The sequence below is a fragment of the Panthera pardus genome, unplaced genomic scaffold, assembly GCF_024362965.1.
Source record: "Panthera pardus isolate Hobbes unplaced genomic scaffold, ASM2436296v1 HiC_scaffold_25, whole genome shotgun sequence".
Classification (NCBI taxonomy): domain Eukaryota; kingdom Metazoa; phylum Chordata; class Mammalia; order Carnivora; family Felidae; genus Panthera; species Panthera pardus.
This window is the reverse complement of record NW_026526821.1, coordinates 61413851-62530809: the sequence shown is the minus strand read 5'-3', so window position 1 is coordinate 62530809 and position 1116959 is coordinate 61413851. Positions and strand designations below refer to the sequence as shown.

The window sequence follows — 1116959 nt, the reverse complement described above, 5'->3', positions numbered from 1 at the left end:
AGGGGATGTTGATAGTGGGGGCGGCAGGGGGTATATGGGAAACCTCTGTACTTTCCACTCAGTTTTGCTGTGAACCTAAAACTGCTCTAAAAAATAAAGTCTAGGGGCACCTGGGTGGCTCAGCAGGTTAAGCGTCTGGCTCTTGATTTCAGCTCAGGTCATGATCTCACAGTTCGAGAGTTCAAGCACCACCTCGGGCTCTGTGCTGACAAGCACGGAGCCTGTTTGGGATTCTCTCTCTCTCCCTCTCTCTCTCTCTCTGCCCCTCCCTGCTCTCTCAGTCTCTCTCAGTAATAAATAAATAAGCATTAAAAAATAATAATAAATTTAAAAGTAAAAAATAAAGTCTATTAAAAAGGAAAAAAATTGTGACCCAGGAGGGAGAGTTCCAAAAGACCCTCTCCACAGTGTCTTCCATGAGTGGACCCTGAGGCAGGTGGGTCAGGGATGCTCAGTGTGTGGGGTGCCCAGGCCTGTCTTTGCCCCACCCTCCCCCCACATGTTTCCCTCCCCCCACATGTTTCCTGGAGGAGCCTCAGAGATCCCCCGGCCGTTGGCCCTCTTCTCCCCAGCTTCCTGTTTGGGTTCCAGAGAGACGTTGGGGCCGTTTCTGCAGCTGAACCGGGAGCTGGTCGGGCCGGTGGGAGGGAGGACACTTGTCTTGCCAGGGAGGGGGTCAGAGGGCTGCAGGCTTGGGGTGGGGGTGCTGCAAGTCAATTGGAGCCTCAGCCTGTGGTCACTTGGATACTCAAATTCTGACCTGGAGGCCCCTGAGAGGTCAGTTAGTTCAGCCCCCTGCCTTGGTTGCAGGACATATGTGGGCCAGGCAGCTGAGGTCTCCAGCATCATTGGGCCCCAGTTTAGTCCATGCAGGCAGACCTTCTCACTATGTGACTCAAGCAGGCCACTTTCCCTAGATGAGCCCCAGCTTTATCACCTGTGAATGGCCTACTCTACAGGTACATACGTTCAGAGGTTGCAGTGCCCGTGTTGGAAGGGAAGAAATCCTGCCTTGACCCCACTCCCACCTGCCCCTCACCTTCTGCCCCAGGCTGGCTCCCCTGACACACACCCGTGAGCTTGATCCCAGCTGCAGACCTGCCAGAGGTCGTGGAGAGGAGATGCCACAGCCCTGTCCTCAGGGAGCCCTGAGCTGATCAGGCTAGAGGTATACAAAGGCAAGTGCTTCCTGAGGAAACAGCGTGGGAAAGGCGGGGGGGATCCTGCAGTTTAGGGAAGGCTTCCTGGGGAAAGAAACTCTCCAGTCAGAAGTTGGAGGATGAGTGGAGTTAGGCAGGCAAAGCAGAGGCCCAGAGACAGGCAGCTACCTGATGTGGGTGGGGCTATGGTTAAAGAAGGTGCTGGGAGGAGAACAGCCGGCTGGGGCTGTCTAGCCCACTCATGCCACCTGCCCTCCTCTAGTCTCTGGGGCCTAGGACTGGCCTGGGGTTCAGTGGGACCCCGGCCCCTGCAGGCCTGGTGGCCCCAGCTTTACATACATAACAGTCAGCCTCCTCCAGGTGAGCAGCAGCTCTGGCTCCAGGGTGGGGGTGGGGGTGGGGGTGGGGCTTGACTCAGAAGGCCCTGGGGAGGCCAGACCACATGTCCTCAGGCCAGAGAGAGGGAGCAGGGAGGACTGCCCTTCCAGGCCCCTTCAGCCAAAGGGTGGTACCCACCCCATCAGTGAGGCTGTTTGCACACAGGAAAGGCATTGCCCCGGGTCCTTTCAGCGGAGTATATAGGTAGAGGCTTCTCTTTGGAGGTGCAAGGAGAGACAGCTTTGGGGAGAGAGTTCTGCAGGGCAGAGGTTGGGGGCAGAGGAGTACCCAGCGTCTTCTCCTCTGGCTCCTGAAGCACCCCACAAGGGTGCTCTCTTGTTCCCAGCAAGGATGGAAGGGAGGACAAAAGTGAGATTCAAAATGTGGGCTTGCCCCCACCCCCACTGTGCCCAACCACCTCCCTGGGCCAGAGGCTGGGCCCCACCCATCATATTAGGGCCTTCTGGAATAGAAGCCAGGTTTCCTTCTGAGCCAGAGTCTCTGCCTCTTTTTGTTCTCCATGCTCCCAGGCAGTTCCTGAACCATTCTCCCAGGTGACGTGAGGCCTGGGCCTGTGATGTGCAAAGGGCCTCCTCTGCTTCCTCATGGGCCAGTAGTTCCAGCCATCCCAGGCCAGACCTTCTCCCTGGGTCAGAGCGGGCTCTCAAGAAAGGTGGGACTAAGGAGGGGCTGGTGGGGACAGGACGGCAGGACCAGGTGCATAACTGGGAAGCTCAGCATAAAATGAAATTTCAGGGCTCCTTGTTTAAATTTTTAAATTTCAGGATGGCATTGACAGAGCATTAAAACAAGCACAGGGACTTTCTACGTGCAGGGTCTTGCCCAGCACAGGCCACGTGTCCACGGAGCCGGCCTGTGGGAGGGACAGATGTTCTAGGAGGGGGCACTTTGTGGGGAAAGGAAAGGAGGCTGCAGCAAGAGCCGAGGCAGGGGCAGGGGGGCACTACCCCTGCTGATCTGTGGAAAAACAGGGAGAGATGAGGCTGATTAGATGGGATGGTACCAGATCCAGAAGGATCTTGAACACTCAGATTTGAACTTGGTCCTAGAGATAGATGTTTCCTGGACTACAGGGAACCGGGGCAGAAGAGAAGGTCAGACCTGGGTGGGACCATGACAATCATCTGCTCATAGATGATTTACTGAAGAGGAAACTAAAGCCCAGAGAGGGATAGAGACTCACCCAAGGTCACCCAGCCAGCATTGCAGAGTCAGGCCAGAACTCCGGCTGCCTAGAACCTTGTCTCAGGTTCTGTGGGGAATAAATCTGATGTGTAGGGTGGAAGGACAGATAGTGTCGGGCCACCAATGGTTCACCTAAAAGGCAGGACCCACCTTCCCTGACACACTTAGTCCTGGGGCCAGCCCCTCCTGGGTACTCCTTTCCTCTGGTCCTGCCTCAGGGTCTCTTATAAATGCCCCTCTCTCAGGGTCCATCCTCTTGTTTCTCCACTACGTACGATATTTTGCCCCCAGGAATATGCCTCGCCATGCACCTGAACTTTTGGAAAACCCCATGCCCTCCCCCTGGCCTGGCCAGGCAGTGGCCTGCTGGTAGAAGAGTGCATAGGGCAGGGATCCCTGCCACAGGAAGGCAGCCAAGGCCCACGAGGTCTTCCAGGCCCCATCCCCAGAGCTGCTGCTTTTCCCCTGCTCCCTCTGCACTGCCTTCAACTCAGTGCTCTGTCCCCTCTCTGCTGGAGACCTACCCAAGGCACTTGGGAACCTCACTGAGGCCTTGGCGCTCCCTGGGCCCACAAATCCGTTACTTCTCTGTGTTCTCTGGGAAAGTGGAGGGCTTCCAAAGCAGCCCATGCAAATATGTGCAAAAGAGATGCAAATAAAAAAGGAGCGCCCCTCCCCCCCACCTTTAAAACAAGTCTGGGCACTGGGTGTTGCTGTCTTCCTCCCGGCTCTGCCTCATTCATCTAAATTTAAAACATTAAAAAAAAAAAAAAAAAAGAAGAAGGGGGTTGTGCCTGGGTGGCTCTGTCCGTTAAGTGTCTAACTTCAGCTCAGGTCATGATCTCACAGTTCGTGAGTTCGAGCCCTGCATCGGGCCTCTGTGCTGCCAGCTCAGAGCCTGGAGCCTGCTTCGGATTCTGTGTCTCCCTCTCTCTCTGCCCCTCCCCTGCTCGTGCGTGCTCTCTCTCTCTCAAAAATAAAATAAACATCAAAGAATTTTAAATTTGTGAGTGTGTGTCTGTCATCGTGCTGTGTATGTGAGAGAAAAACTCAGAACGCAGAACAAAAAGTGCAGAGGGCCCAGCCTTGGGGCCGTGGGGTGGAGATCTGTGTGTCTGAGCCTGAATGAAGGTGGGGAGCTACCCTTCCCTCTCCCAGGGAGGCCTGAATCAAAGGATGTTGTTTATGGGTGAGAAGTGCCTGCTCCCTGGGCTTCTGAGCACTCAGGGGAAACCTCAGGGTCACTGTCAAAATGGGAGAAGGCAGACTCTGAGGAGCAGTAGTCTCGGGAGAGGTACCATGGCAAAGGGGAGCAGGATACAGCTGCCAGGGTGAGGTGGGGTGGCTCTGCTCTGAGTCAGACAGAGGCTGCTGCCCCAAAGGAAACCTCCCAGATGTTGGCCTGGAAGTCCCCATCGGTGCAAACCAGAGGCCCAGCCCAGCACTCAGCGCCACCGTTGTCCTGAGGAACTCATGTGGGAGCCACTCAGCCAACCGGGCACTTGACCTCCGGGGGCCTCGGTTTCCTCATCTGCAAACACAAGCGACTGTGTGAGGAAACCATTGTGCAATGCTGATTCTAAGCAGTCCGGGTCTGGTAAGATGATTTACAACCTGCAGAAAGAAGGAAGGCTGTGGGTCCTTCTAGAAGTCTCTGTAAGAAGCATAATAAAACATCTTAAAGGGGTGAGCCCTGTTGTCGAAGGGACTTGGAAATCCCCATCCAGAGCTCCTAGGTCTCCCTGTGGAGTCTCCTTGGGTCACATCCTCAATGCCTAGGTGACAGGGAGCACATTGGCTTGGGAGAGTCCAACACAGACACGTCCCTATGGGATTAAGAGTACAAGTATCAATGTAAGTGAGAGAAAGTAAAAAGGAGAAAGGAAATACACACCCCATCGGTAAGTGGTTTGAAGAGCTGAATATGGGGTTCAGGCAGCTGTTAGAGGAGCAGTGTCGGGTTCTTTTACATTTTATATGGCTTTAGGGTCACACAGGCCAGCCTCTGCCATTTTCTGGCAGTTTGAACCTGGCTAAGTCCTTTAACCTTACCCAGCCTCAGTTTCCCTGTCTGTAAAATGGGGATGATAATGCCTGGCCCTGGGCTTCCAGCCGGGATGCAGTTCCGCAGGAAACGTAGGGAAGGTAGTTCAAGCCCATGAGTGTGCTTGGCAGGCAAACTCGGGGCTTCCCCGTGAGCAGAAACCGAGAGCTTTTCAGGAGAGTTGTTACTTAAACAAAGAATTCAGTTTTTCTAGAAAAAGACTGAGTGAGCTCATACGGTCTGTGGTTCTTGCAGTGGGGAAGCCGACCACGGGCTTGCTCACCAGAGGGCAGGCCTCAGGCCTGGGTGTGATAGAGCTCTCCCTGCCCCCAGCCCTTGGAGGGCCACATGGGCTACACGTTGAACTTCAAAGGGCCATTTTAACAGATGCAGCCAGTTTCCTGCAGCTGTGGGACAGCCTACACCAGTCTGAATCACCCAGGGCTGAGGGAAGCTGGGGCAGCGAGGGCTGGGCCGTGCTGAGGGCCAGGGTAGTCTGAGAGGCTTCCTGGAGGTGGCCCCCAGAACCTGACCGCTAAGAGAAAAGAATAGCTTGGCTGCGGAGGGTGCTACTCCTTTGTGATTCTTCCAGGAAATAAATCCCTGTAGCCCAGGGTGTTGGGGCCTGGTGCGGGTAGATTCAGAGAGAACTTTAGGTGCAGGAAGGAGTTGGGAGAGGAGATAAGAACACTGATAAACTAGGCTACAGGTAGGAATGTAACCTACTGACCCAGGCCACCCTCCAAGCCCCAGGAGCACATGGCATTTAGTGACAGGTAAATCCTCCTCCTCCAGAAAGCCCACCAGGAGTGCTTCCAGTGATTTAGTTTGCAGACGCCAAGCTCCAGAAAAACTTCTAAGGTCTGTGCTGTGGGTATGGGAAGTGTAATTGGGTAGCTGAGAGTGGGAAAAAGGAGGGGCCCGGGCTGGGGAGGGTGCACAGGGAGGTGGAGGTCAGAAGCAAGGGGCTTAGAGGCCCACATGGCCCACAGCAGGTGGGAGGTATTTTTAGGTAGGCTCAGGTGCAGACGGAGACATTACGCCATGGCCCGACAGGTGGTTAATATTTAATCCCTTCCTTAATCATTAACTGTGCGGCTGGCTGAGGAGGAACGAGACTGTTGTCAAATCAGTAACCATGGGCCGGGGACAATGTCCACAGATCTCACTGCCTCTCCGCTGCTGGGAGCGCTGGCCGGGTGGGGTCACCCCTAGCCCTGGGGGCCCTGGTTCATCTCCTTCCCACGGTGACCTCAGGACATGGAGAGGGTATAAGAAGGTCAGGGAGAACCCCCTCCAGGTCCAGATGGCCCTCCTGCCCTAGAGCCTCTTACTGGCAGGGAGTGGTGTCCATTCATGCATGAGGATTCCAGGCCCTGCTTCCAGGTTGTGCGACCTTGAGTGAATCATGTAACCTCCCTGAGCCTCAGTTTCCTCATCTGTGCAATGAGGATAAGTGTTCTTATCTTGAAGAATTGTCAAGAGATTAGAATGAGATATGGGTATACAAGGAAGTACTTTGTAAGATGAAGATTGGGACAGCAAACAAATTGGGAAAGTACAGGCGGAAAGATACAGAGGAAAAGAATTTAAAGATGAAAGAGGAAAGCTGGTGTGCCCATGCACTGAAATGTAGCTCCTTTCAACTCAGCGGTTTTAATCCGGGTCAGTGAGTGTGCATTGGCAAGCCTGTGTCCCCAGTCCTAAACCGGACTTTGGGGGTAATTTGAAAAGGAGTTAGCCTTGCCCTGAGGGAGAAAGAGTGACCAAACTCTAGGCCTGAACCAGAACAAAATGGGTAGTGTTTGCGATGTAGGTCAGCAGGTCAGGGCTACAGGGCCTGCAGGTTGTGGGTAGGGGGAGGACACTGTGAGCTGGAGGGTCAGAGTGGGCTGGAGGGGTGAGGCAGAGCTGCAGAGTGCTCTGAGAGATGCATAGGAGTCAGATGCGCTGGGGGCAGGGGCACTCCCTTATCGTGGGTGCTTGCACGTACCCAGGAGCACTCAACACATAAGCGGACTGTGTGATGGTGTACCTGAATCACACTTACACACACACGCTCACACGTGCATGCACAGAGCCGCCCACAGGCATGTGGTCGCATACATACGTGCACTCTCGGGCATGTGTGTGCGTCCTCTCCCAGCCCCGCTCCCCTGGGAGAGCCCCGCTCTCCCAGCTCCCTGAGCCCAGCTGACACCCACCGAAGAGCCCTGTGTGCGTGTGACGGTTCACACTGGGATCCAGACACATCCCCCAGAGGGGACAGGAAATAGGCAGGAAGGGAAGGGAAGGACGGGGCTGAGGCAGGCCCGGGAACAGAAAAGACACAGCTTCTTAGAGGGGGTGTGCATGGAGTTGGCCTTTAGGAGGGAGGGACTAGAGGGGTAGAGAGAGGTTCTGGGGGTTATTGGAGCTCCCAAGCACCCCCTCTGGCTGCCCCACCCACATCCCATGCTCTGGCTGGGCCCAGGCCCCTGGAGCCAAAAAGAAACCAGGTAAGACTCCTGAGAAATTGGGCTGAGAGTTAATAGAAACAGAATTCTGTCCTTCCCTGTGCTCCCTCCTACTGGGGCCTCTAGGGCTGTGTAAGGGTCTGAGATAAGGGTCCTCCTCTGTGCTCTCTAAGCAAATACTAAGACTTCCAAAGGAAGCCAATCCCAATCCACGGCTCTGCCCTGAGGGATTTCTAGTCCAGTGTAGCTGGAACAGGACATAAAAGGCTCCATACCACCCAATGTACTCGGGGGCCCTAATGGAGGTACAAACACTACTAGGGGCAGGCTATTGGTGGTCTAGAGCTCAGGCTGTGTATCCAAACTGCCGCATCCTGCCTCAGTCCTCTTCCAGCTGTGGCCTGTTACCTGACCTCTCTGTGCCTCAGTTTCTCATCTAGAGTAGGGGGATAATAATAGTAAAGTACTTGCTGCTTGCAGTTGCTGTGAAAGTTAAATGAGACAGGACTCAGGACAGTGCCTGGCACATGGCAAATTCTAAAGCACCTGAAGAAGGAGAATGTGCTTTTGACTCACATGTTGGCGGAAGCTTCAAGGAGGACACGTGTAAGCAGACCCTTGCAGGACTAGGTTCCCCAGATCCAGGTGAAGGAAAGGCGTACTTTCCCTGCAGAGGCAAACATGTTTGGAGACCACGAGGAATTCCATGTGGCTACAGACACGGCCTGAAGGATGGAGGTGGGGGTGGTGGTCAGCGGGGGCCCAGGAGTAGTCAGGGAAGGTTTGGAAAGTCAGGCTACCCTGGAATAATGGGAACCACAACACTAAGGCTGAGTTTTGGCAGCAAAGAGCCGGCCTCAGTGGTGGGGGAAGTCCAGGCAGAGGGCCTTCTGAGGGACAAGAGCCCTGTGGGAGACAGAGCCCCAAGCCCTGGGACTAGGGGGGTTTGGGAGGCTGGCCTGACGGCAGCAGGGACGTAGAAGTGCTGGATCTTCATCTACAAGTCTTCCTCCCTGGGGACACTCTAAACACAGCCTCCATGGAGTTGTGTCACAAGGGCCTTGGGCCTGCTCGCCGCAAGGCCTCTTCCAGCTCCTACATTCTATGGGTCTGGCCCAGCGACCTTGGGGAGGTCACTTGATTTCTCTTGCCTCCATTTTTTTCATCTGTGAGTGAGCACAGGAACTATTGCCCATGAAAGCGTGGGTATGAGCCCCAAGGGGATGTCTGCTTCTTTTCTGGCCAAGGTTGGGCCAAGCGTCAGGCAGAGAGGTTCAGGGCAGGGGAGGGCCCAGGTCCCAACTTCACCTCTGTCTTCCCGGGTGGCCTCTCAGCTTATCTGAGTCAGGGCATGGCTGGGGTGGGCTAGGAGGAGATACTCCTTCAATGGCCAGCTAGTGTGAAGGAGTGATAAAGCCTAGCAACTGGCTTAGAGAGGGTGGGACAAGCAAGGCTGTTGCTCCCCTGCCCCCTTGCCCCACCCCCAACTCACCCTCCAGTCCAGCTGGGCACAGCCCAGGCCTTCCGCCATCCGTACCACCACCCCAGTGGGGCAGGAGGAGGGAGAAGAGGCCAACGGAACTGGCGTTTGAAGGTTGGTGGTGGCCTTTGTACGTGTTTCATGGGACTGATGGGGACAGAGGCCAGACTGGGGCGGGCGGGGGTGGGGGGGTGGGGGTGGGAGGACGGGAAGGTTCAGTTTTGCCCAGAGCTGTTCCGCTTTTAACACTGGAAGCCTGTCCTGGGAAATTCCTCAGACCCGAACAAATCAGGATGGTTTGCCTGGGACTGTGGAGGCTTTAAAACTGAAATTCCTTATTCCGGGAATCCCCTCAGTCCCAGGGAAATCATCGGGCTAGTTGGCCATCCTAGTAGTGAAGGAATGAATCTGGTAGGCGGCTAGGATAGAGAGCAGATAGCGCTTTTCTGGGTTTCCATAGCCCTGTTTCTTAAGCATGACTCATCCTCAGCACACACCCCTGTGCAGGAACCGCTCAGGTTCAGCCTCCAAGAATCCGGAAGCTCGGAGCTGCTTCACCAGCGGGCTTCTTTGCCAGGCTGAGGGTGAGATGGGTGAAGAGCTCACGCGACAATCTTCGATGTCTGCTGCTCTGCCAGGAGCCTCAGAGGTGGACGTGCTGAGCCGGTACAACACTATAGATATAACCAGGCGCCGGATCTCTGAGATCAGAAATTGCTGAAAATCGAAGTCAGGGCACCTGCCTGGTTTGGGGGTCCAGCCCCCTCCCCCTCTCAGTGCCCCTGCTAAGTTGGCCTGCCCTGCAAGGGCTTCTGACGACCAGAGGACATTCTGGGGACAGGGCAGGAAAGCTGTCAAGAGCGTGGAGGAATAATCAGGGACACCCTTGTAGAGAGGGCTCAAAGCAGGACAGAGGTATCAGAATGGAGGCTTTCTGTAGCTGGCAGTTCAGTCCTAGGCCTCTCTGCCTCCTCCCAGCCTTGGGGCTTGGTTTTTTTTCCACACTCACCCTGGAAAAAGGATGAACTTTCCTTACCGGGGATATGGAAATCCCAGAGACCCTTGGGCCCAGCATTCCTGGCCAGTCAAAATAGGTCCAAAGCCTAATGGGGGAGATGAGAACAGGGCCTGGGGGAAGAAACAGAGCACCCTGCAGGGAAAGGCCTTGGACCTTGGGGGGTGGGGCTAAAGGGATAAGAGAGGCAAATAGCATCCTAATCATCCCTTAAGAGCTCCGTATAGGGTGGCTCAGCCAAAGAAGGTGTTTGAGAGACTCTCCTGGGCTCCAGGAAAATGTACCAGATGCCTATTTCTAGACTTGAAGGAAAGTCTACTTACTTCCCCTTTTAAGGGTCCCCAGGTTGGTTGTGAGGCAGTCTGTTAGTGGAGCCAGCTGTGGTCTTGAGATTAACATCAGGGTAAATCGGCCAAATCAGCTGACCATGTTCTAACTCTAGGCTCTGTTGCTTCTGGAGCCTTCCCTGTCTCATTTTACCTTGTATCACACCAGATCACTTTGGCGTGTCCACTTACACAGTACCCCACCCCGACCTCCCTGTCTGGTCACCTCTGAACCACCAACACCCCGCAGGTAGCAGGTAGTGTCCTCAGCAGATGTCTGGGAGATTAATGTGTGGTAGGCCAGGGGACCCCCAACAGTGACCGTGAAGTTCCAGACAGGCCAGGGCCTTGGGGAGAGGGCCTGGTGAGGGAGCTCGAGGAGGGACCCAGAGGACAGTCTAGGTGTCCTAGGGGAGAGACAGCATGAGTGCTCAGGGTGGGCCAATTTGGGGGTCGTTTGTATCCCTAACTCAGCCTTCCCCGCCCTCCTACATCAGACTCAACCACGAGACCAAACTGTGTGAGCAAATGGTGCTGATGGTCCATGGTCTGGGACGGAATCCTCCCAGACAGGCTGACCAAAGGGGCCAGTCGCCAACCTGTCAGGTCTGCAGGGAGCCGCAGGGAAGTGGAGGGGAGCGAGGAGGGGGGAGGGGAGAGGCTGGGGCAGGGCTACCATGGCGGGCGTGGCCAAGGGGAAAGGTGCTGAGGGCAGGGGAGCAAGGCCTGGTTGGCCTTTGAAGGGCAGGTCTTCCTGGGGAGGACACTTTAATCGCCCCCAATTAAACCATTGCCGGAAGCTTTTAACAGCCCCTCACAGCCTTTCAAGGACCGCCCTTTTGTTAGGCAGCCAAGCTGTTATGCAAAAAGAAAGGGGGCTGGGGCCTCTGACCACTCACCCCAGGCCCCAAGGCCAGCCAGCCCCAAACTCCAGTCAGCCTCCAAAGAGGCTGCTTGTTTGTGAATCAAAGGCTGGAGAACCTGCTTTGATCTGGGGAAACCCGGCCCTTCCCGGCCTCCCCAGCTTCAGTCTCCCCGCCGAGGGTGTGGGGCCAGGGAAGCCTTCAGTCCCAGTTTCCAGATCTGCAGTTGGCCAAGCTGATCTTTGGGTCTTGGGAAACTGCCCCTGCCCCTCATTTCCAGAGGCAGGTCTGCTGGGATGGTAGAAATTTTCACTGCTCCCACTGCGCCCTTGGAGCAAAGAAACCCCAGCTCCACCTTTTTGGGATGCTCTAGGGTCTTCTAGACCCTAGTGACAGAGTGTAGTCCCAGGATGGGCTTTATCTGGGAGCCCAGTAGAAATGCAGACTCTCGGGCCCCATCCCAGACCTACTGGATCAGAACCTGCTTTCTAACAAACCTCCCAGGTGAAGTTCAACAAGTACTGCTCTAGCATCTTCCCCTCGCTGGACCTCTCCTCCCCCATCCTCCCCCCAAACAGCAAGATAACGTGTAGAAATTATATTAACCATGGTAGATTATGGGTAATAGGCCCTCTGCTTTCCAAACTTTATATAACATAATCATTTCTAAAAACGTCAACAACAAAGCCCTTTCTGTAAATAGCTTCTAGAGGACCCCAAATGGCAGGTTTCCATTTGGTCGTTTGGTTGACATCAAAACCCTCCACCCTTGATTTCCACATCTGCTCCCTCATTTTATCCTCAGAATTGCCTGAAGAAGACAGGATAAGCATCGTCATTATACAGGAGAGGAAATTGAAGCCCAGGAGGGTGTGTGGACTGGCCCAAGGTAGTGACCAAGGTAGGCGGGGAGGAGAAGGAATCAGGAAACTCTATTCAGGGCCTCCCTACTCTAGGTCCAGCAGGGCTGCCACAGACAGTTGCAAAGTGTGTGCACTGCACAAAGGTACCTGGCTTGAGGTGGGAGTGGGAGCTGAAGTGTAGCTCCTACTCCACTCGCCAAGGGTGTCCTTGTGTGGGCAGAGCCCCATATGCTGGAGGAAGGGGAGCCTTTACCTAATACACGTGAAAGCCCCACACAGGCCAGCAAAAGCCAGGAGCTTCCAGAATTCCCCATGGCCCCCCCCCCCCCCCCAAACAAGAGCTGCACATCATCAAGCACATGCCAGTCTTCTGGTTTAGTGCTTTCTTTCATGATCCCACTTAGTCTGCAGGACAACTCTTGGACTCACATTTCTGGATAAGACCCATTCCTTCTGCTTCTTTCCTTGAAGCTAGATCCTTGAAAATTAAACAAGACCAGAGTGTACTCCAGATGAGTCAGATCCTGTCAGAACAAAGGTCTCCCGCGGCCCACCCAGGGATGGACAGGCTGGCTCAGCCAGGGGGACGCCGGTAGGGGTTGGCTGAGAGGGATTTTCTGTACTTCTCAGGTCTTGAAACTTCAGTCCCATCTGGGTCAAGTCTAGGGTGCCTGGGGGTACAGACAGTGCTAAAACCGACCTTGCTTTCCCTCCAAGTTTCCATAGCAGGCTCAGCCTTACAGAAAGACAGCAACCCCTGGAAGCAGGTGGGGTGTTTAGAACTCACAGAGCTGTAAGGTAAGGTAACAACAACGAGGTGAGGCAGTCTGGTGGTGTCTTTTAGGGCAAACGTTGGCACACTTCTTCTGGAAGGGCCAAACAGTAAATATTTTAGGCTGGTCTCCTTCACAACTACTCAGCTCTGCCACCGTAGTGAGAAAACAGCCATAGACAGTATCGAAACAAACAGACGGGACCGTGTTCCAATATAACTTTATTAATGGACAAGGGCATTGTAATTTCATGTGATTTTCCCATGCGCCAAAATTTTACATTTTTTCTCGATTCTTTTTTTTCAACCATGTAAAAACCATTCTAGCTCGGGCGGCGCAGAAGCAGACAGTTGGCAGAATTTAACCAGTGGGGTCACAAGTTTGCTGGCCCCCGGTTTAGAGCAAAGGTTTGGAGGGCGGCCATCCGTCGGATTCAAGCCCTGGTTATCGCTCTAACCAATGACGTAATTCGGGGCAAGTTACTAAATCTCACTGAGCCTAATAGGGGTGGTGGTGCCGGTCACTCAGGGAGTAAGCAAGATGAAGCAGCTAAAGGCACTTACTAATCTCAGTGACCCGCATACAGCAGGCAGTCTTGAAATGTAAGCAGTGAACATTGCAGCAGGCCGTTGGAGGTCGGTGGGAGGGGGCACGAGGCTGTAGAGGTCAGGGGCCTTGCTGGAGGAGGTCCGGGGTAAGCTGGGCCTTGACTGATATGAGAAGCGTGGTCAAAGTTGAGAGGTCAGGCCTAGGAAACTGGCTTCAATTGTAGGGTCCAGGATGGCCATTGAAGACCCTGAAGAGGGGACCCTTCAAAGTGGGGCTGAGGGGTGGTCCGTCTGCAAGGTCTGCCTGACTGGGGGACCTGTGAGGAAACACCATGGGCCCGGGAGGCAAGTGATGAGGTTGCTGGTGAGTCCAGGTGATTGGGGTGAGGGCAGAGAGAGGGGTCATTATCAAGGGAGTGTCGGATCAATGGGTGGCAACGTAGCCAGGTGTTGTATTTCGGTTTTAATCACCTGGTAGAGACCAAATTAGCCCCTTTTTTGACTGCAAGCACATTTCCGGGTTAATTGGAGGGGGTCACCTAGCGATCTGCTGGTAGCAGGCCTCCTTTCCCACCCACCCACCCCCGATACAGCAATGTGACTGCCACTGCCGGTCTCTTTGCTCCCTTGTACTGAGTGGTGCGGGGGTAGGTTCCCAAACCAAGCTGAGCTGTTCAGCCTTCTCCCTTGAGATTTTGTTAACTTGGGATCAGAGAGAATGCGAGTAAGACCCCTGGGGTAGACGCAGACTGGGCCTGCAGCTGTGTCCCCTGTCACGGAAGGGAAGTCAGAGAATTCATGAAAAAAGAAGTTATCTTAACAGGAAGCAGAGAAGAGAGGCTGAGTGAGTGGAGGACTGCCTCCTTGCCCTTTGTGCGGGGCTTGGAGATTCGTTCTTCCTCTGGTTGTAGGAGTCGTCCCGAATCCTTTGAAGAGACCCTTCTTTTTCTAAGCCTCGGCTGAGTTCCTGACACTTGCAAATGAAGAAAATTGCCAACTAACTGTGTCCTCACAGCTTTCCCACCCATGGTTTACTGTGCGTTTACTGTGTGCTGAGCGCTGGTGCTTCACATCCATTACTTGCTATACTCCTGGGTCATGCTGTGAGCAGGGGCTACTGTTATCTCTGTTTTGGAGGTGATAAAAACTGAGGATCTGGTTTCACCTGACACTTAAGTGGGGTGTTCCCGAGGCCTTGAGCTTGATCTTCTCGGACTCGCTCCGATAGTTTACTCTCTCCTAGGCAATCCTGTCCATTCCCATGTCAGAATGATGCCGTGTCCACAATTTCCAACTCTCAATCTAGACCTTCTGGTTTTGTTTTAAAGATTTTTATTATTACTTTTGCAGTGTTTATTTTTGGGAGAGCGCAAGCGGGGGAGGGGCAGAGAGAGGGGGACAGAGGATCTGAAGCAGCGGGCTCTGCACTGACAGGCTGACAGCAGCGAGCCCAATGTGGGGTTTGGACTCACAAACCGCAAGATCAGGACCTGGGCTGAAGTCAGACGCTTCACCGGCTGAGCCACCCAGGTGCCCCAGATTTTTATTACTTTTTTATGTAATCTCTCCACCCAACGTGGGACTCAAACTCATAACCCCAAGATCAAGAGTCGCACATTCTGCCGACTGAGCCAGCCAGGAGCTCCTAGACCTCTTTTTGGAGCTTAAGACTGAGGTATCCAGCCAGGCCACCTGGGTGGCTCAGTCGTTAAACATCTGATATTGGCTCAGGTCATGATCTCACGGTTTGCTAGTTCAAGCCCCATATCCGGTGAGCTCGAGCCCTGCTTCGGGTAAAAACATGAGCCCCACTTCAGATGAGCCCCGTTTCTCTCTCTCTTTCCCTCTCTTTCTTCCTCTGCCCCACCTGGAACTCTGTCTCTCTCTCTGTCTCTCTCTCTCTCTCTGACCCTTGCTCACTTGCACCCTCTCTCTCACTGTAAAAAAAAAAAAAAAGACTGATGTATCTAGCTACCTACTTGATATAGATATTTCTATTTCTTTCTTTCTTTCTTTTTTTTAAAGTAATCTCTACACCCATCATGGGACTTGAACTCATGACCCCAAGATCAAGAGTCACTTGTTCTGCTGACTGACCCAGTCAGGCGCCTTTAAAAATTTTTTTTTTTATTTTTAAGTGTTTTTTTTTTCAGATATTTCAAATATAGATTTTCTAAAATTAAACTCCTCCTCCTCCTTCCATCAAATCTGCCTCTCCTCTCCTCCACCCAGCTTCACATGTCAGAAACTTGAGGGTCATATTTGACACATCCTCCTTCAACCTCCACACCTCCCCTATCACCGAGTCCTAGTATACCTACTTCTTAAACATTGGCTGTGCCCCCTTTCCAGCTCTGCTGTCCCTCATCCAGCTACCTCCACTCTCCCTTGAAAGATAGTCTCCTCCTTGGTCTCCATGAATCCACCACAAGTTATTACCATTCAGTTGCTGGAGACATTGTTGAAAGAGCTCTGACCATATCCCCCCATTCCTTAAAACTACTTAGTGGTTCTAGTCCAAAACCTTTCCCAAGGTCTATGTGGTCCCACCAGATCTGATTCTTTCTATCCTCCAACCTCAGCTTGAGTCTCTCTTTTGCTCACTCAATATGGACTCTTTTCAGTACAGGTACCAAAGTCTTGTGACCTCAGGGCCTTTGTACATGCTATTTCTGCTCTCTATACACTGTTCTCTCTTTCTACTTCTCCAGCTCTTTTCATTCTTAGATATCCTTCACGTCCTGACTTAAACCTCAGGAGTACCGTCTCTTGAACCCTCCAGGAAATATTAGTTCATAGCACCCTCCACTCTCTGTAGCATTCAGTAAGTGTGTGTTGGACATATATTTAATAGTTGTCTCCCTTGCTAGACTTTGACTCTATTTCATTAACCATTGTTCCTGCAGCACCCCGTACAGTGTCAGGCACAGAGCAGGTGCTCAGAAATGTTTGCTGAATGAATGATTGAATGACAGAGGCTTGGAGAAGACCCATGACTTGTAACCTAGGGTCCCAGTGCTGGTGAGGGAGGAGACCCCAATCTCTTGGACACTGATAACAGTGCGTGATATTGGGGCCACTAGGGAACCAGGAAGGAAGAGGCTGAGAAGCCAGCCTCAGGCCCTTAGACTCATGGGAAAGGATGTAGGAATCAGGGTGGGGTTGAAGGTGGAGGTGGGCATCCACTCTAAACGGAGTTTAGGAGGAGGTAAGGAGATTCCTAGGTCCCAGATGAGACAGCGGTGGGGGTGGGTTACAGGCCACCGCTAATGGAGCCCTGGCTCTGTCTGCACCGCACTAGAAGCTTTGCCTGTGTTTTCTTTCAATCCCCTGCAAGGTGAGATTATTATCTCCTGTTATAGACAAGGAAATGGAGCTTTAGAGAGAGGAAGTAACTTGCCCAGAGTCTCCCAGCTAGTAAGTGTCAGAATCAAGACCTGAATCTTGCACTGAAGCCTAAGAAATCAGCTCTTTGGGAAAATCAGCCCAGAAAAGACAATGGCCAGACAGGCCCCACACTGGACTTCAGGGAGAGCTTGCAGCCCTGCCCCCTCTCCTCCATCACTTCACCTCTGCAGGCTCTCCATCCCTGCGGGTATCTTTGTGAAATTCCAAAACCTCTTGCAGGAATCCAAAAAGCCTCTCTGTGCAACCCCTCAGGTGGTCAGACCCTCCCAGGCTGGCGCCTACCTCCCTCGAGGATTTCCCCGCACAACTTCCATTTGAAAAGGAGCTTGGAGCCTCAGCGCCTGTCCTGCTGTGGCCCGTCAATGCCCTCAGCTCAGGGATGCAGAGTGAAGGAGCTGGCCTGCTGGGAGAAGTGGGGCAGGGGGTGGGAAATCCTCTCAGAGCCTGGCCTTGGGCGTTGGGCTTATTTTATTTAACATTACTTATAGACCCTCCCAACCCCCCATTTAACACCGCTTATATATAACTCTTCAAAAACTAACATTATTTATACAACCCTTTATAAATAGGAACGCAACAACTCTATGAGGTAGGTGCTGTTATCCCGACATTTTGCAGACAGAGAGGTGGAAGCAGACAGGGTCAATGACTTGCCCAAGGTCACCAGCAGTAAGTGGCAGAGCTGGGATTTGAACCCAGGCACCAGGCTCTGGATGTTGTGCTGAGACCTCTCCCCTCCACAGGGGAGCTTCTGTAGGGGAAATGGATCTGCGAGATTCCTGCTCCGCGGCCTGCCTGGCTTCTGTGGCCTCAGGAGATAACGGGTACCTCCTTTTCTCACTCGGCCAGAGTCTGTTTACCTCGGGTGAGCTAGTGGCCGCCCCAAACAAAGGGGATGAGGGCAGAGATAACCCAATCGTTCCGGGCCCGGCTGGGCCGTTGGGAGGGCTGGGATTGAACCCAGCCTGGACTTCGAGAAACTGCCAGGGCCTGGCCGCCTGCTGTTTGTTGCAAAACAATGAGTCAGCCCTGCGAGGAGAAGGGTGGGGGGGTGGGGATGGGGGTAGAGGGGCCTCTCCCCCTCCAGGCCGGCCTCCGGCCTTTCCCAGGGTGGGTTCTGCCCACCCCCACCCTCCCAGCTCTGAGAAGGCTCACCTATTTACTCTTTTGTTGTTTGGCTGTGATAGGAAAAGTATTGAAAAATAGAAAGTGCCCTAGACAGGAAAACATTCTGAAAGCTGAAACCTGAAACCTGCTGTCCTGGGCCAACACCCCAGTGGGGGGTGGTCAGCCAGCCAGGATTCCATCCCTGGGCTCCTTCCCAGGCACCTGCTCATGGTGGCACCTTAAGCCCTGGTCAGTAGAACTTGGATGAGTGGTAACCGACTCAAGGTCACAGCTGGTGCTGATGGCAGGAGGGCAGGGCAGATCCTGTGGGATGGTTTCCAGGCCCAGGTTACCTTGATGGGAAGAGCCTGGAAACATAGACCTCCTTTTTGAAACTGGCTCCACCAGGGGACCATGCCCTTCCATCCCCCTTTGGGAAAACCCCCCACCGGGAGCACACGGGGTGTTGACCGGTCTCCACCCTGGCTGTCAATGGATGAGCCCCTTTCAGATCCCATCTGGCCATGGTGAGTGTCACAAACCACTCCATTCTTCTCCTGGCCCTGCCTCCTCCACCTCCCGGCCCCTTCCTCCCACTTACCCAAGAAAGACAGTGTTTTCCCCTTGTTAGAACGGGACAGAGGGAATTTTCTCAAGGTCACAGAGCAAATTCATTAATTCATTCATCAGAATCTTGCTGGGCTGCTGCTGAGCCACACTCCAAAGCAACGGGGACGGGGGCGGGGGTGGGGGATGGGAGAGAGGGCTACACTCTCTTGAGAGCCAGCTGCCTCGACTGGAAAACGGCTGGATAACAGTGCACTGATCCAGACTTACATACCATACAAGCAGCGAGGACACGGAGGGATCTGATCCCAGCTGAGTGACAGGGAAGGCTTCCTGGAGGAGACAGATAGAACAGGTCCTAAAGACAGTAACAGTGTGCTGGGGCTGGGGCTGGCAGAGGAGGGTGTTCTGTGCTGGGGAGAAACTGAACCCACTCTTCCAGACCCTCTTTCCAAGCTCTATCCCCTGGTCTGTGAGCATTACTGAGCTCCTCCAGCGGCACAATGCTGAGCTGGGACCGGGGAGAGGATATAGGGCAGCCATCATACGGTTCCTGCCCCGGAGAAGCTTCCTGGGCCGGTGGGACAGCAAACTGTCATCTTCATAATGCTGAGGAAAGCCAGCAAGTGTTATGTATCCCTATGCAAGATGCACTTCATTTATTTTTTTGCTTTTTATTTAAAACAAAATGTAATGCTTTTTTATTTTGAGAAAGAGAGAGAGAGAGAGAGCACGCGTGCACACGCACCAGTTGGGGAGGGGCAAAGAGAGAGACGGAGACAGGCTCTGAAGCAGGCTCCAGGCTCTGAGCTGTCAGCACAGAGCCCGATGTGGGGCCTGAACTCATGAACTGTGAGATCATGACCTGAGCAGAAGTCGGACGCCTAACAAACTGAACCACCCTGGCGCCCCAGGATGCATCTCATTTAGCCCACACCAAACCCAGACAGTGACTGTTTGTCCAGCAGCCAAGAACTGAGCACCTAGTGTAGGGAACGGTCAGCCCTGGGATGTAAGAGGGAGATTGGAGCCCAGAGGTGCAGGAACCAACAGACAGCAACATTACTCATGCACTGTCTCCCTCGGACCTCCCACAGCTCCAAGAGGGGAAGAGTTTCCATTGTTCAGATTCTCCTCTGTTTATTTTATTTTATTTTATTTTTTTATTTTTGAGACAGGGAGAGACAGAGCATGAACAGGGGAGGTTCAGAGAGAGGGAGACACAGAATCTGAAACAGGCTCCAGGCTCTTAGCTGTCAGCACAGAGCCTGACGTGGGGCTCGAACTCACGGACCGAGAGATCATGACCTGAGCCGAAGTCGGCTGCTTAACCGACTGAGCCACCCAGGCGCCCCAAGATTCTCCTCTGTTTAGAATAATCCTCTCCTGCCACCATCTCTGTCATGTCCCTGGGAGACTCTGAGCCTCATCTGTCTTCATACATTCCCCACAGGACCAGATGCAGTACTGAGTACATGACTAATTACTCACTTAGTATTTGCTGAGACTGGTCTCAATGGGGAAAAACTATTCTCCAGCTACAATTGGACCTTGAACCCAGACCACGAATTCCTTAATCTACCCAGGCAGTGTTCAAAAGGTCCCGTTGGCCCCAGAGTCCCTCCCTGTCAACGTGTGAGGCTGGCTGATGGGCTGTTTTTGTGAGAGGAGGACCCGTTGCTGATGACATTGCTGAGCCTTTAAGGCCGCCATCCTACGTGGGGGGGGGGGGGGAGGGGGGGCACGGTGCAGATCTCTGAAGCTGCCAGTCTCCCCAAGCGAGCCAATCAACACAAGACATCCAGAACTGTTCTCTGAGCTAGGTGGTATGGGAGGGCCCTGGCCAGGGTCAGGGTGGGCATCCTACAATATCTCCAACCTAGGGCCAGTCCAGATTTTGACTGTTGTGGCTACTAAGGTACAGACAAGCCTGACTCTAGGAAAGAAGGGACCCTGTGAGGCTCTCACAGCCTCAGTGGGGACCACAGTGAAGGTAGCTCAGGAGGGGGAGATGGGGAAGGGCCTGGGAGCCCTAAGTGGGAACAGGCCATGGGAGGTCAACAGTGCCAGTGTGCATTCTGGTAGCTGTTTTTTTTTTTTTTTTTTTTTCTTGGACTCGTGTGTTTTAATTTCCTCTTTGTCCTTCCTTGGGATTTACTGAAGCCCTCTGGAAAGTTTCAGCTGCCTCAGCTGTGTGTGTCCGAACTCAGAGGGTCAGGCCACGAGCGGGGCAGGTTTGCTGGGGTGAGGCCAAGGAGCTCGGAGCGGGACCATGCGGTGGGGACACTGAAGCTTTCAGCTTTCATGAGGGGCCCTCTCTCTTCCTCTTCCAGGCCCTGTCCTAGCAACAGGGCCGCCCAGAGCATGACTGGGACTGTTTCTTCCTTTTCTTTCTGGCAAAAGCTACGGGAGGGGAGTTCCCCTTCTCTGTTTGTTTTGATTCTGTTGTTTTCTTAAAGAGAGGAAGGAAAACCATCATCACTTTTTCGGTTTTGTGAACAAAGGCAGGCAGAGAGGATGTTCACTGGGGCCGGGACTGTGGGGGCTGGGCCTCCCCCGCCTCCCCCTCAGCCCTCTTTGCAGCCGCTCTGAGCCCCCAGAACACAGATTGGCCACCGCATAGGGTCACGTTTAGGTGCTGGCTCTGCTTTTTAATAGCCTTTAACCTCTCTGAGGCTCGTCTGTAAAAACGGGAGTTGTCAGATCTGCTTTGCAGGATTGTTGAGATGAAAGTCAAAGGAAAAATACTAACTTGTGAAAACACAGTGCCAGGCACACGGTAAATGCCCCAGAAATGTCGTTCCTTTGCTTCCTTCCACAGTGGGGGTTGGAGGGGTCTTTCCCTTTGGCCCAGTTGTGTGGAGTATGGGGACCTTCCCCACTGAAAAAGGCCCCCCATCTTCCTGCTTGTCCATACACAGCTGGCTTCTTCCCCAGCAGGACCTGCAAATGCCCACGTTAGGAAAAACTCTGAGGAGCAAATGATAAGTAAGGCCGGGGCTCTCCCCCTGCATTGCTGGGAGATGGGAGCCCCCTGAGTTTCTCCTAGCATCTTAGTCCCTCAAGTCCCATGCCCTACTATGTTGGATCTCCTGGGGCCTACTCCTCCAGCCCTTCCTTTTTTTTAAGGTGTACTTATTTTATTTATTTTTTTGGGGGGGTGGGGAGAGATTACAAGTGGGGTAGGAGCAGAGAGGGAGAGAGAGAGAGCACACACAGGGGAGGGTCAGAGAGAGAGGGAGAGAGAGAGAATCCCAAGCAGGCTCCACACTGTCAGCACAGAGCCCGATGCAGGGCTCGAACTCACAAACCATGAGATCATGATCTGAGTCAAAGTCAGACGCTTAATCGACGGGACCACCCAGGTGCCCCTGGGATAGGCCCCCTTCTCTGATGAGATGGGGGTGGGTGTCCTGACCAGACAAAAAGGGAGCCTCAGCCCAGTGAGTAGGTCCCTGGGCCCCAGCTTGCTCTGAAAGTTCCCCAGGATGTGCTACCTCTCAGGGCATCCGTGTTTTAGTTTGTAAAGTGGTTTCTGAACTTTTTGAACACAAACGTTCTCTCACAGAATCGAAACGCTTTGCAGCCTCTGCTCCCCATGATAGCAGTTGTTCTTTTAAAATCTTTTGAGAAAAAACATATACATGACCCGCAGCGAGTGTATATTCAGTCACGCTTTTAAATGAAGGTGTGTTTTATTCAGCAGCTTCTACATACATTCAACAGTGCGCCCCTTTATATGGGAGACGTCAGCTTATACGTGGTGCTGACACCCAAGGGGGCTTGAGGCTCTGGTCTCAAGGCAGAGACAGTCCTGGGATCGAATACTTCCTCCTTGGCCCTTCTGGGGCTGACCCAGGGACTCAGGGACACCTAACGGGCGGTCCCAGGCCCAGATACAAAAGCCCTACAGTGACTGATAAAAATGCATAGAGTAGTGGCTCTTCCTCAACATGTGGACGCTCCCCGGGCTTGAGTCATCGCACTGTCACTAGCCAGCTCTGTGATCTGGGCACGTGCTACTTAACCTCTCTGGGCCCCGGTTTGTCATCTGTAAAATGGGGGGTGATGGTACCAGTGAGTTTTTGTGAGAGTGAAATGAGACAAGAAAATCACAGGACTTACTTTGCATACGGCACATTTGGTGCTTAAGAAACATTCTCTTTAAGGGATGCCTGGGTGGCTCCCTGGTTGAGCGTCTGACTTCGGCTCAGGTCATGATCTCACAGCTCGTGAGTTCGAGCCCCGCCTCGGGCTCTGTGCTGACAGCTCAGAACCTGGAGCCTGCTTTGGATTCTGTGTCTCCCTCTCTCTCTGCCCTTCCCCACTCAGCCTATGTTATCTCTTTCTCAAATAAAGAAAGAAAGAAACAGTAAAAAAAAAAAAAGAAAAAGAAAAGAAAGAAACATTCCATTTAAAACAAAGCCACAAGTGGGGTGCTTGGATAGCTCAGTTGGTTAAGCACCGACTCTTGGTTTCGGCTCAGGTCATGATCTCATGGTTTGTGGGTTCGAGCCCCATGTTGGGCTCTATGCTGACAGTGCAGAACATGATTGGGATTCTCTCTCCCCTCTCCTGCTCTCCCTCTCAAAATAAGTAAATAAACTTTAAAAAAGTAAAAAACAAACAACAACAACAACAACAACAACAAAACAAAGTCACAAGTACCATCGCTTGGGCTGGTGCTGTCCCCTTTGGGGGTGGTCTCCTTGTCCTCTCTGGGGACCCCTCCTGGCCCCTGCAGCTGACTTGGCCTTCCCTTACCTGCCCTCCTTCAGGACAGAGCTCATCCCTCCTGTGTTGCTCCTTGGCTGGGCCTTGTCCTCCTGATGCAAAGATCCTAGCCTCCCCTTAGGTCGCTTGGCCAGGCCCAGCCCCCAAGGCCAGCCCCAGCCCCCTCCACCCCACCCCTCTGCTCTGGGGACCAGAGTGTTGGTTCCCAACCACATGAAGGGGGCACATGGAAAAGCCATAAACCCGAAGCCTGAGAGGGATGTTTGTTAAAGCAGGACAGGTCTGTGGCCAGGGACGGAGCGGAAGCGGGCGTTTCAGGGGAGAGGGATGAGCACCGAGGAGCTGGCATGGGCAGGGCAGGAAGGAGGCCCGTTAACACTTCGGCCCGACCGCGCTTCCTCCGGCACCTCGGCCAGGGCGCACACAGGCGCGTTTGTCCCGCTTTCACTGTGGTGCTGTGTTAGAAGCAGCCCCTGCCCCCAGCCCCAGGTGGGCGGTGTAGCCTGGGCACAAATGCCCTTTATGGATGGGTTGTGGAGGAAGACACCACCTCCTTGGACCAGGACCACCCCCCAGAATTCAGAATTGACCCTGGAGCGGCCTTCCTCCTGGTAATGTGGGCGTGCAGGGAGCCTGGTCCCAAGAGAAAGGAACCAGGTTTAGAAGGGCAGAGCCCCCAACGACCCTTCCCTCCAGGGCCCATGCTGGGGAATGATCCCCTCAGCCTGCCTGCTGCCACCTCTTGGGGCTGAATGAATGGATTTTCATCTCCTCGAGGGGCGCTAGAGGGAGAATGTGCCTTGGCCTGCAGAAGAGAGGGAAAGCAGGCACATCCCAGTAATCCCTCATCACCCTCCCTCCTCCATCCCAGCAGGAGTGGGGACTTAAGCCAGCATCCAGGGACAACCTGGCTGGCCCCTCCCAGGAGCCCAGTCCGTGTGAGCCTGGGATTGAATTCTCAGAGGCGCCCTGGTGCTCTTCCTACTGCTGGTGGGTGAGAGAAGTCACACATCCCACAGACAAGCCCTTCCGTCAAGCCCCGCTAGACTGTCCCCATTCACACAGCTCCTCTGGCCCCCTCCTCGGCCTGCCATGTCTTTTGCCCGTTTAATCCATTGGCAGGTGCGGGCACGTGCTGGTTGCCTGTCAGCGCCCCCTAGAGACGGCCCAAGGACCTTCACCGCCACCGGCCCCCAACCCCCGGGAGGATCCAATTGAACAATTTCTATGAAGGTAGGAGAGGTGAGAAGGAAGCATGAGTGATTAGCTCTATTCCCTGTGGCCACAACTCCAGGCTCATCTGGGGTGCAGATAACCCCTTTCTGTAGATATCATTGTCCCTCTTTTATGCCTGGGGATGCTGGGGAGACAGAGGTCCTCCCTTGTGGGGCTTTTCATCTAGCTGGGAGCAGGGTTGGACGGGAGGGGCTCCTACATGGGGGACAGACCCGCATGCTGGTGGAAGGGCACTCACTCTGGGGCGCCCAGGCTGAGTCCCGCCCGCTGGTGGCCAGTGGGCCCTCTCTGGCTGGGCTCTGCATGTGGGTAGACTCAGGTGAGGGACAGCAGGAGGGAGTGAGAGACCAAGAGCCTACCTTCACTCTTTTCCTAGGCCAAGTTCTCAGTCTGAGGAGCTCCCTTCCGAGCTTCCCTCGGATGAGCTACCCGCCCCCTCTCCCCCAAACACCCCCTGTGAATGTGACATCACCGCCCCCATAGCCGTCAGTGCTGGCTTGGGTTTATCTCCAGCCTCCTGGCCCAGGCTGAGGGAAAGAACTGAAGGGTGTGACACCAGCCTCAGTCACAAACCCAAGTCCTAAGTCCTTTCACATCCTGCAGAGCCAGAGGCAAGGCAGGCGGTCCAGGCACAGACACCCTCAACACCTACACAAACACAGACAGAAGCACTTCCTCCACACCCAGCACCCACCTCCTCCACAACACGGATGTCCATGCGGACACGCCTCAGGCACAAATGCGCTCTTGCCGCCCACACCCTCCCCCTCAGTGGTGGCGACCTACGACGCATACACCTGTGCCCATCCCGTAGCCGATAAACCCCTAGGCCCGTCCCCGTGGAAATTTCCTCCAACCACAACCTCAAGACACATGTATGCTGTGCTCCCTCACAGATTCCCCACAACCACACAGACAGCTCACAAATACAGACACCCAGCATGTCAGAGTCTCAGCAACACCTGTGTGCACATGCACACACACAGGCACACATTCTGCCGATACACACACGCACGGACCAGAACCCTGAGCCAAGCCCCTCACCTTCCCCAGCGCTGGGTCGAGGAGTTTGTGCTGATAGACCACTTATTTATAGTTTATGGACTTTGAACGGTGTGTGGGGTGGGGGAGACAGGAAGGGAATGAGGATGCGCAAGGTGTCAGACAAGCCAAGTGGAGAGAAAGAGAAGGAAGGAAAAGCTCTGTGACTCACTTCCAGCGTAACAAGCTCAGCTCCTCCGGGCAGGGGGCAGGGCCCGTTTGTCAACCCAGGCTTGGCCTGGGGGTGGGGTGGTAAAGTGAGATCCTGTCCCCAGACCTACTGGACAGAGGAGGTGGGGACCCCATCCAGAGAGACTTGTTCTTCCTCTGTCTACACCTGGGTGGGGGGCATGAACTCAGCATCCCATATCCCCAGCACCTGTTTTGTCTCCTGGGTACCCATCTCTAGACGCTTCGGCTGCACTCCCCATCTCTGAGCAAACAAAACCCCAGAACCTTCTGTGTTTCTACACCGTAGTTCCTGAGGTTGGACAAACCACCGCTCAACAGCCTGGCCTACTGCCCTGCCCCTAGGATCCTGCCTTCACCACCCAACTGCACCCCACGAGCCCCTCCAGCCCTTTCTTCCAGGTGTGCCTGCTGCTCGCAGTGTCCTCCATGCCCTCATACTCATCCTCTCCATCCCTGAGGCTCCAGCTCCTTCCCTGATGCTGCCTCCTGGCCCTGACCAGCTCCTGCCCCAAACCGTGGTTTCTGTTCCTTGTTTTCTGGATAGTGAGCCACCCCCTCCTCCCAGGTAGACTATGAATTGTTAAAGATCAGGCTCTGGAATTTTTTCTTCCACCTCCAGAACCCCATCCCCACCCCCACCATCAGGGTCCTGGACAGCAGCAGGTGCCCCGCAAGGTCTTGAGGGATGGACAGTAAGGGATGGAAGAAGGATTGAAAGACAAGGAACTCTGCCTTTGAGGTAACCCGTGTCCCCCTGGACTTGATTCTCGTGGCCAGGGCTCCATTCTGCTGGGACAATGAGGGAGGGAGGATTTCTCACCAGGCACCCCTCTCCCCCAGACCAGGGCCCAGGGACACAGCAGCCACAGGCCCAGAGAGCAGGGCAGGGCCTCGTCGGCTGCATACCTGTTTAGTGCCCTATGACATGGGGGCTCTCATTAGCCTCTGTTAATTGAGGCTTCTAGGGGCTGGGGAGTTTTCCAGACCACCCAGCTGATAAGGAGCAGAGCCCTAGAGCCTGTGCTCCCCACCATGGTAGCATCCTGCCCCTCAGCAGCCCCTCCTCTGTTTCCAGTTTGCCCTCTAAATGTCACTGGTTTCTGACCTTGACCTTTTGCTCTGCTTTGTCTGCCTGAAATTCTGCCTGTAGCACTTGTCTTTCCCCTGAGCCTACACCACTTTGCATCTCCTTTAACTTGCCCCTGGAGTGGGATGAAATCTGCCCGCAGTTGAGGGTGTTTCTTTATGATTTCTCAGAGGGAGCCACATTTTTCAATGTGGAAGGCTTTTCCTAAGTCTGGGTCAGAAGTTAGAGACCTGTCCTTCTTCCTTCTCGGCACCAGCAGGGACTGTGCTCACAAGAGACGCTCCTTGTCTGCTTGTAGCTTCCTTTCTGGCTTGCCGTCTTGCACACTCACACACACAGACACACACACAGACACAGACACGCACACACACACACACACACACCCCATAGCAGACTTGCCTCCCCAGAGCTACACAATCCCCGTTGCAAATGATGATGGAAAAAACAGGTAATGGGCTCTGAGAAACGCACGGGGCAGGCTCCTTGTGGCACAGATTCAAGTGTGTGATCCCAGCCCACAGATAGCATGTAATTATTTGGTAAGAAATTGAATTCCAACCCCAAGCCAGCTGTCCCGTTTTTCCCCCTCTCTCCTGCGCTCCTTGCCAGACCCACAATGCCTCAGTGTCAGACATGAAATATGGTTGTGATTTTCATGCCTAACCAAAGTCAAGGCTGATTCCTCAATGAGTTCACTTTAGCTGGAAGATAAAGACTGACCCAGATTCTTGTGTGTTGATGTTATGGGGCAGGGGGAGGGTGGAGGGGGGGTTCCAGAGCAGAGGGGAGGTGAGTACTGTTTGGACGCAAGGTCGACTCTGCCACAAAGGGGCTTTGAGTCACCCTGTTGGGAGTGGCCGTTGGCACAGCTAGGGATGGACCTGCCCTGCCCGTGTGGCCTTCGTGACACAGAGTTGGGAACAGGCCTGGCAAGACTGCACTTCACTAGCCCCTTGAAGTGAGTGTGGCTGAGTGAACTTGCTTTGGCTGATAAAATGTGAGTAGAATTGACACACGCCACTCCCAGGTAGCAACAAAAAAGCTAATGTGTGAACTCTCTGGTCCCCTTCTTGCTGCCACGGTTAATGCTGAAGAAAGGTGTTGCTAGCGGGGGCTTCCTTCAGCCTGGGTCCCTGAGTGAGGACAGCATACTTTAAGTGACCAGCGCTGCTCATTTGGCAGGGGAGAGAAAGAAATCTTCACTGTTTTAAATTTTTAAAAATGTTTCATCTGTTTTTGAAAGAGAGAGAGAGAGACAGAGCGTGAGTGGGGGAGGGGGAGAGACAGGGGGAGACACAGAATCCGAGGCAGGCTTCAGGCTCTAAGTGTCAGCACAGAGCCTGACACGGGGCTTAAACCTGCAAACTGTGAGATTGTGACCTGAGCCGAAGTCGGATGCTTACCCGACTGAGCCACCCAGGCGCCCCTTTACTGTTTTAAAACACTGAAAGGTTGGGATGTTTGTTACTGTGGCACACACGAGCCTATCCCGCCTGACATACCCGCCTTGTGGGGTCGAGGAGGGGATTCAGAAAACGCGAACAAAAAGCTTAGCAAAGTGCCCCCAAACATGCTACTTCCTCTTCCTCTTCCTCCTCCTCCTCTTCCTCTTCTGCTGTTATTTCCCTTTTTATGCTTTGAACCAAGTCACAAAAATTTAACTAGGCCCACTAAATGTCTTGTACAGGAGCCCGGAGGTGAGGGTGACAGATATGTATGCAGGTAACTGTCGTCTGATGTGCGAATGACGCACTGCCTGTATGAGTCCAGAGCTAGGTAAGCCCAGGGAAAGGAGTAACAAGTTCACTGGGGTTCTCAAAAGTGAAGTCCGATCTAGATTATGGAGGGGGGTTGGTTTGATTTCTTCAGGCAGGGGAAAGAGGATGGCGTATTCTAATAATGAGACCAGCTCATTATTTCTTGAGCATCTGTTATGTGCCAGAGGCTGAATCAGGCACATCAGCCCTACTGTCAGAGCAACAGTAATATCCACAATATGTGTGCTCTTATTATGTCCATTTTACAGGTCAGAAAATCAAGGCCAGGGACACATGGGTGGCCCAGTCGGTTAAACATCTGACTCCTGATTTCCACTCAGGTCATGATCTCACGGGTCACGGGATTAGGCCCACATTGGGCTCTGTGCTGACAGTGCAGAGCCTGCTTCGGATTCTCTCTCTCTCTCTCTCTCTCTCTCTGCCCCTCCTCCCCTCTCCCTCTTTCTCTCTCTCTCAAATAAATAAACATTAAAAAAAAGAAAGAAAGAAAATCAAGGCCAGCAAGGGTGCCCAAGTCACCCCAAGTTGGGCAGTGGGCAAAGGTAAAGAGGTGTGGCAACTCTTAACTGGCCTTCAGTCTGGTGCCTCTCCAAGGGCCACATTCTCCAACTCCAAGGACAGCGTTCTGAGAGTGTAATCCATACTGCACTGGGAGACATTTCCAAAACACGGCTCTGGCAAAGTCACACGGCTGCTCATGAACCCACTGTGGCTCCCTACTGCATTTTAGACAAGGTCTGGCAGTCTGGCCAGTCGCTTCCAGCCCCTCCTGACCTTTCCTGCTTTGTCCCTAGCTATTCCCATTCATGTTCCCGGGGTTCTTGTCTGTGCCTGAACATTTCCTGACATTTTCGGCCTCTTGGATTTTGCTCAAGCATTTGTCTGGAGTGCCCTTCCCCAATATGGTCACCAATATGTTCGCCCACCTTTTCTTCACAGTTCAGCCCACTTCCCACCTTCTCTCTCTGTCCCAGGTGTTGCTGCTAGAATCGAGCCTTGGGGAGCATCTCTGAAGTTGATTTGATCTGGTTTGAATGATAGGATGAGAAACGTTTGTTTGGGGTGCAGGTATTTGCTACTGTTTAACATATAGATATTTAGTAGGACATGTGTACAATTTATGAATGTGTATAAATATATCAAAGGTGTGTGCCAAGAGTTGTTTTTCACAATAGCAGTATGCTATCAAACGAGCCTGGAGGGGCGCCTGGGTGGTCAGTCGGTTGAGCGTCCGACTTCAGCTCAGGTCACGATCTCACAGGTCATGAGTTCGAGCCCCGCGTCGGGCTCTGTGCTGGCTACTCGGAGCCTGGAGCCTGTTTCGGATTCTGTGTCTCCCTCTCTCTCTGACCCTCCCCCGTTCATGCTCTGTCTCTGTCTCAAAAATAAATAAATGTTAAAAAAAATTTTTTTTTATAAAATAAATAAATAAATAAATAAACATAAAAAATAAAATAAAATGGGAATTATCTTGGTTCCTACCCTATAGGGTTAATGAGGACTCGATGAAATAAAACTTGTAAAGGAACCAGGTCTCCCAGATGTGTCCTGAATTCTCAGCTTGCTGAGGGGCCTTGCTGGGTGCACCCAGGCTGCTGTTGAGTGCATCCAGGCTGTTGGTGGGTCCTGACAGGAGAGGTGGAGGAGAGAGGGAAGAGCGGTGACCCCTGTTGATGGGGACTCTGTGGTGTAGGCAGGCTGTGCCAAGACAATCGTAGCAGTGTTTGATAAAAGGCTGGGGCTCTTCAGTGACCAAGTAAATGTTATAAGAAAAGGCCATCTCCAGGGAAGGGCTCCCTCCCGTTCCTTGCTTGAGGGCCAAAGTCCCCAGAGGCCAGTCTGGAGGCTCCTTTTATGTGACTGTAAAGTAATCCAGGACCTGGCAGGGTCGAGCCTGGGCGGGCGCTGATGCGCAAGGCGGCATTGATGTGGTCAATGATTACCTTTTATGCCTAGCCATAAAGGCAACCGCCCAGCCCTCCGGACAATGCCCCGGGAGTGTGCTTGGACACACACACACACACACACACACACATGCCCGCCCCAGCTGGGCAGGGACTTGTCCCCACCTGAGATCTCTGAGGACGCCCACCCAAGGCATTGCCATCTTCCCTGGGTGGTCTCTGGGGACTTGGCCCAGGAGCGAAGGGGGTTTAGGTGGCTGTCAGTGGGAAATGGTGAACTACCTTCAGGGCTCTGGAGCCTGTTCCAGGTGGTGTGTGCAGAGGGGACGGCTTGGTCAGACTTAGGCACCATGGCTCAGTGGAAAGGAAGGTATTCTAGGGTGGATTAAAGTCCATTCCCACTTCACAGGTGATGCAGTGGAAGTCTGGGTGCTCGGTGACTTGCCCCGGATCCAGAGGAAGGGGACAGCAGCGGAGCCAGGAGTAGGACCCAGGTCCTCTCTGACATCACCACACCAAGGGGGTCCAGGTAGGAATGTCAGGTGTCAGGAAAGGAATGGGTCACTTCTCAGAGAAGATACCTCCCCCAAGGCTCAGAGGGGAGCTGGGAAGCACCTGCGGGCCTGGCCCTGAGGCTACTGTTGGGAAGAGACCGAGGATGAACCCCTCGGGTGGCCATACAGGCTACATGCAGGGCCTGCTGTCCTGATGGACACCCCCTCACCCACCTGGAGTGCGGAGGCCAGCTGTGAGGGGGCAGGGCTGGAGAGTAGGTGGCCAGATTAACATTCTGCCTCTTGGACTGATAAGGCTCAGGAACTTTGTCCCAGCAAGAGAGGCTGGAGAGGAAGGGGTTTCGGCCTCCAGTAGGGACTTTCTGGCAGGGTCAGGTGTCTGGGGGCATCGCTGTGGGTACCTGAGGCTGGAGATCAGGAGGCCTGAGTTCACACGGCCTTCCTCACCCTGGCAGCACTCTCCTCCCCTGGCTGAGAGGAGGACTGTGCACGGTCTTACTGGTGGGCATGACGGAGGTCAAACCGAAGACTCCAGAGTGCGGCTCTGGGACAAGTCGATGTTTGGGCTGCTGTCTTGAAGAAAAAGGGCTGTTGTTCGTAACAGTGCTCATGAATGCTCCGTGGAATCAGAGTGGAGTTGCTTTGAGCCCGAGCCAGAATGCTCCAATCAACCTTTGGCTCTGATAAAGATAAGCGGACCCAAGGTGATAACACACAAATCAAAAACTGTCAACAGGTGCTAATTAGGGCACTGGGAGCTGAGTCACACCCACTACACCTGACGTGGGGAGAGATCTCAGGTGGGGGAGCTGGGCTGATCTGGGAGGATATGGACTCACTGCCTGTACACCAGCCTAAACGCCTTTGTTGTCACCTCCTCCTTCTAACGACTGTGCACCCCACCCCCACTCCTGCCTACATGCATTACATAAGATAACACAAAAGAACAAAATCTAGGGGTGCCTGGGTGGCTCGGTCAGTTAAGCATCTGACTCTAGATATTGGCCCAGGACATGATCTCATGGTTCGTGAGTTCGAGAGCCTTGTCATGATCTCATGGTTCGTGAGTTCGAGATTCTTGTCACGATCTCATGGTTTGTGAATTCAAGATCCTTGTTGGGCCCTGCACTAGCAGCACAGAGCCTGATTGGGATTCTCTGTCTCCTCTCTCCCTCTGCCCACCCCTGCTCATTCTCTATCCCTGTCTCTCAATTAAAGAAAAAAAAAAGATTCACCCTCTAATAAAAAAAAATCTATAGGAATGTTGTGCAATATAACATGATCAACATGATGTAACAGTGGAAAGAGTCTTGAATTGGGAGCTAGGGGCCCTTATTCGAGCCTTGCTCTGCATAAGCTTGAGTGTCATTTCTCTTGGAACTTCAGTCCCCTCTGCAAATGGGGGATAGGAAGGGGACAGCTACCCAGTAATCCCCTGCTGGAGTCCCATCTCGGTCTAAAGTTCATTCTCTTCTGCTACAAAACAATGTAATCTACAAAGCGCACAAAACATCGAGGGTGCCACCCAGCCACGCTGGGGTGTCTGTGACACTCGACAGAATTGCAAATCCGTCTTCAGGAGAGGGAGTTGTGAGGAAGGCAACAAGTTGTGGACAGTTCTCAGAGCTCCTGGAATCCCTCTCCCTATCTGAGCCAGAGGTCAGCGTGCCTGCTGCCTGCTCTCTGGGCACTTGGAGTCTATTTTTAACTCGGTGCCCCTTAAATACATGTGGCCTTGGGCCCAATGGTTCATTTGTCTCCCTCCCCTGCACTCTCTCCCCTTCCTCCGCAGTGCGCGTGAGCACACACACACAGACACACAGAAAGACAGATACATACACACCAAAGTGGCCACCCAGAGGTGACACCACACAGGGTGTGGAGTTCCCAGTGTTCAGGTCCCGGCCAGGCCCTCTTTGTGCTGGGGGAGTTGCTGGGGTCTCACTGCTCTCCCAGGCTCAGCCCAGCACAGATTCTGCTTCCCACTTGCAAGACCCAGCCTGAGAGCAGGGCAGGGGCCCATCATTTTCCCCTAGGAACTGGTAGGAGAGGTGTGGACAGGGCTGCACAGGGACAGATGCAGGGGCGAGGAGAGGGGAAGGAAAGAGGCTGGAGAATGGGTAAGTCAGAGGAAGAGGAGAAGGGAGGTGGGTCCTGACCATCCTTCCTCTGGCCCACTTCTCCAGGCAGTGAAGAGGTGCCTGCTGCCCACTCGTCAGACTCGGTGGGGAGCGAGACAGAGGGTTGGTTGAGACCCTCACAGGGGCCAGGACAATGGAGAAGGGCAAACATCAATGGCTGGGGGCTGAGATAATGGCCCCAACAGGAGTCACTACAGGGGCAGTGGCTCGAAGCAGGGGTCAGCTTCTCCTGCCTGGGGCAGCGGGCAGGGGTGCGGTACAGAGGAGAAGGGAGAGTACCCAAGGTGAATCTTGAAAGATGGGTAGGAATGCATTATTCCTCAACCTGTCTCGGCCTCAGTTTCCTCATCTGAACCATGCGTGTAACTAATGGCACTTTCTTGTGAGCATCAAATGCAAGAATAGACGGAAGGCTCTTACAACAGGGCCTGGCTAGTACTTAAGTGTTGACTGATGACTTTATGGTCAGGAAGATAAACAGGGAGGGCATTTGAGCATGTGCATGGGGGCACAAGCAAGAGAAAACAAAAGGCCCTGAGCCTAAGCAATCTGGCAGTCCTGGGAAGCTGTATGGAACCCTGGCATGGACCTCTGTGTGCTGGGGCCCAGTGGAATGGGCACAGTGGGCACAGTGGAGGTGGAGGCTGGCCTCTGCAGCAATTGCTTAGTCCAGCCAAGGGACAGTGGGGCTCAATGGGGCCAACCCAGGAGGGGAAATCCCTGACACTGGCCCACCAGGCCTGCGCTCAGCTTCCAAGGGTTGAGTCAAGGGCCTATGGCTTTGTGGGGCTTGGATGCTCTTTCTATGAGGCTAGTGTTAGGGGAAGGGGTGCTGCAGAGGAGGAGTGTGTGTGTGTGAGAGAGAGAGAGAGAGAGAGAAAGGAAGAGAGAGAACTGTAAGGTTGAGGGCATATGCTATGGAGCAAGGCCCCCAGGCAATAAGAACCTGTGCCCATCCTGGGGAGGGATCTAGAAGCATGGGCCTGTTTCCCATGCTGGGCTGCTGTGTTCTCCAGTACCAGGAGGTGCTCAGGCCTCTGTTATGCTGGCCCAGCCCAGTACTCTTCACTGGCCTGCCTCAGCCTCATACCCACCTCATACCCACACTGTTTCATCTCCAGTCGCAGTGTGGCTGAGTGTGTGTGTGTGTGTGTGTGTGCGCGTGTGTGTACATGTGGCATTTCTAGATCCAAGAATGCTTAGAAGGTCCTGCTGAAGGCCAGGTCAGTGAGGAGTGAGAGCCTGGCCCATCTCCTCAGACCTTGGCACGGAGACAGCTCTTTCCCACCCAAATTCTCTGGGCTCTGGAGGCAGCGGGAGCTCACGGGCCTCTGACTCAGGCCGGGTCAAGGAGGAGCCCATGTAGTCATCTGCCCATGTAGTCACCCATACAGCCCCGGGCTGGGGGCAGCGTTGTCAGGCTCTCCTGCCACTGAAACAATAGCCAGGGCTGGGGTGAGAGGTCAGGGCACAGGCTAGGACGTGATCCTGGGGCCCCTGAATGGCTGGAGGACGTCCTGGAAGTGAATCGGAGGCTGATGGCCGACCTTGGGGGTTTGCTGCAGCCGTGTAGCTGACTGTGGGAAGGCTGTGTCCGCCCAGCAGGGCAGGCTCCATGGCGCCCAGCCCTGGCCTGGGCCTACAGTAGCACACTCTCTGGTAATGGGATGGGATGAGGAAAGCTGGTGAAAACAAAATGCTGGAGACCCGAGCTCCTCGGAGAGCCCAGAAGTAGCCGCAGTAGACAAGCAAGGCTAGGTAAGGGCACCCTGTGTATCCCCTGCCTGCCGAAGCCCAGCCGTGGAGATGGGACCACGAGCAACCCTGATGCCCCAGGGCCACTCCAAGCTTTCTGGCCCCAAGATGCAGCTTCTGTGGGCTGTGGGCGGGACCCTTCTCAGCTTATCCCAATTCCGGCCACAGAAGAAATTCCCCTTGAAAGAGGCTGTCTTGAAGCTTTCCAGGAATGCTGGCCCTGGGGTGGAACTGGGGTGGCAGAGAGAGGGGGGCGTGAGGTGGTATGTTCCAGAATAGACTTGGACCCAAAGCCAAGAGCACAGTGTTCCCACGGGCCTGATGCCTGGCTGTGGAGGAACCAGGAGGTTACAGGGATGTGCCTGGTGGTACCAGGACAAGGCAGGCTGTGTGTGTGTGTGTATGTGTGTGTGTGTGCATGTGTGCGTGAGAGAGAGAGAGAGAGGGAGAGAGAGAGAGACAGGGCTGGGAATGACCTGATGTCACATGTTCAGGCCCCCAGTGCCAAAGGCAGCCTGGACCAAGTAATCTCGTTTCTTTTTTTCTTTTCTCAAAAATTCTATTTTATTTATTTTTCTTAAGTAAACTCTACCCACAATGTGGGGCTTGAACTCACAACCGTGAGATCAAGAGTCACATGCTCTACTGACTGAGCCAGCCAGGTGCTCCATTATCTTTTCTTTTTTAAAAGTAAGTTTAAAAGGTGACATAGAATAACGTAGTGGTGAAGAGTGTGGCCTGGACCAGACAGCTGTGTTTGAACTTGGACCCCTCTACCCACCCCTCAGGGCCACAACTTCGGGTAGGTTGGTTCGTCCGTCTCTATGTCTCAGTTTCCGAAACTGTAAAATGCCCATCAGAATTGTGTCCGACCTCAGAAAGTCATCGCAAAGATTTAGTGAGCAAATATAAATAAAGTGCTTAGAAATGGGCCTCACGCAGAGTGAACACTTACACAGGTTTGGTCCTTGCCCAACGGATGAAACTCCATGTCAATCCATCAATGCCAGGCCCAGACCCAGGCCAGTGCTGAGCTCTGACCAGCTGGGCCCCTATGGGGTGTGGCAGTGTGCCTGCATCAGCACATCCAAAGTCCCCAGACCTGCTGAGCTGGCAGAGAGCCTACTCTGGCACTCCCCAGCCCTGAAGAAAGACCTAGAAAAGTGCCGGGCTTCCCAAAGTGTCAGGGGCGGAGGGAACAGAGTACGAGAGACCCTGGCCTTGGCTGAAGACTCCTTCCATGGCTTGCTGACCTGTCCTGCCCTCGCTGTAGGGCTGGGCCCTGCTGATGGTCAGTTGTGCTTCTTGTCTATGGAAAGGGGAAGGTGCACGCGTTCAGGACTCGCTCCATGGGGGCTGTAGTGACAAATGTGTGCTCATGGGGGCTTTGCCCTCCAGCCCATGGGTTCTCCCCTACTCTGACTGGAATTCCATGCCCGCAAGTCCCCACCAGCCCATCTGGCAATGATTCTTAGCTGCCTTATATTCCCAATGATTTCACCCAGCTACACACTTGGGCAGTCAGTCAACAACACTTATCAAGGCCCTGTTGTGCGTCACATCAGGTATACAGGGAACTCTGTCTTGGATGCTGGGACTCAGTTCAGGATTGAGACGAGAAAAGGGTTCCTGGTTGTGGGAATAGTGTGGGCCAAGGTGTATGGGAAGCAGAGAGCCCATCTGAGGTGTGAAATGTGGCTGGAGGGAGGGCAAATCTGAGGAGGCCGGTCGGGAGGCAAGGTTGGAGGGAGAGAACAGGAAGGGCCCTGTGGGCCCTGCTTTCTCTGGAAAGAGTCGTTGAGGGAGAGACTTCAAATATCCAGAAAGGTGGAGAGGTGTTCCTGATATCCCCCCAAGGTTGGGTCTGGGAGCTACTCAGTGAACCTTTGCAGGTTAATGACTGTGTAGCATCCGGGTGTGACTGAAGGTCAAGGTTGCCCCATACATTGTAGACTGCATGAGTGGCTTATACTGGAGTTGTGCAATGCAGTGGTCCTGTGACATTTGGGGGCCTGGTGTTTGGGTATCAGTGAATGGGTGCTCACCTGTACCTGTATCAGCGGGTGCCTGTGGGGTGTGATTCAGCCAATGGCTGGGAGTATGTGTGAGTGTGTGTGTGTGTGTGTGTGTGTGTCTGCTGTGATTGCGGCACTACCCAGGAGCTGGGGGGCTATTTTTGGAGGTGTTAGCCAGTAGATATGGCCTCCACCCCCACCTTATCCTATGCACACCTGCTCAGGTGAGAACACCTGGAGGTGATTCCACATCTGGCCTTGTATCTGGCTGAAAGGTGTGTCTCTGGGCATCAGGCCAAGCAGGTGTTGGCCTCCCTGGAAGCCTGGCCTGGGGAAGAGATGGAGAATGGGGGCAGTGGGGTGGGGGGACTGGGGTGGGAGTAGCTTGATCTTCAAGCTCTTTGGGGACTCCAGAGAGAAACTGAGTGGGAGATGTCCAATGACCACCCACCCACTTCTGTCTTTCCAATATTCCATCCTTCCTCCTGTGTCTTTCAACCTATCTGCTAATCTTTTTGTCCATCCATTGGCCCTTGGTTCTTGGTTCCCCCCTCAAATTAGCCTACCTCCCTCAGGCACTTCGTTCTCAAAACTTCTGATGCAGACTGTAATCACAGGCCTTGCCTTGACCTTTGATAGCTCTTGGGGTCACAGCACACCCACCTCATCCCTGATGCTCAGCCTCACACAGTTGGCTTCCACTCTACCCCGTGGGTGTCATGAGGCCTAGCACAGACATGGCACTCCCTCGCCAGTCCTGGAATCAAAGATGCATACCCGCCCCTTCCAGCCCTCTTTCCAGAAGGTTCTCCCGTCTCTGGCCCATACAAGGCTCCTCTCCTCCAAGAAGTCTTCCCTGAACACCCTGCTCTGCTCCTGTTTCCTCAAGCCTCACTCTGCCACACAGTATGCAAGCTGGGGAAGCCTGGCTGGAGGCCCGTGGGAGCAGAGCCAAGTGCTCCTAGGTAGGATGGGGCCACCCATAATGGGGAGCTCCCTTGGAGCAGGGGGCTAGGGGAGGGCTGTGGGGCAGGTCACTTGTCCCTCCGACCCCACCCAGAACCCCAGCACAGTGCCCCCAGGGAGGTTTCTCCTGTAGAAGATGGGGATCCTCACACCCTCCCAAACAGGGGCTTTAGCCTGCTGCTTCCTTGGTTCCACCGCCCCCCTCACCCCCAGGTTCTCCCCTTAGCCTGGACTCTGGATGTGGGGCACTGTCCAGGCCAGAGACGGATGGGCCTCTCGGTGCTGCTCTCTCCAGGGCCTAGTAGAACCAGAACACTGCAGGGCGATGGGGTGAAGGTGGGGCTAATTCATTACAGAAATATGCGTGCATGTGTGTGTGTGTGTGTGTGTGCATTCATGGAGAGCAAACATTTCCTGGGCTGCTGGTATGTGCCAGGCACTACTACAGGCACTGAAGAGAGAGCAGTGGAAAAGACCACCAGGGGCAACTGCCCCCAGAAGGCTGGTGGTCTAGAGGGGGAGACCCAGGAGATGCTGGGTGGGTGTCAGCACGTATGAGTGGGTGGTATGAGTGTGGGGGTGTGAGTGTGGTGGGAGGGCACCTGTGGATAAGGGGCCTATACGTGAACAGGGTCAGGCCCAAGCAAGTACGTGTGCGTGTGAACTTGAGTGTGTGCCTTTGGAGTATCCATGTGTCTCCTGGGGTCTGGGCTTGGCAGCTGGCATGTGTCTGTGCAGGCCCAGAGCTGGCGTGCACATGCACATCAGCCAGTTTGGGAGGCTGTGTGGCAGCCACACCTGGCTGACTCCCAGGCTGCGGGGCTCTAATTTTAGAAGTGACAGGCTGTAGATCCCTCCGCACACCTGCTCAGGTGCCCAGCCCCTGGGGGAGGGCCCAGCTGGCCTGCTGGGGAGTGAACCTATCTCAGCCAGCACCACTGGTTCCCTGCCACGCACGCCCACTCTCCCAACTGAGCAGCCTCTGGCCTCTAGTTCAACACAGTGGGCTGTGCCTGGGGCCCTGACAATCGATGGGGAATCGCAGCTCCCAAACCCTACACCTGGGCCCGACCTCTCATCTCCCAGGAATGCTCCACCCCCACCCCTCTTTGCAGGAGGCCCCGCTCTGGAACCCTCCAGGACCCTGCTGGCTGCTCACGCCCGAGCCAGTCAATCTGAGAGTGGGCCAGGCTGAACTGGAAGTTGGGGGAGAGGAGGGAAGTGGGCTGGGCCCCTCTATCACCTCCTCCTTCCCAGGGTCTCCTTTCCTGGCTGCAGGTGGAAAGGCTGGGCTGCCTGTGTGCCCCTCCCTCTGCCTCTGCCTCCTCCTCATTCTCTCCTTTGTGTCTCACGTGTCTCCCCTCTCTCCTTTGCCATCTAAGAGTTTTCTAAGAGTTAATAACAATGTGCACTGAGCTCCAGCCATATGGCAGGCACAGTGCTCATCTTTACGTGGATTAGCTCATTTGACCATTGCAATAACCCTGTGAGGTCAATGCTGTCATCCGACTTTACGGGGAGAAAGCTGAGGCTCAGAGGGATCCAAATCACCCAGCCAGGAGGGCGCTGAGTTGGCGTTCGGGCTCGGTCTTAGCTTTACTTTTTCCTTGGCCTCACTCACTGCCTGTTTCCACACGTGATCTTGGTGGGCACGGAGCTGTAGCCCAGGTGCCCTTCCCTGGGCCATGGGAGGGGTATGCAGAAGGAGGAAAGAATGACAGACACATTTGGGGTCCAAGCGGTGCGAGACGGTGCGCGGGGGGGGTCCCAGCCACCTCCCATGCATGCTCTGGGCCCTCTCCTGCTGTAGAACCTTCAGTGGCTCCCCTACAGGCAGTTAGTTACCAGGGCAAGCTCAAAGTCCTTGCAGGCTGGTGTGCGTCCTTCCTCCCACTGCCACCATCTCCTCCTCTGCAGCAACACCCTCTCACCCAGGCAGATACTTGCCCCTGCTCTGCCACCTGCCTTCCTGCAGTACAGCTAAAGGGTGAGGATAAGAAGGCCACGCTTCGAGCTAAGTGCCTTATTGACTTCATTTCATTTCACCTGCCTAAGGTCCCTATGAGCTAGGTTTTTCTGGTGCTCTTTGTACAACAGCAGTTTGCTTAAGGCCGCAGAGCAGGCAAAGAGCACAAGTGGAATTCAAAACTGCTCATCGGTCTCCACCGGGCCATTCGGTTCAACTGGATCCTCACTGCGTGTAACAGCACCAAACCCTGTGCCAGCAACTGGAGATAGTATTCTGGGAGGGGACGCACACAAACACAGACCCACGCACGCACAAGGTGCAGACGGGGAGGAGGGGAGAGGTGCTGAATTGCTCACCTCCCAGTCTTAAAACCTTCACACTTGTGACTTAGACCCCCAGTTGGTCCCTTTCAAGGAATGAGCTCTATTTCCCTTTAAAAGGGGGCAAGAGTAGGAAAGAAAAAGCCACATTTTGTTCTGATGTCTCAAGATGTCATTTGGGGACAATTTGTCCCTTTTCTCCCTATCTCTGTCCCCCCATTCCTCCTACCCCCTCCCCTGAGGCCTGGTCTGGTTCTGAGACCACAGATTAGCATCACTTCCACCCCTATCCTTCCCCACATGGGTCCATTACACCCTAGGCTTTCCAAAGTCCTGTGTCTAGTGCTGAGAGCTTACACTGGGGGTGGGGATGAGAGGAGACAGTTCCTTCTCCATGACAGTCAGGGGTTTGGGAGAGAGGCCGGGGTCCTTGGCTAGCCCAAGACTCAGATCCAACCCCCTTCACTGTCTCTGATTTTTGCTGAGAAGTTCAGCTTGTGCTGGCACCATGAGGTTCCACGAGGTGTCACGAGGATGGAGACCTTGTCTGTCTGGCTCACAGGCTTAAAAAGAAAAATACCATCACTTACTTTTGGAAGCCCCACCCACTTCACATGAAACACACTCAAACACACTCTGATTGCACACTGAATGGTGTTGTATGGGCATGTTTTAAAAAAGGATTTTCAAATAATTAATGATTGTGAAATTATCCAACTACAGCTAATGCATTTAATTTAAAATAGACTCTAATTTCTTGGGCTGCCTGGGTGGCTCAGTCAGTTAAGTGTTTGACTCCTGATTGCAGCTCAGGTCATGATCTCATGGTTCGTGGGTTTGAGCCCTACATCAGGCTCTGCATTGGCAGCGTGGAGGGCTTCTCTCTCTCCCTCTCTCTCTGCCTCTCCTCCACTCATTTTCTCTTTCTCTCTGTCTCTCAAAATAAATAAATAAACATTGAAAAATTTTTGGAAAAGCATCATATGCACTTGGAAGTTCTTTGCAATGGGAACATCTAAACCAACAAATTGCTTTCAAATGTAATGAAATGTTCCTGAGTTCCAGGTTCTCCAGCTGACCTTTAAAAATGATTTTGAAGGCAATGCATCCCTGCCTCCCTTCCCTGAATCTCAAACCTTTTTGTAGGTCCTTAAACATTTCACAGGTCCCAGACACTATGCTTATGTGATTGGAAGGATGAGCAGCCTTGCACACAGTGTCTCCTTAAATACTGTGGGAGGGAGGTAAGAGAAGGGAATACAATGGTTTGGAAATACAATGAAGACCGCAAATTAAAACAAGATACTATTTTCTTTTCTTATCTTTTTATTTTTTTTAACATTTATTCATTTTTGAGAGACAGAGAGAGACAGAATGTGAGTGGGGGAGGGGCAGAGGGAGAGGGAAACACAGAATCCGAAGCAGGTTCCAGGCTCTGAGCTGTCAGCACAGAGCCCGACGCGGGGCTCAAACTCACAGACCATGAGATCATGACTGGAGTTGAAGTCAGATGCTTAACTGACTGAGCTACCCAGGAGAGATATTATTACTTAAGACGAGATACTATTTTCATCTTTTAGATTGGCAAAAACCAAAAAGTGTTTTTTTTTTTTTTTAAGTTTATTTATTTTGAGAGAGAGGGAGAGCAGGAGCAGGGCAGGGGTAGAGAAGAGAGAGAGAGAGAGGGAGAGAATCTCAAGCAGACTGATTTGGGGCTTGAACCCACAAACTGTGAGACATGACCTGAGCAGAAACAAAGAGTCAGACACTTAACCACCTGACTGAGCCAGTCAGGCTCTTAACTGACTGAGCCACCCAGGTGCCCTCAAAAGTTTTTTTTTCAAAACTTGTTTTAAGATTTTATGTTTATTATTTTATTCATTAAAAAATTTTTTGATGTTCATTTATTTTTGAGAGAGACAGAGTGCGAGTCGGGGAGGAGCAGAGAGAGAGGGAGACACAGAATGAGAAGCAGGTTCCAGGCTCTGAGCTGTCAGCGCAGAGCCTGACGCGGGGCTCAAACCTATCAACCGTGAGATCATGACCTGAGCCGGAAGTCGGATGCTTAACCGACTGAGCCACCGAGGCACCCCTAAAATTTTATTTTTAAGTAATCTCTACACCCAGCGTGGGGCTCAAACTCATGAGCACGAGATCAAGAGTTGCATGCTCCATTGACTAAGCCAGCCAGGTGCCCCTATATTTAATTTTTTTTTTTTTTTTTTAACAATCAGTACATGTCTCTTTTTTCATTTAAAAAAAAAATCTAGTTAAAAGACAAACGCCTGTGGAATAAATGAAGTAAAACAAACCAATACATGAATGAATGAATTCTAGGTCACGTGGAGGAAGGAATTTCACTGCAGCCTGGAGCCCAACAGGCTTTGGCCACCCCGTGGAGGAGACCCATGGAAAAGGCAGAAAGCCCCAGTCTATTCTGTTGAGGGAGGTGGGGGAGGAGAGGGGTCTGGAGACTTGCTCTAGGAGGGGTGAAGGGTGGACAAGGTTGGGCAGATGGGGAGGAGGTGGGGGTAGGTTTGTACGCTTTTGTCCTGGGAGGGCTGCCTCTTCATCCGTGTTGCTTCCCCCAGCTCCTCCCTAGAGAGTACATCTATTTCAAGCCTGGAAAGTCCCAGCCCTTAGCATGATGCCTGGCATATAATCTGTGGCAATAAATAGTGGTTGACTAAATGGATGGAATCAGTCACTGGTTAATCCAGACCACAGTGTTAGTCACTCCTGTCCCTTCCCCAAACAGCTCCCTGCCACCCAACAACAACAACAGCAAATGACTCTCTCAGGGCTGCTGTGTACAGCTGTGCAGGCTGTCTACTGCACAACTCCAAGAGGAGCCATTTTCATAGTAATGCCTCTTGAAGTTGTAGCACATGGTGTACCTGCAAAACACTGTTTCTTATTCTTTCAGGCTCACTAGAACCAATATTACATTAAGAGTAGGAAAGGAAAGGAACCAGGAATCTCTACTCCAGACACCTCCCTTGCCCTTTTCCAATTCCTAAGGCCCCTCCCTTCCTTTATTCCTCTCTAATTTGAGTTTAAGGTGATTTAGCCAAATCGGCCAATTATTCTGTCTCTTGACTACAGAGTTTGGAACTTGTTGTATGATCCTGGGCAAGTTCCAGAACCTCTCTGGGTCTCCATTTCCCCACCTGAGAAATGAGTAAATGTGTAGGGAGCAATTCTTGATGACCCTCCTTGGCTTAAAGGAAGCTTATGGGGATAAAACTTTGAAGGAATGCATCCTTCTGGGATGTGGCATTCTCAGAGGGGTCAAATCCCCGCATCCTGCCCAGTTCTACCCTGCCCTCCATAACTTCAGGGCTTTCATTTAATTTAGGAGGCGGTATCCTGGAATAGAAGGATCCTGTGGGGAGCAGAAACCTTCATCAACTTCTGGCTCTGCTGATACCCACGGTGTGCTACTAAGCAAGCCACAGCTCCTACCTGGGACTCGATTTCCTCCTCTGTAGAATGGGTGTTTAGGACAGATCAGAGAGTGTCAAAATGCTGGACTGAGTCTGCCATGGCCTTTCCTTTTTCCCTTTAATTTCTATCATATGTGTTTCATTCTTTCTGATGCAAACATCACATATGTTCATGAAGTTCAAACAGTACTGAGATAAGTAATGTACCAAGTGAAAGCAACTCTTATGGAGAATCACTGTTAACTTTTTTTTTTTTTTTGGTAATTTTTAATTCGGATATAATTTCAAATGTATAAAAAAAGTCACAAGAATAGTACCAAGACTCTGGTAGACCTTTTACTCAGATTTATCACTTGTTTACATTTAATGCCTTTTTTGCTCTCTCTCTGTATACCTGTGTACATGTGCATGTGTGTAAACAATATCTTCCCAAACTGTGTGACAACAAATTGTAGGCCTTATGCACCCCCCCCCTTTTAAACTTTGTTTATTTTGAGTGTGTGTGTGTGTGTGTGAGAGAGAGAGAGAGAGAGAGAGAGAGAACGTGAGCAGGAGACAGGCAGAGAGAGAAGGAGAGAGAATCCCAAGCAGGCTCTGCACTGGCCGCCAGAGCCTGATGTGGGGCTGGAACCTGAACTGGGAGATCATAACTTGAGCCAAAATCAAGAGTCAAACACTTAACCGACTCAGCCACCCAGGTGCCCCTGCCCTTTTACCTCCGAAAGCTTCAAGGGTGTATTTCCCAAGAACAAGGACACTCTCTTACAGTGCAGGACTTACATAACTCCTGCAGTTAACAAAATCCGGAAACCTAGCATTGATACAATACTGTTATCTAGTCCACACAGCCCATGTTCAAAGGCATTGCGTCGGACCTTTTCATACGTTTCCAGCCAAAGTAGAAAAATCCGGACAAGTTTTTCTGAAAGCTAACATGTATTTACCTTTAAGGATTGTGCTTAACTCCAAAACTGTGCTCCGCCCTGTCGTATTGCTTTTATTGTTTTACTTTGTTTAGGCTTTGTTAGGCACCCTCTTAATGATGGTGACAGCGGAGAGTGGGTTATGTGTTATTTGCTTTTGAGATTCTTACTTGGCAAAATAAGAAGTGGGCGATCCTATGCTACTCCTTCAACTTCTTTTGCAGGGATCCCAAGGTGTGGCTCCCCCAGGGTTAATGGTCCCTGGTTTCAGGTGAGTCAGATCACCAGAGACTTTCCTGAAGCCCAGTCGAGAGCACACAGCTACTTCCAACGCTGGGAGCAGGACTGGGCTAGGCAGCCACAGGCCCTGTCCCTCCAGGACCACAGGGTCTTTCACCCAGCAGAGTGCATCTTTACCCTTTCTGTGGCTCTCCAGCATCTGTTTGGGGCATCCCCTACCTTGCGAGTCTCACGTGGAGGCCGAGCCCTCCTCCCACCCCAGAAACCAGACCTCACTCTCCCAGCGTCCTTTGCAGCTGCACTGCAGGCATGTGAACTGGCTCAGACAATCAGATACACCTTCGCATGAACTCTGAGTCTCAAGCAGGTGACACAGAGCAGCAGAGATGGGATGTATCTGACAGAATTGGGGACAGCAGCGGCAGCAGGAAGAGTTTTGGGGGCAGTGGAACCTCAAAGCCCGCTACCTTATGGTTCTCCCTGGTCTGGCCCGGAGATGTGATTCTTCAGGCTGAGGTTCTGGCTTCTGCAGCCTGGACCTCCCTGGATCCTGCACCTGGCTCTGCAGCCAGCTCAAGGCGTCTGCGAGCTTTCTGTGGCTTGCAATCAGGAGCCCTGACCAGTAAATACAGAGAAGTCAGTACTATGGGAATCGAGAGGCGCTGGGGCCTAGAGTGTGGACACACTGGGACTTGGTGGGCAGCCACGGAAGAATCTAGTTTCCTTATCTGGAATGTGGATGGGACACCCTGTCCAGGTGTTAAGTGGGGCAGCCCAGGCAGGCAGTCCTGTGGGTGAGGGGCAGTAGGGATGTAAGAGCAGAGAGCCTGGAGACTGAGGAAGGGGCGGGGAGGAGGGAGATGAGCTCAGAGAAGGTGGGGGTGCCTTTGTAGGAGAAGGCAGACAAGCCGGATCACATGGTTCCATCCACTCAAAATATTTTTTGACCTTTTTGTATATGCCACACAGTGTATTGGTTAATAAAACAGTCTGGGCATGGGTATTGTCTTATTTTACATACAGAGAAAGGGAACGTATTCAGAAGGATGAAGCAATTTGTACAAGATCAGGAAATCAGAAAGGGACAGGGCCAGAATTTAAATCTGGGCCTAACTCCAGCAGTGATGCTCTCAAGAACCCAAACAGACACTCAGATGAGAGACTAGTGTCTCTGCCTCAATCCCTGAGTTTTTATGTACTTCGCATGAGTACTTTAAGTAAAATGTACTCCCTGTAAGCACTCTGGCTGAGTCATAGAATCCGGGGGCCTGGCTCACTTTATAAATACCAATCCTCCCCTCCTCTTCCCCCACCAGGAAAAAGTTCAGGTCCAAACAAATGGGCTTCAGCACTCGTGCTTGGTTGATTGCCTATCCATTCGCCCTTCTCTCACTACCCCTTCCCGCAGCACCCACTGAGCCCTGGTTTGTCCCAAGTGTTTGTCCTTCTTCTGGACTCTGGGTTAGTGCTGTGGCAGTATTCATGGAAATATCCCCGTTGCTTGGGGATATGGGGGATATTCAGGGATGGGATGTGGCTCAATTCTGACCAATGAGCAGTAAGGGACAGTCTCCTAGGAGCTTCAGGGAAAAATTTTCCTTGATCTTAAAATGGGACACAGGATGAGGTGTTTCCTGGTTTTTGTTTTTGTTTTTGTTTGGTCTTGTTTTTTCTTTTTTCTTTTTGTTTTTCTTTTGCTGTTATGGACATCATTGTGTGACAATTGATGACTGGGGTGGTGGCAGCCATCTTGTGACCATGAGGAGAGCTAGCCAAGGACAAGGCAATATGATGAGAATGACAGAGGGGAAGGAAAAGAGGAAATAGCCTGAGTCCTTGATGATGATGTTGAGCTGCAGGATTAATCTCTGCTGAAGCTATCCTTCCTCTGGACTTTTTGTTCTGTGAGATAATACACTTATTGTCTAAGCCAACTGACTAGAAATTCTCCATTTCTGGCTGGAAACATCTTTACTGGTGCATGAACCACGGGATCAAAAGAATAAACACCTGACATGATAATCTGATATACTGATAGCTGACAACAGGGACAGCAGCCATGGGTTAAATGAGGAAAATCTGATTCCTTGACCAAGGGAGGCCCTAAATTTTTATTTCTCTGCTGGTTCTGAGGCCCTGCACTCTGCATCTTGTCCAGGCATGTGGAAGGACTTCTATCAGAGGAGAGGTCTACTTTCCAGCTGAACTTCTGACTCCCATTTCCTGTAGGGTCAGCAGAGGAAAGCAGTTTTATTTACTGAATCAGGATGGAAAACAGATGTCCAAGCACCCCACTGGGCCCAGGCTCACCCCGGACAGAGGCTGGGCCTGTTCTCAGTCCTGACCTACCCACCAACCTCCTGTTCCCCAGATCGAGTCCAGATGTGGCTTCTTCCAAGCTCTAATAATAATTTTGATTTGTTGCAGCTAAGTAACCTTTGCCCCCAGCTCAACCCGAAACTCTCCAAGGAGAAAAATGGGAGTTATACTATGAAACATTTGTGAGGAAGCCTGGGCAGGGCACAGAGGAATGTGCACTTGAGTAGCAGACCAGTGTGGGTTCAACCACAGCCTGGTCTCACACTAACAGAGTGGTCTCAACCATTGTATCAGTCAACAGCTGCTGTGAAACAAGCCACCACAAAACTCAGTGTCTTAAAACAGTAACTATTTAGGGCTGCCTGGATGGCTCAGTTGGTTAAGCATCCGACTTTGGCTCAGGTCATGATCTCGTGGTTTGTGAGTTCGAGGCCCGCATCAGGCTCTGTGATGACAGCTCAGAGCCTGCAGCCTGCTTCAGATTCTGTGTCTCCATCTCTCTCTCTCTGCCCCCCCACTCACGTTCTCTCTCAAAACTAAATACATATTAAAAACAGTTTTTTTAAGCCAGTAACTTTATTTGCTCACATTCTAAAATTTGAGCAGGGCTTGGCTGGACAGCTCATTTGTTCTCTACATAGTGTTGTATTTTGGAAGTGAGGTTGAGGTTGATGGGACAGTGGAACGTGGGTGGTGGAGACCCATAGAGTATGCATTTCCACCCTGTTCTTTGCTTCCCTGTCCCCCTATAGATCCTTTTTATTTTAGTCCTTCCTTACTCATCAGCAAGCTGAAGGTAGACAATGTTGGCAGAATGTGTGCCCAGAAGAGAAGCTCTTCCCATGAGCAGCCTGACTGCCGAAAATCCGTGATTGCTGAAAATGGTTAGCTGTTTGCTTGACCCAGAAAACCCCATGAAAATCACATACGTCAACAGAGTCAAATCTTCGTGTTCTCTTTAAGAACACCCGAGAAACTTCCCAGGTCATCCTGGATATGCATATGTGGAAAGCCATCAATGATATGAAAGATGTCGCTTTGCAGAAGCAGTGTGTGCTGTTCTGTGGTTATGGTGGTGGGGCCGGCAGGCATGCTCACGCCAAACAGTGGGGCTGGATGTGGGGTCAGTGGCCCCAAAAAGAGTACTAGATTTTTGCTGCACGTGCTTAAAAATGCAAAGTGCAGGGGGCTCTGGGTGACTCAGTCAGTTGGGTGTTCGACTTTGGCTTAGGTCACGACCTCACAGTTCGTGGGTTCGAGCCCCATGTCGGGCTCTGTGCTGACAGCTCGGAGCCTGGAGCCTGCTTTGGATTCTGTGTCTCCCTCTCTCTCTCAAAAATAAATAAACATTAAAAAAAATTTAAAAAAAAATTTTTTTTAATGTTTATTTATTTTTGAGACAGAGAGAGACAGAGCATGAATGGGGGAGGGCCAGAGAGAGGGAGACACAGAATCTGAAACAGTCTCCAGGCTCTGAGCTGTCAGCACAGAGCCCGACGCGGGGCTCGAACTCACAGACCGCGAGATCATGACCTGAGTCGAAGTCGGACGCTTAACCGACTGAGCCACCCAGGCGGCCCCCCCAAAATTTTTTTTTTTAATGCCAAGTGTAATACTGACTTTAAGGGCTTAGATGTAGATTTTCTGGTCATTTAGCATATCTGGGTGAAGACAGCTACCGAACTTGCAGAGCTCATGGTCAGGTAAACCCCTACATGAGTTCTCCTTGCCACATTGACATGATGCTTACTGAAAATGAGCAGATTATTCCCAAACCAGAAGAGGAGGTTGTACAGAAGAAAAAACTATCCTAGAAGAAACTGAAGAAGTGAAAATAATGGCTGCAAATAAATTCAGCATAAAATAAATGCAAATAAAAGTAATGACACTTAAAAAAATAAAGCTGAGTTAGTTTTGTGCAGTATTTTGTTCAGTGTTTCCACTGTTCTGGTAACAATGAAATACATATGCATACATGAGCTGTGGAATATGAATCGCATAGTTTTGGTGATTCTGCATTTGAGTTAAATATTCTTACATTCTCATTTAAAACTGACATTTAATAATGTAAGGTTGAATAGTAAAATTCATACTGATATTTAAAATTTTTAATTTTTTCTTAGAACAACATTGAGTAACAAATAAAAAAACACCATGATGACTTAAAGAGAGATTATGGAAGAGAAGAGAGCTTTATACTTTAGTATCTTTAATGGCATTTTTAAAAAACTTTTTCAACAAGGAGCCCCACACTTTCATTTTGTCTGGATTCTGCCAATGTAGCTGGCCCAGGGACCAGGTCTCTTAAGGCACAGGTCAAAACTCACACAGCATCACTCTGGTCACAGAATGGATTGGCCAAAGCCAGTCACAAGGCCAGTGCAGAGTCAAAGGGGTGGGTGGTGGAGGGAAATAGAGTCCAAGTTTTTTGTTTGTTTGTTCGTTCGTTTGTTTGTTTAATTTAAGTAATCTCCCAGCACGGGGCTTGAATGCACAACCCTGAGTCGCATGTTCTACCAACTGAGGCACCCTAGGTGTCCCTGGATTCTAAGTCTTTTTTTTTTTTAAGTTTTTATTTATTTTGAGAGAGATAGCAGGAGCGAGTGCAAGCAGGGGAAGGGCAGAGAGAGAGAGGGAGAAAGAGAATCACAAGCAGTCTCCTTGCTGTTGGCGTAGAGAGTTCGACGCAGGTCTGGATCTCACAAACTGAGAGATCATGACCTGAGCCTAGATCAACAGTCAAATGCTTACCAGACTAAGCCACTCAGGCACTCCTAGATTCCAAGTCTTGAAGGGAGTATTTGATACAGAGATGAGAGGAATTGTCGGTGGCCATCTTTAAGGGCAATATTCAACAACCACTGGTCAAAATCTTTTTCCTCCTCAGGCTTCTCATCTGTAATATGGGAATATTTCCATTTCCTTCCCAGGGTCATTAGAGAATAAAGGAATATTGTGGTTGCCAGTCCTCAGAACATGGCCACTAGCTCATTCAGGATTGGTTGCTCGCCTTTAATCTTGCTTTATAAATGCTTACCTCCTTGCTGTCTCATTCTTTCCATTCATGCATTTAGTGTCTCTTGAGTCCTACAACCCAGGTGTTGCCATAGGTACAGAGAATAAAGCAGACAAAAGTCCCTGTCCCCATGGAGTTTACGTTTTGATAAGAGAGACAGACAAAAGATATGCTCAAATACATGGCATTTTGGGTGGTGATAGATGTTAAGAAAAAAGCAGGAGAGGGGGATAGAGAGTACTGAGGGGGATAGACAGTACTGGGGGGGATAGAGACTACTGAGGGGGGTAGAGTGTACTGAGGGGGGTAGAGAGTACTGGGGGGATAGAGAGTACTGGGGGGATAGAGAGTACTGAGGGGGGATAGAGAGTACTGGGGGGGATAGAGAGTACTGATGGGGGGTAGAGAGTACTGAGGGGGATAGACAGTACTGGGGGGATAGAGAGTACTGGGGGGATAGAGAGTACTGAGGGGGGATAGAGAGTACTGGGGGGGGATAGAGAGTACTGAGGGGGTAGAGAGTGCTGAGGGGGATAGACAGTACTGGGGGGGTAGAGAGTACTGAGGGGAGATAGAGAGTACTGGGGGAGATAGATAGTACTGAAGGGGGATAGACAGTACTGAGGGGGGTAGAGAGTACTGGGGGGATAGACAGTACTGGGGGGGATAGAGAGTACTGATGGGGGGTAGAGAGTACTGAGGGGGATAGACAGTACTGGGGGGGATAGAGAGTACTCAGGGGGGTAGACAGTACTGGGGGGATAGTACTGGGGGGGATAGACAGTACTGGGGGGATAGAGAGTACTCAGGGGGGTAGAGAGTACTGAGGGGGATAGAGAGTACTGGGGGGGATAGAGAGTACTGAGGGGAGTAGAAAGTACTGAGGGGGATAGACAGTACTGGGGGGGATGGAGAGTACTGAGGGGGGTAGACAGTACTGAGGGGGGTAGAGAGTACTGAGGGGAGATAGAGAGTATTGGGGGGGATAGATAGTACTGAGGGGGGATAGACAGTACTGAGGGGGGTAGAGAGTACTGGGGGGGATAGAGAGTACTGGGGGGGATAGACAGTACTGGGGGGAATAGAGAGTACTGGGGGGGATAGAGAGTACTGAGGGGGGTAGACAGTACTGGGGGGATAGAGAGTACTGAGGGGGGTAGACAGTACTGGGGGGAATAGAGAGTACTGGGGGGGGATAGAGAGTACTGAGGGGGGTAGACAGTACTGAGGGAGAGGGGCTGCACCCTGAAGCCAGATCATCCAGGTAAATCCTGAAGGCAGAACCATGAGGATATTCCAGGGAGAGGGAGGGGCTCTGAGAGGGGATGGCTGGGGTGTTTGCAGAACAGTCAGGGGCCTAAGGTGGCAGGAGTGGAGAGCCACAGGAGACAGAGGGCAGCTCCTCATGGGCCGTTGTGAGGGTGTTGCCTTACTGTGGAGGAGATAAAAATGTAGGGGCAGGTTTGGAGGAGGTTGCAGTGGGGATCGAGGAAGGGGGAGGGAGGCCAGCAGGATGGTGGCTTGGCCAGGGTGGTCATGGGGGAGGTGGGAGAAATGACCAGATTCTGAATAGTCTCTTGGAGGTCAGCATAGGATTCACTGTCAACTCTCAACAAATCAATCTGGTATAGAAAGCAGACATCCTCAAATTCTCATTTTATAGAAAAGAAAATCTTCTGAGTGACTAGCACAGTGTCAGGGGCAGGCAGGAAGGCTGTGGGATCCGTCTGAGGCTGACTGTAATGGGCTGTGTGTGGTCTACACGTGGGTGTGTCTACAACGTGCCTTTGCTGGGTGTCTTATTTGTCCCCTCATCTCCATCTGTGACCCACTGCCACCTTCCATCCTCTGTTCTCCCTATATCTTTAATTTTTTTTAATGTTTATTTATTTTTCAGAGATAGAGACAGAGCATGAGCAGGGAAGGGTTGGAGAGAGAGGGAGACACAGAATCCGAAGCAGGCTCCAGGTTCCGAGCTGTCAGCACAGAGCCTGATGCGGGGCTCGAACTCTTGAACCACGAGATCATGACCTGAGCCAAAGTCGGACGCTCAACCGACTGAGCCACCCAGGTGCCCCACCCTATATCTTTTTATAAAACGCTTATCGGAAGAGAGAGAGAATGCACGGGTGCACAAGCAGGGGAGGGCAGCGAGGGAGGGAGGGAGGGAAATAGAGAATCCCAAGCAGGCCCTGTGCTGAGCTCCGACCTGGGGTTGGATCTCACCACCGTGAAATCATGGTCTGAGTGGAAGCCAAGAGTCGGACACTTCGCTGACCAAGCCACCCAGGCAGCCCTGCTTATGTCTTACAGACCCATCCAGACCCATCTTCATCCTCCTCCCAGGCCTGTTTCCAAAGGGCCTAGGTACTTCTGGCGGCCAGGGGAGCCAATCTACGTCTAGGAGAGTGTGTAAATGTGTGTGTGATGCTTGTCAGGTTGGTGTGCCTTAGATGAGCGTGAATGTCCCCAGGGCACGCCCCTAGTGTCTGAGTGTCACTTTGGCTGTGTGAGGGTGTGTGTGCATGCTCCCGACTGTGAGAATCCACACATGTGGGAGCTTAACGGTCTGAGCGTGTGTGAGCGCGTGATGTGTGCATGTGTGTGCAAACACGTGAGCGCACGGAGGTGTTCTCTCTCCCCTCTGCCCATTCAGATTTGCTCCTATCCTAAAAACCCCAGGCCACACCCACCTCTTTTCTGATTCCTGACCTCCCAGTGCCCCATCTGTCAAAACCACACAAGGGCCAGCATCCCATCCTTGGCTGGTGGTCTGGCTGGTTTAGAGGGGATTCCATTTCCTAGTCTGCAGGGCAGGGCGGGCCTGCGTGCACACCCCACCCTAGGTCTATCGTGTCTCCTGAGGTCAATGGCCCCTCCTTCTGCCTCTCCTGCAGGTTTCTTTAATGGAGGGAGGGGCCCTGACCTCAGAAGGGTCTGGCCGGTGGGTCTGGTGGCCTCCAACAGCCCAAGGCAGGTGGGGCAGAAGGTAGTTGCACCCTCAGGCTTCCTTCCTCCGTGACAGTGGCCAGCTGACGAGGATGGGAGTCCACACTACATTGTCTCAGTGAGTTCCCAGGGGCCCATTGCTGGGGCCTTGGGACCCCAGAGCCTTGTCCCCACTTAGGGACCCCTGTGGGTCCCAGGGCAGCTTGGCCCCACTCTTTGCTTCCTTCCTGCACTCTCCCTTTAGGAGCCCCCAAGCCTTGGGCCTCCTCCCAAGCTCTGGCCCCAGAGTATTCACAGGCTTCTTCTGGTCTAAGCCCTTTTCCTTCTCTGTCTCCTTCTTTCTGAGACATTGGTTCCCCAGAAAGCCCTTCAGCCTCTCCTATAGTTACCAGAGGATCCTTTTTCTTTAACTCACTAGAAATGGACCCTTGCTACAAGCAAGGTGAGCAGGTGCCTGGAGGCATGGGGTCACTTCAGTCCATCCCCAGGTCAGCCTGCCCTTCCCTCAGTCCTGGCCAGGCACACTCTAGCCTCAGGGTCTTTGTTCTAGTCTTTTTCTGTCTGGAATGTTCTTCCCCAGACCCTGCTTGGCTCCTCCCTCTCCAAACATTTGTCAACATGTCTTCTCAATGGGGCCTACCTGGTCCACCCAATTTAATACTGTGGCCTGTGTGCACGCACGCACACACACACACACACCCTCATGCCCTCTGGCCCTCCCAGCACGTATTATCTCCTGGCCCTGCTCTGCCTCCCCATTTTCTCACTACACCCGTCACCTCCTTACATACAACAGAATTCATCTAGTCTGTCTATCGTGTCTCCCCTACAAGAATGCTGGCCCCATGAAGGCAGGGATCTTTGTGGTATTCCCTTTTATTTCCCAGTGCCCGAAACTGTGTGGAGCCATTTAGCCGCTCCACAGACATTTGTTTTGGTTGCTGGGACGGCTGCTGAGAGAAGAGAGAATCTGTGGGAGAAATGGCTGCTTTTCCCCCAGGCCTATGGTCCCAGTAAGGGCTGGGGAGGGGGGGCTGTCCAGCTCCCTCTACCCCACCTGCCCTGCCGGGGGCACTGGGCCAGGGAGCCACCCCCCACCCCCGACAATACTGGCCCCATGCGTGCATGCTGGCACACACCTGTGCACCCGGCATCTGCAGCCCCACCACCCACCACCCGCTGACGTGGCTGTGGTTTCGAGGCCCCAGAGGTGCAGATTAGAGACAGAGTGTCCTGTTTTCTGCCGCTGAAGCAGCAGGTGGGGGCGGGGGACAGGCTCGCCTGCAAACAAGCACATGCAGAGGTCCCTTCTCCTCCCCTTCTTGCACACACATGCACACACATGCACACACACACACACACAGATGGACAGCCAGGTGGCCCAGACTGGCTGCTGTTCGGTGTCAGTACGGGAGCCATGCCTCTGTCTGTACCGGGCCCTGCTGCAGGTGGGGAGAGGGGACAGAGGAAGAGGCTGCAAGTTCCCTTCCCAGCGCCTGAGCTGCCGCCTCAGGGCTTCATGCCCACCCAGCATGGCCACCTAGCCTCACGTGTCAGGTCTTTCCTTTGGGGGAAGCATTGTCCTCTTTTACCTTCTGTCAAAACCACATCCCCATAGGAGGGGGCCCGCATTCAGCCCTCGGTGGGGAGGAGCAGGTCTGCCTCTGTCACTCCTGTGCTCCATGGTGCACTCAGCAGCTGGCCGGACCGCCACGGCTTCCCCCTGGGCCTGTGGGGTCCAGCCCAACCCCCTGGGCCAGTGCCTTCCCTGCTCCAGGAGTCCCCGATTTGAGGGGAGATGAGTGTGGCCTCTGGAAGCAGGCCTCCTCTGAGAATGTCAGCTCTGCATGACCTTAGGCGAGTCACTTCACCTCTCTGTGCCCCAGTTTCTCCCCTGGTAGAGCTGTTGTAAAGACGAAATTGGTTCATGTATGCAAAGTGCTTAGCCCAGCACCTGCTGTGGAAGTTGTCAGTGAATGTTAGCAGTCACTATGATGGTTTCCTGCCTCAGAGCCACGAGGGGCTGAGGAATGGCTTGGGTCAGGGCTCGCGGCCCAGCTCTGGCCTCCCAGACTGAGCCAGCAGCTTCCAGGCCCAGCAGCAGCTCATTGGAGACTCAGAGTGCCAGGCCATACTGGGGAATCCTAACGCAGAAGGTGGGCCAAGGGAGGGGGCTCATACCTCAGCCTGCAGCCATCTGTGGCACAGGAGTCCCCCAGTCTCCCAGCCACGGGTTGGTCCCCCTGTGGCTTTCTGGTTCTCCAAGCCCCCTTGCCTCACAAGGTGCCCCTCAGGCCATCTCCTGCAGTAAGAATGCCCGTCAATCTTGCTGCCAGAGCACCCACAGTTCCTACTCCTCAGGGCCTCAGGATCCTCAAGTATGAGAGGGCATAAAAACTCCCACACCACGGGATTAACGTCAGGGGAGGTCATGGATGGAGACTGCGTGGCCTTGGCAGCCAGTCAGGGCCAACTCTTGTTACTGCCTGCACCCCAAGGCTGGCAGGTCCTGCTTGCCGCGCCCGGGCTCCCCGCAGTGTCCAGGAGCCCAGGCTCACGGCAGGCGTCAGGAAGGAGCTGTTGCCCAGGGTGGGCTGGAATGAACCGGGGAGCCCCGGGAGCTGAGAAGGGGGCGTGATGACCGAAGCCTGTGGGTGAACAGTGCTCACCCCAAACAGAGCTTGAATGAAGGAGGAAGGAAGAGAGGACGGGCTGAGCACACCCTGGGCCCCAGAGGAAGTTGAACGCTGGGCCGCGGTGTGACAGTTCAAGGGCCTGTGCACCACAGCTCCTCACCCCACCTCGCCTGCTGACGTCAGTGGGGAGTGCATGACCCTGCCTGCCTCCTCCCCCAGGCCCCAGATCTTTGAGGTGGGGGTCCCAGCCTGGGGGCTCCCACAGCTAAACTCTGCACAACCGGGCACCCAGCAGAGCTTTGCGTCTTCAGGTCGACTTTGCCCTGTCCAGGCTCCTTTAGTAAAAGGCAACCAGTTAACAGCACCTCTTCACTCACCCGCACCACCTCACATCCCCCAGGTGTGCCCTAGAAGATATCTATTAAGCATCTATTGTATACAAGGTGGTTTCACCTCCATGAGTTCATTTAATCCTTCACAATACCCTGAGGTGAATATTCTATGGGTAAGGAAAATAGCTCAGAGAGGCTAAGTAACCTGCCTGAGGTCACACAGCTTGTAGGTGACAGAGCTGGCCTCCCAACTTAGGCTCCTATAGGTGAGTGAATTCGTGCTGGAGGAGCCCTTGGAGAGCCAGTGCAACTAGGCCTCTGGTTTGCCAAGGAGGAAATGGATACCCAGTGCCGAGAAGCCAGTGCCCTAGGCTGTGCCCTGGGCTCCTGGCAGAACCAGATAGGATTAGCAGACTTTCTTTTGGCATTAGATGCCTGGCAGGAGGGGCTCTGCCATGAAGCCTTCTTCCTTCACTGCCTTCAGGTCTCCACTTAGAGGCCACCACCTTAGAGAAAAGTCTGGACAGTCCTAGCTGAAGGAGGGCCCTATCATCCTCCACCTCTTAGCCTGGCTTTATTCTTTGCAGCACCTACAGTCATCTGCAGTTCTATGCATCACATTATTTATTTATTACCCCCCACCCCACCCCAATTAGAATGTGAGCTCCATGAGCTCAGGGAGCATCTACCTTGTTTCCTTGGATAGAACAGTGCCTGGCACAAATTCAACATTTTTTGTGTGGAATGAATGAAAGAATGAATGAAGTCAGATGGTAAAGGAAGAGTCTTAATGCTTTATGGGGGACAGTTTAGTGTAAAGATGAACTTACTAAGGGCAAACCAAATAGATAATTCTAGGTGGGGGAGGGGAGTGAGAAGTAACTTAGGAAAGAGAAGGGGCAGGGCCAGCATGCGCAGACATGAGGTCTGGCACATAGACTGTAAAGTAAATGGTGTCCCCTCCAGTTGTTCAGCTCTCAACTTGGATGACAATACAAGGTGACTCTGGGGATGGGAAGAACACAACAGTTTTGGCCCCTTCAGCAGACCGGAGGGGGTGAGGGAGCGAGGAGTCGAGGCAGCTCGACAGGTGCCTGCAGCAGGAGGAACAGGCTGTACCCACCATGAGGACGCCACGTGGTCGCGGTTAGCAGTTTGCCATCCGGTGGCATGGTCTCCACAGACGGTCGTCCAACCAGGGGGAGCAAGCGTTCTGCTGTTAGCAATCTCTAGTACCTGGAGCACCCCTGTGGGATGCGGGTGGGGAAATCACCCAGACATACCCCACAAACACACACCAAACGCTGTGGACAGAGATTATTACCACAGCAGGAGGGAGGGCTGTTTCCTGAGCCAGCAGGGAGCTCTGAAGGCGGAGGACACTGTGTTCTGAGACCTCTCCACTGAGCGGAGGACTCGGTGAGGAACCCGTCCCGGCCCCCTTCTTCCTCCTTAGTCCTACAGGCTGGGCACAACAACAATCACCCTGTGCTTGTGGGGCCCATCTTCGATGAGTCACCTTGCCCACGGCGAGCCTTGCAGGGTGATGTTATCGGCTCCTCTGCTTGCTTAATTCCCTGGTTGACATCACCGTTGCCTGGTCTTCCCCTTCTCGGCACTGCAAGCCTGAAGGCTGGCATATCCTGGAAGAGAAGGCGGTAGAGGTCATTTGCCAAGAAGCTACCAGGGCAAGTAAATTGGGACCCTCAGTCACTTGGCCATTAGCACCAAGGTGCTTGGCCTAGTTTCTTGCTTTGCGGGACAGAGGTCTTGGTTTACTTCCCGGGAAATGCTATCTGGAGCCTGTGTCTTTGGGGCGTGGTCCCCAAGGCCAGCCCTCTGCTGCCTCAGGCATCTGCTTCCAAGTTCTGTCTCTTGCAGGCCTATCTGTGATGGGCCCAGGATTTCCCAGGCCCAGACTGGGCTGCCTGCTGGCCTTCTGCCCGCCTCTCTGTCCAGCCACTGTGCCCAAGACCCAGCTCCCTCAGAGGCCCCGGCTCCTTCCTTGCTGGTCTCCTGCCCCCACTCCTGAGCAGCCTCCTGGGAGCCTAGGCCTGTCCTCCTCTGCCACAGCCTAGCATTCCCTCTGGCCTCCCCTGACCTTGTCACCCTTCTCAGTGCTGCCCCGTGGTCAGTGGCACATGGAAGGTGCCATGGAGTCGGCAGAGCAGTGGCAGGGGTGGCCACACACACGTGGCCAGGTGGGATGAGAAGGGAAGGGTTCAGTCCTCTTCCCACACCGTCCTACTCTGGCCCCTCCCTGCCATCTGAGCTGGACAGCAGAGGGGTGAGGTGGAGAGGTGCAGAAGGGGCTCCACTCAGGCCACTAGGGCGGGACCTCAGTCCTCGATGGGAGGCTGGCCAAGCTTGGCAAGTGAGGGAGGCAGTGAGGGGAAGTGGGTGGGGCTGGGCAGGGAGCAGAGCCAACCCTTTGAACTGCCCAGGCAGCATCCTCTGTGGCCCCAGGAGACAGCGCCTCAAATGTCACTGCCAGAGGCCAGGGAAGGGGGAGGGAGAGGTTGCTCAACACCAGCCACTTTTATACTAATTATGTGACCAAATGAATTGTTCTTAGAAGGAAAAAGAAAAAACAAACAAAAAAACCTCAAAACCCACCACTGAGGTCATTCCTATTACCCCCAGCAGCCAATGAGCAGATCCTGAGAACAGATAGCATACCTGGGCCAGGGCTAGCTCTCCCCCACTCACCCTGTGGCCAGAAAGAGCCATCAGTCAGCCTGGCCACTCTGCACCCAAACCCTGGCTGCCTCGGCATCCTGGAATGTCGTAGAATGCTGTTCAAAGTAAGAAGGGGGTGAGCCTAGAGAGAGGCCTGGAGGAGCAAGCCTGGGCTCAGCCCCACACACCCTAATCTCTTTGGGCCTCTGTTTCCCTACCTGTCAGATGGAGGAAACCACTGAGGAGTCAATGAGATAATAACTGTGAAAGTGCTGAGCGGTGTTCATTAGCCAGTGAAGAGGCCGGGGTCCTGCAGAGAAGGGAACAGGGAGTCAGGAAGAGCTTCAGAGAAAAGGACACACCTCGGTGATTTAAGAACGTTAAATCAGGTGACTCCTGCTCTCGACTCTTTTCGGTCCCCTTTCAGCCCTGACTTGTGTTCTTATTCACTCTCGGTGGGGTGTACACCTTGAGAATGACGGGCACCAGTGTTGAACTTAGCCTGTGGTCTGCTCAGACCCCTGGATCCCTTTTCAAGTTCGAGAACGCAGCGTCCTCAGTTTAGTCTAGCGGGTGGGTGTTCTGCTGTAGTACTTTCCTCCTAGGCCACAAACCAAGCTCAAATTCTAGTCAACCCTGACTGCTTTCCTTAGTTGGAGAGTAGAGCCTGATTCTGGCTGTAGTTTGAGCACTTATCCCTCTTTAATCCTGAGCCCAAAGCTCACCTCCACTTACAAAGCCCACACACACATCAAACTCATTTACCCCAGACTGAACTTGTCTTCCTTGCAGTGGCCTCTTCCGCTGCTAGATCTTAGTTCATGGTAAGACTCCCCATCATGCAAGCCAGAGGCTGAGTCATCCTTGACCACCACCTTCTGTCCATCACATCTGATTAGCCGTCTCATCTAGTGGATTCTAACACTTCGGTATCTTGAGTTTTCATCCTTCCCCTCTCCCCTGCCCCCATTCTGTAAGAGTTGAGATACCCATCTCTTTCCTTAAGAACAGCCCGTAGAACCCAGTAGACCTCCTGGACCAAGCTCCACACAGCTGCCAGGGGACCGACTGCTGACGGAACCCTCCCCTCCTGGAGGCTCCTGCCAGCCTTGCCAGCCTCATGGCCCAGCTCTGCGGGACAGGGACAGACCATGTACACGCTGGAAACGGCTGGGCTGAAACTGCTCATTAGGGTTACTCAGGCTGCTGAGAATGCCTTTCTCCTCCCTGTCAGCCTGGAGAGTGTCCTCCTCCTCCAGGAGGCCTCTCAGACTGGCTACGTCTGTGCGCGTTGCTCCTTCCTCAGTGCCCCGCTCTCCTCTGCTCATTGCGGGCTAGGCGTGCCCTGCCTTGTGGCGCCTCCACGGCTGTAGCCTCGTCTTCATCCTCTCTCCACCCAGACCCTGATTCCACCAAGAGAGCAGTGGATAGTGCCAGGCAGACCTGGGTGGCGTTCAGTTTTGCCCGTTTCCCACTGGGGACACGGGACAAGTTATCTGTCTCCGAGCTTTCCTTCCCTTGTCTATCAAAATGGGTTAATACCTCTACCTGCTTCTCAGGATGGGTAATTGAGCCAGTCAAGTGCTTGGCACAGAGCCTGGAACACCACGGGAGGGTAGCAAATGGCACCCACGGTTTCCAGTGTTGCCACCCCTTACAAAGACGTAGGAAACAGTGCTGACACCTCAGCCCTCCTGTCCCTTCCCGAGAGCTCTCCTTCAGCTCAGGCCCTTCGTCCCCTCTGCCCTTGTTCAGACCCCTCTGTTCATCTCCTTTCTGGCTGTCTGCTCTCTGCACCTGGACAAGGTCTTGGGCAATGTTGCCTGGTCCCCTTTTGCCATACCTTCCTCCCCATGGGGAGCTCTTCCTCCCCATGCCACCACCCTCCTCCGCCTCTCCAACTGGTGTCCACGGGGGCGGCCATGCTCGATGTCAGAACTGTTCTCAGCTTGGGGTCAGTGTGGTTGCTGTGCTCACCTCACACATTGCAGTTGCCGCGGTGTGCTCAACAAGGCCCCGAAGTTTGCCCCCAGCCATACTGGGAGTGCGTTGCTGAATTGGCCAGCTAGTAAACCCAGGTCTTCTGGCTCCAAAGCCAAGACTCTATCCAGTCTGCCCTGGAGCCATCCCTTTCAGTCTTTTTTGCATCTATGCGACTCAGTCTCTTCATCTGCAAAATGGGCACAAGAATTCCTCCTCCTTCTTCTTCTTCTTCTTCTTCTTCTTCTTCTTCTTCTTCTTCTTCTTCTTCCTCATCTGGAGGAAGGGGGAATGGGGTTAATCTAGGAAGTTGTAACGAGCTGGAGACCCTGCTGTGTACAAGGCAGTAGAGCCTGGATGAGTGTGTGTGTGTGTGTGTGTGTGTGTGGTGGTGGTGGGGGGGTGCATATAACAGGACAGAACAAGTTTGGGAAGCTAGTTCTGCCTGCTCCTTTCCAGCAGTCCGAGCCCTGTGCCTGAATCCACAGCGCCCCCTGCTGGCAAGTCACCCCAGAAGCTCCCTGTGGGCAGCACCAGCCCTACACTTTGCTTTTCCCTAAGGCGACCCCAGGGAAGCTGTCACTCCTGCCCTCAGGATGCCCAATCTGAGGGTAGACAGGCACCCATGGCCCAAGAAGCCCAGACTGGGGGTGGCGAACCAGTGTGAGATGGGAGCTTCCTAGGCCAATGGTTCCCCATTGTCTGCCATAAATCCACTGAAATCTCTTTCCGAGAAAGGTCTGCAGCTGGGCAGAAACCCAAAGAAATGGTTCCAAGCCCAGCAGCTACCCCTTGATTAGGACCACCAGTACCCCCACCCCCCATGGACCATCTGGGGAGTCATTAGATGAGGGCAGACCCTGGGGAATGGAGGGGAGGGGCTGGTTAGGCCCCTGCTTGAGCTTGGGCTGGACCCCCTCATCAGTGCCCTTACCATCCAGACACATCCTCCCAGCACAGCAGATCCCAGACCACCCTCCCCCACTCCTCTCCAGACCTTTCCTCCCCATCTCCGCAGCCTCATTATCTCAGCATTTCCATAGCCTGATTCTGTGTTGGGTGCTGGCTATTCAGGGACAAGCAAGGCCCTAACCGGTCCCCCAGGAGCTCAGGCATGGCACTGTTTCTCCCATCTTCCCCTGCTCATTCATCTGCAGCATCTTCCCTGTTCTGGAGGAAGGCAGCCATATGTAACACTCCCCAGATTAAGATCCAGCCAGCTGTGGCCACCTCTCCCCAGAAAGTCTCCACCATTCCCCACCCTGGGTTTTATTTGCTGTTTTTGAGACTTTTCCCTCAAACTGTGACCTTCCCAGACTGCCGATATAAAGCGGAGATTGCATTCTTCCTCCTCCAGGAAGCCTTCCTGGATGAATCCTAGCCTCAATGATTTTTCCCTACTTCAACCTTTTTCATGATCTGCTGGCACACACTGCATTGTTCTGGGTACATTTATTATTCTATCTGCCCCATAGGAGCTCCAGGCCTCAGGGGGAAATAGCTATGTCCTCTTTCCCTGTACCCCTGGCAAGACCATGCATGCTCCTTTCAGTCCACATAGCTCAGTGTTTTTCAGCTGGGCATGGTTTCGCCCCCAGGGAAGTTTGACAACGTCTGGAGATAATTCTGGTTGTCATGACTAGCAAAAGTGTGCCACTGGCGTCTGGTGGGCAGAGACCTGGGATGCCGTGAACCATCCTACAGGGCACCAGGCAGCCCCATGACAAAGAAATATCCAGCCCAGAATGTCAACAATGTCGAGGTTAAGGAGGACTGATTTAAATGAATTCACAGATCGAGTATTAAAATAGTGGCCAAGAAGGGGTAATGGCTCACTCAAAAGAAGGGGGCAGAGAGCAGGCATTTCAGAACAGCCTCTCCCCACATGGCCTTTTCAATCCCACACGGTTCGGTTGTGTCTTGCGTAAGTGGAGGCTGACCTTAGCCAGTGGAGGAGGAAGCGGGGCCTGTCTAGAGGACCTACAGGGAAGTGGGTGTTGCGTGGGAGAACCCTTTGGGAGCAGGGAGTAGCTTGGCCTCAGCTTAGTCATCTGTAAAATGGGGATGGGTGTTCCCTTCCAGTTCTAATGGTTGAAGGTCCTAAATCGTGCCTTTTGGATATGGACAAATCCTCCCCCACCCCACACCCCACACCCCCATACTGAGGGGCAGGAGCCCTCCCTCAGGGCTAAGGGTGGAGTACCAGCCATCAGCCCCTTAAACAGATGTGGGGGGTTATTGTGGCTTTAATTGCCCTCCCAGGAGCAGCTGTAAGAACAAGAATGCTTTGATAGGCTTCATCAAAGCTGACTGGGTGGTGAGGGGGGAGCCTTCAGCTGGAAACAGCTGTTAGCCAGGCCCCCATGCAGAGGTGGAGGAGGTGAAAGGTGCCCCCCACTTCGGGTGGGACTAAGAATGTTCCAAAGACTGGTTACCCTGAGACAGCCCTCTCTAGAGGCTTCTCGGGGTTCTCCGCGCCCTCCTTGGGTGGGCTTGGGTGAGCCAGGGCCCTTGGCAACTGAACAGAGGCAGCTCTTTCACTGGAGCTGGGCGTCTGGCTCCTAATCCCTAGGGCAGGGGTCCACACGGGGGTGGGGCGAGGCCAGCCCTCCCTGCCCCCTTAACTCCATAGAGTCTCTGGGTCTCTGGTAAGTGGGGAGAGAGGGCACCTTGGGCAAGTCTCTCCCCAGAGCGCACAGACCTGCCTCACAGGGATCCAGAGCTGTCAAGGAAAGGCTTGGTCTTTGAGGAGAACAAACAGGAACCCAAGCTACCTTGAAACCTCTCTGCCAGACAGCACCCCTTCAGTATTTTCCGCAGTCATTTTGACTTTACACTTAACACCCACCTGGCACCCCCATCCAACGTACACCCAGCGCCCCACACACACTCCCAGCTGAGTGCAACACTCGCTGGGGACAGCGGAGACATAGCCAATCTCAGCTGCATCCCCAGCCGTCCTACGCCTGGGTGCTCATCCTGAACCCCAAACGTCCAAGGCCATTCAGCTAAAGCTTCTCCCAACCCTGCCTCCTCAAGCTGCTGAAAACAAAACAAAACAAAACCAAAAATAAAAAAAACCCTGAACATGTTCCCCAAAGACCTTTGTTTTTCACATCAGGCTAAAGCAATAGATTACCTGAGAGCTGGATTCTCAAAAGATGTCACCCTAAATGGTGATGCTAATGATGGTGGTGGTAAATTGCAGCCACAACTGTCAGCATTTCTTGAGCACTAACTGTCCCCTGGGAACTATGCTCTGCGCTTTACTTACATCCTTCATCCAACCCTCGCAGCAGCCCGTGAGGTGGGAACCGTTAGCATGCCCATTTACAGGTGAGGCAACTGAGGCTCAGGGAAGTTAAAGAAGTGTCTGTAGAGACGCCAGCATCAGAACCGGGGAGAGATCAGGTGGACATGTGGTGGGCAACACGAGGTGTGGGTCAGTGTGTATGTGGTCTGTGTCTGCCACAGGACCCCCTTTCGGGAAGACCCCCAAATATGCTCCCACCCACACTGCCCGAGCTGCCTTGTAGCTCTTGGGTGAAGCACGATCCCCTGACATTCTTCCCCACCAGTGTGGAGTGTGTGGTCAGACCAGGAGGTTCTGGGGCCTGGGGGTCTGGCTTCTGGAGAAAAGTCTGGAGTTGGGGGGTGGTGCTCAGGCAGAGCTGGTAACCTGGTGAGCTGGAGGCCCTGGTTCTTTTTTTTTCTTTTTTTTAAGTGTGGGAAGGATTCACACAATACAAACACAAATACGGGTATGAAAGTCCATACACAACCTGATAAGGGTATTGTCACAGGAATTAAGACATTATAATGAGAACATTTCGGAATTCATAATATGCCTTCTTATGAGATATCAACTCTGTCCCCAGTTTGACTGATTGTTAAAGCATGAGTCTGAGCTGATCTAGACTATGTGCATTCCAAATATTTGACACTAGCATCAATCTTGAACTCCCTGTGAATCAACGCTTTTATTTTTTAATTTTTACTTATTCTAGTTTTATTGAGAGATAATTGTATTGGTTTCACCCTGTAGAAGTTCAAGGTGCACAACAATGATGTGATATATGTATATATTGCAAAATGATTACTACAATGCATTTAGTTAACCTCCATCAGCCTTACATAGCTACACATTTTCTTTTCTTGTGGTGAGAACTTTCCAGATTAACTCTCTTAGTAACTTTCAAATATACAATAGGGTTTTGGTAAAGTGCAGTTACCATGCTGTGCTTTGTATCCATAAGACCTATTTTTTTTATAATTGAAAGTTTACACCTTTTGACCACCTTTGCCCAATTGTCCCCCCAACCTCACCCTCTGCCTCTGGTAACCATAATATCCCATGTTTCTATGAGTTTTGTTCTTTTCAGATTCCATCTGTAACTGAGACCATACAGTATTTGTCTTTCTCTGTGTGACTTACTTCACGGGGCCCTGGTTCTAAGAGGGGCTGTGGACACCTTGGGAGAGAGGCCAGGAAGAAGGAAGGTGTGTCTAAGCTAGAGCTGGGTTTTGTCTCCATAGGGTAGGAGTACATAGGAAAAAATGCCGGGGGGGGGCGGGGAGGGGGAAGCATAAGGAACTTTCTGGAAATCTGTGCCTTTTGCCTTCTTTCTGAACTTCCCTTCTCCCCCCCCTCATCCCTCCTCCCACCCAGAACCAGGATCCAATTTCCTCTTTTTTTCAAAATACAACTCAAAACAGATTTAATCTCTGGGGATTGTTCTGTGAAGGAAACCTGTAGAGGCAAGTTGTCTCTGAACTTGTGAGATATATAAATAAATAAATAAATATATATATATAATATATATATAAATGTTTATATATAATATATATTATATATAAATATTTATATTTATTTATTTATATATCTCAGGAGTCTGAAAATAAAAAGTCCATTTGGCATGTGAAGCCACTTGACTCTCTGGCTCTGGGCCCCCTATGTCCTGCCTGCAGTAGTCATCAGTGAGGGCCCTGTCTTATAGTTGGTGAATCTCTCCCTGCCCCCACCCCATGGGGCCTTTTCAGAAATAACCACATGGCAACTCTAAATCTGGCAAGGGGCCAGCACCCTGTGGCCCACAGTGGAGACTAAGAAGGCAGATTCCTGGGCCTCCTTCCAGATGAATATATTGGAATTTCCTAGAAGCCCCTGGGGATCCTGCTGCAGACAACCTTAGCAAGGCCTCTCTGAGCAACCTTGGTCCACTAGCCAGTGGCCCTGTTTGCCGTGGTGGGTGCTGGGGGCCTCTCTTACACACTGCTTCACAGACTGGGTTTGCAAGGGAACTTTCAAGCTCCTGAGAATTGCCTCCCGATGCTTCAGTCATTCTGAAGTGAAGTCACATGTGATGGGGTGGGTGCTGTTCAGTGTGTGAAACATGTGACCCCCTCTGGTGCCAGGTGTAGTGAGGGCACAGGGTGACACAGTATGATGTGCTGGGGTCACCTGACATGTGTTGTCCCAGCCTGCACTTGAATGGTGTAGGAATGATGCTCCCTGACCTCCCATCACTCATGGCCATGGATGCGAAACAGATGGTCCCACGGAACACCTGGGCCTCCCAGCCCTCTGGGACAAGCCATCTGTAATCCACCATGGGCCACCTGTGTCTGTGGGCCTCCCTGCTAGGAGTCACCAGGCCAGCACTTTCGAAGCTGTCTTCTGAGCCACATCAGTGTGTCAAGGAATGTGAAAAAGCATTCTCCCACAAACACACAAAACTAGCAATATTTTCCCTTACAATTTATTTTGAAAAAAAAAAATGTGTACGAAAAGTGATATAAATATGAATGCGCTTATCATCATGTGAGAATCCACCTTTACAAAATGGGATGCACTAGTGAAAGATGCCAGGAATTCATGCTGGGGTGTGCTCCTCACAATATGCTGTGATAGATGGTGAGATCCGACCAGAGTTGGGACCAGTGTCCTCTCATATATTGGAGGAGTGTTACACTGGGGGCCCCCACACGTGGGCCCATGTGACATTAGAAGCATGACGGAAGTGTATATCTGACAAGTGCTTGCTTCCCCTCTTGGGGCTTGGTCTCTTGGAACACTCTAGGGGAAGCAAGCCACCAACCTGTAAAGAAGCACAGGTAGACTAGGGAATGATGGGATAGCACCTGGAGAGAGAGCCACCTTGTGGAGGAGCTGAGGCACCAGGTGTTTTGGTGGGTCTTCCTGAACTTTCCAGCTTAGCCCAGCTGAATGAGTGTGCTGGAGAAGAACCACCTAGCTGAGCCCTGCCCAAATTCCTGACCCACACAGTTATTGCTGTGTTAAGTCACTAAGCTTTGGGGTAGTTTGTTACCTAGCAATGGTTAATGGAGATGCTTATAGGAGGTGTGTAACAAATGTGTATGGAATGAGTGATTGGCAAATCACACTGCTAATCCCTTACACTGGTCCTGCATACTCATTAAGTTGATCACATGTACTTTCTGGTGTGATTCTTGTGATGGTTAATTTTATGTGTCAACTTGACCAGGTCATGAAGTACCCAGATAAGTGGACAAACATTATTCCTGGAAAGTACTTTTGAATAAAATTAACATTTAAATTGCTAGACCAGTAAAGTAAATTGCCCTCCATACTGTGGGTGGGCCTCGTCCAATCAGTGGAAGACCTGCATAGAACAAAACCTGTACTATCAGGCCTCAGCTTTTCTTGCTTCTAGGTTAACAGGCCAGCCTTCCACAAATTCTGGACTTGCGGGCCCCTGTAATCGCATAAGCCATTCCTTATAGTAAATTTCTTTACCTGTAGATATAGGTATAGATATACAGATATAACGTACTGGTTCTATTTTGTTGGAGAATCATGAAAAGTATAGATTATGGTACCAAGAATGGGTGCTGCTATAACAAATACCTAAAAAATGTGGCTGTGGCTTTGGACCTGGGTACTAAGGAAAGGTTGGAAGAGTATCGAGGTACATGCTGGAAAAATCCTGATTGCCTTGAAGGGACTTTTGGTAGGAATATGGACACCAAAGGTGCTTCTGGTAGAATCTCCAGAAGAAATGACCAAAGTGCCAAAAGGAAAGGCAATCCTTGTTATAAAGTAGCAAAGAATTTGGCTGCTTTGTGTTCCTAGTGTTTTATGGCAGGTAGATCTTATGAGCGACAGCCTTGGATATTTAGCAGAAGATTTTATTCTTTCTTTTTTTTAATGTTTTATTTTTACTTTTTAAAACCATTTTTTAAGTGTATTTATTTATTTTCAGAGAGAGACAGTGTGAGAGGGGGTGGGGCAGAGAGGGAGAGAGGGAGAGAGAGAGAGAGAGAGAGAGAGAGCCCCAAGCAGGCTCTGCGCTGCCAGCACAGAGCCCGATGTGGGGCTTGAACTCACGAACCGTGAGATCATGACCTGAGCCAAAATCAAGAGTCGGATGCTTAGCTGACTGAGCCACCCAGGCACCCCTATTTTTACTTTTGAGAAAGAGAGAGTGCAAGTAAGGGAGGGGCCGAAAGAATGGGGCAGGGGATCTGAAGTGGGCTCTGTGCTGACAGCAAAAAGCCCAATGCAGGGCTCGAACTTACAGTGAGATGACCTGAGCCGAAGTTGGAAGCTTAACTGACTGAACCAACCAGGTGTGCCATAGCAGAGGATTTTTTCTAAGCAAAGTGTTGGAGGGGTGGCCTGGTCCCTCCTTACTGCTTATAATAAAATGTGAGAGGAGAGAGAGAGAAATTAAAAGAATTTTTCAGCAAAAGGGAACCAGAACTTGAAAATTTAGAAAATCCTCTGCCTATCCATATTGCAAAACATGAGAAAGCGTGTTCTGGAGAAAACACCTAGGATGTGGTTGGATGATCATTCTGTAAAGATTATCCACAAATTAGTCAGGCATCTCAGCTGAAGCCAGGAATAGAGTTGGGATTATACCAGCAGAGGCATTGGCAGTGGGGACCAAAGGGGACGGAGAAAATGGAATGAAGTTAGGCTGTCCGATTTCTGGGATCTACAGGTCAGGGCAATAGAGGATCTAGCCTCAAACATGGTTGTCCTTCTAGAGGAGGGAGAAGTGACCATGATGGTGGTTCAGAGATTATCAGAGCTGTCACGCCCATCTCCAGCCCAGGGAACAAGACTGTTTCCTCCTGGCTTCAGGGGGTGGGGCCATCTCCTCAGGGCCAGGGGGCCAGGATGCCAGCCCAGAGCTGAAGGGGCAGGACCACTGCTGAGGGTCATGGGGTGGGCACGGAGGGCAGAACATTGAGCTAAAGAAGATTGACCTGGAGCCTTAAGATCAAATGGAATTTGCCTTGTTGTTTTGGACTTGCTTGGGGACTCTTGACCCTGTCCTTCTTCCCAATTTCTCCCTTTTGGATGGGAATGTCTGTCTTATGCCAGTCCCACCATTGTGACCTGGAAGCACGTAACTGGTCTGGTCTCACAGGTTTGCAGCTGGAGAGGAATTTTGCCTCAGGATGACTCATACTTTGAGTCTCACCCATACCTGATTTCGGTGACATTTAACGAAACTTTGGAGCTGGAATTGATGGATGGGTTACAACTTTGGGGCCGTTGGAATGGGGTGAATGTATTTAACATGTGAGAACGATGTGAATTTGTGGGGGCTAGATGGCAGAATGTTATGGACTGAACTGTGTCTCCCCCCAGATGTTGAAGACCTAATCTGACATGCGACTCTGTTTGAGAAGGGGACTTTAAGGAGGTAATTAAGGGGAAATGGGGTCAAAAGGGTGGGCTTTCTCTAATGAGCTCTCCCTTTAGCCTCGTGTGCACAGAGAAAAGTCCATGTGAGGACACAGCAAGAAGGTACAACTGCAAGCCAAGGATATAGGTCTCACCAGAAACCACATTGACCGGCACCTTGACTTTGGACTTCCAGCCTCTAGATCTATGAGAAAATAAATTTCTGTTGTTTAAACCACCTAGTATGAGGTCTTCTGCTATGGCAGACAAACACAGGTCCTCATGCCGTTGGTGAGGGAGGAGTCATGCACACTTGGATTTCAACTTCAGCTTTCACTGACTGACTCACTTGGCCGCTACTGAAGTTCTACTATGTGTCAGGCACTGTACAGGCACCGGGTTTCAATGGTCACAGTGCCTGTCCTCATGGAGCTTAGAGTCACGTAAGGGAGCTATAGCTTCACCAAATAACTACTCAAATAGACAAAATAACAACGGGGGTGAGTGCTGTAGGGGGATGTCACCTCATCAAGGAGGTCAGGGGCAAGTTCTTGAAGAAGTGACACCAGACCTGAGACACGAAGGGTGATTAGGAGTAAACCGGGTGAAAAGGGGAAGGAACATGCAGAAGGAACAGCATGTGTGAAGGATGCACCCACCAAAGAGGGAGTTGGTGAGTGTTCAGGGGACTAGAAGTGCATCCTGTCCGGCACAGAGAGGAGAGGGGCAGGAGGACAGAGTTCAAGATGAGGCTGGATCTCTCGAGCTGGGCAAGACTTTGTCATAAGAGTGGTAGGAAGCCACCAGGAGTCTGGCGTGGTCAGATTTGCATTTCCAAAAGATGCCTGTGGCTGCTGTGTGGAGACCATGGAGGGGGTCGATGCAGGAGTCCAGGAGAGGCATGCAGAGGGCTTGGACCAGACTGGCAGCTACAGAGACGGAGGGAAGGGCTGGATTGGGGAGCTATCTATGAGGATAAAATAACTGGGCTTTGGGAGATGCAGGTGTGGGAGGAGTCAGGCACGACCTGAGTTCTTGGAGTCAAGCTCCTGGGTGGGTAGTGGTGCTGCTCACGTGGGAGAGAAGATGGGGAGGAAAGACAGGGAGGACCAAGTCAGGGGCGGGGGCAACTACCTACTAACGGGGTGAACTTAGGCAGGTCACTCAGAAACCTCTGCATGCCTCAGTTTCCCTATCTGGGATAAGTACTCTATGTGATGGGATGTATGTAGAGCCCAGCTCGGGGTAGCTGCTTCTGCACATCAGTGCTTCCGGTCTTTTCCTCTGTGAGGCGGCCTGGCCAGAAGTGATTATTCCCATTTCAAGGGTGAGGAAGCTGAATCTCTGTAAGGCTGGAGTCTCGCCCAGAGTTGCACACCTTTAGAAGCAGCCTTACAGGGGGGTCATGGGAAGAGCCTTCCCTCTTTGCCGGCCTGCCTTTAGCATCAGCACGCAGGTCCCCAGGGCAGAAAGTGTTCACTCATCAGTTGCACAGTCACCACTGGAGGCCTGGGATGGGGTGGGAAGAGAGGGCAAAATTCAGGTGGGACACGCAATGGTGGGGAGGGGATAAGAGAGTGCTGGAGTGAGGGGCGGGCCCACCGTCCATAGAGGGGCAGGCAGCTGAACACCAAATGCATCCAGTAGCCAACTTCTACCACGCAGGGTGTTCACAGAGTTTAGTTTTTACTCACATAAATTCCAAGATGGTGCTCTGAGTGGCAGGCAGCCTTCCCCCAGGCGGAGATTCAGGCACCTCAGCTCCTTCTGTCTCGGGGTTCTGCCGTCTCTTAGGCCATGTGGTCACAGCAGAAGGGGAAAGAAGGGTGGAGGAGGTACATCAGCTTCTTAACACCCTCAACCCGGAAGAGAGACACGCTGCGTCTGCTTGCACTCCATTGGCCACCTTTGATGGCACAGGAGGTGGAAATGTAGTCCAGAGGGGTGCCCAGGAAGAGGATGACATGAGTTTGGTGACCAGCTGCCCAGCCCCGCTGCAGTAGGTCTGCTACAGCTTGGCCAAGGGGTGCGGTACACTCTGGCTCTATTGGAATTTCCCCAGACAGGAGAGGACTGGCCCTGGGGTAAGTAGGTTGAAGGGGCCAGGCTTGATCCCAGTACACTGGCTGATGGTTGACAGGGAGGGCCCTTGATGGGTGTACGTTCAAGGGCTACAGAAATAGCCTCCAGCCAAGGCCAATGGGAAACCTGTCCTGAGTTCCTTTTGAGAACTAGTGAACAAACCCCTACCAAAACAATTGTGGGCTGGTAGAGAGAGGGGCGTGGTGAACTTTAACTGGGCGGCCTCAATAAGGGGAAGGGACATTTGAGCAAAGACACGAAGACGCCGAATCATAAGGATATCTGTAGAAGCGCAAAAAGAGTAGCAAGTGCAAAGGCCCTGTGGTAGGAGCAGGCCTGTTGTGTTCAGGGCCCCACTGCAATAATCACTGAGATGATGGTGATAAGAGTGAGTGGGGGCAAGGGGAGAAGTGGTTAGATTTTTTATCTCTTTTGTATGTTTATCCCTCCCTACCTCCCTTCCTTTTTCGGTTTTCTAGAAGGGATGCACGAAGACACCCTGAGGTGTTTCCTCATCTAGACTGTAGGTGCCCTTTTAGACTGTAAACCCCATGAGGGCAAGGCCTGGGCCTGACTTCTCTCCTTACCCTCACACCTGGCACGGGGAGGGCCCATCGCCAGTGCCTGGCAAACATGTCTATGGAGAGACTGCACGTCCTCCCGAGTCATCAGATTTCATGGGGCTGAGCCCAGGCCCTGCTTGTCAGCATATTGCTCACTGATGTGGAAAGCTTTCCTGTGGTCCAGACACTCCTGACTCCAGTCTAAAGAGACCTTCTAAAGAAGGTCAGTGCCTCCAAAGGAAGGAGATGCCTCTATGTCCTGAGCTCATGGCGATAACTGCTGGGAAGACAACATCACTGGTTCTATTTTATCCTGGATGTTCCCAGCTGCTGGTTTCCCAGGAAGTGACAGGATGCACAAATGGCTGTGCCCAGCAGGGATCCCTGACCCCACGCAGTCTGGCCCTGTGCTCCCACAGTGCTGGGCGCCGCACAGCTCACTCACTGACTTGTGGGTGGGATCCCCAGTGGTTTTTGAGGGGCGTCATGAGCTTGGTCGTGGGGTGCCTTTTCCTCACTGCCCTGCAGCCTTTCTTTAAGCAAGGCCCTTCCCTGCAACACCCCTGCCCCCCGCCCCGACTTGTACAGGAACTTGGATACAACTGACGTTTACAGCCCGGCAGGCCCTGGATTTGAGAGGGCTTCGAGAAGCCCTGAGGTCTTAAATTCAAAATGATGCTGCAGGCTTCCGGCTTTCTCCAGAATCGCATTCGGGGAGTCATGTGTTTCCTGTGCTCTCGTGCCACAAATTAACTGCCTTTTCACTTTTCCCACAGGTTTCGCCTCTCATCCTACGTGGCAGGGTATCGCGGTGTAGCGGTTACAAACGTACGAACACTGGAATAGGACAGATGTGAGGGGGCGTCACAGCTTCTGCTCTCACCAGAGCAGAGCATAAACTCTGAGCCTCAGTTTATTCGTCTGTAAAATGAGCACAGAGTATCCACCCTGGGGCTTGGTTGTGAAGATTAGTTGAGGTCGTGACATAATGCCTAGGCCCACAATAAATGCTAAATGTGAGCTATTACCCTGAACAATGACTCGAAGTGAGGTGGGGCTCCGGGCTGGCCAGCATGCCCCCCGGCTCCTCATCTTGCTCCTCTTTCCGCCAGCCTCTTGGTCCAGTTCCACATCAGGCCAGAGGAAAATGAGAAAGCCTTGCACGTTCTGGGCCTTTGGGGGAGTCTGTGAATAGCTGAATCCATGAATGATGCCTCTGCAGGTGCCAGGGCCCGACAGCCCCACCCTCGCCCAGTGCCAGAGTGCTGCCTGCCAGACCCTTGTCAGCGGTTACAACCAGCAACTGCCTCCCGTTGCCCGAGTTTTATCAAAAGCTCAGTTGAGAGAAATGAAGTTCATGGGGGTTATTTAAAGGCCATGCATTCCATCCATTCTTCCAGATGAGACTTATCCCTGAAGCGAGTCGGGCTCTCATGAAGCTGAGTTGCTCTCGGACCACATGATTTAGCCACCACAAAATCTTTATTATGTCCCTCCCTTATGATGGGGCTTTACAGAAAAGGGCTGGAGGAGTCCGGCTGTCGCCTTTATTTGGGGATGCTGCTATTGCTAGAGTTTGCTGCCTCAGTCAGCGCTCTCTATAAGACCGACGGGGGGGAAATATATTTTAGGCTCCAGTTCCTGGCAAAGCTCTGTGTCCTCGGAGGAATCAGTGGGCTTCTGACCTATGGGCAGTGTGACTCACGAAACTGACCCCCATTCTCATTTTACTGGGGCTGCCAGGAAGCTCAGATTTGGGGATCAGTTTTAAGAACCCTTGAAGATCCCTTGACCTGTTACACAAGAGAGATGATTTCTTTCCAGATGCTGATTTCTAGCAGATGGGATTCTTATTATTATTAATTATTATTATTATTATTATTATTTTGTATGTATCTTGTCACCTGCGTCAGGGCTCTGGCGGGACCGGAGTGGGAGTTTCTATCCTGGAAAGCAAGGGATGGAGAACTGGCCAGGGTGGGTAGGAGAAGAAGCGGGCAGGACACGAAGGGGAGGAAAGGGCACACAGCGTGGCGGCTGGGGGACAAGTCCCTGTCTAGGCCCCCGTGGAGATGGGGGCGGGGGAGGTCTGGCTTCACTAAACCAGAGGGTGTGAAGAGACATTTTCCATGAATTTAGGAAGAGAACTGCAGCCATTGCTCAACTTGAACTTCTCCCTGTGGCCCCCTCTGGCTTTCTGGGTATTTCTGTGATGTTGTGAAACACCGAAACTTGCAGCGTCTCCTTTCTCTTCCTCTTCGCTCCCCACCCTGGGCTCTCCTGCCCCCCTTTTCCCTTTCCTTCCCTTGCCCCCTCCAGCGACCGCTGCCCTCCCTTCCTCTGTGGGGCCCAGGGTGGCTGCTGAGCCGGAGACCACCAGCCGTGCTGCTGCAGCAAACAGGGGAGGGTGAAGACTTCAGATCCTGGGAGGAAAGAACGACAGAGCAGAGAACAATCATGGAGCGCTCTACTCTGCTCCACACATGTAGGCACCCACGTGACCGCCGTTTATCTGGTTTATGTTTCTGCGTCCCACGCGCGCTTGCCTCACTGTCCTGGCGAGGCCCCTTCATCTACCTGTTTGTCCATCTGTCTAGTCCAGGGCTTCTCAGCCCCAGCACTATCGAGATTGGGGCTCAGGCACTTCTTCGCTGTGGGGCCTGTTCTGTGCATTGTAGGGTGTTTTGCAGCATCTTTGGCCAGGAGCCCCTCCCACCCCGTGGCAATCAAAAAGGTCTCCAGACATTGCCAAATGTCCTCTGGTGGAGGTGGAGGTGGAGGCAGGGGTCCGGGGTGGACTGTACCCAGGTTGGGAACCACTGTCCCTTCCCCCCCGTTCCTCACTGGTATCGCTCCCTGACCGAAACTTCTCTGGCGTATTCACGGGTATCCAGTTTGTGTTTCTTTTGGCAGCCCTGTTCACTGCCTGCTTGCACACTGTGCCCGGTTTTCTCTTGGGGTTACCATCCTCTTCTGACTGTGGCAGAGGGCAGTCCTCGTGCATTCTAGATATTGGCCCCCGGTTGCTTTGGGCTTGTAGGGCCCTCTCCCCTCTGTCAGTTGTCGCCTCACAGGTGAGGACTCACAGGCACAGAGCTCACAACGCTAGTGTGCTAGAGCCAGGACACAAGCCCAGGCCTCTGTCCCCAGAGCCCAGGCTCTCGACCACTGGCCTCCAGCGATACCCCTGCCTTCCAAATAGGCCTCTGCAGGAAGGCAGACAAGATCAGGCAGTGAGGCTGCGGGAGGGGAGGGAGGCAGCTTGCTGGAGGTCACGCAGCACCACCTGGATGACTTTGATGTGACGCCAAGTGTCCGGGGAGTTGGATTCAGCCTTTGTTCTGGTCTAGGAATGGCCGAGTGATTTTGCTTAAACTCTGATAGGAGCGCCGGGCTCTGGTGAGCGGAGGAGGTGCGGGAAGGGCTCTTTGCTAGCTCTGCCCGGGCGGAGGATGTGCGGGGCTCACAGACTCAGAATGGGCAAATTTCTGGACGTGGGCTTTCTGTCCCAGGCCTCTATGGGCAGCGATGCCCTCTGTGCCCTGGGCGCTGGTGGAAGAGTGCTTCTTACCAGGCCCTGTGGATGATTGATGAGGGGGAACAGAGGGCACAATGGAGGGGCTTTGTTCCCTAAATGCCATTCACATGACTCTCTGACCTCAGGGCTCTTCCCCTTTCTCTTGTCTTTTTCTCCTTCACTGCATTCGGCTCTGCTATGGTTTTCCTTCTCCGTTTTTCTTTTCTCAATACACACAAAGCCCTCGGAGGGCTGGGGTGACCCCCAGGCCTCCTGCCTCTTGCTGAGGTTGGTTTCTAGTTCCTGGACTGCGGTCCTGGGGCCGTCTGCCCAGGAAGAGCCTGGGGAGGCCTCCGGGGCCTGGTTGGGAGCAGACAGGCACTTCTGGCTTAGAGCTTCAGCTTCACTTTCTAGGAGCCTTGTCCACACTGGTTCTAAACTCTGACTGTTCAGTCAGAACTACCGGGGTAACTTTCCAAACAGATTGATAACCAGGCCCCAACGTTGATTTTGTTGCTCTGGAGTGTGGCCCAGGGATGGATATGATATAACATCTCAGATGATTGTGATGTGTGGGCAGGAGTGATTATGTGCGGCCCACTGTTTTCCTGAGGGCCAAGGGTCACAGAGAGAACACGGAATGCAATTTAGGAGAACTGGGTCTGGTCAGATAACCCTCGGCTCGCCATGTGTCCCTGGGCAAAGCTCCTTCTCTCTTGGGCAGGAGCACCCCACAAAGAGATGACAGATTTGTGGAATTTTAGACGTGGAAGGGGCCCAGAAAACCAGCCAATCCATCCTTTCGTTCTATGAACACAAGCACTGCGCATGTGTACATGTGTGGGGTGTGGAAGCGGATTGCCCAGGGTCCCACAGGGCCTCGCAGGGTCAGGCATGCAGGCCAGGCTTTGGGCTGTCTCCTCCCACTGACTACACTCTGCTGGACCCCTCAGGGGGTTCTCTCTAGATTAGACCGTTGGGGAGACTGTGTCTCTGGGAGTGAGTACCGAGGGGTCTCCCTGCCGTTTATTGGGATGGGGGAGACTGACCTTCTAGATCCTGGGAGGCAGGAAGCAATGGCTGGAGCCAGAGGGACTGCTCCAGGCCTCACTTTGCAAGAGAACTTTTTGCAGAGCTGCTGACTTTTTGCAGCTGTTTTACGGGGCCTGTGGACCGAAAGGGGAAGTTTGGCTGCATTTAGAAAGTTGTCCACAAAGAGGAATGGCGGGGGTGGGGGTGAGGAGGGTGGCTGGGTTGCAGAGTGGGGGAGGAAGGTGGGTGATCTGGGAGAGATGCCAGCAGGGGCCCGAGGACAAGGGTTTGATTTGGGCCCACATGTTGTCACTTTGGGAGCTCTTGGGGTTGGGTGGGGTGGGGGTGGGGTGCTGGGGAAAAGCAAAGGGGACAGAAAAAGAAAGAAAAGAAAAGGAGGGGGTGGGGGAGAATGAGTTCCCAGCCAGGGAGCCCAGCTTTTTCTTGGATTGGAAGCAAACACTGAGTGTGCTGGGAGCACGGCCAGTCCTCCCCAAAGGCCCAGCCAGTGGTTTCCTCCAAAGGGGTGCGGGGAGATGGTGAGAGGTGCTGAGACAGAAGGAGAAGCTTTGTCAAGATGACCCAGCCCTACAGTGGTGCATGTTAAAGGAAGAACTGCCCCCTCCCCTAAGGTGGGCAGCTTGAGCTGTTCCGTCCCTAAGGCTAGGGATGCATCTACCCCATCCCTGGACTGACCTGGGGCTCGGGCCCCACGGTAGTGGCAGGAAGAATACTGGAGACATGACTGAAGATGTTCACACCACAGTTTTCTGTTCCTGCTAGCAATCCCACTGCCTCGTACCAAGTGCCCCGGCCCCAGGAACCAGGGAGAAAAATGGAGCTCCTGATGTCCACTCTGGTCACACTCTTCCTGCCCCCACCAAGCTCACAGTTCTCCCTCAGTCTCTGGCACCTGCAGGGTGCTACATTCTGCTGCCCCCATGCTGAGCCTTGTCATAGTGTGTACGTGAGGATGGAGTGACGGCGAGGGCGTGGGGCGGACTGCAAATTTGACCCGGAGTTCTCGACAGAAGATCCTGCCCCCGCTGGAAGTGTGCTGAGCAAACCTTCTTGTCCCAAGTGTCCCCCTGCCCCCAACAAGACCATGAGGAGACGATTCAGCGGCAGAGATGATCTGCCCTAACACTGACTGTGTCACACTGGCCACAGAGATGGTGTCACCGCCCTTCTCAGGAACATGGTAGAACCAGCAACCAGAGGGATCTGCTCTGAGGGAGGAGGGGAGGCCTACGCTGGTTCTGCCTTCCTGGTGAGCATCTGAGGCCAGAAGTCCAACCCTCAGAGCCTACTCAGTGTGCCCTTGTCACATGAGGCAACTCAACTCAGCTCAACAGGACTCTGTGTTTGATGAGTGTTCAATGAGTCTTTACTGAGCACCAGACATGAGCCAACCACCGTGCTGCGAGCTGGGGATGAGGAAGAGTGCAGACAGACATAGTCCCTGGTGGAGGCTACTTGAGGGCTCGTGTGGGTTCCATGAATGTACCCGTGGGGGGCAGTGGGAGGAGGCAAGGCCCTTACCTCTGTGGTCTCATTGGAGAGAAGAGATAAGATTCATACACACAAATGAACCAGACAGAGTTTGAATAAATACATTATTGTCTCTGGTAACCACACGTTGAAGTGGACATGGTCAGGTTCAGGCTGTGTATGTCTGTAGGTGCTCTGGGTGGGTCCTGTGGGGCAGCCCCACTGGGGCTGGGTTACTTTCCAAGCTTTGTGGAAGAAAGGATGGAAGAATCTGATATAGGGGGGCGTCTGACTTGAAAAAAATCATCAGTTCTGACATGAGTGCACTGGACTGGCAAGTCTGTATGGACTCGACCGTCTTTCTTGGTTCCTTCTCCCCATTGGCCAGCCCCTCTCTTTCTCCTTCTTCCATTTCACTCAGAGCTGGAAACCTTCCATGGCCAATGGGAGTACGCCAGGTTTGTTTGAATGCTTACTGTTTACAAAGCACAGTGCTGACAACACAGGCCTTACCCTTGACGACTTTCAAACCAACTTGGGTCCACAAACTGCTATAACAGAAGATACTGAAAGCTGCTTGTAATGTGCATGAGTAGGAGTAGGGGACAACAGGAGAGTTGCGTCCCACCCCTGGGTATAGGATTTGGAGTATCGATGCTGTGTTGTGGACATGCACGTGTTCACACTTCCGGTTGTTTGTTTTTAATCTCAAACTTCAGAGAAATTATAAGACTATTACAAGTAATGTCTGTAAGCCTTTTCTAAGATTCACCGATTATTTACATCTTGTGGAATCGTTTAAGAACAAGTTAGAGCCAGTTTTGCTCCTTTACCCTTAAATATTTCAGTGTGTATTTCAAGGACATTGTTGTGTTTTGTTTTCAAATTCAAGTTAGTTAACATACAGTGTAGTATTGGCTTTAGGAGTAGAATCCAGTGATTCCTCACTTACATATAACACCCAGTGCTCATCCCGACAAGTGCCCTCCTTAATGCCCATCCCCCGTTTAGCTCATGTCCCCACCCACCCACCACCCCTCCAGCAACCCTCAGTTTGTCCCCTATATTGAAGAATTTCTTATGGTTTGCCTCCCTCTCTGTTTTTTTCTTATTTTTTCAAGGACGTTATTTGACATAGTTGGTTTCCTTATAGCCGAACCTTCGTCTCATTTCTAAACACCATCAGATCACTCCAGACCCTAAATAAAGTTTATTTAATGGCAGCCAGCAAGCCTGTTTCACTGCTGGGTGCCGTGCTGTTGGTCTGGCAGTTGGGGGCTGCCTAGGTCACAGGGGAGAAGTCTGCTGGCTTCACGTGGCCATGCCTGAGTTGGCCTGCCACCAGACAGCTGATCTGCCTTGGCTGAACTGCTCTCTTTCCCTTCACTTTGTTCTTGAGTTTTCGGTACATTCTCCCACCCACAGACGTGAATGTTGCATGATATTGGCTTTCTAGTGCCCAGCATGGCCTGGTGGAAGCGGAGTGAACTTGGTTGGGCACCCTCTCGGGGCCTCGGATGCCAGCCTGGGCTCCTCTGAAAACACAGGAGGCTTCCTTTCCCTTATTCGTGGGAGGAGGCGCTATGGCCTGGCCTGGCTCTGAGGCCTGTGGTCTCGCTCAGGACCGGCAGTGTTAGGCTGAGGGAACATTTTCCAGAGTACCGCTGAGGGACAGAATGTCTCCATGATACGGGCTGGGATGGGCAGGGTTTTGGAAAGGCCCCTGCTTGTTCTGGGAGGTGTTCAGGATGCTGAGGTTTTGGAAATCCATGGTGGCTGTTCATGACTGCTCCCAGCTTTGGGAGGAAGAATGAACGGGTGCCCATTTCTTTGGGTGCAGCAACAAGGCTGAAGCCCAGCACTGCTGACCTGGGACCGGGCCCTCTGCTGGGCCCTCCCCAGGAGGGCACTGGGCTTTGAAGGGGAAACAGCCTAAAGGACTGGACCCTGGAGTCATGAGATGCTGTTCACATCCAGTGAGCCTTGGCTGGAGCTCCACCGGCTCTGGCCTGGACACAAAGCAATGTGATCTCTGGACCTGCACTCAAGCGTGCCTCTGCTGGAGCGGCTTGGAGAAACCCCAGTGAACCCATGAAACAGAACATGCTAGAGGCATTTCACTAGGCAGATCAGTCCCACGCAAGGAGGGGCCAGGGAAAGGAGAGAACAGAGCGGGCCTGCACGGTCAAGAAATGCTCTGGCAAAGAGGCGAAGCCCCCCCTTTCAGCTGCCTCTCCCTTCTGTTGTGCTTTTGCACCCCACCAGCACAGCCAGTCCCAGCTCTGTTCTGTTGCTGGGGGCAACTCAGTTTACCTCCTGGGGCCTGCTTCCTCCTCCGTGAAACAGGAAGCAGGGCACCTGCACCACCTTCCCCCCCGGGGCAGGGCTGAGAGGTGACCCCGATGCGGGTAAGCTTCGGACGTGCTTGGAGACTTGGGAAAATCAGCCCCAGCCCAGACTTTGAGAGTCTGATTCTACACAGGGATTGTTTTGAATGAGCTTCCCTGGTGGTCCTTGGAGCAGAAGCCAGGTGACTGCAAGGTCTTCACATGCCCAGTCCCTGACTTAACCCCAGGTTCCACAGACCCAGACCCAGGCCTTTATTCCTTGACTCGTTCTGCCTGCTGTCCCGGAAGGCCCGGTACAGGTGGGGGCGCCCTGGCTTCCCACCCGTGGGCTGTCCATGCGCCCCTCCCACCCTGGAGAGGTGCCATGGTCAGGGTGGCCTGAATGCACCCCTTCTCCTTCCTAAGAACGAGCCTCAATGCACCCATTACCATTTCCATGGCGCTCTCCTCCAGGGCCCCATGGAAATCGCGAGGCTTTCTGAGGACTTGTGCAGACTTCAGAAAAGACCCCGGGCCCCCTGCCCACCCCGGGCTCGCTGGCCGGCTCTAATCCGGCTCGGGGCGCTGAGACAGAGCTCCCTCTCTCCTCCCGGCCTGGCCGCTCACTCTCCCACAGAGCTGACGTTTCTCTGCGGCCCAGCTGGCTGCAGTTTTTAGAAATAACAATATCCCCGGGGGGAGGAGCGGCGGGGTGAATGGGCGCCTTTGTCCGGGGCCCTGTGAAGCCCGATTAATTATGCGCTGTGGAGCGCGGGGAGCGCGGAGGCCGGGCCCCCGGCGGCTGAAAGGCCCGGGCTTGGGAGCGCGGCCCCGGCTCCGCGCCGCCGCACAAAGGGCCGAGAATTAGAAAACCGCCAATTACCCCGCATTTTGTATTTGCCCTTGTCTCGCTGACACTGTGGACGGCCCTCCCCGGGCGGCTGCACTTTGAGGGTTTTCAAGCCCTTTCTTGGTTACCAGGGGCGACTGGGCAGAGAGGGCTGGGGGTTTGGAGAGAGCGGGAGACTTGGGGTGGGATAGTGGGCGGCTAGGGGAACTTGAGGGGAAGACGCCCCTGGGGACATGGGTCTCAAGGCTAATGTTCACGCCAAAGGTGGAAGCTGTGAATGCCGATACCTGGGCTCCGCTCGGGAGGACTCCCTGACTCTGTTGGTCTGTGGTGCCCAGGCTGCATTGTCACAGGCCGTCTAGATGATTTTATTTTATTTCATTTTATTTTGTTTTGTGTTATTTTATTATTTATTTTTTAAATTAAAGTATAACAGTGAAAGGCACAGGTATTACATGCGCAGTTTCATGCATTTTGACAAATGTATACATCTGTGTAACCTACATCCCATGAAGATATAGAGCCTGCAATCATTCGAGAAAGTTCCATGGATCCTCTTTCCGGTCTCCCCACACACCCAAAGCAACAACTGCTCTGACTTCTATCATCATTTTTTAAAAAATGTTTATTTATTTTTGAGAGAGAGAGAGAGAGAGAGAGAGAGAGAGAGAGAGACAGAGTGCAAGCAGGGGAAGGGCAGAGAGAGAGGGAGACACAGAATCTGAAGCAAGCTCCAGGCTCTGAACTGTCAGCACAGAGCCCAATGCAGGGCATGAACCCACGAACTGCAAGATCATGACCTGAGCCAAAGTCAGAAGCTTAACCGACTGAGCCACCCAGGCGCCCCTTCTATCATCATTTTATGAGACTTTGTGATAAGTCGAGTCATATGATATGGTATTGACTCTTGTTTCTGACTTCTCTCACTCAGCATAAATGTTTCTGAGGTCCACCCATGTTGTGTGTATCAGTAGTCTGTTTCTTTTCATTTATCTGTTCACCTGTTGATGGACACCTGGACTCTTTCCAATTTGGGGTTGTTATAAATAAGGCTGCTATGATCATTTTGTACAAGTCAAGTGTCTTTTGTGGACATATGTTTTATGTCTTTGGGGTAAATATCTAGGAGTGGAATTGCTGGGTCATAGGGAAGGTGTTTAGCTTTAGTGGATACTAACCAAACTGTTTTCTAAGGTGGGCATACAATTTTGCATCCCCACCAACAAAGTATAAGAGTTCCAGCTGCTCTGTATCCTTGTCAGCACTTGGTATTGCCTTATCTTTTTCATTTTAGCCATTCTAGTGAGCGTGAGGTGGTATCTCATTGTAGTTTTCAAGCCAGGTGAATTTAATTGCTGATCTCCAATGACCATGGTTGGGGAAAACTCCTGTCTAGTGCAATTCTTGGACTTGCCTCCAAGTTCCAGTGGGGTAAATATGATTTCTTCAAGACCCCTTGCTCATTGGGCAGAGACCAGATGATTATGCAAGACTCTCTCCTTGATATGATGCTGTCTCATTGGCTTATGCCTAGTGGGCCTGCCTGTGTGTGCCTGTGTGTGTGTGTGTGTGTGTGCGAGAGAGAGAGAGAGAGAGAGAAAGAGAGAGAGAGAGAGAGAGAGAGAGAGAGAAAGTGTGGGTCTTGCTCTGCCCAGGACTATTCAGAATGAATCGGGAAGGGCATTTCTGAAGAGTCTCTGCCTGCTACCCAAGCAGCAGCGTCCATGGGACTCTATAGCCAAGAGATGGGCTCAGTCAGGTAGGCGTGGACACATACACACACAGGGACAAGGATAGGGGTTGGTGTCTGGCTATCCTTGACACTTATTCCAAGGGTGCAGACCAACTCTGAGAGTCCCTTTGCTTCAGCCACCCACAGAGAGCCTTAGATATTTTCTGATCAAGCACAGAGGAGGTTCTGGGTTCCGTCTGGGAATGAGGGGGGCAGGAGTCCTAGGCTTCCAAAGTCCTCTTTTGCCTATAAGCATTCTCCTAAGTGTGGTTTTGAAGACCCTCCAGAACCTGACCCGACCTATCCTGGTAGCCTTGTATCTGGCTGCCTCCATTTGACATATTGTACCTGAGCAGTATTGGATGCCTATCCATCCATTGTTGTCCCTCCACCTTATCAATACATACCATGGTGATTGTGTTCTCCAAAGATGGCTGCACCAAATTATATACCCCCTCCCACATGCTCTTCTGGCAATGTGACTGACATTCTTCCTACTGAGCTGTGGGGTCTGTTTTCTCTCATTGAATCTGGGCTGGGGGTTTGTGACTGCCCTGGCCAATAGAGTACGGCAGAAGTGATGATTTGGGATGCCAAGTCATATACCTTCCACCTGGCCCTCTCTCTTTTGGGGGATGCTCACCCTAGGAACCCAGCCACTTTGCTATACAAAGCCCAAACTAGCCCGCCTGGAGAGACCAACAGAAAAACCATGTGGAGAGGAACTGAGGACCCAACCTACATCAGCACCAACCACCAGATCTGTGAGTGAATGAGCCCTCAATGATTCCAAAGTCCAGCCATGGATGCTCCCAGCCGAGGCCCCAGACAACACAGAGCAGACACAAGCCCTTCCTGCTGTGCCCTGTCCAGATCCCTGACCCAGAGAATCTGCAAACGTAATAAGTGGTTGTTTGATGTGCAGCCATAATAACTGGAATGCACGCAATACTGGTATTTCTTGTATCCTCTCAGTCTTACTTCATAATCCCCTTGCCCTGCTCCCAATTCTAAATTTACCTCTTCTCTTCCAGGGGCAGCTTGGATGTCGCCTCCTCTGGGAGCCCCTGGCCTCCCTCTGTGCTGAGCTGCAATTTCCTCTTTGGCACCCCAAGTAGCTGCCCGTCTTTGCATTCCCCACGGTGTCTCATGACTTAATGTTTGGTTATTTGCATCCCCCATTAAAGGGCTCCTGGAGAGCTGGAACAGTGTATGTTCCCTCTCTGGACTTCTAAGAGCCTGGCACATAAGTGTTTGTTGAAAGATGGTATGTCCCTAAAACCGAGGGAGTGGGGCCTGAATTAAGGAAATCACTGGTCAGCTTCCCACTCCCTGCCCTCATTTCTTCAGGGTCAGGCCTTGAGCAAGAGAAGCAAAATGGACAAGAGATGGTTCTTTCCTTCAAGAGGATTTCACACGAATTGGGGAGGTAGTAACAGAAAGACTAGAATTGACTAGTGTCTGATTAAATGAGATTCACAGTCCCCAGAATGGGGAGAAAACTGCATGGAATGGGGTGGTCAGGGCGGGCTTCCTGGGGGAGGCAAGGACTTGGACATAAAAGCAGAGCTCTGAAACAAGTCCTTTGATAGAATTCCCAGCTTGCTTTCCTCCACCTCCACTTGCTGGGGCTCCATCTGAAATGCGGTGGGTGTGTACACGTGTATGGCTATGGAGGGGCATTGACACATCTCTCTCTTGGGATAGTGTCTAGGGGACGAGCCTGAGCCTAACCACCTCCTGAGTTTCCTCCTCCCTCCTCCACCTCACCGGAGGAAGGGGATAGGTTAAATTGGGTGGGTGTACAGGCAACTAGATGTATACCCGGCAATATGGGTGGAACTTAAAAACGTAGTGCTGGGGCGCCTGCGTGGCTCAGTTGGTTAAGGGTCGGACTTCAGCTCAGGTCATGATCTCACGGTTCATGAGTTCAAGCCCCTCGCTGGGTTATGTGCTGACAGCGTGGAGTCTGCTTGGGATTCTTTCTCTCTCTGCCCCTCCCCAACTTGCACGTGTGCGTGTGCATGCATGTGCACACACTCTCTCTCTCCGAGTAAGTAAGTAAGTAAATAAATAAATAAACAAACTTAAAAAAAAAACCATAGTGCTGACTGAGAGGGCAAGAAACAGAATGAAATCTACAGCAGCATGTCATATATATAAACTAAAAATACACAGTACATGCTGGTGGTGGCTGTGTCACTTTCTGGTAGAGGCATGGAGCTGGTGGCTACGGCCTCTGGGCTGGGTTGATCTTGGAGGTGAGGGAGCCGAACTGGATCCACGGCCAGGACAGTGGACTGGCTACTGCAGTTGTAGGGTTTGCAGGCTGTTCTGTTTCTCAAGCCACAGAGCATGTGGAGCCCCAAGTAAAACACATTTTTCAAAATATATCAAGATCTGCCTTCAGTGGTGGCTATCACAGATTCGGGGTTTGAACCCCAAATCACCAAATGGGGAAGCAGCATTAATACTAAGCATTAGCCCTACTGCCAATAAGGGGGAAATGAGATGCTTGTTGACAAATGATGCTGGTGAATCACCCAGACAGGGGAGAATCTCTTTAGATAGCAGCCAAAATCAATAAAGCTAAAGATTTACTAGAAGGCCAAGCTAAAAAATGAAGAAAATGTATGATGAATTTTAAGTTCTCATTCATTTATTTATATGAGTACCAGCCTTTTACTAAAGTGCCTCAAAGCAAAAACAAAACAAAAACAAACAAAAACAAAGCAAAAAAACAAAAACAAAAAAAAAACCCACCCTAAACTAAAAATACATGTACACAGAATGGCAACGTATGCTTTAGAGGGCTACGTACAAACACATTAATGTGGTTGCCTTTGTGGGTGCGGGGCACAGGGGTAGCGAACGAGGATCAAAGGGATAAAATGGAAGGAGAGGGCCTTTGTGCAGAAGGAGCAGACATGAGAGCATGCCATTGAGAGAGTGATTGGCTCAACTCGTGCACCTGAGGTCCAGGCAAAGAAAAGTCAAAGCCAGAGTCACTTGTGGAAATCACTCCCAACCTGAGGCCAGCGCTCACATCTGCGTGGGCAGGAGGGAGTAGGAATGTGGGCAAGGACTTAGCCGTAGCTGTAACATTTTATTTCTTTAAAAAAGATAAGGAAATATGAAGCAAAATGGCAAACCATTAACATCTGTTGAATCTGGGGAGTGGGCCATGTGTTTCTGTTTTATTATTATTATTATTTTAAGTAAATTCTATGCCCAAGGTGGGGCTTGAACTCACGACCCTGAGAACAAGAGGCACATGCTGTACGTAGTGAGCCAGCCAGGTGCCATCCTGTGCAATTATTTATTTATTTACTTACTTATTTTCATTTTATTCTTTTTCAATATGTAATAATTTTAAAAAATGTTAAGAGGTTGTTGATGAAGACTGCAAGATGATTTTGCGACTATTGCATAGGCTGGTCTCTGAATAGTTTTGCAAAGCTGAATAGGTGCTCTGGTCTGTCAGTGACCCAAGTCCCAATAAGGACATGAGGAATTGACTTTAGAAGCTAAAAGCACTCGTAAACAAGGTCTGTAGTAAATGGAGACTGTCATTGCCTGTTACATACGGAGTAAACAGCCACAGGAGTATTTTTTCTGAATGGCTGGATCGGTCAGCTATTGACCGTGTAGGGATGGCCAATCCTAGCTAGACATTGTACAGAACTGCCATGGGCAACTTTTGGAGGGCTGCACAGCCCAAAGTTAAGGCCTGGGCTCTGGGAACCCCCTAATATGGTGAGGAGCCCAGCAACGGAATCTATGGTATAGACTATACAGGATGACTCTTCCCACACCTGGCCACAGCTGATGGGTACAGAGAGAATAGCTGAATCCAGCTGGGTCAATCAGATTCTTTCTGTCAAATTCTGGGATTTTGAACTGAGAGGTGGAGACTGGCAGCTGTGGGGATGGCACTATTTTGATGGAAGTGTTCTATGGAGGAGGTTCATTGACTCTAGATGCTTAGGTCCTTGGAACTGTCCTGCTTCTGGTCTTTCCTGAGGCTTAAGTTGTTCAATCCTTTCTTGAAACTTAATAAATTTATTATCATTATTTGTCAGGGTTGATTGCTATTACTTGTCCTAAGGAGTAGGTTAATAGAATATTTTATTATCTCTTCCAGTGGTCCCCTAGTGCTGCTTCTAATACATATGGCATCTTAGTTGAGTTTGAAAAAGGTGCCCCTCTGGGGCTCCTTGGTGGCTCAGTCAGTTGAGCGTCCAACTTCGGCTCAGGTCACGATCTCCCGGTTTGTGGGTTCGAGCCCCACATCAGGCTTGCTGCTGTCAGTGCACAATCTGCTTCAGAACCTCTGTCCCCACTCTCTTCCCCTCTCCAACTTGCACTCTTTCAAAAGTAAATGAAACATTAAAAAAAAAAAAAAAAAAAAGGAGGAGGCACCTGGGTAGCTCAGTTGGTTAAGTGTCTGACTTTGGCTCGAGTCAGGATCTCACAGTTTGTGTTTTTGAAGCCTGCGTCGGTCTCTGTACTGACAGCTCAGAGCCTGGGGCCTGCTTCAGATTCCGTGCATCCCTCTCTCTCTGCCCCTCCCCAGCTCGCACTCTGTCTCTCTCTCTCTCTCTCTCAAAAATAAACAAACATTAAAAAGAGAGAGAGAGAGAGAAAAGAAAAAGGTGCCCCTCTGGACAAATTAGAAAAAGCTGTTCTTTCCTCCAGGCAGATATAGTTCCTCACCAGGGTGAAAGGTTTGGTCAGTGGAATGTGGGGCTGGATTTCAGGCCCCATTCCACTCATTTCCTTGGCCAGGCCCCTTGGTGCAGTGCACAGACTACATAACCATTCATGGCGGTCCTATCTGCCCACGCTTTGTATCCTGGCTGATTTGTCCTCCACACAAAGGTGTCATCCAGAAAATGAAGCATTACATCAGACAAGATTTATATTGGAAATGTTGGTCTATCATGCAAGCTCTTTTTAGAACTTTAAGTGCTCGTGACCAACAATGTAATTTTAAATCTTTGTGTGTTGAAAGCCATAGAAAGTTAAGCCTTAAAGAAAATTTAGAAAAACCCCATGGCCTGGTAAAGTCAACAGAAGCCTCATCTTCTTTGATGAGTAATCTGCAGGCTTTCCACCAAAAAGCCTGGCAGACATTCTTGAAATGTCCAGGGACACTCCTCCTGCCCCCATGAGAACACATCTAGCAAGATCAAGTGCACAGGAGTGAGTGGACAAAGAGGTGTCCTGGGCCACGGTGAGAGTGACACGGAAACCACACCAAGACACCGGTGGCCACAGGGAAGTAAAGGATCTCAGGGAGGAGAAAATGCCTTGAGAAGAGGCTGCTTCAGCTCTTCTGATTTGTTCATTCGTTTTACATCTGGCAGCCTCTGCATCTAATATGGGAGCAAGCTGAGTACAGAGAAGCAAGTCAGGAGGTTTCCCAGGACAGAGGACCTCCTCCTGGAGCCTGTGCCATCAGCCGCTGTGTCTACAAGTATAGCAGGCAGTGTAGACTAGCAGTTTAGGATGGGAGTCTGGAATCGGAATGCCTGGGTTCAAACCTCCACTCTGTCACTTTCCAGCTGTGAGACCTTAGACATGTTACTCAACCTCTAGTGATGGTTTCAAAACATGCCCTCAATCCTCTGATTCTCCTCCCATCGCTCCTGTCACTGGAGTCTACATCCCTGCCCCTTGAACCTGGGTAGAGATTTGGGAGTGGCTAGACGAACAGACTGCAGCAAAAATGTAATTTCCAGGGCTAGGTTAGAAAAGAGCATGAAGCTTTTGATGGCTCCTTTTGGGACACTCACATGGGGAGCCTTCAGTGACAAGAAAAGAAATTCAGCCACCCTGAAGCTGCTTGGGGAAGTTCATTCACAGAGAGAGATGCCTGAGGAGCCCCCATCACCAAGTGACTGAGAATTCATGGAGAGGTCCCGAGAGAGAACCGCCTGGCTTATTTTCAGCCAACCCCCAAACTTGTGAGCAAAATAAATGCCTGTTATTACTTTGAGGTCATTGGGGATGGTTTGTTATAATGCAATAGACAGCTGACCCAGGCTTTTTGTTACCTGAAAATGGACAGCTGCCATAAGAAAACCTAACTCTGTGGCTTAGGACTGGGAGGTGGACAGAAATTGTAAGGGTTTTGAGGATATTGGAAGGGGAAGCCTGATGGCCCCAAGAAGGCTGCAGGTCAGGCCTGAAAGAAACATGAGGAAGATGTTGTTGGAAGCAGGAGCAAAGGGGACCCTTATCACGCAGTGGGAGGAAATTAAGCAACATTGTCCTTTGAAGTGATGTGGACGACAGAGAATGTACCTAGTGACCCAATGGTTTGGGCTAAGGAGACTTTGAAGCAGAATGTTGAAAATGCCAATTGGATTATTTTAGTTACATATGATACAGAGAAAGATGAGTTTAAAAGGAAAGTTTAATTTTCAAGCAAACTTGTAGAGAAAATATTTAAAAGCCAGGGATTTGCTGGGTTTGAAAGTAAATTTTATTTCTCTTTCTCAGCCTCCTCTAGATAGCAAAAGATTCTCAAAGTCTGAAAGGGCCTCAGGACAAAGATAAAATCCAGGGTGGGACTGTGAGAACCTTTTGTTAAAACCTCAGAAAGAGCAAATGCTTCATAAAATCTTTCAGATAAAGGCCCCCTGAGTATTCGAGAGCATGCCTCACAGATTATTAAATAACAAGGCTTCTAAGAATCTTAGAGGATTGTGCCTCAACAGTCTCACCAGAAGCTCAAGGTAGAGAAGAGCTGATCTTGAGGAGATTTGTAGTATAGCTTTTGGCTAATGGAGTGATGCTTAATAGGATCTGTAGGAAACCTACAAAGTCTTAAATAGAATTGTATTGTCAGATGCACCATCATCTCAGATGGAAAGCTACAGAATAGAACAAAATGAAAAAAGGCTGCACAATTTTTTCAGACTTTGGGCCCCCAAGAAGGAAGCAAGCTGAGAAAGCTACTCAGTTGTAAACAGCAGCCATTTTTTAGTGAAGGAATGGTGATTCAGAAGGTGGAACCCAGAGCCCAGAGGACAGAGACAAGAGTCATTGGGAAACATTCCCAGGTAGAAGGACTGAGGCCTAATCAAGAAACTGGCAATCTGTGCCTGTCTGGAATTCACCATGTCTATGGACCAGGGACTGCTCGGTGCTTCCCCCATGACTTTTGAATGGGAATGTTTACAGTGATTATCCTAGGCCTGTCCCATCATTGTGTGTTGGGGTTGCATGGAGCAGATAACTTTTTCTTAGTTCACAGTCATTAGTGCTCAAGCAGCTGTGCCTGAGATATTGCCTCTGAGGAACCTCTTCCATGATGGGTTTAGATGATGAGATCCCAGTCCTCTAAGCTGAAACCTGATGCCATAATAGATGAGACTTTTGGGCACTGTTGGAAGGGAGTATGTGTAGTTTGCATGTGAGAGGGATGAAAATAGTTTATGTCCAGAGGATAGACTGTGCTGGTTTTAAACATGGATCAAATTTGTTGACACATTTCCTATCAAGAAATGGAATCGGGTGCCTGGGTGGTTCAGTCAGTTGAGCTGGAGTCAGTCATGATCCCAGGCTTTTGGGATCCAGCTCCGTGTAGGGTCTGCAATGAGCATGGAGCCTGCTTGGGATCCTCTCTCTCTCTCTCTCTCTCCCTGCCCCTCCTCTGCTGGTGCACACACACTCTCTATCTAAAAATAAATAAATCTTAAAAAAAAAAAGAAAAAAGAAATAGAACTAACGCCCCCTTGTCTGTACCTGGGTAAACTTTGGTAACTGCCTTAACAAATACAGTATGGTAGGAATGACATTGCATGACTTCGAAGGCTGGGTTAGAGACAGTGACACACTTCTGTCTTCCTCTCTCTCAGGACATATGCCTTTAGATCCCTGAGTTGCCCAGGCAAGAAGTCCAGCTACTCTGAAGCTGCCATGTTGCAGAGCTCATGTGGAGAGGCCATATAGAGGGAGAGATACCTGAGGAACCCCAGCTGGTCCAGCCCTGCTTGTTTGAGTCCTCCTGGCCCAGGTGCCAGATATGTGAGTGATGAAGACTCAGTCACAGTCTGACTACAACCCCAAGCTTGGGCTGGCTAAATAAATGAACCACTTCATTCTTTTCCTCCCAAACCTTCTCCTCTTGGGCCTGGTGCTCTGAATGCCCTTTCTTCCCACTGTTCACCCTCTGTCTCTGCCTTGTCTAGATCCCCATGCGCTAGGGAACTGAAGTAAAATGGGGCTCCTGTCAGGTTCCTGAGTGCACAGAAGCCTGAAGTGAGTTTCCTTTGTGAGGATATTCCAGGCTGTGGGCTTCTAAGGCAATGTGTTCCCACTTCTTGGTGTAATGGGAGCAGGTCTCCTTACATGTATAAAGAGGAAAGAGAGGGGAGACAGAGCTCTGGGTCTGAGTTCCAGCTCCTCCATGTCCTGACTTTGGAAACGAGCTGATTTAACTGACTTTCTTATCTGCAAAATGGTCTCAAGATCAAGGCTTCAGTGCAAAAAGTCAACATTCCATCTAGTCATAACAGCACCTGGAGCATGGTAGGTGCCTTGGGGTTGTTAACGTCTCCACACCATGGGTAGATCTCATAGATGTGGTGGGAGAAATTTTTGAGTCATTAGCTTTGAGAGGGATGGATATTGACTGGGCAGGGGCCTGAGGGAACCTTCTGGGGTATTCCGAATGTTCTGTATTTTGATTCAGGTGGTATATACATACATAAAAGAATTCATCGAACTGTACTGCTAAAATTATCGTGTTTTGCTGTGTGTGTGCTACATCTCAATAAAGAAGTTGAGAAAATGTTGGTGTCGCTTCCTTTCATGCAAGAGTGATCTGTAGGAAGGAACTCTCTAACTGCCAGGACTTTTATTCCCCTTGGAACTGTCTGTCCTTCACTCTTCACCCCAAGTCCACCCTGACAGAAACCTTGGGTGGCGTTCTCCTAGCACTTTGCATGAGCTGGCGGGCACTGCCATATTGGGCCTGGGGCAGGTTCCAGGATGGAACTGGGCTGGAGAACCTGCTAGCCTCCTGTTCCGGAGGGTGAACAGTGGCTGAACTGTGGGGTCCTAGATGCCACTGGGGGCTGGTGAGTGGGAAGGGGGTCTTTCCAGCCCCAACAAAGGATCCAGGACTTTTGGTGGGCCACAGGGTGTTCAGAAACAGTGAGCCACAGGGGCATGTCCTTGGCACGATGGGCCTGGTTCCTGGAAGGAGAGGGGGAAGGGGCTGGTGCCGAGGGCATCCGAGCTGGGCCGAAATAAAGGGCTTGTTCTCCTCACAACCCTGCTATTTGAGGACCTGGGGCCATGACGTCCCTCAGAGTTTCCATTCTCTGCGCTGCAGCTGTTGGTTACGTGTTTCATTCAACATGCTTTGCAGGAAGCAGCAGGCTCCACATTCCAGGGCTTTTAGTCATTTTTTCTCTCAGAGCTTTGGGGCTGGGATTAGAACGTCCTTCAAACCACACTGTCCTCGGCTGGAATCCCAAGAGGAAGTGGGTGGGTCCCTAGGGGATGAGAACACAGGCCCAAATTCAGGGGCGGAATGAAAAAAGATTAAGGCCAGCACAAGTAAACTCCTAGAGAGATCACGAAGCTGAGGCCCAGGTTTGGCGAGGGTTGGAGGCCTGTGGGTGGTGACTCTTGACCTGCCAGCCATGGGCCAAGGGGGATGTAGAGTTTCTGGTGTGTGTGTGTGTGTGTGTGTGTGTGAGAGAGAGAGAGAGAGAGAACAGAGTCGGTGGTGGCTTTTCATTCCAAGGGTCCCACATGCTCGTCCCCTCACTTTGGTCGGGCTGAGAGAGAGTGTGACATGTGGCTCATTTGCTGCAGGGGTGAGTGTCGGGTTTGGTGAGTGTTGGGTTTAGAAAATAGACCCCACAAATACTTGAACCCAGAGAAACCACAACAAATGTTTGCTGCGTGTCTGCTACACTCCTGGCTCTGGACTGGGTGTTGGGAATACAGAGGGGATAAAACAGACTCCATCCTGTCCTTGTAGTAAGGCCTGGGAAATACGGCCTGGAAGGTAGCCACTGGGGTAAAGGAGACAGAGGAGCAGATTAAGGGAGTGAGGAGTGGTAGACAGAAGATTCTGGTAGACAGAGACGAGGCAAGTGTAGACACCACCATAGATCACTCAGATGGTGCAGAGCTGAGACAGCATGAAGGAAAGGGCGGAGCCCAGGCAGGGTACTTAGTAGCATGGGTGGCTGAAACTCCAGAAGGGAGAAGGTGGTGGATGCCGGCAAAGTCCCAGGGGTCCTGAAGCCTGAATCCCCCCTCAGATCTTGAAAAACCCCAGAGGGAAGGGCCACCCAGCTGGGTGCCACTCTTTCCTCCGAGTAGCTGGGGCAGAAGGAAGGAAACCCTGTGATAAGAGTCTAATCCAGCGCTTAGACAAAAACACCAAAGTGCCTTTGCTCCCTTTGGCAGAGAGAACTACAAATGGGCCCCCCATCCTGGTCTCCCACCTTAATCCCTGAATATGATGAACTATCAAGGGTCTGATTCTGTAACATTATATAACAAAGGGATTTAAAAACTAATTAAGGTTCTGAATCACTTGACTTTGGGTTAATCAAAAGGGAGATTATCTGAGGGGTGTGCTTAATCTAATCACGTGAGCCATTTAGAAGCAGAGAGCTTTCTCTGGCTGGTGGCAGGAGAGGAGGTCAGGGATTTTAAGCATAAAAGGGGATTCCATGTACCGTTGATGACGGGAAGATGCAGGGGACCACGTGGAAGGGAAGGGACCTGGAGAACGTCCCTAGGAGCTGAGAGGGACTCAGGGGATGACCAGCGAGGAGGCACTGCCTCCTCAGTACCTCAGTCCTACAACCACAGGAGCAGAGTCCTGTTAGAACCTGAAGGAACTTGAGAGCAGATGCTTTCCCAGACCTTCTAGACACAAGCCTTGGTTTTGGCCTTGTGAGACCCTGAGCAGAGAATCCAGTTGAGCCCACCTAGACATCTGACCTTCGGAACTGGGAGATAATAAACGGGTGTTGTTTTTAGCTGCTAACTTTGTGATAATTTGTTATGAAGCAATAGACAGTTAATAACACCCCCACTTTCTCATTTCCTCCAAGAAGGTGTGTGAGGGGGGTACGATGACTCTCCCACTGCAGACGGGGCAGGCTGGGTGAGCCGATCTGTTTGCACGTGTCCAGACCAGAGCTCAGGTCTGAGCCCAGCTGAACCTCAGGCGCTCCGCCTTGGCCTTGGCCGACTTGGTGTCTCGTCTTCCCACTTAGGGCAGAAGGGGAGGGCTGTATCTTACACACCCCTTTATGAGAATAGCCCAGCAGCTCCTTCCATGACAGGCTGCGGGCTGCAAAGTTGTCCCGGCCTTGCATCCCCTGCAGAAGAGCAGAGCTCTGGGCAGAAACAAGACAAGGGCAGTGACCTCCCCCTCCCCCTTCTTCTCAGATGACAAGTCTGGGCTCTGTCAAGGCAAGAGCCAGGGGCTGGGAGGCAAGGAACAGGAAAGTTTGGCCACGTCCTTCCGCACCCCCATAAAAAAGCATTCTCTGACTGGTGGGTGTGGGGATTTTTAAACTTTACACTTGCTTTCGGAATCATTTGTTGGTCGGGTACCCCTGGGAGTCCAGAAATATTTGCAAGGAGGAAGGTTACGTTTCTGCTTTATTGATTAAAAAGCGCTAATGAAGCTTTTTTTTTCATTTCCACATGAGGCCTTTTCTAGAAATCTTCTCCGATTCTTCCCAGATGGTGTCCGGCTCTTTCCCCACAGCCGCTGGCAGGGTGGGGCCTTGAAAGTAGGGGTTTTGTGTCTGGCAGACCTGGGATCTTAGCTCTGTCACTTACCCACTGAGAGTGGGGGTGGGTGGGGGGCGGGCAGGGCAACCTCCCAGGCGTCGGTTTCTTCGGAAAGACAGTTTCTGAGACACAGTGGGCCAGCAAGTATACATACAAGGTGCCCGACAGGCAACAAGGGAGGAGTAAACATTGCTTTCCTTCTCTGCCTGCCTGCCTTACTGCAACACAACAGCCCCCTTGGAAATATATTTTTGACAACTAGAAAATAATTTTTATCCTGATGACAGGCGGGCCTGGTCGACCAGCGGCAAAACTCTTCCATCAGCAAAGTTTGCCTGTGTGCTCCACCTTCTCAAAGCCACTTCCTCGATCTGTATCCCGTTTCCTTCTTTCGGGCTCTGCCTGGCCAGATCCCAGGGCCCTGGGGGTGGACACGCTGGGAAGCCTTTGAAAAACTCTCAGAGTTCAGTATTCGGGAGGGAGGGTAATCCCTCATCCTGGGGACGGATCTCATGGTTGAATCCCAGTTCATGGGGCAGACAGGCAGAAGAGGGGTATTTTGGGGGTGGAGTGGGAGGTGTTGCCAGGTCCCTGCAGATGTCTGGGGGGGGGGGGCGGTGGGGACCATGAGAAGTGGCTGTATACAAGGCTTCCTCCAGCTTGGTTTGTCTCAACTGCGTGTTTGGAGTTTGGAGATTTGATCCAAATCCTCTTAGATGTAGGTTTTGCTGTCAAGGAATCTCGGGGGTGGGGGGGTGGGGAGGGAGAGAAATCTGCTCGATTTAAATTTTCCAAAGTTTCCATAGTGAGAGCTGAGCTGAGCAGGTCCTGAGAACGGGGCATAAGGTTGTCATGTGTTTAGGGGGTGAGAGGGACTTCAGGGTCTGGGCCCAGGACCCTCAGCCCCACGGCAGGGAAGAAGAGAAAGGATGGAGGAGTGGGGTGACCTTCGTTCTCTCCTACTGAGGAGGTGGAGACCTTGGGATGCTCTGGGAGGTAGGGTGATTCGGGCCCCCCGATCCCCTGCCGTGCACATCCCTGGGGGTTAGGGGCAAAGCTGGCTCCTCACAGGGCTGCCTTCCGGGGCAGAGGCTGCAGGAGGTGCCAGGTGGGCCTCGGTGAAGTGGGGCCCGCTGCCCAGGCTGGGATGCCGAGGCTGGGGCCGGGGACTGCCCTCAGCTGCCTCCGCCCTCCTCCCCTGAGCTGTGGGCTCAGAGCTGAGCCAAGCATAAAACAGACAGCCTCTCTCCGCCTTTCTGTTCCCACCCCCATCCTGACAGAGTCTGGTTTTCATCACCCATTAATCACTGAAGCTTCCCACAGCCTGTGTCTGTCTGTCCACACTCACCAGCCCCCTGGGCCCTGAGGGGACGGATAGACAGACAGGCAGATGGTCTCTGACTTGGGGAAATTTAGGGTCACAGCTCCGTACGCCAGGCAGGGGAGAGGCTTGCTTCCTGAGCGTGTTAGGTCATCCCTGCCCCCAGCCCGGCTTGAAGCTGCCAGCCTGGCCCACCTCACCCTGGCAGCAGGCGACGGGGGCCATTAGCTGTCCTGTTCACCAGGAAGGAAATGGGTTGGAGGGCCGAGGAATTCTAATTAAGCTTCCCCAGCTGGCAGGCCTGCTGGCGGATGGGAGCTGGCATCTCCAAGCCCGCTAGAGTTGGTGCCAGCCCCGTTCGGCCTGGCCCGCCGGATGCCCACCTGCCGCTGTGGGAACCCCGGCTTGGGGCTGCCTTGCAAACTCCCCGAAGATTCTCAGATGCTGGCTCAGCTTAGCTCTCTCTGGCCCTGTCCTCATCTCCTTCAGCCTCCTTGCCATGACTCACCTGAAGGAGGTGGCCCTCTGGGGTTCCGTTGCCGTGTGGGACCCCATCCGGCCCCATGCTGGAAACATGGGTTCTGACCCGGTTCTTCTCTGACCCACTGTGTGTAACTCACAGCCTCTTTAGGTCTCAGCTCCCTTGACTGTGACAGTCACAGTCACAGTGCCTGGCCGAGGAGGGCACCCATCAGTGTTGGGAAGCCCCTAGATGCCCCAGTTGCCCTGGCCCGCCAACCCACTTGGGGTATGGGCAGTCCAGCCTAGGGCTGGGAGTGTCAGTAGCAGGTGGCAGACAGCCAGGGGCTCCCCAGTCGTGGTCACAGCAGAGAGCTGAGACAGAGTCTGAAAACCTGGAAATGACACCAAGTTAGTCTTTCCTTCCTGTCCAGCCCTCTGTGCTCTCCCAGAGCTGTGTCCCCAGGTCCCAGAGGTCCTCAGCTCTGGCCACACTTCCAGCCTTTCCCCAGGGCAGGCCTCTGTCATTACACATCCCTCACCAGCCAGGCTGCCCCGGTGGGTGACTGCAGCTCCCCAGATGGTTCCCACTGATGTTGGAGAGCCGCACAGGGGTCCGCTGTTGGCCCTGCCATGCAAGATCTCCACGGGCACGGAGCCCCTCAGATGGCAGAACCCACCAGAAGCCAGATTCCGAAGTCATGGGACTCCTCCCCGCAAATCCAGGATGCACACCTGCATATCATTGCACAGTGATTTGCATTCATTTGCATCCAAGTCCACATGCATCCCACCCCACACCGCTTCTTCTTCCACCTCTACTTGGACTGAATATTTAACCAGCACCTCTAAAGTTGTAGTGTCTAAACCCTCAACCCAACCCCATCCACTTCAAGTGTGATTTGAGGAGCTAGTGTCTGCATAGGCCTGTATTTGGGCTGTCAGGGGACGGAAGTGGAGGGGAAATAGAATCCCTACTCTTGGGGTGTTCACAGACTGGCCGGGGAGACAGAATTCCTGGGTGGGATGTGGGAAAAGTGGTAGAGAGGGTACACCCGAGTGTGCAGTTGATGCAGGTGGCGGGGGGCAGTGCTGGGACCAGGGCTGGAGGAGCTTCGTACATGCTGGCCACTGTGTTGGAGAGTGGTCCCCGATATCCAGGGCTGAGTAAGAAACACATCCAGCTCATCAGCTCATCCGGGGCTGAGTAAGAAACTGGATCCCAAGGCTGACTTTGGAGCAGGCTCCACAAATGGTCGCCTTGAATTGTACCATGACCTGCTCTTGGCCTGGACAGATTGGACCGAGTGTGGGGCCAGGGCCAAAGACAGCTTTCAGAGGCTGACATGAGAGCTCTGCGTGGGCAGGAGCAACTGCCCCACCCAATCTGATCCCCATTCAGAGGAGAGGGGTGAGGGAACTGAGGTACAGAGGGGAGAGGTGACATGCTTCGGAGGCCCCCCGTACAAAGAGGAGCTGGACATAAACCTGGCAGCCAGGTTCCTTGGCCTGTGCCCTCGACCCCCACCCTCTATAGTCTCTCGTGAAGGGATGAGCTGGACTGGACCCCGGGGAGGAGCTAACAGACAGGGGTTAGTAGGTCCGGGCGCTGGGGTCTGACTGCCTGGGTTCAAATCCTGGCTCCACTTCGGGGAAGCCACTCCATTCTTCACCTGAGCTTTTCTCATCTGTGGAGTGAAGCCTAGCGACACCTCTTCCCTCATGGGCACTTGACTCACTTTGCACACGGCCCAAGAGAGTTCCGAAGTAAGTGTGTGCTGCATGTCTGCCGTTGGGTGGGGATTGAGGGAGGAGGAACGGGGATGGCCAGCTGTGGTCTATGTGAGGAGATCGGCCTGACTGGAGCAGGTACTGCCCAGGGAAGGAGAAGGGAACAAGGCTGGGTCTGGGGGAAGGGAGCCCCAGTGCTTGGGGACATTGGTCCCTGGGCTCCGCCATCATTCCAGAGAGGAAGATGTGGTAGATGTGTCCAGAGCTGCCCAAGGTTTGGCAGTCTCTCTTTACTGACCTTACCTGGCCACTTATGTGGATGCCGGGTCTCCAGGGCTAGGAGGGTGCCATACCCTTTGACTCTCAGGTCCTGAAAATGCCGCCGACTGCCAATGGTCAGCCTTCGAGTCCCATAGTGTGACGAGACTTTGAATTGCCTGATATGGGACTTGACAACAATGCTTTAAGGTTAAGTCTTGCTTTCTCTGGGTTCCTTACAAAAATGAGGGATTTTTTTTTATCCCAAGAAGGATGAGGACTTAGTCTCTCCATATCATTGTGAAAAGATAACCAGCTTCCCATTGTCAGTCAGGGCAGGAAGGGCAGGTATCCATAAGGAGGGGAAGGGTTTGCTGGACAGGAGCAAGAGAACAGAATGAGGAGGGGCTGGGATACATGAAGATAAAACCAGAGGACTCCATTATAGGGAACTACAATGTGCAGAAGCAGACACACACCTAGGCATACATTCCTGCCCACTTATAGGCCCACAGACCATCCTCAAGAGGCTTAAGGGGTGGCAGGCTGGCATACAGTTTTCTGGAATGCTTTTTGAAGAGAGAGTCTGTCTAGGAGTTTAGTCTATGATAAAGCAAGGCAGAATGAGTTAACTCTCTCCTTACACCTTTTATTTAGGCACATTTGGGAGATTCACTCATACTGTTAACTGGGGCTAAAATATAGGCTTGGTGCTCTGTCCCTTCTTTGTCCCAAAGCTGTGGGACGGGAAGAAACATGGGGAAGATAGATGATCCGAGATCGGCCTCCACCTCGGGTCCCAAGCCAAGTGCGTTGGCATTAGCCCGGTGCAGAGACCCACGGAAAGGTGGCCTGACCTGGTCTGGCACATGCAGGGTCAGCTGGAGGGTCAGGTCCCTACCCAGTCCTTGATGGCAACCTGTCCTTGGTCAAGTCAATCGGCTTCCCTGGGGAGAATGCTCCAGGCCTTTTCTTTTCCACTATTGGCTTCACGCTCTTCCTGGTTCCTGGCCTTCCTCCTGCAAATCCTGTGAGCCTCTTTTAGAACTCCTCCCTCCAGTGTGAGTTAGACCCTTTATGACTTGGGTCACTCCCCTAGTGTAACTGACATACAGTAGAGTCAACAGAGCTTAAATGTACAGCTGGATGGATTGCCACCTGTGTGTCTATGCCCACAAAACCACCAGATCAAGATATCGAACATTTTAGCTCCACGGAAGGCCTCTCATGACCCTCCTCAGGAAATACCACCCCTAGAGGTGACCGGTAGTCTACCTTCTGCCACCATCGACTCAGTTCGTCTGTTCTTAACCTTCTTCAAATGGTACCACGTAGAATCGCTTTGCATCTGGCTTATTTTACTCCATCCCCGGGAGATTTGTCCACGCTGTTGTACACTGCAGAAGCTTTATCACTGTGTAAGTGTTCCATCACGTGAGTGCACCACAGTCTGTCTGACGATTGCCCTATTGATGGATATTTGGTTTGTCCAGTTTGAGATGCCATGAATAAAGCACTCATGTGGCATATATATTCATAGACACGTGCCCTTGACTCTCCTGGGTATGTAGCCAGGAGAGGACTCGCTGGGTAGTTTGGAGGTTGGAGAGATCACAGTCCTTCCTTCTCAGTGGCTAGGCCTTGGGACACAGCAGTTTTAGCAAAATAAGCTGTCCATCCTCCCCAGTGTCTTCCCACCTCCCAGTGAAGTTTCTTGGAAAGGTCTCACACACTGCCAGATGTGAGGAACTGGACGAACCGCCCTGGAGTGCTCTGCACCTTTAAAGAGTCCCATGAAGAGGTCTGCAGTGCTGCAGAGGGTGTTGGGGGCCCTCCCTTGGGGTTGGGAAGGAGGTCAGGAGCGGGTGGGGGCTAGGGCATCCAGGCAGGAAGGATGCGATTGCATTACCCAAGAAGCTGGCAGAAATGAAGCTCCAGGGTTAGCGACCTGTCCAAAGTCACATGGCCAGTACATGGCTAGGACCCTTGTCACCTCAGGCGGGCTTCTTTCCAGCCCAGAGTAAGCTGCCTTCTCTATGGGGGAGGCATTTCGGGACAGTTAGGGGTCAGGGTCATGATGCTGCTGAATGCTCCACCCTGAGACCAGACTTGGGCAACCCTTTCTTGGGCTTTCCACCCCTGCCTGCTAAGCCTCCCTGCCTCTGGCCCGGTCTCTTCCCAGGGAGACATTCACAGGCCTTGCATAGCCTGAGTCAGAGCCATGGGTTGAAGGAGAGACAGACAGAGCCTGGGGGCTGGCATTGCCCAAGACTCTGTGCCAGGACCTGTTGGTCTATCTGTGGGTGAGTGGAGGCAACCCCCAGAGAACATTCCTGGAAAACCGTTCGCCCTGCGTGACCACCTCAGGCTTTTTTTCTTGGCCAGAACATCGGATTAGGGGGCAGGTTAGCAAGGCTGGTGGGATGTTTTTCAGCATCTGCTGAGGCCTTAGCGGGTCAGAAGAAGGGCCACCGTGGCCCCCTGGGGAACTGACAATGGACACCTTCACTGTCAGCTTCTGGATGGTGTGCTCTCAACCAATACCAGGTTGGTTCACGGTGACTGACTTTGCTGTTCTCCAAGAAGAGAGGCTAGGCGTGCGCGCGTGCATGTATGTCTATGAGTGTCCAATTACTACTTCACCATTCATTCTGCAAATAGTTGCTGATTGCTTATTACACGCCACCAGGGATTCTGCAGTAAATAAAAGGGACAAGGTCCCCTCCTCAGAGGAGCTTTGTGGACCCAGAACATATGTCTCCAAGTGATTCTGTGTGTACCTGAAGTATGTCTTTGCTGGAACATGTGACTGCCTCTGTGTGTGTGTGGTGGTGGGGGGGCGGGTTCCTGAATATCTGAGTCTGTGTGTGCGTGTGTGTGTCTGTGTGTACTTGAACATATGTGTCTGAGCATGTGTCTATGAAGGGGAAAGAATTACTCATCCACTCAGAAGACTGTTCAAGAAAGACCTCTCCCAGAGCAGTTACATTTTCATAAATACAAACAATCAGATAATGAGTTCATTTCCGATTTCGAGTTTGATGCCAACATTCCAGTGAAACAAGACGTGCTGGCAGGCTGCTGCTCTCTGTGTGGCTCGGATTAGCTGGGGGAAAGTACAGGGGTGAGACCTGCCACTTGCGGGCTGCAGGGGGTGGGAGGAGTGGGGGTGATCTACAACCAAAGGAGCAGCTGCATGGGTCTGGGGCTGAGAAGCTCCTCACCCTTACCCGGGCATCGGAAGACCCCCGACAGCCTGCACGAGGCCGGAACTCCTCCGTTCACTCCTTTGGGAGTAAGGATGGGCAGTAGAGTCGGTGCAGCTTTATAAATGGCGATGGCCTCAGAAGGGGTGGCCCAGCTGGCCGCCGTGAATTACGGAAGGCACCCAGGCCAGAGCCCAGAGAGGCCTGCCGTGAGAGCACAGAGCAGAGTGCAGAAGGAGGTTGTGCACGGAGCCTAGAGAGAAGGCGAGGGGCCACACCCACACCACAGCCCCTGCTTCAGTCTGGATTCCCACGGCGGGAGTTGAGTACACCTCCTCTACTCTGCCCTCTCTGGCCTTCATGTAGGCTGGTCCCTCTCCTTGGAATGCTCTTCCAACTCGACAGGTCCAGATTGATGCATCGGTTAAGATCCAAACATGCGCCTCCATGAAGTCTTCCTTAACTCTGTGGGCCGGAAGCACTTTTCCCCCCTCGGTAGTTACTGCCTTCCAACCATCTCCTATTTTTCTTCCCCGGGTCCAAGTGCCAGGAGGGCGGGCTTTGTGCTGCATACAGCTGATTTGCCCCTGCAAGTCCCAGCCGGCCTGAAGGTGGGCTGTCCCTGGAGGCTGGCCGGAAAGGTGAACTGAGCCAGATTCAGCAGCATGCTCTGTCAGGGGAGCCTGTGAAAGGTTGTGCCCTGAGATCTGCCCCAGCATGGAATCGGAGACCCACTGGCACTAGGAATGCCTTGGCAGTTGGACAGGGGTTGAGAGAAAGGCATCCAGGGGGGAGGGGCTGGGAAAGGAGAGGGGCCTTCCCTAGGAGGCATGACTTGAACCCCAAATCAAGACATCTGTGAGACATCAGGGAATTATGCTGGGGTGCGGAAACTACCGATAATCGATTCAGAGGCAGAGGCTAATTGTTGGCAATTAAGCAAGAAAAATTCAGAGGACTTCTGTCTGTTTGTCCATCCTTCCACCCATTGACCCATTCATGCATTCAACAAGCAACAGGGAGCACCTTTACATGCATACAATAACATACTTTATTCAACTACTCCTCCATCCGAAGAGCTGGGGAGGGGCGGGGGATGTATCGTTATCTCAGAGGGGGAATCTGAGCCTCAGAGAAGTTGAAGTCAATGTTCAGGGTCACACAGCTGCTAAAGGCCTGAGCGGGATTTACACTCAGGTCAGGCTGCTTCTCCGAAGCCTGGGCGCTTCCCACGCCAGCCAGTGCTAGCGAGGAACAAATGGATTATTTCTCAGTCTCTCTACAGCTCCAGGCTGAGCTGGATCGTGACCCTCCGGCAGTGTGATTAAGCCTTGTTCTTTGTCTGGAAGTTCAGCCTGTGGCCCCACCCTGTGCCCCCACCAGAATTTTGCTATAAACCAGCTGTCTTTATCTTTTAAAATCTTCAGTGACAAGGCCATTTGTAGGGGCAGGGTCCTAACCCAAAGGAGCAAAGCTCTGCCAGTGGAATTTCTAGTGTAGGGGGAAGTTTTGCTGGGGAGGGTCCTCTGACTTGCTAAGAGGGAGGACTGTGCTGACAAGAGCCCATGTTGGGCTGAAGAGGGAGGTAGAGATTAAAATGTCCTAAAAAATCACCTGGGAGGCGGTTACCAATGCAGATTCCGGTCTCCATCCCTGTAGAGTTTGATTGAGCAATCTGGGGTGTGCCTGGAAATCTGAATTTTTAAACAAGCCCTAAAGGTTTTTGATGTGAGTGGTAGCAGACCAACAAAAAAATCCCTAAATGGGTTTTACAGGACAAGGAAATCCTGTACAACAAGACTTTCCTTAATGCACCTGAAGATCACACTTGTTTAGATTCATCACAAGCTGACTGGTACTGAGCTGAATACTTGAAATCCTTCACTTTTTTATATGTGCCAAGGCAGGTGTTTTCTTGGACCGCAAAAGCACATCCTGACGTTAAACTCTCTTCAGACTCACTTCTTAAATGTGTCCTTTCCACCTAGCCTGACCAAGCCTTTCGGATTTTATTATTCAGTGTATTTCCTACCCCGCTCAGCTTTGATGGTCTGCAAATTTGAGAATTCTACCATCCACATCTTCATCTCTGACAAACACGTTGAAGGGGCCCAGGCCCAGGCTGGATGGGAAGCTCTCTCCATGCTCTCACAGGCTTCCAGGCCCGTGCCCTGAGGACCCCCATGTCCTTGGACATGTCCAAGGACACATGGCCGGCTCTACCCTGCAGGTCTCCATCACAAAGGCTGCAGCCACAGAGGCTGCGCACATAGGGTGTCCCCCACCATCCCATCAGGACACAAAGGCCACCTGGATCAGGCCCTAAGCTCACTGCTTACTGCATTTTGGATGCACAAGCCCATCTTTCCACGGTGTATCCAGAACCATGATGTCAAATTCACCAAAGGGTAGAACAGGTTTCTCTCTGCAGTCCCTTCTGAGGCCAGGGCCTGCCTCGGCATCTGTGCCGCAGTTGGCCATCTTGAGTGGCTAGGCCAAGAGACCTATGTCCATGTTTGTGACCCATGAGAGGAGTTGGGATGGGTGGAGAGTGGGGGGGCAGGAGGGGAAGGCAGACACTTGTGAGAATTCGGTTTTCCTCACGGATAAGAGGCTGACGTCGGAATTAGCTGGAAGCCTTGGAATGTAATTCCTCCTTTCCTGCTGGTGGAGGGGGCTGAACCGCTGCCTCAGGCTTCCTGAGGAGGAACTCGAGCCCCTGAGCTGGTTACTGCATGCGTGCGTGCATGCGGGTGTGAAGTCGGGAAAGAGGGGAAGAGAGGGGCTCTGGTGACTTCAATGTTCTGGGCCTGTCTGGGAATACAGAGCCCGGAAATTTGATCAGGGACTGAGGAGTGCCAGACGCTTCCCACATTTCTCTGAGGGCTTTCTCACCAGGACTCGGGTTTCTTTGGAGTATCCTTCCCCCTAAGCGTGTCCCCCACTCTAATCGTGGGGGTGGGGTCAGGAAGCAAGCCCCCCCATGCCTTAGTTATTCTGCCTAGTGGTCTCTGAAACCACCATCAGCTGCTGGAAGGGAAAAGGGGGTGGGTGTTGGGGAAGAGCCCCCCCAGCACCCTCAGAGCACTCCACTGGGCTGTCGAGGTCCAGTTCTGGGTATCCCTGGGAAAGGAGGAAGTTTCCCCTTTCTGGGTTCAAGTTGTCCTTAGCCCCTGTGGAACTGTCTCATGCTCCCTGAGGGCAGCTGTTCTGGAACTAACCCCTCTTTCTCTGCCTGCCACCCCTGTGGCCTCTGGCTCCCTGACTCAAGGTCTTTTAGGGACAGGAGTGAGAGTGGCCACCTCTCAGCCATTACTGGGGGGCACTGGCCCTCCCCACTCCTCAGCTGGTGCCCAGTGGTCGGGAGCACTTCGCCACCCGGGCCTGCCTGACAGGAGCTAAAGGCAGCAGCAGCTGTGGCAGAAGTTTTGGTGTGTAAAAAGGAGAGAACATGGAGGTAGATGAGGGCGGAGAAAAGAGGAGACTGCATCCTGGCTTTTCGGGGGTCAGGATCTGTAGCCGCACAAGCAAGTGGCCCTCAGGGACTCAGCTCTGAGCCACAGCTGTGCCTGCCCCAAGGAGGTGGGAGAGGCCTCTCACCTCAGTTTTCCACGAGGTAGAAATGGGGAACTGAGGACAGACATGAACAGCAACCAAACCTCCTTTATGCCTAGCATGCTCCCCGGGAAAGTCAGGGCCCTGGGTTCAGGTCTACTTTGTCATAAGCTGTCTTTGGGGGCTTCTCTATCTTGTGGATGTGGGCTGCTGTGACTTCACGGTGAAGTGCCAGGGGTCTGAGATGCCACAGCATAAATGGAGTTCATCCTCCCAAGGTCAGGTTTGCCAGATTATGGGAGGAAAAACTATCATCAATTAAAGAAAAAAATTTTTTAAGTTTATTTACTTCAAGAGAGAGACAGAGTGTGCGAGCGGGGGATGGGAAGAGAGAGAGGGAGAGAGAATCCCAAGCAGGCTCAGAGCCCAACACAGGGATCGAACCCACGATCCGTGAGATCTTGACCTGGGTTGAAATCAAGAGTCAGATGCTAAACCAACTGAGCCACCCAAGTGCCCCCTATCATCATTCTTATACGGAAACAGCCATGTATATGTTATGAAATTGAAAGCATCATTGACACCAATTTTTAAGAAAATACAACATTTCAAACAAATCTCAAACTTGGAGCCCTTTCAAGCTATGGTCCCCAGAGGCTCATTCTTTACTGCTTTCAGACAAATACTCAAGCCCTCTGTACCTCAGTTTCTTCATCTGAGTAGTGGGATAACAGTACTCCTACACTTAACAAGGAGTCTGTGAGGGTAAATGGAGGTGGGGTGTGAGGAAAGGCTGGACAGAAGCAGGCATTTCCTCCTCTGTCCCGGCTGCTTTCAGGGCTCTAAGTGCTGCTGTCCCAGGAGAAAACTCTCATTTAATGGTTCACTGGGCTTCCCCCAGCTGAGCTGGGTGTGACAATCTCTGTCTCCTGGCCATGTGCCTGGTCACCCAGTTGTCAATGGCCTGGAGACTTCCTGCTTAAGTCCTCTCCATGATGGGGACAGTCTGATGCAGGGCACAGGGATCTGGGAAGGGTTGGACATCCCCCAATACCCATCCCTTCCTCCGTCCCAATACCCCTTCCTCAGTCACTGAGTCTGGAGAAGCTGGAGGGAGAGGGGGCTTGGAGGAAGGGATGGGGTATTCCTTCTTCCTGAGGCTCAGAGTACCAGAAGCATTTCCAGTGCTATACCTAGGAAGGAGGTTGTGAACTGCCAAGCTGTGGGCTGAATCTGGACCCTACGTATGTTAGTGTGGCCCACAGCATACTTTAAAACTTGGAAACCCCACCTAAAAAGCTGAATTTATTTCTCATTTATTTAGAGCTTAACCTGACCAGTTTGGCCCATAAGACACTAATGGGCCAGAGTAAGCAGTCACTGCTATGTTCATAGCAGACTTTGCCACAGTCCCTACCACTCCCTAATGCCTCCCCCCTCCCCCCACCCCGGGCCCACCTGGCCCGTTCTTCCATTCCCAACAGCTGTCAACAACTGTGGGCAGGAGAGGGTGTTCTCTGCATCTCCTGTGAGGAGAGATGTTTGGTCAGCTGGAGCATGACACCCGTAGCCCAGAACATGCTCTTCATTTAAAACTGGAACATTTCTGATGCTCTGGAGTGGCTAGTGAGAGTCAGGTGGCAGGGAAGGTCAGGGAAGCCAAGCGGGGTGGAAGGTTCCAGGTCCTCCTCTTCCTGCCTCCGTGGGTCACCATCGGCCCCACATGCTGCCCTGTGCATTGAAGGGGCCTGGGGGCTGTAGGCATAGATCCCCGAGGGAATACAGTTCTGCAGGGGCTACTGGAAAAGAAACCAAATGGTCACATTATCCATTATTTGGATTCCTGACTCTAGTGACCAGTCTCCTACACTGTCTGGGGTAGGTAGGAGGGAGTGTCAGTGCTGACACAGCCCTGCATGGATCCCCCAGAACAGCTTCCCTGAAGGGAGTGGGCCTCCGTGTCAGGCTGGGAGTCCCCACTTCCCAAACCTCTCAGATGGGGGGTGACCACAGCGGTGAGGTCAGGGCCCCTCTTTGCCATTCATTCATTCATTCATTCACTCATTCATTCAGTTCATACTTGTAGAGCGCCTACTCAGAACCAGCAAATGCCAGAGGCACCACTTCCTCCTGAGTGACCTTGGGCAAGTCACAATCTCTGCACCCACCTCTCTCATCTGTAAAATCAGGGCATCGTAGCATCCGCCTCTGAGGGTTCTTAGGAAGATCAAATGACACGATGCTGTCTCGGTATGGAGCTGTACGCAGTAGGCGCTCAATAAAAGGTATCCGTGTCCCCAGTACTACGACCACTAAGGCTGCTCAGCTCTGACCTCTGTGGCGTCTTGCCGCCTCTGGCCTCCCCGCTCTCCTCCCGCACCCGAGTCTGGACCCCAAAGCCGGCCCGCCAGGTGCACAGAGGCCCCATTCTCCGGACGCGCGCGCGGCCCCTCGCCCCTCGCCCCTCGGGGGCACCCTGCCCGCTGACCCGGCGACCCCGCCGTTCGCGCGGGCAAAGAGGGGCCTTTTGTTCCGGGGCCGCCCGCCCGGGCCGCGCGGCTCCCGCCCTAATCCGGCTAATTACCGTCCACATGGCGGCGGCGCGCGCTCGCCCACCGCTTTCCCACGGCCGCGAAGAAAGCCCCTCAGTGCGGCGCCAGAACAGAGAGCGATTCAGCCGCCGGCCCCGCGCCCCTCCGCCGCCCCCTCGCTGCGTCGTCTTCGCTCTTGTCCTCTGGCTCTCTCCGCCTGTCGCTCTGGGCTGTCCCCGCACTGTGTCCCTCTGATCCTTTCTGTCCCCCTCCGTCTTCTCTCTGTCTCTCTCCTTCTGCCCTTCTCTGCCTGTCCCCTCTGAGGCCTTCCGTCTGTCTCTCCGCTCCCTGGATCTCTCCCCCAGGCCACGGTTCAACGTGCCTGCTCACCTTGGGTCCATCTGGGGTCGCAGTGTGCCTCAGGCCCTCCCTTCTCTCCTTTCTGGGGACCCCAGGGTCCTACCCCTTCTAAGTGTGAGGAGACCAAGGATGCGCTGGGCCCATGCCATGACTTTCGCATGGTTTGGGAGGATGTTCCGGGCTCTTTCTGGTGGGAGGCGGCTCCAAGACAGTGAGGATCATGCGAGATGTCCAGTGCTGGGCCAGGGAAGGTATGGTGGGGCTCCCACAGCAGTGTATGAGGGGGGAGCTGCGGGTGGACCCAGGATGCTCAGCTCATGGTGTCCTGTGGCCACAGGCTACAAACAGGAGCAAACTCTGAAGCAGTCCCAGCCTTGGGGGCAGCCACCAACCCCAAAGGGGTTGGCTAAGGAGAGGGTCTAGGTTGTCCTGGACATGGGCCTAGGCCAGTCAGTCTGAACAACTGCTCTTCTAGAATTTATCGGGAGTACATGCCCAAAAGGTTCTGGGCAGGCCACCAAATGAGTCTTTTTGGCCACTTTAAGGCCTAAGGAATTCATTCATTCACTCATTTATACATTCAACAAGTATTTATCCAGTGGTTACTATGCGCCAGAAATCATTCTAGGCCACAGGGGAGAAACCAATGAGTAAAATAAAGATCTTGTTCTACATTCTAGGGGGGGTGGGAGGGCGGGGAGGAAATCTGGGTAAATAAATAAGGAAAACAGCTGTCAGATGGTAGGAAGGGCTATGGAAAAATGCTAAACCAGGAAGGTGTGTTGGGAGCTAGGTGAGGAAGGGATCAGAGGATGTCTCCCTGAGTTGGTAACACTGGAACAGAGACTTGAAGCGAGGTCAAAGTGCCTCCACTCCAGGGACGTGACTGGGCCTACTGTTAAGTTCCTACCACAGATGCCAGGGGACTCTCCCTGGTACCTTCAGGCCCCCATCACTGGGAGACACTGAGACCCACATCGTCTCATTAAGGGGCAGGGGCCAGGAAGGGGCTGCCTGGAAGATATATGCTACAGAAAAATTATTACTACCCTTCATTTTTCTTGCCTTTTCCTCACTACTGTTAGGGATTTCCTGACAATGGTAACCTTTGAATGAACAGATCACAAATAAACCCTACAGCCCTGTGGGAAGGATCCTGGTCAGGGCCTGGTGGTCTGTGTTCAAGGGAAAATTAGGGTCCTCCCGTCTGCAAAGTGACCGAAGCCTTCTTTACATCTAGGTAACTGAGGAGAAAGGATTAGCGAGTTTAGTGAGCTCATAAATCACAAGATGACCCAAGAAAGAAAAGGTGGGAAAGTACCCTCCGTGGGCTCATATTGGCCTCAGCCAAAGCAGGAAAACCTGGGGAATAGAGACAGGACCGACGGATACACTGTAGGGCCCGCAGTTGCTCACAGCTGAGAATTAGGGCCCCGGGGGAGTCTGGGGCCCTAGCTAGAGCGTGCTTTTGTTAGTGTGTTTGCAAAGTGTGGTGAGTGTGGTGTCTGCCTGGAGGGAGGAGGCCCGGGGGACCTTTCTCAGCCTCTCCCACCTGCTTACTCTCCCACCCACACTGCCCACCCTGACAGGGCCTGGGCCTGGCTGAACTCCCACCGAGTCGGTTTCTGGGGGTGGGGAGCCATGGTGGGTAGATGGTGAACAGCCCCCCTCATTCTGCCAAGCTGAAGTGGGGCTGGCCAGGTTTAGGGGCACAGACACCGTCCACCCTGAATCTCCTTCCCGTGGGCCGTGTCGCTCTGGGCTTTGTGAAGGAAACGAGTGTCCATAATCCCGTTTAGGATCAACTGCGGGAAACCCCAGCTGAGTCTAGGAGCGTAACCTGCCCCTCACTGGGAGACTGTGAGTGCACCATTGGACCTCTCTGGGCCTCAGTTTCTTCCCTTGGAAAGTAGGGATAGTAATAATAACCCCTCCTTGTAGGGTTACAGTAAAGATAAAATGAGGTAAGGATGTAAATGTGCTGTGTCAGCTAGTGACTTCCGGTCTTTTGGGACCAATATATTTTCCATTTTGACCCGTTACCCACACATCTAATTGTTTTTTAATTTTTTTTTTTAATGTTTATTTATTTTTGAGACAGAGAGAGACAGAGCATGAACGGGGGAGGGTCAGAGAGAAAGGGAGACACAGATTCTGAAGCAGGTTCCAGGCTCTGAGCAGTCAGCACAGAGCCCGACGCGGGGCTCGAACCCACGGACCGTGAGATCATGACCTGAGCCGAAGTCGGACGCTTAACCGACTGAGCCACCCAGGCGCCCCCCACACATCTAATTGAAACAAATGTTTATACTTCCCTTATTATGTTGAATGCATTGATCTATTCTATGCAGATCAAGAGGTTGGAAGTTTTTAAAAGGTTGGAAATCATGACTCATTGGGTCTCAAACTACAGTTTGAAAAACACTGCCATAAACCATGAAACGGGATACCAAAGCATTGGTGGTTTCAGCACCTGGAGAGCTGGCAGTGGGGAGAGCAGAGTGGCCTTGGGATCTGTCACCCACCCTGATCCCAGGGCGGCACACCACTGCTTCTCTGTAGATGACTTGAGTTTTACTCCTCAGCCATGTCCTCTGAGCACCCCCAAAATCTCCCTGCCAGCTGCAGTCAGCCTTATGCCACAGGCCAGACACAGTCTGCTTAGACTTTGAATGGGACCTGGGGTCCCATTCACTACCTTACAGAAGAGGAAACTGAGGCCCAGACAAGGAAAGCAATTTTGTCAAAGCCACCCAGTGAGTACGTGGAAGAATCAGAAGAACTCAGGTGTCCTGCTGTCGGCCCGTGGTTTGTTTTCCCTCATGACCCAGTCTTCTGCCTGACTGAAACCCAGCCACCTGTCTCCACCTCTGCGGTTTGGGAATGGCCCCTGCCTGAGGAGAGTAGGAATAAAGCAGGAGGATCAGTCTTGAATCTATACACGTTAGCCATGTGGCCAAGGGCTTTAATGCTTCTGAGCCTCAGTCTTCTCCAGGAAGTGGGAATGAGGCTTTTACTCTTCCCAATCCCCAGGTTTGCTTTGCAGATTAAATGAGATATGTGTATGAGGAAGCTTGGAAAAACATCTAAATAGACTTTAAAAGTGAAATCTTCTTGAGGGTAAAGGAATGACTGAATAGGTGGGGCACTTGTTTGTTTGGTTTTTTGGAGGGCAAAATTATTCTTTATGATATTTCAATGTTAGATACTTGACCCTGAGTTTGTCAAACTCACAGAACTTCACAGCAGAGTCCATCTTAATGTGTGCAAGTATAAAAAAGCATTTAAGAGGGTGGGAGATCCCAGGATGGAATGCAGACTATGACAAACCCATCTGTATTGTAAATATATGAAACAGCCTCACTGAAGTGGGTGGGGGGAGAAGGTTCTGATTTAAGTAACTCTGGAAATGAGTAAAGTCTGTGAGACTAAAAGCAGAAGAACCTCTAAGCACTGCACTCTAGTTGATAAAGTCATTTCCCATGCAGCGTGGGCTAACAATTCTGAAACCACCATGCACGTATATTGGAACAGGACAAGCAGTAAATGGATGGTGGGTGACAGGAGCCACGTCTCTCACTGAAGGAGTGGGAAGCGAGAAATGACAGGCAAGCAGAGAGAGAAGGCTAGAGTGATTGATGCTCATGATCATGGGTTGGAGTTATAGACATTAGTATGAACTCAGGTTTACCTTAATAGAGACACAGATGGTTACATATAGAAATATTTATAGATGTGTGTATAGACACACAGGTTAGTGAACACACATATATTTCCTTGTTCTATCAGCGGAGAGGGCCTGGAAGCAATGATACCCCGGTAGCCATGGGCACACTTAGTGCTCAGATCTTGGTTTCTAATACCATTCTCCAATAAAAGGAACCAGAGCTCCTTGGAGAAATGGCTGATTCTAGGTTGGGGGCAGGACATACACAAGATGAACCTGAAGCATCTTGTAGTGCCAGAAAGTAATGAAGTGCTAGAAAGAGAGAGAGAGAGAGAGAGAGAGAGAGATGGGATTAAGTTCAAAGGGGTGCAGGGGCCAACTGTAAGAGCTCCAGTGCCCGTGGCTGGAACAATTTTGAACAATGAAATAAATACAGTAGTGTTTGATTATTACCCAAAGTATAAAGTAAGTATTCATGAGCAAATGATGAACTGAATAATAAATGGGGGAGACGAGACAAAACTCTGGTGCAGAGGCATTCCAAGTGATATATGTGGATACTTTGTCTTCAAGGAAGAACGTAGCTGCCCACTCCTTAAACATGGGCTGGGCAGAGTGACTTCCTTCCAAACAGTGCAGTCTGGAAACACTCCCTCAGTCAGGCGATCCAGATTAGTACGGACGGTGATAAGTAATATTGATAGAACATACCCTGGATACAATGTGATGAAAATGGTGTCCTCGGGGCGCCTGGGTGGCTCAGTCGGTTAAGCGTCCGACTTCGGCTCAGGTCACGATCTCACGGTCCGTGAGTTCGAGCCCCGCGTCGGGCTCTGTGCTGACTGCTCAGAGCCTGGAGCCTGTTTCGGATTCTGTGTCTCCCTTTCTCTCTGACCCTCTCCCGTTCATGCTCTGTCTCTCTCTGTCTCAAAAATAAATAAGCGTTAAAAAAAAAATTAATTAAAAAAAAAAAAGAAAAAGAAAATGGTGTCCTCCCCCAAACTCATAACCCCAGTCTCACCTGGGACCAGACGAGTCCCAGCTGAGGGGCATTCTACAAAGTACCTGATAAGTACTCCTCAAAACTGTCAAGATGATCAAAAGCAAGGGAAGTCTGAGAAACCGTCACAGCCAGGAGGAGCCTAGGGAGACACAACAACCAAATGTAATGTGGTGTCCTGGAAAAGAAAAAGGAAAAGGACATTAGGTAAAACCAACCAACCAACCAACCAACAAAAAAACCCTAAGGAAATCTGAAGAAAGTATGGATTATACTTTAATGATAATGTCAGCAATATTGTAAGGCTGATTAATAATAATGTATCAATATTGGTTTATTCATCGTGACAAATGTCCCATCCCAACATAAGATGATAGTAATAGGGGAACTTGGGTGTGGAGAATATGGGAACTTGGTACTATCTTCACACTGTTCCTGCATTCTAAAATGAAAATTTTGTTTTAAAAATTAAAGACCTTGTGCTTATAGCCGAGATGGGAGGAGCGGGGAGAGTGCCTCTGGGAAGGTTTCCAGGAAGTACAGAGAGGACTTTGGGAACCGGTCAGGGTTGAGAAACAGCTTGGGAGGCAGGGCCAGAAGGAAGGTCCATACGTGCCCCAGCCTGAGAGGAGGCACGAGAAGGAAAGGATGCCTTGGGATGGGGTGTCTTGGAGCCCTGCCCAGAGGGCAGGAGGCTTCTCAGGAGGGCTTCTGGAGGAGGTGAGTGGGTGAGGAGTGATAGCCTGGCTCCTTGCCCTCCTACCACTTCCCAGCTGACCTTGTCATACCTCTGAGGCCAGCCCTGCTCTTCATTGTGGGAGTTAAGAGTTCAGCTCTGGAATCAGAGGAACTCTGACACTTAGCAGCTGTGTGACCTTGGATAAGGCTAACACCCTCTCTGCGTTTGAGAGTCCTCATCTATAATAACTGGTGAGAAAATTTATGTTCAAGGGTTGTTGTAAAGGTAAACTGAGATAATGCCCAGGAGGGCCAAGACCTGGCACATACTGGAGACTTTATTGGTCCATGTGCTACAGTCCACGTGCCTTCTCTCTGATCTGCCCTGAGCAAGAGCTAACAGTCAACAGCTTCTCTTTCATTCCTGGGATCCAGTCCTTCCTCTGGATGCCAGGTCCAAAGTGGCAGTTTTAAAGCATAATCCCCAAATTCTGGCACTCTTTTCACTTGGAGGTGGGATTTATATCCTACCCTCTTGAACCTGGGATGTTTGGCTGCTTCGGCCAATAGACCATTGTGAAAACGAGGCCATGCCCGTTTCTGGACCTGGGCTTTAAGGAACTGTCAGTTTCCACTTCCGGTCTCTTGTGACTCTCACTCTTGGAATCCGGCCACCATGCCGTGAGGAAGCCTGAGCAGCCATGGAGGGGCCCATGTGGAGAGGAACACAGCCCCCCACTCTCAGTCTGGCTGAGCTCCCAGCCAGCCGCCAGCTCTTGCTTGTTAATCCTGTGAGTCATTGTGCCAGGCAGGGGATCCTTCTGTCCTCAGACGCGGTTCCCCCACGTCCATCTTGTAGAGCAGCACCTAATCCTTTCCCACCATGCCCTGCCCAGACCCTAGATTCATGAGCTGAATAGATGACTAGGGATGTTTTAAGCCACTAAGTTTTGGCGTTACACGGCCATAGTAACCTCAACATCCAATAACTGGACCCTCCTCCCTGAGAGTGAGTTGTGGTGTGGTGATCTAGTACATGGACTCTGGAACCAAACTGCCTGGGTTCAAATCCTGACTACCGCGTGTCAATTGTATGCCTCTAGGCAAATTACCTACTCTCTGTGCCTCAGTTATTTCATCTGTAAAATGGGGCTAATAACAGTAGTTGTCAGAAAGATTAAATAAGCATAAAGCACAAAGAGAAACACCTGGCACAATTCTGCCAACCCAAGGTGCCATACTTCCTCCCACTTTAGAGGTCTGTTGTCTAAGGTCACTCTTGTCTGGCCACTTGGGTCCGCAGTCAGACTTCCCAGGTGCCACCAGCCTGCCCCTCTGGACTGTGAATTATTGCTGTATTATTGCTTTGTCTGTGCCTTGCTCACTCTAACGGCTCTCCTGGTTCCCTGGTTCTTCCTATACCTTTCTGATACTTCCTTTTGGCTGGGTTGTTTAGGGAATAAGAAAGAGTTGTCAGATGGTTGTAGGGTCCTGGCCAACGGCAGGTGGTGTACTGACGGGGAGAGTCTTTAGCTTGTAAACTTCACTGGGAAACAGAAGCTTATCATCCACGCATCTCATAGGAAGACATTGATTTGGTGCTGAAACAAGAGTCCAGAGAGAATGGGACACAGTGTGAGTGAGTCTTACCTTGGCCAAGCCAGTTTTCACAAAGTCTTTCTCAGGAACTGCTTGACGGCACGCAGCAGACTCCAGAGGAAGCTAAGGTTTTGTCTTAATTAGATTTAGCCAGAGAGACGTGAGCGTGTTCTAAGAGACTTTCCCACATAAGTCTTCGTGCAGGTTCTGAGAACTCAGAAATGCTTCGCACCCAGGTGCCCCCCCTCCCCGGGCTCACGTTACACCAGCTCCTGGAACCCCCTTTGCTACAGGAATGCAGTAGCCTCTTCATTAGAGCTTTTCAAACCAAGGTGGGCACTGAGGGAAGGATTGAAGTTTGCCTGGGGTACAGGGAGCAGGGATTCAGCAACCTGAATTTTAGAGTTTGCTGGTCCTCAAGCCCCACTTAAGGATGATCATGCAACCTCTAGCACCTCCCCACGGAGGCTTCCCCAGTGCCTTCAATCCCACCAGTGTGCCTGGAAGAATGGTCCACTTCTTCATGCTGGGAGCGTCATGTTGATGGGGTCGACCTGCAGGAATAGAATTTGGAAGCCACAAACCTCCCTCCACGCCCTCGCGGGAGACAGAGAGCAGGGAAGATTGAGAGCCTGCACCAGACTGAGAGGATCTGGGCACATGATGGGGCACCGAGCACCCCCGCAGGGAGGATGGGCTCTGCCAGTTTGGCTCTGCGAGTGGCTGGACAGGAAGTCAAAGGCTCTGGGCCTCCAGCAGACCTTGATAAGGGTCTGACTGACTGCAGGGAGAGAAAAAGCCCAGCTGGGAGAGGTAGCTGTGTAAAGCCACCTGTCAGAGCCCTACCTGGGGCTACCTGTCCCCCAGGAGAAGAGTCCCATTTCTGGAGGTGACCAGGGTGTGTGGAGTCAGGGGTATGTATGGGAGAGCCCTGAGTCTGAGTTGGCACTCTGCCACTGACCATGGTGATGACATCAGGAACATTCTTTAGCCTCTCAGAGTCCCATTTATTTTTATTTTTATTTTTTTTTAATTTTTAATGTGTTTATTTATTTTTGAGAGAGAGAGAAAGCATGAGCAGGGGAGGGGCAGAGAGAGATGGAGACACAGGATCCAAAGCAGGCTCCAGGCTCTGAGCTGTCAGCACAGAGCCCGACGCGGGGCTCGAACTCACGGGCTGTGAGATCATGACCTGAGCCGAAGTCGGCCGCTTAACCGACTGAGCCACCCAGGTGCACCCAGGGTCCCATTTATAAAACAGGGACAATATCACACACCGGTGCATACACATACCGCCATCACCACCATCAGTTTCCAGAGCAAAGTTGTTTTGTTTTGTTTTGCTTTTTTGCTTGGAAAGTTCTTTGCTATGTTAATATGTTCTGTGAGTCACCCAGAGAAGCCAGTATAGGAGATGTTCCCCACACCCAATTGATCTCAGAGCCCTTTCTGGAGAGAGGAACTAAGGATCAACTCAGTAGTTCTTGACCCTAGCTGGTAGCAAGATAGAATGCTCCCCAGCAAGGCTCGGCATTGAATGGAGGCTCAGGCCTCTGTGTCCCAGGACCTCGTGTCCCTCAGCCTCTGCTGCCTTCGGGGCACCTCCATGGCCATGGTGGCCAGGCAACCGCTGTGTGCTCCCCAGCCCTGACTCCTGCAGCCCTGCCAGCCTGGCACAGCCCGGGTCCCCCTCACAGGTCTGGTGTGAAGCTGGCCGGAGGCCCAGAATCTGTCAGCGGCTTCATTGAGATGCCATCCCAGCTCTGCCCTAGTTCAGGATTTCAGAGCCTTAAGGCACACGCTCTGGCCTTTTCCTGCTTTCTCTCTCACCCTGGAAACAAGTCTCTTTCTCTAGGGGCCCGGGATGATGGTGGGCTTGTCCCCTGGGGGCTTGCCTCTTGGTGCTGGTCGGTTGAGGGGGGGAGAAGTCCTGTAGAACCAAGGTGTGAGGGGTGGGGGGCCGGGCAGGCCCACCCTGAAGAAGGGGCCGTTCCTGAAATGTACTGCCTTAGAAGGGGTATTTTTGAGTGGTTTGTGTCTCCTGGCGAGGGCGCTTTTTATACACGTGCACACAAATGTCAGATGTGTAAGTGGTGGCCTGGTCTGCGTACCATCATCCGGCAGCTTGTGGGGTTCGGCCCCAGGACCCTGGCCCGGGCCCACCCCAGGATGAGGAGAGGAAGCGGCTTCTCCTCTCACATTCTGGGACAGCCCAGTGCCCCTCGCCAAGCCTAGGAGGGGAGAACAGGGTGGATGGACGTGTGGAACATCTCTCAGCCTCCCCAGGCATTTCCCGAGCCCAGGATCTCTGTCACAGCCCCCTGTTAGTGATGCATCTGTGGGAATAACCGGTGAGGGTCAGCAACCATGCTTAGTTTCCTTGCCTTTGAGACGCCATGATACTGTCTTTCCTGAAATACCCATTTACGCACGTACCACAACCAGCATGAAGTTCAGGGGGAGGTGCAAGTCTGTGACCACCCTCCGTTAGAGGCTCTGGCTCCAGAAGTAAGGACGTTTGGCCTGGGGTCTGGCCCTGGCTCTGCTGCTCTTTCAAGACCCCTTCCCTGGGCCTCCATGGGCTCATGTGGAGACCAGGATCTTGCACTACACAGACAGGACTGGAGGAAAATTGGCTGTGTGAGTCTGCGGCGGGCACCGAGCTGGCGGCCTGGGGGCTTCCCACCTGAATGGGGTGGGTGGGTGTGGTGGCTGTTGTGGATGTCCTGCCCAGATCCCTTTCCCCAGGGGAGGTGAGACTTGTGCTGCCAGCTTCTCTGGAGAATTGTGCTGGCCCGACCACCCGGGGTTCTCCTTCCTGGCACTCAGCCCCCAGCTCTGGCCTGTAGCCAGTGACTGACCCAGGATGGGACGGGCCAGGCCAATGTCTCCATGCATGTCCTGCTCCAGAGCTCCTGTGGGATCTGTGAGATCTGGAAGGAACTAGAGGCCACATCCTTGCTTCGGTTTCTCCCCTGCCCCATCCTGCTTCCCTCAGTGCCCTGCTCCTGAGAACACTCCCTTTCAACCCTTTCCAGGTTGTCCTGGAAATGGGGACAGGGGTCCCCATTTCCGGCTCTACTTCCAGAAACTGAACAGGGGACACAGGCCTGGCTTACAACAACTCCAAGGGCCCCTGGTTCCAGAAGCATGTGGCTATGGGGCAGGAATGCAGCTGGTCAGGCATGAGCTGTCCTTGACGGCAGGAGCTTAGAGCAGAGAGCCGGAAGGGTGGGAAGCTCTAGAGCCCGAGCTGGGGGCCCCAGTCTGGGTAGGGAGGCAGGCCACAATCGGCGCTTCTCTCTTCCCTGAGCCTGGCCTCTAAGAGCCACATAACGTTAGTCCTGTCTTACAGATGTGGCAACAGAGACCAGATAGTCACCTCTTCTCTAAGCCTTAGTCTCCGGGGAACCAAGGGCCTCTGCCAGGCTCCAGAAACTATGTCCAGCTCACTGTCCTCTGCAGATGCCCAGTCTCTTCCTTGGGTGGTGGTATTGGGGGGGGTGGGGCTGGCAGAAGCTGGACCCTTGGCAGGAAAGAACTTGGGGGAAATTGAGCACTGGGTCTCCCCCTGGTGTGGAGAAAGGGCCTGACTGTGTTGGAATGGCCGGAACAGCTGGCCTGACCCATGCAGCTGGCAGCTGAATTGTGAAGCTGGGGAAGTGGGCTTCCTGCAACCTTCCTTCCCTTTTCCTGCTGGGAGGAAGGGGGGGAGGGGGATCAGAACTTCCCTCCCTTGTGCTGCCACTCCCTGGGTGGATGGGCAGGTGGGGCAGCGTTGAACACGAAGACAGGACAGTGGGGGCATTTCAGGTACTTGGCCCCCAGGTTGGCCAAGCTGGGGACTTCTTGGGGCTCTTCCCATCATATCAGGTAAACCCTGCCTGATCTCCAAGAGGAGGGAAGGCCTCCTCCCCCAAGCCCTGCACACTCTGCTGCCTGCCTGAACATCGAGACACCCCCTAGGCGTTTGGGGGAAGGGAAAGGCTCAGACAGAAGTCAGCGCCCGGCTGAAGGGCTGAGGAGGAAGAGGACAGGCTGGGTGCTGCACTCACCCACTGAAGCCCCCACATTGGACAGGGCTGCACTGGCACTCCTGGGCCAGCGTAAGCGGTCGCTTACGTGCCGCAGCCACTGCTTCCTGCGCTCAGCCTGCGGGAGGCCACCAGCACCAGCGGACACGCTGGCCCCGACGGCTGCTCTGATAAGCCTGGGTTCAGCTGGCGGAAGGAGGGTGGTGGCCCTGTGCGCCTGGCGGCCTGGCCCTGAGAGCTGTTGGCCATTGTGCTTTCAGCGTGTTTACCCCAAACCTTCCTTCCTCTCACTACCAGGAGTCCGGAAAGCATGGGTCTCTGGGCTCCAGGGAGGGGGCGGGGTGCATTTAAACCAGGAGTGACTTCTAGGTTTGTGGAAGCCTCGAAGCCACGGGCACATGTGGTCAGTGGGAGGGGAAGCTGGTGCCACTCTTCTGGGGACAGCTTGGTGATGTGGGTCTCAAGCCCTGAAGATGTGCGTGCTTCTGACTCAGCAATCTACTTCTGGGAATCCGTCCTAAGGAAATAATGGAAAGTTCACACGAGGCCTGTGCATAAGGACGCTTATCTCAGACTTGCTTAGAACTGATACCAGCCAGTGGGAGATTGGTATGTTCACACAATGGAGAACCTGGCAGCTGTTTACACAGTGATGGAATGGTCGGTAAGGCTGCCATGAACATTCTGGTACATGTCTTTTGGCAGACATAAGCACGCCTTTCTCTTGGCTGTACATACTCAAGATGGGATGCTGGGTCAAAGGATATGTGTATGTACAACCTGAGTAGATATTGCTAAACAGGGGTCATCCCTACATGTTCCACCAGTTCCCCCACCGGTTCCTGGGTACCCCACTTGTCCCACTCACCATCTTCACCAACACTTAGTACCGTCAGCGTGTTTCATGTTGGTTTTTCTAATGAATATGTAAAGCTGTTGCATCGAGATTTTAATCTACATTTCTAAATATATGTCAACAGAAAGGGGATAACAAATTGTGATATATTTATAAGGTAGAAATATACACAGCAGTTAAAAAGAATGAACTACTGACTCCTGCAACCACATGGGTAAAGCTCAAAAAACATTATGTCGAGTGAAAGAAGCCAAATACAAAAGAGTACCTACTGTATGATTCCATTCAGATGAAATTCCAAAACAGTGGCCTATGGAGGCAGGGGATATTGACTAGGATGGAGATGAGGGAACCTTCTGGAGTGCTGGAAATGTTCAATACCTTAGCCAATACCTTAGGTAGTGGTTAAATAAGTGTATATGTAGGTAAAATTTTACCAAGCTTAATATCTTTGCATTTTTTTGTATCTAACATATACTTATATTGAAAATTAAAGCAAAATATTTACTGGGAAAAAAAAAAAAGAAAGAAAGAAACTGTATTGATTAACCTGGAATGACATTCAAAATATATTAAGTGTAAAAAGCAGGTTGCTTTTTCTATGGGCCTTTAGGGCTTCCCTTATCAACTTTTCCTTGGAGAGTCTAGTGAATCTCAGTTTAAGCTAACATAAAATGTGGCGGGGGGGCGGTCATACAGAATAATAGTCTTTGAAAAGGATTCAAAGCACATAGGAACCACTGTATAGAGATAAGAAATAATAGTACATTGACGAGGAAACCAAATACAATTTTCAGCACCATATTTTGAAGGGCTGAAGAAATGCCCTGTGTCCAGAGGGCCATGATAAGGCAGAAAAGATCTGTAAATTATATGAAATGGAAACAGTTAAAGAAATCTGGGGTATTTCTTTCCCTCCCTTCCTCTCTTCCTCCCTTCCTCCCTTCCTTCCTCCCTTTCTCCCTCCCTTCCTTCCTTCCTCCCTCCTTCCCTCCCTTCATTCTTTCTCCTCTTTCTCTTCCTCCTCTTCCTCACCCCCTAGGCAGCTCCAGCAGGAAACTTGTTTCTTGCTTACTTTTCTGGAGATGAGACTCTTGGCTGGAGGAAGAAGGATATAATTTAAACTCAGGCTGGGGTCCTGGTCCTGATGCTGCCACTTCTTGGAAGGGTGACCTTGGGACAGTCACTCGTCCTCTCTGAGTCACAGTTTCATCAACTGCAAAATGGGGACGATGGCACCTGCCATGCTAGGTTTCTGGCCGAATCAACGAAGCAAAGGATTGGAAACGAGTTGATAAACTGCCAAAGAACCCCGACACCTCTAAAGCAGGACTGCCCTTGCTGTGGTGGAGACACAGAACACCCTTTCATGTCACATGGCCCTGGATTCGAGTCCCAACTCCCACCCTTACTGTGTGGCCCTGGACGAGGGGTTTAACCTTTCTGAGCCCTGGTGAGTTTGTCTTTAAAACAGTAGTGGAGATGGTGTAGGACATAAGGTGGCTGTGAAGATAAAAAGAGATCATGTTTATGAAGAAAGTAGTATAGCAGGTGCCTGGAGGGAGGAAAAGTGCTCAGAAAACAAAGCGGCAGCAAATAGAAACCCACAGACCTACTCCTAGATCCTTCTTATCATGTTATCATTCCCCACACAACAGCATTGAGTCCCCCAGGGTAGAAACTTGGAGCAGGTTGGACCCTCTCTGAGGACAGGAGCTCACGTCTCCCCTCTGGGGTGGGAACGGAGGAGCCCATTCTTGCCACTCTGCTTTTGCCGCCACATAGTCCTGGATCTGCAATGAGTCCTCCTGAGTTGCCAAGCCTCATCCTGGTGAGGCTGGGTCCCGACAGAGAGGACGGGACCCATCAACTACTTCATTAGGGTCAAGGCTCCTAAAGGGACAGGAATGCCCAGAGAGTCTCTGGAACCCAAGGCTGGAGAGTCTGAACCAGGGTTTGGAGCTCTGAGGGGGGACTGGTCCAAGAGAGGGGCTCTGGAGTGGGCCCACCATCCCCGACTTGCCCCAGGGGAGTGCAACAAGGAGTGGTGAGATGGGGGTCCCCCAAGCAGAAAGCATCTCCAGATCAGTCCCCAGAAGGAAGTTCACTCAGCCACCTACTGCATACCCAGCACAGTGGTATTTAGGGTAGAGGACTGGACAAAATGACCGGATCTCACCTCAGGAAAATCTCAGCCTTGGACGAGGACAGACAGAGAGACGTACGATGACAGGTGTTAAGGACAACAATGACGACTGCCAACATTAGCATGCCCTTTGCACATGCTGTCTCTCTGAATCATTGTCACAAGCCTCAGAGCCTGGTTCTCAGACAGGGGCATGCCCGCTGGAAGCATGGATGGGGCAGCTCAACCAGGCTGGGCTGTGAGGGGAGAGAGGGGAGGCTTGCCACAGGGAGTGGCCTCTTAGCCAGTAGAGGCAGGGCCTGGCCTCCCGGCCTCCTGGGCTCCCTTCGAAGCTTGCTCTCCACAGCTACATTGCCGCCCTCACCCCCTTACCCTGGCTCCATGCTGCCCGTCCTCCCCTCTGTCTGGGAAATCTTCAAGGGGCTGTCTGTGCCAGGCTCTGTGATTCCCAGACTCAACAGTTGGAGGTTTCCCCTCCCTAAGTTCCTGTCCATCTCCCCCTTTTACATACCTCCAAAGCTGAAAGGACCTTGGAACTGCCTTTTGCGCATAGACTAGAAAGCTGAAAAGTCAAGGGACTGGTCCAAGGTCACCCAGCTGGTCCTGGCTGAACCAGGAGACCCAGACTTCTTGGGTCCCAATCCCACGTTTTCCCCACCACATGTCTTCTGGGGCTGCCCGTGAGGCTGACCGGGCTGAGCTCTGGGCTGTGGGCTCCAGGGTCCTTCCAGTCCCCAGGCTGAGCCAGGATGGAAGCAACAGGGACCTGAGGCTTTTCCCACCAGTAAAGGCACGATTTTTCCTGTTCTGCTTTTGGTTGTTCTATTTTCTTCCTTCATTGTCTACAATCATTCCAGCCTCTCCCACTGTTGGATTTGCCCAAACTCCTGGTGAGGTGGCCAGGAGTGCCATTGTGTGCTTTGTGACTGGGTGGGAGGGCCCGCATGAGTGTGTGATGAGAATGTGTGGTGGCACATCCGTCTGTGCAGGCATCTGTCTGTCTGGGTGTGATGTGACTCAAATGCTGAGGCTCACATGCCCTCCCTCTCCCTCCCCATCTCCCAGCAGCTGTATCCCGCCCCCAGGGAAAGAATGTCCCTGGCAGCCGCCATGCCCACCCCAGTCTGGAAGCAGCAGCACAGGTGGGGGCACTGTGTCCAACTGGCCCCGTGACAGGGCCTCCCAGGAGGGCCTCCCCTCCAGTGCCCCCCATTAGTACTGCCTGCAGCAGCTGTCGCCCTGAGGGACAGGAATGCCCTGAGAGGACGTGCCTGGAGAATAGGGAACCAGTCCACGGGAGCCCTCCTGTGTCTGGCCAGGCCCCGTCCAGGGGAGTGGGTTGGCCGGGAACCCCTGGAGGGCAGGGCTCTATCACCTATGCATCCCTTGTGCCCCCTCAACAGATATGTCCTCAGCACCCACAATGTGCCTGGAGCTGGGGCCTGGCCAAGGAGCTTTAGTGCTGCCAAGTGGAAGTTTCCACTGCGTTGGAAACCTGCGTTGTCTGGGAGTGGGGGGAGGGGGGAGGGGGGCGGGGGGTTTCTCCTGGAGGAGAGTGCTGTGGGTGTGAGAAGTCCAAACTCTTCTGCACTAAGGGGATAAAACCCAGACACCTTCTACAACAGTAAACAGGGCCCCATCAGGGTTGTGAGAAAAGCCCAGAAACACAGTTTTGGTGATACAGAGCAAGGTACCTGTGTGCTTTGGGGAAGGCAGGGTGACACCAGTGACGGGGGTTCAAGGATGGGCAGGAGGCCAGGTGGGGGTAGGGTAGAAAGGGCAGTCTGGCAGAAGCACAACAATGGTAAAGGTGTGGCCATCAGAAGGGAGCACTTCTGGCCTGGTTGTGGGACCCCGTGAGAGGCCACTACGTGCCAGTACGTGCACGGACATCTGTTTGTGCAGTGCGGTGATTCTGGGGAGAGACCCTCGGAGAGACCTAGTGGGACAGAAGACTTCAGGGAGAAGGGGAGAACTGAGATGGGGGAGAGAAGAGAAGACAACATCTCTGAACCCTGGAAGGCCCTCCACTTCCTGCCTTGATCCTGAAGGCCAGAGGCCCAGGGGTGCTGTAATGGAGACAGCAGAGACCCTCAGCCTGTCCCGGTGAGGGTGGACAGGGCTTGGGCTTAGAGAAACAGGCTTGGTGCATGTAGGGAAACCCACGCCTGGCCCAACCTCCCTCTAGCCCCTCTTCTTCAGCCCCCAGGGAGTCCCTTGCCCCTGTACCAGCCACATCTGTGGAGCACAGAGCTGAGCAGAGGGCTCATTTTGCTATGAGTAGGGCTGTGTGACCTCACATGAGTCACTCTTCCTCTTTGGGACTCCATTTCCTCATCTATACACTGAGGGGCTTGGGCTCTATGGGATCTCAAATAGCTCCCACCTTACTCGCTAGCCTTGATTAATTAACCGGCAAGGAAGACTATTGTGACACCAAATCCAGGCTGGGAGGGACAGATGCCTAGATCCATTAGTAATGTCTGCTGTGGCATCCTGAAGCCAGTGGTGATCTTCACTCTTGTCTTTGCTCTCGGGATATACCATGTTCTAACAGGGGTAGAGGGCTGAGGGGCAGAACCAGCCTCTCATGAGAAGTGGTTCTCCCAGTATTTGTGACAAATCTTGTGTGCGTTCCCCCAGGGCAAACATCTAGATGGAAGACGTCTCCAAGCATCCAAGCATCTACCACTTGTCTGTGTATAGACAAAGGCAGAGACACAGTTTCATGAGAAAGAAGAGAGAGGATAAACACCCCCAAATCTGAGTTCTTGGTCCATTTGTTTTTCTGGCATTTTTTTTTAAGTTTATGTATTTATTTTGAGAGAGAGAGAATTCCAAGCAGGCTCTGTGCTGTCAGCACAGAGCTCGATGTGGGGCTCAGACTCACAAACCGTGAGATCATGACCTGAGCCAAAATCAAGAGTTGGACGCTTAACTGACTGAGCCACCCAGGTGCCCCATTTTTCTGGCATTTTGATAAATTTGCACCCAGCTGAATTTATTTATAGCAAATAAGAAGAAAATTTTCATAGCTGTTGTTGCTTTGTTTTTGCTGAAACAGAAAAAAAAAAATCCACGATTATTGTCAAAAAAAGAAAAGAACAGACCAGGAGAAGTTGGTGAGTTATATAATTGGGTTTAAATAGAAACTAAAATCTTGAGGGGTGCCTGGGTGGCTCAGTCGTTTAAGTGTCCAACTTCGGCTCAGTTCATGATCTCTCGGGCTGTGAGTTCAAGCCCTGCATCGGGTTCTGTGCTGACAGCTTAGAGCCTGGAGCCTGCTTCGGATTCTGTGTCTCCCTCTCTCTCTGCCCCTCCCCTGCTCATGTTCTGTCTCTTTGTCTCTCAAAAATAAACATTAAAAAAAATTTTTTTTAATAAAAAAAGAAACTAAAATCTTGAGAACTTTAATCAGAAAGTAGACTATGTTGGTCAAATATGTGTGTAGGTTACTGTTTGTGTGTTTGTGAATGTGGTGTATGTAGATGGTGCATGTTGATGCACAAGGTGTGTGTTATGTTCACGTCGTATAAACGAGGCATGAATATATTTGTGTATTGCGTGTGTGTGTGTGTGTGTGTCCACTAGGTATGTCTGTAGAGCATAGAAGTGTATTTTTGTATTCTGTGTCCATGGTGTATGGGGATATATGTGGTGCGCATATGAATATGGTAAAAATAAGAAGAGGTGTATATGTGGGATAGGGTGTGTGTACATCATATACGTGTGCGTGACCTGTGACATGTGCATTCCGGATAAGCACATGGCATTCTTGCCCCATGACGCACTGGCCTTGAGCAGGGCCTGGTGACGATGTGAAGTAACCTGAGAGTTTGAAATCGCTCCCTGTGGAGCCACAACCAAACCTGAGAGCCAAGAACCTTGAGTCTTTTTTGGTGCCTGCTCTTCCAAGAGGAAATCAGGAATTTCTGAGGCCTGTCTTACCTACTCTGAAATCCGAATAAACAGAAAAATGACTGGAGTCTAGGGGAAACCCAGATGCCGGCTCGTGAAGGCGGGATTAGAAAGCTTACAATGTGCAGTTTCCAAGAAAAATTGCTCACCAAACTTTTCAGACTTTTTTCACCCCTTTAGCAAAGATGAGAAAAAGTTCCCAATGGCCTTTAACTGAGAAATGGAGTAATTTCCATGATGGATTTGGAACAGTCTTCCCCCCTTCAAAAAAGTTGAACTGTGGTAGCAAAGGGAGGGTTGACAGACATCTAGAGCATTCTGCACAACTGTTGATAGTAAGTGTTGTGTCCCTCAGCACACTGGAGGCCACAAAAGGGGGCGAATGAATTTCTTTTGACTACCTTCAGGCAAACTGCCCAGAGAATTTCATTCCCCCAGGCCAGAGGGTAGACCGGGGAGTGAAGACCACTTTGCCCTGTGTCCTTGTAAAACTCATGGCACCCTCTTATCAAGAAGGGTTATGGATCGGAGTCCTTCCTGTTACATAGGCCTGTGGTGTGAGCTCCGAAGCAATAGCTGTGAATGTTTTTGCAGAGTTGAAGGGATAGTCCCGAGGGACAAGGTCGTTCCTGGCACAGGGCCTGCTACCTAGTAGGTGTCCAGTAAATAGCTGTTGAATGAATGAGTGGCCCAGAAGGTGACCATCCAAGAGAAACAGACTGGTTTCCACCTACCGCCAAGCAGGGCTTCCAGGGCAGGGTAGGGGGCGGACGTGTCGGCCTGTCCAGCTGTTGGGTCTCCCCCCTCCTCTTTTCCGGTCCCTCTCCCATAATCTCAGCTGGTTCCCACGCCCTCACTCAGGGGCTGCTGCTGTCATTGTTCAGCTGTTATCAGGGCCCAGCCTCTGCCAGACTAGACCTTTCATTGGACCAGGAAAAGGGGAAGGAGAAGGCAGAGCAGGGAGGGAAAGCTTCAGGGACCGAGGAGGAAAAGACTCCTGTTTCTAATGGGCTGATCTGGTGCAGGCTCAGGTGAGAAGCCAAGGTTTAGGAAGAGACGAGGACATTCCCAAGTTTACACTGATGGTGATACAATAATAATGGTCATTGTAATCATGGTAATAGTAGTATCTACCATATATGGGGGGATGTGGGATAATATCTTGTGAACTATTAACTTGACTTTCCCCCAATATCTTCTTGCATTCCTTAGCTCTGCTCACTTTCTGTAGCTAGTTTGCTCTGAACGACCCACGGAGAGTGTATTTGCATGGCCCCTGGGGTTACCGAGGGGACCTAGTGAGGCTTCAGCCTCAGGACTCCAGCCCGGGCTTGACCAAGCAGCATTGGTTGCCTCAGGGAATAGTCTAGAATTCTTGGATTTTGAGTGTCAAAAGCCAGACTGTAGAACTTCCACAATAAAAAAAGTATCGTTGAAATTTAAAACTCGGTGGGATAGAAAGGGCTGGAAAAGGCAATCTGAGAGTTTACTAAGAATGCAGCACAAAGATGTAAATAAGTGGAAAACAGGGACGAGGGAGAGGTGTGGAGGACAGAATGAGAAGGTCCAGCCTATGCCAAGGAGAATCGCAGGAAGAGAGATTGGGAAGAATGAGGGGCAATATGCAGACAGACAATGGCTAAGAAATCTCTAGAACTGAAGACAGAAATGAGTTTTCATATAGCAGAATCACGCCAGGCTCTGGGACATATCATGGGGGCAATTTCAGCTCTCAAAGAGAAGGCTTTCTGAGCTCCGTGCTCCCCCAATTCTTCTCTTCTGCCCTCTGACAGCCCCAACCACAGTACCTTTGCTTCTGCATTGGTACTGCCTCCATTTGCCGTTCTTTGGTGGGCGGATTTTGCCTCTTCCATGAAAGTGGGAGTTTTCTGAGGGTAGGAGCCCTTCTCCTAACCCCAGTACTGTGGAAGGGTGGCAAGACACCTGGTCAGAGATCTAGTTAGAGTCCTGCACCCATAGCTCAACTCCTCCTGTCTCAGTTTCTTCATCTGTAAAATGGAATTAAAATACCTGGACATCACATCCTGAGATTTACACACGGGGAAATTTCCTCCCACACTGTGTTCCTGTTCTGTTTAATCTATTGTATTAAAAAAATTTTTTTTAATGTTTATTTATTTTTGAGAGAGAGAGAGAGACAGAGTGCAAGCGGGGGAAGGGCAGAGAAAGAGGGAGACACAGAATCTGAAGCAGGCTTCAGGCTTTGAGCTGTCAGTACAGAGCCTGACAGGGGCAAGGGGAGGCGGTGGGAGGGCTTAAACTCATGACCGGAGCCGAAGTTGGAGGCTTAACCTACTGAGCCACCCGGGCACCCCAAATCGATTGCATTTTAATGTCACTATTTTTGTTTCTAGACACCCCCAACCCCAATTGGCCTCTGTTTTTCTTTTTCTTCATCTATTCATGAAGAGCCACAAAGTATTGGCTCTCAAACTTAGTTTTAGCAGCAGAGGCCCTTCATCAAATAAAAATATATTGTTGGAAACCCGATCCCAGCAGAATAAAGGAACTGCTGGTTGAATTGGGGTGGGTGGGGTGGGATGGAGACCCAGAGTCCAGCTGACTCATTTCCCCAGTCCCTCTCACACCACCCTTGTGGCACCATGGCTGGAACAACGTCAGAAAGCCACCCCTCAAAAGCTTTAACACAGTCTTCCCCCAAATGTGTTTCTGGCGTCCCATGAAAAAGGGGTTCGGTGGTTGGATACATTTGAGAAACGCTGGATTAACCTAAGTGAAATGAGTGTCTTCAGGATTTCTGTGAGAATTTAATATTTACATTGTGTGCCAGGAATCTCAAAGAGGGTAGCTGATGTGCTGAGTTCCGCAAACCTTCCTGTTTTATCAAGGATTTCGCCTGTAGGCTGGTGCTGCACAGAGCACACTAAGAAAATGCTAGATGGGAGAATAATAATAATAATAATAATAAATATTTTTTCCTCTCTGTCCCCCTCAAGAGCTATAGGGCTAGACACGAAACGAGGAGGAGAGGCAATAATTACTCTGGATTGAAAATGAGCTTTAGTCTATTGTGACCCCCACATTTAAAAATGGCCTGTGGGAAGCCTAGCGGTTCCCAGGCCTTCCTTCTTCCCGTCTCTGTTCTGCAGCCACAAACAGCCTGACTGGGCACAGACGTGGTGAGCTTCAGTTCCATTGGTCAGTTCTTCTGACACCTCACACTCGGGCCCACTTTTGTCCCAGAGCCGAGCAGGCCCTTTGGCCCAGGCAGAAGGCCCCAGAGCTCCAGCTTGGCCCGTGAGAGCTCTGGGAAACCTGGTTCCCACTTGCCCACCCCCTTCCTGGCAGCCCAAGAGGCAGCCCGGGCTTTTCTTTCCTCTTCTTGCTGGCAGGAAGAATTTCTGGAAGTGCGGCTGGGCCAGTGACAATGAGGCAGGATGCCCGTCCCCCTTACCAGGCTGGCCTTGCGGGCAGAGCCCTCCCAGCGTCCCAGGGCTGGGGCTCACGGAGGTAACCCTCCCAGGCTGCCCTTCCCCACCTCAGGCTCCAGGAACAGGACAGCCCCCTGCACGGGGCTAGAAAGCAGGGGCGGGTGCCCTGGAGCTTCTCTCCAGAGGCCACATCCCAGGGTGGGTCTGTTTGGTCTCTTGCCCACAGCTTTTCCCTCTTCTTTTCACACCTTGAACAGACAGCGAGGGGAGGGCCACCCCACTAGGTGCCCAGATGCAACAGTGAACAAGGCAGATCTGTCTCTGGGGGTCTAGAGTGGGGTCAGGTGGTCCAACATGCAACTCAAGAATGTCAATAAAGCGTTTTAGGGCTTTGACAGACACGAACGCCTTCCCCAGGGGACACCATTTATTAAGCCGCTTTCCCAGCTTCAGAGCTGAGCATACACGAGGAGCTGAGACCCAGTCCTTGCCTTTGAGGACTTTCCTCTCCATGTCACTCTGCTTCTCTGGTCTTTCCCTCTGTGCCTTCTTTGCCTGGCTGGCACCACCTCCACCTTTCTGTCTTCAGCCCCAGCTCTCCCTGACTCCCTGCCTTGCTCTGTAGAACCGCCATTCCGAGGGAAAGTGAATAAAGGCCGGAGACTCAGCTGACCCCTCCTCACGGCACCCTGGCCTGGCCTCCCACCCCTGGGGGCCCAGCGACCTCAGGACACCTCTGCCAACTACCCACCCCTGAGGTCAGCTAGCTTACTTTGTTTCTCTCCTTAGTGCCTTTGTTACTATGGCCACAGCCACATCATTCAGCCATCCTTCCTTGGGGGAAGTTGGGCAGGAATTTTTGTACTTTAAAAAGTTGTTATTGTCTGAGGGGAAGTAGCCAAAAAAAGAGACGTGTTATCTGTGGACTGGACTTGGCTTTCCCTCATTAACTAATGGGCTTTTCCAAGGAAAGTATTCAAGGGGGGGGATCCAGAGGAGGCAGGAAGGGCCTGGATGTCTGTCTTTACCTTAGACGCAGAGTTCCCTGGTGCCAAAGCCATGTGCCTCAGCCTGGGCTCCTTGAGAACAACAGCCCTTCCTCTACCGCCCGACTGGAGTGTGATGGTGCAGAGGTCTTGAGCAGGCCCTAGGAGCCCAAGGAATGTTGTAGGAACCGCCCAGGATGTTGTAGGGACCGTCGTTCCTCAGGGCTTGCTGGCAATCTCTTCCACCCTGTTATTCTCCGACTTCCTCCAACCCCGCATCCATACCGGTCTCCTTGCCACTGCCTCACCTTTGCTCAGGCCGTTCCCTGAATGGCTGTGGAAAGGGCACTCTTTCCATCTCTCCACTGAACCGTTCTCCCCATCCTTCCTGGCCTAGGACTGCTCCCACCTCCCAGCAGCCTGCCCTGACTGCCTCACCTCCGGCTGGTCTCTCCTCCCTCTTCCCTGCCCCGCCATCCCTCCACGGCCATGTGCCTATCACTTCATGGGGACGGACACCTCCACGCTCAGCCCCACACAGGCCCAGCAGCTGGGGGAGGAGGGCCAGGGCGGCAGGATGATGGATGGGGCTGTGGTGGCTCCCTTCCCTGCTGCGGCTGTGGTTAGGAGATCTCCCCTCGAAGAAGCCTGATATTTTCCAGGAATTTCCTGAGGGGAGGGGATCAAGTATTCCGGAATGAGAGCCAGCTGTGGAGTTGAGGCCTGGGGGTGAGGAGCAGGGCTCTGGGCTTCCTGGCTGAGTCAGCGACCATCCCCAGGTAATTTATGGGCTGAGTCAGGGCTGGGGGCCACAGAGCTGGGGAAGGATGGGGGGAAATGCCTCTAAGGCAATCTGTCAAGGGGAGGGCAGACCCACTGGCTGGAAGGGAGTCTGCCTGAGTCCGGCAGAGACCCCTCTCTCCCCACCAGCCTTTGCTCCCTTGCCTGGAGTCTGCAAAAGCAGCAAGCAAGAGGGAGGACCTGGAGGATGGACACAAGGCAGCAGAAGGGGAGAAGCTTCTGGCAGGCTCTGAGGGCTCAGGAAGACAGAGGAGGCCTGGCTGGAAGCGAGTGGGCTTGGGCCAGCCTCAGGGCTGAGCTGGGGGTGAGGAGAGCTACTGGCTCTGGCTGGGAGCTCCCTGCTCCTCCTTCCTTCCTGGCCCTGCTCCCTTTCTCAGCTAAAAAACTTATCTGGCGTCCATCTCCTTCTGCCACGGATCTGCTGGGTGACATGGGTTTCCCTCCTCCTTTCTGAGGCTCAAGTCCTCGCTTGGATAAGATGGCCTGACTCCTCCAAGCCCTGACGTGGGCTGCTCGGCTGCAACCAGGGAGTCCGGTCCAACGGCGGTGGCCTAGAAAACAAGACTAAGCAAAAGCAGGTCTGGGAGAGCTGCCCCTTGAGGGCCACTGCAGGCCTTGGCCTTGAATGGAGTTGGGGCTGGGGTAGGAGAGTGGACGGGTGGAGTCTGCACCTGATTGCTGTCAGCTCTAGGCTGGAGGAGCCGTGGGGGAGGCGGGGCGAGGGGTGTAATCACACATGTATGCCGCACACATCCCACAGACCCTATTCTGTCTGTCTCAGCCAGCACTGAGCCTGGGGCCCCACAGAAAGATGAGTCCTGACCCAAGCTCCAAGGAGGAGCCCTCTCGTGCTGACAGAGAGAGACGGAAGTGTTCCCCACCCCCCGCCCCCGGGGGACGGGACTCAGCTTCCCCACATCATTCATGCACATCTGGTACATCATCACACCTGTGGTGGCATCATGCCACAGCGGATTCCAAGCAGGGCACTACAGTGTTAGGGCTCTGCTGGCCCCGGTCACAGCGTCTTGGAGGGGCCCCCAGATTGCTGAGTGTTTTGCCCTGGCTCACAGCTCCAAGTCCCAGTGCCTAAGAGGAGCCCCTATGAGGACAGTAGATGTCACAGACCCCAAATGAAGACACGGGATCTGAAGAGGAATTGGGGGTGGGGCGTTTATGATGCTGTGTTAATGATATGCAAAAAAGAATTTCATTTTGTGTGTGACAGATGAACTGCTTTCCTTGGTAAGAATAGCCATGATGAAATCAATCTGGACAGGAGGGCCCTGGACACAAATAGGGTCCGTGGCGTAGCTTGACCCTGGAGCAGCCCCTCCTGCATCAGTCCCGTCAGGCTCCCTTGGCTGTTCCGTGGAGCAGAGACCCGTAGAAGGCCAGAGATGATGGAACAGAAGTGGTGACAGGTGGTTGGGTTCTGGAATAAGTTGAAATCCAGCTGACAGGATTCTCTGATGGATGGGACACGGGGTCTAAGAGAAAGGACTCAAGGACAACTCCAAGGCGTTGGTCTGAGCAACTGAAGGGATGAAGTTACCACAGACTGAGATAGAGAATGAATTTTGTTGTACATTGAACAAATTGCTTTTATTGTGAAAAGTCCATAAACTAGGAATGGCCTGAACTGAGCAGGGCATTTGTGAGGTCACTGTCCACAGGGACCTCTGGGTCATGACACTACCCACCATAGTCCTAGGGGCTCCCCAGCGGCCCTAGTGCAGAAACAAGGAGACTTACCTTCTTGCCTCCAGTACGAGGGAGAGCCAGCAGTGGGAAGGGGTTTGACCCTCCTGAGTTCCTTGGGCTGGCACAGGAGACCCGCACCCAGCATGTGTGATCCTGTCTGCACAGACCCACCTCTGGCCCACAGAGGCCCTTTTCTCCTCAGACCTGCTCTGCTGTTGCCGCCAGCGCCTTCTAGAAGAAGTGTCCACAGGAGCTGAGGACTATACTTTAATTCTCTGGTCACAAACCCCTGCAGGCCGACTGGCCAGAGGCGTGCCTATGCATCCCAGCGAGCAAGCGCCTGGGGACGCACGGCCCGAGAGCCTGTGAGGATGGCTTTGTGCGGCTGCTCAGGTTGGCCTGGCCAAATCCCCCTGCCAGGAGAGGCCAGTTTGGCTGCCGAGACTCCTGAACTTAAGTTACCTGAGGAAGCAGCCTTGAAACCATCTGTTTCTCGTTGCTTTGCTTGCCATGGGCCTGCTTGACCCAGAGGCCCCTGCTCTGTCTCCCGCATCAGCAGAGATGAGGGATAGGAAGACAGCTCTGTGGGAAGAGTCAGGAGGACCATCCTTTGTGAGAACATTGATTCCTGGGCATCTCTCCAGACCTGCAGAATCTGTGTCTCTGAGGAGAGACTCTGAATATTTACAGACCTGAATATTTACAGAGCTCCCCTGGCGATCTGATGGGGGTCAGGGATCGGGAGCCCTGGCATAAAGGACGCATGCTCTGCACGATCTCTGGAGAGACACCATACTTGAAGAGGGTCAAAAATGTGCCACACAGGACAGGGGGTGGGTGGGGTTAGGACGTATTGGTTGTCTGAGCACAAGAGAAGCCTGGATCTTTGAGGAGTCTCAAGGGGGAGCATTTGCAGAGTTTGAGCCTAAGCAAGGATAAAGCCCCCAAGATGGAGAGAGCTGTATGTGCTCAGACAAACCAGAGGCCTGAGGTCTAGGCGTCAGCACCAGACAGGCCTTTCAGAGGTATCTAGAGCCCTGAAATGTGAGGCAGGGAGATTCTACCTCTCACGGAAGGAGAGATTTGGGTACATCACTAGGCACCCAGTTCCTTCTCTGAAGAGTGAAATCCTTGCTACCAGCCTTAGCTGTATAATGGGAAGTAGACACCTAAAACTTCCCGTGCCCTCTGGTTGAGAGGCAGGATTTGGGAGTTTGGAGCTGGGGCCAGGGTGAGCCTGAAGTGGGAAATGGGGCCTCCTCTGACCCGCAGAGGGTGAGCCCCGGAGCTGCTCTATACCTCGTGACCTGCTCCTTCTCCCTGTAAACTCTTAACCCCGATCTGGAGGTGATTCCCAAGGGTAGGGCTCACCTGCCCAGAAATACATTAAATAAAGAAATGTGTTCGGCCCAGATTTTATCTCATCAGGATTCCAGAGCACAAGACAAATGGCCTCATGTCCAGCAGGGAGGTATAATTCATTCTCCAGGGTGAGCCCCAAGCCTGGGAGTGGCGGGGGGGGGTGGGGGGGGGGAGGAGCGACGGATGTTTTGGCATATCTGGAACATGCAGACTTGGGGGCCAGCAGGCCCTGGAGTTCTGTGTGTAGGGCTCGGCTGTGAGACCTTCAGAATAATTCTGCCTTTCTGGGCTTGCAAGGGATGGAAACAAAACCTAACATCCTTTAATTCAGGGAGTCTGTTTCTGAGACTTATTCTAGGGGAACGCACAAAGATGTATAAAGATTTAGCTACAGGGCTGTACTTTGCCGTGTTATCTATGAGCCTAAAAAACTGGAAGCAACCTAAATGTTCAACAAGAGGGGATTGGTTAAATAAATTCTGAACCAGAAAGTAACATACAATGCAGTCTTTCAAAGATGAGTTTGTAGAACACTTAATGACATAGAAAGAAGTTTATAGCATAGAAGGCAGAAAAATAAAAAGCTAATAAAGACATAAAATAACCCAACTTTGAAAATACGTTGATTCAGTAAAAATGTTGGAAGATTATACACCAAAACACTGACTGGTTGTGAGATAAAAGGCAATTTTAGAGTTTTTATTTTCCCTTTGCTTTTCTTTTGGTCTTGCTTATCTGAATTTTTAACTTTTTCCAGAATAGTCATGCGCTTATGTGTACACAAATGATAAAAATGTTGAAAGTTAGTATTGTTGTTATTATTTTATAAACCAGAGCCCCAAGATATAGTTCAAGAAGGAGGATTTCCAGGCAGGAGGGACAGTTGGATCAAATAGGCTTGTCACCTGCCCACCCCCCTTCCTTGGGCCAATGTCTTCATTCTCACTGCCTCCCCATGGCTGGTCCCCTGAGATGCCACTGTGCTTTCATTTCTTTGGACCAAGCACAGCTAGAAACCCAGGCTTTGGCTTCTTTTAGCAAAGCAGAGCTAATGTACCAGACGGCATTACTAAACCCTGAGGGAAGACAACAAGAATAGAGACACAGTACCTGGAAGAACTATACAACCACCAGGCTTCCTCAGGCAAGGGTGTCCTGTCCCACCTCGGCCAGGACCCCTGCAAAGGTTCCCAGGTCTTGCCCATCCTCTGGGGAAGTCTCAGAGGGGACGGAGTCCCCATACCCAGAGTCCTCTATCCCATCTTACTCTTAGCACCTTCTTCCCAGGTCCACTTTCTACTTTGAAAGACCCACTTTCCCTCAGGCACCTGATCTTGAGAATGACCTCCCTCTCAGGTAGGACCCACCATGACACAGAGGGAGAGAACACTATTCTTGCGGCCAGACTCCTGATAAAAATACCCCACAGCACTCGTCTCAGAGGACTTACACAGCACTCGTCTCAGAGGACTTACACCTTACACATATAAGAGGTCCCCCAGGACCTAACAAGCTTCCAGACTTGAAGAGTAAACGCATTTACTTGGCATCCTCAAGCTTTTCTTTTCTTTTTAATGTTTATTTATCTACTTTGAGAGAGAGAGATAGAGAGAAAACACCCTCGGATGCACACACAAGTGGAGGAGGGACAGAGAAAGAGGGAGAGAGAATCCCAAGCAGGCTCCTCAGTGTCAGTGCAGAGCCCTACGTGGGGCTTGGTCCCACGAACTGTGAGATCATGACCTGAGCCAAAATCAAGAGTCGGACACTTAACTGACTGAGTCACCCAGTCGCCCCTCCCCAAGCTTTTCTTAACATTATATATACTTCTGCCATATACTTCTGCCCCAAATTAAGGCCTGATGGGAAATCAGTGAATAATTTTATCCCTCTAAAAACCAATAACATTTGAAATTGTAATATGAATACAGGTTCATCATAAAAACTATTTAAAAACCTAAAAAAAAAAAAAGAAAACATCTCATAATCATCACACTAAATGGAAGTAAACATTACTGATACCGATTTCAATAAAATTGGGGAAATATACACATACACACATAAAATTTTGATTTTATACATGAATTTAAAGTCATTTACACACACATAAACATAAAAGTCTGATTTTTTCCGTATAAATTGCATTAACAGAATTTTCCTGGATCATTAAAATAGTCTTTGAAAATGTAATTGCATGGTATCCCATTGCACGACACAATGATTATTAAACAAATGTCCAATCGTTATTTAAGCTATTTCCAAACTGTTTGCTATTATACAGAATAATTTAATAAACATTGCACATACAACTTTGCATATATCTCTGGTAATTTCTTTAGGATAAACTTCTAGAAATAGAATTACCAAGTCTACAAAGTTCTTGGTGTCTCCAAGAACATGCTTGTTAAATTGTATTGATTTGAACCAAAGAAGTAAAAACCTCCAGAGCGGTGCTTTACCATGTTCACTGCATGCTCTGAGACCCAGAGAATGTTCCAGGGGTCCAGGTGCTCTCCCTCCACCCACCCTGTGGAACTGCCCCTTGGAGCCCAGGCAGAGGCTGAAGTCAGCAGTCCTTGGTGCTCCCTGGCTGGGTCCAGCCCCTGCTGCTGCCACATAGTTGCTTCCCTCAGCTTCTCAGAAATGCCCCGAGTCCTGGAAGAGCAGTGGTAAGCCAAGCAGGGGGAGCTCAGGGAGGGACCGCTGCTATCCTGGGCGTGGTGGTCAGCTCAAAACTCGTGCCGGCCCTACTGGGGGTTCCCCGTGTTTGGTGTGAGAGCATCAAGCCCACTCAGAAGCCCTTCTGTGAGGATTTCCTTCCAGCCCATTGTGGTGGTCGGTCCCCTGGGGAGTATACGGTAAGCGTCACCCACCCCCTCTTCAGATGGGGCGTCCAGGGCACAGAGGCCAGCAGGATGTGAGAGATAGGACAGGACCAGGGATTCGGAGACACAGCTCTAGGTCTCTCTCCACCAGCCAGTGTTGCCAAACCACAGCAGGGTGCGTCCCGTGGGAAAGTGACCCAGCACAACCAGAGGCAGAGGCCCTGTGAGGAGGCTGGGCTTGTGCCACAGTCATTTTCAGTGAATACTTATTGAGCATCTACCATGTACCAATCATTGAGAAACTAGCGATAACCCAAGAGGCAAAGCCCCTGCCCAGAAGAAACAGCATGCCGGTGGGGGAAACAGATAATAAACCCCCCAAAATCATGGCTGATGCAGTCAAGAGCTGAGAAGAAACCAAAGCAAGGTGAGGTGGACAGACAGTGACGCAGAGGGGTGGGTAACTTTTAGATGGGCTGATCCACAAAGGTCTCTCTGGGTTGATATTTGAGCAAAAGCTCGAATACATAGAGGGAACAGGCCCTGTGGGTTTCTGGAGGAAGCCCTTCAAGGCAGAGGGAGCAGATCCTGAGGCAGGAGCGAGATTGGTATGTTTGAGTAGACATCAGGAGCCAGTATGGCTGGAACAGGGTGAACAGGGGACAGCATAGGGAATGAGGTCACAGAGCTAGTAGCATCCCCATTATATGAGGGAGCTCCCACTGGGCCACTGGCATCATGTGGCACACTTGTCATCTCTTGTCATGAACCTTGAAGGTTAGGGGACCCTCCGGTGGCAGAAGACAAGAGAATAATAGCAGAGGTTCTACTACCTGATCAGGTGTTCATATCAAGGTCCTGAGGAAGGAGGGTATGTTCTAGAGCTCCATCCCACTGTGCTGGGTGCCAAGTGCCCAAGGCTGACCAGGCCACAAGGCTGCTCCTAAAAGGCTCACAATCCCACGGGGTCAACAGATGGGCAGAGCCAATGAGCTGGCAAGGAAATCTTGTCGTTTGTGACAAGGCTCGATATGGAGGACAGTGTGCCGAGTCAAATAAGCGAAGCAGAGGAAGACAAGCATTGCATGACCTCACTTAGATGCGGAATCTAAACAAGTCCAACTCATAGAAGCAGAGAGTGGAACGGAGGTAGCCAAGGGCTGCGGTACGGGGGAAATGGGGAGATGTTGGTCAATGGGTACAGACTCTTAGCTATAAGATGAGAAGGTTCTGGAGATCTAACATACAACATGGTGATTATAGTGAATAAGTCTATATTGTGTACTTGAAATTTGCTAAGAGAGGAGATCTCAATTCTCAATTGTTTTCACACACACACACACACACACACACACAAGAAGGTGACTGTGTGAAGTGATGGATATGTTAACTACCTTTGTTGTGGTAATCATTTCACAATGTATACACGTGACATGGCACACCCTAAATATATGCAACTTTTTAAATAATTGTTTTTAGGTTTTTTTTTGAGAGAGAGAGAGAGCAGGGGAAGGGCAGAGCAAGGGAGAGAGAGAATCCCAAGCAGACTCTGCACTGTCAGCTTACAGCCCAATGCAGGGCTGGAACTCACGAACTGTGAGATCATGACCTGAACCGAAATCAAGAGTCAGAGGCTTAACCCGCTGAGCTGCCCTTGGCGCCCCGTAAATACATGCAACTTTTATTTGTTCAATTATATCTCAGTAAAGCTGGAGAGAGAGAGGGAGAGAGAGAGAGAGAGAGAGAGAGAGAGAGAGAGAGAGAGGAAGGAAGGAAGGAAGGAAGGAAGGAAGGAAGGAAGGAAGGAAGGAAGGAGAGGGGGAAGGGAGGGAGGAAGGGAGAAAGGAGGAAGAGAGAGAGAGAGAGAGAAAGAAAGGAAGGAAGACAAGAAAACACATCCTTGCCTCACAGAGTTGTTGAGAAGAATAAATAAGATGTCAATAAAAGCTGGTCATACAATATCTTATGAAAAATCAGTGCTGCACAGGAACTTGCTGTGCTTTAAGCCTAATTTTGCTGTGAACCTAAAACTGCTCTAAAAAGTAAAGTCCATTCATTGAAAACAAAATAAAACTGTAAAAACCAAGCATATGGCATGGCAGACTCGGAAGACTTCCTGGAGGAGGTGCCGTTTGAACCAGGCCTTGAAAAATAAACAAGTGAGCCAAATTTCGACAGGCAAGGAAAGTGAGAAATGCACTTCAGAGAGAAATACTGGTTTGCTGACAAGGGAGCAGGGGGACCCTCTGGCGGGATATTGGGGTGTAGAGCCCATGGCCTCCATTTGGGATTATCACTGGGACAAAAGTAGACAGTGAGAAGAGAAGAGAGTTGAGAAGAGAATGCTGGGGCACACAGCCACATTGAAGGTGGGGTAGGAGGGTGCTGGGGAGCGGCTGCAGAGGAGGGTCCAAGAGGCAAGAGAAGACCATGGGAGTGGACTGTCACAGGATTTAAGAAAGAGCAATGAGGAAAACATCAAACATAGCCAAGAGTTCAGTCAAGAGAGAGAAGTGCTGATAAAGCCATGGATTGGCAAGAGTTGAGTCCCTGGAGACCTGGGCGAGGGCCAGTTGGGAGGTGGACAGGGAAGGGGGGGAAGGGGTGTATGACTTTTCTATTGCTGTGTAACGAATCACCACAAGCTGGGCGACTCAAACAATATGGATTTACTCCCTCACGGTTCTGTAGGTCCGAAGTCTAAAATTAGTCTCACTGAGCTACAGTCAAGGCTTTGCCAGGACTGGTTCCTTCTGGAGGCTCCAGGGTTTTGTGTTTTTTTTTGTTTGTTTTTTTTTGTTTTTTTTTTTTTTTAGCTCCAGTGGCCGTCTGTATTCCTTGGCTTGTGGCCCTTCCCTCCGTCTTCAAAGAGCATCATGCAATCCCTCTGACAACACCTCACCTTCTCCTCTTTGACCTCTGCTTCCTCTTAGAGGACCCCTGATTGCAGAAGACAGACCTGGACAACCCAACATAACCTCTCTGTCTTAAGATCCTTAACTTAATCACATGGGCAAAGTTCCATACAAGGTGACACTGACGGGTTCCGGGGACTAGGACATGAACATCTTGCAGGTGGGGGGAGGTGGCTTATTCAGCCTTCCACTGTTTGGGTGGCCAGGGGCCGATGGAGAAAGGAAAGAGGGGAGGAAAAAGAGAGGGTGACAGGAAACAACTCACTCAAGAAACCTGAACTAGAAGGAAGGAGAGGACAGATGCATCTTGAGGAAGACCCACCCTGGCCGGAGACAAGTTGCTTTTAGGATTTTATTTTCGTCCCATCCTGTTGTGTCTCCTTCCCTCTGTTCTCCCCCAAGCCCAATGGGGAGATGAGAAACAATCCACGTTGTTGTCAATTTCATAAAGCATCGCTTCTTTCACCCCCGACACCCACCTGTCTGGGCACCTTCCAAGCTATGTGAGTGGAAATCCACATTTTTAAGAGTGGTTCTCATTGTAGGTCCTATGGCAGGTCCTCCTTTAATTTACAAAACAAAGATTATTATATGATTAATTGTTCAAGTTCAAATAGCGATGTCCCGTTTAGAAAGGTAAAGATTTCATTCCCGGCCCCCTCTTCCCCTTCTGAAAAGTTTTCTTGTTGTACAACGGATTTTAGTTCTTCTACTGTTTTTACGTGTAACTTAATTTTTTCCCCAGCTTTAGGGAGAGATAATTGACAAGGGATCTACATTTTTAAACCACAAGGAAAAGAAACCCAGAGCTACCAAGAATAATATTTTATTGACTTGGAACCAGTTTTGGAATTTGTATTTTTAACCAACTACCCAGGTGATTTTGATGATCAGACAGTTTGAGGGTTTTTTTTTCCTCTTTCTCTTCCCTTCGGTAAACTGTTTTTCAACTTTGTTTTTCAGTGAAAACCATTTCCTCCTCACCATGGACTCCATCCAGAGGCTGCACCCATCTCTCCCACGTCAACAGTCTGTGTCCTTGGCAGAGGACAGTGCTCTCATTCTGGGCCTTTCCCTTCTTCCTCAGCCAAAGCCCTGCTCCTGCACCTCCCTGCAGCTAATAAAAAGGCTGAGTTCCCTGATGCAGGGAAGGCCCCCACCCGCTCTCCCTCGCAGGGATGAGTGAAATCTGCCGGGCCCACGGTCATCCCAATAGGCAGCTTTGCTGGCCTCCCGTGTTCCCAGAGCAACCAGCTCTGTCCTGGGCCTCAGGACGTCCTCGGGCTGAGGGACCCGACCCCCTTCCGAAGCCAAATGGTTCCTAGTGAACCTGCAGAAATTCAAGAGCGGGGCGTTTCTGGACACCGAGTAAAGAGAGTCTCCCCATGGGAAGGCATGAATTGACCGGGGACAAAAGGCACTTGTGGGCCCAGGGAGTCAGGGTTTGGGGGAATCCTGTGCTAAGTGGAGGTGGGTGGGCATATTTCTCCTGTCTGGTGGGATTGGCCCCTCTGACCAGTAACCACCTGGCTCAGCTCTCGGAGACGTGGAGAATGAATTTCACAGTCATTTCCACTGGGCCATGGCACTGGAACAGCTGCAGGAGAGGACACAGCTGGTGCTGCCCCCACCCCCTTCCAGCAGAGCCTCTCTGGAGGAACGCCACCCCCACCATGGAGAGGAAGAAGGTCTTACTTGCTGTGGTTCCAGGGGCCATGGAAGGTGTCTCTAAGCTGAACCCCCATTTTCGAGGGCACAGTTTGGTCTTTATTAATTCCATCACTACTACTCATTCTAGAGGCTCCTAAACCCAGTTAAATGTCAGGATCACCCGGGATGTTCATTAAAAAGTAAAGATCAATAAAAATAGTAAGTGTGGGGACCCATCCCAGACCGAGTGAATCAGAATCTCTTTGGGGAGGACTAGGGCTACAATCAGCATGAATCAGTTTCATGAGACTGTGTCCTCTGTTCCAAAAGCCTGAGCCCACAGAATGGGAGCATGGAGAAGGAATGGTGGGGGCTCAGGTGACAGAGAATCATACTCAGAGTCACCAGGCATGCCAGCCAGTGCACTGAAGACTTCTCACACGTTATCTTACTTAGTGGTCCAAACACGTTCAAGGAGGATGCCCAGTTATTGCCCCCATTTTGCCGACGAGGAAATAGGAGCTCCAAAAGTCACACACGTCATTCAGAGGCAGAGCCAGGACTTGGATCCAGATCTTTCTCTGCATGTCTCTGCCATGGAAGGAATCATGGGAGACCTGGGCACCCCTTTGGGAGTTAGGGTGGTGTGTGACCAAACTGACATGAATGCAATGTGCTTTCTGGGGTCTCCTCTCTGGCGGGCTCAGGTCCCCCATGATTGCTCCCCTCACATCAATTCACCAAGTGCTTATGGACAGGACATGGCCACCCTCAGGCCAGGACATGGTCACCCTCAGGACAGGATGTTTCCTGGAAAGGGCATTGGGCTAAAATCAGGAGAGTTGACTTCTGGTCCCAGCCCCACCACTGCTAAGCAATGAAAGCAGCCTTGGCACCCCCTCAGCAGAGAGGGGTATGGACTGGGTGAACTGGGGGGTGGGAGGGGCATCTACTCTTCAAAAGCAGGCTGAGGACCCCAGCTCCATGTCACTAGATGCTGTCCCTCTCCCACTCTAAGTCCCTCCAGGACAGTGATCTTCTCTTGCCTGCAGGATAAAATCAGCCCCTCACCTAGATACCATGAGTTTCTCTGCAGGGTGCATCAAGGAGGGGATTTGGCCTCCCCAGACTTCAAGGAAGACTTCCTGGAGGAGGTGGCACCTGGGTCAGAACTATCCAGGAGAGGAGTGGAGAAATATCAAGCAATGGTAACAACATGAGCTAAATAAACCATGGCTGTCTCTCTCCACATGGTATATGCAGGTATATGCTGGATACTGGTCCCTGGAGGTCCCAAGAAGCCCTCCTGACACCTTAGACAGCCTCCTTTGGCTTCTACAGGGCTTTAGGGAACTCCAGGGACCAGTACCCAGCACACTGCTTGGGAGGGAGTATTTGCATGGCTGTCTTCCCACTGACTTTTCACAGGCAGGAGGACTGACCCTCTCTAGCTCTGATCCTGTGCCTGACATATGTCAGGGAAAGGAAGGAAGGAAGGAGGGAAGGAAGGTCTGGCCCAAAGAGGCACTTCACTCAAGAGACCTCTGAGGGCACCAACCTGACAAACTGGGTCCCACGGGACTGCCTGTGCTGGCTCAGCATTGTCCCTCTCTCACTCTCCCTCGTAAGGGACTTTTAAGTACTGATTGTGACTGGGGTGGCCTGAGACCTCTGGGAAGATGATCCAATGGGGGCGGCTGCAGGAGTGAGTTCCCACATCTCTCTGCCTCTCCCACTCAGACATTTTGGATTCCTACCCAGCATCCTTGAATTGGGTCCAGGATTCTTGTCCCCACACCACAGATGAGGCAGTCGAGGAGTCTGCTTTGGAGACAGGTACAATTCAGATCTTAAACTAAGTTGGGGTTGGACGAATTCTTCACAGGTTGAAGATGCTTCTCAGGTATAGACTGAGGATGCAGAGTAGACAGGGCTTCCCTTCTGATGAGGCAGAGGAGACAGTGTGAGTCCCAGAGACTCAACGATGAGCAGAGAGGTGGGCTGGACCCATCTCACCTGAGGTCCAATAAGGCAGAGACTCAGCCTCCTGGCATCAGCGTTAGAAGTGGCCTGTGGAGACTGACCCTCTGAAGCCACAGGTAAGGTCCAGAGAAGGTCACGTGCTATAGAAGGCTGAATAACGGCTCCCAGACATGGCCAGGTAATCCCCAGAACCTGAGAATGTTCTTACACAGCAAAAGTTGCTTTACAGGTGTGGTTAAATTAAGGCTCTGGAGATGGGGGTCCTTCAGGTGGGCCCAAAGTAATCACAAGCACAGGAGGATGCAGGAAGGTCAGAATAGAGGAGAAGGCAAGGTGTTGACAGAGCAGAGACTGGAAGGAGGCCCTTGGAAGATGGAGGAAAGGGCCACAGCCAAAGAATGCAGGCAGCCACTGGCAGCTGAGAATGGCAAGGAGACGGGTTGTCTCCTGGAACTTCCAGAAGGAACCGGCCCTGCCAACAGCTTAACTTTAGCCCCGTCAGACTGATTTTGGACATCTAACCTATAGAATTGTGAGAGAATACATTTGTTTTGTTTTAAGCCACTTAGTGTGTGGAGATTTGTTACAGCAGTAACAGGAAGCCCCAACTTGCCTGGAGACACATGGCTGAGTCTGTTCTCCGATCCTGCGGGCCCAGCTCTGTGGAATGCTTGTCCTGTGCCGGATGCGACTGGGTGAGTGGTGCAGGTGAGGCCTTAAGGAGCCTCAAACACCACTCACCTGGTGAGATCCCAGGCCTCTGAGTCTGAGGGGGTATGTGTGTGTGTGTGTGTGTATGTGCTAGAAAGAAGAGAAGAACATGCCTTCTTCATGCATCGAGGGATTTTCTGGGCAGACGATCCTCCAAAGGCACGTCAACATTTTTCTCTCCAGGAAAAAATAATTCAATCCCTATCAAAAAAGTCACAGTTATGTACACGCACACACATGGATTTTCACAGGGCAGGGAGCAAAGCTGAGGAGGGCCGGGAACCATCTGCCAGAGGGCTGTGGACACACCGTGACATCTGGGATGGTACAGAGGACGTCCCTGTCCCTGAGAAATGTTGAGGTTCCACAGCACATCCCCATCACTTATTTTCCTCTTTTCTCCCTACAAGCCCAAGCGTAAATACCGATACACAAATCACATGGGCATACACATACACATAGGCTCATGAGCAGCGCCAGCGTGTGCGAGGAAGAAATGAGCAAACGGACGTGCACAAGCCAACCACCTGACCCACTTATAAACAAGCAGTCCTGCACACGCACTGGCAGACATCTACAGGCCCACAAACCCAGATACATGCACTTTACACACTTATGTGCACCCACAGTTGTGCAGACACAGCCGTGCCAGAGTAAAGACCACCCACACATATGGACACCTGGACACCTGTGAGCCGAGTGGAGGGCCCAGGACTTCCTGCGCCTCCTTTCAGGGAAGGAGGCCAGATTCCCTTCCCCACCCAACCCTCCTGAGCTCTGCTCTGGAGCCCTCTGCTGGGGAGTCCAGGAACAGGCTGCCAGGTCCTGGAGCTGTGCCAGCCTGGACTGGGGCGGGGGTTGGAGGGAAGGGAAAGGAGGAAAGAATGGGGGACGAACGGGGGGCCAGCTTCAGGGCACTCAGTATCCTGCCTCCACCGGGCCCGAATGACTTTCTGCAGCCTCCAATCCAGGGCTGAAGGGGAGATTTCTCCTGCAAAGATCCCCTTGGGCTCTAGCTCTTTTTGCCAAACCCAGGCTCACCCTGTCCTGTCAGTGGCTGTTGCTAGCGTGCCTGCGTGCGAAGGAAGGGCCTTGGCTTGGCTGCATCGCACGCTCCCCCCAACCAAGCTTCCTTCACCCTCCCACACACTGGGATCCCACACTGGCTCTGCTCACCCCACCCTGGACCATCTTGCAGTGCTGCTAGGCACCCAGCTTCCTTGCACCCACTGGGTCTCTGACAGCTTCTTACAACTCCCCGTTCAAACCTCCACCTCCTGTCTCTCAGAGGGCCCATCCTTCAGCTCTCAGTGGCTTTTTCTTTCCATTCGCTCCTGGGGGAGGGGGAGAAGTGAAGAAGAGTCGGGCTTTGGAATAACATGGGTGAGCCTGAATTCAGATCTTAGCTCCAAGGTGGGGCTTGCTCACAGCTGTGGGCCTCTCGGGCAGGTCACCGAACCTCCGTCAGCCTCAGTTTCCCCAGGTAGAATGGAGATCATGCTACTTATATGGCAGGGAGACGGCATTCTCAGTGCCCAGCACCAGGGCTGGTTTAAGGGGTCAGACAGCCAGGCAGCTGGCTAGGGTGCCATCTTTACAAGGCACCCAAACATCACTGCAGATGTAAGGAGATAAAGAAAATCATGGCTGGAACTCCTCTAAGGGACAGTTGTATACTCTGCTCTAATGATCTACCTGCAATGGGGTGGTGGGTAGACCCCCCAAAAAGAAGGGTAAAATAACAACAGTCTCTGAGCTGTTTTCTAAGGAGTTCGGGGGCGGGGTCTCTAAAAAGATTTTGTTTGTCTAATTGCAGCATGCAGGTTTGGGGTGAGAGCTGAACCACTCAGAGAAGGTGGAGTGTTGGCAACAGGGATCCGCTTCTCTGTCCATGCCCCCCCCCCCCCACCCGCCGCCCTTCTTCTGGGCAGGGCCCAATTCCACTGCATTCAAGTTGAACTGATAGTAAAAGAATATCAGTTTGATGGGACATAAGATTATATTATTCTGTGCTTGGGGCACCCACACGTTTCCCTGTTGGGTCCTTCCTGACAGGTAGAAGGTACTTAACAAATGGTGGTTGGGTTTGTCTCTCCAGATCTCAGTCCTAAAACTACTCTCCAGCACCCCACGCTCAGCTTGGCCCTTCTCACATTCTGTCTACCTGGTCTTTGTGTCCACAGCACCACTGAATTCTTCACTCCATACCCCCTCCCCATAACCTTAGCCCACTGGCCCAGCTCATTCTGGAAGCCACAAGGCTTCTAGTGGGGCGGGGGTGTGTCCAGATTTCCATTTCTTGGGAAATCAGATAGTTCCCCTGCATCAGCCTGTCTAATACAACACCAACCAGCCACCAGCCTGCCCTGGAAAGTATCTCATTATCTTAAAGGTCTACCATCAGGCAGTCCCAGCTTACCAATGAGTTATATTTCAAAACTTTGTTTCTGTGAAATGACATGACATTCCAGACAATGAGCCAATAGAAAAGCGAGGACTCAGAGGTATGAAGGGGGGCTTCGTTTTCCAGGTCGGGTGGTAATGCCCATCACAAAGCTGGGTTGCCACACGCTTGCATGGGGAAAAAAAGAGAACCCTACTGTTGCAAGACCTGTAGGTAGAAATGGAAAAATAATAATGCTGATCTAGAAAAGTCTGTTTATTCTCTCGTGAAAGCTGGTGCTTGAGGGAAAGCAGGTTTCTTAACAGGAGTATAAAGAGATGGGTGGGACATTCTGAGGTGCTCTTCAAGGGCTTTAGAGGCTGAAAGCCTTTGTTCTTCGTCATTCTAATTAATCTTTCTGACATTCAGTCTGCTTTTTTCTTGACACAGGGAAGGCCTGGCTCCATCCTAACACTCAGTCAACCGGGATTGTTTAGGTAGACAGAGTAAACGGTGGGGAAAGGTCCTCCTGGGGTAACTGGGGCAGAGTTGTTAGGGAGGAGATGAAAAAAGCAGATACAAGGGTGTGTGATTTGGGTTTTCAAGATGGCCCGAGGAAGAATGAGCTGAACTGAAATGTGGAAAGAAAAAAAAACCCAAGAAGCAAAGAACAAATACAGAGAGAAAATGGAGATTATGACACATATGTGACTCCATCCCCACAAAACCTGAAAAGAAAATAAAGGAAGTGGAGAAGTTGGGAGCCAGACAGTTCCGAGGCTGGCCACCAGGTGACACCACAGGCCCAAGACAGCTTGGTTGCTGTCTGTGGTGGGTGGGGGACTCAGGAGGCCCCAGGGAACTGGGGAGGGGTGGGGAGATTCATAGGTTGGGAAGTACGGGACATTCTCAGATTCAGCCCTCATTCCGACTGAGTTGGAGCAAGTAGGCTCCTGCACATTCCCTTCCTCCCCCAGCTTCCACCCTGTCTCCCCTGCAGGGTTTATGCTGGTCTACAAGGTGAGGTGGGGATGGGAGGGTGTCCCGAGGGACCAGGGCCCGAGACAGGGGGTGAGAGGAGGGACTAGGAAGAGGGGGGGCTCAGGAAGGTCTTAGACAGAACCCTGATAGCGTGAGGGGACAGAAGACAATGAACCTTTATTGGGAGTCCGCCCCCATTCACAGGTCCTGAGGCAGGAAGGCCCAGACGGGGAATCAGGCAGCTCCACCTACGGGGCTGCCCACAGATGCAGGTGAGTCAGAGTTTAGGTTTGGCTGATAACAGCCTGGACTAGCTGAGAAAGGGCCCTTTGTGAGGGCTGCCCCTCATCAGGCCCCCTCCTCACAGCTGGGCTGGCCCCTTGGCGGAGGGCTGCCTTTCAGGAAACAGGACAGACTAGAATATGGAAAGAAACCCGGCAGAGCGCCTTTACTGTGAGATGCCGTGTGGGAACTTTCAGATGCCTTAGGGCCAATGTGCAGGAGAAAGATACAGCTTGGCTGGGGCCCACATTCTTTCCTTCCAGGTTTTCAATCTCAGCTGTGTCTATCTTCCACCCCCACCCCACTGATTCCCCTAGGGAGAGAATACATCACTTTCAGTACTGTGATAAGTCAGGACACTGGGTTGTAGATGGCCAAACCCACCTTGGAATCAGCTTGGCTAAAAGGTGGTATTGACTCTCTGGCTCAGTCAGGGCAAGGATGAAGCAGGCCCCAGGGAGGTCTAGAATGAGACCTACTTACCCCGGTGGGATTCTCTCCTCCCTGTGTCTCTCAGAGGCTGGAGGCACCATTTCTTCAGCAGATAGGCTTTGCCTTGCTCTGGTAGGGAAAATGACCTTGGGCCGTTCAGATTTGCATTCTCAGAGTATGAATTTGCATTCTCATACCAGAAAGGAAATCCCACCGTCTGCTACCAGATTTGGTTAGGAAAAAGTCCTGAGGAAGAACTCTGATTGGCTCTGCTCGAGTCATGTGCCTAGTCCTGGACCAATGGCTGTGGCTGGGGGGATGCCTTACTGTGATTTTCTCAGACTGAGTCACTTGCCTAACCCTGTGGCCAGGAGGAATGAGGTCCAGGGAAGACAAACATAAGAACCTCCTTGACATGCACTTGGAGTTTCATGTGGCAGAACTACTAGTTGGCTCCCAAGAACAATTTTTTCCTTTTCTCCAATAAACAAGATGTTTACTGGATACATGGCTACCTGGAATAAAAACTACATTTCCCAGACTCCCTTACAGTGAAGGATAGCTGAGTATCTAAGAGTTCTGACCAATGGGGTATGAGCAAAACAAGGGGTGCACTTCCAGATGCTGTCCTTAAAAGGAGGGGAGCAGCCCCTCTTAACCCTTCACCCCAACTTCGTGCAGACTGGAAACTCTTGTGCTGGTGAACCACCCTGGATCCTATGGGTGAGAACAGAACCATACAGATGGCATAGTAGCAAGTTAGTTAACAGAAGCCTGAGTCTTTAGTGCCATTTTGGCCCCAGATTGTTTCTGCCTGGACTGCTACACAAGAGGAAATGAACATTTATCTTGTTTGAGCCAGTCTTGTTTTGGATCCCTGTTAACATCTGTCAAGTCTATATTCTAAGTAATGCATCTTAGGACCTTTTCTTGGTACCCACTGATGCAGGCTGAAAACTCCATCTCTTGTAATCCAGCACTGAATTTGTTCCCTGACCCAGACACCTCCATCCAAACCCAGAAAAATGCTGTCTGTGACCAGCCCACACTTTGCTGAGAATGTGACAAGACGCACCACAGCACCAGATCTGCTCTCCCTTCCTGAAAAGTTATTTATCTTTCTGCCGACATCCTGACTCCATCTCAATGGGCATGTTCCAAAGTGTTTTGCATGTCGGTTAGACCAGACTTCGTTGGCTCAGGGGCTCCTATAGAGCGGAGGCCGTGGCTCTCTCATCAGACTGGGGGGCTCCTGAGAGCTAGAGTCATGGATAAATATAAAGTCATTGCCCCTTCCTGCCTCCATGATACAAATTGCACACCTCCCATTTGGGTGGGCAAACACAGCAGACAGCCCATCTTCTCCCGAGGCAGGGAACTGAGTGCACTGAGTTACTGAGAGCTGAACTATGGAGGGACAGGCCCATAACTGCCTCTTCTCCTGCCACCTGGGAGTGTTCCATCCCTGGGCTCCTACTCCGATCTTCATGACTCATGATCCTGAGGGCAGGAAAAGAAAGCATCAGCCAGTGGCTGGTCATATTTGAGGTTAGTGTAGGAGATGAGGCACAGAAACTAATCGAAGGACTTTGTATCTGATGATCCCCCACCCCCATGCCAAGCATTTATACTCGAAGAAGGTTAATTGAGGTGAACCCATTTGGGAAATCCAGAAGGAAACATTGCTTTGGACCGTAAAAACACAGGCTGGGACTGGGCTGGGCTCTTTTCCTTTCTTCAGTACTGATTGTGTTTAAGAACAACAGCAGGCAGGCCCAAGTCTTTCTTACAGCTGTCCTTGATTCCAAGCTGCAGACTTTACTCCTTCTTTCCCCCCAAACTTCCTCCCCTAGAGAAGGCCTCCCTAAGAGCCAAGACAGAGTCTCTACCCTCATAGTAGGGTCAGAAAACTGCTCACAGGGCAAGTTGGACTAGCCTTGGGCCATGGGAAGTAGCAGGCCCTACCTGGACTGGCAGGAAGGTGACATTGGGTCTCTAGGCTGCATCTCTGGATCTCCTTAGAGATGGAGACAAGACCTATGGTCCCAGCTCAAACCCAGGCACTTCTTCACACTGTTTGCCTCTGGCACTAGCATTGGACCCAAGGAAAGAGTATTGACTTTTGGTCTTACTACCCGTGAGATACATCAAGACTGAGGGACAGAGGCGCCTGGATGGCTCAGTCGGTTAAGCGTCTGACTTTGGCTCAGGCCACGATCTCACAGTTTGTGAGTTCAAGCCCCATATCGGGCTCTGCACTGACAGCTCAGAGCCTAGAGCCGACTTTGGGTTCTCTGTCTCTTTGTCTCTCTCTGCCCCTCCCCGCTTGTACTGTCTCTCTCAAAAATAAATAAACATTAAAAAAAATAATAAAAAACTGAGGGACAAGCAGGACTGGTGACACAGTGACATGGAGGGCAAGATGCGAGCGATGACCCTGCTCCTAGCTTGTGAGGGATAGCCAAGGCTGGCCTTCCATGAAAGCTAGGGTCTCCCTTCCCTTCACAGCTTCCCTGCCTCACCTGAGTCCTGACCTGCCTGCTTGCCTCACCTGCTGTGCCCCTCCCTTCTTCTCTTGCACAACGCACTTGGGAGCTCTTGCAACAGTCAGCACACTCCCCTATGTCTTCAACCTCTTCTTGGAATGTCTCCTCCTCTGCTGGTCCGGAGCCACCACCTCCCCACAGCTCTCTCAAGGGAGGCTGTTTATCCTCACATACTCTGCACCTTAGGACTAAAAGGTGGGGTTTTTCTTTATTATTCCTATTGTCATTTCCAGCCCATACTCCCATCCTCTTGTAAAGCTCCACACCATTGACACTGCTGCTGCCTGCGCTACCTTCCTGGCTCTTTGTCTCTGTCTTCTCTCAGCCTCCCAGGTGTGCTCCCCCGTCCCCCCCCCCAACTCAAGACCCCGACTCCAGCCCCTTCATCTTTTCCTCTACCCCCTACCTCCACCTGCCACTATCCTAAACAAACATATCCACGCCTTGACCTCTCGCTTCCTTCACCTTGATCTCCAATAATCCCAGCCTTAGCTCTCCATCACCACATTTATTCCTGAAGACTTTATGGTCACCCAAAGCCTCACTGCTTCTGAAATGAGAAGTCCCATCTCCCACTCCCCATCCACCACCTGTGAGCCTTTGTGCTCCTCAGCCCAAGTGCCCCAAAAGAGTTCTCTGGTCTCAGACAACTCTCCAGCCTGATGATTCCTTCACTTTCTCTCTATCTGCCAGCCCCCTCCTGCTTTCACTTCTCTTCTTTCCCAGATTCTCCGGTTTGGGGGTGAATAAACTGTGGTGTATTCACACAATGGAGTATCATATAGCAGGTTAAACAAAGAACCACAGCAACAGAAAACAAATGTATAAATCTTAGCAATATATAATTAAGTGAAAAACATGAATTCCCAAAGATTACATAGAGAATGATACTCTTTTAATGAGGTTAAAGATGGTTAATATAAAAATGTATATATATAATATTTGGAGATACCCAAAGGCACAATAAAACTATATAAAAAGGAAAGAAAGGGAATGTGACACACAGGATTCAGAATGATAGTCACTGTGGGTGGGGGAGACAGGGGGCTTGGGTAGGGAGGAGGATCCATATGTAAGATGTGGGTTATTGTCAAGGCTTTTGTTTGAGTGGTGATTTTGCAGATGCCTATGACATCATTACAAATAACTAATTAAATAAAAATTAGCCATGCATGGATCAATGGTGAATGTGTCAGGGAACCAGTGCTGTGTGGAGGAACCCAATAAAATCAAGATTGCATGGGTTATCATGACATGACTTTCTTGCACGTATATTGAACCTCTCTCAGCCTCCCACCGCTGAATCCACAAATCTCTCTGCACCTGCACCAATTTTTCTTATTTTTCCTATCACAATGGGAGAAGACTCCCAGTTTCTTCCACCCAAGAAGAATCCCATCCCCTGGTCCCTGGATCCCATCCCTTCTCGTATCCTCAAGGACTTTGCTCTTTAGTTATCCCCTCGCTCTCTACTCATCAATCTCTCTGTCTCTAATTGGTTTTTTCCATGAGTACAAACATGCTCTAGTCTCTCCCATCTTAAAAAACAACAAACTTTGGTGTTAGTTAGGTTAAGAGTTAGGCTGCTATAGCATGGAAGTCCCCAAAGACTGTGTATCAGCTAAGCAGAAGTTTAACTCCTGCATGAAAAGGCTAGGAAGGCAGTACAGGGGTGATGTGGTCACCTCTTCCATCTGTTGCCCTGCCATCCTTAATTCACAGTTCCCCTCCAAGTTGGCTGCTCCTGCCCTTGCCAGCTCTCCAACCTCCCAGCCAGAAGGAAAGAGAAAAGGGGAAGGAGAAGATATTCCTGTTTCTACTGAAGAACATGGCCTGAAAGTGGCACCCATCATGTCCATTCACGCTGCATTGCCCTCAGACTGGATCAAGACACACACCCAGTTGCAAAGGAAGTTAAGGAATACAGTCTTTTGGTGGGTAGCATTGTGTCCGCTTAAACATTCTGCCACTGTTGAAGAAGAGGAGAGTTGCTAGCAAAGAAAATCTATTCTTTTTTGACATGGCCTGCACCTCTGGCCACCCAAATAAACATGCCCTCTTCTCCCACACATGGAACACGTTAATCTCCTGCCCACAACCCACATCCACAAGGTCTCATTCATTATTGCAACCAGCTCAAAGCCTGGACCCTCTTGGTGACTGTCAGATCTTTGCATGAAGCTCAGATATCAGTCCAGTGACATATAAACTAAAAAGCAAGTTATCTATTTGCCACTTCCACCAGCAATACACATATACAAGAAGAGATAAGAACAGGATAACAATTAAAACTGCCTTTGGAGGGGTGCCTGGGTGGCTCAGTCGGTTGAGCGTCCGACTTCGACTCAGGACATATCTCCTGGTTTGTGAGTTCGAGCCCCGTGTCAGGCTTTCTGCTGACAGCTCAGAGCCTGGAGGCTGCTTCTGATTCTGTGTCCCCCTCTCTCTCTGCCCTTCCCCCGCTCACACTCCGTCTCTCTCTGCCTCTCAAAAATAAAGAAACATAATTAAAAAAAAATTTTTTAACTGCCATTTGTAAAGGAAAAATTAGAAAACACATAGCAAGAACATAGCAATTAGCAGATCCCCCTAAGCAAGAATTCCAAAGGTTCCCTGCCTCTCAAAGGAGTATGTTCCTTGGTACTGATTACCCACAAACATCTCCTTTATCATTATTCCCTGTGGCCCCTGGCTTTGCCTTCTGGGAGTTCCTTCCTTGTCTGTTGTCCTCTAGGGCCACATCTGAAGAGGGCATTGGAGAATATGCCTTTCCCGGGAAAGTGAGGGTACAGCTTTCACAGCCTGTTTCCTGGTGGTGCAGCTTTGGGAGCTCATAGTTTGCTTCAGGAGTCGAGCAATCCCACAGTTGCACAGGACAGGCTTGTAAGCTTTGGTCAATTAATTTCCCTCAAAAACTTATTGTAACACTACAAAAATTAAATACAGAAACTTATTGTAACACTACAAAAATTAAATATAGAAAATAATTTCGTTGGGGCGCCTGGGTGGCTCAGTTGGTTAAGCGGCCGACTTCGGCTCAGGTCATGATCTCGCGGTCTGTGAGTTCGAGCCCCGCATCGGGCTCTGTGCTGACAGCTCAGAGCCTGGAGCCTGTTTCGGATTCTGTGTCTCCCCCTCTCTGACCCTCCCCCGTTCATGCTCTGTCTCTCTCTGTCTCAAAAATAAATAAACGTTAAAAAAGAAAAGAAAATAATTTTGTTTACAATCATATAGAAGAGTATAAAATAGGAGTATGTTTAACAAAAGAAGTCCCAGGCGTGTACATTGAAAACTACAAAACATCATTAAAAGAAATTAAAGAAGACCTAAATAAATGGAAAGTCACCTTGTGTCCATGGATCGAAAGACTTAATATTGTTAAGATGGCAATACTCCTTCGAATGATCTACAGATTTAATGCAGTCCCTATTAAAACCCTACCTGCCCTTTCTGCAGAAGTTGCAAACTGGTCTTAAAATTCACATAGAATTGCAAAGGATCCATAGCAGCCAATTCAATCTTGAAAAAGAACAAAGTTGAAAGACTTACACCAACTTTACCATTTCAGAACTTACTGCAAAACTACAGTAATCAAGACAGTGTGGCACTGACATAGGAATAGAATTGAGAGTCTAGAAACAAACCCACAAGACGGAAGAATAGTCCTTTCAAACATGGTGTAGGAGCAGCTGGATATCCATATTTGAATGAATGTAGTTGGGTCCCTACCTCACATCATGTATAAAAATTAACTCAAAATGGGTCATGGACCTCAATGTAAGAAATGAAACTCTGGGACACCTGGGTGGCTCAGTTGGTTAAGTGTCTGACTTTGGCTCAGGTCATGGTCTCACAGTTCATGGGTTCCAGCCCTGCATCAGACTCTGCACTGACAGTGTGGAGCCTGCTTGGGATTCTCTCTCCCTCTCTCTCTGTCTCTCCCCAGCTCGTGCTCTCCCCCCACCTCTCTCTCTCAAAAATATATAAACTTAATTTTTTTTTAATGAAACTGTAAAACTTAGTGATCCTGGATTAAACATTGTTTTTTTTCTTTTCCTTTTTGTTTGTTTGTTTTAGATATGACACCAAGACCACAAGAGGAAAGAAAGAAAGAAAGAAAGAAAGAAAGAAAGAAAGAAAGAAAGAAAGAAAGAAAGAAAGAGAGGGAGGGAGGGAGGAAAGAAGGAGAAAGGTGTCAGTTTTCATCAAAATTAAAAACCTTTGTGTTTCTTTTTTTTAATCTTTATTTATTTTTGAGAGAGAGACAGAGACAGAGAGAGTGAGAAGGGGAGGGGCAGAGAGATAAGGAGAGAGAGAATCCCAAGCAAGATTCAAGTCCCGATGTGGGGCTTGAACTCATAAACTGTGAGATCATGACCTGAGCTGGAACCAAAGTCGATGCTTAACCAACTGAGCCACTCAGGTGCCCCAAAAACCTTTGTGTTTCAAAGAACACTCTCAAGCAAGTGACAAGACAACCCACAGAATGGGAGAAAATATTGGCAAATACTAAATTTGATAAGGGACTTGAATTCAGAACACTTAATAATTCAACAATAAGAAGAACAAATAATCCAATTTAAAAGTGGACAAAGAATTTGAATAGATGTTTCCTCAAAGAAGATACACAAACGGCCAATAAACACATGAAAAAGAGCCCAACATCATTAGCTGATGAGGACATTCAAATAAAAACCAGTGAGATACTGTGGTTGGAAAACAGTCTGGCAGTTTCTCAGAAAGTTAAATACAGGATTACCTATGACCCTGCAATTTCACTGCTAGGTGTGTATCAAAGAGAACAGAAAATATACATCTACATGAAAATTTGTACACGGATGTTTATAGCAAGATTATCTGTAATAGCCCAAAAGAAGAAACAACCTGAAAGTCTATCAGCTGATGAATGGTTAAACAAAATGTGATATATCTATACAATGGAATAAAAAAGGAATATAACACTGGTGCATGCTACTATATGGATGAACCTAGAAAATATGTTAAACGAAAGAAGTCAGACACAAAAGGCCACATCTTGTATGATTTCCATTTACATGAAATGTTCAGAATAGTCAAATCCATGGAGACAGAAAGTGTTTGTCCGGGGTGGGGAGGGGGTGTGTTCGGGGGGAAGAGAGGATTGGGGAATGACTGCCAGTGGTTCAGGGTTTCTTTTGGGAGTGATGGAAATGTTCTAGAACCGGCTAGTGGTGATGGTTGCACAATTCTGTGAATATGCTAAAAACCACTGAATTGTACACTTTAAAAAGGTGAAATTTATCATATGTGAATTGTATCTCAATAAAACGGTTTTAAGAAAATGAGTTTAGGGACGCATGGGTGGCTCAGTCAGTTGTGCATCGACTCTTGATTTTGGCTCAACTCATGATCCCAGAGTCGTGAGATCAGTCCCTACATCTGGCTCTGTGCTGACAGTGCAGAGCCTGCTTGGGATTCTCTCTCTCTCCCTCTCTCTCTGCCCCTCTCAGACTTGCATGTATGCATGCTCGCTCTCTCTCTCTCTCAAATAAAAAAAAAAGTAAAAAAAAAAAAAGATTCTTTCTCTCTCCCTCTGCCCCTCTCCCCTGCTTGTGTTCTCTTTCTTAAAAAAAAAAAAAAAATTAGTTTACTCGTAGTCTGTTCCATGAGCATGTAACCCCACCAAAAAAGCTGGTCTAGATACAGTTCTTAAGCCTGAAGACACATTTATACATATTTACTTACCAGCCTGTATACCAGGTCCATCTTACCCTCTCATAAATTAATGATCGTTCATGAGGTTACTTAACGTAGTATACTGGTCTGAGTGGAAAAGCAACACCTTTCATACGATCTGGACTACGGGACTGACTCTCGTTGTCTGGCCGGGCATTCTTAACTGAGGCTAATTGGGGAAGTGTTCAGACCACAGTCTTATCTCCTGGGAAAGCGGCCTCTTCAGGGCCCCTTCACATCATCGCTTCAGTTTGGGGTACAAAAGCCGTTGGCTTTCTCAGCGTGTGGAGGCTCCAAATACTGGATTCTCAGTCAACTTAGATTACCAGCCACAGGCAGGAAGAGTCTCCACTAACAGAGCTCCATTCGCCTTCACCTCTGCTTGCAAACTGCTGTCTCTATCCCGAGTGTGTGTCTCATCAGGACCTTGCTAAATGGGTGAAGAAGACTATACCCACCAACATTTGTACCTTTTCAAACCACTTTCTCTAGACCTAAAGGCTCAGTAGGCTCATGAACTGTCTTCCAAAGTACCGTAGGAGGTAGTGTTACCAAATGTGTCGCATGACGTGAGTCCCCAGCTTTCCAACCTGAAATATCTGCCCACTGTCTGACAAGAGCACAATGCCTCACGTTTACAATTTTGCTGCATCAACATTCTACTTCTCGATATCAAATTCTAGGTTAATCAGAACGGGTTTGGACTGCTATAACCAAGAGACCTCAAACTACATTGGAAGTTTGTTTTCCTGTCCCATAAGTTGATGGTCCGGGGCTAATAGAGGGGCTTAATGGATTTGGATGACTCAGACCTCTTGTATTTTTAACTTAACTATCGTCCGTATGATGCTTGCATCACGGTGTGAGACGGCTTCTGTCATAAACCCTGAGGCAGAGATGTGCAGACAGGTGTTTTATTGGGGGTGCACTTGGGATAAACCCTCGTGGAAGGGAGAATGGAAGCAAGAGTGGGCAAAGGTGATGTAGCCACAGCAGAGGACTGAGCCAGCCTCTCAGGAGCACTGGGGCTGAGGTTATCTCACCCATCATTGGATGCAGACCCCCATTTGATACCCCCAGGGAAGAGGTATAACTTCGGGCAAAGTGGTTTCTGGGGAAAGACAGCAGAACTGCATGCGAGCAGACAGTACTCTTGGCGGTTGGGGGAAGGAGTGCCTTGGTTTTGAAGCGGGTATTGGGCAGCATCCACCAGTATCCACTGCCCCAGTGTGCACTGGAGCTCCTGGGTTTACCCATCCAGTGGGAAATGGAAAAGCCTCCATGGCACTTACACTCATCTCTTCGGCCAGACCTCATGGTCACAGTTACCTGGAAGGGCCATGTGCTCAGCCAAAAACTCAAGAAAGAAAGCAAAATGACTGTTTGGATCATTTGGGATTTCCTGCCCTTGTCCTTGATTCCATGCCCCTCTCCAGTCATTGTCCCATTTGGCTGTCCCTCCTTAGCACCTGGCATCCTTCACTTTTGCATCTATCTTAGCTCCTGTAGACTGACATCTCCTCTTGGAGGCTGTGTGGGTCTTACTGCCTTTAGTTGCAGGCAGAAGTATTCAAAGTAGCTTCCAGAGAAATAGAAAGATTTTATTAGTTTACATAATGGATCGAAAAGCAGATCTAGGGGTGCCTGGGTGGCTCAGTCGGTTAAGCGTCCAACTTTGGCTCAGATCATGATCTCACCACTTGTGAGTTCCAGCCCTGCGTCGGGCTCTGTGCTGACAGCTCAGAGCCTGGAGCCTGCTTCAGATTCTGTGTCTCCCTCTCTTTCTGCCCCTCCCCTGCTCATGCTCTGTCTCTCCCTCAAAAGTAAATAAGCATTAAAAATTAGAAAATAAAAAAAAAGCTGGTGTAACTTTAGACATGTATTGATGCAGAGGTTCCAATGATGTTATCAGAACTCAGCCTCTGTCCACTTCTTGACTCTGTTGTCCTGTGTTGGTTTCATTCTCCAGCTGCCTCATTCCATGTGGTGGCAGAGATCCATCTACCACTCCAGGCTTCCATGTCCTTATGGCTCCCAGACTCCAAGAAAAGTGCAACCGTCTCTTCTTCAGTGGCCTTAGGTGGCTGTGAGTCTACCAACTCCAAGACCAATCTCTGTGTCCAGGAGCTGGGTGCCCTGACTGTCCCACCTGAGGTCATGCCCTGCTGGGCACTGGGGGCGTCGAGCCATGTAAGTGATAACCCAAGCAGAGACACTTTGCAGCGGGGGGTCCGGTTTTGTGACTAAAATGGGGAAGGGGCACAGATGCTGGGTTACCTCCTGGGCACTGCTAATTCAATATGCTTCAGCTGAACTCTTGGTTCCCTTCCTGGCCCGAAATATTTGCTGTCTCCACTCCTCCCATATGGGAATGGCACCTCCATCTACCAGTTGCTCAGTCCAGAAACCTGGGAATCATCCTTACACCTCCTCCCTCTCCCCCCAGCCTCCCTACCCTCACCTACAGAGTCTACCAACCAGATGGCCTTGAATCAGTCCCTTTCCATCTTCTCCACTGCCAGCATGTCGCCCATCCCCATCACCTCTTTCTATGCTGTTCCGATGCTGCCCCCACCCTCAACCCCTGGCTCCACACGTTTACACTCCCTCCTCTTGCTGCTTTTCTCACGGCCACCAGAGGCATCCCCTCACCAGGCAAATGAGGCAGCATATAACACAATGACTGGAGGTGAGCATGGAACAAATGGGCCCCAGGGCACTGTATCCAATTCTCACTTCCACCGGGCAAGTCTCAAATCAGAACTCGCCTGCCACCTGCCACAGCACTGGCCACCTGAAGACTCGTTCAGTACCTGTGTTGGCCCCTAACCTGGAAGTCCTGGGAGGCCAGTCGCATATCCCAGCATGTCCTAGCCGCTGTCTGGAGCACAAAGCCTTGGGGTGGGGGGTGAAGCCAGGAGGGTGTTCTCGGGACAGGTGGGAGGGGGCTTGGAGCCGGCTGCTCCCCCTACTGCATTCTAGATCTCCCAGAGAGGTCAAGTGCTGGGGTGGAAAGAAGACAGCAGAGCCTTCGTCTGCGTTTCCCACATGGGAAAAGACCCAGGGAGAGAGAGGAAGACGGGAAGAGAAGCTAGACTAAGGAGGAAGGGAGCCTGAGAGAGAAGGAGTGGGGGAAGACCTTCCTTTCTGAATGGACCCCGGGCTCCCACAACGCACTCCCTCAGAGGTGTGAGAAGCACCCGCCTTGTGCTGTAGCTTTCTCAGTCAGCCTAGGACCACTAGGAGGAGAAGTGTGGACATCCAGGCACCACCCCCCCCCCCAATCAGGAGCCCCCACAGTCTGTGGTGACTGCCCCAACATCCTAAGTCAACGTTTAATAGTGGCCGGAGCCAGGAATGCTCTATCAGGACACGCGATTACAGGGGTTGGGTTGCAGCCTCATTATTGGCAAGGGCTCGGTGGCAGGAGATAAGAAAATGGCACCAGGAAGGGTTGTGTGTGTGCTAAACTGTGAGCTCCCGGCATATCCCTGGGGCCAGCTCACAAGGCCTCCATTGTTGGGGTCTGGCTCCCAGCCCATTGCCAGCCAGATAGGAGCTGCTGTTCTGACAAGGCAAGAGAAGCACACCCCGAGTTCGTCCAGATGCTGTTACCCCGTCCTTATCAGGCAGAGGGAAGGGAGCTAGCAAAGCTAATGTTGTTCTGAGCAAAAAAGGAAAGGAACGTTAACAAACACGGCAAAAGTCAGTTTGGGCAGCAGGGGTGAGGGTCAGGGGTCCTGATGTGGCTCAGCTGGGCTTTTTATAACAAGGAGCTGGAAGCGAGGGGTAGGGCAGTCAGGAGTGTCCCGGTGGGTCTGGAGGAGGTCCCACGGCGTGCCCAGCCCCCTGCTGGGTGCTATGGTGTAGGGGCAGAAGCCAGGCATGAATATTCTGCTTCCTAGTTGGGAAAAAAGAGTTTCATTCCTTCACCCAATATATTTGAGAGCCCACCATGTGCTGGCTGTTTGTAGGTGCTGGGGATGCCCCGGGATGATGTCCTAGTGGATGATGCAGGATGAAAATAAAGAGTCCAGAGGACCAGCTGCCAGGGGAGGAAAGGATAGGCCAGCCAGAGCAAAGGGGGCAGTGGCTCTGGGATGACAGGCCAGGAGAGGCACAGAGGGCTGGGTGCCAGCAGGGGTTGAAGGACTGATGCAGATTCTTATTGGGAGGCCTGGTGTGAATCCACGTCCCTCCCCTGCTGTCTGATTCTAGGCGAGGAACTTTTTCTCAGGGAGCCACAGTTTCCACATCTGTAAGTTGGGGATGATGAGAGAAACTACCCAAAGAACTTAACATTGAGGATGGAAAGAGAGCAGGGAGGGTAAGCACCCAGCACAGTGCCCAGCGTGTTGGCACAGAGCGGGCCCCCCGTAAAGCCATGTCACAAAGGTGAGTGAGGCGCAGTTACCACCTGCAGGCTGCTGGCCGTCTAACTAACACGGGAGGTGATGCGTGGGAAAGGCGCGTTGGCCACAAGCCGGGGTGGGGGGCAAGGGCTGGGTCAGCTGGTGAGAAGAGGGTGGGGAGGGCAGCTCTGAGAGGGAGAGCACGAGCAAAGGAACGGTGGCCCAGAGGACACAGCCCAGGGTGGGGTCATTCCCACCGCCACCCAACCCCGGGAACACAGAGCGAGCACCATTTAAAATTCTGCGGGGCTGTCTGCGCACGCTTTAAAATATAGATTTGGAAGAAAAGAGCACTTTGAGGATGAAAAGTCCCTAGAAAATGTCAGTCTGTAGAATCCGCTGCCCTCAAAGTAGTGAGTAAAGAAGCCCATTCAATGAAGATCAGATGTTGATTAAGAGGATGGCAGGGGGAGGCTGGTTGCCAGGGAAACCCACTGATTAGAAAGGGCCGTGGGGTGAACTCATGTCCTGTGCACGTGTGTCAAGCACGGGCACAGGCCTGAGACAAAGCTGCCACAGGCGGACAAGGCCTGGGAGAAACATAGCAGCCTATTAGTCCCCTTGGACTGTCATAACAGACTGGGGTGCTCAAACAACAGACATTTATTTCTGCCAGTTCTGGAAGCTGGAAGTCCAAGATCAAGGTGCCAGCTGATTTGGTTCCTGATGAGGGCTTTCTTCATGGTCTGTAGACCACTGCCTCCTTACCATGCGCTCGCATGGTCTTTCCTCCGTGCAGGTGCAGCACGAGAGAAACCGATCCTTCGTGTCTCTTCCTCTTCTTATAAGGACATCAGTCCTATTGGATGAGGGTCCCACCCTTATGACCTCATTGAACCCTAATTGCTTCGAGGGCCTATCTCCAAATACAGCCACACTGGGCGGTTAGGGCTTCGTTTTATGAACTGTGTTGGGGGGGGGGGGCACACAAACTTTCAGTCCATAACAGAGGCCTTCTTTAGCGTGAGAAGAAGAGGCAAGAGAATGCGGTGCAGGGAATGTGCAGGGAAATAAGGTTTTCCCTGGCATCGGCAGATCTGACTCACAGATTCAGTTCTCCTTTTGGGGCAACTGATGTGGCCGGCACAAGAAGAGATGCAGACGGCTCACCGCTTCCTGGGAGTTCTGACAACAGTTTCCAGAGAAATGCTTAAATCCCAATAAGGAAAGGAGCTTCTGTGGCCATTGATTATGGGGAGGACCTTAATTTTGGAAACACCTGACTGTGCCCAGATATTTGTATTTCTTTACTTTTCAAATCAGTTAATTAATTATCTAATTTTATTTGTATTTCTTTAAATCTTAACCAGTAATGAGTAACAAGCCTTAATTCTTCCTAGTTTAGGAAAAATTGCAATTACAGGAAAAACTCACGGGGATAGAAAAAAAAGAGTGCTATGTTCCATCTTTTAATTAGGAATAGTTTAGGAAATCGTCACTGAAAAAACAAAAGAAACTCTTTTTTTTTAACGTTTATTTATTTTTGAGAGAGAGAGACAGAGAGACAGAGCGTGAGCAGGGGAAGGGCAGAGAGAGAGGGAGACACAGAATCTGAAGCAGGCTCCAGGCTCTGAGCTGTCAGCACGGAGCCCAATGTGGGGTTCAAACCCACGAAATGAGAGATCAGATGCTTAACTGACTGAGCCACCCAGGTGCCCCAGAACAAAAGAAAATCTTCACTGGTTGGTTTACGTTATATAAATGTTGTTGTGGTTGTTATTCATGTGGTGACTGCCACGTGAACAGCAAGTGTGGTCTTTGGAGCAGAGGAAAATTAAACCTTTATGGAGCCTATTATGTGTCTGTTATTTTATATACATCATGTCATTTAATCTTCCTACGAACCTTGCAAAATTAGCCTCGTCCCATTAATTCATTGGCTTGTTTTGTTTTAAGGTAAGATTAGATGGAATTTTCTCCATTTTATAAGGAAGGAAGCTGAGGCTCAGAGAGGTTAAGGAACTCAGTGGAGATTATATAGCTAAGTAAGTGATAAGAGTCAGGATTCAAACTCAGGTGTTTCTAAAGCTGATGCCCTAGTCCTGCAAACCCAAACGAGACCGACGCGATAACAAGCGTCATGCACACTGGCGCCTGCCCACTTCTCGCAGCTATACGTGCTCACACATATGTACGCTCAGGTCTGTGCTTGACTATAGCGTATTTCCTCACATCGAGCCACCAGTTGGCTACCTCAGTCCCAGCTGGGGGACCATCTGGTGGAAGGGAGGATGTCCCTGACATAAGGTCAAAGTGACACATACCCTTTCTCCCGAGCACCAAGCACTCAATCTGTAGTCATGGGTCTTCCTTTGCCTCAGCCTTTTATAGAAAGCAAAGGCTCCACACACTTGCATGCTGGCCTTGACTGTGGCCCCTCCAAACACCTTCAGTCCTTCCTTAGTTGACCACACCCAGTAGGCAGCCATGTAAAGGTGGGGCTTCCTGCACCAGTGCACAGAATTGTACCTCATTTCTCATTTCAGTGCTCACTGTGGCTTCCTCCCCAGTTAATTTTTAAGACTTGTCATGGCTTAAATGTTTGTGTCCCTCCAAAATTCATATGTTGGAATTCTAACCGCCAATGTGGTGGTATTAGGAGGTGGGGACTTTGAGGGTGACTAGGTCATAGTGGTAGAGCCCTCACCAAAGGGATAGTACCCATTTACAATGAAAGAGACTCCAGAGAGCTCCCTCACCCCTGCCACCATGTGAGGGCACAGCAAGAAGATGGCCATCTACGAACTAGGAGGTGGGCTCTCACCAGACACAGAATCTGCTGGTGCTTTGTCCTTGGACTTCCCACCTCCAGAACTGTGAGGAGTAAATTTCCGTTGTGTATAAGCTACCCAGTCTATAGTCTCCTGTTATAGCACCTGAACAGACAAAGACAAACTTAACTCAAGTGCTCTTCCTCCAGGAAGCCTTCTTGGACCTCCCAAGGCCGGGTTGGTATCCCCTTCCCTGAGCACTCATGGTACCCTGAAATTTCCCTAGAAGAGCTCCACCCTTCCTTGTGGTAGGAATGTGTTACTTGCCGGTCTTCCCTATTAGACTGGGAGCTCCTCAAGGACAGATACCGGATCTGTCATTACTGTACCCCCCAAGCATTGCTCACAGTTGGTGCTCCATTAGCGTCCCAAATTTAGCAAATAAAAATTCAGAATGCCCAGTTAGATTTGAATTTCAGATAAACAATGAATACTAATAATAATGAATAAAACTCCTGCATTATTTAGTCTGTAACCCTATGCTCAAGAAGTACTGGTTGCATTCAATAATATGTGAATGAGCAAAAAGCACAGAGAAAGGAAAAGGCATTGTATTTGGAAGAAAGCAAGAAAAATCAGTTTTCCTGGAACATAAGACCTGTGCAAATACATCACAGAGAATAAAACAAGAGAAGCCCTATGCTCCAGGGCTCAGAGCCTTGCACCTAGTAAGTACTCCATCAGCAGTGAGGGCCTGAATGAATGAACACCTGTTGGTTGGGGGTGAGGGAGGTAGTAAATGCCAGAAAAAGTAGTGAAGATGTCAAAACAAAAACAGAGAGTGTGGTGACGACAGTGTGACAGTGGCTTTGGTCATGGGGGCATGGGGGGGGGGGGGTCAAGTGGCCTTCAGGCTGCAGCCTCCACAACCCCAAAACTCAGACTCACAGAGTGACCATGTCTCGATCTGATGAGCTATAAAACTCTCCTCCAGACACTGCAAGGGTCTGTGTCCACCTGGGGCAAGACGAGTACAAACCCTGAATCTCCCTTCCCTGCTCTTTGGGTCCCCGAGGGCAGGAGTCACATCTCTTCCCCCAGCCTGGTGTTCCCCAAGAACTCCTCATGAAGAACATGGCCTCTGGGGACTTTCCCTAGCCCTCTGAACAGGCGGCCGGGCTCCCAGGCCCCAGTCTGCCAGGAGGTGTTGTGGGGAACTGGAGGACACAGGCCCTCATTGTCCCCCTGTGCCTGGCAGCACAATGGGAGCCTGTGTCGTGCCAGCAGCTGTATGTGGCTCTGACTGTGGTGGACACCAGCCTTGGAGAAGCACGCGGCCTGGGGGACCCCGTCTGTTGCACGTCCCTCCAAGTGGGACCCGCGGGCTGGCTCTCTGTGCCTGAGGGACAGCATGTGTCTGGGGGTCACTGGCTATTTCTGGAGGTACCCATACGTGTGTTCACACCAGTGGGTCTGACGGAGTGCAGACAGGCTTGTGTGCTCGTGTGTCTACATGTGGCAGCACACGTGTGCCTGGGGCCGGCTGGGTGAGTCTGCAAGTACGTGCACATGCAGGCATGTGTGTGAGTGCACTGAGGACGGAAATGCTTCTGAGCACGTGGAAACACATGTGCCTAGGTCTTCTCCATTGCCAAAATAGGGCGCATTCCCCAGGCACCAGGCCAAGCAGGGCAGAACTGGCTGTGAAGCTTCCTTGGGAGGAAAGTACTAGAAGATCGGGACCAAGACTCTGTCCAGTTGGAACTCAGCCTCTGCACATGTGCACACACACTCCCTGGGGCCCGGGCATGGGTGTCCCCTTTACATGACCCCTCTCTGTCCCTCCTGGCCTCTACCTCTTGCTGTTCCCTGCATCCAAGATCACCTGGGACCCTCATCTGGGCTGGGGACCCTCAGATAAGAAGCAGCAGGTGAAAGGACAGGAATGGCTGAAGCTCTCCCAGGTGCAGGACAGCCCCCCAGGGCTGAGCTGCCCAATGGGCCTTGCATCCATCCCACCCCAACCCCCCGCCATGAATCAGAGCCCAGCCCACCCAGCTTGCACTTCCAACCTTGCTGGAATCAGGAAATGAGATTTCAACTCCATTCAAGCAAATCGGACAAATATTTACAGAGGATCTTCCAAGTGCAAGGCTCTGTAAAGCTAGCAGCGGTGGAGAGAAGCCCTTTGCCAGTCCCGCCTCCTGGGATGACTCCAGGTTCGGTGTGATGAGGCCCCACATTAGGGCTTTGCTCCCAACCGACACCCAGAGCTGTTGCCGGCTGCTCAGTCCCCACTCCTCAACCTGCCATTGAAGGAGGCCCCTCCTGATGAGGGGTACATCCGGGAGCCTCCCAGAGAAAATGCCCCACCGCACTGGTAGCCCCTTCCCACCTCCGGTGCCCTCTCCTCACCTTCCAAGGCTCAAAGGACCCCTCTGAGGGGCAGCCAGAAGGGGAGGGAGCAGAGGACAAGGTGGTCTCTGCTCTTATTAGATGGTATCCGTTGCTGAGAACCTTGGGGGCTTCTAAGCTTTCCTTCTGATTCAAAAGAAAAGCTATTACTCCCCCAAAGGGGGCCCTCCTGCCTTCACCATCCAACCCGTCCAACCCCTAGGCAGGCATCTTTCAGCTTATACCGCAGAAACTCCCTTCCTATACCTCGGTCTCCAAAGCAAAGGTGCAACATGATCCTTTGGGTGAGGCATATAAATATTGAGCCAGTTTTTTTTTTTAATCTAGAAATTTAAGACCAATCAAATATTTAATAAACAGATCGACACTATGCCCTCGCTCAGCCCTTCCCCAAGTCCCAGAAGTTTCTCTAGGAATCCTGAAGAGGAAGGCCAGCTCCTCTGTGTGGGGTGGTTTGGGGGTACCTTCCCACTTTAGCCCACGTTCAGCGAATGGTTTCATTTATTACCGTGTAAGTGCCCCCGTGTGTTATTACCACGGTTGGTTTTATAAAAACCATGGCTTAAACAAGAAGATACTCATACTTTGTAAATGAGAGGGGTATATCAGGAAACTCTTCCTTAGCCCACACATCTTCTGAGAATCAAACTTAAGGATGATTTGTGCACTTTTCATTTACAGAAATATGAGCAGTTTCTAGCATCTCCGACCTTTTCTATGACAAGTGGCTATCATAGTGTGTGACCCCAGTGGATATTTCAGACAAAATCAATCCATCCTATCAGGCTGTAGGGAACATTTAAACAATAAGTAAGAGAGGAACAGCTTTTCAAATAAAATGTATGCTAAGGAGAGAGCATTTTGAAAATAATGATTTGGAAATGTTTCCAACATAAGGTTTCCATCGTAAGTTTTCCTGAAAACTATGTAAATATGTCACCTATTAAAAAGTCTATCTACACAGTTAAAGAAAGAAGCCTGGAAAATTTTTCAAATAAGGAGTTCAAGAGAATTTTGAATCAGTTTGTTAAAAATGGAAACACACACACAAATAAAATAAAAATTTAAAAAGGGGTGCCTGGGTGGTTCAGTTGGTTAAGTGTCCAACTCTCGATTTTGGCTCAGGTTCTCACCGTTCATGAGACAGAGCTCTGCACCGGGTGTGGAGCCTGCTTGCGATTCTCTCTCCCTCTCCTTCTGCTCCTCCCCCCTCAAAAAAATCAATAAAAAAATATGAAAACACAAACCTTCCAATTATTTGGCAGGAGTAACTGTTTAATATCAGGAAAGGTGTAAATTTACCAACTAAATGTCAATTAAATTGCACAATGGATGGGAGTGAAATATAAATGTCACGATTTAATGGGCACGACAAATGATGTCTGCCCATCATTTGTTAGGTTTCTATTCTAGCTATGGCCATTATGAATACCAAGACTCAAAATGAATCTAATCAGACATTCAAATTGCTGTATCACAAAGTATTAAAAAAGATTTAAGATGTAATGCATTCAATCGAACAGAATAGTGAGCATTTTAATGGAAAGAACCTTGCTAGCATCCCTGAGCCTGCGGACCAACCCAGCAAGAGTCTGTCCTAGTTCCTGGACTCCCCGTTCTATGAGATAAGAAGCATCCTTACTCTTTGAGCCAGCTTGAGTAAGAATTTCTCTCACTAGCAGCCGAAGGCTTCCTGAACTAGGATTGTCTCCAGCCTAAGAGCTTCACTGGCACTGGGTTGGGGTCAAAGAGGGGTTCCCAGGGCAGTTTGTGAGATTGGGTAGCAGTAGTGTTAGCAACATTCAGGTGGTTTGGAGTCACCCTCTTCACTAGCTCTGCGAGAAAACAGGAATATCTTCTAAGACTGCTCTAGTTTGTGACCTAAGAAGAATAACATAATGTAGCTAGTATTTCTTGAGCATTTACTATTTGCTAGGCTCTGTTCTGCATGCTTTGCATGTGTCATTTCCACTTATCATAATCTGATAATCTTCTAATAAACTGCTGTTATCCCTGTTTCCGTGTGAAGGCACTGAGGTATTGAGAAGTTGTCCAAAGTTAGAGAGCTTGTGAGTATCAGAGCCGGCTTTTGGACCCAGATAGTCTTGTCACAGGGCCCTCACTCTTGTGCTCCTCAGTCTTAGCCACCCGGCCCCTGATCCCTGTGTTCGTGCTTCATAATAGAGAGACAATCTCGAATTTACAGTGATTCTCTGCTTAGAGAAATTTCCAGTTATCCATCTCTACTTATAGCAACCCACAGAATTCATTCCATTGGGCAGTGACAACCGTAATGACATCATCCACCCATATTTGAATACAGAGTCCCAACCTTGGAAGCTGGCATCCTGACTCCAGTGTGAGTGCTCCTGTACCTTATGAATCATTGCAAGATCAACGCAAGAAAAAGATGTGTGCATAGAGAGGCAGCATAACCTCACAGCAAAAGCAAAGATGTGAAAGCACAGGCAGCTCCATATCTAGGATCAATCCCGGCTGGCTAATTTCCTCTCCCTCCCCTCCCTCTCCCCCTCCCCCTCCCTCTTCCCCTCCCCGTCTTCTTCTTTAATGTTTATTTATTTGAGAGAGAAACAGAAAGTGAGGGAGGGGGGCAGAAAGAGAGGGAGACACAGAATCTGAAGCAGGCTCCAGGCTCTGAACTGTCAGCACAGAGCCCGATGTGGGGCTCAAACCCATAGTGAGATCATGACCTGAGCCAAAGTCGGCTGCTTAACCAGCTGAGCCACCTAGGCGCCCCCCGTTATTAAACCTTCTTGTGGCAGTTTTCTCAACTGTAAGTGAAGGAAAAGAATAGTACCAGCATCATCTGGGTGTTAAGAAGATTAAATTAGTCAACATTTGCAAAGCAAATATTAAAGCGGTACTTAAAACAATACGTGGTAAAGTATATAGAGAACTTTTACAACTCCATAGCAAGAAGATAAATAACCCAATTTAAAAATGGGTCAAAAATGTGAACACTTCATCAAAGAGGATACATGGATAAAAAGTTAACTCATAAAAGATGCTCAACCTCATTAGTTACTAGGGAAATGCAAATGAAAACCCCAAAAAAGTCACCACTATGTACCAGCTAGGATGATTGCAACTTAAAAAAAGGTCAACACCAAGAGCTAAGGAAGATGGAAAGCCACTGGAACTTTCATACGTTGCCGGTGGGGAATATAGAATGGTACAGCCACCCAGGAAAACTTGTTGGCAGTTTCTTAAGAAGTTAAACATACACCTATTGTGTGATTCAGCGGTTCCGCCCATAGGTATTTACCCAGAGGAATGAAAGCATATGTCCATACAAAGACTTATTCATGAATGCACATAGCAGCTTTATTTGTAATAGTCAAATACTGGAAACAGCCCAAATGTCCATCACCAGGTGATGGATAGACTGTGGTATATCTATACAATGGAATATGACTCAGCATTAAGAAGGAATTAGTTGTTGATATATACTGTAACATGGATGAGTCTCAAAAATAATTATGCTCAGAGAAAGGAGAGAGACAAAAAAAGAAAAAGTACATATTGTTTGATTTCATTTATATAAAATTATAGAAAATTCAAACTGATCAGTAGTGACAGAAAGCAGATAGGTGATTGCCTGGGGGTGAAGGAGATAGGGAAGGGGGGAGGAAGGAATTAGATGGGAGGAAACTTTTAGAGTGAGGGAGATGTTTGTTTTCTTGACTGTGGCAACGATTTCAAGGGAAGTATAAACATGTCAAGATGTATCGCATTGTACATTTTAAAAATGTGCAGTTTATTATAGGTCAATTACACCTCAATAAAGTTATTAAAATATAAACAGAGATTGCTTCTGCAATACAAAAATTTCTTAAAAGGCAGAAGTATGAGACTAAGGATGTTGTATTATATTATACATACACAACTATGTGGTCCGTTACTGTGTGGCCCTATTTAATTATTCATATGCTATTCAGAAACTTTGTAATGTATAGATTATGGGTACACCACTATAGCTACTTGAGTTTGCTTTTGTAGTCAGTTCTATAAAAATTTGTATTATCAGTCCCTTGGCCAGGAACATAATCCCCTATTATAATACCGTTTCTGTGGGAAAATCAGAGTTGACTTATATTATATTTACAAAGTTCCTTCCCTCTGTCCCCAGGCTCTCTCTTTTAAATCCATCTTACATACTGTTGCCCGATTTATCTTTTTTGAAAGCAAAACAAAAATTAGATCATGTTACTTCCCCGTTAAGCTCCTCAGTGGTTCCAAATGGCAAAGTCTAAACTCCATGTCAGGACATTCAAGGTCCTTCACCATTAGCCCCATCTACCTCACTAGGCCCATCTCCCTGGGCCTCCCCTCCCTTCCGAACCATTCATCAGATGCATTCACTACTTTGAGCCTTTGCTCAAACTGTCCAACTATCAGGTATGTCCTTTCCCTTCACCTTACTTGTGCATCTGGAAAAATCTGTCATCCTTCAAGACTCATTTCAAGAATCCCTTCTTGAGAGTCTCCCCAGATTTCCCAGAATGAACCAGTGTTTCCACTGCACTGTCATAGCACCTTTCACATCCCTCCACTAGATCACGTATTCCTTTGTACTGCAGTGATTGAATGCATCTATAGTAGCTTAGAGGCTCTGCTGCTCTAACAAAAACAAACAGAAACAAAACAAAAAACCCCAAATACCAGTGGCTTGAGTCAGTTTATTTCTTTCTCACATAAAAGTCCTAAGTGGCATGCTGGCTCAGCTCTGTAGTGTTGGGATCCAAGCCTCTTCTGTCTTGTTCCACCCTCCTTAAAGTTTAGTCCTCTGTGCACAGACCAACATGACTGTCTAACATCTCTGCTTTCCAGCCATTGGGACAGATGAAAGGGAAGGGAGAGTATCTTCTGCCTCTTACTGTATGATCCAGAACTTGTACCAGCACTTTATTCACATCCCATTGGCCAAGACTTAGTTACTCAGTCACATATAACTTCATATGAGACTGGGAAACACTGTTTTATCCTGGGTGGCAAAGTGCATCCCTGAAAGTCTGGTGTTGTATGATCGTGAGAGGGAAGGGGAAAATAGGTCTTGAGCTAAATTAGCAGCCCCTGCCACAGTCCACCCCTTTAGCAACCCAACCATCTATGATCACCCTCTCTTTCACACATAAAACTCAAAGCCCACCTTTCAAGGCAAATGAGCCCAAGTACCATGCTGTCCTGCACCCAACACCTCAGTCAGGTCTAGATGTGGTTACTTGCAGCCTGGAGACCTATACACTAGAAGATAAGTTCCCTGCCCTCCCACCTCCTCCAATACACAAGGATGACACAAGACCCACATACGACAATGAAAAAACAACAACTCTTAACTCGGAAAAGAAAACAATGGAAAGTATGCAAATGGCCCCAGTCCAGAGCAGTTCCCAAATGATGCCAGTTAGAAGTTATAAAGACTTCTCACCCTTCTGTTTTTTAGAAGTGACCCCTTTGGCCACTGTCCTCCTGGCCCCTCTGGGAGGTTCTTACTTGTGTCATTATCTCCCATAACCACATCTGAATTGGGCATTAAAGAATATGTCTCTCTCAGGCTTCCAGGCTATTTGCTTCTATTCGGTTCCATGCACAGGTAACTCCAGCCAAAGGTCTTGTCCCGACAGTTTGTCAGGCTGAAAATTCTGGCTGTATTTTAACTGGCTTCTATGCTCTGCCCAGACCCCTCTCTCAGCTTAATGGTTGCTATCTTCAGGCCATCTGAGACAATAGGCTTGGGTGGAAGGGAACACCCTTAATCTGATTTTGGCTGCTGGGGTGGCTCCCGATGCCTGGCAGAGGGCAAGTTCTTAACTGTGAAAGCTTGGGAAAGGCTCAGGGCCATAGTCTTAACTCCTACTAAGACTGTCTTTTCAAAGCCAACTTAGGTCACCACTTCCTTTTGGAGTAAAGAAGCAAATGGCTTTCAGAACTCTTCAAGGCTCCAAATTACCAAACTCCTGGTCAACCTAGGTTGCAGGCAGCAGGCAGAGGTGCCCCCTTAGCAGCACAGTATTGCCTTCCATCTCCACTTGCAAAGTGACTAAGCCACCCTGAGCTCATCTCTCTTTCCTGGGAATCTGCTGAACGAAGCAAGAAGCAGTCAGTACATGGCAATTTTTAAGTCCTCTCAGAGTTAGAAGCTCAGAGGGCATGTGGTCTTCCTATCACGGTGTCACTCATAGATGACAGTTTTACCAGATCCTCTGCCAGAGCATAACAAGGGGCACCAGTGTTCCAGTCTGCATATCTGTGTCCACACCACCTGACTGAAGCTGACGCCACACACGTAATATTTTCTGTCACGGTACTCTACTTCCTGGTAGTCTAAATTAATTAAGGAGTATGTTTTGCAGCTGTACTGGGGAGACCAAACATAACAGCAGCTTCACCAAGATGGAAGTACATTTTTCTCTCACGAGAGAGGCCCAGACGGGCATGACGGCTCTGCTCTGTGAAGTCATTGGGGCGCTGGCCTTCTTTTGTCTTGTTCACCATCCTGGGAGGGTGTCCCCATCTGCACGGTCCAGCATGGATCATTCCAGTGACCAGGAAGAGGGAACAGTCTGGGGCAGTGTACAATCTAGAAGTCTGTTTGCCTCTCTGTCGTCACGTGGCTATGCCTAGCTGCAAGGAGGCTGAGAAATGCTGTCTTTATTCTGGGCTTCCACGTGCTCCACTAAAACCTTGGGAGTTCTAGCACAGTGAGAGACAAGAGGAGGACGTGATAGAGGGGGATAATTAGTCACCTCTACCACAGGCTGTCTGCATTTGAGAGAACTCTTTGACAGGCAAGCACCTTGTCTTTCCACCTTCATCATCCACAGGCCCAGCCAAGCCCCAGATCAGTGATTATATATGTTCAGCTTGACTCTCCCAGACCATAAACCTGTGCCATCCTAAGGGACATTTGTGGCATGTTTCAAAGTCACCTTCACCGGTATAACCCAGGTGTGCCTAGGTGCATGTCTTCAACTTCTCCAGCCTTGTGGGATCACCTCCTGTGCCCGATATTCCTGAGGGATTTCCAAGTGGGCAATTTGTTGCTCCCGACCGAGTGTGCTTCTCCAAGGTCTTTTTGCCTCTCATGGTGGCCCTCAGCCCTGTGCCTATCGTCCCCTCTCAGGAGTGCCCCTTGCTGAGCTGGCGCATCTCCTCCTTCATCCCTCCCAGTGTACCAAGAACCAAGGCTCAGGTGTATGGCAGGTGTTATTCAAGTTCAGGAGTAATGGACAGTGATGACAGCACAGGGTGGAAAATGGCTTCAAATTCAAGGTCACACAGTACCTCCTCAGCATGTGTTTGCCATTCCCCACCACAAGGAATGTCTCCTCAGAGGTGTGTTCCTCTATCGTTCCTATCTGCCCCACATGGTGTTTTCCACCTCTCGGCCTTCTGTCAGCTGCCAGCTGTCTCTCTGTTCTTGCCTGGGTCCCAGGGGTACTCAGATGTCCTGTGCCTCAGAAACCTGTTCCCCTCACTTTTTCACTGGCCAGTTCAGTCTTGATTCTTCTTCTCAGTTTGCCCTTCAGCCTATGTTCAGGGGCACCCAGTGACCCTAAAGGCCCATTAAGAGGGACCCTTTAAGCAAAAGGGCCATCACACCCAGAGGTGATTTACTCCCTTGAGCAAACATAAAAGAGAAGACTACAATCCACTTGAATCATCAATAGTCACTTTATTTTTCTCTCCACTCTAAGTGCAAGACCTCATCTGATCCTTGAGGAGGAGAGGTGAGGCACCTGAGGCACAGAGGTGTTACGCCACCATCCAAGGCCACACAGCAGGTGACTCAGGGTTGGCCTACATGCTGGGAAGCAGCTGGCATCATCTCGGGTCATCTCTATGTGCTCTGCAACATGAGTCTTATATCCTCTGTGTACAGCCCCCAAGGGACAGTGCTCGCTTCCTCTCACAAGACCAGACCTGTCAGGGCCCAATGGCAGTCCTGTTCAGATGCCACCTGTCCCACTTACAGATTGAAATGGTCATGAAAACCACAGGTCAAACAGCTTCAAGGATGCTCTCCTTGGATGCTTTCTACTTAACAGTGTCCCCCAAACTCAGACTCCAGCCTCAGATTCCCCAGAGCCCTGTCCCCACCCACTGGCTGGGCCAGGTCAGTCCCCACAGCTGGGGAATGGGCGGGAGATGGTGAAGGGGGAAGAGGAAGGGGGAGGAGGGAAGGGGCCAGGTTGAAAGGATTGAATTGAATAGGTGCTTTCTTCTCAGAGAGGAAAGGTGCTTCCCCCACCCCCAGTGGTCACTGATTAACCCTCCAGACCAGATAACCCCTCCATGGGAGGAAAAACTGTGTGTTTATCCTGGGTCATAAAACATCAATATTGACTTCTCACAGGTGAAGCCAAAGGGGAAGGGGGGGTGGGGTTGAGGACGGGGGGGGGGGGGGGGGGGGGCGGGGGGCAAGGCTGGTAGCCGCTTCCTTTCAAGGCCTGAGGCACACTTGCCTGACACCCCGGGGCCAGTGCACCAGGCCTCCTTCCCGGGGAGAAAAGCTGGATGAGCCAGGGGCCCAGGCCCCGGAGGCTGTTCTCCTCTCTCACTCCTCCTGGGGGCCTCTCCCCTCCCTGCCCCAAGCAGATAAGGCGACTGCACCAGTCATGGGTCTGGAATCAGACCGCCTCTGCTCTGCGTCAACTCTGGGACTTGGGCAGGTGACCACCTTGAGCCTCAGTTTCCTCATCTATCAAGAGGGAATAGTAATAGGGCCCAGCTCTCAGGGCTGTTTAGGGTGATCAGCTGGGGTCACTCACACCTCTAAGAAGCACCAGGAGTGGGCGGTCCCATTAACAGCATGGCTCTTGCTCTCCCCTCTCCTCTCCTCCTTTACCTCCTGTCTTGATGTGCACATCACTTTATGCACCTTCCTCCCTGCTCCTGGTGAGGGCGCCTGAGGTGGCTTTGGGGTATTCCGTGCCAGAATTACTCCGGAACTAGGAGCCAGGGGTGGTAGGGCCAGGGCTGGGGTCCTTTTTCTCTTTAGCCCAGAATGAATCGGCCTCCACTCTGTCGGGCTGGTGTTTTCCATCAGAGGCTCTGTGGTCGTGTGCTGCTCCGGGTGGGACCACTGGGAGTCCAGCCACGTCCTCCTCAGAGAACCTCACACCTTCACCCTCTGTCCATCCTCTATCTCCTTCCTTTTAGGGGAAAAGTGTTTCTCTTGCCCCTTTCTGTTCTTCTGGAGGGTCAAAACAGGGAAGTTCCCCAAAACAGCATTTTCAGCCTCTCTGCACCAGGCCCTTTCTGCACCTCACTTAATACTGGGCTTGGGAGCAGTGGGGGAAACATTCCACCTTCCTTGATCCTCACCCAAGGCCGGGATCCTCTCCTCCCCTGGACCCAGGTGAGCCCCACCTGATGTTGTGGGAGGCCAAGGCCCCAGGCCTGAGTGCCCTCCATCCAGCTGGCCAGAGGGGCACTGTCCCTGGGTACCTGGTCAATAATTAACACTGAGCAAACTCGGGCTGGCCGGGCCTCTCAGCAGGGTCAGGACCAGACAAAGGGCCTGCTGTCTTGCTAAGCTGCCATCTTGGTAGGGGGTTACTGGCAGGTCAGTCACCCTGGGGTGACAAACACCTCCGTCTCCAGCGGGACACTAGAGTTGCTGCTACTCAACAAGAAATGAAGTGGCGATTGGCCCAGGAGGAGGAGACCCAGGGTGCGGCTTGGCCACACGCCTGTTCTTAAGCCTCAGCTTCATGTTCTGAGCAAGCCCAGGAGCGTTGCTGCCCAGACGAGGGTCTGCTGTAGGGCACTCTCCAAGTAGGGGGCTTCTGCAGCCATCGGCCACAGGGCTGATGGGGGTGGGTGACCTGCCTCTGAGAGCAGCTCTCAGCCCCTCCTTTCTCCCTCCTTCCCTGCAACCTACCTTCCATTCCTCCTTTAGAAAATCTGCTGAGTGTCACTGTATGCCAGATCCTTCTTCAGTGTCCCCTCATCTCTCCCCATCCTCCCAAACTTCCACGCCTTCTCAGTGCCTTTGTTTGTATAGTTACATACTCAGGAACCCTTCCCCTCTCCCCATCTGAATCTCCTTCCTCCTCCAAGAAGTCCTCCTTGAGCCCGCCCAGATCTCTACCTCCCGGTCCCTCCTACACTGACACTCCTCTGTTCCTTCTTATCTCACCAGCTGCGCTGTAAGCTCCTTGGGGGCCGGGAGCCAGGACTTGCCCCCGCTCCTACTGTGGGCAATGAGCAAAATTTGTAGGATTATCAGCCATACCAACCTCAGCCACAATTCGAGTAAGAAGTTACTTTCTTGCAGAGCAACAAGGCAGGAGACAACTTCTACATCACTCAGAAAGTTCCAGACACATGGCTGAATTCCCAAAGTTGGCCCTGCCAGCCCAGACCTCCCCCAGCCGCTGCCCATAGTGTCTGAGAAGCCCGTCATTACCCCCTTCCTCCCCCGTTTCCAGCCCAGTAAGTGTGCACCCTGGTTCTGGAGCAGATGAGGACACTTCTGGCTGACCCGTGTGGCTGCCCGCCTGATGTCAGCCTCTAGTGCAGTCTCCACTGCCTCCTGGCTCTTTCCTCCCTGCGGCAGCCCCACGCTCACTGCCATGTGCCGTGTGCCTCCTTTCCCAGGCAGTGACAGTGCAGCTGTCAGCGGCCTCCTCTTGCCTGGCCATTCTTGTCCTCCCTCTCTGATACCCCCTCATCCCTCTATTCACACCTCCTCCCTCCCAGCCTCCTCGGCACCGACCCACCTGTCCCTGTCCAGGTGCGCTTGGAAACTAGAGTCCACACGTAACACACAGACACGCCACTGTCTATGCTACACCAACGGCCTAAAAGTTCAAGATGAACCAGAAGTGATTAGAGAGGGCACCCCATCCTTGGGAAGACCGAAGAAGGCAAGCTGGCTTTTTGTTTTTTTGAGGCTTAAATAGAACCAGACATAGGGAACCCCAGCTGCGGTAAGAACATGGGTGATGGCGGGGGGATAGGTGTGTCCTAGCTGAGCTCAGGGAGTGGAGCAAGGACCTCTTGCTACCATGCAGCTCTTCCTTAAAATATCCTGCCCCGTTGTCTCCCATAGGAATCTAGGCTGAGGGAGTGGCAGGTTGGGGGCTGTGCAGGGCAGCCGGTCCCCGGGGGCCTCCTTCTTCCTGCTCTTTTCCCAAGAGGCCCTTGTGCCCCTATGCCCTCAGCCTAGGGATTCTGGGTCCCTTTGGAAGTTTCACTGGGGGACTCACCTGCCCTCACCCGCTCCTTCAGAAGGGAGTCCTGCTCCTGGGTCCCACTGCCCTCCTGAGCCCACCTGACTCTGTATACCGTCTGGGCCTGCTCTGCCATTGTTAGGGTCCACTGACACCCACCCTGCCATGAGTGGGCTGCCTGTCCCAAGGACAGGAAAGGAAGAAGTGAGGGGAGAAGAGGCTCCTGTTTTTTTCTGGTTGACCAAAGTCCTCAGATTAGGAGCTCCCACCCTGGGAGCTGCTGTAATTTCTGTTGTCATTCATTCATCCAGAGCAAATACTCCCTCTGCTCTGCCCCTCCTGCCACTAGCAAATGCTCCTGGGAGCCCACACAGAACTCCTGCCCCTAGCAGGGGCAGGGAACACCTCCTGAGGGTCTATGAGGTGGGCAGGCCTTTGGGAGATACTCAGGCTGGGCCCCCCACAGTGACAGTCCCATTGCCAAACACACCTCCCTGGCCTGGGCCTGGAGTTTCCTTATCCTGTGATGATGCCTCAGAGTGGACCCGAGCTGAAAGCAGGAATGGAGGGGAGAGGGGCACCGAGGGGAGCAGGGACAGAGGGGAGAGGCAAGAAGAGCCTGGGATGAGGCTGACCAGTGGGGAGGAGGGAATGGAACAGGTAGGCATGAGAGAGAGGCCCAGGGCCCTCTGGAATGTAGAACTGAGGTGCCCCCACCCCCAGCAGCTTCCGGTGCAGGCTCCTGGCCTCTCCTATTCCCAGGCTGGGGTTCTGGAGACTGTCACCAATCCTAGCACGATGGCGCCACCTGCTGTGGGGAGAGAGCAGCACACTTAGCTGCCCTGAGGGGTTTGAGAATTTCGGGGGCGCAGGCGGGGGTGGGGGTAACTCTCACTCAAGGATCACAGGCTATGTTTGAGGCCTAGGACGTAGACTTCAGTATGGGGCTATCTCCCTCATTCCCAGGCACCTTGCAGGTGGTCAGATTCTCTCTTTTTACTCATTTCCCAGGTGCCCACACTGCTAGGCAGGCCCACCCACAGGGGGCATGAACCCTGGCCACGTCTCTGGTCTTTGGCTGGAACTCTCCAACGCTACCTCCATCCCTGTGCCTCCTTTCCTCAGGCTGCCATGTGGTCATAGCCCCCTGGATGGCCTCCCCACCGCCTGCCAGTTTTGCCCAGCACTTCCCAATTCACAGGCCTACATGGGGTCCTCACTACCTTCAGGTAAAGGCCGGCTTCTTATCACACTGAATATTCCTCTAGGATGAGGGCAGCAGACTGGGGCAGGGGTTGGCTGGGTCCGTGCAGGGCCAGCCTGTTGGGGCCAAGAGGTCTTTCAAAGCAGGGGGCTGGGCTCAAAGCAAGGCCTGAAGTCGTCACTTTGCCTGAGATGGGCTGTGGCAAATCATCCTGTGGTCCGGGCTGTCGCTGAGTCTCCAGGCATAAGTGGGGACTGCTAGGCCTTCTACAGACTTCTCAGGCTGGTTCTCTCCTTTCCATTCCTGCTTCCACTCATGCATGCATAGCCCGGGTTAGTGCCCTCTTCTCCCGGACTCTCCCTGTCTACAGCATCCTCCCTACAGCCTGGATGATCTTTCTCAATTGCGAAGATTATCCCTCCATGCCTCTGCTTAAGTTGCACATAATCTCCCTGTTTCATTCCAGAGGAAACCCAAACCACCCCAACCAGACAGCAGGGCCACACCTCTCCTGGGCCCTCTACTCTCCCAGACGTCCCCACCACAGCCAGGGACACCTCGTGCTCTGCCACACCTGGGCCTGTGTATTCCCTGGTTTCCCGGCCTAGAACGTCCCCCCTTGCTTGGCTTATTTTTCCTCCCCTTCAAGCAGCAGCTCAGACCTCACCTGCTGTGAGAAGCCTTTTGTGATCATCCCCCAGCACTCTCCTGGGAAGGCGTGCTTCTCATGCACACATGGCCCCTAAACTGCCAACTCGCTGAGGACAGGGACCTGACCTTTGTAGCAGGAAGGCCTGCAAGCAGAAATGAATGAATGAAGGAATGAGTCAATCAACCAATCCGTGGCCAGGGATGACAGCCAGGAAGAGGACCATGTGGCCTGGCCCTGAGGCTCCTGCCCTCTCCCCCACCTCTGCCCCTCACTTGACCACCCCCTTCCTTGCCTCACCTCTTAAGTCCTTCAGGGGCCCTAGCCTGCCTGCCCTGCGGGAGTTCCTTAGCAGCCTCTTCCCAGTCTCAGTGCCCCCTCCACAAAGCCCTGGTTGTGCAGTGGGCAGGACTCAGCCCCCTCACTTGGCTGGGCCTCTGAAGACTTCCCCATCTGACCAGTCCGCAGGAAGGAGCCACTCGGGGCAGGGGTTATTCCACCCATTCACAGGAATCCTCCTGCTGCCAGACTAGGCCACTTACTCTGTCCTCAGAAAGCTGGTATCATTTTGCTTAAACATTGTGTTTTGGGATAGGGACATTTCGTCTACCCTGTGATACCATACCCTTTTTGAGAGCAGGAACCACTCAGGAAAGTGTGATTTCTGAGACTGGGTCATCATAAAAACATTGCTGTTTCAGATGACTTACTCTGGAGGAAGCCCCCATGGTGTGATGAGGACATGCAAGTGGTAGAGAGATCCATGAAGTGATGAACGGGGAGGCCTCCTGCCAATAGCCGGCACCAACCTGGCAGGCATGTCTTGGGATCAGAGCCACCAGCCCCAGTCGAGCCTTCAGATGCCTGCAGCCCCGCCTGGCATCTTGACCTTATGAGACATCCAGAGCCAGAACCCCCTCCCCACACACACACACTGCTAAGCTGTTTCTAAATTTTTGACCCTCAGAAAGAGTATGAAATAATATGTGTTTTCAGCTGCTAAGTTGTGGAGTAATTTATTATGTAGCAATAGATAATTAATACAGGTTTGATGATTTTTTGATTCTCAACTCCTGGCCAAAGTGAAATACACAGTGAGGCTCAAAGCAAAGGTCTGATAGCTGGAATTGAAAGTACACAGCTGCCCAGGCAAACCTGTACAGACACAAATGTGCCGGGGTTGAAAATCACACCTACAACTCAGATGGATGAGACAGGCATCTTTCTGAATTGTTTTTGTATTGTTCTCATCTGGATCCAATGAGACTGTTCCTAGTGTTAGCAGAGAGAAAGAAAAAGAAAGAAGAAAGAAAGAAAGAAAGAAAGAAAGAAAGAAAGAAAGAAAGAAAAAGAAAGATGGAAGGAAAGGGATGGAGGGAAGGAGGAAGGAAGGAAGGAGGAAAAAGGAAGGAAGGAAGGAGGGAGAAAGAAAGAAAAGAGAGAAAGAAAGAAAGAAAAGAGAGAAAGAAAGAAAGAAAGAAAGAAAGAAAGAAAGAGAAAGAAAAAGAAAGATGGAAGGAAAGAGGGATGGAGGGAAGGAGGAAGGAAGGAAGGAGGAAAAAGGAAGGAAGGAAGGAAGGAAGGAGAAAGAAAGAAAGAAAGAAAGAAAGAAAGAAAGAAAGAGAAAGAAAGAAAGAAAGAAAGAGAAAGAAAGAAAGAAAGAAAGAAAGAAAGAAAGAAAGAAAGAAAGAAAGAAAAAAGAGAGAAAGAAAAAAGAAAAGACAAACAGAAATCTTTAACTTCCCCATTAGAGATATCTCCATTTCTTTATGTTCAACTTAGTCTCCCTAGAGCAAAATGCTTAGTTTTCCCGGGTCTTCTCACCCTCTGCCCCTCCTCCTAGTCAAGATAATCTCCTGGTGCGGAGAAACATGCATGTGACCTGGTGGTAGTGGGAAGAGGGGGTCTAAGGTTTGTGTGGAAGTCCCTGCATTCTTCCACACACGTGGCTGGGACAGGGCTGGTCTGGCCTGGCCCCTGAGGCTTGCTGGAATGGGGGTGGTGGGTGCCGCTGAAGTTTGTGGTTCTCACACAAGGCTGCTGGTACAGATCTTAACCCCTGTGTCCCCTGGGCCCTGGGACCACCCAGCCACATTCTCCCCAGACACCCCAGCAGCGGCAGGGTTCCATGAAGCCACTTCCAGACCCCCTTCTTCAGTCATATCAAACTACTCCCGGCCGGCACCTTATTGCATGGGGACCGCCCTGAATCCCTGCTTTGCTGTGGGGATTCGCTAAAATTTCCCAGAGCTGCAGTCTGAGAGTCAAGCCCCCCTTGCCCCATCGCTGTGAGATTTTCCCTCAGACCTGACTGGGGCTTCCCACACACGGCCAGCCCAGGCTCTCCTCTGAGTAGAGGATGGCGCTGCCTTTTTGGTTCTTGTCTTCCCTCTTCCTCGAGTCCCCCATTCCGGCCTCTTCCTTGAGTCCCCCGTTCTGGCCCTACTGCAATAGCAGCAGGTTCTCTGCACCACATCCTGCTTCCATCCCTACTTGATGCCCTGCTTCCTCTCCAGTTCACTGGGCCATAAGCTGCACCTCAGACTTTACTGGGAGAAGAAAATACCTCACTATACACGTGCTTGCGTGAAGCAGGCATCCTTGTGCAAAAACACACAGTCTGACACCGAGACCCCTGCATATCCAGGCACTCACCACAGACACCCTGGGGGAGGACCGAGACAGGCTCAGGGAGCACTGGTCTGTGATTTCCCAGCATTTGCCAGGGGTACCCAACCCTGCTGGTTCCTCCCGCTTCCCTCTCAAGGCTATTTTTCTAACCCTGTCCCTCAAAGGCCTTGGGAAGGAGGCAAAGCACAGGGAGCTGTGCCTCCCCTCAGGTCTTCCCAAGGATAGAAATCTGGAGATGCGCCTTGGTTGGTGGATTTCCACACTTGAAACTGCCTCCTGCCCCTTGAGGGCTCTCAGATGGGTGTCTGGACGCAGTTCCCTCCAAACCCTCCATTAGCCGCTCTGGGGCTTCTCTATGTGATTTCCCACCCTACCTCAGTGCAGGCGGCCCCAGACTGACTCTTCCTCCTCCCAAAGGCCTGCTCCCCATTCCCAACACCGTCATCCAATCTCCCTAAACATTTCTCATCCCTCCACCTCTCCCATGGTAACAGGGCACCAGCCTTCACTTCCCACCTGGGCCTCCTCTCCCCACCTCTCTCCAACCCCTCTTGGTCACCATAGGACCTCTCTTAACTGGAAATTGGGCCTTATGAATTCCCAGCCCTGGCTGAAAAGCCTTCAGAGCCCCCCAGTGCCCACAGGGTGACACCCTTTGGCAGAGTGACAAGCTCCTTCCTGATCTGGCCTGGCCCACCTGGCCATCCTGGCCCTTCTGCTCCGCAGTTACGCATAAAGCAGCCTATATTAAGTAGACCTACTAAAAAAAGTGTAAACCCAAAAGTCATGATGAAAATCTCAAGTAGAACAAGAGTGAGAGCACAAAAGACAAAAAGAAAAAAGTGAAGAAAAAGGCAAGTACACAAAACTCTATAACTAAAATCCAAGGACTACTAAAAGAATATATGAACCCAGAAAAGTTACGTATTTATATTATGGTGCAAGCACTATAAGGAATACCAACGGGGAAGAAAAGCTGCAGCACCATGGCCCCTCACCTAGACAGAGGTATGTGTCCCCTGACGGTCCCCCCGCCCTTGCCCTTGCCCCTTCCAGGCCACTGTGGACACAATGGCCCAGTGGTCATCTGAAAATGCTGGTCATAACACATCTGTCTGCTCAAAACCCTCCAGCACTTCCATCTCACTCACAGGAAAAGCTACACACCTACAGAGGTCTCTGCGACCTTCCCGGCCTGGCCCCTTACCTTTGGCCCCCCACTCCCACTCTGCCCCAGCCCCATAGGTCTCCTTGCTGAGGAACTTGAACAACCTGGCTGTGCCCCGCCTCTGGGCCTCTTCATGCCCCCCAGACCCCATTCTCATCTCCCTCACCACCTTCAAGTCTCTCCTCCAGTCTCACCTCCTCAGGGAAGCCCCCCTACCTTGCCCTGGGATGACAGTGGGTGGGCAAGAACCATTGATAAATGAATGAATGAATGAATGAATGAATGAATGAATGGGGTCCTGCCCCTTTGGCTGAGGTAAAAAATCAGGGACCCGAACAGATCAGAAACCCCCACACACAATCACTACCACGTTCAAATTGTTCCTGGACTCCTTGTCTGTGCCTGGACCTCACTCCCTCCAGTGGAAGTCTGTTTGGAAGGATTTGATCAATGACTCTCCACTCAGGTGAGGCTGTCTGAATACTGGATGAGAACTGATGCTTTCCAAGAAAAGTGCCTTGCGACCAGGGGCCAATCCCCTAACGAAAAGGACTGAAGCAAAGTGATGAAAATCAGGTGTGGTGTGAGGCTGAAAAAGGTATTTGCGGGCCTGGACAGAGGCATCAAGCCAGCCCTGGGCCAAAGTCTGCCACAGCCTCTAGAAAGGGTACCTTGCCCTGCCTGGGCGTCCTCCTAAGGGCAGGGCTCTGAGCTGAGAGCAGAAACTAAATTCCACACACCTCTCGTGCGAGAGGGAAGGCACAGCAGCCAGGGACCTGCTCTTCCCCAGCTCCTCCCCGCTCACCCTGTCCCTTCCAGAATCTCAGGGGCCTCCTAAGGAGGTAAGGGGTGGGGAGTAGCTTAGCTCCCCAGACCTGGGCTGGACCCCTGATGCAGGCCTTAGGGGTTTCAGGCTGTTTTTGTAACCACAGTCACGTGTTCCTTCATGTAACCTGAGCCCCCTCACACTGCATGAGTCTGCACCCCAGCTCCCGAACCACATCTGCTTCTCATTTCCGGCCCAGGAAAATGGCCCAATTTCCATGAGCTGCTGGCCCAAGCCAAGCCTGGAGCCTCTCAGTGGCCAGCCCCACCCAGCCGGGTTCCATTACTGGGGTGGCGGTGGGGGCTGAGAGAGCATTAGAGGCGACAGAGTATGTTGTGGAGCTGGATGGGGGCCAGGAGGCCTGCGTGCTTGGGCTGGCCCTGGTCAAGACCTTGCTGTGTGACCTTGGGGGAGTCCCTAACCTCTCTGAGCCTCAGCTTGCTTGCTTGCTTGCTTTCTTTCTTTCTTTCTTTCTTTCTTTCTTTCTTTCTTTGCCTTAGCTTTCTCATGAGTAACACATTACTCTATTAATGGAGGTATTGTTAGGATTTGGGGACTAAGGTGGCTTTGGGGGACAAAAACAACAGAATTTTCCTAAAAACCGAACTGAGAAGGAATTGGCCTATGTCAGGAAGCTGGTGGGAGCTCAGAGCCACTTTTCTCCCCAAGCAATGGGTGGAACCCTCCTCTCTTTAGTTTGGTAGAATTTGGGCCTCAGACCTCATGCTGGTATGTCTTAGCCCCGTTCTCAGTCCTTCATCTCCAAGCATTTATGAAGGACCTAGTGTGTGTCAGGACCCAGCAGGAGACAAAAGTGATGAACATGATTTAAACTCCTTATCCCACAGATAAATAAATAAATACAGTCCTGTCCAGCAGAGTGGAGGGGGGTATAGACAGAGTGAAGCCAGAGGCTAGAAGTAACACATTCTATCTCTAGTCTTTTAGCAGAGACCCTTGATTTTTTAGGCATTCTTGATACTTATTTTCTAACGAAATCTATAGCAAACTCCATCTTCTTTCCAACACAGGAAAGGACCTTAGCACACGCCCTCTAGACACTCTCTCCCATTTTCCACATTTCTAAGTCCCCAGCCAGTTCCCCCTGTGGGAGCTCTTCAGTGACTCCACAGAGGCATGTCTACACCTCCCATGCCACCCCAAACCCCTGGTGCTTCCCTGCCACCTTCACCTCTCACATGCTTTGTGTCTTGCTCAAGAATAAGCCAAGTAGGTCTGAAACCTCACCTTCCTGAGCCATGACCCCTGCATCAGCGTGGCACTACTCTTGAGTCCCTCAGTGAAAAAATTCTAGTTCTGTCACTTACTAGGAATGTGACCTTGGGCAAGTTCTCAAAGACTCTGTGCCTCAGTTTTTAAAATAGGTTTGTTTTTTTTTTTAATTTTGCTGAGGGATAATTTACATGCAATAAATGCACAGGCGAAGTGCTAAACTGATGAATTTGGGTAAAAGGGAACATGCATGTAGCAAGCACACAATCAAGATGAAAGAACATTCCTTCACCGCAGAAAGTTCCTGGTTCTGTGCTTGGTTTTACCACCTATGCAGAGAGGAAAACAAGAATTCCTGCCTCCTGGTGTGTTAGGAAAATTGAATGAGATAATACCAGCAAGATACTCAGCAAGGCACCTGGCAAGAAGTAAGCACTTGATAAAGAGGAGAAAATGCGTTGCTTTCACGACCTCCTGCAGCATCTTGCCTTCCTGTCCCCTCTTGAGGGCTGAGGATGGATCAGGACAAGTGCTGGTCAGGAGATGGTCTCTCTGAAGCCTGAGGACATCAGTCTGCCTAAGAGGAAACTTCAGAAAATGTGACACTGTCCTGGAAGAGGCTCAAAATCCTCTGTCTGCTTCCAGAAGCCCTGACAAGGCCGGGGACAGAGGAATGGGTCAGCTTTTGCCCTAATCCTGGCCCAGAGATAGGTCCCCTGTTCTTTTGAGAACTTTACAGGTCTGTCCCAGGCACTGGTGGCAGGGCCAGCTTCATGAGTTTGCAACCTGCGCAGTCACTCAAGGCCCCGTACTCAGAAAGGCCTTTACTTGGTTTAATGCTCTGATGTCACCTCTTGCAGTCCTTAATACTTTTTGAACAGGGCCCCCTGCATTTTCATTTGGCACAGGGCCCTGCAAATTATACAGCCAGGGGTGATGATGGGGAAGGCAGTGGGCTCCTCCCTAGAAAGGTTGGTACCACCACCCCCACCCCCACTCACTACACACAGTCATACATACTTCACACTTATTCACTACCTCCATTGTTCCCTCTCGGTCCCTACCCATAATGGGACATCCAGGATGGTGTGGGTCCAAAAGAGCCCCCTCAACCACCAGGATGCACCAACAGAATCTGGAAGCCTGCTTGGCCTGGAAACCCCCTTGGGGACAACTCCTGCTCACAGGGCCTGCTGGCTGGGCCACTCAAATTCCCATCCTCTGACAATCCTCTCCAGCCGCCTCCGCCCAACTGAGCAGCTCAAGTGTGAAACCACAGCTGGGTGCCCGCCAAGGGGGCTTAGGCTTCATCACATTCAACCTCCCACACCTCGGCCAGAGGCCAGGGTCCGATGGGGCCGCTGGCCAAAGGCTTGGGCTGGAAGGCAGACTAGGGATGGATTCCAGTCCCCCCTAGCTTCTTATGCACCCCAGAGTACCCGTGCTCTCTCGGGCCTCAGTTTCCCCTCTGTGTAGTGGGACAGGATTCTGTAGGGCTGGCACAGATGACAAGGTGCAGGGGAGGTAGCTCTCAGAGACGAAATCATTGAAAGAGATTCTAGAATTTCATTGACCAGTACAGTAGCCATGAGCCATGTGTGGCTCTTTAAATCTAAATTAATTTAAGAAAGAAAATAAAAATTTTAGATCCTTAGCCGCTCTAGCCACGTCTCACGTGCTCAATAACAACACGTGCCTTGTGGCTGCCATATTGGACGGCACCAATATAGAACATTTTCATCAACATAGCAAGGTCTGTTGAGATGTGCCTGCCAGTTGGGAAAGCCACAGTTCTGGGAACACTGGTAACTTTATTGACCCCAGGTAGGGAGGTGGGGGAGAGGGTCATGAACGAGGAACTTTTAAGAAACACTCTCAGTACTCTTCAGACCTCATGAGTAAGGTGGGCCTGCCACAAAGGGGAGTCAGGAACTAACCTCCACTGAGCAAGGAACCCTTCTGGAGTGGAGCACAGGCTCTGGTCCCCAGAGAGGGAGGCAGTGGTCAACACGGGTGCCCTTCCTAGCAAAGGGCTCCTGGAGCCAAATGGGAAATATCGTACCTCCCTCCTGCCTCACATCCATGGTTGGGGAGCACTTGTATGCTCTAGAAGAGTGGTTCTTAAACTAGCCTGCCTCAGAATCACCTGGAAGCTTGCTAAAGCACAGCTAAGTGAAAACTCTAAACATGCACATGTTCACTTTGTTTATAGGTCAGGTTGAAATATAGGTATTTGGGTTCTGTTCACCTTAGGGTTCATCATCATTTGGGTCTGTCTGGGTCAAATCATTGACAGATACTGGGTTGATTTAACGTGGGCACATGAGAAAGGGATACAGCAGAAGGGAGACAAGGCAAACCTCAGGAAAGAGTAGATGGGGGATGGAGAGGAGGGAAAGGAGTGGGAGGGGAAGGAGGGAGGAGAGGGAATTGGAGGAGAGAGAGGCCAAGGGAGCACTTTTTGGGGCTTCTACTATTGAAATCGTTCTTTCTATGATTATCTCATCTACTCCTCACAACGCCCTTATAACCTGGTAAATGCGCGACTCCAAGAGGTTACACAACCCCACAGCAGACACAGGGTCACTAAAGAATCAGGCTGGACTCCGTTTCTCTTTCCTTCCCTCTCTCCAACTCTGAATATTTTCAAATGAAATAAGCCTGGGAAGTGGGGAAAGCTCAGAGCTGTGAATACATTTTTTTGTTTTCTGGGCTCACTTGGCTTTGACAGGAAGCTTGGCTGAGCGCAGGAGGCTGTGCTCTGGCTTTCAATGGTGCTTTTTAGGCATGCCTTTACGCGGAATGTAAAGAGTCGCAGTTATAAATATTGGCAGGCCTTGGTGGGCCTCTCAGTCCCTGAGCCCCACACCCAGCCGGGACAACGTGGGACTTCCCATCTCCCCCCACCCCCAGCCAGTACCATCCTCCCTCATCTGGGAAGGGTGGGGAAATATGGACCCTGAGTTGGGAAACTAAGGATCAGTGAAACCCAAAACCTGGCCTCTCCTATTTTCAGGAGAAGGACTGTTTTCAGCATCGGGAAACCATAATCACATAGCCAGCTGTGAAGATTCTAGAATGACCCTCATTTCACAGATGAGGGAATAGAGGCCCCCGGTGGAAAATTTTCGAAAGTCCTCTTCCCACACCCTCCCCCAGCTGGGAACAAAAGTCCCGCCTCCTACTTTATCAACCCAGGACTCCACTCCCCGAGTAAGGGAGTAAGCCGAGTAAGCCTCCGCGACATAATGGCCCTTTTGATGGCTGCTTATATTTGGGTAGCATCTCAGACTCTTCTCCACCCCCTCTTCCGCAAGTGCCTTGTGAAGAAAAGCAAAGCAAGACTTGCCCCCATTTCACAGATGGCCAAAGAGACGAAGTGACCACACAACTCATCCCTGTCTGCTGATGGCCAGCCTCTGCCACCACACCTCACACGGGCGGGTTCTGGAGACTGCCACCCGCAATCCTTCCCATACACACCTCCTGTCTCCTCACCAAGGCCCAGGAGCACAGTTGATTTAGGATTTCCTGCCCTTCTGACAATCTGTGTGCACAAAACGGGCTTTATTTAAACCACTTCGGAGGGCATCTCCTCTACCCCTTCCTCTGGTTTCATTAATCTGAAGCAGGATAAATCTTCGGCATTTAACTACCTGATTACAAACATGTTCCTGGTTCCTGTCCCTGCCCTGATGGGAAACCCATTTCTCGAAGGGTTAATTAACAGCCTTCACACAGGCTGCATTTAGCAACAAGTACAAAGCCGCACACATAAATAACGTCTCCAGCGGAAGAAGAGGGTGCAGATGGTTTGTGACTTTGCCGTCCAGAGTTTTTTAAACCAGTGTGAACCACGTCCTGTCGGGACCCAGGACTATGAGTCAGGGTCAGGCTTCGAGGTGGGCCAGGCCAGAGACACTGGTGGCCAACTCTGCGCTCTGTTGAAAGAAAGTCTCAAAGGAAAACAGAGTGCTGAGCCAAGATGGGGGGAGAAAGGAGGGCTGGGGAGGGGGATGGGCCTGCTGACTGACCAGGATTGAGAGGAGCCCGGGAGACCCAGAGAAACAAACTGGGAAGAACCAAACTAGAGACCCGAGGCCCAGCTCCCTGAGCAGGGGTGCTGAATGTACCCAGAAGGTCAGAGCCTGAGGCCCAGGGTCCCGCTCAGGCTCTGCAGTATGTGATGCCAAGAAGGCTGAGGCTAGGACGGGTGTTGTGGGGCTAGACAAAGGGTGGAGCGAAAGACAGCCCTGAGGAAGCCGGGAAAGTTCTGGAAATGGTACAAAGGCACTGGCAGTCTTCTGCCTGCCTCCTTCGAGGGTAAGCTCTGTTCCTCTACAAAGCCTTCACCTCCCATCCAGGGCTCGCAGCCCACCTTCCCCTGGCCATGGGGACACAGCTGCAGTTTTATAATGGATGACAGTGGCAGCCCAGGAGTCACTTCACAGCAACCAACACTGTTGCAAGGTACCTGAAGCCAAAAAGGAGGAAAACAAAAGCCAAGAAACAGAGAGGGCAATGTAGATACGCACTGGACCTCAGTGAAAATGCGGAACAGAAAGGGGAGAGAGGAGAAAGATTAGAAAGCAAGCTTTTGGGCATTCAACCTTTCACCATTCTCCCTGTTCCTCTGGTTCCTTCATGGCCACCCCCTCAGCACTCAGCTTGAAAAGCCCCCCCACCATCCTCATGCAGGCCCTGTCCCCAGGGGAGCAAGAGGGTGGGGGGGCGGGGCGCCAAGTGCATTTCCACCTGGAGATGAACACGCCCCCTGGTGGCAGAGAGGGGCCCTGTCTCCACAGCAACCCAAGCTGCCCCTCCTGACCCAGGACTGAACCCGCAGGACACTCAGGCCAGGGGCTGGCTCTCCAGGCCAGGCTCAGCGCCCTGGGGGTGAGAGAGCAAAGAAAGAGATGGGGGCTGGAAGACACAGGCCTAACAGCAGAGCTCTGTGTCCAAGAGTGGCAGTTTCTCCCCGTGTAATTTTCCACAGTTTTCCTTTCCCTCTGCACACAGTCGTGCTCACAGAGTTCATATGGTGGCTGCCGTCCCCCAAAGGGTTATTCTGGGCCAGTCACCTGCTCAGTGACCCTACCTGCTTTGACTTCTGCCCTCTTTGCTTCTCAAAACCTCTGCACCCCTCTCCGGGATAAGGCCCCTTGGGACGGACCCCTGAGGCCCCCATCCCACCCCGTCAAGGCCTAGCTCTGGGTACTTGTGGTAAATCCCAAAGTACCCTTGTTGCTGGGCCGGGCCAACATTTCTGTTTTCTCAGAAGGATCAAAGCCCCATCCCAACCCTGCCAGGAGGAAGCAGTTTTGACTCGTGCAAATATCTGCAGTCCATTTGGGATTTTACTTTGGTGAGAAATAAGTACACAGCCATCTGCAGATGATGGAAATATGACTTAAGTAACTTTTTGGTCGAGGCTCTTGGGCCGGAGCCCAGATGGAAATAAGACCTTGTATCTCAGTCTCCCCTGCACACTTCTGAAAAAAAGCAAAAGCGGAGGGGGAAAAAAAAATTGGTGGAAACCAAAGTTCAAAATGGAGTGTGCTCTATTACTTGGCCTGGGAAAGGAAAAATAAACACCAAACAGCTACTCCATTCAAGTGTGCGTTATCTTGCTCATCCCCGCCAAGAACTGCCTCTCCTCCCTTCTCTGACCGGGAATTACCTCCCGGACAAACAGCCCCCACGCCCACCCCTAACCCAGGGCAGGCAGACAATGGGCCTCTCCCCGCAGCCCCCAGAGGCCGTAAGATTGGGAAACACAAGGCTATTTTTAATGTCTTATTTGTCTACCAACTGCAGCTCCATGAGCCTGAGAAATGGTATCGTTTGTGGGAGGTGGCATTGATTTTTTTTTTTTTTTAACTTGCTCAGACAAAGCCACATATTTTAAACTTTCAGAAAAACCAAAAAAGCAACACTCTCCAAGGGTGAACTCTTGCTTGGCTTGCCCTTCTGCCCTACGGGGAATGCTCTCTCAGGTGTGTCTGGGAAAGCAGCCCCCCACTGCTCTGTGCTGGTTAAGAGCAAGCACATGCCCCCGGGGTCCAGGGCCCAGAGGAGTGGAATTAAGCCCAGAGAGCCCAAAGGAGAGCCTTTGAAACAGAAAGGAGCAGGGGAGGGAGAGGCAAGAAGGGAGATGTAGGGTCAGGGGGCGGTAGGGTTCCTCATTGGTGAGGGGGACACGAAGCCTGCCCTCGGGGGCCAGTGTGATGGGGCGATGGGGCCCCTGCCCTGGGCAGTCCCTAATGCAAATGGGTGAAAAGTCACACACAGAACAGGCTTCCCAATAGCCATGTGGCTCTCTAAATCCATGGGAAGCGTGCAATGAATGGATGTGACCAGGGTCTAGGAGGACCCCCCAGGTGGGTCTGCCCAGGCTGGGGCAGATTTTGGACTCTGGGTTGAAAGAATCTAACTGTAAAAACAGGAGCTTTTCTGTTCCTGGGGCTTCTGAGGGCTTTTGGCTGTGAGGATATGGCTACACCTGGGCTTCAGAGGCCTCCCCCACCTCCTGCCAGGACAGAGATAGAGAAAGATGGCTGGCTGGCTGGCTGGCTGGCTAGATGGATGGATGGATGGAGAGATAGATCTGAGGGAGACAGAGATGAAGGAAAACAAAGCATAAAGATGCAGAAAGATGAAAACACAAAATGAAAAGGCAAAGGAAGAGGACTGAGAAGGTGTTGATCCGACCCCAGCCCACACCTCTCAGGATAGAAGAAGGAAGGGTGACTGCTCAAGAGGACCAGAATGGAGGGACACCAACAGCGGGCCGTTCCCTTTCTCCATCAGCCCATGGCCCAGGGCCTGGAGGCAGGGGAGAGAGCACGGAGGTCATCCAGCTGCCCGGACACCAGCCCCAGCAACCCCTCTCTTTTCTGCACACCTGAGGCTCCCAGCTCAGTCCACACCCTGAGGTCTGGCCTCGAGCCACACAGACCTTGCCTGCACTTGCTGGGCTGGCCCAGTGACTTTGGACAGGTCTCTTCCTCTGTTCTCTCATCTAAATAAAATGGAGGGGTGCCTGGCTGGCTCAGTTGGTGGAGTGTGAGACTCTTGATCTTGGGGTCGTGAGTTTGAGCCCCATGTTGGGTATAGAGATTACTTAAAAAAAATAAAATATTTATAAATAAATAAATAAATAAATAAATAAATAAATAAATGGTCATAATCATACCTTCCTTGCTTGAGTATTGTGAGGATTCATTGACTGTGTTGTAAAATTCTGTGCACATGGTGAGGGCTTGATAAATGGCAGCTCTAATGCATGTGGCATGTGGTCAAGCAGCAGAGGCTGTTGTTGCTAATATTGCAGGGTGAAGTGCTATTGGGAATGCTGGGAAGGAGAGCAGAGGGGCAGTCAGGAGGGGGAGGCAGAAGAGACTCGCAAGAAGTAGCCAGAGGAAGGCAATGCAGAGTTCACAGAACCATAGACCCACAGCGTGTTGGGCCTTGAGACCCTGGCCCATCAGTGGCACCCCGTGGTATAAATCTGACCAAGGACACCGTGAAGGGCCTGCAAGGGGGGCTGCCGATGGCTACGTTTCCCTGGTTCCGGGGCTCCCCCTGTGAGATTGGCCTCCCACCAAACCCTAACCTCCCTGCCCTGGGATGTCTTTCCTTGGCTGGGACATTTTGGAAAGCCCAGGGCCCAGTGGAGCAGAAGCACCCAGATAGGCCAACAAGCTGGGACTCGGGACTTAGCATGCACCCACCCCCAACACATTTATGGGGCAAGCAGGAAACCAAGGAGAGTCTGTCATCCTGGGGGCCTCAGAGAAGCCAGTTCCTCATGAGAACTGTTCTCCACAGCCATGTTAGCTGCCTCCAGCACCGCTGGACGGGGCTTGCCCTTCTGTCCCTGGAGTCTCAGGTTGGACAGAGGGGACAGGGTTTCATCCCTTTCACCAGCCTTCAAGAAGCATCTCCTTCCCATCCTCTAGGCTGACCTACTGCTCTTTCTCCACAGCTGCCATTTTGGGGACTAGGTGCAGCCCCCACCTCCCTCCCAGAGAGGGGCCCTGGACCTTATGGGCTGCTGGGAGGAAGTCCAGAGACCTGAGCCATAATCCTGGTTTTGATCCCTTTACAAAAGTCAGCCTCAAACTCAGGGCATCATTTTCCTCATCCAGAAGATGTTAAACCTAATTTGTACCTGTGGGGGTTCAGCAAGACAATGGTACATATATGACCGCTTAGAAGACATTCAGCTCTATGCTCTTCGTAGGTGGGAAAAGAGCACAACTGAGTGTGTGTCTGTTGGCAGTCTAGCCTGTGGTTTTCAGCAGAACTGGTGAGTGTTTGCATTCAAACTACTCACCAGGGGTGGGGAGGGTGGGGGGTGGTGGATAAAATCAAGAAGCTTCTAGAAGCCCTTCTAGTGTGAGCACAGTGAATGAGAGGGCTGTTTCCAGAACCAGATGGACTAGGTTAACTCTCCACACCCTCATTTTCTCATCTGTAACAGGGGATGATAAAAGTGCACCAGGCATTTAGTTTGGTGTGAGGATTAAATTAAGTAATCCATGCTGATCCTTTAGCACAACGCCTGGCTACAGCAAATGCTCAGTGTGAGTGCTGAGCAATGGGGCCAGCGTCCCGGGACCAAGGGGAAGAAATTGCCAAGATCCATGTTGCATGTAACAACATGTGTCGCATGCTACCATCTGGGCAGGGAGTGGAGAAGTCAGACTAGGTGCCCTGTTTGCTTGGATTGACATAAGGATATTCTGGAAGGATACCTAAGAAACTGGTAAAAGGGGTTACCTTGTAGGGGGAAGGTGAGAGGGGATAGGGTGGGGCAGGGCTTTTGACTATACACATTCCTTACAATTTTGATTTATCAACCATGTGAGTGAACTATCTATTCCAAAAAATGATTAATTAACATAAGAAATGTGAGCTACTAATATTATCATTCTGTCTGAGCTTCAGTTTCTTCCCTAAATGAGAAATGGGGTCCACGTTCCACCTGCCTAACTGGGGTTTGTAAGGATTCAGAGAGTAATTGAATGTGCAAATGTCTTGGGACAGAAAGAGGATGGGATGAGGAGGAGGAAGAAGAAACAGAGGAAAGGCGGGAGATGGATGGGGGTGTGCCCAGTGGGGAAATGGAGAGCCATTGTCCCAGGAGATGAGCCTCAGTAAAGTCGAGCACACCAACTGGACAGTTTGCTCTGACCTCAGCCCGGGTCTCTCCTCACACACCCATGGTGCAAAGGAGGCTCCTCAGCCTGCCAAGGATTCCAGGGGAGATGGCTACAAATGGGTGGAGCCCACAGGGACCTGTGTGTGACCCCTGACACCTGGCCAGAGCTACTGGGAGCAAGAAGAGGCCCTGGGAACACAGACCTGTGAGATGGATGAGGTGGGACAGAGGAAAAGGAGAGATTCTGCCCTGCAAAGGTAGGGGGTGGCTGGGCCACGCCAAGGGTATAGCAAATGTGACCTTGCCTCAGGCTCTGTGAAAGGAAAGAGGGAGAGTTATCTCATTTATTCCCCCGACAGTAACTCCATGACATAGATTCAATTACCATCCAGATGAGGAAACTGAGGCCCAGGGAGTTTGGAATAATTCTCTGGCCAGCTGCTGAGTGGCCAGGATCTAGACCCAAGCAGTGTGGCTTCAAGTACAGTTCCATCATAGCTTATCACCTGACGTCAGGGCTGGCCACCTAGCACTGGATCCTGTTCATTAGCAGAACAAAAATGGCCATAGTTTAGCTCACAAAGCTCAGCAGCAGCATTGTATGCTGGCGAGGAAGGTTTCCATGCTAATTAGATGCCCAGAGCCTGTGGGCAAAGCCTTCGAAGGGCCAGGCTTGGGACTCCCCCAGGACCCCATGCCCCCGAAACTTGAAGGGCACGAGGCTGGAAGAATGAAAGCGCTTTTCATGGAATTCCAACAGGAAACCCATGAGAACATTCCTGCTCCAAGGATTCCAACAGGAAAACCACGAGAACATTCCCACTCCAAGGATTCCAACAGGAAAACCAAAAGAACATTTCTGCTTGTGGGGTTCCAGCTGGGAGCCAGAGTCCATATTCTCTGCTCAGGAGGCTGGCAGTGGGTAAAGGGGTGGAGTAGAGGGCTTGTCCCGCCCTCATGAACCATCTCTAGTCCCCCAAATGGATTTAGACACTCCTCTGGCCTTTCCAGGACAGGGATGGGCCATTTGGAAACTGACCTGCCCAGCATCCAGCTCTCTGCCTTCGTTCACAGGGGTTTTCCTGCCAGCCAGCCTCCACAGATAAGTCGCAGCCCCCTAACCCTTCAAAGGTCTTTGTAATCAGATAGGACTCGCAAACATGTAAAAAACCTTTCTCTTAAACTTAATGGCCTCTGGAGACACATCAGTCAACAGCCGGGTGTGCCTGAAGAAACATGAGGCACACACCTCATTCTGCCCGCTATCCTCCTCTGAGTATCCATTGTGCCCCAGCCACAAGACCTGCCTAAAGTTCCATGTTGGGAGGGACCCCAAGGAACAGAACAGGTTTCTGGCCTTAACAAATTTCCAGTCTAGTAGAGGAGCTGAGAGACACCCCAACAGAAGTGCTTTTAAAACGCTACCAGAGAAATGGTCATAGAAGTCATCAAAACAACCCATTTTATGGGTACCTGCTACACGTCAGGCACTGTGTGAGGCTCCAAGGCAGATTGACACAGTTCCTTCTCCCCCCAAAACCACTGCCTAATGGAATTGACCAGCAAGTAAAGGACTGTATCACAGTGAGAGGAGAGTTATAATCCAAGTTTGGTAGGGATGCCGAACAATAGACAGCCAGCTCTGAGAGAAGGGGAGAGAAGATCAGGGAAGGCTTCCTAGAGGAAGTGATTCTCGAGCATGCTGAGGAGCTCAGCTGGAAGTACAGTGAGACTTCAGGGGTGAGAGGATAGGTGGTGGGCCTTGGCCTAGACTGGGTAGTGGTGGTGAGGGTCGCATCGTGGAATGGTGATAAGATGTTAATAAAAGGCAGAGGGAGAGGGCATGGAGGAGTAGGTTTTAGGCACAGATCAGCAGACACCAGATGGCCAGATCTTCAGGATCCAGGGGGATGGTTCAAAGGACAGAGCTGGAGGAGTCGTGGGTGACCTTGGGACGTGTGGTTTTGCTCCGTGAAGGAGAGAAAATGAATGCAGGTAGGGGAACAGGTTGCATTTAGAAGGACAGGAGGGAATCCAGGCTTTGAGGGAGTCTCTGAGCTCTGTGAGGGAAAAGCATGACATCTGGAAAATGTAAGAAATTGAGTGAGCTTCCAGGGTCTTTTCATCAGCCACCATCCAGATGCCCACTTCCAACTCATGGGGTCGATCATTATCCCCTGTATGAGGCCACAGGGCCAATCCAGGCAGTCCAGCAATGACAGGAGGAGCCATGGCTGAGGCAGGAGGGAATGGGTCCCACAGCAAGCCACCCAGCAAGTTACCGAAGGGGGCCAGGGGCAGGAATTTGGGGTCAGGATTAGAAGAAAGTAGAGGTGGAAAACGAGAGGTGAGGTCAGGGATGCATACATGGGTGGCATCAAGTTGGGGGTCAAGAGCTGGGGTCAGGACAGGACAGGGACCAGTCTGCCACCAGAAAGAGGGGCTTGAGGGCCTAAACCAAGTAGGTTGATGGGGAGCAGGGGTGGGGGGCTGTGGCAAAATCAGCCACAATGGAAGAATTCACACCTGGAAACCAGCAAATGCTACTGTTCTTTCCCCTCCCAGAGAGACGGCTGAGACCAGGGCCTCTGAGACTAGGGTTCTAGACTTTACTCCACAAATGACTTTGCGCCCTGGTTGCCTCACCTGCAAATGAAGTGTTCTCACCCCTGCCTACCACCAAGGACTGTTGGGGGGTCAATAAGAAGCTGTCACTGGAGGTGCCTCTGTAGGGCCATGTTGCAGAGTGAGAGAGAATCTCGAGTGGATTTCTTAGCATCCCCCTGCATGTCTGATCTAAATTTAGGTTCTTTTAGTCTATGTTGAATCCCAGCCACTGCCTTTCCTTCCTTCCTGCAGGCCGTCTGGAGACACCACAAGGAAGGCCCTGCTGGAAGGCAAGCTGCCCCCTTTGTTGTTTCACCTGTGAGTCTGCATGCGTGCTTTCTGGCCAAACCACCCCCAACCTGCCCTGTGCCTCCTCTGCCTACCCCCTCCCTCAAGCTTCCTGCTTCTATCCTGGTGTTCCAGATGCCCTGCCCCCACCCCAGGTCATCACCCTCAGTCTCACCCACAGCCATGTTCAGCTACCCCCAGAAAGCATACCTTCCCACATCAGGATGCCTCGAGCAAATCTCTAACCTCTCAGGGTCTCATCTATACTCTAAGGATGATGCCTGTGCCCTTACCCTCACAGGGCCTATAAGAGCCTTTGTGTTTTTCTGCAAGAAACAGAAACTCTGACTAACAAGAACTTAAAACATAAGAAGTATTGCTTACTAAGAAGTCTAGAGGTGAACAGTTATCTAACTGGCTTTGCAATTCCAAGATGCTGGGGCTCTGGGTCAGTGTCCAAATTCTTTCTGTTTTCCCCTTTATGACTGCAAGATGGCTGCCATAGCACCAGCTAGCACATCTTCTTAAGATTCCTTCCAAAGTCAGGATGTAGGGTGAAGGTCGAAGTGGAAGGAGCTCTCTTTGTGTGCTTTTCTTATTTGATCAGAGATGGAAAAAAAAATCTTTCTCAGAAGCTTTCCCTGCTCCCCAAAACCCCCACAGTCCCCATAACTCCTGGCAAAATTTTCTTGTATATAAAACTGAGTTATAAGGATATTTTGAGTCACCAAGGAGGCTGGGAAAGTATAACTTTTTCAGCCTCTATGATCAGAAGAGGGCAAGAGAGAAGGGAGCTGAGGATGGCCATTGAGTGGTAAATGAACATGGTGCTTTAGAGGGTAGTTGAAGATCAGACAAGATGGCCATGTACTTTTTCTCTGTAGTTACAAGAGCTTACTATCTCCCAGACCCTTGTTCTGTCCTCTGACTGTTCACCCTGGTGTTGTGGGGGTGTCCCTCTTCCCTGGGGTCTGCTCATCCCCCTCTGGAATGACAAAGCTATCCCCATGCTGGATGGTAAATGAACAGACTCAGTCTCTTCAACTAAGCAGTCTCAAGGTTGATTGTCTCAGAGATTCCAGGATGAGGAGAAGAGCTGAGCCTTGCCACAGACAATCAGCAAGTTTTACTGGTCTCTCTCTGTGCCCAGCCCTGGGGGAAGTAGGAGCCTGCCCCTTGTGAGCTAATCATCTGGGTAACTCTGGCTGCAAATTAGAATCTCCTGGAAAAAGCTTTCAACATACCCCTGCTCAAAAAACTTAACCCCCCATCTAATCTTGAGAGAAAATTGTATTCAACAAATTCCCTAGAGGGACATCCAGTAATATACCTGACCAACTGAGCAGGGGAAGCAAGGAAAGTTGGAGAAACTGTCATGTCTCTTCAGAGACACAATGACCAAATGTAATGTGGTACATCCTGGATGGATTCCTGGGACAGAGAGAGAATTTAGGTAAAAACAAAGAGATGCTGAATAAAGCATGGACTTTAGTTAGTCACGATCTATCAATTTTGGTTTATTAATTGTAACTAATGTGCCATACTAATGCACATTGCTAATGATAGTGGGACTATATAGAGGCAATAAGGGATGTATGGAAACTCTTTGTACTATATCCTCAATTTTAATGTAAATCTGAAGCTGCTCTAAAAACTAAAAACTAGCATCTCAGAGACTCTTGGGTTGTCTGTTAGTCCAATGGCTGTCCTACCTTCCACTCTTCTCCAGCTGACAGCATTACAACAAGCTGTGTGGTTCCCAGCTCCTTCCTTCCATAGCACACTGGTGACAGACCTCGGGTCCCAACTGGATCTTTTCTCCAAGGGTTTCCGGCAGGAATCTGGCTCCTGAGAGAGGATCATGGTGAGAGGCAGAGACTGGTTGGAGGAGAACAGGAGAGAAACGCAGCTCACACTCAGGTGAGGTTTGCTGGCTGCTCCTGGGGGCAAGTCCCTTCTTTTTTGCTTAACTTCGTTTGATGGCAATGAGGGGAAACATGGCTACACAGGAAGTATATGAAAGCTGAGGGAGAAAGCTGTGTCCCTTGGAGATTAAAACTCACAGAGGGTGGGGTCCCTGGGTGGCTCAGTTGGTTGAGCGTCTGACTCTTGATTTCAGCTCAGGTCATGATGCCACGGTTTGTGAGTTCAAGCCCCACGTTGGGCTCCGCACTGACAGTGCAGAGCCTATCTGGGATTCTCTCTCTCTCTCTCTGTGTCTCTCTCTCAAAATAAATAAATAAACTTAAAAAAAAATACCCACAGAGGCTATAAGGACAGGAGAACTGTAAACTTTGCTAATCATAGCTCCCAAAGAATGGCAGCAATACACCAATATAATGGTTATAAACACAAGCTTTGGGGTCTGACACATTTTGGTTCAAATTCTAGCTCTGCTACTTAGTAGTTGAGTGATGTTTGCAGTATCAGGATAGGTTAAGTTATGCTTCAGGAACAGACAACCCCCAAATCTCAGTGCCTTAAAGCAACAAAGGTGTACTCACTCACACAAAGCTTTGTTACGTGCCTAAGTGACTCTGTGCAGCCGCCCTCCTTGTGAAGACCCTGTGGTGTGCCTCCATATCGGCACAGCCTTCCCTAGTCACTGTGGAGAGGGGCGCAAACTTGAGGTCAAATGTCAGTAATTAAATGCTTCCACTGAGAAGTGACCTATGTCATGTCCATTCACATTTCATTGGCCATCGAAAGTCACACGACCTTATCTAACTTCAAGAGGGCTGGAAAGTACCATCCACCCATATCCCCAGAAAGAAAGGGGAATGAAATTTTGGTGAACAATAATACTGTCCTCCACAACTTTGGACAAGCAAATTAACCCATTTCTGTATCAGGTTGCTCATCTGTAAAGAGGGGATTATGGTATTCACTTTAAAAAGTTGTTGTAGGGATTAAACAGGCTGGCTGTTCCAAGTACACAATTCTCTTGGTCAACTGATTGGTTCAGGGATGGATACACAAGCTGATGATACCAATCAGAATTTTGCTTAAGATTTGGTTTATGAAGCCTCTCTTCCTCTAAAATATTGAGCAGTGGGGATCAAGAGAGCCTGAAGCTCTTGCACATAATAAGTGATCATTATTTGTCTTGATAAAAAGTAAATTCCAGGAACTGTGAGAGTCCCCAGTTCCATTTGGCCTAAGACTAAACTGTATCTAAAGAGGTTTTCTAGAACAAGTTCCCCAATGAGCAAAAAAACAATATCATTTATCCCCACTGAATTGATCAGATTCCTTATTATATGGATCCACGGAGCTCAGTAATTTCCCTTCATGGCTTGTAACACTTTGTAATTAAATATATACAGATACTAATTAGTCCACAAAATTTAGGATTCAAGACACGTTGCATTTTAAAATTTCCCAAATTAAATTACATCTAGCTAAAACTGCATTTGTCAGGATTATAGAAAGTTGGTGAAGAAGGTTATAGAAGGACCCTAGGATTTGCCCCACCCATGAAAATAGATAGTAGGGTCTTAATTGTCAATCCATGGTTGACCTCGGTGCTGCCCACATGGTGCATGCTGAGGGAGAACCTCTACTCCCTCTACCTGGCCTGGAGACCTTCCTCAAGGTTCCTGAGCCTTGGCACTTGGGATTCTCACAGGCACAGAGCTGTCCCTGCCCTGTCCAGGGCTGCACCACCTCAGCAATTCTATGGGGGCCAACCACTGGTGTTCATGCCTGTGGTCCCCCAGAATCTCCCAACACTTCTCCTCTTTGGTCCAAAGCATCCTGCGATCCCTAAAGGCCATGCTCTTCTCCTGGCCCTCCTGACAGACACCCCCTTTAACCACCAGATGGGTACAGGCCCTCCAAATCTCAGGGCAGCCCACCCCTGTCTGGCAGCTTCTCCATTTGGCCGGAAACACAGACCAAAGACTGTTAACTTCCCTCACAGTGATAAGGAAAGCTCAAACCTCAAGAACTCAAAACCCAGCTTTTCCAGAACGGTAAAGGAAAAAGTGTATATTTCCTCTTTTATCCTGATAAGCCAGCAACCTAAAAATGAGGAAAAATGAGACCCTACTTGTCAACAGGTTCTTCTACTTCACATCGGCATCAAGCCCTGCCACATATATCTGTACATGGAAACAGGAGGTCCCAGTGGCTGGTGTCTAATTTGCTTGCCATGTGATCCCTGTCTGTAGCTCAGAACATGAGCAGTGAGTCTCAGTACATCCTAGTTCTATAATTACTTATTAATCAGAACTCTTTCAGTGCTAAGTGACAGAAATCCAAATGGGATCAATTTTTTTTTTAAAAAGGTAATTGGCTCCTGTAACCAGGAAAACCAAAGACTGGCAGGATTTCAGGAAGATTGGAATGATGTGGTAGAGTCAGATTTTCTCTCTGACTCTTTGGCCTACTTTCCTCTCTGTGTTGGTTTCAGTCTTCCATTGGCTTCTTTCTTGTGTCCCTTGGGCAATGGCTCCAGCAGCATCAGGCTCTCTTGGTCCTCATCACTCAGTATCTTAGAGGAAGAGAGACTCTCTTTCCAGCATTCATAGCCTAAAACTCAAGCAAGACTCTTATCATATTATGTATCTGCCCCTGAACCAATCACTTGGCCAAGATGATTTTGTACTTGGAATGGCCACTTGTGTCACATGTTGCCCTCTGGATGGTGGTAGGGAGACCCCATCAGAAACAGCTTCACCAAGGGGCACCTGGGTGGCTCAGTTGGTTAAGTGTCCAACTTCAGCTCAGGTCATGATCTCACAGTTTGTGAGTTTGAGTCCCAAGTCGGGCTCTGTCTTGATAGCTCAAAGCCTGTAGCCTGCTTTGGATTCTGTCTCTCTCTCTCTCTCTGCCCCTCCCCCACTCATTCTGTCTCTCTCTGTCTCTCAAAGCTCAAAAAAAGAAAAAGAAAAAAAAAAAGAAAGAAAGAAACAGCTTCACCAAGAAGAGGGATGACTTCTCTAATAAAAAGGGAAACTATGACCAAGCAAAGAGAAAAAGGCAGACAGAAACAGCAAGGTGTCCCCTGTAGACAATGTAGGGAGCTAATGCTGGTGGACATATATTCAGTTAGGTTCAGTCATGAGGGTGCAATTGTTAGGGTAAGCCAGCTGCGGTAACAAACAACCTCCAAATCTCAACGGCTTAATTGTTAATCCATGGTTGTCCCTGGTGCTGTCCACATGGGACTCACTCATGTCACAGTCTAAAACAGCGTCATCCAGCCATGGCTTCATAGAGTCATCCAGGAACCCAGTCTCCCTCCTTTTAGTGACTTCCTCATCCTCCAAGGCTCTGGAGTCCTGTGCTTCCATGTGCACATGGAAGGTCATGCAAGAAGTCTGTAGGAATTGGTATATATCACTCCTGCCCAACATCCATTGACCAGAACTTGGTAACTGCAAGGTAGGCTGGAAAATGTTCCCAGGAAGAAAAGCAAACAGCGTTTGGTGAGTTCATGAGTTCATGGTCTCTGTCAGATTGAGGGCAGGCCCTCATAGGACCAAGATGGGTTTTGAGAGGAGGTGGGGGAGGCAGGAAAGGGTGCAGCAGGGCCTGGAACTCAAGGCTGCCAGCCTCTGCCCTCCAGATTGTTCACCTTGGGAAGGGCACTGTCCCTCTCTGAGCCTCAGTTCTACCCATCTGTCAAATATAACATAACCCCCACTAACGCCTCTTCCTATGCAAACATTTTCTGCTCCTGTGCTCCCCCCATTGCCTAAAGGCTCCATAGTCTTTCCCAGCTATCAGTTTCTATGCTCCATCATCTCTGACCTCTCCTTTAACTTCACAACGTCCCCCCATCCAAGCCCTCCTTTCCCCTTCTCTACTTTGTCTTTCTTCATAACACCTATGATATAACAATACGTTTCTCACTTATTCATCCTCTCCCTATAAAGGAATATAAGCACCAAGAGGTTGCAGCTTTTTGTGTTTAGTTCACTGCTATATCCCCAGTACCTAGAAAGTACTTAGCATATTGTAAGCACTCAGTAAATATTTGTCAAATGAGTGACTGAATGAATGAATGAATGAAATTTAAAACCTTTCTCAGAATAGCAAGGTTAATAAATAAATAGCAAGGTTAATAAAATTCATAACAGAACAACACTGCCATCTGGTGCCAGACACTTGAATTGCAAGCACAAAGTATGGTTGGGAGGGGGTATTTCTGGAGAGAAGTCTTGTCAAATCAGCCCTACTTCATGGCTTAGAGCACCATGATCTGACTTTGGCAGTTTGGATGTCTCAATAGCCCTGTGGGTCTGACTTTCTGTTCCATGTGTGCTCCCCTCCAGATCACTAGATGAGACCTGACCAACCATTTATAATGTCCTTAAGTGCCCTGGCATTCAAAGCTTGCTCTGATGCTGCTGAAATCAATAAATACATGGAGAATTCTATCTCTTCAGAAGATGAAGTATCAGAAAAAAGATCCCAGTCCTGAGATAGGATGAAAGAGAGAATATATGAGGTGAGACAAGTAAAAAGGACCAAGGGAAGAAGGAAAAGCATCTGGGGAGGAGCCAGGAGACTAGACCCCACCTCCAATCTGACCTCGAGTTCACTTTGGTTTCCTTATCTGCAAGATGATGGCATTGACTAGATGGACTCTAGCCCATAAATTTAGCCTAGCCCTAAAGTCCTTATGAAGGAACAGAAACGTCATAGTTACTATATTTCCAACACCTAGAGTTAAAGCCTAGGAAGAGAGGTAAGTGGCTCATTCACTGGTCAGAAGCCGGTGTCCTCACTTGGGGGTCTCCTCTTTAATAGGCAGCTGTTCTAATGCACTGCAGGCCTCTCCTAGAGGACTTGGTTGCTTACCGCAATTTCCCTTACTGAGCCTTACCCTTGCTTGGCCCAGCCTTGGTGGGTGTGGCCTAGTGCCCTTAGTGTCATGGCAACCATGCCCCAGCCCCAACACCTACAGGTTTTGTTTGCTTTACTCCTTTCCATAGCCTGAGGGTTGATTCCAGTTGATCTCTGATTTCCTTCAGCCAAATTTGCTCCTCCAATTCCCTCATTGGATTGGCTGTCCTGGGATGAAGGGAGGTGGCTGTCAATGGACTTTTGTCCCTTCTTCCAGACCCTTGCCCATTGGTGACAGGAGCAGCTCTGGTGGTTCTGGTGATGCCAGAGTTCTTCCCTGCTGGTCTCTGCCCCATCTCAGTCCAGCCCAGGTGTGTGGAGCACATTCCAGAATTATGGGGATATAAAAGATAGGGTGAGCCTCTCTTTGTCCCCAAAGGGCTACATGGAGGGACATAGCACATGCAGCACAGCAAACAAGCCATGACAGTGTATGTATGAGCAAGCATCAAAATAAGGGGTTCAGGCTGAAGGGATTGTTGACTGGGAAGCCTTCCTGGAGGGAGTGGGATTCCTATGGCCTCTGAGTTCATAGAGTATCTGAGGGGAGCGCACCTTGTCCCAAAAAATCTTAGCACCTAGAGTCAGTGAGAGAGACAGCTATGAGCACCCTCCCATGTGATGTCATTGACATATAACCCTGGCCACCTTGTGACACTGGAGCATCTGGATGCCCAGAACACTTTAGCAGCCTCACAGAGACTCACTGTTCTCCTCCTTCGTTATCCTTCTCTGCTTCCCCTACCACTACCAGAGACTCCTCTAGGCCTAGCCAGGGTCCCTGCTGTGCTTACTGCCTTCCCTCCCTGTGTTTGCTCCTCCTACCTGGCAACTCCTCCCATCCAATGGAATAATGAGCCAGATTACTTTTGTCAGTTCAGTACCACCACCATCCTTTTCTACATTCTCCTCTGTGGCACCAAGAGAGGCTGGGAATTACAATTCCCAGAATTCCCTTGGTTGGATGGTTCTGTCTTGAAACTGCCAAGAAGAGGCTCTGGTTCCATATTTGGCAGATGGAAGAGAAGGTGAGGTCATCATTAAATCTAAATAAATCTAAATCTAAAGAGCTTTCCATGAAAATTTAGCAGCTAAATTAACATGTACTACAAGTGTAAAATACATACTAGATTTTGGAGACTGTACCAGAAAAAGGTAAAATATCTCATTAATGAGTTTTTAATATTGGTTACACTTATTTTTGACAAATTGGGTTAAATGAAATACATTATTAAAACTGATTTTGCCTGGGGGCGCCTGGGTGGCTCAGTAGGTTGAGCGGCCGACTTCGGCTCAGGTCATGATCTCGCGGTCCGTGAGTTTGAGCCCCGCGTCGGGCTCTGTGCGGACAGCTCAGAGCCTGGAGCCTGTTTCAGATTCTGTATCTCCCTCTCTCTGACCCTCCCCTGTTCATGCTTTCTCTCTCTGTCTCAAAAATAAATAAACGTTAAAAAAATTAAAAAAAAACTGATTTTGCCTGTTTCTTTGTACTTTTTTAATGTGATTAGTGGAAAATTTTAAATTATATATGTAGCTCACATTAAATTTCCATTGGACAGAGCTGGTTTAAAGTGTGCAGAAAGCGGTTGGAAAATTAACACATAAAACACTTCGTGGCCACAGGAGACAATAAACAATGTCACAATGTTCGATGCCACTCAAGAGTCCTGCAAATGTCAAGAGGTAAGAGCTCAAAGGAAAAAAGAGCTCCCTGAGGGCTCCAGAGTGGGAAGAAAGGTGGTGAAGGCAGAGCTGCATCACATGGGGAGTCTGTAGATGGGGTGAGGGAACTGAGGTCATTCCAGGAGCGGGTGCAGTGTCCTAAGGGAGGAATAAGTCAGGCTTGGCAAAGGTCTGGGGGTCTCCAGTGGATGGGAAGGAAAATCTCATTGTTTCCACTTGTGCCTTCAGTCATGACTGTATTCACTCTACCCTGTGGCCCATTGTTGTGGGAGGGAAGAAGGCACTGAGTAGGATGCTGGGAGCATGGGTGCCATTTCCAAGGATGCTAGAGGGCCTTTGAACACCAGGTCACAGTGCAAACTCAAACCCAGGCCCGAACACCTCCTCTGGCTTCGTCTAGAACAGGCTCGTTGTGGGGCCACATTTTCCAGGGGGGCTGGAGTCAGGGGTCCAGGCTCCAGAAGGCAGGACACGTCCTCCTTTAGCCCCATTCCAAGCAAGTTCCTAGAGGCTGTAGATCTGAGTCCTGAGGAAAGTCACAGGGGGAAACATGTGTTTCTGTCTGAGATGAACTCCCTCCATCTGGGCATCATGAAGTGTGGCAGAATGAGGCCATAGGGACAGGAAACACGAAGCCATGGCTTGAAAGTGCATGTGCTTGCATTTTCCCAAATCTCTGGCATGGCTTTCTCTGATTGGCAGTGGGTTCTTTCTGAGAAAACCTGGGACCTCCAAGGGTCCTGGCCTGGTCCTCTGGGACTGACTGCCTGGAGCTGGCAGGGAGGGAGCTGGAGGTGAGTCCAAGTTGGATGCTGAGTCATTTCAGAAAGAGCCAGCTGTGGTTTCCAGCCCAGAGACTGGACCAGAGGGGTGTCGGTCCAGGCCACAGGGGGCACCAGAACACCCACTGGAGCACAACCAAGAGCAAGTAGTGGTGGTCGCAAAAAAGCCCCGATTTCCCAAACTCTGAAAGTGTGTTGCCTCCTTGTTGGGAGATCTTTAAAAACAGGAGAGCTTTTCCACCATTGCTCAATGGCCCTTCATGTTTGCTTCCAGAAAGAGGAAGACTTAGCTCAATAAATCCTTCCTAAATACCTGTTACCCAACAGTGAACCAGGCACGTGGTGGGAAATGCAAGGAAGAGTAGGGAATCTTTAAAACTCAGGGCAGGAAGAAATTGAAGAGGTCACAGAGGCCAAAAAAGATTTCCCAAAGTAGAAATTCTTGCAACAACATCCCTGACAATTTGATGTGGACTTGGTCCTCTGAGAGCAAACAGTACAACAAAACTCAAAGACATAAGCAACCCTTGGGACACTGCCCCAGTGCATGAAGAGGTGCTGAAGTGTGCAGCAGACTGTAAGTGCCAGGGGAACCCTGAGCCAGGGATGAACAGTGGGCACGGGAACAAACAGACAGGTCCTCCTAGACAAGGGGACTGAAAGTGGGCCATGAAAGACATGGGGGCTGTGGGGCCAGGAAAAAGAGAGGGGGATGTGAAGTGGTCAGAAGAAGGAGGAGGAGGAGGAGGAGAGGAGGGAAGAGGAAGATGAGGAAGGGGAAGAAGAGGAAGAAGGAAGAGTAGGAGAAGAGAAAGGAGAAGAAGGAGTGATTCAAGATGGAGCAGGAAGTTCTCTAACCCCAAAATCTCTGTTGCCTAAAAGGTCGCCATGAAGTTTTCATTGGCAGTGGGGGGGAGAGGGGTTTGGAGGGGGGAGGGCAATCTTTCATTCTTCATTTTCATCTTTCAAAATGAAGCTTTTCTTGCTGAGATAACATATGAGGGCACTACGAGGACATAAGATGCTGAAAGTCAAGTAACAGGAGTTGCCAAAGATTAGCTGCTGGTCGTGTCCACAAAAATGTGATGCCAGTACAGGGGAGAGAGGGGTAAGCCTCGTGCAGGGCGTCAGAATCTGTGGATCTTCACCCCCACTGACCTCAGGAAAACCCTGACATTTTCTTTTCAGTCTCCCTGAAGCTCATCCCTTCAGAAAAACCTCCAAAGTAGAAAGCGAAGCAAGGGCTTCCCTGTGATCTCAACCTCCTTTCCAAAGGGCTCACAGGAGAAAAGCCCTGGTGAAGGTTTCATAGTAAAATTGTTAAGATCCCAGACTCTGGAGTCAGACTTCCTGAGTTTGAGTCCTGGCTCTACCAGCTGGATCTAAGACCTTGACCCTCATATTTCTGAAGCCCAGTTTCCTTGTTTGTAAAATGAGGCTGATGGGAATACTGATTCCATAGGATGGTTGTGAGGGTTAAGCAATATAATGCACTTGAACTTAGAACACCAGGCATTATGCTGGATAAATGCTGCTCTTTATTATCACCAATCTTCTGCAACGAGCCAACAAGGAATCCCTTGGATGTTTCAGACTATGACGGGGTCTGACTAGCCAGAATGACACTTTTTAGCATCATTTTCCTGTCATTCAATACTTACTTACTGAGCACCTACTGCAAGCAGGATTTTATAAGGAATACAAACAACACAAGGTCAGCACAGAAATCTACCCTGTATTGAAGGAATGTACAACCTCAGTCAGCACAATGAGTCACAGTCGCAAGGGACTACAACATGATGCAGTGGACAGGGGTGTGGGCTGGACCTACAAGGCCCCATATCATTTAGGATTCAGTTAGGCTGTGAGTAATTGAATTATCCCAAATGACAGTGGCTTCACCAAGGCAGAAGTTTATTTTTCTCTTCTATAAACATAGTCAGAAGGCAAGCAGTCCAGGCTGGTTTTGTGGCTCAACAAGTGTGAAGGGTTCAGGGCCCCCTCGGTGTAGGGATCTATCTCAACACCCCTCGTGGCACCCGAGCATCAGCCTGGCCATCTTCCTGTTCATCAACAACATCCTTCTTCACCAGAGCCACACTTAAAGAGCACACACTATGTGCCAGGAACGATTCTCATCACTCCTCAAATATTAATTCATAGAATTCTCACAATAGCCCTATTATGTCAATATTACTTTCACTCCTATTTTATTGCTAAGAAAGCTGTGGCACAAGAGGATTAAGTAACTTGCCCAGTGAGGTGGCAGGGCCAGGATTTCAACTCAGTCTGGTTCCAGAGTCCAGCTACTAGGAAGAAACAAGGAAGGGCATTCCCCGACCCTTTAATGACACTTGTGCCAGAGCTTAGTCACATGAACATATTCAGCCGCAAAGGAGGCTGGGAGATGTAGTCTTTATTCAGGACAGCAAAACCTGAAAACTAAGAAAGACGGAGAAACAGATTTGGGGGACCAACTTGCAGTCTGTGGTATGGACCTCCCTCATTTCATCCCCTCTCCCATAGTGGGGCACTCCAGCAATAATTCTGTATAACATGACCCGTCCCCTGCACCTGCCCTCCCACACAGAGCTCCTGAACTGGGACTAAGAGAGAGATTCCATCTTTTCATGTTGGACAGTGGCATATACTCTCGAGTGCTATGGGCAGCAGGTTTCAGTCAAGCCTTCAAGGCTATAGTCTACAAAGAAAAGAAATACGTGGATGTTCTGAGCAAGAATGCTGCCCAAGCCATGCTTCCAGCTGCTAATGCCAGGGCTTCCTAAGGTCCTGCTGCATTCCTGCCCTTGGGTGCTATAAGACCCAGCCATAAGCTTATGATAAAAATCCCCTCGTTGGCCTCGGTGGGTTCCTGACAGTTACCCAACTGCCATCAGAGGATTCTTATTCCACAACCAGGCAAATGTGGTAAGTGTTGCTATCAGTGCCAAAGAAATGCTATGGACATATGGAAGCCTGGCCCAAGGGTTCAGAGGAGGCTTCATAATCTGAGGTATTGTAGCTATGATTAGACACAGAAAGTGCTGACCACATGCCAGACACTCTTCCACTTTATACAGTCTCACTTAATCCTCAAATACCCAATGAAGCAGGTGCTACTGCTGTTGTACTTGTTTTACAGATGAGTAAACCAAGGCACAGAAATGTTAAGAAACAAAAGGTCCAACAATAGAATTAATAGAAATGGGTCTTTTTTCCCAATCAGTCTGGGTCTGGTTCCCATGGTCTTAACCATCATTTGGGTTTGGGTGTTTGGTGTCTGGGCTGAGTCTTGAACAAAGAGTAGGACTGTGCTGGGCAGAGTCAGGACTGTCCACACTGAGCAAAAGGCATGTGGGAGGCATGTTAGGGAGTCAGTAAGTGCAAGGCTGATTTGAGGGGTCTGGAACAGCTGCAGCACATAGGTTCTAAGGAGAAAGAGTAGAGGCAACTAGACTGGAAATCAGGGTTGGGAGTCAGTTCAAGGTGGTGACTGTGAATCTATGCCAAAGAGTTTGGGGGTAGTTGGAGGCACTGGGGAGCCATTGAGAGTGCTGGGATCAGGAAGTAACATACTCTGGGCCTGGCTTAGGGATGATTGCTCAGGAATATGAGCTACATGACTGAAAGGGGGAAGACCAGTCAGGAAGCCCCTACAATAAATAATCCAGTATATGGGATTTCAAGAGGGAAGGAGAAGGGAAGATGGAGATATAATCTCTTGGGGTCAAGAAGCAGAACTTGGGGGTGCCTGGGATACTAGGGAGAGAGGCACCAAAGGCAATTCCAGAGAGATTCTGTACCTGCTGGCTGGGTGGAGTGGGGGACAAGGGGATGGTGAATTCTTATTGAATGGCATGAGTTTGAGGTGCCTGTGGGATACTCTGGTTGGGAATCTTTCAGGCAGAAACATGGAAAAGAAGTCTGGACTAGAAATGCAGCTCTGAGGTCAGATACACAGCATGTTCCCTGAAGCTATGGGCACAGATGACACCCCTGGGGGATACTCTTGACCAGAACCTGCTAGCAGAGCGGTAGCATCCAGCCTAATGGTCTGAGAATGACCAGACAGGCACACACCCTAGAAGACCAGAACAAGCTCTCAAAGAGGAAGGAAGGACCCCCGGTGCCAAAGAATGGTGGGCGTAGGAGGGCAGGAGAGAGGTGAGGGCTTGTGGCCTCCACTGAGGGTTCAGCTCCCTGCCAGCCCTGCCCCCTTAGAGACCCCACAAGCCTTCCTGTTGCCCTGCAAACGGCTCCAGCACTGAGAATCTGAAGAGTCAAATCATTCAGATTTATGATGGAAAATGGCCCCAGGGACTAGGGCAATTTATTGCTCACAAACGGATTCCAACTTGTCCATTAAAGTGCCTCGTTCTGGTCCTGACACCCTGGCATGTTCACACCTCTGGTGAGGAGTCAGGCCTGCCCAGATGATTAGTGTGTGGGCTCGGCCCTGTGGGGAGCAGCACTGCCCTCCTAAAGGAAGTCAGGCAGACTTCAGAGTCCAGGCCACCTCATCCTCACAGCCCCAAGAGACGGAAGCAAGGCCTCGGGCATTTCCATGCCGCAGCCCATCCTGAGCTCCATGGGGCAGGCCACATTCCCCAGGAGGGCTATGGCCAAGTGGGGTAACAGAGGACTGGGGAGCAAGGCTTTGGCATCAAGCCCAGCTCTGCCAATTAAGAACTGTGTGACCCTGAGCAAGCTCCTTGGTCTGGGATTGTTTCCTCTTCTGTAGGTGGGAAAAAATTCCCACCTTGCCAGGGTGTCGTGGTGATTAAATCACTTGTGTGAAGTATGAAGCCCAGAGCCTGGGAAGTGGCCCTCACTCAGTCAACAAGAGTGATTGTTCTCACCAACTGTCCAACAGTCTGCCCTCTTGTCCCAAAGCATAAGGAGAGCAAAGGAATGTCTCCAGAAGGTGAGGTCACAGGACAAGAACTGCTGAGCCACCTCCCCCACTTTGTCTCCTTCCCTGGCCCTCCTTCTCCAGCCTCAAAGCTGCAGCCTCCACTCTCAGGCAGGCCTCCCCCATTTCCCCAGGCCCTCCAGCTAGCAACTTAGAAAACTGCCCCAGCATCTCCAGGAAATGGGGCATGGTGAGGCCCCAGCCCTCACAGTCAGAATCTTGTAGCTATCCAGGAGAGGTGGAGGCAGGTGGGCTGGACCAGAAGGCCTGGGAGGAAGCAGGCAAGGCCCTCATCTCCTTGAGCTGTTGGCCTGGCAGGCTAATGGGTAACCCACGGTGTCCTCGCAAGGTTCACACTGCATTTTGCTGCTTCTTCTGTATCGTGATAACCCCACGTCTCCCACCGTCCTTTCCAATCTGTACGAATATGGGAGCTGTGGACCAATTGTGAAACAGTGCAGAATTCTTCATGCTCTTGCCTAATTTTTACCTCCCCAGACTGCTGACCTCTTCCACCTTCAGCTGAGCTCCAGGCAGGTTTATTTTCTTTGCTGCACTCCTTTTTTTTAAAAAATTGGGATGCAGCCAGGACGAAGAAACAGATTGGAGATTTCACTGTTTCCATGGATACTCTGGTCCTCCACCCCCTTTGCTGGAATCCACGCTGGGCAGAGTGTAAGAAGGCACTTTCCAAAGAGAGACATCACCCTCTTGCCACCCAGGCATTTCGCCCTTGCATCCCACTTCTGGTGTGTATTTGGGGGTGCTGAGGTAGGGGGTACATCCCAAGGTAGCTGCTGAGGCAGATAAAGAAAGGTCAGATATGTCCCAGTGCCCCTCATACCCCAGCCCTCATACACACACACACACACACACACACACACACACCCTGTGACAAGGTCATTAGCCAAGGTGGGGAATGCCAGAATCACTCATCAGCTCCTACCTAGGTCATAGGGGCAGGGGTGAAGGTGGGAGGCTGGTGATTGGCAGGAGACTCAGTTCCTACCCCAAGAAGTTTCTACCATGTGTAGCTAGGGAGACAAGATTACCAATGGGAATCATCTAGAAACAAAATAAGATGTAGAATTTTTAAATCTGAGGTTCTAGAAAACGAGTCTATCAGTGTCTGCAGGGACCCAGTGGGTGCGTGGTAGAGCCCTGGAAGGTGTGAGAGCCATGGGAGGGAGCAGGTGAGGGAGAGCAGCTCGATGAGAGAGGCCATCTTGGTCACCCAGCGCAGAGCCCCAAAGCACCCAGTCATGAGAATATGTGTCAACACAGTGACCAACCATGACCAGCTATGGCCAAGTGGGCTGCCTCCTCTTGGAGCTACTTGAGGAGATTGAGACTTGGAGTTTTGTTTTGCAAGAAGCTTAAACTTCAAGGAGGGTTACAAGCAAACCCCTGATTTATCTACCTATAGACCCTCACTGTGATGGAGGCCCAGGAACACCCAGGGGAGTAAGAACTGAAGGAGGGATCAGGTGGTGCCAGAGCCAAGCCCCCTCACACCCCCAGTGTGCTGGAGCATGGTGGGTGATGTCAACTCACCCACATCTTGGCTGGAGGTAATTTGAGACAGTGATCACTGGGGTAGCAAAAGAAGGTCCAGAAGATATGTCTCAGCAAATTGTGGAAGAAGCCCCACTCTCACCTCAAGAGACTTCAGATGTCCTAGAATCTCTGATTAAAGAGTTTGGGTCCCCTCCTAACACCCCCATTCCCCTCATCAGCACAGAGGCAACCAAGACCTGTTCCCGGTACACCTGACTAATCTCTCCAGAGCAGAGACCAGAGCCACTGAAATCATTCCCAGATGCACCCTGTTCGGTGAGGCCCCACTCAGCAAGCCTGCAAGAGGATGGGAGGAAACCTGGAGTGTGCCACCCAAGATAAAGGTTTCCATCTGATTTTGTGGTTCAGCTGAAGTCGTGTTCTTAATAGTCCAAATAAACAGTGTTTGGCCTGGAGGCCAGGACATGCCAAAACATGCCACTTCCATTTCCAGCACCAATTGGGTGCCCCAGGCACAACCCCATTTTCGAAGTCACAGCCAGCACTAAATAATGCCTAGTGGGCCACGGCAGCCAGCTGGGAGGGCTGGCTACCAGTTGTGTGACGCTGGGCTTACAACCATGAGGCGGCAGGGCTGGGCGGTGAAGTTCTTCCATCAGGGAGACAGGAGACCTTCACTCCCTGCCTGCACCATCACCCCTGGTGACCTCCTTCAAGCTGATTCTTCCCATCGGCCTTGGTTTCTCCATCTGTAAAATGGGAGAGAAGGACTAATGCCATAGCTCTGAAAGTATGTCCCCTTCAGCAACAGCATCACTTGAGAAGTTGTCAGAAATACAAATGGTCAGGCCCCACCCCTACTGGATCAGAGCCTCTCAGGTAGGACCCAGAAATCTGTGTTTAACAAGCCCCCCAGGTGATTCTGGTGCTAGATAATGTTAGGAGATCTATGTATGTGTGTCTGGCTCTAACTTTTTATTTTATTTTATTAATTAAAAAAAAAAATTTAATGTTTATTTATTTTTGACACAGAGAGAGACAGAGCATGAGTGGGGGAGGGGCAGAGAGAGAGGGAGACACAGAATCCAAAGCAGGCTCCAGGCTCTGAGCTGTCAGCACAGAGCCCGATGCGGGGCTCGAACCCACAGACTGCGAGATCATGACCTGAGCCGAAGTCGGATGCTGAACCAACTGAGCCAGCCAGGCTCCCCTATTAATTTTTAATGTTTATTTATTTTTGAGAGAGAGACAGAGAGACAGAGAGAGACAGAGCATGAGCAGGGGAGAGGCAGAGAGAGAGGGAGAAACAGAGTCCGAAGCAGCCTCCAGGTTCTGAGCTGTCAGCACAGAGCCTGACGTGGGGCTCAAACCCACGAACTGCAAGATCATGACCTGAGCCAAAGTCAGAAGCTTAACCGACTGAGCCACCCAGGCGCCCCTGGTTCTAGCATTTTATGAGCCTTACTTTTTTACTCATAAGAACTATTTACTTCACAGGTTATATTATACCCTCGAAAGAAGGGCCAGCCTTTCCTTTGAGAAAGACTGAGAGCCCAGACTTGCCCTCATTCCTGTCTGGGGGGGGGGGGGGGGGGGTGAGCATTACCCAAGCTCTGGGCTCCATTGGAACTCTGCCCTTAGTCCTTTTGTGCTCTGGAATCTGCCCCAGGCTCAAAACTCTGGATTCTGGGTGTGGCCTGGAAGATGGCAGCCCAGAGGGGCCAAGTCCAGGCAGCTCCCCACCCCCTACCCCTGTGGCTGGCACATGGCTAGAAAACCTCACTTCTAGATCACCAGGTCAATGCCACCAGGAGATTTTTGAGGAGCTGAAGGGCCAATAAGAGGACCATGCTGGCTCCAGAGATTGTCAGTATCGGTGAAAGAACCAAAATTGTATTTCCTTATTTCCAGCCTTTACAGAGATAAAAACCCCCAAGGAGAGCACTTGCTATAGGGACATCAGCTGTGAGTGTATAGTTTCTCTGGAAGGAACTTCTAAATGCAAGCAAGGCCACTGGGCCCATGTGGAGAGTTATGAGCCTCCCTCCCCGGCTTCGATCTTTGATCCTGGACATGCCCTTACCCCAGCATGGTGGCCTCCTCTGATTGGTCTTTAGGAGCTTGTTTTCTGGGAAACACCAGCTCCGGAACTGGCACAGGCCAGCTCACAGACTGCAGGGCAGGCCTAGGTCAAGGAGGGCCAGGAGTGGCCAGTCTGTCCCCCACCCCAGAGGCCTGGTGGGGACAGAGGGACGGCAGGAATCTAAGGGAGGGGCTGGACAGGCTACAGGTCATCATGGCCGAAGCAAGCCCCTTGGCTCCTCTAGCAACAGGGAGGCTTCAGGGCAGCTGCTTGCTGCTGGGGATAGGGAGGGATTGGCAAAAACAGACGATGGGTCCAATCAGAAATACCTTCCTCCTTGGGCCCCGGAGCCACTGAACCACGGGGCTCATTGTCACTGAAACCTGCTTTCCCCAAATTTCTGGAGCCTGTGATTAAGGTAACACAGTTAGTTACTAGACTCAGGGAAGTAGTGAGGCTGGGAGAGGAGGAGGGAGGGCCTACTGACACATCTGTCACTAATCACAGGGAAAGGCTCAGACCAAAACTCATTTCGGACCCAGAGCCTCTGGGCCTGTTTTGGGAAAGTTGACTAATCCCATAATCCTGCCCACCAGGCAATTTTTCTGCCTGGCTTCCAAGTGGGAGTGGGAGAGAGCCCTGGGGGCAACTGTCCCGCTGAGGAATGTATTCTCTTAAAGGGGAAAAGCCACCTCAGTCAGGCTTTGTTCCACAGCAGCCTGTGGTTTAGGGGTGTCAGCAGTGGTGCCTTTGCCAGGTGGAGGCCAGCCCTCTACGCAGGGGACAAGGAAAGAGTGCAAGGGGCCCTGTCTTCATGGTGGGCAGCAGGACCACAGCCCCCTCCTGCGGGCCTGCTACTCAGACATGGGCTGGGACTAGCAGCTCAGCCTTGCCAGGGAGCTATTACAAATGCAGAACCTCGCTGCATGGGATACTGGCCTGAACATCTTCTATGCTGGGCTGGGCCGCTTGGTGGATGGAAATGAGCAGAGCCCCCTCCCACCCATCCTGCCCCACCCCTCCAAGACCTGCCAATCTTTTCAATCCAGACAACTCAGGTGGGAAGTGATGGGTGTCCTCATCTTGTCCACATACCCAGTGCTGTGGAGACCCCTGTTTCCAGGGGCAGAGACCCCCCCCAAGGCACCAGCCTGGCACGTGAGCAGATTCACGCACATGCCTATGCACACACATGCACACACTTACCCCCACCCCACAGAAACTTCAGCACACCATCCCAGCAATACACAAACAATACAAATGAAGACCAGAACCTTTCCAAGACGCCAGTCACCAAGTTCCAGGAAAGTTGTGTGCAAACTAGATCTGTCTCATATTTTCCCTTTGTTGGAGACTATCACTTCAGAGATGTGTTTGCTTGGTAGTGGGGGCAAGGGGGGCAGCAGGAAGTTTGACAGGAAAATCCTTTTTTTGAATCACACTTGAAAAGAGAGGAATACTTTTGGATTATATAGACAAAAGAAAATAATAATCTCATAGGCAAACCTTACTAGTACCACTCAAAGAGACCTCTGCTGTAATGAAACCCCAAAGTGTTCCCTCCTAATGGGAAGGAGGTGTTTTCTAATGAGGTATGAGAAAGGAGAGACATCTCCTAGGGAAATTTTTTGTAAACTGCTTTAAGCCAACTTCTCCCTGTGAGTGCCCCATAGTGATCTTTGACACTCCCAAGCCCAGGCAAGCAGGAATGGGCATCTAGCTGGCAATAAGCATTGCACTGTCTCTTTAAGAGCCTGGCCTGAGAGTTTGTTTACTGGGAGGTTTGTTTGGGTCTTGGTGGGAAGAAAAGAAGATAAAAGAGGGTTGGGATACTAGAAAGACACACACACACACACACAAGTTAGAATGCAAGAGAAAGCAAGATTACAAAACTAGCTAGGTCCAGAGGGAAAATTTATTTTTGCAACAAGGATTCCAGTCCCCTGGGGACTGTTTCCACTGAGCAAGTTAATCACCCAGTGCTTAGGTTTGATCAAACACAATTCACTGAGTCCAACTGAGGGAGCCCAAGCCTGCTGAGGGCCACCTGCAGGCTCAGGCCTCAGGGGGCAGGAGGGTTAGACCGAGTTTGGAAGGAGGGCAGGGTGGGAGTGACCTGGAGACAAACCAGACGCTTGGCCCGGGGGGCAGAAGCTCCCCAGTTTGGCTCTGGGTTCCAGGCTCCAGGCCCCAGGACCCCTGCACTGCTTGCACCTTCGTGTGACTGGCACGTGTGCACACAGGTTGACGGCATTCTGGGAGACAATCCCCAGCTTTCAAGGCTTTTCACAGGCCTCCAATGGTGTTCGAGACCAGCAAGAAGAGTCCAGTTGGAGTCAAGCCAGAATCAAATTCCCTGAGATGGGAGGTGGGCCGCAGGGACACTTTGCTTTAGGTGTGCCAGTCAATGTGTTTCTGGGAGTGAAGAGGGAGAGAAGTGGCCCGAATGAGCGGTTGCTTTAAGAGCCGGTGACTAGAGAGGCAAGGCTGGGAAAGAGGGAGGTTTGGGGATGGCTTTGCCAGAGCCCAGAGTCCAAAGATGGTTGACTCTGAGTGAGCCTGTGGACTGGATGAACCCCGTAGGCTTAACCCCAGTCTCTGATGAGGTTGTTCTGGGTGCAAAGTCAGCCCATCTACAAACAGGCCAGGCACACAGCATGCAGGCCATCCCTTTTCCTCACCCAGCCCTTCTGAACAGTAGGCGTCCCACAGACACAGATCTGCCCACACTGGCTCTTTGAGGCCACGGCTCTGCAGGGAGGACAGCTGAGGGCTCTGGGTCATGCTGAGGACACCGTCCAGCCTGGCCTGGGCAGGCAGAGGCAACCAGGCCCTTCTCGGGGGACAGCTGGGCCAGGGTGTTCCTGGAACTGTTTCCCAGAATTTTCCTTCATGTCATATTCTGAGGATTTGGGAACAGTCTCTAAATGGGATTATCCCATTGAGATTGCTTCAAGCTCTAACTCCACCAGCTCCAAAGCATGTCCTGTCTCCTGGCAGTGGGGACTATGGGGAGGAGGGTGATATGGGACAGAGATCAGGTCACCCCCAGGCCATGTGAATGGGCATTTGTGCTTCTGCCCCTTCACGCCTCCCACTTTTAAAAGACCCCAAACCCTAGAGTCCGGGCCCTGGAATGTCAGGGCACCTCCGTCCCCACTGGCAGGGGTCACGCAAAGGGCTCCCTAGTTAGGGAAAGGTTGCAGCTTGCGAGACTAAACCCTATTCACCAGGAAACTGGGTGATTATACTTGCCGCAAATACTCAAAGTGAAATACTGCAGCCTGCATTCCGTTTGATTTCTCCCAGGGAAGTCCAGGGAGTTTGTTCAAAAGGTTGTGGGACTGTGTTTCTGGAGGGTCAGGGCCGTACCACACTCCCCCTTCAGCATCAATGAAGTGCTGCTGTGTCAAGCACACAGGCTTGTGCACAATAGCAACTTAATACATGTGTGTTGGGTAAAAGGAGGGGAAGATGGGCAGCAGGACAGACTACATCTGAGCCTCCAACAGGTTCTTCCGTTTGAGGTTCCGTGCCAGCCAGGTCAGAGGGCAAGGCCTAAAGAGAGCCAACTAACCGTCCCAGCGAGGCGGGCCCCTGGGGGAAGGAGTAGGAGCAACAGCAAAGCAAGCATCGTTTAGTCACATCAAAATCCCAGCGGCCCCAGAAACGCTCTCCACAGGGCCTGGCAGGGGCTGGGCTGAAGTGTCCACTCGCTCAAAACCTGCCACAGGCTCCCACCCTCCCACCCAGCTTTCAGGGTGCCCGTCAGTCAAGCCGCCTCTTGCTAAATAAACCAGCCTTTGTGTGTGTGTGTCCCGGAGGAGAGAGAATGGACTGGGGGAGGGGAGGATCTGTTTGTCAAAATAGACCTCCTGAGTGCTTTGAAGGGCCTGAAGTTTGGATGAGTAAATATTTTCCCCGTTCAGATGAAAGGTGCAATCATCGCCGGTTTTTAATTACTTTAATTAGAAAAGATTGCCTGAATCTTGTACTTATCTGTACTATTGTGGGAACTGCCAGAAAATGAAGTGCAGGGAAAACAGGTGGAGTTTGACCTTTGCTCTACGCATCTTGAATTTCTTCTAGGCTGGTAATTAAGAAGAATCAGGGGAAGTTCCTAGCAGAATCTAGGAAACGCAAACACACACACAATCGTAGACATGAGGGCACGCCGACGCGCACTCTCTCTCCCACACACACTCACAGAGACGCACATTCTCATGCACATGTGTGCACATGGGTGGAGAGGAAAATGGACCCCAGTGTGGCACACCAGAAAGTTCCAACTTTGAGAGCAGCATCCTGCTCCCAGCCCTGAGAGGTGGGTTAATGAGTTTCCCAGGGTGGCCTGAAATGATTAATTAAGCAGACAGCCCCTCACGCCTTCCCCACACAACGGAAATCCAGTAACGGTCTGTTTGGGGAGGGGAGCAGCAGGGGCCCCGATTCCAGGGGCCGTTGAGGACGTGGTGTAAGAGCCAGGAGCCCTAGATAAGGGATGACAGCAACGGCCTGTAACGGCCACCGAGGCTCACCCTGCCCAAGCTGCGGCCAGAAGGCCTGTCTCTGTTCCTGGCCTCTCTGGGCCTCTCCTCCTGTCCTGTGTCTGGGTATCACCCAAGCCACAGGGACCCTTGGCAAAATGGAAGAGCAGGTATAGTTGTCTCTGGCCACCCTCCCTGCCTGTTTCTACTGTGTGCCTATTCTGGGATCACAGATGGACACTAGAAAGGGATTCTGGAGACTGCTCGGGTGTCCAGACCCATAGGCACAGAGCACGAAGGGAAGGGAAAGAGGAAAAGATGTTGGGGGTGGGGGCGGAGGAGCGGGGGAACGGAGGGCTCCTCTGGGGCTTCCCTCCCAGATCACCCTTGTCAGGGGAAACTGTGGTCTTTCAGAGCTGTCAGGGGCCCCCAAGAGCCCAGCATTAACCATTCACCAATTCAACAAACGTACTGAGCACTTCCAGTGTTCAAAATACAACGGTGAGCAGTGGTATGAAATACAGACTCCCGGGCCCAAGCCATGGAGATACAGATTTTGTCGCCCTAAGGGCATCCTGGAATCCAGGTGATTCTCACGTAGCAGCAGGGCTCAGTGCTCAGATGTCCAGAGACATCTCAGGTTTCTGCATCTGTACCCTAGACCAACTGCTCCCCAGAGCCCTATGGATGTTTCTCTTGGAAAGTGCCCCAAGGATTCAGCTAGGGTGCTGACAGCGGATCCTTTTTCTCCACAGACAAGAGCATGGCCTTCTTCCCCAGACAGTCACGTCCCGCATGGATTGGGACAAGAGCGGGACAAAGGTTTCTGGCATAAGGAACACCCAGCTGGAGTTTGAAATCTGTCCCAGGCCTTGTAAACAGGCCTTGCGAAGGGGACTGGGGCTCCGAAGCAGGCCCAGGCCCAGCCAGTCTGAAGGGGCAGAGGGAGTGGAGGTGCGGAACAGGCAGAGCCAGGAACAATGTTTTTCTTTCTAAAATGCTCCGGGTGCTTTGGGATGGATTTCCAGCCTGGTGTTTACAGCATCTGCAACCACGTCCACGACCACGTCTGATTGTACATGTGTCTTTCTCTAAAGCTGTCTGTCGGTGTGTTTGCGTGTTCCAGCCGAGCGTCTGATCACATCTGTGCCTGTGGGAGGCCCTCAGAGGAAAATGGCTCCGGCCTCCTCTGTGAGCTCTTCCACCCCAAAACATGGCTAAAATAAACCTTGCTGAAAAAGCTTTAACAACAATTTTTTTTTTCTGTCCCTGGCACGGGTAATAACACCAGCGGGTCTCCACGGTCAATTTAGGAAGCTTGGGAAAACACTGCTTGTAATTAAAAGTCTAGAAGGGCCTCAATTAGGGCAGTGTTTGCCCTGCCAGGCCCCTTCCCAAACCCCACTCGGCAGCATTCCTCTCCTGGCTGGAAAAGCCTTTGATTCACACCAAATGTTCAGTGGCCACACTGGACCAGGCCTTGGCACTGCCTTCTCTGCCAGCTGCTGAGGACACAGGCGGGCCTCTGCCTCATGGCCTGGGACCTGAGGCTTTGTCCTCCGAGGCTGGTGTAGCAGACCAGGGTCTCCCTGCCTCCTGACTTCCTGGCCCGTCCCTCAGAGATGGGGGCACCCGGTCCACCCAGCACCCACTCCCTGACCAGGGTGGCAGTGCTCACTCTAAGAATTAAAGGCCACACATCAGGCCTATCTGAGGAGGAGGCAGCTGTGGTCAACGTGGAGAGAGGGTGGTGCTGAGGGACAGTGAGGGACACGCCCAGTGCTCCTTACTCTGCTGAAGTCACCTCCATCTGAGCCAAAGCCTGTCCTTGAGCTACAGTCCCCTCAGGAATTGTAGCCAGAGGACTCCAGACTATTCCCCTAAAACTAGAGAATACAGGGCCTGGCTGGGAGGGTCAGGAAATGGCACAAACCTCTGACCTCTTGATTCCCTATGGATTAAAGACAAGAAGTTTAACTGGCATGGGGCCCAGGGTGCCGTGTTGGCCCCTCCTGTTGGTGGGGATGGGGCAGCCAAAGACAGAAACATAGGGGCCGAGGGTGTTACCTCCTCACTGGGGCAAAGGCTTAAGCCCTCAACTGGGTGGGTAGAAGAGAGAGGTGCTGAGTCAGCTCAGTATTGAGCCTCTTTTCCCTCCCAGGACCCACTTGAGTGTGCGCACACGGGCACACACACGTGCACACACACAAACACTCTAGGGCCACAAACGGTCCTCAGTGTCCCCACCCAAACTCACATTCCTACACAGGCTAGTGCTGACACCCATCCACAATCACAGACACAGTAACAGTCAGACACGGACACCCTAACAAAGGCCTACAGGACCCATGCAAGACCAGGCCATCTTCTGAGGTCCCCAAGTCCTCGGCAGCCTCCAGTGCCTCTTATGAGAGCAGAGGCAGACAGCCGAGTGGGGTAAGAATCACTGTTCAGGCAGACGGCCTGTGATGCAAAGCCAGGGTCAGATCCTGAAGCCCACTGGCCACGCCCTGCCGGAGTCGGGTGGGAACCTTCGGAGACACCTTGGGGAGGGCAGTCTAGGTGTCTACCCCAGCCCTGCTGTTGCTCCCGAAGGCCTCGCCCCGGCGGCAGGGGAATGGCAGGGGAAGGGTTACAGGCTAACCAGAAAAAACAATTACTAACGGGAAAGGCAGCACATTCCAGCCCTGCTTAGCAGGGCCGCCAGGCCCGTGGGTGGTTCTTGGATTATTCGTTTCCTTGAAAACAAAAAGGAAAGTTCAGGGCAGTTCAGCTGTGCCCTGAATCTCACTCCAGGGCCTTTGTCTCCAGCCCCCTCCCAGCCCGCGTGCCCCCACACACGCACACGCGGTCCCACTGGCTCTGCCAAATGTCCACTGGGAAAGTGAGAATATTAATACCCCCAAAAGCCTGCAAGACAAGCAAGGGAGCCTGGAAAGAAGAATGAAAGCAAGCAAGGGGAACAGGGTGGAGAATGCAGCCCGGAGAGCTCGTTACCCTGAAGGCTCCATTCTGCAGATGAGGTTGTGGAGACGTTTGTTGATTCACTCGGCAAACCCGGATGGAGTCCCTGCTCCGTTCCAAGCACCATGCCAGGCGCTGGGCTTATACTTGAGGGATTCGTCGTCAGGAAGCCCTCGTCTCCCCACGGACCCCTCCGTGGTGTCTTCTATGCATTTCAGTCTCCAATCCCAGCACTCTCTTCTGACCACGAAAATCTGGTCTCCTGATTGACTCTGATTATCTTATTCATGCTGAGACGTGGGCGGTTGATAAGGCTGAAAGGAGACCCTGCCAATGTGATGTACTTGGGAAGGAGGGCGAAGGTGGTGGAGCCTCCCTGAGGAAGAACAGGAGGAGGCAGCCATCTTGTCATAAACACAGGAACAGAATCAAATGGCCTCTGAGTCTGTCTGAACACGTCCTTCTCCTTTGATTCCCACCAAAGCCCTGTGAGGAGGCAGGCTCCCCCCAACAAACTGAGGCTTGGAGAAGGATTCAGGACCTCGCTCAAGCCATTACATTGGCTGCCTCCTCCCTACATCTCTCTCTTTCTCCTCAGCTGTGTCACTAGCTCATTTCCATCTTTGAGGTTTCTGCTTAAACGTCGTCCCTCTGAGAGGGCCTGTCTGACCCCCTGTCTGCAGTAGTTTGCTCCTCATCACCTCTCTGGTCCCTTCCCCCTGGGGAACATGTCAGTTTCACATATGTCTATTGTCAACCCCTGGAGGGACTGTCAACCCCTGGAGGGAAGGACTTAAGTCTATTTTGTTTACTGTGTATATCCCAGCACCCAGGAAAGTGCTGAGCACACAGTAGATACTCAATAAATGTTTGTGGAATGAATACAGAAATGAGTGGCTGTGTAGCTCAGGTAGGTGGAACCAGATCAACTTCTAGGTTCCCACTCCCACTTCTAGGTTCCTCTCCAACTCCCTCAAGGACAGAGGTGAACGGGAAACACAAACCTCTCCACTTCATACCTGGGCTCAACTAGAACAGCCTAAACTTAAAAAAGAAAAAAAAATCAGATTCCACAGCTGGGCTACATGTTGCTTCTGCAAGGACCAGATATCTGGCACACAGAGGGTCCCAGAGGCCTGTCCCCCATGGGCCTCTCCCAGAGGGAGGGCCAGATAGGGGTTGTCTGTTGTGTTCCATTTGGTCGTGCTCATTCACTCATCTGGTCCATGGATTTCTACCAGGTGCTAAGCTGGGTTCTTAGACATGTATCAGGGTATCTAGAATTTTCAGACTCTCAAAGAACAATACTGGTGAATGGTGCTCAGACGCAGCGTAGCGTGAGATGCCCTGGGAGCCACAATTGTGCTGGAGAGGTCAGGCACAATGTCATAAGGAAGTCAGGCGTGGGCTGAGAGAGGGGCTGACCAGGATGGGCATGCCAGACACAGAGAACAGCATCTGCAAAGGCACAGAGGTAAGGGAGAGCCTAGAGGGCCTGGGACATGCAAGTAGTTCCCTACGCCTGGGTCAGAAGGTTCAGCTGGGGGAGGAATGGGCCAGGTCACTGAGGGCAAAGTTTACTGGCCCAAGAAGCCAAAGCTTCACTGGGTAGGCAATGGGGAGCCCACCGGGTCTTCTAAGAGGGGAAAGACATGAGAGGCTTTGCATTTTAGAAAGCTCACTCTACTGAACACGTGGAGAGGCCTGGTGGGAAGTAAGCCTGAACAGGTTGAGGAGCTGTGGCCACCATCCAGGTGAACAGTAATGGCTTGGACTTGTGGCTGCAGGGATGGGGGTGAGGGGTGAGGGGTATTTGGGAGGGAGTGGGAGAGGCTTATGATGAACTGACTGGCGGGATGAGGACAAAGGGGTTGTCAAGGATGAGGCCCAGGATTCTGGTCTGCTCTGCTGAGTGGAGGGGGCAGGCAGTAATCCAGGGAGAGGATGGTGTATCCGCCTTGGCCACATATCTGGTTGGTCACCAGGGACTGGGTCTGTGGGGGAAGGTGCTGGCCTGGAGCTCTGGAGCTTTCTGAACCCAGACATCAGTGTTGTTCAGGGAGAGGATGAGGCAAGGAAATTGAGCTAAATAAGGAAAGAGGACCAAAGAGAGAATTATCCCTGCCTCTGGGCCAGATCAGATCTCAGTGTCCTTCTAGACCTACTTCCTGTCTTCCCACCCTTCCTGTGTGTGAGAGAGCTGGCTGGGAAAAGGCTGAGAGAGGGCAAGAGATTAGGATGGATGGATGGTGGGGAAGCCAAGGTGCAGAGGCAGGATGAGGGCCATGTTCCAGAACTGAGGGGTCACCCTAGCCCAGCCAAGGCCTAGCAGCCCACTGGGAGTCCTGGGTGCAAGGGCTGGATGCTTAGAATGGTCTCCCTTGGTTCTGGGGGTGACAGACCCCAGCCCAACCTGACACAGTGGCCAGTTGCTGTGGAGGGCAGTCCCCTGCCAGAGTACTGTCAGCCCAGGGCCTGCCTGGTCCAACCCAGGGAGCTGGATCTCCAGTCTCTTGTTTCTGTCTACATGGCGTCTCCAGGGGCCAAACACTGAGGTGACAGGGAGAAGCATGTCCGGAAATAGGAACCTTGAGCTGGGCGTCATTTTCCGCTCCCTTTCCTTTCTGTGGCGTTGAAGAGAGGGTTTTACTTCCCTTCTCATTTTCCACTTTGCCTTTCACAGGCTGTGTGCCAGCTTAGGTGGCCGTGGTCCTCAGTAATCCATCACTAGCCCTCAGCCCCTTTCCCTGATGTCAGGTGACACCTTGGGACCCCAGCTCGCTCCCTACTCCCTCCCCCTACCCAGGTCCTAGTGCATCCCCACCTTTTACCTGGTCTCCCCACTCTGGCCCAGGCTCTCACAGAAGAAGGCCCAGAGGACAGGGCTGTGAAGAATATCTAAGACCAACAGACATGCCAGTTTATTTCCTTTGGTTCTCCTAATGACAGCAACATTGCCAGTGGCCAGCCACTAGTGGTCCACTCTGTCCCTTGGGGCCTGTACTAGCCAACCTCTAATGCCAGAAGATGGCCTTATTTCCTCTGAGACCTTTGCCCACCTGTCCATCCCACTCTCATTCCTGTTTCTGACACTCCTTCCCCTGCCCCTATGTATAGTGAGTAGGGGGAGTGCCCCAAGCTCCATTGTGGCCAATGAGACCTGCCCACTGAGGTGGAAATCATTGTGATAAATAACAAGCCTCCTTGGAGGCCACTGGTGAGCATGAAGAGGTGCAGGAGACAGACAACAGAGCCTGCCCTATGGACCAATAAGGTCCCCAGAGAAAGGCCAGTGAGCCCCAAGCTGTTCTTGGGGCTGAAACAGAGAACTAGCCCCTTATCCTTCAGAGGTGATTGGGACCCAGCATGTTCCCTGGAGAGAGAGAAATGGAGGCATGAGGGGGTGGGGGGGTCAACTCCCAGCCCAGAATTGGGTCTAGTCAGGGAGGTGAGGTGCCCAAAGGACACCACTAGGGGCCTTCTGAGTCACAACCATCCCTTCCAAGGCCCTGATCTCTCCACCCTGCCCTACAGGTGGCAAACCCAGACTCTGCCACAGACAATGTTGAGGGGGAGGGGCTAGAGGGGCAGAGCCTGAAGGGCTTAATGCTAAACAGAGGCTGGAGGGGCTAGAGGTGGGGAACCAGCTGGCCCCCATGCTGTCCCTTGGGAGCCACACTGTCCTCAGCTCAGGCCTCCAGGTGTGGCCCATCTCCTTCTCAAGGCTCCTTCCGCAGAGTTCAAGTGTGGGAGCTTCCCACTCCCAACCCAACTGCCTTCTCCCAGAGGTGGGACTGAGCACAGTGGGGGCCCTGCACAGCCAGAGCCATCTGAGAAGCTGAGGCCCCAAGGGCTCTGCCACCCACCACCCCAAGCAGGACCTGGGTGGGACTGGAGAAGGGGTAGGTGCGGTAAATGTTGATTGGTTTGGATTGGGATAAGCTGAACTGATGTGTGTGACAGCTTCTCTTCTGGTCCTGCTGGGGCGCTGGCCCTACTGCTTTGGGCCCCAGTTTCCATCTCTGTAAAATGAGAGTTTGGGATGAGGTGTGTGGTTTTCAAACTCTGCTCTCAGAGCTCCAGGCATTCTGTGGGGGAGAATCAGGGCCATGACAGCTCTGGTCTTACCAGGTACACTGGGCTTCATTACTAACATTTCATGTGCAGACCAAGCCCACAGCTGAGAAAAGTTTGATCACTTCTGGGCTAGGTGATGCCTGTGTCCTTCCCAGCTCGAACTTTCCAGGGATAGGCAGCACTGTATCTGATGCAGGAGGGCCCTGGCTGCTGGGGAGAAAGGACAGGCCAAGGAAGGACGAACCAAAGGGACACACACTCCTCAAACCTTGAGTACTGGATACACTAATGCATGTGCCCAGGGCACAGAGGGACGAGGCTGGCTGTGGGAAGGGGGCTCAGAAGGGTCCAGGCAGACCCAGAGGAGAATGTGCACCTGCGTTCACCCTGACGTGCCTATGTGCACGTGCATGCACGCACACATACACACACACACACACACAGACACACAGGCACACACAGGCGCACACACACAGTTGCACCCCCTGCCCCCCGCAGCCCTTTCTACGGGAAGATTCCAGCTACAGAAGTTTCCTTACGTCCGCCTCTGAGCCCTGCCCCATTCCCACTTACCTCCTCTTTGGACTCTTCAAGCTGACCTAGCAGAGCTCTGTCTGAAGATGAGGAAAACATCTCTATCTGTTTTTCAAATATTTGGGCTTGCTAAAGACCAACACATTTTTTTTTAAGTGTGTATAATTTGAGGGCAATTTAATCCATATGTTTCTGATTCCCTTGCACTTAAATCACCAAAATATTGATTTTTAAGAGCCATTTGATGTCTAAGGAACCTTTTTAATAAGCTTTTAAAGCTCTTTAAACCCAGAGCCTGGAGCCAGTGCCAGGGCCCAGGCAGGCCGCTGGCTGGCCACACCCCCTCCCCTAGGTCATGATTACTTGGAGCCAAGTCTCACTTCCCCCCTGCAAGCCTCACCTCAGCCTGGCCTCCCTGCCTCCTCCAGAACTACCCAGGGGTCCCAACTACGGCTCCTTGCTATCTGAACAGAAGGGCTCACCCCGTCTTTCTTTTGGCAGACTTCTCCTACTTCCTCAAAGCACCCTGAAGACACAAAACAAGAGGAACAAACACAATTTTTAATTTTCAAAGGCTGCGTAATATTTTGTTGCATAACTGTGCTATACTTTATTTAACTGATCCCTGTTGAAGAACATTTTGGTCATGTCCCCTTGGTGCACCTTTATGCACAGTCCTGATTATTTCCTTTGAATAAGTTTCTAGAAGACAAAAGGTGGAGACACACCCTTAACACTCTTTTTTTTTTAATATGAAATTTATTGTCAGATTGGTTTCCATACAACACCCAGTGCTCATCCCAACAGGTTCCCTCCTCAATGCCCATCACCCACCCTCCCCGCCTTCCCATCCCTCATCAACCCTCAGTTTATTCTCAGTTTTTAAGAGTCTCTTATGGTTTGGCTCTCTCTCTCTAACTTTTTTTTTTTCCTTCCCCTCCCCCATGGTCTTCTGTTAAGTTTCTCAAGATCCACATGTGACTGAAAACATATGGTATCTGTCTTTCTCTGTATGACTTATTTCACTTAGCACAACACTCTCCAGTTCCATCCACATTGCTACAAAAGGCCAGATTTCATTCTTTCTCATTGCCAAGTAGTATTCCGTTGTATATATAAACCACAATTTCTCTTTACACACACGTTGCCACATCATTTTGCTGAGATTATACCCATTTACGCTTCCAAAGGTCTCCCTTCTCATACTCTTGAGAAGTTATTTTTATTCAAACGATGCCAGCGCATTTAAGCACACACAAGCTCTCTCACTTAGCGGTTCAGAGTGTAGGCTCTGGAGCCAGAATGCCTGGGTTTGAAACCCCATTTTTCTATTTACTAATTGGGAAATCTACTTATTCTGGCTGTGCCTGTTTTCCCATCTATAATTTGGGGATAATAATGGCACCTACCACATACCTTTGTGGGAGGGATTAAATGAGATAATCTATAAAAACTACTTTGAATAGTGTCTGATGCATAGTTGGTGCTCAATAGGTGGCTAATATTACTATCTTTTATGCTGTTCCTTCAGCCCAGGATGCTACTCTTCCCCCTTCCCCATCTTTTTGATGCACTCACTACCCAAGTCATTACTTGTCTTTAAATTTAGTGTCTATCTTGCCTGCAAAACTGTCAGTTCTAAGATGGCAGAGTTGGGATTTGTCTAATTCCCAGAGCCTAGTACAGAGCCTTGCGGACTGTAGACACTCTATAAACATTTGTTGAATCGAACGAAACTGAATCGAATGGCCTGCATTTGGCCAGAATGGCTTTTTTTTTTAATTTGTTTTATTTGCATTGACACATAATAGTTATAGTTGACATTAGTTTCAGGTGTGCAACACGGGGGTTCAACTTCTCTCTACATTATGCTACGAATGACTTTTGGTTCTTTCCAAAACTCCTACTCATCCACAAAAAGTCCAGCTTTGCCCCTTGAAGCTAATCCAGAGAATGTGCTGAGCCTCAAAAGGCAAGTCTCCAAGATGAGTCCCAAAATGTTCAAAGAGATGGCAGTACCACGGGTGGCTCCTCCATGGCCGGTCTGGACAGATGAGCCTGTTGGGTCCAAAAAGTCCACCTATGACTGACCTTCAGCACAGCCCGTGCCCTGAGCCAAAGCTCATTTCATGATTTATCTCTAACTTGTTCTTTCTCCACCAGATACTATTTCTTTGTCTTTTCAACTGGGAAAGAACTGTGCCTTGTCCATTCATGGCTCTGTGCTAGACCCGGCGCTCAGTAAGTATTTGGCAGGAGAGGGACGAAGGATGCTCCTCCTTCTTTTGACACAGGAACCTTGTAGGTGGCTGGGAAGTATCTTCCTGTTGCTTCCACTGCTCTGCTCTGGAGCAGCCCATCGCTGGACACCCCACCATCATGGGGGCAGTCCAGAGATTGATGGTGTTGTATTTGAATCCCGTGGGGCCTCCAGAAGCTCACCAGTGTGTGGAGGGCATGGAGGAAGTCCTACGCCTTCCAGGCAGAGCCTGAATTCCAGGACACCAGGCAGAGAGGGCCCCTGAGTTTCTTCTGTCCAGCCTCCATTGCCTTCATCCCATACTTACAAGGAAACCAGTTCTGCCCAAAACAAGACCCATTTTCAATTCAATTCAAATCAGTTCAATTCCATCCCAGCAACTGTGGCACTGTGCAAGCCAGGGCAAGATGGGCAGTCAGTCACTGAGGTACAGGGTAACAAGTGCTCTTTAAAAATTAGAGTGGCCTGGGGCGCCTAGATGGCTCAGCCGACTTCGGCTCAGGTCATGATCTCACAGCTCATGAGTTTGAGCCCCGCGTTGGGCTCTGTGCTGACAGCTCAGAGCCTGGAGCCTGCTTCGGATTCTGTGTCTCCCTCTCTCTGCCCCTGCCCCACTTGCACTCTGTCTTTCAAAACTGAATAAATGTTAAAAAATATAAATAAAATAAATAAAAAATAAAAGAATTAGAGTGACCTCGGGGTGCCTGAGTGGCTCAGTAGGTTAAGCATCCAACTCTTGATTTCAGTTCAGGTCATGATCTCAGGGCCATGGGATCGAGCCCCACATCGGGCTATGTGCTGACAGCATGGATTCTCTCTCTCTCCCTCTCTCTGCCCCTCCTCCACTCATTCTCTCTCAAAATAAATAAATAAACATTTAAAAAAGTAAGAATTAGAGTGGCCTCACCTCTGCACACACCGATTCCTCATGCTTTGATCTCCTATAACTCTGTCCAGATGGTTCATTACAGAAGAGACTACATACTGCTCTCTATCACCACTTAATTGTTCTTGCGTTTGCATGTGCATGCATGTGCACATGTGTGCATGTATGTGTATGTGCATGTGTGTTTATAGTTCAAGTTCCTGGGGTGCAAAGATAATATGGTGAGTTTCTTCTGACTCTTCGATGGATCTTACACAGGGCAAGGCACAAAGCTGAATGAATGAATGAATGAATGAATGAACGAACGAATGAACGAACCCTAAACTCCCACTCAGGCTGAGGATCTGGGAAGAGGGTTAGACCGGGAATCAGGAATTTTGCATTTGAAATGCAGCAGGTGCTGTGTAACATGGGCAGGTCTCACCCCCTTTCTGTTACTCATTGTCCATCCCTCAAAAGAAAGGGGTTGAATTAGATGATCTCTAAGAGTCTCCCCAGCTCTGAAGGTACTGAATTCTCCCTGCCACACTAGGTTCTGTTCCCAATTGCCAGCCCCACTCAGTCCCTCCAGACACAGACCTTGTCAGACTCATGAAGGCCCCAATCCAGCTCAGGGAGGGCCTTTGCTCCCCTGCCTCATGGGGCTCAGGGCTATTTTGTCTAAATTCTCCAGGAACAAAAAAAAAAAAAAAAGCACAGAGGCTTTTGCTAAAGCCCAGTGGGCAGGTCTCTCTGAGGACAGGGATTAAGTTTGTCTCTGTTGATCCCCCTCCAGTCAACTCTCCTGTCTGGGAACCAGCTTCAGATTCCCTAGGGTTTATCCCCCTCGCATGCTGCCATTCCCTATGCATTACCCGTGCACTGTGCTCAGCAACCCCTGGAGTGCCTTCGCGAAGCAGAATAGACCCCAGAAGAAAACAAAGCAAATCTCGGTCCAGGCTGGTTCTAAATGAACTCCCTCTTCCTGCAACAATCCTGCTTGGGAAGGAAAGGAGATCACCCTGACTCCCCGGTCTGGAGCATCTCTGCTGGACCCTCACACTGGACCTAAAAGACCGTCTCTACTGGCAAGGAGTGGGGACAGTTTCAAAGGGCCCCAGCTTCCCCTCATCCCAGCCCAGGACGTTTTCAGGCTGTGATGGAGCTGCTGGTGATGGGTTTGCAGGTTGACCTTTACAGGATTATGTGGATTTGGAAGGGTCACTCCGAGGTCAGCACGTCTGGGAGGACAGAGCCCAACTCCACACAGAAGAGGTGGGCTGAAGGGTCTGGCTCTCTGAGTGACCCTCTGGCTCAGAACAGCCTGTCTTCACAGGGAAATGGGCCTGCTGCCTCTCAAAAGGGTCTTACTCTCCCTACCCCAGAAACCAGATTTGGGCTGTAAGGTACCATTCCTACTGATACTGCAGTGACAGGACTGTTTTTGTAAAGAGTGGATGAGTAATTTTTTAGCAATCTATGCGATATTTTTAAATCCAAGTCTTAAAAATCCTAATGTTCCAAAACAGAGGAAACACTGATGCTTCAATGTTCAAACAGGACAATCTTTTATTTTTATTTATTTTTACATTTATTTATTTTGAGAGAGAGAGAGAGAGAGAGAACATGAGCAAGGGAGGGGCAGACAGAGAAGGAGAGAGAGAGAGAATCCCAAGCAAGCTCTGGCTGTCAGTGTAGAACCCTTTGTGAGGCTCAAACCAACGCACCTTGAGATCATGGCCTGATCTGAAACCAAGAGTCGGGCGCTTAACCAGTTGAGCCACCCAAGTGCCCCAGAACAATCTTTTATTTTTAAAATTAAGTTCTTAGAGTTCATAACCAAATGGGGTTCTCTCAGCCCATTTTTAAATGATCTTGATTCTGACTCATTTTATTTAAAATATATGATGTTTATGTCCTCTTTTTAAATACAATCACACACGCGCGCACTGTGATCCTGAACAAGTTTCTCAGTATCTCTGGGCCTCAGTTTACTAATTTATGTAGTAAATATACTCGTATAATTTACATAATATAAGGTTGGAGAACCATGTCCAAGGTCCCTTCCAGCTCTTTACTTGTACAACATCAAAGGGATTCTGGGCACCCAAACTCACTGCAGCAGCTCTATAGCAAGGAGATTATTCTGCCTTGGGTAATCCTCCAGGCCCCCCTCAACCTTGGGCCATGGGTGGGGCAGAGCCGGCTGAACTGATCAAGGAAGACAAATACTGCTCATGCTTTCAAGAAACACCTCTTCGAGCTCCCCAAAGGTGGCTTCACATCTGTCCTGCTCCCTGCTGGCACTCCGGTCACCTAGCATGGGATCTTGTACATCACAAGTACCCAAAATGGTTGTTGAATAACTAGGTGGATTAATTAGTTAACAAGGGCATGCATGCTGGGTCTCTATCAGGATTCAAATAACCTTTCCAAAGCTAATTCTGATGTGTTTCTGTTCTAAGAATACCTAATGTGATTTCTTTCAGAGGATTCTAGGCCAGTTATTGGTCATATGTGTAAGATATTAAAACAGATCCAACATAGCTCCTATGAAAAGCTTGCTCCCTGAGAAGTGAGCAAGCTGAGTCTCCCGCCATAAGGGAGAACACCACACGGAGAAGCCTGAAATGATGTCATATTAGGAGAAATGAGCCCGTGGTTTTTATTGTTCTGGTAGAAGGTAGACATCAGAAGTAGAACCAGTCTTTGGACTGGTTATTTTCTAGGTGAGGTGATGCATGAATGACAAAATGCTGTGGAAGTCACAGATATTCTGTGATGGTGACTGCATCATAGATGGGCCCTCCCCATTCGCTGGCCAAACCAGAGGCCACAAAAGCAGCCTCTACATAATTGTCAGAATTCTAGATGAATTATCATCTCAGAAACAACAGTTTGGAGTTGGACTAACCTGGCCTCCCTGTTCCATCTGTCAAGCGGTGAGTTGTTGGATCATGTGATGTGACAGCACCTGTACGCCCACATTCTTAACTCTGGACAGCTTATTCTTAGCAACCACTATGCACTTGAAGACAAAATCCATGGTGGTGTTTAGACTTGGTAGCACTCCACACTACTGAACCCAAGTTAAAAATCATGTTCTTGGGGCACCTGCATGGCTCAGTCAGTTAAGTGTCTGACTCTTGGTTTTGGCTCAGGTCAGGATCTCACAGTTTTGTGAGTTCAAGCCCTGCATGGAGCTCTGCACTGACAGCACAAAGCCTGCTTGGGATTCTTTCTCTCTCCCTTTCTCTCTGCCCCTCCCCAACTCATGCTGTCTTTCTGTCTCAAAATAAATAAACTTAAAAAAAAAAAATCATGTCCCAGAGTCCATTTGGGTTTACCTCAGAGAGAAAGGTGGCCATCTCCTTCAGCTTCAAAATAGATTGTCATACCTGATCATAAAGATTTATCCAAGTGTAACACAAAAATGTTGGCAACAGCACAGATAACTCCCTGACTAGCTAACAGAAAATCTAAAGCTATCTGATTGTCAATTTCCAACTGGGCCAAAGAGTTTAGATTTGTCTGATAAACCTCAAAAGCTTTGGAAGATCATTTATAGCTTCAGCTAAGATTAATAATACATTTCTCTCATCCTTTTCCAATGGTATAGCCCTCATTATAGAAATCACCATTTAGACGTTCCACATAAAAAGTGAAAGAATATTTCCTCCAGCTAATTTTCTAGAATAGCCTATGTGGTTTCATTTTGTAAGTTCCTAGAGGCATGTTTCAGTGAGATATGTTTTGCAGAGGGTTTTGAGATCTTAAATACCTAAACAGTTTGAACAAGTTAAAGCTTGATTTCCACATTAAAAAAAAAAAAAAAAAAAATAGTACCCTAGTGGAGGACAGACTGTCTTGAAGGTGTAGGTGCTTAACAATAGACTTGGATAATCTCTTGACATCTTCTTTGGGAAGAACAACAACAAAATCACATGACAATGTCCAAAGACATTTCTCAGTAAGAGAAATGTTGCGGGGCAACAGCTATGCTATCAGCAAACCCTTACTACAAAACTGAGAAGTGGAAAGAAAGGGGAAAAATTAAAGTCAGAGGGCTAGATGAAGGACAGCATGTTCGTCTGTGGCTTCAGACATCTAGACGGCCTTATTCTAAAGATTTGGAAGAATAAACTGTTTTTGCCATGCTGTCTTCTGCTTATGAAGGTCTCAGGCTAGAGTCTCCTGAAGATCTTCTGCTTCTGGAGGATTCTTAAGGGTCCTCACTGGGAAATTTCTGTTTGGGATGGCCTTCCAGTTGCCAGGGAGGGTTTGTGTTTCTTTAATTGAGAAGCACAGATCCAAAATTCAACCCCCTGAAGTTTTACTGCTTTACTGGGTGTCAGAAATACCGATAAAGTCTTTTTCCGTTATGGTCAAAGGGTTGCCTTTATATGATGACTTTTTCTAGAAAACCAAGTCGTAGGTTGTTCAAGGATGGATTAGGAGTATGTTAATCACAAAACTAGCAGATTGGGGGCACCTGGGTGGCTCAGTCAGTTAAGTATCCAACTCTTGATCTTGGCTCAGGTCTTGATCTCAGGGTCATGGGTTCAGACCCTGCGTTGGACTTCACGCTGGACATGAAGACTACTTTAAAAACAAAAAACAAACTAGTAGATGTATGGATCCATTATAGTATTTGCTTATTACTGCTTTTAACAGGGAAGAGTCTAGGATTAGAGATAAAGTCCTAGATGCTTGGGTAGGCTTGTTACCTTAACGAGTAGAGAACTGATATACTCTCAAAGGAGTTGATCTTATTGTCAATAAGGCCAAGGAAGGATTTTAGACCAGGGAAATTGAAGTGTTTCTGAAAGCTAAGCTAACTTTAATTTGAAAAATCTACTCATCCTTTCTACTCTGTCTGAAGATTGGGGGTGGAGGGAGTATGGACAGAGGAAATTTTGAGTAAGCACCAATATCTTGCAGAGATCCTAATGATCTTCTCAGGAAAATAAGGATACTCATCATTACAGCAGTAGATTGGGACTCCGCTAGTGAGAAATACAAAATTGAATGCCTTGTTTTGATGCTCTTCAGCAAGGAAAGGCTTCAACAAATCTGGGGGAAAAACATGCAAAAAAAAAAAAAAAGCCAACAACAAACAAAAACAGCCAAATATATTCATATTCCATCACAGGGAATAATTGTATAACATTAATTTGGAGGTTTTCAAATGGGCCTTAAGGTCTTGATGTCCATCCATGCCCCATCTTTACTGCTTTGCCAAGATGGTGTTGTTGGCAGGTGAGGTAAGTACTAGAGCAAGGTTCAGTAAACTACAGCCCACAGGCCAATTCTGACCCATGGGCTTTTTTTGTAAATAAGTTTTTGCTGGAACACAGTCATGCCCATTTGTTTATGTACTGTCTATCACTGCTTTTGCACCCCAGTGGCACGGTAGAAGGGTTGCAACAGGGACTGTGAGACTCACAGGACCCTAAAACATTGACTATCAGGCCCTTTACAGAAAAAGTGTGTCGATTCCCAGTCCTAGGCTCCATTAAGATGGGCCATTTTGGTCATGTTGAAAGTTCCCCAACCTGGTCATTGTAATTCCAGACTATTCTTGGCAGAGTTGCACCCTTTTGTAAAATATGCAGAAGAAGCTGGGTTACGATGAGAATCCTGCAAGGAGTGGACCTCCAGTCTGGTGGAGAGGTTGATTTGGACTGAGATGACTCATGCAAGTTGATACCGTTTGGCCAGATGTGTTGCTTCTGGGCCTCCTGTCTTGGGCTTGCAACCAGAGGGTGACTGTCTATAACTATAGTCCTCAGCAAAAGGAGTTTTTGGAGATTGTGTTTCTCAAGTAACTCTCTGGGACACAAAGTCAGGACAGAGGAAGAACAGCCAGTGTTGTTGGCAGATGAGGTAAGCACTAGAGCGGGGTTCAGTGAACGACAGCCCACAGGTCAATTCTTGTAACATTTTCAGAGGCAACCCAAGATAAGGTTCATTCCCTGAAGGCCACCAGCCAAGAAAGACCTTAAACTTGTTGGTCTTTGGGGCTGGTTTTGGCCATGAATTTATTGGTATTCACCTGCTGATGACTCTGTGCCCATTTTTACCCCTTGTGGACAAATAAATTTCATGGCAATACAGGACAAGACAATGTGAGATTAGATGAATAACATCTAAAGTGGGGAAAAGCCACCGCTCAGCTAGAGAAAGCCGTTATGATAAAAAGTGAAACTGAATTTTATTGACTTAGCGAAGCAAGGAAGAACACGAAACTGACAATTCTTTTACATAACATCTTGTTAGGAAAAATGAGTGCATTTTATTTTATTGCCCCAGGTGAGACTCAGAAGTTCTTAGGGCAGGAGATCTGAACAGGACAAACAATTAGACTGGCTGATTTCTTAAGGTGAGGGTTGGTGTATGAGATGCAAGATTCTAAGCCACAGAGGAAGGCTTGTACAAGTCACAAGGTATTCTGCTGTTGTTCCCACAACTGATAGCGCACTTGTTCTGATCCTCACTCCCCAGTCATTCCAGAGGAATAATGGCTGTCATTTATTAGGCCAGGCACTGTAGACAATTTATCTCTGCATATCTCTGTGCCAGACACTGTCCACATTTCATCTCAGTTAAACCTTACAGCAACACTATCCAGTTGGTATTATTCTTCTTTCCCCTTGACAGAGGTGGAAATTGCCTGAAATATGGTAGCTAGTAAATGCCTGAGCCAAAGCTAGCCTTTCCCCATATCAGCATCTCACTGCCTCTCCTGTGAGTGTGACTCCATGGATACAACAGCCCTCATTCCCAGGCCTCCCCTTCTACTCGGTCTGCAAGCAACAGAGATATGCCACTCGAGCGTCTCCACACCCAGCACTCACACCCCTTCATACTCAGGAGGTCTCTCCCCATTTTTCTCCCTCCTCACTCAAAGTTTAAAGATAAAGCCACGTAAGTGACCAATAATCATACAAAACGGCGCTCAATGTTATCAATCAAGCAGGAAATGCAAATGCATACCAAGCCATAATGAGACGTCATTACACGCCCACCAGACAGAAGAGCTTAAATTATAAGCACTGATAATATCAAATGTTGGCGAGAATATGGAGCAACTGGAATTCATATAATGGTGGGAATGTGAATTGGTATAACCACTTTGGATACTCTTTAGCAGTGTCTGCTATAATTAAATATATACCTTCCCGGATGTATTTCCAACAGAATTGGCTACATGTTCAAAATGCTCAGAGTAGCACTATTTGTGACAGCTAAAAACTAAAAGTTACCCAAAATACCCATGAACAGTAAAAATGGAGAAATATATCGCCATATATTCACAAAATGGAATATTATACAGCAATGAGAATGAACTGCAACTCATATAACAATATGGATGAATCTCAAACATAATTTTGAACAAAGAATTCACACATAAGAATATGTACTGTATGGTTTCATTTATGAGAGGTACCAAAACAGTCAAAATTGCTTTGATACAGATAATGTTAATCCTCAGCAGGCGGATATAAAGACTGGAAAGGACAAAAAGAGGCCTTTTGAAATACTGGTAATGCTCTGCTTCTTAGTCTGGGTGCTGAACACAGGTGTGTTCCCTTTACGAAAACTAATCAAGTTATACTCTTATAATTTGTGCACTATTCTGAATGTATATTACACCTAAAAATAAAAGTTTAGGGGCGCCTGGGTGGCTCAGTCGGTTGAACGTCTGACTCTTGATTTCAGCTCAGGTCATGATCCCAGGGTCATGGGATCAAGCTCTGTGTCAGCTTCTGTGCAGAGCGTGGACCTGCTTAAGATTCTCTCTCTCTCCCCTTCTGCCCCTTTCCCCCGCTCGTGTGCTCTCTCTCTGTCTAAAATAAAAATAAACAAACAAAATAGAAATTCAAAAAAGGTAAAGGCATACAGCCCCTCCTTACCATCCCACTGTTTCCTTCTCTACCCAGTAAGATCCATTCTCAAAGAGAAGGAGTTACATGTCCAGAGGGCCTGTGTCTGAAATGCCCTACTCATTGGTGCCTATGATAGAGGTTCCTAGTGTCTGAACAACCTACACAGCCCCACATACACTCTGTAGCACACACCTTTGTCTTGCAACATGACAAGTGATTATCTGGTAGTAACAAGGCTTTAAAATCAGACACCCCATCTCTGCTACTTACCTACTACAGAGCACTGGACAAGGGACTTCATCTCTTCAAGTCCTATTCCCTTATCTTCGAACAAGTTGGTAGCATGTGCTATTCACTGTCTGCCCAAAAGTCATGTGTCCCACTTCTTTGCTTTCCACTGCCACTGAGCACACCACTTGTGTGACTTCCTAGACTCTCTAGTTGCTAGAGCAAGAGCTTGGAAATGCTAAGGATGGGAGAGCAGAAGCATGGGAGGGCACTGGTGTTCTTGGTGACACTGCAGTGTCAACCCTGGAACCCTGACTCTGGACAACCACTGGGAGAGAGAGGCCTTGGGTGGTGTCTCCTAAAGGGTTTGTCCTTGAGGGTTTGTTTCCTCAATTCCTCCATAAGGACTGAGATGAGAGAGCTTTCTCCAGGCTACAGGACAAGTCCTGGGGAGGATAGGAATCATATTGGATCCAATTGCGAGTTGTTCAGAAGTACCTTCTTGCATCATTTCCCACAAGCACTTGCTCAGTGCCTCTGAGTCCCAGGTGCTATGCTGTGAGCTGAGGACACAGTGGTGGACAAGTCAGATAGGATCCCTGGTTATCAAATGGCCACAGAAGTTCAAGTGAACTCACACTCTGTCAACTTTCTAGATCACTGTGAGCATATTCCCAACTCTGTTTTTGGAAATCCACCAATAATCAACCCAAGGACACTCCTAGAACCCCTATCTTGAGGCTGCCCAAGATGAATTGTTCTGAAGAAAAGTGAATATTTATCTAGTACCTTCTTCATGTAAGAGGTGGCGCCCATTTTCACCCTTCAGGGAGATTAACTTCTGGGGTGTTTGGCACAGGACAGATGTTTGATCTGAGTAGCACAAGTTATCATGTCCACAGGAACCACAGAGAAGGTCCAGAGCAGCTGAGTCAGCTTTAGGGATGAGGTGACCCTAAAGGTGGTGGGATTCCATCAGGCAGAAGAGAACAGGAGATTATCTATGAGAACAAATGAAGGGACACTGCCCAAAGGGGGAAGAACACAGCTGAGCATGGAGACAAACGACAAATTGGGCCAGAGAGGTGGTTTACAGGCTGATCAGAGGACCTTAAATACCAGGTTAAGGAATTTGGGTCACATCATGTGGGCAAAGGGAGATTTTAGGCCAGGAAGCAATGTGACAGAGGAGTTCCGGCAAGATTACTTTGGCATCTGTAAGAGGGATGATTAAGACCTTGGAAGGAGCCAATTGAGGCAAGAGCAGCTTCAGAGCTTTTGGAGAGGGGCTCACACCCTCTGGGTTTTATTCCTGGCTTGGCTGCCCTGCTGAGTAAGACTGTACCAACCTGGACTGCCTCTCTCCAGACTCCCTATTATGTGAGAAAAATAACCCCTTACTTGTTTAGGGTTTATTTTAAGTAGCCAAATGTAATTCCTAACTGATATATGTGGCAACTCAAATACCTCTATTTCTCCCTCTTTCTATGATCTCACAATCTGGTGCAAGAATGGATTATGCACCTGTTATGTGCTCTTCAGAAGCTGCCCACAAGAACAGCTGAAGAACCCTCAGATTATGCTACCCGGATGGTCCCAACTCTCAGCCTTGTAGGGACCCCCGTGGCTTGCCTAGATCCTCCAGAGACCAGGAGGCAATGCCAGCTGGAATGACCCCAGGATACCAGACTGCCAGCTGTGAATCCAAGGGAAGAGCCCTAGACCAGCAGTCAAGAGTCCAGGGATTCTGGAAGACCACCTCTGCCACTAATCAGAGCACGACCTTGACCCAGGCATTCCCCACTCCCCTGGGCCTCATTCACCCCTTCTTTAAAATGGAGATTGAGGGGCGCCTGGGTGGCGCAGTCGGTTGAGCGTCCGACTTCAGCCAGGTCACGATCTCGCGGTCCGTGAGTTCGAGCCCCGCGTCAGGCTCTGGGCTGATGGCTCGGAGCCTGGAGCCTGTTTCCGATTCTGTGTCTCCCTCTCTCTCTGCCCCTCCCCCGTTCATGCTCTGTCTCTCTCTGTCCCAAAAATAAATAAGAAATGTTGAAAAAAAAAAAAATTTAAAATGGAGATTGAGGTAGTATATCAAATTAGCTTACATTTAGCTGTAAATGATCAAACAAAAATAGCTTATTCAAATGGCTTCAACAATAAGGATGTTTATCACCTGATAAAATCCAGAAACAAGACCACTCCAGGGACCGATATGATCAGCTGCTCACCAATGTCATCAGATACTCTGCAATTCTCCGTGAATTAGTTTTATCCTCCTTCTGACTTCCTTCAGGGGCACAGGGATGACTACCAAAAGTACGCTGCACCACAACCAGGCACAACTCAGCCAAGAAAAAAAGAATCCATCTTTCTTGTGTTTCATTTTTAGGCGCAAGAAACTTCCCCTACACTTCCCTATCAGACTTCCCTTTACCTCTTATTAGCCAGAAGTGCCTAGTTCCAACCAATCACTGAAAAGGAAAGTGGGATCCCATCTGCTGTGAAGTACTTTGCAGAGCCTACTATGACCAGTACAGAAAGGGAACCCACCTTTCTACAGAAATGCTACATGACCCCATGATACAGAGCAGATAAAAGCAGAGGCCTTTGGACTGAAGTTAGGATGGGGAGAAGGCTGGAGCCCACCTTCTGTCTTCAGAGTCCCAGTCACAGAATCCTAGAGCTCTTTCCACCAGTATGAAACTACTGGGCTTGAGCTCTAAGGCAGCTTTCCCCACTCAACATTCTATGGGTCTCTGATTCGAAGATGAATGGCAGGATGGGGTCAACGTGAAAGGGAAAATTACCCACATCCATAGAGGTCATCCTGAAGATGCAGCCAGTCAAAGGGCGTGGGGGCTTCCTCTGGGTTTGCTATAGCTCAGGAAACTATATGGATTATCCTGCACTTTATACTCATAATAGCAACACACATCTATATGTTTTCCTGTCTGCCAGGCTCTTGGGCACACATGATCTCATTCAGTCTAAGAAATAGTCCCATAAGTAGTATAAGGCCCAGACAGCTCTACAGTAGAGCCATAGAGATGGGGAAACCAAGGCACAAATCAAGAAGGCATTTGTCCCACAAAACCCAGGCCTGGAGGAGACCAGCCTGGGCCAAGGCTGCCAATTGGGCCTAAGGATGAGTGACACTGAGGGGAAACTGGGGGTCCAAGGCAAAAAGACATAGGCATGATGGCCAGGTGACTCAGGTCTCTCAATCTCTCTGAGCCCCTCTCCCCTCATCTGTAGAGTGCACCCTCTCAGGGTCATTGGGAGGACTGGGGAGCCTTCTGGAGGCCCCTGGGTTGTTGAGGAGGGCTGTGGGGTTCTCCTGGCTGAGGCTGCAGACAGCGTGGGGAGGACGAGAGCCTCCTCATCTCTGGGCTATACCTGAACGAAGCCTGGGCCCCAAACGCCCACTGCCACCCCATGCCTGGCCACTGTCTCCTCCCGGGGCTGCCAAGGCAGGGCCCCTGGCCCCGCACCTCCCCCACTCCCTGGAGGCAGGCAGCTGCTAATGGCTCTCCCCACAAGCTGGTTCATTAAAGATTTGTTCTGTCGAGTTGCAATCAAAATAAACAGACCAGCCTGAAAGCCAGGGAACTAAAAACCAATTAAGAGGGAATGGAGATGGAAGGAGGGGTGGGGGCAGGAGGGGAAAAGAGGCCGGGGCTTTCCAAAGACTCAGTTCCCATGGCAGCCAGCTTCCAAAATAGTCTGGGAATGAAAAATAATGAAAACCACTGTGGAGAGCAAAGCGATCCTGGCAGGAGAGTCCCGACCTTGGGATTGGTTAAATCCCCTTGCTCGTGGCTCCCAGAGGGCACCCCAGTGGGTCAGAGCACTGGTGACCTGTCCTCCCTCCCTCCCTGCCCATTCCTCTTTCCCTCCCGAGGTGGTGAATGGTTCAGACCCTCTGCAGGGCCCACAGCCAGAGCATCAAGGTGAGGGAACCACACTCAACCCTGCCCCATGTGGAAACCAGAGAAATATGATGGAGGTGGGAAGGGCCAGGGATGAGACTGGAGGGGGAAGTTCAGGCACCATGAGGCCCCCAGCCCCATTTCAGAGGGCTTCCTGGAGGAGGTGATATTCAGACTGATAACTGAAGTAGGAGCCGGCCAGGAAATGAATAGAAGGAATTGCCGCTTCAGGAAGAAAGAAGAATTGCAAAGGGAGAGTAGGGGAGTGAGAAAAAGAAAAACCAGAGGTTCAGTAGGGCTGACAATTCTTGAGTTAGGCATATTCTGTGCCGAGCTTAGTGCTTTTTTTATGCACTGGATCCTCAGATGCAGGAACCCTGACAGACTGAGAGTCACAGATGTAAAGGGGGTGGAGCCAGGAGCCCTGCACAAATCTGTGGACCCTGTAACCGCCTTCCTTCCCCTCTGCCTGGAGCCAGGCCTTCTGGGGAGCCCCCAGTTCCCTGTCCCTTCCCTCACCCTGGCGACAGGGGAGCCCAGCGTGGAGTTTCTAGCAGTCATTTCCTACTGATCTCTCCGAGGAGGCCCTGCAGCCCACCGGGAGGCATCACCGTTTAACCATCTCCAGACCCCCTTGTGGTCTGGTTTCTGTTTCACTGGTGAGGCAACAGGAAAGCTGAGATCCTATTAAGCTGACTTGCAGATGCCAAAAAGGAATAACAGCCAAAATTGAGTTAACCCTTGCATACTCCTTTGTCCGCCCCTGCTTCCCGGACCACAGGAATAAGCACTGAACCACATCACTGGCAAGAGAAGCAACACCTCGGCCCCAGGAGAATGGGCACCCGGGTCCGGAGGGCCCCCCAGGCAGGTCTGACAGGTCGGGAGCCTCCTGTGTGGGTATAAGTGTGATAAGGGGCAGTGGCCTGACAACACTTGCCAGGTAGAAGGGCTCCTGGGTAGGAAGCAGGACTGTGCTAACTAGACCCCGTTCTTCCACACAGGAAGGGGCAAGGTGGAGTTCAGCTGCCCCAGTGGCAGTTCTCAGGCACTGACTTTTCACTAGTCTCTCTTTCCAAGAAGCCAAGCCAGCGCCCAGTGGGAACCCACTGGAAATGGGATGCCCCCCAAGGAGACAAAAGCAGAGCCTTGGCTCCTAACTTAGCACCACCCGAAGGCTCAGAGCAGAACAAGGGGAATGCGGGCCGAAGAAAGAGCACTGGGCTGGGAGTCCAGAGGCTGGCCTTAAGCAGGCGCTCATCCTGCCTTTGGGGTGAAGGAAGCATAGGTTTTGCAATTAGCCCAGCTCTACCTCCTGGGAGCTATGTGACTGTGAGCCAGGGACTCCTCTCTGAGCCTCAGTTACCTCAGCAGCAAATGGGCACAGTAATGCTGACCCCGTAAGGTCTGTATTAGGGTGAAACAAGGTGCCAGAGTACCCTGAAGATGCTGGGCAGGGACTAGGAATTCACTAGCTTTCCTTTCTCCTCCAGACCTCAGCTCTGCCAGCTGCAAAACGGGATGCCAACCCTCCTAGGTCAGGTGTGTAAAGCACTCGGAAAACCGCAAAGGCCTATAGAGGGGCACGAGAGGTCTCTGGCTATGGAAGCTGCCGAGAAACCACTCCCTTTCCAGCCCCCGTAACCCTAGGCATGTCTTTCATCTGCCATCGGCCATAAGGCCTCCCTCACCCTGCATGGCCTCTTCCTGGGTGGTCTGGAGGAGCTTCTCTGGCCACAGAGAAAGTGTAAGAAACTCACAGCAAAGTGTAAGAAACTCACAGCAAAAACACGAAATTAGAATTATTTTGGCTGTCCCACCTGTTCCTCTGCTTACTGTTGAAGGAAATGAAGCCCAGGCACAGACGGTGATCCACCTGAAGTCACAGCTTGTAAGTGCCTGGGTTTGGAACCCCAGGGCCATCAACTCCAAGGCCTGTACTCCTGCCCCTGTCTTGTCCCACTTCCCAGTTCACGGGCAGAATGATTCCTGGGCCCAAGAGGTCTGTCCAGGCCCTGAGTGAGGAATTTTCAGAGATCTGGAGTGAGTCTCTCCTTCTGTAGGTACTGAGAGCATGGTCCCCTCTCCACCGGTGGGAGAAAGCGACACACTGAGTTACCACCAGCTTCCTTGCTGGCCTATGCCTGTCTGGAAGGAGCCAATGAGGCAGTGAAAAGGGCAGCCTGCCCGGAGGCGGTGACACTCAGGCCTGGGTTTGAATCTGGATTCAGCTGTGTAAACCTGCATGAGTTCCCCAACCTCTCTGCCTTTTAGTCCCCTTATCTGTCAATTCATAAATCCAGGAGGAATGCTCGTCCCATCCCACAGGCCGCAGGGAGATCCAAAGAAGATAACTGATATGTGTTGAAAACTGTCAAACCTTGTTATCATTAGTAATTAGCACAGTCATTGTTTGTGTTTCTAAGCAGCAGATTCACTAAGTGGGTTAAACAGCTTCTCCCTCCCCACTCCTCAGACCTCCCCATCCTGTTGACACTAGTCCTGCTTTGTTCACAGACAGTTGAAAAGGTGACTGCGTGCCCACCCATCAGAACAGCACCCCCATCCTGGGTGAGTGCCCACAGAGAAACTGAGCGTTGACAGTTTATCTCATGTGCTGGTTGTCCTGGCCCCAACACAGAGCAAAGGAAGCAAGTGTGGCAGGTATTTTCCCCCTTTTGACTCCCACGAATGAAAAAAGAACAACACATTAGATCAATAGCCACCTGACACATTTTTGTGTAGTGCTTACCACTCACCAAGCACTGTACTTTACACATCAAGTGCTGTGCTGGCCAGCCATGGATATAAAATCCTGGGCGTCTCACATCACAGCCTGTGATGGAGCAGTGACTTCCTTTCTTACTTCCTTCCTGCCTTCCTTCCCTCACGTTTCCACCTTTGACCTGCAAGCCCACATTTCCACGCAATCCCGGGCAGCAGGGAAGACTGGGCAGGAGGGAAGGCCCCAGCCATCTGAGAGAGGACCCAGGGGACCCAACCCAGTCAGAGCAGCAAAAGGGAATGAGGCAGGTACAGAGACCCGGGGCCCAGAGAAGGGCATTTGCTTGGAGATTTGGCCCAAACAGGGAAGCCCTTCTGCCTGGGTGTCCGAGAAAGAATATTTCCCAACCAGCCACCCCCAGACCAACACCACTAAAACTAATACCAGAGGCTCCTCCAACAAGGCCTGGGGCTCCAGGGACACTCAAGGAGTATCGAATCAAACTAACCAGGAAATCAGATGAAATTGAGGCTTCCTCAGACATCTGAGGAAAATAGAACCCACTGAGAGCAGAGCCAGGTCTTGAGGGTGGAGCAGGGAGTCAGAGAGTGCCCACGACAGCTGAGAGGAGGCCCTAATCCTGGGGGACTCTGAGGAAGTCGTGTCTCCTGAACTGTAGGCACTGCTCTCCCGTGTTCCCAGGGGTCTACAGAGAGATGTGGTTAGCCACTGGGTTCAAAGGGACACTGTGTTTCTCATGGGTCACCCATTCAACTCTTTCAGCCACCCCCATGAAGCAGAAATCATTACGCCCAGTTAAATCTAAAGAACCTTCAGCTCAGAGAGGTTAAATAACTCAGCCTGGGTCACACAGTGCCCTCGTCAGGGTCATTTAGCTGTAAAGAACTTATATACTCCTTGTTTAACAGGATAAAATAACTAGCCAATGTTGTTCCAAGCCCCCACCCCCACCCCTTTCCTGCCAGGGGAACTCCTGCTGGCCCACTTCTCTGTTTTCCCTTCCCACCCTTGAAAACACCCCTGCCGGCAAAGTGGTTCTTTGGGACTTTAACAAGCAGAATTGGAAGTAAAAAGGACAAGAGAGGAGGATCCAAGAGGCACTGGGGGTAGCCCTGGAGTAGCTGTAAGGTGGAATTATGGGGAGAGGAGAAAGAAGGATTGTGCCCTGAGGAAGCACAGAGGCCGCTAGAGAAGTGGAGGGTAGGCTAGGGAGTATCCCCTTTCATGACTGAGAAATGCAAAGAAAGAACTGAGGTAATAATGACATAACATTTGGTTTCCAAACTCTGTTGTTTTTGTTTTAAGTTTATTCATTTATTTTGAGAGAGAGAGAAGAGCAAGTGGGGGAGGAACAGAGAGAGAGAGAGAGAAAGAATCTCAAGCAAGCTCTGCATTATTAGCTCGCACCCCGACTGGGGGCTCGATCTTACAAATCATGAGATCGTGACCTGAGCCAAAATCAAGGGTTGGACATTTAACCAACTGAGCCACCCAGGCGCCCCCCAAACTCTGTTCTTTTGAACCAATACCACTGAGACTGGACCCCAGGAGTCACAGCTTTGTAGACATTGCATTTGCCGGGCGAGGGGTGATGAGGGAAGAAATGGAAATGGGAACTGAGGCAAAGCAGAACCAGCCTCCTTTCTCAAGTCACCTTTGCCTTCCTTGGTGTGATGCTCTCTTCCTTCCACTCCCTCCATCTCGCTTTGTTCACACTTAGGAATTTCTGTTCCTTTATAACTTTGGCCAGCACACGGCCTTCCATGGCCACCTGTAGGATCTTCTTGCCCTCTTCTACAATGATGGCAATTCTGCTTGTGTTCCCACTGTGAACTGTCTCATTGCATTCATGTTTCCTGGTTCAAAAATCATTTCCCTATAATTAAGTCTCTTTTTGGAAGCTTTATCTTCAAAGGTTAGCCCTAAGGTGTACCTGACTCTCCACTGTGTTTGACTTTTGTGGCTCCATTATCAAGTCGAGGGCTTATGAATCTATAGAATTGTGTGCGGATCCTTAAAGAATTCACAATTATAAATGGTTTATTTTTTATTTTTTTTAATTGACTTAAAGGTTTTTTTTTAATGTTCATTCATTCTTGAGAGAAAGAGAGAGAGAGAGAGCATGAGCAGGGGAGGGGCAGAGAGAGAGGGAGACACAGAATCCAAAGCAGGCTCCAGGCTCTGAGCTGTCAGCACAGAGGCCAACACAGGGCCTGAACTCATGAATCAGGAGATCATGACCTGAGCCAAAGTCAGACACTTAACTGACTGAGCCACCCAGGCACCCCAGAAGACTATTGACTTTAGGGCCTTCTTGCTGTGGGTGCTTCTCACTCAACAGGAAGCAGGCTGGTGTGGGGAGGGATAAGAGGAAGGGAGGAAGGGTAACAGCAAGGGGACTCAAGTGCAGCCACCTAACTTGACATCCACTGGAGCCACACAGAACGCTCAGGAACCCTGGCCTGACCAAGCTGTGGGAGAGCTGCTGCTCTGTCTCCATTCTGCCCGCTCTCTCTAAACGTCCTCTCTCCTGCAATGCCGTCCCCATTGCATAGGCTCCTTCAAAATCTAAAAAGAATTTTTCAAGCACCTTCAAAAGATCTTTTAAAAACTTTCTGAAAAGAGATTTAAATGTGGGCAAATGATTTCTGAATAGGGCAACATGGATAATGGGGCCTTTAAGAATAGATTGCTTGGGGTCCCCTCTTTAGGCTTTAAGGAAGAGAAAGGGCTGCCTTCCCTTCTCCATCAGGAAGGAAAGAATAGCCTGTCTCTTTATAAGAGCTGCACAGTCCCCCAAAGGCCACTGACTCCCAGCTCTCCCCGGTCCTTTTATATTAACCAAGGCAATGGGTCTTCCATCCAGGGGTCCAAGCAAAGGCGGACAGCTCCATTTGTACCCAAGGTGAACATGCCTACGTACAGAGCATGGTGCACAAGACAAGATCACAACCAAGTGTGCAGGAGAGATGGATCTGCCCAAGGGGGTATGCGCTGAATCTCGCTGGCATTTTAAACTTCCAGGCCAATTATTTGTTTCCGTCTGGACAGACAGAATGGGCCTTCATGAGGGGCTGTGGATAACCGTGATCACGTGAAAGTGTCAGACGAGCTGCTCTGGACAAGCCAAAGGCGAGTCAGAGTGAAATACCACACTTCTCAGCTCTTCTGAAGAAAGGCAGCTTTACCACTTTCAAGTAGATACAGTAATGGGAACCAGGTGTGACCAGGAGTGGTCCTTGGGGAACAACTTCGAGGACTAGCTAGGAAGGTGTTGTAACCAGCAAAGTGGCTGTTTATCTGTGAATGGGTAAGTGTATGTGATTTGAAATGTCCTGCTTGAATGTCTCTCCCAACATCGTTTTCTCACTATCTTTTTGTACTTCTATGAGGAAAGATCAGCTAAGCAAAGGCTAACTTCCTCCCAGCCATGTCTAAATTACTCCAAACCTTAAATGAGTACCTCTCCCCCATCAAAGATGTTTGCCTGAGTGGCAGCTCACAAGGAAGCCTGTGTTTCACAGCAGGAAGAGGAGTTTAGCCAAAATTTCCGCATGGAGACCACATTGATCCCAGCCCCAATCCATCTCAGAGTGAATGTCTACAGATTTAGGTACCCAACGATAGTGGATGAACTTAGCTGAGTTGAAATACTCAGGGGAGAAGGAGGGAAAAGTGAAAGCTTCCCAGCAGGACTGGTCCTGTGTCGGATCCAGTAAACGGGTATTAAAATTGTGAATAATTCAGTTCAGTGACTACTGTGTAACTCATTCTATAGCAGATGCTTTGAGGAACAGCCATGGTCCATGTGATCCAGGAAAGTGAATCTTGTAGGTGAGAGGGGACATTCATACAACAATGGCACAAGGCAAATTGAAGGTAATGCAACAGGTTAGAAAAGAACAGGATTTTACAGTGATGCAGAAGAACAAGATTACTTCTAGTTGGAGAACCACAAGCAGCTCTCTGAAGGAGAAGATTTTTGAGGTAAGCTTTAAAGCTTATTAAAACAAAATAAACCATTAAATAGGCTACGCTGACAGTGGATACATGAATGAGTACAGTTATTTGGAGAACAGTTTGGCAGTATTTCCTATGGTTGAAGATATGCATTCCATCACCCAACAATTACACATCTGGGTATACATGGTTTAAAAAAAAAAAAAAACAACTCTCACACATGAACTAGACATTCAATGGCACTTTCTATGTAATGTCAAAAAATTAGTAATGACCTAAATGTCCACTAATAGATTAAAGGATGAATAAATTGAGGTATATCCATACAATGGACTATTATACATAGGTTGAAATGAATGTACTAGAGCTTTGTGTATCCATGTGGAACAATCTAGAAAGGTTTGTTCAAAGCATTTAAGGCAACCTCTGACCAATCATTAGTTGAGTACTAGGCTGACCAAGCAAAGACTTCAATGGTTGTACACAGGGAATGCAGACTTTACAGTCAAGCAAAGTCATGAAACAAACAGCATTGGCCAACAATAACAACATTAACCCATTTCAGGAGAGGAGAATCTGATCTCCAGACTTATCACATTATATTATCTACATCATACTCAAACTGTCAAAATGTAAGGAGAGGGGCATCTGGGTGGCTCAGTTGGTTAAGCGTCAGACTCTTAATTTTGCTCAGGTCATGATCTCACGGTTTTGTGAGTTTGGACCCCACACCCAGCTCCGTGCTGACAGTGCAGTGCCTGCTTGGGATTCTCTGTCTCTGTCTCGTTCTACACTTTCCCCACATATGCTGTCTCTGTCTCTCTCAAAATAAATAAACTTATAAAAAAATTTTTTTAATGCAAGGAGAGAATCTTGAAAGCAGCAAGGGAAAAATAACTCATCATAAACAAGAAACTGTCAATCAACAATTCTATATCCAGTAGGATGATCCTTCAAAACTGAAGGAGAAATTAAGATATTCCCAGATAAACAAGTACAACAGAAATCACAATAAATGTATGAGCCAAGACAGCCAGAGATTGTTAAGCTGGAAGTTTTTAATCTAGCTATATGCTATTTATAAGAGACACACTAAAATGCATGGACCCAGAAAAAGTGAAGTAAAGGGATGGAGTTTGATATAACAGAAAAAATAACAATTGAAAGAAAAGTGGTAGAGTAATATTAGTACCAGACAAAATATACTTTAAGGCAAAAGGCATCATTAGAGATAGAGGGTCAATACATACCAATGAAAGGAAATTCACCAGGAAGATATGAAAATATAACATGTAGACACCTAATAACATGACTTCAAAATGTATAAAGTTTGACAGAATTACAAAAGAGAAACTGACATTTCCACAATCAAAGTAGATTTCTCTGTCACTGAGAGACATTATTGGTAATGACTTACCTTAATTAGGGGTGCCTGGATGGCTCAGTCAGTTGAGTGTCCAACTCTCCATTTTGGTTCAGGTCATGATCCCAGGATCATGGGATTGAGCCCTGTGTTGGGTTCTGCGCTGAATGTGGAACCTGCTTGGGAGTCTCTCTCTCACTCCCTTTGCCCCTCTCCCTGGCTTGCACACTCTCTCTCTAAAATAAAAAATAAATAATTAATTAATTAATTAACAATCTTAGTCTAATGGACAAATATAGAACTCTTCACTTAGTCATTGTATTATTCATATTTTCCCCTTGGAACATTTATAAAAACTGACCATGTATTATGTACAAATTAGAAATTGATAGCAAGAATACTTTCAAACTATTATTTTGTAACTTTTTAAAAACATTCCTAAATAACTCCTGTGTTAAAGACGAAACTATAATGAATTGAGGAATGAGAAAATATTTAGAACCTAACAACAGTTAAAATAACATTTCTAAGTTTCTTGATGCGGTTACAAGAATGATAAAGAGAAAAATGTATTTTCATTTATGACTCATGCAAGAAAAGATGTAAAGGTCACAACCTATAAAGAATTAAGTGACCAGCTCAAGAAGTTAGGGAGGAGAGAAACAACAAATAAAGTAGAAGGAAAGAAATAAAGATGAGGACAGAGACTAATGAAATAGAAAATGGGCATAACAAGCATCAATAAAACTAAAAACTGGTTCTTTGAAAAGACTGATAAAGTAGACAAATCTTGGGCAAAGTTGATCAATACACAAGCGATTGTATAAATGGACAATGGTGGAACCACATTCCCACACCAGCAGGGGACCCCATATCCAGGATGTTACGTGTGAAAGAAATAGCCTTCTATCTCGTTTAAGCCATTGTCACTTTCGGTGTCTGTTTCTCCCAATCAAAACTATTCCTAACCAAGACAGAGGGTTCATCCAGGCCTGGGCTGGGTCTAGGCATCCCAGCTAGGCCAGGCAGGATGAAGATGGTGGGGGACAGTGAGGAGAGCCGGTACCATGGGTGATCAGGTGAAGTTGTCTCTGAGAAGCAGAGGTGACAGATGAGGTCATAGTCAGGCTGGGCTGAGGTGGCAACTCCGACGTTGGTGACCAGGACAAGCAGTAACCACAGTAAGCACCATGACTACGTTCAACAGTCTCTCCTGGCTTTACCAGGTGGGCTTATCCCAGGGCTATCTTGTGGAGGCCAAACCCACTGGGCAGGTCTGGTTCCTCTGGGATATGGGTTATGGTCTCTGGCTTGTGTTTCCAAGCCCACCTCAAACTGGTTTAAACAATAAAGACAATTTGTTCCTCATTTAGCTTAGTTTGATCCCACAGCTCAAAGCATGGCAACAAAGATGCACGAAACTGTCCCCACATGGTCTTATACTACCCATCCCTCCAACAGCTCCAGATTCTTCCCCAGTGAGTGAAATGGCTTTAGCAGAAGTCTAGGGTTTAGTGTTCTCTTATTGGCCAAAATTAGGTCATGTGCTTGTCTCTATGCCAATCAACATGCTGATTGACTTCAGCCAATCAGGACTCTCCTGGAGTCTGCTGGAATTGCTGTTAAGTTGGACAAATTGTAGAGCCTCACTCTCTCCTCATGTACTGTAGAAGCTGTTAATGTACCTAACTTGTAATACTTCCAGGTGATAAATAAAATTAGTATTTAGTCACCTAGCACAGTGCCTGACACTGCATCTGATAACTGGTAACCATGAAGCTATTAGCACTGACGTGAAAACCGGGCTCCATTCCTACCCCTGAGGTGAGAAACTTGGGCTGGGGCTCTTGGTGTGGGGCTAATTCTGAGAAAAGGGAGTGGTATCAACACAAAACTCAACCTCCAGGGGTGGGAGGTAAACTGAGGCTGTACGTCCCTAATACAGCTGAAAGCACAGAATCCAGGGAAGTCCAGTTCTTCCTAATCTTCCTAATTACCCAGAAACCCCAAGGACAAAGGAGCAGAGGCGAATGCGCCCAAACATGACTTTCCTAGGGGGACCCCTCCCCATTTTGTGACCTCCCCAGGGATCGTATCTAGGCCTCTGGGGTGGGACTGTCCCATTAAATGGCCACATGCAAAGTAAGAGGAGTAAGGAGGCTACAGAGCTTCCCTCAGGCTTGGCTCATGGTGGGTGACAGGGTCATATGCCCTGACAGGCCTTTACCCAAGAAGAAAAATCTTTCTAATAGCCCAGAAGAATGCCCTAATCTGACATCTCGTTTAGCAGATTATTGGGCCTGGCTTTGATCTCTCCTGGGCATAATGAGTGTGCCTCTCAGGCCAATCAGCAGTCATTAATTAGCAGAACGGCCAGCAGCTGGGCCTGCCCAGGAGCGGGGCCCTTGCTCTTGAGTTGGGAAAGTGAGATGTTTGTGAGCAAGTCAGACCCAGTGCAAAGCTATGGGATCTACCAGGGTCACCAGGACGAGTCAGCCCTGAGGTCTCTCTGGGAAAGTGCCCTAAGCTGGGCCTTCACGTGACACATGTGACACATAATGCCACCCAGGGACCGGGCAGGGAGAGATGGCCTCTGCTCCCTGCAGCACACCACCCGATAGCGAGAATACAGCATAGCAGAGTGGGTGACCCCACAGCACGCGCACCACGATGCGCAGACAGACCACAGAGACCACCTGGTTGTGCGTCTGACCCTCTCCCCCAAGGCCAAATCCTGTCTCTCTGACTTATTGGCTCTCGGCCCCCTTTCCTCCCTCTTCTTGGGCCCTGCCATCCCCCCACGTGGCCCTTTGGGTCCCTGGGAGCTGGTGAGCAAAAGAGGTGTTGGGTCCTACGGTTTCATCATCTCTAACAGCAGTGGGACCAGCCTCACATTCCTACCTTAGGGTTAGTGTTTCAATAGAAACTCGACCAAGGATACAGATGAGGAGAACCTGCATTGGTGTTCCCGGCTTAGAGGGGTTAGAGGTAGTGCAAAGGAGACAGAAGCCAGAGACTTGGTGTAGGAAGAGCTGGATTCATACGCCATCCTCTGCCACTCACTAAGTAGCCATGTGACCTTGAGGTAAATCCCCTTAATTTCTCTGAACAGTAGTGCTGTCCTTTGCATAAAACAGGGTTCTTTTCCACAAAGTGACTGCAATATGAACTGTCCTTAGTTTTTGTATAACACCAGTGAGTTGAATGTGTGTTTTAAGTGTTCAAAATGACTAATAAATTTTTTAATCAGTGAAAATGAACATTAAATTTATCTTCATTTCAAAAATTAATGAACAGGTAAAACATTAATAGAAATGTAAACATTAAACTTAATGCAACAGGATACATCATTAGGAGACAAAAATTTTTAAATGATTCAAATAATCATTCATATGAATTATTTAAGGGGCGCTTGGGTGGCTCAGTTGGTTAAACGTCTGACTTCAGCTCAGGTCATGACCTCACAGTTCATGAGTTCAAGCCCTGCATCGCCTGTGCTGACAGCTCAGAGCCTGAAGGCAGCTTCGGATTCTGTGTCTTCCTTTCTTTCTGCCCCTTCCCCACTCGTTTTCTCTCTCTCTCTCTCTCAAAAATAAACATTAAAAATTTTTTTCTAAAGGTAACAAGAAAATGTAATTAACTATAAAAATTAAATATTAATTGATCTTATTTAGTACTACCCTAAAAAAATTAAAGAGGTCCTTGTTATGTCATTAAAAATTGCACATTAACAATTTGTGTACAAATATTTCCCATTGCTTTGGAAGACCTTTCTGGCTCTATACCATCTGGGGGAACAGCACAGAGAGAATTATAAACTAACACCAAGTATGTTCTTTCTGCACCATCACCACGGGGCGGCGGGGGGGGGGGGGGAATCTATCGTGTGTTTAATAAATTTGAGAACATCTTTTCAAATTTTTTCTGGCAGAAGTGTGCAAAGAATGAGACCTTTTAATCAATAGTAAGCATTCATTTGTTTGTTTGAATAAAAGCCTTCTTTACTCTCACCAGGTATGGATGGAGACTGCCACCCCTTGGTTGTGTCTCTTTCAATGCTCTTGTGTTCTTTGAACTAGAACTAGAGCATATAACTCTCTGAGTGATTTCGAGTCATATCTTACTGATTTTAGATTTTTAAAAATATGAACTAAGTATTACACTAAAAACCACGGATGTGTGATACTTTAAAAACACAGAGAAACTAATAAAAACTGGCTTTGCAACAACTTGTTCTAGATAGGTGGTTTCCAAATCTTTTCCGCTGTCAGGACCCTCTACTGGGGGACTGGAATGTAAAAACCAGCAAAAGCAGGGTTTTTGAACCAAATGAGCCCTGCTCTCCTCCTTCCTTCCATGGCACACACACTCCTGCACATTAACACAGGGAGCAGGGGATGCCTGAGGGGCTCTGGTGGAGAGGAACTCAACATTTCTGGGGAACTCTGGGAACTTTCCAGCTCTGAACTGCCAAGGGGTCGGGCGTGTGCTGGCTCGCTCGCTCCGGCCAGAGGGCCAATGCCAACCTCATCAAGACCTCACGGTTCTTCCTGGTTTCCGGGTTAGGGTTCTGATTTCATGAGAATCGCCAGCTCTCTCATCCATCCCCATCACCTCACCCCTCCTCCTTCCTAATCAGCACCGGGCACTCCTCACCCCTCGAACCCACCTGCTGCAGCCCCCCAGTTCCCCTGAGCGGCACAGACGTCCCTAAGAAGGATGCACCTATGGACATGCAGCACCATCTACAAGTCTGCAAAGGAGCTTCCTGGGGCTCATGACTTAGAGATGAGAGACAGTCCTGCCTGGCTCCCTGCTCTGCCCTAGTGCTTTTATTAGCTCATTCAGTTCATCCTTTTGATAAAAGTTTATTAAGCACCACTCTATGCCACTGTGCTGAGTTCCAGGGAGACAGCGGTGAGCGAGATAAACAAGATCCCTGTCCTCAAGGAGCTTATGGAGTGGGAGGAGAGATGAACATTATAAGATAATCACTCAATTGAACTTGATACAATGGTGTAAAATGACCCTTCCTTTCTCTGTGACCCTCCTGTGCTCTCCGCAGACACACAAGAAGTGAGATCTAAGGGCCTTTAGGCTACCAACTCACAGCTCTTCTAGAAGTTCTGATAGCCCTAGGGGCCTTGCAAAGGAGCCCAGCTGTCTGAGCAGGTCCTCCCTGGCCACAGGGAGCATGTGCTCAATGGCCAAGTTCAGTAGCCGCACAGCCCCCCCACCCCCACCCCAGCCCTACCTCTCTGACTGAGAGCACCCTCAGGGGAATCTCAAGGCAACCTGCTTTCCCCCACCCCATCCCCACCAACAAATGGTAGTAGCACCAGGGTGGATCCAAATTTCGTGGGGCCAGAAACTTACCCAATTTAGGGGGCCCTCCTTAAGAAGCCAAACAGAAAATCACAAAACTAGGTTAAAAAGTGAACATTTGGGGCTCAGTCAATTAAGCATCCGACTTCAGCTCGGGTCATGATCTTGCAGTTCATGAGTTCGAGCCCCCACGTCAGGCTCTGTGCTAACAGCTCAGAGCCTGGAGCCTGCTTTGGGTTCTGTGTCTCCCTCTCTCCTCTGCCCCTTCCCTGCTCATGCCCTGTCTCTCTCTCTCTCAAAAATAGAAATAAACATTTAAAAAAATGTTTTTAAGTGAACATTTTTTTCTTTAAAATGCTTCTCATTATTTTCTAGAAGTCACATCAACACATTCATTTTTAGAAGGTAACAAATACACAAAAACCAGAAAAACAATATTTTAACAAATGAACTCACTGACACACCTTTACAGTACAGCTCTTACATTTTTGGCTGCGTGTTCTCTGACTGCCTCACCATATGCCAACGATTTCATGCCATCTTCTGTGGAGAGTGTAGAACAGCCTTTCCGCCACGGTTGAGTGAAATACGTGCTTTGTCATTCAGAGTTTAGAAAAATTTGTTTCAGCTTTACGACTAATGTCGTGTGAGTTTTTCAGATTGTTGTCAGTTGGGGGTAAACCCCTAACAAGTTTCATATGAGTGGTGAGATTAAAAGAACTTCCCACGGACTAGCTTCTGGCTTAGGACACTTCGAACCTCGTTTCTCAACCACTACCCACACGCTTCCCATCCCGAAAGCCCTAAGACCCTCTCAAGCTGCATCACATCAGGTGGGTCAACACCATGGGTCAAATGAGAGTTCCTAGAAATCATTCCTCCTCCAATAACCCTAATGTCACACAGAAGTGCCGAAAGGCCTCCTTCATGGGCTGCAGCCACACAAACACATGCCATTCGCCCGCTCCAAATGCATCCCTGACTCGCGTTTCCCTAAGCTGGATCCCCAAACCAGTGACCCCACTACCGCCTGACAGGAGGGCCAATGTGACAGAGGGTAAGTCAGGATGAAAAGAAACAGCAGCCTCAAATGATTGTGGTCGAAATAACGTGCTTTTGCAAGTTTTGCAAAAACATGAGACCGTGCGAAAGCGTGGCCAGGGCCCCTCCCGAGGCCTTGGAAGGACCCAAGCAAGTGAGGGCCCAGTAAGTGCTGCAAAGGGGCACAGCCCTCAGAGATGAAAGAAGCCAGGGGAGTAATTACTGAGGCGGGGGCCTCAGGGCTGTGGCCTCTGGCACAATTATCTTCACAAGTTAAATTAGCCCCAGATAAACCTGTACCTAATAAATGGGGAATGGGGGGGGGTGGGGGGGACTGTACCTAATGCTCTCACCCCAAGGCTGGGTCGTCAGAGGTTGTTTTTCTCCGCTCTGGGGTTCAGGCCTGTGCAGGCTGCAGGCCAAAGCAGGGCCCGAATGTCACATCTCACAAGCCCCCACGAGCGAGAGCCCACTCTGACTCACGCACCCAGACCCGCATTTGCCCCCCAAAGCCCTCTCATACTCAGCACCTCATCTGACAGAAACACAAACACACCCAAACACAGGACCAGGCTCTCCCACAGCCTGAGCAGAGGAGGCGCCCTCTTTGTGGGGGGCCGGGCGAGGAAATGGGAGGGCCCTCTCCCTCTGTTCCCCCCTGACAGGGTGGGAGTCACGCTGCCACCATTGTATTCTCTGATTCTATGAAAGCCTACCTTTCTTCTTCATGGCTCTCGCCCGCACCAGGATCCAAGGCTCTGCAGACCTGGAATGCTATCTTGCCCTCTCTCTCTCTTTTATTCCACCTATCTCTTCCATCCGAGGAGCAGGGGTGAGCCCTGGACCCAACAGTGGAACAAGGTGCTGACTCTGATTCATAGCAGAGTCACGCACTGAGCCCCAGGTCTCACCGGCCTCAGGTGACGCAGGCTGGACAGCCAGGTGGTGTCACCCACTGGCCCCAGCTTCTGCCCAGGACAAGTGTGGGAAATAGTGCAGGGGTGAGGGGTTGAGGGAGGTCTCAGGGCTCTGGATTTCCAATGGCTGCAAGATTGGCCAAAGTCCTGGCTTAGTGCACAAGTCCCAGGGCTGAGACCTGCCCCACAGCCCCAGCTCCTATGTTCCAGGGCAGCATAAGTCCCAGGTTTTGCCAAGGAGATTGAATGATGAGCCAAGGGTCTTCAGAGAATACTAAGATGGGAGTCAGAGACCTGGATTTGAATTCCAGGTCTCAGGAGTTTGGGAGAGGGAGGGAAGGTAATGGTCATAAAGACTTTTGGGAGGGAGGGTGAGGGAGTTCATCATTCTGAGTAACAAGAACCATGAGCAAGCAGATTAGCCAGAGCTAGCTGGTAGTGGGCCAGGTCTTTGAGGCTCTTCCGCTCAGGAAAACCCTGTTCTCTGTCCTAAGCCGGGGGGGGGAAGGAAAACAGGAAACACATGTTGTGTAGGGGAGGTTGAGCACCCAGCCCTGAGAAGCCCCCAGGGAGGACCTGCTCCCTGGATGGGAGTTTCCCAGCCACACCTGAGGACCTAGCCCTGACCAGCCTTGAGGCAGAAACGTGCTTATCAAGCTTATATGAAGAACTCAGAGCTGCTAGGCCAACGTCTGCATTCTCACTCATAAACTCCTGTGCAACCTTGGGCCAAGAGCTTAGCCTTTCTGGGCCTCTGCTTCTTCCCCTGTCAAATGGAGATAATGGTCCCTGCCACCCTCTCTACCTTGCCTGCCTCACTGGCTTTGGAAATAATAAAGCACTACACATGTGGGAACACTATTTCTTCCCTCTGTGTCCTTCAAGCCTCAGCCTCTGGGCCTCAGCCTCCAGAAAGCCTTCTGTAATTGCACCAAATGCAGGGTCTGACTTGCTCACGTCAGCCCCTCCCCTCTGGCCTTAACCGTCCACCCCTCTTTGAAGGGCCTGACGCATATTCTGCATCAGACAGAAGTACTGATGTTTGATCCTTTTCTCTACAAAATCATGAGCACACTGAGGCCCAGTAGGCCTTGTTATCCTTCACGCCTTCCTCAGTGGCCGGTGGGTGTGTGAGAAGCTGTCGTGGAGGTACAAGGCGTAGGTCAGATAATAAGACGTGTCCTGCCCGCAATCTCACCCATACCTCTCACCTCAGTCCAGCCCTGACCACTGGGGACTCAGGATTTGGCCAGCACAGTAATCTGAGCACATGGGGAGAGCTGCCCAGAAGACCCCAGGAGATCCCTCTGAGACCACTCCCAGCTGCCGTTGGCCAGGACAGAGGGAGCTCCAAGGAAACCTTAGCTGGTCTGTCTCCCCACACTCTCTTCAGATCCAAACTGTAGGCCTGGCTTGCTCACCGAGCTCTGCTTCTACAAACCAGGCTTGGGTGGTTTGAGGCGGCTGAAGTGGAAGCCCATGGTGTTCACTGTCTCTTTGAGTCTGTCTGCCTGTGTCATTCCCTAGGGAGTGTTGTGGGGTTTTGGCGGGGGTGGGCGGTTGTTTTGCTTTATTTTGTTTTGTTTTCCTCCATTCTTTTTCAGGAGCCCTCTCAGAACCTGGCCTGGCTACCTTGGAGGGCAGGTGGCAGGAGAGTGGGGGCCTGGTGAGGAGAAAGGCCATGTGATGTGGCTGGCTTAGCTCTCCCTACAGAATGGGAGCTGGCAGAGATGGCTACCAGAAATTAGTGCTTTCCCTTCCGCCTACCTAGTCTTCATTTGCCAGCCACTCTCGCATCTAGGAGGGGCCATATGACTAGTTCTCATGGCCTGAGTGTGAGCATACGTGGTCACATCAGGCCAGCGTAGTTAAAAGAGGTCGTACCTTCTCCACCTACTCTTCCCTTGTCTGCCCATTGGTTACAGAGAACTCTGAGGCTGTAAAGGTCAGAGCCACTAAGAGCCTAGATCCCTGAATCACTACATGGAAGGCCTCTTGCTGGCCCCTAGGAACACCCACCTCAGACTGTTGTGAGGGAAAATTAAAATCTATTGCATTCAGCCCCTGACACTTTGGGATTTGTTTCATCAACAAGTATCACCCAAATTAAGTTGTCTTACAGGAGCAAGACTGCAAGGAAAAGATGGGTTCCACACCCCACATCTGCCAATTTAGGACTTGGGATATAATATGGACCCATCCCCTCGGCCCTACCCATTAGCTTGACTGTAGCTAGGAGGGTGATCTGTATTCAGAACTGTCCACTCCTCGTTCATGTTCTGGCTCCGCATCATAAACCCAGCTATCCCCCAAGCCTGCCTATCCCAGGCATCTAACATGGGCATCCTGAGCAGATGTCTTCTGGGACCACATCCTGGCCAGTACAGGGTCTCTTTGCACTGCCTTGGAGCCTTCCCAGGATTATAGGGTCCCACACTTACCTGGTGCCCTCAGTCCTGCCCCATCCTTCCTTGGAGACTGCTGAGCCCTGTGAAAATCCAGGGGCCAGATCAAGCCATGTCTATGGCAGGCTCATGGTAGAGTGAATGTCTCTGTGCCTTGTCCTAATTAATCTTCACAATACAGCCTGTGAGGTAGACACCTGGATCACCATCCTGATTCTGTATGGATGCTATAATTCCCACTTTACAGGTTAAGAAGACCAAGGCATGAAGTGGTAAGTAGTTCATTCAAGGACACGTCAGGCCTAGAATCCAGGTCATGTAGACTCCAGAGTCTGCACTCTGAGGTCACTACACTGTGGTGCCTCACAACTGGAGGTGTTCAATAGATACATGATGGATGATAAAAACAAGGCAGACAGATCACCAATGGCCAAAAAAAGGCCCCTGGGTTGTTAGTGTTAGGTGTCCCTAAGACATTCTGAGAGGCCTTATTGGAGGAACCAGCATTTGGGGTCAAGTCACATGATTGCACTGGGCCTGGTTTTCCTTCCAAGATTCTGTCAGTTACTCAGGGGGGCATGTCTGTGTGTGTGAAATCCACATGGCTTGGACATGGAAATACAAGAAGATTCAGAACAGCACTGTCCAATGGAAATATGATGCAAGCCACAAATGCAAGCCAGATATATCATTTTAAAATTTCTAGTAGCTACCTTAGAAAAAGAAAAAGAAACCTGCAAAATTAATAACATATCTTATGTTATCCATTTTATAAATATTACCATTTCAACATGCAGTGTGAAAAAATTATTAATGAGATATCTTACATTGTTTTTTTGTACTAAGCCTTCAAAGGCAGGTATCTATTCCACATGAATGACACATCTCAATTCAGGCTAGTCACATTCTAAGTGGTCAAGAGCCATGAGTGGCTAATGGCCACTGTTTTGGACAGGGAAGCTCTGGTGAGGGTCTGGGCTTACGAGGTCAGGCCGACCCAGGGAACAAAGCTATAGGACATGGCGGACCTCCCAGACCCAGGAAGGCACAGATGCTTAGGCCTGACTTTGTAGAGAGCTACCCAAGTCTGCAAGTAGCATGCAAGGTAATAAATGCAGCATAAACACAAACCACTATGTGTTAAAATTCGGGGAAAGCAGCGGATGGTTTTAATTCACTGCACGATCGGCATGTGTTTGTACTTTCCTATTTACAGTAGGCCCTATAAGGAGGCTTGCAAACAGTTCAAGGAGCGTCAAGGAGCCCAGCACTCAATGCAGCTGTTCTGTGTTCCCTGATTACCCTAGACCCCCAGGTTACAAGCAAGCACAGATTAAACCCAGAATGTTTTCACGACTGAGGAGCACAGTCTATGAAATGCAAAAGAAATCTGAGCAAAGAGCCAGGTTGGGAAATTGTTGCCAGCTGTGGTATATGGGAGCAGGGATGGGGGTGGGACCCCAGAAGGAAGCCCTGAGTCCTGCCCTATATCATCTGGCATCCCTGTCTAGCCCTGGAGGTACCACCTAGAGAGAAGCTTCAAAAGTTCAAGTTGGCCTGCAGAAAGAGAGTGACATTACCTGTCAGAATCAAGCGGAGGCCAGGCTTGTGACCTGTGTGGTCGCACAGGATCCTTCACTTAGAAGGGTCTGTGCTCCGAGAGGCTCCGCACTTGGTTTGATGTTCTGCTGTCACCAGCTTGAAGCTCAATAGTTTTTGAACCAGGGGCCCTGCGTTTACATTTTGCACTGGGCCCACATTATTATACAGCTGGTCCTGAGTGTGGGCCACTGCAAGAAACAAGAAGCCCCTTCTGTGATGGGTGCCCTGCTGGGGAGGGGCTCAGCATTCCAGTGGCCTTTCCAGGGACCAGTCTGCTGATCCAGCCCCTTCAAACAGCACAAGGAGAGACCATCTGGAGGAAAGGCCAGAGCCGGCCTGACAAGGATTGCTTGAGACCGCCCTGGAGAACGGCACCAGGATGTTGTGTATTTTCCAAAGTTCCACTCACAATGGTCTCTTTTCATTTAAAGAAAATACCGCAACCATTTCCTAGCAAAGGTTAAGTCTTTACACTTAAAAAAAAAAAAAAAATGTTTTTTAACCTGCCAAGGAATGTGCTTTTTTAAGCTGGCTTCCTGCCCTTCCTGAAGCCAAGGCTCACTCCCCCTGCTCACAGGGAGAGCCCTGGGGTCCTATAAGAGTGGTGAGTGGCCAGGCAGCCACTGCCCCAAGCAGGTCAGGGATGGGACAGAGGGCAGAGGAGCAGGCAGCCAGTGCCGGGTGGCTAGCCCCAACTTTACCCAGAACCAACCAATGAGGACAGGAGCTCCTGATGGCAGAAATCCACAGACCACCCCTCAAAGCCTTTTCCAGGCTGGGACCTCTACCTCCTTCTCCACCATAAGCTTCTCCAGCACCTTGTCCAAACGGTGCTGGCCGCTAGCCTCACCTTCTGGTCCCTGTCTACCAGAGACCAGAGAATTCTATTAATGTTGAGCAAGATTGGGCATGAGAGAGCATGGGTTTGGGGTTCAGGCACCCTGCGGAGGAGGAGGTCTGAGCAACAGGAAAAGAGGTGCCTCAGGGAGGAGGGACCCTGTTGAGAGCTCCCTGCACACCTCCCCGGTGATCTGTGGGCCTGGGCGGACTGTACCTGGGCCCTGCGCTCCATTCCTGCACCCTCACTGCTCATGGATGCCACTCCTGCGGTCCTCGTCTCTCTCTCTCCAGCGTCACCAACACTCCTGCCTTCATTGCTTTATTCTCACCAGTGTACAAACATGTCCTCATTCCAAAACCAAATTGAACAGAAAGAAAAAAAATCACTCTTGCCAATTAGCCTCCCATTTTCTCCTGAAAGCAACCTTGCTGGAAAGCGTTGTCTCTATGCGCTGTCTCCAGATCACTTTCCTCTGTTCTTTCTCACTTTTTAATTTTTTTAATGTAAACTTAATGAATTTCCCAAAGTGGTTGCACCATGTGACCAAGCCTCCTGTGAAGAAGTAAGGCACAAGCAATACCCCAGAAGCCCGGGGCAGGCCCTTTGCAATCACTACCCCTTTCCTCCTACCCAAATGTCACCACCATCCTGACCTCTAACACTGCGCATCAGTTTGGCCTGGTTTCCAGCATTATATAATCAGAGTCATGCAGCGTGTACCCTTTTGTGTCTGGCTTCTTTGCTCAATATTATGTTTGTGGGTTTCACCCAAGTTGTGTGATGTGGCTATCCATTGTATGAATATACCGGTATTTGTTTATCCATTCTGTTGATGATGGGCATTTGGTTTCAGGCACTATATAAAGCTCCTAAGGCCATTTTTATACATGACTTTTTGGAGTCATATGAATGCATCTATGGGGGGTGTACCTAGGAGTGGGCTTGCTGGATTATAGGGTATACATGCGTTCATACATTTTTCAACTTACACTGCCACCAGCAATGCTCAGCATTACCAGTCATGATGCAACATCGGCTCCTCCCTTGCTCTCCAGCTCTCCAGGTCCACTCTATACATTTTGAACTCACAAGCCTTCCTAACTGCATGAACCAATGAGCTGGTTTCTTAAAATCTCTCTCTTTCTTGATACACACACATATAATCACCCCCACCCCCCCCACACACACACATCCTGTTGGTTCTGTTTCTTCTTGTGTAAGAGTTCTCTCAATTAATGTATGTTACATTTTATTAAATAATGATCCTACCCTATGAGAATGAGCTTATGCTTTTTCCCTTTATCTCATTAATGTGATACACTAAATGGATTGTTTTCCAATGCTAAACCAAACTTGCATTTCTTTAATAAGCCACATTTAGTCATGATTTATTATCTCTCTTGTATATCTCTGAATTTGGTTTGTTAATATTTCACTAGGGAATATTACATCTATATTCATGAGACGAATAGGCCTACAATTTTTCTTTCTTGTAATGTCCTTATCAGGTATTAAGGGTTTGTCAGACTCTGAAAACACATTGAGAAATGTTTCCCCTTTTCCTATTCTCTTCAAAAGATCATGTAATACTGCCATTATTTTTTTTTCCTTTAATGCTCCATGAAATTCCCTACTGAAGGCATTTGGGCCTAGAGTTCTCTTTGCAGGAAGCATATGAAGTAAGGATTCGCTTTCTTTAAGAGTTCTGAGTTTCCAGATTTTCTACGTGTGTCAAATTTCAGTTGTGTTTTTTCAAGCAATTGGTTCATTTCATCCAAGTCATCAAACACATCAGCATAAGTTGTCCATAATATCTTCTTACTATCTTTTTAATAATAGAATTATTATTCTAGTCTTGTAGAGTCTGTGCTAAAGTCCTCTACCTCATTGTTGGTACCAATTAATTATTCATTCTTTCTCCCTCTCTCTCCCTCTCTCTCTCTCTCTCTCTCTCTCTCTCTCTCCTTCCCTCTCTCCCTCTCTTTCTGTCTCTATCTCTCTGTCTCTGTCTCTCTCCCTCCCTTACTCTCTCCCTCCCTTACTCTCTCCCTCCCTTACTCTCTCCCTCTCTCCCTCTTTCTGTCTCTCTCTCTCTCTCTCTCTCTCTCTCTCCCCATGATTGAATTTACCAGGGGCTTGTTAATTTTACTGGTATTTTCATAAAACCAACTTTGTGGTTCCTTTCTATTGTTTGTCTGTTTTCTATTTTATTAATCTGTGCTCACATCTTCATTAGTTTTATCATCCTACTTTCTCTGGGTTTAGTTTGCTTTGGGTTGAGTTTATTTTTCTAAGCCCTTGAGCTGGAAGTTTAAATTACTGGTTTCAGCCTTTCTTTTCTTTTTTTATTTATTTATTTATTTATTATTATTTTTTTTTAACATTTATTTATTTTTGAGACAGAGAGAGACAGAGCATGAACGGGGGAGGGTCAGAGAGAGAGGGAGACACAGAATCCGAAACAGGCTCCAGGCTCTGAGCGGTCAGCACAGAGCCTGACGCGGGGCTTGAACTCACGGTCGGGACCGTGAGATCATGACCTGAGCCGAAGTCGGATGCTCAACCGACTGAGCCACCCAGGTGCCCCATCAGCCTTTCTTTTCTATAAGCATGTAAGGCTATAAATTTTCTTCTAAGTCTGGCATTAACTACATCTTAAATGTTTTGCAACGTACTCTTTTACTGTCATTTAATTAAAAATATTTTCTAATCAGGACGTCTGGGTGGCTTAGTCAGTTAAGCGTCTGACTTTGGCTCAGGTCATGATCTCACAGTCCGTGAGTTTGAGCTCCACATCAGGCTCTGTGCTGACAGCTCAGAGCCTGGAGCCTGCTTCGGATTCTGTGTCTCCCTCTCTCTCTCTGCCTCTCCCCCGCTCACACTCTGCCTATCTCTCTTTTAAAAATAAATAAATGTTAAAAAAAATTTTTTTAATATTTTCTAATCTCCACTGTGATTTCTTCTTTGACTATCAGCTATTTAAGAAAAAATATTGCTTAATTTCCAAACACTTGAGGAGTTAATAAATTTTTTGTTGTTGCTGCTGATTTCAAGCTTAATTCCAATGTACTCAATGAACATATTCATTTCTTGTTTTTTTTAATGTTTATTTATTTATTTCTGAGAGAGAGAGAGACAGAGCACAGGCAGGGAAGGGGCAGAGAGAGAGAGACAGAATCTGAAGCAGACTCCAGGTTTTGAGCTGTCAGCGCAGAGCCCGATGTGGGACTCGAGCTCACAAACTATGAGATCATGACCTGAGCTCAAGTCTGATGTTTGACTGAGCCACCCAGGGGCCCCGATATTCATTTCAATCTTTGAAACTTGTTGAGATTTGCTTTGTGGCATCACATAGGTCAGTTTTTGTAAATATTCCATCTGTCCTTGCAAATAATGTATATTTGAATTTGAAAGCTATCTTCTGTTTACATTGATTAATTTAAGTTTATTAATCATCTTGTTCAAATATTCTAGGTCCTTACTGGGTATTTTCTGCTTGATCTATCAAAAACTAAGAGAGATGGATAAAAAAAATCTCCCCAATATACAATTGTGGCTTTTCTATTTCTCCCTCAGTTCTTTCATTTTTGCTTTGTTTACTTTGATGTACTATTATTAGATTCATAGAACTATAGAATTGTTTCTGCTTCCTGGTTAATTGAACCTTATATCATTATGAAGTATCATTAACTCTACTAAAATCAATTTCATTTGACATAAATGTAGCTACCCCAACTTTCTTTGTACAGCTTATTTTATCATTTTTTTCTTCCTATATTTCTGTATACTTATGTTTAAAGCATGTCTCAAGGTTTGGGGCACCTGGGTGGCTCAGTCGGGTTGGCATCCAACTCTTGATTTCAGCTCAGGTCCTGAGCTGTGTTTTTTCTCTCTGCCTGCTTTTAAGATTTTATCTGTGTTAGTTGCTCTTTACTCTTCAGCATATAGTCAGTTTTCCCGGGAAGGATGAGAAGAAATCTAGGAGGTGGGTGGGCAGGTGTACTTTTGTGACCTCAGATCCCAAGGATTGTCTTTCATACAAGTCAAGGGAAGCCCTGAGAATTAGTCACCATATACCCAGGAGACCTAGGATGGTGGGTTTTCCCCCAGGAAGGTCTTGGGTCTGATCACTGAAGGGCTGGATAATAACTCCAGGGCTGTGCAGAAGAGGATAGAAAGAAAGAGTCAGTGGGGGAGAGAAGACACCACCTAATCCATTTACAACCAATCACAATGATGAGATTAGGACCCTGACACCTAAACCCCACAGCTGATGAATGGAGTCACAGCACAGAACGAAGAACTCAGCCCCATAAGGGCAGTGATTTCTGTGTTTAATTCACTGCTCTATTCCCAGGACCTAGAACACTACCTGGTATGTAGCAAGTGCTCAGTAAATATTTACTGAGTGAATTGAATGGAATGAATACTATGTTCTGTCTCAGTGGGCTCCTCCCCCCACCCCACCAGGCAGGTAATGTGTTTGCCAGCCATTCTTCCCCAGCCTGCAATGAATTCCCAAACCCCTCAAACAAAACCCTCTAACTACATGATCATTCTCTCTGGATCCTCCCTGGTGACCTTCTACCCAGACCTTAGAACCCATGCTAAGAGACAGGTAGCCTCCAATTCTACCTCAGGCCTGGCTTTAAGTGAGTATGTTGTTCCAGTAAAATATATGGGTGTGCATACAGATAGGTGGTAGTGAATAGCCACATGGTAGTTAGTTTAGAAAATGTTTCTATGGGGGGCACCTGGGTGGCTCAGTCGGTTAAGGGTCCAGCTTCGGCTCAGGTCATGATCTCATGGTTCGTGAGTTCAAGCCCCGCATTGGGCTCTATGCTGACAGCTCAGAGCCTGGAGCCTGCTTCAGATTCTGCGTCTCCCTTTCTATCTGCTCGTACTGTCTCTGTCTCTCAAAAATAAATTTAAAAACATTAAAAAAAATTTGTTTTAAAGGAAACGTTTCTATTGTAAAGCAGAGGAAAACCCTTTGCTATAAAATCAGAAGCTGTGCCTTTCCTATCAAAACCCAAAGCTGCCAGTAGACCTACACCTACCACAGCGATGGCAGAAAGAAGGCTCTTGGCACATCCAGCTTATTTAGCAGAATGTACACTGGCCGGGAGCCCCACCCACTATTCCCAGTCTCCAGGCGAGCCTGTGGTAGAGCAAACAGTAAAAAAACAGAGCTGTGAAAATATGCCCGCTGAACCCTGTATTCTAAATCCAACCTTGGGAAATTAGGGCAACTGAGAATTTCCTAGGCTGCAAGTCCTAAGAAGAAAGGGAGTAGCTTGCATGGAACCATGTTGGATTCAAAACGGTTGGGAACAAAAGGAGGGTCAGAGGGAAGGGCAGAATCTGGACAGTGCTGGACACCTGGTCTAGAACATGGACTGGAACATTCCTTTCTCAGTCTCCTGTTGATGAGGGATCGGTTATTAACACCAGACACGTACCTTATATTGTCTGAAATTGCTATGGATGAGATTGCCTAACTGTTTAGAAAACTATATGTATATATATAGTTCATTGTACTTGAGGTTAGGTTCCTCTCAGCGAATCCCTTTTGCTGCCATTGCCAAGTTCTGAGTAACGACCCCCCCTCAGACACAGCTGAGGAGACTCGGGTGAACCAGTGGGCCCACCTGACCATCTCAGGTGAAGACCCTGGGTCTGGGGCGGGAAGGCGCATCAACAGCCACCACTGTGCACAGAGGGCCGCACGCAGCTCTCTCCCATGTGGGGTCACCTGGCTGTCCCACACAACATGTGCTCTCTAGATTCTGTTTCTCCTCTGCAACTGGTCTCACCCCAGTTGAAGTGAGGGGCTGAAGTGAGGGGAAAAGAGGCCCTCTCTTTTCTAAACATGCCCTGGCAGTTCGTCTGCTGATCATTAGAGGGGAAAAAAGAGACTCACAGGATTCTGAACTCCATTTTGCAAATGGCCAGAGAGGCATCCATCGCAATGAATCCTCCTGGTTAAGAGGTGGCCTGAGAGAGCCAGGCCCCTCTCTCCCCGTCCCACCTCCCGAGGAAGATCAGGATCCCACCCCTCAGAACACATCTAGCATTGGCCTCTGAACAGATGACAAACACTGCCCAGGCCTCTGCTGGTGGCTCTTGCAGGGCAGGGAGGACTCTGGAAGGCTCCAGCTAAATCCAGGCCTCCAGCAACATCCTCTCCTCTTGGCCCCAGAGAGCAGAAGGGCAGCTGAGGGGAAGCAGAGACGAGCTTTTGGTTTTTCTGCAACTGCTTTGATTTTTTTGTTTTTCAAGAAGAAAACGCTCAGCCCCAATCCCGGGGGAAGCAGGGAGGACAGAAGCAAAGGCTATTTCTGAGCCTGCTGCCTCCCCCAAAGGGAAGGGTGTGAGCAGTGCAAAGAGAGTCCAGCCCTCGCTTCCTGGAATCGAGCACGAGGGCGGCCTTTTGCACTTTGCAACTATTCTTCAATCACATGATCTCATCTCTGGTCCTCACAATAACCCTGGGAGGGGGAGAGCGGAGAGGGGCTTTGTCCCCACTTTGCTAGTAAAGAAATTAAGGCTCTGGGGTGTTCTCTCACTCCTGAGGAAGAGACGAAATTCGGATCCTAAGGCAGGTCCTCTGATTCCCAATATCCCGCTATATCCGCACCTCCACGTGCCTCTCGGGGCTTTGCCCTCTTCACACCCCTGTGCCCAGGCTAGCATCGTGGAGAAGACCTAACTCAGAGGGGAAAGAATCAACTCCCCGTCCCAGCTCTGCCACCCTCCGGCCCTGTGGTCATAGACACATCCCTGATCTCTCCAGGCCTCAGTTTCTTCATTTGCAAATGCCTAACTCTATCAACTGATGGTGGGGCAAATAAGGTACCATATGTGAAATGGCTTCACAAATTCTAGTATATTCTACCAATATGGGTGCTGTCTGGTACTACCTTCATGACAGGAGTGAGCAGAAGCACTCCCTGCTTCAAATGATCTCTCTCTCTCCTCTCTTCTCTTGGTGATCCAGCTTCTAGGGAGTCTTTCCTCTTACTAAAGGGCAAATTCCCCTGGGAAATGATACACCTCTAGCCATTATCAGCCATGAGTTCCTCAGAGTAAATGAGTTCATCAGCCCCCTGGAGCTCTGGGGAAAGCTACAACAGAGGGAGTCCCGTGCGCACCTTGACAAAAACTGCATGATGCATCACACGGGAGATGGTCGAAATGATGTCTCCAGGCCCCAGGAGTGTCCTTTCTGTTCCATGCTGTGGAACTGGTTTCTGGGAAGTGGGCCGACTGAGAGTAGGGAAGAGCTCTCCCGCTTCTCAACCTTCCCCACTCCTACTCACACACCATGTAGAGATGCCCAGGGCCCTCCCCAGTGGCCACCCCACCCCACCCCTCAACAAGGACACTTTACGGGAGCAGCGCAGAGAGTGACCACTCAGACCCCATCCTTCTGCAGAGACCCGGATGGGAGGAAGGAGACCCAGATCATCCCCCAGGTGCTCCCATTCCTGTCTTCCATCTGTCTGGGGACACAAGCCAAGTCGATGCGTCTATCCATGTGCACCCTTTCCTGCCGTAACTGCAGGGGGTAGCCAAGGCCAGCCAGAGACCGAAGCAGCAGCTGGCAGAGTTGGTCTCTCACCTGGGTCACTCTTTCCACCCCTTTCTGAGCTCCCATCCCACCTCCAAGAACCTCTCCCAGTGTCCCAAAGCCCCCAGTGCCTTCCTGCAGCCCTGGCTCTGGATGTCACAAGGGAGTCCCTGCACTGAGGGCTTCACAGCTTACTGTGGGACCTTCCTAACATGATCACTGGGCCCAAGGCCATGGGGTTCAAATGGTGAACTATCAAGCACCTTGAAAGGGAGCCGCGGACCACATGGTGGGGCTGAAGTGAGGGGAAAAGAGGCCTTCCCACAACCCTCACGTCTCCTGAGTGTGTCCACCTGCACTGTTGTAAAACCAGCCCAGCCCAGGGGCCCCAGGAGCTGAGAATGAGGGCTCTGCAGCCTATAAATTAACAAAATGGGGCTGAGCAAGAATTTGCCCGGAGGGCTCCAGGAGGGGGTGTCCCAGCTCCTTTAGATGTAGGGTGGATGCCGGGCACCTTGTCAGATGTCCCGTCACTAATTCACGGCTCATTCCCTCAGGTTCACCCGCTGCGGCCCCAGCCAACACCAGCCCATCTGAAGGAGGAAGAAATAAAAGAGGACAAGTGTAAGGAAACCATTTTATAGCTCTTTAATAACTGTTTTCCTAGGTTCTGTTTATTCTGTTCAAAGTATGTTATAAAAATATCTGGCAATTAAAGAAAGGGAAAAAAAGCAGGAAAGACCTTTTAGAAACAGGTTTGAGGTGAAGAACAGGTTGACCCTCTCGGCCTCAGGAAAACAAGTGCAGGAAAGAAGTTGATGGATGTCTGTGTTTGCACTCCCTGGGAGAGAGGGCAGGGGTGATGGTGAGGCCCAGGGGAGACAGAGCCCCCAGTCTGTGAGCTGCCTATCCTGTGCTACAAGAAGCCAAAGCGATCACACCTACGTGAACAGAATCCATGACAACTATTCTCCGCCATGGTCTGGTCTTCATAAGCACTTTGTCCGGCAACTGGTCCAGCCCTGCCAGCCAGAGAGGGGGTGGGGGGTGGAGGTGGGGCGGGCAGTGACCCCTTCCTGAAAGAGGGCTCATGGCCATGTGACTTGTAGTGACTTCAGTGGGCGGGGGGGGGGGGGGGGGCATCCTTCTCCGCCCCACTGCTATGGCCACCGTGTGACTGGCACGGCCAGTGGCAGGTGCTACATTCAAGCAGATGCGTTAAGTGCCAGTGTCGGTGTCTGCCAGCTGTCTTACTCCTTCTCCTGTCCTGAGAAGGGCGTGAGCCACGCCGGGGCTGCTCCTTCAGTCAGGACCCCAGACCGAGAAGGCATGGGGCAAAGCCCACCTGACCACAGTCACCAACACGTGACACGAATGAGAAAGACGTTACTAGTTGAAGACATAGAGATGTGGGACTGTTTGTTACTGCAGGCTTACCTACAAAATCTGACTGACACAGGGCCTTATACACCTCCCAATCCTCCAAAGTGGTGGCCTGAAGTCCAAGGCCAGAGAATCTTGCTCTGCTTTCTTTATCTTGTGCAGAGTCTTCACCTTACCCTTGATCCCCTAAGGTCTGACCGGGACTCTCACTGGACGCCCAGCACAGCCTGTCCACCCTCTGACTCTCAGCCATCGGGCACCTTCATCCCTGTTGTTGCAAACCTCTGGTAAACTCTCCGGTCACACACTCAGCTAATTCCCAGCCCTCTTTGGGCTCACATGGACACTTCTCAAGCCCACCCACTAGAGAAAGCTGACCTCAGGCCTCCTTCTTCCCAACCCCACTGTGCTTCCACATTTACCCTGATGTGGCCACCCCCAGGTTCCTTCAAAGTGACCTCCTCTAACCACCCCGTGAGATGGAGTGAGACCCCTCTATTCTCAGCATGCCCTCAGCCAGACCAGCACTTGGCCCTGGGTGGAAGACATCAGAGCATACACCTGCCACCCCTTGCTACTCTTACCGTGCTTCTTCCATGACCCTGGGCTTAGAAGGGGTGGCCCTCCATTTCTTCTTTGTCATTACCTGAGCCCTTCCCACCTGGAGAGTGGTAAACTTTACTATCTAATCCACCAAGCCTGACCCTAAATATATTAAAGGAAGATTTTAACAATGCCTTCATTTCCACAAAGCCTGGATTTCTATACCATTATCTCAATAATGAGGTAAAGACAGTCAGCTTGAGCCCCAAAGATGACCACCCACCCGTCCCTTCCCTGTGGCAACGTCGGATGCCTCGTCTTCTGAGGTGGGAGCTGCAAGAAAACCTGATTGAAATAGTGATATTAAAAAGAAATCAATTCAAGTGGTTAGGATGGTAAATTTTATACCATTTATACACAGGTTTATACACAGTTTATACACAGGTATAGATGTGTTTCTATAGCTTCTTAAAATCAGTTTAAACTCCATCTGTTTTGCCAATTAATTTTCCCCTTCCATTATCACCTAGACCCTTATACAGAGGAGACATGAAGAGGATGGGCTGGCACCAGTCAGCACCTAAATATTCACTTCTCTTAAATGTAGCTTTTTGTGGTATTTCTGTTTTCTCCTTCTTTGGGATCCTTAAAGCTATTACTGTCTATGTCCTCCTGAGGAGGGGAAGGACATTTCACTACCATCAGATTGCCACAATAGGGCTTAAAAGTGACTGTAACCTTCTCACGTGAACTTCTGGCCCAGACCCCAATAAAATCACAGGCAAATGGAACTCAGGAGCCTTGACATAAGCACTAATATGCTCAGTGCCATTCGGCAATCAGGTTGGCTGCATAGAACAGAAAACCCAATAACGATGGCTTAAACAAAATAGGGAATCATCTGTCTCACATAATAACACCAACAGTTAGAAATTCTGAGCAGTCTAGCATCCCCAGCATGTTAGCCAAGTTCCAGGCTTATCCTACCTTTCTCCTCCGCTACTATAGGGTAGGATTTTTAAATTCATGATCACAAAATGGTTGCTGGAGTCACCACCATCACACCCACAGTCCAGGGAAGAGGGAGGGCCAAGGGCTCTTGTGTGAACACTGCTTGAATGTCTCTCACTTTTATGGAGAGTCCATGGAAACTCAATCCAATTTCTGCTTATAGTTCACTGTCCAGAACTGCATTGTATGGCTACCCTTAGCTTCAAATGAGACTTTAAAAAGGTAGTATTTAAGCTGGGCCAATTACCAACCCCCTCTCAAAAAAAAGTCAAGATTCTAATTAGAAAGAAAAGTTAGTCAGGAATTGGCAACCCCCCATTGCTCATTCCTAACACCAAGGTTCCCTTTACTGGCCTGAGGCTCCACACTCTGTCTTCCCTCTCTCCTATCAACTGTGTCTCTTTTTCAGTTCCCTCAGATGTTTATAAACCCCTTGGCCAACAGAGGGAAAATGTTACTCTCTCCCCCTAACCCAACTTTCCAATCCTATGGACCCAGCTCAATAAATGCATATTTTCAAATAGAAAAAGAAATGATTCACTATTAACTATATACGGATGGTCCCTGACTTACAGTGGTTCAGCTCATGCTTTTTTGACTTTACGATAGTGCAAAAGTGATACGTATTCAGTAGTAGCCGTACTTTGAATTTTGAATTTGGACCTTTTCCCGTGCTAGCGACATGTGGTCTGACCCTCTCTCGTGCTGGGCAGTGACAGCTCCCGGTCAGCCTCACCATCACCAGGGCCAACAGCCCATTTCCTTACAACCACTCTGCACCCGTGTAACAATCCTGTGGATCGCTTTCGGTACAGCATACGGTGACATGAGATATGCAACACTTTTTTTAAAAAATTTTTTTAACATTTATTCATATTTTGAGAGACAGAACTTGAGCAGGGGAGGGGCAGAAAGAGAGGGAGACATAGAATCTGAAGCAGGCTCCAGGCTCTGAAATGACAGCACAGAGCCCAACGCGGGGCTAGAATTCACAGACCGTGAAATCATGACCTCAGCAGAAGTCGGACACTCAACCGACTGAGCCACCCAGGCGCCCCACAACACCTTATTTTAAAAGAGGTTTTGTGGTAGATGATTTTGCCCAATTGAAGGTTAATGTAAGCGTCCTGAACATGTTTAAGGTTGGTGAGGTTGAGCTATGACACTCAGTAAGTTAAGTGTACTCGATGCATTTTTGACCCAATATTTTCAACTTCCAGTGGGTTTATCAGGACACAAATCTGGGAAGATTTGCATGCCTTGTGTTGCTTCCCATTACTTAACTTGAATCATCGTTCTAACCATGTATTGTCATTTTACATTTCAAAAGTGCACACAGTAACCTCTTAACTCAGCTGTGAACTCCCAAAAGTCTGGAAGTGCCCGATATAGTGACCTTGGTGCAGGGGGTGCCCTAATGAATTGTGAGATTTCTGACTTGGGTGCTAGTGTTTATCAGTAACCACACAATAGTAATTTGATCTCTTTGTGATGCTTTAGAGTTTACACAAGCTACTTCACCCACATTATCTCACTCTGTCTTTTGAATAACTCTTTTAAGTAGGGCTGCTGTAATTAAGCCTCTTCTACAGATGATGAAATGGGGGCTAAGTGAAGGTACACGACTTGCCCAAAGGCATGCAATGAGTATTTACACTGGAACTTAAATGAAGATCTTTTGACTTCAAGTCTGGGTCTTTTCTAATTCAGTGCCACCCAATAGAAATAGAACATGTGCATAATAAAATTTTATTTAACTCAAAATATTGTAATATCAACAGGTAATCATGATAAAAATTATTAGCTAGATATTTTACTCTTTTTTTTTTTTTTTTGTCTTTGGAATTCAGTGTGTTTATTACATTTTCAGCACTTCGTGTTCAGACTAACCACATTTCAGGTACTCAAAGCCACACATGGCCAGTGGCCACTGTATTGGAAAGATCATCTCTGACATTTGAAGGATACATTTAAATTTAAAATTAAGCCCTGAAATTTCATATTTCATGACCAATAGTCCTAGAAATCATCTAAATGAATTATCTGTTGTGTATACATTCTTGCAATAAAGAACTGTCTCCAGCAACAGCCCTGATGGAAACCGGTTTTTGCATAGATCCATCGCAAAGCACCACTGCCATCTGGTGACAGCCTCCTGAATTGCAAGCAAATTCCCCAGGACGAAATCTTTCAGATTCCAAGAATGTGTTTTTCAAAGCATGTTCTACTGACTGCATCTGATTTACTACAGTTTATTAAAAATGCACACTGCTGAGCTCCCACTGACTCAGACCTCAAACACCCACATTTTAAATGGATTTCCTGAGCGATCATCGTGCATACTAAAACTTGAGAAACGTTCATCTAAAGAACATGCCTACATAACATGACCATAGGACATTCAAGGGCCGTATATGTCAGAAGGGGACTCATTTTTTTCATGATGTTGCTCTGATATTTTGGGGACCACTCTTTTCTCTTTGTAGTCTTCTGGGTTAGGAAGTGGTGTGTTGTTCCTAAATAGAAAAACAAAACAGCACCCCACCCACCCAACTCACACAGAAAGCTGAAAAGAATCCATAATCCAATCACTGTTAACAGACTAAAAGAGAAAAGCTTGCATGCCATCCCTCCCCACCCCATGTAACCCTATTAACAACTATGTGTAGCTCAAGGCACGCACCAGCCAGCCTCTGCCTGACCCACCTCTGTCCTCTACACCTTATGATCCAGCTCACAGCCCTCCCCTGGCTCTGAGACTGCAATGCTGTTCCCTCCATCTAGAGCAGCACTCTACATCCTTCTTCCTCAATGACAACTCATCCCTCAGGATGTAGCCCCAGTGGCATCTACTCAGGAATTGCCCCCCTGGGGAGTCCCCTAGGTTGGTGTAGGTGCTCCCATGTTTCCTCCTAGAGGGCAAGAGTGTGTCTCTTTTCCCTGTATCTCCACAACCTAGCAAAAACTGCCACAAAGCAGGCATTTTAAAATATTTGCTAAGTGGGGCACCTGGGTGGCTCAGTGAGTTAAGCATCTGACTCTTGATTTTGGCTCAGGTCATGTTCCCAAGGTCCTGAGGTCCAGCCCTGAGAGCCATGCCCAGCAGAGCCTACTTGGGATTCTCCCTCTCTCTCTTTCTCCCTCCCTCCCTCTCTCTCTCTCTCTCTCTCTCTCCCCCTCTCCCATCATGCACACTCTCTGTCTCTCTCAAAAATTAAAAAAAAGACACAAAATAAAATACTACAATAAAATATTTGCTGAGTGAATAAATGTTTTTGAGGCAACAAGTAGTCTGATTTTTGAAATCACAGTAAGAGTGCCCCTGTGTCTGGAAGAGACTAACAAGGCAGCTCTCCCCTCAGACCTCTCCCGAAGACACAGCAACCTCACCTGACAGCTGTAACTGTGGGACTTGGGGCCTGTGACTAACTGGGCAAGAGACTGTGGGAGGAGCTGTGATATGGACACCCACAAGGGGAGTGAGACAGGGAGGGGTGCAGGGAGAGGGCAGGAACAGAACAACCTGGGAATGTCCTCACCACCTCCCAGGAAGGGAGCCATTTCCCCAGAGGACAGAGGCCTGTCACATCTCGCCCAGCTAATCTGACAGAAGCCAGCTGCCTTACTCGCTGGGCCTGCCCCCGGGAAGGCGTGTTCAGGCTGAGAACCACAGGCTGCTGTTTGCCCCCAGGGACGGGGCACAGGGGGAGGGTAATTGACTTGTCTCCCAAATTTATTTATTAATTCCTAGCTACTCCATTTGATGTGGTTTCCAGGAGGCATACCGTTGAAATCTGCCCCCTCCTTCTGCCCCGGCGGGGATATTTACACTTGCACTGCAGGGTCCCCAGAGAGGTGGGTGAAACCAGCCCCACAAGGAAGACTGAGTGCAGGCAGGGGCCTGGAAAGGCTGCCCACCATGCAGACAAACAGCCGATCAAAGAGTGGGCTCCCAGCAGAGGGGCTCCCAGCCCCCAGCTCAGGAGGCCTGGGTTAGGGACACCGCAGCCACCTCCTGGGACAATGCAGGGTACACACTGGGACAAGTCTCACCTTTCTGCTTCAGCTTCCCAGCTGCAGGAAGGAGAACACAGTGACTGCTAATGGGACTCCAGAAGCCTGTGCAAGAAGATGGAATGTGACAGGGGCACCTGGGTGGCTCAGTCGGTTGAGCGTCTGACTTTGGCTCAGGTCATGATCTCTCAGTTCATGAGTTCAAGCCCCGTGTCGGGCTCTGTGCTGACAGCTCAGAGCCTGGAGCCTGCTTTGGATTCTGTGTCTCCCTCCCTCTGCCCCCTCCCCACTCATGCTCTCTCAAAAATGAATAAATGTTAAAGAAAAAAATTTTTTTTAAAAACTAATTTAGAAGATGGAATGTGACAAAGGGCTGGAAACTGCCACTCCCAGCAAAGGGGGCCCCAACCTGGCAGGAGCTCAAACGTAGGGGGTATTCCAAATGGGCAGCAGGGTCGATCTCTAAGTGCCCACCTTAAGCCACTGAGATAGTCAAGCTTATGCTTTCCTGATTGTCCACATTTCCTCCAATTAGCACAAATGAGTTTTAACCAGGGAAACACTAAAATAAGCAAAAGATGGGAAGTTTGTGGACCAGAGACTGAGTATATGCCTAAACTTGCACCCTGCAGGAGGCAAGTCCTTGAGGTTTAATCCCAGCAAGCAGGGGGGCTACAGGGCAGAAGGAAAAAGGAGGTAACTCCCTCCACTTGAACCCCAGCCAGAAGGAGCCCCCACGTGAGGGAGAGTGTGGAGGCCTCAGGGTAAGAGGTAGGGCTGCTGACTGGGATGAGCACAGCCCTGGATCCCAGCCAGAGGAAGGGGAGTCAGGCCCCCATGATCCTCCACCACTTTCTAACCCACCTTCAGTCTTAGAATCAGCACAGACAACCTCCGGGTAGCTAGGGTGCTGGGTGGCTACCAATCCCCCAGACCCTCCAAGGAGACTCCAAGCCCTTCCAAGATGGAGGAGGGAGGGACAGGCCAGGAAGAGAGGAGTGGACTGCAGAGGCCAGGCGACGGTGATGCTCCTTCACACATGGAGGCCCTGCCCCCAGGAATGTGTCTGCGTGTGCAGCCCAGGCAGAGCTATGAGCTGAGGGTGCAGGCCAGGCCCAGCAGACCCTGACCCCAAGGAGGCAGGAACGGCTGCTCCAGAGCAGCAGAGGCCCAGCCACGCCCCCAGCCAGCTGATCTGGCCCCTCACCAACTGCTCACTCCCTCCACCCTCTGGAGAAGGCGCTAATGAGGAAGAAAATGTTCAAAGGTCTCCACGTGGGCAGCAAGCCAGGGTCCTGGGAATCCAAGATATAGATGCACACACAGAGATGCCTGCCCTTTGAGATTCTAGGAGAATTGGCCCAAATCCCACCACTTACACTTTGCCTACGCGTCTTTGCCTCTTTACACCGCTTCTGCTGAATACGGCAGACAGCAGAGAGCATTTCTGCACATGTTCTGGGCCCCCCCTCCACATGGACAGGCCCCAACACTGGAAGCCACCCTTTTCCTCTGCTCCCCCACCAAAGGACAGCTCGCACGAGGCAAGTATGTATGGAGCAAGGCCACTGAGGTTTGGGGGTCGGGGGTCAAGGGTTACCACTGCCTACAGCTCTGTCGTCGCTGCCTTTCAAAGCCTCCAGCTTTCTCGTTCTCCAGTCCCAATCCCCTCAAACCCACCTCCATAGAAAATCTGTTTCACAGACTACATTTTTCCCCCTCCATCCCAACACTGTTCCTTGCTTCTTTTTCCACCTTCAAGGTCTCACTGTCCCGCTCGGCTAACCCAGTCTGGGCCCTATCCTCCAGGCCTGGCCCCTAGGTCCAGGGAACATTCACAGAAGCTCTGAAAATGTGAGTCATGAGCTCCCTCCTCCTCCCCTGCCTCCTCACATGCCCACGCCCACACCCACACACTCCACAAGCCATTCGGCAAGGGGAGAACTCCAGTCCACTTCCAACCCTAGGACATTCCACGGCCCAGACCGAGGGATCCTTTCTCTGCATTCACCTCAAGTGCAAAGTGTGAAGGTTGTAAAAAAAACTCAGCAGGCAAGACAAATCACATTTTAAGGTAGTGTTTTTTAAATTAAAACTAAAGCAAAATACTGATAACAGATGAATGAAATACCAGAGTTTTAAACAGGGACAGGATTGGTATTACTGATTTTCCCTTTTGCCTCAGGCTCCAACACGGAGGAGCCCAGCATTGCTTTGAGGATCTGCCTCAGGTTAAAACGGCACAGGCAGGCAGGTACTCCTCAAAAGGGACAAGAGGATGAAGGGGTGCCCAGCTCAGAGTGCATTTAAGAAGACTGCAACCAAGGGCACCTGGATGGCTCAGTATGTTAAGTGCCGGACTTCGGCTCGGGTCACAATCTCACAGCTCGTGGATTCGAACCCCGCGTTGGGCTCTGTGCTGACAGCTCAAAGCCTGGAGCCTACTTCAGATTCTGTGTCTCCTTCTCTTTCTGCCTCTTCTCATCTCATTCCCTCTCTCTCTCTCTCTCTCTCTCTCAAAAATAAACACTAAAAAAAATTTTTTAAATAAAAAAAAGAAGACTGCAACCAGCCAAATGATGAGTTTTGCTGGGGCTCCAGCAGGTGGAATGCAGTCACACGTGTGAGGGACAGGAGCTCAGGCTCCCTGATGGGCCCAGAAAGCAGCTAGAACCTAGGAAACCACAGGCCAAGTTGCCAGATGACAACCTGGGGTGGGAGAGGCAGAAGAGTAGAGGAATGGAAATGGAGGCCGAAGATGGAGGCAGGGAGGCAGAGAAGCGGGGTGCAGGGCAGCCAGCACTACAGAGCCTGCTCAGGTAGGCCCACCTGCAGAACTCAGCCTTGGCTGGGCCTGGTAAGATACTAAGCACTCACGTCAAATGCCAGTGCCACCTCCATTTCCCCCGGAGCCCCTGGGATGCCTCAAAGAAAGGACATCTGGCTCTGGAGATGCCTTTGTGGAAGAAACTGAGCAGGCCATTGGTCCAAGGGACCCTGGCCAAGGAGCCCCCCACGGTCTGGCCCATGACTGTAGGAGACCAGATCCTGGCCCACATGATTTAGCAGGTGTCCAGCTCCTGCCCGCATAGCCAGTCACTGGGGATCCTGACATCACGCTGCCAAGGAGGCTTACCGTCCCCAGCTTGGAAAAATCCAAACCAGTTCATGATGCTGACTCCCCAAGACTGAAATCATCTTCACCTCCAGAAGGGAAGCCTGTGTCTGCTCAGCCAGACCAGAGAAGAGGCTGGACTCCTGCCCCATCGCCCCAGGACCCTCCCAAGGGCAGGAACTGCCCTCCAGGCCAGGGCCATTTTCCAGGGATGTTCTTGATGCTTTACCTCATAATTGCAGAGTAAGATGCTGATCTCAGAATGGGTGAAGGAGGCTATGGTTCTGGCCTGAAGAGGCCAGGGGACAGTGGGGAAGGATGGGTAGAGTCATGGCCCCAGCCCCAGCCATGTACCATAAAGTGTTCTAGAATTCTGTCTGCACCAGAGGCCTGAGCTGTGCTTACATTCACACTCAGCATAGACACTCAATGCCAGCCCCATGCAGACCAGGCTTTTGTACACCCAGGCTGGGTTGTATAGACACAAACTACATTATGCATACACCCAGGCTGAGTGGTGTCCTGCAACCCCTCACAAGGACTGAACAGAGACCACACTGATGTTCATCTTGGCCACGCTGGCATTCACACACTCACCTAGACTGTTCACACTCAAGGGCTCCCTGTTTTTGCCGCTTGGTGTGATACCTACCTCCAATGACAGATGCTGCTTGCTGGTGCCAGTGGATGAGATGCCCAGAGGCCCACTGCTTAAGGATGAACTCTGGCCAGTTCTCAGAGCCCCTCTGATGGACAGAAGCTGACTTTCCTGTTCATCTACCATTCCTCTCTTCCCAGACTCCCTCTGGACCAGCAATGGCACTGTCGTTCGTGAAGGCCTTGCCCTTTTCCATTTCTGCATCTTTTGCAAAATCCTCTCCTCTCCGGGAATGTCCTCTTTCCCTCCAAATCCTCACCACCCTTTAGGATCCAGCTAAATCCTCCTCCAAGAAGTCTTCCCTGACGACCATAGTCCCCAGAGATTGCTCCTCTCTGCGTCCTCTCTATACCAGATGCTGCCCCCACCACCATGCCATGACACATTCTCTTATCCAATCCCTTGCTGGGAGATTTGCTTCTCCCTGCTAGGTGCCAAGCTCCCTCAATGTTAGAACTGGGCTGTATGGCAGAGGGTGGAGGAGGGGGTGTGGCAGGCACAAACTTCCCTGCTTTTTCTCCCCAGCACAGAGCTGGGCACACTTGCCCAGAGGCTCTAAGAAAGGCACTGTGGGCTTCTCTCATCCTTAGCCCACTCCAGCCTCACATGTGTGTGCGATTGTCTGTCTCTGGAATGGCTTGTCCCTGGCCAGCCAAACTCCCTGTTCCAAAGGCAGCCTGCACTGGCCAGGTGCTTCTCAGCTCCCAGTCAGGCCAGGGCCTGCTCTGCTGGGCCGGAACCTGCACACATTCCTTCAGAATTAAACAAGGTCCCACCAACTCCAGGCTCCCCGGCATGATGATGATCCAATTTGCTCTCGGAAGTAGCTTTTTACCCTCTTCCGGGCAGTGAGGCCCACTGGCTCCAAAGGAAAGTTCTCAAGGCAAAGACCTCAGCAGCCACAGGGGAGGGTGAAGGGCCACATCTAGGATCACAGACAAAGCTGACACAGACACAGGACCTGAGACTCTGCCTCAACCACATCAGGCCTAGTGTCCATCCTGCCAGGTATCTGGATTGCACAAACAGATACAAACACATCTAGACACACGTACACACACACACACGCACACACACACACACACACATGCACACAGGCATGCACGTGCAGACACAACACATGGATGTAAACATACAAACACACCTGTGGACACACACATGTTCCCAGACACAACATACATGTTAACACATACCCACACACAAACATATATGCACCACACGAGTACATATTTAAACAGAGAGATGTGCACACACAAACGTATGTGTGTATGTATATACATATATATATATATATATGTATATACATACACACAGACCTGCACAGACACAAGTACACAGTGGTAAACACACCCACACCCACACCATTCTGCCACCCCAGCAGCCCCACAGGTAGGCTGGCCACCCTCACAGCGCTGAGTCTCTGGCAAAAGCCCGTCCCTCCTCTCCCCAGAGCAGCATCAGGAAAGGGCAAAAACATGATTTGAAGCATGGCAAGATCATTTCACCTTCCAACAGCCTCAGCCCAAGAGATAGAGGGCCTTTTAGCAAAGACAAAAGGGAAGGGTTCTTCTTGCACCGCCCCTCCTTTTAGCCAAGTGCAGTGAGAGAAACAGACCCGGGAAGGAGGGAAGGAATGGAGAGGTCGAGCTGCCACACATCTCTGGTCTTCTGGAACATGGAGACCACAGCCGCCCATGTCTGTCCCATGTTGGAAAGCAATATGAGTAGAGCTTCAAAGTGTCCCCCCAACCCGCAAAATGTGACCATCTGCCTGCCATTCTTGGAGCCGAGATCGTCAGGGTTCTGCATCCTGGGATAGCAGAAGGGGACAGAATGAGAGGAGAGGTCAGGGGACCCTTTCATCTATGACCCTATGACCCAGCCAGGCCAGCCAAGGGCCAGGACACCCGGCAAGTCACTGCAGGGCAACAATGACACACTCAGGCAGCAAGGTCACACTGGTAGTGTAGGCTCTGACTGTGCAGAACCAAGCCAATGGCCTTACTCCAGTTTTGGAATCAGATGGGCCTGGGTCTGCCACATTTTGGCCATGGGTCTTGGGGCAAGCCATGCCACACCTTTGGCTATTGTTTGCATGTCCGTGAAAGGAGGAGAGCAGAATCCAGCTAAAAGGAAAGCTTGGGGATTGAGTGTGGTGGTTTGGGGAAGGAAGCAGGGCCCAAGTATGTGTTTGAGCCTAAATTTGATTGAGTCAGACCTGAATTTGGGACTATCAGGAACCAGATGGCTCTGTGCACAGGGCCATGAAATAGGCCCTCTGATAGAGGGAGGTGGGTTCCAGAAGCCTAGGGGCAGTGAGGAGGATTGGATGGTCATGCCAGCTTTGGCCACAGGCTCCCAGACTGTTTCTGGATCGTGAGAACAGAGATAGTTTAAGAGCACTCTCATATTTCCTCCATGGACTAGGTAGGCTCTGAGAGTAGATTCTATTAATGTTTGAAGGAACATGGTCATTCCAAGATCAAGAGAAGCCATAGTTACATGACCAACCCAATCTATAAGGCTGTTGGAATCACATGACCTCCCTCATTACACTCAGTCCATGAAACAGACAGTCTTATGACCCTGTTCAGACTTGATCCATATGGCTAACCAAGGTCACATGGCCTCCTCCAAGCCAGCCCAGAGCCTGGATAGTCATGTGACCTGGCCACTGCCAGTCCAAAAATATGTGCCTGTGTAGAAAAATATGCTCCTTCTTCAATATTTCCATTGGTCAGGAAATTATCGCAATAAACATATAGTGTTAGAATAAGCACTTTACTGCCATCTGCAGGAAATCAGCCATAAGAATTACTGCCTACCTTTGGAGTCAACAAAATTATTGGAAAAATATGAAAAAGATTTCCAAATAATAAAAGCATCTATGATATGAATAGCACAACTCTAGGTGTGGTGCCCTTGTGTAATCCTGTGGTGGCCCTGCCTGTGGCTTCCATCATCCCTGAATTGTGTGCCCCTTCATACGTTGAAGCCCTAACATCCAGTACCTCAGAATGTGGCCGTATTTGGAGCCTGGGTCTTTAAAGAGATGATTAAGGTAAAATGAGACCGTTAAATGAGCTCTAATCCAATCTGACGGGTGTCCTTACAGGAAGAGGAGATTCAGACACACAGGGAGACACCAGGGGTGCGTGCACGGAGGGATGACCATGTAAAGAGGCAGTAAGAGGGTGGCCACCTACAAGCCAAGGAGAGAGGCCTCAGAAGAAACCAACTCTGCCAGCACCTTTTTTTTTTTTTAATTTATTTTTGAGAGAGAGAGACAGAGCACGAGCAGGGGAGGGACAGAGAGATAGGGAGACACAGAATCCAAAGCAGGCTCCAGAGTCTGAGCTGTCAGCACAGAACCCGACACGGCGCTCGAACTCGTGAACCACGAGATCATGACCTGAGCTGAAGTCAGACGCTTAACTGACTGAGCCACCCAGGCATCCCTCCAACTCTGCCAGCACCTTGATCTTAGACTTCCAGCCTCCAGAAACGTGAGAAAACACATTTCTGTCATTTAGGCCACTCGGTCAGTGGTATTTTGATGTGGCAGCCGGCGCTAACACAGCCCCTTCCTTCATTACTGCAATTGCCCCCTCTCCCCATCCCCAAAACAGAGTCAGGGCCTCCCTCAAAATAAACCCCTTGGAATGGGGTCAAATGATGGCCCAGAAAATGCAGACTAACAGAGCCTGCCCTGCACTGGTCAGCATCACACCTCCCCTCTGGTGGACGAGCACTCCCCACCCCGGCCTACAACCCTCTAGCGACCCTGGAGCAGTGTGATCTGGAAACACGGAGGGCCCTCCAGAGTCAGCTCCCACCACCCACCCAGCACCAAACAAAGGCCCCCCAAGAAGGATCTGCCTGGTGCCTCTGAGCTGGACCTCATGTGGAGCAAGACAGGCTGCCCTCTGCCCCCACAAGGAGGGTCAAGCACACAAAGGCCTCTGTTCACGTAGAGGAGAGGCCTGGGGAGGCCCAGGCAGAGGGGAGCCATGCTCACCTCCCCTCCACCAAGCAGCGAGGCCCAGAGGAGAAAGGGGTCACCATCTCCATCCACAATGGGCAGGTGTGGGCGGCTCCGGGGCAGGCATCAGGGCAGGGCCAGCAAGCAGAGGGCCCAGGGTCCACGGCTCTTTTAGGAGCCCCCAAACATGGGGCATTTCTTTTCAAATCAGAATAAACAAACATAACATAATAATAACTAATAAAATAATGAATCCAGCCTGGATTACATTCACCTTTATACCAGCACAATCATAAAGCAGGACTTTTAATTATTTTTTATGGGGGAAGACTCCCACAAAAGCAAACATACATCCATCGTTCCACAAAAGTCATAATGCAGCCCTGGAAGCTCTGGCTGCCGTGGGGGTTTGCACTAGGGCAGAGGCTCGCTGCACTTATCTTTCCCAAGGTCTAAAATGTCAGTCCCTCAGGACAGGCGCTGCCTCCCCCACCCCCCGCCAGTTCCAGAACCTCTCCCCACTCCCCAGAGCTGGCACATCAAAAGCCTTAAAAGCCAGGTGGCAAACCCACACTGGAGGCCGCTGGGACAAGCCAGAGTGGTCAGGGCAGATAGGAGGGTGGGCCTCAAGCCAAGGTGAGCACTGTGTCAAGCGTCTCCCCTTGCGCTGGGGAAGGGCTTGCTAGCCATCCTTGCAGAACACACATGTCCCTGTGGCACACGCAGCCCCCTCCATCCAGGTCAGGTGCTGGCTGCAGTCGTGGCCCCTGGTGCTGGAGTTAGACTTTCAACATTGATTTATGGGAAACACAAGGCCGCCTGAAATCCACTCGAATTCCTCCTCCATGAAGCAATGCTTTGGGGAGGGAGAGAAGGGCCTTGGAGCCCTAAAGGGGGAGGGGAGATAGAGGTGGCGAGCACTCACAGAACTGGAGCTCTCTGCGTCACTGCCTGGGGGAGCCCCCCCACCCAGCCGCACCAGCACAGCCATCACTCGGGGCTGTGAGGAGCCTTCCTTGGAGAAATAATAAGTCATGCAATAGAATTCTGTGTGGCATTGAAAGTAAGTGGACCAGAGTTACACCTGTCCACATGCCGGAATCCCATGAACATATTAACAGGGCGGGGGGGAGGGAATCGTACAAGAGGGGTGCCTGGGTGGCTCAGTCGGTTAAGCATCTGGCTCTTGATTTCAGCTCAGGTCATGATCTCGTGTTCATGGGTTCAAGCCCCCCCGTTAGGCTTCACGCTGACAGTGTGAAGCCTGCTTGGGATTCTCTCTCCCTCTCTCTGCCCCTCCCCATTCACTCATGGGCGCTCTCTCTCTCTCTCTCTCTCTCTCTCTCTCTCTCTAAATAAGTAAACTTTTTTTAAAAATACGTATTAGAATGACACTATTTATATGAAGCATGCAAAGCAACTCTATAAAATACCTCAAGAAAACTTGCATAAAAAGTTAAATTCGTGGGGCACCTGGGTGGCTCAGTTGGTTAAGCATCTGACTTCAACTCAGGTCATGATCTCATGGCTCATGGGTTCAAGCCCCGAGTCGGGCTCTGTACTGACAGCTTGGAGCCTGGAGCCTCCTTTGGATCCTGTCTCTGTCTCTCTCTGCCCATCCCCTGCTCACACTCTCTCTCTCTCTCTCTCAAATAAAAATTAATATTTAAAAAAAATTTTAAGTTAAATTCATGACAACAAAAAATACCAACTATAGGATAGTGGTTACTTCTGGGGAAGAGGGTGCAGTGGAGGGAGGTGTACTCTAACTGGATTTGTCATTTTACTTCTCCTACTGGTTTGTGGTTCTGTGGGTGTTCATTACAATCACTTTTTATTTCGGTATCTCTGAATTATTTTACAATAAGTATTTGTAGGAGAATGAGGCCCAAAGGGGATGGAGGGTAAAATAAAAAGTTCTGGCTTCACATCCAGTTACCCCCAGGTCCAAAGTCCCCAAGGAGCTTTCTGACAACTCAGTGCCACTTGGAACCACACCCATGGGGGAGAAGATGTACCCACAGCCAAACTTCACTCCTTCATCACCCAGGCATGAGGTTCGTGAGGCAATCGGGAGAGACCTCTGGCTGCCCCCAGAGTGGGGCTCGAGCACTCAGCAGGGTGACAGCAAACAACCATGAAACCCCCACTGTGCTCGAGGCTGGGGAGAAGGGATGCACCCCGAGATTCCTGCCTGAGTTCCCAGAGCTCCACCATCACCCCATAGACTGATTCTCCCAAATGGCCCAACCCTCACCCACCTTGGACTCTCCCGTCCCTCTGAACCAGCTGTGCTGGCTCAGAACCCAGGCCTGGGCCACAGCTGCAGCCACAGACCCCAGAGCCACCCAGAGTGGCCCAGGCTACGGCTTCTCCTGCTTCTGCTTCATGTCTCCCAAGAATTAGAGGTCTGGGCCCGAGGCCTGCTCCTTTCCTGCCCCCTACTAGCAGAACTGACAACCGGGTGTGGCCTAGCTGAGTTTCACTCTAACACGCCAGCCTGGCTCCCTGTGACATTGCCAAAGATTTGTATTTTTAAAACTTCAAACATTCAGAGACATGGAAAGACTTGAAAACATGGGGACCGTGAGGCAGTTCTGGGGTAGAGTGGAGCAGGACTCCATCAGCCCAGCTGGTGGCACTCACCAGCCAGGCTGTAGAAGTTGCTAGGCTGGGAGACAGGCATGAGCCTCAAGGCATGAGGGGCCCTCAGCCTATAGTGCCCTCACTCTCCCCTGCCACTCAGAGCCAGGATGAAGCACAGCAAGAGTGTACCCTTGCCCCAGGGGTCTCCTGCCTGCTTGTTTTCTGTGTATGTGATTAGCCCCCTGCTGCCAGGGATCTTGCTCATTCATTCCACGTATATTAAGCACCTACAATCTTGTGCCTTGCTGGACACTGGGGAGTCAGTGGTGAAGTCCCATCCTTGCTCCGAAAGACATGCCAGAATGAGCTATGGCAGCAGCCAGCAACAGAGTCACTGTCAGAGAACTTGCAGGCTGCTTGGAGGCTAGAGATCAACCAACCAGATTCTTCTGCAGATGAGGGACTGACAGCCAGGAGGTGACATCATGACCCAACGTCACATTCTAAAGTGCAGAGCTGAGACCTGAGCACTTTCCATGCCACTAGATGATCCCAGAAGACCCAGGGATGCAGCGGCCAACGTGAGTGTCCCTCCTGAGCTTGGTGGTCATTGCCAGTCTGTCTATGGGGAGCCCAGCTTAGCCCAATGCATGCCCTCCAGCTGGGGGCTACACGTGGGGAGGCACTGAGGCCATACTCACAATGCCACATCTCAGGTCAAAAGCTACCCTCCCCCTCCTTCTGACCTAGGAAAACAGGACAAAATCCAGAGATGTCAGGATCTTCCCCCCAAACCCAATGATTCTCCCACATTCCCAATGTGGGGAGGCCCTGCATCCTCCACGGCACAAACCAGAAAACTAGAAGCCATCCTTGACATTCCATCTGTCACCTACCTGGATAAGGTGCTCTGACCCAGGATAGCCATGGCCTGCCCTCCCTGCCCCACATTCCCCAGAGGCCATGTCCAAAGGGGCCTTCAACAACATCATGCTCAGTGAAAGAACAAGAGTCTGTGTCCCTGCTCAGAGAAAAAGCAAACCACAGGTTGTCTGGATGGCTCAGTCCGTTAAGCATCTGACTCTCAGTTTCAGCTCAGGTCATGATCTCACAGCTTTGTGAGTTCCAGCCCCTAATCAGGCTCTGCACTGACAGTGTGGAGCCTGCTTGGGATTCTCTCTCTCTATACTTCCCCCGCTCACACTGTCTCTGTCTCTCTCAAAATAAATAAATAAATGGGAAAAAAATTTTTTAATAAAGAAAAGAAAAAGTTAACCTATGCTAGCCCAGGACAGCTTAGGCTAAAATTCTGCTCTCAGAGAATGCGCCATGTTCATAGCTTTTAGCATGGGCCACGAGCTCTCATAGCACCTGATGCAGGCCTTCCTACGTCAGTTTGGGCCGAGGGCCCGGAAGTCATGGTGCATATCTCCACACATCCAGAACGACGGCTCTACCACATTTCACAAGAGCGGAGGGCAGACTAGCCACAGCCAGCCAGCAGACACATCTTGCTTGGCCCACACCACGTTTTAGATTGAGGTTGATTGCCGACACATAACCTTCAGACAGTTCACATTAAAGCCCAGATTTGAAAATGGAAGGACTGGCCTCACTGAGTGGGCATCCCCCTATTGCAGCACCTTCCTGCTGAGAAAGGTGCTGCCGCTGTGGATGGAGCACATAAGCTGCGGTGCCCATTACTCACCCCTGCTTCCCAACCCTGGGGCCCAGGGCCCTTGACCATCTTTCCCAGGTCCCGTCTCTCCTCTCCTTACATTACCTCCTGGGTCCCTGTGGGCATTGGAATCCCATTTTAGGACCTGAGAACAATTTTGCTAGTGGGATAACATGGCTCCATAATGTGTGTGTTCAAGGGACATCCCGTCCCTGGCCTGCAGCAGCCAAGGTGGAAGGTGCCAGCCTGCCTGAGACAGAAGAGTGAGCCACAGTTTTGTTGTACAACCTTCAATCGAGCAGGAGGGAAAGGCTGTGGGAGACTAACAAACAGCTGTTCTGGAAGGGGAGGCAACCCTCGAACCTGGGAGGGCTGGGGGCTGGCGGTTTCCTTTTCAGATTCTAAAGCAAGCCTCTTTTCCCTAGCACAAGATCATTCCCTCAGTCCTTCTGGCCCCTGCCCCGGGTGCAAAGCTCCCATTACCCATTCCCAGTGCCACAGGAGAGGGAAGGTGTGCGTGGGACTGAGGACCAAGCCCACCCCAAAGATTTCCATCTTACCACCTAGGGAAGGCTGCCAGCCTAGCAAGGAGTTTCAAGCCCCAGGGTGATGGGAGGGAGGGAGGAAGCTGAAACAAAAGAAAGGGAGAGGCTCTGGGGGTGGGGGCCAAGGGCATATGCCCTCTGGGGCCCTGAAGGAAGGGGCAGGGGGCTGCTGGAAGGAGATGGTCTGATTAAAAGGGAAAATCAGACTGTTCAACTGCCTCCACCCCAAGCGGGACCCCCAGCTGTGCCCAGTTTGATATCCTTCTGTCCCTCTCCTTCCTCCTACAACTGCGCAACCCAAAAGCAGTAACGGGATCTTCAGTCACATTCACCCAGGTCACAGGGTCACAAAGGGGTGACCATGAATGTCACCTAGCCAGAGAAACCTTGAGCCAGACCTGACCGTCGTCCCACGTCACAGCCAAGTTACAGATGCCAGCCAAAAATCACCATCGCGACAGCCCCAGGCCATTAAAAAATAGGCTTTCAGGCAAAGCACAATTGTCTATTTCTCTGCATTTACACAAATGCCAACTGACTTATCACTTGCAGGCACCAGAGGTTTAATGAAATCTTACTGGCAGAAAACTCAAGGTTGAGAAACTTCAAACTGTTTACTTAATACTTTCTTGCAAATCAGGACAAGGCAGCAAAGATTTGGTCTGAGCTGTGAGAAGACATCTTGTTTCAGCTCATGAGCGCCGTGTTCCCTCTGTCCCGTGGCTTAGGACCCACTGTCCTAGTGTGCCGTTATTACTGTTGCACCTTTTAGGCATGACCCGCCATCATTGGCCATGGGCAGCCAGGAGCTTTTCCAGCAGTGGGAAGGGTCTGCCTGCAGACCCACCCAGCCCAGGGTCACTGGCAGTCCAGAGTCAGAGTCACAATCTATGGGATGAGAATGAGGACCACAAGAGGCCACCAGGCCCTTCACCAGCCCACGTCAGTGTCTCTTGTTCCTTCTGGCAGACCCCACTCAGCCTGACCCCTGCCCCCCTAGTCTACTCCCCATCCCCCAACCACTTCTTGGTTTCTTTTCCCAGAAATCAGGTTTCACAGCAGGAAATGAGTTCTCAGGCTCCCTTTCTTACAGCATCCCAAAACAAGCCCACAGAGCATCCTTTTCACTCCAAAAGTTTCCTGCCAATCCTGAAGGAAAACAGAGTGGGAATGATAAAATTAACAGCCTCGGGAAGGGACCCATGCACAGCCAGCCTTCCTGGGCAGGTTTATAGTTAGGGTCTGGCCAGCCAGTGCTAATGCTCCTTTTGCCCTGGAGCCAACCATCCTCCCTTTTAACCTTCACCCTCCTCCCCCCACCTTCCTCAAACCTCCCCCTCCAGGCCCTTCAACTGCCAACAACCTACTGTTCCAGCTTTGATTTATCTCCATCAGGGGGAATGCAAAGTTAGATCCAGCCCACCCCCAGAACCTTTTTAAAAAATATCTCAAATCCACTGAGGCCCAGACAGACAGAAGCACAAAGATACACCTCCATATTCCTAGAGAAAAAGCAAGGCCCCATGCCAGACATGCCACACCCCTCTGGTGCACAGGACAGACCCACGGACACACTGGGGAAGACACACCAAAAGCCCGCCCTTGCACTGAGGAGAGCAATCTGGACTTTCTTTTGAGGAAAAACACTCTGCTCCAAAGAAGGCTCCTGACAGGCCAGTTTTTTTCAGAGTGGCTGGATAAATTGCTTTTCTGCAAAAATAAACACAAGTGAACTGCATTAGCTGAGCGAGTGACACATTAGTTACAGATGCGAGGCCTGTCAGAACATTGAGGGAACAGCTTTTATTGGGGAAGGGCTGAGAGACTCATAAATAACTGGTTGGCAATCTCGCATAAACATTTGTGCGTTCTCATAAACACCACCTACCACAAGCGCTGGCCTGGCCGCCAGTGCGGCCTGGAAGAGCCCTCTCCCCGCCATCCTCAGAGCACAACAAGGCAGAGAGGCAGGGAGCGATCACAGGCACCTCTTTTCCCATAATCCCAGATCCTTAGACTCACGCTCATGTGCTGCGGGGTAGAAGGAGAGACCCAAGCCCCATCCTAAACATCTGCCCGAGAGTAAGAATCAAGGCTCAGCCCCAGTGGGACAACTGGTCCACTTTCCTCCCTCTACATAGAATAGAAGAATAGGAGAGAATAAGGGATATGATTGTCCTGGGGAATGAGTTCTTAAGTAAAGCTAAGTAAGGAATTTAAAAACTGTGGAAATGCCTCCTGGATATGACTCCAGGGGTTCCCATCGGAATCATCAGGAAAGCGGCACCAGCCTTGTCCATCCATCCACATGGCTTCCTCCCGTTGGCTCTCAGGGATGCCCTTGCCTTGGGCCCTGGGGTTCTCTCCTCTGAGCTGAACACCTCGAGCCACATCCAGCTGATCCCATAAAGAAGGGCAAAGCAGGCCACGTGAGCTGACTCACATCTGTCCTCCCTACTTCTGTGGTACCTGCCAACCCAACGAGCACCTGGCACCCTCATCCCCCACCCCTCTCCCAAGCCAAATCCACTTTCTAGAAAGGATCTGATGCACTTGTCCTGAGGTATGAGTTATAGTTAATGACTATATGTGTTTCCTTCCTATCCCTCTCCCTCCTCCCTGCCACAAATGCTTAAGGCAAAGGGACAAAGTATGAAGTGGTAGGATTTGAAGAAAATGGCCAACACTCATAATCTTTGTTGAACTTTGGAATCAGTCAAGAAGGGGGAAGAGGTAACCATCTTTTCAGCCAAGAGAGTACGGAGAGAAAGCAGATAATGCTCACTGGCCCCAAGATGGCATTACAACGGTTAGCTTCAAAACCAACTCCACTGCCCACATCTCAGTAACTTTCTATTGATGTTTCATTTCCCACCATATAAAAGGCCCAAATCCTTTTAAAGGTCACCCTAAGTGACCTTCTCCTTTATCCATCCTATTTCTTGACCTAGTCCCACCCATACTTCAACTTGACTTCTCTCATGCCCCTCATGCACCTTGGGGTCCAGCCAGACCAAATGCTTTCCTCCCCTCCTCAACCATCTGTTATAATTTTGGGCTCTCTTTTACCTCAATCCTTCTTCCAAGAAGGCCTTTCATTCCAGTTCTGCAAGTCCAGATCCAACCCACCCTTCCAGACTCAACTCAAACGCCTCTACAAGTCTCCCTCCTTTGACCTCTGGGAGAACTCTTCAGTTCCTTGCTGCTAACTTTCCTTCTTCTTCTAAGTTATTTGTCCATCTGACCCATCCCCCTAAAGATTTTCAACTCTCAGATCTGTGTCTTATTAATCCCTCAGGTTCCCCACCCTCCCAGACCCTCGCCAATGCCTGGGACATGTTAGGTATGTTGAATTCTTGAAGGAAGGTGGGGATGGTGTCTGGATTCATGGTCAGGATGGTGGTTGGGGTACGATGGTGGGGCTGTGAGCAGGGAGATGGTGGTAGTGATGGAAACTGGCCAACAAATCTGCCCCTGGGCAGCCTCCCCTTTGGCTTTCATTCTGCGGTTCCACAACAAGCAGACTGTTGTTGCTTTGGAAGAGAAATTAAGATGCCAGGCAGGTACAGACGGCCAAGCACCATTGCTCTATTGAATCGCGCTCAGCGGTCCAGGCTCTTTCTTCCCATCAACAAATGGAATGTTTTATGAGAAAATACAAAGCACAGCCCTAGATAGAAATATTGAAGGCTCTTTGGCCAGGACATCCCTCAGGAGGGAACACAATGTAGCCATAATTTATTGCACTCGATATTTTAGCTTCCAATCTTATTTTTATAGACATTATTTCATAGGCTGCAGCTTAAACACAGATGGAAAAGATTCTGGCTTTGTAATAAGAGAAGGTTTATGGTGGGCCAGCCCACTGCTCTGTGTTTGTGTGTGAGTAAATGCACATTATCATGTCCTTAGGTGGGGCAGGGAGATGCTTTTATTATGTGTTTGGACTTTGATCCAACAATTCTGCCTTCATCTATCTCTCCCCTAGACCAGGGCCTCCGGATACTCCCAAGGGGAGGAAGTAACAAACACCACAGTGGGGCAAGGGGAGGAGGGATGGGCCAGCCTTTGAAATGCATTCTTGGCTCTGGCGGGACCTGCCATTCCTTGGTCTTCAAAGGGCCTTGACCCGGGGACAGGGCCAACACCCCAAAGGACAGAGTTAAAAGGAAGTGGACACTATGGTGTTATATGTATGGCTGTGTTGTGTGATTTGCACTGTCTATTTTTAGGTAAGGGAAGGTGTGATGAGAAAATTGAGCTCATACTGTAATGCCCTTGAGATTTAGATTGGGGAGAGAAAGAGCGTGTACAGGAAGAGAAAGAAGAGCAGAGGGCTATGGGGAGATCTAAGGAGGAGAAAGGAGAAAAGGAGAGGGAAACAGAGAAGTTGGGAGAGGACCAGACCAGAGCAGGGGATCAGGAGGTCTTGGCCCCAGGCATGGCCCCCACACACTCACAGACCCACTGCTGGCAGGCAGCACACATAATGGAGTTGAGTGAGCCGCCTCAAAGACGTGCTGTCCAGCCCCTCCTTTCTTTCCTCTCGGGGTCAGTTTCCAGCAGACTCCAAGAAGCAATGTGAGTGTGTGTCAGAAAACACTGGGAGCAGGGAGGCGGGGGCAGCAGCCACATTCAGCTGGGAGGGGGAGTGGAAAGTGAATCAAGGGGGAGTGCCCCTTTGGGGCTTCGGGAAGGGTGATCTGTCCTACTTGCCAGGCATCCGGGGGACCCCATGTGGAGGAGTGGCTGCGTGAAGTGAAATGTTATGAGAGCCCATCCACTGGGTCTCTGACCACGGAGGGCTTGTCGGTAGAGCTCCGGGAGAGAGGAATGACCCCCCTTTGCTGCCTGACAGAAATGGTGTCTTTGATGTTTATTGTACAGACATTTCTACTGTGCACAACTGCAGTGGTGTGATGCTGGGGGAGTCGTCCTCGGGGGATCCCTGAGTGTTCAAGCAGACCCGAGGAAAAGGTGATGTGCACCGAGAAGGCCTCTGCCTTCACAGGGCTCAGTCGCTTCTGCTCTGCTGCTGATTGTCACACCAGCCGGGGCCCAGCGAGGGATGGGAAGCTTTGACAAGGGAGCGGGAGCGGGTAAAGAATCTGCTTCAGGCAGCAGCCAGTGTCAGGAAGACAGTGCCTGCGACCTGGGCTGCTTGGGAAATCAGGCCCAGGTGTCCAGCACAACAGACTGAGAACTGAATTTCGCAAAAGGTTATACCCAGGTGTGGAGGGCATGTTGCATTCTGGCTACCTCCCCTCCTTGGGGGAACCACACATATTTCTCCCACCCCCTCTACTCTACATGTCCTGGTGGGCTGTCTGTCAGTCACAGGGCTCTCCGACCCCCACCCCTGAAAACAAAGTCTGGGCCCTCTATCTGTGCCCCTGGACTTGGTTGTGGGAACCAACATATCTCCTCTTTGTTTAGGCCTGTTTGGATTGGTCTTCTGTCCCTCGCAGCTGATAATGTCTTGACTGATACACCAGGCTAATAACTAACTATGAAATATTTCAAACCGAAGAGCTAAATCAGAGTAAGAGTGAGGCATCCAAGGGTCAGAGTTCCATAGGACTCCGGGAGAGAGGCCCAGGAGGCCTCCGCCAGACCAGCACAGGATGGCCAGAAACAGTAGCACCCTTAAAGGTGGACCAGTCTCTGTTCTGAGACCCACTCTTCAGAGGACCCACACTTCACACTCACACGCATGGATGCACAAGCATGCACATGCACTCTCACACACACACGCACACACATGCACGTACATACACAGTTAAAGAACACAAGGCACCTCCGTCCCTAGGGAGCAGGCACTCAGCACTAGCAGAGCACGACCTCTACCCCTGAACATCCACTCTCATGGGTCATGTCACTCAGGCCCCAGGGAAATGCTTCTCCCCCATGGTCGAGTTATGTCCTTGAATCCAGAGGAGACTGTTCAAATGCTCTAAAAACATGTGGGTCCTGCTGCTACTGACATCAGAGAGGGCCTGGCTGCTCGGAAGTGCAGGGAGGATTGAGTGGTGGAAGCACTTAAGAGGAAAGACAGATTAATTTATCAAATCCTTCCTCTCAGCAGGAAGGCAATGGAAGTAGCGTGCCCCGAACAGGGCAAACATGCATTTCCTTGCTTCTCGTTGTGGTTCCAGAGGTACTCACACGTCAGCAATGCTACAATCGTATGTGGCAGCCGAGGAGCATTTTCCAGCATAAATAATTCATAATTCTCCCACATTTGCATATGTGCAGGTCAAGATGGAACCCACACGAAGCGTGAGACTGATTCTTTACCTTGGCAATAGACAGCCGGGGAACCATGGCAGGATTTTACTTGCACAAAAATTTTTACTAAGAGTGAATGAGATTTTCAAAACGTAAAAATTCAGCTTTACTTAAATATTTTACTTAAATTTTTGTATTAGATAAAATGCATTAGTTTTACCATTGGTTACATTTGCCTTTTAATTTTAATAGATAATTTTGAATATGTGAAAGAAAAATAACTTGCTAAAAAGTTGTATGAAATGCAATGTTTTGCTCTTTTATAATTTTTTTTTACATTTTTTAATGTTTATTAATTTTGAGAGAGGGAGACAGAGAGAGACAGAGCATGAGTGGGGGAGGGGCAGAGAGAGAGAGGGAGACACAGGATCCAAAGCAGGCTCCAGGCTCTGAGCTGTCAGCACAGAGCCCGATGTGGGGCTTGAACTCATCGAACCATGAGATCATGACCTGAGCCAAAGTCAGATGCTCAACTGACTGGGCCACCCAGGCACCCCTAATTTGCATTTTTAAATTAAAATACACATTTTTTTTTTTTTTTTTTTTTTTTTTACTGCTTCAGTTACCAGTGGCTTAAAATATTTTTATCTCCTCAGTTGTGTGGATTGACTGGCTCAGTGGTCCCTTGGCGGCCAGGGGGAGGGGTCTCTCACATGGTTGCAGGTCAAGAGTCAGATGCAGGTTCAGCTGGGCTGTACATCCAAGATGGCAGCATCTTGACTCTCATATCTGATCTCAGCTGGGATGACCAGAGCAGGTAGAGTCTGACAGACTGTATTGCTTTCTCCTGTTAACTTTCCACACAGCTACCTTAGCCTCCTCATAGCAGCTGAGTCTCAAAGGAATCAGACTGCTTACATGATGGCTGGCTTGTTCCAGAGCAAGCATTCTAAGAAACCCAGATGGAAGCCAAAAGGCTCCCTATGACCTGTCCTCAGAAGTCACATGACATCACTGTCAATGCTTTCTTTCTATTAGCCAAAGTCACAGGAACAGCCCAGATTCCAGAAAGAGGACAGCACAAGATCATGAATACTAGGAGAGGTGGTTCACTGGGGGGCTAGCTTTGAAGACTAGCTACCACGGGCTGCCCTCTAGCACTTCAAAGAATCATGTTCCTCACACATTTGAATACAGTCATCCTCAGAACCCCCACAGTCTCATCTGTGACGTTATCAGGCTTACGCTTCAGATCCAGAACTTCAGCATCTCCATCAGGTCTGGAGAAGAGGAAGCCCCTCAGGTGTGGATGCTTGGAGATAACTCCTCCTGACTTGAAGTTCTGTGAAAAAAAGAGACAAGTTATCTTAACCCCAACAAATGATAAGGAGGTAGACACAGGGTAAATGATATAGATACACTCATTCAAAAAGGAGAGGGGCACCTGGATGGCTCAGTAGTTTAAGTGTCCGACTCTTGATTTCAGCTTAGGTCATGATCTCACAATCCGTGAGTTTGAGCCTCGCATCAAGTTCTGTGCTGACAGTGCGGAGCCTGCTTGGGATTCTCTGTCTCCCTCTCTCTCTGCCCCTCCCCCCCTGCTCAAAAATAAATAAATAAACATTTAAAAAAAAGGGGGGGGGACAAAACTTGTATGGAACAATTCTGAAATCAAGCCAATTTCTTAATTAGATCCTAGTCCTGTTCTCTGGGAGTGGGTGTCTGTGGCTCTCAGTTCCATACTCTGAATTATCCTTCTTTTTCTAGAAGAAATGGTCAGTGTTTGTAACCACATTGACTTCTCAGCCTGTTTCTTGCCCATAAAAAAAGACTCTTCGTTTTGAACTGTCTCTGTCCCTTTCAATCCAAGCTGAAAAAAAATTTTTTTAACATGTGGGTTTATTATATATCAAATTAAAACCTACTCCATTAAAGAAAAAGCTCCTCTCACCTTAAGCCCCGCTTAAGCTTGCTATGAGATTCTCAATCCCATTGTCCAGCAGAGAGGATCTAAGAGATACACTCTTAACATTCTTAGAAGTCCTGTTGTGTATCCAAAGGGTCTAAACACATGCCCTTAAATATTTCTGAGCTCTTCACAAAGGTATTACAGCCACACCTTTCACTATACCTGAGACCACATTTTACTGGCAGCACCCAGGATTTTCTTTGCCCTGAGGCGAATCCTTGCTTTTTGAGCCTTTTGCTGACTAGAATACAGACCTGACCTCCTTAGATTTACTAATTCTGCTCCAAAACTTCTTTAGTTCATCTCAATCTTCTCCTACTTTATCAGAGCCAGCTGAAAGAAGCCAATTAGCACTTTGAACATTTTGCTTGGAACTGGCCTTAGACGTATCACAAATTCATAGGCACCCTTTCTGTTTTCTCCATTACTGTAGGGGATGGTCTCACATATTTCTGCCAGTGAATAGCTTCCGTCCCCTTTTCTATGTTTCAAGACTTCAGTTTCTCCCTAAGGTTCTTCAGCTTCTGCCCCCCAACTGTCCCAAAGAAAATGCCATGGGTTTTAAATTTTTGTTACAACACTCACTTCCAACACTGTGGTAGCTGGTCTCCAAAGAAGGCCCCAGGGAACAAACCTCCCGGTATTTATGTGGTCTGTGGACCCTGTGTGGTCCCCCCCACACTGAAGCTGGGCGGTGACTCATGCTAACACATGGAACGCAGTGGGTATATGTTGCGTACATTTTGGATGTAGACTTTAAGAGGACTGGAAGCTTCCTCTTCCTCCTTTTTGGAATACTCACTTCTGTGAGTTCTGCTACCATGTGGGAAGCACAGCTACTACTAGAGAGACCGTATGGATGGAGAAAGACCAAAAGATCATATGAAAAGGAGGAAAGAACCAGCCATCCCAGCACCTCAGTTGAGCCTCTTGATGACTCCAGCCCCAGCCACGAGCTAGCCACAACCGCACGAGAATTTCCAAGCAAAGCAGCAGAGGAAATGCTCAGCTAAGCCTGGTAAACCCACAGAACCATGAGAGATAATAAAATTATCTTTAATATTGCTTTAAACCACTAAACTTTGGAGTGTTTTGTTACATGGCAATAGCTTACGAAAACAACTGAATACAATCACATTTTGTTTCTAATCCTTTAGGTCATTACTGTTCACTAGAACACAAATTATGAGTTCTCTATTACAAAAGCATGATGACTGGGGCACCTGGGTGGCTCAGTTGATTGAGCATCCGACTTCTGCTCAGGTCATGATCTCGTGATTCATGAGTTCGAGTCCCGCATCAGGCTGTGTGCCGATGGCTCAGAGTCTGGAACCTGCTTTGGTTTCTGTGTCTCCCTCTCTCTCTGCCCCTCCCCTGCTTGCACTCTGTCTCTCTCTCTCAAAAATAAATAAACATTAAAAAAAAATTTAGGGGCACCTGGGTGGCTCCCTTGGTTAAGCATCTGACTTCAGCTCAGGTCATGATCTCGCGGTTCATGAGTTTGAGCCCTGCATCAGGGTCTGTGCTGACAGCTCAGAGCCTAGAGCCTGCTTCGGATTCTGTGTCTCCCTCTCTCTCTGCCCCTCCCCTGCTCATATACTATCTCTCTCTCTCTCTCTCTCTCTCTCTCTCTCTCTCTCTCTCACACAAAAATACATAAAAACATTAAAAATTTTAAATAAAAAAAATTTTTTAATAAATAAAAGCATGACTGATTTTGCTGAAATTAAGGCAATAAAATGAATTTCAAAGAATAAATACATGCTAATTTATGAATTATAAATGTCTTTGTTTGTATTATTCATCCAAACATCACTGGCCCATGAACAGAGCCCCTAATGTATATCAGCAATAATTCAGTTTGGTGGTCTTCAGCATTTTGCAAACTTTCAGTCATATAAAAATAATAACTACATATGTATTTTTTAAAATTTTTTAATTTATTTTTGAGATAGAGACAGAGCATGAGCGGGGAAGGGGCAGAGAGAGAGAGAGACACACAGAATCTGAAGCAGGCTCCAGGCTCTGAGCTGTCAGCACAGAGCCCAACGCGGGGCTCGAACTCATGGGCTGTGAGATCCTGACCTGAGACAAAGTCGGACACTCAACCGACTGAGCCACACAGGCCCCCTGTGTATTTTTAATTTTATCATTTTGAAGGTAAACTCATCAAGGCTGAAGGACAGAACATACTTTAATGAACAGTTTGTTAGCTTGACTTACAACTTTTGACTATTTAGACATATGGTCTGTGGGCCTCCACTTATACCCTTCCCCCAGGAGTGGAAATCACCAGAACAATGTAACAGGTGCCTGACCAAGGGGGGAGCCAGAGGTACTGCAATAGCCAGAAGAGAATTTGGGCACTTATCTGGGCCAGAAGGAACACCTGAGCAACTACCTCAAAAAGACCAGAGAGGAGCATGGGAGTGGAGTGGGTCCTGAGAAGCCAACCTGTCCCATCTGCAGAGCCAATACTGCTCCCCTGACCAAATCTGAATGGTCTGACCTGGCCTGGGACCAGGTACGGGAATACCACAGAGCCAAACCCCTCCCCAGAGTCATCTTAAAACCTGACCTGTTCTGGAGAGCATCACATCCTTCCAAGGCCCTCAGGTCCGGGCCCAGGGCCTCGTGCTAGGCCAGGAGGGAGCCATAGTCAAACGGAGTCAGAGTTTGCTACTAGTGAGTACCTGAGATCCATGCTTTTTACATCCAATCATTTTTACATTTGCAAATGTCTTCCTTTCCCCCCCAGTTTCCTTCTATGCACCATACTGAAAAACCCTCATCTTTTCTTTGCCAACTTCAGGTGAAATGGATCTGTCCCCATTTTGATCAAAAGTGTCATGTGGGGAGAAGAGAATGGAGGACAAGGAGGTAGAGTAGAGCAGGTGGTAGTAGCTACAGGCCTTCTTGAAGGCCAGGAGAGCTAGACACGTGTGTGGCCCGGATCACACGTATGTCTCAATTCTGCAGGACTGTGCAGTAAATGATCGGTTCCCAAGACTGCACATGTCTGGGGCCTGTGTACAGCTCTCTACCTGCCTGGGCTCTCCTTATTGGTATAGGGGTCCCTGGGCATGAGACTCTCAGAAATTTCAAGGGGAGCAGTTGGGGAGGATGGCTGACCGTACGCTGGAGGACCAGGCTCACAGCTCTAGTGTGGAGGAGGCATTGCCTGGTTTTGAGTCCTTGCTCTGCCCTTTTCTAATCTGGAGGCCTTAGGCAAATTACTTAATCCCTTTGTTCCTTAGTCTCCTAATCAATAAAATGGGGAAGATGATGATGATGATGATGACTACGACAATGATGGTGGTGATGCTGATGATGGTGGTAATGGTGATGATAGTGTCTGCACCCCTGGGCTGCTAAGAGGATTAAATGAGTAACACAGGTAAAGTGCTGAGAACAGAGCCTGGCACACAGAAAGTGCCAATGTTAATGGTTGCCAACAGAGAAAACAGTCCAGGAGAAACATGGGGTAAATGTAGACTTTTGTGAGGATTGTTTCTCAGTTAAATGCAGATATATTAAGGTGTACTCAGATCTCTTCAGGCCAAAAGTCTTCATGTGGTTCAGAGCCAGTGCCCTGGCCAGGTACAGAGGTATCTTACACACAACAGCCAAAATATTTTTTAAAAGGTCTCCTTGGGTTCAGATTAAAATTGTAGTCAGCCACCCAAGGCAAGGAAATGTGACTTTGGATGCCAATGACTCTGGTTTGTCCTGGATTTCTGTAACTTGTACACTGAGGAAGCCTTTGTCTTGTCCCCCATGGAGCCTCATTCTATGACATACTGAACACTGGACTTGGAGTTAAGACTTAATGTTGAAGATTTGCAGGGCAACCTCAGGCACATCCCTTCCCATCTCAGAGACTCCGTTTCTAGCCTATAAAATGAGGGAACTGAACTAGACACTCAAAGTCCCTAGGTCTCTCTAACATTCTGAGACAATGATTCCTCACCACCTGCCCAAGCCTGGTCCTGGACCAAAGCCCACATCTGGCACAGCATCCACTCAGCAAGGAGCCAAGGAAAGCCATAAAGGCGGCTCCTTGCCCTCCTTGCCCTCCCCTTTGCAGAGAGCTCTCCCCCAGGCCTAGGAAGCTAAGAGACTTCCCATTTGGACCCACCTCAAAGCCTCCAGTGGGGGGCACCTGTCTCTGGGATGGAGTTGAGGAACAAGAACAAGGCTTGGGCAAGCACAAGGAATTAAGACCATGGTCCAGGCAGTATCCTGCACTCACCAAGGACAAGGGGGCGGAAAGAGGCCAGGGGTCCTGAGATCCCAGGAAAAGCCAAAATGTGATTCAGCCCCTGGAGGTGAAGGCAAGTCCGGCCTCCTCCCTCAAACCACCCTGAGCCCCCAACATGGGGTGGGGGCTGTGAACCCAACATCCACTATAGCTGGTGCATTATTGGAGTCATTTGAAAGCTCACTCCCTGAGAATTATCAAATTAGGCCATTGACTCAGAAGGCTGGAAGGTTCTGCAAGGTTCAGAGCCATGGTTGAGCATGCATGTTGCAGGGATCCCATGCCTTGTGATGTGTCTTATGAGTATGGCAGTGCATCTACCTACATGCAGAGGTTTCTTCACATCTGTGGGAAGGTCTGTGATTGCGCCTAGGGCATCTGTGCGAAAGATGGCAGAATAGCAGGCAGTTATGTGTGCTTTCTAGGCTTGAATCCCAAGTTTACCAATTACTAGCCATGTGACCTTGAGCTGTCACCTCTGTGTGACCCAATTCACCTATCTGTTAATTGGGATGAATGACAATAGTCACTCGTGAGGTTGTTGTAAGGATTCAATTGCTTAACCCTCTTGTATAGTGCAAAAACAATACCTATTGTATTCAACAATACCTATTGAGATTCAAGTGCTCCCATGTAAATATTTACAGGTGTCTACTTGTCTTTGAATATGCGAATGTACACACCTGGGTGTCTGTGTCTCTCTAGGTATGTTTAAGAGAACTTTTGGTGGTGCCCTGGATGGTAATGGCAGCTGGCATTTATTGCCTGCTTACTGGGTCAGGCACTGCTCTGAGAGTTCTACAGGTATTTACGTGGAAACACACATGAATATGAGCAGCTGAGTATGTGTCCAGCCACATGTGCCAGTGAGTACCTGTGAGTGTGGCCAATCAGCCCTGCCCGGTAAGTCCCCTTCCTGAGTAAGCTGTGTGAATGATGAAGGCTCATACCATGGTCTGCCTGCCCACAGCACTGAAGGAGGACAGTGAATTATACCCACCACCCACCCCCCCCTTTCCCAGGCTCCTAGTTAGCTTGAATTACCATCTCTTCTTTCCTCCAACAGGAGAGGGCAAATGAGGGGCCTGGAGAGGACCTCACCACTCACAGCCTTCATCTCATCCTACTCCAGCCCTGGTCTTGCCTTGGTCCCGGGAAGCTCAGGAAGGATTCCCACTGGGTTGGGCCATCTTTTCACAGTGTGTGCCTCTTTCTGCTGAGTGGAATCTACTTCTGACTCGCTATGTATCCTCCCTGGAAGGAAATCTAACACAGGCAAGATAGTGAATCCTCCCTGTTGAGAAAGCCTTCACATTTTACCTGTCATATTTCCTTTGGTTCCATTGTCCAATGTTAGTAACATTTCAAGCATACAAGGACATTTGAAAATGTATGAATGTGCTTTTCTTTCTTGCCCTGTGAGTTCATGACCTCCATCTTCCTTGGCCTGAGGCATCCATCTCTGCCTGAAGAGAGACTAAGATGAAGGTTTGATGTAGACAGAATGAGCAGAAGAAAAAATGCTGTAATGTTTGGCATCTGACAGGAAAAATATGATTATGTTAGGTCAAAAGTCTTCTAAACCAAGCTGTTCTCTTAAGAGCATATTTTCTGGATTCCTTCCTTCATCTCTCTTCTTGGGTGTGACCATGGCATTTTATGTAACAGATGCCCAGGCAAGAGAAGAAAGGGCTTTTTGGTCCACTCCTTCCTGCCCAGGGGACAGCAGGAAGGCACCAGGAGGAAAGAACAAGGGGAGCTAAGCAGTCCGGTCTGGCTTTGCTCCAGAGAAGGAACCCCAGTGAGGGCCCCTGTCCGGTCTCCCTTTGGAACTCTGGGAAGACTAACAGGGGCTAGACTAGGAGTTACATAAACTCAGCTTCAAGTGCCATCATTGGCGAGAGGGCAGGCAAGTGACCTTGCCGGGAACCCAGAGGATGCCACACTCCGGGCAACTCCTTGCTGCCACTAAATGTCACGTAAGCTGCCCTTGTATGTCCATACCCCTTGACACCATCTTAGTGAGAGAAGCAAGGGAAGACAGGCTGAGAACTGAGCCCTTGCTCCAAGAGAAACAAAACATTGCTGGGGCACCTGAGTGGCTCAGTCAGTTAAGCGTCCGACTTCGGCTCAGGCCGTGATCTCATGGTTCATGAGTTCGAGCCCCGCATTGGGCTCTGTGCTGACACAGAATCTCTGCTTCATATTCTGTGTCTCATTCTCTCTCTGCCCCTCCCCGACTTGCATGCGCTCTCTCTCTGTCTCTCAATCAATCAATAAATAAATAATGTAAAAACAAAAAACATCACTGAACAGGACACGCTAAACCATCAGGTCCTGTGATGTTAAAATTGAGTTGAATATTTTGTTGTTTTTCTCACTAGTCTTCAGGTAGGGGTTGGGAGAAAGACCACATTCATTAGAGATGAATAAATAAATTACTTCTTTTCTGCACAGATGAACTGAAATGTGTTAAATTTTCAACCCGTTGGCACACACAAAAATAGAGGACTCACCCACCTCTGCCCCCGCTAAAATGCCAGCTGGTCTTTCTGGCTAAAGACAAAAACCTGGCAGAGGACAAGTCCTTGCCTCTGGATCCTAAATTGCCACCTCCAAGCAGTGTGGGACGGGTCATGGCAGAGCAAGACAAGGTTTCCCTTCAGCCTTCTTAGGCTCATGCACACCAGGTCTCCTCCTCCTGGCTTGTCTGTGCTGTTTTGAAGGAAAAGAACAAGATCTTAATTCTCTTTCCAGGCCCTTCCTGTCCGGGGCATTCAGGCTCCCAGCCCTGGCCACTGTCTCAGAGGCCACTCAGATCCCTACCCCCCACCTCCCTATGGGAGGTGGGACTGTGGGGTGTGAACTAAGTGAGGTCCAAGGTCTTACACACCAGTGTCTGGGAGGAGAGGCCCCGGAGTGACCAGCACAGGGGGAGGGCAATGCTGCCACCTGCTGGAGCCCTGGGGAGAGACAGCTGTGGAGCTGTGTTCCACGGGCGTTGGGTGGAACAACTTCAGAATCTTGCACTCAGATGATTCACTTTCCTTTTTCCAGAACAGCATTCCACCTATTCCCTCATTTGGCCACTTGGTTTGTAGGTTGGAGCAGGATCACCATCTCATTTTATGGATGAGGAAACTCTGCCCTAGAAAGAGCGGCATGCCATGTGAAGTCACATGATGGGAGGAGAGGGGGCTTAAAGGCAACATTTGGAATATCTGGAACGGGAAGGGCCCCTTTATGAATGAGGTTGACTGGGCCATCTCCAAGATCCAGGGAGATGGTGTAAGGGAGGGAGGGGGCATCTACATCTTCCTTCTGGGACCGATGCACAAGGCAGTAATGACACCCCTACAGTTGGCTCAGGGCCTGACACATGCCCACAATGATTTTGTTTCCTAAGGATTCACACACACATTACTGCACGGACCATTTCGGCTACTGTGGCTCCAAATTCTGAAATGCCAAGGGCAGGCAGGCTACCAGGGCAACCTTGACCAATGCCTGTCTTGATTAACTGGGCTCCTCCATCCCCCAGAAGGTCCACACCCCAGGGCCCACCTTGGTCCCTATTCAGAGTTCACAGTCAATGTCCTCCTTGGTTCCCAAGTCTCCAGGGTCTAGATTCCAGCTCTGCCCCACAGTCTGATGGGTAGGACTCCTCAAGTCACAGGCTGTCCTCCAGAATTGCCCACATTCCACTCCCTTATGCCCAGAGACCAGCCGACAAGGGCGCTCAGACAGTGACCAGAGTCTCCCCCCTCCCAAGTCCCCATGGCAGAGTCAGCTCCTCCAGACCCTCTTCCCCAGCAGGAAAGTCCACTTCAGAGGCTGGTCCCTCCCAGCCTGCTTCTCCCACCATGAAAAACTGTCAGATGGGGACGGTCCAGAGCCAGGACCGGGATCTGAGGCCATTTGGCCTCCAAAGGCACCATCCTCAGGCAGCTAAGCCAGCCCTGGGTTCTGTCTCATAATCACGTCACTAAAAGAAACATCTCTGAGGAGGGTCAGACAGCAAACTGGAAAGCCATGAGAAAGAACTGAAGAAAAAGACTAACTCATCTCAGGATGGGCACTGACTTTCCATGCACAGAATCGATCATACAGGGAAAGCCCTGACTTAACAAAAAGTTGCAACTTCTCAAAAAAGTTCTCAAAATTCGGGGGTGGGGAGTGGAGAGAGTTTTTGCAACAATCAGGGTGACACCTTAACACGTTTTGTCCACAAATTGTCTTTCACTGTCCTTGCTGTTTTTCTGCTGGTAAACATCAGGTTGTTTGTTTATACATGAAACAGGAAAAGGTTACTTATTTTGAACCCTCTGAATTTTGAATCTGTGGCTATATTACCTATTGAATTAAAAGGGGAGAGAGAATGATATTGTAAATACAAATGAAACAAAATATTTTAATAGATTCTGTGTGAAGAGATGATGAATGAAAATGTAATATTAAAAAAAAAAATTCCTAAGGGGCACATCTGTCACAGCACTCAGCCCAGAAACCAGGGAAAGGCAGACTGTAAAACTGATGAAGTTCCCTCTGCTTTCTGCTCCCTGTCTCACTGCCAAGTACTCCTCTTTCCCAAAGCCCTCCTGTACCCATACCACGCCTTCCCCTCAGGAGGCCTTTGCTCAACTCCCCAGTGCCAAGGATGCATTTGGGGCTTTACAGTGCAGACACTATTTCACATTCTGACATCAATGTGCAGGCCAAACCCACTGTTAGGCAGCTAATCCACAGTGAGTCACCACGTGGCGCTGGTGTGGGCTTTGAAAAAGAGTTAAAAGTTTGTTGTAGTGATGTCTTTTGATGAGAATCTAGAAGGCCTGAGTCCTGATATACAAAATAGGTGATAAGAGAGTGGGATCCTGAGGGCCAGCATCCTTGAAGCCATTTTCCCAAATGGCAAGGGCAGCTGGAGGACGGATGAGGACCTTTCCTATGCCCCCCAGTGAGGATAGCAGGGGGCCCCTGTGATCAGCAGGGGGCAGACAGGCAGATGACTGGGGGCTATCTCTGCCCCCAACTTGGAGGCACCCTGGCCATCTCTGCCTCCCAGCCCTTCCAGCTGAGGCCTTCCCTTGACCAAAACGGTCTGTAGGACAGAAAATTTGCCTCTTCTCTGCCCACGTTCCACCCCCCACTCCCACCATGGGGGAGCAAGTCCACTTATCCTGATGTGTTTTGTGCACACCAGGAGATGATTTGGCCCATGTTATAAATTCATTAGTTCCAGTACAGCAATCTCTACCCCTCTTCCTCACAGCTGTGCTCATCGGTCACCCTTACCGCCAAGACTCTGCATTGGCCCAAACCTCCTCTTCTCCTGACCAACCTCTGACCTCTCCCCTCTCCCCTCTCTTCTTGTCCTTCCAGAGTCCAGGAAAGCCAGAAAGCTGTGGACAGGCCCCAGGCTGCCTACAGGCTGCAGGTTAAACAAGGCCCAGCGGCTGGTGGTTTGGCGGGCTCTGCACCAGCAATAGTGCTGCGGGGAGCCTTCTAAGGCAGAGCCACAGCGCCACCTGGTGGTGGAGAGCCACCTGCACAGCCAGGCCCTGGCCAGCCCAAAAAAACTTCGTTGGGTGCCTCTTCCTTAACTATCTCACTGTCCAGTCCGTGAGGCCTTCTCTAGATCACAGGAGAACCCCAACCCTGAGGACTGAGGACAACTGTCAAGCTGAGGTCCCAGCCACATCTCTGACACACACACCCCCATACACAAAGCAAAACACCTAGAAAGGGGCCTGGGCTTCTGTGTCAGGGAGACTTGGTACTCCTATATCCTCTGTTTGGAAGATGTCTGAGTTCAGGCAATTACATAACTTCATATGCCTCAGTGTCCTGCCTCTAAAATGGGTGCAATAAAAAGGCTACCAAGGGATACATTCAGTAATAAAGGTCTAGAGCAGCAGCTGGTTCACTGCAGGTGTTCAAGAAACAATGGTTTCCTTTCCTTTCTGTCCCAGCTTGGTGTCTGGAAAACCCAGACTTACTCCACAGCAGGGCTGAGGGGACAGCCAAAACTCAAAGCCTAAGATGAGAAATGATTCTACCTCAGCAACCCCAAGAAACCATTCCAAGCTAACTTCATCTGACGCTCTCTGCCTCTCTCTGAACACCTTGTTTAGAGTGACCAACCCTCCTGATCTGCCAGCGACTGATGGATTTTTCAAAGAGCAAGCGACCTTCAGTGCTAAAGCTGGGGATGTCCCAGGCCAACCTGGATGAGTTGATTGTCCCCTCCTTACCTTTCCTAGCAGTCCAGCCCAAGGGCTTCGCTGGGCCCCAGAATCTTCATTACAACACTCCCTGGGTGATTCTTGTCAACACCAGTCACCACCCCAACACTCTCCTCGGCTTCTGGTGGCAACACTACTCATCAACTAGACAGGAAGCCACCTGAGGCACGACACACACACAATGACAGACCTTGGAAAGACTCCAACGAACTTTCCAAAAACTGGGCTCTGGATCTGGATCTGCAAAGCCAACCAGCAGCAATGGAACATATTGTCTACTCAGCTTCACAGTCCGCACCCATGTGTTGCTCCCCTATTATCCTTCCATTTATTCATTAATGATTTGTTGAGCATCGGTTGGCCTGGCCCCTGGATTTATATCCCAATGATGGGAAATAAACGATTACCACTTACATAAACACAATAATTTTAGATAGTAAATAGTAGTAGTAAATACTGTATATAGCAGTAAACATATAGTAGTAAATACTACACCACGTTCAAATGCATCTCTAAGGAGGTGATATTTGAGCCTTAAGGAGCTAGCCACTCTAAGACTTGGATGAAAGTGTCCCGGGAGAAGGAAGAGCTGCAAAGCAGAAATAAGAAATAGACTAGAGAGACTGGAGCACAGTAAACAGAGACAGAGTGACAGGAGCTGAGGGTAGAGAGGTGGGCAGGGGCCAGTCCAGGCATGCAGGGCCTTCTGGACCACTGCAAGCCTTTGCATTTTATTCTGCATGCAATGGAAAGTCATCAATGGTTTTAAGCAAGGAAATGACAGAATCTGATTCATGTTCTTAAAAGCTCACTAGGGTTTCTGTGTAGAGAAAAGACCAGAAAGGACCAAGAAGTGGGAAGTAAGGAGTCAGCTAAGAGGCTACTGCTATAGTCCAAGTAGGAGATGACAGGATGTACAGATGCACAGAAGTTCTGGAAGGAGACACAGGACTTGCTGGTGGATTAGAGATGAGGAAGCAGAGGGGTACAAGGAAGGCTGCCTCCTAAGTATTTCACTTAGAACCCAGGTGAATGGATGAAAAGGGCATTTTGTGGGATGGGGAAGACTAGGGGAGGATCAGGCTTGGGAGGGAAAGCTCAAGTGCTATGTTATTTTATTTTTATTTGTAAGTTTATTTATTCATTTATTTTGAGAGAGAGAGAGCATGAGCAGGGAGGGGGAGAGAGAGATGGAGAGAGAGAATCTGAAGCACACTCTGTGCTGTCACCATACAGCCCAATGTGGGGCTCAATCCCATGACCATGCGATCAAGACCTGAGTCGAAAACCAAGAATCAGATTCTTAACTGACTGAATCACCCATGCGCCCCTCGAGTGCTGTGCTTTGGGTCATCCAAGTGGAGACGACAGGCATGCTGATAGAGACGGCTGGGCTTCATACAAAGGCACACAGAACCCTCTATTAACTCTATCCTCAGGCCAGCTTACTAGTGTGAAAAACTACAGTAATTTTTAGTTTAGCTATAAGCCAACGTTGCCTTTTCTTTCTGAAAGAATTCTCATTAAGAAGTTTGAAAAATTGGTGGTGCCTGGTGGCTCAGCCGGTTAAGCATCAGACTCTTTGCTTTTAGCTCAGATCATGATCTCATGGTTAGTGAGTTCAAGCCCCACATCTGGCTCCTCGCTGACAGTGTAGAACCTGCTTGGGATTCTCTCTCTCTCCCCTGTCTCTCTGCCCCTTCCCTGCTGTGCACACTCGCTCATGCTCTTGCTCTCTCTCTCTCAAAATTAAAAAAAAAAAAATTAAAAAAAAAGAGGAAGAAATTTGAAAAATTGGTCATCAGTGTAAAATGATGTTTTGTACAATAACAACCATGTCAGTCAAGACCCTTTTTGGAGGGGCACCTAGGTGGCTCAGTCAGTTAAGCGTCTGACTTCAGCTCAGGTCATGATCTCACAGTTCGTGATTTCAAGCCCCAAGTCCACTTCTGTGCTGACAGCTCAGAGCCTGGAGCCTACTGCAGATTCTGTGTCTCCCTCTCTCTCTGCTCCTCCCCCACTCACACTCTGTCCCTCTCTCTCTCTCCCAAAAATAAATAAACATTAAGAAAAAAAAAAAAGACCCTTTTTGGTTACAAGTGGCAGAAACCCAAGTCTGACTGGCTAAAGCAAAAGGGCACTTTTCCAGTGCGCACAATCAAACCACAGAAAGAGAACTGGTAAGGCTAATCTTAAGAATCAGAGATGCAAACACTTCTAGACCTCTTTACCTCTTCTCCCTGTCTCATTAAATGTAGGCCTCATTCCCCCAGGCCAAGTAGCTCAGCCAGAAGGATGCCAGCTAGACAGATACCTGCTGGGGGCAGCAGGAAGCTCTAGATTTATATTTTTTATGTTTCTAAACAGAAAGAGAAAAGGACTCTTCCCACATAGCTCAAGATAGAAACTCTGATTGGGGAGGGGGCGGTCACTCTGAGTCACATGCCCATCTCTGAACCAGTCAGCACGCAGTTGGGGTGACATAGTATGACTGGTCCAGGCTGGTGGAGGGTTGCTCAGCAAGTGCAGAGGGGCAGAGTATGTTGTAAACAGAAGAAAGGGGAAATAGATGCTGGGAACATAGTACAGAATCTACTGCACAATTTGTTTTCTGAAAACAGAAGTAAGAATTTTAAAGCGAAAAGATATCTTAGAAGCCACACACACACCGTCCCACCACCAATGCAGGATTCTCTTCTATAACATCCAAGCTCCTTGTGAAGGATCCATCACTTGTGAAGCTGGGAAAGTACTCCTTCACCAGTCAACCCGTCCCATTTCTCAACGGTGGCGATTGTTTTAAAAGTAAATGTGCTTCCTTATCATCACCCGTGGGCTGTGGTTCTAAGTTCATGTTCTTAACTCTAGGTCAACAGTGAGTATGTCCACTCTTCTCACAGATATTTGAAAGCAGCACATACATCCCTTTCCAGCCCACTTTTCTCCAGGATCCAGATTCCTTGGAGTTTCAGCTGTAGTCATCATGAATGGCTTAATCTTATGGGAGTAGGAGGGGCATCTAGTCCCCAGATCATTAACATTAAGGGTTGTTGAATCAGGACTTGGTGGGGAAAGACTGGGGATCAACAGAGGGAGGAAAGCACCACAGCCCAACTGGCTTCCCCCACGGCATGGACACCACCCCAGCTACCTGCCTGGGCTCCCAGGGGCCAGCCAGCCAGCAGAGAGCATAAAAACACTTAAAGAGAATCCAGTTTTACCATTTAAGAAAGAGAAAGAAACTCGATGAGATAAAAATAAATTCAGGAGAAAAAGTTAAAAGGAGGCTAAGAAGAAATAAAAAAGTACAGAGGGCAAGGTGTCATCAAAGTTGTTTGTTTTAGAGAGAGAGAGAGCTCCATTGGGAGAGAGAGGTGGGGGGTGGGGTGGAGGGAGGGGGAGAGAGAAAGAGAGAAAGAGAGAGAGAGAGAGAGAGAGAGAGAGAATCTTAAGCAGGCTCTGTGTTCAGTGCAGAGCCCAACACAGGACTTGATCCCATGACCCTGGGATCATGACCTGAGCTGAAATCAAGAGTCACCAACTGAGCCCCCCAGGCCAGGTGCCTCTGTCATTAAAGTTTTAAAGAAAAAGCACATCCTCATTAACAAGGGGGTGTGTAAAGGAATGAAATAGTTACAACAGAACAAAACTGTTTTAAAAATAAGAATAATTAGGGACTATTCAGATTATATAATAACAATTACTCAAATAAAATAAAAAGAGTTTTTAAACAACTTTAAATGTTATAAGGCTAAAAGATGAAGCTGAAGGGGACAGGACAGACTCAAGGGCCAGAAGCACCAGGCAGGGCTGACTGGGGTTGGGGAGAGGTCTCCTGGGCTTCTGCTAAGTCTGGGGTTGTCTCCAGGCCACCCCTGAAAGCTGAGATGCCTTCTGTCCTGCCAGCCATGCCTTATGCCAGAGCCTCCAGGAACTGTTGGGGAAAGGCATTCATTGGGGGGCCCCCTGGAACTGGAGAAGTGTATGCCCCACCAGCATCACTCAACCCCTGCCTTTCAACCACTGCACTCATGAGGTGAATTCTAGAGGCCTCACACTAATGGATGATCACATCAGAAACCCTCTTTATTTTTTTTAAATTTTTTAATGTTTATTTATTTTTGAGAGAGAGAGCGAGAGGGAGGGAGAGAGAATGAGCAGGGTTAGGAGACACAGAATGTGAAGCAGGCTCCAGACTCTGAGCTGTCAGCACAAGCCTGATGTGGGGTTCGAACTCATGAACCACAAGATCATGACCTGAGCCAAAGTCGGATGCTTAACTGACTGAGTCACCTAGGTGCCCCCAGAAACCCTCTTCAAGGGTAATTTCACACATCTGCAAAATATTCCATGTATATAAAATAGGTATATAATTTATATCTTATATGTAACATTATATAACATTATAAATTATATCTAACATTATATCTTACATAGAATATAAATTATTATTTACATAATTACCTATATTTTATAGATAGATAACCACCCCTTGGACCAGCAATCCCACATCTAGAATCTACCTCAAAGATATACTGGCCAAAAATTCAAAGCAATTGAATAAATCTCTTCATTGCATCAGTAGCTACGAAACCAGAAGACTGAAAAACACCCAAGTGTTCATCAGTACAGGCCTGCTGAAGAAACGATGGTCCACCCACATGAACAGAACACCACACTGCTGTACTAAGGAAGGAGGAAGAGTTCTATCTGCAACCCTAAAATGATCTGCAGAATACACTGAGTGAAATCAGAGGAATAGGATAGCTTTGGGGGTTTTCTTTTTAATTTTTTAAATTGTTTTTTAATATTTATTTATTCTTGAGAGAAAGAGCACAGCCAGGGGTGGGGGGAGGGGCAGAGAGAGAGGGAGATGGAACCTGAAGCAGGCTCCAGGCTCTGAGCTGTCAGCACAGAGTATGAAGCAGGGCTCTATCTCACCAACCTTGAGATCATGACCTGCCTGAGCCAAAATCAAAAGTCAGACAGTTAACCAATTGAACCACCCAGGCTGCCCCTATATTTTTCTCTTTTTAAAAAGTATGCATTTCCTAGTTCTAGCCACTGAAAAGGGCTTGAAAATATGACAACCATAGAGTAGCAGTAATCAGCTCTAGCACACAGATTGTGGTCTCCTAAACAACAACATTTCCCTACAAACAGAAGCAGACTCTGGGGTGCCTGGGTGGCTCAGTCGGTTAAGCATCCAACTTTGGTTCAGGTCACGACCTTGCAGTTTGTGAGTTCAAGCCTCACATCAGGCTCTGTGCTGACAGCTCGGAGCCTGGATCCTGCTTCAGATTCTGTGTGTGTCTCTCTCTCTGACCCATCCCCTGCTCATGCTTTGTGTGTGTGTGTTTCTTACTCTCAAAAATAAGTAAATATTTTTTTTAATTAAAAAAAAAAAAAACAGACTCCTAGGAGAAATGGTTGATACCAGGATTAAAGAAAAAATGCAAAGTGCATTTTGGAATATCTTGTCATGCCAGGAACAAGAAGACTATCAAAGATCTAAAGTTATGTCAAAAGACTCAGAAGCCAACTGGATGGCACTTTCTCTGTCCAAACATGAGACAGATCAAGCATCAACAGCAATAGCAGAGCCAATGAATCAATAGAACATAACAGTCCTAAATACTGATGTAGCCAATAAAAGAGTTGCAAACTACATGAAGCAGGAAAAGGTAGAACTAAAAGGAGAAATACAAAAATCTAGGATTGGAGTTGCTTATTTTCATACCTTCTCTCAAAGACAGATAGAACAAGTAGACAAAAAATCAAAGATATAGAAGCCGTGAACAACACTTGAAACTAACTTGCTGTCATTGACATTGATAGAACACTCTTCCCTACAACAGCATGATACACATTCTCTTCACATACATCAGAATCAACTGAAAAGCAGGAAAACAATAGAGAAAATCAATAAAACTGAAAACTGGATATTTGAAAAAGATAAAGTGAAAAACCTCTCATCAGACTGATCAAGAAAAAAAAAAGAAAGAAAAGAAAAAAGACACAAATTACCAGCATCAGACATTTGCAGGGACATCACTATAAATCCTAAAGGCAAGAAGGGAATATTATGAATAACTTTATGCCAATAAATTCAACAAATTTAATTAAACAGACAAATTTCTTGAAAAACACAAAATACCGAAGCTCATTCAACGGTAGGTAACCTGAATAGTCCCACATCTATTAAATAAATTAAATGTATAGGTTAAAAAAAAAAAAAAAAACCTTCCGATAAAGAAAATTGCAGACCCACATTCCCTCGCTAGTGAATTCTGCAAAATATTTAACAAAGAAATAATACAAGACTTATACCTCAAAAGCTACAAAGCATTGCTGAAAGAAATTAAAGGCCTAAATAAGTAGAGAGATGTACCTTGTTTATGGAATCCAAAGACTCAATATTGTTAAGTAGGCAATTCTCCTAAATTGATCAATACATTCAATGGAATTGTTGTAGAAGTTCCAGGATGTTTTCATAGAAAACGGCAAGCTGATCCTAAAGTTTATATGGAAAGGTAAAGGACCTAGAATGGCCTCAACAGTTTTGAAAAAGAACAAAATTCTTTTAGATTACCTGGTTTCCAAACCTATAGTAATCAATACGGTGTGGCATTGGCATAAAACCACACTGACATATAGGTCAATAGAATAGAAGGATAGTCCAGCAAAAGACCAACACATTTTTATGGTCAATTTATTTTTGACAAGATGTCAAAGCAATTAAATTAGAAAAGGATATGCTTTTCAATAAATGGTGCCAGAATATCCATACACAAAAAATTAGACCTCTACTTACATCACCCGCAAAAATTAACTCCTAAATGTAAGAGCTAAAACATAGAATAAAATCTTGGTGACTTCGAGTTAGGCCAAGATTTCTTAGATATGACATCAAACATACCATCCATAATAGAAAAAAAGGTGATAGTTTGAATTTCATCAAAATTTTTAAAGTTTTCTCTTGAAGAGACTCCATTAAAAAATGAAAACTCAGAGCAATGTGGCTGGTTCAGTTGGTACAGCATGTGATCTTGATCTCGGGGTGATGAGTTCAAGCCCCATGTTGAGCAAGGAGCCTACTTCCAAAAAAAAAAAAAAAAAAAAAAGGAGAAAAAGAAGAGAAGAAGAAAAACCCAACCACAAGCTGGGAGAAATTATTTTCCAGCAAAGGAATTATATCTGCAATGTACAAAAACTCTTACAACTCAATAATGAAAACACACACACGCACATAAAGGACAAAAGATTTGAATAGACAATTCACCAGAGAAGATATACGAATGTCTAATCAGCGTTCAAATGCTACTCAACATTATTACTGTAGTTTGTTGTAAAAAACTACAGGTAAAAAAACCTGTAAAATAAAAAACTACCTTTGGCAGTTGCTAGGGCATCAACTCATTATTCTTGAAGATTAGTAGAAAAATGAAAAGAACTGGGAAGAGTCAAGATTGTGGAATAGCATGGAAGCTTTCCGTGTGTCTCGCATCCATGAAATACAGCCAGATCAACACTAAACCATCCTACACACTTAGAAAACCGATTGGAAGATTAACACAACAATCTGCACAAACTGAACCACAGAATTCAGCAGGTATGTGACACAAAGAGCTGAACTTGGGGAGCAAGAAGCCCTGAAAGGTAGGGAACCCCTTTTGCAGGTGGAGAGAGGACGGAGATGGGGGGGAGCATATGGGGAAAGCACCCCTCCCCAAAAGAAGCTGGAGAGAAAGTGGAAAATTGGAAACAGCCGCAGGGACTAAACTAAAAAGGGAGAAAGGAGAAAGGAGAGGGTTTAAATTCCATTAAGACTAAACAAGCGGAGCGCAAAGGCTGCAACTCCGCAGCCCGATACCTGGCAGTGCTCTGGTGGGAAAGGTGAATCCCCAGGAACAGAGTGGGGTCCGGGAGGATCTCAGGCCACACGGGGAAAAGTGGTTCCACTGCTGGAGGGACATTTGGTAGAGACTGTTGAAGCCACCTGGTCCCAGCAGACCCCAGAAGGCAGCCACATTCGCTGGTGCTGGGGCAAGATTGTTGAGGGTGAAGCCTGGTGTCAGATGTGTGTTGCGATTTTCCATGGTCCCTGAAACGCTGAGGCTACAATGTCTCGCGATTTTTTTGGAGGGTGGGCTGGCACCTGGCCTCAGTCTTGGGGCACTGGCATCAGCAGGGTCCAACAGGCGTTCCTGGGTGCAGCTGACATTCGGCCATTGCTCATTCAGCCATTGCTAGGTGAGACCCTCCCGTAGAGCCTTAGAGCCGCGGAGTGGGTCAAAGCCACAGTCCTTCGGAAGTAAGGGGCCGGGGAAAACAGCCGCATCTGAGACAAAACTTGGGAGAGAGGTACTGCCTGGGGCCTGGTCGCGGGGAGTGGACGAGAGCTGAAGACGGAGGACCAGTGCACGACTGCTGATCCGGGAGAACAGACTGGGTGGCTGGGCGGTGCCATTTTTCACCGCTCTCGAGCATGTGCATGCGCCCTATGAGCACCGCAACAATCCACCCCAGTAGGCTAGCAGCGCCATCTAGGGGAGAGCGGAGCTGTTACACCAAGCCCTGCCCAACTGGGCCAACTTCACTCTTCAAGAACACAAACCTCAGCACCGGCTTAATTTATGGACTAAAGAGCTACATGGACCAACCTCTAGGGGAAAACAAAGCAATTTCAGTCTTACTTAAATCTCTTAGCAGGTTCATCTATTCATTTTTTTTCCTCTTTTTCCTTTTTCTCTTTTACAGTTCTTTTCTTTTTCTTGAATACAGAAAAAGAAAAAAACTCATTTTTATTTTCAATTTTTATTAAAAATATGTCTTTAATTTTTATTACTATATTTTTTACTTTTGTGTAAATTTTTTCAAATTCTACTTTACTTCCATCATTTTATTTTAGTCTACTTCAGTGTACTCACTTTTTCAAATTTTCAAACAATTTCCTTTTTTCTTTTTTTTTCTCTTTTTCATTTCTTTTCTTTTTCTTGAATGTGGAAAGAGAAAACTTCAGTTTTACTTTCAATTTCTTTTAAAAATATTTTTATCTAATTTTTATTACTATATTTTTTGCTTTTATGTAAATTTTTTCAAATTCTATCTTACTCCCATCATTTTATTTCAGTCTACTACAGTGTATTCACTTTTTCAAATTTTCAAACGATTTCTTTTTTGTCTTTTCTTTTTTCTTTTTTTATCTTTTTTCTCTTTTTCATTTCTTTTCTTTTTTCTTAAATACAGAAAATGAAAAAATTCATATTTCTTTTTAATTTTTATTAAAAATATTTTTCCATAATTTTCTTCTACTATATTCTCTACTCTTGTGTATTTTAGTCTACTTTAGTGTATTCATTTTTTCAAATTCTCAAACAATTTCCTTTTTTTTCTCTCCTCCCCCCCTTTTTTTTGTTTGTTTGTTTGTTTCTCTAATCTGTCAAACCACTTTCTACACCCAGACCAAAACACACCTAGGATCTAGCATCATCTATTCAATTTTTGTGTGTGTATGTTTTTAATTTTTAATTTTAATTTTTTTATTTTAATTTTTTTAATTTCAATTTTTCTACCTCATTAATTCCTTTTCTCCCTTCAAAATGACAAAACGAAGGAATTCACCCCAAAAGAAAGAGCACGAAGAAACGACAGCCAGGGATTTAACCAACACAGACACAAACAAGATGTCTGAACCAGAATTTAGAATCACGATAGTAAGAATACTAGCTGGAGTCAAAAATAGATTAGAATCCCCTTCTGCAGATATAAAAGAAGTAAAAACTAGCCAGAATTAAAAATGCTATAACTGAGCTGCAATCACGGATGGATGCAGTGGCAGCAAGGATGGATGAGGCAGAACAGAGAATCAGTGCTATAGAAGACAAACTTATAGAGAATAACGAAGCAGAAAAAAAGAGGGAGATTAAGGCAAAAGAGCATGATTTAAGAGTTGGAGAAATCAGTGACTCATTAAAAAGGAACAACATCAGAAGCACAGGGGTCCCAGAGGAGGAAGAGAGAGAAATAGGGGTAGAAGCGTTATGTGAGCAAATCATAGCGGAAAACTTTCCTAACTGGGGAAAGACACAGACATCAAAATCCAGGAAGCACAGAGGACTCCCATTAGATTCAACAAAAACCGACCATCAACAAGGCATATCATAGTCAAATTCACAAAATACTCAGGCAAGGAGAGAATCATGAAAGCCGCAAGGGAAAAAAAGTCCCTAACCTACAAGGGAAGACAGATCAGCTTTGCAGCAGACCTATCCAGAGAAACTTGGCAGGCCAGAAAGGAGTGGCGGGATATATTCAGTGTGCTGAATCAGAAAAATGTGCAGCCAAGAATTCTTTATCCAGCAAGGCTGTCATTCAAAATAGAAGGAGAGATAAAAAAGTTTCCCAGACAAACAACAATTAAAGGAGTTTGTCACCACTAAACCAGCCCTTCAAGAAATTTTAAGGGGGACTCTCTGAGGGGAGAAAAGATGAAAAAAAAAAAAAAAAAAAAAAAAAAAAAAAAAATATATATATATATATATATATAAATAGATACCAAAAGCAACAAAAGATTAGAAAGGACCAGAGAACACCACCAGAAACTCCAACTCTACAAGCATTATAATGGCAATAAATTCATATCTTTCAGTACTCACTCTAAACGTCAATGGACTCAATGTTCCAATCAAAAGACATAGGGTAACAGAATGGATAAGAAAACAAGACCCATCTATATGCTGTCTACAAGAGACCCACTTTAGACCTAAAGACACCTACAGATTGGAAATAAGGGGATGGAGAACCATCTATCATGCTAATGGTCAACAAAAGAAAGCCAGAGTAGCCATACTTATATCAGACAATCTAGACTTTAAAATAAAGACTGTATCAAGAGATGCAGAAGGGCATTATATCATAATCAAGGGGTCTATAGACCAAGAAGACATAACAATTGTAAACATTTATGCACCAAATGTGGAAACACCCAAATATATAAATCAATTAATCACAAACATAAAGAAACTCATCGATAGTAATACCATAATAGTAGGAGACTTCAACACCCCACTCACAGCAATGGACAGATCATCTGATCAAAAAATCAACAAGGAAACAATGGCTTTGAATGACACATTGGACCAGATGGACTTAACAGATATATTCAGAATATTTCATCCTTAAGCAGCAGAATATACATTCTTCGCCAGTGCACATGGAACGTTCTCCAGAATTGACCATATACTGGGACAGAAATCAGCGCTAAGTAAGTACAAAAAGATCGAGATCATACCGTGCATATTTTCAGACCACAATGCTATGAAACTCGAAATCAACCACAAGAAAAAATTTGGAAAGGTAACAAATACTTGGAGACTGAAGAACATCCTACTAAAGAATGAATGGGCTAACCAAGCAGTTAAAGAAGAAATTAAAAAGTATATGGAAGTCAATGAAAATGATAGCACCACAACCCAAAACCTCTGGGATGCAGCTAAGGCGGTCATAAGAGTAAAGTATACAGCAATCCAGGCCTTCCTAAAGAAGGAAGAAAGATCTCAAATACACAACGTAACCTTATGCCTTAAGGAGCTGGAAAAAGAACAGCAAATAAAACCCAAAACCAGCAGAAGACAGGAAATAATAAAGATTAGAGCAGAAATTAATGCTATCGAAACCAAAAAACAGTAGAACAGATCAATGAAACCAGACAGTTTGATCAAGAAGAAAAAGGAAAGGACCCAAATAAGTAAAATCAAGAATGAAAGAGGAGAAATCACAACCAACACAACAGAAATAAAAACAATAATAAGAAAATATTATGAGCAATTATATGCCAATAAAATGGGCAATCTGGAAGAAATGACAAATCCCTAGAAACATATACACTACCAAAAACTGAAACAGCAAGAAATAGAAAATTTGAACAGACCCATAACCAGTAAGGAAATCGAATTAGTAATTAAAAATCTGCCAAAAAAAACAAGAGTCCAGGGCCAGATGGCTTTCCAGGGGAATTCTACCAAACATTTAAGGAAGAGTTAACACCTATTCTCTTGAAACTGTTCCAAAAAATAGAAATGGAAGGAAAACTTCCAAACTCTTTCTATGAAGCCAGCATTACCCTGATTCCAAAACCAGACAGACACCCCACTAAAAAGGAGAACTATAGACCAATTTCCCTGATGAACATGGATGCAAAAATCCTCAACAAGATATTAGCCAACCAGATCCAATACATTAAAAAAATTATTCACCATGACCAAGTGGGATTTATACCTGGGATGCAGGGCTGGTTCGATATCCGCAAAATGATTAACGTGATTCATCACATCAATAAAAGAAAGGACAAGAACCATATGATCCTCTCAATATATGCAGAGAAAGCATTTGACAAAAGACAGTGTCCTTTCTTGATAAAAACCCTCAAGAAAGTAGGGATAGAAGGAGCATGCCTCGAGATGATAAAAGCCATATACGAGCGACCCAACACTAATATCATCCTCAATGGAAAAAAACTGAGAGCTTTCCCCCTAAGGTCAGGAACAAGACAGGGATGTCCACTCTTGCCACTGTTATTCAATATAGTATTGGAAGTCTTAGCCTCTGCAATCAGACAACACAAAGAAATAAAAGACATCCAAATTGGGCAGGAGAAGGTCAAACTTTCACTCTTCACAGATGACATGATACTCTACATGGAAAACCCAAAAGATTCCACCAAAAAACTGCTAGAACTGATTCATGAATTCAGCAAAGTAGCAGGATATAAAATCAATGCATAGAAATCAGTTGCATTCCTATACACCAACAATGAAGCGACAGAAAGAGAAATCAAGGAATGGATCCCATTTACAGTTGCACCAAAAACCATAAAATACCTAGGAATAAATCTAACCAAAGAGGTGAAAAATCTATACACTGAAAACTATAGAAAGCTGATGAAAGAAATTGAAGAAGACACAAAGAAATGGAAAAAGATTCCATGCTCCTGGATAGGAAGAACAAATATTGTTAAAATGTCAATACTACCCAAAGCAATCTACATATTCAACGTGACCCCTATCAAAGTAACACCAGCGTTCTTCACAGAACTAGAACTAGAACTAGAACTAGAACTAGAACTAGAACTAGAACTAGAACAAATAATCCTAAAATTTGTATGGAACCAGAAAAGACCCCGAATAGCCAAAGCAATCTTGAAAAAGAAAACCAAAGCAGGAGACATCACAATCCCAGACTTCAAGCTATACTACAAAGCTGTAATCATCAACACAGTATGGTACTGGCACAAGAACAGACACTCAGATCAATGGAATAGAATAGAGAACCCAGAAATGGACCTACAAACGTATGGCCAACTAATCTTTGACAAAGCAGGAAAGAATATCCAATGGAAAAAAGACAGTCTCTTCAGCAAGTGGTGCTGGGAAAACGGGACAGCGACATGCAGAAGAATGAACCTGGACCACTTTCTTATACCATACACAACGATAAACTCCAAGTGGATGAAAGACCTCAATGTAAGACAGAAAGCCATCAAAACCCTCGAGGAGAAAGCAGGCAAAAACCTCTTTGATCTTGGCCACAGCAACTTCTTACTCAGCACGTCTTTACAGGCAAGGGAAACAAAAGCAAAAATGAACTACTGGGACCTCATCAAAATAAAAAGCTTCTGCACAGCGAAGGAAACAATCAGCAAAACTAAAAGGCAACTGACAGAATGGGAGAAGATATTTGCAAACATCTCAGATAAAGGGTTAGTATCCAAAATCTATAAAGAACTTATCAAACTCAACACCCAAAAACAAAATCCAGTGAAAAAATGGGCAAAAGACATGAATAGACACCTCTCCAAAGAAGACATCCAGATGGCCGACCAACACATGAAAAAATGCTCAACATCACTCATCATCAGGGAAATGCAAATCAAAACCACAATGAGATACCACCTCACACCTGTCAGAATGGCTAACATTAACAACTCAGGCAACAACAGACGTTGGCGAGGATGTGGAGAAAGAGGATCTCTTTTGCATTGTTGGTGGCAATGCAAGCTGGTGCAGCCACTCTGGAAAACAGTATGGAGGTTTCTCAAAAAACTAAAAATAGAACTACCCTACGACCCAGCAATTGCTCTACCAGGCATTTATCCAAGGGATACAGGTGTGCTGTTTCGAAGGGACACATGCACCCCCATGTTTATAGCAGCACAATCAACAATAGCCAAAGTATGGAAAGAGCCCAAATGTCCATCGATGGATGAATGGATAAAGGAGATGTGGTATATATATACAATGGAGTATTACTCGCCAATCAAAAAGAATGAAATCTTGCCCTTTGCAACTATGTGGATGGAACTGGAGGGTATTATGCTAAGTGAAATTAGTCAGTCAGAGAAAGACAAAAATCATATGACTTCACTCATATGAGGATTTTAAGAGACAAAATAGATGACCATAAGGGAAGGGAAACAAAAATAATATAAAAACAGGGAGGGGGACAAAAGACACTCATAAATATGGAGAACAAACTGAGGGTTACTGGAGGGGTTGTGGGAGGGCGAATGGGCTAAATGGGTAAGGGGCATAAGGAATCTACTGAAATCGTTGCTTCACTATATACTAATTAATTTGGATGTAAATTTTAAAAAATAAAATATAAAGTTAAACTATAAAAAAAAAAAAGAAAAGAAAAGAAAAAGAAAAAGAACCAAACAATATTATCCAGGCTTTTCTAAAGTGAATTGTGCTTCAGGAAACCCTAATAGTCAACAGGAAAAAAAGGGGAGGGGCTTAGAATCACAGTCACAAATACAGAAGGAATAATAGAATTAGAACATCACTAGTATGTAATCCTTAATAAAATAATAAATCTAGACAAAGAGCATCCATGGCTGCTGAAACCATTATGTTAGAGGCTGATGCGGAATTTAATAATGGATGAATTAGGTTGACTACATCTGAAGTCATCAATAAAATTAACATCATGAAATGTGGAATATTATGTACTTTCTCTTGTGATGCAATAGTACATAGGACCACCTATAACATATTTTTGCAAAAATTGTATCTGAATATTATCAAGCTTCTAGAGCTAATTATCAGGAAGGATCAAAGGACTTGTTGAAGGATGCCTTGAGGTTGCAATTAGCCAAGATCTGTGGGAAATTCTATAGATCAACAAATAAATATCATAAATGGGAGTAGGGAGAGAGAGAATTGGTATAAATTAAGAGAAATTTAAGAGATACGTTAGTCAAATGCAAAGTGGTGGACTTTGTTTGGATCTTGATTCAAGCAAATCAATTGCAAAAATACCAGAGATATGTGTGGAAATTTGAACAATGACTATGTATTAGGTAATGCAGGAGATTTATTATTATTAATCTTATAAGGTGTAACAATGATACTGTGGTTATCCTTTTTTTAAAGAGTAGTTAGCTGTTGGGTATTCGTACTGAAGTGTTCACAAGTTAAATTAAATCATATCTGGGATTTCCTTTAAAATATTCCAGTGACCACAGTACAGGGGTAGAGGAATGCTGTGGAAATGCATAGAGTAAACAGTGCTGACAAGCCTTAGAAGTAATATGGGTGGATACATGGGGTGGGAGGGTAAATACAGTATCTCCCCTACTTTATTATATTCCATAATAAAGAACTGGGGTTGTGTTCTGCTGAATTTTACATAGGCTGTATCCATACAGATCCCAGCCCTGGGGCCAGTTCTAACTTACTGAGAGTTCAGCAGGAGGATTCCCTCCCTGATCTACACAGAGACCACAGGTTCAGTGTCTGCAGGGTGCACAGGAGAGAAAGGAGCCAGGGGTTAAGAAAACAGTAAAGCAAGCAGGTGAAAGCAGGCACCCACCTGTGTGCTGAGGATTCACGGAGAGTGGGGGGACCCTGGCGAACAGAAGACCACATGTCCAATCCAAAGGGGGCAGCCAATGTTGCCATGTGGGAACAGGGGCACCAGATGGCCAACTTTCCTGATTTTTCATTAGAAAACTGAAATCTGAGCATTTCAGTAAAATCTCCCAACATGAAGGCAAACAATTAAAAATCATTTCAATGCTTGGCCACTCAGTGCTAGAAAGCTGAACAAATTCTGTCAGGAGGCTAGATTTGTTCCATGGACTGCTGTTTTGTGATCTCTGACACCACACCATGTAATGCATTATACAGTGCTGTGATGCATTAATAATTGTTGACATCTTTAGCAGTTGGGTCACATGCTGGGACAACTGGGGTCGCATACATCTGAAATACCCAGACCTTTTACATGCAAACAGCTGTCAAGCCAGACATCCCCCATACTGAACTCTGAACTGAACATAGGCATACAATTATCTCTGTCAAATTGCATATTGTCATTTGTCAGAAACATTTGTCTCTGGATTGTCTCTACTTGTCCTCCAAATTCTATGGAATTTTTACTCCCTTCCAGCTTTGTGTTGCTCACAATAAGCCTGTCTTCATCCAAAGTAACTACAAAGTCAATGTCAGCCAGGGATGTGTCGGGCTCTTCTGCTCAAGATCACCTATAACTCCACCTACCTTCCAAGTTTGTCCATCTCGTATTTACACATCTTCCTCCTTAAAGCCACCCTACATCACACACAGGCCTAATCCACCAATCTTGCGGCGTTAATCGTGTCACCTCCTCCCATCTGTATGGTACTATATGGTTTTTAAGGCATTTTCCCAAAATATCCTGACTTGATCTTTGTCACCTATCACAGGCTTTAAAAATCCAATCAATGTCACATTAAGATGTTGCATTACAAATCTGCCAGTAGTCTATTTGTTTGTTTATAACCCACTACTAATTTCCTAGCAGGGGATTTCTAGACTAAATAGAGAAAAGGCAACTAATTTCACTTCCTTCCTTCACACCTCACCATTTAACCAGAAAAAGAGCTCCCCAAAGCACCACCATTCCCACAATAGCTAACAGAGACAGAAACAATATTTAAGAGAAAATTCTAACCTTGAGAGTTGACAGAAAGTAGAATGGGTTGCTTGTGAAGAAAAGGCATTTTGATACCAGAAGTTTTCAACTAGGAGCTGGGGTTCTGTAGAAGGGATTCCAACATGGATGGGAAGTTGTGCGGAATGATCTTACATTCAGTTATTTCTGTCCATGTGAGGAACCTGTTCCATGCTCAGCTCTCAGAAGTATCTGACCAGTTCTTGCAGTGAGTAACCTGTGACATCAGAAACACACTTGGCAAGTGTGATCATTTTTATGCTTTGCGTATTTTACAACCAATTCCCTTTTTGAAAAAAAGGGTTTTCAGCAAGTTTTCTTTTAAAAATCTCAACCTTTCCACTGTCGTTCAAAAACGAAGAGAATCCATACAACGGAATATTATTCAGCTATAAAAAGAAATCAAGTAGTGATACAGGGTAGAACATGGATGAATCTTGAAAACATTACACTAACTGAAAGAAACCAGTCACAAAAGACTTCATGTTCTATGATTCCATTCATATGAAGGTTCGCAATAGGAAAATGTATACAGATAGAAGGTAGATTAAGTGGTTGCTTACGGCTGAAGTGAGGAGCCAGCGGTGATAGGTTAAGGATGTGGGGTATCTTACTGAGGTGCTGAAAATGTTCTAAAATTGACCATAGTGATGGTTGCACAATTCGGTGAATACACCAAAATCCATTGAAACGTACACTTTAAAACGGTATATGAACTACTTCTTAAAACTGTTTTCTTTTAAACTTAAACAAACTTTCTTCTTATAATTATTAATGGACAGATGCTTGTCTCCAGGCCTGGGCTAGATTTCTCACCATCTGCCATAGATGAACCTGTAAGCAGAAGGCTCTCGGTGGGTGAGAGCCTGGACTCAGGTTAGATGAGGAGGGCAGACATTCTCGCATTTCAGTGGGCATGAGTCTCTCCATCCTCAATCTGTAGCAGAGGAGATGGACAAGAACTCCACCTTCCACCCACTTTCTCTGAGCCTTCTAGGTCTTGCCTCTCAACGCTCCAGGTAGTATTTCTTGCCTCTCAACGCTCCAGGTAGTATTTCTATCCCAGGATTTAACTATATGCTGTCCATAAAAACAGCAGAAACCACTCTTTCGGAAGAACGCGTTTGGGACGACTCTCAAGCCGACTAAACTTGTTCTCTGCTCGGCCCACACCTCCTGGGGATGTGGGGCACCCACCCACCCCTTGGCAAAGCAGTCCCCACGCTTCAGAGGAGTGCTGCCTACAAAAACAAAAACACAGATTTCCTGCCCCCTCCCCCCACCCCTCAGGAGGACTTCTGAACCTGGCATTTGTGGCATGCATGAAAGGACACCCACCACTCGGACATCTCTAGAAGACATCTGCTCTGCGGTCCGCCAGCAAATTGCACCACTGCAGACTGGCACCGGAGACAGGAGGCACAAAATGGGGAGAGGGAAACGCCCAGTGCACATATCCCAAACTCTGCACGTCCGCCCAGGGAGGCCTGTGCCTGGAGAGGGGAAAAGGGCCCCCAGTCTCGGAGTGTCTGCAGCTAGGAGAGAAGGGAGGGACTGCTCCAGTTCCGCCCTGCTCTTGAGCCCTGGACCCAACTCCCGGGAGCAGTCGCCCTGCTAGCGACCCGCGACCCAAGGCGCGCGGAGCCACGCCCCACTCTGCCCCAGGCGAGGGGCAGCAGACGGGAAGCCGGACCTCCTCCCGGCGCCAGGAGCTCGGGCACGCCCAGTAGATTTTTGACCTCGAAGTACAGGCGGGGCCCCACCACCCGTGCGGCGCCCCTGGATCTTCAGTCCACAACGCCGCTACTGTGGCCGGGGAGTAGATGCAGTTAAAGAAAAGGCCTAGGAAGAGAAGTAGAAAGAAGCAGTGTGCAGACGTCCGGGTTCGAGTGGCTGGACGGTGCGTGGGGGCAACAAGTAGCTTGCACAGCGGGTAAGAAGCGTCAGTGCGAGCTGCTTCCTGCCTGCGGCGGAGCGACCAGCGCACGCAGGCAGAGACGGCAACTGAGAATGCTAAAGAGAGGCTAACTTCTTCCTTTGGGCAAGGAGATAAAAGGGGGGTGAGAGTATCCAAAAGGGTCGTGCTCCAGGTGAGGCTCGAACTCACAACCTCGGCATTGCTCTGCATGTACTGCTGTATAAGTACCGCGCGCTAACCGATTGCGCCACTGGAGCTCCGCTTAGCCGGCCTCGCGATGGCTCTATCAGGGTTCACCCGGGCTGGGTGCGGGCTTCAACGGAGCATGCGCACTGGTGGCTCGCGGCTCGGCGGGAGTGGGTCCGGGCCCCGAACCGCCCCCCTGCAGCTGCGGGCCCCGCGGCCCTAGGCGGAGTGAGCGGGGACTTCTGCGAGGGTCTCCCCCCGGAATGGAGGGCCGGTCGGCTGGGCAGTGACGGGCAGGCCAGTGGGCCGTTGAAATGAGCTCAGCCTGCCTCGCTGGGCAGCGCGGGAGGAGGAGCCCCGGCGTTACGTTCGGCGTCCTCCGGGAGTTTCGCCTCCGGGAGCGGGCCCCGCGAGGAGCCGGGCTTGCGGCCGGCGGGTGGACCTCTGTGCGGTGGTGACGCGGGCCGAGGGGTGGGGCGGAGCCGGGCGGCCTCGGCTCGTCGGCCGCAAGTTCCTGGTGGCCGCCCCCCGCCCCTCGTGACCAATTAGCGGGAGGCGGTGGCCCGGACTCCCCGCGCCGCCCTGGAAGTCAGCGGGGGCTGTCCGGTCAGGCAGCGCCGAGGCTGGGGCTGAACCGAGGGTGGCCTCCGCCGGCGGGGACTCCAGGACCCGAGAAGGCGGGGACTTCAGCATTAGAGTGTGGTCTGCCCGGGAGCTTTTCCGCGACCCCTTGTGCATCCTGCGCGCAGGCACAAGGCGTGTCCCCAAAACTGTTTCAAGCCACAGGCATTCCGGGGATACGATAGCCTGAGCCTTCGAGAGGGTGCAGGCTAAGCCCCGCGTGTTTTGTTGGGCCACAACACATTTGTTTAATTTTAAAACTAGTTTCTAATATTTAAAATCAAGAGGTCTCATACAAATATCTGCATATCCGTTTCTTTTTTAAAAACCAAACAGTGTAACACTGTCCCTAGAGCCGAATTATAACTAAGCACTTTGTCTTCGTGGACCCCTTTCTCCATTAAAAAAAAATTTTAATAATATTTTACTACTGCAAAATAAAGACAAATATAATCCAGGCTGGATTTATTGTTACATCATGATTATTGTATTTATTTTTTCTTCTGATTTAAAAAGAATTTAAAATGTAAACATTTTTGCAGGCAAAAGGTACTGTGCCTATTGAATCTAATTGTTAATTCCACCAGTAACCTGCATCGCCCTGGGGGGTTAGCTGCAACCACCTCCACAATATACCACCACCCCCCCCCCCCCCCCCCCCGTGTCTTCCTCCAGGGTTGCCTCTCTAGATTATCTCCTGGGTCTCTGTTGGCTTGTTGGTCACCCCGTTTGGTTGACCAGAACCAGAAGAGCAAACAACAACACTGTAATGATAGACTGGGGGAACCGGTATGAACAAGTGATGGATGGGAGGCAGAATAGAGATCCGGTATGTAGACACTTTGATGGTGACTTGCCCACAGTAACAGGTTGTGGTAGGGTGACAGTGTCAAGCAGTAGAATTGTAAAAAGCCTTGAAATTCAAGCAGAATTTATTAGAATAAGGAGACAGTAAAAGTTTCTGTGTAAGGCAGAGGCCTCCCAAAGGTGATGTTTATAGGAAGCTCAATACCATGTGCCTACCCAGAGAAAAGAGGTGAGACTCTCCAAATCATTTTGAACTGTAAGAGACACACATCCAGAGCAAGAGCTCAGAAAGGGGGATGGTTAATACCCTTGCAACATCCCACCAGGCACCAGGCAGGTAGTGGGATGCAGAGCTGTTTACAACATTGGCCAGGAGCATGCCTGGCCAAGTCCAGGGTACCTCGAGGGCAGTGGAGAGAGAGACTTTGAAATAAATAAGTTGGAACAGGCTGTTAAGGGAATTGCATGGTTTCCTTGAGGTGGGAATAACTTTAAGTTTTAAAATTCTATTTTATTTTTTAATTTATTTAAGTAATCTCTACACCCAACACAGGGCTTGAACTCACCACCTGGAGATTAAGAGCTACACACTCCACCCACTGAGCCAGCTGGGCACCCCTAGATTTTTAAATTTTAAATTGAAAGAGATGGGGCACCTGGGTGGATCAGTCTGTTAAGCATCCAACTTTGGCTCAGGTCATGATCTCTCAGTTCGTGAGTTTGAGCCCCACATCAGGCTTTGACCTGACAGATCAGAGCCGGGAGCCTGATTCAGATACTGTGTCTCTTTCTCTCTCTGACCCTGCCCCGCTCCTTCTCTGTCTCTCAAAAATAAACGTTAAAAAAAATTTTAATAAATTGAAAGGGGTTAATTTCCATAGTATCTTCTCAAATGCAGTAGCATTAGCCCGGTCTTCCTCCCTCCAAGTCCCTCAGAAGAGCCCACCTGGTAAACTCTGGGCAGCCAAGTTGGCCCTGGTGGGCCATAGATCCATTCCTCCATCGTGGATCTACTCTTTCATTGGTGCAGCAGATTTTGGCTGATCCTGGTTGCATGGGAACTAAAATAGCTTAGCTCCCAAGGTAACCGGGGCTCTAAAGGAAGGACCTAGTAAGGGCAGTGCTGAACCTGGAGGGGGCAGTGTCAGAACCTCTGCTACCCAAGAGATTGTTACAACAAGGCAAGGTCTCTTGGGACCTTCAAATCACTTAAACTCATACAGACTGACTCTGAAGAGCAATGAATTAAGAGTCTGAGCTCTGACCCTCACTGGCTGAGTGATCTTAAGTAAATCTCTTACCCTTTCTGGGCCTTAATTTCCTCACCTATAGTCTGAGACATCTAGACCAGATGAGAGCTTTCTAGCCTATTTTGACTGGAGAAGTCTTTTCACCATGTGTATACTTGCCAACACCTTGAGATTATTAAATCATTTAATAATTTTTGTGATGTGTAAAGTTCTTTTTAGAATAAAATTTATTTTGGACAAATGTATAACTTTAAAATAATCTCAAGCAATGTCTATAATATAAAGACTAGTCTTAACCTATTTCCATTTACTACGTAATTATATAAATTATGTAAATATTAGTTTCAGGCACCCAATATAGTGATTCAACACTTCCATACATCACCCAGTGCTCATCACAACAAGTGCACTCCTAAATCCCCATCACCTGTTTTAATTCCTCTGGTAACCATCAGTTTATTCTCTGTAGTTATGAGTCTGCTTTGTGGTTTGCCTCTCTTTCTCCCTTTGCTTGTTTGTTTTGTTTCTTAAGTTCCACATATGAGTGAAATTATATGGTATTTGTCTTTCTCTGACTTATTTCCCTTAGCATAATACTCTCTAACTCCATCCATGTCGCTGCAAATGGCAATATTTCATTCTTTTTCATGGCTGAGTAATATCCTGGGGCGCGCGCAGCGCGCGCTGCGCGTGTGTGTGTGTGTGTGTGTGTGTGCGCGCGCGCACACACAACATCTTCTTTATCCATTCATTAGTCAATAGACACTTGGGCTGTTTCCATAATTTGGCTATTGTAGATAATGTTGCTATGAGCATCGGAGTGCATGTGTCCCTTTGAATTGGTATCTTTGTATTCTTTGGGTAAATACCTAGGAGTGCAATTGCCAGATCATAAGGTAGTTCTATTTTTAACTTTTTGAGCAACCTTCATACTGTTTTCCAGAGTGGCTGCACCAGTTTGCATTCCCACCAACAGTGCTTTTAACAAATAACTTTCAAAAGAACATTTATAAGTGCGCCTGGGTGGCTCAGTCCATTGAGCATCCATGTCTTGATTTCAGCTCAGATCATGATCCCAGGTTTGTGGTATCGAGCCCACACTGGGCTCTGTGCTGAGCATGGAGCTTGCTGAAGATTCTTTCTCTCTCCCTCTCCCATGCTCTCCATCTCTAAAATAAACGTAATAAATAAATAAATAAATAAACATTTATCATTTGATATTGGGACAAATGTATATTAAAATGTATGAAATTTAATAACTCATTGTAGCATCAAAAATAGGCAAAAAACTGCTTTTCTAAATGCATGTTTGGAATTTATGCTTTTTGCACTTAAAAAAACTGGTTTATTTTTATTACTTTCTTGTTTTCATGTCTAAACAATGAGATAAAACAGAAGGGTTCAGGCTGCAATATACAAGCACCATTTTTAGTGGGTCTGGCTCATGTTTATTCCTACTAATGAAAGGCTGTATTGGATCTAATGGTCACTCTATTTCCTCTTTTTTGGCTTTGGTTTTTGATATCAGGATGAGCCAGATAAACATTTTGGTCAGCTGAATCCAATTTGCATGTCTGGTGAACAAAGATCATCTTGAGTCACATTGTAGAATTTTCATGTTAATGTTCTTCATTTACTTTCTTTCAGCGAACTTCACATTTTACGTTTTTAGCCAGTGTTCCATAATGACAATATATTAAGCAGTATATGACTACAAGAAGTTGCCATGGAGTCATCAAAACCCATAGAGGATCCACCAGAGTGGCTGAGTCATTTGCACACACACCTGGTGTTCGGATGCTGCTGCAGGGTGCTGGTCAGCATGCATTGGGAGGCTCCCAAAGTGATCCCATTTTCATGGGGCAAGAGGTTGTATGAAGAATATTTTTTTTCAGACTACAAGTTTGAAAGATGCCACTGCCACCTATAAGTGCAGACCTCAAGTGTGGACCATCTTGACTGCCTTTCTGAACCTCTGGGATCACGCAGCATCTGAGATCCCCTCCTGTGCTAACTAGTCCATGATCCTCCCCAGCACCACCTGGGGAAATGACCCTTTATTTTACCTTAGGAGGAGAAAGGCCCAAGGCCCAAACTCGAGGGAAGCATGAGGCAGACTGAACCGGTTACATGCAGCAGTGGAGCATGATAATTTGGGGAAACACAGATCCCTTCATTCTGGATTGAAGCTGAAATGAAAGACATGGTAAGAGCCCATCAGATGAGAGGAAACTCAGAGACTGCTCACACCCATTGTTGGTAAAAGTGTGGGAAATGGACACTTGTTTTGTTTTGTTTTGTTTTGTTTTGAAGACAGTTGGGTAGGATCTATCAAATGCATGTATCCTTTGACCCAGTGCTTCTGCTTCTAAGAATCTGCCCTATAGAGACACTTGTATATGGGAATAAGTATTTCATCAACTCTAAGATGCCCTAAACTGGAAAATATACTGTTGTTTTATGTACCATTAAGAAAGGAGGAGCTCCTGGGTGGCTCAGTTGGTTGACCGTTGGACTTCGGCTCAGGTGACAATCTCACAGCTGGTGAGGTCCAGCCCCACATAGGGCTCCACGCTAACAGTGCAGCGCCTGCTTGGGATTCTCTCTCTCTCCTCTCTCTCTCTCTCTCTCTCTCTCTGCCCCTCCTCCAGTCGTGCTTTCTCTCTGTCTCAAAATAAATAAACTTAAAAAAAAGAAAGAAAAAATCCTGCCATTTAAACTATGATGCTGTACTTTCATATTACTTAGACTTTTTATTATATACTTATTAAAAGAGCTCTTTTAGACAGACTCAGACGTACTTTTTTTTTAATCATATATTAGTCTTGAGAACTGCTACTGCTCTCTGCCCAGCTTTTCCGCCTCTTGGTTCCTCCCACTTACAGACCAGCCAATGCTTGGGGGGGTGGGGAAGGCTCTCAGGGTGTCACACTCACCTCAGTGTACTTCTCTTCTCCCTGAAGTCATGGCCCCTCAATACCTGGACTGCCTCAGTAGCTCTTCATTGCCTTCAAGCAGATGTGTGTGTGTGCGTGTGTGTGTGTGTGTGTGTGTGTGTGTGTGTGTATTGTACCTCTGCCACTATCTGTGGGAGTAGCTTAATAGAAAACGACACTTCAAGAGGTAGCACGAATTCATCCTCCAAACAGGGACATTTCTGAGAGCAAGAGGGTCACTGCCAATAATACTGGGTCAGGGGGGCATCTAGGTGGCTCAGCCAGCTTGAGCATCTGGCTTCTGCTCAGGTCATGATCCCACAGTTTGTGAGCTCAAGCTCCGCATCTGGCTCTGTGCTCACAGCCCAGAACCTGCTTCAGATTCTGTGTCTCCCTCTCTCTCTGCCCCTCCCCTGCTCACACTCGGGGTCTCTCTCTCTCAAAAATAAATTTTAAAAAAACATTAAAAAGATAATAATACTGGATCAATGAGCATGACATGTGACTGTCATGGACAGCCAGAACACACGGCCACCCTAATCCTAGTCCCCTTTGTACTGCTGTAAATACATAAATCATAAATAAGAAAGATTCCTTATTAACTTTTTTTAAATTTGAGAACATAGATGGGGGGTGTGCCTGTTATTAACTAAGTGCTTCTCTGCCCCAAATACGCCTTTCTCGCCCTGCTCTGCGATCCTGTTAGCCAGTGCTGCCTTAGACCTTGTCAGTGAGTGGACAGTGTTTTTCTTCTGGCTCCTCAAGCACACAGCTGGGTGGTTTCTCAGTGAGATTTTGCTGTCCCCCAACACACTCCTGCCTGTCAACCCTAGCCTGCTGCACCTCAGCAAATTTCTCTGCCGTCCAGTAGGCCACTACCATGAGTCTCAGCTTTGGCGGGAGGAAGGGCCCCTTCCAAGTTCCTTCCTTCCATGGGTTTTCTACATCATCTCTGGAGGTGGTGGCTCTCCCTCTATCCCTATTCCTGTATTCATTAAATCTCCATTTACCCCCCTCAGTGGTTATTCCCTGTCTACTGGTTAACAATTTTTTTTTTTTTTGCTATTTATAAAGTATAATCTCTGTTTGATTTTATTTTTCCAGAGAACAGTTTTTCTTCAATCCTTAAGGACTTAGCTCTTTACATGGGCTTTGGTGGAGGTCATGGGGCAGCACTGGCAGGTCTAAATCAGGGTGGTGGTGTTCGGTCCTTCTGTGCTTCACGAGAGTGATTCCTGACTACCTTGCTGTGAATGGCACAACTCACACAGTAACGTAGTTTCACATACAGCTTGGGAAGCACATAGGCGTCGAAGACACTCGCTTCAGAAAGTCCCTAACCGCGGCGGCCTCTACTATGTTCCAGATAACGAACTTCTTAATGGCCTTGTCCTTGGGCACGCAACGGGCACAGTTGGTACAGCGAATAGGCTGCACGTGGCCAAGGCCTTTTTTGGCACGACCATTGTTCCTTCTTTTCTTGGTCATCTTGGAAAAGAGGACCTGAGAGAGCAACAATTTTTTATACTGAATTCTCTCTGTTCAAATTCCTGGTGTGGTTTCTGGATCCAGGCTCATACAGGATGCATTTGTTATTTCTTTCACTTGTCATTTGAAAACAAAATATTTCAAAGGATACAGAGAATACGTGTTGGGTTGGAAAAAATAACACACTTCTACAGTGCTTACCATGTGCCAGGCACTGTTCTGAGAACTTTACACCTTATTAACTGTGGTCATTCCCGTGCCAGTATTATGAAGTAAGTAGCATTATATTTTCCTTTTACAGATGAGGACACTGATGCACGGTGAGGTCACCTAAGTAAATAGGAGAGACCGGATTCAAATGCAGATTGTGTGATTTGAGAATCCATGCCCTTGACACTATAGAGTAGGGTGCTCAAAAGGCCACTGGAGTAGGAGGGCCATGACAGTGCCTGGCATTTAGAACGGGGCCTCTCAAGAATCACCCTCAAGAAGGCACTTCTCAGGACTCACAGAGCCCCTGCGTGATGGTGGCTAAGGGTCCTAATTTGACATATAGGAAAGATCAGATAGAACTAGGGCCGCTAGAGAGATGAAAACTGGGGCCCAGGGGTGCTGGGGCCCCTGGCTGCCCCAAACCCTCCTGCTGAGAAGATGGGTGGTTCTCCTGTCAGTTCTGTCAACAGTTGAACCCAAACATACTGGACCAGGTATGTGAGGGCAGTCTCTAAGGAGACTAAGCACAGATGATGATGGTGTCTTCCCTTTGAGAGGAGGAAGGGAGAGTCTTAACAGAGGCAGCCACAGAACTCTGGGGTTGCAGTTCCTCTCTGGGCTATCCTTAGGTCAAAGTGTTGGGGCCTGTAGGAAAGCTTACCCTGTGAGGCTGAAGAAAGACAAGGAAGTGGAGGAAAACAATCTTCACTTATATGTCTGTTCAGCCAGGAACTGCCTGGCTTCAAAATTCCTTTACAAGTATACACTGTGAAAAATAACGGGAAACTTCACTAAAATGCAGTGTGGAGGTTCCGGCAGGGGGAGCTCTCCTACACCACTACGCAGCCGTCAATTGCAGACCCAAGAGGAAGACGCGAGTTGACGGGGCTAGTGGATACCACTCCACTACTCCAGCCAAAGGACTGTGCTTTCCTCGTCCCCGGGGCAACAGCTCAGCCAATGAGAAGCCACCATACTTGGAACTCCCAGTTTACCCCAATGGACTTTTAGTTTCTAACAGCCTTGCCAACTGACCCCTTTTCTCCTTAAAAAAGCGTACCTCTCCTCTCTTCCCCGGACCTGCCTGTGGTTTTGGTGCAACTTCTTTGTCCCGGATTACAGTTCTCTTTAATTACTTAATAAGCTCGTAAAATAACTGGCAGTTTTAATTTTTAAGGTTAATATTACTTGGTGATCAGCTCGTAAAATAACTGGCAGTTTTAATTTTTAAGGTTAATATTACTTGGTGATCAGAGGTGGCATCCAGAGAAGACCCTCACCCCCACCCCAGGGCTCCCGGGGCTGGTGAGCAAATAGGTGCGGTACCCACGGAAATGTTGCAGCTCACTGCTTTCTCGCCTTCTCTGGGGTTGGAGGGTAAGTGTTTTGGTTTGGGGCGGGGGGGGGGGGGGGGGTGTTTGTTTTGTTTTGTTTTTTAATCTTTGGGAGTACAGTTTGGCCTTTGGTTGGATTCCTTTTCGGCATCAAACTGTTCCCTTTGGAGCTGTGCCAGCTCGAACTGTGTTGGCCTTTGTTCCTACTCCCCTTGGGACCGAACTGGTGAAGTGGGAACTGTGCCTGTTGGAACTGCCATAGCCTTGGGTCCTAATCCTGTTTGTAACTGGACTGGTCCTTCAGACACTGCTAGCTAGCCCCTGTCTGATTCCTTCTGGAACCAGGCTGTTCCTGAAAAACTTGTAAGAAATGGGATTCCAGTCATCAAAATGCTTTGAGGGCACCCCCCTTACTGGGAATCCAGCCGGTTTTATGTTTAAAAACTATGCACACTCTGCATGCACACTTACAGATTAATGGACTGACTTAACCAGAAGTGATTTAAAACTTCAATGGCCTATATTATAGGGAACTTTTGATCTCCCAAACTTTAACTTTCTCAAAGCTGAATTGGACAACCATGGTTCTAAAATCGACAAAACTGAATAGGACTGAATAGGATTCCTGTTTTAATTGGTATTTTGACGCTTCCAAATGCTATCAGGAATCTAAAATCCCTCTCTCCTGACATTTTGGTATCTTTCATCTGACCATGTCAAATGTTCCCATTTAAACTTACCTAGCATCATGGTTTATGATTTTAAAAAAACAAAACAAAAAACCCTCTGGTCCTTATGTCTAGAGGCACTTTGAATCTTTCATGCCAGATACTGCCTGCAGCAGGATCAAGAAGGTTTTATGGAAAATTGGGATAGTCTCCATGACCACAGCTAAATAAATAAGAAACAACCTACCTTGTGGGTTTTGAAAAGTTTAAAAATAATAATAAAATAAAATAGCCTCCAAGATACAATTTATAAACCAAATGAGGCAAACAAACAAAAAGAAAAAAAGGGGCTTCTGAGACCTCTTCTGCCCCTCCCCCATCTTTCTTGCCTACAGACACAAGGCAGTTTACCTTTGTGCTCATCTCCTCCCTCCTAATCAGCTGGGAAAAACTACAGTCCAGATTGGGAATGAATCCCTCTCTGTCCTTACTGACACCAGACCTACACTCTGTGCTTAACTCCACTGCTGTAAAGCAGCCCGTGCCTCAGAGCACTAAAAAGCAGCTCAAATACTGGGGGTTCTCTGATAAACCTCAACAGATTCTCATCTCTGAACCCATTCCCTTTTGCCGAGGTCCTTTGAGAGATCCACACCCTTTTCTCCTGGGTTCCTCAGCGCCTATTCATTTATTGGGCTGAGCTTTCTTAGAAGAATATCATGCCAGGGGCGCCTGGGTGGCTCAGTCGGTTGAGCATCTGACTTTGGCTCAGGTCATGATCTCACAGTTTGTGGGTTTGAGCCCCGCATCGGGCTCTGTGCTGACAGCTCAGAGCCTGGAGCCTGCTTTGGATTCTGTGTCTCCCTCTGTCTCTACCCGTGCCCCTGCCCCGCTCACACTCTGTCTCTCTCAAAAATAAACATATATATATATATATTATGATAATAATAAAAGAATATCATGCCAGAATTTCTTTCTCCCAAAAGAGAAAAATAATTCTAGAATTTGACAGTGGTAACAAAATTAGCGAACAAAAGGAAATGAATGACCTTTCGGCATCTTTTCTATGCTCTGTCTCTGATGGCACTATAGCTGAGTCTGAGGACAGTAATCATTTGTTCCTTTTGGATCAGCTACCACCCTCTTTGTGGGCAAAATCATCTACTGATATTGGCAGAATCCACAGTGCACCTCACATCAAGATTCAAATAGGTCCCTCGAAACCACTCTCTAGAATTAATCAATACCCTGTAAATAAGGAAGCCCTTCAGAGCAGCAAGTCCACAACAGAGGGTTATAAGACTTGGGGCCTGATTATCCCCCGTACTAGTCCCTGTAACAACTCTATTTTACCATGAGAAAACCCAACAGCCAAGGATGGATGTTTGCCCATGACCTCCAAGCAATAAGTAACATTGTTATCCCTTGGCATCCAGTTCCCCATCCTCATCCACTACTGACATCCATTCCCACTGAAAGCAAATTTTTCACTATCATTGTCCTATACAGTGCATCTTAGTATCACTGTTGATAAGGACATCCGATATCTTTGCCTTCATTTGAGGAGAATGGCAATACACCTGGACAGTAATGGCCCAGGGTTACACAGAGATTCCTTCCCATTTCTCACAAAACTTAAAGGCTGATTCGGATGATAGAACATTTTTTTCCAGGCTCTAATTTGTTTCAATATGCTCATGACCTGCTTCTCTGCTCGCCTTCTCAAACCTCTTCACCAGAAGAGTTAAAACTCTTGTTAAAACTCTTGGCTTTAAAGGGACATAGAGTGTCCAAAGAAAAATTGCAGTTTGTTCAAACTCAGGTTCAGTTATTTAGGACACCTGATCTCAGAACAAGGACTAGATTTGGGTCCAGGTAGATTCCAAGGCTTCCTGAATTTCCCCAAACCTAAAACTAAGCAATTTCTTGAACTGGCTGGCTGTTATCACAATTGGATTCCAAGTTTCTCTCATATGGCTCAGCCTCTATGTGCTTTACTAAAAAACAACATCCCTATCCCTGTTATTTGGAAAGAGGGGGATGACATAGCCTTTGGGACTTTAAAGGTCTAGCAAAACTCCCTGCCCTTGGAATCCTAATTATCAACTTCCCTTTTTCCTCTTTGTATGCGAAAGGGAACGAACTGCCCTTGGAGTGCTCACCCAAAAGCACAGGGACCATCACCGCCCTGTGAGGATTATAGCCAACAACTTGACTGGATATCCTCTATGGATCCCTTGCCTGAGAGCCATTCCTGCCACTGCCCTTTTAGTTAAGGCCACTGCAGAAATAGTCACGGGGTCCCCTTTAACCATCCTTGTGCCACCAAACTCCAGGGAATAGACTCTTGGATCTTTGTGACACATGTAAAGAAAGCACCAAACCCTAGCTCGACCTGCACACCCACCATCTGGTGACCTGAAAGTAAAGATTTCTCAGAATTGAAACAGACAACATCTGGACAGATGGCTTTCTCAAGATGTCTGGACCAGGCCTATACACCTTTTCACACTGTTGCTTCTATCCTGTTGTGGAAAGAAAATGCCCTTTGTCTGCATTTCCCAATGTCTTGCAAAAGGAGGAAACCTTTGATTATGAGCTTTTCATAAACAGCCACATAATAATCCTGTGAGCAATTCTGAAGGGTTAGAAGATTCAGAATTCATGATAGTCTTTTATCTGAACTATTAACTGACTCTGGATTCTTACCCCAATTCATGGTTTCTGAATTTACAACTTTACAGACTACTGCTGAATAACACATATGGTTCTAAACAGTTCTTTTGAAGTAACAGTGTTATTTTCCCTTAATATACCTTTGAAGTTTTGCTATTCTTGCAAAAAAGTTCATCAGCTGTTGCTTTGTGTTTATACATTATGCTGTATCTTCCCAAATGTGCTCTGTTTTTTCATTCAGTGCACTCCCACAGTATTTCATTATTTTGCCTCATAGTCACTTTAAGAGGGGACCTCCAGGAGGTATACATGACTTCGGGTTTGCCTTCATAGGGGAAACCTTACTTCCCTAAGCCCAGATAAGCACCAATAAATATTTTCAGTTGGCTACTTTCAGACCTTGGGTCCTGGTTTTAAACCAACGTAGAGTTTGGAATTGTTGTGTTGCTTCTAATTCCATACTTGTCTGTCAATCTTTTGCAGAAAGGAGGTGCCCTTGCAGAAAGGAAGATACAGACTTCCAATGAAAAGTGCCTGAGAGTTTCTTCCTTCTAACCTTCCCTGTTATTCCAGTGTGGCTTAAGTGACTTCCAACTGCTATGCACTTTGCCTCCGACGTTAAGACATGACAACCAGGAAAGGTTCTTCTTGGAGCTGAGAGGAAAAAAAACACTAAATATAAAGAACTTTACTATTGATCAATCATGCTCTCAAGGAAAGATCGAAAGGGTGAAATGTGAGAAATAATAACTGGGAAACCTCACTAAAATGGAGCCCGGAGGTTTCTGCAGGGGGACCTCTCACGCCCTACCACACAAAGTTAACTGTAGACCCAATAGGAAGAGATGGACTTGACCTTATGTGGACTTGACCTTGCATGTAGATACACTCTACTACTCCAGCCAAAGGGAGAGATTTTTTCCTCATCCCCAGGCAACAGGTTAGCCAATGAGAACCCCCCATACTTGGAACACCCAGTTTTCTCCAATGGACTTTTAGTTTATAACAGCCTTCCCCAGTTATGCCTTTTCTCCTTAAAAGAGTCTACCTCTCTCCATCGTTCCCCAGACTTGCCTATGGTTTTGCCTCAGCTTGTTTGTCCCAGATTGTTATTCTCTTTTATTCCTGAATAAAGCCATTTTTGCTGGTAAAATAAACTGGGAGTTTTTATTTTTAAGGTTAACAACACATGGTTTAGCCATTCTATTAATGGACATCTGGGGTTATTTCCTGTTTAAAGCTGTCATAAATAAAGCTGCTAAGAGCATTCTTGTGCACAGGTTTTTGTTTTCATTTCTTTGGGGTAAATACAGGAGTGGAATTGCTGGGTCATAAGGTAGGGTTTTTTGTAAAAATTTTTTATTGTAAAACTTTTTTATTTTTTTTTTTTATTTTTTTTTTTTCAACGTTTTTTATTTATTTTTGGGACAGAGAGAGACAGAGCATGAACGGGGGAGGGGCAGAGAGAGAGGGAGACACAGAATCGGAAACAGGCTCCAGGCTCGGAGCCATCAACCCAGAGCCTGACGCGGGGCTCGAACTCACGGACTGCGAGATCGTGACCTGGCTGAAGTCGGACGCTTAACCGACTGCGCCACCCAGGCGCCCCTGTAAAACTTTTTTAATGTTTATTTATTTTTGAGGGAGCGAGAGATTGCAGAAGGGGCAGAGAGAGAGGGAGACACAGAATCTGAAGCAGGCTCCAGGCTCCTAGCTGTCAGCACAGAGCCTGACACGGGGCTCGACCTCACTGACTGTGAGATCATGACCTGAGCCAAAGTTGGATGCTCAACCAACTGAGCTACCCAGGCGCCCCAATTGTAAACATTTTTTTAGTTTTATTTATCTTGGGAGAGAGCATAAGCAGTGAAGGGGCAGAGAGAGAGAATCCCAAGCAGGCTCTGCACTGTTAGCACAGAGCCTGATGTGGGCTTGAACTCACAAACTGCGAGATCATGACCTGAACCAAAACCAAGAGTCAGACACTCAACCGACTGAGCCACCCAGGCACCCAAGATAAATAAATAAAACTTAAAAAAGACACTCTGACCTCAGAGGACACAACAGCTTCTGGTGTTGGTATCTCTGATGGGGTCACTTTAAAGCTGATTCTGCAAGATCCAGGTAACTGCCAAACCCTAGGTGACAGGGAAGCTAAGGGAAAGGCCCAGGGTGTGGAGTTGGGGAGCCACAGGCCGGCAGTCTCTGCTTCCCCCATCCCCATCCTTGAAGACACCCTCTCTTACCTCCATTGGCTTTTTTTGTGGTTGTTTGGCTATCATTTTGTTCTTCATTTCTTATTTTATTGCACTGTGATGAATGAAGATGGTCTGATTATTATTTTGGGGAGGGAGGATGTGTTAATATTTCTTTTGTAGTTGAGCCTATGGTCAACTTTGTGAATGTGTACTCTTCTCTTAAAATGCAGTTCTAGGGGTGCCTGGGTGGTGCAGTTGGTTAAGCGTCCTCCTCTTGATCTCAGCTCAGGTCATGATCTCACAGTTCCTGAGTTCAAGCCCCGCATCCAGCTCTGTGCTGACAGCTCAGAGCCTGGAGCCTGGTTCAAATTCTGGGTCTCTCTCTGCCCCTCCCCCACTCATACTCTGTCTCTGTCTCTCTCAAAAATTAAAAAAAACAAAATTTTTTAAAATAATAAAGTCTTTATAAATAAAAATATGAAAGCATTGACACTTAAAACTCAGCAGATGAGCTGAATAGTAGAATACTACAACTAAATAGAAAAACAGTAAACTGGAAGATTAGGCAGAATATTCCCAGAATGCAGAACAAAGGGAAATGGGGAAAAGAAAGAAAAGTTCAATGACATGCAGATAAGATCTAAAAATTCTAACATTCACCAAAAAAATTTTTCAGAAACTGATAATAGAATTGATGAGAAACAATTAAAAAAAAAACAAACAAGGGGTGCCTGGGTGGCTCAGTCGGTTGAGCGTCCAACTTTGGCTCAGGTCATGATCTCACAGTCTGTGAGTTCGAACCCCACGTCAGGCTCTGGGCTGATAGCTCAGAGCCTCAAGCCTGCTTCTGATTCTGTGTTTCCCTGTCTCTCTGCTCCTCCCCCACTCATGCTCTGTCTCTCTCACTCTCAAAAGTGAATAAATGTTAAAAAGAAATTAAAAAAGAAACCACAAGAATTTCCCAGATCTGAAGAATGACACACACATACACACACAAATACACAAAGAATAATTCCCCCCAAAATGTATGCAATATAAGAAATAATAGCAAGTTAATACATTAGGAAAACATTAAGACATCTAAGTATTGCCTGTATAAAATTTTTAAATAATGATCTAAACAAAATCAACAAAGAAGTTGCCAGTAGGGAATTCCAGAAGGAAGTTAAAACTTGCCCAGATTCCTTTGTTCTTGTCTTAGGTTCTAGGGGTAGATATAGATGCTGTTTAACAATACACATTATTGGGGCACCTGAGTGGCTCAGTCGGTTAAATGCCCAACTTTGGCTCAGGTCATGATCTCACAGTTCATGAGTTCAAGCCCTGCTTCAGGTTCCTTGCTGACAGCGTGGAGCCTGCTTGAGATTCTCTCTCCCCCTCTCTCTCTGCCTCACCCCTGCTCTCTCTCAAAATAAATAAACTTAAAAAAAATAATACACATAATTAGAAATCTACAAATTTAAATCAGTGCATGTCTTTAAAGAACAACCCGTAGATACATAGGAATAGAATGTAGAAGGAGAAATGGATCCAAGAAAACATAATCAAAAGCCAGATTTGTAGACATGACTAGCTATCTCCCAAGCATCATTTACTACCTTCCAGTTAAGAGCCAGAGTTTTGTGTGAGGATCCCACCCCTCCCCCATGACCACAGACTCTGGGGGCTGCCTACTCCATCTCCAGCTTCAAGTACAAATCTTAATTAACTAAAACAGAGTATCTACTCCCTCTGCCCCAATAATTGGTTCAGGTGTGGACATGTGAGCCTTAGATCACCAGTAAACACACCTGGTTCTCAGCTGCGGGCAATTTTGCCTGCCTCCCACCCTGAGACTTTTTGCAATGTCTAGAGAAATTTTTGGTTGTCCCAATGGAGAAGAGCTCTGGCATGTAGTAGAGAGAAGCCATGGAAGTGTTGAACAACCTACAGTGCAAAGGACAGCCCTCTGCAACAATTATTCAGCCCAAAATGTCCATGATGCCAAGGTAGAGAACCTCTGGTCTAAAGGAAAAATTATGGATACTTTACATCCCTTGACCCCTCAAGGAAGCAGCCTTGGGATGAAGCTGTTGCTGCAGATAGCAGATCTGAGGGATGGAAAGAATCAGGGTCCCTGATGACACCACTAGTCACAGGCTCATTCTCCCACTGGGTATCCAGTTACATGAGCCTTTCTTTAACTCTCTGTTGGTTAAGCCACTGTTTAACTGGGGTGTCTGTTACTCGCAGCCACAAGCATCCTGATAAACTAGGAAAGAAAGAAAAGAAAAGAAAACACAAAGAAAAGGGATGTATGTAGACAGAATAATGCCCCACGCTCCCATCCACCCCCCCCCCACCAAAGACCTCCACGTCCTAATCCCCAGAATTTGTGATTATGTCACCTTGCATGATGAAAGATACTTTTGCAGATGTGATTATATTAAGAGGTTAGAGATGGAGAGACTATCCTGGGTTATCTGAGTGGGTCTAATGTAATCACAAAGGTTCTTATAAGGGAAAGAGGGAGGCGGGAGCAGCACAGGGAGAGAGATATGACAAGGAGAGCAGAGGGTTGAGTGATGTCCTTTAGCGATGGAGGAAGGGCCTTGAGCCTAGAAACACAGGTGGCTTCTAGGAGCTGGGAAAGAAAAGGAACACAGATTCTCTCCTCTAGTCCCCAGAAAAAAAATGCAGCTCTGACAATATTTTAATTTTAGCCCACAAGACCCATTCAGACTTCTCATGTACAGAACTGTAAGATAATAAATGTGTGTCATTGTAAGCCCCTCTAAGTTTGTAGTAACTTGTTTTAGCAGCAATAGGAAACTTAACACAGCATGGCAATTAGAAAACCCAAAATAAGATGGCAGGAGTACGTACAAACATAACAATAATTACACAAATATGAAAGAGTTGATTACCTATTAAATAACAGAGGCTCTCAGTCTGGAGATTTTTTTTAAATTAATTAATTTATTTTGAGAGAGAGAGTGCATGCATGGGAAGGGCAGAGAGAGAGGAGAGAGAGAATCCCAAGCAGGCTCTGCATTGTCAGCATGGAGCCTCACGCAGGGCTCAATCCCACAAACCGTGAGATCATGACCTGAGCCGAAATCAAGAGTCAGATGTTTAACTGAGCCACCCAAGTGCCCCTAGACGAGATTTTTAAACTCCAGCTATGTGCCATGGGTGAGAAAACACAGTCACCTTTGATGGGAGGAGTTGCAAAGTCACACTGCAAGGGGTATGGATTTGAGAAGGGAAGGAGTTATTCTGGCATCTTTTTTTTTTTTTAAGTAATCTCTCCACCCATCAGGGGGCTCAAACTCACAACCCCGAAATGAAGAGTCGCATGCTCTACTGACTAGGCAAGCCAGAGGCCCTGTGACTTCTTTTTGATCAACTTATAATACCTGGAAAATATACAAACATATCAAGATATAGCAATATTAATAACATATCGATTAATATTCACATAATAAAGTTGAAGTCAAAGTGAAAGAAAACTAAGAGGAAATAGTTCATATTGACAAACACTACAACAAAAAGGTAAAATAGTCTTAAAGCTCTTTACATCTAACAACATAGATTCAAAATGTGTAAAGTAAAATCTGCTGAAAGTACAAGGAGAAACTCACCAAAAACTACCTGGAGACTCAATTTGCTTCTCTAAGAAACCAAAATATTAAGCAGTTCAGTTTTTAAAAATAAGGATAATGACTATTTGGGTAACACAGTAGGTTGATCTAATAGAAACATTCAGAACTGCATTTTTAAAAAGTTTTTGTGTACTTATTTTGAGAGAGAGAGCGCGCGCGCAAAAGTTGGGGAGGGACAGAGAGGAGAGACAGAATCCCAACCAGGCTCAGCGCCACTAGCACAGAGCCCGATACGGGGCTCAAACTCCCAAACCACGAGATCACGACCAGAGCCGAAATCAAGAGTCAGATGCTTAACTGACTGCACCACCCAGGCACCCCTGAAACTGTATTTCTTGTTAATATTTATTTATTTATTGGGAAAGCACAATCAGGAGAGGGGCAGAGAGAGAGGGACAGAGGATCTGAAGCGGGCTCTGCACTGACAGCCTGACAGCAGCAAGCCCCATGTGGGGTTCGAACTTACGAACTATGAAATCATGACCTGAGCTGAAGTCGGATACTTGGTCAGCTGAGCCACCCAGGTGTCCCATGCATTTTAAGAGAATACACATTCACACAGTTGACCATAGGATCAGCTGCAAAGGAAATATTAACATATCCCCCCACCCAAAGATACTAATCAGACCATCTTCACTCACCACAGTGCAATAACATAAGAAATGAACAACAAAATGATAGCCAAACAACCACAAAAAAAGCCAACGACAAATATAAATCAACCGTATGTCTAGAAATTTCAAAACAGACTTGTAAAAAACTTCAAGAGATAGCAGGCCCAGAGCATAGATTTCCAAATAACCAATACAGCTCATAATCTAGCCCTCCTATTTACATACAGCTATTTGTTCTTAAAGATTTGCTGACTTATATGAAAGTGTGGGAAAGTGGGAGAGTCAGGGAGGCAGACAGGCAAGACCCAGAGGGCCGGGAAAGGGATTGGCTGGAACAACCGGTTCTGTCAATCTGGAGATTGTAGGGATCTGGCAGTTATCAACAGCCGGGTTTACCAAAGCCTAGAAGCATCTACTGAACTCAGTGACTTGGACAGGGGAGTCACTGGCATCCAGGGGAGGCCAGAGCAAGGCACCGGCAGGGAGGACAGTTTCTAGGAGCTTTGTTCCCAGGGCAGATGCCGTTTGCTTCTGATTCCGCAGTGCCAATGAGCTCCTGTGTGCAGAGGGGAGAGGTGGCCACTGCAGGTAGAGGTCAACATGTAAGAGGATTCTGGCTGGCTGTGACTAAACAATGCCAAAACACCCAAATAAAACGGGAACTGTCATTTTTCTAAACTTCAGAGTCAAATGGTGCCCAACACTCAAACTAGGAAGGTTGCCAATTGAACAGATGTGTTTATTATTATTATTATTATTATTATTATTATCTATACAGCACAAACTACAGGGCTTATTTGACAGTTACTATATAGCAGATTACTTAGCCTATGTTTAGGATTCATCTAGATAACTCAGACCCCAAACATTCCACTTGTAGCCTCAATTATTCACGTTATTTGACTACATAAATTAAAACACAGGATAACTACCCTTCTTTCCTTTGTACTACGTAACAGAACACCTGTTGGGCTGAAATTTTTTTCCTTTTAAAAAAACTTCTTTTTAATGTTTATTTTTGAAGGGGGTGGGAAGGGACAGAGAGAGAGAGGGAGGCACAGAATCAGAAGCAGGCTCCAGGCTCTGAGCTGTCAGTACCCCGAAGCGGGGCTCAAACTCACAAACCACAAGATCACAACCTGAGCCAAAGTGGACACTTAGCCGACTGAGCCACCCAGGTGCTCCTGAAGTTTTTTTCCTTTTAGTGTGAATTCATTCATGCCCTTATCCACACACCTACCTATCCATCCAGTTAACAAACATCCAAAGCAAACCTAATATATCATAGATTCCTGTCGCTTCAAGTGTCACTGTTCACATCTCCTCTGGATTACTTCTAGACAAGACAGACAAAGAATATGGTTTCAGGTGTCATGGTGCCAAACTATATTCCAGAAAAACATGCTTATCAAAAAGAGTTCAAAATAAATAACTAAAAAGAAAGAGGAGGGTGAAAGAGGGAAAAAGAGGTGGGGTGGAGAGGAAACAGGGGCGGGGGGTGCTCCCATCAGAGGTGGGTGGCATCCTTCTTGCCTCTCTGACTGGGGTCTGATTTGCACAGGGGGTTCTGTGTGTCTGAAGGTGCTGAGAAAAACAGCCAGTCCCAGGCAGCAGGGAAGGGGCAAGGTGAGCTAGGAGGGCAGGAGCAGGAGGAGTTTGAATTTTTTTTTAATGTTTATATTTATTTATTTTGAGAGGGGGGGAGGGGCAGCGAGGAAGGAAGAGAGACAATCCCAAGCAGGCTCTGCATTGACAGCACAGAGCTCTATCCCACCAACAGTGAGATCATGACCCGAGCCAAAAGCCAGAGCCAGGAGCAGATGCTTAACGGACTGAGCCACCCAAGCGCCTGAGTTTGAACTTCTTAAACTCTATAATCTGGATTCTGCTGTCAGTGCCTGAGCTATTTTCCTCCTGCCCCACCCACCACCTCCCTACCTCACCCTCCTCCAACACAAAAGCACATTTTTTCCTAAGAATTCTGAGTCCGTAAGGAAAAAGAAGAGAGCAGGTGTCCGGTTGTCTTCCCCTGCCCCGCACCCCCACCCGGATCTCCTGTTTCAAGCCGCCGGCACTGGTACAGGTTTGTCCTCCCACCCCATCCCCGGACCCGGAGATTCCTGAGGGCTGGGACACCGAGTGCCCGGTTCTTCATCTGCAAAACCCTCACAGAATTGTCATGTGACTTGAGTATGTCCCTAAGACACAGCAGGAGCTCAGAACAGTGCGGACGCCTCGTCGGTGCTCTGCTGGCCACCCGCGAACGTAGGACCTGCGTGCGGGTCCGGGTCGCGCGCCGGTCCCTTCCCGGCTCTCCGCTCTCACCCAGCGTGAGTCCGAGCCCAGCGAGCAGCACTCACTAAATCTGGGGACTCTGGCCTCACCGCCGTCCTCGAGGGAAAAGAGGCTGACATCAGTTGGTGCCAGTGGTGGCGTGGCTGCTGTGCAACCCTGGGATGGCTGTGTAGACATTCCCATTTCTCAGATGCGGAAACAGAGGCTTCTATCCTCGGCCAGAACCTCCGAATTCAGATGCTCGGATTTTCAAATCCTCCTTCCTCCCATCACAGTCTGTCCTTCGGGGTCTCCCTGGGGTCCAGGCGAAAAGTCTGGGGACCGGAGACTGGGCACATTAGCGATCCTGCGTCTTAGGCCCCGGCGATATGCGTGGCGCCCTAGCACGTGCAGGAGGTTGAGCCCCCAACCCGGCGGGAAGCAGGGACGCCCCCACCGCGCGCACCGCTTCCCCCGCCAGGAAGCCGCCTGGCGGAGGCTGGGCAGAGGTAGCCCGGGGAGGCGCGGGGGGCGGCGCGGGGCCGGGACCAAAGTCCGAGAGGGGCCACGCGCGGTCCGCTGCCCAGACACTGTGCAGTCGCGAGGCGGGGGGGTGGGAGGGTATCCCGCCCTTTGACCCCCGGGACGCCTAGGAACAATGCGGCCAATGGGCCGCTGGGTGGAGCCGAGCCCCTCCTACACCCGCGGGGTGCACGCGGTTCCAGATTGGGCTCCCGGGCTGCCATGGCGCGTCCCGTGAGGGTGAAGACTTGGGTAGAGGAGAACCGGGCCTCCTTCCTGCCCCCGGTCTGCAACAAGCTCCTGTGAGTCCCAGGGACGCTCCCGTCCTTCTGCCCTCTACCCTCACCTTTCCCTCCTCCGTCTGCACGCCGCATCCCTCACCCTCCAGTGCCCAGTTCCTTGATCCAGAAGTCTGCCATCCTCTTGTGCCTTCAGGGGAGGGGGAGGGCAAGCTGTTCCGGGTTCCACCGCCCTCATCTGTTCCTCTTTCTGGTGACTCTGCCTGGGAGATTGTGACCTTGACTTCTGAAGATGGCTGAGTGACTGAGCCTAGGAGAGATGCAGATGGCACCTCACCACCCTTTCCCCGGGCTCAGTCTCCAACCCCCAGTGACTCTCAGAAGTTTGGGGAGGTGGTTTTTCCATGCCTCAGAATTGCAGTAGAACCTGCAGGCAGAGGGTGATGTCAGTGGAGCAGCTCCTGTGGGAGGATCTTGATTTGGTGCTCTCCCCAGGCTTCTCTTTGCAGATGGACACACACGCCCACCTGGCCCTCCCCTGTGGCCCCTTCACCTCCCTCCCCTCCTCCCGGGCCCTGGGGCCCTGCCTGGTGTGCTCCCCAGCTCCCCGCTGACGCTCCCATGTCTGCAGAACATCCCCAACGGCCTGGCACCCCAAACCGCATGGCCGCAGTCACACACTTTGACAAGCTAGACACTGTGCCCAGTGTTTTTACACCCTCTCACGTAGTTCTCACACATTAGCTCCGCGGGGCAGGATTCTGGTAACTCCCCCAGTGTCCCACAGCTAGTGCAGGATGAGATCCAGACTCCAGCCCATGGAAGGGCTCGACTCCAAAATCCACGCTCTAGGTCACTGTGCAGCATTGCCACGGCTCACGGCCAACATCCCCCTCAAAGCAGTGTGTCTTCTACCACTGATGTTGCTCTCACCCCTTTCCTCCACTTCATCTCTGTGCAGCCTGGTTGTAGGTCCCCCAGTGTGCCCTAACGGTGTCTCGCCTCCCTCTACTCTTCCCCGGCCCTCTGGCCACTGCTCTGGCTCCACCTTTGTCCCTTCCAGCTTGGGTGGTAGGGACTGCCCCTGCCTCCAGCCCCCCACCCCAGCATGGCCTCCAACACAGCCCAGTATTAACAATCACAAAAGGCAGGCCCTGCCTTTATTCATTCAGCAGGTATTCACTAGTACTTAGTACATGCCAGGTACTGTTCTGGACACTGGAGATGCAGCAGAAAACAAACTGACAGTCACTTCCTGGTGGCACTGACATTCGGTGAGAGGAGGCAACCAATAAATACAAACAGACAAGGGGTGGAGGCTGGCAGGCATAATGGGCCACAGGGTGGAATAGAGCTGCGGGCCCTCCACTGTGTTTGCTAGGGCAGTCAGGAAGTGTCTGCTCCAGGCCTCTCCTAGCTCCAGGTGGCCTGGTGGCAATCTTTGCCTTCCTTAGCTTCTGCTGCATCACACTGATCTCTGTCCTCATCTTCGCAGGGCACTCTTCCTGTCAATGTGTCTGTGTCTAAATCTCTCCCCTTTTAATAAGGATTAGAGGCCTACCCTACTCCAGGGTGACCTCATTGTGGCTTAACCAGTTATATCTGCAATGACCCTAGTTCAAAATTAAGTTGCATTCTGAGGTCCTGGGGGTGAGACTTCAACATATGAATTTGGGGTCAGGTGGGGGAGGGGGTCATATGAAATGGCTGGGGGGTTTTGAGCAGAGGAGAGACATGATCTGGCTGATGGATTGAAATAGTTCTTGAGTGGGCTCATTCAAAGACTTTCCATATGTACCTAAATTATACAAAGTTGATTTGAAAAAGAAAAACTTTCCTAGGCTCCCTGGCACCCCTCAGGCCAAGATCAAACTGCTTAGCTGAGCTTTTGTGGCCTGGGGTGACCTGGTTCCACCTTCTTGTCATTGCTCCCCAAGACCACGCCCACACCACCAAGACCCCCAACACTTCCAGTCTCAGGCTATCTGCATCCAGCTTTCCCCTCCACTCCCTTCCCTAATTGCCTCACAGCCTCAAGCCAGCAGTTTCCAGGAGCAGAGAGTCTGTCTCATAATCAGACAGCTTGGGGAGAGGGGGTTAGATAAAGGCCATTTTACCCCTCCACTGCCCCCAGGCCCAGGAAGTGGTGCCTGTGGTTTGCTCTCCTGTAATTGGAGATCTTGAACAAGGCCAGGGATCCTGGTTGATGAAGCGATCAATCCACCACCATGCTGCTACCCCAACTAGGTCAGAGGATGTTGGGGACACACACACAAATACACCGAGACATACAGAAGGACACAGGTACACACGTATAATCTCAGACACACATACACACACTCTTGGATAAACAAGGCCATACTGGGATGACAGGGGAGGGGGACAAATGTCAGAGATTACAGGGACAATGATGCAGAAACAGCCCTGTCACCTCTCCCAGGTGTACCCAGGCTCCTTTCAGGCCCCCCACAGGCCCCGGCACCCCTCCTGTCCTGTCCCACGAGCTGATTCAGGACCTCTCCCCCTTGTCCATTGCAGGCACCAGGAGCAGCTCAAAGTCATGTTCGTCGGGGGCCCCAACATCAGGAAGGACTACCACATCGAGGAGGGTGAGGAGGTAGGTCTTCTACTGCCCCCCTTTTTTTAATAGCCCTGAAGGAGGGGGACACTTCCCAAGCAGGAGCCAGAGCCTGTGGACAGAGAGGAGGTGGTCAGATGGCTGATGGATGAAGGGGGCTTGATGGAAATCACAGGACAAAACTGCTGCCTGGAAGTTAGGGATACACTAACTTCTAACACATCTAGCTGTGGCACATCTAACAGCTCCGTGCTCCAACTCTGCTGAGGGAGCCCCCAGAAAGAGCCCGGACTCTGTGGGTATGAGAGGGAGGCTCTAACTGTTGGGCATCACCCCTGGTCCTGGACACAGGGGCCGTCCATGTGCCAGGTGGGAAGTCCTGATCCCCTCTTCCTAAAATCTGAATATGAAAGATTGGCCTCCCAACTGAGACCTACATGCTGAGAGGGACCTGGGTGCTCCACTCTGGTCTCAGGAGCCTAGTTCTCCGGGAAGGGTTGGGGCCGGGAGGCCCCCTCCTTATCTAGAGGGCCAAAGACATATCAGTTCCTAGGAGCTGTTTGACAGAGGGGAAGGTTGGGTGGGGGGAATTTGCACCGAATACCCTTTTGTACCTTGAATTTTGAACTGTGTTTCTGTACTGCCTACCTACCCGAAAGTGAACAAACAAAAGTAAAATTAAAAGAAAAAGATGAAGGGTGACTGGGTGGCTCAGTAGGTTAAGCGTCCGTCTTCAGCTCAGGTCATGATCTCGCAGTTCATGAGTTCGAGCCCTGCATCCAGCTCTGTGCTGACAGCTCAGAGTCTGGAGCCTGCTTCGGATTCTGTGTCTCCCTGTCTCTCTGCCCCTCCCCCACGCACGCTCTGTCCCTCTTTCTCTCTCTCAAAAATAAATCAATAAATAAATAAACATTAAAAAAAATTAAAAAGAAAAAGATTCTCTCTCTTCCTCTCCCTCTACCCCTCTCCAGTGCCCTCTCTCGCTCTCTCTCTCTCTCAAAAAAAAAAAAAAAAAAGGAAGAAAAAGATGGGCCGCCTTAAAGAGGGACACAGGTGGGTTTCCAGCTCTCAGGATCTCTGGTGACAAAAGATCAGGATAGGAAACTCCCACCCACCTCCTAAGGGCCCTGATGCGGGGGTTCAAGGTCCAGAGTCCAGCCTCCACCCCCACTGCTGGCCTCTCAGCCACAGCCAGAACTGGAAGGAGCACAGGAGAATCTCTCACTCAACAAATATTTACAGAACACCTGGTGGGGGGTGGGGGCAGGGAGGGGGGTAAGGACCCCGGGCCAACAGAAGCAGCCTTTCAAAGCAGGCCAGCCCTTCACCTCTCCTAGCTCTCCTAGCCTAGCCACCTGCTAGCCACCTGCTTCTCAGCACACCTCACGGGAAACTGTTTTCCTCTGTGGGAAAAATCAGCAGGAAAATCCTCAAAGACAAGACAGGATGGGATTGGGAGTGGCCACCGGTGGGGGGAAACTAGGCCTGTTGAAGGGTTTCTTTGCCTGCCTCAGTGAGCCTCAGGCCCCTCATCTGGTTTTCCAGAGGCTTCTGCTCAATTAGCCCTGGTGTCAGTGCCCACCTTTTCTTTCTCCCTCCCTCTTTCCTTCCCCTGGCCCCTCCCACCTCTACCCCATACCGCACTTTTGGGTCTCCCCAAGCTGCTCTGGTAGTACAGATGGGTGTCCACTGAGAGGCCCAGGCCAAGCAGTGATCAAGCAGAATGGCTAGCAGATGAGGAGGGCTGGCCTGAGTAGGTGTCCCCTCTCAGGAGGGACACTCAGGTGACTGGGAGGAATTTGGCTCCAAGTGGGTTTGTGACAGCTTGTTCTCATCCTAAAGTTGGGGAGAGCACCAGCCACAGGCCCTGGGAGGCTGCAGAGCTGAAGGTCAGCATCTTCTCTACTCCTAACCTAGCCTCACCCAGGCTGTGCTATGGAAGCCCCCGAGGCCCAGGGTCCAGGCTCCTCCTTGGTGAGAAAAAAGGCATCCCTGAGCCACATTTTCTTCCTTGCTGAGCTCAGGCTTCTGCAACAGCCCTTCAGGGTCCCCAGCTTCACCCGCCACAGGTATTCCATTTACCCCGCTACTTCTCTTGAGAGGCACGGATACAAGGGGGTCAGCCAGACCTGGGCTGAAGGCTCTGCCTCTTATCACCCATGTGATCTTAGGCAGGTCACATCATGCCACCTCTCTGAGGCTGTTTCTTTGCAGCACATGGGGACACTGGCCCCTGCCTGGTGGAAGGATTCAGTATGTATAAAGTATGTATGTGCACAGAGCCTGGTGCAGAGAAGGTGCTTAAGACACACAGCCTCTCTAGGGGCGCCTGGGTGGCTCAGTCGGTTAGGCATCCAATTTCAACTCAGGTCATGATCTCGTGGTTCCTGAGTTCAAGTCCTGCCCCGGGCTCTGCTGACAGCTCAGAACCTGGAGCCTGCTTCTGTCTCCGCTTCTCTCTGTGCCCCGCCCCCTCCCCAGCTCCTGCTCTGTCTCTCAAAAATGAATACACGTTAAAATAAAATGTTAAGACACATGGGCTCTCTGGACCCCAGCCCCCGTAAGGCCTTGGAGGCCAGATCTGATTTAATATCTGCCTGAGCAGGTACAGTTAGTCTTCTCGCTAGCCCCAGGTCCCAAACATCATTTACTTCCAAGTAGAACATAATTCTTTTTGGATTGCCCATGGCTGCTTGGAATTTTCTGCTGCTCAGGACCTGCACCTCTGCTCCAGGCTAGGCCTGTCCCTCATCATAGGGAAGGCGTCTGGGCAGAGAGGCAAGACGCCACTTCCTTCCTGTGTTTTTGTTTGAGGGCTGCTGACACTTCGTAGCCTGCCTGGAAAGGGCTTGAATCTGGCCTAGACCATCACTCCAGATCCTACCTCCATCCCAGCTTTCCCTGATATTTGCAGGCTTAAGGTCTGTGGCCCCCTCCCTGTTTCCTCTTCCTCCATCTGTGGAAGGACCCTCCCCTCCCGCACAGGGGCTTTCTCCCAACTGGGGTGGGGGCAGTTGTTACAGAATTGCTCCCTAAGGGAGCCTAGTAGGTTTTTTATTTGTTTTAAATAACGTGTCTGGGTTTTTTTAAATAATAAAAGTAAATATTGCTTATTGTAGAAAACATACAAAATACAGAAAAGACAAATGTGTACCTCATTCAGAATGCCACCATTCAGGAGACCAACTGTGAACACGCATTTATACATCCATCACTGCATAATTTGAATCCTGCTAGGTGTGGTTTTGAATCTTGCTTTTAACGTACATTAAGCATTCACCATTTTCCCATTTTATTCAGTTATTCAAAAACATAGTTTTTAGGGGCGCCTGGGTGGCTCAGTCGGTTAAGCATCTGACTTCAGCTCGGGTCACAATCTCACAGTTTGTGAGTTCGAGCCCCACGTCAGGCTCTTGTGCCGACAGCTCAGAGCCTGGATCCTGCTTTGGATTCTGTGTCTCCCTCTCTCTCTGCCTCTCTTAGCTTGTGCTCTGTGTGTCTCTCTCTCAAAAATAAATAAACATTAAAAAAAACAACAACACAGTTTTTAATAGCTATATAATGTTCCGTATTTTGACTCTATCATAAAAGAGTGGCATTTCCCCTATTATTATGATTAGCATTCTTGTTGCTACTCCTGCACCACTAATATTAACAGCTAGAGGTTTATTGAGTGCTATGTGCTAGGTACGTCGGTGCACAGCACCCTGGGCAGAATTCACAACAACGTCCTGCGTAGATACTGTCATTTTATGAAGGAAGAAATGTAGGCACAGAGAGACTAACTGAATTGACCAAGGGTACACGGGGACCTGGCTGAGCTGAGGGTCAGGTGACATTGGAATCTATGCTTTTAACTACAATGCGCTGCAATCAAACAGCCATGTTTATACACCAGGAGAGAGGTGCCTTTCTGAATCGCTGCAGCCACCTTCATAGAGACAGAAATGCTAGGGCAAGAGCGCAAAGCGGCCAACTGTCCTGGACTTTCCTGGTTTCAGCACTGCGGGTCCTGCATCCCCAGAAGCCCCTCAGGCCACTGCGCACAGGTGTGAACGGTGGGAGTTCTCCCTGACCATTGCCAGTTTGCCCATCAGAGGGGTGATGCCACCTCGCCACGTTTCTCTAGTTTCCCTGCGCTTGCCTTGATTTCTCTTAGTAGATACGGTGACAGGAACCTCTAACTGCTTACATGATAACAATAGTTATTAATAACACCCCTTCAACTGTTTGGCTGGGGCTTTTAACACCCGTGCCGTGTGGGACTGGTGGAGAAAAAACATGCCTGCCTCCTTCTCCCCATGCCTTGGGGTGATCTCAGTAAACACATTATTTAGGAATTTAGGATGGAATAGAAAAAACATAGTAGGGCCCCCCAGGGAGATAGGAGGTGAGTGCTCCCATCCCCACAGCCACCTGCCCCCCGCAGGCTTCCTGGCTTCCTGCTGGCCCGCCATTTACACAGCCGAACTCCAAAGGCATTTGAACAGACGCTGCCCTGCCCACCGTGTGGGGGCATCAGGTGGTCGAGGGAGCCAGCACAAGCTTCAGAGCTACACACAGACTCAGGTCCAAAGTGTAGCTCCAGGACTAACTGGGCGACCTTGGGCAGGTTGCTTCACTCTGAGCCTTTTTCTTTTTTTCCTTTCTATAGAAAATGGGGCTAATAATACCTTTGGAGGCTGTGGTAAAGATTTCTGATAATGTATAGGAGAGTGCTTGCACAGACCCTGGGACACAGTACTGGGGCGCTTCTCCTTACCTGAAGGGCTCACTGAATTCCCCAGTGAGCCTCTCAGCCAGCCTCCTGCCCCCACACCAGAAACCAGCTATTCTGTCCCAGGTACTTCAGTCATCACTTGCATATCAAGATGTGATCCTGTGTGTCCCCAGCACACCCATCTGTAGCATGTGTCAGGGGAGGCTGGGGGCTCAGGGCAGGAGTGACAGAACAGCTCATAAAGGTCTTCAGGAAGTTTCTCAAGTTTCCGGGTCAGAACTCCAGCCAAGGAGCTGGAAGAGGGATGGGGGAGGGTCTGAGCCTGTCTGCTGTCCTGTCCCACAGGTGTTTTACCAGTTCAAGGGCGACATGATTCTTCAAGTCCTGGAGCGAGGAAAACACCGGGATGTGACCATTCGGCAGGGAGAAGTGAGCCTGGGCCCCAGGGGATGGGTGGTGAAGGACCACGGAGCAGAAACCCATCGTCCACTCATCCTGACTTTGGTTGGAGTGTGTCCTCCCTGCCCTGTCCGGCCTCCCTTCCTGGTCCTCAGGCCCTTCCTCCTGTGAACTTTCCATCCTCAGTAAGGCCTGACATTCCCTCCAGTTCCCAGCTGGAGGCTGGCAGAGAGGTGGGCTGGGTGGACCCTGTGGGTTGGTTGGGGAGGCCAGGACACTGCGGGCATCAAGGTCTCTGGGAGGGGATTGCATCCTTGCTGGCACCTTGTCCCCACCACTGCAGATATTCCTCCTGCCCGCTGGGGTACCCCACTCTCCGCAGAGGTTTGCTGACACTGTGGGGCTGGTCATTGAACGGAGACGGCTGAAAACCGAGCTAGATGGGCTCAGGTAAACGGGCCTTGTCTGGGGGTCTTGGGCAGAGACACGGGGCAAGCAGCAGAGGAAAGAACACTAGACGGACCTGAGAAAGCACTTCCTGGCCACTGAGAGGGGTGGAAGCAGTGCAGACCCTGTGTTTGCTGGCTGACGGGGACAGGGTAGGGGAGGTGGTGGCGTGCAGTTGATGATGGGGTTAGGGAAGGATGCCCTTTTGATCCCCTGGGAGCCCATTCAGCCTAAAGGCTCCAGCTGGGACCAGAACCTGTGCTTCCCACACTGAGGTCTGCAGGGATTTGGGAGTGGGGATGCCAAAGTCAGAGCCCCCTGGCCAGGGCAGCCAGGCACACTGCTGCTCCTCCCAGCCTCCAACCCCAGGATTTATTCAGTCTCTGCCAGGATGTCCTTGGCTTATTTCTCTACCCCAGCTCATTCCACAACCAGTGCTAACATGTGTATGACACTTGCTAGAGCACCAGGCAGGTGCTTCAGGTGTATTTATCCATCTAACCCACCAGGGATCCTATGGGGTAGGTACTGTTATCATCTGTACTTTATAGACAAAGAGACTGGGCACAGGGAAGTTGAGTTTGCTAGAAAGTGGAAGAGCTGACATAGTAGAGAAATAGGAAATTAGGGTCAGGACAATCTAGATAGGAGCGTGAGTAAGCACCAAGGAAGGGACAGGGGGGCCTGGGTGGCTCGGTCAGTTGAGCTTCTGACTTCGGCTCAGGTTGTGATCTCGTGGTTCGTGGGTTTGAGCCCTGCATCAGGCTGTGCACTGACAGTGCAGAGCCTGCTTGGAATTCTCTCTCTCTCCCTCTCTCTCTGCCCTTCCCCTGCTTGAGCTCTCTCTCTCAAATAAATAAATAAATAAATTAATTAATTAATTAAAATTTAAAAATAAATAAATAAAAGAAAAGAAAAGAAAAGAAAAGAAATAAAACTGAAGGAAAACAGTTAAAAAAAGCACCAAGGAAGGGACAAACACCAGTGCTGAGGGGGGGGCACTCTTTCTATAGCTGAGTTCCCACTGGGTTCCAATCAGTCACCTAGTTATTATCTGATGCAGCCTGTGGCTCAGAAGGACACAAATTTGTCCAAAAGCTAAACTATTTTTTTTGTTTTTTAATTAAGAAAATTAAAATTTCTCAACAAATTCCTGAGATCAGGATACTTTGCCCCGTATTTTCTGTTACAATGGATATTTTTTAATGCTTCCCTTTTTTCTAATCACCTGTCTTGAAATCAGGAAAAGTAAAAGAAAGCAAATAAAGTTAAAATTATTTGTCAGGAAAGGGGTAAATTTTGTTATGTGAATGATATCTCAATAAAACAAATAATAATAAAGAGAAAACCAGGGCGCCTGGGTGGCTCAGTCTATTAAGCGTCCCACTCTTGGTTTCAGTTCAGGTCATGATCTCACACTTTGTGAGTTCCAGCCCCACATCAGGCTTCAAGCTGACAGCTCAGAGCCTGCTTGGGATTCTTTCTCTGCCCCTACCCTCCCTGCTTGCTCTCTCTCTCAAAACAAATAAATTTAAAAAGAATTTTTTTATTCTCTCTCTCTCTCTCTCTCTCTCTCTCTCTCCCTCTCTCTCACTCTCATTTTCTCTCTCTCTCTCTCTCCCCTCTGCCCCTCCCTGCTCAGGCATATGCTCTCTCTCTAAAAAACAACAACAAAAACCCCCTTAATGTTAGTGGTTGCATATACTGATCTACTGCATAATGGTCTGTTGTAGAAACAGAGGCCTGCCTTTCAATTCCAAAATAATTTTTCACATGGGGCTTTATATAAGGGAGTCTTTAGTGACAGAGTGGACAGTGTCCTCAGTAACATTTTTATAGCAAATTCAATAACAGATTTTATCTGGATGCCTTTTTTCCTCTTAAGATTTATTTTTAAGTAATCTCTATACCCAATGTGGGGCTCGAACCCACAGCCCCGAGGTCAAGTCACCTGCTCCACCGACTGAGCCAGCCAGGTGCCTCTGGCTACTTTTGACCCTTAGTAAAAGCCAGGGACTCAGCATTAAAATGCCACTCTGAAGGCATGCTTCCTGGTGGCCAGCTCCATGCCAGGATAGAACGTGAGGTGCCAGACGGGGAGCGTGTCTGTAAACCATGTCCCATGAGCAGGAGCACTTCTCTTTTTCAGGAGGGGTTGAAAAGTGGACGGAGCTGGCCTGGGCCCTGGGAGCTGAGCCTGAGGTTAGACATTCGGTCAGCAGAAGTGCTGCACACACAGGGGCCTGATGCACAGCCCCCATCTGCTAGCGGAGGAGCTCACCGAGCCAGGCTGGGGATTGGGTGGGCTTCCAAGAGTTTCCTAGAGACTGTGCGCCCGTGCACAATGACCTCCCTCTGGAGAAGAGGTCTAGTGCTTTGCTCTAATTCTCAAAGGCATCCATTACCCTTCAAGGAGCAGGACACCTCATCTGGGGGGCATCTTCTGCATGTTGGATTCTTAAGGTTCCATGCGCTCTGATCTAGAGCTCAGCAGGCAGGCAGAGCATCCAGCCACAGGCCCCGTATTCAGGCTCAGCCTTGGCTTCCTCTTTGTAATTGATGTTTTCTGTGTTTCTAAGACTCTCAGATCTTGTAATGCTATGTAATCCTTGCCAAGTTACCCAGCTTCTCTGAGCCTCACAGTTCCTATCCATTTTGTAAAGTTTGGGGAACCAGGAAGGCAAACGGGGTCAATAATACCCACTCCGGAATTTGAGGTACACGGTGCTTTTGGGAGAGCCAGGTTTGGGCAAGCAAGCATTGGCCACTAGGGTGTGCTAACAGGGTGAAGCAGGCAGCCAGCTCTGCAAGGCTAGCCAGGGTCCAGACTTCCACAAGCAGAGCCAGGCTGCCTGAGGCTATCCAGGTGGGGAGCTGGGTTGCCTGTCCTTTGCTCTGGCAGGTACTACGTGGGAGACACCACGGACGTCCTGTTTGAGAAGTGGTTCTACTGCGAGGACCTTGGCACACAGTTGGCCCCCATCATCCAGGAGTGAGCCCCCAGCCCAGCCCCTGCATCTTGCTCTCTGAGGCCCCCTGCACCGGCTGGGAAGGGCAGACCCATCCCAGCGATACTCTGTAGAAGTAGCCCCCACATTGGAGCCATCGTGCCTGGGATTTGGTGGGGAAGGTCGGCCCTCCTGGGGTGGGAGGGCCTGAGGGGGAGGAGGGGACTGCTTCATGGGGCTGGAAGTGAGGGGAACCCACAGCAAGTTGTGGGGGGCCTACGACGGTGTGGGCTCCCACACCTGAGAGTATACGAGTATGTGTGTACATGTGTGTCTCACTGGCCACTCCTCCTCCCCATTTCTCCCTGCAGGTTCTTCAGCTCTGAGCAGCACAAAACAGGAGAGCCCATCCCTGGTGAGCCCCCTGAACCACATTTCCCCCTCCCTCTCTGCTTTCCCAGAGTAGAATGGGTCTTGGCCCAGAGTGCCAGTCTCCTTTTGAGGACTCTGCCTAGTACCCAGAGTGTGAGATCATGGCACCAAATAGTACCTTCCACATGGCTGCTTGGGGCTTGAGCTGCCTCCAGAGCCCTTTCTGGTGATTTAGAGCTGGGACCCCTGGGCCTGCTGGGGCTGGGCAGGCTGGGCCAGAGGCCACTGACACAGCTGTGCTGTGGGTGCAGACCAGCTGCTCAAGGAACCGCCATTCCCCCTGAGCACCCGATCTGTCATGGAGCCGATGTCCCTGGAGGCCTGGCTGGATCGCCACCGCAGAGAGCTGCAGGCAGGCACACCCCTCAGCCTGTTTGGGGACACCTATGAGACACAGGTAATGAAGCCCTGGGCCACTCAGGACATCTACCTAGCAGCCCTAAGAAATGGTAACTAATCACACACACACACACACACACACACACACACACACACACACACAGAGTTTGGGAAGTTGTGACATGAACAGGGGCCTTCCTGTTTTCTCCTTGACTCAGAGAATGATGACTTTGCTATGAGTGGAGTACATGGTCTCAAGCAGTCTTTCTTTGCCTTCAGAGTAGGAGTTGCCCCATCTACTGACTAGTTCCTGAGGGTTTAGAGTTATCCCTCTATTAGGAATTCCTGAGCCTTTGGCCAGTGTTAGCCTGGGGAGCCAGAAGGAAGAGAGGTGCCTGGGGGTGAGGGGTGGGTGGAGTGATGGACAGGGAGAGACCCACCCAAACAAAGCTGGCCTTCTTTCATTCAACATTTATTGAGTGCTTATTATGTGTCCGGCTTTGGTAGGAAAATTAGAGTCACTGCCTCGAAGAGTGTATGGTCTGATAAACAGACAAGTTCAACAATTACCATAATCACGTGGTATGTTATTTGATAGAGAAGCTTCAGCAAGCCATAAGACAATAAAGGTGGAACCCAGGCTGGGAGGGAAGTCAGGGAAGACTTCCTGGAGGAGGTGATGTGTAAGCTGCATTTTAAAGCAAATTTAGGCATTTGCAAAAGGAAGAAAGAGAGACTGAGAGCATCCCAAGTGAGGGAGAAGCATGAGTAAGGGCATGGAAGCTTGAAACAGCCTGGCACTGCAAGTAGCTGAGGTTGGCAGGAGCCAGGACAGGGAAGTGGGGGCAGCAGGCACCATTGCTACATCTGTGCAGGAGTAGCAAGCAGTGCCCAGGTCCTGACAGGTCTCCTGGGCTGGACAAGGTGCAAGGATTTATCCTGGAGACAACAGAGCTTCCCCCAAGCATTAAAGCAGGGAGATGACGAATCCCCCTTCAGAAAGATCACTGTACTGTGTGGGGACAGGATCAGAAGGCAAGGGCAAGCGTGGAGGCAAGGAGACCTGCTAGGAGGCTCGTGCTTGCTTGTGCTTTACAGTTTGCCACTGGCACATCCCTTGCTGTTTGAATTAGACATTCTCGTGGAGAGATGCTCACTGGATACAGACCTGCCCTGAAAGGTCTGGCCTGCAGACACCTGAGCTTACACGGGGCTGTGAAAGCAGGTGCACACCACAAAGCCCCTCCCAGCCCATCAGGGCAATGGCCTTCAGCACCAGCTGGCCTCATGGCCCCGCCTTCCACCTCTTTCACACCCCTGCTCCCACCTGCTCCGGTTTATGGTGGCAGGTATCTACTGAGTCCCACTCTGGGCCAGCAGGAGCGCAGCCTGCACAGTAGCTGTGTGCTTCCAGGCGAATGCAGGCCAAAGAGGTTCATCCCCACCCATCTCCTTCCTCGTTCTTAGGCCAGAATCTCATGGAAGAAGGGAGGTGGCTCTCTGGGGAACTATGTGTGTGTGATACATAAGTCCACACTAGGCCGTGTACACGCAAGTGTGTGTGTCCCAAGTGTGCCCCTGGCACTCATGCCTTCGCATGGGTCAGCAGTAGTTGTGATGGGCATCAGAGGAATCCGATGTGCATGTGTGTGTGAAAGGCAAGCATGTGTGATCCCAGATAACATGTGGGCAGCTCTGTTCATCACGGATGCAGCAGGGAAGCCTGGGCCTGGCAGCCTTCCTCTCTGAGTCCCGGTCTTTGCTCTACACATGAAGATAAGGCTGTGCCTGGTGCTGTGGGCCTGGTGTCCGGGGGCCAGGTTCAAGACCATCTCCTATGTGGGGCAGAAGCAACAGAAAGATGTATGTCACTTCCTACCAGGTGATTGTCCATGGACAAGGCAGCAGCAAAGGCCCAAGACAGGACGTGGATGTGTGGCTGTGGCAGTTGGCAAGTGGGGCCCCTGGGAGAGGGTGGTACATCCTTCTGCCCATGGGGACAGGCTGCTCCTGGACTTTGGACTCCCAGAGCCTGGGGCAGCTCCCAGGGCCTCCTTGCCAAGGCAGACTCAGGGACTCTTGGACAGGTGTTGAGGCCCAACAGCCTCCATTCAGTTCTCCTGCTCCTCTTTCCCAGGAGGGCTCCTCTGTGGTGACAATTGGGGAACAGCGCCTGAGCCTGGCCCCCGATGACAGCCTCTTGGTGCCAGCTGGGAATGCGTGAGTGCACGGGAGGACTTTCCCCCAGGTGTGGGAGCCCGCTCCTTTCCCTGGGATCCTCAGGGCCCACCTGTCTGACCCCTGCCCACCCGTGTCTCCACAGGTATGCCTGGGAGCGAGGGCAAGGCTCTGTGGCCCTGGCTGTGACTCAGGATCCTGCCCGCAAGAAGCCCCTGGGGTGATCCTCTGAGTGGCCCCAAAACAGCCTCCCCCCCACCATCAGTCTCCTGCCCTCTCTGCTTCTGCATGTACCACTGCTGAGCCACTCAGCGTCCCGGAGCCGGACCCTGGACATCATCATCATCCTCTCAGCTGAGATGCCAGGCTCTTGGGGGGCTGGTCACACCCCTTCTCCTCTAACAGCTCTCTGCTCACTGCCCTGCACGGTTCTGCTAGCTGGTCTGCTCCTTGAGGCGGGGCTGCCTCTCCATCCCTCTGTCCCCACATACTCAGCACAGCACTTGCCTGCCACCAAAAAGGCCCTCAATAAAGGCTTCCTGGTGGACACTCGTGTATCCGCATGTACACAGACTGTCACTAATGGCAGACCTTGTGTGCTCCTGTGACTGTGTGTGTGTGTGTGTCTGGGATGGTGGGGGTCACTGGGTGACAGTCCAGGATGTGAAGGCAGAGGCTGGCGCGAACTTGGGCTGCAGCAGGGCATTGCTCTGTGCGGGAAATGAAGGGAGAACACGGGAATGTCCCAGGGAGGCCCCCTGTGCAGGGCCAAGTGGCCATGAGAAAACGAGTTTGTCCCTGGTGCCCAGGGCAGATAATCCAAACAAATGATAAAAATTAGATGTTTTTCTGAACGTTAGCTCTGCGCTAGGGAATTCCCTAGAAGTTTTTACATACATTATCTCATTGAATCCTCACCATACTCTAGGAAGCTCAGAGAGGTTTGGGAAACCAGCAGCTCTGTTTCCAAGCAAGGCCTGTCTGCATTCAAAGCTCAGGCTGGTGGGCTTACCACCCTGCACTCTGCGGTCGCAGCCTGTCTCCCTCAGCCTTGGCCAGATGGGAGCCCAGGACAGGGGAGAGGCCTGGAGGCTCTGAGAGAGAAAGAGACCAATGGCCACTGTGCCCAAAACCCAGAGGCCTTGGCAGAGTTGGCACACGTGGCACTCTGCTGACCCCATCCCGCTGGCGAAGGGGGTGTCAGGTTCTGCAGCCTGGAACCGCAGCCTCCTTTGGTGCTGTCCCAGGTTATCAGGAGCTTGAGGCCCTCGTGTCCATGCACAGGCCTGGCCCCATGGCCTCCTAAGAACACCACGCAGTGGAGGAGCAGGACTTGCACCTTGTCTGAAGACAGCCCCAGCCTCCACTCCTCTCTCTGTAGTGAATGCTGGGTAGGGATGGAGTGGGGTAGACAGTGGACAGGGAATCTGGAAGGCTTTAAGGATTGTTCTGTCTGGGGGAGAAACATCCAGGTCCCAGGCCATGGCAGTGGAAATTGGCAGGGAACCCTCTGCCTGTGGGAGGTATTTCATCCTGTACATGGACTCTGGACCATCGGGAACCTGGGAGTAACGACAGCAAGCTGGCAGGGCACAACAGGCTTATTCCACGAGGCCATGAGCACCACAGTCAAGGTATTGACTGGACTGCCCACTGCGCTCGCCTGGAACAATGTTCTGTTGGCACCACACTCCCTTGCCACCAGAACTGGTGAGGGCAGGGACACAACCGCCCAGTCTGTATGTAATGGGGTGGGGGCTGATGTCCAGGGTGGCCTGCATGATCCTGAGCTATGGGTGCCAGGACCAGCTCCAGCCTTCAGGCAAGCAAATGTCTGATCCCTCGGGGCTATGAACGCTTTTCCCCACCTTACCCCAGCTGGGCCTTCCTCCCACTTCAGGGTCCTCTTGGGCTTCCATCACCCCACTGCTGAGCCTTGCTCTCCTCCCCTGCCCAGGGCAGCATAGACTCCCCCCACCCCCCTTCAGAGACAATGTGGCCAGGTCACTCGATGTAGGGCAGGGAGGGAGGAGGGAGGGCTGCAGGGGTGGGGGGAGGCTACAAACAGGAACGCTGGGTGTTTCTCAGTGGCTGCAAGGATGCTGATGAAAACCCCAGGATATTGAGTCATCGTGGTGGCCGGCTAATAGTGAGCATCATTCCACTCTGCCCTGAACACTCTTGCAGGGGTAGAAAGACTGGAAACTTCTCTCAGGTCCGTGGCCTAAGCAGCCCATGGAATCTCATAACCTGAGCTCTTCCTCTCCCCTCCTTTCTCTCCCTCCCTCTACTCTTCCTGCCTCCCTCCCTCCTTCCCTCTCCTCCTCTCCCTCTGCCTTCACCACAGACTGGGGGTCACCTGGAGAGGCCTCGGCTCCCTGCCACCCAGCCTCCTCCCCCATAGTATCTGCCTTCCTGGCACCAGCCCTGGGTGTGGAGTTTGTCCTGGGCCTTCTGGGGAACAGCTTGGCACTCTTCATCTTCTGCTTCCACACGCGGCCCTGGACGTCCAACACAGTGTTCCTGGTCAGCCTGGTCATTGCCGACTTTCTCCTGATCATCAACCTGCCCCTTCGTGTGGACTACTACTTCCTGCGCGAGATCTGGCGCTTCGGGGCCACTGTCTGCAAAGTCAACCTCTTCATGCTGTCCACCAACCGCTCGGCCAGCGTGGTCTTCCTCACGGCCATCGCACTCAACCGCTACCTGAAGGTGGTGCGGCCCCACCACATGCTGAGCCGGGCTTCTGTGTGGGCAGCCGCCAGAGTGGCCGGGGGACTGTGGGCAGGCATCCTGCTCCTCAACGGACACCTGCTCCTGACTGCCTATACTAACCACTCCTGCCTCAGTTACCAGCTGGGCAAGAACACCTCGGCCTCACTCCGCTGGCACCAGGCACTGTTCGTATTGGAATTCTTCCTGCCGCTGGCACTCATCCTCTTTGCCATCGTGAGCATCGGGCTCACCATCCGGCGCCGCAGCCTGGGTGGGCAGACAGGCCCGCGGAGGGCCGTGCGCATGCTGGCCGTGGTGGTGGCTGTCTACATCATCTGCTTCCTGCCCAGTGTCATCCTTGGCATGGCTTCCATGGTGGCTTTTCGCCTGCATGCCTGCCACATCCTCAACATCTGCTCCCAGCTCTTCCACGGCTCCCTGGCCTTCACCTACCTCAACAGTGTCCTGGACCCTGTGCTCTACTGCTTCTCAAGCCCCAACTTCCTCCGGCAGGGCCGGGCCCTGCTGGGCCTCAGCCAGAGCTGGCAGGGCTCAGCCAGTGATGAAAGTTCCTACCAGCCTTCTGCTAGGTACCGGGAGGCCTCTAGGAAGGCAAAGGCTACAGAGAAGCTGCAGGCGGAGGTCTCACTGGAGTCATAAGGCCCCTCTCAGGACAGGGGGTTTACAGTGCCATGGAAGTAAGGACGGCCAGGATCCGACCTGGAGGGATGAGGTCACTCCCCGGACTATTGCCAGCTCAGGGCGCCTCACCCAACTGGACATCTGCAGGAACCAGTTGGGTGACAGGAAAGAAAAGGGTTTTGACCCTACAGAGCAGTGTATCCTGGATGATGTCCCCAGAGCACAGGAAAAGAGCACTATGGCAGGTGGAGACAGGCAGAGCCTGTGTCAGCTCCACCCCAAAGGGCTACACAGCTGCCCAGTCCACGGGCCAGAGTGTGATGACTGTGAGAGCACAGGTCTTGCTTTAGAGATTGGGCCTCTGCATTTTCTCTTATCTCATTTGTCCTTTTCAATGCTAATAAACTTCTTTTTGAAAATGCAAGCTTGCCTCAGCTGTTCTAAGGAAAACCCAATGTCTTTGGGTCCATCTGGCCCTGGGGGTCCAAGTGAGTGCCCAAGATGAAGGGAAACTCAGGGGACACAGTGGGGAAGCCATCTGGGACACCATCCTTCCACATTGTTCCTGGGGCCCTGAGGTGTCCTTCAAGGCAGAACTTCTCTGGATTACAGGAAGGGCAGCTTGTCTGGATCCCCAGGAGACCCCTGCTCCTCTCTGGCCTTCAGCACCCCTTCTGCGATCCTTGAGGTCTCACCCAAGGCACTAAGGGCCCAGCCCAGCTCTCCCCTGGAACAACAAGGAGATCTTCCACCTTGGAAGTTACTTCGTCCAGGTCAGGCTCCTAGCTCAGCTTGGGCTCCCCCCGCCCCACCCCCACTAGCTTCCCTCAGCCCCAAGTACCCTTCCCTGGCCTTGGAACCTGTGGTAGCTGCTACCCCGCCAGGACAGGACCCCAGGTGAGGACAGGGGCCTCAGAGTCACCAGGACTGACTCTCATAGCCGTCTCCCAGGACCAAAGCCACCTTGCCCACCTCCATCCCTTTGTTCTGCTCAGTATGCCTGTGATCAGTCTCTGAAACCACCTGGGCTAACCCATCCACTGGCCTGGGTCCCCCAGGCACAAGACGTATACCTGGCATGAATTAGGGTTTTTTGGTGGGTGAGGGGGCAGTGGTTGGCCCTTCTGTCCACAGGGGAAGTCATTCTTTGGTAACTGCTTTTAGGACAAATTCCTAAAATACTTATGCAGACCCAATCTGCATTTTCTACTCTAATCTCCTAACTGTAACCTGGGAAAGCAACAAGTTTTCTAATCTAGGTTGGGGGAGGGGGAGGCATAGCCTTCAAAGTTTCCAAAGGGCTACTTAGAGGTCAGTAGGGTCCCAAATATGCACCACCTGTACCCTGTGTGTCTCCAGCCCTGGCTACCTCAGAACAACGAATACACATGCACCTCCCTGCTGCAGGGACAGAAGAAGCTGGAACTACTTCTCCACTCATCACCTCACCCATGAACTTCTAGACTTTAGGTATAGGTTCTGATGAATGGGACCAAATCCCCTCTCCCCAATTCCCTTTGGAGTTTTAATCCAAGTGCAACCCTCTCATATCATAGACAGGGATGCTTTCCCTCTATTAAAAGTCTTCAAAAATGGAGGTCAAAGCCTAGGAGTCACTAATGTCCCGGGAGGGAGGCATCTAGGAGCCATGCAGATGTTGGGGTGGGAGATGGAGAACGTGTCAGGTGGAGGGAGGCGGCCCGGGGGACAATAGGTTGGATGGATACTGGAACCGATCTCCCTGGTGTATCTCCAGCCCTCTTTCCTTTTCTGAAAACACCAGCTGCTCTCAGAAACCCACAGAAAACAGAGAACTCAAACCAAGTGTGTGCTGCTTGGACCCCTACAAGGTGGCTCCTCATGTGTCCCTGCCCTCCATGGCCCCCTGCTCCATGCCTCCCTTCTTGATGCTGTCTCTTTCACCCTCCTAGAGTCACTCCTAGGGACTCCCCACCTCTCCACCTTCTGCCATGGGGAAGAACGGGCCAAGACCGGCCCAACCCAAGCTCAGCTTGAGATTTGTTATTGCCAAGTCAGACTGGAGGCTGGGGACTGAGCACTTTCTCATGGAGCCACACCCCTAGGGTGCTAACACACACTGTGTGCTGAACGCCAGGCACTTCCCCTCTGGTACCATCTCTTTCCATGTTTGTACCAGCGTGGGCATGGGTGGCTCTATGGGAAAGTGGGGCTCCATGTGCCATTTCCTCCCTCTTCTCTTTGCTGGCCCCTTCTCTACCCTATCATGTCCTCCCACCCTCAGCAACTGGGCTCACTTGCCCTGCCCCCACCTCCCAATTTAAGGGAGTAACCAAATGGTTCCCATGGCTTTCATGCAGTGCTCTCTCCCCTTTGAGGTGTCCTAGGGTAGAGATCAGTCACAGAGTTTGGGCCCACTCCTAACCTGCCCAGGATCCTCCTTGCCCCTCATCTTGACATTGGACTGTTCCCTCTCTGATGACTGAGCCACCCCGCCTTTCACAAGGTCCTTCCTGGTGTCCCTCATGGGACAGAAGCAGGGATTCAGGCTGCCTCCACACTCCCTACATGGAAGGCCTCCCTGGTCCTAACCTTGAATTAATTCTTCATCTGTGAAATGGGAACATTGATTTGGCTCTCATCCAACTCCAGGGGTTGGAGATGGAAACAACTGATATGCCTGAGTGCTGAGTGAAAAAGGTAATTATTACATAGTGGGGGAGTGGGGAGAAGGAATGAAAAGGGATGGAGGAAGAGGAAGAGAGGAAGGCAAACTGTGTTTAAGTGCAGAAAACTACAGGTGGGAGGGCTGCAACCATGGTGGTATAAGGTTGGCTGGAAGAAGGCTGATTAAAGATCCCATTTCCTAGGGGACCCTAGGTAGCTCAGTCGGTTGGGTGTCTGACTTCGGCTCAGGTCATGATCTCACGGTCTGTGGGTCTGTGGTTGCAAGCCCTGCATTGGGCTCTGTGCTGACAGTTTGAAGTCTGGAATCTGCTTCGGATCCCGTGTCTCCCTCTCTGTCTGCCTCTCCCCAGCTTGTGCATGTTCACTCTCTCTCTCGATAATAAATAAGTTAAAAAAAAAAAAAAAAGATGCTATTTCCCACATTTGGGTTCCAAATGGCATTTTGGCCCCTGGGGTGAGCTACACTATTCAGTGTGAATTTGGAGAAGGGCCTTCTCTTCTTTCTCCTAATGTCCCCTGTGAGAGGAGCAAATGGCATCTATGACTTGAGTCTGGGGACTTCCGTGCAGGGGGAGGGAAGGCAGGGCTGGGCTGATGGCTCATAGCCACTCATCCTCCAGCGTTTACTGGGCTCCCACCAGTAAACAGACACTAAGCTAGAGGAAGATGATATGACTCTGACCTTGAGTCCCTCTAGGCCAAGCCTGGGAGAGGTTGATCTGCAAGTGGATCAAATGCAGCCCAACCCAGTGTAATCCAAGGTTTTGGAGGTAGCAAGTCATAGCCAGGAGCAGTCAGAAGAGCTAACTGCCTGGTGTCAATGAGGTAATGCATGTGAGCTGAATCCCAGAGGATAAAGAAAGGAGCAATGGGAACGGCATCCCTGGCACAGGGCACAGCACTGTGAAGAGCTGGCATACAAGGGAGGATGAAGTCACTGAGGCAAGAAAGGAGGTGGCCTAGGAACAGAGTTAGGGACAGGTATGAAGGTAGGCTGAGCCACTAAGCACACCACATTCAGAATGTGATCCAAAAGACAGGGACCAACCATCCACAGAGGGGTCCACATCAGCAAAGTCCTGTGGCAGCAGGATCAAAAACAGCCCCTGGCAGGAGCACGGCAGTTGAGGTTACAAAGCAAGTAGCAATAACTGTCAGGCTCCCTGTCTGTGAGAGTGCCTATTGAAACAATATGCTGTTTTAGAATTCATGGGGGTGAATGATTCCTGCTTCTTGCAACCATTGATCCTGACTAAAACATGCGTTAGAAAGGACCATAAAAAGGTAATGAACATGTTTCTGCATTATAATTTGCTATGACCCCATTCCTATAGTCCTGAAATTTAAGATGGCTATCATTTAAATAATTTAATCTTCATCTCTCACTTCATTTGACTCACTCAAGTCAGCGAGACCAAAGTTGGAAGGGAAAGAATGCACCCTGTCTCTACACAGGATGGTAGCAAGATGAGCCCACGTGCACTAGGACACTTCATGTAGACTACCAGAACCATGGCTTCTACCCATAAGGGTTCCAATGCTAAGTGGAGGGACCTGGAATTCAAGAACAGGAAGGAAGGTCCTCATGGGTACAAGTTCACAAATAATCTGGAGGTTGGAATTCATTCATTCATTCATTCCTGTCTTTATTTACTTATGGGAGGGGACAGAGGTATAGAATGTTCAAAGAGATTTCACACTCTCAGGACCCAAGGCAAGGACCCTACCTACTGATTCTGACCCAGCCAAGAGCCCACCACAGCCGCAGGAATCACTTCAGGCCTGATGGGAAGTTAACAGGAAAGGGCCACAGGAAGGCAAAGCCATCATCTCACCTCCTGGGCTAATGTCCATTTCTGCGTCCCATCTCAGAACCCCAGAACAGTGCAGAGAACAGACAGTGGTGGCAGACGGCATGGATTCTAGTCCTACTTCTGCCACTTCCTGCTGTGACTTCTCTGTGCCTATCTCCTCACATGTAAAAAGGGAATTACGGTACCCATGGTACAGTACAAAGTACGGTACTCATGGCACCAGGCATCCATGAGATGATCTCTGGCATTACCACACTATCTTGGCTTTTATTTTCTGTGCCACTTCACTGAGTGGTCATCAGAATAAATATGAGAAGTCAACTGAAAACAAGTTGAAGAAATCCAAAGTTGCTTTTATTTTTGTTTTTACTAATATAAGAATGAACCGTGACAGTGCCTCAATTCTATAACCCACCCAGCCCAAGATTATTCTAGTGGTGGGGCCAAGAACAGGTAGAAGATCTCCATCAGTGACCTCTTCTTAAAGCACAAGGACATCTTCCATCAGGCATCAACATGCACCTGTCATGTTGAATGTCAAGAATTGAACTAAAGCCTTCTTGATCCTTCTACATTCTCAGCCAGTAGTATTGCCTTCTGAGGTTAAGGACTCTAGGTCTGATACGTGATAGATGGAGGAAAGCTTCTTTTCACATTTCGAGAAGAGTGGGTGCAGAAGTGTGAAGAACATGACTCCCTTAGTTCAACCACCTCCCCCTTTAGTCTGTAACTCCAAGGTGAAATGTTCTTACAACTCCCCTTCCCAGGTTTGGCTTTTCTTCAAGGTGTACAACCAAAGCCTCAGGAAGTCATCCATGGGAAGCATACGAAGGTTTACACAGATGCAGGACAATACGTTAGTTTTTCCTTTGGTCCCAGCACACACTGGGCGAGCATCTTTCAGGAGCAACCCCTCCAGCATTGTCTAGGCTGTACTTCTAAGTCATGAATGGATTGTTCAGCACCCTTTGCCTGTCCTAAATGATTCCTAAAAGTTTCCGGTAGTCTCACACAGTCTTACTGCCCTTGGTTCCTACTGGCATGTTATCCTGCCTTTAAAGTTACCAAACCCCTGACCCACGGATGCCTCTTTCAGATTTCATATCTTCCTCAAACTTACTTAAATAAATTTCCAAAAGCAGTTACCTACCAACTAATGCAAGAATGAAGCCTAATATTATGCAAATCACTGCTGAGACCAGCTCTGCAGGAGGTCGGGGAGGGAGGCCTGGTTGTTCAAGAGGCTCTCTGCACACCTATCACACATGCCCCCTCCTTGCCCACAGCACTCCTTTTTGCTTTGTCTCAGACTCCTACACACTGTGTACTCCCTCCTGGCTGCCAGTCAGACTGGCAGGTGAGGCTGCTGGACTAAATACAGGGGACCTGGTTTGGATATATGCTGCACCATGGGTCAGGACGCTGGACCACGGCAATGGCATGCTGTGCACCCTCCTGCCTACTGATACTGAACAGAGTCGGAGTCACATCTGGGTTGCTCTATTTATTGACACCTTGGCTAGAAATTTTCTAGAGTACAGAAGGTTGAGAGCCTGATCTGGAGGACAGGTATGATGCCAAATCTAAAACTACCTTGGCATACAAGTATTGTGAGGACATAAGGAGGGGCTCAGAACTCCTGTCTTCAGTGATCATTCTCCAGGACTCAGGCTAGTACCAAGAGCCTCACACAGTAGAGTCAATGCCAGTAACCTTCCCACTACTAAGCAAGAAGACAAGAAGTGGCATAGAATGGAAACAGAAACACTAAAGTACTGCCTTCATTATCTTGATGCTTAAGCTTCCTGGGAAGCCAGGCCAAGATGTTAACTTAGCCAGTTATCCCTATTTCACTTCCAAGCACTGGAGATAGAAATTTCAGGGATTGGGGTTTCTTCCCTGTGACTTGGAAAATCCTTCTTCTCATCTCCATGTCGAATCAACAGTTCCTTAGGTACTAGGTGCAAAACCTGAAGCCCCTATCATTTTCTCCACAGGACTTACTGGCATATCCTTCAAGCCACTTCATTTGTTCCATTCCTCTTTTTCAGTCTTTCTGGACCTGCAGGTTTTCTGCACACAGGAACTGCCCGAAGCATGATGAAAACAAGAAAGGGGCCAGCTTTCACCTACTGGCCAACTGCCGCCCCCGCCATCTATAGTGGCCAAAGGGACTGAAAGATGACAGCCTAGTCCTCTTTGATCTATCATGGGTTTGAATTTAGGAGTTCCCAAGTCTCAGCAGGCTAACTCAGTATCTGATGTGGTTCGTAAGACAGAGATGTGCTCACCCATGGCTGCTTAGTGAAAGTAACAGTGACGTCCAAAACCAGCCCTCTGGTATGGCACAAGTGTTGGTGGGCCAGGATGACCCCTGTCCTCAGCAAAGGGCTCTCAATCCTAACTCCTGAATGGCCCCAGACCATGTGGCTGTCTCCTCCCAACTTGGCATGGGGGTAGCACAGACTTCCAAAAGGAACTCCTTTATTAAATGCAGTGAGCAGTCCAACACTGCTACTTGGGTCAAGTCACAGCGAATGCTGGAGAAGTGCCTCTGATCCATGCATGGCCAAATCTGCTCAGGAACCTGGGGATTCCGGGAATGAGACCCATAGATGCCAGAGGACGATGTTTCCTCTGCTGGCGCCATATCACCTAGCCTAATGGTTTCATAAGACCCAGAGGCCCATTCTGAAGACAGTTGGCAGGGAGGCAAAAATGGCAGTCTTAAGAAGTCTTCAGACAAGTGGACAGCTCAGCAGGACAGCATGTGTGCACCCAGGGCTCACTGTGCAGCAGCCATCACCAGCTTGGTGAAGGAAGGTATATCACACGGCATCTTCAGGGTGCTGGAGGTAGGCGCTATGGCAGGAGAGGGAGGGAACAAGAGTCAAAACTTTGCCAGGTTAACACACCCTCAGACCCTGAGAATTTATTTCAAAGAAGTCATTCTCAATGGGGAAAAAGCTGGATGTACAAGAGTATGTGTTCTAGCAGCCAAGTGGTTACCAGAATGTGGACTCTGCAGTTAAGAGACCCACCTCACTTTTTAGGGCAAGTGATGAATGCTAAATCTCCTCTTCCTCATCTGTAAGGCATAAGGACAGTCTCTACTCCCCAGGGATGTTATGAGATTAAACCAGACAATCTGCATAAAGCACCTTGAGTATAATAGGTGTTCAACTACAAAGGTTTGCTCTTATTGTTATGCATAAGGGCAGAAAGAGAATGCAGGGAAAAGGAAAGGGTAAATTGTTAAGAGTGATAGAGATAAGGAAGTTTTCCATGACTGTTCTGACAATATCAGTTTTTTAGGTCTTATCCATTTTTAGTTGGTATGGAGGATGCCACAATTTGTTGAGCCCTGTAGCTTAGGAAGAAAAAAGCAAAGTAGAAACAGTTGACTTTTTTTTCACCAGGGTTTTTCTCACTTTTCTAGATTTCACTTTTGGAAAATTCCTAAGAGGTTTATAAGAATGCAGAAAAAAAGGGGAAAATGGGAGGGCACAGGAGAGGGGAAACGAAGAAGGGTTTGACAATCAAAACTTAAAAGAATCTGCCTACAACATTTGCTCACCCTGCCCAAAGGCAGGGCTGTGCAGAGGATTACTCTGTCCTGATTAGAGGGTCTGCTCTCCCAGGGCCTACTGAGAGAGTTGCAGGGATGCCCCCTGGCTGGGCAGACCATCATGTGGCTAGAGAGGAGAAAGACCTTGTAACCACAGGCAAGGAGTCCATTCTCAGGACTCTGAGGCAAGGCACAACAGAGTCTCTGTCCCTCCTCTTCCTCTGACAGCTTTTCAGCTGTAAACAGTATATAAAAGTATGGGTGCTTGGGTGGCTCAGACAGTTAAGTGCCCAACTTTGGCTCAGGTCGTTATTTCATGGTTCGTGAGATTGAGCCCCTTATAGGGCTGTCTGCTGTCAGCATGGAGCCTGCTTGAGATCTTCTGACCCCCTTTCTGCCCCCCCCCCCGCCCCAGTTCGTTTCTCTCTCTCTCTCTCTCTCTCTCTCTCTCTCTCTCTCTCTCCCCCCTCCCCCCCTCCCCCCAACTAACCTAAAAAAATAAAAAAAAAAAAGAGGACATAAGAGTCCAGTTCCATAAAAGAAACACAATAAATATTTATCAGTGCCAGAAATAAAACAGATAATTGTTTGCAAAGACCTTAGAAAAGTCTAGCCAGTGTTATAATCTTTTTCTTTTTCAGCCTATCCATAAATATCATATTATGTAACTCAAAATTAAAAAAGGATTATATTTGGGGCGCCTGGGTGGCTCAGTCGGTTAAGTGTCCGACTTCGGCTCAGGTCATGATCTCACGGTCCGTGAGTTTCAGCCCTGCGTCAGGCTCTGTGCTGACAGCTCAGAGCCTGCAGCCTGTTTCAGATTCTGTGTCTCCCTCTCTCTCTGACCCTCCCCCATTCATGCTCTGTCTCTCTCTGTCTCAAAAATAAATAAATGTTGGGGCGCCTGGGTGGCTCAGTCAGTTAAATGTCCGACTTCAGCTCAGGTCACGATCTCGTGGTCTGTGAGTTCGAGCCCCGCGTTGGGCTCTGGGCTGATGGCTCAGAGCCTGGAGCCTGCTTCCGATTCTGTGTCTCCCTCTCTCTCTGCCCCTCCCCCATTCATGCTCTGTCTCTGTCTCAAAAATAAATAAAACGTTAAAAATAAATAAATAAATAAATAAATAAACGTTAAAAAAGGATTCTTTTTTCAAACGTAAACACCATTATCACATATTAAAGGGTTAATAATTCCTTAATATCAACAATTACCCAGTGTTCAAATTTCCAATTGTCTCATAAACATCATAAATGGGTGATTTCTCAACCTTTTAAAATTCAATTTCCCAGCCTGAGGAGATTCTGAGACAGCCCCTATTAATCAATCCTATCACAATAATCACTAATTTAGGCCTACTAGACCACATAAGAAAACCAAAACCCAGAGAAGTTAGGTGATTTGCCCAGGACCACACAGCTGGCTAAAGACAGAGCACCTGACCCACAGCCCACTGCTTTCCCTGATATCACATGGTCTGGCAGTGTGAACACTGAGGTAATCATTAGAAGTTTTCAAGTCAGCAAGTCTTAATCTAATAATGTGCCCTTTCTCTGTAAGAAGAGAACCACTAGAACCCTCCTAGTAATTATACACTCATTTTTCTGAGATAAAAACTAAGCTCTCAAGTTAATGCTATCAGGTAGAAGTCAGATCTTGATCTTTATTCTGTGCTTCAATTTAGCCATGGAAAACGATTCTCAATGAGCTCTATCTAGCCTCTTCTTACCACTAACTAGCTCCCCCAGGCTGCAGCAAGCTGAAGAGGACCACTAAGAGAGAAAGAGGTATCACATAGTGGGGATATGCATTCTAGTTGGGCATCAATATGATTATCAACAAAGGTTAAGACTGCCTGATAATAGACCCAAATGGTTTTATAGATAATTTGCATCACACTATCAAGGAACTCATAATTTCTGTGCAATATAAATGTTTTTAGAATAGGAGAAGGGTGCCTGGGTGGCTCAGCTGGTTAAGCATCTGACTTCAGCTCAAGTCATGATCTCATGGTTCATGGGTTTGAGCCCCACATCCAGCTCTATGCAGACAGCTCAGAGCCTGGAGCCTACTTTGGATTCTGTGTCTCCTCTCTCTCTGCCCTCCCCTGCTTGTGCTCTGTCTCTCTCAAAAATAAACATTAAAAAAAATTAAAAAAAAAAAAAACAATAGGAGAAAAACATGCTTCCGTCTCATTCTATAAGGGTAGATTTACCCCTTCATACAACTGGACAAGGAAAGCACACACGTAAAAGCAGGGATGGATGGGAAGAAAACTATAGGCCTATCTCACTAATAAACACAGAGGCCAAAATCCTAAGTAAAATAAAAGCAAATCAAAAGAGTGGACATGCTTTTCCTCTGAAACACTTGGCTTCTTTATTTTATTATTTTTTTTGTTCTCTTTTGATAGGGTCTCGTTTCCTACATGTGCACAATACAAATAAACTGGGACATATGCAAAAAAATAATGGGACGTATTGAACAAGCTACTGAATGTAGAATTTAGATAATCTGACATTAGGAAATCTATTAAAATAATTCATCATTTTAACTAACTCAGAGGAAATGTGTATGCTCATTCATCTCATGTGATTCCAAAATGGCAATGAACAAAATTCAAAACCCATTATTTATCAAGAAAAAGGAAAAGAGTAACAGTAGCAAATTATAAACATTCTGGACACTTCATTAACTGGAAGACCTGCATTATTAAACAATTTCATAAAGCTAGTGTGAGAACAGATGGGTCACAGGTACAAAAAGGCCCAGGTGTATGTAGTAATCGAGAATGTGAGAGCAGAGGTTTCAAATGGATAGAAAGAAAGGATAATGGATTCTTCAATAAAGTTAGATCCTTACCTTAGCATAGAAAAATAAATTCCAAATGGACTGAAAAACTAAAGGTAAACAAACAAATGCATTATAAGAAAACACAAAAACACAGTTTCAGTATAGGATAATGGAAAGTTCTAGACCTGAATTGTGGTGATGGTTGCACAGCAATGTAAATATACTAATGCCACTGAACAGCAAGCCTAAAGCCTAAAATAGGGCAAAATGATAAACTGTACATATGTATTTTACAATTAAAAAAATAAAATATAAAAAAAACACAGATAGATTATATTCTTGCAATGGTAAGAGCGTTCTTAAGACACAAAACCTTGGAGCTATAAAGGGAAAGATTTGAAGATTTTGCTACGTAAAAAAAAAACTTTCTTAATGTTTATTTTTGAGAGAGACAGAGCATGAGTCAATGGGGCAGGTTCACAGGGAGAGAGAGAGAGAGAGAGAGGGAGACAGAGGTTCTGAAGTGGGCTCTGTGCTGACAGCAGCAAGACTGATGTGGGGCTTGAACTCACAAACCATGAGATCATGACCTGAGCTAAAGTCAGACGCTCAACCCACTGAGCCAAGCAGGTAGCCTCACTATGTAAAAATTTTTAATGTATCATAAAAGATCCCAAAACAAATATCAAAAAACAAGCACTTAATACTTCAACAGAAAGAAAAAAAAAAAAGCAGTTGACTGAAGTATATACAACTTGTATAATAGACAAAGGACTGGAGTGACTAGATGGATCCAGTGTCCGACTTCAGCTCAGGTCAGGATCTCGGGGTTTGTGGGTTTGAGCCCCGCGTTGGGCTCTGCGTCTTACAGCTCAGGGCCTGGAGCCTGCTTTGGATTCTATGTCTCCCTCTCTCTCTGCCCCTCCCCTGCTCATGCTCTGTCTCTCTCTGTCTCTCTCTCTCTCAATAATAAATATTTTTAAAAATTTTTTAAATAGATAAAGGAAACATCAGAATGTATAAAGCTGCTATAAATAGATGAATGGATAAAGATGTGGTGTGTGTGTATGTGTGTGCGTGTATGTACATATATGTACACACATACATACGTGTATATATACATATATACACATATACATACGTGTATATATACATATATACACATATACATACGTGTATATATACATATATACACATATACATACGTGTATATATACATATATACACATATACATACGTGTATATATACATATATATGTATACACATATACACATACATATATACATGTATATACACACATACATACACATATGCAATGGAGTATTACTCAGCAATCAAAAATAATGAAATCTTGCCATTTGCAACTATGTGGATGGCACTAGAGGGTATCATGCTAAGGGAAATTAGAGAAAGACAAGTATCATACGACTTCACTCATATGAGGACTTTAAGACACAGAACAGATGAACACAAGGGAAGGGAAGCAAAAAATATAAAAACAGGAAGGGGACGAAACATAAGAGACTCTTAAATATGGAGAACAAATAGAGGGTTATTGGAGGGGTTGTGGGAGGGGGGTTGGGCTAAATGAGTAAGGGGCATTAAGAAATCTGCTCCTGAAATCATTGTTGCACTATATGCTAACTAACTTGCATGTAAATTTTTAAAAAATAATACTAAAAGAAAAAGAAAAAAATTAAAAAAAAAACCATTTCACTTCACTCATCAAATTAATAAATTAAATTGAAAATACTGATTTCCATAAATGATAAAGGCATAGGAAAATAGGTATTCTCATCGTTGTGGTTTGAACTGTAACCAGCAGAACCTCTGAAAGACAATTAGCCAGCAGCTAGCCAGGTGTCAGATGCACAACTCTCCACTATTGATCTCTAGACTGTAGAAAGCTCCCAGAGGCACGCAAAACTCAGGAGCAAGGGTGTTCACTGAACCATTATTTTCTGTATCAAAAACAAAACAGCCCAACTCTCTAACAGGAGGTGGTGAAATACACTTTCGTACATCCACCTAGTGAAACATGAGGTAGCAACTGACAAGAAGTAGATAAGTCTCTATGTAACCCACAGGGAAGCATGTCACAACATGTGTTGTAAACAAAGGCCAGTTACAAAATAGTCCATATTCTGTGATCCCATTTTTGTCAAAAAAGTAAAATAAGATAATATACTTTGTATAGCAAGAAAAATCTAGGAGAATGCATACCAAGCTGTTAGTGGGTTATCATCTCTGAGAGTGGTATCATGGGAAATTTTCACTTTCTAAATTACTTCTGTAATTATTTCTGTAATGTTTGAATTATTTAAAATAAGCACATTTCTGTAATTGAAAAAATAAGGAATTAACAAAAAAAAGAAATAAAAACACCTCCATTTTTCTGCCAAAAAGGCGGGGGGGGGGGGGGGGGGGGGGGCGGTAACTATGATCCCAATGAATGCCAGGTAACAATCTCTGTGCAGTATTTTCCTCTAAAAAGGAGGAGGCAGAAGATCATCTAGAACAGTTGGAAGCTGTCAAGTGCCAATAGGGGCCCGCCCCCCACTTACTGGGCAGGGCTGGTGTAGTGGGAATGACGGGAACAGGGCCTGGCTTTCTGTCATGGCAGCCTGCATAGCACCCTCGCTCCCACGAGGGAAGGCCAAGGCTGAAAGGGTCAGTGCACACTTGAAGGAAATCACACTCAACACTGGACTCCAGCTATTTTTTTTCTTTTGCCTCTGATCTCTAGGTAGCTCTCAGATCATGACTTAAGATTAGAAACATTTTACGTGACAAGGTTACAATAGAAATCCGATCAGCTACAAGGAACTGCTGGTGACTTGTGGGTAAGAGCTATAGAAATCTAGTGTGTCCTAAAAAGATGAAATGAATGCCAAGAGCTGGAACAGCACAATGTTGGAAAACTGGTCAAAGTAAGGTTGTTAATCAACTAACACGCCTCTACCACAACCTGTGAATGATGAAACCAAGAATGGGAAGAGAAAAGGAATGGAGAGGGAAAGCAAACAAAACTTACTTACTGAGCACTGCTACACACCTGAACATAGTTCCATGTTTAATCCCAAAATAATCCAGGGGGTGCCATGGAAGAGGAGACTCAAAGAAGTCCACAACTTGCTCAATATTACAAAGCTAGAAACCCCTAGGTCTGGATTTGACCATGGTCTGCCTACAAGTCCAGTGCACTGGCAGCTACTCTGATAAGCCAGTCAGTCGGCCCCAAACTTCCCAATACCGGAGCCTGCGTCCTCAGTCTTTCCAGGCAGACTCACCTGTGAGCTGGAGGGCAGCGCCTGGGAGTTGGGCTCATCTGACGGGGCTGCTCCTGAGCCCATGGGGCTCAGTGTAGTGATTCGGCTGGGCTGGCCACGCAGTGTCAGAGTAATGGTGGTAGGGACCTTCAAGCCTGACAGAGATGGGGGGAAGGTTGTTTTTGGTCATAGCCTCCATTTTCTTCTCCTGGAGAGTTTCTTCACATCACACACCACCCCCTCGGCCTCCCACCTCAGTTTCCCCAGCTGGGTTATCTACGCTCTATCAGTCAGTCTGAAAGGCAGCAGGAAACAGCTGTGTTCTTTTGACCTCTCTGGGGGCTGGTCTCACACAGCTGAATCCTTAGGGGGTCAATGCCAGGACCCTGGTGAGTTGGGTTCAACATGCCTTGCCCATGTGAGATGGGAAGGTCCTGGGGAAAGATCCCATATCTAAGAGTCCCCACGGCTGTCATGAGAGACTCACCTGATGCTTGGTTAGAGATCTGAGCCAGGCCAGGGAGGCTGCTTGCCAACTTAGCGAGGCCCCCATTGGTCAGCAGCTGGTGGATGGCTGTGGGCTTCCCACCAGGAGTGGCACCCAAGGAGGAGAGAGTGGTGGCCACAGGAATGGTACGTACAATGGTGCTGGTGCCCGTGGTGATGGCACCCAGGCTCTGCATGGGGGTGGGCAACTTCACACTGGTGGCCTGTGGGACACACAAGCCCAGGTGATCAGAAGCTATTGCCCAAAAGCAATGTTCGAGTATGGAGGGCCCATAGCATTAAAGGCTACCATCCACTGAGCACCTACTACATGCAAGGTACTCTTCCAGGCATTTTCCATATACTAGCTTACTTAATCCTCAAAACAACCCTTTGAGAGAGATACTATTATCCTAATTTTACAGACAAGGAAACGAAGACACAGAGAGATCAAAAAACTTGCCCAAGATCACACAGTAAGTGATGGAGCCTTAACCTCTGGTAGTTCCCAGGGTGAAGTCAGAAGGCTGTCTTGACCCAGATTCCAGACCCAGTTTCCCTGTCAAAACCAACTAAACTGAGAATGCCTCCTCCCCACACCTGCCCAACCCAGCAGAAGGCAGATGTGCACCTGTGGGGCTGGCCCTGGGGAGGGATTTGCTGGGAGGCCAGAGGTCTTGCTGATATCCTGCAAGCTGAAGCTGAGACCTTGAAGGAGGCTGCTGGCTGATGTAGCCCCTAGGAGAGGATATAACAAATGTCAATATAGGCTCAAGCCCTCATCCCAAGAGCAGCCACACCCATCCATCTTCAACAACCAACTAAAATACCAATGCTCTTTCCCTGGGACATTTCCAGGGCTCTCAGAAAGATGCCAGGAAGGACTCCCCAGGCATGCACACTGCATGCCCACATGAGGAAAGCTACTATTCTAGACATACTGCCTTGGATTTGCTCTGCATATCCCAACCTGCTCTAAACTACCTGTCCAACATCTTGGACAATTTTAGGAAAACCAGAAAGTTGGAATCCCACTTCAGAAATCTAAATTCCATCCCTTCCAGGGAAGGGGACAGCTTCTTAAGCCAAAAGAATTCCAAATACCTGATTTACACTTCACTACACACAGCCCAGTGGCCACAAAGCAAAGAGGGAGGTCCTCCTGAAGGAGGACACCTGCACAGCCTTGGCCCTGCTGGACTCAGGCAACCAGCCTTCCCATGTAGGGTGGGGTGGTGAAAGTGAGGAGACAAGCAGAGGCAGAAAGGTGCCTCATCTTGCTAATGCTAGCACAGCACAATCTCCAATTTTCTGCAATCAGATGTGTTTAAGAACACCACAGTGAACACAATACATACATTTCCCACCAGCTATTTCTCCTCCTTATAGTACAAAAGACCCCACCTGCAGACTGGGCTCTTTCCTCACTGTAGATATTAAGACCAAGAACTCTCCCACTTTAAAGCTAATTCTAACTTCACATCAAGCCTCTATGAAAGCCTGCAACCCAGAGGAGAATCCTCCAGATTCAGCTGCTTTCCTAGGACCACCCTCCAGCAGCAGCTGAAAGGAGATTTTGCTGGGAGGCGGGAAATGCTGGGCTACCAGATACCTGGGAGGGAGCTGCCAGCAGAGGTGGCCACTAGGCGGCTCTGGAGTGTATGCAAGGCACTGGGTGCAGTGCTGCTGGAGACTGAGGAGGCTGGGCTGGCTGAGACTCCCCCTTCAGAAGCATTTGACCTGGAGACGAAGACAGGAGCTCCGTTATTCAAAGGTTGGAGGGCAGCAGACCCCAGCAACACAGGGAGGGTTGTAGGGCCCAGCAAGGCTTTCTAGACACTAGAACCTATAGTTTTCTTTGTTCCACTTTCTGAATCTGGTCTCTAATCCTTCTGAAAGTCAGGCCTAAAATAAAGATTTCAAACCTTAAAGCAAGAGCTATGGGAAGCTTTGCAAATTTTCAGTAAAAAAGAATTGAACTGATCCCCTCCCCGCCCCACGGCACCGCCCCCCACCCCCCACCCCCACCAAAAGGGCAAAGATCCCACTGAGAAAAAAGTCACATTCCCAAAACTGACAGAACCCAGACTATCATCTTTCCAAAGCACTAAATGGACCAGAGAAAAGGTAAAAAGAAAGGTTCAGAGCCAGAAAAGCTAAGAAACAGACTCACTTGGTAGTGGTGAGAAGCCCTGTGAGCTCCTTGGGCCCTGCTGAAGTCTGCCCCAGCGTCATGGTGATGGGCTTCCCTCCTGCAACTGCAAAACAGAAAACCCCAAGGCCACTGGTCAGTCCTGCTTGGCCCCTTTCAGGGTTTCACAGCCCAGGCTAAATCCAAAATACTATGAACAAAGACTGGAAGAAGAAAAATGACGAATAAGTAGAACAGTAGAATAGGGAGAGCTGGAGGTATTTTTTCTTCCATTTTCTAAACTTTTTGTAATATTTTATTATATTTTTTTCCTAAAGATTTTAAGTAATCTCTATACCTTCCATGTGGGGCTCAAACTCAGGACCCTGGGGGCGCCTGGGTGGCGCAGTCGGTTAAGCGTCCGACTTCAGCCAGGTCACGATCTCGCGGTCTGTGAGTTTGAGCCCCGCGTCAGGCTCTGGGCTGATGGCTCGGAGCCTGGAGCCTGTTTCCGATTCTGTGTCTCCCTCTCTCTCTGTCCCTCCCCCGTTCATGCTCTGTCTCTCTCTGTCCCAAAAATAAATAAAAAACGTTGAAAAAAAAAAATTAAAAAAAAAAAAAAACAAAAAAAAAAAACAAAAAAACTCAGGACCCTGAGATCAAGAGTTGCATGCTCCTCTGAACCAGCCAGGTGCCGGAATATTTTATCTTTAATTGAAACTGATAGAGAACAAAATATAATGATGCTCCGGATGCTCCCCCTGATCCTCATTCTGCCTTCCTGATTATTCTAGTTCAGATCAGGTCACTGCCCACTTTTGCCTCACATGCTACCTTCTGTCTTCTCTGCTCCAGGCACATCTTACACTGAAGTACAGGCTGAGATGTCCAGCAAGTAGCCACCAAGGCAGCAATGATGTGTGCTCTGAGAGAGCTCGGTTTTTATTTAGACAGGCGAAGAGACACTCACCTTCTGGAGCTCCTCCTTGGGAAGGAGTACAAGGCCCTCCAGCTGTGTCCCCTTGGGAGATAAGGGACACCTTAATCTTCGGTCGCTTGGAGGTCTTGCTGCCAGGAAGAGGACTGGAAGGATGGTGGCGCTTCAGCTGGACCCTAAGATCCTCTTTCTCTGCCTCCTCCGTTTGTTCTGATGAAATGGGAACTAAGAGATGGAGCTGAGGTGAGGTCTTCCACAATCCAAAAAAGCCCGAGAGACACTGACAGACAGTAGCAGCAAGGGCATGACTGTGTGTCACATACAAAGTCACACTTCAAAGGCAATTGCCAATGATTCAGTCCCACCTCACTCAGGTCCCATCTGTGGTAGACACCATCTTGTCCTCTCAGGGAATGGCTCCATGCCCAACCCTTACCCTGTTCTGGAGTAGGCTCTGAGGGAGGAAGGGAGCTCTGAGTTGGTAGAAACAAAAAGGAAACAAGAAGACACCCTGATCTTACCTAGCGAAGGCCAACCAAAAAAGAGAGGACTCACTATAGTGAATATAAGCAGTGCTTCCTGGACTCAAACAATGTGATAATTTTCCTCTTTCAAGCCCAACCTCACATCATACAGCTGGGGGACAGTGAACATTCCACAAAGAAGAAGCAGAGAAGCACACTACCCAGTCCTCTCAAAAAAAGAGACTTTCACAAGGCTCTCGGAGTCCTACTCTGTCCTAAGCGCCCAAGGTTGAAGATTTGCTTGCCAAATGAAGGCAACAAGAAGGATTATTGCCAGGAATTAAGGGTGGCTTTGAGTGGCTACTAGGCAAGGGAGCATCTCAGCCAAGACAACTTTATAGCTCCTGCCCAAAAGTAACAGGGCAATGGTGGTCCATGTCACAACTAGTCCCCAGGTCATTTGCACTAGTACAGAGAAAGGCCAACTGTTCGCACATGAGCTTCCCCCTCCACTGAATCAAACAGACTCATCCTACACATGGCCAAGCCTCCTGGACTCTGAAGTTATCCTTCAGGTTTCCTCAGAGATCCCCTTCTTTTTTTTTTAATTTATTTTTATTTTAAGTAGGCTTCCCACCCAGCATGGAGCCCAATGTAGGGCTTAAACTCATGACCCTGAGATCAAGACCTGAGCTGAGATCAAGAGTCACACACTTAACCAACTGAGCCACCCAGGCACCTCAGAGATCCCCTTCTTTTTAAAACCAGAAGCCCACTCCAGTCCCTCTTCTTAGCATAGGCAATCAGGGGAAGGGTGGGGAGGAAAGCAGTAGTATATGAGGATGGCGGGCAGGGATGGGGCTCCTGGCCTGGGCCACAGAGAGCTACGCTGGACCACAGGGCAATACCAGCTGGGAGGACCACTTAGGGGACAAATGCAGTGACTAAAATCAGAATAGGAAGGAGAGTAAAAGGGAGAAGAGCTACAGGTTTTATGCTTATTATAAGTGGCTGATGTGCTTGTAGCAGCCAGGATGGAAGCAGAAAACCAGAGACAGGGAGAAAAACACACAAGGAAACTCAGGTTCACAGGCAATGGGCCACAGGCGCACATAGGAGAAGCACAGCCAAGAACCACAAGAGACAAAAAAAGAAAAATCATGAGAGGCCAACAGAAAGTACAGAGAAAAAGCAGACTATGGAGTAAGCAAAAGAAGTCAGCCAAGAAAAGAACTGAAGACAAAAAGGCAGAAAAAGAAAAGTAGGAAACCAGAAACAAATGAGAAACAGAATGGGGAAGCAACTGAGGGAAAAGTGGACAGAAGCAGAGAACAGAGCGTGAAAAGGTGAAAGGAAAAGCAATACTCACCAAAAAGACAGGAGGAGGTGCCGGGAGGAAGAGCTTTCCTCACCAGCATATTTTGTTTCAGAAAAGCAGCAAACTGTGCTGGAATGAATCAGAAAGAATTACAGAATCACAGCCAGCCAGAGAAAAGAGAAAAGGAGAGGGAGTAAGAAAAAGATATGAAAATGTTCTAGAAAATGGTCATCATGGGCCCCTTCCAGAATTACTGCATGGGTTCAAAACCTAACTCCCATGATGATTCCATGGAATCACCTATAACTGAAAATAATAAATGTACCTGCTTCATTTGCCGTTGCCACGATACAACGAGCAATAGCAAGTCAAGTGCCAAGAAGACAGCATGGCACATAGTCAGGGCTCCATAAAAGTTAGCTATAATCATTCCCTCTTGCCTCTGAGCTCTGTCAAAGTCAGGGCGCTAGGGCTGCTGCTCTGCACCATATTCTGGGTCCTGTTTCAAACCCAGGTCACCAATCACCCTTCAAGAACTCCTTAGATTCTCAACTAATTATCCCCTCCATAAGCAGAGCCAACCACTGGTTCTCTCTTCATCAAAAGCCTATGGAAACACCACCCACCCACCCACCCAGAACTTGGCTCTGGCCACCACTTAAGAAGATCCAGGTCACAGACGATCCACGTGCACACTAGAAGCTTGGCCTTTTTTCCTTTTTTTGTTTTTTTTTTTTTGCCTTCACAGATCCCCTCACACACTTGTGCTCCTTGTTAGCACCACTCTTAAGGGCACCTTCTTAAGATGCCTGGGTTTAAGTCCTTTGGCTCTACTAAAAAGAAACACAGGGGAAGTGAGCAGATCAGCCTGCTGTCATCTCTACATCTCTTACTGGACAGCCAGCTCTGGTGCTGCCACTTTCCAGGCACGTGAGACCTCAGATGATACATGCTCCTGGATACATACACACACAATGACCAAGGGGCCTTACCTCAGGGCTGCCCAACAGGATCAAAATGGGGGCATGGGGAGAGCCACTGTTTCTTTTCCACCTACCCGCAAAACTCTCCCTTTTCTGTGGCTTTAGTAGCACTCATTGTTCTCCAAACTCTGATCTCAACCATACAAACATTTCCCAGTCTACTCTAAAACCTATCTGCAGAGAGACTGATAAACTTCACTGAAAGTCTCAATATGGGAGGCTGAACCTTCAAGGTAGAAACAAAGAAAGGGCATGATGCCAGTTGAGTTGCCCTGGAATCTGATGAATAAAGCTAATCACCCTGTCCACATGATCTGAAGAGTGTCCTGACTGCAGCAGTGGCTGGGCAGGGCCTAAAACAGAAGAAGTAGCTTCCCCAACTGGGAGTCAGAAAAAATTTTTAGACAAATACACATGGAGTCAGCTCATAAAGCTTAACTCCCCAGAACACCAATGCAAAGCTATAATTAGTGGAACTATACAACCCCACTAATGCACAGACCTTTTGTGATGTCTTACTCTTGAAAACAATCCTCAGTATTCATTTCAACCTAATTTTGTTTGAACAGAAATGTGGGAAACGGTGCCTCTCACATGCCCCAGAATTTACAGATGTCAATACTTTCCAAATGCCATATGATGTCACTGCAGAAGATAACCTGAGAGGCTACTAGGCCAGGAGGAGCCAATACCTTGGGCTTGTTTGTGGGTCAGCACAGCTTCTGTCCGCTGCACATGTCTCTTCAGGAGCTGAGAGCTCCCGATTTGACTGGACTTCTGGGCAGAGGTCACTGTGGTCACTTTGGTCTTGGGACTGGAAGTGGGGCTGCTGGACACACTGGAAAGATCCTGAGTAGGGTGAGAAGAGTAAGAGCTGAGCCAATGCTGTTTGGATTTAACCATTAATTATCAAGTCCCCTGGAATTCCCTGGTCAGGAATTCTCCTCAAAGCAACTCTAAGGCCTACAGCACTGGCAAAGTAGACAAGCATCCCTAGGAACCAAATCCACAGTCTTCCTTCCCCAGCAAAAGCACTCCCTCCCTGCCTACATTACCTCTGAGCCTGAGGGTGAGGCAGGAAGCTTGGCACCTGGTGAGGCAGGCCGACTGCCCCGCTCAGGAACCTCAAAGGCCAGGTCTCTGCGAGCTGCATCCCGAGGCTTCTTCTTCTTCTCAGCATCCTGATCCCGAGGCTCGGAGCCCATGTGCCCTTCGGTGCGAGTGAGCACTCCAGTCAGAAAGTCCACGATCTCATCCTAGTATGAAGAGGGGCCCAGGCCGCTGAGTCCTTCAGTCTAGGGAATAGGAACCTCCCCGACAGGGTTAACTCAATTCAATCAACTCTGCCTTTGGCGTCAGGTGTGCCTTCAGTCCTTCTCCAGGCACACAGAGCCAGGCACAAATCCAAGCCTCAGTCAAAGACCAGCAGGAGCCTATGCCCCAAGGCCTCTGTGGGGTGGTGTTCTGGGATGGTTGTGCTCCCTCACTCCTCCAATAAACTCTTTCTCCCCTGATGCTCTGTATGCATCTTAGACTGTCACTCTCATTTCCCCTTTCCTTTGCTTATGATTTAGTTCTACCAGAGGCCCCAGTGGATACTCCTTCAGAGCCAAAGAGGCTGCTGCCAACAAGATCAAGCCTAAAGGTTATAGAAAGGCAAGCCTAGCTGAGAAAAACACATAAAGCAACTGTGTACCTGAATACATCTGTCCACCATGCTCTGAGTCAGTCCCTCTGATTTCTTCTTTGTTTTGCTTATTCTAAGAGACAGAGACAGAGAGGAGAAAATGGCATCACATGGAAGCGAGAATGGGTTTCTCTTCTGTGTTGGTTCTTTTCTAGGCTCAGGAAGGAAGACTACGTTAGCCCTCACGCAGTTATCACAACCTCTCTGAACCTGTTTCCATGTCTGCAAAACGGGGAATCCTAACACCTCACTCATGGAATAGTGAGGATTACAAAAATAACACATATAAAAAAACAAATAACATATGGAAATTGCCTAGGACTGTATACTACAGAAGTCCTATACCTTTGGCTTCACAGATAAACTCTATCTGACTTCTAAGACCTTATCTAGAAGTCTCCCAACAGAGGCCCAAACCCTGAGATCACTGGTTGCTGTTGAAATGAGATTAGTAGAAGAGGAAAGGTGGTCACAGGTTAGTTCTAAAGGGATAAGAGAAAATGGCCACAGATGGCTGCATTCTCCTCTTTGAAAGCTAGTCTGAAAACCCCTGGTTTCTGACTGGGGGCCTCAGCAAAGAGTAAAACAGAGCCCCCAATGACAGGGTAGAGAACAACATTCTGAGTCTCCAAATTCTGAGACCCCAATTTACTGGCTGTTGGCCTCTAACCTAGGGTAGCACCCTCATCTTACAGATAAGGATCGCTGAGTCCCAAAAGTTAAGCAGTTTACCCAAGCTTCTTAGCAAAGCAGCCAAAACTAAATTAAGGTCTCCCAATCCTCAGGCTGATGCTCATGGCATCATGCAAATATGTCTCATAAGCAGCCTCCTGACACAACTCCATGAAGGTATCCCCACCTCTCATGTTCCCTCCCTGCCACTCAACACACACATGATACCTTTCTACAGATAAGAACGTCTGAATGACCAACAAAGACAATCAATTTACATGAAAACACTACCTTGAGAACCAAAGCATTTGCTTCTAGGCCCAAAAGAAGCTGCCAAATGACAAAGACCAGGACTTCTCCAAAACATCTCTGGGTAAGAAACTGACAAGACAGATGCGGGCAGATACTTGCTTTAAGCTACTAGCTAAAAAACACAAATGAAATTAATCTCGGGGCGCCTGGGTAGCTCAGTCAGTTAAGCATCTGACTTTGGCTCAGGTCATGATCTCGTGGTGAGTTCGAGCCCTATGCTGGCCTCTATGCTAACAGCTCAGAGCCTAGAGCCTATTTTGTATTCTGTGTCTCCCTCTCTCTCTGCCCATCCCCCAACTCATGTTGTCCCTCTCTCTCAAAATTATAAACATTAAAGAAAGTTTTTAAGAAATTAAATCTCTAAAATTGAGCATATAAAAAAAGGAAGCCCAATAAATGACACAATCTCTTTTTCAGTAATTTCATGAAAACACAATTAAAGTCCCTACAGGCAGCCAGTCTTGTAAGGGACCAGTGGCCATCTCAATGACCAAAGGTGCCCCTTCCAAACTCTGGCTGTTTTTACTCCAAAATACATAAAACGATGCTTAATACAAATAAAATCTAAGTTCACATACATCCTTAGTAAGGAAAGAAAATATAAAAAATGCCTACCCCAGTGAAAGCACAGTGACCAAGACTGCCTTCACAAGGTCTCAAAGTATCTCCTTCCCATAGGGTGACTACTAATCACAAAGGGAAATATAGTAACTTTACAGTGGAGAAACCTGGAAGATGCCACCTTAACCACACAATCAAGGTTAACACCATCTATGATAAGACACATCAACATCATGTATCCCCAGAGAAGATGTGCTGAGGGCTTATCACCTCTCGCATTCCTGCCAAAAATGCATATGCTCTACCTAATCACAAAATGTTAAAAACCTACATTGAGGGGCAGCCTACAAAATAACTGGCCACAAGTCTTTAAGATGTCAAGGTCATGAAAGACTAAGGAATAGTATCAAATTCATGGAGACTGAGGAAACAAGGCAACTAAAAACAACATGTGATCCTGGACTGGATACCGCACAGAAAAAGGACATCAGTGAAACAATGGACACTATCAGCACCTACAGATTATAGTGTCATACAATGTTAATTTTCTCATTTTGATAATTATACTTTGGATATGTGAGACATCAACACGTGGAAATCTGAGTTAAGGGTGTGTAAGAATTTTTTGTACTATTTTTGCAACTCTTTATAAATCTGAATTAGTTCATGTAAAACAGTTCCCGTTTTCACGAAAGCAGATTTAGTCTATAGTTACATCATCACTTCACAGGCATCTCTCCAACACTGTAACATGGCTCTCTCACAGCTCTGGGAGAACCTACGCACCTGAGATTATCGTCAGCTCCCCCAACTACCACCAAGCTGTTCTCAGCTCGAATCTTCTCCCGGAAATCCTCCATGGCTTCAGGATGACACTGCAAGGAATTCTGCCCAATGACAAAGAGGACTGGAGTCTTCATATCCAAGAGGGGATCATCCACATCCTAAAACATGTATAAATTTTACTATCAGCCAATTAATATTCACTGTGCACTGACCTGGCAAGTCCACTGAGGGGAGTCAGCCTGGCAACTACAGTCACTAACCAGTTTGGGCGAGGTATGCACCCCCTTACCCTTACCAGCCAATGACCCAGCAATCAGCTACACCCCATGCTTACCCCTCTGGGACCATCCACAGTAAGTAAAGGAAACCCAAGGCAGACAACTGCAGTGACGTACTCCATCACTGACACCTGGAAATAATACAAAAGTTTGTCTCAAGGTCAACTTCACTGTAGCTACATCCAGAGCTACCACCCAGAGTCCGGAGGTAGTCCAGACCTACCAGCTAATCCCATCTCCTCCCCACCAGTCCTAATCCTCAAGGGTACCAGCCATAGTGGCAGCAGTAAGAGCACAGGGCACAAGATACACTGTACCACCTGGAGAAGTGAAGCCCTGAGAGGATCCCAGTAGAGGGCTGAACCACAGGATGGGAAGTTCAGTGCTTCCAATCCTACCAATTCTCTATACTAATGTCTTGTTCACTTTTTCCTCCACTAATAGCAAATGCAATCAGGAGAACACAAATATTGCTTTTCTTCCTTACATGAAGAAAATCTCTCCTTTTTGAATTTAATAGTTAGCTCCAGGCACTTGCAGTCGCTGACTAAATTCTGCCATTCCCAGGACCAGGGAGTTTAGGGAGATAGCCCTCTTCTTCTGGTGGCCCTGGATGTCATACTTAACCAGACGACATGAAGCAGCACAGACTTCGCTTATTTGATCCACTTGAAAACTGGGGCTTTGGACAGGTCAGGGACACTAACACAAGTTAATGTACGTAAAATAATAAAGAAAAGGTTCCCTGGTGTCTTAGAAAGGCATAAAATATGAACACAACATCAAATTCCAAAGCTATTAAAATTTATGCCTGTTACAATTATCATTTTTTTTGGTGGGGTTTTTTTGGGTTTTTTTTAGGTGAGAGAATAGTATTTACATTTGGGGGTGGGGGAAGAATATTTTTTTCAGAAATACATGCTGAAATATATATAAATGAAATGATATTTGGGATTTTCTTCAAAATAATCGGAGGAAAGAGAAAGTGGGCAGGAGTAAGATGAAAAGAGCCTGATCATAAGTTAATCACTGGTAACACTGGGTGAGGGGCTCACAGGGTTTATTATAGGACTATTCTCCTTTTAAGTTTCTGCTTAAAATTTTCACAATAAAGTTAAAAAATCGTCTTCTACACTTTAAAATGCATTTATGTAGGCAGATCACCTAGCACAGTGCCTGGAACATAAAAAAGAACTCAGTGGTAGCAATCAGCAGTACTAGTATCTATCATAGGACAACCTCCAAATGAGATGGGAATTACTTACGTGACAGGCCACCAATGCTCCTGTATTCCAGCCAATCAAGATAATGGGTTTGTGGGGGAAATGGCTGTGAATCTTTGCGGGAAGAGAAAGCAGACAGTAAGACAGGAGGCTATAGCTGGGTGCAGAACAACCCCAGAACGCTGGGTGTGCCCCAGTGAACTGAGGGCATTCTCACCTCCAGCACTTTGCTTCTCACTGCCCCAATCATATGCTCAAGACACTGCAGAACTCCTACTCCACTACCATTGTTCAGCAGATGGGTGGCTACGGGGATGACCTAAAGGAAAGAAAGTGGCAGCCATACCAGCAGAAGTTAGTTTCAAATCTTCTCTCAATTCTGCCTAACCTACCCTAAATCTCTTCAACCTTGGATAAGCACCAAATTAAAAACCAAAAGAGAGTGGAGGGGATGCTCAACATTTAAGTCCATCCATTTTGATCCCCTCCTGCATTCTGTCTGCTTAGTCCTCCAAGCCTCTATGTCCACCCAGGAGACAGTTCCGCTTGTTCCCACACATACCTTGCCTAAGCAGGATAGCTGAGATTGCCAGAAGCGGTGGCGGCGTGAGGTGGGGAACACGGAGCTAGAAGGCCCAGAGGACGCAATGAGAATGAGAGGAGAGCCAGGGAGTTTGCTCTAAGAAGAAAGAACCCCAACAGAGAACCAGTGAGGAAGAGGTGCTGCTCCACAAAATCCCAAGTATCCCAATACCTTTCTTATCCCAACCAATGCTAATTTCCTTATGAAACTATGCTAAGCAGTATACACAACCAGTTATTAATGGGAAAAGTTAAGTCATTTATTACCCTCTTGCTAAGATTCTGAGACTGGATTCTAAAAACTTCATGGGCCAAAGTTAAGTTTTGAGCTGCTCTAACTTACTGGTTTGTTATGAGAAAGCACCCCCACAGCAGGATCCCAGGGCCTCTTCAACAGGAGGGACAAGGCCTCAGCTCCTGCAGCCCCAGTCTTCGTGTTAGATGACACAAGCATCCGGTCAATCAAAGTAGGGATCTAAAAGCAAAAGCAAAGATGCTTCCAGTGTGAAGCAAGAGACCTGTCTACCACAGTAATACGGTGGGAGGACAGAACCCCATTATGAGCCACAGACAGACTTCAACTAAGCCTCTCAAACTTTACTCAGGGGCAAAAGTACAAATAAGTGGATAGTTGAAAAGTATGTCTCCCATCACTGAAGGTAAACGGATACACTCCTCTGGAAAGGACCCCAGTGATATGCATCAAGAGACTTAAATTCATTCCTATCCCTTTCCCAAAGGATTCTACTTCTGAGAACCTTTCCCAACAAAATATATCAAAACCACAAACACACACATATAGGGTTCACGGGGGGGGGGGGGGGGGGGGGGTGGGGGGAATGCAAAAGATAAATTCTCTCTCAATAATAATCAAAAAGATGAAACAACCTAAATATATCTATAAGAGTGGTTAAGCAAATTATCCATATAACTAGATATTAAGGGTTAATTTAAGGTATTTAAAAGAATTTGTAGTAACACAGGAACACAACTTTACTAAAATATTAAAAATAAAATAGAGAAAAAGTGCTGTTAGAAAATATGACAAAATATTAATAGTGATCTTTATGGAGTTATGGACAGCTCTTCCCTTTTTAGATTGCTGTATTTTCTAAATTTCTTCAATGAACATATTGATTTTATAAATTTTTTTTTTTAAATCTGCATTTTCATCTAGAATACTGCCTTCAAACTTTGGCATATTAAGGAAATCTGTTATTGTGTTCAAAATAATATAACTTATGTATTGTGTATATTGTGATTTATACTATATCCTATTTTTCACTATTCACCAGAAATGTGACCTCACAGATGTGTAAAATATAAGTTTCAGACATTCTAATGCTTACACTGAGAAGAAATATCTCTGGGAATTTCACATTACCCACAAAAGGTCAAAGTGACCTAGGGAAAAGGAAAAATTTTTTAATGTTAAAGGTAGTCTTTAGAAAAACAAAAAGGTTTTGAGAAACTGGACAATGAAAAGTACAATGGTGATGTGGGTTATAAAAGGTCAATCCACAGCTAACACCATACCCAATAGTGAAAAGCTAAGAGATTTCTTCTAAAATCAGGAACAATATAAGAATGCCCACTCTTACTACTTTTATTCAACACAGTATTACTATTAGTCCTAGCTAGAGCAATTAGACAAGAAAAATAAAAGGCATCCAAATTAGAAACGAAGAAGTAAAACTGTCACTATTTGTAGATGACATATTATATACAGAAAACCCTAACAACTCCACCAAAAAGCTGTTAGAACTAATAAACAAATTCATGGCACAAAAACAGACACTCAGATCAATGGAACAGAACAGAGAACCCAGAAATGGACACACAAACGTATGGTCAACTAATCTTTGACAAAGCAGGAAAGAATATCCAATGGAATAAAGCAGCAAGTGCTTCTGGGAAAACTGGACAGCGACATGCAGAATGAACCTGGACCACTTTCTCAACCATACACAAAAATAAACTCAAAATGGATGAAAGACCTAAATGTAAGGCAGGAAGCCATCAGAATCCTCAAGGAGAAAGCAAGCAAAAACCTCTTTGACCTTCTTACTTCTTACTTCAACACATCTCCAGAGGCAAAGGAAACAAAAGCAAAAATGAACTATTGGGACCTCATCAAAATAAAAAGCTTCTGCACAGTGAAGGAAACAATCAGCAAAACTAAAAGGCAATTGACAGAATGGGAGAAGATATTTGCAAACAACATCTCAGATAAAGGGCTGGTATCCAAAATCTATAAAGAACTTATCAAATTCAACACCCAAAAAACAATCCAGTGAAGAAACGGGCAAAAGACATGAATAGACTTCTCCAAAGAAGACATCTAGATGGCCAACCGACACATGAAAAAATATTCAACATCACTCATCATCAGGGAAATACAAATCAAAACCACAATGAGATACCACCTCACACCTGTCAGAATGGCTAACATTAACAACTCAGGTAACAACAGATGTTGGCAAGGATGTGGAGTGAGAGGATCTCTTTTGCACTGCTGGTGGGAATGCAAACTGGTGCAGCCACCCTGGGAAACAGTCTGGAGGCTTCTGAAAGAATTAAAAATAGAACTACCCTATGACCCAGCAATTGCACTACTAGGTATTTATCCAAGGGATACAGGTATGCTGTTTCAAAGGGACGTAGACACCCCAATGTTTATAGCAGCACTATCAACAAAGCCAAAGTATGGGAAGAGCCCAAATGTCCATCAATAGACGAATGGATAAAGAAGATGTGTGTGTGTGTGTGTGTGTGTGTGTGTGTGTGTGTACACACACACATATACATATATATATAGTGGAGTCTTACTCAGCAATCAAAAAGAATAAAATCTTGCCATTTGCAAGTCAGTTAAGTGTCATCCACTATGTGGATGGAACTAAAGGGTATCATGCTAAGGGAAATCAGAGAAAGACAAATGTCATATGACTTCATTCATATGAGGACTTTAAGACACAGAACAGATGAACACAAGGGAAGGGAAGCAAAAATAATATAAAAACAGGGAGGGGGACGAAACATAAGAGACTCTTAAATATGGAGAACAAACAGAGGGTTACTGGAGGGATTGTGGGAGGGAGGATGGGCTAAATGGGTAAGGGGCATTAAGAAATCTACCTCTGAAATCATTGTTGCACTATATGCTAACTTAGATGTAAATTTAAAAAATTTAATTTAATTAAAAGAAAAGAACTAATAAACAAATTCAGTAAAGTTTCAGGATACAAAATCGATATACAAACATCTGTCACATTTCTATACACTAATAACTAACTAGCAGAAAGAGAAATTTAAAAGACAATCCTGCTTACAACTGTATCAAAAAGAATAAAATACCTAGGAAGGAATAAATTTAACCAGGGAAGTGAAAGACATGTGCACTGAAAAATGTAAGACGTTAATGAAAGAAACTGAAAAAGACACAAACAGATATTTTTGCTCACAGATTGGAAGAATGTCGTTAAAATATCCAAAATATCCAAAATACCCAAAGCAATCTGCAGATTCAATGCAATACCTATTAAATTCCAACAGGACTTTTCACAGAAATAGCACAACCCTAAAATTTGTATGGAACCACAAAAAAAAAAAAAAAAAAAAAAAAACCCACCAAATATCCAAAGCAATCATGAGAAAGAACAAAAGCTAGACACATCATGCTCCCTGATTTCAAACTATATTATCAGGCAATGGCAATCAAAACAGTATGATTGAGGCATAAAAACAGACACATGGATCAATGAAACAGAATAGACAACCCAGAAATAAACCTATGCTTATATAATCAATTACTCTATGACAAAGGCAAGAATACAATGGGGCAAATACAGTCTCTTCAACAAATTATGTTGAGAAAACCAGACAGCTACATGCAAAAGAATGAAACTGGACCACTTTCTTATACCATACACAAAAATAAATTTAAAATGGATTAAAGATCTAAATGTGAGATCTGAAACCACAAAACTCCTAGAAGAAATCACAGGGGCGCCTGAGTGGCTCAGTCAGTTAAGTGTCTGACTTCAGCTCAGGTCATGACCTCACAGTTCGTGGGTTCAAGCTCAGCATCGGGCTCTGTGCTGACAGCTCAGAGCCTGGAGCCTGCTTCAGATTCTGTGTCTCCCTCTCTCTTTGCCCCTCCCCTATTCTCTCTCTCTCTCTCAAAAACAAACAAACATTACAGGAAGGAAGGAAGGAAGGAAGGAAGGAAGGAAGGAAGGAAGGAAGGAAGGAAGGAAGGAAGGGAGAAACTATAGGCAGTAATCTCTTGGACACTGACCTTAACAACATAATTATGGATATGTTCCCTCAGGCAAGAAAAACAAAAGCAAAAATAAACTATTGGGATTACACCAAAATAAAAAGGTTTTGCACAGCAAAAGAAACCATCAACAAAATGAAAAGGCAACCTCCTAAATGGGAGAAGATATTTGCAAATGATAGATCTGATAAGGAGTTAGTATCCAAAATACATAAAGAACTTATGCAACTCAACACCAAAAAATAAATAACCCAATTAAAAAATGGGTAGAGGACCTGAATACTTTACCAAAGAAGGCATGCACGTGGCCAATAAACACATGAAAAGATGCTCAACATCATTAACCATGAGGGAAATGCAAATTAAAACCACAAGCACTCACCACCTTATACCAGGTAGAATGGCTAATATCAAAATGACAAAAAATAACAAGTGTTGGCAAGGATGTGGTGATAAGGGAACCCTTGTGTGCACTATTGGTGGGAATGTAAATTGGTGCAACCACTGGGGAAAACAATATGGAGGTTCCTCAAAAAATTAAAAATAGAATTACCATATGAACCAGAAATTCACTGCTGGGTATTTATCCAAAGAAAATGAAAACACTGGAGTGCCTGGTTAGCTCAGTCAGTTAAGAGTCCAACTCTTGATTTCAGCTCAGGTCATGATCTCATAGTCGTGGGATCAAGCCCCATGTTGGGCTCGGCACTGAGCATGGAGCCTACTTGGGATTCTCTCTCTCTCCCCCCCACTCTCCTGCTTCTCCCCTGCTCGCACACTCTCTCTCTCAAAACAAATAAACATTAAAAAAAGAAAAAAAAAGAAAAAGAAAACACTAATTTGAAAAGATATAATAAGCACCTCTATGTTCACTACAGCATTATTTGTAATAACTAAGGTATGCAAGCAACCAAGTACCCACCAACAGATGAATGGATAAAGATGATGTGGTATATATATAATGGAATATACTCAGCCATGAAAAAGAATGAGATTCTGCCATCTGTGACAACATGGATGGACCTGAAGGATATTATGCTAAGTGAAGTAAGTCAGAGAAAGACGAACACCAAGTGATTCCACTTATATGTGGAATCTAAAAAACAAATGAACAAGCTACAAAACAGACTCATAAATACAGAGAACTGGTGGTTGCCAGAGGAAAGACAGTTGGGGGACAGGCGAAATAGGTGAAGGGGATTAAGAGATATAACTTCCAATTATAAAATAAATTATGTCACAGAGACGAAAAGTACAGCATAGGAAATTTAGTCAATAACACTATAATAACATTCTATGGTGACAGATGGTGACTACACTTACTGTGGGGAACACTTGAGTAATGTACAGAATTGTCAAGAAACTATGCTGCACACCTGAAACTATATCCCAATTATGCTTCAATAATAAAAATAAAAAATAAATTTTAAAAAATTTTAGACAGAACCTGATAGTCTAAGAAGAATCTGAGAATAGAGGAACCACTGCTGAGAGCGCAGCCTAGAATGGACAATGCTCTGGAAAACTCCCCACTCTGCAATCCTGTACTCCAAACAGCTAAGTCGGCTTCTTGCCTCCTTCTCAACACGCCTCCCTGTTAAGTCCTTTGTCTCCTCTGTGGTAATTCTTTTCTCATCTGACCTCAGAGGTGACTCAAACCACCAGCTGCAGACAGGACTAGAGAGGCTAAAGTACATTTTGGTTTTCAAGCCCTACGCTCCATCCTGGAGACAGCAGGACTGAAGACATTTACACCAGACAAAACGTGAAATGATAACACGTCTCCTATTTATCTTCAGTCATGTCCTCCAGGCTGACCAGGCAGTGACCTTGCCCAACCCCACTTCCTGAACCCACAGCAGAGACTGCTACCCCAGGATAGGACAGATGCCAATCACAGCCTTACCTTCCCTTTCAGTGTCTGCAAAGCATCCAGGTAGGCAGCCAGCATGGGCAGACTCAAGGTCTCCACCAGGGTGGTATGCAGCCACTGGATCAGCTTGGTGTCCCAGCTCACGCTTGCGAGAGCCTGCCGCACTCTCCTCGCACACTTGTCCACAGCAACACGGCGTAGTACTGGCTCATTGCAAGCCTGGATGATGTAAGTGAAGTGATAACACATGAAGGGCCACCTTATTAACAACTGGAGTAGGTAGGGGGATCGTCAAGGTAGTCAGCCAGTAAGGCTGAACAAGGCAGAGCCCTTCTAGAGTCTTACCCCTTCATTGGCCAAGCGGGCAAGCCGGTCAGACTGCAGGGCTTTGAGGATCTTGTTAAAGAGCTTGTTCTGGGCCATTGTCCAACCAGTCCTATAAGAGAAACTCTGAGGAATTAAAGTCAAACTCCGGAGACACTCCTCATGCAAGTACACTGTACAAAGATTACGCCACTTTTTTTTTTTTTTTTTTTTTTTTGGTCTCCACTGTGAAACAATAGAACTCAAAGCAGCTTTAATCTAAGACCACTGAGCTAAAGCACAAGACCTAGATTCTGGTCCCAATCCTGCCCATAAGTCACCTTAGTTTACATTTATATTAATATATATACTATAAGTCAAAACCAGTTATGAGTGAAATTTTTTCAGGGCTAGCAAAGCTAATTATCTAGAGGCTAAAATAATCCACTAATAAAAGCATGGCACCATTGCACAAATATATTTGAATTTCAAGAGTTTCAAGAGTTTAATATTTCACAAAAAAAGACAGCATGAACAAGCATTTTAGTGTACTAAAACCTCAGACTAAGATAAGAGGCCTATTTTAATTAGCTTTAGGGGGGGGGTCTAGGTGGCTTAGTCGGTAGAGCGTGTGACTTTCAATCTCGGGGTTGTGAGTTTGAGCCCCACGGCGGGTGTAGAGATTACTTTAAAAAACATAAATAAATAAATAAATAAATAAATAAATAAATAAATAAATAAATAAATAATTAGCTTTCTTTTTTAAAGTAGTCTTCACACCCAGTGTGGACCCCAACACAAGGCTTGAATTCACAATCCTGAGATCAAGACCTGAGCTGAGATCAAGAATTGGATGCTTAGCTAACTGAGCCACCCAGGCACCCCAAAAATAATGCTTTAGGAATATAACAGATGACGCTTTTCTCCCACTCCCTAATATTCCACCCCAAACTACCTCTCTCCCTTTTCTGTGTATATTTTTAATATTTTTCTGTATACTACACAATTAGCAAATTAACTTTTGAATGGTCTGTTCCATGTAAGTTAGTACTGAACCATATTCACATGCCACTGGCATACACACTTCTACTTTGATTAGGGAAGGCTTTGTGTATTGTCCTCCAACTTAGCTGTAAACGCCCTGCAATTAGAAACTAGTCCTCCTGCTCTTGTTCCCACCTCAACACACCTCATTACAAGGGGCTTTTAAAGCCTCCTTCAGCCCATTCCTGGCAATCTTAATGACTCTGATACTCCCAACTCTGGTCAGTAATCTTCGTAAAGAGATTAAGAGAAAGTAATAGATGCCCAATCAATATTTATTAACTCCCACTGCCTTAAAAAAAACCACACACACACAAAAAAACTGGTGATGAAGTTACCTTTAAAAAAACAATTTAAGTGGATGCCAGACCCAAATGAGAACCTGGAATGAGATCATAGCAGCATTTCAATCAGTAGGGTTAAAGTAAGTAGCGCTGAGATGACCACTAGCCAATAGGAAGAAGAAAATCTGGACACCTACGTATCACTATACCAAAATAAATTCTAGGTAGAAAAGTTAAATATTAAAAAATATAAAGTTACAAAAGGAATAGGAAAAAAGTGGCAAATATATATTTACCCAGAATGAGCGAGACATTTCTAAGTATGACCTAAGACCTAAACAGAAGCCATAAAAGAAAGATAAATATTAAAGATATAAAGATTAATAAAAATTTCAAACTTCTGTAAAGGAAAACACTAAACTATCATAAACAAAGTCAAAACGCAATGGAAAAAGTACTTGCCATTTCATTAAAATAGAAAAAGCCTCCAGAAAATTAGTGAGGAAGTGACAAAACACTCGAAACGAAAACAATGGGCAAAGAAAATGAAAAAGGCAGTTCACACAAAAAAAGTAAACTCCCTTCAAAATCAAACATGCAAATTAAAGTCATAAAACATTATTTTTCACCTATCAAATGGGTGAAGTTACAAAGTTATCAGGTTATTAAACATTAAAGTTATTAAAAGTTATTGAAGATTAAATAAATATGAAGTTATTATTTAGTGACTTAAAAGTTATTAAGAAGTTTACTAATACTCTGTGTTCTGAAAATGTAAGAAAATAGGTCTCTCCATAGTTTGTTGATGGAAATATAAATTAGTACAACCTTTTGGAAAGTCAGTTTGGAAAATCAATTACGGGGGAAAAAGAAAATCAATCAAAAAACCTAAGTCAGATCATGTCACTCTGCTCAAAGGCCTTTAGTGGCCCCAATTTCAATCAGTTGAAAACAACCACCTCCTTACAGTCTAGACCCAACAGTCTCTCCAACCTCATCATCCCTGACTGCCCCTGACCTACTGGGCTTCACCACATGCCCCAACCCACTCTACATCACAGACTGGGCCCTTGTCATCCATCCCTTCTACCTGAAACAATGGCTCCTTCTCCTTCAGGTTGTTGCTCAAACATCACCTTCTAATGAGCCTTCCCCTGACTCAACCTTATTTAAAACTACCAACACCCAGGGGCGCCTGGGTGGCGCAGTCGTCCGACTTCAGCCAGGTCACGATCTCGCGGTCCGTGAGTTCGAGCCCCGCGTCAGGCTCTGGGCTGATGGCTCGGAGCCTGGAGCCTGTTTCCGATTCTGTGTCTCCCTCTCTCTCTGCCCCTCCCCCGTTCATGCTCTGTCTCTCTCTGTCCCAAAAATAAATAAAAAACGTTGAAAAAAAAAAAAAAAAAAAAAAAAAAACTACCAACACCCAGATTTCCTATTCCCCTTTCCAGCCAGCTCCCCACCTCATGCTCCATTTTACTTCTTTGTTTAGTCTGTCTCCCTCTGCTTGAATGTAAATGCCAAGATGGCAGGGATTTTTATCGGTTTTAAGTGTTACATCCTCAGCATGTAAAAGTGTCTGACACATAAGAGCCACTTAAACATTTGCTGAATAAATGGACGAACTGTATGCACATTCATTATATACCAAGCCTTGTAAACAGCTGAGTACAGATTCCAACCCTCACACTCCCTACCACACTAAGCACATGGGTACTGAGCAGGAGAGGAATGCCAAAACAGGACTCAGGTTCAACTGTCAACTGAGCCCTTCCTGATACCAGGATGGGCAAAATGAAGGAGGCTGCTTGAAACTTCAACAATCTCAATTTTTCTTACTCTATAACAGACTAGTATCCCTTCCATCATACACCACCACCAAGATACCCTATTTTATACAGGTCATCTAAGAATACTAGTAACATGGCCCAGTAAATATGCAGATGCAGGGCAAATTGCCCTTTGTTATTCACTTTTTACAACTATCCTATACTGTCCTTAGAGTAAATACCCTCTAGAAAGGGAGAAAATAATGGTCCTCAGTAAAATAAAAAATAAAATCTCCACCTTGGTGGAGGTTTTACAACTCACTAGTTACACACAGTCCAGGAGAACACTAACTAGGAGCCAGGACTCTAATCAGCTCTGTAATAAAGAGCTTGCTGTGTGTCTTCAGTATCCTTGTCTGTAAAATAGGTGTGGAAAGCACGACCTCTGAGGACCTCCTTCCAGCAACCAAAAACTCAGGTAGCTATGATAACTGACGAAGCAGAAGTTTTAAGAGAGTAGCTGAAGTCCATGATCAAGAATTCAGAAGCACCCTCTATCTTAAGTAGCTATCCTTGCTACAGCTAAATCCCTTAACCTCTGAAGCTTCCCACCCTTCTGTAACCTGGGGTAGTAAAAGCAGTCTCAGGTTTTGTGGAATTGTCCTTTTTCTTATTTTCCCCTCGTTCTCTTGGCTTAATTCCTGCTACTTTATCAGAATCCAGTCCATTTTTGTGGTGGTTTGATAATTTCAGAGACTTTTGACTTGGGAGGTGGGGAGAAGCTTCAACTCAATGTCGGGACTCAGGATACCTTGGGATCAGGAAGACCTGTGATTGTTTCATAATCTCATTTTCCTGCACATTATTTAAATGCACAACACATTCCTATGAGTAGTATCTTTCTCATGGGTAGTGATTCTCAGGTGGACTTAGAAATACATGGATGTATTTCCACCATGCTGTCAGCACAGAGCACCCGGGGCTTGATTTCATGAACCATGAGATCATGACCTGAGCTGAAATCAAGAGTCAGATGCTCAACCAACTGAGACGCGCAGGCGCCCAACACACCTCTTTGTTTTTAATGGCTGGTTCTACCTTATTGGTGGGCATTTAGGTTGTGCCTTTTATTGCTATTATACACAGTTGCAGTGACCACCCTTTCTTTCCCCACCAATACACACATACACACATCTGTTTACATCTTTATATGGGCATGCAAGTATCTCTGTAGAATGCAAGTATTTCTTGAAGTGGAAACAAAAGATCAAAAGCTAGCTGTGTTAAACATTTCAAATTTCCAGTTCTGGAAACTTCAAATTTGAAGTTCTGTGAAAATAATATGTTTAAAGAAACTGCAACACTTCAAAAGTAGTATTACACTGTAGCCTCACCCCCGGTAATAATGCTCACTTTTAATCAAACAGGTTAAGCAATGAATACAATTTCTTCATGTTCAATAATCTCTTGTGTTTTCCCAAAGTCTATCAATCATGTTGCATACTTTAATTCCAAGGACAGAGAATAAGACATAATTTATTTACAAGGCACCAACAGCTTTGCAAAATTATCCTGCTCTTTATTATATAACAGGATGTTTTCTCTATTTGTTTTTTTTACTCTATATTTATTCTAAAACCCAAAATGATGAGAGCAAGGAAAATGATGTGAACAAAATGGGGGCTAGAAAGCTACTTAGAAATTACTACCATACACCAACGACAGCTGAAATTAAATTGAAAAACCACAAGGTTGAGAGTCTAAATCCCAGAAAAAGTTCTTAGGATTGTTGCTGGATATATAACAAAGTGATTCCAAGAACTGAAACGTGTTCTCTATATTTTGTTAGCTTCGTGGGAGGCTGGAAAATTAAGTGGGCAGGAAAAAAAAAATGATCTAACCCAAGATTAAGATAAAGAGCATGCAAAAGATATAATTAAGGAAAATTTTAAAAACAGGAGACAGAATTTTAAATACAAGTCTAAACAGTCAAATAGCTGATGGGAACTGCGGTGAGTCAATGTGCTCCCCCCACCTAAACCAATTCAATTTTCATGAGTGCAAAAGTGCCTTTTCTTCATTTCTTAGATGAGATCAGATAATCTCATGTTCCCCAAGCTTTGATAGAACCTGAATGATGTCTGACCTCTGGCTCATCTTATCCAAAGCAGCCAAAGTCACATTGGTCCCAGAAAAGCCAGATACTTTCAAAGGCAATCTATTCTCTGTTTTAAAGGAAACTAACTCAATATTAAAATGTCTAAAGGATTTTCTTTTTAACCAAAAGTCAAACGAGGAGAGACAAAGAACATCAGAGAGACTGAATAGGCCACACTTATTTTTTTCAGATTATAAAAATTCTTTGTTTAGACACTAGGAGAAAGGCAAAAAGGAAGAGGGAGGGAGTGGGAGAGGGAAAAACAACTCAAGGACCTTAGACTCAAAATATCAAACATCCAATTAAGGTTAATACACAGATAGATACACACAATATCGAGAAATATAATTAGAGCAAATTTTAAACGGGGAACAATTTTCCTTTGGGTGAATTCAGAAGTTCTGAATTCTAAGATAAGACAACCTGCTTGAGGACACTAGATTCTTTTACTGAAATGTTGGAAATGTCCTAAAATTCATTTGAGCAATGCTGAGAAATATCATGTGTCAGAAGTATTTTGTTAAATGTCTTCCAAAAGCTGTGCATCTAATTAAACTTGGCATTTGACAAAACATCTGGGAGAAAAAAAAAAAAAAGCCAGTCCAACTTCCTCAGGACAACATTGCTATACCAGCAAATGTAAACCATTTTCAAAGGTTCTCCACGTCACATGACTTTGACATGCAGATATAAGAACACGATCTAACCAGAGGTTAGCAAACTTTGTTATAACGGACTTTGTTATTTCAGAGTTTGTGGGCCATTTGGTCTGGGTCACCACTTTGCAACTCTGTGGGTATAGTGCAAAAGCAGCTATGAACAATAACTAAATACCGTGCATGACTGTGTCCCAATGGAACTATATTTATGGACACAGAAATCTGAATTTCACGTGTCTTTTGACTTTTTTTCAACCACTTAAAAATGGAAAAAACATTCTTAGCTCATGGGCCATAGAAAAACAGGCAATAGGTCAAATTTGGTACAAGGGCCACAGTATGCCAACCCCTGATCTAGACAATTAAATCAGGCAGAGAGGGATATTTAAACTGTTTCACAAAATATCAGGCATTACTAGAGAAAGAGTTAGTTGGGGGTGGGAGGTGGCCCTAATTATCTATACAGAGAAAGCTATCTAAAGGTAGTTTCTACCAAAATAATTCAAAAGGGGGAAAAGGGGCACTAACAATAAAAATTAATTTTCTGACTCTACTGATAGATCAATAAGCTCTGAGGAAAAACAGATTTCTAGAGTGCTGTCCTATAGCCCATGAGTTCTTGATGTGGGAAATGGTAATTTTACATGATTTTATACAGGAAGAAAAGAAGCAGCAATTTAACAATCAAGTCAAGGGAAAGAATGGAAACAAGATGATTATAATCAGAGCAGAGGGAACTAACTGCAAGCTCTACACAGGCTACACATCCAGAATTCAGGGGGTGAGGGTGGGGAGGTACAAGGTCATAAAATGGTGACCTCTGAAATTGAAGCCAGTAAGTATCATCAAATAATGAAATTAGCTATGTGCAAAAGTGACCTACCTGAAGAGATGGTTTGTAAGCCTGTTGCTAATGAGAAGACGCCTCCAAAATCTCATCAGACACTAAAAAACAAATAATCTGAGATAAACTGAGCGCTAATTAATCATTTCAATCTGTGGCAATGTCATAACAGAAGGATGGAGATCCACATGGAGAAAGACAAGCCAAAGATAAGACTCGGTCAATGTTTCTCTGCAGGACTGGGCAGGTGAAGATGTACCCTGGCCTACTTTGTGGGCCCATCTTGCTTTGAGGAAAGATGGGTGCTAGCTGCCTTGTTGAAGGAGGGTGCTTCCAGAGCAAAATGTCCACTCACCACCCATTTCTGGAACAGAACAGCTTCCCAGACTCCAACTGAGAATCGATGCTCTGGCCAGGCCACCCCCGTATCTCATCTGCCTTGCAAGTTATTTCTCTTCTTATAAATTAAGAAACTGATATTCACATGCATTAAGTCTCTAATGACTTTGGTTAAGTTTGAAGAGTCCCCCAAAACTTCTTGATCACGACCATGGTGAATAGATAAAAAAAACTTCATGCATTTTTCCCATGCAGTTTCAGAAATTGCAAACTGAGGACAAGGCAGCCAGTAACACCACAAAAGGATGGTGTGAGGCCACCCTGTTCAGCCACCACTAACTGGTGTCTCTTTGACAGATGTGCCCTTAAAGAAAGGGTACACAGCCAAAAACACTGAACTCTGGAGTCAGATGGCTTGCTTTGAATAAATCTCTGCTCCACCACTTCCTAAACTAAGGTTTCTTAAACTCCCTGAGCTCAGTTTCTTCATCTTATAAAAGAGAGATGGAGAAGGGATATATCTCAGAGCATTATTGTGAGGATTAAAAGAAGTAATGCATATGAAGCGCTTGGCACAATGCCTGGCACCTAGGAAGCACTCAGCAAATGGTAGTTCTTTTTTGTTACTACCATTGTCACTATTTTTTTTATTACTATTAACTGTAACAATGGTGATAAGCCGTTTTGCTGAATTCACTGACTCTGGTTAATATTCCAGTCATTGATCTTCAATTACAGCAGAAGTGTCCCTGTTTAGGTAAAGCTCTGGAGAGCATTTCTCCTTCTTAGGGCACAACATTAATTCCAATCCAAGACCCCAAACAACTTTTTCACAAGCTCTTCACCCAGGTGCAGAACGGCTCCTCTTACAATAGCTACTACTTTGCTTACACAAGTATACCTGTTCAATCTCATTCCCTGTTTCTGACCAGATTCGTAAATCATGCCAATTGCCTCAAACCTTTGTACCCTTCTTCCTATTTAACTACCTCTTCCTCTTTACTATAAAACAAGAGATCTCCATCATTATGGCAAGTTTACTACCTATCAACTATTGATGTAAAGATTTTAACATTCCCTTACACATAGTAGATAAATAGAGATAGAGCCATCAGGGAAATGCAAATTAAAAACACAATGAGATGTCACTTCACATCCACTAGAATAATAATAAAAACAAAAAAGGCAGACAGTACTAGTACTGGCCAACATGTGAAAAAACTGGAACTCTCACACACTGCTGGTGGGAATGTAATATGGTGTAGCCCCTTTAGAAAATGGTCTGAGGAGGGGCGCCTGGGTGGCTCAGTCGGTTGAGCGTCCGACTTCAGCTCAGGTCATGATCTTGCAGTCTGTGAGTTTGAGCCCCGCGTCAGGCTCTGTGCTGACAGCTCAGAGCCTGGAGCCTGCTTCGGATTCTGTGTCTCCCTCTCTCTGTCCCTCCCCCGCTCGCATTCTGTGTGTGTGTGTGTGTGTGTGTGTGTGTGTGTGTGTGTCTCAAAAATAAACATTTTTAAAAATTTTTTAAAAAGAGGAGCCAAGATGGCAGAACAGCACGGAAGTTTTTTTTGTGTCTCGTGTCCATGAAATAGCCAGATCAACACTAAACCATCCTGCACACCTAGAAAACTGATTTGAGGATTAAAAAAAATTTTTTAAAAGAAAATGATCTGAAATTCCTCAAAAGTTAAAAAGAGTTACCATATATGACCCAGCAATTCCACTCCTAGGTATATATGCAAGAGAACTGAAAACATATGTCCACAAAAAAATAAGTACATGAATGTTCATAGCAACATTATTCAAAATAGTCAAAAAATGTTAGCAACCCAAATATCCATCAGTGACGAATGGATAAACAAAATGTGGTATATCCACACAATGGAATTTCAGCAATAAAAGGGAATGAAGTATTAACTGGTGCTACAACACGAATGAATCTTGAAAATATTATGCTAAGTGACAGACACAAAAGGCCACATACTGTATGGTTCCATTTATATGAAACATCCAGAGTAGGCAAATTTAGAGAGACAGAAAGTAGACTGGAGGTTGTCAGGGCTTGAAGGGGTTGGGAAGAAATGGAAGTGACTGTTAATGGGTATAGTTTCTTTTGTGGATGACAAAAATGTTCACCAAATTGTGGTGGTGCATAAAGTAAAAACCACTGTTTGTACACATTAAATAGGTAATTTGTATGGTACATAAATTTTATCTTCATAACGCTATCATGCAGTAAGTAAAAAATAAACAAATGTTATTTGTTTAGCATTTGTTCAGGAGGGGCGCCTGAGTGGCTCAGTCAGTTAAGCATCCAACTTCAGCTCAGGTCATGATCTTACAGTTCGTGGGTTCAAACCCATTGGGCTCTGCACTGACAGTGTGGAACCTGTTTGGGATTCTCTCTTTCCCTCTCTCTCTGACCCTCCGTGACTTGCACCTTCTCTAATAAATAAATAAATAAACTTAAAAAAAAAAAGTATGCTAGGGGCACCTGGGTGGCTCAGTCCACTAAGCATCCAATTTTAGCTCAGGTCATGATCTCACAGCTTGTGACTTCGAGCCTTGTGTCAGGCTCTGTGCTGATAGCTCAGAGCCTGGAGCCTGCTTCAGATTCTGTGTCTCCCTCTCTCTCTGACCCTCCCACATTCACACTCTGTCTCTTTCTCAAAAATAAATAATAAAACATTAAAAAAATGTAAAACAAAGTATGCTAAAGAAACAATGACAAATGAACTGGAGAAGAGTGGAGTCCCCTGGGTCAGTGGGAAGCATGGGAATAAAATCAGCTAACAAACTCATGAAAATGGGCTGAAGTGTTCCCTCAAAACCAGATTGCAAAACTATTTTTAAAAGCCATGCAAATCAAACATCTGTTAGCTTTTCAAGCGACTCCATTTTCATTACTCTAGTTATAGACCATGTAAGTACAGTATCTTACAAATGTACTCTTATTTAATGGTTTGTTTGTAGTCCCATATCATATAAAACCTGTACTATGTAAAATACAGAACTAGTCATACCTATCATATTTGATTCATTTACTTATTCAATAAACATTTATTATATGCCTACTATGTGCCAGGCAGTGTCCTAGGTGTCAGGGATGCAAAGATGGGTAAGACGCAAGCCCTCCTCAAGCACCTCACTGCATCCTGAGCTGAGAGTTATAACACAGAGAGTTAAGAAAACATTCTGATTTGCCCTCTTCAGATCCTCTGTTCCCCTCTTTATGCCCGTCCCCCACTTGTGTGTGCTCTCGCGCACATGTGCTCTCTCTCTAAAATAAACAACAAAAAAGAAAACATTCTGACTTGTGTGGCTGCAAATGAAATAAGCTCCTAACAGATGTGTTTCAATGAAGATGATGATACAAAATATTTACAAGGTGATGACTATTAACCCTGTAGTGACCAGTCCTCCCGAGCAGCGGCCTACCTGTTGACATGCTCCTCCCAGTCCTCTGGTGGAGGAGGAGCATCTGCATCGGTCCTGGCGAAGATGACATGCCGTTCACACTCGTTCATCACACTGCGTGCCTTCTGATTGTCGTAGAGCGGCACAGGGGTTGATGTGACTGTCTCCACATCTATTGGGACGTCTGATTCACTGTAAACAGGTGAGGAAATAGGACCAGGCCACACGTACTTCACACAACACAGGTGTTTTAACGATCATCTGGTTGCCAAAAAATGACTCTTTAATATAATCAGTTTTAAAGTATGTATAAGCATATTATACCCACAAGAAAATTATGATCCAAAGTCATCTTTCCCACACTTGTCTAGAGCTCTGCCCTCTGACATGCTGTTATGTGCTGGGGGAATACAAAGTCATTTTTAAGTGAGTCCATACAAAAAATAACAAACACCTGTAGTTTTTAAAAGACAACTATATTCTACAAGCAAACCTGACCACCTAGATGTGCTCTCCAATACAGTAGCTATAAGCCACATTCAACTGTTTACATAAAAATTAAACAGAATTAAAAATTCAGTGCCTCATTTGCACTAGCCACATTTCAAGTGTTCAACAGACAGATGTGGCTAGCTGCTACTATGTTAGATAGCACAGATACAGAGCATTTTTTCATTGCTGAGAGTTCTGTTGGACAGTGCTAGTCTAGAGTTTTAAATTATTCTTACATACTTTCCCTTTCGTTAGCCAGTCAACCCGTAGTTAATTATAGGCTGTAAAAGTCTATGATTGTCTAAGATCGCCTGGAATGTAGACACCTTAGTTATTTAACTCATTGTGTAAGAAGCCTAGAACAGAAACAAATAGAAATGGACATGTGATGGGTCTTTCATATTTTAAAATGTTAATGAAATCCTAGTGCCATAAGGGCTCTTCGCTGTACCAACTTAGTCACCCAAAATACTATACCAATAAAAATTGTCTATTGGCTGTCTACCAAACATCACTTCAACTTTCTGACCCCAATGATCTTAATGACACCCATTCCCAATAGCTGGAATAACTATATCATTATGAAACGAAGTGAAATAATGTGCAGCTAGATTGGGTGGTGGGTGAAAGAGCTGATTATCTTCTCTGGACCAGACACTGGGCAAGGCACTTAGACTTGTATGTCTAAAAAGGAACTCTGGATTTCACAATTCCAAAACTATCCTCTAAGCCCCGAGTCCCCAACTCATAGCACCACCCAGCTACTTAAGCCAAAAATCTGAGTCATCCTAATTTCACCTTTCCCTTCAGTCCTGGCCCATCTTTCCAACTCACCACAGCAGGTCCTGTTGGCTCTACCTATGAAATATATCTCAAGGCCATCCTTTTTCTCCATCTGTACTATTCCTGCCCCTATCCAACCTGTCACAATCTCTGGCCCCCACTACTACAATAGTCTCCTAGCAAGCCTTCTCTATTTCCACTTCTGAACTGTATCTATTCAATAAAAATTCAAAGCGATCTTTTGAAAATATAAATCCAATCTCTAGCTTAAAATCCTTCAGTGACTTCTTATCACTCATCAAATTCTTACACGAGGTAGTCTGTGCCTACTTCTCCCCTAGCTCCCACGAACACCCTCACTATAACCATATTCTAGGCACAAGGACTTAAAAAGAGTCCCTAAAACATGCTAAATTCCCACTTTCAGGACCTGTATGTGGAGATGGCTTATAAGAGGAAATAATTTTCTAAGCACTGAAATGAGCAAGTCCAAAGAATGTCACTTAAAGAAAATATCCTGAGATCTGAACATAGAAGTTTCAACGTTAACAAGCTTTAAAAGAGCTCTTCAGTTATGCCCTAGGCCAGAGGCAAGATTATGCTGGATTATCCCTAAAAGTCACAAATCCCCCGCCCTGTACAACTAAAAGAGCTAACAAAATGCTGCCTTCACTGGGAAATGAAATAAAACCACTATTCTACACTGTTTAAAACACACACATCATGGTACCTCTAGCTCATTAAGGCTCAATGAGAGATATAAAGAAGCAAAATCCAAGCTCTCTATTCACCAACAAACCTAAAACCTGTAGTAAAGATTAGACATTGAATCAGAGTAAAACAAAGAAAAAAAGTCTCTTCCCCACAAAAGTTGATAAAATTATTAAGGCCATGATTTGATCATCAAAATAGAATATATCAACCAATTTGGAAATAGAATTCGAATACCATACCTTAAAGCTCAAAAGAACTGCTAAACAGGTTTATTTAGGACAACTGTAACTGTATGAATATTACACAGTAAGTTTATGAAAAAAGTCCTTACCCTATAATGTCGTCCAGTTGAAAACATAATCAGACCTAGCACCCATGGGTGGTGACAAGCTAAGAGAGAAAGCAAGGTCTTGGAATATGCTCCTAAACTTTGCTGGGTGAAGCCAGCAAAAGGAAATCACATCACCATAAAAAGGTTATTGCTGCCAGTGTTGGAACAAGCCAGAACACCAGACTAAAGGGAATGAGTCTAATCCTGAGTGGTAATAACTCTTCAGTCTTTTTCTTCACTCTTTCCATATAAGTCCTATTATAGATACCTATATCATATACCATATTATGTAGATGTTGTTTGCTTTCCTGATTTGTTAGATGTCTTGAATGCAAAGGTCTACATATAGGCCTGATATCCCCACACTGCTTAACAGAGATGCCTGAAGTAAGTATCCAAGGCCCCCGATACAAGCTCCCACGATAAAATTCTCTCTAATCTCCACCATCTGATTACTGCCCAATTAGGGCAACAGCAGCCCTTAGGAGAGAAGCCCAAACTCACATGTTACTTTCGTGTTGCCTCCGGGGAGTCACAAAGAGCATGCGGGTGGGGCGAGCACTACTGGCATCTGGGTGGGCACTCCATGGCTTGGCATAGCTATGATCCAGAAAAACCAGGTCCAGCTCCCGCTCATGCACTGAAAGCTGGAAGAGCAGCGAGGTGCCCATGCGCCGCGCTGAAGTCTGGAAGTCCCTCTCCCCACCCCGGTGGGCCATGTCAGTAGAGGGCCAGCAAGTCAGAGAATGGGTATCTGCATACTAGTCACCTGCAGTGAGAAGTTTCAGTTTAAGTCAATTCAAAGACTCTATAAACGTCTTCCAACCTAGAATATCTAATACGCTTCTTTTGTGACCTATCGTTCATAAATAGAGTGTCCATTACACCGCAGACCTTTGCCCACCATAGGAAGGGCTCCTGAGATCCCACACCACCAATCAAAAAGGCTTTTGGCACCATTAGGACCCTCCATACTCAATCTCTACAAGATCCGTTTACTGTAAAGCTGACTAAATCCACTGCTCACAAAGGCCTCACATGGACACATACTAAACTTGCTTGGCCAGCACCATAAATCCCATACAGGGTTTTGGCAAACAACAGAAATCACAAACAATTCTTCCAAAGCTAAGGGTGTCGCTCGCTCGGCTGCTCCACACGATTTTCTAAATCTTCTCGGAGCGTCTCCACCGCCAGGGCGTGAGCACCCTCGCGTCTCCACGGCCAGGGCGTGAGCACCCTCCTAACAGCAGGGCAACGTGGGCCTCAAGGAAGCCCTTCAACTTTCTTTGTACGTTAAAAGTTTTGCAACTGTTTCGTAATTCTCTGGAGTCTCTAAAATCTCCAAAGGAGAACTCCTGCCCAAAGGCTGCAACAAAACGCTGTCCCAGGAAGGCCCCTCTCCCCCGCCCCAGGGTGGGCAGTCCCCGGCAAACCGCCCGGTACTCCACGTACTCCGCCGAGGTCTCGCCACCGAACCTTAAAACGCCCCATCTAGTAGGCAGGGCTTATAATTCGCACTTTACAGACGAAGGCGCCGGCTCGGGAGGGGGGAATGAAGTGACTTGGCCAAGGTCACCGAGAGTTCGCGACGAGGAGGAGCCGCCTCGCACCCGCCTCCCGCCCGCGTCACGGGCCCCGGCCCGGCTGGGCGCCCGCGTCAAGGCGGCCCAAGTCCTCCCCCGGCCCAACGCGCCCGTCCGACCACAGCGGCCCCGCCCCGGGCTCTGGCCTCCGGTCGCCGCATGCCCAGGGAGTCCTGAAGCCTTCGCCGAAGTCCCCGCCCGCCCCGCCCCGAGACCCCCTCCCCCCACCCCCGGACCGGCCATCCCGCCGGCGCCGGCCCTTCCCTCACCCGCAATCGCCGGGCCGCGCGCTCGGCCCGGGCCGGATCCCTGCGCGCGTGCGCGTTACCGCCTCCACGCCCGGCTCTCCGCAAAGCGCGGAAGAGGATTCTCGCCTGAGAAGGGCGGTGAGCGAGAAAACCCGGAGAGGGAAACGCTGCGACCAAAAGGCGGGAAGAGAAAAGGCAGGAGGCCCGCGAGTCTTGCAGGCAGAGTCAGTACTGAGTCCCGAGGCGACGACACCACGGCCCTGCGGCTGAGGAGTTTAAGGTGGCAGTGCCATAAAAGGTAGAGACCAGACTTGAGGGGTTGGAATCTCAGCGCCAACACTTAACTCTTTGGCTTTATGACCCCAGCAAGAGCTCAGCGTCCCTCCACCCTCCCGCACCACCTCTAAATGTGCAAATACTTCACTAGGCGGCTGAGAGAATGAAATGGGGAATGCCTGGTACCTGGCAGGAACACAAGTAGATCTCACGATGGTAATTACCATGAGGGACCCCCAGAGTGTTCTACAAAAAGAAAGATTTCTGACGAAAGGATTGAGGTGGTGTCATGAAGGGGAAGTCACGGAAGGCTGGATTCTGAAGGACCAGGCCATTGCAGAGGGATTGGAAAGGTTAGTAAGGGCAGACTCGGGATAGCAAATGGGCCAAGTACAGCCCAACACCATTTTCTTTGGTCTACCCATTGCTTTCTTTAAAATTTATTTAATTGCAAACATTTGAAACTAGGGAGGTTTCATGTAAAAATCCAGATTTCTGGGTTCTCTTGGAAAGTTGGAGGCTGTGGTAGCACTGGACTCACTTTCCAGTGTGGCAGGCATGGAGTGTGCATATGCCCTCACTCTGGTCCACTTCACTAGGCCTCCTTGGCCACCCGCTCCCCTGCTCTCCACCATGGCATGGTTACCCAACCCTATACCACACACACACACACACACACACACACACCCCACCCCCAGTCTAGATTTAACTGCAGGTTAAATGGAATGGAAAACACAATCAAGAGTCAAGTCCAGTCATCTTAGGGTCTTTAGTGGATTGGTTCAACTCATTTTCGTTGCCTATCAGAGCAGGAGTGAGACAGCTGAAGTAAACCTGATGGAAATAGGTGCAGAGAGCAGCCCAAATAAAGAAACACAATGCAGCAGAGGGCCTTTACAATGAATGCAACACAGAGCCCAGAGTGCCCAGGGGAAAGATGGAAGGTCAGGGAGTGGGGAAGCAGTTGAGACAAAGGAGGCAAACTGTGGTCATTTCACAATTCCAGACTGTTTCCAACAGGATAGTGAGTATTCTCTATAGCAGAGATGTCAAAACCTTAGTGCTTACTTTGCAGGGGTTTTGTTTTGTTTTGTTTTGTTTCCAGTGCCTTGGCAGACATGTTTAATCAAATACAGCCCACTGTGAACCCACATGCAACTTCAAAATCATTTCTCCACACAGGACTCCAGAATGTCACTACCAATTGATTAGGGTTGGCCATCTCCTCCCTAAAATGCCTTTCCTTCCTCTGATATCCTGTAGGATACACTTGGCCTTCATTCATTCATTCATTCATTCACTCACAAATATTTATTAAATTCCTACTATGTGATAGGTACTGTGCTAGGTGCTGAGGATACAGCACTGATGAGGCATGCTTCTTTTTAATCTACATAAAAAAATTGTTAAATTTATAACTGTGAAAATAAGGGCTAGCATTTAAAGAATACCAAACAAGTTCCAGGTGACTTAAATGACTTTTTTCTTTTAACCCTCTCAATGGCTTTATATGCTAGGTTCTATTATAGTTGTATCCAAGGAGGTAAAGTATTTTGCCTGATGTTACACAGCTAGTAAGTATCAAAGGCAGAACTGGAACCCAGACAGTCTGGCTCCAGAACCTAGGCATTTAATCCCTCACAGCTCCACTCCCCACCATGCCTACTGTGATTAGATAAACAGCAAGGTGATGAGCATATAGAACAGTGAGCCAGCCTTGGCTTGGGTGATGGGAAAGTTGTCCTTGTGAAGGTAACAATGAAGCTGAAACCAAGAGAATGAGATAATGTGGTATGTGTTGGGAGAGAAGATCTCCAGGAGAAAGAAGAACAGGGGGGAAAAGGCTCTGAGGCAGAAAGAAACTTGATAACATTAAAGGGGAAAAAAAAAAAAAAAAGGTGAGAACAGTACAACTAGGAAACAGGTGAAAAGAGACAAAGTTGGAGAGAGACATAAGCCAGAACCTGCAGGGCCCTAGTTGTCCCAGTAAGAATTTTGGTACTGACCACAGACTGCCTTGTGTTAACTTTCCTGTATTTGGTAAATAAAGAGTAGATCCTCAAAGTCACGGGCATTAACCTTCTTTATATCCTTCAGCAGAGAACATAGCCCAGGACATAGGGTGTGGTTTCTGTGTTGACTCATTAGTCTATGTATTGGTTGACAGATAGCATGACATCAAGGCAAGAGACATGGTTCGAGTTGAAAAATAAATCTTTACTACTTCATATCCACTAGGATGGCTAAAAAGTCAACAGTGACAACAAAAACATGGTAAGGAGTACCTGGCTGACTCAGTCGGTAGATTGTGAGAGTCCTGATCTTAAGGTTGTGAATTCAAGCCCCGTGTTGGACAGAGAGATTACTTTTTTTATTATTATTACAATTTTTTTTAACATTTATTCATTTTTGAGAGAGAGAGACAAAGCATAAACTGAGGAGGGGCAGAGCGAGAGGGAGACATAAAATCTGAAGCAGGCTCCAGGCTCTGCACTGTCAGCACAGAGCCCACGTGGGGCTCGAACCCAAGAACCATGAGATCATGACCTGAGCCGAAGTTGGATGCTTAACCGACTAAGCCACCCAGGTGCCCCAAGACTCCTTTTTTAAAAAATGATAAAAAGTGTTGGCAAGTATGTGGAGAAATTTAAATCCTCATACATTACTGGCTGGATTGCAAAATAATGCAGCCACTTTGGAAAACAGTCTGACAGTTCCTCAGAAAGTTAAACATAACAGTAATTCCATTCTTACAGGTATACTCAAGAGAATTGAAAACATATGTACACATAAAAACATGAATACAAGTGTTCAGAGCAGCATTATTTATAATAGCTAAAAAGTGTTAACAACCTAAATGTCATAAACTGGTGAATGGATATATAAAATGTGGTATATCTATACAGTGGATTTATTAAGCCATAAAAAGGAGTGAAGTACTGATCCATGTACAACATGGATGAACCCTGAAAACATTACACTCAGTTAAAGAAGCCAGTCAAAATAGGCCACATATTGTACAATTCCATTTATGTGAAACGTCCAGAACAGGCAAATCCATAGACAAAAAAAGTGGATACATGTTTCCAGAGGTTAGGGGAAGGGGAAAATGGGGAGTGACTGCTAATGGATATAAGATTTCTCTTTAGGGTGATGGAATATTCTGGAATTAGTGGTGATAGTCCCACAACATTGTGAATATATTAAAAACCTGAACGTTACAGTTTAAAAGCCTGGATTTGTGGTATGTGAATTATATATCAGTAAATCTGCTATAAAAAAACTTTTTTTTTTTTTTAATATTTATTTTGAGAGAGAGAGAAAGAGTGCATGTGCATGAGCAGGGGAGGGACAGAGAGAGGGGGAGAGAGAGAATCCCAAGCAGGCTTTGCACTGTCAGCACTAAGCCTGACATGGGGCTCAATCCTGTGAACCATGAGATCATGAACTGAGCCAAAATCAAGAGTCGTATGCTTAACTGACTGAGTCACCCAGGAGCCCCCAAAACTTTATTATTTTAAACCACTGAGATTTTGGAGTTGTTTGTTATCTCACTATAACATAACCCATCCTGACTGACACATTCAGCCAGGCTATCAATCTAGTGCATGGGCAGAGTAAAGACATGTACAGACCAGCAGACACTCAAAAAATTCAAAAAGCTATGGAAAAGTGTGTCCCACTAGGATGAGAGAGTAACTTAAGAATGAAGAAGACATGGGATCTGGGAAACAGGATCCAACACAGGAAGCAGACACAGGGAATTCTAAAGATGATGGTGAGGGTAAGTGCTGGGATGGTAGCTGTGCTACAGGGCTGGGGAGCAACCAGTGTATGCTGGACAGAAGGCCAGGAGGGATATCCCCAGGAAAAACAGTAAAACTGGTAAAAAAAAAAAAAAAAAAAAAAAAAAAACCTGATGGATTTGAATCTGGGGGAAATTGTATTAAAAGGAGTATCACAGGGGCGCCTGGGTGGCGCAGTCGGTTAAGCGTCCGACTTCAGCCAGGTCACGATCTCGCGGTCCGTGAGTTCGAGCCCCGCGTCGGGCTCTGGGCTGATGGCTCAGAGCCTGGAGCCTGTTTCCGATTCTGTGTCTCCCTCTCTCTCTGCCCCTCCCCCGTTCATGCTCTGTCTCTCTCTGTCCCAAAAATAAATTAAAAAAAATAATAATAAATAAAAAATAAATAAAATAAAAAAAAAAAATAAAAGGAGTATCACAGGGGCACCTGGCTGGCTCAGTCAGAAGAGCATGCAACTCTTGATCTCAGGGCCATAAGTTCGAGCCCCACATAGGGTGTAGAGATTACTTGGTGGGGGGGGGGGGGGGTGGAAGGAGTATCACAGAGCTACTGAAGGATGTTGGAAGACTTGGTCAGACTTTCAAGATGAGCAAGCAAATGAAAAAACAAAGCAACTCCTAACTTACAGTAAAATACAAAGTTATATAAGAAAGGATATGGAATGAGAGTGCAGTTGACCCTTGAACAATGCCGGGATTAGGGATACCAACTACCCTGCCTTGCACAGTCGAAAATCGATGTATAACTTTTGACTCCCCCCATACTTAACTACTAATAGCTTACTGTTGACCGGAAGCCTTACCAATGATGTAAATGGTCAATTAACACATATTTTATATGTTATATGTGTTATGTACTATATTCTAATAATAAAGTAAGCCAGAAAGAAGAGAATGTTACTAAGAATATTATAAGGAAGAGAAAATACATCTACAGTACTGTACTGTATTTATTGAAACAAATCCACTCACTAGTGGACCCACACAGGGATGCCTGGGTGGCCTGGGCAACTGACTCTTGACTTCTGCTCAGGTCATGATTCCAAAGTTGTGGGATCAAGCCCCAGGTCGGGCTCTGGGCTAAGCGTGGAGCCTGCTTGGGATTTTCCCTGTCTCTTTCTCTCTCTCTCCCTTCCTCTGTTTCCTCCCCCACTCATACTGTCTCTCTCTCTCTAAAATTAAAAAACAAAAAAACAAGGGGACCCATACAGTTCAAATGTGTTGTTCAAAGGTCAAGTGTATATTACTTGATACGCAGTGAAAAAATATACATCATCATAGTAAAGAAAATAGTGAATATAGATTTAGTCCCCAGATGAGGTATCATTATATTGGGAGAACGGAATGCAGAAAAGGCAGAGTGAGAGAAACCTAAACTCCTGTGCATGATAAACAGCAGTAGAAATGTCTGAAAGTGATGAATCAGGAAGTTTTGGGAGAGAGACGCTGGGAGGCCAGAAGAAATGACAGATGGGGTAAGAGTTGACTTAATAGACAACGTGTCAAATTGAAAAATTCAAGAGTTGCTATTTAGAAACATAGAGGTTAATATTAGTAGAAATGACCAAAAAGAGCACTTCTTGCTCCATCTCTCCCACCCTTTATTCTCTCTCCCTGGTACTTATCTTGGGCCAGATTTCTGCTATTTTTCTATTTATTCTCCCATTAGTGCCATGTAGGGATTTTTATCTTCTCTCTGCCCTGTTCCTTCCTCAGCACATCAGTCTTACCGTTTTTTTCATTCTTTGCTAATTTGGGAGATGATAAATGATTTCTTGCATTTCTTTGGTTGTTCTTGATGGGCTCAAAATTTTTTACATCTTTTCTTGGTGGGGGGCAGGTGCTTTGGAATCCAACTTGGCAAAGTGATAAATGGTATCTCATTTAGTTTCTTTGATGAACAGAAACTGATTTTTGCTACATCTTTTTTTTTTTTTTTTTTTTTTTGGTCCATTTGGGCAATCATATGTTATAAACTTTCCCCCATCTTCCTTGGGAATATTCGTCTTTTTCTTATTGAATTATAAAAACTCAGGGGCGCCTGGGTGGCTCAGTCGGTTAAGCGTCCGACTTCGGCTCAGGTCATGATCTCACGGTTCGTGGGTTCGAGCCCCGCGTCGGGCTCTGTGCTGACAGCTCAGAGCCTGGAGCCTGTTTCAGATTCTGTGTCTCCTTCTCTCTGTGACCCTCCCCCGTTCATGCTCTGTCTCTCTCTGTCTCAAAAATAAATAAACATTAAAAAAAAAAAAAATTAAAAAAAAAAAACTCACATTAGGAGCACCTGGCTGACTCAGTCAGGTGGAGCATACAACTCTTGATCTTGGGGTTGTGAGTTCAAGCCCCACATTGGGTGTAGAGATTACTTAAAAAAAAGTCTTAAAAAAAAACATACATTTTAAAAAAGCTCATGCTAAAAAGGCTACTAACATTTCAAACAATACCTATGTTGCACATAGGTATGTATGTACCTACTTTGATATTTGTCGTTTAAGGTATGTTTTTCTGCATAGGAATTTAAATTTTATGGGGTCAAACCTATCAGCCTTTTCCTTTTCAGGGTTTGCCTTTCATGTCAATGATGTTTGGTTTGGAAAATCATGAACAACGCAAAAAGCTTTGTGTTGTGCTCAGATTTCAAGAAAAACTGTCAGGAAGAACTTTTTCTTTTTAAATCTGCTGCAGTGGAAAGCAGTTGTAGCACCAAGATCCCACATATAGCTTTTTCCCCACATGTAGCTTTTTGAAAGCCATGCATCTTTTAGGAGGCATAGTGAGGTTACTGTTAAATTGTTTCATTGGCTTATATATGTTTTTAAAATATCCATTAATCTTTGCACTTTTGGATAAGATGCAATTTATACAATGTTCAGACCTTAAGCAGAAGAAATCTTAGTGTGGAAGAGATGAGAGCAAATGATCCAGCTCCATCGTCATGACAAGAGGCCTCAAGAGTAGTCAAGATGCCATAGCAAAACTGTACTGACATTGAGATTTTTCTTTCACTTTACATAAGAAAGTGACATAAGAGGTCATTAATGAAAAAGCTGATTTTTTCCCTTTTTTAAAGACAGACCCATTTCTGGACTTAGGTTTCCTTTAGAAAAAAGGAGGCCTACATATCTGCTTACACATTAGGAAGGGATTCTCCTGAATCTTTATTGAAACAGTCTTTGATTTCCCTATTCCTTTTCTCACATCACCTCGCTTCTCTTATTTTCTCATCTAAATTGTGTGACTCTGGCAATGATTCACTCCAGATAACTTGCTTATGTAAAGAGGAAACATTAACTGTATACCTGATCTTGAAATCAGGATGGTGAGAATAAGACAGAAAGAGAAAAGAAAGAGGAAACGCAAAGTGGCCAAATTATTTTGTTTCTACAGGCCCAGTCACCTCAAGCCACTGGCTCCATACTCCTGTGACTTCTTCTTCCTGTCGTTCCCCTCCATTCCTCTCCAGAACCAAGAACCACTCACCTTTGTGACATCACTTCTACTGCTAAGCAACAGACCTGGGGCTCTCTTCACCCCCATGAGCCCTGGGAGAACGTTGGACCAAGGTGCTCCAAGAAGGAGGCTTTGCTGCAGAGGGAAGGAGAGGAGGAGGTGGAAGACATGCTGCGGGTTGCCGTGGAGTCAGCCAAGATTAGCCCACCCCTAAGCCCCCCACCCAGACCCTGCGTGTCCATCTACTTCCAAGGTGAGAGCCACGATGGAGAGAGAGCCCCAAGAGGGAACATGCATTCAGTGAAAAAATAGACTTATTGGTGCCCTGCTCTATAAAGATGCCCTGTGTGACAGAAAGGTGAGGTAGACACCATCCAGTTCTTTCAAAACTTATGTTTATTGCTATTATTTCTCCTATTATGACATCTCTGCCTCCCGTTTTTTTTCCAGGGAAATGGCTACAGGGAAAAGAGAAGATTAATACTTCTCAAGCTGCTTCTGTGAACTAGGGCTTGTGCCACAAACTGAGGCTTAAAAAAAAAAAAAAAGTACCTGCTTCATAGGATCGATGTGAGGATTTTAAAAGATAATATGTGTACAGCTCTTTGTACAACATCCAGTAATGACCATTCCATCCTATGAGAGCCTTTTCATAAACATAATGATTTTTTCTCCTCACAATGATCCCATGAGGCAAGTTTTATTGTCTCCATTTTTTATAGATTAGGAAAAGTGTCCAAGAAGGTTGGGGGATGAAAGGATTTGGGGGAGAATGTGAAGGAGATTAAGTATGTCTGTGTAACACAGAGCTGGGGGCAAAAAAGAAGAAGGCCAGGAGAAATAGTCTGTTGGTGGAAAGTAGGCGGAGGTGGATGCAGGCAAATGAGGTTTCCTAGCACATGTGGGGAGTGAGAAAATTAGGGCCAAGAGAAAGAAGGCACAGTAGTTTCTATAACAGGCATGAGTAAAGAATGAGGTTCCTTAATTTGTTTTTTCTGGGTTGTGAAACCGTGCTCACTGAATGTGACAACACCCCTCAGAGAGTGGACATCTGGGACTCCAGGCTCAAGGGCCATACATGTTGATGTCCCCAGGTACAGGTTTAGAGAGGTGTAGTGGACGTTTAGTGTGTCTTAGCTGTGAGCCAGGGGATAGCCTGATTCGGAGCCTTCTTTCCTACCACCTCGAAGGCATTATCTTTCTCCTCCCAGAAATGCCTCCTACAAAGATGCCTAAATCCCAGGGCTTTCCCACAGATTTACCTACAAATTCTTATAACTGAATGTTTGATATTTTTCATTCCCTTTTCACCTTTCCGAGCCCCTCTTCCCCCATATACCATCCACTACCCTGCACCCCTTCACACTACCCAGCAAGTGCATGCTTGCATACACACTCTCTCTCCCCCTCTTTCACATTCTTTCCTTGGGAAGGATATCAAGATAATTTAGCAATTTAGAGGTTCTTTGCAGCACTATAGATTGTTCTTTGTTAAAGATATTTCTGGAGGAAGGGGATTTTAGTGGATGAAGAACTCTCAACCCATTATAGATGTTTTGGCATGACTTAAGGTCCACTAGACTTTGCTCTGGTAACAAACAAACCTTTAAATCTCAATGTCCTAACACAATAAAAGTTTATGTCTTTTTCACACCAAGTCCTGCATTGATGGGGCAGCAATCCTGAGTGGCTCCTCCAAGCAGGGTTTAGGGACCAGCTGCTTGCTGCTTTTAGCTGCAAAGTCATCCTGGCACCACCCTGCCCATAGATCGTGAGGGTGGATGTGAAGAGTGGAGAGAGGAAGAATGTCCTGGGAGATTTTAGGAGCCGATCTTGGCAGTGATGAAAATCATTCCCACACTGCATTTGCCAGAACGAGTCACGCGGCACCACCTGGCTGCAAGATGACTAGGAACTATGTACAATGGAAGAAAATGAAGCAAACACATTATCTGTCACATGGGATGATGTTACTCTTACAAAAAGTGAGAAATTTTGAAATGCCCAGAGTTAAGAATCAACTTCGTGGCACATCTCCCAATGTAGATTTGAAGTTTTCTTAGAGTCCTACCTCTCTCTACCACACTTGAACCTAGAGTTTGAAATATTTCCTACCACCAATGACAGCCTCTTGGTACCTTTGCAGATGTCAAGAGGAGAACTAGTGAAGTGGAAGGGAATAACCCCACATGGAATGAGGTAAAACACATCAGGACAAATCCAAAAGAAGCAGTGACAACCCCAATAGTGAATTTGGGTCCTGGCCATGCTCAGAATTCTAGAGAGAGGATAGGGAGCCTCACAAGCTTTCCCCAAGGCTAGGGCATCTCAGCCTGGGAGGAGCCCCTGAGCCGATATGGCTGTGCAGGTCTGAGGGTCACAGCAGCCACATCTGCCCAGAGCTGTTCTTGGCCCTTTCCCTCCACTCCCGGGATGGACCCACGATATAGCCCATGTTGTCGAACCTGGCCATCCTGATGTTCCCAGAAACCTGAAGCAGAGACCAGGCTCCCTGTGTAGGATCCCTCTCATCTTCCATCCATCCATATCCCCCACCCCCAACCCAGGTCCCCAAACTCCATAACTACTAAGATGCCCATGATATTGCAGTCACACTGCGGAGTCCAGGAAGGATGCTCAGCATTTTGGTGAAAGGTAGCTAATGCCATCCTGTTAAAGAAACCAGACTTGAGAGAGGTTCCTCAGTTGAAGACAAACAATGTGCCAGCGCATTCCCTGCATCTTTCCTCCTTTCCTAGAAGGGTGGGAAGGGGAGGGTGGAGGAAAGATGCTGACCTCCCCGTGCCTCCCACAGACGCTAATCTGGCACCTCTGGGACTGCTCCTTGCCAAATGACTCTTGTCTGCAAATCATCCTTCGGGACATGGGCGCAATAAAGAAAGAAAGGTGAGGCAGAGAGAGGCCGGAGGCTGACTCTGATCAAAAGCCACAGCACATGCTGCATCTCCTGTCTCTATCCATAGCTCACTCAGGTGGCAAGGATCATACCCATTCCAGCTAATTAATGGGGGAAAAAATGGTGGGGGATCTGCGGAAGGGTGGTGAGGCTGGGTATGCAGACTAGAACCAGGAACCTGGGAAGCCAGGGGCAGTTCTGTCTCTTCTGAAGCCACAGGATCTCAAATCTCTGCTTCTCTCCACCCAACCCTGGCTTCCCATCATGGACACATTCTAGTACCCAGTGGAGACTAACACCCACTGAGACTGGAGCTAGGGCATCCCAAGTCAAAATTCCTAGGATGGGGAATCTGATTGGCCAAGCTTCCATCAGGTGTCTACCCCTGGTCCAATCAGCTGTTACGTGGTACTGTTCCCATTCAGGAGGAGTGTGAGAGGGAGCTTCTCGGAAGGAGCTGGGCAGGGCAGAGCCAGTAACTGGGCACCCAGTGCTCAGAGCTCCAAAGTCAATTACCAGAGACGCGAGAGCCCTGCGTCCTCTGGTGGATGCTTCACATCACTGCATTCTTCCTTCAGCCTCTGTGTGGACAACACAGCCTGTAATAGAGAAAACCCTAGATAAATAAAGTCATGCCTGGGACAGAAGATACCCTTTCCCCTTGGCTCAGGATCTTATATGTATTCCTCATCTCCCCAGGTTCATTGGCCGGGCTACAGTACTGCTCCAGCCCTTGGTGCAAAAACCAAGCAACGTCCTTTTTGTGAAGGACCTGACCCTGCTTAACCATGCCATGATGTCCACAGATGTGAGTTGGGCCTCAGGAATGGTGGCTAGAGGAGTGGGGGGAGCCGGTGAAGCTGGGCTACTCCACTTTAACAGAGGCCCAATGCCCCCACCAGACAGCACTTCCTGCCCTAGGAGGCCCCATCACGTTGCCATCATCTCCCTGACCTCCCCATCCTGCCATCCATCTACCCTCTCACCCCTACATCTACCCATTTAGATTGATTAGTCAGTTGTCCATTGGGTGTCAGCCACCGTGTTAAGCCTGGGATGCAAAACTGAATGAAGCCCATGGTCCATTGATACCACTCACAGTGACAAGTGCTCCAGCACAAGGGTCAGGAAGGCTAGGTCACTGAGGTCAGGAGGAAGTGAATGATTCCATGTGGGAGGTAGCGGAAGGCTTTGTAAAAGATGTGATTGAGATAGATGGAGGCAGACAAAGACCAACCAAAGGAGAATAAGCAAAGGCTGTTTATGCAGACCTGGTTATGTATTTTGGCAGAGACTCAAAGACAGGCAGAGGAGGGGGAAAGCTGTACAGTGGAAACAGGGAAGGCTCTCGGTGTGCCCTAATTGGAGGCTACTGGTGGGGGAAGCTATAAGCGGACCAGCTAGAAGCTGGGCATCCTATGTGATTGGTTAGGGGTATGTATTTGGCTTTCTCTGGTTGGTCCTAGGTGGAAAGAAAGGACAAAAATTAGGGAAGCTATCAGTTATTAATTAGTCAATCAGTTTAATTAATCAGTCAATTAATTAATTAATCAGTCCTGGCTATTTGGGGCCAATTGTTACAGGGGTTATTGTTTGACTTCCTGGACTGGTTGCTAGAGGAGTACTCCGACTTCCTACAAGCCTGACTTAGAAATAGCAGGGTGACTTCCCAGGATGGTTACTGTAGATTTATTGGGTTGGTTTCCTGAATTGATTGCTGCAGATGTGGGTCAGAGTTCCATTTTTATATAAGGTCTGGCCACTGTCCTTTTGTATATTGAGTTTCTCAGTAGGCCCAAGTTTGCCCAACGGATGGGAAAGAAAGACAATCCCAGGCAAGGGTGTAAAGTGCATGTGTGAAGGCTGGAGGGAGACAGAGGCAGACAGCAGGTGCAGGGAGGCTTGGTTGCTGTACTGCTGGCACACGGGAGTTGGGAGGATGTGAAGGGAGTGGTGGGAGAGCTGAGACTAGCTGAGACCAGGGGCCTGAGGTGAAGGGCCTTATGGTCTATGCTGGTGAGTTGTGACTTTACTCTCATCGGTTAGGGCACTTACACAGTGGTTAGGAAGCAATTCTGGCAAAGGTTTAGAGTTTGGATGGGTAGTGAGCACTTGGAGGCAAGAGGTTAATTAAGAGGTATTTGCAGGAGTCCTCACCTGAGGTCAGGAGATGTTGGGCTAGGAGGATTGCTGTTGGCATTAGCAGTTCTGGACTGGTCCCAAGGTGCCTCTCCCTCTCCTCCCTACCCCACCGCACCCCCCTTGTCACCACCACTACCATGTGCCTCTTCTGTTCTCCACATCCCCTCTGCTATAACCCATTGCTCTCCCCCTACTAGTTCATAACCTCCCTCCATCCCAGATTTCACAGACCCCATGGCGTGGCATGGCCTGGTACCATGGCCATCATCGCTCCCCACAGGGGGACTGGGCATGAATTCAGCCAGGCCAGGTAAGGTTCCAGTGTTATGATGCGGCCAAGGATAGCAGGATCTGGCTTAAAGCTCCCCTGCCTTTGCCTTGCAGTGCACTGTCACTCTACAGGTGGCCCTTATGAGAAACCAGGATATTGAGAAGATAGGTATGTACTTGGGACTTACCTCTGCTCTTCTCCAAGCATAGCTGGATGGGCTCTTTGGGACTTTTGAGGCCATCCCTCAAGGCCTACAGAAAGATTATGACCAGGTTAGGGTTTAGAGGCCAGATCTCGAAACACCTAGCTGAGGTTATCTGTCCCCGACCCCCCCGGCCCCGCCAGTATTTCCACTTGACATCTCTAGAGATAAACCCCAGCCTCCAATGGCTGCAGAGGGAAGCAAGAATAGCCATTCTAAGAGCCCCCCATGTGTGGAGTGTGGGGCCCAGGATTACTGAGAGTGAGAGAGAGCCTATTTTCTGAGGAGGATATGTGCCCCTTTTGAGGCCTCTTGGCCATGGTTTTAGTCAGCACCTAGTCACTAGGGATAGAACAACGAAATGCGGCCATTGCCTCAAAACCTGAGCCCCAGCCTCCGAGAGCCCACCCAGACTGTGTTTCCCCAGGCGATGGCGACCTTCTGGGCATAAGTGCACGAGAAGTGGCTATGCAGAAACTGATGGTCCCCAGCTCCACCATGTCCAAGCCTCTGTCTTCAAAGCCTCAGCACTTTCAGGTGAGGACCTTCCAGGTTGAAAGTCCTCATGATTCACCTGACTGTCCCACTGCATTCCCAGTTCATCCCCATCTCTCCACAAAGTCATGGCAAAGGGCCAGAGCTACCGGTCTTCTGAACCTTGCTGCACATCTTGCTTCTCTGGGTGCCATTCTGAGCCACTTCTGTAGGAAGCTGAAGCTAGACACAGCTCCAGTGAGGCATAGGAGGCACTGTTGGCTGTACACCAACCAGACCTGGCAAGTCCTAGGGAGGTGAAGCAGAAGGACTGACCCTGCCCTTCAGGAGGAAACATAAGGCTGGCCATCCTGTGGCCCCATCCCTTTCCATCAGGCTAGTTTGCCCAGGATAGAAGGTCACTGTGCCAAATCACTGCCCTTCCTATGTAGTAGAGGTTAGGGCAAAATTCTGACATGCGACCTGTTTGCCGAGTTTGGCCCTCTCTTGTCCCTGAGGGACAGTAGCTGTATGTATATCATTCCCTGAAGGGTCCCTGGACTTGATGGAGACACATAAGGCCTCATGGAGAAAGGCCAATCCATAGCCTGGGCTGGGAGATCCATATGCAGTTTACTATCTATCGTAAGATGGCAAGTTTCCATGACTCTGCCCTGCTGGCCACTGCCAACTCCTGTTCTTTCTCCCCTTGGGCCTCAGCCAGCCTGGGTCTTTTCTGGGCTCTGCATTGCTCTTCCTCTCCTTCCTTCTAATCTAGGCTGAGTCCCAGTAAAATATATAAAGGGGAAGGAGAAATAACAAGTCAGAAAGTAAATCACAGATCATTGATTCAATTGCATGGAACTTTAAAATTCTTAATTCCTTAAAAAGATTGTAGACAAAAGTAAAAAAAAAAAAAAAGCCAACAAACTGGGTAAGATTAGACTTCATTCTGTGTTCTGTAACAAGTCCATAGCAATTGAGAAACACTAAGTCTACACAAGATGGAAAGGACAAAGCAGTGGAGGGGACAGTTCCCAGAAAAGGAAACAGAAGGAGCCACAGCCTTCCCAGCACTTGTCTTCAGGCTGGCAGCTCCCTGTGTGTCTTCCTTCTGTCTGCAATAGATGCCTCTCATCAGAACACTTTGTTCTTTAAGAAAAGAGTCTCTGTTGGAAAAGGGGGAGCCCAGGCCCCAACATGAGGTTCCCCTGTGTTCCCCTGTAGGTCCGAGTGAAGGTGTATGAAGCCCGACAGCTCATGGGCAACAACATCAAGCCGGTGGTGAAGGTGGTCATTGGAGGCTACCAGCACAAAACACGGATCAAGATGGGAAACAATGCTTTCTTCAATGAGGTGGGCCGCACATGACCTTCAGAGCTGAACAGGGCACTTGGGCCAAGTGGGCCAGCCAGAGGCTGGGCATTTCCCTCAGGCATCAGGCAAGCTTGCATCTTCCACAAACACTGACTGAGCATTGGCCAAGCACTGCTTGGCACTGGAAATACAAATGAAATAATTCGAAGCCTCACACTGGAAGAGTCAGTAGACTGTGGAGGGAACCAGCATGTGAACACATAAACAATGAGAATGAGATAAGATTGGGGTTAACAGAGATCTGATCTGGGGGTGCTGTTACTGCAGCATGAAATGCAGGCCCAGACTATGTATGTCTTGTCACTGCTGAAGCCCTAAGCTGTAGTATTGTGTCTGATACACAGTTGGAAGTCCATGACTACTCACTGAATTAATCAGTGAATAGACCAATAAATAAAAGATTAAAGCACAGTGGGAGCAGGGAGGAATGGGTGGACTGAGGAAGGGCTCCTGAAACCTTCAAGGAAGAATCTACCAGTGAAAGAGGGACATCATAGAGAATTAAAAGTGAGGAAAAAACAACTGTGTCTTCAGAAGCCTAGAAATGAGAAGCAGCAGGACTTGGCAGAACTGTAGATATGAGTGTGGCTGGAGGGAAGTGGCTGGAGGGAAGCCTGCAAAATGCACTGGGACCCTGTCATGGATGACACTTGGGAGTCACGGAAAGAATCAGGAGAGTGACGGGGCTGGGTTTGCACTTGGGAAAGAGGTTTCTGGCTGCAACAGGGGCTGGGGAGCAGTGGACTGATGGGGAAATCTAGAAGGAGGCAAAGGCTTGGGTCTCCATCCCAGGGCAGCTAGCTGGGCCTTGAGCTGCTCATGACAGATCCTCCTGGGATTCCCTACCCCTGCCCTTTACCTAGGCAAAACACCCCCTGCAGGAGCCTGGCAGGCCTCTGCTTCTGGAGGAAGAGCATGAAATGGGCAAGGGCTGGGGCAAGAAGCTTGCTATTCTGAGCCTCCAGGCTTACTGAGTCCTTGGGTGAAGTGGTAGAAGAAATGTCATCCAACCCCTATCCCCATTCTCTCTACCTCAGATCTTCTTCCAGAATTTTCATGAAGTGCCTGCAAAGTTCTTTGATGAGACCATCTTAATCCAGGTGAGGAGCCAAACAATATGGGTCCATTTTCTTGTCCCACCTCAATCCTCGGAAGGACTTCAGCTCCCCACCCCCACCCTTGGAGCCAGTCACTTCAGATGGTCCTTCTGACCCCAAGACACAACCTCCACCACCTTCGTCACTCCCTGGCAGCCCAGACTTCCCACATTCACTTAACAAATGTTATAGAATACCAATCACTAGACCCTGAGCTGGGCCCCGAGGTGAATAGCCCCTTCCCATGTGCCAGGATTCTCATGTCACCAAAGGACCCCTCAAATGTTCCCTCAACATGGGACATTCCATTCCCTATCAGAAGAAACTCGGTAACAGTGGTGAATGTGTGGTTACCAAATGCCTCCTATGTGCCCAGCACAGGGCTAAGGAGAGCAAGGAGGTCTCTCCCTTGAAGAGTGTACATGTTCTTGGGAACACCGGAACATGGGAAATGATCAGGACAGCATGCAATGGAGAAAGTCAAGTGCAACAGTTTTCTCTGGGCTGATCTTTGGGTTGACCAAGTGGATTGGACCCTCTGATCAATTTCCTCATCAGTAAAATGGAACTAAAATTCTGAACCTTACAGGGTACCTCTGAGAATTAGATGAAAAGAGCTATGTGGAAGTGTGGGCCATTAGGAAACATTATATAAATTCTAGAGGGCCATTAGGAAGCATTAAATACATTCCAAATGTGCCCTTACAATCCCTCCCATGGGGATGGGGGAAATGAGGGATGTGAATAACAAATCTTTCTGGGAACCCCTCTGCAGGTGATGAATTCCACACTAATGAGATTCAACGCAGAGATCGGGAGATTCCAAGTGAGCTCTGGATGAAGGAGGAGGTTTGGTGAAACAATTAACAGAGACTCACCATGGGTTCCATGCCTGAGTCTAGGGGCAAAAACTTGGATTTTCCTGCAGAAATATCCAGATTTGAATCTACCCAAGTTATTCAGAATCTCTTTCTCATATATACAATGGTAATAATGACATACTCAACCCACAGAGTTGTTGTAAGGATAAAAGTGTGTACCATTTATGAAAGAGCTGGGTGCCATGTTGAATACAATGGACACATTTCAAACCTCTGCCTCCAGGAAATGGAAGCAGAAGGTCCAAAAATGCCAACCTAAGAAACACAGAGAAAATTGCTGTCTATGAGAACAGAAAGAAAGGTTTGCTTTGGAAAGACACAGGCTGGGAGATGAGGAAAGCTGACATTCATGAAGAGCTAAATAAGATTCTTCAAATCCAGGAAGATCAGGCCAGATTAAATACAGGATGTCCCATTACATTTGAATCTTAAACAACAGGTACTTTTTAAATACAAGTATGTCCTAAATAATTGCATGGCTCCTGACGAATACTCCAGGGGACATACGTATACTAAAAATGTAGTCATTGTTTATCTGCAGTTCTAACTTAAGTGGGCATCTATTTTTATTTGCTAAATCTGGCAACCCCTGGGAAAGTCTTCCGTGTTGAGAAAGGTATATTTAGGACAAATCAAAGTAAGGTTTCTTTCTCACTACTTGTAAGAAGCACATGAAGAGTCATGACCTGTCCCTCAAAGAAGCAACATGGGCTTCGAAATGAGAGATTCTGGAGAGGTTATATGGCAGGTGGTAAAAAATGTTGTGCTTTCGGCAAAGACCATCGCACAATTTCCAGACAAGGACTAATGATAATGAACTGTTAAATAATTTATAGACATGAGAGAAAACTAAGCCTTTTTTTAAAATAATTTTTAAAAAAATTTTTTTTGGGGGGGGGAGCCTGGGAGGCTCAGTGGGTTAAGCATCCAACTTCAGCTCAGGTCACAATCTCACAGTTTGTGAGTTTGAGCCCCATGTTGGGCTGTGTGCTGACAGCTCAGAGCCTGGAGCCTGCTCTGGATTCTGTGTTTCCCTCTCTCTCTGCCCCTCCCCTGATCATGCTCTGTCTCTCTCTCTGTCTCTCTCTCTGTCTTTCAAAAATAAACATTAATTTTTTTTAAATACATAAATGTTTATTTATTATTGAAAGAGTGCAAGCCTGGGAGGGGCAGAGAGAAGGAGACAGAGGATCTGAAGTGGGCTCTATGCTGAAAGCAGCCAGCCCAAGTCCTATGCAAGCCTGATGCAGAGCTTGGGCTCACAAACCGTGAGATCATGACGTGAGCTGAAGTCAGATACTCAACTAACTGAGCTACCCAGGCGCCCCAATGAGTCTTTTTCCTTAAATTACTTCTTTGAAAAATTTCAAACATACACAAAAGCAGAGAGAATAGTATCATGAGTTCCCACATCCCAATCACTCAACTTCACTAATTCATTGCCAGTGATGTATTGTCTACCCCTGGCCTACCTCCCCACCCACTGGATTATTTTGAATCAAATCTCAGACATCATATTTTTAAACATTTCAGTTAATATTTCTATACATAAATATCTTATTAAGCATAAACAAATGTAATTATCACATTTTAAAACCTTTATAATTCCTGGATAGCATTAAATACTAATCGGTGTTCAAATTCCCCTAATTATCTTATGAATTCCTTTTATGTTTTGTTCAAGTTAGAATCCAAACCAGGTGCGTGCTCTGCAGTTGGTTAAAATGTATTTTTAGGTCTCTGTGATTCTGTTGGTCCCGCTCCCTTTTTCTCCTTGTAATTTGTTAAAGAAAGTGGATAGTTTGTCCTGTAGAGTTTTCCTCTAGTCTGGATTTTGCTGACCGCATCTCTGAAGGATCATTTCACATACCTCTCTGCCCAGGTGTTTGCTGTCTAGAGGCTCGCTAGATTTGGGTCCATTATCTGGCAAAATGACTTCAGCAGAAGGCACAGAATGTATGTTGGTCTCTCTTTTTATGTCCTTAACAGCCATTGATGATCACTGCCTGGATCTATTTCTTCATTAGCGGTGCCTGAGTTTTTCTTTGTTTTCTTCCAGCTTTATTGAGGTATAATTGACATACAATGAATTGCACATATTTTAAAAAGTATCATTTGAAACGATCATCACAATCAAAATAATGAACATATCTATCACATCTATCACCCCCAAAAGTTTCCTTGTGCTCCTTTGTAATTCTTCCTTCTCACCCCCATCCCACCCTCTCCCATCCCCAGCCAGCCACTGGTCTGCTTTCTAGAACTATAACTTGGTTTGCATTTCCTCAAATTTTATATTTTCTTTGTTGAAGTGTCCATATCTTTTGCTCATTTGCATTGGGTCACTTTCTTACTGCTGAGTTTTGAGGCTTTCTTATATATTTGGGATACAAGTCCTTTTATCAGATATATGACTTGGAAATATTTTCTCCCAGTATATGATCTGTCTTTCCATTTTCTTAAGTGTCTTTCAAAGAGCAGAAGTTTTACATTTCAGTGGAGTCCACCTCATCAAATTTTTCTTTTATGGATTGTGCTTTTCTTGTTGTAGCTAAAAAAAATCTTTGCCTACCTAACCCAAAGGGGTAACTGAGTTTTTTGGTGTTTTTTTTTTAATGTTTATTTTTTTTTGAGAGAGAGACAGAGACAGAGTGAGTTGGGGGAGGGACAGGGAGAGAGGGAGACACTGAATCTGAAGCAGGCTCCAGGCTCTGAGCTGTCAGCACAGATCCCAACGTGGGGCTCACATTTTTGAACCGGGAGATCTTGACCTGAGTAGAAGTCAGATGCTCAACCGACTGAGCTACCCAGACACTCCAAAAGGGTAACTGGGTTTTAAAGCAGGCCTAACATGAAGAATTTGGGGACTACTCTATGGAACCTTCAGATGTGGGATACAAGGGTGACCTGAATATTTCGCGGTGCCTTGCCACCCGCCACCTTCAATCCTGTACCACAACCCTCAGGCCTTGGTCAGAAACCCTCTCCCAGGGGAAAGGGAAAGCCCATAGTCTCTTTGCCAGCTCCTCCCTTAACCATCCTCTTCCCCAGGATGGGAGACAACTTTCTCAATCCAGAAACAGGGAAGAGTCAATGCTATGTTGGCCAGGCAGTGCTATGTGGTGGTTAAGGATCCTTTCAATCCAGATCTCCTCATGTAATTACTAGTTGTAAGACTTTAGGCACTTTTCTCACACTAAGTACCCTCCTCTGCAGAGTGGAGGTAATAATGGACCAACTTCTAGGTTGTTGTAAAGAGTAAAGGAGTTAGGGCAAGGCAAGTTCTCAAGCACTGGTGGCTAATACTGTCAGTACAGTACTATTGTTCATTGGTGTTGAAAATCTTGAGTAACTAATCCTTACTCTATTCTTGTCTTTCCAGACAGATATTGGTTTTATCTACCGTTCTGCAGGTAGGTAACAGTTGTTGCAAATACGTGTGCCTTCTGAGAAAAAGCAGATCAGTTGTCCAAACATCTCAAAATTCCTGTATGTTCAACACATGGGGGGAGAGTATTAGAGGGTATGAATTATTTTCTGTATTTGATAATATTTATAATCATAAGATCTTTCTCTGTAAAACTTCAAAGCATCCCTTTGGATCAAATGCTAACCTTTTATTGCAACCTGGAATTGAATTTCTATTTTTTGAGGCCAGTCTTGGGGGACTGATGTTTGAGTAGAGGTTTCCACTGTAACCATCACACACAACCTGGCCACAACATACATACCAGGTTGAGGTTTGGACTTAGGGTTGGGGAAAATGCTTGCCTCTCTCAGACCAGGATACTAACAACTGTAGGTTCCCAGGATGGGAGAGAGGGGTCTCTGTTTCCTAAAGGCAATGGCTGGTAGCCTGGGAGTATACTAGCTTTGCCCAGTGGTAGAAGTGACTCCCATTTTCCTCTGCTACTGTAAGGGAACCAGAATTTAGGAGACACACTTCCACACCCCTCTCCTGGTTTCAGGGAAGAAGGATGGAGACTGAAGGCCAGTCTCCCATGGGCCCTCTGCCCCTCCAGGTCACACACTCCTGAGGAAATGGTTAGGCCTCTGCCAGCCAAATGAACCCAGCAATGGAGTGAGAGGCTACCTGAAAGTCACCATTTGTGTCCTCAGTGTGGGAGACCAGGCTCCGGTGAGGCTTCCCTAGACACCCCAATAACATTTCCTACTGTAGCTGCTTCTGTAGGGTACCCCTGGGCCCCCAGTGTGGCCATTGATCTTCACCTGCTTTAATTCGTACACTGTGCCACTCAAGGATTGTCCATCCCTCCCCTATACCAAGTGGAATGTTGGGGAAGCCAAATCTGGTGGCCATGGCCATGGCCATCCTATGACTCTGACCCTATCAGGTCTGGTCTCTACAGGTAGATCAAAAGCTGCCCTATGGGACTGATGACACCAGCACTCAGATCTTCAAGTCGACGGTGGTCCCGGTCAACTTGGCCTACTTACATTTCTTCATCTACTGCGCGGAGGACCTTCATCTCAGTTAGAGTCAGGTGGCGGGGAGGGAGTGACCCTGGAGGTTCCCTACACAGTGGCCACCTGGATTCTCCTGGGGCTTCCCTGTTCCATTTTGATGCTAACCTAAGATTTAGGTGGAGAGGAACAGGTGAGACGGAAATCCACCAAAATTTGTTTTATGAAGGCCCTACAGATACCCTTTAAAATTGGCCATATGTCCCTGACTGTCTTCGATGCCCAGAGGCAGACTCACAGTTCCCTATGCTAGCACCCATCCCTGCTGCCCATTATGTGCCATGACACATACCAGCACACAGAGATAGAGTGGAAATGGGAGAGGTCTGCCTAGGGGGCACCATGCCAATTGATGGCATAGGGTTTCAAGTGGTTCTATCACCTCTCCATTTCCTCCCCTTAAAAAAAAATACTTCTGTCTCATAAATCTTGTAACTCTTGTTCACAGAGAAACAGCACTTAGTGAGTCCTGTGTTGGAGGTGGAACTAATTGGGGAAAAGGTAAGTGTAGAAAGGGTCTGAGGTTTGGAGAAATTGTCACCTAGATGGTGTATGGGGAAAGATGGAGTTGGTGGGCAGGAGCCCAGGATTAGTATCTAAGTTCCTCCATCAATGGGCTGTGACTGATCACTGGACCAGGAACTCTTTGAAGGTGGAGGCCATGGATTAGTCACCCTGTATCCCAGAGCTGTGCTCAGTGCCCTGCATGGAGAAAATGCCCAGTGAAAGCCAAATATACACAAAGGGCACAAATGAGTGAATGAAACAACATGCCCACAAACAACACTGAAACTGTCACTGTCTTCTTTGGGCCTTGGTTTCTTCGTCTATAAATGGAAGGTTCTAGGCCAGAGAGTTGCTGACATTCCATGATCCTCTGTAAATAGAGAGTAGCATTTTCCAAAGTGTGCTAATGGATGTTATGTGCAAAAAAAGGATCCTATGTTCAAATTTGGGGAATGCTGGGTTAAGGTTAAAGAGGTTTGTCTCTTTAAATTCATAAACCATAGAATTCATAAACCCTGGTTTCTACCATATTCTACCTATTAAAAGTGTCATTAAATCTAGCCCATACATAAAAGGAGGGAAATCAGTGTCTACCTTTCAAAGGAAGATATACCAAAGGATTTGTGGACATATTTTAAAACTACCACACTGAGTGGGGTTTGGGTGCTCTGGTCTAGGGAGATGATCTTGGGTGATAGGTGGCACAAAATTTTCAAAAACTTTAGTATCTCTGTGGTTTTCTTAGTGTGTATTTTTTTTAATGTTTATTGTTGAGCGAGAGAGAGAGCGCATGCACGTGCAAGGGGGGGTGGCAAAGGGAGATGGGGACAGAGGATCTGAAGCAGGCTCCAGGCTCCAGACTCCACACTGACAGCAGAGAGCCCAATGTGGGGCTCCAACTCCCCAGCTATGAGATCGTGACTTGAGCCGAAGTCAGACACTTAGCCAAGTAAGCTACCCAGGCGCCCTGATTTCTTAGTGTGTATTAAAAAGTTCAATCAGTCCAACCAACCTTGATTTCACCAACATGATTGCTTAGAATAGAGCCAGGTTTAAAAATGAAGTCAAGTAGGGGTGCCTGGTGGCTCCGTCAGTTAAGCATCTGACTCTTGATCTCAGCTCAGGTCTTGATCTCCAGGTCATGAGTTCGGGCACCCTATTTGGCCCTGTGTTGGGTGTGAAGCCTACTTAAAAAAAATGAAGTCAAGTGATGCTTTGGAAAAGGGTATTACATTGTGTACTGCCACTGTCGACATGGTTTTTGTTCACTTTTCTATTGGGATCTTAGAGTTTATCTAACAAAATCTATGTGTATGCATTCATATAAGAAAGTTAGTAATGCTATGACTATTTAAAAACAAAGTCAATTGAGGGGCACCTGGGTGGCTCAGTTGGTTAAGCATCCAACTTCGGCTCAGGTCATGATCTTGCATTTCATGAGTTCAAGCCCCACATCGGGCTCTGTGCTGACAGGTCAGAGCCTGGAGCCTGTTTTGGATTCTGTGTCTCCCCCTCTCTCTGCCCCTCCCCCTGCTTGTGCTCTCTCTCTGTCACTCAAAAAATGAATAAATGTTAAAAAAAAATTTTTTTTAAATAGAAACAAAGTCAATTGAAAGATGATTGAAGGGCAAATATTAGGGAATCTGGAGACGGGAAGATACACAAAGGACTGAAGTTGTAGCTGAGAAGTTGTCAAAGTGTCTTTAGACCATTCCCGTGATCAGCCCTGTGCTGGAGAAAGCATCCATCTGTGGGCTGGGCTGGAAGGGCTGGAAGCTGAGGCCAGTGGAGGAAGGAGGGCACAGGCTGGCACTGACACTGCTGTGGAATGTTTCTAGCTCAAGACAAATGTGCTGACCCAAACCGAGAACCCAATATGGAACCAGCTCCTGACCTTCCGGATTCAGGTAGATATCGCTGTTCCATCTTGACCACTCTCCTCCTCATGGCCCACAAACGAAAGAAAGTTTGGGTGTTTGTGTAGGGGTGTGGATAGAAGGTAGGGACCAAGAAGCATGGGGTGGATGGGGGGCAGGATCTGCCTGATGGGGAACATGAAGAAGGACATGTTACAGAAAATTTATTTTATTTGTCCAGTGTTAAGAAATGAAGGGGCCATACAACTGAACTTTCCAGAAAACTTAAAATGCCCTTTCACATACATTACAAAACAAAACCAATAAATCATTTAAAATTGATTTAAAGACTTATTCTGAATTGCATTGTGCATTTTCTTATCATCTAGGCAAAGTGCCCTGAAGATAATTATAGCTCTTTGTTAATGGCCTAGAGGTATTGTGGGAACATAGTTAGTATATGGGCTACATGTAGTGTGGGCTATTTGTGCCTACGCTAAATGGCTCCAGGATGCTCTTTGTGGGATTCTGTGGTCTGATTTTTATAGTTTTTCAGTCCTTCTTAGTCACCTATCAGTGGCGTAGATGCCAGTTCTCTTAAAGCCTGGGAGAGCCTTGTTTGCTTTTTGACTTCATGCCAGGCTTCTAAGAGCTGCATGTAGAATAAGAATACGCAATTCTGAAAGATAACTTGACTACTGTCAAAAGGATGAGTGCATAGAACTTTGTGTGGCTTCTATTTGGCTACCCAGAGAGTATTTTGCTTTCCTTATACCTTACATTTGTGTGACACAAAAATCACTAATGAGCTCCCCTCTACTTTGCTGGCACCCTCTTCCTTGCTTCTCCTAGAAGCTTCCCTAGTCTGCCTCCTATGAGGCATCATCTTTAACCATTCTTCATAATCTCTACCTTCCTGGGTGATTTTATAGACTCTTAAAGTAGGAAGAGATTTTATTTATTTTGAAAGAGAGATAGTGCGCACGTGCATGCATGCATGCACACACACACACACACACACACACACGTGAGCAGGGGAGGGACAGAGAGTGAGGGAGAGAGAATCCCAAGTAGGCTCTGTTCTGTCAGCATAGAGCGGGAGGCAGGGCTTGATCCTTGAACTGTGAGATCATGACCTGAGTCAAAACCGAGTCGAATACTTAACCAACTGAGCCACCTCCTACTGGTGCCCCAGTAGGAAGAGATTTTAAAGGGAGCCTAGTTTATCCCCCACCTTTGATCCCTCCCACCTGTCTCTGGCTGTGATGAGGCTCGTGGCCAGATGCTCAGAGTCTTGAAAGTCTTCCCTTGTGTCCAGCTGCCTTTAGGCTCAGAAACCAGTGGCACAGGCCAGGCCTTCCTTCATCCCTGAAAGAGACCTTCCAACGTTTAAAGATGTCCATACACTCCCTGGCTCCTCACGCGTTTCCCACGAAACACAGTCTCCTAGGCTGGAGCCATTTGGATGCAGGCCTGATTGTCACTAGCCCTGTAGAAATGCAGCAGGCAGGTGTGAGCCTCACTCTGAATGGCAGGATGGCCACAGATACGGTAGCATCTGAGGCCAGTTGGTCAGGGCCCCAGCAAGGCAGGCTGCAGGGGAAACTTCGCTAAAAATGGGTGTTTGCCAGTTCACAGTCCAAGTGCCCCAGGACAGAAGGGCAGTCAAGACAAGGAACTGGGAAAGGGGAAGAGAATTCTCAACAGGGTTGATGAAAAGATGGTTCAGCCATGAGTTTGAATTTGGAGGATTTGTAATTTTGGAAGACCTGGATGTCTTACAGTGCCCATCTCTCAACTTCCAGTGGGCCTTTCCTCATTTCTTCCTAGATACTTGCTCAACTGGAAAGCCCTTTCCCCACTTCCCCCCTTGCCCCCAGCTTCCCTGGCAAGGAGAGAATGGACAGCCCCAGGAGCTGCTATGAGGGGAAAGGGCCCGACTGAGAGGACCTGAGTCCCACTCCGATCTCAAGCCCAGCAGCTGTTTTCCATATGGGTTGGTTTTTTTGTTTTCGTAACTGAGGGGACCCTATGGCAGAGGAGATAAGACCCAGAAGCTTGGGTTCCCATCTGACTGCACTTCTTACTGGGTGACCGTGAGCAAGTCCTTCTGCTTCTCTGGGCCTCATTTCCCATCTGTAATTAGGAACAATCACAGTCCTCACTGGGTTATGGCAGAGTCATTAAGACCTCTAAAGCTGCTTCAGCCCCTGCATATAACTTGAGAACTTCAGGAACTCAGTTGCTCTGTGCCTCAATTTTCCTGTCTGGAAATGGGAATAATAGCACCTGGCTTATGGGATTGTTGGGAGGAGTCACTCAGGTGATCCATGTGGATCATTTAGCACAGGCCACAGGACAACAGAAACCCTCCCCACAACAGCAGCTACTACTATTTACTCTCTGAGGAGATAGGTGTCTTGCTGTTTAAAAGTTAACTGCTAGTGGTGAAGAATGCATTTTAGGCCACAACCTCCATGCAAGACAGACTGGCACGCAACCTGCTTGGGATTCTCTCTCTCTTTCTCTCTCTGCCCTTCCCCTGCTCATGCTCTCTCATGTGCTCTCTCTTTCTCAAAATAAATAAGTAAACTTAAAAAAAAGAATAATAATACCAAAGCAACCATGGGACACACTCCTAGGCCTCTCCCAGGTCCTTTCAAGGGGCCCATGCAAGTGGGGAGTCCATAGCCACAGGCTTATATGTCCCCATGGTAAATTCATTTTGGCTGTGGTGACATGGCTTACTGATGATTGAGCCAGGCCTTGGACCCAGACCCAGAACTTCCCAGCTGCACTCAGTCTCCTTGAGGACCAGACCACTCAAACATGCACCCACTGCTGTTCTCGCTTTCCTCTTGCAGTTGCCCTGTCTCTCCAGCTACATCAAGTTCAGAGTCTTGGACTGGTGAGCCGCTGGGTAGAAGCTGAAAAACAAGTACAGGAGGAGAAAATCTGAGCTGGGCCAGCAGCTCAACCTGCAGACTATGTTTCTCTCCAGCCCCAAGAACAGGTGCCAGGATGAGATAGGGACTGTCAGTCTGTTCCTCAACCAAATCTCATCCACCGGAGCAGAAATAGAAGGCAAGCGATCCCCCAGGCCCCTGCCTCCTGCCCTTCTCCCACCTGGCCCTGTCGCCCTAACCCTTTCTTCTTGCAGGAATGTATTCTGGCTTCCTACCCTGTTTTGGCCCCAGCTTCCTGACTCTTCATGGGGGTAAAAAGGCCCCTTTCAGGATCCAGGAAGAAGACATTGTAAGCCTCTCATGACAGCTCTAGGGAACAGTGGAGGTAAAAACCAACCATTTGAAAGGTGCTGGGGCCTGGGACGTGACTGGGGAGGGCCCGGCCCTGGTTTCTGTCCATTATGCTATTAGAGGACATGTAATCTATGTGTAAATGACTATGTGTATATGGGACATGTGTTGTGTCACAAGAAAGGAACAGATGGAGAGCTCTGGGCATTCACTGAGAAAGGGTCATTGAGATGAAATGTCAGGTAAGATTTCCAGCAGGTGGAAAGGACATAGAAGACTAAAACAGCATAAGTAAACGTGGAAAGTACTGGGCTATTAAAGATTGGTGATAAATGCCAGGAGGCCAAGTCCAACTGGCTTAAAGGAAGGGAACAGGGCTGGGAAGAATTCTTGAGTGAGGATGAGCTGCAGGCACCAGGACCTCAATGCCATTAAGAGGCTAGCTCATTCATTCCATCTCTTGTCTCAGCTGCTCGTCAACCTGTGGCCTTCATCCTTTGCTACTTCAGTCAAGCCTCCCTGCTGGCCAGTGGCCATCCAAGCCGCTGATAGGGAAGGCCAGGGGAGCATTCTAATTAGCTGCCTTAGGTCATGTGTACTCTCCTTGGACCAATCACTGTTGCTAAGAAGGCGGGGCATGCCCTGATTTGCCAGGCTGGAAGCACAAACCCAGTAGTTATCACAGCCTCTTCCAAGCTGGAAGCATTTGCTGGGAATCGGTACTTTGATTTGATCAGCAGGTAAAATGCACGAAGAGGAGGAGTGGGCCTCAGTACAGAAGAGGGGTCAGGGCCCAGAGGTTTCTGGGCACAGCCATGTCTGGGGTGTCTGGAATTCTGCCCCTAGATTGTGGTCAGCCCTAGGCAGGAAGTTACTAGGCAATAGTGTCTTTGCTGCAAAGGTGTCAGGATAAATTTGGTCTTTTTTTTCACATCCCTTTTGTCATTGTTTCCCTTCCTGTTGCCCTAGAATATTCCCAATGCTGTTAAGGATGGCTTAGCTTATCGAGGCCGGATCTTCCTGGAGTTATTCACCAACCTCAGTCCTCATCAAGATGTTAAGAAGGATCTCTCCTCTGAAGTAACCAATATAGAGGTAACTACAGGAAAAGGTAACTCAGGAGTAAAGAGTCCCTCTGCCCACCCCAAATCTACTGCGGGTCCTGTAACTGACACTGCAGAGGCCCTGGCCACAAGCTGAATGACCTGTTGGGTACATGAGGACGTTTGGTCAACCCACCTGAGTCTTTATCAAGCCCCTATGGGGACTTCATGCTGCATCAGGCACCCAGTAAATACAAGATGAGGTTTCGGTTTAAGAAATGTGTAATCTAGTTAAGGAGAAATTATGTTCTAAGGAGTTTTTATTTCTTCCTGAAGGCTGGGGAAGACCACTGATGCAGGAAGGGGCAGGAGGAGCAGTGTTAAGAATAACCACCCACTTATTTAAAAAAAAATGGGAATACGGTCACAGGGAAGGAGAGCCTGAGAGGAGGGAGCAAGTTCCAGAGACCTTTTGGACACAGAATGATCCGAGCCACAGACTAACAAGAAATAAGAAATGAGGCCAACTGCCCTAAGCTGATGCCCATTTTCTGCCTCAGGTGGCAAGGTGGTCAGGGGTGGCATGCACCAACATGGACTCCCTGAAGGAGAAGCAGGCCTGGGGGGTGGACGATGTAATCCCATCTTTGACATGTGCTTGTGATACATCCATGAAGACCAGTCCCCGAGGCTGCTAGACAGATGGTGTGTTGTCAGCACACCGGGATCTGAACACAGGGTTGTGGAGGAACTGCCTGGGAGGAGTGGGCTGGTGAAAGAGTGCCACAGCCTAAGGCAGGTTGAGGAAGAGGAGGGGCTTGCAGAAGAGACTGAGGAGGAGTCTGCAAAGGAGAGCACTGAGGCAGCCCCCTGAAGAAAGAGTTGCCAGACTGCATGCGTGTGAGGGAGAAACTGCATGCAAACTGTGCATACAGGCAAGTGCATCGAAACTTGGCCGGAAAATAGAAGGAGACAAGATCAGGTGGTAGCTAAATAGAGGCTCAGAAGTGAGGAGGGTTATTTTTTATGACAGGGGAGGCGAGCTAGTGAACAGACTGGGTGAGTGCAAGAAGAGGGCAGGGGTTGGCCACAGAAATAAGAGCAGCTGACCTGGTAGATGGAGGACCTCGAGCATATGTGGGAGGAGGCAGTTAGAGAAGGGCTCAGAGCAGATGTGTGTGTATGTCACCTTCATCACACCCCTGCCCACACTCATTCCATCAGGGGAGGGCGTTTAGGCAAAATGGGAAGGGATGAGGTGGCCCAAGTCAGAGCCTAGTCTGGCCCTCTCTGCCTCAGAGGGAGAAGCCTCCTTTTCAGGAAGGAAAGGAACCACAGCTGACTGGGAGGAGGGGGCCAGGTGATAGAGGTCCTGGGAGGAACTGCCCTTGAGCGGGAGTCAAAGCAGGATTTGAAGGGGGCGGGGTTTCAAAGATGGTCACCAGTTCACCCTGAAGAGAAGCAAAGATGACTTTGAAAGAAACAGGGCACCTCATCTTTGCCTCCCTGCGTATCTATGTAGCCTTGGCTTATGTACTGGGGATGTGGGGGTTCTTGTTTTAGAAGCACCACAACCGCCAAAAGTATGGGCTGTGCGTCATCTTCCTTTCCTGTACCATGATGCCCAACTTTAAGGACCTGATCCAATTCGAGGTCAGCATTGGCCACTATGGGAACAAGACAGACCTGAGTTACAAGCCTCTCGTCTCAACCACACAGTACAGCCCAGTGATATATGATGGTAATAGTCAGATCCAACCAAAGAATAGAGAGCATCCACTGCATGCCAGGCTTGTGCTTGGCCCTTTTAAGGGTATTAGCTCATGGAACATTCATAGGTATTGTTAACCCACATGTCACACATGAGGAAAATGAGCTTTGGGGAGGTGAAGTCACCTGCCAAACATTGCACAGCTAGCAGGCAGTGAGCCCATGACAGGAGTTGAAAGTAGGTGTTTGTTTGTGTCAAGTCCTTCTCTACAGTAAGTTCCACACTACAACTTTGCCAACCCCATATTCTTCCCTACTACTCTGAACCACCCCTGATCCATCCATGCAACTATCTTCTGCTACTTGTCTTCCCACCTTCTATCCATCCATTAATCCACTCATCCACCCTTTCATCCATTATCTCCCACCCATCCACTGTCCCAAACAGCCAGCCTCCCTTCCATCCATTCATCCATTCATCCATTCATCCAATATATACTTATTAAACACCTATACCGGACACAATAGAGTAGCAGTTCTCAAAGTGCAGTCCCTGGGCCAGGCATCAGCATCACCTTGGAACTTTTAGAAATGCAGATTCTTGGCCCCACCTCAGTTCTACAGAATCAGAAAATCTGGGGATGATGCCCTGCGATCTGTGTTTTGACAAGCGCTTCACGTGATTCAGATGCATGCTAGAGTTTGAGAACCACTGTTCTAGAGGAATACTGCCTCCCCTTCCACTTCAACAGCTTTGCAGTCTCATTGCCCATTGAGAGCCTTTCTGTGCTTAAAAAAACTTCCCTGGTTTTTTAAGAACAGCTTAGTGAAATAGAATTCACACACCATACAATTCATCCACGTATAGTATGCAATTCAGTTGTTCTTAGTGTATTCACGGAATTGGGCAACCATCTCGTTGATTCTAGAACATTTTCATCGTTCCAGAAAGAAACCCTGTACCCACTAGCAGTCACTCGCTATTTCTCCCCTATGTCCCCAAACTCAGGCAACCACTAATCTACTTTCTGTCTCTATGAGTTTCCTATTCTGGACATTTTACCATACACATGGATTCACAATATGTAGTCCTTGGAGTCTGGCTTCTTTCACTTAGCATAATGGTCTACTTATTTTTAAATTATGATGTATACAAAAGTATAATAAATGTATGTATACAATTTAAAGAAAAATAAAATGAGTACCCCTGAACTCACTACCCAGCTTAAAAGATAGAAAATTGCCAGCACTTAGAAGTTCCCTGTATGCTCTTCCCACATCCATTTACCCACAAAATAACCACAATCCTGACCCTCATGATAATCACTCCCTTACTCTACTTTTCAATTTTTACCACCTATGTAGGCAACTCTAAACAGCATACTATTTTTGCATTTTGTTCGAGTGGAATTTTGTAGTCTATATTCATCTATTTTCCATCTTTTGCTCCATATTAATTTTTTTCATGTTGGTGTGTGTAGCTGAAGTTCATTTTCGCTTCTGTATATGTTCTACTGTATGATTATAACACTAATTATGTGGTATATGTAGACATTTGAGATGTGTCTTCTTTTCCTACTATAATAATTTTGTTATAAACATTCTTGTACATGTCTCCTGGTCTCAAGTGCAAGACTTCCTCTAAATTATATACCCTGGAGTGAAAGAGAGATTCAAAGCAAAAGTAATTATACCAAATTACACTCTCATCAGCATATGAGAATTCCTATTACTCCGCTTTCTCACCAGTACTTGATGTTGCCCAGCCTTTTCATTTTTGCCAATCTGATGGATGTAAAATGGTATCTTATAAGATCTTGATTTGCATTTTCCTAATTATTAATGGAGGATGAGTGCATTTTCATGTGTTTACAAACATTTGTTTTTCTCATCTGTAAAAAGCCTATTAATATGTCTTATCCATTATTCTATTAGGCTTGTCTTTTTCGTATTGACTTTACATTATATTTTCTGGGAACGATCCTTTGTCAATGGGTGTATTGGAAGTATCTTCCCTAAGTTTGGGGCTTTTCATTCTCTTAATGATGATTTTTTATTTGTTTAATTGAGATATTGTTTGCAAACTATAAAATGCACATATTTTAAGTATACAATTTGATGCATTTTGACAAATACATATACCTATGTAACCACCATGGGCAGAAAGTTCCATCACTCCAGAAAGCTGCCATATGCCCCTTTTCAGTCAATATCCCCAACCCCTGGGGGCAGTCACTGCTGTGCTATCACTGTATATTTGTTTTGCTTTTCCTACAACTTCATATATGTGAAATCATACATACAGTTCTCTTTCTATGGCTTCTTTGGCTCAGCATAGTATTCTAAGTGTTCATCCTACATCTATTCACATAGACAAATGTTTTGTTCCTTTTTATTTCTGATAGGTACTCCATAATGACCGTTTATTTCCCCATCCCCCTGTTTGTGGACATTTAGATTGATTCAACTTCTGGAGTATTATGAATAAAGCCACTGTGAACAGTCCTATACAAGTCTCTCTATGAACATGTGCTTGCATTTCTCTTGGCTACATACCTACAAATGGAATTTGGGGTGGTTTTAAAAAAATTTTTTTTACATTTATTTTATTTTTGAGAGACAGAAAGAGACAGCATAAGCAGGGGAGGGGCAGAGAGAGAGCAGGAGACACAGAATCCGAAGCAAGCTCCAGGCTGCAACCTGTCAGCACAGAGCCCAATATGGGGCTCGAACCCACGAACCGTGAGATCATGATCTGAGCCGAAGTCGGACACTTAACCAACTGAGCCACCCAGGTACCCCTGGAATTTGGGTTTTAAAGAGAATAACAATCTTCCAAACTGTTTGTATTATTTTACATACCCACAGCAGTGTTTGAGAGTTGTACTTGCCCCCCACCCTTGCCAACTTTTGATACTGTTGACCTTTACATTTGAGTCATTCTAGAGGGTGTGATGTACATAATGGTAATTTTAATTTCCATTTCTCCAATCAGTAGCAATAGTGAGTGTCTTTTCATGCTCACCTATATTTCTGTAGTGAAGGCACTGTTCAAATCTTTTGCCAGTCTTTCACTGGGTTGTTTGGCTTTTTACATTGCATTCCAATAATTCTTTTGTATTTTGGATACAAGTCCTTCGTCAGGTCTGTTTTGCTAATACGTTCCACTCTGTGGCTTGACTTTTCAATTTCCAAGCAGTGTCTTTTGAAGATAAAAAGTTTCTAATTTTGGTGAAGCAAATAAATTCTAATTTTGAGGGGCACCTGGCTGGCTCAGTCAGAAGAGCATGCAACCCTTGATCTCAGGTTCATGAGTTCAAGGCCCAGGTTGGGTGTAGAGATCATAAATAAATAAATAAATAAATAAATAAAGTGAGATTATCTTTTCTTTTAAGTAATATACTATTTGGTCCAAGAAATACTGTCTACCTCAAGATCATGAGTATTCTCCTGTGTTTCATTCTACAAGCTTTATAATTTTAGCTTCTTTATTTAGGTTTATGATCTAACCTGACTTGATTTTTGTATATGGTGTGAGGTCAGGTTCTTATTTCTATAAAGATAACCAATTCAGTAACATTTGCTGGGAAAAAAAAAACTATTAATTCCCACTTACAATTACTCTGACACCTTTGTTGAAAATTGATTAACCATATGTTGTGGGTCTCTTTCTAGAATCATTGTTCTGTTCCATTGATCTGTCTTTATGCTGATACCACACTGTTTTGATTACTATAGCTCTAAAGCAAGTCTTGAAATCAGTTTGTGTAAGTCTTCCAACTTTGTTATTCTTTTACAAAATAATACAATTTCTGGCTATTCTCGTTCCTTTCCATTTTCATGTAAACTTTAGCATCAGCTTGACAATTTCTACAAAAAGCCTGCTGGAATTTTCCTATCTTCTTTTGTTCTAATCAAGTGTTTTTTGTTTGTTTAGTTTTGGGTTTTTTTTTAGTATTATGCTCTATCTCCTCCCTGGCTATATATCTCTGGATTATTTGTAGCAGTTGGTCAAGAGATTGCAATATTGATCTTTAATCTATCATCGTCTACCTTGAGTTAATATTATAACTACTTCACATATTTTATATATTCACATATAATTGTTATATATAAAATAAAATGCAATCATAATAGTATAATTGTATTTTCACCTTTGTTATTCATTTAGAGTTGGTTTGCTAATATTTTGTTTAGGATTCTTGCATCTGTATGAATAAGATTGATCTTTCTTGTAATTTTCTTTCTTGTAGTGTCCTTTGTTCGGTTTTTATATCAAAGTTATGCTAGCCTCATGAAATTGAGTAGCATTTCCTCTTTTTACTCACTAGGAGCATTTGGGTAAGACTGTAATTATCTGTTTCTTGAAAGTTTGATAAAACTCACCTCTAAATATAAGCCTGGTGTTTTTTTCTAATTGATTGATTTAAATACAGATTTATTTTAATTATTCAGCTTTTCTATTTCTTTTTAAGTCAATTTGGTAGGTTTAATTTATCTAGGAATTTATAAATTCCCTTCATGTAAGTTTTCAAAATTTTCAGCATAAAATTATTCATAGTATCTTTAAAGAATTTTTTTTTATTTTGGCAAAATACACATAACATAAAATGTACCATTTTAACCATCTTTAAATATACAGTTCAGTGGAATTAAGTACATTCACAATGTTGTGTCACTATCACCTCTATTTCTAGAACTCTTTCATCATCACAAACAGAAACTCTACCCTTTAGACAATAAATCCCCTTGTCCTCCTCCCCACAGCCCCTGGTAGCCTCTCTTCTACTTTTTGTTTCTCTAAATTTGCCTATACCTCATATGTGGAATCAAATAATATGTGTCCTTTGTGTTTGACTTATTTCACTTAGCATTTGTTTTCAAGGTTCATCCATGTTATAACATGTGTTAGAACTGCATTGCTTTTTATGGCTGAATAATATCCCTTGGTATGTACGTATCACATTTTGTTTATCCATTCATCTGTTGATGGACACATGGGTTGTTTCCACATTTTTGCTATTGCCTAAATTGTTTTAGCTATTAGCTATTAATAGCTAATAGCTATTAGCTGTTGTTTCCACAGTAACTGTTGTGAATAATGCTGCTTATGAACCTCAGTGTACACATACCGGAGTCCCTGTTTTTAGTTATTTAGGGTTTATGCCTAGGAGTGGAAGCACTGGATCGTATAGTAATTCTGTTTAACTTTTTGAGGAACCACCAAACTATTTTCTACCATAGTTTCTTACTATTATCTATTTATCTCTGTAATATCTAAAAATAGCTGTCCTTACTTTATTCTTTGAGGGTATGGGCACACACGTGCGCTTTCTTTTCATAATTCTTGACAGACTTTTCCAATCTTTTACAAGTAATGCTGTCAAGATATAATCTTATTCACAAGTGAGTCACATGAGTCAGTATAACAGTAGGATAAATTTCCCAAAGTGAAATTGGTCAGTGTATTTGCATCTTGGCAGATATTACAAAACTGCCCTTTGTGCTGGGCATTTTCCCGTTTGCTGTCATCATCTCCAGCAAGGAGAGATTTTGCATGCTCTGTTCTATATCAAACTTCATTCTTGCCCTTCCTGCATCTACTCTGTATCTCAGAGCTGAACACCTGCAAACTACATTTCCCAGAGTCCCATGCCAGCTGATAAAAAGAGAAGATACTGTTCTGTTACACCTCTTCACCTCTTCACTCTGTCTTTCTGCCTCTCCCTCTCCCTCCCTCCCTCCCACCCCTGATTCAGGAGACATCTCTGGAAGTAGCTACATCCCTTCAAAGATCCCACCTTTGGCTGGCCCCTCCTCCATGGATCCAGCCTTGGCCTGGCATCTGCTCCTCTGCCATGCCACCCACTACTGGCTGGACATCACCTTCTTAGTGACTCCAGCGCCCTGCACAGCTATCTCGATGATGAAGTGATATTGTGCACCTGTCTCTGGTCACACCACTGCCTCCATTTTGTTCCCTAGCCCTAGAAACAGAAGTCTCTTCCTCCTGTTATTAACATGAGAATAAGGTCACTTTCCCCTTCTTGATCTCTTGGCCCTTTCAACACATTAAATTCCTTCTATTTCCAATATCTGCCATGGTCTTTTTCTTTTCCTGGCTGTACCCTGACTGATAATCCTCCATAAACGTTGTACCATTCAACATTCCCACCAGCAATGTATGAGACCCTGATCAGTCTGGTAAGTGAAAAGAGGCATTTTGGTGTAGTTTTCTTTTTTTTTTTTTTCTGTTATAAATGAAGTTGGGCATCTTTTCATATGTTTACAAGTCATTTGTGTTTCTCATTAATTTCCTGTTTATTTTCTCTTTTATTCTATTAGGATACTAGTTATTTTCTTATTGATTTCTAGGAACCCTTCATAGATGAGGGAGATTAGGCCCTTATGATATGACCTGTAAGTATTTCTCCCATATTTGTCTCATATCTTTGTCTATGGTGTTTGGGATTTTTTTTCCCATGAAGTCTTTTTTTTTTTTATGTACTCAAATTACTTCTTTAATGGCTTCTGGTTTTTGAGTCATAATTAGAAAGGTCTTCTCCACTCCAGATTTATTAAGGAGAATTCTCTCATGTTTTGTTCTAGAAGTTTGTGGTTTCTTAAAAGTTTCATAACCAATACCTTCCCTTTTTCTGATATTTTTCCCCATAAATTTCTTGATCTTTTTGTCCAGCTCCCCAAATATCCTTTATTTTGCAAGTCTACTAACTTCACCAGGATATGTTGAAGTGTTGATCCTTTGGGGTCAGTTTTCCCTGGCACATGATGTACTCTTTCACGGATACAAGATTAGAATCTTATTCTGTTAGTAGTTTCTTTAGTGGTATATATATTTTTTACAGTTTTTTAATTGGATTGTGTGTCTTCTTATTATGGGGTTATAAGAGTTCTTTATATATACTGGATACAAGTCTTTTATTAGGTATAAGATTTGCAAATAATCTGGCTTATCTTTTCATTTTCTTAACAGTATCTTTGAAGTGTGAATATCTTTAATTTGGAGGAAGTACAATTTTTTTCTTTTATGGTGTCATATCTGAGATCCCTTTGCCTAACCCAAGGTTATGAAGATTTTTCTCCCTATCTTCTAAAAGTTTTATACTTTTGGTTCTTATATTTAGCTGTATGATCCATTTTGAATTAATTTGTATATGAATGCAATTTTTCAAGCACCATTTGTTAAAAAGACTATCTCTAGGGGCACCTGGGTGGCTCAGTTGGTTGGGAGACCGACTTTGGCTCAGGTCATGATCTCGCAGTTTGTGAGTTCAAGCAGACTCTGTGCTGATTGCTCAGAGCCTGGAGCCTGCTTTGGATTCTACCTCTCTCTACCCCTCCCCTGCTCATGCTCTGTGTCTCTCTGTCTCTCAATAATAAATAAACATTAAAAAAAATTTTTTTAATAAAAATAAAGACTATCTCTTCCCATGTGAGTCTTCTTTAGATATATATATGTTTTTTTAATGTTTATTTATTTGTTTTGAGAGGGGGTATGGAGGGGCAGAGAGAGAAGGAGAGAAAATTCCAAGTGGGTTCCACTCTGTCAGCGCAGAACCCGACATGGGGCTCGATCCCAAGAACTGAGATCATGACCTGAGCCGAAATCAAGAGTTGGACATTTAACCAACTGAGCCACCCAGGTGCCCCTTTTTAGTTATATCTTTAAATATTCTGTCCCATTGTTTAGGTTTTCTACTTCAGGGGCTTCATTTATGCACTTAACAGTTTTCCTTGGTTTTCTTCTGTATCTATCATCTTCTCCTTGATCCTTTTTGACTCTTTATTTACATTTTATTTTGGTCACTCTTTTATTTCTATCCTTATTTCTATACCTCTCACCGGATTGTCTGCAGGGTCTAATCTCCCTTAGGCTTCTTTTTATGTTGTCTTCCTTCTAGGGTGTTTGTGTTTCTACTTCTACTTTTTGTCTGCATTTTGCCAGCTCACATTTCCTCCTCTGAGCCCTGAGTTTGTTCTGGGAGTGTATTTTTGCTGGCGCTTTCTGCACTCCGCTCCCATCCAGCTGTGCTTCCAGCTGGCTGTCTGGCTCATCGCTTCCCCGCAGGTGACTTCTGTTGCACTTCACCCCTTCCAGCTTCGGCTTTGAGGGCAATCATAGTTGCTTTTGGCAGCCCTTATGTGTATTTTGAGTCTGCAGATTATATCTGTCTCCTTGTTTTGTTGAAAATGGAGTTGTTTTCCTCCTCCTTGTTGCTTTTGTATGCCATCCAAGAGTAGAAGAAGAAAATTGCCATCTTGTATCTGCACGTTCATATCTGAGAACCCCAGTCCTGGACCTCTGCTCATTTACCATTGTAATGATTCATTCAGTGCCAGAGTCTGCAACTGGGGTCTGCCAACAATTCTGGAAAATTATAAGATATTTTCACTTTGAAAACTACTTTTTATCCTTGTCTCTTATAGATCCTTCTCAAACGGACTCTATTCTCTGTGGAACTTGTCATTCTGTTCTTCGTATTTTTAAATTTCTCTTCCATATTTGCCATCTCTGTGAGCTGCATTCTGCATAACTTCTAGATCTTCTTGGAAGGGCCTTAGGTAACCCATATATTTAAGATGTTTTGGCAGCTCCTGATCCCTGGTCCCCACTTTATTCTTCCCCATAGTATTTTCTACCATTTGACACACTGTATTTTAATGTATTTTTGTCTTTTTTGCCTCTACTATTCTTTAAGTTCTTAAGTAAACTTTTGATTCAGGGGCGCCTGGGTGGCTCAGTTGGTTAAGTGTCGGACTCTTGATTTCGGCTCAGGTCATGATCTCACAGTTCATGGGATTGAGCCCTGCATCGGGCTCCATGCTAACAGCCTGCTTAGGATTCTCTCTCTCCTGCTGTCTCTGCCCCTCCCCCTCTCACGTGCAATAGCTCTCTCTCTCAAAAAAAATAAACAAAAAAACTTTTGATTCAAGTATAACATAGCTACTGAAAAGTACACAAAACAAAGCATCCAACTCAATGAATTATCACGAAGCAAACACACCCACGTAACAACATTCAGACCATGAAACAGAGTCCTGATATCCCAGAGGCTCCTTGAGCCTCTCTACCCCCAGCCCCACCAAGGGCACCACCCTCCTAACCTCCATTTTGTCTGGTGGTTAGGTTTATAAAAACAATCATATAGCATGCAGTCTTTTGTGTCTGGTTTCTTTTGCTCACCATTTTGTGAAATGCATTCACAAACCTAGATGTTGCTGGCTGTAGCTGTAGCTTGTTCTCATACTGTGTAGTATTCCATTGTGCAAATATACCATAATTTATTTTTTCCTTCCATTACTGAGAGAGATTTTGGTGGTTTCCAGTTTTGGACTATTATGAACAGTGCTGCCATGAACATTTTGCACCCTGTCTTTTGATAATGTTGTGACCCCTTTCCGTTGGGTATATACCTGGAAGCAGAACTGCGAGGCTATGAGGTGCGTGGGTGGCTCAGTCGGTTGAGCACCCGAGGTTGACTCAGGTCATGATCTTGCAGTTTGTGAGCTTGAGCCCGCCTTTGGGCTCTGTGCTGACAGCTCAGGGCCTGAAGCCTGCTTCAGATTCTGTGTGTCCCTCTCTCTCTCTGACTCTTCTTCCCTGCTTATGCTCTGTCTCTCTCTCAAAAATAAATAAACATTTAAAAAAAAAAAAAAAGAATGGTGGAACTGCAGGGCTAGAGAGTGTGTATATTGGTTCTGAGCTGCTTGTTTCTTGGAACTTTATCTGTAGGAAACCTTTGGGACTTTAAAGTTTCAACTCCAGAGAGGATTCTTTTGCTTCCTCCAGTTACCTGGGGCACTGCCAACTAAAGACCACTTTAAATTTTCTCCAGCCCACACAGGTGATACGAATGCAGAATACAACCTGTGTGAGGCTCCACTTAAAGTTACAAATGTTACAAATGAGAAAATGTCCTGCCCCCTCTACCTGGAGCTATGCTGGAGATAGGCCAGATTCCTCAGTGTTGTCTTCTGTGTGGTGGGTTATTTCTCCTTGACTGAGGGTTTAGGTTTTGGAGTGGCAGCTTTGCATGGCAGATTAGTTTGGTAAGGGCTGCCCTAACAAAGCACCACAAACTGGGTGGCTTAGCACAACAGGAGGCTTGTTCTCCATTCTGGAGGCTAGACATCCCAAATCAAGGCGTTCTTTGTTTTTTTACTTAGTTTTTTAATTTCCTTTTGAGATTTTTTTTAAGTTTATTTATTTATTTTGAGAGAGAGTGTGAACAGGGGAGGGGCAGAGAGAGAATCCCAAGCAGGCTCTGCACTGTCAGCATGGAGCCCGATGCAGGGCTCAAACCTACAACCCTGAGATCAAGAGTGACACGCTCTACCAACTCAGCCAGCCAAGCACCCCAGGCATCCTTCCGATGGATCTGAGGGAGAATCTGTTCCCAGCCTCTCTCCCAGCATCTGGTGGTTGCCTACAATCTTTGGTGCTCCTTGGCATGTAGACACACCACTCCACCTCTGCCCTCTGTCTTCACGTGGTGTTCTTCCTCCGTCCCTGTGTCTTCACATGGCTGTCCTCTCTCTGTGCCCGTCTCTTCTTCTTATAGGAACATCTACATTGTGTTAAGGCTCCAGCCTACTCCGGATGACCTCATCTTGACTAATGACAGTTGCAATGACCCTATTTCCAAATAAAGTCACATTCTGAGGTAGTAGGGTTAGGACTTCAACATATCTGTATAGGGGACACAATTCAACCCATAACACATGGGGTCTCCTATTAGACTGCCCATTGTGGGCAGTGCCAGGCTTTCTCTGCTGAACCCCCTGCCCTGGCACTTGCCAAAGAGTTCTCCAAGATTTCCAGAAACTTAGAGGGCAAAAGCCAGCTTTGTTTTTGCTTGCCTCACAGGTTTTCTGCTCGCTCTTTATTTTGATTTCTGTAGACTTCTTTCCTTATATCAAGTCAGCAACACAATTCAGAAACATTTTTAAATGCATTTATGTTCCATCTAGCATTCCGCCCCCCCCCCCCCCCACCTATTTCAATAAGGAACATGGCCAGAGAACTCAGTTTGCCAAACTCATCACTGGTTTTTATCCATCTTTGCTCTCCTGACCCCACGCCTCTGCACTGGCAGGCCCTTTATGTTAGATGTCTGCCCACTCCAGCCAAACCCTGGGTCTCCCCTCTGCCTTGCAGCCCACCCAGAAGGGAGACCCTACCTCAAGTCATGCCACCTGCCTTGGCATCTCGCCTGAGGTTAAGGGCATGGGGCTTTGGAGCTAGACACCTGAATTATGATCACCTGGCCGTGCCTAGATTTTCCCACATATAAAATGGGGACTTTTGAAAGGCGACATGACACCCTGAGCACAATGAATACTTGGTAAGGCCAGACATGTTCATCACAGTGCATACGTTCTCAACTGGCCACCAGCCCACCCTCTGGAGGGAGGGGTCCAATTAGGATTGTTAACAGATTGCAGGCATTCTTGAGGAATGGAATAGCTCAGGGAAGGTCCTCTGAGGGGGTGCAGTAAAAGGGGACTTCCCACAGTCCCTCAGACACCTCCCCTGCCTCCCACCCCCACCACGTCTGTGTCTCAGGAAACATCTACCATTATGTGCCCTGGTACAACACCAAGCCAGTGGTGGCCGTGACCTCCTACTGGGAGGACGTCAGCTCCCGCACGAACTGCCTCAACCTCCTTCACTTCATTCGGGACCGCCTGGTGAGTGGTGCAAGAGGGTGCAGGGGTAGGGCCGGGCCATGGATGGGAGGCTTTAGAAACTAAATCACAGTCCTAGGGAGCCGGTCACGCTCCTTGCTCACACACTCCGCACCAATGAAGATGGAAGTGTCCAGCACTGTGCTAGATACTGAAGACCCGAAGCTGAATAAACATAGCACCCAGCCCCACCACCGGGGAAGTCAGACATGCAAATAGCTACTATACAGAGGAGCTAGGGCTGGAGATACAGTACCCAGAGCTGTGGGGGCACAGAGATTAGGGGTGGGGGAGGGGAGACAAAGACAGGATAATCAGAGGAAGTGTTTGAAATGGAGGTAACATTTGAGGAGAGTCTTGAAGAATGAGTTTGCTGGTGGCATGGTGGGGGTGCAGAGAAGGGAACAATGTGCAAAGCCATGTGACACGAAGTTCAGGGGTGGCAGGGACAAGGAGGTGATGTGGAAATAAGGCCAGAGAAACTGGAAGGGGTCAGATCACAAAAAGTGTTATGCATCTGTTAAGGAGGGAAGTCACTGAACAGTTTTAGGCAGGAGAGCCACCTTAGATAAGACTTTCTTGCACCTACAGAAGGGAAGCCCTGGGTCAAGACTATACCCCTTCCAGTCCTGCCCTATCCTTCCACTTCCTGCCACTTATTCCATTGGGTCATGGAGAGGGTGCGTGAGGATCCCAGCCTTGCAAGGGCATGTAACAGCTTTGGACGGATATCCTCAGGTTACCCCAAAGGCCCCCAGGTCCTGACTGAAAACATCTCAGGCCAGTCGGCCCTGTAACCCCTCCCGGATGAGCCCCCATGCTCATTTCCTGTCTCCCGCTGGACAGAAAGCCAATCTGGACACCCTGAAGTCCATACGGAATCCGAAGGACCCCGCTCTGCTCCCCCAGTGGAAGAAGCTGCTGAGAGAACTGGTGGAGGACTGCAAGTAGGGGAGGAGCGCACTGCCCTGGGGCTGGGGCTGAGCCAGGTCAGGTTCACATGGGGTGGGGGTTCAGACCAGCACCCTACAGAACATCACCCAGCTCCTAACTCCTCAAGAAAGGGGTTCTGCTCAAATCTCTCTCAGGCTCAAAGTCCACAGGACATTGCTGCTTCTCCTCCCCCATTCAGGCCCTCTGGAAACTGGCCTTGGCCTCCCCACCCAGCCTTATCTGGCTGTCCCTATACACACACCTGATGCTCCTACCAACCCAGACCTCTCCCTGTCATCTTGACAAGCAACTTTTTCCCTGCTGCTGCTCCTGTCCACAGTGCCCTCCACAGGGCTCTGCCTGTTCTGGAAGATGCATCGTAAGGCCTCTCCCAGCCCCAGCCCCACACCCCACTTGGATCTCCACCCCTACCCCCCAGGGCTTGGTTGACCCTTGTTTCTGGGCTCTCACCCACCTCCACAAGGGGCTCCCTGAGCGCAGGCCTGTGGGAGGGGGTTCTCCTGAGAACCGGTGGGCCGGGCCATCAGGGGACAGGACAGGATCTCAAGTCTAAGAAGGGTACCTTGGCCTAAGGCATGGAAGGAGGTAAGATGGAGAGAGGCCCAGCCCCCTCTTTCCCGGTCCTGGCCACAGGCACCCTCTGCCCTGCATGACCCATCAGCACAGAGCCACCGAGCTGGACAAGAAGAGGTGGCAGCTCCGCAGCCTCCTCCTGCAGGAACTGGCCCAAAAGGCCAAGGAAGCCAAGCCCAGGAACATGGTGGCCACTGTGGAGAACTGGCTGTACCGCCTCAATGCCATGCTCCCTGAGGTAGGCGTTGGACATGCTGCTGGGGGAGGTGGGACTTGAAGCCTGCCGCAGGCCTGACACCATCCCGTCTCGGCAGCCCCAGATGAGCCTCCCAGATGTGATGATCTGGCTGATGTCCAAGGGGCAGCGAGTGGCCTATGCACAGGTGCCTGCCCATAGCATCCTGTTCTCCCCGACAGAGGTTCTGCACTCTGGAAGGTTCTGTGGGAAGACACAGACCCTCTTCTTGCAGGTGGGGAAGCTGGGAATCCTCAGGCCATCCTGTTCCTCGGGGGAGGAAAGGGCCCAGAAACACCCCAAGAGAGAAGCCCTGAACTCTTGAGGCAGCCCCCATGAGTCTCCCTGAGGGCATGCCCACTTCGTCTCTCCTGGACCCTCTACCAGATAAAGTGGGGTTTAAAGAGTCTCCAGAGGAAGGCAGGGGACAATGACCACCATCATGTGGTTAATGCCAAGTCCACATCCCTCATAAGTGTTCCTCAAATTCATGTCTTCCCTCATCCTTACACTACACTTGGTCCAGTCCCTTCTCATCTCTCCCCTGAACCACGATTGGGTGCTTTCCAAAATATTTAATGTTTACATGGCTTGGGCACCAGCCCATCATATCAGATGCAGGCCATACATAAGGCTGGCTGACCAGCACTCCTGCCCTGATGACAGCCACTACTCCCAGCCTTCTCCACCTCACCCCACCCCCACCCCCGGGAAGCAGGTGGGGAGCTCTCCCTCACTCTTGATGTCCTTGGCTCCCCATTGCCTTCTGGAGAAGGCTCAACTGCCCTGGCTGGGCCCCAGCCCCTTCTCACTGCCATAACCTCCTTAGGGCTACATACTCTCAACAGGCTACTCTTGGCTTCCCCGCCCCCAAACCTACCTGCCCTGTGCCCTTTCTACCATTGTGGAAGGGCCCTCCGATGCCCATCTGAGTCCCTCATCCTACAAGAACCACTGAGACTTGACTCCTGGCTTTACCACTCACTGGCTTGTGTGACCCCAGACCAACCCTTGACCATGTCCAGGTCTCAGTCTGCTCCTCTGTTAAATAGGCCTAGTGAAAATGATGCCCCACCCCACAATGGTAGTGTGTGAGGACCAGAGCATATGTCCATGTCACCACCATCACCACTCCTCTTTGGAGCCTTCCCAGGCTCCCTACGTGGCACTGCCCCTCTCCCCGCAACCCCATCAGCCTCTCTGTTATGCATGGGGTCACAGGTATAACCATCTGCTTGCCCTCTCCCTCTGGAAGGCAGGAACCCTGCATCATTCACTTTTAGCCCCAGCACCCCACTCAGTGGAAGGCCCCTGCTCCCAGGGTTCAGGGTGAAGGAGCAGGTGTGTGTCCGTCGCTCACCCGGGCCCCTGCCCCCTGGGGAACGTGTACCCCTGTGGGGTTGACCTGCCTCCGGTTCAGTACCCAGAGGGTGAAGGACAGAAGGACACGCTCCCGGCCCACCTCCGGGTCTGCATGTGGCTCGGCAATATCACAGACAGCAAGGATCTGCAGCTGCTCCGCCAGGGCGAAGTTGTCGTGTACGCGGAGACGGTAAGCGGCACCCGGGTAGGACAGAGCAGGGAGGTCAAGCTGCAAATAGCCTAGCACCAAAGGTGGAGAAAACGGTTACCAGCGGAATCTGAGGATTATGAAATGGGCGTCATCAGGAGCGGTGGCAGAGCCTAAAGCAGTCTCAGATGCCGCCAGCTCAGGGCATGTGCATGTAATGACAACAGGGGCAGCCAAGTGGTCCCTTAGGGCCAGTCGCTCTCTCGCTGACGGAGGTTCACCAAGAGTTTCTTCCAGTTCCTTCAAGGCCTGCGAGGTGAACGAGGCTCCACTGGCAGGGGTCTCCTCTGTCACCCACATGGCAGCCTAGGACCCCTGCAGACTCCAGCTGGGTCCTCCAGGCCAGTCTGGTGGTTCTGGGTAGGGTGGGGCCTGGAACGTTCAGAGGAACAGGAAATGAGGCATCTTCCCAGAGAACCATAGACCCACGGGTGGGTAAGCAGCCAGCCGGTCAGAGACTGCTCTAGAATCAGAGGAGGGAAAGAAGATCCTTGCTCCCTGAGGGAGGACATGGCTCAGAAGAAGGCTCTGAGAGCAGTGGGAATGGAGTTTAAGAGTTTTCAGCTTAATTTACCAAGTTAAAAACATACTTTCGTGGTTCCTAAGTTGCATGCTGTGAACAGATATATCCTAACATACATAACCACCCCCTACGAAGGGCTGGGCAACGCCAAGATGAGTGGGGATTTAGGAGGAGATGCAGGCAGCAGGGGCTGTATGTCCAGCTAGGAGAATGTGGGGAAAAAAAGCTCAGAGGCTCCAAAGATGTGGCAAGTGGTGGAGCAGCATTGGGTTCCCCGGATCAGCAGCAACAGCACTAAGGGACCACACTGCAGGTGCCACCAGGCTCTAACACAGGCACCCACCCCACTCTACCCTTCAGTGGCCGAGCACCTGGGGTAGAATTGACCTCTGAGCCTCAGTCTCCCTGCCTGTGAAATGGGACTGTGAGAATTACAGGGGACAGTTCATGTAAAACCCTAGACATGGGCCTGGCCCAAGGGAAGAGCTAGATGAACAGAGTCTGCCTGTGCTAAACGAGTGCCGTCGAGGGAAAGTGCTACCTGTGATAAGCTCTGGAGGTGCCTGGAGCCAAGTAGGGGAGCCAAGGAGGGGCTCAATGTCCCACTGTGAGCTGGCACTACAAGGCACTGACAGCTGCCCCTCCCCCAGTACGAGAACCAGGCCAAGTATAAAGATCAGTGGGGACAGCAGGGGCTGTACCACTGCCCCAACTTCTCGGACGTCATGGGGCACAAGGCCCTTCCCAAGGAGGATTTCAAGGCACCCCACGGATGGCACTGGAAGGGGCAGTGGACAGTGGAGCCTCAGAGGAGGTAAGGCTAGCACACAAGCCTAGAGCCTGTGTGCCCCTAGACGTGCAACCCTGGGGTGAGAGCTGTCAGCAGCAGCCCAGAGAGCTAGGCACATGGCCACTGTAGCCTGCTCCTGGGGGCCAGAGTGCCCACCACCCTGCCCTGGATGCCAAGCCCCGCTGCCCAGCCTTGCCCAGAGCAGGTGGGGGTGCCAGGTAGGGGAACACTGGGCCCGCAGAGGAGGACCCCAGGGGCCTGAGAGTTAAGGGAGATGTGCTGGGAACTTGGGGTCTCCCTGTCCCCAGACTCCTCCTGGACATACACATCAACAAGAGCCAAGTGCTGGAGGAAGTATATGAGAACCAGTGTCGCGACACCACGGGGGCCTGGGTGCCAGCAACCATCCGCAACACGGACATGGTGAGCAGGGGCTGAAGCTGCTTCTGGGGATGTGGGGGGACAAGCAGTGCAACCAGGTGGGCGCCTTGGAAGCTGGGTTGTCTGAGTGGAAAGAGCACTGGACCAAGGGTTACCATCTGAGCCCTGCTCCCTACTCTGCGTGGGACCCTGGGTGCACACTGATGGGGTTCTATCCCAAGATGGCAGGTAGAGGTAACTTCCATAAGACTGTAAGGAGCAGCATAGCGGGGCAGTGTTTCCTTCCTAGGCTTCTTTCAAAGGTAACGCTTACCCAGCAGGAGAGAATCTTTGTGGGGCTAGTCTAAGCCCCACAATAGACTAATAGAAAGTCCAATAGAACTTTCTGTGATGATGGAAATGTTCTGTGTCTGCACTGTCTAGCTATTGAATTGGCCATCGAGTACTTGAAATGTGGTACTTGTGAGAGTGAGGAACAGAACTTAGGACTTTGTTTCATTTTAATTAATTTGCATTTAAGTGGCCGCAGGAGGTTGGTGGCTGCTGCATCAGACAGCACAGGTCAAACCCATGTCTCATGCACACTACCCTCCCCTCCTCAGCAGCGACAGAGACAGGGCAGGCAGCAGCGACTAGCTGAGATCGGTCACACTATTTCCCTTTCCTAGTCATTAGTATGGGTATTTTCTATTTATGGTACTGATTTTCCATAAAATCAGATAGTGACTTCCATAATTGATAGTGGCTATATAAAGTTTTCTTTTAAAAATGTTTACCATTCCGGGGTGCCAGGGTGGCTCAGTCAGTTAAGCGGCTGACTTGATTTCAGCTTAGGTCATGATCTCTCAGGTTAAGGAATCGACCCCACATCAGGCTCTGAGTTGAAAGCATGGAGCCTGCTTGGGATTCTCTGTCTCCCTCTCTCTCTGCCTCTCTTCTGCTCATGCTTGCGCTTGCTTACTCTCTCTCTCTCTCAAAATAAACATTTAAAATAATAATAATAAATAAAAATACTTTTACTATTTGAAAAGGCAAGTCAGTAAAAGCATGTTAAGTGGATATGTGGGTGGCATCAGAAGTAGCAAGCACTATCTGCTCCAAGGAGAGCACTATGGCCACGCTAGGTGAGCAAACATGTGGGCAGAGAGAGTTGGAGGCCTCTTAGCTCAGATGCCCCTGGCCCACCCTGTCTGTCCACCCTCAGAATGGAGAGCCCGTGGAGTCCCGGGAGAATATGAAGTGTCCCCAAGGCTGGCACATTAAGGAGAACTGGGATGTGGAGCTGAACCACGCAGTGGACAATGAGGGTCAGTCCTCTGGTCACAGGCTGAGGGAAGGAGGCCCTGGAGCTGCCAGGGACTGACACTTCCCACAGCCTCACAGCAATCAAGTTCTCAGGTGGGATGGGCCTGAATTTCTGGGGGTCCCCCAGACTCTGGAGAGTGGAGCCTCCACCCTTTCTATAGACATAGGCCCCAGTTTTGAAACAGGGCAGGTTGTAAGTGCCTCCTGAGCACTTTCTAGAAAGAGGAAATGCTCATGGAGCCTGGGTTCACCTGAGGTAGCTCCAGGGAAGGAGTGATGGGCTGGAAGTCTGAAGACCTGAGCTCAAGATGTGACTGTGCTACATGTGGGCTGTGTGACTGTGTGTGGGTCACAAGACATCTCTGAGCCCCAGCTTCATTTGTAAGATGGGCGGTTGGGCCCAAGCCATCCTGGTGACCACCCCATCCTTTCCACACCTCAGGGCCCCAAAAGACCTGGACATGAGGGAAAGCATTTCCTCTCCCTTTAGCCTGCCTTCTGGGGCCCATCTCTCAGGCCTGTCCACTCCTCCCAGCCCATGGGCACTTGGGCACCCACAGGCCGTGGCCCTGCCTCCGCAGGCTGGGAGTACGGAGTGGGGATCGAGCCGTTGGGCCTGCCCCAGGTCTGGAACTCGGTGGAGAAGACCTACTACACATGCCGCCGGCGGCGCTGGGTGCGTTTGCGCTGCCGGAACCACGGGAAGCTGGGCCTGGAGCAGGAGACCCTATCCTTCCTACAGCTGGTGAGGGGGCCGCCTGGGCAGGGTCCCCCCACCCTGTGCCATGGCGGGGGTGGTGACATTCTGCTCCCCTCCCTGCAGCACCACCCCAGCGCAGCCAAGGAGGAGGGGGGCTGGGAATACGGCACCTTCGGCTCCAAGTTCCACCTGACTCCTCAGCCCCAGAGCCGGTTCCGCCGCCGCTGCTGGCACCGCAGGCTGGTTCCAAACAAGGACAAGGGCATCGCACCCATTTTCCTGCTGGAGGGATCGTTGGTAAAGCCTCAGTGGGCTAGGTGACTCCTGGCAACGCTATATCCCAGAGCCAGGGCCCGGGCTGGGTGTGGCAGACAGCTGGAGATGCCCCAGGTTGGGGCATTGATGGCTTGGGGCGGGGGTGGGGGGAGTGTGCGCCCCAGATCCACACCCTCAGTCTATAAGGGGAGAAGGGTGACCTGGGCCTGCACTAGAGGAGACAAGAAAAGCACCCAAGAGCTTCAGGGAGAATGTCTTGGGCACAGGTTATGGATATGCAAGAGCAGGCTAAGAAGGAAGAGAACAGGATGCTGTCACAGGGTCTGAACAAATCATTCATGAGCTTCTGGAAGACTGCCCCACAGGACACTCACCCACTTGACCTACCCTTCATCTACTGCATCTTCAACAGTGAGCATTTGACAATGCCCAAAGTCTGCTTGGGTGGCTCCAGAGGCCTTGCATCTGAGGTCAGGGAGTGAGGAGGGGCCAAGGTGGGGATCCTGGGGGCAGGTGATGGACGTGGCTCCTCTCTTACCCAGAGCCCCACTACTACCAGCTTTTCTGCTACATCTACCAGGCCTGGAACCGAATGTCCAACCAGATCCAGACATTCCAGGGTAGGCAACAGGCACCCCTTTCTCCCCAAGTCTCCAGGACGCCATGATGTGGCCACCCAGCAGCATAAAGAATTTGACAGGGAAGGGGGTGACAAACATGCAGACCCCTCTCCCCAGCAGGTTAGGGCCCTGGCTTGGGGGAGAGATATAAAAACAAGGAGTATAAGGTGGGGCTGTTCTTGAGATGTGTCCCCAGTACTGGGGATTCAAGAAGGGGGAGAAAGAGTGACACACCTGGGGACCACACGTCCCTGTGTCAGAAGATGGGGGGGTATGGGGAAGAGGTGAGGCGATTTCCAGCCATGTGCATGAGGAGCCTGTCCTTGGTCCCGTGAGGAGGACCCAGTGAAGCTTTCAGGAGAGATGTGTGCTCCTGCCCCATCCTTTTGGTAACGCTGTTTGTAAGGAACCAAGCTGCTGGATGAGGGGCAGAGCCAGGGCAGGGAGTGTCTGCCGGGAGCTGTGTCCATTGGGCATCGGCGCCCACATTGAGAGGGCCACATGATGTCCCCTTATGCCACAGCCACTCACTGATGCTGTGGAAGGACAGCCATGTGTAGCTGGTCCCCAGAACTCCTCCAGAGGAGCCACGGGACCTTCCATCTCTGTGCCACTCAGACCTCAACCAGGTGGTGTCAAATAGATGTGTGTGGAACCAAATGGTCCTTGGCCTCTGGTTACATAGCCATTTGCTCTGTACTTGCACTGAGGTGGCCTTCTGGGCTGCTGGCAGTGGCTGTGATTGCCCAGCCTAGGCCTCCCCGGTGTCTGGTCCAGTGGTAGCAGCTGCCAGAGATGAGCACCTGGCTTGACAAGCTCAATGGCAGGACCCCCTCCTCTCCTTCTATCCCCCAGGGCCCTTCATTCGGTTGGTCTTCTTGAACCATAGCCAGTGCACCCAAACCCTGAGGGGCTCTGCAGCCCCCACGTGGGCCCAGACGCTCATTTTCCAGCACCTCCTTCTGTATGAGAACCCCCAGGACACCGAAACAAGTCCACCACTCGTGGTGTTGGAACTGTGGCAGCAGGACTCTCAGGTAAGGTGGGCTGGAGTGGGCAGAGTTGCTGAGTTTTTCTTTTAGAGGAGAATATACAGAAAGGCCTCCCATGGGGCATGATTCACAGAGAGCAGTATGTCAACATAAATGTTGGCCCTGATCCTAGAGTTGTCAGAATCCCAGGGGAGGAGAGCCAGAACCCTGCCAGCTTGGCCTCAGTGTTTGGTGAACTTCCCTTTCCCTGCAGGGAAAGGAGAGCTTGTGGGGCCGGAGCATGTGGTCTCCAGTGGTCTGGCTGGATGCCCAAAAACGGATCCTGCCCCCGCTGAGGTGGCACCCCCTTGTAAAATTGCTAGGGGAGGAAGAGGGTGAGATCCTGGCATCCTGTGAGCTGATCCTCGAGACTGAGGTACTGAGAAGGAGGGCCTGGCTGGGGGTGGGGGGCGCCTTGCTCACTCCCACCCCACCCCACCTCCCTGCCCCCAGTTACCACAACCTGTGGTCCCCAACTCCACCCCCCAGGAAAGGCCTGGGGCCTGAGGATTTAGAACACCGGGCTTGGTGATGCCAGCCGGTGACGTCTCCCTAACTCCCTGCCTGCTACTGCCCATGGGGCTCTGGAGCCTCCTCACTTGAGCCCTGCTAGGGACTTGATTTGGGGGTGGGAAGGACAAGCCCACTAGGGCCTCATGCTCCCTGCTCTCTCACCTCACCCCTTCAGAGTCTCAAAGAGAGGCCGCCCATCTTAAGTGTTCCCTGGAAGAATGGGGTCTACACACTCCCCAAGAGCATCCAGCCCACACTAAAGAAAATGGCTATCGAGGTGATAATGGTGTGGGGCAGTGGGGAGGGCAAGCACCCCCCACAGCAGTTGAGTTCCGTGGAGGTCTCTCTGCTCAATCTCCTTGGGCCCTCCTGACTACCTGATCCAAAGCGTGGACCCCAAAAAGACACTCTCTGAGAGATGGAGGGAGACAGGGGAGGAATGAAGGGCAGAACCTCTGATAGAATAGGTTAAATTATTTTAATGACATCCTCTGTGGCAGGTCATAGACAAAGGGCTTTGGCATTCCTTACCACATCCAAGCCCCTCGATGGCCCTCTACAGTAGGGACCACTTTTCAGACAAAACTGAGGCTCTGTGAGAGCGGAGAGCCCATGCACAGTGACACAGGGTTAAGTGGCAGAGCCAGAATCTGGGCCTGGCCCTGCCTGATTCCAAATGACAGTAGCCTGGAGGTCCCCACGTCGGAACCTTTGTGCCCAGCCACAAATCTGGTCAGGTCCTCCTGACCCTGGAGACCCCCCCACAAGATCAGGCAACCCCACTCTGGTCCCCTGAAGAGGCCTTCATGAGTAACAGCATGGATGTTTTCTGGGGTGCCCAGTGTCTGTCACTTGAGAACACTGAATGACCATGGAGTTCTATGGGATCTGAGTCACCAGTGAGCTACATAGCAAAAGGGACACCTGAGAAATCTGGACCCCCCCTGCTACTCTGGGCCTTCAAGGCAGCCAGCCTTAGGGACTCACTCCTGAGCAGTGACTGGAGGCCAGACAAAGCAGCAGGGGAGGAAGGACAATACCTAAGCGGCCCTGGAGGTCAGTGAAGGATATCACAGTAGCCAGAGGGCACTCCCTCACGGAGGCCTTGAGGACAAGCACTGATCCCTCACAGGAAGGGAGACCTGGGTAACCTTTAGACTCTGACTTTGTCCAGCTCATTCCCGGGCCCTGGATACTCCCTGATGCATCATCACTCCCAGGACAGTCCCCTCTCTCTGGCCAGGACCCCAGTACAGAGGCCCTGTCTGTCCTTTGCCCTGCCCCTTCTTCTCTGTTCTGGCAGATCCTGATCTGGGGCCTTCGGAACATGAAGCAGGTGCGCTCCCCCCAGCTCCTGGTAGAATGCTGGGAAGAGTCCCTGCAGACACAGCCCATCAAGGACTTCCAGACCAACCCCAACTTCGCCCAGTCAGTCCTCTTCCTCACAGTGGTAAGGCAACCTCGGGCAAAGCCGGGGCTGGGGCAGCCCTCTCCCCTGGGAGGCCTCATGCCCGGGCCTCTCCTTGGGGCTGCAGTTCATGCCTATGGAGGAGGTCTACGCGCCACCCCTCACATTGAAGGTGGTGGACAGTCAGGACTTCGGCCAGCAGACTGTGGTGGGTCAGGCCAACATCAACTCCCTACAGCCCTACTTCTGCGACCCCTGGGCTGAGGACTACGTGCCTCCACAGCTTCCAAGTATGGCCCTTTCTCCCTGCCCTTCCCCAGCCTCACCCCTAAGCTGGCACTGGGAGTGGGGGCAGCCCTGGCGGCCCTGCGGGGCTGGTGTCCCTCCTCCTCACCCTTCTTGCTGCTCCTGAGATTCATGATTGCTCTTTCTCCTCAGTGCTGTCTATGAACAAGTACCAGAAGGTGAGTAAAGGGCTCAAGGTCCCACCTTCTTCTACACCATTTATAGGGAGCAGCCCTTGTCCCCGAGGAGGGGCGGAGATTAAACAGAGTTCTGAGACATGTGCTCTCAGTGTACACGAGAACTCTAAAGCTGTGATTCCCAATGTGGACAGCATGTTAGAACAGTCCAAGAGTTTAAAGAAATGCTGTAGCCAGGCCACAGGATAGCTAGCGGGAAGGACCCAAGTATCAGCATTTTTTTCAAGCCCCACCCCTCTCCAGTGATTTCAATGTTTTCAAGGTTCAGAACTATCCCTTGAGAGCTGCACTTATCAAACCTGAATGCACAGGCATCTTGGGGACATCTGGAGCAAAAGCAGGTTCTGACTTAGTAGGCCTGGGGTGAAGCTTCAGGTTCTGCATTTCTGGGCCCTCCCAGAGTTCCATCTGAAGCTGTGGGCATTGAGGATAAGAACTAAGTTTACCCTCCTTCTGGTCCCCAAACCCATGTCTGACGATCTTGGAACTGAAAGGACTCCATGAGGAGCAAGGGAGCCAGGGAAGGGAGCCCTGCCCTCCACTCCCTTTCTCCTCAGAAGTCAGGGATGGTGAGCGGGCCAGGCAGGGGACACCATACCTCATCCACTCTCCTACTCTCACTTTTCAGGTCCTAGATTACCTCTATGAAAAGTTCTGGTTCGAGTCCAGCAAAGCTGAGGTGACGTAGGCTCAGACTCAGGGAACAAAGGAACGACTCTGGGCAGCTCAGGGAGGCAGGGGGCAGCATGACCCTGGGCAGAGGAAGGCCACTGTGCCTTCTCCCTGAAGGCCAGAATGACCTTCCCTGCCAGGACGAATACGAGCATGAAGTGGACTGGTGGAACAAGCTGTTCTGGGCCACAGGAGATGCCAAGTCCTTGCAGTACAAGCACAAAGACTACCACACCCTGAAGGTTTGGAGGCCTCTAGGCGGGGGAGACTGCTGAGACTCGGAATAAAATCTGCTGGCAGAGACCAGCAAACCTCACCCTGATTCCTCTAGGAACCACCAGCGGGGATGGGGGCAGGCAGGAGAGGGGGTAGTTTCCTTCTTGTCTCCCTAAGACTCCAGGCCACACCTCCACCAGTCATGCCTTTTTGGGAACCAGGACTGCCCCATCTGCAGCAGGAGGTGCTGACTCTGGGGCCACCGACCAGGCAGATGCTTTGAAGCCAGACCTAGGAACTGGTGGCCCCTCAGCCCCCTGATGGCAGGAATGGTCCCCCTCTGGCTGAGCCCGCTCTCCCCACCAGCCTGGGTCCCATGCACCCTCCTACAGGTGTATGACTGCGAGCTGGAGGCTGTGCCCGCCTTTGAAGGCCTGCAGGACTTCTGCCAGACCTTTAAACTCTACCAGGAAGAGCCCAAGTTGGACAGCCCTGTGGTAGGGGAGTTCAAGGTGCATGTCCACCCCAGCTGAGCTGCCCCTGTCTCCTGTGCCCCTTCTGTCACCAGAAGACTCTAATAAAACCCCTGGCTCTCTATGCTCTGTGAGAGGATAGGGCAGGGAGGGCTTGAAAAACAGTTGAGGGAGCAGGGGAGCAGAAGGTGACCTATGCTGGGATTTAGAGTGACCTCCCTTTACATCGGATGGGCAGGGGCCTCCTCACACCAGCTCTGGCCTACGTGGAGCTCCCAAAACCTATAAGCCTTAGAGAACAAGTTCCAACCCGAAGGGATGGACGGGCATGGAATGGGGGTCTGCATCAGCAGAAACTGGAAACTCACCTAATGACTAGAGTTCTTTGCCCGACACTCTTCCTAAACACAGTTGTCCCCGTGGAGTCCCTGCCGCACCTGCCCTCTCCTGTCCTTGCGGCCTTCCATCCCTGCCATCCTCAACACAGCCTGCTCTCGCTTGAGCTTAGACCAGGGGCACCTCATGGAGGGCTTAACAGAGCCGGGCCCGCACTGCCAACACCTTCCCTCCCCAACACACACACAGGGCCTTTTCCGCGTCTACCCCTTTCCTGAGGATCCAGAAGCCCCCAAGCCCCCCCGTCAGTTCACAGTTTGGCGTGAGAAAGAGGACTTCCCTCAGGAGTGCTTGGTGCGAGTGTACATAGTCCGAGCAATCAACCTGCAGCCCCAAGATGCCAACGGCCTGGTAATGAGCAGCCCCAAACCCATGGTGTTCATGGTCCCCGGGCCCACCCAGCCCAGATGCCTCCCACAGGGTCCTGGAGCTCCCTCAGGCTGCGGATACCCAGACCGCCACCTCACCACAGGCTCCATCTGGTACAAGGGGCTCACTTCTGCCCCACCCCCACCCTCCCTGGCCAACCTGGGCTGACTTTCCATTTCCTGTCACATTTCCCTCCCTATGACTGAACCCCAGTGTGACCCTTATGTGATCCTGAAACTGGGACAGACAAAGATTGGCAACCGGCACAAGTACCAGCCCAACACTGTGGATCCCATCTTTGGCATGTGAGCTGCCCCAACTCACCCAATCCCACACTTCTCCAGGAGTAAGCTCCAGAAGGCGAACAACTCTTGCATTTCTTTCTAACCTCTGAGTTCCTAGCACGGGGTCTCACAGTGCTCAACAGATGGAAGGGTGGTCAGTTCTACCCTCCTTCTCAAACACTTTGCCTGGGAAAGGAGTTCAGGGTCCCACAACCCAGGCCTACCAAAAGTTGTTTCTAGCCATAGCTAGGGGATAGTTATTGGCAGGTGACAGCCACCCCAGGCTCTGCTCTCCATATTCACCATGACCAAACAAGGGGCTGAGATGCTAGACAAGGAGGCCTGTAGATAACATGGTGCACAGTCTGCAGTGTCCAACACCCTCACCCCTAGGATGTTTGAACTCAGCTGTACCATCCCCCTGGAGAAAGACCTGGAGATCCAGCTATATGACTTTGACCTGTTTTCACCTGATGATAAGATTGGAACCACAGTCATTGACCTTGAAAACCGACTCTTGTCTGGCTTTGGAGCCCGTTGTGGGCTCTCCAAATCCTACTGCCAGTAAGTACACCTGAGGCTGGGCAAGAGAATAGGGGAGGGGTGGAGGAGGGAGCCCCCAGTTCCCTTTGCAGAGGTTGCATCCCAGGCTGGGGAACCAGGGCCTGAACCTGGCTCCATCCATGCCCCCACCACTGCTCATCCTGCAGTTCAAAGCAGAATGTTCTCCAGGACCCAAACCTCCCCACTTGTTCCTCTCCCTTAACCTCACAGGTCAGGGCCCTTTAGGTGGCGGGATCAAATGCACCCAAGCTTCCTCTTGGAACGCCATGCCAAACAGAAAGGGCTGCCTCCGCCTCTGTTCAATCCTGAGGAGGACTCTGTTTTTTACAATGGGAAACAATTCAGACTGCAAAGCTTTGGTGAGAAGTACAGCACGCTGCTGGAAGGCACAGAGACAGGCCTCTGAAACAAGAGGGCACCTGCCCCATTTTGCCCTTTCCTCTTGTGGAGGGCAACCACGGCCACTGTCCAGGCTGGGGTAGGGAAGGGGGCGCACCTGCCTGGGAGACAGGAAAGCTAACAACCTCGTGATCCCCTCCCCTTCCACCTCCTTCCATCTAGAGCCCAAGCCCCCTACTGTTCATTATTTGGGACCTAAGAAAGAACGCCTTGCACTATACCTCCTGCACACCCAGGGGCTGGTCCCTGAGCATGTGGAGACCCGCACACTATACAGCGACAGCCAGCCAGGCATCGACCAGGTATGAGACTCGAGGGGCTGGATCAGGAGACCAGGGAGCCCATCCATCCAGGACATAGACATGACGAGAGGGGAAGGGGAGGCCAAGAATTCACAGATGCATGCGCACAAAAGACAAGCATGTTCTGTTAGAAGTGAGAAGTTCCAATGATGTCACTCAGAATGGAGAAATTCGGAGCAGGAAAAGTCGTCTACAAGAAACCTAGGCCGTACATCAGTTGGTAGAAGCGGTAAGGCGCAACCTTACCAGCCAGTGCCTACGCTGCTTTAGTCTCTCCTGAGGGAGGGTGGGGAGGTAGCACCTGGGGTCAGATGTGCAGACATTACAACCCTGGTTTACCTGTTAATTGCAGGCTGTGTTTTCTCCATGGCAAGGAACCCCAAACAGAAGGAATAAAAATCCCCATGGGCACCCTAATTATCATCCACCCTCTACCCTCCAGCCACCAGAACAGCTCATCTCATTCTCCACATTTCTCAAGCTGATACCACATTCCAGACACAAAGTTCTCTGCTGAGCACTTTTTATAAACCATTCTCATTAAACCTGTTTTCTTAAATGGGGTCAACTTCAAAAGAATAAAATGAGGTTAGTTTGAAAGAATATATTTGTCTATACCTTCCAGTGTTAGTAGTTCTACTCTTTTAGTTTTTTCTCTTCCTTTTTCTCACCATTTTCATCCCTCCCTTCTTAAGACAGACCTCTATGCTTGGTGGACAGCTTCATACCCTTACAATATGCTTACACAACATAAAGCAACCTGGACACTTGGACTGACCATCTAGTTTGCTCTTTCTTGGGGCCACTAAGCTGGTTAATAAATGAAGCCCCAACCCCACTGTGGTGCTCTGTGCAGAGAGGCTGAGGAGCACGGCCTGCTCAACGGCATTAACCCCCAGTCACAAGTGATAACCCGCTGTGGCCATCAGCCTTGAAGCCATCATACACTACCAGCCTTACTCTGTACCATTCTTCCAGCCAAAATGAGAAAAGGGAATCTGGCGGGGAGTTGCCAGACTTCCTGTCTGAAGTCCATTCCATCTCCTTACCCCACCCTCCTATGGTGGGGACACAGCCTCCACAGACCCCAGAACCTGGGACAGGGCTCCCAGGCCACAGCATGCTCAGAACAGAGGCTGGCAACCCCCAGCCAGCTAATCCATCTCCACTCTAGGGAAAGGTGCAAATGTGGGTGGACATCTTTCCCAAGAAGCTTGGGCCTCCTGGCCCCCCAGTCAACATCAAGCCCAGAAAGCCTAAGAGGTAAGTGACCTACCTCATCCCCGTCACTGTACTTCCCAGGGCACGGAACATGGGTGTGCTCACACACTAAGGAACAGCAAATTCCTTCCTTCTCTTGGGAGTCCTGGGAGCTTCCTTCCCCTGCATCCTCCCAAATGTGGCATGCCTGGTGTGGGCATGGAGGGCAGCCTCCCAGGCCTGTCTTCCTGCACCAAGTTGGGGAGCTATTCCTCAGCAAAGCCTCAGACTACAGTGGCTGCAGGTATGAGCTGCGCTGCATCATTTGGAAAACTGCCCAAATGGACCTGGGGAAAAGTCTATCTGGCGAGATAAGCGACATCTATGTCAAAGGGTGAGAAAGATGGCAGGGCTCCAGCAGTGTTCCCTCAGAGTTCCCCAGTTGTATCATCCCTATGCCTCCCACCCCCAATTCTGGGGCCACATCTCTCCACTCCCACCTGTGCCTGGTGTCTGTTGAGCAGTGCTTCCCACAAGGGGAAGGGGAGGGGGACAATACATGTGAGCCCCAGGTGAAATGACTTTTGCCCCAGGTGGCTATTCGGGCTAGAGAACGACATGCAGAAGACAGATATCCACTACTACTCCCTCACTGGGAAGAGCGACTTCAACTGGCGGTTCATCTTCACCATGGACTACCTGGCAGCTGAGCATATGTGTGTCCAGAGCCAGAAGGTAACAGAACTGGGAGTGGGGGTGGGGGCTGTGCTCCCTCTCCCGCTTCCTCAGAGAACTGTAAGCTGAACACTTGGAATGTGGCCTCAGGCAGAGACTTCTCTGAGAGTCTATCACTGCTGGGTAATGGGCTACTAAGGGGGCCAAGGGCAATCTCAAGGGAGACAGGCCAGGAATACGCTCTTCTGTCACCCTCCAGGACTACATATGGAGCCTGGACCCCACAGTGATGAAGTTCCCAGCCCGGCTCATCATCCAGATCTGGGACAACGACATCTTCTCCACTGATGACTTCCTAGGTGAGATCTGGAATAGGGTCCATGACCACAGGACAGGGAGCTCCTTCTTGCTGACAGCATTTCTTTGGGCTCAGGGGTCCTGGAGCTGGATTTATCTGACATGCCTCTACCAGCCCGGCACGCCAATATGTGCTCCATCAGGATGATGGATACAGATTCCAAGTGGCCTTACTTCCTCCAGTATAAGCACGTCTCCCTCTTCAAGAAGAAGACTGTAACGGGCTGGTGGCCTTGCCAGGTCCTCGATGGTGGCAAATGGCGCTTGTCGGTAGGATCTGGGGAAGGTGTCTATTGCATAGGACTACTATGCCACGTAACTTGGCTCTAACAGACTTCTGGGGACCTTTGCTAAATCCCTTTTCCTTTCTATGGGAAGGGGTCTTAAACTATTCTCGCACCTGTTGTAATGAACTCAGCCTCCCACCACCTATGGTGTTTCCAGGGTAAAGTGAAGATGACGCTGGAGATTCTGTCAGAGAAGGAAGCCCTAATCAAGCCAGCAGGGCGAGGCCACTCAGAACCCAACCAGTACCCTACACTTCATCCTCCCCTGTAAGGGTCCTGTGGGACAAAGGCACAAAATCTTTCTTCCTCATTCACAAAGCTGAGCTGCTAGGCCCGGCAATTTGAATAGGGTGGTGAACATTGGGCCTATAAGTGGAGAGAGGTTAATTACTTCCTAGCATCCTGGCTCAGGGCTCAGCTACAATCAGGAGAGAACAGCCTTGGTGAAGGGGAAGTGCGGGGCTGGGGACACACAAGTAAGCAGAAGTTGTTTTAAAAAAGAAAGCTCTTGGGTCCAGATTACTTGACCTGAAGGTTCTCTCTGCCCTCCATCCTCTGACATCTCCTCTGCTTATGGACAGACGACCTAACACCTCGTTCTTGTTTCGGATACCTGTTACAACCTTGTGTCACGTTTTCTGGAAACGCTACCACTTTAAAATCATAGCCGCTGCAATTATATTTATTATAGCACTTCTGCTGTTCAACTTTATCTATTCAGCCCCGGTGAGTGGCAATCCTGGGGACAGGGACAAAGGCACTAGTTGCTCTTGGGATGACTCTGAAGAGACAGCCTCAGGTCGCTACCTCAGGCTAACAGTTGCCTTTTCTCTCTAGCATTACTTGGCCATGAACTGGATCAAACCTGGACTTCGGCTGAGTGCTCCCCTTAAAATATATAGCAATGTCATCAATCCACCAAACACCCGCATTGCCAACCCTTCTGTCCTCACGGGCCAGCATCTGAACCTAAATCCTGCAACAGACCATGAGCTGAAATTCCTCCAGGGACCTATGAATCACCTGCAAGACATTTTTCCAGAACTTCCAGCCCTGCAAGACTAATTGGCCCAGGTCTGCTTGGCTTTTCTCCTGCCCATCACCAGCCTTACCCTTGGGCTTCCTACCAATCCCTCATTTCTATCTTCTAGGACATATGCAAGGGGCTAAGGATATTCTAGCCATTCTGTTCAGAAACCACTTCCAACAAGGACAGAGTTGTCATTTTCCCACTGAAGTAAACAAGTTTTGTCACAGAGAGTCACCTTGTAATTTTGGGGGTTGAAGACAACACGAAAAGCAAGACTCCTCACAAGGACAGGGAACAGTGTCCTTTTTATACACCACCTCTAGTCTTCAGGGTCTCCTCCTCTCCAAGAGGCTCTGAAGTCAGAGGACAACCAAGAGAAAGGGGGACTGTGAGGAGAGAAATGGCTCACGTGGGGTAAGCAGCTTGCCAAAATCATTGTTCCCACCCCTACGGTACATGCACAAAAGAGCCATGCCACAGACCAGGCATCTCCCTCCTCTAGGGCACACCTAGGATTATGGGGCCCAGAACAGTATTTGGTCCCATTCACAATGGGAAATATTTATGTCTAAGAACAAAAATCAAGAGCTAGGGCATGACCTGCCATGCTAGGTTAGACAGTTTCCTTGCATCACACATATCTCAAAGGCTGGCCCCATGCTGGGTGGGGACTGCATTTCATGTCTTCCCCATCCTGTTTAAAAACCCTCAAGGAGCCCATGAGCGGGGAAACATAAAAAACTCATCTCACACACATACCTCCCCCATGATGAGACCCCTTCCTCCCGCACCACTGCCTGGGCTATCTCAAGAGCTCACCTAGGTCCTCCCACCACAGGGGTCTAGCCAATCTCCCCCTGAGCTCAAAAAAGACAAAAGAGCTGTTTGCTTTGTCAGTTCTAACTGGTCCTAAGGCCAAGCTCCAGGTCACAGTTTGTGCTCTGGCACCCAATCCTGGAGCTGCTCTGCTCTTGTGGGGAAGGTCTTAGGAGGACCCCATTTTACTCCCACCTATAGGAGAGCACTGTGGCCTGTGATGCTCACTTACGCACATGGGAGGGACAGAAAAAAGCCCAACACGACAGAAACTTATACGCAGCCAAGGTGCCCTCCTTCCCTTCTGGACTGAGCTGAGGGCTTTCCCAACCCAAAAGAAGGCAGGGCAAGGGTTGACAGGCTTGGGGCTCAAAAGAAGGTCTAGACCTTCCCCCAAACCTACCCCTCAAAGGAAGGACACTGTTTGATTTCCATCAGCCATTTTAAGAATTTCCCTTAGGCTACAGAAGTACATGGCTAGGAGGGCTCAGAGCTCCAGGCCCTCCAGGGAGACTGGCCTATTGGCCAATTTAACCACAGGGCATACAGGTGAGCAGCACTTGACCCCTTGTCAGATAAGGCAGTGGAACAAGGATTGACCCACAGTGGATGACACTCAGCCTCTGTCACTTAATGAAAATGAACTCTTCCAGGCACAGATGACCAGGGTCTATTGCTCCCAGATTTGCAACAGGAGTTCAGCAACAGTTTCTTATCCATTAAGAAGAAGAAGCCAAGTTTCCTCTTTGGGGAGTATCCAAGCCGAGGCTATAAAAAGAAAGCTTCCTTACATTTTGAACACTCAAAGTGGGATTCTAAAAATCATGATAAACACAAAACATGCAGGCTCCAGAGTCCAGAAACATCTCCACATGGCAAATGTTGCTTTTGGTGTCAAAACATGGAGCTGGGCAGTTTCACAGTTACTCCTATTATATCCATGAAGTCTTCCAAGTTTCTCTTGACTTGCACACCAAGTGTGTCAAACCTGACTGAGGGCCTAAAGAAACCAACTGGGAAAGTCACAAACCAAGAGAGCCAAGTTTCACGCTAAAGAACAATCACTAGAGCAGTGAGCCAAAGCAAAAAGCCCTTTCCCCATGGCCACCTAATGAGGGTCAGCAAAACCTCAGTTTGTTCTGCAGCCCCAGGCTCCAAAAGACAGGCATCCAGATGTCTCTTCCAGCTCAGGCTGCATTTGGAGAGAGCGATGAACGGAGGGAGAAGGCAACGCAGGGAAGAAGTTTCCATCCAGATTTCTAACGAAAGTTCCTCAAGTGGACAGAGGCTTAGATGAAAAGCAATGAATGGAAGCCTGAAGGTCTGGGAAGTTATCAGTGTTGTATTCTTTGCAGATTTAAAAATGAAGTACAAGGATCCTCTGAGTCCAACAACAAGGCAGCCTGAGCTATGAAATTCTTTTCTGTGATTTGAGTACCATAACCGCATAAATTCTCTCTATCCTCTTAGCTCCCAAGTGGAAGGACTGCAGGGAAAGGCACGTCACAGCAGCACTGCCCTGGGGTAGGTGGGCTTTCTGAACCAGAGTCAGATGTCCCCATGGATTACCATGGTAATGCAGTGTCCCTGCATTCAAAGTTCCAGTGACAGAACAGAGTCCCTGACCAGCTGTTGGAGACTAGAGAAGGCCTGCCAGGCTATATGCTCAGGCCAGTGCCTGCTCCTCCCACACCTCATAGTGACAGCCACAGGGGCGGCAGTAGCAGGACGGCTCAGTAGAAACGCTTTCGGCTCTGTTCCTGCCATTTGTTGTAGAGTATGATACCAATGACAATGGCAAATACGGAAAACACCAGCGAGAAGAAGACGATGAGGAAGAGGGCCAGGCCACTCAGGGGCGGCAATGGGGCGGTCACTGAGGAAGCAAGAGAGAAGCAAGTCAGAATCAGGGAGCCCACCCAGCTGGGAAGATATAGAGTCTCCAGCTTGACACCCATTTCTGGGAGCCAGAAATGATAGACTCTCCCTTTCAGGATGCCTCAATTTAAAAACTGAGCAGCCCTGGGGCGCCTGGGTGGCTTAGTCGATTGAGCGTCTGACTTCAGCTCAGGTTATGATCTCGTAGTCCGTGGGTTCGAGCCCCATGTCTGGCTCTGTGCTGACAGCTCAGAGCCTGGAGTTTGCTTTGGATTCTGTGTCTCCCTCTCTGTCTGCCCCTCCCCCACTTGTGCTCTGTCTCTCTCTCTCTCTCTCTCTCTCTCAAAAATAAAAATAAACATAAAAAACAACAAACAAACTGAGCAACCCTGCTCATCTGTAACACAGAGACAAGTGGAATGGAAGGAGCGCCTGCTCCATGTTCTTTAGTGGAAGAGCACAGAAAGGAGACGGACCCACAAGCTGCAGGTGCAAGTCACCCCAGACCTTCCAGGTACGGTGACCTCCCTTGACCACGGGACCACTTCCCAGGATCCCCTGTGCTCACCCTCAGGCAGCTTCATGTTGTCCACTGAGGGCAGGAACACATCTCGATGCAGTTTCTCCTCTTCTGGGGTTCTCTCCACTGTCAGCTCAAACAACTTCAGGGAAATGACATCATGATTATCTAAAGGAGAAAAGCACAAGGAGGACCCAAACCACCTCAAACAGAGGTATCTTGGGACTTTCTTGGTTCAAGCTTCTGATCCACAGCTAACTAGCAATGACTTTGTTTCTTTTCGAAATTTACTTATTTTTTAAGTAATCTCTCCATGCAACATGGGGCTTGAACTCACAACACGGAGATAAGTGTCAGATGCTCTACTGACTGAGCAAGCCAGGCATCCCACTAGCAGTGATTGAGAAAAATGGTTGGAACCTGTTTTCTCATCTAAAATCAAGAATAGGGAACAGAGAGAATATTCTGTATTACTCAGGATTTAAAGTTTTTATCAACAAGCATACATTACCTATATAACTTTAAAACTTACACATAATGCAAGAATGAAAGCCCATATCATATGTGAAGCCTTGTAGTACAGTGAGGGAAGACACAGCACTATAGCTTCCCTTCCATGCAGACACACACACGCAAGACAGGAAAGGGCCTTGTGGCAGCTGATTACTAGGTCACAAGCAGGGCATAGCTACTGGCATGGCACACAGTTCCCTTCTGGACTAGGCCTAATTCTCTGCAGCTCCTTATAACTGTGACTCTGAATCTCACTAATAATTACAAGAGAAAGGATCAAGCAATTAAGGGCTCCTTTTTTTCCCTCTCTTTTTAAAGTATCATTAATAATGGGGGCACCTGGATGGCTCAGTTGTTTAAGCATCTGACTCTTGGTTTCGGCTCAAGTCATGATCTCTCAGTTCCTGATTTCGATCCCTGCATCAGGCTCTGTACTGACAGTGCAGAGGCTATTTGGGATCTCTCTCTGCTCCTCCCATTCTCCCTCTCTCTCTCAAAACAAATAAGTAAACTTAAAAAAAAAGTATCATTAATAAACTCATAGATTCAAACATATTTGATGTGTTTCAATACACTGAACTTGTACAATCTTATAGGTGCTCAATGTGACCTATCTTTCTCCAGTGAGAGCCTATTCGAGTTGGCTTTTGAGTCCTTTTGCATGAACCCAGAAATGTCTGATTCTTTATTGCTTTCCTGGGAGGTTCCCAGTTTATCCATTTCCTGCCTCAGCCCTGGCATCAGCCATTTCTCCAAGAAGCTCTTGTTCTTTCCTTTTAGCATGAATTGGTATTGAGAGACCACAAATCTGAATGCTATGGGTGCTCATGGCTATTAGGGTTGGTTATTGGAGACTGGACTTCTTGCCATTTCCCCCTTTTTTTTTTTTTTTCATTTTAACATATATTTTATTTAACCCAATATATCCAAAAAACTATCATTTCTACATGCAAATGATAGAAAAATTGTTGATGACATTACATTCATTTTCTAAGTCTTTGAAGTCTAGTGTGTATCCTACATTTATAGCACATGTCAGTTTGGAATCGCCCTATTTCAAGTGTCCAGTAGCCACCTACTACTATATACTACTATATACTATAGTAACTTGTTGCTACTATACTGGACAGTGTTGATCTAGATCATTGTTCTAGTTGACTTCTGACATGTGTATTGGGCCCAAAGGAAACTCTGATCCTCATAATGTAACACAAGAGAAATATATTTGCATAGGGTACTCTCTGCCCTCTCTGCTTCCAGCTGAGGAACTCCACTTTGGGGTGATAATTTGGGGACCCCTCAACCATTCCTTCCCCAAACTCTTTCCCAACTTGTGTCTTCTCAGCACATTTTGTCTTGACTTCTGGCAGAAGAGAGGAACCATATCATGTTCCCACTTTTTTCTTCCTCACACCTAGATGACATCCTTTGAACTAAGAAATTTAGAATTTTTGTATATGGGGGAAAATCCATCAATGTCTCACATACTAGGATTATTCCAATTGCAACTCTGTATGGTCCAGGCATGGTACACCAGGAAGCCTGGTGCACCATTTCTCTGTGATTCTCTCCACTCTGCCCTCTTCTGTGATCTTCATCTCCCAGCTGGTGGCAAGATGGCTGCCCCAGCTCCAGATATCCCACCCTCCCTCCCTTCCTGAAGAAGGAAGAGGGCCATTTCTATTATTAGGGTGGCATTTACAGCTGCTTAGATTCCTATCTTTAGCAGACTCCCAGAGAGGAAAAACTAGATTTGCCTTCAATTAGAAAAATGTTTTTGCTGTCAGGAATGAGTTTAAGCCATGAAACGATAAAAAGATGGGCCAATGCTCCTCACAATGTAGGGGCATCAAAGGCTGGGGGTACTGAAATGTGTCCTTTCTCAGCCATTTTCAACAATTCACTGCATAACAAGTAAGAAGATGTCAACAAGAAAGACCTTAAGAGAAAGACATAATTTGTATTTAGGGATATCCCACAGGCAGAGAACAGAGACTTGTTAACATAGGCATTATCACTAAACATCTAGAGCAAAGAACTCCTTAGGATAAAAATTACTCTACTTCACACTAGCTTTATTCATAATGAATTGTACTAGTCAAAAACCCCAAAAATTCAGTGCCTCACCTCTTCTCAAAAGAAGTTATGATTAAGGCTCAAGCCAAGGGAGAGAACAAACATATAAGAGGAAGTTACAAGTTGGGAACAAGTAGGAAGAAAATCCAGAGATAGAAAAGTAAAAGAACCACGCACTATTAATGCCACATAAATCAAGAACAGCTGGAGTTTCAGAGTAACTGGTCAAACCAGCTGAAGAGAGGACAAAGAATGGGGACTGAGAACAGAGTACCATGGTATGGCAAGGACGAAGCAGGTTTGAGAAGAGTAGTGCTAATGGCTTGACCGAGATGCATGGGAGGTCTGACTACAGGGTGGTAGAGCAGTGGATGGCCTGGAAACAGAAGCACCTGTGCACAGGACACATTCAGAAGTCTGAGCACAAAGGAAGATCTGGGGATGAGTTCGAAAAGGGAAGGCAGAGTCAAGGAATTCAAGGAAAAGCTTTGTTAAGAGAAGGGGCACCAGAGATATCAAAGTACAGAACTCAAAACACAGGCTTGATGAAGAGGCAAATACTACTTTGCATTAGCACCAACCATCTCCTAGAGCCAACTGGACTAGGATAACATAGGCCTGGGAGGGGTGGCGGGGGGGCGGGAGGCGGGTTAAGGATACAAAAATGTCAGAAGAGAGGCACTTCCTGGGTACTTGCTTCCCACAGTTCTGCTTGTCTGGCTTTCCCCTCTGAGAAGCCTCACCAAGGCCTGGCTATCGAGACATGACCTCACTCAGGACAAATAAAGAGTACATGGGAGACCCATGTACATAAAGAGTACCCGAGAGATCTCCAGTGATGGAGGAGGTACCAAAGTAGTAGCCCCGGGGCAGACGAACCCCTGGCACCTCAATGCAGTCCCTCCACTCATGCTTGCCATCGATGTCCATCATTATCTAGAATAAAAAGAAGAGATAAATCAGGGCCATGAAAGCAGGTGCAAGGCAGACCATACCACTAACTGGTCCAGAAAACAAGGACTCACCGTCAGATGCCTCTTGACATAGCGAATCACAAGGAAGGTGTCATAATGCAGATTGCGGACAATGGCTGTACAGCCCCCCAGCTCTGTAGGCCGCCCATCCCGCTCATGATCGTAGCTGAGGGAGCCATTGTTCACCATGGCTGAGATGTAAGGGAATACCCGCTGGGAAAGCAGGGAAGGAAAAGCAGAGGACAGTAAGGAAGTACTCTTAGGAATGCCTGTACAAATAGCAACAGAATTGCGCACATACAAGCTGAGCCCTTTCCAGCAGACCAGATGACCATTCTGCCTCATCATTAGCGGCTCCCCAAAACCCACTCTCAGATGGTCACTCAAAGGATATAGCCCAGGAAGCAACTGAACTCTGTACTTGCCTTCAGGAATCTCCTTGCTACTAATGTGGGGTGGGTCTGAAATGGCCCCTCTGGAGTCTTGACTTGAATCCTTCCAGAGATCCCTATTTGGCATTTACACATGACTCAGGACTGGTGGTTTTCTTTCTATGTATATATACCTATCTCCCCAACTTCCATGTAAACTCCTTGAAGAAAAAAATCACTTATACTTCCTTATGTGTCTCCACCTTCCATCCCTCCCAAACCCCCTTCACCCACCCCTACTTATCCCCAGGGTAAGCATTTTGCATATAGCAGATACTCTGAAAATACCTGTTTGATCAGGAAAACCTTTCCATTCTGGATAGCTCCTTTCAAATTCTCAAATCCTATAAGCATATGATGGATGCCATGTGGATTAGGACTCAGAAACAGCACTGCCAGAACCAGGCTGCCAGATGGTGTTCTCCAGCCACAACTGTTCATAGTTGAAAGACCTTCCAGCCCACTTCAGCTTCACCTACACATAACTTCTGCCAGCAATACCCTCCCACTCCCACTACCCATTTCCCACCAACTTCAGAGGCTTTCTCTCTCTCCAGTAGAGTTGTAGGAGGGAATGCTTCCTCAAAAATGATGCCCTAACTATTTAAGAACCAGCCCAGTGCTGAGGCAGTGCAGAGGCAGGGTGATGAAAGGAGAGGAAACATGACACATGACACATGCCACTTCTTTGGTGACTTCCTCATTGCCCTCAACAGTCAACATGCAAGGTGGAGATGCAGTCAAAATCAGAGAATGGTGATTCAAGACAACAGCCACATGGGTGTGAACAGGGGCAAATGGTGGATGGACACGCAGGGAATAAGGGATGGCCATGGTGGGTCAAGACTGAGTACCTGGACTCCTGGAGAATATCGCCTCTTCTGGGCCTGAGAGGGTCCAGCAGGTTATTATAAAAATGAGAGAGGACACAGAAGACAGGAGACCAGGTCAGAAAGAAACAGCCATGGAAGAGCTTTGACCCAGCTGTGGTGGATGAGCAAACCAATCTAAATCCCCAAACAGAAATGTAGGGTCTGTGGAGGGCATTTAGCAAGTCCTTACACCCCTCAAAATTGTGGGCAAAACTGTGCATAGAGGCTTGTTTGTTTTCTAAGGAGAGGGTCTGTTAGTATCAATCCCAAAGGGGCCCACTAGGAATACCTCTGAGGCTTTCAGAAACTTTATAATATAAACACACAGCACTACATTATGCCAGAAGGCCCCACTTATGTCTCTGAGTCAGAAGGCCAGGCCACATGTTTTGTCTGTATCCAGAAGACAGTATTTCTATAAGAAGGGGAGAGACAGGACTGACAAATAGGGCTAACTTCTTTCGAATTCAAGATGGCCTTTACTACCCAGAATCTCAGGATACAGCTGTTGCCCAAAAGACAAAAATCCTACCACTTGAGAGACAATGAAGTTAACTCTAATCCAAAGGGATCATCTACCCTCTAAGTGAGATTTATGGACATATATTTTCCAAATAGCTATTGTCATTCTACAACATGTGGGTAAGGAAGAAGCTCCATGGAAGCATGGTGGCATGGTAGATTTAGAAAAACCCCGAGGCTTGAGGGTATTCAGCTTTGCTCTAGAAAACTGCTACGGTTCTAAGCTAGAAGCAACAAGAGGTATGTTGCTGAGCAACAAGCTCAGGCCAGGCCTGCCCTACGGGAAGGATGTGTGAGGGTGTAGAGCCCGAAGCATTTCTTCCTCTAACACTTAGTGAGCACCTATTAGGAGCTAGGCACTGTTCCAGATACTGGGGTTCAATGGAAAACCAGACAGACTGGTATCTGCTGTCACGGAGCGGACACAGAGTAGAAGAGACAAACAATAAACAAGCAAATAAAATTATTTCAGAGAGAGGGGTACCTGGCTGGCTCAGTTGGAAAAGAAGCACGCAACTCATGATCTCGGGGTCGTGAGTTTGAGCCCAAAGGTTGGGTGTAGAAGATTATTTCAATAAAACTCTTTTAAAAAATTATTTCAGAGAGGGATAATGCTATGATGAAAAATAAAAGAGGTAACAAGATAGGCTACTGAGGGAATAGCTCTCTGAGGAGGTAACATCTGAGCTGAGGCCCTAGTCGTTAGAGCCACCAAAAGATCTGTAGGTGTAAGAAGCATGAGGTTGGCATATTTGGGGACTAGAAGACGCCAGTGTCTGAAACGCAGCCAGTGAGGGAGAGGTGGGTGTGAGCTTAGGCACAAACCAGATCACGCTGGGCCTTGGAAGCCACAGTGAGGACCGTAGGGTAAGCCCCCCACTGCTCTGCTCTTATGCCACTGGTGGAATATGCACAGGACTACAGAAAGGTACAAAATGAATCAGTGGATGACTAAATTCCCCAAACTACTCTTCCACAACTATCATTTGGAACAAGGGAATTATGAGTATGTTGTCAAGCAGAGTACAGAAACGGGCTTCTGACAAGAACACTCATCACTTCAGTGAACAATTAGGGAAAAGGGAGTAACAATGCCCTGGGTAGCCCATTTATCGACCCTAGTACGCATGATCAGAAGTCTATGTTGCACCTTTCAAAAGGGTGCCTCAGACAACTGTCCTTAACTGACAGCAGCCTTCCTCTTCCCAAGGCTGGTGAGGCATCCGATTATCCAGGAATAGCCAGAGGTAAGCTGGCCCCCAGCATCACCTGCGGGAGTTTCCCAGTTGCACATACATGTGGGGCCCTCAAAGAGTCTCAGTTATAGGTCTAGAGGGGGGCACAGGCTTATGTATTTTTCAAAAAGCACCACAGACAGTTGTGATATACAACCAAGTTTAAGAAACACTGCACCAGACACAGCGCCCCACACCTTTGGAGCCAGAATCTGTCTACTTCAGCAACTCGTGACACGGCCTTCAACTTTTCACCTCATACTAGTAGTAAGTCTTTAAATGCCCTCTTATTTTCCATGCCCAGTCAGGAGTTCTTAAGTGTTCCTTGGGAAGCCACTAATTTCACATAGCAGCTCATTTTCTTTCCTTGGAAAGCAGCCTATATATAGCAAGAACCAAAGGCTGAAGAATCACTCGGACTCAAGCAGGGTGGTAGTTTCATTCCTAATTTAAGAGTCACTAAAAATTAGGCACTCCTACCTATCATCCAAATGATTATTGACTGTAGGGTGAAGGAATATTTCCAAATTTTTGTACTACGAGGACACTTCAAAAAAAAAAGAACCCCCTACATGGTAATTGTACCTTCAGCCTACCTTGACTGAAGGGAGACCCATGAACTTGTGGATTTATGGATCCTATGCTAAAACTCCACAGATCCCAAGCACACAAGTAGTGTAAACCACTAGACAGAAAAAGGTGCCCACACGGCCTCTGTAATCAGGGAGACCTGGGTTCTAACTGCAGTTATGCCACTCAGGGCTGTATAACCTTGGGTGGATTACATTAGCTCTTTGAGATTCCATTTCCTCCCTGTAAGCAGGCAGAATAACACAGAGCTCACAGGGCTGATCGTGAAGATACAATGAGATATGTAAAGCATTTAGTACAGTGTCTGGCATTCAGGAGGGAGTCAATAAACATTCATTTAATCAAAGACTAATGAATTTCTAGACAGAAACACTATTCACAGGTGCTCATATATAAGCACAAAGCCAGGGACACCTGGGTGGCTCAGCTGGTTAAACGGCTGACTCTTTTTTTTTTTTTTTTTTAAGCAGCTGACTCTTGATTTCAGCTCAGGTCATGCATGATCTCACAGTTTATGAGATTGAGCCTCACGTCTGGCTCTGCGCTGACAGCAGGGAACCCGCATGGGATTCTCACTCTTCCTTTCCCTCTGCCCCTTCCTGGCTCTTGTGCACACACGCTCTCTCAAAATAAATAAATAAGTTTTTAAATAAATTAATTAAATAAGCACAAAGTAAAATATGCATCTTCTAGAGAAGGCCATTGGCTGCCACACACCAGTAAAATCTCCAAAAATATCTTGGGGATTAATGGGTTTGCCTTTTATGACCTACTAAACATTAAAATAGAACAACCATCTATAATAAATATTTTGAAAAGAACACCAAAAGGGGCGCCTGGGTGGCTCAGTCGGTTGAGTGACCGACTTTGGCTCAGATCATGATCTCACGGTTTTCGAGTTCAAGCCCCACGTCGGGCTCTGTGCTGACAGCTCAGAGCCTGGAGCCTGCTTCTGATTCTGTCTCCCTCTCTCTCTCTGCCCCTCCCCCACTCATGCTCTGTCTCTGTCTCAGAAATGAATAAACATTAAAAAAAAATTTTATGAAAAGAACACCAAAAGAGGGGCAACTGGGTGGCTCAGTGGGTTAAGTGTCTGACTTCAGCTCAAGCCACGACCTCACAGTTCATGAGTTTGAGCCCTGCGTCAGGCTCTGCACTAACAATGTGGAGCCTAGTTAGGATTCTTTCTCTCCCTCTCTCTCTCTACCCTCCCCCAGTTGCATGCACACCCTCTCTCTTTCAAAATAAATGTAAAAAGTCGGGGCGCTTGGGTGGCTCAGTCGGTTAAGAATCAGACTTCGGTTCAAGTCATGATCTCAGTTAGTGAGCTCGAGCCCCGCGTCGGGCTCTGTGCTGATAGCTCAGAGCCTGGAGCCTGCTTGGCATTCTGTGTCTCCCTCTCTTTCTACCTCTCTCCCACTCACACTGTCTCTCAAAAATAAACATAAAAATTTTTTTTTTAATGTAAAAAGTTAAAAAAAAAGAACTATATATTTTCACAATAAACAATTTAGCATTTATGAAAATTCATTTCACTGTTCCTATTTGTTAGACCAGTGACACTTGTTACCAACCAATATGAGTTCATGAACCTTTAGGAGCCGCTCTCTTAGAGCAGTTTTTTCCAATCTGAGGCATCATGCAGTTGGGTAAGCTGGCCAAGTTTGCTCTCTGGAACATAGACATGAAGAAAAAGAGGGTGAGGAAGAGAGGGAGAAAACAGCCACAACCACTATTGCCAAGATGTCTGCACAATGTTCCTTGAGAATGCCAGTTAGTGGTATGAATGAGAAGAGCTAGCACTTTGGAACACTTCCTCTGTGCCACGCACTGTGCTCAGTCATGTACACACACCTATTTATTTAATCCCCACAGCTTTAAGGGGTGGGATTAGTATCCCCATTTGACTGGTAAGAAAACTTGTGTAAGTAGTAAAACCAGAATTTGAAGCCAGGTAGTCTGGCCCCAGAACACTGGCTCAGTCACTGTGCTTTCGTATATACTGTTAGAAACCAAAAAACAAAACAACAAAAACCCTAGGTCTCTAATATACCTTGAAACACAGAAATATTAGAGGATGCTTCCAGAGTTTAAAAAAGGAATGAGATGACAACTGACTAGGACAGAGAATCTGGGGTTTTCTTTTGCTACAAAGGGCATAGTGGGACAATTGGTGAAAGTTGAGTAAAGTCAGCAGATTAAAAATAGTACTGTTATCACTGCTAAGTTCCTGATTTTAGTCACTGTGCTGTGGCTGTGTAAGAGAACTCATTTGTAGGAAAAACAAGTATTTAGGATTAAGAGAGCATGACAGAAGGCAATTTACTCTTAAATAGTTCCGAAAAAAACTATACACACCTGCATGAGTGCATGCACACCCACACATAGAAAGGTAAAAGAAAAGGACAAAGCAAATGTAATGAAACGTTATTTGGGGTAATCTAGGTGAAGAACATTCCTGAATTCTTTGTTATGTTCTTGTAACTTATCTCTAAGTCTGAAACTCTATCAAAATAAAAAATTTTTAAAGATTAATCTGAATCTAGGGGTGCCTGGATGGCTCAGTCGGTTAAACATCCGACTTCAGCTCAGGTCATGATCTCACAGTCCGTGAGTTCGAGCCCTGCATCAGGCTCTGCACCGACAGCTCAGAGCCTGGAGCCTGCTTCAGATTCTGTCTCTGGCTCTCCCTCCCCCTCCCCCACTTGTGCTCTGTCTCTGTTTCTCAAGTAAATAAACATTTTTAAAAAATAGGAAAAAAAAAAAAAAAAAAACCCATGTTGGGGCACCTGGGTGGCTCAGTTGGTTAAGCATCTGACTCTTGATATCAGCTCAGGTCATGATCTTGGGGTTTGTGGGTTTGAGCGCTACATCCAGCTCTACACGCTACAGTGTGGAGCCTGCCTGAGATTCTCTCTCCCTCTCTCTCTCTCTTCCCCTCCCCTGCTCTCTCTTTCCTTCTCTCTCAAAAATTAATAAACTTAAAAAAATAAAAACACATTATATTAAAACCCACTGACACACACTCTGCTCAATATAATGTAATGTTTTTGTTTTTACAAAGATGTTTGTATGCTTTTTGTTTTAGCCTTTTCTGATTTTTTAAAAATCAGCTTTTATATAAAAATAAGAATTAAACAAATACCTCTTCTACAGCATCTCCTTCCACATCCCTATTGGATCCTCCCCTCGGTTACTAGTGGAACACACTGCCGCTTCCACAGATAAACACTTTTCAGACTTTCAAAATGCTGTAAGCCACCTGTCCTTCAGGTCCTTCATCTACTTCACTTTTTACACAGGGATCTGTATGAAGAGGTGACTGGTTAGCTCAGCAATACCACCCTATTCAGTGGGTAACAAGACCAGTGAAATTCTCACATTACTGGGCAGCATGAGAAGGTCCCTACCCTACTGCCCCCTAACTATTACTAACCTATACTACTGACTATATCCCCAAGTCTCAAAGCTTCTTAAATGGAGGACACAGAAACATGACGCCTCCAAGCCGCTGCCTGCCTGGAAGAACTTCACATTCCTGAACATTATCCTTATCTCTTAAACTCATGGAATCATTTTAATCCCATGGATCTTAGTTGTGACCCCACTAGAATAAACCCAAATAACATAACTTGAGGACTTCGATAGAGCGCTCTAGAATTGGGAAACTCTTTTTTGTTTAATGTTTGGTTATTTTGAGAGAGAGACAGTGAGCAGGGGAGGAGCAGAGAGGGAGGGAGGTAGAGAATCCCAAGCAAGCTCTGTACTGTCAGCACAGAGCCCAATGTTGGGCTTAAACTCACGAACAGTAAGATCATGACCTGAGCCAAAATCAGGAGTCGGACACTTAACCGACTGAGCCACCCAGGTGCCCTAAAATCAGGAAACTTTAAACTTGAGGTATGCCCGAAACCCAAAACACTTGACTTATAACCTACCTGCCCACATTACAAGTGCCAAGATTTAGAATATCGTCTAATGTGTATGCCTTAATTTCACTGCTACCCATCATTCTGATAGTATGTGACTATTTCTTGTTAATGAGAAGAGGTATCAATTTTCTAGATCTTGTCTACAGTTCTACTTTGGGGAGTCCATAAAACTCCTAAAAACATAGGCAAAATCCTACATCTCCTGCACCTTGCTATGGGCCTACCACTTGCATCATATTGTCAAAACCCAAAGAAAGGTGAAGAACTAACCCAGAGCTAAGTGTCCTCTGGAGCACTGGTTCTTTCTTTCTTCTTCCTCTTTCCCTCTTTCACTGTCTCAAAAAAGAAACATTCTCTTCTCCTCACCTCCATTCAATTCTTCCTTCAAAATTGTATGTAGAAAGCCATACATTTCTACTTCCCTTGAAAACTAGCTCTCAGTGTAGCTCAGCCTTGATGCTTAATCACATCTAGGGAACTTGCCAAAATTCCCTGGACCCCGTTTCCAAAGGAGTCTCTCTTTGAAAACACTGCCTCACCTAGGACTGAAAAAAAACCTAAGTCACATCCAAGCTGAAGGATAACAAGAGAATTTAAGGTGCTGTGGAGTTCCCTTACTGATTCAAAGATTCTTTCTGACAACAGACAGACCAAGAGGGATCAGTATCTTCATCACTTGAAAGAATGTGTTTTTTAAATGGATGGCATTGTATTATCAATTTTCTTCCTGTTTCAAAAGAGAAAAAACAGTCATCACATTAAGAAAATATGGGAAACACCTCGTAGACTAGACAAATTAGACTTCTAAGCTGGCGTGATCTCGGAAGAGCAGTGAGCTTTTCTTCCTACTCTCTACCCTGCTGTTTCTGCCTCCTGGGGTAAGACCCAAATACAAATCTCACCAGTAAGAATAAGGGCCAAGGCTCAAAGGACTGCACTTCTGTGCTCTCATTCAAGGATAGCCTCTTGTCATCATACTCTAATTTCAACTGAAGGAAGACATTCCTGCTCCAAGACTGCTACTGAGTTCCCTGCAACTTTTCACCAATATCTGGGTTCTCATGAGAAACTGATGACCATCAGCTGATGACTTCATAATGCCAAGAAAAGATCAGGTCATGTTTCAATCAATGTTTTTTAAAAATAGTGATACTAGGATATAATTCATATACCACATAATTCACCTAAAGCCTATAATTCAATGGCTTTTAGTACATTCACAGAGTTAAGGTTATGATTACCACAATCAATTTTAGGACATTTTCATCACCCCAAAAAGAAACCCCATGTCCACCAGCAGTCACTCCCCACCCCTACCGCCAGGCAACCATTCATCTACTTTCTATCTTTATAGATTTGCCTATTCTAAACATTTCATATATATGGGATCATACAATATGTGGTCTTTTGTGACTGGCTTCTTTCACTTAGCATAATGTATTCAAGTGTCATTCACATTAGAGAACCTATCAATGGTTCCTTTCTTTTTTAATGCTCAATGATATTCCATTGTATGAATATATATTGTTTACTCATTAGTTGATAAAACATTGAGTTGTAACTGTTTTCGGCTATTATGAACAATGTTGCTATGAACATTCATATAACTTTTTGTGCAGACATGATTTCAATTTCTCTTGGGTATATACACCTAGGAGTGGAATTGCTGGATGATACAAACTCTGTATTTAGACATTTGAAGAACTGCCCAACTGTTCTCCAAAACAACTGCCCCATTTACATTCCCACCAGCAATGTATGAGAGTTCCAATTATTCCACATCCTTGCCAGCACTTGTTATCCTCTGTCTTTATTTTAGCTATGACTAAATAGCCATGGGTGGGTGTTAAGTAGCATCTCATTTGGTTTTGATTTGTATGTTCCTAGTGGCTAAAGATGTTGAGCATTTTTTTATGTTTATCAACCTTTTGTATATCTTCTGTGGGGAAATACCTATTCGGGTCCTTTGGCCTTTTTTTTTAAGATTTTATTCTCAGGGGCATCTGGGTGGCTCAGTCAGTTGAGTCTGACTTCAGCTCAGGTCATGATCTCACGGTTCGTGGGTTCAAGCTCTGCATTGGGCTCTATGCTGACAGCTCAGAGCCTGGAGCCTGCTTCAGATTTGGTGTCTTCCTCTTCTCCCTGCTCCTCCCAGCTCACACTCTGTTTGTCTCTCTCTCAAATAAAATAAAAGCATTAAAAACAAAATTTATTTTTGAGTAATCTCTACACCCAATATGGGGCTCAAATTCACAACCCCCAGATCAAGAGTCACGTGGTTCACCAACTGAGCCAGCCAGGCACCCCAGCCATTTTTTAATTAGGTTTTGTTTTTTTTGTTTTTTTACTGTTGAACTATATCTAGAATATATAAAGAACAAGTCCCTTACCAGATATAGGATTTTCATTTATTTTCTCCCACTATGTGGGTTGTCTTTTCACTTTCTTGATGGTATCTTCCACAATACGAGTTTTTAATTTTAATGAAGTCCAACTCATCTATTTTTTTGTGACTTTTGTTTTCAGTGTCACATCTACAAAACCACTGCCTGATCTAAGGTCAGGAAGAATTAACCCTATGTTTTCTTCTGAGAGTTTTATAGTTTCAGTTTTTACATTCAGTTTTTCAGTTCATTTTGAATTACATTTTGTGTATAGTGTAAGATACAGGACAATTTCATTATTTTGCATGTGGATATCCAGTTGAGTTAGCACCATTTGTTCAAGGAAGTTCTTTCCCCATTGAATTGTCGTGATAGCTTAATCAAAAATCAACTGATCATAGGGGCGCCTGTGTGGCTCAGTTGGCTGAGCATCTAACTTTGGCTTAGGTCACGATCTCAGGGTTTGTGAATTTGAGCCCCACATCGGGCTTGCTGCTGTCAGCACAGAGCCCGCTTTGGATCTTCTGTCCCCTCTTTGCCCCTCCCCTACTCGCACTCTCTCTCTAAAAATAAACATTAAAAAAAAAAAAAATCAACTGATCACAAATGTGAGGGCTTATTTCTAGGTTTTCAATTTTATTCCATTGATCTATAGGTCTATCCTGATGCCGGTACCACACTCTTTATTACCACAGCTTTGTGAGAAGTTCTGAAATGAAGAAGTGTAAGTCTTCCAACCTCATTTAAGTTTAAAAAAATTTGTTAATGTTTTTTTAATTTATTTTTTGAAAGAGAGATAGCAAGCTGGAGAGGGGCAGAGAGAGAGAGAGAGAGAGAGAAAGAGATCCCAAGCAGGCTCTGCGCTGTTAGCACAGAGCCTGGTATGGGGCTCAAACCCACTAACTGTGAGATCATGACCTGAGCCAAAACCAAGAGTTGGGCGCTTAACTAACTGAGCCACCCAGGCAACCTACCAACTTCGCTCTTCTTAATCAGCATTATTTTAGCTATTCTGGTTCTCTTGAATCTCCATATTGATTTCAGGATCACCTTGTCAATTTCTGTAATGAAGCCAGCTAGGTTTTTGATAGCTAGGACAAGTGTCAAATCTGGAGACCAATGTAGGGAGTGTCATCATCTTAACAATCTAGTGGACACTTCATGGGAATGCAAGCTGGTGCAGCCACTCTGGAAAACAGTATGGAGGTTCCTCAAAAAATTAAAAATAGAACTACCCTATGACCCAGCAATTGCACTACTAGGCATTTATCCAAGGGATACATGTGTGCTGTTTCAAAGGGACACATGCACCTCCATGTTTATAGCACTATCAATAATAGCCAAAGTATGGAAAGAGCCCAAATGTCCATCGATGGGTGAATGGATAAAGAAGATGTGGTATATAAAGACAATGAAGTATTACTCAGCAATCAAAAAGAATGAAATCTGGCCATTTGCAACTACATGGATGGAACTGGAGGGTATTATGCTAAGTGAAATTAGTCAGAGAAAGACAAATATCATATGACTTCACTCATATGAGGACTTTAAGAGACAAAACAGATGAACATAAGGGAAGGGAAACAAAAATAATATAAAGACAGGGAGGGGGACAAACCAGAAGAGACTCATAAATATGGAGAACAAAATGAGGGTTATGAGAGGGGTTGTGGGAGGGGGGATGGGATAAATGGGTAAGGGGCACTAAGGAATCCACTCCTGAAATCATTGTTGCACTATATGCTAATTTGGATGTAAACTTAAAAAAATAAAAAATTAAATTAAAAAAAAAGATCCAGTGGACCCTTCAACAACATGGGATTTAACTGCACAGGTCCACTTCTATGTGGATTTTTAAAATATAAATACAGTACTGTAAATATTTCTTCTTCTTTATGATTTTCTTAGTAACATTTTCTTTTCTTTAGCTTACTTTAAGAATACAACATACATTACATATAACAGACAGAAAATGTTAATCAACACTTTCTGTTATCAGTAAGGCTTCCGGTAAGCAATAGGCAATTAGTAGTTAAGTTTTGGGGGCGTCAAATGTTACATGTGGATTGTTGACTCCATCGGGGGTCACTGCCCCTAACCCCCACACTGTTTAAGGGTCAACTGTACTAAGTTTTCTGATCTATGACATAAGATGTCTTTCCACTTACTTAGGTCTTCAATTTCTTTCAATATTGTATAGTTTTCAGAGTATACTTTTATTTGTTAAATTTATTTCTAAGTATTTTACTCTTCATGCTAGTATAAATGGAATTGTTTTCTTACTTTCATTTTCTGACTATTCAATGCCAGCAGTAAAATTGATTTTTATATGTTGATCTTGTATCCTACAACCTGCTGAATTCATTTACTAGTTCTAGTAGTTTTCTTGGGGATTCTTTAATATATTCTATATATAAGATCATGTTGTCTACATATAGGAATACTTTTACTTCTTTCTTTGCAATCTGGATGTTTTTTACTTTATTTTCTTACCCAACTGGCCTGATTAGAACCTCCAGTACAATGTTGAATAGAAGTAACAAGAAGGGATATCCTTTATTCCTGATGTTAGAATGAAAGCGTAGTCTTTCACAGTTATGTATATTAGGTGAGGGTTTTTCATAATTACCCTTTATCAAATTGAAGAAGTTCCCTTCTATTCCTAATTTGTTTAGTTTTTGTTATCATAGAGATATTAGGGGTGCCCCGCTGGCTCAGTCAGTAGAGTGGGCAACTCTTAATCTCAGGTTTGTGAGTTTGAGTCCTACTTTGGGTGTAGAGATTACTTAAAAAATAAAACCTTAAAAATAAATAAATACAATAAAGAGATATTAAATTTTGTCAAATACTTTTCTTACATGTATTGATATGATCGTATGGTTTTTATCCTTCATTCATTTTTTTTTTTTTTAAGTAGGCTCCATGACCAACATGAGGCTTCAACGCTTGACCCTGAAATCAAGAGTTGCACCCTCTACCGACTGAGCCAGCCAGGTGCCCCTGTCCTTTATTCTATCAATATGGTCTATCATATTAATTTTCAGATTTTTTAAGTTTTTACTTATTTATTTAAGTAATCTCTACACCCAACATGGGGCTCAAACTCAGGACCCTGAGATCAAGAGTCACATGCTCTTACAACTGAGCCAGCCAGACGTGCCTTAATTTTCAGATTTTGAAGCAAACTTGAATTCCTAGGATGAATACCATGGTCATGGGAATATAATCCTTTTTATGTTGCTGGATTTGGTTTGTTAGTATCTTGTTGATGATTTCTACATCTATATTCATAAGAGATATTGGTCAGTAGTTTTCTTTTCTTGTGATGTCTTTATTTGGTGTTGGCATCAGGATAATACTGGCCTCAAAGAATGAGTTGGTTAGTGTCCTCTCTTATATTTTGTAAGAATTCTTGGGAAGAATTGGTATTAACTCTACTTTCTATGTTTGACAGAATGAACCAGTGAAACCCTCTGAACCTTGGCTTTTCTTTGTGAGTCATTTTTTATTACTAATTCAATCTCTTGACCCATTATGGATCTATCCAAATTTCCCATTTCTTTTTTTTTTTTTATGTTTATTTAGTTATTTTGAGAGAGAGAGCACAAATAGGGGAGTGAGAGAAAGAGAGAGAGAAAGGGAGAGAATCGCAAGCAGGCTCCACTCTGTCAGCGCAGAGCCTGACGCAGGGCTCCATCTCACAAACAGTGAGATCATGACCTGAACCGAAATTGAGAGTCAGACGCTTACCTGCCTGAGCCACTCAGATGCCCCAGATTTCCTATTTCTTCAACTTTTATTTTATTTTATTTTATTTTATAATTTTTTTTTAATGTTTATTTTATTATTTTTGAGACAGAGAGAGACAGAGCATGAACGGGGGAGGGGCAGAGAGAGAGGGAGACACAGAATCAGAAGCAGGCTCCAGGCTCTGAGCCATCAGCCCAGAGCCCCGACGCGGGGCTCGAACTCACTGACCGCGAGATCGTGACCTGAGCCGAAGTCGGACGCCTAACCGACTGAGCCACCCAGGTGCCCCTCTTCAACTATTATTTTAACAATCACTTATGACCTGGCAACCTCACTATGGCACAGGTAGTACCTTGTACTCCCAAATAGTGAAACTCTTGACTCACTCACCTAAATTACAATTCTTATATTGCTGACAAGGAAACTGAGGTTATGTGACTTTTAACAATCTGTCCTGATTTCAGAGAGCCAAGCCTACACTGAACTCCCTCACCTTCTTCTTAGATGCATTACTGGTTGCTAATATTTTCCCAGCATTTCCTCATGAACAAATGTGGTAGCAGGTAAGGTGAACAACAAGGTCATGTGCTCTGGTGACAAAGAAACACGAAACCATAGAAACATTTTACCACTACCTTGAGTGATTTGATGAATTGCTCCACACTCCCTCCTGCCAGCAACTTGTCCTCCTAGTCCAGCACATATTCTATGTAACATGTGCAAGTTTTCAAAAGGTGCCGTATCTGTCACCCTCTTCTTATGTACTCAAAAATACTAAGGCAAAATAATGAGACTGCAGTCTGGAATCACACCCTCTATCTGTGTATCACTGACAAATTTTTCAACCTTTCTGCACTTCAGTTTCTTGCCCATAATGTAGAGATAACAATAATATCTACCTCAAAGAGTTGTTATATGTATATAATACACTAAACATGTAATATACATAATATACACACAATATATACAATATAATATACAAATAATACATGTACAAGTGTTTGAAACAATGCCTGGCACCTTTATGTATGATATCAAAGTAAATCATGCTGCCAACAAAACACACACTTGATTTTACTCTATAAAATAGTTCCAGGAGTATAATTTCTATACTCTGTACATTAGAATATAAGCTCTAAGAATTGAAATTACATAGGAGATGACATGAGAATAATAAATGTCTCCATTCTCAAGGAAATCAACCTGCAGAAGAAACAATAGAAGGAAGGGAGAAGGTAGAGCATCATAATTAAAAGCACAGCCTCTGGAATCCAGTGAACCTATGTTCAAAATCTGACTCCACCTTACATTGGCTCTTACCTTGAACAAGACACGTCTCTAAGCTTCTGTACCCACTGGTAAATGGGGAAAAATAATACTAACCCTAAGGAGTTTTGATCAGGATGAAGGCATTATTTGTAAGTACCTGGCACACAATAGCCACCTAATAAACAGAAACCACTTTTATTAGTTTTCTTAAATTTCATTTTAATAAACAAATTTGATTAACAAGTAAACAACTGATATGGAAACAAGGACCTGATGTTGATCCAAGGGTTCCCAATGCTGGCTCACCTGGAAAGCTTTGTAAAAGTCAGGTTGCCTACATGGCACCTAAGACAAACAGAATTATACTCTCTGAGGCTGGGGCCTGGGCATCAGTACTTTTATTTTTTTAGTTTTTTTAACGTTTTTATTTAAAAAAATTTTTTTATTATTTTTAAGAGCATGAGCGGGAAGTGGCAGAGGGTGGGGGGGACAGAGGATCCCAAGGGGGCTCTGTGCTGACAGCAGAAAGCCCGATGGAGAACTCGAACTCATGACTTGTGAGATCATGACCTGGGCCGAAGCCAGATGTTTAACTGACTGAGCCGCCCAGGCATCCATAATGTTTTTATTTATTTTTGAGAGAGAGAAACAGACAGACAGACAGACAGACAGACAGACACAGTGTGAGCAGGTGAAGGGCAGAAAGAGAGGGAGACACAATCTAAAGCAGACTCCAGGCTCTGAGCTGTCAGCACAGAGCCCGACGCAGAGCTCGAACTCATAAACCGGAAGATCATGACCTGAGCCAAATTTGGACTCTCAACCAGCTGAGCCACCCAGGCAACCCTGGAAATCGGTAATTTTAAATGCACTCCAGGCAGGAGCGCCTAGGTGGCTCAGTCGGTTAAGCATCTGACTTTGGATTAGGTCATGATCTCACAGTTCATGAGTTCAAGCCCTACATTGGGCTCTCTGCTGTCAACACAGAGCCCGCTTCAGATCCTCTGTCCCCTCTCTCTCTCTCTCTGCCTCTCCCCTGCTCACTCTCTCTCTCAAAATAACATTAAAAAATAAATTAAATTAAAAAATACATTCACTCTAGGCAATTTCAATGTGCAGCTGGGAGTGAGAACCATAACAGCTAGCTAGAAAAGAAGTGCTGATTTTTTATCAACTGAAACTAATTTTACTGATTAACATCTACTCTTCTTATGAAATAAGCCCATCAGATCTGCCCTCTCAAATGAGAATTACTATTATCTGATGGTGAAATGGAAGCTAAAAGAATCTGAACAATTTATTTCTGGGAGAAGCAGAGAGCCAGGTTTAAAACTCCAGTCAAGCCCTGAAGCCCATATCTCTTACTCAGATGCACTTCTAACGACTACTATTTCCTCAGCATGACTACAAACCTCGTCATGACATTCTCCTCATTTAAATCCTTTAACACACTTACCCCCTTAGAATAAAATCCAGACTCCTTAACAGGAACACCTCTCTTCAGAATGTGGCCCAACTATGTGCGTGGTGAGAATGAGTCACATACATTTGGATGGCTCTGGTGCTGGTCTGAACAGCCAAACCACTAACCACCCAAGGGGACACTGCTCAATCTCAGTGGCCGGTCAACTCGCCCAACAGGGAACAGTGTTAACACTAAAGAACGCAATGGGAATGGTGGCCCCTGAAGTTGTACAACATGGCAAGACTGCTGGCCTTGTTTTTCTTTCTAGCCTCCTCTTTCTCTGATCCCTTTTTTCCCTCATTCTCTGTCCCTTCTCTCACTCTATCACCTTTAAACACGCTTTTCCCTCTGCATGGAATACTGGTTCCTACTTCTGCAGACTTCAATGTAAATGTCACTTCGTGGAGGAAATCTTTTCTACCACCACTACTACCACACTGTCCCACTCCAAGTTAGATGCACCTCTGGGTCTCCTACGGTGCCCCATAGTTCCCCATCGGCATTCTCACACATCAGTGCTGAGCGCAGGGACCAATGCTGATCTTGCTCACTAACTTCCCCCACCTAGAAAGTGCCTGATGTATGGCGGCTTGAGGAGGAGCCTAGAGGCAACATGGAGAAGTTACTCTGTAAGTGTCTCACAACAAAAGGTTACTCTCCTAACTCAGGTCTCACGTTCCACCTCCCTCAGGGGAACTCCATGGGCAATGTCAAAAATCGTTGAATCTGGGTATTGCATATACGATGATGTATTCTTCCAATTTTTTAAATAAGTTTGATATTTTTCATATAAAGCTTTTAGGGAAAAAAATAAAGTGAGTGCTGTCTGCATCCCTAATCCTGCCTTTCTTGCTATTATTTAGCTATAGGATACCCACCAGCAACCTGTCACCATCATTTTCCTACCATCTGATGGCAGGGCCATCAGGCAAAGACAGTACAAACCTACTGGCAGTCTGAGAAAGTAGTAAAGAACCCTAGGGTCAGCCAACAAAAAGCAAGAAGCTTTTGCCAAAAGCCAGATACTGGATTGCAATGAAATGCTAGGACTCCATCAATTTCCTTTTACCACCTTTCCTACAGGAGAGCAGAATTGCTGTTCAGGCCTAAAAACAGGAAGAAGAAAAGGATGCTCGAAAGAATGAGCAAGCTGCAGAAGAGAGTAAAGTGGTGATCTATTAAGTCAGGGGAGCTGGGTTATATAAATTCAGCTGGCTCTGGTGCCAGCCTAGTAGCCAAATCACCAACCAGCCAAGCAGGCTCAATTCCAGCAGCTACCTAACGTGCACAAGAGAACAATGTTAACACTAAAGAAAAAGCCCCCAATCACGACAGTCATTCCCAAAGGTCTGTGTACCATAAACAATTCTTTCTAGAAAATGCTGACAAGGATATTAACTTTTCAAATTCAATAGATGAAGGAAACAGAACCAAACCCCTCATATTCTATCCCCTGTTCCATCACAGACATCCCTGAGGCAAAGGACTGTGATGTCAGTGCAGCTGACCTAAGCTCTGACACTTGCCATTTACCTCTTGCTGCTTCTCCTCATTGGGGTACGTGTCTACAAATACTCCCAGCCCCACAAATTTGTCCATGTTTCCAAACACAGGCCCTAGAGAGAGAGAAGAGATGATGAACAATGAAATAAAGCCAAGAGTTGATAAAGGAATAATATATCACTATGATGGAGGAAAAAGTAAAATTCAAATGACTGACTCCCAGGCCTCTTTTTAAGAAGAGAAAACATATGTAAAAGCACTCAGCAAAAGTGCATGGCCTGTAACAAGCACCCAACAAAATCTGTAGCTGTTTGGTATTGAAGGCAGGGGAAGAGAGAAGGCCACTGCAACGTTGTTTAGCACCACAGCTGCTCCCTGGTCCAAGCTGGTTGCTAAGGCGCCCCTAAAGAATTCTGCTTCACGAACGCTTGGTGACAACTATGCCCCTGAGAGAGAGCTGAATTCCCAAATTCCACTTCTTGTTGCAAAAGAGATCAGGTCAAATCAGGTTGAGTTTGCCATGTCCTTGGAGCAATGGCTCCCACACAACTCCTGACTCAAGGAGTTCTAAGATCATACAATGCACATGCTCGGAAGAAATCAGCTCACCCAATCGGCAGTGCTCTGGAAAGCCAGCACTTTCACCCGGCCAACAGGCCACGTGGCCTCAAAGGGAAACCAGAAGGAACTAATAAGCAAGAAATTGTCCCAGGATGAGTCAAGTTCAACTGCTTTACTAGGAGTCAGACCCCATTCTAGAGACTAGATAGGCCAGTCTTTATCCACAGACATCAAGGGAGTGGCAAACTACTGGCACTGTGGGCACATACCCTTCTCCAAAAGAGGGCATGTGAGAAAGCAGGCCTGTCGCACCCCACACAAGAGCAACCCAGGGTCCCAATACCTGGCTGCATCCGATCCTTTGTGTACCAGATTGCCAAGCCATCCCCATGCAGATTCTTCTTCCCTTGTCCATGGATTCTGAAGTGCACCTGCAACTCCCAGTCTCTCAGGAAACATGGCTGAGGAGAAAAAGACACTGGAATCAATGAAGAGTGTGAAATGTGAAACCCCTCAAAGCCCTCGCCAGCAGTCTAGAGACTGGGAAAACACAAATGAAGGTAACATGAGGTGAAGGGTTGAAACTGAAATCTATGACTTGCTAAGTGCTAAAATTAAACAGGTTGAGCTGTCAACTGTATATGATATTTAATATGGAAAGTGAATAAACCTCCCAATTATCCTCAGTATCTCCTAATAGAAACAGGATAGTACTCAAAGTTGGAAAAGACAAGAGACTGCCAAGTTAGACTACTGTGATCCTACAGCAAAGCATCTCAGCCTATAGAGTACAGGTGGCTGAAGTGACACTCATTTGCAACTTGAACTCACACCTCTGACAGAAAGATTCTAAAAAGCCTGGATTTCAAGAAAGGTCAAAGCTTCATTCATTACAGAAAATAAAAAAAGCGAAGCCATTATACAAAGGTTTTCAGGACTAATTAGCAGATATGTGAACAACCCTAATTAGCTAGACTTGTCCTTATGCCAAGCTGAGGGGCAAGCCAGAATTCCCCAAGGAGTAAGTTACAGTCTCCCAAAACATCATGCCCATGGTCAAGAGGCATAAATGCACCAAAGGAGACCACCATCCCCATCACAGGGACAGCTTTTGGTGGAAACATGGAGGTGGGTACTAATCAGACTCCTGTGTTTCTTGGGGTTTATTTTGTTTTTTTCTTGAATTGTGTACCAAAAGCTTGCAAAAATGCAGAAGGAAGTAAGTGGATGGTTAAGTGCTCTAAATAGTTGAACACTTTCAAGAGAAAGCAGAGTAGGTATCTGGTTTAGAGAGGCTCCTAATTAAAGGTCACTATGAAGAAAGAAAGGACGGAGGAGCAGATAGACCAGCAGGGTTCAGGCAGAGTCTCTCCAAATAGATTGTTCTGGCTCTTGAGCAACATACTGCTAGATCATTTTTAGTATTCATTTTTAATTTCTGGGAAATCTTCCAAAAGTGTTAGTATTAGGAATACACAGTCAAATGAAAGGGGTGAGGTTACTTCTGAATTCACCAAAGAACCCTGTAACTCCAATAGCTTACCCTACCCTGATGATCCCAGTCCCTGTGTTGTCATTCTGTGTTCTCCTCTTTCTGTTCTTGCACTTAGATATCAAGACAAGAGTGAAATTCAGTGCCAGGAAGCTCCCCCATAGCCAGTGGGTATTATCCCCCTGGGACAAGGGCAGGGCCAGAGAAGTTCACACTGAGCCAAGAGGTGTCTGCTACTTATCCTCGGTCTCCTCTAGCACAGTGCCACACACTTTTTGCTCAGGGGTATGTCTAGCACTGGTTCTGAAACTTGGCTATACATTAGATTCACCTAGGGAGTTTTTAAAAATTCCCATGACCACAGGCATCAACTCCAATGGACAGCCAAATTTGAGGACCACTGTTCAAACAAACACATCCTATTCAAATAACTCAGAAACAACCCCAAAGCTCATTCTGATAGATGATAACAACAACAACAACAACAACAACAACCCACAGTATCAGAGAATCTGAAAAAGGGCAATATAACTAGATCCTAAACTAGAACGGCTGCTAAAAGAGTTATGTAGAAGCAGCTAGCAAGACAGCAGCAAAGTATCAAGCTCTAGACATAATCATTTAGTAACCCAGAGACCTCATCAATGAAACTTACATGTAACAGATACATAATGTAACAGGGCACATTTCTGTAACCATCTTAACTTTCTAAGGCTTTTTCATATCTATTGTCTTATTTTATTCTCCCAATAACCCTAGTGGGCATGTAGAAGGTATTATGAAGCTCATTTGGCAGATGGAGAAACTGAAAACAGAATTAAGTAACAGCCAAGGGCTCACAGTGGATCTGTGATACAGCTAGATCTAAAACCCAATCAAGGCTGTCAACTGCCAGCCTTTTGCTTCTTCTACCAGAACACACCACCCTGCACTCTGTCCAAGAACAAGAGCAACACTACAGTCTGGGTTAAGAGGCCAGCTTGTGCAAACAGCTCGTGTAGAAACTTCTCTTAACCCTCTGCTCTGTTAGAATTCTTTGCCACGTAAAATGAACAGGGAAAAGAGATAGTTCTTTTTTCTGAGGTTCACTTATCTATAATCAATGGAAAAAAAAAAAAAAAACACATGAAAAAGTAAGTTCTTAGCTTATGAGAACCCAAGAGAAAGTATTAAAGGATGCCAAGGTCATTCCCAAGAGTAAAGGGGTTGTAAAAGACTTAGAAAGAGCCCTGGAAAGCAAAAAGAAAGCATCATCTTACACTTATACAAAATCACAGTGCAGCCACACCAGAAATACTTCATTCACCTCTTGCCACCATACCTCAAGGAAGATAATGTAGCTAGAAAAGGTCCAGAGAAGGACCAAAAAAAAGAAAAAAAAAAAAAAAAAAAAAGACCAAGGGCTCAAAGTGGCTTTCACATGAAAATAAAATTTAAAATTAAACTCTTCAAAGTGAAATAGCAAGGGCGAATCCTGGGATGAAATTTAGGATAAATTTAAAAGAGCAGTCTTCTACTTTACAAAGTAACTAAATGTGAGTTATTAACCTCCAAGAAGTAATACTATCAGGTCAATAGGGAATTAAAGATACTTCAGAAAACAGAATCAAAATGGATTATTTCCTATAACTGGGGCAATCAAGAGCATTTCCCTACATATCTGATACCATTATGAAGGTCATCATATTCTCTGAAAAAATCCTGAAATCCACAGAAGACAGAACCCTGGGGATAGACAGTAAAATTAAGTCAATATGCCACTGGTGAACTTTTTAGGACTTTGTGGGTCAGCGACACAGGAGGGAGAAAGATTCTTACCACCCGGTTCCACAGGGCACCCTGTTTACTTTGCATATCTGGGGTAAGGCGGATATATTGGGTCATCACCATGGCATTGCCCATCAGATTCCACAGTGAGGAACTGCCTGTGCCCACACCTACAGGGAGGAAGTAGATCAGTTCATACTCTTCAGCACCAACCCATTCAGAAACCACCAAGGACCATCCTAAAGCTGGAGTCATCATCTTTTGCTCCCTTTCCCGACACTCAATCTCCTACCTCTGTCACTCATAAATCTCAAATCCTTACCACCTTGACAGCTTCCTTTTCACAAAGCCCTTCTCAGGTGAAGACATCACAGCTATCACTTTGTCCATGCCGCAAAAACCACAGCTCAAACCCATTCCTCCCATTTTATACTTAAGTAAACTTTAGCACCATAAAAGAAAAAAATTTCCCCAATTCTACCAAAAAGAGCTTGACCCTCAGGCCTCTGGCGCTTAATCACATTATTTCTTTAAACAATTGAAGTGTGAAGGTACTGCTCCCAGGACCTCAGGCTATACACCTCATGAAAGTGATAATATTTGTGTGAGACAGCACCGATGAGGCACCTGAAGCATCTGCTGAGTGCATAAATGATCACTCTTAGCGGCCGGCCGTGTACACACTTGCACTTTGAGTTTTTGTCTGCTGTCCCACACTCCAGTGGGGAAACAGACTTGTGTTTCTGCACTGATTTGGTCTTCTTTGTAACTTAACTATATAAATCTTTTGGTTGATGAGCTGTGCCTAAAAGTCTATGAGCCCCAAACAGAGCAAAGCTAACCAGCCTCTTTGATCAACAGGGCTCCTGGACTGGAGAACAGGTGTTTTAACCGGCAACAGAATTTTATCTTCTTTCTCAGTCCAGCCAAGTTCTACCCTAGTTCTGCCTCCTGCTTTATTTCTAGCACATCTACAACTCCATCCGGAGACCTGCTCTTTGCTAGTGGCCTTCAATCACTTTCCACCATTTGCAGTTCCATCCTTCCCACATTCCTCCTTTCGAACTCCCCTTTGTCCAGGCCTAGCGCTTGTGGCATCCGAGCCCGGCTTTGACCTGCTGTAAACTTCCAAAACAGGGTCGGGGGAGGAGGGGAGCTGACCCCTGCCCTTGCGACCCGTGGTTCCCAAACGCGGCGAAGTCCCCGTGGGCCCCCACCCACCGCCGGCAGTTTCCTTAGGGCCACGAAGCCTTTCACCACCCCGGTCTCTACCGATGAGCTCAAGTCCGGAAGCCCTCCCCGTGCACGACCACCTCGCCCGGGGTGCCTCACCCTGGTAGGGCTTCGACAGCGAGTGTTCCCGTTTCAAGTACTCGAAGGTTTGACCCGCCCCGACTTGCCGTGGCCCCTGCCCAGACCCCAACAAAAGGAGAAGGAGCAACATCCTGGACCCATTCCAAGCCGACAAACGCCGCCGCCACCGTTGCCACCACCCAGAGGGTCCCAGAGTCGCCGCCATCTTTCCCACTGCCGTCCCTTCATTAAAAGCCCGCCCCGTTGCCCAAGCCATTAGCCCAGAGAACCATCTGCCCCGCCTCCCATTGGCTCTCGTCGAGCACCCGCCCCCGCAGGTGAGCATCTCACCGATTGGCTGGCTTTGAGATCAGTTGCCTTGCCAACCTAGGGAGGGGGAGTGGCCTAATGCCTGGATTCCCTTATTGGCGTTTGTCCTGCGGTCCACTAGGCCTGCTGGGATACGTAGTGATTTCCATTTTGTCTCAGCATTCTAGAGTAAATTTAAAGAGATAAAATGTTTCTCCCAGTTTCACACAGACGTTCTATCCTCTCTGCCATAGTACCTTCGTGTCTATGCGGAGTTATCCGTCAGGATGTAAAACTGAAAGGAGAAATAGACAAATCCACAATTACTGTAACTGGGCAATTATTAGGAAAACTATCAAATTTATAAAAGACTTGAACACAACAAAGAACTTGACCTGATGACATTTATAGAAACTCCACTCAACAACAGCAAAAGACACATTCTCTTCAAGTGCAAAAGAAACATTTACCAAGATAGCCTGGGCAAAACAAAACAAACACCTCCACAAATTTAGAAGAAATGAAAGCACACAAAGGATGTTCCATCATGATGGAATTAAGCTAGAAATAACAACTGAAAGATTTCTGGGAAATCCTCAAATATTTGGAAATTAAACAACTCCTTTAAAAAAAATTGTTTAATGTTTATTATTATTTTTTAACAGAGACAGAGTGTGAGCAGGGGAGGGCAGAGAGAGAGGGAGACATGGAATCTGAAGTCGGCTCCAGGCCCCTTAAACAACTCCTAAATAACTCATAGAGGAGTAGGAAGTACTGAAGGACTGTAGTGAGTCTTCTAAGAAATGGAACAGGATTATCAATCCTTTACCTGGGTGGCACAGCAGGACACACAGGACCTGAAACAAAAAGAATGAGGTTCAGGGGCACCTGGGTGACTCAGTTGGTTGAGCGTCTGACTTAATTTTGGCTCAGGTCATGATGGCATGGTTTGTGAGTTCAGCTCAGGTCGTGATCTCACAGTTCATGAGTTCAAGCCCCACATCTGGGTCTGTGCTGACAGTGTGGATCCTGCTTCAGATTCTCTCTCCCTTTCTCTCTGCCCCTGCTCCACTCATTCTCTCCGCTCCTCTCTCAAAAATAAACATTAAAAAAAAAAAAAAAGTAGGGTGCCTGAGTGGCTCAGTCTGTGAAGCATACGACTTCGGCTCAGGTCATAATCTTACAGTCCATGAGTTCAAGCCCTGCATTGGGCCCTGTGCTGACAGCTCAGAGCCTGGAACCTGCTTCAGATTCTGTCTCCCTCTCTGCCTCTCTCTCTCTCTCTTTCTCTCTCTCTCTCTCTCTCAAAAATAAATCAACATTAAAAAAAAAAGAAAAAAACAGAGTGAGGGTCATCCAGCTTCCCACCTTTTCCTCACCATTTCCATCACCCAACCAATAGATAATCAAGTCCTGATTATTTTATTCCTAATTATTTCACAAAGCCATCACATCCTTTTCATCCCCTGCTTTGTCTGTCTCCCAAACCACAACTGTTATTCTGGTCACCATCATCCACATGGTCCCCCAAGTAAACCATCTAGCCATGCCATTTCCTGAATGTCAGGGTTAAATGAGTTGATACTGGTAAAGCTCTTAGAGCAGTGGCTGGCATGTAGTAAGAACTATATCATCATCATCATTATTATTAACGGAGCCCTTGTTGGTTCCCATCACCTGTGGGGAAAAGATTCAAGCCCCTCAACTTGGCAAACAAAGCCCTCTGCCACCCTTCTCTGGCGTTATTACCCACAGCTTCCTTTCTTCATCTATATCTGCCAGCTTTCCCTCTTCCATCTCCTTTTCCACAGCCCACTTCCTCCTAGAGGCTTTCCCTGACTTCCTCAGGCAGTGGCAGTTGCCCCACTCTGAGCTCTCAGTGTTCCCCAAGCACATTTCTTACAGAGCACTCACCAGTTCTGTCTCCGTCTTCCCAACAAACTTAACCAAAGTTAATTCTCTCTTTCCTGAATATAAATATATTTAATAAGAGAAACATGAATGTAAGCCTGTTTGATATTTAATATTTAAAATTAAAACTGTCACAACCATCGGGGCACTGGCTGGCTGCATCGGTGGAACACGTGATACTCGATAGTGGGGTTGTGAATTTGAGCCCCGCTTGGGTGTAGAGATTACTTAAAAATAAAGCCTAAAAAAACAAAACAAAACCCAAAAAACTGTTACAACCACTGATCATTTATAGACTCCACACAAAGTAGATATTTGGTGATAAGATATAAGGAATTGCAATGAATCTATTGGTGTCGTACCCTAGCTTTAAAACCATTCATGGATATCAATTATCATAGGATAAAATCCAAATGCCTTAATGTAGCATTCAATGCCCTTCAACTTGACTCAAATCAGCCTGTACACACGTCTATTACAATGTGTCACCCTGAATTATGTGGCTCAATTAGCAAATTATGTGTTTGTCTCCCTGGCAAGGCTGGGAGCTCCTGGACCACAGGAAGCAGATCTTACTCATTTCCTATCATACACCCTACCTGCTTCCCCATTCCCTAACCCATCACCCAGCACGTAGTAGGAATTCCAACTGTTTTGAATAAAATTATTTCCATTATATTTCTGTCAGTTGGAATTGTTTTATTGTAATAAATATACGTAAAATAAAATTTACCAATTTTAGGGGCGCCTGGGTGGCGCAGTCGGTTAAGCATCCGACTTCAGCCAGGTCACGATCTCGCGGTCCGTGAGTTCGAGCCCCGCGTCAGGCTCTGGGCTGATGGCTCGGAGCCTGGAGCCTGTTTCCGATTCTGTGTCTCCCTCTCTCTCTGCCCCTCCCCCATTCATGCTCTGTCTCTCTCTGTCCCAAAAATAAATAAAAAACGTTGAAAAAAAAATTAAAAAAAAAAATTTACCAATTTTAACCACTTTTAAGTATACAGTTCAGAGGCAGTAAATACATTTACATTGCTGTGTGACCTATCTACCGGATTTTTTTAATGTTTATTTTTGAGAGAGACAGAGTGCAAGTGTGGGAAGGGCAGAAAGAGAGGGAGACACAGAACCCGAAGCAGGCTCCAGGCTCTGAGCTGTCAGCACAGAGGCCCGACACAGGGCTCGAACTCACAGACCACAAGATCATGACCTGAGCTGAAGTTGGACGCTTAACCAACTGAGTCACCCAGGTGCCCCTCTACTGGATTTTGGATAGAGTATCTCAGCATATCTTATTGTAAAATTCACTGTGATGAAGAAAAGGGAAATAAAGGAGAGTGTGTCAAAGACAAAATACACAGGACAATAATTCAGATGATTTTCTTCAAACTGTTGCAATAAGGAAAATGCTCATTAGTAAGGAACATATCAAAGAAAAGGAAAGGGGCCTGGTGTTTCATAGAGGCAGGTAAACAAGGGAATCATCATGAGGAAGGATAGAAAGGGTTTTATCTGAGTCACTGAGGAAGGAAGGCAAAAATGGGTCTTATCTCAGAATATTCTAGAACAGGATAGTCCTTTGAAGTTGAAGTTAGCTATTTCTCAGGACTCAAAATGGGATGAGAAGGGACACAAAAGGGTGAGGGGATTTTTTGACTGTAGCTGGTTTCCAGAAGTACAGGGTTCATATAAAATTCAATACTGTCAAGGTGGTGAGAAGAGGTGCAGGGAAACAGAAAAAGGAGCCATGTCTCCCTCCAACACCACGCTACACACATGTAGAGGCACCTTCTTGTAGCCAGGTCAGGTCTTGACCATCTTTTAGATGCTTAATGCTCTCTTTTTCTCCACAGAATCATCTCCCATGATCTAGGGCTGTATACCTCCAGCGTGGGGGCATTCACAGACAATGTGAGTTGTATATTCTAGGAGTTCTGGATGATGATTCCTCCACTTCCTTGTCTTCAAAGCCAAAGAGATACCTCCACTTAGGAGCCCCTTGAAACCTGATGCCCCTACCTCCACCCCATGTCGGAGGCTCCAAGGCAGCCTCTTGGCCCCATTCTTTCCTCTCCCCCCTGCCCTTCCCTTTTTAACCTTCCCATTCTATTTAAATCCACTCCCACCCAAAACCTAGGACCCAAAGAAGGGCCTAACATCAACCCTCCCAAAGCCAGGTAGACCACTCTTCCCTGCTCAGATATCCAGGTAAGGATTTGGAATTAGGTCCATCATCAGCTCTAGGATGGCAGTTAACCCAGTCCCACCCCTGCCCCAGCTCCTTTCCTCCCCAACTCACTCTCCATTCCCACCCCGCCCACCCCCACCCCCATCCCATACCTCCAGTTCTCCAAGCAGACCTAGAGCACAGAAGGGGACAGTAGCTCTAACACAAACTAGCCAACTACTTTCCGGTGGCAACTTACAAATTCTAGTCTCCCAATAAGCCACAATTAAATAGCCCGGAGTGCTTTGGGCATACACAGATGATTCGGTTCAACTCCCAAACACCTCATTGGTAAATCTAGGGTAGGGCCCAGGGATTTGGTTTTGAAAATCTCTCCCCAGGGAATGTGATATGCAGCCAACTTCCAGAATTACAACCCTTTCACATCCAGTATCTCATTTTGACCTCACGTTGACTTGGTGTGGTGGGCAAGGTGGGCATTACCTCACTTTACGATTAGGACATCTGTACTCAGTTCATAAATTTTAAACAGGGTGCAGCACCTCAATTTAGAGGTAGGATTTTGAGATTTGCTTTAAAGAACAAGTAACTAGGGGTGCCTGGGTGGCTCAGTTGGTTAAGCGTCCGACTTCAGCTCAGGTCACGATCTCACGGTCCGTGAGTTCGAGCCCCGCGTCAGGCTCTGGGCTGATGGCTCGGAGCCTGGAGCCTGTTTCCGATTCTGTGTCTCCCTCTCTCTCTGTCCCTCCCCCGTTCATGTTTTGTCTCTCTCTGTCTCAAAAATAAATAAACATTAAAAAAAATTTTTTTTAAATAAATAAAGAACAAGTAACTGTAGACCTCTGCATTGTGAGTGTGAGCCATGCTGGGCTTAGAGATTACTTTAAAAAAAGAAAAAAGGAGAGGTTCCTGGGTGGCTCAGTCAGTTAAGTGTCCGACTTCTTCGGCTCAGGTCATGGTCTCCCAGTTTGTGAGTCCGAGCCCCAAATCGGGCTCTGCCTGCTTCAGATTCTGTGTCTCCCTCTCTCTCTGCCTCTCTGCCACTCACGCTCTGTCTCTCTCTCTCTCTCAAAAATAAATAAACATTTAAAAAAAAAAGAAAAAAATTCTTTGGAGGAAGATTGTGTGTGTACTGAGGAGAGGGTAGGATAGATGAAAAAAAGCAAAAAAATCTTGATAAATGTTGAAGCTGGGTTATGGGTATATGGGGATTCCCTCCACCTTTATGTATGTTTGAGAGTTGCCATAATAAAAAAAAAAAAAAACTTTTTAAAGTCTCCCTTGGAGATGATTACAAAATGTGCTGGGTATGCATTTGTGGTGTTTTCTAAATTTCCTCCAGGGAATGAAAACTGTAATTAACTGTAATCTGTGAAGTTCATTGTGACCCATCCAATATAATGTCATAACTAAAAAGAGAGAGGAGTCTGCAATCTGGAAAAAGAACAGTCAATGGATGAAAATATGTCTGAGTCTATCAATTCTGTCCAGGGAGAGAGTATTTCTAAGTATCCTGTGTTGGTTAAAATCAAGCCTACTCTGCCTGGGTGGCTCAGTCGGTTGGGCGTCCGACTTCAGCTCAGGTCACGATCTCACGGTCTGTGAGTTCGAGCCCCGCGTCGGGCTCTGGGCTGATGGCTCAGAGCCTGGAGCCTGCTTCTGATTCTGTGTCTCCCTCTCTCTCTGCCCCTCCCCCATTCATGCTCTGTTTCTCTCTGTCTCAAAAATAAATAAACGTTAAAAAAAAAATTAAAAAAAAAAAATCAAGCCTACTCTCCTAACATATTCATAACGACTTCCCACTTAACATTCTAGCTCTCTTAGAATTTCTCAGTATATTAACTATTTAATTTCTCAGCATATTAGGAAATTAGTATTAGCATATTATTATATTGCTAGTACTAGTATGTTCATATGTTAATTAAGAAATTAGTATTTGGCTTTATCACTTCATTACTTCATAACACTTGAGTCAGTATGACTTACGCTCCCCAATGTGTTTACCCATCAGTGAATTGATAAAAATCAATATCCTGAGGACCAGATCTCATATCTGTGGTAGCTCTACGAAGGGGCAAATGAATTAGGGACTGTCTCGAGGCATCCAGATACCTGCTTGTCACAGGTAAGTTGGGACATAAGATTCACTAAAAATTGCAGGAAGAGGGTGGGAAGGAGGGAGAACTCTGGCATGTGGAGTTGGAATGAAAACATCTGCCGTTTTGAGATCTACCTCTACCTTATGACCTGAAGCAAATGACACAATCTCTCTTAGCCTCAAATTCTCTATCTGTAAATTGGGTGATGAAACCTACCACACTGGGTTGTTGAGAGCATTAAATGAAAAAATGTATAAAGGATGAACATGCGCACTGCAGACTCTAAAGAGTTCTATAAGTACACAAATCACTATTGTTTATAAAGTTTTGTTATGGCTTGTCTACTTGTGTCCTGAAATGTGTTCTAGGAAAGGAGATTTGGTCCCTTTATTTTTATTTTGTTTAATGTTTATTTACTTATTTATTTTAATTGTTTTAATGTTTATTTTTGAGAGAGTGTGGGTGGGGAGGGGCAGAAAGAGAGGGAGACACAAAATCTGAGGCAAGCTCCAGGTTCTGAGCTAGACTCCGACCTGGGTTTTGAACCCACAAGCCATGAGATCATGACCTGAGCCAAAGTCGGACACTCAAATGACTGAGCCATCCAGGTGCCCCAATTTTTATTTATTTTTGAGAGAGAGAGAGAGAGTGCGTGCTTGGGAGCACATCCAAACAGGGGAGGGGCAGAGAGAGAGGGAGACAGAGCATCCAAAGCAGGTTCTGTGCTGACAGCAGAGACCTCAGTGTGGGTCTTGAACTTACTAACCTCGAGACCATGACCTGAGCCAAGTTGGATGCTTAGCTGATTGAGGCACCCAGGGGCCCCTGGATTTGGTCCCTTTAGAAGAAAGTAAATGTACTGGAAATTGATTTATAAATGGAATAGAAACTACTGACTGATGTGAGAATATTCCTCAGGGATCTTGGGGGGCAGGCAGAGTAGAAGTGTATAATGTGTAAATCCTATCACTGGGGCTTATAATTAGAAATAGGATATGCTGTATCTTCAAAGGTCAAACAACTAAAAAAATAAAAGTCTTTGGTGGGTATAATTTTCCTCATTCACCTTCTGCCTGTGGAAGATGAACAGACAGGAGCCCTGAGCTCTCCGGATGCTGGATGAGTGGGGAAGTGCAAGGGGACAGCTGATCTACAGCTATGATAGAAGCCAAGGGAGGGGGTGAATGAGGTTGGAAATTCCCATGCTCTGCAGCAAGCAGCACCCATTGCTGTAAGAAACTGCAGGCTCTTCAGGATGGGTGGGAGCCATGTGAACCAGGGAAGCTATCTTGGAAGTTAACCTGGCCCGAAGTCCTGAGCCAACCAGATGATGGCTACTTCCAAAAGTCAGACTGAGGGTTATTAGCTCTAGGGAAAAAACCAAGAAGTCAAGGTTAGACCAAATACTGACGGATAAAAACTGAGATTAATGCATAAGGAGTCCAACTGCAAAAATATGATTGTAGAGGTGCCTGGGTGGCTCAGTTGGTTAAGCACCAGACTCTTGATTTCAGCTCAGGTCATGATCTCACCGTTAGTGAGTTCAAGCCCTGCATCGGGCTCTCTGCTGTTAGTGCAGAGCCTGCTTCAGATCCTCTGTCTCCCTCTCTCTCTGCTCCTCTCCCACTCACACTCTCCCTCTCTCAGAAATAAACAATTTTTTAAAATTCTTAAACAGGGGCGCCTGGGTGGCGCAGTCGGTTAAGCGTCCGACTTCAGCCAGGTCACGATCTCGCGGTCCGTGAGTTCGAGCCCCGCGTCAGGCTCTGGGCTGATGGCTCGGAGCCTGGAGCCTGTTTCCGATTCTGTGTCTCCCTCTCTCTCTGCCCCTCCCCCGTTCATGCTCTGTCTCTCTCTGTCCCAAAAATAAAATAAAAAACGTTGAAAAAAAAATTTTTAAAAAAATAAAATTCTTAAACAATATGATTATATTTCTTTAAATCATATTCCACTTGGTATTTCTTTAAACAACTAGACTCATACATGGCTGTAAAAAGATTTCTATATTCTAAAAAATCATGAAGACTTTTATGATGTTCCTTGGTTTCAATGTTTCTCAATGAGAATGACAGCTTGGAATGCAAACCTAGACAGGTTTACGTTTCAATTCTTGGCTCTTTTGATCTTATTGATCTTGTATGACCTTGAGCAAGTTATTTAACCTCTTTGGGACCCAGTTTTCTATCTGTAGAAGGAGAATGATAGTAACACCTACCTCAAACAATTGCTATAAATATTTAAACGAAGAAAGGAGTGAGGGCGCCTGGCTGGTTCAGTCAGAAAAGCATAAGACAGTTGATCTCTGGGTCATGAATTCAAGCCCCATGTTGGGTGTAGAGATTACTTAACAAAAGGGGCACCTGGGTGGCTCAGTCGGTTGAGAATCTGACTCTTGATTTCAGCTCAGGTCATGATCTGGCAGTTTGTGAGTTCAAGCCCTGCATTAGGCCCTGTGCTGACAGCTCAGAGCCTGGGGCCTGCTTCAGATTCTGTGTCTCCCTCTCTCTTTGCCCCTCACCCACTCGCACTCTGTCTGTCTCTCTGTCTCTGTCTCTGAAAAATAAATAAACATTAAAAAAATTTTTTAAAGAAACTGGGAGTCTCTGGAAGGTTTTGATCAGAGGGGGTTTATCATTTAAGTGTTTTACAGAATCACTCTGCTGCTGGCTTGAGAAAAAACTGTAGGGAGGAAAGGGCAGAAGCAAGGAGACCAAGTATATTGGTAATCCAAGTGAGCAAGGAAGGTGCCTGGGGCCTGGGTGGTGGCAGCAGAAGTGAGGAGAGGTAGCTGGATTTTAGATGTATTTTCAAGGTACAGTTAACAGATTTATTGATCGATCTGATAGAGGTATAAAGGAAGCAGAGGAAAAAAGGATAATTCCAAGATTTTCTGGCTACAGCAGCTGGAAAGATGGAATCGTCATATACTGATAGGAGGGAAATCATGAGAGATATATGTTTTGGAGGACAGATATTTTAATTTTGGTGGCACTGGGTTTATGCATCTACTGGAAATCCAAGCAGAGAATGGGCCCTCTGATCCTAACCATCATCCCAGTAAGACCAAATTCCCAATATTTAAGAAGAGCAGTTGGGGGTCAGGGTCGGAGGAAGTTTGTCAGCTGATTAGTGTTCAGTAGAGAGGACTTTCCCTCACCTACTGTGATAGCCAGCTTCCAAACGGTCCCCACTGACCCCTGCCACCTGCTCCTGTAGGGTACTTTCCCGTCGTGTATCAATTTTGGTCCATATGACCAATAGGATATGGAAGATGTGGTGGTACGTCATTTCTAAGGCTAGGCCATAAAAGACATTATGGCTTCCATCTCAAATCACGTATTACAGGCAAAGCCAGCTACCATGTTGTAAATAGCCCAATGGAGAGGTCCATGGGACAAAGAACCAAGTCCTCCTGCCAGCATCCATGTAAGTGAGCTTGGAGGTGAATCTTCTAGCTCCAACCAAGCCTTCAGATGACCTCAGCCCCAGCCAACATCTTGACTTCAATTTGTGAGAAACTCTGAGCCAGAACCACCCAGCTAAACCGCTTCCCAGTTCCTGACCCACAGAAACTATGACATAATAAGTGATTATTATTTTAGGCCACTAAGTTCTGCATTTGTTATGCGGCAATAGGTAACTAACATACCTGTCAAAGTCAAGCGAAGGAGATGCTCTAAGAAAACTTGAAGGGAAAAAAAAAAGAAAAAGAAAATTCGGAGGGTCCTGCAAGAAGAGAGACTGGCATCTTATTCCACAATTAGACCTCTGCTTAGGCAGTAGACTTACTATTTTGCCCTGGGTGGTCTATACTGCAACCACTGGGTGGACTCATTCAAGAGGGGCTGCCTGACAGGCAAAGTGTATCTCAATGGCAAGAAGCTGGAGGGGAGGAGTCCCAACAAGGGCTGAGGTGAACTTTCTACTACCAGAAACCAACAACTGGACACAAACAACATTCAGTCAAGTGGCAACAACCACAAAGTCGGGGGCAGAGGGGAAGGTTTCAAACTATGGGAGATTAAGAAAAGACAAATTCTCTTTCTTCCCCTCTTGCCCTACCAGGCCCCAATATTGGAGAAGTTTGATCCTGAAAATGAAGAGGGAAGTATCCTAGAACCAGCACATGACCCACTTCGCTTGACACATCCACACATCCACAAACACTTCCCCTCTCCAAAACTGGCTACAGTGATTGGAGAACTGAGGACTGACCAAGGCCCTTCCCCACTCCAAGTCCAGGGAGCAGAAACTGTGATCTCCAGTTAGGGACTCTCTCCCCATATGAAAGCCTACAGCAGACTCCTGATTAGAGCTTCTTGGTATCCTGTCCACCCTAGGTGTCAATTGTTATGGCCTGAGGTACTTTGTACAGGCCTGGTCAGTTGTCTGTCTCCAGTAGAATCCATGCGAAAGGAGGTGGGACAGGGCCCCAGAGAATAGGGAGTACTGTTCCCTGAAGAAGGGGACAGGAAGCTGGACAGCTCAGAGCAACAGATGCCCACTACATCTAATCCTGTTGATCTTTTTTTTTTTTTTAAATGTTTATTTAGTTTTGAGAGAGAGAGAGAAAGAGAAGCACAAGCTGGGGTGTGGCAGAGAGAGAGAGGGAGACACAGAATCTGAAGCAGGCTCCAGGCTCTGAGATGTCCACACAGAGCCCAACATGGGGCTTGAACCCACAAACCATGAGATCATGACCTGAGCCAAAATCAGACGCCCAACCGACTGAGCCACCCAGGTGGCCCTGATCTCTCTTTTTTTTTTTTAATGTTTATTTGTTTTTGAGACAGAGCGAGAGGGCGAGTGGGGGCGGGGCAGAGAGAGAGGGAAAGAGAGGATCCCAAGCAGGCTGTGCACTGGCATTGCAGAGCCCAATGCAGGGCTCGATCCCAGGAACCCGTGAGATCATTACCTGAGCCGAAATCCAGAGTAGGACCCTTAACTGACTGAGCCACCCAGGCACTCCATGATCTTGTTGATCTTATCTTTGCCTTCTCTTGATTGCTTAGGAAAATTACACATCAGAGAATTTGGATTCACATGAGGATAGAACCTGATGATCAGACCCAGTCCCCTCATGTTGGAGATAAGGCCCCAAGGCCCTTTGGGCCTCGCCATTTGTTGAAGGCTCTACAGGTATTTGGTACCTGCGCAATTGTTTGGGACAAACCTGTAGAAATCTGGACACTTGGGAATGAAGGTCTCAAAGGCCGTCTCCTTTTCTGGGCAGGGCTGGGAGACAATAAGATTCAGTGATCAGGAACTTGCCTCACTGATCTGCCTGGGGAGATTTATTGCCTCATGTGGATTATGCCAAGCACTGTGGGTGTGGGTATCATTTATAAGGAGAACATTCAAACTCCCACCAGTCTTCCTAAGTTTCATCCAAAGAGAATTCCAGTGGATGCTCATGAGCAATGCATGAGACTGATGCCAGTATTTTTCAAATTGGAGATCAGCCAAGAAATCACTTTAGTTAGGTGCAGGGCAGACTTTTTTTTTTCCTCATTTTTTTAAGACATAGGCTAGAGTGGAAATTGTATTAAGGGGTAAATGCAATTTCATGAAACAGTTTTCTAGCTGCAATTTTATATATAAAACTACTGGCTAGAAGCTTCCTCCTCATTTCCCATTCCTGGCCCCCAACAGTATTATTCCTAGCCCCTTTTTTAGGAAAATCCAATTCATTCCACAAATGCATATGGAATACCAAGCATGTTGGATACAGAGATGACTATGACACAGGTTTTGTCCTTGAGGGACTCTCAATCCAGTGGGAAATGGACTACAGTCCAGAGTAAAGGAGAAAATGAAGTGGGCAGAAGGTGGCAGAATACAGAGAAACAATTTCTGGGCAGTGGATAGGGAAGTTGGGGGAACTTCTGTTTTCTACTTATGATTTGAATTTGTTGCAAGGAGGATGTATCATTTTGGCAATTTTAAAAGCCCAGTAAAAATATAAAAATACAGGAATGAATAAATGAATAAAATGTAATATGAAAGTCCTGGCCTGAGGGAAGGAAAAGAAACATATTTAGGAGCAGTATTACCAAACGTGGGCTCATTTAGTCCCTTTAGTACAATTTAGTACTAATTTACTTAGTACTAAATTTAGTACAATTGTACATTTAGTACAATCCAAGGGTCTCTTGATCCCCATCTTAAAAATGGAGAAATCAAGACCCTAAGAAGTCAAGCACTATTGCCCCAATTCACCAGCTGGTAAGAGACAGAGCCCATGGCATTTCTGCTATAGCCTGTTTCCATTTGCCAGCTATGAAAAGGGGTTGGAAACTAGGGACAATGACTTCAAGAAGTTGTTCTTCAGCTTTTGTAAATACTCAGTGTTTTTTATCTTGCTCTTCCTTACTTTTCTCTGGTGATTAACAGTTAATCTCTTAACATAAAAAAGGGTCTTGGTGTTTTTGGAGGCAGAAGGAAAAGCTTGTTGGGGTAGCCAGTCTTGGGGACAGGGCTCTCCAGTGCAGGAGGGGAAGAGGAAAGCAGAAAGGGGAGTAGGCAGGGCCCTGGAGCTCAGCCCCTCTCACACCTGTGCTTGCCTGGGACTCTTCACAGGGGCCCTGCTCTCCCCAGGAGGACTTGCCTTCTGGGTTGTCAAGTCTCTCAGATCTGAGTGACAGGCTTCCACTTTCCCACTTGCCAGCCTTTGCAGCCTGAACCTGCATGCACCATGACAACCCCTGTCACCTCCAGCAGTACTACCTGCACCCCAGCCGCCTTTGTTCCCTTACCACGGAGCCCCAAGGGGTCCAGATGTGGTCTTGTTTAGTCCCTGATGATCTCCCTTGGCCTCTCTTCTCTATCATCCTCTATAGACTTTCTGTCTCTGCAGGGAAAGGGAAGGGAAAGAACTCGAAGACAGTAGCTAGAGTTGGATGCAGAGACACAGTGGGGCTAATGAAATCTGAGTGTCCTCTAAAAATCCCTGCCTTGTCATGTCCATCACCATCATGGTTACTGATCATGTTCATTGAGCTCTTACCAGGTGCCAGGCATCATCTGACTCAATACTCCAGAATGTCCCAGAGTCCCAGGTCACACAGGCAATCCATGGCCAAGCCAGCCCCACAGTGTGCCTCCTGAGCTGTGCCTGAACCCCTATGGTGAGGCATCCTCCCTCCTGTGGTCCTGTCCCAAAGGAGAACAATTTGTCCTATGGCCATGGAGCTTTGAAACCTACCCAATTAATACAAACGCTTCCTCTCCTTTGCTGTTCTGGCATTCTACTTCCTGTCACAGGCACATCCTATTATTGGCCTGAATCCGTTGTTCTGATGCTTTCATCCCCTCCTCTGGCTTAATGAGGTGTCTGTCTCAGGTAGAAAATGATACCAGGTCCTCATGTCCCCACTTGTTGGGGTGACCTGAGTTGAGATTTGAGCCACGGTACCATCTCAGCTACCCCCATGCTTGCTCTGTCCCTCTGTGGAGGGATGACTGCCCCTTCTTTCCCAAGACAATTTAATAGCACAGATATAACTTGCAAATGCTCAGGGTTATTGCAGATTTGCAGAGAGCTGGTGAACAGGTCACTGCATGTATTGATGTGGCCCCTCCCTCACTCTGAAAATTGCTCCCAACTGGGCTTTTGAACCCCAGGGCCCACAGCATCCTCCAAGGGACTTGGGGGGGCATGGCAGCCCTCAGGCTCTGAGCTCCACCAGCAGATGGGCTGCTTATCTGGCAGGAGCTCCTCATCCTGGACACCCAAATGTTGAAGAGGACTAAGAAAACAGCCTGGGAGGATCACAGCCTGAGGAGTGGAACAGGAGATCCCAGGTTACTATTTAGGACCTTGTTCTTCATTGGATTCTTAGGGTCAGCACATTGCCAGGTACAAAATAAGGGGCAATAGACTTTTAAGCCTGTCTCCCTGCACAGGACCAGAAAGGAGTGCTCTCCGGGAGGTGTAGACATGCTGCCATAGGGCCCAGAAAGAACCTGTCAGGTCCCAAAGTCATGAGTGGAATGCTCTGTGATGCTCAGAAGTCAGGTACCAGACCTCTCTGAGAAAGACCTTCCCCAAAGTCCTTACTTGCAAGTGGAGATAATTCAGGGGAGTAAGGGCTTCCACCCTGCAGCAGAGAAACAGGTCTGACCCCCAAAGTAGACAGACTTCTCATTTGCACATCTCTTTCTGCACTTCTCACAGCCTGGTTCACAGAAGCCACACATTTGTCCAGGCTTCCTGACTCTTCACACAGATAGACCTCCATCTCCATGTTGTCCCCACCGATCTGTGGGAGAGGTTTTTCAACTCTGCAGATGAGAAAAGTTTAAATGCCCTAACCAGAGATAAAAGCCTAGCAGGAGAGGTACCTGGGTGGCTCAGTTGGTTGAAGATCTGGCTCTTGGTTTTGGCTCAGGTCATGATCTCCCAGTTTGTGGGCTGGAGCCCCACATTAGACTCTGTACTGGCAGTACGGAGCCTGCTTGGATTCCCTCTCTCTGCCCCTTCCCTGCTCACTCGCTAGATAGATAGATAGGAACAAATTTTAGGGGGAAAAAAAAGCCTGGCAGGAAATGAACCTGGACTCCAGTCTGGACCTCAAATAGCTCCTCTGACACTTTCTGAGTTACACTGCTTTTAATTTTTTTCGAGAGATTCTTGTCTTCACTGCCAGATTGAAGGCTGTGGGTGGGCAACAAGGTATTTCATTTCTTTACTTTGTTGATTCTGTTCTATTCACTTAAGTACGGATGTGAATGCAATTGTGGATGGGTGGAATTAAATGAACTTTAGCAGAGACTAACTCTTCTTACCAGATTCCCACTTAAACCCAAGTATCTCAAAAGCTTTTTTTCCCCCTTCCCTTTGTTGACTTCTCTTATTGGACTCAGTGCATATACAGGGAGCTTCTGAGTTTGACAGTTTGAAAAGAGCAAAATAAAAATAGCCGATTGGTCAATAATAGAATGGTAAAGTCTCTAAGTACCATGGGAAGGGTGTTTCCAGCTGGCTGGAAAAAGATGAAATGAGGTGGACAAAAGCCTCTCTGAAAGCTGGGCTTGCTCTGAGGTGATGCAGGTGGCTCATCCTGTATCGGTGGAGAAGGGAGGGAACAGCCAGTCCAAGGTTCTGCTTTCTGTTTTTGCTCTGTCTTGCCTAGTGCCCATCCGGGGGCTCCTGCTCCTTACAAAAGTGGCCAGCTAGAAACACTGTAGAATATGAAGTGAGGCGCCTACCTGAAAGGGACTGCTTCAGGCTGGCCTAGTATGCACAACACTATAGGATTGTTCCTCTCTGTTTGGGCTCTTTCCGGCTGGTATTGATTGTTGCTTTTTTTGGCAAACAGTATACCACAACAAAAATAAACACATGTGTTTGTGCAGGGAGAGAGTAAAATGGATTCTGTGTCTCCAGCGTTGGGAAAAAAACTTGCTCTGAGACCCAGTGGTCAACCTGGTACCCGATTCCCTATTTTGTGCACCTCTGCAATTATTGTGAGGTTGTTTGTCTGTCTGTCTCCTTCCCCCTAACAGGGCAGGCGGCTGCGGTCTTCCCCACACCTCCTGAGTGCTTGGTGCTCAATTCATAGTCGCTAACTGACACCAAGGTAGGGCCATCCAGGAAGTAGTCATTTCAGGGCTAGGCCTGGCGCCACACCTCTCAGCTCATTTTCACATGCGTCTGCCCCAGCTGGCCAGTCACCACCACAATTTGGGGTTAGGGGTTTGGTCTGGAAGGGCAGGCAACAACAACATCAGCTACACAGAACATTCAGAATTGTCCTGTCCTGTTCAATGCCTAGGCCAAGTGTTCCCATAAGCTTAGTGAGATGGTGCCCTCTTGTCATTCTTACTCCCGTTTTATTGATATAGAAACCTGGTCTGAGAGACACTCCAATGTGCCTTACCAGTCACACAAGCCTGTTCTTAAAATAGCAATCTGGAGGGACTCCAACTTGTGCCTAGATTCAATTTCTTCATCTGTTAAATGGAAAAATAACACTACCTCTTAGTGTTGTGCAAAGGATTAAATAAATATTATGCATATGTGTTTACTTGCTTATTGTCTGCTCTAGACTGTAAACTCCAGGGGGCAGGGGCTTTGGCTTATTCACCACTATATTGTCAGAGTCTGGAACAAGATGCCTGGCACATAGGAGGGACTCAACATTCGCGTCCTAAAAGGAAATGACCTAAGACTAGGACGGATCTTGGCCCTTCTTTCTGCGGGTACAATCTATATCCTCAGTTTCCCAGATTCTCCTCCAACCAGGCAACCACTGGCCAAAGGATGTCTCAGACTGGGGGCAGGGCCGTGGAACCTACTTCTGGCTTTGGGACAAGGTCATCAAAACCCTCAAGAGTGCAGAGGCCACAAAAGTCTTCAAGGGGCAGTCTGCAAGGCCGAAAGGCCTGTAGGCCTCTCAGGCCTCAGCCCTCAGGTTCTCCTTTTCTTTTTTCTTTTTGTATCAGTAAAAGCATTTTTCTCGCCCGAGCACAACGTGGTACTGCTTCCGAGGTTCCAGCAAAGAGCAATCCCCCCAGCCCCCCCACCCCACCACCCCCCCAAGAAAGCGGCAGTGCTCTGGGGAAAGAGCCGAGCATGCGAAGCCCGGCTAGGTTGCGGCAGAGGAGCGGCGACACCAGGAGCGCAGGCCTGGGCAGCAGAAGAGCGGGCCGCGCGTACAACCCGTGAGCAGAAAGGCCCGCGGGAATGGCCGCGCGAGGAGAAGGGCGGGGCGAGCGTCCGCCCGCGGCTCCCGCGCTCAGGCGCAGCTCCACCTTAAGCGCGGGACCCCCTTAAGGGCGGGCACCGGAGCCGCGCTTCCAGAGGCGGGGTCTCCCATGCAAATAAGGGGCGTGGGTCGGCGGGGCGGGGCGGGAGGGGCGCTGACCTGACGTCAGGCCTGCGGCCCGGGCAGTTGGCTCGGCGGCGGCGAAGCGGCAGGAGCAGCGGCGGGAGCGGGGCCGCGCGGCGGGGCGCGGGGAGCGGCGGCGGCCGAGCCGGAGCAACATGGCGCCGGTGGGCGGGGGCGGGCGCCGGGGCGGCGGGCCGGCCCGAGGGCGCCTCCTCCTGGCGACGCTGCTGCTGCTGGTGCTGCTGTGGGCGCGGGGGGCCCGGGGTCAGAGCGACCCCCAGCGGGGCGCGATCCTGGGCATGAGGCTGGCGAGCTGTAACAAATCGTGTGGGATGAATCCGGATGGCATCATCTTCGTGTCCGAGGGCAGTACGGTGAACCTGAGGCTGTACGGCCAGAGGCTGGGCTCCATCTCCAGCAACCTGATCTCCTTCACCGAGGTGGACAACTCCGAGGCCACCCACAACTCCACCAACTGCCCCGAGCTCACCAAGGACCTGGTCGTCCAGCAGCTGGTCAACGTGAGTCGAGGGAACACGTCCGGGATGCTGGTGGTGCTCACTAAGTTCCTCCGGAGGAGCGAGAACATGAAACTGTATGCACTGTGCACCCGGGCTGGGGTGGACGGGCCCTGGCAGAGGTGGACCGATAAGGACTCGCTGCTCTTCATGGTGGAGGAGGCTGGGAGGTTCCTGCCCCTCTGGCTGCACATCCTCCTCATTATGGTGCTGCTGGTGCTGTCGGGCATATTTTCTGGTCTCAACCTGGGGCTTATGGCCCTGGACCCCATGGAGCTGCGCATCGTGCAGAACTGTGGCACCCAGAAGGAAAGGCGCTATGCCCGGAAGATCGAGCCCATTCGGCGCAAGGGCAACTACTTACTCTGCTCGCTGCTCCTGGGAAACGTGCTGGTCAACACCTCCCTCACCATCCTTCTAGACATCCTCATTGGGTCTGGACTCATGGCGGTGGCCTCCTCCACCATTGGCATTGTCATCTTTGGGGAGATTGTACCTCAGGCCTTGTGCTCCCGACACGGGCTGGCAGTGGGTGCCAATACTATCATTCTCACCAAATTCTTTATGCTTCTCACCTTCCCCCTCAGTTTCCCCATTAGCAAGCTACTGGATTTTGTTTTGGGCCAGGAGATTCGCACTGTTTACAATCGGGAGAAGCTGATGGAGATGTTGAAGGTAACGGAGCCCTATAATGATCTGGTGAAAGAGGAGCTAAATATGATCCAGGGTGCCCTGGAGCTACGGACCAAGACCGTGGAGGACATCATGACCCAGCTCCAAGACTGCTTCATGATCCGCAGTGATGCCATCCTGGACTTCAACACCATGTCGGAGATTATGGAAAGTGGCTATACCCGCATCCCCGTGTTTGAAGACGAGCAGTCCAATATTGTAGATATTCTCTATGTCAAAGACTTGGCCTTCGTGGATCCTGACGACTGCACCCCCCTCAAGACCATCACCCGCTTCTATAACCATCCAGTGCATTTTGTCTTCCATGATACCAAGTTGGATGCCATGCTGGAGGAGTTCAAGAAGGGTAAGGCCTGATGCTCGCCCTCTCCGTTAACTGTCTTTGTGACACCTCTCATTCGCTTGCCTGTTTTGTGTCTGCTGGTCTTAGTGTTTTTGTGTGACTCTTTTCCTTTGCCCATCACTTCCTGTGCCTCTGAGGTGAATGGTATTTGGGACAGCAGGAACATTTCCTAAGCGTCTGCTGTCTGCCAGCTACTGTGCTTTGTGCTTCAGGTGAATCAGAGTTGAGACACACTCGTGCACTTGGAGGGATAGAGCAAGGCCTCAGGGAGCTATTGAAGCAGGACAGAGTAAGGCTAATGCCTTAAAAGAGGCCACGGACATTAGAGTGTGGAGCCCCACATCTGAGTGGGCTGGGGACCTGGGAAAACCTTCACATGGGAGGAAGCATTTGAGGAGAGCCTGAAGATATGGGGAGACGTGGTACTTGAGGCACGGGGAACCCCACGAGGAGCAGAGCACCTGAATGGGGTGGCAAAGGATGTGCTTGTGGCCCAGCAGATGGTCCTGTTGAGCTGGGTATAGGCTCTGCCTCTCAGTGGTCAGGGGGGAGAGGCTGAGTCATCTGGGGCCTTTGGAAGAGCCTGTAGTCAGGGCAGTAAGTTTGCTTGGAGCTTGGAGCTTTCGGAAGTTTTGAGCAAGAGTGATGTTACTGGAGCTCCTAGCCCACAGAAGCCGAATTGGGAGGTCTCTGGTTTGCTCCCCACTCAGAACAGTGCCAAGTAATGCTTTCGACTACTCAGCAGAAGTAAGCACATCAAGTTTTGGTTATTGTTCTGTCTTTTCGCAGGCACCAAACATAAGCTTCCCTCCTGTGGTCTGAGAATCTTCAGCTGGCCTTGCAGTGCCTTGTGTTCTTTCCTCACATGGGTTCTTGGCCAGTTCTCAGGTAGTTAGAGAGGCACTTGGAAGTTTTACTCACCAGCCTCAAAGCTCAGGACACACACCCCTTTCCTTACTTCCAACAAAACTTTTCCTCCCACTTCTGCCACCCAGAAGCCCTCAGTGGCAGTAAACAAGCCAATTATGGAGTAAAACCCTCCTAGGCCAAAGGGAATGAGGAGGCAGAAAGGGAAGCTCTTCATAAAGGAATGGGGGAAGGGACCAGGGACTTTGCTTCCTTTCCCCATAAGTAGAGCTCCTGCTGGCTAAGGCAGCCTGCCAGTTTAGGGCTGGGAGCACCTTCGGCACTCAAGCAGGGAGCAAGCCTCAGACGCTTGTCAGTCTATTATTTCATGAGAGTTGGGGAGAGCCTGGAACTGGCTAGGTCAGTGGTGGAGGGTGGGATTGGTAGGAGGAGGCCCTGCCAGGTTTAGTCTTAAAAGATGCTCTGGTCAGGGCCAGAGTGGGAGATTGGTACCCTCCCTTCATCAGTTTGAGAGAGTGACTCGTAGCATCAGATCTGAGAAGGACTTGAGTAACATGAGTCCAAGTGGGAGACAGTCTGGTAAGGTGGCTTCATTGCAGAGGGACTGAAGGGACATCTGGTGGTGATGACACAGTGTGGGGGGAGCTTTGCAGGTCCAGGCCCTAGAACCTGTTTGTCCCAGGTAGCTGAGCCTGAAGAAGAGCAGTGAGGATTTGTGCCCCACCTTCACCCTGCAGCCTCTTGGCCCTGAGGACTTCTCCCATGTTGCTTGGTGAGGAACCTGGTTGGGACTCACCAGGGCGGCTTCCTGCTCACCACCTCTATGGTCCTTGGGACTGTTGCTGGTGACACACCCTACAAGCACGTTTGCATCGTTCATCTCGAGTCTGGAAACAACCAGTGTGGCTGGGCTGGGCTTCCCAGCCCCTGATCGGCAGGGTTCAGCTCTTGTCTGGTGGGAGCTTCCTAGGGTTGGCAGGACCATCTTTGGACTCATCACGTAAAAAAAGTATTACTTCAGGAAGCTGGGAAAATAGAGCTAGCATCTTTTGGCCCAGAGCTCTGCTGAGTGGAACTCTCCAGATGTACATTTTAGTTCACTAGACCTTACTTAACAGGGGCCAGTGGTCTGAACCTGAGCCCCAGCCCTCGCCCTAGCCCTGGAGGGGGTGCTGCTAATTCCATGGAAATGCAGGCACAGTCTACCCAGTGCAGCATGAAGCCCTGGAGATGTGAGTGTGATATGATGGTCACTCCTAATGGACACATCCTGGGGCTTTGTGGTTCTGTCCTAACTCATTGCCACTCTGGGCTTCCCCCAATATGGCCTCTCCAAAATCTTTCCATCGGGCATTTACCTGTTAAGTCTGAGGCCCTCTAGGACACGGAAACACTTTGCATTTGCACCTTAAAAGATTTTCTTTACAAATCTGATGTTTGGAAGCCTTCTTTTTTAGCTAAGAAAAACCCAGTGGGCAAGCTTAACATGGCCAGCATTGTCGGCAGCATCAAAACAAGAGCTGGGTGCCTGCCAAGTGTGGTCAGGCATCTGCCTGAGGGTCTTTCTTATGCTTCAGTAGACTCTTCAGCATCTCCAAGTTGGGTGAGGGCCCAACTCTGACCTCTGCCAGAGTCTTTCTGCTCTGAGTGTAATCCTGTTTTAAGGTCATTTTGTCTCCTCCTTGTTCCCCAACATTATGAATTCTGTGTGGGTAGGGATCATGCCTTATTAGTGTTTTCACCACTTAGTACCTGGAAAAGAGATGGGTCTGTAGTAAATGTTTGTTAAGTGAATGAAAGAATGAATGAATGAACAACTAATGAATGACTATCTGGCAAGCCCTGCTGGCCTTCTTACTGTTCCTTGAAGACACCAAGACACTCCCACACTAGGGCCTTTGCCCTGGCTGTTCTTCAGGCTGGAATGTTTTTCCCCAAATGTTACATGCCTCGCTGTCTCCCCTCCCTCCTGTCTGCTTCAACTTTACCTTCTCAATGAGGCTTTCCTGTTGTCCTATTTGAAACTATAACCTTCCATCCTCCTTGACCTTCCTGATCTCTGCTACCCTGTGCTAATGTTTCTTTTTTTATAGCATAAATCACTTTCTAACAACTCCGTAATTTACAGATTTACTATGCTATTTATTGTCTGTCTCCTTCCATTAGAATATAAGTTCCAAAGAGCAGAGCTCTTTGTTTCGGTCACTGGTGTATCCCTAGGCCCTAGAATGGTTCTTGGCACATAGTAAGACATCTCAATAAAAAGTCATGGAATGAATGAATGATCTGTTAGATTTGAGACAGAATTGTCCCCAGTCCATAGGTATTAGAATTTTGAGGAGCTGGATAAGGGATAAAGTAAAATGGGTGTTGTGCTGTTATCCAGGGGACTTGATATTTCTAGTTGCATCAAGACAGGAGGAGCTCCTACAGTAACATATAATGGTTCACGGACTGAGAAGCTGAGAAGCAGAGTTTGGGGTCCTTTTTTTTTTTTTAATTTTTTTTTTTTTAATGTTTATTTATTTATTTATTTATTTTTTAACGTTTATTTATTTTTGAGACAGAGAGAGACAGAGCATGAACAGGGGAGGAGCAGAGAGAGAGGGAGACACAGAATCTGAAACAGGCTCCAGGCTCCGAGCTGTCAGCAGAGAGCCCGATGCGGGGCTCGAACTCACAGACCATGAGATCATGACCTGAGCCGAAGTCAGACGCTTAACCGACCAAGCCACCCAGGCGCCCCTTTAATGTTTATTTTTGAGAGAGGGACACAGAGTGTGAGCAGGGGGAGAGGCGGAGAGGGAGACACAGAATCAGAAGCAAGCTTCAGGCTTCGAGCTGTCAGCACAAGAGCCCGATGCGGTGGTTGAACTCACAAACTGCAAGATCATGACCTGAGCTTAACTGGTCAGATGCTTAACTGACTCAGCCACCCAGGCGCCCCATGGGGTCCTTTTTTTTTTTTTTTTTTTTTTTTCTTTTTAATATTTATTTATTTTTGAGAGAGAGACAGACCAAGTGCAAGCAGGGGAGGGGCAGAGTGAGAAGCAGGCTCCAGGCTCTGAGCTGGCAGCACAGAGCCCGATGTGGGGCTCCATCCCACAAGCCGTGAGATCATGACCTAAGCTGAAGCTAGACGCTCAACCAGCTGAGCCACCCAGGTCCCCAGAGTCTGGGGTCTTGAATGTGATGCATGGTTCCCTTTTCCTGTGCTTCAGTTTCTCTGAATAAGCAGTTTTTGGCCGTCGGGAGTATACATACATAGCTTCACTCATTAGTGTGAGTCATGAAGATGCTCCTACACACTTAGACAGGCTTGAGAAGTTAGTTGCAGACATGAGGCTGAGCTTCCCTTAGAGACTAAGGTAGAAGGTTACAGCTTCTCAGCTGCTTTGCCTCCCAACTCAAGGCATTTATCATTAGATATTTGTTGAACCTCATACTGTCTGTGCAAGACATGGGGCTAGGTGCTGCAGGACCTCAGGAGTAAGACTATCTGATTGGTTAGAGCTATAAGGCCACTGAGAGGCTCATGCCATTTGAACCTTGGTCCTTTGACTTAAACCCACTTAAACCTCAACTTACACCTCGCCTAGAACTGTTTGCAGTACTGGGTGTTGTGGTTGGCTTTGTCCACAGCTTGAGATCTTAGAACAGCGGCTCCCTGGGCTACTCCTGGCCCAGTTGTGTTTTTCCTTTACCAAAGATCCTCTCAGACCCTGGAGGCAAAGCGACGAATAAGCTCTCCCAAATCGGTCAGAAACTCCAGCCCCACAATGAAGCTCACCTTTCAGCTTTCTGCTGTCCTTTCCCTCTGTGACATTCCTGCCCTTTTCAGACACTGTGCTCATTTGTAGTCATCTTATCTTTCCCCACCTACTTTATAACCATCTAGCCCCCTGTAAAGACTTGGGTTTAAACTCTACCCACCCTGGTCACCCACCCATGAGATGACTTTGGACCTATTACTGACCTTGTAGAAAGTTACTGGGCATATGTATTGAAGAGAAAAACAGCTAGAAATATTTTCTTTAAAAACTCCTCCCATGTTTCCATCTGTGCCACAGCACACTTCTCCCACGTACGTTTTTCTTCCTGAAACAACTTTATTAAGAAAAAACACTGCATAATTTTGCCTTTACTTTTGGTTCCTACCATCTGACACACTTTAAGTACCTTATTTCTCTTTGTTTCCTGGTTTGTTCCTTTGTTGCAATAAATATCTAATTTTTTGAGGCCTATGTGTCAGACATGGTGCTTGCTGTTGGGAATCAGAGAGGACTAAAACAGTGCTGTTGACAGAACTCGCAGTCTACCAGGGACACAGACAGGTAAATGAAGCTTACTGTGCACAGTTCTGGTAGGTGCAGTGGGGCCAAGGAAGGTCTAGGCCTACGAGATGCTTCTGACGTCAGAATAACAGGATTCAGTGATCATTTTGGAGATGTTGGAGTCAGAGCCAGGAAGTAGTTGTGAACATCTGTTGTTTCTAGCTTGGGATTTAGATGGATGATGTTGTCATTTAACAGAAGTGGGAAGAGGCGGAAGCAAAGACAGTTTGGAGAATTGGGGGTGGTGGTAGTGGTAAAGTGATGTGACCCTTGATTGGACTCCTTTGTGCTCACCAGAGCTGCTCACACTTGAACGTGCACCTGAACTGCCTGGACATTTTGTTAAAATGCAGAGTTGAACTCAGTGGGTCTGGGGTATGGCCTAAGAGGCTGTATTTCTTTTCTTTTCTTTTTTTTAATGTTTATTTTTCAGAGAGACAGACAGAGCACAAGCAGGGGAGGGGAAGAGAGAGATAGGGAGACACAGAATCCGAACCATGCTCCAGGCTCTCAGCTGTCAGCACAGAGCCCGATGTGGGGCTCGAACCCACTGACCATGAGATATCATGACCCGAGCCAAAGCTGGGTGCTTGATGGACAGAGCCACCCAAGCGCTCCTAAGAGCCTGTATTTCTGACAGGCTCTCAGATGATGGCCATTTTGCTGGTCTGGGACCACACGGAGCAGTGTGAGGGTACAGTCCATCCAGGCAAGTGTGCAGGTGAAAGTGCTTAGGTGGGGGCACTTGGGAGGGAGGCCAGAACCAGGGTTAAAGGTTTGGAAGTCATCTGAGAGCAGGCAGAACATGCAGAGCATGTAAAAGCTCGGTTAAAGTGACTCCTTGGAGAGATGAAAAAGAGCCAGGCAGGCGTGGTTTTGGGACCCTCCTGGGGAAACCAGATAGGGTGATGGCCAAGCATAGACTGGGGATGGGACAGTTAAGTCATAAGGTGCTGGGAGAGGACAGCCTCAAGAATGGAGAGCTGGGGCATCTGGGTGGCTTTGTCAGTTAAGCGTCCGACTCTTGATTTTGGCTCAGGTCATGATCTCGCAGTCATGAGATCGAACCCCGTGTCAGGTTCTGCGCTGACAGCACAGAGCCTGCTTGGGATTCTCTCTCTCTCTCTCTCTCTCTCTCTCTCTCTCTCTCTCTCTCTACCTTTCCCAGCTTGTGCTCTCTCTCTCAAAATAAATAAACATTAAAAAAAAAAAAAGTGGAGAGCAAAGTCAGCTACACACCTGGTCTCTCACAGCTCCACCTGGAAATAGTCTCCAGCTGAGCTGGTGATTTGATCTTGAGAAGCTGCCAGGGAGCAAGTGTATCTGAGACGGTGACAGGAGCCGCCTGTTAGGGCAACGGTGCCAGCGGGGCAGATGACAAAACACTGGCCAGGCTCCTCCTCACTTTCTCTTTGGTTAGGTGCTTGTGGGCATGGAGCATGGCCACCGTGGATAGGGAGGTATGGTGCTGGCCGGCAGGCAGCTGCACATCTCCCCGTCGCTGGCATCCTACAGCCTGTAGGCCAGGCTCCATAGGGAAGCCAGGACTGACGGCAGTTTCTTCAGCCTCTTGACAGATCACTTCCCACAGCTCTTACTTGTGTACTGGAAGGCACTGCCTGTTGTCTAAGCCCTAGGAGCTTAGATCGTACCAATCTAACATGCTGGTGTTTGCTTTTCAAAAGTCCTATATTTTCAGTTAGAAAGCCCAGTCCCAGAGTTTCCCTGAACACCTCTGGTCAGGACGGGGGGTATTGAACAGATGCTTAAATAGATGAGTGCACAGAAACACACAAGCACAGGACTGTCCTACAGGAGAATGGGTAAGGGGCAGGGCCTTTGGAGAAGCCGATGCCTTTCTTATCAGTAGAAGTCTGGGAAGGCATTCCAAAGGAGGCGGCATTCTAGCTGGATCCTCAAAGGTGCATAAGATGCAACATTTCCCCACTTCTGTGCCTCGTATTCTGGGAGATTTTGGATGAAACCACAGAATGAGAGATGAGTGTATTTGTCATTGATGCCAACTTAGGGTAAAACTGCTTCTGCAAATTGTGATCGCTCCTCAGCCCTTTCCGTGGATGTGAGAGTTCAGGAATTTCCCAGAGGCGCCTGAGACGGCCCTCAGCTTAGGAGGATGGGGTGTAGCTGTCCGGAGCTGTTGCTGCTATTTGATCCAGCTGCCTGCTCTCCTTCTCTGAGCCGCTGTCTGCTGTCCAGTACAGCTGCCCTGTGACGAGATGCTCGCCCATTCTGTCCCTCAGGTTACCCCTGTTGTCACGCCTGAGTGTGCCAAGACATCCTGTTGTAAAAGGCTTTGTGGCTACATAAAGGACTCCTGGCCCACTTCATAAACTGGAGTCTGGACTCCTCAGTCTATTCCTGTTCCATTTTTTTATGTGATTTTCTTTTTACTAGTGGTTATTATAAACCAGATACATCTTATCATCAGAACTTTAGGAAACACAGAAAAATCTAAACAAAACAACCCATGAACCTGTGATCTGGAGAGAACTACTTTTTAATATTGTGATTTGTTATAATAATCTTTTTAGAAATTTACTCTAAAAATCATGTCACAAGCAGCAAGATCAAAACCATTTTCTTTTTTTTTTTCTTTTGTGTGTGTGGGGGTGAGGGGGCAGGAGCTGAAACTTTACTTGCCCCAAACCCCATCCTTCCTGCCAAAACCATTTTCATTTTTATAGCCATGTAAACTTTCCCATTAGCTGCTCATATGTATTTTCACATGGAAACCATTGTCTACATACAATTTTGTGCCTTGCTTTTTGGAACCCAGTTTAGATTGGTTCTTCTGATTGCTCCTCTTATAAGACATGAAATCCCTTTTTATCCCTGGGATTCTTGGGAGGAGTATCTTGGAGGATTTCCACAGACTGAGGGCTGGGCAACACTGTGCGGCTGATGAAAAGGTGAGCCCAGAGGGCTGGGGTGTGCAGCTGCCAGGTTGGGTGTGTGTGTGTGTGTGTGTGTGTGTGTGTGTGTGTGTGTTTAGCTGCCAGCCTGTTTTGCTGGGGGTTAAACCTGGTGTTGCTGGAGCATTCCCCAGAGGTTATAGTCAGAGTTGCTTCCATGCTGCAGGGCTGATTTACTGTGACCTGGGCAGGGTTCTTGAAAGACTGGTTTCCCCAGGCTCTCTGGACCGCCTAGTCTCTGGCCAGCAGGCAGCCAGGAGCCTTGGTTGGAAGGAGGCTCCATGCCCCCCATCCCAGTCAGGCTTACTCCCACACACACTCATTCCTCCCCCCGCCAAATACACATAGGACAGGCTCACAACACACACACACACACACACACACACACACACACACCACACACACCTCTGCCTCCACATGGATATGCTTAAACACACACCCCCTTCCTTACACAAGGGGGCAGATTCACTCATCCCTCCATGCAGGCTCTCACACACATACACATACACATGAATGCACACATGCACAGTCACCTGGAGTCCTGCTTTTTTTTTTTTTTTTTTTTTTAGGTTTATTTTGAGAGAGAGAAAAAAAGAAATTCTAAGCAGTCTCTGCACTGTCAGCACTGAGCCTGATGTGGGACTTGAACTCATGAACCGTGAGATCATAACCTGAGTAGAAATCAAGAGTCAGATGCTTAACTGGCTGAGCCACCCAAGATGCCCCAGGAGTCCTGCTTTAAAATTAGTTCATCTAGGGTCACCTGGGTGGCTCAGTCAGGTGGTTAAGCGTCCAACTTCAGCTCAAGTCATGAACTCACAGTCCATGAGTTTGAGCCCCGCAAACCCCATGTCAGGCTCTGTGCTGACAGCTCAGAACCTGGAGCCTGCTTTGGATTGCTGTGTCTCCCTCTCTCTCTGCACCTCCCCCACTCACACTCTGTCTGTCTGTCTCTCTCTCTCTCAGAAATAAACATTAAAAAAAATTTTTTTTAATTAGTCCATCTCTCATCACACTTTCCTAAGTTGGTTTCTTTTTTTTTAAAGGATTTTTATTTATTTTTTTAGAGACAGAGTGAGCATGAGCAGGAGAGGGGCAGAGGGAGACAGAGAATCCCAAGCAGGCTCCGTGCTTAGTGTGGAGCCCCATTTGGGGTTAGATGCCACGACCCCGGGATCACAACCTGAGCCAAAATCAAGAGTCATGTGCTCAACCGACTGAGCCACCCAGGCACACCTAAAGATTTTTACTTTTTTCAGTAATCTCCACACCTAACATGGAGCTCAAACTCACAATCCCAAGATCGACTCACATGCTGTACCAACTAAGCCAGCCAGGCACCCCCCTAAGAGTAAGATTAAAAAGTGAGTAGATCTGGGGCTCCTGGGTGGCTCAGTCAGTTAAGTGTCCGACTTCACCTCAGGTCATGATCTCGTGGTTCATGAGTTCAAGCCCCACATCGGGCTCTGTGCTGACAGCTCAGAGCCTGGAGCCTGCTTCAGAGTCTCTGTCTCCCTCTCTCTCTCTGCCCCTCCTCCGCTCGTGCTCTCTCTCTCTCTCTCTCTCTCCCTCTCAAAAATAAATAAACATTAAAAAATAAATAAATAAAAAGTGTGTAAAGTGAGTAAATCTACAGTGGAGTTTATTTCATGAAAGGCCCAAAACAGTCACTGACTCTTAGTCTCAGAAGTTTCTCTTTGGTTGCTGGTGATTTGGTTGTCCATGTTAATGACAGTATCTAGCTCAGAGGGTTGTGGTGAGGACTGAATGAGGTAAGGCATGTAAACTGCTTAGCTCAGTGCCTGGCACCATTGTCATCATGCAATAAATGTTAGCTATTTTAAAAATTATTGTTATTACTATCCAAAGGTGCCCCAGTTGGCACGGACACCAACTTGGGCTGTGGTGGTTCTCATATACTGGCTCAGGTGGCAGGCTGCCCCACTGTCCGGGTGTGGTGCCTTTCTTGGAATTCTGAATACATTGAGGTCAAAAGAGCCCACTATATAATTACATGCTAATTCAGATACCGTCTTATCTGGGCCCCTAGTGCATATCTTAAGGGTAACAGATGTCAGAGCTTAAGGAAAAAAATATATGGAAGAGAAACTTCAAATTGGGGAGATTCTTCTCATTTACTGAATTATTTGTTTCTCTAAAGTTGGAGAAAGTTAAGCCTGCCATCCTGATTGCCAGCACATTTGGTGCTCCAACCGTGGGAGTTTAATCTGAGGATCCAGGAAACCAGGCAGGTCAAGGGGCAGGGCCACATTTCTCAGTTGCACCTCTACTTGGGTTGTTTCATGTCAGGATTCACCTGTTGCCTGCTCCCTCCCTGGTGTCCCAGTTAGGGAGAGAAGAGGTTATGCTAGAAAAGCAGCAGAGAGTAGAGGGGTATCTAAGAGAGCAGAGCCTCCCCATGAAGCCCAATCTCCCCAGAAATGCCCCAGACCCAGAGCTCTGGAAAAAGGTTAAGTATGAGCAGAGAGCAGAAAGAAGGAAGAAATGCCTTCATTAATGGTTAACCTTTATTAAATACTTAATTAATCCTCCAAATGCTATAGATGGGAACTGAGGCTCAGAGAGGCTAAGAATCTTTTCCAGACTGTATGACAACTAACTGGCAACTGCAGCTGTTCCCTTCCAGAGGCCAAGCTCTTAAGCCCTGTTCCATGTCACTTTTCAGTAAGATCATGGATACTAAGAAAAAGATGACAAGATTGGGATATTCCAATAACTCGAGGCTGGAAAATTTACTGTTAGTTCTAGATTTAAAAAAACAAAAATTCTTTTTTTTTGTTTTAATGTTTATTTATTTTTGAGGGGTGTGTGGAGGGGAAGAAAGAGATGGGGACAGAAGATCTGAAGCAGGCTCTGTATGACAGCAGAGAGCCCAATGCAAGGCGCTTGAACCCATGAACCGTGAGTTCATGACCTGAGCCAAAATCAGACGCTTGACCAACTGAGCCACCCAGGCACCCTGTTCTAGGTGGTGTTTGTTTGTTTGTTTGTTTGTTTGTTTTAGTTGAGATACAGTTGGGCGTTTGGATGGCTCAGTTGGTTAAGTGTCCGATCTCACCATTCATGGTCATGACCTCACCATTCATGAGTTTAGAGACCCACTTCGGGCCCTGTGCTGACAGCTCAGAGCCTGGAGCCTCTTTGAATTCTGTGTCTTCCTCTCTCTCGGCCCCTCCCCTGCTCACACTCTGTCTCTGTCTCTGTCTCTGTCTCTGTCTCTCTCTCAAAATAAATAAACATTAAAACAAAACAAGATAAAAAAATTTAAAAATTTGAGATACAGCTGACATATAACATTGTTAGTTTCAGGTGTACAGCATAATGATTCCATATTTTTATAAATGTTTGCCACAGTAAGTCTAGTTAACTACATCCATCACTTACCACACAGAGATAAAACATTTCTTTCTCTCAGCACAAGAGATGACAACTTTTAAGATCTACTCTCTTGGCAAATTTCAAATATATGATACAGTATTGTTAACTATAGTCATTGTGCTGGAAATTACATCCCTAGAACTTATTTATCTTGTAACTGGAAGTTTGTACCTTTTGACCACCTTCTCCCATTTCTCTCACCTTCCATCTCCTGCCTCTGGCAACCACCTAGATATGTTTTAAAGTAAACTTTTCATTGAAGCAAAGTGCATAAATCATAAATGTATAACTTGATAGTTTTTCACAAAGGAATAGCTCTGTGTCACTGCTACTGAGCTCGGGAGATAGAACATTATCAACACCCTAGAAGACTCTTGCCATGTACCCTCCCAATCACTGCTCCTGTCCGCCCAATCATGATGGTTTAATTTTTTCTGTTTCTGAACTTTTTTTTTTTTAATTTTTTTTTTTTTTTAACATTTATTTATTTTTGAGACAGAGAGAGACAGAGCATGAACAGGGGAGGGGCAGAGAGAGGGAGACACAGAATCCGAAGCAGGCTCCAGGCTCTGAGCTGTCAGCACAGAGCCCGACGCAGGGCTTGAACTCACGGACCGTGAGATCATGACCTGAGCCGAAGTCGGACGCTTAACCGACCAAGCAACCTAGGCGCCCCCTGTTTCTGAACTTTTATAAGTGAATCATCCAGTATGTGTCTTTTGTGTTTGGCTCCTGCTCAACATAAAGGTTATGAGTTTCATCCATGTTGTATGGAGCTCATTCCTTTTTATTGCTATATAGTATTCCATGATAGAAATATACTGTGATGTTGATGGACATTTCGGTTGTTTCCAATTTGGAACTATTTAAATAAGGCCACTAACAGGCGCCTGGATGGCTCAGTTGTTCAAGCATCTGACTTCGGCTCAGGTCATGATCTCACCATTCGTAAGTTTGAGCCCCACATCGGGCTCTGTGCTGACAGCTCAGAGCCTGGAGCCTGCTTCGGATTCTGTGTCTCCCTCTCTCTGTCCTTCCCCTGCTTGCACTCTGTCTCTCTCTCAAAAATAAATAAAACATTAAAAAAAAATTTAAATAAGGCCACTAAAAATGTTCTTGTTCATGTCTTTTGGTGATGTTATGTAGGCATTTCTGTTGGGAATATACCTAAGTGTGGAATTGCCAGGACATAGCATAGGCACAGATAAGACACTTTCCCAGAATGCTCTTACAAGTTTACACTCCTGTCCCAACTCTGATATTGTCATCTAGGTAGGTGTGTGGTAGTATTTCATTGTGATTTTATGATACATTTCTCTAGTGACTGATGATGTTGAACACATTTTCACATGCTAATAAACATATGGGTTAGTGCCTTTCATATCCTGTTGAAGATTCTTTGCCTGTACACAAGTTAGGAAGCTTGTGTCCTGTGTTATTTTCTAGAGCTATAATGTTTCCTTTTCACACTTAGAGCTGTAATCCTTCTGGAATTTGTTTTTGTTCCTGAAGTATTACAGTTTGAATCTTTTTTAAAATCCGTATGGGTTATCTAGCTGGTCCAGTACTGCTGTTGGAAAAACTGTCCTTCCCCACTGAGCTGTGGTAAAAATATGTGTGGGTCTGTCCCTGGACTCTCATATTCCATTGGTCTCTGTCTTTCCTTGTTCAATACCACATTGACATAACTGCAGTAGTTTTCTAATATGTTTTGATATTTGGTAATAATTATTCTTTCTTCGTTCTTCTTTAAGATGATCTTGACTGTTCTTTAGCCTTTTTCCTAGGAATTTAATGGAATTGCATTGAATCTATAGATCAACTTGAAGACTTGACATCTTTATAACGATGAATCTTCCAATCCATAAACGTGGTTACCCCTCCATTTGTTTTATAGCCTATTGATTTCTTTCAATAATTTTTTGTCGTTTTCTTTGTTGAAGTCTTACACATCTTAGATGTATTCCTAAGTATTTTGTGATCTTAAATGGTGTCTTTAAAATTGTGTTTTCTAAAATGTTTGTTGCAAATTGTTCCGCTTGGGGGGTGTGCTGCAATTCAATTCTGATGGTAACCACCTGGAGTTAGCATTGGACCATGCCCCCCACACCTCCCTCACAGCCACCCACATGCTGCCCTTGCTTCAGATGCCAGTCATAAGTCAGGTCTCCCCTCCCCCACTGCCCCTGACTGGCAATAAATTTAGGGTTCCCATGACGACCCCCCCTCTCAGGTTTGATGATACTCTAGAATGACTCCTAGAATTCAGGGAAGTGCTACACTTATGATTACAGTTTTATTTGAAAGGATACACCTAGAGTGAGGTCTGGAACAGGAACAGGCTTGGATGCGGAGCTTCCGTGGCCTGGCCGCATTGAGTTAGGGTGTGTCACCCTCCGGGCACATCAATGTGTTTTATGACTGAGAAGCTCCACTGAGCTTTGGGGTCCAGAGGGTTGGGTTTGGTTTTTTTTGTTTTTTTGTTTTTTGGTTTTTTTTCCTCTCCCACCCTCCCTGAGGGTGTGGTCCAGAATTTTTATCAGGATTTCATTACCTGGGCATGATTGATTAAGTTATTGGCCACATGATTGGACTCAGTCTCTAGCCCACTGCCTTCCCTGGAAGGCAGGACACCTGAAAGTTCTGACCCTCTAATGCTTGGTTTTACTGGTGACCAGCCCTGCCTTGAAGCTACCTAGGGGCCCACCTGGAGTTGTTCATCAGAATAACAAAGCCACTTCTATTTACTCAGGAAATTCCAAGAGTTTTTGAATCTCACTTTGGGAAGCCAGAGTCCAAGACCAGATATATTCTTCTTTTTTTATTATGTTTATTTATTTTTGAGAGAGAGAGAGAGAGATCTGTCCTGTGTACGTGAGCAGGGGAGGGCAGAGAGAGAGGGAGAGAGAGAATCCCAAGCAGGCTCCGTGCTGTCAGCACAGAGCTGGACACAGGGCCCAAACACACGAATCGTGAGATTGTGATCTGAGCCAAAGTCGGAAGCTCAACTGACTGAGCCATCAAGGCGCCCCCAGATGTATTCTTTATAATGTAACACGAGTATGGATGATTTTTGTATAGTGACCTTGAAACCATTTGCCTTGCTAAATTTACTCATTAATCCTAATAGTTTATTTTAAGTTCTTTTGGATTGTTTGCACACATAATTATGTTGCCTGTGAACAATGGCAATTTTATTTACTTCTTGCTAAACCTTCTACATTTTATATCTTGTTCTTAATTTCATTGGCTAGGACATCTAGGAGTGTGTTGAACTGGTGACAGGGGCATCCTTGCCTCATTCTAGGTCTCGGGAAAACTTTCCAAATTTATCATTAGATATGATTTTGCTGTAGTTCTTAGGTAGAGTTCCTTTATCAGATCAAAAAAGTTTCCTTTCTTTTCTAGTTTGCTAAGAGTTTTTATAATAAGTAGATGTTGAATTTTATCAAGTGCTTTTTAAATATCTGTTGAGATGATTGCATGATGTATCTTCTTTATTCTGAATTACACTGATTGACTTTTGAATGTTCACCCATAAACATTTGTTGCATAACTGGACTAAACCTCACTTAGTCATGATGTGTGATCCTTTCCACACATCATTGGATTTGATTTGCCAATATCTTTATTTAGAATTTTGGCACCTGTGTTCATGAGAGAGAGAGGTCTAGAACTGTTTTTTTCAGCCAGTAAACAAACTACCAGGGAGGAAGATTTATAAGATTATCTCAGATATTTCTATTAGGGTTTTTATTTTTGTTTTGTGGCAGGGAGAAGAATTGTTTGGTAATTAAGTCCTTTTTCCTCTTCTAAGTAATAGTCCAGTTTGGGTGAACAAGTTTGAATATACCAGGTAATATTCCTGCCCTCTTCCTCCCCCTCCCCTGCTTCTACTGGTAACAGAATGAGCTCCACATCAAATGTTGCTGCAGTTTTTCGCCCTCTTTGGGTTTTGATGTGAGGTCTAGGATGATTTTTATAGTTCGTAAACATTTGGACATGGTGTATGGTTACCAGTTACCAGCAAGGGTTCACCAAGGGAGAAAAAATGCTTTTTGTGTGTGTGTGTGTGTGTGTGTGTGTGTGTGTGTGTGTGTGTGTGAATGGGATAGGATTACTAGGTTAGTAAAGTTAGAAAGCTAGCCCCAGGTTTAATGTATCTTGGTGTCAGTCAGCTAAGCATTTAACAGAATGTCCTATATCTTCATGACTAACATGGGGCATGTGGGCTCATTAATAATAGTCCATCTTTTAGATTGATTCGACTGTAGGTTATTAGCTGGTTGCACAAATAGGGACAAAGAACGGGTGCTCACAAGGCAAGGAGAGGTATGATAACGAAGGGGCTCCTTCTGGGTGGGGGGCTGGAGTGGGAGGCCAGATGGCCCTAGAGTAACAGGAGACAAGGCCAGAGGTGCTACTGAGAAAAGACGACTAGTGGAAAGAGGGAGAAGCAGTTTGCTCTAAGGGTCCAAAGTCGAAAGGAGGCTGGTGTTGCTGACAGATGACTGGGAACCTCCTTGGCACCCCCTGATCACTTGCCCCTGCCTTCCCACACTCAGGGAGGTATTGTCAGCTGGGCCAGCATTTTCTCTCCACTTCATTTTCTTCTGCTGCACAAAATAGCTCTAGTTCTGTGTATTCCTCCCTGCCTTCTGAACTGTCCCTGGCTGAGGCCTCCAGGAGAGATTTCCACATCTCCAAGACAAAGACATCAGCATTAGATCTGACCTCACTTCTCAAGTAACTTTAAGAAACTTAAAAGAAAATAAACAAAAACCTGTATTTTGACCCAGTGATTCTCCTTCTAGAAACCTGAGGGAGACAGATATAACCAAGTATATTTATTGCAAGGATTTTCGTAATGGCAAAAAAAAAGGGGGGGGGGAGAAGGAAGGGCACAATTTAAGAGCCCAGTGGGTATTGGGGTTATGCACACATGTGTACAGTGAAATAATATGCAGTCTTTGAATTTTTAAAAATATTTTTACAACATGGGAAAATACAAAGAATGTGAAGTATTTACAAATTATTTAATTTCATTTAGTATTTCATTTTAAAAGACCAAACAAAATACTTAGTTAACAGCAGTTGTCTTTGGAAGACAGGATTATAAGTGATCTTAATGTCCTTTTTTGCACTTTTGTTACCAATAGCAAAAAAGTGTATTTATGTGTGTGTGTGTGTGTGTGTGTGTGTATATATATATATATATATATATATATATATTTGGTGTAAAAATGATTATAAGAAAATTGGGAAATTAGAACATTTGATGTTGATGATCTTAAGAAATTACATATTGAGGTGTGGTATTGCATTCTATTGTGTTCTGCTTTTTAAAAGAGTCTTTATCTTTTAGAGATACTAACTGAAATGCCTGTAACATTTATAGATGTTTACAGATAAAATCTGAGATTTGCTTCAAAATAAGCCAGTGAAGTGGGTAGGAGGAAAGAGGAAACAAGATTGGCTGGAGTAGTTGGAGTTGTTAATTATTTAGGTTAGGTGAAGGGCCCTGAGGGTGTGATTACATTAGTTCCTGTACTTTTGTAGATGCCTGATATTTTCCATCATAAAAGGTTAAAAAATTAGAGACTGCTGGCTAAATGAAAAATCAAAAGCATGAAGACCTGTCACAGGACCAGTCTTAGGGTCTACTGATATCCGCCTGTCAACATCTTCACCCCTGGGTGCTTGGGTTAAAAGGAGAAGGCTATTGGGGTGCCTGGGTGGCTCAGTACGTTAAGCGTTCAACTTCAGCTCAGGTCACCATCTCGCTGTTCCTGGGTTTGAGCCCTGTGTGTTCGGCTCTGTGTGCTGACAGCTCAGAGCCTGGAGCCTGCTTCAGGTTCTGTCTCCTTCTCTCATTGCTCCTCCCCCGCGTGCTCTCTCTCTCTGTCTCTCAAAAATAAACATTAAAAAAAATTTTTTTTAATTAAGAAAGTAGAAGGCTATTTAGAGAAGCCCCATTTCTGAATCCCACCTTGCTTTATCCCCCCTCACAGTGTGATTCTGGACAGGACTTCCCTGAGCCTCAGTTTCCTCCCATGAATAGTAGGAGATGTGCGAGGGAGAGTGCCTGAGAACATGCTCACCCCCACTGCTCCATAGCTGGGGGCAGGTAGACCCTGAGATGGGAGACACCCAAGTATCTACCATCAGAAGGGGCAACTAAGGTCTGGCCATCTTGACAGGGCTATTCAAACTTTTTTGTTCATGCCACCCTATTAGAAAACTGTTTAAAAAAATAATTTTTTTTTTAATGTTTATTCAGCTTTGAGAGAGAGAGACAGAATGTGAGCAAGTACAGGGCAGAGAGAGAGGAAGACACAGAATCCAAAGCAGGCTCCAGGCTCTGAGCTGTCAGCACAGAGGTCAATGCGGGGCTCAAACCCACAAACTGTGAGATCATGACCTGAGCCGAAGTTGGACACTTAACCGACTGAGCCACCCAGGCAGTCCGAGAAAACAGTTTTTTAAAAATGTTTATTTATTTTGAAAGAGAGAGAGCAAGTAAGGAAGGAGCAGAGAAAGAGGAAGAGAGAATCCCCTCCACATGGGGCTCATGCCCTGAGGTGAAATAAAGATGCTTGGGGTGCCTGGGTAGCTCAGTTTGTTAAGCATCCGACTTCAACTCAGGTCATGATCTTGCAGTTCTTGGGTTTGAGCCCCACATCATGGCTCTGTGCTAACAGGTCGGAGCCTGGAGCCTGCTTCAGATTCTGTGTCTCCTTCTCTGCCTCTTGCCTGCTCACACTCTTTCTGTCTCTCTCTCTCTCTCTCTCTCTCTCAGATGAATAAACAGTAAAAAAAAAAAAAAAAAAAAAAAAAAAATTAAAAACAAAAAAAGAGTTGGATGCTTAACAGACTGAGCCACCCAGGCACCCCTAGAAAAAAAGTTTTTAAAAATTTCTACCTCTATTCATATAAGGATTATATACGTATACTGTTTTATTAATACATATATATTATAAAACAGATACAAAAATTTTTAAAGAAGATGAAATAACAATTATTTAAAAATGTTTTTATTATTTAAATATACAAATTTAAATTTTAAATTAAATATTATTTTTAAATGTTTCTACTGTAACACATACCTTATATACTTTCTCATGGGACAAAGTACCCTCGGTACTGGGATTCATCATTACAGACAGTGGCTCTAAGTCTGCGTTTCAAATAGTTTTCTTGACAATTTTGAATTATTTTGGCCAAGCACTCCTCAACTCCCCCGGTACTTGTATTCCCCCTGCTGACTGACAAAGGGCTGGCAGGGGGAGGAGAGGGCCAGCTCTGGCCTTTGTAGGTGCCCTGCTTACTTTATTCATGTTCCCTTCACTCTGGAATTTCCTTGCATGGGTCTTGTAAAGCGACTGTCCATTGTGTGAGCATTGATTTGGTTAAAAGTGCTCAACAGAATCTGTAAACCTGTGTCCTTGGGCATACCTCATCTGAAACTCCTCTCGCTTTGCTGGAGAGCAATTGAGTGAGGCTGAGGGCTCCTTCCCTCGGGGGCTGGCTGCTCGCCACCTGCTCAGGGCCCACTGTCAGTCTGTGTATAAACGAAAGCTAAAGTTGCTTATTTATTTTGGATTACAAGTAAATGTGAATGAAAGGGGGATGAATACTCCTTTTGGAGACCCTGTTCTAGAAAGTCCCAGACAGGCTGTGGCTCTCTTCTGTGTGTACTGTCAGTGTCTGGCTGTGTTGTCTTTTGCTCAGGATAGCTGGGCAAGTCTCCTGGTAAGTCTCTAGAAATGCTTTCTGTTTTGGCAAGTGGGCTGCAGTGTCTCCGTTTTCATTTCTCTTTTCCATGTGGCTGTACTCCTGTCACTTTTCCTTTTTTTTTTTCTTTCCTGCTTCACTCAGTTTTTTCCTTTTTGTCTTGCTGTCCATTTTCCTTTTCCTTTTAAAAACATAACCAGCTATAACGACTGTATTTATTGAATGGCTTCCTTATTGGGCACTAGGCACTAAGGAATGAATCAAGAAGCACCGGGTATAACTTGTGCTGGCAAGAATGGAAACTGGGAGCCCTACTAGGGAGGCAGTGTGGAGATTTCGGTCAGATCTTCCAGTGCACGAACCCTCTGACCTAGTGGCTCCACAGCTGTACGTACATCGAGATCTCACATGGATCGAACGGTGGAGCTCAGGGATTTTCACTGCAGCTTTGTTCGTGGTGTAAGAAACTGGAAATAATCGTGGGTCCGTCAGCAGAAGAGAGAGGGTTAAATCCCCCCTAGCATCCACCAGTGGAACCCTCCACAGGGGAGGCAAAGTGACTGGGCTCCAGTGACATCGCTGTGTGTAAAACCCAAGGTGCAGAAAGATGTACATTGTGTTTATAATTAAAATGTAAAAATAAAGCAATATATTTATTCTAGAAACTTTTAGAAAGGAGGAAAATGACTAGGAAATGAAAGACCCCCTTCTCCCACCACTCAAAACGTGAATATTTTGGTCTTGTTTTTTCTTCTAGTAAGTCAGCAATGAACCAACTATATTGCTGTCTCCATCCCCTCAATATGAGGCATCATTCTTATCCTTTCTGATTATGAATGTAAAATGAGTAATACATGGTGATTTTAAAATGCATTAAGCTAAAGCAGAAGAAGCCAGTGTAGTTCCCATATTTTCTTGTTTTGTAACTTTTTGCTTTATGCAAGTGGTGAACCACTGTCTCTTTTAAATCTCTGTCTACATCAGCCTAATTTTTAGTGGCTACAGTACTGTATCATAAACCACCCTAGATGGACCCTCCTGGGCACAACTTGCACCCTGGCCTGGGTTTTTCCTTGTATTAAGGTCTTTCCTAGAAGTGGTAGATATGGCTGAGGCCAGGGTCTTACTTTCTCCATTTTGACACGTGCTGCCAAATCCTGAAGAAAAAAGTGTCATTGTTTCCTTCAGTACTTCCCTGTGTTAGTCTTTATGGTCTTACGGTATATTTCATTTATTTATAAAATTTTTTTAAGTTTATTTACTTATTTCCAGATAGAGAGACACAGCATGCAAGCAGGGGAAGGGCAAAGAGAGGGAAAGAGAGAGAATCCCAAGAGAGAATCTGTGCTGGCAGTGCAGAGCCCGATGTGGGGTTGGAACCCACGAACTGTCAGATCATGACCTGAGCTGAAATCAAGAGTCAGTTGCTTGAGGGGTGCCTGGGTGGCTCAGTCAGTTAAGTGGCCGATGTCGGCTCAGGTCATGGTCTTGCCGTTCGTGAGTTCAAGCCCCGCATCAGGCTCTGTGCTGATAGCTCAGAGCCTGGAGCCTGCTTCACATTCTGCCTCCTCTCTCTGCCCCTTCCCTGCTCACATTGTGTCTCTCTGTCTCTCAAAAATGAATAAATGTTAAAATATTAAAAAAAAAAAAAAAAGGCGGACGCTTAGGACACTTAACTGCTTAACCAACTGAGCCACCCAGGCGCCCTAATGTATTTTAACTTACATTAAAATTAAGGATCTCTTCATTGTTCTTTTAAGTTGCTTATTGATTAAACAACTTACTCCCTGCCCCTCCCCAGTCTGTCCCTCTCTGCTTAGGGAACTGATGGAAGCTTCTTTTTGTGCATAGCTCTCTTGTCCCCTGGTTGCTGAGGGGTGCCCACATGGAGGGTTGTGCAAGGGTCTGACTTCTGCTGCTGTGCTCCTCTGCTTCCTCCAATATGCCTGCCCCGCCTATCTCTTCTTGCTGGGATGGGCTGCCCCTCCTGCTGGTGAGATCAGCACTATTAATAGTCTGCTTAATCCTGCCCGTTGTCTGGGTGGAGGGAGGAAAAAGGAGGGGGATTCCCAGGACATCAGGGTGCTGGTGTCCCAGGACATCAGGGTGCAAGTGAAGAGACCTATGACCTGTGGTGGTGCGTCTTCTGGCAGTCAAGCCTGAGGTGCCTGAGAGCTCAGAGCCTGCTGGGAGCCTTTGAGGGCAGGAAGTGGGCGACCTCACTTGCTGGGGGACCAGCGAGGGAGATGCCCAGGACACCGTCTTGGGTAGTGGGAATCCCATGTCTGATCTGAGGCCTCTGGATATTCCACATGAGAAAAGGCAGCAGGAGCTGGTGAGTAGGGCCCTCTCCGGGCCTTTGTGGACTTTGAAACCCAGCACTTAGTAATGTGTTTTTCTTATGGTCTATGAGAGATTATAAAGTTTTTTATGGGGGGAGGAGGATACAGCAGTTTGCTAAACTGGGCAGTGCGGAAGGTGGAGGATTGGGCTTTCTGGGGTCCCTGCAGACCAACCTATATGTATCCAGCAAAGCGTTTGGGTGTCTGCTGTGTTCCAGGCATGAGGTGGGAGGGGATGGGATAGCATCGCCAGTCGACTGCATAGGCAACAGTACAAGTGCTGGTGAAGGGAGAAGGGAGCGCTGGGGCGGGACTGGGCAGTGAGTGCTAATGGTCCCCATGGTGGAGCCCCCCAGGGCTGAGCCAAGGGTGGTAAAGAGGAAGGGTTGGGGAGGGACTCAGGCAGGTTATGGGGCCTCTCGCTCCTTGCCCCTGTTCCAGGTGGGACAGGGCAGGTGAAAGAGGCCTCACTGTGGTTCTCCGACTGGGAGGAGACCTGGCTGGACAAAGGTCGAAGAAGGGCAGCTGTGCGGGTAGGAGCTTCACGGCCCAGGTGTGCGGGTAGGAGCTTCAAGGTGCCCTTGCTAGCAGTGTTTGAATTTAAAAGGAAGCCCCAGTCCCGCAGGGTTTGGGGGTGGGGGGTGGGGCAGGGAGCAGTGTGAGAGTCTTTTTCAAAGTTACTTCAATGGATGTCTTTCTTTCTGATTGTAAAATTAAAACTATTGACTGTGGAAAGGTTGGATTTTCTATTCAGAAAAGTATAAAACAGAAAAACCATCCTGAACCTCCCATACTTTTAGGTTGAATAATATGAAATTGTCATTTTTCTTGGTCAAAAATAGTCAAATATCAACAATTTCATGTGGATCAGCCAAATATGAGCATGTTGCTATATTTCCTCATTCTTTTTTCTTTGAATGAGGACTACTTTGAGAACTGAGGGATTCTCAGCTTTTGGGGTAGATGTATTATTTAAATTTTCATGTTTCATTTCTCACCCCAACCACCCCCAAAATCCAATTATCCAGTTGAATGGACATTAATAATAAAATAAGGTAAATCATTAAAGTAAAAATTCTGTATTAGATTTAAATTTCATAGAATGAGGATCATAAATATAAGTCCTAAGTTGGTCTTTTTATTTTAAAAGGTAAATTAAAAATGATTTTTGAATTATGGAAACTTAATTACTGAAATTCAAAATAATTCTTCTCTAGGCTCCATCCCTTTCCCCCTTCCCCCCTTCCCATTGATTACATTTTTTTTCTCCTATGGAACGTCCACGTGAACTGTCATTCATTCCCTGATAGCCATTGAACACTTAACTGGATGCCAATCGCTGTTCTGAGTTTCAAGAACACAGACTAAAGCCCCTGCTGTAGTGTAGCTCAAAATATAGCAGGAGAAGACGGGCCATAAATGATAAGTTCATTGAATAAGCGTACTATATCATTTATTTTAGGGGATTTAATGACTAGGGTTGAGGTGCTGGAGGAGGAGTCGTAGTTTTTGGGTAAGGGCTATGCAGTTTTCACTGAGGCCTCACTGAGAGGGCCACATATGAACAAAGACCTGAAGTGGGGGCAGGCTACCCAGTTGTGTGGGGGAGGAGCAAGCCAGGCAAAGGGAGCAGCCTGTTGTGTTTGAAGAACAGCAAAGAGGCCCTGTGGCTGACCTGAGCACTGGAGAGAGAGTGGTAGGAGACATGAGAGGGTCAGCACCAAGGGCTCTGTGGGGGATGGGGCTTTTACTAGGAGTGAGACAGGAGCCACTGGAGGGACTTGGGTGAGGCATAAGGTGACCTGACTTCCCCCCTCTTGCTGCTGTGTTGAGAGCCAACCCCAGGTCCAGGATGAAGCAGGGAGCTGCTTAGAGGCTAGTCTAGCTCTCTGGGTGAGACGGAGATGTGTGTGGCCCGGAACGAGACAGTAGCAGTGGAAGCCTCCAGAAGAGGCCAGATTCTAAGTGTCCATTGCAGGTAGAGCTGACAGGACCTACTGGAAAGGTTGGATATAAAAGGGTAGAGAAATACAGGAGACAGTTTACTCCCCCATGGCCTGATCTACTGGATTGATGGACATGAGGAAGGCTGGGGGGAAGGGTGGCAATTTGGTTTTGGCCACGTGGAGATCAAGATGTTAGGCATCTAGGAGAAGCTACCTACCTAGTCACCAGTTGGGTTTATGAGTCCAGAGGATGCGGGAGTGGGCTGGGCTGGAAGTGTTTATTTGAGATGCCTTGACGTACAGTTTGTATTTAAAGTCACAAAGCAAGGGACCAGGTCCGAGGACTGAGCTCTGGGATGCTCCCACGTAAAGAGGTCAGGGAGAAGGAGCAGCCCCTGAGGTGAGAGGAACACCAGGAAAGCTGTGTGCTAGAAACCAAGGAGAGGAAGGATTTCCAGGAAGTGGGAGAGAGTGACCCCTCATCAGAAGATGCAGCCTGAGCATGAGACCCTGTCACTGGAAGTCACTGGTGACCTTGGCAAGAGAGGTTCTCTAGCTAAGGAGGAGAATCTTCTGCTAAGACCATAAAAAACAAAACAAAACAAAACTCCTCTGGGCAAAGTAGAGCAGAGGTGACTGGGTGGCGCCCCAGGCCTGTACGCCTTCAGGTTACCTGTCCCTTAGAGGGCATCCGCACACACCAGTGATGCTGCAAACAACGGAGCCTCAGAGAGGAGGCAGGAGGGCTGAGAGTGGCCCCAACATTGGTCTCAAGGAATCAGCTTATTTCTTCTACAAGGAGGGATATTTCTGTCCTTTAGAGAAGCCACCAGCCTTTCCCTGTGTGGCCCAGTGCACCCGTGACTGTGCGTCAGGATTTGTTGTGAGCCTGTGGTTAATTGGAGGGAGGCTCAGTGGAGAGGAGGACATTTGCTCAGGTTATTAAAGCTTTGTCTCTTCTGTGCCGAGGCCCTGACTTCTGCGCTCTGAGCAAGGCGCTGCTAACTGAGCCACATTCAAACACGCCTCATTACGTGGGACTCAGTCTGTGTCCATTTAGGCACAGAGGGTCCTTGCTCACCCCAGAGTCTCCCCAGTCTCCCTTTGTTTCCCTTGATTTTGTTTTTCCCCTCTTTGTCAATTAAAAAAAATTCTAGTAGTGAAACCTGCCCATCAAGTAGAACAGTATCAGAAGGGTACAGAGTAAGGGATAATAGGGCCTCTCCCCCAAACTCCACATAACCCCAGAGGTGATCACTGTCTGCTCTTCCATGCAATTCAAGGCAATTCATCTCCTCCCCCCATCCCGCCAAGTGCCAGCCCTGAGTTTCTGCGCAGGCAGCTGGCACCACTGCTTGCTGTTCCATCAACAGTCTGTGTGGGGCTTCATTCCACATTCTGTCTGTCCATCCAGCCTGCTGCCTTTTCCCCAGAGCAGTGGCGGCCACTATTCAGTACTCCTGCTCCATTGCTGTTGATTTAGGTTGTTTCTGGTTTGAGGTTGTTAGCAGTGTTCTGTTTGCTTCTGTGTCTTTCTGCTTTGGGAAAGATTATAGCCAACTTTCTCCCCGTGGAATTTCTGATTCCTAGGTTAGAAACCTTTAGTTTTGAGACAGGCTGCCAAATCGGCCTCCTGAAATATGCCCATTTACCTGTCCACTAAACAGAGGACCCTGTGACAGCATGTTTGTCTCCCCCAACACTGGGCATCACCAGTCTTGGAGTGTGCCAGTCTGACAGGTGGTAAAAGCTACTTCGCTTTTTACTCTGGTTCCACCTGATGGCATAGTTTAGCTGGCTGCCTTAGACCACCCAGAACATTGTTTCTGTTTCTAGAAGACACTCCTGGATGGGCAGCGTCCAGCAGGCAGAGAGGCCTGGGGGCCAGACCCAGCCCTGAGTGGGTGCTGCCTGCTGGAGGACCTTGATGGATCTCTTGCCCCTGTTGGCTCATGTCTAGAGGGTTTTTGTGTGTGTGTGTGGTTTTGTTTTTTGTTTTTTTAATGTTTGTTTATTTTTGAGAGAGAGACAGAGTGCCAACAGGGAAGGGGAAGAGTGAGCTGGGGACAGAGGATCTGAAGCAGGCTCCATGCTGCTGACAGCAGAAAGCCCGACGGAGGGCTTGAACTCATTAACAGTGAGATCATGACCTGAGCTGAAGCTGGATGCTTAACTGAGCCATCCAGGTGCCCCTCATGTCTAGAGTTTTTTGTTTTTTGTTTTTTGTTTTAATGTTTATTTATTTTTGAGACAGAGAGAGACAGAGCATGAACGGGGGAGGGTCAGAGAGAGAGGGCAACACAGAATCTGAAGCAGGCTCCAGGCTCTAAGCTGACAGCACAGAGCCCAATGCGGGGCTCGAACTCATGGACTGTGATATCATGACCTGAGCCAAAGTCGGACGCTTAACCGACTGAGCCACCCAGGTGCCCCCCCTTTTTAAAAAAAAAAATTTTTTTTTTTAATGTTTATTTTTGAGACAGAGACAGTAGAGTTTTTAGTCAAGTCTAGCCATGGTTCTGTCTAGCAAAGTGCTGAAAGTGTTTTGACCACAACTTGTAGCTGGAAATGAGTGTAGCATAGTGACTGGCATGTGTGTGAAAGTTGCACAGAACATACTCCCCCACCCCCCGCCCCAGTCACATGTGGCGTACTCTGATATCTTTTTCTTTTATTCTGTTTTTTAAAATGCTGCTCCTGAGAACTGGTGCCTCTCTGGAGTTCTGAGGAACGCATCCTGGGGTTGGGGGATTTCCAGCGGCCTTAGAGACTTGGAAAATGTCCTCTACAGAGAAGTTCTTAGAGTGGGGCCTAAGACTGGGTTGTGAAGGGGACATTGCATAGGAGACCCTAGCTTGGCCTCAGCTCTCCCAGGGTTTTTTCCCTTAAGCTGCTCCAAACCTGTGTCCCTGTGTGGGGTACACAGTTCCATTCAAACTGAAGTGTGGGCCAAGCCCTTGGCTGTCTCCTTCCTGTCATGCACTGGGGCAGGGGGCACGAGAACAGGGTAGACAATCAGAAAGAGGGCCAGGAAAGCCCTGCTACCCCACAAAGCTTCTGTGGAGGGTCCCTCCACCCTCCCTCTGCTACCCAACTTTCTCTTGTTTTAGGTTGAAAGGGTGGCCTTTCTCTAATTATAGTATTTGCCTGGCCTAACTACAGCCTGGGCTAATTTGTTAATGGTTTTGGGAACTGAGAGCCTTTGCCTCGGGCAGTATCACAGCCCCTGGGTACATGCTGGGGAGTTTGCCAAGGAGAGCAGGGTGAAGGAATGTGAGTGCCCCGTGGGGCCCCATGGGCAGCCTGGGCTGTCTGAGGAGCCCCGTGTCCAGTTGGCACACACATGTCTCTGACTGATGGCTCCACTGTCCATGGGTTGTCAACGTGGGTCTTTCCCCTCTCCAGGACTCTCAGGAGATTCTGATACACAGCACCAGACAGGTCCTTGCCATTTTCATTCTACTGAAACAAAAGGTCTGAAATGCCTTGAGATTTAAAAAATACTTTTGGTTTTCCTTTTCATAAGAGCAATATCTGTTTGCAGTAGAAACTTCAGGAAATAAAGAAAAGGGAAAAAAAACCACCCATACCCCACCCCAGTGACTCATGACCCCACGTGTGTTAACGTTTTGGTGGAGGAGTCTCATGCCTGATCCCTTTGTTCTTGCCTGACTCATTGCATTGTCCTCCCCCCCCCCACCCCCCACCCCCCCCCCCCCCCGGCCAGGGAAGTCCCACCTGGCCATCGTGCAGAAGGTGAACAACGAGGGTGAAGGTGACCCCTTCTACGAGGTGCTGGGCCTGGTCACCCTGGAGGATGTCATTGAGGAGATCATCAAATCTGAGATCCTGGACGAGTCGGATATGTACAGTGAGTTCCATCCTCTCCACAGGCCCGGAACCCTTTTCCTATTCACATCCTAGGTGCCCCTAGGTGGGAAGGCCACAGTGCAAGGACATGGGAGGGCTGGCACCCTGAGACCCAGGAACTCCGTGTCTCACCCTGGCCAGGGACCTTGCCCTGGTGCAGACACTGCTGCTTGTGCCTGGAAGAAAGGACTGCAGAGCTGGGGACTGGAGAGCAGGTTCTAGTCTGTTCCTGAGTCATTGGGGTTCAGTGTTCTCAGTTCTAGATTCTGCCTCTTGCAGCTGACAACCGAAGCCGGAAACGAGTATCTGAGAAGAACAAACGTGACTTCTCAGCCTTTAAGGATGCTGACAATGAACTCAAGGTGAAAATTTCACCTCAGCTACTTCTGGCGGCTCATCGCTTCCTGGCCACGGGTAAGAGCAAGTGGAGGGCCTTCAGGTGTTGATGGGATACAGTCATGGAAGAAGGATTCTAGGCCTCTGGCTACTTTCTCCCATGGGACAAGGGCTGTGTCAGGTGAAAGGTATAGGGAAAACATGATTGCCTCTGAAAGGGGGCAAGGCGCCTTCCCTCTATCCCTGGGGCACACCTTGTGATTTGTTTTCTTTGTTGATGGGTTGCCATTGCAAATTTCTAGGAAGCAACCAAGTTGGTTTTGAAAATAACCACTGGGAGTACCTGAAGTGGGCCCTGGGGTTCTGCAGACCCATGGGTGCTGGGGAGGAGGAGGGAGAAAGAGGCCTTTCCACATACTGTGGGCCCACAGCTCTTGTCTGGCACAGCTCTTGTCTGGCACAGCTCTTGTCTGGCTCGTGCACTCCAAGGAGTCTCAATCCAGTTCTGTTCTCATCTCTCCTCCTTCCCCTCTGCCTGAATTTGCTGGGTCCAGCAGGACTTGACCTCTAGGTCAATGACATTTCTCTCTTCTCACCCCTGACTCAAAGCCCCTTTGGGGATCTGGGTGATTGATTTGAAAAGCTCCTGCCTATTCCCCACCTCCCCCCAAAATCTGACTTCCTTCCTAACTCTCACTTGCTGAAGGATGTTAATTCTCTTTATTTTTCCTGCCAGGATATTGACGATAGTGCTAATGATAATGATGATAATATTTATGAAGCACTTTCCATATGGCAAGAATGTATCTAAGAGTTTTTTTTTTTTTAATGTTTATTTATTTTTGAGAGAGAGAGACACACACACAGTGTGAGCAGGAGAGGGTCAGAGCGAGAGGGAGACACAGAATCTGAAGCAGGCTCCAGGCTCTGAGTTGTCAACACAGTACCTGATACGGGGCTCAAACTCACAAACGGTGAGATCAGACCTGAGCCAAAGTCAGACACCTAACCTACTGAGCCACCCAGGCGCCCCAGAGCATGTTTTGTTTTTAAAGTAACCTGTATACCCAATGTGAGGTTGTAACTTGTGACTCTGAGATCAAGAGTCCTATGCTCCACTGACTGAGCTAGCCAGGAGCCCCAACCCTACCAAGTTTTGTTTTGTTTTGTTTTGTTTTGTTTAATTGTTACTATTTTTTTTTTTTAGAAATCTTTTTTTTTTTTTTTTTTAATGTTTATCTATTTTGAGAGAGAGAGAGTGCTGCACCTATATGAGCAGGGGAGGGGCAGAGAAAGAGAGGGAGAGACATAGAATTCTAAGCAGGTTCCACGGTATCAGTGCAAAGCCCGACACGAGGCTTGAACCCACAACCTGCAAGATCATGACCTGAGCCGAAATCAAGAGTCAGATGCTCAGAGAAATACAAATCAAAACCACAATGAGATACCACCTCACACCAGTCAGAATGGCTAAAATTAACAACTCAGGCAACAACAGATGTTGGCGAGGATGTGGAGAAAGAGGATCTCTTTTGCATTGTTGGTGGGAATGCAAACTGGTGCAGCCACTCTGGAAAACAGTATGGAGTTTCCTCAAAAAATTAAAAATAGAACTACCCTATGACCCAGCAATTGCACTACTAGGTATTTATCCAAGGGATACAGGTGTGCTGTTTCGAAGGGGCACATGCACCCCAATGTTTATAGCAGCACTATCAACAATAGCCAAAGTATGGAAGGAGCCCAAATGTCCATCAATGGATGAATGGATAAAGAAGATGTGGTGTATATATATACAACGGAGTATTACTCGGCAATCAAAAAGAATGAAATCTTGGCCATTTGCAACAACATGGATGGAACTAAAGGGTATTATGCTAAGCAAAATTAGGCAGAGAAAGACATAGCGTATGACCTCACTCATGTAGAATTTGAGATACAAAACAGATGAACATAGGGGAAGGGAAACAAAAATAATATAGGGAGGGGGACAAAATATAAGAGACTCAAATACAGAGAACAAACTAAGGGTTGCTGGAGGGGTTGTGGGTGGGGGAATGAGCTAAATGATCAAGGGGCATTAGGGAAGACACTTGTTGGGGTGAGCACTGGGTGTTGTACATAGGGGATGAATCACTGAATTCTCCTGAAATCATTTTTTTTTTAATTTTTTTTTTAAATTTTTTTTTTTTTTTAACGTTTATTTATTTTTTTGAGACAGAGAGAGACAGAGCATGAACAGGGGAGGAGCAGAGAGAGAGGGAGACACAGAATCCAAAACAGGCTCCAGGCTCTGAGCTGTCAGCACAGAGCCCGACACGGGGCTCGAACTCACGGACCGTGAGATCGTGACCTGAGCCGAAGTCGGACACTTAACCGACCAAGCCACCCAGGCGCCCCACCTGAAATCATTTTTGCACTAACTTGGATGTAAATTTAGAAAAATAAATAAATTAAAAAAAAAAAAAAAAAGAACCAGATGCTCAGAATCAGATATTGAGCCACCCAGGTGCCCCAACCCCACGAGGTTTTTAATCCTCATTTTACAGATGAGGAAACTGAGACACAGGTTAAGTAACTTGCCCAAGATCACACACTATTAGTGCAGGCGCCGCCATTCCAGCCTAGGCAGGCGGGCTGACTGGAGTGTAACCTGTTTGGATCCAAAGGTGCTTCCTTCCCAGGGAGGTGCAGAACCAAAGGGAAGGGCCTGGGCAGGGAGGGGGCTGTGTTCCCCACGTTGCCTATTCCAGGCCCCCTGTGAAGTCCTCATCTCTCTTCCTACAGAGGTTCCCCAGTTCAGCCCCTCTCTAATATCCGAGAAAATCCTGCTTCGCCTGCTCAAGTACCCAGACGTCATTCAGGAACTCAAGTTTGATGAGCACAACAAATATTACATTCGCCATTACCTGTACACCCGAAATAAGCCGGCCGACTACTTTATCCTCATCCTGCAGGTAAGTGGCCTGCTCCATGCCTGCCCCCCTATGCCCACTGTCCCCTCCTTGCCTGCTGAGGTGGCTGGGGGACGCAGGGCTTTCCTGCCTAGGGAACGTCCAGCCTGCCCCTGAGCCTCTGCTCCCCCTTTGCCCACCCTCTTCCTGAGAAGCCACCCTTGAGTCTCCAGGTCAGGGTACCTGAACTTTTCAGGGCTCTGGAACCAGCTCTTCCTCGCCCTTACTTCTCCCTCTTGCTTTGTCCTTTTTTCCCTCCGTTGAGTTTTCTTTCTTAGTCTGTTTGTTTTCCTGGCCCTGTGTTCTTCCAGGGGAAGGTGGAGGTGGAGGCCGGGAAGGAGAACATGAAGTTTGAGACAGGCGCCTTCTCCTACTATGGGACCATGGCCTTGTCCTCGCCCACCTCTGGTGAGTCGCTGGGTTGCATCTGTGCTTCTGTGATGCCCTCCAGCATACCTGGGTTGGGCGGATACTTAGACTGGCACCCAGAACCTGGGGCAGTCCAGGTGGCTCAGGGGAGAGGGAGGCCAGTCAGGGCCAGAGTTGTCAGGGCCTAGCAGAGGTGGTCCAGAAGAGCTGTGACTGGCTCCTTCGGACAGGATTCTGAGAGTGGGGAGAAGAGATGGGAAGGGGAATCTGCGCAAAGGCCTGCATAGAGCTGAGAGCATGTCTTGAGATGTGAGAACAGCCTGCCAGAGTTGGGGGAGGACCATGGGGAGTAAGGACATGTCGGGGAGCCCCAGAAAGTTGGCAGCATTTGGTTGTGATAGGAAGCAGGAAGCCATTGATGGCCTTTGAGCAGGGGGAAGTACGACAGCAGAATGGGCCAACCAGGCAAGCAGCCACAGCAGCGAGAAGAATGAGTGGAGACAGGTGGAGGGAGGCCACAGGCTCTTGCTCATTGAGACTGGGTTAGGGAATTGAGGTGGAGAGTGAGGGGGTCCAGAGTGCCTATGGTTGGGAGCCAGGCCGGGGCCTATTTGCTGGGCAGGTTGCAGATCGGCTTGACTTTTCAGGGGGCTTAGCCACTGCCTTTTGGTTAAGGGCTGGATTTTTTTTTTTTTTTTAATGTTTATTTATTTATTTTGAGAGAGAGATAGCAAGTGGGGCAAGGGCAGAGAGAGAGGAAGACAGAATCCCAAGCAGGCTCTGCACTGCCACTGAGGAGCCCGGCATGGGGCTTGAACTCACAAACTGTGAGATCATGACCTGAGCCAAAATCAAGAGTCAGATGCCTAACTGAGCCACCCAAGTGCCCAGAGGGCTGGTTCTGATGGCAGAAAGGGATTTGGGACAAAGAGGGACTGGACATGCCCTCCAAGAGAGGTTGTGGGAAGTCCAGGGAAGGGCCACTCTGGCCACCCTGGCGCTTTCTGCTTCTCCAGTCCTGGGTGGTTCAGGCTCCCCTTGCCAGAGGGACCTTGTGACTAAAGTGGCACCCTGCAGGCAAGACCCAAGTCTTGCCAGATTGGCTCCTCACCAGTTGTATGACCCTCTTAACCTCCAGAGGGGCTCCAGGTTGCTGCAGGCTGGAAAGCGAAAATCTACTTTATTGCTGGGGGACAGGCCACACATTTAGGTGTGTGTGCATCTCCTGGAGAGCCTCTGTGCTATGCCTGTTGCTGTCCTTTGACAAAGAGGGCCTGTGCAGGGCCCAGGGCATCCATGTATATTGACACAGCTCAGCTTATCCACTGGTGTGACGTAGCTCTGCCCCTCCACCAGCATGAGCAGGCTCCAGGAAGGAGAGAGTGAGGAGACAAGGTTCCAGAGCTGGGTTTTGGAGCAGTTGGCCTCTGCCTGGATGCATTGGGCCTAAGGAGGATTTCTCTGCCCCTCCCAAGAGCACCTCTTGCCATCCAGCTGGGGGAAATCTTGTCCAGAAAGGCACACGGTCATGGGACATTTCCTCCAGGCACGCTTTCTCTGCAACAATGCCTTAGAGGCTTGGGTCAGAGTCCTGGGCTCTATCCTTTGACCTGGAGGCACTCAGTTCCCGCTTGGAGTGGCCAAAAGGAAGAAGGGATGACTTCTGGGGGGCTTGCTTCACTGTGGAAGCTTCTGCCCCTCTCTGAGCAGGGCTTGTTGGATTGCCCTAAGCCCCTCCCCATCAGAGCCATGTCCCCCTTTCCATTGTGCCCCCTCTTTGCCCAAGGGAGCCTGACCCCCAGCAGATCTGCTTCTCTATCCCATACCTGTGGCTCCATGTTCTGCCTCCTCACCCTACCCATCGCTGACCTTTTCCTCTTTTGCTCCAGTGCCTTCAACCCAGGTCGGGTGTCCGCCTGGCAAGCGGAACTCCCTGCTCTCCTGGCTCTCAGGTAACATGGCATGGCTGGAGAAGTTTGCACTGCCACCTATCGCCTGAGCCCACATACCACAGCTCTACTAACCTCTCCCAGCAGGCACTGGGGCTCCCCACAGCACCTCAGGCCATCCCACCCGTTCACACTTGTGGGCCAGCTTGATTTGCACTGGCTCTGCTTGGCCTAGGGCCCAATTACTGGGTGGCTTTGCCCTGGTTCTGGAAGAGCATCCCCAAAGGTCCTTCAGTCCTTGAGAAGACACACACATGCACATGCACATACACACACGCACGCATCCACACAGATAGGGTGGGAAGGGAGGGTTGCTTCTGGCCAGGCCAAGTGAACCCAGCTGTTCGGCACCCCCTGATCAAGGCCACTCACAAACATCACGATGCCTGTCATGTCATCAGCTTTTTCTAAAAAACTTTCCTCCTTTCTTCACAGGCTTTGCTCTTCATTCTGTTGCTGCTGGTGTCTGCCTGCCAGGGGGAGGCAGCCGCCGGGCAGTTAGAAGTGCGGCCCTGGGCAGACTGCCCTGTTTGAATGCTGTCTCTGCAATTACTAGCTAAATGATTCCGGGAGCTGACTTACTCTAAGTCTTTGTTCCCTCTTGTGAAATGGGAACAATATATGTGCCCACTTCTTAGAATTGTCAGGAGCAATGAGAGAATTGGTATGAAATGTTAGAGCTCAATTGTTACTTCTGTTTTCTTCTTGATTACAACTAAAATGTGCTATTCCAATCATAAACTATTGAGGAAGAGGCCCAATGCCATATACTGTTTCTGGCCTTTGCTGGGACACACTCTTGAGCCTTATCCCAGAATTGCTGGGCTGACTGAGTCAGTTCTCAGTCATTTATGTGGAGGCAGCAGAGGGTGGCGGAAGGTGCTGGTCTCACCATCAGAATTCTGGCCTGACCTGGTGAGCCCAGGGGAGGTTAAGAGCATTACAAGTGCCTTTGAGCTCCAGTCTCGCTGTGTAACTTAAAGAAGCTCCTGAGGCCCTGACAGTCCTATCACCAGAGTCCATCTTTTCCCATTTTATATTCGTACAGCTGGGTTTTTTCTCCTCAGCTGTACCAAAGGACATGTTTTTATCGATTCTCTTTAAAAAAAAAAAGTAAAAAGGTGATTTAGAAGACACTCAGCCTTTTCAAACAGCCACCTTTTGGCTGTAATAGAAGTGGGAAGCTGACAATGGCCTTTGAGTGGGTGATGTCCAATGACAACAGAATGGACCATATTGGTCCTCCTTGGCCAACATCTCAGCCCCCTCTTCTCTCTTCTGCTCTTGCTCTTGTGTCACACTGGCCAGGAGTTTATGTATACATGGTTTAGATCCTGATGTTTGTACCTAATATGGGAACAGAGATGCTTTTCCATAAGCTTTCTGGTTAGAGCCACGCAGTATTCCCCCAGGCACATGTGCCTGCATTTGTTATTCCGCCCCTTATGTATGTTCATTGGGGTCTAAATAACACCAGGATGTGTTGTGAAAAAACTTTCTCTGTGTTTAAGATTATGTTCTCAGGATATCCTTTCAGAATGAAATTACCAAGTCAAAATCTCTTAATTTTTTTTTTACACATTTATAGTTCTGTTTTAATCATAAAAGCAACGTAGCTTATTTAGAAAGTTGAGCAAATAGAAAAAGTCTTAAGAAAATTAAGAAGTATCATAATTTCATTATTCAGAAACGTTTCATATTTTGGTCTATTTCTTTTTGGGCTTCTATTTTTAAAGGGCCGTGTCACTAATCTGTGTTGTTTTTAAATTCAGTTTCTGGAGCATTAATAAGCATTAATAAAAGCATTCCATCATCCAAATGATTAACATGAAATATTAGGTAATATCTTTAGTATTTGTGTTTCTTTTCTAGGACTTAATCAGAGATGTTAGGTTAGGATAAGTGATATATGCACACGATCCTCTCTAATGATTGTACACCACCCAATCACAGACTACCCAGACTATATTTTCCTTGTTTTATGAATGAAGCTCAAAGATAGAGTATTACTCAGTTCAGTCTCCCTCAGTTAAACTTGAATTGGTCCTTCAGTCACCTGGATTCATTGTGTTTGCTGTCTTCACTGAACTATTTGTTAGAATAGCTAACTTAATAGTTAGTTAGTAACCTAGTGGTTAAGTAAATAAGCTTAGTGCACTTCCTGTTTGTTTAAAAGAAGCCAGCATGCCTTCACAATTAACTTCTTTGTGCATTTCATTGTTTTCTAAGTGTTCTCAAAAATAAGAGCTAATGATGTACAATATGGGTACAATTCCTTTTTCAAAATAAGGAGTCTGTTCCTTCCTCATTTGTGGTTGAGTCATCCCCCTTTCCTGGTTACAGTCGTCTGAATGGAGGCCTGTGCTGCCCCTGGTCATGGGAAGAGGCGCCTTCACCACTACCCCAGTCTTTGCCTCAAGGGAGGGGCACTTGGACCAGCCTGGAGAAAACCACCAGAGTGGGAGGCCTGGAGCTCTGGAGGCTCTAGGTTCCTGTGAGAGGAACCTGCTGCCCTTGTCCCTCTTGTCACATTGACTGGGGCCAGCAGACACAAGTGGCTGGGACAGTTCCACCCAGAACAGGTCATGTGCAGAACATACTTTTGATGTCTGAAAAGCATTTTAAGGGGCGCCTGGGTGGCTGGGTCAGTTAAGTGTCTGATTCTTGATCTCAGTTCAGGTCTTGATCTCAGATTCATGAGTTCGAGCCACACATTGGGCTCCGCGCTGGGCATGAAGCCTACTTAAAAACAAAAAACAAAACAGCATTTTAAGACATGAATAGGGCATGGTGTTGTGAGGTCTGTGTGGATGCGCAGGGAGAGGGTGCAAACTGTATGTCTTCCTTTAATATAATTTAAAAGTATATAGTGTATGTCACCTGATATAAGCTGGTACAGAGACAAAGATAGCGACTTGTCTGCCATGGCAGGGTAATCACTATGTTGCCCTTGACTGATTAGTTGTTGGGGAAATGAGGGTTGTGCAGCTATAAACTTTCTGTGTCTTCGGTTTTTGTTTTCTGCTTTGGTAGGCTTTTTAATACTTCTTGCACAACACTTCTATACAAACTAACTCATTTGCTTTGATGAGGTCAGATCTTCTACTGTTGGAGCTTCTGCTTGTCCTTAAGAACTGTTCCCATTCCTGGTGGGGGCCCTGCTCCCGGGTGTCCGTGGGACAGGTTAGCAAGAGGCTGTGAGGGGCCACCGGGGGCTCCTGGCCTGATGACCTGTCTCTCCCCACAGACCACTCCCCATCCCACCCCACCACCCTCAGTCGCTCAGCCTCCCTCAGTTACCCGGACCGCACGGATCTCACGAACACAGCTACCTTGGCAGGCAGCAGCAACCAGTTTGGCAGCTCCATCCTGGGCCAGTACATCTCTGACTTCAGTGTCCGGGCGCTCATGGACCTCCAGTACATTAAGGTGAGTGCTTCCTGTGTCTCCATCTGGGAAGCGCTGTCTTCCTTGTCCTGGGCATTTGGATAACTCTGCCTCAGCAGTCAGCAACTTCTTTCTTTTGCCCACCACACATGGCACAGAGGGCCCGGTCCCAAGATGTGTGTCCTCCTTATTCTCATTCCTTATTTTCACTAGCTTCCAGAAACTCCAGCTAGTCACGTCCTCTCTTCTGGACTCATAGCCCAACCCTGACCAACCCTGTTCCCCCGGGTCCTGTAAGGTTTGCCTCTCAGTTCCTGCTCTCTGTGAACCTCATCCCTTCCTCCTGCAGATCACTCGGCAACAGTACCAGAATGGGCTGCTGGCCTCACGCATGGAGAACTGCCCTCAGTTTCCCCTGGATGGCTGCACCATCTGCACGGAGAACTTGGCCGGGAAGGCTGAGCTGCCTGTGGTAGATGAGACCACGACTCTTCTCAATGAGCGCAACTCTTTGCTGCACAGAGCTTCCCATGAGAGTGCCATCTGACAGGAGGGCCCGGGGCCCCCCGCCAGCCCCGCGGGGGTCTCCCCAGTGGGCCCACATGAAGATAGGGAGCCTGTTAGGCCAGGAGGGGTGCAGATAGCCTGTCTAACTGAGCAGCCAGATGGCCCCCAGAGTGTGGGGGTTTTGGCCTCCGACAGGGACCTCTGAACAACTCTGAGGTAGCGGCTGCCCAGTTCTAGACTGGCAGGGCAGTGGGCCAGCTACCATGAGCGAGGCTGTTTTTTACTGAGAGAATTTCTGAACTAGGCTCACTGCTCCTCTTTTTAAATATTGTTTGGGGAAAGGAATGGGGAAGGGAAGACAGGGTTAAGGAACTTTATTTAAAACAATTTTTTTTCCCCATAAAAACTTTAATTAAAAGGGGTAGGGTTTCTCACCCCAGGAAGCAATAGCCATAATCTGCTCCCAGCCGTGACCTTCTGGCTTATGTCCCTGACTCAGGGAGCCCACTCTTCCTCCTCTTCCTCCTCTCCCTCCTCCTCCTCCAGAGAGGGGATCCTAGAGGCCCACTGGAGGAAGGTTTTCTCTCGGGAGGAAGATAGTTCCTTTCAGGAAACAACCAAATAGCGCTGAGAACAACTGCCTGGACACATGCACTGAGGCTTGTCTGACGTTGCTGAGGCTGAAGGATTCTGGGTAACTGTGATGAGGGACATGGTACTCCCAGCTACAGAGAGGAGCACACCTACTCCTGTCAATCGCTGGATCCTGGAATTTCCTAGAACTCTGCTGATGGGCTCTTCTGGTGAGTTGGGCTAGGCTGAGGATTCTCACCCCTGTCTCCACTGGTTTGACTCAGATCGGGGTCTCACACCTTGAAGATCACTTACCCCTGCTCCCCAGGCCCTGCCCTTACTTTTACCAAAGGTTTCCCCCTAGGCGAGAGAGCATCTGTCTACATTACGGGTGACTTGTCTGAGATACTCCTTTCCATTCCAGGAGGGAATCTGGTCATGGGCATCTGTGTTGTTAGCAATTAATACATCCCCCTTCCCACCCCACAATGTTAAGTCAAGTGTCAGTCACTGACCTATGAAGCCCTTCTTTCCAGACTCCCTGCTTCTCATCCCCAAACCCCAATGCCTCTTGGGGATTGAGGACAACAGGACACATAGGAAGCCAACCTAAGGTTCTTCATGCCCTTTCCTGTGTGGCTGAGGCTTACCCAACCCTGTTCACACATGTACAAAACCCAGGAAAGGAAGTTTCTTCCTAAAAGGCACACAGCTGGCAGCCCTGTTGCCCCATCTTTGTAATCCTAGCCTGAGTTGTCATCTTGGCCTTGGCTCAAGCTGGTGGTACTGGAACCCGAGAGCTCCGTCCCCACATGGAGTTCTGCCCAGGCGGTTTTTCCTTGGGGCTGAATTAGGCCTTGCTGCGGGGCTCCAGGCTTGCCACTGTTGGGGAGGCTGTGGGACCAAGGTCCATGTTGGCCCTTTCATCAGGTGAAACAGGTGCCCAGGGCCCAAGATCAGGCGAGGGAGACTTGCAAGCCTTCCACCTAAGTAGTATTTATTGACCCTTTCTTCAGTCAGTGACTTCTGTCACCCCAAGTACTCTATTCTTCAAGCGCCTGGAGAATCCTAACTCTTGGGACCAGGAAATGTCTTGTACCAAATATACTTGCCTGGCCAGTTTAAAGTCTTCCCCAGTCACAGAATTTATTCGTAAAAGTCTGGAGAGAAAGTGGGAACACCCATGGGTTCTCAGTCATGAGAAAAATAGACACTAGACCTTTATTACCTATTGGGGGAAACCCCTCAGTTTTCTACAGGAGCAGCTTGCTTTCTGAGTCTGCACGGGAGCTTGCAAAGCTGTGTTCCTGAGAGACCTGAGTGCCAGGTGGAGCAGACCGTATTGGCCTGAACCAAGTGAGTGTGTGTGAAGTAAAAGGAGCAGGTGCACACACTTCCACAGCTACCTCTTTGCACACACAGTTACTACCAACAGATGGTCCCTCCTCCCCCTCCCTTTTCCCATTTATAATCACTTCTTGCAGAGGGTCATAATTATTTCCAAATATTACTGGTCCGATGACTTCCTCCTCCCAGTGCAATTTTTCACTTCCTATTCCAACCTCTGGTTCCTGGGCTGAGCCATACCCTGGAACTGGCCCACCCCTGCATGTCTTCCCATGTAAGGGAGACCTTTGTAAATGGCCTCCAAATGGGTAGGCAAGTCACAGCCACCGTAGCAAATAACTCCTATTTATTTTGCATAAGATTTTAATTTGTATATTTTTGTGATTTATTTTGGCATTGTTATGAGTTTGACTCTCGGGGAGTTTTGTTGTATGACTCTTGTGTCTTTTGTCACAAGACAATGATAATATTTGCTAAACAATATATGGAATTTATTTTTGATTGGTAATAAAAAATGAAATATGAAATCTTGGTGAGTCTATAATTTGCCTCTTTGAGTTCTGTCAGTATTCGGTACCTGTCATAAAGATAGTGGCTGTGGTGGCTGTCACCTATGACAGGGTAAGGGGCAAGTATTCTGGCAGTGTTTAATAGTAAAAAGGAAAGCAGAAATGAAATTTACAAAATATGTGTAATCAAGGCTATTGTCACAGGAGCTAGAGAGTGCAGCTGCTGTTAGATGTACAGGGCAAATGTGCTCAACTGCAACAATGAGGGGTCTTGTCAAAATGGACACCATAGTCTTCTGCCTACGGGTACTGGAGGGGGCAGTCAGCATGGGCAAGTCGCCCCTTCTCTCTCCCCTGAGGGCCAAAGGAGAAAGTTTTATCCAAAAGTATGATCACATTGTTTCATAACATGCAGTCGCCTTTTTGTCCTTGCCCATGAAGTTGGTGGAGGACTCAAAGTTGGAGAGCTCATCCCCTGAAGAGCCCACCTGAGAGTCGCCTCACTGCATCCACTCTTGAGGTTTCTGCTGGGTAGACTTGCGCAGCGCCCATAGGTGCTGTGGCTGTGGTAATCGAGTGTGCTGAGGCTAGAGGCTCAAGCAAGCCAGGCTTAACAGAGCAGACAAATGTGGGGAATATTTAAAGGGGAGAGAAAAGGACATTCCAGATAAAATAGCAGATGCAAAAGCTTGTGTATAGGGGGACACGAGAATAAATTTCATCTGACCATATGTTCCACACATGTTTAAGTCCCTGCTACATGCCAGGTGCCACCAACAACTCAATGAGTTTGGTGAGGAAGAGTCCCTGAGGGAGATAGTCACACCAGAACCTTCTGATCTCCTGTGTCCTCCACGTGGAACTCTTCTCCCAGGTCTTTGTGAGGCTCACCCCCTCACTTCATCTAAGTTTCCGTTCAAATGCCACCTCCTTGGAGAAGACTTCCCTGGTCACCCCATCTAAAACAGCATGGACCCAGTCCCTCTGTCCATTTCCTCAACTTGCTTCGTTTTGCTCCATAGCATTTACTGCCAGACAATAAAATGAGGATTTATGTGTGGTTTGTTATTCCCACACTAGAACCTAAGTTCCAGGAGGGCAGGGCCTTTCTCATTCCCACATGGTACCAGCACTAGAATGGTACCTGGTACACTGTAGGCACTCAATGCAGGAAATACTTGTTGAATGAATGAATGAATGAATGAATGAATGAATGAATGGGTCTTACAAGAAGGTAAGTATTGGATGCTGTTGGGGAAGAGCACATAGCTCCCATAACCTTGACCCAATCTAGTCAAGAGATGGTAGAGGAAGACCGGCTGGAGTAAACGACACTTGCAGACTTGAGAAATAAGCAGGAATTTGCCAGTGAAGTCACATTGGTTATGAGTTTGAAACTCAAGAATAAGTATTTAGATGAAACATGGGAATGTTTTGAACCAAATGAGCAGTAAGGAAAATGGCCTGGAGAGGATCAATGAGAGACCTGAAGGTCAAGTGGCATGTATCTCCACTGATGCAGTGACTACCCAGGGGAGGGGGGCAAAGAATGGTACAGAGCCAACAAAGAAAGAAGCTGGTGAAGTACTCTTGCGGCCTCTTAACAGAAAATCACTCCTTGAGCATCTTTGCCCTACTGGATTCTTTTTGTCTTTGGGTATACACAATTTAAGTGAACATTTGTTTTCCGAGCGCAATTCAATTGTCCTACCCAAAGGTTTTCTCCAAAAAATGAATTATAGGTTGTTTTCCAAGGGAGCCTGAGACCAAATCCATAGGGAGTTTTTCCTCTTTCCTCTGGGACTGTTCTTTGCTAGTTAACTTTTTATCTGACTTTCATTTTAACCAGGTCTTCCATTCTGTTTCAAGGTCAGCATTGTCTCTGGACTTGAAAGAAGTGCTAACTAAAGGAGCTGAATTTATAAATTTTTTCTTCAGAGGATGCATGCTGATCCAGTAGAAAGGCTCAGTAGTGTCATTATTGCTTCTGCTGGTGGCTTATTCTGTCATCTACAAGTGAGGCATATAGCACCATCCAGATAATAAAAACTGGAAACATGGAGACCACGGTTTGCACAGTTGGGATAGTCACAGCACTGAGCTTATGATGTTGAAGAGACATTATTACCATCCTTTGAAGAGTTTTTCACACTGTTTTTTTCTTTTGGTCTTTCACACATGGATTTGTTCATTTTTGCGCATTGCCTTCCACACTTAACTGTGTGCCACAGTACCTATACTTATTCTTTTCATGACCTAGCAAATGTGTTTCTGTAGAATCCTTATAAAGATTTTAAATGACATTCACCCTTTTCAAAGTCTACTTTTGTTACTAGGAAATTTGAAAATACATAAAAATGTAAAGAAAACACAAAACACAATCTGGACACCTGTAGAAAAGCCCCGTTCCCAGTTTATTTCCTTTCAAAGAGCATACATAATGGGTGAAAAACATTCCATACTGTCAATGAACCATTCTGTCTTCTAAATAACTCTCTTCTTGAATAGTTCTTCTTGTTCCTGAGTAAATATTTTCCCAAGGATAATCTGCTAGAAGTGGAGTGACCAGGTAACTAATTTTTGACAAAGCTGCCCTCTGTTAGCGTGGGTGGGATGGTGACCAGGATATTAGGCAGGTCGCGTCGGAATCCAGCATCCATGCTAAGTCATGCTTCACTTTTCTCCTGTAAAAGTAGCTGTGGGAATCCAAAGAGGTAGTGATTTCGTTTGTTTACACAATTACCATCATTCTCCCTAGCAGGATGCAAGTTCCTTGAAGGCAAAGGGCTGTCTCAACGTTCCCAGACCTATAGCACAGTCGGGCGCAATCAACAAACTTCAAGAAACTTGAGCTTCCCAACGTCCAGTCCTCTTTCAGCTCTCCTTGCCCCTAGGTCAGTGGTTCCCGGGCCCTTTCCTCATAAATGGCACATCTGTCACATACTGAAATTCTGCCTGCCAGCTGCTCCGCTCCGCGCCCCGAGTCAGGGACTTCCCAAAGCACAAGTCCGGTCTCCCGGCGCGCCGGCACAGCTTGTGGGAACGAGACGCCCAGCTCGCCACTCCGCGCCACCCGACGCTGGCCACCCCTCACCCTAGGACTCAAGGCTGAACCCCGCGGGGCTGAGAGCCCCACGCCCCCGGCCCGCCCCAGGATCGCGCCGCCGCTTGTTTACTCCCCGGCGCAGCCTAGTCCGACCCTGGGACCCGCCCTCCCCCACCGCCTATTGGCGGAGGAGGTGCCAAGGCTAGCGACGATTGGTCCGGAGGAGGCGGAGGGGTAGGCTGCGCGGGAGGCCGAGAGGGGGCAGCAGGCGATGGCGGCGGCGGCGGCGGCGGGTCGGCTAGGCTGGTTGCTCGCCGCGCTCTGCCTGGGCAACGCCGCCGGAGAGGCGGCGTCGGGCCCGCGAGTGTTGGGTGTGTGTCTGGAAGAAGACGGAGCCGCGGACGCGGGGTGGGCGCGCGGAGGAGAGGTGCGGGCCGCGTCGGAGGCCACCTTCCGCCTGCGCGTCTTCGGCTCGGGTTTGGCCAACAGCTCCTGGTCCTGGGTGGCCCCCGAGGGGGCGGGCTGCCCCGAGGGCGGGCCGGCCGCAGCGCCCGAGGAGGCGGCGGCCCCCACGGGCGAGTGGCGCGCGCTGCTGCGCCTGCGCGCCGAGGCCGCGCGCCCGCACTCGGCGCTGCTGGCGGTGCGCGGGGAGCCGGATGGCTCGGCGGCCCAGGAGACGGCGGCCCCCACGGGCGAGTGGAGCGCGCTGCTGCGCCTGCGCGCCGAGGCAGTGCGCGTGGAGCCGGGCGGCGCGGCAGCTGAGGAGGCGGCGCCGCCCTGGGCACTGGGCCTAGGGGCGGCGGGGCTGCTGGCTCTAGCGGCGCTGGCGCGGGGCCTGCAACTGAGCGCGCTGGCCCTGGCGCCCGCCGAGGTGCAGGTGCTGCGCGAGAGCGGCTCGGAGGCCGAGCGTGCGGCGGCGCGGCGCCTGGAGCCCACGCGGCGCTGGGCCGGCTGCGCCCTGGGAGCGTTGTTGCTGCTGGCCAGCCTGGCGCAGACGGCGCTGGCGGTGCTGCTGTACCGCGCGGCAGGCCAGCGTGCGGTGCCCGCCGTGCTAGGCAGCGCGGGGCTCGTGTTCCTGGTGGGCGAGGTGGTGCCGGCCGCCGTGAGCGGGCGCTGGGCGTTGGCACTGGCGCCGCGCGCGCTGCTCCTCAGCCGCCTGGCCGTGCTGCTGACCCTGCCGGTGGCGCTGCCCGTGGGCCAGTTGCTGGAGCTGGCGGCGCGGCCCGGGAGGCTGCGCGAGCGCGTGCTGGAACTGGCGCGCGGGGGCGGCGACCCTTACAGCGATCTCAGCAAAGGCGTGCTGCGCTGTCGGACCGTAGAGGACGTGCTTACTCCGCTGGAGGACTGCTTCATGCTGGACGCCAGCGCCGTGCTGGACTTCGGCGTCCTGGCCAGCATCATGCAGAGCGGCTACACGCGCATCCCGGTGTACGAGGAGGAGCGCTCCAACATCGTGGACATGCTCTACCTCAAGGACTTGGCCTTCGTGGACCCCGAAGACTGCACACCACTCAGCACCATCACCCGCTTTTACAACCATCCACTCCACTTCGTCTTCAACGACACCAAGCTGGACGCTGTCCTGGAGGAGTTCAAACGAGGTAACGGGATATTGGGGAGGAGACACGAATGCCAGAGCCCTCCGCTGGAAAAAGTGGGGGTTTATGGAAGTCTCAACGAAAGGGTCCCATCTTTATGGAGGGCAGTGAGACCTCCGAGTGGCCTTTTAGATGATGCCCTTGCAGCTGTCAGTGACCTTTTGAAATATCATTTAAAAGCTGACTTTTAGAGCGGTATAGACAGCAAAATCCCCTCTTTCCTTGTAGGCCTAATTTGGGGAGCTATGCCCACTTGGTTCTAACCCACTAGCTTTTTTTGTCAGTGTCATTTTTGTGAGTTTTGGCTTTGTAATAGGTCTAAATTCTTAAATAGAAACTAAAAGAATAAAGAAAATAGTCTCAAGTTACCTGGACGCTGTTATTTGTACACATAATATCAAATTAGTTTGGTCTGTGATGTTTCCAGGGATCATTGTTAAGGCCACTGATGAGCTGTTGCTTTGCTGATAACAGAAGGAATGATTCCTAATTTCCTGCAGATGTGAAAGAAACTTCCGCTTTGATTTCACCAGAAACAACTTTATGGATGCTGATTTAGTCTCCCCTTTGTCTGGTCTTTTTTGTTTGTTTTAACTTCCCCTTTTCTCATGCTGAGTAAGGTCTCTCTGGGTCTCCCTTAACTCCACATTTTCACCCTCTCTTTTCACCTTGGTTTATCTGAGCAACTCTAAGGTTGCTAGTAAAAAGTGAGACCCACCCTCCCAAGGGTCCCAAGGGTGTGAAGGTGTGGGTTCCTCTCTAGTCCTCTCCATTGGCAGGCTTGGGTGTGTTCCCCAGAGCTTGGCTGCTCTTTGTCCACTGGCCATGCTTCTCACACCTGAACTCCTGCAGGATAAGCATGGGGGACACCCAGGGCTGTGGATGGGCTTGACCCTAAAGGCTGCATAATGTGAGGCAGGGTCTTTACCGGAGAGCGGAGGCTCCTGATCTGCTTGGCAGCTGTGAAGTCTCCTGGCCCCAGGCCGCATGGGTGTTGAATAGTTGGGCAGTTACTGTCATTACTGTACCTTAGGATTGTGTGGGAGACTTTGCTCCACAGCTCTGACTGCTTTGCTTGAGAATTTCTTGGTTGCTCTTGGCTGTTTCCCCAAAAAGTGGCTATGCAGCCCCTCTCTGGGGAGGGAAGCCCCCGGTGGGGGCCAGACTTCCTGATGGTAAGTACTCTTCTCTGGGCCACTGTAGTCTCCCAGGCAGTGGAAGTTCTTGTGGCCTGGTGGCCAGCACTTCAGGTCCTGGAGTCCATAGAGGAAGGTTCCATCGTGCCCCTGCCACCTCCCAGCTTGAGACCCTGGGAAGGCTGGACTTGATCTTTTTTTTTTTTTTTTTTTTTTTTTTTAAATTTTTTCTTGCCCTTAGTATTTAGTTTTTATTGTAATTTTTTTTTAACGTTTATCTATTTTTGAGACAGAGAGACAGAGCATGAACGGGGGAGGGGCAGAGAGAGAGGGAGACAGAATTGGAAGCAGGCTCCAGGCTCTGAGCCATCAGCCCAGAGCCCGACATGGGGCTCGAACTCATGGACCGTGAGATCGTGACCTGAGCTGAAGTCGGACGCTTAACCGACTGAGCCACCCAGGCGCCCCTGGACTTGATCTTTGGGCGCTGACTTTGAGCAGAGCACTGACGGGTGTAGAGACCAATGAGTGGGGGTCCAGCTAAGAAATGCTGGAAGGCTGAACAGGGGTGTACAGTGGGCCTGGAGAGGAGGTCCAAGAGGGTATTCAGAGGTGGAATTGAGAGGGCTTTGTGGTTCGCTGAAGAGCTGTGGAGTGAGAGGGAGGAGCTGAAGGTGAGGCTTGGGGTTTCTGGCTTGGGGGTGGTGTTAGCCTTCTCTGAAGCAGAGCACTTACAGAGAAGGGGATCATTGTGGTGGTGGTGGGGGGGGGGGTGGCACAGACGAATTTGTTCTGAACACTGGAATTTGGGATTTGTCTGTGCAGTGTCCCAAGAGGCAGGCTATACCAGTTGATGAGAAATAGGAGGTAAAGACCCAAGCAGGAGATAAAGATCTGGTTGTTGTTATAGCAGTGGTCCCTCAGTCAAGCCACAGGAATGGTGCAAAAGGCCTAACCCCCTGAGGGCACAAGCATAAAAGGGATGGAGGGTAGCAGAGGAGAGGCTGCTGAGGAGAGCCAGAGGTTTAGAACGTCCTAGAAGCTAAGGGAAGAGACCACTTACCAAGGGAAGGTGAATGATTCAGGAGAGGCCAGCGTCATGTCATTTGGATCCAGCAGCCAGGATACCCTTGACCTTTGAGAGAGCAGATTTGGTGCTACGGTGTGGGGTGATGGAACGTGACAGTTGAAGTAGATGGACCTTCCATGAGGTATGGCTACAAAGAGGAAGCCAGAGAGCAGTGGTTGGGAGAGAACTGGCAGGGGAGAAGGCCTTAGCTCTTTGGTTTTAAGATGGGCGAGTTGGGTGTCTTTGGGTTTAAATGTTGATAGGAAGGAGCCGGTGGGGAGAGAAGGCCCACAGTCTGGGCTGCTCCTGTTCTGGGGTGGTGGACTCGGAGCAGCTCTGGGGAACCGGAAGGTTGAATGGGAAGCTCTTCAGTCCTCCTTGCCTTCCTCCTCCTGTGGCAGGTGAGGGGCATTCTCAGGGGAGGTTGGCTATGTCTTTCCTCTGACATTGGGCAGGCTTCTCTGCTTCTCTTTGCAGTGCAGTCCTTTGGTAGATACCTATTTTTCCTCATTGAAGTCCTTTGTAGCCTTACCCCTTTCTTCATTCTGTTTATGAACAAAGGGCGTATTGCAGCCTTTATGGCGCCTGAGGTTTTAGAAATCGATTCCCTTCCCATCTCTCTGCCAAGTGTGTGAGGTGGTGGTGCCCTCTGAATTTCCTGAAGCTGGAGTCCTTGGCATCTTGGCAGCTACCATTCCGGCCCTATTCCTTTCATTCCTTCAGAGCATCGTCTGTTTTGGAACTTTATAGTCTGGGAGAGGCACCTTCTCTGGTGAGGTGCCCCTTAGTGTGCAGACTTGAGATGACACCGATTATTTTGTGCAAACATTACCAGGAAGTGTGAATACTTTGGAGTTGTGGTAAATAACATGTGTTGTTTTAGAGCTTTTAATCCTGTCATCTTTGTCAACTCCCTAATGAAAACATTCAAGGACATTCAACCAAAGGAGGAATTAGGATGCGTGAGCTTTTCAAAGTCTCTGCTTTAAATGAACTGAGTTCTGGTGCTCGCTTCGGCAGCACATTTACTAAATGAACTGAGTTCTGGTTCACTGTCAGAGGCCAGAGGATCCCCATGATTCTGAAAAGAGTCAGAGCTGTTGTGAGGAATGTTACCCTGGCACTTTTCTCCTAGGACATGTTCCCACAGTTGCTTTAAAAAATAAAGGAAGGTTGGGCGCCTGGGTGGCTCAGTCAGTTCAGCTCAGGTCATGATAATCATGGTCTGTGAGTTTGAGCCCTGCGTCAGGCTCTGTGCTGATAGCTCAGAGCCTGGAGCCTGTTTCAGATTCTGTGTGTGTGTGTGTGTGTGTGTGTGTGTGTGTGTGTGTGTGTGTCTTTCTACCCCTCCCCTGCTCACGCTCTGTCTGTCTCAAAAACAAATAAACAAATAAATAATATATTAAAAGGTAAAGGAAGGCAAAGGAATTTAAACTCCAACTGCATTTTTACAAATATTCTAGAAATTAGACATTATGGAAGAGTCCTCTAGCATCCATATAATTGAGTACATTTGAGCTTGCTAACTGAAATTAAAACTCCCAAGAGCTTTTGCAGGGCTTTCTGGTTGATGTTGGTAAGATGCACCATCTGCCCCCTTGTCTGTGGCTCCGTAGAACTTGCTTGGGGAGAGCCTGTAGGCAGCGTCCTAGGGTCTGTGTTAGTGTTTCCAGTCAGCCAGCCAGGGGCCTGTATATTTTCAGGACGTTTTTATCCTATCAGATGAGAAATAAACTTTAATCCCTCCAGCTGCTTGTTCTGTGTGTACCCCTACTACTTTTTCATGGTTGCCTTCTGGACCCCTTGGACATTCTGTCTAGAGATAAACCACATGGCCATTGTGTTAGGGGATCTTTCAAGGGCTTTGCTTTCATCTGTTTGATATTGAGTCATTGCATGTGGCAGGCCACTGAGAAACTTGTGCCTGTTTTACAGAAGTTGGAAAGTGGGGCACCTGGGTGGTTCAGTTGGTTAAGCATCCGGCTCTTGATTTAGACTCCGGTCATGATCCCAGGGTTGTGGGATCGAGCCCCACATCATGCTTAGCATGGAGCCTGCCTAAGAGTCTCTTTCTCCCTCTGTCACTTTCTCCATTTGCACATGGCATTCCTCTCTCTCAAAACAAAAACAAAAACAAAAACATTTGGGGGCACCTGGGTGGCTCATTCATTAAGCATCTGACTTCATCTCAGGACACGATCTCTCTGCTCTGCTCATAGTTTGAGCCCCACATCAGGCTCTGTGCTGACAGCTCAGAGCCTGGAGCCTGCTTCGGATTCTGTGTCTCCCTTTCTCTGCCCCTCTCCCACTCATGGTCTGCCTGTCTTTCTCTTTTTCAAAAATAAATAAACATTAAAAAAAATTTAAAAAAACTGTTTGAAAGCAAGGGAGAAGTTAATCCATTCTAAAGGTAACATGCCAAAGCGACTGGCATTCTGGAAGAATGGAGCTGAAATGAGTTCTCTTAGATGGTCATCTAGAACCTGGGCTCTGGTTCCCAGAATCTGACCAAAATTGTATGTTGAGCTTTGGTGTTTCCCCATGAGGGCTGTCCTACAAGGGCCTTGCCTTGGCCCTTGTAGAAATGATGTCTGTCTGCCAGTGTGAACCATTCCCAGCACAGATACCCAGTGCTGGGAAGCATCTAGAAATGCTGAGTTCCTCATTCAATGCTTCTGTCTCAGCAGGAAAGAGCAGGTAGTTCTAGGCAACCCCTGGCCTTTTCCTCCTGGAAGCGGGAAAGATGGTATAGTCATTTCTGCCTTTAATTTTTGTCTGAGGATGTTAGAGCATCCTAGAAAACGATACTTTTCTTTAGAAGGGCTCCTGTGCTGGAGAGAGTACCTTGGCCACGTGTAACTCACCCAGAGGGGAGGATTTCCTAAGATTCGGGTTTTTTGTTCTCTTCAGTGAAAGTCAGTTGAGTGTGGTGGTTAAGAGAACAGATTCAGGAGCCAACTGCCTGGGTTCAAATCCCATGTTTTTTTTGTTTTGGGGGGGTTTTTAATTTTTTTTTTTTTTTTTTTTGAGAGAGTGCACACAGACATAAGCAGGGGAGGGGCAGAGAGAAAGGGGAACAGAAGATCTGAAGCAGGCTCCGTGCTGACAGCAGAGAGCCTGATGTGGGGTTCAAACTCAAGAGCTGTGAGATCATGACCTGAGCTGAAGTCAGATGCTTAACTGACTGAGTCACCCAGGTGCCCCATCAAATCCAGGTTTTGCACTTGGGTGAGTCACTGAACCTTCTCTTGGTCTCAGTTTTCTCTGCAAATTGTAAATGGGAATAATGTTCTGTTCCTTCATAGAGTTGTTGAAGGATTTGTAAGTTAATAACTGAATAAAGCCCTTAGTGGCCAGCACACAGTAGGCACGAAATGCTGCAATCCTTCAACGTCTCAGGTGCACATTTTTTTGTGTTTGAACTTCTCTGCAATCAGGATGTATCTCACAATTGAGGACATCTTAGATTTGATGAAATATAGTTAAGTGTTTTCTTTTTATTCTTTTAGAGCCTCATTCCTTTCTTGATGATCTGACCAGTGGTCTAATAATAATAGCTTTTGGTTGACTGGACATTTTGTTCAATCTAAAGTTGGAGCAGAGGTCTTCCTGCACCTGACACTGGGGGGGTGGGGCATGGATGCTGAAAGAATAAGGCAGTGTGTGCCAGACAGAGTTCCAGAGAGTGTGTTTCTGAACTCTGTTCACCACACTGTAATTAAACCCAAGGTATGTAAAGTATTATTCACACAAAGAAGTGAACTTGACTTTTTTCTTTACTGAAAGATTCTTTTTTTTTTTTTTTTTTAAACTGAGAGATTTTTGAAGCAAATACTCCCTTACGTGGATCCAGGCTAGCTTTTACCTTAAGTTTTTTTCATCAGTAACAAAGGCTGAGGTGAGTTTCTCTTAGTTCTGTATCCTAGTCCTGCACAACCCCTTCTGCAGCCCCTGCCCACATGTGGCTGTCAAGTTCTTGAAAGGTAGTTGGTCTGAGGTGTGCTGGAAGTGCCTAACACACACCAGACTTCAAAGACAGTGCAAAAAAGGAAAATATGTTTCAATCTTTAAAAAATTTTTATTAAAAAAAAATTTATGTATTTGAGAGAGAGAGATAGCAGGTGAGGGGCAGAGGGGGAAGGGAGGGAATCCCAAGCAGGTTCTGTGCTGTCAGTGCAGAGCCCAATGTGGGCTCTGTCCCACGAACCAGGAGATCATGACCTGAGCTGAAATCGAGAGTCAAAAGCTTAACCGATTGAGCCTCCCAGGCACCCCTAATTTATTTAAATTTTTAATTAATTAATTTTTATTTTTATTTTTTTTTAAGATTTTATTTTTAAGTAATCTCTGTACCAACTTGGGGTTCAAACTCACAACCCGGAACTCGAGAGGCACATGCTCCACTGACTAAGCCAGCCAGGGGTCCCTGTTTTGATGTTTTTATATTGATTGAATGTTGAAATATTTTGGCTATATTGAGTTAATAATATGCTGTCAATTAATTTCACCTGTGGTTTTTTTTTTTTTTTTTTTGGTTTGGTTTGGTTTTTGTTTTTTAATGTGGCTACTCAGAAATTTACAATGACCTAGGTAGCTTGCATTTTTTTTCTTTTGGACAGGTATAAAGTTTCGTAGATAAAAAAAGTAGATTCTTGAAGTTTTCTCAATATTCCCCAGCACTCTGAGGCTTGGGCTTTTTCAAGCTTACATTTCTTTATCAAAGAAACAAACAGAAAGCTAATCTGAAGAAGAGGAAAGTGAACAGTTCCAGGCTGCTGCTCTTCCTCCCACACAGTTGGGGCTCTGACTGGCTGATTACCATTTACCATCTTCTCCCTGGATAACTTTCATAGACCTTGGCTTCTGGAAATAAAGGACAGCATTCCGAATTGGGAAAACTTTCCTAGGAGAGTCACTGGGTGGCCCCTCTCTGCTCTGCCATTTAGATTGTCCCAGAGGAGGCTGTGTTTCTGGAGTTGGTGCCCTTGTGTGTGCAACCCTATTGCACCTGTCTTAGTCTGATGCATCCTTGTCTATGCCACGTTCATTTAGACCAGAGGCTGAGTCTGCTCTGCCACTGCCTGGGTGCCCTTGTGCGGGTGAACACAGTGTCTGAGATCTAGGTTCCTTCGATGTAAAGTGAGTCCCACCTTGTGCTTGGCACCTTGTAGGAAAAACATCAACTTCTGTCCCTTTGGTGAGCTTGTCACAGGTGGGAGTAAGCAAAACGGGAGGCCCCTGGCAAGCTGTAATCTGAGTGTCCCCTCCCCCAGGGAAGTCCCACCTGGCCATCGTGCAGAGGGTGAACAACGAGGGTGAAGGTGACCCCTTCTACGAGGTGCTGGGCCTGGTCACCCTGGAGGACGTCATTGAGGAGATCATCAAGTCTGAGATCCTGGATGAGTCTGAGGATTACCGTGAGTCTTGACTACTGGTAGTGTTCCATCTCAACTTTTAAGCCTACTGAGATGTATTGTGTGCATCAGAGGACAGTAGGTCTCCGTGTTGCTGAAAATGAGGCTGGATCTCCAGTCAGAGCTGTTACCTAGCCAGGCCCCTCTCCCTTTAGCCCTGCCTCAGGTCAGGTGTCCGAGGCCCCACACCTGCGCCTGGCTGGGGAGCCACGGCCTTTACAGTCTCAGTGCTTGCCTGGGGCTCTCATCATAGCTGCATTGTTTGGTTTCTCCAGCACAGAGGGGACACTCTGCCCTTTATGGGCCTTTCCCAGTCTCCTGTTTGCCTTGGCCCTTACTTTCTCATGTTCTTTTGTACAGTACGGAAACGTTTCCTCCAGGTATCCCATTCTTTACTGCTAAGAGGGTCTTTCCAAAACAAGATTCTGGGGCCTGTCTTAGAAGTGTCTGCCTCTTGGGATGATGGCTGAGATCTGTAGGGTAGACGCAGAACCCATGCTCGATGGCTGAGGTCTCACATGCACACTTGGGACACTGAACACCCCACCCCTGTTTGTTATCAGGTGAATCACTTTGCCCATGCATCTGTCCCCCAAATGCAGCCTCTTTAGTTTGGTGCCTCAGGTTGCCATAGGCGTGCAGACATCAGGTTAGCTGCTGCTGTTTAGCACCAGTTATCTGCAAACACGTGCTTTCTGGTGAGGGGTCTCTTAATGACCAAGAATGTCTATTATTTTTACAAGTGGTCTTGCTGTTATACCAGTATTATCTCCCAACTCTGAGGAGAGGAGCAGTCGCTTTCCATACTCCCTCGGGATATAGCAAGAATATGGGTTGCTGCCCCCTCCCATCCCCAAGAACCTCCAGGCCTTGGCTTGGTTGTGTTGATTGGAGGGCTACTGATGGCTCAGCAGGCCTTCTTGCCATTGTAGGAGATGCCACAGTGAGGAAGAAGCCTGCTTCTCTGAGTGCCCCTCTCAGGCGGAAAGAGGAATTCTCTTTGTTCAAGGTGTCTGACGATGAATATAAAGTGAAAATCTCGCCTCAGCTGCTCTTGGCCACCCAGCGCTTCCTGTCCCGAGGTGAGGGTGAAGGGTGGGCCTTGTCTTTGCTCTCTTGCTCCCCGTCCAGTGGGTCAGGAGACCTCCAGGCGGACACCAGGTGTCCCCTCATTCCCAGTAAGGACAGTGTCCAGAACATGTGCTTCTCTCTGTAGCCCTGTCAGCATCTCAGGGCACCTGAGTGGCAGCTCCTGTCTGCCAGGTGGCTGAGAGCTGGGGCCAGGCTGGTGCCACCTCTGGCGAGCCACAGCAGCGGGTGGGTGTGTGCCTGCCCAGTTCTCTTGTATTGGGGAGGTGACTTGGCTCATGTGGGGCAGCAGGAGTCGGGTGTGGCTGTGCAGGCCACTTTGGGCCTGGTGGACACTGTCCCTTTTTTCCACCACGGGGCAGAGGTGGATGTATTCAGCCCCCTGCGAATCTCCGAGAAGGTCCTGCTGCACCTGCTGAAGCATCCCAGCGTCAACCAGGAAGTGAGGTTTGACGAGAGCAACCGTCTGGCTGCCCACCATTACCTGTACCAGCGCAGCCAGCCGGTGGATTATTTCATTCTCATCCTGCAGGTAACTGGGAGCCCAGACTGGGGCCTCCCACTTGCTCAGAAACTAGGGAAGGGTCTGAGAAGAGGGAGGATCATCCAGATACACACCCCCTGAATAACTGGGGTTGCTGCTTTCTCCTTGTGCTCTCTTCCGGCAGGAAAGGTAATCTGTCTGCATCTGTTTCTTTCCCTGCTCCTCCTTCCTCCCTTTCCCTACACCTCCCAGGGCAGGGTTGAGGTGGAGATCGGGAAAGAGGGCCTGAAGTTTGAGAATGGGGCCTTCACCTACTATGGAGTATCTGCCCTGACAGCACCGTCCTCAGGTAAGTCGCAGCCCTCTGGGAGTGGAATGCTGGGTTCAGCTGCTGGGCTGGGCAGAGTCTGACCTTCCTGGCTGCTTGCTGGGGGAAAGGTCCTGGCCTCCCTTTCTTCCAGGTGTTCCTGTGTGTGTGTGTGTGTGTGTGTCTGTGTTAATGTTCATTTGAGAGAGTACACACACATGCACACTCGCAAGCAAGCAAGCGGGGGGAGGGGCAGAGAGAGGGAGAGAGAGAATCCCAAGATAATCTCTGAGCTGTCAGGTCAGAGTCTGACTTGGGGCTCAATCTCATGAGCTGTGAGATCACGATCTGAGCTGAAATCAAGGGTCGGACACTTAATGGACTGAACCACCCAGTTGCCCTGTCCTGTCAGACATTGCTCTTTGGGACAGGCTGGCTTTTCTCATCTCTGTGCTGCGTTGAGGGAATGGGCAGCATTTCTTTGGGGCTCATCTTTGTTGCTCGCTCCTACCCCTGCTAGCCTTTCCCAGGAGGAAGTGTGCTTGCCATCCTTCTCTATGTTCTAGCTATCTGTGAGGTGGATGTTAGAGACTGCATTTGTCCCCACCAGAGATGTCAGTGTTTGTTTCTTCTGATAGTTCATCAGTCCCCAGTGTCCTCGCTCCAGCCCATCCGCCATGACCTGCAGTCTGAGCCAACCGATGGTGGCCGCTTGTCTGCGTACTGTCCTGACTACACCGTGCGGGCCCTCTCCGACCTACAGTTCATTAAGGTGACTGGGCTGCTCATGGGTACTGGTTTTTTTTTTTTTTCAACGTTTTTTATTTATTTTTGGGACAGAGAGAGACAGAGCATGAATGGGGGAGGGGCAGAGAGAGAGGGAGACACAGAATCGGAAACAGGCTCCAGGCTCCGAGCCATCAGCCCAGAGCCTGACGCGGGGCTCGAACTCACGGACCGGACCGCGAGATCGTGACCTGGCTGAAGTCGGACGCTTAACCGACTGCGCCACCCAGGCGCCCCACATGGGTACTGGTTTTTAATCAGCTTTGTGTCCCCAAGGGGCTGAACCAGCTGGTCACAAATTTGTATGGATTAAGAGTGGATTCTAGTTGAGTCAACCTGAGAGTTCACACACAGAGCACGGCCTTGTACTTGCTCTGAAGGACAGACGGTCTTGGCCCCTGGAGGCCTGATTGCTGACAGTCTAGTCCCGTCACTGGGACTGCACCCAGTTTCCTTTTGAGATCTTAAAAACACTGCTTGATTGCTCCCCTCTTCCCTTGGCTTGCTTAAAGTTCTTCATTTTTCTTGGTCCTGCTGAGTGTGACTCTCCCACCTAGTTCTGGTGCTTGTGGGCAGGAGGGAGAGGTGTGATCTTTCATACCTCACTTTATCCATCTGGTTTCACGAGTCGCACCTGCGTGGTAATGCTTCCTATCTTCTAGGTCACGCGGCTGCAGTACCTCAATGCACTCCTGGCTACTCGAGCCCAGAACCTGCCACAGTCCCCGGAGAGCGCAGATCTCCAGGTCATCCCAGGCAGCCAGATCAGGCTCCTCGGTGACAAGACAGCCACAGCAGCAGGTGAGCCCCTCATGGCCACATCCCACCGTGTGTCAGCCCAGAGGGAGTTCATGTCCTGTGCCGTCCTTGCTGTTCGCACACACAGACTCACTCTCTCTGCCCTCACTCTGCCTTGCATTCTTCTTTCCTTGTCCCCTTTTTTGCCCATCCTCTCCTCTTTCTCTTTTCACTGGTTTTAAAGCTTGGATGACATTGCGCTGTAGACCAGCTGACGTTGAAAGTATGTTAAGTTAGCATTTTCTCTGGAGGGCTTGTTAGGATGGATTGACTTAATTAGAGAATAGTTGCTAAGTGGGAATAAGGTCAAGCTCAGACACTCTTGGTCATTTAGGATTAGAGTTAGGTCACCTGAAAAATGAAGATCTAGGTCACCAGTGGGCCTGGCTCAGAAGGTGGCTGGTCGACACCATCCCAGAAACCGAGAAGGGTACTTGTTGAGACATTCAGTCAGGTGAAGCTAATATTTAAGGCGTGCCCTTCGGATCCAGGGTTCCACTTTGAGCAGGAGTATCACGTTGGAAGAAATAGACTTTGCAGTGTGGGGTAGGTTGTGGGATGGCAAACCATGCCTTCAAGAGCATAAGGAGGGAAAATAAAAAGCCTATGGAGAGAGGCCTTTGGGTAGGAGTGGTAAAAAGTCAGGGAACTTATTTTCCTTACTACTCAAGAAGGTACTTTTATTCTGATTGAGCTCCTGAGTTGGGGTTAGAGATACACTCCAAGGCTGAGTGGTGCTGGAGGAGTGGGTGGGGCTTCCACAGAGGCCACCGGCTGCCCTGGGCACTCTGCAGTGGGGACACCGAACTCATTTGAACGCTTACTCTGCCTGACACTGTACTAGGAGCTTTCCTTATCCTAACTCATCCAAGAAAACTTCCCAGCCATTTTCAGAGGTGGTAGTGGTAAGGTGCATTTTACAGATGAAGAGTCAGAAGCAGAGAGAGACCTAGGCACTCTGGCTTGGAACCTGTGCCTGCCCTTGGCCTTGGTGTCTCATAGGGAACAGCTCTGATTTCTTAAACCCACACTTGAGAACACGAATATGTTTTTATGGTAGAAAGATACTTTCTGAGAGGTGACCTGTAGGTGCAAGGGACAGAGAGCCCCACCCTGGGCCACGTTAGCGGCTCAGCCCAAGTGCTTCATCTCTGTGTTGGTAGAAGGGGGCCCCAGCTTGAGGTGTGCTGCTCAAACCCTGGATCTGGGCGTTTGAGCCTTTTCTCCGTGAACGTGCGCTGAGAGGTGGTGGTCTGCCTTTTAGGACTGATCACAGGTCTGTATTTACTGTGATACTGTTGTTTTGTGAGATGCCACTTGTATAGAGGTTCACACCATCTCATTAGACTTGGGTCTCAAAAGCCAGTATGTTGTTCTTTCAAAATGTGAGCATTGGTCTTGGTTTTCTCAGCCTGAACTCTGTGTGGGTCCATCTGCTACTCAGACTGCACATGTTCTTTTCAAGGTGTAGACCTAAATCTAAGAAGGATGGTTTTTCCTTCATTTCCTTTTTTATTATACATGCAGTGTTTTACCGTCCTTTTTTGGCTTCAGCTGTTCATTGGGCAGTCCTGTAAGGGACTACAGGTATCTCCGAAAGTTTGCTTGGCGCTGCTTTGCTTTTACAAAGTATCTACGTCCGTGCCTGTTTTCACTAACTGAAAGAAATGCGAAGAGGACTTTTGCTTTATGAAATGGTGGTTGCATCTTCGCTCTCTGCCATTCTGGCTTACAGAAGGTTCCATAGCAACACTCTACTTTGGGAAAGCAGGGAAACCTATAATTTACAGTGGCTCTGTGGGTCATTTTCCTCTGTGTAATGGATTAGCATCCCCTGTTCTGTTGCCATGATGTTGCTTCTCCCTTAAGTGCGCCCTGACATTTGTCCCTAGTGGGGCTTGCCTGCTGTGCTTGTGCTCCTGCCTCGGCTCCCAAAGTTCTTGCTGCAGTCTCTCTGGTGGGTGGCACTCTGCTGACCAGGAGAGCTTAGTGTCGCTGCACACATGGAGGTGTTGCTGGGGACATTGCTTAAATAGTGCAGGTCAGAACTATCCCCTGATTGACTTTGGCACTAGATTTCCTGGCAGACAAATGCCTTTATTGAGATGCTTGGAAGGCACAATCATTTTTAACTGCCTACAGCAGGGGTCGGCAAACTGGCCAGCTGCCGGTTCTTGTAAATAAAGTCCTATTGGACCCGACCTGCTGGTTTATGGGTTGTATATGGCTGCCTTTAGCTACAACAGCCGAGTTGAATTGTTGCCACAGGAACCATATGACCTGCAAACCCTAAAAATATTGGCCCTTTACAGAAAGTTTCCTGACCCCTGGCCTGCCATTTCAAACTCGGGGTAACTACTGCGCAACAACCATTCACAGAGCTGATTTCCAAGGGAGAGTCCACTCCAGACGCTGCGCTTCCTGCTCCCTCTGGTTCTGAGGCTCAGGCAGCGTGTTTGCACGCCGCCACCCAGGCCCCCGACCCCGCCCAGCGCATCTGTGCCCTCGGTGCTGCCCAAGCCGACAGGCCCTGCCGGCGCAGCTGCATAGCTGGTTTCCTCTTGTCTCTCTCCCCTCTGCTCTCTCTAGCCTTCCCCGTAGACCTTTCCCTCTTTGGCACATTTGGAAACTGCAGTTGATAATTGACTGTGGACTAGTGAGCATTTTTTGTTTTCAGAAAACACCCAAGGTAAATATCTTCCCTTTCTCTTTGCTTTCCTTCCCCAGCCCTCTAGCTGCTGGGAGGAGCCCTGGAAACCGCTCCCACTCCCACCCCTGCCTGGGAGGTGTTTCTCTTGGGGGGTGGGAGGGTGAGTGGGCTCTTCCTGTCCCTTGTTCCTACTTTTCATTTTTCTGGAAGACAGGAGGGGTCATGAAATACTCGGCACTGGAAACTAAACCTTCCTTCCAGTGCAGGTGTTTTATTGTCCAGGGCGGGCTCCTCTCCAGCATTTATGGCCTTGGCCTCCCGTGAGCAGAACCCCCCTGCCCTGCTTTCCTGCCTCTCAGTGATGCATCCCCTCCTCCCAGTGGTTTTCTCTTGTGATGTGGAGTTAGCCTATTTTCCTAACTCATCACTCCCAGCTCTGCCTTGATACTGAGGTGTCCTGAGGCTCCTCTGTCTTACCCACCCCTTCTTTTCCTGAAGACAGTTTTAACACTTGGTTTTGATAAGGCCTGCTCCCTTTACTGATTTTGATATTAATTTTCCTTTCCCTCTCTCCTCTAGGGCCCAACCACAGCAGACCTGGCCTCCCAGCAGAGGAGAGCCCTGGGCGGAACCCAGGGGTTTAACTGCTTGCCAGGCAGCCCCAGGTGTGGGCAATGGACAAGCACGTGGGGAACTGGAGAGCCGAGGAGTAGCTTCCTGTCAGCCTGTCCCCATCCCCTCCAGGCCACGTTTTAGATGGCCCTTATAGATGTCGGTCTTGGGCTGTCCTCAGAACCAGACCTCAGTGCCAGGAGCCTTCAGCAGGTCCTGCCCTCCTTTAGGAAATGGGGGTTAGCTGGGGCGCAGCCCTCCAGGCCTGCTTCTGAAGGGAATGGAAAGAACACTGTCATCTCCGGTCCCCAGGACCCAGCCTTCTCCCTGTGACAGTGCAGTGTATTTATACCTCTTTGGGCCAAGCCATGATGTGAGTGCACGATTATTGCCTTTATGTGGCCGTTACCTGTACTCACTTTGCTTTTAATTTGCCAACTTTCTGCTGCCGGCAGCACTTTTTGAGCAAACCAAGAGCACTAGTTTTGGCTGGGGGTTCACATCCATGACCTTGGCCACAGTGAACTATTTGGCTTCCCTTACAATGCCATGTTTCAAAGCACATGCCCCTGCCAGTTGCGTGTGCCAAACCTAGAAGAAGCACGATGACCCACAAGTATGTCCCACTGTCCTGCTCCCTCCTGTGGAGGTTGCTTCTCTGAGCCCTGAGCTCAGAGCCCTGAGCAAGCAAGCTGGCCCCCAGTGGCACTGAGGAGTCCTGCTCTTTCTGCTTCTCAGCCTGTCTTGCTTAGTTGCCACTAACAGTATTTGTCTTTTTCTGTGTTTTAAGAAGAGGTAATACATGGGAGGAAGGGGTCTGCTGCACCTAATCCTTAGTTGCTGGATCCCAGGGAGATTAACCAACTGCTAGACCTGTTTTTGTACCTTCTTCCTAGGCCTCTGTGGAGAGCTGTATGGCTGTAATTTGCAGGGAGAACAGCAAGGGGGAGGAGGGAAGGTTGGTTATACACCAGGCAGATCCTCATCCCCTTTCTTAAAAAAAAAAAAAAAAAAAGAACAGGACATCAGGTTTTTTTATACCCCTGAAACATTTCAGCTCTCTGCTTTTTTGCTATTCTTAGCTACAGGGTTTTAGAGAATTGGGAATAAGAAGGCATTTGTCTTTTTCTTCTGGTTTACCCACATTTACCTTCCACAGTTCTTCAATGGTGTAGAAACTGGGGCATCATAGAGACCTAGGATCTCAGATTGGATAGGGAGGAAGGAGGATTTCTGGAACTTTTCTCAAAGGAATTTGAATCCCTTATCTGGGACTAGTGGGAATGAAAGCCAAAGAACATTGGCATGCTCACTTAGAAACTGTTCTCAAGGAAGTCTAAGAGCAAACCCAGGTTGGGAAACAGATACTTAGACATCATCTGTCTCCAGAACAATGGTTCTTAACTTTGGCTGCACATTAGAATCACCTGGTAAATTAAAAATACGGGATACCTGGGGCCCACCTTCCAGGGAGCCTGATTTAATTGGTCTGGGTATCAGGATTTTATTTTTTTTTTGGAACAATTTTAATTTTTTTTGTTTGTTTTTAAAGTAAGCTCCATCCCCAGTGTGGGGCTTGAGCTCCCAACCTTGAGATCAAGAGTTGCATACTCTACTGACTGAGCCAGCCAGGTGCCCCTGAAATAATTTTAGATTCCCAGAAGAGTTCCATATACCCTTTCCCTTAACGTTAATATCTTACATAACCTTGGTACATCTATCAGAACTAAGAAAAAATTAACATTGGTACAAAACTGTTAACTAAATTACAGACTTTACTTGGATTATATCAGTTTTTCCAATAATGTCCTTTTTCTGTTGCAGGATCCAATCCAGGATACCAAGTTGCATTTAGAGTTATTGCTTACTTTTTTTCTAACTAACTTTTTATTTTGAAACCATTACAGATTCATAGGAAGTTGCAAAGCTAGAGGTACCCTTCACCCAGTTTTCCTTAATGGTTACTTCTTACATAGTTATAATACAGTATCAAAACCCAGAAGCTGACACTAGCACAATGTGGGTGTATAGTTCTCTGTCACAAGTAGATTTGTGTAACCACCACTTCAGCCTAGATAGAGCTACCCCATCACCACGAGGATCTCCCTCCGGGCACCCTCTGAGAACCACACCCACCCGCTTGGCCTCCATCCCTAATCCCTGGCAACCACTGTTCTAAGATTTTGTCATTTCAAGAATGTTGTGTGAGATCATATAGTATGTAACCATTTGGGATTGGCTTTTTTCACTCAGCGTAATACTCCAGAGATACATCCAGGTTGTTGTGTGTGTCAGTAGTTCATTCCTTTTGATTACTGCATTGTATTCCTTGATATACTCCTTGTCCCGTTGAAGGACATCTGGGTGGTTTCCAGTTTTTGGCTATTCCGAATAAAGCTGCTATGAACGTTCATTACAAGTTTTTGTGTAAACATTGGTTTTCTGAGGTAAATGTCCAGCAATGCAATTGTTAGGTTGTATGGTCATTGCATAGTTGTTTTTTTTTTTTTTTTTTTTTTAATGTTTATTTTTGGAGACAGCAGAAGGCAGGGGGAGGGGCAGAAAGAGAGGGGGTCAGAGGATCTTAAGTGGTCTCCACACTGCCAGCAGAGAGCCTGAAGTAGGGCTCAAACTCATGAACAGTGAGATCATGACCTGAGCCTACATCAGAGGCTTGACTGAATGAGCCACCCAGGTGCCTCTCTGCATGGTTAGTTTTTTAAACAAACTGCTACATGTCTTTAGCTGTACAATTTTCTGTTCCTATTAGGGATGTGTGAGTGATCCAGTTTCTCTAAATCTTCATTTGGTATTGTCACCATTTTTTATTTTAGCCATTCTGGTAGGTGTGTAGTGATATCTTTGTGGCTTCTAGTTGTATTAACAGAATGGCTGATGTGTATCTTCTCATGTGCTTATTTTGTGAAATACCTGTTCTTTTGCCTTTTTTTTTTTTAAATTTTTTTCTAATGTTTTATTTTTGAGAGAGTGCAAACTGAGGAGGGGCAGAGAGAGAGAGGGAGACACAGAATGTGAAACAGACTCCAGGCTCTGAACTGTCAGCACAGAGCCTGATGTGGGGCTCGAACCCACAACTGTGAGATCATGACCTGAGCTGAAGTTGAACATTTACTGACTGGGCTACCCAGGTGCCCCTTGCCCATTTTCTTTTAAGTTCTGTTTATTTTGAGAGCACGAGCAGGAGAGGGTCAGAGAGAGAGAGAGAATATCCCAAGCAGGCCCTGCACTGTCAGCGCAGAGCCCAGTGAGGGGCTCGAATTCACGAACCGCGAGACCATGACCTGAACTGAAACCAATAGTTGGACGCTCAAACAGCTGAGCCACCCAGGTGCCCCTCTTTTTGCCCATTTGTAATTGGTTTGGTCTTTCACTATTGTTTTGAATTCTTTATATATTCTAAATACTAGGCCTTTGTTGGATTTTTGGTTTGCAAACATTTTCTCCCAGTCCCTTATTTTTTTCATATTCTAAACAGGATTCTTTATAAAGGAAAAGTTTTTAATTTTGATGAACTCCAGTTTACCCGTTTCCTTTTATGGATTGTGCTTTTGGTATCATGTCTAATCTTTACCTAGTACTAGATCCCAAAGATTGTCTGTTTTGTTTTTGTTTTTGTTTTTTTTTTAATTTTTCAAATGTTTCTGAGAGTGCAAGTAGGGGAGGGGCAGAGAGAGAGGGAGACACAGAATCTAAAGCAGGCTCCAGGCTCTGAGCTGTCAACACAGAGCCCAATGTGGGGCTTAACCCCAGGAATCAAGAGATCATGACCTGAGCCAAAGCTGGACACTTAACTGATTGAGATGTCCAGGTGCCCCTCCTGTTTTTTGTACAATCTTTACAGTTTTATGTTTTACGTTTAAGTCTGTGATCCATTTGAGTTAATTTTTGTGCAAGATTTAGGTTATTTTTGTTTTTAATGTTTGAGAGAGGGAGGCATAGCAAGTGCACGTGGGCAGGGGAGGGGCAGAGAGAGAAGGGAGAGAGAGAATCTCAAGCAGGTTCTGCTGTCAGCACAGAGCCTGCTGTCAGCACAGATCCAGCACAGGGCTGGATCTCATGAACTGTGAGATTATGACCTGAGCTGAAATCAAGAGTTGAATGCTTAACCAACTGAGAGCCACCCAGGTGCCCCAAGGGTTTGTTTTTTCAGCCTATAGATGTCCAGTTGCTCTGGCACCAGTTGTTGAAAAGGCATTCCTCTATTACATTTTTTTTTTGCACCTTTGTCAAAAATCAGTTGGGCATATTTCTATGTTTGCATTGTCTGTTCTGTTCCATTCACTGATCTGTCTCTGTCACTCCATTAATTCCACAGTCATGATTACCATAGCTTTATATTAAGTCTTGAAGTCGGGTAGACCAGTTCCTCCCATTTTATTTTTCAAAGATGTTTTAGCTATGAGTTTCTAAGTAATCTTATCTACAAAAAAAATCTTGCTGGGATTTTTGGTAGGAGCTGCATTAAACCTGTACGTCAATTTGGGGAGAATTGACATCTTTACTAGGTCTCATCTTCCAATCCACGAACAAGGTAGGTCTCCATTTATTTTAACTCTCCTTTAATTTTGTTCATCATTGTATTGAAGTTTTCAGCATACAAGTCCTTAAATGTTTTGTTAGATTTACATCTAAGTACTATTTTCATTTTTAAAAGCAATTTTTAAGTGGAACTGTGTTTTTTTAAGTTTCATGTCCACGTAGTCATTGCTAATATGCAGAAATAGGACTTTGTATGTTTGTTTTAGATCTTGAGATCCTGAACTCCTTTATTCTAGGTGATTTTTTTTGTAGATCCTTAAGGGTTTCCTACATAGAGAGGTGTGTCATCTGCATCATAGTGGTGATACCTGGGTCCTACCCCAGAGAGAATTTAACTAGCTTGGACATCAAGACCTTTTTTTTTTTTTTTTTTTTTTTTTTTTTTTGAGAAAAAGTTGGGGAGGGACAGAGGGAGAGGATCTTAGGCAGGACTATGACCTGAGCCGAAATTAAGAGTCAGAAGCTTACCAGGAACCCCTGGACATCAGGACTTTTTAAAACCTTCCCTGGTGATTGTGATAAGCAGCCAAGTCTGAGAACCAGTGCTCTTGGAACTTGCCCATCAGTGAGTGAGTGAGTGATGCCTTGAGCACACAAGCCAAGTGTCTGGACTCCCCACTCTGCACTTGGGAGCCCATCTTGCTGTCAGGCCAGTATGGTTAACAGGCTTGAGCTTTGCTGCTGAGGAAGACAAGGCCTCGGACCTAATGAACTGGCCCCTCCCAGCCCAGAACAGACAAGTAGGCTGTGATGGATAGTCAACCAGTTTTAATGAACAAAAAATATTGATGCGTATAAAATGGTATTTTTGTCTGTCAAGTAAGGGTCCCCATTTTCTAGATGGGGGGTCGTCTTCTCCATGGACTTGAATGCCTATTTCTCCTATGGCTCCGGCACCTGGGCAAACTGTCCTTACAGTTCACCACAGGGCAGGGGCTGTCCATGAGAAGGGAAGGTGTGTGGCCCCCGGTGGGAGCTCTAGTCGCTTTTTCCATCCTAAGAATAGCCTTGTGCTCGGCCCAAGAAGGCCACCAATGTTAGACTAGAAAGAACTGCAAAATGGATGTCAATCCAGGTACCTTATGTATGTGAGGGAGGCTGACCCTTCATCTTAAAGCTGGGGCCTCAGCTTGTAGTTCTCCATTTAGGGCAAAGTTCCTTAAAACTCATTTTCCGCCAGTTCAGGACCCAGCCCTGCCAGCAGTATGGGTCTGCGCCAGTGCGCCATGGAGCGGAAAAGGCAGTGGAAGGAAGGGACCTTCAGGAGAGCTCGTGGGAAGCTGGGTCCTAAATCTGCCACCACTTAGCAGAGGAGGGAAAGCAGCAGGTGTGCTCCTCACTCTCCTCTGCTTCCCCTCCAGGGCTGAGCCACCAGCTCCTCGATGTCCCACCTCAGCGGTGGGAGAAAGCAGAGCAGGTGCAGCTGCAAGGTCCAGGCTCAAGCTCTAGTGCCAGGGCGATGTTGCCTGAGGCAAAGTAAGTAGGGTTACGGGCCACCACCCCAAAAGCTGGGTGGGCCACAAGCAATCCCCAGCTCCCAGGCACTTCACCCTTACCAGAAGCGCCACCAGCTGGTCAACTAGAGAGCGGCAGGCAGGCTGACCAAAGCCCTGAGGCAGTAGGCACAAAGTTTCCCTAAAATAAACATCAGCTCTAGCTCCTCAGTCTTAGGGCTTCTGAGGCAACCAGGTTGGTACTGGACTTCTGCAGTGGGGCCTCAAACCTATTGAGCGTCCCCTCCAGACTGCCAGACCCACCTCCAGAATCCCTAAGGCCAAAGTTGTCTAGAGCCACTCCACATGCTATCAGGGTTGCTGCTGATAGGAATGGAATTCCCCAGAGAAACCCCTGCCCCAGGGCAGCCACAAGCCATGTACTGAATCCCCGCCCCCCTCTCCCTCGTGGAGGGAGGGACACAGTCTCTCAGACTGAGGATCAGGGGACAGCAAGGACACCTAGTACCCAACCCTGGGCAGCTCAAGGTTTAGGACTTATTTTTCGCTCCATCCTGGATTCCCACTCTCCCTACACTGTTCCTCATCTGGACCCACTTTGTTCCCTGCTTCCCTGTGGTCCTCTGCGTCAGCCCTTCCTAGCTGGTGCCCTGGCAGGAAACAAGTCAGCCCTGACTCGGGCCAGGGAGGCCTGCTTTATTCACCTGCTGGCCTCAGTGCTGCTGCTCAGTCCTGTTAGGACTGGCCTGAGGAAGCAGTCCCAGGACAGAGGAATAAGGACTGAGGTGAGACCCACAGAGTGGTGCGGATGACAAGACATAAGGATGGGAGGTAAAGGGGATGGAATGGTGGCTGTGAAGTGACCCTGCAGGTCTGCTGTCACTAGTACCGGGTGCGGGGATGCCCAACATGGGCCTGCAGAGCTTCCCGGATGCCCCGCTGCCAGTCTCGTGCTAGCTGCACCGGGGTCACTGAGGCCTAGGAACAAGGATACTGGATCAGTCCCCTTCTCCTTAAGAGCTCCACCCACACTTCTCAGGCCAGGGCCTCAGCCCTGCTCATACTCACCACATTTTGCATGCCCAGCTTGGCTCCATAGAGCAGCAGTACCTTCATGGCTTTGTAGTGGCCATGCCGCACAGCCTCGTGTAGAGCTGTGTCCCCTTCCTGTTGAGAAAGGGGATGTTATCCTCCCAACCTCCCCATCTTTGGAAGGTTCAAGTTGGCAAGTGCTGTCCTCGAGCTCTGGCTCTCTCAGTCACTGTTCCCGGGTGGAGCTGACCCAAGTCCAAAAGGCCCAGCACCTTACCTTGTCCTGTGCGTCAATGTGGGCTCCACACGCAATGAGATGCTCCAGGCAGTCACAGTGTTTCGTGCGCACGGCCACATGCAGGGGGGTGCTCCAGATCTAAGGGAGTGGATGAGAATCTGTCTGCTCCAAGTGGTGAGGCCTCATCGCAACCCCAAAAGGCTGTGCTTTCGCTTCTCCACGAATAGCTTGAGCTCTTGTGCATTCTTGGGTCTTCTCTTTAGCAGACCACCCCACAGCAGTGCACCCCTCACCTTGTCCCGGGCGTTGACCTGGGCTCCCTGGTTAAGCAGCTGTTTGAGGATGTCCAGGTGTCCTCCACGGCAGGCCCAGAACACAGGTGTCCTGTCCAGCTACAAAACAAAAGCATCAACGTACTGACGTGCTGTGTGCAAGGCAGGGTGTCTGCCGTGAGGGTGGGCCTTCCCAGTTCTCACCAAGTCTCGAGCATCCACAGTGGCACCTGCCTCCAACAGCTTGTTCACGAGCTGGCTGTGACCCTTCAAACAGGCCCAGTGCAAGGCTGTGCGGTGCAGCTGGGGTAGAGACAGGAGATGAGGCAGAGGGAGCATGGCCACCCCTTTAAGGCCCTGCCCCGGGTCCTATTCCCAGTATTGGGTTCCTTGAACAGATGTGCCTGCTGCCTGATCACACCAAGGGCCCTTCCCTCCTGGCTCAGGAGGCAACTCGTGCCCCATAAGATAGAAAAGGCCTGCAGTTTCGTAGGCCAGAACTAAAATACCCTGAAGACAGCACCCCTGCAGCCGCTGACACTGCAGTCTGATTCACCCCACTCTCACTACCTTGTCATGGGCATTGGGGTCCCCTCCATCTGTCAGGTACTTGTCAATCAGGGTCTCCTGGTTCTCAGCAGCTGCCTTCAGGAACATCTCCAGGTCCACAGACTCCAGCTGGGCCTGGGGCTGCAGCTGGATAAGTTGAAGGAGACCAAATCATTTCCCAAAACCACAGGCCTCTGGGGCCCTACCACTCTAGCCAAGCGGGCCCCTAAGAGCTGGCTAAAGACTAGCATTGGCTGGTGGCTTGTACAAATCAAGAGTTTTTTAATCTTTTTTTCCCACAAGCAGGAGGGGGCAAAGAGAGAGGGAGAGAGAATCCCAAGCAGGTTCTGCACTGTCAGCATGAAGCCTGATGCGGGGCTCAAACTCATGAACGGTGAGGTTGCGACTGAAGCCAAAACCAATGGTCGGATGCTTAACTGACTAAGCCACCCAGGTGCCCCCAAATCAGAGATTCTTAAAAACCCACCCCCCAGGAGATTCTGACTGACTAGGCACCTATTATGCCCATTATGGGTTGCCTTGCCCCCCACCCCCTAAGTTCATATGCTAAAATCCCAACCCCAGGACCTTAGCATGTGGCCTTATTTGGAAATAAGCAGCTGGAATTAGTTAAAATGAAGTCACACTGGAATAAAGTGGGCCCTAATCCAATATGAGTGGTGTCCTTAATGAAAGGGGACATGTGGACACAGCATGCACATGGGGAGAGTGCCATGTGAACTCAGGCAGAGACTGGTTGGGGTGATGTACCCACAAGCCAGGGAACACCAAAGCTAGCCACCAAGCCCCGGGAGCTAGACGGCTGGTAGGGATAGACTTTCCCCCACAGCCCTCACAAGGAACCAACCCAACCCCACTGACACTTTGATCTCAGACTTCTAGCCTCCAGAACTGGGAGAATAACCTTCTGTTGTTTAAGCCACCCTGTGTGTGGTCCCCCAGCAAACAAGTAGGGGGCTGTGTGCCCTCCAAAATGGATTTCATTCAGCTTGGCAGGCCCTGGCAGTGAGCTGGTGGCTGGCAGCATCCACTCTTCCCCAAGCCCTCCCGGGGGAGAGGAAGCACTTCCCCACAAACTCCGGCCCCAGGTGTGCACTCTCCCCTCACCCTGACTCCTCACTTACCTTAACCGTGGGCTCAGGTGCCCTAGGGGGGACTCTGCGTTTCAGTCGTTTTCTCCGTCTTTGAACCAAGTTTTCCAAGTCAGCCAGAGTCTCCAGATTCAGTCTGGAGTTGTTCAATCTCTCAAGCTGGGGCACAAGACCAGACCACACCAGTAGTCAGCCTTGGTCATGGAAGCCTCGGGGGCAGGCTCCTGGCTGGGCTCACTATGTCTCCCACCCACCGGAGGGACCCCAGCCGCCTGAGGCCCTCACTGCTGACCCTTGGCGTTGGCACCCACTGGGCCCCCAAGCACTGCTCACTTTCTTCTTCTTCTCTTCTTCGAGTTTCCACTGCTCCCAGGCCACGGCCTCTTGGGCTCCCAGCCTCCAGGCTCTGGGCCCGCCTCCACAATCAGCAACGCCATGTCCACATCCCGACGCTTTCCTTTCAACTCTTTCTCCACATACCTGTAGGAGCAGGATAAGGATAAACACTCAGAAAAATGAAGAGTCCTTAGAAGACACAGCAGTGCAGTACAGGGATCCTGGGAAGAGCAGACCTACAGAGATTAGTGTTGTGGATGTCGGGGTGGTCTGACCCTTCGCAGTTTCCTGGTGCTCTGCTGGCATGCTCCCTGCCACCTGTGGATGTTGGCTCTCACCTACTATAGTGTTGCCTGGGGCCCAGGATAACTGCCGCCTACCCTGTCCTGTCAGCAGGACACAGGGTCAGGGGCGTGATGCCACATCTATTTATATTGCTGGGCTTGTGTCCAGGTATGCTCAGGGTAGGTGACACCTCAGCTTCCCTCCTGGGCCATCGTCCTTACATTCCTACCAGACCACGCCATACTGCCATATAACCCCAAGCTCAGAAGGACAGAGGACATGCCTTGTGGGTAAAATTGTGAACTCCTGGGTTTAAATCTTGGCTCCTGTGAAGTTCTGTTTCTTCATCACTAGAATGGGGGTAACACTAGCAATTAGCTCACGAGGCTGAGGAGGAAACTAAGTACTGGGACTTTGCTGGGGCAGAACCCACCATATCATGATCTGTTCTTATCCCCCGCACCCACTGGGGGTTCAAGAGCTGGGGAGCACTAAGGAATAAGGATACTGGGGGAGAGGGGAAACGGGATGACAGATGGCAGAGCCTAGGGCTCCCAGCATGCAGAACTAACTAGTAAACGCTGGCAACCTAACTTTCCTCAAGCCCAGCAACCCACTTCCCAGCAGAGGCTGCACTGGGCTGGGCCCGCCAAGGCACTGGCCTGCAGAGGGGCTTACTGGGCAACCTGAGTCCTGGGCCTCCCTCCCGTGCCTTGCCTCACCAAAACAGACACCCCTAAGTGTCACTGGTGTCACCGCTTCTCTCACTGCCTGGGAACTCAAGAGCACCCTTCCTCTACCCCAAGCAAGGCAGCCAGACCCTCTGGACCATTTCCAGAGTGATGGTTATCCTAGCAGCTGAACTAAACCCACACCCCAGCTACACTCATATCTTCCAAAGTAACCTACCACTTCCAATTTCTCTTTTACCATCACAGTCCAGAGGAAAACTCACTAAACTTGAGGGCTGTCACGTCTGCCGTCACTCCGCATCTTCCCATTGCTTCCCTCTCTCGCTACCTCACAGAACTGGGCTGCCACACCAGAAAACCACCGCATGTTTCTGCTCCTAAAACCTGATCCTTAGACCACAGATAGAAGCTGCCTGCCCTCCTCTAGCTGGACCTCCTCGTTCTGCCGAGCCAGCCTGCAGTCTAGACAATCGCCTGGCCTCCCTCCCCTCTGCCCCTTGTTCTTACCAACTGCTGGATGCTGATGACATCCATGGTCCCCCCTGCTCTTCACACCCCCAGTGAGAGGAGCTGAGTGGCTCAGCCCTTTTATAGAGAGCTAGCTCCTGGGGGCAGGGCAGGCCAGAGGCTTTTGCCTGGGCCAGATTGCTCAGTGGCTCTGTAACACTGACCAAAATACCAGTGTGGGCGTATAGCCCGCTGAAGGCAGCAGGAACCGCTTTCAGCTGAGTCAGGTGCACTCTCAGACACCCACTCTCCTGCACCTGCTCAGGAGTGGTCCAACCAATAAACGGATGCAGGGGTGCTTGGGCCACTAGAGAAGAGTTGAGCGTGATCCTCCATGTTGCTGCAGGTCTAGCTGCCTGAGATCCTAAAAAACCCAGCCAGCCTGTCCTAAGCAAAAGGAGGCCAGAATCCTAGAGGATATCTCTGGAAGGACAGGCCTAAGAGGCTGACCTCTGCGTCAGGAATCCTCATGGCATCTACAGGAGGAAATCAGGCTTCAAGCGACCTCCCACTCCCAGTTTCAAGACTGCCCTCCCTACTCTTGCTGGTTTCTTTCCCCAGGTGGCCCTCACTTCTCCCTTATAGTTCCTGTTTCTTCTCCCTCACCACTCTGAGAGTCAGTGTTTTAAATTATACCACCACCAGGGGCCAAGTCCAGCCTGTCATCAGCACCTCATGCCTCTTGAAAAGCCAAGTCCCACACATGCAGGTCCCCTACCCAACGCCCTCCTGGCAGGGAGCATGCCTTTCCACATGGAAGCTGAACGGAGATCCACTCCAGGTCCAAGTACGGAATGTCAACCATTAATCCAGTCACAAAGCAACCTGTCTCAAGCCACCAAAGTCAAACTTCCTAATTCCCTTTAAGATGCCAAGCATGCCCTTCACCCAGCTGTGCCTTGAATTCTGCTTTGACCTTTGAAAGGAAATCTGATAGGTAGTAAATAAGATTCCAGAATTGGAGCTACATGAGTAGAGATGACCTGAACCAGAGGGAGGGAAGAACTACAGGTCAAGGACAGCCCGAGGCCCCAAAGGGCTGGGAATGGTTCCACCCACAGCTGGCTTCTTGGTAAATACATCCAAGTTTTGAAACTTAGGGAACCTGGAGGTTTTTAGAGAAACTTGGTCCTTATGCACCAGGGGTTTTTGTCTAGCGTGATTTCTTGCCTTTGAGAATGCAGAGGGGGAGTTACCTAGAGTGAGGGTAAGTAAGATAAGACAAGACGTCAGTTCTGGACTCAATTGTCTGCCACTGAAACTCTCACCAGTAAAACTAGTTTCTTCCACATGAAATTAACTGGTATGAACTCTTACCAAAAAATTACTCCTTATAAAAAACTGGAAGATAAACAAAACTCAAGATGCACTTGATGAACCACTCTTGCCACAGTGGCCCAGGGGATACCATGTGTACCGGTGTTGTATATATCCTCTTTTCCTCTATGTCTTGTGGATGTACAGTCATGTTTTTATAGCCACGTTTTAAGAGGCATCACACTGATCCCAACTCAGCACGCTTTCCACATTAGCCTACACTGCACTCTGCTAAACTTCCCCCAAATGACACGTGTCCCAGAATTTAATCATTGCCCTAACAGAGAGAACTTCGCTTGTCTCCCTCCCTTCCTCCTTTTTTTTTAAATTACACTACATGCTCCAATGCACAACTCTGTAAACGTCTCTGTAAGTAAATTTATGGATATTTCTCTAAGTAGCTACAGAGAAATCAAATTATTGGCCCTACTCACTTAAGTTTTGATAGATATTGTCAAACTGCTGTCTACAGCAGGTGTACCAATTTCCATGAGCAGATACCAACAAAGTGATGGTAAGAAAGAAAAAAACCACAATATTACTATCCAGAATATACAAACTCCTATGAATCAATCAAAGGAAGAAAGTCTTTAGGCAATAGGTATGGACAGGAAGTTCAGAGAAAACAGGTGGTCAACTTCACTGATAATCAGCAATGCAAAATAAAGCAAGAACACTTTTAATCTAGCAGATTGTTAAAATTAATGCAAGTTGAGGAAGTGGGTCCTCCAAATACACTGCTTGCAATGTGCCCAGCACACTCTCTAGTGCTCTCCATAGATTCATTCATTGAACCCCCGCACGGCCCTTAAGGCAGGCCGTATTATAATCATCCTCACCTTACAGATGAGGAAGCCAGGACAGATGGGTGAAGTGACTTTTTCCAAGGGCACTCAGCCAGAAAGTGGCTTTTGTCATCTATTCCGTGGTTTCTTCTAATACTTACATAGTTCTGTTTTTATACTTAGGTCTTTACTTGAAATTTATTTTTGAACATGGGATGAGGTAAGGATACAACTTTATTTTTTCCAAGGGATAGATGTTTCCACATGAACTAATTTAGAATATGATCATCTGTCCAGGCGTAAGCACTTACAGCCCCACGAGATCTACTCCCTCACTTCCACAGTGGCCAGAATGGGGCTCTTCAGGCCTCAGTTTCCCACCCTGCAGCATGGATGCTGACCAAGGCAGGGGCTGGGAGGGCTAGTCTGTGTACCCTTGCATGGCAGCCTAAGACAGCAGAAGGGTGGCAGTTCAGCTGGCCAGCAGGTCCCGTAGGTCACTGTCGCAGGGCAGCAGGTCACATGCCAGTCGTGCCTTCCGATCCCGGACAGCCTTCAGGGCTGGGCTGTGTTGCAACAGGAGAGAGCAAATGTCCACGTGACCCTTCTCAGCAGCCTGTGGAGAGAGAGACCTGAATCAAGAGCCATACCCTCACTGGGCCCTGCCCTTTCTTGATCCACTTCTGGGAATTTCTTGGTCCTAAAAAAGGTCTTGTGAAAAGAGAGACACTGGCTGTTTGAGTAGATTTCCCCTAATTCCTACCAAATCCCAACAACTTGCATAAAGATTGGTGGAATTCTCTAGTGCTATTCTGGCAGTTAGCTTGAGTTTTTCTCTCTTGTGTCCTTTGCTCAGTGGCCATTCTTCTCTCTCCAGGCCTGCACATTAAAAACAAATATAGAACCTTAGATCTGAGTGTCTTTTACAAATGTACAAGGGCGTCGGGCACCATGGGTACAACCTATACCAGACACAGCCTCTGCCCTCTGGGACCTTTCAGATGAGCAGAGAAAAATGGGCTCAGGTTCTCAGCTTTCTCCTCTGCCTCTTTTTTTTTTTTTAATTTTTTTTTTTCAACATTTTTTATTTATTTTTGGGACAGAGAGAGACAGAGCATGAACGGGGGAGGGGCAGAGAGAGAGGGAGACACAGAATCGGAAACAGGCTCCAGGCTCCGAGCCATCAGCCCAGAGCCTGACGCGGGGCTCGAACTCACAGACCGCGAGATTGTGACCTGGCTGAAGTCGGACGCTTAACCGACTGCGCCACCCAGGCGCCCCTCTTCTTTTTTTAATTTTTTTTTTCAACATTTTTTATTTTCCTCTGCCTCTTTTTAACTTAACTCCCCCAGAGGAGAGAGTTAAAGTGACTTCTATAGATTAGTTTATTCAGTGTTCACAATAACCTTCAGAGATAGGAATTATCATTATTCTCATTTTACAGATGGCTTATACAAGTGACTTGTCCAAGGTCACAGAGCCAGTGTGGCAGCCTAGGGACTCTAAACCAGGTCCATCTGACCGCCAAGTCTCAATTCTTAACAACTGTGTTATACCACTTGAATTCCCTGCTCCTCCCAACAGACAGACTGATGTACCTAGGGGCTTTTGAGAGGTGTAAAAATTAATATTAGCAGCAAATATGGTCTGTAATCTGAATCCAGATCTTTATTTTGCAGGTCCTCTTGAGAAATACAGACCCAAGGTTCTCAATTTTGTTGCCTCAATTCAGGCAGTGGTATGTTGTGTGCAGTTGTGAGATGCATCCCAAAGAATTTTTTCAAAAAAAGGACCAAAGTTTTCAAGTAGCTTATTTTTTGAAAAAGAAAAAACAATTCCTATTCCTCACACATGTGCATCCCCTGAATGAGAGAAAAAGACAGGATACACGCTGAAAAGGCCTCATGCTGTGGGGAACACCAGCCAGCAATATCTGCGGCAGTGTCCTGCCCGTACAAACCCTCCATGGGAGTTAAAACAAAATGAGCAACACCAGTTTAGACCATTAAGAAATAAGCAATCTGCCTCTCCAAATGGCAAGCATCTTAAAAGAAAATAAAACAACATCCGGTTGTTCACTCAGCACATATTCATTGGGCACCTAGGCCAAGAGCTGGGGCTACAACAGTAAACAAGATCAAGTCTTAGCTATCTCTAGGGACAGAGACAGAATTCAAAGGAATTTCAAGGAGAAAAGTTAGGAAAGTCAAGTGCAGGGTGCTTCTGCACATCAGTTGCATGAGCTGCCCACGTCTAAGGAACAGGAAGGCTCTCTGAGGGTGTGATGTAGAAGCTGAGATCCAGAAGGAAAGACAGAAACAAGCCAGATGAAAACTGGGAGAGAGGCATCCAGAAGGGGATAGCTTGATATGTAAGGCCCTGGAGTGTCACCATAATAGGGTCAAGAAACTGAGCCTGAGGGGCGACTGGGTGGCTCAGTTGGTTGAGCATCCGACTGTTGATTTCAGTTCAGGTCAGGATTTCACACTTTGTGAGATCCAGCCCCATGTCAGGCTCCACACTGAGCATGCAGCCTGCTTAGAATTCTCTCTCTCCTCTCTCTCTGCCCAACCATCCAGTATCTGCAAGTATGCTTGCACATACTGTCAAAATAAATAAATAAATAAACATTAAAAAAAGAGAGAGAAAAGAAACTGGGCATCAGTGTTAAGAGACAAGGGGATGGGAGCTCAAGATGGGCACCTGGCTAACTCAGTCAGAAGAGCATGCAACTCTTGATCTTGGGGTGGTGAGTTCAAGTCTCATGTTGGGTGTAGAGATTACTTAAATAATTAAACTTAAAAAAAAAAAAAAGATAAACTGGAGGAAAGGTTGACATTTTCCCTTGAAGTGCATGCAAGTGTAATATATCTGAAAATCATTGGATGATGAAATATTCACATCTGGTTTCCTAAAAATTAAGTTGATCTTTGAGACAGCACCCTCCACACCATTTTTTTATTGTGGTAAAAACATTTCACATGAGATCTACCTTCTTAATTAACTGATTTGTGATTTTTAAGTAATCTCTATACCCAACATGGGGCTCAATCCCACAACTCCAAGATCATGGGTCACCTGCTTTCCTGCCTGAACCAGCAAGGCACCCCGAGATCTACCTTAAGAAAGTAATTAGTTTTGGAAATTGTTTTTTTCATATTTACTATTTACTTATTTATCTTGAAAGAGAGCGAGCAAGCGAGCACCTGTGCAAGTGGGAGAGGGACAGAAAGAGAGGGAGAGAGAGAATCCTAAGCAGGTTCTGCGCTCTCAGTGTAGAGCCCCACACGGGGCTCAATCTCACAAACCATGAGACCTGAGCTGAAATCAATAGTCGGATGCTTAACTAAGCCACCAGGGCACCCCGGTAATTGTTCTTTTTATTGTTAAATGATAGCCTCCCACCTTTTAAGTAGGCCAGGACCAATGTGGGGCTTGAACTCAAAATCCTGAGATCAAGTCACATGCTCTACTGACTGGGACAGCCAGGCACCCCACCCTTCTCAACAAATTTAAAGTGTACCACACAGTACAGCCAACTACAGGCACAGTACAGATCCGTAGAACTTAATCAACTTGCCCAAGTGAAACTATACCAGTTCAACAGCAACTCCCTCCCTCCCCCCTGCCCCTGGAAACCACCATTCTACTCTCTGCTTCTAGGTTTGACTATTTTATATATAGGAAAACCTCGTTTTGCTGCACTTTGCTTTACTGAGCTATGCAGGTATGGTGGGTTTTGTTTGTTTGTTTTTATAAACTGAAGGTCTATGGCAACCCTGCATCAAGCAGGGTTTTCCCAATAGCTCTTGGTCACTTCCTATCTGTTATATTTTCATACTTCCTGAAATTTTCAAACTTTTTCATTATTATTGTGTTTGTTACGCTGATTTGTGATGTTTTTTTAATTCACAGAGCATTTTCTTTAATTTTTTAATTTAATTTTATTTTTCTGGAGTTTTATTTATTTAACTTGATCCAAGTTAGTTAGCATACAGTGCAACGATTTCAGGAGTAGATTCCTTAATGCCTCTTACCCATTTAGCCCATCCCCCCTCCCACAACCCCTCCAGTAACCCTGTTTGTTCTCCATATTTAAGAGTCTCTTATATATTGTCCCCCTCCCTGTTTTTATATTATTTTTGCTTCCCTTCCCTTGTGTTCATCTGTTCTGTGTCTTAAAGTCCTCATATGAGTGAAGTCATATGATTTTTATCTTTCTCTAATTTTCCTTAGCCTAATACCCTCTAGTTCCATCCATGCTGTTGCAAATGGCAAGAGTTCATTCTTTTTTATTGCCAAGTAATACTCCATTGTATGTATGTATGTATGTATGTATGTAAACACACACACACACATACATACCACATCTTCTTTATCCATTCATCCATCGATGAACATTTGGGCTCTTTCCATACTTTGGCTATTGTTGATAGTGCTGCTATAAACATTTGGGTGCATGTGCTCCTTCGAAACAGCATACCTGTATCCCTTGGATAAATACCTAGTAGTGCAATTGCTGGGTCATAGGGTAGTTCTATTTTTAAATTTTTAAGGAACCTCCATACTGTCTTCCAGAGTGGCTGCACCAGTTTGCATTCCCACCAGCAGTGCAAAAGAGATCCTCTCTCTCTGCATCCTCACCAACATCTGTTATTGCCTGAGTTGTTAATGTTAGCCATTCTGACAGGTGTGAGGTGGTATCTCGTGGTTTTGATTTGTATCTCCCTGATGATGAGGGATGTTGAGCATTTTTTCATGTGTTAGTTGGCCATCTGGATGTCTTCTTTGGAGAAGTGTCTATTCATGTCTTTTGCCCATTTCTTCACTGGATTATTTGTGTTTTGGGTGTTGATTTGATAAGTTCTTTATAGATTTTGGATACTAACCCTTTATCTGATATGTTGTTTGCAAATATCTTCTCCCATTCCGTCGGGTATCTTTTAGTTTTGCTGATTGTTTCCTTCCCTGTGCAGAAACTTTTTATTTTGATGAGGTCCCAATAGTTCATTTTTGCTTTTGTTTCCTTTGCCTCTGGAGATTTGTTGAGTAAGAAGTTGCTGCAGCCAAGATCAAAGAGATTTTTGCCTGCTTTCTCCTCAAGGATTATGATGGCTTCCTGTCTTACATTTAGGTCTTTCATCCACTTTATGTTTGTGTATGGTGTAAGAAAGCAGTCCAGGTTCATTCTTCTGCATGTCACTATCCAGTTTTCCCAACACCACTTGCTGAAGAGACTGTCTTTATTCCATTGGATATTCTTTCCTGCTTTGTCAAAGATTAGTTGGCCATACATTTGTGAGTCCATTTCTGGGTTCTCTATTCTGTTCCATTGATCTGACTGTCTGTTCTTATGCCAGTACCATATTGCCTGCATGATTACAGCTTTGTAGTATAGCTTGAAGTCTGGAACTGTGATGCCTCCTGCTTTGATTTTCTTTTTCAAGATTGCTTTGGCTATTCACGGTCTTTTCTAGTTCCATATGATCTGTGATCACTAATCTCTGAGGTTACTACTATAATTATTTTGGGATGCCATGAACCACACCCATATGAGATACTGAACTTAATAAATGTGTGTGTTCTGACTGCTACACTGACTGGTTCCCCAGTCTTTCTCTTCCTCGTGCTTCCCTATTCTTTGAAACACAACAATATTGAAATTAAGCCAATTAACAACCTTACAATGGCCTCTCAGTGCTCAAGTGAAAGGAAGAGTCAATCAATGTGGCAAACTTCATTGTCGTCCTAGTTTAAGAAACTGCCGTGATCCAGTGCTTCAGCGCTTCAGCAGCCACTACCCTGACCACCCTGATACCCGGAGCAGGCATTAACATTGAGGTAAGACCCTCTACCAGTACAAAGATTACAACTTGCTGAAAGGTCAGATGGTTAGCATTTTTTAGCAATAAAGTATTTTTATTTTTTATTAAAAAAAAATTTTTTTTTTAACGTTTATTCATTTTTGAGAGACAGAGAGAGAGCATGAGTGGGGAAGGGGCAGAGAGAGGGAGACACAGAATCCGAAGCAAGCTCCAGGCTCCTAGCTGTGAGCACAGAGCCCAACGGGGGGCTCGAACTCACAAACTGCGAGGTCATGACCTGAGCTGAAGTCGGACGCTCAACTGACTGAGCCACCCAGGTGCCCCAGCAATGAAGTATTTTTAAATTAAGGTACATACATTTTTTTTTGACATAATGCTAGCATACACTAAATATACTATAGTATAAACATAACTTTTATATACACTGGGAAACCAAAAAAATTCCTTTGACTTGCCTTATTATGGTGGTCTGCGTTATGCCTATACCTCATATAAGAGGTATCATGAAGTATAAAAAACAGAAACAGGGGCGCCTGGGTGGCTCAGTGGTTAAACATCCGACTCCAGCTCAGGTCGTGATCTTGCAGATCGTTGAGTTCAAGCCCCACATCAGGCCCTGTGCTGACAGCTCAAAGCCTGGACCCTGCTTCAGATTCTGTGTCTCCCTCTCTCTCTCTGCCCCTCCCTCACTCTCTCTCAAAAATAAACAACAACAAAAAAAAAAAAAACAAAAAAAACTCTACTACAAATGTTTTAAAATGTATCTACTAGTGTCTGTATCAAAGTGTTACCCCTGCTCCCATCATATATTTTTTTTAAAAAATAACATGTACTGGGCTGTCTGGGTGGCTCAGTCAGTTAAGTGTCTGACTTGGGCTCAGGTCATGATATCAAGTTTGTGAGTTCAAACTCCACACAGGGCTCTGTGCTGACAGCTTAGAGCTGGGAGTCTGTTTCAGATTCTGTGTCTTCCTCCCTCCCTGTCCCTCCCCCACTTGCGCTCTCTCAAAACTCTCTAAATAAATAAACGTTAAAAAATAATTATAACATGTATTATTCAACAGTCAGGTGTACAAAATAAATAAAAATAAGAACTCTATCTTTGCTGACCTAACATTTCAAGGCTACTGTACTTAAACAAGCACCTTCCTATCATGCTTCTGGAGTCCAGATTGCTTACTGTGGACTTGCCGACCCCTAGCTGTCTCTGTTACTGCCTGGGGAGGCAGAGTAGAGTGTGTGGAGGAGGAACACTGGCTGCTAAAAGAAAACCCTCCTAGAGGAAGCTCATCAGTGTGTCTTGTCTTCTAATGGCTGAGAACTTGCCACACTACATGCTAGAGGGAACTGAAAGTTGTCTGTGATTGCAGAGCCCCCTTTGAGACATGTCTCTAATATGAAGAGTGAACACAAATTTTTGGTGGACAGCAAAAGTGTCTGCCACAGGTTCTGATGGTAAGTCATGCGGTCAACTACTTAAATTTTTCTGTTTTACAATTTAGGGGCACCTGGGTGGCTCAGTCGGTTGAGTGTCCGACTTTGGCTCAGGTCATAATCTCACAGTTTGTGAATTCAAGCCCTGCATCTGTACTTCAGATCTTCTGTCCCCCTCTCTCTGCCCCTCCCCTGCTCACTCTCTCTCAAAAATAAACAAACATTTTAAAAATAATAAAATAAAATTTCACATCCAGAATTACGTTTTGTAGGCTACAATTCAAAAATATTCTTTTATAAAAAAATGTTTATTTATTTTGAGAGAGAAAGAGTGCGTGCACTAGAGCAGGGGAGAGGCAGAGAGAGACGGAGACAGAGAATCCCAAAGTGGCTCCACACAGCCCAACACAGGGCTCAATCTCATGAACTATGAGATCATGACCTGAGCCGAAACCAAGAGTCTTGAGTCCAAGTGCTCAACTGACTGAGCCACCCTGGCGCCCTCCAAAATATTCTTTACTGTGTGTTGTTTAAATAAATAAATATATAAGAAAGAAAGGAAGGAAGGAAGGAAGGGAAAAAAAGAGAAGAGAAGAAGAAAAGATAAACTGGAGAAGCAGGCAGGGGCTAACCCCAGACAGCCTTGTAAAGCAGCTTAAGGCCTTGAAGGCCTCTAAGGTGTGGCATGATCAGAATTAATTTAAAAACCATCACTCTGGGAGAAAACCAAGTGGAGGCAAGAGAAGAATAAATGTATACACATATGCCATAAACATGCATAAACCATTTTTCAAATGTGCATAAGAAATCAGTAACAGTGATGCCTTGAGGGAGGTGCCCTAGAAGATCGACAAACCAGGCATCAGGGTGGAAGGGAATCATTTTCCTGCTGCACTGTTTTGTACTCTTCAAACTCTTCACCATGTGTAGGTATTTCTGGTCAGAAGGTTAATTAAGCAATCACTCTGGTTATAGTATGGAAAGTGGGCTACAGGGACAGGTAAGAGTAGGTGTAAGCTTCATTCAACTTTTTTTTTTTTTTTAAAGATTTTTAAGTAATCTCTACACGCAATGTAAGGCACAAACTCACAACTCCAAGATCAAGAGTCATATGCTCTACTGACTGAGCCAGCCAGGGGCTGCCCCTAAAGTAGGTGTGAGCTTCAGAAAACTAACTTCATGGAAAAGCATTCATGGCATATCACTAAAGGAAAGAAAAAAAAAAATGATACCATACATTTAATTCTAATTTACATGCACAGGAAAAATGCCAGATACGTTAATCCTAAAGTGATGACTGGTAAGCACTGGCATTATAAGTGATTTGTATTTTCCCTTTTCTGCTTTCCCCATGTTTTCTACAGCGAACATGTTATAACTTTTATAATGACAAAAACCAAGATTTTGAGGGGGGAAGGGAGCATACCTTATGCAAACTGGTCATGCCATCGTCATCTACCAACCTGGGGTTGGACCCATGAGACAGCAGGAGCCGTGCAATTTCAGTGTGCCCACAGTAGCTTGCCCGGTGCAGAGCAGTGGCGCCCCCATGGGTTTGGGCATCACACTTAGCCCCACTTTCCAGCAGGAACTGGCATACAGCATAGTGCCCGTTGCGGCTGGCATAGTGCTGCAGGGAAAAGAGACCAAGTTCAGACAGCAGAGCCCAGGCAGGCAATGAGGGTGGTGGAGGGGTGAGAGCATGGGCTCGGGAGCAAGAGGATGATCTCCATCAGCTATATGACCTGGGCAAGCCTCTTCATTTCTAGCATCAGTTTCCTCAACAGGCAAATGAGGATAATAATTATTCCTATGTCACAGGACTGTTAGGAAAATGAAATTAAATAATTGATGTAAAGCACTTTAACACTAATTAAAAAAAAAAAACAAAACAGGTTCACCTGATGCTTAAAACAGAAAACCTGCTAGGAGAGAAGGGCAGGAGTAAAGGCGACATAACCCCCTTCCCCACAGGGAGCACGTATCCCACATGAAAGCTTCTCCCTCCTCTGACCCTGTGTTCCTCCCCAGCTCACCAGAGCAGTGTAGCCAGCTGAGTCAGGCTGGCTAGGGTCTGTTGCCTTCTGGATTAAATATTTCACTCGACCTAGGTCTCCATTCAGGGCTGCTGACCAGATTCCTGTGGAAAGACAACCAAAGTGCTGGATAATGTTGAATGACTGGAGACTTTTAGTGCTTCCTTTACCTCTTGATCTCCATTTTCTCACCTATAAAATGGGGGATTTATTCATTCAACAGATGATATTAACTGAGATCTCCTCTGTGCCAAGGGCTGTCCTAGGAGGTGGCGACGTAGCCGTGGACAAGATAGACAAAGGGCTGGGGTGCCTGGGTGGCTGTCAGTTAAGCATCTGACTTTGGCTCATGTCGTGATCTCGTGGTTCGTGGGTTCGAGCCCCATGTCAGGCTTTGTGCTGACAACTCAGAGCCTGGAACCTGCTTCGGATTCTGTGTCTCCCTTTCTCTCTGCCCTTCCCCCGCTCACACTCTATCTCTTAAAAATAAATAAACGTTAAAAAAAAAAAAAAGATAGACAAGGGGCTTTGTCTAATCAGGACAGTAGAATTGGGCAGACACAGAAATCCCTTCTTCAAACCACTTCAAATACACAAATGTTGGATAAGGTAATGTTTAAAATATTTGAATACACAGGCAAATTTAAAAGCAAGAGAAGGACATTACCAGCTGCCAGAACAAGGTGAAAACCACAGCCAAAGTGGTGAGCAGGTACTGAGTCTGCAGAATCCCAAAAGTCCTTGTAACTAGACACAGATAATTTAAAAAAAAATTTTAATGTTTATTTTTGAAAGAGAGTGTGAGAAGGTGAGGGGAAGAGGGGAAGAGAGAGAGAGAGAGAGAGAGAGAGAGAGAGAGAGAGAGAGAGAATCGGAAGCAGGCTCCAGGCTCTGAGCTGTCAGCACAGAGTCTGACGTAGTCTCGAACCCATGAACCGCAGGATCATGACCTGGGTCGAAGTCAGCACTTAACCAACTGAGCCACCCAGGTGTCCCTGCACATGGATCTTAGAGGCTTTGGCTAGAACAACTGGGCAGGGTCTGCATCAAAGGCTGCAGGCCACGTGTATGGCAGGGAATAGATACAGCAAGGTTCTGTGCACAAAGCTGGTGGGCAGGAAGTACCATGTCATGGATGAACTGGGACTGGAAAATCTCTACTTTCCTGGTCTGAATACCAGCAAGAAGCAAGCTGCCAGGCACAGGCACTTCACTCATTCCGCAAATATTTACTGAATACTTACTATGTATCTGGCACTCTTCTGGGCACTAGGGATCAGCCAAGAATTAAAGATCCCTGATCTCCAGTGCTCCCCTTGCCCTGCAAATTTTAGTCTTATGGAGGTTACATTCTAATTATAGGAGACAAACAGGAAAAAAATAAGTCAGGTGGTACTAAGACCTATGAAGAAAAATAAAGCAGAGAAGGGATATGAGCAGTGGTCACAGATGGCATCTTTGATAAGGTGACATCTGAATACAAACTTAAAGGAAATGAGAAAAGGCACCATTCCAATAGGTGTTAGAAGACAGCACAGGCAGAAGAAACCTAAAAAAAATCAAGCAACTTGGAGATGTGGGACCTATATTTATTTATACCCCTTAGGGAGCAGAACCCCCAAGAAAGAGTATGTCATAATCTGGATCTGTAATAAAAATGGACCCAGACAAGTGAATGTTATAAGGGCTGCACAGAGGCAACTTAAAAAAAAAAAAAATGTTTTATACCTCCAGAAGCCAACAAAGGTATGTGGATAATCTCTTACAAAAGAGGACATCCCACCACTCAGCCTATGAGCTCAAAAATTAGAAGCTGTAAAACAAGAAGCAATCCACTGCCATGTGAGACAGTCAGCAAATACAACAAATGGAAAAATGCATGCTTTAAAAATCAGCCATAACAACACAATCTAAAAGACTTTAAAACAACATTTAGGGGTGTCTGGATGGCTCAGTTGTGCATCCGACTTAAGCTCAGGTCATGATCTCACAGTTCGTGCATTTGAGTCCCATGTTGGGCTATGCGCTGACAGCGCAGAGCCTGCTTCAGAGTCTGTCTCCCTCTCTCTGCCCCTCGCTCGCTTGTGCTCACTCTCTCAAAAATAAACATTAAAATTTTCTTTAAAAAATAAAAAAATAAAACATTTAATGTGTTCACAGAGATGAAGGAATAGAATCCACAAATCAACAGAACGTTAGGGGTAAAAAAAGAACAAGGAGATCTAAAACAAAAGTCAGGGGCACCTGGCTGGCTCAGCTGGTTGAGCATGTGACTCTTGATCTTGGGGTCATGAGTCTGAGTCCCATGTCAGTTTTAGAGATTACTTTAAAAAAAAAAAAAAGTCAGTAAATTAAAAAATAGAATCACTGAAATAAAACAACAACAACAACAACAGATGGTTGGACAGTACTGCAGACCCAGCTGGAGAGAGAAGGAGTGACTTGGAAATCACCCAGAATGCAGAATGGTAAAGACAAAAATATTAAAAAGAGGTAAAGAAACATAGAAGACAGATTGTACCAACATGTGTCTAATAGGAGTTTAAAAAAGAGAGAGAAACTGGACAGAACAGGAGAGGAAATGTCTGAAGAGATATCGTCTAAGAATTATTCTGAAGTAGGGGTACCTGGGTGGGTCAGTTGGTTAAGCGTTTGATTTCAGCTCAGGTCATGATTTCACAGTTCATGGGTTCAAGCCTCGCACTGGGCTCTGTGTTGACAGCTGGGAGCCTGGAGCCTGCTTCGGATTCTGTGTCTCCTGCTCTCTCTGCCCCTCCCTCACTCACACTCTGTCTCTCTCTCTCTCTCAAAAATAACTAAGCATAAAAAAAGAGAGAGAGAGAATTATTCTCAAGTAAAGGCAACCATGAGTTCTCAGATGAAAACCACATTAAATCCGAAGGAGAACTGATCAAAACAAATCTACCATGGTGAAATGACCAAACATCAAGAATAAAGAGAACATTTAAGTTACCAAAAAAGAAAAAAATCACCAGTCATTGAAGAGTAACAAGCAGATTATCAGCTAAATTCTTAACAACAGTAGCAGACAAAAGAAGATAAAGGAAAAATATTTTCAAAGGTTTGAGGGATAAAAAAAAATAACTGTCAACGTAGAGTTTTATACCAGTCGAGAGAGAGAGAGAGAGAGAGAGAGAGAGAGAGAGAGAAATGAATGAATGAATGAATGTTGGAGAAGCATACTCACTAAAAAACTTTAAAGGATATACTCCAGGAAACGGGAAAATAAACCCAGAGAGTAGATATGAAGAAAAAGAATCCACACAAGAAAACAGACAAGGATCTTTCCCATGTGTGGGAAATAGATAATAAATAAGTAAACAAAGTAATGTCAGGTTGTGAAAACTGCTTTAATGAAAGTAATATATCAGAGTAACCTGGAGGGTAAGGGGCCCTACTTTGGATAGGGCAAGGTTTCTTTCTCAACAGCAGCACAATTAGCATGTTATACCAGATAATTCTTTGCTATGAGGAACTGTCCTGTGCACTGTAGGATGTAGACCAACATCCCTGGTCTCTACCTACAAGATGCCATAGCACCCTCCCAGTAACACCTGAAATTGTCTCCAGACATTGCCAAAGACCATTTGGGATCAGAACTGCCCCCAGCTGAGAACTACTAGAATGGGGTGTTCAGGGTGGGTCTTTCTGAGGTGACATTTGACCTGAGACCAGAGAGAAAAGCATTAGCTAGCCTGATGTTGCAGGAAGTTCATTCCAAGGAGCTGGGACACCAAGTACAATGGCCTTAAGTCAGAAAGAGATCTTGCATGTCTGAGAAACCAAAATGGAGCCCAGTGTGACTGAAGTGCAGTGACTGGGGAAAGAAAAGGATGAGGAATAAAATGAGGGCAGAGAAGTAGAACGGGCAGGGATTAGATCAGTTTGTAGGCCATGGAAGGAATCTGAATTTTATTCTAAGAGCAATGAAATCACCTGATTTAATACCTTCAAAAAGTTACTCTGGCCTCTAAGTAGAGAAGAAAACACCATAGGAGGGCAGGAGTGGAAGCTGGAAGGCCCATGAGGGAATTGCTTCAGTAGCCCCAAGAGTGGCAGAAGTGGAGGGAAGTAAGCAGATGCAAGAGTCACTTAATAGTTGGGTCAGAATGCATATAAAGCAGTAGCATCTACCCAACAATTGAGGACAGTGTTATTACTGTATAAGCTGCCTCTGCACAGAGGGATAATACACAGCTTCCCAAGAAAAGAGGACATTTTCTTTCAGCTTTACTGTGTTCCTTACTGGCGATACGATCTCCTTACAGTCTGGGGTAAAAGAGTTCCTTCTCAGGTCCCAAAGGTAGAGATAACATCACCTGCGCTGAGGGCCGTGTGTGCCATATCTAAAGCCTACAGGATCCGACACACTAGGGCTCACACCTGAGGTCAGAACTTTAGTTCTCTTCGCAGCGCAGCCCCCTCTGAAGCTCCGTGACCTCCGGGTAGCTGCAATACCCCGAGCTGCTGATTCTGCCGCCCGGCCCCCCAGACACCTGAGGGTCCCCGAGTCTCTAGGGGGCGCACCAGCTGAGACGGGCTCCGCCCCACCACTTGGGAAAGTTAACAAAACCAGGGCCTCAGTTTCCCAACCTGCACACGAGACGAAGTTTCTAGTGGCGGAGCCCCTGCCAGGTGCCTGGTGGGATCTCACTGACGCGGGGGCTGGGAGCCCACTGCCCCCCTGGGCTCCCACCCGGCCCGCTGCGGCCCTCGGGGTCCCGCTTCTCGGCTATCTCCTTGTGCCGCGACCTGGAGACAGCGGGGAGCCTCACCCCTGTCGAAGTCCATCTCCTCCAGCGTCTGTTGCACGCCGGACGCCACACCCGGATGAGAGCAGCACGGGCTATCGGCGGATGGCCGCGGCGCCGCCATGCCAGCCTTGGCGCCCGCCCCCGCCCTCCGCCGGTTGTGCGCACGCGCGGCCGCAGCGGGTGGGCGGAGCGGACGCAGCAGAGGCAGCACCAGCTCTGGGATCCGCCCCTCGGCGGCCGAGGATTTCCTCGGAGGCCGACCCAGCTGGGCTTTAGCTCGGGAATCAATGGAAGCGGCGGGGCGGGGCTTATGGCGCACCACCGCGCTCCGAGGCGGCCGCGCGAGGGCGTCCCAGGCTAAGCGGAGTGCGGAGGCCGCAGCGTACGATTCCCTCGCCCACCCCCCCCCCCCCGCCCCCACCTCCTGGCGGATGGCGCCGGAGCCCCCGGCTTTGTAGGTTGCGGGGACGCAGCGGGCGGGTGCGGCAGCATGTCAGAGCCTGGCCCTCCAGGTTCTGTGTGCCACCGGTTTCTCCAGGGCAGGAGTCGCCGGTCGCGCCCCAAGGTCTCCGTTCTCTCTTTCCACACCCCCTCAAGGCCCAGTGACCTCGCTTCCTCCTCCTTCCTCACGTGCCTCCTGCCCATTTCTTGGAAGACCCCGTGGGAGGAAGGGGGTCACTTGTCCTGCCACTAGGAGCATGTAAGCCCCGAGGCCAGGGACGGGCCGTTGGGTTGTACCGAACCCCCAATTCCACAGTGGGAACCTAATTTACTGAATCAGTCTTCATATGTCAACATCCTCAGGGCATGGGTTTATTGACCATGCAGGAATCTTAGCGTACCCAGAAGTCTCCAGATTCATAGCCCTTTCCTACAGCTGAGGACACCCGGGGCAGCGGCCCATTTCAGCCACCACAGGCCCTCCAGACCAGTCACGTGTGGGGAGGACTTTTCAACTGTCTCTATCTGTGGGCATGAATTACAGAATCCAGGCTGGGGCTTGTTTTCCTTACAAGTATCTGGGCCCTCCTTGTACCACTACTTAGATAGGACAGTGGCTTGGTGCACACTGGGTGGTAGTGGGGAAGTTCCATGCTCCACATAGCTGAAGTGTTCAGGACTAACATTCCTGGGGCATAGGTAGGATGGAGGTAGCCTTTCCTCCCCTAAGCTGGTTCAGAGCCCCATCCTCACACAAGCCAGTCCATACAACCTTAAGCTCTTTCTAAGAAGTTCCCCTCCTTTTACCCCTCACTCCCACTTCCCCTTCCCAGAGTTCTGGGAAACCAAGCCCCTCCCCACTCTCCCTGCCTCCCAGTGCCCTAACTTCTCCCTTTGGCCAGAAGCCAAAGCTGGCTTGAAGAGGCTGTGGCTCTGGTCTGGTTCCCAGCCTCACAGCTACCACTGTGGGAAAACACTGGCGCCTGGGCTATTCCCTGACTGGAGAGGGGCACAGGCAGGAGGGTAGAGACAATATTAGGGGCAGCTGACCCAGAACTATAGGGAGGTGAGGTTCGTCCAGCCCAGAATGTTTTAGCCCAAATGTCTTATCCCTACCACAGTAACATTGTTTTCTCGATTTTATTTGTCAATATAAAAATACTCAAATATTTACAACAAATAAATACGCGGGGACACAATAAGTTACACTGTTAGGAGCCCTCCTCCTAGGGCTGGGAGAGGATATGCAATATCCACAGCATGCCCACCCTCTCTCCTCCCTCCCCCTCCCCCCACACAACCTTTCCCAGCCCCATAAGGGAGGACATGTATAAAATACCACTGAACCCCAGGGCCAAGTGGGAGGCCCCTCCCACCCTTGCCCCAAACACACAGGAGAATCCATCTCCCTCCCCCCACCCTGAAAACATTCACAGCCCTAGGAGCAGGACCAGGCCCACCCCAGAGCCCTGGACCCCCCAAAAGGAGCACAGCACCCTGCCCAGCCCACCCCCATATGTACATCGCTGCCCCACACTGGGACAGGTGGGGGTAGGAGAGGCAAAGTGATACAACCCCTTCCCCTTCATAGCTCCAATGACTCACCAGGAGGACCCCCAGGCCAAGGGAAGACTTGACAGAAAAAGGAAGACTATCACACACACACATACAGGCACACACACAGAAACAGAAAGACTATGTCAGACACACACACACACACCCACATACACGTACATATAGATACAAACACACCCACATCTCCAACTTCTGCCTTGAAAAGTTTTGGCTGCTGGGGTCCCATGTGTCCGTGATTCACAGCCCCTCACAGAGAGGAGGAAGATGCCTTCTGCGAGGCTGGTGCCCTGGTGAGCCACACCAAGTGGCAGTGCCCGTGCTGAGCAGAGCAGGTCCTCATGGCCGGACGGGTGCTGGGCAGGGTCTGTCCCAGGCCGAGCAGGTGCCCGTGCCATGTCCCTGAGGTAGCTGATGCCTGTGCAAAAGTAGGAGCTGCACCTCCCACGCTGCCCCTGTGAAGCGGTGGGGGCCCCTCATACCGAGGACTCCTCAGGATTGGAGTCCGGCAGCGGCTGGCGCTGCTGCAGTTTGCGCCTCAGTTCATCAGCGAGCTCTGGCAGCGGGTGCCCAAGCCCGCCGCGGTCCTCCCCTCCCAGCTGTAAGCGGACGTAGCCATTGGCATTTGAGTTCCGCCCGCCCCCCAGGTGAAGCCGGGTCGGAGAAGGCAGGGGCTGGCCGGGGATGCCTGGAGGTGGAGAAGGGGGCCCGCCCCCGGGCTGGCAGCGAGCGTGTCCAGGCACAATCTTGAGGGAGCCGTCCGAGTAGTAGTAGCCAACAGGATCCCAGAGTTTCTCATCGGCCTCAGGGCCAGGCCTGAACGGGGGGCTGGTAGGCTCCTTGGGCAGCTCCAGAGGGTACACCAGGGTCCTCTCCGCCGCCTTGGCACCTTTCTCCAGTTCCTCCCGCAGCCGCCGGCGCAGGGACAAAACAAGCAGCAGCAGTACCAGGCACACGGCCCCCAGGGCCACCACAGCCAGCCACACCAGCCCCAGGTTTTCCAAGGGTGCCCGGGCCTCCAGGGTCACCGATGGACCCGCCACCACAGCCACCAGGTAGCCTTCAGCAGCCAGCCGCGCCCCCTGCTCCTCTGAAAAGCAGTGGTAGGCCCCGGCGTGGCGGGGCTGGGCAGCCATCACAACCAGGGCCTGTAGGCGGGCATCATAGAGGAAGGAGCCGGGCTGTTCGGCAGGCAGGTCCCGGCCCCCAAAGGTCCAGCGGGCATGGGCCAAATTGGAAGAGAGGCGGCAGGGCAGCACCAGGTCTGTGCCTGCCACCACGGTGATGTTTTTGGGTGTGAGCCTGACTGCAGCAGTAGAGAAAGAGAAAGCAGAGTTAGCACAGGAAACTCAGGGCCACGGGGAGATGCAGACATTCCAGCTCTGGCCTAGGGCCCGTCCTACTGGGAGAGGGACAGAAAAGACAGCTCACCTTTCTTATTGCCACGAAGGTTACAAATGCCTGAGGTGTCTGAGACTGTCACGTGCTGGATCAGCAAGGACCTGGTGGGGGAAGCAGGGTCTATGGGCATCCTGACTCCAACCACCCTGCCCTTCATCCCTGGTCCTAGCATGTGCAGAGACCCACTCACCCAGAGTGGCCACCCACGGTCACACAGCGGCTGGTGTTGACACTCCAGGCACAGTAGGGGTCCCGAGCGAGGACGCAGTCTGCGCAAGAGCGGTACTTCATGCAGTCAGCCAGGGGCAGCTGAACCAGCTGAGAGCGGGAGCCTGCAAAGAGAAGCTTCTGCAAGAGAAGCGAGGCACAGGACAGTCAGCCAGGCCAGGACATGGCCCAGGGGCAGCTTGGACTGCTACATGAGAGCAAAGGGGCAAAAGGAGCCAAAGCAGGAAGAGGGCAGTGCTGAAGTCTGAGGAGAGAAATCGAAGGACCAGAGAACACGCAGCGGGCTTATTACAAGCCATACACAATCCTAAGCACCTTATAGATGTGACCTTCTTAGATAGGAACAGCAGAACCACGAGGCTGAGGAATATAATCACACACACGCACACACACACGCACACACACACACTCCAGTACAGTATAAATAGTTCAGGAAGTGTGTTTTCCGCTAGGCCCGTCAGCCTTCACAATAGCACGAGCATAGCATAAGGTGTTTTCCTCTCTTTGAATGGTGACTGCCAATCTGTGTGTTTCTTCAACTACAGACTTTCTTTCTGCCATTATTCCATGTTCTGGAGAACAATTTGAGCCACGATAGTTGGTCAAAGGCAAGCACATGAAAGTTCAGGGGTGTCACAAACAGACCAGAAGGGGAGGGTAGCACTTTGGGGAAATGGTGAACGGGTTGGGACTGGAGGACAACTGGCAGCCAGTAGGAAAGCATCATGAGCGCATCATAACAAATGCAGTCCAAGAGGCCCGACCAACAGTGGCACCATCAGAGAAGAGGCTGTACACAACCTCAAGGGGTCCGAAGGAAGCGTGGAGAGCAGCTGCCAAGGCCCAATGCTGGGAACACAGCCCCGTGGGGACCTGGCTATATATAACGCCAGCGGAGCACAGATTCCGTGAGCACTCGTTTCCTGGAACTTGCCCAAGCTAAGTGAGGTGTGCTCGAGTGCCTCCCCACCCCTGTACTGGCCAAGCAAAGGACTAGGGAAGGTGTAGGGACAGGTGGGTGGGGCCTGATTACTACCTTGCTCCGGGATAGGACCAAGCTTTCCACAGGCTCCTGGTCAAACACCTGTAGCTCCTCGATCAGGTGGACCCAGGGCCCCAGGCTCACAGCCTTAAGCAGCCAGCCGTCTCCTGTGGGGGTTGAGGGAGGACAGGCGTAAATGAAAGGACACAGGGCCCCTGGGGCATCTCCAGATCTCCTTGCCCCAGACACACAGGCCTTCTTCCAGCCTCCAGTAGCCATGCCCACATAGCCACGTGCCTACCTGTGCCAATGAACAGCACTGTATAGGTGGCTCCATCAAGTCCTGTAACCCGGTCAGCCACCAGGTGGGTGAAGTTGGTGTCCTTCTTCACAAGCAAGGGCCGGCCCCACCGAGGCCCTACTTGCTCCTCCATCAGTGGGTGCTTCTTGATGAAGTTGAGGGTGTTATCAGGCAGCTCTAGAGAACTGGTATAGCCATGGCGTCGGTGCCAGTTGTTGATGCACTGGGGAGGAGTGAAGGGGGGAGAGCTGTCAGCATGTGGGAATGGTACTGCGGCTGAGGGCAGGAGCCCATCCCTGCTCTGGAGGACTCACCGAGCCTGGCCGTGGGCTGGGTACTGGGTCAGTATAGCGGCCCCACTTCTGGGCTTGCTCACGGTACTCCTTGTAGGGACCCTCAAATACCCTCTGGATCTCTTCCAACTGGTACTCGCAGACTGCTGACAGGTCCACATCGCCCCTGTGAGGACAAGGGAGGGACCCCGAGTCAGGCGTGGTGCCCACTTTACTCCAGCTCATGGCAAGTACCGGGAAGACAGGGACCAGCACAAAGCAGTCGTGGGCGTGTGCAATGTTGTTGCCAGCTTTAATATACCACTGGGGGCAGGGCACTGTGCATCTCCCCCAGGGAGGCTTTGAAAAGGGGCAGATGCCCAACATCTTCCTTGGCTTCCGGTCAACTGACCACTTGGACTTCACCCAGAAGACTGTACTCATCAACCATCCCTAACCCACAGATCCCTTCCTCCCACCCCTAAGGATTCCTGGCCAACTCACCATCGTGCACGAAAAACCCCAAAGAAGGTGGTGTTGTGCCAAGAGGCATCCTGCAGGGTGTGCAGTGCCTGCAGTTGGTTGAAGTAGAGCTGCCAGTCGGGGGCAGAGCACACCAGCCTCGCCTTCAGGAACGTGGTCCACTTCCTCTGCAGGGTCCGTGCACCCCCCATGTCGCCCTGGCAGATGGCAAAGGGACACTGCCAGTCAGTCCTGCCAAGCCGGCAGGGCTCCCAGGGCTCGCCACTGCAGGACTCCGTACCTTGCAGACTCGGGCTACCCGAGCCACCACCTGTTCCGCATAGCAATCATACTCCACTGCCCGCTCACTGAAGAAGAAGTAGACCTTGTCGTCGTCCCCTGTGAAGCTGCCCACACTCTCTGGTATGTAGGCAGAGCCTACAAAATGAGGTTCTACAGGAAAGAGAGAAGGGTTAGCAGGGGAGGGGGTCCTGGGACCCTTGCAGGGCCCCCCACCCATGGCTCCCCCTGTCCGCACGCCAGTTCCTCCAGGCTCACCATTGAGCCAGAAAGCCAGGTATTCTGTCTTCATGGAGTGGTGAGGCCCCATGTTGCGCAGGATAACAGGCTCTGTACCTAGGAAGTTGTTGAGCGTGGCCGAGTACAGCTCGCCATCTATGGGAGACACATGATCAGGTAGACCAGAAGTGACGTGAAGACACATTCGGGACACACAGCCCCAAAGCGAGAACAAGTTCTGGGGGACTCCCCAGCCTGCAGCGGGGACAGCCACTCACCCACAAGGAGGCCAGTGTGGCCCTTGGCTGGGTCATAGGGACATTTCCCCTTCCCATCCTCAAACTCTCCACGCTCCAAAGTGAAGGTAAGCATGTCCTAGGGGTAGGGAAGAGACGAGGAGGAGGAGATGCAGAAGTGCCCGGGAGGGAGTCCAGAGAAGGGCAAGGAAGGGGACTGAAAGGAGAAAACAGCACTCACGATGTAGGTGCATTTGGGCTGGAAGGCGTAGGTACCACAGACGTACAGATGGGATGTGTTGTAGGGCTGCAGGAAGCGGATAAAGTTGAAACACTCCGTCTGGGGAGAGAAAAGCACCCAGTTAAAGTATGAGGACCTGGCACTTGGCACACAAAAACCAAGAATGGGTCTGGGACCAAGGGAGAGGGTGGGGGTGGGGTAGTCAGCATGCACTGCGAGGCCTGGCCGGTATCAGGGGCTCTGGCTTTCCTGGTGGTATCCTGAGCACTCACCTGGTTACTCTTCCCTTTCTGGATACACTCGGCCTTCTTCTCAGCTGGTGCCTCCCACGAGATCTAGGAAGAGGAGGGGGCACATCAACATCCCAGGTACACACTGAGCATGTACCACAAGCATGGCCTGTGGCAGCCACATGGGGACACCAAGTGAGGACACACAGACCCCATTCTTTGGGACAGAAGAAGAGGACAGAAGCCCCAACCCGTCCCAAAGCTGTAGGTGGGGGAAAGCAGCATGCCCACTCTGCCAGGAGGGTGGACCTGGACACTGAGCAAGATTTCCACAGGGGAGAACAGCATAGGGGCAGCACGGTTGAGGGGACAGCTTGATCAAGCAAAGCCCCCCTTTGGGCCCTGCCACTCTCATCACTCCTGTGTGCCTCCCGCTCCCAACCACCCCCATTCCGCCCCCCACCCCACCCCCCGCCTCTCACCGCTCCTTGCAGCTCCAGCGCCTCCACGCTGAAGGCAAACAGGGCCTCCCGGGCCCCCACATACAGAAGTCCTGTCTGCTCAGTCAGGGTCAATGTCAGGAAGTCCTGGATGCCCGTTTGGGAGAACCGCCGCACTACTGTGGCCAGCTCTGCAGGGACAAGGGGGTAGTGAGCAGGGTGGTGAATGGGAAGGCCTTCCTGGAGCTCCAGGCATCCCCCTCCCCCCAGAATTAGCCTTCCTCTCTACGGTGGTCTCCTGGGCCCAATCACCCCTGTTCCCACACTGCAGCCAGCACCCCACAAGTAGATGCCAGCCAAGCACCCTGACTGGCAATAAAGGGCCTTCTTTAATAGCCTTTTGGCTCTAACAGCTCCACCCAAGCCTCCCTGGCCTTTCCCAGCCTGGGAGGAGGCAAATCTGGGCTGGTAAGGAGGAAGGAAAGATATCTCAGCCACAGCTTCCGGCCAGAGGAAGCCATCAGACTGATGGCCCTTACTCTCAGGGTCAGCAGCACCTCTGGCTGCTGAGCTGGGCTCTTCCCTCTCCCAGCTTCCTCTGCTACTGCTTCCTTTTTCACTGCCTGCTACCCACATCAGGGTCTGGCCAGGCCCTGGCCCCTAATCCAGTAGAGCAGTAGGTACAGAAGTTGTAATCACTCCTTGCCTTTGGAAACTCTTCACTCCAGCAGGACCTAAATCCAGGCTGCCAGAAAAAAGAGAGCAACTGGCTGCTGGGACAAACAGGGATGACAGGAAGACTTAGTTGGGGCTAGGAGGTCAAGCCAGGGTGGTCAAGGGAAACCAGAAGCTGGGGACCACAGACAGAAACTGAAGCCTTGGGGCTGGGAAGCCTCGTTGTCATTCACCATGCAAAGTACTACAATATTAATATAGTCACAGGATTCCTACATCAACCCCCAAAATAGCTGCTGACCTGTCCTCAGGGTCCCCCTAAACCAGTCTTAGTCTTTTGAGCCAGACACAGGCTGGCAAGGGAGGGCTTCATTAGCACCCGAGTGGAGCCTGTGGGAGGTGAGCTCATCCCAGGTCCCCAGAGCACAGTGATGATACAAACACCTGACATCATCTCTTACTACAGGTGTGTGTGCTCAAAGGACTGTCAAGTCTGCTGTCCCCCCATGAGCACATGCATAAACACATCCAGGGCCACCAGAGGGCACAAGTGTCAGGGCAGCAGAGGGGGTCTATTAGGGTTGATAAGGGGGCTCCTGGGGGCAGAGAGCTAGAAAGACTTTGGGGAAGGGGGTGACACTCTTTGCTTTATGCCTGTCCTGGCTCAGTTTTGTCTCTGTGGGCTCTCAGTGTAAGCGCTAGTTCCAGAAGTAAAGCATGGAAGAGTGATAGAGAATGGTCTCTCTTCTTGCATAACAGGACCAGACAGGTCCTGTCTGAAGGAGAGATATCCCAGGACTCCCAGTTCTGGGTCCCTGGGGTCACTCACTCACATTTCTTAGAAAGCTGTGTCTGATACATTGGTGGGTTTTGAGCCCAATAACAGAATAAAGCTGGCATGATCTAGAAGCAATTGCTCTTCTCCCCCGAGTAGTCCCTCCTGGCCTTCCTCCTGAGGACTTTAGGCACTCACCCCCAGAAGATACCGTCTTCCGGGGCACCAGGTTCCACCACACCTCAGCCCCAATGCCCAGGCCCCACAGCCCCACTGCCAGCAGCCAGACAGCCCAGTGTGGGGCCATGGCAAACGCCCCGGCTCTAAGCTCCAGGCCAGCTGCCCTGCTGGGGGAAAAGAAAGGGTCAGAATCATAGCCAGAGAAAACAGACCGGAAGGGGGCCCACACAAGCCCATGCCGGGGAGGCAGTGACAGGCTTTCCCAGGAGGCCCCTGGATTCCCCACTTGCCCAGTCCTCGGAGCAAAGACCTAGTCCCCTCCCACACCTGGGTCCAGCCCCCACAGGTTTGGAAGGAGCTGGGGTCCCCCAGAGGGGAGGAGAGGAGCTGAATCAGCTGGAGGAATGGACACTCCAAGAAGCCTTCTCTAGCCCCCAGGCTCTCACCCACTCCCTCTCAACAGGAAGTTGTTTGAGAAAATAAAAAGGGGGCCCCCCTCCCCCACACTCAGGCCTGACAGATTTGAGGATTTCTTAAAATAACCTCTGGAAGCAGGACCTGCCCCCACTAGGGCTCCAGCCAGCCCCAAGATGTACTTCTGGCACGCAAACCCCTTGGCAGGGTGAAGGGGCATACGGTGGGTGGGCGGTGGCAGAAGCCCCCCAAGGAGGGAGACTTAATGCAGCAGGCGTGAGAGGGTCCTGGCCCCAGCCTCTCCCCTCCCCCAGCGCAGACAATAGCCAGGCAGAGCCCCAAACACCGGTTCCACATCAGCACGGCCGAAGTGGGGCCGGGAGCCGAAGGGGCCCAGCTTCCCGAGGCCCCTTTGTTGCCCAAGAAGGGAGGCAGGAAGTGGGTGGGATGGGCGTGGAAATGACCCGGGCCTCATCCTGTTCCTCGCACAGCCTCCTAAGAAACACTAACCCTCGGGCTGAGAGGTGGCGGGACAACAGAGCCGGCTCCAGTCTAATCAGGGATCTCCCCACGACGCTCTCAGGCGGGGGCGGGGGGAGACGAGGGGTGGGTGGGGAGCGCGAGAGGGGTTCCTCTTCGACCGCGGGGGACGCCCGGTGCAGGACAGGCGCCTGCTGCGCTCCCCCAGGATCTGACAAACCTTCCCAACTCAGGGATTGCGCCCCCGGGACCCCAGCCTGGGCAAGCCATCTGGATTAATTTCTACTGCCCTAGCCCTCCAGTGCCAGGTACAGAGACACAGAATCTGGGGACCTGCTCACCCCAAAACAAAGGGTACCCGCCAAGACCTCGTCCTTGATCACCATCACCGCCCCCCCCCCCCCCCCGATTCTCCCCTCCCCCAGCTCCCGGGATTTGAACGCAAACAAAGCGGCGGCGCTGGGAGCGTGGCGAGCCCGGCCTGCGGACGCCCCCTGTCGGCCCAGTATCCCAGCACTGGAAGGGCGGGGGGCTGGGGATACGTTCACCCCTCCCTCCTCCGTCCCCCCAACACACCCCCAGCCTTCCCTCTGCCCCTCACCCTAGGCGAGGGCCAGACCCCGCGGCGCGCTCGGAGAATCGGCCAGCACACTGGTTCCCCCACCCCCAGCTCTTCCCAGGGCGGGGAAGCAGGGGCACGGCTGGGTGGGGGCTGGAGGAGCGCGGGGCCCAGGCGGTGCGCCCCCCACACTCGCCCACCCGGACCACGGGTGGCACGAACAGGGCTTCCGCGGCTGCAGGGTGAGCGCTCCTGCCGGGGACTGTGCGGCCCGGCTCGGGTCGGGAGCTTGGCTTTCCAGGACAACCCGCCTCCTCAGCCTGAGCAGGCGGGCGGGCGGGGGGCCGCGGCAGGGAAATCCGATCCCACAACATCGGCCTCAGTCCAAGCCCGCCCCAAACTTTCCGTCGGGGGTGGGGGAGCAGGGGGCAGCTCGGGGGCCTGGAGAGGATCCTGGCTGCCGACCTGACAGCAAGGGGGACCCCCGGTCCCATCAGCCCCGCTCCCCCTGACCAGTCTGCGCCTCCGGACGCTATGGCTGCGGGCACTGCTCGCCCGGCTCCCGAGCCCCCGCCTGGCAGCCCGCGGGGGGCGCAGGAAGGATCTCGGACGGACAGCTGTCCCCGCTGCTACCCCTCCCTGCGCCCCCAGACTCAGTCCCTCGCGCGTGCGGCAGCCCCTGACCGAGTCGGGGGACAAAGCGGCGGCCCCGGAGCCCTGGCGCTCCCGCCCCGCGCTACCCTGGCCTCACTCACCTCTTCTTCGCGGCTTGAATCCCTGGGCGCCGCCCTCGCGTTGGGCTTGGATCACGGTCCGCCCCTACCCGCGCGCCACCGCCCGCCTGCGCGCGCCCGCCCGCCCTCCTCCGCTGTCCCCTCTGCCACCGCCCCTCGGTCCCGGTTCGGCTCGGCGCCCCTGGGCTCGGGCTCCCCGCGCCACCGCGCCGGGCGCCGGCTCTTTCTCCAGAGCTGCCGCCGCTCTCCGCCCCCTCCCCCCTGACGTCAGGCGGGGTGGGAGGGGGTCGAGCGGAGACCGGGGGCGGGACGCTAAGGCCTGCCCCGGAGGGGGCTGAGACCCGCCGCGACCCGCCGGTCTCCCACCTCCCCGCCCGCGGGCTCCGACCCCCGACCCTCCCCGCGCCCTGCCGCCCAGCGCCTCGAAGTCGCGGACTGCGCCACCGCGCCGGGAGGTGGGGCGGGGGAGGGACTCCGGGCATTGCCTTAGGGGGATCGGACTCACCCGGTCTTTCTGAAGTGTCCCCTAAGGCCAACTGCGGACTGGGCGGCCGGAGTCAGGAATGGGGTTGAGGGGCTCCCCACGCTGCAGTTGCAGGAACGAACGCGAGCAAGCCACCTCGCAGCGAGTATCCGAGGGAGGGGTGCAGGAGAAACCGAGGCTCCTCTTCGGGGCGGACCTAAGTGGTCTCTCTTTTGCCCCCCAGTTCTACTTCGTTTCTTGGCCCCAACGCCCACTGGCCCCCCAGTCAGACTGGAACGGGTCTTACCAGCCAGGATGACCCACTCATCTCCCGCGAGTCTGCCCCTTGTTTTTCATGCTCCACACAGAGGGGCAGCAGCACCCTTACCCAGCTCCCGGTGAAGACAACCCTCCACTCCTGTTGCACAGAGCCTACCCCCAAGAAATGACTCCTTCTGATGCCACTGGGTGACTGAATAACAAGTGACATGAGCCCTGGTTTTCAGATGAAAGCGGCTGAGGGGAGCCGCGCTGGAGAACCAACCACCACCTTTAGAACAGCCTGCCTCTGCCCACACTGGCTCCTAGAAGTCACTTGTAGCTCTGGCCTCGGTGCTGGGGTGGACCTTGCCAGCTGGTTCTCGGAGCTGGGCAGGTGGACAAACTCCAGGGAGGCCGGCCCACCGGCACCCAGACACAGATGCCTCCTCTTGGCTAAGGGCAAATGACAGAGGTAGAGTCTGGAGCCCCGAGGCTCTGGTGGTAACTTTAAGCGGGTGCAGTCCTGGAGGGGAGGAACACTAGGGCCCCGTCAGCAGATCTGGATTATAAATCAGTCCCGACAGGAGCTTTTGTTCTGAGTTAAAACTTGGCATCTGAAAGTGGAGACCAGAAGAGTAGTGGAGATAATTGGGAAAAGCAGCCCAGTTTGGATTCAGTAACAATCGGGTCTTTGCTGGTACACATAAAGGCCCCTTCTCCCGCACTGGCCAAAGCCACATTTCACAGCTCCTTTCCACCAGAAAAAAAGCTGTGATCTTGGAGATGGCTGAAGATAGAGGGCAAGCCAGTTAACAATTAGCATGGGGTGGGCAGGGAAGGCGCTGTGCTTCAGCTGGCAGGGAGGAAGGTGTGTAGGACTCATCCAGGTTAGACCCTGGGTCTATTTGTAAGTGGAAGTAAACTGATATGCAAATACACCTTACATTTGTTCTGTGCTTTAGACTTTGCAATCTGCCTTCACATACATTTCCTCACATCATCCTCATGGCCACTCTTTAAAAGGTAGGTATTGTTTCTCCGATTGTATAGATAAAAGGAGTCTTAGAAGGGTTAAGCAACCTGCTTAAAGTCACGTTGATAATTAGCAAGGTCAGAATGTCAAATCAGGTCTCGGGATTCCCAATTCTGTATTTCCACCAAGTCAGAGTGTATCCAGACAACTTTTAAGCCCCAGTGTATTCCCTGCTGTTTTTCCTCACCTCCACTCCCACCCCCACCAGGCAGAGACTTGAGCTCCTGGCTCCACCTGCAAAATGGCCCCAGTGGAAAGTTTCAAAAGGTGGTTTGGTTTCACTGGCAGGGACAGTCTTCTGTGCCTTATGGCAGGCTTTTCTGTTCCTGCTAACAGACTCTGGGAGCCCTTCCCTCCCAAATGCTCCTCAAAGATAAAGCTGCAGCTCCCCCGCTCCCCTCTTCTACCTTCACTCATTTCCTGCTGTGTTCTGTTCATTTCCAGCACTAGCCTTTTCTGTGGGTGGGTGGGCAGAGGATAAAGTTTCCTGCATGACTACTTGCTCATGATTCATACTTATTAATAAAAGCACAACTGGTCAAAAATGAGGATTCCTGGGTTTTAAATTAAGAAAAAAAATACACTAAAAAAAAAAAAAAAGAGAAAGAAAAGGCTCCCGTACCTATCCTGTCTCCTTAGGGCCTGTCTGGCATATTCTTTTTAAGGAACCCACCCACCCTTCAGGCCTTGGCCTTGACAGACCCTCCTGCTCACCTGCTTGTGGCCAAGTCAAGGAAAGGCACAGATATGCTAAATGCCTTCTGAGGTTCTCTAAGGATCCACTGGCAGCTCAGCGCAGGCCAGTCCCTACAGATGGGCCCTGGAAGCTTTTTTTTTTTTTTTAAGTTTTATTTTTATTTATTTTGAGAGAGCACAAGCAAGGGAGGGAGGCGGGGGGGGGGGAGAGAATCCCAAGCAGGCTCTGCACTGCCAGCACAGAGTCCAACCTGGGGCTTGAACCCATGAACTGTGAGATCATGGCTTGATCTAAAGTCAGGCGCTTAACTGACTGAACCACCCAGGCGCCCCGGGCCCAGGAGTCTTATCTGAACAGCAAGCCCCCTCTTTTTCCTCCACATGTTGGTCATGTGCCATGGTGTCCCTCATTTGGGTTCTTTACCCCTAGCTCTCATGAGGCAGTTTTTGGACGGGGGAATGGAGCCCAGGGTTCACCCTGGGGTTCTTCAGTCAGCACTGCCTTGCCAAGTTCCAATGGATGCAGGAACTGTTGTCATCCCACAGAAGGGGAAATGAGAAAGCCTGGGTGAGCTACCCTTTGGGGATCTTTCTGAGGGCTTGGGGACTGAGGTGAGTGGGGACATAGGAAAAGGACTTCCTCTTTCTACTTCCTCCTAAAGGAGAGTTATCAAAGCTGTCCACCTGGGAAGCCTTTCCCTTCCCAGCCCCTCCCTGCCACCATCACCAAGAGGAAGCAGGAAAACATCCGTCATCACAGCCCCGGATGCTGCTTTTCCAGTGGCTTCAATCAGGATATCCCTCAGCCTTTTCCCAGGGGCTTAGAGATCTGGAAAGGGCAAGCAGTGAAGTTGCCAGCACCACTGTGGAATTCGTGGCCTAGAGGAGATTGAGTCTCTAACTGGTCCCGGGCCCGTTTGAGAAGATGTGGTCAGCTCCCAGCCAGTTCCAGAGAGGGCCTGTTACATGTCCCAGGGAATATCAGACGCCCTTGGGTGATCTCGAAGTGCACCCCTCTGCTCAGGTTACAGCTAGGTCTCTGGAGGAACTGAGTACTCACCAACACCTCCTTTCTCCTTGGTATCTATTTCCCTCTTGGGGATGAGTGTGTTTGGGGAGCAGGGGAGGAGGGGTCAGTGCACAAGAATCAGGATTGGGGAGAAGGGCTCCAGATGTCTATGCTGATGGACAGCACCATCTTTTTCTCATAGCCACATAGAGGTGGCTTCAAGAACTGGAAACTCCCCTGTTCAGCCTCTCGGGCCTCTCTACTCCCTCTCTGCCCTTGGCAGTGAGAACAAAGAGGGGAAATTTCAAAGGTGATTTCCAGGTTTCCAGAGCAAACTGAAGAGCTGAGGATTAACTGTCAGGATGTGCAGTGTCAGAAGCAGGGGCAGCCCTGAGGGAGGTGAAGGAGGTTGGCTCACCAGAGCCTTTGCTCTTTTATCAGAGGATCTCAGGCCTACCTGATGCCGCTGGGGCCTCAGTGGTGCTCCGGCCAGGAGGGCCTGTGATGCAGCCAGGAACAGAAACCAGAACTCTCAGTCGAGTCACCCTGGGCATCCAAGTCACCCTGGCCAAGGACTTCTTCCACCTCTCACCTGGCAAAGGGAACATGGCAGGGAGATGACCCAGAACTCTGCCCTCTGAATTATAGATGCCCCCAGCTCCCAGCATTCTGGGCACCCAGCAAGGGAGGCAGCCATGTCTAAAACAGGCCCAGGAAGTGATGGGCTACCCTTTAGGTCTGCAAATTAAGCCACTTGGCCTGAAGGTGCTTTATTTTGAGGGGAGTCTCTCTCCTGGTTAGCCTGACTTACCCTGACCCCTGTGGCATGAAAGATCAAAGGAAAGGGGCACATAAACAGAGAAAGTCGTAAGCACCAGCCATGGTGAAGCTCCACCGGCAGACACTCGGGTTGAGCTGAGGCGTGGGCACAGGCCATGCTCTACTACTTCCACCTTTCATGGATGGCCCTTGCAACACCCCCTTCCAACCGAGAGTCAGGAGGAGCCTGAGACAGAGAATGGGGATACCCAGGGCCTTCTCGGCAGTGGGGGCGGGGCACAGGGCCCACTTACTTCTCAAGGGGGGGCAGGTCAAAGACAGCCAGCACTTCACTAACAATCAAGGCCCACAAAACTGATCTTGGGTAAAGCTGAGGGAAAGCAATAGCAGTATCCAGAACTGTCTTTTGGCTCTGCCACCAACCCCCCCACCCCCCGCTAGCCCCCCACCCCGACTTCTAAGTCTGGGGAGTTGATTCCAGAACTCAACAATAAACTGAATTAAGAGTAATTACAACCTTGACCCACCATTTCACTCTGTGTATCCTCCCCAGCAGGGTGGGGGTGGGGTAGTCCCAGACTGGGTCCAAAAAATGTTACCCATCCCTGCTCCCTGGGTTTCTGACAGCTCTTGGGGCCATAGGAATAACTGCTCCTCCCTCAAGATTTACAAACAGCCCTCTGGGGCAGGGGGCGGGGCCTAGGAAGACCCAGTCACATGACTGTCCGAGGTGGGAACTCAGCACAGCAAATCAGAGATGTCAGGAAACTGGACACTGGGCAAGAGCCCTCAGGATAGGGATTGAAGGAAATCTTTTAAACCACCGATGCTGAAATAAGACTTTAGTGTGCACAAAGAAAGCTCACATTAGTGACGGAGAGAGGAAGGAGGGTGGGAGGGCCCAGGAGGCCCTGGGAAACCGGAGTGTGGAGACAAAGGCCTTGGGGCATAGGAGATGGCTGGGAGGGAAGGAGAGCGGAGGGGTGGGCCAGGCAGGCAGAGGCCATATCCGTTGCCTGGTGGGGGTCAGGGGCTGTGTGGAGGCAGGCTCTTGCTTCACCACACTGGTCCTCCTCTCGCCTCTGTTGTTCTTAGCTTCCTCCTGTTCCCTGAGCCCTGTTCGCTTCCTGCCAGAGCCAAGAGCCTAGGGCCGGCCCTGCCCTGCTCCTTTAGTCTTTCCAGGGGCTGAAGTACTGGGCCTGTGGCAAGGAGAAAAACAGAGTGTGATGGCCCTGGCCCAGGTGGTGCCCACCGTCTTGCTGCTCCGATTCTTCAGCAGCAACATTCACTGCAGGCTCCTCGTGTCACATGCTGAACTACAAAAGTCCTGTGGCTCCCAGTCCAGGGGAGAACACGGCAGGTCAACAGGCCACTTGACCACAGCACATGAGTGCTCTGTCTGGGTTCCCTCTACTCCTGGCTCGAAGGCCCAGGGCAGTGTGAAAGGAAAGTGGGGCCGGCCTCTTGACTTTGCCAGGCCACGAATCACTTCTTCTTTTCATGACAAACATGCTTTTCCCCACCAGAGACTAGTGTGATCCAGTTCCTTGGGGATTGAGGGTGAGGTTTGCTCTCCAGCTTTCTCAGAGACTTGTGAAATCTGAGACCCAAGCCACAGCCTGTGGCCAATGTGTCAGACCCAAGTCAGAGGTTACAGGAGGAAGGACAAACAGAGAAGTCAGAGCACAGGCAAGTTGGGAGCCCAGGAGCATTGGGAGGATGGGTGGAGAGATTCTCACCAGACCCAGCCTGTCTCCATCAAGGGCTGGGGGCTAAGGGAGGGAAGAGTTCCTGAGCCAGCCGGTGCTGCCTGTCAGAGGGACAGAGGCCAGAAGAGAGGCTGCCAGAGCAGGGGTTGGGCTGTGCTTAAGTCTGCAGGCTCAGGAGTCAGGCTGGATCTGTGCCTTGGTTCTGACATTTACACGCTGCCTGCTGCCTGTGTGATGGGGCAAGCTATTTAACCTCTCAGTGACTCTGGTTAGCTTGCTCATCTGTAAAATGGGATCATAACAATACCTGTCTCATGGGGTTATCTGGATTCATAGAGAAAAGAGTCTTAGTTCAGTAAGTAGTACCTATGACTATTATTACCTAGAGAACTTGAGAAAATCAGGGGTGTGGAGGTTGTTGCTACAGAAATTGGAGAGACCAGGGCAGACTGAGAGGGTCCCTTTCAGCAGAGTAGGAGGCCAGCCTCAGGCCTGCAGAACAAGTGGGAAGAGGGTAGACAGTTGGGTCCTCTGGTGCCCCTTCCTGGCCCTGCTCACTGCTACTCCTGGCCCAGGCTCTACCCTCTTTAGGGTGAAGTTTTTCTTTGCATTTGGCCAGGAATTGGGCTCTCTGTTTCTCCCTCACTATACCCCCACACTGGGCATTTGATCCTTTTTTTTTTTTTAAAGTTTATTTATTTCTTTTGAGAGAAAGAGTACACACACACACACACACACACACAAGTGGGGAATGGCAGAGAGAGAGGGCGGGGAGAGAGAACCCCAAGCAGGCTCCTCCTCAATGTCAGCTCAGAGTCTGCCTCAGGGCTCAGAACCAAGGAGATCTGACCTGAGCCGAAATCAAGAGTCCCCATGCTTAACAAGCAGGCTCCTCCTCAATGTCAGCTCAGAGTCTGCCTCAGGGCTCAGAACCAAGGAGATCTGACCTGAGCTGAAATCAAGAGTCCCCATGCTTAACTGCTAAACCGACTGAGCCACCCAGGCGCCCCAGGGCATTTGATTCTTGATAAGAAAGATGAAGGTCCTCCAAGGCAGCTCCACACCCCATGCTGCCTTCTCCACCCATCTGCCAGTCAGGAGCTCAGGAGTTGCAGTGGGGGTTGGCATGCTGCTGGCTCTGGGCAGCCCACCTGACCACTTCCTTCCCCTCCTAAGCGGGGGGCTTGAGGGGGCACCACCTGGGGTTGGCAGTGAGCCAGGAGTTCCTGCCAGCGGACGTAGGTCTGGGCCGCCAGGTCCTTGAGTCTGGTCCGGTGCATGGCGTGGGGGCTCTCCCGGATATGGGTGTTGATGTGGCGGTCCAACTGCATGCACAGCAGCTGCAGCTCTCCCTGCAGGGGTGGGGTGTTCATGGGGGAGGGTGTGGCATGGGCCAGGCCCATCCGTAGTAGGGAAGGAGGGAGAATGAAGTCAGAGAAAGGGAGGGATAGATTTTTTTTTTTAATATATGTTTTATGTTTATTTACTTATTTTTGAGAGGAAGAGAGAGTAGAGGGAGGGGCAGAGAGAGAAAAAGAATCCTAAGCAGGCTTCCATGCTCAGCGAGGAGCCTGATGCGGGGCTTGATATCATGACCATGAGATCATGACCTGAGCAGATATCAAGAGCCAGATGCCCAACTGACTGAGCCACCTAGACACTCCAAGAGGGACAAATCTGAATGACTGCCCAGAAGTAGGGTAGGAAAGGGAGGAGAGGAATAGGGCAGCTGCTGGGGGCTCGGGTCAGTATCCATTAGCAATGCCTCATGGGACACTGGGAGAAGGAAGGAACCTGGCTCCCCTAGACCCACTTCTTTCTCAGCCTCCCACTCTTTGCAGCTCCTGACAGTGGGCTGGCCTCCACCTTAGCCTCTTGGATAACTCACCCACTGGTCTGGAGTAATGTCCTGGCAGCTGACCACCACCCCGGCCAGTGTCAGAAGGCTGTGGCACAGGTAGCAGACCTGGGAAGAACAGAGAGAGACAGGCTTCCCTAACTCCGTCCCCTCCAGACTCCTTGTTCTCAGGCCCAGCGGCCGAGGACAGGGACTCAGCCCACCACTGGGCTTCCACCGACAGTTTCCAAGGAGGTGTCTCTAAGGAGGGCTATAGACCCACTCACTCAGAACTCTTCCTCTGATGAATGACTATCCTCCCTTCATTCAGAAAAAGGAGAAATCTAATCTCTGCCATCTAGAAACCCATAAGGTCACGCAGCCCTGTCCCGGGAGCCCAGCATGCTAGGGACCTGTCCACTCTGACCTCTGCCTGGTATCTGTGGTCCTGCTCTGTTCCCTGAGGCACCCACCCATGCCAGATGCCACTATTTCTATGTGAGGACATGGCCCCTGGGTGTCCAGCCTGTCCCTCGGCAGGACACCACTTGCACAGACAGACGTGGAACCCTGTCTGGACAGTCAAACCATGTCGACCTGAAGAGGCAAATGAAGAGAAGAGAGGCAAATGGGAGACAGCTTTGGTTTAGCATCTGCACACTTTATCCTCCAACTCATATCCTTGCTCTTGCCCCCTGGACACTTGGGAGGCGGGATGTGCAAACAGAACAAAGGCCAATTCCATCAGATCAGGGAATGGTTTGATTACTGGATGCCCCTGGACTCTGTCGCTGCCCATTCACTTATGGGATGTTCATCTGCTGTGCAGACCAAGTGAGGTGTAGGGAGGACCCTCAAAGACAGGTGTGGCTTCTGACCTGAAACACAGCCTGCTCCTGGTGCTCTGAACTCCTCTCTGTGGGCACTCCCCTCCTCCACTCAGAGGTGCCTGTTGCCTTGTCCCCTTTAGACTCCTATGTCTAAGATAGGGAGGGTGGCAGGAAACAACCCCACCGTTGTGACCGTGGCCGATAACTAGCTCTGAGGCTGAGCTGGGATGGGAGAGGCGAGCTCCAGAGACAGCCAGCAGGGTTTAAGCATGGTGATAACAGGGCTAGAGCTTAGAACCAGCCCAAGCCTCCCCTGTGCCCCCACTTTCTCTGCCTATACCGTCCTCCTCTCTTAGAGTATCTGGAGATGCCCCAGAAACAGCAGTGGCCACTCTGCACAGACCCAGTAGCCTCCTTAGGGCAGAAGCCAGAACCACTTTTGAGGGCACCAGACCTGATACTATGGAGTATCGTCTTGTTGAACTCAAATACTACTCTGCAAAATCCTGAGAAGGGAAGCCACCTACCCCCACCCTGGACCCAGCCTGCTCTTCAGCGTGACAGCTGAGGCCCACAGGTGGTGTGACCCCACGGTCTGGCGAGGTTGGGCGACACCACACCCCGCAGGCAGGGAGAAGACGCAGTGGGGAAAGCCAAGGGGAGCGCCGGTGTGCCTTCCGGGCAGTGCTGCCCCAGGTTTGGCAAGATCCAGTTTCTGAGCCAGCTGCTCCTGTCAGGTCCTGCAGCTGCCCGTACCCGAATCCCCCAGCTGGGCTGGCGTGTCAGTGAGCTGGCTCGCTGGCAAGCTGCTCCTTCCCCCAAGCTCCCCTTCCCCAGCCTGTCCTGGCCTTAAGAAGGTCCACAGCATTCAGAACATTCAGAACCCTAACGCCTCAGTCCTCGCAAAAAGCTCAGGCCGCCCCCACTGCCCCCATAAAGCAGGCACAAGTCTGTATGCCAGACACTGTGCCTTGACTAAGACACAGCCACAAACACTTAGACATTAGAAAAAGATACTTCAGAGGCACCCGGGTGGCTCAGTTGGTTAAGCATCTGACTTCGGTTCAGGTTATGATCTCCTGGTCTGTGGGCTCAAGCCCTGCGTTGACCTCTGTGCTGATACCTCTGAGCCTGGAGTCTGCTTTCCATTCTGTATCTCCCTCTCTCTCTGCCCCTCCCCCCCCCTCTCAAAAATAAAAAACATTAAAAAGAAAAGAAAAGAAAAAGATACTCCAGGAAGGCAATCATTTGGTCAACAAATACTAAATCTTAGCTTCCCCATGGACCAAAAGGAGAAAGTGTCCTTCTAGGTTTTTTTGGTGGGGGAGGGGGTGATATGCAGCTCAGAAGGCTTCAGGGAGGAAGTGACTAAGCTAGGCCAGGCCTCAAAGGAACAGCAGGATCTGAGGTGAAGATGGCCCTGTTAAGGGTGGTGGCTGGGCTAAGATTACAACACCAGACAGATCCTAGGGCTGATGCAAGAAACAGAAGCAGGGCACATTGGGGGACTGACCATCAGGTGGCTGGCTGGGCTGCAACAGGGGGGATGGAGGGAACATCCTGAGGACAGGGCTGGCCCCAGACAGCCTAGACAGTGAGCAGTGGAGGCCATTCGAGGCTCTTGAGCAGAGAGGTTGGGTTGTGGGAACAGATGGCCCCCAACCCCACCAGGGAAGGAGGCACCAGAATCAGTTTTGATGGGATTCACTAGAGTGAAAATGTGGCTCTCTCTGACAGGATTATAGGATGTGAGAAATAAGTCCACCAACCCAATCAAAAGAGGAAGAGAGGAATGTGGAGACTTGGAGCACAGTGAAGTGAGGCTTTAATCAACGTTCTTGCAAGAGCAAGTGTTTGATGGACAGGCACACTCGGGGCAGTTACAGCAGACAATTCATCTCCTAGCGTGCAAGTCCCTCCCCTGGTTGCTCATTGGCTGAGTACTACAGAGGTTACAGCCTTACCCGGATGTCACCTATGCTCGTGTAAGGCACAAAGTAGTCTGATTGGAACAAATGTATGTTCCTTGAGGTGATGCAGAGACTTTCAGTCCCTCTTCTCTTTGTTCCCTGGAGCATGTTCATTGCAAAGCCCGTGAAAATAAGCCTGCAAAATGGAGAGGGGAATAACCTGAAAGTGTCTAAGGGTTTGAGACTCCATTGTTGGAGGGTTGGCGGCAGCCGGGGGGAGGGGGGGGGGTTCGTACATATTTCCAATAGGTTGTAAACCTACTGTTAACCAGACAGCACAGCTTTTATTTGGTATTTCTGAAAATGAATCATCTCCCTTACTTCTCACATAGGACACCCTTTATCTTTTCTTTTCTAGGGTTATTTTTCTACAATGTGGGTGCTTTATTCGGATAACCCAAATACAATTAAAGTTTTTAAAAATTAATTTTAAAGAAGACAATACCAGTTATTATTGATTGAGCCTATTGGATTTAGGGTAGGTGTGGGGGCAAGGGAGAAAGACATGACCCTGAAAAAGAGCAGTGCTCTTAGCACGGGGGCCCCTCTTTGAGAGGGCACTGAACAAGCTGCTAGTGAGAGGTGGTAGGAGTTGCCAAGAAAATATCCAAGGGCCACAGAGCCATGGGTTGGTCAGAGGAAGGCCGGGAAAGACGCCTATCTGAGTGATCTTTGCATTTCAGAGGCCCCTGTGCTGTGTACAAAGCCCTGGGCTAAAAGGGATCTTGGAGCCACTCTGGAATTGGTACAGAGGCCAGTCTCTGTCCCTGGAGGTTTCAGGCAATCTTGCTCCCCCTCATCCACCCCCACCGCCCCCCCCCCCCCAAAGAATCTATCTTCTGGGAGGGAGGCGGGGTGAGGGTGGGTCCAGCATCTGAGGAATGCCCTGGAGGAAAGTCTGTGCTGTGGGGGATTTACTGAGAGAAAAAAACTGCTTGGGACTAAGTGTGTGTGGGTTTCACAACTTGATTCTTAGGCTGATTCCCATAATTGAATCTAGAGGGAAAATCCCAGGAAAACTATTCTGAATGTGTGTTTGGGGGGGGGGGGTGGCGAATAACAAGAAGGAAATGGTAGTCCTGAAGATAGGACCCTGTTTACCACATTTTATAAGCTGATTTCCCAAATCAGGAAGAAAACCTTGCCCACTAGCTGCAAGGAGGGCTGAGTGCATATCTTCCTTACACTTAGGGGTGATCCCTTGAGGGGAGGCCCTTCAAGGAAGACTTTGATCCAACGTAAGGGGAGGTGATTCAACGGGTGCACAGAAATCACCACAAAGACAGTAGTTTTTATAGTTGTACTTTTGGGAAAGAAAGGTTTCATACTGCATGGGAAGCATCCAGCCCATCTGGTCCTCTCCCTTTCCTGAGACACCCCCCCCACCTCCGCCGTGACCCCGGCATTGAGGAGAGGTAAGAGACAAAAAGAGCTCATCTAGAAAAAGGGAAAAGGAAAAAAGGTGGCACTGAGAGCATGCATAGCTTCTTCTGAACCCCACCCTTCCCAGACTCTTCTCCCTTGCTCCGTTTTGTGAAGGTTCCAGGAGCAGACATTAGCAGAAACTGGGGCTCTGGCTAGGAGGGGGCTGCACCTGAGCCTCCTTCCTCTGAGAGGCAGGCCCTGGGCACCAGCAGAGGTGGGGAGGGCAGGCCATTCTCTGGAGGACACAGAGTAAACAGCCAGGTGTGGGAGTTATGTTTCCTGCTCCAGTCACACCGTGGCCAGCTCCTGAACTTAGCAAGCCTGTTCCTGTCCTGGCTGGCACCACGGAGACATGGGGCTGTCTTCCCTTTCAAGACACAGGGAAGGGAAGTTGGGCCTGGGCCATGCAGCAGCTGGGCTGGTACAGGGAGACGCCAAGGCCCCCTGCCTTCTCCCATTTCCTCCACAGCTGGAAACGCAAGGTGGCCCTTTCCTCAGCCTGAGGCACTTCCAAGTCCCTTAGTGTGTGTGTGTGTGTGTGTGTGTGTGTGTGTGTGTGTGTGTGTGTCTGGAGGGGGTAGAAGTCAGTGTGGCTTCAGGGTTAAAGGGCAGTGCAGAGACACTCCTTGGGGTGGGGGTGGGAGGTGCTATGCTTCTCCAGCCTTCAGGATGTGGTCTGAAGAATGGGCCCTCACCAGCTCAGGTGGCACAGCTCCTCCCCCACTGGGTGTCAGTGGAGGCTGGGAAGTCCCTATGGAAAATGGAGCCTAGGGAAACCTCAGTCAGCAAGTTGGGGAAAGGCAGAGTCTGAGGGTAAGGAGTGGGACGTGCCTGAACCCAATGTGGACAAGACAAGACTGTCCCCTGCCAGTGAGGCCTTTAGCTTTCATTTTCTGGGTCTCTCTCCAGAGTCAGGCGGGCCAACTTTTCTGGGAAGTTTTGTGCTGTGCAGTATGCCTCCTTCCTGGCTCTAGAGCCTGAAGGCGGGCCCTGCCCTCCCCCTGGGGAAGGAGGACAAGGATGAGGGATAGGGCCTGTCACCCTCCCAGGAGGAGGGGAAGGCCAAATTCTCCTTTATCTGGTCCAGCTAGTTTTGACCCCGGGGAACCACCAGCCAAGTCTCCATTTGTAGCACTTTCGTCACAAGACAAAAGGAAAAAAGGGTGAACATTTCCCAGGAATTTCATCCTTTAGAAAATTCCCCTCCAGCTAATGCCAAGGAGCAGGCTGTGGCCTGGGTTATTTACACAAAAAATGGGCAGAAAGGAGGCAGAGGATCTCCCAGGAAGCCACTCGCTCTGGCCAGAACATTACGGTTTCTTCCACCTCCAGTCATGACCAAAGATCCAGGCTTACCCTAGGCAAGTCTCCAAACCAAGCCCTCTGGGGGCTGCCAGGCCGGGTGGGCATCCTGTGGGAGCAGGTCCAGCCAGGCTCTGGGGCAGCTGCCTGGGGTGCTGGGGTTGGGGCGGTGGGGAACAAAGGCCGACTCAGGAACACCTGCTGAGGAAAACCAAGACTGACCCAAAGGACATGGCCTCCCCTGCCTGGCTGCTAGGGCCAAGGGGGCTCCTGCTCAGGAAGCTGGCCCTGAATGCCTACAGGTACCAGCTCCCTGCCTGGGATGCCAGGAGCCCAGAGTAGCCTCCTTTGCTATCTCCTCTCTATGCTCACAGGACCTGCATTCAACCACAACCTGCCTAGGCTGCTCTCAGCTCTGTCCAGAGGGCCTGATGATGGACCCCAGGGGGAGAATTCTGCACAGGTCCCATCATTGCCACACGTGGGTCCACTCACGGCTTTTGCTCGGCTGGAGACAGATGCACCCACACATGATGAAGGTCTAGAACTAAGCTAGTCTGGGAAAGACTGAAGCAGCACTGGTCTGCCATGGCACAATTCAGACCCAAGGCTAGAGCTGGGTCTCCACCAATTCTCTTTTCTTTTTTTCTTTTTGAAATTAAATTGAAACCTACAGCACCACTTCACAGTGCCCTGACCCAGCAGGGCTCCCGGAGAGGCCTGATGGTTCTCATTTTGAGCAGATGTGGAAGCTGAGCTTGGAGAGGTCCCCCGACTGCATAACCATCTCCAGTAAGGGTTAGGTCTGAAGCAGATGTCTGTACTCTCTCCCTAAGGCTGAACAAGCTCTATGTGTGTTTTCCATAAAGGGGACTTAACACTGAAGACACCTCCTTTCAGAAAGAACAGGCTCCCTTTGCACTGCACAGCAGGGGCCTAAGGGCCTGATAGTGGAAGGACAGGGAGAAGACGAGGCTGTACCCCCAGACAGGGAGCAGGGCCCAAGCTTGAGCCCCAAGGGCATGGTCCAGGTACCTTACCACAGGATGGGCAAATAACAACAACAATAATTAGTAATGACTAATCCTGAGGTAGGGCCACTTGCAGGCCCCAGGCCAAGAGCCTTAGCCTGGTGAGAGAGCCAAACCTTGTCCAGCTGGTATGTCCACTAGAACACAAGATGAGAGGGGATGCATTTTTCTAGGTGAGCCCCATCGGGACAGGTCCTGGAGTATAGCACCTGCCATCACCTCTAGGATGCTATTTCTTCCCTGTGCCCACAAGCAAAGCACATGACATATTCCCCTTGCTCATGCTGCTACTGCTCCAAGGTTACTCCCTGACCTCGGCTTGGGGCCGGCACTAAAGCAGCAAGCAGAGGACTGTGCTCAACGGAAAGCTGAGTTTGGAAGAGAGTCTGACCAGGACAGGTCATGGGTCATAAGTCCTAGCAAGAAGGAAATGACAAGGATGCATGACTGTTAATTAGGAAATGAGACAGTGCCACAAGGTCTCTTTGCTGTCAAGGGTCTCTGAAGGCACAGAGCTGAGAGGCCCGAGAGCAGAAGCAAAAGGCAGGGCTCCTGCCACACTTACCCTCTGGGCTTACAAGGCCAGACAGTTGGTTCTGTAAATGGAGGTGCCGGTGTAGGCACGGGGGTGGGTGGAGCCCAAACGTGGAGCAAAGATGAGGCCAACTGAGGGTGACAGGAGACAGGCTGGCAGAGTTTGGCTAGGAACCGGACTTCTGGCTCAGCTGTGGGGAATAGCCACTGCCTGGAAAGTTGCTCTCAGGTCCCAGCTGGATGGATGGGCAGGCAGTGTCCACGGAGACTGCTGAAGGATCCTAGAGGCCCAGCATGTGCCCATCTGCTCAGATTCCTCAGAAGACGGGCCCCTTAACTGGACTTCTGGCTGCTCAGAGAAAATACTCATACTTCTCTCTGCCCAGGGTCAGAGACTCAAGACCCAGAGACTCAAGACCCTAAACCCAAGACAGATAGAGGGATTCTCTTTTAAGCTTTATCCCAAACTGGACCCTGAGCAGCCTTGGCCCCTGCTCCCGGTACTGAGGATAAGGAGGGACACGGGAGGCCCTGGCACAGTGGAGTTGGGGTAGGAAAGAGATGGAGTTGGGACAAAAGCAGGAAGACTAGGGGCTTTTAATTCCTGTGGATCTGCTGCAGGGAGGTTATCTCAGAGCATCTGACCCATTCCTGTGTCTGCTGGTGGGAGGAATAAGGGGCTGCAAGCAAACCTTTGCTAGAGTGCTCCCACCCAGCCCACCCTTCCTTTCTGGCTTCCTGCTGGCCGTGGGGGGTAGGGGAGATGACAAGTGGGGATTGGCTGGCTCTTCCTGCTCCTCCGGCTGGGATGAGAGACCCTGACCCCAGGGGGATGTGGACCGGAAACCCAGCTCTGCTGACTACCCAGAGAGGGACAAGATTCTCAGTGCAAACGTTTGAGAATTTAGGGCTGGCCATGCGCATGCACATCAGTATGTGGGTGCCATTGTTGGAGGGAGCCACTGAAACCATCCAGGGTGTGGGCATGGGCATCTTTCAGGGGCTGGAGAGGCTGCAGAGAGTACTGGCCTCTTCAAAAGCCATTTCCTCAAAAGCTTCTTCTCTTTCTTATCTTTCTCTTTCACTCACTGAAGTGGTGAGCTCACCTGGTGTGCTGACATGGGAAGAACCTAGAAAGCACTATTCTTATACTTGCCAGGGATACTGGAGAGTAGGGCCATTGCCCATGGCTGCAGACCAGGCCATGGGCATCTAAAGTTTTGGGGTACTCAGGATCCTGCTCTCTCCTTTATCAGAGTGTCCCAGTCTCCCATTCCCTATACTCCACGGTGATGACTTCAGCCCTGACTCCAGGGGAAGACATGTGACCCGGGCCTGCCAATCACTATATGCTTGGCTATATGACTGGCTTACAGATGAGCACATGACCCAATCCAAGCCACTGAGACTCAACTCTGGGATTCTAGACAGAATTTCTTTCCCCCTGGATAGGGCTGCTGAGGGAAGGACAGAAGCCTGGAGTTTCTCAGGGTCAGCAGGGAAGGCCTGCCTTGGAATGCACCAAAGGGGCAGAGCTGAGAGATGTAGAGAACAACACTGAGGTTTCATGACTCTGCTCAACTCCTGGTCCGGCTGAGCCCAATGAGCTGTTCCAGGACCTTCCAGGATGTGTGTCTGTGTTTCTGTAACTACAAAGTCCTGGCAAAGGCATGGGAGAAGGGACAAAAAAGGCAGTGAGCAGAAGAGCAGTTGAGAAGGCCATGGCCTTCCTGGAAACTGCTATTCCAACTGAGGAAGTGAGTGAGGGACTTTACACATCTTTCCTCGTCCCCCTTAGCTGCCTGGTGGGAGCTGAGCCCAGGCTGCTCAGTGCAGCACTTACAAGGCAATGTTCCTTGGAAGGTACAGCCCAGGAGGAGAGGCCGGTGTGTGGGGCTGGATGCAGGTGAGGTGGGAAGCGTCTCTCCCACAGGGCTGCACCTGCTAGGGCAGCCATTTCAGTAGGAGCAGTGGGACACAGCTGAGATTGACTCTGGACCGATCCTCACAGGCAACTCTGTTTAGTTGTGTAAAGCAACGTGTGAACAGGCCATGGGTCAAATGAACAGACTGCAATGACCATGGGGATCCAAGGGCAGGGAAGACAGGTCAGGCACTGCCAGGAAGAAGGAACAGCAGGAGCAAAGAAAATGGAGGGTTGACCTCTCACATTTCCCAGGATTTCTGGAAAAGATGTCCCCTGTCTGGAATCAAATGATGTGGTTTGACTTGCAGGAGAAAAGCTGAAGGCATGAAGTAGGGTCTGCTGACAGAGGGGCTGAATGTGATGGGAGAGGCATTCAGGATTGCCTTTTCTTATGTAAGAATGGGAGGAAGACAATCACAGGGTTGTCGAGGAGGACTCTGAGGACTTGAAAGATGAAGAGAAGGAGTAGTGTTGGGCCAGAAGCAGATGAGTCACCTTGCATGGGGTAAGGGCTCTGCCTGAGGGAGGGACCCCCATGGGTCGCAAGAGGACTGGGCCTGGGGCAAGAGCAGGTTCAGAAGCTGCCTGAAGAATCCAAGCCTGCCCTCCCCCCAGTTTTAACTCTGTCGCTTCAAGCCCTGTTCACACACTTGCAAAGAAGCCAGAGTTCCTGGGACCCAAACAAAGCTGGTTTGGGCCTGGGCCCCATGTGGCCTTCAGATGCTCAGAAGTACCCGTTCTGAAGAGGCACAGCAGCCTCCTAGGTGGGTGTGACCCGGGACTGATGCTTGGATCACTCCTTTGGGTCAGCTTCCCAGAGGCCATCTCTTTGAGGTTTATTTCAAAAGATGTTTGATGTTCTTCACTTTGGAGGAAGTAAGGAGGAACCAATCACAGACTTGGCAGGGAAGAACTCAGGATTCCTGAATATTTGTTTTCTGTCTTTTTTTTTTTAATTAACTAATTTATTTTGAGAGAGAGAAAGAGAGAAAGTGTGTGTGTGCGTGCATGTGTGTGTGCATGCACACAAGCAGGGGAGGGGCAGAGAGAGAAGGAGAGAGAGAATCCCAAGAAGGCTCCTCACTATCAGCGCAGAACCCAACATGGGGCTTGAACTCATAAACTGTGAGATCATGACCTGAGCAGACACCAAGAGTCAGATGCTTAACTGACTAAGCCACCCAGGTGTCCTATTTTCTGTTTCTTAAAACCAGTTGGTTTCTTCCGAACCCATCTAATCTTGCCCTAACCAAGGTCTCCAGCCCTGTGGGTATGACTCTCCCTAAGGTATAGGGTGAGGGGCAGGAAATAAGGATGGGCTCTTGCAGGTGAGAAGGCGGAGAGTGTGCGGAGAGGGGGAGGCTCCTGTTCCACCTGTGCTTCTGGGTGACCCAGGGTGAGGGGCCTGTGCTCCAGCCAAGACTGAGGGGGTATGAGCCACCAGGGCTCAGCGGCACCCTTTCTGCTCACTCCCCACAACCTCCCAAACCACACCCCAGTCACTCAGGCTGCTCTTGGCAGGGTTACCAACACAGGGACAGGCCAGCTGCCTTTGCAGCAGGAGCAAAAGCAGTAAAACTTGTTTGTCAACTCTACTAACACGAGGATACACCACAAAGATATAAAGACATGTACACAACACATATGCACACAGACATACATGTATGCACCCAGACACACACACACACACACACACACACACACACACACACAGGGCAGGCCCACACCCTCTGCAGAAGATGTGCAGAGACCCAGGAGTGAGCTCAAAGGAGTTTGTGGGGGCAGAGCAGAGTTTGTTTACCCCAGAGCATCACTCCAGCTTGGAGCGCTCCCCCGCCCCCGCATAAAATCAACTCTTTACACACACACCTTCTCTAATACACAAACCATCCCCAACCTCACAAGCACAGAGTCAGACAGCAAGCGGTGTGCGTGGTGAGGAAGCTGACCGGAGCCACCTGAAGTCCTCAGGCTTGCTTTGGGTGGTGGGGCCTCCTGCAGCTGCCCCCCAGCCCCTGGGGGAGATGGGGACCATCAGAGATGCAGAGCCCTCAGTGGGCCCTGCACTGCCTGCCCCACGAGGACACTCATCAGGCTCCATGGAGAACATGCCCAGGAGGACGAGGAGAAAGGAACCCAGTTTCTGGTGCCTCAATGCAGCCCCAATCTGGGACTTCCCTCTTTGTGAACCTCTGTTTTCTTCTCACACAATGACAGTTAACTTCCTCAAAGTTCCCAAATTGAACCAAACTGGGGAAAAACTTATTACCCACTATAAGGATTCTGGTTCTGTAGACCTTCCAAAACTCCAGGGGAAGAATGGAACAACAAAAATTCCTTCACTATAGCAAAGGGCCAGGGGAGAGGTGGAGGAAGGGGGGCGGGGGGAGAGCAAGAAACAACAAGAAAGTATGGTAAATAGAAACAGAACATACAATGGCAGGTCTAACAAGACCAAAACATCAATAATCTCAATAAACGTGAACAGGCCAACATTCTGAGGTTGGGCAGAATGCAAGTAGACAAAATCTGGCCCAAAATGGTCCATGCAAGTCAGCTAAAAGGAAACTCCTGGTTCTGGGTTAGAAGGCTGAGTGGGTCACTTTGAGGGGACAGCAGCAAATTGCATCCAGTCACATGTTTGTCTGCAGAGCAGTCAGAAGGACAGCCTCACCCAAAGGGGCCTGGGGTGTGGGGGGAGGGGTGCTGGTCTCTTACTGAACTGGTATCCAAGGACCAAATGGAGGCACTGGGAGGCCAACTCTCTGGAGCTGGTTCCTGCATTAAAACATCCTTTCCACCTCTCTCATCTGAATGCCACTGCCTCTTGAGGGGCTGTCTCAGACCCCCATGCCTCACTCTGGCCTAGATGTTTATTTTCCTCTGGGAGAGACCCGCTCAAACCAGGTGAGCACAGGGCCACTAATAACCACCAAGGGGCTAAGCAACCCCTTTATCAAGAGCACTTTAAAAGGCTGGAAGTGTTCTAATCATCTTGTTAGGAAGCAGAATCCTTTCTTCCTTTTTTTCAGAATCTTATATTCCACACAAGCTCTGCCATGATTTGCTAGGACACTTTGTGCCCTGACCCAGCTAGGACAAACAGCCAGGGCAGGAGCCCTCCCGTGGCCTCCCCTCCAGCCTCCCTGAAGGGTTGCAGCAGGACCATGTTGCTGCTTTTTGTTGTTCTTGGTGGTTAGCTTTCCCAGGCAGGAATCTCACTAGCTTATAATTACGAACAATGTGCCCTGATTGGTTCTCTCATAAGCAGGTAACACTTCTGAAGTCAAGGACCTCCGACAAGAGAAGTGCAGGCTATAAACCATTGTGGCCTTAATGAAACAAGGACTTTAAGAGACAAGGCGGCTGACAAGCAGAGGCTGGTCAGAGGGCATGCCGAGGGAGGGAGGTTTCGAGAAGCAGGGCAGGAGGGTGTATGGCCATAATGGGGTGGTAGAATAGAGTTCAGGGAGGGGGAGAGGAACTCATGTTGCATTCATTCGTTCATTCATTCACTCATCTAGTGCCAAATATGCCATGCCGAGAAGCCCTGGCTGTGCTCATGGTCTAGCTGGGGAGATCAACAAGTAAAGGGTCAACTGCAAAGCCACAGGATCAGTGAGGAGAGAAAGTCAAGCCCTGGGGCACCAGTCAGCAGCTCTCCCAGCCAGCCACTGGAGGACAGGGCAGGGAGGGGAAGAAGGCTGGGAGCTTCCTAGGAGAGGGAGGAGACTGGGCCAAACACCCACCCCCTCCTTCGTTCCCGCTGCAAAGGAGGAGATGGGGAGAACAGGGGGAGGGGAGCCTGGCAGAAGTGTTTATCTGGAGGGCTGGAGGAGGGCAGTCACCCCAGCCTCTCACAGGAAATCTTCCAGACAGGGTGAGCAAGGCCTGGGGGGATGGGGCTCAGCACTGCAGCCCCAAGGGTTAGGAAAGCCCTTTCCTCCAGGTCAGGTTGCCTGGGGCCAAGCTCACTCTGGCCTTAGTTTCCCCACTGTGCTTGGACAGAAGGAAGTCAAAGACTTTGAGCTCTAGGGATGAAAGGCTCAGCCCAGGCACAGACCACCACTCCCTGTAAAATAGGGCTGGTGACGCCACTGCTCTTTTTGGCTGGTGAGTAGCCTGATCACCTTTGAAGATGAAACATGCTTGGGCCTAATGAGGAGTCAGTTGGCCAAGGTGGGAGTAGGGCTGGGCTGTGGGAGCCTGGCACCTGCCCCACCAGGCCCCTCGTGGTCAGCATGGCACCTGCCCAGGAGGACAGAACTCTTCCCATTTCTGTGCAGACCCGCGTCCCCGAACCAGCCCCACCTCCTCCCCTTCCCAGCTCAGTGCCCTTTCCCTCCTCTGCTCCAGGCTGGGATCAATCCTAGGTGGGTTCAAGCTGCAGCAAAGGCCTTGGAGACCTGCGTTGGCCTCATGTGTCTCCTTCACTTGCCCTTGGACCCATGTGCCCCCTTCACTGCCCTGGGCTGGGCCAACACTCTAACCCTACCCTTTTGGGGCACCCTGATGAGACATACTGTCCCCTCCATGTTTCCAGGTCAAACAGGTCATTTCCAATATGGCAGCTGACAAGGGGGACACAGTTTCCTTTATATGCATGAGAACAGTACTCAAAATAAAGGATACCCTCAGCCCGCTTCCTCCTCTTCTTCCCTGGTTGTTGAACAGACATTTGCTGCCAGATGGGCTCTGAAAAGCAAGGAGCCAAGTGGAAGCCTCTGGCTTGGTAGTCCCAACTCTGCTGGGTGAGGTCACAGGAGTGGGCTCCAAAGTGTCTGAAGCACACACTCCTCACTGGGCAGATCAGATATAAGCCTTTTCTTTTCTGCTACCACTCCCTCTTCTTCCTCTCTCCTTTTTCCTTCCCCTAACCCAGCCTGGGTCCTGCCCACTTGTGTCCTGCTCAGACAGACCCTTCCCGCCTATGGGCTGACCCCACCTCCTTTCTAGAAGCCCTGGAACATCCAAACACAGTCTCCACAACCAGCACATTTCTCAGGAAATAGATGGGGAAAGAGAACAGGGCATACACACAGCTCACATTCTCCTGGGAGGCAGGCAGCAGTCTCGTAAATGCACTAATATTACGCACAGCTAAAAGATAACCTTACCTACATGTTCCAGAAGAGGCGCATACACCTGGGATTATCATATCTTCTTAATGGTTCATTTGTGTTCATTAAGTAAATTAATTCATTTATCTGATTTGCAGAGCAATGCCCAAAGGGTGGACTTCTGGATCATCAACATCCAACCTCCGAGTGAGCTTTTGGAATTACCACTTTCCTAAATTAGGAAGATCTCTATCTCTACTCTTCATCCTCGAGGCCCCAAGGATAGGGGAGCTCACTGAGATCCACACAACCCCCACTCTCCCCACCTCCCAGAGTCAGACTTGGGGCTCCCACTCTGAAGCCCCTATACCCCTATACCACTGTCCCTGCCTGACATTCACCCCAAGGGTCCACAGGCCTCATTATTCCAAACACCACAACCTGAAGACTCTGGGGTACCTCTTTGCCCCAGACTCCCACCAATGCATGGCTTTTGGGAAAGCTGAACAATGTCTAGAAAGTCAATTAGGAAGAACTGGGGAAAGGCCAAGGACTCAGCCTCAGGGGCAACCACAGCGAAAAACAGGGAGGAGGTACCCAGCTCTGCCCTAGGAACACAGAATGCCTATCACATCTGGACATTCCCTCCCAGCCCTGCTTTCCTCACCAGCATTATTTCAGCCCTTGCATCCTCTTTAAACTATGCTGTAGGACTACAGGGCACTCCACAAATGCACTGCTAGCAAATGCATGTGCTAGCAAATGCACATGGGACTATAAAGAATGCAGCAAAACCCAGAAGCAGGGCCAGAGGGCCAGAGTGCCTGTGCATGGAGCGCCCCACTGAGCCTCTGTGAGGGGCACGGGCAAGGGCCCTAATTACAGGCTATGCAGGGATGATGAGCACCTCCTCTCACCAGAGGGAGGCGCTTGCTAGAATTTTAAAGGCCTTGGGGTTTTAGGAGGACTGGCAGCAATAAGGCCCTATAGGCTTGCAGTGTGGACAGCCCTGCCTTCCTCATTACCGGGCTGTGTGGTGCCTGGGCTGAGGTAGGCAGGTGCTGGGTGCTCACCTTGTGGTCTAGTTCAGCATTGGTCTTTGGCTGTTGCTCCTGGCAGGGTGGCAAGGTTTCAGAGCCCAGGTACTGTCTGAGGGATGATGGCCTCATGAGGCTCAGAAGCTGGCTGAGCAAAGACAGCTAGGGAGGAGAAGAGAGGCCGTCACACATTGGGTGCTTGGGACACTTGGCTGGCACTAGCAGGTCAGAGCGTGGGCTCTGGAGCCAGACCACCAGCTTCCATGACCTGGATTCACCTCTTACTGACATGCTGTGTGGCCTCTTGGAGCCAGACAAAACGGAGACAACCACAGGAGGGCCATGCATGCACATGGGGCCTAACACAGGCTGAGCCTTCCCTTAAAGGAGTGCACTAAGATCTCTGTAGGTTGGTGTTTGATCCACTTCCCTGGAGTAAGCACTTGGGGCTGGAAGAACCAAGGCCAGCAAAGAGGGCAAGATCCTTCCCACCCTGAGCTGCTGCTCAGGCCTCTCTTGCGTCTCTCTCTTCACTGAACTTGCTGTGCGGATTGGAGAGGCTTACGGAGGAGCAGAGGCTGTGTACCTCCCGCCGCCCCCTCTAATGACTGCGCTCGCTCTACATCATTCTGCCTGCCCCTGTTTCTCCGCCCCCACCCTTTTCCTTCCAGGGAATTTTAAAGCAAATCCAAACATTGTATCATTTTACCCATAAAGAGCTTCTAAACCGAAAAGGATAAGGATTTCTCTCCCCAGCATGGTCACAGTATCGTTCTCCTGCCCAACAAAAAATTACCAAGAATTCCTTATGTGGGCTAACACCATGTTCAGTTTTCTCTGATTGTCTCAAAGATGTCCTCACCAGTTGGGCTTTTGGAGTGGGGATTCCCCACAAGGTCCACGTGCTGCATTTGCTTGATATGTCACTTAATTTGCCAGCCACCCCACCACCCATGAAAACTGCACCTCCCTCTCTGAACAAATGGGAGTGCCCCCACCCCTCCCAGGAACAGGGCCTGCAAGAGTCCAGGTGTCTGCAGTAAGCCACTCCTGGCCCAGGCCCTGCACCTGCTTTGGGCAGCCTGGGCTCAGCCTTAGCAAGGACCATCCAGCTGCCGTGGAGCTAACTTGTGGCCAGGGCAAACAGCAGGCAGTTTCTGAGCCCTGGCCTCTCTGGGAAAGGGGGCTGCTGATCAAAGAAGCAACGCCAGGGGAATTCACAGAGGCACCATCTTTTCAGATGTAGCAAGTGTAGGTTGGCCAAAAGGACTTAGGCCCGAGCCCCTCACCCAGTTCCCTGCTCTAGCCCAGCCTTGCCCGGCACACCTGGCTTCCTCCCCCTGACTCACCCGCAGACACCTGCTCAGCACCTCAGCCGGCCACAGGCTCAGACAGTCCACAAGAGCAGCTGGGCTGAGGGCTAGGAGACAGGCCCGAGGCCTTGGCTCCTGGAAGGGGGCCAGGCCTTCTTGGCCTAGTGTCACATCCCTTTAGGAAGGGAGATGAGGAGGCAGAGAGAGAGAGAGAGGGAGAGAGAGAGAGAGAGGGGAAGAGAGAGAGAGAGAGAGAGAAAGAGGGAGGGAAGGAGGGAGGGAGGGAGAGAGAGAGAGAGAGAGAGAAGGTTCTGGGTGAAAGAGAGGCACCATCTGGAGCTTCACCAAAACCAGAGCTGTGCTGTCTTGCTCAGGCCTTGCAAGGCTAGGGATAGTTTCCAAAAGGGCCCTGCCTGCTCTGGGATCACAGCTGTGCAAGCACAGGGGCCAGGCTCTGCAGCCCACGCCCCCAGAAGCAGTCCTCAGGCAGGCAGCCTCACCCCAGGGCCCTCCCTGCTACAGAAGCTGGGGGTGGGCAGGGCACACAACTGCAGCTCCGTGGCTCCTATGTTTTCCTCTCCATGAAAATGGCTTCACCCTGCTCTGCGCACAAGCTGTGGCCTTCTAATTGCTTACTCTCTTTTGTTTCCAGCTCTGGCAGCCACACCCCTCTCAGGGATAAGGGCATATATGGACCGTGTGCATCTCAGCAGGGCCGGGACCTGACATTGCGCCTCCCCACCTCACCCCCACCGCTGGAAGCTGTCTCTGCAAACACTCAGCCCATTAGGACAGACACCTCCAGGCAAGAGGCAAATGATCACCCAAGAAGGCGGGCCTCCACTGGTCTTGTCAGTCTGCCTGGCAGGAGAAGAGGAGTTCCAGCCGGGCAACTGTCCACATGGCTGGTCACTCCTGTGCTCAGACCCCAGCAGTGCTTCTATCTGCCCCGTGGAGAAGGCCAGGATCTTAAGTGTCTGTGAGGCTCAGGTGGCCCTGCTGCTCCCTGCAGCCTGTGCTCTGACTGGGCCTTCTGACCAGACACACACAGCTGCCCCTGTCTCCCTTGCAGCCCCAGTTCCCGGTCTACGCTGCCACCTACACCACCCACACCTGCCAATCCCCTCGCCCTGAACTACTTACGATTCCGATCACATTTACCACCTCCTAACACGTTACGTAATTTACTTATTGTGTTTATTACCTGCCCCCCCCCCCCCACTAGAAGGTAAGGCCTCTTGGGCAGGTTTTGTTCACTGCAGTGTCCCCACAATCTAGCACAGCACCTGGCACCTGGTGTGTGTTTCATTAGCATTCATTAAACAAACGAATGAGTGAAGGGCAGGTTGGGGCTGCAGCCAGCTTCTCCATAGGAGATGCAGGTTGTGTACCTCCTCCATTTTGGCCACTTAAAGCCCATGTTTTCCAGACCCCAAAGTGGAAGACGTGGTTTGACAAAAGAGGTTGACTGTGTTGCAAGAGATGGCCTGGGATAAGCAGCAAACTCCTGACTTGGCCCCAAACCTGTTCTACCTGTGTCTTGCCTATCTCGGTAAAGGGCTTCCTCAACCTGCCAGTTGTCTAGATCCTGGAGCCCTCCTGGTCTCCTTTCTCTCACATCTCGCATCCCACTGGCTGTACCTGGGAATTACACCTAGAGTCCTACCACTTCTCACCACCTACAACACTATCTCCCCAGGCCAAACCACCATCATCTCTTACCAGGATTACTACAATCACCTATGCTCAACGCAGTAGCCTTTCAACATATTTAATAAATCAGATTCTGTTTCTCTTATCAAAACCTTCCAATGGCTCTCCACTTCAGCATCAAAGTCAAAGCCTCTACCATGGCCCCGAGGCTCTGGTGGATTGAATCCCCACTTACCTGTCTGACCTCAACTTCTACTACTCTGTCCTTGATCCTTTGCTCCAGCCACAATGGTTTCTGTTTTTCCTCCAACCTAAGAGAACTCTGCCTACCCCAGGGCCTCTGTACTTGCTGTTCCCTGTGTGGAATGCTCTTCCCCAAGAAACCTGCTTGACTTCAGTTCTGTGCACAAATATCCCCATCTCTCAACATTCCCTCTCCTCTTTATCTGGCTTTATTTTTCTCCAGAGCCCTTATCACCATCTGGTATGCCAAATATTTACTTATTTCTTGATGCCTGTGTCCATCTCCCCCGGGACCATGAGTTTCACAAGGGAGGGACTAGGTTCTGTTCAGGGCTGTATCTTCAGTGCCCTGAGCAGTGTCTGGAGCACACTGGTGAATGCGGACAAAACCCTGCTGTTTCTGGGATAGTCCCAGGACTCGCAGGGACAACAGGCAGCAGGCCTGACTTCGAGGCTCTCCTGGAAAATACAAGTTTTGGGGGTGTTGCATCCTGACCACCTACAGAAGTCCCATCCCTCCAATTCAGTTCTTCAGCTCCTGTTTCTAGGGCTTCAGACTGCAGCCAGAGACAGAGAGCCAAGCCATCCAGGGGTCATGGGCTCCTCCTTCCCAGCAGTGCCCTGAGAGGCCTCTGCCCAGGCATTCACCCCAGATCCTCTCCTAGAGGAGTCAATTCTCAACCCTTAGATTCCCCTTCATAGTCAATCTACTGATAAGGTTTATCAAACATGTATACATCAATGAAGGAAGTAGAAGGGACAGCCCTTGTCCTCCTATCTGCCACTTAGGAATAAAGCTCAGGGGACCAGCAGGGCATCTTCAGCATGAAGTGGCAGGTGTGGTCCGGTTTGTCACCACAATGAGAGCTGAGGAAGGGGCTGGAGAAGTGGAGACAGCGTGCTGCAGTAGTCAAGAACAAGGACTCTGGAGTCAAATCCTAGCTCCAAGGCTTTCTCGCTGTATAACCCAGAGAAGTTTCCTAACCACACCTGCCTCAGTTTCCCCATCTGTGAAAAACATCTGATGGTAACAGCCCTTACTGCTTGGGACTCCTATGAGAGCTAAGCTCTGAGAACAGCACCTGGGATGTGGCCAGGGTTGTGCACCATGTTAGCTACCACTGTTTTGGTTGGGGTGTGATGGAAAGGAAGGAGGGCCAGGGCACACAGCTGCAAGCAGAGAGCGCAGGGTCGGCCTGCGAGGAGGGCAGAGAAAAACAGGCAGCACAGACACATGGAGGAGAAGTTGGGAAAGGGGGCGTGCGGGTTTGATGTGGGCGGCTGTGGGGCCAAGGTGGCCCTTTGAAGGCAAGGATCCGTCTGACAGGCCAGACTGGAAAGGGGAGTGCCTGCAGCCTGGAGACCGGGGAGGCCCACGTGGCAACCCCAGGCCTGCAGCAGAGATGGGGGAAACACACGGGGAGGGCCTCGGGCAGGCCCCAGCTGGTCCTTCCTCTCCTGGAGCTGAGCCGCCAGGAGGCTGGTGCCTGCCTGCAGACCCTCCTCTCTGGAACACAAGCACTGACTCAGCCTCTAAGACCTGGCTCAGGACACCTTCTCTGGAAGCCACTTCACTGCCCTCAGGCACACTTAGTCACTGTGCCCTCAGCCCACCTTGCTCACACCCTCTCCTCTGAGGGTGGTTCCTGGTGTGGAGCCTGGCACAGAGCCTGGCACAGAGGTGATCCTCAGCTAGGGTCTCCTGTACAGATAGCACACGAGGGGGGGGGGGGGCATGTGGGTGACTGGTATGGTTGGAAAGGCTTGGAGCTGGGCAGGGCTGAGTCTGGCTTGGTCCCTGGTGGGCCCTGGCGAGCAGCTAGGGGCTCCCAGGCCAGTTCTCCCCTGGTGTGTGGGGGTACATCCCCGCCCTGAGGAGCCATTTACTGCCTCCCTCGAAGGGCCTGCCCGGGCCAGATAATCCATAGCACTTCCCCTCCCAGCTCTTTGGTCCCCATCATGCTCTCCTCACTCTCCCACACACAGGCTCTAGCCAATAAAAAACACATCAAAAACAAAGCCCAAGCCTTAAATTGACTCTGATGCTTGAACCACCCTTTGTCTTTCTGGTCTTTTCAAACACTGCAGGGGGGTGGCTATGCCCCTCCACCCACAGCCATCTTGCCTTTCCTGATCTTGATGCTCTGGCCTTTCCCATCTGCTCTGCTGACACTGTGCTCTGTTTTCCTTGGGCCCTGGTGACCACCCCCCCACTGCCCTCCAGAGCCCTCTGGGACCACTCGGGTCTTGTCTGCCTGCTGCATCTCTGCCTGCCCCTACTCCTAACTGCTTGGCACCCCTGAGACACTGATTGGTTCCTCCTCCTTCACAGAGATGCTCTGTCATCAGGCTTTTCCCTGTGTGAAGTGACCCCAGTGCAGGCCACTCGCCCACCCACCCCTCCCCAGGTCTCCAGGGAAAGGGAACTTCCTCTTGCACACTCCAGGAACTCAACCTCAGGCTCGTGTTCACTCCATAAGTGTGCCTTGAGAACCTCCACAAGTGTGCCAGGCGCCAACAGGCAGTGGTGAGCTGAAAGCATTTGGTCCTTGCATTCAAGGAGCTGGTGTTGGGGTCTGTGTGTGTGTGAACACAGACCCTGAACAAATAAATAAGACACTGTCAGAAGGTAAATACAAATAAAAACAGGTAAATATAAATAAAATTTAAAACAGGCAAATTCAAATAAAATTTTAAACAGGGTGATGGTGCCAGGGCACTTCAGATTGGGTGGTCAGGAAGGGCTTCCAGGTGGAGGTGATGTTTTAGCAGGAACTGGCATGACAAGAAGTTCCAGCCATGCTAAGTCCTAGGGGGAAAGTATTTATGGCAAAGGGGGCAGCTGGGGCAGAAGCCAGGCCGAGCCCACTCTGAAAAGCCAACCCAACCAGTCAGCTTTCTGAGCTCCCGCCCTACAATCATGGCATTGCAGACTCAGCTATATTGTCCAGGCTGCCCCAGGATGTGCTGGAACATTCTCTCAGCACTCTGGGCAAAAGGTTACGCGGGCTTGCCTTGTACACCTCTATGAATAGAGACACACAGCCCTTCACAGGGACTGCCTTGCCCGTCTTGTGTTGCTGAGCCAGAGGGTTCGGCTGTACCCAGCGCCTATTCTGGGATCCCACAGAGCTTCTAGGAGGTAGGGAGAGAGCATGCTCAGACTCCCATCCTTGGGCTGGCTGTGACCCATGCTGCCCACCCCCACCCCCAGGGCCCCAAGCTGCACAGAGGCTGTGGTCAGAGCTTTCTGGAGAGAAGGGGAATGGGGAAAGAAGACAAAACTGTGCTTCTCTTGCTGTTCCAAGAATGCCTAACACTGGAAAGGGAGAGGCACTAGGAGTGAGTAGTTTTAAGTGTGTAGTGTTTGTTTTCACCTTCACTGTTTTTTTCCACATATAAAAAGTAATATAAGCAGGGGCCGGGGGAGGAGGCAATGGGAATTAGTGTTTAATGGGTATGGAGTTTCTATTTGGGAGGATAAAAAAAATTTCTGGAGGTGGAAGGCAGTGATGGCTGCACGATGTCTCAAATGTACTTAGAGCCACTGAATGGTTGAACTCTACACTTAAAACTGTCATGATGGTAAACAAAAACAAAACAAAATAAAACCCCAAACATTAAAATGGTAAACTTTATGTCATGCGTATTTTACAAAAAAAAAAAAAAGTAACACACGCTCCCAGCCCACTGCTCTATCCTTAGTGCCTAGTACACAGGAGGCATACAAAATAGTAATTGTTGAATGCAAGGGTATGAGTGAAAAATTCAAACTCAACTTGGCTCTCCTGGCCTGAGGACCCCAACCTTTGAGAAAAGCCTCAGGAGCAGGCAGGCCTTGGGGAGAGCCCTTTGCTCACCCACAGGCTTCCTGGGCCCAGTGGATGCTGCCCGGCTGAGGCCAAGACTCACCTGGGCCTTCTCTTGCCAGAGAGGGAGCGTCTCTAGCTGGTCTAGCATCCGGGCAATGACCACAAGGCTGAGCTGGCTTCGAAGCTGCCTGTGAGGGAAGGAGTAAGAGGGACTGAGTGGCGGGACACTGTGAGAGCAGGTGGGCTTGAAGTCCACGAGGGGGCAGGATGCCCTCCGAGTGGTGAGCATGGGAGAGCCATGTTGTCTGGAGTACTTTGGCTTACTCTTTTGGTTTATAACATTATTTATTTTAGAAGCAATAAAACATGATGGGAAGGTTTAAAAATAAGCAAAAGTAAAAAAATTAGAGTTACTTTAATTTCAGATGCTGGCACAGTGGTTTTTCTTCTTAGTTGGTCTTTCTCTCTGAATATCTATACTTCTCTGTGGATACACAGAGATGGGCAATGTTCAGCTGCTTTTGCACAGACCTTTGCCTTTTCTGTCCTTTGCAGTGTTTGAATCTTTTAGACCATGTAGGGTAATAGAGAGTGGGGCTAAATTTTTTTTTTTTTTTTTTTTTTTTACCCAGCATCCAGTGGCTTTCCTTTGGAGAACCTGCTCCCACCCAGGGTGCTCCCAGGGTGGGCACATGAGCCAGGCCTGGCCCATCAGAATCTGAGTGACTGAGTCACTGAGAGGTAGCCTCGGTGCCCTGTTTGGAATTATCAGGAGTGTGTGTGTCTTTCCAGCAGGGCCACTGATCTGACAGGAGGTGATCCTACACCTGCTGGTGACCATCCTGCCTCCTTGTGTGAGAGCCTGGATGATGAATCAAGCAGAGACAGAGGACAGGGACAGAGTTCTGACCACACCCAGAGCCTGCTGTGCCTGAAGCCCCCAGCCCCTGGACCAATCGGTAGGTCAGTGGGTCATGTGAGCCAGTGAAGTGCCTTTGGCTCCAGTCAGTTTGGGCTGGAGCAGTCTAGCACTGAACAGTCTTAACCAATTCACTCGGGATGGGGCTAGTATCTGTCATCTTTTGGAGTGAAGACCTCTGATGGGGATTTCAGATGCTAATGTTCAGGGCTCTGATTTTCATGAGTCCTTGAGGGCTGGAAGGAGCAAAAGGGAAGAGCAAAGGGGTGTGGAGACCAGAGGATGGGGCTGGGGTGGTAGCGGCCGAAGAGGCTGGAAGGAGTGATGGGAAGAGGGGTCTGGGGTCCCTCCTCTGCCCATGCTCCATGCCACAGCCCATTTCTACCACGAGGCTCCCATCTTTCTTGCACCTCCATACATTGTGGCTCCCCATGGGCAGCAGATGTCAGCCCCTGGCATGGACCTTGATGTGGCCACAGTCCCCAGTTCCTGCAGAGAGCCACCATCAGAGGAAGCAAATGAGAGGTCCTGAAGCTAGAGGGAATATAAGGAACACGAAGGAAAACACTTGGGTTAGAACCAGCTCCTTAGAGGAGAAATGCCCTCAGGTAACAGCACTGTTGGAGGGACCCCCACAGGTGCCCTCAGCCACCTCCCTGGAAGGACACCACAAGGGACTGGGTGGATATCGGGAACAGCCTGCCACGGGCAGCACCGGGAAATGCCGAGCAAGTACTTTAGGGAGGCAGGATCCAGCCCAGCCACTTCCGGGCTTAATGGTCTGGGCTCCACTGCAACTTCCCCAGGGCAGAGCCTCCTGCTGCCCAGGCCTCAAGTGAGGGAGGCTCCTGGGTGATGGAACTGAGGTGGGGGAGGGATGTCTCCTTGAACGGCTCCTGTGGGGCTGAGCAGGCTGACGCAGGGGCCTTGTTGATTTTCTTAGCACTTAGTCATGAAAGTCAGAGGAATCAACAAAGCAACAGGTTCTTGATTAGAAAGAGGAAAAATAGAGGCTGCAGGCAACACCACCATACACCAGAAAGGAGAACCTGAAAAAGATGGGAAATGCTCGCTGCTGGTGAGCATCAACAGAGATGCTCATACACAGCAGGTGGGAATTTAATCCACTTTGAGAAACTGCTTGGCAAGATCTACTAAAGATGAACATGTGCTCACCCCATGACCTAGCAATCTTACTCCCAGGTACACACGTACACACACACACGAGAGGCAGAAGTGTACTCTTGATATGCCAACAGAATGCATTCACAGATTGGGCTCCATCTACACAACTCAACCCTATGCCTAACGACAGTGAGTTAAAACTGTATCCGAAGGCATGGATCTTCACAGTGTCATGTGAAAGAAGCCAGGTACAAAAGAATACTTGTGTATGATTTAATTTATATTTAATTTACACCAAGTATAAAAATAGGCAAATAGCAGCTGTTGGAAGCCGGGAATAGTGGTGATGCTTGGGGGATAGGCAGGTTCTGCTCCTGTTTCATTTCATGACCAGAGGGCTGGTCTCACATGTGCTCGATTTGTGGCAATCCACTGAGCCATACACTGATGGTCTGTGTTCTGTTTGTTTGTATGTTGTAGTTCAATAAAACTATTACTTAAAGAAGAAATTCAGCTGCAGGGAGAGACAGGATTGCCAGATTTAGCCAGTAAAAATATAGGCTGCCCAGTTAGATTTGAACTTCTTATGGATAAGCAGAGTAATTTGCTTAGCATTAAGTTTCTCCCATGCAATATTTATATTTTATCTGGCAACCCAGGGAGGGGCCAGCCATTCCTGGTCCATTCCTTTTTTTATTTTAGTGTTTGAGAGAGAGGGTGAGTGGGCAAGGGACAGAGAAAAAGAGAATCTCAAGCAAGCTCCATGCTGTCAGCATAGAGACTGATGCAGGGCTCAAACTCAGGAACTTCAAGATCATGACCTGAGCCGAAGGTGCCCCTCCCTGGTCCATTCTTGATCGGAAGACCTGACATTAACCCATGGGGCCCTCCCTGACCCTCTCTCCTTTTAGCCTTGACCCCTTTCTGCGGAGCCCCTCAGCATTCCAACCAGACCAGAGACCTGTGGAGAGGCAGCCTCATCTAGACTGCCCCATGGGATAGCAAACAGGAGCCCCTCATCATCCTGTGAGTGCAGCCAGACCCCTACCCCTCACCCAGAGCCCCACCCTCCATTTTCTCCCTGGCCACACCACACACTCCGCATGGCTTCCACCTCATTGGCAGTCAGGACCTGCTCTCCAGCTGTTCCCCAGCAGCCCCGGCAGCAGCTGGGCCTGGAGCACAGTGGGCGGTAAATGGCCCCTCTGTGCTGCTACTCCAAAGCTAACTTGTAGCCAGAGTCAGAAGGCCTGCATCTGGGCTTCATTAATCCAAAACCCAGGCCTGTGTGGGAGCTCCTTTACCCTGCAGAGGGCAGGGAGGGGCCAACCTAGGGGTGGGGGTGCTGGCAGGCCAGCGAAGCAGAGCTGGGGTGGTTCCAGAAGGGAAGAGGCGGGCTGGGTGGGTCAGGACAGGGTTGTTGTCCAGAAAAGAAGAAAAGCACCAGAAAAAGCACTGGGTGAATGGATGAAAAGGAACCCACATCTGAAGGTGACATGCTCCCCCTCGCCGTCCCCCCCTGTGCACTGCCTTTCATTCTGATGGTCTCCTGCCTTTTAAACACGATCTCAGTTCCCACCGGGACACAGGGACAGGGGACAGGGCCACTTTTTAATTTTAGACTGAGAACTTACTCTACAGAGGAGAAAACGCAAGGACTCACCCCAAATAACACCCAAACTGTGTAGGGGGCAAGAAAAAGGAGCCATGGGCTCAGCTGAGGTTGGCCAGGGGCTCTTCCTCTCCTAGAAGCTGCCCGACCCCACCCGGCAAGGCCTCTCTGGAACTCAAACCAGCCGGACAAAGGAGGATGCAGAAGCCACTGGAGCCATCCCAGCCACTGTCATATAAGGAAACAAGCTCCAGCCTTAAGCTCACACCAGGCCAGGCCTCTGCCTCTGCCTCAGCCCTGCCCCTCCCCGCCCCTGCCCCCCACGGGCCTCTGTAAGATCAGGACACTGGATTAGCGCTAAGAGGAGTCTAAGGCTCTGGGAAATCTGGAAATGACTTTCCCAAATCCACAGCAGAGCCAGGAAGTGGAAAGCAGGCGTTCTGCCTCCCAGCATCCAACCTTCCCTCTAGCTCCTGCAAGGGGCAGCCCAGCCAGGCACCAACCAGAGTGGGCCACTAGGATGTTGGGACAAACACACTGGTCAACGCAGCCCCCTCTGGGGCCCCTCATCTTTGCTTCTCTGGAGGGGAACCAGGCCCTGCCAAGGCTGAACTACCCTAAAAGGCCATCAGGCATCTGGCCAAAGGCGTGAGCTGCCTTTTCCACGTCTCTAGGGCAGCTCAGGAAGCAACAACAGTGGCCTGTTCCGCTGTGGAAAAGCTGCCCAACACCCTGCCTCAGGGCATCTGCCTGGCTTGCCTCTCAGGGACTGTCCACAACGCCTCCCATGCATCACAGCCACCTCTTATGCTACCCCCTCTTCACTTGGAGTCCACCTTGCATGTGAGCATGTGCTACCCAGGCAAGAAGAACTAAGCCCTAGGCTTAGAGGTTAGGGCAACTTCCTTGGTAGTCTGCCCAGTCATCCACACACAGGTTAGGGTACTCGTCAGTGTGGGCATGCACAGTGCAGACAGGAAGAGATGGCGGGATGCAGACAGTCATGGATCCTTACAGTGGACCTCCACATGACAACATGAAGGATCCATCTACAACAGCTCACTTGTACATGGATGAATCCCACAAACGAAGTGTTGACACTATGCTGAGGAAGTCAGACATAAGAGAGAATACTCTGTACAGTCCCATTTATACACATGTTCAAAAACAGGCTAAACTAATCTATGGAAAAGAAGTCGGGGAAGTGGTTTTCTCTGTAGAGGGAATGCCTGGGAGAGGCTCAAGAGGGCTTCTGGGGAGCAGATGACATTCTATCTATGGTCCTATGATATAGTCGTAGTTATACATACGGTCCCCTTTGCTAAGTGCACTGAGTATCTACCTTTGATGTGTCCTTTCACAAATGTAGAACTAAATAAAAAGGTTACTATTATTTAGTAAATAAAGTTCCTATGGACAATTATGACCCAACTCCAATCCTCCTTACCACCTTTCTTTTCTCTTTCTTTTTGGTATTCTGAGGAAATCCATAGAACCTCAGGCTTAGAAAACATCTTAATAGTCACCCCATCTAGGGGCGCCTGGCTGGCTCAGTCGGTAGAGCATGCAACTCTTGATCTCAGGATCTTGAGTTCAAGCTCCTCATTGGGCACAGAGCTTACTTAAGGGGCACCTGGGTGTCTCAGTTGGTTAAGCATCTGACTTCAGCTCAGGTCATGATCTCACAGTTTGTGGGTTCGAGCCCCATGTCGGGCTCTGTGCTGACAGCTCACAGCCTGGAGCCTGTTTCCGATTCTGTGTCTCCCTCTCTCTCTGCCCCTCCCTCTCCTGCTCGTGCTCTCAAAAATAAATAACCGCTAAAAAAATTTAAAAACAAAGTCACCCCATCTAACGTCCACATATTTGTCTATTTAGTTAGGTCCTCAACATACCTGAGGGAAGTAGCCATATTTCCCATAGTTCCCTCTTCTCCAGGTGTAACAGCTACACTACACTTTTCTCTCTTTCAGAATCTTTCTGCTGCTGTGGGTTGGGTCCTCCAAAGGCCCTGGGGGTTGTCAACATTCTAGTCAGTGAGGTGCTCAGAGCTGGCCCTAACTAACACCCATTTTCCTGGCCACCCTGATCACAGATTGAGCCCAAAGTCTCTCTCACACGTCTTGCTGTCAAATCTCATTTCCCCGATCCTGTTGTTAATTGTGCAGCTGGGTCTCCCTTTTCCTCTCAGACTGTCATTGTGGTTTGTTGAGATCTTCTGGAATCTTCCATTCGCTGTCAGTTGTATTCATGTCATGTGTGAATCTGACCGTTGTTCCATTAATGGCCTCATCTGAGATACCGGCTCTGCCCTGACCAAATGTCAGTGAAGACAAGCCTCTGGGTGTCCTGGGGGCCTGCCCTCCAGGCAGGCTCTGATGGCCAGCAGCGCCTGTGATGAGAAGCCCCACATTTCTCCTGTCATCCTCAGGATACAATGGTAGTCTCTACCAAGCGCCCTACAAAAGCCCAGACAGTCCTTTCCAGAGTACTATTCTGGTTGGCCTGTCAAAACATAAATGAGGCTAGTCTGGTAGTATTTATTCTTAGGAATCCTAGAAAGCAGAGCTTCCTTTTCTGTGTATGTGCTCACAAACTGTCCCTGGGGAATGGTGTGGAGGGCACCTCAAGCCTGCCGCATACACCGTGCTGAGTGAAGAGAGCTCATCATGCCCTCCCTCCCCACCTCCAGAGGTCTCCGTTGACCCAGGGCACCCCACATGCTTCTCCCCCAGCAATGATGTGGGACGTGCTTGCACCCACCACAGGGGACTTAAACCCATTCCACACGCCTGGAGGCTTCCATACAGTCTCTGCCCATGCTGTCTGCGGCTTCGATTCCCTTCTATCAGTAGTGGAGTTGAGATGAAAAATGATGCTTCTCAACAAAGAAGAGGGAAGCAAACCAGGAATTAGGTAGTGTTGTCCTCTCTTCATCAGTGTCGACATGTCACTGCCAGCCCAAAACAGCACTCCTTTATTCAAAACCAACTTCACAAAAGTCCCTTCTATGGGCCTTAGTTTTCTCCACCGGCGCCATCACTGGTCCACGTGGTTTGCCAATCTGCCTTGTTCTGGTGTCCCGCTTTCCATCTTCCCTATCTATCAAAAGCTGAGATCATGCTTGAGTTCCGGGTGCAGCCCCTGCTGTCTCTGGATACTTCCTACTTCTTTCCTCACTAGGTTTACATGCAATCCACATTCAAAATGTTACTGTACCATCTCCTAGCCAGCCCAAGCCATCTTTCCATTTGCAACTGGCTACTAAAAAACCAACTCTATGCTTTTTGAGCTCTGCCCTCCAAAAGCGAGAGCTCCATGAGTATGAGCATGCACACACACGAGTCCCTCCTCATTCCAGGCTCCAAGGGCCTAGAAAGCAAAGTCACACCTCCCCCCTCAAGACGCTCCTAGCCCAAGGAGTCAGCCAAGGGTGCCAACAATCAGGGGCCCTGTGTCAGGAAGTATCTTGGGAGAGATGTCTCCCGTCTGAGCCTAGTCTTGAGGTCGAGGAAATGTTAACCAGGCAAAGAGAAGGAGGAGAGGGATAAGGGAAGAGGCTTCTTTGGGAAGATGGAACTGATGTTGAAAAGCTCAGAGACAATGGGGCACCTGGGTGGCTCGGTGGTTAAGTGTCCTACTTTGGCTCAGGTCAGGATCTCACGGTTCGTGAGTTCGAGCCCACATCAGGCTCTGTACTGTCAGCCTGTTAGCACAGAGCCCACTTCAGATCCTCTGTCCCCCTTTCTCTGCCCCTCTCCCACTTGTGCTCTCCCAAAAAATATTAAAAGAAAAAAAAAAAGAAAAAATGAAAAGACTCGGGGACAAATTGTGAGTTTGGGAGGCTGGAGTTTGGGAGCCTGCTGGGGACATGCGAAGGGGTTAAGGTAAGACTGGAAGAGAAGGCACTAAGGTCTTAGTGTGCTGCTGTTTAAATTTCATCCTGAGGATAGAAGCCTGAGGGATTTTTTTTTTTATTAAAAAAATTTTTTTTCTTTTTAACGTTTATTTATTTTTGAGACAGAGAGAGACAGAGCATGAATGGGGGAGGGTCAGAGAGAGGGAGACACAGAATCGGAAATAGGCTCCAGGCTCCGAGCTGTCAGCACAGAGCCCGACGCGGGGCTCGAACTCACAGACCGTGAGATCGTGACCTGAGCCGAAGTCGGCCGCTCAACCGACTGAGCTACCCAGGCGCCCCAACCTGAGGGATTTTAACAAAGCAAAAGCATGACGTGGCTGGCTATGCATCTGAAGCCGGGTCACAAGGCTGGACAGTGGAGGCATGGGTCAGATGGGAGACAGCCTGGAAGGAGGCAGCAATTCAGGGGCGCTGTGACAAAAGGCGGAACTGTGTGAGGGTGGCGGGAGAGATGTCTTTTGCTGGGGAGGAGGAGCTGGAGGGGACTGCCCCTGGGCTTCAGACAGTGGGCACGTGCTAATGCCAACATGGAGACAAGGAAGACAGGAGAAGGTGGTCCTCCTCAGAAGGTGGTGACTTCTGTTTCACACACGTGGAACCTGAAATACTTGCCCACACAGATCTGGTGCTTAGCAGAAAAGTCTAGCCAACGGTATTGACTTGGGAGCTGCTGGCACATAGTTGGAGTTGCAGCCATGAATGTGGACAAGATGGGGTATCAAGTCAAGTTCTCTAGGAGGTGGACTCTGAAGTGGAGGTGAGCATGCAGGGAATTTATGGGAGGGGGGAGAGGGGTGCTCTTGAGACGACCTCCTGTAAGGATGAAGGAAGCAGGTTTGAGCCAAAGGGGAAATCCAGGTTGCAATGTAGTCACAGCAGAACCCGTGGTTGACCCTGCAAGGACCTCTGGAGCTGTCAAGGGCCTTCAGAGATATCCCAGGTCGAGGCAGAGGAACAGGCCACTGTGCCCCCAGCACTGGGCTGCTCCCGAGGAAGGCACCCAGCCCCAGATAAGGTAACCATCTTCAGCAGAGGCATCCTGGGGTAGACTGGCAGGGTGAAACTCAGCACCTGGGGAGGGGGAGCTGGAGTCCTGAAGCAGGGCCATATAGACAGAGCACCACAGCACTCAGCCCGGAAAGCTCCCTGAGACTGGGCCAAGTGACCACAGGAGAGGGACCGGGGCAGAATCCCCAGGCAAACTGAGGCTTGAGGAGCAGTGGAGGAAGGAAATGGATGACGGCGAGTAAGGATGGGGCAAAGAGGGGGAGGGGAATCAGGAGAATTAACACTGTGAAGTCAAGGAAGAAAATGATAAGCTTGTTCCTGAGGAAGGGCCATTAGGTCAGTGGTGATAAGGCAACTTGGCCACAGTGCCAGATGAAGTACATTTCCTCTACTTCTGGCTCTTTGGGTCACCCCTACCACCCCCCTGCCCCATGCACACCCACTCATAAGAGTGAGCCAGATCCTCTTCAGCCACAATCCCTCACACTCCTGGCTTCATTGTGACCCAGTTTTCCTTTGCTGCCCTTTCAGCTCCAGCATGGCCCCTTGACCCCTAGACATGACCTTCATCCTGCCTCTTGTTCCTCCAGATTTTGAGACCTTCTGAAATTTCGAGGGTTTTTGGACCTTGGCTGCCTCCTTCTAGAATGTTCTGGCCTTGCCACCCACAGAGCCTGAATGTCTGTTTTCTCAGGTGAGAACTTCCTATGACACTCTTGATCTCTGAAGAATCCACCACGGGGCCGGTGCGGGGGGGGGGGGGGGGGGGGCGGGGCAGGGTTCAGAATGCCTGTTTTGGGTGGATGGAGTAAGGGAGAACAGGGGAAGGGGAGCTCGGAGGTGTAGCAGGAGCTGGAGGAGGGGGTGAAGGCAGAATTGCTGTTCTAAGGGAGGAGACACATGAATGCATGTATGTATTAAGGAACAGTCAGTAGAGAATAAAAAGTGAAAGGTATAGGAGTAAGAAGGGATAAGTAAAGAAGGTCTGGAAGGGATAGGACTGTTGGGGTCCTGACCATGGGAGGTGGGGTCAGGAGGAAAGGAAGGAGGTGAGTTGTGGGTCCACTAGGTGTGTGGGTGGAGAAGTCAGTGGAGAAAGAAGGGACAGTGCTGTCTGCTGGTGTTCAGAGGTTTCAGCAGCAGGAAGTGGTGATGTCTGGAATCTGCTGAGGGCCCCATGGAGGCTGGCCAGCGATTCAGAGTGGGTCCTGGTTAGCCAGAAGGGGTCAGGGGCCAATGCAGGGATAGGACACATGAGGCAGCACACAGGAAGGGAGTTATGGTGGAACACGGCGCCCAGGACATGAAGGCAGCAGAGGCAGATGGACAGAGAGAACGAAGTGGTCTAGGACCTGCACCGAGCTGGGGGTGGGAGGGTTGGGGGCTGGGGGTGGTGCAAGGGTGGGTGGGGGGACATAACACTCTACCATGGTACAGCCCTTGGCCCTACCCTGAGGGGAGCAAGCAGCATGGAAGATGAAGGAAAACAAGGAGGGTGTGGGGAAAGCTATGGTGTGCCTGCATGTGCTCTTATCCCCAGTGTTCAAAGACCTCAAGACTCTGAAGGCCACTTTCTCCCACGGCTCCGGCATTTAGCAGCCAGCTGCTACTTGCTGGTCAGAATCCGGCTGGTCCGGCAGCCTGCTCAAGCTGGTTTCATCTTCCTTTCCACTTTGGAGGCCACAGTTAAGCAGCATACACAGGATATCTAATAAACATTCGCGGGTGGTGAAGGAGGTGGGTCCCAGAGCCTGTGTACATCAGCTTTCAGTGGAGTGAAAGCAGCCCTTGGCCTCTGTCCTCCCCCTAAAAGGGCTGGCTCCTGGGAGTGTCTGCAGAAGTTTGCTCAGAACACATACTGGGGACCCTGCACAGGAGCTGGAAGGGCAAGTCCCCTCCCCACAGCCCCCTGGAGCTACACCAGAGGGGCCACAGTCCCAAGACTGATGCTCCTCCAAGGGAAAGCCTTCCCATTGGCCCCATTTCAGATGGTTGGCTTCAGTATTTACTTTCATTTTTCATGGTTGAGCTCAACTCTCCTTAAATTTACAGTGCATCCCTGAAGTCTTGGTCAACAAGATGGGGGCGGGGGGCCGGGGGGCGGGGTGGGGATGTGCATCACACAAATGTTGGTGACAGTTCTCACTTTGTGCTTAACCAGGCAGTATACTAAGAATGTGACAGAATGCGCAACAATACGCCCTCCTTCCTGGGGGTCAGTCTGGGCACCAAGCCCAGTGGGGCAGCCACCAGTGAGGGCAGAACAAGGCTGCCAGCAAGCTCCTGCAACATCGCCCCCACAGGGAGCAGGGGGTGGGGGGCGGGGGGCGGCTAACTAAAGACCACAGCCACGGTGTGGCTGTAAAGAAGAATTAGAAGCTCTTTCTGACCCAATTTGGAATGATTGCCAAAACATTAGTTGAAGTGAAAAGAAGGGCAGAGAGAACATGCACAGAAACACACACAAGAAATGGAGGCAGGCTGGGTGGCTGGTAGGGGCACATTTTAAATATGTGCTCTACAGTGCCTTTTGAATTTCATTCGGTTTGAAAGCTTTATCTATTTAGGAAAATAAGATAAAATTTCTAAATAAACAGATGACACCCATCCTGCTGATGAACCCTCTTTAGGAATTATCACCCTAGTTGATGTGTCTGTTTGAAAGGGAGGTGAGGTTGTTCCATTGTATTAACTCCTGACATTTAAGGAACACTGAGCAAAGGCCCTGGAGCTACAACAACACCCTGTAAAAGACACGGATTCCTGAAATCTGTTTGATTCAACTAATAGGTAAATGACATCATAAATTTAGGAGATGATGAAGGTAGTCTCCAGTCTGCTGGGAAAGGTGGATCATGAAGACATAAAGAAGAGTTGGTGTTGGCCTCACTGGCTCTTCAGGGGTGGAAAAAATCAAGTTAGAGCCCTATCTCCTACCTCCGAAAAATAGATTCCAGACGGGATTAAAAACCAATAGTAACAAAGTTAATGTAAGTATTGGGAGAAATATAACATAATATTTTTGTGATCTTGGGGTGGGGAAGGCCTTTCTTTTCAAGAAAGAAAGAAAGACTTAATTAGAATCAACCCTTTATATTATCCACATAACTTTTCTGTAAATCTAAATGTATTCTAAAATAAAATTTAAAAAAAAACTCCACAAACTTCAGGTCACTGAAAAATATCATGCACAAAGGTTTAAAAAGGACAATGTACAGCCTTAGGAGAAAATACAGTTCTGAAGCATATATAACAAACAATCATCAATGTTAATAAGAAGATTGATTGCCTCATAGAAAAATGGGCAAGAAGCATCAAGATATAACTTACAATAAAAGAAACACAAAAAACCACTGGCAATCAGAGAAATAAAAATTAGAATCAGAGTATGACATTTTTCACTCACCAGATTGACTAAAACACACAAAACTGAGAATACACAGTGTAGAAACATGCATTTTCATGTCCGTTGGTGGTATTCTCAATTGATACAGCTTTTTTTGGAGGCCAAATTTTAAACATATATACTTTAAGGACTGCAATTTCACCTCAAAGAGTTCATTGTATAGAAATATCTGCATAGATGTACAAAGCTTGTACCCTGGATAAATATCCAGAATAGAGGACTGGTTGTGTGCATACCATGAAATACTACATGGCTATTAAAAAGAATGAGGTTCGTCATACACACACGTATATGTATGTAAACACACACATACGTGTGTGTGTGTGTGTGTATATACATACATATATATATGTATATATATATACATACATATATATGTATATATATATACATATATATATACATACATATATATGTATATATATATACATATATATGTATGTATATATATATACGAAAGTGAGAAAAACAAGTACAAATAATATGGCCTGCTAGGAGCAAATGGGAAATTGGGGCTGGACAACATGGGGCCCTGGAGGCATTTGGACTCCACTGTGCAAACAGGGGAGCAAGGTGAGGGAGAGACACAATAATCCCATGTATCCACAGAGAGGACTTTGAGAGATGAACAGAGAAAATGCCACTACCACCATCCCGGTGACAGATGTGATAGGAAAACAGGAGCAGGTGGGACGGAGGTGGCTGTGACCCAGACACATACCTGTTCTCATGGAGCTGACATGGACAGGCAACCACAAACAAGGGTTTGGGATTTGGAGGGCAGAATGGACAGGATTTAGTGACGAACAGGGGTTAACGAGCTGGGGATGAGACAGACTTCCAGGACTACAATTTCTGACTTGTGCAATGCAGTGCACTAGCTGTTTGGGGTTGAGCAGGGAGGCTTAAGGCAGAGGTCAGCCTCCTGAGATCATATGGGAAGAAGTCCCATGTGTCTGGGCTTAATGCAAATGGCACCCATTGAAGCATTGCTCTAGTACTCACACCTACAGGCCTCAGAGAGAGCTTCTAGAAGCCCAGTTCTTTCAAATATACAGCAACAACTTTCCTTTCAGGACTGTGGAGAGGCCTCCTCTCTTTCAACCAGATTCACAGGCAGGAGATCGAACTCTCCAACTTAGGATTGAATCTGAGCTGAGGAAGATGGCACTTGGCACTCGTCTGGGCCCTGGGGATGTGGGTCTGGATGAAATGCCAAGCCTGCTTCCTGAAGCCGCCCCTGAAGAGAGAGGTGCAGGGGGATGGCCCCAGTGGAGGATTACTACAGAGGTGCCTATGAAGGCTGGGGGTCTTCCTGGCTCAGGGATGGGCAAGGAATACCCTGTGGCTGTAGCCTACAGTGGGGGGAAGGAAGGAGAGAAGAGACTGGGGCCAGGTCCAGAGAATGGGCCTCATTGCCCCAAAGGCTGAATTTGTTCACCTTGTTTGTTCACTCAAAAAAAGGATTTACAGAGTGCCATAGGCTTGTCAGGCACTGTTTTAGATGCTGGATGATAAGAGCAGTGACTCCGCTAAGGGACTGCTCTCCTGGAGGTAACATACAGGAGAGTCACCATAAATAAGGAACAAACAGTAGGAGAATTTCTGGCAGAAGGCCATGCTATGCATAAAATAAAGCAGAAAGATGAACTGAGAGTTTGGGAGAGGTGTGGGGGAGGGGTGATTAGGGGACTTCCTGCAGTGGAGGTCTGAGTGACTAGAAGGAACCCTCTACTAAGGATTGGGAGCAGCAGGCGGGCGCTGCAGTCGGAAGCTAATTGTATAAGGCAATTGTTTTGCTAATAAGATCATGTTAAGAAAATTAGGCTTTTTTTCCTTTCGTAATGAACTCATTAGTGAGCTGTATTTTTAGTTCTTTCTCCTGAGTTTTAGAGATTGGGCAGGAGGGGGAGGTTTGTTGGGACCGATGGGGAGGATTCTGGATCCCTACACCAGAGCCTGTTCCAGGGGAAGGGAGGAGTGTCAGAGGGAGGAGCCCGAGGTGGAGGAGCACCCACCTGCTCCGGGAGGTCACGTCCAGGAAGAACTGCACGAGCGCCAGCAGGTTGTGGTGGTGATCTGACACCTCGCTCAGGCTGCAGCACAGCTTCTGGAGCTGTGGGGATAGCAGGCATTAGGTGGGCTATGAGAGGGCCTGCCTTCCACCCTGACTTCCTCACCAGCCCACTCAGCAGGGAAGCCAGAAGTAAGATGTGGTCACAAAGGCCAGGGACTGGAGGGAGTGTTCCCTGGCATCCTGGTGGCCTCCAAGCCTGCTATTCCCATTGAGTGTACTCTAGGGGCACTTTAATCCCTAGTGACAAGGCTATGTGAGGAGGCTCAGGACCTTAGAGAAGAGGCTAGGGCTTTGGCTTTGGCTCATGGTACCTTCCTTGGCCACTCATGGATGTTCTCGAGGAGCAGAAGCAGAAGCTGCTGAAGATCAGTCTTGGGAAGCAGGCGAAGCCCCACATCCAGGCCAACTCGGCACAGCAGCTCAATCAGGCCCAGGAGGTCCCCATCAGTGTAGGCCCCTGGCTGGGCTAGGGCACACAGCGCTAGGAACTGGAGAGCAGAGAGAGTGCTAGGCCAGGGATGGCATCCCTGGGAGATGGGGCTGGGCAGGAGGGGATGGCATCATGAGCCCCTTGGCCATGCCAGGCAGGAGCTGAGGAAAACAAGCACCAAGGCCCAAAGTCAAACCCCCCATGGTGTACTCAGGGGGCAGGCCCAGGCATAGGGGGCTGTGAGCCCTCCACAGCATCAGTCCTGGTGGCTGGCACAGTGCCTATAATACAACTGCTGAGTAGGTCTGGATGGCGAGCAGAAATGGGTGTGTAACTCACCTTGTAGATGTAGTTCAGGCTGACATCCAAGGCAATCTCCAGGGGGGCGTCCTGCTGCTCACTCCAGTTCAGGCTAGTGCTATTTTTAAGCACCCTAAGGTAAGACAAAAGCAAAGGGAAGGAGATGGGAGGAGGTGGGCACAAGGGGAGAACAGAGGCAGAGAGGGGGGCCTGCTGTTGCTCAAGAACAGAGAGCCCGTGCATGATCCATTCAGCCTGGGACCCTGATGCCCTGTCTGTGTTGGTCATTTACTGCTACTAACAAATTATCCCAGAATACAGAGGCTCAAAAACAATAAATATTTATTACATTGTGCAGTTTCTGAGAGTCAAGAATCCAGAAGCAGCTTAGCTGGGTGGTTCTGGCTCTGGATTTCTTGGGAGGTTGCCCCCAAAATATTGGAGGTGGGCCTGCTGTCATGTTAGGCTGGAGTGGGCAGGAGGAGCTGCTTGCAAGCTCACTCCAAGTTCACTCATGTGCCCCAGGAGGCCCCCAGTTCCTTGCCACATGGGGCTCTCCACAGGGCTCCTCAACATGGCACCTGGTTGCCCCCAACTGAGTGATCTGAGAGAGAGGGGAATGCCAGAGACAGAAGCCGCAGTCTTTATAACCCAGTCTTTGAAGTGACATCCCATCACTTCTGCTGATGTCTATGGTCCACACAAGCCATCCAGACTCAGTGTGGGAATGAGCCACACCATATCACGGGAGTCTGGCTCCCAACTGCTGCCACTCCAGCTGTGAGAAATAAGCCCACCAACCCAAATCAAAAGAGGAATGTGGAGACTTGGAGCACAGTGAAGTGAGGCTTTAATCAACATTCTTGCAAGAGCGAGTGTTTGATGGACAGGCACACTTGGGGCAGTTACAGCAGACAATTTATCTCCTAGCGTGCAAGTCCCTCCCCTGGTTCCTCATTGGCTGAGTACTACAGAGGTTACAGACTTACCCGGACATCACCTATGCTCATGTAAGGCACAGAGTAGTCTGACTGGAACAAATGTATATTCCCTGAGGTGACACAGAGACTTTCAGTCCTCCTCCCTTTGTTCTTTGGTGCATGCTCATTGCAAAGTCTGTGAAAATAAGCCCTCTAAATGGAGAGGGAAAGAACCAGGAAGTGAAGTGTCTAAGGGTTTGGGATCCATTGTGGGGGTGGGAGTGGGGGTGGGGGGTTCATATATATTTCCAATTTGGTTGTAAACCTGTTAAGTAGACAGCACAGCTTTAATTTTGTATTTCTGAAAATGAATCATCTCTCTCAGATCGCCAGGCCTCCGGCTTTAGTTTTCTGGGACTTGGAGACCAGGATATCATACTCCGTTGCCCCAAAAGAGTCTTCTTCAAAGAAGTTCTTTGTCCATACAGGTATGGTGACATTTTGCATGCATTAAGAAGTATACTACATTGTAGCTTATATGGGGACTAGTTTCCAAAGTCAGCAAATAATATGATGAAAGAATAAAAATTATCATTGAGAACTCCTCCAAAGGGGTTCACACTAACAGGCTGCCTACCAATAAGCCTAGCATGGCCAGTTTTCCTCTAGTGTGGAAACAAAGCTTGTTGAGCTGAGATGAAGTTAGAACTTAGGGTCATAAAAAACAAACAAACAAACAAAAAACACCACCACCACACACACACACACACACACACACACACACACACACACACACACCAAACCTCTTTAAAGACTAGAGTCATATTCAGGGTGACAAGGTCCTTACAGTGAGAGAGGCATCAATGGACAACAGAGTTGTACCACCTTTGCACAAACTTCCCCAGGCACATGCTCACTGGATAAAAATCAGAGCAAGATCGCCTCACTGATTCTGTCTCTCTGGTCAAATGTATACTGTTAATTGCTGCATACTGTTGAGGTAAGCTTATGACCAGGCTCCCTGTGCTGTCTCATCTACTGCTCTACTCTTATTAACTGGTTGGAGTTCCTGATAACAGCAGGCTCTCCACAAATGAAGATACTGATGACAGCAACACTGTTGGCAATAACAGGCTCCAGTGTAGCCACCTGACCGCTGACAAAGAAAAAGCTCCATTCCTGCGTGCTCCAGTGAAAAGTCTCTGCTCTTCTTTTACTTGGCACTGGTGCTGCTTATTCAAAGCGAAGTAGGAGAATTCCATCTCTAGGTGCCCGGGAAACTGATGCCAACAAAACAAAGTCGAGGGGGTGGAGGGGAAGGTATGACTGCACTCGGCCATTCTTCCAGATTTTAGCATTTATTAGGGCCAGAGAATGGGTGAGGCTGGTGTTTGCACATCTGGGCACCTGCTGGGCCTGTGTCAGTATACAAGGGGTGCTCCGGTTTGCACCAGCCTGTGAGCATGCATGCATGGGGTATGGAAGCATGAGTGGGAATGCTTTCAGACTTCCCAAAGGATGGAGGCAGGCACAGAATTGACCGTGACTCTGCTGAAGAGGAACGGGCTTTCAGACAGTCTGGTGCCACCAGAGGGAGGAGGAGTGTGGAAAACGTGAGCTGGGGAGGGAAGTGTGGCTGTGACAAGAACCCTCTCCTCCTTGTGAAGCAACACCAATCTTCCCAAGTGGAGAGGGTGGCGGACAGCCTCGCGGTGTGTGTTCCAGCATTTCCTGTGCCACCTCTCCTTGGGAACAGCAGGCAACAGAATGGGGGTCCCTGTTCCCTGCCTTTCTGAGGTTCTGATGAACCGCTTGTCTGAAATGTCTGCATCTGTGACTGCTATACTGGGGGTACAGCGCCGGCTAATCCCCAGGCCTCCATCCCCAGGTTCCCAGCAGGTGGCCACGGAGCACAGGCATTCACGGCCTGGCAAGCTCACTCCCCTCCTGAGTGGAGGGGTCCCACAACTGGACTCCATGAACAAAGTGCTTCACCATCCTGCCCCTCCCTTCCGCCCTGACCCCCAGCTGGCAGGGTTAGAGCTCAGCCTGTGGCCAGGACCCAGGAGCTAGAGCTTGGGTCATGGCGATGCCATTCTATACTTATTCAGTGATCGTAAGAGGGGCACATCTTATGCACTCCGACATTCTCAGCAGGAGCATGGTAAAAGAGCCATAGGGGCATGGCCACCACCGTAACCAAGGGCTATCCTGAAAGTGCCCAGTGGTCAGGGTCCCACCATGCAGGCTGTGAGTAGCGTGCTCTCCCCTAGGCCTGTACTACTAAATCAAACTGGACCTGCTGTCCAGTCTTTATGGGCGAGGTCAATGCAGTAAAGGGAATTCGATGCTGAGCTAACGGGAAGGGAGAGAGAAGTACATTTTGCCTGGGTTGAATTACACTGTCTCAAGACGGCCAGCAACCAGCCTCCTGCACACTGGACAGGATGCTCTTTCAATGGATTAACCATCAATTAGTTACCCATTTGGCCTCTGCACCAGGCTGCCCTTTCAGAGAACTAAGTCGATGAAGGTTTCCAGTACCAGGCTACGGTAGTTTGGTGGCCAGTCCCGTGTATCTGGCTGGGATTTTCAGATGGACTTTGTAACCTGGGGAGCAGCCTTGGAAAACCAGCCATTGCTACCAAGGACCTTCCCTGCCTTCCCAGGTGAGATTGGGGCACCTGACGAAGAGTGTCTGTACAGCCGGGTGGCACCAGCCCCCTCAAACTCTTGCTTCTGCTTCCTGGTCAGTGTTCACGCTCTGGTCCCTCTTCTGCCCTTGTGTCCCCACAGATCCTCCTGATTCCTTCCTCCCCAGTCTTGTCATATGGTCCAGTGGCAGAAGGACTATATCTTCCGAGAGGAAATCTTGAAGCATTCGAAGAGATGGTGATGGGTTTCAAGGAAATCTGAGATGAGGAATACATGGTGAAAGACCAGTCTTCCTCATAGTAACTAAAAAGACAGTCCAGTTGTGGGGCCATGTGCAGAGACATCCTAACCCCTCATTTCCAGTCTTGGCCACTACAGGGGCTCTGTGGGTGCCCCAGAGGAGCCGCAGAGCATCTGTTCTTCTGGAGAGCCCTAGATTGGAACATCCCTGGAAGTCAACAGAACAGTATGTGATGTGGAGCCACTTGGCATGGGATGAGCCTGAGCTTGGTCAGGAACAGGACGAGGAGGACAATGGGGACAAGGCAGACTGCCCTGATGTTCTTCTTATGGCCCATGTGTCCATGAAGGGTGTCATACCTTTGGTGGAGGAGACTCCAGAACCTTCATAGTGCTTCCTGAATAGTTTAGAAGAGCTGTCTTCCAACCCTATGACTCCCAGAGCTTCCCCAACTGCAGCAGCTAACCAGCAACCCAGGTAACCCACCTGAGCATCTCTGCTACCCCACATCTTGGGGATGTCATTGGACGGGTCTCCAGGATGTGTCTATTTGCTTTTCAAAGGGAGACTGTGTTCAGGCAGAAAATTCTCCCTAGGCTGAGTGGCTGGACAAGCAGTCCAGCCAGTTCTTATAGGGTCACAATAGGGAAATCACCCCTGAAGCCATTGGCCAGATCCTCAGGCCAGTTCTGAATCCTCTGTGGGGAAACGGTGCCAACAGTGTGAGGCCCAAGGAAAGAAGTAGGCTGTCCAAATGGTACGTCTGGGAATGTGACCATGCAGCTCTGGCAACACTCTAGGACAACATGGCTTTGCCTTCCTCTTACCCAGGGCCAACTGCCTGGCAATGCATGCTAGGGGGTTTGTGTTCCCAAGGATTTGAGGTGGCAGATTTAAACAGCCATAGTTCTAATGCCCATCTGCCCCCTGTGGCCTCCAAAGTGGATGGATCTGTTCTGAAGCTGAAGGAGCAGGAAGCCGTCAAGCTCAGGGGGAAGGGAGAAGGGCGGGGGAGAAAGTGGCTCTTTACAGAGTGTGTAGTAAATTGGGTGGTTATATGCCTCCAGTGGCACCTCTCACTCTCCAAGTGGATACCAAGTGCTCATCACAACAGTTAGAAATAGCTCTTCTGAACTCTTCAGGCCCCCTAGGCCCTTCCCCCAACCTGCATTTGTTTTTCCAAGTGTAATTCTTTCCTCGACTCATTCTAGAAGGTGGTGTGATTGAAGCTCTGTGTCGGGGAAGAGGCAAGATATGGAACTCCACGGGAAGGGAGAGGGGCAGGAGCGAGGCAGGCTGGCACATGCGCAGGGTATTTATAGCAGAGCGAGTGTGGTTTGGTCTGGTTTGGTTTGGCAGACAATTACTAAACACAGTTGTGGAACAGGTTCTTAAGGAAGCTTGGGCCTTCCCCAAGTAGGAACACCCGCCAGCCTGCAACAGCAAAGGTAAGGGTCCCTGTACTTCCTGGGGCCAGAAGATTGTCACCAGGATGGTGGGATGGTGGGGGCGGGCTTCCATGTAACATCCCATCCAGGGCTCTAAAAACCCTGTTATATGTTCTCAAAGAATTGTCAAGAAAAAGTTTGAATGTAATATAATATGTAGAACAAGTTTATAATATATAACACTTTTACAACCCAGACCTCATCACTGTGCACCCAACAATAGCCATTTATGTATTGTTAGGTCTCTGCTCCTAGAGAGCAGGGACAATGCACATGCAAATTAGCACCCCCCAACCCAGATCAGCACACAAAGGGGGCACCCACAGAACAAAACTGGCCACTGTGGAAATTACATGTAAAATTGTGCCTTGCTGGCCATGAGTTGATATTAGGTAATGCGTCAAAATTGAGGCTTAGAGGTAGACCAGAGAGACTCGGACATGTCCTGGAAGAGGAGGGGCATTGAGGGCTCTGAGTCACCACAGGGCAGGAACAGATGTCAGCTAAACCAGCAAGACTCATCTGTGCCTGCTTCTTCTCCCTGTGCCTCCCCCCTCCCCGCCTAGGCTGGGAGCAGGGTCATTTATCCAAACATTCACCATTTGTCATTCACGGTGTGATACTCATATCCACAGGTACTTGTGTGTGGTTTGTTCTATAATCCCTCAGACTCTGTTTCACCATGTGGGTTAGAGCCTGAGTTTGGGAATTTTTTTTAACCCCCACCCCCCACAAATGCACATAATTTTATATAATAATCAGAGGAAATCTTTCCTCTTTTTTTTTTCCCTAAATGTTCATCTATTTTTGAGACAGAGTGTGTGCCCAAGTGCACGGATGGGGAAGGGGCAGAAAGCTAGGGGGGGAGAGAGAGAATCCCAAGCAGGCTCCACACTCAGCATAGAGTCTGATGTAGGCCTTGAACCCATGAACTGTAAGATCATGACCTGAGCCAAAGCTTAACCGACTGAGCCACCCAGGTACCTCACCTTTTTCTAACTTATAAATGCTCATGGAACGGAGGATGCCACAAACAGTAATGAAATGGATAGTTTTGTACAATGAATGGCCCATTACGTTGTATTACCTTTACAGAATAGGAACTACTTTATGATTAATTTTTTCTTCCCTTCCTATCTCCTCAGAATAGGAAATACTTCAATATTTCCTAACATGAATAAATGTTCAAAAGAACGGATCTCTCTTTTTTTTGGGTAATGTTTGTTGTTTGTTTGTTTTAAACATTTTAACTGAGGTGTAACTGATATGGAAAAACCTGCACATATTGAATGTATCCAAATTGACAGGTTTGAAGTGAGTTCCCCAGCTGCTGAACAAATGAGAAAGGACAGTGAGGAAAGGACAGTACTCACCTCCCACTGTGCTGACAGGGTTCACGCAGGCCCAGAGCAGGGCTACAGGCTCCCAGGCTGTGAAACACCTCCGTGACCTCTTGCAGGGAGGGGCACCACCAGTGCTTGTCTCCATCTGTCAGGCCAAGGGAGAGCAGAGGGTTAGTTACGGAGGGCAGAGGAGGACAGGCACATGACTCCCATGGGAGGGCTGGGCATGACAGCCCCTGGCCCAAGGGGACCATGTTTGCATTCTCTGGCACCACAGGTGTTTTCTGGAGGAATCAAGCAACGAGCAGTTTTGAGACATCCGAGGGAGCTTTGGGAACCTGGCTGTTCATGTTCTCCTGTCTTCAAGCTCTAGCCACCTTCAAGCGAACGGGATCCATCAGAGCGCTGAGCTGCCCAGAGCTGAGTCAGATGAAGACACCTAAACCAGAGGCCTCAAAACTGCCAGATGCGGAAGACATGAGAGTCTCTGCTGCCCCAGGACCTCTGCCATTAAGGGCTGAGGCCAGCTCTGAACCTCCTGCTGACTCGACACCGCCCTTGCTGCAACATGTGGGTGTTCCCAGGTCCATCATTCCAGGCGAGGGCACTCCCCGCAGCCTGGGAGGTGTCTTCGAAGCCAGCTGGAGCTCAAAGTACCATTCTCTCTCCACTGGTGTAACAAAACATGAATGATAATCTGGCCACACTAATAGAGAGGGAAAAACCTTATGTACCCAGGGGCTCTTCTTCAGTCAGACTACTTAAGGGCATTTTCAGAACCAGGAAGCTAGAAAAACGAAAGACAACATGGAGGATGGTATTTCCCAAAGATGGCTGCAAGATCTCCTTCCCACGCCCTCTTCTGCCTGGTGACCTCTCCACACCCCACCAAGAGGTGGAGTTCAGGTCCCCGCACTATCATCCCTCTATGTTATCTTATTTATTATTTTGCTTCTTGTCTGTCTCTCCCTATTTGAATGTAAATGCCCCCCCCCACCCCTGCACCCTGCACATCTAGTGCCTAGAGGAGGGGTTGGTGGGTGGGGAAGCTGAATGGAGAGAATCCTAAACAAACCTGACTGAGTAGTACCTGAATAAGAGGGAACCTGAAGACCAGTCCCAAGATAAACTGCCAGTGTCAAGAACCTTGACAAACGTTGAATTTGACAGCAGGTGATGTGTCAGAATCAGGAACTTGGAAACTAGGCTAGAAGCGCATTAGTAGCATATGCTTGACCCTTTGCCATTCTGGGGGTGAGAGTTCCCTCTGAGAGGCCCACCTCAGTGGATCCCCCATGGGCTAGAACCGTGCCAGGTGCCCAAGATAAAAAGGTGGCTGGATGGAGACCTTGACTTCAGGGAGTTCACAGCCTAGGAGGGAGGGGAGCCAGGCAGATAAGTAAACACAAGGGAATGTGCTCAAAACCAACCGAAGCAGATGGAAGGTGCAGAGCCTGCTCAGAGGGGGAGTTGACTGGAGGTGGGGGGAGTGGGGAAGGTGAGGAATAAGGCACAGGTAATGGGAGAGGAAACATGCACCCAGCAAAGGGACAGAAATGACAAAGGCAGAGAGACACATGAAATAGCATGGCATGTCCAGTGACTCAAGGCAAGAAACAGAGCATCCTAAACTCCTTATGAAGCTCTGGCAAGAGTCTGGTATGGCTGCAGAGCCAGAAGCTGGGGGAATGGCCGGCAGAGGGTCTCTGAATCCCGTCCAAGGACATCTCTTCTGCTGGCATCGGGTGTCTCTCTCTCTGGAAATGTATATGGGTCAGGGCTCACCCAACAAGTAATTAGACTCTTAGAGGAGGAAAAACTTTCTTGTTTGTTTTTTTTCCTCTTGGGCAACTTAACAAGTAAGAGTAATGATACCCCTTGCCCGCTGCACAAACGAGCTGGGAAGAATGAAGTCTGCAAAACACAATGAGATTCCACTAGAGAGAGAGAGCTGTTTACTAGGGCCCTTGGGGGACTGTGCACGTACACACACGCATGTGTGGGCAGGCCAATGAACTTTCCAGGCATGTGCAAAGAGAATCAGCCTCCTTGAGGCCCTGGAGGCCCAGCTGGGCGGGAACAGCCCGCCAGCAGTGTAGCACCCCAAAGGGTGCTGTACACGGCCACCCTCTCACCCCTCTTTAGCCGGTGCAGGTGTATCAGCTGCTTTAAGACTCCTTGGGAACAGCAGTGCAGGTGCCGCCAGCTTCAAACCTGAAGCCGGCTACTGTCCCCCTTCCCTACCCCACCCAGTAATTACTCCACACCACAGCTTGACCCAGGCTGATGTGTCAGGAGCGGTTTTAGAGCAAGAGGCCTGGATGCCTCGGGATAAACCAATCAACAGCCCTGGAAATTGGTTAAGCGACGACAGGCGCCCAAGAGCCCATAATTAACACTGCTTATAAGTAGGCCATGCGCTCAGCTTTTCCTGAGCACTGTTTGTCCCGAGTGGGGGTTTTCCGGAGAGCTGACACAGAAGAAAACTCAGACACAAGGCTCCAGCTCCCTAACTCAGTTTCTCCACACCCACACCACAGTCGTTTGAGGTGACTCCCCCAGGGAGCATTGGGGCCCTGTGCCTTTTTAAATGCCATGGCTAACAGCCCTGAGCATCTGGGCTCTGTTTAGAGACTGTGAGTCTGAAAGCATCCCTTTAGGTGGTTCTCCTGGGATGGAACTGATGCTTCGGGGGAAGGCAGGGGAAGAGAAGCACTGGGCCTAAAATAAAAGTGACTTTTCCATCTGTGCCTCAGAAGAAGTGTTGCTTCACGTAACACCACCGCCTCTGTTCTCCTGGCACCAGTTACAGGGAATGGGAAAACCACATACATCCCAAGAAGCTCCTCGGCTCGACGTGCTGGCCCCAGCAGCTCCCCTCCCTAGGCTTCTGTCACAGCTTCTCACCCACCAGCTCCCATCTTGGGCCTTAATGGTCTGATACAGGGCACAGGGTCCAGGGGGATCTGGTCTTTCTCTCCCTCTCTGCGTCCTCCAAATTGAATTGCTAATGAATATTCTGGGGTGGCTACCTTGAGAGGGCCAACCATGTGCCTGGGTCCTGATTCCCTGACACCATCTTAGAGACCCTACGATTCTCCAGGAACCTCAATGGGGGGTGCTGGTTCCTAATGGAAAGTAGGATACTGACCCATCAGACTGAGCGCAGATCCCAACTGGAGTGTGAGACTCACAGCATTTAGGGGAGGCTTACAATCTATTAAAAAACAATCCAGGGGCGCCTGGGGGGCTCAGTTGATTAAGCATCTGCTCTTGGTTTTGGCTCAGGTCAGAATCTCACGGTTTGTCAATTTGAGCCCCCTCAGGCTCTGCGCTGATGGCTCAGAGCCTGCTTGGGATTCTGTCTCTCCCTCTTTGCCCCTCCCTCCCTCCCTCCCTCCCTCTGTCAAAAATAAATAAATAAACTTAAAAAAACTTAAACTCCTTCCCCCCGCCCCGCTCAATCCAACCAAGTAAATTTAAGGATCGAATTGGCTTTATGAACCAGTGATTCATGAACCAGGCAGCACCCCACCTCTCAGGCAGAGGGGTTTCCAAGGAGTTGTACAAAATGGCAGGTTTTATAGGAAGGAGGGTGGGGCAAGAAAGTTGTTAGCAAAAGAAAAGAAAGGATTATTCCAAGCAAGGTCACCTTCCTTCAGTGGGAAAGGGCAGGCGGTCTTATAATACAGACAGATTACCTCAGAAGTGCCTATCACACAATTCCTGATTGACAGACTGACACTTAGGGGAGGCTGAAACTGCCATTAGGTTAGTATTAAGCTCTGGTTTGGTGACTTGGCCTAAGTGACACCACTTTGGGCTTGTAGGTATCCTTTTCAACACACCTTACCATTTCTAATCCTCCCAATTACTTAACTTCCCTTTGCACTTTTTCTTTAATGTTTGTTTATTTATTTAGTGAGAGAGCTTGAGCAGGAGAGGGAGAGAGAGAGAGAGAGAGAGAGAGAGAGAGAAAGAATCCCAAGCAGGCTTCACTCTCAGCACAGAGCCTGATGCAGGGCTCGATCTCACAACTGAGAGATCATGATCTGAGCCAAGTCAAATGTTTAACTGACTGAGCCATCTAGGTGCCTCCCTGCACTTTTGTATTTAAATTCACACTTGTAAAATATCACCCGCTTTAGTCAATTGGCCTTAGCCTGTCATTTAAACTTTTTATGCACTCAATAAATGGTAACTGAACACCAGGTGTTGTTCTAAATGCTGGGGGCCCAGCAGTGAACAAAAGAGACAATGTCCTAGTCTCATGGAGCTGATGGTTTAGCAGGGAAACAGACAAGACACATTAAATAAATACACAGAATGATGCAGGGTGGCATAAATGGCAGGGAAGGAATGCGGTTGGGTACTGCAGGGGGGCAGCTACAGACAGAAGGAGGATCCTGGGGCGGCCGCACCCTGAAGCCAGGTGCCATTCCTTGCTTAGGCCCAGCCTGGAGCCCAGGGTGCTGGAGGGGTGAGGGGAAGGGCACAGAGAGAGGGAGGGGGGACTCACCTGAGACAGGGACACTGAAGGGACTCCAAGGAGAACCGCTTTTTCTCCTTTTCCTGAGTCTGTTCTTGCTAGGACCTGCAGCCCCACCTTGCACATACCTTATAGTACAAAGAATGGATGTCCTAACTGTAAAGGTCAAGGAGTTAATGATTTCTTTGCAGTTTTCCAGCACAGTAGATAACATCTAAGGAGTGACCAGGTGGGTCATCACGTATGTATTCCAGACAGCTGCCGTTAGACATTGTGACGCCAAGACCCCCTGGCTCCAGAGCATAAGTGACTTATGGAGAACACCTGGACCTTTGTCCTTGTTCTGACTGGTTCCTGGGTAGCTGAGAGGACATGCTCACCATCCTCAATAAACCCTCAGAGCCCGAGCAAAGGAGAGACTCACTCTCCTTTCCTGAGTCTTCCAGACACTTCACCTACTATACTCTATCCCTTATGCTGCTCAGTAAACTCTGCTCTCACTTCTTCCCGTTCACTTTGATTTCTATCCTGCGTGAAGCCTGCGGGACCCCGTCTGGGTTCTTGGCCCGCCTGCCCATATCACACCCACCCTGAAGACTGTGGCAAAGAAGAAGGGCAAAGGGAAGCAACTGGTCTTAGGAGGATGGAGTGATGTTATTATCAAAGGGATCCACGTATGTGGTAAAAACACAATATTGCATCGTCTGTATCTTAAAAACATGCACATCTCATGGCCCCAACAGCAGTGTGAGCACAGGATGGAGCCCAGCATTCTCCTGACCCTGACGCTGCCTCTCACCACGGACAACTGTGTGCCTGGGACCCAGAGAAGCTCTGATCCACCTTCTCTTCTTGCCTCTCATGCCCGCTGGCTCCTTCTCCAGACTGCTCTGTCTACCCACATCCTTTTCAGTCTTCTTTTTGTCCCTTCTTTTTTATCCCTTCTGTGCCATGCAACCCACCTCACTGACCTTCATTTTCCCTTTTCTACCTGCTCCTCCTGAGCTGAGGCCCTCCCTCTAGTGCCCTCACAACCTTCTGCTTGCCTTGCTGTAACCCAGCCTGCATATACCCATCCCCCACACACTCTCTCTCACGCACACACACCCCATATACAGCCCTCACACACACGCCCTTACACACTCACATATACACCCCCATATCCATCCACTCACCACCCACCCTCTCACACACACACACAACCCTATATCCACTCACCACACAACCTCACACACGCATATACACTCCTAATCCACCCGTCACATACACCATCAATGCACACACATCCCTATATCCACCCACCACACACCCTCACACACATATATACCCCTCTATACCCACCCAGTGCACAAACACACACACCTACACACCCTCACATACACACACACCCTTAAACCCACCCACCACACACTCATCCTCACATACACACATATATGTCCTTATATCCACCCACTACACACACACACTCACACATACTTATATACTCTTATAACCGCCAAACCCCATATACCCCTATACCCACCCCCATTACACACTCACATACACATATACACCCCTATACCCACCCACCATACACACGACCCTATAACCACCCCATTCCACATCCATACACATCCCTATATCCACTTATCCCCCCCCACCCATGTATTCATCCACCACACACACACCCATACACATATATACACTCACATACCCATCCACCTACCACATACACACATACACACACACCATATACTATGGACACATGCCACCCATCTACTTATACACCACACCCTACTCATTGCACACACACTACATCCATCTATAGACACACTTCTACACCACACCTATACCATATCCACACTCACTTCACACACATGACCATCTGTACACACAAGACACAGTCACCACTCATATAACACACATATACTCACAGACCATACCATGACACTCACACATCACACACACATACCACACCCATACTCACCATACACACACACACACACACACACACACAGCACCCATCCATACACCCCCCCACATAGCTTCCCTTCCCCTCCCCCCCCAACAGGTCTCGGTCTCTAGACCTTTTATTCATGTGAGTAAGGGTGTGTACAGGATAGGTGATGCCGTCCCCAGGCCACCTCTCCTCTCTCCTGCCCTCTGTAACTCACACCACTGCCTGGTGTCACCTAACACCATTGAGCATTCCTGGCCCCCAGTGTGTAGGACAGACTTGTATTGTGCCAAACCACTGAACCACTCATAGCTGCTAGAACTAGGTTCTGCTGCAAATAACAAAAAGACTGAAAACAAAACAAAAAACTACCTGGGCTTAAATAAGCTAGAATTTTTTTCTCTCTGATGAAAAAGTGTGGAAGTGTGTGGGCCACACTGGTACAGGGACCTGACTGATTGGGAGGATCTTGGGTGCCTGTTTTCTGCTCTGCTGTTCTCGGCATGTGCTTCTCCTTCTTAAGATCACCTCATGGTCCAGGATGGCTGCCAGAGGCCCAGCTGTCACATCTCAACTCCAGGCAACCACTTCCTTGTTTTGCTACCTCAGTATGCACTCTTGGGTTATTTTTAATGATGTAAGGTCCCCTCAGTATGACTCAGGAAGGTGGTATCAAACCACCCTGTCACATTTAAAAAGCAAGAATTTGAGGGGCGCCTGGGTGGCTCGGTCAGTTAAGCGTCCGACTTCGGCTCAGGTCATGATCTCATGGTCCGTGAGTTCGAGCCCCATGTCAGGCTCTGTGCTGACAGCTCAGAGCCTGGAGCCTGTTTCAGATTCTGTGTCTCCCTCTCTCTCTGCCCCTCTCCTATTCATGCTCTGTCTCTCTCTGTCTCAAAAATAAATAAACGTTAAAAAAATTAAAAAAAAAAAAAAAGCAAGAATTTGAGACTGATTTAGACTCAACCAAAAGCTTCCCAGTAACATCCCTGAATGCATGGCCTACCAGGTTTTCTCTCACTTTGGATTTCTGAACCTCAGATTTCTGGAATATTCCTGATCTTTAGATTAAAATGAAACAGAAGATAACCAAATGCTGACGAGGATGTGGAGCAACAGGAACTCTCATTCATTGCTGGTGGGAATGCAAAATGCTACAGCCATTTGGAAGACAGCCTGGTAGTTTCTTTCAAAACTAAACATACTCTTATCATACAATCCAGCAATTTTGTAATTTGTAAATACAAATCCTTGGTATTAACCCAACTGAACTGAAAATGTACAGCCACACAAAAAGCTGCACGTGAACGTTTATAGCAGCTTTTCTCATAATTGCCAAAAACTAGATGCTACGAAATGTCCTTCAGGAGGTGAACAGGTAAACAAACTGTGGTACATCTACACAATGGAATACTTCTAAGTGATACGAAGAAATAAGCTATCATGCCATGAAAAGGCACCTCCAATACATATTGCTAAGTGAAAGGAGCCAATCTGAAAAGGTTACACACTGCATGATTCCAATTATATGACATTCTGGAAAAGGCAAACTCTAGAGACCACAGAGATCGGGGGTTACCAGGAGCTTGGAGCGAGAGGGGGAGGAACGAACAGGTGGAGCACAGAGAGTGTTCAGAGTGGTGAAACTGCTGCGTATGATACAGTAATGATGGACACGTGCCATACATTCACCAAAATGCACAGGATGTACAACACAAAGAGTGAACCCTAATTTAAACAATGGCCTTCAGTTAATGATAATGTATCAATAATGGCTCATCAATCCTAACAAATATAGCATACAAACACAAGATGTCAGTAGTAGAAAAAACTATGTGTGTATTAGGTTGGGAAAGTGGCAGGGGAGGGGGGGGCGGGGAAGTATGTGGGCACTGCTTTCCAATCAAATATTCCATAAGCCTAACACTGTCCTAAAACAACAACAACAACAACAACAACAGAAATGAAGAACTTCTTAAAAGAAGAAAAGAAACAGAGGGAAAGGGCTCCACACACAGCACCGTGGGCAGCACATCCCTACAGTCTAAGGGATGGTGGTGTTTGTTGTATTCCAGATCAAGGACCCTGCTGAGAACTGAATGCAGTAGTTCTCAGACTCATCTGCACATTCTGGAATCACTTTAGGGAATAGCTTCACAAGTTACTGCCACCTGTGTCCCACCTCTCGTGACTGTGGTTTAATTAGGCTGGCTTGGGCTCTGGAATTTAAGAAAAAAATCCCAAGTGACTCTACAATGCAGCTACCTTGGGAAACCAGCGAGCTAATGAAAGCCATGGCCTTTGCACCAGAACTGCACTCGGGGTCTCACCCTCACATGCTCTGGCAGATGCTGAGGGTGGGGTGGGTGTGGGGAGGAACCCACAGAGGGAAGTCCCCGCTCCATGTACACCCACAGCTCCCAGCCTTGCCTCCAAGGCGAAGGAGCCCAGGGGTCCTCAGCCCTGGCTGTTTACTGGAGTCATATGGGGAGGTTTTAAAATGTCTCTGCCCGGGCTGCACCCCATAACAACCTTAAAGGGCAGAACCCTGGCCTTGGCATGTTTTAAAGCTCAGACATAGTCCTGGGGGAGCTTTTTGATCAGGGTCTGAAAGACAAACATTAAGAAGTGTTCACCATATTATTGTATGAGGTGTGTGCACTTGGCCAAAGTCCTCATAACCTGGCACTTTCTCAGCCTGGCTGCACATTAGAATCAGGGAGCTTTAAAAGTCTGTGCCAGGCACTGTCACGTGTTCCAGGAGCAGACCCAGCTGGGCCTCAGCAGAAGCCATGGAGAGGCAGCACACAACTCCTGATGTACAGGTGGTCAGACAGAGAGGCAGGTTAGGAGGCAAATGCTCCAGAAGTCAGGGGCACAAGGGGGATGCCGGCTGGGTTGGGGTGATGCGTACATGCCTGTCCCCATGGGGTCCCTGCATTCTGACCTTGGAGGACAGGATAGCACATCTGGAGTTTGGCTTGCACACACAGCTCCACAGCTGACCGACCGCACAGGATCAGAGGGGCTGGTGGGAAAGATGCTGATGTCCGCTGCAGGCAAGGCACACATTCCCCAACACTCAGCCACACATTCAACGAATACCACCCGAGTCCTACTGCATGCTGGCTTGTGTAGCTGCCAGGAACTCAAGAGAACTTAAAACAAAGACAAGTGAAGCCATGGTCCCTGCGCTCTAGAGCTCACAACTTAATGGGTGAGATGAGTCAAAGAATCCGCCCATCAACTATGACCAGAGCCACAGAGAGTGGAAAGGGAGTGAGAGGGGGGACACGGCTGGGTAGGGCAGGGCAGACCTTCCCAATGAGGCAACGCCAGAGGGGCTCACTGGTCCAGGGCAGAGATGGAGTTAGGAAAGCAAAAGCTAGGAAGATGCTGAGAAGAGGGAAGACACCATCTAGGGAGGAGAAAGTGGCGCATGCAGAGACCCCAGAGCAGGAGGGGAGATGAGCAGAAAAGGCCAGGGAGGCTGGAGCACAGAAAGCAAGGCAGAGAAGATGATAAAGCGAGCTGGACTGAGGGTCCAGCCAAACACATAGGAGACCATGTGTCACACAGACAGTGTGAAGACTGGGCTTTCCAGCCACCTGATTATCTGAGAAAGGGTGCTGTGGTGATTAAATGAGATAGGCGAAGCCCTGGACTCAGTGCCTGGCACAAGATGTCTAGAAATGTGAACTATTATTTTCAAGGAAACAACTTTTATTATCACAATAGACAATAGTATGTTTTTAAAAGGAGGATCAATTATGAAGTTGAATTACTGTTATTGTCAGGTTCCAACCGGAGACTTTGAAGGGGCCATGCCGAGCAAATGACAGCTCTGAGAGGGCTGGGGGATGGGATCTCCAGGGTGGTCCTCACGGTGTTTGCCTGCTTATTTGGGTCTGTATAGTATTCTCACAGTACCAGTGTGGGGATTAAGAATACAGCTGGATCCCAGCCTGTCTCCTTGGCTCGGGGTAGAGGCACCTGCCCCGTGAAGGTTACCCCCACATGAACAGAGGGCCGGGCCCTGGGCCCAGCACAGACATACTCCTTGCATGTGATGGTGACTGCCATACCACAACAGGAGATGGAATCCACTGGCAAGGCTGCGTGGAGCTCCAATGGGCAGGTGTCCACAGGCAGGGCCTCCATCTGGAGAGGCTCCCAGAGGCTCTGAGGGGGTTACCTCCTACCACCCCAGCAGGAGGCTGTCCTGACCACCATGAGAGGCAGATCAGGTGAAGTGGGGACAACTCCTAATAAGACAGTGAAGAGTAGAAAGGGTCAATTGAATCTACAGACTAAGGGGTTGTTGACCGCTTAGAAATCATCTGAGAAAACAAAAACAAAAACCAATCATCTGAGAATAGAGTGAGACAGAAATGGCCAAAACAGAACTAGAGAAATTAAGATGAGAACTTGTGCTCCTTAGCTCCTTTGGTTTATCTAACAACCTCTGGGTCATAAAGAAATACATTTTCATTTTGATAACAGCTATCATATTGTGAGTAGAATCCACTATATACCAGGTGCCTCACCTAAGTTATTACCACCAACTCTGAAAACAATCCTGAGTGCTCAGTGCTGGCCACTTGGGTGAGGACTCTGTCAGTCTGATGGCCAAGCTCCATCTGCGTCCTGATACTGCTCCATGCTGCTGCAGGGTTCTTCCCAAGGGAGTGGCTGTCAGACATCCTGTCTCCACTCCATCCACCCCATCTTATGCTCTGTCACCCATTATGCATCCCCATGTTCCCACGATATGTCAAATTTCCCAGCAAGGCGTCAGCCTACAGCTCTAATCAAAGAATGCTTTTGTTGCCCTCCAAAACTTTTTTCATGGTGCATGTCTATCATTAAAGTTTTTTAAATTTATACCTCCAACAAACATACATTTATAAGCTCTACAAATGTACCATTATGCTAATATGCCATATACATGATATATTAAAAAGAGAAGTTAAAAAACATGAGCTACGGGGCACCCGGCTAGCTCAGTCAGTAAAGCATGTGACACTTGATCTTGGGGTTGTGACTTTGAGTCCCATGTTGGGGGTAGAGATTACTTAAAAATAAACTCTTAAAAAAAAAGGTTGAGCTACTTAAAATTTTTTTCTAAATAATTTGTAATGTTTAATTTTTTAATTTTTGAGAGACAAAGTGCAAGTGGGGGAGGGGCAGAGAGAGAATGTGTGTGTGGGGGCGGGGTGGGGGGGGTGGGGGGAGACACAGAATCTGAAGCAGGCTCCAGGTTCCAAGCTATCAGCACAGAGCCCGACCTGGGGTTTGAACTCACAAACTGTGAGATCATGACCTGAGCTTAAGTTGGACGCTTAACCGACTGAGCCACCCAGGTGCCCCAAGTTTGAGCTACTTTTGACACACCAGTAAAAAAAAATGAACTACTATGATTTAAATTTCCACCTTAAAAAACTGGAGGAAAATAGAACAGATCAAACCCCAAACAAGCAGAATTTGAAAGGAAATAAAGGTAAGCAGAAATCAATGAAACAGAAAACAGAGAAACTCTAAGGAAAATCAATGAAACCAAAAGCTGTTTCTTTGAGATCAATAAAGGTGATAAACCTGTAACCCAAATGTTTGGGAAGAAGAAAGAAACAAATTACCAATATCAGAATGACAAAGAGGCCATCATCACTGATCCAACAGACTTCAAAAGGATAATAGGAGAATATTATGAACAAATTTATGCCATTAATTTGACAACTTAGGTGAAATAGATGCAAAACAACAGAGCTCACTCAAGAAGAAACAGGTAATGTAAATAGCCACATATCTACTTTTAACAATTGGATTTGTAATTAAAAATCTTCCCATAAAGTAAACTCAAGGTCCAGATGGTTCCACTGGCTAATTTTACCAAACATTTAAGGAAGAAATAATACCAGTTCTATACAAACTTTTCCAGAATACTGAAGAAGAGCAAATACCTCTTAACACATTCTATGAAGTCAGTATTACTCTGACACCAAAACCAGAAAGAGAAACCTACAGACTATTATCTTTAGCGAACATAAATGTTAAGAGTTCTCAACAAAACTTTACCAGATTGAATCCAATAAAATATACGAAATTAATACATCATAACCAAATAGGATTATTCCAGAACGCAAGGATGCAAAAATAAACATTCAAAAATCAGTCAATGTAATTCACCATGTTAAGGGACTGAAGAAGAGAGGCACCTGGGTGGCTCAGTCGGTTAAACATCTGACTTCAGCTCAGGTCACAATCTCCTGGTTCATGAGTTGGACTCTCACATCAGGCTCTGTGCTAACAGCTCAGAGCCTGGAGCCTGCTTCAGATTCTGTGTCTTCCTCTCTCTCTGCCCCTCTCCCACTCACACTCTGTCTCTCTGTCTCTCTCTCAAAAATAAACATTTAAAAAATTTTTTAAAAATTCTCAGCAAAGTAGGGGTTTATCAAGTCTGTAGGATAAAGATCAACATGCAAAAATCGATTATAGAGTAGTACAAAATGAACAATTTGAAAATGAAATTAAGAAAACAATTCATTTTGGGGTGCCTGGGTGGCTTAGTCGGTTAAGCGTCCTACTTTGGTTCAGGTCATAATCTCATGGTTTGTGAGTTTGAGCCCTGCATCAGGCTCTGTGCTGACAGCTCAGAGCCTGGAGCCTGCTTCAGATTCTGTGTCTCCCTCTCTTTCTCTGCCCCTCCCCTGTTCGCACTCTGTCTCTCTCAAGAAAATAAACATTAAAAAAAAAAAAAGGAAAGAAAACAATTCATTTTATAATAGTATCAAAAATAATAAAATACTCAGGAATAAATTTAGCAAAAGAATTGCAAAACTTGTACATCAAAATGTAGAAAGAAACTAGGGCACCTGGGTGGCTCAGTGGGTTAAGGGTCCAACTTTGGCTCAGGTCATGATCTCACAGTTCGTGAGTTCAAACCCCACGTCTGGCTCTGTGCTGACAGCTCAGAGCCTGGAGCCTGCTTTGGATTCTGTGTCTCCCTCTCTCTCTGCCCCTCCCCTGCTCGTGCTCTGTTTCTCTCTGTCAAAAATCAATAAACATTAAAAAAAAAAAAAAGAAAGAAGCTGAAGATCTAAATAAATGGAGAGACATCCCATGTGCATGGATTGGAGGGCTTAATATTCTTAAGTATGTCAATCTGCCCCATATTGATCTATAGATTCAGTGCAATCCCAATAAAGACTCCGGCAGAATTTTTTTTTTTTTTGGTAGAAAATGACAAGCTCATTCTAAAATTTATATGAAAATGCAAAGGACCTAGAAGAGCCAAAAAAGTTTCAGAAAGAATATGAAGTTGAAGGATTTAAACTATCTGATTTCAACACTTATAAAACTACAGTATAAAGACAGTGGGGATAAAATTAGACCTATAAGTCAATGAAACAAACTAGAGTTCAGAAATAGACCCACACATATATGATCGATTGGTTTCTGAATAAACATACCAAGTTAATTCAATTCAGTAAGAATAATCTTTTCAACAAATGTGTTGAAAATGTGTTGGTAATATTGTATAGCCATATGTTGAGAAATTAAGCTTAACCTTACACCAGTGAAATGGACCACTGACCTAAAAATGTAAGGCTAATTATAAAGTATTAAACTTATTTTAATTATAAAAAGTGTAAATTATAAAACTTAATTATGAAATTTGTAGAAGAAAACAAGAAAAGATCTTGGCGACCCAGGTTTCACAAATATTTCTTACTTTTTTTAAAAGTTTTTTTTATGGTTATTTTTATTTTTGAGAGAGACAGAGCATGAACAGGGGAGGGACAGAGAGAGAGGGGGACACAGAATCCAAAGCAGGCTCCAGGCTCTGAGCTGTCAGCACAGAGCCCTACGCGGGGCTTGAACTCACAAACCATGAGATCATGACCTGAGCCAAAGTCAGATGCTTAACCTAACACTCAACTGACTGAGCCACCCAGGTGCCCCTCACAAATATTTCTTAAATACAACACTAAAAACACCAATGATAAAATATCAATAAATTGTACATCATTAAAACATAAAAACGTTTGTTCTTCAAAACATACGGTCATACAAATGAAAAGGAAAGCCACAGACTAGGGGAGAATATTTGCAAAAAATGTACTGACCAAGAACTGTAATTAGAATATATACAGGGGACACCTGGGTGGCTCAGTCAGTTGGGTGTCCAACTTTTGATTTCTGCTCATGTCATGATCTCACAGGTTCATGGGTTTGAGTCCCATGTTGGATTAGCTCTGCACTGTCAGTGCAGAGCATGCTTGGGATCCTCTCTCTCCCTCTCTCTGCCCCTCCCCTCTGCTTCTTCTCTCTCAAAATAAACTAAAAAAAAAAAAAAAAAAAAAAAGAATATATACAGAACTCTTATAATTCAATAGGAAGACAACCCAATAAGCAAGTGGACCAAAAAACTAAGTAGACATTTAACTAAAGACACACAGATGGCAAATAAGCTGATGCAAAGATCACCAGTCCTTAGGGAAATGAAAATTAAAAGCACAATGAGCTACCGCTACATACCTATTAAAAAGACTGATTAGAGGCCCCTGGGTGGCTCAGTTGGTTGAGCACCTGACTTCAGCTCAGGTCACGATCTCACGGTTCATGGGTTTGAGTCCTGTGTCAGACTCTTCTATTAGCACAGAGCCTGCTTTGGATCCTCTGTCCCCCCCGCCCCCCCCCCCCCGCTCCTCCCCCACTCATTCTCTCTCCCTCCCTCTCTCTCTCAAAAGTAAACATAAAAAAAAAAAAAAAAAAAGGACTGACTATACCTAAGTGGTGGAAGGACGTGGAACAACTGGAACTCTCCTACACTGCTGGCAGGGAAATGGCAGGGTCACTTTAGAAAACAGTTTGGCAATTTATCATTATTTTTTTCTTTTGAGAGAGAGAGAGACAGAGAGAGACAGAGCAAGTGGGAGAGGGGCAGAGAGAAGGAAAGAGAGAGAATCCCAAGTAGACTCCATGCTGCCAGCACAGAGCCCGATGTGGGGCTCGAACCCAGGAAGCTGTGAGATCATGACCTGAACTGAAACCAAGAGTCAGACAGACACTTAACCAACTGAGCCACCCAGGCTCCCCAGTATGGCAATGTCTTAAAAACTTAAACATACAGGGATGTCTGGCTGGCTCAGTTGTAAGAGGAGGAGACTCTTGATCTTGAGGTTGTGAGTTCAAGCTCCACATTGGGTATAGACATTACTAAAGAAAAAATAAACTTAAAAAAAAAAGCACTTTAAACATACATTTATCATATGACCCAGCCTATCCACTCATAGATATTTACCCCAAGGGAAAGAAAGCAAATGTCCATATAAAGACCTGCATAAGAATGTTTACAGCAGATTTTAATAGCCCCCCAAACTGAAAGAAAAAAAACCCAAATGTCCATCAGTAGGGATAGGATATCCATACAATGAAATACCACTCAGCTATGAAAAGGAATAAACTATGGATACATACAACAACAAAGATGGATTTCAAACTATCCTGTGTGAAAGAAGCCAGACCCCCCCCGCCAAAAAGTACCCATTGCATGATTCCATCTATTTATATAAAATTCTAGAGAATGCAAACCGATCTGTAGTGACAGAAAGTAGATCAGTGGTTTCCTACAGACAAAAGGGAAAGGAGAGATAAATTTATTACATAGATGCACAAGGAAACTTTGAGGGCATTGAACATCATTATCTTGCTAATGATGACAGTTTTATGGGTATATACATATGTCAAGTGAATAGATTGCATACTTTAAATATGTACAGGTTAATGTGTGTCAATTACATACCTCAATAAAACTTAAGAAAAAGAAAGATGGGTTAAAATGTAAATATAGGTGTTAATGTTTTCTTTTACACCTGGTGGCTCATCCCACCTCAAAGGTCCCCCACGCTGGAGACCCCTGGTCTAGAAAATCCTGTCTGACTTGCATTGTGTAGACTGTGGCCTCTCCTGACATCCAGGGGAGAGAGCTGGGAAAATCCTAGAAGATTAACTCTCTACTGGAGGTAACTTAAGATGAATACCAAAGTGTCAGGAGAAATATGATGTAAGTAAATCTATAAATACAAAACATGTGTTATGTGGATTGTGCATTAATTTTGCTCATAGAAATAATCACATGAAACTCTTAATAATAACTACTTGGGGAGAGGAAGTGGCCATTGGGAGTGGGTGGGCAGGGAAGCTTTCACTTTTAATTTTGCACCTTTCTCTAGTATTTGAATTTTCTTTTTTTCCTGGTATTTGAATTTTCTGCACTTAATATACATAGAATACTTTGAGATAATAACAACAGGGTTTACCTAGCTAACAAGGTTATTTGTCTCGGTTTTGTTTTGTTTTATTCTTTTTACAAGAAGCAATCTTATAAATATTATCTGAGAAGGAACAAGAAAGGAAGGTAGAGAAGGAGAAAGGAGATAGAATACAAGCAAACAATGACAGAAAAGAAAGTGACCCGCAAAACAGAGGCCTGTCCAAGGGAGCGCCAAAGCCCCAATGACTATAATACTGGAGCCCTGGGGACAGAAAGAAAAAGCATGGTGACCACGTGAGGAAGAACAAAGTGTCCAAAGACACAAAGAAAATGAAACTAATTTTTTCTGAGAACTAAGTTTCTCGCCCACTTAAAAAATATCCAAAGAATGTACTGGCCAGGGTCATTTTATTTTGTTATATTCTCCCCCTCCTACACAAATATTATAGAAGCGGTAAGGAATGGAATGGGTAGGTAAGAATGAACAACACTGTTGGAAGACGAAAGGACAGAACCTACGCGTGTTTTACTCCTTCTCTAGAGTGTTTCGATCTCATTGATAGGGCTCCTTTTCTCCAGGCACTGCTGCCTACTCAGTGTGCTGGCACAGTTACTGGCCAGTCCTACGCTGGCACAGCCAAAGCACGTTTGCTAAAGAAACATGAGGTCATTTCTTTCAAGCAATTAATTGCACAAGAACATGTTTGCTTTCAAAACCAAATTCTGCCATTAAAAAAACAATTAGAGCTAATAAACGAGTTCGGCAAGGTTGCAGGATACAAGGTCTGTATACAAAAATCTGCTGTCTTTCTACACACCAGTAAGGAACAACCTGAAAAGAAAATGAAGGAAAAAATTCCATTTATAATAGCATCAAAAATAATAAAATACTTAGGAATAAATTTAACAAAAGTATAAGACACACTGATGAAAGAAATTAAAGAAGATCTAAATAAATGGGAAGATATTCCATATTTGTGGATTGGAAGACTCAATATTATTAAAATGGCAGTAATACTCAAAGTTATCTACTGATTCAACACAATCACTATCAAAACCCCAGCTGTCATTTTTACAGAGGTTCACAAGCCATCCTAAAATTAATATGGAAATACAAGAGACCCAGAATAGCCAAAATAATTTTGAAAAGAGCAAAGCTAGAAGACTCACACTTCCCAATTTCAATACTGCAAGCTGTAGCAATCAAGAATTTGGGGTACTGGCATAAGGATATATAACTCATGGAATAAAACTGAGAATCCAGAAATAAACTCTTGTATCTATGGTCAATTGATTTTTTTTTTTAATTTTTTTTTTCAACGTTTTTTATTTTTATTTTTGGGACAGAGAGAGACAGAGCATGAACGGGGGAGGGGCAGAGAGAGAGGGAGACACAGAATCGGAAACAGGCTCCAGGCTCCGAGCCATCAGCCCAGAGCCCGACGCGGGGCTCGAACTCACGGACCGCGAGATCGTGACCTGGCTGAAGCCGGACGCTTAACCGACTGCGCCACCCAGGCGCCCCTCAATTGATTTTCAACAAGAGTGCCAACTGAATGGAGAAAGAACAGTCTTTTCAACAAATACTGCTTTTCAACAATTGGATACCCACATGCAGAAGAATGAAGCTGAACCCCTATCTCACACCATATTAAAAAAAAAACCAACTCAGAGTAAATCAAAGAGTTAAATGCAAGAGCCAAAAGAATAAATCTTTCAGAAGGAAACAAAGGGAAAAATATTCATGACCTTGGACTAGGAAATGGTGTCTTATTTGACACCAAAAGCATAGGAAACAATAGGAAAATGTTAGATAAATTAGACTTCATCAAAATTTAAAACTTGTGCATCAAAGGCCACTAACAAGAAAGTGAAAACAAAAACCACAGAATGGGAAAAAATATCTGCAAATCACATATCTGGTGAGGGTCTAGTATCTAGAATATATACATTTTTTTTAACGTTTATTCATTTTTGAGAGACAGAGTGCAAGCGGAAGGAAGGGTACCAAGAGAGAGGGAGACACAGAATCTGAAGCAGGCTCCAGGATTCGAGCTGTCAGCACAGAGCCTGACACGGGGCTCGAACCCACAAACCCTGAGATCAAGACCTGAGCCGAAGTCCGATGCTCAAACGACTCCCCAGGCCTCCCCAGGGGAGTCCCCTGACTCCCCTAGGCCACCCAGGCTCCCCAAGTATCTAGAGTATATAAAGAACTCCTGCAACTCAACAAAAAAAGACCAACAACCCAATCAAAACATGGGCTAAACTTGAACAGATGTTTCCCCAAAGAAGACATACAAATAGCCAATGAATATATGAACAGATGCTGAAAATCCTTAGTCATTAGAGAAATGCAAATCCAAACCACAAGATACCACTTAACACCCACTAGTTTTGGCTATTAAAAGATGGACAGTAACAAATGTTGGCAAGGGTGTGAAGAAACTGGAACCCTCCTACATTGTTGGTGGGAATGCAAAATGATGCAGCCACTTGAGAAAATAGTTTGGCAATCCTTCAAAAAGTTAAACATATAGTCAACATATGATCCAGCAATTCCACTCTTAAGTGTATACCCAAGAGAACTGAAAACACATGTCCCCATAAACATATGCGTGCAAATGTTTATCGTAGCATTATTCACAATAGTAAAAAAGTGGAAACAAAGCAAGTGTCCACCAACAGATGAATGGATAAAATACGGTACATCCATACAATGGAATATTATTCAGCCATAAAAAAGAATAAAGTACTGATACATGCTACAACATGCATGAACCTTGCAAATATTATGCTAAATGAAAGAAACCAGATACAAAAGGTCACACATTATATCATTACATTTATATGAAATGTCCAGAATAAGCAAGTTCATGGAGACAGAATGTAGATTAAGGGCTGCCAGGGGCTGGGAGGAGTGAGGGGGTGGGAAGTGACCACTGATGGGTATGAGGTTTTTTTCCGGGGTGATGAAAATGTTCTGGAATTAGTGGTGATGGTTGAGCAACTCTATGAATCATATTGAATCATACACTTTAAAAGAGTGAATTACATGGTATGTGAATTACATCTAAACAACACAAATTCTGTCCCAGTCTTGATAAATATTAACAACACTTCACTGTGCCTGCAACGGCCCCCACCATCCTCTGAGATCTGGCTTCAAACATCCAGTCTTATCTCCTAATCTACCCCTTTAAGGGAGCCCTACTCTCCCTTCCTCCTCGTCTTTGTTCCCAGTGCTCCCTCCTTCCCTTGCATCTCTCCCAAATCTGACCCGCAGGGCTGCAAGTCAGTGGTGCTATATAGCACCTACAGTGGAATACAGTCTGCAGATGGGTTCACAGTGGGGGTTTGGGGGGTTTGGTCTTTTAACTGAATTCATTACCAAGAGGAGATTTCACATACGTATTCTGACTACCGCAGGTTATACTGGCTGCTGACCCAACAGCCATGCTCCCTGTCATCCCTGGTATTGTTTGGGTGTCTGCTCAAGGAAAGTGGGTCCACCCCAGCAGATGAATCATGTCAACCTGCTTATCTTTGCAGGGACTGGCCTGGGGTGGCTATTGGGTCGGTCAGGGCTCTGAGCTACAGGCAACAGAAAAAAAGCTCTGGGTGTTTAAATAGAAAGCAGTTTGTTATGTGTTAGAAGCCAATTGACGGTAAAGTTAATGAAGTTTAAGCTCTGAGGTCCTCACTGGCATGGCCCCCTGTGAATGTTCTAGGTTAGGGAAGGGAAGACAGGCTACAACCAATGGTCATTTCTACATGAACATTTCTAGATCTAAAGAGATCTAGAAGAAAGGGATCTAAACCTCCCAAGGTCCAGTATTTGGTATGACTTCTCTACTCACTCTAAATAAATGTCCTCTTTCATACTTATTTTTCCATGTTGATGAATTAGATGATCTAGATGTTATAATTACAGACAAGGATTTAAAGCAACTGTTATAGCTATGCTCAGAGTGGTAAATGATAATATGCTCATATTGAATGAACATGTAAGAAATCCCAGTAGAGAAATACAGACTATAAAAAAAAATACAGAACTAAATGGAAATTCCAAACTAAAAATTCAAATATTAGAAAGGAGGCTGGGTGGGGCGCCTGGGTGGCGCAGTCGGTTAAGCCTCCGACTTCAGCCAGGTCACGATCTCGCAGTCCGTGAGTTCGAGCCCCGCGTCAGGCTCTGGGCTGATGGCTCGGAGCCTGGAGCCTGTTTCCGATTCTGTGTCTCCCTCTCTCTCTGCCCCTCCCCTGTTCATGCTCTGTCTCTCTCTGTCCCAAAAATAAATTAAAAACGTTGAAAAAAAAAAAAAAATAGAAAGGCTGGAAAAGTGAGTCTCCAGGATTGTACCCTGGAGGGGGAGGGAGGATCAGGAGGCTAAAAATTCTTCAAACATAGTCATGCTGTTCAAATGGTATCAGACAGTCAGAAAACATGGCAAATGTCCTCTAAAGGCTGTGACCCAATTCTGTCTAATGAAACAAAATGGAAAGTGTCCTGGTAAAACGAGAGAAAAATAAGAGAAAGGATGAACTCTTCTCCTCCACTCTTCTTTCTGCCTTGAACTGCTGTATCATGAGAACATGATGATGCTTGGAGCTATGGCAGCCATTTTGCAACCTTGAGGAGATATAGTGAGAAGGGTAACACAGAAGCTAAAACTGGAGCCCTGATACTGCAGATCCACTAAGCATACCATGGAACCCCTCACATGTGGATTTATTGTCATGTGAGACAATAAACTTTTCTTAATTGGGTATTTGTCACAGTCAAAGTTAAACTGACTAAAACACAGCTGCTCTTGAAAATGGAGAGATCTGGGGGCATTTACGTGGCTTAGTCAGTTAAGTGTCAACTCTGGATTTCGGCTCAGGTCATGATCTCATGGTTCATGAGGTTGGGTAGTGTTGGGCTGTCAGGCAGGGCTCTGAGCTGACAGCATGGAGCCTGCTTGGGATTCTCTCTCTCCTCTCTCTCTGCCCCTCCCCCTGTGCTTGCACATACACTCTCTCTCTCAAAATAAATAAATAAACTTAAAAAAAAAAAAAAGGAGAGATGTGTGAATACCAGACCTACTAGCCTCTTAGACAGGGCAGGAACTCTCTAGTCACTCACTCACTTGGTCCCCATAGACAAGTGAGTTTGCCATCCCTGCCTTATATATCTTTTGAGAGATGATTCAACTGCCTTCTTTCTTACAAAGCACTTCCTGTTTCCAGCCTCCCTGCACCCCAACCCCACCTAGCTAGAAGTAATCTTCCTCTCCTTGGAATTCCCACAGTTTTGTGGTTGTGTCTATCTCCTGTTGTAATTGTGCATTTCATCTCCTCCCACTTGGCTGTCAGCCTTCTGAGGGCAGGAACCACACATTATTCATCCCTGTATCTTCCTCTGCCATCTAGCGAAGTACTGAACAGAGGAGACACTCAATGTATGTTTTCTAAATAAATGCATAAACATCCCTTGCAGTGAAAAATGTCAGTGTTCTGAAATATCCTAGCCTTCGAGCTCACCAAGGAGCTTTTAACAGGTGATGTGTGCTGCTTCTCAATGTAGGAAAGCAATATCCACCATACTCCAAAACTCCAGTGACCCCCGGACCTGAACCCTGCTCAGCCCTCAGCCCCAGTCATCCAGGGCACACCTGTAACAGTCCACTCTGAGGCCTGGGCCAGCCTTAGCTCTCCCTTTACTCAGGACTGTAAGACCTTCCCCAGGGTTGTCTGTGAAAAACAGCCAGTCACCACAAACTCCAGCAAGGGATGGAAATTTACACACATGCAAATCTCCCCATTTTACTAAAGAGAAAGGCCAGGCGACCTGAAAACACATACTTCCATCACAGTTCCAAATTGGAGGGAAGGCAGCTCGCAGGTTCTGCCCTAGAGGGCTGTGTCCTACAGAGGACAAGGACACTCAGAGCACCTCAAGTTGCTAACAAATCCTGAGGAGCACGACTTCCTTTTATACCCATTCTAGATCTAATGTAACCTTACACATACTTCTTGAACTGGCGGTTGATTTTTAGTTCCAGCTTTTGGTAGATTCTCTGCTGGCACCTATTTTTTATTTTATTTTATTTTATTTTATTTTATTTTATTTTATTTTATTATTTTATTTTATTTTTATTTTATTTTATTTTTATTTTATTTACTTATTTATTTATAGTTATGGTAAAAGCCACGTAACATAAAAATTTCCCCTTAGCCATTTTGAAGTGCACAGTTCAGCAGTGTTAAGTACCCTCACACTGTTGTGCAACCATCACCACTGTCCATTTCCTGAACTTTTTCATCCTCCCAAACTGAAACTCTGTCCCCATTACACACTAACTTTCCACTGCCCCTTCTCCTGGGTCCTGGCAACCACCATTCCATGCTCTGTCTCTACGAACTTGATGCCTGCAGGTACTCCACATACGTGGCCCGTACAGTACTTGTCCTTTTGTGCCTGGCTTATTCACTCAGCATAATGTCCTCACAGTTCACCCATGTTGTAGCCTGTGTCAGAGATTTCCCTCCTTTTGAATGCTGAATAGTATTCCATTGCATGTATATACCACATTTTATCCACTCATCCGTCAGTGACACCTGGGTTACTTCCACCTTCTGGCTATTTGTGAATAATGCTACTATGAACCTGGGTGTACAAATACCCGTTTAAGTCCCTGCTTTCAATTCTTTTGTGGACCTGGACTTTGACCTTCCCCAAATCGTCAAGATCCCAACCTTGGCATGGAATTCTCTAGGCCAGTCTCTATCCCAAAGGGAAAGAAAGAGAAGCCCAGGCTGGGCTCTCAAGCGATACCATGAGAAACTCTCTGGAGCCAGAGGTGAACTGGCTGGGAACTTCAGAGCAGGATCCTGGCCCCTCCTGATGGGGATGATAAGACAAGTGAATCAGGGACGATGGAACAAGAAGCAAAAAAGAGTGGGATGTCCCCTCTGCCTCTGCGGGAGGAAACACATACCACGGCATGGAGGAGAGGAGCAAGACAAGGAAGGCCTCTGTTCCCCAAAAGGGCAGGCATGCCGCAGAGGAGGCCCCAGAGGTTCAAAAAAGGGCAGCTCGGGCTGCAGGGGCAGAGGTTATGAAAAGGGTGGGGATGCCCAGACTGGTGCTATTCAGAAGACCTCAGTTGCAAGGGTCCCAGCGTGGGGATGGGGAATGGGGGAGGAGGGGAGGGGATGCGGGAGTCTGGAATGCTCTCATTTGACAGATGGGCCCCAGCTCAATCAACTCCTTAAGTACAAGAGGCACAAAAGCAGAAATCCAAAGGGCCAGTGGGGCAGGGGCTTAATGCTGCATGATGGGTCTATAACTTTGGTCTTTAGGGTTAGGTGCTTTCAAATTTTAGTGGGAGGGTGGGCAGATTACAGCTGTGGGCAAAAGCGGGCTCTAGACACCTGTGAATCCCTCTCCCTGTCTGCTGTAAGCACCTTTCAACTTGCTACATGATAGCTTTTGGTGCCCAAGTGTCTAGGTTCAGGTACCAAATGATGACAGCATGGGAAGGGTATAGCCACTAAAGGGAAAACTGATTGCTCTGTGGAACTCTGAACATCTTTAGGTATAGAGATGACCTAAATCACCTTTTCAATGTCAGGACGAAGGTACAGACTTAGGGCTCTCATTTTTGCCTGGATCAAACTTAGGGGCTCTGCTGATACCCAAGGAGCCAAGGGGGACTACTGGTGGAGGCACAGGTTCAAGGCCCTCCCCCTTGGTGACTCCAACACAAGGAGCTTCCCTGATTAGATGCAGATGTTCCTGAAACCCTCCCAAGCAAACTGGGGCCCGCAGGAAGAACTCAGAGGCAAGCTGTCCCTTTAAGTCCAGAAAACTCATGTTCCAGATTGTTCTGGGATCCCAAGAGTCTGTGAGGTCAGCCTGGACTTGGCCACAGTGACATATGGGTCTGAAGCCAGATCAAGGTGCCAAGGAGCCTGTTGGCTCAGCTTTTTACTAATGCTGGAGCCTGAGCCAAAGATGGCCCGATGTCTCCATGTCCCAGTGATGCAATGTCCCCACCAGCACCTCTCCTGCATGCCATGCTCCAGGGCTGCGGAGAGCTGTGTATTATATAGGCTCTCGAGCTTGGGTACTCAGGGCAAAAGTCTCCACTCTGCTCCCTAGTACTGACCAGACTGATGGAAGAGCCCATTCACACTGAGATCCCACAGGAGGCCAAAGGCTCCTGAAGAAGTTTCTGGAGGCCATGTCAGCAGCTAGAAGGAGAAAAAAAGCAGGTTAGCTGGGTCATTCCTATAATAATAGTAATAAACCTTTATTATTCCATACCAAATAAATTCCATTTAACCCTCACAAGTCCACGTGGCAGAACGATATTGCCATTTTTGACATTTTACAGATGAGAAAAATCAAGCTCAGAGGGGTCAAGCAACTTCCCCAGGGTCACACAGCTAGTAAGTAGCAAAGCCAGAATTCAATCCCAGGCCAATGTGACTTGAAATCTCCTACTCTGTCCACCTCCTTGTATGAGAGTATCGGTCCTTCTGGCCCTTACTCCCTGTGGTCACGGCCATGCCCCCTCCAGGGCAGGGGCCAGTGTAGAGGAGAGAGAGAGTTCGAAAGCACTCAGTACACTCAGCTGGACAATGACAAGACAGCTACTCTCCATGATCCTCCTGTCATTTCCGGGTCACTGCCTTAACTTACAGTCATCTTGGACCACTGGCTCTGGGAGGGGCTTGGTACAGAATACAGATCCTCGAATAACCGAGTGGGGAGTGCAGGTCACCCACCTGACTCAAACTCACTGGGATCCTTACTTGAACGCTCCTTGAGTCTGAGGATCATAATCTGAGGATACGGAATCTGGAGAGAACATGACATGGAGAAAAGCAGGGGGACAGCACCTTCCCCACCAGGGCCATCCTACCCAGGGCCATCCTGGCCACAGATGGGGCTAGGCCTTAGGGGTGGGGCAGTGCCTTGGTGGCCCTGTTCCTGCCCATGGTCGGCCCTGCTGCATATTATACCATCCTTCCGAGAGTGCAGAGAAGAGCCTGCTGTGGTGGACGTGCTGGGCACGTTCCCTCTTCAGGCCTACAGCTCTCATCCCCACTGGCTGGGGGCTGGGGTTGTTGCTTGCTGAGAGTCCTGAGCTGAGTTCCTCTCTGGGCATTGAACTTGCAGGGTAGGAGTGCCTCAAAGTCACACCCCCTCTCCAAGTGTAGCCTTAGTCTGCAGTCCAAAGGCCTGGACCTCTTGCCTCAACTGGGACAACTTTAAAGGGTCACCCCACTTTCAAAGCCCCCAGAAGAACTGACTGTGGGCTCTGAAATTTTCTCTGCCTGGCTGCTCTCCCTCAGAGGTGTGGCTCTTGGGAGGGCTCCCCAGAGAAGCTCAGGGGAACCCCGTCTCAGAGTCGTCTTCCCAGGGATCTGACCTACACTACCAGAACTCTGCCTCCCTCTTCCTCTCATAGCTTCTTGTAACTTTGTCATAGTTATCATTTCCCAACAAGAATATGCATTCATTGAGAGCATATGCCACCTGCTTGACCAGCTTAGTAATTCATGAACACTAAGGCCAAAGCCCATTCACCCAGCTCCACTGCACACTCCACTGGGAGGAGGGAGGGTGGCAAGCGGCAGGACCTAGTCTCCATGGGAACTCAGTATGTCCTTCCCAAAGAAAACAGTTGAATGAGCAAGGTTGGAGAAATCTGCCTAGCTCACCCATCCCCTAGGTCTCAGATCAACCCCAGGTATACACAAGGGCCCCAGAAGCCCTGTGACCCTACTCACCTAGCTACTTTTGATTGGACTTGGGGGGTGGGGGGAGTTGTCACTTAACCCTTATTGGGCCAATAAGACTCTCCTTCCTGGGAATTGACTTGGCCATGGGGAATAGAGAGAAACTAAGGCCTGTCCTAGGATCCTAAGCCTTCCCCATCCTGATTCTAGCTTTTCTTGAGGCCCCACCCCTGGATCCCATGAACCACCCCTGCACCTTAGGAGAATCCCACTAGCAGCTCCAGGGAGCCCCCACGGATTTCTGCCTTCTTGCAACCATACTCCCCACTAACAATGTGAAGTTTTGAAGTACTCTGAGCACCAACCATAGCCACATTCTGAGAATTTACTTGGGACACCATTTCCAAGATCCTTCTATCCCTATACTCTGTAGCAGGTACTCGAGCCATGCCTGGGAATGAATGAATATATAAATGCTACTTGTTACTAGAAGAAAATATGTTCCAAGTGGAAAGAAAACCAAAACCTCCAAAGTGAAATATCAGAGTCCATCATGATAAGGCCCATAGTGTGGCCACATGAGTGGCCACATGGTCACTGTGCTTGGCAGACGTCAGCTGCCCTGCTCCTCCTTCCCTCTCCGGAGACAAAGATGTTGGGCAGAGTCTCCCCCAGAAGGCTCCCAGGGCCAAGTGCACCCCTTTCATTTATCTGGCTTAAAGCCGTTGGGAGAGGGAGAGCTTTTGTTTCTCCTCCTGAAGATGGAGAACAAGAACCTCTGAGCTAACATCATCCCTTCCGGATGACGTCCAGGCCTTGGGCAGAGTTGTGCTGTGACCATAAGGACAAGGCAGGTCACAGGAATTCCTCATTTAATCTTCACATGGGACAGTTGGTCCCAGTTTACAGAGTAAGAAACTGAGGCATAGAGATGACACTAAATAACCCGCCCAAGGTCACAGGGGAGTAGTGGCAGAGTTGGAACTCACAGCTAGTGCCTGTCTGGCCTCAGGGCTGGGTCCTCTGTTCTATGGCCCCCTGCTGAGGTGACCAGGTGGGAGAAGAGATAGGGCAGGGCTCGCCCACTGCTCGCAGGCTGATAGGGAAGGCACCCCATGCCGTGTCAGGGTCACACAAGGACCCTCTGTGGGCGACGTCTCAGATGGATTCTTTGTGTCTCCCAATGCCTGATTGTGCATTCTGTCATATACTGTGCAAGGAGCAAAGAGAAACTGCACTGACAGGAGGCAGAGAATAATGGCCGCACTGTTCCCTGTTATTGGCCCTCCAGTCCCCACTGGGCCTGGGGGAGGGGCAAGGGCATCAGCCACACACTGGGGCCCCAGGAGCTGAGGGTGTCTTTTTCCTCTGGGGCAGGGAGGGAGGTGGAAAGGATCCCAGAGGGAAGAGGAGAGAGCAGGAGGGCCTTTTCTGGAAGGCAGCCAGTCTGCCCAGGCAGAGGAGTTCCTAGAACAATCCACCCAGCATGGTGGCTCTAATTTACAGCTGGGGTCCAGGCCCCAACTGGCAGGAACGGGACCAGCTGGAACTTGTGACCTGCCCATCCCCAGGCAGGGATGGTCCTGGGTGGGTGCCAAGGCCAGCACCCTCATGCCTTGCATTCAGATGACAGCAGCTGGTTCCAGGGCTATCCCTGCTGGGTTCTGTCTTTCTCAGGGCAAAGGTTTCAAGCCCAGGGCAGAACGCATGTACCCCCAAGGCAAAATGTTCCAGTAGCAAGAAGGGAAGAAAGAAGAAGACAGAGCAGGTGCTCTAGACTTCTCCAGAAACCCTAAACTCCACAGAGAGAGCCAAATGTTCAAACACTGGGGCACACCTAGCTGTAAATTCATGATGGCCCTCACACCTCCACAGGCACTGCAAGGCTACTTGTGGGACCAGGGCCAGGACCTGTGACTTGGGAATACAGAGGAGCCTGGACACAATGGAAGCACCTGCAGGGTAGCAAGTAGTCAGGGAGAGGCCTTCTGGTGGCTCAGGCAACACCCAGTGAGGCCCACACTCTAGGGGGAATGGAGTGAGACCATGAGCTGGTCCCTGAACTCTGTGATGACTGTCATCATAGCTCTCCTCCCTCTTTTTGGCAGACTGGGACAGACCAAGCAGCGCCCAAGGCCAGAAGAAGGAAGTGCCCACCCCCACCCCCCATGCAGTCCTGACTGGGCTGTTCGGCCAGCATGCTCCCGCCACCTAGTGGCAGGTCTGTGCTCCTCACCTGGAAGAGCCACTGGAGCAGGGGCACAGGGCAGTCGGGGGTGTGCAGGTAGAGGTTGCTCAGGAGGCCACTGCGCAGGAAGGAGAGCTGCTGGGCCAGTGGGCAGCTGCGGAGACAGAGGAGTGAAGTTAGGGGAGGCCTCCATGCAGCCGGCCTGGCAGCCTCCCTCAACATGCCTGTCTCACGAAAGCTGCGGGGGATTTCCATATTTCAGCCTTACCAGATGCCAGAATCACATCAGTAACTGCTATGGACAAAAACGCTTGGAGCCCTTGATGCCAGGAGCTGTCAGAAGGAAAAACAACCCACACCATCACCAGAATCATTTGCTCTCCATGAACATCTCTCAGTGTTTTAAACATATGAATGGATGGTACATTTTGTCCTTTCCATTTGATGGAAGGGAAAACTGAGGTATTTACCAAGGTTGCAAAGAGGCTCTGTGTCGAGATGAGGAGTCACCTCTTAGCCAAGGGCCTGGGCTGCAATGGGCAGACAGAATTACCCTCGGGGCCCACGTGGGACCAGCGTCTGAGATCCAGTTACACAGAGCGTTTCTGACCTGTCTTGTGTTTTTCCGAAACAAAGGACACCTGAGAAGATGAGAAAATAACAGAAAGAGGCCCAAGATGGAGACATTCTGGGAAGGAAATAACAAACACGGGTGTCACAGAAGATTCTCCAGGAACCATGTGAGTGAGGAGCAGAGTCAAGGTGGGGGGGCGGGGATGGCACTCAGGCATACGGGACCCTGTGGGGCTACAGGAAGCTCTCAAAAATCAAACTGCCAGCATGGAGAGGAGCCTAGCTTTGAATACTCTGTGGCCCTGGTAGACCATCCAGACAAACAGGATCCCAGGTCCCTATAAAACGACTTGAACTGTTTCACGTGGCCGTAGGGCCTCTGGTGGATGGTGCTTTCAGAGTCACTTCTGAGGGGCTGGCTGGGTTTCACCACCCTTCCTGGGTACCCCCAGGGAGGCTGGGTTTGGGGTAGGGTTCTCTGACTCTCTGCATTTTGTGAATGCTCCTTTGCTCTCTTGTTCTAGATGATGTCTCAAAGGCGATGAATATGGATTCCAGGAAATGAAAAAGTAACTTCACGTCTGTTCTCCTTTTTAATGGCCAGATCCATGCAAAGAACATTTCAGATAACTCTATTTCAGTCAATTTCAGATGACTCTAGATAGAAATTTCATCGGTAAGCCCAACCTTCTTCTCCTTTTTAAAAAGGACATATTTTAATCTGCCAGGAACAGAATGCTCCAAAAGAAAGATTCTTGTCTGAGCCAAGTTGCTGTCTCTTTGAGTATGTCCAGGCAATTTACAAATTGTATATATTTTTTTCCAAAATATTTAAGTTCAGGGGAGAAAGTGGCTTTGTTCCTATGTCTGTGAAGCTGACCACTCAAAAATAGACCTTTATTTGTACATACAAACACATGTGCACCCCAGGGCTGCTGGCACACTCTGCTCTAATTCACGTGCTCGGTCACACAGACACTTTCATGGGCTGACCCCGCAATGCATGCATGGTTCAAGCACAGCACCCCGAACACAGACAATAACCAAGTGAACAATGCCTGGAAGACCTCACAGATTGACACGTCCTGGCCAGGAGCCATGTGGCAAGGAGGCTGGTACTCCGGAACTCTAAGGAGACTCTGGCTCTGGCATTCTGCTCAGGGGGCACCCCACCAGTTTCTCAGTAGGGGAATTGATTGTACAAGCCCTTGTTGGCTCAGATCATCACATTTCCAACTGCTGGTCTGAGGGAGAGATACCCTCTAGTTACAAGGTCTCCTTTTTCGGCTCTGCCAGCCTCCCAGCAGCCTAGTATCTGCCAGAGAAAAGATCAGGCTGCCTTTGAGTTCGCTGTTGCCCAGTTAGGTTTAGCCTATAAGACAAGGAGCAAGAGATAGGCAGAAAGGGCATGATCCAGCTGTGCCTTGAAAGGAATGGCTTTCAAGGAATTCTGTGCTTAGAGCTATGTGAGAGGCAAGGAATCTCCTGTGTAAGCTGGATCACAAGCCTAGTGTGTGCACGCTCGGTGAGGGCAGTACTGCTTCACCTCGGTGAAACCATGAGCCCTCTCCCTTCAATGGCAGGGATAAGGCTGATTGTGCAGACACTGCCCCGGATCTGTGATCTGCGGCAGGAGGGGGAGCCTGGAGGAAAACGGTGGGGAAACTAGGTGTATGTGCCCAAAGCTCATGCAGGTTACAGAAAGGTTACAGAATCAATTTTAAATTTGTGAAAATACCCACTTCATGTCCGCAAGCCAAGAACACTGACCCTGGGTCCAACTGGGTGCCTTTGCCTGCTACAAAGCCAATCCTAAATTGGAAGTTATCCTGAGACTGTCAGAGGACCTGGGAGTGAGAAGGGGAGGGACAGAGCCTCCTGGGCAGCACATGCCAAGCAGGCCTGGCTGGGTGAGAAGCCCCAGCTGTCAAGTCTGAGGATCCCTGTGACAGGTTCCCACCTGGGATAAGAAGTAGCCACAGCCACAATACTGTCCAGCCACCTGTGGCAAGGCACAGGAACAGAAGGAAGCAGGGGGGGTGGGGAGGAGTTTGGTGGTGGTGGAAATTGAGGGGAGGGGATTAGCCGAAAAGGGGAATCACACAAAACAAAGGACCAGCTTGGGTCAACACGCTGGGCTCCTGGGCAGAGTTGTGACCTTCTACTTGGACTGTGTGTTCCCGATAACGCCTGAGTACACATTCCTCTAGCCTCTATATCTTCATCCATTTTTTGGGCAGCAGTCCCAGAGGACAAAGGATCTAAATGCGCTGGGAATCCCAAGTGATGGCAGAGGGATAAGTACCAAGTGTAGTTATTTACACAGCATCAGTTTCTGTGTCTTTGCCAAGTTCTTCAAATGCAAGTTTAAGTCAAATGCCTCAGGAGAACAGAAAGGAATAATGGTCAGAGCTTCATCCTTGCTCTTCCTCTTTTTCTTTCTTTCCTTTGTTTAAAGATGAGTGAGCACCCTCCAAAGGCAGAAGTCCAGGGATCCCAGCAACCACCCAGCTGGCTGCTTCCGCTGGCTCTTTACTTTTGGGGGCAGCCGAAGCCAGTTAGGCAGCTCAGCCCCATCCATACTCCGTAACTGCTGGATTTATTTCACCCAGGCTACAACCCTGGCATGCCAGTGAGACAGGGAAACCAAAGGGACCCCATGAGGAAGAAAGGTGTTTTTTTCCTTTGCTTCTTATCCTGTTTCTATCCTTGCTAGGACCTGCACCCCCACCTCACTTTACACAGGCCTTGTAATGCAAATAGCTTACGGCGTCCCCGTAAGGGACGAGGAGTTAATGATTCTCTAGAACAAATAACACCTAAGGAAGGACCAGGTGAGAACTGAGGAAGCTATCATATGCGTATTTCAGACCTCTGGAGCTAGACATCTGGAAACCAAGGCCCCTTGGCTCCAAGGAATAACACCTGGGCCCTCATCTTTGTTCTAACTGGTTCCTGGATGTTTGAGAGGACACATACATCAGACCACTGTCCTCAGTAAAAACCCCAGACTCTGAACAAAGATGAGACTCCTGCTCTTTTTCTTTTCCAGTCTTCCAGACGCTCCGATCCTCTCTCTCTCTCTCTCTCTCTCTCTTCAATAAACTCTACTTTCACCTTCTGCTGGCTCATGTTTGATTTCCACCCTGCGTGAAGCCAAGGACCGTCTTGGCTGGTTCTGCGACCCACCCCTTCCTCCACCCCCCAGGTCCTTGGACCAAGCTTGCTGGCATCACCAGGAAGTAGAAGAGGTCCTAAAACAAGAGGCCTCAGGGAGATCCACTGCACAAGCCCATTTACATCTACAGGGCTCAGACCAGGCCTCCTCCTCCTGCCTGCAGAAGTGTTCACGGAAGAAGGGCTCCCTGAGTATACACTGTGATCACCTCACAGGAACAATGGCAGACACACTCTGAGGACACTTCTGACACTCCTGCACACTCTGTGTGGGCCCAGGTAAGGCCACGAACAATTCAGCAGGCAATCTCCACCCTTCCCATGGAGTTTGCCCTGGCCTCTGAGCTGCATGTGGGCATAGGTCCCAATGCTTCTCCCCTTAGGGGTGATCAGATTTCTTTTTGAACTGCTGTCAAGGGAGGGAAAGGTTCAGCCCCTGGTACCAACTTCTGCCATAAAGGCATGTGACTTTGGTTCCAAGGAACTGACCTCCGAGGTCATACATCCAGCTGGGTGATGACGAGAGAGAATCGTCCAGGCCAGCTCCAATCCTGGGGCTGTGGACACCAGGAGATGGGCTCTTGTGCATAAACCTGTGTGGATGCAGCCCGGGAGAAAGGCCTGGAGCCCACACACTGAGGCTGCCCACACTTGCCTGGCAATCTGTGCCAAGATTCCCCACTTCATACAGTGGGGAGGAAGATGATGTCCCTCTCCACAGAAGGGTAAGGAGACGTGGATCTATTTCAAGAAGTGGCTTTTAAAAGTCGCATTCACTTTTTTCCCTAAAACCTCTCCTGTTAAGAACAAAACATGTTCATTTAGAAAGTTCATAAAATGCAGAAGAATATAAGGAAAATAAAAGTTACCTGTAATCTCACAAAGTGCTAGCTTTTTGTATGGCAAAAAATCGAACCATATTGTCTCTTGAGAGATCAAGTAACCTTTTATTCTTCCTCCATTTTTGTGTTTCCGGCTGAGCACAGTGGGGGTAATTATTGAACCACTATTTCCCTCTCTTGTGTCTGGGCTTGAAGTCCTTGGCACAAGTAGGAAATAAAAGATGGCCCCAAGGCTAAATGGTGACCTTCAGGAAGTGGCCCTTACCCACTGCGTAGCAGGGGCCACCTGACCTGACCATGTGTAAGGCGGAGGGCATTCCTCCAGAAAGGCCCTCGGCTCCAGTGGCTGGCAAAGCCATCTCAACTGAGCTTCATTAGCATACTTGGGGGAGGAGGGTCTGAATTCCTCACTCCAGGGAGGCTGGCCGGCCACCTGGCCCCATTTGGCAGGGCTGCCGGGCTCCCGTGTCACTGCTGCATGGGCCATCTCGTCTGTCAAAACACTTCCTGCTGGCAGTCCAGTCTGGGACAGGAAACATGCTGTCCACACAGACCACAGCCGGCTGAGGCAGCTCTGTGAGACGCCTTCCTCTCTCCTCCCCTCTCTCCTGTTCTTTCCCCGCCATTCTCCCATCCTCTGCCCCTCCCCTTTCTCCTGTGCCACTACTCTTCTTCTTTTCCCACAACCCCTTGTTGTTTCTTGTTTTCCCTTTTCATCATCCCCTTTATTAGACACCTTTTCATCACGGCAATGTCAGCCTTTACCAATATGCAGATAGACACTCAGGCCCAGTCGCCTCATGGCACATCCGGGGCCACATTTCACACAGTTATTTGTGTATAAAGATGTTTTCTACCACACTGCTTACAGAAAGGTTGGAAGTAACATATATGTTGAGAAAAATGAGGAAAACGGTTAAACATGTTGGGGCATCAATGCCATACAATATTATTTCACCATTCACGTCATGACTAATTGAGACATTTGGCCTTGTTTGAATATCATATAATACACATTTTGAAGACAACTGAGGAAATCTGAACACTGACTAATATTAACGGTATGAAGAATATGTATTTTTTAGGTGTAATAATGGCATTTAAGTTATATCTAAAGGTAGTCCTGAAAAAAAAAAGGTAGAGTCTTATCTTTTGACACAAACTGAAATACTTACAGATTAAAGTATATGTGCCTGGAATTTGCTTAAAAATAACCCTGAGGAGATGGCTCACCTGGCTGGCTCGGTTGTTAAACATGCAACTCTTGATTCAGGTCACAATCCCAGAGTCTTAGGACGAAACCCTGCATTGGGCTCTACGTTGAACATGGAGCCTGCCTGGGATTCTCTCTCTCCCTCTCCCTCTCCTCCTCCCCTGCTCACTCATGCTTTCATGCTCTCTCTCTCTAAAAAAATCCTGAGGGGACAACGTTAGTGGGCACTGGTTGAGATGGAACAAGATTGGCTTTGAGTTGACTGTTGGAAGTTGAGTGATGAGTATATGGAGAATTATTATACTGTTCTCTCTACATAAAGTATGTAAAGCTTGAAACTTCCCGAGATAGAAAGTTTTAAACGAAAGACATCAAAATGCTGTTACCTTTATATTATGAAATTAGATGGGTTTAGAATTAATGAAATAGACATAGGAGCCCTAAATAGCTGGAAAAGACAACAAAACTCCTGCTTTCAAGAAATCACAGGGATAGCTCAAGTTCTGTGCTCCCTGCTGGCTGGTGTGGGTCCCGTGGACTCCTCTCCATCCCCTTGGCCACCAAGGCCCAGCAGGGCACTGGCCTCATAAGCATGAGTGGACAGCCACTGCACTGAGTCCTACGGGCTTTCTCTCTTATTCTTAGATATATGGATTCACAACTGCAAGTGTTGAGTGTTACTGTAGTAAAGTTTCAAAATTCCCTTAAAAAGCAACACAGGCAGTGGCTATGTGAGAATGAACGTAAATTTCCTTCCACAGAGGAGAGCAACGGGGCAGCTGTCCAATGTTAACACAGTGTGCACTTATGGCCGGGGACAAACTTTTCACCATTAGCATTGCACACTGACTGAAGGGTGGTGTCTCCAATGAGCAGATGGAAATGACGACGATGTGCTCTGGAAAACTGCTGGATGGCCCAGAAAGTGGCTCCAGTGTTGATGGAGACAACCCCAAAGGCAGGTATGGTGAGTCTGACTAAAGTTGTTCCATGAAACTGGGGTGTGGGAGAGGAAAAAGCAGTATGAATAGGGAAATACACAACTTACCTAGTATTTGCTATAATACAGTCTTTTTCAAAGTATGTCCATCTAAATCAGTAAATTAAATGTTATAAGTAGACATGTGTGACCGTTTCATCTATATCCCTGAAAACAGACGTATCCAAATTGGCTAAAACACGGCTTTGAATTTCCTCATTTGGGGCAGTCCTAAACACTGGGCTCCATGAGGGAGAAGGCCTGGCCATGCCATGCTGACATTTACCTGAGGAAGAGCCCTTCCAGGTGGCTACGTGGCTTCAGGTGTGAACAGTCCAGGATGCAATACAGGGGATGACGCCTGGGTAGAAACACGGTTTCACCGGGATGTACTGGTGGGATGACCTGTAGTGACATGGAGAACCTCTCCACCAGCATCCTGCCAAAGCAAGGAGCCAGAGAGCCAAGGGTCAGGAGGCACACCTGGTCTGCAGCATAGAGGGAGGCCGGGAAGGCCTGCAGGTGCCCCTGCCCCGCAGCCAGGGCCTGGTGGAAACAAGACTGGGGGGGAGACAGCGCCACCTGCTGATAAAGAAGGAGCCTGAGATGCAGACCAAGGAACTCTGCCATCCCACTCTCTGTCATGCACCCCAATCCCCTGCTTGGGACATTAGTCCAGGAGCCAGAAGTCCTGGTCCCAAACCCAGCCCCACCCATTGGCTTTGTTCAGCTCAAACTTTCACTGAGTGCCCATGATGTGTAGGTGCCAGGTGCTGAAAGATGAGTCAGTCGTGGGCTGCCACTGCACGCCTAACTGAAAGGTAAACAAAATCACCACAATAGCCTTCAGCAAGTGGGCCAGCCACAGAGCTGCCTGCACGGTGCTGCCAGGGGCAGAGGAGAGAAGCTTTGGGTGCAGCCAGGGTCAGGGAGGGCATCTGCACAGTGAAGGAGCCTGGACTCTTCTTCTGGGGCACCAGTCCTCAGGCTTTTGTGATCAGGAGCAGACCCCAGGGAGGTCTGCTAAAATGCAGAGTCCTAGGCCCTGCCCTGCCTTGTGAGTCTGATTAGTAGATCAGAGCTGGGTCCCAGGGACAGGGAAGGAACAGAAAGAAGAGGGGACACATTCTAACTCTATAGGGAGAGGGAAAAATTTTCAGGATTTAACGACCCATTTAAGAGGGAATAGTGGGTGAAAACAGCAAGTTTCAGATAGGAAGTGTGTACGTGTGTGTGCATAGATATACACGCAGACATATGCACACACACATTCTTAGACACATTCAACAACCCACATGCATCTGATACACCCAAGTATGAGCTGGAGTCATCCCTAGGGAACAGGATTGGGGGGAGGGATAAGAGGAGACATTTCCTGTTTACTTCATACAACTGTGTTCTGCTTGATTTTTGTAGAGATATAACAGATACACAACACACATTTAACAACAATAATAGCAGCCAAATCAAACAAGCTACAAGCACTGCATCCCCTCCTCTTACTGGAGGATGGCCTGAGCCCTGACAGTGAACTTGGAGGGGGGACAGCACTTGGGGCTCCCGTCAGGGTCTGGGACGCGAGCAGCTGGCACTGGAAGTGGAGCAGTGTAGCTGGCAGCCCACCGCTCCCCAGATGAAATCTGTCTCACTTTCTGGCCAAGTGACCCAAGAAAAGGTGCTGACGCACGTCATAGGCTCATCCTGAGGATGAAGTGACACAACGCGTGGAAATGACATGAAAATACCAGGGAGATTCTGATCCTGGAGCCTTTTGCAAGCAGCCTCTGCAAACCATCACACAAATGGTAAAATGATCTTCTGTTTTGTTAATTTCTTTGCCATTATGAGTATTTACGGCTTAGGTTGTTTTTGTATTTTAAAAAAAGTACAAATTATTGAAAGTCTTTAGGAATTAGGCTCATCTGTAAAAGGGTCTTAGCCCTATCCCCCAAACGATCATACAAAGGGACTTTTGTGATATTAAATATAATGTATGTGCATTAAGAGTTCTGAGATGAGTCTTCCATGTCTAATTGGAGATTTCCTGTGCAGCCCCAAAGAAAGGATAAAGGATGATGTTGTAGTTTAAATATTCCCCCCTCCCCTGCCCCAGCACACATAAGGTCTTTTAACTTTAAGAAATAGAGAACGTAGGATGGCATCTATTCAAGATGCAAGCCAATCCTTAGAGCATGAGGGGATGTTCTGGCTCTGGAAGCTTGTGGGGGTCTCTTCTACAACGGGCATCTGTGGCAGTCATGTGACTCCTGGTCACAGACAACTGTTCTAACAGATGGTGGCTGGCCCCCAGCCCCAGCCTCACCCCTTCCAGACCCACATCTCTCCTTGGCCCCATTCACGGACGGAAGAGGCTGCTGGCTTTGTGTATCAGTGAGTAATTTTCTTTGAAGCAGAATGTTGAACTGTCCCATCAAAAATGATCCCACATCAAAACAACCACCTCAAAGTAGCTGTTGTCAAAAAGGCTTTCTCAAAGTACTACTTGAAAATGTCATGTGCCCAGAAAATCATCAGCGATTTCAAAGCCTGGAACACCTGGCTTAAGCCAGTTCCCCAGATAACTCCCTTCTGTGGGGAATTTCAAAACATCCAAGCCACGACTTCCAGAATCCTTCACTAGAAAGGTGAAAAGCAAGAATAGTTAATTCTTGCTATAGAGATTTTTAAAGAGGTTCAAAACGTTTCATTCCAAGGTGATCTATCCATTGAGTAGGACATCTGGGAACAAATCCATAAGTCCCAACTTAGACAATTGTGTTTATCACTTATGTTGCCACCAAGGCACTCTTGTCCAAAGAGGCCTTAGCCCAAACCCAGTGGCTCCATTCAGTCTCCACACTCCACCACATCTGCCCTTTTGGGTTCACCATGTGACTTGCATGACATCCTTTCTCTGGGTCTCTAGGCAGCATGTGAGTAGCTCTCTAACTATCTGGGATGGCTGTTCAAATCTGAACACTCACAGATTTTCACAGTGGAAAGTAAAAGTTAAGAGGCAGGGGTCCTCCCAATCAAGGCCGTGGGTCAGCAAACTACAATCTGTGGCCAACTCCTGCCCATTTCTGTAAACAAGGTTTTATTGCAACACAGGCATGTTTATTCATTTATGCATTGTCTATGGGAGCTTCCCTGTTACAACAGCAGAGTTGAGTGGTTGCAACAGAGAGTGCATGGCCCTCAAAGCCTAAAATATTTACTATTTATGAACACAGAATTTGCTGATCCCTGCTCTAGCCCAGAGATGACTATCAGAAAAACTTGAGAAAAAAAAAAGCACACAGCCAGACAAGGTACTGCTCACAACCATGTCTGGGCAACAAAAGCAATGTAAACCATTTGGAGATCCTAAAATGGAGGCCCCAAAGGAGTCTGTATGTTATCACTCAACATTCCCTTAGTAAGTGGAGGCAGAATGCGAACTTAGAGTATGCATGAAAACTTGACCTATCATTGCTTAGACCAATGCTTACTAACATAACTCAGGCTGACAGAAAAAGCAAAGCCTGAACAGGCAGATGCTCCAGGGCATGGTGACCAACTGCCTGCAGCCACATGGTCACATGAGGTGACCTCATTCCCTCAGACTCCACCCCAGCCCCTCCTGGAAACTGGGTTCCTGAGGAAAGGAGGGAGGGAGGAAGGCGGGGGGGGGGGGGGGGTGGGGGTGGGAGGAAGAAATGAGAGAGGGAGAGATGCAAGGGGGGGAAGGAAGAAAGCAAGAAAGGAAGAAAGGAGGGAGGGAGGGATGGAAGGAAGGAGGAACCAAGTAAAAGAAAGACATACAGAAAGATCTATTCTGACTTCATTTCCCCCTTCAGCTACTGTGCATTTTTCTCTTCCCACCTCTCCTCTTGTTCTCCTGTGGGACTATTCCAGTTAGGTTCGTCCCCAGCAACCCACCAGAGCTGCTTTTGTCAAGGTCACCATGACCTCTACATTGTGCCCTTGGGCCCCTGTTCTTCTCTCTATACACTCGCTCCCCAGGTGATCTCATCCAATTTGTGGCTTTAAACATCACCTACACATGGTGCCTCCCAAGCTTGCCTCTCCAGATGAGGGTATTCAAGCTGTCTCCCTGGTCTCACCTCTGGGATCCCCCAAATGAACTCCTGATCCCACAACTGCCCCACCCCAGCCTTCGTCACTTAGTCTTCCCCAAGTTAGACAACTCCAAACTTCCAGTTGGTCAGGCCCAATCCTAGGGGTTCCTTTCAGCTCCCCTCTTTCTCCCATACCCTCCCCATCCAGTTCACCAACAAATCCTCTCAGTTCCACCCTAAGAATATATCCAGAATTTGCCTACTCCTCAACCCCCCCCACCCTCACTCCCAGCCACCCTCACTTCTCAAGATTACTGCCATGGCTCATTTGCCTGTCTTTCTTCTTCTGCCCTCGCCACACCCCACCCCCATGCTCCCCAATCTATTCTTGACACAGAGGCAGAGGATCCTGCTTGGAGCAGTGGCGGCCAGCTCACACAGGGGAAAAGCTCAGATGTCAAGCCCACCCTTATTCTCCCTGACCTCCTCTCCCCTGCAGGTAAGTTCCCCCTGCAGGGCCCCCAGAGCTGCTTCGCCCCTCCTTCTTAGGGCTCTGCCAGAAGCCAGCCAGCTGCTCACCGAGGCCTTCCCTGACCCTCAAGCACAACCTCAGGCCTTCCACACTCCTTATACCACCTCTCTTTCTCCTTTCTCCTGAGCACTCGTCACCTATCTTCACTCAGAAGGGCAGAGATTTCTGTCTGGTTTTGTTTTTGCTGAATCCCAAGGGTCTGTAGAAGAGCCTGGCACAAAGCTGGCGTTAATAGATGCTTTCTGGCTGGCTGGCTGGCTGGACAGGTGGATAGACGGGTGGCTAACAGGGTACCCTGAAGATGGATTCAACTGTGGTCCCTCAGCATCTCTGAGACACACTGGTTCAGGTAACACCAGCCCACCCCCAGTCAATGGCCCAGTTAAATCATGGCCAGCAGACCCCTGCCCACATGACAGCACTGACAAAAGCCATCTTCTTTTCTCCAGACAGGGGAAGATGAAAAATGTCATATGGCCATATTCTCCCCTTGAAAGACAGTTTTCTCTTAGACTGTAGTTTTGTGCAGTTATTTTCCCAAGAGATCTGGTTCTATAAATCTGAGCAGACAACCGGGGCAGAGCAGGCTGTGTTTTTATATCTCCATGTCCTCAAAGGCCCCCACTGGACGCTGACACACAGTAGGTAATCAAATATTTCTGTAACCAATGAATGAATATAAGGGTTTTTTGGGTTTTTTTTTTTAAATGTAGGTTTAAGAAAAGGAGGCAGCTTGATAACTCATAAATGTACACAAATTGCTGGTGAACTGTCTAAAACCGAGAGCCAGTTGACAATCCTGTGCCTTGAGAGGTGGCCCCCGCCCCCCCCCAGAGTGGATGGGCCCTTGCCCCTTCCTGTGCCCACTACCCCCCACCTGTGCTCAGGTGTGAGAGGCGCCTCATCTTCAGCCAGATCCAGGGAGTAGAGGTCAGGACAATCATGCAGAAGCAGCTTCTCTCGCTCCTGCTCTAGGGCCTGTTCCCTGCAGAGAGATGAGAGCCAACAACAGAGGTCAGCGCTGTCCCCAGTCATCCAACCCTGATACTGGGTTAGGCCTAGGAATGGGGGCCACGGCCCTGGACTCCTGCATAAAGGCCTTCAATGTTAGATTTGGACGGGGCAGGGGAGAGGCATCACGTTGCATCCATTGCGCTCTCTCTGAATAAGCAGATAAGAGCAGACAGGCCTCAAGGAAAGTTTTCACCACACAGCTTCGAACATGCCTTTGTTTGTGTGCCTTGTTTTGGATTTGCCCACTTTTTAACACATCAAGGCCTGTGCCTAGCTCCTTCTCCTCCTCCTGGGGTCGGGCCACACTGACCTGGAGAGGTCCCCAGGTTCATGGCTCCCAGAGCCCCTGACACATGGCCTGCCTCTCCAGCCCCAGGGGCAGTTCTCCAGGTCCTGCTCATTCCCTTCCTCTCCCTACCCTGTGGCCTCTAGCCCCAGAGGTCGGTTCCCACCACAGCCTGCATACCTACCATTATCTTGCTAGATACCTGACTCCCTCACCTCCCTCCTGCCCTAACCACACTAAACTCCCAAGCAGGTACAAGTGCATCCTTCGGCCTTCTGGATCCTTGCTTCCACAACAACCAGGGAGCCTCCCCAGCCCTTGTCCTCCCCCTCCAGGTGCTCACCCTGACTTTCCCCAAAGGTCCTCGGTTCCTAAAGATTTCATCTCCAGCCCAGGCCACTGTCTGGAGTTCAGATCCTCCTAGCCAGCCACAACTGGATGATTTCCAGCTGAATGTGCCCAGGATCCTTTGAAGCCACACGTCTGGGTCTGAATTCCCTTCCACACAGGTCCCAGAGCCCCAGCCACCCAGGTCAGCAGATTCATCACAGCCCTACCACCTTCCTCCCAAGACCCCACCCAATCACTATTCACCCTCCTTCCTCTCACCCTTCCCATACATTCTCCATAATGTAGCCTGAGCGATCTCTGAAACACAGCAGGAATCACATCACTATCTCCTTAAAATTCTCCCAACTCAACCTTGTGTTCATGAGGCTTCTCGTGATCCAGCCGTGGTTCACATCTTGGCTGTACCTCCTGCCATGTGGACCACCAACCCCTACTCTCCAGTGCTGAGAATTCCAGTTCTATCAGCCACCAGAATTATCTGCTGTACCCACCTTCACATGTGTGGTCACCCATGCTGCCCCCCAAATCTTCTTATCCTCCAAAGTTCAGAGATAAGGATTACCTGTGGGGAGCCTCTTCTGACCCCCAGGTTAAATCAGGTGTCAGTATTCCAGGCCCCTCCACAGCAACTTTCCAGCATGGGAGATAGTGGAATCATTCAGTTAGATCTCCAGGTGAGAGGCTCCTGTACAATCACTTCCACCTATCTGGCACCTGGCACAGGACCTAGCCGAGTGAGAACCTCCCAGTGCCAGGTGCCTCAATGAGCTTTACTTGCCTGCATCACCATCGTGGCAATAGTTAGGCTATACATCTCCGTCAAAGCTGCCTGCCTTTTCCCCTTCTCGCCCACGGAACACTTGAGTGGGAGCTGAGAGGCTGCCACACGGGCATGAATTGGGCAGAAGAGAGCAAGGGATTCTCCTTGCATCCCACCCACAGTAACCCTGAACAAGGGCTCTGGATGTGGCAGAGGTCTGGGGCTCTCTGCCTTCAAGATGCCCCCCTGCGACTCGGCTGCCATACCACGTGCTCACTATTGATCAGAGCACACAGGACGCTCCAGGAGACACGCTGTGTAGGAGTGCAGCAGGCTGCTTGATCCTGAGGCGAGTTTGCTAGGAGTCTTAGAGGACAACCACCCCCCCGCAACTTGCTGCCAACCCCATAGAATGAACATCCCAAGATGGACCCTTTTCCACGCTTACCGCTTCTCCTGTAGTAAGTAATCTAAGCTATTGGCATAGCTCTCCGAGGCTCCAGAGGTGAACTAGAGAAACAGGAGGTGAGAATGGGAGACAAACAGAAAGACAGACAGATAGAAGGGGAAAAAGAATAAAAGTTAATCTAAATTAAGCCCTTTATTTATTTTATTTTTCTGAATAGGCAACCCATTCAAACGATTAAAAAATCAAGAGGTATAAAGGCATATAGTAAGATGTCTTGCCTCACCTGCATCCCCAGCCAGCCAGATCCCTCCCCACAGGTGACCACAGGCGTTTGCTCCTTGGTGTGCTTTCAGAGACATTTTATCCACAGACAAGCAAACAGTAGTACATTATAGACTCCCTTCTGCCACCACCCGTAACACAAATGGCAGCAAACTACGAACCCTATTTTATACTTTGCTCTGTTCAATGAGTAGGATGTCTTTCATTTTTTAAATTATTTAAATTCAAGTTAACATACAGTGTAGCATTGGTGTCACAAGTAGAACCCAGTGATTCATCACTTACATATAACACCCAGTGCTCATCCCACCAACTGCCCTCCTTAATGCCTATCACCCATTTGGCCCATCCCTCCATCCACCTCCCCTCCGGCAACCCTCAGTTTGTTCTCGGTATTTAAGAGTCTCTTATGGTTTGCCTAATTAATAGTATGTCTTGAGAGCATTCCATGTCAATACTAAAGAGATAAGTTAAAAAAAAAAAAAAAAAAAAAAAACCTTTCGGGGCCCCTGGTGGCTCAGTTGGTTGAGTGTCCAACTTAGGCTCAGGTCATGATCTCACGGTCTGTGAGTTCGAGCCCTGCGTTGGGCTCTGTGCCAACAGCTCAGAGCCTGGAGCCTGTTTCGGATTCTGTGCCTCCCTCTCTCTCTGACCCTCCCCCGTTCATGCTCTGTCTCTCTCTGTCTCAAAAAAAATAAATGAACGTTAAAAAAAAATTTTTAAAAGCCACCACAAACCTTTCTAATGTAGGACTAGAACATAATATATTAATTCCCTAGTGGTGGGCATTTAGATTACTGACAATCTTGGGCTATTACAATAATTAAGTCCTATTCTCAGAATAAACTTCTGGATCCGTGTCCCCACAGTCTACCTATAAACAGCTATATATTCTCACCTAGCTTAAAGCTCATCACTAAAGTTTCCATTTAGGCATGTCAATCCACTGACTAGAGTTAGCCCAAGTCTTTGTGCCTGGCCTAGCCTAGACTCAGGCACCGAGGTCCCTCTTTTCCCCAAGTGGATAACCCCAACCTTAGCCTCAAAAGCCTTGAAGGCTCCCACACAGAAGTGGGATCCAATTTGGCACCACCCCAAGCCATCTGTTAGCAGGGACTAGCAGCAGATATAAGGGGAGAGATGCATCCTAGCCACAAGGGTTCATAGATGGGGAGAGGTTGGGGGTATGCAGTTGAGGAGGGGTGGTTAGGGGGCGGTGGCCGACAAAGGGCAGTTGGGATATGGCCAAGGGAGAATGGCCAAAAAGGGGGTGGTCTGGAGGTGACTGAGGAGAGGTAGCAAGGAGAGGAGGCCAAGGGGTGGCTATTGGCTTACCAAGGTGTGGGTGTCCACCACTGGAGCTGTAGCCTTCTGGCTTGGGCCTGCCATATTCCAGAACAGCTCCTCCAGTGAGGTCAGGCTCCCCTGGGGGTCCAAGTCCTGGGGCTCCTGGCCTAACTCCTCAGGCAGCTGGGGAGCCCATGTCCTCAGGCCCTGAGGGCCCCCTGGGCCTACCCACCTCTGTGCTGGGGCCCCCTTGCTGGCCTGTGGTACCCTCAAGTTCAGGAACTCTATGGGTGGTGGGCTCCAATCAGTGGGGAACATGTCCCCGGCTGCATGCACTTTGCGCTTCTTTGACAATTTGGGATTTGGAGCTGAGGTGGGACTGCAGCGCCGCCGGGTGGGGTGGAGGAGCCCCTGGTGCAGAGCATGGTCGAAGCAGCTCCTCTTCAAGTTAGGCAACAGGGTGGGTGCCACAGCGGCTGCCTGGACCCCTGTGGAGGGGACAGAATATCATGGTATTCCACCACCTGCCCACCACCATCCCAGCCACCGTGCCATGCTGGGTGAGGAGAGGGGACAACTCAAGATTGCTGTGGGCAGGATGCAAGGGGAACACCTCAACCATGGGTTGTCCACTTCCTTGTGGCCCTAAGCCTCAGAATGGCTCTACCTGTACAGGTAAGAGTGCCTACCTTCTCTCTGAGGAAGGGCTAGCAGAGTCTTCTGGGGCCTGGCCATCTGCAAACTGCTGGACGTTCTGTCCTAGAAAGAACGGCTTGTCAGGTGAGGTGAGCCTCCAGAAGAAAGCTAAATGCTCTGAAGCCCTAGATTCCCTAGAGAGGAGGGCAGGGCCCACTGGTGCCCAGAAGGGAAATCCCCCTCCAGTTCTACCCCAAGGACCAAGCTTGTGCACCATGAAGATCAAGTTGCTGAGGTGAAAGGGGCTCCATGTGACCTCTCATTTCAAGGATGTGATAGGCAAGTGTAAGGACATCGACATTTTTTTAAAACCTGCATAAAATCAAAACTAGCATAGGTCCACAGGAAAGTTGTGTACTGAGAAGACACTCTGCATGTCTTGCTTGTTTGGTGTCACCCCCATAAAGGTTGTTTGTTCCCAAGGGACAGAGCAGGGCTATTTAGTCCCCGCCATTTTCCCAGAACCAGCACAGACCTGGCACACAGTAGGGCTTGGTGCGTTTCTGTTGAATGAATGAGTTAAAGATACCCAGAGGTGGTACAACAAGCCCCCTCCAGTGTTAGGAGCTGCCCGTCCTCAGCTAAGATGGGCCATGCCTCACACACACAGACACCTCTCATCATATCAGACTCAGGATCAGATCAACTGAAATGCAGATGAAAGGCGAATATCTGAATGAGCTAATGACCAAACGAAACAACCATTTACAAAAAACACAAACACTAACTCAACAAGGATTCAAACTCAACAACAGTGGAAGACACTCAAATCAATATGACTCTGAAGTATTCTTCAATGACAATGAAATCATAAAAAATTAAAAATTCATAATAACAAATGTTGACAAGGCTATGAAGAAATATATTGCTGTTAATACTGTAAAATGATTTATTCTTTCTAGAGAGCAATTTATCAACATAAAAATAACTGCAAGATGCGCCTGGGTGGCTCAGTTGGTTAAGCGTCTGATTCTTGATTTCGGCTCAGGTCATGATCTCACCATTCATGAGATGGAGCTCCGCATGGGGCTCTGTGCTGACAGAGGAGAGCCTGCTTAGATTCTCTCTCTCCCTCTCTCCCTTTGTCCCTCCCCCGCTCTCTCTCTCTCTCAAAATTAATAAATAAACATTAAAAAAAATAACTACAAAAATGTTCACCTGGGAGAAGGGAACCCCAGAAACTTGTTCCTCCACGAAAGCAATAATTAAGCGGACAAAATCTGTCAGAACCAATACTTACAGAACTCTGGAATCTAACAAGAAACTGATAACAACCAGGGAATGAAGGCTTAATGAAGAAAGAAGCTGCTAAATTTCAGTAAAATTATGTTTGGGCTTTTGAACTTACCCGCCTATCATCCCCCACCCCCAGCTAAGAGGCAGTTGTGGAGGCTGTGTTCCCGGTGTGGCTTGCTGGTGCCACGGGGGCAAGATAAACTTTATTCTCAAAGAATTGTGGTGGTGTGTTTTGACCTGTCTCCTGGTGGCTCCCGGCTCCCCCGGGGGATCAACTCATCAACTCTGGGTCTTACCTTTGTTTTATCCCACTTGGAACTTTCTCAGGGCTGGAGTGGCCTCCGGGGCAGTTGAAAGTATTTAAAAACAAGGGGACCACCACAACCACCTGGGGCAAGGGATAACAGGTAGGGCAAGCAGCAGGCAGTCTGCAAAGTCTGAAAAGGAAGAGGCTGAGGAAGGAGATACATGTTGGAGTAAAAGTTTTAAAAAGCTCCCACGTAAACCCGAGAGTCCAGAAGGCCACATGATTGCCCAGGGTTAACGCGTGCTTAGGAAAGACCTGAGAAGACCGTAAGTTTTTACCTCTGGCTGATCATTAGGCTCCACATAAGCAGAAAGTGAAGGCTTGGGCAGAGTTGCATAAGGTCTGCCTAAGCTTTGAAGGAGTACTCCAACACAGAACCAATCTCTAAAGACCAGAAGAGTTTTATTGTGGTGGTGGCGGCGGCAGCATTTAAGGGACTTTCTAACAACTTACCAGTTAACCACCAAGTTAAAGGAACTGGGACTTTAGTGACTACACACAACAAAATAATAATGTCTTTACAAAAATAGCTTAGAAAAATCACTAAACAAACAACTACAACTCACAGCAACCAGCAACAGCAAATTCAGGTGGGGGGTAATCCTATTCACAGAGTTACTGCATTATAATAGTCAAAGTGGACAATTTTCAACAAAAATTACAAGGAATACAAAGAAATAACAAAGTATGGCCCATTCAAAGACAAAAAAAAAAGAAAGGAAAGAAACCGTCCCTAAGAAAGCCCAGGCACTGGACTTATTAGACAAAAACTTTAAATCAACTGCCAAATATGCTCTAAGAACTGAAGGAAACCATGACAAAGAACTAAAGAAACCAGGGGAGAATAAGGTCTCACCAAATAGAGGATATGAATAAAGATAAAGAAATTATAAAAAGGAAGTAGACAGATGTTCTGGAGTTGAAAACTATAAAAATTGAAATGAAAAACTAAGTAGAAGGCTTCAACACCAGATGTGAGCTAGCAGAAGAATCAGTGAACTTTTATTTGGGTCAATTGAGATGATCAGTTCTGAGGAACAAAATGAAAAAAAGAATAAGATGAACAGGGCCTCAGAGACCAGTGGGACACCATTAATTATATCAATATATGCATAATAGGAGTCCAAGGAGTAGAGACAGAGATGGCAGGGGTGGGGTGGGTGGGGTAGAGGGGGACAGAAAGAATATTGCACTTCCAAGAAGCTCAACAAATTCCAAGTAGGATAAATTCAAAGAGATCTACACCTAGATACGTCATAATGAAACTTTTAAACACCAGGGAGAGAATCTAAAAAGCAGGAAGAGACAATGCTTCATCACCTACAAGGGAGTGTCAATAAGATTAACAGGTGATTTCTTATCAAAAACCATGGAGATCAGCAGACAGTGAGATGAAATATCCAAAGTAAAGACAGAAAAGACTATGGACCAAGAATGCTGTCTCCCACAAAACTATCCTTCAAAAAAGGAGAAATGAAGATATTCCCAGATAAACAAAAACTGAGAAAATTTCTTTCTAACAAATTTGTTCTATCAGAAATACTAAAGTATATCCATCGGGGTAAAGTGAAAGGAAGGATATTAGAGAGTAACTTGAATCCACATGAAAAAAAAGAACAGTGATAAAGATAAGAACATGGGTATACATAAAAGACAGTATAAATGTAGTTTTTATTTGTAACTCTTTTTCTCCTATCTTATTTAAAATACAACTGCATAAAGCAATAATTACAAATCTGTCTTTATGGGAAAACAATGTCTAAAGATATAATTTACATGACAATAACAGCACAAAGGAGGGGGTGGGAATAGAGCTATATAGTTGTGAAGTTTTGTATCTTATTGAAATTAAGTTGGTATTAATCTGAACTAGACTGTGAACTATGTGATATTTATAGGTAAGTAAAAATGCAAGTATTACTGTATTTTTGGTTTGTAATTCTTCTCATTTCCATATTGATTTAAAAGACAAATGCATAAAACAACAATTACACATCTATGTTAATCAACACACAATGGTTCAAAGATGTAATTTGTTACGATAAAAACATAAAGGGGAGGGATGGAATTGTATAGGAGCAGAGTTTTTGTATATATTGAAGCTAAATTGGTAATTTTTTTAAAGTGTATTTATTTATTTTGAGAGAGAGAGAGAGAGTAAGTGGGGAAAGGGCAGAGAGAGGGAGAGACAGAATCCCAGCAGGCGCTGTGCTGTCAGCACAGAGCCTGATGTAAGGCTCGAACTCACAAACTGTGAGATCATGACCTGAGCCAAGATCAAGAGTTGGACGCTTAACCGACTAGGCCACCCAGGCGCCCCTGAAGCTAAACTGGTATTAATTCAAACTAGTCTGCTACAAATTTAAGATATAAATTATACTTTCCAAGGTAGCCACTAATAAAATAATTGGAAACAGAAATGAGCAAAGAGCCAAAATGGCACACTACAAAACAGCCAATTAAACATAAAAGAAGGCAGTAATGGAGGAATTGAGGAACAAAAAAGATGTAAGGTACACAGGAAACAAAATAGCATAATGGCAGAAATCCTTTCATATCAATAACTAGCTTAATTGTAAATGGAGTGAGCTCTCAAATCAAAAGGCAGATATTACCAAAGTAAATTTAAAAAACATCCAACTATATGCTATCTGCTAAAGACTCACTATAACCACATAGGTTGAAGGTGAAAGGAAGAGATACCCCATGCAAATAGAGACCCAAAGACAGCTGAAGTAGCTATACATTAGTATTTGTCTGGTATTAACCAGACAAAATAGACTTTAAGTCAAAAATTACTGAGACAAAGAAAGCCTTTATATATTGATGTAAGGGTCATTCATCAAGAAGACATAACAATTAGGGGTGCCTGGGCAGCTCAGTCAGTTAAGCATCCATGACTCAGGTCATGATCTCACAGTTTGGGAGTTTGAGCCCCATGTCGGGCTTGCTGCTGTCAGTGCCGACTTTGGATCTTCTGTCCCCCACCTCTCTCTGCCCACCTGACTCTTATGTGCTCTCTCAAAAATAAATAAACATTAAAAAGAAAAGACATAACAATTATAAACATACATGCAACTAAAAACAGAGCTCCAAAATATGGAAGCAAATTGGCAAAGCTGAAGGGAGAAATAGTTACAAAATGATAGCTGAAGGATTCAATATCCTCTTTTCAATAATGTAACTAGATAGAAGTTCAAAAGAAAATATAAGACCTGAACAACACCATGAACCAAGTAGAAATAACAGACATCTACAGAACTCTTCACTCTGCAATAGCAGAATACACATTCTTTGCAAGTACACATGGAATTTTCTTCAGCATTGATCATGTTAGGCCACAAAACAAGTCTCAATAAATTTAAAAAGACTGAAATCCTAAAAAGCATCTTTCCTGATCACAATAGAAACTAGATGTAAAAAACAAAAGTGGGAATTTCACAAATATGTAGAAATAAAACAACACTTAAGTAACCAATGGATCCAAGAAGAAATCATATGAGAAATTAAAAAATACTTAGAGGTAAGCGAAACAAACACAACATACCAAAATGTATGGGATGCAGTGAAAGCAGTGCTCCCAGGAAAATGTATAGCTGTAAACACCTGCATTAAAAAAGAAGATTGTTAAGGGATGCCTGGGTGGCTCAGGTCATGATCTCACAGTTCATGAGTTCAAGCCCTAGGTTGGGGTCTGTGCTGACAATTCAGAGCTCAGAACCTAGAACCTGCTTTGGATTCTGTGTCTCCCTCTCTCTCTGGCTCTTACCCACTCATGCTCTGTCTTTTTCTCTCTCAAAAATAAATAAACATTATTAAAAAAAAAGAAGTTGTTAAATCGGTAACTTAACTTTATACTGTAAGGAACTAGAAAAAGAAAAGCAAACTAAACTCAAGGCTTGCAGAAGGCAGGAAACAATGAAGATTGGTGGGGAAGCAAAAGTAGAGAACAGAAAAAAAAAAAAAGAAAAAAAAAAAAACAATAGAGATAATCAACAAAGCCAAAAGTTGGTTCTTTGGAAAGACCAACAAAATTGACAAACCAAACCAGACTGACCAAAAAAAAAAAAAAAAAAGAGAGAGAAACTCATATTACTAAAATCAGAAATGAAAGACATTACTATCAACCTCAGAAATAAAAATGATTAAAAGGGAGAATACCATGAACAACTGCACAAATTAGGTACCTAGGTGAAATGGACAAATAATATACTTAGGAATAAATTTAGGAAAATTTAAACTCTGAAAATGACAGAACATTGTTGAAAAAAATTAAAGAAGACGTACCTTAATAGAAAGACATCTTGTATTTGTGGACTGGAAGGCTTAATATCATTTAAGATGGTAAACTCCTTGAAGTGGTCTACAGAATCAATGCATCCCTATCAAAATCCCAAAGGCCTTTTGGGGCAGAAATGGAAAAAGCAATTCTAAAATGCATATAAAAACACATGGGACCTTGAAGAAATTTTGAAAAAGAAAAACAAAGTTGGAAGACTCAAATTTTCTGATTTCTAAACTTACTACAAAGGGTGGTGGGAGAAACAGGCAAACCATAAAAGAGACTCTTAACTGTAGAGAACAAACTGAGGGTTGCTGGAGAGGAGGTGGGTCGGGGTTGGGCTGCATGGGTGATTGGTACTATGGAGGGCACTTGCTGGGATGAGCAGTGGGTGTTGTACGTAAGTGATGAATCACTAAATTCTATTCCTGAAACTAATATTACACTATATGTTAACTAACTGGAATTTAAATAAAAACTTGAAATGAACAAAAAACCTCAAAAGGCACAGTAATCAAAACAGTGTGGTACCAGCAAAAGGGGAGACATATATATCAATGGACTAGAACTGAGACTCCAGAAATAAATATATACATCTATGATCAATTGATTTTCAACAAAGATGCAAGATCTTTTAAAGATTTTAGACTCTCTTCAACAAATGGTGCTAAAACAACTGGACGTCCATATGCAAAGGAATGACACCAGACCCTTGTCTCACCAGATACCACACAACAATTAACTCAAAATAAATGGAAAATCTAAATATAAGTATTAAAACTATACAACTCTGAGAAGAAAAGGCAGGGGTAAATCTTTATGACTCCAGGTTGGCCAACATGGTTTCCTAGATATGATACCAACACAGGCAGCAGCAGCAACAACAACAACAACAACAACAAGATATATTGGATTTCATCAGAAGTTAAAAATTTTCCCTTCAAAGGCTACTACTAAGAAAATGAAAAGACAACCTACAGAGTGGGACAAAATATTTGCAAATCATATAAGTCTGATAAGGGTTTAGTATCCGGAACATATGAAGAACTCTTACAACTTAACAATAAAAAGACAAAAAATCCAGTTAAAAAGTAAGCAAGAGATTTGAATAGGCATTTTCAGAAGAATCTATACAAATGGCCAAAAAGCACATGAAAAGATGTTCAATGTCATTAACCACTTTATTAGGGAAGTGCAAATCAAAAACATAATGAGACACCACTTCACACCCAGTAGGATGGCAGCCAACCAACCAACCATTCAATCAATAACTAGTGTTGGTGAGGACTGGAGAAACTGGAACCCTCATCCACTGCATGTGTGAATGTAAAATGGTGCAGCCCTTGTGGAAAAGAGTCTAGTAGTTACCCAGTAAGTTAGACATAGAATTACCATTTGACCCAGTAATTCTACTCAAGGTAGAAATGACAACAGGTACTGAGACAAATCCTTCCACATGAATGTTCACAGTGGCACTACTCACACAGGGGAAAGGTGGAAACAGTACAAATGTCCATCAACTACTGAGTGGATAAACAAAATACAGGACAGCCATACAATGGATTATTGAGTCACAAAAAGGAATGAAGCACTGTTATATGCTATAACAATGGATAAACCTCATAATCATTATGCTTAGTGAAAGAAGCCAGACACAAAGGTCTCCTATTGTATGGACGATTCTCTTTACATGAAATGCCAGAATAGGCAAATCCATAGAGACAGAAAGTAGATTAGTGGTTTCCAGGTGCTGGGTGCTGGGGTGGAAGAGGGAAGGACGGAGAAATGGGGCGTGACTGCTCAATGGGTACAAGGTCTCTCCTTTTTGGATGATGGGAAAACACTCTGGAACTCAACAGTGCCAATGACTGCACAACACTGTGAATTTACTAAATGCCCCAGAATTTCAAAATGATTAAAACTGCAAGTTTTATGCTATGCATATCTTACCACAAGAAAGGACAAATAAATATACAAATTATTCGGGGGTGGGGTGGGGAAATACACGTGAAATTACGTGAAATAAGTAGAGGACAGCATAACTTGGTAGAAATCCTGGAATAAAAAAAAGTACTTATACATGAAATAACCACATTAAGGATTTATGGGTGCAATTTTTGCACAATTGTTAAATAATGAACTATTCTAAATTTGTGCCTAAGTACTGAAAGGCAGCATCAGATGTTCGTAGGGGCCCAGTAGGAAAAGGAAGATACTAAGAATTATCCTCTGCCCTGGTTCTGACACCTTGCCCTCCTTTGGACCTTTAGAGAGGTGTTGCCCATGACCGCCCATCCTTCCGTTCACCAGTGGAATTTTTTGGTTTTTTTTTCTGCCTTCAGAAACAACCAGTTTCTTTTCCTTCTACACCCTCTTTTCCTTCCAGTCCTTCCTGAACATAGCTTCTGATTCAACCTTCTTAGACCTAGGGCATCAACTCAATTGTGTAACTTCCTCTGCTCAGAAGCCACTGCTGGACAAAGGTGTACCAGGACTCTTCAGAAGGTGATGAAAATATCCTTTATCTTAATCATGGTAGTTGTTACTCAAACTAAATACATTTGTCAGAGCTCACTGAACTGCACATCTACAGAGAGTGAATTTTACTGTAATGAAATTACAGCTTGATAAACCTAACTTATCCCCAGCTTCCACTTAGCAAAAGTGGAAGTTGAGACCAACTTTTCAACATATAAAATTATTTCCACATTAGAAACCATCTGGAGGGATGCACAAGATGCAAATTCTGTTAAATGAATGAAAATGCTCTTGGGATGACCAAAGCCATCTTTGTGTTATGAAGTGTCCCTTGTTGGCCTTCCCAGTTCCATGAGGCTTCCTAAGGTGCTCCTGCCAAGGAATCACTGAACTTCCCCTTGCAAAGGAGTGTGATCGGGTGTGGCCAAGGCTCTTAGGAGTCCTGATGGTATATGCTCTCCCTCTGGGGTGATTCTTGGGCCAAGATGTGTTTTGTACCTAGGAGGCACCTTTGGGCTTGGGGAAACAAAAAGGACCAGAGAGGGGCCCAGGGTAAAGAGAGCCAGAAGGATGCATGACCCAAGCAGAAGATATAGTCTTGGATAGGGGGGCAGTTTGTCCATAAGACCCACAGAACAGGAGGGCAGGCAGGGTGTCAGGGCAAAGAAGCATCAGGGTGCATGAACTAGCTTGGGCTGCCATAACAAATACCACAGGCTGGGGGGCTTAAACCACAGACACTTATTTTCTCACAAAATAAAGGCTCTCTGGAGGCTCAAAGTCCAAGATCAAGGTGTCGGTAGGGTTGGTTTCTTCTGAACCACTCTCCTCGGTTTGTGCATGGCCATCTTCTGTGTTGCCACATGGTTTCTGGTCTATGTCCTAACCATCTCTCCTCATAAGGATACCAGTCCTATTGGATTAGGATCCACCCCCAACGACTTCATTTAGCCTTAATTATCTGCTTAAAGGCCTTATCTCCAAATACAGCCACATTCTGAGGTAGTTAAGACTTCAACCTATGAATTTTAGGGGGTCAATTTAGCCAATAATAGTGTATTTGGCACCAACAGCCCTGAGCTCCATAGAAGGTGGTGGAGGCCTCTGCAAACATTAAAAATCCTTTGTTTGTATCAGAAAGGGTGATACTGAAAGTCCAAGAGCTTTCCAATGTTCCTGATTTGGCACCACTTTGCTGCCAACATGGCCATGACATGAGCATGATCGACGAGACATCATCAGCTCAAGCAACCAAAACTTGTGACATTCTAACCAAACTCTCAATGGTTTAATATGTAAGTGGGATCTCAGGTAAAGATCAGCAAAAGAATTTGCCCTTATAACCAGAAGTATCTGAGAAGCTGTTTGGTCCATAAATAACCAATGTCTATGTTCCTAAGGACCTGAGGAGATTAAGACCTTGCAGAGGATGAGAAATATGCACAGAGAAGGAGGTGTAAGCACAGTGATCATACCTCCTGCTTTTTTATGGAAGCATTTTAACAGACAAATGGCAAAGGTGGTCAGTAGCAAAGTTTGTAAAATCCTATAAAAGTTAAAAGAACAATAAAATATTTCCTTGCTTACTGATCATACAAGGAAAAGGGCTTTGGGAAATAGCCTGGCAGTTCCCCAAATGGTTAAACACAGAGGTACCATATGGCCCAGACATTCCATTTCTAGGTATAAATGAGAGAGAAATGAATACATATGTCCACACAAAATCTTCTCCATTAATAATAATCCAGCAATATTTTTCACGATAGCTAAAAAGTGGAAACAACCCAATGGCCATCAGTTGTTGAAAGGACAAACAAAATGTGGTATATCCATATAATGGAGTATTATTCAGCTATAAAAATGAAGTACTGACTCATGCTACAACATGCATGGACCTTGAACATAATACATAAAATGAAAGAAGCCTGACTTATAAAACCACATCCTGTGTGGTTCCATTTGCATGAAATGTCCAGAACAGGCAAATCCAGAGTGTTATAAAGCAGATTAGGGCTGGGAGAGAGAAGGGAAGTTGGGGGGTGACAGGTAAGGGATGCAAGATTTATGTCTGGGGTGCTGAAAATGTTCTAAAATTGATTTCAGAACATGGATGACTTGTATGGTATGTGAGTTATATCTCAATAAACTAGTTTTTTACTTGTTTTTAATTTTTATTTTTAATAATTGATTGATTGATTGATATTTGACAGAGAAAGCAAGCCAGCACACAAGTGGGGGAGAGGGGCAGGGAGGAGAGAGAGAATCTCAAGCAGGCTCCATATTCAGCATGGAGCCCGATGCCAGGCTTGATCCCATGACTGTGGGATCATGACCTGAGCCAAAATCAAGACTTGAATGCCCAACCGACTAAGCCACCCAGGCACCTCTCACCTTTTATTTGCAAAACCTTTTTTTTTTCTTTTAAAGAAAGTACAAGTAAAGTAAAACTGAAGGTCCACGCTGCTATTGCTGTTAACCTTCCAAGAGGACAAAGGAGTGAGGCATCGGGAAGCTGGAAAACATGCTAAAAGCCCTTCTCATTATAGATGCTACCGAAGAAGCAAGAAAGAAAAGAAAGAAACAAAGAATAAAAAGTATCACTAAAATCTCCCAGTAATATTCTATGCAAGTGATTATGCCTTTTGAGAATACAGGGTTGGGGGGTTAGGGCTGTTCTTTAAAAACCCTTTTACTTGGGGAACTGAGAGTATACCAAGTTGAGTCTGGAACAGTTGCTAAAGACAAGAAAACTGCCCTGCCCCAAGTAAATGTTTCAGTGTTCAGAAGTCCACAGAGATGATAAAATATAAAAAGAATCAGAAACTGCTGAGGCATTGAGACCAAGTCTATGCGGCAAAAACTGCGCACAACTGGGACGGTGGGAGGGAAGGATATTTTCTGCTTTTCAATTGGTTTCTTTTCTGAGCACAAGTGCTTTCTATGTCCTCCTAACAATGCAGAGCCCACTAAGTGTGGATACACAACACCAGCCTTTGTTCCACTTCAGAGTTGACAGTTTTTGCTATTCCAGTTTTGGCTGTTCCTCAAGATCATGAAAAGCAGCACACTCTGGTTTCTGAAAGTTCAGTAGGTCACTGCTCCAGATGGAGCACCCAAGACGGAGGGGCGCTTTAAAGTATAAAAGAGGAGTAAATGTGTCATTGCTGCCTGAGGAAACGTACCATGTCTCAGCCCCTCCTCTTCACCCGCACAACACTTCATGTATTTTTACCACACTGATGACTTAGTTCTCTTGAGTCACTGAGGTGCACAGATGAAGTCTTGTCTCCATATCCCAGTGACCAGCCCAGGGCCAGTGCAGGCTGGATTCTCAGAAAATGAGGTAGTTGATGCGAATGCACATTTATATGTGCTTTAGTTGGCCTGGGCTTCTATAACAAAATATGGGCATACAAAGAGATATTGCAGGTTCCATTCCAGACCACTGCAATACAGTGACTATGGCAATAAAGTGAGTCCAATGGGTTTTTTGGTTTCCCAAGGCATATAAAGGTTATGTTTGTACTGTACTGTAGTCTATTAAATGTGCAACAGCATTGTGTCTGAAAAAAACAATGTCCATACTTTGGTTAAAAAATAATTTACTGCTAAAAACTGGTAACTATCATCTGAGCTTTCAGCAAGTCCATTGTTTTGCTGGGGGGGGGGGGGGCGGGTCTTGCCTTAATGTTGCTGGCTGCTGACTGATCAGGGTGGTGCTTGCCGAAGGCTGGGGTGGCTGTGGCCATTTTTATAAATAAGACAACAATGAAGTTGGCCGCATCAGCTGACCCTTCCTTTCACGGACTATTTCTCTGCAGCATGTGATGCTGTTTGATAGCATCTTATTCACAGAACTTCTTACAAAATTGGAGTCAGTCATCTCAAACCCTACCACTGCTTAGCTGATATTAAATTCATGTAATAGTCTAAGTCCTTTGTTGTCATTTCAAAAATCTTCACATCATCTTCACCAGGAGTAGATTCTATCCCAAGAAACTACTTTCCTTGCTCTTCAATAAGAAAGCACTTCTCATCCTTTTAAGTTTTATTTTTTTTTCTTTTTCTTTCTTTCTTTTTTTTTTTTTTTTTTTTTGAGAGAATGAGAGAGCAGGGGAGTGGGGCAGAGAGGGACGGAGAGAGAGAAGCTTAAGCAGCCTCCATACCCAGAGTAGAGCTCGATGCAGGGCTTGATGTCATGACTGTGAAATCATGACCTGAGCCAAAATCAAAAGTCAGATGCTTAACCGACTGAACCCCCAGACAGCCCTCATCCTTTCAAGTTTTTAAGATTGGCAGCAATTTGTCACACTTCAAGCTCCACTTCTAATTCTGGTTCTCTTGCTATTTGTACGACATCTGCAGTTAATTCCTCCACTGAAGTCCTGAACCCCTTAAACTCATCTGTGAGGGTTGGAATCATCTTCTTCCAGACTATTTTAAAGAGTTATGATATTTTAACCTCTTCCTATGAATCATGACTGTTCTTATGGCATCTAGAATGAACCATTTCCAGAAGGTTTGCAATTTACTTTGCCCAAATCCACCAGAGGCATCACTCTCTATAGCAATGATAGCCTTACAAATATTTCTTACATAGTAAGACTTGAAAGTCTAAATTACTCCTTGACCCAAGACTGCAGAATGGATGTGGTATTAGATAAGAAAACACTAATCTTGTACATCTCCATCAGAGCTCTTGGGTGACCAGGTACATTGTCAATAAGCAGTAATATTTTGAAAGGAATCTTTCTGAGCAGCAGGTGTCAACAATGGGTTTAAAATATTCAGTAAACCGTACTGTAAACAGGCAGAGTAGATTTAGCATAATTCTTAAGGGTCTTAGGATTTTTGGACTGGTGAGCACTGGCTTCAACTTAAAACCACTAGCTGCATTAGTCTCTTACAAGAGAGTCAGCCTGTCTTTTGAAGCTTTGAAGCCAGGCATTAACTTCTCCTCTCTAGCTATGAAGTCCTCGAGAGAATCTTCTTCCAATAGAAGGCTGTTTTGTCTACATTGAAAACTTCTTGTTTAGTGTAGCCACTTTCATTAATGATCTTAGCTAGATCTTCTGGATAACTTGCTGTTTCACCTTGCTGCTTGCACTTTGATGTTATGGAGACGGCTTCTTTCCTTTAACCTCATGAACCACCCCTGCTAGCTTCAGACTTTTCTTCTGCAGCTTCATGGACTTGAAGAGAGTTAGGGCCTTGCTCTGGATTAGACTTTGGTTTAAGGGAATGTTGTGGGATGGTCTGATCTTGTATCCAGACCACTCTAACTTTCTCCAAATCAGTGATAAGGCTGTTTCACTTTCTTATCATTCATGTGTTCACTGGAGTAGCACTTTTCATATCCTTCAAGAACTTTTCCTTCACATTCGTGACTTGGCTGTTTGAAGCTTTTGGTCTATCTTGGCTTTTGACATGCCTTGCTTAATAAGATTAATCATTTCTAGTTTTTTATTTAAAGTCAGGGATGTGTGACTATTCCTTTCACTTGAACACTTAGAGGCCATTATAAGGTTATCAACTGGCTTAACTTCAATATTGCTGTGTCTCAGGGAATAGGGAGGCCTGAGGAGAGAGAGGGAGACAGACGGGGGAATGACTGGTTGGTGGAACAGTCAGAACATGCACAACATTTATTGTTTAAGGTTGCGGTCTTATGTGGGTGAGGTTCATGGCACCCACATATACAATAGAACATATAAGATCACTGACAACCATAACAAATATAATAATCATGAAAAAGTTTAAAATATTATGAGAATTACCTAAATGTGACACAGAGGCATAAATGAGCAAATGCTTTTGGAAAAATGGCCCCAATAGATGAGAACTGCAGGTTGCCACAAACCTTTACTTTGTAAAAACAAAACAAAACAAAACACAAAAACAAGCATTATCTGTGAAGTATAATAAAGTGCAATAAAACAAAACATGCCTATACCATGGGCTGGGTAGCTTAAAAAACAGATTTCTCATAGTTCTTTTTATTTTTTTTAAATCTTTTTTTAACGTTTATTTATTTTTGAGAGAGAGAGACAGAGAGAGACAGAGTGTGAGCAGTGGAGGGGCAGAGAGAGAGGGAGACACAGAATCTGAAGCAGGCTCCAGGCTCTGAGCTATCAGCACAGAGCCCGATGTGGGCTCGAACCCACCAACTGTGAGATCATGACCTGAGCTGAAGTTGGACACTTAACTGACTGAGCCACCCAGGCGCCCATTATTTTTCATAGTTCTTGAGGCTACAAATCCAAGATCAAGGTGCTGGCAAGATAGGTTTCTTTCTGAGGGCTTTTCTCATGGCTCACAGGAGACTATTCTCTGCTGTGTGCTCACATGACCTCTCCTTGATGCGCTTGTGGGAAAGACACAGAATGTGTGCATTGGTCTCTTCCTCTTTTTTTTTTTAAAATGTTTTATTTATTTTGAGAGAGGGAGTGTGTGTGTGCTCATAAGCAGGGGAGGGGCAGAGAGGGAGAGACAGAATCCCAAGCGGACTCCATGCTATCAGCACAGAGCCTGACACAGGGTTGGATCCCATGAACTGTGAGATCATGACCTGAGCTGGAATCAAGAGTCAGACACTTAGGATGCTTAACTGACATAAGGACGCTTAACCAACTGAGCCACCCTGGCGCCCCTTCCTCTTCTTATAAGGATACTAATCCCGGGGTGCCTGAGTGGCTCAGTCGGTTAAGCGTCCAACTTTGGCTCAGGTCACAATTTCATGGTTTGTGAGTTTGAGCCCCGTGTCGGGCTCTGTGCTGACAGCTCAGAGCCTGGAGCCTGCTTCGGATTCTGTGTTTCCCTCTCTCTCTGCCCCTCCCCCACTCAGGATCTCTCCGTTTCAAAAATAAACATTAAAAAAAAAAAAAAAGGATACTAATCCCATCATGCAGTCCCACCCTCATGACCTCATCTAACTTAATTACCTCCCACAGGCCCCATCTCTAAATACCATCATATTGCGAGTTAGGGCTTCAACACATGAATTTGAGGGGGAGACACAATTCAATCCATAATGCCATGCAATATATCAAACATCACTACACTAGCTGCAAATCAAATTAATCAACTTTAAAGTACAATGTATGACAGAAAAGTGTACCAGGGTAAGAATACAGTCTAGATGAATTTTCACAAAGTGAACACACCTAGGTAACCATTACCAAAGTAAAAAAGATGGCACATACCAGCACCCCAGAGTCCTTTATGCTCACTCCCAGTCAGTACCCCCACCCTCTGCCCCCAAAATAAAACTTAACACCACAGATTTGTCTGTTTTTTCAATAATGCATAAGTGGAATCACACAGTATGGATTCTTTGTCGTCTTTTTTTAAAAATTTTTTTTAATGTTTATTTATTTTTGAGACAGAGAGAGACAGAGCATGAGCGGGGGCGGGGGGGGTGGGCAGAGAGAAAGGGAGACACAGCATCTGAAACAGGCTCCAGGCTCCGAGCCGTCAGCACAGAGCCCGACGCGGGGCTCGAACTCATGAACTGTGAGATCATGACCTGAGCCGAAGTCGGACGCTTAACCAACTGAACCACCCAGACGCCCCCTTTGTCGTCTTCTTTAGTTCAATGTTACGTCTATGAATGTTCATCTTCGTTGTTGTATAGTATTCGACTGTATGAATACAGGATTAACTCTTCTGTTGATAGACATCTTCATTGTTTTTAGTTTTTGACAATTATGAATAATGCTTCCATAAACATTGTTTTACTTGCCTTTTGTACACACAATCCCACACACCTAATCACACACATTTCTGTTGGGAATGTGGCTAGGTGTCAAATTGATGGGTCACAGGAATAGGTATGTTCGTTCATGGTAGACAAGGTCAGTTGGAAAGTGGTAGAATGAATTTACCCTCCTATATGCCATTTGCCAGTTCTCCTCATCCTACCCTTGTCAGCACCTGAGACTGTCAGTTTTTTAAAGGTTCACCATTCTAGTAGGTATTTCTCACCTACTGGTTTCTTATTGCATTAAAAAAATTGTTTTTTTTTAATGTTTATCTATTTTTGAGAGAGACAGAAACAGAGACAGAGACAGAGCGTAAGCGGGGGAGGGTCAGAGAGAGAGGGAGACTCAGAATCCGAAGCAACTCCAGGCTCTGAGCTGTCGGCACAGAGCTCGACGCGGGGCTGTGAGATGACTTGAGCTGAAGTTGGACGCTTAACCGACTGAGCCACCCAAGTGACCCCCTCACTGCATTAAAAAAAATTTTTTTTTTAGTGTTTATTTTTGACAGAGAGAAAGCACAAGTGGGGGAAGGAGAGAGAGAGAGACAGAGACACAGAATCTGAAGCAGGCACCAGGCTCTGAGCTGTCAGCACAGATCCCAATGTGGGGCTGGAACTCATAAGCTGTGAGACCATGACCTGAGCCCAAGTCGGCCGCCCAACAGACTGAGCCACCCAGGTGCCCCTCATTGCATTTTTTATTATAAATTTGTGTTTTCCTCACTTAATGACACTGAACAACTTTTCATGTTGTGTTCTCCACCTGGATATCTTTTTTTTAATAAAGTACCTGTTGCCCAATTTCTATTGGGTTGTCCTTTTTGACATTTCTCGATCTATGGGCATTCTTACATATTCTCAAGATGAACCCTGTCAGTTTTACATGTTGCAAATATTTTCACCCACTCTATGGCTTGTCTTTTCACTCTCTTAATGGTGTGTCTTTACAGAGAAAAATTCAAAAGTTCAATGGAGCCTAATTTATCAATGCTTTCTTCTATGATTAGTGTGTTCTGTGTCTTGTTTAAGAAATCTTCCCCATTCTGGGGCACCTGGGTGGCTTAGTCGGTTAAGCATCTGACTTCGGCTCAGGTCATGATCTCATGGTTTGTGAGTTCCAGCCCCACATTGGGCTCTGTGCTGACAGCTCAGAGCCTGGAGCCTGCTTCAGATTCTGTCTCTGTCTCTCTGCCCCTCCCCTACTCGCTCTCTGTCTCTCTCTCTCTCTCAAATATAAAAATAAAACATAAAAAAATTTTGTAAAAGAAATCTTCCCCATTCCAAAGTCATGAACATATTCTCATATCAACTTCTATAATTTTTATTATTTTACAATTCACATTTGGATCTATAATCCTCACAAGACACATTTTAGTTTTCACTGATGTGTAACTTAGATAAGGTACACAAATCTTAACTATTCAACTTGATGAATTTATATATATGATATATGGCATATATATATACACACAGTTGACCTTTAAACAACATGAGCTTGAACCATGTAGGTCCACATCTAAGTGGATTTTTTCTATAAATACAGTACAGTACTGTAAATTTTCTCTTACTTGTGATTTTCTTAATATTTTTTCTCTAGCTTACTTCATTGTAAGAAAACAGTATATGATATATAGACAAAATATGCGTTAATCAATTGTCTATGCTAATGGTAAGGCTTCCAATCAACAATATGCTATTAACAGTTTTTAGAGAGTCAAAGTTGTATGCAAATTAAAAAAAATTTTTTTAATGTTTATGTATTGAGAGACAGAGAGAGAGACAGAGCATGAGCATGGGAGGGGCAGAGACAGGAGAAGACACAGAATCCGAAGCAGGCTCCAGGCTCTGAGCGGTCAGCACAGAGCCCGATGCAGGGCTCGAACTCACAAACTGTGAGATCATGACCTGAGCTGAAGTCGGACACTTAACTGACTGAGCCACCCAGGCGCCCCAGTTGTATGCAAATTTTTGAATCCACAGGGAGTTGATACCCCAATCCTCATGTGTTTAAGGGTCAATGTGTGTGTGTGTGTGTGTGTGTGTGTGTGTGTGTGTGTGTGTGCATGACCCAGATGAAGATACTGAACATCTCTCACACCCTAGAAGGATCTCTCATATCTCTTTCAGTCAATAGCCCCCAAAGGTAACAATATTCTGCCTGTATCACCATCAATTATTTTGCCTGTTTCTTAATTTTATATACAGGAAATCATATATTTGGAGCTCTTGTGTCTGATTATAACCTGCTCAACATCATGCATGTGAGATTCATCCATGTTATTGCACGCTGCAGTTCTCCATTCATTTTCCTTACTGTATAGTATTCCATCATATGAATACATCACAACTTACGTATCCACTCTCCCTTTGATGGACACTTGGATTGTTTCTTATTTCAGGGTATTATGAATAAAGCTGCTATGAATATTCTTGTGTATGTCTTTTGAAGGAAATAAATATTCATTTCTGTTAGCTATTTACCAGGATACACAAAATTTTTATCTTACTGTACTACAAAAACCATTTAGATTTGTCAAGTTCTCCCTGCCAAGTACACATAGCATATTTTATCTGTTCCTACATCCATAATTATTTTTGGAAAAAATGTGACAACCTTTTCTATTTTTTTATTTTGAAATAATTTCAGACATACCCCAAATTATAAAAACAATACAAAAAATGCCCATATGGGGGCGCCTGGGTGACTCAGTTGGTTGAGTACCCGACACTTGGTTTCAGCTCAGGTCATGATCTCACAGTTCATTCATTTGAGCCCATCCCGGGCTCCATGCTGGCTCCTTGCTGGCAGTGAGGAGCCTGCTTGGGATTCTTTCTCCCTCTCTCTCTGCCCCTCCCCCACTTGTGCTCACTCTCTCTCAAGATAAATAAGCTAAAAAAAAAAAAAAAATGCTCATATGCCCTTCATCAAAATCCCTCCATGTCAACATTTTACTACATTTGGTTTACCAGTAATTACCTTGTGTGCATGTGTGTATGTATGACCTTGACACTGTTGAAGAGTACTGGCCAGTTACTTGATAGACTATATAAACCTGGGTTTGTGTGACATTTCCTCATAATTAGATACAGGTGACATGTTTGGGACAGGAATACCCAGATGTGATGTGTTCTTCTCAGTGTATGTGAGAAGGCACATGATAATGTCCCATTACTGCTGTGCTAATTTTAATCACTTGGTTAAGGCCAGGTTTCTCCACTGTAATATCACTATGTTTCCCTCTGTTATTAATCAGTATCTTATGGGGAAAATGCTTTGAGATTATGTAAACATCCTGTTTCTCATCATACATTCATTTCATAGTTTTAGCATCCATTGATGATTCTTTTTTTAAATTTAATTCCAGTATAGTTGACATATAATCACATTTGTGATTCTTGCCTGAAATAATTTTGATGGAAATGGTTCAAAACTAGTTTTTGTTTAAAAAAATTTTTTAACGTTTATTTATTATTGAGAGACAGAGAGAGAGCATGAGCAGGGGAGGGGCAGAGAGAGGGGGAGACACAGAATCTGAAGCAGGCTCCAGGTTCTGAGCTGTTAGCACAGAGCCCAACGCAGGCTCAAACTCACAAACCAAGAGATCATGACCTAAGCCAAAGTTGGAAACTTAACCAATGAGCCACCCAGGAGCCCCTATTTTTTGTTTTTAATACCCGCAAATTAAAAAAAAATCTTACGGTGATCATCAGGATTTCTCATAATTTGAACTGAAATCTGGAAGATCACCAGACATTTGCCATAAAAACATCCCCAAAGTCACCTTGAGAGAGTAAAAAAAGTAAAACTGGCCAACTGGTGGTGGCTGTGACACTGTTCTCAAGCAGAGTACAACTACCTCCTGGGAACCTGAGAGTCAGCCAAAGAAGACAGAGAAAGAACTCTCCTAAATGCCTCCACTTCTACACAAACCACCCCCAAACCATCCTGGTGCAGACTGAGAAAAGATGTTTTGCATGCTCAAAACATCTCTTTCTAGAAGGAGCACATAGGTCAGCCATGAATGAAGAACAGGGGTCAAGTCTCACAGGTCCTAAGGGCTCCTGGGGTTCAGGAGTTCAGCCCATGTCTTCCCTGGAGACAAAGCAGAACATAAACTTTGCCCTTTTGTTTCCAGGAGATTCTGATTCACCTTTCTAGCTTTCTCTAGGCTGGGACCGGCTCACCTGCTTAAACAGCAAACTCAGCAGAAACAATTAATCCATAGGGGCCCTGACATCCTGTGGGTTAACTAGCGAGGCTCTCTGGGAGCAAAGTCACCAAGTGAGTTGATACATAAGCAGGTTCCAATTTACAAGTGGACTAAGTCCCAAAAGCTCATTCTGCAAGCCAAGGGTGAGAAATAAGGTCTCTGCAGGTTAGCTCACAAAACCAGTAACTCATGGAGCAGCCTCACAGATGATTGAGGGCTGGGAAGGAAACCTTCACCCAGAACATGGTCTCTGCAAGATGAAGACTTTGACTTGAGGACCAGAAGACAACTTGCCCCAACTTGCCCAGCACAGTTTTACTCAGCAACACCTAACATAGCATCTCTGATGTGTCAGGCATTGTGCTGAGTACTGGAACACCAAGGATGGGAAAGATATGGTCTCTGCCCTTGAGGGGCTTGTACAGCAGTGGGAGGTTTCTGCCAGGGGTAGACCCAGCATCACCAAGACTCCAGTGGACGGCGGAGCATGGGTCTCACGGTCTCAACAGGTGTATTCAGACTGGCTGGTCATGAGCAGGCTCAAGGATGAGGGCTGCCTGACCAGTGTGCATGGAAGCATGGCTGCTGCAAAGCACATTTCACTTAAAGGTATCCATCTACCAGTGGTTATATGGCAGTCCAATTTAACAATTTCACCAGGAAAGGAGACACATCCATCAGCTGTTGCTTCTCTTTCCAACCCACAAAATAATATATTTTTCATACTTGTACCTGTTGTTCTTGCTTTTACCAACTCCCTCCCTCGTGTTCCTTGAAAACATTAGCAGTTTCAAAGAAGAGGAAATGAATGACACTAGAAGGGTACAATGTGATAAAAGGTCATCTTTGGTGCTTGAATCTCCAATGCTGAAACCTGCAATTGCTGGTCCAAGGTCACAGCTGGCAACACTACTTCATCAGAGCTAAGATGCCACCAATTTTAAGAGCATCATGACTTTCTTTCTTTTTTTCTTTTAAAGATTTTACTTTTAAGTAATCACTACACCCAGCGTGGGACTCCAAGTTACAACCCTGCGATCAAGAATTGCATGCTCTCCCGACTGAGCCAGCCAGGCGCCCTCAGCATGACTTTCTATGACCACCAAGAAAGAAAAAAATCTGCCAAGTGAATGACACAAAGGAAGACACAGCTCAACTTCAGAGCTGTGAAGATGTGAACAAAGGTGCATCCAAGAATCAATTAAAAATGGTAACTCTGGTTAATCTGACATGTTTCAAGTACTGTGTGCTAGGTGTTGAGACAGGAACACAAGAGACAAAAGGCCATCCTACAGTCAAATGGGAAGAAGACACACTCAACATCTAAACTTAACTCCTGTCCTCTTCCTCCCCAGCACCCAGCACCAACCAGCCAGGACTATTCCTCCTCAATCTCACTCATCTGCTTTCCAGGCTAAGGAGTGAAGCCATCTGGTTTCACCATGCTCCCTCTTCTCCAGTCCAGCCCAGGGACTGCCGCTCCATCTGTCTATCTCTTCCCACTGCTGGGTGGGGGCCTCCCTAAATCCCGGAAACCCAAGCCTGTAACATTCAGCCTCCCTCGCCTACCTCTCCCACTCTCCATCACTGTCCCACAGTGTGATTTCAACATGTTGCCCCACTTTTTCTTCTTTTATTTTCCTCGCTACAAGAAAAATAAAATAATCTGTCTCAAAGTGTAGCCATGCGGTCAAATCATTATGGAATCCAAAATGCTTTGAGTCTTGATGTAAAAAAGATCCAAGATTAACTGACACTATTACAACAGTCCTGTTTTTCTGAATATTGCTTTTTTCAAGATGACTTATTCCTAACACCGTGCTTTGTGTCGGTCCTTTTAAACAAATATTTAATAGCTTAGGAATGTTAGTGAGGGCAGTGGCTCTGGTTAGCAAGCCCTCAGCTCGCACTCTGAAAGATGAAATGAGAGGAGTTTTATCCACAAAGGAAAGTCAAACAGTCTGCAGTATTATAAACTGCACATCCATCAAACTAGGCATAGGCTGGGAACAGAGAGCTTTTCTGGGGGGAAAAAAAGCTATCCTCTGTGCCCTGGGGAACACTGGGAAAACACACACACACAACCACCAAATCAACCAAAACATAAACCAAGTCTCAAGTTAGTCTGAAGAAAGTTCCGTCCCAACAAAGCAAACGATGCCTTGGTGACTGTGCCACCCAGGAGAGGAGGGCCTGGCTGGTCTTGGTCCGGGCCAGCCCTGGGCCCAGCCGGGCGCCAGGGTCAGAGTAACACGTGAACACATGTGTTTAACCAAGAAATCCATAAGGGCGCAAAGGAGGCAGGGGGTTGTGTCTGACCTGACAGCGGGGTTGGGACCGTCCTAACTGGGCGAGCAGGGGAGGGGTAGGAGGCCGGGGCACAGGCCTGGAGGAGAGGGGCGGCTAGTGGGGAAAAGGAAGCGGGTGCAGGATTCCCGGACGGTGGGGCTGGAAGGGCGAGGACCGCGGATGGGAAGAAGAGCGGGTTCCTACCTCCAGGGCCGCTGGAGCCTTCCCGCGCCCCCAACGATGCATGCGGAGGTTGCACTTGGGCAGGCAACAGCCGTCCAGCACCCGGGCGGCGCGCGCAGACGGCGCCCCCCAGCGGGCCCAGCCCCGCCCGCCACGTGCGCATCCACGTGCACGCCAAGCGCAGCACCGGAAGCCCAAGGGTGGGCAGTGCTCCCCGCAGGCGAGGCCGGCTTCAATCACCCCTCCCGAGCTTTTTGTCTGTGCCTTCTACTTAACGTGCAGTTGAGTCGCGGGATCCTCACCTGGGGGGCTTCCAAACAGATGGGGACACCGATCCCACAGGGAAAGGGCCTCTTGCTAAGGGACAAGGACAGAAGGGGGCGGCGCCAGGATTTAAACCCACTGTGGCCTCTCCGCCGTCAGACCACCCGGGATCTTTCCCACAGTAAGACACTTCTCGTGTTGTGTGTTGAGAGCGCATCCCTTATAACCACCATCCATGATTATTCACGTTTTGCTTTGAGAACAGATGTGCCCTGGGCATGTGTATCTGAGTGTGTGTGAGTGTGCGTGTCCGTTCTTTGGGGGATGTCGGCCGGTCAGATTCACACTCAACAAACTGGTTGAGCCCCGACCCTTTGCCTGACCCTGAGCAAGGCCATTTACATACATTATATCTCTTTATCTGCAGCCAGCCCTGTCATCAATTAAAACCATATCCTACTCTTCTGGGGAACTGATTCTTAATTAGACATCATGAATAGCTAATTAACTGTCCTCCTGCGTGGTTTTCCAGGCAGGAGGGCGGTAGAGCCCAGCCGAGCTGAGCTGAGCAGTGCTACTCCTGGCACCCCGGCTAAGCCCATACTCTGAGTGAGAAGCCCCTCTTCTGGGGCCAGGAAGTGAGGGAGAGAAGGCAGAGAGGCCTTGGTGTGTTAGCAGGCCTTCCCAGCAACGTTGTTTCTTGACCTTTACTTCCTTTGATCAGCTCATCTAGGAGTTTGAGCCCATTAATTCATGTGACTTCCATTTGTTAAAAGGGATATTGAAGAGATTGAAAGGATCCCTTCTGAACTCCTTCCTGTTCTTTGGAGAACGTCTGCCATTTTAAATGTTTTAAACATACATAGGTATATCCATTTTAATGAGCATCGTTTGTAAGTTTAATATGAAGAGACAGATCCAGCCCCAGGCAAAGTTGAAAATACTAACCTACACAAGAATAATCCTTTTCTGGTATACGAAAGCTCCCACCAACATTAACTCATTGGATCTTCACTGTAGGCTGGAGGGTGCTGACTACTCATTTTCCAGTGGAAGAAACTGAGGCTTGGAGGCCAGCTGCCTGACCTAGAGCCATACACTGGGGTATGAGAGCCTACATTTAATCCCAGGGCTCTCATTGCTACTGGTCTGTCTTTCCTCATGTCACCCAGGGTTTTGCTCTCACTTTAGGAACCTGTTGTTCTCACTTCTTTGTGTGGAGGCCCTGTGTCCTTGAGGCCCTCCGCATTCCTCCCAGAGGACCCTGGAAGGAAAGAAAAGAAAATTTGGCCAACAGGGCTGCCTCAGGTGGCTCAGAGACTCCATTAGAGGGCCTCTTCATGCAGCAGGTCATGCCTGCTGAAGGCCCACCCAGTCTCCTCCTCCTCCTAGGATCTCTGTTCCTTCAAGTCCTGCTCTGCCCAACCCCATGTTGTGTGTGCCCACTCCTCGTGACTTGATCTCTTAGTCTGGTTAAAAAGCTGTGTTCCCAAGAGTCCTTTGAATAGTAACTATAGAGATGGGATCGACTCAGGAGAAGGGCTTTAGGCAAGTGGGCCTTCCTTACTCCTTCCAGGGAGAGTGGGTGCTTAGTCTTACAAAGGCCAACCTGGAATGACAGTTTCAATTATTTTATTCATTTATAGCTGCTTCTTCATGTAATCATCTTTTATTGATCACCTAGAAGGAGCTACATACGCTATATACATTGTAATTCAATCCTTTTTAAGGACCCTACAGAAGGGAAATTGGAGGTTCAGAGAGCTTAAGTTGCCCCAGTTGCAGAGCTGCTAGTACCGTCTGAGCCCATGTTTCTCTGGCTCCATTGTGTATACCTTTTCCTTCATACTCCACGGTCTGATTTCAACGTTTTTTAAAAACTGCTTATTTATTTTTGAGAGGGAGAGAGAGACAGAGGATCTGAAGCGGACTCTGCATTAACAGCAGAGAGCCCAATACAGGGCTTGAACTCATGAGCTCTGAGATCACGACCTGACCCGACCATGATCTGACTGATTGAGCCACCCAGGTGCCCCACCCATTGTCTGATTTCAAAAGAGGCACTGGAGAAAAGATAAAAAATCAAAATCAGGGGCACCTGGGTGGTTGGTTAAGCGTCCAACTTCAGTTTGTGAGGTTTTTGAGTTTGAGCCCTGCGTGGGGCTCTGCACTGACAGGGCGGAGCTGGCTTCAGATTCTCAGTCTCCCTTGTTCTCTACCCCTCCCCCCTCGCACTCTCTCAAAAACAAATAAATAAACATTAAAAAAAATTCAAAACCACAAAAAGGAGGAAGAGCCACATTTGGGCCAGCAGGGTTAATGTGATTATGTGAATAAATATTAAACCTGTCCCTGAGCTTCTTGGAAGCAAGAAATAAAAGTGTGTTTCTGTGTGTGTGGTGGGGGGGGGGGGGGGCACAAAGGGCTACTTGCTTCTCTGTATAATATAGAGTCTCTATGGTAGAAGGAAATAAATTTTTCCTTATTTTCAATTACAAAAGTAATTTCTCATGGAGAATCTTATACAAGGACATTATGTAACAAAATGATCAAAATTTTCAATAAGCAGGTACAGCAAAAGACAGATGAACAATTGTCTTGGGCCACCTGGGTGGTTCAGTCAGTTAAGCATCTGACTTTGGCTCAGGTCGTGACCTCACAGTTCGTGAGTTCCAGTCCCACATCAGGTGAGCTCAAGCCTTGCTTTGGGTGAGCCCTGCTTCTCTCTCTCTCTCTCTCTCTCTCTCTCTCTCTCTCTCTCTCTCTCCCCCCCTTGTGGGATTCTCCCTCTCGCTCTCCTTTTCTCTCTGCCCTTTGCTCACTTGCATCCTCTTTCTCAAAAAAAAAAAACAAAAACAAAAACAAAAAACAATTATCTTGTGTAATGCATTCATCCATTCAGTAGTCATTCAACAATGAGCAGTTATCATGCATTGGCTGTCTAGATGCAAAACACATGCAAAAAGATAACTACCCTGCAGTGTAATCAATCCCCTGCCCCTGGAGGCAGGCCCAGTACTCCTGCAGTGGAAGTCTGATGACCTCACGGGCGAGATAACATTTGCCCACAGTCTTGGAGTTTGAGTTGGAATTATAACTTATTTCCAAAAGAAGGAAAAGCATTTAAGGTAAAGGGAACAGAATGTACAAAGCATGAATGTAAATGGTTTGTTTGAGGACTGGAATGTCACTTATCAGTGGGGAAATACAGAACTCATAGGTGACAGCCACCATGAGAACCTTGAGGGCCATGCAAAGGGGTTTCTTCAGTGGGATATCTGATCATCTGATTGAGTACTGAAAGAACAGAGAGAGGTGGAGATGGGTGTAGGCAGCTTAGCAGGGGAGAGGAGGCTGGGAGTGGGAAGAGGGCTCTGAGGTCTGAATGACAGAAATGGCCTCTGCAGATCAACCTCCAGCATGGGAAGAAGAGCCAAGAAGAGAGGCCAAAAGGCAAGGTGGAGGAAGCTTAGTTTGGGCGAAGGCAAGGAGGAGGCAGCTAGCAACAGGAAGTTGTCTAAGAGAACGAGGTTATAAACAGAATCTGGGGTTTGGCAAATAGGCGGCCAAGGGTGACCTTAGCAACAGAATTTTAGGGCACAGTGGGGTCAGACAGTAGGTTGGATGACATTGTCTATAAGTGGCCACTGAAGAGGTAGACACAGGGAGGGAGTCATTCTTCCAGAAATCTGGAAGTGGATGGAAGAAGACAGATCCATGACAGAGGCACCAGTCAGAGGAAGGACTCAGGTCTCAGCATCCTTGAAGGCCAAGGGAAGGTGCCTGATGCAGAGAGAGGGCAAAAAGCCCAGCAGGTGAAGGGGCAGCCTTGGGGAGGAGAGTCCCAGTTCTACCAAGACCAGCGGGAAGGGATGAAGGAAGGGGAAGAGGAGGATGAAAGAGGAAGAGGAGGGAAGGGAGGTGAGTGAGTTCCTGTCTGCTCCTCAGTGAAATACAACATGGGTAGGGCCGGGGCTTAAGGACTCTGAGGGAAAGAACCACCAAGCTCCCAGCATTGAGGGCCCAGCCAAGGGTGACAATCACAAGCCTGTCATGGTGTATGATTTTTCTCTGGCAGTGCTCGCCAACTTGGAAGAAGGAACCTAGAAAACAGATGGTTGGGCAAATTTAGCATTGGGTACCATGGACAAGGGAGCAAGGAACTGAGAATGCCAGTGACAGAATAGTTGAACCATCGAGCAGGACATCATCCCAGGCAGAGAACCATGCTGATCACTCCATCTGCCCCTCCAGATCCCCCTCCTCCTCTCTGCCTGGGGACTGTCCTCCATGGGCTGCCTCAAGGGACTCCCTTGCCCCCTGGTTGCCAGTTAGGGTCACCAGCAGGAAGGAAGGAAGAGGGTAGGAGGAGAGAGATGTGCACCTCTACCCTGCCCTCTCCACCAAGGCTCTGGCAGTGGCTCCCCTGCTGCTCAGCACTCACCAGGCACCAATACCATAGGACCCAGGGTGGCCAACCCTGGTCCTCACAATCCCCGGTTGCTCCCTCAACCCTGACACCCCTCTGTAAATAGCCCTTTACTCACCTCTTTTGTGTGGGTCAGTGGGGCTTAACTGACTTAGAAAAAAACAGATCTCATGGGACTGCCCAGCAGAAGGGGGTGTGGGAAGAGATGGCCTGGTGGGGAGAGGGGGAGAGGAATATTACAATTTCCCAGGTTGAGCTTAAGTTCCTCCCTGGAAGAGTAAACGGGGCTCTGTGGGATGGGGAAGAAGCTCACTGGGTGAGAGAAGGGTCCTGGGAGGGGAAGGGTGACAATTCATATTTGCTCCTGTGCTGCCCTGCTGGTTGATCAGACTGCTTTTGTTTCTTACACACACACACACACACACACACACACACACACACACACACACACACAAATGAGAATCCTCCTCTGATCCCTCTGAGCCCCAGCTACAGCCAGGCCCCATGCTGACAGTTCCAGGTGACCCATTTTGGATTTGTGGCATCTGCACAAAAATGTTTGATTTGTTCTGACCTGGCTTTTCTGCCAGAAGGGTCCTAGCTCCCAGCAGGCTGCAGGAGGCTCAGCCACTTTATCAGATCTTTCTTAGGCCTCCTTAGATGGCCCTTGGGGTCTGGGCAGTCTCTAGCTGATGCCAGATCCCAGAGGGCCTGCACACAGCAACCATCTCCCCCACCCTCATTATAATTAAAAATTGGCGCTACACATGCCTTTGTAAGTGGTCAGGGCCTCTGTGGCCCAGCCAGAGCAATAGAAATGCAGATTAAATCCTTTTTTGACCCCATTACTTTAAGCTTGTGAGAACTCTGCCCAGACCAAGAACAACTCTCCACCCTTTCCACATTCTTGTGATAGGTTCAAGGAAGAAGTCACATTTTACTCCCCCTTGAATGGTGACCAGCCTTGGCCCATGGGAAGGAGTCGATATAACAGAGTCTCTGCAAGTCAGTAAGATAAAGAATCTCCCCAAATGAGAATACGAATAGCCAATTAAAAAATGTTTACTTCATTTCTGAATAGGTAACACATGCACATAGTTCAAACAAAACCCAAAATAGCATAAGAGGTCTGCAGTGGGTCTCACTCCCACCCCTGCCTTCATGCCCTGTTCCCCATCAACCACCACCACTTCCTCACCTCCACAAATACACAGAGGTAGCTACTTGTATTAGTTTCCTTTCTATCATGCTGGAGATCTTCTGGGTAAAAACAGGCAACTGTTTTTAAATAGACCATTTTAAAGCCAACATGAACTCAGCACTTACAGCGTGTTAGGCACTTTACAAGTGTTAACTCATTTGGTCCTCACAACGGCCCCAGAGGTAAGCCTTGCGCCCACTTGAAAGAAAATAGAACTGAGGCAAAAAGAGGTTAAGGAACTTGCTTGAAGGGCTGAGCCTGGCAGTTCACAGCAGAGGAAATTCAAACAATCATATGAAAAGATGCTCAGCTACCTTAGAGGTTAGGGAACTTAAAATGGAAACACCAACAGCATCTCATTTTTACCCACCTGTGGGCAAAGTTTGCAAAAGGTGGGTAACTCCCAGCATATAGACATGGGGTGTGGCACTCCCATGCCCTGCTGGTGGGAACATGGATTGCTACAAACTTTGGGGAAAACAAAATGGCAGAATTTATTGGTGTTTACTGTACACACCTTCCAAAATATAAGGCTAGGTATACACAGGCAGGCATTGCAGCACTGTTTAAGAAGCAAAAATATTCTGAATATTCATCAAGGGGAAAATGGGTAAATTACATTTATAGTAGGAAATACTATGCAGCAATTACATAAAATGAGTTAGATCTATATGTATTGGTTTAAGATGTCCACAATTTCTTTTTTTTTAAAGAGTGAGGTGGGGGGATAGGGGCAAAGGGGGAGAGACAGAGAGACAGAGAGAGACGAGAGAGAGAGAGAGAGAGAGAGAGAGAGAGAGAGAGAGAGAATCTTAAGCAGGCTCCATGGTTGGCATGGACCCATGACCTGAGCTGAAATCAAGAGTTGGACACTCAATTGACTGAGCAACCCAGGCACCCCTCCACAAAAATTTTTGTAAAAAGCAACTTGCTAATAATTTTTATAATAGACATATATTTTTGTATTTGATATTCATTTATGTATCTGTATATTTAAAGAAACATCCCTTATATGTGCCTTTGTTTGAATATGTCTATATGAACATGGAGCAGTGATTCTCAATTTGAGTGATTTTACACTCTAGGGGGACACATGGCAATGGCAGAAGACATTTATGTTTGTCACCACTGGGGGATGCTAATGGCATAAATGGTAAACATCCTACCATGCACCCAGGACTGCACCTTGCCCTGCAAAGAATTTTCCAAACCAAAATATAAATGATGTTGAAGTTGAGAAACCCTGGCATAGAGAAAGGAAAAAAAAAAATGGAAAAACATGAAACTGTTAACAACAAACCTTTCCTTTACTCATCATATGTTTGACTTATTACAATGTGTAGTTATTCTGACCACTAAAAATTATCCTATAAAAGTAAAAAAATACTAGTGAAAGTTTATTGTTTTGGCAAAGCCAATGAAGAAGCAAGAGTGGAGGAGACTGTTTCCCAAGGAGACATTAGGGAGCAGGGGTGTGAGCAGAGGTGGTGGGAGCTGGAGGCACCAGGGTGTGGGTGGGGATGACTTAGGGACTGGTTCTGACATTGGAGCTCACTTCCATAGTCTGTAGAATCCCAGGGCTTTTGTGGGATGAATAAGGACCTGCAAAAATGTCCTATGATTAGGCATAAACCTTATTTCCATTTCATAGCCTGGAGTCAACCATCTTATAGTCAGGCAGCACAGAATCGTAACACCTCATAACTGCATTTCTCACTGGTCTGCTGAGAGTTGGGTTAGTGGGTGTTTGTTGGCAAAGAGTGGCCAATGAAGATGGGAAAACTCTGGCTTAAACCACAGGTGAATTAAACAGGATTCTTTGCAACAGGCCTAATCAGAGCCTTTGGTATGCTAGAATGTGCATCTCCAAGACAGAATTCATCAAATGCAGGACTTCCCAAGTCCTTTTTAACTGACAGCATCTCCTGAGAGTAGGATTTTGTGAATTACACTTTGGGAAATAATAATTTAGTCTAATCAGTTTTACTGATGAGGAAATAGAGGTGAAAAGAAAACGTGACTGGAAGGGCACCCAGGTGGCTCAGTCAGTTAAGCATCCAGCTTCGGCTCAGGTCATGACCTCATGGTTTGTGAATTTGAGCCTCGCTTTGGGCTGTCTGCTGTCAGCACGAAGCCCACTTCAGATTCTGTCTCTCTCAAAAATAAATACACTTAAAAAAATAGTATTAATGCTGTTTTTTTTAAAAAAAGAAAACGTGACTGGCTGAGTTGGCGGGTTCCATTCTGGGACACCTGTCTTCCAGTCCAATGCTTTTTCCTTAGCATTAAACATCTAACCACAGATACAAATTAACTATAGATTCTTGGGGAACATTCCTAAGATTTACAGAATTTTTTTTTCCAATTTAATTTGGAAGGGTTGCACTAGAGGTAGGAGAGAAGGGAGTAACACTGGAAACCTTTCAAAGCAAAACCCACCTTTAAAGAGGATCAAAATGTTTTTGGCCTCAGAATAGAGACCACTTTTTTCTTGGTGGTGGGGACACCACAAAGACCAAACGTGCTTCTGTGAACCTGTGAAGGAATGCTCTACCAACTCCTTTTTTTAAATTCCTTTTTTTTTTTTTTACGTTTAATTAATTAATTAATTTAGAGAGAATCTCAAGCAGGCTCTAAGCTGACAGCCCCCCCACTCCCATGGTGTGGCTTGATCACGTGAAGCCTGAGGTCATGACCTGAGCCGAAATCCAGAGTTGGATGCTTAACTGACTGAGCCACCCAGGCGCCCCTCATTTTGAAAATATAACCTGCACAGGACAGATGGAAATAACTGGGGCTTCATGCCTCCCCAGTTTACCTCAAATTGACCTTACTGGGCCAGGAGAAGCCCTAGAAAGCTGATTCTGTATATTCTGTCCAAGAAGCAAATTGACTAAAATTTACTTGATCCTATTATATGTCAGGCCTCTACAAGGCACTAAGGATTCAAAGATGAATAGAGCATAATTCTTACTCCGAAGGGATTCTCCATCTGAAAGGAAACACAGATATTGCATGGTGCCAGACTGAGATAGGGCCATACTGACAATGTGAATAAAGTCCTAGCAGCTGATGGAGGGCAGTGTTTACAAAGCCTTTTGAATGCCCACCCTTCTTTTTTTTATTACTATTTTTTTATTAAAATTTTTTTTTAACGTTTATTCATTTTTGAGAGACAGAGAGAGACAGAGCATGGACGGGGAAGGGGCAGAGAGAGGGAGACACAGAATCTGAAGCAGGCCCCAGGCTCTGAGCTGTCAGCACAGAGCCTGACGCGGGGCTCGAACTCACGGACCGCGAGATCATGACCTGAGCTGAAGTCGGACGCTCAACTGACTGAGCCACCCAGGTGCCCCTTCTTTTTTTTATTATTAAAAATTTTTTTTATGTTTATTTATTTTTGAGAGATCGACAAGAGTGTGAGCGGGGGAGGAGGAGAGAGAGGGGAAGACAAAGAATTGGAAGCAGGCTCCAGCCTCTGTGCTGTCAGCACAGAGCCTGATGTGGGGCTTGCACTCACAAAAGGTGAGGTCATGACACAAGGCAAAGTCAAACATTTAACCAACTGAGCCACCCAGGCGCCCCAAATGCTCACCCTTCTAAGCAGCTTACACACCTTAGCTTGTGGGCAATGAGAGCTATGGAAGATGTGTTCAGTTTTAAGTAGAGAGCTCTGGCCCAGGTACCTTCAGTGACTTCATTTCCCATTATCAAGTTACCTTCTACCTCCCCTTGTTTTGTTTGGGGCAAATTATGCTCAGAGACTAAGACTGTCTTTACCAATAACTTATTTAACATAGGTTCACTGAGGGAATTATAATTTATCATATGCCAATAGCACACAGGATGTTCCTTCATAAGCCAGTAAAGAAATAACATACTTCAAACTAATGATAGGTAAGTACACTATTGTTCCAGGCAAAAGGGAGATGAAAGAAATTGTTGAGGTGTGCCTTTCCACAGTGGGTAAAGTCAGTCCTTCCAATTAATAGTTGGGTAGCAGCTGCAAGCTTAGGTTCCACACTGGGGTACCAGTATTGGCAGGAAGGTGGGCTGCTTCGAAGATTATTACTCCAGGGACCATTGAATGGATTGTACCAGTGCCTAGTAGTGCCAAGGCAGGAACAGATGCCCCTTAAGACTGCTGCAGGCTTTAATACCATTGCTGACCAAAAGTAGCCTCGCTAGGGCAGCAAAAGTGTCTCAAGATCTTCAGAGAACTATTCGGATCAAGAAAGAGTAGCCTTGCCCAAGCTGAACGCTCTCGAGTTGTTGATCAAACCTCTTGGTTTTTAAAGTTTCAAAGTCCGTCACATGATGGACACCACTGCTATTACTATGTTGTCAATGACATAATAGTCCTCTCTACTCCAGTGCGAGAGTTAAGGAAGTCCTAATATCCAACTCCAAAACAAGTTCAAACCACGAACAATTTTGTCCAAAACAAGCTTTTAAAACGTGGATTTGAAATCGTAAGTCAGTACACAACAGCCTCCCTTAACATGTTCCTTGGTTAATAATAACCTCCCGGTGTCGCCACCCCCTCACTCCACATCACCAAAGGCCTTGGCCCTGGGAGGGGTCCTAAATCTGGCCCTATCCTTCTTCCCCTCCTCGGTCCCACCTCAGGCCTGGACCACATCACCGGCAATGACTTCATCACCTCAGCACCACTGTAACAGGAAATTGGTGCTAGGACTGCGGGTAGGTCCTGCCCAAGTTCTTACACACTGGGCCAATGCAACAAGTTCGCGATGGCTCACACTGCCCGGCCAGCCCGCACAACAGTTAACATGGTGGCTTTTAGGAGCCTGCTCCTAAATTTAAATCATTTGAGGTCCAGCAAGTCTCCTGACAGACTCGGGCTTAACAACTTCCACCTAGCAGTCGCTACGTTTACAAAACACACCTAGCAGGAAAGACGCACAGGAACTCCACTGTGGCCGCCCCATTCTATGGACGAGTCCTCAGAGCTCCAGGGGCGCAAAATGAGCTGCCCAGCGTTAGTAAAGGGCAAAGCCCCAGGAGCCTACATCTCAAACCAAGAACGCCCCCACGCCTCCCGCGCTGCGCAGCGGAGGGCAGTGAGAACCACGCATGCGCAGACTTTCCCCTTTCCTCCTCCCTGAGTGGGGAGGGCTCCAGGACAGAAGGAAGCGGAAGTCTGATACCTGGTGGCGGAGGAAAAGCCCTCCCCCGGAGGTCACGCCTCTCCCCAGAGCCTGTTCCCGGAAGTGCTGCTGTTTGTAGCGGGCGTGATGGCTTCAAGGTTACTTCGTGGAGTTGGATCGCTGGCCGCGCAGGCCCTCAGGGTCCGCGGTCCCAATGGAGTCGCCGCAGTGCGCTCCATGGCATCTGGAGGTACTCGGCCCGCCCGGCGCGTTAGGGAGTGGCGCCGTTGCCCTCCCGGGGTGGTGCCAGGGCAGCGAAGAGGGGGTGGGCCGTTCAGCTAGTCGGCGCCCCAGTAACCGCTTCACGGCCCCGAGTGCCTCAGTCTCCGCGGGCATCCTCATGTTATACCTGACCACCTTTGCTGCCGCTCACCGAACGACCCCCGCTGCGAAAAAATCCTAAACTGTGGTGTCGGGTGACCTTGGGGGACAGGGGTTGCAACGGGGATGTGGAGGGGCTAAGCCGCTCTTCAGGTTTGCGCTCACTTCACGTTGGATGAACCCCACCCCATTAGGACTCTGATTTGCTTTTAGGAAAAAATGTGTAGAAAAATTGGCCTCCGTGGTTGAAGGAAGAAAAAGATTACCCTGTGCTTCCGCTTTGGGGGATCATGACAATGGTCCTTAAGGGAAAACGTGTATGAGTAGCCTTTAGGAGCTTGTAAACTATATGTAATCATTTATGTATGTGCATTTTTTCTCCTGATAATTCAGACATCACAATTCACGTATTTTCCTTTAGGCGGTGTTCCTACTGATGATGAGCAGGCAACTGGGCTGGAGAGGGAGGTCATGATGGCTGCTCGGAAGGGACTGGTGAGAAACTCCTTTCTGTGTCTTCTCTGGAGCTCATGGTCTTGGATGGGATCAGAGCAGTATCCTCTCTGGTAGCATTTAACATAGGAAACCTGACTTGTGGGAACAGTACCACCAGCCTCTGGAGGGTAGGGATCATTTGGCATAATGGATTATTCTTTTTCAGGACCCATACAATATGCTAGCCCCAAAAGCAGCTTCAGGCACCAAGGAAGACCCTAATTTAGTGCCATCTATCACTAACAAGCGAATTGTGGGCTGCATCTGTAAGTACCTCACCACTATTTTCTTGTCCATTTGTTTAATATATCCTGTACAGGATGTCAGTAATGTGTTTCAAGTCTTCTGTGTGTATGTTGTGTGTAAAGGGGATATGTGCGTAAATAAGTTATTCTAAGGGTCCCCTGGTCCTTTCAAGTTTCATTTACCTAAGTAGGTTATCCTTACTGTAAAAATATATAGAACATCAGTAATACCAGCTCATTGGAGATGCAGCATGAAGGAATATTCATCTAGAAAATATTGTACTTCCTCTTGGCCAGATACCATTTTAGGCTGTAGGGATATATACCAGAATGGACTGTGCTTTGGGATTCTACATAGGCAGAGGAACTGTTAGAACCTAATAGTGACTCTGATGTGAGGTCAGTTTACTCATAGATAAACTCAGGGCCTCATTTCATCTGCAAAGTGGGGAAGGAGAGAGCTTGAACTGACCTCTTAAGATGTTAACCATAACTTTGTGTCTTAGAGGTGTCTGAGGATGAGGCTAGTACTGAAAGTCTCCACTTCTAGGTTAGATGGCCTTCAACCACATTTTACCTTTCAGGTGAAGAGGACAATAGTGCCGTCATCTGGTTCTGGCTGCACAAAGGCGAGGCCCAGCGATGCCCTAGCTGTGGAACCCATTACAAGCTGGTGCCCCATCAGTTGGCCCACTGAGCCTTTGCACTAACTTACTCAAAATGTGCTATAAAGTTTCTTCTTTCCAATAAAGACTAGCCATTGCATTGGCTCCTTCTCCCATAGTTGGCTGGTCTTATTTCTATCCAGTGTTTTTGGGGAGGCATGGATTCTTACTTTGGGAATAGCTATCTTTTAATATTAGCTTTCCATCCACCTGCTTGGGTATGCTGAGATTGACAATCCCATAACACAATGATTGGGACCATCAGGTATGGGGAAAGCATGGGCTATGGAGTCAGGCTGACTCAACTTGTAATACTGGCTGTCATTTAGCTTTCTCACTGGGGGCATGCGCTCTGAGCATAGGTTACATCTGTTAAAAAAAAAAAAAAAAAAAAAAGGAAATACCTTGTGAGATGTTAGAAGTAAGAATAACGTACATAAAGAGCCTGGCAGATGGCTTCCAGTATAAAAATAGGGTGAGCTTTGGGGGCTTTGAGGTCTTGGGATTCAAAACATGGCTCATGGGGATATCATCAGCAAAATCCAGACTATGAGACAATTCCAGAAACCAATAACCAGATTCTTCAAACAAACTGCAATGCTGGGGGTGGGTGGGGGGTGGAAGTAGGGAGAACCATCAAGTGAAATGGATGTGAGGGAGATAACCAAGAGCAAAACATGGATCTTGTTTGGATCTTGATTTGAAAAAAATGGCAACTATAAAGAAAACCAATCTAATAATTTGAACTCTGGATATTTGATATTTAGGGATTTATTAAATTTTAGTTGTGTTAATGGAATTAGCTTTATTTTGTGCTTTAGAGATTCATGGTGAGGTTCTTAAGAGTTGAAGTAGGTCTGGGATTAGCTTTAAAACTGGGAAGAAAAGAGGAGTTTGGGGTATGATTAATCCACCGTAGCCAGGTACAAGAGGGGTCAATGTGTGTTTGAACTGTATCATAATACTAAAAAATAGAGATTTTTATTAAAAAATAGAAATTTTAAGAAGTCCAGTTCAGCTACTTTATATTTGTGACATCTTTGTGACAGTTAAGTTCTTAAAAGCTGTTTGTAAAATGGAGCTGGTACCCTTCCTTTTTGTTGGGATTAACCACAGAGGTGGCTTTAGTTACTTTCTCCACAAAATTGGTTCAGATTAGGTCTTTGAGCTGAACTAATGATGATGGGGAACATTGAAGAGAAAAGCCCTTTCCCCCAGTCTTGCCTTACTTCCTCTTAAAGGTATAGATTAGTCAAAGCTACTGCTTCCATTCTATGCTGTCAGTCATTATCTTTTATTTCCAGGAAATGCCCAGATCATTTGTCTGCCATTCAAGGCCCTTCCCTTTGGGAACGAGAACACCTAGATAGCCATCTATTAAATCTACCCTTACCTCTCTCACCTCAAATGCTGTTTGTAAACAAGACTTTACCAATAACTTTATTGTGAAGATTGCCCTGGTACTGCCACTAAGCCCTTTCGTCTGTCCTGCCTCCTGCATTCCCCCTTCCATTTCACTGTCTTCCTTTCCACTGTCTTCCTTTCCAATCAAAACTCTTCTTAAGAGTGAGCTTTTGACTTTCCGTGACATTAATCTGACCTGTCTTCTCTATCCCTCAACTTCTACCCTCCCTCTTCTGTACTTTTTAAAATTGTAACCAAGTCGGGATGCCTGGGTGGTTCAGTTGGTTAAGTGTCCGATTTCAGCTCAGGTCATGATCTCACAGTTCCTGAGTTCGAGCTCTGTATCGGGCTGTGCTGATAGCTCAGATCCTGGAGCCTGCTTGAGATTCTATTTCTCCCTCTCTCTCTGCCCCTCCCCTGCTTATACTCTCTCTCAAAATTAAACATTAAAACAATTATAAAAAAATAAAATTGTAACCAATTCTTGGGGCACCTGGCTGGCTTGTCGGTAGAGCATGTGACTTAACCTCAGGGTTATAAATTCAAGCCCTACATTGGGTGTAGACATTGCTTAAAAAAGTAAAACGTTTTAAAAAATAAAAAAATTGTAACCAAATCTCCCCTAAAGAAGGAAAAATCCCCAGTACATGTTGGCTGTGGTAGTCAGGATAATGTTTCCCCCAAAGATGTCCATATCCTAGTCCCAGAATCTTGAATGTATTAGGTCATGTAGTAAAAGGTTATTAAGGTTGCAAGTAACCTTACATTTGTAACCATAAAAACCTGGTATTTTTTTATCTGACCATATCATTTTTATCTGACCTTAAAATAGAGTACTCTGGATTATCCAGGTGGGCCCAATAATCAAGGGCGGCAGAATGGAGTCTGAGGGAGATGTGACTATGGGGGGATGGTCAGAGAGATGCAGTACTGTTGGTCTGAAGATGGAAGAAGGGGGCTACAGGGCAAGGAGCACAGCCTATAGAAGCTGAGAAAGGCAAGAAAATGCTTCTCCCCTAGTCTGCAGAAAGAAATGCAGCTCTGTTGACCCCTGGGTTTCAGTCCAGTGACCCATGTCAGACTTCTATGGAACTGTAAGATGTTTGTGTTGCTTTAAGCCATTAAGTGTGTGATAATTTTATTATGGCAGCAATAGATCAGAAAACTCAACTACTGCCTGGAGTTATTGAGTCTCAAAGTTAGCCGCACATTAGAATCACCTGGGGAACTTTTACAACTCTCAATGCCCAGATCATACCCAGACCATTCAAGCAGAGCGCGTCTGGGAGTGTGATGCAGTCTACAGAACTTTAAAGTTCCCCAGGTAATTCCAGTGTGTAGTCCAGGCAGAGAATCTCTGCTTTGGGCTAACCACGTAACTGTGAGCAGCTCTTTTCCTTGCCTCTTGGTAACTGGGAGCTCTAGTGGCAGATAGGAAATAGAACATCCCCCACTAGGAGTACCAAACCTTTGCTTTTAGGTAGAAGTGGGCTCCATCTAAACCTCTGGCTATTTAGCAGCTTAGAAATTAGATCCCATCTCCCTTCACTAGGAAAGAATATAAGCCTCACTCCAATGGTATTAATCTGCAAATACAGAATAAAGAACTTGTTTCCTGGAATGATTTGAGTGTAAGTTGCTGATCTGATGCCCCATTATACTTCAGTGTGTATTTTTTAAAAAAGACATTATTTATTTTATTATTCTTTTTAAAGTTTATTTATTTATTTTGAGAGAGTGTGTGAGCAAGGAAGGGGCAGAGAGAGGGGCTGTCAGTGCAGAGCCTGATGCAGGGCTCGAACTCACAAAGTCGTGAGATCACGACCTGAGTTGAAACCAAGGTGCCTCAAAGACGTTCTTTTATACACCTATAATATGACCATCAAAATCAGGAAATTACAATTTGTACATTTTTACCATTTAATCTTTAGACCCTATTCAGGGTTTGCTAAATGTGCCTATAAATGTCCTTTATAGATCCAGTTCAGAATCACGTGTTGCCTTTAGTTGTCCTGTCCCTTTAATCTCCTCCCCTCTGGAACGGTTCCTGCCTCTCCCTAACTCTTCTGACCTTGACACTTCTGAAAATTACACCAACAACTCGGGTTGGTCTGATGTTTCCCCACGATTGGATTCAGGTTCTGTGTCTTGGGTACGAGCACTGCAGAGGTGATGCTGCACTCTTGCTAGGCATATGATGTCACCTTGTCCCACTGCTGACAGGGTTTACTTTGGTCGCCTAGTGTCTGCCAGACTTCTCCACTGTGCAGTTGCTCCTTAATTATTAATAAGTATCTTATAGAGTAATACTTGGAGATGTCAATAACTTGCTCCTCACCAAAACTTTGGTTAATTTATATCAGCTTTATTATATTCAGTGGATTATAATTCGTAACTATTGTTTAGCTTCTGATGTTTCATTCATTCCACATTTGGCTGGTAGGAACTTCTTCAAGTTGGCTCCTGTGGCCTTTTGACATATCCTGTCATTTTCTGAGCACTTCTTTTATTTTCTGGCACAAAATGTTCCAGGCTCACCTTCCAGGCTGTTTATAAACTCATGAGGTAGGTACTATTATTATCACCCCCATATTAGAGATAGCGAACCCTAGGAAGAGGATTATTTAGCTAGCTAGTCGTGGTGGCAGAATTGAGTCCAGAACACTTAGCTTGAGCCTGAGCTCTTTCCCTGCCCTTTTGAAGTAATTTTAGATTTACAGAGATTGCACAGAGTTCCTATTTACCCTTCACCCACTTTCCCCTAATGTTAACATAGCATGATGACTAAAACCAGGAAATTCGCACTGATATAGTGCTATTTACTAATTTTGCCTGCTTTCCCAGAAAGGTCCTTGTCCAATCCAGGACCTCACATTGCATTTTGCTGTCATACCTCAGTCTTCCTTCAATCTGTGACTGTTCCTGTCTTTCATAACCTGTCACTTTTGAACAAGGGAACTGGTCCATTAATTTGTAGAATGCCCTCAGTTTGGGTTTGCCTGTGTTCCTGGCTAGATTGAGGTTATGTGGGAATACCAAATGTGACACTGCACCCTTAGTGCATCATATCAAGACACAGTGACTAGGGGCACCTGGGTGGCTCAGTCGGTTAAGCATCTGATTTCGGTTCAGGTCATAATCTTGTCGATTGTGGGTTCCAGCCCTGCATCTGGCCTGAAGGCTACTTCAGATTCTGTGTCTACCTCTCTCTCTGCCCTTCCCCTGCTCACGTGCTGTCTCTCTCTCTCAAAAATAAACATAAATTTTTTTTTTTTTTAATTAACAAAAAGGGGCATCTGGATGGCTCAGTCAGTTAAGCATACGACTTCAGCTCAGGTCATGATCTCATGGCTTGTGAGTTTGAGCCCCGTGTTAGGCACTGTGCTGACAGCTCAGCCTGGAGCCTGCTTTGGATTGTGTCTCCTCCTCTCTCTGCCCCTCCACTGCTTGTGGTCTCTCTCTCTCTCTCTCAAAAATAAATAAGCATTAAAAAATAAATTTAAAAAAAGAGACAATGACTAAATACTGGGGATACAAATTTGATCATTGGTTTAAGGTGGTATCTACTAAGTTTCTCCATTATAAAATTATTTTTCCTTTTGTAATTACTAGTTATCTTGGGTGGGGGAGATAACTTTGAAGCAATGCAAATGTCCTTTTGCTCACTAACTTTTAAAATTTTTTTAATGTTTATTTTTGAGAGAGAGAGAGAGCGCACGCAAGTGGAGGAGGGGCAGAGAGAGGGAGACACAATCTGAAGCAGGCTCCAGGCTCTGAGCTGTCAGCACAGAGCCCAACCCAGGGATCGAACCCATGAACCATGAGACTATGACCTGAGCTGAAGTCCAGCACTTAACCAACTGAGCCACCCAGACACCCCTTCTGCTCACTAATTTTTGCATCTATTTTTACAGACAGCAATTAGTACTGTGGTTTGCCTACGGTGATTTCCATTTTCCATTATTCCTTCTATATGAATTGAACTACTGTAAGGAAGAACTGTCCCTTCTCCTCCATGTATACATCTATTCAATTATTAATATCAGAGTGGACTCTGATATTTTATTGTATGGATGGTTTATAATCCATCACAGATTTGATTACTGGGTGCTCTTTTCAAGTTGATTTCTGTGTCCTTAAGACAATAAGCCCCCTTTGTTTTTGGAGCACTTCCTCACCTTTAAAAAACATTTTTTTCTTTAATGTTTATTTATTTTTGAGAGCAAGAGAGCGCGAGCAAGGTAGGGGCAGAGAGAGGGAAGCACAGAATCTGAAGCAGGCTCCAGGCTCTGAGCTGTCAGCATAGAGCCCGATGCGGAGCTCGAACCCAGGAACTGTGAGATCATGACCTGAGCTGAAGTCGGAAGCTTACCTGACTGAGCCATCCAGGCACCCCGGAGCACTTCCTTATTTTATGGTACCACAAGATATTCCAGGCTCATTTTATACTCTCTGCCCTAGATCTGGAATTCCTCCAGGGAGCTCTGGTTCCTTTTATTAGAGAGTGGTATTCAGAAGCCCAAATCTGGACCCTATAAGTGCTTGCGGCTACTGGGGTGTCACTGTGTCCAAGGCCTCCAAGCAGACAGGGCTGGGAAATGCATATATTCTAACCCTAGCATTCACACACTGATGCCTATTTATTTCAGCATCTATCGGTATGTATATTAAAAACCAAGAATCCAAACCTCCAGTCCAACACCACAAAGTTCATTCTAGCCTTACCACCTTTTTGCCTGTAGCTTTTCTCCGACAATGGAAAACCTGACTTGGCCAGAGCTCTGTAACCACACCATCCCTGCTGGAAGATGGAGTGGGGAAGATGTTACATTATGCTTGGCCTTAGAGGATGGGATTTGGACAGACATGAGGGAAAGTCATTCCCAGCAGAGAGTGGAAGCTGGAGGGCAGAACAGGGCATGATGATATATGAACCTAAAAGAGGAAAGAAACAGATCCCAAAGGGCCTGAATTTAATGCAACATGTGGTTCATGAAGGGGATTTTGCCAGAGACCTATTAGTTTGGTTTCATTCCACTAGGCAGTGGAGAACGGCCTGACATTTTGGACTAGGAAGTGGCAGAACCAAGGGTACATGGGCCTGAGATCCAAGAGCAAATAGACTGGGTACAGAGGAGAATGAAGCTACTGCTATGCGATAGGGTGGTGGAGACCATCATAGTAAAGGAATAGCAGGTAGGAAGGCACTACAAAAGAACCAACAGAATGTGGTAATTGACAGAATGCAGAAGAGGTAAGGAAAAGAGAGGAGTAAAGTAATAACGCTCCAAACCTGTGTAGTTTGGAGAAAGAGGTACCACGAACACAACCCCAAACAAAGGATTCTTTGTGAATTATTTCTCCTTTGAGGGCAGGTACAGGCTTAACTACTCTGTGACCATAAAGCCTTATGAAACTCCCTGTGAAGATAGGCCTGTCAGCTCTCCCCTCTTACCTGATCTCCTCAGCTCTCAGCCCTCTCTCAGCCCCACAAACTCCAAATGCCTTCAACACATGGCTCTGACAACCATCCTTCCGTGGCTGGCTGTCCATCACCAGGACACAGCTAAAAACCCTCTCAAGGCCTTCCACATGATGGCCCCAACCTCCCTTTTTGGTTTTCTTGCATTATAGCCAGAGGAGGCCACTTACTCTTCCCTGCTGACTTGGCATCACTGGGGTCCAGGACCTCGGGTCTCAAGCCACACTGGTTTCAGGCATCCCTTTGAGCTCTTACTTCAACCTGGGACACCCTCCCCTACCTGGCTGACCCCTCCTGAACCCATGCAAGTCAGCCTACCCCACCTGCTGGATTAGATGCCCTTCTTTCTGGCCCCCACAATGCTACCAAAATGGTCAGTTAATCATCTTCCCCTGACCCATATGGTTTTGGGGGCAAAGACATGTCCCCAAACCTGTGGCACCCTCCTGGACATAATGCAGGTGTTCAGATCCCTGATGAAGGAAGGAAAGGGCAGACAGTCTCTGAACTCTCATTCCTCACTGTACCCTTTTCCTCAGCTTTTTCCTTCAGAGCTCAGAATATCAACACAGCCTTCTTCACCTCCCCCAACACTCTCTTTCCAGGCGGCCTGCCCTGAGCCTGCATCACTGTTGGGTCTGTCACCCGCAGCCATATCTGAGCTGACCAGCAGAGGTGCCCAAACAGAATGGGCAGGGCGTAGACACACTGAGCACCAGCCCCACCTGCCATGAGTCTTATCCAGGAATAAGGCTGAGGAAGGCAGCCTTGTGCTCTGCTTCCAAGTTCTCTGCTTCTCTGGGTGGATGTGGCAAGTGGGTAATGAGGTTGGGGAATTCTATAACCAGGTTGAGGGCCCGGCCTCCTGGGGCCTCGCATGCCACGTTGCCCCGCCAACCACTGAAACCCTCAGGCTTCTGAGCTAGAGCCAATGCCATGCTGCCTTCTTGATGGTCCTTTCTCTCAAAGTCCCCAGACACAGATAAGCAAACAACACAAAGTACCACAAGAAAACAGACACGCACTAGGCCTTTCCATAATTATTACTATAATGATTTACAAAAAGATTTTCAGGCAACTGTTAAATTATTATACATATCTGGGAGAGGGAGGTGGGGGGTCCTGGTCACAGGGTCAATGAAAACCTCTTTCGTGGAAGAGATGGGAAAAGGAAATGTGCCCCCCTCACTCCCTCTAGGTCTGACTCTTGATTAAGTGGCTTCCTCTCAACAAATGAAGACCGTTAACCCTTTCCCATCCAGGTACTAAGGTAAAGGAGAGGGTCAATGAAGTGTCAATGAAGTGCTTTGAAGGGAGACCACCAATAAACTGTGGCCGCCCGAACCCCATGAACCTCTGCCCTGGCTCCGAAGGGTCTGATCCTGGGCCAGACCCCTTGGCTGGGGATGGATGGAAGACTGCCCAGTCCTCAGCCTACACCAAGGCATCCACCCAGGGAGACAGGAGGACTGAATGTGATAGGATAAGGGATGCCTAAATGTGGCATGAGAAGCAGGGATGTACCAGCTGGGAGCTGCTGGCCACCCCTCCCCCACCCCACTCCCCAAGGCTAGGTACACAGGCATCCAGGCACTCTGGCTCAGGGAGGGATCCTGTCAAAGGAAATGGGGTGTTGGGTATCTGGCCTTGGAGCTCAGGAATACAGCCTGAGGGTCAGAGCAAGGCCCTGCCAAGGGGGACCCTTGGAACAATCCAAAACTGGGCTTCTCAACTTTTATATTCATTCCAGCTCCTGACTCCCATCCATGCAGCTAAATGTTACCATGTATGTGTGAGTGCGTGCGTGTGTGTGTGTATGTGTGTGTGCAGGGGAGGGCTGCAGGGGGAGGGCTGCAGGGAAGCGCAGCTGCCCCACTGCCCAGGGTTCAGGGCATGCAGGGGACCCTAGGCCTAGGATGTGAGCCCAGACCAGAAAGGGTTAAGGGCTCTAACTCGCCTTTCCTCCTACTCTCCCAACATGCTACACCTCCTTGGGCACTAGAAGGTTTTACGATGAATAGCACGGGAGCCATCCTCTTCATACTCCTTTTTGGACACCCACATCTTCTTAAAAGTGTCCAGCGAGGCCAAGATGGAGCCACTGTGAAGAGGGAGGGATAGACTCTTGTGGACCTAAAGGCTGGGCCATCGGCCTCTTGTGGGCACTCAGAGCTCCATTTCCTGTACCTGGGAGGGAATTCCACCACCTCCACCTGGCCTGGGCCAATGGTCTCCTCCCAGAGCCCTCCCCGTGAACCCCGCCTCACCCAATCCATGTGGAGTACAGCCGTTCCTGAGGGGCCGAGATCTAGAGGGAATAAGCAGTAATGTAACTGCCCGTCCCCCACCTCAGCCCTGGGAGCCTTTCCCCCAGGGCCCAAGGCCAGATAGCAAGTGCATCAGCTGGGAGTAGTGGGAGCAGCCGAACAGGGCAAGGGAGGAGGCTGGGTAGAGCTGGGAGAGGGTGTCTGGAGGTGGCATATGACCTTTCCTCGCCCAGTCAAGGTTGCCCAGTATCCCCATGCCCCATGGGGTTCCCTGAAACCTCACCTTGATTTTGACATCCTTTGGGGCAAGCTTCTTCACTTCACTTAGCAATCGGTCACCGAAGCCTGTGAACACAAGGCTGGCTGAGCCCAGAGTCCACATCTGAACCCCCTTACCACTAGCACCTCCATCTCCAACCTCTGGCGGCCCCAGCTGCTGTTGCCCCTCTTTCGGTGGTTCTTTCCAGGATCAAGGATGGGGGTGAGTCACCCCAAGGAAGAAAAGAGTCAGCACCATGCCTAAGGTGGGCCCAGCTTCCTCAGAGAGGTAGCATGAGAGGGAACCCTAAGTCACATAGCTCGGCCTGGCTGCTGAGCTCTTATGCTCTTCCTCACCCAACACTCCAGCAGCCCAAATCTACCCAAAGCAAAGTCAAAGGCAAATGACAAATCAGGAGAAAATGTCTACTATTTCTACCTATCACAGAGGCAAAGATCACACACAGTATTGGGAGGGTGCCAGGGGACTCTCCTCTGTAACTGGTGGGGGCATAAGTGGCACTCGGGGGTGGGGGGAGTTTGGCAGTATCTACTAGATAACAAGTACATATGCCCACCCTCTGACTCAGCAATTCTCCTAGGATTTCTCCTTTAGGGATATTCTTATTACATGAAATGACAGTATATGAGGTTATCGGGTGTAGCACCTCTGTGATTAGAAATGACTGCAACGAACTCACAGGCCACCAGCAGGTCAACGGGTAAATGGCACATCCATTCAGTGATCTATCACATGGCCATATGAAAGAACTCACATGGATAGGGAAAGATCTTCCAGATAGGGGGCTACATGAAAAATACATGGTGCACAACTTGTAGAGCATGTTGTGATGGGTATAAAAGCGGGAGCAAGGGGAAATGAACATTTGCTTACATATGCACAGTGCTGCTGAGCACATAGTTGAGAAACTAGTAATTCCCAGGGGATTGAACAGGGTGACCAAGACAGTGTGAAAAGGGAGACTTCATCGAACACATTTTAGATCTTATGCAAACTTAGCACCTATTTACAAAGTAAATAAAAGTTAACTTTAAATCTTTCTCTTAAAAAAATAAATGCTTGGGGCATCTGGGTGGCTCAGTCGGTTAAGCATCTGACTTTGGCTCAGGTCATGATCTCATGGTTTGTGGGTTTGAGCCCCAAATCGGGCTCTGTGCTAACAGCTCAGAGCCTGGAGCCTGCTTCAGATTCTGTGTTTCCCTCTCTCCCTGCCCCACCCCCCTCAAAAACAAACATTAAAATAAACAAACAAATTAATAAATAAATGCTAACTGAGCACCAAAAAGCCAACAGAAAATGGGCCACGTCCCAGGTTCTAGGGAGTGGGGTGCAGTTTAAGTCTTAATCACCAGCTCCCAAATGGTGGTACCTTTGAAAAGTGTGGAGCCACCCGAAAGCACGATGTTGGCGAACAGTGTCCGGCGAAGGTCCATGTCAGACTTGTGAATGGCAAAGGCTAGCACCTCATGGAGCCCCTCACTCTCATCACCTACCAGGTCTGGCTGGAACAGCAGCTCAGGGGCCCGGAACCGCGCTGGCCCCACCTTTGGAACACAAGATTGAGGGGGACAGGCCCCTTCTTCCTCCAGATGCCAGTATCACCGCTGCCACCCAGGGCCAGACCTGGCAACTTACATCCAGCATGCTGCCATCTGGCAAGGTGTACTGCACCTTCTCTGTCTCCAGAGCCTCATCCTTCTGAGGGTTGATGGAGAGGTAACAGGCTCGCTGCGGTGGGCAGGGGACAACGCTCAGAACGCTGCAACCGGGAAACCCACACCCAGGGCTCAACCTCACGCCTTGGTGCCACCACTGCCCATTGCCCCACCCAGCCTGCCTCTTCACCCTCCTGCCCTCTGTCACCTCTTTGATGGTCCGGACAACCTCAAACTCAGCTGAGGTGTGAAAGTCAACTCCTTCCTTGCGCAGCAGTAGCCGGAGATAGCGGGAGACATCACGACCAGCAATGTCCACCCGCATGATGGAGTGCGGCATGGCAAAGCCCTCGTAGATGGGGACAGCATGAGTGACCCCGTCCCCTGAGTCTAAAACCACTCCCGTCGTGCGTCCTGTTGCATACCTGTCACCAGGTCAGCATCCCTTCACTTCAGCCACTGAGGCATGGGGACCTCCTCACCCCTGGAAGGGACCCTGGGACATTTGCATTATCTGGTCTGAAAAAGGGACATGAGGAACTCCCTAAAGGAACAGTTACCACGGGGCTGTTTCTACAGGGAAGTCAGACATGAGCAGGAGGATGGCCACAGGGAGGATGGGGACTCAGGGGACCCTAGGGCTTAGGGAGCACTCACAGGCTGAGCACAGCCTGCATGGAGATAAACAGGGCTGGCACGTTGAAGGTCTCAAAGAACACCTCTGCTGCCTTCTCCCGGTTCTTACTCGGGTTCAGTGGGGCCTCCGTTAGGAGAACAGGATGCTACAAGAGATGGCAGGGTTTAGGCATGAGCAAAGACAACATGCTAGGCTCTAAAAGGATCTTTCTAGAGAGCCAAACACCCTCCCATGAGCACATGCAGCTGTAGCCTGCTATCCTTCCCAAGGGCACTATCCCATTATCTGCCATCAGTTATTCTTCCAAAGATCCAGCTCTCTCCGGAAAACTCGACTTGGCAGCCAGTGACTCTGTGTACCCACATACACAAAATGAAGTGGCAACAGGCCCTAATAACATGCAGAGGAAGCGTGGAAACCCAACCAGAAAGGAAACAGAGCAGTGAGAGGGCACAGGTGAGAAAATGTGGAGCCTGGTGGGAGGGGCTGGCTGCCACACCTCCTCGGAGAAAGTCTGCAGCTGATCCTTGGAGTAGACGTACTGCCAGATGCGCTCCATGTCGTTCCAGTCTCGCACCACGCCGTGCTCCATGGGGTAGCGGATGGCCAGCAGCCCCCGGTGCTCCTGCGGAGGAGGGTGGGAAGGCCAGCTGGAGCACCAGGCTGCTCTCCAGCAACTGCTTTCTGCTTTCCTGGAAGCTGCCCTTTCATCTGCCCTGAAGAGAACCACTACTGCTGACTGGGTGTCCTCATGCCCAGTGGTGGGGTCCTAAACTCAGTACAGGCTCATTTGTCCAGCAGCAGCTTCTCAGGCCCTCAGAGTCCAGCCAGCTTCAATGGGCAGGGGAGAGAGAGGGTGGTGATATGCTCCCTCCCATCCTAGTCCTCACCTTCCTCCCCTGGCTGTGCTTCTTGGGCTTCTCTACTCACTGCCAACATGTTCTCCCCTCTTCTCTCCTCACACACTGCCCAGCTTCCTTCCCCACCACCAGGAGCTGCTCCCATGCTGTCCTGTCCTGTGGTTGCCTGTTGCCCACCGCTCCTCCCAGCTCTGGAGCCACTGCTCACATTTTCCGCACAGACCTGCCCTTCAGTGTCCTCCCTTCTTACCAAACGTGCCCCTTCTCACCAAACACCACCTGACCTCTCTCGTCCATAGGCATGGCTCCTTCTGACCCCATCTCCTGAGAGCCCTTTATCTGTAACCTTGGCTAAGGCACCCCCCCCCCACCCCCCCAACCATGTTCTCCAGTGCCTAAACTCCTAAACTACACTTGCTTCCTCCTGTTGGGGCCTCAACTGGCCATGCAGTACTTAGACAAGTCACCCCAGATGGAGAGTAAGAGGTTATCCCACAGTTCTTGTTTCTATCAGTCATCAAATCTGAGTGATCCAGACTCTTAGATCACTTTTCTTTTTAAGCAGGTTCCATGCCTAACACGGGGCTCAAACTCATGATTCTGAGATCAAGAGTCAGATGCTCTACTGACTGAGCCAGCCAGGTGTCCTTAAGTCACCTTTTAATCAATTCTTTCCTCTATAGCTTCCAAATCACTTCTACAAAACAGGGCGTTAAGTAGTCTGTTCCTCCATACAGAAACCATCGTGCCATCTCATAGTACTTCCAAGATGGAGCCTTGAGAGCCCAGGAAGACGCTTGGCAGATGGCCCCAGAGAACAGATGCCCTCTTGGGAGGTACAGCTCTGATCACCAGCCAATGCTCCCAGAACTGTGAAGGCCCCAAACCCAGGCAAAGGCAGGCTCCACAGGTGTTACCTCTGCTTTTGGTCCAATGAAGAGGTCCCCCTCCAGGGCTCCAGCCATCACTCGCATGTGCTTAGGGCGCCCAACACTGCAAGGACAGGTAGAGTCACCAAGGTGGGCAGGGGGCATGGATGAGTCCATGTCCAGGAAAACCAAAGTCTAACTCCTGTGGTCAAAAGGGTAACTACTCTAAAGTATCCAGAGGTGGCCATGTGGCAAAGGCCAGAACCCAGGCCTAAGGGACACAGGCCTAGAGACCAGAACTTGGCAGGATGGTATGCTCAGGGTCAGAAGAAAAGGTATCTTTTTCCCACCCCTTCCACCCAGACAGGGCTGAGAGCTCTGGAATCTCAGCCCTTCATGGTCCAGCCCTGGCAGTAGGTCAGCTTCAGCAGCCATAATGACTCAGCCCACGCTCTTGATTTCAGGAGGGCAGGGCTGCTGCCACTGTCTGCAGACCAAGGTCCCAGGAAGTTGGGTCATGGTTCCCTTGTTCACCCCTCTCTGTCATTTGATCCTGCCCCTTCCCACTGCCAGGGCTTCCAGAATAAAGAGTCAGTTCTTGGAAGACTAGATAAGCTACAATTCCAAAATTTGACCCAAGCTGCCTTTTAATTGTACACAGGTAGAGTTCAGAAAGGAAAGCTGAAGCCCTACTGGGTGCTCCAAGCTGGCCCTGTCCCCTGACCAGGCCTGGGGTTCTCAGTATAGCCAGCCACTTTGGGGGCCTCAGGATACCCCCTGCCCTACTGCCTCCGCTTAGGCCAATCCCTCTATAACCTCCAGGATTTGAGAAGATTCCCACTGAGGAAAACTTCCCAATGCACTAGAGTGGCTGAAGGAGCACTCCCAGGTTTCTTCCATGCTTTCACCTCCCTCTTACCCCTGCCACCACTTGCTCCATTCAGGGAAAGACTCCCCTTGACGGAACCAATTATTTTCTCCAGTTGGAAAATAAACAAGCCCTGGAAAAAACATTTCCTGGGAGCAAGGAGTGGCTTTGCATTAACTCCCCACTCTTTTTCCTCTGAGGTTAGGTCCTTCTCCCAGAGATGTCACCCTTCCATTCTTGCTGCTGCTACCACACCCTGTTCCCAAGGGAATGCTGGTAGCTTCTCCTCCCTCCCTGGCTCAAGGAAGGGACCAAAATCAGACTTCAAAGAAGAGGAAGCCCAGAGCACTTCTCTTGCCCTTCCAGAGCCCTTAACACCATTGGCCTCACAAACACAAAACAAAGGGTGTTTTTCCTTATATGTGGGGGCAAGAGTTGGTCTCAAAAAGAGCTGTGACACAGAGCCAGTTTTCTTCCTGGAATCCAACAAAAAGGTTAGGGCTGCTGCCTGAGCAACACTTACTAGTTTGGGAAACAGTATTTGGGAATCTGGTCTCCTGCAAAGCCAGCCTTGATCACCCCTGAACCCTGAAAGGAAAAACAATGTTTAGCTCCTGATGTGCTCCTCCAGATGAAGGCAGTGCCCTGCAGTAGAGCTGGCTGTCCAGATCATGGCAGCCTGGGGAGCAAGTCTGAGACCCACCAAGAGGGCATGATCATTTACAAGTACTCCAGTGATTCACAACTAGGGGGTGACTTTGCACCCCTTCCCCCCAATTTAACAATGTCTGGAGACTGGGGAGGAGAGAGAAAGGGGTAGGTACTACTGGCATCTAGTGGGTAGAGGCCAGGGGTGCTGTTAAACATCCTACAATACACAGGTCAGCCCTTCACACCAAGAATAATCTAGCCCAGAATGTCAACAGTGCAGAGACTGAGAAACCATGAAGTACATGCTCCTCTGCGTACTCTAGGGCCAGCTCCAGACAGGAGGAATCCAAAGTGGCACAAGCTACTCCCAAAGGTCGGCTAGAAGCAACCTCTAAGTGTAGTTTTTCTCAATAGCCCCTGGTCACCCCCACCCCAACAGCCATGGACCACATACAGGACCCACCCGGCAAGATCATTGTGTATACAACAACTGGCACCTCCCCTCAAGTGTCTTCTCCAAAGACTACAGGTGAATTTGGTCCTGCCACTGTTCCAGCACGGAAACTGGACTTACACTCTTAAAGGGAAGCGGACATCCAGAAACCTCCCACCTAATGAAGGAATCAGCCTCTCAACCCTACTTCCCACAGATCTCCATTACAGCCTTCCGGGTCTGCAGTGCAGAAATAAACATTTTCATGTTACAGAGGAGGGGCTGGAAACCCAGAGGGACCAAGCAGGTTGCCCTCTGAACTCCTAAGCTTGTTGGTTAGCCTAAGTGAATTATTTGCCCACCAAGAAAGGAAGTGGCCTAGTCCATCCTGTAGCCTGCTGGACAGAACCCCCAAGCCTAGTTCTAGCCTTCTTATTAAACACCCCCTGCTATGACTCAAGGAGCCCACGTGGGTACTCCAAAAAAGACAGCCATTCAGGATTACATGGGGGTCATGTGGGAGGGAGACACATCCCAGAAAGAGGAGTGAGTCATTATAAAAAACTCCAAGGCTCACACAGCAGAGGCAGATACCGAGCTAGAGGCAGATCCATATATCCCTGTCCTTCATTTTCTTCCCATGGATCAGACAGTTCTGAGGCCAGAAATCCTTAGAGGGCAGCTGAAAACATGCTGAGCCCCAGTGCTGAAGGACAAGGCCACAAGGAAGCCAGGCAACTTTTCTCTGAAGCTTCCAAACCATTATCCCAAACTGCTATGGGTCCTAGAAAGAGTGGTCCTGAATTCTCCACTGTACTGCTAGCTGTGGAATTTCTGCTCAGCACAGAGCAGTGAGCACTTAAGGAGAGGGTCAAAGTAGCCAAGTGGCCAACCAGGTGATGGTGGATATGTGGTTGGCAGAGCTTAACCAGTATTTTTTTTTTTCTTCTTTCCAGTCTCAGGAAAAGAGGGCCTGTCCACTCTGGAGGTCCTGCTTAGAATTGCAGCCCCTTGGGAAGTGCTGTTGTAGAGGTCACCAGGCCAACCCTCTCTGAAAGATCAGTCCAGCACTCTGCAAAAGGGCAAATGCCTTCCCTCCTCCTCCACTAAAAGGGGCAGCCAGAGCCCGAGAAGGGGGTAAAGTGGTTGGGGTCCTAAACTAACCTAACCTAACTAGGGGCCCTCATCTCAACCAAGAAGTGTCCAGGTGCCTCCCTGGGCCTGACACAGGTGCACTGGCTGGGCCGCTCGACTGTCACTCCAGCACTCCCCACGATGACCACAAGTAGCCAGACAGATGGGTCCCATGCCTCTCCAGTACGTCCCCACCGGGCTCGGGGAGGATTCGGGCAAGGGCTCCACGGCGCCGGTGGAGGGGCTGGCCCCATGGCCCTAGCTACAGAGCCAGGTGAACAGGAGAGCCCCAGGAGTGGGTGTCGGGCGGGCATCGCTCGGAGGACTAGCGGAGACGGGCGGGGGGAGGGGGTCCTCCTGGCGCCGCCGCGTGCACCCCCGGGGGCGGGACTCCCGCCCTCCCCCCGACTGCCGGGCCTCACGTTATCGATGACCACGGGCTGGTTGGCGATTATGTCGTAGGATTCCATGGCCGGGCCGGGCCGGCCCTGCCCAGCAGGGGGCCTGCAGCAGGGACAGGCGGGCGGGAGGGCGGGCGGGCGGACCTAGACAGCGGCAGCTCCAAACCCGGTGCCGCGCCCCTCCCACCTAGCGCGCGCAGCCTACGCCAGCCCCGCGGGGCTTGCTGGAGGGCGGGCCCCCCAGCCAATCACCGCTCCCACTTGGGCGGATTGACGGTGGACGCCCGGGGCCGGTTGCGGGCAAAGGGGAGGGGCCTCCGGGTGCTGACCAGCCAATTGAGGCCGCCCGGAAGTACTGCCGGGGCGCTTCTAAGGTAGGCTGCGCCGTGGGGGCAGGGGGTGGAATGATGTCAGGGCTCTCTTTTAAAGGGGACCTGGGCAGAGTCCAGGGGCTGAGTGTCGCCTGTCCGGGAAGACTTCGTTTCCGAGCGGCAGCACATGAGACCATGCTACTTCGTGAACGCGTGGCCCTTGAGAAGGCCGGCCCTAAGTATTTTACCCAAAGCATTTCTTTACTGAGCACTGAGGAAGATCCTTTTCCGTGTAAAATTTAAAATTCTGACATTACTCGAACACCTGCTATGTGTTTGCGGAGCACTTCCACCTATGTTACACAGATTATATTAAATCTTTGCAGTAACTCTATCAGATAGCTGCATTCTTATTCCCATTTTGCAGATGTGGGAACCGACATCTGTGACTAGCCGGGGGCTATCCAGCTAGCGACAGCTGGGGTCTGCATGTCGGCAGCTTCCAGCCCCGCTGGGGTCTACTGCTGCAACCGTGCAAGGTATCCTAAATTCACTTACTAAACTGAGCCATAGTTATTTGCCTCTACTGATACCTTTCCCACTAAACTGTGAGATTAAATTTGGTAAAAGTGAAGACAGCATCACTGAAGACAGGAAAGTGCAGAAATCACATTTTAATGAATTATTACATTGTGGACACTCTTGTATAGCCATAGGGGGGTTTAAGAAACAGCGTGACTAGCTACCCGCCTCTCTCAGTCGCTGCCCGGCTGCTCCTTCGAGGTGACTTTTTCTGAATTCTAACACCAAAGGTTAGTTTTGCCTATTTAGGAACTTTATGCAAATGTAACCATAGATATGTATTCATAAAATGAGTCAGTGTGCAACCGGTAAAAATAATGAGGAAGTTTTATATAATTTGATATGAAACACATCAGCACACGGGGCTAAATCAAAGCAAAGAAAGTCAGACAGTGCTCAGAGTGTTAGATGTCTGAGTCTCCAAAGAGTATATGAGTACATAACCATTGGTTATATATGAGTATATAACATGTATAAGAGTATATAACCATTGGTAAATGTGGGTAAATTAGGGGAGAATTACTTTTTTACTATATAAACTATTTTTTTTGGCATTGAATTGTTTTTTAGCTTGTTCATGTATATATTATTTTTTTCTTTTTTTGTTTGTGGGAGAAAACATACAACATAAAATTTACCATCTTAACCATTTTAAGTGTACGTTAAGTGTTGTTAAATACATTCATAACGTGCAAGTATTACCACCATCCATCTCCAGAACTCTTTTCATCTTGTAAAACTGCAACTTTGTACTCATTAGACATTAACTCACCATTCCCTCTCCCCTCAGCCCATAGCAACCACTGTTCTGTTTCTAAGCATTTAGATACCTCATATAAGTGGAATCCTACAATACTTACCCTTTTGTGACTGTCTTATTCTACTTAGCATGTTCTCAAGGTTCATCCTTGTTGTAGTATGTGACAGGATTTTTTTTTTTTAAGGCAGAATAACATTCTATTGTATGAATATACCACATTTTGCTTATGTTCAGATCTTGATAGACCTTGGGTTACTTCCACATCTTAGCTATTGTGAACAATACTGCTATGAACATGGGTGGCAAAAATACTGCTTTTAATTCTTTGGCATAGATAGCCACATATGGGATTGCCAGATCATGTGGTAATTCTATTTTTAATATTTTGAGGAGCAGCCATGCTGTTTTCCATAGCAGCTGCACCATTTTACATTCCTAAAAACCATGCAAGAGGGTTCCAGTTTCTCTACATTCTCATCAACCCTTGTCATTTTCTGGTTTTGTTTTTGTTTTTGTCTTTGTTTTTGAGTAGCCAACACAATGGGTATAGGTGGTATCTCATCATAGTTTTGATTTGCATTGCTCTAATGATTTGTGACGTTGAGCATCTTTTCGTATGCTTATTGGCCATTTGTATATCTTCATTGGAGCAATGTCTATTCAAATTTATTGTCCATTTTTGAATTGATTATTTGTTGTTGAGTTTTAGTTCTCTATACATTCTGAGTATTAATCCACTAACAAATAGATGATTTGCAAATATTTTCTCCCACCCTGTGTGTTGCCTTTTTACTCTGTTAATGGTGTCTTCTGATGCACAAAAATTTTGAACTTTCATGAAGTCTAATTTGTCTATTTTTGATGTTGTTGCCTGTGTCTTTGGTTTCATATCTGAGAAATCATCACCAAATCCATGTCCTGAAGCCCTGTGTTTTACTCTAAGGATTTTATAGTTTTAATTCTTATATTTAGGTCTTCGACCCATTTTGAGTTAGTTTTTGTATATACTGTTGAGTAAGGGTCCAACTTCATCCCTTTGCATGTGGATGTCCAGTTTCCCCAGCACCATTTATTGAAGACTGTCCTTTCCCTATTGAATGGTTTTGGCACCCTTGTCAATAAGTTGTTTGACCATATATGTGAGGACTTATTTCCACTGGTCTTTACCTCTGCCTTTAAGATATATTACTTTTTAAATGAAATGAAAAACTGAAGTGAAAAAGTATCTGCATAACAAACAGCCGAGCATTTATAAAAGAAGTGCTAAGGTTCTACTTGTGAATAAACTCCATGAACTCTGGACAGCAGGGGCCACAGGGGTGGGGGAGGAGTAGCTGAAGAAGGACCCCAAAAGTGCATGTTGTTGAAGACTATAGAGCAAACTGAGCTACAAAGGCAAGAGGACAGGCTCATCAATTATTCTCTGAGATAACTATGAAGAGGAAGAGCTCAGAAACCTTATTTTGGAGGGAGAAAGGAACAAAGAGAAAGGAAAAGAAGGAGGGGCAGGAGAGACTGATAGGGTAAGAGAATCCCCCAGACCTGCCGGGCCAGCCACTCCCTCCTTGCTCCTTCTAGCTCCTCTCAGCATCTCCCCCTTTGCACACCTGGATGTCTCCCTGGCGTTTAGATTCCTTTGATCTTCTCAATTTCAGTAACTGTTAACGTACACCTACATTATGAATAAAGACATTACATCACCAATGCAGGTCAGTTCTTATCACACATGGAGGAGCCATAGAGTAGGGTCTTTGAGGACTCCCCTGATGGACCCCAAAAGGAAGACAGAGAGGATGGAATTCTGTGCCTGATGCTACCTCCTCCTTCTACTACAGATACCCAGTTGTGGCCACCAATGATTTGAGGAAAATTAGTGATCAAACAAAACTATTAAGGAAGTACTGTTAACTAAATTAACTCTGAAAATTGGATGGGTTCTTGCTGTAGCCTCAGTAATTCCCCTTTTGGATTCCTTTTTAAAATCTTATCTTACTATTTCCTTGGGGACCTAGGATGAAAGATTGAGGTGAACTGAAGAGTTAGATATCTGGGTGTAATTTGCCATCCTCAGATCAAAACCCTATCATTCTGTTTCGTTTTTGTATGTTTCACAGACGAAAACATAGGATCACCTTGCTATACACTGCATTTTCTTACGTTCTGTTGAGATATAAATGATGTAAACTGCATGTATGTAAAGAGTGCAATTTGATGAGTCTTGACATATGAATTCACCATGAAACCATTTTCCCCAATCAGGATGATGAAGATATCCATTGCCCTACAGCTCGTCATGCGCCTTTGTAATCCCTTCCTCCCCTCCCCCTCCCACCCCTTCATCCTTAGGCAAGCACTAGCCAGACATTTCTCTACTATAGGTTAGTTGTCATTTTCTAGAATTCTCTATTGTATATGATTACACAGTTATACACAATACAGTATTTATATATTTATGTATTTGTTATTTTTAAAAATTTATTTAAATTCAAGTTAGTTAACATACCATGTAGTATTGGTTTCAGGAGTAGAACCCAGTGATTCATCACTTACATGTGACACCCAGTGCTCCTCCCAACAAGTGCCCTCCTTAATGCTCGTCACCTAATTAGCATATCCCCCACCCACCTCCCTTCAAGCAACCCTTGGTTTATTCTCTGTATTTAAGAATCTCTTATGGTTTGCCTCCCTCTCTCCTTTTATCTTATTTTTCCTTCCTGTTTTTATCTGTTTCCTCTTAAATTCCACAAATGAGTGATATCATATATTTGTCTTTCTCTGACTGACTTATTTCACTTAGCATAATACATCCTCGTTCCATCCACATCGTTGCAAATAGCAAGATTTCATTCTTTTTGATCGCTGAGTAAGATTCCATTGTATGCATATACCATATCTTCTTTATCCATTCATCAGTCCATGAACATTTGGGCTCCTTCCATAATTTGGTTATGTGCTGCTATAAATATTGGGGTGCATGTGCCCCTTTGAATCAGCATTTTTGTGTCCTTTATATAGAGTAAATTGTAGTGGAATTTTAAATTGTATATAATTGGACTACATAAATTGACTCATACTGTATTTGTTGTCTGACTTCTTTCACTCAGCATAAGTATTTTGAGATTGCTTCGTGTTATTGCATGCAACATGTTTGTTACGTTTAATTGTTTAGTAAGTTTAATTACATGGATACCACAATTTGTTATCCATTCACCTATTGTATTTGGGTTGTTTCCTATTTTTGCTTATTGTACATAAAGCTGCTATGACCATTCTTGCGTAATTGTGTGGACATATGCTTTCATTTCTCTTGGGTAAATACCTGGGAGTGGAATGGCTGGATCATATAGCAAGTGCGTGTATACTGTTTTAAGAAAATACTGTTTTCTAAAGTGTTGCCTAATATTACCTTTATCAGCAGTGTATGAGAGAGTTCCAGTTTCTCTACATCTTCACCAACATTAAGTATTGTCAGTCTTTTAAACTTTTAGCCTTCCTGGTGCTTGGGTGGCTCAGTTGGTTAGGCATCTGACTTCGTCTCAGGTCATGATCTATGATCTTACAGTTCATGAGTTCAAGCCCCGTGTTGGCCTCTGTGTTGACAGCTCAGAGCCTGGAGCCTGCTTCAGATCCTGTGTCTTCTCTCTCTCTCTCTGCCCCTCACCTGCTCACACTCTGTCTCTCTGTCTCTCTCTCCCTCTCTCTTTCAAAAATAAACATTAAAAAAAAAACAAAAACTTTTAGCCTTCCTAACAATTTTAATGCATACTTTTCTAGTGACTAATAATGTTGAGCATCTTTTCATGTGCTCATTTGTCATCCATTTGTCTTCTTCAGTAAAGAAAAAATCCCATTTTTATTTTTTAAAAATTTTTTAAAAATTTATTATTTTTTTAAATTTGCATCCAAGTTAGTTAGCATATAGTACAACAATGATTCCAGGAGTAGATTCCTTAATGGCCCTTACCCATTTAGCCTTTCCCCCCCTCCCACAACCCCTCAGACCCTCTATTTGTTCTCTGTATTTAGGAGTCTCTTATGTTTTGTTCCCCTCCCAGTTTTTATATTATTTTTGCTTCCCTTCCATTATGTTCATTTGTTTTGTATCTTAAATTCCTTATATGAATGAAATCATATAATATTTGTCTTTCTCTGACTAATTTTGCTTAGCATAATACCCTCTCTCTAGTTCCATCCATGTAGTTGCAAACGGCAAGATTTCATTCTTTTTGTCCCAGTCCTATTTTTAAATTGATTGTCTGTTTATTAAGTTGTGTTCTTTATGTAGTCTAAATACACGTCCTTTGCAGATTATATGTTTTGCAATTATTGTTTCCCAATGTATGGCTTATCTTTTTTATTTTTGTAACAGTGTCTTTTAAAGAGCAAATGTATATATTTTTTTTATTTTGATCAAGTCCAAACCTAAAGTCAGTAAGAATTTCTCTTATATTTTCTTCTTGAAGTTCTAAAGTTTTAGCTCTTATGTTTAGGTCTCTGTTTCATTTTGAGTTAATTTTTGTACATGGTATCAGGTAAGGGTTGAGGTTCATATTTTTCACATATTGCTATCAGATTATTCCAATATTATTTTTTTTTAATTATTTTTTTTTTTAGCGTTTATTTATTTTTGAGACAGAGAGAGACAAAGCATGAATGGGGGAGGGTCAGAGAGAGGGAGACACAGAATCTGAAACAGGTTCCAGGCTCTGAGCTGTCAGCACAGAGCCCGACGCGGGGCTCGAACTCACAGACCGCGAGATCATGACCTGGGCCGAAGTCAGCCGCTTAACGGACTGAGCCACCCAGGCGCCCCCAATATTATTTTTTGAAAAGAATATATTTTCTCCGTTGAATTGACTTAACATCTTTGTTATTAGTCAATTGACCTTATATATATGAATTTATTTCTGGACCTTCTATTTCACTCATTGATCTATGTGCCAATACTGCATGTTTTTATTTACTGTAGTTTTATGAATCTTGAAATTAGGTCATGTAAGTCCTTTATTCTTCTTTTTCAAGTTGTTTTGAACCACTTAAAATTCTAGGTCCTTGGGGCACCTGGGTGGCTCAGTTAGTTAAGTATCTGACTTTGGCTCAGGTCATGATGTCATAGTTTGTGGGTTCAAGTCCCGTGTCGGGCTCTGTGCTGACAGCTCAGAGCCTGGAGACTGCTTCAGATTCTGTGTCTCCCTCTCTCTCTGCGCCTCCCTGGCTCATGCTCTGTCTTTCTCTCTCTCAAAAATAAATAAACATTTAAAAATTAAAAAAAAAATTCTAGGTCCTTTGATTCCCATACAATTTAAGATTAGCTCTTCCATTTTTTTTTTTTTTTAATTTTTAAAGTTTATTTATTTGGAGAAAGAGAGAGCACAAGCAGGTGAGGGGCAGAGAGAAGGAGAGACAGAATCCCAAGCAGGCCTCACACCATCAATGCAGCACTCACAAGCTGTGAGATCATTACCTGAGCCAAGATCAAGAGTCAGCTGTTCAATTGACTGCACCATCCAGGAATCCCAGATCTTCCATTTTTCCAAGGAAGCCTGGTGGGATTTTGATTGGTTAAGAAAAATTTTTTGATGTTTATTTATTTTTGACAGAGAGAGAGAGAGAGAGAGAGAGAGCGAGCATGAATGGGGGAGGGGCAGAGAGAGAGGGAGACACCGAATCTGAAGCAGGCTCCAGGCTCTGAGCTGTCAGCACAGAGCCTGATGCAGGGCTCTAACTCACAGACCACAAGATCATGATCTGAGTCGAAGTTGGACACTCAACCGACTGAGCCACCCAGGTGCCCGATTGGTTTTATATTAAATCTATCAATCAATTTGAGGGTAATTGATATTAACAACATAGTGTTTTCTGATCCATAAGCATAGTATGTCTCTTCCTGTATTAGGTCTTTTAAAATTTCTCTGTTATTATTATTATTGTATAAGTGTACTCTTTAATCCCCATCATCTATTTCACCCAGCCCCCCACCCATCTCCCCTGTGGTAACCATCAGTGTTTCTTTTCTTTTTTGTAACTTTTTTAATGTTTATTTTTGAGAGAGAGAGAGAGACAGAGCGCAAGTGGAGAGTAGAGAGAAGGAGACACAGAATCTGAAACAGGCTCTAGGCTCTGAGCTGTCAGCACAGAGTCCGATATGGGGCTCAAACCCATGAACTGCCAGATCATGACCTGAGCTGAAGTCGGACACTTAACCAACTGAGCTACCCAGCCGCCCCAAGTGCTTTCTTTTTTTTTAAATAAATGTTTATTTATTTCCAGAGAGAGAGAGAAAGGGGTGGGGAGGGGCACAGAGAGAGGGAGAGAGAGAATCCCAAGCAGGCTCCACACTGTCTGCGCAGAGCCTGACCTCAGGAACTGCAGGATCATGACCTGAGCTGAAATCAACAGCCAGATGCTTAACCAATTGAGCCACTCAGGCACCCCAAGCCTAAAATATCTTTTATTTGGCTTTTTATAGAAAAAGTTTATTGACTCTTGCTCTAGACTTGGATGACCACATAATTATAAATGTTTTTCCTTCATGCCTAGATGCTCAACAAATCTGCCTGGAAATAAAAGAAATGAGGCAGAGAAAATCTAATGATTATTTAAAGGTAAGTGCCATAGGGTGCACTTAGGTTGCAAAGCAGCCTGACTTCTGTTCCTCTGGTGATGTGAGCAGATGGAAGGAAAGGAAAGGGGTAAATGGGAGAGGAGGTGGTGAATATTCTGGTAGTGGGACTCATTGGGATTCAGCAGTGGCCTGAAGAATGTTAAGAGGACTTCATTGGCTTCTAATTTCATCAGCAGTGAAAGGAAAGTGGTGAGCAATTGAGGAAAGTGGTAAGCCAGTATGACTTGTATCCTTACAGGAAGAGGAAATTTTGGACACAGATACCTCCAGGAGCAATGGAGATGGGGAAGGTGGCCAGACTTGGGAATGTGTGGGAGAATTGAACAGAGAAAATTTGCTCATGGATTGGACGTGTGGTGAGATAGAAAAAGGGGAGTCTAGGATGAACCCTGGGTTTTGGCCCGAGCATGTGGAAGCACTGATTTGTTATTGAGATGGGGAAAGTCGCTGGATTGGGCAGTGGGGGTCAAGAGTTAGGTGGTTGTGCATCTTGAGTTTAAAGTTAGCCTATTTCCCCTGGCCTTGGTTTCTACTAACTCTGAGTGTGGTGGGAAATCTCTCTGGTAAAAGGCCCCCAATGGACTCCATTTCCACATCACTCCAAGGTTAGTGTTTATTTTTCTGTTTACTGGTAATTTGAAATTGGACATTTTCTATCTTTTGGTTATGCTGAGGGTGTGAGTCTTGTGTTGTTTTATATGTTGTTTTTGTTGTTCTGTTTTTGTTTTTGTGGAGATATTTTAGACAAGTAGGGTTTATGGGCTGCCATTACCTATTGTCATAGGTTGAATCGTATCCCCCTCTCTAAATTTATATGTTGATGTCCTAATCCTCAGTGCCTCAGAATGTGGCTTTATTTGGCCTGTCTTTATGGAGGCAATAAGTTAAAATGAAGCCCTCAAGGTGGGCCCCAAGCCAGTATGACTTGTATCCTTACAGGAAGAGGAAATTTTGGACACAGATACCTACAGAGGAAAGATCATGTGAAAACATAAAGAGAAGACCACCATTTACAAACCAAGAAGGGAGGCCTCAGTAAGAATCATCCTGGCTGACACCCTTATCTTGGACTTCCAGCCTCCAGAGTTATAAAACAGTAGATTTCTATTGCTTAAGCCCCTCCCCTTTCATTTTGTGGTGATTTTTTATGGCAGTCCTAACAAACTAATATGCCTGAGTCACTCAGAATTCTACTGTATAACTTTTAAAAAAATATTTTTTTTAATGTTTATTTTATTATTTTTGAGAGAGAGAGACAGAGCATGAATGGGGGAGGGGCAGAGAGAGAGGGAGACACAGAATCGGAAGCAGGCTCCAGGCTCTGAGCCATCAGCCCAGAGCCCGACGCGGGGCTCGAACTCACGGACCGCGAGATCGTGACCTGAGCTGAAGTCGGACGCTTAACCGACTGAGCCACCCAGGCGCCCCACTACTGTATAACTTTTTATGTGACTTTTTGTCCCTAAAAATCCCTTCCTTACCAGACTACATACAGTACATGAGCCTGAGGGTTAAAGGGCAGGGCAGGCTGTATAATTTGTGGGACCCAGTGCAAAATAAAAATACAGGAAAAAATGTGCAGTTAAAACTGCTAAAATATAAAGATTTTTTCCTTAAAAAGCTTAATATTTATAAAACGTAATAGGGGAAATAGTGATACACAGGTGACCACATCATCTTATACCTTTGTTTATATTTTCGGAGTTATAATATTATATGATACAATAAGTAGCAATACTTTCCTAATGTGGTATCTTGATTTAGCACAAGATTTTTCTGGCTACCCTAGCTACTTCCAATTCACCTAAGCTATATATATATAATGAAAAAGTATTTTTAATCTTTATTTTTGAGAGAGAGAGATAGAGAGACAGAGTGCAAGTGGGGAAGGAACAGAGATAGAGGGAGACACAGAATATGAAGCAGTCTCCAGGCTCTGTGCGCTCAGCACAAAACCCAACTCGGGGCTCAAACTCATGAACCGCAAGATCATGACCTGAGCCAAAGTCCAATGCTTAACCGACTGAGCCACCCAGGTGCCCCATATATATATAATTTTTAAGTAATCTCCACATCCAATGTAGGGCTTAAACTTACAACCTTGAGATCAAGAGTTGCATGCTCCACTGACTGAGCCACCAAGCCAGCCAGGTGCCCCTCACTTAAGCTGATTTAGGTTTTTTTGTTGTCACATGCAACTTTAGAATCCCGGTTAGTATCCTACCATCTTCAGGCTGCAGTGCACAAGGAGGGAAGAAGGCACTGCAGAACCAAAGGGAGTGAGTGGAGAGCCGATGTCCTCAGGGCGGCCAGTGTCCCCTTTGCATCCCTGCCCACAGACACCAGGCCCTGCCCCCCTCCCTGTGGAACTGCCCCCTACCTTGCTTCCAGGTGTGACTTCACAGACTATCGGGTTCCACAGTATCCTGGAGCTCAAGGCTGCTAAGTCTGAAGGATTTCAAGAGATATACAGACTATGGCAAAGAGGACAGGAGTGGAGACCCTCTTCTTTGTTCTCTTCCTGGACTGTTGGCAAGGTACAGAGCTTCTACCCTTTCCATCTGATCGAAGGTACTGTCACAAATATAGTGGCAGATACACAAGTGAGAGACTCACTGTGAGCCTAAATCAGGCAGGAAATGGTGTTTTCCTCCCATGAGTTCTGGAATGGTGAACACAGGGTTTCTCCCCACCTCTATCTTCCTTACCTCCCTGAATCTACCATAGAGACCTCTTGCTCATAAGGGAGTAACTTTAACATTTTTCTTAACTGAAGTTTTCTCAAAAGACCTCTATGGGAGGGTAGCCCACATGTACATTGAGCTTTTTGTTATAAAATTTTTCAAACATAAACAAAAGTAGAAAAATTAGCATGAGACTATATGTACTAATCAGGCTAATCTTGTTTCATCTATCCCCCCCCCCCCACACTACATTTTAAATGACAGCTTTTTTGAGATATAATTCACATATCATAAAATTTACACACTTTTAAAGTATATAATTCAGTGGTTTTAGTATATTCACAGAGTTGTGAATCCGCACTAATTTTAGAACATTTTCATCACCCCAAAAAGTACTATCACACTCGTTGTGTCACTCCCATTCCCTCTTTCCCACAGACCCTGGCAATCACTAATCTGCTGACTGCTCTATGGATTTGTCTAGTCTTGATATTTTCAAATCTTGATAGTTCAAATATAGTTCAAATAGTCTTGATAGTTCAAATATAGTTCATACATGTGATATTTTGTGACTGGCTTCTTTCACTTAACATGTTTCATGGTCCATCTGCATTGTAGCCTACATCAGTATTTCATTCCTTTCTATGGCTAAATAATATTCCATTATATGGATGTGCCACAGTTTGTTAATCCATTTATAATTCAATGGGCATTTGTGTTGTTTCCACACTTTGGCTATCTGAATAATGCTGTTATGAACATTTTATGAATATAGAGTTTTCAAAGTGAACATTAGATTTACATACTCTATTTTTAAGGTTTCACTGCATTTGGAACCACTTTTGCTATTTACTCAACCAATTAGCTGACAGCATTCTGGCAAATCCTCTCAGTGTAAAGATCCTGAGTCTGTGGAGAGAAGCAAAAAGGACAGTAGGTGCATTGTACAAATTGTCAGTCAGGGGTGACATTGGGAAAAGGGGAGAAGGTGACCACCCTTGTCAGGGTGCTTTAAAAACCAAAGCGTTTTTGTGAACAAATGTTTTACTGTATGGGCTTACTTACACGTCCATTATATTTATTCTTAATGATTCACTCATATCTCAACAAAAGAGAACTTTTTACTTCTTTTATTTACCAAAAAGCATTATACCCTGAAGTAATGTCTATGCACCATTAACTACCTGATTACCAATTTTCCTGTAGAGTTGAAAGATGCCATGTGCACAAATTACTCAATGGCTATGCACATTTTCTGTCAGGAAACCAGGTGAGAATCAGCATTGTCACTGGCTGTAAGAAGTTCAGATTCTTGCAGATACTTTATGAATGTTGAGGTACTCTGAGTCTGTGGGTGCTATGGTCCCGAAAACCCTTCGTTAGGGGATAAGTCTCTCTTCCTTGGTGGTTTGCCACTTCCCCGAGGCCAGAATAAAGGGCTGGCCTTGACCTAGAATCAAGAAAATTTGTGTAGAAACTAAGATGTCACAATGTTCATAAAGGAAAGCCTGAAAATATAGTTCAAAATTCCATGAGTTTTTACAGTCTTTTAGCTACAATTAATCCATATCCTTGATGTAGTCACATGAGTGTCAGCAGAAGTCTTGAAATCAGTCCATGATGGCCTAGGGGAGATTGTTGGCTCCATGCCTTTACATTTATACCTTCATTTTTTTATTCATCAGTGACAACCTCAGGAATTCCTTGTGTTTATCAAACAGGTCAAGTAGAGGTGGCCTCAGGCCTTCTGAGCCCCCTCCAAACATAGACCCTAATGTGGATTAGGGCTGAGTATGCAGTATTGTTCTCTGTTTTCCAAAACAAGAAGGCATCCCATTTCCAAGATGGTCAAAGTTATTGCTTTTTGGCATCATTTCCTATGGAGGGGAACGTTTTGTTGAGAACACTGAGATATGTGTCCATCTGTCTTTGCAGCCCCCCTCCCCCCCCAAAAAAAAACAAAACAAAACTGAGCACTGAGCATAACCCTGCTTGGACCCAGTGCCATTTATTGCAGTTCAGAGTAGATAACAATGGGACACGATAAGGGGAGAGCACTTTTCAGTCTACAGATGACATAAGCAAATTTCATCTTACCCCCTCCTTACAGGCCTCTGTGGCTGGCTTCTTTCCTACCAGTCTCAGATGAGAAAACCAAATCCCACAGAACTTTACTGCCCAAGGTCACAAGGCACTCAAAAGGTGGACTAGAACCCAAGTCTGGTGCTCTTTCTCCTAAAGCAGGTAAAGTGCATGATATTCCCCTCAAAATACCATGCAAAGCAGTATTGATTTAAGAATACATGCACACATGCTCTCTCTTTCAAAGATAAATAAACTTTAAAAAATACATGCAGATCAAATGAAAGATTTAATTACAGATGAAGTTTATTTCCCCACAGGCTCAAATACTGAATTTTCATCAAGTTCAAAAAATTTGGATGAAGGTTTGGCTAAACTATTTGGTAGGTACCTCCCTCGTGTGAAGCCATCAGGCTGTCTTTGAAGAGTCTCATGCTTGTCCACAGATGTCTCTCAGATAGCGTGATGGTTTGGTGGGAGGGAACGTGCTTGCCTTGAAGCTGGAACTGGTTCTTTGAAGTGTCAGAGTCCCAGGAAATTAAGCAAAGCATAGAAGATAAACAGTTAGAAAGGATTGTGCCCCTCAAAGGGGGGGGGGGGTCCCTGTAGCAGCAGCAGGGCCTCTATGTGGGAGTTATTGCAAATGTTGAGTCAGACCCCATCTTAGACCAGCTGTATCACATCTGCCTGACAAGGTGCCTGACAAGGTATCTGAGGCTTAACCGACTGAGCCACCCAGGCGCCCCTGCAGTCTGTGGGTTTGAGCCCCGCATCGGGCTTTGTGCTGACAGCTCAGAGCCTGGAGCCTGCTTCAGATTCTGTGTCTCCCTCTCTCTCTGTCCCTCCCCAACTTGTGCTCTGTCTCTCTGTCTCAAAAATAAACATTAAAAAAAAAAAAGAAAGAAAGAAAAAGGACTCAGAATAAATGCCACATCAATGGAATTTGTGATGATTATTTTCTGTGGCCTAGCAAAGTAAACTTAGAAGGGAAAAATAAAACGTCCCCAAGGGACAGATAGAAACCATCTTTTAAAAAGGAGGAAAACTTGGGGCACCTGGATGATTCAGTTGGTTAAGCATCAGACCCTTGATACCAGCTCGGGTCTTGATCTCAGGGTCGTGAGTTCTAGCTCCACGTTGGGCCCCATGCTGGGCCTGAAGCCTTCTAAATCAATCAATCAATCAATCAATCAATCTAATATATTTCAAAAATATATAACTATGAAAAATTACTAACAGTTTTATAAGGGAAGAGTTTTCTGAACTTATGCAATCTGTTATTCTCCCTGCCCTCCCCAGGCTCCACCCAATTTTTATAGATACAGTTTTCATACACAACATTTATAAATGAATTTTGAAACTGTCTGGGGATAGTCTTGCCCCTGGGGTTTGTCATGTCCTGGGAAGTCCTGATGAGACTTGGAATTTTCTGGGTCAGCCCCTCCCTCACTGCAGGTTCTTCTCTGAGGCACAGGATGTGTCATGTGGGATCTCAGTCTGCAGCAGCCCTTCCAGGACTACCTCAAAGACTTTTACGATGTTTGCAGCTCATCCAGTTAGTGTCCCAGGAAGCTAGTCCCTGCATGTCACATACTGACCCATTTGGATTGCTGACATCACTATGGCACCAGAGTGTAGTCTACTGATGCCCGATATCTATGTACAGGAGTGACTCAGTAAATATCATGGTTAACTGGATCCAGAGCTCACCTGGCAGGGCCCACTACTTCTCAGTCTGCTGAGCCTACTGCCTGCCTTCTGGCTGCCTTGAGCTGAGCTGGTTTTCCAGCTTGTCATATTGTTCTGTGCAGCTGTGTCAGTGTGTTCGATTGTGTCTGTGTGTACTTCTGTCTCTCCCATGTGCCTGGATGGCTCAGGGGTGCAGACCAGGCAGCAGGTCTCAGTCTGCTTTGTTTGTGTTTTCTTTAAAATATCTAACCATTCAGTGCCTACTATCTATAAGTCAACCATTATACATTTCTTTTTTTTTTTAACGTTTATTTTTTTGAGAGACAGAGGAAGACAGAACATGAGCTGGGGAGGGGCAGAGAAGGAGGGAGACACAGAATCTGAAGCAGGCTCCAGGCTCCTGAGCTGTCAGCACAGAGCCCTATGCAGAACTTGAACTCACGAACTGCGAGATCACAACCTGAGCCTAAGTCGGTCCCTTAACCGACTGAGCCTCCTGGGCACCCCTACATTTCTTTGTACAGTTTGAGTTCCAAATGTTTATTTCAGTCCTGTTATTTTGAACATGGGCCACATTTTACCCTCAAACAATGCTATATGGCTCACAGTGATAAATGGTTCACAAAAATTTCGTTACTACTTTATGTATCCTTTCCCACATTTATTGAGATACAATTGACATATAACGTTTAAGTTTAAGGTGTAAACATGGTGATTTGATATACATATATATTGCAAAATTATTAACACTGTAGTATTAACTAATTCCTCCAACTGCATCCCGTAATTATTTCTTTTTTGTGGTGAGAACATTTAAGATCTACTCTCTTAACAACTTTCAAGTATATAATACAGTATCATTAACTATAAACACAATGTTGTACATTAGATCCCCACAACTTGTTCATCTTGTAACTGGAAGTTTGTAATTTTTGATCAGTATCTTCCCATTTTCCCCACCCCTTAGGTCCTGGCAATCACCATTCTACTTTGTTTCTATGAGTTTGAGTTTTTTAGATTCTATATGTAAGTGAAGTTACACAGTATTTGTGTATCTCTGTCTGGCTTATTTCACTTAGCATTATGCCCTCACGGTCCATTCATGTTGTTGCAAAAGACAGTATTTCCCATGGCTGAATAATATTCATTATAGATCTGTATCTGTATCTATCTCACCTCTTCTTTATCCATTCATTCATTGATAGACACTTAGATTGTTTCCATATCTTGCCAATTGTGAATAATGCTGCAGTGAACATAGGAATGCAGATATTTCCTCGAGATCCTATTTGCATTACCTTTGGATAATACCCAGAGGTGGGATTGCTGGATCCTATGATAGTTCTATTTTAACTTTTTGAGGAACTTCCATGCTGTTCCCATGGAGCCTGTACCAATTTACATACCCACCAACAGTGCATAAGGGTTTCTTTTTCTCCACATCCACATGAATAGTTGTTATTTCTTGTCTTTTTGATGGTAGCCAATCTCACAGGTGTGAGGTGGCTTTCATTTGCATTTCCCTGATGATAAGTGATGTTGACATCATTTCAAGAATCTGTTGACCATTTTTATGTCTTCTTTGGAATAATGTCCATCTAATTCCTCTGACCATTTAAAAGTTGTATTTATTTTTCTTCTATGAGTTGTATGAGGTCTTTATGTATTTTGGATATTAATCCCTTATCAGATATATGGTTTGCAAATATTTTCTTCCATTCTGTTTTTCATTTTGTTGATATTTTCTTTTGCTGTACAAAAGCTTTGTAGTTTGATATGGTCCCACTTGTTTAGTTTTGCTTTTGTTCCCTGTGCTTTTGATATCATGTCCAAAAAATTGTTGCCAAGACCACTGTCAAGGAAATTTTCTCCTATGATTTCTTCTAGGATTTCGTGGTTTCAGTTATTAAGTCTTTAATCCATTTTGAGTCATTTTTTTGTGAGATGTGTATGATAATGGTCAATTTTCATTCTTTGCATGTGGCTATTCAGTTTTCTCAACACCATTTATTGAAGAGACTATCTTTTCCCCATTGAGTTTTTTTTTTGTTTTTTTTGTTTTTTTTGTTTTTGCTTTCTTGTCAAATATGAGTTGACTATATATGCAAAGTTTATTTGGGGGCTATCAGTTTTATTCCCTTAATCTATGTGTCTATTTTTATGCCATACAATACTCTTTGATTGCTAAGGCTTTGTAGTATAGTTTGAAAGAAGGAAGTATGGTGCTTCCAGGATTGTTCCTTTCTCAGAATTGCTTTAGCTATTCAGGGTGTTCTGTGGTTCCAGATGAATTTTAGAATTGATTTTTCTATTTCTGTGAAAAATGCCATTGGGACTTTTTTTTTTTTTTTTTTTTTTTTTTTGAGAGCGCAAGTCGGGGAGAGGCATAGAGAGAGACAGAGACAGAGACAGAGAGAGAGAATCCCAAGCAGGCTCCACGCTGTTAGCACAAAGCCCAAATGAGGCCCAATCCCACAAACTGTGAGATCATGACCTGAGCCAAAATCAAGAGTCAGACGCTTAACTGATTGAGGCACCCAGGCCTCCTGTCATTGGGATTTTGATAGGGATTCCATTAAATCTATAAATGGCTTTGGATAGTATGGACATTATAACAATATTGATTCTTCTGATCCATGAACATGGGATATCTTTCCATTTGTTTGTGTCTTTGTCAACTTTTTTTCACCAAAGTCTTGTCGTTTTAAGTGTATAGATCTTTCACTTCTTTGGTTAATTTTTTCTAAGTATTTCATTGTTTTTAATGCTATTGTGAATGAGATTCTTTTCTTTTTTTAAAGCAGATTTTATTTATTTATTTGTTTATTAAAAAATTTTTTTAATGCTTATTTGTTTTTGAGAGAGAGAGAGAGCATGAGCAGGGGGGGGGCAGAGAGAGAGGGTGACACAGAATCTGAAGGAGGCTCCAGGCTCTGAGCTGTCAGCACAGAGCCCAACATGGGGCTCCAACTCAGAAGCCATGAGATCATGACTTGAGCTGAAGTTGGACCATTAACCGACTGAACCACCCAGGTGCCCTGAGATTTTTTTCTTTTCAGATGCTTCATTGTTAGTATATAGAATTGTAACTGATTTCTATGATTTTGTATCCTGCAACTTTACTAAGTTCATTGATTATTTCTAACAGTTTTTGGGTGGAGTCTTTAGGATTTTCTCTGTATGAGATTATATCATCTGCAAACAAAGATAATTTTACTTCTTTCTTTTCTTTTTTTTTAAATTTTTTTAATCTTTATTTATTTTTGAGAGAGAGAGAGTATGAGCAGAGGAGGAGCAGAGAAAGAGGGAGACACAGAATCCAAAGCAGGGTCCAGGCCCTGAGCGGTCGGCACAGAGCCCTACGTGGGGTTCGAACTCACGAACTGTGAAATCCTGACCTGAGCTGAAGTTGGACGCTCAACTGACTGAGCCACCCAGGTGCCCCTACTTCTTTCTTTTCTGATTTAGATGACTTTTATTTCTTTTTCTTGCCTGAGTGCTCTGGCTAGCACTTCCAGTACTGTGTTGAATAGGAATGATGAGAGTCAGCACCTTTCTCTTGTTCCTGATCTTAGATGAAAAGCTTTAAACTTTCACTGTTGAATATGGCGTTAGCTGTGGGCTTGTCATATGTGGCCTTTATGATGTTAAGGTATGTTCCTTCTACACTCAATTTGTTGAGCATTTTTATCATGAAAGGATGTTGTATTTTGTCAAGTGTTTTTTTCTGCATCTGTTGAGGTGACCATATGATCACCTTCATTCTATTAATGTGGTATATCACATTTACTGATTTACATATGTTGAATCATCCTTGAATTTGATGGATAAATTCCATTTGATTATGGTGTATGATCCTTTTAATGTGCATTTTAATTGTTTGCTAATATTTTGTTGAGAAGTTTGCATTTGTATTCGTCAGAGATACTGGTCTGTAGTTTTCTTATCTGGCTTTTCATGTATTATTTGGCTTTGCTAGTCTTGTAAAGTGAGTTTGGGAGTGTTTCCTCTTATTCAGTTTTTTTGAGGAGGATTGGTATTAATTATTCTTTAAATGTTTGGTAGAATTAACCTGTTAAGCCATCTGGTCCTGGGTTTTTTCTTTGCTGGGGAGATTTTGATTATTGATTCAATCTCCTTACTCATTATTGGTCTGTTAAGATTTCCTATTTCTTCATGATTCAGTCTTGGTACGTTGTTTGTTTCTAGGAATTTATCCATTTCTTCTAGGTTGTTCAATTTTTTGGTATAATAGTTCATAGTAGTCTTATGATCCTGTGGTATCAGTTGTAATGTTTCCTCTTTCATTTAAGATGACTCTTCTCAATGTTTTCCTTGGTTTAGCTAAAGATTTGCCAATTTTGTGTATCTTTTTAATAAACCAACTCTTAGTTTTATTTATCTTTTCTATTATTTTTCTTGTATCTGTTTCATTTATTTTTTCTCTGATCTTTGTTATTTCTTTCCTTCTTCAAACTTTGGGCTTAGCTTGTTCTTCATTTTCTAGTTCCTTGAGATATGAAGTCAGGTTGTTTATTTCAAATATTTATTTTTTTCTTAATGTGGGCATTTATTGCTATAAACTACCCTCTTAGAACTGTTTTTATAGCATTCCATAAGTTTTGGTAAGTTGTGTTTCCATTTTTGTTTGTTTCAAGATTTTTTAAACTTCCCTTTTGATTTCTTCTTTGACCCATTGGTTGTTTAGCACTGTGTGTGTGTGTGTGTGTGTGTGTGTGTGTGTGTGTGTGTGTGTTTAATGCTTATTTATTTTTGAGAGAGATAGAGAGAGAGAAGGAGACAGAGAGAATGAGCAGGGGAGAGGCAGAGAGAGAGAGGGAGACACAGAATCTGAAGCAGGCTCCAGTCTCTGAGCTGTCAGTACAGAGCCTGATGCAGTGCTCAAACCCACGAACCATGGGATCATGACCTGAGCCAACATCAGACGTTTAACCAACTGAGGCACCCAGGTGCCCCCAGGACTGTGTTGTTTAATTTCCACATATTTGTGAATTTTCCAGCTTTCCTCCTGGTATTGTTTTTTAGTTTTATACCTTTGTGGTCACTGTGAAATCATTGGTATGGTTTCAATCTTCTTAAATTTGCTAAGACTTGTTTTGTGATCTAATATATGATCTATCCTGGAGAATGTTCTGTGTGTACTTGGGAAGAATGTGGGGTTTTTGTTTGTTTGTTTGTTTAAATGTTTATTTTTGAGAGAGAAAGAGAGAGAGAGAGAGAGAGAGAGAGAGAGAGGGAGAAGACCAGTGGGGGAGAGGCAGAGAGAGAATGTGACACAGGATCTGAAGTGGGTTCTGTGCTGACAGCAGAGAGCCTGATGTGGGGCTCAAATTCACGAACCATGAGATCATGACCTGAGCTGAAGTTAGACGCTTAACCGACTGAGCCACCCAGATGCCACAGGAGAATGTGTTTTCTGCTGCTGTTGGATGGAATGCTCTGTATATGTATGTTAGGTACATTTGGTCTAAAATATGGTTCAAGTCCAACATTTCCTTGTTGCTTTTTCTGTCTAGTTGATCTGTCCATTGTTGAGATTGGGAAAAGCTGATTGCTCACTGTGCTCTTCCTTTCCTGGCATGGAGAAATCTTTCTAGCTGGGAAGTTCCCTCTTGATGTTGAGCTCTGCCAGTTTAGGATGTGGGATGATGCAGACAAAATGAAGCTGTCTTCCTTCTCTCATGAGCAGGGGAGAGGCAGAAGGAGAGAGAGAATCTTAAGTAGGCTCCATGCCCAGTATGAAGCCAGACATGGGGCTTGATCTCAAGACCATGAGATCATGACCATGAGATCATAACTTAAGCTGAAATCAAGAGTCAGATCCTTAATTGACTGAGCCACCCAAGCACCCCAGTCTTCCTTCTCTTTTTATGCGACTATCTTAGGGTTTTTGTTGTTGTTGTTCCATGTGTTGCTAAAGTTTCTGAGGTGGAACTCTCTCAGGGCTGTTTATGTTCATAGATAGCTGTATAATTATTAATCTGTGTCAGAGGATGGAGACCATGATCTCCTATGTCACCATTTTTGTGATGCCACTCTCTCCATCCTCTTTGAAGCTCCAGCACCTTGTGTGGTTTCTGAGTAGAGCTAGGGCTTGGTAAAAAGTTGTACAAATGATCCATAGTCTTCCACTTTGTCCCAGTGTACACAGGCATTATGATTTTTAGGAACTTATGCTTGGTTCTTCCATATAATAATGGGTCATCAAATCTGAGTGGCCAGGATCATCTCAGTGAGACGCATTCAGGTGTTGCCTTAAACTTGGCTGCAATAACTGAAGTATCTGAATTTAGTGGCTTAAACAAGGAGGAGGAGTTTATTTTCCTTCTGTTCCAAACAGTCTGAGGGAAGCAAGCTGGTGCAACGCTCAATGACTTTGGTCAGGGCCTTGACTAGTGCATGTGTCTCTTGTATATAAGATGGCTTCTGCAGCTCCAGACATCATATCTGCTTTCAAGGTAGGAGATAAAAGGGATGTGGAAGCACAGCCCCAGCATTACATTTTCTTCTCTCTAGTAAGATTCTTCCAGGGTTCCAGGAGTCTCCAGAGGACTTTTGTGTGTCCCATAGCCCTCCCCTGGCTGCCAGGGAGGCTGGAAAGGAAGTGTCTTTCCAAGGGCTGGTCCCTGAGTTCTAATCACTATTAGGCCCAATGGAGGCAAAATTGGCTGGTGATGGAATGCTACAGAATCTGTGACAGATATCCTTTTTCCTGTCATATGTTAATTGCATCTTTGTTTCCTTTGTATTTAATGAATTTTTTCTTCCTTCTCCACATATTACTCCACTTGTGCATGATTCCAATGAGCAGAAAACAGGCAATATTTACTAGTGGATCAGGGGTTATTGTTACAAATAAGATGATTATTAGCAGTTTCCAAATATTTAGCCTTTAGGATGATCCTCACACCGACACTATTAAGTGTTTTCACATATGTTGTTTTATTCAATTTTCACAAAACCTCTATGAGTCAAACAATCATATCTTTATCCTACCAGTGAGGGAAATGAAGATCAAAGAAATGGAGTTATTTGCCCAAGATCACCTGTTGGCGAACAACAAAATCAGAATGTGGGTCTAGATGTGTCTGCCACAAAACAGGATCTTCACTATGAGAAGCTTCCTACAAGTGGTAGTAGGTCTTACTGGAAGAAAATAATGCGGATCTCGTAGAAATAAGAAAGAGGTTTGTTCGTACAGAGGGACTGCTTGGGGGCAGTTTCAGAGGTGGGGAGAAGGACAACAGGAGCAAAAAGAAAAACTGTGACATTAAATATCATGAGATTTGGGGCAAAATTTCTAGTCTCATATCCATAGTAAGTAATGTTTCCTTTTGGAATATCTAGTGAAATCTCAATTTTTCAGAAATGATTTAGCTAGATTAAATTCTCCTTCTTAAGACAAGGCATTTTAGAGTATAACATTATGTGTCTGTTGCATTTGTATCCTTTATTCACTGATTTCATAGACTACTTTAGGTACTTTTCCTGGACTGCTGGTATTAACATGCCTTTCTTTGCTTCACTTGAGATGAAATTCAACTGCAAGTGTTTTCCAAAGTTCCATTTGATGATACAAGAACAGCAGGCAAGTCAATTACAAAGAGAGAAGTTAAGGAAAGCAAGTATATGCCTTTAAAATTATAAGTGTACATACTTATAAAACCTATGTGTTGTATTATTTGTATTACCCTATCATTTTAACATTCTTAACCAAGGTATGTAGGGGCAAAACCAAACTGAGATGTGGAAGAAAACATTGTCCAATACTCTCCATGACCTTCTGCCAACTATGGAAGTCTGTGGTCTAAAGTACAAATATCACTATATTTTGGGGGTGATCTCTGAAGTTCATGTGTCAGGGAGGTTCTCTCACTCTGCAGGCTGTTCAGAGGATGAGAACCAGATTTGCAAGTGGTGTTCACTTTTCCTGGTAACACTTGCCGTGAGTAGTGTAATGACTTTCTATTCAACAGCACTTTATAGTTCAATGTTCATGAGTGCCCTGGTCATTGATTTGGGACAGTAAAGCCTTCCCACATCCCTCCCCACATCTCCCCACCCTACACTCTAGCCTCTGGAAAATATTTGCACAAAGAGACAGAGCCCCTTTCTCCCTTTGGACTGATGCTCAAATGCCAAAGCTGAGAGGAAGAAGCTGGTCACGTGCGAAAAACATGTACATTAACCTAAATCACACAGGTGACAGAGAAACTCTTTAATGTGGCACTGTGTGCATTAGGAAAAAAATTTAAATTGGATAATTATTTATCAGGATAAGCCAGGCATGTATGCCACGTTGAAATTATGAAACTATTAGCAAACCATTTTTAGAGCTAACAGTCCTCCCCATGCATTTCACAAGCCGCAGATTAAAGTGAATATTTTACTGTGTAGTCATGATGGGGCAGGGTGCATAATGTTATTTGGGGCATATGTGTATAATGCTCCCTTGGCTGACACAATATGAGGAACACATTTTTAACAAAGTGCATTGAATTCACCAATGTTTCATCACCAGAGAACTGCACATTTCTCACTTATTGAATCAAAGTAGTCATTGTTGACTCAGTGCTTTTCCATTTATACCTTCATTTTTTATTCATCAGTGACAACATTAGGAATTCCTGGTGCTTATCCGATAGGTCAGGTAGAGGTGGCCTCAGGCCCTCTGAGACCCCTCCAAACATAGACCCTAATGTGGATTAGGGCTGAGTATGCAGTAGTATTGTTCCCTGTTTTCCAAAACAAGAAGGCATCCCATTTCCAAGATGGTCAAAGTCGTTGCTTGTTGACATCATTTCCTATGGAGGGGAAAGTTTTTGTTGAGAAGACACTGAGATAAGTGTCCATCTGTCATTGCTCCTTCCTGCCCTCTCCCCACCCTGCCCCCTGCCCCGGCAAAACTGAGCATTGAGCATAGCCAGGCTTGGACGCAGTGCCACTTATTGCACTTCATAGTAGATAATAACACTGGGACATGATAAAGGGAGAATACTTTTCAGTCTACAGATGACATAAGCAAATTTCATCTTACCCAATCCTCACAGGCCTCTTGTGGCTGGCTCCTTTTCCACCAGTCTCAGATGAGAAAACCAAATTCCACAGAACTTTACTGCCCAAGGTCACAAGACACTCAAAGGGTGGACTAGAACCCAAAACTGATGCTTTTTCTCCTAAAGTAGGTAAAGTGCATGATGCTCCCCTCAAAATACCATGCAAAGAAGTATTGATTTAAAAAGATTTCATGTTGGAGCACCTGGGTGGCTCAGTTGGTTAAGTGTCTGACTCTTGATTTTGGCTCAGGTCATGATCTCACAGTTCGTGGGATTGAGCCCTGTGTTGGGCTCTGTGTTGACAGCATGGAGCCTGCTGGGGATTATTTCTCTCCTTCTCTCTCTCTCTGCCTTCCCCCTCACCTCCGCTTGTGCTCTGTCTCTCAAAATAAATACATAAACTTAAAAAAAAGTTTCATGTAGATCCAATGAATGATTCACACAGCTAAGGTTTATTTTCCCATAGGTTATCCTCAAAAAGAGAGCTTGAAAAATACTGAATTTGTATCAAGTTCAAATCAAGAAGAGCATTTGGCTAAACTATTTGGTAAGTAATCTCCTCGTGTGAAGTCATTACGCTGTCTTTGAAGAATCTCCCCCTTGTCCACAGTTTTCTCTCAGATAACCTGATGCTTTGGTGGGAGGGAACGTGCTTGCCTTGAAGCTGGAACCAGTTCTTTGAAGTGTCAGAGTCCCAGGAAATTAAGCAAAGCATAGAAGATAAACAGTTGGAAAGGATTGTGCCCCTCAAAGGGGGGGTCCCTGCAGCAGCAGCAGAGCCTCCATGTGGGAGTTATTGCAAGTGCTGAGTCAGACCCCACCTCAGACCAGCTGTATCACATCTGCCTGACAAGGTGCCCAGGAGATTTCTACAGCAGTAGAGATGGTGAGGTCGTGAGGCTGAGATAAACCTTTTCCCCAGGTCTTCAGCCCTACTTGAGCATGAGAATCCCCTGGGGAGGTTGTTGAAAAGATGCCTGATCAGATTCTTCAGCATAGGATGAGATATTTGCACCAGTAGTTTTAAAGCTCTCCAGGTGATTCTATTTGAGACTCATTGATCTAAGTGTCTCAAGTAACATTTGAGAAAACCAAGGCCTGGAAGGAAGATGGTGGGGTAGGAAGCTCCAGAAATATGTCTCTTCATCAGTGCTACAATTGAACTGCCAAGAAGTATCTTAAGCAACTATTTTGGAACCTTGGATTCTAGTTGAACGGTTGCATTGCCCAGAGGAATGCTTGAAGAGACTGGTAAATTTTGGTGAGTTTTAGTGTTTCATGTAGATCCTGCCACGCTCCATCCCCAGCCCCATAGCAGATAGCCAAGGAGTAGGCAGCTTGCATTCTCAGTGTAGCTTGCTGGTGCCAGAATGGGCAATAGAAGCCTGTCTTCAATATGTTAACTGCCTTTAATGAGTTAAGGAAATGAGAGATAAAGAACTTAAGGAAGTCAGGAAAACAATGTTTGAAAAAAATGAGAATATTAACAAAGAAACAAATTATAAAAAGGAACCAAAGAAATTCTAGAGTTGAAAAGTACAGTAGCTAAAATGAAAAACTCATTAGAGGGATTTGAGAGCAGATTTGAGTAGGCAGAAGTAAGTATAAGTAAATTTGAACTTGGACAATTGAAATTATTCAGTCTGAGGAGCAGAAAGAAAAAAAAGAAAAAAAAAAACAATGAGCAGAGGATGAGACATCTGTGAGACAGCATCAAGTGTACCAACATATATATTACAGAAATCCCAGGAGGTGAAGAGTTGGTGGCAGGGGGGAAGAGAATATATTTCAGGAAATAATGGCCCAAAACTTCCCAAGTCAGATGATTATATATGTCCAAGAAGCTCTAGAAACTCCAGGCATAAGTGCAACAGATTCACACTGAAACACATTATAGTCAAATTGTTGAAACCCGAAGACAAGTAGACAGTCTTAAAAGCAGCAAGGGGAAAGCTACTCATCATTTACAAGGGATTCTCAATAAGATTAATGGCTGATTTCTTCTCAAAAATCATGGAGGCCAGACGAAATGATATGACATATTTAAAGTCCTGAAATAAAAGTACTGTCAATTGATAATTTTATATTTGACAAAGCTATTCTTTGAGCATAAAAGATATGTCCAGATAAACAAAAGCTGAGAGATCTGCCTGTAAGAAATGCTAAAGAGAGTACTTCAGGCTGAAATGAAAGGACACCAGACAGTCAAAAGTTTAAGAATATAATGAACACTGGTAAAGGTGGCTACATAGGTAAATGTAAAAACCAATATTATTATAATTTTGGTTTGTAACTTCATTCCTTTTTGCAATATGATTCAAAAGGCAACGCATAAAACAGTAATTGTAGATTTATGTTAATGGACATACAATGGGTAAAGATGTAATTTGTGACAATATAGGTGAGGGTGCAGATTTATATGAGCAGAGTGTTTACATACTATTGAAATCAAGTTGGTATTATCACACTAGGTTGTTATAAGTTTAAAATGTTAGTTGTAGGGGTGCCTGGGTAGCTCAGTCAGTTAAGTGTCCGACTTTGGCTCAGATCATGATCTCATGATTTGTAAGTTTGAGCCCCACCTCGGGTTCTGTGCTGACAGCTCAGAGCCTGAAGCCTGCTTCACATTCTGTCTCTCTCTCTGCCCCCATCTCAAAAATAAACATAAAATAAAATAAAATAAAATAAAATAAAATAAAATAAAATAAAATAAAATATTAGTTGTAATTCCCAAAGTAACCACAAGGAAAAGAACTAAAAAATATACAGAAAGGAATGAAGAAGACAATTGAAATATAACATCACAAAAAAATCAACTAACTCCCAAAAGAAAGCAGGAATTGAGGGGAAAAAATTATAGGACACAAAAAACAAATAGCTAAATAGAAGAGGTTAATTCTTTATCTGTAATCACATTAAATATAAATGGATTAAACTCTTATTAAAGGGCAGAAATTAGCATATTGGCTAGAAAATCCAATTTTCTTGTTGGGAATGTAAGAGAACAGTATGGCTGTTCCTCAAACAATTAAAAATAGAAGTACCATGTGACCCAGCATCCCATATTTGGTTATATATCCCAAAGAATTGGAAGTCTCAAAGAGATATTTACCATGCTCATAGTAGCATTATTCACAATAGCCAAGAGGCAGAAGCAACGCTAGTGTCCATGGATGAATAGACTAATGAAATGTGGGATATACACACAATGGAATATTATTTAGCCTTAAAAAGGAAGGAAATTCCGTCACATGCTACAACATGAATGTACCTTGAGGGCATTATGCCAAATGAAATAAGCCAGTCACAGAAAAACAAATACTGTATGATTCTACTTATAAGTGGTATCTAAAGTCAACTTCAGAGAAACAAAGTAGAGTGGTAGTTTCCAGGGGCTGGGGCTGGGGTAGGGGGAGAGGAAATAGGGAGTTGTTGTTTAATGAGTATATTATTTCAGTTTTGCATGATGAGAAAGTTCTAGATGTCTCTTATACAACACTGAATAAACAACACTCCTGTACTGTATGCTTAAAAATGGTTAAGATGAATGGGGTGCCTGACTGACTCAGTCAGTGGAACATGCAACTCTTGATCTTGGGATTGTGGGTTTGAGCCCCACATTGGGTGAAGAGATTATGTAAAAATAAAATATTTAAAAAAATTATTAGGATGGTAATTTTTGTTATGTGTTTTTAACAACTAAAAGTAAAACTTATTTTAAAATTTAACATCCTTTTGTGATAAAAACACTCAATAAACTAGGAATACAAAGGCACTTCCTCTATGTGATAAAGGCCATATATGAAAAATACACATGATACTCAATGATGAAAGAATGTAAGTTTTTCCTCTAATATTAGGCAGAAGACATTTTTTCCAATTCTTCCCACATAGACTGTAAGTACTAGCAGAGAAATTAGACAGGAAAATGAAATAAAAGATCTAAAATGGATCACAAAAAAAAGTTCACAAAAAATTGTTAGAGCTAAAAAATTAATTCACATAATCATCAGTTCTCTATAGTTAAGTCTGTTTCTTGGTTTGCCTCTCTCTCTTTCTCTCTACCCCCTCCCTTCTCTTGTTTGTTTTATTTCTTAAATTTCACATATGAGTGAAATCATATGGTATTTTGTTTTTCTCTGACTGACTTATTTTGCTTGGTATTTTACTCTGTAGCTACATATGAAAGTTTGCAGGGTATAAAAACAACACAGAAAAATCATTTGTATTTCTATACTCTGATATGAATAGTCCAAAGAAAATAAGGAAGACAATTCTATTTAGAATGACATCAAAAATATTAAAATACTTAGGAATACATTTAGTGAAGGAGGCAAGTGACTTGTACACAGACAGGTACAAAACAGTGCTGGAAGAAATTAAAGAAGACCTAAATAAATGGAAAGATATCAGATTTTCCTGGATTTAAAGACTTACTATTATAAAGATGACAATAGTCCCCAAAGTGATCTACAGATTCAATGCAATCCCTATCAAAATTCCAAATGCATTTTTTTTTGCAAAAATAGAAAAACTTATATGAAATTCCTATAGAATCTCAGTAGGCCCAAAGTAGTCAAAATAATCTTGAAACCAAAGAACAAATTTGGAAGAATCACACTTCCTCATTTCAAAGCTTACTACAAAGCTACAGTGATTAAGAGAGTATGGCACTGGTATAAGGCTATCTATATATATAGATCAATGGAACAGAATAGAGTCCAGAAATGAATGCATACATCCATGGTCAGTTGATTTTCAACAAGGGTGTGAAGACAGTTCAAGGGGAAAGAGAAGTCTCTTTAATAAATTGTCCTGGGAAAATTGGGTATTCACATGCAAAAAAATGAAGTTGGGTCTTTACACTATATACAAAAATTAAAACTAAACTGGGTGAAAGATCTAAATTTATGAGCTAAAGCTAAAGCTTCTGGAAGAAAATGTAGGAGAAGATCTTCATGACCTTGGATTAGGCAAAGATGCATTAATTTTGACAACAAAATCACAGGCAACAAAAGAAAAAATAGATAAATTGGACTTCACCAAAATTAAAAACTTTGTGCAGCAAGGAATACTATCAAGATAGTGAAAAGAAAACCCACAGAATAGAACTAAATATTTGCAAATCATATATCTGATAAAGGATTAAGATCTAGAGTAGAGAGAGAACTCCTATAGCTCAAAAGCAACAACAACAACAAAAAAACCAACCAAATAAATGGTCCAATTTAAAAATGAGCAAAGGGATTGAATAGATATTTTCCAAAGAAGATATACAAAATGGTATAAGAATATGAAAAGTTAGTAAATTTACTAGTCATTAGGGAAATGCAAATCAAAACCACAATAAGATAACATTGCACCTATTAGAATGTGTATTATTTATTTACTTAAAAAAATTTTAAGTTTATTTATTTATTTTGATAGAGAGAGAGAGAGGCAGGGAGGGGCAGAGAGACAGAATCCAAGCAGGCTCCACTCTTTCAGCGCAGAGCCTGATGCGGGGCTCAAACTTACGAACCCTGAGACCATGACTTGAGCCGAAATCAAGAGTCCGATGCTTAACTGACTGAGCTACCCAGGTGCCCAAAGAATGTGTATTTTTTTAAAGAAAGGGAAATAAGTGCTGAGAAGGATGTAGGAAATTAGAACCCTTGTGCATTGCTGGTGAAAATGTTAAGATGAAGTCTGTGGAAAACGTTTTGGTGGTTCTTCCAAATATTAAACATAGCATTATCGTATAATCTAGAAATTCCATTTCTAGATATATATCTACTAGAATTGAAAACAGGAGCTCAGGAGCACGTGGGTGGCTCAGTCAGTTGAGCATTCGACTTCAGCTTAGGTCATGATCTCATGGATTGTGGGTTCAGGCCCCATATGGAGCTCTTTACTGACAGCTCAGAGTCTGGAGGCTGCTTTGGATTCTGTGTCTTCCTCTATCTCTGCCCCTCCCCGACTCATGCTCTGTCTCTCTCTCTTTCTCAAAAATAAATAAAAACAAAATAAACTCAAAATGGATGAAAGACCTAAATGTAAGACAGGAAGCCATCAAAATCCTCAAGGAGAAAGCAGGCAAAAACCTCTTTGACCTTGGCCGCAACAACTTCTTACTCAACACATCTCCGGAGGCAAGGGAAACAAAATAAAAAATGAACTATTGGGACCTCATCAAAATAAAAAGCCTCTTCACAGCGAAGGAAACAATCAGCAAAACTAAAAAGCAACCGATGGAATGGGAGAAGATATTTGCAAACAACATATCAGATAAAGGGTTAATATCCAAAATCTATAAAGAACTTATCAAACTCAACACCCAAAACACAAATAATCCAGTGAAGAAATGGGCAAAAGACATGAATAGACACTCCTCCAAAGAAGACAGCCAGATGGCCAACTGACACATGAAAAAATACTCAACATCCCTCATCATCAGGGAAATACAAATCAAAACCACAATGAGATACCACCTCACACCTGTCAGAATGGCTAACATTAACAACTCAGGCAACAACAGGTGCTGGCAAGGATGCGGACAAAGAGGATCTCTTTCGCACTGCTGGTGGGAATGCAAACTGGTGCAGCCACTCTGGAAAACAGGATGGAGGTTCCTCAAAAATTAAAAATAGAACTGCACTACAACCCAGCAATTGCACTACTAGGTATTTATCCAAGGGATACAGGGATGCTGTTTCGAAGGGGCACATGCACTCCAATGTTTATAGCAGCACTATCAACAATAGCCAAAGTATGGAAAGAGCCCAAATGTCCATCAGTGGATGAATGGATAAAGAAGATGTGGTATGTGTATATATATATATATATATATACACACACACACACACACACACATATGTATATATGTATGTATATATACACATATATATGTATATGTATATACATATATACATATATATACAAACATACACACATACATACATACATACGATGGAGTATTACTTGGCAATCAAAAAGAATGAAATCTTGCCATTTACAACTATGTGGATGGAACTAGAGGGTATTATGCTAAGCAAAATTAGTCAGAGAAAGAGAAATATCATTCCTCATATGGGGAATTTAAGATACAAAACAGATTAACATAAGGGAAGGGAAGCAAAAATAATATAAAAACAGGGAGGGGGACAATACATAAGAGACTCTTAAGTATGGAGAACAAACCGAGTGTTACTGGAGGGATTGTGGGAGAGGGGATGGGCTAAATGGGTAAGGGGCACTAAGGAATCTACTCCTGAAATCATTGTTGCACTATAAGCTAACTAACTTGGATGTAAATTAAACAAACAAACAAACAAATAAATAAATAAATAAATACATTTAAAAAAAAGAAAACAGGAGCTCAAACAAATGTTTGTACACCAATGTTCATAGCAGGATTATTCACAATAGACAGAGTATGGAGATAATCCAAGTGTCCATCACAGATGAATGGATACACAATATGTGGTATGGACATATAATTGAGTATTATTTGCTCATAAAAATGAGTGAAATTCAGTTACTTGCTAACACATGGGTGAACCTTGAAGACATTATACTAAATGAAATCAGCCAGGCACAAAAGCACCAATATTGTATGATTCCACCTGTGTGATGTATCTAAAGTAGGTAAATTAATAGAGACAGAAAGTATAATAGAAGTTACCAGGGGCCAGGGGGATGGGAGAATGGAGAGTTATTGCTTAACAGGTAGAGAGTTTCTGTTTGAGAATATGGAAAATTTCTGGAAATAAATAGTGGCAATGTTTGTACAACATTGTGAATGTCCTTAATGCTCCTGAATTGTACACTTAAAATGCTTAAAATGGAAATTATATATATATGTATATATATACATATGTATATATATACATATATACGTATACATATGTATATATATACATATATACGTGTGTGTGTGTATATATATATATATATATATATATATATATATATATTCACCTTAAATTTTTAAAATCTAAAAACAGCAATAACAAAATAAGGCTCAGGGAAGTCTTCTTTAGCAGAGAGCCGAGACTGAGGGAAAATGTTTGAAACCATAGCTGTCTGCTGAAGGAAGCCATCCAGATTCCAAAGAAATCTCTCCTCTCTGGTAGTGTGTGTGCATCAGGAGTAGATAGTGAGGGTTACATCTGGTCTGAGAAAGAGCTCTGAGAGGTGTGAGCATTGATGCTTCCCTCCAGGTTAGGATCTGTTGGATGTTCTGATCACAAAGTTATGCCTGCCAATCCTGCTTGGAAGGGGGACATCTCTTTACAGGGAACATGGACCTTTTTTTCCGGGAGCTGTTCCATGTCAGGAATTCTGGGTTTGTCCTTCCTCCACACCTGCTATTAAAGAGGCTGCAGTAAATCTGCACCGGGTGCCTGGCTGATTGAATGATGGGTAGGTTAACATGACTGAATGAAGGGATGCAGATAGCTGTTGCAGCCCCCTCATGTATTTTCAGGAATTCTCACCTGGGAATCAGAGGACGTCTCCTCCTTGAAGGAACACCATGTCTCTGAATCCTGCCCCACATGTGTGGAAGGGGAGTCAGTGTATGTGAAGATGGGTGTCTGGTTTGGGGTTTGGGAGGATCCCATCATCCCTCAAAAGGCCTCCTGACCTGCCCAGCACCATGCCAATGTTGGCTTTGGCATTGCTGGGACACCAATGAACTTTTCAGGTTCTCTGAGCAACAATCCAAGAATTTATAGGTCAACACATCCCTTAAGGAAGGGGCTAGTGACATGTAGGCAGAGGCTGAATACCTCTGCCGGATAGGAGACAAGGTGAGTGCAGATTGTTCACCTTCTCTGTACTATCTAAAATGGACACTATTCTAAGTTAATAACATCTCATTTTAAATATTCACTTCCTTTTTAAAAAGGTAATGTGCTTTTACTGGCCGGACCATCACTTTCAACCATTTCATTTAAATCATTCATTAGTATCAAGAAATGCCATAGTAAATTCCTCACATTCAATATGTATTTCTTTGGTGGCCATGACTTATGCTTCCTCAAGAAGCCAGCTCCTAAATGTGGCCAATTACCCAGCTAACTTACAGGCCCAGCTATAACATAATCAATTTTTTTTTTCCACATGTGCTATTATTGGGCCTAGAAAAAATAAGCAGTTCTAAATTCTGGACTTGTCTTTTGGATTAGGGTGAATTATACAATTTAGAGGGTTCCGTAGCCTAATCACATGCAAAGAATTCTCAATCATTTTTATATAGACTATCTAGTTCTTGCATTATTCTAACAGGTTTTATTGAAACCAGCCTTTCCCCCCTTACCTTATTTACATCTAGACAGTGTAATAAAAGCAAATTCAACAACTGTCTAAATGAGGTATAAATAATGTAGATAAGTAAGCCAACCAGTGTATTTTAATAATATTTTTCAAGTGTAAACATTCAGTAATTTTGATAAAAGTAAAAACAAAAACATTGCATTGAAACTTACATTCTTTTTGGAAAGACCTGATAATAGTGGTCCAGTTATTAGCAACACTATAATGCAAGCTAATCATTTTTATTATGGCTTGGTCAGAAGTCAGAACTCCTTGCTACTCCAGAGATCACCTAACGTATCTGCTTTCTGTCCCTTGCGCCCTCTTCAAACTTTACTTGACTCCAGAGAATATCCTGCATATAAAGAATGTTCTATTTTAGAAGTGCCAGTGAACTGCTCATTGTAGTTTGTACATGTGCTAATGCTATTTGTTTTCTGTATTGTAAATAAAATCCTGTTAGGGAGGAAAAATAGAAGCAATTGGGTGTTGTTGTGTTTGGCTTATAAATAAATGTATTTAACAAAAAATAAAAAATAAAAAATAAATAAAAGGGTAATGTGCTAGGGGTGGCTGAGTGGCTCAGTCGGTTAAGCGTCCGACTTCAGCTCAGGTCACGATCTCACAGCTCATGAGTCCGAGCCCCACGTTGGGCTCTGTGCTGACAGCTCAGAGCGTCGAGCCCACTTCTGATTCTGTGTCTCCCTCTGTCTGCCCCTCCGCCGCTTGCACTCTGTCTCTCATGTTGTCTCAAAAATAAATAAACATTAAAAAAAATTTAAAAAGGTAATGTGCTTAGCTGACCTAGTGAATCAGAACAAAAATGAGTAAAGAAAAATTTAATAGTCTTCTTGCTACACCCTTTGTGTCATCCAGGTGTGCATTCCTCCTCTCTCTCCATGCCTGTAAAAACATAAATGCACATGCAGAGGTTTTTGTTTTTACTGCTTTTACAGAAATTGGAATCTTTCTCTATAGTATACTTTTCTTACCTTGATTGGGAAGCATTGGTTCTGGTGAATTAAAAAGTTTAGTATTTACACAAGTCTCTTTATATATGAAACTGAAACATTGAATTTAAGGCTGAAGTTCTATTTGATATTTCTTTGTTCCCTACCTCCTTAAAGATAACCTTTTTAGTTCTTTTATTGTGCATTTACAAGCATGTCTATGTACCTATAGAAATTAGGTAGTATCGATTGTGTTAAAAGAAATTATTTTTAAATAAATGAGATCATAGTGTGGAAAAAAAAAGAAAGGGACTGGTGACAAGAACTCATTTTGAATAAGTAAATTTGATGTTAATTTTTGGGGTTCTTAAGCACGTATGCCATCAGGTGAGCAGACCAACCACCTATGTACCAATGCCTTTGATAAAGGACTCAGAATATATACAAAATGAATGAAATTTGTGAGGATTCTTTCCATGGCTTTGCAAACTAAACCTAGATAGAGTTACAAAAGTAGAAGGGAAAAGTAGAAGCCTGAAAACTTTAAAAAGAAGAGAGAGATTCATGTATTTTTAAATATATAATCATGAGAAATTAGGAACGGCTTGTAAAGAGCTTTCTGACTTTTAGAAACCTGTTCTGCTTTATTTTTGCCCCTGCAGACTTCACCATATACAAATCTATGGGTCCTCTTGGGGAAGTCTCAGGGGTGGGTCAGAATGACAACAGGAGCAAGAAGGAAAATAGTGGCACTAAATATCATGAGATTTGGGGCAAAGTTTCTAGCTGCGTATCTTTTAGTGGGAAATATTTACTGCTCAAGACATCTAGGGCAATCACAGTTTTTCAGCAATGATTTTAGGGGTTGGGATTTCCCTTCCCAAGACTAGGTATAGAGTATAATTTCAAAATTTCCATTGAGTATAGCATTTATTAACTGTATCTCTAGACTGGTTTAGGTATTTACAGAGAAAAATCCTCCACTGCTATTAACATGCCTTTTGTATTTCACTTGAGATGAAATTCTACAGCAAGTGTTTTCCAATGTTCCATATGAGGAAACAAGAACAGCAGGCAAATCAGTTACAAAGAGAGACAAGAGAAAAGGCAAGTATATGTCTCTGGAATTATAAGTGCACATATTTCTATAGGCCTATGTATTGAATTATATATACAGCACTCTCATTTTAGTATTTGTCAAAATGGCTACCTGTGTCACATAGACAAATTGAGATATGAAGGAAAGGTTGTCTGAAAACCTCTCTATCACCTTCAAGTCTATGGTCTAAAATGTGTCTATTCTGTTTTGTGGGGAGGGGATCCTTGAAATTCATGTGTCAAGGAGGTTCTTCCTTTCTGGAGGCTGTTCAAAGGACAGGAACTGGAATTACAAGTGGTGGTTACTGTTCCTGACCACAGGAGCCCTGAGAAGTGTAATAACTTTGTACTGAACACACTTTATAGTTCCACGTGCATGATCTGGTTTGATACTTTGCTTAGCCCTTGGGGAGAACTAGTGCAATCAGCGTACCATTCAATGGGTAAGACCCAGGCTAAAGAATCACTTGCCCTAGGCACACCGGTGGAAATAATGAAAATGAAAAATACACTCTTCCGCAAAGTGGCTTTATATTATTATTTTTTAAGTAGCAGTTTAAGAATTAAGACAATTATTTGATCATAGGTCATAAGGATAGAATTTTATATCAGACTTACCTACAGGCAGCTTTTGTGTACCAGCAGTAACAAAAGTGCCCTGGGCAGCAGAGAAATGAGCACTGTGTTGGAATTTTGCATACAGATGTGAATTCTAATTCCCAAGGTTTGTTTCCCATAACATCTGCCTGGGCTCCAGCCTCTGCAGTCAGCAACTAGCTGATGCCTGTCTGCATTAATATATAAACTTTCAAATACACATTCTCAGTGTGGTTGGATCCTATATTAGCATTTAAACACTTAAAATATGGACCCAAAATGCTCATAATGTGTGCTTATATAAATTTTTCTCTTCAATTTTTTCCCCCATGGATTTCATCAAAGGAGCCAGTGTTGCTGGGTATTCTACTGAACCAAGATTTCTCCTTGGCAGCGTGGATAGAGTGTCCACTAATGGTAATGCAAATGGATATCATTGGAGTTGGGTTATAAGTAATACCTCTTCTTCCTTTGCCTGAGTTTAGAACCAAATGTGAGACTGAGCTAAGGATCCTACAGATGGAGCTCAGACTATCTTCTCAGGAAAACTTGGCTGGATAACATGGGTGCTTCACTTCGAATTAGGATGAGTGCCTAATCACTGGTGAGGGTTAGGATGCCCATGGTTCCCCCATAGCCCACCATGAGAGAGTTTGCTTCTGTAACATTCACAGCATAGAGGAGAAGATCAGAATGTTTGTTGTCTGCAGACAGACAGATGCCAGAGAGAGAGAGAGAGACAGAGAGAGACAGAGAAAGTGAGAGAGAGGGAGAGAGGGAGAGAGAGGAAGGAACTGACCATAGGAACCTGATTCCTCCTCCCAAACTTAACAGTGAAGTCCCTTGTTCCCCCTGGATGTGGGGACTGGTGAGGGACTGAGCACATTCCTGAAGTGATACCCCAGAGGAGTTCTCTTCATCCCAGCCATGGGGAGTGTGGGAAAATGCTCCCCTTCTGCTGATGAGCAAAGGCTCATCTCACAGACCTGGTTATGGTGGGAGCAGACCAGCTCCCAAGACAGGAAGAACTATCATCTAATGAAGCATTTTTTCTCCAGACAGATTTAAAGATTTAAGAGGAAAAATAGGCTAACTATGTAACTGTCCAAGCTGGCAAATATGTGGTCTTTTCTGGGCATAGGAATATGAACTAGGTCAGTGTTTCTCAACACTGACCATGAATCAACCATGGAGAGGAGGTTGAGACCTGGGAAGAGATTATAAACCCTTATTTCTGGAATCCACCAGGAGTTTCTAAAAGTGGAATCCAGGGTTCTGCACATTTTTGCATATTGTACCAGTGACTTGCCTATAGGCAGCATTTGGAACCAATGACCTAGATGGGTTTTGGAGATTAATTTACTACAGAATTCTCTTTATTTATTTTTTTTAAGTTTATTTATTTTGGGAGACTGGGGCGGGGGCGGGGAGGGTCAGAGAGAGAGAGAGGGAGAGAGAGAATCCCAACCAGGCTCCAGTGGAGCCTGATGTGGGGCTCGAACTCATGAACTGTAAGACATGACCTGAGCTGAAATCAAGAGTCAGATGCTTAACCTATTGAGCCACCCAGGCACCCCCACAGAATTCTCTTTAAAATGAATACTTATAATATTCCTGAATCTTAATTTTGTGAAATCATAAATTAAATACAGTCGAGCATCTCTTTGGTACCTGGGTCTACACTGGGAGAAGTGAAAGGCTGACTTTATACTGAGAACCACACATGGGCTACAATGATTTCATCAATACAGTCTACATCATGTCATTTTTTCACTAAAAATGATGACATCATTTATTAAAAAGTCCACTTTTGCTCCAGTGATCTGAGACACCCTCTTTATCTTATACTAAATTCCCATATGTCCTGGGTCTATGCCTGGACTTTCTATCCTAACCACTGGCCTACTGGCTTCTATACAACAGTACTGTACTGTTTTCATTACAGAGGCTGGAATAGTATGTTTTAATGCCTTATGGGACTAGTCCCTATTTTGTAGTTTTTGTTTTTTCGGTGTTTTCCTGGTGACTTTTGCATGTTTGTTTTTGCGCATGAATTTTAGTATCAACTTGTGTAACTTCATTAGGGCCTGTTGATATTTTTATTAGCATTGTGTTAAATTTATAATATAATATTCACTTTGGGAAAACTGATGGTAAGTCATTCTGTGTTGGAAATGGGAATGTCTTTCCATTTCTTCAAGTTACTTTTGGCTCTTTCAGTATGTGATTTTTCTCCCTAATAGGAGCTTGACTCAGTGCTTGGCCACCTTCTAAGTACAAAATGGATTTATTTTCCTGTATCTTCCCAGACCCCCAAGGTATATAGTGGCCAGTCTACACTAAGTTTGGAGGACTTTCCTTTTATTTTTTTTAAGTTTATTTATTTATTTGGAGAGAGAGAGAGCACACACTGGGGGTGGGTCGCAGAGAGAGAGGGAGAGAGGGAGAATCCCAAGTAGGCTCTGCACTGTCAGCACTGAGCCTGATCCAGGACCTGAACCTAGAAACCATGAGATCTTGACCTGGGCAGAAACCAAGAGTTGGATGCCCAACTGACTGAGCCACCCACGTGCCCCTCCTTTTTTTTTTTTTTTTTTTAATGTATATATACACAGAGGATCACATTATAAATTGATCATTACACTCATCTAGATAACCCATGATGTTGGGTTTCTAGGAGCCTCACAATTAGAAGAAACATGTAGATTAGAAAACTTCCCTTGGGACTATAATGTCAGGTTGAATAATTTGAATGTACTGTTTCTTTGTAGATCAAAAATAGTTAAATATTGGGATACCTGGGTGGCTCAGTTTGTTGAGCGTACGACTCTTAGTTTTGACTCAGGTCATGATCTCACAGTTTGTGAGTTTGAGTTTGAACCCCACATTGGGCTCTGCACTGATAGCATGGAGCCTGCTTGGGATTCTCTCTCTCCCTCTCTCTCTGCCTCTCTCTCTCTCTCTCTCTCTCTCTCAAAATAAAATAAACTTTAAAAAATATTTTTAAAAATGGTCAAATATCTCCAATTTCGTATGGTTCAACCTCAACCAATTTCATATGGTTCAATCATTCAGGGGTCTCTGCTTAATGGTGTGGGTCATAAACCTGAGTCCAGGCTTCCTGCAGAGTGTAGACGCCTTTGTAAGGATGTCACTTCTCTCCATCCACAAAACCGGAGGCAGCTGATTAAAAAGTCCTTATGTCTATGTGGACATAAGCAAATGTTTCCTTTGTTCAGCTGTCTTCTTTGGAATTTCATTTCTTACTGTGGTTTTAAAAAAGGTCCTCAAATTCTTTGATAGCCTTCCCTTTGAAAGGTGGGGCTTAATCCCCCACCCCTTGTGTGTGGGTGGGCTGGACTTAATGACTTGCTTCTAATGAGTAGAACATGACAGAAATGATGGTGTGCTACTTCATAGATTAGGTCATAAAAGACATTGTGGTTTCTGCCCAGCTATCTCTTGAATTGCTCACTCTGGGGAAAGTCAGTTGCCATGTTATGAGGACATTCCAGCAGTGTCCACTCACTTAAGGAGAGGCCCTTGTGGTGAGAAACTGAGCCCTCCTGCCCACAGCCAGTGAGGAGGTGAGGCCTTCTCACTCAGCTGTGAGTGAGCCATCTTGGAAGCAGACCCTTTGGTGCCAGTCAGTCGTCAAATGACTGCAATCTTGGATGACAGATCAGGCTTAGCTGGGTGGTTCTGGCTCAGAGTCTCTCATGAAGTTGTAGTCAAGAGTCTTCAAGATTCCTTCTCTGACTCAAGACCTAGTTATTGATCTCCTACCTAGTGAGAGGTGCTGTGCCAGGAGTAGAGAGTTGAAAAAGGCATTTGTGTTCTCCAAGTGCTCACCGCTAATAGGAAGTCAGTGTCATCAGTAATTATTAGCTATAAATATACTAAAATGGAAAGTACTTAAAAAGTGCTTCAGGTTGTATTTGCATGGAGCTTTGGGACGACAAAAGAGAGGCAGATCTGCGTACTAAGGTTTTTGAGTAGAGAGAGTGAATTGAGAGACACCCAAGAAACCCCTGCAGACATAGTGAAGGTCCCATCACACCAGAAAAGGAGGCTGACGAGGCCCCTCTTCAGAGGCGAGGAGCTGCTCTGATGCTATTCTGCTGGACTAAGAAATCCAGACCACACAAATTTTCCTTAGCAAAAGAGACCATTCCCCCTAAAAATTAATGGTAAAAAGGGTTGGGTAGGAAGAGGGGTGTCAAAATGATTTTTTTGAGAAGTAAAGTCTTGTAAAAAGTGTGCACAGGTGTGCAGCAAGTTCAAGCTACCATGGATGTTAGCTCTGCTGAAAGGAACCTAGTTCTTGGTTAGCAGTGCAACACTAAGGTGCTATTAATAGAACCAATCAAAGTCTCATTTCAATGCTAGGAGAGAGAGGGGGAGAGAGAGAGAGATTATAATTTAAGACTTCAACTTTTCCCTGAACACAAAGCCAAAATTTCTTGGTTCTGGGCTTATCGAACACAACTTTACCAGGCCCAGGATGTGACTGATTGGCACTGGAATTGAGTCTGCATCATGGATGTGGGGATTTGCTTTCTCCCGTAATGGGCTGCTGTTTCTCTCATAGTTAATGGCTTTCTACAGTTGAAATGAAGTTTGGAAACTGACTGTATTTGACAAAACATGGTGATGGTGCTTATTTTGTCCTGCAGAAAAAAAAATCCAACAAATGATCAAAATCACAACCCATATTGATGATAAGTGTAGACAGTGGTTCTTAATTATGGTTTTGGTTTTTGTGGAACAGAGACAAGGAAAGTAAAAATTTGTGTTTAAGTGATAAGTCTATCTTTTTACACCTTTATGAAAGAGCAAAAGGCGAATTCAATCCATTCAATCACTAACTCTATATTGTCCAGAGTTTTCTGTGTATCTGTGGTTGTTTATCTCTTGACTCTGATTTGACAGCCTAACATTTCCAAAGTCAAGTAATTATGACTCATGTTAATTTGGGAACTTTTTCTCTTTTCTAGGCCAGATTGAATAAGGAACAAATTTCTCTCTTTCCCCAGAAATAATTAAGACCTCAATAGGCTGTTATCACACACCCTGCCAGTGTTAACCACTTTGCCTCATTCCCACCTCTTTGAGAACTAGGCTAAGGCAGATTCACCAATCTCAAGTCAAAAATGCCTCTCAGGTCAAAGGCATCTGGGCCTGGGAGGCCCCAGCCTTGAAGACTTCTGGGGACAACAGGGTTTGTTACTTCTCACTCTTCCTCATTCCCTTTTTAATAGCCCTACTTTCTAAGTGCTAAACTGTTAGTCTCCATGTGTCTCTGGAGCTCCTACCCATTGGTTCTGCCTTGCTCCTGGAACCTCTCAGAACATCTCCTAACCCCTTTCCAGGGCCATTCTTGTGTTGGGCAAAGACAGCTCTCCCACTTTCCTAGTCCTCTCCATGCTAAACTCACTCAGGCCCTTTGACAAGCTCTCATATGCAAATGAGTCAAAGATAGCCAACGGCAGAGTTAGCATGCTAATATTTCTGATTTTCAATGCTGCCTGTTTCTACTAAACTTCAGCCCCTCTCCCAATAAATGCATATTTCAGTGTAGTTCATTTTTCTGTCTTGCCCTTGCAATTTAAGAAACATTTTTATAGTATTTGGTGGCTTATAAACTGTTTCCATGAACATTATGCTGTCTGTGAGGTAGGTCTTATTTCTATCTTATGCTAGTGGGAAACTTGAGTCAGAGGGGTCAGCAACTGACTGAAAGATTCTCTCGAGGTTCTCTAAGGTGGTCCCTGACCAGCAGCATCAGTGTTACTTTGGGTGGGCCGGGGGGGGGGGGTGGGGTTGTCTGTGAGAAATTCACATTCTCAGGCCTCCTCAGACTTACTGATTCAGAAACTCAAGGGTGGGACCAAATGATTGATCTTTTAAGGTCTCCTGGTGATTTGGATGCACACTCATGTGTGAGAACCATGGCCTCAGTCTACGGGTGGGTCACCCAGGAATTTGTCAGATTTAAAAAATAATAACAAAACACTGATATACGTTTGGACTTTTCTCCAAAATTCTTCCTAACTCCTCACTTTGATTCTAGAGGAAGTTATTTTATTTATTTAGTTTTATTTATTTTTGAGAGAGAGAGAGAGAACAAGCCTGGGACAGGGGCAGAGGGAGAGAGAGAATCCCAAGCAGGCTCCACACCCAGTGTAGAGACTGATGTGGAACTCGATCCCACAACCCTGGGATCATGACCTGAGCCAAAATCAAGAATCAGACTCTCAACTGACTGAGCCTCTAGTGGGAGTTGTTTTTATCATAAAAATAGAACTAATCAGGGGAACCTGGCTGGCTCAGTCAGTAGAGCACGAAGGTCTTGATATCAGGGTTGTGAGTTTGAGCCCCATGTTGAGCATAAAGATTACTTAAAAATAAAATCTTAGGAGGGTGCCTGGGTGGCTCAGTCAGTTGAGTGTCCAACTCTTGATTTTGGCTCACGTCATGATCCCAGGGTCGTGGTATTGAGCCCCACATTGAGCTCCATGCTAAGCATGAAGCCTGCTTAAGATTGTCTCTCTCTTTCTGCTCCTCTTCCCTGCTCACATTTCTCTCTCTCTCTAAAATAAATCGAATCAAATCAAATCAAATCAAATCAAATCAAATCAAATCTTAGGGGCACCTGAATGTCTCAGTTGGTTAAGTGTCTGACTCTTGATCTCAACTCAGGTCTTGATCTCAGGGTCATGAGTTCAAGCCCCACACTGGGCTCCATTCCATGCTGAGTGTGAAACCTACTTTAAAAACATAGAAAAATAAAAAATTAAAATCTTTTTTTAATTGAAAAAACATTTTAACGTTTATTTATTTTTGAGAGACAGAGAGAGACAGAGCACAAGCAGGGGAGGGTCAGAGAGAGACACAGAATCTGAAGCAAGCTCCAGGCTCTGAGCTGTCAGCACAGAGCCTGATGCGGGGTTCAAACCCACGAACTGTGAGATCATGACCTGAGCCAAAGTCGGCCACTTAACCAACTGAGCCACCCAGGTGCCCCCAAAACAAAATCTTAAAAAAAAGAACTAATCACAGGCCATTGGCTATTTTTAGATGAACACATTTTGTTTTTTGTCCTTCTGTAGGTCACGTTTCAGAGAAGAGGAATAGAAAATCCTTTCTATTCAGCAGGGATATAAATGAGCAATTTAGTACTGAAGATAATGAAACACTTCCAGAAGCAGTGAGGACAGGTAATAATCTATATAGTGTAAGCTAAATAAGATACTTAAATATAGATAACTTCAGAATGCATCTGTTTGCCTTTCATGGTATTTTAACAGAGTAGATGTCAGCATACCTTTAATTTTCCCACAAAAGCATACAATCTGCCATGAAAAAATATGAATTAAACTAACTCTGGGAATTTTACCACCCTTGCAAGAAGATGCTACTTTTATGTTGCTCATTTGTAACATGGACATCATCTTCTGAGCCTCTGCCATTACTGCACACAGAGGCTTTCTAATAAGCAGGAGGGATGAAAGCCAAATATTAACCTAGCCCCTAATATTCAGCCTTGGATAACGTGGGCCCAGTACAGGTAGAAACTTGCCTGTCATGGGGCGCCTGGGTGGCTCAGTAGGTTAGGCGTCCGACTTCGGCTCAGGTCATGATCTCGCGGTTCGTGAGTTCGAGCCCCGCGTCGGGCTCTGTGCTGACAGCTCAGTGCCTGGAGCCTGTTTCAGATTCTGTGTCTCCCTCTCTCTCTGACCTTCCCCCATTCATGCTCTGTCTCTCTCTGTCTCAAAAAATGAATAAACGTTAAAAAAATGTTTAAAAAAAAAAGAAACTTGCCTGTCATGACAATTGCAGGTACCAAGCCCACACTCCCTCCATGTAGCTTCCTGTTATCAAAAGTATACCTGGTTGTCACTTTCTAACTCAAAGAAATTAAATGCTGACTTATTCCAGCAGAGCCCTTAGAGTTCCTTGGTGGTGCTGCCTCTTGCTGTAGCATACACGGAAGTGGGAAGTTGGACATTTCCAATTTTCTCCCCATAACCCAAGATGGCCCTTGACCAGCATCTCCCTGCCTGCATTGCTGGGCCCCCCTCAGTGGTTCTCCACACTAAACCATCCCCGTCCTGTCATGGAGCCTCAGTACCCCATTTCCCTGATTCCATTTTTGGTCACATTACAAATGGAGTGGAGGAGCTTTAGGAGTCCCTGATGTCAGCTATGGTCTCAGCTAAGATTGCCTTGTGCTTCCAAGCCCACAGTCAGTGGCATTCTGAATCTACCTTCAAGATTTCTGCAAGTCCCTAGATGCCATAAGAAGTCAAGATCATCTCTGGCATCATGTTTACCTTGTGCATGAAATTCCCCCAAACCTACTCACATGAGGTGGATTATATATATGGGAGAACTTCCTGAAGGTGGGAGGGTAGGGTGATGGGGGCAACTTCAAACTGAATATTTGACTCCATTGTTCTTAACGGCCATCACAGTAGAACTTTCCATCCCTTCCATCTGACCTCTCCTCTATTATTCTCACCTGCTGAAATCTGTGCTTAGTCATTCCTTCTTTTTGGTTGCTTTGCTGCTTGCCAGCTCATAGCCTCGGCATCTCACCTCCACCACCAAACAGCATCTCATGTCACTGGCAAGAAGCTTATGAGTGTATTTTCCTAAACAAAGCCAGCTTCTTCCCCAAGAGGACTTCTGGAGCCAGCAGCTAAGTTGCTAAGGTTTTCATTTCTGCTAAAAGCAGAACTAACAAGTTGTCCCTGCAGTTCTGTATGGGGTTGTCTCTTTCTATTTACTCTGCCATTTGTCTTTTCATTTAGATACACAAAATAAGGATGTACCATGCGTGCAGCTTCTGGACTTCCTCCAGAGGAACATCATCATTGCTGCTGCCTCGGTGGCGGGAATCCTCGTGGTCACAGTGTTGTTGTTGCTGGTGTTGACTGCATGCATCAGGAGGAAAAAGCCATTGTGAGCGGCTCTTCAGTCCCACCTTCCTACCCATGAAGAACTCATGGGTATTTGTATGAGGTTGCCCCAGATCTTCCTGCTGATCCTGGAGTTAGGAGGAAGGCAGGGACTCCTAAGCCTGGTTGTGTATTCATAGAATACAGACGACTCAGGCTGTCAGTTTTTAACACTGCCTTGGTGGTTCTGATGCACAGCTAAGTATTGCAATTCCTGGCTTGGACCACGCTTACCTCTAAAGACTCCTGTAGGTTAGGCCACACCTACTGAGGAAATGGTACAAAGACTGGCTGAAAGACTGGAAAATAGGCATATGAAGGCAGGGAGGGATGAAGCCATGGAGGAGATGAGCACAGGGCTGATACTTGGCTGTTACACTGGTTGTTAGAATATTGAAAGATCCCTCTGTTGGTTGGTAAACAGCACCTTCCCAGAACCTCCCACAGACTTTCCAGTCTTCCCCATGATCCTGCAAATGAAGGGTTAATGTCTGGCCCAGCAGTGGCCCTCCAGGGCTCCATTCTGATGGTGGCCACTTTGACTAGTCAGTGGCTGTCTGTACCACTTGTTAAAAATGTCTATTATCCCTTGGATGAGAGGGTTCCAGCACTGTGGCCGTAACCCTAAGTAGGCATGAGACAGTAAATGGCTTATAAGATTATGCATTTTCAGGAACTGCATCTTGAAATTTTGTGTGTTCATCTGCATCCCTTGAGACACACTTCTTCATCACAGGGAAAACAGCTTCCCAAGACCTCTCAGGTCCTGCCTAACACTGTGTTGTGTGTGCAGCTTGACCACAGAGAAAGGGGGCTGTGGCATGCCATGGAGGGTGAAGTTTCCATCCCTCTGCCCATGCCTTCCCCCTAACTCTGAGTCTGTGGTACTTAAATTTACCCACAAGAGTGACATTGCTTTCCTTAAAGGGGTTCTTTTAAGTTTATTTGTTTTGAGGGAGGGAGGGAGGGAGGGAGGGAGGGAGGGAGGGAGAGAGAGAGAGAGAACATGAGTTGGGTAGGGGCAGAGAGAGAGGGGGAGAGAATTCCAAGCAGGCTCTGTGCTATCAGCACAGAACCTGATGTGGCGTTTGAACTCACAAACCATGAGATGAGGACCTGAGCTGAAATCAAGAGCTGGAGGCTTAACCAACTGAACCACTCAGGCACCCTTAAAGGGGTTCTTTTAAAAGCCAACATTCTTGGGACTGGTAAACCATTTAGGCCAGCCACTATCACCTCACATCCAGCTTTCTCCTCTGAGACAGGAGTGGGTCCCATGAAGTGAAAGGGGGGCCTGGAATGTGGCAGAAGTTAGAGATGGAAGATTTAAAGAGCTTCTGGAAATGAGCTTGACCCATCTCACAATTCTGACTGGGGCTTATCCATTGGATTTGTCATTTCCCTTCTGTGCCTCTTGGAGGTATAGGAAGAAGTGGTCAAGACTGTGGCTCCATCCCATAAAGGTGAATTAAAGCTGTCAAGAGCCTGTGTTAGTTATCAGAAAGTGAAGGGAAAGGAATTTCCCAGAGGCTTTCTGGGTGTCCAGAGACAAAATGAATTTCACACATGAGAAGCCTTCCTTTTTTTTTAAGTTTATTTTGAGAGAGAGAGAGAGAGAGAGAGAGAGAGAGAGAGAGAGAGAGAGCACAAGCAGGGGAGGGGCAGACAGAGAGGGAGAGAGAGAGTCCCAAGCAGGCTCTGCACTGTCAGCACAGAGCCCAATGCAGAGCTTGATCTCATGAACCCTGAGATCATGACCTGAGCTGAAATCAGTAGTCAGACACTTAATCGACTGAGCCCCCAGGCACCCCAAGCCTTTCTGAAAGAGTAGAATCCCCACCCTGCAGAAACATCAGCCTCTACCACCACCCAACGAGTAGACAGTAGGAATTCCTACTCATGTAATCGTGCAATAAGGTTTTCTGCATTTTGTTTTAGATATCCTCCAGCAAACATGACATATAATATTTTTATACTGAATGGGAAGACTTGGTGGCAAAAGTATCAAGAAAAGAACCCCAGAAAACAAAAGGGAAAACAGAAACAGTTGAAGTCCAAGTCCTGCGTCTAAGCCAGGTGGTGGGGCCACCAAACCAGGACTTAACGCTGCAATGCCAGGCAGTTCTCAATCCAAACACCATGGAGAGGCATTTGGATTTCTGGCTGTGAGATGTGCCCTGCAAAATGTTTACCTTCTCGTCTCAATTTTGAATGGACCAAGAAACAAATGTTCACCACAGGATGCTCACAGTGTGGTATGGCACTAATGGCTAGTGCGGGAGACTTAGCACATTTGCCCAAAGACAAACCCTTTCAAGCTATGGATGTATTTATTTATTAAAGCATTGATTCTCTGATTCAGCCATTCATTGAACAGATATTAATTGAACACCAAATACGTAGACAATATCAAAATACATGAGGCAAGCAAAGATATTGGAAGCAGGCCTGGTCCTCGCCGGTTTCTGAGGACAGGGCAGGCAGCCGGCTGAAGCTCTTCGGTAGTGGATTGAGGCCTCTACACTCTGATTGCTAACGGGGTCCGGGGGGGAGAGGGGTTGCGGGGGCGGCACCTGGTGTTGCAGGAGTGAGGCTGCCAGTGTAGCTCAGGCAACCTACGTTGGCAGGCGAGGTCAGGAGAGAGGGGATGATCTCATGGTTCGTGGGTTTGAGACCCACATCAATCTCTGTGCTGACAGCATGGAGCCTCTCTCTCTTCCTCTCTCTCTGCTTCTCCCCTGCTCTTGCTCTCTCTCTCTCTCCCTCAAAAAACAAAAACAAAAACAAAAAACCCTTAAAAAAAAATGCCCCAAACAAAAAGCATGCTATTTTTTTCTTTGAACCAAACTCTTCCAAGCTCTGAGGACTTGGACTTGAGCCATTGACTATAGGAAGGGACCCTTCTAAACACAGACTGTGAGAGATGCCTGCTCACGTCAGGTTTGGTGGGGGGCAGCTGATGGGGCTGTCTGAGGGCACATGTAGCTCAGATGCCCAAAGGTGGCTGCCGGTCCTGTGTGGGCAAGGAGTCCTAGGGCTCTGAGAGCCCTGGGCCTGTCTTGTGCTGGCAGGGCAACATCCTCCCAAGCCCCCAACAGTGTCACCACTGAGCATGGAGGGAGGGAGGGGCTTCACAGCTCCAGATATTTCCCACACATGGTCCCCTGGGAAGCTGGGCCCAGCTGGACTCCAGTACTGGTCCTGCCTTGACCTTCTCTGAGCCTCAGTTTCCTCAAATTTTCCATGGGGGTTGGAATTTACCTCCTTTACAGTGCTGTAGGTGGTTCATTCAGCAAGGACCATTTATGGAGCACCTGCTGTATGCCAGGCACTGTGCTGGGTGCTGGGGACATGATGGAGATCAGGTAGAGCAGCCTTCCCTGTAGTAGGTTGCTGGTGTCCTCTTGAGCTTGGAAGGAGGGAGATGAGGCTGTCAGCGCTTAGGTATACAGCAGGCACACCATAAATACCAGATTCTTCCTTGAGCTACTGATAGATTGCACCCCCACCCTCATCCTGTCCTCATCCCAACCTCTTAGGACCCTAGAACGGAGAGGCAGCCCACCCCCCTGTTGACCTCCCACCCCCACCTCAGGCTTCCATGTGAGGCACAAGTTAGGGTCAGCCACCTCTAGCTTCTGCCAGTGGTCTCCTCATTGCCTGTGGGCCCACTGGGAGCCTTCCTTTTCATTTACCTCTTTCTCTATGAGAGAAGTGTTCTTAGTCTGCTCTCATGCTGGGGACTTCCGCCTTCAGCTCAGTGGTTGGTTTAGCCAACCTGAACCCTGGCTTGATGAGGGGCGGGCACCAGACAGCACAGGGGATTTCACAGTTGAGTTCTGTGGAGGCTCTGGGCTCCCAGAGTAGTAGCCAGCTCTACTAGCTGCGAAATCTCAAGCCTCAGTTTCCTCTTGGCCTCAATTTCTCTATCTGTAAAATGGGGCTAACCTACTCTGTGGAGTGGTTGTGAGCATTGCATCTTTACTGGGGCCAAGACACAGCAGTGCTTAATAGGAATAAGTGAATCTTAGCTATTATGATTATTCTGCAAAACTTTGGCTCTTTGCCTGCCCAGCATCCTTTCTCCTCCTTCGAGCCATAGCTCCTGACTTCCCTTGGGTTCTTCTCCCCCATCTCAATGTGGTGGGTGTGAGGTATGTTACCTTGTCCTAAGCCTCTCTCACATCCCATCCACTGGCTTCAGGGACAGGTTTGGGGATGGACATGTGATCTCACTCAGCCAATGAACTGTGTTGGAGTTTTTGCTGGGTAAATTGAGAGATAGATTCTTTATCCTCCTCCTCCTTTTTTCGATAAATGGTATATATATTTATATATATATACATTTCCATCCGTCATCTGTTTGCTCTTTCCTCTGAACATTCAAAAGACCCACCTACCTCTCTTGACTCCCTTTTGGCGAAACACATGGCCTTATCTGCAAGCCAATCTCAAACGGAGTCTGAGCACCGCAGGGCCTCTGTAGTTTCAGAAAGCAACCTCTAGGACCCACAAGGGGCTAGGAGGGTGGCTGAACCAGTGCCACACAGGGACTAGGAGTCCTCTTCTCAGGCCTGATGTTCCCAGAGTCTGGAGGCCCCAAATGCTGCTGCCTTGCAGGTTCTCTGCGTGTAGCCTGCTCACCTTCTAGTCTTTTCCTTCTCCTGTGTCCACCAGTGGGTGGTCTATGGGCCCAGACTGCCTGGGCTTCACTCCTGCCTGGCCATTTGGCCTCTCTGGGCTTCTCTCAACTCATTTGGAAAATGGATTAAATGGGTTATATGGATTAAATTGTAAACTGCTTGCGATGTTGTCTGGCACGTAGTAAAGGACTCAGTAAGTGCTATTATCACTGCAGATTGTGTGATTCTGATGCCATTATTTCTCCTCTCCTCACTCTGCTGGGGCATTCTTCTCTCCCTCCAGAAAGGATTATCCAGTGTGGAAGCAGATTTTTTTTCTGCATCCTGAGTTTCACGGTGCCTGTGGGGGAAGATAAATTTTCTAACAAAAACAGTTTGGGGGGAATCCATGTAGGAGAAAAGTATCCCAGCCTGGAACCCAGAAACAAAGATTTCTTGAGTGGGGAGAGGGGGATTTAGGGAACTGGGGGGGACAGTAGGGACTGGAGAGAGGTCCTCAGGAAAGAAGGCCTGGGTTGGAGCATTGAGGAACCATCAGGCAGGTTGTGGGGCTGGGCGCACACCCCCCAGGGTGGCAGGACCCAGAGAAGAAATGTTCTTGGGGTCTCTTGTGGGTCTAGGATGGCCCCACACCATCCCTGAGGCCATGCTTGTGGACAAGCCACTGAAGACATCCCCATGCATCCAAGAGGGCAAGGAAGTGGTGGGGGAGAGAGCCCCCTGAGGCCTTGCAGCCCCTGGAGGGAGAGAAGAGACGTGGACACCAAGCATGGGCAGTGGCCATGCAGCAGGGAGTAGATGTGAGGTGTGGCCACTCAGTCATCATGGGTGTGGATAAGTGGGAGGGAAGGGAGGAAAAGAGAATGAGGAGGAGGTTGTGGCCAGAGCAGGAGGTGGTGATCAGCCAGGTGCAGTGTGTGGGGAAGGTTCGAGGTGGGGTGGGCTGGGAGCAGGTGGGCATTGGGAGACACAGTCTCTGTGTCTTGGTGAAATGACTGATCCCTCTCCGAATCCTTCTGACACCACCCATGTGCGTTGGGGCTCCTCTGAATACACATAGTGCCCAGGCTTCCACTGCCCCAGACCTGATCTCCCTGTTGACTCAGCTGCCTCCTCTTCTAGCCTGTGACCCATTTAGGGCAGGGACAGGGTTGTCATTGCTGTCCCGATGCCTGGCACACAGTAGGTGCTCTGAACCTTTGAGGTATGGCTCTACTTAGCAAATTTCTCCTCTCTCCAGCTTTCCCCTGCCTGTGAAATAAATAAATCACTTTTAGGAGCAGTTCAGCGGGCAGGCCTTGGGTCCTTGCCACCTTGGGAGGGGGAAGTAGGGGCATTCCTGTTTCCCACGAGTCCTGGGGATCAGCCTCCCTCTGCTCCTGCTCTGCCCCCCCCTTCTGTCACTCCCCGCCCCTGGCTTTGGGGGTGCTCTTGGAGTTGTCACTTTGCCTGCCGGTGCAACCCTGCAGCTAGCCTCAGTTTCCCCCAGCAAGGGGCAGGCACTGCTCGGTGCAGGAAATACCCTGTGCCCTCCCTGGAGCATGTGACTTTTGATTTTCCTTGAACGCAGCACTTTGTGACTTTGGCGTAGACTTCAGACGCAGCCCCCTTTCCTGTCTTCACATGAAGGAAATAAGTTGAGTTTCGGAGAAACCAGCTGCTGAGAGCACACCAGGCCTTCCGGGCCTGGTCCCTGCCAGCTTGGGCCTTTGTGCTGCTGCTGGTGTGTCCAGGTGAGTGGCCGTTCTTCGGCCTTCTGCCCCGTCCTGCCACTGCAGCCACACCCCAGGGGACTCAAGGCAGCTGGCAGAGGGTGAAGATCCCCTGGGGTGTGGCCTACTTACACTCCGCCTGGGCATGTGAGGGGGTGGTTAGCCGCAGGGCCTCACGCTGGGGGCTTGGACTGCACAGAGACCCACGTTAGTTTCTTGGGCCCTAATTCTTCATTTAGAGCCAGCTGTTGACGTTGGGGACCAGAGATCTTGCAGGCGGCCCATTTGCCTCGATATCATCAACACAACTCCAGGTAAGCCATCCTGGACGGAACAGCACCCGCTCACCATTTCCACGGGTAGCCTTGGTCTGGTGGAGGAGGACAGAGTCAGGAGGCCACTGGGAATGACCGGGAGGGGCCGTCAGATTGGGATGATGGGTGGTGTCCAGCTGGAAAAGGAAGCAGACATGGCTTCCAGCCACCCTGAGGGAAACAGATTCCTTGCCAGAGTGTCAGCTGAGCGGTAGTGTCCAGGGGACACAGAGATACCTGCTCAGTCCCTCACCTCCTCCTGGGCCCCCATCAGGGTGACACCCTTGGCTCCAGGAAGCAGAGAATCCTCCAGAGAAAGCAAACATGTTGTCTTCCCCCTCCCCCAACTCAGCCCTGTGAATATGGGGGTGGCTCAACAGGGCTGTGAACTTGAACAAAAAAATTCCTCTCAGGGGACGCAGGGCAGGCTTGAGCCACTTGTAGGGGAGCTCAGGTTAGAGAGGGGCCCAGAGAAGTGAAGGAGAAAACAGTCTGAATCCTACTCAACTGCGGTGTGTCGGCAAGTTGGGTGGACTTTCTGAGCAAACCGAGGTTTGCACGTCTGTTAAATGCAGGTGCAAATATGGGCACCTTGCAGGCGCCTGGCTCTTGTGTCTTGGGTGAGAGGTTGGGAAAAATGTCCAAGGCAGGGGTTCCTATAGTAAACAACTCAAGGTGAGTTTCATTACTCTTATCTCAGCCAGGATGGCGAGCACACAGTGGGTGCTTAATGAGGCTTTGCTGAGAGATTAGGGCCAGGGACTCCCGGGATGAAAAAAATCTTTGCCGCGTCTGAAGGCTCTTCTCCTCCAGTGCAGCGTCTCTTCTTCTTTTTCACACCTGTCCTCCTGCCTCATGCACATGGCACCGGCCAGGACACAGGGCAGGCAGGCGGCCTGGATAGCGGGACGTGCACACTCTGGAGCCAGGCGGTCTAGACCTGCGTCCTGGCCCTGCCACCTGCTGTGTGTGCTGTGGGACCTCAGGCAAGTCACTGCACCTCTGTGTGCATCAGGTCCTGGCTCCATAAATCCTTCACTCACAAGGTTCTTGTGAGGATTAGGGGAACTAATATAGTTGACCCTGGAACAGCATGGGGGTTAAAGGTGCCGAAACCCAGATGCAGTTGAAAATCTGCACAGAACTTTTGACTGCCCCCAAATTAGCTACTAATAGCCTACTGTTGACTGGAAACCTTCCAATAATATAGACAGTGTAACACGTATTTTGTATGTTACATGTGGTACTACTGTATTCTTACAGTAAAGTAACCTAGACAAAATGAAATAGTATGGAGAAATTCACAAGAAATTCACAAGCTAATTATCATTATTAGCTCTGGGCGGTCAGGCTCTGAACTTTGCAGCTTCTGGAGACTCTCCTAGGGGCTGCAGCAGTCAGACCTCTCCATGATGACCACTCCCTTCCCCAAAGCATAGGTCAAGGCTGTGGTTCTCAAAGGGAGCCAATTTTGGCACCCCTTTTGCCCCCCAGGGACATTTGACAATGTCTGGAGACATTTTTGGTCATGACTCAGGGGCTGTTGCTGGCATCTAGTAGATACAGGCTAGGAAAGATGCTAAATACCCTGCAATCCCGCAGTGCACAGGACAGCACCCCCCTGCCCCCATGTCTCTATAGGCTCTGTCCTCCCGACTCATCATCTCACCTCTCCCACCCCCTAAGCCTTTCCTTGTCTCCCTTTCACAGCCACAGAGCCTGACATCCAGAGAGGGAAAGCTCCTTGCTGAGGTCACACAGCCCTTAAAACCAAGGCAGCAGAGGTTGAGGTGGGAGGGGAGGGGGAACTGCTCTTCTGGAATTGTCCAGTCGATCAACAGACACTTAGCGAATCTGCTGGATGCAAGGTCCTATCCCCAACCCCACAACAGCCTAGCACTCTGGGCCCTGACAGTCCCAGGCCAGCCTGGGGTGAAAGCCCCTAGAGATCTAGCTCAGAACAGTGGATTCTGTCTCCTAAAGGACATTCACTGAAGTGGTGAGTGCAGATTGCTGGGTCTGAGACCTGCATTCAAATCCTGACTGCCACTTGCAGGTTCCATGATTTTGAACATGACATTAACCTCTCTGAGCCTCAGTTGCTTTAGCTGAGGAATATGGGTAACAATTTCCATTTAATGGAGTTGAGGTGAGGTTTAGATTAAATGGATTATGCTCATAGTAAAGTCCCTGGCACTAACCTGTTTGACATGTACTTATTGGAAGGAAGCAGGGGCTGCGGGAGAAAACAAGATGGCCATAGGCTCTGCTTTGGGGAGCTCAGCTTGGTCAGAGGCAGAGGAGTCAACAGACTGTGGTCATACGTGGCTGTCAGGGCTGTGATATGGGAGGATGGGCCCTGGGAAAACAATGGAGGTCTCTCACTCAGCCTGGAGAGGGTGGAGCAGAAATCATGGAACACTTCTAGGAGGGGACAATGGAGGGGACCTGAAGCATGTGGCCAGGAGAAGGGTATGGGCACCTATTATGTATGTACACCTTGCTGACATAGGCAGGGTAACAAGACAGAGTCTCCACTGTCATGCTGCTTACATTCAAGCAGGGGGCAAAGTCCTATGTCAACAAGTTGGTGGATAAACCACATTTTTGGTGGTGAAGAACAATAAAGCTGGGTCAGGGATAGAGAGAGAAGGGGAGGTGATTTTAGAGAGGGAGATCAGGGAAGAACTCTTGGAGGAGGAGGTGATATTTAGGCAGAGACTCAAATAAAGTGAGGGATTTTGAGGGAAGAGTGTCCAGGCAGAGGGAACAGACAGTGCAAAGGCCCCAAGGTTGGACCATGCCTGATTTGATCAATTGACCTGAACAAGTAACATAAGGAGGCCCATGTGGCTGGTGAGGAGTGAATGAGGACAAAGTGGTGTAGGAGCAGATTGTGTAAGGACTTGGGGGCCACGGCGAGCACCTGGGCTTTAACCCTGAGTCAGGTGGGAGTCCTGGAAGGCTGAGAGCAAGAGAAGGACATGATAACACAATGGTGGGCCAGGTGCTGTGCTTGGTGCTCCGTGAGTCTTATCTCAGGGAATCCCCACAATTTCCCAGTATTAGGCACCTTTGCTTCCACCATTTTACAGGTGGGGTCTGGCGAGCTTACCTCACGGCCCAGGGCCACACTACTGTGATACAGTAGATCTCTGATTCTATGGTTGGAATCTGATCCCCTGGTGTCAGGGAAAAGATATGAAAGAGCCTATTGCCACCCGTGGCACATTGACAACTGCTGTCATTATGACTTAGAATGTAACCAAGGTAGCATTTTATTGGCTGAAATTGCCTGTGCTACCTTTGTTGGTAGGCAAAAGGGGAACCCCACCATGGCCTGCAGACTAGAGAGCAGGAAACTTCAGGGGGGACTTGGGGTCTCAGGCAGGGAACTGGGGTCAGTGAAAGGAGGCTTGGGCAGAAGGGTTGGGCCCCCATTTCAGCAGTGCCCTTGGTGGAGGCACTTCTGATGTCTGGCTGAGGATGGCATATGGAGCCCCCAGGCCTGGCTGGTGCCACTGCTGCCCCCTCTCACCAAGTCCAGTTGGATGGACTCATTCCCTCTGTAGCCTGACTGCCTTAGTCTTCCCTCTGGATCTCCCGATGGACATCTAATTGGGGCTTTTGATGCTCAGAGTATGTTCTATGGAATAGTAGACCCTCAAGGCTCTGCTACTTAGGAGTGGGGATAAAACAAAACTAAACCATCCTTCCGTGCAGGTCTTCTCATAGCCTTTAATATGCTAATATGCTTTCCACAGCTTCAGAAAATGTGTTTGACCTCTTGAGCCTTTTTTTTCCCCTTTGAAGTATGTTTGGAGTATCATGTCTTTCTGGAATAGATATAAGTGAACCCTATCTTTACCCAAGGAGGATCCTTGAATGGTTGAATTTCAGGTAGATCATTTTGACCAAGGACCACAGGTTTCCTCCTTTCCTCCCAGGGCCTGGGCTGTGAAAACAAGACTGGTGTCCCATCATCTCTCAGTTGAACTGAAAACTCTGGCTGGGAAGGCCAAATTAGGATCTCTGAACTCACAGCTCATGAGGCTAGACGGGGTCAGTCTAGGCAGGACTGGGGCGGGGGAGTCTAATGGTGGGCTTGTCTCCTGGGAAAGCCACTGAGTCTGTGGGGACATAGCTCAGGAGAGAAACATCTGACCTTCCCATCCATGTCCTACCAGGAAGCTGCAGACTGGCCCAGCTCCTCTGAAAGCAAAGGCTCCATGCTGGGCTGGCTTGCAGTGGTGCTGCATGGACAAATATTCCAGCCTCCTGTCTACCTGGCTCACCATCTTCTGCCTCCTGCTGTCCACTTCCTCTGGCCTCCCCAGCATTTCTGGCCCCCAGGGTCACTGGAAAGTTGATCACTCCGACTCTCACCCCCTATTTTACTAGTGAGGACAGCCCAGAAAGGCATAGGGAGACAAAAGCAGACACAGGGCTGGGTAACCCCTGGACCCACCTGCCGTGCAGTGTCGTGTTATTATTACTGTTGTCATTATTGGCAGTGAGACAGGGAGGTTGTGATAAAGCTGAGAATGCACGGGTGATGGTCCTGCCTCTGGCATACCTTGGCCTTTGGTCTGAGGTGGCCAATCATGGCTTGTGGTCCTGAACTGGGCCCCAAGGGCCAGCCTCTCCCCACCCCCCTTCTGCCTTAATCTGTCTCTGGCTACCCACGTTGCACCTGTGGCCACTGTGGGGAGGAGCTTCTCAAACTGTGTTGCCGACAATTTCCTGCCACAGCTTCCTGCCCCAGAGACCAGCATCACTACCCCCACCACTCCCCACAGCTCCATGGACAAGCCCCCACCTTGCTGCCTGGTCCTGTGTCCTGTGTATAGGGAGTGACTATATGAATCTTTGAGGCAGGGATGGCTGTCTTTGGGAGGATGGAGAGGAGTGGGGAGGGTGTACCCAGTGAAGAGCACTGCATGGATAAAAGTATGGAAGTGAATTTGAAAGAAGGCTAATAGCACAACCCAGGTGGAGCAGAGGAAGGGTTGAAGAATTTAGTTAGTTCAATGAAGTGAGCTGGAGGGAGCCACAGTAAGTTCTTGAGCAAGGGAGTCTTTGGGGGAAAAACTGCCGAAAAGCAACTCGCAGACCCTAGAGCTCAGCTCATGGGAAACAGACTGTGGGGTTTAGCCAACCACAAACACTATGTGAGTTAGATCTGGATCTCAGATTTTATTAATAGAAACAGCAGGTAGAGATCAAAGGAGGTGATGCCAGCACAAACAGAGAGGTCTGAACTAGACAGGTGAACATGGTGGCATGTTTATAGCCACAGACAGAATGGCCCAAGTAGGGCTACCAGGGCTGGGGGAGGAGAGGTGGCAGGAACCATCAGAGAGGGAGGAGGCATATCAGGGAGCCTGTGAAGGACCGAGGAGAGCCAAGAAGCTCAAGCAGGAGGAAAGGGTCACTTGTGTCCATCATTCAGGGGATCCAGCATTGAGGAGGGCTTGCCTGGTGCCCACCAGGTGGTGATATCAGTGTTTCCTCTCTGGCCTGGAGAGTATCCTGGTGGGGGTGGGGGGCAGACTGTGAGGCTGGATGAGGGGGTAGGAGTCAAGAAAGTAGAGCAGGGGTGTAGACAGCACTTTCTTTCCTATTTCAGTTATTATTTTTAGTGCCTGGTTTGTCTATAGTTTCCAACTCCTTTAGTTAAGAACCCAACAACTAAGGTATAATTTACATACAGTAAAATTCACCCATTTTAGTGAACACTTCCGTGAGATTTGACAAATACATATAGCCAAGAAACTATCATCTCAATTGAGATACTGACTATTCTCCCAAATTCCCTCATGTCTCTTCTAGTCAATCCTTCTCCTTGGCCCCCAGCCTCTGGCAACCACTGATGCTTTGTTCTCCACTGATACAGTTTTGAATGGAATTATACAGTTTGTAGCCTTTGGAGTTTGGCTTCGTTCACTCAGCATGATGCCTTTGAGATTCATCCATGTGTTGTGGACATTTCCTTTCATTTTATTGCTGGGTAGTATCCCATGGTGGTGATGTACCATAGTTATCTATTCATCTGTTGAGATACATTTGTTTCCAAAATTTGGCAGTTGTGAGTAGAGCCGCTATAAACATTTCCTGTGTAGGTTTTTGTGTGAATACAAGTTTCCATTTCTCTAGGGTAAATACCCAGGAACCCTTTTTTGCTTCTTAAACACTCTGATGGAATGGTGACCTATATCTCCAGGTGGGACACAAATGCAGTCTCTGATTAATCACCTACCTGTAACTGTTGGGACATCCAGGAACCCTCTCAAGCCTGGCCTTCCCAAACCAAATGTCAGGAACCGTCTGGTTAGAATGCAGATTCTGGTTCCTCCTCTGGCTACCCTGACTCAGATCTCACCTGATTCCCATTCCAGTATCTTCCTTTCAGCCCCTGTGCCCATCCTTGCCTGTCCCTGGACACCCAGAGGTAAGGCAGCATTTTCCAACCCACACAGGCCTTCTTTGCACCCCCTGCTTACTTTTGCTTAACTAAGAAAGGCACCCAAGGATCTTCCCCTGAATGTAACCTATGCCTGGGTGGTCTTGCTGGGCCCACCTTAGAGAAATGTTTGGAAATTGTTATAGGGAGATGAGTTTTTTCAATATTGTATAAAAACTTCCAAATATACAGCAAAATGGGAAGAATTATATACCCATTAACCATCCCATAGTTCTACAATTAATATTATTATATTCACTTTATCACATACAGTCTATCCTCATTATTAGGACATTCTGTATTTAGCCTACTTGCTAAAATTTATTTATAACCCCCAAACTAATACTCAAGGCCCTTTCACAGTCATTCAAGAACATACCCAGAGAAGCAAGAAATTTGAGTCAACTGACATGCGCATTCCCACTGAGGTCAAACAAGGTGACACTTTTCTCTACCTTTTTGTTTTACTTCTCATACTGTAAACAAGTGTCCTTCTCTCTATTTGGTGCACATTTTTTTGTGCTTTTTGTTGGTGACTTCACTGTTTAAAGGGCAGTGCAGTGCTGAAGTGCTATCTTGTATTCCTACATGCAAGAAGGCTGTGATGTGCCTTACAGGAAAAGTCTGGGTTGTCAGATAATCTTAGCTATAGCGCTATTGGTTGAGCATTCAATGTTAATGAATCAACAGTATATATCAAATAAAGTGTCTTTAAGCAGAAACAAGGTTAAGTACTGATCAGTTGATGAAAATATTGACCAGAGAGTGGGGGGGCCTAGGCTGGCTCAGTTGGTAGAACATGTGAGTCTTAATCTTGGGGTCATGAGTTCAAGTCACGTTGAGTGTGGAGCCTACTTAAAAAATTTTTAAGTTATGGGGTGCCTGGCTGGCTCAGTCAGAAGAGCATGCAACTCTTGATCATGGGGTGGTGAGTTTGAGCCCCACATTGGGTGCAGAGAATACTGAACAAAAAAAAAAAAAAAGAAAAAGAGAAAAAAGAAAAAAGAAAGTGTTGTGACCAGAAACTTGAAGGAACCTAACCCTGGATTCCTCTAGGAGCGATCATTTAGTATTTGCTAATTCAGTGTTTGCAATGACTTTACAGAACTACTCTGAATAATAAGACTTATCTGTTCACCTGTCTATCCATCAATCAATGTTATTTTTTCTGGATGCCTTTCAAAGTAAATTACAGCCATCAGAGGTAAATATTTCCACATACAGATCATTAACTAGCGTTCAATATTTTCTTTTCTTTTTTTTAAAATGAGGGGTCCAAATATAATGAACAAATTTTAGCACATTCTTAGAGAAATTGAGACACTTGTATAACCCAAAGCTTATCAAGATATCAGCCATTGTACCATCACCCCAGAAAATTAAAAGCAGGTAATTTTAGGTTATCTGCCTTACCAGATAGTTATCTAAATATCCTTAATTCCTTCCCCCTCTCCCCCTCCCCCATCACACATCTCATTTTATTTAGTGGCTGTATCAAAGTTCACGTTGGAGTTAAACCCTAATGTATTTAACCAATATCCTATTGATGGATATTCAAATTAATTTATGCTTTCTAGAAATTTGTCTGTGAAGGCAGAGGGGGCAGGGTAAAGCGTAATTTCTAAGGCCAGGGGGACTCAGTGGAAAGGAAGAAGGGAAGGTTAATAGAGAAAGGTTCTTTTGAAGAACAAAACTTGTTCCAGCTTTGTTCCCTATGCCTGATGTTCTCTCTTCCACGATTTTTGAAAAGCTGGTTCATCCTCATCCTTCAGATCTCAATTCAAATGCTACTACCTCAGACAAGGCGACCTTCCCAGCTACAGTGGCCTCTTCTCTCTCCTAATAGCACTCTATTTCCTTTATAACACTGGTCTCAGTCTGTAATTACTATTTTTGCCTGTTTCCTTGTTTAATGTATCTCTCCCCCCCCCTCCCCCCCTTCAGATTTTTCAGTATTCAGGAGGGCAGGGCCTGTCTTATTCACTCATATCCAGCGCTGAGCTGAAACACAATAATTCAACACGTGTTTGGGAAATGAATGAATGGTTCCAGGTTCTGGTGTGTGTGGGCCCGTGGGGGTGTCTGGGCGTTCCACACAAAGTCTCTGAAAAGTCAGAGGAGGATTGGGGATCCTCCGATCTGAGCCCAGCCGGCGGGGGCTCCTCTCCAAGTTTATTCTGGCGTAAAGAGGCTCTGCACTATGACACTGATGCCCCTCAATGCGTCCTCTCTCCCACTATCTCTGGGCCCAGTGGACTGAGTTCAAGAAGGCAAGCCGAGACCCTGACGTGCCCTCCATCTTGTTCTGAACCCGCAGGGTCTGGCGAGGCACAGGGGCGGCGGCGGCGATGCCGGACCCCGCGGCGCACCTGCCCTTCTTCTATGGCAGCATCTCGCGCGCCGAGGCGGAGGAGCACCTGAAGCTGGCGGGCATGGCCGACGGTCTCTTTCTGCTGCGCCAGTGCCTGCGCTCGCTGGGCGGCTACGTGCTCTCGCTCGTGCACGATGTGCGTTTCCACCACTTCCCCATCGAGCGCCAGCTCAACGGCACTTACGCCATCGCTGGCGGTAAGGCGCACTGCGGCCCCGCCGAGCTCTGCGAGTTCTACTCGCGCGATCCCGACGGTCTGCCCTGCAACCTGCGCAAGCCGTGCAACCGGCCGTCCGGGCTCGAGCCTCAGCCCGGGGTCTTCGATTGCCTGCGCGACGCCATGGTGCGCGACTACGTGCGCCAGACGTGGAAGCTGGAGGTGAGAGCGCGGGCTCGAGGGGGCGGGGCCGGGGAGAACAGGCCCTTGAGGGCGAGAGAGCCTTGGGGACTGGGGAGAGCGATTGCATTCTTCAGTCTGCGCTTTGCTGTGCTTCGTCAGATTTGGAAGCTGGAGGGGTGGATGCGGTCCTGGTTGGGGGCAGGACCTAAGAGGTGGCCTCGTAGGGAGGGCGCTGAGTGACGCCTTGGTGCAAGCCTATGCCAGACAGCTGTTGAAGGTTGCCCTGGGCCTGGGCTGGGGGCGGGCCAGGACCATAGGGGCGCTGCCTGCGCGGGCCCGGGCTGTGGTCTTCAACAGCCTGCAATACCCGACAACCAGTGTCAGATCTTCGAGCTGAAGATGAGCTTGGACCGCCTGTAAGGCGGGGTCTGGGGCGTGGCCCTAGATGGGTGGGAGGTTGGAGAAGGACCGTGGAGATGGGGGGGGGGGCGGGGGTAGGAGGGGGGTGTCTGGAGAGGGGGGCTGTCCTCAACAACCTGAAGGACTCACTCTAGGTGGGTCTAGGGTGAAGGGTCTCATAGGGACAGAGGAAATTAGGAAGGTCCAGAGGAGGGAAGAGGGTTCCTGTGGTCACGCCCCTGGTGACAGTTATCAGTCTCCTGGCTCCTCCATCCTCCCTTCCCTAGGGTGAGGCCCTGGAGCAGGCCATCATCAGCCAGGCTCCCCAGGTGGAGAAGCTCATTGCCACAACAGCTCACGAGAGGATGCCCTGGTACCACAGCAGCCTGACTCGAGAGGAGGCAGAGCGCAAACTCTATTCGGGCTCGCAGACCGACGGCAAGTTCCTGTATGTGGGGCTTGAGGCCTGGGACTTTAGGGCGGTGAGGCTGGGGCTTGTTGGCCAGAATCCTGGAGGCTGGGGCAGACCTCAGTGTGCAGTGTGCAGGGAGGGGTGCGCCTGTGCTAACACGTGCAAGTGGCTAGTGTGTTTCTGAGTGTGTGGTAGGGACATTATATGAGAAAGGATCTGTAGTGGTTAGGACTCCAGAGCTGGACTGTCTGGGTGGGAATCCAGGCTCTGCTATTTATCAGCTCAGGTCGCTGGGCAAGTAGCTGAACTTCTGCCTGCTTCAATTTCCTCTCCTTCATTCAGCAAATATTTACTGAACATCTACTATGTGCCAGGCATGTTTCAGGCACTGAGGACATAGCGGTGAACAAAACAGACACAAATCCCTGTCCTTGTGGAGCAGGAAGACACAAAACAAATCCAAGGAACCCAGGCTGTGCTACCTGCCAGCTGCTGTCCCCACCCTAGCTCAGCTTTGACCTCTTTCATATCTTAAGCTTCCATGGAAGATGTTTGACAACGAATTCCTCTGCCCCAAGGAAAAGTCTGCAAACTTTCTGCAGAGTTTATGACAATTAATTGGTCTACTGAGGTTAGAGGAGTCTCAGGAGAGCCTAGGCCAAGGGCTTTGACCAGCTATGGGTGCCTTGGATATCAAACTCGAAGTCACAGAGGCAGGTAGGGTCAACATGAGCCATGGGACACAGGCTGAGGGAACAAGGATCAGGTACAATATAGAGACTGAACTGGCGCAGGTTCAGAACCAGGTAGAGCAGTGACAGTATCAAGGACAGTGACTTAACACTGGGCAATGTCAGGAGACCAGAAGCAGGTACTTTGAGCCAGGCTATTGGAAAATTAGGCAAGGCATGCTTTGGACAGAAGCTATTGTAGATTGCTTTTGTGGTTCCTGCAGTCAATAACTACTTTCTCAATATGGGGATAGTTAGGGTCTGAAGGTCAAAGCTACAGGGGATAGTTAGGGGCCAAGGGTCAAAGCTGTAGGCATAGAACCTTGCATGGGGCTGGGAGGAGGGGAACACCCTTGGTGGGTCATGATGCCTGGCACAAGCCCAGAACTGGTCCAGTTCTGAGATAAGGGTGTAGGGTATGATAGGAAGATGCATGTTACTCAGGCCTGGAATTAAAACCAGGGCCACGCTTAACTATTAACCACAGGTCAGAGCTGCCGAAGAATGGATGGAATTGTACCTCATGCTGTTTGTTGCCAAAGCTTTCTTTATAATCTCAGGGTTTACGGAGTGGCTGATTCAACTTGAAAAGAAACCTGACCTTTGGAAAGGGCCTTTAAGATTATATTGTTAAGTGTTTCCTAACCTCTTCTGGATCACAGACCCTTGTGGGAATCTTACCAAAGCTGAACCCCTTTCTCGACCCCAAACATGTTTACTCCAGAGATTTTGCACACAAGAAGCTACAGAAGATCGTAGTTGAACCTAAGCCTCATTCTTGGAGCCCTTTTTGGGTTAAGAACCTCTGATTTAGTTCAACTGTCTCATTTTACATGTGAGGACACTGAGAGGATAAGTGACTTTCTCAGGGTGGCACAGATAATCGTGTGACAGAGCTGGCTGTCAGTCCTATTAGCAATTAATTGATTGGAATTGATTTGAATCCTGGCTCGACTTCTAACCAGTTGTGCAATCTAATACCTCAGTTTCCTCATCTGCAAAATGGGGACAATAATAGTACCTACCTTGTGGGGAATGCTGTGAAGGTCAAATGGCAACTAAGTGAAGAATTTAGAACCAGTATCTGGATAAATGGTAGCTCTTATATTACTGTTACCAGGTTCTGTATATTTGGAAGTAGAGATACATGTTGATTTCTTAGCTGGCACTTCTAGCTTAAGTTAAGTTTGAACTGCAGAGGCAAAGAACTGCGACCACCTACTGGGTTTTTTTTTGTAAATAAACTAGAATTTGTGGCATTGAAATATACATGGTGACCACATCAATGTCTTTGGCCTATGTGGTTATTATGTGGGAATTGGTCGCTGTTCTTTTATGAATTCACATATCTCTTTCCAAAGAGAGTGTTATCAGTTAGCCTTTGCTATGTAACAAGCCGTCCTAAAATATCATGGCTTAAAACAACATTATTTATTCCCCCCTTGATTCAGGGGGTCGGCAGTGTGGGCTTAGTTCAACTGGGTGATTCTTGTACTGGTTTCCTTTGAGCTCGCTCATGTGGCTGCAGTTAGACGTGGTGGGGTGTGGACTGGGGCTGAATGGTCTAGGATGGCCTCACATACATGTCCGGCAGTTGGCAGCCTGGCGTGCCTGGGTTCTCCTTCCTGGGGCTTCTCCAACAGGCTAACCTGGACTCATTCCAATGGTGGCAGGGTTGCCAGGACAAGCAAGAGAGGGCAAGCGAGCCCACTGCTTGACCACTTTCCAAGCCTCACCTCGTGTCATGTTTGCTAATGTCTTATTGGCCCAAGCGAGTCATGTGATAAGGCCTGGATGCAGGAGATACAGAATGAGACTTCTTCTATGTTTTTTTTTTTAAGTTTATTTATTTTGAGAGAGAGAGAGAGAGAGAGTGCATGCACACATGAGGGAAGGGCAGAGAGAGAGGGAGAGTGAGAATCCCAAGCAGTCTCTACACTGTCAGTGCAGAGCCAGATGCGGGGGGCTCCATCATGACCTGAGCCAAAATCAAAAGTCAGCCACTTGACCGACTGAGCCGCCCAGGTGCCCTGAGACTCCATCTGTTGATGGGAAAGAATGCCTCATATTGTGGTGGTGTTTTCAATTTTACATATACGTTTGCTGGTGAGCGCTGGGTGTAGAGTTCTGCTGTTAGTTCAAAACTTAAGATGTGGACCTGAGGGAGGTCTTTTTCACTACTCAAAAGAAGAGAACTAGTAATTAGAAACCATAACCTCCAAGCTACCCCACCAGTCTAGTTATGGAAGTGCTTTCCTTTCTGTGGGACATTTGCATTTTAGTTTGTTGTGGGTTCTCTTCTCTGCCCTTGGGGCTCCCCTATCACCCTGTACCCTGGTTTCCTATCTCTTCAGGCATCCCTAGTTGTGGGCCAGCCTAGGAATCATATCTTGCTTCATTGCATTGTTCTCCTGGGAACTTGCTGCCCTTCTGTCCCACTCTCAGGTTTTGCCATGGCAATTTAGAGGATATTTTCCCCATCCCTTTGATCTAAGGGAGGGCTTGATTACAAGGTGGGCTCACATCTCTCTTGTTTACTACTGTATCTCTGCCTTTAGAACAGTGCCTGAGACATGGTTAACATTCAGTAAACATTTATCCGTGGGCCAAAGCCCTGTCAGAGAGTTTACACCACCTGCAGGCCATCCTGATGCCTACTTCCTGCTGCCCGCCAACAACCAGCTCTTCTGCAACGTAATACAATTCCTCAGATTATGGGTCAGCTGCCTACAACTTCTTGTACAAGACTTGAGACCCCCAGGACCAGTTGCTGTCCATCCTCCATTGGAAATTTACACTTAACTCTGGAGTAGAACCTTGTGCCAGTGACTCGAAACAAAATTGTTTTGTGGGAGGTGTTGGTTGGTTTCACTGTGGGATGAGGGGGTGCAGGCATCTGGCTCTAAGTTGGCCTGTGTGTGTGTGTGTGTGTGTGTGCGTGTGCGGACAAGGTCTTACCACACAAAGCCCCCATTCTTCGAGGGGCTTAATTCCCATTCATAGACTAGGAAGATTTGTGTACTTATTTTGGCAAATTTCCAGCAGAGGACAATCAAAGGTCTCACTCTGTCAAAGGTCAGTCTTTACAGTAACTAGCGGGTCTGTTGTGATGACAAGGTGACCTACTCTGATTTGTACAAAGGTGCCCCAGGAGCGAGCCATGGAGTTGTGCTTACCTCTGTGGCTCTTCATGGAAAAGTGGCTTTCTCTCCCCAAGAGAATATTTTAAGTCTACCTGCAGAGACATCTGTGGCCTCTGTGGGTGGCTGAGTGTCTACCATAGATAGCTCGATATCCTGTGGATGGCCAAGTATCCCCGGTGAATGGCTGAGTGTCTCCTAAGGAAGGCCACAGACTCTGCTGTGGAGGACCCGGTGTCTGCTTGTGGCTGGTTCAGTGTTCTCCCCTGGATAGCCATGTGTTCAGCTGTGTGAGCCTCAGGCTATTCTGGGCTGAGTGTCCACCGTGGGAGGCCCAGTATTCCCCCGTGGATGGTCACATATTGGCCCTTGGACAGCTGTGTCTCCCTGTGGACACTGCCATTCTCCTCTCATTTCCCTCCCCGACTCCACCCTACCACCTGTTACCAGTAGGTCTGGAGGTTGAGTCGCGCCTGACCTTGGCTCCCCTAGTCCCTGACACTTCTCTGTGAGACTGTCAGGGTCAGAGCCCGTGGGTGTGTGTGTGTGTGTGAGATCTGGGGCCCGGCAGGGGGTCACCACAGGAGAACTCAGGTGGTTATAGGGGTGATACCCCCTCCTTCCCCCTGCCAGGCTGAGGCCCCGGAAGGAGCAGGGCACGTACGCACTGTCCCTGATCTACGGGAAAACCGTATACCACTACCTCATCAGCCAGGACAAGGCAGGCAAATACTGTATTCCTGAGGGGACCAAGTTTGACACGCTCTGGCAGGTAAGTTGCCCATCTACCTTGCTGTTGAGGGGATGTGGTGGGGGGTTGCTTGGGGTTCTGGGGGAGGGAAGAGCCCAGGCCCTGATGCCGCCTCCCTGCAGCTGGTAGAGTACCTGAAGCTGAAGGCTGATGGGCTCATCTACTGCCTGAAGGATGCCTGCCCCAACTCCAGCGCCAGCGCCAGCTCAGGTGAGTGGGGCTGTGGGGAACGGGGGTGGGGTGAGCGAAGACCCCGTACCCCACCCCCTCACTATCACTTCTGCTCCCCCAGAGGCTGCTGCTCCCACACTCCCAGCTCACCCATCCACTTTCACCCATGTGAGTTAGCTGGCATCTCAAAGTTGGGTCGTGAGGGATGGAGCTGGGCGGGTGGGTGATGGGTCCTGTTCCCAGGGCGAGGCTGGGATGGAGAGTGGGGCTGCCATGGACCAGAAGAGGGTACCCCCCAGAACCGTCCCTGGGAGTCCTCAGAGAATATGGGTCTCAGGGGCTGGGTGCCCCCAGCTCAGGTCCTGCTGACCCTTGTTGACCCCATGACCTTTAGGCTCAGAGACGGATTGATACCCTTAACTCAGATGGATACACCCCTGAACCAGGTGAGCTGACAAAGCTGGAGGTGTATGTGTGGGGTTCCTGCCAGGCTGTGATCAAGGTCCCTGGCTGGGCTCCAGGGTGTGGCAGGGGAGGGATGTGGGCCAGGCCTGACTTGTGACTGCAGACGTCCACGTGGGTGCACATCCATCACACCTGCCTGTGTGCTTGTGCATGGGGTGCATGCAGAGACGCAGGGGAGTACATCTGGCTGTGCCTGAGCCACAGACACACATGTGTTCAGTACCTTCAATGTGCCAGTCACGCCCCATGCTCGTGTGTGTCTGAGCTTGTCGAATGCTTCTGATATGCCATATTAGTCATGCCAGTTAGTCATGATGATTATTGTCAGTTTACAGATGAGAAAGGAGGGCAAGTAACTTAATAAGGTCCTGCGGTTAGGCAATAGTGGAACTGGGATTTGAACCCAGGCAGGCAGGCTGGCTCTGGAGCCCCTGTTTTTAAAATGCCTGGCTGCAGATGCTAATGTGTTTGATATGTAGATGCAAGCCCATCCCGTGTGCATGCACAGAGAAAATACAGGATTGCGTGTGCACACAGAGGCTCACCTTTGGAGCCCTTGTAAACATGGCTGTGTGGTGCATCCAGAGACATGGGCAGATATGGACATAGGTGCACACACACGCACAGAGGTCTTCCTGTAGCTGCTACACTAACAGTTTCTCATGCAGATGTGCCTTTGGACCCCCATCACACACAGACGTGGGTGCAAGTATACGTGGGTGCGTTTGTGTGAATGCATGGGCACACGTGGTTACATGTGCACATAGTCGCATACGCCTTTAGAGCCCATTGGATGTGGCTTCCCAGTCCCCCCCAGAGGGGACCAGGAGTGTACACAAGTGCACGCATGCACACGAGCACACACGTGTACCCACGTGCCTGTGCATGCTCTGGATGGTGCACCGTTGTCTGGGGTGTGTGCTTTGCGGGTGCCAAGGCTGCTGTGCCCTCCCTGTCCCTTGTCCCACTCCCTCATCCTGACTTGGGAGCGCACACGTGTGTGTATGCCCAGCACGCCTAGTGTCCACAGAGAAGCCAAGGCCAATGCCCATGGACACAAGTGTGTACGAGAGCCCCTACAGTGACCCTGAGGAGCTCAAGGACAAGAAGCTCTTCCTGAAGCGTGAGAACCTCCTCATCGCTGACATAGAACTTGGCTGTGGCAACTTTGGCTCAGTGCGCCAGGGCGTCTATCGCATGCGCAAGTATGGCTGCTCCTGCCGTGGTCTGGGGCACCACCGTGGTGGGGGGACAGAGGAGGGAGTGGCCTCACCAGGCCTTGGGGGTTGGGGCTGGGATGCGATATCAGTTTGCCAGGGAGACAGACCCTGGGCCAGAAAAGTACATGCTAGGGGGTTACCTGGGAGGGCTCGGGTCAGCACCTGAGAGGGTGTGGGAGAAGCAGGCTGGGACAGGGAGAGGGTGGGCTGAGCCGCAGTTGCAACAGAGGCCTTAACCGACCCAGGGGAGCTGCAGAGGGGCCCCCCTTTGTAGCCTTGCTACTGGATACAGGCAGCCCCTGGGGGCGGGTGTAGCTTTGAGGTGTTTTTTTTCAGCGAGGGGCAGTTCTCGGTGAGGGACTTGGCAGCGAGCTGTCCCTGGCCGACACTCCTGGCACCTGAGCAAGTGGGTGCCTGGACCCTGAAGGGAGATCCAGGTGGCAACCCACGGTATCCACCACACATGGCCAGAGAGAAGAGAGGCGGGTTGGGTGGGCACAAGGGGCCGAGCGGGGCCCGTGCTGACCAGGTGCACGTCATGGCAGGAAGCAGATTGACGTCGCCATCAAGGTGTTGAAGCACAGCACGGAGAAGACAGACAAGGATGAGATGATGCGCGAGGCGCAGATTATGCACCAGCTGGACAACCCATACATCGTGCGGCTCATCGGCGTCTGCCAGGCCGAGGCCCTCATGCTCGTCATGGAGATGGCCGGCGGCGGGCCCCTGCACAAGTTCCTGCTTGGGAAGAAGTGAGCTCCGGGCGGGCTGGGCACTTGGAACTTGTGGGCCCAGCAGGCTCATCCGTCCTTATGGGTGTGCTCCAGCCACGAGGGCACACTTGTTTTCACACGACTGTAGACACACTCACTCCTGCCGCCCTGCGCGCCCACACTCACACCCATGGGGCGGAGCTGTTACCAGCACAGCCGTCAGAGTCTGACCTTCAGATCTGAACTGCAGCCCTGCCACTGACTAGTGTGACCCCGGGCAGGTCTCTCAGTTTGTCTGTGCCTCAGTTTCCTCACTCGTACCACAGTGCTGATCACAGTATTTACCTCAGGGGGCTCTTGTGAGGCTCACATGAGTTGATATTTGTAAAGTGCTTAGAACAGTGTCCGGCCCTGCTTGTAAGAGCTTTAGAAGTTTTGCCCTCGTGAGATTGTCCATAGTCTATTGTCTTTGACCTAAGACAGTGTCAGCAAACTGCAGCCCACAGTGTTGTTTGGTACTGCATGGCTTGGCATTTTTAAAGGGTTGTAAAAGAAAAAAAGAAGCAGAAGAGTATGTGGTAGAGACCACACGTGGCCTGCAAAGGCTAAAATATTTACTATCTGGCCCTTTCCTGAAAAAATTTGCTGACCCTCAATCTAAAGAAACTGTGATTTCGTTTGTTTTCTCGTGCCTCAAACTCTTACCCTCATAGACATGGTCTTTTACACTCACTGAGGCGTGTGACCATCAACTCATATTCTCACTGGTGCATGTACATTCACAGCGTACCCCAGCTCATGCATGCGTTCGTGCTGACTCATACATTCAGTTATTCCACAGGTTTTGCTGGGCAATTTCTCTGTAATCGGGACTGTTACTAGCATTTGGGATTCATCAGTGAACAAAAGGGACAAAGGTCTCTGTCCTATATTCTGGTTGGGAAAAAAGAGGCTTTCAATGATAATTATAATACAATGTAGAATATGTTGGAAGAGAAGTACTATAGAAAAGAGGATTGGGAGTGTCACGGTGGGAGGTGAAAAGTGAGAAGGCGAGGTCTGTGCAAACTGAGGGAGGCAGCCAAGTGCAGCTGTGGGGGAAGAAGCCAGTGCAAAGGCCCTGAGGTGTGCCTGTGCTCAATGTGGTGAGAGAACTGTGAGGAAGGTCCCATGGCTGCGACAGAGTGAATGAAGAGGAGAGGGGGAGCTGATAAGGGTAGGGAAGTGATGGGGCAGGTCATGCAGGACCTTGTGAGCCATGGGGAGACCTTGGACTTCCACCCCAAGTGTGGTGGGAGCCCTGGGAGGCTCTAAACAGGGGGAGTGGCAGGACTGGGCTTCTGTGCTCAGGGAGGATGGGCGATGGGGAATGAGGGTGGTGGTGCCTGTTCGTTCTGGTCCAGGCTTACAATGATGAAGGCTGGACTGGGGTGGCAGAAGCAGAGGTGGAGAGAAGTAGAAGGATTCTGGAAGGATTCTGAAGGCAGAGCTGCCAGGGTGTGTTGACAGATTAGAAGCCAGGTGTGAGAAAGAGGAGCTGAGGGTGAGGCTGGTGCTTCTGGCCCAAGTCAATGAAAGGATGTGGTTGTTGGAGAAGAAAGGGACAGTGGGGGGAGCTGGGTATGTGTGTGAACAACCAGGAACTTAGCTTTATCTTTATTTTTATTATTTTCAAGTTTATTTATTTATTTTGAGAGAGACAAGAGTAGGAGAGGGGCAGAGAGAGAGAGAATCCCAAGCAGACCCAAGCCCAGCACAGAGCCTGACATAGGGCTCGATCCCACAACCCTGGGATCATGACCTGAGCTGAAATCAAGAGTCAGATGCTTAACTGACTGAGCCACCCAGGTGCCTCTGTCTTTATTATTTTTGAGATGCCCATGAGACCCCCCCTCCCCCCCCCCCCCCACCAGGGGCACATAGAGGATGCAGGTAAATGTGTAAGTTTGGGAATCATAGTATGTGGGAGACATTGAAAGTCTTGAGACCAGAGGAGGACAGAGGGTTTTGCCTCTTCTGTTCACACCTGCCCTCCTTCCTGTATCTCCAGCCCTGTGCCTGGGCACACAATAAGCACCTGCTGACTACATGCTCAGCTGGGTCAGAGGTGTGGGCTTTGCTCCCTTAGGAACTGGGGCTGTCCCCTCCCACCTGACCCTGCTTTCCCCTGCACCCCAGGGAGGAGATCCCCATCAGCAACGTGGCGGAGCTGCTGCACCAGGTGTCCATGGGGATGAAGTACCTGGAGGAGAAAAATTTTGTGCACCGTGACCTGGCAGCCCGCAACGTCCTGCTGGTCAACCGGCACTACGCCAAGATCAGCGACTTCGGTCTCTCCAAGGCACTGGGTGCCGACGACAGCTACTATACTGTGAGCCCCCACCCCTTTGGTGCCCAGGTGGATGAGGTTGGTGGGTGGAGGGTCCCTGAGCCCTGCCCTGGCAACATCTCCCCCTTTTCAGGCCCGCTCGGCAGGGAAGTGGCCGCTCAAGTGGTATGCGCCTGAGTGTTTCAACTTCCGCAAGTTCTCCAGCCGCAGTGATGTTTGGAGCTATGGGGTCACCATGTGGGAGGCCTTCTCCTATGGCCAGAAGCCCTACAAGGCAGGTGTGGGCAGAGGCGGGTGGGCAGGTGGCTGGGTGAGAAGCGGGGTGAGGGTGAGGTGGCCTTGGTTACTCATGTTGCACTTGGTTCTGGCTCGAGCAGAAGATGAAGGGCCCTGAAGTCATAGCCTTCATCGAGCAGGGCAAGAGGATGGAGTGCCCGCCAGACTGTCCACCTGAAATGTACACACTCATGAGTGACTGCTGGATCTACAAGTGAGTGCCAGTGGGTGGGAAGGGTACCCAGCTGAGCCGACACTGGGCCGGGGACCAGAGGTCATGGTGACCAATAGTCCAAAACTCATCCCGCCCAAGACTCACCCAGTTCACAGTCTTTCTCACATGCAGTAGCTTTACTCTCTGCACCTATGCTAAATACCTCAACACATGGACCCTATAGTGCTCCAATGGGCCAACACCCCAACACTCTATCTGTAAACACCTAGTGCTCCAGCATCTAAAACCTCAGGCCCCCACCAGCCAACACTCAACACGTTGATCCTGCAATACTCAAACGAGGCAGTACTCTTTTACCCAAAATATAGAACCAATGGTCAGGACATGTGATAATACTCCACTCTCATTCCTCAGTCCCCCGCTGTCCAACATTCAACACCTATTTATCCTGACAAGCCAATACTACAGCACCCAAATACTCAATATATTCAAAACCTCCACCTCTGTCCAGTGTTCAAGCTCAACACTTGAACAGCCCAACTTTTAACACCATCAGCATTTCAACTTCCCATCAGAAAATAGGCAACACACACCCAAACAAGATATTGTCCTACACTGAGCCATTGTCATCCACTGAGCATGGATATTCCAACATTTGATACCTTTTCTACCCGGACATCCGTTATTCCATTGGCCAGCACCTATGACATTGACACCTAAACACCCAAGCAACCCGATGTATAGATACCCTATTTATGATAAATAATACATGATCAGTCCATCCAACATGTGTTGACCTGGTCTCCATTGGGAAGTACTCAGTACACCAACACCCCAATACCGAAAGAGGCTCGCATCCAACGCTATACATGGATATTTCACACACAGTACCATTCGTAGCCCAACTCTTCACTAACTGAACCCACCATCAATGCTCCAATGTTCTGCTAGACTAGGGGCAGCATACTTGCACCCATAAAAGCCCGCACCTGGCATCCAAATACACTGGCCCTTGGCACATGTGCAGTACCTCAGCCTTCAATATCCCAGGCCCCCGTGGTTGATAGTTGTAACCCCGACACTCAGTGAATTCAGTTCCCTAAATCTTCACCAGTTAACCCTCAACAGATGGTTCCCCCAACATCCTGTATGTCGGCAGCTCTTCTATTACATGGTACAGAACCACCCGAATTCTAGTACTCACATCCAAGAGACGTCTCCATTTCCCAAAACTCTACCACCCTGACAGCCCCACTGATTTTATTTTTTTAAATGTTTATTTATTTCGAGAGAGACAAAGCCAAGCAGGGGAGGGGCAGAGAGATAGGGAGAGAGAGAGAGAGAATCTCAGTGCAGAGCCATGGGGCTTGATCTCACCAACCGTGAGATCGTGACATGAGCTGGAAACCAAGAGCTGTATGCTTGACTGAGCCACCCAGGTGCCTCCCCGCCACACACTGATTTTTTGAGCCCTATGTGTGTCTGCCCTCCAGCTGAAGCTGGGTTCTGGGGATATGGTCAGTGGCCTGGATCTACCTGAACCCCCACAGGTGGGAAGACCGCCCAGACTTCCTGGCTGTGGAGCAGCGCATGCGGACCTACTATTACAGCTTGGCGAGCAAGACTGAGGACCCCCCGGGGCCTGGAAAGGGAACCGAGACTGCTTTTGCCTGAGCTCCAGCCTGCCTGGGGCCTGCAAGCCACGATGCCCCAGCTTCAGCCCCATCCTAGGACCTCCAGTTTGGCTGGCTTCACTTCAGCTTTTCTGCCCAAACCAGCTGGGCTGTATAAGGCAGGCAGCTGAAGCCTCAGTTTAATACTGATCTAGTTTTCCCCACTTGGTCACCTGTCCCCTCTGGCTGGGGGAGGAGGGAGGCCCTGGGAGGGTGGGGTTGCATAGCCTGCTCTTGGGCTGGTATCTACCGGGGAGCCCTGAACTGAGGGAGCATTGCTTACAGTAAGGACCCTCCTTCCTCTGGAGCCCAAAGGGGAAGACTTGGAATTCTCAGGTGGCAAGACCTCAATCGTTTAAATAAACTCAGCTTCTTTCTTATTTGAGTCTCTCATCTTTTCTGCCATGGGTGGGGGTTGGGCAGGACAGGGGGTGGGTCATTGGAAGGGGTCAATGAGAAGTGCCTGAGCACAGCTTTTCTTGCGTGGGCCTGGATGTGGCCCCCAGGGTCTGAGTATCTGGCTTTCCCACTTCTCTGCCCTGGGGACATCTTCGTGTGAGTGAGGAGCTGTGGCAGAGTGGGGGAACTGAGGCAGGTGTGCTGCTGGGCCTCAGCTTCCCTGTCTTTGTGGGTGGCGTGAGAAGGGTGCTCTCCATGCTGGCTGCCTGTTAGCATCACCTGGCGCGATTTTAACAAACGCCAACCCCCTCTCCTCCACACCTCAACATTGGTGCGTTTTAAAGTGCCTTCAGGTGATTCTATCACCTAACACCCTACTCAACTGCCCCACCTTCCTCCCTGGACACAGTCACAGCTGGGACCTTCACCTTGTGTCCCAAGTGCCGGCTCAGTCCTGCTGAGAAGTCCTGTCCCTGAGCTCTTGCTGCCTCAGTTTCCCCATGTGGAAAATTGGGATGTTGGAGCACAGAACCCAACAGGTCAGGTGAAATGGAGCCAGGCTTCTGCCTTTCTTTTCTGAACTTGCTCCCCTTTCCTCAGCTATGATTGGCCCCACCCCCAGTTCCCAGCCATTGCCTCATTCTCTTGGCTTGGCCCTCTAAAGCAACTGGCTCAAGGGCAGCCATGAAACCCACTCAGAGCCAGGGAGAGGCAAGGAGATTTTCTGCAGCTTCTGGGAAGGCAAGTTTTCTTTTGTTTTGTGACTGTTTTGTGGAACTGTGGGGGCAGGACGGGGGTTTTATCTGCTGTGTGGGGTAGGAGAATGAGGCCAGGTGGGTGACCCTGGTGAGGAGATCCCAGAGCTAGGAAATTGACGTTGAAATTATTAACTTAGGTACAGACTTTACTCTTATTTCACCATTTAATATTGAATTTTAAAAATTTATATCTAAGCCTCATATTAGCATATTCTTATATGAACTTTGTACTCTATTTGGAATTAGTTGAGAGAACCCTCGGTTGTGCCGTCAACCTGGGTACACCAAAAATCTCAGTTATGTACATTCATTTGCAGAGTAAACCTGTAATGGTTTGGAATTGTTTGAAGGCCTCCAAGCCATGGGAGACAATATCTTCCTGCATTGAGATTCAAAATAGACAAACACTGATTGTAAAGATAAACACAGGAGCTTGAATTGCTTCCATTTTGTCATTCTGGGTGACCATTTGAAGATTTCGTGCTTACAGTTTCAAACAGTGGAGGCTTGAAAACCACGACATGAAAGACTTTTAGTTTTAGTTGGTAAACGTACATATTAGTTCATATGTGAGCTATAATAACTGAATTTGAATAACACCATTAAGATTCAAGCATTGTTTTTCAATTGTTTTAAAACCAACGAACAAATCAAGAAAATATTGTATCAGTGGTGAGGTTTTGTGGCTTCCCGAATTGTAGTGTTTGCAGATATTTCAGTTTTATTAAAATTTGCTTAGTTACTGGACAATCATTTACATTATTACATAAAGTGTTTTTGAAGAAGGGAAATACATTTTCACCGTCTGCACTTCTTTTATGGTCATCATAACGATTTTATTATTATTGCTGAAAATTATTTTATAGGAAGGAGGTATCAAAAATGATCCCCTCTGAGTGTCAGATACACTGGGAACCACCTTACGTGTGTTGGCAATTAATGTTGAATGAACCAATGAAAGAAGGTGCGATTCCACACAGTTACCACCAGGTGCCGCTGTTCTCCAAGCCAACGTCTCCGTTCCAAATCTGGTCCTAGCTCCTGTCCAGCGTTTGGCCATTTCTTCCCAGGCTCCACCCTGGTCTTGAGGCCCCTACTCCCGTCCCCTGCAATCCACTCACTCCAGAACCACTTGCAGGATCTTTCCTACCAGCGGCTCTGACCAAGTCCCTCCACCCTCTTCCAGGGTTCCCCAAACATCTCTATGCTGACTCTCACCTCTGGGCTTTTGCATTTACTGTCTCCTCTGCCTGAGATTCTTTTCTTCTTCATTAAAAAAATTAATTATTTGGGGCGCCTGGGTGGCTCAGTCGGTTGAGCGTCTGACTTAGGCTCAGGTCATGATCTCAGAGCTCGTGAGTTCGAGCCCCACCTCTGGCTCTGTGCTGACAGCTCGGAGCCTGGAGCCTGCTTCGGATTCTGTGTCTCCCTCTCTCTCTGCCCCTTCCCCACTCGCATTCTGTCTCCGTCTCTCTCAAAAATAAATAAACATTAAAAAAATTTTTTTAAATTAATTATTTGGTAAGTTTGAAATGTTATAATTTGTAAATTTAAGGTGTAGAGCATGTTACTTTGGTGTGTGTGCATATATATATGTGTGTGTATATATATATGTATGAATATGATTGCCATTGAAGCAATGTTTATCACATTACATCATAGTACAGTGTTACTGACTATATTCATTATACTGTGCATTAGATATCTATGGCTATTTCAGTACTCATTGCAAGTTTATACTCTTAAAGACCATCAGTCATTTTCCTCTGCACCCTCATTCTCTGGAAATCACCATTTTATTCTGTTCTTTACAGGTTTTTTCCCTAGATTTTACATATAAGTGACATCATTAGTACTTGTCTTTCTCTGTCTGAATTATCTTGCTTAACATGATGTGCTCAAGGTCCATCCATGCTGTCACAAATGGTGTCTTGGGTGTAGTTAGTGGAGTTCAGCTTCCTTACATCTTTCTGTCTCCACTGCTTGTTCTCCCTGCTTTGTTCACTGTTGATGTTTGTTGGTTTCTATCTGGCTCTCTCCATCTGTACTTCTCCTTTCTTGTTCCTCCAGACTTCACTTCCATTCAAACATGTATTGAGCACTTACTGGGAGGACTGGCCTCAGCGTAGACTCCCCGGGTGTGAAGGGGAAGGACTGAGGGAGGTAGTTTCTGATATTTGCTTGCTTACCTTCCTATGATGAGCAGCTCATCACCTACCAAGGAAGCTCAAGCTGGTTAGTGAGGTAGCATTCTTTCAAGTGCTGACCCCAAACTGCATCTCCACCCCTTTCTGCATGGTCCCAAGACTACATAGACCTCACCTCTTTCTCCAAAAAGAGATTTCACCTTTCCTTTATAATGCTGCACTGTGCCTATTCTGGAAATGTGTATCAAGGAGAACATAGACCACTGAATAACCACTGCTGTGATGGTGGAAGCCCACAGGGCTCTGGGTGTTCAGCAGAGGCTGAGGGGGGGTCAGTCTGGTGGGCTTCCTGTAGAAGGCAACATATAAGCTGAGTCCCTGTAGGGTGAGTGAGATGTGGTTGGGGAAAAGGTGAGGAAAGTGTTCCAGGCAGCAGGAGGCGGAGGTGAGAGAACATACTTTTGGGAACCAAAATTGTTTTGAGTGGCTTTAGAACGTTGTGTTTGAGTGAGGCTGCTGTGGTCAATAAAGGGATAATGGAAACCCTGGAGCAGTGACCCCTGTGGGAGACAAGGGGCACCTTTTTCTTTTGTATTTCCTAGTGGTTTGCTGGGAGGCCATTTATACTGTCTCTCCCTCTCCTTGCCCGCCCCTGTTTCCAGGTACGTGGCTGCATTCTTCCAAGCATAGGGTTTTTTTTTGTTTTTTGTTTTTTTAAGTTCTTTTATTTGAGTGTAGTTGACATACAGTGTTACATTAGTTTCAGGTGTACAACATGGTGATTTGACAAGTTTATATGTTACGCTATGCTCATCACGAGTACGGCTGCCATCTGTCACCATACAATACTATTGCAGTATCATTGACTATATTACTTATGCTGTGCCTTTTATTCCTGTGACTTATTTGTTCCATAACTGGAAGCCTGTATCTCCTGCTCCCCTTCACCCATTTTGCCCAGCTCCTACCCTCCTCCTCTCTGGCAACCATCAGTTCTCTGTGTTTACAGGTCTGCTGCTGCTTTTTGTTGTCGTTGTTTTGATTTGTGTGTGTGTGTTTTTTAAAGATTCCACATTTGAGTGAAATCATATGGTATTTGTCTTTCTTAGTCTGACTTATTTCATTTAGCATAATACCCTCTAGCTTCATCCATGTTGCCACAAATGACATGATCTCATCCTTTTTTATGTCTGTGCAATATTCCTCTGTGTGTGTGTGTGTGACATCTTCCTTATCCATTTTTTCTATTGATGGACATTTAGGTTGCTTCCATATCTTGGCTATTGTAAATAATGCTGAAATAAACACAGAGTGCATTTATCTATCTTTTTGGATTAGTATTTTCATTTTCTTTGAGTAAATCCCCAGTGTAATTATTGGATCATATAGTATTTCTATTTTTAATTTTTTGGGGGAAACCACTATACTGTTTTCTATAGTAGTTGTACAAATTTACATTCCTACCAACAATGAATGACAGCTTCCTTTTCTCCACATTCTCACCAACATGGTTATTTCTTGTCATTTTGATTTTAGCTATTTTGACAAGCGTAAGGTGATATCTCACTGTGGTTTTGATTTACATATCCCTGATGATTAGTGATGTTGAGCATCGTTTCATGTGTCTGTTGTCTTTTCATGTGTATGTTCAGGTCCTTTGCCCATTTTAAAATCAGATTGTGGATACAATTAGGGGAAGATGGTGGCATAGGAGGACACTGGGCTCACCTCATCCTGCTGATCAGTTAGATTCCACCCATATCGGCCTAAATAACTCAGAAAACCACCAGAAGAATAGCAGAATGGAGTCTCCAGAGCCAAGCATAGACAAGAGGCCCACAGAAGGAAGGGTGGAGAGGCAGTGCGTGCTACATGGACTGGCGGGAGGGATCCAGGGCGGTGGAGGAGCAGCCTGCCCGGCAAGGCAGAGCCCCCAAGTCTGGCTTGCAAAAGTGGAGGGGCCAGACTGCGTGAGTTCTGACAGCCAATGGGACTTAACATCTGGAATGTTAAAAGTCAACAGCTCTGCTCTCATAGAGCAGGGAGGGTGAGAGGACTCCTCTAAAAAGACTGGGACACAGAGCCCGCGGGGATACCGGCTGGAACCACTTTTTGAAAAACACCTGGGGCCTACTGGAGGGAGAGTTGTTGAGTCCCTGGAAGGACAGAGCTCCATGGGGGAACAAAGGCGCTGGCAAGCGCCATTTCCCTCTCCCATCCCCCAGGCAAAATTCCAAAGGGATTTGGAATTCGGTTCCCACCACCGAACTTGCTTGCACTGTGCAAACACCCAATGTTGTGCTTCTGTGGATCCATCCCTCTGACAGGTCTGCCTCCCTCCCAGTGCTGCAAGGCCCCTCCTGCAGGGGACCACTGATGGCAAAGCTAGCTAGGGCCGCCCCTCCCACCCCTGTGCACTTTGCGGATCCACCCCGTCTAATACGCCCTTGGCCAGATCCCATCAAAGCGGCACCACAAGCCTGGCAGTGTGCAAGTAGCCCAGACAGGGGCCACACTACTCCACAGTGAGTCCTGCCCCTGGAAGAGGGGAAGATAAGGTACACACCAGTCTGACTGTGGCCCAGCAGTGGGCTGGGGGCAGACATCAGGTCTGGCCCCGCCCACCAACACAAGTTTCTCCAGACAGCACAGGGGAAGTGCCCTGCAGTTTGGAGCTACCGCAGGGTCAGAAAACTAGCCAAAATGATGAAGCGGAAGAATTCTCCTCAAAAGAAACTCCAGGAAGTAGCGACAACTAAAGAAATGATCCAAACTGATTTAAGCAATATAACTGAACAAGAATTTAGAATAATAGTCATAAAATTAATCGCTGGTTTGAGAAAAGCACCGAGGACAGCAGAGAATCTATTGCTACAAAGATCAAGGGACTAAAAAATAGTCATGATGAATTAAAAATTGCTATAAATGAGGTGCAAAATAAAATGGAGGCGGCCAGAGCACGGATTGAAGAGGCAGAGGAGAGAATAGGTGAATTAGATAAAATTATGGAAAAAGAGGAAGCTGAGAAAAAGAGAGATAAAAAAATCCAGGAGTATGAGGGGAGAATTAGAGAACTAAGTGATGCAATCAAATGGAACAATATCTGTATCATAGGAATTCCAGAAGAAGAAGAGAGAGAGAAAGGGGCTGAAGGTGTACTTGAACAAATCATAGCTGAGAACTTCCCTGATCTGGGGAAGAAAAAGGGCATTGAAATCCAAGAGGCACAGAGAACTCCCATCGGACATAACTTGAATCAGTCTTCCACACGATATACCATAGTGAAACTGGCAAAATACAAGGATAAAGAGAGAATTCTGAAAGCAGCTAGGTATAAATGGGCCCTAACATACAAAGGTAGACACATAAGGGTAGTATCAGACCTATCTACTGAAACTTGGCAGGCCAGAAAGGAATGGCAGGAAATCTTCAATGTGATGAACAGAAAAAATATGCAGCCGAGAATCCTTTATCCAGCAAGTCTGTCATTCAGAATAGGAGGAGAGATAAAGGTCTTCCCAAACAAAAACTGAAGGAACTCACCACCACTAAACCAGCCCTACAAGAAATCCTAAGGGGGACTCTGAAAGTGAAATGTTGCAAGGATCACAAAGTACCAGAGACATCACTACAAGCATGAAACCTACAGATACCACAATGACTAAGCCCATATCTTTCAATAATAACACTGAATGTAAATGGGCTAAATGCTCCAACCAAAAGACATAGGGTATCAGAATGGATAAAAAAACAAGACCCATCTATTTTCTGTCTACAAGAGACTCATTTTAGACCTGAGGACACCTTCAGATTGAAAGTGAAGGGATGGAGAACGATCTATCATGCTACTGAAAGTCAAAAGAAAGCTGGAGTAGCCATACTTAGACAAACTAGACTTTATATTAAAGGCTGTAACAAGATGAAGAAGGGCATTATATAATAATTACAGGGTCTATCCATCAGGAAGAGCTAACAAATATAAATGCCTATGAACCAAATATGGGAGCCCCCAAATATATAAAACAATCACAAACATAAGTAATGTTATTGATAAGAATGTGGTAATTGCAGGAGACGTTAATACTCCACTTACAACAATGGACAGATCATATAGACAGAGAATCAATAAAGAAACAAGGGCTCTGAATGATATACTAGACCAGATGGACTTGACAGATACATTCAGAACTTTTCATCCTAAAGCAGCAGAATATACTTTCTTCTCGAGTGCACATGGAACATTCTCCAAGATAGATCACATACTGGGTCACAAAAGAGCCCTTAAGTAGTATAAAAGAATTGAGATCAGACTTTCAGACCACAGTGCTATGAAACTTGAAATCAACCACAGGAAAAAGTCTGGAAAACCTCCAAAAGCATGGAGGTTAAAGAACACCCTACTAAATAATGAATGGGTCAACCAGGCAATTAGAGAAGAAATTTAAAAATATATGGGAACAAATGAAAATGAAAATACAACAATCCAAATGCTTTGGGATGCAGCGAAGGCAGTCCTGAGAGGAAAATACATTGCAATCCAGGCCTATCTCAAGAAATAAGAAAAATCCTAAATACAAAATCTAACAGCACACCTAAAGGAAATGGAAGCAGAACAGCAAAGATACCCCAAGCCCAGCAGAAGAAGAGAAATAATAAAAATCAGAGCAGAAATAAACAATATAGAATATAAAAAAACTGTAGAACAGATCAATGAAACCAAGAGTTGGTTTTTTAAAAAAATAAACAAAATTGATAAACCTCTAGCCAGGCTTCTCAAAAAGAGAGTGCTGGTCTGGAGAGGCTGTCCGTCTGGTTCCACAGCGTCTATCCCGCTCCAGTAGACATGGAACTACCCTGCGTGGAGGGGTGTGGTTTAGTGTATGCGATCCCGCATTCACTGTGGGCCCCTAGAGGGATCCCTGAGACCCGACCTTGGTGGTGGTGGGAGAAAAATGGTGACCCCCCACCCCCGTCTCTTCTTTACAACCTGGTGTCCCAAATCACTCCTTTGGAGCCGTCCTCACTGTGCCTCAGGTGTAGACAAGGCTTGTCTGTCTCACTTGGCTGACTCCTTTGCTCCGGTGCTTGGATGGGAATTAAACTCCTGTTCCATGTGCCCTGGTACTGGGGAAGTGCCTCCCGGTATGAGGTCCCAGCTGTTTTTTTCCTGTGCTGCAGCCCTTCAGAGGAAGGTACCTGTTTCTCCTGCTGTGGACTGCGCCCCTGATCTGCCACTGAACCCCGGGGGTGTCTCCCCTCCTACCCAGGTGTGTGAACAGGGCAGCTGGCCCCAGTCCAAAGATGGGATCTGCAGTTAGAGATCCTCTAACCTACAGTTAGAGATGGGATCCCTCTCCGTCCTTGTTGGAGGTTTTTTTCTCTTGTCCAGATACAGTCCTATGCTTCCACAGCCACTCTTTCTCTTCCCTTTGTCTCTCGGCAGAGGGGGATCTTTCCGCTTTGTGCCTATACGGCCCATTTTATCTCCCCTAGTTTGCAATCACCCACCTATGGTCCCTCAGGTTGCCCCGGTTTCTCCCTGGTAGACTTAGTCTATTTTTCCTCCCAGACTCTTGGGGTTCAAAGTCCTTTGGCTTCAGCACTTCTTTGAGAGACGCAGGAAGTACGGATCCCCCTACTTCTCTGCCATGTTGGCCCCTCTCTGAAATTATTTTTTAGGGGACACCTGGGTGGCTCAGTTGGTTAAGCGTTCAACTTTGGCTCAGGTCAGGATCTCATGGTTTGTGGGTTTGAGCCCCGCATTGGGCTCTGTGCTGATAGTTCAGAGCCTGGAGCCTGCTTCAGATTCTGTTTCTCCCTCTCTCTCTGTCTCTCTCTCTCTCAAAGATAAAATAAAAATAAAATAAATAAATAAAATTGTTTTTTAGTCTCTGTGTCATTAATTTCTGCTTCAATCCTTATTTTCTTCTTTCTACTCACCTTAGACTTTGTTCTTCTTTTTCTACTTTGCTTAGGTTTAAGTTTAGTTATTTATTTGAGCTTTTTTTGTTTGTTTGTTTCTTGAGGTAAGCCTGCATTATTATATATTTCCCTCAACTGCTTTTCCTGAGTCCCAAAGAATTTGGATCATTGTGCTTTTATTTTCATTTGTCTCTGTGTATTTTTTTTTTTTATTTCTTCTTTGATTGTTTCATTGACCTATTGGTTGTTTAGTGTCATGTTGTTTAGCCTTTACATATTTGTGTCTTTTCTAGTTTTTTTTTTTTTTTGTGATTGATATCTAGTTTCATACTGCTGTGGTCAGAAAAGATGTACGATTTCAGTCTTCTTAAATTTATTGAGACTTGTCTTGTGGCCGACCATGTGATCTATCTTGGAGAATGTTCCATGTACACTTGAAAAGAATGTGTATTCTTATTTGGAATGGAATGTTCTTTAAATACCTGTTATATCCATAGAGTCTAATGTTTCATTCAAAGACACTGTTTCCTATTGATTTTTCTGCATGGATGATCTATCCATTGACATAAGTGTACTAGGGGTGTTAAAGTCCCCTACTATTTTATTACCATCAGTTTCTCTCTTTATGTCTGTTACTATTTATTTGGGTATTCCAGTGTTGGGTGCATAGATATTTACAACTTTTATATCCTCTTATTGGATTGATCTCTTTATCATTATGTAATGCCCTTCTTTGTCTCTTGTTACAGTATTTGTTTTAAAGTATATTTTGTCTGATATAAGTATTTCTACCCTGGCTTTTTTTTCCACTTCCATTTGCATGGGAAACATTTTTCTATCCATTCATTTTCAGCCTGTATGTGTCTTTAGGTATGAGATGAGTCTCTTGTAGGCAGAATATAGCTGGGTCTTTTTTTTTTTTAATCCATTCTGCCACTTTGTGTCTTTTGATTGGAGCATTTGGGTCACTTGCATTTAAAGTAATTATTGATAGGTATGTACTTATTGTCATTTTGTTATTTGTTTTCTGTTTATTTTTTGTAGGTGTTCTCTGTTCCTTATTCTCTTGCTCTCTTTGTGATTAATGAGCTTCTGTAGTGTTATGTTTGGCTTTCTATTTTTTGTATGTCTATTATAGGTTTGGGTTTGTAGTTCCCATGAGGTTCTTATAGAACATCCTAAGTATGCAACAGTCTAATTAATTTGATGGTCATTTAAGTTCAAACACATTAAAAAAAAATAAATTTCTTTTTTTCCCCTCTCTTCCACATTTTATGTATATGCTATCATATTTTACATATTTTTATTCATAATTTTCTTATATCTAATTGTGGCCATTTTCTTTTCCACTTGAAGTCCTTTTAATGTTTCTTGTAAGACCAGTTAAGTGATGATAAACTCTTTTATCTTTTATTTCTCTGGGAAACTTTATATCTCTTTTGAATATGAATGATAAGCTTACTGGGTAGAGTATTCCTGGTTTTAGGTTTTTTCCTTTCAGCACTTTGAGGATAGGCCACTCTCTTCTGGCTTGCAATGTTCCTGCTAAAAATCAGCTGATAGCCTTATTTTCCCTTGTAAGTAATTTTTTGCCTGTCTCTTGCTGCCTTAAAAATTCTCTCTTTCATCTTTGATGCTTTAATTATTATGTGTCTTGGTGTGGGCCTCCTTGGGTTCATCTCGTTGAGAATTCTCTGTACTTCTTGGACCTGGATGTTTATTTCCTTCTCTATTTAGGGAAGTTTTCAGCTATTATTTATTTTTTTCTTTTTTTTTTTTTTAATGTTTATCTATTTTTGAGAGAGAGACAGAGACAGAGCATGAGTGGGAGAGGGACAGAGAGCAAGGGAGACACAGAATTCAAAGCAGGCTCCAGGTTCTGAGCTGTCAGCACAGAGTCTGACGTGGGGATTGAACTCAAGAACTGTGAGATCATGACCTGAACTGAAGTTGGATGTTTAACCAACTGAGCCACCCAGGTGCCCCTCAGCTATTATTTCTGCAAATAAGTTTTCTTTTCCCTTTCTCTCTTTATTCTTCTGAGACCCCAATAATGCAAATGTTTATTCATTTGATGTTGTCCAAGAGATCCTTTAAACTATCATTTAAAAAAATCTATATCCCAGGGTGCGTAAATGGCTCAGTCAGTTAAGTGTCCAACTTTGGCTCAGGTCATGATATCATGGTTTGTGAGTTTGAGCCCTGCATTGGGATCTGTGCTGACAGCTCAGAGCCTGGAGCCTGCTTCGGATTCTGTCTCTCCAGCTCTTTCTGCCCCTACCCCACTCACACACTCTCTCTCTCTCAAAAATAAATAAACATTAAAAACAAGTTAAAAAAAATCATCTCCCTCCCTCCTATTTATTTATTTGTTTGTTTGTTTGCTTATTTTTGAGAAAGACAAAGTGTGAGTGGGGAAGGGGCAGAGAGAAAAGGGAGACAGTATCTGAAGCAGGCTCTGCACTTATGTGGGGCTTGAACTCATGAACCATGAGATCATGACCCAAAATTGGACACTTAGCAAACTAAGCCACCCAGGTGCCTGTCTGTCTCCCTTCCCCTTCCCCTCTCCCTCCCCTGTTCAGCTTGAGTGCTTTCCATTACCCTGTCTTCTAGATCACTGATTCATTCTTCTGCATCCACTAGTGCATTGTTGATTCCATCTTGTGTGTTTTTTATTTCAGTTATTGTATTCTTCAACTCTGGTTCTTTTTTATATTTTCTATCTCTTTATTGAAAGTCTCGCTCAGTTCTTTCATTCTTCTCTCCAACTCAGTGAGCATCTTTATGATCATAACTTTAAATTCTTTATCAGGCAAATTGCTTATCTCTGTTTCATTTAGTTTTTCTGAGGTTTTGTCTTGTTTCTTTTGGAGAATATTCCCATTTTGGTTGACTTTCTGTGTTTGTTTCTATGGATTAGGTGGAACAGCTACTTCTATAAATGAAGGAATAGTCTTGTGTATGGTTGTCCTCTATGCATACTGTGTATGGTTGGTGACTTTCCTGGCTGACTGGAGCTGTGGCTGCTGTGGGCTGGGGGTCCTGGGGTTTTCCAAACAGTGGACACTGTTTCAGGAGAGCTAAAGGTGAAATGGATGCAGGTCAGGGTGTCCCAGTTTTCTATGTGTTGAGGGCACACTGGCAGGTAGCCGAAGCTGAAATGGCTGCCAACTGGGCACTCCAGGATGCCCTGGCAAGGTGGCTGGAGCTGAGGGGGTATGTGGATCAGGAGGTCCTTGAGCTCTCTGTGCAAGGGGTACTCTGGCAGGATAGATGAAACTAAAGTGGGTGCATGCTGGAGGGACCTGGGGCTCTATGTACAGAGGGCACCTTGGCAGGATAGCTGAAGCTGAAGTGGATATAAACTGGGGTATTCCAGGGTCTTGGCACAAAGGGTACCCTGAAGAGGTGGCTGGAACTTAGGCGGGGTACAGATTGGGGGGTTCCTGGGGCTTTCTGCACAGGATAGCTGGTAGGGCAGCTAAAGCTAAAATGAGTGTGGCTCAGTTTGGTCTCTGGGCTCTTTGCACAAAATGTGCCCTGGAAGGACAGCTGAAGCTTAATTGCGTGCAAGCTGTGGTGTCCCAAGGTAGTCACCACAGTGGGCGTTTTGGCCCAATGACTGGAACTGAGGCCAGTGTAGGCGGGGGTGTAGCAGGGTGCTTCACACAGTGGGCACCTAACATAGCATCTGGATATGAAGCAAATGTCAACAGAGAGGTTCTGGAGCACTCTGTACTGGGGGTGCCCTAGCAAGCTGTCTGAAGCCAAAGTGGTGTGGCCTTGGAATGTTCCGGAGGGCTTTGTGCCCCTGTATCACTTTGGCACAAAGGCTGGGGTTGCAATGAATGCTAACCAGGGATATCCTTGTGTGCACCACCCTGTGGACACCTTGGTGGGGTAGCTGGGCTGGTGCGGGCTATAGATCCAGGGTTCTCTGAGGCAAAAAGCCGGTTAGACTGTCCAGACTGCTCATTAGTCTGTGCTTTCAAGATAGGGGGTAGTGTAGACCACGTCTGTCAGCCCTGCCATCCACAGAGCATTACAGCAGATCCTCCCCACCATTTGGTGGAGTTCACACTGGCTCTTTTAAATGCTAATTGATCTTGTAAACTACAGCTTTTTTTCTGTGCCCAAGGACAGAGGTACCTGTTCCTGGTCCCTTAGTACTATTCCTCCCCACTGCAGTTTGAAGTGTTGGGGGTGGGGATTCCCTTTGTTACCATGTCTTCATGTCTCTTACTGTTCTCTCTGTGGTCTATCTTTTGTTGTGTAGAGAAACTGTTTTATAAATAGGTGTAATTTGATGGAAGAGGTGAGTTCAGGGTCTTCTTATATCGATACCATCTTGGACCAGAACCCCTAGCATTGTGTTTTATCATTTAAAAAATCTTTTCAAATGTCAGTGGGAAAAATAATATTTCATTGTGTAAATGAAAAGAAATTAGCATTTCCCTTGTAAGTGGCATGGTTGGACAATGTTTTCAGATATGCCTGTGCATATTATGAGGCTTCTCACCCAGTGGAGAATATAGATCATCTTGGGAACAAAAGAAAAGCTCTATCCTCTGTCCATGTGGGTGGGAAGTGATGTAGTGGTTTTCCTTCTCTCCTTTGATTTATCTGTTTTCCCTCTCCTTTTATGTCCTTTCACAGTTTTAAATTTCTCTCTTCTCTGTTGGAGGCCGGGGTCCCATGTGCCTATTGCTTTGTCCTTATCTGGGGCTGCATTTGGACTCAAAGGACAGGGCTGTGAAATCCCAGGAAGGTATTCCATGTGAGAAAATTCTGATGTGCTACATAAATTTCCCATTTTAATTCTCAAAACATCTGCCTATGGTGGGTGATGAAATTTGAAGTGAGGTTGGTGAGCAAATGACTAAGAAAGAATTCTGAGACATTTTTGGTGCAAAAAGGTGATTTCATTATAGCACGGGAGTAGGAGCTGTGGGCAGAAAGAGCTGCGTTGGAGTTGTGATTATATACCTTTAAGTCTGGGGAAAGAGAGGGGAGAGAGATAAAGTCAGTTTCTAAGAAATTTCTGTCTGCAGAGAGCAGGGTCTTACAGGACCCTGAAGATTTAGCTATTGTCAAGATAAGGTGGCTTTTAGTTTTTAATAAAATGTAAACATTAAGGCATTAAGGCAGCCATAAACTCCTTGAGGAATGTTACACTGATTCATCTTTTGCTTCCTCTAGTCTACTATTTATTCTATCTAGTGTATTTTAAATTTCATTTATTGTGTTTTTCATGTCTGATTACTTCCTTTTTATCTCTTTGTTAAGTATCTCACTGATGTCTCACTGATGTCTTAAGTCCAATGAGTATCATTATGATTAGTACTTTAAATTCTCTATCAGGCATTGTACTAATTTCCATTTTGCTTAAGTTTCTTGCTGTTATTTTGTCCTGTTCTTTCATTTGGGACATATTCCTCTGTCTCCTTCTTTTGTCTAACTTTCTGTGTATGTTTCTCTTTGAGGAATGTCAGCTACGTCATCTGATCTTGAAGATAATGGCTTTACAAAGAAGAGGTCCTGTAGTGGCCTGCAGTGCAGTGTCCCCTGCACACAGAACCCGGCACTTGAGGGGTGTCTCCTATGCCTGATGTGTGTATCCTGTTTTAGCTGAGCCACTTTTTCCTTTAGTCCAGTCATCTGCAATGGCCTTCCCTGCCTGTTGTGGGCAGTGTTTGGTCCTTTTGGTGTTAGTGGGCCAGTCTGGGGTTGCCTTGGGCTTGTGTTGAGGCAGACCAGGCATTTTCCAGAGATACAGTAGCACTAAGCTGCAGGGTGCTTTCCCTGTTTTGTCCCCTGAGAAGCTTTCACTGGTGGGTGGGGTCTGCAGTCAGACCAGTTGACTGCCTCCAGCCCACTGCTGGCACCACAGTGACTAATGTGTGTGGTTATCTTTCTCTCTTGGGCAGGAGTCACTCTGGAGTGGGGGGCCTGTTGGGGCTGTTTGCACACTCCAGGCTTATGGCACTGCTTTGGATGGACTCAGGCCCAGAACATACTGGGGGTGGGGGGTGGTATGGTGTGGTGGGCCACGGCATTAGCAAGTTTACATGCCACAGGTCTGCTGTGGGAGTGGCTTTGCAGCACTATGATGGAGGCAAGTCCGTCTGGAGAGAGTAGATCTGCCAAAAGTGACCTGGAGGGGCGGAGTGGCAGGAGGCTGTGTTAGCCAGTTAGGTAGCAAGTGTTGGCATATTGCTGGTTCCTACAGGTGGATATGTGTTTATGCTGGGGGACAAAGAGAGGGATGGTACCTGCCAGTTTCTTCCTTCCTGTAGGCGGCTTCCTGTGATCTCTGTTCCTCCAGGACATGCTCTAAGATTAGCAAGTAACTCTCCCTCCTATATGCCCAGGCATTTTTTAAAACTGCTGCTTCTGCACTGTATCTCCATGGGCTGTTTGTTGTGCTGTCTCTTTAAGGGTGGGGATTCAATTTCCTCTTGCCCTCCTAGTTCTCCCAGAGTTGAGCCTTCTTATTTTTGAAATTCCAGGTTTTAAATCCTGGTTGTACAAACTCTTGAATTGAGGCCCCTCTGGTCTTCAAAGCCAAATGTTATGGGGATTCATCTTCCCCATGCAGGCTCCCTGGTATGAGGGCATGTTTCTCTCTTTTCTCTATGCCTGCAAGTGTCTCTCCCTCCTTGGTATGGTCTGTAGGTTCTTTTTGCTCCTGACTGCACTTCTGCTTTTCCTGCCCTCTTCAATGTGGCCTCTTCTCTACATTTAATTTTGGAGTTTTTTTCTGCTAGTTTTTCTTCTTTTTTCTGGTAGTCTGTTTTCTGGGTTATTTACACTGACTGTGAGTATTATCTAGTTGTATCCATGGGACAAGGTGAGCTTAGGATCCATCTTTCCTGGAAGTCCCCAGTACCATAGTGTTTTGATTATTACAACTTCGTAGTATATTTCAAAATCTGGGATTGTGATACCCCTAGAATTTTCTTTCTCAAGATTGCTTTGGCTATTTAGGAACTTTTGTGGCTCCATACAAATTTTAGGACTATTTCTTCTATTTCTTCTATTTAGGACTAGTTCTGTGAAAAATGTTCTCGGTATTTTGATAGGGATTACATTAAATCTGTAGATTTCTTTGGATAGTATGGATATTTTAGCAATACTGGTCCTCTGATACATGAGCCTGGAATATCTTCCCATTTGTTTGTGTTGTCTTCAGTTTCTTTCACCAATGTTTTATAGTTTTCAGAGTATAGGTCATTCATTTCCTGGTTAAGTTTATTCCTAGGTATTTTATTATTTTTGGTACAATTGTAAGTGGGATTTTTTTCTTAATTTCTCTTCCAGCTACTTTACTATTAATGTATAGAAATGCAACAGGTTCATGTATATTGACTTCTACCCTGCAACTTTACAGTATTTATCATTATAGTAGTTTTTTGATACAGCCTTTAGGGTTTTCTATATATATTATCATGTCACCTACAAATAATGAAAGTATTACCTCTTCCTTACCAATTTAGGTGTCACTATTAGTCTTCACAATAGGTCTCAAAGCCAAGGGCCTACATTTTATTTATTTATTTATTTATTTATTTATTTATTTATTTATTTATTTTCAATAAATGAAATTTATTGTCAAATTGGTTTCCATACAACACCCAGTGCTCATCCCAGAAGGTGCCCTCCTCAATACCCATCACCCAACCTCCCCTCCCTCCCACCCCCCATCAACCCTCAGTTCTCAGTTTTTAAGAATCTCTTATGCTTTGAAGGGCCTACATTTTAAAACCCAGGTATGGAAAACAGCGAGAGAAGTTTCCAAATTAATGGGTAGCCAGCATTTGGAGAGGGCAATAAAAGAATAGGTATGTGACCTCTCCTCAATTCTCCACTTCCATGTGATGTAAAATAATCTACGGTGGGCCCACGTGCCTTACTTTTTGATAATATTAATACAGGGGAAATGGCTATATGAGGAATATTTGTTCATGAGATTCATGATGGGGCTCATTCTACCCCAGTCATGGTGGGGAATCAGTTTCTTATAATTGATGTGTTAGTGCAGTATTTTTAATAATTGATGAAAAACTGCTACTTTTTGGCAAGTTTAAAGTAGGTTTTATTTGATCAAAAGAGGCTTTTTTTTTTTTTAAGTCATCAAAAAGAATGAGATCTCGCCATTTGCAACAACATGGTTGGATCTAGAAGGTATAATGCTAAGTGAAATAAGTCAGAGCAAGACATATACTATATGATTTCATTCTTATGTGTAACTTAGGAAACAAAACAAACAAACAGACAAAAGAAGAAACAAATGAAAAACCAGACTCTTAAATACAGAGAACAAGCTGGTGGTTGCCAGAGGGGAGGTGGGTGGAAGGATGGGTGAAATAGGTGAAGGGATTAAGAGTACGCTTGTGATGAGTACTGAGTAATGTATAGAATTGTTAAATTATTATATTTTACTGTGTGAAGCCAATGTAACACTGTATGTTAACTATATTTCAATAAAAAATTAAAATTAAAAAAACGTTCATGACACTTTCTTCTTCTCTAATTTCTTCTTGTTCTGATTTTCCTCAGTTGAGAAGGAAAGAGGAAAAGAACTAAGAAAACGTGATTGTGATCGTGAAAAGTCAGTAGTGTTTTCCACCCTACCACTGGGCTGGTCTAGCGAACTGCCTGCATAGTGTCTCTGCAGCAGAAATACCAGGGTCCTTTTCTAATTGATGATCATACTAGACTGACCCCTGGTGGCTGCTGTGTCTGGCACAAGACATTCTGCAGGTTCTTACAGCTGGTTTTCCCAGCCCTGTCCATTTCTATAACCTAGTTCAGTGGAATTTCCTCATAAGAATGTTCTCAATATCCAATATGTTCTTTCCAGATTTCATGCCACTTCTAAAATAAATTTTTGATTCCAATTTTATAAAATGTACAGATTTGTAGCACTGTTGGGCCACATTTTCTATGATTTGCTTCATATAAAATTTCTCCTGAAAATAGAACCACAGATTCCCCTCCCCCATCCCCCCAGGAGACCATGAGAATACAGATTGTGATCTCATTTGTTCTCGTTAGGTTGACTGATGTGTCTCTAATGGTTTAGTTTAGGAGTGCATGTGTAAAGGAAGTATTTCTTATGGTGACTGTACATTTCCTATTAAAAGCAGAGGGTTAGAAGAGAATGTGCAGTAACCCACCTTTAGGGGGTGGGGAAAGGGGCATGGAGTTGGGGTGGAGGTGAGGGTGTGCTTTTCTCAAAAGGACAGTTATAGGGCAAGGAGAAAGGAATGATGGAAGACAGTGGGTCTTTCTCAGCAGCAGCAAGCCATTCTGCCCTGGGGTTTTGGGTGGGGCATGCACTGTCAAGGGCTCAGGTCTGCAGATATTTTCAATAGCGGCAGTAAAGGCATGCCTGCAAACACAAGTTCAGAAATGAGAGGGTGACTCAGGGTAAAAGAATTAAGTTACAGAAGGATGCTGGATGTGTTAAAATTTGCAAGCCCCCACTAGCTAACAGGAAAAGAAGGTGGGAGTTTGTGGGCATAGAAAGCTGATGCAGCCTTTTCTTTCCAGAAACAAAAGGGTGGTGGGTATGGGTCAGGAAGATCCCTCAGACTATGTATGGTAAGATACCTTACCCAAACCGATTCCTCTAAGAAACTTGCCCTGGGTTTGCTGTCACAGGGTTTTCTGGTAGGGACTGAAGTAAGAGCCATCCAGTGTCTACTGTGGGCCCAGGTGTGTGGTGAAGAATGGGCAAGTTCAGGGGGCAGGGCCAAGTGAGGTGGAAAGGAGCTCAGGGCACCCCAGGTCTGTGGTCCATTCCCCTGCCAGTATTGGTTAAATCCCCTAGAAAGTTTGCATTTCAAAGACTTAACACTTGACATGTCCTTGGAATAATTTATCACAGTGGCCAATAAAAATAGGAAGTGCTGCCATTTACTTATTTATTTTGAAAAATGTAGTTGAGATATAATTGACATAAAATATATTAGTTTCAGGTGTACAACATAATGATTTGATATTTGTATATATCACAGAATGATCACAATAAGTCTCATTAACGTCCATCACCATATTTTTTGCCTTGTAAATAAGAACATTTAAGATTTGCTCTCTCAGCCACTCTCAGATATGTATTACAGTATTGTTTACTATAGTCACCCTATTGTACATCACATCCAGTGTTGTTTATTTTGACCCCCTTCACTGATTTCACCCTCCAACCACCAGTCAATTCTCTTTATCTATGAGTTGACTTTTTGTTTTATTAAAACATTTTTAAAATTATTTTTATTCAAGTAAAATTAATATACAGTGTTATATTAGTTTCAGGTACAAAAATAATGATTTAAAAATCTTATACATTTATCAATGTTCATCAACAAATGTATTTTTAATCCCCTTTATATCATTAATCCTCCCACCAACCTCCCCTCTGGCAACCATCAATGTGTTCTCTGTATTTAAGAGTCTGTTCCCTTGTTTGTTCCTTTTTTTTTTTTATTTCTTGTTTTGTTTCTTAAATTCCACAAATGAGTGAAATCATGTGGAATTTGTCTTTCTCTGACTTTCTTCTGTTAGCATTACACCCTCTAAGTTACCATGTTGTTGCAAATGGTAAGATTTCCTTCCTTTTGTGGCTGAATAGTATGCCGTGTGTGTGTGTATAAATGTTTATCTTTATCCATTCATCTATCAGTGGACACTTGGGCTGTTTCCATATCTTGGGTATTGTGAATAATGCTACAATAAACATAGCAGTGCATATAGCTTTTTGAATTAATATTTTCAATTTCGTTGGGTAAATACCCAGCAGTGGAATTATAGGATTATATGGTAATTCTATTTTTAACTTTTTGAGAAATTTTCATACTGTTTTCCACAGTGGCTTCACCAATTTATATTCCCACCAACAGTGCATGAGGGTTCCCTTTTCTCCATATCCTTGCCAACACTTATTTCTTATATTTTTGATTTTATCCATTCTGATGGGTGTAAAGTGATAGCATATCTCTTGTGGTTTTAATTTTCATTTCCTTGATGCTTAGTGATGTTGAGCATCTTTTCATGTATGTTGGCCATGTGTATGTCTTCTTTAGAAAAAAGTCTGTTCATGTCTTCTGCTCATTTTAAAATTAGATTTTTTGTTTTTGTTTTTTTTTTTTTTTTTTGGTGTTGAGTTGTATAAGTTCTTTAAATATTTTGGATATTAACCTCTTATCAGATATTCCATTTGCAAATATCTTCTCCCATTCAATAGGTTGCCTTTTAGTTTTGCTGATTATTTCCTTTTCTGTGCAAAAGATTTTTATTTTGATGTAGTCCCAATAGTTTAATTTTGCTTTTATTTCCCTTGTCTGAGGAAACATATCCAGAAAAATGTTTCTATGGCTGATGTAAAAAGATTTCTGTCTATGTTTTCTTCTAGAAATTTTATGGTCTCAGGTCTTGCATTTAGGTCATTAATCCATTTTGACTTTGTTTTTGTGTATGGCATAAGAAAGTGGTCCAGTTTCATTTTTTAGCATGTAGTTGTCCAGTTTTCCCAACACCATTTGTTGAAGAGACTGTCTTTTCCCCATTGCATATCATTGCCTCCTTTGTCATAGTTTAATTAACTATATACTAAACTATATTAACTGTATTAATATAAGTATGGGTTTATTTCTGGACTCTCTAGTCTATTCCATTGACCTATGTGTCTATTTTTGTTTCAGTGCCATACTATTTTAAATGCCACAGCTTTGTAGTATGTGTTGAAATCTGGGATTGTGATACCTCCAACTTTGTTGTTCTTTCTCAAGATTCTTTGGCTATTTGGGGTCTTTTGTTGTTTCATACAAATTTTAGGATTGTTTGTTCTAGTTCTGTGAAAACTGTTGGTAATTTGATAGGAATTATGTTAAATTTGTAGTGTGCTTTGGGAAGTATTTTAACAATACCAGTTCTTCCAATCCATGAACATGGTATATCTTCCCATTTGTCTCATCTTTGATTTCTTTCATCAATGTTTTATAGTTTTTGGAGTACAGGTCTTTCAGCTCCTTGGTTAAACTTATTCATAGGCATTTTATTGTTGGGGTTTTTTTGGTGCAATTATAAATGGGATTATAATTTCTTAATCTCTCTTTCTTAATTTCTCTTTCTGCTACTTCATTATCAGTGTATTGAAATGTAAGAGATTTCTGTATATTAATTTTGTATCCTGTAACTTTACTGAATTCATTTATCAATTCTAGTAGTTTTTGGTGGAGTCTTTCAGGTTTTTTCTATATAGTATCATGTCATCTGCAAATAGTGCAAGTTTTACTTCTTTACCAAGTTGGATCATTTATTCCTTTTTTTGTCTGATTGCTGTGGCTAGGACTTCTAGTACTGTGTTAAATAAAAGTGGTGAGAGTGAACATTCTTGTCTTATTCCTGATCTTGGGGAAAAGCTCTCAATTTTTCACCATTGAGTATGATGTTAGCTGTGGGTTTTTTGTACCTGGATTGTCATAGACTGTAAGTCTTAAGTTCTCTTTTGGCCAGCAAAAGAGCAGGATGCAGGATGAAAAGCAAGAGATGGCTAATGTCTGGGAAAAGACAAGAGCCCCATATAAGGGTCCTTGCCCTGTATTTAGTAAGATCAGAAGGTTTACAAACGTGATGGGCATGCACAAAGAGACAAACTGGGAACGTTAACTTGGGGATGTGAGGGAAAAGTGGTTTTGAAGATACACGGGCTTTGGGTCAACATAAAAAAATCTTAGCACCAGGCAGATGGGCAGATGGTTGTTAACAGCAGACAGGAGGCGCTGTGTTTGTTCATCTTAGCTAGCCTAGGAGATAAGGCAGGGAAAATGTTAATGAGATACATTTTCTTTTGTTAACCATCTCTGCTTTGGGCTGCATCACTTGCAGTGCAGCAGTCTATAGCTCAATTTACCTGTTTACCTAACTTGGTCCTTCCTTCCTGTGAAAGCAGCTTTCTTTTATAGTACTAAACTGGGGGGCGCTTCTGCCCTGAATGCCTAATCTTGCTTACCTCATATATCTTTGTATTAGGTGCCTTTGCACCCCTCTCTTCTGGGGCCTTTGCCCCTCCCTCTCTATTCTGGGGGCTCTGCACCCCCTCTCTATTTTGGGGTGCCTTTGCACCTCCCCATTCTTGGGGTGCTAATCTTGTTTACCCAAACTCAGGTCTGAGCATCCTATGCTTTATACTTCTTTATGCCTTGTTTAAAAAAAAATTTTTTTTTAAATGTTTATTTATTTTTGAGAGAGAGACAGAATACGAGTGGGTTAGGGGCAGAGAGAGAGGGAGACTCAGAATCTGAAGCAGGCTCGAGGCTCCGAGTTAGCACAGAGCCCGACATAGGGCTCGAACTCACGAGCTGTGAGATCATGATCTGAGCCGGTCAGTAGCTCAACCGACTGAGCAACCCAGGCACCCCTCTTTATGCCTTGTTAACTCATTGGTGTAAGCCCAGGGAATTCCTAAGCTTACTCCCCACACTGGCCTTTATTAAGTTGAAGTATGTTCCCTCTACCACTATTTGGTTGAGAGTTTTTATTGTGAACGATGTTGTGCTTTGCTAAGTGCTTTTTCTGCATCTATTGAGATGATTATATGGTTTTTATCCTTTTTCTTGTAAATGTGATGTATCATATTGATTGGTTTGTCAATACTGAACCACCCTTGCATCCCTGGAATAAATCCTACTTGATAGTGGTGAATGATTTTTTAAAATGTATTGTTGGATATGGTTTGCTAATATTTTGTTGAGAATTTTTGGATTTATGTTCATCAGATATTGGCCTGTAGTTCAGTTTTAAATGTTTTTTAATGTTTATTTTTAGAGCAAGACAGAGCGTGAGTTGGGGTAGGAGCAGAGAGAGAGGCACAGAATCTGAAGCAGGCTCCAGATTCTGAGCTGTCAGCACAGAGCCCGATGTGGGCTCGAACTCATGGAGTGCAAGATCATGAGCTGAAGTCAGACACTCAACCGACTGAGCTACCCAGTAGCCCCTGTAGTTCTCTTTTTGTGTAATATCTTTATTTTGTTTTGGTATCAGTGTCATGGGAGCCTTGTAGAATGAATTTGGAAGCTTCTTTTCCTAATTTTTGGAATACTTTGAGAAGAATAGGTATTAACTCTTCTTTAAATGTTTGGTAGAATTAGCCATCTGGTCCAGGACTTTTATTTGTTGGGAACTTTTTCATTACTGATTCAGTTTTATTGCTAGTAATCAGTATGTTAAAATTTTCTATTTCTTCCTGATTTAGTGTTTGAAGGTTCTATGTCTCTAAGAATTTATCGATTTCTTCTAGGTTGTTCAATTTGTTGGCATATACTTTTTCATAATATTGTCTTAAAATAATTTGTATTTCTGTGGTGTCAGTTGTCATTTTTCCTCCTTTTTTTCTTCTGATTTTGAGTCCTCTCTTCTTCCCTTCCCCCTGCCATGAGTCTAGCTATAGATTTATCAATTTTGTTGATATTTTCAAAGAACCATCTTCTCATTTCATTGATCTTATTCTATTGTGTTTTTAAAAAATTTTTTAAATATTTATTTATTTATTTATTTATTTATTTATTTATTTATTTATTTTGAGAGAGAGAGAGAGAGAGAGAGAGAGAGCGAGCACGCACATGGGAGAGGGGCAGAGACAGAGGGAGAGAGAGAACCCCAAGCAGGCTCCAGCTGTCAGTACAGAGCCCAATGTAGGGCTCAGTCCCATAAACCATGAAATCATGACCTGAGCCAAAATCAAGAGTCAGATGCTTACTGACTGAGTGAGCCACCCAGGTGCCCCTGTATTGTTTTTTTTTTTAAGTCTCTCTTTCATTGATTTCTGCTCTAATATTTATTATTTTCTTCCCTCTACTGGCCTTAGGTTTTATGCTACTTTTTCTAGCTTAATTAGGTGTAATGTTAGGTATTTTGAGAGTTTCCTTGCTTCTTTCATCTGTCAGGCGTGCAGTGACCCTGAACTGCAGGTGTCTTTCCACATGCTGCTCCCTGAGAGGCTATTGTTGGTGGGTGGGGCTAGCCAGCAAACCTGATGTCTGTCCTCAGTCCATCTGCTGGGGCTGTAGTTGAACTGGTGTGTGTGGTTATCTTCCCCTCTCCCCAGGGTAGGACTCACTTTGGAGTGACACCAGTCTCTTCCCAGGCTGCTTACAGGGTGTGTTGCATCAGGAACCACTTTGAAGGGATGCCTACTGAGTGGGGTAGGTTAGATGGGGCGGATCTACAGGAGAACTCAAGGGCAGGGTGAGTGTTGTTGGCAAGGTAGGTACAGAATGTTCTCGCTGGTTCCTTCAAGTGTCTGGCTATCTAGGCTGGTGTGTATGGGGGTATAAATGGTGGCTTCTGGCTCTTTTGTTCTTGGATAAGTCTCTTAAAGATCCCTGCCCATTCAGTGCGTGTTCTGAATTAGCAAATCTGCATGTATACCCCAGGCACTTTTCAAACTGTTGCTTTAATGCTGTATCTCTGCTGAGTTGTTTGTTATGCTCTCTTTAAGGACTCTGTTTCCTATTGCCCTCTGACTCTCCCAGAACTAAGCCCACTGATTTTTAAAGTACAGGTAGTAAGCCCTGTGGATGGTAAATTCTTGCAAAGTTAAGCCTCACTGGTTTTCAAAGCTAAATGTTGTGGGGGCTTGCCCTCCCAGTGTAGGTGCCCTGTGTCAGTGGTACCTGATGTGGGGTCTGCTCCTCTCCCTTCTCTGTGCTTGTGGTTCCCTCCCAATTGTGGTTAATCTTGCTGGTAGTTTGTTTCCCAACCATGTCTCCACCCCTCCCACCCTTTTCTATATGTCCTCTCTGTGATTAACTGTAGAATCTGTTCTGTCAGTCTTTGGGTCATTTTCTGGGTTAGTTCACAGATGTGGCTATTATCCAGGCGTGCCCTTGGGATGAGGTGAGCCTAGGATCTTCCTACTCTGTCTTCTTCCCAGAAGTCTAAACTGTGACTTTTTTCTTTGCCCCAGGGCAGATGAATCTGCTCAGCATTCCTGAGTACTATCCCTTCCCACTGCAATTGACAGCATTGGGAGGGGAGTTCCCTTCATTACTGTGTCTCCATCTCTCTTGCTCTTCTCTATGTGGTCTCTATCTTTTGTTGTCCACAGCTGTTCAGTCAGCCCCCAGTTTTTCTTTGGAGGAACTGCTCTATAAATAGGTGTAGATTTGCTGTGTCTGTGGTGGGGGTGAGTTCAGGGTCTTCCTATACTGCCATGTTGTACTCTTCTTTAATTATTGATAGGTATGTACTTATTTCCATTTTGTTTTTCTTTAGCTATTTTGTGATTGCTTTGTTCTTCTTGTTTACCTCCTTTTTGATCTGATGATTTTCTGTAGTTTTATGCTTAGATTTCTTTCTCTTTTATGTATCTAAAATGAGGCTTTTGCTTTGTCATTTACTTTGAGGTTTACATAAAACAACTTATAACTGTCTATTTTAAGTTGAAATAACCTCGGTTTGAATACATTCAAAACCTCTACATTTTTTTGGGCAGCTGGGAGGCTCAGTGGGTTAAGTGTCTGATTCTTGGTTTTGGCTCAGGTCATGATCTCTTGGTTAGTGGGTTTGAGCCCACTCTGTGCTTCAGCTTCTCTGAATTTAAAAATTTTTTTTAAAAAACCTTTATTGATTTTTGAGAGAGAGGGAGAGACACAGCGTGAATAGGGGAGGGGGCAGAGAGAGAGGGAGACATAGAATCTGAAGCAGGCTGTCAACACAGAGCCTGACGTGGCGCTTGAACTCACGGACAGCGAGATCATGACCTGAGCTGAAGTCAGATGCTCAACTGACTGAGCCACCCAGGCGCCCCACATTTAACATTTCTTACTAGGCCTGTCTACTGGTGATGAACTACTTAGCTTTTGCTTGTCTGGAAAACTCCTTATTTCTCTTTCAATTCTGAAGGACAACTTTGCTGTGCAGAGTATTCTTGGTTGGTGTTTTTTTCCTTTTAGCGGTTTTAATATATTGTGCCACTTCCTTCTGGCCTACAGAGTTTGTGCTGAAAAATCTAATAGGCTTATGTATGTTTCCTCATATCTAGCAAGTTGTTTTTCTCTTGTTGCTTTTTTTTCTTAAAAATTTTTTAATATTTATTTTTAAAGGAGAGAAAAAGCATGAGTGGGGGAAGGGCAAAGACAGAGGGAGACAGAGACTCCTTGGCAGGCTTCAGGTTCTGAGCTGTCAGTACAGAGCCTGATGCAGGGCTCGAACTCGTGAAGAGTTGTGAGATCATGACCTGAGCCAAAGCTGGGCACTCAACCAACTGAGCCACCCAGGCACACCTATCTTTGTTGCTTTTAAGATTCTTTCCCTCTCTTTAATTTTGATACTATAATTATAATGCATCTTATTGTGAGTCTTGGGTTAATCTTATTTGGAATTCTCTGGGCTTCCTAGATCTGGATGTGTCTATACTCAGATTAAGAAAGTTTCAGCCATTATTTTCTCACATAATTTTATTGGCCCTTTCTCTCTCTCTCCTCTCTTTCTGGGACTCTTATAATGTAAATGTTGGTCTGTTTGATGTTGTCCCATATGTCTCTTAGGCTATCTTCAATCTTTTTCATCCTTTCAAAATTTTGCTTCTCTGGTAAGTTCCACTGCCTTGTGTTCAGATTCAGTGACCCATTCTTCTGCCTTTTCTATTCTGCTGTTGAACACTTCTATAGTGTTTCTCAGTTAATTATTGTATTCTTCAGCTCTGTGACTTTTATTTGGTACTTTCTTATATTTTCTAGCTCTTTGTTGAAATTCTTACTTTGTTCATTCATCCTTCCCCTGAGATCAGTGAGCATCTTTATGACCATTATTTTGAACTCTTTATCAGGTAAATAATTTATCTCTGTTCCATTACAGTATTTTTCTGAGGATTTATCTTGTTCTTTCAATTGGAACATATTATTCTTTTTCTTCATTTTCCTTGTCTCTCTGTATTGGTTTCTATGTGTTAGATAAAGGTCAACTTTTCCAGTCTTAAAACATAGCCTAAGTAGGAGATGGACTTTATTGTTCAACATTTCTTTAGCTCTTGCTGTCTCTCAAGACTTTGTGATTGTTCAAGCAGTCTACTTTACTTGTGGTGGCTCCCAGTAATTGAGGGTGTGCCAAGACCTGTCACTGTTCTAAAGGGGAGGAACTTAGCACCTAGAGTTAGTGATTGGAAGCCAGACAATCAGGCAGCAGCTTTTTCTTTTTAAAATTTTTTAACGTTTATTTATTATATTATTGAGAGAGAGAGAGAGAGAGAGAGAGAGAGAAAGGAAGGAAGGAAGGAAGGATATGAATGAGTGCGGGAGGGGCAGAGAAAGAGGGAGACACAGAATCTAAAGCAGGCTCTAGGCTCTGAGCTGTCAGCACAGAGCCCGACATGGGGCTCAAACTCACAAACCAGGAGATCATGACTGACCTGAAGTTGGACGCTTAACTGACTGAGCCACCCAGGTGCCTCTCAGGCAGCAGCTTTTAAAGTATGCAAGTATACTTCTTTCAGGGGAAGATTGGAAGCTAGGTGTTTCTGTTGGCTCCCTTTGCACAGAGCCCTGTTGTGATAGCCAATTAAGAACTGTTTCTTTGCTACCATCCTGTTGAGCCTGTGAACACAAGCCCTGGCCATGAGAGCCAAGCTACCAAGGGAATTGTATTTTGGGTGGCAGACAAAAAAGCAGGGCACCAGATATAAACACAAGCTCCTTTCTCAGAGACACTGACCACCTGGGGAAGGGCAGAGGGTGTCTGCCAGCATCCTAGTCTCTGCAGAGGACTGTAGTCAGCCCCTAAATGTGTGTTTAATAAGAAGACTGTCCTTCAGGCCGCAGCTATGAAGATAAGCTAATAGGCTTCTTTCACAGATACTGGTGACCTGATACTGGTAGAAGAGAGTGCAGAGGTGTCCTCTGGCTTATGTTCCCTGATAGCAACTTCATAGGCCCCTAGATGAGTGCCAAACCAAAGGCCTGCCCCTCAGAATGAAACTCTAAGACAAGCAAATAAGCTTCTTTCTCAGAAAGTCTGGAGGAGTCTTTGCTGTGCCTTGGGGCGGTGGCCAACCAAGAACTGTCTGTTACAGTCCCATGAGACCCATGAAACAAGTCCCCTGGCCACCAGAGCGAGGTGATCAAGGGGCATTCCCTGGGTGGCAGGCATGAAAGCCAGAACACCAGACACATATACAGGGTCTCTTCCTGGAAATACTGGCAATTTGAAGTACAGCAGAGGGAAAGTGTGAAGACAGTGTCCATCTTGTGAGGTCTCTGGAGAGGAGACATCCCCGACAATATCTCTAACATTACCCCATTTAATATTGGCAATTTATCTCTGCAATTATGGGTAATATCAAGAATCTTGTTAGACTCATTTTTTTTCTGTGTATGTGTGTGTGTGTGATATAAGCTGGCTATACTAAGATGTAATGCACATCATAACTTTCCCCATTTTCTTTTGTCCTAATCAGGGGCTTATTCTGACAGTTAATAATAGCTTCTCTGAATTTCTCCAATTTTTGTTACCAGTGAGATGACACGAGTATTTCTCTAGGTTAACCTAGTTTCTTTAGAATAACAGCCCAAGAAATACCATTAGAGTCTAAGTCTTTGTGTTCTAATATTCATTGTTGTTATAGCTATTTTCTTAGATAGTACTTAAAACATATAAAATTGTCTTTGTCATTCAACTTTTATAGACTGTTGTCAAAGACTTTAAAAGACTCTTTTGAGTTGAACAGTCACAATCTGTGTATAACTTTTGACTTCCCCCAAATGTGACTATGTACAGTACTGTAGCAGAATGAAGTATCACATGTATCATCATCCTCACTGGAAAAGTTGGATCCTGGAGTGACACCTGCTCCTTGACCTTCTACACAGGAATCAGCAAAATCTCCTTCCAACCAGAGTCCAGGGGAAGGCAGAACACCTTTACCTGTCTCTCTAGGCTACTTGCTCCACCTCACCCCCTTTATGTGGTTCTAATGAAGTTTCTGCCTGAGGGAAATGCTGATAAGTGGTGGTATTAGCTCCCAGGCTTAAAGAGCTTTCAGCACCGAGGACAGCACCCCAGTTCGTTCCATGGTCCAGCTCTGGCCTCTATTTCCTGATCCCAACCCCATGTTCTCCCAGACCCTTCACCTAGGGGGGAGGGAGGTGGGGAAGCTAGTTATTCTTTGGTCCTTGGCCAGATCTGGCCAGTGACTGACCCCACCACGTCTGCAAGATCCCATCCCTCTCCCGACCTTGTTACTTTGCCTTTCAGTTCAAGGCCTCAACCCAATTCCACACAGCTAGGGCTGGGTGAGGAGGGCCAGGGGTGGGCCAGAATCGTGCAGTTGAAGCCTTCCTGGCGCCTTTCCTCCACCTTCCCTTTGCTTATAGTCATTTGGCAACTTCTACCTTACTTTTCAATCACAATATAAGATAGGTATTTATTAAAAAGAATCCACATATAAGTGTACCTGTGCAGTTCAAAATCATTCAAGGGTCAAATGTATATCATCATCTAAAAGTATCTGCCTATTTTGTGAATCTGACATTTAAGAAAGGGTAAATCAAAATTTTTTGTATCTTTTTTCTTTCTATAACAATGTACAACTATTTAAATATTTTAGGTCTAAATTTTTAAAGTTCATCACCAATCTAGACATTAAAATTTCAGTAACATATTAAATTTTCATGAATTGTAGTATCCTAAGAATTTTAGGGGTACCTGGGTGACTTAGTCATTTAAGCATCTCACTTTTTTTTTAGTGTTTATTTTTGAGAGACAGAGTACGAGCAAGGGAGGGTTAAAGAGAGGGAGACACAGAGTCCAAAGCAGGTTCCAGGCTCTGAGCTGTCAGCACAGACCCCGATATGGGGCTTGAACTCACGGACTGTGAGATCATGACCTGAGCCAAAGTCAGAGTCTTAACCGACTGAGCCACCCAGGTGCCCCTTAAGTGTCCCACTCTTGGTTTTGGCTCAGGTCATCGTCTCACAGTTTGTGAGATCGAGCCTTGCGTCAGGCTCTGTGCTGACAGCATGGACTGCCTGGGTCTCTGTCTCCCTCTTTCTTGCCCCTCCCCCACTCATTCTCTCTCTCAAAATAAATATAAATTTTTTTAAATAAAATTAAGCTATTTAAAAAGAAATTATTTAAATACTATATATGTGCACATATATATACTGTATATATATGTGTGTGTGTATAAATATATAAAGCTTTTACTTTTAAATTCAATTTTGCTTTTAAATTCAATTTTAAATTAATCTAGTACAAACTATTGTGTTAAGTTTTTCACCACAAAGTGTTAGACTGAATCCCGTGAAGACTTTAGATTGGTATGTTGCCATACAAATACCTACTGTGAGAGTAATTTGGAAAATCCAAGTACCACCAGAAGCCCTTGTTTGTATTTTTTCCCAATTTCATGTGTATAGTGTTTTTCAGTACTGCTGATGAGAGCTGCATGGGGTGAAATTAGAACTTAAAATAGGAAGGCATGAGGCGACTGGGTGGCTCAGTCAGTTTAGAGTCCAAACTCGGTTTTGGATCAGGTCATGATTTCATGGTTTGGAAGTTCGAGGCCTGGGTCAGGTGTGGAGCCTGCTTGGTTTCTCTCTCTCTCTCTCTCTCTCTCTCTCTCTCTCTCTCTCTCTCTCTCTCTCTCCTCCCCCAGTTCGCGTGCACTCTCTCTCTCTCAGAATAAAAAAAACACACACACACACACACACAAAAGGAAGACATTTGGTAGTCTCAGGTGATTCTTAAGAAGGAGCAAATTTAGGAGCCCTTAATGAGTTACCTTTATTGAAGTGAAGTTTGCCAACAAAATTATTTTTGTAAATGAGGGTTAATATGAAGTTCACCTGTTTTCATGGCTTTGCAACGCCGTATTTGCTTTGGTGTAGAAAGAGAACCTCAAGCCTAAATGTGTCCTGGTTTTGCAGCTGGACCAGGAGATTGTGCTAGTGAGACCACATGAGGTCCAGGTCCGCCACGAGCCCAGAATGCCAGAGTTCTGACTGTATAGGAATCTGGTGTCTGTCCCTGCATGGCAAGACACAGGCTGGAAAAGCGAGGTGTCTGGTTCTACTGAGCCTTGGTGTAAAGCAGAGAAGAGGTAGGACTCAAATTCCTTTTGTACATTTCAGTTGAACCACTGTGACATTTTTGGGGATGGGTGGATTTCTTCATGATGTAACTGGGCTCAAGCAGAACATTTGTGCTTAGTGTCTCCTGGTTACCCAGCAAGACTGGGTGTTCAAAGCTGGCTTTAAAATAGACTGGAAATAAGTGACTGAGAAAAGTAAGTTGGAACAGGCAAGACTTTTTTTTATTATGAAATTTATTGTCAAATTGGTTTCCATACAACACCCAGTGCTCATCCCAGAAGGTGCCCTCCTCAATACCCATCACCCAACCTCCCCTCCCTCCCACCCCCCATCAACCCTCAGTTCTCAGTTTTTAAGAGTCTCTTATGCTTTGGCTCTCTCCCTCTCTAACCTCTTTTTTTTTTTTTTTTTTTTGTCTTCCTCTCCCCCATGGTCTTCTGTTAAGTTTCTCAGGATCAACATAAGAGTGACAACATATGGTATCTGTCTTTCTCTGTATGACTTATTTCACTTAGCATCACACTCTCCAGTTCCATCCACGTTGCTACAAAAGGCCATATTTCATTCTTTCTCATTGCCACGTAGTATTCCATTGTGTATATAAACCACAATTTCTTCACCCATTCATCAGTTGATGGATTATTTAGGCTCTTTCCATAGTTTGGCTATTGTTGAGAGTGCTGCTATAAACATTGGAGTACAAGTGCCCCTATGTATCAGTACTCCTGTATCCCTTGGGTAAATTCCTAGCAGTGCTATTGCTGGGTCATAGGGTAGGTCTATTTTTAATTTTTTGAGGAACCTCCACACTGTTTTCCAGAGCAGCTGCACCAGTTTGCATTCCCACCAACAGCGCAAGAGGGTTCCCGTTTCTCCACATCCTCTCCAGCATCTATAGTCTCCTGATTTGTTCATTTTAGCCACTCTGACTGGTGTGAGGTGATATCTGAGTGTGGTTTTGATTTGTATTTCCCTGATGAGGAGTGACATTGAGCATCTTTTCATGTGCCTGTTGGCCATCTGGATGTCTTTTTTTTTTTTTTTTTTTTAACGTTTATTTATTTTTGAGACAGAAAGAGACAGAGCATGAATGGGGGAGGGTCGGAGAGAGAGGGAGACACAGAATCTGAAACAGGCTCCAGGCTCCGAGCTGTCAGCACAGAGCCTGACGCGGGGCTCGAACTCACAGACCGCGAGATCATGACCTGAGCTGAAGTTGGACGCCCAACCAACTGAGTCACCCAGGCGCCCCTGGATGTCTTCTTTAGAGAAGTGTCTATTCATGTTTTCTGCCCATTTCTTCACTGGATTATATGTTTTTCGGGTGTGGAGTTTGGTGAGCTCTTTATAGATTTTGGATACTAGCCCTTTGTCCGATATGTCATTTGCAAATATCTTTTCCATTCCGTTGGTTGCCTTTTAGTTTTGTTGATTGTTTCCTTTGCTGTGCAGAAGCTTTTTATCTTCATGAGGTCCCAATATTTTTGCTTTTAATTCCCTTGCCTTTGGGGATGTGTCAAGTAAGAAATTGCTGTGGCTGAGGTCAGAGAGGTTTTTGCCTGCTTTCTCCTCTAGGGTTTTGACGGTTTCCTGTCTCACATTCAGGTCCTTTATCCATTTTGAGTTTGTTTTTGTGAATGGTGTAAGAAAGTGGTCTAGTTTCATCCTTCTGCATGTTGCTGTCCAGTTCTCCCAGCACCATTTGTTAAAGAGACTGTCTTTTTTCCATTGGATATTCTTTCCTGCTTTGTCAAAGATTAGTTGGCCATACTTTTGTGGGTCTAGTTCTGGGTTTTCTATTCTATTTCATTGGTCTATGTGTCTGTTTTTGTGCCAATACCATGCTGTCTTGATGATTACAGCTTTGTAGTAGAGGCTAAAGTCTGGGATTGTGATGCCTCCTGCTTTGGTCTTCTTCAAAATTACTTTGGCTATTCGGGGCCTTTTGTGGTTCCATACAAATTTTAGGATTGCTTGTTCTAGCTTCAAGAAGAATGTTGGTGCAATTTTGATTGGGATTGCACTGAATGTGTAGGTAGCTTTGGGTAGTATTGATATTTTAACAATATTTATTCTTCCAATCCATGAGCACGAAATGTTTTTCCATTTCTTTATATCTGCTTCAATTTCCTTCATAAGCTTTCTATAGTTTTCAGCATACAGATCTTTTACATCTTTGGTTAGGTTTATTCCTAGGTATTTTATGCTTCTTGGTGCAATTGTGAATGGGATCAGTTTCTTTATTTGTCTTTCTGTTGTTTCATTATTAGTGTATAAGAATGCAACTGATTTCTGTACATTGATTTTGTATCCTGTGACTTTGCTGAATTCATGTATCAGTTCTAGCAGACTTTTGGTGGAGTCTATCGGCTTTTCCATGTATAATATCATGTCATCTGCAAAAAGTGAAAGCTTAACTTCATCTTTGCCAATTTTGATGCCTTTCATTTCCTTTTGTTGTCTGATTGCTGATGCTAGCACTACCAACACTATGTTAAACAACAGTGGTGAGAGTGGACATCCCTGTCGTGTTCCTGATCTCAGGGGGAAAGCTCTCAGTTTTTCCCCATTGAGGATGATATTAGCTGTGGGCTTTTCATAAATGGCTTTTATGATGTTTAAGTATGTTCCTTCTACCCTTTCTCGAGGGTTTTTATTAAGAATTTTGTCAAATTTTGTCAAATGCTTTTTCTGCATTGATTGACAGGATCATATGGTTCTTATCTTTTCTTTTATTAATGTGATATATCACATTGATTGATTTGTGAATGTTGAACCAGCCCTGCAGCCCAGGAATGAATCCCACTTGATCATGGTGAAGAATTCTTTTTATATGCTGTTGAATTCTATTTGCTAGTATCTTATTGAGAATTTTTGCATCCATATTCATCAGGGATATTGGCATGTAGTTCTCTTTTTTTACTGGGTGTCTGTCTGGTTTAGGAATCAAAGTAATACTGGCTTCATAGAATGAGTCTGGAAGTTTTCCTTCCCTTTCTATTTTTTTGGAACAGCTTGAGAAGGATAGGTATTATCTCTGCTTTAAACATCTGGTAGAACTCCCCTGGGAAGCCATCTGGTCCTGGACTCTTATTTGTTGGGAGATTTTTGATAACTGATTCAATTTTTCGCTGGTTATGGGTCTGTTCAAGCTTTCTATTTCTTCCTGTTTGAGTTTTGGAAGTGTGTGGGTGTTTAGGAATTTGTCCATTTCTTCCAGGTTGTCCAGTTTGTTGGCATATAATTTTTCATAGTATTCCCTGATAATTGCTTGTATCTCTGAGGGATTGGTTGTAATAATTCCATTTTAATTCATGATTTTATCTATTTGGGTCATCTCCCTTTTCTTTTTGAGAAGCCTAGCTAGAGGTTTATCAATTTTTTTTATTTTTCAAAAAACCAACTCTTTGTTTCATTGATCTGCTCTACAGTTTTTTTAGATTCTATATTGTTTATTTCTGCTCTGATCTTTATTATTTCTCTTCTTCTGCTGGGTTTGGGGTGTCTTTGCTGTTCTGCTTCCATTTCCTTTAGGTGTGCTGTTAGATTTTATATTTGGGACTTTTCTTGTTTCTTGAGATAGGCCTGGATTGCAATGTATTTTTCTCTCAGGACTGTCTTTGCTGCATCCCAAAGCATTTGGATTGTTGTATTTTCATTTTCATTTGTTTCCATATATTTTTAAATTTCTTCTCTAATTGCCTGGTTGACCCATTCATTCTTTAGCAGGGTGTTCTTTAACCTCCATGCTTTTGGAGGTTTTCTAGACTTTTTCTGTGGTTGATTTCAAGTTTCATAGCATTGTGGTCTGAAAGTGTGCATGGCATGATCTCAATTCTTTTATACTACTTAAGGGCTGTTTTGTGACCCAGTATGTGATCTATCTTAGAGAATGTTCCATGTGCACTCGAGAAGAAAGTATATTCTGCTGCTTTAGGATGAAAAGTTCTGAATGTATCTGTCAAGTTCATCTGGTCTAGTATATCATTCAGGGCCCTTGTTTCTTTATTGATTCTCTGTCTATATGATCTGTCCATTGTTGTAAGTGGAGTATTAAAGTCTCCTGCAATTACCACATTCTTATCAATAAGATTGCTTATGTTTGTGATTGTTTTATATATTTGGGGGCTCCGATACTTGGTGCATAGACATTTATATTTGTTAGCTCTTCCTGATGGATAGACCCTGTAATTATTATATAATGCCCTTCTTCATCTTGTTACAGCCTTTAATATAAAGTCTAGTTTGTCTGATATAAGTATGGCTACTCCAGCTTTCTTTTGACTTCCAGTAGCATGATAGATAGTTCTCCATCCCCTCACTTACAATCTGAAGGTGTCCTCAGGTCTAAAATGAGTCTCTTGGGGCACCTGGGTGGCTCAGTTGGTTAAGCGGCCGACTTCGGCTCAGGTCATGATCTTGCAGTCTGTGACCTGTCACAGGCTCTGTGCTGACAGCTCGGAGCCTGGAGCCTATTTCAGAATCTGTGTCTCCCTCTGACCCTCCCCCGTTCATACTCTGTCTCTCTTTGTCTCAAAAATAAATAAACTTTAAAAAAAAATTAAAAAAAAATGAGTCTCTTGTAGACAGAAAATAGATGCGTCTTGTTTTTTTATCCATTCTGATACCCTATGTCTTTTGGTTGGAGCATTTAGCCCATTTACATTCAGTGTTATTATTGAAAGATATGGGCTTAGTCATTGTGGTATCTGTAGGTTTCATGCTTGTAGTGATGTCTCTGGTATTTTGTGATCCTTGCAACATTTCACTTTCAGAGTCCCCCTTAGGATTTCTTGTAGGGCTGGTTTAGTGGTGATAAGTTCCTTCAGTTTTTGTTTGGGAAGACCTTTATCTCTCCTCCTATTCTGAATGACAGACTTGCTGGATAAAGGATTCTCGGCTGCATATTTTTTCTGTTCATCACATTGAAGATTTCCTGCCATTCCTTTCTGGCCTGCCAAGTTTCAGTAGACAGGTCTGATACTACCCTTATGTGTCTACCTTTGTATGTTAGGGCCCATTTATACCTAGCTGCTTTCAGAATTCTCTCTTTATCCTTGTATTTTGCCAGTTTCACTATGGTATATCGTGTGGAAGACTGATTCAAGTTATGTCCGATGGGAGTTCTCTGTGCCTCTTGGATTTCAATGCCCTTTTTCTTCCCCAGATCAGGGAAGTTCTCAGCTATGATTTGTTCAAGTACACCTTCAGCCCCTTTCTCTCTCTCTTCTTCTTCTGGAATTCCTATGATACAGATATTGTTCCATTTGATTGCATCACTTAGTTCTCTAATTCTCCCCTCATACTCCTGGATTTTTTTATCTCTCTTTTTCTCAGCTTCCTCTTTTTCCATAATTTTATCTTCTAATTCACCTATTCTCTCCTCTGTCTCTTCAATTGCAGCTCATTTATAGCATTTTTTAGCTCCTCCTGTTTCTTAGTCCCTTGATCTCTGTAGCAATAGATTCTGTGCTGTCCTCTATACTTTTTTCAAGCCCAGCGGTTAATTTTATGACTATTATTTTAAATTCATTTTGTTATACTGTTTAAATCGTTTTTGATCAGTTCATTAGCTGTCACTACTTCCTGGAGTTTCTTTAGAGGAGAATTCTTCCATTTTGTCATTTTGGATAGTCCCTGGAGTGGCACGGAACTGCAGGGCTCTTCTTCTGTGTTGTCTGGAGTAACTTGCGTTGGTGGGTGGGGCTGCAGTCAGACCTGGTGTCTGCCCCCAGCCCACCGCTGGGCCACAGTCAGACTGGTGTGTGCCTTATCTTCCCCTCTCCCAGAGGCAGGACTCACTGTGGAGTGGTGTGGCCCCTGTCTGGGCTACTTGCACACTGCCAGGCTTGTGGTGCTGCTTCTATGGGATCTGGCATATTAGCTGGGGTGGATCCACAAGGTGCACAGGGGTGGGAGGGAGGCAGACCCTCGGAGGGATGGATCCACAGAAGCATAGCATTGGGTGTTTGCGCAGTGCAAGGAAGTTTGGTGGCGGGAACTTGTTCCCTTTAGAATTTTGGCTGGGGGAGGGGAGAGGGAAATGGCGCTTGCCAGCACTTTTGTTCCCCCGTAGAGCTCTGTCCTTCCAGGGACTCAATAACTCTCCCTCCCGTTGTCCTCTAGCCCTCCCACTCTCCGAGCAGAGCTGTTGACTTATAACATTCCAGATGTTAAGTCCTGCTGGCTGTCAGAACTCATGCAGTCCAGCCCCTTTGCTTTTGCAAGCCAGACTTGGGGGCTCTGCCTTGCCAGGCGGGCTGCCCCTCCACCGTCCCGGCTCCCTCCTGCCAGTCCATGTAGCGTGCACTGCCTTTCCACCCTTCCTACCCTCTTCCGTGGGCCTCTTGTCCATGCTTGGCTCTGGAGAATCTGTTCTGCTAGTCTTCTGGTGGTTTTCTGGGTTATTTAGTCCGATGTGGGTGGAATCTAAGTGATCAGCAGGACGTGGTGAGCCCAGCATCCTCCTACACCACCATCTTCCGGGAGTGGGGGCAGGGGGAAGAAACCAGGCAAGACTTTCTGAAAGATTAAACCAAACTGACACTATTGTGGCATACCCAGCTTACCTGGCATGTGTGTATGTGTTATTTCTACAGGTACCATTTGGAGGATTTGTGGGAGTTTTAAAATTGGAAAAGGGTCAACACTCTTCTATTTAAAAGGATGAAGACATATTAGATGTGTGCATTTTTTTCTATCAGGGACCTTCAATGACCACCGTGGAAAGACACGGAATTTAGACCATAGGAGGTTCCAGCCACGATAAATCAAACTGCATAGAATAAGGCAATGATAGAAGGGTGTACTTTGGGGTGAGAGAATCCAAATAAATTAATCTTGCTGTAAAGAAGAGACACACAACAATTCAAGGCTTTTGAAAAAAGCATCATTTATTTCAAAGTACAACACAAAGTTGTATTTTTAAGAAATACACATTCAATCTTGTATTTCAAGACTTGGCTATGTGCATTTCAGTTTATCTTTAAAATAAATTCAGGTATACAAATGGTACATACCTCAAGTACAAACAGCACAGAAAATGCATATGGTCTCAACCGAATGTTTTTACTTCATTCACTGTTCTTAAAGTTGACTTACATTTCTGTAATCTGCTTTTAAACCAAGACAGCCTTATTTTAAAAAAATACTCTGTATTTTTCAGCACAAAGTCCTCATACGTTTTTAAAATTAGATCTTGGCGCATAATATTGTGAAATTATTAAAAACCAAACTTGGTAATTTAATAAAATTGTCACATGCCAGGACTTCTGATTCAACTCAAATTATTTCCTTAGCTGTAAATGTCAAATTTGTGTTCATACAGATAAATAAAGGATGGAAGAAGACAGGTGGTGGAAACTTGATAGCAGTTAAGGTTTTCAGATGTACAGGCCTTACTAGAGTTTGTGGCTGAGTCCAGACTTTTCCCTAAAAGCACAACAGCAAATCTCATATTACCGTAATTGCAAGAAAGATCTGAAAGAAGCGAGTGGTACGAGCCTGCCCTGCTTGAATCTGTTTTGCAAAGATGAGGAGGGTGGGGAGTGGGAAGCTATAGCAGTAACAGCCTTAAAAGATGTCTCAAAAACTGGCATATCATGATCTAGATGAGGGGCCCCCACTTTTTTTTTTTTTTTTTTTTTTTTGCCTAATTTCAATTCTCATGAGGGAAGTGCGAATTAGACCAAGGGTCAGAGCTTCTTCTTCCGATTGTGGGGCTCCATATCCGCCACGGGTTGTACGTTTGCCCCAGATCATCGGCCGGACTGGAGGTGGAGGGAGCATGAGGAGCAGAGGTCTCTGTGCCCATGAGGCCGATGCTTGGCAGCGTGCTGGCTGGGGTGGAGAAGGGCAGGGTGCTATTCAGGCTGCTGGACCAGATCGAGTTGCAGAATGGAGTGGTGGACCACAAGCTGCTGGTGTTGCCGAGGATCGACTGACAAGACAGAAAACGTAGCATGGAACATCGGGACTGACAGGCGCGCAGGTGGGACGCGGGTGAAGGTTAGGCTACAAACCGGGGCTGGGCCGCAGCTTCGATAACCTTCTTTATCTTGTATATAAATGTTTCATATATATGGGCATCTCAGGGTCTGGTGTTTTAAAGAAAGGTTGGCAAACTACAGTCGGAGGGCCAAATCCAGCCCTGCCTGTTTCTGTCCACAGGAGGTCTGCCGGAACACGGCCGCACCTGCCTGTGGCCGTGCCGTCCCGCTACTTCTGTGGCGCAGGTGAGCAGACGCTACAGAAGCAGCAGGGCCCGCAAAGCCTAAGATCTTTCCTGACCCCTGTTTGAAAGGCACCTTAACCATTCTTTAAAAATGAAGCTAGAATGATTACAGTGAAGATAAGTTTGAAATCCGTGAAGGTAAAGTATCTCCTGTTCAACCCTGCTTGTCTAATTTAGTTTTCCTGAGAATGAAGAAAGAATCACAGTGGGATATTTTTTCTGTCATAATTTTGTGAAAGCTGAAACCAGTAATTATTTTCCTTGGTAAGAATACTTTTTTGGTGCATGGTCTTTACGGAAAAATCTAGCCGAGAAACGCACAATGGAAAAGCTCAAGCTAAGACACAGGTGTTTCTCAGAAGCAAAATAAATGTGACCCTCCAGCAGCTTGCTCCTGGGGGGCTGAGGGGCCACAGGATGGAGAGGGTGAAGGCCACCCTCAGTCGCTGTCTGGCCCCAGCCACAGGTGGGGCACATTTACAGGTTGGGAAGATGCTGGAATGACTTTTCTCTACTAGGAGACCAAACCCACAGCTGCTCATTTGTTCTTTCTATAATTTCTTGACTGTAACAGCTCTGAAGAATACTGATGGGTCACTCTGGCAGAGTATGAACACAGCAATGGAGACAATAAAAGAACTAACCTGACCCTTCCACATTGCTCTCTGGCTTTTATAACGGCGCCAGTGCTGCCTGAGTGACAGTGACAGCAGTAATAATGAGGGTTCAGGTGAGGTCCAATCCCCAAGTACTCACAGAGGCCGTGTGGGTCGGGGAACCGGAGCTGGCTGGCCAGGAAGGGCTGGGATCCGTTGCTGGAGAGTCCCAAAGGTAGGAAGGGCCACTACTAAACTCGTTCCAGCCCCTCTGGGAGGCCTGATTGCACGACCGAGATAACCCGAGTTTGCTGAAAACTTCTGCAAGTAAGGAAGCAATCAATTCTGTATCTTATGTTGCCACACTCACTCATGTAGGACAAGATGGGGCATTCAGAGGCACATGTCCCCCCACTGCTCACTTGGAGTCTCACACCTGCTCTGCCAGCTCCCACCACACCCCAGGGAGGATGGGGAACAGGGGGCGTTCCCCACAACACAGGCACATGGCACACAATCTGAGCTCTTTACCCACACCATTCACTGGATGACATCGAGTGCAAATACCCCGTCTCTGACACGACCGCGGTGAATGCAAAGCTTGCACTGTTGCCTCTAATTCTGGACAGCAAGTAAGGAGCCCAGCACAGCCAGGAGTTGTATTTCAGACACAAAATCCTTTCTCGAAGTTCTTAAATGCTGGGAATACAAACCAACTGGCACTCCCAGCACTAAGCTCGTGCCTTTGGCTTTGGGCTTGTGGGGAGGTGGAGGTGGAACAAGAGACCCTTTTGAGAGCTTCACACTGGGCTTCCTTCTTCCCGGGCTACAGTACCAGGGGCTGAGCGGGCCCAGGCTCCTGAGCACCTGTCTGGGAGAGAAGCCTCAGCCCTGTTGCCTTAAAATCAGCCTGCGTATCTCATGTCTGTTGGGACCTGACTACAATGACGAAGAAACGCACCTTTTAGAAATGTCTACTGAGTGACAGCCTTTCCTATTTCAGTGGACCTCTCTACACAAACTAGACTTCGTCTTCCTCTCTTCTTTGTCTACAGGCTTATCATTTACAGGTCTAGTGTTAAACACTTACCACCAGTTAGGTTAAAAGAATTTCCGAATGCCGAGAATGAATTGAGGGGAGTGAAGTCGGGGCTGCCGGGGTTGCTGGCAGGACTCCACAGACCCGAGCTGGATGTTACAGGAGGAAAACACAACACACAGAGATGTACAGTGGTTAGTGGGGACAGGCCCATTACACACAGCCTCACAAACAGCAGACGCTGCTTCAACTGGGGGTGCTCAAATATTAAAGACAAAGGCAGAACTGGAACATGGCTTCTCTGCCATGAAGGATTAAGCACGGAGAGGTCCTGAGCTCCTATCCTACCATAAGCTGTGAGTTGGGTTCAAAGCAAGTGTTCTGAAGAGAAAATAGCTATTTTTTCCCATATGTTTACCTTCTGGTAATGGGAGATTTATTTAAAAACTTTCAAATCTAGCACTCATTCCTTTTAGTGCAAAGTAGGTAAAATTGGGACTATCCTGACAGTGTTAACTGATATTTATCTGGGACCATGAGCCAAGGCAAGCACTGTATGTCGCCATGCCCGGTAGGATTGCTGTGGGTCAGGAAAGCGGCATGTCCAATAATTTACCATAAGCTGTCTAGCACTGGCTTCAATTTCCTTCTCAAGCACATTTTTGTTCTCCTATGTCTGATTATCAGATCACATCCTGTCCTGTGACCATGATAATGAAGAAGGATGAGCACACATCTGAATCCCTGAGATGCCATGTGTGCCTCCTTCCCTGTCGGGGGTGCCGCCAGGGGGAGCACAGCAAGTGGCTCTGATTCCACACAACAGACAGGGGTTTCTAGAGGTGCCTGACTGCTTTGATGGCCTACCTGTAATCTAGGGGAGACACAAGTATGGACAGAAGAGGCTAACTTGCCTTGAGGAACATTTATCTTTCGATTAAGAATGGTCTACTGTACCTGTCTGAGCCGTCGCTGTCAACAGGAGTGTGTGAAATGCCAAGGCTGCTGGAAAAATCTGTTTTGTTTGAAGAAACTTTAGCAAAGCCATTCCCTCCTGTAACAATACACTCTGAATCAATCAACTGGGCAATTCTGCCCTGCCCACAGCCGGGGTGTGACAGGTCCAACACCAAGCCACTCACCTGGGCTCTTGTCATACCCGGCTGTGACTGCAGCAAAAGTGGGGTTGCCGTTCTTGCCAGGGAGTGAGGCTGCTTTTGTCAATTTGTGTTTGCTTCCATTTGGCTGCTTGGGTTTAGGGTCACTTGAAGGGAGAAGCAAAGACCAAGGTCATTCCTCATCAGCACTGTCCACAGTGGACGGCCGCTGGGGGCCCTTGTCTCAGGCGGTGGGACTGCCACAGGACTGAGTGCACACAGTACTTTCATTGGGGCTGGGCCCAGGGCAGCCCCCAGACCATGGCCCAGCCTCATGTAAAATGCTCCCACACCTAAGACTGTGCAGTCTGATGGGACATAGGGACTTGGGGGAGAGGTACAAAAATATAGGGCCCCTAGGAAAGAGACGAGGGCGGGGATGAGCTGACTGGACGAGGGACTGGAAAGGCTGCAATTCCAGCAGAGAAGAGCACCAGAGAGGGAGCCAGTGGGTTGTAGAACGAGGAGAACAAGAGATTGCCGGTGGGCAACAAAGCTCGACAGGGCTCATCTGCTCTGTCAGGAGCCGGTGAGGGGCCTGATTCAGCAAGGTCCCAAGCAGGGCAGCCTGCCCCCAGCCTCAGTGGTTACTGCCTCTTTGGCGAGAGATAAAGACTGGGCAGGGTTGCTGCAGGTGGGTAGGTGGCTCCCCAAGTGAAAGGCTGGGATGGTGATGGCACCTGAGCTGTGCTTGCTGGGGGTGACACGCGGAGCTGACAGCAGTGTGGACATACAGTAAGAACTTGTTACAGGCTCCTCACTCTCGCTGCTAACTTAGGCAAATACAGCGGGGGCTCTGGACCTCCATGGAGGAGTGCAGTTGGGAGGCTGCCTCCCATGGGCAACAGCACTTCTGGCAGCACCTCTTGTGACAGCCAGGCTTGTGCCAGACCCTGGTCTTTTAAATGCTCAGCTCCACTGCCTTAAGCTCAAAATAAATGTCCCGTAAAGCCACATCCTCCATGCACAGGGCATCTGTAGATCTTCATTTAATACTCAGGATGCTTACTGACTCTAGAATTATAATGTAATTCTAAGTTAAATGATGAACCTGTTGGTTCCTGGGTGATGAAAGCTGACGACTGGGAGTCTGGCATAGACATGGGAGCACTGACCCTGGGCAAGGGCAGAACACCGAACAGCACAGATGTGAGAGGCAGGACAGGACAGCAGGCTGTGGCCACTAAGCATTTCCACTTGAAGGGGGCGAGCACCTGCAGAACTTAAGTTATCTGAAGAGTGGCGGAGCCAGGGACCCACCTGTTGGAGCTGCTGTTGACGATGCTGCTGTAGCTGCCCCGGGCTGCAAACGGGCAGGGGGCGGCGGGGGGAGAAGGAGAGGCAGGTGTCGGTGAGGTCTGGCGTTGTTTTAAGAAAATGTCTGCATTGAGGGTTTGCAGAGAAAGTTTATAAAGACTATCGGTAGCTGGAAATGAAAAATAAAAGGTCTCGTTAATGTGTTTTGATTTTTACTCTTCAAAATTAGTTACTTTTGAGGTTCTGATACAATGCAGAACTCAAGTGCATCTACAAAGAAAAAAAAGTAAAGCTTTTACATGTGTTCTGTTTAAAGGTCTGAAAGGAAAGAGGGAAGTCATGTCTCTCTCTGCAGTAGGAGACTTCCCGAGAATCACCTGCACGCCCCATCCTCTCTGTGCTCTGCAGGACCCTCCTGGACAGCTTCTCCCACCTCAGGCTGGGAAGGTGGCTTTCCCATGTCCTTCAGGCATGCGCAGGGAGAGCCAGTGACTGGCCCTGAAAGAGTCTCTGTGCTTCCACCCAGGCTCACACCTGCAAAACATCCTTGAGTTCTATTCCATGATGCTACCCTGCACTCTGCTGGCAGGCCTGGTGTGTGGCCGCCCCCAGTCCGTTTTTCAAGGATATGAGCTAACAGGAGTCCTGCTGCCCTTTAGGGTAATGTGTACACAGCTGTTTGAAAATCTTAAAAAATTTGTTTAAAACAGAAAAAACTTCTGTTGTGAAAAACCTATCCTGCTCTCACTAAAAGCAAATACATAGAACTTCGTTCAGCAAATGGTATCGTCTTGCACGTCCACCGTGTGCAGCATGGTGGCATCCTGCTCCAGCTACCGCGAAACAGTCTCCATGGGCTCCTGGTGTGCAAGGCTGCCCTGCCTTGTCCTCCTCGTTTTCCATCCCTGCCCAACACAGCTCTGTCCAGGTTGGCGCATTTCCACCTCATCCCCTCCTGATTGCCCTTCATGCCCTGTGCAAGCCCTGCCCACAGTGAGGACAGTTTGCTCTACTCCTATTTTCTGTGAAGGGTCTGTTTCATCTCACTTCCAGAACAGAAGCCTGCTCAACACAGTGGTTCAACTTCCCTTGTGATTCTCTCCTGCACCAGTGGTTCTCCTAAACCCCAAGGGCTCGGGGCCTGGATAAAACCGCATGTTCCTTGGCTGTGTCAAGGCATCCGTTATGGTGTTGCCATGCTAAGCACACTTCTTGAAGCCCAAGGTATCCATTCACTCCCCATCTTCAGTGCCACCTTGTGAACTACCCCAAGAATTCTGACTTTCCTCAGTGGTGCTGGCACGTCACACACTGTCCTTGTCTCCACCCCACCAACTTTCACCCATGGTTATGTGGATAATTCTCACATGCTCTGTTGTCTGCTGACTCGATGTCCATGCTCAGGGCCCGTCTCAAATGCTATCTCCTATATGGGCCCTGCTCAAAGCTCTCCACCTTTCTGCCTGCCTCAAAAGCCCCTAACATAGTGTCTGTCTGATATCACCTCTATATTGTAGGGCCATTATCTGTACAACTGTCCTGACCCTTCCCTAGCCACTCCTTGTAGGACACCTTCTCTCTGACCCCACCCCCCCTCCCCGCCCCCCACCCCCCGAAGTGAGCTGGGAACTGCCCACGCTGGAACGGGCCACACTCCGCCTCGGGTGTGCTCGCTCACCCCAGGTGCCTGTCCTGGTGGGGGTGGGGGGGCAGCGTGTGGTGCATCCCTTGGCAGCTCTCCTTTAGTGGGATGTGTTTTACTGGGCCCAGTAGCTGCAGAAGCACTTACTAAATGTCAGAACGAAACAGGAGAAGAAAAGTCAGAAAAACATCTTATGGAATAATGCTTGATGTAGGAAGGGAAGATGGGGGAAGGTAAGGGGTGGCCAAAAATAGCACAGGGCATGGGCAATTAAGAGAGCTTTTTGACTCAATATATTTCCTCTGTGGCTATTTGCCTTTTAATAACCCCTTGGATATGCTGTCTGTTTAAACCACGAAATTATTCCAGGAGAATTTTCTCAGCATCTCCTATGGGTACAGGGCACCACGCTATAAGGGGTGCTACTTGGGGTAGAAAGATCTCTACACATGGATTCCCAGCGAAGAGCAGGCTTGCACAGCCCTGAGTGGAAAATGCTTTAATCTGCTGGGAACCCTAGGAAATGAGGCACTGCTAAGAGGGCTTGGAGGCTAGCAGTCTCAGCCAGAGAAGGTGGAGAAGGGTAAAAAAGACTGAGAAAGCAGGGGTGGAGGAAGTTTACTGGACTGATTCTTACTGGTTTCATATAGCAATATTGTGTATATAGTGGAGCCCTGCGAGAACTTTCTAGTAGGCTGGTGGTGAGAACAGAGAGGTTACAGGATGTGGGATCAACGTAAGGTATTCATTGACTGAAAAAACAAAATAATTATGCAGTTGTGGGCCTTGGAGCAAGTATACACTTTTTCCAGTGGCAAACCATCTAGCTGTATGACAGTGAGCTCTGCTCTGAGGCACTGGGCTCTCTCAGCCTTCGTGGATGGGCCTGGGGAGGAAACAGAACTGTGCTTTCCAAAAACTGTGCCCAAAGAACTGTGCTTTCCAAACATTTTCTTCTCCAGACCATTTGTCTAGCATTTCTCGCATTTCTTCCCTCCTGAGGTGTGGAGCCAAACTCCCACTGGGTTGGATCTGGTCATCCTTCTCTCCTCTGTCCCAAAGGAGTGATGCCAGCATGTTCATCAGGTGCCACTTTGGTGACAACACCGTCACAGCCAGTGATCTTGTCTTGAAGGCTGTGTCCGGTGACGGCCCTCTTTACCACATCATGTGTTGTTACTCACACTAGCAGAGTTTATGTTTACTTTACTGGGCTACAGACAACCCCATGGAACTGGCTCCTCAGGGATGTTGTATTCCCAGTGCTGGAAACCTCCCTCTGTGGTGGAGGTAAGGTCTGTTTAATGCAGAACTACCCAAGTCACAAACTATAAGCCTAGGACTGGTGTCTAGCTGAAACCTCAGAGGGGAATCTAAGGAGCAAAAAGCATTCAGCCTGGATGCAAGGACTACAGAGAGACTCGTGTGAGATCTCTTGAATGACCAGGGATTTAGGTTTATATCTCATCCCAGGCAAAAAACAGCACTAAAAAGTGCCAGGAAATCTCATGGCAAATAGGGGGCTACAGGTTTTAACACAGAAAGCATCTCTTTCCATTGCGTATCTATGTAAGTGAAAATGTGAAAGACGCCACGCTTAATGTACATGGCACCTGGATTTCCAAGTTCTTTGATCTCATTCAACTTTGAGGGCTTCAGTCACCCACTATTCATTTAAATGTCCCTTCACCCCAAACAATCCTGTTGTTCAACCCTAATTTTCCCTTTGGCACAAACTGGCCAAGTGTGAGTTCTAACACTGTGGTGAATGTAGATGATCAGTCCTCAGGCTGGTCCTCTCTTGACCCCAAATCCTTATAATTAGGCTCCTCCCTGGGTTTGTCTCTGTTGTCTTCTATTTTGGGTCCTAAGTATCCAGGGCAAGGGCCTCTCTTTTTAGTAGCCTGTGCTACTGTCATGATTTACTGCAGGCCAAATCGGACGAACAAGGTCAAGAAGCTAGTGAGAAAAATAGTGAAACCTTCACACAGGAATGTGTTATGTTTTCCATAAACATATGGAAAAGATGTGGGTAAAGTTGAAAGAAGACTGAATTTTTACAAAAATGATTACACTGTAAACGTATGAGGAACTAGTCAGAGAAGATACTGCTGAGTGAATGATTTCATAAAATAGTATTTCTTTGGATGATTCACTGCTCCAGCCAGATCTTCCCATTTTCTACACTGGGAAGTGGTGTGGTCTACCAGCTCTGAAAAAAAGAGTCCTAATGTGAATTGTCTGTCGGTTTCTCTGGCGTAAATACTCCTACCACAGCCAAACAAGCTATGACAGTTTCACAACTGGCAGACTATTGAACAATGGGCTTTTGCTGGCTGGTACAAGTGGGCTCTAGCAGACCACAGAGGCCAGGCCTCCTTTTAACACAATATGCCCTGTGGAGTTTTCCTGCCCAGGGTGGGGCACCATGGTTTCCAAATCTCCATACTTACAGCTGCCGGGTTTGTGAACTGGCACAGAATCCCATTCCGGTGGTGGAGAGTCTTTTTCACCCTCTGAGCTACTGGTGTTGCCTAGTTCTTGACTATTTGGGAGGAATTTTGCTAGGGCAGGTGGCCTGTTATCCACTAACTTATTTGTACCTGCACAAAAACCAGGGAAAAAAAACCATTAATGGAAAATAATTCCTTTCTTTCAGATCTGTTTCAACGAACCTTCTAATGAGGACGAGAGCACCACCCTAGCCTTTTAAAGCACTGAAAATTACTAATCGATTACTGGCACCTCACAACTAATAATTACTAATACAATGAATTATGAAAATATATTACTCAAATGAAAATACCTTTTGTTTTCTGGGAATTTCGTGATTTGGATCCACTTGTCAATACAGTTGGAAGAGGAATCTTGGTTGGGAGATTTCTGCGTTGTTTACTTTCCAGTGGGGGAGTATAGGAGAGCTCTAAAGAACTGAAAGACAGTTATGGATGGAAAATTCAAATTTATGCCTTTGTTTTACAGCAAAGAGTAGAAGTTACTGATCACGCTACAATTTCCATTGCATTTTCTAATCTAGCTTCCTTAGGCACTATGTAGTCATGATCCTAACTTAGCACTGGCTGCTTTCCAAACATTCCTAAGACTGTTCAGGAGACACTTACAGATTTATCCTTTGCTATTCTGAGTGCTGACAAACTGAAGTCCATTATCTGAAAATCTGTAATGGGTCACAGCACCCACCTCACATAATGGGTGCAAAGCCTTTAGCACAAACTTGCCATTTTCGGGGTTGCTAACCACAGTTATTTTGCTTGTGAATGAGTCTCTCCCAGCATCTAGACTACTAGTGAGATTCTAGAATGTGGAGCCTCTGAAAGGTCTCAGACTTAAAACGTCAAGGCACCTGCTATCCCAAACTTTAAACACATTTTTTTCTCATAGAAACCACGAAATGAACCAGGGCTAAGTTCCTGGGTTGCCTATGAAAATCCACTAACTCACTGCAGAATAGCAGGACTGAACTACTTGCCTAAGGTCTAGGGTGAGTAGGGTGAGATGAATTTTCTTCTTTATTCTTGGAACTCAAGGTTAACCCTGGGCAAAAATTTAAATATTATTTTTATTTATTTAGAGTGTACATGTGTTCTAAAAGATTTAGAGGTAAGCTTAACATAATAAACATATATAAATAGAACTGGCTCTGAACTTCCTGTCCAACAAGGCAGAATGGCAGGCATGATGAGCTATTTTAAGTTTCCACAGCCTGATGAAGAAAACATTAAAATTTGTTGGCAGAGAAGCAATCTCTAGGACAAATGGGTAGGTGACACATATAAGGTAGCAGTGTGAGCAGTGTAACTATCTGGGCCATAAGGACATTCTTTACCAAGTTGCTTCTGTAATGTCCACCAAGATCAAGTTGTAGGCTTGGGAAGGCCTCTGACAGGAGTTAAGCTAACAAGTCCAAGAAGGGCATTTTCTAGTGAAGGCTGAGACACAGCTTAGAGAACCCAGTGGCCCCTTATGAGAATTCTTCCAAAAATCATCAGTGATCTCCATCATGCTCCTGGTGATGGTCAGAAAACTGTCAGTTCAAGGCTGAGCTGATAGCTTGCTTTTCATTAAAAATCCGACAAAGTTTACTGGCTGATTTAGATGTTCTAAAATGGGTGTATCTCTGGCATTTTCCACCTTAGTGTACTTCCTGTCCTGTCCCCAACCTTCAGGTGTGTGACCCCAACACCCCACTGTGGCCTCCCCCGCCCCTGCTTCAGATTCTTTTATTTCTTTATGCACCACATCATCTTCCTTCCGTTGCTACGCCAACTTCTCACTTCTGGAAGGCAGCCAATTTCTGCTAGGTCCTGGGACAGGCACAGCCCATTATACTAATTCACACCTGATTTCAAAGGGCAGAAAGGTTCAAACCTTCCAGATAAAATAATACGTAAATATTATTAATAATATAAATACAGTTTAACAGAGGCTATTCACAAATATTTATATGGATATAAGGCAAAGGTCATTTTCTTTCTTTCGTTTCTCCATATTTCACACAATTTTTTTTTTAAAAGTTTATTTATTTTTGAGAGACAGAGACAGAGTGTGAGCGGAGGAGGGGCAGAGAGAGGGAGACACAGAATCCAAAGCAGGGTCTGGGCTCTGAGCTGTCAGTGCAGAGCCCGATGTGGGGTTCGAACTCATGAACCATGAGATCATGACCTGAGTTGAAGTCAGACACTTAACTGACTGAGCCACCCAGATGCCCCTCACAAAATTTTTTTTGAAAAAAGTTTTATTTATTTTTGAGAGAGTGAGTGTGTGTACCAGTGAGCAGGGGAGGGGCAGAGGGAGTAGGAGAGAATCCCAAGCAGGCTGTGCGCTAAGAGCATGGAGCTCAAATGTGGGGCTTGAACCCATGAAACTTGAGAACATGACCTGAGCAGAAATCAACAGTTGGACACTTAAGTGACTGAGCCACCCAGGTGCCCCTACAAATTTTCTATAATAAATAGGTATTACGTTTAGAATTAGTAAATGAGCTAACCAAAAATCCAAAGGGCTCAGTTAACCCAAATTATGTAGAATTTTTGGCAGGATAACAAACCGACATGAAAAAATACACTATTTACGGGCAAGATTATTAATGTACAGTTCTATGAATCTTCTAAGTCCTTCCCCTACTGACAGTTATTTAAAAACAACATCTTAAAAAAAACACAAAGGCTCCCATGAAACAGACATCCAGCACTCTGGTGGTGGTGGCGGCAGAGGTGGGTGTGTGGAAGTTATTTTTAAGGAAGTCATTTATAAGTATGGGAGTGGGGGCTATTTATACAAAATGTAACTCTGTGTCGCTGTAAAATTAGTTGGTTTTTAAGAAAAACAGTGCCAAACAACTATTTTATTTTCGCTGATTCATACTTTCCTAAATTAAGCTAGATGATCTCTATCAAGAAACCTTTTTGAAGGCTTTGGAATAAAATAGGTAAGAGCCTACTTAATTTAAATGATCTTTCTAAAAGGGAAAAACCATAAGGTGGTTCAGATGCCAGGCCTCATTTTTGCTCATGTAATACACAGTACATGCCCCTGTCTGGGGGAAGTGGAGAGGCAGATTGCTGAGGGAAAGGGTAGGGCTTTCCCAGTATTCATGGGTCTGGAGGCCAGGGTGTGAAAGGTGGTGCCTGTGGCCCTGAGCAGAGTGTGCTGTCTGAGCAGATGATTAGAGAGTACAGTTATTCTATGAAGACTTTCCCCACTTATTTTAGATTACATTTAAGTCACGTAAACATGTAAAATGTTGACAGACAACCAGAGAACAGAAAGATCAACGGATAAACTGCTGTTCTAAACCAGGCCTGATACCACAGAAGTCCTTTTAGTGTCTTAGAGTGAACTCTAATTCCCTGGCATCTTGGACCTAAAATACAGCTTTCTGGAGGTCTACAGGTCCACTTCCTTCTGCGGTGTCAAAGCTGGCCAAAATGGATTGACCGGGTCTCTACCACTGTGACACCATGCTCCACACTCCCAGGAAATGATTTTGTGAAGTGAATTTATGCGAGTATGGTAGGATGTGGCTGCACCAGCAGAGACCACGACAGAGGCACTGCTCTGGCTTTATCACTACCTATTTATACGAAAACGAATTCTTCAGGGCACCTGGGTGGCTCAGTCAGTTAAGCATCCAACTCTTGATTTTGGCTCAGGTCATCACGGTTTGTAAGACTGAGCCACAGTCTTTTTGAGAGCCCACATTGGGCTCTGTGCTGACAACAGCATAGAGCCTGCTTGGGATTCTGTCTCCCTCTCTCTCTGCCCCTCCCCTGCTTGCTTGCTCTCTCTCGCTTTCAAAAAAACGAAAACAAAAACAAAACAAACTTAAAAAAACAAACAACTAAACCCCCCAAATTCTTCAACATTTCAGGATTGGGGCCTTCTGGCTTAGAGATAACATAATATTCCAATAATATTGATAATATTTAAAGACTAATTTTTCAGAAAGCAAATGCAAGATAAGCCCACAGATTTCATTAATATTAAAATATCAGTGTTTTGGCTAACTGATATATAGAATAAACATTTATTCCTAATCAGATAAAGCTTCTAAAAGGTGACAATACACAAATGCCTTATTAATGATACCCCTTTTTCAGAGTGCATCTATACCCTTCAGATATGTGGAACCACAGAGTAACACATTGACAGCACTTCTGAGGTGACAGGAGTTTTGGGTATCACTTAGAACTGGCAGTGATTTTACCTGAGCCACAGAGCAAGGCTTGTCATAACTCACTGTAGACAGGGAATGGCTCTATTCAGAGAGGCCACCTTTCTGGTTATTAAAAAAAACAGTCTGTTTAATTCCATATTTGAGTGATGTACCAATTAATTCTGACTCTTAATACTTTTATCCCCGTGTTTGGGAAAACACAAAACAAGACTGGTGAGTTTAAAGAGATTAGATTAAGGAGATTAGAAGAGTAAGGCTGCATATGGATTTCTCCAGTTACAAATGACAAGGTAAAAAGACAATTCAGAGAACACTGCTTAAACTGTCTTGCTGGTAACAATGTTTCTCTTGACTATATATCAAGAGAACATGAGTTATCCCTGTAACTGTCCCTTGACTAGGTGGTGGTGAAGGGGATACTGTAGCTTTTCGTTTACCAGAGAACTTGAAATCCTTACAAAGCCAGTGGTATTCAAGTGAAGCCTTTTCAAAATCAAATTTGCTAATGGTCAACTTATTCTATAAAAAAATCAGAATACAACAGACGTCAGCAGAAAAGGGATGAGGGTAAAAATGAACATGTACATGTATAAAAAATACTATGCCTCTGAGCTCAGGCATCAAGGCTAAAACAGTGCAGAATGGGTCAAAGTAACCTGTGGAATGGTTTTGCTATGGAAATCCAGTTAATGGCCAATTTTTAGTAAAAAATCAGAATGTAACACAAGTCAGTGGAAGAGGGATGAACGTAAGAATTAACAAACACTATCTGTTTTAAAAATTATGTCTGACAGCTCAGGCATCAAGGCTAATCATGCAGATCTGACAAAAGTCACCTATGGAATTTTTTATGATAATTCTTAGAAGCTTGGTTTTTAAATTTGTGATATGAATCATAGCCAGATTGTCTATTCTTGCAAGAGCCCCATGAAAACTAGGGTTTTTCATAATTTGTATTTTTTAGCCCTATTTATCTAGAAATATCTGATCAATCACCTAAGCATGAAATAGGCCTAGAAGAATAGTTCTGGTCACTAAGGTATTATTCCTTTCCTGGAGTGCCAGAATATTAGCACTAATTAGTGCCTCAGGATGATTTCTCTCGGGAGAGATCCAAGTGTGTCAACCATTACGCCCCTTGACATTGCTGCTAGCTGGGTCAGATTGGTTCTCATCACACTGTGGGATCGAATCACTCAAATAACAATGTGCATGTAAGAGTGAATTTTAGGTACGAATACTCCACTAATAATGAATGACTGCCATATGCTGTATTATTTCATAAATTTAGGTTAAAGGTTACATTTCACTAGGGTAACACCTAATTTCTTAGTAGGGTTCATGTCCAGTGTAGAGCACAACGCAGGGCTTGAACTCATGACCCTGAAAATTGAGACCTGATCTGAGATCAAGAGTTGAACCTTTGACCGACTGAGCCACCCAGGCACCCTGACACTTAATTTCTTATTAGGTATTAGTTCTACAGAACAGAATGCCCGTGCCTGAGTTAAGCTATATTTATTACCTAGGTAGAGAGTCTAGTCTATTGGTGCTTCTGGAAAGCTCACATATTGTTCGCCGAATCAAAGTTAGAATAGACCTTCCACAAAAACTAAGGCCAGTTCTAATGATAACAGTGTCTTCCTTTATTAACTTATACCCAATTCTTTCAACTTCCTAGGTTGATGCTCACTTAACACAAAAGGTAAATATCAGCCTCCATGCAGATGGCCATTTTATATGATGAACTGTGAAGGGCATTAACAATACTAAAACTAAAATTAGCTTATTAGGTAGATCTAAGGTTTAACGAAAGTATGAAGTAGGCTTAATTAATAACCTAACAGTTCAACTCCTTCATTTACTTGCAGAAAGATTCTGCAGCAAGTCTTCCCTGTGGGGCTTACCAGAATCCTGCTCCATGGTCACTGGAATTGAGTTATTTCCTACTTAATTCATCTTAGACTTGTCTGATAGGTGATAACTGTCCTGAGCATTAAGGTAAGAACAAATTCTTCCAAGTTTTGTGGCAAAGAATCCTAGAACCCAACTGTAGTGGTGGGTTAGTAAACAGATTCAGAGCTCTTTTTGAGAAAAGTTAGGCTCATACCTGTGGCTGAACTATCAAGGTCACCTTTGTACAGAAGTGAAATGGCTCTCTGCCTGGGAGCAAATTACCAACCTAAACTTTCATAACAAGTCATTAACTCTGCCTTTTACATGTCTGACATCAGAAGCATGTGGTCCCCAGTCAACATTAAGCATTAGAAAAAAAACCCAAGAGGAACATGATGCAGTACATGGCTTTTGTTGCAAAAAACTCCATAAAAACTGACCAACCACAAAAACATTACCTGGATTTCACCAGTAACTTCTTATATATATCTTAGTTCTCTGCACTCATTCATTTTTCTTACCTGGGTTTCACATCTGTTGGGATTTCTTTCTTAACATTTAAGAGTTTTTTGCTTTTTTGCTTCACTTGAGACATTTCATTTTCATGTTTTTCAGGCATGGCTTGTTTTCCCTTTTGCTTTTCTGTATCCTGTAAAAAAATGTACACTTAGCTGCTGAGAAGGATTAATAAGTCTATATGAAGGTAGAGACACAAAACCAAAGACAGACCAGATACAACACGTATGTATAAAAACAACAACCTCCTTTCTATCTTTATTATGGTTCTCTCAATTTTTTTAGCCTCTGACTTATTATAATTATGCTTTGGTGAGTCTGAATTATAAAGAATGTTATTTTATTTATACTCCTACTCTGTCTGGGGTGGGTGCAGTGGTAGCAGCAAATTGGTGGCTTCTTATTTTTAAGTATTGGGGAGCAAACCTTGCTTTTTTTTTTTTTTTTTAAATAAGAAAATTCACCTTGGAATACAGTATAAAGTTACACACTCTGGAAATGCTCCTAAATCCTGAGCACAAGTAAAACCCAGGGCAAGAAAACAGCACCGGCAAGTAGTAAGTGTTTGCACCTGTTCACTAAGTGTCCATGAGTGACAATATGGCCGTGAAAGTGTTATGGCGGGTTTAATGCTAACCATTCACCACCAACAAGAAGAAGCTTAGTTATTCATTCACTTACTCAACAAATATTTACCGGTCAGCCACTTGGTGCTAGGCAATGGGGTTACCAAGGGGGCCCAGGCCCTTTCCCCAAGTCTAGTGGGGGGGGGGGGGACACACATGACAGCTGGAGATGAACTTGTACCTTCGTGTAGAAATGTTCACTGGCTATGACTGGAGCACAGAAGGGCTGTCTTGCCTGGCTTGAGTGTGGAGCCTGTGCTGAGAAGGACACACCCAAGCTGCACCTTAAAGCCGTACTATTTTCCAGTCCGCCCACTGAGGTTTCTGGCCCCTGACTACTATGTAAGTACAGAAACCACACATATGCATTTTTATAGTAATTCGACAGTTGTGGCATCCAAGCATGAGACCAGTGGACTTGTCTCCCAAATGGCAAGGATCCATTCAGGTATTAAGGAACTCTCTGGGGAGTTGCATTTGGCGTGGGTGTGTACTACTTGTGTATAGTAGGACCATCTAGATGACACATGGGAAATAAAAAACACCCTGGTTCTTCATCACACACAGTTTGAGCAGTACTATGTGCAAGGAAGCACTGAGGCTAATCAGGGGACAGACAGGGGAAGGACAGACTCAGCAAACGAGCACAGCTGTGGGTGTGGGAGGAATTACAAGCATAAAGGTATATTAGAAGCTACCCAGCTTCAGAGTTCATGGTTATTAAGGCAACTTGGGTTTTAACAGGTCACACCAGGTCAATCTATTTAAGTGTCAAGAGTAAATAATCAGGAAAAGGGCTAAAACACCCTCCTGTCCCCACACCTTTTAAGACTATTCTGTTGGCCATCCGGATGGAAGACATCTGGATGGCCAACAGGCACATGAAAAGATGCTCAACGTCGCTCCTTATCAGGGAAATACAAATCAAAACCACACTCAGATATCACCTCACGCCAGTCAGAGTGGCCAAAATGAACAAATCAGGAGACTATAGATGCTGGAGAGGATGTGGAGAAACGGGAACCCTCTTGCACTGTTGGTGGGAATGCAAATTGGTGCAGCCACTCTGGAAAGCAGTGTGGAGGTTCCTCAGAAAATTAAAAATAGACCTACCCTATGACCCAGCAATAACACTGCTAGGAATTTACCCAAGGGATACAGGAGTACTGATACATAGGGGCACTTGTACCCCAATGTTTATAGCAGCACTCTCAACAATAGCCAAATTATGGAAACAGCCTAAATGTCCATCAACTGATGAATGGATAAAGAAATTGTGGTTTATATACACAATGGAGTACTACATGGCAATGAGAAAGAACAAAATATGGCCCTTTGTAGCAACGTGGATGGAACTGGAGAGTGTGATGCTAAGTGAAATAAGCCATACAGAGAAAGACAGATACCATATGGGTTCACTCTTATGTGGATCCTGAGAAACTTAACAGAAACCCATGGAGGAGGGGAAGGAAAAAAAAAAAAAAGAGGTTAGAGTGGGAGAGAGCCAAAGCATAAGAGACTCTTAAACACTGAGAACAAACTGAGGGTTGATGGGGGGTGGGAGGGAGGGGAGGGTGGGTGATGGGTATTGAGGAGGGCACCTTTTGGGATGAGCACTGGGTGTTGTATGGAAACCAATTTGACAATAAATTTCATATATTGAAAAAAAAAAGACTATTCTGAATTATTCAAGAATTATTTCTTGACCAGTTGACTCATAAAGGACTTTGTAGACCATGAGCTCTTTGAGGACAAGAACATGGTCTTTTTGTCCTCTGTTGTTTCCCAGACATAAGGCCTGGCACTTGGGTGGTCAGGTACGTAATTTTTTTAAATTTTAATTTGCATTAAAAAAGATTTTGCAGATAGCTGACACAAATGTTACATACATTTCAAGTGTACAACATAGTGATTCAGCATCTCTAGCTGTTATGCTGTGCTCACCACAAGTGTAGCTACCACCTGTCAGAAATATCACAATATCATTGACTATACATTATCATTGACTATATTTCCTAAGCTGTGCCTTTCACCCCTGTGACTTATTCATTCCATAACTGGAAACCTGTAACTCCCACTTCTCTTCACCCATTTTGCCCATCCCTCCACCCCCTCCCCTCTGGCAACTGCCAGTTCTCCTTATTTGTGGGTCTGATTCTGCTTCTTGTTTGTTTATCCATCTGTTTTGTTTTTTAGATTCCACATATGTGTGAAAGCATGTGGTATTTGTCTTTCTCAGTCTGACTTACTTCACCTAGCCTAACACCCCTCGTCTATGCTGTCGCAAATGGCAAACGCTCATCCCGTTTAAACGACTGTGTAATAGTCCACCCAATCCCTACTTTTTGAATGAAAGGGTAGAAAAAGGATGGAAAAGACATCTATGGGAAAGTGATTTGTCAAGTCTGTCATCTAGTTAGGAAGGAAACACACACAACTGGAAAACACACCAGTCACAAAGTAGTAAAAGCACATAAATTATATGCAAGAGTACTGAGGAGGAGGAATAAAAGCTGATCAGAAGGGAGCAGGACAGCAGGCATGAAGGCCGCATGGAGGATTCTGTGCTGTGTCTGCAAGAAGCAAATGGCAGGGAGGAGACAGGAGAAGCAGGAGGAAACGAACAACAGAGAGAATTATGCCAGTGGGTGCACACAGAATGGCGGCAGACAGGGTCAGCTGGAGAGAAGTGTTAGGAGAAAAGCTGGAAAGGCAAGAAAGGAAGTGAGGAAAAGTTGTGAAGAAAGCCTGTGCTGAAAATGCTTTCCAAATGCTTATTTGTATCATCAAAACTGTTGGGATTGCACTCAAAGATGAGTAGATGGCATTCTGCATTTCTGAAGGAATCTGTTAGAAAGGATATACAACCCAGTACAGAATCCAATGCTATGGACTGTACTGAGGGCATACAGAGCACCACACCAAATGTGAAGGATGCAAAGGGGAAGGGAGTTGACAAGAAAAATAAGTCACATATAAATTTCATTTAAAAAATTAATATATGCAGATGACACTGTTAGACGTCTTGAAGAAATGATTCCTTAGGTTACTAGATTAAAACTGAAAAAGGAATTTGGGCCTGGAGTATTAAAGGCTATATTAGGATCATATTAAATTTGAAATATAGTTATCTAAAAATAAAAATGCCAAAATAGAATTATGCCCTCGCTTTTCTACAAAGCACCTATAACTCAGTCTCAGACCCATTCACAATAGTAACCTTACCTTCCATTTACCTAACACCACTAAGTACCAGACTTTTGCAGTATTATTTGACACTGGTGACTACCCTGATTGCTGAGGACTCTGGGCTATAGGGAAGCTTTCTTGATGTGTTGATGTCTGCTGAGCTGGCCAGTTCTGGGTGACCACTAAAGCCTTGGGTCTTCCCTGAGGCCACCTTCCACTCCAGGACAGTCACTGCCCTCCTGGCAGGAGGAGTGAGCTGCTCCCGAAGCCTGCTGTACCAGCTGTGATAAGACAGGAGAAATCCAATATAATTAAAGTGGTCTAGTTCTTTCTCATCCTCTTTTGATACTTAAAATTTGAAACAAATTGCATGAGCCAGGGTAGTTACTATTCTAGATAGTCCCTATCTTTCAAGCAGGGTTTCCAATTTCTAATTATTTTACTTTATCAACATGCTTGCAGATGTTCTTGCCTGGGGGAAATGAAGACCTCCATTCGGGGGTTGTGACTCCTTCCTGCAAGACAGTGGCTTAGGCCTGCCTGTGCACGCTGAGAAGGAATCCTCAGAACATGTACATATGTTAAAGAGAAAAGGTTCATTCTATATTAAAAAACCCAATCTATGAGACACCTCCTTCCATCGTTTGTTTGGGGGAGCCCGTCATACCTCCTTGAGGAGAGGCTCTGTGTCTGGGTTGGAGGTCTCTGTGGTGGTGGAGGAGCTGTCGTCATCAGCCAAGGAGTCTTTCAGTTCATCTTCCTGTGGCTTTCCCTTTCCCTTCTTCTCCTTTTCCTCTTGCTTCTTAGGTGGTTTCACCTTGCGCTGAAGAGGTTTTCCTTTCCCTGGGGGTGAAAGTCAAAATAAAATAACTTCTTGGTTTTTAAATAGCTCAGAAAACATAGTCATTATAACTTTTCTCCAAGAGGCTGGATTCTTTTTCTCATTAATAAAGGTTTCTTTCTTCTCTAATTACAGCTTTCCAAATCATGTTTGGCTTTTTGATTAGAATTTTGGTGAAAGTCAATTTTACTGAGGCATAATTAATTTATGTACAGTAAGATAAACCCATTTTAAGTATAGAGTTCAATGACTTTTGGCAAACTCAGTAGTTTTAACCAGTTTATGTCTGTCTTAGAATATTCTTTTTATACTCCATAGGGCGATGCAGCTTTGAAAAGTCACAGAAGTGAAAACCAGAGATCCTTTCAAGCCTGTTTGGAGATGGAAGCCTGAAGGTGATGCCCATGTAGATCACCCAAGGGATAGAAGAGGCCCGGAGACAGAACCATGATGGCTGAGTCCAAATCCTGGCTCTCCCTAACAAGCTGTGTGATCTTGGCCTCCCATCTGTAAGCTGGGAGAGACAACACCTCACAGGGTTGTAATGAGGAATTCATAAAGCCCTCAGAGCAGTGCCTGGCACATAAACATCACGGAATGTTCTATATGGACAGAATGAAACAGAGCTATAGAAAGCCTAGTATTTTTATTGGTGTCTGCGTGGCTCAGTTGGTTGAGTGTCTGACTTTGGCTCACAGTTTGTATCTCACAGTTCGTGGGTTTGAGCCCCATGTCAGCCTCTGAGTTGTCAGCACAGAGCCTGGAGACTGCTTCAGATTCTGTGTCTCCCTCTCTCTGCCCCTCCCCTGCTCATGCTCTGTCTCTCTTTCTAAAATAAATAAACATTAAAAAAATTTAGAAAGCCTAGTCTTTTTAAAAGATGTGGATGCTCCCAAGACAAACAAGAAGCCACAGTATATTTGAGTGCCACTATTTCCCAAGCAGCATTCCATGTCCTGAGTACAGCACCAGCACCAACAACATAATCCCTGCCTTCACAGAGCTTACATTCTAGCTGCATCAGACAGCTGCAGAGAAATCCCCGGATTCCAACACCTGTGGAGTCACCTGGGTGGGCAGGCAGGGTAAAGCTGCAGAAGCCACATAAGCCACAGTTTAACCCATTCTATATATGCCAATTAAAAATACATTACTCTGATAATGGTAGCTTAATACGAGTTATTTAAATCCCAACATTTCATGGCCACTGTTAATTGTTGTCAGAAACTCAAACTTTGGCATCTAGAACAGGGGATAGCAAACCATGGCCCCTGGATGAAATCTGGCCTGCAGCCTGTTTTGTATAGCTTGTGAGGTGGGAGTGATTTTTACTTTTTTAAGTGATTGGAAAAAGGAACAAGAATATATGACAGAAGGCAGTTTGTGGCACATCAAGCCTCACATATTTATTGTCTGGCCCTTTCCAGTAAACTTTTGCTGAGCCTGCTCTAGAAAAAGAATAGGTAAAGCTCTGATTTTTAGGAATGTCATTTTGTCGTTTACTTTCACACTGATTCCAGGGGGTATTATATTTGAAACCATAACTGGGACATTAAGTCTCAAAAATTGAGAAGCCTTTGTTTTAGCAGAAGATTGGCCAGTTGGTTTATTTACAGCCTCTGATCCATCCTGACTGGCTGCGGCTCCTCTCTGCCATGGCAGAAGGGAAGGAGCCGGTCCTACTCTGGCCCCAGGAGCCCCTGGATTTCTCAGATTCTGAGTTCAACAGTTCATGTTGAAAGCCCTTCAAACTTCCCCACACGATAGAGATCAATCCCCCATGCAATGAATTTCTCACCTGCAATTATACAATTTTGTCATGCTTAGGTTCACTGTGTGAGAGGCACTACCTATATAAATAATCGTATTTACAATAACCTGAAACTAGCTTAATAAATAGGAAAGTGTTAGAAGTGATACATTTTTTAAAGCTGGACTCAAATACTGACGACATGGATACACAAAGGAGAAAAAGAAACACTTAACAAACCAAGAGTTAAACTGAAAACTTGGGTAAAAAAAAAAAAAAAGCTTATCTCACAAAAGACTAGTTTACACTTTTTACCTCCAAATCCCCATCTTTTATTAATTTCTTAATATGCTGCACTTGCACTTGTCCCCAACGCCTTAATGAATGGCATTTTGAAAAGGTTATCAATAACTCCTTAGCTGTCAATACCAATGACCTCTAGCACTCCTCTTCTACAAGACCTGTTTGGACACTAGAATATCCCATCTCCCTCCCCGCCCCGCCATACGTCACAGTATTATCCTTTTCTGGTACTGGGATTCTTTTGGCAACTTTTTTGCTGGCTTCATCTTTGCTGATGTTCCCTGGAGATATGCCCTTGGAACTTCTTTCTCCTTTATAGTCCCCCCAGGGGCTCACTTTAATTAATTTGACATAAACAATTCAAATCTAAAATGCCCAGACTGAGTTAAATATCCTAAAAAACATCTTTTGGGTTCTCAGTCTGTAACAATCATACTTAATCTGCTGTAATTTAGACTAATCTGGGGTGCTTTTTTTTTTAATATGAAATTTATTGTCAAATTGGTTTCCATACAACACCCAGTGCTCATCCCAACAGGTGCCCTCCTCAATACCCATCACCCACCCTCCCCTCCCTCCCACCCCCCATCAACCCTCAGTTTGTTCTCAGTTTTTAAGAGATGTTGCTTTGTTTGGGCTCCACACTGAGTTTCTGATTAAGCAGTTCTGTGTGGGACCTGGCATGGGTAAATTTTTAAAAAGCTCCTGTAGTGACTCTAGCGTGTAACTAGGCTGAGAATCAGTAGTCAATGGTATCAACACAATCACCACTGTATCAGTCCTACGGCCTAGGCTAGCAGCTGCTTCACTGTCCTGTGTGATTTCCTCTGCTGCTTCTGTACCCAAATTCAAATGTTGGTGGGAGGGGAGAGAACATGTTGTCATCAAAGGACTAGAAATAATTCTGACTGGATCAGCCTGATGATGGGCCTATGTGCCCTGCAAGGCTGCACACACTGGGGTGGCCTCTGTCTTCCTCTTGCCACTTGGTGGGGTGAGGGAAGAAGCTGACTTCTCAGTCAAGCTTGTTCTCAAGGGTTTATTCCCTTCCTTAGGGACTGGTTCCCAGTGGAAAGACTGGGCTTTGGGAAAGGGGAGTCTCAAACATTTTGCCAAGAGGGGACTGGCAAGCGGGAATCAGAAGTCACAGGGAAACTGCCCTCTCCAAGAAAAATTGTTACCTCAATACACAGTGGAGGACACAGGATATCACCTGCCTTAAGGAAACCACACCTTAACTGGTGTATAATCTATATAAAAACTAACCCATCCAAGTAAAGACAATACAAACTGAAGGGAAAAGCAGCTTAGAAAAACCCAGTGTTACCAGCAGTGGCTGATAGACCTAACATGAGCGACAGGTTCCTCAGACTTCATACCACCGTCTGGGTGAAATGTCCCTGAGGCCACTCACCCTCTGTCTGCCCACTCCCACCATCACCAAGCAGACTCTAGATTGAGCATGTGTCCATGACCTACTTGGTCAACATATGCCCCCTCGGCATTGTCATTCCTCATACAGTTTAAACACTTGCAGGGCAGCGACCAGCCTTACTGACCTATCTTCAGTGCCTTGCATGGTGCCCAGCACCTAGCAAGTGCTTGGCCAGGGTCTGCCAACCTGTACAAGTTGGTTTGTGCCTTTCTAAATCCTGAAATACACTTACAGTGTGACCTGCTCTGAGACTTGCCACCCCAAGTCCGGAAGCTGATCCCATCTCACTCTATCAGCAGAATTTGAATCCAGGTTTGAATCCAAAGTCAGTCTTCGTGGCAAACTGTATGATTCCATTTATACAACAATCTTTTTTAAAAATTTTTAATGTTTGTGTAAAATTTATTTTTGAGAGAAAGAGAGAGACATAGCAGGAGCAGGGGAGGGGGAGAGAGAGAGAGAGAGAGACAGAGAGAGAGAGAGAGAGAGAAGACACAGAATCCGAAACAGGCTCCAGGCTCTTTGCTGTCAGCACAGAGCCTGACGTTGGGCTCGAACTCACAAACCATGAAATCATGACCCGAGCCAAAGTTGGACGCTTAACCAATTCACCCACCCAAGTGCCCCTATACAACATTCTTGAAATGATGTATTATAAAATGGAGGTTAATGGTTGCCAGGGGTTAAGGAAGGGACAGGAGTGGGAGGGAAGTGGCTGTGGCTAGAAAAGGACACAAAAGGGATCACATGGTGATGTAAATGTCCTGTATCTTGACTGTATTGGTATTAATACAGGCATACCTCGGAGTTACTGCAGGTTTGGTTCCAAACCACCACAATAAGTGAGTCAATTTTTTGGTTTCCTAGTGCATATGAAAGTTATCTTCAGGGGCATCTGGGTGGCTCAGCTGGTTAAGTATCCAACTCTTGATTTTGACTCAGGTCATGATCTCACGGTTCATGAGATCAAGCCCGCATCGGGCTCTGCCCTGACAACGCAGAGCCTGCTTGGGATTCTCTCTCTCTCTGCCCCTCGCCTGCTTGTGCTCTCTCTCTCTCTCAAAATAAATAATAAAAATAAAGTTCTCTTTATAATATACTGTAGTCTATTAAGTGTGCAATAACATTATATCTAAAAAAAAGGTACATACCTTAATTAAAAAATACATTATGTCTAAAACATGCTAACCACCATCATCTGAGCTTTCAGTGAGTTGTAATCATTGATTATGGATCACTACAACAAATTTAATAAGGAAAAGTTGTGATGTATTGTGAGGATTACCAAAATGTGACCCAGAGACATGAAGTGAGCAAGCGCTGTTAGAAGGATACTAAAGGCAGGACCGCCACAGCCGTAAGAGACACAGTTACGTGCGAGGTGCAGTAAAGCGAAGTGCAGAAGAGGAGCATGCCTGTATCCGGGCTGTGATATTGGACTGCTGACTAAGTTGTATGCAGTTGCTGGTTGCCATGCCTGCTCATAAAAATGGTCAAAATGAAACACTTTCTTCATTGCTTTAAAGCCTGAGGGAGTATATTTTTTCTAATGACTGAGTGGATACAAAACTCTTCATTGACCAAAACCATTTGTCCCTATCTGCAGGGTCCCTCAGGGCTGGGCTGTGTGTATGGGAACATAAGGCGGGCTGCTACATATCTGTGACAGAGTACCACCTGCATCTTACAGATCTAGCGTCCTTACTGAGCAGTGAAGCTATGAGCCTCATCAAATAATCCAATTATGAGCTGACTACATACATGCTGTAGTCACCACAAGTGCTGTGTGCGTGGGTGAGGCTGGGCGTACATCTAAGAGGCGTGAAGTAGGAGAGGAGCTAGGATTTAATGTTATAAGGTCAAGACAATGTGAACGTGAAGAACATTCCCATATTCTCTCTAATCAAGGCAAAATGCCCACTCTGTTATTCAGTGTCCTCAGATTCAAGCAGGAATTCAATGCCAGCAAAGTCTGTTTTTTTTTTTTCAGGTGAATTCTTAGGCTTCCTTTTCCTGCATGAGAACTACATAACAATGTCTGGCCATAGCTGCCAAGAAATGTGCTGCTCAATTTAACACTTGATGGTAACAACTAAGTTTGTTCTAGGTTTCTGATGAGAAAGGACCATAATTAAAAACAAACACATAAAACATCAAAAACTCCTTTTCGTCTTTTATTCACTGTTTTACACGTGCTTTAATAATTTAAACCACTTCCAATTAGTTTAAGTAGGAAAAGTATGAATATAAATTTAAAGAATATGTCCTCTACTAAGGACACTAGTGAATAAATGAATTTGCAATCAACTAGTTTGGGCAAGCTGCTTTGGCTGTCTCTCTTCCACTTAAATCATTTAACTTCTACCCAAAAGAACCACTTCAGTAAAGTTTCAATTACCAGCCAATGGTTTTTCTGAACATGTGCAGTCCCTGGCAGCAGGGGACCCAAGGCAGGCCATGTAATGTCAATTGCAACACCTGACTAGAATCTCTAGAGAACCACCAATTCTGGCATGAATTTGCCTCCTCACGTTTTGGCTGCTGAAATGGTCTAAATGAGGCCAATAAACAGACCCACATGCAATTTACTTGGGTCAGTATTGGTCATGCAAATTTATTTCTCCCTATTTGTTCAGAAATAATACCTTTATACGAGTATGATAAACTAAAACATACCAAAAGATGCATATGAAGAAAACTCTTCAGGAATTCTTTAAGCTAAAGCAAATAGTTTTCAAATTTTTACAGTAATCAAGGGTGCCTGGGTGGCTCAGTCAGTTGAGCGTCTGACTTGCACTCAGGTCATGATCTCGTGATTCATGAGTTTGAGCCCAGTGTCAGGCTCTGTGCTGACAGCTCAGAGCCTAGAGCCTGCTTTGGATTCGATGACTCCCTCTCTTTCTGCCCCTCCCTCACTCGCACCCTGTCTTTCTCCCTCAAGAATAAACATTAAAAACTAAAAAAAAATTTTACAGTAATCATATTTTGTCTGATTAAACTCTGTGCTTAGATTGTAAAGATACTTGTTTAACTCAATATAAGTTAGAAAAGAATTCCTATTAAGTGAAATAATTTTACTTCTAACCCAGGGAAGGAATTAATAATGAGTCTGTGGGAACATACTCTTTTTATTCTAGCTTTTCTTGTACCTTTATAAGGTCTTATATACCATTTGTGGGGGTAAGCAGAACCAATAAGGTACCCAGGACTAGGAAAAAACTGCACCACCAAAACTTAATAGTATCCAGGATTAAATTACATAGGGTTTTCATAAAATTATTACACTCAATTTTGGATTTGTTTATTCTAGAAATCAAATATCACAGATATTACAAAAGCACACTCAACTACAACTTGATGTCAGGAGAAGACAGCTTCTGTCCTGTCTAGACATTTCTCTTCACTCCCTTTAAGGGCAACTCCTCGTCTGCCCAAGGACCACTAGAGGGACAGGTGCCCACCTCCCAAGGACATTCACTGGTTACCTTCACTACTGGGTTCACACAGTTATCCCAATCACCTGTGGGCCTTGCTGAATGTGGAGTCTGATTCAGCAGTCTGGGTTGGGGCCCACAATTCTACATTTCCAAAGGCCCCCAGGTGATGTCACTATTGCTGGTCTCTGGACCACAACTTTGGGTAGCAACTACTACCAATACTACTCCCCTTGTGCCAATACTAGCCCATCTCTCGGCTCACTTGGATCCACTTCTCCACCTGTATTGGGCAAATCAGGTTGGATTTACTCCATTTATGACAACTGCATACACATTACATTCCTACACACTGTCTGGCCTCAACATCGTGCCCTGAATGTCTCCCAGTCTTCACTGAGGACCCTGGCACCAGCCTCACCGACTTCCTCTGACCCTCAATCTCTCATCGTCTGGGCCCCAGGCCTTGTATGGGTCAGGTCAATAATCTCTCATCAGTACCTCTGAAATCCAAAAAGCTCTCAGAGGTTTTTCTCCCTAACTCATTTAGAAACGAAACCAGTTGCTTAAACTCTGGTGGTACAATTTAAGCTGAACTAATGTTACTTTTTTTTTTTTTTTAACTGATGTTACTTTTTAGAGTCATATGAATCACATGGTATATGCACTGCATACCTTTCCCCGAATCGGAACTCCCAAATACGTGAGGCTTCCAGAGTTGTGTCAAGGGCGGCAGACTTGTAGCTCTGTGGCCTCACTGTTGCCAATGGGCCTTATTTCCACTGTGCTTCCACACCCCATTCCCAATGCTGCACCTAAGAACCTGTTATTGCCAAAAAACTGCATTTCCTCTGAAGCCCTATAGTGTCAGGCCTCACTTCCAGAGCACAGTCTCCCACCACTCCTGTGCTGCTGCCATCCCTGCAGTTGGATGTGTTGGATCTCCCGTCCCTTGACTGCCCATGTTCTCCCTGTCTGTGGAGCTCCTTCTAGCGTGAGGTCCTTCTCTATCCTCCAAGTTCCATGCCTCCAAGTCTGGCATATGCCTCTCCTGCCAACAACCCTGGGTCTTTCTGCCACCCCTGCCCTGCAGAGCTCCGACAGTACTGTAATCCAACTACCCAGCTTTGGTGCCTCACCCCTGGGCTGCAGTGTAGATTGAGAAGAAGGGCAAAAGTTTGAGGGAGTGCCACTGCGAGCCTCAGCTGGGTCCAAGTGTTACCCGAAGGGCTGCTCCGTACATCCAGCTCTCATGTACCACGGACTCCCAGTCCACAGAAATGTCCAAACGGTCTCTATATTGTTTCTACCCTACCGCTTCTCCCCTCAGTCCCAGCAGCTGTTACTTCAGTTCAAACAGAAGCTCCCCTGACGCCCCCGTTCTGCCTCTTCATCTCTAACCCATTCATCCACATCCATGTATCTGTGGAATGAGGAGTGTCCCTTCTTTTATAATCTACTGGACTGGGTCTCCCCCACAACCCACCTCCTTGGGCACCTGCTTCTCTTCTTTTTTGGAGGCGGCAGTGCAGTGGGGTTGTAAGCCGTCGACTCAGAATTGGGCCTGGGTCTGGCTAACATATTTGCCTCCTGCAACCTTTCTTTCTGGATTGGGTTTCCTAACTGGAGACACAGGGTCACAGCAATGCCAATCACCAGGGTGCACAATGCTTGCACAATCACGCCTGGAGCATTAATGGTGACCAACACCATCACTCTCAGCTCTACTGGTTTTTTGTCCTTGACCCATAGATATTTCCAAGCACCATGTTCCCCCCCGCTTTTTTTTCATTAAAAATACTACCAAAAGATATATTCATCCCTTTTGTTTTGATTAAAAGTTAAAGACCACGGAAACCAAAGATTAAAGAGTAAATACCCCCTTTCACTTACTTGCCCCCAAAGCACTAAGTGGCCACTGTTTTTTTTTTTTTTCAGTTTAGTAATCAGAAAATGGGTTCTTTTTATTTGAGTTTATCAAATACACCCTAACTTTGAATTAAAAAAAAAAAGGATGAAAAGAAAATTAAAGTTCTAAAAGTATAAACCAGAGAAAATGCTGTGCTTCAGATACATGTGAAAACAATGCAGAATGGCAGGATGTGGGTTTCAAACATCATTCAACACCTGTGTTCTGAATTTCCTCGTATCTCTAAGGGATAGGCAGCCTGTCATTTCAAGGAAAAAACTACAGAAGTATAAACAATATAAAAAGCTTTCTTCATATTTAAGTATATTATAATCAAAACATTAACAGGATGTTACTTTTTTCACTGTCACTCTAGACACAGTGCTGTCCACTAGAACTTTTTGCAATTCTGGAAATGCCTTATTTTGTAATGGCCACATGTGACTGTTGAGCATTTGAAATGTGGCTAATGCAACTAAGGAATTACAGTTTTCATTTTATTTAATGCAAATCAACACACACGGCTTAGTGGCATGTGCAGTTCTAGACGGCCTATTAAAAAAAATCAACCAAAGGATCAGAATTATGTTTTTCATTTTAATATAACTGCTCAGATCTTTTTTTGTTCAGTGTAATCTTTTCCCACTTCAATACCACTGCCATCACAAGACATTTGACTAAACACATAAAAAGATGAGCTAAAACCTAATTCTTCCTTGTCTTTAGTAATCAACATTCCATTTCTACAACAATGCCCAATAGTGAGCTTTTTACTAAGGATACACTGATGTTCAACCTCAGCCTCAGAATTTGACCAAATTATCTGTATTCAGTCTCAGCTTAACCCTCTCAAAGGCTGAATGCCAACCCCTGCAGCTATACACCAATTCAGAAGTCCCAGAACCTCTGGTGATGTAGGTACTATCATCATATCTTACCGTTACTGCAACTTCAGCAATTCAAACAAGGCATACCATTAGGATTAGTTGTCAACATCTGACTAATCTGCTTCAAGTTGAGGTAAACATTTTAGATGTAACTTGGGGTGAGAAATTTCACGTAACATTAGTGTTCTAACCAATCTAATATAAATAATTACTACAAGAGTAAAAACGCTACATTCTAAAAGCTATTCGTTTTGTGTACAATGTTTGCAAATACTTCAGTTAAATTTAAGTTGGGAAATTGACAATAAACAGAAGTGGCCACTGTTAACAGTCTGATGTGAAAAGTACTCTGTATGCCACAGTAACCTGGTTTCTAGTCCTATCACTTCACTGAAACTATCTTGCCAAGGTCAAGGTCAAGCTGCCAGGCTCTGTAGAGCTCTGTTCTCCCTTTACTTCTGGCCTTGTTGGGATATGCCAACCACATCTTCTACTTGCTTTCTGTCGCACTGTCTGCCGGCCTTCTCCTTGCTGGCCCTGCCCTCAGGGCCCTGTCTCTAGCCCTCTGTTTGTCCCATTTCTCACCCTTAAGACTAAGTTCCAAGTAGACACTGCTGCTGGGGTGTTCCACAGCGCTCTTCAACTCAGCAGGCTGAAGACGATGAGCACCATTTCCTTCCCTAGTAACAGTCATAGCAGGAGCTACACCCCAGACATGATGCAGGTAGCAGCTATCCTCTCCACTTTAAAGATAACAAATGGGGGTCCAGAGAACTAATTTCACAGTCACACAGTCGGTAAGGGGCAGAGCCATGATTTAATCTCTGGGCCTGCCTTATGATAGAGACTGGCCTCACGACCCTGTACCACTCTGCATCTCCCCACCCTAGATAAAGCTGCCCTTCACTCCACCAAAGCCAGAAATGAGCGTGGCTGCAGATTCCATTTCTTCAGTTAACGGAGATACTGAGAAGTGCCTGCACCAGGTTCAGAGCTTCCTCAGGTTTTAAACCTCAATCCAGCAACAGCCTCTGTCCAGCCTCTAGGACTTAACATACTGCAGGGGAAGAAACCACACAAGTATAGAGTCTAATGACTGCCCTGCTGTGAACAGAGGGCATTTCTGGGTGCCACCTTCCATGAGGAGCAGTGGACGGAGGAATGACTAGGGAAATGGTTGGACGGCCTACAATTTAGGCAAGATCTAGGAAGATTGTATTTATTTGAAGGTAAGTCACTTTGAGCAGTCTCCAAAAGCTAGAAATTACATAAACTCATTACAAGGGAGACTTTTTGTTTGAGATACTGGGGAGGGGTAGGGGGAACAGGGTGTTTCTGAAAACAGAAGGTTCATACTTCATGTAAACATGATGACTATTTGTAGGGACTGGGGGAAAGCTTTAGAGAGGTTATAAAGGTTCAGCCCAACTAAAAGCCTAGGGTTTTATGACATGCCACTATTTTGCAACCTGGAGATCAATGCCTCCCTTTGAAAGTTCATTTAAGAGGCTGGTTTTCCATATGTATGTTACACTTTAATAACAACACTTGCTGAAAAATAAAGATTTTGTCTCCTTTCTTCTTTCTGAACAGCAGCAATAGGAAAGATAACAAACAGAATGGCCACTCATGTGATGCCTGGAACCACTGTCTCCTTGTGGGCTAAAGAATCAGTAACAATGTGGTGCCCATAAGCCATCATTACATATCTTTTAGTAGGCGGACTCTAAGACCGCTGTGATAATTAAAAACCATTTTTTAATTTAATTAAAAAAATTTTTTTTACAAATAAATTTTTACAAATTTTTTACAAATCTACAAATAAATTTTTTATTTTATTTTTGAGAGACAGAAACAGAGCACACGTGGCGGGGGGGGGGGGGGTGTGGTGGGCAGAGTGAGAATGAGACACAGAATCTGAAGCAGGCTCCAGGCTCTGAGCTGTCAGCACAGAGCCTGATGAGGGACTTGAACTCACAAACTGTGAGATCATGACCTGAGCCGAAGTCGGTTGCTTAACCGACTGAAACACCCAGGTGCCCCCCATTTTTTAATTTTAAAATTTACATTCTAGGTGAATGACCCTGAAAATAAAAATGGGCCTATCACACTGATATTGGAGGACTATTTTAGACACAGCAGTGAGGTATTCAGTTTGACTGACAAATTCTTTCTTTCTGGTAAGAAAGGATCATCTACATTCATTTTATTAATGTCCTCAATATGGGGAAAACATATTATGTAACTTGACCTAATTAAAAAAAGAACTTAAACATTCATTTAATATTACTATAAAAACTTCCCTAAAATAAGTAAGCTCTATTAATAATGAGTTAACAAAAAATATATTTCTCTGGAAAAAGTTAAGTAATATTCAAGATATTTTACTGTTTTGCAAATCCAAATACATGTAATTCTAAGAGGACGCTAGGTAACTAGTTTTTGTATCACTGGGACCAGGAAATTATCTAATAGAAAAGTCCTGGACTCTGGGACACTGGATTGCTTTTGGCCTTTCAGTGCCGCCAAGTTCCCCATTCCCTGCATAAACCAAAGGCAAAAAACTCCTTGGTACACCAGTGAGGAAGATATCAAAACAGGCTTGCAATAACGTGTTTTAGCAGGGCTGCCACAGGAGAGAGAGGAAGATGCAAAAGTTCAGGCTGTAAAGGGATTAATTGGCTTTTACTGGTTTACTGGTTTTTATATTTTGATTTTGGAAGTTACCAAATGGGCTACCACTGTGTATGTGTGGTATGTAATGTCTAAGGTGAATCCCAGTGAGCCCCACCCTCCTGGTGTTTATGCTCTATGGAGTTCTCTCTCCTGGAGTATGGGCCACACCATATTCCTAATGAGCAGAACAGTGCAAAATTTATGGGATGTCACTTCCAAGATTAGGTTGTAAGAGACTCTGATTTCTGCCCTTCTAGCTTGTTCCCTCTCTTGCCTTCTAGCTTCCTTGCTCTGGTGAAGCTAACTGCTTTGAATTGCTCTATGGAAAGGACCCATGAGAGGCTGCTGGCCACAGCCAGCAAGGAACTGAGATCCTCAGTCCAACAGGCCACGAAGAACTGAATCCTACCATCAACCACCCGAGTGAGCTTGGAAGCGGATCCACCTTCATTTGAACTTTAAGATGACTTCACCCCCAGGCAACACCTTGATTGCCGTCTCATGAGCTGGAGAACCCAGCTAAGTAAGCGGCACACAGATGCCTGACCCACAGAAACTCTGAGACAGTAGAGGTTGGTGTTTAAGTGATGAAGTTTTCAGGTGATTGGTTACTGAGAAATAGGTAACTAACACAGCATACAGAACTCCAAAGCAGGGATCAGCAAACTTTTTTTTGTAAAGAGCTAGATAGTAAATATTTTCAGGTTTGTGGACCTTACGGTCTTTTGCAGCTACTCAACTTTGCTGTTGTAGCATGAAAGTAGCCATAGACAATATGTAAATGAATGAGCATGGCTTGTCCCAATAAAGCTTTATTTATAAAAACAGGTGGTGATTTGGCCCACTGGCTGTAGTTTGCCAACCCCTGCTCTAAAGTACAGGTTCTGTGGAAATGTTATTTTCGAGTTAAAAGGCAGAGATGATCTCCATTTTACCACTGTATAAAAATTATTTTAACGATTAAAAAAAGAAAGCTCAACCTATCACAAGACAACAAACACAAATAGTTGAAAATGGAAACAGTTGTCCAATAAGTCTCTGAGTTTGGTAAGTACCTAAGAAGTACAAATATCTTTTATGATAAATGGGTCCCTCTCTATTTACATCTGATACAGAAAAGTTTCAGTCCAAACTGGAGGTAAATTTGAACCACAAGAACACTTACTAAATTAGCTGTTTATCACAACTATGATCGCAACAGCTCCTTAATTATGCACTGGCTTTCCCTTCATATATCATGCTTTTCTGACAGTAAGAGCGGATGATTACCTTTGCTTTTGGACAGTGGTGATGGCGGCTGCTCTGTAAACACTTCTAGGGGTGGGGAATCATGGTGGTCGAAGTCTTTGTCCATGGCTTCTATGAGACTGGTGATGTCTGAGTCCTCTGAGCTGTGCCTTGTGCTGCTGGCACGTTCTGGGTGGGAAGGGTGCGAGAGGGGGGCGGGTGACAGCCTTTCCAGCTGCGGTTCCTGGTGCTGAGGCACTGGTGGTGGCGGTGGAGGTGGAGAGTGCCGCTCCAGTGGGCTGTGGGCATGGTGCTGACTGCTGTGCTGGCTCTGTTTTGCCCCTTTGGACTTTCTGCCTGCTGTGTGACCCTGGGCCACTGCATTTGAATCTAAGACAAGGGGGCTTGCTTTACTAGCAGATTGTGCAGAAGTCCTGCTAGAAGTGCTTGAGCTGTTTTTGGCTCTGACGTTTTCCACGTCAGCTGAGTTTCTATTGCTGTGACTGCTGTGTGGGTGGACCGGTGGGCCACACTGCTTGTGACTCCCTGCACTGGGCCGGGATGACGAGCCGCCTGCTCCACAGAACCCCCTACTGTGACCGGGGTCACAGCTGAGTGTGTTCAAGCTGAAAAAAGGACCAACTGTAGATCAGTAAATAGCAACCTACAAAATCTAAGATTAAAAAATTTTTATTTCATCAGTACAGCCGCAAGAGAAAAATACAAGCTACTCTAAGGAAAAAACCCCAGCAAGACATAGGGATACTTTCCACAATTTTATAGGGTCTATTCTCTGAAAATTTAGGAACCAAGTCAGTGATCTTATTACGAATATTTTAACCCTCACCAACATAACAAAAACGTGGGATTTGCTGTTGAGTTCTTAGTAGAGAAGACAGCTATATACACAGGAGATTATTAAGTTATTAGAATTAAAATTTTTTCTCCCTTGAGCAAAGATGAAAAGAAAAACTTATTTTTTCTTTGAATTACATCAGTCAAATCTATGTATACTAGAAAATTTATTTCCAGCATGTGAACATACTTTCCTTCAGACGAAATACCAACGATTCTCCTGAGATCAAATGGTCTTCCCACATCAAAGGGGGGGTTCGAGGCCTCAAAGGATAGTCGCCTTCGAAATGGCTCCCAAATTCCTTGAGCTTCTAAATAGGCTGTTCCAATTACCAAGAGAAACAGAGCACTGTAGGGGTACAGAAGGCGGAGCAGCGGGATTCATTTGTTAGTGCAAGAGTAACAAAATTTAATATTAAAGGCAGAGTTTCTTGGTAAAGTACACAAGGATATAAAAAACAGAGATGCTGGTGACAGTTTTCATTGGACTGGACAAAAACAAAGCACTATGGATAAAAGTCTACACACTTGTTTTTACAGAATGCCAACTTACATGGAGACTTCTATAAAGAAAATAATTATTTGTATCAGAACAGACACTTGGAGGACACTTTTCCTTTTACCAAGAAGGTAAACTATCTTGCAGTTTTAACTCTCTACCAACTCCTTTCCCTTAAAGGATGTGTGGGGTAACCATGTAAATTTAGAGGCAAGTGTATCTAACCCTCCACACACATAAACAGACTGAAAAAAAAAAAGATAAGGTTGCTGAGGATTTAAAAAGTATTTCTCATGTTTCATGTTGCTTGGGTCTGTTTCAAAAAAAATATTCTATCATGTTGATTAAGTTACATATGCTGAAATGAAGTAACTGTACCTGGTAAATTATAAATGGTTTTTTCCCTTTAAGAAATTAACATGTACTTAATTTGTGTAACAAATTTTAAGGGAAGAAGATATGTCTTTACTGTATATGCCACCCAACCAGGGTTAGTTCTGACTGCTCCCACTAGTGTGCGCAGGTTTGACTGAGGCAGAAAGATCTGTTCTGTTCACTGACAGATTCCCAGCACTCAGAAGAGTGACTGGCACACAGTGAGCATGTGATGAACAGTGTCAAGTGACGCCTGAATACCAACCTCAAAAAAAGACACAAGTACCTCATTATTCCTGAGATGATGATGTACAGAGCCAGCTCCCAGTTGGGTCTGGGGAGGGCTTCTGCACAGGTTGCTAACATATGGTATGGAAGGGATGCGTTCAATACAAATACAAATTCAGAGCCACTGGTTGTTATAAACTTCAGTTCACGAATAACTCTAGAAGCTGTGAAATCAGGAGTAAACCTAAAACAGAATGGTAGCAGTCAGACTAAGTTTTAAAAATATACCATAGCAGTTTACATATAACACCAGTCTCACACACCTTTGAAGCCTAACAGAGAATTTGAGAGTTTGATAGTTCTGTGCCACTTCCTCATTTTAAGATGGAGAAAGCATTATTCCATGAGGTTAATAACAAATACAGCTATATTCTGTGGATAACTGAAGAAATTACATGAAAAAGAATAACGCAGCTTTGCGTAATTATTAATTCAGGAAGTGTTCTCTGAGCTTCTCTCCCTCCCCCTTCTTTTCTCCTTTATCTGAATCTACCCTCTTCTCCCAGGATATAGTTCCAATAACACCTTTGAAAAAAAAAACAAAAAACCACCCAAAAAACCCAAAACCATCCTAGCCCTTGTCCTATCTCCTGCAGTACTTCTTTCTGCCCCAATTATTTCATTTTTTACTTTTTGTTAACTGTATGCTCCCCAACCAGATGATCTATACCTTGAGGAAAGGTGTCTTATTCTTCACTGTACCTTTAGGTACCAAGCATTATACCTTACCTGAGTAATACCACTATGTACTGAGTCAACGTCCATTGAACACCATGAAATTATCACTCAATTAAGGGGACAGAGGTCACATTTTATTACATAAACTCTATAATCTAACAAGTTGTCAATTAATATTAAAATAGGCTGCAGCTATTACTAATACAGGCAAAAAAAATTATCTTCTGACCAAAATATTACACACTCCTACATTGCACACACAGAAAAGTGCACGTATGTGATACAAGGGACTGGTCTGTTGCTGAGACTGAATTTATAGTCAATTTCCTACCGACATGTTACACTTTAACCCAACCCTGAAGATAATTTTGAAACCAGTTTCTAAGATTATCTGATCCACTTCTGATACAGAGGAAGTTTCACAATTTTGAAAACAATGAAGAAATAACCAACGATTAAGTGGAAAAAAGAAATCAAATAAACTACATTTGTGGATAAAATACCTTTTGTTGTATGAAAACGTTATCTTTGCACGGAGTTTAAGCAATTGTATTATTTGAGGTTGATGAGAAGCTAGTGATTCGTTACACCTCAGAAGAAAATACTTACAATATGATTATGTCTTTAGAGGCGTTGGCGCTTAGTGCAAACTCTTGACAATTAACAACTTTAAAGCCATATCCCTCACATGAGTACCCACTGACTTCAATGGTTTCTATGTGAATCTGAAGTTGTCCTGTATTCTCTACTTTAAATGTTCTTTTCAATGTGAAATTTGGTTCTCTTAGTTTTAAATCTAAAGGAAAAAAAAAATCAAGAGTGAATATAAATCTTGCATGCTCTCCAGATTCAATGAATATATGCCAGACATTATGAACTACCTCCTCATGCCAAAGAGATCAGCTGGTACCCAGCTTTCATCAGAAGTACTCCACTTTACTGTGTCATTTTAGACACCAAAGTTTAATTATGCTTTACTTTCCATACTCAGAGTAAACCACCTAAGACATGCAATGAATACAGAGCCTTTAAATCTTTTAGGATCCAAATTAAACAACCCTGAAAGCAAGTCAGAGTATTTCATTAAAAATCTTAAGTATTCATCACTAATATATACAGGTGCATGTATAGAAATACTGTTCTTTTTTGGGGAATTATTTATTGTTGGAAGCAAATACTGAAAGTTGTGCCCTTGGAACTGTTAGGAATACTTACTATCTGTACAGTCTTTCAATAATGCTTCTGTGATTTTAAAGCGTAAGGAACTCCCTGGACCAGGAAGTTTGCCTGCTACTCTCAAGTTCTCAGTTGTTCCTTGTCCTTGGACCATCACAGCATCCACCACAGTCAGGTTATTTCTGTGCAAGAAGAATTACAGAATTTTCTCCCACTAAATTTGAGACTGAAACATTTATCCTCTAAGAATTTAAAAATCTACACAGAGAGAAGGGTTTTTCAGTTTTAAGAGTCACACATGGTACAGTAAGAATATTTTTTCAGGTTTTCAAGTTATAAACATAATCACAGAGGTACATTTCATCCGGTGTGGTGTGATGCGTGCATGTTTTAGACAAAGTGAATACCCTATTTAATAAATTAGACACGTAAACCCAAATTAAAAATCAAGTAAGGACTTCTGTATAAGTACTAAAAACTGACCCACACTTAAATCATAATGCATACCTGATTATGATTAGTGAAGAAACAGTTCTGTTGTGAATTGGAGTAAACTTTATTTTGACAGATTTCTTTTCTCCAGGTTTTAAAATTAGGTTTAAAATTAAATGTCGAGACAGGCCTTCTGTAAATCCTGTTGAACTCTGCAGTGGATGAGCCTTGAATCATTGGGTAAATAAACAGAAGTCATTACTATATTCTCTGGAAAGACTTTTCCTTTATGCCATCCACAGCCCAGTATGAGTTTCTTGAATAGATTAAATATGTGAACAATTTTATTCCTCATGATTTAGATACTGGTCAGTTTGCAAGCAGAAATGGGCAACCAGTGATGACCCTTACTACTGTGCATTAAGTCCCCAAGAGGGCTTTGAACCCCAAGTGACCAAAGTCCTCATATTTGTTAGGCATTTGTTTTTGTATACAGATCTTTTTATTTTTAACTTAAAAATTTTTTGAAATGTAATACACATACATAAAAGGACACAAACTTAAGAAGTGTAGCTCAATGTCTTAGCACAAAGCAAACAGCCGTGCACCCAGCTCCCAGCAGCCTTAAGTCTCGTGGATGCTGTTCTCACTTTCACACTGTTTTCCTGCTCCTTCCCCCTCTGGTGGGTATCAGCCAAAGGGTCTTCAGGTTGCATCAGATTTTATTTGTAAAAATAATTCTAACTCAATATCAATCTATCTTTGAATTTTGAGAGCTCAGCATATAATTACTGTTTCATTAACACTTGATGACTGAAAGATTAAATAGTTTAATAACCAAAATAGGACTTCTTGACAGCTTGTTATTGATAAAACTTATTTTTTTAAATGTTTACTTATTTTATTTTTTTAAAATTTCTTTTTAACATTTATTCACTTTTGAGAGACAGACAGAGAGTGGGGGAGGGGCAGAGAGAGAGGGAGACACAGAATCAGAAGCAGACTCCGGGCTCTGAGCTGTCAGCACAGAGCCCGATGTGGGGCTTGAACTTGGAACAGTGAGATCATGACCTGAGCTGAAGTCGGATGCTTAGCCGACTGAGCCACTCAGGCACTCCTACTGATTAGGTTTAAATATTCGTTTTGTATTTAAAAAAAACATAAGGATATATTGTTAATAAACCTTACAGGTTTATTTTTGACAGAGAGAGAGAGAGAGAGAGAGAGAGAGAGAGAGAGAGAGAGAGAGACAGAATATGAATAAGCAGGGGAGGAACAGAAAGAGGGAGACAGAGGATCTGAAGCAGGCTCTGTGCTGACAGCAGAGGGCCAGATGCAGGGCTTGAACTCATGAACCATGAGATCATGACCTGAGCTGAAGTCCAACACTTAACTGAGCCACCCAGGCACTCCTACTGATAAGATTTAGATATTCATTTTGTATTTAAAAAAAATATAAGGATATATTGTTATGATTTTTAAAAAATGTTTGAGAGATGGGGGAAGGGGGAAGGGGCAGAGGGGGAGAGAGAATCCCAAACAGGCTCTGGGCTGTTAGCTCGAAGCTTGACTCAGGGCTTGATCCTACCAACCATGAGATCATAACCTGAACTGATGTCAAGAGTCGGGACACTGAACCAACTGTGCCACCCAGGCACCCCAACTATTCTAATTTTTTTTCCAACTATTCTAATTCTTAAGTAACATTGTTTAACCATTTTTGGGGGAAGGGTTGGCATCACTTGGATATATTTTTATTTTAGAGAGAGAGAGAGAGAGAGAGAGAGAGAGAGAGAGAGAGAGCACGTGAGCATGGGAGGAGAGGGGCAGAGGGAGAGAGAGAGAATCCTAAGCAGGCTCCATGCTCAGCACTCATGCTCAATCCCACGACCCTGGGATCATAACCTGAGCCAAAATCAAGACTCAGATGCTCAACCTGAGCCACCCAGGTGCTCTGGCAACACTTGACTATAAACGTCCATGGCTCATCATGGCTCTGCTAACATGTGGAAGGGGAGTGAGGTTTGTACGACTTTCTACTCCACTTGGCATAGTTAGGTTTCAAACACAGATCTACCTACCTGTGTTAGCATGATTCTACAAACATTATTTCTAGTCAATAGACTTACTGACGCCCTTAATTTTTAACTCTTGATTCTGAGGCACAAACTTTTTTCTGCATCTAACATTCTTCTCTGTCAACATCTACCGGGACAATGGAATATCCTGACTGCTCCAAAATGGTTGGTAAATAAGTTCTTTGTTAGGTAAACTATTCTGAGTAATTGATGGACACATTATATACTACGCATATCTTACCAATAAACACTAGCTAATTTAAACTCTGATGATTTGGCAAACATTTGAGGATGTTGTGATGCCTCAGGGATATCATTAAGGCCTCAATAATTCTCAGTAATTTTGCAGTAGTGGCTCTCTAAAGAGTGACCCATGGGACCCCTGGGGATCTCAGAATCTTTTCAGTGTATCCATGGTGTCAAAACTATTTTCATAACACTGGCAGATGCTATTTGCCTTTTCCACTGTGTCGACATTTGCACCAATGGTCAGCAAAATCAATGGTGGGTAAAACTGCTGATGCTTCAGCTTAAAGTAAAGGCAGTGGTATCTAACTTCCTTAGTAGCTACTGTCTTCTTCACTGCCATGTACCTGTAGTTAAAAAAAAGTTATTACTAATAAAGCAGTAATGATACTAATCTTAATAAATCTCAGTCTTTGGGCACATGCATTTTTACCATTGTGTGATAAAATGGGAAGTATGCATATAGCACTCCTGCTGCCTGCTGAAGTACCATGTTGTCTTGAGAAGCTATCATTTGAGATACAAATAGAATTAGCTGCTTTTCTCCTGGAAAACCATTTACAGTTGGAAGAATGATTGACAGTTAATCTGTGGTTATTCAGACTTTGATATTTGGTGACAAATTCACAAAAATGAAGTGCATCTATCCAATCAAGGAACAACAACTGACGTATTTGCTGCCAATGATAAAATTCGAGTGAGAAAATTTAGAATTATGGGAAACTTGAATCCACCCCCTGTGAACTTCACAGCCTCCCAATAGTTAAAGAATTCCCTGATGAGACTGGTAGTTGTATTAATGAATATTATTTTTTTTGAATTTTATAGAGTGAATCATGTCAACATTTGGAAGCTCTGCATATCTAGATGAACCAATATTTTCTGAATGACTGATGCATAGAGTTAGAATTAATTAAAAAGGCAATTAAGATACTCCTTTTTTTAATTTTAGAGAGAGAGAGAGAGTGAGCGCGAGAGCATACACATACAAGGTGGGGGCAGGGGCAGAGGGAGAGAGACTGAGAATCTGAAGCAGGCTTCATGCTCAGCACAGAGCTGGATGCAGGGCTTGATACCATGACCCTGGGATCATAACCTGAGCAGAAATCAAGAGTCGGATGTTCAACTGCCTGAGCTACCCAGGCACCCCAATCTTTGGCCTTTTGTATAAAAAATCTCTCAGTTTTAATTTTTATTATGCTAAATATGGATAGATATAATCCACATAAACAAAAAAATCTCTTTGGAGTCCCGAATAATTTTTAAGACTATAAAGGAGACCCAATACTTTGAGAACCACAGTTTTATCAGCACTATAGAGAACTGTGATAGAAATTACCGTAAGTTCACCCTAAGACCTAGAACTTCACATTTATAATAAATTTCTGAAGTCTATTCTCATTCATCTTCCTACTTCTCACAGTGCCTATACTTCAGTGTTTTATATCTTGCAAATAACACAAAAGAACTTGTATTCAATAAGAAAAAAAGGTAAAAATTAGCTCATTTACTTCTTATGTGTATTTCCATCCTTATCAAAGCAGAATGAAAGGAATTTCTGGTTACTGAGATTTCTAATTATTTGGAATCTAGATAACCTTGAGCTTATTAGGTTGTCACTCTACGTATGGAAAAAACAGATTACAAAAAGATTCCAAGAGAAGGGCATGAGACTAGAATATATGATTGCCTAAATTTCAGTCTAGTGTTCTATTATTTGGCAGAAGAAAGACATATTGAGAATTACTTTCCTATACAAAATTGACTTAAAGACTATATAAAAACTATTCTACAAAGGTTTAGCTAACATATGCTTTAGAGAATAAAACACAAAACTATGGGAAAGCACACACATATTTCAAGAACTATAAAATATCTGGTTTAACGGGCTAATTAGTGATTCCTAATCAGCAATGACCATGTGGCATGAGTATGGGCAAGGGCTCTGGGATCTGAGAGAACTAGACTTGAATTTGGCCCTGCCAGTTATCACGGGTATGAACTTGGGTAAGTTGCTTTCTTTTCCTGAGACTTCTTTTTCCTGCCAAGTGAACAAGGGAAATACCTCCTGGGTTACTAGTAATTGCTCAGTTGGCTACTATAATGACTATGTGAAATTATAAGTGTGAATGTCTCTGGCAAATGCTCACACATACTAGATGCTCATGAAAAACTGGGAAAGGTTCTTTAACATAGCCCCCAAATACTAAAAACACTTTGCACTGCTTTTCTTTCCTGGCCTACTGAGCCACAGATTGTCTTATCCAGTCAACACTCACCATGGTCTTCCTACATACCAAGGAACCAACTGAAGGGCTTCCCAAGTGAGTTTGTTTAATCTGTTCAACAACCATGGGTTTGGCATTCATTGAGCTTACAATTTTATTAGGAAGTATCCAAAATAAAATTTTAAATGACTGAGCTGATTATTTTGAGGCTTAATAAAAATAAATTATGTTAGTTTATACCACATTTATATATCCTCAGGGTTTCTGGTTGTCATTATTATAAAACTTCATGAGCTTATAATGCCTGCAAACAGGAACCTTCTATCCTGTGTGCTTCATGTTCTAAATCCCATCCATTCCTCCTGGTTTTTTGCCTCTAAAATGATTACTGGACTGCTTTGACTTCTTTAGTAACCTGCCCTTCAGTCAAATTTCAGGGTAGTCAGTAGTTTTCTTCCAAATTTGCTCTGATCATATCATAGTTATTTCTTTGGAATTAGTATGAAGTTTACATACTTACAGTGTTTCTGAAGACTTGGAATTCTAGTGTTCTTAAATCTATCTTTGCAACCTTACTCAAGTTAAACCTAAAATAAAAAATGTACATATATTTCTTCATAAACAGCATCATAATTAATTAGGGGGTAAAGAGTAATTATTAAGTTTGTATTTTATTTGCAAATTACCTTCTGGCTGATTTTGAGGTCAGTATTACCACATTAATGGCTTTCCAAAAATTAAAGGTCACAACTTATTGTTAATATTTTGCTCATTTTTTAAAAACTAAAACATTTGAAAGGTTCCACTTGCTTTCTCTTTATAATTTTTTAGAAAGGAGTTCAACATTACTTTTTCTTATCTTAAGCTGAAAACTTTTCTAGATACTTAAATACTTAGATATAGCTATATCTCTCCCCAGTACTTCCTCTCAATTTTAATTACAGATCTAGAATTTCTCTAAGCCAATTCTATTACTGTATAAGCTGCAATAAAGTTTTAAATGTATAAAATAATAATCGATGCTAATATGGAACATTTTGATTATTTAAAGCAATGCTTACCTTGATATTAACTTATCTACAAAGACTGAAGGATTGGAATATAAAGCTAGAGGAATAAATTGTATATAGACAGGAACATCTGCAGGATTTTCTAAAGTAATCTCTTCTTCCTTAAACAAAGTAACAAAACAGTAAATGAGAGGTTTCCACAGTTAAAAGTTAAGGGTAGATACTTTATAACCCTATTATATATTTCCCAAAACCAAGGTCATTCTGAATACTTACTGAGGAGCAGTTTGTATTAGTAAGTGGAAATTTCAAGTGCCGGGGGGAGCTAATTATAGAAGGCCAAGAGAGCTCAGCAGTGATTTTTGACAGTATATTTTTTTGAAGGTCTGTATTTACTTCAAATAAAGCGCTCAATCTAGAAAAAAATAATTTGTAAGTCACTATATCATTAAAAATTTTTTCTCAAATGTTTATTTATTTTTGAAAGAGAGAGACAGAGCGTGAGTTAGGGAGTGGCGGAGCGAGAGGCAGAGAGAGAGGGAGACACAGAATTCAAAGCAGGTTCCAGGCTCTGAGATGTCAGCACAGAGCCTGACGCGGGGCTTGAATTCACAGTGAGATCATGACCTGAGCTGAAGTCAGACGCTTAACCGACTAAGCCACCCAGGCACCCCTGTAAATCACTATATCAAAATAAAATATTTGAATTTTCTGAATATGATCTATTATTATATTCTTAAATAAACACAGTTTTATTTGCTCTGACATTTTACTACACTTTTAATAGACACGTATGAAGATGTCTCTGTTTTGGCACAAAGAGCTGCCAAAGTCTCTATCACTGATCACCTGTGTTGTTTTTTGTACCAAATATGTAAAGGACAAGGCAGGTATACACAGATAACATATGGTGTTAAGGGGATCCTAAAGGATCCTGCATGCCTAGTGGAAAGATCTAGACACCAACAGCAGGCTGCTGATGAATATTCATCAGGACAACCTATGGGATGGCAGTGCATTGCTTGGCATATGGCTTTCCCTCTTTGGGATTAAAAAATGAAGGAAAATCCTGACATGCAATGAAGATGTTAGTTGAAGTGGTAATACATATGGGGCCTTTATACAGATATATGTAAAGTTATCAGCAATATTCAGGATGTCATCTGAGTATTTCCCTACTTATGACTGTTCAAGAACCAGCTGTTTAGAGACCAAGAACACATTTCCTAAGGAAACAACATTACACATGGGGCTAAGGTCCCTGGGCCCAAACACTGAAGCCTACTTTAACCCACAATACCAGTGAATACCAATACTCTATGTTGGTAAGAATACAGGCTTTACAAGACTAGAAACAGAAATTCTCTGTAACATACACAGTGACACAGTAGGAGCGGGGAGAATGCCACACTCACTGTGCACCTGGGACGTGATGGTACGGGGTAGATGCAAAGCCCAGCTCTTTAGCAGTGGAGTGTTGGGCACAGGTGGAGGAAGGTAGGGGTTTTGGTGGGTAGGAGGGGAAGACGTTGCTCTATAGCACTCCAACTTATGTATTCATAATATTAAAATTTGGAGACTGTCTATACATTGTAATGTCTGTAATGGAAATGTTGGGGACGAAGAACTATTTTATTGAGTGTTCTCTTGAGTGAGTACATCAGAAGTCTTTCTGTACTTATTTTAACCATTTTAAAGTACAAATTTAACTCTCGTCTGCCTTAAGAAATCTTTCCACAGCAGATAGTTCAGATAAACAGAACGTCTTAAATTCAATTGCTAATGGTTTGAAAAATTTAGTACCTATAAATGAGAATATCCTGATAGTGACAAATAGATTCAAATTAGGCAAGTGGAGAATAGCAGTTTTTTTTTTTAACATTTTAAGTTTATTTATTTTTGAGAGAGAGAGAGAGAGCATGCATACATGCACACACACACAAGTTGGGGAGGGGCAGAGAGAGGGTCACAGACTCTGAAGCAGGCTCTAGGCTCTAAGCAGTCAGCACAGAGCCCAATGCGGGGCTCGAACCCACGAACTCTGAGATCATGACCTGAGCCAAACGAAGTTGGAAGTTTAAACAACTGAGCTACGCAGGCGCCCCAAGAAGACCAGTTTTTATCAGCTGGCATAGTATCATTATTCTAGTCACATTCTCTGCTGAAACATAAGAAAGATTGTACTTCTACATTCCTGAGTAAGTGTGCATCTACTTTTGAATCCAGGTGTGGTAGTGATTTGTCATTAGCACATTTTCTGCCTGCCAAAGATATATCGTTGAGCCTATGTGAACTGGGCTCTATGTGCCCCCTAACAGTTCAGCATTTGAAAGGGAGGAGGTAGTTCTTTTTGCAATGAGCAAACGGACACTTGGTCTTCATTGTGGGATTAAACCCAGGACATGTTTTCTCTGCCTCTAACAGAGGTCAGTGGTAGGTAAAAACTTTCTTTCTTATGGAAATGGCTGTATCTAAGGTGAACACTGTATTCATCCTATATAAAGACAACTTCAAATAGTTCTTTGATTTTAAGGAACTATCTAGAGCACTGGAGAAACGAACAAAATGGTAGTGTGTATATTTCTAAGCAATATGCAATTAAAATGGCATTTCAAGATGCCTCATTAATAATTTTCTGAAGATAAGGTGTTATTTTCTTAGCCATAGAGAAGTAAAATAACCTAATACAAGAATAACATCTAGAAAGTAACATCAACAGGTACATTTCGAACTGGTAAAGATAGCTAAAATACTTAAAGCAAAACCACTCACCTATGACCTGAATTTTCCTTTATTCCCATCCATCCTTTGAACAGGCTTTGATGCAAATCCCAGTCAGCATCCCAGGTGTCTTCCTGCATGGCTACACCAGGCTGTACTTTGGGTTCAGCTAAAACAAGGAAACATGTATTATGACACGTTTAGCCCTACATCTATATCCACTTGTCAGTTTTCCTTCAAATGATTTCCAGGGTACCAAAGGATAGAGTGGCGGCGTTTCATCAAAAAATATTTTGGGCAGAATGAAGGGCATGAGAGAGAATAGCAAGATAACTTACATTTGGATAGAAAAGGCAAGCCAACATAGCAATGATCCCCACACTGCAGTCCAGGATCAAAATAAATGTTTGCAATCTACAAAGAGGCACAGGAGAATTGTGAATCCCAAGTCCACAGAAGGTCACAATAACACAATACTAACACATGGGAATCCTCAAACACAACGTTTTCAAACCTTTGACTTTTTTCCTGGCTCTAAGTCTTCCTTATTGCCCCGTAACCGTTTGTAGTAAAATCGCACATCTTCTGACAAAGATCGTATTTGTTGTATCTTCACCTTCTGTGAGAAGGAGTTCATAATATTTAAACTCTGATGAACTATTTTCCCCTGAAGGAAGAAAACAAACTCATTTGTATGTGGTTGCATTTTCTTAAGAACACACAATTTAGAGGTGACAGACATATTTTTCAGAAACTGAAGCCCAAAGGATACTTAGAATTTTTATCACTTAATAATCTCTAATTTGTTAATCAGAGCCCTCTCAAATATATCTATATTGCTATTTCTGTGTGTGTGTGTGTGTGTGTGTGTGTGTGCGCGCGCGCGCATACACACACACACACACACACACACACAATTTGTTTTTTTCACAGCCTGTTATAGAAAAACTAGCGGGACAAATCTCTGTACTCTTATGAAAATGAATTAAAATAAGAAAGTAAAAAAAAATGTTCACACTTGATGTTAAAAAAACGAGGATGCCAACAGAGACAGCTCTGAATAAAGGAAATGGTCACTGTCAGTTTGTGAAGCAAGGTTTGTTTACCAAGGCCAGGCTGCCCCCAAAGTATCCAAATTCAGGATGAAAGAATTTAATTCTAAAATCAAAAGCCAAACAAGACAAAAACAAAAATCAGATTTCCTTAGGAAAAATTTTTTCTTTTTAAAAGAAAATGTCATTTGTACCAAAGAGAAATGAGATACCTTTTAAAAATACAGGTTATCAAGTATCTTATTAAAATAGCAGGCAGATTAAATGACTAGATAACCAGTGACTGCTCTTATCAACTGTATGCTTCTCCCTATGATAGGGGATCAGATTTTAAGTAAAAAATTGAATGATTTAAATAATCCTCAATAAGAATTATGTTATAATCTTTCTTTTGTTTGAGTACAGAATTTTACCTTATAATTTGATTCCTAGTCATTTGAAGAAGTCTCGAAAATGATCATACCCACTGGGCTAATATTTGGTACTAGAAGACACAGAGGTTAAGAGAGTGTACAGAAAAAAGAGCTGAATGAAGGTGAGGTTCTAAGTAACACTCATCATTTGCAGCCCAGCCAGAGGGAAACAGCAGACAGCTATGAGAGGCCAGGTGTGCTGCTATGATGGGGAGAACACAGGAGCAGGAAGCACAAGGCCTTTGACAGCCCCAGCTTGGCCTCTAACCAGCTCTGTGTTCCTGGCAGTTACCTGGTCTTCATGCACCTGTAATAACCACTTCACTCAAGTCCATGTCTTGTCTTTCAGGGGGGTGGGGTCAAAAGAGGTAACAGATACAAAAGTTTATTTTACAATGGAATTCAAATATTAAGTATTAAACTATGAGTTACTTCAAATGTTTATCTGGAGGTACTGGAGGTACCTGTTTATCTGGAGGTATCTGGAGGTATCTGGAGGTACATTAGTTGGCACGAATATACTCCACTAGATAAGAGATTTTATAGAACCTGATGACTGTTATGGGCTGAATGTGAACCCCTCTCCCCTCATTCATATGTTGAAATTCTAACCTTCAATGTTCTAGTAGTATTAGAGGTGTATTTCGGAGTAGTGTTTCGGAGAGGTGATCGGGTCATAAGGGTGGAGTCCTAATAAATGGGATTAGTGGAGAGACAAAAGAGCTTGCCCTTCCTCTCGGCTCTGCTGGCTAATTGAGGTTACAGTGAAGACAGCCATTTGCAAAAGCAGGAAGAATGCCCTCCCCAAACACCAGATCTCCCAGCACCCAAAACTGTGAGAAGTAAATGTTTGTTGTTTAAGTCACCACAATATGGTAATTTGTTATAGCAGCCTGACTAATGCAGTAACATCAAGTTAATTTGTGATTCCAAGCAAATATTTGGTCCTGTAAGCCACCTGAAGATATCTAGAAGTTCGACCCAAAGTAGTTCAAAACCAACACCTTGTTTTTATACAGATGCTTTCTCGTTTACTCCATCCATGGGCCTTTCACTGTGTCATCTACTGAATTATTTCCTTCTAGGGTTTATTCTGTGTTTAATATCACTGATTGAAAAGGCAACTGAAGAATGGAACAAGGTCTTTTTGGATAAATAATGAAGTCAAGAGTTCTGTACAGTCAGTGCAAAGTGGAATCACAAGACAAAAATTTCATTAAGACCCAACTTAAATGTGTGGGACCTATTAACTCAAAATTTATATTTTTAAGTTGCTCAGCTCTGAATTTAGGTTTATTTAAGATTTTACACTGCACTATTTCTCTTAACCCATCATGTCTCCTTCCACAGGGTAGGGGACACTTCTACATTTGTCCCCATGTACCCTGAACTGACCATATCATCTTTCTGCAAAAAGCAGTGGCTGTCTCTTGATTTCCCTACTTCTTTTCTCCTTGTTCTCTAGGTTCAAACTCTAAGTCATATTTGTGACTCTATCTATCCTACCCATACTTGCCTCAATTAGTAGGACCTTCTCAGGATATTCAAGCACAATTCAAATGTGAAATGTCTCTTGCCTAAGTTCTTGTCTCCATTATTTTGCTCCTTCAGCCACCCATTATCTACTAACTGCCTGCTTTGGGGATAAAAGATCCTTCATCCCTTTCTTTGATGAACTCAGAGTCTTACTGGGGAGACCAACACATAAGGCAATATTTAAAGCACATGTGAGGCCTGTTACAAGAGAGGTTATTTAAAATCATTTTAAGATCACACATGTAACACCTAGTAATGTCTAGTGGAGTCAAGAAATGGTCAGGGAAGAGATGACAATGGAATTGAATCTTGGAAGACAGTGTAGTTCTTTGAAGGTAGGGGAAGAGGAACGGCATTCAAGACAAACAGCCAAGGCTTAGAGGTATGAAAGGGCTTTATTGCTCTGCCAATGCCCTAAGCTCAAACCTCTTCTTGACACTTCTCATACAGATTCTGTAGGAGTGCCTAGGTTGGCCTCAGGCACTCTATTGTCACTTCCTAATTCACCTTATATTTACTTCTGCCAGAAAAAAAAAAAAAAAAAAAAGTTTAAACTCAGCTCTGATGATGTCAAACTTCTGCTTAAAAACTTTAAATTTTCATGGACTTAAATGTGTTAATGTTTTTTTTTTCATGCTATCACTCCAACATGTCATTCCATCTTCTTAAATTTCCCTCCATTCTTTTTTTTTTTTTTTTTAACGTTTACTTATTTTTGAGACAGAGACAGAGCATGAACGGGGGAGGGTCAGAGAGAGAGGGAGACACAGAATCTGAAACAGGCTCCAGGCCCTGAGCGGTCAGCACAGAGTCTGATGTGGGGCTCGAACCCACGGATCACGAGATCACGACCCGAGCCGAAGTCGGATGCTTAACCGACTGAGCCACCCAGGCGCCCCAAATTTCCCTCCATTCTTATCAAACTGGGCAACTCACTACTGTGTAAAGCCATCTCAGACTTTACTGCCTCTGTGTCTATACTCAGGTTGACTCCAGGGTCCTGAATGCAAGTTTTTACCTCCCCTATTTTCCCTGCTAAAAGAAATTCTAAGCCAGTTTACATGTACCTTTATCAATTACATATGTATTTCCCTCACAGCACTTCATTTTTATACTTTTTAGGGCACTCTCTACATCCTGCTTTACATTTATGCATCATGGACCCATTTCCCATTCTTGATCGAAAACTTTTTGAGAGAAGGAACTAGTTCTCTTTGTGTCTCCTGTGGAAGCTGGTTCAATGTCTTACCTTAAAATAAGCAATTAATAAAGAATAACTGACTTTACTGTTAGATTATAGGGACACAGAGGTAAAGGCAAAGAAAAAAATTACAAAAAAAATCTATAAATTAAATCTCTTACTGGAAAGGAAGGTGGAAGAACCATATGTTTTGGGAAGCAAGTCAGTGAACCCACTGCGATTACAGCCTTCACAGGAATTGTTAGAATCTGTGGAGTGAAGTAGACCATAAGGAAATAAGTGTTTAAGTCTGAGATTAATCTTGATCATTACTGCATAAGTTTTGAGGATGTAAAAAAACTCAACTTGGGACTTATATTAGCAATAACCAACTCAAAAGTAATATTAAAATTACCTACATATACCGTTTAACTTGACCAATGTACTCCATCAAATGCTCTGAAATACAGTAAATTTCCATGTACTGCTCAGTGATTCAAAGAAAACATGGTAAATAAGACCAAACAATGGGAAAGGAATGAAGAGCAGATTTTCATAATAGGTTATTCTGCAGATTATTAATTTAACAAGGAAAGTCAAATTGTACTCCTAAAACAATGTATGAAAAACAGCATTTTCTAGAGTTACATAGTTCTCTATTTTTTGTATATAGTAATAAATTAACATCAACTTAATTAAAAAATGAGTTGAACATCATAGATTTAGAATATCAACTCATACTCTATTCATAACTTACAAAGATACTTCTCTAAGATATTTTTTCCTAGTTTTCACTTTTATCCATACTAACAAAAACTTGTCATAGCTATGAAATGCACTTATTTGTATTATGAGTGATTAACAGGAATTCTTTACTTTTGGAGGTAATTTGCCATACTCCCAACAAATCATTTATTATTACTTTAATTCTAATTATTATTTTTATATATTATTATATCACTAATTATGTTTATTCTGAATTCACTTTCATTCATGTGGGGGTGGTATATGATGAAAAAAGCTTGGAGAATAAGGGCAGCAACTTGTTGAATCTAGTAGTGTTCAAATTCACAAAGAACTGCTAAATATTAAATTAAAATATTAAATTAAAATCTAGGTGTGGCAGAAATATATCCATTCAAAATCCCACTAAATGCAACATGTTAGACACCACAAAGAGTCTTTCACTCAATGATCTTCACTTTGCCCTTGACTTAGAATGACTCATGTAAATATAAGAACTCAAATTAAGATGTGAGTTCTCGACTGTATCTTCCTTTTTGGAAATATCACACAGGATGATATTAATGATTGCAGAAGAATCAGTGATCTAATTCAGGAATTTCAGTCAGGGTCTTTGCAGTGCTATAACCTAAGCAGGTTTCTAACAGAGCAATTGTAAGTGTGCCAAAGCCATTTTTCTCAAGTTGTTTTCAGTTAAGAGGTTTGGGTTTTATCAGAAAACTATGAGCTAATGAACACCATTGTTTTGTAAACTATTCTCAAAAGCTCAGTTTTTAAGGTTATGAAACAGATAAAGTGCAACTTTATCAGTAAACTTAGTTGTTTCTATTGAAAACAAAAAAAGGACTAAATCAGAAATACCTCATTGACATGAATCCCCATAGTCTTACCTCATAGTCTGTGGTGATCTGTATGGCTCCATCATGAATCCCTTCCAGTTTTTTTGCAGTAAGTTTGACTCTGAACACTGCAAAATAGCCTGAAGCTAATATTACCTGTATGTAGTAGAAATGACATCATTCATTAGCCTTGCTAGCTCAAGTTTCCTATTAAAATGGTAAAGAGAGCTATTGTGATGAAGTGATTTCTGAATTCTTATGTATGTCTAGTGTATGACAGTGAATTGCCACACCATCTTGCACAAATATCTCAAAATAATGTCCATCCTTTGATACTTATTCCATGGGCCACCAAGAAAACTGGCTTCCTGAGGAACAATCTGATTCCCATCTACCAAGATGGAAAGGGGTATGGTCCTCACACATCACACCTATACCCGCACAAAGAGGGTGAGAGCTGGAGCAAAGGGACACAGCTTTCCACCAATCCTTCAGCTATTTTAGGGCACAAGTACAAAGTTGGTTCTGTTTCAAGTTCTGAATTTAACTGTCACATTAATAATCATGCCTTCAAAGCAACTGAGATTATTGCGTCATACCAAAGTGTCAAATATAATGGAAAGAAAGAAGAGTTAATAAAAATTTGAAAGAAGTATGGAAATTTTATCTGTTTTCTCAAGCTATTTGCTGATGTTTCTGGCATTTACCTCTTTTTAACTGAAGTATAGTTAACATATAACGTTGTATCAGTTTCAGGTATACAACATAATGATTCAATACTTGTATACATTATGAAATGATCACAATAAATCCAGTCACTATCCATCACCACACATAATTAAAAATTTATTTTTCTTGAGATGAGAACTTTTAAGATTACTCTCTTAACAACTTCCACATACACAATACAGTATTACTAATTATAGTTACCATGCTATACATTATATCCCCATGATTTTTAACTGGAAGTTTGTAGATTTTTACCCCCTTCACCTAGTTTGCCACCCCCACCCCCTACCTGCAGCAATCACCAATCTGTTTGTTCTACCTATGAGCTTGGTTTGTTTTATTCTTTTATATTTTACATCTAAGTGAACTCATATAGTATTTCTCTTTCTCTGTCCAACTTCTTCCATTTAACATAATGCCCTCAAGGTCCATCCATGTTGCTGCAGATGGCAAGATTCCATTCTTTTTTATGACTAATATCCGTGTGTGTGTGTGTGTGTGTGTGTGTGTGTGTTTGCGTATCAACCACATCTTCTTTATTCAACCATTGATGGTCACTTAGGTTATTTTCATATCTTGGCTACTGTAAATAATGCTCAATAAACATGCAGGTGCATATATCTTTCTAAATTAGTGTTTTCGTCTTCTTCAGATAAATATCCAGAAGTAGAGTTACTGGATCATATGGTAGTGCCATTTTTAATTGTTTGAGGAACCTCATACAATTTTCTACAGTGGCTGTATCTACCAACAGATGAAGGTTCCCTTTTCTCCACATCCTTGACAACACTAGTAATTTCTTGTTTTCTGACAGCCATTCTGGCAGGTGTGAGGTGGCATCTCATTGTGGTTTTGATTTGCATTTCCCCGATGATGGCTGATGTTGAACATCTTTTTCATGTGTCTGTTGGCCATCTGGATATCTTCTTTGGAGAAATGACTATTTAAATCCTCTGCCCATTTAAAAATCAGACTGCTCATGTTTTTGCTGTTGAGTGGTATGAGTTGTTTTACATACTGTGGATATTAACTCCTTATTGGAAACATGTTTTGCAAATATCTTTTCCCATTCAGTACACTGTCTTTTCCTTTTATTGATGGCTTCTTTTGCTACGCAGAAGCTTTTTAGTTGGATGTAGTCCCAACAGTTTATTTTTGCTTTCGTTGCCTTTGCTTTTGCAGTCAGATCCAAAAAAATCATCACCAAGACTGATGTCAAGGGACTTACCCTTATGTTTTCTTCTAGGGGCTTTATGGGTTCAGGTCTTAAATTTAAGTCTTTCATCTGGTTTGAGTCAGTTTTTGTGAGTGGTGTGTGACAGTGGTCCAGTGTCATTCTTTCCACACTCTCTTTAATTGTGAGATTCCCAATGGCAAGTAAGTAATTCAGTTTGTGAAGCTGTACTTCAATTATTAGTAGTTATATTTTATCTAGAATTCACATTTACCTTAAAATAACAAATGTCGACACACCAAACAGACTCGCTTTCTCCTTTTTTAGAAGCATTTTCTGTGTTGGTTTTGTGCAATTCTAACACTTTCATCATGACTCCTGCTGCCCAAATCAGAACACAGGTCTGAAGGTCATGGACTTGTTGGCAATGTGTGTTTCATACAGAACAGGATGCTAATTTAGTTCATAGCTTTGGGTTTTGGGAAAACAGTTGAAAGTTTAGGCACTGTAAGCTTAAAAAAATCATTTTGTGGAGTTGCTATTTTGAAGTTGGCAACTCACTACAACTTCCTATTTTAAGAGTTCATAACAATGATCTCATCTTTTTGTCCCTTGTTTTTAAATTTAGAGTTTCATATAAAAGCTAATTCTAAAACCCTAAATTGTCAAACAGGCTTTCTGTTGTTAAATGGACCTCTCAAATTTAAATAGTATGTGTTAACATATGCTATTTATTGTTAGGAAATGATCCAGATTTCTAGAATTATTGGGTTTATAATGTCTTACTAGGAAACAGAAAACTCAACCACGTGGGAGCAGATATACACATGATTTGACTCTTTACTGTTGAAAGGAATACATTAATGGCTGGCCTAATTATTATGTTTTCAGCATTCTATTTCTATTAAAAATAAAATCTCATTTGCAGTGACAAATATTACTTCTCATGGATATATCTTTGTTTTAAAAGGAGGCTTTATTTTTGAATCAAATTTAATACACTATAAGTTACTGAAATATACACAGCCATAAATTACCACTATTCACAAATATCTGATTATGTAGCTTGAATGCTACATAGTTGCAATTAGAATATATGTCAGTACTGTTTTCCCCCTTTTCATAAATCCTCTTCCAAGCTTCTACACACAATCATCAAATTTTTATTTACTTCATATTCAATCATAAAATCATGATTTACTTTATGTACTGGACTGTTCCCAAGTATTTGAATTATTAGTAATGTTACTATAAACATCTCCATTCTCTCAGCTTTTACTTCTTCAAATTATTTCCACAGGAAAAATTCCCAGGAGTGGTATATATTGCCAAACTGCTCTCCAAAATAACTATTTTTGGGGATCCTTCTAGTATAAACTGTTTAAATCAATTTTTATAGCCTATGGCATTCCATGGAAGCCTATTTGTCAACCATCTCTGTGCGTAAGGACATTTTATCTTTCTTTTGTTAAAACTGCCACAAAAAGTTCTATCCTTAGCTTAATGGATGATATGTTAAGCTCCTCCTCACACAAGGTGACTCTACTAGTTCTGTTCTGAGTAGGTATAAACTCCAAGTTCCACTTTCAGTAGTGGAAAGGGCTTTGACTAATATATCTGTTATCTCTGTTTCATGCTCCTTTATGACCAAATGTACCTATTTATACAACAGAGTAGAAGTACAAGGGCAGATCTAGAAAGGGATCAAACAGTGTTTGCTTCACTGATACTCTCTTCTCATCAGTACAGAAAACTGGCCACAAATATTCTGTATAATCGAAAACACTTTCTGCCAGTGTGCAGGGCCATCTTTTTGGCCAAGTAAATTCAATGAACACAGGGTTAGTTTGGTACCTATGGGGATTTCTCTTATAATGACACTTGTGTTACAAAGAGATTATTTAAGTTTTGTTATAGAACTTTTTATGACAAGGCAGAACTTACTCCTTTGGGGTTCAAGTGCCCTCAATATAAAAGGAGGGGTTGAAGTAGATTACCCACAAAAACCTTTTAATATCAAATAACAAATGTTACTATGAATCTCACAAAAATATTAACTGAAATATGTGTTGTAGGAATAGTTTTTTACTTGGGGTTTAGACATACATCTAAGTTTAAGGCAACAATAAGAAAATTTACTTACTGACGACTGGTCTGATAAAGAGGATTTTTCTAATTCCGGAAGGCTTGAAATTATTGTAGTTCTATTGCCTTTTTCAGAAGCTACAAGTTCTATCGATAAACCGTCTCCTATGATGTGCCAACTTTTTATGGCCAACTTAAAAAAGAGAAAGATATGAAAGTGATTATTGCAGCACTAGCATAAAATCCTTAAATGTGATTTAGAATAAAAACATATATATATTTTTTTACCTCAATTGGATTGCTGTTTATAATTGCAAATAAAATGTTACTTGCTTCTGTAGCACTCAATATGCCAAAATCTATGAAACGTTCCTCTATTTTAGGGGGTAATACAAAGTACTGAAAAGATATGAAAGAACTAGATTAAATATACAATCACATTTACATAAAAGAATGTTATCAAGAGAAAGTAGCTATATGAAGATATCCTAAGGTTTCTATATTTTATGTCAATAAACACAAATATACACATATATAAAACATAATTAAGCATTCTGTACAATGAAATATTTTGAGTAATCAGAAATGAAAACATTCATAGTCTCTATGGAATAATATTGCTTCTCTAAAGGCACATAAAAGAAATAGGAAGATAAAGTACTAGGGAAGGTTAAGTGGAGCCCTAGAGGATGAGGCAAAAAATCCTTGGTCTCAGGAAACATTATGCATTCATGAGAGCAGCCATGATATATAATTATTCAAGCAAAACAAATGAAGAAGTGGGATAATTCTGTAATTATCCCCAGCTCTGAAATTCTTATTGATGTTGGCTTTTTGGAGAATTACATCTTTATATGTTCTCATTTTCTTTTTAGCTTTTATATCTTTCTTATCAGTTTTATTTCTCATCTAAAGTTCTTTCATTGATTATCCTAAGGACAGCTTAGTTTGGATTTTTTTTCCTCTGGCTTATTTTCTGTATTAGAAAGACCTTTACTCTTTCCTACTATTCCCAACTGTGTGTCTTTACCACCTTACTTTCACCTTTATTATTTGACTCTCTTCTTCACCTTGTATTTCCTAGTTTGAGTCATCTCTTCCTTAAATACTTTCCTCTTCACCCTCCCTGTAGTATTGTTTTTTTCTGCTTATTATTTTCTCCTACTTAGTTTGTTTTTACTTTCCCCATGACTGTAACAGTTTAAAAGCAAAACCAAGAGAAAGCACAATGTGGGAAAGATCTAAGTACAAGCTGTAAGGGAAGGATTCAACTGTGACATGATAAGAGATGGCCGCTGGGAAGGATGAAAACCAGTTATCTGAAAAGTACTGACTGAGGAGGGATGACACCAACTTGTAGAGCTCAGAAAATGGCAAAATTTAAGTATGTACCTGTACAAAATGATTGCCTAGAATAGCTGAACACACAAAAGACGGGTAGAGTTAAAATTTTAAAGGTAGGTAACATACTTACATCTAAAAATCCTGTATATACCCGCACAGGTAAATGAAATTTAGAAGCATTGGTAATAAGTAAAATATTGTTATCTATGTGCATGGATGATGTGGATGGCATAAAAAACAGAGTAAAAATGTATCCTGATTCATTTGGAAGAATTAAGACTGGTTTGCTGAAGTTGTAAACCTAGGAAGTGAGGGGAGAGAAAAAGAACAATGTGTCAGCATCATCTAGTTGATAGATTAGTAAAATCAAAAGTATGGGTGTTCCCAGACATACTTTAAACATTGTTTTGGCTTCTTCTGGTAGCAATACATCATGAATGAGGATTGCAAAGCTGAAAGTGTTCGTAAGGTAAATTGGCCTTTCCACAGGATCAGCAGGACTGTCTCGGATGTGAAATAATGTTGCAGCATGATCAAATCCCAAATAACTATTTGAAAGAACATAAACAAATCATTTTTACCTCCATGTGTTAATTTAAAATCTAAGTTCTTCTGTTTTTAATAACTTTACATTTAGCATTAAGGACATAACTGGAGAAGTATAACTATAAATATTTTAGAGATTGCACATGATTTAAAACAAAACTTAGCTTACAAAATATTGACATGTAATATAAAGAATTATTCTCTATTGAATTATATGAAGTCAAGTAAAATCAAGGATGTATTAACAGAAAAAGTTTTAAGCTACTTAAGAAAAATCATGTTCATCATTTTATTGCAACCAGCTTTGTTAAAATGAGTCCCTACCAAGAGGGATATTGAACTATTATTATTTCAAGTATAATCAGAAAATGAACTACATATTTTACTGCCCATTTATAAAAAGCTGTAATTCTAGAAGACTGTTTATAAGTTTATTAAGGAATACAAATGATTTTGTTTCAAGAGACAATATACCTTAATAACAAGTCACCACTGACTGTATGTTACAGAAGGAATTACAGAAACAGCTTCAATGATTTGAATATTATTTAAAAATCATAGATTCATTTTTCTATTGTATTACTGAATCATTAAGACTTTATTTAAGCCCACATTATATCATCCTATTTACCTTTTTCTTCTAAAAAGTTAAACAGGAGATTTTTCTCCTTTACAGTGGAAGTTGTTCTTTTCAACAATTCCATGGAGTTTATGTGAATTTGGATACTACTTTTGCTAGGGTCAATGAGTAGGAAAACAAAATTTACTGATTAGTGAAAACTTAGAAAGCTTACTTTAAAGAGAAACTCACCCATCTAAAACTTCTGCTTGATATGGTATTTCAAGTTTAGAATAACTCTTTTCCTTTGCCTTAACAGTTATTTTCCCAGAAAACTGAGACGGTTTTTTTGCCTTTGATGCTAAAAGGAAGCATAAAAAATAATCTCTGTCACCTTTTGCTATCAGAGTTTATATACAGAGCAGGATGAGAGTGACTTGATGTAAGCTGACAAAATCTTAAAAACAAAGCTGAAGTTTCAGATTGGCAAAGAGGAGACTTTTACATTTTACATAACATTATCACACTTTTTATCCAAAAGAAGAAAAATATTTTAATTTTCCAGTAATGGGATTAAACAGATAAGGAATTAACAAGTGAACACAATTCAGGAGGAAAACACTGTATTTGAGCTATTTCCCTAGAGCCATAAGCCATGACTTTCCTCACACCAGGGCTTCTCAACCTGGGCACTAGTAACGTTGTAGGCCAGGTTAGTTCTTTCTGGGGTGCAGGGGCTGTGCTGTGCTTTGTAGGATGCTTGGTGGCATCCAGGCCTCTGCCTGTTAGATAGCAGTAGCAGCCCCCAGATATGACAACCAAAAATGTCTGTGGACACTGACAAATATCCCCTGGCCTAGGAGGCAAAACTGGCCCCCATGGAGAACCCCTGGTTTACAGCTGTATTAAGAAATAACATTCCTTGTATGGCCAGAGTCTTGTTATAAACACCAAGAAAGTAGCATGGTGCAAGAAGCATCCGGTGTTGTGTATTAGCCTACCCGAACTCATAGTATAAGACTCTCCCTGCCATCATATTGCCCTTACAGATGACGTAAAATCTTTACATTTTGTAGCAGTTGTGAATAAATCCATCTGGAATTACAGAAATAGATTCAGTTGGATCCAATCTGGGTACCCATTAGATGTTCTTTTCAAAGCAAATAAAGAAGCTGTTTATCTTTATCCTACTTAAGGTACTTCAGGAACACTTCCAGTTAGTTCTGCAAATGTGTGTAATCCAACTTTAGCACAAACAACAACAACACAACAACAAAAAGGGTATGACATCTAGTATGTGGCTATGTATAGACAGTGATTTCAGATTTTAAAAACTCCCCCTCTGCCCCCCTTTCCCCCCCAGATAAGAAGGGGTGCCTGGGTAACTCAGTCAGTTAAGCGTCCAACTCTTGATTTCGGCTCAGGTCATGATCTTGCGGTTCAGAGGACTGAGCCCCACCTCAGGCTCCATCTGCTCCACATGACAGTGCAGAGCCTGCTTGGGATTCTCTCTCTTTTCCACGTGTGCACACATTCTCTCTCTCAAAATAAAAAAATAAACTTAAAAAAATGCCTCCCATTAAACCTCATTTCTTTCTGCTTGTTATATGGCTATTACTAGGTTTATTATTTTAGGAGGCTGTACAATATTCCTACTATGGATGGGAGGATGGAAGGGGAGGGAGAAGGTGACACCATTCCCATGGTAATAGAAACCACTTTTTTTTTTTAACATTTTTGAGAGACAGAGAGAGACAGAGTATGAGCAGGGGAGGGGCAGAGAGAGAGGGAGACACAGAATTCAAAGCAGGATCCAGGCTCCGAGCTGTCAGCACACAGCCCAACACAGGGCTCGAACTCACAAACCACGAGATCATGACCTGAGCCAAAGTTGGACTCTTAACTGACTGAGCCACCCAGACACCCCTAAAAACCACTTTTAAGAAACGAATCATTTACTTTTAAAAGATGCTTTTCCTTTATATTAAATTTTACATAATTTAAGAAATACTATTTTAGCATCTATGATCTCAGGAGAACCAACATTATTGACATTCATTTATATCAAGAAGGGAGATACTGCACTGGGTTGTCAACTCAGGAGCTGGAGAAGAACAGTGTGGGAGAACTACATAGAACAACTGTTCCTGGTGAACACTCCCCCACTGCTTGGATTTATCAGAAGGATGGATCCTAAACGTTCTTAGGGTCAGGAATTACTATTGGCCGCTCTTCTTAGTAAGAGAAGACAATGTACTTGCTGATGCTAATACTGGTGGACATGACTGTGGTATCCCAGCAACAGAGAAGATAATTTACCAAAGATCTGGAAATAACTGTGGCATCAAAACCTTCTGCAGTACTACTTCTTGATAGCTGGGTTATGAAAGTATGCCACATATTTAGTCGTGATTTCTTAAAAAAAAAACTTTTTTGAACATTTTATTTATTTATTTTAAGTAAGTGCTATGTCCAGTATGGGGCTCAAACTCATGACCATGAGATCAAGAGTTGCATGCCCCACTGAATGAACCAGCTAGGTGCCCCTTAATCTTGATTTCTCTGGGAGTTTTCTCTGAGCTCATGGGATGAACACTAAAGCTTGGCACCCAGATTGTGCATTGCTCCCGATCCTCCCCAGAGCCCTCAAGTGCAAGGAGTAAGCACAGATGCCCTCACAAACACTGTGCAGAGTCTTCCAGTATTCTGCTATACTCGGTAGATCACAGTGATCAAATGCTCTCTTGTGATGAGGAGTATAGGTGTGAAATGTGGGCTACGAGCAGAGGTGGCTCCATGATAAAGCCAAAGTATAAGCTTCAGGGCTCCTCACTCTGCAAGGGCCCTTATGAGAAAAGCCCCATTTGGATTTCAGTTCTTATTAAATGTAATTACATACATAGTTAAGCAGCTATCAAATCACTATTTAAAAATTTTTGTGACCGCAAATTCAATAAATGTTCTAGTATAGGGGATAAAGCTGGATAAAAACATGCTATTAAGATAGGTTAAAGTCTGGGTTAACATTTCAAATATCAAAATATACAATATATATGTTTGAAATCATAGTAATCTAATTTGACAATGCTATCATAAAGGCTATTATTTTAGGTAGGCAGAGCTGTCTTCCCTGTTTAAAAAGCCAATATAGGAAACTGTTACAGGGAATATTTTATTTCTATTCTCAAACATGCTTCTGAAACTCAAATACATTATCACTCAATTACAAAAAATAATGACTTCATAATTAAGGTAAATACCTTAAATACTATATATTCACTAGGTATATATGTGAAAGCCCAGATTACAAAAATTTAATCCAATCCTAATGTATTTGCTAATACTAATTTCACTTTATGAAGCTGCATTTTCTTTCATGAAGCAATCAAATAAGAATTTGTGATGGTTTATAAGATAAACCAACCTAAGCAGTAATACAAAATCTGACTGTAAAATGGTCAGGGTTTCTATATGAAGATGTCAGTACAGATGTCTTCTAGTTTATCAAAATAAGATCACCCCATTAGAGAGTGAAAGCTGAATACTTACCATCAAAACTAATACTTGCAACCTTGGTATATTTACTTTCTGAAGCTTTTAACGTAATTGGTTTAAAGTGTACCGTTATAGCGTCATTTTGTGGTGTAGGTCGAACACTCTGCAAACAGAAAAAAATACGTATCATTATTTTAGTCTCATGGTTCAGTTACATTACACTGGAGAGTGTACTGGAAACATGCAGCAGAATAAAAAAATGGAAGTTTAACTTTATGCGCTCCCTTTAAACAGAATAGGCCAGGGGAGCCTATTCTGAGGGCTCAGTTGGTTGAGTGTCCGACTCTTGATTTTGGGTCAGGTCATGATCTCACAGTGACGGGACTGAGTCCCACGACGGGCTCATGCTGGGTATGGAGCCTGCTTAAGATTCTAGCTCCCTCTCCCTCTGCCCTGCTGGCACATGTGTGCTCTATCAACAAATCAATAGAATAGGTCAAACTGGCACAACATCACATTAATTTCATCAGAATATCTTCATGCAATAAAATGATGGCCATAGGAAGAGTTTAAGATCAGTAAGTGAGTGTAAAAATCTAGAGACAAACTAGTACCATACACTAGGTATGAATACATAAAACAGGAAAAAAAAGGTATAATGAGTCATATATGAGAAAAGGAGACACGAAGATTTTGATAGGGTCCCTCTTAAAGAACTCCACCATACCAAATGTAACATCCTGACTATGTTGAATAACATCCTGAAAATGAAGAATTATGTGAATTTGGGAGCCAGTACTCCTCTGCCACGGTATTTTTGCAGATCCCTCTTCTTCCTCTTCCTCTTCTTTTAATATTTACTTACTTTTTAAAAGTATTTATTTATTTATTTATTTATTACTTACTTAAAAAAATTGTTTCAATGTTTATTTACTTTTGAGAGAGAGAGACAGAGTGCAAGCTGGGGGGGGGGGGGCAGCGGGCAGAGAGAGAGGAAGACACAGAATCCGAAGCAGGCTCCAGGCTCCGAGCTGTCAGCACAGGGCCTGATGCAGGGCTCGAACTCACAAACCATGAGATCATGACCTGAGCCAAAGTCAGACACTTAACCAACTGAGCTGCTCAGGCGCCCCTAATGTTTACTTACTTTTGAAAGAGAGACAGAGCATGAGTGGGGGAGGGCAGAGAGAGAGGGAGACACAGAATCTGAAGCAGGCTCCAGGGTCTGAGCTGTCAGCACAGAGCCCGATGTGGGGCTCAAACCCACAAACCACGAGATCATGACCTGAGCTGAAGTTGGGCACTCAACCGACTGAGCTACCCAGGTGCCCCTTGCAGATCCCACTTCTAATGGGACTTTCTCTACCTCCCTAGGGCATGGCTGTGTAAGTGAGGCATGCCACTGTTACCAGGCAAGGCTGTACTCCCAGCTGTGGGACTGAGCAGTGGACTGAAGGGCTGTGTAGCTTGGAGAGGTCAGAACAGTTTAAACTAAAAAATAAGATTTTTCTATTCAACAACTAAATCTATAATAACAAATACCATAAAAGCTTGCACTTTTGGAGCAAACTAGAAAAATAAATACAGTTTAAGGTGAGTTACTTTTTTATTACCTTACTGACACAAAGCATTTTTCATTGGAAGGAACCTTAAAGATCCCCATCTCCTTCCCTGTTTTACAGATGAAGAGAACCTTGCAATATGGAGTGATGTTTCAGTAGCTAGGCATCAAGAGGCGGGACTGGAAACCAGATGTCCTGACTTGGTTCAGGGCCTGGGCCCTTTACTGGCATCCTAGTGCCTAAACATGTATTAATGAAGTCATGGTATTGTACACAAATCTTGATCAATACTCTTCCTTTAGAATTCAATTAGGGGGCACCTGGGTGGCTCAGTCAGTTAAGGGTCCAACTCTTGATTTAGGCTCAGGTCACACTCTCACAACCATGGGATCAAGCCCTGCGGAGCCTGCTTAAGATTCTCTCTCTCTGCCCCTTTCCAGCTCATGTGCTCTATCTCTTTCTCTCTCTCAAAAAAAAAAAAAAAAAAAAAAAAAAAGAATTTATTTAGAATTTTACTTTGGTCTCAAAATGTTTCTGGAGTTTTTTGCTGATTTTTCAGGGGCTTTATAAACTTGTCAAAGCCTGATGCTTCCCATAGAAAGAACACAGTTCTTTTCTGTGACACCCACCAGGCACACGCCTGCTAACATGGGTGCAGTCAGGTCCCTGCAAGTCACCAAGTTCTTCCCCGTCTCTCTACCCACCCTTCAGTACATCCGTAAAGGTGGAATCTGACTGCAAAGGTGGAATGAAGGTACAAGAAGCACCTGATAGAGTATGAAGAAAAACTGCTCCTTTTGCACTGGTGTGCTATCACAGGGAAGAAAGTTGGTTACACATAAAGATTACAGACACTGCTTTTACTACCAGATGGTGGGGCGTCTCCCTCCTCACTGCTCGTTAGTCTTTACTGGGCCTGGAATGATGACCCTAAGGATGGTTCTGCAGTTTTCTGAGCTAGAAATCTTAATAGCCTGAGCTCTTGGCCTCAGGGTCTTTTGGTATTTTAACTCTTTTATCTTTCTTCTGAACTTCTCATTTGCTTTGGAATCTCTAACTGGGGCTGCAAGTGGATTTGTTCATATTGATATATTTATTATCAGTACGCTTGCGATTAGTAGCAATCATTTAAAATACAAATCTCTTCATCCCTTAAAGAGTGTGTGTGTGTGTGTGTGTGTGTGTGTGATTTTTAACAATAAAACAAAGCAGTTTGACTATAAAACGGGAAGGTTTCATATATTACATACCTACACTAATACTTCTTCTAAAGGAAAGGAAAGCAGTACAGAAGTGTACGTGACAATCCCATTTGATGAATTTATGCAACAAAAAAGATATTAAGTATTTAACTAGAAGTGTCAGTTTGAGTAAGCTGCCCATCTACTCTGGGCCTTATTTTTCCTGCCTGTAAAACACTAGGGGATTAGATTAGGTATTTTCTAAGATTCCATCTATTTACAAAATTTGGTGGTTGTATTAATTTTGTTCTTTTTTCAAATGAGCACTTTTACCCTGAGGTCAAGATTTGTTAGAGAGATGATCGTATAAAGCACTGTAGTTTGCAGAGGACTTCCACATGCTCTACTGAATGTGTCAGAGTAGGAATGGAATCTTGACCATTTTCAAATACGCTTAAAGACTGCAAGTAGCAGTTCATTAGTAATGACGACGACACCTTTTGAGTGCTATTAGCCTGCACGACACCATAACAGAAATAGCTAAATAAAACTATTTATTTATTTAAAACAGTCACTGTAAATAGTAGGAGCTTAGAGTACTTGATGAAAAATGTTTTTCTCACATGTAACATATTACTCTAAGATTTTCCTTACCAGAGGAAAAAAATTTTTAATTGTTTTCCTTTTTTTTTTAAAGTTATTTTTAAGAGAGAGAGAGAGAGAGAAAGAGAGAGAGAGAGAGAGAGCAAGCGCAGGGCAGGGGCAGAGAGAGAGAGGGAGACACAGAATCTGAAGCAGGCTCCAGGCTCTGAGCTGTCAGCATGGAGCCCAATGTGGGGCTTGAACTCACAAACTGTGAGATCATGACCTGAGTAGAAGCAGGATCCTTAACCAACTGAGCCACCCAGATGCCCCTAGAAGAAAATTTTTATATTCAGTATTATTAACTCTCTCCTTCTCTCTTTATTGCACCAATAGTAAGCAAACATTCAATTGACTCACTTTTTTAATGTTTTATTTATTTTGGAGAAGGAGAGAGAGAGAGAGAGAGGGAAAGTGTGCACATGGGTGGGGGAGGGGCAGAGAAAGAGACATGGGGACAGAGGATCTGAAGTGGGATCTGTGCTGAGAGCAGCGAGCCCGATGCGGGGCTCAAACTCATGAACCCGGAGATCATTACCTGACTCAAAGTTGGATGCTTAACCAACTGAGACACCCAGGGGCCCCATTGACTCAAGTTTTATACAAATGATCTGAACTGTTCACTTATTATTAAAAAAAGCCCAACAAAATGGAAAAATCCATTTTCCAAGGAATCAAAAACAAAGCTAAACAAACAAAACATTTAAGTAGTGGCTCATTCTGGTTTTTTTTTTTTTTTTCCCCTATTCTGGTGGCCTTAAATGAAAAATAATACAAAATCATTAACTTGTATTAAGCATATTTACACTAACAATCTATTTTAGAATCAGTTACTAACAGTTGCATACTAAAGATAATGGAGAAGTAGAAAAAAATATGGCAAGATTCCCGGGAAAGGCAGCTTGCACATATTCTAAATATAGTTCTAGCCTTTTCTCACGATATTCATACCCAACTAATGTTCAGTAACTCTCAAGTGAGATTCAAAGGCCCAGCACATTCTAAAACTATTTAGAAAAACATTTGAAAAGGAAAATAATCTTCCAGTATGTAACAATTGTATTTCTAACAACGGATACACAAATTTATTAAAGCTCATATCAAGTTTACACTGGTAAAATTAAAGTATATCTGTCATTCTTATTCATCAATTAGTAAGGAAACTTCATGCAAATGTTCCTTTTAAGATATCTCAAAGCAAATTTATTCCATCATTTATACTGCATTAATGTTTTTTAAGTGTTGAGGAAAAACCATATTCTCAAAGTTGCATTACAGACAATCAAAGTCAGACAGGCTTGAACCTGAGTATCTTGTCCATTAACAGGTGAGAACTGTTTATTTTCAGATGCTTGCCTCAGGAGTCCCATATCTAGAAAGATGAAGAAACTCTGAATTCCTTTAAGGGGAATTAAAAAAAAAACAACAACCCTCCAGCTTCTGGCAATGCCTAGGTCATCCTAAAGATATTATATATTTGTGAAATGGACAGAGGTGGGACATTTATAAAAATATGTCAGTCTCTAAGTATGGCATATTATGTAGCAAGATACAGGAAAAAACCTTAGGAAGCTCTCTTATAACTCAGTTTCCATGGTAGATGGGTTTGTTTCCTGGCTGATAAGATAAGAAGTCTAAGCTAACATTACCTCTCAAGTGGACCACTGCAATGGACTCCTAACTTCCTGCAGTGAATTCTCCACAAACTAGCTACTATGACCTTTATAACACATTAATTAGATGATGTCTCTCCCTTGCTTAAAATTCTGTAATTTGCTGTTGCACTTATAATAAAATCTAAACACCTCCGAGAGCCCAGAAAACCAGGATCAACCCTCCGGCCCTCCCTTTATGTTCAACCCTCCTTTCTTTCCCAGGACATCCAAAGTTGTTTCTGCCTCAGGCCTTTGCAATCACTGTTCCCTTTGATGGTAATACTTGTCAGCTAGCTTTCTTAGGGGTGCCAACTTCTTACTCTTCATTTATTACCTCAAATGTCAGCTTCTCTGAGACAACCCTGTCTAACCATCTCCCTCCCTCACTTACATTCTATTCTGTTTCTTTCTTTGTTAGAACTTGGTTTGATTTACAATTTTGTTGCATACCTGTCTGTCATCAGTCTCACAGCTAAAAAGTGAGCTCAATAGGGGCAGGAACCTTGGCTATCTGATTTACTGCTATGTTCTCACACACCTCGCACAGAAGCTGGCATATAGTTGACGCCCATTAAACGGAATAATGAATGAGGAAGTAAGAAGAAACTAACAAAACACTGGCAGAGTGTAGGCTCTGGATATTAGGAAAAATACATACATACGTAGCTACAAATGCAGATATACAGACATATATTATAGATTAAAAGATTTTTAGTAGAAATACTGAATATGAAATTAAAATGATATATTTATAAAGACTTAATGGTGTCATTATATACTAATATACCTTCAAGTAACTTTTGAGTTTTTATGGTTGAAGAAGTCACTTTTAAAAAAAGCTGATTCAGGGGCGCCTGGGTGGCTCAGTCGGTTAAGCATCCGACTTCGGCTCAGGTCACGATCTCGCGGTCCCGTGAGTTCGAGCCCCGCGTCGGGCTCTGTGCTGACTGCTCAGAGCCTGGAGCCTGTTTCAGATTCTGTGTCTCCCTCTCTCTTTGACCCTCCCCCGTTCATGCTCTGTCTGTCATTGTCTCAAAAATAAATAAACGTTAAAAAAAAAATTAAAAAAGCTGATTCATTTCCCTTATTTGGAAAACTAGAACCTGTGTACTTTATAGGACTGTTGAATTGAATAAGGTAATCTATGTAAAGAAACTAGCATAGTGCATAACCCATAGTAACAACAAAAATGTTCACTTATAATGTATCCTAAAACTGCCTCTTTAATTCTGTTATAATTGAACTGAATACAACAGTATTTTTTCATTCATTTTTTTAAAATAATTTTTTAAAATGTTTATTTATTTATTTTTGAGAGAGAGAGAGAGAGAGAGAGAGACAGACAGACAGACAGATAATGCAAGTGGGGGAGGAGCAGAGAGAGGGAAACGCAGAATTCAAAACAGGCTCCAGGCTGTCAGCAGAGAACCCTACATGGGCTTGATCTCATGAACCATGAGATTGTGACCTGATCTGATATCAAAAGTTGGACATTTAACCAACTGAGCCACCCAGGTGCCTTTCATTCATATTCTTAAGATTGATAATTTCACTTTTAAAGAAAATGTTTACTATAAAAGACATTTGTTTTGGTCCATTCATTGTATGTAAAAAAAAAAAAAAAATAGAGAAGATTGTTTGGGCTATGTAAAGGTACTCTGCCATCAAATCTCTAAATTCTCACATTTGGGGAAGTGACTGCAGGCCTGAAGTCTGCCTGACATGAAAGTTCTCATTAACGACCCTGCTTGGTGCAAGGCATCCTACAGATGGAAGAAACCACTCACGGGCAAACAGCATGGAGAACACACTAAAATAAAAATTATCTGACATCTCAAACTGAGGCAACAGCAGGGTGATCCATCAACAACAGCCAGTGTCTGCCCCACAGGCAAATGAACTGCTGTCCAAGCTAAAGAGGTATCTCTGAACGTGTCACCAAGAAGCTATGCAACCAGATGATTTCTCAGTGGAGAAAACACTTGAGCTTTGGAGAGAAAAAGAACTGGGACGAGTGCTGCCTACATTACCATGTATACAGTACAGGTGCTCTATGTGGTCAATTGGGCTACAAAAGAAATCAGTATCAAAAAGTTCAAAGAAGATAAAAGTAGGCTGGAGCCAAAGCAATCTGAAATATCTAGCAGAAGGAATTACACTCTATTATGGAGGAAAGTCTGATAAATTAACCTCGAGACTTTTGAACAAAAAGAATCACAATTCTTGGTGTAAAGAACGATTTTAAAATGTTAACACAGAGCAGTGATAAGAAGGCCTTTGCATTTCATTGACTGGTAAAACCTAAAATGTGTGTGTATGTGTTTATGGTTGGGGAGGGAAGACTAACAGAGGTTTTCTAATTTTTTAGTTTGCAAATGTGAGGATGATAGTGGCAGGGGAACAAAGGGAGTCTCCTGCTATCTACTTGATTCATCAAATAAAAGGATGTTTTAATGGCAAACAAAGAAAAATAGAGAAAATTAATAAAACCATACATTAGTTCTTTGAAAAGATCAACGAAATTGACAAACCTTTAGCTTGACTGACTCAAAATACTTTTCAAATATAGAGAAGACTAAATTAATTATAATCAAGAATGATAAATGGGATGTTACCATCTACTTCACAGGGAAAAAAGAAAAGTATTAGAAGAGAACACTATGAACAGTGGTATGCCATCCAATTAGAACACTGAGATGCAATGAAAACACTCCTAGAAAAGTCATAAGTCACTGAAACCGACCAAGAAGAAATAGAAATCTGAATAGGCCTAAAGAGATTGAATTCTAAAACCTCCCACAAATAAAAGTCCAGGCCCAGTGGACTTCATTGGTGAATTCTACCAAACATTTAAAGAAGAGTTAACGACAATCCTTCACAAATTCTTGCCCCAAAAGGAGAGAATACTTTCCAACTCATTCTATTGGAAACCACGACACTAGCAAAACAGCTATCTACTACCTTTATAAAATAACTGATATTTTAACATCAAACAAAGAAAACAAAGCATATTATTGCAGAACAGTCCTTGTTTAGAAAGGGTGTTTGCATTAACATACATGTAACTCATATTTTTAGAAACATTTATACTGTCCTTATTTTGCTTATTTTTCTATAGATTTGTGAAAATTTCACTATAAAGAGCCAAAACCAATCACTAATCACTTAATATAGCAACAATCACCATTATGTATTTTTTGAAAAGTGTAATTAATTATTGCTATAAATAGGAATTAAAAAGAAATTATACACAGGAACGTTCACTGTAATACTTTCTTATGTAAAAGGTCACTACCGGAGAACATGCTGACAATTTCATTCCATAGAGACTTTGATGACAATCTTTCAAAAAACTGAATTAAAAAAAAACAAAGTCACTAAATAAAAAAATGAATATATTTTTGAAAGCAAGCATATAAAAATACATGGACTAAGGGACCTTTGTTGCTATCAAGGAAGAAAAATAACAAAAACAAGGGACATAATGCTGCTGCTCACTGCCTTTGTGTTTTGTTTCAATGGTATCAGGGTGGCCAGGTCAAAAGAGCTGTTCCTTATCACCTGCAGTGGGGTCCCAACCCTTGAGGATCCTTGAGGGGTATAGGTATGTATCACGGCAGACCCAGGCAACTGCTCTCAGCCTGCTCTCAGGCTGCCAAGAGTGGACAGGCAGGAACTCCAAGTGGGACAGTTTCAACCCACTGCATAGTGGGGAAGCATTCTACAAAACCCATTCCCCCAGTTCTTCTACCTAGCAGGAAGAAATACTAGGTCAGACAGCAAGACACCACCCAGAATGTGATCCCACTCATGAGCACAGTCACTGTGCATTAAAATATGGTTACCCCCTTGGGGTGCCTGGGTGGCTCAACTGGTTAAGCGTCTGACTTCAGCTCAGGTCATGATCTCACATTCAGGGAGTTCAAGCCCTGCGTCAGGCCCTGTGCTGACAGCTCAGAGCCTGGAGCCTGCTTCAGATTCTGTGTCTCCCTCTCTCTCTGCCCCTCCCCTGCTCATGCTCTGTCTCTCTCTGTCTCAAAAATAAATAAAAACATTAAAAAAAAATTTAAAATATGGTTACCCAATCTTGCTCCCTCATTTAGGGTTTATAAACTCTTCTCTCTTTGGTCTACTCCACCAGTTGGCAGTAAACTCTGGGTTTGGCCCTGGATGGACAAAGGTCCCTTAAGTCTCATGCCCCTTTGATCTATATCATTTTATCAGAGTTCTCTGAATTTAGGCTTCTGAATCAGCACACATTATAATAAAAATGTACTGCTTTCTTTTTCCATTATTCCCTACGTATGTATCTTGTGGACTTCACCAGAAGGTGAGGTTGTGGGCCAAAGCAAAATCCAGATAGCTCTCTTTTACTTTTTTCCCCTCAAATTGTGTACTGGCTCCTCAATTCCACTGTAAGACATAAAAATCACTTGTTCTATGTGCATGTGTGAGGGGAAGAGATGACCTCAGTTTATAGTTTGCTATTTAGTATACTATAATAGCTGCCAGGTGGAAGGGGTACCTTTGACAGATGTTAATAGCATTCTAATGTTACCTACCATATCTCTTTGCTTTATTATTTCCCTTCCCAATTCATCTGAACCTTTTTTCCTTTTCATTTACCCATACCTTAAGTCTAACAACCAAACCTGATGGAATCTTTATAACTTGTTTTTCTTTGCACATGGCATACATCCTAGGGTTTATCAGAATCCACAAGCCTCTTGTATGATTCTGCCTCAACAAGAACCTCAGGAACTTTGATTCAGACTTAGCTTGGGGAAGATCACCTACTTTCCTTCTCATCTTTGAAATTTGGTGGTTAGAGGCAGAACAGGTTTCTCACATCACACTTAGAACCAAAGTGTCATTAGGCCACCAAAGAACAGAATCCTTTAGAGGAAGAGTTTAATTAGTTTTAAGGTGGTCATACGTTTAAAAACAAAGAATATATAAATTAGGAGAAAATAAGTAAAAACTTACTGTTATTGGTACATCTTTTGTTCCTGAATTTAATAAATGAAGGTTTAAAACTTTTGGTAGATCTGTTAAAATTGAAGAGAAGAAATATTTCTTTAACAGAACTGCTTTATGGCAAACTAGAATTTTACCTTATTAGATATCAGACTGAATCTATTCTAGAATGTGAAAAAGAACTATAATCACATTAATAAAAAGAATGTGATTCCACCTAACTCATAAATAGCAATCACCTTACTCACAAGGACACTGTATAAGAACTGTCCCCTCCTAAACAACCAGACAAAAAATCAGAACAAAACATATTTTTTTAGTGAAATTAGACATTATTACTAATCTTTTAGTTCTCTAGGAAAGCATAAGGAAGCAAATTAATAATGTTAAATTATCAGTGTGAAAAATCTAATTTTCAAAAAGGGGTCTCCAATTCTCAACAACCAACTTCTAATTACATATGGTCCATAGAAATCCCAAATTACAAGTATTTCTATTTTTTCCTTAATAAATCCTTTAACTTGAGCATTTTCAATTTTAGAATTTGAATTTTTTCTTTGACCATCTGGGACATAATTTAACATTATGCTATTATAATGCAACTGAGTAATCCATTTCTAAATAAAAATCCAGAAGTAAAGCCCCCCCCCCCCTTTTATTTACTGTTAAAAAAAGGAGTAAGCATAACTGAATAGGTGAGAACTTGGATTTAAAAACTCAGAAACTACTTTGTGCCTTAATATTCCCTTAAGTTATCTTATGACCTTGCTTTCCCACCTGGTAAGCAATGGTAGCCCTCAAAGGAATGGGGTATTAACCTGTGAGGGCTTGAAGTTCCCCAAAGAAGGTTTCTATAAGATCATGCAACCCACTGACAAGTAATTTCAAAGCTGAGCTACAAAGGAGTTAAAAGTAGAGCCATTCAGCACTGAACAGAGGCATTTTTGTTTTTTAAAGACTTATAAAAATACTGTCTCTCCCCCCCCCCCTTTTTTTTTTACCTTGTGTTCGTAGTGTACCAAAATCTAGCATTTCAGTTGAGGAATAAATTCCAGGAGCTTGGAAGACAGAAAAGTAAACCATTAGATTTTTCTTTGCCCAAAGTTAAGATGTATTAAATACAAAACAAATGCATTTACTGTTCCTCTGGTTTTCTACTAACCTGTTGTAACTTCTACCTCCACAGGAAGGATGATAAATTCTGTGCTGTCTGAAGCATTTGTCTTTATTCTGATGAAGGCGGTGTGATTATCTGCTTCCCTGGATGAAAAACTGGCTCTCATCACTCCCTTGGTTTCATAAGGAGGAATTTCCTGACAAGTTAACAGACCATAATGTAGCACAGCTTTTGTGATGGTGCAAAAGCCACCATAGTTTTTTGAAGAAAACAACATTGACTGAGGATGCATTATTATTTTATATACCTACTAAGAAAAAAAAAAACAACACACTGCCATTTAAATGGATATATTCTATGGATTGTAACACATACTCCAACGTGAAGAATATTACAATGTGAAAGAAGCCCATCTTAGAACTGAGGAAGCATGATATGTAAAATTGAGCCAAGTGAAAGAAATAAAATTTTCAGTTGCAAAATTATCATTAAAAGATAGAATTAATCTATAAAACCAGTTATCTTTTAGTGTGATGCTTGGACATATAATTCAGTACTAAAATTCTCCACCAAACAGAGATGTCAGCATTGGAGGGAAATCCTTTTCTAGAAATCTACAGGATCTCTTTAAATAATAATCAAGAGAGCTTGGACTCTCTCTGTCCTTTCATTTAAAACCTAACACAACAAAGCTTCTCAGGCAAATCCACAGTTGACCAACTGCTTTCAATAAGTCTCTTAGCAAGGAAGATGGAAAAATTTTCAGGCCTGTAATGAGAGAACACTGACAAATACACTAGAGGGAAGATTTATTGGGGCAAAAAAAAATTTTTTTTTGAGATGGATTTCTTTTCCTGGTTTTACAACAATCTGGCTTGCTTGGGACCATCAGAATTTCTCTGCACATACCTTCTGGCATATTTAAGGAAATCCCTGTGTTTTAGAATTTATTATTCATCTCACTTACCTCTATTCTCTTAACTTTTTAGCCTCAAAGTAGGAAAGAAGTGATTGGAACCCTCCTGGGGCCACAAGAGATGCACCATCCACTTCCCCATCTCTAGGGAGCTGACTTGGTCTCTGGGCTTTTCTTATGTACACTGAAATGGGCTGAGGGTGAGGTCAAGGCCAATTGACTTTTATTTTTACTCTACGTTTGTAGGAAGAAGAATAACTTTATCTTTTCTTGCAGCCACTGGGATTATTAAAACATTATGCCATCTCTGCTACCATTCATTACAGTTCTTAACTAATTAGAAATATGAATTCTCTTATGTTTATTAGATACCAATTATACTTCACAGTAAATTCTTAGCTCTTCTACGTAGAATTATAATACAAACTTAATAGCTTATAGTTAATTCTCTGAAGCATTGTTTTATATACTACTTCTCTCAAAGGCTTTTCAAACAATAACGTAATTTCAAGATAAAACATTTTTGTGAAAGGATATAAATGAACCATCCATTACATATTCCTATTTGCCAGTGTGTTTCTATATCTGGGGAGTTAACCAAATCCTGACAAATTTGTTTCTAATTGCTCAAGTGAACATCCTAAAAATGTCCCTTCTGCATCCCTTCCTTGGTTGAGACTGGTCAGAAGATAGAACAAGAGGCTACGTGTGTTTAACAGAGCAATTAATAAATAAATCTGATCTTCAGAACTCATTCATAGTGGTAAAGTCCGTTGTCTTCAATTATGGATAAACAATGATTAGAGTGCCCTCAGTATAAGAACTGTGTTTACTGTGCCTTTCCCCTCTTTGATTAAAGCTTGGCAAACAACATTTAAAGAAAAACTCTCCTAAGGCAGGAAACTTCACAAATCAGGTAGCTGCTACACATTCATTGATTAATATTTGCTGGTATTCTCTAAGAAACAGGGGTTCTCTAAGCATTGACACAAACTAGTGTTAGTCAATAATATTAAAGGTGGATGTACATCACCTAAGAATTTAAAATTTTCTATGTCGTCACAAGGGCTTGACTACATTCCCTCCGAAAACGTCATCTCTATCAACAATAAGTCTGAAAGTTCAATTCTCTACCTCAAACATATAATGGATCCTTCCCAGAGGTTTTTTTTTTTTTTTTTTTTTTTAAATCTTAGTATAAAAAGCACATTATAAATTGTTAGAGTCAGAGACAACTTTACCAATATAACTCCGTGGATAGTTGAAATCTCTTCCTTTCTACACAGTGGGTTAAAGCTCCCACCAATTTTGTTCACTGCTTTTTCCAAAAATTACTTATACTTTTCTCTCCCTGTATCATCCAATTTTCAAGAATATCTGATGTAAATTTAATATTAAGATATAATTAAGGGGGAGTCACCTACATTTATTCATGTGATAGGAAGTTAAACTATTTTCTGGTATATTTGAGCAAGTAATCGAGAGAGAAATATGGCAGCACTCACCCACAGTTTTCTGGTGCCTCCTTGTTGACCTGTTGGGAGTTCTAGGTGAAGATCTCCTCCACTAGAGTACATTTCTACAACCTGTGATGAAAGGGGACATGATGGTTAAGCTCAAAATCATATTCTCAACGCAAGTGATTTGCCGTTATATAGAAATAAGTCTGACATCCTATATCTTAGAAAAATTTAAAAATGTTTATAGATATAAAAGTAGGATAAATCTCATGTCTTATCACTGGAGTCAGTGCTTCAGATGTGTGAGCACTGATGATTTTTTTTTTTTTTTTACATTTATTTATTTTTGAAATACAGAGAGACAGAGTGCAAGTGGGGGAGTAGAAGAGAGACAGAGGGAGACACAGAATCCGAAGCAGGCTCCAGGCTCAGAGCTGTCAGCACAGAGCCCGATGCAGGGCTCAAACTCATTAACTATGAGATCATGACCCAAGCTGAAGCTGGATGCTTAACCAACTGAGCCATCCAGGCTCCCCAATGGTGATTAATTTTAATTAAAACAAGGTAAATTTAAAACATTAAAGTTAGAAACAGTATAGTTATTTCAGACACTGGATTAAAGAAAATCTATCCATAGACCACTTTTTATTTTCAAAGGAAAAATAGTTTATGGAAATTATCAAATTTTAGAAATAAATTTTGTATTTCTTGTAGTTACACAAATGCTTCTTTATTCACACATTTGTAACAAGCTTTAGCAGATCTAATAACCACTATAATTGTGAAATAGTGAAGAATATGTTATTCTGAGATATATGTAACATTTTTAAAGCACTATGACAATATCTGGTTTCTCTTGGTGGCAAAACCATAGGAACCATTAATAATACCTCTGTGGCTTGTATCTATACTCATGATTTTTAAAAACCATTTTGCTGAGGTATAACTGATATACAACAAACAACACATATTTCAACTGTACAACTTGATAAATTCTGACATACATATACAGGCGTGAAGCTACCACTGCAATTAAGACATTAAATATACCCATTATCTCCAAATTTTCTTCATGTCCCTTGCAATCTACCTGTCTCTCTCTGTCCCCCTATATCCTTAAGCAACCAATGAGCTGAGCTCAGCCACTCTAGATTAATCTGTATTTTCTAGAGCTTTATATAAATGGAATCATACAAGTATATACTCTTGTATCAAGCTGCTTTAACTTGGTGTAATTATTTTGAGATTCATCATGTTGTTGTATGTATTAATAGTTCATTTCTTTTATTTTTATATATGTAATTTATTGTCAAATTGGTTTCCATACAACACCCTGTGCTCATCCCAACCGGTGCCCTCCAATGCCCATCAACCCACTTTCCCCTCTCCCCCAGCCTCCATCAACCCTCAGTTTGTTCTCAGTTTTTAAGAGTCTCTTATGGTTTGCTTCCTTCCCTCTCTGTAACTTTTTTTTCCCCCCTTCCCCTCCCCACTAGTCTTCTGTTAAGTTTCTCAGGATCCACATATGAGTGAAAACATATGGTATCTGTCTTTCTTTGCCTGACTTATTTCACTTAGCATAACACTCTCCAGTTCCTAAATGTCCATCAACTGACGAATGGATAAAGAAGATGTGGTTTATATATACAATGGAATATTACTTGGCAATGAGAAAGAATGAAATCTGGCCATTTGTAGCAACGTGGATGGAACTGGAGAGTTCATTTCTTTTCAATTTTATGGCTATGCCACAATTATTGATCCATTCACCTACTGATGGACATGTGGGTTGTTTCCAGTTTTTGGTCATTATGGATAAAGGTGCTATGAACACTGCATTGTATAAGTCTTTGTGTGAACATCTGCTTTCTTTTCTCTTGGGTAAATACCTGGGGATAGAATGGGTCATATGGCAGGAGACTTTCCTTTTTTCTTTTTAATTTTTAAAAATGTTTATTTTTGAGAGAGAGAGAGACACAGCATTAGCGGGCAAAGGGCAGAGAGAGATGGAGACGCAGAATCCAAAGCAGGCTCTAGGCTCTGAGCTGTCAGCACTAGAGCCCAATGGAGGGCTCAAACTCACAAACAGCGAGATCATGACCTGAGCCAAGTTGGACGCTTAACCAACTGAGCCACCCAGGTCCTCCATTGGAGACTTTCCTTTCAAGGCAGGTAACCCTATCTCTTAAAAAGAAATAATATATTTAATTAAATTCAAATGTGGAGTGAAGTAAAAGAATGGGTGGAAAACCTTCACTTGTTTTATCACATAAGTCCTTCAGGAATACATAAGAAAGGAGAATGCAGGAAAAACAGCAATGCTTTAGTATGAACTTAAAGGTTTTGTATGTTGATCTCACGGTCCGTGAGTTCGAGCCCCGTGTCGGGCTCTGTGCTGACAGCTCAGAGCCTGGAGCCTGTTTCAGATTCTGTGTCTCCCTCTCTCTCTGCCCCTCCCCTGTTCATGCTCTGTCTCTCTCTGTCTCAAAAATAAATAAATGTTAAAAAAAAATTAAAAAAAAAAAAAAAAAAGGTTTTGTATGTTATGTTGTTAGAGTAATGCATTTAGCAAAAACTAACGAGCTAAGATTTTCTAAGTATTATTACCTGCCTTTTGATTTAGTACAGTGTTCCCCTATGGTCCCAGTTGTATTGACAGTAATACCATCTTTTTTTTTTTTTTTTTTTAATGTTTGTTTATTTTTGAGAGAGAGTGAAAGCATGTGAGCAGGGAAGGGGCAGAGAGAGGGAGACAAAGATCCAAAGCAGGCTCTGTGCTAGCAGTGGAGAACCTGATGCGGGGCTTGAACTCATGAACTGTGAGATCATGACCTGAGCCAAAGTTGGACACTTAACTGACAGAGACACTCAGGTACCCCAATAGTAATACCATCTTAACTGATGGAGTGACTGTAGAATCTTTTCTGAAAAAAACCAGACGACATCACATATTATTCATTTCAACTTCCAAGGTATTAAGAAAACAAGCCTAACAATGTGTGGAAACAGAAGATTAAAGGGTAGACTACTGATTATCGGGAAAGGAATAAGGAAATGGGTACAGAAAAAGACTACATTATAAAATTCAAAGGAAAGATCACATTAAAATTAGGAATGTGACATATCACTGATTTTAAGTCCAGTGCTATTTATTCTAATTTAATAAAGTGTAGAAAAAAAATGAAGGCAAAATATAGAGAATAATATAGTTCGTGTAAAAAAATTTTTTTTTGCAAAGAGTGTTTATTTTTGTGTGTCCACATATATGTGTACAAGTGTCCTGAATGAGGTCTGATCTGGTGCACCAAGATCATATGAGTAGTATCTATGAGGAGGGGCTGGGACTGGAGCTGAGCTAACACAACAGTTACCAGATACCTGGAGTTATTTACATTTAAAATTACAGAAATAAAAGAAAATAAATGTTCAGTTTCTTAGCCACCCCTAGCCACAAATTCAACTGCTCATTAGCCACGTGTGGCTAGTGGCTGCTGGACAGAGCAGATACAGACACACCACCGAAGAAAGTTCTAGTGGACAGCACTGGATTAAAAAAGTAGAAGTTCAAGGGGAGTTTTGCTTTACATGTTTGAGTTGTTAACATTTTTTTTTTTTCAGTGAGAACATACTAATGGGTCTGTGTTTTATACAAAATAAACAAATCACATACAATTTCCTGTTTACAGTATTTTCTTAAATTTAAGGATAAGACTAATGGCACAGTATAACCTATTGTAGAACCATCAGGTTAAGAGTGCCTTCCAGATAAATCATCTATACTTGTGAGGCACTGGGGTGGCTCAGCTGGTTAAGCATCCAACTTTAGCTCAGGTTCATGATATTTTCGAATTCCTAAGTTCAAGCCCCACATCGGGCTCTGTGCTGACAGTGTGGAGCCTGCTTCAGATCCTTTGTTTCCCTCTCTCTCTGCCCCTTCCCTGCCTGTGTGCTCTCTCTCTCTCTCTCCTCTCAAAAATAAATAAACATTAAAAAAAATAATCTATACTTTTTCTAAGAGGACAGCTTTGGTTTTTCCATTTGCTCTCCTGCATGCTGGTGAAAAGTCCAGTGTGGCATACATTCTTGAATTAAAATACTATAACTAGAAAAAGCCTAGATGAACATCAACAACAACAAAAATAAGTTGACTAAAAACAGTCAAGGAAAGAAAGCAGCAGGAATTTATTTATGAGGTTTCTATATAATTTCTGATAAAAGTTTGCCAAAACAGAGAAAATACATTATTATCTAAATTTAGCAAAAGGATAAGAGACTGTTAAAAACTGAGAACAAACTGAGGGTTGATGGGGGGTGGGAGGGAGGGCAGGGTGGGTGATGGGTATTGAGGAGGGCACCTTTTGGGATGAGCACTGGGTGTTGTATGGAAACCAATTTGACAGTAAATTTCATGTATTAAAAAAAAAAAAAAAAAAAGAAATTGTGGTTTATATACACAATGGAGTACTACGTGGCAATGAGAAAGAATGAAATATGGCCCTTTGTAGCAACATGGATGGAACTGGAGAGTGTGATGCTAAGTGAAATAAGCCATACAGAGAAAGACAGATACCATATGGTTTCACTCTTATGTGGATCCTGAGAAACTCAACAGAAATCCATGGGGGAGGGGAAGGAAAAAAAAAAAGAGGTTAGAGTGGGAGAGAGCCAAAGCATAAGAGACTGTTAAAAACTGAGAACAAACTGAGGGTTGATGGGGGGTGGGAGGGAGGGGAGGGTGGGTGATGGGTATTGAGGAGGGCACCTTTTGGGATGAGCACTGGGTGTTGTATGGAAACCAATTTGACAATAAACTTCATATATTGAAAAAAAAATAAATTTAGCAAAAGGATATAAATGATCGAGTGATGAAGAGGAAATACAAATACTTTTCACTTGTAAAAACAGGACACAAGAGACTTTTCTTCTCTTGTAATGAAAATATCTAGCTAAAAATAATTCAAATTTGGGTAGAGTATTTTTATTAGTAGTTATGCTCACCTAATTGTTAGCCAAACGTTGGGAAGAAACCTCTTTTTTGCTACCTTAGCATATAATTTCACAATTCAGGCTCTAAAAATCTCATTTTTTTCTCTTCTACATTTTCTTTTTCATTGTTCATGAACATTTCTACTGGGGGTTCTGGGATGACAAGAATCAGTTTGGTTGTCAAAGCTCTGTAGCTTACTACAATATGTAGTATTTTCCCTCCTCCTGTTATGTTCAAGCTGCTGTTAAGGCCTGCAGTACTGGTCCTAAAGAACTTTGGGGAGGCTGGGTGTGGATATTATAAACTATTCCAGAAAGCATCCACATCTCCTTTCAACCAGACAACGCAACTAGAACCTACAGTGGCAGCAAATGTCACATAGTTGGAAGTCTCTTGGGATGTACGGTGGGGATTTTAGGAAACACATAAAGGAGTGACACTTGCCACTCTGACTATAAAAGAGACCAGGAACTAGTGAGGAGAGATGTCAAATTTGAAAACAATCAGTACCTAACAGATTGAGCGAAATTAGGAGTTGGATTATCTCATCTCATCTCATCTCATCTCATCTCATCTCATCTCATCTCATCTCATCTCATCTCATCTTTAGAGAGAGCAGGGGAGGGGTGCAGAGAAAGAGAAAGAGAGAGACAGAGAGGGAGAGAATCTTAAGCAGACTCCATGCTCAGCGTGGAGCCCAATACTAGGCTCAATCCCATGACCTTGGGTTCGTCGCCTGGGTGGAAATTGAGAGTAGGATGCTCAGCTGACTGAGCCACCCAGGCATCCCAGGAGTTGGACTTTTTAAACAAAAAATAAGTTTGCTTTTAATCGTGATTCTATATTTACCCTTCCTCAGACTTTAACTTCCAGGCTGCCATCACCCAAAACTTATTACCAAAAATAAGTATGAACTGTTTTAAAAATTTACGTTACATCAGAAAAGCAATGGCCTTGTGTAGTTGAAAACTCTTAAGTTAAATGCAGACCTGCTAAACTGTAACACCAGAGAAACCACAGTTGTTTAAAAAGTGGTTCCAAAAAGTCAATACCTGGACTATTGTAATCGAAAATTCTGACCACAGCAAGATGCATTAAAAGAATAACCACTCTTTGATACATCTATAAAATCCCATTATTTTAAATAGTCTTGCAAACTGTAACAAACTGAGATTTCATGGTAAGCATTAATTTCCACCAAAATGTAACTCATTCAATATCATCAACATAAACTCACCTGTAAAGGCTCACTGTGAGGATTGTGTATATTTATTATAGGTGAGAAACTGCTATTCACAGGGACTCTGGCCCCAAGGAATGGCCTCAGTCGATATGGATTTGGAACTCCAACACCAAACACCTATTTTAAAGGAGAAAAAAAATGCAATCTGGGTTAAACTCCAACACCAAATACCTATTTTAAAGGAGAAAAAAATGCAATCTGGGTTGCTTTCATAACTAACATTTTTATAGTTATAACTGATTGATCTAGGGAAAACTGATGTGTCTTATTTAGATGGAAAAATCTTGACTACCTTTAAAAGGAATACACATGTGGTTTCTATCCTCGATTTGGCTATATATTTGATTTACTACATATATGTGTATTTGGAATTATTTCTATAATATATTGGAAATTAAAATGATAGCAGTCCTTCATGAGCTCACAGAATAGACAAAAGAAGGCAACAGGGAATCAAAAGATTTCCTTATTCCAACCACGAGAAGAAGATGGATCTAGGGCTCAAACAATTTCTCAAATCCAGCTCTAGGTCATTCCCACATGAGAAAGCAAGGTCCTGGGTTGACTAAACAGAGTGAGCCCATCATTCAAATGACAAATATTTCTTAAGTGCCTATGATTTGCTACGCACAAATATATATAGTGTGAATGATTCAATAGTAAACAAGATAGATAATGTGCCTGCCCTCATGCAACTTACATTCCAGTATGAGGGGCACACTAGATAACAATAAAAAAGTTTTTTAAAAATGGTAATGTGATATAGAATAACTGGCTGGGGTGAGGCTGGGATATTCTTTTAGGGAGCATGGTCAAGGTCATCTTCTCTGGAGAAGTGATTATGAGCTGATGCAAGATGAGAACAAACCAGCACTGAGAGTGTATTTGGGTGAGGGGAAGTATACAAAGGAAACAAGGCAGGAAAGGGGTTAACTTGAAGATCAGGAATAAGATGAGAAGCATGGTCAAATGGGATGGAATAGAAGGAACGTATGGGAGTCAGAACCTCAGAGTCTTGTTGGCCTTGGTCACAAATTTACATTTTGCTCTGAAAGCAATAGGACGACATAAAGATTTCCATGGGGAATTTGACTAGATGTGATTTATGTTCACAGAAGATCATTCCGACTACAGTGAATAACAGACTATGGTAAGGACAGTGGAGGAGTGGAAGGCCTGTTGGAGGCTATGGTGTAACCCAGGGAGAGGTAATGGTGGCTTAGAAGAGAGCAGTGGCAGTGTGGAGGAGAGAGTTAGACTCAAGATATATTTAGGAGGCAGACTTTGTGAAAGACTAGATGTGGAGAGGTGAAGAAAAGCAGCTGGCCACTGAGGCTCTGCTTGAGAAACAAACCGATTACAACCCTCAAGTAGTGCAGCTTGGCCACATCCACCTAAGTCGGTTAGGCTGCCCCTAGAGGGCAATGGTAGTAATATTCTTATGACAGTCTTCATTTACTCAACAGGTGTATGTTAAATGAGCATCATCTATATAGCACTTCTAAGTTATTCATCTACACAGGTTGCCTACTAAACAACTGTTAAAGACATATTCACTGTATATAAATACAAGTGCCTAACTAATTGGTTTACTGACACGAATTCTCAAGATATGTGGTATGTTCTGGGTCCTAGAAAAGAAATGTTCAAAAACAAAATCATAAAAACTGTAAAGTAAGACATTATCTAAGTAAGGAGTTAAAACACTGTGTTCTATGCACAGTATAACACAGTGGTTAATAGGATGGTCTTTGTAGTTATAAAGGCATGGGTTTGAATCCCTGCTTAATAATCTATTAGTAGCATAATTTGAACAAACTACTTAACCTTTCTAAGCTTCACCTTCCTTATCTAAACGAATGAGACTAACAGTATCTATAACACATGCAGAAATGTTTGTAAAGTACGTAGTATAGTGGCACAGAAGCAATTCTTCTTAACAATCTTGATAACCTTGATTATAAAAATCTTGACTCATAAGACATTAACAATCTCTAATAACCTAAACATTACACAGAGAAAGTAAGAACAAATTTTAAGCAATCTATTCACTAAAGAAAAGGGAGCATGCATGTTTTAATTTTGAAACTATTATCAAGTATGCTTCATAAATGTGCAAAATAAAAATTAAAAAAATTATTATAAAATATTTTTTACTATTCTTTTGCCAACAATCTTACATTAAAACTTCAGCTATAGCTTTAAAAGATCATTTGTTCAGTCTGATTTGATAGGGGCTAGTCACAGACAGAGCAGTGAATAAAAATGCTCTCAGTCTAAACTCTCACATTTCCTATTATCCCTGAGTTTTTAAAGAGAGTCACAGGATAGGTTGGAGATAAGAACGATATTTTATAAAATAAAGAAAAGATTTAATCCTGGTTCTTACCTGATAAGTAAATACCCCATGATTGGATGTGTTAATAAATAAAGTATTTTCTACATTTCCCACTACTCTTGCAAGAAAAACTACATCAAATGACGTATTTCCTCCTGGAAGTATTTTCTGAAAAAGAAGAGCAACAAATAAAGTTAAATGAGTAACTAAAAAATCCGATTATGCTGACCACAATTAAATAGCCGAAGTTTGTAAAGCAATCATCTCACAATCATTTCCATGAACTAGCTTCTCCCACTGAAGGTTTAAGCTTTAAATTAGCCAAATTATTCTGCAATGAAAAATAATAAAAACGATGTCTTCATACTGATGTCTACAGTCACACAGCTTTATCAAATACCAATTAGATGCTGTTCATTCAACAATCATTAGGCTGGAATGAAGTACCTAATTACAGACTGTTCCATCATCACATAATTCAGTAGGAGTTGAGCTGAGGCTGGGCTTCTTATATAGATGTACTACTCTACAACTAAACAACAACTTGTACTATTTCCAAGAAGAAATAAGCCCACGCCTTAACCCCTTGACCTCTGTCAGCCATTCACACATGGCGCTGTATGTGCCAGCAACTTAAATTAGGAAAGAAGGCAGGAGTGACAATACGCACAGAAACTCACTCCTGTTTTCTTGTACAGGTTGAGAATGTCATTGTAGTTAGTGAAATAAAACTTTATTACAACAAAACAATAGGGCTACTCCATGGAGTTCAAGGGACTGTGACTGTAGTTCTGTCTGTGATGAAGCCTTATGATGCATTTTAATGTGTAAAGTCATCAACCTTTCTCATTTGCCTCTATGGCTTGAACTCTAAAACACTCCCCAAATTGTAGCTTAAAATACCAGGCATTGAGCCTTCTGGCTTCACCTCAGGAAGCAGAAAGCTGGAAAGAGCATTTCCTGTGCATTATCAACAACCAAAAGGATAATCTACAAAAATGTAACTTTTCTTGACCCTATCACAGAGTTTGCATATCAGGTAGCTCAAAATTTAAGGAAAGACAAGCACCTCCAAGGAGAGATGGAATGTGAGTAATGGCTCACCCATGGCAGAAAATGGGAAGATGAGGCTACCATATGAGGGTAAAATGAATTCAGCCAAAATTTTTATACACCGCTAAAAGCTGACAGTGGGCTAAAATCAGAGTATATAACCCCTGGAAGCTGTAGACACTAGATGGAGGTTACATCTGAGCCAAAGTCAGTAAGAGAAGGATACCTGGTAAATCTCTAAGTAGCTTGAAATTAACAAACTTCTAAATAACCCATTGGTCCAAGGGGTAGTCACAGGGAAATTCAAATATTTTGAATCAACTAGAAATTAAAACACGACATATCAAAATTTGCTGGCTGCAGATAAAGCATACTTATTTTGGGAAATGCTTCAAATCAATAATCTATGTTTCCACCTTGAGAAACTAAAAAAAGAATAAATTAAACCCAAAATTTCAGAGATCTAAAAATGTTGAAAAAATTGTTTACAATCAATGAGTATGGTATTCCTACTGACAACAGTTTTTTTTTTCAATATATGAAGTTTATTGTCAAATTGGTTTCCATACAACACCCAGTGCTCATCCCAAAAGGTGCTCTCCTCTATACCCATCACCCACCCACCCCTCCCTCCCACCCCCCATCAACCCTCAGTTTGTTCTCAGTTTTTAACAGTCTCTTATGCTTTGGCTCTCTCCCACTCTAACTTTTTTTTTTTTTTTTCCTTCCCCTTCCCCATGGGTTTCTGTTAAGTTTCTCAGGATCCACATAAGAGTGAAACCATATGGTATCTGTCTTTCTCTGTATGGCTTATTTCACTTAGCATAACACTCTCCAGTTCCATCCATGTTGCTACAAAAAGCCAGATTTCTTTCTTTCTCATTGCCATGTAGTACTCCATTGTGTATATAAACCACAATTTCTTTATCCATTCATCAGTTGATGGACATACAGGCTCTTTCCATAGTTTGGCTATTGTTGAGGGTGCTGCTATAAACATTGGGGTACAAGTGCCCCTATGCATCAGTACTCCTGTATCCCTTGGGTAAATTCCTAGTAGTGCTATTGCTGGGTCATAGGGTAGGTCTATTTTTAATTTTTTGAGGAACCTCCACACTGTTTTCCAGAGTGGCTGGACCAGTTTGCATTCCCACCAACAGTGCAAGAGGGTTCCCATTTCTCCACATCCTCTCCAACATCTATGGTCTCCTGATTTGTTCATTTTGGCCACTCTGACTGGCGTGAGGTGATATCTGAGTGTGGTTTTGATTTGTATTTCCCTGATGAGGAGCGACGTTGAACATCTTTTCATGTGCCTGTTGGCCATCTGGATGTCTTCTCTAGAGAAGTGTCTATTCATGTTTTCTGCCCATTTCTTCACTGGGTTATTTGTTTTTCGGGTGTGGAGTTTGGTGAGCTCTTTATAGATTTTGGATACTAGCCCTTTGTCCGATATGTCATTTGCAAATATCTTTTCCCATTCCGTTGGTTGCCTTTTAGTTTTGTTGGTTGTTTCCTTTGCTGTGCAGAAGCTTTTTATCTTCATAAGGTCCCAGTAGTTCATTTTTGCTTTTAATTCCCTTGCCTTTGGGGATGTGTCAAGTAAGAAATTGCTATGGCTGAGGTCGGAGAGGTCTTTTCCTGCTTTCTCCTCTAGGGTTTTGATGGTTTCCTGTCTCACATTCAGGTCCTTTATCCATTTTGAGTTTATTTTTGTGAATGGTGTGAGAAAGTGGTCTAGTTTCAATCTTCTGCATGTTGCTGTCTATTGACAACAGTTCTAATGTCAATGAAGATACTCACAAGGCCTGTGGTTTACTACAGGGAAATTTATCCAGCCAGAGAAAAAACTGGTTTCCTTTAAAATTTTTATGGGAATGTATGTAAATATTTAAATAATATCTTTCAAAAGCCCATCTAAGTTACAAAAGGTAAGGAAAATCATCATGGAATGCTTAATTCTTAGCATAACCTTTTGCTACTACCAGAACTGGACATCCAGTTTTGAGTAAGTAGGTGACACATTGGAGATCTGAGTTTCTAATTCTGCCATTAACTGATTTTGAGGGGCACCTGGGTGGCTCAGTTGGTTAAGCGTTCAACTTTGGCTCTGGTCATGATCTCGCGGTTTGTGGATTTGGGTCCTGCGTCGGGCTCTGGGCTGACGGCCGGGAGCCTGTTTTGAATTCTGTGTCTCACTCTCTCTCTGCCCCTACCCCACTTGCACTGTCTCCTTCTCTGTCAAAACTAACATTAAAAACAAACAAAAAACAAAAAAAAAACAAAAAAAGAAACTGATTTTGGCAAGTCATTGAACCTTTGTAGGTCTCAATTTCTCCTAATTTCAAAATAAGCCAGTTTTATTAGATGATATCTGAGATCCTAATTATTAAAGAAACCATAAATATGGCCAGTCTTACTGCTTAATTCCTATGGAAGATGGAGGCTTTGCTCCATGATGTCATTTCTATCTGGTGGGAAAGAAGGTGGGGTGGAACAGAGAAGAGTCTAGATATGAGTACAAGTTCTCTTTGACAGTTCTCAATACCTATCGACTTGAGTACATTATTATCTCAGTACTTTAAGAAGATGTTGAGATAGAACAAATATTTCCTTTCTTCTTTTTTTAATAACAGGGAAAATCTAATTCCAAGTGACAATGATATAACAAAACAGAAAAGTCAGACTCAGGAACGTAATCTTCCCATAAGAATTAATCAGATTTGCTACAAATCATCCTTTTGTCCTCTTTCCCAGACACTTTCTAAATTAGATGAATTTGGTATGATAAAAAATTAGAAAACAGTATAAAAAGTAACGAAGAACAAACAAGGTGTGCTAGCTTTAACCGAACATTATCTGCAGCTAAGTATCTCTCACCTTTGTACCACAGCTCAGTCCCTGGCTGGCTCCCTTGGTGAGCTCATCCAGGTCCACGACTTTGTATCTTCACCAGTGACTCTTAAACTTCCATTTCAAGTTCGGTCCTTTCTCTTATTATCCAAACTCAGACACCAACTGTCACTTGGCACTTGGACCTGGATGTCTAAGGACACCTCAAATCTAACACATCCAAAACTGAACTACTGATTGTACTCCCGAAACCTGCTCTATCCTCAGCCTTCTCCATCTCGGTTGATGGCAATTCTGTCCTTTTGTAGCTTGGGGAAAAAACCAGAGAGTCAATCTTGACTCTTCTCTTTCTCTTAGTCCCACATCAGGAGAGCTTATTGGCTGTATCTTCAAAATATATCCCAAATCCAACAGCTTTCTTCAGTTCTTCACTCTTGTCAGAGTAATTGTCTTCTTACCATGGGGTACTGCAGCAGCTAATGTAACTGGTGTCCCTGATTCTCCCTTTGCTCTTCATTGTTTGTTTTTGTTTTTTTACTTATTGAGAGAGAGAGCGAGCGCATAAGCGGGGGAGAGGCAGAGGGAGGGAATTCCAAGCAGGCTCTGAACTGCCAGCATGGAGCCTGATGTGGGGCTTAAACTCACAAACCCTGGTATCATGACCTGAGCTGAAATAAAGAGTTGGATGCTTAACCGACTGAGCCACCCAGGTACCCTATGATCTCTTTTTGATAAGTAGTGATACTTACAAAACGTAAGCTATCATTTCATTTTTCTGCTCAAATCCGTGAAGGCTTCCAAGTTCAATCAGGATAAGAGCCAAAGTCCTCATATCATAGCTTGTACAGCCCTTCACAATCTACCCTACCTATTCCCCTTCACTTCTCTCATTTTTGATCACTCTGGCCTAGCTAACCACACTGTCCTCTTTGCATCCAGATGTGTTTTCACATAGGAGCCTTTATACTGCCTGTACCTTCTGTCTGGAATGTTCTTCTTCCATATATTCCACTTCCTTCCATACAGTCCTCTCCCTTACCTCCTTCAAGTCTGTTCAAATGTCACCTTCTGAATGAGGCTTGCCCTGACTATCTTATTTAAAATTGGAAGAGTGATGGGGTGCCTGGGTGGCTCAGTCAGTTAAGTGTCCAACTCTTGGTTTCGGCTCAGGTCATGATCTCATGGTTCGTGGGTTCAAGCTCCGCATAAGGCTCTGTGCTCACAGTTGTGAAGCCTGCTTGGGATTCTGTCTCCCCTCTCTCTTTGCCCCTCCCACTGGTCATCACTTTCTATTTCTCTCTCTCAAAATAAATAAATAAACATTAAAAAAACCTGGAGGAATGATGTCACCATCATGGCAGCAAAAGACATTGTGTCTTTCTGTCCCTTCCCCACTTTTAATGTTTTATTATTTATTTTTGAGAGAGAGACAGAGTGTGAGTGGGGAAGGGGCAGAGAGAGGGGATACACAGAATCCAGAACAGCTCTAGGCTCTGAGCTGTCAGCACAGAGCCCGATCCGGGGCTCAAACCCACAAGCTGTGAGATCATGACCTGAGCCAAAGTCAGAAGCTCAACTGACTGAGCCACCCGGGTGCCCCTTTTGGTCCCTGCATTTAAGCTATGGATTAGATATCCATCCACAAACTGAAGTGCCTTTGTGGAAAATGTGGGATTCAGCACCATATGCCAGGGGACCTGGGAGTTGTCTCAACCACCTGTACATCTGGTAGTAGATGGACAAACTTTAGTATGGGCTACAGAACCAGTACATTTGCCCCAACCACTCTTGCCATGTGGGGAAAAAAAATCTGCAGAGTACCGACCTAGGAAGATACCCGTGGACAAGAGAGATATTGCAAAAGTCCAGCCTTTCCGGGGACATATTCCATTATGCCATTGAAACAAAAAACAAACAAACAAAAAAGTTTGGTCACAGTGGAAACCTTAAGAGGAATTTTCCCAGTGCCACTCCCTCTTCCGGAACTACCCTGCCAAGGCAACACTCCATGGGAATAAATTATCCAGCAGTGGTGACCTCACCCACAAGAGAAAAGGAGAGCAGTCAATGAGTACCTGGCTATGTGAGTTGTGCAGGACATGGCACGGGAAACCCGTTTCTCTCTAGCGCACCCAGAGTACTGAGGCAGGACCTCCAAAACTGGAGGTGGGAGCAGAGCAGGAAAGGGACAGATAAGAATATCAAAGGGCATTAAAGGTACACAGTTCCTGCTGACTATGCTCAGGACTTCAGCAGGAAGTCTGCCCATGAGCCTCTGGGAATACTTTACTTGAGGATCCCCATACCATAGGCACTCTAATGCTCTGAGTGCTAAACCCCCATCTCCCCTCACACTGCAGCTGGCTCCTGGTGCTCACTCCCAAATGCAGTGGTGAGAGCAAGTTCAGTAAATGGACTGTTATCAGAAAAACAGTAGGACCTGTGGGTAAGGGAGAAACCACAAACTTGAGCACTATTTTCTGGAAAATCTAAAAGGTGGAGAAAACCCAAATGTAACAGCACTAACAAATATAACAGTTGGTGCTGTTATATTACCCCATCTGAAGACAACTAGTAAAGATTTAAAAATGCGTCTGTTACTTCAAATGCAAAAGTGGAAATGCAAAACTACAAGGAACATGAAAAATCGAAACAATGTGATCACAAATAGTAATTCTCCAACAACCAAAAGCACAGAATTTTGCAAACTAGCTGATAAAAGATTCAAAGTAGTTCTTTTGAACAAATTCAATGATCAATAAGAAAATTCAGACGGGCTGTTCAATGAAATTAGGAAATAACACACAAACAAAATGAAATATTTATCAAAGAGAAGAAATAATTTAGGAAAGAACCAAACTGAAATTCTGGAGCTTAAGATTTCAATGGCTGAAATTAAATAATAATAATAATAATAAAAAGCAATAGACAGCATGTGTGGCAGAGTGAAGCAAACAGAAGATCAAATAAGTGATCTAGAAATTTTGAATTAACCCATTAGAGCAGAACAAAGGAAAAAGAGTCAAAAAGAGTGATGAAAGCCTATCAGGTCTATGGTTTTCCATCAAAGAACAAATATAATAATTAGAGTTTCAGAGAAGAGAGGGAGAAGAGGGCAGAAAGTTTATTCAAAGAAATAATAGGTGAGAACTTCCCAAACTTGGGGAGAAGCTTGGACATCTATATTCATGAAGCTAATAGATAACCCTATTAACTCAATACTCAATGCAAAAGACCTTCTCCAACACATCGTATAATGAAAGTGTCAAAACTCAAAGATAAAAACAGAATCCTAAAAGTACCCAGGAAAAAAAAGATTGTAACCTACAAAAGAATTCCATGAGGCTATATTAGTGATTTCTCAGCAGAAACTGTATAGGCCAGGAGTGAGATGACATATTTGAAGTACTGAAAGAAAAAACTGCTAGCCAAGAATACTCTTATCTGGCAAAGTTATCCTTCAGATGCAAAGCAGAAATAAAGACTTTCCTGGACTAACAATTCACTGGAGAATTCTGAGGGAGTTCATTACCTCTAGACTTGCTTTGCAAGAAATGTTGAAAAGAATTCTAGCTGAAATGAAAAGACACTAATAATGACACAAAAACATATGAAAGTATACAACACACCGAGTAAAGGTAAATACACAGTTAGACATAGAAAATTCTAATTCTGTAATGGGTGTGTTAACCACCTAACTGTAATACAAAGGTTAAAGAAGAAGAGTATGAAAAATAATTATAGCTACTATAATTTGTTAATGAATACGAAATATAAAAAGAGTTAAATAATGACATCAAGCATATAAAAAAAGGGGGAAAAATTAAAAAGGTAAAGCTTTTACACGCAACTGAAGTTAAGTTGCTATCAGCTTAAAATGGGCTGCTTTATCTGTAAGATGTTTTACGTAAGCTTCATGGTATCAAGAAGCAAGAACAGATTCACAAAAATTAAAGGGGAAACAGACTGATACCATGGAAAATCACGAGTCTTAAAGGTAGGCAGAAACAGAGGAAAAGAGAATCAGTGGAAATACAAAACACCCACAAAGCCATTAAGAAGATGGCATTAGTAAGTCTTTACATATCAAGAATAATTCTGAATGTTAACAAATTGAATTCACCAATCAAAAGGCACACAGGAACTAGATATAGAAATGAAAGGAATTAAAAGCAAAAATGAACTACTGGGACCTCATGAAGATAAAAAGCTTCTGTACAGCAGAGGAAACAATCAACAAAACTAAAAGGCAACCAACGGAATGGGAAAAGATATTTGCAAATGACATATTGGACAAAGGGCTAGTATCTGAAATCTATAAAGAGCTCACCAAACTCCACACCTGAAAAATAATCCAGTGAAGAAATGGGCAGAAAACATGAATAGACACTTCTCTAGAGAAGACATCCAGATGGCCAACAGGCACATGAAAGGATGCTCAACGTCGCTCCTCATCAGGGAAATACAAATCAAAACCATACTCAGATATCACCTCACACCAGTCAGAGTGGCTAAAATGAACAAATCAGGAGACCATAGATGCTGGAGAGGATGTGGAGAAATGGGAACCCTCTTGCACTGTTGGTGGGAATGCAAACTGGTGCAGCCACTCTGAAAAACAGTGTGGAGGTTCCTCAAAAAATTAAAAATAGACCTACCCTATGACCCAGCAATAGAACTGATAGGAATTTACCCAAGGGGTACAGGAGTACTGATGCATAGGGGCACTTGTACCCCAATGTTTATAGCAGCACTCTCAACAACAGCCAAGTTATGGAAAGAGCCTGTATGTCCATCAACTGATGAATGGATAAAGAAATTGTGGTTTATATACACAATGGAATACTACGTGGCAATGAGAAAGAATGAAATATGGCCTTTTGTAGCAACATGGATGGAACTGGAGAGTGTGATGCTAAGTGAAATAAGTCATACAGAGAAGGACAGATACCATATGGTTTCACTCTTATGTGGATCCTGAGATACTTAACAGAAGACCATGGGGGAGGAGAAGAAAAAACATGGCTAGAGAGGGAGGGAGCCAAAACATAAGAGACTCCTAAAAACTGAGAACAAACTCAGGGTTGATGGGGAGTTGATGGGGAGTGGGAGGGGTGGGTGGGTGATGGGTATTGAGGAGGGCACCTGTTGGGATTAGCACTGGGTGTTGTATGGAAACCAATTTGACAATAAATTTCATAAAAAAAAAAAAGAAAGAAATGAAATCCAACTCTATACTGCGTACAGAAGGCTCACTTCAGTTTTAAGAACACAAACTGGCTCAAAGTGAAGGGCTGGAAAAAGCCATTTAGTCCAAGTGGAAACCAAAAGAGAGTAGGGGTAGCTATGCTTTTACCAGACTAAACAGATTTTAAAAGCCAAAAATGGTCACAAGTGACAAAGAAGGTCATTACATAATGATAAAGGGGCCAATGCTTCAAGAGGATATAACAACTATATATTCATATGTACCCAACATCTGAGCATCTAAATACATTAACAAATATTGACAGATTTGAAGGGAGAAAACAGACAACACAAAAATAAAGCAGAGGACCTCAATACCATACTTTCTTCAATGGATAGATCACCCAGACAGAACAAGCACAAGGAAATGTTGGACTTGACCCATATATTAGACCAAATAGGTCTAACAGACATTTATAGAACATTCCATCTGATAGCAGCAAATACATGTTTTTCTCAAGTGCACATAAAACATTCTCTGATGCAGACCATATGACAATACACAGAAAAAGTCTCATGGCAAATTTAAGAAGATGGAAATAATAACAAGTATATTTTCAGACCATAATGGTATGAAACTAGAAATCAACAAAAGGAAAACTGGAAAATCTACAAATGTGTGGAAATTAAACAACATATCTCTGAACAACCAAGGGGTCAAAAAAGAAATCAAAAGGGAAACCTAAAAAAAAGATACTCAAACAAAGGAAAATGAAAATACAACATACCAAAACTTATGGGATGCTGAAGTAGTTTTAAGAGGGAACTTTATAGTAGTAAATGTATATGTTAAGAAAACAACTCAAATAAACAGCCTAACTTTACACCTCAAGGAAACCCAAAGTCAGCAGAAGGAAAGAAAGAAAAATCAGAGCAGAAATAGAGAGCAGAAAAACAATAATGAAAAAAAAAACAGTGAAACTAAGAGCTGTTTTCAAAAAGATAAAACAAAATTGGCAAACCTCTAGCTACACAAACCATGAAAAAAGAAGAGAATACTCAAAGTCAGAAATGAAAGAGGAGACATTACAATTGATACTACAGAAATACACAGGATCATAAAACACTAGTATGAACAATTACATGCCAATAAATCGGATAAGCTAGAAGAAATGGATAAATGCTGAGAAACAACCTTCCAAGACCGAAACAGGAAGAAATAGAAAATCTGAATAGACCAGTGAGTAAGAAGATTGAATCAGAAATCAACAATCTCCCAACATAGAAAACCTCAGGATAAGCTGGTTTCACTAATGAATTCTATCAAATATTTAAAGAAGAATTAATGCCAATCTTTCTCAAATTCTTCCGAAAAACTGAAGGGACACAACATTTCAAAACTCATTTTACAAACCCAGCATTACCCTGATACCAAAGCCAGACAAGAACAAACAAGAAACTACAGACCAATACCCCTGATGAATATAGATGCAAAAATTCTTAAAAAAATATTAGCAAATGGAATCTAAAACACATTGAAAGTATTATACACCATGACCAAGCAGGATTTACCCTTGGGATGAAAGGATGGTTCAACATATGCAAATCAGTAAATGTGATATACCATATTAACAAAAGATAAAAAGATAAAAATAAAAGATAAAACATAAAAATCAAAAGCATGTGACAAAATACAACATATTTTAATGATAAAAACCCCCAGTAGACTGGGTACAGCTAGGATACAACTCTACATACTAAAGGCCATACATAAGGGTATGTATGGGTGGCTCTCTCGGTTAAGTGTATGACTCCTGATTTTGATTCAGGTCACGCTCTCACAGTTTGTGAGATTGAGCCCTATGTTGGGCTCTGCACTGACAGCATGGAGCCTTCTTGGAATTCTCTCTCTCTCTGCCCCTCCCCTGCTCTCTCTCTTAAAATAAATAAACACAAAAAGATATCTTAGTTAAAAAAAAAAAGGCCATATAGGAAAAATCCACAGCTAACATCATACTCAATGACAAAAAACTGAGGATCAGGATGCCCTGATCCTCTAGGATCAGGGTGCCTACTCTTACCACACTTACTCAACATAATACTGAAAGGCCTAGTTAGATCAATTAGGCAAGATAAAGAAATAAAAGGCACCTGAATCAGAAAGGAATAAGTAAAACTGTCATATTTGCAGATGATATGGTTTTCTATATATATATACGTGTGTATATATACATATACACACGTATATATATACATATATATATACGTATATATATACATATACATATACATACATATACATATACATATATATATATATATATATATATATATATATATATATATATATATAGAAAAGCCTAAATGTCCATCAACTGATGAATGGATAAAGAAATTGTGGTTTATTTACACAATGGAGTACTACGTGGCAATAAGAATGAAATATGGCCCTTTGTAGCAACATGGATGGAACTGGAGAGTGTTATGCTAAGTGAAATAAGCCATGCAGAGAAAGACAGATACCATATGGTTTCACTCTTATGTGGATCCTGAGAAACTTAATAGAAACCCATGGGGGAGGGGAAGAAAAAAAAAAGAGGTTAGAGTGGAAGAGAGCCAAAGCATAAGTGCCTCTTAAAAACTGAGAACAAACTGAGGGTTGAAGGGGGGTGGGGGGGGGAGGGTGGGTGATGGGTATTGAGGAGGGCACCTTTTGGGATGAGCACTGGGTGTTGTATGGAAACCAATTTGACAATAAACTCATATATTGGAAAAAAAAAAAAAGAAAATCCTAAAGACTCAACCAAAAAACTGTTGGAATTAATCAACCAATTTGGTATAGTTGCAGGATATAAAATCAACATATAGAAATCAGTTGTGTTGGTATACACTAACAGTGAAACATCTGAAAAAGAAATAAAGAAAACTATCCTGGTTCACAGTGGCATTAAAAAAAAAAATACCTGGGAATAAATTTAACCAAGAAGGTGAAAGATTTGTACAGCTGTACCCTCATTTTATTGTGCTCCACTTTACTGCACTTTGCAGATAATTGCATTTATTTTATTTATATATATATATTTTTAAACAAATTGAAGGCCTATAGCAACCCTGCATTGATCAAGTCTACTGGTGCTATTTTTTCCTAGTAGCAGTTGCTTACTTTGTGTCTCTGTGTCACATTTTGGTAATTTCTGCAATATTTCAAACTTTTTATTATTATTATATTTTTTATGGTAATATGTAATTAGTGATTATGACTCACTGAAGACTCAGATAATGGTAAGCATTTTTTAGTAATAAAGTATTCTTAAATTAAGGTATGTACATTGTTTTTTAAGACATAATGCTATTGCATGCTTAACAGGCTACAATAGGGTGTAAACAGAAATTTTATGTGCTCTGGAAAACTAAAAAAATTCATTTTATTGTGATACTCACTTTATTGTGATACTCACTTTCTTGTGGTGGTTTGGAACCAAACCCGTAATATCTCTGAGGTATGCCTGTGTTATGAAAACTATACAACCTTGATGAAAGAAACTGAAGAAGACACAAACAAATGGAAAGATACCTCATGCTCATGGATTAGAAGAATATACTGATAACTGTCTGTTAAAATATCCACACTACCTAAAGTCATTTATAGAGTCAGTGAAATCCTTATCAATAGCCCAATGGCATGTTTTACAGAAACAGATAAAACAATCCCAAAATTTGTATGGAAGCATGCAAGACTCAAGAAAGAACAAAGCCTAAGGCATCACACTTCCTGCTTTCAAACTATACTACGAAGCTAAGTGATTAAAACAGTATGGTACAGGCATATAGGCCAATGGAACAGAATAGAGAGCCCAGAAATAAATCCTTGCATATACAGTCAACTAATATTTGACAAGGGAGCCAAGAACACTTCATGGGGAAAGACAGTCTCTTCAACAAATGGTATTAAGAAAACTGGATAACCACATGCAGAAAAATGAAATTGGACTCCTATCTTCCATCACTCACCAGAATTAATTAAAAATGGATCAAAGACTTAAACGTAAGACCTAATACAATAAACCTCCAGAAGAAAACACCGATATTGGCCTGGGCCATGATTTTTTTTAATATGACACCAAAGGCACAGCAACAAAAGCAAAAATCAACAAGTGGGACGACATCAAATTAAAAAATTTCTGCATAGCAAAATAAAAGATCAACAAAACAAAAAGGAAACCTGCAAAATGGGAGAAGATATTTGCAAATTATATGTCAGATAGGAGGTTAATATCTAAAATACATAAAAGAACTCCTATAGTTTAATAACAAAACCCCAAACAATCTGAATAAAAAATGGGCACAGGAACCAAATAGGTATTTTCCCGAAGGAGACAGGACTACCAGGTATACAAAAAAATGTTCAATAATTCTAATCCTCAGGGAAATGCAAATCAAAACCACAATGAGATAGCATTTCACAACTGTTAGAATGGCTATCATTAAGAAGAGAAGAGATAACAAGTATTGATGAGATGTGGAGATAAGGGAATCCTGTATACAGTTGGTGGGAATGTAAACTGGTTTAAAACAGTATGGAGGTTCTCAAAAAATTAAAAATAGAACAATCATATGATGTAGCAATCTGAGTTCTGGGTATTTATCCAAAGGAAATGAAAACAGGATATTGAAGAGATATACGCACTCCCATTTTTACTGGAGCATTATTCACAATAGCTAAGATATTGAAACAACCCAAGTGTCTACAACAAATGAATAGGTAAAAAAGATATGCGCGTGCGCGCTGCGCGCACACACACACACACACACACACACACACACACACACACTGTGGAATATTATTCAGTCATAAGAAAAAAGGAAATCCTGCCATTTGCAACAACACTGATGGACCTTGAGGGCATTATGCTAAATGGGATAATTCCGACAGAAAAAGACAAAAACTTTCTGCTATCACTTATATGGCACCTAAAAAAGCCAAACTTGGGGCACCTGAGTAGCTCAGCATCAGACCCTTGGATTCACCTCAGGTCATGATCTCATGGTTCCAGGAGTTCGAGCCCCACATCAGGCTCTGCACATCAGGCTCTGCACATCAGGCTCTGCACTGTTAGTGCAGAGATTGGGATTCTCTCTCTCCCCACTCTCTCTGCCCCTACCCCGTTTGTGCTCTGTCTCTCAAACTTAAAAAATAAAATAAAATAAAATAAAATAAAATAAAATAAAATAAAATAAAATAAAATAAAATAAAATAAAATAAAATAAAATAAATAAAAATAAAAAAGCCAAACATGTAAAAACAGAGAGTAGAACAATGATTACCAGGGACTGGATGGAGGGGGAAGTAGTGATGTGTTGTTCAAGAGTACAAACGTGCAAGTATAAGAAAAAGAGGTTCTGGAGATCTAATGCACAGCATAGTGATCACAGATAAAACTGTATTGTAAATCTCAAAGTTTCTGAGACACTAGATCTTAACAGTTCTCACCATAAAAATGATAATTATGTGACATGACAGAGAAGTTAGCTGATCCTATGGTGATAATCCTATAGCAATTTATAAATGTATCAAAAAAATTTTTTTTATTTCAATGTTTATTTTTTTATAGAGAGACAGACCATGAGCAGGGGAGGGACAGAGAGAGGGAGACATAGAATCCGAAGCTGGCTCCAGGCTCTGAGCATAGAGCCAACGCGGGGTTCAAACTCACGAGCTGAGACATGAGATCATGATCTGAGCCAAAGTCATGACGCTCAACTGACTGAGCCACCCAGGCGCCCCTAAGTATATCAAATCAACACTTTGTACACCTTAAATTTACACAGTGTTATATGTCCACTGTATACCTTAAACTTACACAATGTTATACCGCAATTACATCACAATTTTAAAAATAATTCTTACCATAATCAAAATTTGACTATTAGAGTATTAAAAAATCTGTATTCTTAGACACAAAATATGTATTACATATTTTACAACTAATATACAATACAGTCATGAAAGATGAGTAGGCCTAAGTTGCAGTCTTATTATATAATTTTTAATTGTAATTATAACTAATTAGACAACTATAGTTAATTAGCAGGTAATTATAAATAACAGATAATTATTAGAAGTTAAACAAAGAAAAACAAATTGTCACACAAACACATTCCTTATTACCCTTATTCTTCTTGATTTCCAGGTTAAAACAAGACCTTCCTATAAGGGGGTTATTTGCGTGTGTGTTATAAAATGGTTATTTAAACGTGGCCTTATGAAAACAATGATTCTTTTCTCTATTTCCTACTGGTTAGTTAATATAGAGATGATAGTGGTAAATAACCAAAAACTTAAGTGAGTTATAGAAAATGTTCTATTCTCAAGGAAATAAGACCTGACCAGGAATTCAGAAGGTGACAAAGAGTTAAAATAAAATTACAGAAATGGTCTACTCTCCTGAACATGAGAAGACTCTTTTCATTGTTCACCAAAGGCTCTTATCATAGGCATAAAATTGAAGTGGAGGGGAAATAAGGTTATTTCTTCCCTTAAGAATTCATTCCATGTCTCCTCTCCATTTCTTGAGCCGTTGGGAATCCATACCTTACTGCAAGAAGTAAAAACGGAAACCAAGAGGAAGAAGAAGACAGAGAAGACTGCACAGATTTTGGCTAGCTGCTTTTGAAGCCAAATCTAGCTGACCTAACTGGAGGTTTTGATGGGTATAGATTATTTTTATTGTGTAATCCAATTTCCTGACAATGGAAAACACATATTGGTTTTCAACTTGTCCTTTGATTAACAGGCACATTTAGTTTACCTTCTGAAGAATTTTCAGAAAAACTCTCCTCTTTACATAAAGTTCATGTGCAGAAATAAGTCCCTGGGAGAGTCTAGTTCGAAAATGTCAAACTAGGGGCCGTTAGCTTGTTTTGTTTGGTCCACACCATCTGTCTTTCTAAAATTGAATTTATTTTCAATGTGTAAAAACTGGAAGATATCATATAAAAATTCCTATTTCTGTTTCTTCTTGGAACATGAGAAGAATGGGGCATGCGCTTACATTCCCACATGGCAACCACCGGCTGGAACAGAGTGTGGGTTGATCCCTTTGGACAGACCATGTGCTCTCCAGGTCACCCTCATTCCACATGGCCTGCTTCTCTCATTTACATTGTCTATCTGCCCCCTGTAAGAATCTGTAATTGTAACTCTTGGTCTATGAAAACCCTTCAACGGGGTTAAGCTTGGATGATCAAAAACAACAAAACATTGCTTGAATTAGCAAAGTACCATTAACAAGTTAAAAATAAAATCTGTAGGGCAGTTGTGAACTATTTTTAAACTGTTTCCATTTTCACTTCACTATTTTGCCCTTTAACCCAACATGTCTCTGCATACTGGCCGTGCCCGTGTGGTTGCATTTACACATAAGTGCATCTCTGTGTACAGGTGGCATAACATATATGCCACACACCATAGCTTAATACGATACAAATCACCGTGTAGGCCAATAGAGCACCTAGACCCTCACCTTGGATCCTGTCATTAACTGCATGACAGGGGGCAAACCCCTCTGGAGTTGAGCTCTTTCTTCATTTTGTATAATGAGGGTATTATTAGACTAGATGAATATACAAATCTCTTCTAGCACTGGGATTTTATTATTTGAGAACATCAGCATGTTTATAAAAACTCTGAAAACATCCTTTAGGTAACAACAAAAAATAACTCAAGGGAAACTTATTTAAAGAAATATATTAGAAAAGGGGCGTTTTCCATGAATACCACAAAAATGAAGTTTTTGCTATTGAAAGCAATATGGTAACTCATCAATTCCTTGTTAATAACATACTTTTAAATTTAAAAAAGCCAAAATTAAGTTTTTTTTGTTTTTTTTTTTTTTGACTTCAGAAGTTGCTGGACATGTTGCTAGCAACATATGTTGCTAAGGACAGCATATGATGAAATAGGATTTTTGAAAGGAGAAGTATAAAATCTAAATAATTGATATAATTTTAGATGCTTTTTTTTAAAAAGCTCCTTTTGATTTGGTCACATCTCTTCAAAGGAATTAGTGAAAACTCTGGGAAGATGAAATTAGGTTTCACTTATTTACTTCCTTCTAATACTTGCTATTTAGCTGTTTTTGAAGCTTATTACTTTAGCAGTCTATATATTAAAGATTAATGTATGTATTCTCTCAAATTCAAAATTTATTAAGACCCAACTTTTTTGTCAGATTAATTTTTATGTAAATAACAAGTCTGCAAACTATCTATGAAATTGATTATAAAGTAAAATTTTAGAGGATACTTGTGGTAGGTAGAACCCTAAAATAGCCTCCCAAATTTCCTGCCCTAATATCTCTGAGATTGTAAGTATGAGGAGATACCACACCTGTGGTTAATTACCTTACATGATAAAAAGGGATTTTGCAAATGTAACTGAGGACATTAGTTCACTCATATCATGAAAAAGGAGACTATCCAGGTGGTCCCAATGACATGATTAAGGCAGAATTTTCTCTACTGGTGGCAGAAGAGAAAGCCAAAATGATCCAAAGCATAAGGGAGATATGACACATTGCTCCTGGCCTAAAGATGGTGACAAGCAATGTGGGTGCCCTGGGGAACTGAGAGAGGTTCCTGGCCAAGGGCCAGCAACGAAATGGGGACTTCAGTACTACAAGCATAAGGAAATGAATTTTGCCGACAACTCAAGTGAATTTAGAAGTGGATTTTCCCTGAGTCTCCAGTCAAGGACTGAGCCCTGCTGACATCTTAATTACAGCCTTATGATACTCTGAGCAAAGAACACATTGGACTTACAACTGATAAACTATGTGCTAATAAGTGGGGGTTGTTTAAAGCCATCACGTTTGTGGTAGCTTATTAGGTAGCAATAGAAAACTAACACAACACTGAGGAATTACTTATTATTTAAAAAGGAAAAAAAATCAACTAAATTTCTGACTACTACATTTTTCAGAGTACTTAGGTTCAAAGTGGAATTGTTAAATTGTTTTATGTTGAGAAACACAATGTGTGTTTAAGAGTAGAAGTGATAATTCTTAGGAAATAGGGCAAACTGAAACCCGCAACAAATATGAAACACTCGAACCGGATTTTAATTATAGCAAAATGAAATTATACATAAAACATTTAGATATTTCAATTTCAAACTCAAGAGAAACATTTATAGAAAAACTTACCCTATTTTGAAAAAATGATGCATGAAAATGTGATGTTGTAGCAGATATTGATACTAAAGTAATAGTTTCTTCAGAACTAGGATTATGTAAGTAAACTTTTTCCATTTTTGGCATTCCAACTGGCCTGTAAAAGCAAAACAAAAACAAAAACAAAAACAAAAACAAAAAACAAAACCACTGTCACAAATACTTCAAAGATTATTTCTAGTTGTTGAATTAGTTTCTAGCTGCTAAAAAAATTTAAACATCAAAATTATTGTACAAGTACATATGCAAACATATAAAACTATTTAATTGGTTTATATTTAAAATTACACATAGAAATGCATTTAGTCATTCAACAAATATACTGAGTGCTCATTTTATGTCTCACACTGAGCCAGGGGCTAGGATACAATAAAGTAAATCTCTGTCCAGATAAAGCTTACAGTCTAGTGAGGAAGCAGGCAGGGAATAAAATGGTCAGATCTTTTCATTTCCTTCTGTAATACCACCCTGCTTTCCTACTAATTCTGAATCATGTCCCCTTCTCCCCAAATTCCACTGATACATGCTCTTCAATTTAGGAGAAACTGAGTGGCAAAGTTATGTGAGCAGATCGGCCTTATGAATTAGGGGCTATTATTGTCCTCATTTTATAGATGAGGATACTGAGGCACAGAAAAGTTACTTGTCCAAAGTCATACTTGGAATCTAAATTTGAATCCAGGCCATCTGGCTTTAGTCCATGTTCTAACTCATTATACTAAACTGCCTCCTCTTAAGGAGGACACACACTCAGTGATCTGACATCCATAGATCCATTTTAATGTTCTCCTTGGTATCCACATTAGAGTTTCCTCTTAAAAGTGACATCTCCTTAGTTATGCAGTCCATTAAGTACTTACACAGCTAATCTCAGCTGTACAGGCAGGCCTCCTAACTCCTACAGCATCAGAGAATTCTGCATATAAACTGTTTCTTAATGTCCTCTAATAATTTAATTAGCACCAGTTTTATTTCCTCAAGATTATCAGCACCTTTCAGACAAAGGTTACATTATATGTGTACTCCATATTTTCCATATTATCTAGCACAGGCACTTGGTAAGAGTGTGCATGTGTGAGCTTCCCTCCCTTCCCTTTTCTCCCCCCCGCCTTAGTGGAAATTAAGATCCTCCCTACCCTGACATCACCTGACCTAAACAAGTAACTAACTCCCTATGTTTTCACAATCTAAACCTTCCAACCTGGATCAGGCTGGTTTCATGTGCATAGCCCCCATGGCTTTACCAATCTCTTTGCTCTGTTTTCCTCCCTATCCCCCTATTCCAATCCAAATCCTCATTTTCTAATTCAAATGCAACTTCTTTCACAAGGTCCTCTCTTCAGGCAACCATTCTGGTCCACGTGTTTTTGTTTTAAAATATTTTTGATTTTGAGAGAGAGAGAGAGAGAGAGAGAGAGAAAGAGAGAACGAACAAACCCCAAGCAGGCTCTGCACTGTCAGCTTGGAGCCCGATGTGGGGCTCAAACTCATGAATTGTGAGGTCATTATCCGAGCTGAAACCAAGCAAGAGTCAGATGCTTAACCAACTGAGCCACCCAGGTACCCCCTGGTCCATATTTTTATTTTATTCATGCTCTTGGCTCTCCTTGAACCCACCTACCCCCCAACAACAATCCTGGAAAAATTTAGAAGTTAGAGGAAGGTACTGATTCCAAGGATTAACTAAAAAACAGTAAGAAACCCTGGGGGGAACAGAAGGTTGACTTGAACTGGCAGGTGGGGAAAAGTGAGGGACAAAGAATAGCCTAAGCTGACAATGAGAGGCTAGGGTAGAAGAAGTCTTCAAAACTCTGTTCTCCAATTCCTTCTTTCCCTGCTTGCCCTGGAACAATCAGAGCTTGCCCTTTCAACCTAGAATAGCAGAGAGGCTTAGAGAGCTAAGAAGCTGATAATCAGCTACCCTGGAGCACACCTGCCTCTAACTCCTCTTTGGTAGTCCAAAGACCAAGGGCTATTTGATTACATTTACATCTCCACCCAGATGCTTCTGCCTAAGCACTATCAGATACAGTGGTGGCAAACAGGACAATTAATAGTTTTTACATGTATGTGTGTGTGGTACTGGGTCTTTCTACCTTGGGGATCATCTCCCTTCTTAAATTCACAAGAGACAAAGACCAAGTCTTTCTATTCTGCCCTTCCTCAATATGCACTACAAGACAGGAGCTCTTAAGTTAACTCCATGAGGAGTAGAATTAGAAAACAAACATTAGAAAATGTTGTGATAAACTGTGGTATTCCCAACCTGCTGACTGAACCTGCGAGAGAATTCTACTTCAACATTAGGCTTGGCCATATGATTTTCTTTGGTCAATGAAATGTGGGCAAAAGTGACATGTAACATTAAGTTTTAAAAGTCGTCTTGTATTCTTTTTCCAAGAAATGGCCTATCTCAGGAGTGCTGCTTTTAGCCTACATCCCACTAAGATTTTGGGTTGGTTGTGGTCATAGCATAACCTGGTAAAGGCTGAGTAACACACACCTGAAGTTGGAAAAGTTGAACCAGGAACTAAACAAGCACAGTGTGATATACTTAAGGAGATATGGCAAGATATTAGTAAAATGAAGCAAGAAATCATACAGAAAACAAAAGAAATTATTAGTATAAAAGTACAATGTATAAAGGTAGGTAAAAATCTCTTAGGGGCGCCTGGGTGGCTTGGTTGGTTAAGCGTCTGACTTCGGCTCAGGTCATGATCTCACAGTCCGTGAGTTCGAGCCCCGCGTCGGGCTCTGTGCTGACAGCTCAGAGCCTGGAGCCTGTTTCAGATTCTGTGTCTCCCTCTCTCTCTGCCCCTCCCCTGTTCATGCTCTGTCTCTCTCTGTCTCAAAAATAAATAAATGTTAAAAAAAAAAATTAAAAAAAAAATCTCTTAGTGAGTTGGAAGATCGGATTGACAATTTAGCTCACAATTCAGCAAGAAAAAAATACATACTCAGAATATTTTAAAAGACAGAGCTAAAAAAAAAAAAAGGCGAGAAGCAGATATGTAGGGCACACCTAGAAATGGTAATATTTGGAAGGTGGACTATAGGAATATTTAAGGAATATGGGCAAAATTAATGGGTAAAACCCAAACTTTTTTTTTTAATGTTTATTTATTTTTGAGAGACAGAGAGAGACACAGCATAAGCAAGGGCTGTTAGCACAGGGGCTGTTAGCACAGAGCCTGACGCAGGACTCGAACCCATGAACTGTGAGATCATGACCTGAGCCGAAGTCGGTGCCCTGGTAAAACCCAAACTTTAAAAAAAGATGAACTAATTCTTGACTGAAAGGGTTCATGAAGTGTCAACAAGGAGAGATAAGGAAACCCTGTATTTAAACAGAGAATAAAATTTAAGGAGTTGCAAGAGTTTTATATATTGTGGATCTAAGTATCTTATGAGATTTTTTTCCAAGTATTTTCTCCCATTGTGTGGACTGTTTTCTCTCTTTCTTTCTTTCTTTTTTTTTTTTACGTTTATTTATTTTTGAGAGACAGACAGAGCCAGAGTGTGAGTGGGGGAGGGACAGAGAGAGAGAGGGAGACAAAGAATCTGAAGCAGGCTCCAGGCTCTGAGCTGTCAGCATGGAGCCCGACGCAGGGCTCAAACCCAGGAACTGCGAGAGCATGACCTGAGCCAAATTCAGACGCTTAACTGACTGAGGCACCCAGGTGCCCCAAACTTTCTTGATGGTATCATTTGCATGCAGTACAAAAGTTTTTAATTTTTATGTAATTCAATTTGTATATTTTGTCTTTTATCACTTGTGCTTCTAGGGTCATAGCTAAGAAATCATTGCATAAACCAATGGATAATGGAGATATGTTCATATATTCCAATCTTTTCTTCTAAAGCTTTTATAGTTCAGCTTTATTACATTTACATTTAGCTCGATTATATACTTTGAATTAATTTTTGTGTATGCTCTAAGGCAGGTGTGCAACTTAATTCTTTTGCATGTGGATACCCAGTTGGCCCAGCACCATTTGTTGCAAAGACTGTTCTTTCTCTATTTAATTGTTTTGGCACCCTTGTCAAAATCAATTGGCAATAAATGTAAATTTCTATTTCTGGAACCTAAATTCTTTTCTGTTTACCTATATGTCTATCTTTATGGCAGTGTCACAGTGTCTTGACTACTAAAACTTATAGGTTTCTAATATTGGGCACTAAAAATTCTCCAATGTTTGTCTCCTTTTAAAAGAATGGCTGTTCTGGGGGTGCCTGGGTGGCTCAGTCGGTTAAGCAGCTGACTTCGGCTCAGGTCATGATCTCGCGGTCCGTGAGTTCGAGCCCGGCGTCGGGCTCTGTGCTGACTGCTCAGAGCCTGGAGCCTGTTTCAGATTCTGTGTCTCCCTCTCTCTGACCCTCCCCCATTCATGCTCTGTCTCTCCCTGTCTCAAAAATAAATAAAACGTTAAAAAAAAAAAATTAAAAAAAAATGGCTGTTCTGAATCCCTCTGATTTCATGTCCATTTTAAGATCAGCCTGTCCATTTCTACAAAAATGTCATTTGGTATTTTGATGGGAATTTTGTTGAATTCATAGATCAATTTAGGGAGTACTGCCATCTTTATTTGTGTCCTCTGATTTCTGAATATGAAATGGCTTCCATTTATTTATAGTTCTTTAATGTCTTTTGACAATGGTTTGTTGTTTTTAATATATAGGTCTTGCACTACTTTTGCTAAATTTATAGCTAAGTATTTTATTCTTTTTGATTTATTATAAATGAATTGTTTTCTTAATTTTAAATTGCTCATTGCTAGTGTAGAGAAATATAATTTATTTTGTATATTGATCTTATACCCTGTAACCTTGAACTCACTCATTCCAAGTTTTTAAAAGTGGACTGCTTATCATTTTCTATATACAAGAGTATAACATCTGAAAATAGAGATGCTTTTTCCTTTCCAGTCTGGGTGCCTACTGTTTCTTTTTCTTGCATAACTGCCCTGTTCTGGATGTAGGGGGAAAGCTTTCAGTCTTTCACCATTAAACAGATGTTAACTATGTGACTTTCATAGAAGCTCTTTATCAGGCTGAGGAAATTCTCTTCTATTCTTAGTTTTTTGAGTGTTATTATCATGAAAGGATTATTCAAAACCTTTTCTGTGTGTGTTATTTACTGACATACTCACATGTTTCCCATTTATTCTATTAACATGGTATATTACATTAATTGAATTTCAGATGTTAAATTAACCTTGCATTCTTGGAACAAATGCCACTTGGCCATGGTATATAATCTTTTTTAGATATTTTATTACTTTGTGGAGGAATTTTAACACATGGAGTATTGGTCTGTAGTTTTCTTATAGTGTCTTTGTGTGATTTTGGTATAAGGGTAATGCAGGCCTAACATACCGAGTTGGGAAATGTTCACTCTTCTATTGTTTGGAAGAGTTTATGATGGACTGGTATTAATTCTTCTTTGAATTTTTTTATAAAATTAATCAATAAGGCTTTCTGTGAGTCAGAGCTTTCATTCTGGGAAGTTTTTTGATTACTAATTCAAACTCTTGTTATAAGTCTATTCAGATTTCCTATTTCTTCTTAGGTCAGTTTTGGAAATTTGTGTCTTTTCAGGAATTTGTCTATTTCAACTAAGTTAATGAACTTGTTAGCATACAGTTGTTCATGGTATTCCTTTATAATCCTTTTTTATTTCTTTTTAAGTTTATTTATTTATTTTGAGAAAGAGAGAGCGCATGAGTGGGAGAGGGGAGAGAGAGAGGGAGAGAGAGAATCCCAAGCAGGCTTTGCACTTGTAGAGTGCATTCTACAAGTGCAGAGACTGACAAGGTGCTTGATCTCATGAACCATGAGATCATGACCTGAGCCAAAATCAAGAGTTGGATGCTTAACCGACTGAGCCACCCAGGTGCCCCAATCCTTTTTTATTTCTGTAAGGTTATATTCTATACAAAGATCACCTCTTTCATTCCTGGTTTTAGTAACTTGAGTCTTTTTCTCTTTATTGCTTAATTTAGCTAAGGGTTTGTCAAATTTGTTGCTCTTTTGAAAGAACCAATTTCTGTTAATTTTCTCTGCTGTTTTTCACTTATTTCATTTATTTCTTCTCTAGTCTTTATTATTTCTTTCTCATTATTTTTTATTTTGCTTTTCTTTTCCTAGTTTCTCAAGGTGGAAGGTTAGATTTCTGATTTGAGATTTTTTTCTTTGCTGATTAAGACATTTATAGCTGTAAGTGTCTTTCTGAGCAATGCTTTTGCTGTACCCCATAAATTCTGGTATATTTTCTTTTCACTTATCTGAAAGCATTTTCTAATTCCTTTCTTGATTTTCTTCTTTGATTCATTATTAAAGAATATGTTGTTTAATATCTCAAGATTCTTTTTTTTTTTTATTGCTTGCCAATTTATTTAATTAAAGAATGAAGTTATCAGAGAACATACTTTGTATGATTTCCAGATTTATAGGGGCTTACATTATGGTCTAGCATACAGTTTATCTTGGAGAACGTTCTTTGTGTGTGTGAGCAGTGTAAGTACTTTGTTGTTGAGTGGAATGTTCTATAGATGTCTAATGGCATTGAACTGTTTTCAGGTCTTCTGTTTCTTTTGTTATCTCTTGCTTAGACGGTCTATCCATTATTGAAAGTGGGGTACTAAAGTCTCTATTAGTGCTGAATTGTCTACTTTTCCCTTCAGTTCTATCAGTTTTGCTTCTTATATTTTGGGTTTCTATTGTTAGTTGAGTCTTGCTTTTTTAATCTGAAAATCTTGGTCTTTTCATTGGTGTGTTTAGACTATTTATATGTATAATTAATGTAATTATTGATATGGTTAAAGTACCATCTTGCTAGTTATTTTCTATTCTATCTCTTCTATAAAACTCTTTTATATGCAGAATTTTCTAGTCTTGGCCCAGTTAAACAGAAATCAATAAGAAAAGATAACTTGATTTTCTATAAATATGTAAATAGATCAGTGCATGTGTAAATAACCCATGGATCAAAGACAAAATCTGAATAAAAATTAAGAACTATCTGGAATGAAAATTAAAAACTTAACTTATTAAAAGCTTGCAAAATAAACTTGATTCTGTGCTTAAAGAAAAATTCATGAATTTAAATGTATATATTTGAAAAAAAAAAGCCTAAAATTTAATGAACTAAGCATCCATGTCATGAGAAAAAGAACAGCAAATTAAATCTAAAGAAGATACAAGTAAAAAATGGATAAAAGCAAGTGTGGAAATCAATGTAATAAAACACGTAAAACAGAGATGATCTATGAAGTCAGAAGTTCACCCTTCTTGGGGGTAAAAAACTAGTAAGTTGACAACTACCTGGCAAGACTGAGAAAGAAAAAAGAGATGGCACAAAATATCAGTATGAGCAATGATAAAAGGAGGTATCCCTACAGATACTGCAAACATTAAAACAATTATTAACAACTTTATGTAGTAAATTTAAAAATTATCCTAAAACTACCAAACTCCCAGAAAAAAACACAGCTTACCAAAACTGGTAAAATAAGAAAAAAAAAATGTAAGCATTACAAAAAATAAAACTACTAAAGAAATTAAATTCATAATTTAAAACCTTCCCACAAAGAAAATTCCAGTCCATGGGTACTTAACTGGCAAATTTTACCAAATATTTAAAGGTAATATTCTAATAATTATTTTGTGGAAAAATAAGATGCAGATACAAAATGGGGAATAATGAGGAAGAACTCTATGACTCTGGATCTGAACTGGTAAAATATGAATTAGAATTATCAGTATGGGACATGACTTACATATATTCATTTATATAGTATACGCCTATGTTCCTCTATAGATCTTTTCACAAAAGCCTAGAAGCAATGACATCCAGAGCAATAAGCACACTTTGGTGCCCAGATATGGGTTTGAAATGTCACTTCCCCTAAAAAGAAACCAGGACTTCTCATACTTTTGGCTCATTCCAGGTCTAGGACAATGAAAACAAAGGGAAGTCTAGAATGTCTTGTTGAATCAGAAAGCAAAGAAATGTTCAAAGGTTAATGGAACTTACAAAAAATGATAGAAATCAGCTTAAACAGGCTTCTACTGGGAAAATTTATAAAATTTGGAACAAAAAGAACAGTGAAAGCAAAGGGTTATAACACACTAAATAAAGAAGAGAATATATGAGTCTATAATTGGGATCAACAACCTTTTTCTGTAAAGGGCCAGACAGTAAATATTTTAGACTTTACAGACTATGCAATCTCTGTCATAACACTCAAACTCTGCCAATGTTGTGTAAAAGCAACCATAAAGTGTAAATGAGCATGTATGATTATGTTCCAATAAAACTTTTATTTACAAAAATGGGTGGCAAGGGCCATAATTTGCTGACCTTTTGTTTATAGTGACAGTCAAAGGAAAAAGAGAGGATGATACTTTTCACAGAAAAATCTTGGCTCCTAAATGAAAAAAAAACCTGCTAGAATTTGAGGAAAAAAAGAAATCACCATTTTGCAATTATCAATGTAGTAAATGATTTAGGCAAGAGTCAATAATATGATAAGTAGGTAGAACTATTAAAATGAAAGGTTGCTGGAGAACATGTTATTAACCCCACATATTACTTACTAATTACAAAAAGGAAAAGGTACCTTTACAATGTACAGAATCTGGTAGAGAGTACCTTAGGAAGTACTCAAACTCAGCATCATTAACAATTAGAAATATGGACCTTATTGGCCTCCTCATGTTATGTGATGGGAAATATACATTATCTATATAATGTTCTTGACAAAGGTATTTAGCCTGATTCTAATCATGAAGAAATAATGAGGCAAATCCAGTTTGTGGACTATTCTATACATCAACTGATCTGAACTACAAAAAATTCTATCTTATAAATGCAAAAAAGGAGAAAGGTAGTTTAAAGATTAAAGACACCAACCAACCAAATACAATGTGTCATCCTTGATTTGATCCTGGTTGGGGGACTGTATACAATAATGGACATATTTTTGGCGATTAGGGAAAACTGAATATGGTTATGTCTGTCCCTTAGGATTTACATACTAATGAACACAGGGATGAAGTAGCAGGATGTCCACATTTACTTAAAAAAAAAAGTAGTCTCTGTGTGTGTGTGTGTGTTGTGTGTGTGTGTGTGTGTGTGTAGAAGAAGAGAGACAGTAAATGTGCTAAAGGTTGAATCTTGGTGAATCTAGATAAAGATTATATAGGTATTCACCATATTATTCTTCCAACTTTTCTGAACTTTTAAATTTTTCAAAATTTGGGGAAAACATTAAGACTTTCTGATTCAACAAAGTATGGGATGGGAAAAGTGAACAGGTGACAAGCTGGGAAAAGATATTTACAATATCTAAATATATCTTTAGACTTTAAAGTTATTTCTAGCTTACAAAAGGAATTTCTAACAAGTTAGTAAGAATCCCGAAAGTAAAAAGGTCAAAAGATATGAACAGGCAATTCACAGAAGAGGAAACCCAAAAGGCCAATAAGCATATAAAAAGATGGATACTGTAACTTAATAGCAATCAGAGAAATACAAAATTAATGATGAAGTACCACATTATCCCTATTTAACTAGCAAAAACAGAAAGTTGGCTGATGTTAAGCATTAGTACAAATACAGGGGATGTGGAAATATAGGAAGGCACAGATAAGCACAAAAGCAACCAGGCAACACCTAGACAGTGAAGTGTACTCACACTTTATGACCTATGCATTCCTCTCCTGGCCTTATATTCCAAAGAAATCCTCATGAAAGTCCATAAGTGAACCTGCAAGAGTATTCACTGCAGGGCTGTTTGTGGCGGTAGGGTATTAGAGATAATATGTATAGCCACTGAAGAAGGAGTTATGGGTAAAATGTGGATTCTTTGCTATGGTTAGAAATAAGAGAACAGATGGACATCTAACAAAAATGAAGCTTTAAAAAGGTAAGAAAAAGAAGGAACTATGCAGCCACTATGGAAACAATATGGAGGTTCCTCAAAAGTTAGTAACAGAATTACCACATGATCCAGCAATCTTATTTCTTCCCATATCCAAAGGAAATGAAAACAAGATCTCAAAGAGATATCTGCACTCCTATGTTCACTGCAGCATTACTCACAATAGCTAAGGAATGGAAATAATCTAAGTGTCTGTCAATGGATGAATGGATAAAGAAGATATGGTATGCTTATATACAATGGAATATTATTCAGCCACAAGAAAGGACATCCTGCCACTTGCAACAACATGGATGGACCTTGGGGGCATTATGCTAAATGAAGTTAGACAGAGAAAGACAAACACTGGTGGCTACCAGGGGTAAGGGGGGGCAGCGAAGAGAGAGATGTTGGTCAAAGAGTACAAACCTCTAGTTAGAAGATGAATACGTTCTAGGGTTCTAATGTCCAGTATAGTGATTATAGTTGTTAATACTGTATTATGTACTTGAAAGTTGCTAAAACCTTAAATGTTCTTACCACAAAAGAGAGTGGTAATTATGTGCTGTGACGACAGTGTTAACCTTACCATGTTAATCATTTTGTAATGTGTAAGTATATCAAATCAATATGTTGTGTACCTAAACTTTTACAATGTTATGTTAATTACATCTCAATACAGCCAAAAAAACCAAAACAAAACAACAACAACAACAACAACAAAACCCCCCCAGAATGATCTATATCACAGTATCTGTATACTGAAACATAATTACATAAACTAAAAATATATAATAATATCTGACTGGGTAGCATATGTAAAACTACATATATACTTTATGCATTTTTCTATGTGTATATTTCATGAAAAAAAGTAAACAGCATTATGGTAAAGTAATGAGAATACTATGGAAAGCAATACTACTCTATAATTATTAAGCATCACCATATAAAACTAGAATAAAGCACTTGGAGGGTTTTTTTTTTTTTTGGTTTAGAGTGACCATCAGTTAAGATGGTTTTGTTACTTGAGGTCAATGAGTTAAAAGGTATTTGCTGAAGGCCTACATGTAAGCCAGCTTTATCATGATGTTGGCTTATTTTTACAGGTGATTCTTATATAACTGTACGATGCTGAATCCTGTTTAGTCAAGAGAGAGCCCATATATTAAATATGATCTCCCAAGAATTCAATTTGAAAAGTACTTTAACAAATGCTACACAAAACAGAATATTAGAGAACTCAGGACAGAAGTATTATAATTAAACATTACAATAAATAAAATCAAAGGTCATTTTATTGTCCAAGTAGAAAGATTAGTTTGTTTCCTTAAGGTTTCTGTTTAACGTCCTCATTAGGGCTTCACTTTTTTTTTTCTCCAAAATCCTTAAAGTCAAAAGTTGGTCAGAATTTCATGTATTGAATCTGACTTTTAATATAGTCACATTATTTCACCTGATTTTCAAATTCCTTATCATCTAAATCAACATCAAAATCAATTTACCACCCCTTTACTCATTTTTTTTGCAGCTTTGTCTATACTTTAATCTTGGATTATTTTAAATGTTGTCATTTTTTAAATTTTATTTTTTGAGAGAGAGAAAGAGTGCAAGTGACAGAGGGGCAGAGGGAGAGGAAGGGAATCTTAAGCAGACTCCACACTCAGTGTGGAACCTGAAGTGGGGCTCAATCTCACGACCGTGAGATCATGACCTGAGCAGAAATCAAGAGTTGGAGGCTTAAATGACTGAGCTACCCAGGCGCCCCTAATCTTGGATTATTTTAAACATTTTGTCTTTTCTACAATGGAATGACAGTCTCTTGTTCCATATTACACAAAAAAGTCAGGTTCATCTAGATAAGGTTTACCAATTTGTAAAGAACTATTCGCTGTCTTTTATAACACTTAACCCATTTTAAAGGTTTTGATTAATGGTTTACACTATGGTTTATTTTACACATCATTTGAGAATTTCTTTATAATGAGACATGAAGTTTTCTCGTTGAGGTTAATGTTTTCTGGTGCCTCTAAGGGCTAAACACCAAGTCATATTTCCCTTCTGAGAGCTCAACACTGCAGATGCTACAAACTCTTGTTACAAGTGGGAAGGATGTAGAAGCAAAAGACTGGTCCAAAATAATTTCATGGCTTACAGTCCAGCCACCATGAGGTCTACAATCTTTCTGTGGCTTAAGAGTCCAACTGTGAGGAAAAAAAAACCAAAGGCAGAACCAGGGCTTAGGTCCTGAGGCAGGGGCAGAGGGGTATCTGCAGGAGGCTTATAACAACACATTTAGGGTTAGGAAGTAGGAAGCTGATCGCCCTCAGAAGCTCTTCAAACTGAGTGGAATTCCTCTTGCTTCTGAGACTTTCTCAGGAGCTAGACCCCTTAACCAACAGGCTCATCAAGTGCAGGTGGGGGTCACAGGACCATGAAACAGTTAGGGAAATAGGTACAGAGCCAGCTGGGGTCTCAAATTTTGTGTGTGATGCTGCAGGGAGCTGTACAAAGACAACATGGAAGATAAAATTCCTTTTTCTCAAGCTTTATATAGATATGTAAATAGAATAACAGTACACGGAAACAAAAATGTCCTTATATCCTGAAAGTTTACCACTACACTCTTTCACAATTCAAATGTCCTGCAGGGTGACTGGCAACCAGTCATTCACTCCCTATGAATTCGATCTTCCCGTTTTCCCTCCAATGACCTCAGTGTAATCAATCTCAGTTAAGATAAAGAAGACACGGTATAAGACAGACGGGTAATCTGGGGGTTCCTTCAAGAAGACGACTGAAGATGGCCTTCTGTAGGAGAGGACTCCGGGGTAAGGAAACAAGCTTGGAGGCATAAGGAGCCTGGCAGGGGGGAGTGGATCAGAATGCTTGATTTGCAATGCTGCTGAGGCTAGTCTTGCCCTTTCTTCCAGGGATCAAAGAGGAAATGACACACCCTACAGAAATGAATCTTTGCTCAGGGGAGAAGGGTCATCTACTCGTGCTGTTCAAAGAAGTTAGTAGTAACAAGAACAGAGGGAACATCTCAGGAAGGGTATCAGTAGGTCACTCTAGTTATGCAGGCTTGGACAGAGTAGGCTTCCTGCAGCTCTGGGCAGTCCACACCACAGGAAGCAGAAGGAGTCCTCCTAGGACAGAACTGCTTACAGACTTCATATTAAAACAGCTTCCCCTGCCCCTCCCTCTCCCTCTCTTCTCTTCCCTTGGAGTTGTGAACAGAATCCATGATAAAATGGGAGACTGAAAAGAGAAGTCACACTAAACCATGAAAAACTCTGGTCAAGTACTAATGCATGCTTACTTGTAAATAAATAAGCAGCACAATTAGTTTTCTGCTACACAACAAATTACCACAAACTTAGAGGCTTAAAATGACACCCATTTATTATCTTATAGGTCTGTAAATCAGAAGTCCAGGCCCAGCATGACTGCTTGATCTGCTCAGGGTCTCACTCACACATCTTCCAGGCTCATTCAGGTTATTGGCGATATTTAGGTTGCTCCCAGTCTCTTGCCATATGGCCCTCTCCATTTCCAAAACCGGCACAACAAACTCCCTTACATCAACACCTCTCTTGAAATCACTGCCATTTCTGTCTATGACTCTTACAGCCAACTGTGGAGGGCTCATGACATCATCTCAGCCTCACAGATTATTTCCCTGTTTTAAAGGCCAACTGATTTGGGATCTTAATTACATTTCCAAAATCCTTCACAGCAACATCTAGATTCATGTTTGACTGGGAGAAGGTGTGTGTGTGCACCCTGGAGGCCAGGAATTTGGGAGGCCATCTTAGAATTCTGCCCGTCATAAACAGCATGCGAGACACTTGGCTAGACAGGTGAGATTTAAATTTTTTTTTTTTAATGTTTATTCATTTTTGAGAGACAGAGAGAGACAGAGCATGAGCGGGGGAGGGGCAGAAAGAGAAAGAGAGACAGAATCCGAAGCAGGCTTTAGGCTGAGCTGTCAGCACAGAGCCCGACATGAGGCTCAAATTCACGAGCCATGAGATCATGACCTGACCCAAAGTCAGATGTTTAACCGACTGAACCACCTGGGCGCTCCTAGACAGTAAGATTTTAAAATTAAAAAAAGATTTTCAAATGCTTACAGTGCCAGTTCTGTTTGTTTCCATTGTCACCTACTCCAAAGACCAAAGGAGGGCCAAAGAGGACAGTGTGAATTATTTATAGATAAACCAAGTGGAATCAAATACACAGCTGTTCTCTGTGCTGTCTGTGCAGAGCTACTGACTGTCCATATTTCAGAAGAGTCTGAGGCACAAAAGAATTAGGAAGAAGAAGTTATGAACTAGAGACTGGCTTGAAAAGTAAGCTGCAATTTTGTGGTCAATGGCAAGTTTCCCATGCCACAGAAAGACAACGCAATGCCAGGAAACAGCTGAAGAAATGGCTGAGCAAGTGCCCTCAGACAAACCTTATGAATGACAGTGACACAGCACTCTACCAAACACAACTTTTGGCAGGAAACTGGGTCAAATCAATATGCAGTACTCTGTACCACTCAATTACCACAAAATCTGAACATCTTCTTAAGCACATTTTAGATTGAGGGCTGAGGGGGCTGTTGGTGGAATAGTTAGAAACTTGAAAAGCTAAAAGGCACCAAACATCTCTTTAGAAGAGAACCTACCTGATTTTACTGGACTATGAAAAAGTGACTGGAAGAAACACCTTTCAAGAACTGAATTTAACTTGAAAATAAAGACCTCCATTTTAAGCAACAGTTTCCATTTTTCTTCAAGCCATTAGGTCTCCATTTTAAGCTTTAGATTTGAAATCAAGATTTTCTGTACTTAATAATTACATAAACCAAAGAACTCAGCAAACCAAGTTTCCACCCAAAGCATCTTTCTGCACTCTGCAAGAAATGTTTGAAAAAAGTTGTTGTTATGGAAACAGAAAAATATTTAACAGCACTGGCATAAATAACTGAGGGGGGTGCAGAGGGATGCGGGGAGGTGGCCATGCCCAGACTGTTCCAACTAACTGTTAATAGAGAGATGAGGGGAAGGAAGGGGTGAGGGGAAAAGAGGTAGAATTACAGAATCAACTGAAATGTAATAGATGAAAACAAAGAAAGCCTATTTTTGAAGAAAGTTAACATGATTTACTACGAAAGAAGCTCTAGAGGGCAGTAGGAATGAGCAAAGTAGTGAGAGGAGTCAGTTACAGGGGGGTCTAGAAAGCAGCCAGGGTACTAGAGTGGCATCCTTGCTAAGAGGCCTGAAACTCTCCTGGAAGCCCTGGATGACCATCAGATACAACTTGGAATGGTAAATTCTATCCAATTGAAAGTTGTTCCAGATACTGCAAAGGGTGTTTTAAAACCGATTTACCAAAAATGACCACAAGCAATGGAAATAGGTCACAGAAAACATACAAGGCAAAACTTCAGTGTGTGAGTCAAGGTAGTAAGCAATGATAACTACTTACACTTTTTGGAAAAATACTGTAAAGTGTTCTGTTAAGGATATTCTTCTCAAGTCCTTAAATTATTGCTATACATATCAAGACAATGAAACATTTCCAGCATGGGCATTAAGTCAGTACACTGCCGGATCAAGTAGAAAAAGTGTAACAAATGTTCATTGTAGTCTGACAAAATCACTTGAGAATGTAAAATTAAGTTAACTGAAATCAAGAAATCAATAGGCAATCTTGCTGGACTTAATCTACTGAAGGGGCACCTGGGTGGCTCAGTCGGTTAAGCATCAGACTTCAGCTCAGGTCATGATCTCATGGTTCGTGGGTTCGAGCCCCATGTCAGGCTCTGTGCTGACAGCTCAGAGCCTGGAGTCTGCCTCAGATTCTGTGTCTCCCTCTCTCTCTGCCCCTCCCTGGCTCGTGCTCTGTCTTTGTCTCTCTCTCAAAAATAGACATTAAAAAAATTTTTTTAAAATAAGATAATGTACCATATGTAAGTGTTAAGTGTGGTGCACCTGGGTGGCTCATTGGGTTGAGCGTCCAACTCTTGGTTTTGGCTCAGATTATGATCCCAGGGCCGTGGGATCAAGCCTTGTGTTGGGTTCTGTACTGAGCGTGGAGCCTGCTTTGGATTCTCTCTCTCTCTCTCTCTCTCTCTCTCTCTCTCTCTCTCTCTCTCTCCTTTGCCCCTCTCTCCCACTCATGTTCTCTTTCTAAAATAAAATTTTTCAGAAGTGTTGAGTGTGTAACATGTACCAGAGACACAAAAATAAATAGGTAAATTATCTTCACAGCCTGGTCTAGCAGGGAAACAGACATCTAAACAGACAATTAGAGCAAAACCCAGCACACTGACATAAGTCAGTAGATGTCATGAGTAATGAAGACTCTAATTTCATTTCTGATGTTTGATTACATCCCACACCTGGGCAAGCAGATAAGAAAGCCAGTTTTCTCTCTCTCTCTCTCTCTCTCTCTCTCTCTCGGATCTAGTGAGAAGTTCAAACTTTGCAAGTTTGCCCCAGCCTCACCAACTCCTTCCTTCCTGCCAATAAAAGCCAAGCTAGTCTCCTTTCTCTGCACTCTAAAGGGCATTTTTCAGACTTGCTGGGGAGCCCACCCTGCATGCTTCATTCTGTGAATATAATAAACTTGGTGTGTGTGCATGTGACATTATCAGTCTTGACAGCTGACCCAAACTTTGGGTCGGGATCCACCCCACCTCTGTGAGGTGAACACAACACCGTGGAAGCAGACAGAAGGCACTTTTGACCTCTGCTAGGCAGGCTGGGGAAGGCTTGCTGTACAGAGAAGAGGAGTACTCTACAGTACTAAAGGTCATTAGGGATTCAACAGGCCAAGGAGGTTGTAGTGGACTCCAACTGGAGTATCTGCCCATTGTATGATTTCTCTGCACTGGGTGAAACCCTTATAAACATAGGGACAACACCTGGAAGGCATGTTCACTATCAAATACTCTCCTTGTTTGTCTGGTGGGGTTCATACATGATCTAACCATAGGTGATCAGTGTGCTACTCTTGAGATTTTTCAAACTAAGGGAAAAGAAGCTATGAATGTGGTGATAGAGGGAGGCTACAGAATATAGGTCTGAAGAGCAGTCAGTGGATTTGTTTTCATCGTCATAGGAAAAAGATATTGGCAGTGGGAGAGAATAAGCCAATACAGAGTGGGGCAGAGATACAAGACTGAGAGAAGACCTCTGGCGGTGTGATAACATGGATCCTGTTGTCTCTGGGTCATAGCTGTATCTCTGACCTTTCTGCAGATATATTACAGTCCTCAGTATTCCTTCCAATATATGTTCATTTTTGCCTCTGTAGTTTCAGTCAGATTTCTATTACTTAGAACCAAACAACTACAGCACTAACCAAAACAGAGGGATTAAAGGCACCCGGTAACTACTGTTAATTTTCTTACAAGTAATACTACTATAGCTATGTAGCATGTTCTTATATATGGAAATGTGTGTTCAAGAGTATTGGAGTAAAATGGCATTATGTCCACTACTCTCAAATGATTTAAAATGGGCAAAAATATGAAGTAAATATGGCAAAAATATTTATTTTTGAATTTAGGTTAAGGGCACATTTATTACCTGTCCTTTCTCCTTTTTTTTTTTTTTATTTTTTTTATTATATGAAAGTGTCCACAGAATTCTTTTTACAGGGGAGACTCAAAGTATGTACAACATGCCTGAGCTTGGAAAGCCCAGTTACTTCAGGAAATGGTAAGTAGTGCTCCACAGGGGTGGTTTAGGGTGGGGTCGTACAGGAGAAACGTAAAGGACAGATTTTATATTGAGAAATTCAGTATTTATCCTAAAGACATCAGGAACCATCAAAGGATTTTTTGTGGGAAAGCATACAGGAAATGACATGGTTAGATTTGGATAGTAAAAAGATTTCTCTGTTGATAGTATAGATCATAAATTGGAAAAAGGCAGGCATGTGGTAAGAGTCTAGATAAGAAATGATGAGAGGGCCTGAATTAAGAGGAGAAAGGTGAGAAATCAAGATTAGAGAAAAGCAGATATGAACAATTGATAGAATTCTGGTAATGGATTTTGGGGGGGGAGGGAAGGGATGGAGTGCTTTGAGGTAAAGGAAAGAATCCAGAAAGCATCAGGATTTCTGGCTTTGGTGACTAACTGGTACCATTCACAGAGATTGGAAATACAGAAAAGCAGGACACACTGAGTTTAAGGTGTTGTTGCAAACACAAGGGAAGTGGTAGGGGGAGAGGGGCGAGACACAGATTGGGAAACCATAGGCATATGCCAAGGGCATGGAAGAGATCACCCCGTAAAAAACGTGGAGTTGGCTAAAAGGGGCTGAGGAAAGAGAAGCAGCTATAGTTAGGGGACAGACAGGGAACAGAACCCTGAAAGAGACTACAAAAAAAGAGCTTTAGACACAGGAGAAAAACACAGAGTGAGTTCACAAGGATAGAGGCCGACAAAGATCTGAGAAGGAGGAAGAAGTCAGCGGTGCCACGTACTCTACAAGAGATCAAGAAAGACAAGATTAGTGTTATCCAACAAGAAGACCTAAAGTAGGGCAGTTCCAGGGTCGATTAATTCAACACTATAATCAAGGACGCAAGTTCTTTCCACTTTTCCACTTTCAGACAAATTTTTCTGGCTCTATCCTTAGACTAGCACCCCTAATTGCAACATGGTTCCCACAGTACCCCAGGTATTGCCTGCAGACAATATTCAGCATGGAAGAGAGGTATTTCTTTCTTAAGTCTCTTTTTTAGAGTGGAAAAAAAAAATCTGTTCCCTGAAATCCTTTAGTAACAATCAGTTACTTCCTAACCCACTGAAAATTTACTTTCTGCAGTGAAAACGCACAACTTCATTCTCTTTGTACTAAAACTACTTTCAAGTTTCATAAAAAGAAACTTAGCTCTAAACTGCTGGGCAAATTCTTCCAGTCACATTATCTGCAATCTTGTAGGGTCAAAATTCAAAATTTAGTAACCTCTTTGTTTACATCCATGTGGTGGCTTTGTGGTCTATGAACTGGAGTGGGCTGAACTATAGTCCCCAGAATTCCCTCATACATTTCTGCGTAGGGTGGGTTCCACGTGATGCTCTCTCCTGAGAGCTGGAACATGGAAGGGAGGCAGCCGCCATTTTGTAGCATACATATACCTTCTCCCAGTTATTCACTCAAACACCAATGTAGGCGCTGCTGGGAAGGGACTCTGCAGAGATAATTCAAGTCCCTAAGCAGCTGACTTCAAATTAATTAAAAGAGAGATTATGTAGACCTCTTTTAACTAGTTGGAAGCCCTTTCAAAGAGAAGTTAGGCCTTACCTAAGAGACTCCAAATAACAGATGGATCTGCAATTGTTCTGCTTCCTCAGCATCTTCCCTGAGAACCTGCCTGTGGATATCAAGCTTTAAGTTCCTGCCCCTGGGGTTCCAGACTACTCATGATCTTCCATTCCTGACTGCTTGCCCCTGTACACTTTGGGCTTAACCAGTTACCACACTGTATAAACCAATTCCTCATAAAAACTCCACACATATATATACTCACACAGTCATATAAAAACTCTGACTGAACCCTAATATACATGTGTTCACATCTGCCCCCAACTCCTACTTCTACAGATCCACTTCTACCTTTGTGAGAAAAAACAAACTCCATTCAGTGCTCTCAGACTGGACAAAGAGAAGTTTAAAATGGTAGAATGGCTTTTTTTTTTTTTTTTTTCCTTTCCACTATTGTGGGAGTAGCATGTAAATTTGCTGGCTTAGGGAATAGTCTAGTATACCTACTATATTCATTTCCTGTGCTATACCTAGGACCTCATGCTAGGCTTCATATAATTTTCTTCACTGTATTGCCTGAGCCTTGCTTGCACTGGAGTTCACCTGTCCACTCACACACTTTCAATAAACTTCCACACTTTCTCTCAGCTCATGAGATTTCAGTTCCAGGCTCTTAAGGAAATCCCATCTATTTCCTCTCTAGTCACACATTAATTCACTTATTCTTACCAGTTCTCTTTGTGCATGACACCAAATTATTCTCTAGCCTAAATATTAATTGAAAACCTTTATATTCTGCATATCATTTCATCTTACAACTCCATTCTTAGGACTTTCTCCTGAGGATATAGTCATGCTGTATTTAAATCATTAGCTTCAGCACTGGTAAGAATTAAACTTAAAACAATATAAAAAAAATAAATGAATTTAACAGATCTATCCTTACAATTTAATGTCCTTTAATACCATAAAATAAAGTAACAGATAATTCAATGGAATAAAGAAGAAAATACACTGTATTATGTTTAGAAAGCAGGTTATAAAACAGTCTGTGTTCAGAAAATATGGTTATGTTTTTTGTGACTCGATAAATAAATATAGAGGTATGGAAAAAGGACTTGAGCTATAAAAGTTCAATGTTAATGTTTCTGAGGGGCTGAACTGTTGGTAATTTTTTATTTTCTTCTTTCCCTTGGTAAGTATCTTCTAAGTTTACTACAGTGGACGTGCACTGCTAGCATAATAAGCAAAATCCCAGTAAGTTCTGTGGTGGTGATTTAATAATCTGTGGCCTAGAACAGGAATTCCTCACTAGCTCTGAAGGATCTGGTATGGACCTTGAGAGGGATGTCTAGAAAATCCCTGAACCTGTGTGCAAGATGCCATTTGTATACAACTGTGTGTCTTTGTGTGAGTTTGGAGAGAGAAAGGAAGAGGTTCACAGCTTTCATCTAGTCCTCAAAAGATCCCATGGTCAAAAAAAGGTTAAAATCACTAGTCCAGAATCCTGTGTGACATTATCTCAGTTTCTCCTATTTCAGGGATGGGGCATTATTTAAAGGATCCAGGGAGAGAGAATTTGGAACAGGAATTCCTAATTTCTATTTAGGCATTTTGTACAGCTGAAAATGTCTTTATCTCAAGTGATGTATACAATTTATAAAACTCTCTAAAAAAACAAATTATATAAAGTGAAAAGGGCTGGATATAACTTTTGACAAGATCTCTCCAGAATAGTTACTGTTAAGCTTTCCAAGTAAGAATACCTGGTGCTTGAGACTAATAGTTTCAGTGTTGTAGGTTGACCTCCTCTCCCTGCCCTCATGCATCACTATAAATACTGCTCATGCCCTAATATCAGAATGTTTCTTCATTAGTCTCTGTTCTGGTCCACTCTAGGATGAGAGAACATACTTAAAGAGAATTTTACTGTAGAGATAAAACTCACTGTTAGAAAATAATGAAATCTTTTATGAAAGTCAAAGTATGTGCCATATTTCTTTAAATCTCTTACATCTGACAGAAGGAGACTGTGGGTGACACATTACTATGAATGGATTAAGGCTCTACTTTATGTTCCTTGCAATCTCGACATTGTACCTAAACTGTTTTTATAAGAAATGATAGTGATGTGTTTCCTATCTAAACACTATGGTCTTTTCTTTGTTTAAATGTTTATTATTTATTTTGAAAGAGAGAGAGAGAGAGAGAGAGACAGAGAGAGGCAGGCAGAGAGGGAAGGAGCGAGAGAATCCCAAGCAGGCTCTGTGCTGTCAGTGCAGAGCCTGATGTGGGCTCTATCTCACGAACTGTGAGATCTTGACCTAAGCAGAAATCAAGAGTTGGGCGTTGAACCAACTGAGCCACCCAGGCATCCCAGAACATTATGGTCTTTAAATCTAACACCCAGAAGTCAAATTTTTTTTTTTCTAAGTAGGCTCCATACCCAGTGTGGAGCCCAATATGGGGCTTGAACTCATGATCCTGAAATCAAGACCTGAGCTGAGATCAAGAGTCAGATGCTTAAACTGAGCCACCCAGACACCCCAGAAGTCAATTTTGCTTACATAATGACTATTCCAAAATATTGATTCCATCTAGAAATGCCCAAAGAATCACACGAACTTTTCTGTGCACTCCCACCACCCAAATCCATGATCTGTGTCAGAATATAATCTCCTTAGAAGATGGCGGCTGCTGTCAGATATCTTACTATTAATGCTAACTACTCTAACATGGTTCTACACAAATATAATTAGTGTATTTGATTATTCCAGGTTTGAGATTGGAAATAAATTATTCAAACCTAATGTGTTTACTATAATAAAAAATGACTAATTACAGTTTTGACAACACTAAAGAAAATTACAAATTTCATTAACTGAATCAAAAGAGATCTACATACAGTTTCTCTATCACTTAACCTTTCAAATTCTTTTTTTCTCCTAACTTACCAGAGTGTCATTACTCTAGCAGTTATATCACTAAGATATTCTCTTTGTCTACTTGCTAAATTAGGTTGGAACCAAATACAGATGAAGACTTGTCTTCTCCTCAGTGTATCTGAGATGTGCAAAACCTGATACGCAGAGGTAGAAGGGAAGCCAGAAATCTGGTTTGAGGAAGCAATTCTGTGGTTGAATTACAACTCTCTGCAGGATTTTCTTTTGTTTGTCCTTTTGGGTTACTGATAATATTTATTTGGTGATATATAGAAGTTTGCACTTTAAAAGCACATGCAAACAAATAAATACTGTATCTTTCTATATCCACATGGAAAACTTAAATAATAAAAGTGGAGATAAAGTGCTAATCAGAAAAGTAACCTAAAAGTTTCATGCAGCTCCTGAATATAAGATCCTTTGAACCAGGGACTCTATAGGTAGTTATCTTTCAAACTTCAGAAGTTAATACTCATAATAGATACTTGCTTCCCATTTTCAAACCATATTCAACAACACGGTTTCCTTGACGACTTGAGAATGTAACTTTCTCATAGAGACAACATGGGTGAAAAGCAAGACAAATGCATGCATAAAATACAAATAATAGTTTAATGAGAAACTATGGTCTGAAAATTTTAAACTTACTGTTCATGGAAATCCAGCATTGGTGGCTCAAATCGTATAGGTCTGCAATTACCCCGGTACAGAGATATACTGTAAGTAAAAAGAAAACAGCGTAAGAAATAATTCTTTAAAATATATATCCCCAAACTGAAGTCAGACACTTGAATTCTGTCACAAGAAAGAATACTTTCTAAGTAAGAATACTCAGTGTTTGAGCCTAACAATTTTGGTGTTGTATGCCGACCTCCTCTCCCTGCCCTCAGGTGTCGCCATAAATACTGCTCGTGCCCTAATAATCTCAGAATGGTTCATTAGTCTCCATTCTGGTCCACTCTAGGATGAGAGAACATACTCAAAGACAATTTTACTGTAGAGAGAAAACTCACTGTTAGTTAGAAAATAATGAACTCTTTTATGAAGATCAAAATACATGCCATGTTTCCTTAAATCTCTTATATTTGATGGAAGGAGACTGTCATCTTTAGGAAAAATGGAGTCTAATGTCCTATCAGGATTGTGCATTACTTTTCTTATTAGATGAAATCAAGAAATGTACATTTTAAAAAATGAAGAAAAGGGAGTATTTTTCCTATTCAAAGGTATGTGAAAGCAGAAAATGCTCAAGTAGATTCAATGTTGAAATTTATTTGGTTGATATAGTTGACACCAACATATCTAAATATGTTCACTTGTATTTTTTGATACATGCACAATGAACAATAAATAGTCAACACAACTACACATCCTTGGCAGACAATACAGTATACAGACAAAAACCACAATCACATTGTAACAAGAGTGTCAAAGGAACTAAACAAAAATGAATTTGGGGACAAAGTTTTAGGAACTGAAATAGCTTTTTCATTTGAGAGTTTGGAACACATTGATCTATAACATCTTAGCCTAAATATATGAATATCATTTCTAAGTATCCCACTTGATACTAGAACTTGTCACCAAAACAGATTTCTGAACAGCAAACCTCCTAAACATCACCATGACACGCCCTAACAATGATGCAATATAGAAATGACCGGGAGGATGTGGGGATGTCCACATGCCTCTAGTCATCTGTTTAAGCACAGAGAAAGTAAAAAATTCAGGAAGCCACTAACATTTCTAAATAGTGAATGCTTATCTTTCTGTTGTATTTTAAGAAATGATGTTAGAGCAAAACCATTTTGTAAGACTTTATTTCCATTACCATAATTCACAAGAACACAAGCTTCAAATGATACATTAGAAATATATTAGAAATAGACAAGGACATTGAGAATATGTTGCAAATTTAGCTTTAACTCAACTCTGCAAAGATTACATAGTCTGAGTAGTAGAATCAATGTGCTAAAAGTAATGTCTAAGAGTTTTTAGCTTGATAATCCCTCTACATATGCTGAACAGAAAAGATGAAAAACACAAATAAGGAGGAAAACAGCAAATTTAAGATTCTACTTTACAAAAAATCTAAGATCCTACTTTGCAAAAATCTAAAGACACTGGAACAAAGAACGCACAAGTGCCCCCAAGACAGGAGCCACTTGCAGTGAGAGGTAAAGAATCTACTCTCTTTTGATTTCTGCTCTCCTTAGGCATGATATAACAAGGATACTCTCTGGCACCTTTAAATCAAGGGATGCCGACTAGCTCATCAGTTTCAAGGGTGTGAAACTCAAACATACAAAATCTTAATCCAATCAAGGGGGAAAGTATAATGCATGAAGCATATGTATATGTCATTAATTTATATATATAAACATTGACTGTATTAGATGCTAGAAATATAAAGAAGATTAAAATACAGTTGTTTTTTTTTTCTCTCTCACAGAAATGAGAATCTATTCCCCAAGTTGCAAATGGAAGCATCTAAAGTGGTCAGGTAAGATCAAAAACAAAAACAAAAAACATGCACACCCCCACTGACTCAACACAAAGGTAGTGAATGCTTGGGGCTGTCTAGTGGCCAGTGCTATGGGAACAAGGCAAAGAGCCTGCTCTCATTGCACTAACATCCCAGTAGGGGAGACAAAAGTAGAACCTACAAGGTAATGATGGGACATACAAAGAGGCAGACCAAACACGGTAGGAACAGAGAAGCCTTCTGTGAGGAGGGGTGCTGCAGCCAAGACCTGAGTGGTGGAGATCCGGGGGAAGAAAGGAGACATACCTTGGCATGTTGAAGAACAGAGGGCCGAAGTGGCCAGAGTGACGGGAAGGAGGGGGTGGAAGTAGGAGCTGAGATCAGAGAAGTACAAAGGCCACGTCTCCTTTCAGGAGACTGCATTTTATTCTAAGTGTAACAAAAAGCCTCTGTAGTGTTTTCAGCAAGGGAGTGACGTGATCTGACACATCTGACAAGGTTAATTCTAGATGCTGTATGCTGTAGGATCCCCAGAGTGACAGCAAGGGAGTCTCGCAGTAGTCCAGACAAGAGGGGATGATGGTAGCAGTGGTCTGTGGGAGTGCGAGGCAGTGTGGCGAGAAGTGGCTCTTTTCTGAATGTATTTGGAAGGTAAAGGCAATAGGTCATGCTGATGGATTGGTTTTGGAACGTGAGAGAAAGGAGAGAAATCAAGAATGACTTAATTCTAAAATTTTGGCCTGAGAAACCAGATATGTAGTCATGACATAGGAGGTGTGGGTAAGAAGTGAGGAAGGATAGACAGTTTAGATGTTCAAGAGTACTTATGGCTTTAGACATTTAAATTTGAGATGTCTTATCTAAATGAGATGTTAAGTAGGCTGCTGGATATATATGGTTATTACTTTCCATAAAAAAGTTACTGACTTAAAAAAAAAGTTAATGACTTTTTTTTACATTTTTATTTTTTAAAGTTACTGATTTTTGTGTACTGATCTCATACCCAAGTCACTTTGGCAAGTTGATTCTAATAGTTTGTCTATAGATTCCCTTAGATTTTCCTGTCACTACCTGTGCTGCCAAAATGATCACTATCTTTGATTACCTCTGTAGACAAATCATCTGCAAGCAATGGCAATTCTATTTCTTCCTTTTAAATCCTTAGAACTTGTTTCCATTTTTTAAAAATTTATTAAAAAATTTTTTTTAATGTTTTATTGTTTGAGAGACAGAGAGAGACAGGGCGCAAGTGAGGGAGGGACTGAGAAAGAGGAAGACCCAGAATCCGAAGCAGGCTCTAGGCTCTGAGCTGTCAGCACAGAGCCTGACGCAAGGCTTGAACCCACAAATGTGAGATCATGACCTGAGCCGAAGTCAGATGTTTATCTGACTGAGCCAGCCGGGTGCCCCTTGTTTTCATTTTTTATGCTTTGAGTGGGCTAAGACCTCCCAAAAAGTGCTCCACAGAAGTGGTGTCTGACATTTGTTATTTACAGATTTCTCACAAAATATGAGAGGGGAAAAATACATAAAGATGATTCCCTCATAAACAAACATGTATTTTCAAAACAACAGCAGATTTATGTCTAAGAAACAGTTTAATATTTGAGTGGGTACAACACAAGTTGTCACAGGTATAATCTTATTTAAAAAAAACCCCAAAATTCAATGACATAGCTGTCATGTATCCACAGCTGACGGAAATGTTTGCTACTATGCTTAATTCAAAAAATTTCTTTTAGGGGCGCCTGGGTGGCTCAGTCGGTTGAGTGTCTGACTTCGGCTCAGGTCATGATCTCGCAGTCTGTGAGTCTGAGCCCCGCGTCGGGCTCTGTGCTGACAGCTCAGAGCCTGGAGCCTGCTTCCGATTCTGTGTCTCCTCTCTCTCTGCCCCTCCCCTGCTCATGCTCTGTCTCTATCTGTCAAAAAAATAAAAAAATAATAAAAAATTTTTTAATGTTTATTTATTTTTGAGACAGGGAGACAGAGTGCGAGTGGGGGAGGGGCAGAGAGAGAGGGAGATACAGAATCTGAAACAGGCTCCAGGCTCTGAGCTGTCAGCACAGAGCGCAATGCGGGGCTCGAACCCACAAACCATGAGATCATGACCTGAGCCGGAGTTGGACGCTTAACCAAGCCACCCAGGCACCCCACTACTACGCTTTTTTTAAAAGGGCATGACATTGTTTAGCGTTTTATTAACAGAAAGCAAATGTTTGCAAGTCTTTAATGTTGAAAAATAAATTGGGACAAAGGCAATGTAAAAAATGGTATTCTTTGCCAATTTCAAAGAAACAGACTGAGACATAATAGCATATTGGATGATTTTATGCTTCTTACAGTGATTGTATTTGTTCTCAAAGTCTCAAATATTTTTATTCCTTTTATTATTTATGTGGGGATAAGGAGATGCATAAGGACTATTTTCTGACTTCAAGCAAGGGAACAACTGAGAAGATACAAAAAAATCTTTCTTGTGAGACATGGTCTATGTTGCTTGGTGGACTGTGAGGTCCAAGTTAAGCAGGTAGCTCCCAAATGAAGCAAATAAAGCCTTCTTGGAGCTTTGGGAATTTGTTTAAACCAGGAAATTTAAAATGTTTTCCTAAAGGCAATTAGTACCTAAACAAAAGGTACTCTTTGGCCCAGTACTTCTTAAAGAATGCTCTGTGGTCTACCTGTATCTTTCTTAATCATCTAGAACGCTTGTAGAAATGCAGATTCCAGAGCCCCACCTCCAGAATGTGATTCCTTAAGTCTAGAAAAAACCCAGAAACCAGTTATATTCTCACATTTGGTTACTACTCTTTTGCATCTTGATCCACAATAAGTACTGCAAGCAGAAATAAGAGGGGAAAAGTACCTTAACATATAAAATTTTCAAAGTCATCAACAGTTTAAAATAGTTTCAAATATGATTCTTTTTTTTTTAAATTTTTTTTTAAATGTTTATTTATTTTTGAGACAGAGAGAGACAGAGCATGAATGGGGGAGGGGCAGAGAGAGAGGGAGACACAGTATCGGAAGCAGGCTCCAGGCTCTGAGCCATCAGCCCAGAGCCCGACGCGGGGCTCGAACTCACGAACCGTGAGATCGTGACCTGAGCCGAAGTCGGACGCTCAACCGACTGAGCCACCCAGGCGCCCCTCAAATATGATTCTTATTAGAGACAGCTGAAAAACAGTGACTTAAAATAAATCACATAATTATAAATTTTAGCTTAAATTTTCATTTCTCTAAAGACTAATAATGTTGAATATCATTTCATTTATTTATTGTTCAATTAGATATCTTCCTTTGTAAAGTGTCTATTCAAAGTTTTTTAACAGGGGTGTTTGTCTTACTGAGTTATAAGAGGTCTTCACCTATTCTAGATAACATGCCCTTTGTCAAATATGTGTACTGTGAATATCTTTTCCCTGTTCCTCCTTTTCTTATTATAAATGTTGTCTTTTGGGGAGTGATGTCACTGAGACAGTGACTCAAGTTGTTGCTAACTGTAGCACCCTTCACAGGAAGACCAACCTGCAACTATCCATGGACACGGCACTTATTGTGAAATCCCAGAACACAGCAGTGAGGCTGAAGAACCCTCCTGGACCACAGAGACTGAAAAGGACTACATTAGAAAGGTAAGAGGAATGGCTACACTCTGACCACATCACCTCTCCAAGGCAGGGACAGAACCACACTAAGAGAGTACCCTGGGCCTACAGTTTTTCCAGTGGGAAAGATATAGACCAAGGTGGATGTCCAGCTTCCTCAGTGTTATGGGTTGCTTCCCAGAAGGCCCACTTGGGTCTTGTCACAAGGGGACCACTGGGGGAATCTGCAGGAGTGAACCCGTGGGTCTTGACCACTGGAGATTAGATTGGGATGCAAGGGAGGGAAGGATGTACAGCAACCAGTGCTTGGATCTTGACAGACCACACTCCTCCTAGCAATGACACCCAAGTGGAGATCCTAGGCAGTGGCTATGCCCAACTGCAAAGTCAAGCCACCGGCCCGTCTGGCCAGGGAGCTTGGTGGACAATTCCACATGATTTAGATCTCTACCCAATGAGCCACACCTGCCACAAGCCTGTTCTATAGCCCAACCTGGGCTGGGAAGCAAATTAAAAGATCTGTTTAGGGTTGAATATAACTTCCACCCCACGCAACCAGGAAACCTAACCAGAACATCTGGGAAGCTGCATAGCTTAACCTGCAGCCCTGCTTAAAAGGACAATTGAGCAGAGAACCCAGCCAGTGGCTTAGCTCATGTGCAGAGCTGAAGTGGTGGCCCCATCTGGCCAGAGAGCTTGGTGGGCAGCTTGCTAGATTCAGGTCCCCAGCCATCAAGTCATAATGGCTAGGGAGCCTGTTTTAGGGCCCCATACAGGCAGGGAAACAAATTCATAGTCCTGCCTGACTGCTGAGTATAGCACCCAGTCCTGCCCAACCAAGAAACATGGGCAGAGAATCCAAGCACTGTGGAGGCCATGTTCTAGCTGTGCATGGACAGGGAACTAAGTCAGCAGTCCTATCTAACCATTCCCAGCCAGTGCCCCTGCTGACATCAGAGCTCAGTAAGCATCCTTGGCCAAATAGCGACCTGGATAGTAAATCCCACTTGTTCAAGACACTTTCAGCTGACTCATTAAGAACCCCAAGTTAAGCTGACTAAAGAACTGTCTCTGTAAGAACACACAGGTAACTAAACAGAATTAGAAAAAAATGCCTGAATGAAATGAGAAGTTCAACAAAGAAACAAACTATAAAAAAACAACAACAACCAAACAGAAATCCTAAAGATAAAGAATATAATAATTGGACTGAAGAATTCAACAGAGAGCTTCAGCAACAGATCTGACCATCAGAAGAAAGAATCAATGAACTGAAAGGTAATTTTGAATTATCCAAGAAGAGGAGCAAAAAGAAAACAGAATGGGGGGCACCTGGGTGGCTCAGTAAGGTGAGTGTCTGACACTTGGTTTCAGCTCAGGTCATATGATATATGTGTTAATCAACTGTTTATGTTATCAATAAGCCTTCTGGTCAACATTAGGCTATCTGTAGTTACGTTTTTGGAAAGTCAAAAATTGTAAGTGGATTCTCAACTGGACAGGGGGTTGGTGCTCCTAATTCCCACATGGTTTTCAGTGTACGGGTTTCAAAGTTTGGTGTTTTTTTGTTTTTTGGGTTTTTTTTTTTTTTTTTTTTTTGTAAATTCATCCTGAAGTATGTAACATGTTTTGAGGCTACTGTAAATGGCATTTTTATATAACATTTTACTTTTTCACTTAGAATATAGAAAAGTACTATATATCCTTCTATCTTGTTAAATTAACTTATTCTCAAAGCTTTTTGGGTATATTCTTTAGGATCTTCTATGCACACAATCATATTATTTGTAGACAAACACATTTCTCCCTTTCCAGATGATGTCTCTTATTTCTATTTTTTGCCTTAATGTACTGACTAGCACATCCAGTACAATACTGGAGAGAAATAAAAGTGGACATCCTTGTCTTGTTCTCAATAGAAAGAAAGCACTGAATCTTTTTCCATAAGAAACATGTTAACTGTTGTTTTTCCACAGATGGTCTTTATCAGACCAAGGAAATTCTAGTCTGCTCAGTGTTTTTAATTATGAATAGATGTTGAATTCTGTCATAGGCTTTAATTTCAATTTTAAAAATTTCCCAAATTGTTAGTGATTTCTATTTTAATTCTGCTGTGTTAAAGAACATAATCTGCAATTGCTGGGTGAAGTGTTCAATAAATATCTATGAAGAAAAATACCTACAAGGTTAAGCTGGTTGATAGTGTTGTTCAAGTCTTTTATACCTTTACTGATTTTCTGTTTATTGACAGCTGAATTTTGAAATCTCCAACTATAATTGTGAATTTGCCTTCATTTCTGTTTTTTTTATTTACTTGGAACAAATATTTGGAACAAAAAACATTTATGTTTTCTTCATGTATTTGGAAACTCTGATATTTAGACTTACACAGACTTGGGATGATACATTATCTCTTCTGTAATAATAAAATGTGTTTCTTTATCTCTAATAATATTTCCTGTACTAAAGTCTAACTTCTCTGATAGTGTTATTCCCTACTCCATCTTTTTACTTTTTGTGTTTTTATACTTAAAGTTCATTTCTTCAGGGGTGCCTGGGTGGCTCAGTTGGTTAAGCGTCTGACTTCAGCTCAGATCATGATCTGTGGTCTACTGAGTTTGAGCCCTGTTGTCAGGTCCTGTGCTGACAGCTCAGAGCCTGGAGCCTGCTTCAGATTCTGTCTGTCTGTCTGTCTCTCTCTCTCTCTTTCTCTGTCCCTCCCCCACTCACACTCTGTCTCTCAAAAATGAATAAATGTTAAAAAAAAAAAGTGCTTTTCTTCAAAATCACATCTCCATGACCAACAGGAAGATAATATTTGCAACACAGGATTACTATCCTTAATAAAAAACTGTTTAAATGGAAGAAATAAAGATCAAAGGTCCTATAGAAAAGGAGGTAGAATAAAAATGAACAGACAGTATCAAAAGATAAATATAAGCATAGTATAAAAGACATATACAACCTCACTCATAACTAGAGAAAGACAAGCTAAAACTACATGACAACAGAATTTCTCACCTATCAGATTGACAAAAATTAAAAAGTATTTCCCTTTTCTGTAGGAAAAGCCGTAGGAATATAGGGACTCTAATTTACTGATGAGGGGTACGCCAACTGGCACAGCTCTTTTGAAAGAGAATTTGACAACACTAACAAACCTATATATGACTCACCAATCCCATGTCTAGGAATTTACCCTAACCATGCTCCTTCAACAATACAAATTACATATGCACTTATCTTTTCACTCAGAAATCCTAACAGTAGGAATCTATTCTGCAGATAACTTTCAAAAATGTGAAAATCCATATACACAAGGCTATTCTTTGAAGCACTGTTTGCAACTGCAAAATACTAGAAGCAAATTGCTCGTATATAATCCACATTCACATAATATAGTATGTTGCAGTCTATAAAAATAATGAGAAAGGTCTCTAAAGGATAGATTTTTAAGTAAATAAAACAAAACATTAAAAAATCTATACCATGCTTCCTTTTGTGGAGAAAGAAATATAGTGAAAACATTCACATTTGACATTTTTGTATCATTCTGACTTTTTGAATCCTATTGTTTCACATATTTAAAATGAGTGGACTTGTAAAATGGAGGTAAAAAAATCTCAAATGGAATATAGACAGAAACCAAAGAACCAAACTTTCTTTTGAATGAACAGACCTACAATGCAGATGATGATGGAAGAGGGCAGTGGAGAGGATGGAGAGAAAGGTAAAGAACATAACACACGTAAATTCTGAATATAGTATTTTTGACCATATACATTCAAACTAAAAATAAATTCTAAACACTGTACTTCAACTAGTAGGTTTGTTTTTCATGGTGGTATGAGTTAACCAATTTGAAATGAATTTGTTTGTATTCTAGGATTGAGAAATCAGGTATAAATTCTGTGGATAACTGGAGCCAGGTTTCTCATAGCTGGAGAAGACACAAAAAAATATACAGAAAATATGCAGAAAAAAGGGACAGAAGGAACACTGTGGTGGTGTATTAAAAATGGAGTTATTGGTAACAACTCATGGTTTTGAATATACATAGATATAGAAAGAGATGTGTGTGTTTGTGCACACACACATACAGAAACATTCCTAACTCTCACTAACAAGACCCAGAGACAACGACACCCCAGCAGCAATGAGTACACATAGCACACAGATCTTAGTTTGTAAATATCCTCCACTAAAATGAAGCAGAAGTCTCTGAATAAAAAGGATATTCCAGGGCTTGGGCAGGAAAATTATGAGGTAAGCCTAGAACATCTTGATGTTTCAGAAAGTAAGGAAGTGTTCAATGAAAGGGGACATGTGAAAAGCATACAGAACAGACCCAAACATATATGGTCCATTGATTTTTAGTGACTGTGCTAAGGTAATTCAATGAGGAAAAGATAGTCTTTGCAAAAAATGGTGGTGAAATAACTGGATATCTACACCTGCAAAAATGAAGTTTGACCTTTACATCTTCCTTGCACTAGAATGTCAACTAATAAACACAGAAAGAATGATAAAATTAAAAAAAAAAATCACCAGAGCAGTAATTTCCAGGCAAGAATCACCAGTGAATGCTGTAACTAGTAAGAGTTTGATGCCAAACAGCATAGTTACATGGTCTCAAGGTACTTTTTGGAGAGGTATTTATAAATTACAAAAGAAAAATCGAACAAAGAGACATCATGTACCTGCTGATAATCAGACGGACTGGGCAGGACACAAATTTAAGTGATATTCCTGCCAAAAACACATAATCTGAAATGAAACATGAGAAAACCCAAACTAGGATGGTGGCCACTACTTATAAAATGGCCACTACTTAAAAAAAAAAAATGTCAAGGACATAAAGAGACAAATCAATTGTTGCACATTAAAGTTGAGACTAAATAGACATGAAAATTAAATATGACCGATACGGACTTGAGGCTTGGATCAAAATTTATCTTCTTTTTAAAATAAAAATTGTCCCAATAATGGGACAACTGACAAAGTCTACAGATTAAAAAATACTATGTGTGTTAGTGTTAATATACTGATTTTGATATGTATACTTTGGTTTTATAAGATAATATCCCTCTTTATAAGAACTATACACTGACGTTTTTAGGAGTAAAGGAGCAACATCTATATCTGATTCTCAGAAAATTAAAAAAAAAATGCTTACATATACATTACATGTATACATAGGACAAACAGGGGAAGGGAAGGAAGAAAAAGGAAGGAGAGAAGAGGTAGAGGGGCAGATTGTGAATGATAAGGCATATGTAAAATATTAAATAAAGTGGGAATCTAGGTCAAGGGTATATAGGAATCCTTTGTACTATTTTTGCATCTTTTCCCTAAACTAAAATTACTGCTGGGGTACCTGGGGTGGCTCAGTCAGTTAAGCATTTGACTCTTGATTTTGGCTCAGGTCATGATCTCACAGTTCGTGGAATGGAGCCCCACACTGGACTCTGTGCTGACAGCATGGAGCTTGCTTGGGATTTTCTCTTTCCCTTTCTCTCTGCCCCTCCCCACCTCAAAATAAATAAACTAAAAAATGTTTAAAAAATAACTAAAATCACTGCAAAACAAAAGGTAAAAAATTAAATATAATTTGAAAAATAAAGTACATTTCTTATAGACGGCATATACTTGGATCTTTATTTTTTAATAGAGTCTGAAAACTGGTATTGAAACCATTCACATTTATTATAATTTTTGATATACTTGATTTAAGGCTACCATCTTGCTATTTGCTTTCACTTTTTTCCATCTGCTTTTTATTCTTTTTGTCTTCTTCATCTGCCTTCTTTTAGATCAAGTATTCTTTTAGTATTCCACTCTGTCTCCATGACTGCTTTATTAGCTAGATCTCTTTGGGTTGTTTTTCTTTTCAAATGATTTTAATATATCTTCTAGTATTTGTTTCATCTTATCACAGTCTAACTCCAAATAATATTATACTACTTTACATATGTAAGAGCTTTACAACTCAATTACCCCTCCCTTGCCCTTTGTACTGTCATCATACGTGTAACGTATACAAGCTATCAATCCCATAAAACACTGTAATTACTTTTGTTTTTAAAAGTCAGTTATCTCAAAACAATCTTTAATGAGAAAAAATGTCTTTTATATTTATCCACATATTTTCACCTTTTTGGTGATCTTCATTATTGTGCTTAGAGCTGTGTTTTCACCTGTAATGGTTACTACCTTCAGAATGTAAAGAACTTCCCTAACACTTCTTATAGTGACAGTCTGCTGGCTGCACATGTTCTCAGCTTTTGTCTGGAAATGTATTTGTGGAGGATAATTCTGCTGGATATAATATCTTGGGGGTTGACAATTTTTTCTTTTGATATTTTTAAGATGCCATTTTGTTGATTTTGGGTTCGTACTGTCTTTGATGACAAGGCACCAGTCATTCTTCTCTTTAGTATCCCTACATGTAATTTATTTATTCCTGGCTGCCTTTCAATTTATCATTGGCTTTCAGCAATATGAATACTATACGACTTGGTGTGGTTTTCTTTGTTACTTTTGCATTGGGTTTACTGAAGTTCTTCAACAGCCTTCCCCGCCCCCCCCCATTCCTTGGAACTCAACTATATGTGTGTTAAATTGCTTGCCATGGTATCACAGGTCACCAGGGGTTTGTTTATTCTTTTTCCAGTAATTTTTTCTTCCTGTGCTTCAGTTTGGGTTGTTTCCATCACTATGTCTTCAATTTCACTTTTTCTTTTTTTAATGTCATCTATGTTGCTGTAAGTGAAATTTTCTACTTCAGAAACTGTATTTTTCAGCTCCAGAGGTTCCATTTATTTTTTCATAATGTCCATTTTTCCTTATTCTCATGTTTTCCTTTAAATCACTGAACACATATAATAGATGTACTAAATTCCCTGTATGCTACTTCCATCATCTCTGTCATTTCTAGGTCTGTTTCTATTTTTTCTTTCTTGATTATGGGTCATTTTATTGGTTTTCTACATCTTCAATAATCTTTAATAACGTACTGGATTCTATTACATTATTACTATTTTAAGTTACTTTCATTTCCATATGAATTTCAGAATTGGTTAGATTATAGGCAATCTCTACTGTGGGGATTTTGATCGGGATTGCATTGAAATATATAGATCAATTTGGGGAGAACTGACACCTTAATATTGAGTTTTCTTATCCATGAAGACAGTATTCTCTCTCCACTTATTTGTAGGTTTTCTTTAATTACCCTCAGTTAAGGTCAGAGTACAGGTCTTGCACATCTTTGGTCAGACTGATCCCTAGGCTCACTGGCTGCTAAATCTACCCAGAATAGTCCTTTGCCTAGGAAGCTGGGGCACAGGAGGCCTGTCACTCAGCTGCTGAGCACACTGAAAATGCTCTCCCAGGACACAGGGCTGTGTAGGAAAAAGGGACTGCTCTTTTCACCAGCTGCCCATTCTGATCATCCTTATTTGTGGGAATGGGGTAGAGGAGAGACAAACTTCACCTGATTACCACCAGCCACCCAAAATAAGCCTCTATAGCATGAAGCTTATGGAAAATGAGATCTGCCAGTGCTCGCTGGCGGCCAAATCCAACTGGAATAGCTGTTCCATCCCAGTGAGGTGGGAGAGATGGGGAACATCCATTTGTCTGCTGAGCCCACTGAAATAGTTCTTAGCAAGGCAGAGCTGCAGGGTGATGGGTGCAGTCTCTAGCTTAAATACTATGGCTTCCCACTGCTCTTACCAAGTTTATATAGATTTTGTTGAATAAATATTTCTCAATTCATTGTAAGTCCCTTGATCAATCTCCAGATATTCTGTTTTTGCTGATTTTAATCATCTTAAGAAATGCTTCTTATGGGGAGAAGTCCCCAAGCTGCTCACACCACCATTCCAGAAATCTCAATTCTGTCACACTTGTATTTAAGGTGAGAGTAATATGATACTTTTAAAAAATAAGTGAAGTAAATTGGCCTACTCAAAGGAGCTTACCAACATCTGCTGCTGTGGTTTAATGCAAAGCGAACCATACCTTTACTTAAGCTCACTTCTGATACGCTGACTTCCTATTATCAATTTACTACATTCTTTAAGATTTATGCAAAGTAGTACTTTTTTTTTTTTTTTTTGCATATATGTCACTTCATGTGCAGCTAAAAGCTCCAGAGTTAGAAAATAAAAGTACAAACCCAAATGAAATCTTAAAAAACAGCTTAAGGACATTCCCTTTAGCTTTTTCAAAAAATTAAAAAATTTAAAACTGCAAGTGTTAGCAGACTTTATCTGCCATTGAGATATTACCAAGTTTGGGATCTAACTACAATTTTCTAGAGCTTATGGTTAACTGTAGGCAACCAAAACAGTTGTACCCAGCAATAAGCAAATTATACAGTCATTAAAGAATCCCAACAACCCTTAATTTGGAAAATATTTCCCAGCCCAATATTTTGGCTTAATTCCCAGAGATACCAGAAAACATAAAGATTAGAAGACTCTGGTTCTTCTTATGAACATTAAGTGCGCACGCGCACGCCGCGCGCGCGCACACACACACACACACACATATATCCTTCTTACTAAGTTGTATATACTAACATTTTTCAGCTCTGATAACAACAATATTAATACTAGTGTTGCCCCAATGCAAGACTTCTGTACTAACTGTTCCTCTGTCTGAAATGCTCTTCCCTAAGACTTTCACCAGGTAAGCTTAAACATCATTTCAGAGAAACCTTCCTCAACATCCAAAGTTAAGAAGCAATGGAGTCCTGCCTATTCCAAATAAACTCTAGGTGAGTTTATTTATTTAGTGACTTACTGTCTGTTTCCCCATTGGAACACATGCTCTATACCAGCGCAGGAGTCTTGGACTATCTTGCCCATCTAGCACTGTAGCAGATTTAAAATACGTGCAAAGATTCTCTGATAACTCCCCTGGCCTTGGAGGTAACCTCTTATGAATGGAATATGGCAGAAGTGATAGTGTGACTCCAAGACTCAATTACAAAAGACACTGTGGCTTCCTCCTTGTTTCTCTTGCATCACCTGTTCTGGGGTCACCAGCTGTCATGATGCAGCAACACTTAAGCAAGCCTATGGAGGGTTCGACACGGTGAAGAACTAAGGCCTCCTGCCAACAGCCAGCAAAAACTAAGGCCTTTTGCAAGAGTTCCATGAATGAACCATCCTGAAGAGGATGTAGCACTCCCAGGCCTTCAGATGACTTACAGCTTTGGTTGATACTTTGATTGCCATGTCAGGAAGGATCCTGAGCCACAACTACTTTGCTAAGATGCTCCAAAATTCTTCACTCCCAGAAGCAAAAAGATAAATCATGTCTGCTGTTTGAAGCTGCCAGGTTTGGGGGTAGTTTATTATATTACACGGCCATAGATAACACATACAATTACCGAGTCACCAGTTCTTATAACAAAGCCTAGCATACGCAAGGATCCCAGCAAATGTTTGCTGAATAACTGAGCAAATTATCAAATACCCACAACTTGTATTCATATAACATTTTAAAGTTTATAAACTACTGTTACCCAAGCAAATATTTTCATTTGATCCTCACAACAAATAATGCATAACCTTATATCATATATATATCAGGCCAAGAAAGAATCTTCCCCAGTTTACAAATGAAAGTCATGCTCAGAGCAGTTAGACAGTTGTTTTCAAGGTCACACAGCCGGTAAACAGAGAACTCAGGACTTCTGATGCCTAATCTTCCACCACAGGGCTCCACAATCCTAGGAAAAGTCATCCATAAAGGATGGCCTCATGTCGCAAAATATTAAATCATTACTGGTACTCGTTATAATATTGTGGTGTTCAACTCAAATAAACACTGATGGAACACTATATGCACATTCTCCACCATACTTTTAAACAAAGTATTATTATGTAATTGATAACTGTATTAAAACAAATTAGAAAGCATGAGCTGGAACATAGGAGAGGAATAGAAAAAAAGAGTATTCTGGAAAATTCTGTTTTCTGTGGTTTTACTTCCCACAGTCCTGTGGTCGTGAAAGCAGTAGTTCATTCCCTTTCATTCCCAGAAAGCCCTTGGAGCCAAGCCTGCCCCCCAAAACTAATGCAGATGATAATGGTGTGTGGTGAGGGAGAGGAGGGAGAAGAGGCAGGAGAGGAAGAAATGGTGGCCAGAGGCTAGCATCTACTGTTGTACTGCCATACAATGCACTAGCTACAGAATCATTTGATTAGCTTATCTTTTCATGATACAAATTTCCCTGGGGCAGGTTAAATTCCACTTACAGAATGAGAGTTTTGACTCAAGAGATCATGTACAAGCAACGTGGGAAAGGATGGGGCTGAATCTACTGGCTTACTGAAAAAGCCAGAGAGCAGGTAGCATGTGGATTGTAAAACTGGGGAAGAGAAAAAGTGAGAAATTGATGCAGAAATGACTACAGAAGGTCAAAAGACAAAGGGTCCCTCCCAGCAATCTCTAAAGCTCAGTGGACACTGACCATGTCCCTGAGGAGAGAATGGTGGACGTGGCACACTCCAGAGATGGAGACAAGACACTGGAGTCAGAAGCTATGACCTCAGCTATGACCTGGGCCTGATGATGCAAGTGAGGCACATGCGTGTACCTTATGTACCTCGATCCCTGCAATTAAACCCATTATAAACATCCTTCTCAAGCGTGCTGCTTTCTTCCACAAAGTAGGCTGTGTTTTGTCACTTCAACACCTATGCTTTATGACCTCATCAGAACGGGTGTCTTCAGTGCCCTTCAAGATGCCTGCAGGCAGGGGCTGTGTGCATAGTCCCTGCACTGAGCAGATACTTTCAGAAACTCCCAGGAATGAATACTGGCTAAAAAAGAAAATCCAGGGAATACTGAAGGATTCCATACTTGCTATGCAAAGAGAGTGAATGCAACATGGGGCTGGCAAGATGATGAATTTTAATGAAACTCTGCCACTTTAACCATCAGCATATCCTTCGGTTCTAAGGGTCTCAGCTGCCACGTCTGTTAAACGAGGGGCTCAAGAAGACCATCTAATAGGGTCTTCTGTACTTAGAATATTTAATCATATGATAACTTTCATTTTACTCAAGTTTTCAAACCCAAATGCTGGCACTTTTATAGAATAGTTTGTTTTTAAACTGAAAACAAATCACAATTTCTGTTGTTCTACAACTATACATTTTATTTACAACGTCTGTTCTACAACTGCACAATTTTGTATTTTCATTCACATTTTATTTTACATATACGTGTTCATTAAAGTTATTCTTACTTAGAGAGAGCTCTGGCAGTGTTTAATTTGTGCAGCACTAAGTCACATATTTTAAAAAATGGCTAAATCCCTTCAATGTGGAAGCTATGTTCTAATCATCACATGCCTGGTATGTATGGAGACTACTTGCTTTTCCATGTCACAAATGTTTTAAAATGACTTATTAAGCGTGATTCATAAACCCTGTTCTTTAGTTTAGTTTTTAGTTAGTTGATATGAGGCTCAAAATATAAATTTAGACCTGTATGTTGTTATGGACTGAATTGGTACCCCCCACCCCAATTCATATGCTGAAGCCCTAACCTCCAATATGAAAATCTTGAGAGGTATTTCGTTTAGAGAAGGCCACAAAAGTGAGGCCCTCATGATGGCATTAGTGCCTTCAAAGCAAATGACACCAGAGAGCCTGCTTCCATTCTCTCTCTTTGTCATCTGAGGATAAAGAGAGACAGTAGCCATCTTGTAAGCCAAGAATAGAGCCCTCACTAGGGAACCAAATCTGCTGGCATCTTGATCTTGGACTTCCAGGCCTCCAAAACTGTGAGAAATAAAAGTTGTTTAAGCCACTCAGTCTATGTGGTATTTTGTTACAGCATTCTGAACTAAAACATATGTTTAGTACCTAATCCAGTTTCAAACCCATAGGGTATGCATACCAGTTTGAATCAAGTGTTTATCCAGTTCATGATCTTGGTCAAAACAAAACAAAACAAAACAAAACAAAAGTGTGACAGTTTTAAAACATATCTGCAAATCATCTGATATTCCTGCTATAGATAAGTGGGGGGTCATTCCCCTCACCTTATCCCTCACCCCCATGTCTCTCTACTTCCGCCATGTCTTGAATCAAGAACCACCTAAATGACTGAACAACAGCATGTGACAGAGGTAACACTATGACTTCAGAAGGCAGGTTGAAAAAACAAAAGTGGGTTCTCTGTGGGATGTTCTCTTTTGAAATCCAGTTATAATCCTGTGAGGGAGCCCAAACAAGCCTTTGTGAAAAGACCAGGCAGAAGGGCCCACATGTAGGCATTCTAGGTGACAGCCCAGCTGAGGTCCCAGGCAACAAGCTAGCATCATTATGCAAATGAACAGGCCTCTAGCTCTGGAGTCTCCCCAGCAGAGGCCCCAGTCATCATGCAGCAGAGACAAGCTATCTTTGCTGTGTTCTTTCTGTCTCAACTCTTTACAGAGTCTGACAGCATAATAATATGATTGCTTTACGCTAGTAAGTTTGGGTAGTTTGTTAGGCAGATGTAGATCATAGGTAAGTGGAACATGAGATCAGAATATAATTATGTATTGATGTAAATTCTTCATTATATTAAGAAAATACCTTAAAGCCAAATCTTGATCATGGATGAATAACATCATCTTCATAAATGTAGCCAATATAGTTTCATAGCTAATTTCCTAACTGCTGCAATAAAGTATCATGGAAGAAGCCTAAGATAACAGGCATGCTTTTCTTCCCACCAGTTTAGCTCTAAATGAGTCAGAGTCTAGGTTCTTAGATAGCCCAGCCAAGTCTAGCATCAGGCTAGATGTGAAGTAGTCCAGAAACAATCCATCCTTGTGCCAAAGATATTTGGGAAGGGGTAGAGGGATGGAAGAGTGGCATTATGCTATATAATCATAAGAGCAGAGAAGTCTACATCTTACTGTAGGCAGTGGGTGTATCCTTTGGTCAGGGTTCATGGGTAGAGCCCGTCCCAACAGGGCATATATAAAATTAGGGAGATGGACAAAAATGGGGAAATAGGGCCACGTTATTGCAGATATGAAAGAGTGAAAAGAACAAAACCAGTGAATACTGAAGGAGCTTCATTTTGGTATTTATGAAGTTAAACTTATATAGTCTTAATATGTGCTATATCTCTCTCAAAATAAAGTTCTTTGCTGATGCAATCTGCACTTCACTAGCCCTAAGGACATTCAAGGTTATCTAATTCACAGATAGCTCACATTGTCCTTTAAAAACCAGGTGCAGAACCTCTGGCCTGGAAAGGTTATGAGGATAGTAACTTTCTTTTACATTGTCTAATAGATGTGAAAAGCTACCAAAAGACCAAAGAATTCAGATGTGAGGAAGACATCTTCAAATTCACAAGCATGTACATATTTTCATAAAACCTTAGGGTAAAATAACTCCCTTGTTTGTTATCATAGAGGAACTGGGTTCAAAAGTGTTCTCTTTCAGTCACAAGACTGAGTTTCACTGCTCTGAGTTCCTCCTCCGGGGGCCTGCAGGCGGACACCCTGTAACAACTGAGGGCAGCAAGGGTCGGTCCATGAAAGGCAGCAATAGCCACAAGAAGTCACCAGGGACTTACAAAGCTGATCCTCTAAGAAGCAAGGGGGCGTTTCACCCCTCACTGAGGGTAACACCGTTTCGTATACAAGGAAGAGAAAGGCTACGCAGTATATCACCTGCAAATCCAGATTTAAACCTGGTTTGCCATACACAGTACTTGAAATAACATGATATAATGTGATTTATAAGTTGCTTTTCCTTCTTCACCAAAAAAGTTGGTGCAAGAGAAGGACAGAATCGCTGGAATCCCCCAAAAAGAACTGAAGTTATGTTATTATCTTATCAAATACAAAAAATTTTATACATTAAAATATATATATATATATATATATATATATATATATATATATATATTCCTTCCTTACCTTTTCTGTTGATACGAACTGAGTCCAAGTGTTGTCTCAGTCTGTAAAAGGAAGAAAACCATGACAATACTGAAAACAAATCTTTATATTACAGACACAGAGAACATCCAAAATATACCGTAGTTTCAACTTTGATCTTATACTCACTCAGATTTCCAGGTTAAACCTGATCCCTAAATCATATGAAATGATTTGCCACATTATGTAATTCAAATGAGAGAATAATTTGGGATTAGATTTTAAACACACATGGAAATAATACAATGTAATGTGATTGATTTTTAAAAGCTTGCCCAACCAATATATCCTGTGAAAAAAGCCCTGTCTATAATCACTTTGTGAGGTTACTTGTGCCTCTCACTGCTCTCTGCTTACCAGCTATGTCATGGGTGCTGGGGCATCACGGTTCCTGCCATCAGGGAACTGAAGGTTGTGGGGGCAGAAGTAGGAGGAGACAGTCTTTTAAAACTAAATAAATATGAAAGAACTAGGAAAATATTGGAAAGGTTGTTGTGAAAGAGCACAAATAGGTGATGTGCTTCAGTATGTCATGAGGAAAGGCCTGTGTGAAGAGATCATATTTATGTTAAATGTGATAAAGTGTAAAAAAGAGCTGTGTGTGGAAGCAGGGCTGTGTGGTAGTGGAGAAAACAACATGCACAGAAGTCCTACTTGAGGAAAGAGCCTGGATGTTGAAGAAACAGATAGTAGGTCAAATTGGATGGAGCTGGGCTGGGCAGGGGTCAGACCATGCTGTGTCCTGGTAAGAAGTCATGGTAAATTTGGAACATGTTCTATCCTAAATGCAGTACAAGGGGTCTGTCGGAGTAAGAGAGACAGAGACAGACATGGTCTGATTTAAGTTTTAAAGATACTATTCTCTACTGCAGTGTAGAGAGGATAAAGGGGAAGACAAGAGAGAAAGCAAGAAGTTGGTAGGCAATTGATGAAGATAGGTTCTTAATAATGATATGTGAGAAAATGCCAAACTCCTAAGGAATACTGTCAGTGAACTTATTCCAAAAGGAGTTAGCTTCTATGTTATAACTAGAAAAAGCAGTAGAATTGTGGCGTTATTTTCCCCATTAATACGTATTCTTTTGAAATGGTATTTTGAAAAATGAATACAGGGGAAATATGGTAGATGTGGGAAAACGTCTTTATTGTTTGAAAGTGAAAGCTCAGGTGCAGGTGAAGTGTCAGGATGTCTGTAATTTTCTTTAAATTCTGTAATTTTCTTTAAATTTCTTTAAATTGTTTCAGGATTATGACTTGCATGTGCATGGAAGTATGTGTGTATAATAAAGGAAATATGGCAAAATGTTAATAACCGTTGCAGCAGTAGGTAATTCATTCTCATCTCTTCTATCTCCTGTGCTTAAAAATATGTCTAACTTTTCAGGATGCCTGGCTGGCTCAATTAGTTGAGCATCCAACTCCTGATTTCATGGTTCATGAGATCGAGCTCCGTGTTGGGCTCTGCATTGACAGCACGGAGCCTCCTTGGCATTTTCTCTCTCTCCCTCTCTCTCTGCCCCTCCCCCACTTGTGCACACACTCTCTCTCAAATAAGTAAACTTTATGTATGTTTAACTTTTCGTTATGAAGATTTTAATGATGGGAGCAAATCACATATCTGGTAAAGGGTTAATATACAAATACATAAAGAACCATTACAATTCAACTTTGCTACTGATAAACAGCAAACAAACAAACATGATTAAAAAATGGTGGACAACTTGATAGACCTTTCCCCAAACAACATATACAAATGGCTAACAGGCCCATGAAAAGATGCTCAACATCACTAATCATTAAGGAAATGCAAATCAAAACTACAATAAGATACCACTTCACTCTCGTCAGGATAGCTACTATCAAAAAACCAGAAAATAACAGATGCTGGTAAGGCTGTAGAGATATCAGTACCCTATGCACTACTAATGGGAATGTAAAATGTGGTGTTGCGATGGAAAATAGTACGGTGGTTCCTCAAAAAATTAAACATAGAATTACCACATGATCCAGCAATGCCACTTCTGGGCATATACCCCAAAGAACTGAAAGCAGAAAGCAGGGAATCAAACAAATATGTGGACATCCATGTATATAGCAGCATTGTCCACAATAAAGTTGGAAGAAATCCAAGTATCTATCAATGGATAAACGGACAAAATGTGGTTTATATGTACAATAGAACATTATTCAGTCTTAAGAAAAACGAAGGAAATTCTGACATATGCTACGACATGGATGAACCTCGAAGACAAAGTCAACACTTACGCTAAGTTAAATAAATCAGTCACAAAAGGACAAATACTACATGATCCTATTTATATGAGGTACTTAGAGAAGTCAAATAGAGATAGAAAGTAGAATGGTGGTTGTCAAGAGTTAGGGTGAAGGGAATGAGGAGTTACTGTTTATTGAGTACAGAGTAGTTAAGGTTTGGGATGATGAAAAAGTTCTGGAGCAGGATGGTAGTGATACAAAATCAAATATGAATGTACTCAGTATCACTGAACTACACAATTAAAATAGTTAAAATTATAATTTTTATGTTATGCATATTTTGCTACAATTTAAAAAAAAAGCTATAGTAATGAAGACCTTGTGGTACTGCCATAAAGATACACAAATAGATCAATGGAACTGGAGAAAGGCCAAAAATGAACTCATAGATTTATAGACATTTGATTTTCAACAAAGGCATCAATGCAGTTCAATGGAGAAACATGTATCTTTTTAGCAAATGGTGCTGGAACAACTGGACAAACTTATGTAAGGGAAAATAAGCCTTTATCCTTATGTTATACCATGTATTCAATTACATTTATACAGATCATAGATCTAAGCATAAAAATTAAAATCATACAGCTTCAACAAGAAAACACAGGAGATTATCTTTGCAATCTTGGAAACAAAGATTTCATGAACAGGACAAAAAGACACTAACTGTAAAAGGAAAAAACTGATATACTGAACTTCATCAAAAGTTTTAAGATGCTCACCAAATGACATTGTTATGAAAATGAAAAGGCAAACCATATGCTGAGAGAAAATATTTGCAAATCACATATTTGATGAAAGACTTGTATAATAAACATATAAAGAACTTGTGAATCTGAATAAAAGCCACACAATTTTTAAAAATAAGCAATTATACAAATGTCAGTTAAGTGCATGAAAAGATGCTCAGTATGTTATTAAGGAAAAGCAAATTTAAATTGTAATGATATACTATACCCCTATTACAATGTCCAAAACTGAAAATGTAACAAGAGTTGGTGAGAATGTGAAACAACTAGAATTTCCTTACACTGCCAGTGAGAATGTAAAATAAAACCACCACTCTAGAAGAAGCTTGGCGATTAAAAAAAATTTTTTTTAACGTTTATTTATTTTTGAGAGAGAGAGAGAGAGACATACACACACACAAAGTGTGAGCAGGGGGAGGAGCAGAGAGAGAGGGAGACAGAATCCAAAGCAGACTCCAGGCTCTGAGCTGTCAGCACAGAGCCTGAATGCGGGGCTCGTACTCATGAACAGTGAGATCAGATCTGAGCCAAAGCCAGACACTTAACCGACTGTGCCACCCAGATGCCCCGAAGTTTGGCAATTTTTTACGAAGTTAAACATATGATGATGCCACTCAACTCCTAGATATTTGCCCAAGAGAAACACAAGAAAAACACTTATACATGAATGGTTACAGCAGCTTTATGTTTATAGCATGTTGATAGCAGGTCAATACTGGTATAATCCAAATTTCCATCAACAGGTGAATGGATAAATGAAGTGTGGTATATCTATACAACGGAATACTACTCAGCAATAAAAAGAATAAAGTAAAGACTGGGAACATTTTTTCTTAAACATTTATTGTTTTACAATAAATATATTATTTTTAAAAGAGCAGAAAGTAACATTTGAGGAAAAAAAAGAATAAACTGATGATACACACAACATGGATGAATCTCAAAACAATTATGTGGAGTCTGAGCACCCCCCCCAAAGTACATTCTGTGTGAGTGCATTTATATAAAATAGTTTACAATATAAATTGATAGTGACAGCAGATCAGTGATTGCCTAGAGACAGAGGTAAGGATGGACAGATTACCAAGGGATACAAGTAAACTTTTGGGTGTGATGGATAGGTTCGTTATCTTGATTGCAGGGATGGTTTCACAAGCGTATAAATATTCAAACTCTTCAAACTGTACATTTTAAATATGTACAGGTTATTGTCTGTCATTCATACCTTAATAAAGAACGTAACCTAAGAATTCTAGAACATGCAAAACTCTGTGGTTCTCATGTGAAGTTGACCGAAAGGGAACTCGGAAAGTTTATCACCCATGTACACTTTCTTAAGGGGGAAAAATCTTCATGAAGACAATCTGGCCAACAAGATTACTCATGAAGAATTGCAAATGAGGAAGCTGTCTTGTGAAAGATAGGCAGATGGTCACGGTAAAGGAACTGTGGAAATAAGATTAGAAAAGCAGAAAGTAAATGTTGTTTTTGAAGTATAAGCCACAAAATAGAAAAATCATTTAATTATAATAAAGAATAAAAATCTCAGTACATGCCAACAAAACACCCTAAGTATTGAGAGAAAGTAAAAAATCACAATAGACACTATTTTGTTTTTGAAATAATTTGAGAAATAATAGGTTAAACATAATTTAAATGTATATCTGAAAGTTAAGCCCCTAAATCAAGAGAGAGAAAAAAAACAAAAAAGGAAACATAAAAATTGGATGCAGTAAACACATATACAGTATGATTAAAGGAGATAAACTCATCTAGTTAAAAAAGACAAAAGGATTGTGTCAGAAAACCAAAGCCCAACTGTAAACTGTAAATACCTAATACAAAATGATGCAGAAATGTTGACAAACAATGGGCAAAAATAGGGTAAATGTCCCTATACCCCAAAAAGGGGAAAAGGGAAAAAAGCACACAGAGAAGGGTTACAATATTAATAATCTTACAATGAAAAGATTTGTTGAGTTTGTGGGGTTTTTTTATGCTTTTTGTGTCAGAAAATATTTATTCCACTCTCACGCTTGAATGACAGCAGTTGGGTATATAATTTGAGATTCAAAATCATTTCTATCAGAATTTTTACGTCATTTCTCCATACTGTTTTAGCTTCCAGTGTTACTGGTTTTGTGTGCATGTGTGCGTGCGTGCGTGTGTGTGTGTGTGTGTGTGTGTGTTCAGTTTCAAGTTAGTTAACATATAGGATAGTATTGGTTTTAGGAGAAGAATTTAGGGATTCATCATTTACATATAACACCCAGTGCTCATCCCAACAAGTGCCCTCCTTAATGCCCATCACCCTATTTAACCCATCCCTCTACCACCTTCCTTCCAGCAACCCTCAGTTTGTTCTCTGTATTTAAGAGTCTCTTATAGCTTGCCTCCCTCTTTTCTTTTTAATGTTTATTTTTATTTTTGAGAGAGAGAGAGATAGGGAGAGAGAGAGAATGAACACAAGCAGGGGAGGGGCAGAGAGAGCGGGAAACACAAGATCCAAAGCAGGCTCCAGACTCTGAGCTATCAGCACAGAGCCCGATGTGGGGCTCGAGCTCACAAACCATGAAATCATGACCTGAGCCAAAGTTGGACTCTTAACCGACTGAGCCACCCAGGCACCCCTCCCTCTCTGTGTTTAATTTATATTTTCTGGGTGGGCAATGTGGTCAAACACCTTTCAGTGTCTTCTTTGCCATCTGTATGTTCTTTTCAGTAAAATGTGTGGTCATATCCTTTGCTGAGTCCATCTGGATTTTTTTTTATTGAATTTTGAGAGTTCCTTATATATTCTAAAAATGAGGTCCTTTATCAGATACATGGTTTGCAAGTATTTTCTTAGCCTATAGTCTGGCTTTTAATTTCTTCACGTGGCCTTTTGCAGAGCAAGCTTTTAATTTATCAGCTTTTCCTTTACGGATTGTACTTTGGTGTCCTTGGTGTCAAGAACTCTGCATAGCCCTATATCCTGAAACTTTTCTCCAATTTTTTTTCCTAAAGGTTTTATAGTTTTATGTTTTATATTTAAATCTACAATCAGTTTTGAGCTAATTTCTGTATACAGGGTATGAGGGCTGTCTGTATATTTAATACTATATAAATATTTTTTAGTGTTCTTTGATCCTAGTTTTTAAGGCTATTTTTGAGCCAGTTATTTAACTTCTTTTGTACCATTTATTTTTAAACAGAAGGTAGGAAATGGTAATGTGAAGAGAGTACAAAGTCAAAAATGGGCATGAGATGGAGAGCAGAGAGTTCTGAGAAGACTTAGAATTTGAAGTAAAAAAACACAAAGAAGCAGCTCTGCTTGCCCTAGCCAAGCAACCATGGGAAATCTGTCAGGAGACTTTCTGTCAACTGTGAAGAGCTGCACAGATGTTAGCCTCTGATGAAGGCCTTCCTGTGTCCCATGCATGTCCCCACCTCCAGCAACAGGTAACTGACTTGACATGATGAGAAACAGCTGCTCTGGGCATAACGTTAGTTGTTTATATTGTAAAATGAGAAACCATAGCTATGTTTGCAGTGAAAATCATAGAAAGGAAACAAATCAAAGTATTAACTTATATTACATTTGGTACTGGGATACAAGCATAACACCCCAAGCCCCACTCTAGAGCATGGTGGTTCAGAATGTAGGCTTTAGAGTCCAAAAGCTTCGTTTTGAATTCTAGCTTTACCACTTACAAGGCACTTACTGGGTTAAGTTACTTAAACTCTCTATACTTTAATATGCCTCCTGGTAAATGATCATAAAATTAATGACTAACTCATGTATTTAAGAATTTAAAAGAGTGCCTGGCACTCCACAATATCCAGTAAATATTACCTGTAGTTATTTATTATTTTTCCAAATCTTCCATATTTTCTACAAGAATATATTTCTTTTATAAAAGAACTACTTTACAAAAAAAGATGAGTACTTTTATAATTCTGTATACATCCAAATCACAGATCCTTCTCCCTTTATCTTAAGAAAAGAGTAAGGCCATTCCCAAGAAAATTTAGAACAGAGGCTGATAATCTTACAGTCCACAAGCCAAATCTAGCCTGCCACCAGTTTTTTGCTTTTCCCTTTTATTATTATAGTAAAATACACATAATGTAAAACTTAACCATCTTAACTATTTTTAACGGTATAACAGTTCAGTGGTATTATTCATAGTGTGTGACGTTACTACCATGTATCTCTAAAACTCCTTTCATCTTGGAAAGCTGAAACTCTATACCCAATAAAACAACTTTCCATTCCCTCCTCCTTCCAGCCCTGGCAAGCATCATGCTACTTTCTGTGTTTACATTTTGACTAGTCTAAGTACTTCATATAAGTAGAACCATGCAGGATTTATCTTTTTGTAACTGACTTATTTCACTTAGTGTATGTCCTGAAGGTTCATCCATGTTGTACCATATGTTGACCTTTCCTACTTGTTTAAAGTAGTGTTCTACTGTATGTAAAAAGTGGTCTATTGTAAACTTCATTTTGTTTATCCATATATCTTTCAACGGACCCTTGAGTTGCTTCCATGCTTTGACATGGTATATAATCCTTTTAATATGCTGCTACATTCAGTTTGCTAATCTTTTGTTGAGGACTTTGTATCAATATTCATATAGGATATTGATCTGTACTTTTCCTTTCTTGTAGTGCACTGGCTTTGGTATCAGAGTAATGCTGGTGTCATAAAATGAGTTAGGAAATGTTCCCTTCCTCCTAAATTTTTTGGAAAAGTTTGAGAAGGATTGGCAGTTTTTCATATGTTTCGTGGAATTCACCAATGAAGCCATTAGGTATAGGGTTTTCTTCTTTGGGAGATTTTTGATTACTGATTGAATCTTCTTACTTTTTATAGGTCTATTCAGATTTTTTAAAATTTCTTTATGATTTAACCTTGGTATGTTTCTTAGAATTTGTCCATTTAATTAAGGCTACCCAATTTGGTGGTGTACAATTGCTCATGGTACTCTCCTATAATCCTTTTTATTTCTGTACAATCAATAGTAACATCCTCAATTTCATCTCTGAGTTTAGTAGTTTGGTCTTCTTTCATTCTTAATCCACATAGGTAAGACTTTGTCAATTTTGTTGATATTTTCACAGAACCAAATTTTGGTTTCATTTATTTTCCCTATTTTTCCTATTCTCTAGTTCATTTATCTCTGTTCTCATCTTTATTACTTCCTTCCTTTTGCTAGCTTTGGGTTTAGTTTGTTCTTATTTTTCTAATTCCTTAAATTATAAAGTTAGGTTACTGATTTGAGATTGTTTGGGGTTTTTATTTTTATTTTTTTAGGTAGGCTTCATGTCCAGTGCAGAGCCCAATGCAAGGCTAGAACTCAAAACCCTGAGACCAAGACCTGAGCTGAGATTAAGAGTTGAACGCTTAAATGACTGAGCCACCCAAGTGCCCCTTTTGTTTTTTAACATAAGCGTTTACAGCTATAAATTTCCTTCTTACCACAGCTTTTAGTGTGTCACGAGTTTCTGGTGTGCTGCATTTTCATTTTCATTTATCTATCTATATTTTCTAACTTCCCTTGTGTAATTTCCACAAATTTCTGAATTTTTCAGTTTTCCTTCTGTTCATCTTGTGGCTGGAGAAGAAACTTTGTATGATATCTATCTTATAAACACTTCAAGCGCGTTCTTCAATAGTCTTCAATAGACTTCTGGGAAGAGTAGGAGGATCCTAACTAAGCTCACCTCTTTCCCACAGACACACCTAGGTAATAGCCACATCAGTGCAACTAACCCAGAAAATGATGTGGGCTGGGAAAACAGACTTGCCACAGTTCACTGCAGAGAAGAGGCCAACTGAAAAGAGTGGGAAGGGCAGAAACATGGTTGGGAATCAATCTCCTAGCGAGTCTAACCACAAGCAGGAGGGAGGGACACAACAAGCAGGGAGTAATGATAGAAGCAAACTATACACCATGCACCCCAGACAGGAGGACCTACCCTAAGAAGATGAGATCTCATAACATTTGGCTTAGAAAACCAATGGGCCTTAACTTTGCAAGTTTTACAATCAGTGGAGCTTAACTTAACTCTGGGTACTTTACAAACTCTAGGTCTGGGAGAGCTAGAGGCCATTAGGTAACTGAGTCCCTTCCTTTAAAGAGACAACATGACACACAAATCCATGGAAGTACATCATAGAAGCAGCAGTCTGAAAAGTGCCTGGGGGTGTATGTGAAGGTGATTTATTTACTAAAATCAGAACATGTGCTGGAGGGGGAGGAATCTTTAGGAGACTTCCTTAAGAACAATAGATCTGGTGGGTACCATCCCCCACCCCCTCACATAGCTAGACACTTGTGGGAGCCAGTGAAAACAGCCTATTTGCTAAGATGGCAACACCACACACCAGCATTCTCCTGCAGATCTGCCCTGTCCAACCTGCCCCACTCAGTAGAAGTCCCTCCAAAGTGGCTCCTGCTGTCACTTCTTGCAAGCAGTCCTGGCAGGGACCAGTACCACTCCAAAGTAACTCCTCCTCTGGGGAGAGGGGAAGATAACCACACACACCAGTCTGACTACAGCCCCGGCAGATGAACTGGGGGTAGACATCTGATCTGACTGCTGGCCCTGTCCACCAATAAAAACCTCTCGTGGGGCACCACAGAGAGCTCTGAAGTTCCGTGCAACTGTAGCCTAGGCAAACTGGAGGAGGGCAGGCATCTGGTCTGACCACTAGATATCACCTAACTACAAGTGCAAGGCAGCCCCAGACTGGCTCCTTAACAGCACAGGGACCAAACTGTACCCCAAACAGGTAAAGTGGACAACAGCAGCTAACTGGACTGAAAACAAATGCTGCTCAGCCACAACAGCAGGACACACACAACCCACATAGGGGACACCCCTGAAGTGTATGGTTCTGGTGAACGTGGGTCATTGCACTACAGGGCACCACAGGTACTCTTCTCAAGGCCACTACTTTCAACATCAGGAGATAGGGTAGATTTTTCCTAATACATAGAAATTAACACAGAGTTAGACAAAATGAGGACACAGGAATATGTCCCAAATGAAAGAACAAGACAAAAACACATCAAAAGGGTTACATGAAATGGAGATAAGCAATATGCTCAACAAAGAATTCAAAGTAATGGTCATAAAGATACTTACTAGATTTGAGATAAGAATGGAGGATCTCTGTGAGAACTCATTACAGAGAGAAAATATAAAAAAGAACCAATCAGAGATGAAGAACTCAATAATTGAAATTAAAAATACACTAGAGGATATCAACAGCATATTTAGAGGAGGCAGAAGAACAGATCGGAGAGCTGGACAACAGGTAATGGAAAGCAAACAAGATGAAAGATCAAAAAGAAAAAAAGATGAGTAAAAAATGAGAATAGGTTAGGGGAATTCAGTGATGTCATTAAGCATAATAACATTTGCATTATAGGGATCTGAGGAGAAGACAGAGAAAGGGGCAAGAATTTTATTTGAAGAAATAATAGCTGAAAACTTCCTGAATCTGGGGAAGGAAACAGGTATTCTGATCCAGGAGGGACAGAGAGTCCCCAACAAAATCAACCAAAGGAGGTTCATACCAAGGTATATAGTAATTAAAATGGCAAAAAGTAGTGATAAAGAGACTTTTAAAAGCAGCAAGAGAAAAGAAAACAGTCACACACAGGGGGAACCCCATAAGGCTGTCAGTTGATTTTTCAGTAGAAATTTTGCAGGTCATAAGGGAGTGGCATAATATATTAAAAGTGCTAAAGTGGAAAAGCCTGCAATTGAAAATACCCTACCCAGCAAAACTATCATTCCGAATAGGAGGAGAGAGAAAGAGTTCCTAGACAAACAAAAGTTAAAGGAGTTTACCATTAAACCAGCATGACAAGAAACATGAAAGGGAATTCCTTGAGTGAAAAGAAAAGTACATAATCAGGAGGAAACAAATTATGAAAGGAAAAATTTCACAGGTAAATGCAAACATAATAAAAGTAGTAGATTTATCACTTATAAAAAAAGTAGAGACATTAAAGTACAAAAACAATGAAATCAGTTAAATATAGAAAAGTTAGTCAAAGGATTCACAAAATAAAAGGTTGGAGAAAATGACATCATATACATAGAACATGGGTGTGGAGGAATAAAAATTTAGTGTTTCTAAAATAAGTTCAAACCTAAGTGACCATCAACTTAATATTGACTGCTATCTGCATAAGATGTATGTATGAACCTAATGGAAACTACAAATCAAAAGCCAGTAATAGATATGCAAAAATAAAAAGGAATCCAAGCATATCACTAAAGAAAGCCATCAAACAACAAAGGAAGATAGCAAGAGAAGAAAGTAACAGAGAACTACAAATACAACCATAAAACGGTTGACAAAATGGCAATCCCAATCCCATATCTATCGATAATTACTCTGAATGTGAATGCACTGAATGATCCAATCAAAAGACACAGGGTGATGGAATGGATAATAAAGCAAGACCCTTCTATATACAGCCTAAGGGAGACTCATCTCAGACCTAACGAAACATGCAGATTGAAAGTCAAGGGATGGAAAAATATGTACTATGCAAAATGAAACAAAAAGAAAGCTGGAGTAGCACACTTTTATCACAAAAAAAGGGGACGTTAAATTTTTTTAAGTTTATTTATTTGGAGAGAGAGAAAGCACAAGTCGGGGAGGGGCAGAGAGAGAGGGAGAGAGAGAATCCCAAGCAGGCTCCACATAGTCAGCACAGAGCCTGATGTGGGGCTTGAAACCCACACACTGCAAGATCATGACCTGAGCAGAAGTTGGACGCTTAACCAACTGAGCCACCCGGGCTCCCTGACAAAAAAAATGGACTTTAAAACAAAGACCGTAACAAGAGAAAAGAAGGACGCTACATAATGATAAATAAAACAATTTAACAAGAGAATATAACAAATGTAAATATTTATGCACCAAATATGAGGGTACCTAAGTATATGAAGCAACTATTAACAGACATATAGAAACTGACAGTATTACAGTAATAGTAGGGGACTTTAGAAAAGTGAACAGATCATCCAGACAGAAAATCAACAAGGAAGCAATGGCTTTGAATGACATATTGGGCCAGAGAACCTAACAGATATATTCAGAACATCCCCAAGCAGAATACACATTCTTTTTAAGTGCACAAGGAACATTATCCCAGATAGATGACATGTTAGTTCACAAACAAACCTCAATAAACTCAAAAAGACTGAAATCATACCATGCATCTTTTCTGACCACAACAGTATGAAAATAGACATCAATCTCAACAAAAATATCTGCAAAGAACACAAATACATGGAGGGTAAATAACATGCTATATATTCATGTGTAACATACAATAAATGATTCAATCAAGAAATCAAAGAGGAAATAAAAAAATACATGGAGATAAATGAAAATGAAAACACAATGGTCCAAAATCTTTAGGATGCAGCAAAGAACCCCAGCTTAAGAAGCAAGAAAAATCTCAAGTAATTAAAAACTCTACACCTACAGGAGCTAGAAAAAGAGGGAAAAAAATCCAGCAGAAGGAAGGAAATAATGAAGATTAGAGCAGAAATAAATGAAACAAGAGACTTAAAAAACAATGAACAGAACAAGGAAACCAGGAGTTGGTTCTTTGAAAAGATAAACATCAGTGATAAACCTTTACCGAGACTCATCCAAAAAAAAGAGAGAGAGACAGAGACAGGAGTCAAGTAAATAAACTCAGAAATGAAGGAGGAAAAAAAAAAAAAAAAAAAAAAGAAATGAAGGAGGAGTGGGGCACCTAGGTGTCTCAGTTGGTTAAGCATCTGGCTTGACTTCAGCTCAGGTCGTGATCTTGAGGTTTTTTAGTTCCAGACCTGCACTGGGCTCTGTGCTGACAACTCAAACAAAGCCTGCTTAGGATTCTCTCTCTCCCTCTCTCTTTCTGCCCCACCCCATTCGCACTTTCTCTCAATATAAATAAACTTTTAAAAAAGAAAAAAAAAATGAAGGAGGAGAAATAACAACTGAAACCACAGAAATGTAAAGGATTACAACAGAATATTTTGAAAAACCATATGCCAACAAATTGGGCAACCTAGAAGAAATGGATACATTTCTAGAAACATAAGTTTCCAAAACTGAATCTGGAAGAAATAGAAAATTTGAACGGACTGACTACCAGCCACAAAATTGAATTAGTATTGAAAAAACTCCCAACAAACAAAAGTCCAGGCAGGACCACAAAGATTCATCAGTAGGTGATTTCTACCAAACATTTAAAGAAGGGTTAAACTATTCTTGTCAAATTATTCCAAAAATTAGGAGAGGTAGGAAAGCTTCCAAATTCATTTTACAAGGCGAGCATTACACTGATACCAAACCCAGATAAAGACACTACAAAAAAAGGAAAATTACAGGCCACTATCTGTGATGAATATAGATACAAAAACCCTCAACCGGGCTTGCTAAAATATTAGCAAACCGAATTCAACAATACATAAAAAAAATCATTCACCATACTCAAGTGGGATTTATTGCTGGGATACAAGAGTGGTTCAATATTTATATGATCATCTCAACAGATGCAAAAAAAGCATCTGACAAAGTACAACATCCATTCATAATAAAAACTCTCAACAAAGTAGGTGTAGAGGGTATATACCTCAACATAATTAAGGCCATATAAGAAGAACCCATAACTAACTTCATAATGGTAAAAAAATGAGACTTTTCTTGTAAGGTCAAGAACAAGATAAGGATGTCCACTCTACCTATGTTATTCAGTATATTACTGTAAGTCCTAGCCACAGGAATCAAATAAGAAAAAGAAACAAAAGACATCCAAATTGGTAAGGAAGAAGTAAAACTTTCACTATTTGCAGATGACATGATATTATATACAGAAAACCCTAAAGGCTTCATAAAAACAAAAACAAAACCCTACTAGAACTGATTAATGAATTGATGGAAGTTGCATGATACAAAATTAATATACATTGCATTTCTATATACTAATAATGAAGTGGCAGGAAGAGAAATAAAAAAAAAATCCCATTTACAATTGCACTCCAAATAATAAAATACTTAGAAATAAACTTAACCAAGGAGGTAAAAGTTCTGTACTCTGAAAACTATAAAATACTGATGAAAGAAGCTAAAGATATGAACAAATGGAAAGATATTCCATGTTCACGGATTGGAAGAGTTTATATTGTAAAATTACTACCCATCCCATACTACATACATACATACATACATACCCAAAGAACTACCCAAAGCAATCTACAGATTTAATGCAATCCCTATCAAATACCAAAAACATTTTTCGCAGAATTAGGACAAATAATAGTAACATTTGTATGGGAACACAAGAGACCCTGAATAGCCAAAGCAATCTTGAAAAAGAAGAACAAAGTTGGTGGTATCACAATCACAAATTTTAAGATCTACTACAAAGCTATACTAATCAAATCAGTGTTGTACTGCCACACATGCATGTGTGAGCGTGCGTGCATGCACACACACACACACACACACACACACACGCACGCACGGGACACATAGATCAATGGAACAGAATAGAAAATCCAGAAGTAAACTCGTGATTTTATTGTCAATTAATCTACAACAAAAGAAGGAAGAATATACAATGGGAAAATGATGGTGTCTTCAATAAATGGTGCTGGGAAAACTGGACAGTTACATGCAAAAGAATGAAATGGAAGCACTTTCTTATGCCATACACAAAAATAAACTCAAAATTGATTAAAGACTTAAATTGATACCAGAAACTATAAAACTCCTAGAAGAAAATACAGGCAATAATTTCTTTGACATTGGCCATGGAAACTTTTCTAGGTCTGTCTCCTAAGGAAAGGGAAACAAAAGCAAAACTATTGGGACTACGCCAAAATAAAAAGCTTTTGCACAGTGAAGGAAACCATCAACAAAATGAAAAGGCAATCTACTGAATGAGAGAAGATACGTGCAAATGATATATGCAATAAGGCGTTAACATCCAAAACATATAAAGAATTTATACAACACCAAAAAAACAAAAAACAAAATCTGATTTAAAAATGGGCAGAGGACCTGAATAGACATTTATCCAAAAAAAGACATACAGATGGCCAACAGACACATGAAAAGATGCTCAACATCACTAATCATCAGTGAAATGAAAATTAAAACCACAATGAGATATCATGTTACACCTGTTAAAATGGCTAAAATTAAAAACACAAGAAATAACAAGTGCTGGTGAGCATATGTGGAAAAAGGAACGTACATGCACTGTTGGTGGGAATACAAATTAGCTCTGCCACCATGAAAAACAGTATGGAGGATCCTCAAAAAATTAACAATAGAATTACCATATGATTCGGTAATTCCACTTCTGGGTATTTACCCAAAGAATAAGAAAACACGAATTCAAAAAGATATACTTATCCCTATGCTCAATGCAGCATTATTTACATGAGCCAAGATATGGAAGGAATCTAAGTGTCCATGGATAGATGAATAAAGAAGATGTGGTATGTATATACAATAGACTATTACTGAGCCATAAAAAAGAATGAAATCTTGCCATCTGCAACAAAATGGATGGACTAGAGGGTTATAATGCTAAATGAAATGAGTTAGACTGAGAAAGATAAATACCACATGGTTTCACTGATATGTGGGACTTAAGAAACAAAACAAACAAACAAAAGAAACAAAACCAAATTCTTAAATACAGAAAACACTACTGGTGGCCAGATGGGAGATGGGTGGGTGGGATGGGTGAAATAGAAAAAGGGGATTAAGAGGGTACTTTTCTTTTTTGTTTTTTTTAGTGTTTATTTATTTGTGTGAGAGACAGAGAGACAGCATGTGAGTGGGGGAGGGGCAGAGAGAGAGAAAGACACAGAATCAGAAGCAGGCTCCAGGCTCTGAGCTGTCAGCACAGAGCCCAACACAGGGCTTGAACTCATAAACTGCGAGATCATGACCTGATCCAAAAGTTGGACACTTAACTGACTGAGCTACCCAGGTGCCCCAAGAGTACACTTTCTTTGATGCACACTGAAAAATGTATGGGATTGTTTAATCATTATATTGTATTACCTGAAACTAATATAACACTGTATATTAACTGTACTTGAATTAAAAAAAAAGATACTGAGACCTAATGGTGGCCCCTCATGATCTGTCCTGAAACAGGTCCCACGTGCACTTGTAAAGAATGTGTGTGCTTCTGTTATTGGATAGAATGTTGTATATATGTGCATTAGATCTATTTGTTTTATTGTATTAAGTCTTCTATTTCCTTATCTTCTGTCTGGTTTTTCTAGCCACTTGTGAGAGTGGAATATTGAAGTCTACAGATATTATCTGAAATTATTTCTCCTTTCTGTCACTTTTGCTTCATATATTTTGATGGTCTATTGTTGCACCAATCTTTATTTTATTTTATTTTTTTGACTTAACTCAATGCAAGTTTACTTTTTTTTTTTTTAATACAAGAAGTTTATTGTCAAATTGGTTTCCATACAACACCCAGTGCTCATCCCAAAAGGTGCCCTCCTCAATACCCATCACCCACCCACCCCTCCCTCCCACCCCCCATCAACCCTCAGTTCTCAGTTTTTAAGAGTCTCTTATGCTTTGGCTCTCTCCCACTCTAACCTCTTTTTTTTTTCCCCCCTTCCCCTCCCCCATTGGTTTCTGTTAAGTTTCTCAGGATCCACATAAGAGTGAAACCATATGGTATCTGTCTTTCTCTGTATGGCTTATTTCACTTAGCATCACACTCTCCAGTTCCATCCACGTTGCTACAGAGGGCCATATTTCGTTCTTTCTCATTGCCCTGTAGTACTCCATTGTGTATATAAACCACAATTTCTTTATCCATTCATCAGTTGATGGACATTTAGGCTCTTTCCATAATCTGGCTATTGTTGAGAGTGCTGCTATAAACATTGGGGTACAAGTGCCCCTATGCATCAGTACTCCTGTATCCCTTGGGTAAATTCCTAGCAGTGTTATTGCTGGGTCATAGGGTAGGTCTATTTTTAATTTTTTGAGGAACCTCCACACCGTTTTCCAGAGTGGCTGCACCAATTTGCATTCCCACCAACAGTGCAAGAGGGTTCTCATTTCTCCACATCCTCTCCAGCATCTATAGTCTCCTGATTTGTTCATTTTGGCCACTCTGACTGGCGTGAGGTGATATCTGAGTGTGGTTTTGATTTGTATTTCCCTGATGAGGAGCGACATTGAGCATCTTTTCATGTGCCTGTTGGCCATCCGGATGTCTTCTCTAGAGAAGTGTCTATTCATGTTTTCTGCCCATTTCTTCACTGGGTTATTTGTTTTTCGGGTGTGGAGTTTGGTGAGCTCTTTATAGATTTTGGATACTAGCCCTTTGTCCGATATGTCATTTGCAAATATCTTTTCCCATTCCGTTGGTTGCCTTTTAGTTTTGTTGGTTGTTTCCTTTGCTGTGCAGAAGCTTTTTATCTTCATAAGGTCCCAGTAGTTCATTTTTGCTTTTAATTCCCTTGCCTTTGGGGATGTGTCAAGTAAGAAATTGCTACGGCTGAGGTCAGAGAGGTGTTGCACCAATCTTTATAACCGTTATATATTCCTGCTATGTTGAGACTTTTAATAATAAATAATGTCCTGGGGCACCTAGGTGTCTCAGTTGGTTGAGTGTCCAACTATGGATTTTGGCTCAGGTAATGACCTCACAAGTGTGAGATCAAGCCCCATGCTGGGCTCTCTCTCTCTCTCTCTCTGCCCCTCCCTCACTTACACACACACATGCACTCTCTACCAATAAATAAATAAATAAATAAAATAGAATAAAATAATGTCCTTTGTCTCATGTAATTTTTTTTAACTGAGAGTTGCTGGAGGGGTGTTGGGTGTGGTTGTGGGGCTGAATGGGTGATGGGCATTAAGGAGGGCACTTGTTGGGATGAGTACTGGGTGCTAGAGTTTAGTGGAACTCTACTCCTGAAATCATTATTTAAAAAAAGAGAAATTTATTTCTCAGTTCTGGGGGCTGAAGTCTGAGATCAGGTTACAAGCATGTTGGATAAAGGTTCCCTTCTGTTTTGTAGTCTTCTTGTATCCTAACATGGCAGAAGAAGAAAGGGATCGCTCTGGGGTCTCTTACTAAAAAAAATTTATGAGAGTTCCACACTCATAACTTAATCACCTTAATCATGCTAGACATTAATTTTTCATTGATGACTTTTGGAAGGACACATTCAGACCGTATCACCAACTTTTAGCTTCCAATTTACTTTTGTTTTTGGATCTAAACTGATTCTCTTGTAGACACCATATACTTGGGTCATGTGTTCTTATCTATTCTGCCAATCGCCATCTTCTGACTGAAGTTTAATCCATTTGCATTTAAGCTAATTATCGATAAGGAAGAATTTGTCGTTTTGCTTTGTTTTCTTTATGTCTTACATTTTTGGTTTCTCAGTTTCTCCATTACTGCCTTCTTTTGTGTTTCATTCATTTGGTAGTGTACCATTTTGATTCCTTCCTCATTTCCTTTGCTCTGTATTTTTTAGTTATTTTCTTCATTGTTACCATAGAGATTATAATTATCTTAAATATTTAACAAACTAGTTCAAATTAATACCAACTTACCTTCAATAGTACACTTACTTCTGTCATTTTGATATTTATTTTCTATATGCCTTATAGCTTTTTTTGGCCATTTCATTCTTTACTTTCATTTTTTGTGTTTAGCTGATTTTTGTATGTGTTTAGCTGACTTTTGTAACAAAATGTTCAAATTCCTTTTGTGTATTTTCTTTTTTTTTTTTGAAAATCTTTTTTTTAGTTTACTTTTTTTGAGAAAGCAAGCGTGAACAGAGGAGGGACAGAGAAAGATATAATTCCAAGCAGGCTCCATGCTGTCAGTGCAGAGCCCAATGCAGGGCTCAATCTCACAATCCATGAGATCATGACCTGAGCTGAAGTCAAGAGTCAGATGCTCAGCCGACTGAGCTACCCAGGCACCCCATTTCTGTGTATTTTCTAGTTATTTTCTTCATGGTTTTCAAGGGGATTTAATCTTAGAGTTATAACACTCTAACTTGAATTTATATCAAATGAACTTCAACAATATACAGAAACTGTACTTCTTTATGGACCTATCCCTATACCTTTCAGTTACTGATGTCACAAAATTTCATCTTTATATATTGTGTGTCCAAAACCACAGACTAATAATTCTTTAAATACATTAGTCTTTAACCTATGTAGAAAACAAACTGTGAAATTACAAACCAAAGTTACAATAATCCTAGCTTTTAGACTATTAATTGTCATTTTAAAAAATGCATTAGTTTCTTAAATCACATGAAAAACAAAAAAAGGAGTTTCAAACCATTCTTATAACCAGCTTTTATAATTGCCCCTGTATTTACTTTTACTGTGATCTTTGTTTCTTCATATGGCTTTGAGTTGTTGCCTAGTGTCCTTTCATTTTAAACTCACAGGACTCCCTTTAGCATCTCTTACAAGGCAGGTCTAACAGTAGTAAACTTCCTCAGCTTTTGTTTATCTGGGAATGTCTTAATTTCTTTTTCACTTTTAAAGAACAGTCTGGCCTGATACAGGATTCTTGGTTAGTAGTTTTTATTTGTTTTAGTATTGTGAATGTATCAGCTCACTGTCTTCTGGCCTCCAAAGTTTGTAATGAGAAATCTGTTAATAATCTTACTGCTTTTGCTTTCAAGAGTCTTTCAAAAGTTTTATTGTAACATGTCTCAGAGTGGGTCTCTTTAAGTTCATTTTACTTAGAGTCCGCTGAGCTTCCTTGATGCTTATATTCATGTCTTTCATTAAATTTGTGACATTTTCAGTCATTATTTCTTTTAATACTCTGTCTCTTTCCTTCTGGCACTCCCACAATGCATATGCAGGCCTGCTTGATGGTGCCCTACAGGTCTCTTAGTCTATGTTTACTTTTCTCTAATCATTTACTTTTCTTCAGATTCGGAATTTCAATGTTCTATCTTCAAGTTCACTGATTCTTTCTTCTGTCTGCTCAAATCTACCTTTGAACTTCTTTGCCGGAATTTTCATTCCAGCTATTGTACTTTGAGATCTAGATTTTCTTTTTTGTCTTCTTCCCCACCCCAGCTTCACTGAAGAGTAACTGGAAAATTAAAACTATATAAGTGTACAATGTGATGTTTTCATAAACATACACATTGTGAAATGATCACCACAAACGAGCTAGTTAACATATCCATCACTTCAGTTACCTTTTTGGGGAGTAAAAGCTGTTAAGATCTCTTAGCAAATTTCAAGTATACAATACAGTATTACCAACTGTACTCACCCTGCTGTACATTAAACTTTGAAAAGTTATTCATCTTGTATAACTGACATGTTGTACCCTTTGACCAACCATTGTATCCCCATTTCCCACAACCTGTAGGCTCTGGCAACATCATTCTACTCTACTTCTATGAATTTGACATTTTCAGATTTCACATATAAGTGAGATTGTGCAGTATTTGTCTTTCACGTAACATAATGTCCTCCAGATTAATCCATGTTTTTGCAAATAGCAGTATTTCTTTCTTTTTTAGGGCTGAATAATATTCCTAAGGGCTTTTTTCCCTGTATCTTGGCTATTGAGAATAATATTTCTCCTTTCTGATATTTCTCCCTTCGGGTCTGTTAACACTTGCTTTATATATTTAGAGACCCTCATGTTGAGTGCCTATATATATTTATAGTTGTTACATCCTCATAATGAATTGGCCCTTTTATCATTATATAATCACCTTCTTTGTCTCTTATGACAGTTTCTGACTTAAAGTGTACTTTTTTGTCTAATGTAATAGCCGCTCCCACTTTTTCTAGTTACTGTTTGCGTGGAATATCTATTCCCAAGCCTTTCAACATATGTGTGTTCATAAAGCTAAAGGGAGACTCCTATAGGCAGCATATAGTTGGATATTGGTTATTTTATTTTATTTATTCAGCCACTCTATATGTCTTTTGATTGGTGAATTTAATCCATTCAATTTTAAATTTTTTAAATATTTTATTTATTTCTGAGAGTGAGAGAGAGAGTGTGTGAGAGGGGGAGAGGCAGAGAAGAGAAGGAGACACAGAATCTGGAGCAGGCTTCAGGCTCCGAGCTGCCAGCACAGAGCCCGACGTGGGGCTCTAACTCCCAAACTGTGAGATCATGACCTGAGCCAAAGTCAGACACTTAACCAACTAAGCCACCCAGGCTCCCCTAATCCATTTACATTTAAAGTAATTATTAGTAAGTGGGGACTTACTGCTGCCATTCTGTTAATTATTTTTCTGTCGATTTGTAGTGCCTTTGTTCCCTTTTCCTCTCTTGACACTCTTCCTTTGTAATCTGATGATTTTTCTTTTGTAGTGATATGCGTTGATATCTATTTTGTGTATCTGCTACACAAAGTTTTTCATTTCTGTCCACCATGAGACTTGCATAAAACACCTTTTATAACATTTTATTTTAAGCTAATAACAACTGAGCTTCAATCACATATGAAAGCTATACTTCTACCCCTTCCCCACACTTTATGTAATTGATGTCACAATTTACATCATTTATATTATTCATCCATTAACAAATTATTACAGTTATAGTTATTTTTCATACTTTTATATTTTATTTATGTTACAGTTGAAAGCTTATACTTTCATGTTTTCATGTTGCTAACTGCTGTCTTTTCATGTTAGCTTGAATAGCTCCCTTTAGCATTTTTTTGTGAGGCAGGTCTAGTGGTGATGAACTTCAACTTTTGTCTGGGAAAATGTTTATTTCTCCATTTCTGAAGGGCAGCTTTGCTGGGTATAGTATTCTTCTCAGTATTCTTTCAGTACTTTGAATTTATCATCACATTGTCTCCTGGCCTGAAAGATTTCTGCTGAGAAATCAGTTGACTGTCTAATCAGCGCTCCTTTGTGACAAGTCGCTTTTCTCTTGTTGCTTTCACAACTCTCTTTGACAATTTGAGATAATGTGTTTCAGTGTAGATCTCTTTAAAATTAATCCATCTGGAATCCTGGGGTCTTTATGAATCTGGATGCCCATTTCCCTCCCAAGATTTGGTAACTTTTTAGTCATTTCTTTAAATAGGCTTTCTAGCCACCTTCCCCCTCCTTCCTGATCTGGAACTCCTGCTACACATAAATAAAATATATAATCTATTGGTTCACTTGATGGAGTCCCATAATTCCTCTAGGCTTTCTTCACTCTTTTTTCATTCTTTCTTTTTTCTCCTCTTCCTAGATAATTCCAAATAACTCATCTTCATGTTTGCTCATTCTTTCTTCTGCTTGAAAAAAATCTGCTTTTGAACCCCTCGAATAAATTTTTCAGTTCAGTTATTGTACTCTTCAACTCCAGTGTTTTTGGGTCTTTTTATTTGTTTCTATCTGTTGAGTCTCATTTTGTTCATGTATCATTTTCCTAATTTTGTTTAGTTGTTTACCTGTGTTCTCTTGTAAATGAGCTTTTTTAAGTTAAATTGATTATTTTGAACTCACTGCCAGGATTTCCACAGAATTCTATTTCTTTCAGGTTGGTTAATGGAGATTTGTTTTCCTTCTCTGTGTTTGTTTTCTTCATTCTTCATGATTCTTGTAGGTTTGCTTGTTGTCTGCACATTTGAAGAAGCAACTTCTTCTTCCAGTTCTAAACACAGTCAGCAGTGCTAAACACAAAGCAAGATACAGACTGACCCCTCAGGAAGTGCAACATAACGCTGGGAACAAGACCTTTACTTTTTACCCTTCCTTGTGAAGGAAGAACCTCATTTCTATGCATATTCCCAGGCTCACAGACCAGTGCTGGCTATAAGGGCATACCTTTTGCCTTCCCTTGTTCTTAGCTGCCCAAGGGCACTGGGTACTTGTTATGAGGTAACATAGAAATCTGTTCCACTGAGTGAAGGTCCACTGAAATGCCAGGGATAAGGGTCTTTTAGCTCCCTTCCATTTACTGTGGAGAAAAAAAATCAAACTTGTGTCTATTCACAATTTCATAGAGCAGTGATGGCTGCAGGCATGTGCCCTCCTCTTTCATTCATTCCTAGATGTCCTAGGGAATCAGGCTCTATAGTTCATTTAGCACTTAGCATAGGTGAGAGAAAAACTGGCCCCACTGAGGATGCCCTGTGAAGCTGGGAGGCTAGGAGCATACTCCAATCTCACTTCTCTACTGTGAAAGAAGTCACTGGCTTAGGTGATCTTGGTATTGAGTTTGGTGGAAGAACTAATGTAGGTAAAGTGATATTACTCTTCTAAGTATATATCTGGATGCTCTCAGTTTGTGCTCCTCTGGGTGCTTAAACTTCTTAGGTGAATTCTGAATTTCTCTCAAGGTATTTTGATACCAATATTATTGTTATGTCTGTGTTTCTATGGATGAATGAGAGTAGGGCTTACTACTCCCCCATCTTGATGATGTCACTCTTTTTAAGTTTTCTATCTTTTCACAGATATTTCCATTTTGTTCATACATCACTTTCTTGACTTCCTCCACACATTTTCCTTTAGGTCTTTGAGTATCTTTAAGAAAATTGTTAAAAAGTCTTTGTCTAGTATATCTGCCATCAAGTCTGCTTGAGACAATTTCTGTCATTTTTCCCCACGAATGGGCCATACTTTCACATTTCTTTGTATACATTGTTATTTTTTCTGTTGAAAACTGGACATGTGAACCTAATGTGGTAACTGTGGACATCAGACTCTCCTCTTTCCTAGGGTTTGTTTGTTTTTGTTTTGTTTGTATTGTTTTTGATTTTTTAATTATAGTAGGCTCTATCTAGGCCAAAATTTAAGGTCTTTCCCTGAACATTTGTGGTAATTTTATCATTTCCCCATATATGCAATTGCTTTGAATGTCCTACTCATTAATGTCTGGCTCCCAAAAGGGGAAAAAGAGAAAAATAAATGGAGGGAAAAGGTTGTTAGCCCTTTAAGTCTTCTGGGTTACTTCAGGCAGAGAACTTTAATAATGGATGGAGTTGCAACAACAATGGCTACCTCCTTTATCTACACCTTTGAGATCAGGGGTAATGATCAGGGCATGAATCTCCAAGTTCCTTTTTTGCCCACCATGGCTCCTGCACTCTGTGTACAAGCTATTCAATGAATGTGTGCAGAGCTGCCTGCCACAGGGCTGGAGGGTGGGAGTAGGTAGTTGCTTCTGTGCTAAGAGCTAAAATGGACTGAAATTTACTTCAATTTACCCCCAAGCCTTCCTCTGAAAGTTGCAAGCCTTCAAAAGACATTAGACATATTCTACCAGTGCCACTGTTGTCTACGTGGGGAGATGGAATCCTGCTACTTCATACTCTATCATCTTCCCAGAGTCCTCTGTCTAGCTCCAGTTTTGGTAAATGTAAGTTTTATTCCCATTCCTTGTATACAGTCTATGGTTGCTCTCATAGTACAATAACAGAACTTGAGTACTTGGGACACAGACCATTTCACACACAAACCCTAAAGTATTTAATACATGGCCCTTTACATAAAGTGTGCCAACTTCCAGCTTAGAAGAGCAACAGAAGTAATGTTATAACACTTTATTTCCAGAACCATTAAATGCCTACATATGAAAATCTGTGACCTAAAAATCTAAAACAACCAACCTGACATGACATGTCTTCTGATGAAAAACAAAAACTACAGTATCACTGGTGGACTGTAATAGAATCCTGACACTAATCACTTTGAGTTAGCTTTAGAATCTACAGGCTAAAGGATACAGTCCCTAACAAGACAGTCTTTACTTCATACACCAACCACAAGCTAGGGAGTTGAGGCCATGTGTACTTCTAACCAACTGACTACAGATCTGGGAGGTTTCCATGATTCCTCCCCGTCAAGCTTAGAACTCAGAACTATACTTAAACTAGTTTTCTTCTAAAGAAACATACAGGGTGAAGTCTTGGAGGGCCCCAAACACAGAAATTCTGTGCCTTCTCTCTATGCAATCAGGGTATGTCACTTTCCTGGCACACAGATGTGCTTACTAACAAGGAAGGTCTATACAGCTTCAGTGTCCAGAGTTTTTATTGGAGTTTCATTACAAAGATATGGTTTATTAAATCACTGGCCACCTATGTGACTGAACTCAATTTCTAGCCCCCTCTCATTCTTGGAGGCAGATGGGATGACTCAAAGTCCAAACCCTCTAACCACATAATTAGTTTTTCTAGTGACCAACCCCATCTTCAGTCATCGTGGTAGGCATTAACTCAGGTGTGATCCAAGGGCTCATGAATAACAAAGACACTCTTACTTCTAAGGATATTCCAATATTTAAAGTCTCCCTATAGACAGAGACCATTCATATTCTTCATTACACAAAAACTACTTCAAATATTCTTGCCAAGGGAAAAAAATTTAATCTAAACCTGATCAAGACTCTATATTTAGCTAAAAGTTTATAGAAAATCCGTAAGACAGAGGTATGTTAAATTATACCAAGAAGATGATATTAGCTCAGCCTGGTTGTAGGAAGTCCTATAGACAAATGATTCAGTATCTTCAACAACAACAAAAAATTGGCATAGGGAGATGGCTTAAAAGAGACTTACGAGACATATCAACCAAACGCAATATACAGACCTTGTTTGGATCTTGATTTAAATAACTAAAGTATGAAAAAGAATTTTTGAAATGGTAGAAGAAAAGGGATACAGACCAACCAGGTATTACATGATATTAGATGTTCTGGCTATCTAATGGTGTATAATAAAACACTCCGAAGTTTAACAGCTTAAAACAGCATTTTATTATTATCCTTCACATTCTTCTGGGCTGACTAGACTCAGTTGGTTAGGTCTCACTTGATGTTACTCAAATGGCTGCCATCAGATGCAAGTTGTGGCTGATTCATCTGAAGGTTTAAATGTGCTGCTCATCCACAGTGGCAGGAAAGGGATGATGGCTGGTAGGTGGGCACTCAACTGGGACCACTGACTGTAGGACTATATGGGGGCTCCCCATGTGGCTTAGGATTTTCACATCATGGCAACTGGGTCCCAAAAGAAATGTCCCAATTTCTAGAGGTCCAAGAGACCCAGGTAAAAGCTGCCAAGTTTCTGATGATCTAGTATTAGTAGTACCAGAATGCTGTCATGCTGTATTCATCAGGATACTATTATTATCATTGCTATACACAATATACATGCATTTAGTTATCCACATATTTTTATTTTTAATGCTCTTTATCCTTTGCATTTCTAAGCTTCTGAGGTAATTTACCTTCAAGCTGAAGAATATCCTCTATTATTTCCTTTGGTGCAAATCTTCTGGTGACAAATTCTCTATGTTCTTGTCTGTTTGAAAATGCCTGTGTTTCTTTACACACGAAGAACATTTTCACTGGGTATAGAATTCTAGTTCAATTTTTTTCATTAATTTAATTTTTTTTTTTTTTTTTTTTTTTTTTTTTTTTTTTGCCTCCAATTGTTTCAGTTTATAATTCAGCTGTCAGGCTAATTCTAGCTTCTTTGAAGGTCTTCTTTTTTTCTCTGGTTGGTTTTAGAATGTATCTCTTTGCCTTTGATAGTCAGTTGTTTTACTGTATACTGCTCAGATCTCCGTAAAAGGAAGAACTTGCCATCCAAGCTATGAAAAATGCTGCTAGCTATCAGCCTGTGACTGCAGTACCTGACTGTAGTGACTAAGGTAAGGCCAAGTTCTTTTTGAGCAACTCCCAGCCAATGAATAGGCCCAGCAGGTATAGTAGGGCCTGGCTATCTCTGGATATGCTTCCAAAAAGCAGCCGTTACTCCACAATTCCCCAGTGATTTGCCAAGATATCGCAACCCTGTCTGAGGTTCTCCCTGCCCAATCATGTTTCCTTCCCCTTATGTTTCAAAGGCATTAGCCCTCAATAAATCTCTTGCACTCCTAACTCTGTCTTAGGATCTTGCTAAGAACCCCAACTGACACATATGATAAAGGATATCTGGGGGTGGGGGTGGAGAAAAACTATAGTAAACAACATTCTTAACAGTGAAATGCTGAAGGTTTATCTGAGATGAGTTATGGGTCAAAGATGCCTACTAAATACCACTTATATTCAACATCATGCTGGTTGTAGCCAGTAAAGTAATGCAAGAAAAAAAAAAGAATTTAAAACTAAAAGGATTGGAAAGTTAGAAATAAAATGTTATTATTAACCTCAGATTGTGATAGTTTATGGACCTAGTTCAGAGCATCTAGAGATAAGTTAATAGCATCAATAAGCAATTTAGCTAGTTTGCAGAGTAAAAGTCAAAATATAAAAAACATTTGTATTTCTACATTTTATGTTGAGCCATACGAATTACCACTTTTAGAGATGAGAACAGGCAAGAGAGCCCAGAAATTGATTCATGCATACATGCCTACTTGACTTATGAATAAAGTGTCACTGAAGAATACTGGGGAAAAAATATTGGGGAACAGTTAATAAAGGGTGGTGGGACAAGTGAATATCTATATGAGAAATAAAACCTTGACCTCACACCAAAAACAAAAATCAATTCCAGTTAGAATTAGTGCTATAATTGTGAAAGGCAAAACAATAAATTTCTATATTCTAGACAATAATACAGGAGAATAATTTTTTAAACCTTTTTTTTTTTTTAATGTTTATTTAGTTTTGAGAGAAAGAGGAGAGAGGCAGAGAGGCAGACTGAGGATCTGAAGCGAGCTCTGCGCTGAAAGCAGAGAGCCCCACACAGGCCTCGAACTCATGAACCATGAGATCATGACCTGAGCTGAAGTCTGACACTTAGCTGACTGAGCCACCCAGGGGCACCCAGGAGAACATTTTTATGACCGTGGATAAGAAAGTATTTCTTGAACGGTACACAAAAAATATCAACTGTAATGTGTAAGACTGAGAGCTTAAACTACAATAAAATTAAAATTAATTAAAACTAAGAACTTCTGTTCATCAAAGTCACCATTATGTGTGGAAGGGACGATCACAAGTAGGAAAAGATATTCCTTATACATATAATCACAATTGTATCCAGAATTTATAAAGAACTAAAAAACAAGAAGGAAAAAGATATGCAACCCAACAGTTAAATAGGGCAAAAGATTTAACTTAGATTTCACAAAAGTTGATATCCAAATGGTGAAATAAACACGAAAAGTTGCTCCACCTTATTAGGAATTAGGGATTGTAAACTATCACCACAAAAAGATACCATTACCCACTCTACAGAATAATTTTTTAAAAAAACATTATGAAGTATTGTAGAGGAATTCCTGATGATGGGACTGTACACTAGAACAAGCACTTTGGAAAACCACATGGTATTATGTTTTAAAATAGAAGATTAATACCCTATGTCCCAGCAGTTGCACTTAACTCCACCAGAAACGCGTATGTATGTTCACCAAGAGACAGCATTTACTTATAAGAGCCAAAACTGGAAACAAGTGAAATGTCAATCAACAGCAGAAATTATATATATACATACATATATACATATATATATGTATGTATATATATATGCATATATACATACACACACATATACATATTGGGGCATATCCACATAATGCAATACTATTCAGTGATGAAAATGGATAACTATGGCCACATTCAACAGCACAGAGAATCTTAGAAACATAACACAAGAAAAAGCAGCTGGAAAAAAAAAAAATACAAACTGTATGAAGTTCAAAAAACAGATGAAACCATAGTGTTTAGAGACACATGCTCAGATGGTAAGACTTCTAGGGAAAGAAATTACCATAAACTTCAGGACTATGGGCAACTTTGGGGATAGTGACTGGGAGAGAGCCTCAGAGGGAACTCAGGAGAGTGTTTAGTTTTTAACTAGGGTGGTAGTTGTTTATAGGTGTTGGCTTTGAGGAAAAAAAGCCCACATTTTATGCATGTATGTATGAACTATATCTCACAATAAACACTTTAATTAAAGAAAAAGAAATAATCAAATTCTTGGACATCTTTTACACTCCTTGGAAGACGACTCTAATTAAGTGGTTAGAAGATTACCTACACTTGGCCACCTCTAGAATGAACACGATTTATCTTCTAGACGGCAAAGCTTCCAGTGGCTTCATCTCCTTTTAGTTACAGAAACTAAACAAAGTCATCTAGGAGCTAAAGTTTTCCCCACTAACCTCTGTAACAATAACCTCTTTAACTCCTGTTAAGTTTTACTATAGCTATCTTTAAAAATTAGTATCTTTTAAATGTAAGTTCATCCAAGAACAAGTATATGCTCATTTATTCAATTGGTGTTTTCGTGTGTTGCAAATAACTGTCTAGTTAAGGAAGATCTCCATAGTGTTTTCCAAACCAACCTAACACAGAATAGGAGGCAAACTTTCCACAATCTCTCCCTCAACTGTCCTCTGAGAAGATTGGGAAAAGAGTTATTTCTGTAATATGAACAAAAGATCCTTTGGCTGACTAACCATAGTCCTGCAACTGACATACTGGGGCACAACAAGAAGTGGAACCCATTACCTATTGTGTGTATATAAAAAGATCTCTTAGACCTGCACTGTCTTCTAATCACAGCATTTAGGAATTTATCTTTCCCCTAAGGCAACCTTGTTACTTTTCAGGAAGTAGAGCAATGGAAAGTATAAAGCCTAAGAGCTTTGGAATCAAACTTGCTTCTTATTCTTCTTGTACTCCTTATTAGTACTGAAATTTTGGGCCAATTAATGAACTAGCTGAGACTCCAGCAAGTACTTAAAAAATACTAATTCTAGCCACCTCTGCCTTAGGCACCTGAAAGCCAGGTAGTGAGTTGAGATAATAGATGCCTAGATGTTATGAGAAAAACCAATGAGCGCACAATGAACAGTCAGAAAAGAGTATTTCTGTTTCTTGACCAAAGTGAGATAACAAAATTATGTGGTACTATAGTTATGAGCTTGCTTGCTTGCTTCATTTATTTGTTTATTTGTTACTATTTTTTAATGTTTATTTATTTTTGAGAGAGAGAAAAACACAGAGTACAGGCAGGGGAGGAGCAGAGAGAGAGGGAGACACAGAATCCAAAGCAGGCTCCAGTCCCTGAGCTGTCAGCATGGAGCCTGACATGGGGCTTGAATTCACGAACCGTGAGATCATAACCTAAACCGAAGTTGGAGCTTACATGACTGGAGCCACCCAGGCACCCCATATAGTTATGAGCTTTAGAAAGCAAAACTCTGCATGTGTTTTCAACTTGAACGTTAGAAAGCTTGCCTCCCAACATCTTAAAAATCTGTTTACTGTTCTGGTAGAATAGTAAAATAAATAAATTAAAAAGCTAGGCTTTTCCTTGGGCTTCATCTTTGTTTGTAAGAAAGTTAGATTAGGAAACAGATTAAGGCTTTTAAAAATATCTTTTGTTATTCAATCTATCAAAGGAACAGGTCAGGAAAAGCCAACCATTCTGATCAGTTAGGATTGGAATGATCATTAGAAATACCTGGCATGCACACCCTATGGTGATGAGTCTTCTGTTGAGAAGTGTCTATGTTCCCCTCAGGCACGGTTTCATCCTTGTATATTCTATATACCAAATCTTAGTAGCCTTGCCAAACAGGAATGGCAATGGCCAAAGCACCAATGATAGAAAATGTGGGCTTTTCTGTGATTACTGTGATTTCTAATCGTAAGATAGTATTAGTAGTGGTAATCCAGGGAACGCACTAGAAGAACTGCACATGCATGGTGCTGTGTTAAGAGCTCTGAAAGCAGACAGGCCGAGTACTTACTGGATGTTGGATTTCTGCTCTCATAATTGAATACTGAGCAAATTATTTAATTTCTATAAGCCTCATTTCCCTTATCTTTAAAAAACAAGGAAGGCAAATACAAAATCTGTAGCAAATTTTTATGAGTTTTGGCAATTTTTATGGTCTTATCATCAATTAATTTTCAGGGCTTAAAAAGTTACTAAGAGCCAAGCCACATGAATGTAACATAAAATGTATGATCTGAGAAGGAATGCTCTCAGGCAAAATTCTCATTTTAAATAATGCAAAACAAGGCTGTTGCTTTGACTCTCTCTCTACATTAGTTTTAATTGGAAAAAACGTGATATATATTCTGTCATAAGACTGCTACACATACATATCTGTTCCAATCATACCATAAGAAACAAGAAATGGTTGAACCTACTGGCAAATTATCATCAGAAAGAGTGACAACATGAATTTTCATGTCAACATGAAAACTGTTGTTCCTAGGAAACATTCTTCAACATTAAAATGAACTATTTACTTGTATCTATTCAAAAAGGTCTATACTCTGCTACTTGGGGATAAACAATACACTATATATATAGCATCTTTGTATCAGACATTCTGCAGTAATCTTTGTGAGGTTTTATTGTGGCTGAGGTAACCAACTGGTACCATCTGCCTTCAATCCTGTTCCAGTCTAAAATTACCTTTGCCATAGAACTCTCAGGTCTCAACTCAGGTCTCTACCAAGCTCTTGTCCAAGCATTTCAGCAGACCCAAAGAGGATGAGGAAATCACATCCCAGGCCACAAGTTACTCCATAGCCAAGTCCATTTAGATAGGGACTGACAACCTCTCCCAACAAAAATATAAATCAAACTCCAGAATTTTCAAAATGAATTACTACTTGCAACCTAGGTGGGTGTCTATTTCCTAAAGGATATGGATCCTTCTTTAATCAATAAAGAAAAATGAATTTTCAAAAAATTCAGTCCTGATTTGCCTGTTATCTAGATCCCACAAACCACCTAAAGGGAGATATTTAAAACCGTCATTCCTATTGGTTCTCCAAGTTCTCACCTTGTAACAGATTAAATAACCAGATAACAAGACCGAGCTCATTTTCTAGTAAGGTGGCTCTACAAAATTTGAGATTATATATCTTTAGTTTTTATTCAGTTTTTCAATGTAAAAAGCTGTACAAAGACTTTTTTGTAAGTACCATGCAGCCACTGCCTGCTGTGTTTCTCAACATCAGTTATGTAAAGGTATGAATGATATATTTATTTAAAAATTTGGAAGCAAGGAAAAAGTTAACATTCAGAACACTTACTTGCTTTATTTTCAGAGAAAAGGAACATTATAACCCATCACTTTTTTTCTTGCTCTCTTTGTTTGGCTTATTGTCTGAAATCTAAATTTATGATAAAATGTAAACAGAAATCTTATTTCAGGTCTCTAGCACAATTATTTTTTATATATTGCCTTAATGTAACGTTTAGTTTCCTGACATTATTATAAGCTACAGGGAATATTTTTTCAGAGCTAAGTCATGTATTTAGTTATAATTAAGTAAATAAATACATCATAGGCAGCACCATATAGGAAAGAGACAAACAATCACCTGGAGTGAGGAGATGAGAATTCTAACACCAGCCCCATTACCATAAAGTCATGGGATCTTCAGCACCTTTCTTAAATTAAACCTTGGAAAAACCGTACGTCATGCTACCAAATAGATGGTACTTGAAAACAGATGTTATAATTACAAAAGTGGTAAGTACTATAAGACAAGTACCAAATATAATAAAAGTTTGGAAGAAGGAAGAAAACACCTCAGTCATAAAAATCAGAGGGGTAGTTAAGTTGCTTTCACTCTCCCTCTTTCAGCTGTGAAATTCTAGAACTGGTTTTTAGCTAGGAAGACTAAAATGGGCTTCATGGGATATCTATGCTAGGTCTGAAAGGAAGGACATCAGATTATACTTTCTAATTTTAGGTATAACATGTTTAAAGATGTGGCTTAGACTGGCAACTAGAAAAGTGATATAGATGTACATCTACAGAACTTACACTCTAGAGAAGTCCTCTTCCAGGTAAATATTTTGAGGTCTGACACCCATACTTATAGCACTAACCACCAATTCCATTGCTCCTGATCTGACTCTCCCAACCTAACCTTCCAACATTCCCCAGAAATATCTAATTTAAAAGGTAATTCATATAGCTAAGGAGGCTTTTATTATTAATAATGACTCTATTGACCTATCTGCATATAAAGCTCATAAAACATATTTCAAAGAAATCAGTTACACTTTTTTTTTTATTTTTTTATTTTTATTTTAAAAAAATGTGTTTTTTTTTAACGTTTATTTATTTTTGAGACAGAGAGAGGCAGAGCATGAACAGGGGAGGGGCAGATAGAGAGGGAGACACAGAATCCGAAACAGGCTCCAGGCTCTGAGCTGTCAGCCCAGAGCCCGACGCGGGGCTCGAACTCACGGACTGTGAGATCATGACCTGAGCCGAAGTCGGACGCTTAACCGACCGAGCCACCCAGGCGCCCCAGTTACACTTTTTAAAGGTAAATAACAATCGGATATTATTCAAGGTTTGACACTGAGATAATTTTTCAACTTAAAATAAAATTACCTGTAGTAGTCCTCCATCATCAAAACGTAGTACTTCTATTATGCTCTCCGACTGAATAAATGCTGTGAAGGAAACAAAACATACTATCACTTTACAGGAACATAAATTTCATTTAAATATCTTTTACCTTAAAGTTAATAAATACAATTACACATTAAAAAAAATGTACTGCTTGAGGGTGATGGTTAAAGAGGAAAATGCAATACTTCAGGATTTTAGCAACTATGAAATGCTTTAAAAATAAAACAATACAACCCAATTAGAAAGCAGTTTTTAACAACCTATAGGCAGTGTAAGCCACTTGCAAAATATCTATTCCTGCTATACTCCCAGAAAGCACAAAACAGTCAAATTCAACTAGATGCAACTGGTTATTTTCACAGACAGATTAACCAAAAATATCACAAGCACATGGAAAAGATCATTAGAGGATTCTACTTCCCTCAAGAAAGATAAGCTGACGTTCTGTATCATCTGCTCTTTTATAGCAATGACAAGACCTGGCATCATCAGTCAAGAGAGACTTGGAGAGAAAATGGGCATGGAAAATGGCAAGAGGAGATTATTCTGTTCCAAGAAACTGAGTATAGTACAAAGACACGATATTTAGAAAGCTGAACTTTCACCATATAATCTGGTGATTGTGCTCACAGGTATTTATGCAAATGATTTGAAAATGTACGCCCACATGAAAATCTGCAAGGAATTCTGTATAGCAGCTCTATTCATAATCACCCAAAACTGGACATAATCAAGATGATGTCCTTCAATAGATGAGTAGATAGACAAACTGTAGTACATCCTACAAGAGAATATTATTCAGTAACAAAAAATAAAATAAAAAGCCACACACTGTATGATTCCAAGGATATGACATTCTGGAAAAGGTTATACTATAGAGATGGCAAAAAGACCAATGGTTGCTAGAGGTTTGGGGAGAGGAAGGAAGATGTGAATAAGTGAAGCAAAGGAAATTTTTCAGAGCAGTGAATCGGTTCTATATGACACTGGAACAGTGGATTCACAGCACTACACGTTCATCAAAACAGAACTTTAGAGTGAATCTAATGTATGCAATTAAAAAAATCATTTTGGAGATCAGGGGATCCCACGATGAAATGCAGAATATGACAAAACCATTTAACTCTATTACAAATGTATGAAACCGCCTCATTGAAGGAGGGGTAGAGTGGAAGGAGGAGCTGACATAAGTAATGTGAAAGTGAGGGAATCTCTAAGACTAATGGTGAAAGAAATTGTATATAAGCATTATATTCTAGTTGATAAAGTTACTTCTCATGGGAGCTTAGGTTAAGTATTCTGATGCCACTATACATGGAATACGGGAATTGAACAATTAAATACATGGATGGTGAAAGTCTGGCTTGTCACTACTGGAGTAAGAGTTTATACAAAAGTGAGGAAAAGAAGCTGTAATATTCCATGTGGTAATAAACTGAGCTGACAACATCAGTATGAACTCACGTTTAGTTTAATATAGATACAGAGAGTTACATATAGAAATATTTATAAATATGTATACATGCGGAGGTTACAGATATATACACACATATATTTTCCTGCTCTGCCAGTTGAGAGGGCCTAGAAGTAATAACACACAAGTAGCATAGTGTAGACCTAGCATCCAGATCTTGGGTTCTAATACCATTCTCTAGTAAAAGGAACAAAGGCTTCTTAGAGAAATGACTCAATCTAAGGACCAGGACAAGATATGACAAGATATATACAACATGAAATTGGAGCATCTCATGGTGCCAGAAAGTGAGAAAGTGCTAACCATCAAAATAACAAAAAAATAATATACTGATGAGAATTTGTCAAAGGAGTGAAAGAGTTAAGACAAAGAGTTCCGATATGACCAAAGCTGGAACAACTTAAGCAATAAAACAGTGTTAGATTATAACCCAAAGTATAAAACAAATATCCATGAGTCCATACTGACATAAATAAATAAGCTGGGAGAAGAGACAAAACTGCCAGGCAGATTTCTTTTTATAATTTTTTTTGTAATGTTTATTTATTTTTGAGAGAGAAAGAGAGAGAGAGGGACAGAGCATGAGCAGGGGAGGGGCAGAGAGAGAGGGAGACACAGAGTCCAAAGCAGGCTCCAGGCTCCAAGCTGTCAGCACAGAGCCCAACGCAGGGCTCAAACTCACGAACCGCGAGATTATGACCTGAGCCAAAGTTGGACATTCAACTGAGCCATCCAGGATGGTTTCTGAACAATTTATGTATCTAGAAGATGGAGCGTAACTCCTCACCCTTTAATAAATGTGGGAAACTTTTTAACAAAAGTGTTTCCTTCCAAAGAAAACAGTTTGAAAAGGAGGGAAAAAAGAGTAATTTTACAGTGGAGGAAACTGACAAATGTTACCTCGTCAGATGATCAAATTCAACATCTCCAATGAAGTCATGTTGACAGTATGTACCTTTCATATGACATAATAAAAATGGTACTTTAGGGGTGCCTGAGTGGCTCAGTTGGTTGAGTGTCCAACTCGTGATTTTGGCTTAGGTCATAATCCTATCCTAGGGTCAGGGATCGAATCCCATGTCTGGCTCCACACTCAGTGTAGAGCCTGCTTAAGATTCTCTCCCCTCCCCCCACCCCCCACTCTCTGTCCCTCTCACACACACTCTCTCTCTTCTCTCTCCCTCTGCCCCATTCAGACACACACTCTCTTTCTCTCAAATAAAAAACGTAAATAAATAAAAGTAAGGGGCACCTGGATGGCTCAGTCAGTTAAGCATCCAACTCCCAATTTCAGCTCAGGTCATGATCTCATGGTTCCTGAGATGGAGCCCCATGTCGGGCTCTGTGCTGACAGTGAGGAGGAGCTTGCGTGGGATTCTCTGCCTCTCTCTGGCCCTCCCCCATGCACACATGCACAAGCATGCTCATTCTCTCAAAATAAATAAACATTTAAAAAAACACAAATAAAAATAATTTTTTAAAATGGTACTTTATGGTCTTCCTCCCAAAATCACATAACCCAATCTCATTATAAGAAAAACATCAGACAAATCCCAAACAAGAGACATTCTACAAAATACATGACGAGTACTCCTGAAAACTGCCAAGGTCACTGAAAACAAGGAAAGTCTAAAGGATTGTAACACACCAGTGTGGCCTAAGCAGACATGACTACTAAATATGATACAGTATCTTGAATGGGATCCTAGAAAAAAAAAAGGAAATGAGGTAAAAACTAAGGAAATATGAATAAAATATGGGCTTTAGTTAATAACCATGTATTAATATTGGTTCATTATTTGTAAAAAAAAAACAACAAAAAACAAAACCAAAAAGTACCATATTGATGTAAGGTAGCAATAGACAAAAGGGTAAGGGGGATAGGAACCCTGTGCTATCTTTAAAATTTTTACATAAATCTAAAAATATTTTAAAGTAAAAAGTTTATGTTTGGGGGCACCTGACTGGCTCAGTTGGAAGAGCACGTGCTACTCCTGACCTTGGGGTCATGAGTTCGAGCCCCATATAGGATGTAGAAATTACTAAAAAAATAAATACACTTTGAAAAATAAAATAAAAAGTTTATTCTTTAAAAACATGAAGTAATGATATTTCATTTGGCTTAATACAACATTCACTGACTCGTCTTTGTTGGTCTTTGGGTATTCATCAGGGAAGCAGCTTACTGTTTCATCCCATGTACTGGGGAGCATTTCCGGTATGACTAAAGCTAAAAGCCAAGCAGCAAGGTGAGATACAAGCCAATTAGGTTACATTACCTAACTGGATGGTATTTCCTGCCTGCTGAGCATCACTTTTCCCTTGTTCTAGTAATCACATCCCGATCTTATTTTGGGAAAGTCCTGTCCTCCATTTCTTGTGCTTCTCTTCAACCATAGTGCCAACCTGCTCCACTGCTCATTCCCCATCACTTTTCAGTACATAGAGAACACTCCAAATACTGAGTGCATGAGTAAAATCCCACCTTTTTGCCCAGATGTAAGTATTGCATTTGCATTCGCTGATGCAAATGATCTCCTTCCGGCTGTTATCTAGTCCTAGCTTATAGTTAGTTTCAGATTCATACTGTGAATTTTGTAAAAGGCTCTGCCTAGCTCACCCACCCCATTTCTAACCCTTCCTCCACCTTTTAACATAAACTGAAATTTCAGATGCTCAGAAAATATCTTTTTGTTATACTCCCGTTTAAGAGAGATTTATTGATCTCAGGGCACAATGAACTAACAAGGATTAACTGAATAGCCATATGCTTACAATGGAAGAGACAAAGAGTAGGAGCTCCTAGTTTGAAGCTTTCCAGTTAATCAGCAGAGGAAACCAGTAAGAAAGTAGCCACATTTAGGCAATTTGAACAAGGGAAACCTGAGTAAGGTAACAGGGTCCAGAGTGACCCTCAACCCCCTAGTTTAATACAAACAGGCCCATTAGGCAACCCACCTCAAAATGTCCCTAAGACTTAGCTGACCAATGGATTACTTACACCAGGGCATAGGCACCAAAAAAGGTAAATTCCGTAAGCTCCCATACCTCCTCACCTCCCCTCTTTAACTACAGCCCCCTACCAGGGCTTCCTGGCCAGCAGACTGCTTTGCTGTCCTACCTACTGCTTCCTTGTGATGTACTCAATAACCTTCTATCTCCTTTGTTCTGCCTCGGGTGAATTCCTTTACCACCTCCACGACCAGCTTCCACCCATTAGGGCTGCCCCATATTCAGGGGCCCCCATCTGATCAGGAGAGACATCACAGAAGGTACTAGAAACATGATATATTTGGAAGCTACTAGTTATGATATGATGACTACCGCCTAACTTCCCATCATCAAGCTAGATCAGACCTTTAGCTAATATGAGGAGAACTTCACTAAATAAAGATAAAGGCAGGAACATAATTTGGCTGTATTGCATTTTTAATTAGGAGCTTTAAAAAAAAAAAACATGAATTACCTTGGTCAAAAACAATATCAGTAGCTGTCTTATAAAGCCCTGAAATTAAAATACTGTGTTATATGTCATCAATTTTCCTTAAAAGATGTGGAAATGAATAGCATTCAACTCAGGCATGAAATAAATTAAGATATTTCACTTTAGGGGCACGTGGGTGGCTCAGTTGGTTGAGCGTCTGACTTCGGCTCAGGTAATGATCTCCCAGTTTGTGAGTTTGAGCCCTGCGTCCGGCTCTGTGCTGACAGCTCAGAGCCTGGACCCTGCTTCAGTTTCTGAGTCTCCCTCTCTTTCTGCCCCTCCCCTGCTTGCTCTCTCTCACTCTCAAACATAAGAAAAAAAAAAAGATATTTCACTTTAAATGACCAGTTATAATAACTTCAAATTACATGCCTAGAAAAACACAACTGACACTAGAGAAATACTTAACCATTTAACGTGTTAACAACGTTAGGCTATAAAATATAAAAAGTAACCAAAGCAAGTCAAGTTCTCCCATCTCCAGATTCAAAACCAGAACTTACAAGCTACTTCCACTCCAAGAACTTTTCCCCCTAATTTTTATTTAAAAACATTTTTTAATGTTTATTTTTGAGAGAGACAGAGTCGAGCAAGGGAGGGGCAGAGAGAGAAGGAGACACAGAATCTGAAGCAGGCTCCAGGCTCTGAGCTGTCAGCATAGAGCCTGATGCAGGGCTTGAACGCAGGAACCGTGAGATCATGACCTGAGCTGAAGTTGGACACTTAACTGACTGAGCCACCCAGGTGCCCTGCTAAATTTATACTTTAAATGAATCCCAAACTGTCCCAATGCTCCCCAGTACAAACAGCAATCCAATGTAACAGAAATGAGAATAACATCTAATAATTATCATCACTATATTATTAAACTTCAAACTAATCCCATGACCTAGACATTATAGGTTCCATTTTAAGATAAGCAGGCAGTGAGGTTAGGCTTGAGGTCACTCAGCAAGAAAAGTGGCTAGAGACAGACTATAAATTCCACCAAAAGGACCCCAGAATCTATGCTTCTAAACCCATTACTATTTACTTTTAAAATACATTTGACATTTGACATTAAAATAAATTTGACTGATAGCACCTTGAAGCAAACTAATTTCTATAATTAGGCATATATTTCTAATAAAAAGTGAGGAAAGAAGGATATATAAACAAAAGGAATTTAGATCTCAGCTTTTATGATTCTGCAGGCATTCACTCTGTGTAGCTGGGCTCCATAAGATGTCCTTTAAGGTCCCACATCCCCAGGAGGTCTGAGAGGAACAAACACATTACCATACACTGTAAAAATCGCCATGAAAGTGAGTCTTTAATCACTCACTTTCAAAACAGAAGTTCAGAAATTGAGTTTTACTTCCCTATTTCATTTAGTAATGAATGACAAAAGAAAAACACCTTCCCTTTAAGTCAAATCTTTACTATTCTTTTTTTTTTTGTTTAGCTAGAGATTTCTTTTCCTGAATATTGCAACTGCCTGTTTTCACACATCTTCTAAAATAATTCATGAAAACAATGAATGTAAATAAGCAGAAGAAATATGTCATACGTGTATGGGTGTGTGTGTGTGTGTGTGTGTGAGGCATTGGGATGGTAGCCTGTCACCATTGATTCTCTACTTTCTAGCCTTCATGGTCTCCTCACTCACAAAGTTAGGAGAGTGGACTAGTTAAATAAGCGACCTTTTTAATCACCAGGAAGCAAAAGGCCACACAAGCGGGACTTGGAAGGGCCCCCAAAGCCTATGTCCTATTCCTGATAGGAATATTCCTGGTAGGAATATTCTTCTCATGGCTAGTCTCTTCTCCTCCTTCAAGTCTCAGCCTAAATGCCAACCCTCAGACAGGCTTTCCATGACTGCCCAGACAGCTCTCTGTTATCCTCTATCCTCTACCCTATTCTAACTCTTACCACAATCTGTAACTAGTTTGTGGTTTGCCTGTCATCTAGCACAAAGTCTGAAAAATGGCAAATTAAAAAATGGGTTAAAATCATGGCATTATTACTTCAGAATTCACCACTGTTAATGATATTAATAACTCTTTAAAGTTAGATTTGCTCAGTATTTTACTTCAACAAATGCTCACTAACAAAAATTTTGAACACTCTGGACTGAACATCTGTAAAGATATTTTATTACTGAAACCTTATTTTCCCCTCATTAATTTTCTTATCTGAAAGGCGTAATATACACCTAAGTTATCTTTTTCTCACATTAAAGTGCAAAGGATAGAGCACCTGGGTGGCTCAGTCAGTTGAGCGTCTGACTTCAGCCCAGGTAATGATCCTGAGGTTCACGAGTTCAAGCCCCGTGCTGGGCTCGGGCTGACAGCTCAGATCCTGGAACCTGTTTCAGATTCTGTGTCTTCGCCTCTCTCTGCCCTACCCAGCTTGTGCTCTTTCTCTCTCTCAAAAAAAATAAAAACATTAAAAAAAATAAATAAAAGTGCAAAAGAATTCAGATATGCCAAATTCTAATTTTACCAAGACCATTCAATATTACCAGCTCCCTAAAAAAGGCTGTGTTCATGTTGTTTACTAAAAGTCAAAATACAGGTTTATGCAACTCAAATGTGCCAGATACACATCATACACCTAAAATGGTGAGGCACATATATTTCCAAAATAAATTTTATGATAAAATACCATAATTAATTTTCATTTTATCCTGAAGTGCTTAATTTACTTAAAAAATCAGTAACCTTAAGCTTTCAAATGAATGTCTGAGAAGCACCAACTACTCTGAACAAGCAACAGAGCATCACTAATAAATACACTTAAGTACATCTTCCTATGCTCCCCCTTCCCAGCACAGGCAGGGATTAGGGGGAGCACCAGAGCAGACCAAAATACCAACGTAAAGGCTGTGAAAATTAAGCTGTTACTGGAACCACAGCTCACAAAAGAATCTCCATAATAACCTAAACAGGCTGACTGCCTGCTAAATTAAAAATGTAAATAATACCCAAGTCTCCAAACATAACAGAAACAACCCAAGTGTCCATCAACAGATGAATGTGCCAATAAAACATGGTTATAAACACAATAGAATATTATTCAGTCATAAAAAGGAATGAAGTTCTTCTTTTTTTTTTTTTTAAATGTTTACTTATTTTTGAGAGAGAGAGACAGAGTATGAATGGGGGAGGGGCAGAGAGGGAAACACAGAATCCAAAGCAGGCTCCAGGCTCTGACCTGTCAGCACAGAGCCCGACATGGGGCTTGAACTCATGGGACCGTGAGATCGTGACCTGAGCTGAGGTCAGACGCTTAACCAACTTAGCCACCCAGGCGACCCTAGGAATGAAGTTCTGATACATGCTACAGCATGATGGACCTTGAAAACATTATGCTCAGTGAAATAATTAAGACACAAAAGGACTAATATTGTGATTCCACTTACATGAAATATTTAATATAGGCAAATTTATTGAGACAGGAAGTATGTTAGAGGTACCAGTGGCTGAAGTAAGGTGGAATGTGGGTTATTGCTAAATGGTTACTGAGTCTCTGTCTGAAATTATGAAAACATTTTGGAATAGATAATGGTGGAATAGATAATGGTGGCACAATAGTAAAATGCAATTAATGCTATTCTATTGTATACTTATGAATAGCTTAATACTGAATTTTGTGTTACATATGTTACTAATTTTTCTCCAAAAAACTCATCCAAACAGTATTAAAAAAACAAGAAACAAAAAAAACTATAACACTATGTCTCATTAACTTGGACCAAAAAAAAGTGCAACAAAATACTAACAAATTGAATCCAGCAATGTATAAAAATTACACATCATGACCAATGAGATTTATTGAAGTTGTGCAAGACTGGCTTAAAATTTAAAAAACAACCAATGTAACTTACCATTATCAACAGCCTAAAGAAGAAAAATTACTTGACTGTATCAACTGAAACAGAAAAAGTACCTGACAAAATCCAACACGCACTGTGACAAAAAAGCTCAACTCTCAATGAGACAGAAGAGTAGAACTACCTCAACCTCTAGGTAATATCTTACTTAATAGTTAAAGAGTGAGATTGGCAACATGTCAGGGATGTAGCTTTTGCTATTCTTAACACAGTACTAGAAGTTCCAATCACTACAACTAAGCAAGAAAAAGAAACAAAAACATATACATTGGAAAAGAAGTAACACTGTCCCTATCTGCAGGTTACATAATTATCTACATAAAAATCCCAAAGACTCAAAAACAAATAAAAAAACCTCCTAGATCTAGATCGTTAGTTGCCAAATTACATATTACTTTAAATGTCCCATTTTCAACAGTAAGTTGAAAGACATGCACGTGTATGCTCCTGAGGAAAAGGAGTATTCAATAAAAAGTGTTGCTGAGAAAAGTCAGGTGTTAGAATTACTGAACACACACTTTAAGGTAGCTGTATTAAGAATGTTCAAAGAATTAAAGGAAACCATAGCTAAAGAACTAAAGAAAAGTATGAAAATGATGTCTCACAAAGTAGAGAATATTAATAAAGAGATAGAATTTATAAGAAGAACCAAATAAAAGTACAGTAATTGAAATTACCCAGTTTTTTAAAATATTTTTTAAAAAGTTTATTTATTTTTGAGAGACAGAGAGACAAAGCATGAGCGGGAGAGGGGCAGAGAGAGGGAGACAGAATCTGGGGGCTCCAGGCTCTGAGCTGTCAGCACACAGCCTGACACGGGGCTCGAACTCACAAACCGTGAGATCATGACCTGAGCTGAAGTCAGATGCTTAACTGACTGCCACCCAGGAGCCCCCGAATTCCCTAGTTTTTAATGAAATATTATAAGCAATGTAACAACAACAAAAAAGACAAAATATGGCCCATACACAGGGCAAAAATGCACTGAATAGATACTGTTCCCAAGGAAGTCCAAACACAGGACTTACTATACAAAAATGTTACATAACTTACTGTAAATAAATTAGAAGTAAAGGAAACCATATGCAAAACAAAACAAAAGCCTAAGAGAAGTATGAGAATGTTGTCTCACCAAATAGACAGTATCAATAAATCGGGGCACCTGGGTGGCTCAGTCAGTTAAGTGTCCAACTTCAGCTCAGGTCATGATCTCACAGTTCGTGGGTTCAAGCCCCACATCCGGCTCTGTGCTGACAGCTCAGAGCCTGGAGCCTGCTTCAGATTCTGTGTCTCCTTGTCTCTCTGCCCTTCACACACTTGCACTCTGTCTCTGTCGCTTTCTCTCAAAAATAAACAATAAAAAAGAAAAAGAAAAAAGAAAATACCACTAAAAAGAAATCAGGAAAAGGAAATAGAAATCTGGGCATGAAAAGTCCAATAACTGAAATTTAAAAACTATTACAGGGACTCAACTGCATATTTCAACAAGTGGAGGAAAAAAATTCGGCAAACTCAAAAATAGATCAATTAAAATTATCTGCTCTGAGAAACAGAAAGAATGAAGAGAATGAAGAGGGGTGCCTAGCTGGCTGTCAATAGAGCATGCAACTCTTGTCTCAAGGTTGTGAGTTTGAGCCCCAACTGGGTGTAGAGATTACTTTAAAAATTAAAAAAAAAAAAAAAAAAAAAAAAAAGAAAAAGAAAAATGAACAAAGTCTCAGTAACCTAAGAGACACCATCAAAATACCAACATACATACAACTGGCATCCCAGAAGAGGAGAGAACAAAGAGGGTAGGAAGAATATTTGAAGAATACATAGTATTAATCTGAACCAGAATGTTATAAATTATGACGTCAGTCCCCATGGCAATCACTAAAAACACTATAGACTTTTAAGGCAAGAATGACAAAAATTATTACTAGAGAAAAGACACATTTCATAACGATAAAGGGATCAATCAAGAAGTTGTAGTAAACATAAATGTATATGCACCTAACAAGACAGCTCTACAATACATGAAACAAAAACTGATTGAAATGAAAGAAGAAATAAATTCAAAATAATCCTTGGAGAATTCAATATCCACTTTCAAAAATGGGTAGAAATCCTAGGCAAAAGACCAACATGGAAATGAGGAAAGCTGAACAACACTAGAAGCCAACTAGACCTAAAAGACATCAATAGAACACTCCATCCAACAACAGAATACACACTCTCAAATGCACATGGAACTTTCTCCACAACAGACCATATATTAGGCAAAACAAGTTATAACTTTAAAGGCATCGAAGTCATACAAAGTGTCTTATCGAAGCATACTGGAATAAAATTAGAAATCAATAACAGAGTAATTTGAAAAACTCAAAATGTATGTGGAAATCAAAAAACAATCCTATGGGAGCACCTGGGTGGCTCAGTCAGTTGAGTGTCCAACTCTTGATTTCAGTTCAGGTCATGATCCCAGGGTTGTAGGATCAAGACCTGTATCAGGCTCTGTGCTGAGCATGGAGTCTGCTTAAGATTCTCTCTCTTTCTCCCTCTGCCCCTCTCCTCCACTCATACTCTCACTCTCTAATATATATATATATATATGTATAATATACATATATATATATTTTTTTTTTTTAAACCAAAAACCAATCTTATGAATAATGAAGATGTGGTTGGTATGTATATGTGTGTGTGTGTGTGTGTGTGTGTGTGTATACACACACAATGGAATATTACTCAGCCATAAAAAAATGAAATCTTGCCATTTGCAACAACATGGATAGAGCCAGAGAGTGTTAATTAAGTGAAAGAAGTCAAAGACAAATACCATATGATTTCACTCATACATGGAATGTAAGAAACAAAACAAATGAACACAGGGAAAAAAGAGAGGCAGACCAAGAATCAGACTCTGAACTACAGAGAACAAACTGCTGGTTACTGAAGGAGGGAGGTGGGAGACGGAGGAAGGGGGAAATATGTGCTGCGGATTAAGGAGGCACTTATGATGAATCACTAAATTCCATACCTGAAACTAATATTGCACTGCATGTAACTAGCTAGAATTTAAATAAAAACTTGGAGGAAAAAAACAAACAAAAACAATCCTAAATAACCAATGTGTCAAATAAGACGTCAGAAGAAAAATTAGAAAATATTTTGAAATAAATGAAAACAAAGGCACAAAATACCAAAACTGATGAAATGCGGTGAAAACAGTGCTCAGAAGAAACTTTATAGCTGTATATGCCTATATTAAAATAAAACAAAGATCTCAAATTAATAGCCTAATCAGCCTTCTTCTAGAAAAAGAAGAGCAAACCAAACCCAACACAGGTAAAAAGATGGAAATAATATAAGTTAGAGTGAAAATAACTGAAACTGAGAACAGAGAAATTAATGAAACAAAAATTTGGTTCTTTGAAAACATTAACAAAATTGACAAATCTTCAGCTTAGGCTGACCAACCAAAAACTCATGAATGAAACAGGAAACATTACTGCTGACTTAACAGAAATAAAAAGAACCTACCAACCTTACAGGAAAGTGATTATAAGAGAAGAACTACGAACAACTACACACTGACAAAGTAGACAGCCAAGATGAAATCGGCAAATATCTAGAAAGACACAAACTACTGAAATTAACTCAAGACTAAATAGAAAATCTGAATGGACCTATAAGTGGTTGAGTTAGTAATCAAAAAATCTTCCCACAAAGAAAAGCCTACGGACAGATGGCTTCACTGATGAATTTACCGAATATTTAAAGAATTAACACCAATATTTCACAAACTCCTCCAAAATATAACAGGGGAGGAAACAGAGGCCTTAACACTATGATACCAAATCAGATAAAGTTATCACAAAAAAAGCAACTACAAATATATCTCTTACAAATATGGATTATCGAGTCCTCAATAAAATACAGCAAATGACATCCAGCAACATATAAAGAGGATAATATACCACAACCAAGGGTAAGAAAGACTAGTATACTTTAAACTAAAAAGCTTCAATGAAAGAAACTAAAGATCTAAATAAATGGAAAGGCATTTCGTGTTCATAGTCTGCAATACTTAGTAATGTTGAGATTTCTATACTACCCATAGTAGTCAAAATCATATTGAAAAAGAACATAGTTGAAGTCTCACACTTCTTCTGATATGTTGTTTGCAAATATCTTCTCCCATTCTGTCGGGTGCCTTTTAGTTTTGCTGATTGTTTCCTTCACTATGCAGAAGCTTTTATTTTGATGAGGTCCCAAGAGTTCATTTTTGCTTTTGTTTCCTTTGCCTCTGGAGATGTGTTGAGTAAGAAGTTGCTGCGGCCAAGATCAAAGAGATTTTTGCCTGCTTTCTCCTCAAGGATTTTGATGGCTTCCTGTCTTACATTTAGGTCTTTCATCCATTTTGAGTTTATTTTTGTGTATGGTGTAAGAAAGTGGTCCAGGTTCATTCTTCTGCATGTCGCTGTCCAGTTTTCCCAGCACCACTTGCTAAAGACACTGTCTTTATTCCATTAGATATTCTTTCCTGTTTGTCAAAGATTAGTTGGCCATACGTTTGTGGGTCCATTTCTGGGTTCTCTACTCTGTTCCATTGATCTGAGTGTCTGTTTTTGTGCCAGGAGGTCTCACACTTCTTGATTGCAAAACTACACTAATCAAGACAGTGTAATACCAGGAATAAAAAATAAATGTACAGATTAATGGAATAGAACAAAGAGCCCAGAAAGATCAATAACATTTAAGATCAACTGATTTATGACAGGAGTGCCAAGACAATTCAAAGGAGGAAAGGATAGCCTTTTCAACAAATGATGTTGGGACAACTGGCAAACTGCATGCAGAAAAATGAAGCTGGATTCTACCTCATACCATATGTAAAAATTAACTCCAAATGGATCAAAGACCTCAGTGTAAGAGCTTTAAAACCCTTAGAAGATAACACAGGTGAATTCTTCCCAACATTGGCTTAGGCAATGTTTTTCATCTAAGACAGCTAAGCAAGGACGAACAGAGATACAGTGGACCTCATCACAGAATTAAAACCTTTGTGCTTCAAAGGGCACAATTAAGAAAGTGAAAAGACAACTCACAGAATGGGAGATTTTTGGAAATGACCTATCTGTTAAAGGATATGTACATAGACTATGTATAGAGAACACTTACAACTCACTAAAAATGACAAATATCCCAATTTTTAAAAATGGACCAAGAATCTGAATAAACATTTCTTTAAAAAAGATAATAGCCAATAAATACATAAAAATATACTCAAAATCAGGCCTCAGAGAAATACAAGTCAAAAACCCAAATAAGGTACCACTTCACACATTCTAGGATAGCTATACCAAAAAGGTATACAATAATAAGTATTGGTGAGGATGTGGAGAAATTGGAAACCCATAAGTTGCTGGTGGCTGTAAAAAAGTGGAGCAGCCATTTTGAAAAACAGTTTGGCAGTTATTCAAATAACAGGTGAATCTGGGTAAGGGTATGTGAGTGTTTTTTTAAGTCTATTTTTATTCTTAGAAATTTTCTGGAAGTTTGAGAATATTCTAAATATGTAGTTTACAAAACAGAAAATCACTTATGCAAGACTTATAAAATTTTGAATGTTTAAACATACTCTTTTAAAAAGCCATATGTCAAGCTATGGTAAATGTCCTTATTTAATTATGCCAACTAGGAAATACTGGTTACAGAGGTATGTTTACTGCTGGCACAGATTAACTGTGGCAAGAACAAGAAATTGCTGAAGTGTCTGGGACTACAGTGGTATTATAGCCATCTTAAAACTGTCTGTTAAAATAATATGCAGGGGTGCTGAATGGCTCAGTTGGTTAAATGTCTGACTCTTGATTTTGGCTCAGGTCACAATCTCATGTCTGGCTCTGCGCTAACAACATGGGGCCTGCTTGGGATTCTCTTTGTCCCTCTCCCTACCCATTCACTCTCTAATGCATGCACTTTCTCAAAATAAATCAATAAATCAATCAATCAGTAAGTCAACTCAGCTACTGTGCAGAGACTTTATTTTGTATGTATTTCTAATATGCAATCATGTAAGATATACAGCATATGCATATAGCATCTACATTGCATCCATATATACACAATAAATAACATCACATTTTTAACTACTGGGTAATCATCCATATCTTACCTAAGAAATTAGAAAATAAAGAGCAAATTAAACCTAAAAAAGAATAAAATAGACTATAAAGAACACAAATAAATGAAATAGAGAATAAAGAAAAATCAAAGAAATCAAAAGCTTTTTGTTTGAAAAGATGAATAAGGTTGATAAACTTCTAGCTAGACTAGTCAGTTAGGGGAAGTCACACATTAGAAACGTAAGAAATGAGAGACTGGCACAACTATACCTTCAATAGACACAAGAAGGCTAATATGGAAATGTCATTAATAATTTTGTCAATTTAGTCAACAATTTCAATTATGAGATAGGCAAATTCCTTCAAAAATTCAAAATGCTGAAGATCAGTCAGGAAAAAATAGTTAACTTGAACAGTCCTGTATGTATTAAATGAATTATTTTGCTGTTAAAAATCTCACAAAGTGAAATAAGCCATACAGAGAAAGACAGATACCATATGGTTTCACTCTTATGTGGATCCTGAGAAACTAACAGAAACCCTTGGGGGAGGGGAAGGGAAAAAAAAAAAAAAGAGGTTAGAGTGGGAGAGAGCCAAAGCATAAGAGACTGTTAAAAACTGAGAACAAACTGAGGGTTGATGGGGGGTGGGAGGGAGGGGTGGGTGGGTGATGGGTATTGAGGAGGGCACCTTTTGGGATGAGCACTGGGTGTTGTATGGAAACCAATTTGACAATAAATTTCATATATTGGAAAAAAAAAAAAATCTCACAAAGAACTCTCTAGGCCCAGATGGATTAATTGATGACTTTTCCCAAATATTTAAGAAAAAAATACCAATTTAACACCAACTCTCCAGAATACAGAAAAGGAGAAACTTCCTAACTCATTTTATGAAGCCAGTATTACTCTGATACCAAAACCAGAAACTTAAGGAAAAATTACAAATCAATATCCTTTAGTATCATATATGCAAAAGTTCTTACTGAAATTTCACCAAATATAATCCATTAGTATATAAAAAGGATAAATACATCATGACTATGTACAGTTTATCTGAGCAATGCAATATTGGTTTAACATTCAAAATAATAACAATAACAACAACAACAACAACATAACCCAACCTATAAGAGTAAAAAAACAAACAGGCATTTCAAAAGATGCAAGAAAAGCATATGATAAAATTCATCATCCTTCCATAATAGAGATCTTGACAACACAGGAACAAAAGGAACTTCCTTACACCAATGAAAGCCATGTACCAAAGTCACAGCTAACATCATACTAAATGATGAAAGACAAAAAAGGGATGTCCCCTTTCACCACTCCTATTCAACATACTGAAAAGTCAGCCAATCCAAGAAGAAAAAGAAATAAAAGCATGTAGAATGGAAAAGAGAAAATAAAATTGTCTTTACACACAGATATCTTCTTCACTGTAGAAAATCCTTATAAATCTACCAGAAGATTAGCAAAGTGACAGGATACAATGGCAACATACAAAAGCCAAGTACGTGTCTAATACTAGCAAGAAACAATTTGAAACTAAAATTAAAAACCACTTACAATATCATCAAAATATACGAAATACTAAGGGATATATTTGACAAAGCATGGTGGGAGAAATTAAGGAACATCTAAATAAATGGAAAAATAATCCTATGCTTGTGAATCAAGTGACTCAATACTGTTAAGACATCACTTCTCCCCAGATAGATCTAGATATTCAGTGCAATCCTAATCAAAATCTCAGCAGACCTTTTTGTAGAAATTTACAAAATGATTCTAAAATATATAAAACAAAGGACCCGAAAACAGTAAAAACAATTTTGAAAAAGGAAATAAACATCGGATGACTTAATGCCTGATTTTAAGGCTTAAAGCTGTAGTAATCAACTCAGTCTAACACTGACACAAAGATAGCAGATAAATGGAACAGAATAGAGACTCCAGAAATAGGCCCCCACATATATGGTCAATGGATTTTGACAAAGGTATCAAGGCAATTCAATTTTTCTAAACAACACTGGTACAAGTGGATAGTTATATGGGAAAGGGGAAAAGAACCTCAATATCTCAAAAATCACACTTACAAAAATCAACCTGAAATGAATGACAACTTAATGTAAGAGCTAAAACTCCAAAACTCCTAGACAGCAACATAGAAAATTTCAGTGACCTTGGGTTTGGCAAAGACTTCTTAAGTGGGATACAAAAAATCATGAACTGTGTACATAAATATAAAAAGATAAATTGGACTTAAATGACATGTTTAAAAACTTTTCCTCTTCAAAAGATGCTGTTGCAGAAGTAAAAATAAAAGACACAGACTGGAAATAAATACTTGGCAAAACATTTGATAAAGGATTGATATCCAGAATATGTAAAGAGCTCTTGCAACTAAATAATAAGAAAATGAACAATGCAAATTTTTAAAATGCATAAAAGATTTGAACATGTAAGCAAAGACAATAAAATGGCACACGAAAACAAAGCATATTAAAACATGGTCAAGGTCCTCATTCAGGAAATGCAACACCAATACATACCTGCTGAAATGACTAAAAAAAAATTCTTACCATACTAAACGTTGGCAAGGATGTAGAGGGACTAGAACTCTAACACACTGATGATGGGACTATAAAATGGTATACTTTGGAAAACAAGTTAGCAGTTTCTTAAAGTTGCATATACCCCTGACACTTTATTTCTAGTTTCTTTTACCCAAAAGAAAATGAAAGATGTGCATACAAAGATTTGTACATGAATGTTATATGTAGCTTTATCTGTAATAGCTCAAAAGGGGAAATGACCCAAATTCCCATCAACGAGTGACTGAATAAACAAATTGTAGTGTAGCCACACAATGGAATCCTATTTGGCACTAAAAACAAACAAAAACATCATGGCTGAATCTCAAAATAATTATGTTGAGTGAAAGGCAGATAGCCTAAGAGTATATACTATAATAGAAAGCAAAAAGAGTAGTCGCCTGGGGCTAAGGGGGTGGGAAGGACATTACAAAAGGTCACAAAGAAACTTTAGGAGGGTGCATATGCTCATTATCTTCAGTGTGGTGATTGTTTCACATGTTGTACATGGGTCAAAACTCAAACTACACACTTTAAATGTATATTGTTTACTGTATGTGAATTATACCACAGCACCTTGTTTTAAAAAGCCAACATTCCTTTCTGTATTCTATACATGGTTTGTTTCTTTGGTTGTTTTTATACAATAGCTTTTGAAGGATTCCAAATCACTACCTCACATTAACTATATGAAGCCTTTTCTTCCTAAGTACAACCATTCTCCTGCTCTTATTCCTTGGACTTGCAAACTCGACTAGCCTATTACACTGAAATATTTCCTCTCAGAAATAGCCATATATGAATCTCATCTTGTAGAACATCGAATTTTCAGCACAAATGAGACAGACAAATAAATGCCTATTAAACCAATTTTTAACTATGGCATTAAAGCAGTGAATGGGAAAAATGATTTCCCAGTGAAAAATACTGGCAAAGCTTTAATATTCTACATTTTCATCTGGATGACAATTACACAAGTATATACATAGGTAAAAATTTTAAAAGTCATGTACTTAAGGATGTATATACTTTACTGCATATAAATTATGCTTCAATAAAAAAGGACTGGTAAAAGTTTGAGAGTACCAGTACTATATTTCATAGACATTCCTACCTTTCCTCTCTGTGACTTATCCCAGACATGTCTCTGTGGTTTTGTAGCCCCAGTCTTCTCTCCAGTATGCTCTGAGTCTCATGCCCCTAAGTTTTTCCTTTTTCTCTTGGTACCCTTCCACATTCCAGCAAAGACCATCAGGGAAGGGCCCCTTTACAGGATATTCTCCTTCAGGTGGTAACAGACTGGGGAAGCAGTAAATCTCAGCAACCTAGGAGAAATCGTGTTTTTGACTTTTTTTTTTTTTTTTTTTAAACCTTAAGGGTAGCTCAGAAATCACACAGAAGTTGAATGAGTTCAGAGCCAGTACTAGGACATCAGTCTGTTGATTCCTAGAGTCCAGTATTTACTGCATCTACATCCTGATTTATTAGCTCAAGACTGCAATCCAGTCTTTTATACAATGGAATTAAAAACTGCTCAGTTGTAAACCTGTAACCTAAGAGGACTAAAATTTGAGCCAATAAATTCAAAGAGGGGAATTAAGTTTAGTATTTTATGAGACACTAATGTCCCAAAATTTGCAGTAAAGGAAGTATAGTGAGCCTAGACATAGCCAACAAACCAAGATGAACTCACTTCCTAGAGAAATAGGCAGTGTAGTTTTAGTATTTACCAGATTCACCTATTGTAAAGTTAAAATGACTAACCAATAATAATGGAACCAAATAAACCAACAACTCAACTGATGGTGGAGACTCACATTAAACACCACTCGACATATTTAAATGGCAAAATTCCCTTCGATTAGGTGAAATTAATCTAAAGTGGTTAGCAAAACACGGTCTCATTTAAACTTGGTATGTATGTTCTAGTCTACTTTTGTGGTCTATAGTTCTGAAGACAATTTAGTTTTGTAACAAGTCTTTGTAATGCTATACTTCCCTGCTTCATTCTTCTAGCCCTGCCTGAGCTCCCAGTGGATACCTTCTGAAGCCAACAAAGAGGTGGAAGGCACTTCCTTCAGCCACACGGTACGCTTAGGTTACTGGGTAGAGGAATGCCAGACCCATGGGTGGACAGCATTTACTGTGGCCTGTTCTTTTGATCACCCCATTCGTGAGCTTCCTGCCCTATATGTGCTGGTGCTATTGCTGTGGGCAGACCAGGTCCACTGATGCTGCTGGGTAAATGTCTCACAGCTAGGTCCCTGCTGGGCTCCCCCTTCCTGGTCCTTTGGCCAGAAACAACAGGTTTTTCTGTTTGTTTATGTCTATTGGCAATAACAAGTTGTAGACCCCTCATGTCTGGAATATATGGGAAATAAAAAGAAAACACAGGGAATCTACCATAGTGTCATCCTTCAAGTCCTGAAGTCCCTAGCCAGTCTAACTTCTTTCCACCTTTCAGAATCTTTTAATGGTTGTGTGCCAAGTTGTTTCCAAGGTATTTAGTTGTACTGAGAAATGAGGAACAGGAGAAGGAAACCTAAGCCATCCCACTAAACCTAAAAAAAGTAAATGCTTGGTAAAATAAAAGATTTAAATTGATCCAGAGTCTCCTAACAGACAACATTTCCAAATACAATAGAAAATCACTCATTTATTATACAAGACCACACAAGGTAAATGAGAAAAGACAATCAACTGAAGCCAAAACAAAGATAAATCCAATGTTTGAACTGACAAAAGATTTTAAAGCTGCCTAATACTGTTTCAATAAGTAGTTACAAATTCCCTTGAGAAAAATGAAAAATACAAACCTCAGTTAAAAAAAGTTATAAAAAATGTCAATTACAGAAATGAAGGTTAAACAACAGAAAATAAAATTCTATTAAGATCAAAAATTCCTCAAATTTAGTGAAAGATGTAAACCTACAAAACAAATCCCAGACAGGATAAACCCAAAGAAGTTTATGCCAAGACATATCACAAGTAAACTGCCAAAAATTAGACAAAATGTCTTAAAAGCAACCTAAGAGAAATGACACATTACCTACAGCAGAACAGCAATTCCAGTGGCAGTGGATTTCTCATTTGAAATCATGAGGCCTGAAGGAAGTAGCACATTTTTTAAGTGCTGAAATACAAGAACTGTCAATTGTGAATTCTGCATCCAGCAAACCATCCTTCAGGAAAGGAAGAAAAATTCAAATATTACCAGATGAAAGGAAACTAAAAACTTTGTCACTACCATGCCTACCCCTAAAGAAAGCTGAGCGAAGCTCCCCGCCAAAAAAAGAAAATGATAAAAGAAGACTTGGAAACAAGAATACAGAAAGAGATTTATTTTTATTTAAAAAATTTTTTTTCACATTTATTTATTTTTGAGAGACAGAGCAAGACAGAGTGCAAGTGGGGGAGGGGCAGAGAGAGGAGGGACACAGAATCTGAAGTGGGCTTCAGGCTCTGAACCTTCAGTATACAGCCTGACACAGGGCTCGAACTCATGGACCCTGAGATCATGACCTGAGCCGAAGTCAGTAGCTTAATTGACTGAGCTCCCCAGACACCCCAAGAAAGATATTTTAAAAATAGGGATAAAAAGGGGTGCCTGGGTGGCTCGGTTGGTTAAGTGTCTGACTCTTGACTTTGGCTCAGGTCATGATCTCATGGTAATGAGCCTTGTGAGAGGCTCCATGTTGGGCAAGGAGTCTGCTTAAGATTCTCACCGTCTCCCTCTGCTCCTTCCCTGCTTGTGCACATACTCTCCCAAAAATAAATAAATAAAATACTAATAAAAATAGGGATAAATAAAATAGACTATCCTTCCTCATGAGTTTCTTAAATCATACTTGATGGTTGAGACAAAATTGTAAGGACATCTGTTGTGTTCAACGTATGGAGAGTAAATGTTTCAGAAATTATATTTTATAAAGGGAGGAGGGTATGATGCCTGGGTGCCTGGCTCAATTGGTTAAGCATCTGACTTGGTTTTGGCTCAGGTCATAATCTCACGGTTCATGGGTTCGAGGGTTTGAGCCTAATGTAGGACTCTGTGCTAATAGTACAGAGCCTGCTTGGGATTCTCTCTCTCTCTCTCTCTCTCTCTCTCTCTCTCTCTCTCTCTCCCTCTTCCCTGCTCTTTCTCTCTCAAAATAAATCAATAAGTATTAAAAATAATAAATAAATAGATAGATAGATAGATAGTGAGGAGGGCAATGGAATCTTAATGAAAGCAAGGTTTTAATACTACAAGTAGTAAAACATTGCTATCAGTAGACTGTGATGAGTTACAAATGCTACAAATGTGCAGAGCAATTACTAAGAAATAAATACAAAAGCAATACACTCAAAAACAATATAGATAAAACAAGATGGAATCCTTTAAAAAAGGATTCTTTAAAAAAAAAATAGTGCAAAATAAACCCAAAGCAAGTAGCAGGAAGAAAATAATACAAGTAAGAGCAGAAATCAATGCAACTGAAAACAGGAAAATAACAAAAATAACACCAAAAGCTGGTTCTTTGAAACAAATCAACAAAATTGGCAAGTCTCTAACAAAACTAACACACTAAAAAGAGAAGAAAGAAATTACCAATGCCAGGAATGGAGCAGGGGATAGCACTATAACTGCTACAACCATTAAAAGACTAATAAGAGAATACTATGAACAGCTTCACCCTCATAAATTTGACAACTTAAAAAAAAATTGACCAATTCTGACAACCACAAAATACCAAGTTCAACCAAGATGAAACAGATGGCCAGAATACACCTATAGCCATTAAAAACACTGAATTTATCAATAGAAAGAACCCCCCAAAAAGAAATTCTTAGGCACAAATGACTTTACTGAAAATCTTTATCAAACATTTAAAGGAGAAATAGTACTAATTTTACATAATCTATTCCAGAAAATAGAAGATGGTAGTATTTCCCAACTCACTTTATGAAGCTAGTATTAACCTGATATCAAAACCAGACAAAAACATGACAAAAAAATTTTTTAAACTACTGGCCAATATCCCTCATTACCTTAGATACAAAAATCCTCAATAAAAAGAACTAGCAAACTGAATCTAGTAATGTGTAAAAGGAACGATATATACACCATGACTGATTTAGGCCTTATTCAGTATATGCAAGATGGACCCAAATATTTAAGAATCAGTCAGCGGAATCCACCATTGATAGCTAAATAAGTAAATTGCATGATCAAAACAACTGATGCCAAAAAAAAAAAAAAAAAGCTTTTGACAAAATTCAACATCCATTTGTGATACAAATTCTCAACAAAGAATAAAATGGAACTTCCTCCATATATAAAGAACATCTGCTAACATCGTAATTAATAGGGAATGAATGATTTCCCCCTAAAACTGGGGAAGAAGTGTGGCTATTGTTTTCGTAATTCTTATTCACCACAGTATTAGAAATTCTAGCCATTGCAATTAGAAAAATAAATAAAATGCATACAGAGCAAGAAGGAAGCAAAAACTTTCCCTATTTGCAGATGGCATGATGGTTTATGTAGAAAACCCAAAGGAATCTGTAAAAAACACCAAAACTCCTAGAATAAGTGCACATTCAGTAAGGTAGCAAGATACAAGATTACCCCAAAATTAGTAACATTTCTGTATACTAACAATGAATATATGGATACCAAATTAAAAACAAAACACCATTTACAATCAATCCAGAAAAATAAAAGGTATACACTTAACAAAATATATACAGGATCTATATGCTAAAAATTATAAAGTGTGGATTAAGAAAAAAGACCTAAGGAAATGAACATACACTATATTGAGGGACTATAGTTCTCACTGTAGTATAAATGTCAATTTTCCCCGAATTAGTATACCGATTTTGTGCAATTCCTATCAATATCTTAGCAAGGTATTTTATAGACATAGACAAGCATATTCTAAAATATACATAGAAAGGCACACTCCTTAAAGTAGCTAAAATAGTCTTGCGAAATAAGAATAAAGTAGAAAGAATTACTCTACCCAATATTAAGGCTTATTATAAAGTTAAAAGCAGTCAAGGCAGAGTGCAACTGGAGGAGGGATATACACATGGATCAATGAATGGGATTCTATACAGAACCCAGAAACAAACCCACACACAGAGCCCTAACCGATTTTGACAAAGGTGCAGAAGTAATTCACAGGAAGGATAGCCTTTTCTCAACAAATGGTGCTAAAGCAATTTACAGCAATTTAGTGCCTTAGAACAAATTTATTTTGCTTCGCCGGGCTGAAATGTGAAAGTTACAAAATAGTTACAATGTCTCCTTGGATAATTTGTTGATTATACAAATAACACTTTTTTTTTTTTTTAATTCCATTCCTTGCTTTAACTCACATCTCCTATACTCTGATCAAACAGTTTTGGGTGCAAATTAAATTCCAGTTTCTTTCAAGGAACTCTCAAGATCATACTCGAAAACTGGTAAAAGAATAAAAGACTTAAAGTTAGAAAAGATTTTCTTGGGCGCAACAGTAATTGGGGGGAAAAGAGAAATGCCAAATTGAGAGCGTGTTATAATTAGAAATAAAGAGTTAAAGAATATTTCTTTTCTTCAGTAAGCAGTGGAAACTAGATTTTTTTTTTTACTATTAAACGTGATTTTTATAAATGCATGATTTAATATTTTTGTTCACTCAGTCTTTAGTTTCTTTTTTAAGTTTATTTATTTATTTGGGGGGGGGGGGCATAGGGTCAGGGGAGAGAATCCCAAGCAAGATCCATGCTGTCAACACAGGGCCTGACATGGGGCTCAATCTCACAAACCACAACATGATGACCAGAGTAGAAACCAAGAGCCGAACACATAACTGACTGAGCCACCCAGGTGCCCCTTTAGTGGTAGCTTCTTTAATAGCTTATTCCCCACCTCTGACATAAATTTTAAGCTGAAAAAAATTGTTGGACATTAATTGAAAAATGAAATTAGATGTTCAAACAAATGTGACACTTTTTACAAAGAGAAAAAAAATCAAAGACACCAATTTTGTAGGTTCCAAACCAACAAAAAATAAACAAAAATCCTACTATCATTAAGTACTTAATGTTTTACTTAAATGTTAATTGTAGCAATATTATGAATTTTATTACTTTAAAAATTATTTATTTTCATGTTATCATATGATTATATGAACATAAAAGTCTCATTATATATATTTTTCCCCTCTAGTAATGAGACACGAATCTTAACTTCCCTCTAGTCTGTCTTGGTTTGCTTCGAAGTTCTAGGGATACCATTTTTGGCACTAACCACTGGCTATAAACAGAAGGTACCAGCTAACTCACAGGACAGGGAGGGCCCAGGTTACTGTATGTTCTCACCGTGGGGGTGAGTCACTTACAAACCTAAATTTAAAAAAAGAAACCAGTTACCTCTTCGGACATTAGGGGAAAAAATGTGTTCAAGTGCTAAAACTTCTATTTGAAAAGGACATATATTTCCTGTTTTGAAAATGTGCTGGGAAGTTTCCCATCTGTTGGTATGGCTGCCATGTACGCTGACAAACAAGGTTAGGAAGAAAATTTCAAAATTAGGCCTCCAAGATACAATTACCTAATGCTACAGTAGGTTAGCCGGTAATTTATTTTTAACGTTTATTTATTTTTGAGACAGGGAGAGACAGAGCATGAAAGGGGGAGGGTCAGAGAGAGGGAGACACAGGATCCAAAACAGGCTCCAGGCTCTGAGCTGTCAGCACAGAGGCCGACGCGGGGCTCAAACTCACAAACCGTAGGATCGTGACCTGAGCCAAAGTCAGACGCTTAACCGACTGAGCCACCCAGGCGGCCCTCCAGTAATTTATTTTTAAAAAGCAAACAAGAAAAACTTTCATCGGGAAGCTACTACACACAGGCTAGGGGATACAGCTAGACACTGGCCATCTTGAAGGAGCTCACAGACTGAGATGGATAGGTACAAACAAGTAAATCAAATACTGGGGGCTCCTGGTACACTAACACCCCCCAATTTAGCCACAAGTCTTCAGATGCCTCCATGTAGTGGTTACATGTGAATGCCAGACAAGTGAAAGTCAGCACAACAGGCCAAAAGAATTAGGGGTATGAGAAATTATGGTACTCTCAGAAAATAACAGTCATTTAGTAAGTCTGAAATTTAGGAAGTATTGGAGGAATTAGAGAAAAAGCTGGCTAGGGAAGCAGAGGCTGAGTCACACCCCATGCTAAAGCCCTGGAAGTTATATGCTATTTTCCCCATTTTTCTAGTAACTTGCGCAAAACCACACAGCAGGTAAAGGACAGGGTCAGGATGAGAGCTCAGGTCTGTTTTTTCTACAAAATTCAAACTCAGGCTGCCTCTCAACAATTTTCCATAATTGGGGGGTGGGGTTCTCTCAACAAGACTGGCTTCTTGAAGATAGAGGAATTCCATGGTGAACCATAGTACAATAACCCTTAAGTTGATCATCAAAATAGCAGTTCTCAGAGCAGGGCGGGGAGGGGGGAGGGATGGGGTTGTCCTTGGATCCCTGGATCAAATCACCTTAGTATTCAGTAAAATGGACATTCTGAGTCTACTTCTAACCTACTGAATCATGTTCTTTGGGATTGAGCCTGGGACTTTGCATTTTATAGTGATACACACACAAGCTTTAGAGATTAGTGATTTAAAGGCCTTTTCAACTGAAGCTAGGTGGAAGACCAGATTTGAAGGGAGTATGAAGAAAGAAAAAGGCTTAACTCAACCTCAGACATACAGGATTTGAGATAACAATGGAATATGCAAGTGAAAATGCTGATGCAGGCAGTCCCAGGATAGTATTTGAACTTGGGGAAAGAGGTCAGAACTAGAGACACTCCTGAAACAAGGATGAAAACTGAAGCTCCTAAGCTTTAAAAAGTCACCAAGAAAGAAATGGTGCAGACAGTCTATACACAGTCTATACAGTTCAGGTATAGGGTAAGTATATACAAAAGTCTATAGATTAACACAGGGCAGAACTTCCCTCAGGCAGCAATGGAGCTACTGACAGTAGAGGTGTCTGAGAAAGAAGAACAGAAAAGCAGAGCGTGTGTCATGGGGGCCAAGAGAGGAAGGTTTGACAACGTCAAAAGCTATCATACAGAGAAGATGGAAGGAAGGGGAAGCAAAGACTAAAATGAGCCACCAGATCTGGTCAACTGGAAGCCACCAGTAAGTCTTGAGACAGGTTTCTGACTGGCAGAGCGGAACGACTAGTTTCATGTTGATCATGCAGTACATATTTAAGTTTACTGCAATTGTCCACCTAAGTGTCTGATATTTTTTGCAGTTCAGAATCCAATCAAAGATCATGTATTACAAATAGCTGTAATGTTTCTTTAGTCTACTTTCAATCAGAACAGTCTCCTCAAAGGGGCACCTGGGTGGCTCAGTCAGTTGAGTATCTGGCATTTGATTTCAGCTCAGGTCATGATCTCTCGGTTGTGGGACTGAGCCCTGCATCCAGCTCCACACTGGGTGTGGAGCCTGCTTGGGATTCTCTCTCTCTCTTTCTCTTTGCCCCTCCCCAACCCACATGTGTACACACACACACTCTCTCTCTCTCTCTCTCTCTCTCTCTCTCTCTAATTAAAACATTAAAAAACAAAGAGAGAACAGTCTCCTTAAATATTTTTTTTTTTGTCTTTGGTGACATATTTTTGAAGAATCCAGACCTAGTATTTTACAGAATATCCCATATCCCACAATCTTGATTTACTTTACTACTGCCACATGATTAGATACAGATTAAACATTATATAGCAGACATTGTGCATCCCATCCTAAGGCAGATATGTTGCTTTGTCTGACATTACTGGTGATGCTAAATTGGATTACTTTGTTAATACAGTATCCACCAGATCTTTCTATGAGAAAGATGACATTTTCCCTTTGAAATAACAAGTAGTATATAGGGGAGAGCATTGAGCTACTAAGCATCTAATCAACCACTTTTCACCAATGATTTTGGTATCCACTGGTGGTTCTTGACTGAATCAATTATTACCCTTGTGGTTGTAAAACAGTGATTTTCTAATTCAATCATTCCTTATGTGTTTGCTACATGACATTTTTTGGTAATGCTATTTTCATTGCCTTCCACCCTTTTCATTTTTGAGGATCACTATGGACTCGTGTATTTTTCTCCCAATATAACTGACTACTGTTATTATTCTTTTTTGATGCTCAAAATGTTCCAAATTTGGTCAAGTGGAGTCCCTGCAAGCCAGACTTATTGATATGTTCCCATTAGTCCTTGAGCACATTTTTGCTTGCTGGCACATACACAAAAAAATGTTCCAGGAGCACCTTATAGTTTTCCTGTGTGAGTTCTAGATGATTTCCTGAAACAGCTTTAAAAAAGAAAGAAAAAAAGAAAAAAGACCAATTCTAATAAATATTTCAACATTAGAGGAGAAAATACTTCCTAATTAATTTTATGAGGCCAACATTATTCTGTCACAAGAAACTGACAAAAAGGTTTTATTATATTTATTTATTTTTGAGAGAGAGAGAGAAACAGGAGAGAGAGAGAGAGACATGTGTGTGCAAAGACTCAAGCAGGGGAAGGGCAGAGAGAAAGAAGGAGAGACAGAATCCCAAGTGGGCTCCATGTTGTAAGCGAGGAGCATGATGTGGGAATGATTCCCATGAACCTTAAGATCATGACTGGAGCTGAAACCAAGAGTTAGATGTTTACTTGACTGAGCCAGCCAGGCGCCCTGACAAAAATATTTTAAAAAACTAAAACCAACATCCCCCATTAACACGGATACAAAAATGCTTAACAACGTTTTACCATACTGAGACCGGCAATATATAAAAAATGAGTAACATAATGACCAAATGAGGATAATACCAAGAATGCAGTGTTGGTTAAACATTTTTTTAAAAATGTTATCACATTAGTATTTAATAGTATTAGCTATTAGTATAACATACTTAAAAAAAAAACTGTCTAACCATCTCAACAGATAAGGAAAAGACATTTGACAAATTCACCCATTTGTAATGAAAACTATCCATGAACTAAGAACAGAAAGGAACTACTTCAACCTGATTATGAGCATCTATGAAAAACCTACAACCATTATCATATAAAATGGTGAAAGACTGAATGAACATCTTCCCCCTAAATTAAGAACAAGGCATGGATGTCCATTCCTTATTCAACATTGTTCTGGAAGTCTTAGCCATCGCACTGAGGCAAGGAAAAGAAGCAAAAGGCATATAGATTGGAAAAGAAGCTGTAAAACTGTTCTTATTCACAGACATGATCATGTGTGAATCCAGCCAAAGTAGATGAATCCATATATGACTCTACCCAAAGAAAGGCATTATTAGAATTAACAAGTAAATTAATTAAGGCTGCAGGATACAGAGTCAATATACACAAATGAATTACATCTCTAACAAATGAAAAATAAAATAAAAATATAATTCCATTTATAATAGCATTCAAAAACATAAATTTAACAAAATATGTGCAATACTTTTACACTGAAAACTATAAAATACCACTTAATGAAATTAAAGGCCTAAATAAATAAAGATGCACTGTGTTCAAGGACTGAAGATTCAACATTATATTAATTCTCTCCAAACTGACTCAAATATTCAAAATTCCAGCAGCCTTTTTTTTTTTTCTTTTTTAGGAAATTGACAACTTAAGTCTGAAATTTATATAGAAATGCAAGTAAACTAAAATAGCTAAACCAATTTTTTAAAATAACAAACTTGGGAGAACTTCTACTACCTCTTTTAAAGACTAATTAAAACATCTCAGTAATCAAGACCATGTGGTACTGACAAAATGACTAAATCAATGGAATAGATTTAAGAAAGCCCAGACATATACATGATTTTCAGAAAGACTGAGAAAAATTAATTAACTTCCCCCAATTAAGCAGGAAAAAGGAACAGCTAAATACCTATATGCAAGTAATGAATATTTACTCTTACCTCATAACATACACAAACATTAGGTCTGAATGGATTAGAGACCCTAAACAGAACAACTAAAATTATAATACTCTGGAAAAACACACAGAGTAGTAAATCTTTGTGAGTCTGTGGTAGGTAAAAATTGTTACAGGTCTCAAAAAGCACAGAACCTTAAATGAAAAAATTGAAAAAATTAGACTTCACTTAATTTAAAATATTTGCTCTCAAAACACACTTAAAAAATGAAAAGGCAAACAATACACTTGGAAAAAATTATGTGAAGTATGATAATAAATATGATATTAAATAAATGATAAAAATATAATACATAATAAAATTAATAAAATATTACCTATATATATCTGATAAAAGAATCATATGCAGAATATTAAAGAATTTATAAAAGCTAATAAGACAAGTCAATAAAAAAGAGGAAAAGATTTAACTAGAAACATTACAAAAGATCTATAAATAGTCTAGAACCACATGAAAAGATTCTCGTATCATTAGCTATGAGGCAAAAGCTAATTAAAACCATAATGAAATACCACCACACATGCACTAAATGACTGACAACACCAAGTGGGCAAGGACATACAGCAAGAACAACTGGAACCCTAATGCGCAACTGGTGACGGTTTGGTCATTTCTTATAAAGGTAAATATGATCTTACCAAACACTCAATCCTACTCCTAAGCTATTTACTTACAAGAGATGAACATATTTGTTTAAAAAAATGAATAACACTTTTATTTGGATGTTCATAAAAACTTTAATGGTAATAGACCAAAACATGAAACCACCAAAATGTCCATTAGTTGGTGAATAAATTGTAGTATATCCTTATAATGGATCACTACTCAGCAATAAAAAGAAACAAACTACTACTATATGTGCAACATGAATGAATACCAAAATCATTACGCAAAGTGAAACAAGTCAAAGTCATTATGCAAAGTGAAACTGCAGTATGATTCCCTTTATATTAAATTCTATAAAAGGCAAAACTATGGTGACAGAAAACAGATCAGTGGTTGCCTGGGGCCAGTATGAGAGGAAGGCATTGACTGCAAAGAGGCACAAGGGAACTTTTTGAGATGGTGCAAGTGTCACGTATTACTCCAGTGGTGGTTTCATAACTGGGCATGTTTGTGAAACTAATCAAAGTATACACTTTAAACTGGTGAAGTTTACTGTACACAAATTACACTTCAGTAACGCTGGTTAAAACATGAAAAAAAGAAAGCTGGCACAAGTTCAATAAAGTTTATTCACTGTTGTAGGTACGTATTACTCCAGCCATACATGCTGTAAATACCCCTCACGCATACAACTGTCACCTAGTTTTGTCTTTTATTATCACCTATACAGTAAGGGGAAAGGAAAAGAGGTATGTTGCTTAATTTTTTTTGTTTAAGGTCTCAGGAAGTAGCTTAAAAATTTTTAAGATTTCTAAAACAATTTGATTTTCACTTTAAAGACCAAAAAAAAAAATTTTTATACTACATCATGTATTGCATACTTCTATGCAAATGTATTGTGGTAAATTTCTGTTAAAAGTTTAAAATTTTTAAGATTGGATACGGGATGATCTAATACTTGAAAGAATGTTATCTTTGCAAATAGAAACATTTTCCTCAATCCAGTTTTCTGACCCACAGGCTTACATAAAGTGGCATAGGTACATTAATGTTTTACGACACTCCAACCTGCCTCCCAGAAAACTGGCAAACCAAGCTTTCACATTCTGGAATGTTCTGCCAATAGGACAGTAGCAATCCCTACACACCCGTTACTGTAACACAGCTCAGGCAAAGGTCTCTTTTTCTTTCTCAATCAGAACTCCTATGTCCCCAGGAAAAAGAAATAAAGGAGACCACCTCTAAAAGTTCCAAATACTTCTCCAAAATTTAGGAAATTGGGAGAATTGTTATGGCATTCTACTGGGTTTATTCAAGGCTGATCCTTGACCTCTATTTCCTTGCAATTTTGCTCATGTCACTTTCTATTACTTAAACTGGTATGCAAGTCGCACAACTCCCATTTAGAGTAAATTCAATCCTACTGCAATTATAGTTTGGGGAATATAGTTAGGGAAGAAGTCAATATTTTCTATAATTTCCTTAAAATACTCAAATAATTCTTGCTGAGGAAAGCAAAAATCAGATGTAGCTATGAATGGAGCTTGTTTAATACACAGTTAAAAGGTAACGTCCTTGACTAAGTCAACCCTACTATAACCAGATTGTTACATCCTTATACTATACCTTTACTTTGACAGAAAAACATATCAAAAAACTACATCTGCTAAATGCCACACACACTGAGCACTGAACTAGACAATTTGCATGCACTATTCTTATTTAATCCCAACAAATCCTCAGGAGATATTAATCTCTAAAATAGGGAAACATCAAATGATTAAGATTATTAAAAACATGCTATTTAACCATACTCAGGAAAATTTGGGAAAACACTGACACACATAATCTTTAAGCCCCAGTCTCCTCTAAAATATGCATGCATTTCCTGTTATAACAGGCACTATTGTAGAGTACCTGGCATATAATAGCCACCACTTACTGACTAAGTACCTACTATCAAGACTATTTATGGGCTACTCACATGCACCAACTAGAAACCAGGAATGATGAATGTGGACGGTGTGACAAGTCCTGTGACTGGGCATCAACTCATCTGATTTCCCAAACAGCTTCGATTGTTTAAAAATTCCCTAGTGTAATGAAAATTACTGCTTCTGGAAATATGAAGATTCTCCAGTGAATTTAGATTTGTAAGCTGGCTTACCCCTAGACAGGCTAACTTCAAAAGCTAGCTTCTAGTTTTCTCTAGTCTGCCATGGAGAAATGATCTAAATACAATTCTGAAATTCACATAAAGGCAGAAATAGATGGCATTAGACAAGTTTCGTAGTGTGGCTCTTTCAACTACATCTAAAAATTTAAGTGAGTAGACAAAAAACAGTAATGTAAGGATAATCCAGTAAAAGAATAAGCAGAACCTAGAGAAAAAAATTAATCAGAAGCAAAATTAGAACTTAAAGAAAACTTCATATGTGACACTAACAAATTTTTAAAATTTAAATTGCCATCATTAACTTGACAGGGCTAGCTATATTTTTCCTGGTCATAAAATACATTTCTATCACAGATATCTAACGTCAATCTGTCTGATTACTAAAGCTGACACAATGCATACACCAAACATGTAAACCTGGCAAAGTAGAGTGGTTGCTCACTGCAACATAATTCAGCAGATGTTAAATTTGCACAGTATCTGGCATTCAACTCTGATGAAGTCTTTCTGGGGCAGTTAATAAGGTCTGGGAGAGGCAATTCACTTAACTACCTGATATTTTACTTTAAGAGAACCCTTTTGGGGCGCCTGGGTGGCGCAGTCGGTTAAGCGTCCGACTTCAGCCAGGTCACGATCTCGCGGTCTGTGAGTTCGAGCCCCGCGTCAGGCTCTGGGCTGATGGCTCGGAGCCTGGAGCCTGTTTCTGATTCTGTGTCTCCCTCTCTCTCTGCCCCTCCCCCGTTCATGCTCTGTCTCTCTCTGTCCCAAAAATAAATAAAAAACGTTGAAAAAAAAAAATTAAAAAAAAAAAAAAGAGAACCCTTTTTAAATTTTCTTCTTTCTTCCACTTTTCAAATATAACTACTTAAATGTCCTGATCTTAAAAGTACTCTGGGAAAGCAGAGTACAATACCAAAAAAAAAGTATCAACTACTTGAGGACAGGAATCACCTCTTACTTGTCTCTGAGGCCTCAGTGATCCAATGTCTGACATACTACCTGGCCTTCAATAAATGTTTGTTGAGCTGAATACATGGAATACCTTGAGTCCAAGGAGTCAGCGTGGTCCAACTGAAAACAAATTGCAATCTGGCTAGGTATTACACAAGCAGTCCAGATTGAAACACAATATGAATATGTAAGGACAACATGAGCTAGCAGTAATCTAGCACTTACTACATGCCAAGCCCTACAGATGATCTCTTTTGGTCCTCACACCAACCCTAGAAGGTAGGTACTCCTAATATCCTTATCAAAACATATCAGAAAGCTGTGGCATGCCAGCTGGATAACCACCTCCAGGTCACAATGGAAGTGGTATTCCAAGCTACCTATATGTTTAATCTCTACAGGGAGATAGGAAGCCAAGGCTCCATGCAAGACTGATCACTTATCAGGAAGACAGGAGCTTGCTCTGACCAAACTTTTTCCAGGAGTGTTCATAGGTCTAAATGCAGACACACCTACTCACCACTTGAAACAAACAAAAAAGGCACATGGATGGGTGGCAGGGGTGAGTCGAATGGAACTATGAAGCAGTGTTTTGACTTACTGTAAAACTGGGTTACGTGGATCCAGACCCAACATCATTACTAGTATTGTTCTCTCCATTATATAAACTGACCAACATAACTTTATTTATACAATCAACCTAAGTCCTTCCTGTGGGCACACAACCTTGATACATATCTTCAACCCTACACTGTAATTTGTTTATGCCTGCCTAACAGAAATTCTTATAAGTTTCTAAGTCTTACTCATAAACATACTCCCAGAGCTCCGCAGTGTGCTCAGTAAATACTGGGTGCATGAGAGAAGCAAAGTAATAGGTAACAGGAAGTATAACAGCACAGTGTGTAAATTTATTCACACGTGACTACAGAATGTAAGGCTTGAGATGGTTCCATTTATTTAAATTCCCTGGGTACAGACCAACTGGCAGAAAGGAGAAGGGAATAAAAAATCAAAATATGAAGATCACATAGAAATAAGGAATTTTAATAGATAATTAACAAATTATCTATAATTAAAAATTATACACTCACTATTCTGAAGCTTACAATGGGGAATTTTTCAAGAGGGTTTATATTGAAGGAGAGATGGTGTTGGTAGATTTACTAAGCACTCTCAAACCAAAAGTTTAGACTCCTCAACACTGCATAAAATATTTTCAATTTAATCTAAGAGGAAAAAGACTAAGTAACTTGTCCAAGGTCACAGGGCTAGTTAAATACTAGAGACTCAATGCTTTTTTTTTTTTTTTTAAATCAAACCATGCTGTCTTCCCACATAAAACATCCTGTTGAGATATCTTACCCAATTTTTAGTGTTTTTTTAAGGTGAGGGGAAGGGAAGAGGAAAAAGGAAACCCCAAACTCCCTCTTTGAGGCATACACATATCATGACAAAGCTACAGTGTCGAGCCTAAGACCGAAAAATAGGTTACCTAGTCCGAGCAAGGTCAGTTCACAATGTGTTTGCTTACTTATGGACCCCAAAAGCTTTATTCAAAGCTAAACCTTTGGCTTCTAAGGAAGAAATGATCCTGATAAGAAATGTGCACACTGGATCACACTGAATGTCTTTTCTCACGGTTCCCAATGAAGGTCTACTGCCTCCCGCAACAACCCTAGTACACTTATTCCTGCCCAAAGCAACTGGCCTATCCTGGGCAACCACTTGTAACCCATAATTCAGATGTCTGCAGGCCTGCTCATTCTACTGTGCTGGAGGCTCGTGTGGGGCCAGAACTGTGTCTTTAGCTTTCTAGACCTAGGGTAGGATACAGCACTAAATAAATAAAAATTAAAGAATTAATTTATCAGTATTCAGCGTAGTCTGGTGACCTCGTCTGGTGAGGTATGGCTACCAGATAAGGGCTCACAGGGTCTGTGTTTATAAAAATAATAATAATCAGGGGTGCCTGGGTGGCTCAGTCAGTTAAGTGTTCAACTCTTGGTTTCGGCTCAGATCATGATCTCACGGTCTGTGTGTGCAAGCCCCGCATCAGGCTCTGCGCTAACAGTGTGCCTGCTTGCGATTCTGTCTCTGTCTCTCTCTGCCCCTCCCCTACTCTCTCTCTCAAAAATAAAAAATAAACATTAAAAAATACTTAAAAAAAAATAATAATCAATGTTGTGTTTTAAGTATTCACATTTTGAGAAACGAACATAAAGTTCTGAAGTAAACACGGGGATGGTCATGAACTCACCCACAGTGTGTAATTCAATTTTCAAATGAGTCAAGATTTTCTGAGCACTTGCTGTGTGCCATGCACAATGCAGATAACAGTAGGTGCTCTTATCTCTCCATAATGAGCTCTCTAAGAACCAACCAGTTCTACCCTCAGAAGGAAGATGTTCAGACGAAAACATAAATCGTCAGACAGTATGCCAAGCAGTGTTGGTATATGCCTGCAGGGAAGACTGTGCAAAGCAAGAGTGACTCCTAGCAGCTTCTACTTGTCTGTGTGGTGAAGACAGAGACCTGAACACAGCAAGCTTCTCAGCTGCCCTCATAAGAGGGATCCCTTCCCCAACTTACTACCCAAGTCAATTTTGTTTGTTTTAGAAGATCATCTGCTTTACTTATTTTTGAGAGAGAGCATGAGTGAGGGAGGGGCAGAGAGAAAGGGAGACAGAGAATCCCAAGCAGGCTCCTTGCTGTCAGCACAGAGCCCAATGAGGGGCTCGATCTCACAAACCGTGAGATCATGACCTGAGCCAAAATCGAGAGTCGGACGCTTAACCGACTAAGCTACCCAAGCTCCCCCCAAGCCAGTTGTCTAAGACACAGCCTTCCCATCAGAACAAGAAGGATATGGCAAGTTAGGTTACATAGCTGACTTAACTCACTAAAGCACAATTTGTTGATATGACTACTGAGAATGTATAAGACTTTTATTTTCAAGACTTTTATTATCAGAGTACAAAGGCTCTGAAGAGAAATCATCCTGTACAGTGATGCATATCTTAAGCCCCCTAAAGATACCCTGGGGGTGGGTGGTAGTGGGGGAGGCTAGAGACCATTTTTTTTTTTTTAATCACCAGTTTCTTCCAGGCCCCAGGCCAAGCTCCCTTGCTTAGGTCTTTCACCCTACCCCCAACACCTCCTTCCAAACTTCTCTCTGCTAGAATTACCTCTTTCCTCCCCTAACTCTGTCTGCAGACACTAATGCCTATCTCATGTTTTTGAAAACTTTACCTTTTCAGAATCTAACTAATGATACTTTTAGGCCTGCTCTGTTATCTTCAAATGTATCTTTCTGTGCTGATGCTCCTCTACCCAGGCTGCTATCCCAAGGTCTTGGAGCACTAATTCTGCAATGGTTCAGAAACCTACCTACACACCCATCTGACAAAGATTATCAGTATATCACTGTATACAACCTGATCCAATTTAAAAAAATCTGACATGGCAAGAATCTAGAGGTACAGAACCACTAAGCTGAAAGCCAAAGCCAAACACCTTCTCCGACAAGTAGCTGGTATCCACCATGGGCTTTCACTTACAAAGTACGACACTGGACTAGCTGGTTCACCATAGTAATACAAAATTGTTTATTTCTCTAAATTTTACTCATTGTCTTTCACAACAGCATGTCTGATGCTGAGTTGTGCAGGGACCTCAGGTTAGCAGTCAGCCTCCACAAACCAAGACCCCGGCAACATTCCATTCCATTCTCACTGTTGACTAAGAATTGCTTTAATAGTGATGCTATACCCAGTAAATAAATGTTTCCAGGGGCCGGCGCCTGGGTGGCTCAGTCGGTTGAGCATCCAACCGATTTCAGCTCAGGTTATGATCCCAGGGTCGTAGGATTGAGCCCCATGTCATCAGGCCCCACGCTGACCATGGAGCCTGCCTAAGATTCTCTCACTCTGCTCTTCTCCCCCACTCATGCTCTCTCTCTTAAAAAAAAAAAAAAAAGAAAGAAAGAAAGAAAGAAAGAAAGAAAGAAAGAAAGAAAAGAAAAGAAAAAAGCAAAATTCCCCAGGAATGTGCTGCTGTGAACTAGAAGTAGGAAATATGAGACATCTTCCAGGAGGATCTGCTTAGGAAAAATTGCTTGCCAATTGAAATCAGCATGGAATGGAATGCAAAATTTTCCTATATGATTAAAATAAAAACACAACAACCTTAAAGAAATGGCCACCTCTTTGAGGTATGTCCTTAGGATTACCTTGCCCCCAAGGAACTGCTTGGGAGGGAGCAAGAGACAAAAGAAGCTCCAGGCACAGTTCCTTTCCTGAGGTAAAAGGGGCAGGAAGATGTAAACAGAGTCACAGGCCAAAGGAAACAGCATAGAAGGAAGTATTCTCTAAAGATATCAAGAACTAACATTTGAGTACCTATGTAAAGTGCCTAACAACTCTGTTAAGAATGTGTATGCCCATTTTATAGCTGAGAAAAGTCCACAAGTAATTAACTTGTCCCTTAGACACACACAGCTAGTAAATGATAAACTAGTATGTGAAGTGAAGTCATCCATCCACAAAGCCTTGAACTTGTCTATTTACCAGGTACCAGACCTCAGTCAGAAGCCAGGCAGATGGGAGAAGTGGTGCTCAGCCAATTGGGGTCCAGGTCCCAGAATTGTGGCCAGAGGATGATAACAACCCCAAGTCTTTTCCTGCAACAAGGACAAAGTGCTGGGCTCTTCGGCCAACTTCTTACTGGTCTGCCATGCTGAGCACACTGAAATCACATCCACCCAGGGGTGTGCCAGTGGCAGCAAAACAGAAGAAAGCAGCAGCTAAAGGCTTCATCGACAAATGTCCCTGGCTCAACTGTGTGGTGTAAAAACTGGTCCTACTGACCTTCAACTGTGCTTGGTCATATAAAAGCCTGGTTTGTTTTTAATGCAGGGTGGGGGGAAGAGGTGGTGGTAATAAAGAATGATTAAAATTTGCTTTGCCATTCTGCACTATTAATTGTTTTGAGCCTTGACTTCTGGCTTAAATAGTATAAAGAAACATTGTATTAAACTACTTTAGAATTTCATCAACAAGTAGATAGACATATGAGGAATATGGGAGCCACAACACAAAGACAGCTGTGGAAGGGAAAGTGAAATTTAATCACTCAGAGCTGCTGAACATAAATTACTCAGTCAATATTAAGTACACATAACCCTTCCCACAGAACTACGGGTAAAGGTCAGGGAGAAGATCATGGGTCTGCAACACTGACGTTTGTCAAAGAATACTGAAACGGTTGACATGTGGGGGGTGACACTGCTAAAGACCTAATAGGAAAAGAACACACACAAGGACTTCCCAGCTGCTCCACGTGATAAACTACCACAAAGCACAAGAAGTTAACTGTGATGGAAGGGAGAGAGGGGTAATACATGATATTAAGAGAAAAAAATATTGAAATACAAAGAAGATTAACATCGGTCTAAAATTACATTTGTGGCAATAAATCAACTTCACAAGCTTGGGAAGTTTCTATAGACTGCCAGATATAATGGGCTCAAAAATTCTCAAATCACTACCTTGTGAAATAATCTATAAAATTAAGATCTAAGGGGCGCTTGGGTGGCTTGGTTGGTTGAGGGATCAACTCTTGATTTCAGCTCAGGTCATGATCTCATGGTTTAGGAGACTGAGCCCTGTGATGGGCTCTGCAACAACAGCAGGAGCCTGCTTGGGATTCTCTCTCTCCCTCTCTCTCTCTGACCCTACCCGGCTCATTCTGTCTGTCTGTCTCTCTCTCAAATAAACATTTTTTAAAAAGGCAGATTTACAGTTTCATTGTTTTTAATAGTATTTTTTATTTTTTACTTTTTTAATGTTTATTTATTTTGAGAGAGAGAGAGAGACAGCATGAGCTGGGGAGGGGCAGAGAATGAGAGGGAGAGAGAGATCCCAAGCAAGATCCATGGGGTCATTGCAGAGCCCAATGCAGAGCTCAATCCCATGAACTGTGAAATCATGACCTGAGCTGAAACTAAGAGTTGTATGCTTAACCAACTGAGCCACCCAGCTACTCTTCTAATAATATTTTTTAACATGCACAGGTTAAGAAGAAAATCTTTTAATATATCATTTTTCTTCACTGGAACAAAAAAGAAAAATGTCTAAAGCAAAGGAAAAGGATGCTGAAAGCCATCTATCAGCGGCAGGTAGACTAACGTCCTCCCACCCCCTAGATGTTCACATCCTAATCTCAGGACCCTGTGAATATGTTAGGTCACAAAGCAAAAAGTTGCAGATAGAATTAAGATTGCAATCAGCTGACTTTTTAAAATATTTATTTATTTTTATTTTCAGAGAGAGAGAGAGAAAGACAGAGACAGTGAATGAGCAGGGGAAAGGCAGAGAGAGAATCCCAAGCAGGCACTGCACTGTCAGCACAGAGCCCCACGTGGGGCTCCATCTCACAAACCTGTGAGATCATGACCTGAGCCAATATCAAGAGTCAGACACTTAACTGACTGAGCCACCCAGGTGCCCACAATCAGCTGACTTTAAAATAACAAGATTATTCTGGATTATCTAGATAACAAGAAGGAAGCAGAAAGGGGAGGACAAAAGACATGGCAGCATAAGAAAGACTTGGCCACCTGAAACGAATATAACACTATATGTTAGCTACACTGGAATTAAGATAAAATAAAATTAAAATTAAAAAAAGAGAGAACTTGGCCAGATGTTGCTGGCTTTGAAAACAGAAGAAAGGGCCACAAGGCCTCTGGAAGCTTGAAGAGTCAAACAGATTCTCCCCTAGAGCTTCCAAAAAGGACACAACCCTACCAACACCTTGATTTTAGCCCATGGGATCCATTTCAGACTTCTGATATCTAGAACTATAAGGTAATAAGTGTTGTTTTAAGCCACTAAGCTTGTGGTTACTTATTAAAGCAGTAACTAGAAACTAATACACACCCTGATATTAATTACCAAACTGTTTTCTGTAGCAAGAGGTTCAGGAACAACACCTGAAAATAACAATGTCGGCTATACTGAAGAATAATAACTGATACAGAGATCTAGACTTCTGCTTCTGGGCATGATGGCACAGCAAGGGCCATAAATACCCTCCCACCAGAAACAACCAAGCAGTCAGACAAAATGCATGAAATGACAGTTTTCAGACCCTACATATCAGTTAATGAAGGACAACAATCCCGAAGATATGGGAAACAAACAAGGTGAGCCCTATGACTGCCCCAATTTACTACCAGGAGAGAGTAAGACCACAGTGCAGGCAGGGGAAACTGACAGAGCCTGATGGACTGTCTGGGTTGTTGAGACAGAGTTGAGAGTCTAAGGAAACCAAAGTAGTTGACAGTTCATAGGACAGAGTACCAGAAATAACAGCCCTGCACAGAGAACACTGGAGAATCACAGAGGGTGTCCACTGAATACCAGCAAAATCCTGATAAGCACATGTATGTGAAGTAACTACCTAAGGCTGGGGAAAAGACATCCAAAAGGATTAGAAGGACCAGCACCTGGTGCTCACACAGAGCCACTTATGGTGCCTGTTCCCACCAGTCAAACTGGAAAAACCTATAATTCATGAGATATGGACTAGAGTACTCATTAAAGTCTTGCCTCAGCTGTGGGGAATTTTCAGTCCTAGACTAAGCACTGCTCCAAACCCACCTAACAAATCTGAAAAGCAAGACCCAAAAAAGATCAAGCTGTTCCGAAGTAACTTAATTGCATCTTAGAACAAAGCTCAAGAATAGTTCTAGGAATTCAAAAATATACCAACCAACAACAAAATAAAATTCACAACATCTGGCATTCAATTACAGGTTAGTGAGCAAAGAGATAAGAAAACATGAACCAGGGCACCTGGGTGGCTCAGTCGGTTAAGCAACTGACTCTCGATTTTGGCTCAGGTCATGATCTCACAGTCATGAGATGGAGCCCATGTCAGGCTTCATGGGGGCGTGGAGCCTGCTTGAGATTCTCTCCCTCTGTCCCTCCCTGCCTACCACATGCACAGGCAAGAACTCTCTCAAACAACAAACAAAAACCAAAATGAAACATGAACCAATAGGAGAATAATCAATTGAAACCAATCTAGACTTGGCACAAAAGTTAGAATTAGTTAACAAAAGAGGCTTTATAAATGTGTTCCACATGTTCTAAAAGGAGAGAAATAAAACATAAAAAAGACTGAAATTATACTTCTAGAGATGAAAATGACAATGTGTGAGATGAAAAATACACTTGATGTATGTTGGCTAATTTGACAATAAATTATATTTTAAAAAAATTTTTAATAAAAAATTACAAAAAAAAAATCTTAGTGGAAATCAATATAAAGAAACAAAAGAAAGAAACACCAAAAGCTGGTTCTGAGCAAAATATTAAAATTGACAAACTTCTGAACAGAATGATCAAGAAAAAAGAGAGAAGACACAAATTATATCAGGAATGAGAGAGGTGTCACCACTTCAGATTCTACAAATATTTAAAAAATACTAGAACATTATGAACAACCTTGTTGATAAATGTGACACCTTACACAAAATGGACACAGTCTTGAGAAGACTTTAATTACCAAAGCTCACTCAGAAAGAGATAACTTGAATAGTCTTAATCTTAAAAATTGAGATTATAGTTTAAAATCTCCCCACAAAGAAATTCCAAGCCCAGATGGTTTCAATTCTTAATTCTTATCACACATTACACGAAAAATACACCAACTCTATATAGACTCTTCAAAAAAATTAAAAACGAAAAAATACCTCTCAACGAATTCTATGAGGCCAGCATTACCAAAAGCAGAGACTTTGTAAGAAAACATAACACTATCTCTCATGACCATAGACATAAAAATTCTAAATGAAATATTAGACACCCCACCCCCCAAACCCAATAATACATTACAAGGATAATACATCATGATCAAGAAAGAAACTCAAGGCTGGTAATTCACCATATTAACAGCCTAAAAAAGGACCCTCAAGAGCCACAGAAAAACCATTTGAAAAATTCAACATCTATTCCTGTTAAAAACCCTCATCAAACCAGATACAAAAGAGAACAGGGGGGTCATCTTGGATTACCCAAATGAGTCCAATGTAATCACATTGGTCTTTACAAGAGGGAGGCAGATCAGAGAGTCAGAAGGCGATATGACGATGAAAGAAGGAAGCTGGAATGAATGAAGCAGGACAGTGGAGTAATATGAGCCAAGGAATGCAAGTGACCTCTAGAAGCCCACAAAGCTGAGAACACATTCTCCACCAAAGCATCTAGAAAGAACACAGACCTGCCAATATCTTGATTTTAGAATTCTGACCTTCAGAACTATAAGTGAATAAGTTTGCATTGTTTTAAGCCACTAAAGTTGTGGTAATTTGCTACAAAAGCAATAGGAAATTAATACAGGGTTCAAGGTTTTAATTGGGGGCTGATCATATAAACACTCTCCACTCTCCACCTAGCACATTCTAGACTCCCTGAAGGAAACCAGGTATATAGCATAAACCATATGGACTTCACATCCACTTATTTCCATTTATGTAAGAAATTTCTATTCTATTCCACTTATCTATTTATATATCAATACCTTACTTTTTCCAAGTATATAATGGCTTTACGGTATATGTTTAATAACTGCCTGTGCTAATCACACCTCATAACTTTTCTTTTTCAGCATTTCCCCAGCATTCCTACATGTTTATTTTTCCATATGAACTTTAACATCAACTTTTCTAACTCTATAAAAATTAATTTTTGGTATTGGTGTTTGGTGTTGGTATTTTTTAATTGCATCTGTGTTAAATTAATGTTAGCTTAGGGAGAACTGACATCTTTATGATGTTGAGTTCTCCTACCCAAGGGCAAGGAATGTCTTTCCACTGTTCAAATCTACTTCTCTGCCTTCAAGAATGTTTTAAAGTTTTCCTCAGATTCTGTACATTTCTTGTTATTCTTAAAACCACTTTTTGTTGGTACTATTATTAATATTGATAGCTTTTGAAATATTTCAGGCACTGTAATTTCTGAAATATTTTAAAAGCTTTTAAAGGGTTTGGTAGAAAGAGAGAGAGAGAGAGAGAGAGAAATAAAGAAAGAAACAATGAATAAAAATACACACATTGGGGCGCCTGGGTGGCTCTGTCGGTTGGGCATCAAAGTCTTGATTTCACCTCAGATGGTCATGATCTCACAGTCATGAGATCCAGCCCCAAGTCGGGCTCTGCACCAGCAGCATGAAGCCTGCTGGGGACTTTCTCTCTCTCTCTCTCTGTCTGCCCCTTTCCCCCACGCATGCACTCTTTCTCTCTCTCAAATTAAAAAAAAAAAAAATTATACATCAACTAGAGGGAACAAATGTGAATGTCTGTGGGAGTTAGCAGCCCAAGCTCAATGGGCATCCATGAACAGGTTTCTAGAGGGAAGAGAAACATGGGTTAATTGACCAAGAGAGTTGAGTGGAATGAGTTAAAATAATTGCTTCTGTAATTCAAACAGCCAAAATCAACAGCTTAAAGTAAAAAAAAAAAAACAAAAAAACACATAAAATTTGAACTGATAAAGTATAACATCTATCCCTAATAACTCTTAAGACTAAAACTCTTAAAAATACAAGAAATTTTCTATTATCAAGAACATCTAATTCCAACCAACTGCCACAATCATACTTCACAATGAAACACTGAAGGTATTTCCCTAATGAAGACCAAAAAAACATAAGTAGGCCCACTTTTTCACCACTCTTATTTAATAGTGTTCTAAAGCTCTAGCCAATGCAATAATACATGCAAACATATATGTTAATATTACTGAATAACTACACTGTTATTCAATCATTTGGGGCCCACAAAAATGGCAATTTCATACAGTTCAACTTAATATGTGTGTGTGTGAAAGGAAAATAGAAAACATTAAAAATGATGTCAAGTTCCAAATTTTTCTAACATTTTAACACAATCCTAATCAAAAAGCAAATAGAAATTTAAAATTTTTTTCAAAATGATTTTACGGTTTGTAGAGAATGAAAACAAGATAGACCAGAAAATGCTTTTGGAATAACAGTAATTTAGGGGGAGGTAATAAACTGTCAAGCCAGCTAATAATAAAATGGACAAAATAAAATAAAATTATCAGTTAGGAAAAAAAATAGAAAATCAAGTAACTCATCCAAATATATAATAGAATTTGCATGAAAAGAAAATATTGTGTATAACTCATTAAGTGGTATGAAGGCAACTAACCATTTGAGAAAAATAGATTCCCTACCTGATAACAAAAGATTGATGACTTACAGATTTTCATTTAAAAATAGAATCAGAGAGAAAAAATATTGGTGAATACACTTTATGCATAGGACTTCTTACACATGACAACTATAAAGGAAAGCATAAAAGAAAAGAGTGACAGATTTGGTCAATAAATTTTAAAATAATAATAATAAATATTAAAATATAGGGTGCCTAGGTGGCTCAGTCATTAAGCATGTGGCTTTGACTCAGGTCATGATCTCACAGTTCATGAGTCTGAGTCCTGCTTCTGGCGAGCTCAAGCCCTGCTTTGGATGAGCCCTGCTTCTCTCTTTCTGCCCCTCCTGGGATTCTCTCTCTGCCCTATGCTCACTTGTGCCCTCTCTCTTAAAAATAAAAAAAGAGGGGTGCCTGGGTGGCTCAGTGTGTTGGGCATCCAACTTCAGCTCAGGTTATGATCTCGTGGTTCATGGGTTTGAGCCCCACGTGGGGCTCTGTGCTGACAGCTCAGAGTCTGGAGCCTGTTTTGGATTCTGTTGTCTCCCTCTCTCTCTGCCCCTCCCCAGCTGGTGCTCTGTCTCTATCTCAAAAATAAATGAACATTAAAAAAATTTTCTTTAAGAAGAAAGAAAATTCAAATATAGAAAATTCAAATGCAAATGAAAATTTAGAAAAATGCAACTCTTAATCTTTAATTAAGTGTTCATCGAGTCACAAAGGAAAATCCAAATACCAATGGAAAAACTGAAAAAAGACATGATTGAACAATACAAAAGTAATACAAATGAGCAAATCTATAATAGTATTCAACCTTACTAATTTTTTTTTTTAATGTGTCAAGCAATGTGCTAAGAGCTTTCCACCAACTCAGTAAACCTCTGCAAAAACTCAATGACAAAAATGCTATCATTATCCCTACTCTATCTATGAACAGTGAAGCTTAGACACAAAGTGGTCAATCATACTTACCAAAGTCGCACAGCCAGAAGGCAGATGACAAGAGTCCAGAGCCACACTCAATCACCATTTCCACTTTTCAACTATTACCTCTTGGAGTCCTAGGCAAGGCCATGATTCTCACTCACTGACTTAGGTAACTCACAAAGCAGTTTTGGTATGTTCTTCCTACCCCAACTCCTTGCCATACTCAAAGAATAGTGGTTTCCAGAATTCTTTCCTTGCTGACACACATTTTGACTTTGGTACATATGTAGCATACTACCTAGAGTGGCCCAGGAATTTACCACCTAGAGCACTCTTCCTCTCTCTGAACTTGAAGTACTTGTTACACCTAACTGTATCACTCTAACAGTGGTATGAAGCCATGGTTAAGAAACAGTAGCAATTTTTAAAAAATCAATTAAAACAACGTGACAACTTTTCTCACCAGATTGGTGAGGACTTAAAAGAAGAGTAATAGCCAATGAGGAAAAGCAGGCACCCTCACAAAGTATTATTGAAATGTCAAATGATAAGTTTTCTTCAAAGGCAACGTAGCAATATCTTTTTTTTTTGAATGGGGAGTGGGGGGGAGGGAAGAGAGGGGGAAGGAAGAGAGTTGGGGAGGGCACAGAAACCTAGAAAACTGATGACTGATGTTGGTTCTTTGTACTTGATAGATTACAGAAAATTTCTCCATTTACTCGTTTGTATTTTACAATTTGTTTCAACATGCATTTTTTGTGAAATTGAAGAAAAGTTTTCCAAACTGACCTCCAGACTGTATGCACAGGAAGAATTATTGTATATTATATTGTCCCATTTCAGTGGAGATTTAAAATTGTGTATTATACTATCACAAGCAAGCCCACACCCCGTACCCCGCTCCCACCAAGGAGCAGTGACAGCCACAGAGGAACTGTAACCAAAAACAGATCTGAAGGGTGAGGGAAGAAGGACTAGCACCCCACATAGGGTTAATGTGAAGATTAAATGAGATGAGGCATGCAAAGCAATTAACAGTGCTGGATACAAAGAAAGTGCTTGATAAACATTAGCTGTTGTCATTAAGTAATTACAACCATTATCAATTACAGGCAATAACTGCTTACATAATATATTCCTGAAATGGTGAGATGTCAAACTTGGATAAACACTATCATTTCAGAAATACCTTTTCTTCACTCCAGTTCATTTTTAATTGGTTATGGTTCACTGCCTCTCCTACCAAGACAGGACTGAATGTATTGAAGCACTTAAAATGATAGGTGCAGGAAGAACATGACCCAGACCTCAACCTCCAAAAGCTCAAGATCCTATACAAACACAAATAAACCCAAATGCAGTTGGGAAGAAACTGACAATACTCAGAAATTTTCCTATCTACAAGAATCTCTAGGATCTTAATAAAATTCAATCTAATTCCAGCCTGCTGCTTCTTTCTTACATCTTCCTCTCTTCAACTCGAGTCTCGGTTACCTTTTTTCACACCCAGCTATAACCAAGAGAAGCCCCAAGTATGGTGAGATAAACCTCTAAATATGAAATAACTCCCCTACATATGAAAGATAACTACTGCTGCACCAGTTCGGGAAAGACAAATTGCCTCTTGGTAGTGCTAACCACTACTTCATTCCCTACTTGCAAACCAAGAAGCAATACTTCAGATGAGTCCATGCCACCAATTCACACAAGCATTTTTTAAAATGATCCAGTTTGAACAGCACACTGCCTCTCTTATGCACTGCTCTACCAAACAACTTTTAGAATGATAAACTTTATTTATAGAGAGCTTTGAGATAGGGTTTAAGCTCTAGACAGCACCCTTCTACTATAAATTCCCTAGAAAATCCTCTGCTTCCAATTTAATCATTCCCTGCCACCCACCCCCCGCCGCCACCAAAAAAAAAAAAAAAAAAAAAAAATCCAAGTAGGGCCATTGCCATACCATGAATACAAACTGCTAATTAATTTGTATCAGTAGAGCTGGCTTAGACTATTTCTCAAACTTTACTGCTGAGATAGTTTTTTACTATCATGTTTTGATGCAAATGTAATACTATAACTATGTAGAAAAAAATTAGTTCTTAAGAACCAAAGTTAGACTGTCATATGATTTTGCAATCATAACTGATTCAGAAAATAGTCACAGTTTGTTAGAACTTAAAAGGACTTAAAATGCATTTCAATTTATACATAAGTAACCTAAGGAAACACTTTAAGCATGTACAATTCTTTGTTTCAAATACAGAACATGTTTCTTTTCTCCAAAACTACATGTTCACAATGCTTAGTCATGTATGAATTGAAATAATTTGTTAAAAAATGCAGGTCTGATTTATAGCAGCATCAATAATAATATATCTAAGAATAAATATAATAACCAAGGAGGAGAAAGACTTACTTACACACATTGAAAATACAAAAACACTGCTGAAATTAAAGACAACACAAATAAATGGAATGACATCCTGTGTTCATGAAGTGTTAGACTTAATACTGTTAAGATGTTCACCCTCCCCAAAACAACCTACAGATTCAATATAATCCCTATTAAAACCATAACAGCACTTTTTGAATAAACAGAAAAAAAAAATCCTAAAATCCATATGGAATTTCAAGGGACCCCAAACAGCCAAACCAAACTTGAAAGAGAAAAAAGCTTAAGGATTTGCACTTCCTGATTTCAAAACTTATAACAAAGCTACAGTAACTGGAACAGTGTGGTAACTGCCTAAAAAGACAAACAGAATAGAGAACTCATTGGGCGCCTAGGTGGCTCTGTCGGTTAAGCATCTGACTTTGGCTCAGGTCATGATCTCACAGTTCATGGATTCAAGCCCCACATGAGGCTCTGTGCTGACAGCTCAGGGCCTGGAGCCTGGAGCCTGCAGCCTTCTTCAGATTCTGTATCTCCCTCTCTCTCTGCCCCTCCCCTACTCATGCTTTGTCTCTCTCGCTCTCAAAAATAAACATTAAAAAAAAAAAAAAAAAAAAGGAATAGAGAACTCAGAAAGAAATTCTCATATATATGGTCAAATGACCCTCATATAAGGGTTGCAAGACCACTCAATGAGGAAAGGATGTCTCTTCAACAAATGGTGCTGGGAAAATGCAGTATTTGCATGCAAAAGAATGAATTTGGACGCTTACCTTACATCTTACAAAAATTAACTCTAAATTGACTGAAGAACAAAATGTAAGACCCCAAACTGTAAAATTCCTAGAGGAAACAGGGGGAAAGCTCCATGACATCGGATTTGACAATGTTTTCTCGTACGGCATGAAAAGCACAGGCAACAAAAGCAAAAACAGACAAATGGGACTACAACAGACTTTAAAACTTATGTGCATCAAAGGTTACACTCATAAGAGTAAAAAGGCAACCTATGGAATGGGGAAAAAATATTTACAAATCTTCTATCTGATGAGGAGCTGTTACCCAGAATATATAAAGAACTCCTACAACTCAACAATAAAAAAAATAACCCAATATAAAAATGGGCAACGAACCTGAATAGATATTTCTCAAAAAACAAAAAACAAAAAACAAAGATACAAATGGTCAACAAGCATATGAAAAGATGCTCAATTAATATCACTTACAAAAATGCAAATCAAAACAAGATATAACCCTACATTCATTAGGATGGCCACTATAAACAAACAAACAAACAAACAAACACAGAAGATAAGTATTAGTGAGGATGGGGAGAAACTGAACCTTTGTGCACTGTTGGTAGAATTGTAAAATGGTGCAGCTACTATGGAAAACAGTACGGTAGTGGTTTAAAAAATTAAAAATAGAACTACCATATGATCCAATAATCCCACGTATGGGTATATAACCCAAAAGAATTAAATGCAGGATCTCAGAGACATTTGCACATCTATGTTCATAGCAGAATCACTTACAACAGCCAAAAGTGAAAGCAATCCAAATGTCCATTGATGGGTAAATGGATAAATAAAATAGATAAATGGTATATAAATACAACGGAATATTCTTGAGCCTTAAAAAGGAAAGAAATCCTGTCACATGCTCCAATATAATGAACCTTGAGGACATTATGCTAAGTGAAATAAGCCAGCCACAAAAAGACAAATCTTGCATGATTCCACTTAAATGAGGCATCTAAAGTAGTCAAACTCATAAAAACAGAAAGTAGAATGGTGGGGCTGGAGCAGCGGAGAGAGAATTGGGGAGCTGCTATTCAATGGATAGAGTTTCAGTTATGCAAGATGAAAAAGCTCTGGAGATCTGTTCCACAACAATGTGAATATACTTCATAGTACTGAACTGTACTCTTAAAATGGTTAAGATGGTAAATTTCATGTCACGTGTTTTTTTACAATTATAGAGAAACAAACAAGGCAGGTTTGACACTATCATGACAGGCATGTCAAGGATCCTCTTAGACAGTAGGGATTTTTCAGACCTTTGCCATAAGTGCTATATGCAACAAGATGAATCATGCAAAGAGTTAGGGCTTTCTAAAAATCTTTCTAAGGCAATCACACAGGAATGAAAAACTGATCTAGTATGGCAAATTAAACTAATGACCGCCTAATCCAAAAATGCCTTCATAAGAAAGAACAAAGCCCCACAAATGAACTTCTGGAGCTCCTGGACCTCTAATAGAACTCTCAAAGAGATTTTTCCACTGTCAAAAGCTGATGTCACCACCAGCCTCTGGATTATCTCCAGTTCCTTTTAATCAGGGCCAGTTTCTGAGAATATTCCACATATCTAGACTAACTTGTCACACTAATCTAAAACTAAGGAATGTTCACAGAATTCAAGTTAGTCTAAATCTTAATCCAAGAATATATCAGAACCTAAGAACAGGGTCAGTAGCTTTCAATACCAAATATCTGTTCCCCAGATCACACATTCATGGGTCTCCTCAATTTCTTTTTCAGAATGTACATGATCCAGAATGGCCTAAGATTAAGATCATTTTAATGGTTATCAAGTCAATAGTGGGGCACCTAGGGGCTCAGTCCGTTAAAGAATCCGACTACGGCTCAGGTCATGATCTTACAGCTCACGAGTTCAAGAACTGCCCCACATCAGGCTCTCTCTGCTGTCAGTGCAGAGCCCGCTTTGGATCCTCTGTCCCCCTCTCTCTCTGTGGCTCCCCCACTCGCACTCTCTCTCAAAAATAAATGAATGTTAAAAAAAAAAAGTTAATGGTAAGTGATATGGATATGTATTTACAGCTATAAAAAAAAGGGCACTTCACGGGAATATTTAATACATTGCTTCTGCACAAACTGGCAGTTCTGCTCTTTCTCCAGTTGGTGTACAACAGAATCTACTACATTAAGAACTCATCCAGGATTATACAGCTTGGTCTAGGAACAGATGGCTTGGGATGGAATCCTGGCTCAACTACCTACCAACTCTTTTACCTTCAGAATACTACTTAATTTCTCTGTACCTGTTTCATGATCTATAAACGGGTATATGAGAATCTGAAATCTTAAAATCCAAAAGTTACGACAGTGTGGTTTACATAAGTGTCTATCACTCAGTTACAATGGAAAGCAACATGTAGGGAAGAAAAAAGTGGTGTCACCCTATGTCTTATTACAGCAGAATTCTTAGTGAGACCAGCAACCGAGTCAGAGTTTTACATGTACTCTTGACTCTCAGCCCAGGTCTCAGGTACTGGGGGAAGATAAGGTCATTTTAGACAAACCTTCATTTAAAACTGAATGCCTACTATGTACATAATGCTGCTATTGACAGAGGTTCAGAAATTCCAGTCTGGGTGAAGAAATGTCCCCCATAAAATAATTAAAGTAGCTAAATGTGTCAAAATGAATGACAGATGAGTAACAGACAATGCAAACAGAAATGGAGAAAGTGGAGAGGGGAGAGCCTACTGCAGTGCCCCCAGGCGGGAGGCTGTTGGGAGAGTCGCCCAAGAAAGTAAACACACATTGACACCACTTGCTAAGGGGTCAAAAATGAGACCAATGTGGCAGAGAGAATAATCACAGCATTAATAAAAACTGGGAAACCAGAGGTGGTGCGAGGTAATTCTGCCCTGGACATGTGCAGTGTGTGCTGGTGGCTGGACACACATAGGAAAGAAGACAGTGGGCGGCTGGAGAGCAGTGACTGACAACTAAGGCAGGATGACAACCAAGAGGCACAAAATCATAGAAACGGAGAAAAGTTCCAAGAAGCAGCTATCAACAGTGTCTGATGCTGCTTAAAACAGATAGTGAAGAAAAATTCAGCCATAGAAGAAAGGCCTCTGTCTGCCAAGGCCAGTCAGAAAGCTCAAGCCACATGCAGGATGAAAAAGAATTTCTAAAATATCAAGCACTCAGTAATGATTTAATTTTTCCCCAAGAGTAGGCTGGCTTATTACTACTCCGGATGATAACCAATTAGATGATTTTACATCTACTTCCAAAGCTGATCTTTTTGGCAAGTGTCTATGAGGACCCACTGAAAGGATTATAAAGAAAAAGAAAATAGTCATTAACAAGAGAAAGAGAGGGCACACTTTTTCCAACTACAGGATTCCAAAGCTTCTGGCAGTAGCAAACAGCTTTTAGTAAAAATAAGCCAACAAAAGTTTATTAGTGAAGTAGTATTAACAAAATAATATTCATTTACTAGGCTCTAAATGAAAGAGTAGCCACTCCACCACCATACAAAGGATTAAAATACCTCACTCTTAAGAAAATCACTTCTAAAAATATTTTTACATTATAAAGTAATAATTTGATTAGAAAAAGTAAATACTACTCCTGATCAATTCTGCCTTCCTAAGACAAATCTAATGATTATGTTTAATCTCTTCTGGCCTTTATTCCTAAGTACAGCATTTTGTTCATATGCTTTGTATATAAAACACTTTTGTACCCTCCTCCTGCATCTGTCACAAATACAACTTAAAACAAAAATTTCTGCACAAAACTAATGTATCCTGCAAACAAATTTAAAAGTCCTAATAAACACTATCAAACTTTGCCTTGCCATTAATAGCCAATTTATGAAAATACATGTGACACTGAAATTTAATTTGCCACAGACTAAAACAATCATATTCCTGAAAATCTATTCAAGTTTATATTTACTAGCTACACGAGATGTAGCTTTTTATTTACAATGAATTAAAAGACAACCATGCCTTCCAAAGATCCATTTCACAATGAAACTGTATTAGCTGATAGATGATGGTTTTTTTAAAAAAGCTCTTATTTGCTGGTCACATTGGGCCGATTTTTTTTTTAAGTCTTTATTTACTTATTTTGAGAGAGAAAGAGAGAGAGCGAGCACGGGGGAGGGGCAGAGAGGGAGGGAGAGAGAGAATCCCAAGCAGGCTCTGTGCTGTCAGTGCAGAGTCTGATGCAGGGCTCGAACCCACAAACCGTGTGATCATGACTTGAGCCAAAGTCGGATGCTTAACGGACTGATCACCCAGGTGCCCCACAATGGGAAGATTTATAAATCGAATACTACTAAAAATTATATGTTTAACATATGTACACATATTTTCACTATATATTTTTATTACATTTTCACTACGCACATCTATTTCCACTGTTCTCAATATCTAGACCTTAGCTTCAAGAAAAATCCTGACACCAATCCAGGGTAAGTGAATTATTTGTAGTAATTATAGTAGCTTCTACCTCTCCCAACTCTTTCAAAATCCTTACAAACTATAGACCACAGCCAAAACATTCTCAAAGGTCCCTTTTCTCTGAAATAATAACATACTACCATTGAGCTGTAAAAATGGCTGTTAAGATATAGGAATGTTAAGACATCTAGGATGTTAAGACAGGGAAATGGCTCATGCTTCTGACATAAGAAAATTAACATCTAGTCCAAACATAAAAAAAAAACTGCATTAGGTAACGCAATTAGCTATTTCCACTGTTTTTCTTCATCAATGAGTTTTATTTTGTTTTGAAGATGTTCTAGTGAAATTCTGCTGCAATGGAGGAAAAATATACCAAATACAAAGTACTCAGAGAACCATCATTAATATTGCAGGAAAATCTTAACTTTGAAAAATTACTAGTTTATACTACTAAAATAAACACAAACAATCCTCAGGGTATAAACTGACAAACTGAACTCAGCCACCTCCAGAAATCTGCCCAGGTTTCCTGAAAAAACTCAACAGCACATTCTGGGGGGCAAATGGTGTATTTGTGCCCCATCAGATGCTAAACTCATGGTATCACTCACAATCATTTAAGAAAATCAATCCCATTTCTTCTACTTACTCAAACAAAAACAACACCAAAGTTTGATCAGGAAGAAGGCTGAAAGCATAGGCCATTTTTGGAGCAACCTTCGCAGAATATTTTATTAGAACCAGATTTTATCTATGATGGGCAGAGGCTTGTGTTCTGTATTAGTGTAATTACCAGCAATAGCTTGACTAGCTAGTTTGTACATTCAAACTGTTCATACAGACACAACATGGGCCACAAAAGATGTCTGATTCTGCCAGGACCACTGACAGATTCAACCACATCTTTTCATACTTTACACCCTGGCAAGTAATTTTTCTCACGTGAGCCCTACATTCATGAGTAGAGAGGTACACTAAAACTTATAAACAAATAGGAAATTAGCAAATATAATTTAGGCTGACATTTCTCAAACAAAGGAGTTGTTAACTATACACAGAAAATTAGCATATATAAGGCTGTTGGGGTAAAAAAAAAAAAAAAAAGCAGCAGAAAGATAACCTTAATGTTTTACAAGACTCAATCATTATTTTAGTTCCCCATGCTAATGGCTCATGAAGATAGTCATTCACTCAAACTAGTGTTAAATCCCTACTGTGTGCCTGGCAGTGTACAAGGTAAGCAAAAGAACAGAAAATCAAGACCACAATACCTGCCAAGGACTACTTGAAATAAAAGGAGACATGCCCATTAAATTGCTGTACTGTTTTAGCTTTACTGGATACAAACCACAGGCCAGCCCGTGCTGGACACCATAGGCACACAATAGTAACAATCATCTAACTGCAGATCTGTAACCAATCAATGAACTATGACAATACCAGGCCTGACTAGTCCTAAAGCAGCAGTATTTCATTCTGGAAATAATCTTGCCTCTGTCGATTAATTCTTTCAACAGATGGCAATTCTCTGAATAATTTCCACCTATGTGAACCCAGACTAAGGTTGCTTACAGAGTTAAATGAGAGAATGTAATGTTTTGAGCAAAAATTGAAAAACAGTAAATAGAGGCACATTTGCACTTCAACATTAATTTGGTTTGCATTTAGCCATTGCCTTCAAAAATGATAAAAAAGCAAGTGACTTTAGTCATAAAGCAGAATATCAACCCGAAAGTTACTGTGGAAAGACATTATTTTCTAGTAGTGGCAGTTTAGTGGGAAACGGAAGCTAAACAGGTTTTGCTTAGCTTTTTAAAAACCATTCACTTTTAGTGATTTCTTTGTGAAAGCTATGACCACCCATTTCCTTAGGCTCAAAAACAGGTAGTCCCAACACAACTACAGATTTGGTACAGTCTTCAATACTAACGAGTTTTTCTTAAGTAGGTGTCATTTCTTAACTAAATTATAAAGGCTTGCAAACTAGAAACAACATCTGCTTTTAAAATCTTTCACGTTAAAGATGACACCCGATCTTAAATTAAAAATGTAAACAGACTTCCAATACCTTAACTAGAGAACTAAACGGAACTGTATTATGGATATAGAATTGCTAGCTAAACAATCTACTGCAAAGCGATAAAGGAAAGGGAAGATGAAGAAACAAGATTCCTCACCAAGAAATGTTTGAACAAATTCAAAGTAAAATTCTGTGAGCTATGTTTTGAAGCCTTTCCACCAGTCTTGCCATTTTTACTACGACATTTAAAAGTGAGCTCTGTGTGCACGCCGTTATTAAAACCGCAACCAAAGGGGGAAAAGTGTCCTAAAATGTGCCCATTAACAGCAATCAAGACTACAAATATGCCCCTCCTACATAGTGAGCCAAGTGGCAAGAAGATACGAGAACTCAGGAAGTTTTGAAATGGCAGTGACAGGAGTCAACAGGGAAGGCAAGGGGAAAGAATCACGAACAAGAGCAACTCCGTGCGGCCAACGCCACGAGTTGGCATCCGAACTGCAAGTTCCCGGCTCGGGACGGGACTCGAACGGGCAACTTCGCGCCGGACGGAGCTGCGCGTTCGGCCGCCCTCCGAGCCCCGAGCCGCAGCCCTTCGTCCCCGTTCGTAGTCCCGCTGCCGCGTCCGCGAGGGCGCGCTGACAGCCGCGGGGCCGGGCCTGGGAGATGCCGGCCGGCTGACACCCACCTTCCTTCTCGGCCCGCGCCGCGGCCACTACGAGGGTCATCACCAGGTGCAGCGCTCCCAGTAGGCCGGCGGCCCCGCTGCGCGGGCCCCCGCCGCGGCTGGCCGCGGGCTCCACACCGGCCCCTGCGGACGTGGAGGCGGCGGCGACTCCTGCTGCTCCTCCTCCAGCCCGCTTCCCCATCCCTGCCGGCCGGGGGCCGCCGCGCTCGAGGTCCGGCGCGGCCCTTCTCGGCGAGGCGGCAGCGGCACGGGAGCCGTGGTCCGGGCTCTGACCGCGGCGCCGGGGGCGAGAGTGGTTCCGGGCCCAGGGCTCGGGCTCCGGGCGTGGGTCTGGGTCCGTACGTGCGTGTGAGCGAGAGTGTCAGTCACGGCCTCGGCCTCAGCATCGCCTACGAAGAGTCGAAGCGGAGAGGCCGCGGGTCAAGCACGGCGGGCGGCCATACTGGAAACGGGCACGGGCCGCGGGCTCTGGGCGCTGGCCTGCGAGGGGCGGGGCGCGGCCCTGGGCACCGCCCCCGCCGTGCCGTCACCTGAGGGGCCAGCCGGTCAGTCTGCCCCGGAGTCCGTGAGTCTTAATTTCTCGTCCGGCTCTTGGCAACCCAAGGCTTCACTAGCCGGACAGGACGCGGGCAGTACAACTCCAACCTGTCACTTCTGCCCCGCGGAAGAGGAGAAGGGGGAGGGAAGAAGGACCAGGCCCCGTCGCCAGGACTTATGATGGCGGTTCACGCTTCGTGGAAGCAGTGACGGCAATCACGTGGAGACGAGGGGGCCTAGTCGCGCAGCCGCCCTGGAGCGTGGGCGGGGCCGAGAGGGACTGCGGGGCGCTGGGGAGGCTTGCCCGCTGCTCCCACGCGGGAACAAACCTCTTGCATCTCTAGTGCTGCAATGCTAGAGCCTACCAGAGGACTGAGTGCGCATCCAGACTTCGAGGCCCCGTGCGGAAAATCCATTCCAGTGACTCCTTCTGGTCCCGCGTATGCCTCTCGGCCTGACAATACTCCGAGCCTGATTCAGTTCCTGGTGGCGCTTCCTTGAGATCTGGGACTTGCTCCATTCATCTTTGTATCCTCAAGTCACAGTACCCAGAAGCGCTTAATGGAATCCTCTTGCCCTTGGAATTGTGCCTACTTTGCTGCAGGAAAACCCTTTGCTTTGTGTATATAAAGCAGCAGTGACCCTGGAGGGAGAGGGCAGGTTGTTCTTTAGAAAAGTGCCCGATGGCCATACTGGCTTTCTCCGTCTGGGAATAATTCTTAAGACGTTTTATACACATAGTTCCTTCAAAGCCCAAATCAAAAGCCTTCTTTAGTCTCCTTCAGGAAGGCTTCTCATGCCTCTTAACACCTTAGGTCGAGGTTCTTGGTGGGCATGGCTATACTCTTCAAGATTTAAGGTCCATGAGAGTCCCTCTTCTTAATAACTTCCCCTACCTCCTAACTTAGTAACTATTTTAATAACTTTTCCTAATTCCCCAGCCATTTGCTTATGCTTAGCAGTATTGGTTGGGTGAATCAATGCATTTTTAAGGCCACATAAGGTCTCCACCTCAATACGTCTGAGAACAAACTATAAAGGAAAATAAGATCAGACTTGGAAAAGGAACTCAGAGTGCCACCCTATGCTGTAGTCTTCTTTGTCAAGCAAGCACTTAAGTTATTTGTAAATTAATACATTTTTTATAGTCTTACCCTGATGATTTTGAAAAGCAATTTTGTTTTCCTGAGCATTAGTGTTAAAATTGAGAAATCAAACTTTGTTCGTGATGTAATGTAGTAGGACTTGTTATAATCTCTTAAGTTGGATTTTCTGTATGTATATATGTAAGAAAAGATTTCCGGAAGGCTTTTAACTCACAGAAGAAATCAAACCCAAGGATAAGTAACTGAGTGCCTTAAATGGGTCAAAGCTTACCTTCCAATGTGCAGTACAAAGAGTTGGCAACCCTTCCCCCATTACCAGGTTCAGGGCAGGCAAGTCTCTCCAGCTATGAAATGCTCAGGTTCTCTTACACAGGAATCAACCACATCCTCTGATTAGCCTGAGGCTCAAGAGCCGCATGGGAAATAACTTGCATATGTCTGTAATTGGAGCTTAGACATATACCAGGCATGTTTGATCAGAGGCCAATTTCCCATGAAGCTAATGAAGCTTAAGTTTTAGGGCTCCACTCTTGCACAAGTTCCTTCCAAGGCCTTCCACCTAACTGTGTATTTATAAGTTTTAATCTTGTTCTTAACGGGCACCCGCCCCTCTCCAATAGTCTTGTAAGCTTTTAAGGCCCACTATACCTGAACCTCCCCTGTACCTGATGGACATTAGGAGCCAGAGGGGTGATAATGGAAGTTCATTTCACAGAAAGGGCAAGGAGACTTCTGGGAGAACAATAATAAGAAGGACTTACTAGACAGCATGGTAAACTTTGTTGAGCACCCAGGGTTAAGCCACCATCACCTCATTACCCCCTCTCCCACAACACTCATGTGTCTTGGGAAGGAGAAAACTATGAGGTAAAACAGAAGAAACTATCACCAAGGACCCTTCTGAAGTTCTTGATTAGCTCCAGACCTTCCTTCTCCCCTTGAGAAATTAGAGAGACCTGGGCATTTGGCAGGCCAGTGTTTATCAAGGTGCCACCCCCAGACCAGCAGCATCTGCATCACCTGGGAACTTGAGGTCCAGCAATCTGTCTCAACAAGCCAGCTGAGTGATTCTGGTACATGTTCAAGTTTGAAAACTGTTGCCCTAAATTGATATAAGCCAGGAACTACAGGTTGTTGGGACTCCTCATCTTCCACTTGCTTTGCTCTCGAGCCAGATTAGTAAACTACTATTGGAAGCAGAGTTAAAAGGGACTCAGATAAATTTGGGCTTAAATCCCAGCCTTGCCTTTATTAGCTATATGATGATAGGCAAATTATGCAACTTTTCTGGCCTCACTTTCCTTATATGTAAAATGATACCTAATAAATTTGGGGAGATTGAGCAAGATTTGTCTGTAAACATATATAATATGTCTGGCACATGGTAGGAGATTGGTCAAAGGTAGCTATTATTGAGTACTTACTTGTGCTCGCTTCGGCAGCACATATACTAATATTGAGTACTTACTTTTTCAAAACACCATATTGGGCACAGTGAGAGTTTCAAAGATCATTGATCATACTCCCGCTTCATTCACAAAACACTTGAGGAGGTTTACAAGAATACTTTCATTTAATGTTTATTTTTTTGAGAGAGAGAGACAGAGTGCTTGCAGGGGAGA

At 45.8% G+C, this 1116959-nt stretch overlaps 15 protein-coding genes, 5 long non-coding RNA genes, 1 other non-coding gene and 3 pseudogenes across 67 annotated transcripts; 13 read left to right on the top strand and 11 right to left on the bottom strand.

Moving 5' to 3' along the window:
* The first annotated feature begins 47444 nt into the window (after window positions 1–47444).
* LOC109263536 (60S ribosomal protein L17-like) lies at window positions 47445–48640 on the top strand (annotated as a pseudogene).
* A 6829-nt stretch (window positions 48641–55469) lies between these two features.
* On the top strand, window positions 55470–69289 carry LOC109276119 (uncharacterized). Its single transcript, XR_002084512.2, has 2 exons — window positions 55470–57127; window positions 69012–69289. It is a non-coding gene; the product is annotated as an uncharacterized LOC109276119 (long non-coding RNA).
* Window positions 69290–81142: 11853 nt separating this feature from the next.
* LOC109264166 (mitochondrial import inner membrane translocase subunit TIM14-like) lies at window positions 81143–85265 on the top strand (annotated as a pseudogene).
* Window positions 85266–227236: 141971 nt separating this feature from the next.
* On the bottom strand, window positions 227237–326552 carry LOC109275941 (uncharacterized). 2 transcript variants are annotated; one of them, XR_008417825.1, is made up of 5 exons: window positions 326338–326552; window positions 325000–325216; window positions 296775–296871; window positions 250137–250318; window positions 227237–229422 (listed from the first exon to the last, which is right to left on the bottom strand). It is a non-coding gene; the product is annotated as an uncharacterized LOC109275941 (long non-coding RNA). The 2 variants fall into 2 exon arrangements; XR_008417826.1 differs by lacking the exon at window positions 227237–229422 and adding an exon at window positions 236157–239039.
* A 150-nt stretch (window positions 326553–326702) lies between these two features.
* Window positions 326703–340253, top strand: LOC109275873 (uncharacterized). Of its 2 annotated transcripts, none has more exons than XR_002084439.2 (5): window positions 326703–326899; window positions 331853–331987; window positions 334507–335595; window positions 335651–335795; window positions 339580–340253. It is a non-coding gene; the product is annotated as an uncharacterized LOC109275873 (long non-coding RNA). The 2 variants fall into 2 exon arrangements; XR_002084428.2 differs by having other exon boundaries at window positions 326705–326932.
* TRNAI-UAU (transfer RNA isoleucine (anticodon UAU)) lies at window positions 327082–327174 on the bottom strand. The gene is given in 2 exon segments: window positions 327082–327117; window positions 327137–327174. It is a non-coding gene; the product is annotated as a tRNA-Ile (tRNA).
* On the bottom strand, window positions 333783–334444 carry LOC109275805 (40S ribosomal protein S26-like; annotated as a pseudogene).
* Window positions 340254–348468: 8215 nt separating the features above from the next.
* On the top strand, window positions 348469–363180 carry HAAO (3-hydroxyanthranilate 3,4-dioxygenase). The gene is made up of 10 exons (XM_019463924.2): window positions 348469–348650; window positions 351126–351204; window positions 356231–356314; window positions 356628–356734; window positions 359634–359723; window positions 360051–360094; window positions 360363–360508; window positions 362333–362401; window positions 362588–362670; window positions 362774–363180. Exons 1-10 carry the CDS (start codon window positions 348571–348573, stop codon window positions 362850–362852), a joined length of 861 nt encoding a protein of 286 aa, XP_019319469.2. The 5' UTR covers window positions 348469–348570; the 3' UTR covers window positions 362853–363180.
* A 1519-nt stretch (window positions 363181–364699) lies between these two features.
* On the top strand, window positions 364700–366409 carry OXER1 (oxoeicosanoid receptor 1). Its single transcript, XM_019464049.2, has one exon. It carries the CDS (start codon window positions 364864–364866, stop codon window positions 366001–366003), a length of 1140 nt encoding a protein of 379 aa, XP_019319594.2. The 5' UTR covers window positions 364700–364863; the 3' UTR covers window positions 366004–366409.
* Window positions 366410–370798: 4389 nt separating this feature from the next.
* KANSL3 (KAT8 regulatory NSL complex subunit 3) lies at window positions 370799–413721 on the bottom strand. 11 transcript variants are annotated; one of them, XM_019462712.2, is made up of 23 exons: window positions 413657–413717; window positions 412306–412570; window positions 409503–409673; window positions 399013–399103; window positions 398701–398886; window positions 392856–392987; window positions 392493–392609; window positions 392148–392249; window positions 391973–392044; window positions 390764–390838; window positions 390430–390587; window positions 388108–388171; window positions 387467–387667; window positions 387104–387260; window positions 385480–385557; window positions 383680–383871; window positions 382752–382836; window positions 382191–382318; window positions 381210–381316; window positions 380580–380802; window positions 380114–380247; window positions 373508–373554; window positions 370799–373328 (listed from the first exon to the last, which is right to left on the bottom strand). In XM_019462712.2, exons 2-22 carry the CDS (start codon window positions 412518–412520, stop codon window positions 373516–373518), a joined length of 2727 nt encoding a protein of 908 aa, XP_019318257.2. In that variant the 5' UTR covers window positions 412521–412570; window positions 413657–413717; the 3' UTR covers window positions 370799–373328; window positions 373508–373515. The 11 variants fall into 11 exon arrangements, with proteins under 11 accessions (XP_019318257.2, XP_019318663.2, XP_019318698.2 ...); XM_019463118.2 differs by lacking the exon at window positions 413657–413717 and adding an exon at window positions 409810–409881 and having other exon boundaries at window positions 412306–412408; XM_019463153.2 differs by lacking the exon at window positions 413657–413717 and adding an exon at window positions 411802–411860 and having other exon boundaries at window positions 412306–412405.
* An 11-nt stretch (window positions 413722–413732) lies between these two features.
* On the top strand, window positions 413733–473901 carry FER1L5 (fer-1 like family member 5). 14 transcript variants are annotated; one of them, XM_019461939.2, is made up of 55 exons: window positions 413751–413933; window positions 421098–421413; window positions 423307–423359; window positions 423976–424067; window positions 424777–424885; window positions 426604–426658; window positions 427120–427229; window positions 428394–428522; window positions 429581–429643; window positions 430416–430466; window positions 433904–433934; window positions 434544–434659; window positions 434892–435015; window positions 435455–435507; window positions 437352–437420; window positions 440234–440277; window positions 440371–440453; window positions 440530–440624; window positions 441596–441721; window positions 443233–443410; window positions 454967–455091; window positions 455935–456035; window positions 456676–456853; window positions 456930–457085; window positions 458271–458402; window positions 459594–459757; window positions 460042–460156; window positions 461319–461421; window positions 462001–462164; window positions 462243–462416; window positions 462662–462806; window positions 462938–463015; window positions 463871–464052; window positions 464261–464422; window positions 464735–464836; window positions 465863–466009; window positions 466095–466257; window positions 466406–466431; window positions 467078–467128; window positions 467262–467363; window positions 467730–467849; window positions 468396–468557; window positions 468789–468880; window positions 469253–469423; window positions 469634–469782; window positions 469985–470124; window positions 471299–471387; window positions 471629–471718; window positions 471918–472059; window positions 472259–472358; window positions 472433–472626; window positions 472801–472910; window positions 473225–473369; window positions 473481–473717; window positions 473795–473901. In XM_019461939.2, exons 2-54 carry the CDS (start codon window positions 421329–421331, stop codon window positions 473706–473708), a joined length of 6168 nt encoding a protein of 2055 aa, XP_019317484.2. In that variant the 5' UTR covers window positions 413751–413933; window positions 421098–421328; the 3' UTR covers window positions 473709–473717; window positions 473795–473901. The 14 variants fall into 14 exon arrangements, with proteins under 14 accessions (XP_053746610.1, XP_019318004.2, XP_053746604.1 ...); XM_053890627.1 differs by having other exon boundaries at window positions 466140–466257; window positions 473481–473901; XM_053890626.1 differs by having other exon boundaries at window positions 413752–413933; window positions 421174–421413; window positions 473481–473901.
* Window positions 437583–521000, bottom strand: LMAN2L (lectin, mannose binding 2 like). Of its 9 annotated transcripts, none has more exons than XM_053890641.1 (9): window positions 503557–503770; window positions 502276–502394; window positions 499309–499426; window positions 498435–498517; window positions 481736–481768; window positions 480502–480663; window positions 480298–480412; window positions 476936–477055; window positions 437583–440296 (listed from the first exon to the last, which is right to left on the bottom strand). In XM_053890641.1, the coding sequence occupies exons 1-9, from the start codon at window positions 503741–503743 to the stop codon at window positions 440262–440264; spliced, it is 972 nt and encodes a 323-aa protein (XP_053746616.1). In that variant the 5' UTR covers window positions 503744–503770; the 3' UTR covers window positions 437583–440261. The 9 variants fall into 9 exon arrangements, with proteins under 9 accessions (XP_053746616.1, XP_019319028.2, XP_019319078.2 ...); XM_019463483.2 differs by lacking the exon at window positions 437583–440296 and adding an exon at window positions 465019–476365; XM_019463533.2 differs by lacking the exons at window positions 437583–440296; window positions 481736–481768 and adding an exon at window positions 465019–476365.
* CNNM4 (cyclin and CBS domain divalent metal cation transport mediator 4) lies at window positions 520905–561778 on the top strand. 3 transcript variants are annotated; one of them, XR_002083492.2, is made up of 9 exons: window positions 520905–522407; window positions 549687–549830; window positions 550109–550243; window positions 552953–553122; window positions 553431–553527; window positions 555378–555440; window positions 558685–558866; window positions 559174–560134; window positions 561154–561778. XR_002083492.2 is itself a non-coding variant. In XM_019461486.2 (8 exons), exons 1-8 carry the CDS (start codon window positions 521006–521008, stop codon window positions 559369–559371), a joined length of 2391 nt encoding a protein of 796 aa, XP_019317031.2. In that variant the 5' UTR covers window positions 520905–521005; the 3' UTR covers window positions 559372–561778. The 3 variants fall into 3 exon arrangements, 2 of the variants coding, with proteins under 2 accessions (XP_019317031.2, XP_019317144.2); XM_019461486.2 differs by having other exon boundaries at window positions 559174–561778; XM_019461599.2 differs by lacking the exon at window positions 555378–555440 and having other exon boundaries at window positions 520906–522407; window positions 559174–561778.
* Window positions 561779–565057: 3279 nt separating this feature from the next.
* CNNM3 (cyclin and CBS domain divalent metal cation transport mediator 3) lies at window positions 565058–583162 on the top strand. Of its 3 annotated transcripts, XR_008417824.1 has the most exons (9): window positions 565058–566407; window positions 573883–574026; window positions 574956–575105; window positions 575475–575644; window positions 575849–575945; window positions 576542–576675; window positions 577352–577490; window positions 580077–580176; window positions 580717–583162. XR_008417824.1 is itself a non-coding variant. In XM_019443401.2 (8 exons), exons 1-8 carry the CDS (start codon window positions 565078–565080, stop codon window positions 580779–580781), a joined length of 2229 nt encoding a protein of 742 aa, XP_019298946.2. In that variant the 5' UTR covers window positions 565058–565077; the 3' UTR covers window positions 580782–583162. The 3 variants fall into 3 exon arrangements, 2 of the variants coding, with proteins under 2 accessions (XP_019298946.2, XP_053746615.1); XM_019443401.2 differs by lacking the exon at window positions 580077–580176; XM_053890640.1 differs by lacking the exons at window positions 580077–580176; window positions 580717–583162 and adding an exon at window positions 579800–579986.
* Window positions 583163–586060: 2898 nt separating this feature from the next.
* Window positions 586061–591913, bottom strand: ANKRD23 (ankyrin repeat domain 23). Its single transcript, XM_019461724.2, has 9 exons — window positions 591787–591913; window positions 590300–590446; window positions 590000–590125; window positions 588876–589001; window positions 588510–588608; window positions 588327–588425; window positions 588073–588171; window positions 587832–587930; window positions 586061–587741 (listed from the first exon to the last, which is right to left on the bottom strand). Exons 1-9 carry the CDS (start codon window positions 591811–591813, stop codon window positions 587646–587648), a joined length of 918 nt encoding a protein of 305 aa, XP_019317269.2. The 5' UTR covers window positions 591814–591913; the 3' UTR covers window positions 586061–587645.
* Window positions 590333–608122, bottom strand: ANKRD39 (ankyrin repeat domain 39). The gene is made up of 5 exons (XM_019461851.2): window positions 607980–608122; window positions 603184–603287; window positions 602574–602777; window positions 594323–594504; window positions 590333–590446 (listed from the first exon to the last, which is right to left on the bottom strand). The coding sequence occupies exons 1-4, from the start codon at window positions 608077–608079 to the stop codon at window positions 594361–594363; spliced, it is 552 nt and encodes a 183-aa protein (XP_019317396.1). The 5' UTR covers window positions 608080–608122; the 3' UTR covers window positions 590333–590446; window positions 594323–594360.
* A 1403-nt stretch (window positions 608123–609525) lies between these two features.
* Window positions 609526–621002, bottom strand: SEMA4C (semaphorin 4C). Of its 3 annotated transcripts, none has more exons than XM_053890623.1 (15): window positions 619606–621002; window positions 616932–617077; window positions 615326–615474; window positions 614886–614948; window positions 614614–614712; window positions 614415–614511; window positions 614176–614292; window positions 613919–614070; window positions 613660–613835; window positions 613198–613342; window positions 612884–613106; window positions 612637–612749; window positions 611563–611720; window positions 611403–611473; window positions 609526–611277 (listed from the first exon to the last, which is right to left on the bottom strand). In XM_053890623.1, the coding sequence occupies exons 2-15, from the start codon at window positions 617038–617040 to the stop codon at window positions 610448–610450; spliced, it is 2502 nt and encodes an 833-aa protein (XP_053746598.1). In that variant the 5' UTR covers window positions 617041–617077; window positions 619606–621002; the 3' UTR covers window positions 609526–610447. The 3 variants fall into 3 exon arrangements, with proteins under 3 accessions (XP_053746598.1, XP_019316909.1, XP_053746597.1); XM_019461364.2 differs by lacking the exon at window positions 619606–621002 and adding an exon at window positions 619122–619466 and having other exon boundaries at window positions 616932–617080; XM_053890622.1 differs by lacking the exon at window positions 619606–621002 and adding an exon at window positions 619122–619466.
* Window positions 621003–624169: 3167 nt separating this feature from the next.
* FAM178B (family with sequence similarity 178 member B) lies at window positions 624170–738365 on the bottom strand. Of its 7 annotated transcripts, none has more exons than XM_053890620.1 (18): window positions 738281–738365; window positions 715508–715577; window positions 714867–715306; window positions 713289–713350; window positions 711307–711414; window positions 706123–706275; window positions 699101–699206; window positions 695286–695370; window positions 670459–670573; window positions 663861–663954; window positions 663403–663579; window positions 663033–663130; window positions 649126–649213; window positions 642041–642166; window positions 640540–640602; window positions 626940–627017; window positions 626251–626403; window positions 624170–624541 (listed from the first exon to the last, which is right to left on the bottom strand). In XM_053890620.1, exons 1-18 carry the CDS (start codon window positions 738320–738322, stop codon window positions 624512–624514), a joined length of 2088 nt encoding a protein of 695 aa, XP_053746595.1. In that variant the 5' UTR covers window positions 738323–738365; the 3' UTR covers window positions 624170–624511. The 7 variants fall into 7 exon arrangements, 5 of the variants coding, with proteins under 5 accessions (XP_053746595.1, XP_019316484.2, XP_019316532.2 ...); XR_002083195.2 differs by lacking the exon at window positions 624170–624541 and adding an exon at window positions 624548–625901 and having other exon boundaries at window positions 625999–626403; XM_053890621.1 differs by lacking the exon at window positions 624170–624541 and adding an exon at window positions 624548–625543.
* A 10990-nt stretch (window positions 738366–749355) lies between these two features.
* Window positions 749356–751168, top strand: LOC109273931 (cytochrome c oxidase subunit 5B, mitochondrial). Its single transcript, XM_019461113.2, has 4 exons — window positions 749356–749514; window positions 750067–750140; window positions 750307–750406; window positions 750970–751168. Exons 1-4 carry the CDS (start codon window positions 749412–749414, stop codon window positions 751080–751082), a joined length of 390 nt encoding a protein of 129 aa, XP_019316658.1. The 5' UTR covers window positions 749356–749411; the 3' UTR covers window positions 751083–751168.
* A 7793-nt stretch (window positions 751169–758961) lies between these two features.
* ACTR1B (actin related protein 1B) lies at window positions 758962–768147 on the bottom strand. The gene is made up of 11 exons (XM_019460549.2): window positions 768013–768147; window positions 765896–765960; window positions 764553–764628; window positions 763275–763400; window positions 762796–762920; window positions 762347–762563; window positions 762119–762211; window positions 761853–762027; window positions 760487–760548; window positions 760204–760244; window positions 758962–760037 (listed from the first exon to the last, which is right to left on the bottom strand). Exons 1-11 carry the CDS (start codon window positions 768058–768060, stop codon window positions 759935–759937), a joined length of 1131 nt encoding a protein of 376 aa, XP_019316094.1. The 5' UTR covers window positions 768061–768147; the 3' UTR covers window positions 758962–759934.
* A 594-nt stretch (window positions 768148–768741) lies between these two features.
* Window positions 768742–790334, top strand: LOC109273503 (uncharacterized). The gene is made up of 4 exons (XR_008417823.1): window positions 768742–768841; window positions 776185–776249; window positions 781356–781418; window positions 790277–790334. It is a non-coding gene; the product is annotated as an uncharacterized LOC109273503 (long non-coding RNA).
* A 16854-nt stretch (window positions 790335–807188) lies between these two features.
* LOC128773507 (uncharacterized) lies at window positions 807189–815063 on the top strand. The gene is made up of 4 exons (XR_008417822.1): window positions 807189–807330; window positions 810856–810963; window positions 812560–812710; window positions 814645–815063. It is a non-coding gene; the product is annotated as an uncharacterized LOC128773507 (long non-coding RNA).
* Window positions 815064–818919: 3856 nt separating this feature from the next.
* Window positions 818920–841384, top strand: LOC109273394 (tyrosine-protein kinase ZAP-70). 2 transcript variants are annotated; one of them, XM_019460212.2, is made up of 14 exons: window positions 818920–819082; window positions 819301–819375; window positions 828156–828588; window positions 829236–829396; window positions 833865–834003; window positions 834105–834192; window positions 834275–834321; window positions 834548–834599; window positions 835631–835823; window positions 836384–836590; window positions 838730–838922; window positions 839014–839154; window positions 839258–839370; window positions 840882–841384. In XM_019460212.2, the coding sequence occupies exons 3-14, from the start codon at window positions 828187–828189 to the stop codon at window positions 841003–841005; spliced, it is 1860 nt and encodes a 619-aa protein (XP_019315757.1). In that variant the 5' UTR covers window positions 818920–819082; window positions 819301–819375; window positions 828156–828186; the 3' UTR covers window positions 841006–841384. The 2 variants fall into 2 exon arrangements, with proteins under 2 accessions (XP_019315757.1, XP_019315830.1); XM_019460285.2 differs by lacking the exons at window positions 818920–819082; window positions 819301–819375; window positions 828156–828588 and adding an exon at window positions 828629–828965.
* A 37804-nt stretch (window positions 841385–879188) lies between these two features.
* Window positions 879189–1114178, bottom strand: TMEM131 (transmembrane protein 131). The gene is made up of 41 exons (XM_053890619.1): window positions 1113695–1114178; window positions 1057909–1057970; window positions 1024497–1024537; window positions 1005104–1005172; window positions 982288–982411; window positions 964043–964159; window positions 961648–961770; window positions 955469–955549; window positions 953093–953243; window positions 952932–952988; window positions 951940–952001; window positions 941968–942076; window positions 938671–938779; window positions 937708–937861; window positions 937444–937614; window positions 936258–936368; window positions 936028–936162; window positions 932033–932137; window positions 930581–930667; window positions 926732–926884; window positions 926556–926631; window positions 926269–926386; window positions 923773–923911; window positions 923548–923657; window positions 923007–923073; window positions 918010–918161; window positions 917542–917684; window positions 916936–917122; window positions 915647–915832; window positions 914677–914835; window positions 913674–914257; window positions 899837–900012; window positions 895360–895487; window positions 889052–889176; window positions 888699–888848; window positions 884607–884772; window positions 883332–883453; window positions 883147–883243; window positions 882241–882338; window positions 881311–881471; window positions 879189–880260 (listed from the first exon to the last, which is right to left on the bottom strand). The coding sequence occupies exons 1-41, from the start codon at window positions 1113873–1113875 to the stop codon at window positions 879979–879981; spliced, it is 5628 nt and encodes a 1875-aa protein (XP_053746594.1). The 5' UTR covers window positions 1113876–1114178; the 3' UTR covers window positions 879189–879978.
* Window positions 1114179–1116959: the final 2781 nt, after the last annotated feature.

Bases quoted from the DNA above. Each gene is read 5' to 3' on its own strand.
- HAAO (XM_019463924.2), top strand. From the start codon at position 348,571: ATGGCGCGTCCCGTGAGGGTGAAGACTTGGGTAGAGGAGAACCGGGCC. The intron at 348,651-351,125 runs GTGAGTCCCAGG...TGTCCATTGCAG, and splicing joins CCGGTCTGCAACAAGCTCCT to GCACCAGGAGCAGCTCAAAG. The intron at 362,402-362,587 runs GCAAGTGGGGCC...CCTCTTTCCCAG, and splicing joins ATGTGTGGCTGTGGCAGTTG to GAGGGCTCCTCTGTGGTGAC.
- OXER1 (XM_019464049.2), top strand. From the start codon at position 364,864: ATGGAATCTCATAACCTGAGCTCTTCCTCTCCCCTCCTTTCTCTCCCT.
- KANSL3 (XM_019462712.2), bottom strand. From the start codon at position 412,520: ATGGCCCACCGGGGTGGGGAGAGGGACTTCCAGACTTCAGCGCGGCGC. The intron at 392,610-392,855 runs GTAAGTTAGAGC...CTTTCTTCTTAG, and splicing joins TGCTTTCTCATAACAAACCA to AGCAAACTCCCTGGCTCTCC. The intron at 380,803-381,209 runs GTGCACATCTGC...TGTGTCCCACAG, and splicing joins CCCCAGGGCCAGCCCCACAG to GCCACCAGTGTGAAGTTGCC.
- FER1L5 (XM_019461939.2), top strand. From the start codon at position 421,329: ATGCTGCGGGTTGCCGTGGAGTCAGCCAAGATTAGCCCACCCCTAAGC. The intron at 428,523-429,580 runs GTGGGCCGCACA...TCTCTACCTCAG, and splicing joins ACAATGCTTTCTTCAATGAG to ATCTTCTTCCAGAATTTTCA. The intron at 430,467-433,903 runs GTGAGCTCTGGA...TTGTCTTTCCAG, and splicing joins CAGAGATCGGGAGATTCCAA to ACAGATATTGGTTTTATCTA.
- LMAN2L (XM_019463483.2), bottom strand. From the start codon at position 503,743: ATGGCGGCGACTCTGGGACCCTCTGGGTGGTGGCAACGGTGGCGGCGG. The intron at 499,427-502,275 runs GTAAGAATCTTT...TTTTCTCCTCAG, and splicing joins GTGCCCTGTGGAACCGGGTG to CCATGTTTCCTGAGAGACTG. The intron at 498,518-499,308 runs GTATTGGGACCC...CTCTCTCTCTAG, and splicing joins AAAGGATCGGATGCAGCCAG to GGCCTGTGTTTGGAAACATG.
- CNNM4 (XM_019461486.2), top strand. From the start codon at position 521,006: ATGGCGCCGGTGGGCGGGGGCGGGCGCCGGGGCGGCGGGCCGGCCCGA. The intron at 553,123-553,430 runs GTAAGTGGCCTG...GTGTTCTTCCAG, and splicing joins ACTTTATCCTCATCCTGCAG to GGGAAGGTGGAGGTGGAGGC. The intron at 555,441-558,684 runs GTAACATGGCAT...CTCTCCCCACAG, and splicing joins CCTGCTCTCCTGGCTCTCAG to ACCACTCCCCATCCCACCCC.
- CNNM3 (XM_053890640.1), top strand. From the start codon at position 565,078: ATGGCGGCGGCGGCGGCGGCGGGTCGGCTAGGCTGGTTGCTCGCCGCG. The intron at 575,106-575,474 runs GTGAGGGTGAAG...ACCACGGGGCAG, and splicing joins CCAGCGCTTCCTGTCCCGAG to AGGTGGATGTATTCAGCCCC. The intron at 575,946-576,541 runs GTAAGTCGCAGC...TTCTTCTGATAG, and splicing joins CCTGACAGCACCGTCCTCAG to TTCATCAGTCCCCAGTGTCC.
- ANKRD23 (XM_019461724.2), bottom strand. From the start codon at position 591,813: ATGGATGTCATCAGCATCCAGCAGTTG. The intron at 588,609-588,875 runs GTAGTGAGAGTG...TCTCTACCCCAG, and splicing joins ACCCCAATGCCCATGACAAG to CTGCACCGCACAGCCTTGCA. The intron at 588,426-588,509 runs GTGAGAACTGGG...TTTGTTTTGTAG, and splicing joins CTGTGGATGCTCGAGACTTG to CTGGACAGGACACCTGTGTT.
- ANKRD39 (XM_019461851.2), bottom strand. From the start codon at position 608,079: ATGGCGGCGCCGCGGCCATCCGCCGATAGCCCGTGCTGCTCTCATCCG. The intron at 603,288-607,979 runs GTGAGGCTCCCC...GTCTTTCCACAG, and splicing joins GGAGATGGACTTCGACAGGG to GAATCTGGTCAGCAGCCCTG. The intron at 602,778-603,183 runs GTGAGCTGGGGA...TTTTCCCTGCAG, and splicing joins CAGCTGGCTACACTGCTCTG to CACTATGCCAGCCGCAACGG.
- SEMA4C (XM_053890623.1), bottom strand. From the start codon at position 617,040: ATGGCCCCACACTGGGCTGTCTGGCTGCTGGCAGTGGGGCTGTGGGGC. The intron at 611,721-612,636 runs GTAGTAATCAGG...CTTCTCTTGCAG, and splicing joins TGGTCCTATCCCGGAGCAAG to AAGCTTCTCTTTGCAGGCTC. The intron at 611,474-611,562 runs GTGAGTGGGTCT...TTCCCCCACCAG, and splicing joins ACCGTGGGTGGCCACTCTGG to GTCCTTGCTGATCCAGCACG.
- FAM178B (XM_019460730.2), bottom strand. From the start codon at position 738,322: ATGCATCGTTGGGGGCGCGGGAAGGCTCCAGCGGCCCTGGAG. The intron at 715,578-738,280 runs GTAGGAACCCGC...CGTTCTTTCTAG, and splicing joins AGGCTCCAGCGGCCCTGGAG to GACAGAACGTCCAGCAGTTT. The intron at 699,207-706,122 runs GTAAATGTCAGC...CTGTCTCCGCAG, and splicing joins CTGGAAGGGCTCTTCCTCAG to CTGCCCACTGGCCCAGCAGC.
- LOC109273931 (XM_019461113.2), top strand. From the start codon at position 749,412: ATGGCTTCAAGGTTACTTCGTGGAGTTGGATCGCTGGCCGCGCAGGCC. The intron at 750,141-750,306 runs GTGAGAAACTCC...ATTCTTTTTCAG, and splicing joins TGGCTGCTCGGAAGGGACTG to GACCCATACAATATGCTAGC. The intron at 750,407-750,969 runs GTAAGTACCTCA...TTTACCTTTCAG, and splicing joins GCGAATTGTGGGCTGCATCT to GTGAAGAGGACAATAGTGCC.
- ACTR1B (XM_019460549.2), bottom strand. From the start codon at position 768,060: ATGGAATCCTACGACATAATCGCCAACCAGCCCGTGGTCATCGATAAC. The intron at 762,564-762,795 runs GTGAGTGCTCCC...ACCTGGTGACAG, and splicing joins ATGCAGGCTGTGCTCAGCCT to GTATGCAACAGGACGCACGA. The intron at 760,549-761,852 runs GTACCACCATTT...TTGTGTTCACAG, and splicing joins TGGCTCCACACTTTTCAAAG to GCTTCGGTGACCGATTGCTA.
- LOC109273394 (XM_019460212.2), top strand. From the start codon at position 828,187: ATGCCGGACCCCGCGGCGCACCTGCCCTTCTTCTATGGCAGCATCTCG. The intron at 834,322-834,547 runs GTGAGTTAGCTG...CATGACCTTTAG, and splicing joins ACCCATCCACTTTCACCCAT to GCTCAGAGACGGATTGATAC. The intron at 839,371-840,881 runs GTGAGTGCCAGT...GAACCCCCACAG, and splicing joins AGTGACTGCTGGATCTACAA to GTGGGAAGACCGCCCAGACT.
- TMEM131 (XM_053890619.1), bottom strand. From the start codon at position 1,113,875: ATGGGGAAGCGGGCTGGAGGAGGAGCAGCAGGAGTCGCCGCCGCCTCC. The intron at 936,369-937,443 runs GTAAGTATGTTA...ATATCTTTTCAG, and splicing joins TATATACAGGATTTTTAGAT to TACTTTGTATTACCCCCTAA. The intron at 915,833-916,935 runs GTAAGTATTTTC...ATTCTGTTTTAG, and splicing joins TCTAAAGACATAATCATATT to GTTTACTCCTGATTTCACAG.